The 1,064,779-nt window shown below is 37.9% G+C and overlaps 5 protein-coding genes, 2 long non-coding RNA genes and 1 pseudogene across 25 annotated transcripts; 4 read left to right on the top strand and 4 right to left on the bottom strand.

Moving 5' to 3' along the window:
- The first annotated feature begins 40,404 nt into the window (after window positions 1-40,404).
- Window positions 40,405-138,706, top strand: LOC148116795 (protein eyes shut homolog). Its single transcript, XM_087882483.1, has 3 exons — window positions 40,405-40,553; window positions 134,606-135,491; window positions 137,635-138,706. Exons 1-3 carry the CDS (start codon window positions 40,551-40,553, stop codon window positions 137,775-137,777), a joined length of 1,032 nt encoding a protein of 343 aa, XP_087738609.1. The 5' UTR covers window positions 40,405-40,550; the 3' UTR covers window positions 137,778-138,706.
- Window positions 138,707-195,029: 56,323 nt separating this feature from the next.
- EYS (EGF-like photoreceptor maintenance factor) lies at window positions 195,030-960,149 on the top strand. Its single transcript, XM_087882471.1, has 45 exons — window positions 195,030-195,219; window positions 200,021-200,148; window positions 211,679-211,793; window positions 221,031-221,190; window positions 233,993-234,097; window positions 234,572-234,711; window positions 248,243-248,406; window positions 265,468-265,721; window positions 276,871-276,975; window positions 347,249-347,371; window positions 352,818-352,922; window positions 372,349-372,471; window positions 373,045-373,158; window positions 374,879-374,992; window positions 378,255-378,368; window positions 389,989-390,186; window positions 398,777-398,898; window positions 429,480-429,601; window positions 461,750-462,009; window positions 467,724-467,820; window positions 468,141-468,248; window positions 470,521-470,666; window positions 512,409-512,580; window positions 513,139-513,217; window positions 524,712-524,911; window positions 609,653-609,777; window positions 612,164-612,288; window positions 614,826-615,057; window positions 688,341-688,531; window positions 690,588-690,679; window positions 712,947-713,097; window positions 748,553-748,665; window positions 780,548-780,768; window positions 833,201-833,362; window positions 840,576-840,729; window positions 866,934-867,042; window positions 868,944-869,167; window positions 920,115-920,287; window positions 923,255-923,437; window positions 925,484-925,650; window positions 932,455-932,599; window positions 936,273-936,447; window positions 938,784-938,956; window positions 953,332-953,493; window positions 957,918-960,149. Exons 1-45 carry the CDS (start codon window positions 195,046-195,048, stop codon window positions 959,108-959,110), a joined length of 7,812 nt encoding a protein of 2,603 aa, XP_087738597.1. The 5' UTR covers window positions 195,030-195,045; the 3' UTR covers window positions 959,111-960,149.
- Window positions 287,613-479,996, bottom strand: LOC117676871 (uncharacterized). Of its 5 annotated transcripts, XR_015731358.1 has the most exons (8): window positions 479,957-479,996; window positions 427,599-427,658; window positions 381,787-381,929; window positions 380,748-380,902; window positions 357,102-357,222; window positions 351,853-351,994; window positions 307,578-307,749; window positions 289,012-290,580 (listed from the first exon to the last, which is right to left on the bottom strand). It is a non-coding gene; the product is annotated as an uncharacterized LOC117676871 (long non-coding RNA). The 5 variants fall into 5 exon arrangements; XR_015731359.1 differs by lacking the exons at window positions 289,012-290,580; window positions 381,787-381,929; window positions 479,957-479,996 and adding an exon at window positions 287,613-287,684 and having other exon boundaries at window positions 427,599-427,740; XR_015731356.1 differs by lacking the exons at window positions 381,787-381,929; window positions 479,957-479,996 and having other exon boundaries at window positions 427,599-427,740.
- On the top strand, window positions 825,273-826,654 carry LOC117676870 (NOP protein chaperone 1 pseudogene; annotated as a pseudogene).
- Window positions 960,150-965,957: 5,808 nt separating the features above from the next.
- On the bottom strand, window positions 965,958-1,023,325 carry PHF3 (PHD finger protein 3). Of its 15 annotated transcripts, none has more exons than XM_087882476.1 (19): window positions 1,016,829-1,023,313; window positions 1,003,022-1,003,089; window positions 1,002,340-1,002,608; window positions 993,993-994,063; window positions 993,559-993,714; window positions 991,494-993,279; window positions 985,912-985,993; window positions 982,333-982,651; window positions 980,405-980,585; window positions 978,729-978,879; window positions 978,488-978,644; window positions 976,315-976,431; window positions 975,498-975,632; window positions 973,856-973,991; window positions 972,205-972,403; window positions 970,289-970,436; window positions 969,987-970,076; window positions 968,921-969,116; window positions 965,958-968,434 (listed from the first exon to the last, which is right to left on the bottom strand). In XM_087882476.1, exons 6-19 carry the CDS (start codon window positions 991,501-991,503, stop codon window positions 966,300-966,302), a joined length of 4,056 nt encoding a protein of 1,351 aa, XP_087738602.1. In that variant the 5' UTR covers window positions 991,504-993,279; window positions 993,559-993,714; window positions 993,993-994,063; window positions 1,002,340-1,002,608; window positions 1,003,022-1,003,089; window positions 1,016,829-1,023,313; the 3' UTR covers window positions 965,958-966,299. The 15 variants fall into 15 exon arrangements, with proteins under 15 accessions (XP_087738602.1, XP_087738603.1, XP_087738599.1 ...); XM_087882477.1 differs by lacking the exon at window positions 1,016,829-1,023,313 and adding an exon at window positions 1,006,602-1,006,697; XM_087882473.1 differs by lacking the exon at window positions 985,912-985,993 and having other exon boundaries at window positions 1,016,829-1,023,322.
- A 3,002-nt stretch (window positions 1,023,326-1,026,327) lies between these two features.
- Window positions 1,026,328-1,030,918, bottom strand: PTP4A1 (protein tyrosine phosphatase 4A1). The gene is made up of 5 exons (XM_034436685.3): window positions 1,030,779-1,030,918; window positions 1,030,294-1,030,386; window positions 1,029,004-1,029,134; window positions 1,028,066-1,028,140; window positions 1,026,328-1,027,616 (listed from the first exon to the last, which is right to left on the bottom strand). The coding sequence occupies exons 1-5, from the start codon at window positions 1,030,881-1,030,883 to the stop codon at window positions 1,027,499-1,027,501; spliced, it is 522 nt and encodes a 173-aa protein (XP_034292576.1). The 5' UTR covers window positions 1,030,884-1,030,918; the 3' UTR covers window positions 1,026,328-1,027,498.
- Window positions 1,030,919-1,031,049: 131 nt separating this feature from the next.
- On the bottom strand, window positions 1,031,050-1,036,791 carry LOC132711106 (uncharacterized). Its single transcript, XM_060689215.2, has 2 exons — window positions 1,036,367-1,036,791; window positions 1,031,050-1,031,334 (listed from the first exon to the last, which is right to left on the bottom strand). Exons 1-2 carry the CDS (start codon window positions 1,036,403-1,036,405, stop codon window positions 1,031,239-1,031,241), a joined length of 135 nt encoding a protein of 44 aa, XP_060545198.1. The 5' UTR covers window positions 1,036,406-1,036,791; the 3' UTR covers window positions 1,031,050-1,031,238.
- On the top strand, window positions 1,036,785-1,045,527 carry LOC148116794 (uncharacterized). Its single transcript, XR_015731360.1, has 2 exons — window positions 1,036,785-1,038,111; window positions 1,041,338-1,045,527. It is a non-coding gene; the product is annotated as an uncharacterized LOC148116794 (long non-coding RNA).
- The last annotated feature ends 19,252 nt before the right edge of the window (window positions 1,045,528-1,064,779 follow it).

Below are 1,064,779 nucleotides of genomic sequence, written 5' to 3'. Positions count from 1 at the left end.
CAACTCACCTCACAGAGTTGTTGTGGGGAAAATAGGAAAAGGAAGGAAGCATGCTCACCTCTGAGGTTTTTCTAAATAAAAAATAAAAGTGGGATATGAATTTAAAAGAACAATCAATAATAATAAGGTTTAGGTCCCTAAGCCACTTGAAACCAGACCTCCTAGCCATTCTGACTAGGAGTTCCAGAAACTTCTCTTCCTTCTCATTCAGGCTTCCTTCCCCAGCATGAATTGTGTTTGGCCTAGTAGTGGGAAGGGCCAAGATCAAGTCCCCACCCACCCCTCTCAGTCATGGAAACTCATTGGGTAACTGCCCCTGTCACTCTGTGTCACAAGACAGTTGTGAGGGAAAAATGGAAGCAAGAGTACTGTATATGCTGAATGAAAGGCAGGGTATAAGTCTATAATAGATAAAAATATAAATATTTTGCATATGTGTGTGTGTGTTTGTAAAATCTTTGTTTTTATCCATTATTATAGGCTTATACTCTGCCTTTCATTCAGCATATGAATATACATATACATATACATATCATACATTCATAGATAGATAGATAGATAGATAGATAGATAGATAGATAGATAGATAGATAGATGATAGATAGATAGATAGGCAGACAGATAGATAGATAGACAGATAGACAAACAGATACAGACAGATTACAGATCTGAAAATATTCAAACCTTTCAAAAGTGCTTTTTATTTTGAAAAGGCAACTGGACTGATTTTCTTGAGGAAAAACAATATATTTCGCTTCCTATTCTGGAAGCTTCATCATTTGTATTGGATGCTGTGGGAGATGGAAGGACAGTTATTGACAGTTGAGATTAGTTGGTGGGAGGGGGGAATGATAGGTTCTGACAGGACTGGTGGGGAGGGGGTGGAATGGAAAGATGGTGTTTTCTTTTGCAGTCAACTCTGAGAGCCATTGTGGTTACTTGAGGTTTTATCTGTGACTTCACGGTCATCTGAGTCAGAGATGTGGAATCTTCTTGGAACAACCAAAAGGACTGTGTTGTAAATTGGGGATAGGTGGTGTTTTATCCCTCATTCTCTGCTGAGAGAGGGCTGCTCAATGTTAATATAAGTGGCCTCTTTTACCCCTCTTTCAAACAATGGTCCTTGCTATCCAAAATGATCTCCTATGTTCAAGTCTTTCCTATATTGAGAGGGTAGAGGGAATTTGGGTTCTTTCTTCTCATTCTTTCAGTTTGGTTGTAAATGAGAGAAATAGTTGGAGAAATTTGCTAACTCTTCTAGAGAAATCTTCTATGAGAAATCTTCTAGAGAAATCTTCTATGCTAGAAAAAAAAAAGGATTCATATTCATCCCATAGTTTATGTTGTTGGGAATTCTTCTGATACCGGTGTAATTCTATTCAGCTATTTGTAAAAGAAAGAAAGGAGGGAGGGAGGGAGGGAAGGAAGGAAGGAAGGAAGGAAGGAAGGAAGGAAGGAAGGAAGGAAGGAAGGAAGGAAGGAAGGAAGGAAGGAAGGAAGGAAGGAAGATAGATTACTACCAACCTGCCTTCCATTGAGGACCTGTATATTGCATGTGTCAAAAAGAGGGCTGTGAAAATATTTACAGACCTTTCGCATCCTGGACATAACTTGTTTCAACTCCTACCCTCAAAACAATGCTATAAAGCACTGCACATCAGAACAACTAGACACAAGAATAGTTTTTTTCCCCGAATGCCATACCTCTACTAAACAAATTCTCTCAACATTACTATTAATCTTCTCATCATTCCTATCACCAATCTCCTCCGACTTATGACTGTACGACTGTAACTTGTTGCTGTATCCTTATGATTTATATTGATTGTTTCCTAGTATGATTTGATTGCTTATTTGTACCCTGACTGTCATTGTGTTGTACCTTATGATTCTTAATGAATGTATCTTTTCTTTTTATGTACGCTGAGAGCATACTGTATGCACCAAAGACAAATTCCTTGTGTGTCCAATCATACTTAGCCAATAAACAATTGTATTGTATTGTATTGTATTGTATTGTATTGTATTGTATTGTATTGTATTGTATTGAAAGAAAGAAAGAAAGAAAGAAAGAGAAAGAAAGAAAGAAAGAAAGAAAGAAAGAAAGAAAGAAAGAAAGAAAGAAAAAGAAAAAGAAAAAGAAAGTGCATTTGTGACTTTTTGTTGATGAAACTGTTACTGTTCACAAGGGTTTTTATTGGGTTTCCCAAAAGACAGGGTGAATAGTGGTTTGGAAGAGGAATGGATTAGAACTGATTATTAATTAACAATAGAAGCATGAAGGAACTAGATCTAGAAATAGGACATAATCCGATGGGGATGATGGGGACAGAAGTGACTGACTTGATCCCAGGTCCAAGAGTTCTCATCAGAGAGAAAAAAAACCCACAAGGTGTGGAGGGCCATAGGTTTCAAAGCAAAATAGTTCAGCAGTCCTTTACTTACAACCATTTGTTTAGTGACCATTTGAAGTTACAATGGCACAAAAAAAGATGACTTATGACCATTTTTTCATACTTACAACCGTTGCAGAATTCCCATGGTCACATAATCAAAATTCAAATGTTCGGCACCTGGCTGTATTTATGATGGTTGCAGTCTCCCAGGGCCATGTGATCATCTTTTGCGACCTTCTGACAAAGTCAACCAGGAAGCCAGATTTATTAACAGCTGTGTTATTAACAACTGCAGTGATTTATTTAATATCTGTAGCAAGATAGATTGTAAAATGGGGCAAAACTCACTTAACAACTGTCTGACTCAGCAATGGAAACTTTGGGCTCCGTTGGGGTTGTAAATCGAGGACAACCTGTAGTGCTGTTGAAGTTTTTAAAAAAATCAGAGACAAATAAATCAATATTGCTCCCTCAAACAATATCATGCTATAAGTCAGGTCCAAAATGATGGGAAAGGGCTCTAAAATTTAATTTAACTGAGGAGAATTTCTGAATGACTTATTGCACAAAAGCATCACATACATGCATACAACTATTTAATTATTAAGCAAAATGGCATTTGATGACATACTCACCTTCAACTAAAATTAATATTATTTTGACATGCAAGAATCTAAATAATAGTGATATGTCCTCAGATGTTTTAGGGAATAGAAAAGCAAGGTTGCATTAGCTTGCCATATGGCAAGTTTGAATATACTGAATTTAAAACACTACAAAATCCACTATTTCCTCAGGAAAAGAGAGAGAGAGATAGAGAGATAGATACATACATGGTCCCAAAATCCCAACATCAATTATCCTGTTTGTTCATTGCCATTAGCAAATATTTTATATTCTGTAATTTCCATTATAATCATAATATATGTTAGTTATAAAAATTGGATATGAGATATCTGCTAATGCAAATATTACTGATAATATTTTACCATAATTGTCTTGCATTTTGTACTTGAATTACAGGTAGTTCTTGCTTCCTGACTGCCTACTTTAGTGACTGTTCAAAGTTACAATGGTGTAAAATATTAGATTTGCAACCAATTCTTATATTTATGACCGTTGCCATGTTCTGTGGTAACATGATTACCATTGATATGCTTCACAACTGATTTGCAACAAGTAGCGTTGATAGAGAAGGTGGAAATAAAATCATAGGTTGTGGTCACATGATGTTTCTTTTAATGACCAAAGGAGAAATAAGGTCGTCATGTTCACATGCTTTTCCAGTCAAAAACCATAGCTCTTAGTAACCAAGTTGCCAGTCCCAATTGTTGTTGCTAAGTGAGGAGTACCCATATTTGCAATACACAATTGGAAAAAAGTGCCATTTTAAACATTTGGTATTCTATATATTTAAAGTTTAGAATTTCAATCTATCAATTTATGAAACAAATTTTCATTATCAAGTTTTCTTTTCACTATAATGGACAATGCAACGGTCATAAATATATGCCAGTTGCCAAGCACTCAAATTTTGATCACGTGATCATGGGGATGCTGCAATGATCATAAGTGTGAAAAATGGTCATGTCATTTTTTTCACTGCTGTTGTAATTTTGAATGGTCACTAAACAAACTGTTGTAAGTGGAGGACTACCTGTACAGGAATCATTGTATCATTCACCATACCTGTTGGGGAACAAGATGTGCTGTCATTGTACTTAATATTAATAGGTAAGATTGGGGAGTTATGGAATTTTGAATGAGACACATGGATTTTTCAGTGTCCTTCAATGGATGTGATACCATCCGAAATTCTTTAGGTGCCAAAAAACCTCCACATTGGTTTGAAATGTGTCTACCTTCACCACTGCCCTCCTATTGTAAAAGCTCTGGTAGGTTTTGAGATGCGCAGCAATTTAGGTGGGTTACTTTTGCAGGTTGGCTACTCAGAATAGTATCAAAGTCCAGGAGATATAGTGTCAAGCATAAGTAACCAAGAATAGTTTAGTTCAAAGTACTTCAAGTTTATCCCATGCAACCTGTACACAAGAATCTGATCTACTAATGGTCAAGGCAAATTGGCACTAGATAAAAATGAACGGTATTTAAGTGGGGTGGACTTAGGTCTCTTGTGAGAGCAAAGGAACTGAAAACTGATGATGCATTTGACGAGAAATCATTTGCAAAAGTTTTCCATTGCTCTTCTTCAATATAGAATGTAAAAGGGTATAAGAACACTTTCCTTTATAATTCTCATTCTTCTCAAATACATTTCATTCTTTTATATGTTTGTTATTGCCTTTAGATTCTGCTTTTTCTAGAGAACTAAAACTGTGTATTCTTTTTATACGTGCAATATTTTAGATACAGGGTACTGATATTTCTGGAGCAATCATATGCATTGTATTAAATTAAATAAAAATATACCTTACCTTACCTCCCCTTCTCCACATCTAAAGTTTGATGCATGGTCCCTGGATATTATTAAAATATGTGGGACGAATGATGTAGGAACTGAGTTTTTTATAGGGAACTTGACTGGTTTCTTTTTGGTTTTAATGGATTGTTCAGTTTTACACTGCCCAGAGTTTCACTGGACAGATGGGCAGTCAATCATTAAAAGCCATTTATGGCCCTCATCCTTAAATTGTGCATTCCTTCTCTGAATTGTGCAGATTAATGGGGATGGCAAGAAGGATGGTGGTCTCCATTTGGACATACATTCTGCTCATGAAGAGTATTAGAATATTCCATTAATGTGATTTAATTTTTCTCAAAAAATATGTTCAAAGCAAAATAAAACATTTCTCCATGAGATAAGAGCAGCATTTCCCCCCATTCATGCAAGAGAATTGGAAACCAGTCAGATCTGTCTGCCACCAGGCTGACAAAAAGCAGGGCTTGAGAGCTGAAGACTTGGCCTCTAGTTCCCTGCATTAATCCTTATATTTTCTATATTTTAAAGGGATCCTTTCATACCAAGTCTTTGATAAAAGGCTAGCTCATGTCTGTAGGCAAAGGAAGCTACAGTATAAACCCAGTTTCCTAAAATGTCAAGGCTATTAGACATTCATTAAAATATTCATGTGGCAGGCAAGAATACTTGCTAATTTATGTTCCATTTGTCAGCAGTGACCTCTAGGTAATACTGTGCTGCCAGAATAACATTGTATTTCCCGTGGTGACTTCTTACACACAAGAGACAGAGGAAATGGATATACTAGCCATTATTCATTAAACAGATGACTTACCAAAGTGAAAACCTGAAATACGGTATACTACTGAAAGCTGAAGACAGGGAACACTCTCTTTTTACAGAGAGTGAGTCCACGTATTGTTTGAAAAAGATATAAGGTTGTAATCTTGGTATTTATATGGGGATGCAGCTGATTATAAATCTATTCTGAAGTATGATTCAAGTTTAGGGAGAAGTTTCCTGAACCTTCCTCCCTTTTCCTTTCCTTTCCTTTCCTTTCCTTTCCTTTCCTTTCCTTTCCTTTCCTTTCCTTTCCTTTCCTTTCCTTTCCTTTCCTTTCCTTTCCTTTCCTTTCCTTCTCTTACCTTACCTTACCTTACCTTTCTTTCCCTTTCCCTTTCCCTTTCCCTTCCCTTCCCTTCCCTTTCCTTTTGGACTTTTTTAAAAGTCTGCATGTTTTTTCATTTGTAACTTTTGCTAACTGATTTGGAATATATATAAGGCTTTCCCCACAAGATCACTTTTTCTCTTACATAAGTAAAATACCTTATAAATCAGTTCATGTAATTTTCCCAGAAGGCCTTTTCAAAAATCATAAATTTTATTAAGGCATATTTTTAAAGTTAACTTTCCCAGGTGTACCTTCGCTTTTTAAGCAATATGAAGTCCTGTAACAAGCCAATAAAGAAAAAAAAATCTTAACAGATTAATTCTCACTTCAAATACTGTATATATATAAAAAAACAAATAGATTTTATTTTTTAAAAATTCCCTTTAATTTACAATGGGTTACTTAGATTACAAAATTTGTGCTTGGCATTCATTGGCAACAAAGGTGAGTCTGATCATCCCGTATATGTGATTAGTTTTTTACATGTTAGACATATTAAAATGATGTGAGCAGCACCATGATTCTCTTGCAATTTCTATTTAAAATTTAATATCCTCCAATTTATACATATAAATCCAGCTATGATTATTCATTTCTTTCAAAGATATTTGAACTTCCTACTTCCATTCACACTAGTCATTTTTCCTTCCCAATAATGAAATTAAACTGCCCTTTAAAACATTTTAATAATACAATCAAGATCACTACCTGCTTTTTGCATGGCAAAAAACAAATGGAAAATTCCTTCTCTTACAAGGCCCTAACCATTTTTTCCCCAATCCAAGTCAATATCTGAAAGAAATACCATGGGGGAAGAAAGACTGAATTAAAAAATAATAATAATAGGCCAAGTTTTTATGAAAAACATCTTCAAGAAAAAAAATAAAAATCCCAAACCCAGACGCAATTAAACAATGGCCCAGAATTCTATAGATTGCTCCATCCTAAGCTCATTCCTTTCTGATCACATGATCCAGATCACAGTCTATGCAATTTGACCTGTGCTCCCCATGCACAGAAGTATGAGCAGATGCTACGGGAGGGGAGAACAGAGATGCCTACACAAAACACAGGAGAAAAAATGTACTTGAAGCTTTGCAAGCTTCCCACTTTTTTCCCTGCAACATTCCAGCTGTACATTTTCTTTTACCAAAATCTAGGTTTCATCTGGATCTTGTGTAAATGCATATTGTCTCATGAAGATTTTGACCAGGTGTGATATATATTTATTGCTACCATCTATACCATAACAAAGTCTGTTTCAGTGGACCATATCCGTTCACTCTTAAATGAAATACATTTTTTAAAAAGCTTCATTACCTGTACACCCAGAGATTTTTAAAAAATCCAGACAAGAGTAAAGAAATGAGATTTAATAAGCCACAGCCATGAAGATCTTGTCAGAAGAAATATCCAGGTATAAATAATCTGCTTTCTCAGCTGCAGCCACCCAACACATTGTGGCAAAGGGCCTTTTGGTTTTTCCTCTTCCATGTTTCTTTCTGTTTTGACTGTCACCATAGCATATCAAGCAGGCCGGTTCACTTATTCATTCCAGTTATTAGAATCAGATCTCAAGCAGCTGATGTGAAAACCCCTTGCCAGAAAATACTGGACAAATATTTTCAATAAACAGTTTATCTTGGTGTAAAACAGCTTCTCGTAGTTTAGCCTTTGCTTCAAATCTGCACATTCAGTTTGGAAAATGTTGTTCCGATCATAATGCTACACGGGATGGATCTCTCACTAAGGCAGCAGATAGGTCCTTGATTTTAATCAAACGTTCACTCCCATTAGAGTTCTGCATTTCAATTAATTTTAAATGTGCAAACTATGTAGTGATTTTTTTTTAGAAATATGACTGGATACAAATTTCAATTATGTTATTTTTCTCGTTCCCTTTCTCTTGTCTCATTGAATATAAATTAATGAATCCTGTGAAAGTATAATTTCAAGTATACAATGTAGTGAAGATAAAGAATTAAAGGCAGCAGTAGAAATGTGGTATAAGCTATTAGATAAATGGTAATTAAATAATATATTCTAATCTTCTTAAATTAATGAAAATTAAAATAATATTTTGTTTACCCTTTTTGCTCTTTTGTCTCTTAATTTTGAACATGATGCATTTTTGTTCTTAGCATATAGTATCTTTTATAGTAAATGTGCAAAAGGTATGAACAATAAATTATCAGAAAGGAGAACTGTCAGTTCATAAATTCAGAGTATCTATCTATAACTATCTATCATCTATCTATCTATCTATCTATCTATCTATCTATCTATCTATCTATCTATCATCTATCATCCGTCCATTTATCTGTTATCTATGAGAGACTGACTGGGACAATGTCACCAAGATGCCTTTCTCCCTACTTTGGGACTAGAATTCATAGTTTCCAGGTTTCTAGTCCAGTGCTTTTAATCATTGCATTAAACCAGCTTTCATGTTCTACATAACATCAGAAATTGAATATACAGTAGGTGCTTTTAACTTTATTATGAAAAGTAGTTTTCCCAGATCACCAAAATTGCTATTTCTATTAATATAATTTAAGTTCCCATTTAAAACTTAATACCCTGGCACGCAGTTAAGGAATGAAGTACATGGCAAAAATAGGCTTGGAGATACATTTAAAAGTTAAATATGTTTACTGGTTCAAGAAAATGCAGCTGTGTATGTGTGTATATACAGATACACACAGAGAGAGTATATATGTATACACACATACACACACACACACACACACACACACACACACACACACACACACACTTATTCCAGATTGGACTGATGACTCAATTGGCCATTGACAGTTTGAATTGGATTGGAGTGAAATCACACTGCCTAATAAGTAAATTGCCAAAATTAACTATAAACTAATATTTTCTTTGGGAATGCAACAATGACAGTTTTAATGGAAGTTGGTATACAGCCAAGAGAAAGCTTTGGTAATAAAGTAATTGTTTCATTTAGACTTCATATGTACTGTGTAGTTATACATCCATCAGCAATCATAGCTCTGACAAACATTTCCCCAGGATCACTTAACAGTCTAAAACCCCTGCAAGGGAAGGGGTGTTTGGCACTTACCATTTTTCCTTTTGTACAGGGGAACAGTAAAAGCAATCTCACAGTTGTCGGGCATACATGCAGTCTTCACACACACACTAACAAGTTGCATATAATTTGATAAACAAATCACATCTATATTTTAATATGCTTCTAGTTAATGGCATCTACATCTATATCATTGTCATTTTTCAACATTCTTACAATATTCATGGTTTCCTTTTTCCATATCTCTTTGCTACTATCTAGTGGTCATGCAGGTTTTTAGAATGGAGAATCCTCATATCTGTAGTGTTTCTAATAATGGCTCTGTGAAATTTGAATGAAGATTCAGACTAAGCACCCCTTGAAGCTCCTGAAGTTCACAAAGTAACATGGTCCTCTCTTTTTCTAAGAGCAATCTGATTATTTACCTTTCTCTTTCAGAAATACTCTCAGCCTTTTCCTGAAGAATTTACTGGAGATTGAGAGAATCCTTCTTTAGTGACTGCTATGGAAAAGAAAAGTGAGAGAGTTTGTGGTTTTTAAATTTGTATTGCCAGATGAAATACTTCTAAGAAGTGTTTTGTCAAATACTGGAAAATGACCTGCATTGTGCACCAAAGAAAGTTAGCCTGTGTGCACTGAAGTATTTCTAGGCTGGATGACTTGAATATGGCAAATTACATAGTATTGTGAAGATAGCCAGCTTGGAGCCCCTTGATGTACCCCAGGAATATACCAGTCTCAGCAGCTAAAGTACTGATGGGCACTACCAGTTTGTGACTGCATGTTTGGCTGAAAGTATCATAATTGTCCATATAATTATCTTTTTATCTCTAGCTATGAATTTCTGTATTCAAGCTGTATTATGTTTTACTGAGCTTTATCTTAATCCCTTGGCATGAGAAGGTGTTCAACAAAACTGCATTTCGTTTACTAAAGAATAAGCAGAGATTGAATTATTATTCATTGTTCACAATAATATAAATTTCCAGCTGCCAGTTCTTTAGCTGCTGCTGCTGTTTGTTGTTGTTGTTGTTGTTATTCACACAATCAGCCATATGTTCAGACTGGATTTGGCATTTTTATCTTCTTATTGAATCCTTCCTAAGGACCTGGGATCGGCAGAAGTTATTGTATGATGGTGTTCAAGTTGTTTTGGGATTATACCCAAGGAATCTAGTACTATTGGCATTATTTATTGTATTTTTGTTTATTTATTTATTAAATGTATATGCTACTTACTGAAGTGACTCTGGGCAGCTTGCAATATAGTAAAACACAAATACAAAAACATTAAAACAACAAGAATTAGGGAAAACTAAGAGCCAAGTACAGGAGGTGGGATCTTCTTCCTTACTTCACCAGCCACCTCCAGCATAAAGTGCCCCAGTTGGGACCCCAAGTCCCAACTGACAGAGTCAGGTTTTGAGGCCCTTCTGGGAGGCCAAAGAAATGGGGGCAGATCTCACCTCCAGCACCAAGATTTTCCAAAGGATGGAGGCCACAGCAAAAAAGGCTTTTCCCCTAGATCTTATCAGCTTGAATTCCTTGACGGATTCGGTTCATAGCAAGTCCTTTCTCCTGGAGTGAATGGGGCAGGCCAATTTCCTTGGGGAGAGATGGTTCCTCAGGTAACCTGGGGAACTATCTTTGCTCTATTTTGCCATAGTCATTCTACTTCTATTGCAGATATGTATTGTAACTTTCTAAAGTTCTTTCTCTTCTGTTGTCTCCAGGTACTGCCACGTTCTTATCGACAATTGTTAAGTATGCGACAAGTGCTTTCATGTTTGCAGTCTAAAATCTCAGAGCACTTTGCTTTTTCAATTGCTTTCTCTATGTTGTAGGCCAACCAGTTTTTGCTTGCAGGCAAATGGTATTTCTGGCACATATTCCACTGCACCATTGTTGCTATTTTGTCATGCCGTTGTTCGTAGTCAGTCTGTGTAAGCTTCATGCAGCATATTCATAATAATTTATATTAATTATTTGTGATTATTGTTTCATTATCTATAGCCTCTATATGTCAAACACCATTACATAGATTTCTAAAGCCAGAATTAAAACATGCTGCTGAAATGAAAACATACAAGGTATTATTATAATTTTAATAATTCTTTAATGGTGCTTTCTAAAGATATACCAATTTTAATGCAAATGTGAATAGGGTACTGCGCAAGTCTTTCTGACTTTTCCTTAGAAATAGACCTTTTTTGCTCTAAGTAGTGAAAAATATTTAACAGAACCCATTTTAAAAATAGCAGTCATAAATGTGATATTTTTATATAAACAGTGAAGTGTGAGCATATGGTTGAATAACCTTAGATCAGCAGGTGGTAGTTTTCAAAGGCATTTGTCAGAAGAATAATAGAATCTGTTTTTCAAATCTTTGGAGATAAAAAGCGAATATCTGAATACATATATTGGGGCATTCAACAGAACCAGATTTCAAGGTTAATTAGACCAGGTAAAGCTGAAGCCATCTACATCAATTATTTTGAATTAGCTCAGTCAAAGTGAATTCAAGTTAGTCCCTAGATCCAAATCTGATTATTTTCTTAGCTGCCCGCATCCATACCATTTTTCTCTTCCGACGCGTGAAACATTTTTTTTAAAGGAACTAATGGCCGTGAGGTGTAAGACCTTCACAAATATGTCACAATAAAAAGACCCCCTGGGATCAACAATACTGGCAGGACTCTTGTATATCAAGCTAAGTGTCACAGCAGGTGTGACATTGGGGAGCATCATTAGTGTTTCTATGACACCAATGACTGTACAGTTGACAACAAACATTCCCCTAGTACATGCTTTGAAAGAATTTTCACATCAAAACATGCGTCTCCCAATTTCTCAGAATGTTTCTCTCCCCGTGGAAATATTTTCCATCTTAATCTCAGGCTGCTTTCAAATTTCTCTTGATGGGGTTTTTGAGCCTTTTTTTTTTTTTTTTTTTTTTTGTGGCAAAGTGGTAAAACTCCTCTCTCAGGTAGTATCTTCTTTCCCATTTCAAAACTATAACAACGTTATTACTGGAAGCATGAGAGTGCCACTCTGTGTGCTGATGTTTTTTGTTATATGTAATATGGTTGTTGTGTGCTTCCCAGTGTGAAAACGCTCCTTAAAAGAAGTTCCTGCATTGGACGCTCCCTCCTTCTCTCTCTCTCTCTCTCTCTCTCTCTCTCTCTCTCTCTCTCTCTCTCTCTCTGTGTGTGTGTGTGTGTGTGTGTGTGTATGTGTGTGTGTGTCTGCGTGTTTTGATCGGAAAAGCCAGAAAGGATTCAATTATTCAAGGAAAAGAAAGACACTAACAAACTCCTCTGGCTGCCTTCTAATGAACATTGATTTAGGTAGCACAAAGGTAGTAAGTTGTTTTTTGAAAGCCAAACAGAATCCTCTCCAACAAATAATGGACCTCTTAAGCAAAAGTTTAACTTTGATAGTCCCATTATTTGTATAATTACTCTTGATAAATAAAGAGCTCCTTTTATCTCTTAAGCTAGGGGTTGATAATGTGATATAAAACTACAGAATTGAGAAGAAGAACAGAAAGAGAAGTATCTGCTGAAATAAATACCATAATGTATGTCTTCGGTAATTTTATTCTTTGCTGGTATTCAGAATTCATATCTGAAATAGAGAGATGTTTATTACTCATAAAATTGTTTATATAAAACCTGGGCCAAGCAGGCAGGATCTGCCTTGATTCTTTGGTTCAAGAATCAGAGATACACAATCCAATCTGATCTTGGAAATGAAGAACTGTTACTGATACCCACAATTTTGCATAGCACAAAGACCAGCTCCCTCTCAAAGCACATAAGCAAAGATGCCCTGAGAAATCAAAGAAACAGCGGAAGCAATAATTAATCTTCACGTTGATGCCATTGAATCGCTCACTGTAGCCCTGCTGACCTCCTTACCTACATTACTTGATTTGCCCGGGGTCAAGATATACAACTGGGTGTCATCAGCCTGACCTGTGTCACACAATGGCATGCCAAAGTAGCAACAATAGTGCATAGGAATATTTGTAAGAAATTCCATTTGCTTGCAAGGAAGAACTGGTGAGAACACAAAATAAACAAAGTAATTGGGAAAAAGAAAAAAGAAAACTGCTGTGACACTTTAGAATGCAATCAGACAAACACCTGCCACATACTTAACAACTGTTGATATGAAAAACAAAAAAAGTCTGGATGTGGCAGTACCTGGGGATAGCAGACTAGAAGAGAAAGGACTGGAGAAGATAACAAAATACATCGTACATCGTACTGCACTACTTGGGACATCGTACATCGTACATCTTAAGGTATATACATTGTACATACCTAGAACGCTGGCAGCAACCCGTATCAACCATTAGCACCAGTCAATGGTATTTGTGACACATTGTTGAATGTTCAGTTGACTGAGTTTCATATTTAATAAAGATAATAATAATAATAATAATAATAATAATAATAATAATAATAATAATGTGGATCGTCAACATTGCCATACCTGGTGGCAGCAGAATCGACAAGAAACAACTTGAAAAAGTCACCAGGTATCAGGACTTGAGAATAGAACTGCAGAGACTCTGGCATAAACCAGTGCAGGTGGTCCCAGTGGTACTTGGCACATTGGGTGCTGTGCCTAAAGACCTAGGCAAACACTTAAAAACAATTGGCGCTGACAAGATCACCATTGGTCAGCTGCAGAAGGCTACCTTACTGGGATCTGCTCGCATAATCCGCCGATACATCATGCAGTCCTAAATGCTTGGAAAGTGTTCGACTAGTGATTTGTGATACGAAATCCAGCATGGTTATCTCGTTTGCTGCGTATACTGTCATTTTTGTGTAAATAATAATAATAATAATAATAATAATAATAATAATAATAATAATAATAATAATAGTAGTAGTAGTAGTAGTAGTAGTAGTAGTAGTAGTAGTAATAGTAATAGTAGAAGAGAACCATTGTGATATGATAGTTCCCATTCCAGACCCCATAGTTTGTCCAGAAAGCAATAGAGGGCTCAAGAAGAAGGAGGTTAATTCTTGGGTCAAAATTTCTCCAATGTTCTCCTTAGAAAGATTAGGCTTTATAAAGTGAAACTTTTTAGTACCATTGGACTTTTTTTCTTCTTTGGGAAAAGAAAAAAGTTTTATTTTGCAATCCCATATCTTAAAATCCATCTCACTTATTTTTACACTGAGAAGTTTTTTCTAGTATCAGAGAGACAGATCCATACTACTTCAAAGATGGAACATCCTAGGGCTTATTTCAGGCTAAAATAAGGTCAGTATTAGCAAGAAAATCCCTTCAGGAGTGTGTGTGCTGCAGACAGTACCATAATGACTTAGCCTGAATGATTGTAACCTTGCATCCAGGAGTGCCCTAAAGAGCTATTCATAGAAGAGGGACTCTTCACAGGAACACAAAGCTGTTTCTCTCAGACTAGAATTCACCCTGTGTCTGAATCATAACTTTTTACTGAAGGAAGAAAGGAAAAGACTTCTCAAGGACACTTGGAGAGATCAAAATTCTGAACTTCCAGGAGGGAAGTCTAAGTGTTAGGAGTTGAAATATATAGAAAATAAATGAATCTAAGTTCCAATATATCTGGTTCAAGGTCAGTCATGGTATTTTCTCAGGCATTAAGCCAGAGTACTCACATAATACTATGCTACTTTTTTGATTCTTGTTTGTTTGTTTGTTTGCTTGTTTGTTTGTACACAGTTAATTTTGGAGTGGAAAAGATGTATTTTTCCAAAATACATACAAAGGGAAACATCCTAAACTAGCATTTTGATTATGAAATAAGTATTGCCCACTCCTCTTCTCTCCCTCCCATTTTAGGCAGGTGATTCTGTTCTCAAGCCTATGACATGTATCCACACCAGTGGTGGGTTGCCCCCGATTCAGACCGGTTCACAAGAGCCGGTAGTAAAACTGGAGGGAGGCTCTGCCCACCGACCCAGATGTTGTCATAGGTGATCTGCGCATGCGCAGAAGCTGGGCGCGCATGTGAATGAAGCGAGCGCATGTGTGCAACCCCGTTGCAAACCGGTAGTAAAGGTAAGTAGAACCCACCCCTGATCCACACATATCTTCATTTCAGTTTCCTTGCTAGACTATTAGTTGTGTGTCTTCTATATCTCATTTTGCTTTTTTGCTGAACCTATAAATTCTTCAGCATTGATAAATGTGGAATAATTACTACATCTATACAGGAACCGTAGAGCTGCAGGAAAATACATCTTCCTTGTGTTCGTAAGAGAGAAAGAGACAAAGAGGGAGAAAGAGGGAGAAAAAATACTAAACATATTGGTTTAGATAAAAGTGCAACAAATATTATAAATGGTTATTATAGAGATGGAAGCTATTCTAGGATTGTTATATTTATCTTGATTAACCTTTACCCATTTAAGTCTTTTTCCACTTACCTGAAAAGTAGTGATGTTAGAAGAAATAGAGATCTGAAACTTTGTCTACTCCTTCAGTCTGTTTATCTATCTGTCCACATGCAGGCCCACATATGAATAAATATGAGATAGAAGTAGAGATAGAGATAGAAGAAGAGGTAGAGGTAGAGAGGATCTTCTACCTATGCAGGTTAGTGTGGAAGCTACTATGGGACTTTCAGTTTCTCATGGCAATAATATCAGTTGTTTCAACAACCAACAATCATATAACACAAGAGCTTAAAAGCACAAAGCTAAATTGTTGTTAAACAAACAAAGAACAAAGATCAGCCCGCACCAGCCTCCATAAATCAGAAGCCAGCTTGACTAAAGGCCAATCAGAAGTCAGGACCTGACTATAAAGACAGAAACCCATTCAGTCCTGCTCAGTTGTCTCTGGTCTGTATAATCTCTGAAATGCTACTCACAGCTGCTGGCAAAGATCAGGAAATCTGAGGTCTATACCATTGTCTCTAAACTCTAAACTGAACTTACTCCCCTCTTTGGCCTTTCTCTTATTTCTATTATGCCCAAATAACTTTTTAAAATCTCTCACAAATTTCTATTCACTCTGAACAGTAGCCAGTCTGACACAAGAAAGAAATTATTTCTTTATTATATTTCATGTTGTCAATCACTATGTCATGTCTGACTCTTCACAACCACATGGACCGTAGCATGTCAGGCCCCCTGTTTTCCACTATGTCTCAGAGTTTGCCCAAATTCATATTCATTGCATCAATGACACTATCTAACAATCTTGTCCTCTTCTGCCCCTTCTTCTTTTGTCCTCAATCTTTCCCAACATCCTTTCCAAAGAGTCCTCTCCTCATTTGGTGGCCAAAGTATTTGAGATTCAGAATTGTATACAAGATACAATATCAGTGTTCACAGTATTTCTCTGGTGCTGCAGAGGTAAGAGCTCTGGTGGCGCTGTGGTTAGAATGCAGTACTGCAGGCTACTTCTGCTGACTGCTGGCTGCCTGCAATTTGGAATTCAAATCTCACCAGGCTCAAGGTTGACTCAGCCTTCCATCCAACATCAGTAAAATGAGGACCCAGATTGTTGGGGGCAATATGCTGACTCTGTAAACCGCTTAGAGAGGGCTATAAAGCACTGTGAAGAGGAATATAAGTCTAAGTGCTATTGCTATTTCCACAGGTAAGAGAATGAGCAAAATATTTACATCTAGACATACCGTACTTTAAAACCTTTGTGCTCTTTTACAATCCTGCCTTCTATGAAGTCTTTGGCTTTTTTGTCACATTTTCCCATTGTTCAAGATAGTTCCATATTTGCATTCTCTGCATATCTGCTCTCTTGACTAGAGAACTCCCTCCAGTTAGAGTTTCTTGCCACTAATGGAGCCCTGGTAATTATCCTATCACCTTTATCACTCACAGATCATTACTAAATTAGCTGCAAGACAAGGGAGGATCCTCAGGACTGATAGTGTCAACAAGCCAGGTTGTCTCCATATTTTACCATTCATCAAGGGCTTTAATAGTATTACTAGCAGACAAGGTAGAAAACTCCACAAGGTCATACAGAAAACCAACTGGTTCCCTTAAGGAGCCTGAGAATAACCATTTTAACCATTCCACCACACCAGCAGAATTTCACACTAGCTGTCAGTATAGAACTGAGAAGAAAGTTTATGAACATTTCCTGTTCAGTAAATGTGATGGAATGAACTTGCATTCTTGTGGTCCCCCAGGCAATAGGACAAGGATATTGACAGAGCTGACTTAGCATGGCTGGTGGATGGTTGTGAGTTTGTAACAATGCCTTATCTATAGTTTGTTGGTTTAAATGTTTTTTTTTTTAATTATTGTATTGGGTTTCTGTTTTGTTCACCACCCGGAATTTCTCTTGGTAGATGATTGGCTATATAAATTTGATTATACCGAAGATTACAGAATAACAGAGTTGGAAGTGACCTTGGAAGTCTTCTAGCTTTTTTAGGTCTTCATTTGTACAATAAATAAAATAAATAAACACTCCTAAAAACTGGCAAATATTCTAAGCAGAAAAAAATAGCAACATGTTCAATGTTGGGTTGTTATAAGAGTTTGCATGAAAGCCCCTTATCCAACAATTCTAATTAAATACTTTGTTTATCTTATGCCTAGGGCAAAGATGTTGTATGTGGAAGCTAAATTGTGGGTTAATGCTGTAAAGAGATGAAAACTGGCTCTGTTGATGATGGTGAGAAAATAATTATGAAATGAAAAAAGAATGGGAAAATGGCTTGTCAAAACTTTTTGTCTACACATTTCTTATGTTTTCGTATCTACCATATAATTGGCCAACCAACTATATAATCATGCCAGAGAGCATTAGCATTAGCATTAGAGGGCTTGAGTGAAGAGTGTGATTTTTATATACTATCTGCTTCAATACATTGGGTTCTCGATGTATGAAATTGAAAAGGTGCTATATAATTTTACTTTCAGTTATATCAGCAGCAAAGTAGAACATGCCACTGAAATAAATGTTGTTTTTCTGAATTCACACTGATTTAATTTGAGGCCCTTTCTTGCTTGGTTTTCTTTTGTCCTTTATCCCTAGTAATACAAGAGTTGCTGTTCTAACAGTTCTGTTTTGAGAAAAGCATGACCAAGCCTGCGGGGATCGTAATTCAATTAAATCAATGGCAAAATTGTCCCAGCTTCAAATGGACCTGCCTTTCTCAGTTGCTTTCTGATATGCCAAGATAGATTCTTTCTTATTTGATTATAAAATATGGATAGAAATGTTTAAAAAGCTGAAAGGCAATAAATTCTAGGCTCATCTGTTGTATGCTATCAAGCAATTTAATTATTATATGCTTTTCCATTCGAGCAATCTTTGGGAGAATATTGGGGCAACTGAAATTGTCTCAAACATCCACTAAATTCCACATTCCACTAAACTCTAACTAAATGCAGACTCATGACTGATTTGTTTGCACTCTTTCAGATTATGAGTTCTTAGAATTTTCCTGCCTGCCTGCCTGCCTAGCTAGCTGGTATAATGGTACAATAGTGGTACAATGATATATTGTATAATGGTACAATAAAGAAGATAGCTATTCCCAAGCCATTAAGTGAAAGTTACTTTCAAGAGATTGGATTGAGTCTTGCCTTTAAAAAAGGGTTTTGCAGTTCAGTAGCAGTAGTTTTCCGTGCAAAGTATGAACTGTGTAGTATAACAAGAGTGTCATGAAAGGCAGATATGCCACACAGTATTCTCTCCCCTATCCTGGTCCAAAAATAAACTTCATAGGGTCGTGTAGCACTTTGAATTCAATTCCAAAAATTGCTTTGGAATCCGCAGTTTCATGAACAGTACTTTAAGCAGTACTAGGTTAGCTGTGAAAACAGGCATTGTTTTCTCATTCTTGAGAGGACCTTTTCTAATCAAAATCCTGACCTTTAATAGATTATGGGACACTAACAGAAATCATAGTGTCACACACACACACACAAAAAATCAGTGAATGCAGCCCATTATTCCTATCCACTCCTTCTGCAGAATAGTTTAGACCCACAGATTTATAGATTTACTGTAAGCAAAGAGATCCTTATCCTCATTCCTCCTTATGATCTTACTATTGCAGACCTGCTCTTAGTGAATAAGGACAGAGTGTTCAACTATGAGCACATGTGCAAAGTTTTTACTGTGATTTGAACTAGAGTCTATCAGTGATAACAGGCTGATCTTTTGTGGACCAATATTGCTCTGTTCCGTGCATCTCATTATTGTGCTAAGATAACCAGACAATTTCAGTTCAGTTCAGAGATTTATCAAAGGCAGGACAATTATAACAACGTCAATCTCTACCAATAAAGAGGTTCTACATCCTTTAACTCAGTGGTGGAATTCAATTTTTTTTATTATCGGTTCTGTGGGCATGGCTTGGTGGGTGTGGCAGGGGAAGGATACTGCAAAATCCCCATTTCTTCCTCACTCCTGGGGGAAGGATATTGCAAAATCTCCATTCCCACCCCACTCTGGGGCCAGCCAGAGATAGTATTTGTCAGTTCTCCCAACTAGTCAAAATTTCCGCTACCGGTTCTCCAGAACCTGTCAGGACCTGCTGAATAGCACCCCTGCTTTAACTGAAGGAAACCTGAGTTTATAGCAAAAACTTAGACACAGACTTCATTCATAGCCCTGTTCTTAGGTGAAAATATGTATGCCAAACACCCCTTTAGCTAGTTTTCTTTCTAATTGTTTTGGCTGGAAACACTGAAGGGATGTATCCTTATATCATGTTGATCAATACTAACAACAACCAAGTAAATTTGCCTTTAGAATAGAGTGAACATGGGATCCTGCAAAGCTTGGGAGACTGCCAGTAAAGAAAGCATGGGTCAATATCAATCTGTTTCATTTTATCCATTTTGGCAGATTTCCAGTTCAGAGAAAAAATAAATGAAAAATTACAAAAAAAAAAAATGGTATTAGACCTATTTTACTCATCATGTAATGGCTCTGTTTCAGGAATCGCTGGAAATAAAAGCCTAGCACTTCTATAAAAAAAACAAGATTTTTTTTTAAAAAAAAATATAAGGTAGGAAAGATAGAAGAGACTTCTTGACTCCTCTACATAGCCGCAGTATTAAGCCACATTTATAATATTGCTACACTATGAATATGTAACAAGCTTACAGGTCTCAGTAATTGCTGCCTTGGAATATCCATATTTCAAAACATGTGCAGAAATGCTATAAAAGAGAAATTCCATTTTTGAAGATTTTTGTAGCCATAAATTTCAAGGTTGTTCCTAGCCCTTCAATATATTTCTGTCCCAGGGTAGATGTCTTCATATGATTATGACTTTGAAATGCTAACCTTAGGTTTCAAAGTTTCCAATAGAAACTATAACGGGCATTTTTAGCCTTATGAAGGTAGCAAATAACTACCAATTGTGATGAAATAAAAGCCTGTATTGATTTCTGCTGGTATTAACAGCTTAACTGGAAAAATACTTCTTAATATATTCCAAAAAACCCTTTTTGTTTTCATAACATCTGTGATAAAATGGAAAACTTCCAGTTCAATAGAATACATTCTTGTTTTCTTCCCGTTCTGCCTGGAATTCAGATAATACCTTCAATTCTTTTTGTCTCGTGTAATTGCAGAATACAATATTGTCTCTTTGCAAAAGCTTTTTGGAAAGATTTTGAGAATGTAGCATCAGCGGCAGAACAATATGAGATACCCAACAGAATTCTCAGTTATTCCTTTCACACACCATACTCCAGCACCATAATATCAAATATCACTCTTGATGATTTTTTTCAAAACCTTTGTTGTTTTTTTATGTAAAGAAAAACAGCTACTATTTTGTGCTTCAATGCACAAATTTCGGGATACTTCAGTGGTCTCTAATCTATGTGACAGTAAAGGGCTTTTGCTCTCTGTAAAAGGGCTTTTTGCTATTAAAAATTAGTAGCAATCATCTTCTCATCAAAGGACAAATTCTCCATTATTGAGAATGGAGCCGCAGTGGTGCAGTGGTTAGAATGCAGTACTGCTGGCTACTTCTGCTGACTACCAGACACCTGCAATTTGGCACTTCAAATCTCACCAGGCTCAAGGTTGACTCAGCCTTCTATCCTTCCCAGGCTGTTAAAATGAGGACCGAGATTGTTGGGGGAATATGCTGACTCTGTAAAACTGATTAGAGAGGGCTGTAAAGCACTGTGAAGTGGTATATAAGTCTAACTTCTAGCGCTATTATTTTAGATGGGTCCAACTGCTATTTGGTGTTTCGCTCAAAATTCTTTTCTTTTTTTTCTCAATGGCCTTTCTGGGGAACAATTCCCTTCGCCTCTTATTTCTAGAAATGCCTTCTGCAGTGAACATATGCAAGTGTTATGTACTGTATCTTGACTATGGATTCCAATGATTTCTTTTTAAAATTCTGCTGTGACCTGAATATGTCATTTCAGCAGATCCATGGAAGGATAAACACTAGCCAGTATGATTTGCAGATGGACTACAGGTAGTCCTCGACTTATAACCACAATTGAGCCCAAAATTTCTGTTGCTAAGTAAGACAGTTGTTAAGTGAATTTTGCCCCATTTTACAACCTTCCCTGCCACAGTTGTTAAGTGAATCACTGCAGTTGTTAAATTAGTAACATGGTTGTAAAGTGAATCTGGCTTCCCCATTGACTTTGCTTGTTAGAAGGTCACAAAAGTCAATCACATAACCTGGGGACACTACAACCATCATAAATATGAATCAGTTGACAAGCACACAAATTTTGATCATGTGGCCATGGGGATGCTGCAATGGTTGAAAGTATGAAAAACAGTCAAAAGTCACTTTTTCAATGCTGTTGTAACTTTGAACAGTCACTAAATTAACTCTTGTAAATTGAGGACTATCTGTACCATCCTTCTCCAGAAAAAGTGCAGTGAAAATAGATGGGAGTGGCATCTATTTTAAGAGATGGTTGAGTGGTTTGTGTGTGTGTGCGTGCGCGTGCGTGCATGAGCACATTTTAATTTAAAAAAAAAAAACATGCTCGTGGTACTATGATGTTCTTTAAAGAATGCAAGTTTCTCTTCTAGTCCTAGAATAGACCCAGCATCCTATCCTAAATAAAATAAATTTAATGTCCAAACAGGTTAATAATGTTACTAGCATAAATTAATTCATGTTTCCTTGACTTAAAAAAGAAATTTAATATTGAGAAAGAAGCTGTAAGTGAATCAAATATTGAAGTTGCTATGTTCCATTTCTAAAATATCATGTTTCAGTTGGAACAGATTGAACCTTGCCAGAAGTCTCTTTCAGATGTCTGAAATTGTTTCATAACATACTAGCTGCATGCTCGTGCTTCGCTATGAAACTATGTGATTGGGCGTGATAACTTGACACTTAAAGCCTGAAATTTAATGTAGAATGTGTAACTCCGTAGCATCAGAGCATGTTCATATAAGATAACTGGCAGTTGGAACAGACGGGAAGGAGGAATAGAATGCCTAGACTGCAGGCTGGATGAGTCATGCGCTGGCCATGCCCATGCCCGGTTTAGCGAAGGGGTAGCATCAGAGCTTGTTAATATAAGGCAACTGGCAGTTGGGACAGAGTTCCTTTCAGGTGGGGAGGGGGACTAGAACGTCTAACGCCTTATCAGAGTGTGTGAATATAATACTGTATATGAAATATTAATCATCTGATGGTGATTTCGAAAAATCCTTTCTTAGCAAGCACCTAGAAGCCAAGAGGAACATAGGTGCCAAATTTCAAGTTTGTAGGCTTTATCTTTCTGGAGATTTCGTGGTGAGTGAGTGGTATTTGGCTTTTATATATATAGATTTTGATCTTGAAGCAGACAATTGAAATAGAGATCAGAATGATCTCTTCCAATGTTGGAACACTTCTTCTGAGGTCAAAATCATTCAAGCCAGATTCTGAGTGAGAGTTACCAGGATTGGAACAATTCAGTCTCATTTCAATCTTTTGCATACTTTTTATGTACAATCTATCTGAGTCCAATCTAGGATGGCTTTTAAAATAGATTTTTAATTAAAAGAACAGAATGAAAATTTGCTGGATCTATCTATCCCTAAAAATAGGGAAAGCTGATATGCCAATCTCTGTACTTTAATTTGTGGTGAAGAGTTATTACCTTATGCCATGCTTTGTTTGTTGACTTTCCAGAAATATCTGACTGCATTCCGAATAGCAAAATGTTGGACAAGCTAGATCTTTTGTCTAATTCATATAGAATCTTTTTACACATACAGTACATACAGAGATAGAGGACCTGAATAATAATTGAAATAAACAAGAATCAGGCCAGTAGACAAGTGGGGTGGGGGCTGGGGGGAAATGATGCTTGATTATTTGAATAAGTAACGTATATGAATCACAATAGAATACTCTTTTTATTTTGGATATCTTTTCCAAGAACAGCACCTACCAATAAATCAAGACATTAAAAATTAGTTATTTCTTGAAATACAGTTGTATTTTTTAAAAGCTAAATTTAATTCCCTTTTAGATCTCATACATGTCTAAAATGGGAAACAATTATAATAATGCATGTATCCCACTGCTAAAATAAACAGGTTAATAAATCTTTTAAACTTCTACACTGGAGTTAAGTTCTTTTTTCTTTTCTTTCTTTCTTTTTTTTTGAAGGGGAAAAAAGTCAGAATAGGAAACTCTAGAAACTGCCTATACAGCACATAAAAATTACCAGTCTTTTATAGTAAGTTATATTTACAGTACTTCTATCAGACTGTTGATCGTTTTCTTTATAATGTTCCCTTCAACCCACTCCTGAGAAGCCTGAACACGGCTCCGAAAACTCAGTAGAGAGCTCTGTTGTCAATAAACCATAATGAATGCAAACTATAGCTATGCATCTCTGCTTGATCTTAAGCAGCACACAAAAGTGAAACTTCAGCTTAACTAAAACATAAATCTACTACAGAGCAATCATCTTGGTTTTATGCAAGTGACAAGATAGGAAAATGCATTTGCTACAAGCAATCTCTCTCTCTCTCTCTCTCTCTCTCTCTCTCTCTCTCTCTCTCTCTCTCTCTCTCTCTCTCTCTCTTTGCTTTATGTTAATACGATCTAGTGATATATATTTTCCTCCAGCTGCCAGAAAGATGGTTGGGTTGAGAATGAAAAAAAAAATGGATGAACCTAGGCACAGAAAAATGATGGCATATTACTAATTTTAAATTATACTCCAGCCAAAGTTGATGCAAGTTGAAATTCACAGTGCAACAATATCAATATATACCTCATTCTTAAAACAGCATATGCATGAGCAGGTAAGATCTGTGCTGAAGCTGGATTGGTATTTCAATTGGAAGAGGAATCATGTAGCATTTTATGGACAATATGATCCCTGCTTCACTTTTCCTAGCATGCTCAAAAATGCCTTCATTTACTCCAAACATAAAAATAATTATTATGCTATTCCATAAGTTGCTGTTCTGGCATTTAATATATTAGCCAATTTTTTCCTCCCGGATCACTTGCATCATAATCAACACAGACAAGGTGAATCTTCCAGGTTATCACAGCACTGTAACTTTTACTGTATTATTGGGAAGGTCACTGGAAGAATTAAATAAAAATTAAATAAAAATGGTGATTAAATAAAAATTTGATAGGAAAATGATATTTTCATATTTGTACTATAGAATGTTAGCTTCATTTGAACTGTTATTTGTGAATCATAGAAAAACACTGAATATCTTGCCAATTTAGATCAGATTTAAGAAGGAAAATAATAAGTCCATCATGTTAAATTAACATGTATTGAATACTTTGAAATTTATATTCTGTTTTTTGCAGATTATCCTGTTTCTCTGAAAAGAAGACATCCCCTGATAAAAAGCCCAATTGGGCTTTTGAGCTCATGTGCTAAAATAAGCCTCCCCCTGAAAATAAGCCCTCCCCGAAAATATTTAAATGCTGAGCTGGAAAGAGGAGCCCCATCTTGCTCCACACACCCCAAAATAATAAGACCTCCCCAAAAATAAGGCCAAGCACTTATTTCGGGGTTCAAAAAATATAAGACAGGGTCTTATTTTCGGGAAAACATGGTATGTTAGGGGGTTGTAAGCAAGTTGCTAGTCAGCTTGTTTAGTTGAAAATTTCTGAAAAAAATAGGGAAAACACCTAATAAATCCTGCTATTGATTTATTTTGCATCTTTTCTAAGACTTATAAATAAATGCAGCATGACTAATGGATTAAAATAGTTGCCTTTTTTTTGCAAAAGAAAGATGCCCTTTAATTTCCCATAATGCATTCTTCACTGGATCAGTGGGATTTAAAAGCATGGAAAATGTTTGTGGCTGAAAATAATAATAATACAATAATAGATTTTTGAGAAATCCTGCAATGAAGACTCAATAACTCAAAATTACTCACTATTTATTAGCTGCACAAACTATGATTTTCCTAATAAACTGCCCTTTCTATAAATATAAATCTCTTTTTGAGATGCATTTGATTTCAGTCTTATTATTCGCTCTTTTTTCTTCTCCTCCTGCTTTGCCCTACAATCTAGTAAAATAAAACAAACAAGCATTTAGATTTTGACAAAGACATATATCTATTGCACACATAAACAGACACGTATACATAAGTTCAAAAAAAAAACCATCCTAGTGAGTCACACCAAATTCACTAAAGGAGCATTGTTTGCAAAAAAACATATAAATCAACAGGAACTAAAAAGCTCAAATTAATAAGTTCACTAATAGATCTTTAGGTAAAGGTAAAGGTTCCCCTCGCACATATGTGCTAATCATTCCCGACTCTAGGGGCGGTGCTCATCTCCGTTTCAAAGCCAAAGAGCCAGCGCTGTCCAAAGATGTCTCCATGGTCATGTGGCCGGCATGACTAAATGCCAAAGGTGCACGGAATGCTGTTACCTTCCCACCAAAGGTGGTCCCTATTTTTCTACTTGCATTTTTTATGTGCTTTCGAATTGCTAGGTTGGCAGAAGATGGGACAAATCACGGGAGCTCACACCGTTACGTGGCACTAGGGATTTGAACTGCCGACCTTTCAATCAACAAGCTCAGCATCTTAACCACTGAGCCACCGCATCCCTAGTAGACCTTTATCTACTGCCAAATATCTTTATCTTTGCTGTTTTTATCTAAAATTACTCAGTGTTCATTAAATGTTAATGAATGTACTTAAGATTAGCAAATAAGTTATGGTTGATAAAGTAGAAAGCAATATTTGTACATTTCAAGCTCATTTAAGTTTTGTCATTAGTTGATTGCAAATTGGTAAAGAAATGTATTGAACATGCAACTGGAAAGGATGCTGAGATTGAAGACCAAAGACAACAAATTCAAACTCTTCCTTCTAACCTGTGTGGAAGAGGTTATGTATTATTAAAAAAAAAAAAAAATCAGGGGACATGGTGATTTGCACACATCTCTTAGTTTTCCAGGACTTCAAATAAAGTAATGATATTGTTTGCTTCTGCTTACAAGTTAACCTGCTATATCTCACATGCCTACATTTCACACTGCTTCATAGGATGTGGAAATTGATATGAATAAAAAGCTGTATTTTATTATTTGTGGATAGTGGTTGTGTTATGTTCACAAAAGATAAAAAGTGAACAATAACACCAGAAAGCCAAAAAGCCAGAAATGTATCACTAATTTCTTCAACTAGTCCCGATTTGTATAATGTAAATTGATATATGTTGTATTAAAACAGAATAGAACAGAACAGAACAGAACAGAACAGAATAGAATAGAATAATTAATTTGAAATACTGAAAATTGTTAGCACAATGTATAAGATGGTACAGAATTCTGATTCAGTTCATGCTAATTCAGAATCATCAGGGATGGCTATAAATAAATAGGAGAGTCGCAACCTGTCATTTTGTGCCTCTGCCTGTTCTGTTTTTCTCTCTTGACTTGAATACTGATTGAATGCAATCAATACTATTGGCATAAGGGAAAATACGAAAAGAGATAGCATTATAGAATCATCTCTGGAGTCCCATGCGCAATATATTGTGTGAGTCAGTATGATCATATTTATTTATTTGATTGTTTGATTAATTGATTTAGGACCATTCGAGTCCAGAGTGACTTTGGCTGACTTAAAGAAGCAATAAACAGAGAAAATAAACCAACCCTTTATTTAATGCTCCAACTGTGAGGTAACAAAGGACATCTGAAGGATGTTCTGATCCAGGAACAGGACAATTGGTGCCTAAGGTGGAACTTTGGAAAGGACCTCATGGCCACAGATACCATCTGCTCTTTGAGCAGGAGTTGTGGATCCAAGATGACTTCCTTTTTGCATACCAATTTTAAATGAAGAAATGCAGCCCCATCCAAGTCTAAAAATGTAAGGTTGCTAGATCCAGAGGACTCTAATATCCAGAGACACTTGGTTTTGGCACGATTGAGCCTCCTCATCCAAATTTATGCAGCCTCTAGACGCTAGGAGAGGACATTGACTGTATCACTTACCTGCTCAGGGCCAATATGTTTGTTTGTTTGTTTGTTTGTTTGTTTGTTTGTTTATTTATTTATTTATTTATTTATTTATTTATTTATTTCATGTATTTATATGTCTCCCTTCTCCAGAAGGGAGGCGAACACAAGTTAAAAACATGTACAACAAAATCCCATTTTAAACCAAATTAACTAATAAATAATAAATAATAAAACCCAGAATCAGAGACAGCCTATTTGCTTGAACAGCCAAGTCTTCAGGTCCCGACGGAAGGAGTGGAGATCAGGAGCCGTCCGGAGCTCAGTAGGCAACTCATTCCAGAGGGTGGGAGCACCCACAGAGAATGCCCTACCCCTGGGTGCTGCCAGACGACATTGGCTCGCCGTTGGAACCCTGAGGAGAGCAGCCCTATGTGAGCGAACAGGACGGTGAGAGGCAGGCAGGAGAAGGTCCTGAAAATATCCTGGACCTAAGTCATGTAGGGCCAGCACCTTGAAGCGGACCCGGAGAACCACTGGTAACCAGTACAGCTCACGCAGGAGAGGTGTTATATAGGAGTAACGAGGGGCTCCCGTAACAACCTGTGTGGCTGCATTCTGGATCAGCTGGAGTCTCTGTATCATATATATATATAATACCATATATATATATATATATGTATAACTGGTATCATCAGTACATTGAATTTATCTGTGACCTGAGACAGACCTTATCTCTTCTCCACTTTTACCCATGATGCATCGAGATCATTTGCCACAAGTGGTGCAAGTTCCTTAATTGTCTAAAACAGTATCAATTTATATGTTGTCTTGTTTGTGCAGTCCTTTTTCTCCTGGATTATTTTACAGCATATGACATAGAATGTTGTAGACTAGGGGTGTCAAACTCGATTTCATTGAGGGCTGCATCAGGCTTGTGTTTGACCCCGTGGGGGGGGGGGCTGGGCATGGCCAAGGTGCGCTTGGCCAGGGCATGGACAGCTTGATGTCACTCATATCGGGGGGGGGGCACCTGTGGTGGCTAAGTGCTAAGGCAGGACTTCCCTGAGACTCTCTCTCACTCTCATAATCTCCTTCCTTCCTTCCTTCCTTCCTTCCTTCCTTCCTTCCTTCCTTCCTTCCTTCCTTCCTTCCTTCCTTCCTTCCCTCCCTCCCTCCCTCCCTCCCTCCCTTCTTTTCCCTTCCCTCTTCATTCTCCTTTCTTCTTCCTTCCCCTCTTTCCTTCTTTTTCTTTTTCTTCCTCTTTCCCTTTCTCCTTTCCTGTCCCTTCTTGCATGCTTAAATGCAAAAGGGGAAATGTTCTGACCTAGGCTCCCTTAAAAAGCCTGAAGCAAAGTCTTTGTCCCGGCAAAACCTCTTTTATTTACACAACTGTGAATTCCTTTCATTCACAGTCAGCAAAGCCTGTCTAAACAGTTTTTCAAAGGAATATTTATCAACACAGACCTTATCTCACTTGGAAGGCTGCCAGGTAACTAGTTTCCAACCACAGTACAAGGCAAAACTTGGAACAGAGTCTTTCAGAGTCACGGAATGAACGAATTATTTCCTACAAAAGCCCACTCCCTGTTCGCTCCTCTTTTGTTTCTTATGGGAGGGGCCAATCACATCCAAGATGTGGCTTTGCTCCCAAGTTGACCCTGCTTTCTTAGTTGTTCTTGTCTTCTGGCAGCTCTGCACATGAGCACACTTGGAACAGGCTACAGCTGTTCCTCTGCCTCACTGCTGTCTAGCTCCCTCTCCGCCTCCGCCTCACGGGCTGCATCCGGCCCACGGGCCTTGAGTCTGACACCCTGGTTGTAGATGATAAGATCACTTAAAATAAACTTTCTATAGTTCTTTTCTTTAAAAATAGAGCTAAGAATTTGTGCATAACTCCTCACACTTATTTCTCATGAACAATTTCCCTAATTAACTTTTAGAAGATGTTGAGCAGAAAAAAACTTTTTGACTCATTCATTATTAATTTTGCCTGTGAAAAGGATTTAAGTTATTACAATGTGTCCTATTAATCAGAGTTAGATATAACCATAGGCCACATTGTTAAGAAGTTATTTTTGTTGCCTAGACTGTGATCTAGATGGTGAATATTTAGACAGTGATTTCAAGGTGCTAGGTAATGTGCAAACATCAATTAATTGATCACAAGTGTATAGCAGTGGTGGGTTTGATTCATACCCTGAAAGTTTTCCTTCTGTCTTTTAATTAATGTTTAACATTGCTTGCCTTTTATATTTTATATACTATTTTTATATTTTTAATATTTTTGTACAGCACACATAATCTCTCTGTGAGGCACTTTTAAAATTTGATGAACAAATGAACAACAAATTAATACCAAGTTTCCTTGATGGTGTCCAGCATCTTCAAAACAATTTTGAACAAATGGGCAGTATCATTTGCTTCCATGGAAATTTGAATAACAGAAGCTTTGTTGGTACTAAAAAGGTTGGTCCAGCTTAATTCCAAATTGTTGATATAGTATTTTGTGAATATTTTTTACCCCAAGTACAGCAGCATAATGAGGGATTGATATCTTCCATTTACAGAATTATGATGTCATATAAAATGGATATTAGACATGATGGTTAGATGCCACCTTTTGGTTCAGAGGCCAGAAAAGAGATTGTGAATTTTGGGGAAAAGCAGCAGGGAAGACAAATATCTTCATTTGTCCTGTAGATGAAAAATCGAAAATAAGAATATATGGGCTTAGTCCTTCTCTGGTTCTCTCTGTCATTTTTATCTTTCTGTCTGTCTTTCTGTCTGTCTATCTGTCTCTCTCTCTCTCTTTCATCCATTCAACTACCTACCTACCTACCACCTACCAAGCTACCTATCCAGTAGTGCGTTTCAATTTAGTTTGCTACCAGTTTGCTCGTGCACTTACGATGCTTCTGCACATGCGCAGAAGTGTCCGGGTGGATGGCAGAGCCTCCCGCCGCCACCCCTATTGGTTTGCCCAATCCAGGGTGAACCGATAGCAACCCACCACTGTACCTATCTGTTTATTTACATAGTTACATTATTGTCTCCAGACCACTGAAGATGTACAGCAGCTGGAAAGGAATTATGTTCAGGCATCTCTAATGGATCCTACTGGATCTCTAGTGGATCCTACTGGATAATGACCACAGCTTTCAAAGGCCATTAAAGGGTATAGTCTAATTCACTTCATGGAAAAGGGGAAGAAGATATTTTATTTTATTTTATTTTATTTATTATTTTATTTTATTTTATTTTATTTTATTTTATTTTATTTTATTTTATTTTATTTATTTTATTTTATTTTATTTTATTTTATTTTATTATTTTATTTTATTTTATTTTATTTTATTTTATTTATTTTATTATTTTGTTTATTTTGTTTTATTTATTTTGTTTTTATTTTTCTGAATCTTAAATTGAAAGGCATTAAGGAAGGTTATTCTTGAATTAGTGTAACATGGATAATGGACTCTAACCCTCTTCAAGGTGAATGGGACAAATATATCCCTTGGATTGGGATCCTACACAATCTGTGCGGCTATTTAAAAAAAATAGTATACTGAATCTGGCCTTTGGCCCAAGGTATCAGGATCTTTTTTTCTCCTTTTAGGAGTTTCCATAAGGTTCATAACATGCCTACAGCCACAAAATCGGAATGGTGGCATTGTTATGTGAATATATCAATTGATAATACAGTAGATGAGACAATAAAAAGTAAAGTTGATGTATTTTACTGTGGTTCAGAATATTAAATATTTTGGGCTACTGTTTTGTATCAGTATTGGATTTTATTTATTTTAATAACTTGGCATACATGCCACTATATTAGGATGACAAACAGAGACAAGGTTTATTGAATATTCTCCATGTAGCATATTGTCCAAATCCCATTTATTTTTCCTTCTCCCAATAAGGATCTGTCTCTGAAGGTATAAAAGGATTGATCCAACAGAACAAAACATTTGTAAATGAGGCTGAAACAGTATTTCCAGTGTGGAATCAGTGTTTCCTCAACCTAAACCCAAAATGCATCTGAATAATGAAAGTGAATTGCCAATCTCTTTGCTGAAATTGTCATTCCTCACAAACAGCAAATGATTCTGCTATTTATTTGGTTCTGGTTTGTTTGTTCTTTAAAACAAACTGAGAAGCCAATTCTGCATTCCCTGTCATCGGACTGTGGGGATTAGACCAAGAGCTCATCAATTCTTTGGAGAATTTGAATCTTTCAACTTTCTGCCTTCACCCAATGCTTGACTGTAGATCTGTGCTGCTTTATTTTGTCAATCTCACCTTTATTCTTGTTTGTCTATCTGTTAAGAAATAGGGAAACAATAAAATTTTGAAAATGAAGTGGGTTTTTTTTTTCTTCTTGATAAGAAAACACTTGAGCAGGTATTGAAAATAAAATACTGCTCTGGATAGAAAAATCTCAACTTCAGTTCTGCAGCAGTTTTTTGGAAATAAAACTTTGTTCTGGATCTGAAAGGCTCTTGAATAGAGCAATGGTTTTCAACCTGTGGTCTGTGGACCCCGGGGAAGCCGTGATGACATCCCAGGGGGTCTGTGAAGGCTTGAAAAAATGTTATGATTTAAATGATTGAGTTAGATGATTGAGTTAAGTCTTGATGGTCCTTGGCCCCAAAAGGTATTTAAAGGGGGTCCATGATAAAGAAGAGATTGAGAACCATTGGACTACAATACTTAAGGAGATTTTGAAACACTTTTTAAAAAAATTTGGGATCAGTTGTGTCTCTTAAAAAATTGCCAAATTTATTGTTGGCGAAATAAACTTTATATTAGAAAAGTTTTTCTCCATATTATTATTATTTTACTTACTGCTGGCTACCTCCTGCTCCTTCCTTCCTTCCTTCCTTCCTTCCTTCCTTCCTTCCTTCCTTCCTTCCTTCCTTCCCTCCCTCCTTCCTTCCTTCCATTCTTTCCTTCCTTCCTTCCTCGTCCCCTCTCCTCATCCCCCCTCCTCCCCCCCCCCTCCTCCTCCTCCTCCTCCTCCTCCTCCTCCTCCTCCTCCTCCTCCTCTTCTTCTTCTTCTTCTTCTTCTTCTTCTTCTTCTTCTTCTTCTTCTTCTTCTTCTTCTTCTTCTTTTTCTTCCCTCTTTTCTTTCTCCTTCCCTTTCTCCTTCCTGGTCTCCTTCTGTGGCTTGCACTTCCTGCTCAGCTATGTTTCCCTCCTTGCAGAGTTCTGAACTGGTTCAATTCATGAACAGTGTCCTTAAAAAACTAGCTAGGATAAGGAATGAATTACAAAAGTCATTCTGGAGAGCACCTTATTCTTTAAATGAAAGCCAAGTACTCCAACTAGAACAGTGATGGCTAACCTTTTTCTTTCATGTGCCAAAACTGCTCATGCTTGTTCGTGGCAGCATGCGTGCGTGCCGGCACCATAATGGAATGTTTGCTCCCCCTGCGCATGCATGCATGAACTCCCTGCGCATGCCCTCCGGAGGCCAGAGATGGGCCCATTTCTGGACTTCTGGGAGGCCCATTTTTCACCCTCCCCAGGCCCTGCACTTACCTGGCATCCAAAATGGGCCATGTGGGGGGACGCCAAGGGCCACCTGGGAGCCTCCTGGGGCCAAAAATGGGCCATGGGGGGACACCAAGCTCCTCCCACCTCCCTGCGCATGCGCACATGACCCCCACCCCTTCCCGCATGAGCACATGACCCCCCCACGGATGCAGCCTGCCCCCTGCACATCCCGAAAATCAGCTGGCTGGCGGGAGGTGCATGTACATGGGCAGTGGAGCTGAGCTTGGTGACAGCTCGCATGTCCACAGCCATCACAGAACTAGAATAAGAGACATAGATTGGATTATATAACCAATCGTTCTTATTTCTTTTTTAAAAATTCACATTTGTTTGATATCTTTTTAAAAGTGAAAAAAAACTCTCAAAAAGTAAGGCTTTCCTTTCCTGAATGATGGCTAAGGTTTATTTCCTTTAGGCAGTAAATATTGGCCCTGAAAACAAACCATTTTATCCCATATGAGATACAGTGTCTTCATGAAAAACATTCCTCATTACATTAGAGTAAAATCCTTAACATCTTTATTCCTAAGGACAGAAAACCTAACCAGATATTTCTGAGATGTCTGGGAAGAATTTAATGTGGTACACAAGATGCAAAGTACATAGGGTGAAGAATGTGAAGTAATAATGTAAAGTCAGATGCGTTGTTGGAAATAGTTGTCATGAACATTGCAGGCACATTTGTAAAAGAATAAGGGATGTAAAGAATTCAAATTTGACTGAAATTTCTCTTTTGGAGAAAGAATGAAAAAAGTCCCTACATTCAATCTTTTTACATTAGCAGTATTAAATTGTTGCTTTTTCAGCATGAACTTTTAGTTATATAGAGAATGTTTTAGTTCTTTTGAAGGACACAGTGAATGCATTTCTCTGCCATCGTTATTATATATATAACAAAATATACAGATAAAAAGTAGTGCTTGACTTAAAATGCCAGCCTCTTCCTTCTTTAATTTTTTTTTTATTTATTAAATTTATATGCCATCCATGTTGCTGTTGGCGAATGGCTTATAAACTTGCCATTAGGACTATAAGCCATATGAAATTGAAACATCTGTGGGTATAATAGACACTTTAATAAAACAGATTTGTTAGAGAATGAAATGCATATATTTTAGAGAAACATAGGAATGAACCTAAAAACTGAAATAGGTTTTTCTAAAATACATTTTCTTAGAAAATGAGAGGAATAGATCTCCAATCTGAGATAGGCAGGACAATCTAGGTACAAAATATACTCAATAATGGATCAGCAACCATTTTTAAGTATTTTTTTTTAATAAAATAAAATACAGCTACTCTTTTGGAGGTCTAATAGTTGTCTTTTCCCAGTGAACACACATTACCTTAAGTCGTCTTTCAAAGAAAAATGGGGGAAAGAATGTGGTTATGTTCATTAGTCCACATGCTAGGTCCTTCCTTGCTAACTAGTTAGAGATCTTCAAATATTTGTAACAGAATCTGAAGGAACATTTTCAAGACTCCTCCTCAACTGTTCCATAGAGTCATTTGCTGAGATATGTGGTTATAGAAATCAATCAAACAAGCAAGCAAACAAACACATAAAGTAGGTTCTTGACTACATGGAAAATTCTAATTATAACAAAACCAATGCATTTTTCTGCTAAAGGCAAAGTGGTGCAAAAAACCTGTATAGAGATAGCATGTCTTTATCATGGTTTTCGACCAGCATTACAAATAAGGAAAAGGAAATATATTTCTTCAGAAAACTCATTACTCAGCATTTTGACTAATATTAAGTAGTATTAATAGATACGTTGTGGAGATAAATTTGTTTGCTAGGAAATGTAGAATGGGTGGAGAGTTTGGTACAAAAACTTGACAAATAAGAAAGGAACAGAATTACATGAAGAAAAAAAATCACAAAATATTAAGATCTGCAAATAGAAGTAAAATGATTGTGGCAAAAGGAAGCAAATATAATACCAAACCTAGTAGGTGCTTTGGGTGCAATCCCAAACAACTGGAATATCTTGAACACCATTGGCATTGATACATTCTCCATCAGTCAATTGCAAAAGGCAGCTTTGCTCGAATAGCTTACATCCTGCAACAATACCTTTAACACCATCAAACAACAACATCTGCCTATCTCAGGAACTTAAATGTATTTTTGAATTGTGAGACATTCCTGTGCCTCACTATATCATCAACTCCAATCCTCCGTTTCTCCATTCTTACATAATAACTCATGTCCTTTAAAGCTTGCCAGTAATAACCTATAGTGGAATCAGGGTTACAGAGTTAGACTGGAGACAACCAAGTTCAAATCTATCCTGAGCCATGGGAATTCACTGAGTCATTTTGGGCCAGCCATTCACAGACACTCCAACCTGAAAGGAGTTGCCACCGTGAATAAAAATGGAAGGGAAAATACTATGAAATACCTGCAATGCCTGGAAAAATAAAGACTGAGAAATAAAGAATAATATGTATAATTTTAATTTATTAAGAAAAAAATAACCTAGTGAAAGGTCCTTGGTCTTCAGTCAAAACCTTTCTGTTGAGAAATTGAGAAAAATTTGAGAAAATTTTGCTAAAATCAATCTGAAAATGTGTTACATTAATTTATTTTTAATATTCATCCATAAATAAGTTATTTATTTAATATGCAATCTCTTTTTCTGCCCCCAAATGTCTTAGTTAAAATTTCAATCATTTGTTTAAAAATACCCAAAGCTCTCTTTTGATTTTAGGATTATGGATATAGAATTTTTGGCAATTTATTATTCTATTTCTCTGTCCATAGAATTTAAGAGAAATCCTATTAGCCAGACATTATGCTGGTAGAGAGAAAGAAAAAAATACCATAGTTATTATTGTTTGTTACCGCTAGTGATTGATTGACTGTATTTTCCAATGTGCTTGATTTTGACTTATTTTCTGATAGTTCCAGCCTTTCAAGGTAATCTAGACAGGATACCAAAACCGTGAGTACAATACTACATTTATTGTATGGTTACAGTAACAGAAACCTGTAAGTCTGAAAGCATTTTTCCCTACCTTTACTCTATGTTCCTGGGAACTAGAGAGAGTCAATTTTGAGACACATCCTCCATCCTGACCCCTGTTTTGGACTCAGATTTCTCTTATCAAATCATTGCCTAGACTGAGGGTCTTACTTATGTCTCACAGCCCATTACATATACCCAACTTTTATAGTTTGAAACCAGGGCCCATGGTCTAGCATAATGCAAACATAATTAATTTTAGTTTATCAATAAAGTATGGCTAAGCAAATCATGATTTTAAAGTTCCAAAGATCTGTGATCAAGCTCACAAAATTTACAAGATCAAAAGATCTGTGATCAAGCTGATAAGGGAGCCCTTACCCTTTTTGAGAAGGAGCAAGGTCCTTCTTTAAATGAGCTGCTGCTTTACCAAAAATAAATAAATAAATAAATAAATAAATAAATAAATAAATAAATAAATAAATAAATATCTAAGACTCATTAGAGATTATTTCACTTGATATTATTTACTGATTTGTTTCTGTACCCTAACCCAACCCAAAATATTTTTTCTCCCCAAAACCTCTGTGCCAAACACAAAACCAAAGTATTTATGACTCTTTAAATGCTTTTACACATTTCATCAAAAGAATAGGTGTTCGATCCTGACTGGCTCCAGGTTGACTCAGCCTTCCAGCCTTCCAAGGACAGTAAAATGACAAGCCAGATTGTTTGGGGCAATATGCTGACTCTATAAACTTCTTAGAGAGGGCTGTAAAGCACTGTGAAGCAGAATATACATGCTATTGTTATTACTAATAACTGTGACAATTTATCATAATGACAGAGTTACAAAGAGGACACCTAAGAAACTGTATTTTACCATTTACCTATAAGAAAGTGAAGTACATTAAGAGATGGCTTTTGTTTTTACCATAATAAAGACAACTCTCAAAATGTTCAGTAACAATTGTCCATGGATCAAAAATGTCTTGTTTCTGTTGCTATCCTATATTGCCCTACAGTAAGTATGGGGGCATTTTGGCAAATTTTCAAAGTGAGATTAAACAAATTGTTTCAAAATATGGTGGCGGATAAAACCAGTTATCTGCATTTTTGTTTAAAAGTAACCAGTTGCCATGGGTTCCTAAAATGATTTGATTTAGCCATCTGTTTTATCATTCAAATACCTAAGTGTGAACACTATCCAGATGGCTTTCATGCATGTTCCACAAAAATATGGAAAACAGTTGCTGTAAAAGTGAATTATGATAGGGACGTCCACTCCCCCAGATATTGTTGGACTGCAATTCACATAATTTATTAACCTTGTTGGCAAGATGTTCAATCTAGAACACACAAGGCTATTGAACGAGCAAGCTGATAAATGTACCTCACAGCAAGTTAGATGTAAGATTAAGCTTCATGCAGAAGTAACACATTACATAAGGCCAAGTCCAGAACCAATATGAGAATCAGCTTCTTACTAAACTACAGAAATCAAAATGTAATGAACTTTTCAATTTGATCACAAGAAAAGGTCCCTCCTTCGCCTTGTCCTGAGAGACTTTGATCTCTGAAACCCCAAAATTCCATCACTCTAAGCATATACAAAGAGCCTTTACAACATGGCAGATATTAGAGGAGTCACAATTATTGCAGGGCAAGTCTTAGAAGGAATCCTCCTTCCCTTTCTTTCTCCTTTTCCTCCATCACTTATATATAAGTGACTTTTTGCATTTTACATATATGACTTTTTAATTCCAGTGCTGACTATGGCGATAAAACTTCCATTGTGAGAACATGCAGCAAACAGAGAGGCATCCATTGGTAAAGTTGACTGGATTACAAATCCATCAGGGCTTCACTTTGAATCAAAAAGAAAAGGATAGCACACAGAAGAATCCAGGATCCAGATTGTGGGGGCAATAAGCTGACTTTGTATAAATATACAAAAGTATGAAGGCTATTGCTTAACGCATTGTAAACCGCCCTGAGTCTCCGGAGAAGGGCGGCATATAAATTAAAGCAAAACACACACACACACACACACACACACACACACACACAAAAGAATCAATGCCTTTGGATGAGGCAATGATTCAGCAGAATTTCTGAATAAATTATATTGGGCTGTCACAATATAAAATTGGGAGGGAAAGTTGCCCTACCGGAGAAACAATCCCCCTCATTTTGAATTCTTCTATCTCAAAGGGAAATGGATCACTAAGGCAGCGGCTCTGAACATTTTGTCCCCTTGCAAGCTTTGTTTCTCTGAGGCAACTTCTCTGAGTGATCTGAGTCCAGGGTTCCTTAATGCCCTTGTGCTAAACTTGAGCCTAGTCAGTATAGCCCAGGGGTGAAATCCAGTAGGTTCTGACAGGTTCTGGAGAACCGGTAGTGGAAATTTTGAGTAGTTTGGAGAACTGGCAAATACCACATCCGGCTGGCCCCAGAGTGGGGTGGGAATGGAGATTTTGCAATATCCTTCCCCCAGGAGTAGGGAGGGAATGGGGATTTTGCCGTATCCTTCCCTTGCCGTGCCCACAAGCCATGCCCACCAAGCCATGCCATGCCACGCCCACCAAGCCACGCCCACAGAACCGGTAGTAAAATCATTTGGATTTCATCACTGGTACAGCCTCAAAGCAGACAGAAGATCATTGGGATCGTCTATTGACAAAGACTTGCAGTCTCAGTCCCAAGAAGGTTGCTGGGCCTTCCAGTGTCTCACCTTAGTTCCCCTAATTCATTTCATTGGTAGTCTATGTCAAGCGGAATCCTGCCAAATGCGACATAGTAAGCTGTCAAAACAACAGTTTTTAAAAAGTATTGCTAACCACAGAAGTGTCAGAAAGACTAAAGTAAGTCAAATTATTCATGGCACAGAGGGAAAAATGCATAAAATAAGGTCTTCTATATTTATATATAATATTCTCCTACAGAAAAATTGCAGACAAGCTTTCCCTTCAGTTCAATTTTGGAAAGGAAAATGTTTAGCTCCCTGTCTAATACTGGGAAGCAAAGATTAAGAAAGAACAGAACCATCTCAGCTAAATACAGGTTTGGCTTAGCAATGAAAACCAATCTCAATGAGCGTTCAGAACTACTTTCTCTGTTTCTGAGAGTTCTTTCCAATACAAAGTAAAGATGGTTTGGTGGGCAAGAGCTTTATTCCATTGCATTCTGGGATTTAAAGTTTTCAGCACAAGTTTGCGGGAGGCGGGGAGCTGTAATTCTATCAATATCTCCTTTCTGGAGTGGGAAAGTGAGGAGGAGGAGGCCAAGGAAATGAAATAAGGAAAGCAAGATGATATTTAGACATGGTAAGTACCGGTAATCACTTAAAATATATGTATTTTTAAAAAATGACCCAAAAAAGCTCACAATGCCTTTACAATCGTAAAGTGGCAAGTTTGATCTAAAAGTTGAATCTATGGAACAGATTTTTCAAACATAAACAAAATGGCCTGAGGATGACACATGGATCACAAGAAAATTTAGCATCTTGAACCTCTGGTTAATAATTTCAGGTTAATTTCATGTTAACAGTGTTGTTAGAACTGACAAATAATAAAAGAAATGACATGCTACAAATAAAATTATAGATTAGCATGTTATAATAACATTGACATTACAGATGTAAATCTTAAAGCATCAACTTTCATGTTCCTATATCTCACCATCCAGTTCTTTTAAGTTCTTCATAAATATTCCTATTATTCACAGCCTAAGGGCTGTGAAATATTTACAGACCCTTCACATTCTAGACATAAACTATTTCAACTCCTACCCTCAAAACGACGCTATAGAGCACTGCACACTAGAAGAACTAGACACAAGAACAGTTTTTTCCTGAATGCCTTCACTCTGCTAAACAAATAATTCCCTCAAGACTGTCAAACTATTTACTAAGTCTGCACTACTATTAATCTTCTCATCGTTCTCACCACCCATCTCCTTCCACTTATGACTGTACGACTGTAACTTTGTTGCTTGTATCCTTACGATTTATATTGATATTGTTTCCTGATTGCTTATTTGTACCCTGTGACTATCATTAAGTGTTGTACCTTTTGATTCTTGATGAACACGTCTTTTCTTTTATGTACACTGAGAGCATACGCACCAAAACAAATTCCTTGTGTGTCCAATCACACTTGGCCAATTAAAAAATTCTATTCTATTCTATTCTATTCTATTCTATTCTATTCTATTCTATTCTATTCTATTCTATTCTATTCTATTCTATTCTATTCTATTCTATTCTATTCTATTCTTGTAAATAAGAAAGGGGATATATAAAAGTTATGCTTTCTTCTATTTCCAAAAATGGCATTGGATATATCAATGGCTTTGTTGTTCTTATCTGCAAGGTCTCTTATATCCTAGTTGCTTCTTTATTCAGCATATCACCTTCTGATCCCATCGCTAAAGCCTCAGTGTCAGATTTCCTTAGTGATCCGGACCTTCTTTCTACATAACTCACTGAGGCTGAAATTCAGACTGAAAACAGTTAATTTGTCATGAATCCAGAAGGACAAGGAAACATCCCTTGCCGATGATATAAAATGGTAAGTTGCATTTGAGTTTTTAAATGATTAAATTACATGGCAGTATTTTATCTATGGTGTACATGAAGAACAGATGGTGGCCTGTCGTATTCATCCTGAGATTAGATAGATAAAGTCTAGGCCTTATGTTAGCCTCCACCTGTTCTAGGATTTATTTATCAGTAAAGAATAACAGGTTACAGAATTTAGACAAATATGTTTCTTTTTTAAAAAATTAACGTATATCTTAAAAACTCTATATTTAATGCACTCGGGAAAGGTTTCTACAAACTATTTCAACTAATGGCAGCTAAAGGAATATAAAGGAATATAAGGTTCATTGGCTAAAAAGAGAATTAATCATCTCTGCTCTCATTATAAATATTAGCACTAACTGCTAATAAATAACAGCAGGTGGTTTACACAGGACAAGCAGCAAAATAAAAGGAAATTTGAAATAGTGGTTTGGCTTGTTTGTTTGTTTTTATAGTAGGCAATGGCAAAGTTATATTCTGCATTTTATATGAAAGTAGTTTATTATGCACACTGGCAAGGTGTTTATTTTGAAACAATCAAAAAGTCAGTTAAAAGAGAATTTACAGTTAGAAAAAGATAACACAAATCCTTTATTTCCAATGCATTCATGATTACTTGTTTTATTTGAAACAAAACAATGTTTATGTCTATATTAATTTTAATGAAAAGCTAGAATTCATTTTCCATTTTTTGGGCAGGGTCTTATACAACTTCCAATGATTTTCATTTTATTTTATTGTGCTACCTATTTGGGAAAAAATTGAAGAATAGGTCCACTGGACTGTATATCTTTTCTATTTCATTTCAAAAAGGACATGTTTTGTTTTTTTTTAATAAAAACACATTTCCTATTTCAAACTTTACTAACATGTAAAGATTTAAGGTAACAATTTCCATAATTTTCCTCCATACTTTCCTTCATGGCTATACCATTAGAGAACAGAATGCTATGGGCATTCTACTGAGGAAATTATATGCACTGTGTATCTTCCTTGTTTTTAATTAACTCTAAACATTGCATACAGTAATTACTCATAGTATCTAATTATATTTTTGAGTGATTTGTTTATTGCTATTGTTAATGAGGATGAAGATTTCAAGGATCTTGATACACAGTATGTCCATTTAATTATAGGTTAAAACCTTATTCCAAAGTAATCAGGGAGGATTATTAAAACTATTGTGGGGAAGCAGAGGGGCTGCTAAGAATAATTATACTCCAGCTTATACTGGGAAAAAAATGTCGAAGTTGTATCCTGGTTGGTATAATTTTATTTTATATATTGATTTAAAATTTATAATATACTTTTTGGACATTGCTTAGAAAAGCCCATACCGTACCTATAAATTAGTTTTAATTTTGTTCCTTCTTTCTTTCAAAAATTCAGAGGAGCATCTTCATTTTCCTCCTGTCCTCCATTTTATGCATATTGACACTGAAATATAAGCTGTGCTTGCTTCATCCTGAGTGTTTCCTCGAAACCTGGGATTTAAATGATTTGAGTATTTATCTACCATTTCAGAATATCATGCCAAATAATACTGCTGTGTCACTCTGAAACAGATAGTTATCTTGGGAACTTACTTATTAATGTGAAAGTTTGCACATGGTTTTGAAAGTCTCTAGTCCTTTTGCATGATTAACAATAAAATAAATTGCAAAAAAGCCATTGGATTTATCTCCAGGGTTTTTTGCCCATCCAGTAAGATCACACAAAATGGAAGTGTTCTGGGTCCCCTCAACTAAATACTGTCACATGATGGGACCAAAGAAGTGGTCCTTCTTTGTCCCAGTGCCTAGCCTTCAGAATAGCATTTTCCCCCCGCCCCCCATAGATCCACACAGCTTCCATCTTCCAAGAGTGAGGAATGTGGCCTGTAATCCACGGGTGCAGTATTTTGTAGCTGGGTCAGACATGTGAATTTAGTTTTGCCATTTCTGGCTATATGACTGAGAGCACTGCAATGAAAGCATATATTTTGTTCTCTCCTTCTCTCTTTCTCTCCTGATGATAGGGATTTTTTGATTGTGCAACTTCATATGACTTGTCTGGTTCTGGACTCCAAGGAAACCACTGAGTGAAGATAGGGTGTAAATGCCTTTCTACTTGCTATTTCTCCCCTGGCTCAACTCTTTCAGGTGGTCATCTATTACAATGCAATATTAGAACAGCTCTTTCAAATTATCTGGGCTGCCTTGTCTTACTAGTTCATCTCTTAGTTCCTCAGGAAGCCCTTCTTTAAATTGGTCAGTCAGAACCAGCTCATTCCATCCCATATCTAATAATTTAAGATCCAACATTCTTTTGCTGATTCTTTTGCCTGAGTTGGCAAATTTCATGATTTCAAACATCGAATTGTGAAAGCAGTTTCTAAATCTTTGCATGAAATTTTGATAATTATCCAGACCAAGGTTATCCAACTCAGCTATAGGTATGGCCCATCTGGCTGCCCCTTTTTCAAGAAATTCAGTGTGAAAGTTACTTTAAAGTGATCTGTGGAAACCCCTTTGGGCAACCCACCATAAACAATTCACCGTGAGTTATGAATGTTTGGGATTGGTCTTGAGCTGCTCAAATTTCTCTGGTAACAGAAAAACCAGCATTGCTACAGACTACTGTACTGATGCTGGCTGAGATAGATTCCATTCCAACTGCTATGATAGTTACATCATGGCATATTGAAAGTTAGCTATTTGTAAATCTATCTGTTGTTGATATTGCAACAAAACTTGAGCAAGGTGTTCTGAGGATAGTTGAGTACCCTGAGGATTGGAGGCCATCTCCATTAACAAAGACTTTCAGTCTTGTTTGAAAGAGACCATGAGACTTGAAAGTCTAATGCCAGTCCTACTAGGCATACAAGACCATGAGATCAACTTCACATGAAAGCTAAAACTATTTTTTATTGAAATTGGCTATAGTATCAAAATCTTGAAAGTTTGATTGTACAGTATGTGCTCTTTATTTCAATAGTTCAGTGAATTAGATAGATGTCTGATCCAAATGTTATTTGGTCATTCTAGTCTTTAAAAAAGCTTTGCCTAAATAACAGCTTCTGTATATCTCCAAAGCCATCTTCTTTATCTTCACAATAGGCTGGAAATAACAGAAACTTCTTACTCTGCTTATATTATACTTCCCCTCCCTCTTATATTCAATGAATCAGGGAGGTGTTTGCAAATATTTGCAAGTCCCTGCAAATATTATCTTGCTTCCCAAGACTTAAATATTTTTTCAGTTTTTTGCAGATAACAATGTGTGTATATTATTGTGAAAGTTAAACATGCAAAATTCTGTTATTGTTATCTCAAAGTGTAGTTCTAATCTTCCTGTAGAGTTGAAGTTTTGGTTTGGTCTACCTAATGGTGTTGATTCCTATATTGTAGTAGGAAGACTTGATGTAGCCTGTCCAGGTCAGAATTCTTCATTGTTAAGAGTTACTATTTTAATTAGGAAATGATTTCCTTGAGCGTTTGAGTGCCTTGCTGTCAATAGGGCTAGGATATGATGTATAATTTCATGTATCTACATTACAGTGAAATTCTAAAATGCAAAGTGAATTGCCTGTGCCTGATCTGTTTATCTTTATATATGGACTCTTTTGGTGTTTTGCAGAAAAGCTTAAAATGACCTTCTTAACAAATACACTTCAACCCTGATACAATACTCCAAAATCTCAAATAACATAATTTGATCTAATTGTTTCAAAATTTGCTAAATTAGAAGCACAGATTTTAAGCAATATTCTTGGAGAGATTTGGTTTTGGGATTCCCTCATTTTTCAAATAATGCCCTCTACATTTCCTTCCTTTTCCTTTTCCTTTTCTCATGGCATCGTATATGTGTGGGGATAGAAAAATACCTAAAATAAGGTTTCTGAGTTTTGACCGTAAGCTCAGATTGATATTAATGGAGCTATAGACCAGAAGCTAGTTTATGCTTCCAGGTTTGTTTGTTTTTTAAGCAGTGTCAATTATGTCTACATCCTAAGTCTTTTAAGAGAAATACAACAACTTTGATTTGTAGATCTTGGAATCATTGTTTTCCTACATAATCACAGTTGGTAGGGAAAGATTTATTATGTGGTATATATGTCACCATGCACTCAGGAGATAGGCAAAGGCATGATGATTTCATTTCTGCCATGATATATAAGTGTTTCCATCGCACAGAGACTTACTGATTATAAACCAGTTGTATTTTGCCATTCAAATGATCGGCATCAGGCCTCCAAAACTGGAGGCTAACTTGATTTTGGCTTCAGAGAATACTCAGTACGCATACACAGAGTTAGATACACAAACAAACAATCCCATCAACCAAATCTTTCTTGATTTGTCAATCCTAAACATTCTGTAGAGAAGGGGAAAGAAAGAAACAACTATTTATGATACCCTCTCCACCCGAAAGTAAAATTTGTAATGGCATTGTGTTTTACACTGCAAGCCTTCAGTCATTTTGTATAAAATCACTTTTATAAGGTTAACAAATCAAATGGACAGATGATCAATGTCAGACCTATTGAGAAACTGCCTGTGCAAACAGAATACAAGATTAGCTTCAAGTCTATCACTCAAGGCATTGATTTCCATGTGTATATTAATGCACAACTTGGATATGTCTTGTAAAAGTGACCTTGATCTTAAAATGCATTTAAACACGAGTCTCACATTAAACTCTGAAAGATATTTAAGGTTCATAACTATTCATATATCATGAACATTTTCAATATTAACCCAATTTATTGGAGCAAGTTTAAAACAAAATATTTATTTAAAGCTAAATTTAGTGAAAAAGAAAAATAACACAGATACATGCACAGGCATATAATGTGTGTTTGTATGTGTATAATATGCAATGTAAGAAAAATTAAAATAACAAAACATTTCAAAGATGTGTAGAAAAAGAAAAATATATAATGAGGACTATCATATAAATTGGGTTATTATATTAATACATATGTTCTTAACCAAGAATGCAAAGATTTTTGTCAAATCCAAATCCAAAATGGTTTTTGTTCTGTAGGGGATAATATGCATAGGTAGTACATACTTATTAGATTTTCTTAAATTTATCCTTCATTTATTGAATTTTTATATTTCTTGTTGGTTGTATGTGGAGTCCATTTTCAGTGAGAAAACAGTCATGTTGTTAACTTTAATTCTACACAAATCTCTTTCTTTCTATACATTGTTATTATGTACACTGAAATGTGAAATCATAGCTATCAATTCTTTAGCTGGTGGTAGTTTATGGATCAGAGGTTCTTCCCAAAACCTAGGATGTTGTAATGTATTTGTGTGCATATCCAAGCAGTTTGTAATTGATAGATGGAATTTTTTTCAATTGTTTTAAACAAACTTTAAAATTATTAAATACAGAAAAGTAAAGCAAAATAAGAAAGACATTGGGCCAAGAGCAGATGTTAATTGCACTGGAGCCATCTAAATGTTTTGACAATCCTTTGGGATCTCCAGGCCTGATATCACAATCAACTCTTGAGGGACTCCAGAAAGTTAAAAGGGATGAAGTCAGCCTCACTATGGGGTGCAAGGATGTTCCACAAATTAGGGGACACAGCAGAAAGTCCACTTATGACATGTCAAATGAATCTCCCTATTGGACCTGTAGCATGCCTCTGCTGGATCTGGTGGGAGAGGCAGATGTAATGGGGGAAAGGCAGTCCCTTAAATAATCTCATACTCCTTCTCTAAAATTATTAATATTAAAATAAATAAGGCAGATGTGTAGAGTTTTCTTTTCTAATTTTTGTAGTCTCTCTTTTTGTGTGTTACATTTTAATTTTTTTAAGTACAGTTGCTATATTTATAAACCGGTGTTCGATATAACATCAAGCTGAAGTTCCGCTTGATTTTTATCTTGAAAGTACTTTTTAATTCTTCTGAAATTTTATCCTTGGCCTAACTATTACACAGTATCAAAGGATTCAGTCCCCATTTAAACTGTAATGAGGTGAAGAAAGTGGGCTATAGAGATGTAATAAAAATGGAGTATGATTAGAAGTTGTCATTCTCCCAACTGAAGATATAGTTATCTATGCTCATCACTCTATTCACTTTCAAGGCGAGGAACATTATGCAGCAATCTTAAAAGGAATAAAAATATTTAATTGACCAATTAAAATAAACAAACAAATGATCTAAGAAATAAGAGCAGGGAATCTTAACTAAATATAATTCACGATTCTATGTATCACTCCATATCTTTCTTTGTGAACCTTCTTTGTTTCTACCATATCTGTTTATCAATTCATATACTATCATTTATTCTTTGTTATATAACAAATGAATAGTACATTTATTATCTGCTTGAGTAGGTATTTTAATAGGCTGAGTAAGATGCAGTCTTTAATAGTTGAAGTACTTGTGCAACATCAATAAGCTGAGGAGTTTTAAGCAATTATAACTTTTACAAATTGAGGGTTTCTAGCTTTAAATTTGCTTATGTCTAAATGTCCAGTTTTGTTTTTTTAATGGCACATTGTTTTTGTTAATGTTTTTTATAAAAGCACACATTTCAATATTTTACCAGATTTGAGGCTGTAAAATATCTATAGGCTTGGTTCCCTTTTCCTTTTCCTTTTCCTTTATCTTAGTGATTCAAAGCCAAGGTCCAGGTGAAATATTTTCTAATTTTGCTTGCCTATAGTCTTCAATATATAACGACCTTCAGTATATATCCATTCGTTTTATCTAAATCTATTTTTGGCACTGCCATCAGACATTTTATAATTTATTCATTTTTTACTAGTATTATTATTAAGGTTTTCATCTAAATTGGATATCAGTGTTAGAACTTTAGTTGCCATCATTTCTATTATGATATGTTAAAAAAAAATAGGTCAGATGCTTCTCATTTTAATAATACTAGCTTAATTTCCTTGTTTTGTATTGCCTATTTAGGAATTAATGAGACATAGTATCTTTTTACAATTGAGTCTAAATTTCAGTGGGTTGTCTCTTCTCTGTCATTATCCCTTGTGCCATATTATAAGTTATATTTTGAACAGTTAGGCATTATCACTGCAGAGACCTTCCCAGACTATGATATCATTTAAAAGTAGGACAACTGAAACTCTTGAAGAAAAGTCAATTAAGAGAGTAGAAGGGAACTGTGAAAAAAAAACAAAGTGCTATTATGTACATCACTATTATATTTGCCTTTGAAAAGAACCCTTTTGAGGGAACTTCAAAAGCTCAGCTTGTACTAACTCTTCATGCTGAGTTCTTTAGAACCCCTGGCTGAAGCAATATAATGTGAGCAACTATATATCACTATCCAATCTTATTTTAGGTTTGGTGTCTGCAAATGGTGCCTCAAGTTTTAAATAACGGAGGACAGTTATTTGAATTAATGGAAAGGAAGAAAGGGAATCTCCACATGCTTCATTAAATGTGTATTCTTATCCCTGTGAAAGTATATGGTCAAATCCCTCAAGCATATCTATATTAGTTCACACCATTGTCCTAAATTCAGATTGACCCATTTTGTATTTGTGAGATGCAATTTACAGACTGATTTATGTCATGGATGTTGTAACCTCAGTATATATTTGCTTTGTTAGATTGAAAGATTTTAAGTGCATATTTGAGGGGTGTCAATGGTTTGGTCTAATGTAAATAATTTACGCTGTATATGTCATAGTAAGATTAAAATGGCACTTGCTATACTTGTGGAATTTTAAACTATATATTAATATTATAATAAAGGAGGACACATTTTCCTTTGTACATTGCAAATAGTTGACCACCATGCTTGCTATAACGTATTTTCTAAGTGTAATATGTGGAATATAAACCTGTGGTTTTCTTCAGGGGAAGAACACATTATATTATACCCTCATATAGCTTGCTCGCAATACCACAGGTATTCATATCCTATTTCATTACTTTACTTTTTTATTATATATTTTGTTTAATTATTTTTCACATTTCTGAACCACCCATCTTTCTCCCCCCATACACATACAGACAAACACAGTACAGATCCAGAGAGAAAGTTTGATCTATAACCATGTCCATTTTAAAATCTTACTACAGCTATCATTATCCCATATACTTGTATATTTGTTACAGTATCCCCAAATACTGTATATCTTCTTTTTTTTGCTTCATCCTACTCACGTTTGCTTTTTGGCACAGATTTTTATAGAAAAATATTTAGCTTGACAGACGAGATAAGTAAGAATAAGTTGTAAAATCACCCCTGCAATCAAAAGAGAACAGGTGACGAAGGCACTTTAAAACAGAATAAAACATTACGAGGTTTCTATGCTTGAAGGCAACAGCAGCAAATATAACAACTATTCGCCTCTGTTCATTTAAATAAAGGAAGTGAGGATTTGCACCAGATGTGTCAGCTTTATCAAGTTAGGCTTTTCATCTCTTATCTCACGTTATGCTAAACTAAATTAAACAGCTTCATCCACAGCTACCCCTTCTTGTCCAATTTGCATAAGTAGCAGTCTTTATCACTTTCACTACAATTCCTTTCAATGTACCATAATTCACTGAGCTGAAGCCAAATCTTTTCCCTGTGATTGATACGATATTTCCAAATAGTCACTTTCCTTATGGCATTTAAAAAGGACAGCGGATGACGGTATCAAGATTATTAGGAGAGGAAGTTTAATTTTGTACCATGTCAAAACCCTCGCTGTAATTTCCATCACAAAAAGGATGCATGTGGTGTGATTGCCTTTTCTCATTACAGTCATTGTCAAAAGAATAAGATTCCAAATTTAATTGGCTAAAGTAGTTTATGGAGTAGAATTCTATAATAAGCAACCATTATCAGCATTCGCAGTCATTCTGTAAATATTTTAATATTTCAATCTGCCACTGTGTCTGAGAAACATCGTACGTGCAGAAATCATAAGATAAAAGCAAGAAAGATAATATAATATTGTTCAGGTAATGCAAACACAACCCATTTTTTTTCTTGTAATGAGAAAATCAACTTCACACTGAAAACATGTCCTTATGATTCCAGCAATCATTGGAATAAGTGCTGAGTCAGAAATGAAAAGTCATAGAAGGATTTCTACCCACTAGGCTCTGCTGCTGGTTGACTGTTACTAACGCCTGTTCTCTGCACATTCCCTCTCATTTTCTTCTAGAAGGTCTTCTAACCTCCTCATCAAGTGGGTGAAACAGGGATTCTTAGAAGAAAGGGAAAATCAACAAACATCACTTCCTATTCTTCATCCAGTGGGAGCATCCTTTAAAACTCATTCCACTCATGAGAACCTCTCATACAAGCTGTTTGCTTTCAATTGGAACCCAATTCCATTGCAGATAAATGACAAGAATATGAAAGAGACAAAAATACGATATCACTATAGAGGTTGCAACTAAGCCAGTTTAGTCTAATAGTTAAGGCAACAGGTTAAAAAATGGGAGAACATAAGTTCTAGTTCTGCCTTAGCCATGAAAGCCAGCTGGGTGACCTTGGGCCAGTCATTCTCTCTCACCCCAACTCCCCTCATAGGGTTGTTGTTGTGGGGAAAATAAGAAGAGGAAAGTGTGTTGGATATGTTCACCTCATTGAGTTATTTATAAAAATAATAAAGTTGGGATACAAGTAAGTAATTAAAAAAAATAGATAAAGGAGTTGTTGCTGACTATAGGGGGAGGTGTTTATCTCCATTTCAAGGCCATTGAGCCAGGGCTGTCTGAAGACATTTCACGTCATGTGGCCAGCATAACATCCCAGAGCACTGTTATCTTCCCTCTGAAGTGGTACCTATTTATCTACTCACTTTTGCATGCTTTCAAAATGCTAGATTGTCAGGAACTGGGGCTAGGACAGGAAATCACCTCTTGGGTCTCAAACTTGGGCTACCGGCTTTCCCGTTTACAAGCTCAGCACCTTTAACCAATGAGCCACCATGCTGCCCCAAGTAAGTAAATAAATAAATAAGCAAGCAAGTTTACTGTCTAATTTAGCCATATTTTAATAATGTTTCAATGGTGTATTTTTGTCTAGTGAATATTTCAAAAGCCATGTGCATGTAAATGTAAATTTTGTGTTGCTGTTCTTCATATACAATGGTGCTTAAAAGTCTGTGAACCTTTTTGGATTTTCAATATTTCTCCATAAATGTGACCTAAAGTGTGTTCTATTCTTTGCACAAGACTTAAAACTAAATAAAGAGAACCCAATTCAACAAATAAGTCAAGTATGCAGATACATTAAACATTCTGAAACGTTCACAAACTTTTAAGTTCCACTGTACCTATAGTGAATCAAAACAGTCTCTCTTCAGCAGCACCATACCAGAATTATTTTTTAATCACTGTTATTTGCCTAAAGGAAATAAAGGGACGCAGTGGCTCAGTGTCTAAGATGCTGAGCTTGTCAATCAAAAGGTCAGCAGTTCAGTGGTTCAAATCCCTAGTGCCGTGTAATGGGGTGAGCTCCTGTTACTTGTCCCAGCTTCTGCCAACCTAACAGTTTGAAAGCACGTAAAAAATGCAGTAGAAAAATAGGGACCACCTTTGGTGGGAAGGTAACAGCGTTCCGTGTGCCTTTGGCCACATGACGGCCACATGACGGCCACATGACCACGGAGACATCTTCAGACAGCGCTGGCTCTTTGGCTTTGAAACGGAGATGAGCACCGCCCCCTAGAGTCGGGAACGACTAGCACATATGTGTAAGGGGACCGTTACCTTTATCTTTATTTTCCTAAATGCTGAAATAAGTACAATCCACTAACTATTGTTAGTGCTATTGCTTTCTTGTTATGGTAAAGCAGTGTGGCAATACACATCTTTCTTCAGATACCTTGATTTGCCGCAAAGTACCAGTAGTTCAGCAACAATATCTACATTTAAAAGAAGTTCATAGATTGAAGTAACACAAAGGTGAAATTTTTAAAAAACCTAAAAAAAATCCAAATGGGAATTAGAATTACTCCACCACAAGAGACCTTTACTTCATATCACAGTCCTTAGTTTCAGTGGGTGAGGCAGAGTGAGGAGGAAACCACACAATTAGTCAAACCAGTGTGGCAGCAAACCTTTCGGTGTTACTGCAGTGCTTAGGAAGAACCTATGGAAAAATGTCTCTTATGATGAGTTCTGGCATCAGCATATATCATTTTCTGGCAACTGATAGAGCCCCAGCAGGTTAGCAGTGTCTACTGCTGACCCCTTTCCTTGCATTCCAGAACAGTTTAATGAATCACCTTCAAACGAACAGCAGTATCCCAAGAGCTGTTTCTTACTCGGTGTGCCTATGTAATAATGCACTTTCTCCCCAGCAAATAATGCATCAATTTAAGTGGATGCCCTGACAGACAGTTAATCATTCCTTGCTCTGTATTCATTTAGCAGTGAACAATCCATTCTAATTGTTATCTTAATTTGTAGAACTGGCTACTTAAAAAGAGTCTTCCAAAAATGATGTTCACCATTGAAGGAATGTATCATAAACCATCAATCCAAATTTGCTATCAGAATGTAAGCATGTTCACTTTTCAGTCTTTCTATCTTTTGAAAGAGTGCTGAAACCAAAGATTAATGAGAAGTTAGAGGAGACAAGGTATGTTTTTCTTTTGATTTTTTTTTCTAATTTACTACAGATCCTGACAATTGTTTGTCGATATCTTTTTGTTGTTGTCAATATCTGTTTGATATAGATGTTCTGAAGTGGTGTAGTTGTACACATTCAACAGTAACTTCATGTTCCAAAGTTTTTAAATAATGCCAGTAGATAGAGTGACCATATACAGAAAGTGAAGGTCATAGATTTTTGAAAGCATTTTTTCCCTATACAGAATCTGAAAATACTTTCTAAGGAAACAGGAAGGATATATCAAAAGTTGCTGATAAAATCCTTGGTATCTCTAGCTAGAAAAACCACAGCCAAATATTCCTGCTGTCAATCAAACTAGATAATACTGGATTAGTGAGACAGACCATCTGCTTACCATAAAGATATTTTCTATGATAATTTCTTTGGGGGAGTCTTAATAATCTGAAATTTTAGAAATCTGAAAATAGCAAATCTCTGCAGTAGTAAATGACACAGTGCAATGGTTGTTACAACCTATGGGAAAGGGTATCGGTTCTTCTGGAAGATCAGATACATGATATGAACAGCTCTGCAGAAGTGATTAACTGTGCAAAACCAGAAGAGGGAGTTTCACTTCAGATAAGGTTCTATTGAAGTAAAACTTCAAACTAAGAAATCTGCACCCTTGTTTCTAATAATAAACTAAGGGATCAATTTGTTTCATTTTACTCATAGAACATAGAATAATAGAGTTGGAAATGACCTTGGAGGTCTTCTAGCCCAACCCTCTGCTTCAAGCAAGAGACGCTATACCATTTCAGATAAATGTTTGCCCAATTCCATTTTGAAAACCTCCAGTGATGGAACATTTACAGCTTCTGAAGGCAAGCTGTTCCATTGGTTGATTGCTCTCACCATTAGAAAATTTCTCCTTAGTTCTAAGTTGCTTCTCTCCTTGGTTAGTTTCCATCCATTGTTTCTCATCTTGCCTTTTGCGGCTTTGGAAAATAGTTTCACTCTCTTGTCTTTGTAGGAGATTCTCAAATATTGGAACTTTACAAATACTTGTGCTCAACTTTACAATCTCTCTCAGTCTTCTACTGAAGAAGACGTACGGAAACCTCTTTGATGAGTGCGATGGAAGAAGACTGAGATATGTTTCTAGGATAGATAGCTCTGGCAAATACTGCAGAGGTCCCTTCAGATTAAAACAAAACTCTTTATTCCAGAGTTTCTATCCTAAAACTCTTCCAAGCTAGAGTTACCAGATGTCCGGCAGAAAGAGAACATGTCCTCCTTTTTCTCCTCATGTCCTCTATCCAGCAGGCATAGCTTTACTATCAAATATTGTCCAACTTTTTGAGTAGCTCTTCCTGAACAGCTTTTCTCCAATTCCCCAATAAGTGCTCTTTGCAAGTTAATTAGTTGATTAGTACTGCTGTTGCCTGAAATTGACAAGACCTTAATCAGACACTGAAAGCTTTTTTTGCTTCTCAACTGTCTCTAGCAATTTCCTGCAACTGAAAAAAAGATATTTCTGGTGCAGGAAAAAGTACTTTCATATACATATACATAAACTTTCATATAAAACAAATAAGAACTTTTTGTTGTTATTGTGGATGTGAAGAAATTTAAACATACATTCTCTTTTCCCCCAAGTGACTTCCTTTCCAATTTTCCACAACCTTGTTTGCCGGTTCAGATATCTGGAAACCTTATTCTATTTATTTATTGGTTTGATTTATATGCCGCCCTTCTCTGGAGACTCAGGGCGGCTTACAATGCATTAAGCAATAGCCTTCATACTTTTGTATATACTTGCTTTAGTAGGGTTTTCGGAGACCCTAAGCGGTGTTCTTTTTTATACAAAGTCAGCTTATTGCCCCCACAATCCGGGTCCCCATTTTACCTACCTCAAAAGAATGGAAGGCTGAGTCAATCTTGAGCCTGGTAAGATTTGAACTTGCAGTAATTGCAGGCAGCTGGTGTTACTTAACAGTGCTTTAGTCTGCAGCACCACCAAGGCTTATTCTAGACTGAGGTGCTTCAATAAACACCATGGGTAACCCTGTCTACATAGCTGGCCATATAGAGGGAGTTAGTACATGCTAAAGGTTTTCTAGACTGGGTGTTTTGGGTGCAAGTGCTAGCACAAGTGACCCAACCTGAAGCAAATATAGCAAAGACTTTACAGATTAAAAAAAAACTTCTGTGAACACTGTAAGCAATCTCATAGCTCCAGTTTAGAGCATAAAGTCCAAGGTCTTCTAAACTGGGCAGCTTCAGGGAATCCTACAGGCAATCCCTTCAACTACTGAAACTTCTCTGATTAAAGACTTTGGCCAGGTTTGGTGGACAGATAAGTTGAAAGGTCCTTCTGTAACTGTGGCCTGAAGTAGTTCAAGGTAGTACAGAATTCTGGGATTCAAGCAAATCACATCATTGGTTCATTCTCTACAATGCAAATGTCTTTGTTGAAGTTGAAACTATGCTTTTTGCACCGGTTCAGTAAGGACAAAATTTATGCTTAGTAGCTTCTATTAGGATCTCTAGGGGAAAGTACTTTTAAATTAGATAAAATTTGTGGCAAAAGCAATAGAAGGTTTCAGACACTGTGATAACTAGCAGGAAAAAACAAATTTGTACTTTGCCAACTGCACCTTTTCATTTTTCCTTAATAATTTTTTGTTAACTGATTGTAGTTGAATATATTTGATTATTTGAACTGCAGCGTGAGGAAGTTGTACAAGTGATATGTGCGTATGACATTCATCTCATCCCGAAATGGAGTAGCTGAGTTATCATCTACTCAAAATGTTCAAACAAGCTGTCAGGAGCCCATCAGCCTAATTATATTCATGATCCAAACACGGTGTTATTTTAAACATGCTTGCTTCAAAGGAATCCCATCAATTTTCATAGGACATATTCTGAAATAATTGTAAATTGTGAAAAATTCTGAAGGGAATGCATGTTATAAAGAAGTTGCAAAAATAAAAATAAATGTTGACACATAGGATTATAGGCTAATAACTTATCTCAAACATTTTTCAAATATGTAAACACATTAATATTTATGTCAGCAGAAGTAGAAATAGTTTTGGAGTAGCAAAGACATACATTCAAATACACAATCGAACTTTAGCAAACTTTCCTAATCTTTATATGTCTAAACAAATTGCTTTTGATGATATAAATGCTTTGTTCCTCATTCAGTTATTATATATTTCTTGCATGTATCTCCCAAAATATGACCTAGACAATCCGTCCAGTGTTGTGGAGCAGACTGGATACACAACGAAGGAAGAATCAAAGATAAAATGTTCCCGTGTTAAGGGGGGTAGACCTTTTTCTTTTAATTTTGTAGCTCAGCTAAGCTTCAAAAGAGTTTGCCAAGCTCTTAGAACCAAGCAGCTTTAAAGCAGAAAACAAATCCCTATTACTTAACAACACTTTAATTGCCATGATTTGGGATAGTGCCAAAATGTATGTGTATTAAAAAAATAAATGCATTGATGTAGATGAGATTACTTTAGGAAAAAAAAATACAATGGGCAATGTTGTCAATTAATAGCAATGCTGCATAAAACCTTGAATTATTAAACCAAAAGAATTCTTAGTCCATAATGAATGATCAAATTAAATGACAGCATACTTCAAAAAAAAAAAAAGAGTGAAAGTATCTAGTACAAAAATGAAAAGGCACATGCCAGATGAGCTTTTAAAATTACTCATCTCCAAGGACAGTAAATAATTTAATTTTGTAAATGTACAGGAAGTCGAAATCTAAAGTCATGGTTTAGCAACACCTATTATAAGAAAAAGTCAAAATGTCGCAAAATGAACAGTAATAATACTTTTAAATTCTTCACAATAGTTCACTGGGCTGAGTGTTAAACTTGATGGTCGAAGTTTAACACTCAGTTATTGAATAACTTATTGAATAACTTATAAGTTATCAAAAGTTATCGAATAACTTTCAAGTATGAAGTGTCTGACATTGGAGTCCCCATTATATCCAAATTCTAGCAGATCTTTGCCAATAAAACATATTATGAAGAACTAACACCATAACCTGCTCTGTTTAGCTTGTCTGACTATCCTTTTTTCCCAATTTCCATGCAGAATAGTATGAATTTATCACAACTCCAAGGATAGTGAAATTTCTATTCCGACTTAATGTCAGATAGAAAAATAGAGAAGTTTGGAATCTAGAACAGAGATGTAGTAATTGTGCTTCTGAAATACCTTGGAATAGATCCCTGGAAGTTGTGACTGTACCATATTTTTAGCGTGAGAGAAGGGAAAAGAAGATAATGTGACTTCATAATAATCACATTAAATATGTTTATACTTAATTAAATGGAATGAGAATGTAATCTCTGATACTCTCAAAGGCCTCTGGCCTTGTAAATGTTATGCACCAGTCATCCCTTAAACCAGGGGTGTCAAACTGGCGGCCCGCAGTTTGGCCTGCACATAATGCATTATGTGCAGGCCATACCCACCCTGGCTCTGCAAAGGTAAAAAAGTTGTGATATGTCATGTGACATCATGTGACGCAATCAAGTTTGACACCAGTGTCATAAACTCACAGTTTATCTCACCCTATTTTCTGAGTAATCCTTCTTTTTTCCCTTTTCTAACATTAGTCTTTCCATAATATCTTCAAGACAAAAAGGCTACTGTAAACTTTGTGAGAAAAAGCCAAACAGTTTTATGGCCTCTTAGATTCCCATCCAGAAATCATTGGCTTGTAGTTTAATGTCTTAGCTATGGAAGCTCAGTTCATGTTTAAAATTCCCAAGATACAAACACATAAAGGCTGATCCTCCATGTTTGAAAATATAATATTCAGTAGTTAATCAGATCTTTCTATGGACTCAAGTAAATTTCACAGGTGTCTTTTTCAATTAGAGAACACATTGAGAGAGTTTTTATAGTTGGAGAGAGAAATTGGTGTCACTGGTGCTTTGTCAGTGTTGATGGGGTGTGCTTAAAGCAGAAAAAAAAATACTCTAATCAAATAACTGTCAAAGAAAAAGCCACATCCCTACCAACACTGGCAGGACAAGCTACTGTATTTAAGGGGGGAATAAACCCCACACCTATTAGCATTCCATTGCTATACATAGAGATAAAGGTATCAATAAAGAAGAATATTTGTACCTCAGGGTTGAAAGGAAGAGTTCTTGGTGCTCTTTGAGCTTGTTTGTTTTCTTGTAGACATTTCATTACCCTAACTAAGTAACATCATCAGTGCAGTGATGATGTTACCTAGTTAGGGTAATAAAATGTCTACAAGAAAACAAACAAGCTCAAAGAGCACCAAGGACCTCTCAGATAAAGATATGGAAATACCGTGTTTTTCAGAGTATAAGACGCACTCCCCCCCGCAAAAGTGGGTGAAAATTTTGGTGTGTCTTATACAGTGAATGTTGTGGTGGGGTAGGGGGGTTGGTGCAGAGCCGATCATCTGTTCTAGAATTGGCGGTGGCGAATGGGCCACACCGAACGGGGGATGGCAAACAGGTTGCACCAAACAGGCTGCGCCGGTGGTGAACGGGTTGTACTAAATGGGCCGCAGTGGCAAACAGGCCATGCTGAACGGACCACAGCAGCGGCAAACAAACTGTGGTGGCGGCAAAGGGGCTGCAGTGGCAACGAATGGGCTGCGGCAAAGGGGCTGCAGCAAAGGGGCTGCAACAGCGAAGGGGCCACAGTGAATGGGCAACAGCGAATGGGCCAGATGAATACTGGATGGATGCTGGAAGGCAGAGGCAGATTTTTTTTTTCTTGTTTTCCTCCCCAAAAAAGGTAGGTGCATCTTATAGTCCGGAGCGTCTTATACTCTGAAAAATACAGTATGTTTGTGTGTATATAGATGTGTTCATTTTTGGAACTAATTCAAAAATATTTGTAAAGAGAAGCACAAATTAACTCACAAACTGTCAGCCTCACTATGTAGACTAGCCCATGAAATTCATACCATAGGAAGGTTAAAACTACTTTTATTGAGACTGGCTATAATAACAGGACCTTGCAAGTCTGTGCTGCAACTCCTCTTCCTTCTTCATTGAATTTGGGAGGTGTCTGTCTGAGCCACTTCCATATGTAATCTGGATGTTCTGTATTTAAAACATATTTCACCCTTTATTGCCTTGGTAATAGAGCATATGTCAGGCCTGGAAGCCATCTTTTGCATATCTCTGTCAAGGTCATCTCCCTTATTTGCTACATAAATGCTGGTTCCTGAATGTTTAGAAGCATATACAAATTTGGGGGTGCTTGCCTATATGAATTAACCATGGTACTGTTCCTGCATACCTCTGTAGTAAGAAAATAGTGTTACAGTGATTTATGAAAGCCTAATAGTTAAGTTACAGGCTGGAGTCATTTTCAAAATGATCACATATTTCTTTTTCAGGACAAAATGAGCATTAGATGTAATGTATTCTCTATAGTCAGCTAATTGGAGCACATTTAAATATTAGAAATTATTGCTAACTGCTCTAATATTTCCTCCTTTAGAGAAATGAGAGTGCTTCAGGGTTTATGTTGTTTTTCAGGTTCCTATTGAAATTCTATTGGTGCTAGTCAAATGCTTTGTTTTAATTTTTATATATTTAATGTTATTAGCAGCTTTGTTGCACAAACATTTAGGACACAGGTGCGTGTCAGCTACTATAAATCGAAGCTCAGAAAAGAAAATCATCTGTCTGTCTGTGTATCTAATCTAATATATCTACTGTTGTCATCCATCCATCCATCCATCCACCCATCCATCCATCCATCCATCCATCCATCCATCCAATCTTTCGGTACCTAATGGTACTGCTTTCCTATTGTTCCATCATAAACACTGCATGTCCCATTCTTCTTTTCAGCTTAATATCCAAAATCCAATTCTGTCCCACAACATTCACTGTTAATATATCAGAAATATAAGCTTTCTTCAGTGAGGCACTCATAGCCTTCTTTGAAATGTGGTGTTTTGCCCCATGTGGAACAGTGCCCTTTGTGCGGATGAGGCAAGCACTTCCTATCTGTGTCTGATGTCACACTACCTCATCAAAAAGAGCTCCATTCACTTCACCTGCCACCTTGCCTCAATGAGCAAGACTTCTGGATAGCCCCATTTGTCCCTCAGTCAAAATGGTATCGCCCTTTCTCCTCCCATTTTTGGAAATAAGAGGGAAAAAAGCACTTCAATGAGTCACTTTCATCAAAGGTTTATTGTACCAAATACCCCTTTCAAAACTCCTAATTACTCCTAAGGGTCTGCTATTTATTCATTTTCTCAGATATCGTACTTATGACTTACACATGGTTAGGTTAGGTTAGGTTTATTAAATTTGTATACCGCCCTTCTCCCGAAGGACTCAGGGTGGTGAACAGCCAAAATTAAAAAAATTAATTTCTATTTATTAAGCTTCAAGGGATAACCCCTACAACCTCACCCCCTCAAAACAACAACAACAACAACAACAATAACAACAACCTATTAACACAGGTTTAGTCACAATATGAACAAGTAGAAAAGGTAAAGGTTCCCTTGGCACATTATGTGCTAGTTGTTCCCGACTCTAGGGGGTGGTGCTCATCTCCGTTTCAAAGCTGAAGAGCCAGCGCTGTCCGAAGACAACTCCGTGGTCATGTGGCCAGCATGACTAAATGCCAAAGGCGCACGGTACGCTGTTACCTTCTCACCAAAGATGGTACCTATTTTTCTACTTGCATTTTTTTTTTGTGCTTTCGAACTGCTAGGTTGCCAGAAGCTGGGACAAGTAATGGGAGCTCACCCCATTATGCCGCACTAGGGATTCAAATTGCTGAACTGCCAACCTTTCAATTGACAAGCTCAGTGTCTTAGCCACTGAGCCACTTATGAGCATCCCTTATGAACAACTATAATGTCGCTATTCTCAGATTTGTATAAGGCGTTGATATCATTCCATTGGCAACTGTAATTATGTAAGTTAATTATCATCTTTTTTTTGCTAAATATAAATAATAATGCCTACTGGATATAAAAATCAAGAACAATTAATAAAGCAACTGTTCCCATATAGATAATAGTATTACCTTCCAAAAGTAAGCACTTGGTTTCTTCTGACTTGCTAACCTAGTAAATATGGAATTGACTTGTACAGTAAATTTACTTATTAGTAAAGTGTCATATACAATATAATTCTTACTTGTTCACAGCCGTCTTTGAGATGTGGTGTGACATCTACTATGCCAACTAGTCTAAATATCTGCAGGAAAAAAAATGTTCTATTGTACAACCATATGCATGTTGATACAAATCAGGCACTGTTATTTTCACCTGGGAACCCAGAGTCATCGTTTATTTATTTTGTAACTATCCCTCCTCTTCCTCTCCCCCTCCAAAATAATCTTTCAACTCAGGCTGGTAAACAACAATGAAAATACCCAAAAAATAAAAAAAAAATAAAAGTAAGTTATACAGTTAATACAAATTGCCCAGTTGTCCACCAGAAACACTCAGAGCTGATCAAATGAGTGAATCTTAAGTCCAATTCAAGAAGCTAACTTGAAAAAAAGGCCTCAAGACAAATCTATCCTTAATTCACTGGATGATTCAATGAGAAAGAAGGGACACATTCAGACTTGCAATTTGTGGTTACTGTAGCTGTTTTTAGTTTTAGATTGTTTTAGACTGAATGACATTGGTTTCTTAGTCTGATCAACTATATGCAGTTGTGTTTTTCAACCTTAGCAACTGTGTGGTCTTCAGCTCCCCAGCCATCTGGGGGATTATGGGGAATTTTGGGACGTTAGCAGAACATACCTACACTTGTTAGATTTCCACAATATAACTCCTGAAGGTAATGGGCAGTATAGAAACACAAAACACACACACACACACACACACACACATTTCAAAAGGGAAGTGTTGGAAGAAATATCCATCTGGGTTCATTTCCAAGTAGGGAAAAAGACACTGGAAACATGGAGACTGCTTGAAAAGATGGTTTAATGGTGAATAGGACCACATGCTTTTGAGGTCCTGGGCAAAAAGAGTACGAGAGAGAGAGAGAGAGAGAGAGAGAGAGAGAGAGAGAGAGAGAGAGAGAGAGAGAGAGAGATTTATACCCTCTGTTGGGCTTTGAATTTGAGCTTGTCTTCTGATTGGTTGTCAGACTCCCATGGGGCCATGCAGGGGTAACTTTGTAAGTTATCTGTGTCCCAGGCTTGGTTGAGCCTTGCTAGGTGATGATGTAATGAAGGGGCTTTGAGCAATTCCTATTATGGCTCTGCTTGAAGGAGGTAGATCTTTGTTATGTAGAATAGACTGGCCCAGGCCTTAATGGCCCATTGACAAGGGGGGGGGGGCTGAGTTTCTGCCTCCCTTTTAGAGGAAATATTCTGCCCTTTTAATATTTCCTAAAATATCTCATTTCCCTAGAGAGTGATGGGTGCTAACTTCCTACAGAAGGATTGCAACAGTGTAAGAATGCAGCTTACATGCTTGCACATGTTCCATTGCCGTTTACTTATTTTTTATTTTTTATTTATTGAATTTGTATACCGCCCTACTCCCGAAGGACTCAGGGCGGTGAACAGCCAAATAAAATACATATAATACAAATGTTAAAAAACCATTAAAATACAATTAAATAATTGGCCCGTAATTGTCACATGATCAGGTGAATCACAGTAACAGTTTTTCAGTAAGGGATGAAAACTACGAGCACAATCTCACATTGTGATACTGAGAGTTGGGGGAGAAATCAATTATATTTAATAGCACATATTTTAAATATACTGTATGTTGACTTTAAATATCCTAATAAATATTACTCTTTTTTTAAAAAAGGCCAAATATTGCCAAGTCTTCCATGGTGAAATGATCACATCATTGAACATGGCCCTGTGATCAGAGAGGACAAGAATATATAAACTTAAATCTGAGTCTGTGCTGGTAAATGGATTCCCAAAAGCCTTTTTAAAAGTAGCTTGCTATCTGCTGCTAATGATTTCTGCACACTAGAGTTTTTGCAGTAAGTTTTGTTCTGTTTTGTCTTCATTTTTGTCTTCAAAAATTGATTTATTTTTTCCTTGCTGGGAAAAAAAAAGCACTTTTACTAAATTGCTGGGCAGGCTGTGGCTTATTAAGAATAGATCCATTGTAACAATAAGTCATCAGTTAAAAAAATTAATCTTGTATATTGATAGTGAAGGCTTGATGATTAGAAAATTAAGTTGAAGTTAAAACAGATGTGCCTATACAAAGAATGCAAATACAAAGTGTAATATTAAGGACAGAAATGTAGGTGTGTGCAGTTAATTAAATATTCACTTTATCTTCCACTCTTCTACCCATAAGAGATTTAAGGAAACAGAGTACTGTACAATACTTATAAAAAATTCTCACTCAAAAGGACTTCAGTTTGTTTTTAGACTAGAATATAGGAATCCTGTGATAAGTCTTAGTCTGTCCACATGTTGTAAAATTAAGAAGTGTCTGTTCAAGGTGTCTTCTGATTGCTGGTTGGTGCTCACAGTACATTCCACTAGTCTTCTGCCTATATAATGGCTTTAACAGTCCTTACACCCTATATTATTAGAGAGCCGTGTTGGCATAGTGCTGAGAATGCAGTATTGTGGGCTAATTCTGCTGACTGCCAGCAGTTCGAATCTCACCAGGCTCAAGTTTGACTGAGCCTTCCATCCTTCCAAGGTCAGTAAAATGAGGACCCAAATTGTTGGGAGAAATATGCTGACTCTGTAAAGCACTTAGAGAGGACTGCAAAGCACTGTGAAGTGGTATATAAGTCTAAGTGCTATTATTGATAGTGTTACGGTATTATAGATGACTCCTGGGTTTGGGTTTTTTTTTCCATCTTGGGCTATTGGGTCCTTTGGCTTATTTAATATGTTTTGGAGGGCTTTAGTTGGTTTTGTATGCTACGGTAATGCTGTGGGGTTATAATAGTCTATCAATGATATCTGAGATGTTTTTGATATATGACAGTGATATCCTTTTCATAGCTTGTATTGGTTATGCTGTAGTGGGTTGAGTGGACAGGCACTTTGTTTCAGCCTCCACTTCTATATTGCTTGCTTGCTATGGCTGCCATTGTAATGGGGGGAGGAGGGAGCTGTCTGGGTAGTTGAGAAGGGGGAAGCGAGCTGGTGGAGATATCTCGTAATAGGGAGTGAATTGGAGAAAGTTTTCCTCAGCGTTTCTCTGCAGCTGGGAGATGCGCTGATAACCAGTCAAGGTCAACCGTCCTGGCATACCAGAAGGATGGAGCCATCTGAAGCTGCATCCACATGACACCTTGGGGGGAATGTGGATTGGATAATCCTGACTGGACCCTTGTGGGGAGGGTTTTGGGGATGCTTTCTATATGTGATTTTCGTGCCTATTGCCTCAGACCTTGCTTTTCTTTGGTTGCATTCAGTTCATACTCAGTAAAAGTACCTTTCTCTATAACAATGGAGTCAGGGTTTTTCTTTCTTGAGTACTGAAAGGAGGCATACCTGACACTTTGGGATAAAAGTGTGTGGATATCCATTTTATTGGAAAATGTTGTGTAAGTGTTCGGTTTCTTTTTGTTGGTGTTCTGGCTTGCTGCAGTGCATATATGCTTCTCTGAATAATGTTCTTACATAGCTCCTCTTTTGGGAGTTATTACTTTGGTATTGGAATATTTGATTAATATGGGTAGTTTTTCAATAGACTTGTGTTTCTAATTTGCAGCAATTTCTTCTGCTGATGAGGATATCCAGGAAGGACAATGTATTGTCGTTTTCTTCTTCCCTTATGAATTTTTGTTTCTGTAATGGGAAATTGATAGAATATTCACTCTATTCTATTTAATGTCTAATTTTTTTTAATAGGGTCTTTAGGTATGTTTTGGTGTCCCTGGTAATGATACAATTAGATTAGACTATTTCAGGCTTGTGTATTTTGGGAACTGAGAACTGTGAAAACTATTTCAATGAACAGATTGTTTCTCTTATTACTTAATAAATATATTAATACAACTTTGTGTACAGAGATATAAAAAGCACACACAATAGATCACAAAGATTAAAAATACCTAAACTTTTGTCTCAAAGATGAAGGAGGGAAAATGCTCCCACTTTCAAGAAGAGTAGGCTTTGGGTGAAGAGAGAAGTCTTCAAAAGGGATTTAAAAGTTATGTGACAATAGGTTGCCCTCAAAAAATTGGATGTCTGTCACCACAGAGAAAGTGTATCCCAGGGCAACCCCAAAATGGCACTCTGTACTTCTTAGAACAGCAAAACTTCTCCAACATTCTCAGTGATCAAACAGCTGAATGAGTGGCTTATGGAAAAAATTAAAAGAGTAGGCCTTGAATACTCAAGCTACAATTCATACAGCCTATTCAACCAATAGTAGATCCCAGAACTCTAAAATGAATGAAAGTTTTTGTCCAATTTTGCACTCCTTTATTGTAGGTAGGATACATAATTCATTGGTATAGTGATGTTGATGTAATCCATTTAGTCTTGTTCGACTCTTAGTGGTTTTATGGGCCAGGCCTCTCAACATCTTCCATTTACACTGGTAAAGTATGGGCAAGCAACAAGAAAGAAGAAAGAAAGAAAAAAAAACATTACAAGCATCAGTCTCTTTCTGAAATGCCAACATTTGTGTTGTTAATAAGAACCATGCTGGCTAGGGATTCTGGAAGCTGAACCATCATTGTGCTAAAATAATGGTAATGGAAACAGGTATTAATATTGCCTGAATCATAACTGATTGGTGCTATAAATGGGGAAACAGCCAATGCCTGGTCATATGTACACACATATGACATATCCACACTTTTGCAAACACCTTAACTTTTTGTACCGCTTGCTCTTCCACAAAATATCCTTAAAACTAGTAGCTCAATGTTAAATATTTGCAAGGTGAGTGACACCAGTTCCATTATAATTAAATCATATTAGAATCACTGAACTGAATCATTTTATAGCTTTACAATTATCTTGCAGACAATGTACTTGGTAATTTTTGCTAAATGCTTAAGTATCCAATTTGACCCGAAGGGTGCTACTTTCGACTTGCATGACGGCTAAATATATTAATGTCCCAGAAAATGTTTCATACTTCATTTATTGTAAAATATTCCATTTTTAATAGATGGTAATGTAAAACTAATACTAAGATGTATTCAGCTCTAATTGCATTTAAAGAAAGTTCAGGCATGGATTTTTTCCCCCAAAGTTTTCTTTATATGTCCAGCCTTCATAATTCTGCAATTCTGAATATTAATACACATTAATTTAGTTTAAACATACTAAACGTTAAGCTTCCAAATTTAAAATGAGAATCCTTTTCCTATTGAATTACTATCTTCTGTTGCGAATTCAACTGTAGTGTTTATTTGTACTTTATTTATCAATTCATATGCTGCTTCAGTCACAAAGTGACTCTAGACATCTTATAGACTAAAACTATATATTTTTTCAAAAAAAATTAAAATAAGAACAAGTAAAAATTAACAAAAGTAAAAGAGGCTGTGGAATTTTTCAATCTGTTCAGCTATTTATGATTCATTACAAAACTGTATCTGTGAAGCAAAATAAAGAAAATTAATGTAAACAATATTAAGAAAATATCAACCACACATCTTGACTAAATAAAATGGCTACATACTATAAATAAAATTTTAAAATCTCAATTTGTGTTAGCAGATGTCTGCTCAACGGATGCAAATTCTGTGTTTCCTTCCAATACACCCTTTCTCTAAATTTGCTGAGAAGGATATCCACAGTCTATAGAAAAGTTGAGGGGAGCATACATAGCTGGGGAAAGAAAATAAAAGTCATTCTTCCAATATTGATTTTTCTGGCAAGTGCACAGCTGGAGAAAGTTCAGAGGATCACTTTGGGGAAATTATTGATTATGATTGGCTTTCCCTGTTTTTAATCCTTGAGCATTAGATACAACATTCTATTCCTAGGATATGATCGTATGAGTGATCAAGGCTATTCAATTCTGAGCAATGATCTTTATTCAAAATTTATCCATGAGGCCTTCCTGAGTTCCTGATATAAACACTCTAATGCAACATTTCTTCTCAAATCAAGTCAAGGAGATTTTTATTAGCAGTTCTTGAGTTGAATATTATTTTTCTCTTCTGCCTGGAATTAGAAAGTAAAAGATTCCATATCTGAGTGCTTCTTACAAATATTTTGAAATTACATCCAATGTAACAAATTTACCATATTTTTCAGACTATAAGACACACCTTTTTCCCCCCTAAAAGGGGGTGAAAATTTGGGTGCGTCTTATACACCAAATGTAGCCCCGCTCACCCAATGGCCCTATGGCCTCTGCCTCCTAGCAATTTACCTCCTTGCAGCAAGCAGGAAGAAGAAACAGCCCGTTTCAGCTTCAGCACACTCTAATTAGCACACGTTGATTGTCCATTGGATCGGCCTCCCGACTCTCAGCTGTTTCAGGCTGCAGGGATTGTCATTGCCTATTGCTGCGCAGGCAATATATATGTAGGTCTTTGGTTATTTGGGTTTTCTCCTGTGTAAAATTGGAAGTGTCTTGGCGACGTTTCAACAAAGTCTCATTCATCATCTTCAGACTGGTGTTTTCGGCTTCGTGCTTCTAGGAGCAATGTGTGATCGCAGCTGTTTCTTCCTTTTAACTTCCAGTGGGGGTGTGAACTGATTGGGTGGGAGCTTGGCTGTGTTCTGATTGGGTGGAGATGTGTTCTGATTGTTTGGGGGCTTGACCTTAGAAAACACACACACACACACATACACACACACACACACACACATATGTAAATACTAATTAGGTAACAGTATATATGTGTTGATATTTGTTTAATAAATCAAAGAATAACCATCCGGCATGATTTACAAAACTAAGTCAAAGAATTATTTTTCCTCATTTCTCAGTTTTGAAAATGAAAATAACAATTTCCTTGCCTTTCTCAATTTACAAAGGCTGCACATTACAATTGATATGGTAATTTGAACAAAAGATTGTTGGTCTACCATAATGAATAAGACCCAGTTAACTGCTATTTGTCTGAAATAAATATAATTTATGAATCTAACTCACCCTAAGGATTGTTCATTTTGCCAACTCAAAAACCTACTGCTAAATGGTACATTATACTGTAGTACAATTAATTGAACAAGCATGTTTGAACACATACTGCTCCATAGATGCTATAAATCAAACTAATCCTAGTTTGCTAAAAGCAAACTAATTTTACTGCCTTAGATGAATTTTAATGAGTTTTTTTTTTCAAATTCTGTAGTTCAATTACTCTGAACTGCTCTGAACTACAAACAACAAGAAGCTATTTTCCTGAAAACCATTTTTTTTCTTTATTTCATTTTTTTAACATTAGAATTATATATTTTATCAGGTGTATATTTATCTGTATTATTCATTTAGGAAAAGACAATCATTACTAATAGAACTCCTGATGAGTCTCTTGTGATAAATTCTAATGATAACGTACAACCCATTTGCACGTGTTAACATTGCACCTCTATATGGAGGCAGGTGAGAGATTTGATAGTTGTGACTTCCATGTGTTGCTTTGTGAGATCCCTTGAGGTGCCTCTGCTATTTTTCCCATTTGCCCTGGATTTTTAGACATAGTAATTAAATAGGAGATTTTTTCCAGTAGGTTCAGAGCAGCTGCAATTCTAAGGCTTTCCTTGCTGCCATCTAAGGGACAGGAGGAGGAAATGGAAGATAAAAACTCCCTTTAGAAAGCAAAGAGTAAAAATCAGAGCTCATTTGAGGAAAAGAGGGCAAATTTCTCACCTAACTTTTGGTTGAACCACCAGTAGGCAAATAAAGACTGATTCTTTTATTCTGGAAAGGACAGTGTAGGTATCTCATTGTCTTTTGTTTGTTTCTTTTCTTGAAATCAGCATATGTGAACTGCAAGAAGAAATTAAAAGCAACATGGTAATTAATTATTTACCGATGCATTACTACTGTATCATACAATAAACACCTAGAGTCAAAACATTCACTATCAGCAACGACAAGACTAAATAGTTACAAAACAGCAACAAATCATTGGGCTGTGATCTTAATTTGTCTAAATCTGACTGCTAAATCACTAAGGCCATCTTGAAATGCCTATTGTTACTTTGCAGTCTGAACAGCGTGATGCTGGATGTGGTTTGCAGGCACATTTCATTTCAATAACTATTCAATGTATACCACCTCTAATGTATAAAATCCATTACAGCTTATTTACTTTCAGACATTTAAACTGTTGTTCAGTTAGATGCTTATTTATCTTTAGGAAAGATTCCTCCAATTATATTTTGTCCATAACAATGGTGAAGTAAAACAGCTGCTGATGCTCCTGTCTCCATACAGTATGTAATGATTGACTTGATAAATAATAATCCCAAAGGGGATTGTAATTTGGAAGACATTATTTGTGGCAAGAGTTTAACTTGCTTTGCTTTTGTAATTAAAGCAGGCTACTCTTATGCTACAAATTCCTTTCACCATTCTCAAAGAGGATAGGAAAGCTGTCTGTTTTAAGAAATTAGTGCAGACTTTAACAGAGAAAGACATATGAATACTGAGACAACTGAACCCGTAGGGGATTTGGTGACCAAAGCAGGAACCAATAAGGTTAATTTCTAAACTTGTATACAATTTCCACTCCTGCACTGAAAAGAATTGGAGCTCTCATCGAGGTAATTTCTCTTCTAAAATGAAGAATTCATAATCACCACCACTGCTTTGCTGTGAACTTGTTAAGTCACTAATAGAATAGAACTACACTTTTAAAAGGGGATAGGTTATTAATAATGCTTATTTAACTGTTCAAGAGCTGAAAGGAAGCCTATGCTTCAATTCCGTATGTTAACTGGGGATACTGTACTTTCTATAATATTTGTTTTAAAGCTATCTGTTTCTATGTCTAAAACATGAGTTGGGTAAATCCTGAGCATTCCATTTCCCCCCCCTATAAAGCTACAAACAGCTGCTCTTCTTTTCCTTCCCAATATAAGGTTCAGTTGGGTCATGAATACAGTGTTTAACATTATTGTACACAGTTCTCCAGAGTTAAAATTAGTCTCTTTGGAGGCCTTCTTCAGAGTCAGTAGATACGACAAGCTCTGATGATCAGAGTAAGCTAGAAATTGGCATTATGATCCCTGTGGGCATATCAAATTCATTGGATCCCCAGAGGGTGCCCTTGGCAGTTTGCAGAAAAGGTTCTTCAAAAATGCCCTAAGCCTGCAGTCTCACCCAAGAATTTGGCATCCTTGTTTGAGAACTTGCAAAGTTACCATCTCATGGGCATCAAAGGGCATCAAAATTTCAAAATGCTATTTCTTTCTTTCTTTCTTTCTTTCTTTCTTTCTTTCTTTCTTTCTTTCTTTCTTTCATGCTTTTATCACCATTTGGTTATTTGACTCTAAATTTAAGCTGCTTGTATATTATTAGCCATATGACATAGCAATAAAGTACAATCCTTATTGTTTGCTTGCTCTTTTTTTTTTTTTTGGGTGAGTACTGTAAGTCACCCAAAGTTTTTGGAAGTTAGGTGAATTAATAAATAAATCAACAGTTAGCATTAAACCCCAACAATTTACATAATAAAGTAACAGAAAATAATCACACATGCTGATCTCGATACTCACTCTTGCTTCAGTTCTCATATTTAAAACCTTCATAAATATAAAAACTAAAATCTGGTCATATATTTGTTGGGAAGGCATTTAACAAAAAGAGTGTCTGTAGGATTCTGACTATTTTTGAGGTGGGAAAAGTAATAAAGTGATTGTGAGAGATAAAAACAATAGTGTCCAGAAGCAGAAAAGATTCCTGACCTGATCACTGGAACAGATGATATAAACTGGAAATGAAAATCCTTATTTTCTTTTACTTAGAAGCTCAGATTTGCCCGGAGTTGAATTCCAATAAGGAAAGGTCCAGATATGGTCCTTTGGTCCAGATATGGTCCAGATATGGCGAGATATGGTCTAGATATGGCGAGATATGGTCCAGATATGGCCTGAGGTAAACTTATAGGGTTATCTGGAGCCAATTTAACTCTGTTGAAATAGACAGAACCCTCCAACCTGTGAGCTTGGCTACCTCATAGCCTCTTTTAAGGCTGTGGGGCCAATCCCATCCTGCAGAAAAACAGGCACCACTTCATTGGCCCTATCAACTTTTTTTAACCATCTAGAAGGGGTTTTGTTCCCTTTTTGGGAGAAGTGACAAAGAGGGTTATTGGGCTTCAGCTCCAGAAGAACCTGGGATGATTTTTTTTTTTTTTTTTACTTCGACCAGTTTCAGTCAGCATTCAGGCCAGTTTGTCTCAGTATGGAAATGGCATTGGTTATGTTTGTCAATGACCTGCAATGGAGCTGGGCTGCAAGTTAGTCCATTAGTCCTCGTGTTTCTTGATCTCTCAGGAGTTTTGATACCATCCACCACAGTATCCTATTGGGTTGATTTTATAGATTGGGAATAGGAGGCAAAGTTTTGCAGTGGTTCTCCTGTTTACTCTGTGACTGGTTTCAACTGGTGTTGGAAAAGATGAGACCAAGTGAGTTTTCATTCCTGTAACCCTTCACTTGTGCACTTTTGTTTAGCATCTATATGAAATGGCTAGGTAATGTCATCAGTTTGGATTGGGGTTGATCATACCCAGTTATATGTCTTGACCTCAAGATGACCAAATGATTCTGTTGAGGTCCTAACCCAGTCTGGACCATCTAGGTCCATTTAGGAAGTTGTCAGTCCTGGAAGCCATCTTTTATTTTGGATCTTCAGGGCTGCCACATTTAGTGCTGTGGGAAACTGGGAGGAGGGATTGTATGGAGCGGCTTTTGATACCATTGACCATGGTATCATGCTGTGCCGGCTGGAGGGGTTGGGAGTGGGAGGCACCGTCTTACGGTGGTTCTCCTCCTATCTCTCCAACCGGTCGCAGTCCGTGTTGGCAGGGGGGCAGAGGTCGACCTTGAGGCACCTTGTTTGTGGGGTGCCGCAAGGGTCGGTCCTCTCGCCTCTCCTGTTCAACATTTATGTGAAGCCGCTGGGTGAGATCATCCGTGGATTTGGGGTGCGGTGCCATCTGTACGCTGATGACACTCAGCTGTACATCTCCACCCCAGACCACCCCAACGATGCCCTTGAAGTGATGTCCTGGTGCCCGGAGGCCGAGCGGGTCTGGATGGGGAGGAACAGGCTCTGACTCAACCCCTCCAAGACCGAGTGGCTGTGGTTGCCGGCGTCCCGATATAGCCAGCTGGTGCCATTGCTGGCTATTGGGGGCGAGTCATTGGCCCCCACGGAGAGGGCTCGTAACTTGGGTGTCCTCCTGGATGCACGTCTGTCTTTAGAAGAGCATATGGCGACCGTGGCCGGGGGGGGCTTTTTATCAGGTTCGCCTGATATGCCAGTTGCGGCCCTTTCTGGATCGGGACTCCTTATGCACGGTCACTCACACCCTCGTCACTTCTCACCTGGACTACTGCAATGCTCTCTACATGGGGCTTCCCTTGAGGAGCACCCGGAGGCTCCAGCTGGTCCAGAATGCGGCCGCACAGGTAATTATGGGGGTGACATGGCGCTCCCATGTAACACCTCTCCTGCGTGAGCTGCACTGGCTCCCGGTGGTCTTCCGGGTGCGCTTCAAGGTATTGGTTCTCATCTTTAAAGCGCTCCATGGCTTAGGGCCCGGGTACTTACGAGACCACCTTCTGCCACCAATAACCTCCCACCGGCCAATTCACTCCCACAGAGAGGGTCTCCTCAGGGTGCCATTGGTCAAGCAATGTTGACTGACGACCCCCAGGGGGAGAGCCTTCTCTGTGGGGGCACCTGCCCTCTGGAACGAGCTACCCCCAGGAATACGACTGATCCCGGACCTCCGTACTTTCTGCCGAGCGTTAAAAACCTTCTTATTCCAGCAAGCCGGGCTGGCTTAAAATTTTAAATGGGTTATTTTATGGGGAAAGGGTTTAGGGAAGCCAAATTGATTTAATTCTGTTTTAATTCTTTTTAATTTTTATATTGTATGTGTTTTAAATTTTGGCTGTTCACCGCCCTGAGTCCTTTGGGAGAAGGGCAGTATACAAATTTAAATAATAAACAAACAAACAAATAAATAAATAAATAAATAAATAAATAAATAAATAAATAAATGGATTTGGGGAGATATCTAGCCATAATAACATTCTTTTCACTGAGAGTCAAGGACATCCTGCCCTGCACCTGGAGTGGTGGGAGGCATCTCCAGTTGGGACAGTGCATTGATTGGACCATATGATGGACATGCGGGTGCTGGGGCAGGGACTTGGAGTTTCTTTTTGGTGGGGAAAACCTGGAAGCTTTCAGATTCGGGTTTTCCCAGATGTGCCAATATGACATTTCTAATAAAATGGAACTTTGAGGAACTTCTTGCCTTGGAACCTTCTTTCATTGGGGTGTTACTTGGAACCCTGACAGAAGTATCATAGTTCCTGCCTTGGAGATTTGTCCTGTTCTTATCCTTCTCATCTTTCGTAAACTGCTTAGACCTGGTTGTTTTCCCAAGCCATGGGCTAGAATGGTGATCAATCCACTTTGGTTGGTTATAAGTTGTTTGACATTCAGGGGTCTGTTCCCATTTATCACCCTTCTTTTTCTTCTTGAAGTATTTTGTTTTAATTTTTATCTTTAAGCCATCCAGATTTGTTATGGTATAGGTACGCTTGAAATTGAAATAATAAATACACTAATAAATAAATAAAAGTTTGAACCTCTGCAAGTACACAGAGTCACCCTCTTCCATTTGGGAAGAAAATCATTAACAGTAAAGCCTACAGAGAAACTGGTTAATAAAGGGAAGAAACTATAGCAACAATTCTTAGTTCTGTCTGTAAGAAACACAGAGTGAAAGAAAGAGTTATTTGAAGACTTTCATCTTTATGAATTTTAAGGCTTACTGAATGGATCCAGAACTCCCACAGTAATATAGACACTGGAACCAAAATCATTTTTAAAAATGACACTACTATTAATGCAGAAACAAGATAGAAAAGATTTAGGAAATTGCACATATGCTATTCACAAAGAAAGACAGGTTGTTTCATACCACTTAAAACAGGGGTGATTTTTATAGTTCTTTCTGTTTTCTGACTATTTCCAAGACCCAAACTAAGGAAAAGAAACTATCTACACATTTTCTTTCAAGAGAGTTGATAAACTCAAAAGGCTATTTGGTGAAATAAAATTGGCTTTGAATCATGTCTCTTTTTAAAGAAGATCCCTCAGTTGTTCTGAACACTAAAAATAATAGCACACCCACAGGCAAATCATTGTTGACTGCTGGGAAGTATACATAACATTGTCTAAATGACTTTGTCAATGGGAAACGCACACATGGACATGCTTGTTACAATATAGTGCATTGAATTTGGGGAATTCATTTTAAAATGCCCGTGCTAAGAAAATTCTGCAGAGAAACATACATGGAGGCCAAGTGTTTAAAATGAAGGAAAAATGCACAGAAAAATGCATAAAGATTTTAAGGCTTTCTTAAAATACTTTTTGCAAACTAATGCAGAAATGGGCCAAATTAAATTTATATTGGCTCATTTGAAAAATCAGTCCTGTCAGACATAGTTTAAGATTACAGATAACCAAGGAATGTAAAGTCTGTATTTGGAAGTTATAGCTGGTGCAAAATGCAGCTGAATTGAGAGTTCTAGGGGCTTCTAGGCTGGCCCATATAACACTGCTGTTATGTGAGCTACTCTGGTTGCTGGTCTGCTTCCAGGTCCAATTAAAAATGTCAGTTATCACTCTTAAAGCCCTTCATGGCATTTGTCCAGGCTACCTGACAAACCATACCTCACCCCAATAGGATTGGCCCACCCTACTCACTTCAGCAGAAGGGGCACAGTGCAGGCCCAATTGGTCAAGGATTTCCAGATGGCAATGTCCTGGAGAAGAGCCTTTTCTGCTATGGCTGTCGTCTTCTGGAACATCATACCCCTCAAAGTGAGATCACCCTCTTAGCTTCTGAAAGGGTCTCAACAATCTGGCTTTGCCAATTTGCCTGGAGTCTCCATGGGATATTCCACATTGGAGATGGCTAGCAGATTAGGAAAAAGATCCCACCTTTACCCCACTGTATTCTGGTTCATAATTTTTATTCAATGTTAATATGTAATGCTCTAATGTTTTAATGTTTCATATTTGCATTTTATCATGTTGTAAGCTGCCCAGAGTCACCTGAAAGAGAGATGGGCAACATATAAATGTAATAACTAAAACGATAAATTAAAACAATAAAATTATACAAGAAAGAATCATCCTCAGTCACTTCATCATGGGTCACAGACTGATCAAGGATGGACCAATAGTGGACTTATCTGTATGGGAAACAACTAATTGGTAGATTCCACAATATATGTTTAATGTCTGAAATAACAGAATATTTATGGTTATCTTCAAGGTGGCTATGAATCATAGGTGAAATTCAGCCGGTTTTCACTGATTCACCCGAACCGTTAGTAAATTGCTTAGGCAGTTCGGAGAACCTGTTAAAAAGAAAGTGCAAGAGAGGTTTTTTCTCTCTCTCTCCCTTCAGTTAATAGTTCCACTTAACAGTTGCAGCTGGAATGTAGCCGATACACGCTGAATCAAGTCAATAAACTGACAGGATTAGGGCAGGGAAACCCATCAATCACCCATCTAGGAATGGGATTAACCTCTTCCTTTCAGGAAGAAGGATAAGATTACAAACATTTTCCTTATAAAGAATATTAAGTAATACTTGTGTGATCAGCTGATACTCCCTGGAGTTTCCCAAGACCTTTTATAGCTGCTACAGTGTTGTCTACTTCTTGTTTCTTCCTGGGGGAAAAGATACAGGAGGGGACAAAGGTGCAGCTTGATCATACAGGCCGAGAATTTAATGCATGTTTGGTCCAGACAGCTGTATTGCTTCTGCTGTGAAGCACCCAATTTAGAACATAGAGAACATAGAATAATAGAGTTAGAAGGGTTAATGGCTTTTGGCAGCACTCCCAGGCTTTCAATTAGCCTGAGCAGCTGCTCTTAGTTTCCCTCTCACTTGCTGTGTTTGCTTTGGGATTGACCTTTTTTTAAAAGGGGAATGGCTGTTTTAAGTTTTCTGCATTGTTTTAGTGGCTCCTGGCACTGTCCTTTTGGGGTGTACTTCCTTCACTCTTTTTGAAAGCCTCTAGTGATGGAGCGCCCACAACTTCTGAAGGCAAGCTATTCCATTGGTTAATTGGTCTCACCCATAGAAAATTTCTCCTTAGTCCTAGGTTGCTTCTCTCTTTGGTTAGTTTCCATCCATTGTTTCTTGTTGTGCCTTTTGGTGCTTTGGAAAATAGATTAACTGCCTCAGTTTTGTAGGAGCCCCTCAAATTTTCTGACAGGACAATTAATCAGTGGAACATCTTGCCTCCAGAACTTGTAAATGCTCCAACACTGGAAGTTTTTAAGAAGAGATTGGATAATCATTTGTCTGAAGTGGTGTAGGGTTTCCTGCCTAAGCAGGGGGTTGGACTAGAAGACCTCCAAGGTCCTTTGCAACTCTGTTATTCTATTCTATTCTAAATATTGGAACAGTGCTATTTTATTGTGCTATTTTATTGTGAGTTGGACTAAGGAGAAATTTCCTAAGGGTAAGACCAATCAAGTTGGCCACGCCTACTCAGTCACATGACCCATTTCCCACAGAAAACACCGGGAGCCACAGAACCTGGGTAGGTGTGGCTGGGTGGGGGGTTCATGTGACTGGGTGGGAGTGACATTGAGTCCAGCCACTCACATGACCACCAAGCCACACCCACCAAGCCACGGCCACAGAACCGGTAGTAATTTTTTAAAAAATTTCACCACTGCTATGAATACAAGCAGAACTTTTGTTTTGTTCATTAGTCCTGAATATGTGATCAATAGTCCCAAAGATGTTTTTTTGGGAGGCAAATGAACTTTTTGATTTTTCTTTGAAGACATTTTGCTTCTCATCCAAGAAGCTTCTTGGGTGAGAAGCAAAATGTCTTCAAAGAAAACCCCAGAAAGTCCAGTTGCCTCTTGAAAAAGCACCTTGTGACAACCACCTGGATGACTGTGAATCTCCATAGACATGTGATCTATATCATGCACAGGATAAACCTAGTTCCCTCCAGTGTACTGATGCAAGTTTTTATATATTTCTCATGAAATATATATGCATGAATCAATAGGACAATTCAAATAACGGAGAGACATCATCATCATAGAAACAATGGCAGAGGGTATATTCTGATGAGATTTTAGCGGGGGGGGGCGGGGGAGAGAGCTACTAGCAGTAATCAGGGATAGGGCTAAATGCAACGTTGTACAGTACTTACCGAGATACAGGCACTTAATAAAAAACCTTGAGGATGTAAACAAGAAGTATTTTAATGAATGTATGCTTTGGGATAGGTAAAGACTGGTGTTAGTGGAATTCCACCTGAGAGACTTAATCTCTTCAGCAGAAGAGAGGGGATTTTAACAGCAGAGGAACAAGAAGGAAGAAAATATGGAGTCAGACTTTTATTTTCTAAAATTCAAAATGGCCATGAGTAAAATGAGAGGAAATGAGAAGAGGCTTTTCTGCTTAAAACTACAGTAGTATAAAATCTAACAAAATTAATGGAGAAGTGATACAAGAATATAAAACATCCACAATGGTGCCTATTTACAGCAGCCTATGCAAGCCGACAAACCTACAATGGATACACACTTCTAAAGGCTGGATGTTTCTGAAGATAGTCCACAAAGCTGTCATTGCTGTAAAAATAAAGGATTAACTTACTTTGACAGAAAATTAAATATGAATTGCTATTCTGGTATAGCCAAAGACCACATTTAAAGTGTGTGTGACTTCCTTTTTTTTCCTTTCTTTTCTTTCCTCTTCCCTTGCTCTCAGCTATTTAATTGTCTCCAGCATGGCTGGCCTTTGTCATGGAGCTCAAACCTAATTAAGCTTGAGAACTACACACAAGGCCTGGAGCAAGGATCATCGGTTGCCTGTGCTGCATGTCCTCAAAACATTCTGGCAGATAGCAAAGCGCCTTTGGTTATTCAGATGAAGTTGAAAAAAAGTTCCTTTTAAAGCCCCCTTCACTCTAACCTTTTTAGCCATTAGGACGATGAACATAGTGCTTCTGCAGTGTATTGCTTTAAGTAAAGGAGCAGTCTTGAATGCAGAGATTTTCTTTCTTTGAAGAGGAATTTTGTGCTGTGTGAATCTGTGTGTGTGCATGGGTATTTCAGCTGGAATTTCCAGCTGCGCCATGCTACTGTGGTTCAAATGGCTTGTCACATTTTAAATGCATTTTCTCGTATGTCATCTGAGGAAACCAAAAACGTAGCTCATACCGGTTACTCACAAGGTCTTCTGCATGTTTAATAGAATTAAGACATGTCAGACTGTTTTGATTGAAGCTAGGACCCAGTTTTCAGAGACCAAAATCACTGAACATCTGTTTCTGGAAAAAGAGAATAAAAACTGTGGGCATCAAATAACCAGGTCCACTACAGTCATGTCCATGAAGAAGCTAAATTTCAGAGTTTTATACTTTACTTTAAACCAGTGGTGGGTTGCCCCCAGTTCAGTCCAGTTCTATAGAACCGGTAGTAAAATCGACAGGAGGCTCCGCCCACCAACCCCGACGTCATCAGGAATCTTCTGCGCATGTGCAGAAGTGGGTGCGCGCGGCCTCGTTGCGAACCGGTAGTAAAGGTAAGTAGAATCCACCCCTGCTTTAAATGGTCTCTCTCTCTCTCTCTCTCTCTCTCCCTCCCTCCCTCCCTCCCTCCCTCCCTCCCTCCCTCTCTCTCTCTCTCACACACACACACACTTAGACATATGACTCATTTATGCCATGTTTGAAGAGTAGGACGGTCTCACAAGCTGGGGGACAAAACATATTTTACAAATGGTTCTTTCAACAGCCATTTTGAAAGATCAAACAGTGTGTAATGGGATAGAATCAGAGAATCGTAAAATGTAAAAGTTGGAAGATATTTCATTCAACCTGCAGTCCACTGCAGAATCCACTTTTGCTGAAGTTCTGAAAAACTACACTTGTCAGAGGAAACAAGGTTAGGAATAGATAATTATCCTACTAATACTAATTATCAAATAATTTGATTTAGTACAGGCAATTTCCTGATTTCTTATCATGTCTTTTTTGCTTTAAAACAAGTCCCTTTCATTGTATAATGCATATGCAAATACATCTAATAAATTTCTCCATACAAACTTTTTTCCATTAATTTTTATTAACAAATTATAAATTGTTAATAATTAAATGTATATAGTTTCATTGCTTATTTGCACCATTGTAACTATTTCTAATTGTATATCATCATATACAAACCTTATTCAGCAGATGGAAATGTCATATTCTACTTAGCATATACACCTTATCCTACATTATTTTATATAGGTACCTCAATATTGCCATATAAATCTTACTCATCGACCTGAGTAAGTTTGAATACTGTGCTGAATTTATGAATACAGGGCTAGAAATGTATTTTTTCTTTGGCAGCAGTTATTTTCATTGATTTATTTTTTATTGTTTGCTTCTTGGAAATTAGCAATAAAAGGAAGGAAAGGAACAATGCGTTATTGAAGAAAGGCTACTGTAAGAAGTTTCATTAGAATAGCCGCTTGCCTAACTTTAAAACTGACATTTGAAATGTACCAAACATGTTTTTGCAAATACATTCCTCACTCTCCTCAGTTATTACCTTGAGATCAAGGCCATTGTTTCCAGTATTTAGATAATGAAAAGGAAACCTGTTAGAAGGCTCTCTCTATTGATTAATTATGTGCCATCAAGTCATTGTTGATGCTTAAAAACCACATAGATAGATTTTTCTCCAAGACACTCTGTCCCTGACCTGGTCTTTCAGACCTTTCAACACTGCAATCATTATCATTGTAACTGAGTCCATTCACCTTGCTGATGGTCATCCTCTTCTTCTTTTTCCTTCTACCTTTTCCAGCTTTAGAGCCTTCTCCAGGGAGCTCAGTAATTACATAATGTGTCTGAAGTAGGATAATTTGAGCCTGGTCATTTGTACTTTGACTGAGAATTCTGGGTTAATTTGTTCCATGATTCATTTGTTTTCTTGGCTGTCCACGGTCTTCTCAGTCTTTTCCAGCACCAAACTTCAAAACCACCAGTAATCTTCTTCAAAGTCCATCTTTTACTTTTACTAAGCAAAATGAGAATATCATGGCTTGTAGGTACTTTTCAGGAGGTAACTGGACTTTCTTGTTTTTCTTTGAAGACATTTCGCTTGTCATCCAAGAAATTTCTTCAGCTCTCATTTGCATTCTTTTAGAGAGTCATTGAGGCCACTTGGGGGTTTATCTGTGTCCTCAGGGTCACTTGAGTAGTGCAAATGTGTGTGGAGCCTTCTTGGATGCAGGATATTTTCTGTCCTGTGTCCCTTCACTGTTGAAGACAGGCACAGGCTGTTGGGGATGAGTCTGTGTTGGTCTACTCAGGAGACCCTGAGGACACAGATAAACCTCCAAGTGGCCTCAATGACTCTCTAAAATGATGCAAATGACCAGTTGTCTGCAAGGAATATAAATCCTTCTATTCTCCATCATCCAGTCAGAGCTGAAGAAGCAAAACATCTTCAAAGAAAGACAAGGAAGTCCAGTTGCCTCCTGAAAAAGCACTTTTGGGAAGACCTTGGAAAAGATATTAATCAAGTGCTTTTTGATTAATGCCTTTTTGATTGTTCAAATCACCAAATTGAACTGTCCCAAATATCACTTGACATACCAAATGAGGATATATTTTCCTTCTGTACAAGAAAATCAAATCAAGAGGTCTAGTTTGCTATTTTTCTGAAATGGTGGAGGAAAAAAAATGTTCCTTTTCTCTTTAGTTTTTAATACCTTCTTTCACCTAAACATAACTCATTGGGAGAATAAATATTTTGCATTTGATCTCTTTTATCTTCAGAAGCAAGAAATCCTGGTAGCATGACTAGAGTAGACTATTCTGGATTAGATAAAAATACAATATACACTCAATTTGTGGGCCCATTTCCTTAGTCTTCCATGTTAAGTGGAAGACTTAACATGGAAGTCTTGATATACTATAGATCAATTCTTATCTACATCAAAGCAGAGAGGGAAATACGATTTTATCTCCCTTGATTCTGTAATTCTTCAATGTCTTTTTTTCAAGAGCAATGTTTGACAGAATGCATGCAATTAAAATCCAATTGCCAGTTTCCCAATTCCAGGAGCCAACCATGCAGTTTGTGACCTTGTGCAGATTTACTGTGTGTATGCCTTACATGATTAGTATTCCTTCAGACAAGACAATTACAGTCAATGGGTAGATTACTGAAGTTTGTTTGTTTATTTGTGCCAGAAGCATCACAATTAAAATAAGGCATATTGGTGGCTTCCGGTTGGCACCGCCTGGCGTCGCGGATGGTCTTTTTGGACCGCCAGCCCCGCGATTCCGTTTGAGCGCTAATCAGCTGTCAGATGGCTTAAAAACCTCTTCTTCAGGAGAAGGAGAGGAGAGCCGGTGGGCGAGGGTAGAGCTCCCCGGAGCCCCTGGAGCAATTCCAGGGGCTTGGAGGGTGAGAGCTCCCCGTTCAGCCCACTGAAGCTCCGAATCCGTGGCAACTCCGTTTAAACGGAGCCACCGACTCTGCTGCCAAGAAGAAGATCAACTGATTTCAAAAAGCAGACAGAACGGAAGCAGGAGAACAAGCTTTTGCAAGTATATGCTTAACTCCTGGGATACATTGTTTCTATTTGATTTTGCTGAGCTGGAGCTGGAAATGGCGTCTTTGTTGTGGGAGTGAAAGTGAAAGTAGGAAATGAAAGTGCTTGTTAATAGACTTGTGCTCAGAGACTGGATTTAAACTGCTGGATTTGAGAGCTGGGTCCAGAAAAGACTATCTTGCTTGATAAACTACAAATAAATGTTCTATGAACTGACTGTCTATACAAGCAAGAAGAGTATGGGGGCTCTAAACCAGAGGAAATGATTTTGAGAAAGGGACAAGCCTTAAAGATACATCAACCCCCAGTTAAAATTCAAAACCTCCTCAATAAAAGAAGGAGGGAGGAAGAAAGATTGGAAAAAATATAGAAAGAAAGGAAGAATGGAAGATTATTTTTTTCTGGTCTAATTATTGATGTATTAATGATTAATTACAATGATTAACTAAATGAATTGAGAGTTCAATTAATGATTAATTAAGGTTTAGTTATTGTTAAAAATATTTGAATATTGAGAACAAAAGCAGGAGGAATAGCCAAATGATTAAGTATGTATTATCTACTAGTGTTTGTTATTGGGTTTTTTTTTAAAAAAAAAAATCTTAGGGCTAAAGGATTATATGTTATTTTGTGTTTAAAGGGAGGTTGATGAATAATCTGTGGAAGGGGAGTTAAGGGGTCTAGGGAGTTTTAATGTCTTGCATTAATTTAGCATATTTTAGCATATGTTTGGTAAAACCTATACCCTGTTTTTCTTCTGGGAAGTCGGGGGAGGGGGGAGGGAAGGGGGGGTTGTACAAATGTTTAATTAGATAAGTGATTTGTTTGATTTGTTTGAATTTTAAAAACAATAAAAAAATTTGTTTAAAATAAGGCATATTTATATAACATAACATTTAAAATATAAAATACAAGATTAAAATCTTTACAAATTAAACACATTTTACCCAGAAACAATTAATGTTGCAATAATTACAACATTCCATGACACAACCGTGAGGTTCTCAAGTGTACACTGAAGGCAGGTATACATATGGGTTGTTGTCTGCATGTCATCACAATTGTAAAGAGTAGAAGCAACTGGATAGCTGCATTTGTTCAAAGTGTCTCTGGATCTTGTTGTACCTGGGCACAGACTATTCAATGATTTTCATTCTTCCCAGTTTTTGTCAATCCCAGGTCTCAACTCCTCCCTCCGTTGTTTCCATCCAGTGTTGGTTCTTTGTAGATTTCCATAGATCTATTCTGTTTTCAAATTCTTCAAAGACTTCTGTTGACCTAAAATCCTGGATTTTAGTCTCTGCTGAGATGGTTGGTTCACTTTGGTTACCAAAGTGAAACATCATTTTTCCATGATCACCACGTTTTGAGACTTGGGAACCAAAGACAGATTATCAGTGAAACTATATCAGTTTCACATGTCACCAAATACTTGTCATATTATTCTTGGCCAATAACTGCCAACCTCTTGTGAAATCAGAAGCAGGACAAATCTCCCACCTTCTGATCTTGTTTGGTCCTTGGTTATAACAGATGAATACCTTTTGAATCAGTAAGGGCAAATACAGGATTTTATTTGAAAATGAAGTGCTATGTCTGTTGATTCCAAAAACAAAGTTTTTGTGACAGAAATGAAAAACTATTTCACTTGGCCCTAGATTGGATCCTCTATCACTGCCTTTGTTCTACACAATCCTTCGTCACCTCTGAGACCTTTATTTGTTTTTGGTTTTTTCCCCCCTCCTTGAATCCAGTTTAAGTTTGCAGATCCATTTTACGCTGAAAAGAAATCTGAAGCTCACTAAATTTGTTCTCAAGAAAGAGTATATACGGGAGATCCAAATCTGTTTTTTGTTTAAAGGTAGTACCTGTCACCTTTCAAAATGAACTCTACAAATTATAATTTCCCAGATTGCCGGGGGGGGCGGGCGGGGAGGAGAGGTTAGGACCAACAGAACTGAAAAATCTAAGCTGTACAACTATAACATTTGTTGTTTTCCTGTCTGAGCCCTTTATTGCTTTGTTAATTTGATAAATATTTCCCTGTGGGAATGAGAAGTCTAACAAGTAAGGAAATCCAATAAGAGGCAAGACAATAAAAGTGTTCAGGAAGGTAACAGCACAAAATGTCAACACTTTCTTACAAGCCAGGGTAGACAATTCCCTTTCATCTATTTTCTCTTCTTAATCTTTCATCAGCTTTTTTTTTTAAAGAAGTTCTCATCTAAGTATCTTACAGTGACAACTCAATTTTTCTCAGAATAAAACCTTCTTCATACTTAGATCCATTTAGAAACTTTCTATTCTATTTAAAACGTTGGTTTTTTTTTTTTTAATACATCCCGCCTACACAAATTTTGTAAAGTGTGACCTCAGGCTATTTTAGATAATTAAAGAAGTGAGACATTTAGAAAATTGTTAAGTCAAGCTTAAGGCACCATAGAGAAATGCATGGTAGGCAAGATGGACAATATTTTTAAAGCACTTTGCATAATTAATAATAATGAAAAGAATGTTATAAGTTCAATGCAAATTTATTTTTTTTTAAAAAAGAAAATGATAAGGCAGAGACTTTAATATTATTCTCCTGTACTAATAAATGATGCATTCATGTCAGAATAATATGATGAAGGTCTGCAGTTGTTCAAGAAGTAGCATGTTGATACATTATAATATGCTTTAAGTTGTAATAACTTTCTATATTATCTCCTATTCTGTAAAATACAATTTTATTCACTGAGATAAGCCACTACAGGTATTCCTCATTTAGCAACCCCAATGGAGACTGGTAATTTGGTTGTTAAGTGATGCAGTCACTAAGTGAAACCACACATGTGTTTATCATTTTAGTTCAGCTCTCCTTTGCTTTACAGACCTGTAAAAATTATAAAAGTGAGGACTAGTCTTGAAGTTCCTTTATAATCATCTTCGTATGTGAACAATGTGAACAACTGTGAAAGATGGTTAAATGCTGCAGCCATTACCTGTGGTACCCGAAAAATACCACTTGTTTTCTGAAGGTGTTATGATTATGTGAGCCAGCATGATCATGGATAGGAATGTTTAAAGGCACTTCACCTTTCAAACTAAAATAAAATTACTCTTTACCAAAATATTGAAGATCCAATGCTTTGACTCTTTAGCATTGTTGCATTGACGTATAGTTAGAACACAGTGGATGAATAGACATGTACACAGAGAGAGGGAGAGGGAGGGAGGGAGGGAGGGAGGGAGGGAGGGAGAGAGAGAGAGAGAGAGAGAGAGAGAGAGAGAGAGAGAGAGAGAGAGAGAGAGAGAGAGAGACCATTCACACACACACACACTTAAGTTATGACCAAATTTGACATGGCAGATCTGCCAGGGCTGCTGGAGTCAGGCAGTATATTCATTTGAAAGAAAATAAACTGCTTATTTATTTTATTTTATTTATTTATTTTAATTGTCAAGAACGTATTTGGTAATAAGTATAAGCATGGATTGGATACATAAAATAGGTACAAATAGAAGAATAATTATATATTTATAATAAATAACAAATTTATAATTTATAATTATAGGATAATTTATGGTGTAATTCGTGACAGTAAGGGTGAGCAAATGTAATATTTTTCTGCCTTTATTATATCTGCAGGTAGCCACCCAGGGGCCTATTTCCAACCTTTCTAGGCGGGAGTAATGCTGGGTTAGATCTTCAGGGTCACTGTGAAGAATATGCTAAGCATCTGGTGGATAAAGTGGCCCAGATGTGCTCTGCATTGAATGCTAGCCTTGATGCAGGACCAGTGGAGGTTGTAGGAGCTGATCCTGCATTGTTCTCTTGGCCCTTTTGTTCAACATTTATGTGAAGCCACTGGGTGAGATCATCCGTGGTTTCTGGGTGAAGTGTTACCTGTATGCTGATGATACTCAGCTGTACATTTCCACCCCGGACCACCCCAACGATGCCCTTGATGTGATGTCCCGGTGCCTGGAGGCTGTGCGGATCTGGATGGGGAGAAACAGGCTCAGGCTCAACCCGTCCAAGACCGAATGGCTGTGGCTTCTGGCATCCCAATATAGTCAGTTGGTACCATCGCTGACTTTTGGGGGTGAGTCGTTGGCCCCCACAGAGAGGGCTCGCAACTTGGGTGTCCTCCTGGATACACGGCTGTCTTTGGAAGAGCATATGACGGCTGTGGCCAGGGGGGCCTTTTATCAGGTTTGCCTGATCCACCGGTTGTGTCCCTTTCTGGATCTCGATGCCTTACGCACGGTCACTCATGCCCTCGTCACGTCCCGCTTGGACTACTGTAATGCTCTCTACATGGGGCTTCCCTTGAGGAGCACCCGGAGGCTCCAACTGGTCCAGAATGTGGCCGTGTGGATGGTTATGGGGGCGACTTGGCGCTCCCATGTAACACCTCTCCTGCGCGAGCTGCACTGGCTCCCAGTGGTCTTCCGGGTGCGCTTCAAGGTATTGGTTACCACCTTTAGAGTGCCCCATGGCTTAGGACCTGGGTATTTATGAGACCGCCTTCTGCTGCTGGTAGCCTCCAACCGACAGTATGCTCCCACAGAGAGGGGCTCCTCAGGGTGCTGTCGGCCAAACAATGCCGGTTGGCGGCCCCCAGGGGGAGAGCCTTCTCTGTGGGGGCACCTACCCTCTGGAACGAGCTGCCCCCGGAGATACGGCGGATCCCAGACCTGCGCACTTTCCACCGTGCCCTAAAGACGTTTCTGTTTCATCAAGCCGGGCTGACCTGACCTAACTTTTTTAAATTGTTTTAATTTTAAATTGTTAAATTATGGGTTTTAATATAGGGGTGTTTTAACTGTGGGCCAAATTAATTTAATTGGATTTTAATATTGTTTTAAATTTTGTATTTTTTGTATTTTATCTGCTGGCTGTTCACTGCCCCGAGTCCTTCGGGAGAAGGGCGGTATACAAATATAATAAACATAACATAACATAACATAACATAACATAACATAACATAACATAACATAACATAACATAACATAACATAACATAACATAACATAACATAACATAACATAACATAACATAACATAACATAACATGGTTACCAGGGAAGAGTTTGAACCTGTTGAACCTGTGGAAGTGAACAGGGTTCTTGTACATGTTAGCTTGGCCACTTCTATGTTCAAACTGTGCCAGTCCTAGCTGGTCAAGACTGCCTGGGAGAGGGCACATGATTGAGTCTGGGCAGTGGTTAATTCCTTTTTGAGGTTGGCATTTACTGGTTCTATGAACTACTCAAAATTTTCTTATTGGCTCATCATCAGATCTTTTTGCATTGTCAGACTGGAAAGAAATCTTAAGAACCAGTCCTTCTTGCATGGCTGTTTTTCATGTGTGGAGGTAGTTTTGTTCATTCAATTTCTGATTTGTGTTGGCAGGAACTGTTAGAGCACTACCTGCCACTGCTGAAATGAAATTAAATCCAAAACATAATCTGCAGTGAGCGGATTTGGGAATACAGGAAGCTGTTTTATAGTCCATCAAACAGTTGGTCCATGTAACTCAATAGTATTAATGCTGAATGATGGTTGTCTTACAGAATTTCAGAGATAAGCGTTTCCTAGGACTGATTCTTGGACCCTTTGTATCAGTGGTGAAATCCAATTTTTTTTACTACCGGTTCTGTGGGCGCAGCTTGGTGGGCGTGGTGTGGTTTGGTGGGCATGGCTTGGTGGGCGTGGCAGGGGAAGGATAGTGCAAAATCTCCATTCCCTCCCCACTCCTGGGGGAAGGATATTGCAAAATCTCCATTCCCATCCCACTCTAGGGCGAGCCAGAGGTTGGCATTTACCAGTTCTATGAACTACTCAAAATTTCCACTACCAGTTCTCCAGAACCTGCTGGATTTCACCCCTGCTTTGTAAGCAAAAATTACTGTAGTCTGAGTCAATCCCAACCTAAGAAAGTATCATGTTTATACCTTAATTCTTAACTTTGTCCCAGGCATTCTACATCCTGATATATCTGAGTTCTGCTGGTCTATAAAGCCGTTAGAAGTCTGGCGATAGCTATTGGATCATTATTGGACACCTGTCTGGATGCTCATGTCAAGCAGCCAATCTTTAGGAAGAAATGATGTCATCCTAATAATGTTTACTGCTTTGAAATTGATTGGCTTGATATTGATTATGCCCTCAGTAATGACTCTGGAAATCAACACAACAATGTCCGTGTATTTATAGCACCACATTTCCATTCAGCAAATAATCCTGTTGGAAAAGCTGTGAAGTTTGCAGACGTGTAGTCTGATTAATTATCAATAATCACCAACCAAGTGAATTGTATTTGAATTAGCAAGAGGACAATAAGAGCTGGAGCCTTACTTGAGATTCAGCTATGAGATAGAGTTGCTTAATTAACTATTGCTATTACTTCTGGCATGACATTTTCTCTGGCTGAGACAACTGCCTACTTAAATTATAAACTCATGCAAGGCTTGAACTAATATTCAAGCCTTGGACAAATATTGTCAATTTACTTTATAAACTTTTTCATGGTGTATGATGCTTGTGCACTTATTTCTCTTTATAGTATTAACAAAAGTGATGTAAAATAATAAAGATTTAAAAACCAATCAAACTAAAGCATACAAGGGCAAAATCCAATCAAAATGAAACACTAATAAGCACAATAATGCAAATAATATAGTCAGATGTGAATGATCTTCCCTGAAATTATCCATTGTATATTATCTCTATTTTAAATACATTTTGCCAGCTCATCTTGTTCAAATGGGGAAAAGTAATATTGTATTATTTAACTTAAATAATGCTTACTATTTATAATCTGCTCATAAATGTCAAGATAACATAGCATCTGTGTCCATATATCTCTTGGACACAGAGTTTCTCTTGGTGATTGGTAGTACTGTCTGCACTTCAGTTCCTGCCTAGACCTCTGCTTCTGTGGATCTGGTGTTTAGTATCTGTTCTTGTGCTGCTATGGTCATTACCTTAGTGCTATCTTTTAGTCTAATCCGAGTACTCTGCCAGTGAAAACGGGCTCCCGAGTTCCGTTTTTGGCAGTGACAGCCTCCTGCAACCCTCTGTCAGCAAAAACGGAGCATTTGTGTATGTGTGTGTCAGGGGTGGGTTCTACTTACCTTTACTACCAGTTTGCTTTGCTTGGGTACATGCATGCACAGATAACCCATGATGACATCGTGGTGGGTGGGCGGAGCATCCCGCTGGTTTTACTATCGGTTCTATAGAACCAGACCAAATCGGAGGCAACCCACCACTGGTGTGTGTGTGTATATATGACTGTCTGTCTGTCTGTCTGTCTGTCTGTGTGCCTGTGTGCCTGTGTGTCTATATATATATATATATGTAGGTCTTTGGTTATTTGGGTTTTCTCCCGTGTAAAATTGGAAGTGTCTTGGTGACGTTTCGACGAAATCTCATTTGTCATCTTCAGGCTGGTGTTTTCGGCTTCGTGCTTCTAGGAGCAATGTGTGATCGCAGCTGTTTCTTCCTTTTAACTGCCAGGGGGTGTGAACTGATTGGGTGGGAGCTTGGCTGTGTTCTGATAGGGTGGAGGTGTGTTCTGATTGGTTGGGGGCTTGGCTGTGCTCTGATTGGATGGGGGTGTGTTCTGTTTGGGTGGGGGCTTGGTTGTGCTCGGGTTAGTCTGAGTTGCAGGGGGATTTGAGCTGGTGAGCTGCATTGCTGTTGTTTGGCTTCGCGTTTGTGGTCGTGCCACATCTTCATGGTGGGTGTCAGTTTGCTTCATGTATGGATTTTTCTTTATCAGCAAAATATAAATTTGGTATAAAATGGTTTGTTGTGAATGCGACTGCTTGAGGGCTCCTGGATTGGAGCTGAAAGGCAAAAGGAAAGCAGTATGCTCCCTTCCATATTGGGGTAGACTAGGTACTTTGACAGAAAAACACTTAATATATATAAATATATATTATGGTAGTAAAATTGTGTTTGTTTGTTTATTCCTGTTTCCATTAATGTTTTACTACCTCTTTTCATTCTCAGCCTGGCAGACAATTATTCGGTTTACACACATATATTTATGTTTTTCTATCTCCTATCTTACTTTATTTCTCCATTCTAAAATAGTTTATTCAAGAAAATCATTGAAGCAATTCCTTAACTCCTAAGCTCTTTTATCTGTTCATGCATGCAGTATATGAGGCAATTTGTTTCATTCCAGGTGCACTTATAGAAATAATTATATTTTGTTAGTAAGAAATGCATTATAAGTGATTGATTTAAAAGAGCTGTTAGTCTGAATAAAGAATGGAATATAAATTATTTCTGTTCACATATTTACAAATGTTTTGTGTTGTACCATCTTTTAAAATAAAAAAGGATACTATACAGTACTTTATCTTAAATTCTGTGAATGTGTGGATATATGTACATATCAGTGGTGAACTGTAAAATTTGTTACTACCGGTTCTGTGGGCATGGCTTGGTGGTGGTGGTGGTGGTAATATGACTGAGTGGGCGTGGCCAACTTTTTTTTTTAACTTTTAAAATCATTTTTTATACACCCTCTTCCACTGAAGAGGTTGTAGAAAAAATGCTTTTAAAAGCGCACAATCATCAGAGGCTTATTTTTTACTTTTAAAAGCATTTTTTTGGCCAAAGAGGTTGTAGAAAAAATGCTTTTTTTAAAAAAAAAAAGCCTCTGATGATTGTGCGGCTCAGCTGGGCAATGGGGGGGGGCAGGGATTTTTGCTACTGGTTCTCCGAACCACCTGCCTCCATCGCGACCGGATCGGGTGATCTGGTCCGAACCGAGAGCATTTCACCCCTGGTATATATATATTGTTTTCAACATTCTGCACATTTCATGTAGCATCCAATGCTGACATTTTTGGTAGAGAGAAAATACCTAGTAGATTTTCTACTATTTATATCTTTCTGGTCATAACCCAATTCTTCTGAGTAAATCAAGGTGATCTAATTCAGTTAATGGAGTCACTTCTTCAAAATTTCTGCTTCGTAGTTTTTAAGAGGATTTAGCTCGGAGCATTAAAAATTTAAAGATTCCTGGGATTAGTAAAGGATGCTAGAATGCTTACAAATCAATAATATATTAATTCATAAACATGCCACCCAGCAAGACTATTTTATGCAGAGAAATGGAAGGCCACCTCGATCCCCACAATGGATGAATGGCTACAAAAACTGATGGAGTTAGCAGAGATGGCTAAGTCGACTGTTTTGATCAAAGAAAAAAATAATACAAATACTTTTATTTCTACTTGGAAACCACTTCTGTACTTTGTGCTTGAGGTGGGAAAAAATGAAATTTTGATTTTGGGTTTTACCGAGAAATGTAAAAGTAAAAAGTTGAGGTTTGATGTTAATTCTACTGCACCAAAGGGAGTTGGAAGTCAATGCCTTATTTTTCCTTTCCCCTCCTTGTTTTACTTTTACTTTTATATTTTGTTTGTATGCTATATTATAAACTAATAAAATTGTTTCAACCTTAAAAAAAGAAGAAAAAATAATGAAAAAGTATAAAGATAAACATGTCACCCCTCTAACTCTGCATGTCTTACTGAGAAATATGATTTGTTTCTAAGGACTTAGCTGCGGTGGCACAGAGGTTAGAATGGAGTACTGCAGCTAATTCTGCTGACTGCTGGCTGTCAGCAGTTTGGCAGTTCGAGTCACACCACCTCAAGGTTGACTCAGCCTTCCATCCTTCCAAGGTCGGTAAAATGAGGACCCAGACTGTTGTGGGCAATACGCTGGCTCTGTAAACTGTTTAGAAAGGGCTGGAAAGCACTGTGAAGCAGTATATAAGTCAAAGTGGTATTGTTATTGCTTTTAAAAAGAGACATTTAAAAGCTTATTGATATAATGCAAATGTCTCATTTATTCCATTCCCTCTTCTGAGGATTCAGCGAGATACCTTCTGAACTATTTATTCATGCATTAGTTAACTTCATTACACAGCACTTGACATCTGGTTGTCAGATGCGTGAATTATATTGCAAAGCATTGCAATATTGGGACTGATAGGACATAATGTGAGGTTTCACATAATTCACACATTACCACCATGACCTGAAGCTGAAGTACAAATAGAAAATCCAAAAAACAAGGCAAAATTATTGCTTGAAGTATTTAATAGATTCATCACAAAATAACAAAAATAATTGGCATGAAAGAAATAAATTCACTTGCAGGACACAGACAAAAGCAACTTTTGTGTATGCTTGCAGTTGTTACAAACTGATTGATGTGAAGACTGTGTTGGTTACATCTGTGATATCTGTCAAAAGCTTTAAGAGTGTTTTAAAAAAATGCAATACAACTGAACTGCATTTTAGATAGCCAGCCCATCAAGCTGCCACCTTAATTTTTTCACATTTAATTCCGTAAAACCAATTATGTAAAGGCATATTGCCTTTCAATGATAGAGACACATTGTGATTTAAGATGGCCTCAACAAATATGATTTTGTTTGTCAACTAATATAAGGTGACCAGACGTCCCGCTTTTGGCGGGACAGTCCCGCTTTTGAACAATTTGTCCCGCGTCCCGCGGCGTTTTAAAAAAGTCCCGATTTTTCATTCTGCTCCTGACTCCCAGCTGCCTCCTGAATCCCCGCTGATGGCTAGAGGGAAAAAAAAGTCTTTAAACTCTTGCCGCGGGGCTTCAAAGGGCCGACCTACAGCTGATCAGTGTTAAAAAAAAAATGAATAGACCCATGTCTGCAAAAATAGAAAAAACAGCCCCTGTTAACAGCTTCCGCTAGGTTAATTAGCTGCAAAAAGCTGCAAAAAGTTCCTGGAGCAGATTTCCCCCCCCCCCTAGCTATACTGAAAACAAAGGCGAAAGCGAAACTAAACCTGCAAGGTGACAAAATGAGGCAGAGAGAGATTTCTTTCTTTTCCTTTTTCTTTTTCCTCACCAAAAAAGGTAGGTACAAAACTGCAAACAATGGGAAATTTTGGGCAAAAGAGGAGAGTTCAAGATTTTAAAACACAAAAGAAAAAAAGCTCTATTTAACTAGGGAATTGTAATAATTGAGATACTATTAATAATTGTATATTGTGTTGAAAGCAGAAATGGTTAAGTTGTGGTTTGGAGGAATATATGGGGGAAATTATTTGGTTTATTATTATTGGTAAATATAATTAATTGATTTGTAAGAAATTGGATTGCATGGAAATAATTGGAATATTCATGTTCATATTGATTAATATACAAAAAAGATAGTTATATAACTAATTGATTTATATTAAAATGTTGAATTTGTATTAAACAACTGTATTACATAATTACATAATTAACCAATGTGAGGATGGATATAAAAATAGATGACAATGGGAAGGGGTATAATATAGAATAGAAGGGAAAAATTGAATTTGATTAAGATTAGAGATGAGGATGAAGGGTAATATTGTTTTTTTAAAAAAATAGATGAGGAATAAATATGGCAAAAAGGAAATATAGAAATTGTAAATTTAATTGAAATGACTAAACGCTGTTTAAATTTGTGAACCAGCCAAATATTCTGTTCAAAGAAAATACATTGTATGTTTGTATGTGTGTTTCTAATTATTGCTATTTATTCATATTTGTTCTCTTTTATTCTTTAAAGTTTAACAATTCATTCTTAATCTTAATATCTTTATATTTGCTTGGGGTTGGCTTTCTTCCCTTTCATCTTTTTTATTGTACAGCAATCTTTCTCCTCAAACCTACCACCACTCTCTTTTCTTTCCTTCTTACTTTCTCTTCCCCCCACCCTCTTTTTCTCCTCCCTACTTCCTCTTCCTTTCTCCTTCTCCTCCTCTCTTCTTCCCTCTCTTACCCTCACTCCTACTCTAATTTCCATTCCTTCATCCCTCTCTATTGCTGTATCCTTTAATGCATATGGACTACTCAGAGGGCTGAAAAAGTTATTTTTGACTGGTCCTCACACTTTTGACCAGTCCTTGAACTTATGACTGTCCTCACATTTTACATTTTTGCCCTATCTTGTCATCATGGTGAAGAGAAGCAGTTGTGAAATGAGTGACATTGTTGTTAAGAATGCTGCATGGGCATAAATATGAGGATGGTCATAAGTGTGAGGACCAGTCAAAAGTGCGAGGACCTGTCAGAAATGACTTTTTTCAGCCCTCTGGTTAGTCCTTTTGTGCATATGGACTACTCAGAGGGCTGAAAAAGTTATTTTTGACTGGTCCTCACACTTTTGACCAGTCCTCGAACTTACGACTGTCCTCACATTTTACATTTTTGCCCTATCTTGTCACCATGGTGAAGAGAAGCAGTTGTGAAATGAGTGACATGGTTGTTAAGAATACTGCACGGGCATAAATATGAGGATGGTCATAAGTGTGAGGACCAGTCAAAAGTGCGAGGACCTGTCAGAAATGACTTTTCAGCCCTCTGAGTAGTCCCTATACACATAGCCATGGCCACCCGGTCACATGACCAGCTAGCCATGCCCACCCAGTCACATGACCAGCTAGCCACGCCCACCCAGTCATATGACCAGATATCCACGCCCACAAAATAAGCCACGCCCACAATGTCCCTCTTTACCAATGTTAAAATCTGGTCACCTTAAACTAATAAGAATTCAGAACTCTGAGTCTAATTATATGTGCCTCTTAACTAATTTGGTGTGAACAATAGAATATCCCAAAAGCGCTGTGTGAAGAGTTGTATTACAGTGGATCATATTCTGTCTGTTTGTCCAATCTGTGTAGAAATTTTGTTTCTTGTTTATGTTTAAAAATATATATATAAGCAGGAATAATGTTCAAAGTATCTTGAAACCTAAGTGAGATTCATGGAAACAAAACAAAAATAACTTTTTCTGAAGAATTGCACAATGCAGTAGTTCACAGAAATAGATGGATGAAGTCTTGTTCTCCTACCTTTGGTCCTCGGCACAGGACCAATTGATTGATTGCAATCAATCAATCCTCTGCACAGTTTTATTAGTAAATAATTTGTTGGCATATTTACCCTGATGGTTCAAATGGCAGCTTGAGATTGGGGATATGAAATATGAAAAAAAAAAAAAATGGAAGTAGATCTTTAATTTTGATCCAGGATCACCCTACTAAAAATTAATACTCATTATGACAGAATCAGTCCTACAATTTAAGTAAGACTAACTGTAGCATAGGGCCTTAGTGGAGACAGGACAAATATAGTAAGAAGGGGAAGCAATGCTCAGTAGCAGAAAAGCTCAAGTTCAATAAGTGGCATTTCTAGAACTGGAAAAGCTGCTCCTTGTTGATGGTGACACTACTGATAAATTCAACAACTCTCTCTTAAGAGTGACACAATCTCATATATTTCTCTTAGGAAGTGAAACTTTCTCTGTTATGGATAGATTTCTGAGTCATTCATTGACATGGATGATGAGCACCATTATTCCATTCCCATCATATTTTCAAATGCAACTGTAGAATGTTACATCTTACAGGCTTTCCAAAACATTTCTTAACAGCAACTTAAGAAGTGTATTTTAATTTATTTTCAGAATGAGCCACAAATAGTGATTAAAACCCACTATATTATTTCATCTCCTTTTCATAGGCGAGGTCAAAGAACAACAGTCATAAAGTGAATCAGAAATCCTGGAGATTTCCTAGACTAGCTTTCTTCAGTATAGGCACTTTCCAGATCTGTAGACTTCAGCAACCTGAGTTCTCAAATAGTATAACCATTGATGAAAATTTCAGGGAGTTGAAGTCTTTAATCAAGAGGGCTTCCTATCAAATCAGCCAGACAGTCAATTGATGAAAACATCAAATGTTTGCTGTTATGTCCATTTAAAAAAGCAAAAACAAGGAAGGTTGGAGTCTTTCTTTCCAAACATCTGCCAGTTATGATCTCAATTGTTATGATAATCAAGAAAGAAAATGTGTGATATAAAGAAACAAACAAACAAAAAAAAAGATAGGGGTTATAATCCACACACCTGAACAGTGAATAATAGTAAGTGCACATTACCTTCCCATTAACATCAGAAAAGTTTTCACGCACCAAGCAATGACCCTAGTCTTCTGCTAAACTTCAGAATTATGTGATCTGTCCTCTTATTCACACAATTCCGTTGACCCTAAACTTTGTCAACTAAATCTATATTACATCTAGATCGCAGCCACAATATTATTGGGAATTTTGCTTTAATCATAGGAGCACGTTGACCATGAAATGTTCCCACATAAGGACTATAGTATTATTTTGTTTTTATAGCAGATGCTATTAGACACATTTACTGTTTCAATCACACCCATTATTCTTTGTGCTCTCTCTTAGGCTTTCTATGAGATTGCCATCTACTGATCAATAGTTACTGAGTTTTATTTCAGAAGTAATTCCCGTAAAAGAGATTAAAAATACCTTTCCCAAGCCTATAGAAAGCAGAGATGCTCCAGAAATGAGTATATATTTTGCAACCAGACAGTTTCATTGTTTTCTTCCCCACTTCATGCAAGCAGTTATCCTATATTAAAATGAGCTTCATATAGCTTTCAATAACCTGGCCTCAAATAATTACTTGACATTTCTTTGTGCTCTAATTCTGATTCTGCTATTTGCTTCTGCTTGATATTTCTTCTTCACTTTGGGCAACCAAGAATATGCTCAATATGTCCACATAAAAATGTTTTTGTGTTATGGACAAAAATAAGATCTGGTAGATGGGTACATGCATACATGACCACCTTTTATCAAATAGTTACATAGACGTTCAGAGAGAAGAGAAGTGCATTATGGAAAACAGTTCATTTTTGTATTATTATGGTTCATCACACAGACAGCAGGATGTTTAGACTGGATTTGGCATTTTTGTCCACCTATCAAGTCCTTTTCAAGGATCTGGGACAGGTAGATTTTTTTGGTGGTGTTAGAGGTATCATTGCAGGATGTATGATGCTCCAAGCAAAATTGCCTTTTGTAATTGACTGATGGTGAATTTGTCAATGCCAATGGTCCAGTTGTTTTGGAATTCCACCCAAGGCACCTATTATTATTGATACTATCTTTGTTTTCTTTTGCCATGGTCATTGTAATTCTATTTGCAGGTTTTGTATTTTGTGATTTTCTCCTTTTTTTTCTCTTCTACTCTGCTATATCATCATCATCATCATCATCATCATCATCATCATTATTATTATTATTATTATTATTATTATTATTATTATATTTTATTCATTAAACTTGAAACTCAGTCAACTGAACATTTAAAAATGTATCATAAATACCATTGGCTGGTGCTAATAGTTGATACAGGTTGCTGCCAACATCCTAGGTATCAAGCAAGTACCTTCTTAAAATATACGATGTTCCAAGTAGTACAGTTTTTTGCAATTTCACTGGTGTTATTGCAGGAAGCTGCAATTTCTTGATGTGGTTTGTAAAATTTTTGGACATGGTACCAAGTGCCCCGATGACAATGGGTATCACCGTTACATGTTTCATCCATAACCGTGTAGTTTCAATGGCCAGATCACAATATTTCATGATTTTTTCCAGTTCTTTTTCTTCAACTCTGGCATCTCCTGGTACAGTGATATCAATAACTTGCCCGCGACAACAGTGATATCTGGTGTGTTGTGTTCCAAATGACGATCTATCTGTATTCAAAACTCCCACAAGATCTTCACCATCTCAGTTTCAACATTTTTTTCCATTTTATGTTCCCATGACTTCTTGGATACAGGTAGGGCGTATTTTTTACATAATGACCAGTGGATTAATTTATTATTATTATTTACTTTATTCATTAAACATGAAACTCAGTCAACTGAACATTCAAAAATGCATCACAAATACCATTGACTGGTGCTAATGGTATTATTATTATTATTATTATTATTATTATTATTATTATTATTATTATTATTATTATTATTATTATTATTATTTTATCATCATCATCATCATCATCATCAGTAGTAGTAGTATTTATTAAATTTGTATGTTGCCCCCTTGACTGTCAGGTATTGAAGATGCTGAGACTTCTACTACCCTGAGGAGGATCTTTGAGGCTCTATCGTAAGTACCATTCATTCAAGTGCTGTTGTAACTTTGAATGGTCACTGAATGAATGGGTTTAACTCATGGGGAACCTATACTGTGGTTTTTATGGGACTTCTATGCTACTCCAATTTAGTAGGACTTGAATGGCTTTCATTCTCTTTTTACAGTAAAAATAAAATAATAAAACAATACAACAAAATAATAAAAAGAAAACTAACGATAACAGAAAAAGCAGCAAAAAAACCCACAAAAAAAGGCTATGAAATGATGAAAAGCCTTTCAGTGTGGTACAGTGACAATTTGGAGCATACATACATATATACATACATACATACATACATCTATCTATATATATATAAAAGCGAAAACCACTCACGCCATAATCACGAAATCTCCAGAATTGTAAAGCCTGCAAACTTGAAATTTGCTACGTATGTTCCTCTTGGCTTCTAGGTGCTCACTAAGAAAGGATTATTCAAAATGACCATCAGAGCATTAGTATTTCCTATATTATAATTAACATCATACTATACCAATCTAGGGATGCTTTTTCCATGATGTCAAAGTGCCTGGAGGCGGTGCAGGTCTGGATGGGTAGGAACAGGCTCAGACTCAACCCCTCCAAGACGGAGTGGCTGTGGATGCCGGCATCCTCTGATCTAGTGGCCACATCACTTGTGATGGGAGGGGAGTTGCTTACTCCCTCAGAAAGGATTTGCAATCTTGGTGTCCTCCTGGATTCACGGCTGTCGCTAGCTGACCATCTGACTGCCGTGACCAGGGGGGCCTTTGCGCAGGTTCGCCTTGTGCGCCAATTGCACCCTTTCCTAGACAGAGACTGACTTCATACAGTCATCCATGCTCTTGTCATCTCTCGCCTGGATTACTGCAATGCCCTCTACATGGGGCTGTCCTTAGGGTGCACCCGGAGGCTCCAGCTGGTCCAAAATGCAGCCACGCTGGTTGTTACGGGAGCTGCCCGTTACTCCCGTGTTACACCTCTCCTGCGCAAGCTCCACTGGTTACCAGTAATCCTCCAGATCCGCTTCAAGGTGCTGGTGCTTACCTATAAAGCCCTTCATGGCATGGGCCCGGGGTACTTGACGGAGCACCTACTGCCTGCCTCTAACCGACCAGCGCACTCACATAGGGCAGCCCTCCTTGGGTGCCATTGACCAAGCAATGTCAGCTGATGGTGCCCAGGATGAGGGCATTCTTGGTGAGCATGCCAACCCTCTGGAATGCCTTACCCACCAAGCTCTGAACGGCTCCTGACCTCCGCTCCTTCTGCAAGGACCTAAAGACGTGGCTTTTTAAGCAACTCAGCTGATCTGCGGGGTGTTTTTAGTTGGTTTTAATATGGGTTTTAAATTGTGGGATTTTAATTATGCTAAATTAATTATATTTTTTATTGTTCTTCGGTTTTTAACCTTTTGTGAGCCACCCCAAGTCCTTTGGGAAAAGGGTGGCATATAAATTTAACCAAATAAATAAATAAATAAATAAATAAACATGCTCTGATGCTAAGGAGTTCTACTCCCCCTCCCCACCTGAAAAGAAATCTGTTCCAAATGCAAAGCACAAGCAGAGGAGAGGAGTTTCACTTTCAGTTTTACTTTCACAGCAGGAAGCAGCTTTAATACAGAACACTTGAGCTAAGCCATGGCCAGGCTCCTTCCTGTCTCCTTCTTGCTCACACAGCAAATACTGTTTCACTTTCCAAAGAGCCCTCTGATGCTAAGGAATTCTACTCCCCCTCCTCACCTGAAAAGAAATCTGTTCCAAATGCAAAACACAAGCAGAGGAGAGGAGTTTCACTTTCATTTTTACTTTCACAGTAGCAACCAGGGGATAGGATAGGGAAGGCTTCGATCAGGCAAGGCTGAGGGAGAGAAGGGGATAGGATAGGGGAGGCTTCTGTGGGGCAAGGCTGAGGGAGAGAAGGAGAGAAGAGAGGCCAATTGTAACTACTCATTAATTTTCAAGCTGTAAGTGTCGATTTATGAAGCCCAATCATATAGTTTTGTAGCGAAGCATGGGTATCCAGCTAGTGGATGGATGGATGGATGGATGGATGGATGGATGGATGGATGTGTGTGTGTGTGTGTGTGTGTGTGTGCGTGTGTGTGTGTGTGTGTGTGTGCGTGTGTGTGTGTATAAAATTGGATTAAGATGGGATATCATAATCCATCAGTCAGGGTGATGATAATTATAAATACATTACAAATAGACTTAACACCTTATCACTTTAATAGTCTCATGGAACTTAACAAATATGACCATTATCACCTACTTTCAAATTTTGGTTATCCACAGCCTTTCTGCCATTTTTAAAATATAGATAGATAGTGTAGAGAAATGCAGAGATAATCTTTGAAGAAGTTACACAGGAACAGTTGAGGGAAAATATGATACAATTTTAGGCAGGTTGTAGCATAGCAAACTTCAAGAATCCCTGCTGTAATAATATTCACTTCTAAGCTTAATAGAGGCTTTTAATTAATTAACAAAAAGGCTCCCCCCCCCAAAAAAAACAAGTAGTTGACATAATCAATTCATAACTGGAAGTGGGAAATTAGAAAGTCATCCCAAGATTTTCTGTTTGATAGAGAAGAACAGATTATTTTGGCAATGGAGGTTGCAAACCCTCCTTCAAAATAAAAATATATTTTTTTAAAAAATAAAGGGATAGACAACTAGGAAACTTTTAAATAGTTTTCATGATTTAATAGATAAAATTAAACCAATTACAATTTCCATTGTCCTTTGCTATTGGTTACACAGGCTGAGATTCCTAGGAGTGAAATTGCTTAATAAAGTATGAGTGATTCCTGAAAGCCAAAATTAATCCTAATTAATTAATAACTAATTAATTTTGCCTAATTAACTGCTTCATTCTGTCCTTTGATCCTTACAATGAATATAATGACTAGGTTCTCAGCATTAGAGTCCTATGGTGTATATATAATCATGACAGATTTTTCTCATGGTTTTATTAAGCCAGGATTATATTACAATCTCATTATGGAGGTTTCACATAGTACTTGCAAGGGTCCTAGCCATACCCATAGATCCACACAATTCTCAACTCACAACTGAAAGAAGGAAAATGAGTCTGTGAACTCATCGTTATTGCAGGATGAGTTGATAGATGGCAGGACACTTGTAAAACAGATTGTATTTGTAGTATGCACTTGGCAAGAAATTAAAAGACGCTTGCTCCTGAGGAGGAAAGCAATGGCAAATCAAATAAAAATCAGAGACATCACCGTGCCAACAAAAGTGCATATAGTCAAGGCTATGGTTTTTGTTGTGACTCCGACCCCCCGAGCCCGTCTTATCGGAGGGAGAAGACTCCAAAAGTGAAGGAGAGGAGTTGGCAAGGCCTCCTTGTCCAGGACCCTCCTCTTTGGCAATGCCTCTGGTGTCTTCCGAAGGAGAAGAGATAGGCCAGGAGCCAGGCACTTCTAAGCAGCCGCAGTTAGACAGCGACGGAGATAAGTATGGGCTGGATCCCCGACAGCGTTGGAAAGACAAGCGTGCACAGCAGGAAAGGAGGCATGCCAGAGATTAAGCTGAGTCACTGGACCACACCCCACAGGGGATAAAAGGGGGTGTGGTGGCCATTCAGGCTTTGTGACAGAGAAAATGGAAAGCTAGCAAGTCATTCTGCATTTCTGGAACTTTGTTATACACTCTGCTTGGACTGATTTTTTGGACTGGACTTGACTATTCTTTGGCTTTTGTGGACTTTGATGTTTTCGGTTGGAGGAGATTGTAAGTAAACTGTTTACTTACAAACTCCCTTTGTAAGTAAACACTGTTGGCAAGCAGCCACTGGATTGCTGCCAATTCTGTTATCAAAGGAAATTCTTGTCTGCTGGTTTATTTTAACTCTTGGTCAACTGCTGGTGTGCATGTGTGAGACAGGGACAGAACAGTTTTCTCAGTTGCAATGTATGGCTGTGAAAGTTGGATCATAAGAAAGGGTGAGTGCCAAAGAATTGAGGCCTTTGAACTATGGTGCTGGTAAAGACTCCTGTGAGTCCCTTGGACTGCAAGGCAATCAAACTGGTCAGTCCTAGAGGAGATCAACCCTGACTGCTCTTTAGAAGGCCAGGTCCTGAAGAAGAAACTCAAATACTTTGGCCACCTAATGAGAAGGAAGGACTCACTGGAGAAGAGCCTAAAGCTGGGAAAGATTGAGGGCAAAAGAAGAACAGGATGACAGAGAATGAGGTGGCTGGATGGAGTCATGAAGCAGTAGGCGTGAGCTTAAATGGACTCCAAAGGATGATATAGGACAGGAAAGCCTGGAGGAACATTGTCCATGGGGTCGCAATGGGTCAGACGCGACTTCGCGACAACAACAACAGCAACAACAACATGCACTTGGCTGAATTGCCTAGAGAGATGGACTTGGCCACTAGGGTTATACAGTAGACCTATATCACCACCAGATTCATAGACCCCATGCCTTAAATCCTGGTTTCTAATCAGGAGACCTCCTTTCGCATGATCTGTAATGGTCTGTGACAAAGTTCTTGATAGACAGAAACAGCAGGAGGGTGAACTGTGGAATAGACTGCCAGATAAGAGGCAATTTAGCCTGCAGAAGCACTGGGTGCCTGGCAACTTCTCAAAAGAGACTCTCTCTTGAGCTGTAAACGTGAGAGGGAAAGATGTACTTTCAGACTTTCAAGATTCAATTACGGTAACCTTACAATGAAAATAATATTAGTACTCATGGTTGATGCTTCTTGTCTGGACTATCCCTAATGGCTAATAGGAGCTTACATGAAAATCTCTCCAGATATATCTGATTGGCCACAGGATACTGAACTGCTTTGATCTGGCCCTGAAAAGCTATTCTTACTGTAGGCTTTTCAGATATTATTACTTTAACATCTCCCCTATGGTTTGAAGTACAGGTTTTTTTCAGTTGGAAAATGTTTTGCACTAGAACATGCCTTGGGGAGGAGATGGGGATGGGGACTATTTCTTTTCCCAAATCCAAAATAAGTAGAATACCAAATGCCTGTAAATCTTCAGAGTTAATAAAATCCATGTAATACTGTATTTTCCCCCATTCCTTCAATTACATCATAAATTTTCTGCATCTGTTTCAACAAACTGGTGAGGCATTCCATTTCTCTTCAGTTGGGTATGTCGTCCAAATATGTAACATGTAAATTTGTAATAGTAAGGAATTACAATTGAGTTTATTGGATAGATGGATGGATGGATGAAGAGCCCTTCTTTGAAGGAGATGGGTGGTTAAGAATTATGAAATAGAAATACATACATACATACGGAAGAGATCTTCCTATTGCCAATTGCAGCCATTACCATTAAATAATAAGTGATTCTTAAATAATATAGAAGGATAGTATTTTGAACAAGACTGTTCCAAAATTCCCTAAGCTCTCCATGTTAAAAATGAATTAGTACTCATCTTTTCAGTATGTGTTAACAAATGCGAGCCACAATTCAGAAAGAAATTGACTTGATTCTCCACTATTGCATTATTTTATAATCCTGGCCTGAATTGTTATGAATATTTTAATATACAAGAAATAGTTCACAACAAGTAGTGTGACAAATGGGTCTAATTTTCAAATTCTAATTGTACAGGGAGATATCATTGGCTTTTTTTAAAAAAACTGACACATTTTACTTTCCATGCTTTTCTTTCATATTCACAGTAATTATATTTTTCCCCACTAGGTTATTATATACTTGATAAAGAATTAGTTACCTGTTTATTGTCTGACTTCTATATGTGTGGCACAGATAAACACAAAGTTATAGGATTTCATTCCTGAATGGTTGTACAGTTTCTAGAGAATAATTACTATCCACTAAAGAGTACAAATTTTGGAGCTGGTTCACATTAGAGTAAAGAAAGGTGATATAAATTAGAGCCATGCAAAACATTTGAGAGGTAACTCAAAAAGTATGTTTTGCAAGTATGAACAAATTACACATACTATTCACTTGACCTGTTTAGCAATCATTCAAAGCAATCAGTATGGTGGCCCTTAAAAAAAACTTTACAATCAGTCCTTGCGCTTACAATTGTTACAATTGTGGCCATATGATCAAGGTTCAAACTCTTTGCAACTAGTGGGTGTTTACAACCATTACGGTACCCCGCAGTCAGATGGTGGCCATTTGCACACGTCACAGAAGCTTGCCACAAGCTGAATCAATAGAGAAGCTAATAGTGAAATTGCAAGTCAACAACATAAGATGTCTCACTTAATATCCACAGGGATTCATTTAATGACCATGATGGAAATGTGGTTGTAAATCATCACAGAGTTGTCAATCCCAATTATGGGTTGTTAAGATAGAGCTGCCTGGATACTATGAATGTAGTTTTGTTGTTGTGTTCGTGATAGTGACAGGGGCAGGTCTTAATCCTATTGTGTGGGATGAATTTGAGCCTGTGACTCCTGAGGAAGTGGACAAGGCTGTAGGAGCGATGAGTTCCTCCACTTGTTTGTTGGACCAGTGCCCCTTCTGGCTGGTTTTGGCCAGCAGGGAGGTGACACGAGGCTGGCTCCAGGCTTTAGTTAACGCGTTCTTGAGGAGGGGCCTTACAACCGCTTCCTTTAATGGTTGTGGGACGCCTTCCCTGGATCCAGCAGAATTAAAGAACTTTTGTCCAGTCTCCAACCTACCCTTTGTGGGAAAGCTTGTAGAGAAAGTGGTGGCACTTCAGCTCCTGCGGTCATTGGAGGAAATGAATTATCTAGACCCTTTTTAGTCTGGCTTCAGGCCTGGCTACAGCACAGAAACTGCCTTGGTCATACTGATGGATGATCTCTGGCGAGCCCGAGATGGGGGTCATTCCTCCATCTTGGTGCTTCTTGACCTCTCAGCGGCTTTTGATACCATTGACCATGGTATCCTTCTGGGACAACTAAGAGAATTAAGAGTGGGAGGCACAGTGTTACGGTGGTTCTCTTCCTATCTCTCTGGTCAGTCACAGTCGGTGTTGGTAGGAGGACAGAGGTCAACCCCTAGGCCCCTTATTTGCAGGGTGCCTCAGGGCTCGGTCCTCTCTCCCCTCCTTTTTAACATTTACATGAAGCTGCTGGGTGAGATCATCCGACGATACGGGGTGAGGTATCAGCAATACGCTGATGATACTGTATCATCAGCTGTATATCTCTACCCCGCATCAATTCAGTGAGGCGGTGGATGTGATGTGCCGGTGCCTGGAGGCCGTGAGGGTCTGAATGGGAGTCAACAGACTCAGACTTAACCCAGACAAGACCAAGTGGTTGTGGGTATTGCCTCCTAAAGACCATGCTGATTGTCCATCCTTGGTTCTGGGGGAGAAATTGTCCCCCTCAGAATGGGCTCACAATTTGGGTGTCCTCCTAGACTCACAGCTAAGATTAGAGCAACATCTGTCAGCTGTGGCTAGGGGGACCTTTGCACAGGTTTGCCTGGTGCACCAATTGTGACCCTACTTGGATCAGGAGGCTCTCCTTACAGTCACTCATGGCCTTGCCACCTCATGGTTAGATTATTGCAATGTGCTCTACATGGGGCTACCCTTGAAAAGTGTTCAGAAACTACAGTTAGTCCAGAATGCAGCCGTGAAAGCTGTCGTGGGTGCACCTAGGTACACCCACATTACACCAATTTTCCGTGAGCTGCACTGGCTCCCTATTGGTCTCCGGTCACAATTCAAGGTGTTGGTTATTACCTTTAAAGCCCTACATGGCTCAGGGCCAGGGTATCTTCAAGACCGCCTTCTACTGCATAGCTCCCAGTGACCGGCAAGATCCCACAGAGTTGGTCTCCTCAGGGTCCCATCAGCTAAAGAATGCTGGCTGGCGGGCCCATGGGGGAGGGCCTTCTCTGTGGCTGCCCCAGCTCTCTGGAACCAGTTACCTCCTGAGGTCCGGACCATCCCCACCCTATTGGCCTTCTGAAAAGCGGTGAAGACCTGGCTCTTCCAGCAGGCCTGGGGCCGTTGATCTCGCTGTTGCGATCTGGAGAGATCCGGCCATGAATGATGTGAATGGGTTTTAATTGTTTTTAATGGTTTAACTTTTAATGTTTTATATATGGTTTTTAAATGCATTGTAAGCCACCTTGAGTCTTTGGAGAAAGGCGGCATACAAGTTGAACAAACAAACAAACAAATAAATAAATAGTTTGCCCTTTGTTTGGTTTTCTTCGTTGTTGTTGTTTAGTGGGGGAGATTGATGTCTATTTCCTGGGGATTTCTCAGCTGATCAAATCTGCCTCTACCTAAACTTTTGATATCAGTTAAGATCCACTAAATGCTTCTATATTTGAACTCTAAAGTAATGCCACTTTTGTTAGAATTAAATACAATTTATAATGGAATTCATACACTCTGCACAGTCCAGCTCCAATGAACATATTTCTGCCTCCTAAGGATATTTTGTATTTTGTATTCTGTTTCAAGCTCCTGAAAACAATGCAACTCAGTACATTATCCTATCTACTATTTCCCTCACTGGTCTTTTTCCTAGGATTTTCAATCTGATTTGCTTCCTTTTTACTTCAACTTTAAACTGGATCCTGCCAGCTAGAAATTGTTCCTTAATCTTGGATTAGCCTTGACTATATTGATTGGCGAAGTGGCAGGAAAATAGTCTGTGAAGCTTCAGGTTAATCGCTTTTCCATTCAGACTGTGTAGGATTAGCTAATGCCATGGGATTTTATGTGCAGAGTAAGAAAAGGTATTGTACACCACTGCCGGTGTTTTATATTTGGCTATTGGGTGTCTTTTTGAACTGCTTCACGATAGAATTTAAATTAACCTTTCCCAGCCTAAATGACATAATGAATGAATGAATGAACACACACACACACACACACACACACACACACACACACACACACAGTACACATACATTAAATATATACATATATATGGATTAGAATTGGCAATTCCAATTAGAATACCAAAGGTTTATGCCATGTTGTCTTTTACTCTCAGTTACTTGCTCTGGTTCATTCCTTTTTCCTCTCCTGATTTCAGTTTTGAAAGCATTTTGCAATGTTAAAAACGGCATATTTCATCTGCCAGGATTAACATAAGGACATGCATATTTGACTAGTGGCTAACTAATGAGTAATTGTGCTTTTTGAAGTGGGAAGTGCACCTCAGCAGAGGCAATCAAATACAGTTATCATATACTCAAATTATATTATCTGCCCTTCTATTGCTAACCAGTAATGGAAAAGCAGTTAAATGATTGGTTTCTGTGTGCATGATGGCTTTATAATAAATACTGATGATCACTTTATGTTCACACAAGGACTAAAATGTAAATGAGCTAATATATTACTCCTCTGCAGACATTCAATCTGCAGAAACTGAAATGTTAAATATATGTTTGGGGTGAAAAGATACACTGAAGCCCGGTATCCATGAAACTGGCATCTTTATAGACATTTTCAGCTTGAACATTAAAGTGCCACAGAAAGATACATACCAGTAGAAGAGAATATCTATAGTTTAGGGTTGAATTGTGGAATCCTTGATGCTTTCTGAGCTTGGCTGTTTGCTTCTAGATGCTTTCTTACTTGACTAGGTAACTTCTTAGATAACCCACTCCCTTCTGGCACTGATGAAGTTACCTAGTCAGGTAATAAAATGCCTGCAAGCAAACAACCAAGCTCAGAGAGGGACAAATATACACTTTGGCAAAGTTCTCTGAGACTGAGAGGTCTAGCTTCTCTAGCCTCATAATCATGGGGAAAGTTGTATAAACATGCTCAACAGGATCTCTGCAGGCTTTCTGCTTCATGACACAAAGTTCTGGAGAACCAATAGACCTCTGGGAACTTTAGAATAGAACTTTTTAACAAGGCGTCCAGCATCTTTTGCAAAACTCACACTGAAGTTTTCTGAATATTTATTTCAGTGTCAGATCAGGAAGAAAATAACAAAATACTCACAGGCTTCTCTCCTCCCCTCTAAATTATAATAATTCTAAATAGGGGTGGGTGGTTTTGTTTTGGTTTTTTTGGTTTTGGTTTTTTTTTTAGTCTTTACAATTTTGGGGGAAAGAATAATCCCATGGATTATTTCATCAGAATCAAAGTGAGTTCTCTGTATGTTGAAGTTTCACTTAGAAAAACCTTATTTGCATCAGTGGGTCATTTTCTCAGAAGTCTTCTATGTGGAAGATCCAATTCGAATAAGGAATATAATTGGGTGAAATGCTATCGGTTCGGACCAGTTCGCCCGAACCAGTAGTAATAAAAGCTACCGGTTTGGGCCAACTGGTAGTAAAAAAATGCTACCAGTTCAGACAAACTGGTATTTCCGACGATCAGCTGTGCTGTGCAATTTATATTCACTAGAAAACAGGAAGTCCTACTTTTTAGTGAATCTAAATTGCGTGGCACAGCTGTTCCCCCTCCTCGCTGTTCTACTTACCTTAGAAAAGGCTTCTTAAGCCTCCTTTTTCAGAGCTGGGTGGTAACGTCTGTGATGCGCATGCGCACAAAGTGTGCATTTGGCACGCACTATGCATGCATGTGTGCAGTGAACCAGTAGTGAAGCGAACTGGTAGCAGACCTTGGAGCATTTCACCCCTGAATATAATGTAGGGAAGGCAAGAACTTCATCCCTAGTAATGATTCCAATTGAAATTGTAAGCAGCCCAAAGGAACTCAACCAGAACATTAACATTCAGTCTACCTTTTGGTGCACACACTATTTGAAGTAAACCATTTTCCCCAACCTTCCTTTAAAGGAAGAAAGGTTCACTTAAGGTTTCCCTAAATATCCTTTGGAGAAAAATATTTTCAAGTTTTATAGGAATTAAGACCATTTCCCCAAGCAGGCAAATGTTTCTTTTACCAGCAGAGCTATAAATAGAGATCCCCTTGAGACTTGGGAGGTTCAGTTACAGTGAGAAGTATTAACAAATTCTTGTTCCAACATTGTGTTTTTCAGTTCTCAGGCTGTCATGTCACATCTAATTAGTATCACCCTATGAGTACTTCCCTGATGCCTGAAGCTTTGATTTTGCTTTCTTTGGACTATTTCTTTGAGCCAAACACAGCAGCTGACTGTACAGTGGAGATGATCAGGATATTATAACCCAAGAATCATATAAGAATGTCATTCAATGAAATTACCCTCCAAAAAACCCTCATGCTAACTCTATTGATCTCAAGAGTATGCATGTATTTAACCCATTCAAAATCAATAAGTAAAAAATATTTCCATATTATCGTTCTGTAGTAAGGATTTACTACTGGTATTTGATATTTAAAACATATGCCTGGGTATAACTGGCCTGTGTAAATGTCAATTGCTTATTATCAGAAATTGTTCACAGGGCTTTAAAATTTACTATATTTTAAACTGAAAATATTTAAATTAATAAAAGCATAATGAGTAGATGTTTAACTGTCATCGCAATAATTTCATCAACAAGGACAACAACTTTACTTAGGATGGAAGTAAAAATACAGTTTAATTTTTCTTGAGACATTTTATACTGCAAACCTATAGCCCAGTCTATATATATTGTTATATATTATATTATATAATGCTATCTGGCAAGATAGGTCTTTCTCTGTATTCAGATGTGGTGAAGACTTGGTAGAAGAGATCAATAGGTTTAACAATTCAGTTTCCTTCTTCTCTTGTTACAGACACACCACAAACATTCTTCTCCAAAATGAACCTTTTTTTCCTCCTTGTTCTTATAGCCAGACTGAATAAGAAAAGCCAACTTACCCAAGTTAATAATTATTTAGAAAAAGGCCCACCTCGCTTGGGATGAAATCTTATTAGCCTCACGTAGGACTTCAAAATATGAAGGAACTCTCTCTCTCTTCTACATTTTCTATTAAAGTTTTTTGCCATGAAAAAGGAGACACAGTTTTCATACTATGTTCATCTCTGATTAACTTAACAGTGATTTCCTCAATCAGATTTTCTAGATTCATGGAACAACTGAATCATAAACTAACCAAACAGCACACTAAGATAAAGCTAGTGGTAATTAGCAACGATTTATGGAATAAAGTAAAAGAGTAAGCAGTATAGCTAAACATGGGGTTATCAGGGCAGAAATACTTTATGTCTCACTGGATCTCTAGATCACTATCCTTTTCCAAGGGAGAGAGAGAATTGGAAAAAATATTTCTTCAAGCTTTTTTTCCCCTCCCCAGATTAAAACAAGAGTAGAAAAGGACATTTGAAAAAGGGATGTTCCATGGCTCCACCAATTTCTGAGTCATTTCTTGAGCTAAAGTGCCTAAGTAATAATAATACTAGTTGTCTAAGAAGGTCTGGTGTCAAAGGTGGTATTCAGCTGGTTCAAACCAGTAGTGGAAATTGTGGGTGAGCTGCCTACCCGCCCCAGCTCTATGCCATCCTATTTAGGCATGCTTTTGAGGTCGAGCACAGGTGGAAGCACTCGTGAGCAAAGCGAATGCACAGAAGGCCAAGTGCATGCGTGGAAGCCAGACGCATATGTGAACTGGGCGTGCACATGCACGAAACAAGCATGTCGGACCCCCTACAGCCAGCGACAATTCCCAATCGCCCGGTGCGTACCCACAGACAGGGCCTCCTCAAGGTGCCGTCGGCCAGAGAGTGTCGGCCGGCGACCCCCAGGGGGAGAGCTTTCTCTGTGGGCGCACCCATCCTCTGGAACCAGCTTCCTTTGGAGCTCCGGATGGCCCCTGACTTTCGCTCGTTCCGCCGCGATTTGAAGACCTGGTTGTTCCGCAGCCTGGACTGATGGGGGGGGGGTGTTTAATGAATTTTAAATTGCTTTAAATTGGAATTTTAATTTTATATTGGCTTTTATGAGGAATTGTGCATTTTACCGCTGTGAGCCGCCCTGAGTCTTTGGAGATAGGGCGGCATATAAATTGCATTAAATAAATAAATAAATGCACACGTGGGACAAATCGGTAGTAACATAATGTGAAACGCATCGCTGTCTGGTGTAGTATAGGGTGGTATTTAAAAAAAGAATCAAAACATAGTATTAGTATTCTAATTATGTACTGAGCTGTTGCTTCGATGCTACTCCTGAACTTTTCAATTCAAAAATTGAATTTTTTTTCAATTATTATTATTATTATTTTTTTAGATATTACACCTTTTAAACTTTAAAAAGCTTGAGAAGCACAAGATGTTGACTGAATGTAACTGTAAGAATGTTAACAAGAACGCTGAGACTGGGTTACTTTTGCTCCCTGGAATTGGTCCTGCAACTTACAAGAGGTATTGATAGTGCTTCCTGTTACATTACAGCCTCTCAACAAGATGAAAGAGTAATCTGATTAGCAGATATGGATTCTCATCATGAAATGTATCCATTTGTTTTTAAAAGCTGAATGCTGAGATAGGGAAGGAAAAATAAATTCAGTAGATAAGAAGAAAGATTTTAGGGCTGATCTATCTAAAAGCTGTCACAAGTCAGAATAGGTTTAATAATGGCATAAACAGGAAAAGAGAGGGTTGCAATCAGATTGGTACAACTGAATTTCATTTTGATGTAGGGATGAATGATGAGGATAAAATTGCAACTGCATTATGGCAACTGTGCAGCCATGTCTGTTCTCTTTCATTAAAATGAGGTGAGATCGTCCTAGCTGCTTTCTCATTTTACACATTTTACTTAGGCGTTACAGTATTTCTTTTTTTTTTTGCCCTCAAAGAAAACATTCCCATTTCATTAAGTGAAAATTGCAACTGTTAAAACAATAGTCTGGATATTAATCAGCAGTATATGTGTGTCTGTATATTAAAAAAGAAATATTAAAACAGATTTTTTTTAAAATCAGTTAATTGCCTCTAAAGCACATCCAAACCTAGATATGCTAAATCAAATCAGTTCATTAGAAAGCTTTTATTCCTTCTCTTTTAATTTAATTAGATGGGATAGCATGTTTATCTCCCAGAATAATTGGAGCCAAAATGATAAAAAACAACAACACCCTTTTGGGTATTCCTTCCTCTATTGTCTCACTGCTAGATAAGATCATCACTTTAACTGCACTTATTATGTGACAAAGAGTCCTTATTATGTCCACACATTAAACACTTTTTTAAAGTTTTATTGGATTTTTATTTTTAAATATACATCAATCTCAATACATGAACAGTGCGGCCTCTGGGTATAATTCATTTTGATACAAACAGCCATAATAATAATAATAATAATAATAATAATAATAATAATAATAATAACAACAACAACAACAACAACAACAACAACAACAACAGTCAAACAGAGCCTGTAGTACAGTGGACTAAAGCACTGTTATTAACATCAGCTGCCTGCAATTACTGCAAGTTCAAATCTCACCAGGCTCAAGGTTGACTCAGCCTTCCATCCTTTCAAAAGTAGGTAAAATGAGGACCCAGATTATGGGGGCAATAAGCTGACTTTGTATAAATATACAAAAGTATGAAGGCTATTGCTTAATGCATTGTAAGCTGCCCTGAGTCTCTGGAGAAGGGCGACATATAAATTAAAGCAAAAAAAAAACAAAAAACCTTATATAATCCTAGTATTGATATACATGATAGTTTTAGAATAGTTATTCAATATTTCAATGTTCCATTTAATGCCAATGGATGGATGGAAAACCAAAGCTCTGTATGGGCAGCACTTGGAAAACATTGAAGGAAAGTGTGATAACAACTTGACACGGGCATGGCTTAAGAGAGGAACCATCAAGAAAGAAACGGAAGGTTTAATACTTGCTGCTCAAGAACAAGCACTACAAACTAATGCCATGAAAGCGAAGATACAAAAATCCATCGACAATCCAAACTGCCGACTTTGCAACAACAAAGTTGAAACTGTTTCACATTTAATATGTGAGTGCAGCAAAATCGCACAAACTGATTACAAAGCTAGACATGATTGAGTTGCTAAATTAGTCCACTGGTCATTATGTAAAAAATACAACATACCTGTATCAGAAAAGTCATGGAAGCATAAAGTGGAAAAAGTTATCGAAAATGAGACAATGATTATTTATTTATTTATTATTTATTAATCAAATTTCTATACCGCCCTACTCCCGAAGGACTCAGGGCGGTGAACAGCCAAGATAAAATACAGACAATACAAATATTAAAAATCCCTTAAAATTATTAAATATTTCGGCCGAAACACAGATTAAAACACCCAATTTATAAAATCACGAATTAAAAAATTTAAAATTTAAGAATTTAAAAGAGGGGAGTTAGGCCAGGCCAGCTTGTTGAAATAGAAAAGTTTTGAGAGCACGGCGAAACGTGCGCAGGTCCGGGATCTTCCGTATCTCTGGGGGGAGCTCGTTCCAGATGGTAGGTGCCCCCACAGAGAAGGCTCTCCCCCTGGGGGCCGCCAGTCGACACTGTTTGGCCGACGGCACCCTGAGGAGCCCCTCTCTATGGGAGCGTACTGGTCGGTGAGAGGCTATTGGTAGCAGAAGGCGGTCTCGTAGATACCCCGGTCCGATGCCATGGAGCGCTCTAAAGGTGGTAACCAAAACCTTGAAGCGCACCCGGAAGACCACCGGGAGCCAGTGCAGCTCGCGCAGGAGGGGGGTCACATGGGAGCGCCACGTCGCTCCCATAACCACCCGCGCGGCCGCATTCTGGACCAGCTGGAGCCTCCGGGTGCTCCTCAAGGGGAGCCCCATGTAGAGAGCATTGCAGTAGTCCAAGCGGGAAGTGACAAGAGCATGAGTGACCGTATTTAACGAGTCCCGATCCAGAAAGGGACGCAACTGGCGAATCAGGCGGACCTGATAAAAAGTCCCCCTGGCCACGGCCGTCATATGCTCTTCTAAAGACAGCCGTGAGTCCAGGAGGACACCCAAGTTGCGAGCCCTCTCCGTGGGGGGCAATGACTCGGCCCCAATAGTCAGTGATGGCGCCAACTGACTATATCGGGATGTCGGAAACCACAGCCACTCGGTCTTGGATGGGTTGAGCCTGAGTCTGTTTCTCCCCATCCAGATCCGCACGGCCTCCAGGCACCGGGACATCACTTCAAGGGCATCATTGGGGTGGTCCGGGGTGGAGATGTACAGCTGAGTATCGTCAGCGTACTGGTGGTACTTCACCCCGAAACCACGGATGATCTCACCCAGCGGCTTCACATAAATGTTGAACAGAAGGGGCGAGAGGACCGACCCTTGTGGCACCCCACATACAAGGGGCCTCGGGGTCGACCTCTGCCCCCCTGTCAACACAGACTGCGACCGGTCAGAGAGAAAGGAGGAGAACCACCGTAGGACGGTGCCCCCCACCCCTAACTCCTCTAGCCGGTGCAGCATGATACCATGGTCGATGGTATCAAAAGCCGCTGAGAGGTCTAATAGGACCAGGACAGAGGAACAACCCCTGTCCCGAGCCCTCCAGAGATCATCAACCAACGCGACCAATGCCGTTTCCGTGCTGTACCCAGGCCTGAAGCCCGACTGGAACGGATCCAGATACGACGATTCATCCAGGTACTGGGGGAGCTGTCGCGCTACCACACTCTCAACAACCTTCGCAATGAAGCGAAGGTTGGAGACTGGACGATAATTTGCCAACACTGCCGGGTCCAGGGAAGGTTTCTTGAGGAGAGGCCTCACCACCGCCTCTTTCAAGGCGGCAGGGAAGACACCCTCACTCAAGGAAGCATTTATAATCCCCTGGAGCCAGCCTCGTGTAACCTCCCGAGAGGCCAGCACCAACCAGGAGGGACACGGGTCCAGTAAACATGTGGCTGCGCTCAGTCTGCCCAGTATCCTGTCCACGTCTTCGGGCGTCACAGAATCAAACTCTTCCCAGATAATACTCACAAGACCTGCCTCTGTCCTCCCCGCTGAATCTACCCAGTCAGAGTCCAGATGTTCCCGAATCTGAGCGATTTTGTCATACAGATACTGTACAAAATCCTCGGCTCTACCCTCCAAGGGGTCCTCCCGCGCTTCCTGGTGGAGCAGGGAGCGGGTCACCCTAAACAGGGCAGCCGGGCAATTATCTGATGACGCAATAAGAGTGGCAAAATAGTTATACTTCGCCACTTTTATCGCCACCAGGTAGGTCCTAATATGAGACCTTACCAGTGTTCGGTCAGATTCAGAATGGCTGGCCCTCCAACCACTCTCCAGGCGTCTTTTCCGGCACTTCATCTCCCTCAGCATCTTGTGGGACTTTCAAATACAGACGGATAGTCATTTGGAACGTAACACGCCAGATATCATGGTTGTTGAGAACCGAAGCATAGAGTTTATTGATATTGCTTACCAGGAGATGCCAGAGTCGAAGAAAAAGAACTGGAAAAAAATAATGAAATATCATGACCTGGCCATCAAAACTACACGGCTATGGATGAAAAATGTAACAGTGATACCCATTGTCATCGGGGCACTTGGTACCATGTCCAAGAATTTTACAAAACACATCAAGAAATTTCAGCTTCCTGCAATAACACCAGCAGAACTGTAAAAAACTGTGCTACTCGGAACATCATATATTTTAAGAAGATACTTGGTTGATACCTAGAATGCTGGTAGCAATCCATATCAACCATTAGTACCAGTCAATCATATTTGTGACACATTTTTAAATTTTCATTTGACATAGTTTCATGTTTAATGAATAAAAGAGATAATAATAATAATTGTTACATTAGTCAAATTTATATAATCCTAGTTTTGATATACATGATAGTTTTAGAGTAATTATTCAATATTTTAATGTTCCATTTTAATGCCAATTATATTATTAAGCATACATAGTAATACCATCTTTCAGCCTCTAATCTTTCCATCTAATTATTACTTATATTCTATTATATGAAAATTATATCTGCTAATATCCCCCTTATTTCTTATTTCTACCTCTATTCTAGCTTGTAGTCAGGCCACCATTACTAATCCTAGTGTTAATACACATGTTTATATTAAAATATAGTCCTTCATTATTTGGTTGTTGAAAGTCACAATACGCCATTCAAGTACCAATCATCTTATTGTTTAAACATACCTAACAATACCATCTTTCAACTGCCAATCTTTCCATCTAACTATTGCTTTTTATAAAGGTGTGTATTCTTATTTCTACCTCTATTTCAGTTTTTAATCAGGCCATCATTATATTAGAAAAATAATAATAATAATTCCTTTCTATCCATCATCTCTTGCCCGTTTTAATACTTCAATTCTTATTCATTTTTTGGCTTGCCTCCCATACTCCTCTCTTGGATCTTTGTCTCTATCAGCAACTGTGTCTTCACCATTCAGTCTCAATATTTCTCCCATGTCTATCCTCCTAAGCTGCTAGGTCTCCAGAGTGTCCACCCAAGCCCCTATCTCTCTTTCAAAAGTATCTTCCAGATTATTCAATTCCATTTTTAAATCTCTTAAAGTACTTTTCCCTTGGTTTATTTCATTAGTCATTATTATCTTTATTGTCTTCTCCTTTTCATCTTCTTACTTTGTTTTCTGGTTTGTCTGTTCTATATTTTCCTCCATTCTTTCTACTGTCTCCTCTCTTTCCTGGACTCTTTCATCTTCATTCATTATTAGTTGTAGCATATTTTCTATTTTCCCATTTATGCCTTGCATTAGGTTCTTTATCTCTCTGTGGTTCTTTGTCATAGTACCCCTAATGCTTTGAAACATCAGCACCATTTTTCTTAAAATCTCACTCATTTACCCCTGAGGGAGCATCTTGTCTTATTTTAATATGTCGGTCTCTTACTCAAGTACAAAAACAATGTATTCAAGTCCAATGTTGCTCCTCAGAAAGTTCAATAATCATAATTCTTTACATCTCAGGATTATCAATCAGTTCCCTTTAAGTAATCCAGGCAGCTTTCACAATCAAAAGTCACTTTACTTTACTTAAGAGTCTTTCTTATTCTCACAAAAGAGACTCCAGTAGTCATAAAGTAGATAGTTATAGAACAGTAAGTATCACCACAAACCTCCAGATGAATGTTATTTATTTCTCATATCAGGAATCCTAGACTTGTAGAGGTATGGTATATTTTCCATTCACCAGTAGAGGCGCCCTCAGCTTAGGTTTCAGCATTGTTTCATGTCTGATAAATTGATTAATCCAAATTTAGTTCAATTTATGGAAGCAAAGTTGGCTATTCAGGTAAATTCAAGTAGATAGTTCCAGCATTTTATAATGCCTTTACAAAACAACACCTACACAGTTTAAAAATCCAATTTTCTATGTTTTAAAAGGTCTTTAGCTTTCTCCCCTTGGTTCCTTTATTTTGGGGCTAGGATTTTTCTCTCTATGGTTGTTCGCTGCTTTAAGAAATAGTTCTAAGAGTCTCCTTTCCTGAATTTTCCTCTTTCTTTTTTTTTTCTTTTAATGTTGGGGTCTAAATAAAAAAGGAATCATCTCACACAGCTCCAGGCACTATTTATTTACACCACTCCTGCACATTTCTTGGTTGTCCCCGCTATCCCAGCTTCTCCTTGTCATGCATGAGACGAAAGAAGCCCTGGGTCAAGCAGGAGAATTGCTGCTCTCTGTGACCTGCAGGGTGCTCCTCTTTTCTTCACCACCTCTACAGGGTGGCCTTAGCTCCTTTCAGAGCCCTCCAACAGGGAGAACTCAGCGTGGAAGCACGGAGACCTGCTCCTCACCTCTGATCTTGCTGCGACATTAATCGGAAGTCCATTAAATGCTTATTTTTTATAAATGTATTTGGAATGGATCTTTTTCATTCATGGTTCAAAATACAGAAAAGGTGGCTTTTGGTATTCAGAACTCCTTCTTCTTAGATAGAGGGAAAAATAATGAATTGTAACTGAGCACTGTATAAATTATTTCTCTGGATTACACAAAGATCTTAGGGATGCCTTGGGAAGCTTACGAAATAGTTGTACAATACCAGGTCATTTGCAATTCTTCTACAATCTTAGCTTTTTTTTAATATTTTGGTTTCAGTTTATGTTTAAGTTTAAGTTTAAGAGCTGCGGTGGCGCAGTGGTCAGAGTGCAGTGATCAGTCAGCTGACAGCCAACTGCCTGCAATTTGGCAGATCAAATCTCACCAGGCTCAAGGTTGACTCAGCCTTCCATCCTTCCAAGGTCGGTAAAATGAGGAGCCAAATTGTTGGGGGCAATATGCTGACTCTGTAAACTGCTTAGAGAGGGCTGTAAAAACACTGTGAAGTAGTAGATAAGTCTAAGTGCTATTGCTATTGTCATTATTTTCAGTATTTTAAAATTGGTTACATTGTTTTAATTGTAGCTGTGTTTGTCTGCTGTCCAGAGTCATGTCATGTAAGACAGGGGTCCCTAAACTGTTTGGTTCTGTGGACTGATGGCGGTGGCAGCTTTGGTGATTTTGGTGGCAGGGGAATGGTTTCATTCATGCAAGCTAAATCCTGCACATGTGCAAATGAAGCTTTGCACGCTAGCCCACTGCTTCAGTGACCTGTTTCTAATTGGCTGTGGCTGGTAGCAGGTCACAGCCTGGGGATCGGGGACCTCTGATGTAAGATGCCATACCATATAAATGTGCTAAATAAATAAATGAAACAAATAAGTCACATTAGAACCAAGATCAATATAAGGACATAAGGACCCAGGCATTGTTTCTATTAAATAAACGGTTGTCTTTTTTTTATTATTATTAGATCAGAAAGTTTAAAGGGTTTGGGAAATGATGACATAATGATGCAGATGCACTGATGCTCCGAAGAATGTTAGGCATTTCAAGTAACTGCAGGTAACATACTATTCAGAAGCAAAGGTGAAATACTGGTTCAAATGTGTTACCTCAATAACTTTGAAAACAGCCAAAAGAAGTTTGTAAGAGTACAAAAAGAGTTACTCATTTAAAGACTTCTTAATAAAAAACATAGCACAGCACAAGTTTTCCTGATTTACATGTCTAGTAACAGTATATCTTGCAAATGTCATCTAAACTCATGAACATAGTTGAAAGAACTAGATACGTTTTAAATGGAAACTCTCCTTGCACTTAAAAGAGGCGTTCTACACAACATTAACTCCACATGATATTACTGATATAAATATGAGTTTTGTAACCAGCAATTTAATTTTCTTGATTTTGAGAGTAGCAAATAAGACTGAAAATTCTATTAAGAATTCTCCTAATGAAACACACACCAACATTCCCTAGCACATTTAATTACAGCAAGTTCAGTGCAGAGAATTACTGTCTCTGTGTATTTTGAGATATATTTATATACATTTGATTATAGAAGCATAAACATAGCCTATGTAGCTGAGTTCATTGAAATCTTAACTCAAGCAAAAATATCTATCTATCATCTATCTATCTATCTATCTATCTATCTATCTATCTATCTATCTATCTATCTATCAGGGGTAGAATGATAATTCACTTTTTTTCTGATTTATTCCTCATTGCTACAATTGAAAGGAGTCTTGTCTTCCAAATCTATCTCACTGCATTAATATTATTTTCTAGTTTGTTTCTATGTTGTTTTTATTTTAATAAGTAAGCCACTTAGAGTTATTTTGGTACTTGAGTAGACAGATGATAGATAGATAGATAGATAGATAGATAGATAGATAGATAGATAGATAGATAGATGGATGGATGATAGCTAGCTACCGTGTTTTCCCGAAAATAAGACCTAACTGGAAAATAAACCCTAGCATGATTTTTTCAGAATGCTAATAATATAGCCCTACCCCCAAAATAAGCTCCAGTTAAGATAATTTCCCCAAAATAAGAGGGACCTTATTAGACCTAACCAGAAAATAAGCCCTTATGTGTCTTTTTGAGCAAAAAAATAATATAAGACAGGGTTTTATTTTCAGGGAAACACTCTATCTATCTATCTATCTATCTATCTATCTATCTATCTATCTATCTATCATCCATCCACTCAATTACCAAAATAACTCTAAGTGGTTTATTTATTAAATAAAAACAACCATAGAAACAAACTAGAAAACAATATTAATGCATAGTGATAGATTTGGAAGGCAGGCACAGTCATAAAGAATGGAAATCCCACAAGACGGTAATGCTAGGACTTCAGTAATATGAATCATCTTAAAACCAGACACTATTGCTTTAATTGCTTTGACAAGCTACAAAAGCCAATTAATTTCTAGTCCCTCCAAAACTCAATTCTTCCAACAGTCCTTCACATTGTGTGCTACTGCATCCGTATCATGATTTAAATTTAATTGTTATCAGAGGGAAACCCTGTAAGTAGGTTTGATTATGAAACACATTTCCATGGCGGCACTTTATCATGGAAACTAATTACTCATAACATGATTTGTTAATTATTCTTTAACTGCACTTGACTACTAAAGAGGTTTTGGACATTCAAAGCACCTTGAATGTTCTTAAATAAAGCAATCAGAATTTCCACCATGCTGTAATACAGTAGTTAAGAATGTCAGAATATTTTATTTGGTTCACGTTTAAAAGTAGACTGACTTTATTTTCTCTTCCAGTATTCCTTACGGATATCAGGGCTCAATCATCTTCCTGAATGCCCAGATCTTCATATTGTGTAATTTAACATTTTGGGTGGGCAGAATGCAAGAATAGGAAGAATGGAACACAACAGTGTGTATGTCAAGTTTTGTAAAAATAGTTATCTTAGAGGGAAATTATACCAGATGAAATGGAACAGAATTAGAAAAGAAAAGAATAGTCTCTTTCTAAAGTTATGATTGATAAATTAAAGGAAGAACGGTGGCTCGAGTGGTTGAAAGCAAGCACACGTTAGCAAGCATACGTTCAAGACCTGAGAGCTGCTGCGGGGTGGGGTTGACTCTAGTCCTTTACTCTAGCTCCTGCTGGGGACATAAAAGGAGCCCACAACTGGGCATCCCCAAGCAATGGTGATGGCTAATCCTTTCAACCAGAGGTGGGTTTCAGCATGTTTTGACCAGTTCTGGAGAACTGGTAGTGGAAATTTTGAGTAGTTCGGAGAACCAGTAGTAAAAATTCTGACTGGCCCCACCCTCATCTATTCTCTGCCTCCCAAGTTCCAGCTGATCGAGAGGAAATGGGGATTTTGCAGTAACCTTCTCCTGGAGTGGGGTGGGAATGGAGATTTTACAGTAGCCATGCCCACCAAGCCACGCCCACAGAACCCATAGTAAAAATATTTGAAAACCACCACTGCTTTCAACCCAGAAGCACCTCGGTGCTTCTGACATGAGTGCAAAACTGGCAAATTGTGATTGAGGTCATTTCATTATTGTTTGTTTATAAAAGTGATAGACTGAGTCAATCACTTGGTATAGATTCATGCTGCTTGTGTGTATGTATGTTTGTGCTTGTGAGTGTGCCTTCAAATCAGTTATGATTCTTGGAAATTGTATTGACTGACCCCTGCAATTTTCTTGGCAACATTTTTTTGGGGGAGAAATGGCATATTGTTGGTTTCTTCCTAGGGCGTAGAGAGATAATTGGTGCTAAGTCCCCCACCTGGCGTTATGTGTAAGGCAGGATTACCAATCACAGTCTCACAATTTCTAGACCAGTGCTTTTAAGCACTACACCAACTTGTCTCTATTTAGGAAGCAGAAATATTAGGCAGAGGGGAAACATATAGGAAGTCCTTGAGTTACCTCCATTCGTTCAGTGACCTTTCAAAATTGCAATGGTGTTAAATGAAACCTATGACTGGTCCACAAAGTTGTGGCTGTTGCAGGATCTCACATCATTGAGATTTGGGCACTTGGGGCACTTGGCAATCAGCATGTACCTATAATGGTTGCAGCATCCCGTGGTGGCACAGTGGTCAGAATGCAGTACTACAGACTACTTCTGCTGACTGCCAGCTGCCAGCAGTTCAGCAGTTTGATCTCACCAGGCTCAAGCTTGATTCAGCCTTCCATCCTTCCCAAGTCGGTAAAATGAGAACCCAGATTGTTGGGGGAAATATGCTGACTCTGTAAAATACTTAGAGAGGGCTGTAAAAGCACTGTGAAGTGGTACAGTATATAAGTCTAAGTGCTATTGCTATTGCTATCCAATGGTCATGTAATTACCATTTGCCACTTTCCCTGCCAACTTTCCATAAGTCAGTGAGGAAGCCAGCAGGAATAATCATTCCTATCATTTTTTTCTCATAAGGACCCCGCTGCAGAGTATGAGGTCCCAGGGATGCCTGGGTCCCCACTCTGTAGAGTGAACCTACCTGCAGCACTTCCCTGCCTCTTTGTGGCCTTGCCGGCAAGTCCCTACTCCTTAGCACTCTCCCATGGCCCTTGCTGGCTCACCCATGCTCCCTGTGCCTGCCCATGGCATTCCCCATAAACCTATTAAAGCAACCTGAACTGTGCCCCCCCCCAGCATTGTCTCCAAATTACAGCTTCAGCAGCAAAAGAAGAAGGCACAAGAGTATTGGATTGTTCATCACTGTTCTTCAAAACACAAGCAGTATTCTTGCTGATAGACAGCTGAGAGCAGCTTGAGAATAAGCGGCATCAGGGTTTTTCATTCCTGTTACCTATTTGAAAGACAGATTATTTCTATTAATTACACATGATGGCCATTAGTGTAGAACAGTGACAGCGCCTCCTTCAGCAAACACGGGGGTCTTCACATTGCTTTTTTCTTCTCTCGGCTTTGTTCTGGGTCCCTGGAGAAAGCCCTGCTCTACAGAGACTAGGAGGCATGAAAAGGCTGTTTCGTGAAAGCCTAATTTCCCTGACTGTAAGTTACCTTATGACTCGCTAATGCTTGTTATATTAATATGTTATTAAAATAAGGTCAGCTTTTAGTGATCTGATTAGCAGCTAACAATTATGTTCCCTCTTGCTGTAAAAAAGGCAAAATAATTTATGGCGTAAGGAAGGAGTATTTCAATGGGGCTATCAGAGTAGAGAGATCATTTCTTTCTTTCTTTCTTTCTTTTTTAAAAAGGAAGGATCTCTCTGGCAATTCCTAGTATTTTTAGTATGCAGTGAAAAACTTCTGTTCTACCTACAAATCAGGGGTGAAATTCAGCAAGTTCTGACAGGTTCTGGAGAACCGGTAGCTGAAAATTTGAGTAGTTTGGAGAAACAGCAAATACCTCTGGCTGGCCCCAGAGTGGGGTGGGAATGGAGATTTTGCAATAACCTTCCCCCAGGAGTAGGGAGGGAATGGAGAGTTTGCAGTATCCTTCCCCTGCCACACCCACCAAGCCACGCCCACCAAGCCACGCCATGCCACAGAACCGGTAGTAAAAAAAATTGAATTCCACCACTGCTACAAATACTCAATGTACTTTCTCCCACTCTTCACCTTCACAAGCACTAACCTTACCCCACCCCAAGAACTGGGGTTTCAACTCTGGTTGAACAATTTCTCCCACCAAAGATATCCATGGAGTCTTCTAATCAGCCTCACAATCGGCATCATTTCCACAGCCTCCTGACTCAAAACCAGTTAATATGAGTACATGATCCAGGATGAGCATCAAGCCCCCACAATATTTTTCTGCAGAATTCTCTCCTTTCAAATGGAACCTAAGGAGGTACAAAACAACAGGTTGGAAACCTATCAAGGTGTGACATGAATATGGAGGCCAACCAGGATCAGTTTATCCTAAGGTTAGGCATAACTTCATTGACATAGAAGTTTGCAGTGGTGGAGAAGCTGGGAATTGTAGTTTGGTAACACCTGGAAGACCAGGAATCACCTATTCCAATCTTTCAAGTTATATTACTAAATAGGTTACTCTGTTGATCTCAAGAATGAGCATATGTTTAACTCATTTGAAATCTATTTGTTGTAGAAAACTTTGCCTCCATCTAGCCTTCATTTCTATACTATAGCAGTATACTAGAAATACTATCTACTGTTGTAAGAACTTACTATGGGAATATATTTAAAACATATGCCAGAGTATAACTCTGATACAAATATCATTGATACAAATCAATACATCAATATCATATAATTGATACAAATATCAATTGCTTATTATCAGAAGTTGTTTGTAGGGCATTAACATTACTATATTTTAAACTAAAAAGATTCAAGTTAATAAAAGAATCATGTCTGGGTGAGTAGATGTTTAGTTGTCATCACGATAATTTAATCAATGATAACAAATAAGGTTACATATCAAAGTACAGTTTAATTTCCCTTGATACATCTTATATTGTACTATAAATCTATATACCAGTCTATATATAAAGCTAACTGGCAAGATAGGTCTGTCCCCAAATCGAATAACTTTTAAAAACATTCATTGCTTTTCAACAGAATTTTCAAATATCAAGTATGGTTGGGCTTGATCTTGAATAGTATGGTGACAAGAACAGCATCTTGAATGCAGGAGGGAACATGCTTCAACAGAATTCTAAGCCATGAAAGAAAAACAGAGGAACCAATGCCACATCATCCTTACCAGTGGTGAAATCTAAAATTTGTTACTACCGGTTCTGTGGGCGTGGCTTGGTGGTGGTGGTGGTAATGTGACTGGGTGGGCATGGCCAATATTTTTTTTTTTAACACCATTTTTTCTACAAGCGCTTCAGCGAAGAGGTTGTAAAAAAATGCTTTCAAAAGGCTCTGATGATCCCAGCTGAGTTGCCTGATCGGCAGAGGCTTTTTTTCTTTTAAAAGCCTCTGCCGATCAGGCAACTCAGTTTGGATCATCAGAGGCTTTTAAAAGAAAAAAAGCCTCTGCCGATCAGGCAACTCAGCTTGGATCATCAGAGGCATTTAAAAGAAAAAAAGCCTCTGCCGATCAGGCAACTCAGCTTGTATTGTCAGAGGCATTTAAAAGAAAGAAGCCTCTGCCGATCAGGCAACTCAGCTGGGATCATCAGCTGACAATCCCTTTGATGATCCCAGCTGAGCTGCATGATCATCAGAGGCTTTTTATTTTTATTTTTAAAAGCATTTTTTCAGCCGAAGAGGTTGTAGAAAAAATGCTTTTAAAAGTAAAAAAAAAAAAGCCTCTGATGATCGCGCGGCTCAGCTGAGCATGCGGGGGGGGGGGGCAGGGATTTTTGCTACCGGTTCTCTGAACCATCCGCCTCCATCGCTACTGGATCGGGATCCAATCCGAACCGGGAGCATTTCACCCCTGATCCTTACCCAGACACAGAAAACAAAATGACAAATGTAAAAGTAAAGATATTACCCACACTTGCTTTCCTGGAGCTCTGCTCTGTTCAGCTTTGGTCTCACCATCATTTATCTTGTTGTGAGAATGGATAATCTGGTTAGTTGCATTCTGAAGATGCAATTTATTAGTTTATAACAAGCTTATTAGTTTATAAATTAAAAAAAAAAGAAAATAGTTTATCTCTTTGAAAATAAGACATAGAAAAGTGGGAACATGATTTAATTGGATGAGATTTAAAACCTAATAACCATGTTTATTTCATAAATCTGTACGATTATATAAAATAATAACCTGTTCTCAGCCAATATTCAAAAGCTGTGAATACATTAAAAATGAACATGAAGATTAAAATAACAATAAAGATTTGTATAGCCAGTTTAGTGTTGTGGTTACGATACTGGCCTAGAAGCCAGGAGATGGTGAGTTCTAGTCCCACTTTAGGCATGAAAACTGGCTAGGTGACTTTGCTCAAATCACTGTCTCTCACCCCAGCCCACCTCACAGATTGTTGTGGTCAGGAAAATAGGAGGAGAAAAGCGTATTAGTGTGTGTTCGTCACCCTGGCTTACTTATAAAATAATAAAGGCAGGATAAAAAAAAATCTAATAAAATACACAAATAAAAGGAATAATCTAGTCAATGGCCTAGTCTACATATTTCAAGTTGACATATTATGAAAATGATTAATGTTAAATCCCGTTGATTTCAGTATGTCTCAGTATGATTGATGCAACCCGTAGAATTCCTACCGATTTAAGTGCCATTGTTAAATTAATCCTTGATTTTGCAGGTGAAAACATGAGTACGTAAGACATTGGTTTAACCAAATCTTCCATTTCATAAAACAGGAAAAAAAAAACTATTTTAAAAAATCAAACAATGTAATAGAGGCAAAACCTGAGAGTTTTGTTTTTTTGGCTTTAAAATAGGCTCCCCACAGACTTGCCAATTCAATTTTCTGTTTCACAGATACACTGGCTTTCTTAAGGAGAGAAATCACTGTGCAGACTGGGGGGAAAGAAACCCCTTTCTGTAGCATTGGATTTTATCACAGTCTCAATTGTAAGATAATCTTCTTCTCACAACAAACAATGAGATGTACCTATCTTGTTTCTGATCTCACTCTACTGAACCCTACAGTTGGAGCAAGCGATATTTGACTTTCAAGAAGCTATTGGACTAAAATTCCCATATATTCATGTTGTATTGGAATATAAACATTTGGAAAACCTATGCTTTATCTAAGACTTCCATCAGACTTCTACTCTCCTCCATTCCCCCCAAAAATAAGCATTTCTTTTGGATAACAAACTTTATAAATGAAGTGAAGGATGACTGAGATCCCTTAAATATTTTTTCCATAGCATTATGGAAACGAGAAGGAGGCTTGAACATTTGTAGAAAAAAAAGGAATTATTATTTCACGTTAGTAAAAGATAGCACTTCATCACTAAAGTACATCTATTTCAGTATAAAGTTCCCTGATAGCTAGATAACACCCAAGCAAATACCCAAGACTGTGCTGAGTTATTTTAGATGCAATTATATTACTGAATTACAGCAGTGGTGGGTTCCAACTGGTGTTACTACTGGTTCTCTTCATGCACATGCTTTGCGCGCAGAACCTTCTGTGCAAGCGCAGAGCATCCGTGATGATGTCTGGGCGGGTGGGCGGAGCCTCCTGCCACTGCCACTATCAGTTCGCCCGACCCAGGGAAAACTGGTAGAAACCCTCCACTGAAACAAACTCACAAAAGTTATATTTGAGTTAAAATATTAATTACGTTTCAAGATTTGACTGAAATGTGGTAAATGGGTAAATCATATAGAAGTCATGCAGAAAACCAAGAATGGCAAGTCATAATAAATAACTTGCCATTCTTGGTTTTCTGCATGACTTCTATATGATATTAAGCAATAAGTCATGATTATAAATTGCAAGTCCTGCTGAAACCAAACAAATCTTCATTATCATTTATGTGTAATGTGAACCAGGGTTTTTATGAAAGTCATGTTGGCTTTGATAGTGATCACAGAAGAGACATAAATTTTTATCCCTCAACACCTTCAAAGTTAATAGAAACAATGTGAATTCATTTTCTTTTCTCATTTGCACACACTTTTAATTGATGTTTATGTGACTTGCAACATTAGAATATTTAAAATATAATTCTCTGTGACTTGATGTCTCAATACTTATCAACAATTTAGCCAGGCTTGCACAATTTTGAAAAAAAAAAAAAGGTACATAAATGGAAACTACTAGAAAATCTCAGGTCTGAAAACTGAATTTCAATTAAAGAGAAACACACATAGAAAACCCCCAGAAGAAAGGAATGGCAAATCACTTCTGTAAAGTTGTCAAGAACATGGGAATGTAGTCAGAAACAGTTGAGTTTGATTTGAAGGAGACTTTATTTTTAGTTATATATTTATTATTACAATTATACTCTGCCTATCTCAGTATAAAAAGAAATCTCAGTTTGACTATTAGCAATAATTTTTAAAAGCACAAGATGCGATCATAATCATCGGATCATTATAATTAAAATCAAAATTATTAAAGAGTAACAGTTAACATCTTAGTAAGTATTGTCTTTTGCACACATAGGCTTAGCAACACAGCAGTGCGTAAGTAAAGCTATTTATTTTATTTAATATCTGTTTTATTTCCCCCCTAGAACAGAGTAGAGCAAATTACAAGAGAAGGGGTAAGCCATATATCATACAGTGACAATAAAAGCTGCAATGCTTAAAAAGTAATAACTGCAAGTATTAAAAAGTAAAGTTGAGCTTCTTTTAGAAAAGCAGAAAAGCGAAGTAGATAAGCAAACTTACAAGTAGACCAGTTAAGTAAACAGTCTCGTGTTTAGTTATTTTCTGAAATTTTAGCTAAATGTTTTTTGAATGAGAGTTCTATAATTGGGGCGCTATTCCTGAGAAGACCTTGTTACTGGCCATCACAAGCTGGATAGTATTGGGGAAGACAGACTTTTAAGCATATGGGTCCAGTAGCTGAAAGGGCCCATTTTGAGATGTTAACATTAGTTTTTAAATGAAGTAGTGTGATCTTTGATGACTAGTATGATGCTTTCAGGAATGGGTATTTGGTGATTCCATTTAGCTGCCCCTGTATAATACTCAAGCATCAATCTATCCTTCCTTCCTTCCTTCCTTCCTTCCTTCCTTCCTTCCTTCCTTCTTTCTTTCTTTCTTTCTTTCTTTCTTTCTTTCTTTCTTTCTTTCTTTCTTTCTCTTTCTTTCTCTATCATCTATCTATTATATCTATCTATCATCTATCTATCATCTATCTATCTATCTATCTATCTATCTATCTATCTATCTTTTATCATCTTTCATCTAATCTTCTTATCTCCTGTCTTTTTATATGTGTTAAACTCACACATTTATTCCTATATGTGAGTTTGTGTACACACACACACATACACACACACACACCTTCCTATACAGTTATTAGGCCCCATATGGTGCCTCCATGCACCATTTTGTTCTCTTTTTCACTTTAACATTTTATTGCACTTTTTATTATTTAGTATTTTAAAACTTGAGCCTTGGGCTCTGTCAGAAACCTGCTGTCATATAATGGTTGAATTGCTGGTGCTCAGTACGCATACTGGGCAAAGTTCAGCATTAAAACTGTCTCACAATGTATGAGATGTATTGTGATCTTGTGGAGGAAGATTTACTGAGTGTACAAACTCATGATTTTTGTTTTTAAATAATAAGTAAAGAAGAGAAGAGAGATTTAGGGAATGTTCTCAAATATGTGTCTCCAGAGACAGTTTTTTTTTTTTTTTTAAATCAGGTGATCTGTGTCAAAGCCAGCCGGCCTCATATTGGCAGTAACGGTATATTTATCATTATTATTTCACACCTTGCATTCTATATTGTCAGTGAAATCTGAGTCCTCTGCAGTCTAGTTCATAGCAATCTGGGATTTTTAAAGATATTTTGTCAGTAGAGAAAGGCATTTGAAAAAAAAAAAATCAGTCAAATTTGAAGGATCTACTCAAATACAGGCCAAGGCGGAAAGCTAGAATATGAATATGCAGCAGGGAATAAAGTTGAGAGATATTTTAAAAAGTATTTGCTTTGATCATGTATTCTAGCTGCACTACACTCTTACAAATTTATGCCTCCTTGCACAGCTCGGTTCTTATGTTAATTATTACTTTCCAACACATATCGCATATTCCAAAAACTCTTGGTCCTTAAGCACAGCCTAGTTTGCTTTGGTCAAAGCAAGAGTGGTTTTCTTTCAAAGGAAATTACTTTGCCAAATGAAAGGAGTCGCTGAATCTAGGTAGCAAGTGGGGCTGTAGTCCAACATGGTGAGAGTTGGAGCAGAGTAATTTTAAGCTTCATTGAGGCAGAAGAAAACTCTAATTTCTGTTGTACACTGCTCAAAATTGTTCAGGAAATGTGGCCTCTTGATTAAAAAAAAGAATGTATAAAAGATTGACATTTAGTCTCTTAAAAGTTTCTGGAATGAGAGAAAGGGGGAATATTGTATTCAATGGTTGATAATTATCCTTCAAGTAAGAGTAAGCATTGGACTCAAGCTGCCATCTACCAACACAGCTTCCTTGGTGGTAGAATAGATGGAAATTAATTTTTTATAGTTAATAATTGATTCTCTACTTTTCATAGAAGTAGAAAACTTAATAATAACAGTGAAAATGATGCTAATGTTGAGGATGACAAAAATTATCCACTTTGCTTTTGCTCAGCTTCATATTGTGCACTAGTTATGCCTGGATAGGGAGGATCTTTGCTCAGTCACTCCTAGAGGGGACATGTTGTGGCCCATCAGCGGCCTGTGCAGCTAGTAGCTGATTCAGACAGCGAGGAGGCTGGTGTGGTACTGTGCCAGCAGCCTGGGCAGTTGGCACTCGAATCAGACAATGAGGAGGCTGGAGAAGATGTGGTGCCAGAGGCGGGGATTCAGCCAGGACCTTCAGAACCTCCCTTAAGTGAAGAGGACGAAGAGGAGGAGCCTCTTCTTGATGCACGGGCGCGCAGAGCTGCCAAAAGGCAGGAGTGGCTCCTCAGGAGGAGGTCTCCTCAAGAGTAAGGCTTGGGGCTAATTGGCCACTCCCTTAGCCTATTTAAGGAGGAACGCTGATTGAAGCAATTTGCAGGGAACAACTTCGTTCACATACCTTTGTGTCTTGTCTTGCTTATCTTATCAGCTTCCTGCAAATTGCTTCTGGGCATTCTGCCAACCATAGTAAGCTTTCAGTATTATTCTTTGAATTCTTGGCGGCTGTTAATGCAATTAATTAACAGCCGTTGTTGTAAAAAACTGGTTTATTTAGTAAACTAAGGTTTGAACGGACTTTGTGTGTGCTGTGTTCTTTGTGGTCCATAGCTGGGGCAGAACAGGACAATAGAGCATAATGTGTTCCATCAATTCAATTATCCCGCAGCCACATGGGCCCGGTCTTTGTTCAAAAGGGATATATATATATATATATATATATATATATATATATATATATATATATATATATATATATATATATTTGTATATTCCTTCAGTAATGGATGTTGGAAGGGCATTGAATCTGATTAAAGAAAATCTGAATCTGAATTTTGGAAATCTTTATTGTTATTTTAACCATCTTGTTTCTTCTTAATTTATTCACAGCTTTTGAACGTTTGGTTGAGAATAGCTTATTAGAATTTATGATCCCTGGTTTCTAGCCTTAACCACTAGATCATATTGGCTTTCCATAGTGAGATCTTCAGATTGATCTTCATACTGAGCTCTTGAAGGAAGGGTAGTTTATAACTAATGAGGGAAAGAAAGAAAGAAAGAAAGAAAGGAAAGAAGGAAGGAAGGAAGGAAGGAAGGAAGGAAGGAAAGAAAGAAAGAAAGAAAGAAAGAAAGAAAGAAAGAAAGAAAGAAAGAAAGAAAGAAAGAAAGAAAGAAAGAAAGAAAGATAGATGTGTGGCAATTCCTTGCTATTTTGTGTGGCTTAATTTTGCTTGATGTGTACAAAACAATATACAATTTTTTGAGAAAAAAAATATTTTAAAGATGCCCAGCTCAATTTGACCAAAGGACAATTATTTAAATCCTGGAGTTTTACCTGAAAATAGCCATGCAAGCACAAATGTGCTTAAAACTAGATTGGAAACTAATGGAAACTAAATGGAAAAGCATTTGTACTGGTGTTGTAAGATAGAGGGATGTAAAATATTATTGATTTAAAAAAAATGTTTAAACTCCATGGGGGATTCAGGATATTCATGACAAACAGTAGTTCAAACACAATATAGCAGACAGTTAGTATCCATATATAGAAGCACTTTAAAGGAGTACTTAAGAATTATGTATGTAGCGTTTTACATTTTTTGCAAAATACATTCACTCTACCATAAGAATATTTATAGAAGAAAACTGAAATCCAATTGTTGTCAATGTAGACCTTTTTCCTTTTAAACCACTAATGGAGTAAATGTTACAGATCAAGTAACTAGGAGGAAAGATATAAGCTTTTCCAACTGCAATACCTCTGGTCAAGATCACACTTTACCATAACCTCACTAAAATATAGAAAAGGGAACACTGGACTACTGCAACGCTCTCTACATGGGGCTCCCAACTGGTCCAGAATGCGGCCGCACGGGTAATTACGGGAGCTGCCTGGTGCTCCCACATAACACCGCTCCTGCGTGAGCTGCACTGGCTCCCAGTGGTCTTCCAGGTGCGCTTCAAGGTGTTGGTCACCACCTTTAAAGCACTCCATGGCATAGGACCTAGTTATCTTCGAGACCACCTGCTGCTACCGATGACCTCCCACCGACCTGTGCGCTCCCACAGAGAGGGCCTCCTCAGGGTGTCATCAGCCAAACAATGTAGGCTGGTTACTCCCAGGGGGAGGGCCTTCTCTGTGGGGACACCTACCCTCTGGAATCAGCTGCCCCCAGAGATAAGGAGAATTCAAGACCTCGGTGCCTTCCACCGTGCCCTTAAAACTTTCTTTTTCCAGCAAGCTGGGCTGTCTTAACATAACATTTTTTAAAAACATTTTTAACTGGTTTGTCATTTTAAATTGGGGCCAAATTAATATATATCCTTTTAATTGTTTTTAATGTTTGTATTGTATGTTTTTAGCTGGCTGTACACCGCCCTGAGTCCCTCGGGAGAAGGTGCGGTATATAAATTCGAAATAAAATAAAAATAAAATAAAATAATAAAATAAACACAATTGCTCTAACCTAGAGTGTTGCTTAATCCCTCCCATTCTGTTCTGCCAGTGGACCTAGATCTTAAATCCTCCATTTAAGGATCATATAATGCTACTCCTGATTAATTCTAGAAAACCTTATAAAATGATGCAAGATCTAGAGGCATCTATAGATAGAGAGAAATGTGTTTGCTTCCACATCTTGAAGCACAGTCTACAAAATAATTTCCATGTTTTCCTGAATTTGCTGCTGATATTCAAATAGATCCCTTGCCTTCCAGGCGAAGATACATGTCTCCTCCCTTGGTCTTTACATTTAATATTTGAATTTAAATCTATGTTTAATGTTTGCCTATATTTTTTTAAAAAATATTTGGCATGACTTTACATTGAATCAGGCTCCAGTTCAATTAATAATCCAAGCAGCTCTTTGGAAGGGATCAAGGTGAATGTTTTGGCTGAAAGGTTAAAAAAAAACTCAGATACGGACATCAGACCCAACTGTGTACAAAATCTCTCTTCTGTATCCAACAACTCCCAGAATCAGTCTTCAGCATCTTCAAGGAGAGCTGGAAAAAAAAATAAAACACTGCTTAACACCAAGGAGAGCTATTGTCAGTCAGGGTTGAAAATAGGATGAGAAGGACCCGGGGTGGGATTCAAAAATTTTAGCAAGGATTCTCTGCCCAGTTGCTGGGTGGGTGTGGCCATGGTGGGCATGGCCTAGTCAGCCTCCTGCACCAGGGTGGGAGGGGGCATTTTTACCTTCCCAGGTTCCAGAGGTTTTCCTCGAGCCTCTGGGTGGGCAAAAATGGCCTCTCCAGGCTCCAGAAGCCCTCTGGAGGCCAGAAACAGGCCCATTTCTGGCGTTCCCAAACTTCTGGTAGGCCCATTTTTCGCCCTCCCTGAGCCTCTGCACACCCCCTACACTTACCTGCATCCAAAACAGGCTGCGTGTTTTGAATGCAGGTATCCTGGGAGGGGTGGGGTGGATGGGGACAGCCAGGAATGGGATTTGAGGGTTCTCCAAACTATACAGAATCTTAGCTAGAGGTTCTCCTGAACCTCTTCGAACCCCCAGCAGCCCACCCATGAGAAGGACCTGCAGTCTGACTTGGGATCAACTGCTTCTGATGTTCCTGCAGAGATGCTGTTGCCAGGTCCAAAATATTAAACCTACCTGACCTTTCATCTGCCCTGATCAAGTCACAACAGTTCAATTTACATCTTGTTCAGCCAAGGCAGACCTTAGACAGGGTTTCTAGGAAACCTTTGGCTTGTGATTAACTGCCCTTTCCACTGGATTAAATTGGTGAAATGTTCATTGAAAGAAAGCTGTTCTCTATTGTTGCATTATTTACGCTTCCCATCTTGATAAATTAAAAAACAACAACAATAAAACGAGGCCACCTGACATTTAGGGCTCTAAATGCAAATTTACATTGAAAACCTGTCCTTTGTACTCTTCAATACATCTGATAGGTGAGAAAATATGCATGTGGATCCTTTTTCTTGGGTATTAGCAAGGTGAAATATCTGGTTCTAAAACCACAGCCGTTGTATTTCTCTCTGAAGGAGATGGGCGGTTCAAAAATGTGAAAAATAAATAAACAGAAACAAATTTGCATTGAGAAGCACCAACACGGACTTGGAATTCTTAGATGATCTGTTTAAATGCATAAGGAATCAAAACAGCAGAAGACAAATATAATGTGCATTATTAAGTTTTATTTAATAATATAATGTGTTTCTAAATGGAATAATGAAATCAGCAACACGTGTGATAATATTTTGACTGCAGAGAGAAATATATTATCATAGAAATTATTCAGAACCAGTCACCGTAGAGTCTGCACAGCAGCAGACCCAGCAGTTGGTTAGAAGAATCACCCAGAGAAGCTTCTTGGATCCTACGTAGGGATCCCAGGATAGTATGTGATAAGCAATTAATGTAAATTGGTTCTTTTTGCCAGGGTTTTCCAGTTGCATTGAGAATTTCAGTGTATTTTTAATGACTATATTATTCTAATTGGATAAATATAGGTTTTTATTCTGAGTATGTTCAAAATAAACACTGACTTAAATATCCCGCACCAAATTGGCAGGCATGAGAGGATGAATCTTAGGAGTTGAGAAACAGCAATTAATAATTTGCTCATTGCTCTAATCATGAATATGATATCTTCCTAGAAATTCCCTGCTTTGAGGGATCCAGTCCATGATGAGTTTAGGAAGAACAATTGTCCTAGATCATTATAAGAGGCCATCAGTCTCAACTAGCAGTATGTCTTCAACCCCATGTGGTTGAGTGGTTCACTTTGATTCTTTATGACAGCTAGACCAGGGGTGAAATCCAGCAGGTTCTAACAGGTTCTGGAGAACCGGTAGCGGAAATTTTGAGTAGTTTGGAGAACCGGCAAATACCACCTCTGGCTGGCCCCAGAGTGGGGTGGGAATGGAGATTTTGCAATATCCTTCCTGTGCCACACTCATCAAGCCACGCCCACAGAACCGGTAGGGAAAAATTTTGAATTTCACCCCTGAGCTAGGCAGTAAGGGAGAAGTGAACAAGAATACCAAGGATATTAAGAAATTCATTGTTTATGAATTCTGGACTAATTTGAATTGATTCATACTTCCCAAATCGATGTGTGAATTTTCTATTAAGTTTCCTTGTGCAATAGTTCAACTCCATAAATATTCTAGCACAGTTCAACTAAAACCAAAATCTAAGACATATAACGGTGTGTACTTCAAAAGGCGATGTTAGCTTTAAAAATTCATACTTGGAGAGAAAGTCTCCAGAAATGAATATTTTAAGGAACTTCAAACTCCATATTTGCTGTACTTAACATATTACAGTATAAACTGGATTTTTCTTTGATTCAGTGCAGAAATGGAATAGAATGAATTTAGCAATCAATATAATTGAAGCAAATTGATCCATCAGCCCCTTGAAAATGCTACTGTAGTCTCTAATGTTATTTTTTTTCCTTGTGGTGTTTTGATTTAAGTTTGCGAATTCCTTAAATCAGAAGCCAGAATCCTGATATCTTGCAGATATTTTAAATTACAAGCCTGCAAACTATTAATTACATTAGTATAAATTTTTTTGCATGAGATTCTTTTATAACCTTAACTGATAACTTGCTTCCACTGCTGCTTTGTGAATATTCACAAGTTAGCATATGAGTTATAATCACTATTCCATGTTGAGTCATTTCAAAATTGGGGATTAAAATCATCTAACTCATTATTACTAGCCTCTGCCTTTTACCATCCAGCATCAGTTCACATGGGTTGAATGAGATGGGTGCCCTATAAATATAATAAATAAACAAATATTCAGGTCTCTCATTTATGTATTTTTCATAGGCAGCCACAGTGCAACAAAAAAAGGGGCAACAACTGAGACAAGTTCATATTGGAAGAAATCCATTCTGTCCTCAGGAATCAAATCATCAGAGCAGGCTGGGTGATTCAGCTTCAAAAACAATGAAACTAAAGTCATTTGTTGTCACAATAGCACTTCTCCTTCAAATTTCCATGGTAGGAGGGCAAACATTTTGTAATAGATCCTTGATGTCTGAATGGAATACCCAGCCAACATTACATACAGTGAAATGGTCACTGAGCCAAGACATCTGCTCCAGCTTCTTCACAGAATGTTGGAATATTGATTCGTACCATGGAAGCAGTACTGCAGACAATGTGCCTCTGAGATTATCCCAGATTTGTCCTCTGCAACTTCAGCTGGGAGATGTGCTCTTTGTTTCATCGGAGCCATCTTTTCAGTCTTATGGCATGAACCTGGCAAATGTTTCCTTGGAAGAATTTATTCGATGCCCTCAACCAAGAGATGTCCATCAGCATCAGCTTCTATTTGACCATGGATTAAATGGAATGCATAAAATTGTTCCCAAGTGGCTTGGCGTTGGAACACATTACTTTGCAGAGGTCCCAATACGAGGACCACTTTTATGTCATTTTGGACTTCGATTGAATGTGACAGTGAAGCCACATGCTTGTCAGAAGTTTTCAAACTCAACGTTTTGCTCTGGTCATGGCAAATGTTTAAGTCATATCTGGGATGGAGCCTATCATTGCCACTGTAGTCATCCCTATTCTGGACAGTTCTGCCAAGAAATTGATAAGTGTTCCAGTAAACCTTGCCACAATAGCGGCATCTGCATTAGCAGAAAGAGCCAAAGAGAAGATGCTGAAGATTCATATGAATGTATTTGCCCCCCCTCATTTACAGGTAAGATCACATGGATTTCTGAAACTTTAGTGCTTCTTCTGGCCATGTGTTCTGAGTTTATCTTTCTGTTGTGCAGAAGCAAAATGTGTTGTTACTGTTCTTTTTTTTTTTTTTTTTTTTGTACAACTCTCAAACTGCTCTCAAACTGCTCCTGTTGTCTTCTTTGCTACGGTATCTATGTTTCCCAGCCTGCATGTTCCCTTGCAATGTCTAGCGTATGTTGGTTACAGCATTTGACTTTGTGTAGATCTTAAACGAGCAAGCAAGCAAGCAAACAAACAAACAAGCAAAAGACTGGATCAAAAACATGGCATAGGGGAACAGGTACTCAGCCCTCGACCTAAAACATGCCTGTGGTAAATGGATGTCTCCTGCCATTACTACCATCAATAGCAATAGCAATAGCACATAGACTTATATACTGCTTTACAGTGCTTTACAGCCCTCTCTAAGTGGTTTACAGAGTCAGCATATTGCCCCCCAACAATTTGGGTCTTCATTTTACCCACCTCAGAAGGATGGAAGGCTGAGTTAATCTTGAGCCTGGTGAGACCTGAACTGCCAAATGTAGTCAGCTGGCAGTCAGCAGAAGTAGCCTGCACTCTAACCACTGCATCACCAAGGCTCATCAATAATGTTCTCCCAACATGAATGAAAATACCGAAAGGCCATTGTGATTTTGATCACAGTACAGAAAGAGTTTAAAGCTCTCCCTTCATTCTAGCACACAGCTCTGCCTTTTCTCATTCCAGCCACTGGTTAAATGGAAATCAGTTAGATGAGAAACATCGTTTTCAGCTCAGCTCCTACTAGGCTTAAGATTGGAAGCAACCTCTTGAAAAATGCAATACTAGATTGTCTTTAAGAATGAACTGACAATATGTAGTAGACAGCATAGATCCCCTCGGCATCTACTTTAAATGCGCAGGGAATAAAAACTTCCTTGATCCAGTTTTATCACAAAGGTCAAAAAAAACCTTTGAATATGTAAAGAGTCAAACACAGTGTGAGCTTTTGAACAGTAGCGTTTTAGGTAAAGCCCAAGCAAACAATGTGAAAGAATCTGTTTTGATTAAAATGTTAGGATAGTAGCTTTAGTTATAGCTGACAGGTGTGAGCAAAAGAATAATGGTTGTTATAGTGTTAATTTTTTTTTTAAAAAAAAGGAAAAAATGCTCAAGTGTGAATAACCGTACAGCAACAATTCAAATGACAAGCATAATTATATGGTATTTAGTCCCATATACTGGAAAAACACAAAAGCAATTTGTGATTGGTAATTTCCAGTAAACAGCATGTTTAAGCAGAATTCATCCTGAAACTGCCTTTCCAGGCAGCTGTTAAATCATGTTGAAAAGCAAATATTAGAATATGTCTTTTTGTTCAAATATTGGAACGTTGATTTTCCCCTGAAATTTGACCATATGCAGCTCATCTTATGTATACGAGTTCAGTGAAACTGCCTTGGGGGGGGGGAATTTTGACTAGGATTATATCTTCATTTGTGCTAAACATTTAGATATAAATATCTAAGAACTGTCTCTTTGGTGCCATCCGCAACACATTTAAATCAGCATCCTGCCAATTACAGGTCTTTGGAGCTTCACAGACTAAATATTGTATCAAGATCCATTCCTTCTTTTGTGCAGCATTTGGCAATTGGAAGTTCCTTTCACTTGTGTGGTTAACAGTGAAATCCATCTTTCTTCCTTCCTTCCTTCCTTCCTTCCTTCCTTCCTTCCTTCCTTCCTTCCTTCCTTCCTTCCTTCCTTCCTTCCTTTCTTCTTCCTTCCCTCCCTCCCTCCCTCCCTCCCTCTTCCTGCAATGCCCTTGGTGCTCTCTGTATCTCCTACACATATGTTTAGTGATTACACCTGCCCCTTTTGGAACCATAGTGTTAACATCATATACAATCCATTGCTTCATGCTAATAATATTAAAAGAGTCATTTAAATACAACCATGGAAACAACAGCAATAATATTGCTTTGGATTAATAATAAAAAGCGAAACATGTACTGTACACTTTATGCATGCTAATTTTAATTCCTGTATTTTCATCTTCATTCTTTGGTAAAGCTCCATTCATTTTGAAAGTTTAGATTAAATGTGGTGTTTTTTTTTTTTCTGTCTTGTTTTATAAGGAAGAAACTGTTCAGAAATAATTGGGCAGTGTCAGCAACATTGTTGTGGCAACGGTAGCTGTAGCAATACTTCTCCAAATACTTTTAGATGCCGATGTGATAAAACTGCTACAGGTAAGAAATGCATCTATTGTACACAATGATATGCCAACTAGGGAATGCATATATTATGCTCCTTTTGAAACACAATTATGTCTTTTCTCTGGGCTGACATTAGCCAGTGAATTATGAATCAAGAATGTATATTTTACAAGTTCTGTGGAGGCTTCTTTATAGTTTACTCTTCCATGTGGTCTTCCAGAATGTAGATTAAATCAGTTCAAATCCATGCGACTTTATCGGGCAATAAATTAATTTAATTCCATTGAGTTGTCATTCTAATGACTAATTTTGCATCCATTTCACCATGGTTTAATATCTACATATAAAATGTTTTGCTCTATATGTCATAATATAAAACTGGTGTTCTCAATTCAGCACTTATATACACATATCTCCTTTAGTGTCAACCAATAGAAGATAATATTTGTAGCTCAGGATTGAAACTATGGGATCCTTGTTGGTCTCTGAGTTTGGTGATTTTATTGAAGACATTTCATTAGCATCATCAGTGTTAGACAAGGAGTGGGGTTTACACTCTTTTTATACACTAGTCATTTGCCCTGTCACAGTGTTGGTGGGAGTATATATAAAAAGAGAGTAAAGCCCATCCACTTGTAGAATTGATAAGGTTACCTAGTTGGGTAATGAAATGTCTGCAACAAATTTACCAAGCTCTGAAAATACCAAGGACCCCACTTTGAGTGTCTTCCCAGGTTTATACCCAAAGAGAAAAGACATCTTTTTTGAGAATGGGAATGCCCATTGCCTCCTGTTAAAGCAGAAGGGGGAAGTCTGCTCTAAGTATTCCTCTTGTAAAATGCATGAAATGAGAATCCATCAGCGGTCCTCAATTATTGCAGGTAATGCTTAATATAATGACACTGCTTTCATTGAAGAGGGTTGAAAGCACTGAAGTGGCCAAACAATTGCTTTATTTTCTAACTGGAAAAGACACCATTATGAGTCGGCCACAGAGAAGAATAAGAGATGTGTTTTTGTTGAATGAAGGGTATCTTGAGGGAGCTTAGCCTTTCAAGAATGTTGATATATGCATCACAAAATATCCATCATGAATAAAAATATTCAAGTATTCAAAAGTATGTGGAGAAGATCTTTGGATTGAAATGCATATTTTGAGAGAAAGATGGATCTAAACAAACATCTAAAGAGTATTTTTTTAAAAAATCTTAAGGCAGATATTTTTTTAAAAAAATAATGCTAAAATGAAACTGGCCTAAATGCAAATCGGATTGTTTTTCTTTTGGAGGAAACCATACACTTTGCCCTCATATAAAACATTTATGCAGTGTTTTTGTGTTCATTTCTGATGAAAGTGAGTAAAGCCATTCAGTTGAATTGAAATTTGCTTCTTTCACTCTAAGGAAAATTGATCCACTTTTTTTTACCACAAACTTCTGTAGCAACCTTTCTCAAACCTTTAAATAATTTTCACTTCTTGAGGAAACCCTTGCATAAAAATTACAAAAAACATGCAATTCATGTTTTCCAACTTTAGCAAGTGCAAAAAAACAAAACAAAACAAAAACCTGGCAATTGAGTTGTGGCATATAAAATGTCCCACTATTGCAAAAGCTAACATTGCATAATATGGAAAGTTGCAAAAACAATGTTTGCTTTTTCTAACCATGATCTCTGCAGAGCTCCTAGTACTCTCTTGCGGAGCCATAGTTGAGAAAGGCTTTTCATAAGCAATTTACAGACTTTTATTATTTTTACTTTTTCAACTAATTAAACTTTATCTCTAGCAGTTTAAAGATTTGTAAATTTGCTTCTGGTTCCATTTGGGACAGTTTGTATATATTGTGAGGAAAGTCCTCTTCCTTAAGTCCCTAAGAAACGTCAGGTAAAACTCAAAAAAAGGAGGAGGGGGGGAGGAGGAGGAGGAGGAGGAGGAGGAGGAGGAGGAGGAGGAGGAGGAGGAGGAAAAGGAAAAAAAAATAGCTGGACCATTAAGTAATTTTTCAATGGACTTTACAATATTATTGAACAATTTGATTGTATGTAGCAATAGCACTTAGAATTTTATACCACTTCATAGTGCTTTACAGCCCTCTCTAAGCAGTTTACAGAGTAGCATATTGCCTCCAACAATCTGGGTCCTCGTTTTACTGACCTCGGAAGGATGGAAGTATAAGTCAGTGTTGAGCCTGGTGAGATTTGATCTGCCAAACTGCTGGCAGCCAGTGATCAACAGAAGTATCCTGCAGTAGGAGGGAGGATTCATAGATAATTCATACATATGGGAGAACCTAGCTTGTTGAACTATATTACATTAAGATTGCATTAGTTTTAACTGTGATAGTCCCTTTTGTAATATGTGGGAATAACTTTGAGAGATGGGGGAAGAGCCAGAGTTATGGTGAGGCATTTTAGCACATACCGGTAGTAGAAATGTGGGCTTGGCAAATGTCTCAGAAGGGACCCTCCCTACTTTCCTAGGCTGTAAAGGCTACAGGAGAGAATGCCCACTTTCCTTCCAGACCCTGCTCTTCATGAATAGAATGCAGAAGACACATTTTTGTGGTGAGCTCATGAATTGAGTAGATGGGAGTCAAGAGTTTTCAATGAAGTCCACAATTGTATTGCAACCCTTATGGACACAAAGTTTGAATGAGCCTCATTTCTTAAACATTTGTAGATGTAATTAATTTACAGAATATCTAAGGAATAAAATTTAGCCTGTATTACAGAGGAATAAAGACAGATTATAAATGGACCAATATAAAAATAAGAAAAATTTCTAAAACTATTAAAAATATTAAGCCAGGAATGGTGCCTGGAGCAGATGAATTATCAGCTTCTTATTGTACATGTTTTGAGGATGAACTTTTACAATCTTTACAAAATACAATGAACTCTACCTTACAGGAAGATGCCAGAGAGTTGAAGAGGTCAATATAGCACTAATACCTAAAGTCGAACATGATTTGACTTTAACCAGAAACCAATATCATTTTGAGATTATAGTATGCCCAACGATGGGGAAATTCAGTATTACCCACAATAGAGGAATGGTAAATGAATATGATGGAAATACTGGCTAAAGTGACTTCATTAATCAGAGAAAAGATAGTATTTACATTTATTGCTGATTGGAAAGTACAGAGTTTTTGCATAAAATAGAAACAAAACGAACTGATTATTTTGGTTTTGATGATTAAATAAAACAGATTATAGAAAAATGACAGTGATGTTGTAACCATAAAGTAAGAAGTAAATTCATAATTGTACTTATAAGTGCTTCAAAGAAGATCAGAAGCTACTTCATTGTATCTTTTTTTTCTTTCTATTCTATTTTCCTTTTTTTCCTTTCTTGTACTTTTAATTTTCTGTTTCATTTATTTCTTTTTTTCTTTTCTTTTTGGTACTTTACATAATTTCCCCATCGATCCATCGATTGTGGAATGTGCATAGGAAAATGAGAATCCCAGAATATCTTATTGTCCTCTGGGCACCTTATAACATTTTTCTTCCCCTCCCCCCCCCATAGGCTGCTTTAACCAGGGAATGAATGTGGATATAATTGTAGGCATTTTGCCATTGGAAAAACTATTTTCTTTTATAAAAAGATGGGAAAGAGTTTAATATACTCCATAAGGTCAGAGACATTCATCCATGTTGTGCTTTAAATAATCATAAAACACAAATGCTTCTTGGGTGGATGGAGGTTGGTCTTGGCTTTACAACTTTCTATTATCTCCATCGTCTCCCTCTCTGTCTTCACATTAAAAATGCTGAAATGGTTTTTTGTTTGAAGCTAATGATGTGGCTTGCAGTCAGTGCTGCATATTTATAAATCAGTTTCCCGAAAAACAAGTGCAATAGATATGATGAGGTGATCCTGTATAGAATTTATCTTTAGCAACCAGTTCATCCATTTTTCTTGAAGCTGAGCTAATAGAAGAGTGTGATCAGCACATTTCATTCTGGACATTGGCAAAGGAGGGAAAATACCATAGCAAATGGTTGACACCCTACTGATTTTTTTTATCTTATGTATAATAAATGATAGGGATCCAAGCATTCATGAGCAGTAGCAACCATTAATCACATTTGCATTTAAATATTGCCCTAATATGCATTTGAATGAGCCTTATATTTAGAAACCCAGCCAGCTTACACTGCCAACTTCCAGGTCCATTCTTGAGATTTTCACCCTGACATTCCTTTATGTGGAAGGCAGCTAAGTCTCTGTGGGGAAAGAGAAAAAGAGCTAGAACTATCTGCCCAGAATTGCTTGAGAATCTGACATTACAGTCAGGCTCTGCACCTGAACAGTATTAGTTCATGGAGAAAGTGGACAAATGTTGTGCCCAGCCCTCTTTAAATCTGAAGCCAATCCAAATTTCCAGGGACATTTAGAACATCTCCATATAAAAGTGCCCTCAGCCAAGTTCTTAGATTAACTTCACTGTAACTCTAATTCATCTCAATCAAGTGAAGAGAGATGGTTTAAAGCGATTCACTGCATGATGATCACTCAAGCCAGGATTCTTTAGGCATATTTGTTCCCCCAGAATTGAATTTTTGAGATTTATAATCTTGCATTCATTTGATGTTTACAATATCAAGTCACATGTCAAAGGCACTAGAAGTATCCATCCATCCCCAGTTATACAGTGAGTTGGCATATTACACACAGTATTTGTCATCTGACAAATCTTCAAGTCAGTTTTTGACAGCCTGTACTAGTCCCTGCATTTTTATTGACAAGGTTTTCCAAGGTTTTCTGGGGCTGAGAGACAGGGACTGGTCCAAGATAACCCAGCTGGACTAAGATGGAACTAGAATTCACAGTCTCTCAGTTTCTGGTGCCTTAAACACTACACTGGCTATTTCTACACTGGCTCTAGATTAAATAAACACGGAAGTGTTTGCTGAAGGCACCACTGTTTCTTTTCAAGAAAAGTTTCCTTTATGTCTTTGTAATGTAACTGAAACATGAAATGCAGCTGAGGAGCTTGTGATTAATAGCCATGTCTTTCTAAGAATGGTAGCTTTCCCCTGCTATTTTTAGTATCTAAACTGGGAATGAGGTTACTTTCATGTTAAATTCTATTTCTGGTTCCCACACCTGTTATTTCATTATGATTCAGTATGTTATTATGCAAAGAAAACCAAGGAGAGAGAAAAGTTTGGGTACTATTTTGTTAAACAATTGGGTATTAGAAACTTCTGAAGATTAATTACAAATCAACCTCTTATCCTGGTAATTTTTTTCTGTTCAATTTGATAGCAGTATGGTAAGAGAGACATATTGTGTGTGTGTGTTGAGAACCATAGATCACTATAAAAAAATAAAATAGTAATTTGTTTATTTATTGTATCTTTGAGACAGCATTGATTCTTGGCAAGTCCCTAATCAAATCCTTGCAGTTTTCTTGACAGGGTTTTTCAGAAATTGCTTGCCATTGCCTGCTTCCCAGGGCTAAGTCAGAGTGAATGGCCCAAGGTCAGCCAATTGGCTTTCTGCCTAAGGTGGAACTAGAACTCATCATCTTCTAGTTATTACCTACATGCCTTAATCCCTAAACCAAATTGGCTCTCTCCATCAGTATTGCTAATAATCTTAACTAAGAAGTATTGTATTAGCATAGACAAGTAACAATGCATTTTGGAGCAGAATTCAGATCTAAAGTAAGCAAGATTTGACCTTCCAGGTACTTTTAGATTGCAACTACCATCATATTTCAGGTTAGCTAGGGATCCCTAGGTGATAGGGAACTTCCATGCTGGCCATAAGATATATATATGTCCTCTTCCAATCTTGCTTTATTTATTTTGTTTTTATCCACATTTATTGTTTAATTGATTTTATTAAATGTTTCATACTCTAGTACACTGCCCAGTCATTTTGTATGAGATGGGTAGACATATACATTTGATTAAATAAGTAAAAGAAAATAAGTAAGTACGTTATGTACATAAACTTTATAAGAACTGAAATTCCATATCTGAAATGCCACATTTTGTTCAGTTGTATCGTAAACAAAGAATTTAAAAGTTCTTTGGTCAGCCTTCTAATGCTGGTAAATGGGTTTGAGTTGCTTGGAGGACTGAGATCCTGCAAAAGATTTCTCAAAATAATGTTCAATTATAGCAGAACACAATATTTTCTGCTGAAAACTCTCTCTCACCCCCACCTCTCTCTCCCTCCCCCTCCCCCTCCCTCCCTCCCTCCCTCCAAGTGCTCCACAAAAACACTTGGCTTGCAGTTACTCCATGATTTCTAACTGCATTTGATTTTTTTTTCCCAATTTGTGGAAACTGGAAAAATGGTGCCATTGAAAAACATTACTTTTGCTGTCAGATTTCAGTAGTAGATTTTGGAGTCCATACAATGGACATTGTAGGCCATGTGTCAGTGGATTAATCATTTCCCAGATAGCACTTCACAATTGTTCTCAAAAATATATTTGTAGAAAGGAACATAAGATCTAAACTGGTAGGTAGAGGGGTAAGAGCAACAGGGATTGTGTTCTAGTTTAAGGGGTCTTAAAGAGTAGAAATTGTGATGTTGTTTTTTAAGGCATATACACATAAAGATAATTGAAAATGTAAATCTCTGGGACTTTCTGAATACAAAGGATGTGCTCTGTGAATGAATTGTATGTTGACTTCTCTCAATACATGCCAATCAAGTGTCAGCTAAGAAAGCTCTCACTTTGCTAATGTACCATTTTTGTGTGTCCCACATTTGGATTATGAATCACATAAATGTCTCTCAGCTTTCTGCCATCTAGTTTACTCATTAATGGAGAAATGTTTGGGGTCCATAACTTTTGATCTTCCAGACGTGGTTGAGCTATAACTCTCGGCATCACTGGCAGTTCTGGATGAAACTTCTGCGGCTGTAGTTCACTAAAATATTTGGAAAAGCATTTGTTCTTTACTTCTGCTCAACGTGCTATTGTTGTGTCTCCAATAAAATAATAATGTGCAGGCCTAGATCTTTTATGAATCCTAGCATGCTTAGAACATTTCTAGAGTTTGACAAATCTTATTTTACATTCGAAGGACCAGTAATTCTGCAGATATTCAGACTCCAAAGTATCTGCCCTTGTGAGAGATAGAAAATGGTACCCGTCACTTTTGAACTTTTGTTCCCGCAATTCACACAGATAGCAAATCCCTCTCCCCAAAGAAATTTAGTCCATTGTGGGCCAATGGTCTTCACTTCTAAAACATTTACTTATTTTTTTGCTGAGTGATCAGAGGAAGTTGTTTGTTTATCTTCAATGTATTTGTTACAAATGAAGACTTTTGTATAACTTCTACACTGGTAGCAAATACATTTACAATAGTTTTAGGCTTTCAAATTAGCATTGAATCTTCATGATTGCCCTGAGAAATCCCTGAGGTTTTCTTGAGAAGGTTTTTCAGAAGTGGTTTGCTAATGCCTGGTTCTTAGGGCTAAGAGAGAGTGACTTGGCCAAGATCACTGAGCTAACTTTGGACCTAAGGCAGGACTATAATTCACTATCTCCTGACTTCTAGCCTGGTGCCTTAATTGGTACAGAAAATGGGCTCCCCTAAATACATGTTATTGGAACAATTTTTTTTTGTTTTGTTTAACAACTGTGGGTGCAGACAATCAGATCCACAAATGAAGAGTTCAATTAGCTATTTCATTGCTCAAGTCTATAACACAAGAATCTTCTCAAATTGGTGATTTCCACCTGGGTCAGACTAGATAAGGTACAACGGCTCTTATGCCCATATAGGGATTCCAAGCTAATTCATTGCTTGACTCCTCTCCTGGCTAGGCCAGCATCTCTCCAATAACCATCTATTCAGATGTACTTTTTATATGTACCTGATTTCATTAACTTTGTAGGTATTGACGGTTTTAATGACTTATGTGCATTCAGAAGATTTCAATGAAAAAGAAAATGCCTCCATAAAGACAGGATTCTGGTTTTTACAGGCAAATGGTATCGTGCTTTATAATATTCACTTTATGTATTATGTATGTAACAATAATTTCCTTGGGTTATGTTTGATAGTGAATTTATTCGTTCATTTGCTTGTTTGATTTGATGCCACCTGAGTCCAAATGATGTACACAATACACTGGGCAATATAAAAAATCAGAATAGGAAACAGTGCAACAATCAGTAATGCATATAATTTTCAGTTTCAGAGGCAGCAAGCATTTCAGTACCTGGGAAACAGAAACAGCAGGAAACAGTTGTTGCCCTTGTAGATTGGATGAGCCACTGCAGGAACAGAATATTGCACTAAATGGGTTTGGTTTGAACTAGTAGGACTCTTCTGTTGTACTTGCCTTCTTACTGATTCATCATCTTCTGTACCAGACTAAACCATCTCTGCACATCAAGCCTACTAACAATATTGGTGTAAATCTTCCATAATTAAGAGGCCAAAACCAAGAAGTCACCTGAATCATATGCTTCCCACTTTTTCACCAATATGATTTCCTCCCAAAATTCTTAGCATAAGACCAGAGGTTGGAATAGTTGAAAATAAAGCAGATAAGGAGTAGATTTATTATTACTGAGAGAGAGAGAGAGAGAGAGAGAGAGAGAGAGAGAGAGAGAGAGAGAGAGAAAGAGAGAGAGAGAGAGAGAGACTATAATAAAAAGTAAGGAAGTGGGGTAGGAGAAATGCAAGTTGATAAGGAAATGGAATGCAAAGGTGACTTGCTGAAAGTTGACAAAACAAATGTGAAGAATAATAGGAATTCTGTAACAAATACAAATGCTGCAAACATGGCAGAGTAAAACTGTCATTGGAAATAAAAACATACTTGTAATGTATATCAGGCAGTGGGTAAAAGTGGAGACATGTTTTAAAGAGCACTTGAGTGGTTGTTTTGCACTTTTGAAGAACAATAAAACAGGCTTACAATATTTGGAGAGTAAGGGATAAAGCCTTTCCCTCTTCCAATATCATTCTTGTCACTCAGGCAGCAAGTCTCTGCAGTAGAGAGGTTCACCACATGTTTATATCCTCAGTTTCCAAAATTTTCAACTACATGAAAATTCTCAATGGATAGGAGAGATTATTCCCTACCCAGATAATAGGCATCCAGTTTTGGGATAAAAATATAAAATAGATTTATCACTTCATTAACTATAGAAAGATCAGCAATACGGAGGAATCATTAACCAGAGTTTACCACAGAGGAATATTTAAGATCCAATGCTTTTAACAAAATGATGAAAGCAGTGCTCTACCATCAAACTCTGCTTTCATCATTTTTCTCCCCTGACCCCCTTCTTCTGAAGAAATATCTAGTTTACCATCACTTACATTTCCCTCTCCATCACACCATTCTAGTACCAGTACCATCCATAGTACTAAAGAATCAGTAAGAATCATCCTATTTATTACCCTTTTACCAGGGGTTAAATCCTCCCAGTTCGGACCGGATCGCCTGATCTGGTAGTGATGGTGGCGGGTGGTTCGGAGAACCGGTAGCAAAAATCCATGCAGCCCCCCCCCATGCCCAGCGATCATCAAAGACTTTTTTTATTATTTTTAAAAGCATTTTTTCTACAACCTCTTCAGCCAAAAAATGCTTTTAAAAGTAAAAAAAAAAAGTCTCTGATGATCGCGTGGCTCAGCTGGGATCATCAGAGGCTTTTAAAAGCATTTTTTTCTGCAACTTCTTCGGCCGAACAGGTTATAGAAAAAAATGCTTTTAAAAGTAAATTAAAAAAAGTTGGCCATGCCCACCCAGTCACATTACCCCCCATCCCACAAAGCCATGCCCACAGAACCGGTAGTAACAAATTTTACATTTCATCACTGCCTTTTACCCATCTATCTCAAAAGGGAAAGGATGATCCTTTAATTATTCCATACTACATAACTTAGAAAGTATAGACAATGGAGGGTATACCCTTATCCCATCAAGCCAATGAGATTTGCTACACGATACCGTATTCTCTCCAGATATTTTAGGACACACCTGAGCCACATTATCAATCAGCAGACTTATGAAGTACAGAATCCTATCGGACAAATTATGACAAGGGTGCTGGGATGCCTACCAGAATCCTTTCCCCCTCTACAGCAGACAGATAATAATAGAGAACCTGATAAAGCTAGGCCTGTAACACGTACCCAACAGCCAGGATGAGGAAGCAGGAAGAAAAACTGCTGTCCTCCAATCAGGACACAGAGTTACAGGCTAACCAGCATACGTCAGCAGCAGCAAACATAGAAAAGCAACAGCTCCGACCTCGCAACACAGCCATAGCTTCTAAATTAAACAAGAGCCTGAAGATGACAGGGTTGTGAGCCTGTCGAAACATTGTTAGAAAGAAAAACTTTTCTGGTAGGATTTTAGCTAAGGTTTTAAAGGACCTTGCAGAGTGCTCTGTAAGGATTTTGGGAAGATTTTAAGCTAGGATTTTAACCAGAATTTTAAACATTTTAACTAACTTATTTAACATGACGCGGGAAAACACCCGAGATTTTAATTTTTTGCATATATATATATATATATCTGACACACACACATATTTGGACCCTGTCTTGAAGAGAATTCATCACAATGCCCATAGCTGCAGACAATTTAGCAATAGAGGGGGTGGGGATCACCTACCAAACCTGGTCTCTTAGCAGATGGTGAGATGACATCCCGATAACATGATAGCCCAAACAAATTATTTCTTTGAAATAAATAAATAAATAAAAAGAAAAGTATTACTCAAAACCTCCAAATAATTGTACTATACTTTAGAGCCACCTGCTCCATCAAAAGAGGATCTGGGAATGAAATAAATTTACAGCTGTTCCTTTCCGTTTAAGCTAATTTTGTCACAGAGCTTCCTGAAGAAGGAATGCATGTTCTCCTGTCTTTGTAACATTGCAAACAGATGGGCAATAGCCATAGCAACAGGGAAAGGGGGAGGGGGAGAGACTAAGGTGCAGATATCAGAAACACATAGCCTGCTGTTAGAAATGCAAAGGGTAGCGAGGATGCAGTTAAACACTTGCATATGAAAAGGCTTGCTCTTTCAGTTTTTCCCTAACGCCCAAGGGATTTTTCTGCAAAGATTAATAACTGTGACTCAGGCTCATTTGCATATGTGTTCCCCCTCCATTTTGTAAGAGAACATCTGCCCTGTTCTGTTCCCCTGTTCCCAGGATTCTTGCTTTGATATACTTGCATTGCAAGGTGGAAGCAGGGGATGATATACATGCTATATACTTACAAATCTAGTCCTTAAAGGATTTGAAGAAGAAGAAGAAGAAAAAAAAGAAGGATTTTAAAAATAAATATTGTGAAGAAACCAAAACTTTTCGAATCTAGAAAAGATTCGTGGCAGATTGATTTTGCATATGGTAACTGCAGCAAGGCTCAATAATGGAAGAATAATGAATTTCCCACAGCGGAGGAGTGGATTGTGAAAATGTCAGAACTCACTGAGATGGCAGAGCTGACCCGTTTGGTCAGAGATTAAAAACAACACAAAATTTTGTGAAAGACTTTCACTTTATATGGACTGTTTTGGCTTAAAAGAAAAAAAAGGGGGGGGGGAATGATGTAATGATTTTTGTGTTTGAAGATTTCAAAAAAAAGATGTGAACTACTAAAAGTCTGTAGAGATTCTCAGTCGTTTAGGTCACGGCTGTCCCAAAGGTGCTTTTTTTCAGGAGGCAACTGGACTTTCTTGTTTTTTCTTTCGAAGATGTTCAGGCGGACTGATAGTAAAAAAAAAAAAAACCCCACCGGTTCAGTTGAACTGCTAGTTAAAAAAAGCTATGATCCAACAATCAGGTGTGCCGCGCGGTTTAGCTTTGCTAGAAAGTAGGATTTCCTGCTTTTTAGCGAAGCTAAACCACACGGCACAGCTGATTCCCCCCCCTTGCTGTTCTACTTACTTTCCCAAGCCTCCTTTTGGCCCATAGTGTGCATGCACAGCCAACAAACCAGTAGCAAACCGGTTCAGATTTCCCCATTGATGCAGTCCTATCCCTGGTTACACAAGAATGAGGCACCCTTTCAGTATAATAGGGCTTGCTTCTGAGTAAATGTGGCAGCCCATATGTCAAAGACGGTTAGCAAAAGGCAAACGGATAAACTACACATTTGACAGGAAGACACTTATGTGGAGACAGTCCTCAAAATATACTTGATTGATTTTGTCTCTTCCGTAAAAGCTATGGCAATAAACACTTGAGCACTTTGATAGGCGCATGATTTGGAATCCCAGCAGTAAAACGGGCAGAAAACCGGCTGATGTTAGCAGAGGTTATTATTCCACAATGCAGTGGTACTTATGGACATACCACAATATTATGTGAGAAGCCTTATTGTGGAGTAAAGGGTTATTACATTTGTATATTCTTGTTATGATGAAGACTGGAAGTCATGTCTTTAAATATTATTTTTAATCTTACTTTCTTGTTCTCTTTCTCTTTCCTTGTCCTTTTCATTCTCTTTCTCTCCCACTCCCATCTTTCAAGTTTGCATTTGTTTTTATTTTTGCAATATTTATATTTTCAATATAATATCTTATACAATACAGGCAGTGGTGGGATTCAGCCAGTTCGCACCACTTCGGGAGAACCGGTTGTTAACTTTCTGAGCAGTTTGGAAAACTGGTTGTTGGAAGAAATCATTAGGGCAGAGAACCGGTTGTTAAATTACTTGAATCCCACCACTGAATACAGGTAGTTCTTTGAGCCCAAATTTCCTGTTGCTAATAATTTATATTTATATATGTTTTAATATTTATAATATTTATTGTATTTTATTTTTTTAAAAAGGATGGTTTTAGGGACAGCTAGCCATACCATTAAGTAGTCCTTTTGTATTGCAAATGTTGACCCAAATTACGTGGCAGCTGTCTAGTAATTCCATCTGCATGTACCATTATACCCATTGCTCTTGAACCAGTAGTGGCAAAGCTATTTACGATTGGTTCTGTGCTTGAATGTGCCTCTAAATTACCTGATTGTATTAGGTGCAGTAAAAAAAGAAACCCAATTACCAATATAATCAGGGGTGAAATCCAGCAGGTTATGACATGGTTCAGGAGAACCGGTAGCGGAAATTTTGAGCAGTTCAGAGAACTGCTAGAAGATATTTTGAGTAGTTCGGAGAACCGGAAAATACCACCTCTGGCTGGCCCCAAAGTGGGGTGGTAATGGGGATTTTGCAGTATCCTTCCCCCAGAAGTGGGGAGGGAATGGGGATTTTGCAGTATCCTTCCCCCAGAAGTGGAGAGGGAATGGGTACTTTGCAGTATCCTTCCCCCAGGAGTGGGGAGGGAATGGAGATTTTGCAGTATCCTTCCCCTGGAGTGGGGTGGGAATGGAGATTTTGCAGTATCCTATCCCTGCCATGCCCACCAAGCCACACCCACAGAACCGGTAGTAAAAAAAATTGGATTTCACCACTGAATATAACCCACTATATTTCCATACACGGGTTGAGTTTCTCAGAGACCTGCTCTCCTTGTGTGGAAAACCCTTCCCATTACTGCATTATTTTTGTCTTCGGTGCAGTGATTTGGAATGGAGTATTGCAGGAGAATTCTGCCAACTGTCAGGAGTTCGGTTCTGACTGATTCAAGGTTGACTCAGCCTTCCATCCTTCAGAGGTCAGTAAAATGAGGGCCCAGATTATTGGAGGCAATATGCTGACTCTGTAAAATGCTTAGAGAGGCTGTAAAGCATTATGGAGTAGTATATAAGTCTAAGTGCTATTTTGCGGAATTGAAGCTTTCACAACATATCAGGAACCCAGGGAGGTACAAAATCATGCAGAGTGGTTGTTATGAGGAATCCTCTTAACCTTCCTTCCTCCCCCTCCCCTGAACCATTAACAAATGTGACCTTTTGCTGGGGTTTAGTACCAATCCTACCTATAGGAATAAAACTTTTTGGAGAACAGGAAGAAGCATGAAAGCATCCTGTTGAAAGGCTGAGTGGATTAAAACTAATCTGATCATGCCGAATGTAAGAAGAAGATAATCCTGCCAAAAGTCGCAAAAGGACTATCAGAATTGAGAAGCTTTTGTGTACTTGCCCCTGGGGTGTGGAATAAATTCTGAACAAACCCCCAATAGGCAGAGGCAGTCTAAGAACTCTGCCTTTTTGACTAACTAGTCAGAGTAGAATTAAAAGCAAGCCCATTCTGAGATCTTCTTTCTCTTTCTGGCTGAAGTGAGTCACTCTAGACAATATGTAGCAGCTGGAAACTCGGTCTGAGTTGTTCTTGTCTTGATCAGGTTTGATTTATTCCAAGGAACTGTCAGTAGATCATGTTCAAAATGACAGTTCATCAGCCATGTTGGTGCTGCGTCAACCAGCCTGTCTGACAGAAAAGGGAAGACTGGAAGCAGTCTCACTACTCTCAACTGTTGTGCAGGTTGTTGACAACAGATTGTTAATGGGCAAAGTCCTCACTCAAGCATAGACCACAAATAGAAAACTCAGGCTGAAGCCCTGGAGGAATTACTCTGATTCAAACCAAGAGTTTAAAAGATGAAAAATACTTTGTAATCTAAAGATGTTTTTTGCAGTGATCCTTCCATACAGATGTAATAGGGAATTTTTCAACAGAGAAAATGTGCTATCTTCCTCAACCTCCTCCCAACCCCAGCTTTGCTCTAAAGTAGGTAGGACTGCACATATTTTGGTGTGAGATTATATTGAAATTTAAGGCTTAGAATTTATAAGTTGATATGTGGTGTTTATGATTGCTGTATAGTGTACCTTATTTCTTTATTTCAAATTCTTAGAGTACTTATGTGGGTGTTTGTTTGTTTTTTTGTTAAGTTCCCACTAAAAAAGAAGGAAAATTCTTTCTGCTGTCTAATGAACTTCATCTCATGACCTTTTCTTTGTACAGACATTAACAGTAGCAGTGAGATGGGTGGCATTAATAAATAAAAACTAAATACACTACCCCATGCACTAAAGCAAAATGAAATCAAAGGTTGTAACTTTTCATATGCATATTATCTATTGTGTGATTATATCCTTGAATTTTCCTGGTCTTTAGTAATCACTCCAGAATGGGGACTGAGTAGAAGTGTATAGTTAGTCTTTGATCTTGAATCATCCGAGTCCAAATCTTCTTAATGAACTGGACTTGAATAATCAGAGGACTAAGGTGGATACATAGGTATAGCCCTGAGGAGGTTGCTGGACCCTCCAGAAAGTGATCCTGAATCCTTTCAGGATCATCTTCAGGAATAAAGTCAAAACAGGCTGGATGGTGGCCATGACCTCACAACTGGAGCCCTTAACCCCCCTTTAAACAAAGTAACAGTGCTGCATACACATTCAAAGGTTTTCAGTTATGATGCCCATTTCGTGACCCCATATTGCCTGCATCACACACAGAAATATGACTGATGTTGCCTCTTTATACTTCATAAGCACAGACTTTCTGAGTCTCTGGAACAACCTTTCTAAGTTATGTTTAACAACCTAGATACATTAGCTAGTTTCATTTGATCACCTGTGATCATTAAGGTGATTGGAGGAAGGTTACAGCAATGCCATTTTTGGAACTGTAGAGTCTCCAACACCAGAAAATCATAGTGTCAACTCGCGAAGCATTCCTGACCTGCTCTCGAGTTGCCATAGGGAGGGCTATGGGAAAACTGAGCCTCGCAGCTGCATTGAAGAACTTGCATTTTAGTCAAAATAACACACATTCCAGTGTCAACATCAAGGTCATCTACAGGGGGACCCACAGTGGCCATAGGGAGTGACTTCTACAACCCGTGTCGGAACCCTGACACCGCGAAATTGCTTCGTTGGGGAATGTGATTGATGACATAACTTGGGGGGGGGGGAGAACAGGGTCAGAGCTGGGGCATGAATTAAGTGAGGTCAGCGTTGTCTTCACTTGGATCGTGCTGACACGAAGTGCCTAATAAATAACTGGATTTCTTCTGAAGCTTGGCTTGAGGCTCATGATTTAATTAGGGCATTGGTCAGAACCCTGACATGTAGTTTCAGGAAATCAATGAATGTGTCAATGTGACTCAGACCAAAGCATTGGTGATTGACAGGAACCCTATCCTACTTTCCTTCCACATACTTCCAGATGTTCTATCTATTATCAATCTTTACCAATCAGATCTATGCAACAGAAATATATACCAGTTTTCCTGCTTCTCCTGCCAGATTCCTAAAATCTCTTTAATCTCTAGTTCTCTCAATACTGTTTAAATGGTTTTTTTTTCCTTCAGTGAGAGATAATTTTTTCCATTCCATTCCTTCATGATTGATAGTTTATCCACTGCTTTCATTGTGTTGTCCCTCAGTAAAATCCAACACCTTTCTCTGAGGCCCTTGGAGGCACCATTTTGAGACCTTTATTTACTTTGGAATATAAGATCTCACATCTATCCCTGTTAGAGAGTTCCAGCATAATAGGTGACATTATCTTGAATTTTGGCCCAGAAAGAAAGTAATTTTGGATCAACCCTTAGATATTAGGTACTGAAAGAAAGGAAGGAAGGAAGGAAGGAAGGAATGAAGGAAGGGAGAGAGAGAGAAAGAAAGAAAGAGATAAAGAGAGAGAGAGAAAGAAAAAGAAAGAAAGAAAGAAAGAAAAAGAAAGAAAGAAAGAAAGAAAGAAAGAAAGAAAGAAAGAAAGAAAGAAAGAAAGAGGGAGGGAATAATATAGTGGACGTGTCCTAAAAGGATTAGGCATTAATAAATGGGGGGGGGGGAAATACAAGGAGAAAAACAGAGCTAAGACAATGAAGATAAAAGATGGACAAGACTACGAAGACTTATAGGTGATATAACAAGATATTCCAGAGGAAATAATTGAGTAAAAAGACATATAGAAAGTATAAAGAAAAATAAATAAACAACAAAAAACATAACAAAAAAATCAAAAAAACAAAAAAACAAACAAACAGCATAGGTCTTAGAAAGATCAATGCATTATAAAGTAGACTGAACTAATACCATATTATAAAAAACAACAGTTGTGTATCCAATTCAAAACCATTGTCTCAGACAGAACTAATTTAATTAGCAGAACCAAAAATAAGAAATGTTCCATATATAAACTTCAAACCTATTCTGAGGATTGGGAGATCTACCGGAGCAATTTGGAAGATAACAAGGGCAATGTGGAGGAAAATAAAAGGAACAGATTCATAATGCAAATGATAGTTTGTTAGCATGATATTGGCTTTCACATTATTTATATTTCCATGAAGTTAATCCTACATACCGTAAGCCACGTGCCCAGAGCTAACGTCTTAACTTCTAACATAGTGTTACCAATATAAGGACACAAAAGTCAAGTCTAGGAGAAAGCTTGTTTTTTTTTTTCCAGCATATCTTCTGAGATTATGATTTGATATCTTCACAGATATTGCTGTACAATGATTTGAAATACTTTCAAGGACAGACAAAGTGAAGAAGAGAAGGGAATGACAGAGATAACAATGATAAATATTCATAAGAGGCATACCGTAATCCTAGGGAAAAAATGCCACAGGGAAGTAGAGTTAAGGAAAAGAGCTCTGATGCTGAGTTTTATTTATTTTAGTTTGTTTATTTACAGATCACCCTTTTTATATAAATAATTCAAGGCAGAGAACATACCTTATATTCCTTTCTTTCCCAATTTCCCCCACAATAACAAGCCTGTGAGCTGAGTTGGGCTGAAAGGGAGAGAATGTTTAGAGTAGAATAGAGCTACTCTAGGAAGGGATCTTGGAAGTCTTCTAGTCCAGCTGCTTGCTCAAGCAGGAGAACCTACACCATTTCAGATAAGTGACTGTCTAGTCTCTTCTTAAAAGTGATGGAGCGCTCATGATTTCTGAAGGCAAGCTGTTCCACTTGTTAATTGTCCTCACTGTTAGGAAGTTTCTCCTTAATTCCAGGTTGCTTCTCTCTTTGATTAGATTCCAACCATTGTTTCTTGTCCTGCCTTCTGTTGCTTTGGAGAATAATTTCACCCCTTATTCTTTGTGGCAACCCCTCAAATACTGGAACACTGCTATCATATCACCCCATTTCTTCTTCTTCTTTTTTTTTAGACTAGCCAAACCCAGATCCAGCAGCATTCACATGTTTTAGAGAGAGTTACTGGTCCAATGTCACTCAGCTGGCCTTCATGTCTAAGGCAGGACTAGAACTCACAGACTCCTGGGTTCTAGCTTGGTACCTTAACTACTAGACCAATCCTGGCTGTTTGAATTGTTGTGCAAGAAACTAAACAGGGTAAAGAATTATGAGTTACTTACAGTCATGCTGTAGAATTGTTTCAGGGTAAGGAACTTGATTACCATTTGAGTACCATGTCAAAGGCCTATATTGCATAAAGTAGGGAGTCAATCTGAATAAAAACAAATGTCAATTTTATTTGTAGAGATATTTAATACAGATGAAACATAATTCATATGAACCCTCCCTTCCAATCATGCACTTAATAATTATATTTTCTGTCAAATGACAATTAAAATTTGGTAACAGAGCAACTGGTGGCGCAGCAGACTAAAGCACTGTTATTAACATTCAGCACCCCGCAATTACTGCAAGTTCAAATCTCCCCAGGCTCAAGGTTGACTCAGCCTTCCATCCTTTCTAAGGTAGGTAAAATGAGGACCCAGATTGTGGGGGCAATAAGCTGACTTTGTATAAATATACAAAAGTATGAAGGCTATTGCTTAACTCATTGTAAGCCGCCCTGAGTCTCCAGAGAAGGGCGGCATATAAATCAATTTTTTTTTAAAAAAATGGTAAGAACAAAGTCTCAGGTTACACACCTTTATTTTGAAATAATGAAATGTGAGGCAAGTGAGAAAACAGTTCATTAAATTTAAAACTATGAAGAAAACTGGAAAAGTAGGAGAACTTTCACAGAGACTTCTCAAGGAAGACAATGCAAGTGCTTCAGAGAAAATAATGTGATGGTTGGGACAACTGATACAGAAAATATCGAAAACCTGAAATTATCTACAACAGACAAATGTTTGCCTAGAGTGTCATTCAGAGAAAGACAATCAATCATTGTGAATGATAAAAAATAGGAATCACTAGAGTCTAACAACACAACATAGGAGAGCAAAAATATATATGGTATATTTCCCTAAAAGCAAAGAACATGAGGATGTAGTGATGAGATACGAGTCTCTGGAGCCCTTTGGATTTTTTTTCTTCTTCTTCTAAAAGTTGTCAAGCAAAGTTGTAATAACCAATTACAGGGTGGGAGGGAAAAGTTCTATTCTTTTGAAATCTGACACTTTTTCCACTGTGAAAATAAATCTGGTGAATTTTATTTCATGCTAACATTTATCAGTGGTGATGGAAACAGTTGTGAAATTTGCCTCTTTGCAAAAGGCATCCAAGATGTGCTAAAAGAGAGAAAGAAAGGCGTGTGTTGTTAAGTTTAATAATATACAGTGAAAAAGTGTTAATAAGCATCAAACAGTCAAAAAAATTAAAAGAGGAAAGTGTGTATGTGGGGTGCATAGTTATCAAATCTAAGAGGGTTTTATAAGGCTAGACTGGGGGGGGGGGAATTCAAGAAAGAAATCACTTAGAAATTGTATATATTTCAAATGTGGAAAACTTGCCGATTTTGAAAAACAATAATATAGGTTATACTGGGAATGAGATGAATTATCTTAGCTGGATCTCAGTTGCTTTAGATCCAGTCTTTCTTTTTTGGTGATGTCCACATTTTCTTCTCTCTGTCAATGAGAAAAAAGACCAAGCTGAGCATTCTAGCAGCTTTGTTGTTCTCTTTCTTCTCTATTATTAAAGATGACTCACTTTAGTAAAAACAAAAACAAAAACCTTCCTGATCTAGAGGAATGAAAAACAAAAAAACAAGGGTCAACAACAGACTCTTGGTTTAAAGCAAATACTGACATTCAGGTGTGTCATTATTTTATCTTAATGGAGTTCTTTTCAATATCTGAATTTATACTTGTTGCTTTCTTTTAAAATATATTCAGCTTTTTTTTTTACACAAGTCTCTTTGGCTCACAGTGTAAATACCTATGTGCTTTATTATGTATAGATAATACAATCCCTATTGTAATAATATATTTATATAATATATTTAATATATACAATCCTCATTAATATCATAACATATCATCATATCTAATCCCTTCTCACCAATGGATGGTCTGCATCTTTTTCAATCTTATTATTTATTTATTATTTTTTGATTTATATGCTGCCCTTCTCCGGAGACTCATGGCGGCTTACAAGGCGTTAAGCAATAGCCTTCATACTTTTGTATATTTTATAGAAAGTCATCTTATTGCCCCCACAAGCCGGGTCCTCATTTTACCTACCTTAGAAAGGATGGAAGGCTGAGTCAACCTTGAGCCTGGTGAGAATTGAACTCGCAGTAATTGCAGGCATCTGGAAGCTAAATACTACCTTTAACAGTAGCATTAGTCTGCTGCGCCACTCAGGCTCTTGCGTCTTCTACCAGAGGCTTGGGAGTTTGAAAGTTTTGTAGGGTATTTTTATTTTTTTGTATCCCACTTTTATTATTTTTACAAATAACTCAAGGCAAAAAGTATATACACACTTCTTTCTGCCATTTCTCTCACAACAACTCTATGAGGTAGGTTGGGCTGAAAGAGAATGACTGGCCCAAGGTCATCCAGCTGGATTTCATGACTAAGTGAGACTAGAACTCACAATCTCCCGCTTACTAGCCTGGTGCTCTAATCACTAGATCAAACTGGCTCTCTTAGTTGTTCCTACCAGTGACCTCTTCTGAACAGAATGCTTTGATATTGTTCTTGAGATTGCTGGAGCCAAGGTCCAAGCTTAGGAGTCACAGCCTCAAGTGCTGTTCCATAACTCAGACCATTTTTACATTTACTTACCACATCCATTCTAGTTCCTCCTTCGGGCGCTGGTATTTATCCAGTTTCTTATACACCTTCTTCCTGATGTTGCTGTTACTTAGCACTGCTACATCTATCACCTCTGCTATCTTCTGGTCCTTCTCTGATGCCATGGTTCATTGGCCAGCACTTACCTTTAAATCTGATCTGGAAGTCCCACATGATCCTAGCTCTGTTATTCTACATGGCCTTCTGTGGAATCTCCTATCTGGACTTGGGAGAATTAGTTCAGATGTTCTTGTACACAATCTCATTTAGTTGGTGGTGCTACACTGAGTCATGGTGGCATAGTGGTTAGAATGCAGGATTGCAGGCTAACTCTGCCCACAGCCTGGAATTTGATCCTGACTGTTTCAACCGAGGTCAGTAAATGAAGACTCAGATTGTTGGGGGCAATATGTTGACATTTGTAAACTACTCAGAGAGTGCTGTAAAGCACTTTGGGGTGGCACTATTGCTATTGCTATTCATTGTATGCTGTTCCTGTCTGCATCTCACTGTCTGCATCTCACTGTGTTGAATTGTATCTGAGGCATCAGTTAGCATACTAACTGATGATAGTTCTACAACAAGTTTTGCTAATCAGTCTCAAGGCTTGACTTAGCTAGTATATCCATTATCTTAAACCTCAGCTGCTATGCTTTGCAATGGAGTGGGTGGAAGTGACATTGCATCTTCAGGGGTTGGTTGCACATCCAGTTATTCTTTCAGGTCTTCTTGAGTCCAGACTATAATGTGTTGTTGGTATATCTCAAATTGTGAAAGCAACTTCCTCTTTTACTATGTAGTGTTGGGAAAATAGCTGTTTCTTAGTGTGGATGCCAGGTTTGCTGTCCATGCATAGTTCCCTCATATATATCATATTTTTGTTGTTGCGAAGTCATGTCCGACCCATCACGACCCAATGGACAATGTTCCTCCAGGCTTTCCTGTCCTCTACCATCCTCTGGAGTCCATTTAAGCTCATGCCTACTGTTTCAGTGATTCCATCCAGCCACTTTGTTCTCTGTCATCCCCTTCTTCTTTTGCCCTCAATCTTTCCCAGCATTATATTCTTCTCCAGTGAATCCTTCCTTCTCATTAGGTGACCAAAATATTTGTGTTTCATCTTCAGGATCTGGCCTTCTAAAGAGCAGTCAGGGTTGATCTCCTCTAGGACTGACTTGTTTGTTTGCCTTGCAGTCTAAGGGACAAACAGGAGTCTTCTCCAGCACCATAGTTCAAAGGCCTCAATTCTTTGGTGCTCAAGCCTTTCTTATGGTCCAACTTTCACAGCCATACATTGCAACTGGGAAAACCATAGCTTTAACTATACGCACTTTTGTTGGCAGGGTGATGTCTCTGCTTTTTAGAATGCTGTCTAGATTTGCCATAGCTCCCCAGGAGCAAGCGTCTTTTAATTTCTTGGCTGCAGTCCCCATCTGCGGTGATCTTGGAGCCCAGGAAAATAAAATCTGTCACTACCTTCATTTCTTCCCCATCTATTTGCTAGGAATATATCATATATCCCCTCTCATTAGTGTACTGTTGAAGTAGCACTCCATCAATTCTCCAACATCTGATGTAGACCTTATTAATCTAGCATGACTCTCTTAGTTCATGTTATTTTCATATCTGAGATAGGCAGGAGAAGCATTAAGGGGTCTTTGCTCAAGAGCTTCTACTGGTAAAGTAAGTACCAGCTGGGATTCAAACCCATGTCAAACTCCAAAGCTCCCAGGTGTGCTGTAACCACTATGCTATCCAACCACTTTGTATGCTATACAGATAGTCCTTGACTTACAACAGTTCATTTAGTTTGAAGATACAATGCCACTGATAAAAAGGAGTTATGACCGCTTGTCACACTTATGACCCTTTCAGCATCCCCAGGGTCACGTGATCAAAATTTAGATGCTTAGCAACTGACATGTATTTATGATGGTTTTGCTGTGTCCCAGGGCCATGTGATCACAAATGACAGTTAAAGCCGTTAAAATACACTCTTTTAAAAAGGGAAAAGAATGGGCATTGTTCTTGTTATACTATATATTCGCACTAGGTATATGAAATGTTTTCTTTATTAACCAGTGCTCAATTTTCATCATTGGAATAGGAAATTCTTAACAGTATAAGCCTTTTGATCTAATTGTTGAATGTTGGAGTTAGTTATGAGAGCATTCAGATACAGACAAGATGCTTTGTAATGAGACTGAACATATGTTATCAAAGCAAATCATACATAAACAAATAGTATTTGTATTAACATGGACCTCGAGTGGCAATCTGATATAAGGGCTAAAATAACAGACTAGAAGCTGGGAGACTGTGAGTTTTAGTCCCGTCTTAGGCCCAAAGCCTACTGGTGACCTTGGGCCAGTCCAGTGGTGGGTTTCAAATTTTTTTACTACCAGTTCTATGGGCATGGCGTGGCTTGGTGGGCATGGCACGAAAGGATACTATAAAATCCCCATTTCGTCCCGATCAGCTGGGACTTGGGAGGCAGAGAATAGATGGGGGCAGGGCCAGTCAGAATTTTTACTACCGGCTCTCTGAACTACTCAAAATTTCCACTACTGGTTCTCTAGAACTGGTCAGAAACCCACCTCTGGGCCAGTAATCCCTCCCGAATAAGAAGGGAATGGCAAACCACTTTCCAAACTCTTGTTGAGAAAACTTCATGACTTGAAGGTAAAAAAAAAAAGAGAAAGAATTATGGACCTCAAAGAGTGGAGAGAGTTGGTCAAATACTGTGTTGAATCCTCAGTGCTCTCTGAGCTTGGTTGTTTGCTTAGAAATGTTTCATTCCCCAACTAGGTAACCTCATCAGTACAAATGAATGTAGGGTTTGTTGTCTGTTCATATGCAGTCAAGTTCTCTATATAACAATGAAAGCTCAGGGGATGATCTGATTTGATCAGGCTTGCTTTTGTAATCACAGTTATGCTACAATGAGCTGCAACCTAGAGGGCTTTTGGTTGGTCTTTAAAATAAGATATTATTTCATCAGACCTTATTTCTGATCTGGTCCTTCCCTTGCTCACCTTACATCATTGCTAGGAGTGGGTAAAACCTGTGCCCCTTCTTATCCTACGCCAATCAAATCTGGAAGTAAAGTACATTAAAGCATACAAAACTCCACATCAGATTTGTCAGACAGATCACATGGCACATTCTGAAATCATGTCCCTTGTCTAACATGAGGTCAACATGAAGGTAAAAACGTACTAGGCAGAATATAAATTGAAAAGGATGGTTCAGAGTAAAATGAGCATATAGATAAACTAATCTGATATTTATGTATTGCATTATGTGAAATTATGATTCCCCCCCATTTTTAACTCTGATTTCACTTTTCTTTACTTTAGCCCTACTCTTCATTTTCAACAGTACTATTGTATCTATCTCTGCATCTATCTATCTATCTATCTATCTATCTATCTATCTATCTATCTATCTATCTATCTATCTATCATCTATCTATCTATTTTGGTGGTCCGCAGAAAAATTATTTGCATTTTTTTATATTGCACTAAATCAGAGGTCCTCAAACTATGGCCCCTGGGCCGGATACGTGCAATCAGCATTTATGTTGCTGCAGAGAATCTCCCCCTTCCGGTTCTTTTTTTGTGGTTGGAGAGGGGCAGAAATTCCAACTTGGGGTCTGCTTCAGCCTCCTGGTGCGGAGCTTTGGGCGAAGGCTGGAGGGAAGTACTGCTGGTGGCAAGGAGCTGGAGGGCCTTGGTGGGATTGCATCATGGCCTGGAACTGGCTGACCATCTGAGCCTGCTGAGCCTCCAGGTGCCGGTACCTGGTCTTACACTTCCGCAGGTCTTCCCTCTGCTTGGAAAGCCTATGCTCATAGTTCTGAGTGGTGTTTCTGCTGAGCCTCCTTTGAACTGAGCCAGGTGTTTTGTCAATTCTTTCTCATGATGGTTGCTTAGCTCCAACAACAGCTTTCTGTTGGGGCCCTAAGGAGCCCGGGCGGGGAGGTGAGGAGTGGCTGGCAGGGAAAGGGTGAGTAGAGGCTGGTGAAGTCCCCTCGATGTGAGTGACATGGAGGTGGCCATCGAATTGGCCATGCCCACCCAGTCATATGACCACTTAGCCATGCCCATGTCATTAGGCAGATCATATTAGTGGTCCGTGGGATTTAAAATTATGAATTTAGTGGTCCCTGAGGTTCGAAAGGTTGGGAACCCCTGATCTATGGTGTCTGTCTGTCTGTCTGTCTGTCTGTCACCTATGGTATCTATCTATCTATCTATCTATCTATCTATCTATCTATCTATCTATCTACCCTCTTTTCCCCAAAATAAGACAGCCCCTGATAATAAGCCCAATCGGGCTTTTGCGCGCATGGCAATAAGGCCAAGCGCTTATTTCAGGGCTCAGAAAAATATAAGACAGGATCTTATTTTGGGGGAAACACAGTATCTATCTATCTATCATCTATCACATGCACATGCACAGAGACACACACATTCCTGTGAGAAGTAGGTATTTATTGGTTTTTCTGCTTATGTCTGCTTATACCACATAACACCTATCCAAATATCATCAGGAAATCTTAAAAGTATACATGAGTTGGGAAGAAGGCAATCATATTTATTTATTTATTCTTGCCAAGAAAATTAGGTGAATGGATCAATGTAATTATCAGGAATTGAGAATGTTGAGGACATTTCATTTCTATGACAAGACAAAGGTACGAGAGAGGACAGGGAAGAGATGACACTAATCATATTGCTATTTTGTTAACAATAACCTCACTGTGATTCCTATTATCAAATTATTTGCAAACAAACCCACAAACAATAATGCATTACATAGAACTATTTGCATGTATAAATCCAGTGTGTTATTCCTTTTTTAATCAATTGCTTTAGTCTATGTTGTTTAAATGGCTAGCAGATTGCCGTTTTAATTAATTCAGTCTTGTAAAATTGAAGTTAAATGTTCAAATTAGCTTGTTGTGGGAATCCATTCTTTCTCTCATTTAAGGCCAAGCTGCATATTTCAGTCTGTTGAAATGAGCTGACTTATTAGGTAATAAAGCATGTAAAAGGTAATGTGACATTCATTTGACAACTAAACAGGAGAACAAGATCATATCAGGGAGATGAAATCAGGAAGTATATTGTGGCCAGGGTTTCTTTTGTTACTGTGACTTGTTCCTTCCTTCTGCCTTTTAAGTCTTCACTTGACTTAATGGGTTCTTAACTCTGATACTTGATATCTTGTCTTGCCATTAATCATTCTGAAGTTAACAGCCAGTACCTCTCAGTACTGATCTTGACTTAAATTTCATCCAAAAAGCAATGAATCAAAGCCTGGGAAAGAAAAGGTAGTGCCATTTGAAATAAAAACTCTATTTAAAAAATGTTTCACCATGTCATAGAGTTCAAATTTAATAAACAAAATAAAATAAATGTTTTTTCTACGGCCATGCAATGTTTGTGAAACAAGTGTTTTGGCCAGGGTATGGTTATTAGATAGTAAAGATGATCAGTAATAAAATTCGGATCTTATTTTTTTCATCGTGAGATCTGAGTTTTCCCTGCATAAAGCAGAAACATAGGGAAAAATGTTGATTAAAGAAAAAAAAATTGAATGAGAAGCAGAGATTATATAAGAATGGCGGTATTGTACATTTATGATGATCATCAGAACATATCACATATTTTATTTTAGGATAAGATTTTTCTTTAGTCAAAGCACTTCAGAAGAGCATCCTATATACCATTAAATATATGTCACTCATTCTTGAGATGACAATTCAAGAATTTTGGATGCCCCTTCCTTAATGTCACTTGAAAAACAGAATTTCCATATCCGTAATATGGATGAACAATAAATCCATCAGGTTTATTATTTTTAGGCTACCAGTAAACTGAATATTTCAGCTGTCTTATTGTCCAATAACCCCAAAGAAACTTGCAATCTCCTTTCCTAGATTTGATTATTTGGATGAATAGGAAAACAAACAAACACCGAGATGAAATCCAGGCAAAATGAAGGTGCTATTAGAAACCTGGCTAGAAATTGGAGTTCAACCAGGGGTGAAAAGCTACCGGTTCGGACCGGTTCAGGAGAACTGGTAGCAGAGATTGGGGCTGGTTTGCCAAACTGGTAGCAATCCCTGGCTGGCCATGTCCCTGAACCAGTATGTGGCCCGCAGCCCTGCCATGCTTCCCTGCCTTCCATGTGGCCTTCCCGGAATCCCCATGGCCAGCTTGTGAAGGCAGGCAAGTGGAAGGCCACGTGGGAGGCAGGCAAGCATGGCAGAGCTGCAGGGAAGGGAGCTAGGAGCCTACTCCCTTCCCTGCAGCCCTCCCTTGTTTGCCTGCCTTCCATGCTGCCTTCCCAGCATCCCCTGTGCCCGCTTGCCTTTTGAGGTCAGTGTCCAGCCTGGCTTGGCCAGTGGGTGGGCAAGCAGCCCTTGGTGGAGATGCAGTTGCTGCTCTGGGGCTGAGAAGGGCAGTGGAGGTGGTGGTGGTGTTCCGGGAGGGCGAGGCTGCAGCCATCAGCCTTACCAATGCTCCCTGCCAAAGGATCCCACCACTGAGTGGTTCCTCCTCTCCCCCTCACTCTTCACCTGCCCTGAGAAGAGAAGGGCTACTGGGGCAGATTGAGACTCGCTCCCTATTCCAGAGAGGAGTGAAGCGCCTTTCTACTTGCCTCTTTTTCTGGCCTCTCATCTCTCTCTTTCTCTCATCTTTCTCTTTCTCCCTCTCTTGTTTGTGTGTGTGTGTGTGTGTGTGTGCACGCGCGCATGTTCCCTCTTGAACCATTTCCAAAAACAGGTGAGGGTTGGGTTTGTTTGGGTTTTTTTTGCTGATGTTGTTCTTTCTTCTTTGGGTGCTTTTTACCATATGATTTAAATCAAGAGTCATTTCAGGTTCCCAGATGAATGAAGCTCTTTCGTCCCCTTGCTGTGGTTCCCTGTTGGCTGGCTGTGCCCCCTCGCCCTTCCCTCCCTCTCACTCCTCGCCTGTCCTGAGAAGAGAAGGGCAGCAGTGGCAGATGGAGACTCGCTCTGAATTCCAGAGTGGAAGCAAAGCACCCCTCTACTTGCCTCTTTTTCCAGCCCTTGTTGAGAGACATACGACTTTTCTCCACACCTAAATACTGACTGGGCTGCCCGACTGCAGCCAATGCTCCATGTCGTAATGGGCTCCAGGAGGAGGAGGAGGAGGGGATGCCGTTTCCTCCATTGTGCAGCATGCTAAGTTTAAGTGCAAAAGCAGCAAGCAGCCATGGAGGCAGCGAGAGGAATATGGGGACTTTCTCCACCCTGAGACACTGGCTGGGGCGCATCTCCTCATATTCCTCTTACCGCCTCTGTGGCTGCTTGCTGCTTTTGCACTTAAACCTACGGCACTGCACAATGGAGGAGACAGCATCCCTTCCTCCTCCTCCTGGAGCCCATTATGACATGGAGCATTGGCTGCAGCTGGGCATCCCAGCCAGTGTCTAGGCATGGAGAAAAGCCGCGCATCTCCCAACAAGGGCTGGAAAAAGAGGCAAATAGAGGGGCGCTTAGCTTCCACTCTGGAATTCATAGCGAGTCTCCATCTGCCACTGCTGCCCTTCTCTTCTCAGGACAGGCGAGGAGTGAGGGGGAGGGAAGGGTGGGGAGGGAATGCAGCCAGCCAACAGGGAACCACAGCAAGGGGACGAAAGAGCTTCATTCATCTGGGAACCTGAAATGACTCTTGTTTTTAATCATATAGTAAAAAGCACCCAAAGAAAAAAGAACAACAGCAAAAAAAAAAACAAAAAAAACCCAACCCTCACCTGTTTTTGGAAATGGTTCAAGAGGGAACATGCACAAATGCGCACGCACACACGCACACGCACACACACAAATGAGAGAGGGAGAAAGAGAAAGATGAGAGAAAGAGAGAGATGAGAGACAAAGAGGACTGCCTGCCATTTCCTGCTACAGTCGGGCAGTGAGAGAGAGTGAGAGAGAGTGAGAGAGAGAGATTCAGCTCCGTCTGCTCTCCTTGAGGCAACCTCATGGTGCTGTGCTGTAACAGCCTGACAGTCACTCCTTTTGCAATGCAAGGTTTATTTTGGTATCTTTCCAGAGACAGAAAGAACATGGCCAAATTTCCTTACAGTTATTCCCTAGGTGTGGGGGAGTGGGAGGAAGAGAGAGAGAGAGAGAGAAAGAGAAAGAGAAAGAAAGAAAGAGGAAGGAATTTTTGGATTTCACCACTGGTTTCTATGAAGGATTGGTGGGGAGGGGAATGCGCGGCCCTCTGGGATGGAGAGTAGGGCAAGAGAAGGCTCCAATGTTTGCTTGGGTGGCGGAGGGAAACTCAAAGCATTGGGGGCTTCAGAAGGGACAGAATGTGCTTCAAAATGTACAGCTCCTGGTTCTAACAGTGAGTGACATCAAGTTGGCCATGCCCACCTGGTCACATGACCACCAAGCCACGCCCATCAAGCCACGCCCATAGCAAACATTTTTACAATTCATCCGAGTTCAACATATTGCGCCACTAATGGTATTTCCATTGGAAGATCAAGTTGGATACATGGCTACATCTTGAATCTACATTCAAGGGGAATTCAAGGGTATATTGGGTATATTTTCACAACTGTGTTTCATATGCTTTGGTTCCATCATGTCTACATTGTTACAATGTGCTTAATTGTTGATTTGCTCCTGCAAAGTGTCCCAATTTTTTAATGGGTGAAAAATGTGGCATCTACAGTAATAAACAGGCCATGGATTTCCCTTTATATCACTCCAATACTGAAAGATTTTCACTAGTCACATATTTTTTTTCCAGGCTTAAATTTAGGCTGTTGATCTTAGCTATAAAGCTTAAACGGCTCAAAGCATAACTTTGATGGACCATCTGTCTGCTATGACTCTGTTTCATTTTTAAAATCTGCAGAAGAGATTTATTTGCTTTAACTCAGAGAGGCCTATTTATCAGATGCAGATAATAGCGCTTTTCCCAACCTGTGAAATGCTCTGCCTTCAAACATAATGTTGGTTCTTTGTGTGTGTGTCTGTGTGTGTGTTTTTAAAGATGGACACATAAATGGATAAATCATGAACCTTTTAGAACCACAACGTTATCCCTTATCTACCTCCGCTATCACTCAGGTTTCTGTTCTTCATTTTGTCATACTACTTTTCCCATGCATCTTTGTTTTCGCAGGAACATTGTCTCTAGGAACGATAATAATATTTTTAAAATGAACCCGCATGTTTGACAAGCTGCAAATGAAACAAGATAAAGAACATTATTCCCTTCTCTCAATTACCAACTAGGAGTCACAAGCACTATGATCTGTGAGCCCGAAATCCCAGAGGCTTATATGGTAGTCATATTTAGGAAATAAATATTTATTCATTGGCCAAAACAGACAGATAGTCTCCCTAGCATTGCAACACAATGGTTTCAACCTTCTTCTCTTTCATTGCATAGGCCCGTGATGGCGAACCTATGGCACGGGTGCCACAGGTGGCACACGGAGCCATATCTGTGGGCACGCGAGTGCATGTGTGCGCTGGCCAGCTGATTTTCAGGCCTTCCAGGCCCACCAGAAGTCGGGAAATGGGCTGTTTCCAGGCCTCCGGAGGGCCTCCAGGGGGGTGGGGAATGCCATTTTTGCCCTCCCCAGGCTCCTAGAAAGCCTCTGGAGCCTGGGGAGGGCAAAAAATGGGCCAACTGGGCCCTCCATATCATCATGTGTCAAAAGCGGGGGGAAAGCGGGGGGATCACGCGTGCATGCATTGGGAGACAGGGCACATTGAATTATGGGTGTAGGCACACACATGCGCAATTCCTCCCCCCTCCGCCCGCTTTTGGCACATGATGGCAAAAAGGTTAGCCATTACTGGCATAGGCAGTGGCAAGGAATGCTACAACCACTGCTATATTATTTCTTCTGGTCCCTCTTCTCAGAATTTCCACGCAGGGGAACCCAAAGCAAGCGTGTCAAACCTTTGACCTGAAGTCCACATGCATTCTTGGATAGCTAGTAACCCAGGCCCATAAGTTTGTAAACTTTTAACATTATTATTTGATTTATCTGTATTAACTATATTAAATATTTTATATGTGGCCCAAGATAATTCCTCTTCATTCACCGTGAAGCTGAAAGGTTGGACATCCATGACCTAAGGGGCAGATCATCATTGCCTATTTTTTTTAAATTAAAAAAAATAGTTTGTATTAGTTTATAATATAGCATACAAAGAAAATACAAAAGTAAATAGTAGGGAAAATGGGGAAGGGAAAAGTGAGGGAAAGAAAAGGGGAAAAAGAAGAAAAAAGGCATTGACTTCCAACTCCCTTTGGTGCAGTAGAATAAGGCATTAACATCAAACCTCAACTTTTTTTTACTTTTAATAGTATAAACTAGCCATTTCTATAACAATAAATCTATGTAATCGGTAAAACCCAAAATCAAAGTTTCATTTTGTTTCCCCACCTCAAGCACAAAGTCCAGAAGCGGTTTCCAAGTAGAAATAAAAGTTTTTGTATTTTTTTTTCTTTGATCAAAACAGTCGATTTAGCCATCTCTGCTAAATCCATCAATTTTTGCAATCATTCATCCATTCATCCATTGTGGGGATTGAAGTGTCCTTCCATTTCTGTACATAAAGTAGTCTCGTTACTATCAACATACACAGTATAACATCAAAGTTCCAATTTTTTCCTAGGTCTTTTTTCATTAAACCCAAAAGAAAAGTCTCTGGTTTTCTCTCTATATTTACTTGAAGAATTTTCTGTATTAAGATATATACTCCAATATTTCTTTGCTTTATCACATGTCCACCAAAAATGTTAAAAAGTCCTTTCCTTGCCTTTTTTAAAAAAATATTATAAATAAACAGTCCTTAAATTCCCCAAATATTTCCGGGCAATAGGCACACAAAACCACATCTTCAGTATCATAAAAGCAAGGCAAAAACCAAACAATCCTGCAAATTATTATTGTGATGTGTTCACTGTACCTATCTTTTCTTGCACGGAGATAGTATGCTAAAATATATCATATTCTTTATGAACACTTGTTTGTATTTGTGCTTTGGAAGGAATAATGGACTGGCATTCCATCTTTGGATTTTTAACTGCTTAAAAGGTCAGTGCTCCCAATGACTGACTCCATTATTCTGTTCAATCATTCAGTCTACTCTATCTCAATAGAGATGAAAGTTCTGTGTTCTGAAAAATGGAAGGATCAACTGTGGGAAGGATAAGAAGCCTTACAGAGTAGAAGTCCTATGCTCACTGAAAAGGCAGCAGCTAGCAAATGAAGCCAGGGGAATATGATGAGAAGGCGTTTTTAAATTAAAATATTAGCTCATAGAATTGGGTTGATAAAGAATTTGAGACGCCTTCTCAAAGAGGTTCCTGGGCTTTTATAGAATACCATGTTGAAATCTAGCAGTTCATTATTACTTCAGTGCTCCTGTAACCATTTGAGTGTGGCAGCTCATTAAAGGAGAATGAGGTTGTTTTTGTAACACAAACTAATTTACTTGAGTTTGCAGAGTTTAGCTTAAATAAGCAGCAAAGTTCATGCAGGCCAAAATATTATGAACAGGAAATTGAAATACAGGGAAGTTGCTCATTTTATTAAAAAAATAATTTATGGAACTTTTTGAAGAGGATAGAATGTCAAATAGGGAAGTAAAATAAAAATCACAACCAATATAATTTCTATGATGTGGAATCAGTATTAAAAAGTTTTACATAGTTTATGCAATCCTCTACATGATTACTTAAAATTGCTATTGTTTATAGGGCCTATTCTTAATAGATCCTGTAAATTTAGAAATAGGCCTCAAAGGAATGCAATCCTAATTTGACAGAACATTGAATTATTATAGAAACAAATTATGATAACCGTGCTTGAAATCAATTAACTTTAGAAAAAAGTCATTGACCGAATAAGGCATGAGTAGAGTAACACCACCACAGTGCTACAATATGTTGTGTGGATCCTTACAGGAATGCAGTTTTATTACTATCATAATCCAAATTATTATTTCATACTAATATAACCAAGGAAAGAAAAAAAGGAACAGTTACTGTATATAATTGTGTTTCTCTCTCTCTCTCTCTCTCTCTCTCTCTCTCTCTCTCTCTCTCTCTCTCTCTCTGTGTGTGTGTGTGTGTGTGTGTGTGTAGTAGATGTGTCTGTTTGTGTAATGAGTACTTACTGAATCAAGAGACAGCATAAATTATGGAGAAAAGTTATGTTTGACAAATTTTAATAGCTTGTTAGTCATGATATAATTTACACCATCAACATATAGATTAAAAAACTGTGGTGGTGCAGTGGTTAGAATGAAGTATTACAGGATAACTAACTGCTCATTTCAGGAGTTCAATTCTGAGTGGCTCAAGGTTGACTCAGCCTTCGAGGTCAGTAAAATGAGGACCCAGATTGTTGGGGAAATATGCTTAGAGCATATTTCTCTAAGATGTAAACTGCTTAGAGAGGGCTGTAATGCACTATGAAACGGTATATACATCTAAGTGCTATTGCTAAAGAATATTTACCATTTTTGTTCATGTTTTTATGTTTATATGATACTGTGCAATGGCCTGAATTCTCTGGTTCATAAAAATGGGATGGTGATGCTGATAACAATAGTTCGAAAGACAGAAAAATTTGGAGTTCAGACAGGTTAAGGAAGAGGTTTCCAGTATATAGAAGGAGAAGTTAAAAAGAATCTCTTGCTATGGTAGGAATAGCAATAGCAATAGCACATAGACTTATATACCACTTCACGGTCCTTTACAGCCCTCTCTAAGCGGTTTACAAAGTCAGGGTCCAACTTGACTTTTACCAATTTCTGAAGGATGGAAGGTTGAGTCAACCTTGAGCCGGTGAGATTCAAACTGCCAAATTGCAGTCAGCCGGCAGTCAGCAGAAGTAGCCTGCAGTACCGCATTCTAACCACTGCACCACTATGGATCTATATCAGAATACCAGAAACGTGGAGGCTTCCTATCATGATAACAAAGAAGAAAATTTACAACATATTTGCACACACACACACACACACACACACACACACACACACACACACTTTAAGGCAGGAGTACATTTTGCCTGTACTACATGGCATGGATACTATATTTTTGTCATTCATGATGGATTTAAAACAGGGGTGGGTTCTACTTACCTTTACTACTGGCTCACAACGGGACCGCACGCTTCTGCACATGAGCAGAAGCTTCTGCACATGTGCAGAAACTCCCTGATGACGTCCTGGTCGGTGGGTGGAGCCTCCCACTGGTTTTACTACCAGTTCTTTCAAACCGGGGGCAACCCACCACTGCTGTAAAAGTGGTAAGAAATATTGGGATCAGATATGTTTGTTTTTCCAGAAGATTCTTAAAGTCGATGTATAATTGAAATGAGAAGCTTTTTTTTAGGTTTGGTGGATAAACAGACTGAAAGGAAATATGGACTTTGCTTTTATATTTGACTTATATTTTATATTACTGCTGCAAGGCACCTGTATGCACAGAGGTGGAAATATATACAAATTGCCATAATGAAGAATTGGTGGTGAAATTAACAAAAATGGTTGAGATGGCAAAACTGACTGCTTTGATCAAAGACTAAAAATTGACTAATTTTCTTTCTACATGGAAAACACTTTTGCACTTTTTGCTTGATAAAGATAAACATGAAGTTTTGATTCTGGGATTTGATGATTACCTTCCTTATCACTATAAAAATATTGTGCAATGCTGGAATGTAATAAATGTATGAGTCCAATTAAAAGAAAAGCCAAACAAAATGCATTAAAACAATCTATTTTGGATGTTGACCTGATCCAGCTGGCTATGGGAGATAATAAATATCATATATACCTCAGATAAAGGTACTCAATCAGCTAAGGAGTTTTACTGCCATACTGCCAAAAAAAAAAAAAAGTGAAATCACGTATATAATTGGGAAAAAGCTAAATGTATTTATATCCCATTTTGTTATAATGTAATGTTGACTAATGTATGTAAGTTAGAATATCATGATACTGTGCTATAAAAGGAGATCAATAGAGTTATAATCGTTTGGTGTGGAAAACCCAAGTCAAATAAAATTAACATTACTCATATACATGCATTCAGAGTGAAAATCATAAAATGAAATTGAGATGAAGTTATAATTCAAAACAAACTATGTATTTTTCACACTGTACGGAATAAATAATAGTCTTCAAAAGGGTTGTACATTTGCTAGATTAAGATGGATGAAATTAAATGAAATCGTTTCTTCTGCACATGAAAGTGAATAGTGCAGCTTTCAGAGCCACATGAGCAAAATTTATCTTGATGTAATACCACAAGTTTATCAGGAACAGATAATCAATACCATAAAAAAAATATGGAACCATTAACGTAACTTCTAGATGAGGAAAAGTCAGTGCGGAAACAAATATAGCCCAGTAAATGAACTGTGTAGTCCTTAGTGCTTTCTAGCTTAGTGGTTTTCTTGTCAAATTAGGTAACTGTTGTGGCCCGTCAGTGGCCTGTGCAGCTAGTAGCTGATTCTGACAGCGAGGAAGCTGGTGTGGTGCTGCGCCAGCAGCCTGTGCAGCTGGCACTTGAGTCAGACAATGAAGAGACTGAAGAAGATGTGGTGCCAGAGGCGGGGATTCAGCCAGGGCCTTCAGAACCTCCAGAAACTCCCTTAAGTGAAGAAGACGAAGAGGAGGAGCCTCTTCTCGATGCAAGATTTTGCAGAGCTGCCAAAAGGAAGGAGTAGCTCCTCAGGAGGAGGTCTCTTCAAGAGTAAGGCTTGGGGCTAATTTGCCACTCCCTTAGCCTATTTAAGGAGTAACTCCGACTGAAGCAATTTGCAGGGAACAACTTCGTTCACATACCTTTGTGTCTTCTCTTGCTTATCTTATCAGCTTCCTGCAAATTGCTTCTGGGCATTCTGCCAACCACAGTAAGCTTTCAGTATTATTCTTTGAATTCTTGGCGGCTGTTAATGTAGTTAATTAACAGCCATTGTTGTAAAAAACTGGTTTATTTAGTAAACTAAGGTTTGAACGGACTTTGTGTGTGCTGCGTTCTTTGGGGTATGTAGCTGGGGCAGAACAGTAACATCATCAGTGCTAGCAAAAGTCTGTAAGAAAACTCCATCAGAAAGCACCAGGGACCCCACAGTTCAACCCTGAGTTACAAATATTCTCTTCTATCAGTAAGTGAACTTTGATCGAGGTCAGGTATCAAAGGGGCTCCTGGGATGTTATTCTGTTGGAACATGCAAATTTACACAATTCTGATTTCAGCCAGAAATAAAGTGGCACTGAACATGGATAGAAGCATAGAGAAAGAAAAAGAATAAGATTTTAAAAATTCATTTAATTAACCACCACAATAAATACGAGCACAATACCATTGGGAAAAAAGTTTAGAAACCCTTTTTTTTCCTACCTATGTTTTAGGTTCTCTCTCAGTTTTTTTTTTAAATTTGATTTATATGCCGCCCTTCTCCGGAGACTCAGGGTGGCTTACAATGTGCTAAGCAATAGCCTTCATCCTTTTGTATATTTATACAAAGTCAGCTTATTGCCCCCACAACTGGGTCCTCAATTTACCTACCTTAGAAAGGATGGAAGGCTGAGTCAACCTTGAGCCTTGGTGAGATTCGAACCTGCAGTAATTGCAGGCAGCTGGTCTTAATAACAGGGTGCTTTAGACCACTGTACTACCAAGGCTCTTATTATAGCAGTTGTCCTTCTATTTAAGAGAGAAGCATAAAGTAAGAGTTTCAAAAATGAATTCTAATAAGAGGAAATATTCTGGGGATCTCTTGCAAAGAACCTATCTTCCAAACATGTTGTTGAATTCAAAATACAGAAGCTTTGATATTCAAGGAAAGCATTCAAGTTCTGTAAAAACTAATCAGTGGAACCAAAACCAGAAATATATCCTTTTCTAAGACCCTGGCTGACTTTGTAAAGTTTAGGTTTAGGTTGCCACATTAAAATACAATCTACAGAATCATCACTGTGGATTTTGCTATATACTTAACACTTAGATGTGTGTTGAAACAGAATTCAACCTCAAGAAACAGTGGTCGATCTAAATGGCTTTGGAATGATCATTTTTAGTTATTATTTTTTTTTTTAAAAAAATTGTACGACTGCTCGTTGCAAATTCATGTTTAAATCTGTGTGGGCCACCTGGCAGTGCAATTATAGTACAGCGGTTTTATGCAATATAAAAGCTATATTTTGTTTTAGGTTGTATTTTATATAAACAGTGAGAGCCAATGTGCATGTTTTCTACGCCATTACCCTTTCTCTTCACAGTTCTTTGGTGAAGCAGATGTAGTTAACTTTGTGATTGAGCTGATATTTGAACTAGGGGTGGGTTCTACTTACCTTCACTACCGGTTTGCAACAGGATCGCATGCGCAGATTGCCGATGACGACATCCGGGGCAGTAGGCAGGGCCTCCTGCTGGTTTTACTACCAGTTCCAAACTGGGAGCAACCCACCACTGATTTGAACCTAGGTAGACCCACTATTAATATGGTGTTCTAAGTTATAAATTGTTTGGAATCACATGTATAATTATTGAAATATCACTAATAAATGCAGTAAGTAAGGCATCTTGGTTGGTTGATTGGTCCAGAATACAGCCGCGCAAGCTGTCGTGGGTGCATCTAGGTACACCCACATTACACCAATTCTCCGTGAGTTGCACTGGCTCCCTATTGGTCTCCGGTCACAATTCAAGGTGTTGGTTATTACTTTTAAAGCCCTACATGGCTCAGGGCCAGGGTATCTTTGAGACCGCCTTCTACCGCATAACTCCCAAGGACCGGTAAGATCCCACACAGTTGGTCTCCTTCGGGTCCCGTCAGCTAAACAATGCCGGCTGGCGGGCCCGCAGGGGAGGGCCTTCTCTGTGGCTGCCCCAGCTCTCTGGAACCAGTTACCTCCTGAAGTCCGGACCATCCCCACCCTATTGGCCTTCCGAAAAGCGGTGAAGACCTGGCTTTTCTGGCAGGCCTGGGGCCGTTGATCTCGCTCTTGCGATCTGGCGAGATCCGGCCATGAATGGTGTGAATGAGTTTTAATGTTTTTAATGTTTTTAATTTTTAAATGTTTTTTATAATGATTTTAAATGCATTGTGAGCTGCCCTGAGTCTTCGGAGAGGGGCGGCATACAAATTGAATTAATAAATAATAAATAAATAAATCTTTACTTGGCACAGCTTACATCCTTCAATGATACTTTAACACCATCAAACAACATTTGCCTCTCTCAGGTCCTTGGGAGGGATTTGATAAACGGATAAAGGTGCTAAATCCAGTCTGAACATCTGGCTGACTGTGAGACCAACCATAATAATGATATCAGTCAATATCAATAATCCTAGGTTCTTGAGAAGAACTCAATGTGTATGAAGAAAAATTCCAGCTAAAGAACTGGCAGCTGTAACTTCACATTTTAGCATAATATCAGTCAACTGCAAAAGGCAGCTTTACTTGGAACACATTACATGCTGCAAAATACCTTCAACACTATCAAACAACATCTGCCTATCTCAGGTCCTTGGGAAGGACTTGTTAGGGGGATAAAAATGCCAAATCCAGTCAGTTAGTTGCCAGTGTGCAACCAACAAAAATAACAATTTCAACCAATATTTGATAATGCCTCTGTTTGTCATGTGATGCTGTACTGTTCTGAGCATTAGACTTTTTAAAAAATCAGTAATGGATGTTTGACAATTTTTCGCAAATAAATATTCTCTTATTTCATAAAAAATATTTAAACATCATTGGGAGAAGATTGTAATATGATTATTGCATATTCATATTCATAGAGCCGTGATGGCACGGTGGTTAGAATGCAGTACTGCAGGGCTAATTCACTGTTCACTCCAGGAGTTCAATTCTGAGCAGCTCAAGGTTGCCTCAGACTTCCATCCTTCGAGGTCAATAAAATGAGGATTCAAATTGTTGGAGGAAATATGCTACTCTGTAAACTGTTTAGAGAGGGCTGTAAAGCACTGTGAAGCGGTATATAAGTCTAAGTGCTATTGCTATTAGGGGATGTATTATTTTAGGGATAAGACAACTTTCCTTCAGATTTTGAGAAGTAAAAAAAAAAAAAATCTGACCGGAGGAGAAAAAAACCTTTAAAAAACATACTACCTTTAGCTCTATTAATAAAGCATTTATCCTAAGAAGGGAAGATACTCACTCAACTTTAGATATAACTGTCTTTGCTCTTTTTTGCTGTAACTCTTTTGCTGTAAAGATAGAGTCTTTATTAGATATACTTGCAAAGTATTGGATCAATATACTTTGTAGTAATACTAGACTTTATAAAAATGTGTTTTTGCAATTTACTAACAATGTGTCAGAAGTGCAAACCTTTACTGTAAAACACCTTTGATTGATGATATTTAACATTCAAACATTTACTTGGTTAAAAGAATTTGTTTTCCTTAATAAATTATCATTGCATTTCTTCATTACGAAACTAGAAGTTTTTAATCAAACAGAGAGCTACAATATCAATTACTTATGAGAACTTGTCAGTTTTACAGTGTCATTGTGTTCACTTTCCTAATTGGCTTAATGATACTTGATAACTTTAAGTCAATCTTGAAAATATTTAGTTGTATAAATTAGTATCTGACTGGGAATAAACACATCTAAAACCAATATTCATTCATCCAAATTTGCATTTGTTTTTCATAAAAATTTCCTGGGATGAGTAATAATAGCAAACAAATAGCAATAAAATGTCAATCAATCAATAACTGACCAGAGCAAAAGAGGGTGAGCACCAATCCCATAATAATTGATATTGTAATGGTGGAGTTACAATGTTTACTAATAATTCCTAAATGCATAGTAGAACAGAGTGGCCTCAGTTATGCACCGAATGTGTTAGGATGATCAGGGCACTCTTTGAACAAGAGTGGCTTCTGTCTCCTCAGTCTCTGTCTTCAGGTAGAAGAATTTTATTTCAGATGATCTTTTACTTCCTCATTCAGAAATAGGCCAAAAAAAAAGTGCATACCATAACATAGTAAATGTAATAACTTTTTGAAGATTGCGAATCTGATTTGACTGTGGAGAGAGTACAGTTAGAATTTGGTTCTATTGGTCATTGCTCCTGTCCTGCAATAATGTGAATATTAAGGGAATGAAAGGTCAGTACATTAGTGCAGCTCACATGAGTTAATCTCAAAGAGGAGATTAATATTATGCTCTGAATTCAGCCACTGATTCAGTACATAAAATGTTTTAAATCTACAATATTATCTACACAACACCTTAAGGCTATTTCTCCAATGATAGTAGATGACTTACTTTACATTAAATTGCTAGAAAGTAGTTTCAGTGCTTTCCTCAAATCAGGAAATTTTACTTGAAGATATCTTAAGATTTCTCTTGTTTAATTAATTACAGTAAGAAATTGTTGTATGGTGGGATAAATACTATAGTTAAACTAACTGGACTGAGGAAAAATACAAATACAATCTACCTATACTTTGACTATCGTGTTTAACCATTATCAACTAAAAGTGTATTTTTATGGCAATACATTTTCTTGAAAGCTTTACAGTACAGTGAAACCAGAGGCAGGAAGTATACAGTTTGTGAAACTATGTTTTATTGGGGAAGAAAAAAAATCGTACTTGATTGAGTTCCCATTTCATGCTAAATTTACAAAAACATGAGAGCTATGTTCTTTCAACAAGCAAATCAAGTACCTAGTGAATTCATTCACTGTGTGAACTCAGGTGCAAAGGCAGTATGAGAAATGTTAGATTAATACCACAAAACGCACAATTTATGAAGACAATATGGGAAAAACATCATGAATATATGTTATTGTTTCATCACTATATTCAGCTGATCATTAGATAAATGATTTGAGTTAGCACCTTCACCATCTAAATCTGTGAGGGTGTCTGGATTTTTCCAACTGTGACTCAGATATTACCAAGGTTTTTAAGATTTCATCTTGAGTAATAGGGAGGGTTAAGCAGCATATGATCGAAAGATGGCCTTCTGGATAAGAAATAAGTAAATAAAATAAATTAATAAAAATATAAAAGATTATCTGAAACCTCTATAATGTGTAAAATTTATTTGCTGGTATGTATTAGGATGAGTTTCTAAAGGCATGGAAATGTATCATCATATTTGAATAACATTTTCTTCTAAGGATCAGGGCATCATTTGATTAGTTTTTTTTTTCTTTTTGCTTAGCAGTAATAAGTCATTACAGAAATGTAGTCTGTCTCTCTGGCTATAAAACCAACTAGCTGAAAAAAGGTTATTTTTATCAATTAGTTTTCCAAGCCTGCAACAAAATGAGTTTCTTTGCAGATAAATCCTGGGCAATATTTTATTTTCAAATTAATTTTCTTCTATTTTTCCTTGCTAACAAACACTCAGTTACTCTTCAGGAATATGTGTTGTGCTATATGGGGATTGAAAGTTCAACTTCAGTGGCCTGAATATATGTTAATATTAGGCTATCAGTTATTATTCTCCAAGACAATGTGTGCAGTGAGAATAAATATAAAAGAGTGTTTATTGGCATGTATATTACAGGCAAGCTTTTTCCCAATGCTACCAATATGATAGTACACTGATTATTGGAAACAGAGGTGTCCACATTTTTCCATTCCCCCTTTTTATGGATTAAAAACCTTTTGGAACAAAGAAATGTCAGAGAGTTAAGGAATAAGAATTTAAAGCTAATTTATAAATCCTGCTTGACTTAATCTACGCTTAGAAGGTAATTGGACAAGATCCCATCTTGTTTTGTATTGCATTTTTGTTTTTATTGTTTATTATTTGGTGAGCTTCCCAGAATCAGACGTCTAATCAGAGATCCATCCATCCATCCATCCATCCATCCATCCATCCATCCATCCAAGGCACTAGGTCAGTCTGGGAAATATAAAAATAATCCCAGAAGAAAACTATTGTTACCAGGAATAGTTCACTAGTATATTAATGAAATCTCAGGACTACGGGATTTTTTATATACATAAAAATGTATTCATAATTTAAACCTCTTACAATGTGACAAAACCAATTCCCCCTCTTTCGACCAATTTGAGCCTGAGTGCTACCAGTTAGCCATACTACTAAGAATGAGGGGGGGGGGAAGGAGACTAAAAATTGGACATAACACTGGATATGGCTGGTGAGTTGCATGGTAACTTGATTGGAATAGAGTCACTCAAGATTACAACATGCTGAAAAGCAAAAGAAAGAAAAGAGTGTATGTTAAAAAAGCTGCTTCTAGTTGGAAATTCACAGTATAGAAAGAAAGCTAGTGACTCCTTCTCACAGAAGGCTTAACCAAAGTCTTAACAGAAGGCGTTACAGAAGACTTTAACATACAGAGACTTTACATACAAACATGCTTTACATACAGAAGACATACAAACTTTAACATACAGAAGACTTTAACATACAGAGTGTATGTTAAAAAAGCTGCTTCTAGTTGGAAATTCACAATATGAAAAGAAAATTAACTGGAGGATAATGATGAACACATTAAATTAAAAATAGTGGAAGGAGGAATATAAGTCTACAGCTGTTTTGCTGTTTACTATCACAGATACTTCTAAGAGGTATGAGGGGGAATTTTAATATTCCAGCATTTGGTGAGAGACAAAATCTCCCACTTGTGATCATTAGATGACATTCAAATTCCTGAAATGAAGTTGAAACAAAGAGATCAACTACCTTTGACTTGACAGTGTACTCAACTAGACTTGACAATAAATCACAGATTGGCTGACACTTCACAGCTAGTGATTCCTTCTCACAGAAGGCTTCACCGAAGTCTTAACAGAAGAAGACAGAAGACATTATAGAAGACTTACAAACATGACTCCGCTACATTAGAATAACACCATATACAACAGTTGATTGCCTCTGGCCAATGAGAAGATGTAAGTGACTTTTACAACCTTGGGCCTTCTTGTTCTCACCTTTCAAATGAATGGATATGCGGTGTGCGCTTTGTGATCTAATGTCAACAAGTGTTTACTCTTGCTGAGGCAAGAATAAAAATATGCAACATGATGGGTATGGCCACATCGCCACACACACACACACAGTTATCACACATACAAAATGGATTGAACTTTGAGCTGCTTTACTCATCAATTTGTAGATTTTTACACACACATATACACAGTTTATTTATTTATTTATTTTATTGTATTAGTTCGATTTATATGCCACCCTTTTCTGGAGACTCAGGGCGGCTTACAATGCATTAAGCAACAGCCTTCATACTTTTGTATATACCTGCTCAGTAGGGCTTTTTGCCCCCCAACCCCCCGAGCGGTGTTCTATTTTATACAAAGTCAGCTTATTGCCCCCACAAACTGGGTCCTCATTTTACCTACCTCGAAAGGATGGAAGGCTGAGTCAACCTTGAGCCTGGTGAGAATTGAACTCGCAGTAATTGCAGGCAGCTGGCAGCTAAGTGCTACTTTAACAGCAGTTTAGTCCGTGCGCCACCAAGGCTCCTTATAGTTATTGTGGAGACTGCTTCAAAAAGCTGATGCTTACATAATAGCCATCTCTAGCTTGGTTAACTGTTAATTTCCTCTTCAGCCTTGACCCTAAACCATATAGAAGACTTGGCTCAAAAAACAAACAAACAAACAAACCCAGAAATAATGGAAACTTTTTTTTTGGGGTGGGGGGAAAATAACCATACAATGTTCATCCCAAAGATGCTTTTTTTTTCTTTTTTTTTTTCAAGAGGCAACTGGACTTCAGCTCTGAGCTGAAGACGCTTCTTGGATGAGAAGTGAAATGTCTTCAAAGAAAAACCAGAAAGTCCAGTTGCCTCTTGAAAAGAAAAGAAAAAAAGCACCTTTGGGACCATTGTGGCCTGGATGACTGAGAATCTCCTTGGACATACAATGTGAAACTATATGCACTTATCTCAATAAGAAAAGAAATTACTGGTTGCCGCCAAGACGCTATTTGTTTCTTTTTTATATTCTCATTCCACCACTACCAATATAGATAGTCCTCAACTTACAACTATTCATTTAGTGACTGTTTCAATTTGCTTAAAAAAATGACATGGCCATTTTTCATACTACAACCATTGCAGCAGGGGTGAAATGTTCCCGGTTCGGACCAGATCGCCCAATCCGGTAGCGATGGTGGCGGGTGGTTCGGAGAACTGGAAGCAAAAATCCCTGCAACCCCCCCCCCACCATGCCCAGCTGAGCCGCATGATCATCAGAGGCATTTTTTTTTTTACTTTTAAAAGCATTTTTTCTACAACCTCTTCCGATGAAAAAATGCTTTTAAAAGTAAAAAAAAAGCCTCTTATGATCGCGCAGCTCAGCTGAGATCATCAGAGGCTTTTCAAAGCATTTTTTTCCTGCAATCTCTTGACTGAAGAGGTGGTAAAAAAAATGTTTGAAAAGTCTCTGACGATCCCAGCTGAGTTCCCTGATCGGCAGAGGCTTTTCAAAGCATTAGAAAAAATGCTTTGAAAAGTTTTTTTTTTAAAAAGTTGGCCACACCCACCCAGTCACATTACCCCCCCCACCAAGCCACGCCCACAGAACTGGTAGTAACAGATTTTACATTTCACCCCTGCATTGCAGCATCCCAATGTGATCAAAATTTGAATGCTGGCACCTGGCTTGTATTTATGACACCTGCACTGACACAAGATCATGGGATTGCCTTTTGCAACTTTCTGACAAGCAAAGTCAATGAGGTAGCTCAGGGGTGAAATCTACTTACCTTCCTTACCAGTTCGGAAGTGCATGCGCCGCACATGTGCAAAACCTTCTGCGCATGCACAGAGGGTAAAAAACACATTACTTCCTGGTTAAAACCAGGAAGTAACAACACCTGGGCGGGTGGGCGGAGCCCTGCGCCGCCATCGCTACCGGTTCTCCAAACCACGTGCCACAATCACTATCGGATCGCCTGTGAGCATTTCACTCCTGCGGTAGCTAGATTCACTTAACAACCGTGTTACTAACTTAACCATTGCAGTGATTCACTTAACAACTGTGGCGAGAAAGATTGTAAAACTTTTACATGGGTCAAAACTCAATGGTTTTGCTTAGCAACAGAAATGTTGGACTCAATTGTGGTCATAAATCAAGGACTACCTGTAATCCAAAGATGTTTCTGAGTATTTCTAGAAGCTTCTTCTGGTATTTTCAGTAGCTGCCTGCAATCACTGAAAGATTGTATAGTTTTTCCATTCAAACTTTTGTCAGTGTGAAGAAGCAGTTTAAGGATCTGCTGGAATTCTTGATATTAAAGCTGAATGCAGTTTAAGGCATATCTTATATTTCAGGAAAGCAGATTTTAACAAAAAGTGAGCAATAATTATAATTCCAAGAAAGAAGAAACAAATGGGAACAGGAAACCAACATGGGTAGGAGAGGCTAACAATCAAATTTATTTTATTACTTATTAAATGTATATGCATCCATTTCATCAATAAAGTAACTCTGACTTACAAACAGTAAAAGAATAAATATAAAAACAATTAAAATTAAGAAGTTGCATATAAAAAACTAAAAGCAAGGAGATGGATGTGGGTGAGATCTTCTTCACCTCCAGTGAAGAGTGCCCTCCCTTGGGGCCCCAAGCCAACTCATAAAAACAGATTTAATGCCCTGCTAGACGTGTGGGAACAATTAGACATCCAGTGGCAGAATGTCCTACAGGATGAAGGGCACAGCAGAAAAGCCTGCTGTCCTTTACCTCACCAGCTAAAAATCCTTAAGTGACGGGGCCCGTAGTAGGCTCTATCCACTGAAATGAGCAACATAGGCTAGTCCCATTGGAAGAAGATGCCAATGTAACTTCACTGTACTGAAAGCTTAGAAAAGCTCTAAAAAGAAAAGAAAATATCTTAATTCAAAACAAAACAAAAGGATACTTCTCAACTTTATTTAAAAACCTTCAGGAAGGAAAGTCTATCATCTCCAAAGCAGGCTGTTCCAATGCTGGACCATTCTCATCGTTAGGAGGAAAAAAAAAAAAAATTTGGAAACCACATCAGTTATCAATGTAGAAAATATAAAGGGAGGCCAGAACATCTGATTGCTCTTTCTTTTTTTTTTATTCTGAACATACCTGAAGAAGGTCTCTTTGTTGTTCTTTAGTCTTTAGTCACAGCATCTCATTCTGAACTTGATCTTTTGGATGCTACTGATAGCCTGATATCTTTTGCTCATAAGGTTGCATATGCATTTGGCTCAAAAATGTCCAAACATCCTTCTCTATACCCTCTAAGCTTTTATTTAGATTACAGCTTCATATTTTCCCTGAAAAATCAGCATTCTTTTCCTAATGGCTTCTTTAGAATCTATTCTGTGTGCATTTGTGTAAGTGTATATTTACAAACCTAAATTACTTTTTAGAAACTATAAGAAGTTATTACAGAAAAAAAAATTGCTGAGACATTTGACCTACTCTATGTTCTAAAGCAGAGGTGTCAAACTCAAGGCCTGTGGGGTGCTTAGATCTGGCCCATGCGGCTGTCCTGGAAACAGCGAGTAACCAGCCCACTGTGCCTCTGCCAGTGAAAATGGAGCCTGGGGAGGTCACACGTGACCCACCTAGACTCTGTTTTCGGCTGTGATGGCCTCCTGCAGCCCTCTGCCAGCAAAAATGGAACCTGGGGAGGTCCATGTGCAGCCTCCCTGGCTGCAGGAGGCCATCATGGCTGAAAACAGACCTCAATGAGTGATGTTGAGCTGGCCACACCACCCCTGACTCCCCGAGGTCAAGCACAACCCTGATGTGGTCCTCAATTAAATTGAGTTTGACACCCCTGTTTTAGAGAGAGAAAGATCAGATTAGAAACGGGTGAAAAAAAACCCTTTTCAGGCTCAAAATCAGTTCTAATGTTTGGAGTGGTGCAGTGGCCTAGAAATGGAGCCCTTGCCTCACAATCAGGAGGCTGTGAGGCTCGATCCTAAGTAGAGGCAGATATTTCTCTCTCTGGGTACACCGATAATATATTTGCTGAACAAAAACTCCGCATTGGTGACAGGAAGGGCATCCGGCCATTAAAACACTCTGCTTGCTCCATTCAGTTGCCCAGACTCCACCCCGCAAGGGATTGTGGGGTTGTTAAATGAAGATGATGAATCAGTTCTGATGTTTATAATATAACTTATTTGTGCCCACTTCATAGCCACAAAGACACATTTAGAGCTGTCCTTTTTTTATTTACTTATCTCTCAGTACAAATTTCTCTGTTTTTCTGCTGTTATCCACAGGGCAAATGAAGGAACTGGAAATGTATCACATTCATTTCTAGAAAGGTTTCTCAATTACCGTTGAAATGATGAGCCTACTTTAGGTGGATAGCAGAAAAGCAGCATGAAGTTATCATGCAACGGAGACAGGCACTTTTTGTTTATGGAGAACACATATGCTAGAATTTGCTTCACATAACAATATTCAGAAAGAATGTTGAAAATTGCAGGCGGATGCTTTTATATGCCAAGTAACACTTTTGTTATTTTTTTTAGCACGGTGACAGAAGGGCCATTGGGGACACTAAAATTAACATGTGCCCACTTTGCCTACTCTGTCAAAGCAGCTCTGCAGATACCATACATGTTTAGGGATAAATAGGCCCAAGGAGCTTCCATTTCACATCTGCCTGGCTGTGAGAGCTTGCAAATTTTATGTGGAGTTTGTTTTATGACTTCAGCAACAGACCAGGAAGTTTCTTAATGTTTAAAATGCCCAAGGCAACGAAAGATCTCTTTCATTTTTCTCTCATTTTTAAAAAAGCTTAGCAAGAAGCAATCACTGGGTCTTTGCAAAGTAGAGACTTCATTTCTAGCATTTCCTTGGAATGGCCATATGATTGCACAATGTTTTGTTTTTTAAAAAAAATCAAAGTCCCCTTTTTGCTACCGTATTTCCCCGAAAATAAGATATCCCCTGATAATAAGCCCAATTGGGCTTTTGAGCGCATGCTCAAAAATACCCTCCCTGAAAATATTTAAATGCATGCGCAGCCAGGACTGACTATTTCCTCAGGTTAGGGTTAGGGAGACAAAGCTGGAAATCAGATAAGACGACAAAAGGAGTCCCATCTTGCTCCACGTGCCCCAAAATAATAAGACCTCCCCAAAAATAAGGCCAAGCGCTTATTTCGGGGTTCAAAAAATATAAGACAGGGTCTTATTTTGGGGGAAACATGGTACTTCATTTATTTTGGAAAATGTCTATCATCTGTCCTCAGCCTGCATTCCTGTTTCTCCACTCCTGGCAAGATAAATACTAATTGGACTTTATTTCTGTGATCTTTTGTTCCCAGATGGATCAGCTAGGAGTGAAAATCCCTGTTTCCTCCTTACAAGATCTGTGACAAATACATTGTAATACTTAGCCTGGGCACTTTGAAAATGTGATTTTGCATGGGCCGTGCTACATGTAGTGAATTTCCTTCACACAGAAGATAGCTGCCCACACAAAGCAACCTGCAGATAAACACTGATACATATGTGATCATGAAAGCATTAGTTTCTACTTGATGCTTTGTTTTAGCTTTTTGGGGAAGGGTATGGAGAAATCTGAAATGGTCAGAGAATCGTTGTTAAAAATATAGGGAAGAATGTCAATAATTTTCATAGAAAATATTTATTTAATAATGACTTTTCATAGAAATATTCCTGGTGCATTAGCTCTCTGAAAGACAGGAATCTTCCAAATTTTTGTGTTCTAAATCTGCTTATAAAAGTATAATCCATCTGGCTTTTATCTTTTTTGGTACAGGTAGTCCTTGACTTACAACAGTTCATTTAGTGACCGTTCAAAGTTACAACGGCACTGAAAAATATGACTCGTGACCATTTTTCACAGTTACGACCTTTGCAGCATCCCCACGATCATGTGATCAAAATTAAGATACTTGGCAACTGGTTCATATTTAAGATCGTTGCTGTGTCTCAGAGTCATGTGATCCCCTTATCACAAACAAAGTCAATGGGGAAGCCAGATTCACTTAACAACCAGTTTACATATTTATCAACTGTAGTGATTCCCTTAACTACTTTGGCAAGAAAGGTCATAAAATGGGGCAAAACTCACTTAACAACTGTGTTGCTTGGCAATGAGTCGCCATGGGCAAATAGGCAGCAATATAAATTTAATGAATCAATGAATGAATCAATGAATGAATCAATAAATAAATTTTGGGCTTAATTGTGGTTGTAAGCCGTGGACTATTTGTATTTGTTTGAAGTTATTTTTTAAATGATTTTTTCAAAGTATCCTTTACATAGTTGTTCATAAATATAGATGAATAAATCTAGTATTATACAGATTTCTTCCCTCTTTGAGAAAGAGGAACGATTGTGTCTTTCTCCAAAGTAGAGAAAGTTGTCTGTAGCTTATTAACTTTACAAAGTGACGAGAAACACTTTTCTTTCTCTATTTCATTGATAATAGTATTTTTTTAAAAACCACTACTCCTATCCCCACTTGCAGTGGCAAAGTTCTCTCTCCCTACAAGGTTTTTCAGCAATATTTTTCACCATACAATGTTTAGGTAGTCATGAAATACTGAAGAAAATGAGGCTTAAGAGAACAGTGTTAAGTAAAACCCACTAGAAAATGCATACAGTAATCTAACAAACAATACAATATAATAATAATAATAATAATAACTTCATTGTCATTGTACATATATACACAGTATACCCATGCAATGAAATTCACTTAACACCCAAAGACCAGGTCCAACACATATAACAATCCCCAAACACCCCCCACCCCCCACAAATTTCCCCACCCGTAAACCACCCAAATATCCACACAACAGACCAAGTAATGCTGTCCAACAGCTCACTGATGGTGGCCCTTTAGTTCATTGTTGAGTGCAATTATAGCTCTGGGATAAAAACTGTTCAGAAGACGTGTGGTCTGAGTTTTAATTGTTCTGTATCTTCTGCCAGAAGGCAACAGTCTAAAAAGATTTTAAGCAGGATGAGAAGAGTCTCTGAGAATGTTATGCAACTTCCTCAAACAGCAAGATTCGAAGATGTCGTCCAGGGCTGGTAGCTGGAGCTCGATGATATTCTGGGCAGTTTTAATGATTCTCTGTAGAACTTTTTTGTCCACTACAGAGCTGCTCCCATACCATACAAGAATGCCATATGTCAGGACACCCTCAATGGTGCTGCGATAGTAGGACAGAAGTAGATCCTGAGATAGATTTATCTTCCTGAGCATTCTCAGAAAGTACAGCCTCTTCTGTGCCTTCTTCACAGTAATCTGTGAATGACTAAGACTCAAATTTATCAAACAATAAATTTGAGTCTTAGTCATACATTATAATCATAATCATAAGTTTATTTTGTCAAGCATATATAAGATAACAGGTAAAAGTATAAACATAATTTGAACACATGAAAAGAGTAAGTAAAAAGGAATATTAGGACAGGGACGGTAGGCACGCTGGTGAGCTTATTCACGCACCAGCGTGAATGGGGTGACCTCTTAGGAATGGGGTGAGGTCAACAGTAAACAGTCTAAGGTTAAAGTTTTGGGGGTTTGGGGAAGAAACTACAGAGTCAGGTAGTACATTCCAGGCATTGATCACTCTGTCATATTTTCTGCAATCGAATTTGGAACGGTTTACCTTGAGTTTGTATCTATTATTTGCTCGTGTATTGTTGTGATTGAAGCTAAAGTAGTCATTGATAGGAAGTACATTGTGGCAGATAATTTTATGTATTATGCTTAGGTCAGACTGAAGTCAGCGTAGTTCTAAGTTGTCTAAGCCCAAAATTTGAAATCTGGTGGCATAAGGTATTTTATTGCGGTTAGAGGAATGAATGGAGAACTCTTCTCGTAAAATATCTCTGGACTCTCTTGATTGTATTTATGTCCTGAATAGTTCTCAAATAGAGCTTGTTTCATGATGCAGTGCTTCTGCTGAAACTAAACAGGTAGTCCTTGAGTTTTGTTTGGGTACACTCAGAAGACTAACTCCAAGTGAAACTTTATTTGTGTATTTTGGGAATCAAGTATTCTTCCTTTGATACTGTAAAATAGGATGTCTTCTAAAATGCCATCGAGGTAAAAGTTCTATAAGAATGAAAAGTGAAATGACAAGGAAATTGGATGTTGATACGATTGTTTTATTTTATTTTTTATTTGATGTAGGTAACAAGACATGTTGCTACCAAATAGATTTTATGACCATCTGACATTCCCAGAAAGATAATTTTCAATCTTTGGGAGAGTGTAGCAGTTAGACAATGAAAACACAACCAAGACAAGAGTAAAAAATGTTACAGAAATATTTGTTTCTTACATGAGTACTGCTGAAATGGATTGTGTTAATTTTTAAGAATTTCCATATTGTTCACTGAAAATAGTTTATTTTTGGTGTAGAAGAATGACTTTGAGTGGTGAAAAATAATAATATACTGCTACAAACAAAAGATGAAACTAAAGGGTAACAGCCACTATATAAAACAGATGAGCAGAAATCCAGCAAGGTGCATTCATGAACACCAACTCGCAGTAAGCAGATACAAGAAGGCAGGGAGCTGTCAGCCCTGCCTCAACTTGGACTCCTAAGTAAAAACAATCCTTAGCTCCATTTGTTGCAAAAGGTACAGTTTATTAGGAGTCAAGTGAACTACAATAAAGCAAAGCCAGAACTGAAATTCACACACCAAAATCCCCAAGTGTAACTTTCTCCCTTCATAGATACTTCCCATTACTGGCCCCCATCGCCCAATCATTTTCAAAGACAATGTTTTCAAAATGATCATTCCAAGTTTGAGTTTGAACTGGTATGCAGCTGCATTCTTATCCATCCAATCTAGAAACCATATCTCGGGAGATGCAGTGAACAGTGAAGACTTCCCTCTTTCCATCTAGCTCCCCCCCAATCCAGAGTTCATGGTAAATTGGTACCAAGCAATTGCAGAACACAGGTGTGAGGTAGCAGTTCTGACAAAAAAAAACCCTTAATATCACAACAGATGGACAGATTCAACTTTAGTTTCAACTGGAAAGTTGACTAAGCTAAATCCAAAAACATTAGAGAATTCTTGGAAGCCTGACATTCAGATAAATCTGCCATCAACAGGCATGTAGAGATAAGTAACATGTACACATCATCCAAAAGAGGCAATAAAAAGCTAAAAAGTTAAAAAAAAAACCACTTCCTCACTAGCAATCAACACCCAGATAATACCAAGATTAACAACTAATCAAGCAGTAAACCACAGCCTTATCAAGGAACCACCAAGGAGAAAGAGAGAGCAAAACCCACTCCCTTTTAGAACTGAAGATGTTAGCTCATCTGGTAACAAAACCTTTGCAAGCAAAAAACCAAACTCAGAGAGCACCAAGGACTCTACAAACATTAATTTTCTGCTTCATTATGTCTTGTGCTGTTTACTCTTCAGTATAGCTCCTTTCTTCTTTTAATCGTGCTCATTACATATATTCATAAGAATGCAATATATGTAGCTTATTCCTTTACATAACTGCCTCAGAAATCTTTCTATTTAATTTGAGGCTGACAAAATACATTTATACCATAAAATATTAAGGCACAACAGTTTCAAGGTAATCTCCATATTTTAAGTGAAAAGATCTATCAATGACAACATAATATTATTTCAGTTCAACCACAAGTAATTTTCTTCTGTACTATATTGCTAGATTATTATTTATACAGAAGTATAAGTACATGATAAGGACCATCTATTTAAATAGGCAATCATCAAAGTGTATAAGCAGCAAATAATAGTGTATTTATGCCATGACAAAAAATAAGCAGATGGAAGCATGGGGTATATTTTAATTTATAATATGTTGCAGCTCTAACTTTTAGAATCTGCCACCTAGAAAAAGGCTAAACAAAATAGATAAAATTAGAAAGCGTAGCACTATAACATTAAGTGATCAGCAATAAATCAAAATAAGGGTCATTTTCATAAAAATACGTAAACAAAATTACCTATAAAATATATCACAGATTTGTGCCTAACATCTTGTGGCTTGTATGGTGCTGACTGTTGTAAAACTTGCTTTGGATGAAGAAATGAATGCATGATCAACTTTCTCTCTCATATAAATATGACCACATCTAAGTTATTCTACTAAGTTTCTTTACCAAATGCACTTCTGGGGAAAAAATGGAACAAAATCCAGACAAAAAAAATATTTTAACTGCTTTTTTGATGTCTGTTTTCTTTTTTCTTTTCCCAAGACAAGGGTCACACAAAGCATAGGAAGCATAGTACATAAAATCATCTGCTACAGTGTCCTACCAGCCAATGAATACTTCAGCTTCAACCAAAACAATACAAGAGCACACAATAGATACAAACTCATGGTAAACCAATCCAAACTAGACTGCAGAAAATACAACTTCGGTAACAGAGTTGTCAACGCCTGGAATGCACTACCTGACTCTGTGGTTTCTTCCCCAAATCCTCAAAACTTTAACCTTAGACTGTCTACTGTAGATCTCACCCCATTCCTAAGAGGTCTGTAAGGGGCGTGCATAAGCACACCAGTGTGCCTACCGTACCTGACCTAATGTTTTCTTTTATTTGTATCCTTTTAATGTATTTATAATTATGTTTACACTTGTATCTGTCATAAAATACATGCTTGATGAAAATAAATAAAATAAATAAAATAAACAAAAGCTAGGAATTCTTTATCTTAGAAGAGAATATATACAGGTGAAACTCAAAAAATTAGAATATCGTGCAAAAGTTCATTTATTTCAGTAATGCAACTTAAAAGGTGAACCTAATATATGAGATAGACTCATTACATGCAAAGCGAGATAGTTCAAGCCTTGATTTGTCATACTTTTGATGATTATGGCTTACAGCTCATGAAAACCCCAAATTCACAATCTCAGAAAATTAGAATATTACAAGAAATCAATAAAACAAGGATTGTACATAGAACAATATCGGACCTCTGAAAAGTATAAGCATACATATGTACTCAGTACTTGGTTTGGGCCCCTTTTGCATCAATTACTGCCTCAATGTGGCATGGCATGGATGCTATCAGCCTGTGGCACTGCTGAGGTGTTATGGAAGACCAGGATGCTTCAATAGCAGCCTTCAGCTCTTCTGTATTGTTCGGTCTCATGTCTCTCATCTTTCTTTTGGCAATGCCCCATAGATTCTCTATGGGGTTCAGGTCAGGTGGGTTTGCTGGCCAATTAAGCACAGTAATCCCATGGTCATTGAACCAGGTTTTGGTACTTTTGGCAGTGTGGGCAGGTGCCAAGTCCTGCTGGAAAATGAAGTCAGCATCCCCATAAAGCTCGTCTACGGAAGGAAGCATGAAGTGCTCCAAAATCTCCTGATAGACGGCTACATTGACCCTGGACTTAATGAAGCACAGTGGACTAACACCAGCAGATGACATGGCTCCCCAAATCAACACAGACTGTGGAAACTTCACACTGAACTTCAAGCATCTTGCAGTGTGTGCCTCTCCATTCTTCCTCCAGACTCTGGGTCCTTGGTTTCCAAATGAGATGCAAAAGTTGCTCTCATCAGAAAAGAGGACTTTGGACCACTGAGCAACAGACCAGTTCTTTTTGTCTTTAGCCCAGGTAAGACGCTTCTGATGTTGTTTGTTATTCAGGAGTGGCTTGACAAGAGGAATACGACATTTGAAGCCCATGTTCAGGATCCGTCTGTGTGTGGTGGCTCTTGATGCACTGATTCCAGCCTCAGTCCACTCCTTGTGAAAGTCCCCAACACTTTTGAATGGTCTTTTCCTGACAATCCTCTCCAGGCTGCGGTCATCCCTGCTGCTTGTGTACCTTTTTCTTCCACACTTTTCCCTTCCACATAACTTTCTATTAATGTGCTTTGATACAGCACTTTGGGAACATCCAACTTCTTTTGCAATTACCTTTTGAGGCTTTCCCTCCTTATGGAGGGTGTCAATGATGGTTTTCTGCACAACTGTCAGGTCAGCAGTCTTTCCCATGATTGTGATTCCTACTGAACCAGACTGAGAGACCATTTAAAGGCTCAGGAACCCTTTGCAGGTGTTATGGCTTAATTAGCTGATCAGAGTGGAACACTTTGAGCCTAGAATATTGAACCTTTTCACAATATTCTAATTTTCTGAGATTGTGAATTTGGGGTTTTCATGAGCTGTAAGCCATAATCACCAAAAGTATGACAAATCAAGGCTTGAACTATCTCGCTTTGCATGTAATGAGTCTATCTCATATATTAGGTTCACCTTTTAAGTTGCATTACTGAAATAAATGAACTTTTGCACAATATTCTAATTTTTTGAGTTTCACCTGTATATATATGTAGCTCACGGTTGAACTGTGGGGTACTTGATGTTCTCTGAGTTTGGTGGATTTCTTGAAGGTGTTTCCTTACCAAACTAGATAACGGTATCAGTGTTGCAGCACAGATGATGTTACCTAGTTAGGTAAAGAAATGTCTGAAAGAAAAGCATCAAGCTCAGAAAGCACCAAGGGCCCCATAATTCTTCACCATTGAAGAATAGTGCGCCATTGACTCCTTTGAGAGTGTAGTGACATCTCCAGACCTCTTCTCGAAAAATAAATCAATAAATGCATAAGATGTATAAGGACTCCTAGTTAAGAACCTTTGTCTTAGTCAGATGGAAAATATAGGTCTTGCAGATGGAAAATGATCTATAAATGCCCCAAGATATAATGTGATATCTCTCCTAGAGATAATTCAGCTGGGCAGCCACTTCAGACATTTAGGGGATAGTTTTTTTCTGACATATAGCTAGTATCAGGCAAATATCTTTGCATGATTTGGTGAAAGTTTGGATGAGTAGGGGTCTGTGCAGATCAGAAAAGTCTGCTTAAAACATAGACCTAACATTTGTCATTTCTTTCTCTACTAAGTAAGAATGCTTAGGATTAAACTGTTTACAAAACATGACAGCCATGAATAATTGGGATCTTGTACAGTGGTCTTATGTGATGTTCTAAATATAGATGGTACCTTTTCATCAAGGACTTTCAATGCCTGAATTAATTTTGCTAAACTCTTGAATTGGTAGGTCGTCTTTAACAGGAAAGAACATATGAAAGATGCCTCTTCAATTGTCACTGGCAAAAAAAAGCCCTCCACTTTTTCTGACTCTCTGTGTTTTCTATTTCATCCCAATATTTCTGTTAAGAATTGGCAGACTGGATTAACTGAAGGTCCATATATTTTTCCAAGAATAGCAAGAAATAAAGAAGTTACTGTTTGATGCTGCAGTATCTGAGAATTGAAAATGCATGAAAATGCATTCTAGAACTTTGAAGGCTCATTTGCAGCTATCACAAATGATCATTATTCACCTGCTGTAATGAACTATAAATATTTAAAATGCTCTATGTCCATCATCAAACTATTCTATTTTATGATGCAAGCAGGAACATGGGAATGGGATTTTCCAATGATGGGAAATATGAAGTTGGGATAATCTGTTTAATCAAAAAGTCTTCAACAAAAGCCACTTGAATTTTATGTTCTTCAAGACAACTGCAAGAAGTTTTCCATCTGCAAAAAATAAATAAATAAAAAAATAGAATAATAGAATAGAACAGAATAGAATAACAGCATTGGAAGGGACTTTGTAGGTCATCTAGTCCAACCTCCTGCTCAAGCAGGATATCCTATACCATTTCTGACAGATGGCTGTCCAGTCTCTTCTTGAAAACTTCCAGTGATGAAGCACCCATAACTTATGAAGGCAAGGTATTTCATTGGTTAATTATTCTCACTGTCAGAAAATTTCTCCTTATTTCTAAGTTGAATCTCTCCTTGATCAGTTTTCATCCATTATTCCTTGTCTGGCCTTCAGGTGCTTTGGAAAATAGGTTGACCACCCCTCCTCTCTGTGACAGCCCCTCAGATATTGGAAGACTGCTATCATGTCACCTCTGGTCCTTGCCTTCACTAGACTTGCCATGCCCAGTTCCTGCAACCATTGTTCATATGTTTTAGCCTCCAGTCCCCTAATCATCTTTGTTGCTCTTCTCTGCGCTCTTTCTAGGGTCTCAACATATTTTTTTTTTTATCTTGAAACAAAATGTTTCTGACATTTCCCATATCTCTGGGAGAATTATTTGTATTAAGAAATTAATCAATATCTAGTCTGTACAACTCCAAGAAAAATTGCACGAAGGGATTTTTTTTTTCTTACATGACACATCCAAGCAAATATTGGGAAGAAAAGCTAAAAGGAGTTTTCTATACAGATATAAATACCTTAGAAATCCGTGATGATCTCTGCCCATTATTTTGAAAGCCTAATGCACAACTTTTATCCTTGATACATTGATAGGACACAATAAAAGCTTTTGCCCATTTTCTAACAAATAGTTTTCTCTCTCCCGCTGATTGCTTTTAAGGTCCATTTTGTGAAGAGACCATGAAACCGTGTAGTTCTCAGCCATGCCAGAATGAAGCTGTATGCTACAACAATCCTTCCGGGTACACTTGTGCCTGTCCTCCCGGATTCCTTGGGCCCAATTGTGAAACTGATATCAATGAGTGCTTTTCTGGACCATGCCAGAATGGAGGCATATGTCACGATCGGCCAAATGTGAGTATAATTTCTATATAATGGATAAGGGTGTGCCGGGGGGGGGGGGGAGTTTGGCAAAATATCTTTTCAGTTAGTCCTCAACTTACAACCATAATTGGGACTAGACTTTCCATTGCTAAACAGTGGTTGCTAAATGAGTCATACCTAGTGGTGGGTTGCTACTGGTTTGCCCTGGTTCAGGCGAACCAGTAGCAGCGGCAGCAGGAGACTCCGCCCACCTGCCCGGACGTCATTAAATATGATCTGCGCATGCGCATAAGCTTCTGCGCATGTGCAGAAGTGTTGCGTGCACGAACCGGTAGCAAAGGTAAGTGAAACCCACTCCTGGTCATACCCAAATGTATGAACTTTTTGTGTCACTTGTTATGCAACCCACTGAAGTTATTAAGTGAATCTCTGGCTTCTCCCATTGACTTTGCTTCTTGAAAGCTGACTGGGAAGGTCACAAATGGTGATCCCATAACCCTGGGACACTGCACCCATTGTAAACACATGCTGGTTGCCAAGCACCCACAGAGTAACAGAGTTGGAAGGGACCTTGGAGGTCTTCTAATCCAACCCCCTGCTCAAGTAGGGAACTCTGTACCACGGGTGTCAAACTCGCCGTGTCACATTGCCATTGTGTGACGTTTAGTGACTTTTTCCCATTCGCGGAGCTGGGGTGGGTGTGGCTTGTGCATGATGCATCCAGCCCACGGCCACCAGTTTGACACCTCTGCTCTATACTATTTCAGATTCAAACTGACTGTGGGAAATACTATGATAGTCATAAGCACAAGGAACTTTATGTTACTTTTTTTTTTAATGCTGCTATAACTTTGAATAGTTACTACATGAGTGGTTGTAATTTGAAGACTACTACTACTACTATTAGCATCTAGGGGACATTGACATTTATCCCATAAGATAGTATAAGATAGTAAAACGTGCTTCTGCAATCTCCCTTTGCATTCCCATTCTTCTCCTTATTTCATTTAATCATCTAAATTATTATTATTATTTCGCTTTAATCATGAAAAATCACAGCAACAACAAATTTACCAGTCTGTGATACTTTTTTTTTTACTCTTTATTAGTTATTGATTGCTCCCACAAATGGATTGTTTTTTAAAGTAACAAATATAAATTGAAGAGGTGTGGGGAGAAACAGATAATAAAAGCATTGTCCGGTGCAAATAACCAGGAACTTCACTGAGTTCAAAGCACGGAAGATTTTATTACTGCTACCTATAAACAAGAATCAAGTCAACTAGCAGTCAAAGGTAAATTGGCATTTGATAAAGATAAACAGCCCAGAGTTGTTTTGATATGAAATGGGTGGCACCAGAGCCTGGTGGCTCAGCAGACTAAAGCATTGTGATTAACACCAGCTGTCTGCAATTACTGTAAATTCGAATCTCACCAGGCTCAAGGTTGACTCAGCCTTCCATCCTTTCTAAGAAAGGTAAAATGAGGACCCAGTTTGTGGTGGTAATAAGCTGACTTTGTATAAATATACAAAAGTAGGAAGGCTATTGCTTAACGCATTGTAAGCTGCCCTGAGTCTCCGGAGAAGGGCGGCATATCAATCAAATTAAAATAAGAAATAAATAAATTTAATAAATAAATAAAGTAAACAGAATTTACAGTGGGTTAGACTTGGTTCTCTTGGGACAATGCAAAGACTCCAAACAGATGGCACATTTAACTCCACCTTCCAGTTCAGCCAGCTCTTCTCGTAAAAGTATATTTTCAAAGGGTTTCTTTCTTTCATTGTGAATTTGATTTCTACATTTCAAAATATTGAAACGACGTAGAAGCAAACATATTAAAATCAATTGGTAAAGTCCCAAGCACTCAAAAGAAGGACCTAGAGACTAAATTGGGCTAAAGGAAATTTTGAAGATTTGCAGAGTAGAATTCAATGGCTTTGTATAAATATTTCTCTTTCAGGTACTATCTTGAATTGAGAATTGTGTTAGCAAAATAAGAGGTGAACCATCTGGCCCATATATTAATCCAGGAAATAGGAAGCAAAATGGAATGAAGTTCTCCTCCATTCCAAGCTCCTACTTGCTATTTTCCTAACAATCAATTTAAGGAAAAGGCCTATAAACCTTTGACTCAAAATATGATTCAATTCCACAAAGCTTCTTTACATTTATATGTGGTAGTTAGAACAACAGAACTGTATGTTGTTTATTCAGAAATATTTCCTGATATATTTAGAGGCAAGAATTCTTGGCATGGCCACCCCAAATTTTTAATCACCTTTGAGTGTATAATCTCTATGCTTATGATATTAACTGTTTATTTTCCAGATGGGTATTCAAGATAGAGCATGCCCCCTAAATGATGTAACAATAAAATGCAAAAACAACATTTAACAGAATAACAGAGTGGGAAGGGACATTGAAGGTCATCACTTGAGATTTCCAAGAAAAGATTGGACTGCCATTTGTCAGAAATGGTGTAAGGTCTCCTGCTTGAGCAGGGGGTTGGACTAGATGACCTATAAAGTCCCTTCCAACTCTGTTAATCTGTTAGTCCAACCTCCTGCTAAGGAGGAGACTCTATACCAAACTCTTCTTAAAAGCCTCCAGTGATGGAGCACCCACAATTTACAACTTCTGGAAGCAGCTCGTTCCACTGATTAATAATTGTTGATTTCACATATATAAAACCTCAAAAAAGCAGCATCAATAAAAGCTTTTTTTAAAAAAAAAGAGAGAGAGAGAGAATAACAGGAAATAAACAGAAAGAAACCATTAGGATAGCCAAACCTGAAATGGAGTATATTGTTCCTAAGGTGAAACCCCTGTATAGACCGGGGAAATGTTAGATTTCAAAATGTTTCCATTGCAAGTAAGTTTTTTCTTGGTGCCACAATTCTCAAATAATCAGGCAAACAATAAAACAAAAAGTTTATTCTGAGTGCATTCCCTGAAGTATTTTATGATCCTTGGAAAAAAACACAATTTAAATGTTCTCCTTAGGCCAGTTTATTGGATTTACAAAGGAGATTAAAATTACCTCTTTAAAACAGTATGAAGGTAGAGCAAATCCTTTGTGGCCCCTTTCCTTGTAAGTTCTTCAGTGAAAAGAAGAGAAATGTTTTTATGGACCTAAGTATTCTCTTTTCATCGAGTGAAGGAGGGAGATTTCATCCCTCCAGAAAGTCTAATTTAGAGCTATTTTTGCATGTTTTACATGGTGGGTTTTCTTATTGTTACAGAATAGAAATTTAGTACAAGGAAGGGCAGTGTATCCAATGATAGAAATGTGTACTGGGATTCATTTTCCTCATTCCTGCCTTAGAAAGTGGCGGGATTGCTTTTTTTGACAGTTGTTCAATGATTTTCTTTTAGACAGAAATCCACTTAAAGCTCTATGTTTTTTTTTTTGTGTGAAAAAATATTTAAAATATTTTGCTGACAAAATATGAATATTGAAATGCAGTTTGAAACTATTTTTCCTCTAAATAAAGAATCTCTGTTAAGTAATGCAAAATAGCTTAATGGTCACCTGTAATTAATTGCTGTCTTGAGAAGTCCGTTTATTATTGGAATTTTCAAAGGTCGAATTGTTCAAACATCTCTAAAATTAGCGCTAAAGCATTCATTGAGTTAGATGAGAGCAGAAATATGTTTTTGCATTAAAAAAAAAACACCAAGTACATCTGGCCAATCTTGAATTGCCGGTTTGTAATAACGGTGTTAGACCCATGACCTGTTCATGTTGATTCTTTACTATTCTGCATTTATGATGTCGTAAATTGCCCAGAGTCACTTGACAGTGAGATGGGCAACATATAAATTTAATAAATAAATAATAACTAAATAACTATGAAAAAGCTTTCCCCCCCTTTTTAATTATCATGCACCTATTTTTCCTCCCTTTTCTTGGATACCTTATTTAAGGAAGTAGATTTCAACTAATACCAACTAACAGTCAGAAGACATAATGAAAACTGCACAACAAACCAACAGACTTTACCATAGTTTCAAAAGGGAGATGGTGAGCATCCTTGATGAAGATAAATCCAAAAAAATAGAGATTTCCTGGAAGCCTGGTGTTGAGTCCTCGCAGATACGACACCAGCAGAGTCTGCTTGTTGCTGCCCTCCCGCGATTGGCTAAGACGCTCTAGGCTGCCAAGCGGGAAAAGCGCGCCTCCATGATTGGACGTTCTGTCTGACAGCTTGCTATTTAAGCAGCTGTCAGGCAGCTTGTCGTTCGTTCTGAGGCATCATTGTGCCAGGTGTTGTTAGTTGTCTTAAATAAAGTTGGTTAGCCTAGCCTTGTATCCATGCCTTTGTTCTACAAATAGAGCACCTGGCATTCAGACAAATAAGCCATCGATGAGCACATAGACATAAAGAACATATACATCCCATTCGAAAGTGACAGTTAAAAAGCTAAAAGATGACAACACCTCCTAACCAGCAATCAGCCCTCAGCTAAGCAGAAATTAACTCCAAGCAATAAACAATGGAAATAACAACTCAGTAAACAATAGCCTAATCAAGGAATTGCCAAGAACACTCACCAACATTGGCAGGGCAAACCACTATTTATAAACAGAAAACCGATCTCACTTCCTTTTAGTACTGATGATGGTACCTAGTTGGGTAAGAAAACAACCAAGATCAGAGAGTACCAAGGACTCCACAAAAGTAGGTTTGGGATTAGTTTTTTTCTAGAAATTTTCTAGAAATCTTTCTTTAGTATATTACAGAACATACGATGGACATTTAAGAACCATCCTTCATTTTGGATTTTTTTGCAAATACGATTTAAGAAGTCTTTTTCTTTTGCAGGATGCGTCATGTACCTGCTTGCCAATGTTCACAGGTAAATTCTGTGAAAAGTCGGTGACCCTTTGTGAACCTTCTCCCTGCCTAAATAATGGCAGTTGCATAGATGAGGTGGAGAGCTATCACTGCAGGTAACAACTTTTTCAATATTTTCTAGTTTACATTTCATCTGGATTTTACGGGGGGAAATTGGAATAAAATAAGGATGATTTTATTAGTCCTGCCTGTATTCGGTTGGAGAAGTTCTATAAAAAGGCAACTTTTGTTTTCAATAGCCAGGAGACGGAAAGCAGGAGACTAAAAAGTAAAGACTGGAAGGGATTTTACACTATTTCATCATGAATTCTCTAAGATAAAATATATACTTCTCTAACTTGAGATGAAATTTAAATAAGTTGGAAAGGCAGATCCCCTGCTCAGTGCATGTATAACATCATGTTTGGGAAAAGAAAAATGTAGATACTCATTCTTAATTCATAGACTTCTGATAATAATTCACAATGCAGCTCATCAATCTGCATGTTGGAAATAGATCAGTGCTTTTCTACAAACTACAGAAGAGGACCAGGTACACGGATTGCTAATTCTAGCCCATTTTTATATAGATTTATAGATCTTTTCCTCAGACCATTAAGATGTAAAATTTGTAGTCTTCACACTTGCTTAGCTTTTATTTGGATGCCTTAGAGAAGGTTCTATCATGCATTTTTAAAATGTAGTAAACAAACACAACTTTTTAGAGTATCCGTAAAAATAGAATATTAAAATCTCTGCTAGGTAAAAGGATGGTAATCCACTGGGATTCCTAAGAAACTTGATGATGATGTCAGATGCAACACCAAATTCTGCAGGGAATGTCAAGTTGAAAAGGAAATTTACACATAGAGACATATCAGGGGAGGTCTCCTCCTCCTCTTTAAATGAGATAGACATCATGAAGTATCTAAACATTTTTAATGGAATATTAACCAAATAGGAATACAAAGTGTAACTAGATGGTGTATTTTTCTGTGCCTGCATTTATTGGGGAAATCCAAGTGCAAGTATAGAAAAGAAGATTGAAATTGGTTAATTACAAATCCTTCCTGCTGCTACTAATTCTTCCCATTGTATCCTGCTATTTTTCAGGAATTGGTGGACAGCATTAGAAAAAAATATTCAAAGGTATAGTTTAAAACAATGCATGTATTTCTCATTTCTGATCCCATCCTTAACATATTCTCTTTAAGGACATTTTATATGTTTTGTTGGCTTCATCATTTCAGTAATGACATTTGGAATGAATACTATGAAGGAAAAAAAATCCTTGCTTTTGTTTTAAAAACCAGTCCTTATTTGATTTGATGAAAAAAAAAATTGCGTCCCAAAGTGATTTGGGAACATGTGACACCTGACTGATATAAGTATAAACATGGACATGAACACAGGAAATGTGTACAAATAAGTAGGGACAGTAGGACAGGGACGGTAGGCACACTGGTGCGTTTATGCATGGCCCCTTACAGACCTCTTAGGAATGGGGTGAGGTCCATGGTAGACAGTTTAAGGTTGAAGGTGTGAGGGTTTGAGGATGTAACAATTAACAACTCTTAATGCCTTTTTGGCACTGCTGTTACAGTGAGCTCTGGGGCTTAGATCATTTGAAATGAGTACTCCTAGGTCATTGACAGAGTGAGAGTCATATCCACCCAGCTTGTATTTGATGTTCTGATTTTTGTTGCCAATGTGTAAGACAGAGCATTCAGATTGTGTTTTAAACAGTCTAAGGATCCTATCATTCTGGGGATGATTTTGTAAAGAAGCACAGAGATGGAGAAATTATGCAGCAAGAGGGGGGAGTATAAAAAAGGAACTCAATCTGTGTCACCCCCCAACTTCCTGGAATGTAACAGGGAGGTAAGGGAACATACAATCAAACATGCAGAATCTTTTCCTGACCTGGACTCCATTAAAGGGCTAACCAATTTTTATTTTTTATTTTTTTGGATAAAAATCTCTTTTATTCTAGCAGTTTGTGAGCCATGGGTTATTGGAATCTACTCAATCCTACTGTATAGGAGTGATTGCATTAGTTCCAATTAGTGTACACTGAGGATGTGAACAATATTTTAGGTGCTTTGTTCCACTACCTTGGCTTTGCAATCTGGCTCATTTTTTTGCTTGTAACCTCTACTGTAGCTAAGACATACCTTAGTTCAGGCCTGTCAAACTGGTGACCCGTGGGCCAGATATGTCACATGCAGGCCACGCCCACCATGGCTCCTCAAAAGCAAAAAGAAGTTGTGATATGTCATGATCCGGCCTGTGATGTAATTGAGTTTGACACCTCTGCCTTAGTTGATGAGTTATGCCATGGCATCATTTGTTTCAGATGCAAATCCACTCTAAGAGCTTTAAAAACAATCCTTGTATCCTTACTATGTATTGATTTTCCCTACATGTCAAGCATATTGAGTTCAGCATGAACCTGGGGCGCTGATGTTATTGAGTTGGTTTGTAGTATGTCGCGAGAGCCAATTGTTAAATTTGGGGGAAGTTTACAAGCAATGGCAGTGCTGAACAGTGATGTCTACATGCCAATCAGTTCTGTGGTAGCAGTAATGGAACCAGAAGAGCTGGTTCTTACATTTTTACCAGCCACCACTGGCCTTGATAGCATTGTTAGTAAATCATTTGTCAGTCCAAAGTGGCCTACAAATAAATTCTGAGGATGCCAGATAATCAGTGTATCCTGTCTTTCCTCTGCATTGCCAATAGTGTTTTTTCACAAGGCAACTGAACTTCCTTTATTTTTCAGGGGTGGGTTCTACTTACCTTTATTACCGGTTCACAATGGGGCCGTGCGCATGCTTTTCTGCGCAAGCGCAGAAGCTTCTGTGCATGCACAGAAGCATTCTGATGATGTTGGGGTTGGTGGGCGAAGCCTCCCGCTGGTTTTACTACCGGTTCTATAGAACTGGTGTGAACCGGGGGCAACCCACCACTGAGACATTTTGCTTCTCATCCAAGAAGTCTCTTCAGTTCTGACTTCTTGAATGAGAAGTGAAACATCTTCAAGGAAAAACAAAGGAAGTCCAGTTACCTTGGAACAACCATGACTATTTCAATTTCAAACCTTTATTGTCAATGCACAACATGTGTACAATGAGATTGGCTGAGCCTCCCTTAGTGCCCCCCCAATACAATACATCTCAATAGCTCACAGTGAAGAAAGAAAATCCCTAACCAGGGGGGGGGTTCTACTTACCTTTACTACCGGTTTGCAACAGGAGAGTATGTGCTCGCTTCACTCATATGCACATGCACGCTTCTGTGCATGCGCAGATCATCAATTATAGTGTCCGGGCGGGTGGGCAGAGCCTCCCGCTGTTTTTACTACCAGTTCTAAAGAATCGGACAGAACCAGGAGCAACCCACCACTGTCCCTAACCCAGTAAATCATACTAACAAACACACAATCCTCTATACATATACTGTATGTGCATAATATTACATCAAGGGTGAAATCCAGCAGGTTCTAACAGGTTCTGGAGAACTGGCAACAGAAATTTTGAGTAGTTCAGAGAACCAGCAAATACCACCTCTGGCTGGCCCTAGAGTGGGGTGGGAATGGAGATTCTGCAATATCCTTCCCCTGGAGTGGGGTGGGAATGGAGATTTTGCAATATCCTTCCCCTGCCAACCAAGCCACCTCCACAGAACTGGGAGGGAAAAAATGCATTACATTATAATATATTGCGCCAATATGAGCATGTTACATGTTGTGCCGGCACTGCAAGTCTATCATACTACATACTTATGATGTTATGTGGCATTCAGGAGTCTGACAGACTACAGATAAAAGCTGTTTTTCAACCTGTTCGTATGACTGGCTATGCTGCTATATCTCCTGCCCGATGGTAGGAGAGTAAAGAGGTGCTGACCAGGGTGTGAGTTGACTGACCAGGGTGTGAGCTGACTGAGTAGGATGACTGAGAATCTTCATTGACACCTCCAGATTGCCAGTTACAGACTTTCAATTCCTCCAAGAACTTCTAGAACTCTGTTAAAAAAAACACCACCACCACCAAAAAGGTTTCAGGTCAACACGGCACAATTTTAAGAAATCCTGTGGATATATCTTAGCAGGCCAAAAAGTTGCATTCTAGAGCTTTTGCTATAACATATTGAATAAAGAGGAGCTGCAGATACCGCTTCTCAGCCTTTTGATTAATATCAAATGGTGTGTGTGTGGGGGGGGGGGTCAGGGAGCTATTCTCAGTCTGTCCAGTGAGAAAGAAAATGCCCACAGATAGACTAACCTCATCTGAATGCAAAATTCTATATCGGGTTTTTGGAAACTTGTAAGCAACAAGAAGTTTTTGAAATTTAAAAACAAATAAGGAGTGATTTGTTGTTGGCATCAGTGATTATTGGGAATGCCTATTATAACAGGCCATAAAGGACGTGGGAGGTAGGATGACTTCTTGTTTAATGAGGCAATTATTAGATTTCCAAAGAAAGGCCAATCTCAAACCTTCCATGTTGGGTAAAGAGAAAGATAGATAGATAGATAGATAGATAGATAGATAGATAGATAGATAGATAGATAGATAGAGATAGATAAAGATAGAGAGGTCCAGCCGCACCGAATCTGACCGGACACTGGTGAGGTCTTATATCAAGACCTACCTAATGGCGATAAGAGTGGCAAAATCCAACCATTTTTCCACTCTTATTGCATCTACAGAGAACCACCCAGCTGCCCTGTTTAGGGTGACCCGCTCTCTCCTACGGGTGGGAGCAAGGGAGGATCCCTTGCAGGGTAGAGCTGAGGATTTTGGACAATTCCTGCATGATAAAATTGCTCAGATTCGGACCAGCCTGGACTCCGATTGGATAGCCTCGGACGGGATGATGGAGGTGAGTCTTGAGAGTGTCACCTGGGAAGAGTCTGACCATGTGACTCCTGAGGACGTGGACAGGATTTTGGGGAGGCTTAACGCTACCACATGTTTACTGGACCCGTGTCCCTCCTGGTTGGTGTTGGCCTCCCGGGAGGTTACACAAGGCTGGTTTCAGGAGAATACCAATGCTTCATTGAGTGAGGGTGTCTTCCCATCTGCCCTGAAAGAGACGGTGGTGAGGCCTCTCCTCAAGAAGTCTTCCCTGGACCTGGCTGTATTAGCTAACTATCATCCTGTCTCCAACCTCTGCTTCGCAGCAAAGATTGTTGAGAGTGTAGTGGCGGGACAACTTCCTTGATTCCTGGATGAAGCTGTCTATCTAGATCCATGCCAGTCGGGCTTCAGGGCGGGTTACAGCACGGAAACGGCATTGATCGCATTGGTTGATGATCTCTGGAGGGCCCGGGACAGGGATTGCTCCTCTGTCCTGGTCCTCCTAGATCTCTCAGCGGCTTTTGATACCATCGATCATGGTATCATGCTGTGTCGGCTAGAGGGGGTGGGAGTGGGGGACACCGTGCTACGGTGGTTCTCCTCCTTCCTCTCTGACCGTACGCAGTTTGTGTTGACGAGGGGCAGAGGTCGACCTCAAGGTTCCTCACTTGTGGGGTGCTGCAAGGGTCGATCCTCTCGCCCCTTCTGTTCAACATTTATGTGAAGCCGCTGGGTGAGATCATCCATAGCTTTGGGGTGAAGTGTCAACTATATGCCAATGACACGCAGTTGTACATTTCAACCCCAGGCCACCCCAATGATGCCCTTGATGTGATGTCCCGCTGCCTGGAGGCCGTGCAGATCTGGATGGGGAGGAACAGGCTCAGACTCAACCCCTCCAAGACTGAGTGGCTCCTGCGGCCCGATATATGGCATCTCTGACAGCTGAAAGATTCAGCTTCCTGTTTAGGGTTGAGATAATTGGTTTCATAACTTTGAATGACTTTTCTTCTTTGGGTTTTAAAGACTAATTTAGAGCAGAAGAAGGAAGAAATCTTTTTCAGATTGAAGAAGCCTACCCATTTCTGAAAAGGATGGCTGAAGTGCTCTTGTTGCTACTTCAAGCCTTCTTAAAGAGGATTTAAAAGCCAGGAAGTTGCTCCAGTGTCATTTATTTTTTGCTTAAATATACCTTTCCAGAATCATATCATTTTGCATTGCATTTCTTTCTGATTTGATCTGGAATAGACTAGGATATAAAATAACCCTTTTGAGAGATCATTTAGAAGTCTGTTCAGATTAAGGTCAATTTCTGGTCTCCCCTCACTCAATTCATTTGTTTTTCTTTCAAAGTGTATCAAAGTATGTAACAGATATTTACAAGTGTAAGAAGATGCTTACGCTGTAATTTTCATTCTACTTTCTGCTCAGACTTAGGGATTTTATCTTACCATATCTAATTTCCAGAAGCACCAGTGCATTATCAACATATCACTCTTCCACTTACAATTTCAGAGAAATGTCTGATAGCATCTCCGTCCATTGACTGGAGAGGAGAGGGGAGGGAAGAGGAAGGGAGGGGAAGAAAGGGAAGGAAAATAATGAGGAGCAGAAACAAGAGCATCCTTCTCTGTGTCAAGCAGACAAGATGGATAGATGAACTCCTGATGAGATGTGAGATAGCAGTATTCCAATATTTGAAGGGCTGCCATAAAGAGGGGTTCAACTTATTTTCCAAAGCACCAGAAGGGAAGGCAAGAAACAATGGAAACTAATCAAGGAAAGGGAGCAACCTGGAATTAAGGAGACACTTCATAACAGTGAGGACAATTAACCAGTGGAAAAGCTTGCCTTCAGAAGTTGTGGGTGCTCCATCACTGGATGTTTTTAAGAAGAGACTAGACAGTCACTTATCTGAAATGGCATAGAATCTCCTGCTTGAGCAGGATGTTGGATTAGAAGACCTCCCTTCCATGATATTGTATGTTCTATCATATTTGGCTTTTTAAATAATAAACCAACACTTTGATTTGTATCCAGAACCAAACTGGTAGTACTGGCAATATTGTTGTGGCATTGCTAGGATAGCTTGGATTCACCAGCACGTGGATTGCTATTCTGTTAAACTTTAAATTAGTCTGCAAGGGATAAATTAAAGTTCATTGCAGTAATCCAAATTTAAAATAATAAGAGCATGGGTAGTTGTTGCTAGGTTTTTCTACTTTAAAAGCATGTAACTAATATACCAGTTGAAGCTGAGCAAAGAACAAGTTGGCCACGATTCTATCTGCTTCTTTAACAGGAGCTGTGAGTGGAAGAAGGTGCTGAAATTGTGTCCTTGATCATTTCATGGGATTATGACTGTCTACGGAGTTACGGTAGATACTACTAATAACCCCAAGTCCCAAAGGCACTTTTTCACGAGGCAACTGGACTTTCTATTTTTTCTTTGAAGACATTTTGCGTCCCATCCAAGAAGCTTCTTCAGGTCTTCAAAGAAAAACCAGAAAGTTCAGTTGCCTTGTGAAAAAGCACCTTTGGGACAACCATGACCTTGGATGCCTGAGAATCTCCATAGACATTAACAATCTCAAGGTTTTTTGTATAAGCAAGCAGTTCTTTTTCTGAGATTCTCAATTTTAGTCAGTTTCATTCCTATTCAAATCCTTACATCTTCCAGACCCTGAAAATCTACTGCATCTTCTGCCTGTCCTAGATGGAATGATAGACTGAATATCATCAGCCTATTGATGACCGCATCTCTTTTTATTTTTTATTGTAAATTAAAATAATATACTGAAAGTAACACAAATATTTTTAAGTTAAATGATATGAAAGAGAACATCAGACTGTATCTCACAAAAGCATAAGTGATACTTCTCCAGGATACGTCCAAACTTAGTCTTGTCATTATGTCCATTTGTATTCAGATGTTGTTGGGTTATTTTAACTGCATAACTGCCAATCTGCAGGGGTGGGCTTCAAAAATTTTAGCTAGGGGTTCTCTGCCCAGTTGCTGGGTGGGCGTGGCCTAGTCAACCTCCTGTACTATGGTGGGGGGGCATTTTTGTCCTCCCTGGACTCCAGAGGCTTTCTTTGAGCCTCTGGGATGGCGAAAACAGCCTCCCCAGTCTCCGGAGGCCACAATCAGGCCTGTTTCCAGCCTTCCAAACTTCCGGTAGGCCTGTTTTTCACCCTCCCTGAGCCTCCACACGCGTCCTGCACTTACCTACATCCAAAACGGGCTGTGAGGGGACTCCTGGGAGGGGCAGGGCAGGGTGGGTGGGGCCAGCCAGGAGTGAAATTTGGGGGTTCTCCGAACTGCACAGAATCTTAGCTAGAGGTTCTCCTGAACCCCTGCGAACCCCCAGCAGCCCACCCCTGCCAATCTGACATCATTTTCTCCATTTCATCTTTGAAGTTCCTCCAATTTCCTCCATTTGGTTCCAGTTATCTAGTTTTATCTGTAGTTGATTACCTGTCCGGTTTTCTTGCCTCTAACCATCTGCCTCATAACCTACTGGTTCCTTTTACTTGGGAAGAATTGTTTTCCATTCTAAACATATAACCAAAAGGATTCAATTTAATTTTCTTGACTTCAGCTCTGATATATGATTATCCTGTATCCTAATTTCACCTTTTCAGTCTTTTTATTCTGTACAGACTTGATTTAAGAATCTAATATAGCACTTTCTTCCAGCAAATGTCAACTGCTATGGGGAGAAACAGGTAGCTAGGGGTTAGAAATATATATCACAATAGTTTACAGCAATTCTTCAATCCTTTTTGATTCCCATGTTTTCTAGACCACTAAAATATCATACAAAGACTTTAAGAAAATGTGATAAATGCTTTAAACGCTTATGGCTCAACCATTTTTTCTGCTTCTTGTTCTCATTCCATTTGAAAAAAAATTACTTAGAACTTTCTTTTAATAGAGAAAGTGATTTTTTGAGACATTCTTATGGGTTCCAGAAACACTGATCTTTGCACCTTTTATCCTATTGATCAGCAGAAATATTAAGAATTGAGACAGCAAGAAGAAACTCCCACTTAGTCTCTGCTTTACTTTCCTTTTATTGGAAGGCTGATACGCTTAGATATATTTCATGCAATTAGGGCCCTGATTGAATGAAAAGTAGTGGATGTTAAAAAAAAAAAAGCTTCCCTCTTCCAGATATTAATGCTGGATCTGAAGTTACCAAAGGCAAAGATAAGATAATTAGTGTTGCCCCATGTTCATGTTGTCTGCATGTGTGGATATAAATTGTGGGGTTGCTGGTGCTCCCTGAGCTTGGTGGTTTTCTTGCAGACATTTCATTACCAAATTAGGTAACATCATCAGCGCTAGAGGGGAATGGGGTTCACTCTTATTGCATATAAATTGTAAAAAGACAGAGTTACATAAAATAACATGATTCCAAAGGCAAAGCAAAGGAACACCTATTGATTGCAGCTCCTTTGCTTTCAGGAATCTTAGGCACCAAGAGGAACTAGATAAGAGACAAGGATTGTTGTTGAGGATTTGGGAAATCTTGGAGCCAGGAGATTTGGGGAGCTCAGACTGGGGCTGGGGCAGCTAACAAGAAATTCTTTGCGTCTTAAAAAAGAACGTGCACACATCTTCAGGCGTTTATGAGTGTCTCCCTGTTTTCATTTCTGCATAGGTATGCAAACAAGCATATATTTGCATTTGCATTGCATTTTGCAAGATGGAGATTGGTTCAGAAATGTTGGTGATGTTTATTTACACATTTGATTTAACCATATCTCCAGTGGTAGAATTCAAATAATTTAACAACCGGTTCAACCATGTGTCAGGTTGGCTGTCGTGGGATGCATAGCCTATCCCTTTCCTCTAGCTCTGTTGCACATGCGGGATGAGCCTCCTGTGATGGCCAACCTGACCCTGGGCAAACCAGTTGTTAAATCCCCCCACCCCACCCCACCCGCTATCAAAGTGGATCCTGGGCGCTGCACTGTGCTACAATGGAGAAACAGGCAATGGAGTGGCCCCCATGAGAGAAGGAGGAGGGAAAGTGGCCTTCTCTTTCTCTTGTGCCAGCTGCTCCATTGCCTGTTTCTCCATTGCAGTGCAGCGCAGTGCCTAGGATCCACTTTGATAGCGGGGAGGTGGGTAATTTAACAACCGGTTTGCCCAAACTGGTACAAACCGGCTGAATCCCACCATTGCATATCTCCCAATCCTCCCTTTTCAAAATCAGATCTTTGGAGTGATCCTGGTGCTCTTGAACTATTTATTGAGTCCTGATTTCCACTGAAAACGGAAGTATTCTTGAAACTGACAGAGCTGGTAAAACAGGAGGGCATCACCATTTGAACACTGATAATAGAACAGAACTGCAGTGAAAACTGCCAGCTCCTATTCAAAAAAATGGATGCTGCTCCTGAGTTACTGCAGATAAGAAATATTTTTTCCTCTTAAAAGAAAATCTATAATTATAACTAAGGAAATAGAATAATACTCATATCATTATCCACTCATCATTGCTTCCTCAAGCCAGTGTCTGTCAGTTATTGACAACTGTTAGCATACCAATTATATAGTGATCATTAGCTAAGTGTCCTAAATCTCATTTGTCATTACTTTCCTCCATTTCTCAGTAATAGAGCCATCTATTCTAATAGCTTCCCCAAGGTGCTGTACAGTTTGTTATTATCTATTTAGCTCAAGGTTGATGATATATATATGAGTTCCAGAAGGTTGTATTTCACACTGACATAAAGGCATTTAATCAATAAAGGGTGGATGGGTGGGAAATCCTTTTTACCAAAGTGTACCTCACCTGGCTAAATTATTAGCAGCAGGGAGCCTGAATTTGTTATTGTTCTGATCAAGTCCTGCTGAAATTACAAGAAACATACCGTGGAAATGTGGTTTTTGGTGGAACCTGGAATGAATGAAATAGAATTAAATGAAATTTAATTAAAATTTCAGAATTAAATTTCAGAACTAAATGAAATCGAATTAAATAAAATAGCACCAAAAGGCAAGACAAGAAATAATGGTTGGAAAGTAACCTAGAACTAAGGAGGAATTTTCTAATGGTGAGAACAATTAACCAGTGGAACAACTTGCCTTCAGAAGTTGTGGCAGCTCCATCACTGAAGGCTTTCAAAAAGACTGGCAACCATTTGTCTGAAATGGTATAGGGCAGGGGTGTCAAACTTAAGGCACACAGGCCAGATTTGGCCCGTGGGGTACTTACCCTGTTTCCCCCAAAATAAGACATCACCTGATAATAAGCCCAATCGGGCTTTTGAGCGCATGGCAATAAGGCCAAGCGCTTATTTCAGGGTTCAAAAAAAATATAAGACAGGATCTTATTTTCGGGAAAACATGGTAGATCTTGCCTGTGGGGCTGCCTTAGAAACAGCGAAGGATCTGCCTGACGGTCCTCCTGAGCTCCGTTTTCACTGGCAGAGCACTTGGGCTACCACAGGCACCCCTGACACGAGTGACTTTAAGCTGGCCATGCCCCCCCTTGCCATCCCCCCCCCAGGTCAAACACAACCCTGATGTGGCCCTCAATGAAATCAAGTTTGACACCTCTGCAGCCCTCAATGAAATCATACCACAAGTTTGATACCACATAGGAACAGGAGTCCCTATACCCCTGGTATAGGGACTCCTGTTCAAGCAGGGGGTTGGGCTAGAAGACCTCCCAGGTTCCTTCCAACTCTATTATTCTATGTTCTGTGTTCTATGAATTTGCATTTCAAAATTCAAGTCTTCTGAACTCTGTTGCTGTATTTACAGCTGCATGCCAAGCTACACTGGAAGAAACTGTGAGGAAGTAATTGACTACTGCAGGTTACTCAGCATCAGCTGTCTGAATGAAGGATTGTGTCTCAATATAATTGGAGGATTCAGTGTAAGTAATTTAATATGGTAAATAAATTTCTGGGGTTTGAAAAATAGGAAAACTTCAACCATAATCTGAGAAATATATTATCTGTTGGAGAATCAAAAAAGAACAACACATTGAAAGAAGCATTCACTCAGGTAATATGGATTTTTACTTGGTTATCTGTTAGGATAATTAGATATCAGTTTTACTCTTGAAAGAATAGGTGGCTAATCTTTGGAGCCACCCCCCCCCCCACATTCCCACTGAGATAAAACTTTGGTAATATAATATTAATTCTACGTAAAGGGGGAAGAAAACCCTTTGTGGACAGATCTTTGCATTTTTCACCAAAATTTAGTTGGCAACTTAATCAAGCACTTAATCCCAAAAATTGTAGGGAATAAATCGTATTTCATCTTTCATGACTACACTTCAGTAAAGGATTGAATCATGTTGCTTTCCATTTCTGTCTGGCATGCATGGGGATTAAAAATAAGCGAGAGAAAGAAATAATAGTGAGGATAGCTCTTGAAAGGGTAAAATTGATTCCTTGTGAATTTGGCCTGTGCCCTGACTAGGACTAAGTCCTATTCAAATGATGTGGAGGAAACAATTGGAGGCTTATCTTCCTTAAATGCATCTGCTGTGCTTGGAGTTTTCTGTAGGTTTTGTCAGGTCTTACAAACATGAGTGTAACAGACAGCCCTCTTGTTGCTTAAAAAAAAAAAAACTTGTTCAGCAGTCATGAGTAAAAAATAACTCTGAGTACCACAAGGAGTCGGAAATTTATTCCTTCATCTTTCAGTACCAGATCAGACATTTCTTCAGCCCTGGCTGAGGGCAAAATTCACTCAGTTATCATGCTTGTGGCCTACTACCTAGGCTGTTTAAGAGTTTAGTGCTTTTTGGAAGAAATAGCATGACTGACAGGTGCAGAGAAGGGATTACATGAAGCAAGAAAGAAGGGAAGTTTGTCTCTTGACTACCTACCATCCTTTTAGTCCAATCCTGTCTCACCACAAATTAAAGGGAGTGATCAGTGGTTGTTTTTCTTAAAAACATTTTTTATTAAGTTATTAAGTGTTATAAAATACAAAAGTAAATAAAAGAGCAGTGAGGAGGGGAAAGGGGAAAGAGAAGTGAGGAAAGGTATGGAAAAGAAAAGAAAAAGAAGCATTGACTTCCGACTCTCTCTGTTGCAGTAGAATCAGGCATTAGCATCAAATCACAGCTTTTTGCTTTTCCATAATAAAATGAGCAAGTCATTTCTATAAAGATCTATCAGTCTAATCTAAAAAACCCAAAGTCAAAGTTACGTTCTTTTCCACCTCAAGTACGAAATTCAGAAGTGGTTTCCATGTGGAAACAAAAGTACTTATGTTCTTTTCTTTAATCAGAATCAGCAGTTGTTTTTTAGACTGGAATGAGATGCTGGGTAAGATGGGAAAGCAAGCCAGGGAAATGGCTTAAATGTCTCACATTAAATCACTGAGGACAGCATCATTTGCCAGCTTTATTGCTGGGAAATAAAAAGATTATTGGAAGACGTATAGCTTAAACTGGCATAATTTTCTTCAAATTCAAGGAAAAGTCTATCCCCCCCCCCTAATTTACAAGAAACAAAACTTTAATAGACCAATAACTTACATGAATTGGTATATGGATGTGTCAAATTGTGGAAGGCCAAACATCTTACCATTCCTTTAAAGCTGCATGGATGTCCCTAAATGCCTCTGTCAAAAGGAGTGGGAAACAATTTGAGAGAAATCTGTAAAAGGCTTAACTCATGATATATATTCTTTGTAATGTCACAGGGCAAAAGGGTAGTCTAATGTTCCTTGACTGCTCTCATCTTAAGAGAGAGCGTATCTTCATCATTCTGTAAGTAATCTTCAAATTGCACAGCCGAAGGGCAAATATAAAGTGTCTTAAGAGAGAAAAAAAAATCTTTAAAAGTGAGAAATTAAAATGTGATACGGCAAATGGTAAATAGCCTATTAAATTGAACTTCTAAAATGGAAATCCATTCGTCAAGTCATCTTCAGAAGTTCGATGCAGAGCTAATACGGAAGCACATAAGACACCCTGCCTCTTGTAATAATGAACAAATTGCCATCCTTTTTTTGGCTGTTATTAGCAAGAATGTTTTTGAGAAGGATTTGAGAGGATTTTAAAAGCTACTGCTGGCTACTGCTTAGAAAATAAAATTAAATCTCAGTTGAGAAACCAGGGAAAAACAAATCCTTATGCTATCTGGTAAACAGACCCTAACCCTGAAAGATCTACCAATTTCACAAAATCCTGCTGCATTAACATTTACGAGTTAATATTGATTTACCAATTGTTATTACAATGCCCGGCACTGATGAACTTCATTTTGTTTCTCAACAGCTGTAAAACTGTAAATACCGTTGTCCTTTGAAGTTAATCTTGACAGATCATCTTTGCTTAAAGCTTAATCGCATTTTCTTTTCTTTTATCGCTAGAGTAAATCGTACAGTACCGAATATGCTTCTTGTCTAGCAGGGGGGTTTTGGTGGAAATGTCATGTTACAAAACTGAAAAATGATTCGCTTGTGGTACCTTGACTCTGGAAGAGAATCTCAAAGGAAGACCTTCTGGATGTCTTTAAAACAGACCCTGGGAGACTTTATTACTTTAAATACATTTTTTCTAATTCTTCTGTTCTTATTCATTTGATTCCTAAAAAGGTTTTCTTGCCCGTAATATTTCATTTCATTTATAATCTACCTACAGTATGATTTATGAGGAAAGAAGGTGTAAAAATGCTGAAATTAATAGCATACTGTATCTGGGTGTAATAATGCCCAAAGGACTTCTTTTCTGCACAATGCCTTCAAGATGAACTTATTTTAAGAGATTAAAACACAGAACTGTCCTCCTTGAATTCTTCCCATGCCTTTCAAATTTATTTTAAAATGTTACTGTTTCCCAAAAAAGCTTATAAATATTTATACCGAGGGAAGAAAAATAATAATAAATCACAGCAAAAGAATGCATAAGGGCAAGCAAACTGCAAAATCTTTTTAAAACAGCTTGACAAAATGAGATGTTTTCATAAATTTTGAATCTTCCCTGGAAGACATATCTAGCTGGCCTTGTCTGAGCATATATATCCTTCCACCATTCTGTGTCACTGTAGCCAGTAGATTGAATGGAAACCAGGGGTGAAATCCAGCAGGTTCTGACAGGTTCTGGAGAACCGGTAGTGGAAATTTTGATCAGTTTGGAGAACCGGTAGTGGAAATTTTGAGTAGTTCAGAGAACTGGCAAATACCACTTGTGGCTGGTCCCAGAGTGAGCTGGGAATGGAGTTTTTGCAATATCCTTCCCCCAGGAGTGGGGAGGGAATGGGGATTTTGCAGTATCCTTCCCCTGCCACATCCACCAAACCACACCACACCCACCAAGCCATGCCCACAGAATCAGTAGTATAAAAATTTGGAGTTCACTACTAATGGAAACTGACCGAAAAGCCAAAGTATTTGATCTTATAAATAATGAAAGGTGCCATTGTTCTGGGACCATGTTATGTCCCACGTATATTTTATTATTGAGTAAAAGACTTAAGCACAAGGAAATTGATAAGGCTTCTTCACTTCAACCATAGATAGAGTTATAAATGTTTTCTGCTGGTTAAAGACCTAAAAGCAGGCCATAAAATGTCAGCAAATTGCCAAGGAAAGAAGATAACATTGCCCATTGTTGTCTAAAGATTGGATCAAGTCAACTGGACCAAACTTTGTGAATCTGAGTTGTTTTGTTGCTCATCCAAGCAATTTCATCAGTCAGAGCAAAATTAGTTAGAGAGTCAGAGAGTTGTTAGAATATACCAAATCTTGCCACACCAACTTTAGGGCTTTCTCCCCAAAAGGGCTTGCAATATGTCAATGAAGACTCAATCATCCAAGCCAAAGGTATCTGAAGGTTAAATCATGGCAACTGGACCATACTTTGTAAATCTGAGATGTTTCATTGCCCATCCAAACAATTTCATCAGTCAGTGCAAATTTACAAAGCTTGGTCCAGTTGCCATGATTCAACCTTTAGATGCCTTTGGCCTGGATGATTGAATCTTCATTGCCATATTCCCCATTGTTTTTTCAGTGAAAAACAATTAAGCTAAGTGTGTAAACCTTCTTTTAGAAGTTAAGTCACCAATATACACTTAATGAAACATTATGTACAATGACCTCCGAAAGTCTTTTGTGCCAGGTTAATCAAAAATTGTTTTCCAGGTTCTTAAATCCCAAGAAAATAATGAATGTATTCAGCATATTATTTAGCACACTCAGTTTGTTAGAATGATGCCATTAGTATAAAGACATTTCTAGATAGTAAGATGGAAGAGGAAAACTACCTGCATCTCTTAGTTGTCTGTAAGTTTCAAATTACTGCTTTCATATAAACAAAACAAACAATAGGTTCTGTTTTTAAAGTGTCTCTACACACCCTATGATTGTTATGTGCCCACCCACAGTACAAGCAATATGTATCGTTGCTGATAAATGTTCATGCGGTATTACTTTGAACTTGCTGCTCAAAGTCACTTCCGTATTCATTTGCTAGCAGTAATTAGTCTGTTTTCTGTGACAAAAGGCAAGTAACACTCCCTGTAGGAATTGCTTAGAAAGATAACATTTTAGAGTTGGTTGTGCAGTTTACAAAATCTATTGCATGCTATATGATTTGGGATTTCAAAGTCATCAGAAAATGCTGCTGACATCCAAAGATCTGAGACCTTCTATTCGTCAATCCGGAGCTCTTTTATTGGCTGCCAAGACCTTTCCTGGAGGCCTCTGATAACTAAACGAGGCCAGGGGTCAGCAGGCATGTCAATCTTGAGCCCATTTCTCAGCTGCAGACGGCTTTCCTGAAGGCCTCTGACAGTGAAATGGAGGCCGGGGAGACACACGCAAGTAGCAGCAAGTGGCTCCAGAAGAAGGGGCCAGAAGGGCGAGGCCTGGCTGCAACTAATAAGCAGCTCCAACCCACCCCACCCATCCTCACCCTCACTTGATTTTTACCAGTGCACCTCGCACCACCCCCTGAAACCAGGTGCAATGGAGTGGGCTGGTTTTTAAGTAGGGTTTATTTTGGGGGTAGGGCTTCTATTGGGGTCATGTGTAAATATCAAGCTAGGGCTTATTTTCAGGATAGGTCTTATTTTCAGGAAAACACAGTAGTGTTTAAGTAGCAGGACATTTCATTGTAGTAAGTAATCTTTTATTCACCCTCTTATGAAGACAAAACAAGTTTTAGACAAAGAAGGTGAAGATGCAAGAAATCAGCCCATGGCTATTATTACTCTACCTGAATTTGGCAGAGGAGGGGCAGACAAACTGACAGCTGGTATGCCATGTGGCATGTCACAAAAATTTTGGATATCCAACCTATCTTCACTCTTCCTGCCCCAAAGGATGCTAAATGCATGCATCCATTCATTACAAAGGCCAACGTAATTGAGCAGCTCTAAATGGCATAATATGTCCCAAACCTCCCTAGAAACCTTTGTGCTGTCTTTTTTCTTAGCAAGAAGAGAAAGCCAATTCCATTTTTGACAACTGTATGGTTACTGGGGCCTTTGTAAAAAACAAAAAACATGCAACAATTATATCATTACCACTCCAGTTACTCAGATTATGGGGAAGTGCAGCAGGAGATCAGCAGGTGCAGCAAGAATAGAGCTGCCAGATGGCTGTTAGATGAATTTGTTAAGGAAAATAAACAATTCCTGACAACTTTCCTTCAGATCTAATACTGGACAGGCCAATTGGGAAACAGACTTCAACAGATGAATTGCCCAGCTGCCCAATATGGAAAAAAAAACCAAAAACCCAGGGCAGGATAACCCTTCCTTTCTATCAACTATTTGGATTGCAGGTGCTGCTTTGCAGAAAATTGAATTAAGCATCTTTCCAATACTGTACAAATCCATATACCTCCCCCCTGGTCTCAGAGGAAGGATGGTATTCCTCACTAGTACTTACAAGCGAATAAGCCTTGCTTAACCTGATAGCAAAGTGGGCATGGAGGGAGAGGTTAGCATATATTCGCTCCGAGCCAACAGATGATTTTGATTTTGATTTAACACTTCTCTTCAGTTTAAGAAACTGGACAATTTCGTTGTGATTTTTTCATTTTTTAAGGGGTCTTGTGTCTATATCAGTAGTGGGTTTCACTTACCTTTGCTACTGGTTCGGAATTGTGAGCATGAGGTGCTTCTGTGCAGAGAAGTGATGACATCCGGGCAGGTGGGCGGAGCCTCCCACCACTGCTGCTACTGGTTGCCCACCACTGGTCTGTATATGTACAGTATATGCATGCATACATGCATCTTCAAACAGTATTGACTCCTGACAACTTCCTGATTAGTCCCTGAATTTTTCTTGGCAAGGTTTTTCAGAAATGGTTTGCCCTTGTCTTCTTCCAAGGGCTGAGAGAGAAGGACTGGCCCAAGGTCACCCAGTTGGCTTTATGCCTAAAGTGGGACTAGAACTTCCGGTCTCCCATTTTCTAGTCTGATACCACCTCAATGTCTTAATCACCAAATTCTAAGGTATAATAGCTTAACAGGATGATAATAATTTCTTGAGGAAACTAAGAAAAATCAATGACAAGCTTTCACAGGTTTGAATACTGTTACTATTCTATTACCATTTTTTTTTCCTTTTTATTATTCTGGTTTTTTTGTGCTTTGATCTTTGAGAAAGGTATTTTTCTTAGATATTTCGACAGTTAATCATTACCTTACAATTCCACAAATATAGCCCTGGTCCAAAATTACAGAAGCCATAATTGCTATTGTTTGTGAAAAAAATAAAATGTATTATTCATATTATCCAAAGCAAATGTGCACACATAGAGATGTGCACAACATATCTCATAAGATTTGAAGAACAGCTTGGATAACAGGTCTCTTCTAGAGTGTATTTTTTAAAAAACTGTTCCAGTTGTGAAATGCTTATTAATACTTTATAAAGTAGTTGATACAGTAAATAAAAATAGCCATCTTTCCTCTTATTTACTGAATATTAAACTAAATGACTTACAGTAAATGAGTTACAGTTAGTTTCAAACCCTTCTTTGGGTTAAAGAATGGGTTTTGTACCATTTGATTAATAGATTGTAGGTTGTTTTTGTTCTTTGTTTCTTTTTCTTTTTCTCACTCCCCAATAGCATTTCAGCCTTCCAACAAGGAAGATGCCAAATTTTCTTCCTTCCAACAAGGAAGATGCCAAATTTTCTTCCTTCCAACAAGGAAGATGCCAAATTTTGCTGCACCTTAGTAGAGATGATAGGTGCTTTACTGTCCTTTTAATTTGGTTCTTTTTAACATTTTTATTCAACCTTGATTCAAAGTTCCATTCCTTCAGGCTAAATTCTCAGTGGAATATACAAAAAAAGAGAGGTTTCTTTGAGATCCATCTTCTTATTTAAAAAAAGACAGGCATCTTAAGACAAAGATCAGAAGTGTTACATTAATGCCCATTTCATGCTGAAGTTAGATTTTGGCAACTGCCTCCTGGGGCTTTGCCAAACTCATATCAAATAAATATATGTAACTTTTTTTGGTGTGATGCCAGCCCATCCTCCTTACAAAAGAATATTGAGATTTATGTCTGATTAAAAACAAGTGATAGGAAGAGCAATGAGTTCTGTTCATATACAGCTTTGCAGAATAAAATTGTTACTGCATCATTTCTACTTTTAACCAAGTCAAACTTTCCCCTTCCATTTTCTCCTGAACTACTTACTAGCCATGGTTCCCAGAGAAAATTATAAATTGCTGTATCAAAATTTAATAAATCCTAAAATCTAACCATTGTGAAATATAGGAAATAATTTAATTCAATTTCCAGCATAATAAAAATATAAACAAAAGATCAGAAATCACATAGGAAATAAAAATGGTACTAATCAAATTTTGGGAATGGTAATTAAAAAATTGATATGGCAATTAAAAAACTATGGTAGATCCATTGGAAAGTCCCAAAATATGCCCACTAGGAATTAATAAGAGTTTTTATAAGAAACTGAAAACAATTATTTTCAGTGATCTGTCATTTTAATCTCCAAATGTTGAGAGGGAAAAATGTGAAAATTTGACAAGTGATGCATCAACAAGGAGTTATGTAAATATGCTGAAATTAAATCTGAATTTATATCACAGCACATTCACATTGGTGCCATTTCCAGACTATATACATATCATATAACTTAGAATAAATTCTGATGCTTGCTTTAAAAGTTTCTCAGTGAATTTGAATAAATTTGGATTGAGATAATCTAAAGATCACAACAACATACAAGTTTAAATTACAGCACACAATGAAATTTATGTTGGAAATTCTGTAATCCCAAGTGATTTCAAAATGGAAAGCAGAATTGGACCTGGTCAGTTCATAGACTGGAGTCTTCCAGGACATATTAGGCAATAAATTGGAAAGTTAAAAAAAAAAAATCTCAAGAAAGCGATGCTAAATCATTCACATATTGTTGCCAAGAAAATCCCTATTATATATTCATCATGAACTGAATTTCATTAGAGGAATGTTTTAGCCCAGCTAGTCAACCTTAGCTAATATTAAAGAGTTAAGCAGGTTGAATTAGTTAATTCTTGACTGCGGAACCATCAGCATAAGGACTATAATGAGTGGGTTCTACTTACCTTTACCACCGGTTCACAGCAGGAAGCTTCTGCGCATGTGCAGATCGCTGATGATGATATCCGGGGCGGTGGGTGGGGCTTCCCACCAGTTTTACTACCAGTTCTTGCGAACTGGTCCAAACCGGGGGCAGCCCACCACTGGACTATAAGATTTATAAATAATCTGGAATTATTTTTTTAAAAAGGTATCCTTGAATATAGTCATATCAAACAATTTTGATAATGTTGCCAAGATAACAGCATGGATGCATCCATGAAATTTCCAGGAGTGAAGCCAAGATCAAGGTATAAGTTTTATCTTTAAGTATCTATGCTCAGAATGAAATCCTAAACTATCTTCTGGAATTTAATGCCTTGGAAATATATTTAAAATTCTTGATCTAAATCATATTTCAGTGAGCTGCTATCACAGTTTGTCATCTGTCACTAATATTCCTATGTAATAAATTTAAGCAGACATGATGTTTATTAATTGTCTATGTGAATATCCTAGTTCAATTAACCTTTGTTCCTTCTTTAAGCTATAATATCAGATAAGTTATTCAACCAAATTATTTCCTTCTCTTTAGTGCCTCTGTGCTCCTGGATGGACTGGACAATTTTGCCAATTTGTAGAAAATCCCTGCTTAATTTATCCAGCCAATTGCCACCCTGGAGCTACTTGTATTGATATAAGCCAATCAAAGTTGCAACCACAGACTAAATGCTTGTGTCTACCTGGTTTCACAGGTAAGAAAGATTTTTCTTTCTTTTTTTCTCTAAGGGGAAAAAGTACTTTAGCGCTTAGAAGTGTTATGTGTTATGTTTACTTGTAATCAGAAATAAATATACATTTTTGGGGGGAAAAACCCACCTGAATGTGTACAGAATGCTATTTTAGTGTAAAAAACTAGAAGACATTCTTAAATATTATTTTTAGTGAGCTCATGCTGAAGTAGCAGGAAGTCTGTATCTTGCTTTTTGCACAAAAAGCTAATAATAATAAATTGCTGAGTGATAAAGTACATGTCAGGCTTCATTCATGATTGATAATACCATTTTATATTATGCCATCCCTTCAAGGTTACTCAGTCCATATGTGTGTTGTACATTAATGACAGTAATTCAATTTGGGCAGTTAAGTGCGGGATCAAAAAAAAAATTCATACAATTATATGAGACTTTAAAAGGTGATCAATTCCATCTGCTTCCTTTTGGACAAAGATAATTGTATCTACATTTATCTCTTAGATGGAATCTGTAATGCCTGCGTGAAAAGGGGACATTCTTGCTGCAGGACAAATTAGATGCTATTTTCTCTTTGCTTATTTACCACACTTAACTTTCTTACACACACTGCGTAGCTCTGATAAGAAGAACATGTACATTTTGATAGTGTTAATTCGACAGCTTACATTTATGAAAATCTATCTCTTTTACCGTGTCCTGCAAAAGCTACTTCTTAAAATAAAGCTGGAGAATTAACTTGTATTCTGAATTTTGGTTTAAAGGAATTGGTGGGATATGACTTTTAAATATAATTTATACACTAAGTCCTGTCAGTTACACATAGATACATTCAATCCAAGTAAGTATGCTGCTGGCCTGCAGACTAAAATCCTCTGCACCATTGTGTGGCTGTGTGCCCCATTAAACTCCAGAGCCATAAATAAGATTTTTATGTCAAGTTCCATCTGTGCTACTGCCCCATCTTACATTTCTTCAGTTAATTTCCCTTCCATTACATGAAGAGTCATTCCTATTCTGGTCTGTTTTTTACACTATCAGTCCTCCAGTGTCCTATAGCACATGGAAATCCAAGAATGAATTACAGAATAATTGATAGCAGGCAGTGTCTTACCTGATTTATTCATGGTTCTGTCACCACACCAGCCTGCCTTCTGTGCTAGAAATCTAGGACGTTGGATCAGTTTTAATTACCGTGAGCCGATACTGGGCATCTCTCTGTATTTTTAATGAACGTTAATATTAAAACTGCTCTGAGGGTCTTACTATAGCCACAATGGTACAATGAACAGAACAGAATTGAATAAAATGGAATAAAATATGTTCTATGGTCAGGCAAGACTGCAACTGGATTTCCAACCTTAAGACAGACTGTCCCTGTGGGACTGCTCCAATTTTTCCCCCCTGTTCTTAAAGTTTTATAACATGAAAGTTATCAGTGAAGAAAAAGAAAAGAGAGCTAGAGAGAAGGGAAAAGGAAGAAGAGATTGAGAGAACATGTGCTGTGTAGTACAGGCTGGGTCTCAAGGTTGGAAAGACTATAAACCACTATATCAGGTGAACATGATTCAAGCTGCAATCTTAAACAAAGATATTTAGCAGGATGTCTAATTTAAATAAATAAGATTTACTTGTAGGTAGACCACTGATTACTGTGAATGAAGAATGCACTTTGCTGAACATGTGCTTCACATGAATGATCAATGTCCAGCAAAGACCGCAATCAATTGGATACTACCAAATGGTTGGAGAAAATGAGGAAGGCCAAAGAAAACTTGGTGCCAAATATTTCAGGAAGATCTGAAAAACAGATCCCTCTATTTTGCAGAGGGATCTGCAAATAAATAGAGGGATGCAGAGTGTAGCTGTGGACCAAGAACTGTGGAGTATCCCAATGAGCTTTGCAAAGGATGTGAGAATACCATGCATCTAACATAAGATGTGAAGAAACCTGAACAGGATAACAGTGTGCATGCATTTATGCATGTGTGTGTATGTGTGTGTGTTTGTGTGTGTGTTTCCCTAAAAATAGAACCGGGTCTTATATTAATTTGTGACCCAAAAGACACATTAGGGCTTATTTTCCAGTTAGGTCTTATTTTGGGGGAAATACAGTACTAAATGTGTGTGTCTGGCTGACAGTCTTATTTTGGGGGTAGGGCTTATATTATGTGCATCCTGAAAAATCATGCTAGGACTTATTTTCAGGTTGGGTCTTATTTTCAGGGAAACAGGGTACATAAATACATATACATATAGTTTAATTTTAGTTTTATAGTTACATGTTATTTAAATGTAAACTTTCATTTCAAGGGATGATGACAAGGTCAGCCTTATTTTCAAGATATCAAAATAACATAGCTGGTCTTGTAAATTGATAGGATTCCATTCCAGGTTAGTTGCTCAAGAATGATTACTCTTTTACCAGACCTCCCAACTTAACCTATTGAAATGAATGTGTAGAACACCGGCTGGGGAAGATTAACCTTGAAATAAAAAATAAATGCAGTGTTAAGAGGAGAAATACAACCAACATCTGGTTTATAATGATTTTCTATTCAATCTCATTGTATCTGAGGCTTAGTTCATGCCTGAAGTAGAAATTTTGGAAGTGAAATGAGGCGGAGTAGTCAGAGAAACTAAATAACGGATCAAAATACTTATTGAAATACCCCTTCTCCCCTCTCTATCTTGGCTATGAGTTGATAAGCTGCTCAGGTTTATTTGGTTATGATAAATCATAAATCAAATTGTGAATTGACTTTATTTTAAATTTGGGTCAGGTGTTCAGTAGAATACTATAAAGATAGGTGTTAATCCAAATGTTACTTAGCATTTTTATTAATGAACTGGAAGTCTGTCTAAGCAGTACATTATTCATATTCAACCTGTTACACCAAAATGGAGGTGTGATAGAGGGTTGTGCCTTGAATGTGTCTAATATACAATCTAGCGATATCAACCATTATACCAAGTACTTTTAAAATTGTAAGACATAAGTATAAGGGTTTGCATAACCTCTCACCGGTATCTGAAGTATGAAAACTCAATTTAAACCGCAATTATGAGCTGGCATTAATCTGAGAAGTGAGTCTTCTCCCTAGAATACGACGATTAGGACTGTGCAATCTAAAATGACAACTCTATTCGCTAAACAGGAGGTTCAGTAACAGATTGGAGGGATTCTGGATTTTGTACTCTGTGTGTTGTATGTGTCTCTATGTTGGTGTGCATGCACATATGAAAGAGGAAAAGAAGAGGACCGTTTAAAAATGCCTTGTGCATTGAAGAAATAATATGAACTGTTTCCTTATAATGTGAAGATGTAACATGATTAATCTGTTTCTTTTGGAACTGCTACATTATTAAATGTGCAATGGAACCTTGTGCCTTTGCTATAATCGTGGACATCAGTTCTACTTGATGATTATTATTTTTTTGCCATTTTATTTATCTATAATGTCCTGGATTTAACACCCATCAAAAGTGAATAGGATGGCTCTTCTGTGTCTCATTTTAGTTGCCTTATTAAGGAGGCCATTCATTTCACTGTTTGTTCCTGAGCATCACATTAACATTGTTCATTTCAACCCTTCTTTAACCAAGAATCTAAGAAACTACAAAAAAGAGTAACAATATCATCTGATTGCTACAAATGTATAAAGAAATTAATTGGGGGTGTTTAATAAGGATGAAGTATTGTAATGTAAAGATATATTACTAATATAGTATGCCATTGCGCTACAAAATATTTGTCTAATGCACAGTAGGATTGTACAGTCAGTTCCTCATTAAGTACCTTGGATATGTGATGTAAAGAATGGATATTTTTTCCTCTGAAACTTTGTTTGGCTAAGTGGCAGCACCTAACTGATCTTGACTATCTTGAAATACAAAGTGGGATTAGATATGGCTAGATCTTAAATTGGAAATGACCATGGGAAATAGCAATAGCACTTACACTTATATACCACTTTACAGTGCTTTCCAGCCCTCTCTAAGTTGTTTACAGAGTCAGCATATTGCCCCCAACAATCTGGGTCCTCGTTTTACCAACCTTGGAAGGATGGAAGGCTGAGTCAACCTTGAGTCTGGTGAGATTTGAACTGACAAATTGAGGCAGCTGGCAGGCAGCAGAGGTAGCCTGCAGTACTGCACTCTAACCACTGCGCCACCGTGGCTCATTTATAAGGATAAATAAGAATAAGGACAACAGCAAAAGAAGCTATGTTGAAAAAAGCAGTGGCAATTCAATTGCATATTATTGCCAATTAAATTGCCTGGCTAGGTTCAATTCTCTTGATTGAAGAGAATATTTGTAGCTCAGGGTTGAATTGTGGAGTCCATGGTGCTCTCTGAGTTTGGTGGGGGGTTTTTTGCAGGCATTTCATTACCAAACTAGGTAACATCATCAGTGCTTATTATCAGTGAACCAGTGACCACCAAGCTCTTGGGCAGGCAATTATTATGTATCTTTAACACTTGCCCTTTGGCTGAATTAATCATTTATATGAAATCTATTAAACATCTTAAAATATTATGAAAATTCATTGTATGATCATCCTATGTTTTAAATTTAGATAAATTTTCTTTTTTTTTTTATCATCCACTTTATTGCTAAAATTGAGGAAACAATGCTTTTCTTTAACACTCACTTGGATTAAGTGGTACTATTTATCTTAAAATAGAAAGCCTAAGGAAAAATAGAGATTTAACTTCAGGCAAATTATACTCTGTTCACATCCAGTGCTGAATTGTAAATCAGCCTATTTTGATTTTAGACTAAGATTTGCATTTTTTCCCCAGCTTGCACATGTGTCATTTGTTTCTTTCTTGTTCAACATATCCCATCTTGAAGGTATAAAACAAAACTCAAAGTTTTGTTATTTTTAACCAGGGAGTGAGTGAGGCCACAGACTCCCTCTTCCCCAGTATTTATGCAGATAGCATGAAGACCAAGTTTAAACTGGGCACACATCAATACACAGAGAGAGAGGGGGGGGGGAGGGAGGGAGAGAGGGAGAGAGTGAGTGAGTACAATTCTCATTCTCAAAATGCCGAAGCCTCAGGATCAGATCTATCAAAAATACAGAAGGGTTTGTGAGTGGAATGGCTTCATTATTTACCTAGTAAAAAAAAAAAGTAAAAATAAAACAGGTTGAGTCTATGTATGGAAACATAAACCAGCATATTAATAGCAGAGAAACTAAGAGGAAATAGTGACTGTGTTATTCATCAACTCTGTGAATGTTAAACAGCTAAGGGCCAGTCCATGCAGTCCATGCAGGCAATATGCATTATTTAAATATTCTACAATTAGCAACATAACATAATATAATTATTAAAGGTGGCTTATGGGAGGGCTATAGGTTCAGCTAGTAATAGTTAATATTTAAGCACTTATCAGATCTGACTCTGCTTAGCTGTTTGTGAGCAACCAAAGTTGCACAGCAAAGACTTTTTCTCTACGGTATAAATATTCTTATCCTCAAGATATAAAACCATACAAAATCAGCTACAGATAATTTGAATTTCCTTTTTTTTTCTTGTGCTAGCCACATAACTTTTACATAAAACGTTTACATAAAAAAATAAGTTTATCGTTGCACTCTGATAGGCATTTATTCCAAAATTTATTATTGTACTCCAAAATTATTTGCTGAAGCGTTATTCTAGAAAGAGCCAAAGAACCATGCATTTGTTTTTATTTCCTGAAATAAAATGAAAATGAGGCAAATTTTTTTGATATTATTATCATTGATATTAAAATGTTCTGGTTCTTTCTTTTGCACAAAATTATCGTTGGGCCTCAAGTATATATTCAGATTGATGAAGTTAAACAGGACACTGTTATGTTGTCAGTAATGAGATAATTTTAATTGAAGGGTTTTTCTGCCTTTAAATCAAGTGCCCTCATAATCAATTCCTGCCAATATGGTCATTCTACATGCAAGGAGAGATAGTAATTAATTAAAGGAAGCGCCTTCAAGGACAATTGGTTGGCTATGTGCTACTTAAAAAAGAGCTGATGGGCTAGTTTTTTCTCCCTTCTTCTCCTTCTCTCAATGTCAAAAAATGGCATGCATTAAATATAATCTATCACTACTATAGTAGTGGCAAAATCAAGTAACTCTACTATAATACTCTAGTATTAGGCAGAATCAGGTGATTCAACCATCAGGTGTGGCAATTAAAAACCAATAAAACTTTCTTGATTGAAAAGCAGGGGTGAAATGCTACTGGTTTGCACTGGTTCGGGTAAACCAGTAGTGATAAAAACTACAGTTCGGGCAAACCAGTAGTAAAAAAAAGCTACCAATTTGGGTGAACTGGTAGATAAAAAGCTACCGGTAAAGAAAGCTACTGGTTTGCCCAAACCGGTATTTCCGACGATCAGCTGTGCCGCACGGTTTATATTCATTAGAAAGCAGGAAATCCTGCTTTCTAGCGAAGCTAAATTGCGCAGTACAGCTGTTCCCCCCTTCACTGTTCTACTTACCTTCCCAAGCCTCCTTTTTTCGTGCAAAGTGTGCATTTGATGTGTACTGCACATGCATGTGCCACATACTTTTGGCATGCACTGCGCATGCATGTGCACAGCGTGTGTTTGGTGTGCACAGCGCATATACGGGCAGTGAACTGGTGGCAATCCGTGGAGGATTTCACAGCTGTTGAAAAGTACATTCTTTTCTGAGATTCTGAGTTTTTGGTTTACTTACGATGTGTCTGCTATGGTTATCAAAAGAAAGAAAACTAGACAAGTGCATTGGGCACGGAAAAGAACAGGTTCTTGTAACATATTAGTGAAGGAAATTCTCTCAAGAATTTGTTGTACAAACTGTAATTATCAGGTAATTCTTATATTACATCAAGATACATATTTAACCATAGCTTATTCAACAAGGTACTTCAGACTAAACCTTCAAACTTCGTTTACTAACCATTTATGATTGCAATTATATGTTAGGTTCATCCAGAAGTAAATAAAACACTTTATAGTGTCTTATAGACTAATCTAATGTATAATGTATAAATTCATCTAATGCCATCCATCAGTTTGACCCAAATCAGCAAAAGTTGGGCTTCTGCAGCTGAGAAACGAGCTCTGACTGTGCTTCTGGCAGCGAAACAGAGGTCAGGGGGCACTGCACACATCAATCTGGAGCTTGTTTCTTGGCTGTAGAGACCTGTCCTGAAGGCCTCTGACAGCAAAATGGAGACCGGGAGCACCTCGCACGAGCAGCAGCAAGTAGCCGCAGAAGAAGTGGGCCAGCAGTGGCCACACGGGCTCCTGCTGGGTGGGGCTGTCAGTGCCACCGCCACGAGGTGAGAAAGTGGAAGATATCCCTCAAAAAGAAGACCTGGTGTCTCTTTTGGAGGGAAAAAATATATAAAACTGTGTCTTATATACTTGTACTTAAATCAGGACTTGCAGTAGTTATGATTGAACTTAATGAAGGAATCAGTATTTTGAGCATAGGATGTTCAGCAGATCAAAGGACTATATGATGCACTGTCATATTTTCCTTCACAGAGTTACCTAAACTCCAGGTAGAATGATCCTCTTTGAGGCAGCATCTTGACTCAAAAATGTGAGCACTAGATGCCAGCATTTCCAGTCATGAGCACTAAATTGGTCTGCTTGGGTTCCAGCAACCACTTTGAATCAATGAAAAAGTATTCTATGTGCATTTATACACAAAAGGTAATAAAGCAGCCAATTTAATATCATACAGTAGCTTCCATTCAGTACCTAGTAGAGCCACATGGAAAGCCATCAAAGTCATCAAAGCCATGACTGAAAGAAAGTCTTTCGAAACTTTTGCCCAGGCCTAATGTTATATATTATTTAAAACTGAAATGATTTGTAATACTGAGATAACTAGATTATTAGAAACTCCCCCCCCCAAAAAAAAGTGGGGGGGGGATGAAAAATCTGGAGACAGTCTTAAGGCTAGTTCATGTAATGAGCCCTGCTACAACACAACCTATTGCGCTCACAGTATGCCTGAAGCACAGAGAAAATTTAGCCTGTTTCCTTTATGCCGGTCTTCCTTGCTGCTTGCTGCAATATGCAGGCTGGGAATTGAGGAGCATACTGATGAGTCAGTCTTTCCAATTAAGAACGCATTGAAGGCATGAGTTATGCCTCTGAAAATACGCTCTTTGTGAAGTAGAGGTGCTGTTGTTTGCTAGTGATCAGCCAAATAATTTGCTTACTTCCAACAAGCCACTATCAGGGGGGCTGGAAGTGCTGTTCACACCAAGCATAGTAGCTCTCTCTGAGTCCCCAAGAAGAGAGGTAACTAGGAATAATATTTAAATCCAACATTACTAAGGATCTCTCCGGAGAAAATGTCTCATTCTTTTCTGCCTGGAATCAGGATATGATCCAGACAATGCAGGAGAAGAATAAACAAGGACAGCATTATTAGAGGGTTGGTCGTGAGAAAGATAAGTAGGATAGGATAGAGTGAAGAACTATGCAGCAGGCATGGTTGAGAGTAGAGTGGGGTTAAGAAGGAGGAATAAGCATTACATAGCTAAGGTTCCCAGTTTGATAGATGCTTGCAAACCATGAATTATGGATTTGAATGTAAGAAAACGTGGCATAGTGTTTCATCTGAATGAACCCATTAACATCTCAACAGAGATGTTCCAAAATTTCAAGATGTTCAGTGGAAATTATTTCCAGGCTGGGAAGGATTATTTAGAGAAAGAAGCCAATTGAGCTCAGTGGCACATATGTCAAAGTCAATATGCTTAACAACTACAATTTCCTATTGGATTATTTATACAACATTTTGTTTGCAACATCTAGCTAAGCCAAATAACATGCCAGATTTTATTATGATAAGCATTGTTAAAACTAAAGCACAAGCAAAATGGTTTTAAAAACAAAACATAGACTGTGTAGTAAAAAGCAAGTAAATCACTGCACTTTCTTTTTTTTAAGGGTTATAGCTTGCTTTAATAATATTTATTTAACTACGAAACATGAGAATCCAATGTATCTTTTACAGTAGTTCTATGTCAGATTCAATTTAAACCTTGCCCAAATTTTGGTGCAGCTATATTGCTTGTAATTTATAAATACCTCACTATTAAGAGCAATCAGTTATTAAACAATTACATTGCTCTCAGTGTTCTACAAATCAGAATGTATTTGAGCTAGTTTATTATGCTTTCATTTCTGAACTTTGTGGCAGAGTGGAATACATGCCAAAGCAAATCAGATGTTAGTGATGAAATGGAAAGCTTCATCCAGCCCACCCCTCCTAGTTAAGAACAATAGATAATGATCTAGAATTCTTCTTTTCCATTTGTTCATTGTATAAAAGAAAAGAGCTTCAAGGAAATGTAAAGAAAAGACAAGAAGGAAATGAAACAGAATTGAAAATATGTGTTTTCATATCAAACTCACCAAAGAAGAATTATAGTCTCGAAATAGAAAACACAACTTCAACGTCTGATTAACTCATTCGTAGCATTTATAATATCTTTATTTATTTATTTATTTATTATTCAAATTTCTATACCGCCCTTCTGCTTTCGGACTCAGGGCGGTGAACAGCCAAAATAAAAACATTTATACATAAATACGATTAAAAATAGATTTAAAATAATTAAATTTGGCCCATAGTTTAAAATTTATCAATTTAAAATCCATATCAAAATTTAAAACCAACCATAAAATCATAAAATCAAGAGAGACCGGCTAACTGAAAGAGATGAGTTTTTAGGGCCCGACGAAAAGTCCAGAGGTCGGAGATCACTCGTATTTCTGGGGGTAGATTGTTCCAAAGGGTAGGTGCCACCACAGAGAAGGCTCTCCTCCTGAGGGTCGCCAGCCGGCATTGTCTAGCCGACGGCACCCTGAGGAGGCCCTCTCTGTGGGAGCGAACTGGCCGGTGGGAGGCTATTGGTGGCAGAAGGCGGTCCCGTAAGTACCCTGGCCCTAAGCCATGGAGCGCTTTAAAGGTGATCACCAACACCTTGAAGCGCACCCGGAAGTCCACTGGAAGCCAATGCAGCTCGCGCAGGAGAGGAGTCACATACTGAAAAAAGTACATTATACTTTTAAGGTTAATACAGGTAGTCCTCAACTTACAACCATTCATTTAGTGGCCATTTGAAGTTACAATAGCACTGAAAAAAGTGACTTATGATTGGTTTTCACACTTACAACCATTGAACCCATCCCATGGTCATGTGATCAAAATTCAGGTGTTTGGCAACTGACATGTATTTATGACAGTTGCATTGTCCCAGGGTCATGTGACCATTATTTGTAACCTTCCCAGTTGGCTTCTCAGAAGCAATGGGAGAAGCCAGATTTGTTTGAAAACTGCATGATTCAGTTAAAAACTACGCTTAACAACTGTGGCAGAAAAGGTCATAAAATGGGGCAAAACTCACTGAACAACTGCTTTTGGGCTCAATTGTAGTCATAAGTTGAGGACTATCTATAATAAATTAACTTACATTAACTCAGTCTTTCCCAGGTGTGCCTTTCCTTTTCCACTTCCTCTTGAGTAGAATGGAGGGGACAAGATTGCGAAAACCACAGTTGTGTCATGTTAGACAATTTCTTTGAGGGCAAGAGAGAATTAGAAGATTGTGCTTGTTTTTCCTCACATTTTAGCAAAATAGCAGAAGTGTATCATGAGATTGGTGACGGTGTGATGAATCTCACTGCTCAGTAACGGAGCTTCCAAAAAATGTTTTTTCACCCTGGCTCCAGAGTGATAGATTATAGCTTTTTTTTCATTCTGATAATGATCAGTTCCATGGCTATATATCCGTTTAGCAACTTTATATTATCTAAATCAGAGCTGTCCAACCTTGGCAACTTTAAGACTTGTGGGCTTCAATTCCCAGAATACCCCAACCAGCATGGCTGATTGGGGAATTCTAGGAGCTGAAGTCCACAGGTCTTAAAGCTACCAAAGATGGACATCTCTGATTTAAATAAATGGTTTTGCCTCTGTGACAAAGAATCCAACACCTAAAACATCTCTTTCCCTTCTTGTTTTTCGACTATCACAATTTTCATGGGATTAGCTTTTCATCGTCACCGTCACCATGATTCACTCAGCAAACTGTGCTAACTCAATTTGCTTTATCTGGTACCCTGTGTTCAGGAATAAAGTTTCCTGATGATGATCATATACAATTTTCAAGGTTATATTTAGCGAAGGAAAATTAAGGTAAAAGGGGAAAGAATATAGATACAAAAGGATGAAGGCTATTGCTGAGCACATTGTAAGCCGCCCTGAGTCTCCGGAGAAGGGCGGCATATAAATCAAATTTTATATATATATATATATATATATATAAAAAAAAAAGTAAAACAATTTCAAAGTATCTATTTTCTCCACAGTCTCTCTGTTTATGTTCTACCTACTAAAATGAAATGACCACTGTTGTATTACATAAGCAAAAAGCCTATCTGTTTCTTTTGTTGCAATTTCCTATTATATAACCCTCAGTCAAGAATGATAATTAGGTATCAAAAGCCATGTGGATTACTGTCAAGATCTCCCCTGACATTCATTTAATACTTAATCAGATTGTAATGCTGTAAATTATGCATTTCCAAGTAGTAATAAGAACTAAGGGGAAAGTATAACTTATCTTAGCATTATCTTGACTTCAATATAATAGGGGAAAGGTTCTAAACTTTTATTAGAAGAATCAACTATATTGTCATGTGGCTATTTGTTTCAAAGTATGATATGAATTATATACACTACAATGTTGCATATTCTATTAATGAAACTGAAAAGGGGTAAATATATATTCTTCATTTACGTCAGGGTTCCCCCAAAGTGGTCAATACTGACTCCTAAGAATTACTGAGACTATCTATTGTTGTTGTTATTATTCTTAGTACTATTATTTAAAGTAGTATCAATTATATTTCTTTTCATATAATAAATGTTTTGGGGTCAGTGAACAATCTGAAATTTCCTGAAGAGGTCAATGTGCTTAAAAGTTTGGGGACTCCTGATTTAGGCCCTGGGAACTGGTATTCTTGACTAAATGCCAAGTGTATTCTGTGTTTCATTTTAAAATATGCCATTTTCTCTTTTTGTCAACTCTCTGAAGTCCTTACAGTCCTTGCAGATCTGCCCTAGGATATCCTCTTAATTCTTGGGAATGTATTAAGAAGACAGGACTAGATAAATCAACTGGATAAATCCATCTTTGAGGACATTTAGTAATTATCATATTTTCTGCATTTTTTTTTTTTCAGTTACCTTGTATAAAAGAAAATATTAGAAAGACCGGTTAGTTTGGGTTGTTTTTTCTTTAAGACATTTTATTGCTTTATTATTCTGGCTCTTTTGTACCTATGCCTAATCTTCTGGATTTGATATTTCTTGTTTGATAATAATATTCTACTGTTCCGCTTCTCCTAAACAGAACTCACTTTAGTTCTATTTTGTTAGACATAAAGACTTCACTCTAAATGACAATGCAAGATATGGGGGAATTCTTTACACCTAAGAGTCAGATTATTTATATAGTAGAAAGATTAACAGCAACTAATCATCAAATATTTGGATGGTGCCAGCATTTCAGTCTTAATCAAATCTTATCAGTAGGGATTCTAAATATTTCCACATTTTCTTCTTGCTCTAATGTTTGTTTATCCACCTGAAAAAAAAATCCTTTATGCATTTTAATGTTTCCATGAAAGATTTTGATGTTTAAATATTGAGCAGTTGAAATTCACTGTTATGATGTAAAGCCTCAAATTTAGCATTGCATAAAATTGTTTCTTTAAAATATTATTCAGGAACTTTCTGTGAGATGGAAATCAATAAATGTGACAGTAATCCCTGCAAAAATGGAGGCTCCTGCAGAGATAATGTAGGCCTGTATAAGTGCATCTGTCCATTGGGTAAGTCTTTTGTGGCTAGTAGTTGTCTGCCTTCACTTTTTAATTTTGATTCAAATAAACAGTGTAGCAACAAAACCTTGAAAATGAAAATGTACTGTATATTAAGACACAAAGCAAACATTTTCCTGAAATATATCCCAGACAAGAGTAATATAAGAAATTTGAAGAACTGCTTAGAGGATGGATACATGTGCACACCCACACAACACAGCTACATGTTGCCTCAGGAATTCTGGGAGTTGAAGTCCACCGGTTCTAAAGTTGTCACACTTGCCCACCTCTTGTATACATTGAATCATTTCTGATTTCTTGTTTCCATAATGCTAAAATAATATTCCTTTCAGGATCCCATGTGTATATTCACAAGAAGCCAACAGTAATGCAACCATTGAAATGCTAAATTCAGTTAAAGTTTTAAGAAATCTTGAACAGATGTGGTCTTGTTTCTGAAACAAAAAAAATATTGTTCCATAGGATTCCAAGGTCAGCAGTGTAAAGTAAATATTGATCCCTGTTTGTTTCACAATATAACTTGCAACTCTGGAGCTCAGTGTGTGGACAAACCTTATGACCTGGCATATATATGCAGGACAGCATGCAAGGAAAATTCAGAGGTAAGGAAAATATAAATGGTGACAATTATTCTTCAGAGAGAAGAAAAATATGAAACAAATCCACCCAGAGTATTCTGTGATAAGATGGGTAGCCAATAAATTTAATAATAAAAAAATGTTGGAACAAAATATGCTATATGTTAAACATAGATAGACCTCGATTTATAACCATTCATTTAGTATTATACATTTTCAACCTTGTATTAAAATGAAAGACCCCTTGATTTTTTTTTTCTAACAAAATGCAATTTTCTAACAAAATTTGCCAAGATATCTCTAGGAATATTTCTCCACCTGGCAAAGCTGGAATTTATTCTATACATTTTATCAGTTTGTGCTTCCGTATCTTCCTCATCCAGAGCCAAAAAAAGAAAAAAGAAAAAAAAGGTAAAACATTGATAAGTTTTCATCTGGAAGTTCAGTTGATGAAATTTCACCTTTGTCTTCTCTTTTCAGGATTTGTATCTAACATCTGAAGGTTCTGTCCCTCATTTATAGATCATTATGTACTAACTGGAAACCCAACTAAATGACATCACAGCACCAAGATATATTTGGCAGCTCAAAGGAGTCAGATAGATGACATAGACTTGTTGGGATACCATCAAGTAATTCCAAGGGCTGTAGATTAAGTTGCAAAGACAAATGCGTCAAAGAAAAGCAATCATTTATGTATTGTTGCCAATTAAACTACATATACATATACCTATGAAATCACCCAAAACAGAACAACTGCAGGAGAGATATTTTTTTGTAACTGAGAATGTCTGGCCTAATATGATCAATAGAGTTGATCAATATATAGGGGATCCCAAAAATCATACCCCTATATATGGTAATGCATTTACCAATGAGATATTAGATTTTGAAGTCTATTATTTAGTCCTGAATATGAAATAACCTATAAATCTTACACAGATTGCTTCAAAATATTTAATGCAAATTGTCTGCCATGTGAGAAAAATGTTATGCATTTCATTTATCTCTAACAGGGTAAATATCATTTCCCCTGGCAATATTCTGAAATGATGAAGTAATCATTATGGACATTTCAGCTAGTGAGTGACAGTGGAAGTGAAGGTTTTTAGTGTAATATTTGTAAGAAGTTCTGATACTTGCTTTATTTTATTTATACAGATTATAATGTACATTTATGTTAGGATTCTGGGTATTTAATCAGATAAATCACTTTTTTCTGAAATAAATGAGAAGAGAGGTTACAAGAATTTATGTTTTTAAGTTTTCAATAATACCAAGATTCTAAACGTTAATGGCATTTGCTTAATTAAATGAAAAATTGCTAAAAAAAATTATTCAGGATTGTATTTGGCACAATTATGAAAAGATTATCCTATGATTATGCTATAAAATATGCTGTATCATTAATAAACAATATACTGCATATTTCAAAAGAATGTGCCCTGCTTTCAAGATATTATGAGATTTACACAGTTTCAAATGTGGAGGAAACCATGTTAGCAGAAAACTGGTGAAGATGACCTATGGAACACTTTGTGTCTAGTCTAACAAAGAAAAGGACTGGGGTGACATGATATCAATCTTCTAATATTTGAGAGGCTATCAGAAAGAAGAGGGGAACAACTTATTCTCCAGAGTACCTGAAGGCAGGACAAGAAGTAATGGATGGTTGTGAGTTGTGAGTTCTCCATCACTCCATCACTGAAGGTTTTATGAAGACATTGGACAGCCATTTGTCTGAAATGGTATAAGTCCGGGATGGCGAACCTATGGCACACGTGCCACAGGTGGCACATGGAGCCATATCGGTGGGCATGTGAGCATTGCCCTAGCTCAGCTGTAGTGTGCATGTGCGCACTGGCCAGCTAATTTTTGGGCCTTTCGGGCCCAACGGAAGTTGGGAAACCGGAGGTGGGTGCCAAGGCAGGGAAAGCCATTCTCCTAGGACCCACTAAATGTAGGTCCCTAGATGATGGCACCTAGAGCATGCCTTCTCTGCCAGATCTAATGCTGATGTAAGTGAAAAGAAGTGGTCCCTCAGATAGCAACTGAATGTTTTTGGTTGCCCAAATAATTATCCAGCCTCCATTTGGGAATAGTTGTCCTCTCAAAAACTTTCACATTCATCCTATCTTCTGCACATTTTGCATTTATGAAGTCTGATTTGCTGTTGGATGGCAGTTTGAGATTTTCACAATTTGAGATACTAAAGGTAAAGGTTCCCCTTGCACATATGTGCTAGTCGTTCCTGACTCTAAGGGAGGGTGCTCATCTCAATTTCAAAACCAAAGAGCCAGCGCTGTCTGAAGACCTCTCCATGGTCATGTGGTTGGTTTGACTAAATGTCAAAGGCACATGGAACACTGTTACCTTCCCACCAAAGGTGGTCCCTATTTTTCTACTTGCATGTTTTACGTGCTTTCAAACTGCTAGGTTGGCAGAAGCTGGAACAAGTAACAGGAACTCACCCCGTTACACGGCACTAGGGATTTGAACCACTGAACTGCCAACCTTTTGATCGACAAGCTCAGCGTCTTAGCCACTGAGCCACCGCATCCCTAGAGCTATTAAGGCACCTCTTTTGACTACAATCAGTCCCTTTTGATTGATGAATTCACTTTCTTCTTGGATTCTGGCAACTGATGCAATGTGTCTAGCCCCATCACTGTGGCTATATATATGGCTTTTCTAATTCCAATCTTCCGGAGTGCTTTTATTTCCTTTCCTGCTTTTCTCCGATACAGTGGCTGACATCCTCTTGATACCTTCCATCTTTCTTTCTTTCTTTTTTCTTTTTGGCAGTGCAGAAAACCTTTAGGGTAGAATATCTTTGTTGGGTTCTCTGAGTATCTTGGCTCTGGAGCCTCAGTTTCCATTTCAGGAAATTGCTCTTGAATTGTAGATGTGTGCTGAATAGCTTGCTGGAAGACCTTTTAAACTCAATTTGTTGCTCATCTGGGCATGGAGAACAAAATCTATGACTTCACATTTATTCTGTTGTTTCCTTTCCTCAAAACAAATAGTGCAGTGCAGTGTTGTAATACTGTGTGTAGGGAAATCTAGGGTTCTTTATCCTTAAGTATTCTAGCTGTGCCCCTTTTCAGAATTTCCTGCAATTCCGTTTTATCCTCTTCCATTTGAGCATGTCGGCATAACTTTATTGCCAAGCGTTTGTCCTAGTCTGGGCTTCTTCCCAAGCCACAACTCACAGGGAATTTAACTTTAATTGTTTAATTTAATTTAATATTTAAAACATTTATATGGCTGCCAAACTCAATGAAGGTGACTCTGAACAGTTTGCAAAAATAAATAAATAAATAAAAAATCAACAAAACTATTGAAAAGTATACAAAGCCACACTATATAACCTTACAGTCATGAAATAACAAATGAATTAAATAAAAATGTGATCCAGAGATGAATGACACCATTATCCAATCAGGGTTCCAGTACATCTTAGGAATGCAGTAGAAAGGCCTGGGAAAAAGGCCTGGGAAAACCATATTCTTTGTTTTATGTTCTACGTTCTATATGTCAGAAGGAACCCAATGCCATAAAAATGTTGCATTTGTTTATTTTACAAATAGGTGGCTGTGTTGACAGCTTCTTTCCAATATTTACTTCCTCATTCTGCATGATTTCAATTACAAGAGTTTCCCTTTCTGCTCTGTCATTCTATTCTGTGGTAGAGTGCATTGTAACTAGTGATGAAGGCACCAGGCTAGAAAATTGGGAAGCTGTGAATTCTAGTTCTTCGTTAGGCATGAAACCTGGCTGGGGGAATTTGGGCCAGTCATTCTCTCTCAGCCCAGTCCACCTCACAAGGTTGTTATTGTGGAAAAAATAGGAGGAGGACGGAGTACTGTGTACTTTCACTGCCATGAATTATCTATAAAGTACCGTATTTTCCGGCATATAAGACGACTTTTTAACACATGAAAATTTTCTCAAAAGTCAGGGGTCGTCTTATACGCCGGGTGTTGTTCTCCTGTAACCAGGCAGACCAGCCCGAAAGGCTCTGACGAGCCTTAAATGGCTCTGGCGATCCCAGCTCTGACGATCCCAGCTGAGTTCCCTGCAACTCAGCTGGGATCGCCAGAACCATGGCTCTGACGGTCCCAGCTCTGATGGTCGATCCCAGCTGAGTTCCCTGCAACTCAGCTGGGATCGCCAGAAACCATGTAAAAGGAAAAAAGTTTTTTCCCTTTTACTCTGACGATCCCAGCTCTGACGATCCCAGCTGAGTTCCCTGCAACTCAGCTGGGATGGCCAGAGCCATGTAAAAGATAAAAAGTTTTCCCTCTCCAGCTTGCTTACCTCAGCTGCTAGTCCCAATGCTTGCCTTGCTTCGCTTGCCTGAATCTATTCCATCAGCAATCAGCAATCAAGCAAGCAGGGAGTTGTGGACTTCAACTCCCAGAATTCCTCAGCCAGCAAAAGCTGGCTGAGGAATTCTGGGAGTTGAAGTCTACAAGTCTTAAAGTTGCCAAGGTTGGAGACCCCTGTTCTATTGGGTAAGTTTTTTTCCCCTTTGGGAGCTTTAAAAAAAATAGTCAATTGGGGTTTTTTTAGTTGTTCTTTTTTAGACCTAGCCATTTAAAGTTTAGGAAGTTTTAAATTTAGCTTTCATATAAAAATAAAAATAAAATAAAATAATATTTGTGCAGCTTTCTGAGATTTAGTGTGTTTCTGTAGTGTTTCACTCTAACTACACAAACACACAAAATCTCACAAAGCTGTATGTGGAATTTTGTGTGTGTAAAGTGTGAAAGTTGGTTTTTTGGACTTTTTGTGGCTGTGTGAGGTTCCTGCTTGTTGCAGGGGCCATTTTGGGTCTAGCACAGCTGCTTTTACATTGTGGGTGAGCCAGTTGTGTTGTGTTATGTGTGTTTAGAGTGTGAAAGTTTTTTGGGGGGGCTTTTTGTGGCTGTGTGAGGTTCCTGCTTGTTGCAGGGGCCATTTTGGGTCTAGCACAGCTGCTTTTACATTGTGGGTGAGCCAGTTGTGTTGTGTGTGTGTAGAGTGTGAAAGTTTTTTGGGGGGCTTTTTGTGGCTGTGTGAGGTTCCTGCTTGTTGCAGGGGCCATTTTGGGTCTAGCACAGCTGCTTTTACATTGTGGGTGAGCCAGTTGATGTTTTTTAATTTTTATTTGGTGTGCATTGGAAGAGGAGTAGTCTTATATGGTGAGTATAGCCCAAACAATATATTTTAACAGGAAAAGTTGGGGGTCGTCTTATACACCCAGTCGTCTTATACGCCGGAAAATACGGTAATAAACTATAGATTGATAGATAGGTAGTAGATAGATAGATAGATAGATAGATAGATAGATACTGAGATAGATAGATAGATAGATAGATAGATAGATAGATAGATAGATAGATAGAATGAATGAATGAATGAATGAATGAATGAATGAATGAATGAATGAATGGTTATTCAGCCATATTATCTTACCATGGGCTGGGAAAATGGTTAAGTTGCCTACTGGTGAAATCTGTTGTTTCTCAAAGCCACACATTTTTTTGAACTTCTGTAATACTTGAATTCCTACTGAGCAATTAAAAACAAGTAAACCTAGAGTAATAATTCATAAAAGTCAGTACGTTTCCATCTTATGTAATGGCATGCATTGATCACAGATGTCGCTGTGGACCAATTCCAGCGGATTCTTTGTCCTTTTATTATATCTCTTTTTTGTGCCTTATAGAAATCAAGGTGTGGCCCTTTTATTTTTATTCAGAAGGACATGTTGGCTGGGCTGCACATCATTACAGTCTAGGTCCTTTTGCTCAGTGCTTTAATTTGGAAAATCTGTGTCCATCCTTCTGTGACAAAGGCTTAAATGTTTCCCGTGGTTGGACTCTTCTACTACTCTATCCTTATTCCAATTAGTCTATCACCTTACATGGTGCCTTTTATATCTAATTTTACATTTGGAGTCAGGGTAGCAGCAACTTTGCTTCACAGCCTTTTGGTGTAATACATTTTGCTGAGAGCAAGAAAGACAATTTGTGGCTGCTTTCTTATCTCTTATTTTTATCAATATTTCTGGCTATCCTCTTAACTTTTAAGTTGCTTTATCATCTTTTTTATTTCAATCCCACTGATCCTTTTTCCATTTTTATAATAATTGTATTAGGGCTTACAAGTATAAAGATAAAAGACTAGCACAAACTAAAAAGAATATAAAAGGTAATGAAAAAAATAAAGTACAAAGAGATAGAAAAAAGACTTCTCCCTGCTTCCAGACAAGTATGAACAACTTCAGTAACAGTAACACTTTTACCAGTATTTCAGGGGGAAAAAATTAAGCTATTTGTCATCACCAATCAATAATCAAATTGTAAAAACTTATCATTCAGTCCTAATTAGCAAAAGCTATTAGAAACTCAGATGATAGATAGATAGATAGATAAATAGATAGATAGATAGATAGATAGATAGATAGATTAGATGATAGATAGATAGAGATAGCGAGATAGAGAGATTAGATGATAGATAGATAGATAGATAGATAGATAGATAGATAGATAGATAGATATAGAGATAGATAGATGATAGATAGACAGATTAGATGATAGATAGAAATATTAGATGATAGATAGATAGATAGATAGATAGATAGATAGATAGATAGATAGATAGATTGCTCCTGGAAGCACGAAGCCGAGAACACCAGCCTGAAGATGACGAATGAGACTTTGTCGAAACGTCGCCAAGACACTTCCAATTTTACGTGGGAGAAGACCCGAATAACCAAAGACCTACATAGATAGATAGATAGATATAGATAGATGATAGATAAGTAGATAGATAGATAGATATAGATAGATGATAGATAAGTAGATAGAGATGGATGGTGGGTGGATGGATATAGATATAACTTTAATCAAATACATTCATTCTGTATTTTGACTTATCACTTTCTCTAAAAGAAATAGAACAAAAATATATCTTCTCATAAACCAACCTTTAAAGCATTGTTACTCAGTCCTAGTTAAAAAAAACAAAAACAGAAACCTCAGCATTTTTATCAGGAATTTAACCCTAATAAAATAAATCCATTTTTATTTATATTTATATATTTGTTCTGTTTATTTTTTTAAATATTTTTTTTAAATAATCCCTTCAGAAAATATGTCACAAATCTATATCATTAGATAGATATAGATATAGATATAGATATAGATAGAGATAGAGATAGATAGATAGAGATAGAGATAGAGATAGAGATAGAGATAGAGATAGAGATAGAGATAGAGATAGAGATAGAGATAGAAATAGAGATATTCTTTTTCCATTTTTTCCCTTCAGCTGCCAGGATGACTTACTGTAGTCTGCTTCCTGTTTAATCATCTGTTGAAGAAGTGATCTGAGTGTGTTCGGCAATAGCTGAAAAGCACCATCCATCATAAACTGTGACAGCGTCAAAAAGATGACACCCATGTATTGACACCATCATGGAATTGCTTCAGTTAGGTACTTGCATCGAAACATCTGATGCAGCCATGCAAACAGAAGTATTTGAATGATATAGATCCACCATGGGCTAATCTCCTATTTTGCATGCAAGACTTCAGCTGGTTCAGTCACACTTATTTCTATAATCCAATTTAATTAAATATTCCTTTGCTGATATTAAAAAGCACACTGAAGAAATATTTTACCAGAATTAAAAGGCACTGAACCACTTGGATGCAGAAAGTTCATGCAATGTGTCAGACATCCCTTGTAGCAACCAGATTGCAAACAGTTAAGCCTAAATGCAGTTTTCTCAGAACTTTCATTAACTAGAATTATTTGAAAGAAATCAACACTGAAATCCCACAAATTACTGTGTTTTCAAGGACAAATGTCAAAGTCAAACTTGTGTCATCCTGGACTGGAAGTAGTTAATCCTGAAAAATAACTCTAGGAGCTCTGATTAGTTATATTCCTTAAGAAGACGAAGGTGAAATTTAACACAAGAATTTCAGCAAGTACTCTACTTTCAAATGACATATGAATACAAATTAAGTCAGTAGTTTTGAGTCTTTTTCTTGCATTCTTTCTGTGTAAAAGAGTAAGACAAGGAGACTTGTTTGAAGGAGGGGCCGGATCACATTTATTGATTGCTCTGGAGATGGCTTCTAATCAATGTGGGAATAAATTCTAGCCCATTCATATTTCACATCCTGTTTAACTTTTTTGGCTAAGAGGGATCATGGCCCAGAAATAGGAACAAAGAATGGCAAACCAGAAAGCAGAAAGGGAAAAGTCTTTATACGCAGATGAAACATTTGTGATTTTTTTTTTTTTGGATCTAAGCCCAAGTTTTCATCTCAAGTTATTGGTAATTAAAATTGTCCCAATGAGATCTTGACTAGGAATGAAAGGTAGGCTATGGAGAAAGAGTCATTTTCAAATATCCCCTTTGCCCTCACTTCTTTGGAGACCTTGTTTACAATCTACGTTGCATGCATTTAGATTGAAAACAATAGTTTTAATAATTATCAGGGGAAGAATATTTCCTAGTAAGGGATTCATTTTGCAAGCTTTGATCAAGCTGAGGAGTGTTTTCTATGAGAAACAGTCTAGGCATAATTTCAGAACTTAGCACTAATGGAATAGCAAAAAGATTCAATTTTAAGGTCAATTTAAAACTTAATCAAAGACAAATTAAGACTGCAGATTTTTGCCAAGAGTTGTTGTTATTACACATCTCAGTAGCATTTTAAATAGGTTTGAGTCTCAATCAAACTGAGGGAGTGAAAAGTAAATTATCTCCACCTGAATCACCCCTTTCTTTAATACTCAACTCATTGATTAGAGGAGGCAGATATTCCTCTTACATTTATCTATTAAACAGTCTTGATTTTTATTGTATACAGGTTCTCTTAATGGTTTAGATGAGTCATTTCTCAGCTTTTTAAATCTATAGACCACTAACACTAACAGGCATTATTAGGAAGTTTCAAAATAAATATTTATCTACCACTATATTCACACACATACCTTATAGCCAATATATACATTTTATATTCATCCAAGATTCTGGAAAATCAATTATGTTGCCTTATATGTTTTTTTACCATATCTTTTTCTTTTATATATCACTAGTTAGAGATAGATTGGTGTAATGCTTAAGGCATCAGACTAGAGACTGGAAGGCCATAAATCTAATCCTGTATTAGATACAAAGCCAGCTGTGTAACCTTAAACCAGCCACTGTTTCTCAGATCTAGGAAGCAGACAAAGGCCAACCATTTCTGAAATCTTGCCAAGAAAACTGCAGGGACCAGGCAGTCAGCAGGAGTCAAAACCTGACTCAAAGGCACACAACACACAAAATCTGACTCAAAGACACAGAACACACAAAACCTGACTCAAAGACACACAACACACAAAACCTGACTCAAAGGCACACAACACACAAAACCTGACTCAAAGACACACAACACACAAATAGGCCAGAAAGGAATAATGGATGGAAACTGATCAAGGAGAGATTCAACCCGCAAATAAGGAGAAATGTTCTGACAGTGAGAACAATCAACCAATGGAACAGTTTACCTTCGGAAGTTGTAGGAGCTTCATCACTGGAGGCTTTCAAGAAAAGATTGGACTGCCATTTATCAGAAATGGTGTAGGGTCTCCTGCTTGGGTGGGAGGTTGGACTAGATGACCTACAAGGTCCCTTCCAACTTTGTTAATCTGTATCAGCTAATATCACTAGCAAGTGGTTTTCATACTATTACATTAATGAGTAACTTAACTGTCCCCCAAATCTCTTGGTTTCTGGCTTTCTTAAATCATGTCGGAATTAGAAAAATAGGGATTGCAGATCATCTCATTGTTCTCAGGCAAAACCAATATGTAGGTCAGGAAGCCATAGCATGGTTGGAATATGTCAGCCTAGCATGTTGGTCCAGTCAGGAAGCATGACCAGATGGACTAATTCTACTTTATTATAAGGTTACATTGATAGAATCTTGCAAGTCTGAAAGTACTTTTATTCCTTCTTAACCTTACAACCTCCCAAAACTAGGAAGGGTCCTTTCTGAGACATTTGCCATGCCCATATTCCTTTTGCAGGCTGATCTATCTCTTCTACCACAATTCTACTAACTGCAATTTTTCTCCCGCTCTTCCAAGATCATTTCCACATACACAACATGATAAAGCAGACTGGCTGGCAAGAGAGATACAAGGCTATATATTTTCTCTTTGCTTATCCAACCTATGTGCTGAATATATGCAAAGAGAAGCTTCAGTGGAAGAAGATGAATGTAAATTTAAAATGGGAGGGAGAAACATTCATAGCCTGCATGATGCTGAGAACACTACCTGAAAATGAAAAGGATCTGCAAGCTCCAGTAATAAAAACCAAAGAGCATAGCAAAAATGTGACTAAAATTAAATATAAAGAAGATCAAACAAATGACACAACTGCCAGCTTTATGATTGACTGATTACTGAAGTCTTTGGAAAAGATACTCAGATGCAATGATGTGTCTATATCGTCAAAGATCAGAATTGTAAAAGCAGTGGTATTCACTGTGACACTCTATGGAAGTGAAATTTAGACTATGAAGAAGCAGGATAAAAAAGTGTTGATGCTTTTGAGCTTTGATGTTAAAGAAGCCTCCTGAGAATATAACTGAAAGTCAAGAAAACAAACAAATGGATAATTGAACAAATCAACCTTGAGTTATCTCTTGAGGCACCAATTACCAGGCTCAAATTATCTTACTACAGACATATTATGCAAAGACCTAGTTCTCTGGAGAAGGCTGTAATGTTGGGAAAAGTGGAAGGAAAGGAAAGAAGACAATGAGAATGGATGGATGGATAGATGGATGGGTGGGTGGGTGGGGAGTGGATGGATGGGTGGAAGGATGAATGGAGTCCCAGTGTTAAAGGGTACTCCATTGGAAGATCTGAAGGACCAGATTAGAGATAATGGAGAAATTGTGGTAACTAAGAGTTGATACATAATCACTCTAAAGACTTTCTGGCACATGAAAATTTTCCTTACCTTTTACATGTAGCAAAAGAAACCCCTCAAATTGGGTACATTTCAGAGTTTTAGCAAAAAACTAATAAGAACAAGCAATTTCCTGTTAGTTTTGAATGGAACAAAAAGAAAATTGGTAACTGAAATCATCAATAAATTCAGTGTACCAATTGCATCACTACCACAGTCCTTGCAACCTTTGGCCACCTAAGACGTTGAAGGGAAAATATCAGTTCTGGATGCAAAAATAATTGCTCAACTTTTAATCATGATAGATTTTCCTTCTCAAAAGTAACTTCCCTAGATTTCCATGGAATATAGACTGACAGATGTCAGGTGATCATGAAACAGCTGCAAGAGAGTTGACAGAGCATGTTTCAAACTTGCAACTACTGGAATATAACAAATATGTGAACACCAACATCTTTGTTTCTAGAAACTTTTAAGAATGAAGATGATAGCACTGTCATGAAATTTCAAACAAGTGGCACACTGATTGAAATAACTTTTTCCTTCTCTTCCAGACTTATCAATTGATGGAACAGTATCAGAAAAATAAAAGAGAAATGAGGAACACTGGTTATCTTACCAGTTCCCACTGCTGAAGTTCAAAACAAGTAGTTTATGGAATTTATTCTCATAGATGCAATGACTGACACTAGCATTGATGAGGCAAGACAATGTAAGATAAGCAATGGCTACATCTATAGGCAGCAGATCCATGGTTGCCCACACTTTTAGAAATGAGTAGGACAGTGCGAACATTTTAGGAGAACTGAATTGACCTTTGCCATCCTAAAACAGATTGTATGTTCAAAATGATGTCTTTGAAGTCCACTGAAGTCCATTGAAGAAATACCATTTTGTAGCCTTTATTCAGCAGCAATCTTAAAAGTAATTTTGTTTGTTCAGACTATCCACATTTTGCCTTAAAGCAAAGGTGGGGAAATGATGACTTTGACTTGTGGACTTCAACTCCCAGGTTTCTAGGAGTTGAAATCCACAAGTCATAAAAGAGCCATTGTTCCACAGCCCTGCTTTAAAGGGTGGCCAGTGTTTATATGGCACTTCAACTGATCTGACACTAGCAATGTCTGGCTGTGTTCCTTGGATAACTAAGTCAATTTTCTTCTGGTTGGACTATAGTACAGCTCAAGCTGCAAAAGTTTCTGAAACACTGGAAATCCTGAGAGCCTGGAGCCACCTCATTTCTCTTTTAGGAACTCTTAAATCCTCCTGAACCTGGAGTTCTTCCATAGATTGCACAAAAAATATCAACTAATCAGACCTGATATTCAGCCATTTAGTTTCTAATCAGGAATCTGATAGTATCTTTTCTGACTAACACATTTGCAAAAAGGCAGAAGCTTTCATAAGCTGCAAGTCACATTATCAGATGCCTAGAACTGACATGTCACAAAAGCTTAGGACGTTTAATAAAAAATTGTTAAATGGAAAAGGTGCTTCCAGATTTGAATGTTCCACCATCATAGAGTGCTGTTACAGTTTCTAATCACTTTTACAATTTCTCTGGGATGTTTGTTTTGATTTTTAATGCTGGGTGTGATCCAGAATAACAGGGATGGAAGGGAATTTAGAAGTCTTAAATCCAACATCCTGCTCAGGCAGGAAACCCTATATCATTTCAGTCAATGGTTGTCCAATCTCTTCTGAATCCCTGCTTATCTAAGCAGCAAGCACCTGCTTCCAGCCACTGGCCTCAAGCAGAACAGAGCAGTAACTGCTGCTGCTCCCTTTCAGATGTTCAATCTTGGTAACCATAATTTCAGCTCTTAAGAAAAGTACCTGACTGAAAAACTAGTGTTATGGCATCAACACATCTTGGCTGAGTTCATATCAATAGCTCAGACATTTCGGACAATGATAAAAATAAATGCCTACAGTGTTCTACTGCCTTATTTTTCTTCTTTCTTTCAGAAATGTGGACAAGTGAATTTTTTTTTTACTTTAGGAAGATGGCAAACTGAGGGACAGAGTACCGATGGAATTATTATTCTCCCATTGGTTGGCCAGAGGAAATACTGTGTGTGATGGGCTGCTATTATGACCTTGCCTGTTCTCAGTGTCGTGAGGAGAGCAGGGATAAAAACGATAGAATGGCTAATTCTACTTTTTTTCCCCCAAGAAACCAGGGAGTGAAAACAATGTTATGTGGAAGGGTTACACCAAGGAGGTACCTTAGGAAAAAAAAGATAGCCAAGTGCCATTTTTAAACAATTGTTTAAATATTTAATTCTACTCTTCAATGACTCCATCTCTCTCTCTCTTTGTCTTTCTCTTTCTCTCTCTCTCTCACACACACACAGACACAAATATTCACAAATACAAAGAGAGAAATAGAGGTAGAAATGAGAGAGAGAAAAGAAGGATTCAGAGGGACGGATTCACTCTTCTGTGATGTATCTTATTATTGATGAAATTAAATTCGCAGGAATTTTCTTCCCCTGCTGTAATGTATGTTATGAACATCCTTAACCTCAATATTGTAACGACAGAAGCATTTCCTGGACTCTGTGTAATTCTCACTTGCAGCCCTGTGTGAATGGAAGATGTTTCCATGATGAAGACAACCAGAATTATCTATGTGTTTGTGCGCCTGGGTGGACAAGACCTACATGCCTGGAAAATATTAATAACTGTGAAATGAGCTGGTGCCAGAATGGAACTATTTGTGAAGATGGAATCAATGAATACAGGTACTAACATGCCTTCCTTATGGCAGATTTCTCCATAATCCTCTGGGATGTTAGAAGGCATGATTGAAATACTGTTTTCCTCCTGCTGCTTTCAACTGCTATTAAAATGTCATTGCCGTTGCATTTATCCTCTTCACTTTCTAAAATGTTATGGGCAGTAACTTGCAATAAACATGGCTATTTAAGTAAACAGATTGATTATCTAAGTCGTATTTCACAGACATACTTTATTTTTATTTTTTTAAAAAGAAGCATTGATTCAAGCAGAAAGTAAAGCAACTAAGGTACACCACTAATGAATATATCTGCTCCTTCTAAGTAAATAACATTAGCTTTTAGAAACAGATTTTACTTTGAGTTACAGCAGCTTAAAAACATTATATGGTAATAATAATAATGTAAAAATAAAATAAATAATTATAATAATTTAAAACATTAAAATGATAAAAATTGTAAGATCTGAAAATTTAAAGTTTATGGCATAAACCAGTTGGGCTGAAGATTATGAGCATACATTGGGTGCCATACCAAAAAATATTGGATGAAAACCTATGACAAAAACTTTCCTTTGTGAAGTATAAAAGTCCAGTTCTTAGATCTGCAAATAATAATATTTTTCTAGGTAAATTTGTGGATATTGTAGTTCTTCTAATTGATGCAATAGTGTCTTACTTTATCATAATCTTAAGAAGCTCACTTGATTTAAAAACAGTCACCTTGGGTCATTTCCATATAACATCATTCTTGGGATTAGTCATTCAGAATATGTACTTCGTGGTTGTTAATTGTTCACACATTTATTCAATCTTTGTCAGAGTAACTGAAGTTGTCTGTGATCAGATCATCTTCTTCACCATGGTTTTATTCTCCATCTGAAGATTACTATAGATCTTCTCATTAAAAGAAAAGTAGCATAGTTCCAGTGTTAAATTATTTTCAGGAAGGGATGAGGAAAATGATTTATGTTTTTTGTTGGTTTTATTTTACTTTAATGTAAAAATATTCCAAATAATAAGTTCATTTACTGTTTAGTAACATTACTTTACTTTATTTAGTAACTTTATTTACCCTCTGGCCTATTGGATTGAGTACCATGTACACTACTGCTCTATTTTTATTGTCAGTTTCTAGCCAGTGTCAACCCAAAATTTTTCATTTAATTACCTAAGGATGATACAGTATTATCCACAAACTCATTAGCTCCTATTCTCTTTCTCAGCATTCAACTGAAAGATTAGCAAATATATTTATCTTCCTTTCTTAATGCAAGGGAAGCCCCTTCCTTTTGTACACCTGTTTTGTTCATCCCCAGATGTTACCACATAACTTTGCAGAAACCACAGAATTGCGTGAGCTGTAGATAAAATGTTGGTGGGCACTCTTGGGATGTTTTAGGTCATGTTCAAAGTTTTTTTAAAAAAAATAATTAATTAGAAAAAAAATCAGAAAGCAGCTAGAAGAACAAGTCTTTTGTGACTTTCTGAAACCAGGATCACCATGTTGGAAGTAGGCAACAACTTCTCCCATGGAAGCCATTTCATAAGAAGTGATCATGGTTTTGGAAAATCACAAAATACTCATTCCTCTAGCTGCTGTCTGATTTTATCTAATTAATTAAAAAAAACTCTGGAAAAAAATCAATTGGGACGGGGAATCTGGGACACATAGAGCGAAGTACCATATTAATTAAGAATGAATATGATAATCTCTTTGATCATTTCTTATCCCCCTACTTATGAAACTGACATCCTTCGCTGGGAAAAAAAAAACCTTAGGCCTCAACTTACAAGGTTCACTATTTTAAATTTTAAAATAGGCTCTAAAGATTTTTCTCTATCTCTCTCTTTCTCACATACACGCACATATGTCCTCATTACTGATGCACTTCAACGTAATTTGATTTTATTAATTGCATTATAGATCATTACTTCTGCTCATTTGACTTTATTAGCATGTTTCATTTTAAACAATACCAAAATTAAAAAGATAATTTGAGTTTTAATTGTTATTTCTTCACCTTAAGGATCTTTTCCTGAAAGTGAAATCACAAATCCCCCACCAAGAATGAATAATAAATGAATGAATGAATAAATGAGCAAGCAAGGGCTAGATAAAAATGCTTAATTTATGATAACAGGTCAGTGACCTTGTTCCCAATTAAGTCATCTACATGGGAAAAACAAATTATCAGTTCCCGTGTGAATTGTTTGTAATGTTGTATTCTATTGCTTGGTAGCACAAAATAAAAATGCAAAGTAGCATGCCTTTCAACTAGAAGTCCAGATCTCTGTTTCCAGAAATTAGTGACTTTTGAAATAATTAGCTGGTTGAGCCATATTATCTTGATCTTACTGATTCCACTGTGATTTGCATAGCACATATTTTTGCTAGGTTCTGCCTCGGAGCTTTTGACACTAACGCGAATTAGAAAGCAATTCAGATTGGTTCAATATTCAAAGGAGGTTATTGCTCTTCAATTAGTTTACTTGGAACCAAGTGTTCACATCCAAAATAGAGTTTTGTACACTTTTGTTTGATAATTTCAAGAATGTCAAAAACCACAATGCTTTCAAAGCCAAGCTAAAGCATGAAATTCTACGGTGATAGCCATGTTGGGGACTTGATAAGGTTGGCTTTCATTGTGCAAAAATTTCAGTAGCAAACTAGGTAGGATTACCAATGGTTTTACAGAAGGGAGCAGACCTCACTGTTTTTAACGTGTACCAACTCGGTAAGACTTGTAATTTATGTATTTGTTTCTGATTGGCCTACCTGGCTTGGTTAGCTGCATTGTTTCATTTTAGACTGCTCTTACCTATTATATTGGTTCTCACTTATCCATCTGTTAATTGCTGAGTGCGTAATAAACAGGATATTTGTTTCCTTCTTGGACTTTTGTTTGCTTTTGGTATAATTTATAGATAGGGTATATTTAGCAGCATTATACATCAGAATCAGGGGTGGTATTCACTTACCTTCGCTACCGGTTCACAAATGTGAGCACGTGCATGCACAGTTCATCAAAAATGGGACGTGATGATGTCCGAGCGGGTAGCCGGAGCCTCCCGCAGCCACCGCTATAGGTTCGCCCGAGCTGGATAGAATCAGCTGAATACCATCACTGATCATAATGCTCAAGAGCCACAGTGGCGCAGTGGTTAGAATGCAGTACTGCAGGCTATTTCTGCTGCCTGCCGGCTGCCTGCCATTTAGCAGTTCAAATCTCACAAGGGTCAAGGTTGACTCAGCCTTCCATCCTTCCGTAGTCAGTAAAATGAGAACCCAGATTGTTAGGGGCAATACGCTGACTCTGTAAAACCACTTAGAGAGGGCTGTAAAGCACTTTGTAAAGTCTAAGTGCTATTGCTATAATGCTCTGTTACACAGCTTTTGTGCAGTACTAAAATAATAATAGCATTCTAACATTTTTCCCTCCTGCAACCTTTGGCAACTGGCACTCCTTATGATCCAGTTTCTTGGGAAAAACAGTAAATATTCAGTTCCCTTCAATCTATGCACCTGAACCTGTTTCAGTTATTGAATGCTAAGCTCAGGTGAAGGGCACTTCTTTTATTGCACTGTGGCACACATTAACAGTGTCATTTTATCCATCTTCTGTCTAGTGTAGTCGTTATTTTTTGCTATGATTCTGAGCTCTGTCCCTGACTAGGTTCCATAGGTGAGATTTTCATGGCCCTCACATTAAAATGAGATAAATATGTGCAGTGAGGCAACAGTGCACAAAATCCCATAAATGCCAGAGCAAGGTCTAGCTGGCTATGTTCATGTTCTGATCCCCATTAACCTTCTGCGGTAACAACGCAGAGGAGAAATCAAAGCTGGCCAAATTTTATGAGTCCACACCATTAATCTGGGTTACAGATAAAGATGTCGACCTCACCAATATTTTGTTCAGTTTCAAAGCATTTCTGAATTAGCAGGGGCATGGAATGCAAATGTTTTCAGCAGCCTTTTACATGAAAATGGTCATTAATAGGAGTACTAGATCTGGGAAGCAAAAATAGGAATAAGCTCTATATGAGAACAAAGAGATTTTTCTGCATTTCTTTGCTGGTATCCATTCTACAACCAAGATATAATAGAATTTAGAAATACTAAGTATACATATATATGTGTGTGCATGTGTGTGTGTGAATTTATATTTGCTGATAAAGAAAGGGAGACTAGTATAGATCTATTTCAAGCTATTTAGCTCTCATCAGCTAGTCATACCCTTATTCAGATTCAAACTTGGATTGGAGCTGAAAGGCAAAAAGGAAGCAGTATGCTCCCTCCCATATTGGGGTAGACCAGGTGCTTCAATAGAAACACACACACACACACACGGTTTTGTAAATTGGCAAAAAGGAAATACACAGAGATCTCATTGTCATGTAGTTAATGTTCCAATCAGATAAGAACATAATATTTTAGGGCACTCTCTCATAGTCACAGTTAAGTGCTTTTCATAGTTTGTAAGGGGGTACATATGTATGCTAGCATACATTGACTCGCCCATGCTGCTGAGCTGCATTCTTCGTCAGCAGGAAAGCCAGCAACTTATGGGTCCTCCCAGGTTTTATGTGAGACAACTTAAGAAAGGTAATTGATGGATTTCCTCAACATCACCTACCATCAGGAAAAACAATAACAATAACTAGTCACTCTGAATACAAGAGTTGACAGATGCCTCAACGATCTGTCAGAATTTGGTAGGTGAACCAAATTCACCTACCAGCAGAGGGGCCAGTCTGCTGGTAAAGTGTCTATGGAGATTCTCATTCATCCAGGTCATGGTTGTCCCAAAGGTGCTTTTTCAAGTGACAAGTGGACTTTCATGGGGTTTTTTTGAAGACGTTTCAATGACTCTCTGAAATAATGCAAATAACCAGCTGTCTGCAAGGAATATAAATCCTTCCATTCCCCACCATCCAGTCAGAGCTGAAGAAGCTTCAACTTCTATTCATTTAAAAATAGTTCAAAGTTACAACTGAACTAAAAAAAAAAAGTGACTTATGACCATTTTTCACATTTATGACCGTTGCAGCATCCCCATGGTCATGTGATCAAAATTTGGATGCTTGACAAATGGTTTATATTTATGACAGTTACAGCATCTGAGGGTGATATGATCACCTTTTGCAACTTCCAACAAGCAACGTCATTGAGGAAACCAACCTAACAACCGTGTTGCTAACTTAACAACTGCAGTGATTCCCTTAATAACTGTGGCAAGAAAAGTCATAAAATGGGGCAAAACTCACTAAACAACTATCTCGCTTAGTAACAGAAATTTGGGCTGCAGTTTGACACCTTGCAACCAATGTAACAAGTTAGTTATTCATCCTGAAGTAAAATAAAATTCATTTATTTCACTGGTGATAAAGAATGGTCAAGGTATCAGTGCTGAAATGCAAATATATAGATGAAGAAAAAGTAGTTCTTGGGGGGTGGGGGAATAGAATTGTAATGCTAAAATGATGAGATAACATAGTGAATTTAATCCCATCAGCCCAGCAAAAAAAAAAAAAAAAATATTGGGCCTGCTGCCTGGACGCCTTGTAGAAAGCTGGCAACAGTGGTGACAATATGTGCCAGCCTATAGGATGCCTCTTGCAGACAGTGTTTTGGGGAGCATTGCAATGATTTTATTATTTTACTTTATTTTATTTATTTGTCAAGAACATATTAGATAATATATATAAGTATATGCATGAATTGAATACATAAAATAGATACAAATAGAGAAAACATTAGGACAGGGATGGTAGGCATGCTGGTGCTCTTATGCACGCCCCTTACAGACCTCTTAGGAATGGGGTAAGGTTAACAGTAGACAGTCTAAGGTTAACATTTTGGGGGTTTGGAGATGAAACCACAGAGTCAGGTAGTGCATTCCAGGCATTGAGCACTCTGTTGCTGAAGTCATATTTTCTGCAATTGAGTTTGGAACAGTTCACTTTAAGTTTGTATCTATTGTGTGCTCGTGTATTGTTGTGGTTGAAGCTGAAGTAGTCATTGACAGATAGGACATTGTAACAGATAATTTTATGAGCTACGCTTAGGTCATACTGAAGATGGCATAGTTCTAAGTTTTCTAGGCCCAGAATTTCAAGTCTGGTGGCATAAGATATTTTGTTGCAAGCAGAGGAGTGGAGGACCCTTGTTGTGAAATATTTCTGGACACGTTCAATAGTATTAATGTCCGATATGCAGTGCAGGTTCCAGACAGATGAGCTGTATTCGAGAATTGGTCTAGCAAATGTTTTGTATGTTCTGGTTAGCAGTGTGATATTACCGGAGAAGAAGCTACACAAGATTAAGTTTACAACTCTTAATGCCTTTTTGGCAATGTTGTTACAGTGGGCTTTGGCACTTAGATCATTAGATATGAGTACTCCAAGGTTCTTGACAGAGTGTGGGTCATCTACAAGGTCATGTCCACTCAGCTTGTATTTTGTGTTCTGATTCCTTTTGTCAATGTGTAAGACAGAGCATTTGTTGGTTGAGATTTGGAGTTATCAATTGTTCAACCATTCCAACACAAAGTCAAGGTCTTTTTGAAGGATAGCAGCATTGTTGGTGGTGTTAAATATTTTTACATCATTGGCGAAGAGAATGCAGTTGCTTATAATATGATCACAAAGGTCATTTATGTATAGTATGAAGAGTATTGGTCCTAGAATGCTGCCTTGGGGTACACTGCTATTAACAGGTGCAGGATTTGATAGGGTGTTCCCTATTTTGACCACTTGTTGTCTGTTTGACAGGAACACCCTATCCAATTATGTAGGGGTCCGGAGATACCATAGGATTTTAGTTTTAGAAGTAGTTTGTCAGTACCACTGAATCAAAGGCTTTACAGAAGTCTATGTAAATTGCGTCTATTGCTTTGCCCTGATCAATATTTGTAGTCCATATGTTTTTGCAGTGTAGAAGTTGTAGATTAAAAGGACTTTTTTTTTCTGAAACCAAATTGTTTATTAGAGAGGAGGTTGTTTGTTTCTAGGTGGAGGGTAATGGATTGGTTAATGACTGATTCCATGATTTTGCACATGACGCAACATAAAGAGATTGGTCTGTAATTTTCAACTAGGCTGGGGTCTCCCTTTTTGAAGAGAGGGATGACTGTGGCTAGTGACCATAGTTTGGGTAGGGAGCTGGTCCTGAAAGATTTTTCAAAGATTATGCTTAGGGGTTCTGCTATACCAGTGGAAAGCTTTTTTAAGAAATATGCATATAGTCCATCAGGTCCTCACTTGCCTCTCCCTGGAAGGCAAAACACAAACAACCCAATAAAGACAGAGAAAGCTCAGCATCAGTAGCACACTTTAATTTGTTCAAAATCACAGCTTGGCTATTTGACAGACATTGGTGCTGGTGTTTGTGTTAAATGATGCTTTTGTGTCAGAAGGCTAGCTGCTTTATTTTAATTATGGATTAGCACAAGGATGAGGGAAGAGCAGACAACTGTGAATATCGCCTGATTAGTGTGTGGCTAAGGCAGGAGCAGAGGTATGTCAAAGAACTCGTCCTACGTGTAACAATTATCGATCAGACAGGTAGTTTAAATCTCTTTTTTTTTACCCCCTCACTTAAAAATCTGAAGAGAGAGAAAAAGAATGAAGACCACTTTTGCCTCCTCAACATACCTCAAAGGTATGTTGACCTTTTGCGAAGATCAACATACAAAAGAGAACATGCTTTGTATATGCTACTGTGGAGAACAGATAATTTTGCTCTTGTTTCTGATACATTTTATCTGATCGAACAAATAAAACACAAATCTGAACAAAACACAAGCATGTCTGAGAAAAATTCCAAACTTTCCATAATTTGGCAGGGAAGGCTATATTCCCTTTTGTGCTAACCCCAGGGGTTCAGTGTGATTCAGTCATGGAAAGCAACCCCAAAACCAAAGTGCTTACACAGCCAGGAGATACACTATTTGTGCGACAGCACAAAGAGATCAGTTTCAACTGAATGAAAACAAGGTCGATCATTTGTGTCGGATCAATAGCTGTTGGACCTTAGGATATGCTCTTTGACAAACTTCTACTCTGGCACAGACTACACACAAACTAAATTGTGTTCATAGCCACAAGATACTTTTATTCATCATTCTGGACTTCATCCTTAAAATCAACCCTCTGGCATCCTGACACAAATGTTCAGGTAAATGTCGGCCAAATTCTTTAGCTATGTCATCCAAGCTGTGATTTTTGACCTAAAAAAAAACCACAAAAAACTATGCATGCCAAGAATAGCAAAACTCAGCGATAGTTATGGTACAGTTCTCTCACATATCCCTTTCACCCTTGTATGTTTTCCACAAGTCATCACTCTGAAAGCAATGAAATGTGCGTGGATTTAGAATGGTATTTATGTTGGATCAGCAGTAGAGTTATGACATTGTCTTTTGGTCTATAGGAAGTCCATGCCAATGCTGGTTCTAGGTTCCTTTGCTAGCCATGCTGACATGATTCTCTTGTTTTCTGTCTTTAGTCGCTATAGCTCCAGATGAGATTGAGAGACAGACAGGCAGGCAGGCAAGCAGTAGAGCCGAGATTCTGGCAGAATAAGAGAATGGATGGTGCCAGGACAAAGGATCAGAACTAAATTTGAAACATTTACCTTTAAATGCCATTAATTAAACTACAGCTAATAAAACTCTTCCCATATATTAAAAGATTCATTTTTTCACTATGTTAGATTAAAAAATTATATTGAAGGATTCATTTTCTTCACTGTTAGATTGAAACATTTAGTGAAAAAGTTACAGAGGCACTTAACTGCTACACCTGAGGTTTTTGAGACTGGCATATAATTCTAAGTAGAATTATATGCCAGTCTCAAAAACCTCAGTAGAGGTTTTGTCAGTAGAGTAGAGGTATGAATGAGGATAATACAGTAGCAGTATGAGCGCTACTAAATTAGGGTTCTGCAGAAATCTACTTGATTTTTATTATACTTACTAAAATGTTTACACAGTGCTCCGCTATTTGAACTGATAAAAAATAATGAGAATAAAAACAACTGGTTGCATTCTTTAATGCAAATTTTGGTATTAATAACTATTTCCATCTTTATATGTAAGAATAAATACATAAAATAATTAATTTTTTTGTTCTTCCTCACATTTCCTGTACTTTTATTTGGTGATGGGCATGCCCAACTTTAAGATATATATGATTTGGAATCTTGGGAAAAATACAAACTTTTAAAATCTAAATATTGTTATATACAATGGCTATGCTATGGAAGATTTGCCATATGACAACCTTTTCCTTCTACTAGTGGCAACTACTTTTAAGAAGATTCAAATGTTTGCCTGAAAAGTGTGGAAATTATATGGGAATTGAGGCAATCATTTATGCACTAACAATTTAATCCTATTCAAAATTATAACAAAATAATTAATTTTCTAAAAATGTTAAACCATGCCACACCTCTCAGAAATTCTGTTAGAACGTGGAGTTCAGTGTAGCAAAATAAATGTAAAATTCCAACTTCTATTGCAACTCAGCAATCAGAGATATTGACATTCGATTGGTATTGTATGTCAAGCTGTTACATAATCAAATGCAGATTGCTTATATTCAATGCTGTCAATTGCCAAATTCCCCAGTTTATCAGCTGTCTAACACTATATCACAACTGCTGTCTGAAATGGACGGTGTCAATATGATGCTCGGTCAGATACCTGTCAACAAACGTTCATTCGTACATGCTAGATAATAATAATTAATACAGATCAGCTGTCAAATGTTACTAGCTTTGTGCCAGATATGACTACTGTTGCATATCAACTGTCAGAGAGCATCAAACATCCTTTAGAACTGCAAACTCTTCAGATATCAAATTCCAGTTCTGAATACAAAATTTGACTAAAATGTTATCTCTAGAGAGTATTTAATCATTTCTATTTGCAACTGGGAATTAGAGTATGTTTGCCTCTCCTCTAAAGGTTTCTTAAAGCTTCTTAAAGGTCACAGATATCAGCTCTCTCCCAATATTAACTGAGTATGCAGTATGTATTATTTATTTAATAGAGGGATCTTATCCTTCTTCAAGGTGGGCCTGTCTGATGTTATAATAAAACTCTGTGAGCTAGACTCACTGGGTAAGATTGACCGCTCCAAAGCTAACCAGTTAATTCTATATTCATGTAAGCATTTGAATCCAAGCCACCTCCCCAATTTTCACTATACCATGTTCCCTCTCTGTTTATTATGAAAAACAGAAGAAATATGCTGTAACTTTTGCTTTTGTAAAGGTTTAGCAAAATATGTAAACAACCTAATTCCCAAAGATTGTCTTTTAAAACCCCAGCTCTCAGAGACATCTTTTGGAAATTGCTTAGAATTTAGGTTTCAACTTTTTGCAAAGTTAAATAGCAAATTAACCCCATCTCAAAGCTTTTAATATCACATTTAGTATACTGCGGCTCGAAAGATTTAGGACATTAATGCAAGGTCATGTTCATTAGAGAACAACATGATTATTTCCCTGAGAAGAGCAGGCATGTAATCACTCCTTATGCATCTTTTACACAGAGTTAAGATTGCTTGGCATCATTCAAAGTAGTATTTAATAGAAGAAACTCTTCCTCTCGAAGCTGTGGAAGCAATGCATTTCGCACCAAAAAGAGAGAGAAAAAGTATGCGTAGTAAGGTATTGGCAAAGATGTCTCCATACCAGTTTGTTTATTGGAAAATATGAAGACCATAGTTAACAAATCTGGATTAATATTTATTTAAACTCAGAGTTGCCAATCCAGACAGAGAAATATGCAACAGAATGGGGATGCTTTTAACTGAAGCTGCACTAAATTATGCCTGTCTAGAAATTAATCCTCTTCTTTATTTATTTTATGCAGTGTAGGTATTGCCCAATCCAAATGAACTCAGATGGTCTTACTATATAAAAAAGAAATTGCATCAAATAGGATAGGGAAAAAACCTATTAAACATAAGACAAGATGGCAGATCCAAATAACAGCAACAACACAGTAATATACTCTACGAGCGGGTTCAACTAGCTCAGAGTCTGAGAAAACAGCCAAACCTTTAAGGCTCTTCAGGATGACATCAGGTTGGTGAGTTAGGCAGATTTCAGTAGGAACCTCATTCCAAAAGGCAGGTGCTACAATAAAGAGAACACAATTCAGGTGTCCTGATGGCATGGCACTGCTTGATTGAAGGAATCTGGAGCATATTAATTCTGTCAGATTGAACCCGCTGAGTAGACACCACAGGAGCTACAGTAGATGGTCCCTCAAGTCTCCATGCTCATGTGAGCTTACTGAGGCATGCCCATCATTGCCGTATCACTGCACTATGGATCAATTGAAGCTTCTGAATGCTTTTCAAGGGCAGCCCCATGTAGAGCATATTGCATTAGGTTAAGCCATGAAGTGACTACTATCCCCCATTCTGTTGCATATATACCTGTTTGAATGTGCAAACCTGGGTTTAAATAAATATTAATCAAGATTTGCTAACTGTGGCCTTCATATTTTCTAATAAACAAACTGGTACTGAGACAACCTTGACAATGCGTACTACGTGCATACCTTTTTCTCTCCCTTTTTGGTGCTAAATCTGGCCCTTTGGCTGTCCTTATCTGGCCCATGATGTCAGTGGTGCTGGAGGAGTGGGGGCAGCAAGAGGCAGAGTGGCATTGGTGGAAGAGAGGAATCATCAGGGGTGGGTGCTTCAGTGGGGCAGCAGGGCAGTGGCAGTGAGGGGGACGGGGCAGCAGTGGCCCTCCACAACAATGTCAGTTTCTCATGTGGCCCCTTAGAAAAATCAATTGCCCACCCCTGGATTAGAGCATGAGTGCTGTCTGAAGTCCCTCTCAATCAAGCAAACAGCACAGTTGGCGAACCAGATGAAGTTGTGAAAGAACCTTGCTGACTACAGTTGCTTCTGGCTCATTGAAAAATGCTTGGTGCATATCCAATAATACGCCAAGTATGTTGTGTGTAGAGACTTCGATTGCAGAGCTCCAAGTGTCATATTTTGCTCTCTATTCTCATAAATAGGGGTAATCTAGGTAGATGGTGGTTCTATTGCCATCATTATCTGAACTGGGAACCAATTTCTGAATCTGTTGGCATCCAATGAGCATAGCTTCTATCTATATCTGTATTTTTGTCTCTGTCTCTCATTATCTATCTATCATCTATCTATCATCTATCTATCATCTATCTATCTATCTATGTATCTATCTATGTATCTATCTATCTATCTATCTATCTATCTATCATCTATCTATCCAAAGGAGGTTACAGTCCACTTAAAATTTAGAAAGAGCAAATTGTTGTATTTAGTGACTGCTTCATGTCACCTAATGATATGCCCCAGCATAAACCATGGCTTACAAATACCAAGTTGTTTACATATTGCAGTAAGCCAAACCAACTGAACCACATCAGCATGAATCATAGTGTGTAACCCAAACCATTGAATAAGAGAGAAGTTTGAGAAATGAGGTAAACCTTATTTACCCCAGGAATTCTGCTTATTGGCTTCCTTGGAGAGTAAAAAGAGAGAGTTACAACCATGAGTCCTTGGAGTCATTTCCCAGTTAAAAATAACTGGGAGAAAAAAGAGTATAATTTGAAATCTGATTGGAACATTGTTAGAAGAGGTATCATGAAAGGCCAAATTAGGAATATTGTGGGAAGGAAATGCTGCACTGAAGGCTATTCTTGAAACCTTTGTAACGTAATACTTGGCTTTACAAAAATTAGATAAATTGTTGATAGATGGAACACTCTAAAAAAAGTTTATTTTCATATCATCTCTTATGAATTCATTACCAGGAATAAAATCAAATCCTATTACTGAGATTAAAAGTATTATCTGTTTGTATTATCAAATAGTAACTTGGAAGGGTTTTTTTTTTAGTACTATTAGATTACAGATTATAAACAGTAGATGTTAATTGCAAGTGGGAACACATATATCAGCTATTTTTAATCACATGTGGTATGGAGAACCTACTGTTTATCATGCTTTCTCCTAATTATGTTTTACATACAAGAAATAATTAGCAGTTAGTGCATATTTGACAAAGCAGTCATCTATATTTAACAGATTGGCTGAGCAAATGTTCCATAATTAAGGGGATACACAGAGCTCTTTCTTTGAAAGTAATATTGTAAACCGAAGGGCCTAACCAAGCTAATGAAAAGAGGGCAATGGACCTTTTTGTATTAAGCTGAAAGATTTCCAATTATTATAATAACTCTGGGGAAAGCAGAGGCATCCTTTTCTAGTATTAGTCTGACTTTCCTCCAGATTTCTGTAAACATTGATGAATTTAGAAATATGATAGTTATAGCAGCACACAAAAAAAACGCCATTGCATTTTCCCTAAGTGGGAATTGCCACTCACAGTAAGCAAAGCACTGCTAACCTCATATAAATTCAATGAGGATTTTAAGGGCAGAGTTGATAAGTATTTTTTTTTTAACTTCAGTTCAATTGCATTGAGACTGTTAAGAAAAATCCCTGCAGTTTTTTTGGCAAGGATTTTCAGAAATGGTTTGCCCTGGCTTCCTTCCCAGGATGGAAAGGAGCTGACTGACCTAGGCAGGAATAGAACTCACAGTTTCCTAGTTTCTAGTCTGATACCTTAAAAGCACCACACCATACCAGTCTTAGTATGTCTTAGTATGGATCAAATTAAATCAAATTAAAGACTTCAGATATTTTGTAATATTGGCAATAGAACAATACAGTATTTCAAAAGGTGTGGTTCTCTGCTTTTTGTGAGAGATATAAATATTCAGCTAGGAAAAAGGTTTACTCTGTGCTTGCTGTCAAAGATAGAGAAGTCCCTCATGGGATATGCCTTCTTCAAAGCATGATTTAAATAAATCATGTATTCTTGCTATAGTTTAATTTACTAGCTCAGGATTGAAACACATTTTCTCAGTTGAGGACCATTTTGATTCATGGTAATGTATAGAAAACCACCTGCTGGATATGGCCAGAGTCAAGAGGTTACAATTGCAATTGGGAATGGGTTTGCCATCACTATGTGATGATGTTACGTGACCACATCGCTTAGTGACAGCAATCCATGCAGTCCTGGTTGCCATTGTAACTCCAGGATGGAACAGGTTGCTAAGCACAAAGAGGTGGGAGTCTCCGGTAAGGAAGGAGCACAGAAGGATGGGAGGGTGGGCAGGTGGGCTCTATGGAGAACAGACAGGCCAACAAGAGCAGTGCCTGGACTCTGGGAAGCACAGGTAAACAGAGCTATGGATTAAGAAATCCCTTATTTCCTTTCCTTTCCTTTCCTTTCCTTTCCTTTCCTTTCCTTTCCTTTCCTTTCCTTTCCTTTCCTTTCCTTTCCTTTCCTTTCCTTTCCTTCCCTTCCCTTCCCTTCCCTTCCCTTCCCTTCCCTTCCCTTATTTTATTTTATTATTTTATTTTATTTTATTTTATTTTATTTTTTGTTTTATTATTTTCTCTTCTTCCTTTTCTGGGTAAATATCTTGTGTTTTAATAGGTGCAGAGTAGGCAGAAATTCAGCAAGTTTCTTTGTTTGTTTATTCATTCATTCATTCAGTTTATGAGCTGCCCACTCCCAGAACAGCTCTGGATGACTAACAGGGTTAAAAAAAAAAAAAAACATTCACAGTATAAAAGCAAAAATGATTTTGAAAAACACTGTGTTGGGAACAAAACTCAACACTCGTACATTTATATAAGGCTTCTGTGTCATCCTAACCCAGTGTCTGAGAGAATTAGGTCTCCAAGGCCCTCTGAAGGACTACCAAGGTTAGAACTAGCTGAATCTTACAGGGAGCTGCTGTTGTAGAGGGCAGATGCTGCGACGGAGAAGGCACACATTTTGCATCCCAACAGTTGTTGCCACTTAATTGGAGGGACCTGGAACATGCCAACCCTGTCACATTTTATAGGCCATCCTGATGGAATATTCATCATGAGAAAAACTCCTTTTATTCTCCAATAACCTTTCCATCCTCATTTATTGTATGCCTGCAAGACGTGGTTTGTATTTTAAAGGAAGTTGTGGCTAAATAGGATCATATTCCCCCAAGATAAGATTACTAAACTGAAATCTTAATTACTGCTGGAATACTAAACATAACCTGGAAGGATCCCTATTAATAATTTGAAGAATTATTAAGTGATCATGTATCTATAGGAAGGGTATGTATTATATTGAACCAATGTGAGGTTGCAATAAAAATGGTTGAATAGGAGCAGGAAGATCCCAATTCCAATCTCCCTTCTTCTGAGGGACTTTGAGCAAAGCTGTTACTCTCAATCTAACCTTCTTCACAGTTCTGGAGAAAAATCATGTAAAGGAACACTATGTACTATATGCCACCCTGCTGTAAAAAAAAAAAAAAAAAAAAGACAAGACCTTTTTTTTTTCTTTTAATGTCCCCATAATCCCTTGCATTGGGGTAGACTTTGGGTAACTGAATTTTGCTGAGCGTTTACTGGCTGGATGCCCTTCTTGACGCCTATGCAGAGTTCGCAGCAGACAATTACTCATCGTGCCCAGAGTGAGAAATATCTTCTGCTACCAAGGATTGAACTCACAAATATTTCTATGCTGGAAGATTCCCCAGTTACAGTCAATTGGAGAGGGATAGTACTTACACTGAATAATAAACATAAATAATAATAGAATAGAATAAAATAAATAAAGTAATAAAATAAAATAATAAATGAAATGACATCTTTGTAAAACTTACTGAATGTTGCAATGCATGTATTTTGTGTTTCTGATAGAGAAGCTTTAAAGTGGTGATTTACCCCAGGAAGAGATTTGCCTTTTGCTTAGTTTTGAATGTTGCAGCTTTCTTTCATATAGTTCCTCTTCCCACTGGAGTAACTCACAAAAGTGTGTTGTTCAGCATGTAAACTTAAAGAATACTCAGCAATGGCAAAACTAATTTTGTATATACCCAACAGAAATGTAACTAGATTTAGGTAAGAATGGTTTCCATACGTACAACATATCATTCAGAATGGTAAACATAATGATTTGCAGTTTGGCTTCCAAGAGGGCCTAAATGTCTACAAATATTGAAAATTTGCAAATGTATAACAGGGGGAAAGTTAGAAATGTAATATTTTTATTTTAGTTTGTTAATTTTATTCTATTTTCTCCTTTTCCTTTTTCTCTTTTTCTAATTTTAATTCATCTTAAATTTTCTCTTTTCGTCTATTTTTTCTCATGTGTTGTATAGATATAGTTGTACCGTAGCAGTACCATGGTGATTTTAATATTAAGTAGCTTAAGACTGACATCTTAATTTATCTAACAAATACTTTGATGTAAATTACAGAAGATTTCCCCCCCTTAAAGTTATACTTAGGTGTGAATGAAAAAGTCAAATAATTTTAATGCTTGTAATAATGATATTCTAAATTGTAATTAATATTGATGGAATATTTTTTCTCTTTGCTATGTTCAACATTGTAAGTTATTTAAATAATAGGATGTGCATAGTCTTTAATTATATTATATAAACCTCACCAAATTGAAATAAGATTTATATCAACTCAATTAAAAGGAAAACAAAGACAAAGTAGTAGCCTTCAGCTTCAGGAGAAGCTTTTTTTTTTTTTTACTCAAAGCTGTTCTCTGTCCCAAATCTTTCTGAAGAACACAGTTTTGATGGAACTTTGTCCCTACTCGCATTGAAAGTTGGTTTATCCCATTGCAGTCATTTTGATATGGATGCATAAATAATTTTAATTTCTTATAAGAGTAATCAGAGTGTAATAGACAGTTCATCCTAATCAGATTAAACTTTAGTTCAGTTTTCTTCATATAATCTGGCAAACATTTTAGGCCCTAAAAGGGTATAGTTAACCAAGAACAAAGATGGCGAAGGCCTCTTATCTGATTAATCATACTCTTATTTCGATCTTCCTGGAACTATCATCCAGTTGTGAATAAGATGACACTGTTTTGAGAAGAAGCTAGGATGAAGTTCTGGTAACCATTGTAATTTGTCTGTGGAGTTAGATGGCTAATTTCTCATTCTATGTCTTGTAGGTGTTTGTGTCCTGCAGGTTATTCTGGGGCATTCTGTGAACTTGGCTTAGACATGTGCCTTCACCATTGTTGCTCAGACCATGGCTTTTGTGTAGCTAATCAGAATAATTACACCTGCCACTGTGTGCTTGGCTACGAAGGACCATTGTGTGAAGTGGAAGCTAACGAATGTTCAAATTCACCCTGCAAAAATGGGGCCACCTGTTTGGATTTAATTGGCCACTTCTTGTGTCACTGTGCCACCGGCTTCAAAGGCAAGTTTCAGTGCTCACCTTTTCCTTAGCATATTTCCTAGTCCATTTCTTCTTCAATGCGGCTCAAATGATCATTATTTTTAATTAGGCATTTTTCTTAATCCATTGCTGTGTCATTATGCCCCCAATGTTTGTGAAAATGTAATGTCTTAAACACAAAAAAGGAGAAAACTAAAAACTATTTCGATGATGTAATCTTCGAGCTACTTGAAATAATAACTTGATAAAAGAATGTTTAGGCCCTAGAAAACATTCTGCACCGACTAGATAATGCATAGTTATAGAACAACTACACAATGGGCTACTGTTGTGTACTTCAGTGTATGGAGAAGCAAAATAGACATAACAACATAGGTAACCTATTTTACTATAAAGTTATTAGATTTGAGTTGTAATACTGAGTTGAAAAAAAAATATGGGAATCGAAAAATTACTGCATTAGCATTGTATTTGTAAGCATTATAATTACATTATTTATAATGCATTACTTATAAATAGGAATGTGCACTGGTTTGCTGAAATAGAAGCAGGTCATGGAGTCACGGACTTCTTCATAGATCCCCTGATTCAATTCAGTTTGAGAATTGACAAATAAAGAGTTGGCTATGCCTATATATTTCAGTGTATTTTGTAAACTGATGGAAATTATTCCTCAAAAACACTAAAAATGAACAACCTGAACTTAATACTTTATTATTTTATTTTTAAAATACATTTTATTTAATACATATTAATATATAGTTAAAGACTGCATTAGTTGATATACGATTGCATTGTGATGGAATCTTATGTAGGTTGCATATTAAGAAATATGTAGCTGGTACCTTTTTACTGTATAATACACATTTCTATTCAACATTTTGAAAAAAATACAAATACATTATGACTTACCAGCATCGTTATTTTGTTTGTTGCACAATGAGTCAGATGTTTAGTCTGGATTTGGCATTTTTATCCATCTATTGAGTCCTTCCCAAGGACCTTATTATTATTACTATTGATAACAAACAACCTATTATAATTCAAAGGAATAGCACTTTATATTAAAACATTTATATTAATATTTCAGTGACATTAGTTTTATGCTGATGGGTTAGTGAGGATTATCATTCTGAAACATTTTCTAAAAGAGAAAAGAAAAACTACTTTCAAAGATCAGTATCCTATCTCTTTATGAATCTCAAAGAGTAAAATATTTTGAATTGCATTAGAGAATTTATCAGCATTCCAGAGAACTAACAACCTAGCCATTTTTGTCAAATATTAAACAGTTTGCTTTGTGATAAATTGTTCTGCAGATGGTAGCACCTGGTCAACTTTGACTTGATTTGGGACCTAAGCAAGGGTCAGACCTAGTTTTTACATGGATGCCCCCCACTGGCATCCCCTACATGGGGGCAGTGGTGGGTTGCTATCGGTTCTCCCCGGTTCTTGCGAACCGGTAGTGGAAATTTTGAGTAGTTCAGAGAACCAGTAAATACCACCTCTGCCTGGCCCCACCCCCAATCTATTTGCTGCCTCCCAGTCTTCCAGCTGATGGCTAGAAGGAAAAAATCATGGGTCACTTGACAAAGAAGAGAACAAAAAAACCCAAGACATCTTAGCTTTAAATTGAGAAGCCAAGAAGACTCTCAACTGATTGGCTAGAACCAATCTGCGCCTTGGAAACCGCTCGGTGGTGGCAGATTGACAATTGAGGCCAAGCTGCCTGAAAGCGGTTTTCGATGCTCTCGGTGGTGGCAGACTGGCAAAAAACTGTTTAAATTCAAAGGGCCGCTCTACAGCTGATCAGCGGTAAAAGGCAGTGTGGTGGTAAACCAGTGTGTTCCAAAAACAAATAGGTAGACCGGAACGCTCCAAAAACAAATGTGTAGACCGATATGCTCCAAAAACAAATGGGTAGACCAGAACACTCCAAAAACAAATGTGTAGACTGGTATGCTCCATAAACAAATAAGTAAACTGGAATGCTCCAAAAACAAATGTGTAGACCAGTACCTCTGCTAAATCCTAAAGAATTGCTTGTCACATGACCATCAAACCATGCCCACAAAATAAGCCACGCCCACAGAACCGGTATTAAAAAAAATTTAGAACCCACCCCTGGATGGAGGCCCATCAAGAAATCCCAGGGCCCGGGATACACACTGTGGAGATCCAGTAGTCAAATGAAAACAACAATCACAGTAACCACATTGTACTGGTACAATGCAGGTTCTGCCTGTTTTGCACATGCTGTATGGGCTCACACACATTGCAGTACTGCAAGCATCGAATATTGCATATGGATCTGTGCAGGACTTTAGGCTCAAATGGAAAGTCAAAAAACTCCTCTTCCAAAGCAGTGGAAACCCCCTTACCGGCATTATATTATTTATAAGAAGGAGTGTGCACTGAGTAGACACATCTTTTAAGACCCATCTATGTGAGAAGTTTGGTGAGTCAAAGACTTATTCAAGAGAATTCCTGATCAAATAGAGTTTAGGAATTGAAACACAAAGAGTTGACTATATCTCTAACTCAGTCTTTCTTATATACTTGCAGAAACAGCTACTTATTACAGAATCAAATCTTCCAATTTTAGATGAATAATCACCTTGATTTTGCTGCAATTGTTCCAAGTATCATCATTATTATTAATTGCAAAGAGATCTTGTCTTGTCTCAATGGATTTTTTAAAAAATCAGTTAAAGTTTGCCATTTCGTAGGGATTATGTTTGCCAAGTTTCAATTGAATGAGTTCAGGATTTTCTGCTAAAGTAACATTTCTATTTGAAGGCTTTCAAAAAGATAATATGCTTATCTTCCTTTTTAATGGCGAAGGAAATGGCATATAGTGCAAGAAGTGGCCATGCTAAAGAAAGCTGTATTTTTTTCCTTGAAAATAATGGGTTGGGATGGAAGGGGACAGAGAGAGAAAGAGTTTGCTTTCCCTTCCCTCTTTTTGTTTCTTTTGTTTCATCGGAGATGAGTTCTTAGAACAAGAACCTTGAAATGTTCAAAGCGAGCAGGAGCTCAGAATTTATGATGAATAGAAAACAGTTCAAAACCTTTTTTAATGTCCTTTTCAACTGGCAGTAATGTCATAGAATGTGCAGTAAGCCATGGGACAGAGATAGATTTTTATTCCCATGGCAGAGAAGAATAAAGACTTGAATATCCAGCTACAGAGCCCCACGTCCAACTGGGACACTGACTTGACATTCCAGGACATGTGCTCTTAGAAGAGTGAACGAAAAGAGAACTTTGAGTAGAGTTTCCAGGTCACAGAATTACATACCACTGTTTCTGTTATACTCTGTTCACCTTGGAATTGTTCTTCAATGGGCAGGTTGGAGAGATACCTATCAGTTTGGGCAGACATATTAGCTTTCTTCAGGTTTGCATCTGAACAGGTGGAAGGTGTGAAGGTGGCTAGAAAATGGAACTGCGTTTGCAGGCTTACCTCCATTTGACTTTGATCTTCTTGCATTCAGTTAGTGATCTGAAGGAGATCTGTGATGTCAATGGCATGAATATGAGTGCAGCTTTCTAGCCTGCTTTTTTTCTTTAAAAAAAAAAATCAAGCTCTTTGCTGGGTTTAGTAGGATTGTTGGCTCTGTGTGCTTCTGGATTCTAAAGTAGTAATAAAAATTTGGAAGGCTTCAGATTTAAATTTAGAAGAATCTCATTTCACACTTGTGATTTCCTGAATCTGGTTGATTCAAAATGAAGTCAAGTCAATGTGTTTATATCTTTATAGCAATATATATATATAGCAATAACACTTAGACTTATATACCACTTCACAGTGCTTTACAGCCCCCTCTAAGCGGTTTACAGAGTCAGCATATTGCCCCCAACAATATGGGTCCTCATTTTACCGCCCTTGGAAGGATGGATGGCTGAGTCAACCTTGAGCCACTGGGAATCAAACCTTGAGCCTTCTGGAAATCTACAATCAGCAGAAGTAACCTGCACTACTGCATTCTAACCACTGTGCCACCATGGCTCTTGTAATTGAATATTAGAAAGAACAAAATGCATTTACTTATATCAGTAGCCATTAAGAATATGATTGTGTACCAAAATTCAGATATATTTATCTCTAAAGCAAAATTCAAATTCAGGCTTCATACATATCACTGTATCATCATTGCTTTCTTGGTAGTTTTGTTTTTGCTACTCAATGAATATATATGCATGAGTGAGAGGGGAGGGGACATGTAATTGGATTACTGAAATTGAAAGCATAAATGCCCCAATTTAGTTTTATAGATTATTTTGGACCAGGAATTCTCAAAACCTTCAGCCCATCGGCCCCTTTCTGTAGTTTCAGATTATGCTTCAAGCCTTTTATTATTGAATAAAAATAATTTAACAATACTAGTTTAACAAATAGTATTACAAATAACAATAATAAAGATTTCATAAAAATAGGTAATACTGGAAATAGGAAAACCATATGATTCAACATTCCTTTTTCTGAAACGGTTGATATCCACCTAATCTTCAGGACTATAGACTGACATGGAACTCTACAGAGGGCCCCAAAGATTAATTGACTCTAACTAACCTTCCATCATTAGAAACCATTTATTGACTCCCAGATATTTATTATCCCTTTTTTGACCCAAAGCCATTTTTTGACCTCTAGGCTAGTCCATAGTCTTTGGGGGTTGATATTGACCAATTTAGGAACTCTGTTCTAGATAAACAGAATTCAAAATTCATTATAAGGCAGAGAAAAACAGAGAAGCCATAATGGAAAGGAATGGGAGGCTATTTTCTCTTCCATGCTATTGTAATGACCTTGGGTTTTTATTCTTTTTAAAAATCTTCCCAATAAATGCCACTTCTAGGCTTAGCGGTTACTGCAACAGCGGTGAACGTAGTGTGAAATGAGTACATATCATACCTTATAAAAACACAGAATTCTGGCAACTTGCCCAATTTCACTTAAGTTGTGGTGATTCTTATCTGCTCCCCAATAATATGTATAATAAAAAGGTAAAATAAATAAATACCAAACAAGATCGTAAAGGCATAAAAACAAATGCAGTGTAAAATGTAATGCTACATAAAACAAGCAGCAGTAACTGAAGTCAGTAAAAGCAAGTGCACTCAAATGCTGACATGCAATAGTTTTAAAACTCCTGATTCACTGGTAGATTTTAAGCCTGAGAAAACAGAATAGTCTTTCTTTGGCCATCAAAAGAGTCAAAACATTAAAACTAGGAAAACAGCTAAAGCAGCCAGCCAGGGAACATCACTGAAAAAGCCCTGTCTTTTATATCTATCCAAAACACTTATTTGTCAGAGCCCCAAGTAATGGCATCACATAAATTCAAATTCCAGGCAAATCTATGTGGCATAAAATTATGATCATAGCACAATAGTCCAATTACTAAACTTGCTTCTGTGGTTTGCAAAGATGAAATTTTTAGACTATTTTCAGGAGAGGAACAGTGTTGCAAATAAGAAGTTGCCAGATCATGAGTGAGGTTACTTAGACTATTCACCTAGAGCTGGATTTTTTAAAACTTTTTTTTAAATCTTTTTTTATTTTTAACTTTTTTATTATGCATATGATTGGGGAGCAGATCAGAATCATCACAATGTCATGGGTCTGTAATATTACTTCTGGATCCAACAATATGCAAAATTATGAATCTTTTCCTTTGGATGAATGGTGTAGGTTGACATTTATTTATTTATTTATTTATTTATTTATCAAATTTCTATACCGCCCTATTCCCGGAGGACTCAGGGCGGTGAACAGCCAAGATAAAATACAGATAATACAAACATTAAAAGTCCATTAAAATTATTAAATATTTTGGCTGAAAACAAATTTAAAACATCCAATTTATAAAACAAATTAAACGATTTAATATTTTAAAAGGGAGAGTTAGGCCAGGCCAGCCTGCTGAAATAAAAATGTTTTGAGAGCACGATGAAACGTGCGCAGAACCGGGATCCTCTGTATCTCCAGGGGGAGTTCGTTCCAGATGGTAGGTGCCCCCACAGAGAAGGCTCTCCCCCTGGGGGCTGCCAGTCGACACTGTTTGGCCGACAGCATCCTGAGAAGCCCCTCTCTATGGGAGCGTACCGGTCGGTGAGAGGCTATTGGTAGCAGAAGGCGGTCTCGTAAATTGCCTTTTTTACCAATTAATAATAATAGCAATAATCCATTCCATGGATACCCCCTGGTCATGGGGAAGGGGCTTGTAATGCTCTGATGAGGTTGAGAGCTATGATGAAGGTACCAGAAGGGGCTTGGTGGAAGAGCCAGACTTGGAGTATCCATCTATCCAATTATTATAATAAGAAAATAGAAAAAGAAACCTTTGTTGCCCAGGTCAAAATGAGAGTTCCAGATATTAGAATGCCTAGGCATCTGTTGTCAAGTGGGCAATGGAACTCAGGAGCCACAGCTGGGCAATAAGAATCTACGCCTGTAGCATTATTGGGAGAACAACAACTACAGAGAAGACAAAAGTGATACTGTGTTTGAAGATTGTGCCGTTATGGCCTGCTGTTTTAAATCAGAATCAACAAAGTGGGGATATTAAAGCAAATGATTGAACATTGGAAATGAATTTATCTAGAATCAAATATCACTGAACAACACTTAGCAGATCAAAGGAGATTCATTACCAGAAATAAGCTATTCAGGGATTCAGGACCAGAAGAGATTCAGAAAAACTGTGAAAATGGAAGATCCAAAAACAATAGTGGAAGAACTTCAAATAACAACAATTGGAAATATCGAGGAAACAGCTGGTGTGAACTGCAAAAATGATAACCTAGAAGTAATAAGAAAAGAAACAGTATAGGTTGGGCACTGAAATAACCTATAAATTGACTTCCCAACAAGAAGAATCAAAAACAGAAAATTATGGCATATTTAGAATTACAGTGGAAAGACAAAGAATGCCAGCATTGAAAGTAGTGCCCAGAAAAGACCTATAATGAAGGATGTGAATAATGTGCTTGCTGAGATTGAAATAACATCTATTGAACAAACCAATCAATTTGCCTTTGGTACATCAGTGACAGTTATAGAAAAATGAATTATCAAAATTAGAAAACCAAAAGCAAAAACATATGCAATCCCAAAATGGAAGATCAAACTAGAGGCCAAATGAAATAAATTAAGATCAAATGCAAGTAAGAACAATGTAAGTCTCAAGACAAGCTTAATTAAAAATATTGGCTTAGCCTTTGAAAAATTGAAGTTTTGGAAATCATAAAGCAACAAATTTAAGATAAAATCAAGTACTTCAATCAGATTAGAGGCGATTCTGCTGAAGTATAAATGGCAATAAAAATTCTGAAAATGGACAATCAAACAAAAAGGGGAAAAATCCAGTTTTGGAAAATGTATAGGAAACTCAAAAAAAAAATTCAATAAAAATACTGGGTGGATCAAAGAATTTAAAGATGAGTTTTATAAAACTCAAATGGAAGAATTAATAATAACAGCAAAAATAGTTAAAAACTGACTGAAAATTATTAAAAACTTAACATCTACTGGAAATAATCAATTGCATAGCTTTTGGCTCAAATATCTGACTAGCTTACATCCAATTATAGCTAAACACTTTAATGAAATATTGCATAAAGAAGACATCAGTGACTGGTTAATGACTGTCAAAATTATCTGATTCAAAAAGACTCAGCAAACAACACCAGGAAAATATAGGCCGATTACATGCTTGCATAAAATGTTTAAATTACTTGCAGGAATAGTGGACAACGATCAAGATTATTTAGAAGAAAATAACATCCTTCCAGTAGTGCAGAAAGGAAATTAAAGGAAAGGCAGAGGTACAAAGTATCAACTTCTGCTTGATAAAATAATAAAATAGGCTTCTAATTCCAACTGTAAGATAAATAGAGAAAAATTATTTCTGGGATTTCAGGTACAGGCTCAAACGGGACCATGTTTTCAGACAAAGCAAAACCATTCTCCAGTATAACTCTTCTTGTTTTAAACAGATCACAATAGGTATGAATTATATCCTAACCATTCTATTTGTTTTGTCAACTTTCCATTAAGCTAATTATATCTATGTTCTTCATTAAAACCAACTACACCAAATTTCATACCTTGGCTTCTATTCTAATGCTATTCTACCAAGTATGTATAATGTCCTTCCTCAAGTATCTGTAGACTGAGCATTTTCCCTATGGCTCTCAGTCTTAATAATCCCACTGAAATCAATAGGACATATTACAAGTTTATGGTTAGCATCATAGGTGTCCATAGAAAGAGTGGGAGATGATGTAACTAGTGAAATATGTATCACAATATCATCATGCAAACTCCACTTCTTAAATATTTGTGCAACAGTGCAAAACTAGAATAAAATGGCAAAATTTGTGACAGGATGACACAACATAAGTTTTATCATTTTGGCATTATCGTGATTAGGAATGGACTTGTGTGTTTAGAAGTGAGTTGAAATAAACACCATATGGTCAAAGGCACAAACATAAGAAAATGAGAAGTGAATATTCAGATGCATACACAACTGACTTAGGAAATCTGGGTTTATAGCATAAATATTTGAAACTATAAATTTTAGGAAACATTTACTACAGTTATGTTTGATGATCCAAATGAATCTGTGGCATATAATTATCAGAGACTTTGTCATATGAATAATTTAGCCTCACAAACAATCTTGCTGGGGGAAAAAAATAAAAGGTTTTCTTTCCATGCCCTCCCGTGCTCATTTTTCAAATTAGAATTAGCAATACAATTTATATTTTCTCTCTAATGATGGATGGACAGTTAGATAAGTAGCTAATGTTACCTGATACTGATTTAGCTAATGAAGGCTGATTGATAGCTAGGTGATTAACTAAAAATGCACTGATGCAGTCAACAATAATATTAATGTACTGTATATATGTGCTGCAGAGGGGAAGCTAACACATTGAGTTGTAAAACCACATTTCCCTAGGGACTTAAGTTTTATATAAACTATGTCTCTATGGTTAAATGTATGTGAATGTGCAGGTAGATTGGAATTTACTTTACCAGTTGAAATATTATGGTTTGGTGAAAACTGGGTCCAAAATTCATAAAATTAAGTTTTATCCCACGATTCTTAGATTATTCCTTGAGTTAGGAGAGTAAATAATAAATATTATTGGTTGTAATGGTTTCATGTATTCTAATTTAGATTCAAAATGGTATTGCTTACAGGAGAGAAATGACTTACTGTATGTTAGGAAAGTAGTGACAGAGGAGCCGAATAGGTCAATAGACCAATTAGGAATTATTTCAAAAGTTGGGAAAAATTTGAAAAGAATATTGCCGTTTCAGTGACAGTACAACTGATTTAATTGTTAAGAGATTTGAAAAAAGAAAGATCTGCATATATGGATGAGAAGATGAGTAAAAAAATTGAAGAATTTGCAATACAAATGAGTGAAATAGAAACAGTAAGCTAAGAGATGGAAAAAGATTTAGACACTGTAAAACTAGCACTAGCAGTAGCGATAGCACTTAGATTTATATACCGCCCCATAGTGCTTTATAGCACTATCTGGGTGGTTTACAAATGTCAGCATATTTTCCCCAACAATCTGGGTCTTCATTTAACCAACCTCAGAAGGATAGAAGGTTGAGTCAACCTTGTGCCTGTCAGGATTGAACTCCAGGCTGTGGGCAGAGTTTGTCTGCAATACTGCATCCTAATCACTGTGCTACCAGGGCTCCCTGGACACCATTGGATTTAAAAGAAAAATAATTTTACCTGAGACTAAGAGTATAACAATCTGGTGAAAACAGTAAAGAGATAGTTGTTGAAGCCCTATTTTATTTTTTGCAAGAGGAGAGAGAAGACATGGATGTGAAAATGGACAAATTGTGTAGAATTAACACAAGTAATGAAAAGTTTAGAAATATATTAAGAAATGTATTTGTGCACCTAGCCAGTAAGAAGGTTCCATGACAACATTTTTACACTGAACTAAAGGTTAAAAATAGCAAAAAAATATAAAAGGATATAAAATTGAGTTGTTTGATCAAGGATAACATAATAAATGCTTTTATAAAACATTGGAAACCCTTTATGGTCTTTCTGCTGAAAATGGACACAAATGAATTGATGATTTCATGTCTTTGTTACTCAAAATCATATTCAGATGACATAAAGCAGGAGTGGGCAACTGTGGCTCTTTTACAACCTGTGAACTTCAACTCCCAGAATTCCCGAGACAGCTTGGCTTGACAGCTTGACAGTTGCCCACCCCTGCCCTAAAGCCACCCTCCCTTTGAGGGGAATGAAAGTCTCTGGCAATGATGTTGCCACAATTTGACAACTGAATTGCAACAAAATTATTACTTCAATTGTCTCAACTTCTTTTTGTTTGGAAATTAAATATAAGTACTGTGTCAACAATCCAAGAGATTGAACATACTTAACATTTAAAAATTGCATCTCAACTCCTCCCCAGATGAACACACACAAAAACATCTTGCACTTCACAATTTGGGCTCCATCATTCATGCGATCTTCCGAAACCACCTCCTGTGTTTTCCCACCTGAATGTCATTGCTTCATCTGGTTGATAAAGGACCAGCTGCTGTTTCAGGAACCAGCTTGTGTATTTTTATATGTGTGTGAGAACCATACCTCATAGTGTTTTCTTTGTAATTGTGAATTTCGATATTATCAGTTCTGTTAGAACAAACCTTTCTCCCTCTTTCTAACTTGCTTGGAGTGGGCCTCACACATTCTGTCTTTCACATTACTCTATTTACACCTTCCCACAAATACATGAGATAAAGCTACATATGTGGGGGTGTTTATAGCAGTATAGGTTACTGACAATGTATTAAGAGTCATATTGCTATGTATAGATAACATATGCTGTACTAACTCCCTCAACTTGTTAATCAAGCTGGTTGAAAAGAGGAACAGCGATTATATACACCAAAAACTATACACCATTTTTCTGCCAAAAATGGATTTTTGATATAATTTCTTTTTTTTAAGTACAATCTTATTCTCTTTAGAAAGTGACACCCTTATATAATCTGGAGAGGCCAATCTTTGAAACTATTCAAATAATAGAATGTTTTTACAGATATTTTACAGATATTTTCCTTTGATGTTACTAATTGTTCTTTCTGCATGTATACATTTAGGTGAAACATGTAACAGGACAGCAGAGCTATGTGCTGATGGGCCCTGCAGGAATGGTGGTACTTGTGAAGAAACTGTAAATGGCTTCAAATGCTCCTGTCTATCAGGTAAAATTTTGTGAGTATTTCTTTAAAATATATACATATATCGTATTTTTCGGAGTATAAGTCGCACCTTAGTTTTTGGGAGGAAAATAAGAAAAAAGCTGATTGGCAGGTGGATCGGCCTCCCGGAATACTCCCAATCAGCTGTTCCCAGAGGTGAATTTTAGCAATAGGTTCCTTGGTTGTGAGCTCTGTGCCCTGCTTTTTGTTGTTGTTGTTGTTGTTGTTGTTTGCTTTTTTTTCTGCCTCTGAAACTTCTGAAGCTCCGTTTCAAAAAAAACTTTTTTCCATGCCTCTGAAAGCCTCCGAAACAGAGCTTCAGAAAAAAAAAAGCCTCTGAAGCTCTGTTTGGGGGCTTTTTTTCTGAAGCTTCGTTTTTGATGCTTTTTTCAGCCATTTGAGAAGCTGGGCGGGGCTACATTCGGAGTATAAGACGCACCCAGATTTTCACCCTCTTTTTGGGGAGAAAAAGGTGCATCTTATACTCGGAAAAATACGGTATTTCTTCTTACATGGCTTCTTGGTTCAGCAAATGCTGATTGATGCAGGTATAATTTATTTAATTTCCGGTTCTTACATGGGTTGTACAGGTAGTCCTCAATTTACAACCATTACATGGTTGGAGCCATGTAAGGAGCCATTACAACTGTAAGTCATGACAGTTGTGAAGCAAGGCACACATGACTGACCTAATTTCATGACCCATTGTGCAGCAGTTATTAAAACGACTAAAGTAGTTGTTAAGTAAACCAGTTGTCCACGATGGGCCAGGTCTGCTGAAAACTGGCCAGCTGTTAACAAAAGCATCGTAAATCGTGGTCACATGACTTCAGGATGCTGTAAATGGCTGTGAATATGGCTGGTTGCCAAGTGCTTGAAATGCAGTCATGTGATCCTGAAGGGGGCCAGCCATTAGAACTTCAGAAACAGGTCATAAGTATCCCTAGAGAGAAACTAAGCAACCTATCGCCTGCCAGCAGAGCTAGCAGCAGAGTCAGATGAGGAGGAAGTTGAAGGGGAGCCTGGGCCCGTTTTGGAGCCTTTTGGAAGACTTTGATGAGGAAACAGGATCAGAGGCAGATACAGAGCCAGGCCTTCCATTCTCCCCAGGTGAAGAGGCAGCTGTCTTTGGGCCCTGAGCTGAGTGAGGGGGAGGAACAGACAGGGCCTATCCCAGATGCACGTATGAGTAGAGAGGAAAGGAGAAGAAAGCAATGGAAAGCAATAAACTGGCTCTCAAGATGTAGATGCCAGCCAGCCCCTCCCTGGCTGGGAAATAAATAGTAGGGGTTTGGGACTGACGGGTTGTCGCAGACAACCTCTTTTTCCAGTGTACATCAATCACGTCAGATTCCTTTGCCAGAATCAGGTTTGTTGGGACTAATTGCTCTGTATTTGAGGTGCCAACAGAATCTCTCTGATGGAAAATAATCGGGAGTGAATTTGCCTCAGCCAATGTGAACAGGGTCTGTTTCTGCTTGGCTAATCATTGTAGTGTTTTTTTATCTTGAGTTCTCATGTGAACAGAGACTGTTCTTGCTCTGTTTTAGAAGGGGAAAAGACTCTCATTTGTGACTAATTACTTTTGGTTTTGTTGCTCCAATGTGAACAATGACTGTTCCTGCCCTGACTTAAATAAAAAAGGGTTTGTGTTACTCATCAGTAAGCCGTTTCACATTGCTTGCGAAGGTTGGGTCAAAACAGCAACTTAACAGCAACTTAAACAGGTTTTAAGTCGAGAACTACCTGTATAATTTCACTTTTCTCTTTCTCTCTCTCTGTCTCATACAGGGATCTCTGTGTTGATATCTCTTTGTAGCTTTTCAAACTACTCTTCTCTTGCCCTACACTTTTCTTGGGAATGAACTAGTAAATTATTTCCCTCTTTTACAGGAGATGCAGACTTGTTTATAAGTGCACTCACTGTTCTTACTTCAGTATGTCATTAATTCATAAACACATCTACATTTGTGCTATATTGGTTGAACAGCACTCATTCTATGCATAAATGAGCCATTGCAGATTTAAAATGCTTTCTCCATATTTCGCTGGGTGGTGTTACCTCTAATGCACTATGGGGTGAGGTTGCAGATTCAATGATGCATCATAAATAACACAAATGTATCTTTTAAAACAACCTTTATTCCTCTGAAAAATTTTCAAGGCAGATGTAATCTTCTCAGTAATATAAACCGCATATGTGAACAAACATAAAGCGATGTGAAAATATGAGGTGAATGTGGAAATTGTTACTGTTGTAAAACAATTTGCACACCTGATAGTATACTCTTCTTGTGCAAGTAAAAGCAAACAATCTCTCTTTGGCACAACCTCTGGATTTTGGATTGAAGCATAGAAAACCTGCATGCTGGAGGGCAATCACCATCCAGAGTGCAGTAACTTTTTTCAAACTTTTCAGACAGCTCTTCTGGACAGGCATAATAAATCAGGAAGCAAGGCAGTTCAAATAACTACTTCAAGTTTCTTGCATGCTAATGTTCTCTACAAGAATCTGAGCTACTAACCATCAAGGCAAATTGTAGATAAGAGTCAACAAGATTCAAGGTGGGCTGGATTTACAGTATATCTCTTGTGTGCATGAAGGACTCCAGGTTGATGGCATGCTTGACCCCTCCCTCAGGTTCAGCCTGGTCATTGCCTACATTTTATCATGTCATATATGTAGAAGCACTAAAGAAGCACTGCTTTCAAGCAAAGTAACAATAAAGAGAATTATATCTTTATTTAAAATTTATAATTCCAACATTAACCTATAACTGCAGTTCATGTGGAGTTTTGCTACCTAACTGAAAACAGCTTGAGTACATGAAAAAACTGTAATGCGAGAAAGATACTGAATATCTTCACTTTATTCTGTGTACTAGACCTTACTGTTGCATGATGCTCAAACTGTTTCTGCCTGTGGCAAAGTATTTTGACATTCAAATAATGTGCATTATTTTGTTACATGAGAAATATCCAGTACATACATACATGCATACATACATGGATGCATTTCAACTTTTAAGGCAATTCTGATTTAAAACTTTCCATACCATACGATAATAGGCTACTCGCTAACCTTGAAATGAGGCGACCCTGGAGGCTGAAATGGTTTAACTTTCCCCCTCGGCACCAGTGTCAGTAATGGAAATTAAACACAGTATTCAATCACTGAAAACCAAAAAGTAGTCACAAGAAACCCAGCACATGGTAAAGTCTTCCTACCCCCAGGACTTTTTAGGACATATATTGAACACTGGACTTCACTACTGGAAGAGCTGTTTACTAAGATTAGACAACACATATTCCAGACTGTATTCCAACAGTATGGGAATTGTCCATCATAGTTTTGTTTACAAAATACGAAAAAGATAAGGAAGACCAGGGGTGAAATCTACTTACCTTCCCAACTGGTTTGGAAGTGCACGCTTGCTTCGCTCATACACATGCACATGTCCCATGTGCGCGTGGACCCTCTGCACATGCGCAAACCCTTCTGCGCATGCACAGAGGGTAAAAAACAGGTTACTTCCTGGTTAAATCCAGGAAGTAATGATGACTGGGTGGGTGGGTGGAGCCTCACACCGCCATCGCTACCAGTTCTCCGAACCACTGGCCACCATCTCTACCAGTTCGGCTGAACCCGGCCAAACCAGGAGCATTTCACCCCTGAGGAAGACCCTAAAAATTACAGAATACAAGCATTCTTGATATAGCAGCTAAGATGTATCCAAAACCTATTTTGAGCAAAATAAAGAATTGGGTGATTGAGAGGAACATATTAGCGGAAGAACAGGCTGGTTTTAAAACTGACATTCTACAATAGATAATTGCCCCATTCTTCTTATTCACATCAGCTTATTATTAAATATTCAACATATGGTAAACATCTGCTTACATCTTTCATAGATCTTAATGTGGCTTATGATTCTATAAAGTGAGACCCCTTATGAAAGAAGATGGTCAGGCTAAATATGGAATATCTAGAGTTTAACACCTGATACAATAAAGGCCACCTATTCAAATACATGTTGGAAAGTCCATCCTGGAATTGATGTTACTCTCACACAGAGCAACCCAGCTGAGTTACCTGATCGTCAGAGGTTTTTAAAAGCATTTTTTCCTACAACCTCTTCAGCTGAAGAGGTTGTAGAAAAAATGCTTTTAAAAGTAAAAACAAAAAAAGGTTGGCCACGCCCACCCAGTCACATTACCTCCCACCACCACCACCAAGCCTTGCCCACAGAACTGGTAGTAACAAATTTTACATTTCACCACTGTTCTATAGGCTTCCCATCCAGGTGCCATCTTTTTCAGATCAATTTTGTGGAACAACAAAAATAGGCCTGCAGCAGCAGTCAGAATTGAAAGGGCACCCACTCCATTTATAGTGTAACAGTAATCAAAGTCTTTAACAATGAGTAGCGATTTCTCCCAGTAGGACTTGATACATTACCAAAAATGTGTCTTTAAGAACAGAAGGAGAGACTTCAATCCATCACATGGATGAATCCAGTTGTCCAAATCATTGCACAGCATGGCTTCCCAATGCAATATTAACTCTCAATCAGATATCGGACTAAGACAACATTCAAACAAAGAGTCTTGGATGTTAATGCTCAAACTGATATTGAATCACTTGCAAACCCCAGGTGGTTGAAATGACCGGCCAAAAATAAAATATCTTTTCAAACTGTAAAATACCTGACAATGGGCTTGACTCAATGCCCTAGGACAGCCTTTAGCAGATCAAGATTTGAGCAGCTGGATTCAATGGTTTCAGAAATGCTCAAATGATTCCACCAAATGTCATACTCTGAAAGAACATATGTTTGTAGTGGGGCACCAAAAATAGAAAACATTGTACATGTTCTATTGAACTGGCAATTATTTGTCCCAGCAATAGCTCAGTACATACACACACTATTTGGCAGAACCATATCCTGGGATTGTGACAAAAGATTAGCTTATTTTCTGCACAGCACAAAAGTATCTGTAGTTATTAGAACTGTTGGGTTTATAGTTAGGGCTGCTCAATTGAGAAATATTTCATAGAACACATTGGTGTTGCATGTAAGGTGATGAATTCACATAAAGACATATTTGTTTGTAATTTAAATATTCATCTTATTTTACGTGTCTGCATTGCACTTCACTTTACGTTCTTTTATCTCACTTTTTAATCTTTGCTTTATCTTGCATTACTATATTTATTTCATTATTTTATCTTATCATGGCTGATGCCCATTGTTTTGATATGGTCAATGGACTAACAAATAAATGTATAATATTTATTTATTTGCTAGCCAGAGCAAGCATAGGAAGATTTATGAGTTTTGACCTTTTGCCATTAGGTTTACTATTGGTAAAAGGTTGTACTATTGGTACAACCTTTTATACCAATAGTAATGGTAATAAATGATGTGTAATGCAGTAGTAATGCAAATAAATGATGTGATGAAATTAGGATAGTTCAACATTGCATTGTGGACTAAAACATGGTTGATCCAGGTTCAAACCTATTCTTAGCTAGGGAATGTAGCTTAGCTACTACAGAGTAATTTTGGATGATTCATGTTCCTTCAGCAAAATCTCCTTCACAACATTGTATGGATAAATTAAAGAAGGAAAATTCCAAGTAAGACACGTTGAATTCCTAGAGGAAGAGAAGGATATAAGCTTAACAAATAAACTTGTCTAGATGGAAGACTTCACTAACATTTCTGATTTCATACAGCTATTTATAATGGTATAGGATGAATAGGTGGATGAAAGACTATCAAGAAATCTTACGGCTGCAGCTATATTGTCCAATTGGGAAAAAAAATCCACATTCCTTTTGTAATGTAATCAATAAATTAACCTAGACATGCCCACAAAACAAAAGTCAAACCCACCTTAAAAGAAACCTCAATTTCCCCAAAATAATATTCCCTTCCTTCTTAAGGGACTCTAGAAAAGGTCAGAGAAAACATTGAAGCAAAATGCTTCAAATATTTATAGAGGATCAACTGTAATTTGAATGACTCCACTTAGTAAAAATTGTATGAACATGAAATCATCTCAATATATAGTTCCAAAGTAAGTTCAATTTATTTGCTCAAACCTAATCATATCACTATTCTGTTGAGATTTTATTTATTTAGCGTATGGCACGTGTTAGCCAGGGATCATTGAGGTGGCTGGCTGCCTCTGTGAAGGAAATTTTTTTGGGCAGTGTTACCTTACCCACAGGATGCCTGAATTCCAGTAGGCATTTCCTGTCCCCTTCCCCTATGCGGTTTATTCGCTCACGGGAATCGAGCCACCAAGCTGCCGGCCTCAGTGGAGCACAGACTCAGCGTCTTTGCCGAGCCATCTTGTTGAGATTGAAAAGATAGATAGATAGATAGATAGATAGATAGATAGATAGATAGAAGATGCTTTCAATATTTTTTTAAATAATTGGTTGAGAATTTTTATTCACTCTTTAATTGCAGATGCTGAAGGTGCTACCTTTTAAAAAACCAACTTCTGTTCCCTTGTATTCATGGCCCAAGGCTGAGTGTCTTTCTGTGAGATAGGATGTTTGGGGGAGAACTTAATTTTCATTGATCTTCATCTGTATTAAGATTCCAGTGTTGTGATGTACTTTTGGCTAGGATATATTTGCAATATGTGAATGTAGGGAGCAGGGATGAAATGCTCCCAGTTCGGACTGGATCGCTCGATCCGGTAGCAATGGAGGTGGGTGGTTCGGAGAACCGGTAGCAAAAATCCCTGCCCCTCCCTCCCCACATGCTCAGCTGAGCCGCACAATCATCAGAGGCTTTTTTTTTTTACTTTTAAAAGCATTTTTTCTACAACTTCTTCGGCAAAAAAATGCTTTTAAAAGTAAAAAAAAAAGCCTCTGATGATCGCGCAACTCAGCTGGGATTGTCAGAGGCATTTTTTTTTTAAAAAGGGTTTTTTTTCTTTTAAATGCCTCTGATGATCCAAGTTGAGTTGCCTGATCGGCAGAGGTTTTTTAAAAAACCTCTGCCAATCAGGCAACTCAACTGGGATCGTCAGAGGCATTTAAAAGAAAAAAAGGTTTTTTTTTCTTTTTTAAAGAAAGAGACAGAGCCTCTGCCGATCAGGCCACTCAGCTGGGATCGTCAGAGGCATTTAAAAGAAAAAAAGAGCCTTTTGAAAGCATTTTTTCACAGCCTCTTCGCCGAAGAGGTTGTAGAAAAAATGGTTTTAAAAGTTAAAAAAAAATGGCCACGCCCACCCAGTCACATTACCCCACCACCACCATGCCATGCCCACAGTAGTAACAAATTTTAGATTTCACCACTGATAGGGAGAAGTGTTTGAAATATTAGATACCATGACACAATTGCATACATTATTTCTTTCTAGGTTTTTAACAGGAGCCAAGACAACTGGATATAGAAGCAAATCAAAAAAATGTGCATTTAAGAACATATATTAACATATATATTATTTGAAAAATATGATGTCCATTCCTAAAATAATTAAATTACCCATATGGAACTTCTGTTTTATAATGTATGATAAATATGAGCCATCGGTTTTTCTGCACCCTTTTGATATATTCCAAAGTCCTTTATGGGTGAAATGGGCAAAATATACAGTTAATAAATAAGATAGTAAAATAAATTATTTTCCTTCTCTCTCCATCTCTCAATATATATTTTCATGCATTCTTATATAAACCACATACATACATCAAATTATCTGTTTTAAAAGCTTCCGTTTTCACATCCCTTTGATTTTCTGCACATGCTATTAAATCTCAAATCCTTTCTCTTGATTATCCCTCTTATCGTCTAACATGTCATACATTTAGAAGAACAGAAACTCAGGTAAGGACCCTTTAGCTTTCTCATCTTTCTCATTTTAGATAGGGAAAAAGAGATAAGGAAGCAGATGGAAATCAGATTAAGGCAAATAGCTTTCCTAATATGCATACTTCTAAAGATCAGCCGACTGGAAAAGCACTTCTAAAATTGCTGTGAGTCACATTGCAAGATTTACAGAGCAATGTGGTAGCATGGTGCTTTTCAACCTTCCTGCCTTCAGGAAAGATTCATCTAATTGGCTTGTCTGAAAAGGTATTCTTGATTTTCTGCTGCTAAACCTCTGAGCATTGCAACGTTTGAATATTCTTCTTTTTTAACACCGTAGCTATCTAATTGTCAAGCCCTTGAAAATATCCTCAGTCTCTGCTAAATCTGGTGTTATTACTTCCAGTTTTATTGTAGCCTTCTGAAAAGAAGTGGGGAGCAGTTCCATGTGGCTGGTGTTCCATTTTTCCAGTAGTATTTGTTTTCATATAAAGGAATTTGCCTAGAAATGGTGGTGAGATACTGACTAGCACATAATTACTAGTGAAATTCAATCCTAAATAGAGATTTTGAACAAACATTTTAGTCACTATGTCACACTAGCCACTGCACTGAACTTGTAATGTGTTAAAATTTGTTTCTCCCTTAACTGGGAATGTTATTAGACTAGCAGTATTTAAATTAATACTTCTCCCCCCCCACCCCCCTAGCTTTAATGATGGTGATGGAAAATGTATATAAATTTTTATGTTGCAACTTCTTGTATCACAGGAGGTGGTTTAATGAGGATTCTTGTAACAACTGTTTTTCAAAAAAAAATATTTTATAATGCATGTCATGCTATTTGATAAATTTGCTCCTGAGCAGTCTTACAGTGGAATAAGAGCACCCCAGCTTGCTGGTTTTAAATTCCCTTCCTTGAAATTCTCTAGCATCTCCCTATGTGTCTTCCTACAGATGGGAAAGTCCCATTTCTATTCTTAGAGACACCCCTTCTCCGTCATCCTTTCATACTACCATTTATATCCTTTGACAGCATTCTGCAAATTGCCAAAACCTCCATCCATTAAGCAACCACTAGAAATTAGTTTTTCAGCTTGTCATGCCTTTTCTTCAGGAGGTTTATGTGTCTCTCTCTAGACCTGTCTTTTCCTGATAGAGAAGTTGACTATCTACAAGGGTTTTTGCTTCGCAGCCTGCAATTTGCAAGAGCAGCAATATTTATATTTATCATATTTAGGGAACTCCCATCTCCCTCACAGAGGGACTATGAGTGGTATACAAATAAAATGTCAAAAACATAAAAAGAGAATAGAGTTGGAAGGGATCTTGGAGGTCTTCTAGTCCAACCGCCTGCTCAAGCAGGAGACCCTATACCATTTCAGACAAATGACTGTCCAATCTCTTCTTAAAAACCTCCAGTGATGGAATACCCAACCAATCACTTCCCCTGATTAATTGTTCTCACTGTCAGGAAATTTCTCCATAGTTCTAGGTTGGCTCTCTCCTTGATTAATTTCCATCCATTGGTTCTTAATCTTCTTTCAGGTGCTTTGGAGAATAGGTTGACCATCTCTTCTTTGCAGCAGCCCCTTAGTTATTTGAAAACTGCTGTCCTGTGACCCATAGTCCTTCTTTTCATTAGACTAGATATACCCAGTTCCTGCAACCATTCTTCATACATTTTAGCCTCCAGTCTCCTAATCATCTTTGTTGCTCTTCTCTGAATTTAAAGTGGAGACAAGGGTAGTTAGAAATTTGACATTAAAAGTTAATTAGAAGATAAGAGGAGGGCTTTCCGAGTGCTAACAGCCCCACAGCTATTTGTTCCCTTTGTGAACTCTAAGAAAGATGGCAGAGCCAGCTCTTTAGATATTTTTGAAGCTCTAGGAAATTAGGAGTCCACTCACTTCCTAGTGAAGAGGATGGGGGCAACATCAGATAAGACTTTCTTTCTGAGCCCCACCAGTCAGAATTATTTAATTGATGGGGTCTGTAATATACTTTCCCTACCCCAGATGGGACAGGCTGATGTGATGGGGCAAAGACGGTGTCATTCACAATGACATAGAGGATTAGGAGGCCAAGATTGGAGATGGCTTGTGCACCTAATGGGTGCAAGGTGACAGGATCAATATCTGGAAACTAATCAATTATAAAATGTATATTTACAAAACACTAAGCATAGAGCAAACTCTTTGGTCTCTTTGTATCCTAGAAAGCATATAGTGACTGGCTCCACAAAAAAAAAAAAAAAAGTTAATTAACAATGTTCAGGAATTCCACACCAGATGGAAACACTCAGGGAGACCTTGCTATACAACACTTTAAATTTGGGAATATTGTGTTGTTTCTTCTCTCATATAGGTTCATCTTCCTTTAAACTGTCAGAGCAGAAAATTATGGACCTTGCATTATGTTACACTCCCATGTATGGGGTCTTACATGACTTCTATGCTCCTATGTGGATACTCCTGGTGGAATTCTATGTTTTTACACAGTATATATCCTGTGTGGTTATACTGTTTATCAGGAGACATGACTGATTCCAGCATTATATGATCTGAGAGAACTGAACAAGCAAATCTACACACACACACACACACACACACACACACACACTGTATATATAAATACAACAAACTGAAAGTTTATGAAAGAGCTTCCAGCCAATGAATGAATCACTAACAAATAGCAGCATTATTTTTTTTATTATTTTATTCTTTTCTGCCATTTCAGTTTCCAGTAAGAGGCTTTTCCAAACTTCAAAGGGCTACCATATTCAGGATGTAAATATCCGGACCATCAGTAGATAGCTACAATGGATAGTTATATGTCTCTTTGTTGCCATCTTGGGGTCTTCTGGATTTTTGCAGACTAGAAATCAAAGATTTACTCATGCAGATTCAGTAAGGAAACCAGAAAAATGTTTTCAGTGTTGTGATTTATGCTGCTTGTGACAATCTGGCCAGAATGTACTCCTAGAAATTAGGACATATTGCTGGTGTTGAGGGGTATGCCTGACATTAGTGACATCTCCTTCAAAATTGGGACTATCCTGGAAAAATCAAGATGTCAAATCCCCTGATTCAGACTCATGTCTGTGTGGTTAAGCATAGAAAATCTTGAGGCTCTTTAATAATTTATAAATCTGATTCATAGTCTAATATTGATTTCTTCTCTGATTGCTTTCAACCTTAGTTGCCCCTTCCTTCTTATACTTTTGAAAAAAGATAGTGTTACATATTGAAACATGGTATTTTCTTGCTTAGGATAACTTTTCCTTCATTTATTTTCTTGCATTATGTGTTATGAGTACCAGTTTAGTACAGTGATTAAGGCAATAGGCTAGAAACTGGCTGACTGTGAGTTTGTTCCATCTTAGACACAAAGCCAGTTGGTTGACTATTGTATAGTGGACTTCAGTAGGTAAGAAGCAGACCAGCATAGCTACAACATTTATTGAACTGAGGAACAACAGGGAAATGACAAGGCAAGAGCCTTGGTGGCACAGCAGACTAAAGTGCTGTTAAGTAGTACCAGCTGCCTGCAATTACTGCAAGTTCAAATCTCACCAGGCTCAAGGTTGACTCAGCCTTCCATCCTTTCGAGGTAGGTAAAATGAGGACCCAGATTGTGGGGGCAATAAGCTGACTTTGTATAAAAAAGAACACCGCTTGGGGGGGCCAAAAGCCCTACTAAGCAGGTATATACAAAAGTATGAAGGCTATTGCTTAACACATTGTAAGCCACCCTGAGTCTCTGGAGAAGGGTGGCATATAAATCGAACCAATAAATAAATAAATTTATATTCTAGGCCCACAGGGCCTTAACCATTCATAGTACTTGAAAAAGCCCGCCCAAATATGAATGTTCTAAGTTTCCTTCCAAAACAGTTGGAGTTAACAGTTAGGGTCATTTGAAGGTTAGTTTCACTTTAGCAGGGCTTAACACAACTATATATATTCAATACATAACACTGATTTTGTCTAATCACTTTCTCTCAGCTCTAGGAAGGAGGCAAGAGCAAACCACTGAAAAACCTTATGAAGAAAATTGCAGACACTTGCCTAGGCAATTTCCAAGAATTGGACATGACTGAATGATTGGGGGAAAAAATCTGTTATAATTTTTAACTAAAATAAAAGTCCTATGGTTTTATGATTTTTGCCATATATCAAAGAAATTCTCCTCACCCGTTCAATGTTTTTTAATTAATAATTTTTATTGAAGTTTAAAAAGGCATGGATAAAAAACTAATACAAAGTATGAAAAATCTAAAAAAAAAAAAGTGCAGAGAAAAAAAGGGGAAAGGAAGAAAAGGTATGTAAAAGGAAAAAAAAGTCCTTTCCACTTTTTCATGGAAAAATGCAATATTATTTGCAAAAGAACTTTGTTGTTGCTACTGTACATACACCTGCAGATGTATTTCATTCTCCAATTCTCTCTTGTCTGTTCTTCTATTTTGACTATTCTTGATATAATTGGCTTTCAGCACTTAATTACAAAGGCAGGTTTATCTTTTAAAGTCATCTTGATATAACAGTTGTATCAAATTGGCTTCAGTTTTTCCATTCATCTTTTCCATTCTTTTGTGTCTTGCGCATGAAAGGATACATGCTCCCATTTTTAACTAGTTTTTCATCCTGGAACACTACTTATATACGCCATGTGGAAATTGTAGAATAATAAACCTGCATCAGTTAACCATTTTTCTTTTTTCTTTAAAATTAAATTTGCTGCTGTTGTTTTCCTAAGGACAAACACCGTACTGTACTGTACATAGATCAAGCAAGGTTCTTAATATCTTGACTTGAAGACAGGAAATGAAAACATAGTTTATTGAATGTTTTAAGAGATTTAATTTGTTAAAATACAAAAACCGGGTAAGGATTATATATTAAGATGGATGTACAACAAAAGGGACATTCCCATAGCACACTACATGTATCTGTATTAGGATTGTGAAAACCACTTCCTTTTGAATCATTTTTAGTGTGAAATTCCACAGAACATCTAGATTACCATGTGCAAAGCTTGGAAATGTGCTACTTTGAACGTTTCAGAGTGTCCCAAGCTTTGAAGTGGCATTTGGTATTTTAAACAGCTGTCTTAAGCTCAAAACAGCTCACCTCACAGCCAAAATGGCAAGTTCAAAATATTTCAGGATATTTTACATTCAGAATATTTCAGAATCAAACATTTTGAACCCTAACATGAATATGTTTTAAATAATCTCATTATACTACTGGGTGTATTCATTGCTTTTTTTTATTTTCTCTACCTACACTGGATCCTAATTAACATGTAGCAGGAGGGAAATCTATAGTAAAATTACCATTACCAAGAAGATCTTAGCTTAGGTAAATACTCGGTAGTAAGGTTTGTTCTGTTCAACAGATCTCAAGGTCTGGGATGATTTTTCCATGAAAAAGATATTCCAACAAAACTAGCCATCCTGCCAGTTAAACAGAACAGAACAGAACAGAACACAGCAGAGCAGAGCAGAGCAGAACAATAAAGATGGAAGAGGCCTTAGAGGTCTTCTATTCCAATCTCCTGCTGAAGCCCATCCCCATTCCATACAAGTGGCTGACCAATCTCTTCTTTAAAACCTCCAGTGATGGAACATCCACAACTTCTGAAGACAAGCAGTTTCATTGGTTAATTGTTCTCGTCCAGAAAGTTGAATTTTGCCCTTCCTTCTTTCTAGCAATTTCATCCATGTTCCTGCTTCTTACTTCCTCTCTTGCCTTCTCAGCAGTTGACAAAGCTAGTGAAGAAAAGAAGCAAGCAATATAACTGACAAGGTCATTTATCAAATGGAGTTTTAGCTGCCTCATTTCTGCTGTCCTAGGATTTTTCTTTTTTCCCCCAGTTTACATGTGGCCTCTGGGTTGTGAGATGTCAAATCTTCTTCAAAACATAAATGCTGGGACTGGTTTAAGCTACCTATATTTCACTCCATTTTTAAAGAATCTTCTGATGAACCGATATTTATGAATATTGGACTGTATAGTTTTATACTGATATAAAGATTTCCTAAGTGTTTATGGGAAGATGGTGGCAGTCTGATTTATTTTTTTAAAAAATGTGTCAAACCAGATGCAATAAAATCAAAGCTCAAACACTAAGCTGTTTTCCACTTTAAAAAATCATCTCCAATATGAAAGCCAAGCTAATGAATAATGCATTAAACCTGCATAAAACCCAAATCCAAAAGTAAAAATTATGACCCAAAAAAATATTTGGAAGATAACCCAAAGGAGATTATATTATTTTTGACATTTTCATAAGGTTTCCTATAGTTTCTGCAGAGGAATCCAGAGGATCATTGATTGTTGCAAAAGTTGGATATCAAACTTACTTGAGAGACAAATGCATAGCCTTGAATACATTATTTTTCAGGTGTCTATTAGGGATTGTCTTGTTAAAAATTGTTTAACAATAACAGCATAGCTATATTATTCTGTACACAGATTAAAATGCTTCTAGACTTAACTTGTTTAGGTTTTCTAATTTATTTATTTGTTTGTTTGTTTGTTTGTCAACAAGTACAAGGAAACAAGAAACAGTATAGACATAGACATGGATACATGAAAAAAAATTGGCACAAATAAAAGGATATAAATAAGCAAAACATAGCCATAAACACATAAAATGAGTACATATAAATGGGAACAGTAGGACAGGGATGGTAGGCACGCTGGTGCGCTTATGCACGCCCCCTTAGGGACCTCTTAAGAAACGTGAAAGGTCCACAGTAGACAGTTTAAGGTAAAAGGTATGGGGGTTAGAGAGACTACCAACAGGATCAGGTAGAGTGTTCCAGACATTTACTACTTTATTGCAGAAGTCATATTTCCTACAATCAAGATTAGAGTGAATTACATTGAGTTTGAATCTATTGATAGCCCTTCTTCAGGTAATTATTATTTTCTCATCTCATCCTACTGAGTAACATTTTGGGGATAAGCACATTGTTTTGTCAGTTGCTTGCATGAAATCTAAATATTACAATGAATTGCTTTCTTGAGATTTAAGACATTAATCTAGTATTTCAGCAATGTCTCACATTGCCACTCCTCTTTTGTGAATGAATGAGTGAGTTTCTTCTTCAAGCAGAGATACAATTATTTATTGGCTCATTGTAACAAGTTCATTTTTTTTTTCTAATCAGTTTCTCTTTGATGCATCTGAGAGTTTCTGATGATTCCAACAATTTTTTTAATTCATTAATTTCTATTCATTCATTCATTCATTCATTCATTCATTCATTCATTCATTCATTCATGTTATATACCTCCCATCTCACCTGGAGACATTTGGTAACTATAGCTATACACTTTACATATCTATCTATCTATCTATCTATCTATCTATCTATCTATCTATCTATCTATCTATCTATCTATCATCTATCTATCCTTCATCTACCTACCTACCTACCTACCTACCTATTATCTATCTATGCAGTTTATATAGCATTGTATTATTTAAAACAATCAATTTATTAAATATAAAATTTGAGAAATTGCTCTTATGATATGCATTAAGAGAAGGGACACATGTCTAAACTGATCCCTGGCTAGTTTATATTTATTTATTTTGGCAGAGAGTGGATAGGGAATAATTTTGAAATCACATTCATTTCAGTGGAAAAAAGCATATTGTCCTTTATTTGCGCTAAAACTGAGAGATGATTTTCTCACCGAATGTAAGAATACTATAATATCCTGTATAACTTCAGAAAATGATAGTACTTCGTTCGGGTGTGATTGTAGAAAATGAATGGGAAATTTGTTTAACACATATTGGTTTGTTTGAACCTACCATTTCAGTTTCTCTTTGCAGTTGTCAATATATGTCTACTTAATTACTTCTTACTCTTGGAACGAAAAAGCTCAAGTTCATTATAGTCATATAACAGCACAGACTTCATTAACTAGAAGAATAAGAGAGCCCTCTGCTGTTCAAAATAATGCTTCTGATTAAATTTTAGAGTACAAATTATATTGTTTTCAATATAGTTCATACGTAGCTATTCTAAAGAATCTTCCATTAAAACTGATTGGGATTACTTCCACGTAAACAGGCCTAAAATGTCAGATTGAGTTAATAATTTTAACATTATATTTTTAGTGACTTAATCTCTTATCTTAATAATGTAATTAAAGTGCATGTACTTTAATCAAACTGCAATCCAACAGGATTAAGAATTTCAATAATTAGCTACCTTCTAGAAAAACAATGTTTATTACTAAATTTGTATACAGCCATTTCAGCAAATTGACTCATAAGGTTGTTGTTTTTTTTAACTCTGTTTTTAGGCATTGATCAGTATTAGTATTTTTTTTAAAAAAAACCTTTCTTCCGTTTGCCTTTGCTGTAATTGGGAAAATTCCACTGAGACTGTATTACTCGATCTTTCCTTACAGAGTTTTTCTATAAATACTTTTTCTTTTTAGAAAATGTAGTTTCCCTGCTGCAGGTGTTGTGACAGTCAAGCAATTCTCTGCACCTCAATTAACTAACACAAGGACCTTTTATCTTCAGAGGTTGGGCCTTTTCCTGCAGGAATTCAATTTTTCATGTCTTCTTCAAAAACCAACAAAGCAGACCTCCTCTATGCTGCCAAAGTTCATCACCATGTCTGTTATTAAGACCAAGAGTTTCGAACAGTACCGAAGAAGATCTTTCTGTCTTTTTGTCTCTTACTCACATACATGTACAAAATTTGCCTACTTGCATCTAATCAGACTGATATTTGTGTTCCTCTACTGCTGTAGTATAGCTTGCCTTGAGTCAAGTGGAACACAGCAGTATAGGAATAGCAATAGCACTTCACAGTGCTTTTACAACCCTCTCTAAGTGGTTAACAGAGTCGGCATATTGTCCCCAACAATCTGGGTCCCCATTTTACCGACCTTGGAAGGATGGAAGGCTGAATCAACCTTGAGCCAGTCAGAATCAAACTGCTGGCAGTCGACAGAGTTAGCTTGCAATACTGCATTCTAACCACTGCGCTATCACCACCATATATCCAAATATATGAATGAGTGAATGAATGAACCCATAAATTAGACAGAATTATGTAATCCTTAGCAGTGGAACTGCTGGAGTGTTCTTTTTCTACTCAAGATGTTATATAAATGTTTTAATCATTGATATATTGATATATAATTTATTCAATAAATAGTCAATGACAGTGTCAACTTTGAAACAAACTTCAGAAGTATGATAGGCAGCTGCAATGTATGTTCTGTCACCCATCACATTTGAGGTAACTAGCAATAGGTGGTCTAAGAAGAGTTTTTATTGGCTTTCCAGATCTTGGTCAGCCATATCTGCTGCCATTCTGGGTCCCCCACCACTCCCAAAAGAGCAAGATCAGCATCTCTGCTGGAAAATTATCAGAAATATGTAGTAACACCAGAGAATGCCACCAGGAACATGTAAATTGTATCACTGTTTCTAATTCACTTTAATGTAAGCAGAGATGGGCTTCAAAAATTTTAGCAAGGGGTTCTCTGCCCAGTTTCTGGGTGGGTGTGGCTATGGTGGGCATGGCCTAGTCAGCCTTCTGCACCATGGGGAGGAGCTTTTTGTTCTCCCCAGGCTCCGGAGCTTTGGTTAAGCCTCTGGAAGGGCAAAAACAGCCCCCAGGCTCTGGAGGTCCTTCCTGAACTTCCAGTAGGCCCTTTTTTCACCCTCCCCAAGCCTCCGGGCACGCCCTGCACTTACCTGCATCCAAAACGGGCCACGTGGAGAATCCTGGGAGGGGCGGGGTGGGGTGGGCAGGGCCTGCCAGGAGTGGGATTTGGGGGTTCTCCGAACTGCACAGAATCTTAGCTAAAGATTCTCCCAAACTCCCAGCAGCCCATTCCTGAATGTATTTTACTCCGAAAACATTTTAGGTCAATGTAAGGCTGTAAAATGACAGGACTAACTCCCTTTCTCACCATCTTCTGAACAGAGCACAAAGAAAGCCAAAAGACTATTGTCTTGCCTAATTAAAAAGAAAGAAACCTTAAGCAAAGGTACCATTTGTTATTCAAATCCCTTCGTGACTTAGATCTGATTTCGATTTAAGTTTATTCAATTTGGATTACGATAGATTAAGGATTGGCAGGAAGAGTCTAGTTAATAGTGTGATGAGTGAATTAGGTTACTACGGTCTGTTGAAAAAAAATACCTGTCATCACACTTATTTGTAGTAAAGTTTTTATTTTGGTTGAAGTTCTCCATGTGTTATGGGGCGGGCGGGGATGAAAAAGCTGGCTAAATCGTGATTCAATTAAGCACACTGAAAAGTATTAGGCCAAATTTAGCAGGTCTACATTTGCAAACTGCATTGCCTGGGTTCGCATTATGTGCTAAGCCAAATTGAAACAAACTGTGTTATAGCTTGTCACTATATTATGGGAACAAATTAAATCAACTTTGTATGTTTAGTTTCCTAAGTAAAAAACTGTGAGTTGTCTACAATTAGCCCTTGCAAGGGAACCCTTTTTCTGTTGCTCTAAATTCAGGGAGGGGGAAAAACTCAGGCATAGCAAAACAACACTATTCCGACGATGTTCCAAAAAGCACTCCTCTATACTTATATGATAATTTTAACTTCTTTTGCAGAAACCTCAAGCAAAAAAATATAAAGATCTGCAGAACTCGGGGTGAGGGGAGGAGAATGAATATGTCAATCAGACATGGCTGTATGTCGAAATGCAAAGTCCCGGTAGGCCAAGCGTTCTCTTGGCTGGAGATAAAAATTTTATGACCAAGGTTTTGCATCCAGTAATGAGACATGTCATTTAAATAGATTTTAGTGGTATTTGGAACCACGAGCAATCTTGCACAAGGGAACACTTTTAAAACGTACTAACGAAAGGTCTTTTTCAGAGCTGACATGCTCAGCATTCTAGAAAGGATGCCGGCTCTCAGGAGACATAAGTGGTACGCTCAGGAAAGCTAATCTCTGTTTCTATTATTTTTGGTAAGAAGGAAATTTATTAATGGCACAATCCTATGCATATTTCCTCAGTAAAAAAAAAAAAAAAATCTTCTGTGGAATATAAGATTTACTTTCCTCTAAATGTTCCCAAGATTTCAGCTGAAGTGTTGTGTCTGCATCATGACTATATGTAAAAAGACCAAAAAGAAGTGACCAGAACTATGCAATTCTTCTAGCAGCATCTGTGAGGGATGTCAGAATGGCAGTTACAGCAGCATGAACGAAGCTGCACTTCTGTATAAATGTTCTGAGGGATGGGGCATCAATCCTGAGGCTGCATTTTTGTCTTTTTCCCTTTATTTTGTCCTTTCCCCGCCTCCTATCCTTCCCAGCAATCTCAGTAAAATGGATTATAACAATGTAAGAGTAACACATAAGATGGAACTGACTAGAGTTAGTCACCTAAGATTTGAGGTTTTTTTTTTTATTATTATGCCTTTATTTATTTGATTTGTAGAGCTGTCCACCTCACATATGAAACGCTAGGTGACTTAAAATAAAATACATAAAATGCACAATATAAAATATACAGGTAGTCCTCAATTTATAAGAGTTCATTTAGTGACCATTCGAAGTTACAACGACACTGAAAAAGTGATTTATGGCCATTTTTAACACTTACAGCATGACCCCACGGTCATGTGATCAAAATTCAGACACTTGTCAACTGACTCCTATTGATGATGGTTGCAGTGTCCCAGGGTCATGTGGTCCACTTTTGCAAAGTTCTGACAAGCAAAGTTCATGGAGAAGCCAGATTCACTTAGCAATTGTGTTACTAACGTTACAGTTGCAGTGATTCACTTTACAATTGTGGCAGGAAAGGTCGTAAAATGGGGCAAAATTCACTTAACAAATGTGTCACTTAGCCACAGAAATTTTCAGCTCAATTGTGGTCATGAGTCAAGGACTACCTTTACAATACCAAAAAACAAACAAACAAACCAACCAACCTCACAGCAGCTGAGCACCATAAGAAAGAGTAATAAGCAAAGTGAAGAGATAGGTCTATTCAAAATTGTTCAGCCTAAGTCTAGGAACAAAACCAAGTTTTCAGGGGTTTATAAAAGGCCAACAAGGATTGGGACCAGTCCAATTTCAGGTGGAAAGATGTTCCACAGGACAGATGCTGTTGCAGAAAAGGCTCTCCTGCTGTGTACTGTCAAACTCGGTAGGATCAGTAGAAACAATTGGTGAGAGAGTCTTGCAAAGAAGTCAGTTAGAAGTCAAGAAGGGCTTAAAAGATAGCTACCAGCAACTTGACTGCACATGGCAGTATAATGAAAACCAATGCAGCTCCTGAAATACTGATGTTACATATACTAAATAACCAACATTATTAATTTCCTGTACCACCACATTCTACACCAGTTGAAACATCCTTCAAGGGCAACCCCATGCAAAATATGTTTATTTTATTTTATTTAATTATACCCCACCTTTATCATTTTTACAAATAACTCAAGGCCACAAACATGATTAATTTCCTTCTCTGATTTCCCCCACAACGATAACCCTGTGAGATGAGTTGGAGTGAGAGACAATGACTGGCCCAAAGTCACCCATCTGGCTTTCATGCCTGAGGTAGGGTTAGAACTCATAATCTCTAGTTTCTAGACCAGCACCTTAACTACTAACCTTCTCCAAAGGTTGTGAGGGCATGAGTGACCATGAGCAAGGCTCCACAGTATAAGAACAGACACAACTGTTGCACAATTTGAAATTGTGCAAAGACCCTGGTCGAGGGTCAGACATGACATTTAAAGAAAGGGAGAAGGGGAAGGAAGGAAATTCAGTATTGGTTCTCTACATCTCTCTCTCTCTCTCTCTCTCTCTCTCTCTCTCTCTCTCTCTCTCTCTCTCTCTCTCTCTCTCTCTCTCTCTCTCTCTCTCTCTCTCTCTCTCTCTCTCTCTCTCTCTCTCTCTCTCTCTCTCTCTCTCTCTCTCTCTCTCTCCAGTTATCTAATGAAAATAACTTGAGGGATGCCGTGGATAAAAACATCACAGGAATGTGATGTCACTACATTGTGTTAAAAAGTATCAGAAATAAGGAAGTGCAACTCAAATTGGAAATAGGGTGCAAAACAAATCTCTCCCCAGTTATTTACTGTAAAATATTGCGATTCACCTAAGCCGACTTAAATACAGTATTAATAGCAGGAGTTAATGGATTCCACTACTATCAATTATTCCTTGTTAGGGGCCTTTCTCAAAATCTATGTCTGTTCAGGAAAAAAAATGTAAATTAAACATATGTTAGGGCTTAGTGTTATTTAAATCAAGTTTCTGTACGGAAAATTGCTTAAAAATAAAAGCAATATTACTGGAATAACTGGATACAAAGAAGTAACGGTATATATTCTGAAACCCATGAATCACATTAAATTATTCATACCAGATTGATACAGGAGCAACTAGGAATTTGCATTCAAAATCCCCCAAATTAATTAGAGAGTAGTTTGAATGTAATAATTTATATGGCAGGCCAACTTTTCCTCTGACCAAATTAACAATTTAAGAGAGCCCTCTGCTTTTGAAATCATAGTAAGATACAACGTGATTCATTTAGTGTGGATTTCATCTGAAGTGGTAAATGAAGTGGTAATTATTGTTACTTGAAAAAAAAAACAATGATTTCTTTGCAAGGAATGGTAACATTTAAAGGATTGGAGATTATAATTCTGCCTCCCAACCTTCTAGGAAGGCTGCAGGAGGCCTTCTGATGATAAAATGAAACCCATAATTGCCGTGTTGGGAACTACAACTTCCCTGATCCTGGTTGAGCAGAAAGACACAGTATCTTAACATTTTAGCCTAGATTACTAAGTGAGCCCATAAACAGCTGTCAAGGTTTTGAGTAACGAACCTACCAATCCAGCAACTCTGAGACTTTTGGTTTTCTCAAAGAAATGCTTTATTGAGTGTAACTTGTCCAGACAATATAATCCCCCCACTTGTATTTAGCAACTACAAGGGAGGGAGGAAATTATTTAAGTATCCTGGGAAGGAATTTAAGAAAGACCATACCTTTATTTAGGTATTTTATTTATTTAGATATATATTACATATATTGTAGAAATGTACAAGATAAATTTGATTTTGGTTTGTATAATAGGACTTTAGCGTAGAAAAGATCATATACACCAAAACTGTAATAATGGTCAAAATCATATCAAATGGCTCAAAATGTGTTCATGAGCTAAATTCCAAGTGTGCATTGTGTGTTAGATTGTGCTGTTAGAACGCAGGCATGATAAAGATAAGATGCTTATCTTTTCCTTTCTCATTTAAATTGTCAACAGCAAGTGATGACCCTCACAGATTGAATCAATTTAGATTTGCACTTCACCCTAAAAATGTGATTCATTTATTTCCGCCTTTGAATACTATGGAAACACCATTGATTGTAGTTTCTTCAATCAACTGTAGTGAAACACATTGCAATTCTTGTTTAATGGTGATGACCTAAATACTTTAGGAATTTTGAGATGTTTCTATGTAAATAATAATAGAAAGTGATCTATTTGCTGTCTTTTAGCAAAGATGTCTAAGAGAGCTCATGAAGAGAAAAAAATACCATCTAATGTACAATAAATATATCAGGATTCACTATGATTCACATTTAATTAATGAATGTGAAAGTGCTTTGTATTGGAGAAAAGCACAGCATATACTGGTTTTTCAAGTCACTTTAATAAGTTCAGAAATATTACAGGTATTGATTTACGACCCCAATTGTGACCAAAATTTTGGTAGCTAAGCAACATAGTATTAAACAAGTCAACATGTGTCTGGACCCAATTCTATCACAGTCATTAAGCAATCAATGCAGTTGTTAAGTTAACTGCATATTTGTTAAGTGAATCTGGTTTCACCAATCAGCTTTGTGAGAAGCTGACTGGAAAGGTAACAAATCTCAATAATTTGACCACAATGTTGTAAATGTTAATGTCAGCTGCCACCTTATGCTTGCTTGTGCTTCATTGCTATGTGATGACAGATGGTAGGGTGAGGAAATGAAAGGAGGAATACTTGGGAAAACAAAAGTAAGCACTGTACCTTCTTGAGACACTGCCTCGAGGTCACCCAGCTGGAAGAAGAAGGGAGCCGCACACCAAATTGCACTTGGATTGACCATTATGAAAATATTTTGCCTGAACCTAATTGATTACACTGAGGTGGGCAATGAGAAACAGTTAAGGGAGGAAAAAGTAGAACTTTGGGATTTGGGAGCATGATTATCAGTTCTGGCTTTGCAATACTGCAATACACTTGACTTCTAAGAAAACTATACCTTCTCAACAAATGGAGCCAAGGATCATTTCTATTTAGAGGCTTAAATTGCAGCAAATCTGACAGAGCTGTTATCAAGCATGATCATGTGACTGCAGGGGGCTCAGGATAGCTAGAACAGGTTATAAGTCACTTTTTGTGACGCTGTTGTAACTTTGAACCATTGTTAAGCAACCGGTTGTAAATCAGGGATTACCTATGCTTTCTTTTACTTAATGGAAATAATTACTTATACTTTCTTATCCTGCATCTCTTGCTTCTATAGTCTCTTATTTGTCTGATCTCTAAGAACGCACATGTGTCTTGCTAAATCTACAGAGGCATGTATATTGTCTTATTATTTCTTGTTCTTTCACTACTCAAAATTAGAAATTCTTTTCTGCCTTTGATTTTCTCTGACGCAAGGTCTGCAACACATTTATTCCACATCTCACAATTCTTGTTTCTTTTATGTTTAAACTCCCTTATAATCATTCTATCATCCAAACATTTGGGACATTATAAGTAGGTGTGAAAATGCTGTATTTTAGCCCATCTCTCATTGAGTTCAAGATGTAATCCATAGGACTCCCTCCAATGTTTTAGCATCACAACAGTCCTATAAAGAAGGTTTGGTTGAGAGAACTTTTTAACTGACCCAAGGTCACCCATTGAAATTCCCTGGTTGAGAACTGGAAAGAATGTCTGCTCCTAATTTATTCTGCACTACCTCTAAGCATTCTACTACGCTTGCCATCAATCAAAATTTTCTTCTCAGATGTAGGATGGGCAGATCTCTCAAGTTTGGATTTACTTATTTTCTCAGCCTTGCCAAGTTGTTGGGTTTTTTTTCACATGAACTTCCATCAATTTTGCATGTATGTAAGACAATTCAGAATAACCAAGTTGAAAGGGACCCTTGGGTGTCTTCTAGTCCTACCCCCTGCTCAGATAACCCTATACCATTTTCAACAAGTGGCTGTCCAGTCTCTTCTTAAAAGACTTCAGTGATGGAGCACCTACAACCTCTGGAGACAAGTCAGTCCACTGGTTAATTGTTCTCACTGTTAGGGGGCAAAAAAATAGTTCTAGGTTGCTTCTCTCCTTGATTAGTTACCATCCATTGCTTCTTGTTCTGCTCTCAGATGGTTTGCAAAATAGGTTGAACCCCTCTTGTTTGTGTCAGCCCCTTAGATATTGGAACACTGCTAGTCCTTCTTTTCACTAGACTAGACATACCCAATTCCTTCAACTGTTCTTCATATGTTTTAGCCTCCAGGCTCCAAATCATCTTTGTTGTTCTTTTCTGCACTTTTCCAGAGACTCAACATCTTTTTTATAATATGGTGACCAAAACTGGATGGAACATTCTAAGTGTGGTCTTACTAACCTTTTATTATGTACTAGCTGGATGCCTGTGCTTCGCTATAAAATTATGTGCTCGGGTTTGCTAAATTGACGCACTAAGCCTGAAACTTAATGTAAAATGTGTAACTCTGTAGCATCAGAGTGTGTTAATATAAGGTAACTGGCAATTGGAACAGAGGGGGAGGGGGAGTAGAATGTCCCAACCCGCAGGCCGGATGAGTCATGCGCTGGCCATGCCCACACCCGGTTTAGCGATGGGGTAGCATCAGAGCATGTTAAAATAAAGCAACTGGCAGTTGGGACAGAGTTCCTTTCAGGTGGGGAGGGGGAGTAGAATGTCTAACTCCTTAGCATCAGAGCATGTGAATATAATACTGTATATGAAATACTAATGATCTGATGGTCATTTCGAAAAATCCTTTCTTAGCAAGTACCTAGAAGCCAAGAAGAACATACATGCCAAATTTCAAGTTTGTAGACTTTATGGTTCTGGAGATTTCATGATGCGTGAGTGGTATTTGGCTTTTATATATATATATATATATTTCCTGTACATAATGCATTTATAGGTAGCTTATCTAACAGAGATATTTTCCAGAACAAATGCAATTTCTTGATTTATATGCACTTTTTGTCTGTACTTTTGTTTAATGGGAACATTTTGTATACATATTTTTAGCTGCAACATATTTTTAGTTACAACCTGCATCACAAAGTTTGAAAAAGTGCATACTTTGATACATTAATGTTCTCTCGTTCGCAGAGAAATTCAGATGTAATATATTTTAGGGCACTGTGAAGTACACATTTATTAAAGGGCAGTGCGTTGAGTTGGTGAAGTTTGCGAATTAAGTTTGCGAATGGGGAGTTGTTTCAAAGCAGCAAATCAGATCAGATGGCTGTAAACCACGTGGAAACCTTTTGAAACATATGCATTTTAGAACTTTTCTCTTGCTACTGGGATGCCTATAGGCAACATGTCCTGTTACAACTGCACTTCCAAATATAGAAAATGTCGAGCAGATGGTAACATATAAGTTGGTGATAAATAAAGGGAGTTTATATGACCACATTAAAATCTGTGCCTGTAAGGATTCTTTTGGACTGATTGTAAGAGCTGAAACTGGCTAAAATTAGCCATTTCCATGCTTAAAAAGCATCTTTCTGAAAACATAATGTCTCCCAAGGCTGGCTAAGCACTCACTAGCTTAGAAAGATAGGAGAAAAAGACCCCGAATAATGCAAATATTTGTTTGTTTGTTTGTTTGTTTACATTTATATGCCACCCATCTTGCAGTTCAAGGCAACTCTGGGAGACTTACAAAATTTCATGCCCCTGTCGGAGTCTGACTCTGAGATGAAAGACGAACAGCTGACAGAGAGCGAGAAAGTGGCTCCGTTGGCTGTGGAGAAAACTGGGAAAGGGCAAAGTCAGGCTGGGCAAAGCAGGGGAGAGGTAGAACAAGGGAGGATTCTAATGAAGACCAAGGCCCACCCCATCCTCATCCTAGAGCACACAGGGAAGAATGTGGAAGAGAGCAACGTGGGTTGTGTGGCTTACGAGGAAGGAAATGGCCCCAATTCCCTTCACAAGGCACACCTGGGGATGGAGTTTAAAAGAGAGGCAGTTGGGAGGGGCATTTGTCGGGAACAAATGCTGAATTAATCTGGTGCTGAGAGTTGTGGCCTGCATTCCTGGCATTCCCTCCTGATTGTGTGAATTACTGACATGCTACTGTGTGCCTAGCTTGTCTTGCAGGGATTATTCTTCCCATCTGGAACTCTTTATCTTTTCCTGCTGGAGTGATTGATTGCAGTCATTCTGTATACAGCGTTGGGACTGAATTATCTTCAGGTTTTTGGGAGAGCTTTTCTCCAGGCCACAAAAGGGACGTTGGGGGCAGAGTTGGTGCCAATAAAGGGATTCTTACCAGTTCTCTGGTTGTGTTGCCTTCGTGCCACGCCCCGGGTCATCACACAATATAATAAAACATTCAGATATGAAAACAATTATAAATATAAAAACAGATTAAAATTAGAAAATATTAAGAACAAACTCAGAAAAGGGGGTTGGAGTGGGATAGTGGTGGCCCCTCCTGTGTTACTGCACCAGCCACCACCAGTCTACAGCTTCTCCTTCAGGTTCTCATGTCAACAGCATAGCTAAGTTTTAAGGCCAGAAGAGATCTCACCTCTAGGGGTAAGATATTTTAGAGAGCGGGGGTGGGTGGTGGGGGGCATAATAGAAAAGGTTCTTCTCCTGGACCCTGCCAGCCAAAATTTCTTGGCTGGTGATATTGACAGTCAGTCCGTTCTGTCAGAAAAGCGGAAAGGCTGATCCCATTGAGGAAAGGTGGTTTCTCAGATACCTGGATCCATGCCATGTATATGAAGAGTCTGAATGTCTTCCTCTGTTATTAGCAATTAAATGTTGACCTAGAAACTTCTTTATTATTTGCAATAGAACTCCTAATCTAGCCAAGTCACATCTGATAGTCATCTTCCAAAACTGGTCAAGTTCTTCATAAGGGGTTAAGTGTATGAGGAAGTCCTGCTAAGAGACTCAGGTTAACATCTATACAAGAAGGTCTTTAGGAGCTCGAGAATGGATTCCCATTTCATCTCTCCCTCTTTTTCTTTGCATTTAAGTTTATTTATAACTTCTCAGCTACATTTCTTAATATAGGTAGATTAGAGATAGATGAGAGATGTGTGTGTGTGAGAGTGAGTGAGAGAGAGAGAGGGAGAGAGAGAGAGAGGGAGAGAGAGAGAGTAATCTATCCTTCCTGATTTATGTTTATGTTTATACTTTATGTTTATTATTTAATTTGGATTGTGCTGTTTTTGGTAATATATTATTTAGTTTTATGGTCATTTATGTCATCCCCATTAACAGATAATTGCATGGTTTAATGCAATACTGTTGGCAAAGGTCATGCACCTTGAAATTGGTTTTAGTAACTTCAGAAAGTTGAAGGAACAAACTATGCTGGTTTATGAAATGTAATAAAGATTTGCTCTGATCTGGTTTGATTTGATTTGAGGGACAAAGAATCGAATGACATGCAATCCTAATTGTATATCACAAATCCTTCAGAGTTTACAGTAAAGGATTCTCAACGTTATGTGGCTTCAGGAGAGAAAACACCCGTCTTTTCTGGCAGCTGTTATCCCACAACTTTTACATGTATTAATTCCATTGGATATCTTTCTATTGTGCACATAACGTAATATGACATTATTTAATGAAGTATTTCTGAAATTAGCCAGACAGGTTTTTAGAGATGTGAATGAGGTCACCATGGAAACTTTAACAACTGAAACACCCTGTTATGAGTTGCATAACTTATTACAATGACTTGAATATTTTCATTTTTTCATTCCTGTTTTTTTAAAAAATAACATTTTAAACTGGATATTCTCCAACAGGTGTAGTTTCTTTCAAAGCTGTTTTTTCTTCTTCTTTCTAACAATAATCCCATCTATTATTCATCCACAGCTTTATAGTCTAAAAATTATCTTAATCCCACATGATGAGAAAAGAAAAGGATTAGAGGGAACATGATCACTGTCTTCTAGTACAGGGATCCCCAATCTACGGGCTGTGACTTATTCACAGTGGCGGGCCGGCACTTGCAGCCCCACTTATTCAAACTGCGGGCACTGGCACTCACATCCCCAATCGGCATATGCCTGCCACTCATACAAATGAAGCTGGGCACATGCACACACGCACCTGCCCCTCACACAAACCCATCCCCTCTTCTCCCTCTTCTTCCCCTTCCCCCCATGCTGGTCTGCCAATGTGGAAAGGTTGGGAAATGCTGTTCTGATACTTGAGGGACTGTCACAAAGAAGAGGGGATTAACTTATTCTCTAGGGCACCAAAGGACTGGACAAGAAGTAATGGGAGGAAGCTCGTTAAAAAAAGATTCCATTTAGATGTAAAGAGAAATTTTCTGACAATGAGAACCATTGATCAATAGAACAGCTTTTCTTCTAGAGTTGTGGGTGTTTCACCATTGGAGATTTTCAAGAATAGACTGGACAACCATTTGATGATGGGATGATATAATGCTCCTGCCTTGAGCAGGGGGTTGGATTAGAAGACCTATGAGGTCCCTTCCAGACTTATGATTCTGTACTCTATGTTCTATGATAAGCTAAGGTCCTACCCAGTCCTGGACAGCTTCTTTCATGTTTTCTAAAAAAAAAAATCACTTGGATAAATGATGTTTTGCCAAATTTAGTCTGGTAAACTGATGAGGCTGGACTTCTGCATATGAATCTGAGCAAGGCCTTTAATAATGGAGCATCTTGGGTGACATTTTGTTACAGACCATAAAGTAGAAGAGGCCCTTCCTAATGAGGTTCAGTAAACTTTCATGAATGACACAAATTATTCAAAGACTTCATACATTCTAAGTTTTGACTGAGCTAAGAGGCAGGATACCAATTATTTTCACTACTAAAAGCCAAGAAAATAAGATAATAACAGAAGAGCTAAGCTAAAATCAGAAACCCCTTTGTAACTGAAACATCGTTTAAGTGAATAAACAAACAAACAAAAAAAAACCCTGATATTGTAACTCCAAAATTGTTAATTAAAATATCTTCTTAGTCTGATAACTGTGGACTGACAAATCCTCCCACTTACTGTAGACTTACCAGACTTTCTCATCAGCGAGAGCTATAAAAGCTATTGAAGGTGGGGTCTTGAGATTAAACTATAGCATTCAGGGATGAAATCCAACAGGTTCTGACAGGTTCTGGAGAACTGGTAGCAGAAATTTTGAGCAGTTCGGAGAACCGGTAGTGGAAATTTTGAGTAGTTTGGAGAACCGGCAAATACCACCTCCGGCTGACCCCAGAGTGGGGTGGGATTGGGGATTTTGCAGTATCCTTCCCCTGCCATGTCCACCAAGCCACACCACATCACGTCCACCAAGCCACGTCCACAGAACCGGTAGTAAAAAAAAATCACCACTGTATAGCATGTACCAAGAAGGAGGACTCAGCTGACTCATAAGGAGTGTCAGCGTTCCAAGTAATGTACCCATAGAAAGGAGAACTCTGAGGCAGGCAAGTTCCCCAAAGAACAGTTTACTGGAAACATCATACATCATGGCACAACTGGTGAAAGCTGACTCTAAAGTTCCTGCGGCTTTTACCTAATTAAAAAGTAAAAGTTTCCCCTTTCGCCCAAATCACTGGTCACGCTGTCCAATCCAGTTCCTGGTCAGTTGCTTGGTTACTTCACAGGAAAGGCATAGCAGGACTGGGGTTTGGCATGATGTTTATGGCTTCAGGGCCAATGTTGTTTGGGAAACTGGAGACAAAGCATATTCCGGGGACTAATAAATTGACCAAATGATAAATAAATAAATAAATATGTGGTGGTAGGGTCACTGGACCAGAGTTTCAGAGATCATAAAGACTTGTCTACTTTATGTCCAGCTTTAATCTATAAATTATAGCCATGGATTGTGACACTGGTGTTCCCAATGCGATCTGTTCCAACCAGGTCTATGACTGGGAAGTATCAGGTGTGGGAAACCAGGAGCCAGGATAGACTCCAAAAGCACTGCAAGTTTATTCAATGCAATGCAACCTATAGACAAGAATCTGATCTACCAAAGGTCAAGGCAAATTGGTGCCAGATAAGAGTCACTTATCTGGCATCACTTAAAAAAAAAAATGAGTCACTGGACTTCAAGGTGGGGCTGAACTTAGGTCTCTTTCAGCGGTAGATTATGTGTTTGATCCTGCCCTTGGGCTTAGCCTGATCGTTTCCTACAAGGAGCTACATATCTCTTCTATTGGAGTTCTATACTAGTTATTGTATTTGATCATGATCCCAGCATGGTCAGAGCAAAGGCATTGCCAATGATATGCATTCATTATAGCTATATTGCTTTAGTTGTTAATTAGAGATGTGGTGTTATTCAGACCCATCTATGGGTCTTTTTTAAGTTCAAAACTTCAAAAGTCAGTCACTGGAGGCTGGGTCTGAATCCATTAATAGTGATATGGAAGGGCTAAGTTCTTTGGTAGACTCTTCATATGTTATCTAGGAGGTTGGATGGACTAAAGTTAGTAAATAATACTGCCATACTTACCGTATGGTACTGGAGCTCAAGGTGGGGAACATAATGTTTTCTCCTACTTTTAAAAGTCATTTTCTCCACATATTCCAGCAACATACTTTAGACTAGAATACATCTGCTGACTTTTGTGAAGAGAAGGAACTCTTCTGTTTATGAAGACCCAAATTCTGTATCTGGAATATGGCTGTTTGAAAGAAAGAGAATAGTTTCTTCAGTAAGAAAATGGCCATCCATCCATCCATCCATCCATCCATCCCCCCTCTCTTTATCTCTCTATCTCTATCTCTGTCTATCATCTACCAATATCTACCTATCACCTATCATTTATTTATCTATCATTTCTATCTTTAACTACTATCAATATATCACCTATCTGTCATCTGTCTGTCTGTCTGTCTGTCTGTCGCTTTCCTCTGTATTACAAGTCACCAGTGGGAACTGCCATTTTTAAAATGCGAGATTTCATCTCATAATAGGGGATAATGAAAGTCTCATTCCAGCTGTTCAATATTTCTTCCCACTGACAGCAATCACTTTGTTTACTAAAGATAAAAGGTAGGAAAGAATTTTTTTTTTTAAGAACCAGCCATTCAAAACCAGCCTTTAACTTAAAACATTCATACCTTCAAATGGAAAATCTAAAGACTGCGCTTAGCCCAGCAGTTGAAAAATCAAAAGGCAATTCTCTTTTTCTCCATGAATAAAAATAACCTATTTGAAAACCATTGTTTTATTCGAGCCATTGCAGTGATTTTCTTTTCCCCCTTGAGAGGACATGTCAAACATACAGGAGATAAGAACATGATGCAATATATTAGAAGTTACAAATATATGAAGAAACAAGGAGGTAGGTAATAAAAGATGCCAAAACAGTACAATAGATTCTCTCCCCACCCTCTTTCTTTCTTAAAATGATAAATGCTTTAGAGCAGGGGTATCAAACTCATAGCCCACAGGCCAGATGTGTCACACACTGACCACGCCGACCCCCATTTTAACAAAGAGGAAAAAAGTCACGATAGGTCATGTGACAACAAAGTGACAATACGAGTTTGACACCCCTGTTTTAGAGCAAATCTTCCTACTGTCAGGTCTGGAAGCCATCTTTTGCGTTGGATCTTCAGGCCTGCCACATTTACTACTGTGGGAAACTGGTAAGGAGGATAGTATGGAGCAGGAATGTTATATAGTCATAATAACATTCCTTTCTCAGAAAGTCAAAGACATCTTGCCCTGCACCTAGAAGGCTGGAACTGGGAGACATCTCCAGTTGGGACGGTGCTTGGATTGGACCATGTGATGGACATGTGGGTGTTGGGCAGGGACTTGATCTTTCCTTTGGGTGGGGAAACCTGGAAGCTTTCAGATTCAGGTTTTCCCAGATGTGCAAATATGACATCTCTAATAAAATGGAACTTTGAGGAACTTCAAGCCTCGGAGTTTGGGGGATGTTGTCACCTGACGGTTAGATTATTGCAACGCACTCTACATGGGGCTACCCTTGAAAAGTGTTCGGAGACTACAGTTGGTCCAGAAAGCAGCCGCGAGAGCTGTCGTGGATGCACCTAGGTACACCCACATTACACCAATTCTCCGCAAGTTGCATTGGCTCCCTATTGGTCTCCGGTCACAATTCAAGGTGTTGGTTATTACCTTTAAAGCCCTACATGGCTCAGGGCCAGGGTATCTTCGAGATCGCCTTCTACCGCATAGCTCCCAGTGACCGGTAAAATCCCACAGAGTTGGTCTCCTCAGGGTCCCGTCAGCTAAACAATGCTGGCTGGCGGGCCCGTGGGGGAGGGCCTTCTCTGTGGCTGCCCCATAATTATCTGTCAATCATTCACATTGACACTGTAGACTGTTAAGAGTATGGCGTTTCTCCCATCCATCATTCACCATACTTAATAATGCAGACTGCAAGCAGGATCACCTCAAACAACAAAAGTGCTGGAGACTTGCGGTATTCGTTTTCCAGGAGTGCTGCTTTCTATTTTGATTTAAGTACACTGGTCAAGTTGGTTGGACAGCACTGATTAAATTTATTCTATGTCTAGCTTGACAGTGGGTTTACCACTTTAATTTTCTGCTCCAGCTATCAAAATGTCTTATGTTACCTTGGTAACAAAAGTGGTAGCTGTTGGGATGACATAAAGGAATACTTTAAACGCTTTAGGGTTTAAAATATAAAACATAATCGTAATGCAAAACAACAGTTAAAAACAATTAATGAAAATAAATAGCTGTAGCTATAATCATAAAACAGAAGCTTAAAGCCGATGTACAACATTTGGGCAGACTGTTAATATGGAAGTTGCAGAAAACATCTATTTAAATGAGAGGCACTCTCTTTTATGACTAAATGGAACCAGACAAAATTTGCAGGCAGCCTTCAGGTGTGAGAATACATACATACATAGTCAATTGTGCAAGTAATGCAGCACCAAAAATGCTTCAATACCCAAATGATCTTAGAAAGTATAAAATAAAGATAGTTCTCAACTTACAACCACAGCTGAGCCCAAAATGTCTGTTGTTAAGTGAGACATTTGTTAAGTAAATTTTGCTCCATTTTACAATCTTTCTTTCCACAGTTGTTAAGTGAATCCCTGCAGTTGATAAATTAGTAACCTAGTTGTTAAATGAATCTGGCTTCTCCATTGATTTTGCTTGTCAGAAGGTCACAAAAAGTGATCATATGACCTTCGGACACAGCAATGGTTATAAATATGAACCAGTTGTTAAGCGTCTGAATTTTGATCACATGATTATGGGGATGCTGCAAAGGTTGTAACTTTGAAAAATGGTCGTAAGTCACATTTTTCAGAGCCGTTGTAACTTTGAACAGTCACTAAACAAACTGCTGTAAGTTGAGGACTACCTGTACAAATAAGAAACAGCAATCTCTGTTATTGTCCTACTACCTACTACCCAGGGGTGGGTTCTAAAATTGTTTACTGTCAGTTCTGTGGGCGTGGCTTATTTTGTGAGCATGGTTTGATGGTCATGTGACAAACAATTCTTTAGGATTGAGCAGAGGTACTGGTCTACCAGGCTTTTAACTGCTTGCAGAGCCGTACCGGTCTACCCATTTGTTTTTGGAGCGCACTGGTCTACCACCACACTGCCTTTTACCGCTGATCAGCTGTAGGGTGGCCCTTTGAAGCGCTGCGGCAAGAGTTTAAACAGTTTTTTGCCGCTCTACCACCACCAAGAGCATCGGAAACCACTTTCAGGCAGCTTGGCCTCAATTGCCAATTTACCACCACTGAGCGGTTTACAAGGAGCAGATCGGTTCTAGCCGATCAGTTGGGAGGCTTCTTGGTTTCTCAATTTAAAGCTAAGGTATCTTGGGTTTTTTTTTTCTCTTCTTTGTCAAGTGAGCCCTGATTTTTTTCCTTCTAGCCTGATCAGCTGGGACTTGGAAGGCTGCAAATAGATTGGGGGCGGGGCCAGGCAGAGGTAGTATTTACCGATTCTCCGAACTACTCAAAATTTCCACTACCGGTTCGAAAGAACCGGGGAGAACTGGTAGCAACCCACCACTGCTACTACCATGTCAGTTGGACAGTATTTCTTCTGCTGTTGTCATTAATTGTGCACTTAAAACTGTCCAAGTCTACAAAGGAAAAAAAGGAATTAGCCACTTTGATCCACCAAATTAGAGAACCAAGAAATTGTGAATTCTAGTTCTGCCTTAGCCATGAAAGCCAGCTGGGTGATTTTCGGTGACTCGCTCTCTCTCAGCCCAACTCACCTTGAGTTACAGTATTTGTAAAAGCAACAAAGGCAGGATACAAATACATAAATAGTACTATCTCCATTTTGTTCTACATTAGTTGGACTTTGCCTTGATTTAGGGATATTCATCTGCAAAGAACAATACAGACCAGGATAATGGAAGTCTGTTTTAAAAAACAGAAACTAGAGTACTTCAGCAAAAGACCGAAATAACTGGGAATTATTAATTTTGAAATGAAGAATAGAATGAGACACTTCAAGAGCATCAAAGGAAAATTCACATAAGAAGGTGAACATGTAGCACTGTATTTTCCAAGAGTTCAGGGTATGGATAATAGTCTCCAGTTATAGAAAGACAGGTTCCTAATAAAATGAGCAGCTGATAATGATACTGGTTACTTAGTCAAGTGCAACAAAACTGGATGCATCCATGTAACACTAGACAGCTATTCTGTTGAGGATGCTTTAATTTGAATTTCTACACTGAACAGAGGCTTTATGATTTCCCGAACAAGAGACAGTCTGGCCAGTGTCACGTATATAAATTCTCTTTCAGCACTTCACAGTGTGATTTTCTGAAGCCAGACTTAGGTTAATACTTCATTGCTTTCCTGACACGCAGTTTTGAGACATTGTGAATGCTTTGGGTTGCCATAATTCTTTTGCGTGAGAAATTTCAATCTGTTCTTGAAATGCCATTATCTGCACTTATTGCTGTATATCAGAATCAGTGCTAAATAAAAAGCCCTTGCAATATGATAACCAACCTCTGGAATTCAAACAATCTCCGTGTTATCCAACATTCTGTTTCTAATAGCAGCCAAGACCATATGTGTTCTTGGGCAGTCACAAGCAGGCTCTTCCAGGGATGTTTGCCACATGGATATTAACTATATGAACAAATGGCATCTTGTTTTGCTTTAAATAAGCCATTCTGAACTACTAAGCCTCCACCTGCTATTTACTAATGTAAGCTGATTCCCTTCTTCTTGCTAGCAATAGAGGACATGGCTTTTGGTAATCACTGTTCTGGTTTAAATTGCAGGCAGAAGCTAATGTGCAAATGTTCATCCTTCTTCCTTATATGCAATTAAGAAACTAGCATGTTAACATAAACAACTAGAAGGCATGATCAGTTTGCTTGAGGGAGTCATATTCAATATTCTTCTTTATCTTTCCTTGCTAAAGGAGTACATTTTCAAGGCAATTTTGGTGAGCGCTAAAAATAACTGTGATATCTTGCTGCAGTCACCTTTGAATCTATCTTATTCATTTATTTGCTAGTAGGCCACAGCATTAGAACATCAATCATGTGCCTCAGGAAGTATAATTTACTAAACTACTTCCAACTAATTCTGACATACAGTATATTGGTACAAGTTGAAGAGGAGGACACTGTGGACTTTGATAATACAGTAAATTATTCTGTGTAATTAATAGCAAATGCATATTTTATAAGGGTCGAATTATTGTTTAGTAAAATGTTGTATAAAGGCAGACATTTCTATTCTACTTGATAACTAAACAAAGACTTGGAAAGCTCTCCTGACAGTATTCCCCAGTGTTCTGACAATCTTTTTTTTTTAATCTTCTTATAATACTATCTCTCTATTGTCTGTCTGTCTATTTAGCTATCATCTGCAAGAATTAATATTTTTAAGGCAAAAAAAACCAAAACAAAAAAACCAACCCAAATATATCTACAAATCAGAGTAGGTTTAAGGGATTTGGGGCACAGGCGAAATCCTAGATAAATTTCTGTAGATAAATGCCTTCCAAGTGAGATGTTAAAACTATACATTTAATCTGCTTTAGCCATGCTGCATATTGGCCTATTCAAAATCTACCAATTGACTACCAAGGAACTGTGTTAGCCTATGATGGAATTGCAAATTTCCCCTGAGCTCCATGCACCTATTGTCTAATACAGAACATGATTAGTCATTGATAGAATGGCCTTCTCCAGAACACCATCAACCTAATCTACTATTTGTGTAAGATGGAACCATATTAGCCTATGAGTAGATGAGTTGACCCAGACATGAAGCACTTTTTTGTAGGTGGGGCAAATAAATCAGTCAGTCAGTGATAGGCTCTGTCCCTTTGTATTCTTAAACACTTACAGGCTGCTTCAGCCTGCAGCTTTATTTAGTCCCTCCCACTTGCTTCTTTGAGGTTCAGTGCAGCTGCATACACTGCAATCATCTTAAATCATCCCTGCCATAAATAATAGGCAATAAAAAAAATCCTCTTTTGATATTTTCAGTGATCACAGATCAGGGCTGCTTAATAGAAGTTGATTGTGATATGGTTTTGATCAATAGAACTTGAAAACAAAGAATGAGACAGATGGATAGTTTGCTCAAAGACCGTACAATTCTCAAATAATGCAATAGCTTTGATTAAGGAAGGCATAAAACCATCACATCTGAGACATACATAAAATACATAAAAATAGTACATTAATTATGTGAAGCATTTTCTATTTCATAAATAAGTAAATGAGAATCCAATTACATTTTTTTCTTATGTATGCAAGATGGAGTATATATAAAACTACTGTACATCATCTGTGTCTGGAAGTGTTTCCAGATGTGTTGGGAGTAAAATTCCCAGAATCCCAAGCCACTGTTATTATTGGCTGTGCTGGAATGTGAATTTTAACCTCAACCTATATGGAAATTGTTATTCATCCATCATTGTCAATGAAGACTTCTACACCAGTTTTTAATCACATTAACCCTAAATATGATGTCTCTGAAAATGACTGATCAATTTGGGCACAGAATCTTCTCACACATGTTGGACAGATAGGTGTTGGCACTGCAGTTGTGCTAGTGGTTCTGAGCTTACACAGCTCGTGCTTACATTGTGCTTCAACAGTGCACCTTCCTTCATGAGCTGGATGGTCCTTGTGGGTGAGGCCACACAAAGTAGGGCAGTTTGTGTCAGCATTGTGCCAGGGGCTTATATCTATATCAAGTAATTTGATAGAGGCATTTGTGTTCTTTTGAAATGTTTCTTCTGTCCTCCATGCAAACATCTTCCAGCAGAGAGTTCCCTAAAAAGGAACTGCTTAGGTATATACTTGTATGGCATATAGATAAGTACTTGATCTGCTGTAATGGAATGCATGGATGACTTTGGGGAACCAGTTGAAGAGGTGCCACCCAGGAAACAATCAGACAAGAGGAAAGGTAGTACTTCCAGATTTGCACATTTCTGTTAATGTAGACTTACAATAAAATAAGATTAATTCATCTAATCATATTTCCTGTCCGGTTTACATGGGAAGACTGATATCGATCTTGTAAATCTGTAAGCATAAACTTACCACCACCACTGTAAACTGTCTGAACAATTAGAATGGGTCCTTTCTAAGAATCTCTTTCTGCCTGCTAATCCTCTGGAGGCTCCTGCTACTCTTGTCTGATTGTTCCTAGGTATCATCTCTTTAACCCATTCCACAAGGTCATCCTCTCATTCCATTACACCTGCCTATCAGGTCTGCGCTGTCATCAGCAATGTGTAGACATGCTCTAGGGAAAAAAAGCAACTTTAGTGTCAGGGACTTTGTCTTGGTATTTGATGCCTAATATCCTGTGAAAATAAGTCATGTGGAAATGATTGGACTGCCTTCAATATACAGGCCATGTTTCACAGAAGGACAGCAAGTACCATAGCTCTGCAGACCTTCATTTTTGTTACTGAGCAGATTCCACAATGTTTCCATAGAGGAGAGAACAGTTTATTGAAAACAGAGATTATCTTTGCTATTCTGCAGTTGCCTTCTGCATCAATCACTGCTTGGGAAAGGGTATTGCCAAGATAATTAAATAAGTTCACTGACTCTAGTTTCTGCCCTTTGATTGTGATTTGAACAGGCTGGTCTTTGGACTTTTGGATGTTGATGGAAGTCCAAAGTTGTCACAAGTGATGGAGAATTGCCTTGAATCTCTGGCTCTAAGCCATCCAGGTGTAGTCATCAGCAGTGATGAAGCTCCTCATAACAATTTCGTTCACTTGGTAGTTGCTTGAAATCTCCTTAGGTCAAAGAGTTTCCCACCCAATATGTACTTGAGGCTGATTCCAGCTTCATTCAACATGTACTTGAGGCTGATTCCAGACCACCCCAATGATGCCCTTGAAGTAATGTCCTGGTGCCTGGAGGCCATACGGATCTGGATGGGGAGAAACAGGCTCAGGCTCAACCCATCCAAGACAGAGTGGCTGTGGTTTCCGACGTCCCGATATAGTCAGCTGGTGCCATCGCTGACTATTGGGGGCAAATCATTGGCCCCCACAGAAAGGGCTCGCAACTTGGGTGTCCTCCTGGACTCACGGCTGTCTTTAGAAGAGCACTTGACGGCCGTGACCGGGAGGATTTTTCATCAGGTTCACCTGATTCGCCAGTTGCATCCCTTTCTAGATCGGGATTCCTTACGCACGGTCACTCATGCCCTCGTCACCTCCCATCTGGACTATTGTAATGCTCTCTACATGGGGCTCCCCTTGAGGAGCAATTGGAGGCTCCAACTGGCGCAGAGTGCAGCCGCGCAGGTGGTGACGGGAGCGACATGGAGCTCCCATGTAACACCTCTCCTGCGCGAGCTGCACTGGCTCCCGGTGGTCTTCCAAGTGCGCTTCAAGGTTTTGGTTATCACCTTTAGAGCGCTCCATGACTTAGGACCTGGTTATTTACGGGACCGCCTGCTATCACCAATAGCCTCCTACCGACCAGTACGCTCCCATAGAGAGAGGCTCCTCCGGGTGCCGTCGGCCAAACAATGTTGACTGGCGGCCCCCAGGGGGAGAGCCTTCTCTGTGAAGGCACCTACTATCTGGAACGAGCTCCCCCCGGAGATACGGAGGATCCCGGATCTGCATACCTTCCGTCACGCGCTCAAGACCTTCCTATTTCATCAAGCCGGCCTGACCTAAGTCTTTCCCCTTTTTAAATGGGAATTTTAAATCTGGTTTTAAATTATTGGAGTTTTAAATTTGTTCAGCCAAATTATTTAATTCATTTTAATCTATTTTAAATTTTGTATTTATATGTTTTATTCTATGGCTGTTCACCGCCCTGAGTCCTTCGGGAGTAGGGCGGTATACAAATTCAATAAAATAAATAAATAAAATAAAATTATCCTGTAAGGTATCGTTCAACATGGCAATAAGCATCATGCTGAACATTGTGGATTGAGAATATAACTCTGTTTGATGCCCTTAATGACAAGAAACACCTTAAAGGATTCTCCACTATCCAAAACCCTAGTCATTATGTCATCAGGGTACTGGCATATATTCTGAGTGAATTTTGTGGTAGAACCAAATATTGACATGATTCTTCACACACATTGTTGGCTAACAGTGTCAAAGGCTTTGATGGGTCAGTAAAGGTTGTGTAAAGTTCATGATTTTTTCCCTTATTCTTCTTCTGAAGTTGACAGAGAAAAAATCACGTCAATTTTCCCACAATCTTTGTGGAAGCCACACTGTGACTCAGGCCAAGGTCCAGGTGACTAGTCAGTTGAGTTTTGCAAAGGTTGTTTCTGAAAAGGAGAACAATAAGATTTCTTGATAGTTGTTACATACTTGTTAATTGCTCTCCCTCTTGTAAAGGTATATGATAGATGCATCTTTAAGTTCCTGAGGAATGGATCTTTGCTTTCAGAAAGACTAAACAACTTGGTGAGTTCCTCTCTAAGTAAAGAATCATCAGCTGGCCCTTCAAGTATGGTGTCTACCCCTGGAACTTTGCCACTAGATGGCTGGCTGACAACTTTTGTGACCATTGGCTATGCTGGATGTAAATTCTAATTTCAGCATATCTGGAAGTACATAGTTGGGGAAGTATGCTCTAGGAAATGCCCTAGTCTTCCCTTTTCTATTCAATTCTGGGAAATTCAAAAGTAGTTTGGCAAAGTTGTTGCTTTAGCTGTTGCTTTTATTATCCAATCAGATAATAAAAACTAAGAGGGTTTTTCTTTTCTTTAGGTCTATATATAGCATTGTACAAGGTTAGTGTATTGTCCTTGCTCTTATGGGCCACAAATTCTGTGGGCTGAGGGGAGATGTAATGCATGTTTCTTATAATTATCCAGTCAAATCTAAGCACATATTAAATCCCATTAGTTGCAACAAAATTGTTCACGTATTTAATAATGACCCACCATAATTGAACTGTCTTAACTGTTTTTAATTTTCTTTGGATCATTTACAATAATTATTCCCTATACGCTTAAAAATCAAAGAAGAAACAAATTGTACAGACTTTTGTCTTAACAACGTCATAGCTCTCTGATTAAATTTTATGTAGCATAATCATTCCCTGACAAAGAATGATAATGTCATTGGGAGTAAGGCTAATACTCTAATATTAATGAAATAGTAATGGCTACACTTATAAGAAGGAGAAATGGCATTCTTGACTTGAAGTTGAAATATTTACCATGATTAAACTTTCAAAAATATTGTTAAAGTTATTAGTTTCCCTGATAATTACGCTGCCTGAAACTCATACAATTTGAGGTTCCATATTATCTAAAAGATCACTTTTTCCATTTCATATTGTTCTATTAAATATCTGTTTATTTCTGCTCTATTTTTTAAAAGCTATATATTATATGAAAGAGAAGGGTTTTTTTTTTCTTTTTCAGAAGTAAGAATTGCATTTTGCTTTTCTTTACAAACCTTGAAAATGTTATGATCTGCTTTTCATATGAAAATGATCTGCTTTGCTATTGCCTTCTTGCTCACCCTAAAGATCAGCACAAAGAACAGAAACACACTCTGGTAAGCTGACATTATGGATAGCAAATCTGTGTCAGAGGAATGATGAGTTCAGGCTGATTAGGCTTTGCAGACAGGCAATATAGGAAATTATGAATTTCATTATCTTTTTAAGGTTGGCTTGCTTTGCAGCCTGTAATAGTGTAGCTTGAAATAATATCCTTTCCACTAGGACTGAGTAGATGAAGCTGACTTCTATGCTTGGTCACTTTTTATTATTGTTGTTGTTGTTCCAATCTTTAAACCTGCATGGCATGATTTAAAAGTTCAAGAACTGTTTATATACAGAGTTAAAATACATTTTTATAATAAACTGTGATTTTGGGCTCAATGTATGACTTTGTGTGCAAAGAACAGATACAAATTGTTTTGCCCGGTTCCTTGATTCAAATGCTTATTGGTTTGTTAGTAATAGCTGCCCAGAGTTACCTTGAGGGAAGATGGGCAACCTATAAATGTTATATATGAATTAATTAATTAATTAATTAATTAATTAATTAATTAATTAATGATAAAAGAATTATTCTTGTGGGTAATGAGGGCTAGGGTTAATGTTAGATTTTTAGACTTTTATTTCTGTAAATCCTGAGTTTGTTCTCTGTATCTTCCAAAAGATTTCTTAATATTTTTCTGCAATTCGTGCACTAGTGCCCAGACCAAAATCATACTCTAAAATAACTTGAGCAATTTGTGATGTGTGCCTTTTGATTAACGGAGCACTATGTATTTAAATGTTTGCTTTTTAGCAAAATCTAGTATACTGGCTTCTGAATAATTCCTTCAAGTCCATTTAATTAACTGGTTGTAGTACAGTACTGCAATTGTTGCCGTTAATTCCATAAGTGTTTATAAGATCATCCACTTCGGCTCATGTAGTATGTGATTCAGAATGAAATGTTTCATTATTGTGGCAGTATTTCCCATTGGACATCCACTGGATCACTACAAATTTCAGTGATATATTCTACAGGGATACCTTTAGAAAATGGTTAACTCTCAAAACACCCTTGGGCGATAGATAATAAATGAACCCATTTTTTTCCTTTGGTATATTTTTTTTCCTAAAGAAGGAGTGCCGAATTGTGTCACAACCTTTTCACATGAATAAACATGGAGAGATGGTATGATTGAATGAGCTTCTCTCAGATGTCCCAGGAGGTAATGACAGCTAAGAAGACAACCAAAGGATACTGACAACACTGATTTAAATTTTGGTGATATGTTGGGCTGTCAAAAAAGACAATGGCAAGAAAGCTAAATTAGCTGAAAAAGTTTGTGGATTAAAAGATTTCTTTCTAGTACTCTTCCAAAATGTTATACTGGTTAGCCTTTCCCCAGGGAAGTCTTTAGAAAGAGAAGCAATGAAGGTTAACTTCTTAAGGTCCATGTTGTAGTTGTGATTTCACCCAAGACAGACTTTTCCAAATGATGGGAGTAAATTCTAAACAAAAAAAATTGAAGGCACAATGCCTTGAATAATCTAGTTTCTTCCTGGTGGTTCCTCAATTTTTATTTAGCTTAATGCTGGAGGGGCCAAACAAGAGGATTGTGAAGGTGCCTAGGCTTTCACACATGCACATATGTAATTGAAACAAAAAACCCAACAATAATAGTCACCTTCAAAATAAAAGCAATTCAGGTGGGACAGCCAAGGACATCCAAGCAGCAGATGTGGCCCAAGGACCCCAAAAAGTTTGATCTAACAAGTGAAGCTAGGCAAAATCACATCAGATACCTGTACAATTAGCACAGGAGCCCCCCAAGGCTGTGTGCTCTCTCCACTTCTCTTCTCTGTATACACCAATGACTGCATTTCAAAAGTTCCCTCTGTTAAAGTACTGAAGTTTGCAGATGATACAACAGTGATTAGTCTCATTCAAGATGATAAATCTGCATACAGACGGGAGGTTGAACAACTAGCCTTGTGGTGCAACCAGAACAATCTTGAACTAAACATACTCAAAACAGTAGCAATGGTGGTAGATCTTAGGAGAAATCCTCATATGCTACCACCTCTTTCAATACTAGACAATACAGTATCAACAGTAGAGACCTTCAAGTTTCTAGGTTCTATCATATCTCAAGACTTAAAATGGACACTTAACATCAAAAACATCATCAAAAAAGCACAACAAAGAATGTTCTTTCTGCACCAACTCAGAAAGCTCAAACTGCCCAAGGAGCTGCTGATACAGTTCTACAGAAGAATTATTGAGTCTGTCATCTGCACCTCTATAACTGTCTGGTTTGGCTCTGCAACCTAGAACAACTAGACACAAGGACACTTTTCCCCCGAATGCCATCACTCTGCTAAACAACTAATTCCCACAACACTGTCAAATTATTTACTAAGACTGTATTACTATTGTTCTTCTCATCCTTCCTATTACCTATCTCCTCCCATTTACAACTATAATCTTGTTGCTTGTATCTCTACGATTTATATTGTTTTATTTGTTTCCTAGTATGATTTGATTGTTTATTTAGTCGCCTATGACTATCACTAAGTGTTGTATCTTATGATTCTTGATGAATGTATTTTTTTCCCTTTTATGTACACTGAGAGCATATGCACCAAAGACAAATTCCGTATATTTAATATTCCTTATATTACAAACAATGCTTAATTTTCTATTGGGATGGAAATATTCTTTATGGAATGAGTGAACATTTCATAACATCTGAACTAATACTAGCCAAACCAATCTCACTTAAGTACTTGGTCAAAATGATCAAAAGGGCATCAGGCTTTTCACACACAAGAACAAATTAAATGACAATTGTGCTCCTTCCCGAATAGACCATTGAATGTTTTCCAAAGGGAGAATGGCTCAGTGAACTGGAACACTTTTTTGTTCATTCTTAAAGAAAGAAAAGTGGAAAGCAACGCAAAATGGAGAACAGCTCCAAAGGTTAGGAACAGTATTTGAACTTTTTCTCTTTTAACTTATTTCATCTGAATGCCCCCATTATAGAGCACAAATGTTCTGAAATTTACAGACATAAAATGACAACCATTTTATATTATGGAACCTATTTGATATGATTAGGGCTCTTTTAATAAACTGTCAGCAAATTGATTTTACAGTATTGCTGTGATAAAAATAGAAGTAGGGAAATTGGTATTTTTTTCATAATTACAATTATCCCCTTTCAGTAAGGGCTTATCTAGAAATCTTTGTCTTCATACTATTAGAGGTCCTCCTTTGAAAACCACAACATATCATGTGATAGTAAATTTATAGCAGGTTTATGCAAAGAGTATAAAGAATTTTATCATGACTAATAATTATCTTGTAATTGTCCTTTCCTTTTCAACATTTGCCCTTTTCTTCTCACTGCCAATAGTTTAGCTATCATTTCTTAATATGCTTATAATTTTGAATACCTCTAATACAAATTCTGGCTAAAGTAACTTTTATTATGAGTGGCCAGGGAAGATTAGGTTTCTTTTGCTACTTTACCCTTCAAAAAGATTAGGCTTTTTTTTTTATTCTTCTAGCTCAGAATTTCCTATTTCTTTAAACAAAACAGTACAATTAAAGGACGAACTTTTTACAGATCTTGAGTTCTGGATAAAGCAGCATTTCTTACAATCTTCAAATTGGGAGAGTTCTTCAGATTTGACAGACGTACCAAGAACAAAGCAAAAAGCTATATTTTTATCTGCTTTGATAGGCTTTGGCTAAAGATTTATTTATAGTGAATATCCTCTGAGTTAGATTATAGTAATACAAAATGAATCTGAGAGCTAACACTGCTATTTTGTGTAGAACATAAGTCAACTGCATTGACTTAATAACAATTAACGAAGAAAAAGTGTTGCTATTAATATTGAAATGATAACTTCAGTTATAAATGCATGAGATAAATAGTAACCTATACAGTATTGTGGATTTGTCAAGAGGTCAAAACATTTTATCTGAAGAACCAAAGCCTCCCTGTAGGGGAGGCGAAGCAAAGAAGGGTGCCGCAACTCTCCTGCCTGACCTGTGGTTTTTCTCACCCTCTCAGCCACGGTGAGAATAGGCAACCTAAACATGGCTGCCACAAAGCTGGGCAGTCAAGGAACACCTAAGGCTGGTGCTGGAGCGGAGTTAGTGAACAGTGATTGGAGCTGGTGAGAGGATCCCTCTTTTTTTGCATTTAGTCCCTAAACTTAAAGGAAAAAAGAAGAAAATCCAGAGAAGAAAAGAGACTCATAGAATTACCTTTTATAAAGTGGTGAATAACCATAGAGAGAAAAATCCTAGGCCCAAATGAAAAGAACTGACGGGAGAAAAGCTAAAGATCTTTTGATCAAAGAAAACTGGATTTTAAACTGGGTAGGCGTTATTATGGAAAGGCATTATAATATGCTGGAACTATGTACCTGAATTGATCTGAGTATCTAATTTTGTCTCTATAAACTGAATTAAATTTGGATTTTAATTTATCACATTTGAAACAACCCTGAAACCTCTGTTGATGCTGCCATCTACTGGTGAATGAAATATACTACACCCCTACAAATCTAGGAAAATGTTGACAGAAGAAATAAGCAACATCTCTTTGAAGGATTATGGTGATACTAACTGTCCTATAATTAATTACTTTACTATTGTGATAAGGAAGACTTTTAAGTAAAGTGACTTTTATTGTGTGGAAACTGTCTGGACTATTTAAATAGAATTGATTAATAACCCTGAGATGTAAAGAGCTATGATTATTGAACTCTTTGATGAGCAAAACTGGAACTGAATATATTGTTTGTGGCCCTCACTAAAAGTGGATTTATTAAACTAAAACAAGATGCCTTTTCAGGAGGAACTGAGTGAGATTTCAAGAGAAATGGCATGGATGTTTCAAAGCATCAGGAATACTATGATAAAGAACCAAAGAGAGATAAAAGACTTAATCCAAGGCATAAGTGACTATGTATTAACACAAATATGTGTTTTAACATTAGGATTAGTAAGAGTGACCTGACTAGAAGCCAGAATAGAGGTAGAAATAAGAATTAGGGGGAATATTAGTAGTTATAATTTCTATATAAATTGAAAATAAGTAATAATTAGATGGAGAGTTGAGAGTTTGAATGATGGTATTATTATGTATGTTCAAAAAGATCATTGACATTAGAATGGAACATTGAAATATTGAATTACTTTAAAATAATCAAGTACATTAATATTAGGATTATATAAATTTGATTAATGTAATAATTGATGCTTGTTATTTGTATTAATATGAACCATACCCAGAGGCCACATGTATTGATGTTGATATATATTTAAAAATAAAAACCCAATAAACCTTGAAAAAAAACCCAAGTATTTGATTAAATACTTATTTGATCAGTTATTTAAATAAAACCACATTGGGGTAAACTAAACTTACTCAAAAATGTTGGGTCTAAAATAAATTTTAAAAAAAAGGCCAGGTTGGGCCCCCGAGGAAACTTGGAAAACAATAAAATATATAGTTTTTAGTTAAAGTTTAGATTTTTATATAATGGAAAGATATAATTCAAGAAAAAATGCATATTTCTCCATTTGATACCTCTGAAAAGTGATATTTTGAATGCCACATTCACATCTACATTTTTGTTTTGCTATCTTTGATTACATCATGCACATTAAAAAGTACAATTATTTCTCTGAGCAGAATGTTGCTTTGTTTGTATTCCTTATTAATAGAACCAATCATGGCAACAGGGTATTTTATTCTTATGTCATGCTGAGCTAATATTGTTACTGTGCTACCATAGCTTCTCCTAATTGTAGGCTTTAGTTTACTCATCTATGAAACTCGCATAATAATGTACTTATCTCCTTCACAGGGGTATTGTGAAGCTTAATGAATTAATTTTGGAGAGTGCTTGAGATCTGCAGATTATAGGTATGCTGCTAGTGGAAGCAAATAATTATTACTTTCATTCCTACTCTCTCTTTCTGAAGATATTATAAACTATGAATCAGTCATTGCATTGAAAGTTACATTTATTTTAGATTTGCAGCAGGAGACCTATATGCTTGTAATTGAGGCATTGGATACATGCATCAAAACTTATCAAGAATTTTGCAATCCTTTATTTGTTTGTTTGTTTTAGAATAGCTCTGTTTTACATGGGCATATATAGGTGAGGAAGATGGGCAAGAGAAAATCACAATATTATAGCCTATGTAACATGACTCATGTCATTTACACAATGACTTTGTAATAAATGTAATAAATAAACTGATATAATTTTAAATCATTTTTAATTGGGTTACTGATTTTAATTTGGTATTGTATTGTGATTTGTATTGAAGTTGTTTTTTTGTAAGCCGCCTTGAGTCCCTAGGGAGAAAGGCGGCATATAAATCGCAATAAATAAATAAATAAATGCAATGCCCCTGTGGTTTTCACCAAAGGCCTACGTTGCCTTATGCTCTAAATATACTTGCCTGATATAACATTAGATTGATGCCAATAAAATGAGAATTATCCATTTTAGCCATGGTGGCACAGTGGTTAGAGTGCAGTACTGCAGACTACTTCTGTTGATCACTGGCTGCCAGCAGTTTGGCAGATCGAATCTCACCAGGCTCAAGGTTGATTCAGCCTTCCATCCATCCGAGGTGGGTAAAATGAGGACCCAGATTGTTGGGGGCAATATGCTGCTCTGTAAACTGCTTAGAGTTTGGAAAGCACTGTGGAGCAGTATATAAATCTAAGTGCTATTGTGATTACTATCCAAAAGCTTCAAATGTAATTTCCTAGATTTCAATAGAGTAAGCAGTGCATTCTTTAATTAAAGGTAAATTAAAATAAAATAGGGGTTTACATTTTGAATATAACAGAGAATAAATACCTGTTCAGTTAGTCTGCCCCAAACACTATTGGGATTCAGAGAAACTGTTTAATTGTCTCTGATTTCAACATTTTGACATTCCATTGCTTAAAATGGGTAAGATACTACCCAGAAGTCCAGATGAACAGAAAATAAAATAACTGCTTCTTCTACTGCATTTGCAAAGACAACCCAACAATCTTATCCACTTTTGCACTCAGCCACCTAAAGACATCAAATATAAGTATTCCAGTGGTCGAGATTTCAGCTCAAACTTTTGTTCCCAAAAGATAGATCTGTGTTGAAATATAAAGCTAAATATAATACAGAGATGGAAAACATGTTTTGGTTGAAACTTGAACAACAAAGGGGTGGGGGGGCTTATAGGAAAAAGTTGGGCCCTCTCTTCCTTCCTTCTGTATACCAACATCTTTATCTTCTGTTAGCTTTTCTCCACAACTATCATATTTTCCAGCTCTCCCCATCTTAGAACACATCTGACTTGAAATACAGATATTTCAGATTCAGACTATACATGTGTGTAAGAGTCTAGATGAAGAGGAGAAGTACATTTGCATTTGGTCTGAATGCAGATTATCCGGAAGTGCCTGCAACATGCATGGCGAGTAGAGGCTACAGAGCAAATGACTAAACTGATGAAACAAGATAAACTAACCTTACAGGATAATGCAAAGACAGAATTTTAAAATGCAGATGTAGTAATTTGGAAGGGGGAAAAAAGTCTGGTGCTTCCAAATACAATGAATTAAATAGATATGTTAAATACTGAACTGAAAGGCAATTCCTAAAGCAGGGATGTCAACATCTGCAAGGTGGCAGGGAGTTTTGCACTGGAAGCCCAACCCTCATTACATATGGGTATCCATCCAATGGCATATGCTACCACCATCTTGTAAATTTTGATGCCCCTTATAGAAACTTCACGGTCAGACTGCGGAGCCAAATATAACGTTACTTAAGGTAAGATGGGTAGCCTATAAATTTTACAAACAAAGAAAGAAAGAAACAACAAACAAACAAACAAATAAACAATATTGGGTTCATGGCGTGTTTGGGTATAGCTATCATAATATATAATGCATTTTAAATCTTATTCTTTAATGCATACTTTTAACCTGCTCCAGTGATTTTTTGGGGGGGAACTGCTTTGTGCATCTTTCAGTAGGAGAGTGATGTGCTGGTATGAATGCATGTTTATGATTGTTCCATATTAAAATATTATTTTCATTCTCCTTTAGATCAGCTAAAACTGTACATACAATTTTTGAACTACTTCATCAATCTTTTCTCAAAAATGTGCCTCCTGTTATTTTAGACACACATATTTATCTTCAAATTATTTTTTGAGTAAAGGTATCGTTTGTTTTTCTGCTAAACCTTAAACTGTAACAGGTTAAATGGGAAAAATAATTGCCAAATATTACAAACAGCCTAGCATAGTATTCGCATAATCCAGCTGCTACCATTTCTTTATTAAGACTTGGAAAACAAATTGCCCACCAGGTCTTCACTCAATTGAACCTTCATTCGACGTTGCTTCTTTCTAAAGCTATGTAATCCTCTCTGGTTTTTCTTCCTCTTATGTTTAAAGTTTTCTTGTGGCATAGGATGACTATAATGAGAGATGCCTCAGGCCCTCTAAGCAGGATTTCCTTTGCAGATATATAACTCTAGGGCCTAAAATAGAAATTGTTCAAATCAATAGAGAGTATCTCAGTTACTTCAAAGGAATTTGATCAGGCAGAAGGGAGTGCCACCTTCTTCTCATACAAAGTGAATGTTTTCAAGGTGATCTGGTATTTTAAAATCTAGGCAATATGTAAAATCTTTTCCTGCCATTGTCTATTGCCCTGATCAGATTTAATCAGCGTTGAAACTAAAGTGAATATAGCAGCTGGTAGTCTTTTTAGCAAATACGCTACTAGGTAAATTGGAGAGACATTGTTGTGAAAGCATTTAAACCATTTTTCTGAAAGCCATCCAGATCAGTGTTTTTCAAGCATGGCAATTTTAGGATGTGTAGACCTCAACTCCCACAATTCTCCAGACAGCATGCTGGGAGATAAAGTTCACGCATCTTAAAGTTGCCATGCTTGCCAAGTTTGAAAAACGCTACTCTATATATGTCTATGGAGATTCTCAGTCATCCAGGTCATGGTTGTCCCAAAGGTGCTTTTTCAAGAGGCAGCTGGACTTTCTGGTTTTTCTTTGAAGATGTTTCGCTTCTCATTCAAGAAGCTTCTTCAGCTCTGGTCTTCAAAGAAAAACCAGAAAGTCCAGTTGCCTCTTGAAAAAAGCACCTTTGGGGCTGCTCTATATAGTGATGATTATAAATATATTTCAAAGGAAAAGGGGGAAAAAAGTCTATTTCTGTTGCTTTCACAATGTTTCTATGAAGACTCGTTGACAGGTTGATATATGACAAAGGCTACCCATTGATATCTTTGAAAGTCACAATAACCAGAACAAAGAAAGAATAATGACTAGGGAGAAGTAAGTGGGGTTACAAGACAGATAAAAAAAATAATTATAAGAGTTATGTATTTAAATGTCCTTTGTTTCATGTCACATGTACTGAACTGCATGCTTGTCAAAATAGTAAAATCCTGAGCCAAGGGTTCCTATCAAATATATATATATAGGTGTGATGAGTAATAATATCTCATCCCTAGAGGCAACAAAGCAAAAGTGCTACTTTTAGTCCTAAAGGATCAGTAGTCAGTTATGTGATAATCAAATGTAAGAGTGGTTGCAGGTTTCTGTTATTGACATATGCTTTATTTTTCATAAGAACAAAATACCTTTTCAGTATTTTATTTATTAGTGCATTATTTTAAACAGATTTTAAGTCTATGGAATGTGGGCTGTAAATGTTCAACTGCTTTGTTTAAAATAAATGCTTGCTTTATATGAAATGTTTACTTCCAAAACTGCTTTTCTTTTCTCAGCAGATGTTCAATATTTTTAAATTTCAAGATGAAAATGTTCTTTATAATGAATTTGTTTTGATACTTTAGATGTTCCAATATTTTATGTATAGTTTTTTCTGTTATAATTTGGGCATCTGAAAACAGAAAACAGATAATTTTGGCTATCTTTTTCAAGTATATGCAAATCGTTGTAGCTTATTTCTCACTAATTTATAAATAATAATTGTGATCCAAGAGTTTGATTATCAGCAAAACTAGATGTAAATTTTCTGTTTTGTAAAACTGCATTATTTCATTAGCATGTGATTCAGAATTACAAACCTATTTCTGCATCATCTCTTCTTCTAAGTCTCATCTATTTTATAATCTTGTAAAAAAAAATCAGATAAAATGTTTATTTTTATATACTCTGCTCCAACACCTTTATGTTCCTGTACAAATATCATATGTCTATTCAATCTAATTGTTATTTTAATGTATTTACCTTTTGACAGTTAGAGTAAAATTATTTTGTTCCAAAATGTGTTTGTGCTCTAAAGAGTAATCTTTTTGAGTTTAATCAACAGTCATAAACACATAAATATTGCTTAAAGTTGGTGATACTAACTGAACTCCTGCAATAATGAAAATACATATCTTCTGTATTTCTAGATGTTTCTTTTTTACTCTTTTACTAAGAACAAGGAGGCATTTTAATGATTGATCTCCAAGATAAGAGTTAATAGTATGGGATTTTAGGAACAGTTATATTCTCCATGAAGGCCAGCTTAAATGTTTTCTTCTGCTGATAACCTCCATTCTAACATAATCATTTCTAATTAAATATTTGAGAGGAAATTCATTTTAGAAAAGCTCCTGTAGCTTCTTCAAAGGTATCCCAATGTCAGTATGTACAAGACTCCCCTTGTGCTGGGTATAGTCTTTAAGGCTGCTGTGTGAGCTTTTCAGAAGACATGGGTGCTTTAAAATATTGAGATCTGGACCTCATACCAACTGTGAAATACTTATTTTGCATGATTTGCATAGCCCTAATATAGATGAGGTGGAAATGAGAAAAACATGAAGAAATTTGATGAAACTTTATGCAGAAATGAGACTAAGATGGGCTTTAAACATGCAAATTCAGGTTTATTTTCTTATTTGTCAAAATTCAACTGAAATAAACCAGGATTTCTCAAAGTCATTGATGAAATCTTCATCTGTTGGCTGACCCTTGTGAAGTGTACATTGACAGCATTGAGTTTCAGAGCTCTAGGATTGGGTTAGCCCTATAGAACTGTGGATACTAACCAATAGAGAAAGTATCTAAATGTTCAAGCAAAAATTCAACATCTCTGCAAGCCATCCTCAATCATTTTCAATCGTGACACATGATACCTTTTGTCTTCTGCCCTCATACAGTGTATGGGTTTATATGTGCATATCTACAAGCACACTATGTAATATTAATGCATGCATTTCAAAGAATGTAGAGGGTTTTTTTATCAATTTGCCAACCAATAATAATTATTTAAACAAATTAGAAGAATATTAATTTTCTCACGCTTCGCACAAAGGAAACTCACATAATATTTATCTGATGCCTGATCCGATTTTTCCTGCCCTGCTTCCCCTTAAATTTATTTCTTTGATATTCTTAAGAATCCTTTAGCAACTTAACTGGGAATACAATTAAATTTCCCTGGGAAAAAATATATATTTGATTCACTTTTCCATGAAACTAAACTATGGAATGTTTTGAAAACTCTGCTTAAATCTTTTGCATTATTAAAATACAATATTTAAAAGTTGAAACTAGATCACAAATTATTTCAAATGTATTATACAGAGGTATACTGGCAGGAAAATGAAGATGGAAATTTGCACACATCATAGACCTATTAAGCCTTTTCTTTCTAGTGTTTCTTGATGTAAATGGGACTTAGTTACCTGAGACGGTGACTTCTGTTTGTTTAAATAAGTTTGTCAAACTTTCTGGCAAGAGATCTTATAAAAATGAGCTATTGGCTTAGAAATACCAAGTTCTTCAAACTACTACTCATAGGATTTAATCTATAAACCCATCACCATCTGTGGTGTTGTTCTTTACAGTCTTTCCGATTCCATAGCATTGCTTTTGTATTACAGGTAACCACAGTATGCCAGGTGTGATCTGAACAGTGCAGCATGGAAGAGTAGTCCCAGTAATTTTGACTCAATACCTTTATTGATTCAGCCCAAAACTACATTGGCTCATTTGGTAGCTGCAGCATATTGCTGGCTCATGCTTAATCTGTGGTCTAATAAGAAACACGTATCTGTCTCACAATTACTCTGCTAAGCGCCATATGTCACATAAACTTGTCCACCTGGTTTTTTCCTGCCTAAGAGCAGAATCAATCATTTTTTCACCACTGAAGAACACTGTATTGAATAGGGCCCAATGTTCAAGCCAATCAAGATCCTTTTGAATTTTGAACCTGTCTTCTGAAAAGGTAGCAATCCCACCCCACATTTTGCTCACTTGCAAATTTTACAAGTATTCCTTCTATTCTCTCCTCTACAGTAAGACATTTATAAAGAGGTTGAGCAGTACCTGGACCAGGATGGAACCCTGAGGTACACCACTATATATCTCCATCCATGTGGAGATAGACTCGTTAAGGATCACACTTGGCTTATGGCTCTTTAGCCAACCATGAATTCCTCTGGTAATAGTACTAATTGCCATCCTTACTAGATAGACCAGACAGAAAATTAGATCAGACAAGCTTCTACTTTATCTTAAAGATGCATTAACAGAATCTTGCAAGTCTGAAAGTACAAATCTCTCACCATCTCCTTTACAGCTTGAAAAACTAGGAAGAGTACCTTCTGAGCCTCTTGCCCTGCTCACTAGTCAGCTCTGGACTCTGTGTCCTTCTTTGACTGTTTCCTAGGCATATCTCTTCATCCCATCTACCATGGTTCTTTTTCTTACACTATCCATCCCACATTTTTGCACTTTATTAGAAGGAGACTGTGGTCCACTTTATCAAATGTCTTACTAAAGTCTATGGACTTCTTATCAAATGCCTTACTAAAGTCTATTGACTTCTTGGTGCCCTCTGAGATTGTTGTTTGCTTGTAGATGTTTTAGTACCCAATTAGGTAACATCAACAGTGTGAATGAGAGAGATAGCAAACTATATCGATTCTGGGCTTTTTTCTTTCTGGCAGCCAGCAGGCCCTATGCTGCCCTATGCTGCTTAGTGAGAGACTTATATAGATCTATTTCTGGCTCGTTAGCCATCATCAGTAAGCCACACCCACATCTCATGTATCCTCCCTGTAAAAAAAATCTAGGATAATTCCCGTCATTAAGGATTTGGAAACCTGCACTAGGATCAGCTGAATTTGCTTCACTCTAGGATACAGGTGTCAAACTCAATTGCATCACATGACATCATGTGATATATTGTGATGTTTTTTGCCCTTGCGGAGCTGGGGTGGGTGTGGTTTGCATGTGATGCATTCAGCCCGCAGGCCACTAGTTTGATGCCCCAGCTCTAGGATATCAGTCAAACTTGAGTATGTGTTCCAAAATTTGGAGGATGACTAATGAACAGGCAGATGACAGTCCAGACTAGTTTATGATAAGCAGAAGCTGATGTCCCAAGTCCACCACAGAAGACTCGTTCTGAATTGCCCAAACTTTGTTGCAATAAACCAGTTTGCAACAAACCAGTAAACCATGGAAGCTCATCTCAAGCTGTTTAGGTTGAATCTGTCTATATAAAAGCAAGTATTTAACCTTATTAATTGCAATATTTTAATTAGATTGTTAAGGATGGTGTAAATGTATTACAGAGTTCTCTTCTCACATACACACATCAGCATTCTTTAGTTCCCTGGAATACTAATAACCTCAATGGATCTCTTGCAACATAATTAAATTCCAGTTTAAGGTTTATAGTCTATTGAGGCTGGGGAAGGAAACAATAGCTTTGCCTTGGATAAAAGAAGGGGTCTGAAAGAGTGGAAAACAGAGGAGTTTTACTTTCTGTGGTCAGGTAGTGTGAACTTTCTGGATAAAGAAATAAAGGGGAAGAGGGAGGAAAGCAAGGCAGAGAATAAGGTAAATAAACTAACCCCAAGATGAACCTTGTTAATTAAATTATTTCCACTATAAGCTAATTTTGGGAAGTTGGGGAATAAAATTGTTTTCCTTGAAACCTTGGGGAAGAAGTCTTCCTCCGAGATAGGAGTATAATTGTCTTGGATGCAACCAGGGCTTTTGAAGCTCTCTATATATATAGCAAAAAAAAAATTTAAAAAAATACAGGAGGAGGCAGAAGGAAAAGAAATAAATTCCAAATAATTAAAAACTAAATTAAAAACATCTATAATATGATTATGAATAACAACCTAAAAAATGCTTAAACTGCAGGGCTCAGAATTCCCTGAAAGCATACTCAAAGTCCAAATCTACAGATTTATTTATTGATTTATTGATTTATTTATAAAAAGACATAATTCAGTTTCAACACAAGATAGAATACAAAGAAACAGAAAAAAAATAAGTGGGGGGGGGAGGACTCAGGGAAAAACAAAATTGGGTGTGTGTACAAAACTTGGTGAGAGTTTTTTTAGGCAGGTGTTAAACGTTCCAAGGGAAAAGACAGAAACAAAGCAAGAGGAATTCCCAACAGTTTTTTACCTAACACACTTTGTACACAATGTACACAATGAAACAGGGCATCAGCTTTTGAGAACAAGCCAGAATAGAGCCAATAGAGGCAGGATCAAGATTGTTAGTGAGATAGCATGTTTTATGCCAATATAGTTTGAATGATTTGAGGATGAGTAGAGAGTACTTTATTTTAGTAGTGGGGGAAAAGCCAAAGAAAAATGCTTGAAATAATATAAAAGAAAACTTATTTCTATCCATCTTTATTATTTTTATAAGTAACACAAGGCGTAGGAAATAGGAGAATTCATAGATATAATATACAGAAGAAAATCTCCTAAAATATAAATCTTCCAACAAGTCAGGCCTATATTTAAATAGGGTTTGTGTTTGCCACCTAATGTGTGAAAAAATAATCAGGAGTTTGAAGGCAGAGTTTAGATTTTATATGGAATATTCAGCTCTTAAGTGTTGTTTTTGTAGCAGCTGGGATTGGTAATTGTTAATTCCCCCAAACTAGACTCTCAGAGGTCTGATTAATAAGATTTATTAGGGAGAAGGTTAAAGTAACAACACTAGAGGCAAATACTTGCCTTTCAAATGAGAAACTTCTATATATGGGCAAATAAGGGCAGCAAATTTTGTTTTTTTGACCTATTTTCTTTGGTGCTTTTGAGACTGAAGAATAACAATGTGTGACATACACAGACTGAGTTTTTCTTATTGAAAGATGCCATGCTGCTCATTTCTATTTCTTTCCTCCCAATTCAGGGAATAAATATAAAAGAGGAATTTATAAAATTTACAGCTTATAAATTGTAGGGCAAGATATCACCGGAAAATGTTGTGCTCTGCAAAAGATTTCCAATGGAAACATATAATTTAGTAGTATAGCAATTACATAGAGAGATATGAATTCCTTGAAAGTGGAATGGGAAATAGAACAATTGGGGGGAAATAAAGATATTACCCTCTTGAGGCTATTTCCCCCCCAATGGAAACGTTTTTTTGTTTTTTTAATATGAAATATATCCTAATTTACAATGGTTGAAATTTGTTCTGTGTTTGTAAATAAATTGCAAAATAAATCAAACATGAAATGTTAATTTAACTTTTAACAGGCAAAACTTGTTTTCAGATGTTCATAAATGTGATTAAAATGAATTACTTTTAATTTATAGTTTATCTCCTACCTAGGGAACAAATGAGGAAATATCACATTTCTTAGAATTCTGCCTTTTGTTTACAGTATAACAGATTTTATCTCCATGCCTAGTATACCTATGTCTGTCTCTTTCTCTCACTCCCCTTCCCTTAAATACTGTGTCTCTGAAATTAATGAGTTAAATTGAGCTTTTTCTGCTCAATAATCCTTTGACCAGAAATCTCAGAAATCTGTCTCCATAATTATATAACTTGACAGAGCAATCTTACATAAATTTATTCAAAGGTAACTTACTAAAGTTAAAGGGAGTTCTTTCTAAATTAGTAAATTTGTGGTTATAACTCTGGATTAATGAATTTAGAGCATAGTTCAATTAAATATTGTATCTATATTATTCCCCTTTTTTCAATTTATTCCACTAATGTAGGAATAATTCCAATTTATAATTTAATATTTCTAGCAAATATGTTTCCTCATGTTTGTACTTTGAAAATGGTTGAGTGGACAAGAGGAAACAGATTATGCATTAAGCAACATTAATATGTACACACACTTTTTAGATATCTGTATTTATAGTTTAATACCCTAATCATTTTCACTTTTGAATTTCTATAATAATATAAAGAGATGATAAATGCTTTAAAGCATTAAATAGGAAAGGTGCTGCATTTATTCAAATAAATAAAATCAGTTTGCCTTATTTGTCCAGCATTGTATATTATAACATCAAAAGTCAGCTTTGCCTTAAGCTTCTGTTCTTCCACAATATTTAAGACTTGATTTTAAAGCAAAAAACATCATAGATGTTAGCATAGAAATCAACCATAAATAAACACAATAAAAATAGTATTATGCAAACAGAGAATTATCAACTTTTAAGGAATCAAATTACTTTACATTTAAATAATTATTAGCCTAAAGAACAAATGTAGTAGGAAAAACAGTTTTTCAGACTACAATTTTCTAGAGCAAATAAAGTTTTGTTTTCTTCTGTTTCTGACATTATCAATTTCTAGAACTACCCAATTCACGATGACTTGAAGCAGCAAATCTGCTGAGAAGATTACTCCAACAATCTTTATTATAGATAAAGGAATTATGAATTCCTCAGGCTCTGAATTTGTACAGAATTCATTAGAGGAGCCATTGGATTGTTGGCTGTCTGAGGCAGGTTTTGTTATTAAAAAATTGGATTCAGTAAAAACAGACGCTGACTTGGAAAATGGAGAATCAGATTCAGAGTTGGCTGAGTACCAAGATTAAAACAAGATGGCGGTTAGAGAGAGGTAATCAGTAGGGATTGGTGCCACTCCTTGTGAAGAAAAGGTGTCACTTCCACTAATTAGCAAAGCTGGAGGCTTTTGTTTTGTAGAATCATCCCGCAATCTCTGTCCTAGTAAAAATAATTTTACTGCTTTTTGACCTGTATCTTATGACTGTGTAAATCTTTGCTAGTAATGTCCACAGAGAATTAAGTGTGCTAGTATACTGTAACTACTATTCTCTCTGTGTATGCATATACTGTATGTTCTTTTGCAATCAGCTGAGTAAGAAAAAAAATCACTTTTGAGGAATGTAAAGGTTTAATAAAATAAAGACTAAGATATATTGAATTTTATTATTTGCCTTACTAATTGATTATATGATCACAAGTTATTTTTTCTTTTTTTATATATTTTTTTAAAAATAATATTATACATAAAAATCCAATGTCTGTATGAACAGTGTGTTGTCTGAGTACAATTGTTTTTGAGAAATAGTATTAATAATAACAATAATATTCATAACATTAATGATAAACAATAATAACATAACATAACATTAATGATAATCATATAATAGTAATAATATTTAGTTACCCATTTTAATAAATTTTCAATTTAATTATTCATTTCCTTATGTTTTTAAGGTTCTAACTCCTGTTTCTGCTAGTTAGCCATTGATAAAACAAATCCCATGTTTAAAAGTATTTAGTTTCTTCCTTCTCTTTAATTTTGAACGTTAGTCTATCTATTTCTGCACATTCTAATATTTTTTTATAAATTTTCATTTGTAGGGATCTCTTCATTTTTCCATTGTTGTGCAAACACAATTCTAGCTGCAGTTAACACATGTAAGATTAAATATGTATTCCCTTTATTATATTTTTCTGGTAGAATACCCAACAAAAATATTTCTGGCTTTAAGTCTATGTATTGCTTTACTATTTTTTCCAACCATATGTGTATTTTTGTCCAATATTTGTTTGCCTCTGGGCATGTCCACTACATGTGGTAGTACAAACCCGGGTATCTGATTACATTTCCAGCACTTAGCAGACATATCCTTAAACATCTTTGCCAATCTTGCTGGTGGAAAATGCCATCTATAAAACATTTTTTATATATATATTTTATATGCAATTGACATCATGTTCTAGTTTGCAAATATTGGCTAATGATATTCTTAATGAAGTGATATATTTCAATTTGTTTAAGAATCTGAAAGAAAAAATCATGAAAATAACATCAGTGAACAGAAGGGTAATTTGCTAACAGACCAGAAGTGGACAAATTATTTCAGTTTCACAATGCAGACTTAAGTAGAATTTGTTCATTGGAACCTGTGGACTAAATAAAATGAGCAGAGGCATCACTGACAGAGATTCTACTTGTACAATATAATTTCAGACATTTAGTTTGTATTTTCTTGTAAAGACATTTATGCTTTATTGAAGAAGAGAATACATGGTTGAACTGTAGGGTTCTTGATGCCATCTAAGATCAATTGCTTGCTTGTAAATGTTTCATTACGCAGCTAGGTAACATAATCAGTGCATTAATGAAACATCTAAAATATACACTTTTGGGGGGAAAATGTGATCATCATAGAATTAGAGAGTTGGAAGGAACTATTTAACCTATTTGATCCAGCCCACTGTTCAATACAGGCATTTAAATTAAAGCACTCCCAACAGATAGTTTGAGCAGATTCAATGGAGAGCTCACCAGTTTTAAATGTAGCTGATTCCACTATTAGAAAATTCTTCCTCATTTTCACTTCACCTTTATGTAGATGTTATTATTCTGGACAATTTATTTTGTCAAAAGAAGTGTTTAAATGATATTGATCTAACCAACCTCAGAAAATAACATTGTCATTGCAATAAATATTAAAATATTCCTTTAAAACACCACCTAAAGACTAAGAAGCTTCTGGGAACTAAGAACAACTGCAGGAATGGAAATTTCTCTGTATTTGATTGCTTTTCTTCTGTAAATATGTGTTTAAAAAGTTAAAAGACAGAGTTAACATAGGAAATTGGGTTATGTACTTCACAACACAAATAACTAGAAAGTATTGCTTTTATCTCCTAAGGGACTATGAATAGTCAAGATTACACCAAGGATGCTGAGGTTATATTCATATCTCATGGCAGTTTCTTAGGCCTAGCCCAAATTTTTAGCAAGAAGTTGAAGAAACTAGCATGAATCTTGCTAAAGAACTCATTTTTAGTGACAATCATTGTCAGCAAACTCTGTCAAAAATAAGGGAGTCCATGTTTTGGGCAGAGACTTATCATAGAACAAATAAAAGGAGTTTAGCTTACAACAATGTATCCTCATCAAATATTTTTAGTACGGTGCAGAAGATAATCCTACTCAGTTTTGGTTATTTTAGAACAATAGCAGCATTCTATTATTATGTTAGGTATGGAATGGAGAACTTTCCTTTTTTAAAAAAATAAAATAAATGCAAAATGCTTTTTTTTATTCTTTATAAATTAGCCCAATAAATGGTCAAAGCTGAGATACACAATCCAGCAAATAGGTCAGAGAAGAGAAATAACTCTACAATGCCTAGTGCTAGTAAGCAAATCAGCAACTTCCAGTGAATAAAGTTCAAACCATAATGGTTTTGATACAAAGAAATTACTTTAAAAGTACCAAATGGGCAGTAAAAAAAAGAATTGTAAAAAACTGCAAAGTAAGTAAACCATCTAAGAAGCTGAAATTTAGCACTGTTTAATATTATAGATGTACCTAATGATAAAACCCTGTGACAAGGAAAAAGGCAGTTGTTTATCAAGCCAAATGACTGCTGAAGTAGAACAATCCTCATTTCCCCTAATGTCTGAAGATATAATTATGCCTAATCTCACTTACTGTACATGTAAGAACTTTGCTGTTAGTAAAACTGACAACCCTAAATCTATTCTTAACAAATTAGCTTTTATAAATTATTCCAAATCTAGAGAAATGTTTTATTGGAAATTGCATTTCTTGAAACATTGCATCATCAAATTAATGTCAATTCTTATAAATAAGCTTTGTGAGGTTAAATATTTGGGGTTTTTTTTACAGTAAGAACAATTATTACATTGAAAACAATATAGATAGCAGATGGTATATTTAATCTTTATAAGAAATAGTAAGTAGCTCATTTTTACAAAAGCCAAAACATCAGTTATGAAAGTCTGAAGTCCACACAGTCAAACCACTGGAAAAAGGAATTAATCAGTCAAATCCAGCTTTAAAGTCTGAAAATAAATTAATATATATCTCTTCTATTAAATCAAATTCTTCAGCAAAAGAAATAGACATCAAGGATGGAAATAGTGAAGAGTTCGTACTTTTTGTTTCAAATGTTTTATAAGCAGAGATATCTTTGGTAAATTTCTAGGAACAATATGCTATCACTGTCCTATTAAAATTAAAATATTTAACTTAATTATCATAAATATTTATTTTTCACCAGCTAAAATAGACTATAACATTAATTAAATTTGGGTGAGAATTGGAACAATATAGCCTGCTTCTAAAAATTCAACATATAGAATATACTTTGAAATTCTGGGTGATTTAAATGCCAAAATTAACATTGATAATGATGCTGTAGTAACCAAGTAAGATAAGAGCATCAATTATCTCAGTTTTTGTCTAGCCAGTTTTTGTAATAAATAAAACTTAATAATTTCAAAGTTGCAACAGCACAGAATCATCTCAGTAAATTTACATTTAATTGTGGGTAGGGAACAACAGTGCTAGATTACTGTGTAGTATTGTCAGGCCTAGAGGATAAACAACAGGAGAGGAATAGAGTATAATAAGAACCATACTTCATTGAGTTAGCTACAGCAACAAAACTTGCAATATCTTTTTTTCCTCCCTGTTGTAAGCATTGAGTCAGAGACAGCCAGCTTGAGTCTCTTCCTACTTTGACCGAGATGCCCTATGCACAGTTACTCATGCGCTGGTCACCTCACAGATTGACTAGTGCAATGCTCTCTACATGGGGCTGCCCTTGAGGACCACTCGGAGGCTTCAGCTGGTGCAAAATGCAGCTGCGCGGGTTGTGATGGGAGAATCCCGATACTCCCATGTTACATCCCTCCTGCGTGGTTTGCATTGGCTACCGGTTGCCCTCCGGGTGAGATTCAAGGTGCTGGTGTTGACCTATAAAGCCCAACATGGCTTAGGACTAGGATATTTGGCGGACCACTTACAGCCAGCAACGATATCCCATCGCCCGGTTCGCACCCATAGAGAGGGCCTACTCAGGGTGCCGTCGGCTAGACAGTGGCGGCTGGCGGCCCCCAGGGGTAGAGCCTTTTCGGTCGGTGCACCCACCCTCTGGAATCAACTCCCCTTGGAGCTCCGATTAGCTCCTGACCTTCGCACCTTCCGCCGGGAATTAAAAACTTGGCTTTTCAAATCCCTTGACCTGGACTGATGATGGGGTTTTAATTGGTTTTAAGGGTTAATTTTAAAGTTTTTTTAGATTTTGGTCTTTATTTTATATTGTGGCTTGTGTTTTATTGTTGTGAGCTGCCCTGAGTCCATTGTGAGATAGGGCGGCATATAAGCCGAATAAAATAAATAAATAAATAAATAAAACTATCTGTTTTCCCAAGGCTTAAATAATGTTTTTGCTCTAATTTCTTTAAAGCCCTTCATAGCATGGAACTGGGTTATTTGAGGGACCACTTCTTCCTGATTATATCTACCTGTACAATCACATCTGGCAGAAGAGTATGTTGTGGGTCCTGTCCGCTAGGAGATTCATGGGGACCATTGATGGGACCCCGAAAACAAGCCTTTTTTGCCATGTCATTCACCCTGTGGAACATCATCCCCATGCTACCATTGCCATCACCACCCCAAATTGAGATTGGCATCATCTCTGTCAACTTTTTGGAAGTTCCTTGAAACCTAGTTGTGTCAACAGGTCTGGGGATCCCAGGTGCAAAGTAGTTTTAATTTTTCTCCTTGTTATTGCTTGGGTTGTCCCAAAAGTTTTTTTTTTTTTCCAAAAGGCAACTGGACTTTGTTTTTTCCTTGAACACATTTTACTTCTCATCCAAGAAGCTTCTTCTGAAGAAGCTTCTTGGATGAGAAGGGAAACATCTTCAAGGAAAAAAACAAAGTCCAGTTGCCTTTTGAAAAAACACTTTTGAGACAGTCATGACCTGGATGCGTGAGAATCTCCATAGACATATTGCTTGGGTTTGTGGGTAAAGATAAAAATTGTTAAGACAATCAGAAGCATTTAGTGCATTTATTTTATTTGTTATTTCACACGTACACATACATTCATAAAGCTACAAGTCATGCTGCCATTGTTGTTTGACATTGCACTTTTGGGGGGGAGGGGCTTTAGGATTATGCACAAATAAGCCTAAGGTTGCATGTGACCTCTAAGCCATAGCCTCCTCAGCCTTGTGCTTGTCTATTCCTTGACACCTCTCTCTCCCCCCCTCTCTCTCCCTCTCTCTCTCTCTCTCTCTCTCATCAACAAAGTTTTTAATTAAATCTTCATCTCTAAACATGCCCCTCATTATACATGTTATAATGATCTCACACCCCCCACACACACCCAGGAGTGGGTTCTACTTACCTTTGCCACCAGTTCGCAATGGGATTGCGCGTATGCGATCTCTACACTCATGCGCGCGCCAAGCTTCTGCACATGCGCAGATCACCTATGATGACATCTGAAGTGGTGGGTGGAGCCTCTGGCCGGTTTTACTCCTGGTTCTTGCAAACCGGTCTGAAATGGGGGCAACCCACCACTGGTATGATCCCTTAGGGCAGGGATGTCAAACTCATGGTGTCATGGTGATGTCATGTGATGTATCAGGACTATTTTCCCCTTTGCTAAACCAGATGTGGTCCTGTGGGCCGGGAGTTTGGCAGCTCTGCCTTTGGGTGTGATCTTCCTTTTGCTTACCCACCAATTTCTGCTAAGAGTCTGATTTATTAGATTTTCATTCAGGAGCAGAGATATTGCCATGTTAGTATCTAAATATAGGACTCTTTGAAAAATGATGTTATGTTAATTATTTTTATTTCTGAGAAAACTGTTTCTTTAATGCAATATTAGACTGGGATTGAAATTTAAATCTCATGTGATTTTCTTTTTCCACATTGAACAGCATAATTAGGAGTATAAGAATTGTGCTGATCAAAAATATTTAATAATGTTTCAGAAAAACTTCAGAAAACACAGTCTGTTGTAAATTAATGTTTCTTCCCCTTATCTCTAGAATGGTATCAGGGTAAAGAATGAAGACATGATCATTTCTACAAATGAATATGGATAACTCTAATGAAATAAGCCTTTGAACTTTTATTGGCCTTTTGATCTGATGGGATTTACATTGATAGCTAGTCATTCAGATACTGAAGAGCCATTATGTAATGCAATCAAGGATTATGGGGGGAAAAAACAAGATTTTTGATCCTAGGGTAACTTTTTAAAAATGTTTAGGAAATAGGATCTCCTTTTTGTTTTGAAATTTAAAAAAAACCCTATCCCACAAGTGTTCTTGGTGTAAATAATATTGGCAGTATTTTCAGTTATATTTTCATGATTATAATATAGGCCTTGACATAAACTATGCATAGAATAAAGCGTCAGAGGGGACTGGAATTCTCAATGGCCAATTTTCCCTTATAAAGTACAACTAGAGTCTGAACCTATTAATTTGGTATGCTGTTCAAGTAAATACATTATAGAAGCAATTTATGTTAGCATTGAAATAAGAGAGCGGGACTATATTTGCTCTTTGTATGCAAAATAAAATAATTTTCTTTTATTGACTTGATAATTGGAAGCAGTCAGAAGAAAGATGAGGTAACTCTATCTAGTTTTGAAGAACTGGACTATTCTGAATAAGGTCATTTAGTTAGATGCCAATGACTAGAACCTTTAAGAGTAGCAACACCAGGCAAATACTAAAAAAATCTTGATTCTTCTCTCACTTGCATTGCACAGAGACATTACATGCCTACTGTTTTCATATGGAACCGAGTCTCATTTTAGCCTAGAGTGTTGTATGAACTCAGACTGTGTAGTTAGTTTATGGTTCATGTGCCATGCCACCTTAGGAAATTGGATTAATTAAGTAAACATTGATTAAGTTGAGTTAACTGTGTGTTAATTTTCCCAGCTAGCTTGATGCAACCGGGAAGATTCCCGCAGGGCTCTCTAAGCTTACATCAGTCTGCAACAGCAGTGTTTAAGCATGGAGGGTGGAGAGGTGAATGACAGATGAATGGGATGTGTAGTCTGGTGTCAAGGACAGCTGGATTTTGATTGGTTACAGGAGGCTTGGCCATGTGTTGATTTTGTATGCACAAAATAAGGCACAAACCAGGTGAGGCATACCAAATGGGGAATTCATTACATTTCTTCATTTGCTGGCAATTCTGAAAAATCTGCTGCTCAGATTTTCACAATAATGTTGGGAATTGGAACAGCATTTCTATTTGGGACATTTCTGAATCTGCTTTAAAAACAGACTTTATGGACAAGGAAGTTTACGAATGCAGATTCAATTCAACATTTCTTTAATTTATTTGGATTTGCATCTGAAAGAAACAGTGCAAGAATATTTCAATATCCAATAGAAATATACTTTGACATGGTTGACATATTTAAATACTGTATATCACTCTTAAATGTCATGCTAATTCAGCAATGACTTATAGGTGGTCTACGATTTAGGATCAAACATTTATGTTGCTAAGCAAGACAGTTGTTAATTGAGTTTTGTCCCATTTTGTGACCTTTCTTGCTACAGTTGTTTAGTGAATCACTGCAGTGATTAAGTTAGTAACATGGTTGTTAAGTGAATGTGGCTTCCCCATTGACTTTGCTTGTCAGAAAGTCGCAAAACATGACCCAGAGGCACTGCAACCATCATAAATACATGTCAATTGCCAAGTATCTGAATTTTGATCCTGGGGATGCTGTAATGGTCGTAAATGTGAAAAATGATCATAAGTCACTTTTTTCAGTGCCATTGTAACTTTGAACAGTCACTAAACTAATGGCTGTAAGTCAATGACTACCTGTAGTATGTTGGGAGTCTGCATTGGATATTTAAATGAATAGTTGATCATCAGATTCAATTGTTACCCAAAGATAGCAGGATCCACTCCATTCCAGAATCTGATAATATGTGACACACCCTCCTAAACAAAGAGTAATACATGGCAAGTTTTCCTTGGGGTGGCCCACTCTATGTCTGATAGATATTCCTACCAGCACTAGAATAGAATGGTTCTAAATCTTGAAACTTGATCTAGACAAATGAGAGGGAAATATAATAGGAGATATTATTGATATAGTCCATGTTTGTGTGAAAAAGGGCTGTTTATTGCTCTGTGAGGTCAACAAAGATACATAGTCATTTTAGAGCCAGTTTGGCTAGAAACCTGGAGCCTGTAAGTTCTAGTCCTGCTTTAGGCATGAAAGTTGGTTGTCCCTCTCTCTCAGCCCATTCCACCTCACAAGGTTGTTATTGTGGGGAAAATAGAAGGAATGAGTATTGTCAGAGTATGAATATTCAAAGACTGGAATAGGCATAGCAACAGCCAATGGGGACTGTTTAGATAGACGTGGTAACAAATCAGCCAATGGGGACTATTTGGAAACTGAAACATAGTATTTGTTTGTATGGGGCCATAAGAGACAGTTTGGAGTCTGGGCGTGGTTTAGACTTGTTGAACTGTATATAAGAGTCGGTTTGGCCTCTGTAATGGATACCTCTGAACAATATTAGCCTCTGTATCTCTCTACTCTGTAATGACTTGCTTCGATGAAAGCAAGTGCATTTGTCATTTATTTTTGAAGACATTTCGGTTACGCTTTTTTTTTTTTAGAGAAATACTCAGAAAAATGATGATTAAAGTTAGGGTGTCTTTCTCCCCCCACCCCCAAATAAATAAATTTAGCCCTGGCTGGAATCTGGCCTCTTGATCTCTGAACAGGAGACCGCTGCAGTGGCTTTCTGGAAGATGTAGTGTCCAGCAGCGGCAATGAAATCAAAGTGGAGGTGGGGCAACAGAATTTCAGAGCCCAGTACCTCAGAGTGTAAAACAAAGAGGCTGTCAGGGTTCCGACGGATGCCCTAATTAAACGTCCTGGCCTATGGCAACTCGAAAGCAGGCCAGGGATGCTTTGCGAATTGACATTGGCATCCTTTAGAGTAGAGACTGGAAAAAGACTGGAAAGAAAGGAGAGTGAGCAAGGGCTGTTCTGAGGGATAGAGAACTGCTGTGGCATTCTGGCCTGCCATAAGAGAGGGGATAATTCTAGTCCAGTCAATTCAGTCTAGTCAATTCACCTCACAGGATTGTTGTTGTGGGGAAAATAGGAGGAAGAAGGATTAATAGATACGTTCACCGCCTTGAGTTATTTATAAAAATAATACAGGCAGTACAATAATGTAATAAATTTAGAAAACTCCTCTAGTTGTGAAAGGTGGCTGGGAGACTGTGGGCCGGTTGATCTTTCTCAGTCCCACCACCTCATAGGATTATTGTAATAGAGAAGAAAGGAGCATGAAGTTTGTATGTTGCCTTGAGTCCTTGTCATTATTGTCATCATCGTCATCATCATCAGATTTTTTTAAAAACATTAAAATAGTCCCAAAGAAATAAAATTGGGAAGGGAGTTTGGTGGGCATGTTGGAGTCCATGAACAACTTGCTGTTCACTCTGGTTTACCTCCTACTCTGTAATTCTGCTAGCAAAGAAAATGTGATCTGGCCAAAGTTATGTTTGTCCTGGTACCCTCCAGGTTAGAACAGAGTCATGCACTTTATGTGGTACTATTTTGGATGAGCTTTCAGCCAAATTTTATGTACACCCATGGACCTAGAAATAAGAACATGTCATGGTATTATCTTCACTGGCTACCTGTCTATTTTACCCTTGCACAGGATTCTTTAATCCTTTTTTCATAGGCACCCAAAACAATCCACAGTTATCTCTAAATGACATGTGCATCATGACATTATCATGCAAGTAGGACAATTACCTATGCAAGCACATTTGTCACATAATTTGCATCCTGAAGTAGGACAAACATATTGTTATTTTCTCTGTCCACTGCCCCGTCCCCCGTCTCATCCCCCGGTCTCTCTGTAGATGCCGGTGCTTCTATAGGATCTTTCTTATTGTGTTGGTGCCATACAAATATGTGGGAATCATTCCAAAATATCCAATAGTTAACATTACAATTTGTGATAATGTTGTAAACTTTCTGGGATATTATTCTGCCAGATGCAATTACCACATGTACCAATTTAAAATCTAGCTCAGTCATTTCCACTGGCTTAGATCTGTGACCACAATGCACAGAACGTGTGATCTCAGAAAGCACTTTAGACAGAGCCCACTGTTTGTTCTGTTTTTCAGTAATTTCCTTGCCTGGATTTAGAGAAAATAGCACTTGGTATTCATAGAGATAATTTAGTGCATTGGTTGTTATCAGGAAAGGAGATATTGGTCTGATTAAAGCCTTTATGTGAATGAGATCTGTAACTGTATACATTATTAATGAAGTTAGGGTAATTGTAAAGTTTTATGACTTAGGGATCAGTAGAAATTGGTTCCATGGTCATTTTGAGAAATTACGAGAATATGCCTCGCACTGTGGGTGCTGATAGCTTAGCATTAGTCATGGTCTTCCTGCAGCCATGGCCTGTGACAGCACTTAATGATAGTCATTTTGTAGCGTGACCATGCATTAGAATAGATTTACAAGAGCATAAAATGTCAGATATCAAAATGCAGAGTTCTCTGTCAGTTCTTAGCACAAAAATCCCTCTATACAGCAAGGACTTTGGAGCAGTTATAACTCAGAGGCAAGGTAATCATTCCACCAGAAACAATGAGGTATTTCACAGAAAAATAAGGTCTCTAGATGCAGGAAATCATGGGATTATTCTTTTTAGTTAGTCACAGAAAAGTATATTTGGGAAACTCAAAAGGTTAGCAAATTTTGCCCTAATAGTGATCTGGGATGTATGAATTTTGTTTTCAGATTAATTGATGAACAAGTAGGAACTAAGTAAAGAAAGTTGACAAGATGACAAGCATTTGGATATATAGTCACCAGGAGACAAACTGGGTTTTCTCTATTTCATTTGGAAAGGTTCAAACTTGTAACTGATATTACTGCACTGTCTCAACTTCATCCTGAAAGTAATTTGTTTAAAAATTTGTGATGTGATTAGGCCCTTCAAGGACATTAAACATGATGCTTCAAACATCATAGTAGCTAAACTTTTTTTTCTATTGTCTAGAATATTCAGGATCCAAAATAGAGAGCAACATAGAAATCTAAGTTTATATGCAGGCAGCATGAAAAATGAGCTTGCCGGACTAGGATTTCAAAGCAGTTATCTTTGACTATGTTGTAATATTCAGGTTGTTAAAAAAATCTACAAATATGTTAGATTTCTCAGGAAGCAATTATGCCATCTAAACTTGTATATATCAAGTGTTCTGTGAAAATTTACTTCTGCTCAATTATTTCTTAGTTGCTTCCGTTATTATTCTACTTTTCCTCCAATAAGTGAATCAGTGAATGTGTCACCTCCATTTTAGATTGATAGTCAGTGAGTAAAGTCTCCTGGCAAATTTCCTAATTCAGCAGGAAGTTCAACCATCTCTCCAGTTCTAGTAGGATCAGCCAATCCTTTATATTACACTGATCCCTCAATCTAGCAATATACTTTGTATTCCTCATATTACTGTACAGCAGGAAAAGAATTGCAAGTAAAATTCTGAATGTCTTTTTCTATCTCATGTTCAGTGGAAATAATACAGAAGAACTCAAAGAGCTTCTTAAAACAAAATAATCATTCAAGTTCTGGATATAGTCAGCTGGCTTCTTATCTGTGAAATAGAGCATTTTTTTAAATGTACATAGTGAATTGTGAAAATCAATAATTTGAACAAGAAATATGTTTAAAGTGAGAACATTTCACTTTAATGCTTTTAGAATATAACAGTATGTTTGCCATCAGGACATTTACATGCCGGTCACTTTTGCTGGATGCTCAAGTTCCTTAAAATGTAATACCTGATTAAGGACAAAGGAGAATTTTTTTTTACTAATGATGGATGAAAAACTTGGCAGAAAAAAAAATTGCTACAAGCCAGGGAAGAACACTATTTTATAGAGTATTTTGATAAGGCTTGGTTTATTATTTGCAAAGAGAGAATGAAAGGGGAAAAAAATGATACTGGCATTGATAGGTAATATAATCCCTCCCACCTCTTTTTTTTCCCAATCAAGGATTTGAAGGTCTGAACTGTGAAATCAACTTTGATGACTGTTCCCGCAGCTTCTGCAAAAACAATTCAACGTGTTTAGATCTGGTTGAAGATTACACTTGTGTTTGTCCTCCAGGTTTTACTGGTAAGGTGTTGACTAAGATTGTAAATGAAAGAATAAATAATTAAAGTCTTTATTATTTCCTGCAAAGTTAAATAGCTGGCCGTGATTGCATTTTAGACATAAGTAATGTGTTATTTTGCAGTCAGGGTCATTGATGACGCCCTTTAATTCTCTGATCATAAGAGTTGAAATGCTGATATTATTTTCAAGTTAATTGACAATAAATTTTAAAAAGTACTTGCGATCCGTACTGTAGAAAAGGATTAATAGCTAGTAATGCTATGCAAATTCTTTGAAAGAGGTGGCTTTGAAACAGACAGGAATACATGCAGTGCTCTTCTTTTCAAATGGTTAAAGCAGCTATATCTTTCTTTTTTAGACTCATATGGATGGTTCTGAAAGGCTCTGAACTGTCTGCATAAGTAGGTGGATGCAGTTTCTGAAGCAGCTTCATGAGTCTTAAAGAAAGTCTATTGCATGTTCTCCTGCTTTGGTTAAAATACCTCTAGCAAACCTTTAATAACTGGTTCAAGTTAGTTATTACTCTCTGATGAGTATGCGTTTGTTGTAGAATTTACCACATGTTTGGTTCATTTTGTGGGTAATCTATGAGGGTACATGCTAGTAAATTTGAAAAAAAAAATGGGAATCCATTTTCCCTATCTTCCCATATTATTCTTATTTTATTGCAGTTCATCTCTTTTTGACATACTTTTTTTTTTTAAAAAAAATCTCTGCCCCTGATCTTTGTCAGTCATGCTACTGAAGAAACCAATGACTACTGTGAGAAGATAAATTAAACTTTGTATACAAGGATTATATGAGAATTGACTGAAGATTGCAGTTTGCCCAGCCCTGCTTATTCACAAACAAGAGATGGCCATTCTACATACAGTGATTTCTTTTTCTTTAAACTTTGAGTAAAGAAAAGTTATTGAGATTCAGTGCAAATGAGGATTTTCCTTTATTTTGGAAGAAGATACATAATTTTTTTTGGGGGGAGGAGTAGTTAATTGTGTAGTGGTTCAGATGTTAGGCCATGAGTGAGAAGTCCCAGATTTAAATTTACTTTCAGGTATAGAAGCTCATTGAGTTATTTTAAGACAATCACTCTCTCTCAGATTAACCTACATTCACAAAGCTGTTGTAAAGAAAAGTTGGGGGACAGAATGCTACACATGCCACTTTCAGCCCTGAGAGGAAAGAAATATAATACCATATAATGGTAATAATAACAGTAGCAGCAACAAACTGCCAATTAGAATATTGAGGGCTAACAGACATGTGGCTTGTATTTATGTATTTATAGAGTATATTAATCAAACCAGTTGGGCTGTTCTTAGATTTTAATAGGTGTTCCGTTTCAAAAGAAACAGCAACCATTAATTTAAATCTTGTTTATAATGCTCCATCCATTCTCAACTGCTACTGCTGAATTACATTTACTTGGAATATGTGATGAAGATATAGAAGTATACTAATGCTATTATAAATCAAACCAAATCTTTATTATTGCTGCCAAGGCTCTGTAATGCTATGGAAGAAAGCTCATCTCAGTCTCCCAAAATAGTTTCTGCAGGAAATGGACAAGCAACATGGTTGCATTGTTTTGTTCTTGAAAATAAAGGAACCATGTTGCCTTGAGAAGCAGACTTGCATCTGTGCATCCTTTCAGAGTTTTTCAAAGCCTAACATACATATAAGCTTTTCCTGTCATTCCTTCAAAGGTATAAATGAGGATTAGCTAATATGGTACTGCAGTTCTAATTTTTCCTTGTAACTTTCAAAACTTTTTTGAAGAAGAAATAAACTTCTGGAAAAAAAATTATAAGCTTTGTGGAAGTTTGTAAATGAGGTAGCTTGACTTTGTGAAAAACAACTCAGAGTAAATTTCTAAAGAATGCATTGAATTGCATCTTTCATGCCAAATTAAATCAGGCTTGATATAATTTTTTTTATTCTTTAAAATTATTAATATTGAATGCCTGAATGAATCTTTTTACTCAACAAACTATACTTTTGCTTACTTTGTCTAACAAGAAACTTCAGGCCCTCATACATAACATAAATTAATACACACAGGTATTATTTACCTGCCAAGCATTGGCATCTTCAGTACAATAGTAATCCCTCTTACACACTAAGGCATTTCAATGTGCAGGAATAAATTACAAGCTGTGTGGAAAAATGAGAGTATCTCCTATCCACTGTAGAATCTCTTTTATAAGAGTGTAGGATTTCCTGCTTTCAAAAGATATAAAAACAATAACAAGGACTCTCTCTCTCTCTCTCTGTGTGTGTGTGTGTGTGTGTGTGTCTTTGTATGCATCTAGAATAGAAAGGTAGGTGGGTAGATGATAGGGATTAACAGGTTCTGTGGCAATTTGCAAACCCTATGCTTAGCCTTAAGATTAGGAAAAAGGCTTCAGTATAGTTAAAGCTTTGACCTATGGTATTAGTCAATCCCAGCTAGGTACATAACCAGATCACTTCCTCAGGCAGTTAGCTAGAGATAGAGACATGTCACTGACCTGTCAAAAAACACATGGAAACATATGCATCCCAGTTGATAATTCAACAATTGTGGTTATTTAATAAAGTTGTGGCCAAATTTTAAACTGAGTGGTTCCTGTATTTTGTGCAACTTAGCATACCATATGAGAAAATACAGCACTACAATTAAGACCAGACAGGAACAATATACTATTGTGGGAATTGGAAAGAATTAGAATCCCCCGAAAATGCATGCTCTTTACTACTAGAGGTTCAACATTTCAGGGGTTGTCAAGAGTCTTCTTACACTAGTTTAAACAGTTAATTTCTCCATAAAGAATGAAGAGTAAAGCTAGCAGCAAGTTGCATAAAATTAAAAGGAAAATCAATTATAGTTCAACAACACAATTTTCTCTTCCTGTTAGAAATTAACCAAAGTGCCTTGTTTACATGAAATCAGAGGCATAATTTGCTGAAAGTTTCTCATCTGCAAATAATTAGCACGATTTCTTTAATTAGAATGAAAGCTTAAGAGCTGAAATCATCTGGAGAAAATGTGTTCATTCATCAACTAAGAATAAAGTGAGATGAAATGAGATTTGTTATTTCGTTATGTGATTGCTGCATGGAAATGCTACCAAGTATTATTTATTAATTTCGCTCTCAATGGCTTTTATTTTGGGAACAATTTCATAAAAACAATGTGTTTACTTCAGACTAGGGTTATAGATGAATGTTTTTGGCAATAGATTAATGCCTTTTAAAACCAAAGTTGTAATGTGAAACTGAAGATAATGCCAGAAAACGACAAAAAACTACAATAATAAAATGCAGGTACTACCAATTGTGTTCTGCACTGGTCTATAATGGAACATCAACTGAAACATCACTGCAGCAAAATATTCTAATGTTGTAGTAACAAACCATACAAGAATCATTAAAAGAATCATATAGGATGCGTTTGCATACTGAAAACAGTTCTTTGGAACCATTATTGCTTTTCACTAGCATCCCAGCAGAATCTGCTCTGGGGGAATGAGTGATTGTCTGAAACAAAGGACCACATACTCTAAAGGAGGGAGGGGAAAGAAGAAGGGAAACTTTTGCTGAATGAACAAAAGTTTACTCATGCAGTATTGACTGTAAAAATAAGACATATGGAGTGGGGATGCTGATGGAATCCAATGAAAGAGAATTGTATCTGCTACATGCTTTGAGAGTGACCCCTAGGTAGACCTTTATATTCATGCAGTGGAGAATACTTTTGATACCAGTACTGAAATTGTCCCAAAGGTGCTATTTCAAGAGGCAACTGGATTTTCTTTGTTTTTCCCTTGAAGACGTTTTGCTTCTCCCCCAAGAAGCTTCTTCAGTTGCTTCTTGAAAAAGCACCTTTGGGACAACCATGACTGGATGTCTGAGAATCTCCATAGACATTCAGTATTGAAATTATTGCATGGCTAGTCTAATTAAAGGGTTTCTTTTCTTTCTTTCTTTCTTTCTTTTCTCTTTTTGGTGCACAGAATGATTACTAGCAAAAACAAGATACACCTTCTTTATGCTCTCCTTTAAGCAACAAATTATGTTGAAAACCTGGTTGTCATGTTTTACATTTTCCCTTCTCATCATTGAGATAATCAAACTCAATTATGAACTGTATTGGGAATTGAGCTTCTGAACCTGTAAGGCAAATTGCATCATCTTCCAGAAAGGGTAAACTCACCATTGCCCAGAGTTAGTATTTGCTAATATTTTTTTATTGCCAACCACAGGAATTTTCCCCCTGTTATGTTGCCTTAGAGCAGGGCTGTCAAACTCCCGGTCCATGGGCTAGATGCGTCACATGCTGGTCACGCCACACCCGATTTAGCGAAGTGGGGAAAAGTCCTGATACGTCACATGACGATGCTGTGATGACACAAGTTTGACACCCCTGCCTTAGAGAATCAGCTTGTGCAGTGGGTAAAGCAGAAGGTTAGAATCTGGAAGATGGTGAAGTCTAATCTCACCTTAGCATGAAGCTAGTTAGGCAACTTTGTCCCTGTCCAGTCATTCTCTCTCAGTCCTGGGAAGAAGGCAATGGCAAACTACTTCCAAAAATTTGTCAGTAAAACTGAAATGAGTAGTCCAGATAATAACCAGGAATCAAATCTGTTTTGAAGAGAAAAAAATGTTGCCTTATCGTGAAGAAGTCAATTTACGGCCACCATTATAAGTTCCTATCATTGTTTTAGGAAAAATTCTGGCAAAAGGTAGGTTTAAGTAGGGTCAGCCAGGCCTCCTTGATGGTGTTGTACTCATGCTTAATATTTGTGGCTGGAAAGGGCTCATTAGAAACACTAGGTATCACGAAGCAAAGTAGTTATGGTTGCTCTTATTCTTGTATTTGATATGATTTGTACAAAATAGAGTTGTAGCTGAGAAAGAATAGGATCTGGACTCTTGAGATAGTGAATACTACAGTAGTGAATACTACTATAGCTGTCTAGTACAACTAGACAGCTACAGTAGTAGCTGTCTAGTTGTACTTTAGATTACTCATTCTATCAATATTTAATTGATTGTCACTGGGATCTTTTTTTTCTCTACTTATAATTTAAAACCAAATCACATTTTTTTCAATGTGTCTGGGCTTATAAATATCCTTTTTCTGTTTTGCAAACATGATATTAACTCTAATTATACTGTTGGAAATACAGTTTTCTAACACCCTAAGAAATATATTGTAAACACTTTCTTTTCAGTTTGTATAATCTTGTCTGTAAAACATTTAATTTATTTAACTACTCTTTATAATACATTTTGTTAAAAAAAAAAAACCTTTTCTTCAAAGCTGTCAGACAAACAAAATACTGTGTTCCCAACCAGGAAAACTTAAATTATGTAGTTGTCATTTGAATTATGAAGTAGCTTTTTTGTTATCCCAAACCTTACATGATTTATAGTTTTAACATTTCATTTTCTTTTCTGTCAGACAAAAACTGTTCAATGGACATTGATGAATGTGCCTTCAAGCCCTGCAAAAATGGAGCCAGTTGCCATAATTTGATTGGCAAATTTTACTGTAACTGCTTGCCAGGTAGGTGCTCAGGTGGTATGTGGGTAGAAGAGTTAGAAAAAAAAATGTTCAGGACAGAAATAGAACTTGTTACCTCAGAAATATTATTTTAGACTCAGATTTGTGGTGTAAATCTCAGCTACCCCCCCCACATCATCCATAGAAGCTGTACAAATGTTCTCTAATATGCAACACGTTTGTTATTACGACAGTGTCCTCTATTTTTGTGAATTTGCTTTCTGACCATGTCTCCTGAACACCTATCTGAAGATGAGATGTTGCATGCGAATGAAGAAAGGCTATTTTATATGAAAATATCAGTCACCTTTCATAAGAAGGTCTTTAAGGATGCTCTGGTTTTTTAGACTTTGGTGAGAGACTGATTTCCAGATGAAATGGTGGAACAATAGTGCTATTTTACATAAGACTTTAGAAGATAAGGAATCATATTTTGTTCTTGTCTTTCAGATCTACAAAGTTTTAAATCATCTTTCCTTTTATCTCTTCTTCCCTTTTTAATGTTAGAAATTTGGAACCACATTTTGAATTTATCACTCAAATAGCACAGTACAAGATAGGGAAACAAATAGTAATGCTAATGTTTGCTGTATTAATTTAGCGGGGTAGGGAAACTGGCAAAATAAAGAAAGGAAATTAAAAACTGGGATATACTTAGATAGAGGAAATAGAGGCAGAGGAAAGAAAAAAAGAAAGTTAAAAGCTGGGATGTGCTTAAGTAGCGACTTACTGGCTGAGCCAAGCAATAGAACAAAAGGAAGCAATTTTCTTGAGGTTGCATCTTGAAGGAAGAAATGGATGAAGATAAACTTGATATCTAAAATATACAGAAAGTTGTTGCTCTGCTAGATTTGGGCTCTGTCTGGTTAGATACATAGGTTAACACTGAGGGTCCATATTCAATATGCTCACAGGTCATTATAGTAAGTGTGTAGGATTTGATTATGTATGTATAAATGCCTACTTGGTCATGGTTGTTACCTTCACAACCTCTTGATTTTTCTAAAACATTACAGGCGCACTTTAGTATAAATATGCCTAAAATGTTATTTTCTGAAGTAGTTGAATTGAATGAGATTATTCTGTTAAGAAAGGATTTTTTTTTCAATGAGTAGAAAAATACTTGATACCTCAAAGGATATTAATAAAAGGTAGCTTTGTTCCTACCCCCATCCTCTTCCTTCAGGTCAACTATTTGGAAAGTTTACCTTTATCAAGCAGATATGCAAGAGGAGGGAGAAAAACTTCTGATAAAGTTTATGAAATTGGCTTCTCTTAGCTTTGGAATTAACTTGTGCTTTTGTTGAAATTTGTAGCACATTCATGTGAATTCAGCCTAGATGTCTGAGGTAAAGGTTAACATGTCAATGAAATGAGCAAACTGATTTCAAAACTACCCGACACAAAATCACTAGGGGATTATCTCTCATTGTGTAAGATACAATACTTTGGGGAATGACATGTTTAATATATTGATGCATCATATTTCAAAGGTCTTTGTTGTACTCTCCAAATTCTTCTATCACAATTCTGCTACCACTCTTCTAAACATTGCAATTATGTACACAATCCAATATATTGGATTTAAGGAGTTTCACCATGTGTGGAATCACAAGGCAGAGAATAGAAAATGATTTTTTTTCATCTGGTTCTATTTTATTATAAACTAAGAAAAGAAAGGAAAACACAAGGGACTTCAAAGAGATGGGACATGGCTGGTATATACTGTAACTCAAGATTGTTTATAAAAAGTATTAGCTTGAAGAATTTTTAGTAATATTAACATATGCTTATAAAAGAAAAAGAGAATGTGAAATAAGAACCAATAAGAGATTATATTATCCAGGGGGACCTTCACGTTAAGTGAAGTAGCCTTAAAGCAAACGAGAGGGCAATTTTTTTTGTTCCCATTGCCAATATTTGGCTGATGTATATATTTCTTAATAGGCTAATACATTTTGCAGGTCTATGATCTTAAGATCAAAACTTAGGATCTTAATTAACTTTAACTTTATATTAGATATCCTAAATCTAAGGAAATCAATAAGCCTTAATTAGCTGTATCAAACCTTTGAGCAACCATGCCACAAACGGACATGAAGTGGCAGGGCATATTTATTTATTTATTACATTTCTATGGGCCCATCTCCCCTACAAGGTGTCTCTGGGTGACTCTAAGCGGCTTCTTCAGCATCAAGATGGATTTGCCATTGGCTGAATGGGTAGCAGACAATGAACCCAGAGTAGGAGAGGGAGCTTTCTGTCAAGTCCTGTGGTATGGATATGCAACTTCAGTCCTGGATCATCAGGCTGAGCTGCCTTGTACCATGTGGTGACATCTTTGTGGCTGACTATTGTTCAAGAGGCCCTATAGCTTTTGAAAGTGAAAAGTAGGGAGACAAAAGTTACTGGCGTGATGGAATGTAGTCTGGATTTTCAGGAGAGAGGAGGGGTATTCCAGAGGAGCAAAAGACAGGAAAGCTTAGATAGTTTGTATGGGAGAAAGAGAATGAAGACAATTGTGCAAGTAGTCTGCTTTTAGTTTGGCAAGATTTATTTCTATAGGTGAGGAACAATAAAGGAAATTGCTTAGAAGAACGTCAACATGTCCTTCTTGGTTTTATGGAGCTTGACACTGACTCATATTCTTTAAGATTTTGGATAGGGAGTACATAGCCAGATAAGTACCAGATGAATTGACAAGAGCTATGCAGAATCTTTCAGAAAGGGGATTTCCTTAAGCAGAACTCCCAGCAAAGGCCATCTCTAGCTGCATTTTCATACTCAGATAAGGTATTTAAGCAATTGTGCTTTGAGAAATACAGTGTTTCAATGCATCAAGTGGTGAGTCTCTGAGGGAAGCACATGCACATATTTGCATAGGCCTAAACTTAAGTTTAATATCATTCCCCCCCCCCTTTTTTTTAATAGAGGTCTTTGTTCATTCCCCTTTGTGCTTGATACTAGTTGATGGCTGTGGCTAGTACATTCTTAGTTGTCAAAAATACTTTATTACAGTTATGGATTCCTTCCTGTATTTCTGTTCATGATTCAGTGGTTCATGATCCTCTTTTACTAGTTCTTGTGGTACTTGTGTCTCTCCTATAGATCATTCTTTTTGTCGTCCCAAGGCATCTGGTTTTCATCCATTTTAAGTTCTTTTTTTCTATTCAGTTTTTCATTTACTTCAATTGCCCTTCCCACTCCCTTCTAAAACCCAGCTCTTGTCTTTTATCATACATTGTTTGAGATTTTGGTTCCCTGTTCACATTATTTATTTTTCTCTTATTTAGCTTAAATATTGGCTATGACAGCAACCTATGTCACAGTTAGTGACAAAACATACATATGCATCATATGTTCTATGAAGAATTTGACACTTCAATATTATCCAATGAATATTAACATGGTATTAATAATATATAATAAGAATACTTCAAGGATAACAGTATTCCAGAAGGAAATTAAGACTGGCACATTCTTAATCTGCATATAGATTTAGCAGAATACTATAAAAAAAATAACCAAAATATGTGTACTTAATAAATGTGTGATAAGCAGAGTAAGAAAAGTAATTTATTCAGTGATAAATTAAGGGTTCTTAATATTTTATATTTTGTTTATAGTAGGATGTTTTCAGATATATGCTTAAAGAATAACATTGCCCTCTTATGCATGTCAACTCTGAAGTGAATCTCAGTGACTTCAGAAGAAGCTGTATCTTAATAAATAGATTTAAGATTGCAGCCTGAATAGATTTATACCAATATATCACTTTCTTCAAAGCAAAGTACTTCTTAACCTTGATCATGTCATCTCAGATCTTTTATTGCTCAAAGTCATATTTTGTGCAAAATCCCGTAATGTTTATTTTCTGTGTCATTCTCCCAAAAAGATGCATAGTATGTTATAGTGCATAAATCTAATTCATGGCACATTTTGAAAATGCATGCACTCTATAAAAGCCGTTAAAAGAGAGGTAGCTTAGAAACGGAAGACTCCTGGAAACAGGAGACTTGGATAGCCTTGTGAATCTGTCTATTAGCCATTCAGGCAACTATTTCATTTTATGGGATGTTTCTTAGGCATCCTCAAATATTTTATTTATTATTATTTATTTTATTTGTTTCCTACATTTATTATTTTACAAATAACTCAGCAGATCTAAGATATCTAACTTACCTTCTTCCTCCTGTTTTCTTCACAAGAACTCTATGGGATGAATTGGGCTGAGAGGGATTGACTGGCCCAAGGTCACTCAGCCGGCTTTCATGTCTAAGGCAGGACTTGAACTCGTAGTCCCCTGCAGTGGTGAAATGTAAAATTTGTTACTACCAGTTCTGTGGGCATGGCTTGGTGGGGGGGGGGGGGGTAATGTGACTGGGTGGGCATGGCCAACTTTTTTTTTTTTAAAGCATTTTTTATACAACCTCTTCGGCCGAAGAGATTGTAAAAAAATGCTTTTAAAAGGCTCTAACGATCCCAGCTGAGCTGCGCAATCATCAGAGGCTTTTTTTTTTTTACTTTTAAAAGCATTTGTAGAAAAAATGCTTTTAAAATTAAAAAAAAAAGCCTCTGATGATCACACGGCTCAGCTGGGCATGGGTAAGGTGACCAGACGTCCCGCTTTTGGCGGGACAGTCCCGCTTTTTAGCAATTTGTCCCGCGTCCCGCGGCGTTTCAAAAAAGTCCCGATTTTTCATTCTGCCTCCTCAGTCCCGCTGCCTCTTGAGCCCCAGCTGATGGCTAGAAGAAAAAAAAAACTGTTTAAACTCTTGCCCGGGGCTTCAAAGGGCCGCCCTACAGGCAATCAGTGTAAAGAGTTCCTGAAGCAGTTTTTTTCCCCCTAGCTAAGCTGCAGAAACGAAACCGAAACCAGGATCTTTGGTGGAACGTGACAAAATGAGGCAGAGAGAGATTTATTTTTATTTTTATTTTTCCTCCCCAAAAAAGGTAGGTGAAAAACTGCAAACAATGGGAAATTTAGGAGGAGAGTTCAAGATTTTAAAACACAAAAGAAAAAAAAGCTGTATTTAACTAGGGAATTGTAATAATTGAATTGAGATACTATTAATTGTATATTGTGTTGAAAGCAGAAATGTTTAAGTTGTGGTTCAGAGGAATATATGGGGGAAATTATTTGGTTTATTATTATTGGTAAATATAATTAATTGATTTGTAAGAAATTGGATTGCATGGAAATAATTGGAATATTCATGTTCATATTGATTAATATACAAAAAGGATAGTTTTATAACTAATTGATTTATATTAAAATGTTGAATTTGTATTAAACAACTGTATTACATAATTACATAATTAAACAATGTGAGGATGGATATAAAAATAGATGACAATGGAAAGGGGTATAATATAGAATAGAAGGGAAAAATTGAATTTGATTAAGATTAGAGATGAGGATGAAGGGTAATATTGGTTTTTTAAAAAAAATAGATGAGGAATAAATATGGCAAAAAGGAAATATAGAAATTGTAAATTTAATTGAAGTGACTAAACACTGTTTAAATTTGTGAACCGGCCAAATACTCTGTTCAAAGAAAATAAATTGTATGTTTGTATGTGTGTTTCTAATTACTGCTATTTATTCATATTTGTTCTCTTTTATTCTTTAAAGTTTAACCATTCATTCTTTATCTTAATATCTTTATATTTGTTTGGGGTTGGCTTTCTTCCCTTTCATCTTTTTTATTGTACAGCAATCTTTCTCCTCAAACCTACCACCTCTCTCTTTTCTTTCCTTCTTACTTTCTCTTCCCCCCCTCTTCTTCTCCTCCCTACTTCCTCTTCCTTTCTCCTTCTCCTCTCTTCCTCCCCCTCTTACCCTCACTCCTACTCTAATTTCCCTTCCCTTCCTTCATCCCTCTCTATTGCTGTATCCTTTTATGCATATGGACTACTCAGAGGGCTGAAAAAGTTATTTTTGACTGGTCCTCGCACTTTTGACCAGTCATCGAACTTACAACTGTCTTCACATTTTATGTTTTTTGCCCTATCTTATCACCATGGTGAAGAGAAGCAGTTGTGAAATGAGTGACATGGTTGTTAAGGATGCTGCATGGGCATAAATGTGAGGATGGTCATAAGTGTGAGGACCAGTCAAAAGTGCGAGGACCTGTCAGAAATGACTTTTTTCAGCCCTCTGGTTAGTCCTTTTGTGCATATGGACTACTCAGAGGGCTGAAAAAGTTATTTTTGATTGATCCTCGCACTTTTGTCCAGTCCTCAAACTTACGACTGTCCTCACATTTTACATTTTTGCCCTATCTTGTCATCATGGTGAAGAGAAGCAGTTGTGAAATGAGTGACATGGTTGTTAAGAATGCTGCATGGGCATAAATGTGAGGATGGTCATAAGTGTGAGGACCAGTCAAAAGTGTGAGGACCTGTCAGAAATGATTTTTTCAGCCCTCTGGTTAGTCCTTTTGTGCATATGGACTACTCAGAGGGCTGAAAAAGTTATTTTTGACTGGTCCTCACACTTTTGACCAGTCCTCGAACTTACGACTGTCCTCACATTTTATGTTTTTGCCCTATCTTGTCACCATGGTGAAGAGAAGCAGTTGTGAAATGAGTGACATGGTTGTTAAGAATACTGCACGGGCATAAATGTGAGGATGGTCATAAGTGTGAGGACCAGTCAAAAGTGCGAGGACCTGTCAGAAATGATTTTTTCAGCCCTCTGGTTAGTCCTTTTGTGCATATGGACTACTCAGAGGGCTGAAAAAGTTATTTTTGACTGGTCCTCACACTTTTGACCAGTCCTCAAACTTACGACTGTCCTCACATTTTACGTTTTTGCCCTATCTTGTCACCATGGTGAAGAGAAGCAGTTGTGAAATGAGTGACATGGTTGTTAAGAATACTGCACGGGCATAAATGTGAGGATGGTCATAAGTGTGAGGACCAGTCAAAAGTGTGAGGACCTGTCAGAAATGACTTTTCAACCCTCTGAGTAGTCCCTATACACATAGCCATGGCCACCCGGTCACATGACCAGCTAGCCACGCCCACCCAGTCACATGGCCTCCAAGCCACGCCCACAAAATAAGCCACACCCACAATGTCCCTCTTTACCAATGTTAAAATCTGGTCACCTTAGGCATGGGGGGGCGGGGCAGGGATTTCTGTTACCGGTTCTCCAAACCACCCACCACCATTGCTACCGGATCAAGCGACCTGGTCTGAACAGGGAGCATTTCATCCCTGATCCCCTGATCTTTAGCCTGGGGCCTTATTCACTAGGCCAAACTGGCTCTGATCAAGAAAACTGACCAAGATAGCTTCTGAGAGAAATTAATCTCCCCTTCCTGCTGACAGGGAACTGTTGCTGAAAGACTAAGCTATTTATAGTGGCTGACTGGCAGAAATGAATGAGTTCTAACTGCTAAAATGCCCTTCTATTTTTTTTTTTTTTACTTTCAATTTAACATTCAATGTACCTGTCAGATGTAAATGCCTTATTCCCTAATGTGTAAATAATGTATATATGGGATATCAGGGGTTAACTTATTCTTTGACTCTTAATGTATTCATAATTCACCACTCCCACTCTTGGCTCCACCCTTTGTATATATAAGGAGCCACCTTCACCATTTTCTTTGCTTCTATCTGTGTATATTCAGTGAATATAGAATGCCTATTATAATTAAAGAGAAATATATTTAAACCTCTAACTCTCATTATTATTATTGAGTCTGATCCTAAAAATATTGCAACAAGCTGGTAGCAGAGGATGGTTAATTGACTCAATAAATACCTAAAAATGTCTAAGAAAGATAGGCCCAACACCAGGGCCTACAGCAAAGAAATAGAAACTGAACAAGAAATAATCAACGAATCCACAAACGCGATTTCGAGAGAATCCGAAGAATACACCACTGAAGAAGAAGAATTAATAAATGAAAATGATGGCCAGGAGAAAATCGAAATAGAAAATAACGAACTCAGGTCAGAGATATTGAAGTTATTAAAAAGCCAGAAGAATGATGAAAGCCTCATCGCGAACCTCCAAGAAATGCTGAAGAACAGCGGAGCAGCGAGAGAGAAAAACATCGCTAAAGAGAAACCAAAAGACCAAAAAACTGTGAGTGATATGACTACAGAGAAAGTCGTTATGAAAAAGAAAAAATGTGATCCCGCGCGAAATTTTGAATGGCAGCCATCTTGGTTTCAACAAGCCTCCAAAGTGAACGAAGCAGAGCCAATCAAAATGCTCAGTTCAAAATTTCTGGCGCGAAAAACGTTATCAGACAACGAAAGTGAAAAGGAGGATTCAAACTCTTCGGAAGAGCCAGAATCAGAAAATGAAGACGACTTAACGAAATCCCAAGTAAAGTCAGCAATGAAGACGCTTTTTGCTGCATTTGGGCCAAAATTAAAAATTTCCAAAGCGCCAACGAAGAAGCAAGCGAACAAGCCGATACTTCAAGACCTGCACGCTCCCATCCTGACTTCGAGAACGACGACGCCCGAGCCCAGAGAGCCATGTCGATTCCGCCCTACACCGCAGACCGAAGCAAGTGCCAACGCACCCAAAAGAAAGAGAAGAACAGTCGCCGCCATCAGAACTCCTAAGACCGAGCCAGAGACCGACTCATCTGAAGAGGAGCGGAGCGAGCGAGCTACAATGGAGAGAACCTTCCACGACGACGTCAAAGAAGAAATGAACAACGCGCATGTGCGAAACTACGTAGACGGTCCGGAAAGACTTGAACTGGCCAGAGAACCGCGCAGACTCGTTGCGAGCATCCCCATGCCGTTTTGCAATTTCCTACACTTGCGAGACCATGGACTACCTCAGGTTGTAAGTAATGGACAAAATAATGTGGGTAACTTACCCAGTGACTTCCCAAAACTTAGGGTTGATGGCATTAATTTACAAGAATGGTATCAACAGCTCCAGGTTGTCTTTATGAAAGAAAATTTACTATTTTTTATCACTAGTCCCCCAAGAAGACCTTGGACTTTAAAAATAGATTGTTTACACCATAAGGCATTTTTCTTAATAATATCTAGCGTGTCTCCTGCAATGTATCATAGCATCAAACCAAATCTAACTGTTTCAGAAATAATTCAATGCATGTTTAATTTGTTTCACAGCGATAGTGTAGCTACCACCACAAGAATGTCTAAGGACTTCTTTTCTTCCAGAGTAAAACCAGGGGTTTCCATAAGTGAGCATTTAATATCTTTAAACAAAATAAGAGCTGAGCTGCATTTGAGGGGGGAAGTGATTTCAGATCAAACAATGAAAAGTGTTATTATCAACTCACTTGATTCATCATGGGATAATTTTATGTCACACTTAGACACCATCAATCTAGGATATTTGTCAATAGAAAGTCTGTCTAACAAATTGATAGCAGAAGACAATTCAAGAAAAAATCGTTATAGCAATCATACAGAACACAAATCTTTTGGGAAGGTAGCTTTCCAAGAAAAATATAATGAAACTTTTAAATGCCACAATTGTGGGTCCAGGGAACACAATAGAAGAGATTGTCCCAAAATTTCAAAGGAAAGACATAGGTCAGAATATAGGAATAAATACAATTATAGACAGTCTTCCACAGATAGACATAAATATAGAAGCCCACCAAATTACAGAGAAAGTAGAGGGGGCAGAGAAAATTCAAAAGAGAGAAAATCTGGTTCACTGAATGGACTAAATAAACAAGACAGCACTAAAACGCAACAAAATGAGAACAATAATTGGCTTATTGATTCTGGGGCAACTAATCACACCACTAATAACAAAAATATATTGTCTTCATTTACAGAAGATAAGTTTGTAATAAAGGTAGCTAATCAAGAAAAAGTTCAAGTATTAGGCAGAGGGAATGTGACCTTGCCTGGTCTAGGAAAAATAGAGGGGGTATTGTTAATACCAGAAATACCTCATAACATACTAAGTGCCATAAAACTAAGCAGAGATTCTGACATCAATATAGTTTTCTCAAAGGGAAAAGCAACTTTAGAGAAGAATAAAACAAATGTAGGCACTGTGATGATTAAAGGAGGCCTACCCTATCTGATAACAAAAGAAAGATGGTTACATAACATTGATTCAAATATGGAAGATTGTATTGAGGCAGATGATGAAAATATTAGTAACAGTGACAATGATGAATGTAAAATATCTCATGATCACACAGATACACACAATGAGAAGAAACCAAAAATAGGTAAACCAATTCATGACGAGTGTGCTCATATCTTACATAGGAAGTTAGGACATGCAAGTTTTCCTGTAGTACAAAAAATGACTGAACACGCAGAAGGTGTCAAAATAAAAAATTGTGAAAATTATTTGGAATGCTCAGTATGTAAATCTACTAAATTAAAAACTAGTCCCAGGCCAAAAAAATCCACCAGATCAACTAACAAAATTTTTGACTTAGTACACATGGACTTAGTTGGCCCATTAACTCCATCAATCACTTATAGAAAACGTTACTTCCTAACAATAGTAGACGATTACAGTCGCTATGGTTTTGTTTACACATTAAAACACAAGGATGAAACCTTTCAAAAATTTAAGGAATTTTACAAACGCATAGAAACACAACATAATATCAGAATAAAACAAATTATGACAGATAGGGGATGTGAATTCATGTCTAAAGAATTCTCCCAATGGTTAAAGGATAGAGGAATGCTACATTACACGTCTAGTCCATTTTCTGCGTTCCAGAACGGGATTGCAGAGAGAAAGAATTCCACATTACAAACCATGATTAGATGCACATTAGAGGATGCTGGTTTAGGCAAACAATTTTGGTCAGAAGCCCTACATTATTCAAATTACACTCAAAATAGAACCTGGTCCAGTATTGTGAACAAGACACCATATGAGGTGATGTATAATAGGAAACCAAAATTAGCACACATGCACATATTTGGGGTCACTGCAGACGTACACATACCCAAACAGTTGAGAAGAAAGGGAGAAAACGTATCCAGAAGACTAAGATTTATGGGATATGAAACTGGCACCAAAGGGTACAGATTCATTGATAATAATAATAAATTTATAGTTTCCAGAACAGCTGTGTTCCATGAACAGGCCAACTGGTCTAAATTACATCTTAATGAAATATTTCCAAATAAATGCAAAGATACCAAATCTCGTGAGGAAGGGACAATAGAAAATCAAAATGTCAACAAAAATAAAAACAAAACCAAAACATGGACAAATAGTCAACACAAAATAAAGACAGACACATTAACAAAAAAGGAAGCAAGATATTTGCATGACTACCATAGCAAACCAGAAAGAGCTATTAGGAACAACAGAAATCAAATACCAAATAAATACAGAGATTACATAATGCATATGGATGGTGAACAAATAACACCTAATACATATGAGGAAGTATTAAAACTACCTCGTGAAGAAAAGGAAAAATGGGAACTAGCTATGAAAAAAGAAATGGAAAGTTTGCAAGGATTAAATGTATTCACACCTGCGATTGCACCTAAAGATAAAACAATTATTGGTACCAGGTGGATTTATAAAATTAAGAACCTAGAAGGAGGCAATACCTTATACAAAGCTAGATTGGTTGCACAAGGTTATGCACAAAAATATCCGGAGGACTATACTGACACATACTCCCCCACAGTAAGAACAGAGAGTGTTAAAACAGCTCTAGTAGTAGCATCCGCACTCAATCTTGATGTATTTCAATATGACATACAGACTGCGTACCTACACGCAAAACTAGATAAGGAAATATATGTAAGAGCACCTCACAGTCAATACACTAATAAAAATGAAATTTGGCTATTGAACAAGAGTTTATACGGATTAAAGCAATCTGGCAAAAGATGGTACGATTGCTTGGTAAAAGTACTTAAGACCATGGATTTCAACGCTACCACTGCTGATAACTGTTTCTTTGTCAAAAAGAGTGATGATCACATTGAATTTGTATTGATTTATGTAGATGATATTTTATATATAGGAAAACACAAAGAGAGAAGAGAAATCTTTGTAAACAAGTTAAATGAACATTTCTCGTTGAAATCTCTAGGTAAAGTAAACAAATACCTTGGTGTACAAATTAACAAAACTAGAAGGGGATTCAAACTTACTCAGAAAGATAAGATTATCGAACTTCTAAACAAATGCAATTTAAACAATGCCAAACCCTGTGACACTCCTATGCAAACTGATTTCCTTAGAAATACTGATGAATCTTCCCCTGAATTCAGGGATAATACATTTTATAGATCAGTCATAGGTTCACTTCTTTATATATCTAATTGGACCAGGCCAGATATTGCATTACCACTCAATTTATTATCAAGGCACGTTAGCAAACCAACAATGTATCACTGGGAAGCTGTCAAAAGAATTTTAAGATATCTGAAAAGTACATTAGACTTTTGCCTAGTATTAGAACCTAGTGATAATAAAGAACCAAGACTTACATGTTACGCAGATGCGGATTGGGCTGGAGATATATCATGCAGAAAAAGTACTTCTGGTTATATTTTTCTGTTAAATGACTGTCCAGTTTACTGGTACACTGGTAAACAAGAACTGGTAGCCACTTCAACCACAGAAGCGGAATATGTTTGTTTATCCAAAGCTGCAAATAACCTTGTATGGTTTAATGATTTAATTTCAGATGTTTGGAAAAAACCTGCTTTGCCTTTTGTTATGCATGAAGACAATAAAGCGGCCATTGAAATATCTAGATCCGATGCCATTGGACAAAGATCCAGGCATATAGATATAAAATTTAAGCATGTGAGACAATTGTCTCAAGATGGATTTATCAAAGCAGTGCATTGTGATACCTCTGAACAATTAGCTGACATATTGACGAAGCCTTTACCTTCTAAACAGCACAAATACTTAACTTCCAAATTGTATGTCTTATATTGTCCTGAATCTGAATGTAATTGGTGTTGTATAGCGAACCGGCATTTAGAGGGGGATTTGTCAGATGTAAATGCCTTATTCCCTAATGTGTAAATAATGTATATATGGGATATCAGGGGTTAACTTATTCTTTGACTCTTAATGTATTCATAATTCACCACTCCCACTCTTGGCTCCACCCTTTGTATATATAAGGAGCCACCTTCACCATTTTCTTTGCTTCTATCTGTGTATATTCAGTGAATATAGAATGCCTATTATAATTAAAGAGAAATATATTTAAACCTCTAACTCTCATTATTATTATTGAGTCTGATCCTAAAAATATTGCAACAGTACCATTTAGTAAAAAGCTGGGATATTCAATAAGTATCCCCAGTATATTCCAGTTCTGTTAACCAATCAATCTAGTGCACTGCTGATTTTATTTTATTTTTTTGTCAGAGAAAAGAAATGGTGTCAAATATTATTAGTAAAGCTTTTTCGGTCCCAACAATTACAGTGCTTTCCTTTGGTTTTGTAGATCGTTTAGGTACTAGTGTAAACTAGAAAACATTTAAGTATCCTACAGAATTGAGACTGGCTCAGATCTTTCCTCTAAAACAAAACAAAAATCACATCTGTCTTTTTTTGTACTTTTACTTTCTTTATTCTAGTTCTGTCCAGACAACTATTGTAACTCACTTCTGTACCTTTTTTTAAAAAATTAGGATTTGCTACTGGTTTAACAATTAACAATTAAAGCCAGCTCTTCTTATCCAGTCTTGCTATCAATCTTTTTTTTTTAATTTATCTCTTCAGACAAAAACGAAACAAAACAAAAACAACATTTTATTTATTTATTTACAGAGATTAGATATTATCTAATGCCAGGGTGTGTTGAAAGACTGCAATATGGTTTCTAATCTATTATAAAGTGCTGCTCAGCTGCATAAAATTTGACTGAAAATTCCAAAAACTGTAAGGATAAATAACAAAGAGGAAATAGAAGAGGTACACTCTCTGGATTGTAGATTATCATCAGATAGTTTTATCAGAAGATTTTTGCTGTATTACTCTGATAATATGATGCACTGCAATACAGAAGAATAAAAACAGATCCGTGTCTTTCTCACTTTTGTTCATCAATATGTCTTTTTTAATACAAATTATCTTACAAATTAATTATTGTCAGTGAATTGCTACCTAAAAGGAATAGTATGATAGTTATTACGGTTATCATGAAAAACAGTGTGCCTTTGCTCTTCTATGCTGACAGAATTCAAATATATAATATCTATTTCTTTATTTTTATGATAGTGTATATATTCTTTAATGAATAACAGCCTTTCAAATCAGGGGCAGTTTCTTCTTGTCATTGATGGAAAATTGACAATATACGATTTATTTCCATATGTCGGTATCTGCATTCCAGATCTTATATTTAAATAACAATTGCATCTGAACTTTTGAAAGGTGAAATAATTCAACTCTTTTACTTGAAATAATAAAAAAAACCCAGGAACTGATTTCTAATTGGTTGTCAATGATCAACATGTGTAACAGTACTATTTTGCATTACATTTTTTTTTCAGCAATGAGATATAAAGGAGAATAACTTGTTGTGAAAGAATATATGAATTATAATAGAATATATTGAAAGGGTGGGAATGTATAACAGGTGTTAACTGAGCAAATTACAATGTATAATTCTTGAAGAATTTAGTCAGTGTTTACTCATAGGGAAAACTACATTTACACATGTGCAATTTTCACTCCCAGCCTCACTTCCACAAAATAAAAATAATGTTATCATATTGATCCACTATTATGCCTGCAGGTTATTCCTCTGTGTTCAGGGACTAAATCCTTCCAGACATGAATGCTTGGAGCAAAATTAGCTCAGTTTGGTTTAAAAAATAATTTTCTATTGCATTCATTTTCTGGAAGACAGACTGCTTTTTATTCAGTATAACTGACTTACAAATGAGCATACTTATTAATGATAAAGACTTCACTCTGCATTATTCAGTCACCATAGAAAAGTGACATACCGCAGATAGGAAATCAGAATATTTCCAGGTTCTATCTGTGTCTAACTTTGCTTTTATAGTACATCTGAGAAGAAACAGGTTGAATTCAGGGACCTAAGAGCAAAAAAAGAGTATGAAAGTCCTGCACTAGCGATAGTGATTTCCAAATTCACTGAAGGCAAAGAATCTTTCTCCTCACCTCCTCAAAGAAGGAGGTCTAGGTTTAAGGGAAAGTCTAAGAAGGCTCAAGTGGGGCAATTATTTTCATAGCTTCAGGTTCATGCAATTTTTCATTAGATTCCACTGTATAATTTCATCTTTTCTTGTTGTTGATTCTTCAGATTACTCAGTCTGGAAAAACAGGTGAATGGGAGGGGGTGGTGGAAACCCCTTAAATAAGATCATCTTGGTTTTGTTTAGTGTAAAATGGAAGGAAGGAAGTTGAATAACCTTTTAAGATCCAGTTATTCTACCTTTTTTGGGAGTGAGGGAGAATCAATTATGTGACATTAAGTCATTGTCAACTCCTAGCGACCTCATAATAGATACGGCATTCCTGCAATCTCTGCTGTGCCTGTTTCTTGACATGACCTAGCCTGAAGGGCTTACAAGCATTCTGTAGATAAAGCATCTGATACTAATGGATCTTTGCCTGGTTTGAAAACTGTCATATCATTAAATGGCAGCAATAATCATTGTACCAGAAATCCAGCAAGTTCTGACAGGCTCTGGAGAACTGGTAGCGGAAATTTTAAGCAGTTCGGAGAACCGGTAGCAGAAATTTTGAGTAGTTCAGAGAACCAGCAAATACCACATCTGGCTGACCCCAGAGTGGGGTGGGAATGGAGATTTTGTAATATCCTTTCCCCAGGAGTGGGGAGGGAATGGGAATTTTGCAGTATCCTTCTCCTGCCACGCCCATCAAGCCACACCCACCAAGCCACACCACGCCCCCTCAAACCACGCCCACAGAACCAGTAGTAAAAAAAATTGGATTTCACCACTGCATTGTACCCCTGGTTGAGTGTAAATAGATCCTTCCTTCAGTATGGTGATTTGATTTAATTTAATTTAATTAATTAAATTTATATGCTGCCTCTCTCTTAAGACTCAGGGCGGCTCACAATACATTTAAAAAATCATTATAAAAAGACATTGAAAAATTAAAAACATTAAAAACTCATTCACACCATTCATGGCCGGATCTCGCCAGATCACAAGAGCGAGATCAAAGGCCCCAGGCCTGCCAGAAAAGCCAGGTCTTCACCACTTTTCGGAAGGCCAATAGGGTGGGGATGGTCCGGACCTCAGGAGGTAACTGGTTCCAGAGAGCTGGGGCAGCCACAGAGAAGGCCCTCCCCCACGGGCCCACCAGCCGACATTGTTTAGCTGATGGGACCCGGAGGAGACCAACTCTGTAAGATCTTACTGGTCACTGGGAGCTATGCGGCAGAAGGCGGTCTCAAAGATAACCTGGCCCTGAGCCATGTAGGCTTTAAAGGTAATAACCAACACCTTGAATTGTGACCGGAGACCAATAGAGAGCCAGTGCAGCTCGCGGAGAATTGGTGTAATGTAGGTGTACCTAGGTGCACCCACGACTGCTCACATGGCTGCATTCTGGACCAAATGAGTGACTATGAGGAGAGCCTCCCAATCCAAGTAGGGTCGCAATTGGTGCACCAGGCGAACCTGTGCAAAGGTCCCCCTAGCCACAGCAGTCAGATGTTGCTCTAATCTTAGCTGTGAGTCTAGGAGGACACCCAAATTACGAGCCCGTTCTGAGACAGGCTCAGAACAGGACAATTTCTCACACACACACCCCAGAACCAAGGATGGACAATCGACATAGTCTTTAGGAGGCAATACCCACAGCCACTTGGTCTTGTCTGGGTTAAGTCTGAGCCTGTTGACTCCCATCCAGACCCTCACAGCCTCCAGGCACCAGCACATCACATCCACCGCATCACTGAATTGACGCGGGGTAGAGAACTCTGATTGGTTTCCTGAATAAACGTTTATTTCATGTAGAAACATATGAAATTGTTTGCATCCAAATGAGTTTTCTATCAAGCAGTCATTTGTTCAGTAATTGGCTAATGCACAGAGCAATGCACCAGGTAGATAGGACTATTCCTGGACCAAAACAACTCCCAGGTCATCCTTGGAAGCATATGTAGGCACTTGGCTTCTTTTACAAAGAACACAGAATTGCAATACAGGTGAAGTATGTAAAGTATTATAGCCAGGGATGGGATTCAACCAGTTCGCACCACTTCGGGAGAACCGGTTGTTAACTTTCTGAACAGTTTGGTGAACTGGTTGTTGGAAGAAATCATTAGGGCAGAGAACCAGTTGTTAAATTATTTGAATCCCACCACTGATTATAGCCTTATCTCATGCTTACTTACTTAACCATTTAAAAATTGTGTTTATAGTATTCAGTTGTATATTCTAATCTGTTTTCAATTCACAATTTATAGTGTTTCCCTTAATATTAAGAACCCTTATATAAAGATCTTAGAGTTTTAATATTATAATGTTTTGTTGATAATGGTAGAGATTAGCAGTGGTGGGTTTCACATTTTGTTACTACCGTTTCGCCCTGAGTGCACGCTCCCGGTTTGCACATGTGCATGCGCCTGGCTTTCTGCCATGCACTTTGCTCACTTGCGCGTGCCTTCCACACATGTACCCAGCTTCAAAAACGTGCATAAATAGGATGGCATAGAGCCAGGGCAGGTAGGCGCCGATTTCTGCTACCGGTTCGGGTGAACTGGTCCGAACCAGCTGAATATCACCTCTGGAGTTTAGGTATGTTTTGTATCTCACAGGTTTACATATTTCACATACTTATAATAGGTGTAGTTGTACTACAAGTAGTTTCGTATCATATTGGTGCCTTTCCATTTTAAAGTCAACCAGCCACCTACAGTGGGGTTCTGTGCCTATGATTTTACATGCCTAGTTATTAAATATAGGTTTGTGTTTAGGTTTTATTCTGTTGTAATTATTTCTAAATGATAGGTTTCATTTATCTTATATGTCATCATTCTCACCTTTTATTTATAGCTATGATCTGAAGACAAATATTTCATGTTTTATTTTTTGGAGGGGTGGGGTAGAATTCCAATAGTAGCCTCAAATTTCTACAGTAGGTATTTCCTTTTTCAAACAATTGTCCTGTAAATAAGGTTCTTTACCAAATCTGAGATAATGGTAAGTATGCAGCAAACAGAACAGTTACTATCCAGATTTCTTTGTTGAATTCTATATCTTTTGTAACAATTGAATGTAGTCTTAGAAAGAGGGGACTGGGAAAATGATGTTTCACAGTGTAATAGATAAGTATATATGTACACTAGAATGGAAAAGATTTAGATGTAAGATTAAGTGTATACAGCTAAAAATTAAATGTAATGGTTAAGGCCAAATGTAATATCAGCAAAAGACTTTGCTTGCTTGTTAACTATCATAGATATCAGTGGGCAATGAGGTAGGACAAAAATAATAAGGCGAATAAAAATGCCATTATGTTGTTATGTGAATTCTTTCCCTGTACCTGCTTCTAACATTGTGATGCAATTACAGAAGAGTGGAGTTTGCTTCATGAAGTCACAACTAGAGAACATATCAGCCTATTTCATTCTTGTACTTATTTGATTTCAATCTATACAGCTACCCACTCACCAAGTGAGTAGGAATTCATCAGGCATTAACTGATAAAGAACTAGTGAACTTTTCATCCTAAGGGTGTTTATAACTAAAGAAGGATCACAAGTTCTTATAAGACAGAATCTGCAGCAAAGGCTAAATGAGCATAGAACTGGAACAGTGTCATTCAGATAGCACTACATTCTTATTTATTTATTTATTTATTTATTGGTTCAATTTATATGCCGCCCTTTTCTGGAGACTCAGGGTAGCTTACAATGCGTTAAGCAATAGCCTTCATACGTTTGTATATACCTGCTTAGTAGGGCTTTTGCTCCCCACCCCCCTAAGTGGTGTTCTTTTTTATATAAAGTCATCTTATTGCCCCCACAAACCGGGTCCTCATTTTACCTACCTCAAAAGGATGGAAGGCTGAGTCAACCTTGAGCCTGGTGAGATTTGAACTTGCAGTAATTGCAGGCAGCTGGTGTTACTTAACGGTGCTTTAGTCTGCTGCGCTACCATGGACCAACATCCTTCACATAAATTATGGTCTCAGGACACTATGAGTAATTCTATTTCCCATATATTCAAGATCAATTTGCAGCACATTGGCCAACTACTGATATCTGTACCCAAAATTGATCATACCTTCCCCTTCCCTCCTGTGTTGACAGTAGAGGGTGAGTGGGAAAAAAAAATCCAGTTGAAAACATAATTAAATTAGTTCAGTTTAAAATTTGTAAATATAATACCACTCACTTTTTTTTTTGTTCTTTAGCTTGCTGAACAGTATACTTTTTCTCACAGTCTTTTAATATACATTTATATTTGCTTTTACTGTAAATAGGTTTTCTGGGTGAACTCTGTGAATCAAAGGAGGATAGTTGTCTCTCCCAGCCCTGTGGAACTACCAGCCTCTGTCAGGAAAACCTGGATGGCTATAGCTGTTTCTGTGCACCTGGTTTTATAGGTATGCTTGAATTTAAATATAATCAAACCTATTGATGCAACTTATTTTTTAAAGTCCTCTTAGCAGCTTTTAATTCTCAATCAGTTGGATAGAGGAGAACAGGTTTCAGTTCAACCATGACAAGACTGATATTTTAAACACCCCCAGTTCTCTTACTTTTTAACTGGTGCATGTTTTGGGGAGCCTATTGCTCAAATCATCCCCCATGTGGCAGATGTAGCTAGGGCAACTTTGCACTGGCTTGCCTTGTGCATTAATGTGCCTGTTTCTGAGACTATGGGGACTGTACATGTGGGCAAATTTGTGGGTGGGTGGAGAAGCGGACCACTCCGGCTGAACGGAAATGGTGGTCCATCCTTCCAGGTTGACTGGTGTCATCTGAATCTTGCAAGCAGAGAAATTATGACTCTCTGACAGGAAAATATCCCCTAAGGCTCAAACTCCTAATGTTACACTACCTTCTTTTTCTTGCTCCTCCCAACTTTGTTGTTCTTAACTGCTCTTGTCGTTGTTGTTCGTAACCGCTCTGCCCAATTATGTTTCTCACAAACAAAATCCTTCACTTTCTGTCAGGTGTGAACTGTGACATAGAAGTGAATGAGTGCCTAAGTGGTCCATGTCACAATGGGGCTACGTGCATCAATCAGCTTAATGCTTTCAACTGTCTGTGTTCTAGTGGATTTGAAGGTAACAAAAAAAAATACAGGTACAGATTTTAAGAGATCAATCTACAATTACCAATCTTTAAAACACAATAGTGTCCAGTAAATCTATCCTATTCTTCTTTATGAGCCATAATAATTACAGGGTTCAAGTCCTTGTCTCATGTCAAATTTGCTCCAAGCTACAATTGTATCCAAGCAGCATTTTATTCCTTTCTACCTTAAAATAGACAATACTTTGCTGGGTATTACTTGTTAAATAAATCATTTCCATTTTTATCCTGAAAAAAGTGTCAATCATCTTTAAATTAGGTTATTAGGACATATGTTTATCTAATTTATCTTGAAATAAATAATATTGGTCGTTATTCATTAGATTGGATCCGATATAAGTCTTCTGTGGCTAGCAGGCTTTCGTGTTGCTGTTGCTTTAATCAAGTAAATGTTTCTCTGCTGAATCTGCTTTAGAGGGTGGGAAAAGAGGTTCTAGTGAGGGACTGGAAGAGGAGTCTAGAAAGAAAGCAGAAAGCTGAAAATCAGCTTCCCCCTTTTTCAATGAGAGTCTTCTCGCCTCAGATACATTCCCCTATAACGATTGTGCATTCAGTATCATCCAAGTGCTTGCAAATAGAATTAATCCACATGAGAGATAGTTCTGATTTAATCTAGCTTTTCTTTCCCATAGAAAAATCCAACATACATCTTCATACACTCACCTTCATACTGACTGCAAGCACTTCTGCTGGGTCTATTATATGGGTTGAATTGAAGGAATGTGGCTAATGAACATGATACCCTCTCCTCACATCATGAGAAATATTTGTTTCTATATTTCTTTGAACACAAACTTTAAGCAGCCATGAGCTTAAAGAATGAAGGACAAAAAATTAATGAGGCTAAAGCAAGGGTGAAATTGAGCAGGTTCTGACAGGTTCTGGAGAATCAGTAGTGGAAATTTTGAGCAGTTTGGAGAACCAGTAGCAGAAATTTTGAATAGTTTGGAGAACCAGCAAATACTACCTCTGGCTGGCCCCAGAGTGGGGTGGGAATGGAGATTTTGCAGTATCCTTCCCCTGCCATGCCCACCAAGCCACGCCCACAGAACTGGTAGGGAAAAATTTGGATTTCACCACTGGGCTAAAGTAATAGTAATTGAAGCAAGAAAAGCTGGGAATCTTTTCAATTAAATTCCTTGTGTGTCGAATCATACTTGACCAATAAAGTATTCTATTCTTTAAAAAAAATCTGTCCAAAAAGCATTCCTTAAGGCATATTAGGCAGGAAATTTCTGTAAATATTGTAATGTATTTTCACATCTGAAATTTTGTTACCCCATCCCCCTTTTGGTGAGAACTCATTTGCTGCCTTAACAAAACCAGAAGGAAGGTTTTCCTTGATGTCACTGCAAATCCATTCTATTCTATTTCAATGTCAATTCTTTTTTATTCTTTATTGATGCAAATTGATAAAGAAATTGGTTGCTATATATCTTGAGAATCAATTCAGTGTCTCTGAAGACTACTTTTCTTTTTGTGCCCTCTTAGCACATCAGTGTAACAGCTCAAATAATAAAGTGTCTCCAGAATGCTTTAGTGAGACAGGTTGAACTTATAATCATACTACTGACAGAATGTTCTCAACAGTGAGTTACTTTACAGGAGCATGCCAAATAAAACTATACTCTTAATCAAATGTTTGGCTTCTGTAAGGTATTGCCTTTTTCTCCCTCTCCAATCGCTATATAGGTACACTTTGTGAAATCAACACAAATGAATGTCACTCCAACCCTTGTATCCATAATGGAACCTGTATGGATCTTATCAATGGATATAGCTGTATCTGCTTATCTGGCTTTGCTGGTAAGTGGCATGAATCCTTTCCTAGGAAATTCCAATCTCCAAGGATTATCACACGGTTATTAATTTTGGGCATGCTTGGGTTATATGTCATAATTTAATGTTTATTTGAATCCTCAGCAAACCTTGTAAACTTTATGTAAAGTTAATTTTACATGGAAAAGATTTTAAATATTTTCTTGCCTGTAATCATAACATATTCTTTCACTTTTCTTTTGTGTATCTCCTCTTAATAAAATTATGTCATTATTATTTTATAATACATGACCAGCTTGGTTATAGAAATATAGCAGTAAGGGATCAAAGGATCTTGAAATTTCCCACATAAACTGCCTGTGGACAAAAGAAGAAACTCCATCTTATTTTGCATAGCACTGAGATGGAATTTTTATCCTGTAATGATCCTCCAGTGGAGAAAATAATAAAAGCAATACCTCAAAATCTACTCACTGGGTGTGGTGAGGTTTAAGATTTAGAATGTACTTAAAAATAATTCTTTAAATGAAGCCTATGGCATATATGACATCTCTTTTTACCAATCAGAAAGGAATATTTTAGGCATCTGGCTTGTACCATTCCAAAACAACATTGTGCTTAAACTTTGTAGGTCAAGTATTTAAATTTCTAGACTCACAGTATCTTCTATCATGATTCTTCAGCTTTCTGAACTACCTGTGTATCCAAATTCCCTTAACATATAACCTGCTTAAATAATTTGTGCTTACTTGTGCTTGTTTTTGACCTTTGATATCTGAACCTTCAAATAATTCCAAACTTGTGATTGCTGTAGCCAGAATTAGGGTGTAAGAGACTAAAATCATGTAAACATTTGCATTGTGTAGCATGTAGTTACTTGATTCTGATGTTTGTGTATTCATTCAGTGAATGTCATAGTCTTCAGACTGGATCTTTTCTGATTGTTTGAGTTCTAGCCAAAGGTCTAAGTATCATAGAGTTATCATTGTAGTATGTAGCAAATTCTAAACAAAAGTTTTTTTCCAAACTTTCAAAGTATTTAAGTACAAAGTTCCAAATATTTTGTAAATCTCTTTAGTGTTATCATAAATAAATTATTAAACATAAATTAAATACAGGCATGATAGGGAAGCAGTTTTGAAGTTCAAATACAATTTAGGGTCCAGTTTATTTGAAATAAACTGGGAATAATATTACAACAACATATTACAAATAGCACTATTATTGCTATTTAAACTCTGTAGTATCATAGCCTGGGCACTTATAGCTTTGAGATGTACAGTGGGTGAAAATACTTCCTTTTTTGAAGAATTGACACATAGCTACCTAGTCATTAAAAATAAATGTTATGAACAATAACATTGGTACTACAGTGGTTTAAAGCACCCTGTTATTAACACAACTGCCTGCAATTTACTGCTGGTTCGAATCTCTCCAAGGCTCAAGGTTGACTCAGCCTTCCATCCTTTCTAAGGTAGGTTAAATGAGGACCCAGTTTGTGGGGGCAATAAGCTGACTTTGTATAAAATATACAAAAGTATGAAGGCTATTGCTTAGCGCACTGTAAGCCGCCCTGAGTCTCCGGAGAAGGGCGGCATATAAATCAAATTTAAAAAAAAAAAAAAAAAAAAAAACTTCCTTTCAATTTTAGACAAATGCCCCATTGAATTAAATCACAGGATATTTAAACATCAGATTCCTTGAAAACCTACCAAGGCATAAATCTATGATACAGAAAGTCTAAGATAGGACAACATTTTAGGAATTAAGTTTGCTTTGAACAAGTACAATTAACTTCAGACGCAGAAGGTCCTAGAAACATTCTGCATAACTCATAGTGCCCTGTTAGATACTTCATCTGATAGGCTTACTGTGATCTTCCCTTTTCTGTGTCTTTGCCAGCAGAATTTGCAAGAAAAACAGAGAAAGGAAACTGGAGATTTGATTCCAACCTTTGTTGTAGCATCTGTTGTCAACATTGTCTGCCTTCAAGAAAAAGCTCAAAGCTGAGCTTTTCCAGAAGGCTTTAGAGGCCTAATGCCATATGTTGCATTTGAGCTTTATTTGTCTTATTTTTATACTGTTTTATTTTACCATATTTCTTTCTCTTTGGAGTTGCTGAGATTGCTATGATTGCATCAGTGTACAAATAATAAACAAATCTTTCAAGTAAACCTTTGATTTTTGTCTTGTTAATGAATTTAACATAAAAGTTTTTTTAAAAAATCACCATATTCCATAGGGAAGATAAGAAATTAAAATAACTCTTCAAGTTCTCCATAATGGCCAATTGCAACATTCACTTCCTGAAAAGTTGGAAGAGCTATAGTAGCTGTTGTTTTGACTTTCTTTTCACCTCTAGGACAATCTTCATAGTTTACTATTAAAAATAAGCTTGTTATATATTCTCAGCAAGCTTCTTTTGCCTCCCAAATAACTTATTGAAGTACTCTGAAATGCTCATTAGAGAAACCTAAATTATACAACTTGTGGTCCTATATATTCAAAAAAGAATCTTATTTCTAGCCCACTTGATGATTGAAGTGTTCTGTCTTTTAGCTGGGAGTACTGGGAAGTAGTTCCCTTGCTCATCACAGCTAAAATTTCTCGTGCCATATTCTTGAACATGGAAAATGATGTTTAGATAAATGAGGTTAGGGATGGATGAGTTTTTCACCCAATTTGCATGTTGTATAAATGCACTTTCATTTATGGAGCTGATATACTGACTATTAATATATATACTTATATTAATATTTATACTTTTCCAGCTTTGCAATGCAGATTTCCAGTTAAATCTGTACAATAGGAAAATGAATATGAAAAATGCACCTACTTGTGAACATACTGGGAAAAGAAAAACTACATAATGGAAAACAGTTTGGATAAACATCAATATATTGATGAAACTTGACTATGACAATGCAACTTTTCAGAGCAATGCATATAAAAATGCATAGATATTTTTGTGTTGCATATTGGGGGGGGTGGAAACCCTGCTGAAACATGACAAAACAAATTTAAGGCCATGCCAACAAGAAATGACCTATCTGGTATAGAGACATGCTTCTTATTGAAATTAGGAGTGTAATTCAGAGGCAGGAAAGTTTAGTGGTGATGAAAGGAAATAAAGACTCTGATTGCAATGTATGTAAGGACCTTATTTCTGTGATTTAGATTGATTTCTCCAAACAAGATGGACTTGAATCTCAAGGTACAAATGGAACAATTATAAATTGGCACCTGCTTGTCTTATTAAATTGCTGGCTCTTCAATTATCTTTTCAAAGGTATTCACTGTGAAAGTGATCTAGATGAGTGTGCTTCTTTCCCCTGCAAGAATGGAGGCACCTGCATTGACCAGCCCGGTAATTACTCCTGCCAGTGTGTGGCTCCATTTAAAGGTAATGAACACCGAGGGAGAAGGGAAGGTAAACAAAATTAACTTTAGAAAGCATTTCTGCCTCTTGTCTGAACTGATTTCATTCTCCCAAGCAGAATTGTTAGGCTGTGATTTTCTCAATGCAAGCTTCAAAAGTGACTAGCCAATTATCACTTAGACTGCGACTAATGTGAATTAAACTTTGTTTATTCATCCACTGAAAGACTTGCTTCCGTTATTAGAGGAGATATAGTGAACACAAAATAAGAGTTGAATGCCATGTGTGGATTCACAGGGGAAAATCATAATTATTTTATTCTGATCCAATAAGGAGTGAAATTTAGACTCAGCTATCTCAAGATTATGTTTTGTTAGCATGTTTCAATGCATTTTTTTTACTAATTCTTTAAAAAAAATCTTTTAAAAACATTATGGCAACCAATCACTTATTTTAGCATCATGTCTTTAAAATTAAAAAGTTCTCAAACAAAATGAGCACAATTCAAAACACACTGATGATGTCTCCTCGAATGGTGATGAAACTTTTGCAACCAAATTGTCAAGTTCGGAACTCAAACCAACAGCCTAACTACTAACCCGAGCTACTAATATTCAAACACATTTCAGTTCTCAAACACTTAACTGCCGCTAAATTATGCTGCATTCAATTTAGTGTTTTTAAAGTGTATTAATTTACCATAAAAACTATGATCAATAATTTAAAAATAGCAAAATATAGGAGGTTTTCCTTGGAAAGCACTGAGAATTTCACAGTTATATATATGCATCTAAAACTATGTATTCAATTCATTTTTTCCATTGCTGTGTTTCTTGTGCTGGATATCACTGACAAATGTTAATTTTTTAAAAATTTGGAATTCCCTTTTCTTAATAGAATGTTGGCCCATATCTTCAGAGTAGTCTTTGATTTTTCTGTGGACAGGAATTAAAAGCATATTTAACAGAGGTATTTATCTTTTTTACTGCATACTTCTTCTTAGAGTTAAGAGGGAGTGTGAGGGTAGAATTTACCCTACTGCATATAAAAAATAAATACATATATATTTCTGTTATAATCCATTGTTTGCTCTCCTGTTCAAACCTAGTGTAATTTTCACATACAGACATTTTGCATTTAATAAGAAATGAAGTCTGTTTGCAGTGTTAGCACTCATGTTCCATCCATTTTTTATCTTCTTTCTATTCCTGCCTCCTCTTTGAAATCAGTTAGTGCTGCATAGTCATCAAGTATATTTAACCCTCATTCCAGTTGATACCACCTAACCAACATTGGCTAATCTTGAAGAAACAGAGTGGGACCAAATTAGCACTAGGATGGGAAATCCCTGTCAAATGTCAAGTTTGTACTATATATGTACAGAGAAATTGAAAAGGGGAAAAAAAAAAAAAACCTTGAAGAAGGCAGTGACCTGGTATTTTCTTCTGCTACCTCCAAAATCATATTAGGTGTTTAGGATAATTTTTTTCCATTGTAAATATTTTTGTACTGACACAAATTTTATTCAGTTCTACCGAAATCATATTTTACAGACTTTAGAACCCATACAGAATCTTTTTTTTTTTTTTACCAGAAATCCCTATGACTTCCTGTTCTAAAGTGTCTTATAACTATAGTTTGTCTTTTTTTGTGAGGGGGAAATGACCTTTAAAAGAATGGGTTGATAAAGCACTTTTTTTTTATAATTTTGTGAGCAAAGAAGAAAAAAGTGATTACCACATTTTTCCTTTTCAATGATTACCTAATTGAGCTGTGCAGCTTTTTCAGGTATTTCCTTTGTGGGCAATTAGCCTTCCTTACACTTGAAGTAAGCCATTCACCTTGGATTCTTCTCTCCTTTCTCTTCCCACTTTCTCCTTCAAATCATTTTCTTCTGTCTTCAAGAATATCTTTAGGGCTGCTCACATATGTTCTAAACCTTCCTCCATATTGGTTTAATTCCCAGAATTATTGATACTTTCTGCTTTATAATACCATAAATTGTTTAGATTTGATATTACCTTACTTACTATACTTTTCTCCAAATTCAAAACTGATTAAGATTTTCCTCCAAGATGTTTATTTTATTCTATTATTTTACTTATGTTTTGTTTACGTTATTTTCATTTCTTCCTTGATATTGTTGTAAGTCACCTAGAGTAACCCCAGAGTGAGATAGGGGGCAAATAAATTTAACAAATAAAACATGCCACTAGAACCCCAGAAATACAGATCCTCAAATATACGGCAATAAGAATTAAAACAGAAATGATCAAACATTAAAAAATACTTTTGTTGGCTGCAGTTTTTCTTAATTTATATACAGTATTTAGAAAAATTATATGGCTGCCTATCTTATTAATGTGACTGCAGGAGCACTCGTATTTTCAAAGTTTTTCTTACCAATTTTTCACAGTTAGCTATCTGAATGAGATGGTTAGATAGTGTCATCTATGCAGCGGGCATGAATTTGGGCAGACTCCAGGAGACAGTGGAGAACAGGGGTCTTGGCGTGCTATGATCCATGGGGTTGAGAAGAGTTCGACACCACCTAACGCCTGAACAAAAACAACCAGGACTGTAATTAAAAATAAATAAATAACTAAAAAGCAAAGCACATTCCTTAACCCCTTATAAAAGTGGCAAGAAGGAATACAGTTAATTGAGTAAATACTGAAGTATTGTATTTTTTAGAATATAAAATGCACCAGAGTATAATACGCACCTTAGTTTTTGGGGAGGAAAATAGGGGGAAAAAATTCTGCCTACCAGGTAATCATCTGACTAGTGTCCATAGCTTGGTCAGCTTCAGCACATTGGTTTCCCGGTTTTGAGCATGCATGTGCGCATGTGCTCGCTTCGCTCTTGCATGCAGAGTTGGGGCTCAAAAACAGATTCTAAAGGACAGCTGATTGTGGGAGGGAGCAGCAATGAGAAAAGCAGGCAAAGCGCGGAAGATCGCTTCACTCACAAGTGCCTCGTTGGGGCTGAAAAACAGCTTCAAAGGAACAGCTGATCATCGGAAGGAGCTCCAGTGACTAAAGCAGGTGAAGTGTGGAATGGATAAGAGAAGGCAGGAGCTGTTCCAGGTAGCAATTTTGGGCAGCGTGCATCGGGTTTTCAGCCTCCAAACATGCTGCCTTTTCGGGCGGTGATCGGTGGCGATGTGCTTTGGTGATCCCTGCAGCCTTGAAGGGCTCTCAAATGGATCATTTGGAGGCTGAAAATGTGATGTGTGGAGCCCCAAAACACAAGCCATTGTCGGTGGCAATCTCTGCAGCAACGAAGAGGACGTGCGGAGGTTGAAAGGTAGGGGCCAGTGGGTGGGCCGGGCTACATTCAGAGTATAAGACACACCCAAATTTTCAGCCTCTTTTATCAAAAATACAGTAGTTTTCAGAGGGTCTGAGAAAAGTTTTGGGACAGCCATTTTGGAAAGCACCTGTGATCGAAGTATGGAAGAAGATGTTTTCCCTTGGAGGCTCTGTGTAGATGCTTCAGAGGCTTTCCCAGATGGTCTGCACATGCATGAACACATACAGGCAGTGCTTCCACTTGGACTGGACTCCGGGAAAAGCGAAGTATCTGGGGAAGTCCACAAAGAGGCTTTATGAAACGTTCTGGATGATACCTCTACCTCAGTAGTTCCAGGACAGGCCCTTTACTTATGCCCTCACCTTTTCCAACATGCTGTTTGAATGATTTCCACAGTCACGATTCTCAGGCTGTGTGTTTTCTAATGTATCTCATTGGAGGGTTGCAGCTAATGTTTCTGAAATATTTTGGGATTCTGCTGAAATATGAAAGCTGTGATTTCCAGTTGAATCTCTGGTTGAGCTGTACAATTTACATAAAATCTCCTTCATATATTCCATAAAAATACTTAATGCTGCTGAAATGTGGCTTGATTAAACACAGATGCCAAAATCTGCTCATAAGCATTTGGATTTTTTTCATGATCATTACTGGGTTATTACAAACTGCACAGAGCAAGGTGGGGTGGAAAAATACAAAGAAAGAGAAGTGAAATATACGTGGGAACTACTATGGATTCCAGACACCATAAGAAGAATCTAAAATTTAGGAAGTTCTCTTGCTTCTTCTGTATTTGGTTCTTAAATTTTCTTGGATTTTGTTCATACAATTAATATGTGAATCATCTTTTCAAAAATTAATACTTCTAGATGGTTGTATTCTGTTTGGTCTTTATTGACATGGACTTTGGCATTGATTATGACTTAAATGCATCCTGATGTACGTTTAACCAAAGAAAACAATTTTGGTAAAACCATTTGGCATTTCCCAACCAAAGAATAATAGAATCACATCCAAAATCACAAGTGCCCAGCCATATAAATTTAACTAATTAAATTTAATTAATTATAAACTTGGCTGTGTCAACAGACTTGGGGGGTCTCAGGGAAATGACATGGCTACATTAACATCTAATATTCTCTTCTAATCTTTTAATAATATTAATAATTTTAAATTGTGGAATATTTTCAATATAATGGTTTTATGGGTTTTTCTAAATTGTATGCCACCCAGAATCATGTCTTGTATGATGGGAAACCATATCATTATAAGAAAGAGAGGGGGGGAGAGGGAGGGAGAGAGGGAGAGAGAGAGAGAGAGAGAGGGAAGGAAGGAAGAAAGAAAAGAAAGAAAGAAAGAAAGAAAGAAAGAAAAAGAAAGAAAGAAAGAAAGAAAGAAAGAAAGAAAGAAAGAAAGAAAGAAAGAAAGAAAGAATTCAAAAATCATTGGGAACATAGCAATTCTAGATTAATGTTTGTGTTTTTTGCATGGACTAAAGTGCAGGTATATGGTGAGCTTATATGGTGAGCAATGCACTCCTGCTATGTGTGTCTGGAAAGTATGTCTGAGTTTTGCTGTGCTTGCTGCATACTACGTGAGTGAAGTTCTAAATCTTCTTTATTCCAATATTGAAAACCATCTTTTAAAATCAACAGTCCTTTCCAGATACATAGACAGAAATTTACGTAACTGTAGACTTAATTACCTTTAGAAAAACAATACAATGTAGTACCTATGTAGTACTCTTTTCAGATCATTATTTGATCACTGAAATAATGCAGACGTGATTCTTTATAAAGAAATAAGGTTTAGATTTGTTTTTTCTGGGAAATAAACGAATCAATTTCTGTTCTTTTCAGAACTTTATGCAGGTATGGCATACAATTTTTATTTCTTCAGCATGCTGTCAAAGTGTGTTTCTTATTTGCATTAAGCATGATTGCATGGTTTGCCTGAGGTTCTTTACTTGTGATTCTCTGCAGTGCATTTTGAAGTTGCTAAGTGCTGTTTTTTACTGCCACTATTACTTAGGGGGAAGACGTGGGTGGGAGGGAAGACTGGAATGTTTGATAATTCTGTGAAAACCAACAAACAGAATGTTTAATGAAAGCCTCAGTTCCAAAGTATCTTATACCAACTAGATTAACTGTTGAAATTTAAGTCATGAGGAGCCTGGAGGTGCAGTGGACTAAACTACTGTTAAAGTAGTATTTAGCTGCCAGCTGCCTGCAATTACTGCGAGTTCAATTCTCACCAGGCTCAAGGTTGACTCAGCCTTCCATCCTTTTGAGGTAGGTAAAATGAGGACCCGGTTTGTGGGGGCAATAAGCTGACTTTGTATAAAATAGAACACCACTTGGGGGGGGGGGGCAAAAGCCCTACTAAGCAGGTATATACAAAAGTATGAAGGCTATTGCTTAAAAGCATTGTAAGCCGCCCTGAATCACTGGAGAAGGGCGGCATATAAATCAAACTAATAAATAAATAAATAATAAAAGCAAGGTATAGTCCAGACTTTCTTCTTCTTTCACAGAATTAAGTATTTTGTTAAGGTAATTCTATTATGAGCTTCTGCTGTAGATGAGCAATCAGTCCTGGAAACTGACCATTGCTTTAATGAGCCAAAAATATATGTTGTAGCCATTCTCCCAAAGGGAAGTGTTCCAAAACACTTTTTCTAAATTGGAAGCACCACACTGCCACATTAAATACACTTAACGTAGTCATGTAGTTATTAATTTCACCGACTGAATCTTAAACATATGATGTAGGAGCAACTATTGAAAGGGCTCAAGGGGCAGAGTCAAGGCTTGTGGGGTGATAGTTATAAATTCCATGATGATATTTTTTTGTAATTCAAAGGATTTCAAGTTATAGAAGGCTTAAAGCTTCATCGGCCTTATTGCAAACTATTTTATTTCATGGATTAAGTAATAAAGCAATCCTTAGGATTAAGGGAAGAATTTATGGCAAAAGCACTAGCACTGTGCCAGTGTGAATGAAAAATGTAAAGGGGGATTGCTCTGCCAACTCTAATATTTGCATAATTTCATTTCAGGGAACAAGGGAACTTTATATCTTAGTGGGACAAATACTTGAACAGTACATTGATATTGCTGAAAAGTATCACTTTCCCCCTATCATTGGGGGTGCCTCATATGTGCCATCACTGCTATCACTTAGATTCTAGCTAATGTACAGTACAACAGATGTCAACCTTAACCAATATAATGAAAGAAAATTACCAAGATACTTAATTTGATAGACAAAAATAAATGAAACGATGAAAATTTATCTTAGGTATTTGACGGGTTTCCTGTTGTTTTCTGGAATGTGATGTTACCAATTAATTACTTAAAAGCCGTTATTCTAAGCTTTGAGGGTGACCATAAATTGCCGCGTAGATTTCTTTTATGGGACAAATTAAAATAATTTCAGTCATTTACTAAAAGAAGCTGAAAAATCTGTCATGGGGAAAGTAAAATGCTATTTATACCAAAACCAAAACTTATTTGATCATTTTAACTCTCAGCTGCATATTGCATTAGCTTAGATCTTGCAAGATTTTTTTTTTTTTATAGTGGCATTGTAAATCCTACACAATCATTTTCATTTAATTTATTCTGGAAGACCTTGAGCTGATGCAGAGTAACCTTGAACAGCCTTTTAGCTTTGATATTAGAAATGCAGTGACAGGAACACAGAGAAACTGGCTAACACGGTGATACAAATATTGTTTACCAAATATGATGAAGTGAAGCAAGAAAAAAAGCTGTTATTGAAATTGATGCTGTTTTTTAAATCATGCAATAATGATTTGTATACCCTGCCACTTTAACCCCTAAACATGGCTACTGGAGGAAGGATCTACTGGATATGATTTTAAATGCTACTTTCTCTTAAGAAATCCAAGAAAGCTTTTATGATGTTAACATATGCACATCAGGGGGTGGGTTCTACTTACCTTTACTACCGATGCGAACCGGTCCAAACCGGGAGCAACCCACCCCTGATAAACATACGATTAACATATCATGCAGGTATGGAAGAGTGCTGTCACCTTTGAATCGAACCTGGCAGAAGCCATTTTTCTATTCCTCAGTTGCCACACCGAGTGGGGAGGGGGAAGGAGGATGAAATGCATTACTAGACAAAACACGGAACTCTCTCATGGGAACCAAGGTCATTTCTACAGGTGGTGGATAGAGATGGGAAGGAGTGCCTGGAGAGCCTGGCAATTAACCTTATTGGCCAATGTGACCTGTGATTTGGCGAGGGAGTTATTTCCTATGTTAATTATACTGAAACAGTGGAAAACATTTAGAGTTGGTTTTCCATTTGATCATGCCGATATGATAAAGAAGCTCTTATAGGAAGACCTCAGCCTCAGAGTTTTGATTTGATTGGGTTTGTTAGTCGGGATCATGACAGGTGCATCTTGACTTGTGAAATTTACCCAACCATCAGCCCAAATCTTTTGATGTTATTTGCTTTTTGTAAACCAAATTGAAAACATTTATTGTTCTCCATGCATTTAAGCTGCTATTTTATGAATTCCTTGTAAAGTGGAATTACACATTTTAGGCATACAATCTTGTTAGGAAATGATAATTCCCTAACTTGTTGGGTTGGCAATATATAAACCCTCAATATAGCTTTAAGACTGTATTGCTGTATTGCATCATACTGTGTCCTGATTGGTTTGCTCTGTAGCCAATGTCCTTAAGAGGGAGCTTGAAACATGGTTTGTTTCTCTTTGCTGATCATTATTGCTCTTTGCTAATCGTTACTGATCTTTACTGCTTTTTGCTGTGTTTGCTACTGTTTGCAACTGTTTATTGTGTATGACTATGACGACTGGTAAGAAGACTTTGTTATTGGATTATCCCTGGACTATTGTTTTACTATCTACTGCTTTATCTGTGTATGACCTGGACTGTTTATTGGACTGTGCCTCCTACTATTTCCTAAAAGTAAAACACAACTCAGTGTATCTGTGTGTTGGCTGTTTATTTGCAATTGCTCTCAATTGCTTTCATGTGCACACCCTTGCTACTCAAGGGTTGCTCTGTGACTTCCTTAACAAATCTGCTGACACTTTTATGTAATTATGCACACACATGTTTGAAAAAGTGTAAAATAGAAAAGTAGAACCTTGTTTAACCAAATCTAACAATATTTCAAATGCTACAGCATGTAGTGAAGTTTTGCTCATTTTTATTAAATATTAACATTGTTCCCTTGCTAAAGATATTGTAAAGAGTGGCAGTAGAAATTATGGAACTAGACACAATTACAGTAGAGGAGATAGGAGTTGACATTATCTCATTTCAGGTGCAGTGATTTCCTTTCCTGAAGAAATTTCCATGCAAGTGTATCTAGAGAATTACTCATTTTTCAAAAACTGCTCCATAAAACACTATTTGATAATCTTATTTTCCATATCTTTGATGCTGGGTTGTTTTTGGAAACAATTGATGCAAATTCTTCCCAAGAACTCTCCTCACATAAAGAACTTTTTAAGGTTCTTGTCCAGAAAGTGTCACTATTTTACAGAAATTGTACACTAGTTGTGGTTGTAGTTCCAAAAAATAACTTGCTGAAGATACCCAGTCTGGTCCCCTTCAACAGTGTTTTGTTGCAATTAATCCTAGAATCACATAATTATGGAGATGGGATGACCACAAAGGTTATATAATCTTAAAATGTGTGTGTGTGTGTGTCTGTAGAACACAATCTTAAACCATCTTTTGTTCCTTTGAGAGGAAACTATCTTAAAAACCTGTAGAGAAGGAGAAACCATAGCCTCCATAGATAAGTTAAAGGATGTGACATTTACCATAGGAAATGTTTCTATTTTATGAAGAATGATCTTCTAGATAATTACAATTTATATGCAGTATTTCTAATCCTAGTTTCTATGGTAATGAAAAATAGTTTCTCTTATGATCTATAGAATAGTAATTATAGTTTTATTAACTTTTAATTGGAGCTTATAGGTAGTTGTAATCAGTGATGTCATCAAAGCAAATCATCAAAACTCACTTGGCACACATATCACCAGTTCATGTATCATATTGCATATGACATGTTGCTTAATCCTGTCAGGAAAGACTGCTTGCCAACCATGAACTAATGAATAACATAACCCTCCACTCAATTGTTTTGACTCCTGATAGCTCTAGGATTTGATTATATTGAAAATATAGGCTATTTTGGAATACATTCTATTTCAACTGTTTTTGAAACAAATAAAATATGGCTTTGAAAGTCAGTTTGGCAAACTGGTTAAAACATCAGGCTAGAAACTGAGAGACTGTGAGTTCTAGTTCTAGTTCTAGATTGTGAGTTCCAGTCTTGCCTTAGGTACAAAGTCAACTGGGGATCTTGGGTTTAGGAAGGAGGAAATGGCAAACCACTTCTGAAAAATCTTGCCAAGAAAACTGCAGGGAGCTGTTTAGGCAGTCTCCGAGAACTGAAAACAATAGAATGGGGAAAAAAATGTTTTATTTTATTATGTTATAAAGTCAACATGTGATAATTACCTCACAGTCCTGTATTATATTGGAGTATGAAAAAAAATGGAAAAATTAGATTTATGCCTGCTCGTGCAGGGAATTAGGGAGTGTGGATTCTCTACTTCAAGAGAAGAGAAACAATGATTAAAAAGTTTGTGGACTACATAAATCATCAAGTTTCCCTTGAAGTCAAGTGGTAGTGTCTGGCCTACATCAGCAGGTAGATATCATAGATAGGAATCTATGAAAACTATGCTCATATTATAAGTGATAATTCTACTACCCCTGTAGTTCTGCCTCTACCATCTCTACAAATTGGACAGTCAGTTATCCTTTCAGAATATTTTTCAAACAGGACATGTTTCCTCAAATTATAAAAAGATTAAAGATTACTAAGTAGTCAGTCAAAATCATAAAATGAGAAACAGTGCAAAAAATTATGTGCAAGCTTTTGCACAGAATTTGATTAAGTGACAAAATGTGTCAAATATAGACAATTTTAATAGCAATACATTGCAGTGAATTCTAAGGAGATGGTTATATAGATTGATGGTACTTGCTTCACATCTTCTCATTTAAATGACACAATTTATATCTGGGTTGTTTGGAAGAAATAAAGTGATGCTCCTATCTGTAAAGAAAAACAGAAATATTCTATTTCTTGTGTAAGGTCAGTGCTTAAAAAAAGAAACTAACTGCTATATTCTGACATGTTATACCTGTCTTTTTATGTTTTCTCCAATTTTGCATTAGTTTTATTATAATTATATGTCAACTTCAAGGTCTCATGTTATATAGTATTCTGATTTCCTAAAGGCTTTTAGAAGTCAGTGTAATCCATCTGCCACTTTGAATGGGCTAAGCTATTGATCCCTCGTCTCATTAACGGATAATAATTTTCTTACACAAATATCCATGTTCATTACACTGAACAACTGTACATCTTATAGGAGAAGGGAATTTTCATAAAACATTGAAAAAATAGACATATTTATAAAAATATCAAGGCTGTTCTTTAGGATATGGATCTTATGCAGCACAGTAGTATCACGTTCAGGAAAAAATTCCAGTTGTATCAAAGAGATGTTCTCTGAGGTATGGGTATAAGTTTATAGCCCATCAGGTATTTCACTCTACAAATCCTGAAAACTCTGTTCCTGGACTACAAAAGCATCTAACAAACGGCATATACTTTCATAAAACTACGGGGACAAGGATCCATGGGGGAAACGAGCAATTGTATTGAAACCTGTTAAGTTTGTAGTATAGATACAGCCTTAAAAATGGTGAAAAATCAGAATAAGAAGAAAACCTTACTGGACCAGAATATAATGATATTATAGAATAAATATCCAGAATTTGGATGGTAATATTTTTTCCTATTAAAATTATTTTGCTAAATAGTAACAGTGTTCATGAGGAAATGTGTCATCTTTTTGTGTTGACTTGTTTTATTTATTCACAAGAAGTGTTTTGACTTTTATTTTTAATTTCCATAGCATGAACTAGTTCGGTATGATGGCTAAAGAAATCACAGAAAGCAATACATATAATAAAAAAAATATTGTTTGATTCTGGACTGTAAATTTTCATTATGAAATCACACATTTCTTTGGAAAAGGAAATCATGACCATGTTTTAATTCTGAGGTTGAAAAGCAGAAAAATGCCAGCTTATACCCCAAGCATGCATAACAAACACCCCCATACACGTTTTACAAAAATAGAACACATTTTTAGTCTTTGTGGTGCTTTAGCTGAACAGTTACATAACTTAAATGTGCTTTTTTTGTGTGTTCCTTTTATTTCCAGGTTCCAACTGTGAATTCAAACCCTGTGAAGGTGGTAATCCCTGTGAAAATGGAGCTGCGTGTCTACAAGAGCTAGACTTAACTGCTTTTCCTCTTGGATTTCAGTGCCAGTGCATAAAAGGCTTTGCAGGACCACGCTGTGAGATCAACATCAATGAATGCAGTTCCAACCCTTGTATGCACGGTTATTGCTATGATGGTGAGCCTATCTATGGGTAATGTGTTTCTTGCAGGAAAAAAACGCTAGCAGATTTAAGTCATTTTTAGAGATGTCAGAGTTCAAACAACCAGAGTTGTATACTCTGGGTCCAATTCAGCAGCTTATTGAAAGGAAAAGTGGTTTGCCCAAATGCCTCACTTTTCAGCATGAAGGTTTCTGTTTTCAGAGATCCAGGCTGCAGTTAATGGGAAATTCTAATATGATTTTTGAGGTGTTTCTTTGGATGCTTCAATGAGCCAAAATACCTTTTGCACAATTTAGTTGAATATGAATAATTTTCGGTTGCTAAAATGAGGTCCTAGACAGTGGTGGGATTCAAATAATTTAACAACCAGTTCACCCAGGGTCAGGTTGTCTGTCGTGGGAGGTGTGGCCCATCCCCATCCTCCAGCTCTGCTGCACATGTGGGACGAGCCTCCCGCGACAGCCAACCTGATCTTGGGAGAATCAGTCGTTAAATTATCCTTCCCTCCACTATCAAAGTGGATCCTGGGGGCTGCGCTGCAATGGAGAAATGGCAATGGAGTAGCCGGCATGAGGGAAGGAGGAGGAGCAGAGAGAAGAAAAAGGGAAAATGGCCTTCCGTCATGCCAGCTGCTCCATTGCCCATTTCTCCTTTGCAGAGCAGTGCAGCACCCAGGATCCACTTTGATAGCGGGGGGTGGGTAATTTAACAACTGGTTTGCCCAAACCAGTGAGAATTAACTGAATCCCACCACTGGTCCTAGATCAATGAGGTCCTTTTGTAATGTATTACGGATGTTGTTCTGACATGGATTTGACCTGTATCTTTGCTAACTTTAATTCATTGTCTACCCATGAGTCCTCATATTCAAATCTGTAAAACGTCCATTCATGTACACAAGAGAAAAGCAAACATTTAGTTTTTCACCAATCATTCATTACAATAATCAACTGCCTAATATCCAAAGTGCAATTTCCCATTCCAACTAAACAAAATAATAACAGATAATGTAAACCTATTTATTAATTCACTTGACAGGTTTTCAGCATATGTCTATCTTACCTATCTTCCTCCATAGCCTACTCAAACCCAGTAGCTGCATTTTCAAAGTCTTACATATTAAGATAAATATTTGACATATATGCTAAGCTTATGTCATGGTGGAATAAAGGAGGAACTGGAGATGATGTACAAAGTAAAGGCCAAAGTAATCCCAGTGGTGGGAGGAGCATTTGGGGATGTGACTCCTAAGCTGGGAAAATGACTCCCACAGAATATAGGAATGATATCAGAGCTCTCTGTCCAGAAGAATGCAGTATAAAGAACAGCCAAGGTCCTGCACAGAACCCTCAAACACCCCAGGCTTCTGTTAAAGGACCTGAGACTGAGGAAGACACAGACTACCCACAGGGTGAGAAGAGACGTTTATGTACATATATTGGTGTTATTGTCATCATTCTTGAAAAATGGTTGGAGGCCTTGGAGAAATTCAGGAAAAATTTTCATTCATTTTTTTTTCTGCTCCATAAATTTTCTGGAGAATTAAAAAAAACCCTATTTTAAATTTCCAACCTTCATTTATATTCTTATTTAGTTTTCCTATATATAGTGACTTATAAGCTTGATGTTGGTGTGTACTTTAGACCCTGGAATTCTCCCTTGTTGATTTTTAAAAGGATCTCATGTTCTTCCTTTCCAAATGTATACATTCGGTCCGGAACATTGGCTTCAAAAATTACAGACAACTAATTCATGCACTCTGTTCCCAATTTTCTTTCTTTCCCACCTCTTATTATTAGTCCAACTGTAGAATCTTGGAATATCCACATAGAACAGTGTTTTTGCAAATGGACTGTGTTTGCACAGATGAATGAATTCTGCTAAAGTGATTCTTCGGTTGCACATCAGTATTATCTCAAAAGAATACTTAATGCTGTTGTGGAAGGTGCACTTGAAGGAGAACAATAGCTGGATCCCTCTCATAAAGTTTTGTGCAACAGCTTCAATTATCTGTCAAGTACTGTGTGATTTCATCTTCTCTGTTCAGTGCAAAAATTGCCTACTCACTCCCTTTCATGGTATATTTGATCATGGATTTGTTGGATGAGCATATTTCTACATTGAGATGACAACTGAGCACCTTCAATAGTTGGCTGTCTAGGTACCAGCCACTGAGAAATTAGTTCAACTCTGTCATCCTGCTTGATGTTCTTTAAATCCTCTGATTTCTGAAGATTGTCTCCTATAGATAGGATATGAATCATTGCCAAACCTTGTATGTTCATTAAATGGCTTTGGGTACCATTTACTGCATATACAATTTCCCCAATATGCCAAGTTTCTGCTGCAATATGGACCATGGATAATGTGCTTCAATATCCATGTGTGCAGCTCTGGATCTTCATTTGGGTCTGATATTTCAGCTTATATGATACAGTATCACAATCTCCTGGTCTTGGCTTGGATCCTTCATCAAGCCACAGCAGATAGTGAAAATGAGGCAGGCCTCATTTTTGATATTTCACACTTAGCACATAAGCGATACACTTACCAAAGAGATCATATATTCCAGTAAGATACTTGATGAACAACTTTCTTGTCAAGTTGAACACTCTTGTGATTAAATTTAGCGGATCATTTGGCTGCTGTCATATATCTGGCCAGTTTGGATTGCATGTCATTGTAATGATAAATGAAGCACTGACATACTTCCATATATACAGTACATCATGACATCTTGACATCATTTTATCACATATCTTGGTCCACCAATAAATGTTGAAGAGAGGATGTTGCACCTTTCAACATTTCTTAAATCATCATCATCATCATCCAACACATCGGTCAGGCCTCTATATGTTGTTGATATCAAGGTTGCTTGATTCATTTGGATGTAACTCAGCCTCTTGTTTTGGCAGCCATGTCAACCACGTATTGTTGGTATAATAGACATTCTCCTCTTAGAAGGTTATTAGGTTGATTCCCATGGTTCATTATGCAATATTTATAGTAATGTATTGCCATTAGTTTCTTGTTGTTTATTATTTGATGATGCCAGCCTCATCTCCAAAACAGAAGAAAAGTATGTATTAAATATGTATTAAAAATTGTTATAGGAGTGATGGGATTCTGAAATTACTTGCAAACCACCTCCATGTTTTTTTCAACAAAATGTGTCATGATGTTGGTTCAGTTTTGGTGTTGTTTGATATAATAACAATGTCTTTATTGCCAATTTATGTATTAAGTCTTCTCTCATGTTCAAATGCTATCTCAAGATCAATGACAATAGAAGTTTTTGACATGTCTAAAATTTGTTCTTTTCCATGTCAAAGAGACAAAATGTACACGTTTCATTGTCATAGAAGTTTCTCCAATTATTGAACAATCACATATTGAATTTCATCTTTGTGGAATATACCAGTTGTCAATTCTATGCTGTCTTGAGGATCCATGAAGTGAATTTGAATAAATTTGGCTTGATGGTTGGAGCATTAAATGTCCAATGTAATGATGGATTTGTCCTTAAACAATTACAGAAGAATTCCATCTGTTTCTCATTGGAATGATTTCTTTGGCACAAAAGGATGTCATTTGGAAAGGGCAGTTACATCGTTTGATGTTCTTCCTGAATTCATTTTCAATAGGTTCATCATGGCTATATAAATTGATGAGCTCAATAGGTAGAGGCTGCAAATAGTCTGTCAGTCTTAAACCCAAAAATGACACAGTGAAATCCATTCAAGACCATTTTTTTTATTTCCTTACACCTAAGAGATAGAATCTCATCAGACTAAAGCTACAACCTTCTAACCTAAGGTATATGCCCTTGGAGATTCTAGACTAGGGTTACTCTGAGCCTTTTCTTTCTTCCCCCATTCAGTTAAGATTTTGCAATCTCTTATTTTGGTCCTCTGGCTGGAATGTGCTGCCTCCTCTCTGGGAAGCTGCAGTGTGAGTGTCGAGATGTCCCCCCCCCACACACACACAACTTCTTCTCCAGCTGTACATTTCATCACACTGCCTATCCTGATCTTTCCATTCATTTGCAGAAATTTGTGGTTTTTCCAGAGAATAGGAAAGCAGAACAGTGAGGGCAGCCTTTGGCCACGGGACCAACATCAGCAGAAATATTACACTGTAAAGTTGGGTACCTTGCTTTGCTCTTTCTTTGTTGAGGTTTTGTTGTTGAAGGAACTCTTATTGTGTTTGCCAGATATTCTTGAATTGGTCTTCCCTTTCTATTTTTTATCTTCATTGTGTACCATGCCTTGTCATTCTGGAGACATGCAGCCTTTTCATTCTCTATTTCTTCATCTCTCTGCCTCCTTGCTATATCCTGACAATCTTTGGTGTCTCTTGACCATGATATTCCCTTTTTCTTTCCACATGGCATAATTATGTTGACAATTGTTTTAGTTTAATAATTTATTTAATTTAATCTCATTTATTTATTTTTTTTACCACAATATTGTCCATTGCTGTTCACATCTCAGAGAGTTTAGAATCCTCGCTGGCTTTTCCAGTGAGTTGTAGAAAACTATGGGAGACAGTTTTACAATTTTTTTAAAAAAAAATTTAAATTTTTTAAATTTGATTTATATGACACCCTTCTCCGGAGACTTAGGGCGGCTTACAATGTGCTCAGCAATAGCCTTCATTCTTTTGTATATTTATACAAAGTCAGCTTATTGCCCCCACAACTGGGTCCTCAATTTACCTACCTTAGAAAGGATGGAAGGCTGAGTCAACCTTGAGCCTTGGCGAGATTCGAACCTGCAGTAATTGCAGATAGCTGGTCTTAATAACCAGCTTAATAACAGGGTGCCTTAGACCATTGTACTATCAAGGCTCAATAGGATCATATGACCTTCTGAGGGCTAGTTTGGTACTACTCTACCTCTTCTCTAGTGGCTGAGGAGATGCTCAGTTTCAAAATAGGAAGCAGTTTGAAAAATGAAACAGGATGGGCAAGGACTAAGGTACAGTCCTCTCCATCTGCAGCCACAATAGCTGCAGTGACTTTCAGCCCAACTTACAATAAAAAAACATCCAGGCCTTTCTTCATGTACATTAAATTTGCTGCTTATTTAAGAATCACATGATAAGCCAATTCCTTGGAATGGGAGGGGGAAGGAGCAAGGGATTGTGAGACTGGCTGGGAAACTCTCATGGGATGTTCAGAATGACTACTATCACATGACCACAGCAACATCCTGAAGTAGCCACAACTTCCCCAAATTTCATTCCCTCAGGAGTCATAGGTCCTGGACTTTAGATGCCATTTGAGGTACCTTAGCTATCCTATGAAGCACTATTTCATCCAATTAAAGATCATGATATCTGAAACTTTTAGTTGTGTAAAGACTGAATATACCTGCAGTCCTCTATGAGTATTTTTAAACTACTGTATATAGATTGCCTTTTACCTATACAAACATACTCTTGTGTTAATTTTCAAAGAAGTGGATATTTTTTGGCAAAAAATATTCAGTGTCACCTCTTGGAATTTTCTGTGTTTAAGATTGGAAGCACTGTTAAAATTAATAATTTTGATTTTCAACTTAAAAGAGAGTGTGTGCTCTGTTTATAATCACGTACATTAAATCAATGAATTCAGAAGAATCCAAGTATCTCTTCCAGGGATTTTTACACAGACACACAGAGAGACACACAGAGGGAGTTTATCACTGGAACAAAGGGCTCAGAGCATTTAATGAAAGTAATAGCAGTTAAATGTGCAAAGACTGAATGGCAGCATAAATTACATGATAAATCTTAGAAATAATGAAGAACTCGGGGACCTGTGTGAGGCTATAATAAATCTATTCCAGCAAGAACTGCAGTTGTTGCTGTCACCAAGCCTCTTGTATAGATGCAAGTCTCCAAAGATCCTTTTCTCATTACATCACTAATAACGAGAAGTAGGGAGAACTGATTGGTACCTTAGGAGGGTGAGAATGAGACATGGTTACACATGAAAGAAGCTGATCAAGCCTGTCAAACTTCAGTTCTTGAACACTTTCCTTTTAAAATAGAGATACAGTCTGAAAACTAACCCACCAGAAAAGTAAACGCTTCTTTTTCTAATTACTGCATTTTTGAAAATAACAGATGCAAAACATCCATTTTTCCCATTTGGGAAAGACACAGAAGGAGGGGATGGACTTTTAAAGTTACAACAACAACAACAACAACAACAACAAAATAATTTTAAAAATGTTTATGAGGACTTTCAGCTCATATCACTGCACATGATAGACATTGGCTGTCTCCCTCCTAGCTATATAGCTTCATGACCATCATTGAAATCATGCAAAGCCTGTCCTCATTACTCTTATTTGGTCCAGAGTTGGTTGGATGGCTGTAGAAGATAAAATCTTCATGGAAAAAATGATCTTTGCAGCTGCAGTTTGTGAGGAATTAAGTCATGTAATCCAGGGGTGGGTTGCTACCGGTTATCCCCGGTTCTTGCGAACTGGTAGTGGAAATTTTGAGTAGTTTGGAGAACCGGTAAATACCACCTCTGCCTGGCCCCACCCCCCAATCTATTTTCTGCCTCCCAAATCCCAGCTGATTGGCTAGAAGGAAAAAAATCAGGCTCACTTGACAAAGAAGAGGGGGGAAAAATCAAGACACCGTAGCTTTAAATTGAGAAGCCAAGAAGCCTCCCAACTGGTCGGCTAGAACCGATCCGCTCCTTGTAAACCACTCGGTGGTGGTAGATTGGCAATTGAGGCCAAGCTGCCTGAAAGCGGTTTCCGATGCTCTTGGTGGTGGCAGAGCAGCAAAAAACTGTTCAAACTCATGCCGCGGCACTTCAAAGGGCCACCCTACAACTGATCAGCGGTAAAAGGCAGCGTGGTGGTAGACCAGTGCACTCCAAAAACAAATGTGTAGACCAGTACAACTCTGCAAGCAGTTAAAAGCCTGGTAGACCAGTACCTCTGCTCAATCCTAAAGAATTGTTTGATCAAAAAACTCACAGTGATTCTGAGATAATCGAACAGACAATGGCTGAAAACCAGATCTGCTAGAGATGTTTCTCTCAGGCCAACTGAGTCGAAACTGGGCATAAGAGGAAGGAACAAGGGGCGTGGTCAAAAAACTATGACTCCCCTTGACGTGAGTGACATTGAATTAACCACGCCTACCCAGTCACATGCCCATCAAGCCACGCCCACTGTCACATGCCCATCAAGCCACACCCACAAAATAAGCCATGCCCACAGAACCAGTAGTAAAATATTTTAGAACCCATCCCTGATGTAATCATGTACCTGTAAATCATGTAAAGTCATGTAATGATCTATCTAGCTCTCCCACTATCTTAAAACTGTATGTGAACCTATAATGTTTAAATGACAAATGCAATCCAGCTGTTTTGATCCAAACCTATTCCTTTTCATCTACTCTCTGACTTCCTTATGATTTGGAAAGGCAGGGATAATGTTTCCTAAATCATTGTCTATAGATGGAAATCATGTAGAAAGTTACATATACAAGGTTGATCAGAGGAGTTCAATTTTGCTCATTTCAATATTAAACTGAATTTGATACTAAAACTATACTAAAACGCCGACCAGAACATTTGGATTTTTAGCTACAAAAAAGTATCAAGACATATTTAGAACATGTATCTAACTGCATAATTTATACTTAAAAAAACATAATGGACGTACATCCATAGGTAAATACCTACAAAACACAAGTCCAGTGTAGGTTTATGTGGTCATTGCTACTTCATATAAAGTTATTTCTTGGCAAACAAATTTCCTCACCCATGATTATTATGGTGATAGAGAATATCTGTGTACTCTCTCTTCCATGTAGTCTCTGTTGAGGGTGGAGATGCCTGTCTATTATTGCCAATTCTTCTCAATAGAATTAAGAGTTGTTCATTTATATGAGAGAAAGAAAGGGATGGATTTGGAATAGCATAAATGCACAGTTATGACTAGGAATGTGTTCTTTCACAAACATAATCCCTCACTTTTATACATTCATTTATTTCTTAAACGAATTCATGGGAGAATGATACTTTTGGTATGTGTTTTTGAACTCATTGTCTTACAAACATTGTCTAAAGATCTTTTCTATACTTATGCATCTTTGACATGTATTTTGTATGTTTTGAACTGAGTACTGCATTGCAAAATTGGAAAGTGTGAAATCTGAAGGATAAGGTCATGATCTGTACATTAGCCTGGAAGATATGAATCAGATCAGTGAATCAGATTGCAGAGATTGAATTTCTCAAGCATCTCCAAATGGCTACGCCTTCTAATGGCTGCAATCTGGATAGGGGAAAAAAAAGGGATAGGTTTATCCTTTTTTTCAGCTGAAATCAGATCAATAGTTAAATGAATGCTTAATGTAGATGCTACTCATCAGGAATCCTGGCAGTGGATTCCAAATCTCATTTTCATTTTAATTATGGCTTACAGAAGACAGTGTCTTACAAATTGGGCTCTTTTCTCTTCTGCATTTTAAATTGAATGTGCATTTTTAAGACGATTCTCATTACTATTATTGGCATATTTAGGTATTTTATTATGATCCTTTGTACAAACAAAGCTAACATTTTAAAAATATTTGTTGCAGTTATTGATGGCTTCTACTGCTTTTGCAACCCTGGATATGCTGGACAAATATGTGACCAAGACATTGATGATTGCATCATTAATGAATGCAAACACAATTCGACCTGCATGGATCTTCATCTGGTTAGTATGTATTTCAAATTTGCTGTTTTGGAAAGTGGATTATAATGGTGGCCTTTGCATATATAGATGCAGTGAAGAGTATTCATCCAACTATGACAATGTCCCTGCCTATGTATGTTTCAGGGATGCGATAGCTTAGTGGCTAAGATGCTGAGCTTGTCAATCGAAAGGTCGGCAGTTCAGCGGTTTGAATCCCTAGTGCCATGTACTGGGGTGAGCTCCTGTTACTTGTCCCAGCTTCTGCCAACCTAGCAGTTCAAAAGCATGTAAAAATGCAAGTAGAAAAATAGGGACCACCTTTGGTGGGAAGGTAACAGCATTCCATGCACCTTTGGCATTTAGTCATGTTGACCACATGACCACGGAGATGTCTTCGGACAGCGCTGGTTCTTCGGCTTTGAAACGGAAATGAGCACCACCCCCTAGAGTCGGAAATGATTAGCACATATGTGCGAGGGGAACCTTTACCTTTTTTATGTATGTTTCAGCAACAGGAAGAAACTCTTTTGCATTTATTTATTTAATTTCTATAGCTGTCCAATTCAACCAAATGACTCTGGACAGCTTACAATTCTAAAATGTTAAAACAATTTTAAAAAAATATTAAAGCAGCAAAAACATCCACAAAATAAATACAAACAGAATCTGTGATGATTTTTTTTTTTTTGGTTATTCTAAGCCCTTATTCATCTATAAGACATTTTTAAATATAATTAATTCTATGAATATACATATGACATAAAATAGTGAAAAACTGAAGAGCTATTGATACTGGATCATTTTAAATTAAATGGTGTACTGTAGTGAATTATAGCTATCTATTAAAGATGTTCTGAAGATAAAGTAGTGTCGTTCCTTCTGAATCAAAGTGGAATGAATGATAATTCTTTTATGATCAAGCTGGTAGTAATAAAATCCATCTTAACCAAGTCCCCAAATCATGGTTTATTTAGTTCTATTTAAGCAGCTCCTTGATAATAAATCATGGGGACCACAGGACAGGGGTGAAATGCTCCCAGTTTGGACCAGATCACCCAATCCGGTAGCGATGGTGCCGGGTGGTTCGGAGAACCGGTAGCAAAAATCCCTGCGCCCCCTCCCCCATGTCCAGCTGAGCTGCATGATCATCAGAGGCTTGTTTTTTTTACTTTTCAAAGCATTTTTTCTACAACCTCTTCCGATGAAAAAATGCTTTTAAAAGTAAAAAAAAAAAAGCCTCTGATGATCGCGCGGCTCAGCTGGGATCGTCAGAGGCTTTTCAAAGCATTTTTTTTCTGCAACCTCTTTGCCAAAGAGGTGGTTAAAAAAAATGCTTTGTGTTGCCTGATCGGCAGAGAGGCTTTTCAAAGCATTTTTTAAGAAGCCTCTCTGCCGATCCCAGCTGAGTTGCCTGATCAGCAGAGAGGCATTTTTAAAAAGTGTCTCTGATGATCCCAGCTGAGTTGCCTGAGAAAGTCTTAAAAAGCCTCTCTGACAATCCCAGCTGAATTGCCTGATCGGCAGAGGCTTTTCAAAGCATTAGAAAAAATGCTTTGAAAAGTAAAAAAAAAAAAAAAAAAGTTGGCCACGCCCACCCAGTCACATTACCCCACCACCACCACCAAGCCATGCCCACAGAACCAGTAGTAACAAATTTTACATTTCACCCCTCCCACAGGACCACCTTCCATAAATATTTGTGTTTGATTTGCACTTTATATGTGACAGCACTGTTTCCTACAACCCCTGACACAACTTGCAATATATGAAATCAATAACCCTTATGTTTCCTATTATATTATAAAAGGAATGCAATTGTATCGATCTACCTTGGAAATAAGTAGAACAGGGTCATGTCCCAAAGCAGAGGACTCCTTAATTTCTGGTTACCTAAGTTTAAAGCTAAAGAAAAATCTTACTAGTATTTATTAGGACAGTTTCTATAATTTCTAATACCTTAAACCAGTGATAATCTGGCAACTATACATTATAGCTTTTTTTTACTAAATCTTCTTGCTAAATCTCTTGTTTATTCAAGCCTTTGAGAACTGCACCAGACCAAAAACGTTGATTGCATCTCATGTATATTTGTCATAGTAGATTGCAGATCTGTGTTACAGTGTGATTTGGTGGAAACAGGAAGTTTCCACCAAATTTAGGGTCAAGTTCAAGGATTGTTACCCAGCCTGATGTTCTAAAATTACTTCTGTAATTTCCAGTTGTCAACTGGGCTGATAATTATGGCACTTAAAATCCAACTCATCTGGATAATGTCAGATTTGAGAAAATGAACATTTATTTCTTTATCATATTTGTATAGCTGCTCATCTCACATGAAAGAGACTCCTAGAATAGCTAGTTAAACACATTGATAATATCTAATTTATCTTTAACCAGAAGTGGGTTTCAGCAGGTTCTGACTAGTTCTGGAGAACTGGTAGCGAAAATTTTGAGTAGTTTGGAGAACCGGTAGTAAAAATTCTGACTGGCCCCACCCCCATCTATTCTCTGCCTCCCAAGTCCCAGCTGATCGGGAGGAAATGGGGATTTTACAATATCCTTCCCTTGCCATGCCCAAGCCATGCCCACCAAGCCACACCTACAGAATCAGTAGTAAAAAATTGTGAAACCCACTACTGCCTTTAACTCTTGCTCATGTAGCTTCTTTTTATCCATAACTGGACATCAATAATAATAATAATAATAATAATAATAATAATAATAATAATAATAATAATAATTTTATTTCTATACCGCCCTTCTCCCGAAGGACTCAGGGCGGTGTACAGCCAATTTAAAAACACAAGACACAACAATAATTAAAAATTAAAATAATTAAATAGATTTGGCCGATTTAAAACCCCAAAAATTTAAAATACCCCAATTTAAAATTATTAAGTTGATAGCCCGGCCTGGCGGAACAACAGGGTCTTCAATGCACAACGAAACACCCGGAGGTCAGAGATCTTGCGTATTTCCGGGGGCAGTTCATTCCACAGGGCTGGGGCTCCCACAGAGAAGGCCCTCCCCCTGGGTGTCGCCAGCCGACATAACTTGGCTGATGGCACCCTGAGGAGATCCTCTCTGTGGGAGCGGACTGGTCGGTGGGAGGCTATTGGTGGCAGAAGACGGTCTCGAAGGTACCCGGGTCCTATGCCATGGAGCGCTTTAAAGGTGGTAACCAACACCTTGAATCGCACCCGGAAGACCACTGGGAGCCAGTGCAGCTCGCGCAGGAGGGGTGTCATGTGGGCACAACGAGTTGCGCCCATAACCACCCGCGCGGCCGCATTCTGGACCAGTTGGAGCCTCCGAGTGCTCTTCAAGGGGAGCCCCATGTAGAGAGCATTACAATAGTCCAGCCGGGAGGTGACAAGGGCATGAGTGACCGTGCGCAAGGCGTCCCAGTCCAGAAAGGGCTGCAACTGGCGGATCAGGCGAACCTGATAAAAGGCCCCCCTGGCCACGGCCGTCATATGCTCTTCTAAAGACAGCCGTGCATCCAGGAGGACACCCAGATTGTGAGCCCTCTCTGTGGGGGGCAAAGATTCACCCCCAATAGTCAGCGATGGCACCTGCTGACTATATCGGGACGCCGGCAGCCACAGCCACTCGGTCTTGGACGGGTTGAGTCTGAGCCTGTTCCTCCCCATCCAGACCCGCACGGCCTCCAGGCAGCGAGACATCACATCAAGGGCATCGTTGGGGTGGTCTGGGGTGGAGATGTACAGCTGAGTATCATCACCCCAAAACCACGGATGATCTCACCCAGTGGCTTCACATAAATGTTGAACAGAAGGGGCGAGAGGACCGACCCTTGTGGCACTCCCCATGCGAGATGCCTCGAGGTCGACCTCTGCCCCCCTGCCAACACGAACTGCGAGCGGTCGGAGAGGAAGGAGGAGAACCACCGCAGAACGGTGCCCCCTATTCCTAACCCTCTTAACCGCCGCAGCATGATACCATGGTCGATGGTATTAAAAGCCGCTGAGAGATCTAATAGGACTAGGACAGAGGAGCAACCCCTGTCCCGAGCCCTCCAGAGATCATCCACCAACACGACCAATGCCGTTTCTGTGCTGTGCCCCTGCCTGAAGCCCAACTGGCACGGGTCTAGATAGATAGCTTCATCCAGGTGCCCGGGCAGTTGTCGTGCCACCACACTCTCAACAACCTTCGCCACAAAATGAAGGTTGGAGACCGGACGGTAGTTAGCTAATTCAGCCGGGTCCAGGGAAGGCTTCTTGAGGAGGGGCCTCACCACCGCCTCTTTCAAGGCGGCGGGAAAGGCACCCTCACTCAGAGAAACAGTTATAATCCCCTGGAGCCAGCCTCGTGTAACCTCCCGGGAGGCCAGTACCAACCAGGAGGGACACGGGTCCAATAAACATGTGGCGGCACTAATCCTACCCAGTACCCTGTCCACATCCTCGGGAGCCACTGAGGAGTAAATATGAATGGGTATACAAGTCTTGATATCTCTTTAAAACTGAACCAGAGAATACCATAGCAAATCCTCAAAATAAATATTGAAAGGACAGAAAGATCTAAAAGTTGAGAGCACTCTATCAATTGGAGATCCCATTCTAGGGAGCCATTTCTATTTTGAGAGGCTACCTGGAAAAGTAGGAAACATTTGGTTACTTACCAAAAGTAAGTACTTACCACAAGATTTTAGGAATTTGTTAATTTTGAGCTGTTTAGTTTGCTTGAGTGAAGACTAAGAAACAGAACGCGAGCCTTACCTCTTCTTCCTTTTCCCCACAGCAGAAATTATAAAAATACTGATCTCCAGTTTTAAAAAAGTAAACGTACAGGTCTCCAGCAGAAGAATAATAAAAAAAGTGGGAAATAAAGTAAAATGGAGGAAGAAAAAGCAAAACAGATAGCTAAAGATTAAATTAAAAAGAGGTTTTAAAGAGACCTCTTAACAACAGATGCTATCTTTCTGGACTCCCCCTATTGAAAGAACAGTTTCAAATATTTAACTCAAGCATAACTATGGCAGTAACTAACTTGAATCTAAAACTAATAAAAAGAGGAGTTAATAAAGAGACCCTCCTGGTATTTGGATCCAGTGAGAATTTCCAGCAAATGTACTGTTTTTCATCCTTTTTTTATTTTAAGCTGAGGTATGGTAATGAGTACTTGGAAAAAACTAAGGTGATTCTGGAAATACCAAAAGGGAGGGGAGGCAGGGAGAAAATTTCAACTGTGAACATTTTCTAGATGGTAGTTTGATGGATCTAGAAAACTTATTTTTGTAGAGACATTTTTTGTTTAGGTTCCCTAGTTATGTATGGGATGCTTTGTAGTGTGGTAATGGTAATGCTTTTTTAACTTTACAAAAGTTAGGCATAAAAAGAGACTGTCAGACTTCTCAGGTGCAACTATTTCATTGCTGTTATAAGAATTTTAAATTAATGCTGCAGAGGAGAATAGGGAAGGACACTTTTATTATATCCTCATTGGCCAGTAGATTCAGTTATTGTCCAGGAAAAAAAACAATCCCTTTTTATGCATATGGTGGCTCAGTGGCTAAGACGCTGAGCTTGTCGATTGACAGGTCAGCAGTTCAATGGTTCAAATCCCTAGTGCCTCATAATGGGGTGAGCTCCCGTTACTTGTCCTAGCTTCTGCCAACCTAGCAGTTTGAAAGGGCATAAAAAATGCAAGTAGAAAAATAGAGTCCACCTTTGGTGGGAAGGTAACAGCGTTCCGTGCGCCTTTGGCATTTAGTCATGCCGGCCACATGACCACAGAGACGTCGTCGGACAGCGCTGGCTCTTTGACTTTGGAACAGAGATGAGCACCGCCCCCTAGAGTCAGGAACAACTAGCACATATGTGGGAGGGGAACCTTTACCTTTTTACCTTTTTATTTCCACTGTTTCTCCTACATTGCTACAGCTGTACAATTCCCACTGTGCAAAACTACCCATAAGTAATACATACAAGGTGCAAGGTACAAAGTATCAGCAGGTAGGATCTGGTAATGAAAACTTTACCTAAAAGCAGATTTGACTAGCACTTTCATGTATCATAAAATAGTGCATCCTGATGTTATCTATTCCTTCTCTGGGGAGAAATGTTCTCATGAGAATCCATTTGTACACAAAGAAGACTAAAGAATTGCTTCCTTCTACAACTGTCATAAAAAGCAGAAATCACTTCCATTTACAGCACCATATTTTATATTTGTTTTCTTCCTATCTCCTAAGAGGATTTTTGTTGTTGTTTTGTCACCATCATTCAAGTCTATCTGTTCTCTTTCTATAGCAATTAATCATTTTCCCCTGTCAAAACCATATGTCATTTTGTTTTAAATGGACTGTGACATAGTTAGCAAAATCAATAAAATCCCCACTGGATCATTGTTTCTCAGAAAGACAAGTAAAAGGGAAAAAAAACACCACAAACTCTTCTGTAAATATAATTAAATTGCACACATACGCATAGAGACAGAGTGAGAGACAGAGAGAGAAAGAAATGGTAACATAAAAAGTGTTAGATTTCATGGAGAATAAGTTGTTTGTACATCTCCAGTTGGTTTCTGATCAAATAATGCTTGCTTACTTTTGTTTATTTTTACAAAATTAATAAGATGGAGTTTCTTTGGTGTATACATAACTTCATGTATTTATTTTTACTTCAAAATCAGCATATGCAAAAAAGCTGGCAAAATTTAGCATCATACATTCATATAAAATTTTATTAAGTACTCTTTTTTAAATTTGTAGATAGGAATTGAGTTTAGTGCACTTGTTAATGTTGCCATTAGTAACATTTAGGATAAGGGTTAAATCATCATTACTACAGGGTTTTTTTTCCAAAGTATAGAATGATTCCAAAATACTTATACAGGTAGTCCTCATTAAACATTGTTTAATGACATTAGTCACTGAAAAAAATGGCTACTGACAATTTTGTATACGACCGTTTCAGCATCCCCAATGGCCACTTGATCAAAATTCAGATGCTTGGCAACTGACTCATATTTATGATCATTGCAGGATCTCGGGCTCATGTGATCAACTTTTGAGACCTTTTGACCAGCAAAGTCAATGGGGAAGCTGGATTCACTTAACAACCATGTTACTAACTGAACAACTACAGTGATTCACTTAACAACTGTGGCAAGAAAGGTTATAAAATCGGGCAAAATTCACTTAACAATTGCCTTGCTTAGCAGTGGAAATGTTGGTCTCAGTTGTGCTAATAAGTTAAGAACTACCTCTATTATGTTTTTGAACAGCTCTAAAGAATTTTGCCTTATCTTCTACAAGACCTTTCTCCAGATGCCTAAAGACATCTATTATTATTCACTAGAAGACATGCTTCTCTTCTGCCGACTAAATATATCAAACACTTCCAACTGTTTTTCATATGTTTTTTTTCCCTCCCAGCTCTTTTATCACTTTCTATATTACCCTCTGAAAATGCTCCAGTTTGTCAAACATCCTTCCTAAATTTCAGTGCCAGAAATGAAATCATATTCAGAGTTCATTGCAACCAGTGCAATAGAAGGAAGAAATGACTTTTCTTGTGTTGACAGTATGCTTCTATTGATGCAACCTAGAACTACTTTTGGCTTTGCTTGGTTTTTTTGTTTTTTTGTTTTTGTTTTTTTGCTTTGTTTTGCAGCTGCATCAAAAAGGTCCCACATTCAACATGAGATTTACCAAGATACCCAGATCCTTTTCATATGTGCTACTACCCAGTATGGGACCCCCACCTCACTCTACATGTATATATAGAAATTACATATACATTTCCTGCAGGACATAATTTTCTTCTTTCTACAGTCTAATCTTTCTAATCATTAAATCCAGAAATCACAAGTTCATTTTTTCTTTTTTTTTTTTCAGCAAAAGATCCCTATGAGATTTCCAGTCACTAATAAATATAGTTATTGTCCTTTCTCTAATCAGACACTCAAGTGTATATTCATGCTTTTGAATTTTCTTGTCCAAAGGTAGAATTCTGCATTTCTCACTGCTGTAATTCATCCTATTGATTTCTATCCATAGTTCTAACTTATCAAAATTGTCCTGAATCTTGATAATGTCTGCTAAGATGTTTTTGTCATCCATAAATTTGATAACCATCTTTTCTAAGCCCCCATTCAATAAATTTGTTGAAAAGTACCCATTTTAGAATGGAGCTTTGGATGCCACTCAACAATTCCTTACAATTTGACTTAGAGCCATGGGCACAGAGTTGTTTGGTATAATAGTTCATTTTGTCATATTCTGTATTAGAACACCAAGGAATTCAATGTCAACTGTTTTGCTGAAATCATGATACTGTATGTCGGCTACATTTCTGTAAACTGAATTGATCCCTGTATGAAAATAAATAATCAGGTTGGTTTTGAGAGATCTATTCTTTATATACCCACATTGGTTTCTGTCAAGCAATCCAGTCTTTCTAAATGAAACACAAACCAACTGCTTAATGATATACTCTAGAGTTGTGATAGCGAATCTATGGCACGTCTGCCACAGGTGCCATATCGGTGGGCACGCGAGCATTGCCCTAGTTCAGGTCCGGCGTGCCGGCCAGCTGATTTTTGGGCCTTCTGGGTGGGTGGAGAAGGCTGTTTTTGCCCTGCCCAGCTCCAAGAAAGCCTCTGGAGTCTGGGGAGGGCGAAAAACGGGCCTATTGGGCGCACTAGGCCATCACGTGCCAAAAACATGGGGAGCGTTGAAGGGTCGCACGCACATGCGTGGGGGGATGGGGCACATTGAATTATGGGTGTGGGCACACATGTGCACAACCTCCCCGTTCTCGCCCTGCTTTTGGCACGCAACAGCAAAAAGGTTCGCCATCACTACTCTAGAGTTTGGGTCAGCATAGTTTGCTACAGTGGTGTTGTTGAAAGCAGGCAGAAAAAAATACAGATAAAGTCTGTGATAAATTATCATAAATTACTCATATTAGATGCTGAAAGATAAGATCCTCTAAGAACTGTAAATCAACCAGAGTTATGTTTAGAACAGGACACAGTCCTTACTTTCATAATAATAATTGTGGTCTGGAAATACTTCAAGGCAGGAAAACTGGGTTGTTAAAGAAACAAATTGTAAGTCTAATGCTAAAGAAAGCCACGGAAGTCAGTCCAAAGCAGACAGGAATGCAAATCAGTAACCAGGAGAATTGTTTCCAAGAAAGCGAAGTAATCAAAAGAATATTTTTATAGCAGGACTTTCTGTTTATACTTTATTAAAGGAATTCTTGCACTCTCCTCCTGAGGAATCATATAGATTTCCACTGTTCAGCCCTCTTTAGCAGATGGTATGGTTTTAGGATTATCACATACCCAATATGAGAATCTTTGAGTTAGAAATCAATAGCCACTTGACCTGGGACGAACTCCAGTCAGAGATGATCACTCAGCATCTTCAGTCAGTAACTACAGGTTGAGCATCAATTAGGTTTACTTTTTCAGGCTTGGAACTGGAAAAATCCATAATAGATATCAACATCAAACAGTTGATGTTGATAGTTACCTAAGTTCCCTTTTCCCATTCTTGAAGACAAAACACTTTTCTGTCCTTTGGAACTATGAATGTCCTCCATAATTTCTCAAAGATTAGGGGAAAGTAACTTCAAAGTGGTATCCATAAGTTCTTTCCTGGATGTAATAAATCTGATTTTAGACACTTAAACTTGTTTATAGTATCCACATGTTCGCTTATTTCTTTTTACTTACTTTGAGTGCTGCTTCCTCCTTTTGTCAAGCATTTTGCTTATATGCATTTGAACACAATTGTTGTTTGGCAGAAAACTGAAAAAAGTAGGAGTGAAGAATCTCTACTATCTCCCTGTTATCTACTACTACCTATCCAGTTCTCCTAGCAGTAGACTACCCTTTTCATTTTCTTTTTCCACTTTTATATAATTAAAAGGGGCTTTTTTTTTTTTTTTTGGTATTTTTAGTTGTCTGGCAAACCTAAATTCATTTTGCACTTTAGCCTTTTAAACTTCTCTTCTGCAGATATTAGCTACTATTAGTCTTCTATGTCTTATGTATTCCCCTTTTCTAAGCTCTTTTTTTTTTACCTATTAGAAAGATGTACAAGTGTACTTCCAGTATTTCTGAGACATTCTCAACCTTCCTATTGATCTTGAGAAATTCTGTTCAAATGATTCAACTTAATAGTACTCCAATCTCCTTGAAACTGGCTCTTCTAAAATCTAATGAACCCGTGCGGTTAGACTTCAATTTCTTTCTTTTTTTCTTTCTCTTTCTTTCTTTCTTTCTTTCTTTCTTTCTTTCTTTCTTTCTTTCTTTCTTTCTTTCTTTCTTTCTTTCTTTCTTCTTTCTTTCTTTCTTTCTTTCTTTCCCCTCCCTCCCTCCCTCCCTCCCTCCCTCTCTCTCCCTCTCTCTCTTTTTCTTTCTTTCTTGGTAATATCTTGAACCACAACAGGATGTTGTTACTTCATTTGAACTTGATGTCAATTTTTTTCCTTATTCTACTTTCCAGAAGAGCTGATCCATTTATCTCTTTTTCAACCCTATGGAAAATGAAAAAATTAGCAAAACCACTGAGGAATTTTGGGGAGCTTCCAGTCTTGGCTGAGTTGATTTTCCAGCAGCTATTCTGATAGATGAAGTCCTGCTACTTATAGATCAAGAGTTGAGATGTTGAATAATTGTTTGTTTATTATATTTACATGGCATTCTTCACTGAAAGCTTTGAACAACTAACAATCAGAAATATGTTTAAAAATTTCCCTAAATAAAAACCAGTAAACTCACTGGGAAGGTGGAATAAAAAAATATCAAAACATCAAAATGAATAAAAAGAAGAGAAATCCACTGAATGATTGCCCTAAATAAACAAATTGTGTTTGATTTTAGCCACCAAACATGCTTTAACAATTGCAATTTAAGCTAAAATTTATTTAACGTAGTTCATTTTTAGCAAGCATAGCTTTTGAAGAGTTGGTTCTTCCATCTAAACTGAAGGATAGGGATTTGCAGACTCTTAAGACTAACATTGGAACACATTTTCTGTGACATCCAAAATAATGTTTTTTCTGATTTATTAGTTATAGCTATGATATTTTATTTTATAGTAAACTGCAATAAATGGGAAAAGAAATTGCATAAACTGCACATCACAATCTAAAGGATGATAGAATAACGGAGGAAATAACAGCAAAATCACATGGGAGCCTTGAAACTTTCTTGTATTCTTAAAATGCAGTATCTCATACATCAAATTACACATAAAAAATAGGGAGGGTTATTTCTGCTCTTTTGCTATGCTATTTCTGACTATACTTTCTCAGCTAAGATTTAGACATATTCCCCAGCAGACCATGTTCTGCTTATCTAATATACAGCTCAGGGGTGGGTTCTAAATTTTTTTACTACCGGTTCTGTGGGTGTGGCTTATTTTGTGGGTGTGGCTTGGATGTCATGTGACTAGGTGGGCATGGCTAGCTGGTCAGAGTCATTTCTGGAAGGTCCTCACACTTACGACCAGTCCTCGTACTTACGACCCAATTCATTTGTTTGCTTTTAACACTGATCAGCTGTAGGACGGCCCTTTGAAGCCCTGCGGCAAGAGTTTAAACAGTTTTTTTTCCCCCTCTAATCATCAGCTGGGACTCAGGAGGCAGCAATAGATTGGGGGTGGGACCAAATAAAAGGTAAGAATAATGTGGGCGGGGGGTGGGACGGCGGGGGGGGAGAACCGGTTCGGTGACGTCATATCGTTACTGCTACCAGCTCGGCCGAACCGGACCGAACCGGGAGGAACCCACCACTCTATACAGCTCCAATATAAAGGCACAGACAGAATAATTAAGGGCCAGTAATTTATGAGATTTTAGGTATACTTAACATAAGGACATTCCTGAGTCCAATTCAGTTTAAGTATTACGTGCAAAATATAGAACTCTATTTAAGGAGCATTCTTCATACACAAAGGCTGTATCCTAAACTGAAATGGTTTGGTGGATAATAAAATATAATTTATAGGTTTTAACATGATAGCTGTTTTCATTGCTAGACTTAATGGGGAGGATATATCTTGGAATCACAAAAGAAATACAATTTGTATCATATCTTACATTTTCTAATTTAGGGGTTTTATGTTAAGGAAATAACAATGTGGAAGCAAATAAGGCCTACTAATGACTAATCCTAGAACTGCGTATTTCTTATTTCAGAACTGGCCTGCCCTCCTGAAGTCCACATAGAGCGAAGGAACACTAGGTAGCATTATTTCCCATGCTAGGTTTTTTTTTGTTGTTGTTGTTATTTTGCCAGGAATTAAAGGGAGATTTCTGTCTTAAAAATGAACAGCTTATTAGTCTTTTATGTAACCATACACATTCTTAATTACATGGAATTGTAATGATTCAAGCATCAAAGTGCCATTCAAGTGTCCTCTTGAAAATGCAGAACCAAGCAGATTCATGCACTAATGCAGTTCACAAAAGCTGCTGGACTTTGATGAATAAAAATAATTTTAGGAAAAGTTTTTGACTAAGGTTCTTTTTTCCCCTAGATTATTGACCAGATAGATTCCAGAAGTGATGATTACTAAGGTGGAATATACACCTGAAACCTCAATAGATGTTCAGTAGCCATTTTTAAGAGGCTGTTTCCCCACCCACCCACCCCCACCCTTTGACACAGTGGTGAAATCCTTCCCAATTTGCCACCAGTTTGCTGCCCGTGCATGCACGGTGCATGCCAAATGGATTCTGTGCGTGCATGCGCACTGTGCACCAAATGTATTCTGCATGTGCATGCATGTGCTGTACGCGCCAGATGTGCGCTGCACACAGAAAAAAAAAATCTTGGGAAAGTAAGTAGAACAGCAAGGGGGGGAACAGCTGTGCCGCATGATTTAGATTCACTAGAAAGCAGGATTTCCTGCTTTCTAGCTATTTTAAACCACCTGGCACAGCTGATCATCGGAAATACTGGTTCAGACCAATCGGTAGCTTTTTTTTACTACTGGTTCGCCAAACCAGTAACTTTTTTCACTACAGGTTCGCCTGAACCGGTGCAAACCGGTAGGATTTCACCACTGCTTTGGCAGTTATTTCATGAAAATGTCTGCAACATGCTTTTATAATTCCATATATGCACAATGATCCTAAAAGATCGGGATAGCCTGAAATACATATTAACTGCTAACTCCCCTGCTAAAATGTGTTAGTTCAATTTAGAAACAGAAGGCAATTTATCGTAGTTTAGGATAAAGCAGGGAGACCTGTTTAAGTAATAGCAAAAAAGTTTTACAGGATTACAAGAAGTCTTTAGATTTTGTATATTTCTATAACAAATATAGAACTAACCTGCATTCTGAGAAAGGAGAAAATAACAGAAATAACAGAATAACAGAGTTGAAAGGGACTTTGGAGGTCTTCTAGTCCAACCCCCTGCTCAAGCAGGAAACCCTGTAACAGACAAAAGGTTGTCTACTCTCTTCTTAAAATCCTCCATCTCTTCTTAAAAACTTCTATGATGCCCTTGAACTTGATAGGGAGTTCTATAAATCTTGTTGCTTATGATTAACGAAACCTATCCTGTGTAACCATCTAAAAAAAAATGTAGGCAGTGGGAGTGAACAAGTAATGAAGCACATCATATTCATGCCCAGCAAAAATGACAAGTTCAGAGCTTGAATCATTTAGAAGTAATTTATTGGTAGATGACCCATCTTGTGAATTTCTTGCTGATGTTTCTGATATTACTGGTATGATTGTGGTAGTTCCAAAATTGAATGCAACATAAATATAATGAAGGGGTGTTGTTATTTTTATATGTCTTTATATGCCACAGTCCATTTCAGCAATTGTACCTGTAACAGAAACAAAGAAAAAAAATGTATATATGCCTAAAGCTAAACAAAGTATGATAGAGCAGCTAGTTTTTTTTCTATTTAGTAGGTGTGATCTTAATTGCAACAGTAAAGATACATAGCTAGAAAGTAAAAAAGAAATGCAAATTAAAGAAATAATCATAGGTAAGGTCAGAACAATTTCTGAGTATCACTGAGCAATCTAATAAAAATACAACTGAATTTAAATATGGCCAGTTATTGGAATATTCTTTAAATTGTGTTTCTTAAACAAAATATGGGGAAAAGAATTGAAAAATTGTTGTCCATGAATTATGAAATAAATAGTGAACCAGGTTACCTCTTCTGCTTTTGGAAGCACAGAATACAATTTAATTTATGCATCTTTTTTATTTGAACAATAATAATCTTTTTTCCTATTATAATTGGATAATATGTATATGGAAGTGGCTAGATAATTCTAGGTGTTTACTTCAGGTGAATGCAAATAATTTTGGAGAGAGAAATATGACAAGCTACTTGGGTTCAAGACACAGAAGCTAAAATTAGAGTAAAAAAATCAGCATCCTTCAACATTAATTATTTTATTGACTTGAAGTCTCTAGGATATATACAAAGTGTAAGTTCTTTCTGGAACTTCCTGACTGCAGTTACAATCCAATTTTGTAACTGTATTACAGCAGAATCATCTCTTCTATGCTTTCTGAAATTATCTAATCTTTTAATTTGTTTATTACAGAATTCAATGAAGGAGACTTTTGCCGTCAAACTAAATAATTGAAAATGTGTATATACATTTTCTATGTAGTAACCTGGTGACATTATTTTATAAAAAAACATATTTTAAAGTATTTCCTTCATCCTCTCTTTATACATTGCATATATATATATATATATATATATATATATATATATATATATATATATATATATATATATGTAGGTCTTTGGTTATTTGGGTTTTCTCCCACGTAAAATTGGAGGTTTCTTGGCAACGTTTCGACGAAGTCTCATTCGTCATCTTCAGGCTGGTGTTCTCGGCTTTGTGCTTCTAGGAGCAATGTGTGTGATCGCAGCTGTTTCTTCCTTTTAACTGCCAGTGGGGGTGTGAACTGATTGGGTGGGAGCTTGGCTGTGTTCTGATTGGGCAGAGGTGTATTCTGATTGGTTGGGGGTTTGGCTGTGCTCTGATTGGATGGGGGGTTGGCTGTGCTCTGATTGGATGGGTGTGTGTTCTGTTTAGGTGGGGGCTTGGTTGTGTCCAATCAGAACACAGCCAAGCTCCCACCCAATCAGTTCACACCCCCACTGGCAGTTAAAAGAAAGAAACAGCTGCGATCACACACATTGCTCCTAGAAGCACAAAGCCGAGAACACCAGCCTGAAGATGACGAATGAGACTTTGTCGAAACGTTGCCAAGAAACCTCCAATTTTACGTGGGAGAAAACCCGAATAACCAAAGACCTACATACAAACACCCGCGAAAACCTCAGAAAACACACACACACACACACACACACACACACACACACACACACACACACATATATATATATATATATATATATATATATATATATATATATATATATATATATATATGATTTTTAATGTTTTCAATTCCACTTGGGATTCTTAAGGAGTATCACAACAAATATCATATGCGGGCTGTGGTAAAAATTTGCGCGTGGGAACGCTCCTGAACCTAAGGTAAACCAAACTATTTATGGCCATATCCCCGTAAGACTTGTAAGATTCCTTCAAGTCTTATAGTAGTTTCAGAGGTGGGTTTCAGAAGGTTCTGACCAGTTCTGGAGAAGCGGTAGCGGAAATTTTGAGTAGTTCAGAGAACTGGTAAATACCACCTCTGACTGCCCCTACCCCCATCTATTCTCTGCCTCCTGAGTCCCAGCTGATCAGGAGGAAATGTGGATTTTATAGTATCCTTCCCCTGGAGTGGGGTGGGAATGGAGATTTTACAGTATCCTTCCCCTCCCACACTCACCAAGCCACGCCCACAAAGCCATTCCATGCCCACCAAGCCACACCCACAGAACTGTAGTAAAAAAATTTGAAACCCACCACTGAGTAGTTTGATCCTAACTAGTGCAAGAGGAAGGATTTTAAGGGAATAAGTTGTCTGGATGTTCACCTATGCTAGGATCAGAAACCAGCATCTTGCAAGTCTGTCCTAGTTTGTGAGTTTCTGTTGGAATTTCTTTCAATCTCATTTTTTCTCATCAAGATAGAGTTCATTCTCATAAAAAGTTCTAATGAAAGTGGTGCTCAGGGAGAAAATATTAGTGCACCTTGTATACACTATAAAGTTTGCTTTTAAAATAGATAGCATGTATTTGCTCATTGATGTTTCATGGTGAAGATCTAATAGTGTCAGTTCTAAATGAAAGATTCGGAAAGTAAGGAAGCAAAAGACACCTGTTGCTTTTCAGCAACACTATGCTTTCTTTGAAGCTCTATCAGGTCTGGAGATTTGAAGGCAGACTAAAAGGCTTGGGTGTCCTAGTCCAGAGAAATGGATTATTCTAAATATTTTGTGTTCAGCAGCTTATTTGTGCTCCTTATGACCTTTTACTATTCGCTGAGAAATCGAGGTAAATGTCATATCAGATACACTGATCAAAGCCTCAATACTCTAAAGGTCCTTCAAAATCCAGATTGATTATTTGGTTGATTTGAGCACATGTCTTAAGGTTAATCTTTGGTTTGTTTTCCTCTTCCATTAAGGTATGTGTCGCATTGGGGCCATCCTCTTTGTATTTGCTTCTTTGCCCCTTTAGTGAATGGGCATAACTATTAGATATACCCCGCAAAGAGCTGGGGGGGGGGGCACCTTCACACTTTTCCTGCATGCTAAAGAGTCCAAGCTTCTTTGCCTCTTTCCTCCTTGGGAAAGAAATCCTCCTTCCTGAAAAAAGAGGCCGTAATGGAGAAACATCTCTTGATTTCAATTCAGTAAACTGTTGACAGTTTTCCTGAGTTGTTTATATCAGAAGGATAGATTGTAGTTGAGGGAAGCAATCCTGAAGGTGCTTTGGCATCACACTATACAGGACTATGTATAAATTCACATTTTAAATTGTAATCAGAAATTGATTGGCATCCAAATGCAATGGATTCTTGGCATATAGCACCTGTATGCAGTTTCCAAATGGTCTTTAAAGGCAGTCCCATGAAGATGATATTCATGAACAAAGAACTCAGTTTGGACTAAAAAAGAAAAAGAACCCCAAATGTCTCCATAAAAAGTCCCCAGATAACACAGAAATGAACTTTGAGAAACTTTGTTTCAGCCTCATAAAATGTCTGAACAGATTTTTTAATGTTAGACAAATAGATTATATCCAAACTAATTATTATTCTTTTACGATTCCATCTTCTTTTAGATTCTGACCTCTGTTATTAAACCTGTATTAGTCCTTCCTAAAAGAAGCCACAAATGTTACATAGGTTATCACTTAGATGCTGTGCATGTACAGTTCAGTATATATGTTAACCAGGAATGCCCTAAAAGGTAAAGGTAAAGGTTCTCCTCGCACATATGTGCTAGTCATTCCCGACTCTAGGAGCGGTGCTCATCTCCGTTTCTATGCCGAAGAGCCAGCGCTGTCTGAAGATGTCTCCATGGTCATGTGGCCAGCATGACTAAACACCAAAAGCACACAGAATGCTGTTTCCTTCCCACCAAAGGTGATCCCCATTTTTCTACTTGCATTCTTTACGTGCTTTTGAACTGCTAGGTTGGCAGAAGCTGGGACAAGTAATGGGAGTTCACCCCGTTACAAATGTATTTATTGCATATATACATTTGTGTAGGAATGCCCTACACAAATGTACATATGCAATAAATTTCAATCTAATGCACCATTTAGAAGGAAAGGTTGTTTGTCCACTAAATATAAAAGTTGAATATTTTTAACCACAAAAAAAAACCTTTATACAAGAAGACACTTAATTTTATATGCAGAACATGAAGAAAAAACTTCACTTAAGTTATCAGTGTCCAATTTGATTTAAGTCTTCCTAATGCGCTGCTTCTGTATGATTACTTCCCATACTGTAAGTGCTCATCACAGTTTCAGGTGATGTTCCTGCACCATTTTTTATTATTATTTCCCCAAGTGGTCTGTACTAACTTTTACATCAGAGTACAATAATATATTTCTTCAGCTGCCTTTTTGCTTTACAAATATCTGACATGGCTTCTTTCTTTATGGCATAAACTTGACAGATGTATACAATTAATTCTTCTGAGTCTAATATTATATACCACTCCATTCTAGCAGGAGTCTCAAAGGCTTGAGTAAGTCTATTTTTTGTTTTATGGTCAAATTTACTTTTTTTCATTTTTTCTTTTCTTTCTTTTTTTTTTTTTGTTCATCTTTCAAGTTTTTGAAGCTGTCATTAAATTACTGTAGGCGCTATAACTACAAACACCCAAGTCTTAGATTGCTAGGATGACAACAGAAGAAGTAACACTGATGTTTGCATAAAATATACTTGTCTCTGGACTACTTTGAAAATCACAAACTTCACCTCTTAGGGGTGAAATCATGACCCAAATTTGGTGCATCTAAAGTTCACTCATTCTGTAAAACAGGTTTTACTCTCTTACTTTCTCTTACTCACTGCCCCTCTCTGTATGTCTGTCTGTTTCTCTCTCTCTCCAATGTGGAAGATACAGTAGATAAATGTTCACAAACATTTTGTCCCCTGTATTTATCTGAACAGACATATGTAACATGAGGCCTGCTTAAAGCAGACCATTAGAGAGGAATGTATTTCTTTTCTTTTTTAAAAAAATCAACTTATATCCTATATGGAAAGATGGCAGTGTGATTTCTAAGATGACTAAGGGATGGTTCTGAAAACTGAACTGACTGAAATGATGGCATTCAAGAGGAAAAGTGCCAGGAGGTGTGAAAAGAGTACCAAATTGTCACTACCCAGGTTTCGTTGGTGCTTGTAATATCTGAAAATGAGTTATGGTACTTTGAGGTATAAGCATGTGCACACATGTGCAAAAAGTGAACAGCAAAACTGAAAGCCAGTATTTGTTTCAATATGTCCTGAGTGTGAATAATTAAGTAGTAAAATCCTCTTGATAATACTCTGAGTGACACCAATGTCATGCAAAAATATCCAAATGTTCAAGCTATCTGGGCATTTTGCTAGAAAGACAAGTAGATAAACCATCAACCTGTAATATTGGTTCTTAAACATAAAATGTTAAAAAAAGAATTATAAAATTATTTAAGAAGAATAATAGCTAAATAATCACTAGTATAAAATAAAATATCTAATTGATTATTTAATGTAACTTTTGTAAAAGAATATTTGAAATCAAGATGATGAAGCCCAGGGTCAAGGCCAAGATGATATTTTAGCTGTTTCTGGTTATATTGACCTCAATGTCATCTGTCTAAAGTTATGGAAATAATGATATTTAAATATGACCTTTTCAGATACTTTATTGGAGCTGCATATGATTGAAGACAGCATTGGCAATTTAGGTATACCCATATGCTTTTATGTGACATGTTACAAACTAAATAAGATGCTGAGTATCTTATATGATATGTATTAGTAGTCCTCAACATTCAACCATTCATTTAGGGACGATTTGAAGTTACAATGGCACTGAAAAAAATGACTTATGACTTTCACATTTATGATCATTGCAGCATTCTCACAGTCAGGTGATCAAAATTTGGATGCTTGGCAATTGGTATGTATCTATGAAAGTCATAGTGTCCCACGATCATGTCATCACCTTTTGCGATCTTCTGACAAGACAATGGGGAAACCAGATTCACTTAACAACCATGTTACTAACTTAACAACTGTAGTGATTCACTTAACAACTGTTGCAAGAAAGGTGCAAAATGGGGGAAACTCATTTTAACAACTGACTTGCTTAGCAACAGAAATTGTTGCTCAGTTGTCATAAATCAAGGGCTACCAGTAACCCTAACATGAGCTAGAAGGGCTGTGAAGACCTGGATTTTCACTCAGGCCTCTAGCAAATGAAACTGAGACCCCTTGTTTTATTTCTACCCAGTCTATAATTCTTGCCATCTTTTATCTTTGCTTTTATTGCTTTTATTGTAATTTTTTCATTTTGATTTTTTTGAACCATCCAAAATAATTGGGAGTTGAGTGAATGGATAAATTATGATGTGTATACATACATTTCTGAACATCTACATATCCAATGACATAACCCACAATTTCATTTACCCATACAAGCCCCTATGCCTTGTCAAGGCCCCAATCATAGAAGGAGAACAGGCCATGACGGAGACCCCAGACTAACACCGATCACATCTGCCAACCTGCATTGAACTAGCATGACTGATTATGGTCTATTTCTTCCATATATCAATGCAATCTAAAAATCGGCCCTCATTCTTCGGAGGCCCTAGGGCAGCTACCCACAGCAACAGGAAGACCTGCCTGAAAGCAGAGGATACTAAGAATCACTGGTTGTCTTTGGATTTTAGACATAGGATTGGTCAACATTAGAACAATAAAAACCAACACTCGACTAGAAGAACTGCTGATTGAACTCAACAATATGCATTGAGACATTGTTGGAGTACTATGAGTGGTGCAAAGAGCATGGAAAAATACATGCTCGGCCTCACAAGACAAGATAGAAAGACCTGCACACGGATTAGAGAACAAACAAAAGTATACAATATCATCAAGAGAGTATAAGAATTGAAATGGAAATGGGCTGGTCACATAGAAAGAAGAACTGATGGCAGGTGGACCAAGGCACTCATAGAATGGATCCCACTTGATGAAAAACATCCACGAAAGAGAGCTAAAACAAGATGGATTGACAACATCAGCAAATATTGCAGGCCCGAAAGAAAGAAAGCAAAAGAAAGCTCAGGACCGTATAGGTTGGAAACATGCAGAAGAAACCTTCATTCTGCATGGAGAGATAATTTATAGAATGATGATGATGATGGTGATTCATACATTTACATATCTGGAATTTTAATAATAAAAATAATTCATTGTAAAATGGTGAAAACACATAGGTAAATGAATTGTGGAAAAGAATGAGCATCCCAGCAAACTAAAAATGAAAGATAAAGCTTAATTTAAATTTATATACTGGTATCCATAGGGAACACTAGCATCCAGATTTCTGTAAGTCATTCTTCATTTTTATTAATGAACAGGTTCGCACTAATCAATATATTTTTATACCAGAAAACCAATTTGAACATTTTTAAGGATTTGAAAACAACTGATCGTTTTTGGATATGCTGAACATTTTTTTTCTTTGTCTAAGTTTAATTTATAAAGGTCTTCTCCTAATCCAGATTACTGTACTAACAGATAATATTGGTCTGTACGTTTGCTCTAGAATAATAGAAAACTGTTAAGGAATTATGTCCTGGTATCCTCAAATGTCTCATTCAGCCATATTTGATTAAAATGTGCAGTTTAGTAATATAGTACTAATTAGGAGTTCTAAACAGTAGCAGTACAACCACCATAGCTGCAGAAATAGGGAGTTCGGTTAAATCTTGGTTATGTATATTTGGTTATATATGTTTGCAGTCCTTATATCACAGAAATGCAATTTCTTCAGAAAAATAAGTCTGAAATACATATCTTCCTTCAGGTTTATGTATAAAATGTATATTCTTATTAGAATAAGGTAAAGGTAAAGGTTCCCCTCACACAAATGTGCTAGTTGTTCCCGACTCTAGGGGGCGGTGCTCATCTCCGTTTCAAAGCCGAATAGCCAGCACTGTCCGAAGATGTCTCCATGGTCATGTGGCTGACATGACTGAATGCCAAAGGTGCACGGAACACTGTTATTTTTCCCCCAAAGGTGGTCTCTCTTTTTCTACTTGCATTTTTTTACATGCTTTCAAATTGCTAGGTTGGCAGAAGCTGGGGCAAGTAATGGGAGCTCACTCTGTTATGCAGTGCTAGGGATTCAAACTGCTGAACTGCCAACCTTTCGATCAACAAGCTGAGCGTCTTAGCCACTGAGCCACCATGTCCCTCTTCTTATTAGAATACATAATGCAAAATTAAACCACCAAGAAGTTTGATATTGCATCCATGTATAATTCAATGGTGCTGATACTTAATATGTAGATTTGAGTAATTTGTTGCCTCTAATTTATATTCTGTACATTATTATTCTTGTTTGCCAGATGTTCCACTGTCCTTTTCCAGAAACATGAGTATGGTAGAAGATTCCAGAGTTATGAATCCCACATCTAATAATGCATTCAAAGCAGGGGGGATGCAAGTGTTTAGGCACATCATAGATGCTGTATCAGTTAATTAGCTGAAGACATGCAAGTGTCCTTTCACATTGCCTGGGTACATGAGTGTCTTCAATCATGCTTATTTTAACCTTTTTACAGAATATTCTATAGCAGTGGCTGGCTGGGGAATTCTGGGAGTTGAAGTCCACCCATCTTCAAGTGATCGAGATTGAGAAACACTGTTTTATAGAATAGCTGATCCCAAAATCTGGCTGACTCAACCCCTTTAAGCTCTCAAAAAAACTTTAATAACTTGGCTCTTTCAACAAGTCTTTGATGTCTGATGTAATAGTAATTTTTTTCCTTCTTCAAAGGGAGCGTTTTAATTGTTATTAGGTCACTGCTTGTTCTACTGGTGGGAGGCAATTGATTATATTTTATGGTAGCATTGTGCTTTAATCCTATTACTGAAATTAGGAAAGTAAACCTCTCAGGGTCAGTTGCAAATGAAAATGACACATAAGTCTAGTTAGTTGAATGAAAGGAGAAATGAACAAATCAATACTATTTTTCAATATGAAATAAAAAAAAATAGGTGGTCTTATAATTGCAAATTACTATACTGGGCATTTTATTCAGTAACAGTAATATACTTAGCTACATAACTTGATTTTTTTTGCCCCACCTGCTATTCACAATTATCTTACTCATTTAGATTATTTCAAAAATACTTTTGTCTGTTTGTTTGTTATAGATGGTTAAAGTAGTTTCAGTCTGTTTTCTCTTTGTGTATTTGCACACAGTTATAAAGGACGATTCAACTTATATAGTTCTGTGTGGTTCAGATTCAAAAACACTTTTCTAAGAAGCTATTCATGAAACTATTCAGAGATATCAATAAAAACTGAAGTCAGTGTGGATCTTCTGATCTTCTAACTATTGAACTACATGTTCCTACACTTGGCTTCAAATACTTCTCAGAGGAGGATATGTGTTTGTATATTATACCTTTGAAGTAGCATGTTTTTCATTCATTTATTTAGTCTTCTTCCTAGTGAATAAACCATTGATCTAATGAGTTATTTAAAAAAGAAAGAAAGAAGCTGATTGATGTAGTTCCAGTTATGTAAACCAGCCCAATGATCTAGAAATTCAGAAGCTGAATTTCAAACGGACTTCCCTGATTGCATCTCCCAGAGAAATGTACAAAGTAGAACATAAGATATGTCTCTTCTTGAACCTAACAAAGTATAAATATGCCCTGGCAACATTTTTCCTCTGCCATTTCCCCATGTTATTGCCTTCATTTCATTTCCATCTATGAATTAAATAGCCTTAATTCAGCTGTATTTTTCCCTTTTTTTGACACAAACCAAGGCCAGTTTGAAGATGTGTATAATGTATGACTCTGAATTGATGTTTGCTGACAAGCAGTGACTAAAAATTGAGTTAACAGAGACAGAATAGAGATGGGCGAAAGGAACAGTAAATTTCATGCTACTTGTCTACTGACTCAAGGATGGGCATCACTGTCATTGTAATGGGGAATTTTCCTTAATGTTATATTGCAGTTATGATTTCATCAGATTCCATAGGAAGGGTATCTTTTTTTCTTCTCCTTTCCTTTTCCTTTTCTTTTTTCTTTCACAAAAATTTATATATGGAATCAGCCATTCTTTTCCTAAACAGGTCCTTTGAGTAATAGAATATCAAGCAGTGGTGAAATCTAAAATTTGTTACTACCGGTTCTGTGGGCATGGCTTGGTGGTGGTTGGGGGTAATGTAACTGGGTGGGCGTGGCCAATTTTTTTTTTACTTTTAAAAGCATTTTTTCCGCCAAAGAGGTTGTAGAAAAAATGCTTTTAAAAATAAAAAAAAAGCTTCTGATGATTGTGCGGCTCAGCTAGGTATGGGAGGAGGGCAGGGATTTTTGCTACCGGTTCTCCGAACTACCCACCTCCATCACTACTGGATTGGGCGATCCGGTCCGAACCGGGAGCATTTCACTCTTGATATCAAGAGTCTTCTTGTTGCCAAAAGTACTTGCAAGTCCTGTCCCATTGCACAAAGCTTTTTTAAAAAAAAAAAAAAACTAAAGAATTTTATTTTAATAAAAAATACTTAAAAATTTTCACTTTAGAATTCTAGATTAGAATTTAGATTTTTTTTAAAACAATCTTCATATAAAATGCAAAAACAAAAAAGAAAATTTAGATTCTGTCAAACAGTAAATGGGACAAAACAAATATAAGTCTGACCTATCTCCCTAGTGGGGATAACTACTGGTGCAGACATTGTTTCTTACCAAGGACCCTAGTTGATAATTACTCAGTTGGAGGGAGAAACCAAATGCTTTCTTGTTAACAGACTTCTCTTCTAAATTAACAGGAAGATTGCAAAATTCTGTTCAGCATCTTTAAGGATGTGAGTCTAAGGTTGGGATTGTCAACCTTGAATTTATATTGCTATTCAACTAGGTATTATATATTTTATTAATACATCTATGATATATCTTTTTTATGTTAATATTCCTTAAGAGCAATGGTGGGATTCAGCCAATTTGCACCACTTCGGGAGAACCGGTTGTTAACTTTCTGAGCAGTTTGGCAAACTGATTGTTGGAAGAAATCATTAGGGCAAAGAACTGGTTGTTAAATTATTTGAATCCCACCACTGCTTAAGAATTATTTTAGTTTGTAATATTTGCTTATGGAGGGAGGGAGGGAGGGAGGGAGGGAGGGAGAGAGAGAGAGATGGATGATAGGAAGATCTCCTAGAGACGGGAACCATATTATTACAGGAAATTGAAAAATTCGGCAATCTTCAATCTTCAAGGAATCTTACTAACAGGCAAAATGAGGAACTGGAAGAGAAATTGGGGATCCAAATTGTCAAAAAAGTGAAATACCTGGAAATTTGGTTAACGGTGAAATGCTCCTTGATAAAAGAGGACAATTACAATAAATTAGTATAACAGATACAAAAAGATTTGGATAATTGGGCAAAATTACAAATATCTTTAATTGGCAGAATCACCACAGTAAAAATGAATATGCTACCTAAATTTTTGTATCTCTTCCAAACAGCACCAATAAAATTGGGGATTTTTTTTTTAACAATAAAACAAACAAAAATAGCAAAATTTATTTGGTTGGGGAAAAGAGCCTGAATAAAGCTCAAACTTTTATAAGATTCTAGAACCAAAGGAGGTTTTGGCCTCCCTGACTGGGAATTATACTATCAAGCAGCGGCCGTGACATGGCTTAAAGATTGGATCCAACTGAACAATAAAAGGGTATTAACATTAGAGGGCCATGATCTCCAACTCGGCTGGCACACATTTCTTTGGGAAGGGAAAAACAAAACCCACACATATTTTCAGAGACACGTAGTGAGAGATACTTGGATAAACATTTGGGGAAAAAATAGGAAAAATCATTATAAGAAAATTCCAATTTGGCTATCAACAATGGAGGTGATGATTTATCCAAACATATTAGATTTAAACAAGGTGGTGAGGTATTCGGAATTATTAGATGAACAAGGAGACTTAAAATCTGATCAGGATTTAAAGAATCAAGGAATAAAGATTGATTGATGGCCCTATCTCCAAATTAGAACAAGTTATAAAAAAAAATTAGAACAATATGACATTTATGGAAAACAATTGGAACTTGATAAAATATTATTAGGGACAGGGGACAAAATGATTACCAAAACATATAATTTCTTCCTAAGATTTAAAATGGAAGAAGAAAATGTGAAGGAGACGATGATAAGTTGAGCCAGAAATTTTGGATACAGTATTGAATTGGACCATTGGGATAAATTATGGGAGAAAAAATATAAACTAACGATGTCAGCCGCTTACAAGGAAAACCTCTATAAAATGTTCTACTGTTGGCATTTACCACCAGCCAGATTGGCCAAAATGTTTTCAAATTGTTCACCCAAATGCTGGAAATGTGGTTATAAACAGGGAACCTTCTACCACATGTGGTGGATGTGTCCCAAAGCCAGGTAGTATTGGCATAAGATAAGGAAATGGTTGGAAGAAATAACTGAACAAAAGATCAAATTGAAGCCGGAACTATTTTTTATTGGGCATCTTTGTCACTGCATTTTTTTGTATTTGCCAGCTGTGCTTGAACTCTAAGACTTACCGTAGCTGATCAGAGCTCTTATCTCTAAGCTAACTGCGCATGTCCACATTCTTTCACTTTCTTCTAACTTTCTTTGTTCACCTGCCAAGAGGTCCGGCAGGAACGCTGCCAAGATGTAATCATTAGCTAGTAAGACTGTTTTTACTTTCCTTATAATAAAATGTGTTTATTAGAATATATCTTGGTTTTATTTTTCTTAAAGTATACTTCAAGGAAAGGACACGATCCATTCTCTAATCAAGGTGCATTTACCCAAAAGCAGAATGGGATTAATTGCCACCTTGACACGTGGCAGCAGAAGGACGGTTTGATTTATGGCTTTTTTCCTTGCTTGTTACTTTGATGGTTAGACCTCTAGGCCAGTTTAGCCAGATGATTATTTTCGGCGACTGAGGAACGCTGATTATTTTTTGCAAATATGCCGAGAAAGAAAAAGAAATACAGAACGCTGCCAAGATGTAATTAATTAGCTAGTAAGATGTTTTTACTTCTTTATAATAAAATGTGTTTATTAGAATATATTTCGGTTTTATTTTCTTAAAGTATACTTCAAGGAAAGGTCACGATCCATTCTCTAATCAAGGTGCAATTACCCAAAAGCAGAATGGGATTAATTGCCACCCTGACAATCTTAGATGAGAAAATGGGTAAAAAAATTCAATACATAATATTACATATATTAATGGCATCCAGAATCGTCTTTGTGCAGAATTGGAAACAAATTAATATCCCTTCAGAGGCATTGATAATAAGAAAAGTATATGAGTGTGCAGAAATGGATAGGAAATGAAAGAGAAAGAAGAATCTGAGTACTACCAAATTTGTAGTAGATAGTATACCTGGCTTGAGAACAGGAGTAAAATTAATGTATAAGATGTACAATGTATAATATATAATATATAAGAACTATATAATATTGGTGATAATTTGATTATATGTGAGTAGATATTACTATAACTTAAACAATTGTATAATATAGGATAGTGAACCATAGAAATAGAATCTATGTAAATATGGATGTTATGGATGATATTGTTACCGATACGGAAAAGCTGTGATAAGTGAAAATTTGTGTTTTGAGTTTTAAATGTTGAAAACGTTCAATAAAAATATATTTTTTAAAAAGATAGATAGATGATAGACAGACTCTTCCATGATTACCATGTGAGTTGGGCAGTGAATATGGCTTGATCTCTCTCAACTTTATTATTTGCAGGGTAGAAGCAGAAACATGTACTGACATAGCTACTTTAGACCATCTTCCTGTTCAAAATAATAATACACTTCTAGAATAGGGTGTGCAGTGATGGATAATTATACTAGTGATGATTTTTTTGACAGATGATATTATGTTCCTATAATACTGTTAGTAGCACTGAGCTGTATTTTGTTTGCAGTAGGAACAATGTGGGGTGTAACTGATCAGTTGGGTTGTGGGTTCCCAGGAGTTCAGTAAAGCAGATGGAAAATGCTGAGAGTAGCATCTGGCCCATGGCACACAAATGGTTGTGTTGTAATGGAAATGGAGAGGGTTTTATAAACCTGCAAACTTTTGCAGTTGTTCTATATGCTCTATAAACTAAGTTACATTGGGGAACTTAAAATTTCCATTTCATAAGCCATAGACTAAGAGGATTTCTGCACTAGTAATTTATGGTGTCACTCAGTCATCTCTGTTATAAAACCTGAATTCATTGACAATATATTGCCACAGCACTGGCTGAGTGACACTATAAACTACTGATGCAAAAATGCTCTAAGGATAAATATGCACATGCCTACTTATAACTTGATGATGGCAATAGTGAGTGATAATTAGCAATATGAAAACTTACCTCAGAAATAAATAATGGAGACGAACCTTTCATGTTTCCTGATCTGAAAAGAAACTCATTCTGAACCTTGGAAATTTACTAGTGTAGGAGGGGAACACCACCAAGACAGTGCCAGGGCCAGTAGGACATAATCAACTCAGAAAGGCAAAGGCCACAGGCATAGGAAAATGACCTTCCCAAAATAGAACACATGAACATTGGGGCCATTTAGGAACAAAAGAGGACCCAGGGAAATGGCACACACAAAAGACACAGGACATGCCAGGAAAGGAACTATCAAGACAGCAGAAACTAGGAGAGCAAAACAAAAGGAATGGCAGAGGATTAGCAAAAGGAAAAGATTTGATCAATAGCCCAAGCAATCTGATAAGAGTCAAGCTGGGGGTAAGGGTTTACCTGATAACAACATGATCAGCTTAAGGCTAGAAGCAAATAATAAGAACAGAAGAGAACAAAAGAACACGAGACCAAATAACCCAGACACCACCCAGTTTCAAGTGGGGAGAAACTAGAATAAGAAAACACAGGGCAATCCATGAACACACACACAAAGGGAAGACCCACAAAAGCAACAAAAGAAGCAAAGAAATTTCCTTTGTACAGAAAAGTATAAGAATGTATGCTTACCTTGTAACGATGTCAGCTCACCCAGGAATGCTGGTCCATGACTTCGCTCGATCTGACTTCCTGAAAAATAAAGAAAACTTGCTTTCATGCAGCTCGCTTCTCTCGCGGTTTTGCGCGGCGCCGGAACGCTCTCCCAGCCAGGAAATTCGAACCCTCGGGGAGGGGAAACCTCTCCTCCCTTCTAACACTAGCTTTAATTCCTATTTAATCAGTGTAAACATACAGCTGAATTACGTTTCATTGGGCTATATTGGTACACAAACAAACATAAACAACAGAAGCTCTTTGCCTAAAGAAGATTAGACTTCAGAGAAATGTCTATGTTGGAAGACTTTGCCACAACCATTAGTTTTTTGCATGAAAAGAATTTGTATTATTATGTTATATGCGTTATATGGAAAAATTACCAGAGCCAAATGATCAAGGAAAATTGAGAGTATTGTTACAGAGGTCTAAATAAGGTCTTTTTGTTAAATTCTTTATTTGGATAATGATAAGTACAAGATCTCTAAACATCAATACTTAAGTGAATGTTCCACTTTTATATCTGAGTTTTGCAGCAATTGCTTCTACTTGATTAACTGGTCTATGCAATACAATAATCTCATACAAGTTGGAGTTATTTCCAAGACTAAAATCAAGACTTATACATTTTGTTCTTTTCCATTTAAAGGGACTGTTCAACATGACAGATACAAAGCATGATAGATTATTACTAATAAAAGATCTTTTATTCCAGGAACTGGAGTGTTTCATGGTTTTATCATAAACAGATTTATTTTAAGAATGATGATTTAAATGCTTTTAACCAAACCTAATCTGCCAAATATTTTAAAACAGACACAAATTTTCACTCATTACAGCATTTACAAATTGGTATCCATATCATCCATAATATTCATATTTACATAAATTCTATTTCTATAGTTCATTAACCTATATTATACCATTGATTGAGTTATAATAATATCTACTGACATATAATCACATTATCATCAATATTATATAGTTCTTATACATTATACATTATATATTTTACTTTATACATCTTATGCATTAATTTTACTCCTATTCTCAAGCCTTATTAAGATTTAAAATGGAAGAAGAAAATGTGAAGGAGACGATGATAAGTTGGGCTAGGAATTTCGGATACTGTATTGAATTAGGCCATTGAGATAAATTATGGGAGAAAAATTATAAATTAACGATATCAGCTGCCAATAAGGAAAACCTCTACAAAATGTTCTATCGGAAACTGAATGGTTCTTGTGTTTGCATAACAGCTGTCTATGACTAGGAATTGCTGATTCAGAGCCTAACCTAGAAACCTTACTAAACAGCTAATGGGTAGTTTTAGAACAGATGATAAGAACTGACTTTTAAAATGCTTGCAAGGGCTGCTTTTTATGTTTTATGTTTTAAATACAGTAGAATATTAAGCATTTGCCATGTATGAAGTTTGTTACAGATCACATTTTATGACATTTCATATTGTTGCTTCTCCATGTTTTATCTATATCAGGAAAAGACAGGACCTTGAGTTGTACTAAATGGGTATTATTTTTTCCCATGGCCAAGTAGCAACTATTCATGCACTTCCTTCTATATGGTCTCAGCCTCTCATACATTTATTGTAGCAATATAAGATGAAACACTAGAAAAATGATTTCAGTCTTGGTTAATGTCTCACTAGAGAATGAAAATATCTAGTTATTTCATCAGTTATTATTTATTAAGCACTGGATCTCTTTATCATTCCAGAGATCATTGGTATTACAGTCCAAAACGATTTTGAATCTTTGTTCCTTAAAAAAATGCTTATTTAAAACGCACTGGAATATTGTGAAATAATTAATACATTTTTGCCCTAATTCATTTTAGGGTTACCAGTGTATCTGCCAGCCTGGCTGGGAAGGGCCATTTTGTGAATCTGAATCTAATGAGTGTAACTGTGGTCTGTGTAAAAACAGTGGAACATGCATTGATCTCTTCAATGACTTTCGGTAAGAAGCATCCTCTCTGCACTAAATCATATCCTTCCTTGGTGTTTTACAATTTATTGACCTTGTTTCATTTGCTGAAGTTCTAAAGTTGATTAGAGAGAAGGACTCTCTTGAATCAAGAATAACTTCTGATGATTACATGGATATGTGTATCTAGCTTTTTTCTATTTTTGGCAAATATTATGAAAGTAAGCTACCATTGACTTTTTCCATAACATTTTAGCCGTTCAGTCTAATCTTATAGTTCTATGATTTCCTGGTGGTATTCATCCAAATCTAGCAACATCTGTCCCTTCTTAGTTTTGTTTTGTTTTTTTTTCAAAATTTGCCAAATTCTGCTACAGGCTGCAACCTGTTGTGGAGGCTTTAAAAGCCCTTTACTGCAATTATTAAGAAGCTTTTGACATATTGGGATCAAGAGTTTGTTGGAGTGCTGATGTGTATTAAGCAGTCCATTGAGGAAGAAAAAAATGATTGTATGGAAATGTGCAGGCATTTAATCCTCTTTTATACTGAAAGGAGAAAAGTACTATATTCCTCATTTTAAAAGCCTCTGTTTCATGCCCAGTGATTTATGCTCAGCTTTCAAGGTATATTATCTTTTTAATACTCAAAACGGCTGACATAAAAAGCAGTCCTCCTGGTTCATTTGTTTATTCATAGAGACATCAGAGAGCAGTCAAAGTCTCCATGCTTGAAGTACAAAAGGATGAAACTTGGTCAGGTCTCTTAACTTTAACTTTGATTTTAATAACTATTTCCATCAATGTACCCTACTAGCAAATACAAAATTAGCAAGAATTTTTTTTTTCAATCCATCACAGTACTCTTTTTAAAAATGCAAATTACTTTGGCTATATTTTGTTGAGGTTAGGGCCCTATTATATCTGTGTGTGTATGTGTGTGTGTGTATAGGTATATACCATATTTTTTGGAGTATAAGACACACCTTTTTCCCCCAAAAAAGAGGGTGAAAATCTGGGTGCGTCTTATACTCTGAATGTAGCCCCGCTCAGCTTCTCAAATGGAGGTTTCAGAGGCTGAAAAAAGCATCAGAAATGAAGCTTTAGAAAAGAAGCCCCCAAACACAGCTTTAGAAAAGAAGCCCCCAAACAGAGCTTCAGAGACTTTTTTTCTGAAGCTCTGTTTCAGAGGCTTTCAGAGGCAGAAAAAAAGAAAAAAGAAAAAAAGAAAAAGAAAAATCAAGGCACAGAGCTTACAACCAAGGAACCTGTTGCTAAAATTCACCTCTGGGAACAACTGACTGGGGGTATTCCAGAAGGCTGATCCACCTGCCAGTCAGCTTTTTTCTTATTTTCCTCCCCAAAAACTAAGGTGCGTCTTATACTCCGGTGTGTCTTATACTCCAAAAAATATGGTATGTATGCATATAGATATATGTGTGTATGTATAGTATGCACTGTGTATGTTTGTAGTGTGTATATACACAAACTACACACACATACACAGTGCATGCATATACTATATATGTTATATAATTTGTAGAAATCTATTTCTATATTCTGCATATACACAGAGGAAGAAAGAAACATAGTTTGGCATAATAGTTAAAGGCACAAGACTAAAAAACAGGAGACTGTAAATTTCCTTGGAAGCCACTCAGAACTGCTTTATTCACCAATAAATCACCACCAGATTTGTGGTATATAAATTTAATAGATGATGATGAGAAGGAGAAGGAGAAGGAGAAGGAGAAGGAGAAAGAAAAATGGTATAGGATCAACAAATTTGTTTATCAGTGACCAGGAACATATTGCACTATGCACAAACTGAGAAGACAGGCATATTTACACATATTTAAGCAAACAGAATATCAGAGTTGGAAGAGACCTTGGAGATCTTCGAGCCCAACCCTTTTACACATTTGACCTGTATTTAGTATACCTATATATTTCTTTTTCTTCCATAGTTGCATCATTTATTGTGATGCTACAATACCTGTTAAACTACTGTTGTGACTACTATACTTTTTCAACGGTGGTTTGTTCGCTAGAATTTTTTCTTTCTGCAAGAAAATGTGAAGGGTTATCTTCCTTGCCCTTATCCCATTGCTAAAATTACCCATTTGTTTGATACTTAACTTCTTCAGTGCTTCATTCCTGGGACTTGGATACTGGAAAGCAAATTTGGAATGTCAGGATGTATTCTAGACAACCTCTGTTTGCTGTTAGTGTTATTTTTAAGATTTTTAGCCCACTTTTTTTTCACATACAACTCAAGGCAGCAAACATATCAAATAGTCCTTCCTCCTTCTGTTTTCCCCACAACAACAATCCTGTGAGGTGAGCTGGGCTAAGAGAGAATAACTCACCCAAAGTCACCCATCAGTTTTAATGTGAATAAGTAATTAAGTAATTCTGGTATAAAATAATGATTTCCTGTCCAGTTAATGGAGGAGGCTAACCAATAAAAAGTGTGTGTGTGTATGTATGTATGTGTGTATATTATATTAACTTACATAAATATATATATATATATTTCATGGGTAGAGGTATGCAAGTTTTGGTGTATTCGGGTCTTTTCCCATGTAAGATTGAGCATATCTTGGCAACGTTTTGACGAGGTTGAACACAATTGCAGAACACAAGAATGCAATCAGAAAAGAAGAAAAAACTTCTTCCCTTTTCCAGCATCTTAAAACAACAGGACACGAAATTGACTTTGAAGGAACCAAATTAATCTCCAAAACTGAACACTTCAACAAGAGAATAATCATGGAAACCATCAAAATAGAGAAACACCCCCATAACATGAATAAACGCGACGATACCTCCCGCCTACCAGACATCTGGAAACTAGCCCTAGTCAACTGAAGAGTCCCAGCCACAAAGATTAATACTGGACCCAAGATAACACATGACACCACCACCAATCATCCTCACCAGATTCAAACCCAAACCCATCCCATAGATGAAATACAACCACCATCCAGAAGCCAGACCACGGCGGCATCACCAGCTGCTGTACCCCCCTCTGATCCCCACACAAAGCAAACTGACACACGCCATGAACACATGGCAAGACCTCAAACTTGGAGCCAAACCAAAACCCAGGATGTGGCATCACAGCCATCTGCTCAGGACATTACATCAAAAAACTCAGGATATCACAACACTAGAACTCAGGATGTTAACACACAGCCCATTACCCAGGTCATTAAAATACAAAAGACTAATGGGCACACATCAAGGACCTCACCCACACAGGATGTTATGAAACAGCTGACTAATCTGCAAACATTAACTCCATCAACCAATCAAGATGTAACAACACAGGCAACTAACCTGCTCACAGCAACAAAGCCAGCACCCCACACCTCCCCACCAGTATTTATAGAGAGACGGCAGCTCCGATCACGCTTTCCTCGCACAAGCACGAAGCCAAAGACATCAGCCTGAAGATGACGAGTGGGACCTCATCGAAACATCACCAAGATACGCTCAATCTTACATGGGAAAAGACCCAAATACACCAAAACTTGCATATATATATAAGCTACAGTATTGTAGGATCTGCCCCACAAGGCAGATGCCAGGGTTAAAATGGTTATTGGTCCAGAGACAAGCACAATACATTCCATTGGCCATATGTATGTTACTACCTTATGTGACAAAATTTATATTTAAATTGTTATTGTTATAATATTGTTGCATATATACATTCTCTAAATAATCATTAAGAAGCTGAGTTCTCATTTAGAAATGTTGAATTGTCATTGTTTCTCCATTTGGAAGACTTCTTGACACACTTGGTACTGAATTTATGGGAGTTACTTCCTGGCATGAGTTTTGCTCATCTGAAGGTAGTGCAACTTATTAATTTGGTGCAACTTATTTCTATAAGGTGTGTGTGTGAGTGTGTTGTAGAAATATAGAGAGATTCTCAGTCATCCAGGTCATGGTTGTCCCAAAGATGCTTTTTCAAAAGGCAACTGGACTCTCTTTGTTTTTCCTGGAAGACGTTTCGCTTCTCATCCACGAAACTTCTTCAGTTATTTGAATTGTCATATTTTATCAGTAGGAGTGAAATTGTTCTTTAGTCGGGAATGTTGTCATCCTTCTTATTCTCATCGATGGTCCCTTATTGGTGTGGGACTGTGTTATGAAAATGTAGCCCCTACACTGCTCTCTCTGTATATCAGCAGAGGTGTCTAATGAATTCCCTAGCCAACCATGTTGGTTAGGGAATTCTGGGAGTTAAAGTTCACAAGTCTTAAAGTTGCCAAAATTGAACAGCCTTGCTAATATAAAGCTGGAAAGCACTGGGACTATTTCTTATTGTTTGCTTACTTTCTGATGCTGCTGTGGAAATCCTTTCTGAGGGCTAACTGAAAAGTTAGTCACTGTAGCTTCTCTGAATAATTTAAACAGATCAATACATGACAGATTTTGTTTGGCCTCCTTGGTCTTTCAATTTATTTTCATTTGCTTTCTTCTATAAAATGAAAGGCAAATAGATTCTTCTATTCAGCCCAAAGTTTAAAAGTAATGCCATAGCTTCATTTTTTTGTGACGCTGTAAATGATCATGTCAACCCACAGTTCTGAATGCTTTTTATATTTGTTTACATTTTGCCGCTAATCAGTCGTAGTTCCTTTGATGCCAAAAATTTCATCACTAGAATGAAAGGATTCAGAGGTATTGCAAGAGCAAATCTTTCACTCCTCTCATTCTGTTGGTGTTGACAAGAAATTATCCTGCTGGCAGGGAAAGGTCATCGTGGACCACTTGACTACACATGCAGAATAAACCAGAAAGCAAAAAGCTTTGTGAGTTTTAAAAGCCTAACTTGAATTGTCTTATTTATTTAATTGGTTATCCATCACAAGTTGTTTGGTCTTTCGATGAAAAATTTATTTTCCAGTTCCTGTTTGGTACATAACTGGTTTCAAATGAATAATTCTTATTCTTTCTGTAAGATTGGATTTATAAAAATATTGCATCAGTCTTTTCTTGAATCAGATGCTGAAATATACTCAATACAATACTTGGCACCTATTTCTAGATGCTTCAAAGTGCAATCTTCTACAAGTCTTATTAAGTCTAATGGGACTGCCTTTTTGTATTATAAATACTCTAAGATTGTATTTCCCAGTACCTCAAAAGCACATCATAGAAGAGAGAACCCTAAAGCATTCTTCTGTTTTAATGAAACCAAAATAACTCTTTCTTAGATGTGAAACTGAGGAAGGATAGGAGTTTATTTAAAGCTTTTTTATGCCATCAGTAATAAATGAGGGTGGTTTGTTTTATCACATGAAAAAGTTCTGCTGTTCTAGTGGTTTTGATATATTATAATAAAAGAGATTAGTTTATCTCTACCATAATGTACAGAAGAAAGCCAGAAACAGCATTGAAAAAGGAGCAATATAGTTATCAAGGATTGAGGTGGAAAGGAATTATAAACAGATCTACATATGCATCATCAAGACATGCTGAGAGTAATCAAAATAAGAAGTCATAAATGATGAATAAGCTTGCCTTTGAGATATGTACATATTTATAAATATTACTTTAAATTCTGATGTTCAAAACAGAAGTGCCTTCTCCAAATCATCTAACACCATAGGTTCTCTGATATAGAAAATCTGACTGAATATCTATAGTACTGCCAGCTTTTTAAATATCTAACAATCTTAATCTTCCACAAATAACTTTGTGGAAAATTAAGATTGGGAAGTCTCTTTCTGCAAGCTTCAGGCTCCCCTACTGTCCAGGATTGGCTTGCAAATTCTGTGTTGTCCAAGTACATCTGAGAAAGTGGAATTAATAGAATAGATCACCAATTCTGAGACACTTGGGACAGCTTAGTGGCAGTTTTATGGGTAGCTTGTCTTGCTGGCAGCTCGATGGGGAGAAAATGAGAAGCATTGTAGTTGCTGTTTCTTTGCCTGACCACCCAGGAATTTTTTTTCCCTCCTTTCCTCAGTGGCAAAGCACTACGACTGGTTTGTTCTTTACCACAAAGCTTCTTGCTGGGTTACAATATATACTAAAATGTTGGGATGTTTCACAATCTATTTTCCCTATTTGGTACTGGATGTATTGGAAACTGGACATCAGTGCAATGAACCAGTGAAATATCAAATTGTCTGATATAAAAAAAAACAAACAACACAGGATAATATTAGCATTTGAAGGATGGAAGGAATTTGACAAAAAAAGTAACTTGTGGCTTCAAATCCAAGCCAAACTAGATGACATAAATAATTATATTTTAAGAAATGTATCCAAGAACTTAAATCCATAGGGACATTTTGTTTTTGAAATTCATTTAAAGAAAGTAGAGTTGCTAATGGGTCATCTGGTTTGGCACTAGATCAAAGTCATAAAGTCCATAATTGCATTCCATGCTTTTCTACATATATGTCCTGATAATAATGCATTCCCATTTTCAAACAGCTCTGGTGTCCTTTTTCTTTTCTGAAATTTTATTCTTAATCAATTGGAAAAGAAATGACTTACCAGAAACTGTAAACATTACTCACTTCCTGCTCCATGAACTTTGAGTTCCAGTTAACAAGGAATAGTTAAATATCCTATACCTTTTAGAATTTCACTTTAAATAATAAGTGAAAGATTAATTTTGAAACTTGGTTCAGGTCATTAATCTGATTTGGAGAAAAAAAAATCAATTCTACAGTGTGTGTCAAACCCCACTGAAGATCAAGGACATTGGAGATGCCATTCACAAAGAGAAATGTAAGGCATTACATTTAGGGAGGAAATACATATAAAACCATCCAAGATTATTTCATTCCATTTATTGTTTGGAAGCAGTTGGACCTGTATACGATCATTAAGAGTAAGTATGACATGATCGAGAAATGTGAAACAGCTTATAGAAGGGCTAACACTGTTTTTTGGAAGAAAACATTCAGTCAAGAAGACTTGAAATCCTTATTCCCCTCCATTCTGCACTATGTATGATTCTGGGAACCACATTACCAGAAACATCTTGACATCTTTAGAAGGGACAATAATTCTGATACAGGAGCTTGAGAACATGCTCAAAGAAGAAAACTGACAAAAAATGGGATATTCAGTCTGAAGAAAAAAATAACTAGAGGAGAAAAAATAGTGGTGTTCAGGTACATAAAAAAGAACCATAGAAAATTATTTTTATTGAAATTAGTGTCAGAAATGATGTGTAAAATTTGTACCTATCTAGGTTTAATTTAAATATAAGGAAATATTTCTCAACAATAAGAACTGTCTAACAGTGGAACAATAGGTGCTATGGAAGTTTTAAGTTCACGATCTCTGGATATTTTAAAGAAGATTCTGGATAGCCATCAGGATAGCCACATTGGTTTTCTTGGACTGGATGGCCATTATAGACCCTTCCAACTCCACAGTTCTATGACTCTATGAAGCCACAGAATCTAGTCTGGAAATAATCAGCTCAGATATCCAACACTACTGGTATTGTGGGAGTCCTGAATTGTTTTCAGAATGTCTCAGAAACTTCATGTGGATGGGTCACTTTGAATGTTGTGCACTGGGCTTTGTATATGATCCCAATATATGATCCCAAAAGTCATCTCTTCCAACTCACCTCATATCATCCCTAGGAGGTTAAGATGGCAATTAGAATGTCCATTAATTTATTGGAATATTCATCCAAATCTTCCATGACTATACAGTGTGTTAAAAATAGGAAATTGAAGTTACATTAATCTTAGAATATATTGTTTTGCTACAGTCAAATATAAGAATTATATAATACTTTGTGTGTTGAAAGTATTTATTATATAAGAAATGTATTTTTCATGCCATAAAATGTTTCATTTAAATGAAGTTCTCATTATTTGCATCTTTATTTTTATAGCTTCAGCCTGAGTTCCCTCAACCACCTGCATACATTAGGGAGCAATAGATAACTTCTAAGAGAAAGCTATACAAATATTTAAATATGCTTTTATAATTCTTGCGGCAAATATGCTTAATGTGTGCTCACCAAAGCAACCATTTCCTTTTCTCTTCCACCTGAATGAGCTTTTTAATATTATTATTACTTCACCCGAGTATCAAGGGCACCCATTTTGCTTTATTTTCAGATTTAAGTAGAAACATTAGCTTGAAAAATGTTTTGCCATGTCTGGAAAGTAAGTTGTTTAAAATGTTATGTTTGAATAGGGTTTCATATAAAACTACCGCTGTGGTGAGAAACTGTCAAAGAATGTGGCCCACGGGCATGAAGCAATATAGCGATTGGGTAGTATGTCTCATTGAGTTTGAATAGGAAAATCACAATCTTTGCTAAAGATAGCCAACATTTGTGATCACATGTTGCTGTGCAGCACAGTGTGCAAAATGTGATGTACATTGTTGGCAGTTCTGTTGTTCTGGGAAGAAGTACAACAAATAGTTCGAAACTGGAAAGGAGGCGTGTTGGATGCACCCAACTTCACAGAATCCCAGAACTGGAAATGACCATTATGTATCACTGAGTCCAACCTCTGTTGCATGCAGGAATCCAAATGAAACTATCCCCCACAGATGGCTGTCCAGGATGCAGATTGTATCAGCTGCGATCAGAATAGAATATATATCAAACAAGCAAAGTAGTCAAGGGCAAATTTAGGTATCGGTTTCTGTCATGAATAGTGACATTTTAAGTTCATTGAGAAAGAAGCAGAGCAGGAAGATTTTATATGATATCTGAAGAAACAGACCTTAACATGACTCATTGACCATGGTATTACACTAATCATGGGACTAGCACTAGTTTGGGTTTCACAAGAAGAGCATTCATGCTTAGCAGTACCCAGCAGAGTTTGGATCTGAAGGCCAAGAAGTGATTTAGACCATCTGGTGACCAAATGTAGTATCTGCCTGTAATTCCTTAAAGCTGCTGCAGCTTTTTCTATGATTAGCCATCTTTCCTGGGAGAATGCCTTCTTTGATGTAAGGACTGGCAAATAGGTGCTGTGTTTACTTGCTCAAAAGCACTGTTGCCTTTAAATTCTACCCATTGGACAACCCTAATGTTCAGTCTGTCTTGGAGTCGTTTCTACAGGAAGAGACATGTCTTTGACGTTTGTTAAAGCAACGATCTTGCAATACTGTTATCGCTGTAGTTCTCTGACTTCTGGAAGTAGGGGCATTGGGGAAATGATTAGGAACGCATTAATTGCTTTAGATAAAAAGATACTTTGGTCTGGAGCCTGCAATAGACATCGTATTTGGATCACAACCAAAACAGAAGCTCACCAATTCATTTTCAGAAGATTTTTATACCTCTTAAGTAAGTATTATGAAGAAATATGCACAGCTGACAAATATGTACACATGGGAAGAATGATAGATGATAGCTGTTTCAAAGAATATGAAAGCTGATCAATATTAAACAAATAATCCAAGCTCAAATAGATTTTGATCCCCCTCCTTTCCCCCATTGTTTTCCTTTCTTTGATCATGGATTTTAGGGCCCTGCTATCTATATAATACCTAAATATTTTATAACTGCACCCACTCTTTGCTTACAACAAAAATCAGGTGGCAATAGACATACTTTCTTGCAGTTGGGACTGGAAAAAAATTCAAGGAACAAGGATTTTTAATTTTTATAAGAAGGTATAACACTTTGCATTTGCTCACTTTTTAATAATTCAGCCATTTTATCAGTTTCTTTTTCCCTGAAAGTGTTAGCTGGTGTTCTCAGAGAACATTCTGGACCAAGTTTCCTGACTGGAATTGGGCCTTGAATTCAGGGCCAATGCCCACAAACTATAGAAAAACTAGAACCAGTGTAGTTGATTAGCTGGATAGATATCAAGGAATACATCAAGGATCTTTTATTTTAGTCATTTCATTTTATTTCTCCTCATTTCATTATTCATTCATTATTTGGTGTATTTCTTTTCAAGGGATAGTGTTATATCTCCTCCCATTTTTTGACTATTATTTACCTCTATGTTTGCTTGTTTACTTCTACGAATGTTAATGACAACTAGCTTTGCTGTATAAATCTAGGCCACCCATGAATTGATCGAGCTATTTTATTTCCCAAGCCCATAATTTGATGCATTTACTTTTAAAAAAAATCCTGCTACTGTTTTTTTTTCCTGTTTTTTTATTTTATTTAAAGGGTTTTATTTTATGTCTATGTGGTTTTATAGACAAATTCTAAGATAATGGCATATTGGCAATTAAAATACCCTGAAAATATGAAAAATAATAGAGACAAAGGTTAGTGAATTGGAGAGCTAACAACAATCATAAAACTAAATTCCAAAAGTTAATGTATGAAAGTGTGTGTATGTAATGTGTGTGTATTTTACCATATAAAACAACAAAGAACAAAGATATTATCTTTATGTAATATGGACATGAAGATGCACAAAGAATATTTTAAAGTGACCTCTTTAAGCCAATGAGAAATTCTTTATAAGTATAATAAATAAAAGGTTCAAAAGTGAAAAAAGAGAGTAAGATTTATATAAAAATGCAACCAATACAATTTTATCAAAGGCTTGGGGAAAGGTCACATAAGCAGAACATGGAAATACCAATTCAACAAATTTAAACATAGCTGTTCTTTAAATAGTCAACTTAGAAAGAGCAACGAAAAGCACTTTTCAATTAAACAAGAAAGGTACCAAAATGGGCTTCCAAAAAACTATCTTCTAAATTGGTGATTAATCAGTTTACTCCACTAATGAGTAAGTTGAGATTGCCAGATCACATGATATGTTGAAATTTCATACACTTTAATTACTTTTTAAAAAAAATAGAGTGTTTGGGGTGCTTCCTGACATTTCCTATTTGTGACTTGTAAGAATGAAGAATTACAACATTTGTACTGATTATTTGTTTATGTTCAAATTAACTACTCAGTGCAGGCAATGTTGTGCATAAATTTACTGGTATTTCAGCGACAAAAGGGATGCAAGAAGTGATGAGCAATGCCCAAATCAAGGTAGAATCTTCTCCACTTAGACCAGGGCTGTCAAACTCCTGGCCCCCGGACCAGATGTATCATGCACTGGCCACGCCCACACCCGGTTTAGCGAAGGAGGAAAAAGTCCCGATACATCACATGATGCCATGGCGATGACGTGAGTTTGACACCCCTGGCTTAGACTATTACTATGAACCACTTCAGGCTTTCTTGATGCTGTCTGGATATTTGCATTAATTTGATACATATATCACAAAATCTTTTTTTTCCATACAACAATAGTTTCTTCCTTCCTGCCTGCCTCCCTGCCTCCCTTCCTTCCCACTGTCCTTCTCCGTTGCAAAAATGGACATAACTAAAAGCCTACTAAAATTTTCACACCCAAATTTTCCATTGGCTGAGACATTGCTTTCCACACAACTAGAAATAGAGCTGGCCATGAAGGATAGCTGGGTTGCCAGGGAACAGCCAGATGCTGATAGTAAGAAGTGTTCCAGAGCTTAGCATCTGGGTCCAGTAAGCACTATACAGATTCTCCATCTGTAGCCGAAGCTGTTCATTGCTGCTAGGAAGGCATAGTCAAACATAGTAAGGCAACAACAGCTAAAGCAGTGCCAAAGCAACAGAAGGCAGAGTGAACTCAGCATTGAAATTAACATTTATATTCCAATTTATTTTTCACTTCTGTGGTAATGTAAAAAATCTAGTTATTTAGGGCCAAATATGTTTTAGGCTGATTGATTTGCTAGGAGACAACCATTATATAGGCCATTTCTTATGCAAAGTTGCAGTGACATTTCACTTGTTCTTTTCGAGCCAACTTTTTAGAATAAGGATTATTTGGGGGTTTAGTCGAATTTAAAACATTAGGGAAAAGACCAAAATGTAATGTGAAATCTTTAAAAGTTCCAATAAAACACTAGGAGGGATTAGGAAGTTAGCAGATATATTAAAATGTAGCATATTTGTTCAATGAATGGAAGAAGTAGTGGGTTCAGATCAGGGGTGAAATCCAAATTTTTTCCCTACCGGTCCTGTGGGCACGGCTTGGTAGGCGTGGCATGGGAAGGATATTGCAAAATCTCCATTCCTATCCCATTCCAGGGGAAGGATACTGCAAAATCTCCATTCCCTCCCCTCCTGGGTGAAGGATATTGCAAAATCTCCATTCTCACCCCACTCTGGGGTCAGCCAGAGGTTGCATTTGCTGATTCTCTGAATTACTCAAAATTTCTGCTACCGGTTCTCCAGAACCTGTTAGAACCTGCTGGATTTCACCCCTGGCTCAGATTCATTCTGTGAATGAAATCTCCTTTGTTCATGGCATCATCATCTTCCTAGCATTTTTCCCCCAAGAGCAGGGTCCACTTTTTGGATCATCATCTTGTATGATCAAGGGCAGCATCTGGATCATACTTGCCTTTTGACAGAGATGGTTATAGATCCATGGGTTGTGACAAAAAATACCCTGACCAACCAGTTTGTCACCTGGGCCTGACATCTGTTTGACCTGTCTTCAGCTCAGCGCCACCCTTGTGGGTGGGCAATATCCAGGGGTACCACTAGGAGGAGCAATCTCACTCCTTTATTCATGACATGATTACATTGAATAATTGAATCCCATTCATAATGGTTAACGCTGAAGGGGAAAAAAGAGGTTTTAATAAAAATCAGTGAATTTAGCCTTACTGGAGTCCTTTTGGGCTTTATAGACTAGGCCTAATAAACATATTAAACATAGTAAACCTATATGCGGGTCAAGAAGCAACAGTGAGAACTGGACACGGAACCACTGATTGGTTCAAAATTGGGAAACGAGTCCAGCAAGGCTGTATACTGTCACCCTGCCTATTTAACTTATATGCAGAGTACATCATGAGAAAGGTGGGGCTAGATGAATCAAAAGTTGGAATTAAGACTGCCGGGAGAAATATCAACAACCTCAGATATGCAGATGATACCACTGTAATGGCAGAAAGCGAAGAGAAACTAAAGAGCCTCTTGATGCGGGTGAAGAAGGAGAGTCCAAAAGTTGGCTTGAAACTCAATATTAAGAAAACTAAGATCATAGCATCTGGCCCTCTCAATTCCTGGCAAATAGATGGGGAAGAAATGGAGGTAGTGACAGATTTTATTTTCCTGGGCTCCAAGATCACCGCAGATGAGGACTGCAGCCAAGAAATTAAAAGATGCTTGCTCCTGGGGAGGAAATCTATGGCAAATGTAGTTACTAAAAAGCAGAGACATCACCCTGCCAACAAAATTGCATATAGTCAAAGCTATGGTTTTCCCAGTTGCAATGTATGGCTGTGAAAGTTGGACCATAAGAAAGGCTGAGCACCAAAGAAGTGAGGCCTTTGAACTATGGTGCTGGAGAAGACTCCTGCGAGTCCCTTGGACTGCAAGGTGATCAAACCAGTCAATCCTAGAGGAGATCAACCCTGACTGCTCTTTAGAAGGCCAGATTCTGAAGATGAAACTCAAATACTTTGGCCACCTAATGAGAAGGAACGTCTCACTGGAGAAGAGCCTAATGCTGAGAAGGATTGAGGGCAAAAGAAGAATGGGAAGGCAGAGAATAAGGTGGCTGGATGGAGTCACTGAAGCAGTAGGTGTGAGCTTAAATGGAGTCCAGAGAATGGTAGAGGACAGGAAGGCCTGGAGGAACGTTGTCCATGGGGTCACGATGGGTCGGACATGACTTTGCAACTAACAACAACAAAAGTAAACATACGTCTTCCATATAGAGGTATTCTTTCCTCAATGTTGTCTACAGTACCATCCACTCTCAATATCTGTGCATATGGCTGGTGTAAACATCTGTAATTTGGCATCCTTGTTTCCATACAACCTTAAAGGTGGAATTGATGGCCATTGAGGAGTCAAGGGGAAAAAAACCAGGACAATACCATCACAGATTTATTCAGAGAAACTAATGCAGTACTAACAGAAGTCTTTGATATTTTCAAACCAATAAGAACGTCTACACTATTGAGAACATGTGAGGAGTCCTAATTAACAAGTGCATATGACCAGTCACCAAACACCCTTTCTCATAAACTCTGTTGATAAGGTTAAAACAAATGTAATGTGGCCCCCAAATCCCAATTCAAGAGCAGAATTAGAATGCCTTCATTCTCATTCTCAATCTCAGCTTCATTCCACCTTACTCTATTCCTTTTTAAAAAAAACAACAACAAACCTGCAGCTTGGTTTTCCTGATATTTCAGGTCAACTCCAGGACTTTCCTAGTTGCCTTCCAGCCTGCATGAACTAACTAACCAATTAACTGTCAGTTTCCCCTTCAGTTGACAGCCATCTTTATTTCTGAAGTGTCTCTGAATCTAGAGCCTCATTTCAAAGAATTCTTGGCCAGACATTTAAAAAAAATGGGCATTTTGTGATAGAGTGACTGCATATTCCATGTTGTTCCTTCCAGATGCTAACTCATCATTTATACATTCACATGGTTTTCAAACTAGTCAGCCAGGTAATAGAAAAGGCCATCAGTAAAATTCTGTTCACTAGAGGCAAAATTAAGGAATATGAAGACAATTTATTTGATCAGGGTTAAAATAAGAATTGAATTTGTAAAATTCTGGACATTCCATTATGGACCTTTGGCAAATACTTGGACAGAAATGACAATAATTGGATTAGATAAAACTTGGGGGTGGGATGTAATGGGAAAAAGTGAATTGTGCACCTAACAGTATTGGGAGTGACAAATTATTCATTTGCTTTGAACTTGTTGCACAAAAGATTGGGGGTCATTTTTTAAAATATTACTTTGTCTATTTTTTTCTGTTTTCTTATTTTCCTTTTTTCTTTGCACTGTGTATTTCCTTTCTATTCTGTTATTTTTTTTTGTTTTTGACTTTATCTTTTAGTATTGCAAATTTTTTCAACAAAAATTATTTTTTAAAAAAGAAAATTCTCTTTGTTAAAAACAAAAATCTTGTGTGACATTTTATTTTGATAGAAATAACTATGTCTCTTGTTTCTTCTATCTAATGAATAGTGACAGATTTAGTATGCTAACATATTTTGCATACTACTATTAATTTCTCTGTGAGTATCATCCAAGTTCTTTTCATATAGTCAACAGTTACTATTTGGATAATGTAGAAAATACACAAGCAATAGTACATTAATGAATAGTGCACTAATTCATTATTTTTGCAAGATTTTAGATCTACATACTTATCTCTAACGAGACAAAGTCAGATCAGTGGTGGGTTGCTACCAGTTCGCCCTGGATCAGGCGAACCAGTAGCGGCGGCAGGAGGCTCCGCCCGGACATCTCTATGCCTGCACAAAAGCATTGCGTGTGAGTGCACCCACAAGTGAACCGGTAGTGACGGGATTTGAATCCCACTACTGGATCAGATTTAGGAGTTAGAAAAGTAGGTGAAAGTATATATTGCATCACAGTGAAGTCTAGGTTTATCTGTATTTCTCTCTAATTGGATTTCTTTTTCAAAACAAGAACATAAACAAACAAACAAAATCCCCAATGATCTACTTTGAGACCATAGTACAGAGCAACAGAATACTATAAAAATGGCCTTCTTGTTTATTGATGCTGTTATTTGACCTATAAGAAATACATAAATGTGCAGATATAGTATTACCTTGGCCATGTGTGTCCTAGTAATAATAGCTCATCAGCTACCTTACTCGAAGAGATACTGGGATGGGCAGTATGCATATCATAAAACTCATGGGATAAAGTCTTTATCTTTTGAGCACTAGCAAATGCCAAAAGACCATCTATACAAATATATTAATCGGTTTGATAATTTGCTTCATTGCATCCAACATATAAGATACTTGGTTGGGTACATCATTTCTTTATGTAGGAAAAATTGCAATTACAAGCAAAAAATGTACAAGAAGAAAATTTGTGACCTCATTATTTTTAATCTAACCCCTTTGTAATGCATCTCATTTTAGATGAGTCATAACAAAATCAATTTTGTTTGTTCTTTTGCCCTTTGTTCAATGGTTTTCAGAAAGCATCGTGACGTCTTTAGAGAAATCCTAATAAAGGATGATCTTCAAACAAACAAATATAAAATGGTGTGAGCACTTTGCAGTGGCTCATTAGAAATGAAAGGAAAACCCATCCATCAGTGTTTGGTACAGATGAGATATTTCATGCATGGCCAATGTCTATGCCAAACACAAAGAAGCAGAATTTTGACGACATTACCGGAATTGCCACTAGCATTAAATCCTATTGAACCATGGAAAATGAATAATAAGCAATTTCATGTAAACGTGTCATATGCAGAACTATAGTAAAAGCTATATTTAGCTATTAACAAAAGGCCATTAATAAAAACTAAAGAATATATTTCTGGAAACAGGCATTTGACCTTGTCTTTGATGCAATTAGTTTTGGACTTAAAGTGTAATGCAAGCACTTATTATAACTAATTAATTTTACCATTCCTTACCACAACCGAGTCTTTCTGGCTGTTCATTTAGCCAACTTTGTACAGTCAGGTTTGTTTGTTGTTTGTTTGTGTGTTTGTCTATGATGTTGGCTCATTTGGGGCAATGTGACAGAACCCCTATTTCCGACTATATTTGTGCTGGATCCCAGTGCTTCAAACATTGTAGTCCAGAATTAAAGCAGCATATCCATAGCTTTCCAATACTTACAATATGACATCCAGCTGTCTCCATAATTTAGCAAGCTATGGGACGCTACTACTACTATTCTATGAACAGTGGCGGTACTGCAGATTTCCATCATTTGGAAACAAGGAATTTGACAAATGTATTTTTGAATAAACGGGGAGAACACATCCAACATTAACACCATAACCATCAATGTTTAATAGATTATTAGGTTATGATTATACCATTCTATAACATCCATCTGAATTATGCTTTAAAAAAAAAAAAAAAACAAGTAACAACAATAAATGGCTGTCCTATTGTTGACAGGTTTCCTAGTAACTAATCTTAAACCTGAATGTAAAAGAACATTGTCATGAAAAGGAACTTTCCATTTAGTTGAGGTTTTTTTTTTTTTTTTTAAATGCAATGTAAGTCAAATGGTTGATGAAATGTTTGAAGATGGATTTTTTCATATAGTAAACAGGTTGGTAACAATATTTTCTTGAGTATACTAAACATGTGTTGGAAAAGGCATGTCCAATCCATGGTTAACATCTACTCCAGTCGTGGGTTGCCCCCAGTTCGGACCGGTTCGCAAGAACCGGTAGTAAAACCGGCGGGAGGCTCTGCCCACCAACCCAGACATCACGGGCCAATGCGAACCAGTAGTAAGGATAAGTAGAACCCACCCCTGATCTACTCCATTATAACTTGCTAGCCATATTACCAGCTTTTTTATCTGAAAATACATAAAGGAGGAGAAGTCAGATTTCCTGGAATAGTTAAGTCACCAACAGTTTTTTAATTAAAAAAAGAAAAGAAACAAAAGATGAGGAAGACACCACTGCACGTGGACTTAAAGAAATAGGAGGGGAAAAAAGGATATGTCCTTACAGTTTTACTCTACTCTCGCAGTTCCCAGCCAACATGCCTGAAATTGAATGTTTATGCTTCTGAAGGACATCCAGGTATGAGGAGACTGCTATATGCAGGAATAACAATAGGTTCTCTGTCACCGTCTAATCTAGTACATTAGGCCTAACAATACAAATGAATGACCATTTTGTTGAAGGTTGGAAACTAATAGGCTCTCTCTAATATTGATTTAGTACAAGTAGTTATTCCTTCTATAAATATTCCTAATTTATGACTGAAAGAAAAGATTGTTCCCCATGGCTTCTGAAGGCAGGGCTACAGTAGATAAAAATTGCAAAGGAGTATTAATAGTGATAGCTATTCAGCAATGGACCAGACTGCTTCAAGACATGCTGAGTTATTCTCTTGAGTGATTTAAGCAAAGGCTTGACAGGCTTTATGAATAGGGCAACATGCACTGTGTATTCTGCACTGAACCACGGGCTGGACTAAACCTGCTTCACAAAATTGACACCGTCCAGATGTGTTGCTGGTTAGTAATTATGAACGTCAAAAAATTTGCCTCTTTTCCATTAGCTAAAAAAAAAACAAAACCCCATGTCTTTGAAATTCTATTTTGACAAATGTCTCAACTAGGCAAAAATGTGAATAATTGTAAATGAATGCTTGAGACCTTTTAGGCAAATCTGATATTGTTATCAAGTAACCCTAAATCCGTTTGAATCCAATCCTGTGAACTTTTCTACTTAAATTAATGACTGGGTAGAGTTATAAACTCCTATGGAAGTGCACCACCACAGATCATTATAATACTAGCCTTGTGGGTTTATATTCATAGGAAGAAGTTGTTATTCAGTTGTAAAATAAAAAGGATTTGTTAACTTTCTAATACAGTAATTGAGTTATGGATATGCTGGGATCATCCCCTCCGTATTTTCTGTCTCAGTATTAATTGGGCCCTGACTATCTGAAGGACTACTTCTCTCATTTTAAACCTGCTTGATTACTGCTTGCTCTTGGGGAGGAAAGCTATGTCAAATCTAGACAGCATTCTAAAAAGCAGAGATATCACCCTGCCAACAAAAGTGTGTATAGTCAAGGCTATGGTTTTCCCAGTTGCAATGTATGGCTGTGAAAGTTGGACCATAAGAAAGGCTGAGCACCAAAGAATTGAAGCCTTTGAATTATGGTGCTGGAGAAGACTCCTGCAAGTCCCTTGGACTGCAAGGTGATCAAATTGGTCAGTCCTAGAGGAGATCAACCCTGACTGCTCTTTAGAAGGCCAGATCCTGAAGATGAAACTCAAATACTTTGGCCACCTAATGAGAAGGAAGGATTCACTGGAGAAGAGCCTAATGCTGGGAAAGATTGAGGGCAAAAGAAGAATGGGACGGCAGAGAATGTGGTGGCTGGATGGAGTCACTGAAGCAGTAGGCATGAGCTTAAATGGTCTCTGGGGTATGGTAGAGGACAGGAAGGCCTGGAGGAATGTTGTCCATGGGATCGCGATGGGTTGGACATGATTTTGCAACAACTTCTCTCATTTTAAACCTGCTTGATTACTTAGCTCAGGAGCTCTTTGGAAGATTCCTCTGCTGCCATAAACTCAACTCTTTAGTCTCCTCTAAAGGGAGTAGCCCCAGACTATAAATAGCCCTCAATAGGGAGATACATATGTTTCCCTCCTTATCTATATTTAGGAATGTGGGAAACCCTCTTCACTTTCACCAAGTTTTAAATGGTTAATTGGAAGAATTTTCTATTTTTAAAATACTGGTTTTCAAATTTGCCTTGCTTTTAATTTTACTTTTTTATTCTTATGCTATATAATTTGAGTTTTCGATATCCTCAAGGTTCCTTGAGTGATGTGTAAACAGGGACATATATAATAATTTATAATTAAACAATCAATAAAGAAATTGTAGTGATAGATATTCCTAGTCAAAAGGAAATACTCTTTTTGGTGGGACTACTGCTTTTTAAAGAGATAATATCAAAATAGATGGTCAATAATGTATTTATCTAATTTCAATGTTTATATAGGGAATGTCAGAACTGGGCTTCTCTTTGTTACTGATTTAACTGGGATCTGCCTTGTGTCATAAATCCATTTCTCAGTGTCTTGCACTTTGGACGGAGAGAGAATAGATTTTTACCTTTTAGATGGCATTTGAAGAATGATGCCATATTCCCATAGTTGTCTCTCCATCAAGACCAAGTATAATTGATTCCTTCAATTTTTCTTCAGAAGGCATAGTTTCTAGTCCCTTGGTCATCCTTGTTACCTTTCGCTACTGTTCTGTCCTCACTATACGTTAGTCTGTGTGCAGCTCGACATGCAGCTAAATCCACCTATCCTCCAATAAAACAGACCATGTGCGCAGATCTGGATGCTTTATTGAAAGAACAGGATATGGTGAAACTGGGGAAAATAGGAATACATACAATGAGAACCAAATACAAGATAGACAGTATTGAATTACTGCTGAACATAACAATTAATAAATACAAGTAATTTAAATCTCACCAACGATGCTCTGTGTGTGGGATGTGCATTTGTCCTTGGATTACCACGTGCCACAGATTAAGATGGATTCTTCTTTGTGCTTCTGCCTTCTCCAAATGCTAAAGGAAATGGAAACTGGCTTCCCAGCATGCACTTGTTTTGAGAGTGCAGGCTGATGGGTAAAGAGGTTGGGTCAGCTTCAAACAATATAATTGATAATTGTCTCTCTGGCCACTAGACGGGGCTAGAGAGCAACAACAGTATATAAAAGTTATATGCTGGGCATGACATCTACACTTCTTCAATTTCCTCTGCATCTTTCTTTAAAATGTACCAACAAGCACACCTTGACTGAGACGTTCAGTGGTACTTAGATGGTGCTCTTCTTCATCATACTGGAAAGAGCTATGAAGGGAGGTGCATTAAGATTCAGGTCTGGGTCCACTCCTTATCAATAATAGCATTAATTATTTGAATGAAGAGGTGGTGGGCAGGCTTATTCATTTGCTGAAGATGCAAAATTGGAGTGATAGCATACTGTAGGTCCTAGAATAAATCTCAGTCTATTCTGGAAGTGACCTGATCAAAATATCAGGTATACAGGCAACAAGAATATCCTTAGAGCCTGTTCTGGCATTTTTAATATGCAGAGGAGAAGAAATGCTGATAGTCTAACTAGAAACATGGCCATTTTCTAACACCTCCCTTAAGTCACTTTTTTTTTTTCAATGCAATGGTGCTGTTGATTGAGGCAAGCATATATTGACTAGACGGTCTCAGAGATGAGGTCTACTCATGATGATTCCATGGATTTAACCAGATAGTTTTCTTGGCAACAATCCAGGAGTATTTTTCTCTTGCTTTTTAATACACTGTTTTCTCAACTTCTCAAACTATTTCCTGGTAATCTCCCTAACTTAGTACTTACCAGGGCCAATCTTGCCAACTCTTGCCAACCTTGCCAACACTTAAAGACTAACTATAAGTGTTACTACCTAATTGACTTAAAGATAAAAGTCTATGACTGCTGGAAAAGGTTATATGAGACATATGCACATGCCAATTCTCTTATTGTTCCCATTAACATACTAACTGGATGCAGTGCTCCTTAGTTTGAAATCCAGACCAGCATTTCTTTCTGTACAAAACTATGATAATGGCTATTTAGAAATATTCTGATTTCCTTTTATTTTTTTCTACTTTGCTACATGAAGAAAATTGTGATTCTATACCTAATTCGGCGTCTTCCCTATGAGATCTTCTTACAAACATTTTCTTCCTTCTGAAAAATAGTAGAATTCCCTGCCTCTTTTTTTTTCTTTTGGTATTATAGGGTCTTCTCATTTCTCTTCCCTCTTTCTTCTTCAAAGTTTTGAATCTACTTTTTTTCATTCATCTTTTTGACTGCTCTTAAAATATTTTCCAATTGTCATTAACATTACAGCAATCTTTAAAGAGCCTAGCTTGATTTTAAAATGCAGCTTCATAGATTTCCAGACAAGGATTTTTCATTTACAATGTCATGAATTAGACAAATGACCTAATTCATCAATGAGCTTCACAAGCTATAGAAGAAAAATATTATTGAATTCAGACCACAATGTCAGATACATAAAACCATCTCCCCTTGAACACCTTTTCGTTTTTTCAATTTTTGTCATCGTGCATATAAAATTTATACCTGTGCATATATTCTATCCATCCATCCATTCATCATATTTCTATGATACCAAATTACAGTCTCCTGCATGCTTTGCCCTTATTTGTTTCCCTGAAATTTAAATCACATTATTTCATTAAACACTTCCAGCAACATTTTGTTACTATTGAAATTACTAACAGGTGATAATCAATGGGTACTGTGGGATCCTTAGTGTAGTCTCTGAGCTTGGTTGTTTTCTTGCAGATGTTACATTACCAAACTAGATAACACCATCACTGATGGTTGTGCACTGATGAGGTTACCTATTTGGGTAATGAAATGTCTGCAAGAAAACAGCCAAGCTCAAAGAACATTAAGGATCCCACAGTTCAACCCCGAGTTACAAATATTCTCTTCTAATGGGTGATATGAAGATTTCTGTTTTTTGGGCTACAAGTCAATTGAGGATCAATCAGAGCTGAACTGATCTGAATTAGTTTCCAGATGTATTTCCAGAGTGGACAATATGAATAATTAAGGCTTATAAGGGATTTGTTACTAGTTAATAGGCATAAAAACTCCATTTGTAAACCATGTTGCAGGTAAGTTCCATCCATACAGGTGTTATCTTGGTCTCTTATAAGTCTTGATTTGAAGAGAGGGAATATCATGTGTTAATTTAAAAAAATATATATTCTTAGCCTATAAATGTTTTTATACTTATTTGGGAGTACGCAACATTGTAATTCAATTAGACTGGATATATAGTGAAACAAATGAACATGATTACCTATCTGAAATTTGTCTTGATTACAGTGAAATTACTTTTCAGATATTAGGAGAATCTGCACTTACGTTCTGGTCCAGAAACCTGACCAGTGACTAAAATGTATAAATCAATTCCACAGCAATTTAGGGTAGATTTTAAAATTTCTTACTTTTGAAATATAATCATTTGGATTCCGTTGTTTAAATAGTGATGAAAGGAATAACAAATATCTATATGACCTAATATAATATATTAGAATCAAAATGTGCTTCTGTTTCTATTCCCTCTGCTTGACACATACACTTGGGTATCTTGTTATACAATGCACAGTGTATTAAGCATGCCCCTACAGTACTTATTGCTTTACAGAAAAGAATATGACTGGGGAAGCTATGATAAGAAATTCATAAAAAGAGGAAAATGAATCCTAAGAAATTAGACAAGGAACAGGCAAAAGAGGGCTGAACCAATTAAATTGGAAGGAACTTATTAAACTGGAAAGAACAAAAAAAAAATGCATAAATCTTCTAAGGCTTCCTTAGAAGACTACAGACACAAAGGAAGATATTTCCACTGTTATGATAATAATAGTCTCTTTCCTTTTTTCCCCCTCCCGTGCTATCTCTCCCTCTCTCCCTCCCTCTCCCTCCCTCCCTCCCTCCCCATCTTAATCCTGTCAAATGCCTTTCTGCATAGATAGAGTCAATACACTCTTTTATCTTGAGCTTTGCAAAGAAAGTGAGAGACTGAAAATACCTTGTTTGGAATTTTTTCTTATTTTTAAGAAAAGATTTCTTTAAATGTGTTTCAAAAAGGATTTTTCCATATGGATTGTAGAACTTGAAAATACATAATAGACGGGTTTAAAAGGCAAATTAAAAAAGAATACAAGTGGGTAATTGTGCCTTTGGAATATGGCAAACACAAAGTTCCTTCATTACCAATTTTTGTTGTTTTGCATTTCCTGTTATAATCTTATTCAGGGAGAAAATCCCTACCAAAGTTGTAGATAGATACCTCATTTAAATTATTATTAATAAGCACATTTATATAGTTGCTGAATTCACATATAAGTGACTGAAGATGGCTTACAACATTTAAAAATCCACTGTATAATATAAATCCTTTAATAACTTCACCGCTCCTCCTATGGCAGCAATAACACAATCAAATCAGTCACTTGATCAGCTCCATGTCCATTTGTGGTTTCCAGAAGTGGTGAAATTCAAAAAAATTTACTACCAGTTCTGTGGGCGTGGTGCGGTGGGCGTGGTGCGGTGTGGTGTGGCTTGGTGGGCATGGCTTGGTGGCTGTGGCTGAGGAAGGATACTGCAAAATCCCCATTCCCTCCCCACTCCTGAGGGAAGGATATTGCAAAATCTCCATTCCCACCCCACTCTGGGGCCAGCCAGAGGTGGCATTTGCTGGTTCTCTGAACTACTCAAAATTTCTGCTACTGGTTCTCTAGAACCTGTCAGAACCTGCTGGATTTCACCCCTGGTTTCCAGGCTTTTTAGCACCTGATATATCTTTAACAGTATGATATTTAACATTTAGAATAACAGTATAACAGAATTGGAAGGGACTTGGAGGTCTTCTAGTCCAACTAATTCTAATTTACTTAACAACTGTGCTACTAAACAGGGGGGGAGGGGGAGGAGGAAGAGGAAGAGGAAAAGGAAGAAAATGTAATGGCTATAGATATTTTCAATCAGAATAGAGCTGGAAGAGACCTTGGAGATCTTCTATTCCAACCCTCTGCTCAAGCAGGAGACCCTATACCATTTCAGACAGGTGGCTGTCCAGTTTTTTCTTAAAAACCTCCAGTGATGACGCATCTACAATTTCTGAAGGCCAGCTGTTCCACTGGTTAATTGTTCTCACTGTTAGGAAGCTTCTCCTTAATTCCAGGTTGCTTCTCTCCTTGATTATTTCCATCCATTGTTTCTTGTCTTGCCTCATGATGCTTTGGAAAATAAGTTTAGCCCCTCTTCTTTGTGGCAGCCCTTCAAATATTGGAATACCACTATCATGTCATTCCTAGACCTTGTTTTATCTAGACTAGCCATACCCAATTCCTGCAACCTTTCTTCATGGGTTTTTGTCTCCATGCTTTTAATCATTTTATTTGGTTTTCTTTGCACTTTTTCCAAAGTCTCAACATCTTTTTGTAATGTGATGACCAAAACTTGATGCAGTATTCTAGGTGTGGTTTTACTAAGGATTTATAAAGTGGTACTAATATTTCACATGATTTTAATTCTATGCCTCTGTTAATGCAACCAAAGATTGTATTTAGCAGTTTAACAATATCAATGATATAGCTTTAATAATCTATCTGTCAGCTTCCTCTGGAACCGCCTGTGCTTCGCCGGCACCACCTTTGAATATTAAGGGGTGTGCTTTAGCCAGGGATATTCCAAAATCAAAGCTTTGCTTTCTCCAAAATGGCAGCTCACAAGAATACTGGCTTCATGGAGAGAAACCCCAATATAAAATGAGAAGTTACTGAGTGATGGGTACAAATTATATTTCAGGCAGGTGGATGACACCCTTGAGCTTCCTCATTACTTTATTTAGATATGAAAGAGTGGATTGCTTGTCCCAACCTCCCTGTGCATTTTTTTAAAGCAAAAACTGCTGAACATGAAGTGTTAATAAGAATAGAATAGAACAGAACAGAACAGAACAGAATAGAATTCTTTATTGGCCAAGTGTGATTGGACACACAAGGAATTTGTCTTTGGTGCATATGCTCTCAGTGTACATAAAAAGACAAGATACATTCGTCAAGAATCATAAGGTACAACACTTAATGATAGTCATAGGATACAAATAAGCAATCAAATCATACTAGGAAACAATATCAATATAAATCGTAAGGATACAAGCAACAAAGTTACAGTTGTGCAGTCATAAGTGGGAGGAGATGGGTGGTGGGAATGATGAGAAGACTAATAGTAATAATAATGCAGTGATGGTGTTCGGGGGAAAAATGTTCTTGTGTCTAGTTGTTGGAAAAGAGAACACTTTAATGCATTCTATGATTAGAGAGTTGAATCTAATGCAAATGGCATAAGAGATTGACCTAGAAACCTGGAACTGAGAAGCAGATCTTGGTCTGCTGTCTTGTATGCTTCCCCTTTGAACATTTCTTTCTGCAGAAAAGTCTGCAGTCATGGCAGACAATGTTTTGATTGATCCTTCCATAAAGCTTGGCAGAAACATCCAAATTGAAAAGCCCATTTGCTTTTGTTTATCTCCCTTTAGACCATGGGATGTAATATTGCTGTTCCAAAAGGGCTTGATGTGGTTAATCCTGTTTGCTTCAGGAGGATTGTTTTGTACAGATCTAGCCATTTCTAAAGTAAAACATCTTCAGCCACTACAAGTGGCTGATTTTGTTTGGCACACGCTTGCTGCTTTTGCTCTTCAATTTGGGATTTTTAAAAAGGCACAGGGAATTTCCAGGGTAATAAACACTTAGTAGTTCTTTGTCTGAGCAAATAGAAATCTGACATTATTGCAGACAGCAAGCCAATGACTCGTTAAACAGTTTCAGCTGGCTTGTGCAACAATAAATTGCAGCCATAACAATCTAAAGGTGAAAAGCTGAATTACAGAGCCAGCATTACTTAGGAGTGGAAAAACATACAAAAAGAAGCATTACAGGAATTCAGAAAGGAAGGAAGGAAGGAAGGTAATGAATTCCAATTCTTCTTCATACCAGTTCCAAATAAGGCTAAGTTATGAGTAAATGTTATAAGGACCATTTAGTTGCTTCGATTCTCTGTCCAATCTTTATAGGATGCATTTGGAAGAGTTGAAATTGGAAGTCTATGTGATATTGCACTTGAAAAACAGTCAAGCTGCCTACACTAACTGTCGGTACCACCAATTGTAGGTATTAACCTTGTAAAGTCGATCAATGCAGCAAATACAACAGATCAGATTCCCTGCCATGTGTTAATCTGAGTTGTTAATTTGATGTGTTCTGAATTCCTTTTAAGTTTTTTTTATGTGTTCCTTATTTAGTTGGTGCATACACAATTTAAAAAAACAATAATTACACTTAAAAAAATAGCAACATTAGAGAAGAGAGAGGCCCAAACAAATTAAAAATGCAAACTATGGGAGGAAAAAGGAAAGAAGGGAAACAATTCTACCTTATATTTTGCATGTATCAATAGTCATTAGATTACTAATGAATACTGTATATGAGTATGATCATTCACCCTTTTTTGTCCTTTTTTCATTTTGTCAAGTTCCATGTATAGTTGTTGATCTTTGCACTGTTCATTTCATTACAGGCTATATATCCACATCAATATATCATTATCTACATCAGGGTGTCAAACTTGCATCATCATCGCGGTGTCATGTGATGAATCATAACTTTTTTCCCCTTTGCTAAACGGGGCGTGGGTGTGACCAGTGTGTGACATATCCATCCCGTGGGCCATGAGTTTGACAGCCCTGATCTACGTGAACAGCTTGGATATGCTAATTCTGTTTCTCCTACCTGATAAAATAAATTAATAATAATAATGAAGTGCTCTGGAATGTTAGAATTCAAACAGACAATTATCTGCCATATAACATTGTAGAATTAATTATTGATAAGAAAGACAAAAAACTCTGGATAGTAGATGTGGCAGCACCTGGAAACATCAGAACAGAAGAAAAAGAACTCGAGAAAATAACAAAATATAAAGACCTACAAATAAAGTTACTGTGGCAAAAGAAAGCAAAGACAATAGCAGTAGTAAAAGGCACTTTCCTTGGGTACAATCCCAAAACATCTGGAGCACCACATGAACAATATCAGCATTGGCAAAATCACCCTCAGTCATTTGCAAAAGGCAACTTTACTTAGAATAGTTTGCATTCTGCAACAATATTTTAATATTATTAACAACATCTCCCTATTCCAGATACCTGGGAAGGAATTGATAGGTGGACAGTCTAAACATCTGGCTGGCTGTGCAATGAACCATAATGAAATGCAGATTCTCACAAAAATGATCTGTAGGATTCAAAACTGTGCTTCAATATGATAATGAATTTAATCAATCAATTTATCTAAGTTACAGATTAATCAAAGCTGACACTTGTTTCAGAGCAGTATATCAAATCAGAGGACTTCAAACACTTCATAGTCTTTTAAGGCACTTTGCAGACTTGATGACTTCTGACAACATATAACTATTGCAGCTTCATTTTCAAATATCAAGAATGCTGAAAAGGAAACCTGAATGATGTAATTGTCTGTCTAACATGCTCATTGGGAAGCTACCAGTAGCGCTGTTTTTGGCCTTAGCTCAGCATCTTTGTTTTGAATAATAAAGCCATAAACATTATTTTATGATCTGTCTGCCTCATATGAAGTCTCCCACATTTGAAGGCTAGCCTCAGAGTCCCCTGGCCCCAGTCTAAAAACATCTAGCATTAGAAAGAAAGTATTTCTAATGATCACTTCTTCATGAATGAAGAGGGAACTGTTTCAAAGCACTAAACCCAATCAACAGGTTGCAAAACACTTCATCCCCTTGCAACGTGCTTTGCAGATGCCATAGTTTTTGGCTGCTTGTTTCCCAGTGTTGCAATCTCACTTTCATTTATGGAGGAAGCTCAAAGGGGAAGTTTGAGTGATTTGAGAACTTTCTTAAGATTGTCTATGGAGATTCTCAGTTATCCAGGTCATGGTTGTCCCAAATGTGATTTTTTTTCAAGAGGCAACTGGATTTCCTGGGTTTATTTATTTATTTATTTATTGGTTCGATTTATATGCCACCCTTCTCCGGAGACTCAGGGCGGCTTACAATGCATTAAGCAATAGCCTTCATACTTTTTGTATATACCTGCTTAGAAGGGCTTTCAGCCCCCCCCCCAAAAGCGGTGTTCTTTTTTATACAAAGTCAGCTTATTGCCCCCACAATCCGGATCCTCATTTTACCTACCTCGAAAGGATGGAAGGCTGAGTCAACCTTGAGCCTGGTGAGATTTGAACTTGCAGTAATTGCAGGCAGCTGGTGTTACTTAACAGCACTTTAATCTGCTGCGCCACCAAGGCTCTTCTTTGAAGATGTTTCACTTCTTATCCAAGAAGTTTCTTCAGCTTTCTTAAGATTGGTATTTATAGCTAACAAATGAGTTTCATCACATCATTAAACTCAATGCCTACCAGATTTATTTTGGCATGCCAAATCTAACATGGCTCTCTTTCTCAGCTCTTTGCTTCTTAAACAAGGTTAGCCACAACCGTAAACTCGGCTGTCTCTTGAGATAATGGAATTTGGTTTTATACTTCTCTGCAGGTCCTCTCAGCACCTTGAATAAGAGCTCAGGATTGATCAGTCCACTATATAGGGACTGGAATGAAATCTTACTTCTAATTCTGGGTGAAAATTTATTTTTAATTCTGCAGGAGTGAGACAGATGTAAGTGACTTTCTTGGTAAGGAGTGGAAGGTTAATTTGTCAACATGCACTGCCTAGCTTGGCAGCCCATGAAAACCAGTATGGGGATCTTTCTCAAAACAGGCCAAGCATACTAACCAAATGTTAATTTAAAAAAAAAAAAAACTAGTTATGGCAATAAAGCATGCTACCCCACAATCACAATACCTGGCATCCCAGGATAACAAAAGAAATAGTAAAAATGTTGGTGGGGCTGTTTTTGTTTTCATTCTGAATACGATAAACCCAAAAGTTATCTAGCAGAAATTTGGCTAGGTTAATTTTTCTAAAAAATCAGTCATCCCTGCTCTTTGCATGTTATCCTCACTCTACCCTGTTCTCAGATGTAGATTCTTCATTGTTTCTTTATTAAAATCAGATTAAAAAAGATAAACCTCAGAATCTCAACTACAGCAGTGGCTTATATCAGTTTGCCCTTGAAACTCAAATCATTGTCTCAAATGCAATTATATTGTCTTTGAATCTGGAAGTTCAAACAGAATCAGGTTTGATCTGCATTGATTTAGTGTCCATGCTGATATTAGCTAGCGGTTAGGAATAATAAAGGACAAAATTTAATTCCAATATCAGTGAGATTGGGAGAAAAAGATGGAAGTGGTTTTCTTCTGAACTAAATTAACTAATAAGAGAATATCTGTGGCTCAGGTTGAACTGTGGAGTCCTCAGTGTCCTCTGTGCTTGATTGTTTGCTTGCAGATGTTTCATTACCCAACGAGGTAACATCATCAGTGCATTGATGATCATTGATGATGCTTCCTAGTCAGCTAATGGGATGTCTTCAAACAAGCAATCAAGCTCAGAGAGCACCAAGCGCTACACAGAAACTAAATTAAGCTCAACATCTGAGTAGCAAAAAAGTGCAAATCCTAATTGTTATAGTTCAAATTTAAGGAACCAACATTTAAAAGAATCATATAACACCATGTGATTTCATTAGAAAAGAAATTCATCTATTTTCCAGTATTTTATTCTGCACCTTTTCTCTTCTTTCTAATGAAAGAAGACTTCTTCTTTCTGAAACAGAACACAGAAAACTTTGAGGGGGATTTATTTTCTTTTCTAAGATTTGGGAGTGCTAAAACATGCCCTATATCAGCCTTGGAAGCCATATTAGGCCAGAAGCTTCAGTGCTGCCACCTTCCCGTGTGTGGGAACCTAGGAGGGGGGATTAAGGAGAGGGGTTGTTAGTAGCATAATAGCATTCTTCCTGTCGGTCAAGGTCAGGGTGATCCAGCATCTGGAGAAGGAGTGGTCAGGGGGCTGGATCGAGATGGAGCGGACGTTGATTGGAGCATGTGACCAACTGGGGGGAAAAGGGGGTGGTTTTGGGAGCTTTGACTTACTGAAGGAAAACCTGGACTTTTCAGATTCGGGTTTTCCCAGATGTGCCACTTTGCTTATTCTAGGAAAGAGAACTTTGGAAAATGTTTGCTTCCACGTCTTTACTTGGAGTTGGGGTTTTCCTGGAACACTGACACCCTAGTCTTTAGGTTCACTTTTCTCTCCCGTTTTTGCATTTGGAAGAGTTACAGGTTTCTAATTATATGTCAGAAGGAGGAAGAGTTGATTTGTTAAGTTTTTATTCAAAATAAGTTGGAAATGTCAATTGATATGGTGCCTTTTTCCAATGTATCATGGCTGTCAGAGGAACACTGTGAGACCAAAATAATAAAGGTTATCAGTGCACTGCATATTTGTGTCACATCATTAAAACTGGCCAAGCAATTTTAACCACATTTCCTTTTACAGACATTTTTACAGAAATGAATCTTAGCTATGTTCCACCATCCCGGATATACCAAGGAATATGTGCATAGGTTTATGGGAAAAGATGGTTGGGAATCAAAGGTTGGAAGCCATTTTCAGAACGTTCCATTTAAAGATTAACAGTCCATGGACGACTCATTCTTGCAAAGAACTTAATTATAATTTAGAGGCTTTGTTCCATGTATAAATCCTACTCAGGTACAATTTGCCTTTGGAATAGACTTTGAAGTTCTGACCCAGAATCTAACAGCTAAGATTTTTTTTTACAGTGACTTTAAGATTTTTAGTGGCTCCCATTTTGTTTCTAGAATCAGCTCAGAGTTCTGATCAAACTGTTAAAACCGTTCTCATTAGGGCAGACACGGGATTGCACTTTTCCTCATGTATCTGGCCATCAGTAATTAGTACAGTATTGCCGGTGGTGCGATTCAACCAGTGTAACAACCGGTTCGTTAAGCACATGCCAAACACGTGCTCTGTGCATGCACTAAATAAGCACTCCACGCGCGCACAGTGCATTTCAAACAAGCTCTACAACTCACCTTCTAGTGCCCCAGTAAAACAGCTGAGGTGCGGCAATCTGGTGCGGCTATCTGCTCTGCCACGCCAATCTGCACTATAGGTCAGTATAGTGCAGGGGCAGACAGGTAGGCCCACCTGAACTTCGGAGCGAACCCGTTTGCTCTTAGCTGGACATCGGAGCTACCGGTATGCCCAAATTGGTCCGAACCATTAGAATCCCATCTCTGAGTATTGATGTTTTCAGTTACTGTTTGGAGACCAGTCATGGTATGTCACTTTGGTAAGGATCTTCCTTCATTTTTTGCATTCACATGACCTACCAGCATATTTCAACTCCCCTGTTAAGTATCTCTATTTACCCAAGTCTTTTACAGCAATGCATGTTAAAATCTATGGCATTGTTTAAGTCTGTATTTTTCAACCTTGGCAACTTTCAAATGTGAGGACTTATACTCCCAGAATTCCCCACCCAGCATGGATGGCTGGGGCATTCTTAGTTTTGAAGTGTTCACACATCTGAAAGTTGTCAAAGTTGAGTAACACTGGTCTACATATTTGTTCGTAGGCAATGTTATTCCATTTGTCAAGGTGCAGCTTCATCTTATTGTTGATTTTATCCTGTTTTAAATTGCATTTATAAGGCACTTTGAGTTCTGTAATTCAGAAGGAGAATCTGTACATAATTTAGTTGCATACTGTATGTAACATATTAGTATTCACAACATATAAAATTTGCAACCTTGATCACCAGTTAATGATGAATTTGATAAAACAATTTGGTGTGCTATTTTTCACTACACTGTTCTTGAATTTAAAAGCTCGTTCCACCATGCTTTTCTTTCTTAGGTGTAGATTCCTTTGTCCCATCCAACAGGATTTTATTTTTAGCTGTTGGTAGAAACTCTTTTAAGCAACTTAAAGTAAGTGCTCATAAAAACATAGTCAAAATAATGGAAATATCTAGGGAACCATTACCAATATGAGAGCTTTCACCTGGTTTCATTGTCTTCTGCTTTTTTTTTTTTTTCAGATGTGTATGCACAGCAGGCTGGACAGGACAACAGTGCAATGAAGATATAAATGAATGTGAATCTGCACCCTGCTTGAATGGAGCAACCTGCTATGAATCCATTGTCCCTGGTCAATTCTTCTGTGCTTGCCCTCCATTTTATATTGGAAAAAAATGCCAGTATCACCATAATCCATGTGATGCTCCCTACAATCCATGTAGAAACAATGCTACTTGTTTGGCCCAAGTTGATGGGAAGCCGTTATGCATCTGTCAAAAAGGTGACTTATGAAAATGCTGCATGCTTGGTACATTTTACAATAGTTCACAGCAGGGTGAACTACAGTGAAACATTAAGTGTAAAATTTAAACCTACAAACCTGTGGATGGTTAAAGAGGAACATCCATTGCAACAACTGAACAATATAGCTAAGCTATGACCTATATTAGGTCATAGTTTAGAACTGGAAAAGGGAATGATTGAAGATGAAAGGGGGAAGCTGCAGACAGTCTACCTAGATTTCTTTACAGGAACTGGGCAAATCATAGGCCAATCGAAAAGCTTTCCAACAATGTGAACAATTTGACAATGGAACCAGGGAGGTAATAGACTTCTGTTCATTGAAAAGGTTCAAACAGGGACCTAGCATCAATCTATGTGGTTATTTTAATTTGGATTCCTACTTTTAAGTGGCTTGGCTTGATAGTCTCAATGGTCCCTTCTAACACTACAAGGAAAACTTAACAGAACTATTTTATCATCAACAACTGATCTGAGTGTCTTGTAGCTTTAATTAATCAATTGTTCTTGATAAATAAAGCAATTATTGAAATAATTCTGCAAGGGTCCATTTTACATTGCCTTCAAAACCCTCAGGCATAAGATAATCAGCCAAAGCAACTATTCATTTTTCTAAAGATTACATTACATGAAGGCCATCAGCAGGTTCTCTTTCTTGCCTAACACTCGCAACTCTGGGGAAAAGACTTCTATTTTTCAAAAGAAAGGAGCAGAAAAACATTTGTAATGCTCAAACGGGAATGCTTCATTTCTTTATTTTACTACCATGAGTAAAGTTTTGGGGATTTAAGCAATGTAGGGAAAACATGCAGAACACAGTTTCTGGAATTATTTCCAATCCCTTCATGAAAGCTCTGTTCATAATCACATGACCAGGAGAATGAAGAATAAAGCAGCTGCAATATCCAAAATCTTTGCAAAACTGCCTTTCCCATAGGTGTGCATTGAGGAATTTTATTTTCTTCAACTGCATCTAGCCAGTGGTGGGATTCAAATAATTTAACAATCGGTTCACCCAGGATCAGGCTGGCTGTCATGGGAGGCATGGCCCATCCCCATCCTCCAGTTCTGCTGCACATGCGGGACGAGCCACCTGCGATAGCCAACCTGACTATGGGTGAACTGGTTGTTAAATTACACCCCCCTCCGCTATCAAAATGGATCCTGGGCAGGGGTGAAATGCTCCCGGTTCGGACCGGATCATCCGATCCGGTAGCGATGGCGGTGGGTGGGTGTGCCCCCCCATCATGCCCAGCTGAGCCACACGATCATCAGAGGCTTTTTTTTTTACTTTTAAAAGCATTTTTTCTACAACCTCTTCTGATGAAAAAATGCTTTTAAAAGTTAAAAAAAAAGCCTCTGATGATCACGCGGCTCAGCTGGGATCGTCAGAGGCTTTTCAAAGCAATTTTTTCTGCAACCTCTTGGCCGAAGAGGCGGTAAAAAAAATGCTTTGAAAAGTCTCTTACGATCCCAGCTGAGTTGCCTGATCACCAGAGAGGCATTTTTTAAAAAGCCCCCTCTGACGATCCCAGCTGAGTTGCCTGATCAGCAGAGGCTTTTCAAAGCATTAGAAAAAATGCTTTGAAAAGTTAAAAAAAAAAGTTGGCCACGCCCACCCAGCCACATTACCCCCCCACCAAGCCACACCCACACAATCAGTAGTAACAAATTTTACATTTTACCCCTGATCCTGGGCACTGTGCTGCACTGAAATGGAAAAATGGGCAACGGAGCGTCTGGCACAAGGGAAGGAGGAGGAGCAAGAAGAAGAAAGAGGGAAAGGGGCCCTCTCATTCCCTCGCACCAGCCGCTCTGTTGCTTGTTTCTCCATTGCAGTGCATCACCCAGGATCCACTTTGATAGCGGGGGTTGGTAATTTAATAACCAGTTCGCCTGAAGCAGTGCGAACCGGCTGAATCCCACCACTGGATCTAGCCTGTTTTCAAAGCCAATCTTTTACCAGATTCTCCTGTAATAACCAAATCTTGATACCATTTTGTTCTTATAACTTTATCCTGAAGATAGTGGTCCGAAGCTCCCTTACATAATTCCTTTCCAATATTCCATTGGATTGGAAAGACTAAAAAGGCCTTCAGCTGAGAAATCTGTTGGGATTTCTAAATCACGATCTGAACTGCATTTTAATTCATCACTCACTGCTGATTAAGTAAAGCCAAAAACTCATGCGGTTGGTGACTCTGCAGCTACAGGCAGTAGTACATGTTTATAATTAAAAGGCTGGACAGTCAGATAATTGAAAATGCAACCCAAATAAGAAATACCCCTAAGTAATAAGAAACTGAAATTTAGTTTCTTCTAAATGTTTTACTTGGAAAATATAGCATGTGAAAAAACCCGCTTTATTTTAAAAATTTAAAAAATAAAAATCTGTTCTCCAGGGCTGTATCAGATCATTTCCATGCACTGTTGATTTATAATTTGTATCTTCTGCTAGACTGATTTGCATGACCAGCAGCAGTTAGTAGTTGCATTTAAATGCACCTATTACTTTAGTAGACATGGTAGTAAATGTCATTACCATAACAATACATTAGCACTAAATGTATATTTTCAAATGCCTAATTAATAAACCAATTTACAAAACAGTTGGCTGAAAAATAAAAACATTGCTGTTTTATATATTAAATTAGTAAACTATATTCACAGCCTATGACATGAATTAGAATTTACATTATGAATGTTTTCTGAAGACTGTTCTGGGCAAATATTTTAGATGCTGCAAATTGATTGCGGTTGGTTATGTTAATTTGTCATCATGTTGCTAACTGTTAAAAATGTGTTGAACAACTTTAAGTTTCAGAAATTAAAGAAAAACAGTTCTCATTTCGTTGTGCTAGATCACATTAAATTGGCTGGAAATATGGACTTGGCAGTACTTTTAGTAATTTCCCAGACTGTCAAGGGTATTTCTTTATTAAAGACTCTAGTTCTGTTCTCAGGACAGAATAGATTATAATAATTATAATTCAAACAAAGTGTAATATATATCAATAAGATCATATGCCTAACACAACCATCATTCTAAATCAAACCAAGATAAAATGGTTATAAAATCAATAAATAAAAATAAACAACTCTAAAATTACAAGGGGAGGAGAAACAAAAACCCTTGAAGAGCTGTTGGGATATCAATAAAGAAATACTTTATTTTAATTTAACTTTAATTAAATTTAATTTCTTGTGTAAGGGATGTCCTTAGAACAGGTCCCCCTAGTTTACCAGCAGTCACCATCAAAAAGCTTTGTTATATACTAGTATCCCTATCTTTATATTGTAGAACAGAGGAATTCAGAACACACTAAAACAATAAGTAGTGTAAATCCAAGTTTAAAAAATTTGCATTAGACTTGGAAATTGGGTTAGAAACTACATCATTCTGTAGAGCTGACATCAGCATCAAATATTCATCCCATGAATATAAGGCATTGACATAACAAGTGTTTTTGTTTAAAGGGAAATGTAGAGGGATGAAAAATGAATAACATATAAACCTAACCTATTTTCTAAAAATGTGGAGAATGAAATCTATTCAACTATATACTGTATATATTGCTTTTCTCTCTCTCTGTCCGTCTCTCCTTTGTGTTTGTACCGAGATTGCACACTTTCATGATAAAAATGACATTACTTTTTTTTTCTTCCTGAAATAGATTTCACTCCTTTCATAACATTCACTTTAGATGAAAAAGACCTCAAGGAATGTCATTTCATGATGAAGTCCTAACTTAAGAGCGAAGATTATCTCCCTATGTTTGGTTCTCAGTAGCAATAAAACACACTACCATAAACTTTGAAGGCTCTTTTGTCAATATATTTTACAAATCATAATGGCTGCATTCAGAAACACACTAAACCAAAACAAAGTAAATCTTATCATGACTTAGCATGGTGTCCGAGTTCCAATTTTCTAGCAAATTAAATCTTAAATTCAATTTTCTCTGTCAAATTATGTAATCTTCTCCAAAACCAAAGCAGACTAAATACCTCCTATCATTACATAATTAATATAACAACAAATGAAATCATCAATATCAATCTCTCTTTCACAGTCTAATGACTAGAAATATTATATTGATGAATGATCTAGTTAAGTGATGGCACTCACTATAGTAAGCACTCTTGAAAAAAATTGTCAGATTTTACATTGCTTTCAACATTTGCAATGACATTCAATTTTGACTCTTTATTACAAGTAATCTATATCAGAGTTGCTCAGAAGCTGAAAACAGTACATTTGGGGTTTCTGTATTGGTGCATCATACATTGTTCCAATAATACCTGAGCACCATATACACCATATACAGTACACCATATACAGAAGAGTGTAGCTATTTGACCAGTGATTTAAAAAAAAATAGAAAAGAAAAAAGAAAAGCCCAGTTTTGCACTAGCCACCAACTGATAAAAAAAGTATTACCATCCTGATAAGCACATTTTCTTAGACTTTTTTTCCAATATACATTTTCTCCAAGATATTTTTTACATTGCTTTCACTAATGTAAAAAAATTCACTCTCCTTTGCCGACACAATTCATTTTTGTAGAAAGAATTGCAATGACAATTCTAAAAAGGGTGCATCTCTGAATTGGTTCAGCGAGAAGGAATAAAGTAAATAATGACTTAAATCTATACTAAATCAATTTTTCCCACTCCTAGTCTCATCAATATAAAAAACATAAATAAGGGAAGAAAAAAATCTCCTTTGCAAGTGACAATATTTTTTTTTTACTCTAAGATATCTAGAATGTATAAGAAGTACAATGGCTCAGTGGCTTAATGACACTGAAGATGGTTTCTGCTCTGGCAGTTTGAATCTAGCACTACGTGGCAGGGTGGGCTCCTGCCACTCAACTCAGCTTTTGTCCACCTAACAGTTTGAAAGCATGTTCTATGCAAGTAGATAGATGGTGGAAAAATGAGTTGGTGCTCTGTGCAGGGAGTCAGATTCATGCTGGCTCTAAACCTTCTCGGCTGCGATGCCCATTTGTGAGGCGGCTCTGGGAATGGAGGGAGCCTTGGGTGATGCTGCAGGAAGAGTGCTCTCATCTTTCTCTCTAGTGTGAAGTCAGCTTGTCCTTCTGTGGTGCACCTTGGGAAGCGTGCAAGCATGTCCTACAACAGGGCTGGTATCTTGCCAAGCCAAACTATTACTCTGCAGTTGCATTGTGGTCTCCTGGCTACTGCAACAATGCCATACACTAATAATAATAATAATCTAGAACATAGATAATAGATAATAATCTAGCTATGTTGGCTGGGGAATTCTGAGAGTTGAAGTCTGCACTTCTTCAAACTGCCCAGATTGATAAACACTGAGATGTATGATAGCTTAAGCTCCATGACAGGACAGATTTGCATAGTTTTTGAAGACAGCATACTACTATTTTAATATAACATTTCCAAGTTTTTCAAAAGAGTATCCTGGCCGATTTTGCTAGATGCTCATTTCCTGCATTCTTCTTTATTTTGTCCTTGCATTAAAATATTATTCGACATGTGATCATCTCTATGGAGAAGTATCGCTTGTTAGATTGAACAGGTGAAAATACTCCAAGTGTTTTAAAGTTCAATTTTGAAGGCATTCACCTGGGTCTTTGTTATTTCTGCTCCTGACATTCAAAACTAAGTCAAAAAGATCATAGATCCATTACTGCTTCATCTGTCTTTCAGGATTTGAAGGTACTTACTGTGAAATTGACAATAATGAATGCATCTCCAACCCATGTAAGAATCAAGGTCACTGTGTGGATGGGGTAAACAGTTATAGGTAAGGAAGAATCAGTGTCAGACTTGGCTTGGGGACTGTTTTAGAAGAAGATAATGTGGCACAGATTTAGATCATTTGTGGGAGAAGCCATTGCTTAAAATTTCTTCAGTTTCTGGGCTATAATTAAAATCTGTGCAATCAACTAATCAAATATTCTGCCAAAAAAAGTTGTTTAAATTGTCCAGAATGTTTGTTTTAAGTGATACAGTATACAGAAAATATGAACAAAATCTTGTGCATTTTCCTTTTTTTTTTTTTTTTTTGTTACTTCTTCTGCCAAAGATTCTTTGCAGTTTACTAAATGCCATCCTTCTATCCAGGTGCTTTTGCAGAGATGGCTTTTTTGGGATACTGTGTGAAGGGGAGATTAATGAGTGCCTATCAAGTCCCTGTGCAAACGGCGGAACATGCATAGATCTCACAAACAGGTTTGTGGCTGGAATTAAGTTTTGGCCTTTCACTTTGCTGATACAGCATGTCAAGTAATATTAGAGAAAGTAGGTAGCCTATACTTTGAACAGCATAGAGCAAGCAATTATGGCTCATTTCTTAGGGTTTGTAGTGAACTAATAACAGAATAGTCATTATACAGTTAGAGTCATGATGGCACGAGTGCCAGAGGTGACATGCAGAGCCCTCTCTGTGGGCACGTGTGCTGTCGCCAGCTGCTCGTCTGGTTTCTGGCATGTGCATGCATACACAGACCAGCTGTTTTTTGGGTTTCCCGCATTTCAGTGTGCATTCCGGTTTGGGCACTCGGTGCCGAAAAGGTTCGCCATCACTGAATTAGAGTAATATAATCATAGATTTATTATAGAATAATTTCATTAACATTCATAACCTATGAAAGTTAAAGTGGGCATTGTTCAGATGCAGTATAGCTGTGAGGCTAAAAACAGAGCAAAGTCATTGCTTTCATGATATCTTTTATGTACTGACCAGTGGGTTTCATCAGCTCATTAATATTTCTGCTTATCAGAACTATTTAATGTTGCAAAATGACTGCTTTGACTCTTATTCGCAATTCTTAATTTCTATCACATCACCAGCTGCAAGTTTTAACTAGTGACATGATATACTGTAGTTCCGTGCTGATCATCCAACAGAATTAGGAATTTGGATCGTTAATACAATATACACTGAATTCTCTCTTCTTTTTAATTCTGTATGATTGGGACTAGATGAAGTCACTTAAAAATGAGTGGATGGGGGCCAAACCAAGACTTATAGATATCAGAGGAAGGGAGAAGGAGGAATGTAGTGGTATGGCTGCTTCTAAGTTGTAGATTTGGAAGTTTCCAACTATCCTTTCCAGAAGACCTTGGGTGTACTCTATATATCTAAGCTCTGCCTCCTCCCTTGTAGTGGCTTCCCGGCACTATCTTTCTCCCTGGGAAGCGTCTTGTGGCATGTGAGACGTGTAGGGCATTCATCAAGTATATTGTTTTGCTGACAAATTAAGAAAAAGATGAACACAGTAAATGGACTAAAGTCTACTTATAGTACCCCTTCCTGGTGTTCAGGGGTATGATTTGGGCAGTCAGTTCCTTGTTGCTCTTCCTTTCGGGATTTCTTAGATTTCTTCCAACTTCTAGATTTTCCTTTTCTCAGAAGCTCAGAGGAGATAAGACAGAACAGAGTACATTTTTTGCCTGGCTGGGAAGTGAACTGGCTTTATGAATGTTGGATGGTATCACAACTGGCAGCAAAACTATAAATGCTACTTGTATTGGGCCATCTCTTGATTTGCCCTGCCTATCCCTGTGACATTTTTTAACACTGTGTCAGCCTAGTTCTGCTACCTCTAATTAACTAGCATAGATTACTGCCAAATCTGACATACCTGCATTCTATCAAGGTTGAGGTTGTCCTTTCTCAGGAAAGGCCAAGCTTGGTATAGAGTCATATGATCTCTCCTATCACCTCACAAAACCCAGTAATCAAAGGCAGAAAGCTCACCTATCCTCAAAGCCAATCAGCAGTCCAGTGGTGAAATTCAGCCAGATCTATCCGGATTGCATGATCCAGTAGCACTGGTGGCAGGAGACTCTGCCCACTCGCCCAGACGTCATCACATTCTGTTTTTTATCCTCTGCGCATGCACAGAAGACTCTGCATGGGTGGAGGAGGCACACACGAGTGTAGTGAGCCGGTAGGGAAAGGTAAGTGAATTTCACCCCTGCAGCAGTCATTCTTCCAAATCCTTCTCAGGAAAGGCCAAATCTACCAATGGGCCATTTCCTAGCCTGATATCCTACTTTCTGCATGGACTTAGCATAACTTTGGCGGTTTGCCAGACATTTGGCAGGCCTTTTCCTCAATTTGGCTATCTGTCCTTTCAAATAGATTGCAGGAAGAATATTTCAGTATTTTCCCCAAAGTATATATCAAACATTTAACTATACAGTATGTAGTATACTTTAACTTACCCAAAATAAGCCACCCTTGCTCATACAGATAGATATTGGAATACTTAATTGTGAAATAATTTCCAGAAGAGCAAAATCAAAATAGTATCATATTCTGAGCTGTGGGTCAGATCAATTTATCAGTCAGATAAATCATATCAGTTTGCTGAAATATCTAGGAATTCCTGAGAGAGCCACTGCATTCCTGCATCCGAAGTTGAACATATGGCAAATATTGTGAATTTGCTGATTTTGCCATCCTCTGAAATCTTCTTTTTCTCTAACATGACAGGTTCCTTTGCAACTGCCCTGTTGGCTTCTATGGGGCATTCTGTGAAGTGGATATAAATGAGTGTGAAACGGTTCCTTGTTTGCATGGAGGAAGTTGCTTCAACAAGCCTGGAGGCTACCAGTGTATTTGTGATTCTGGTTTCACAGGTTAGCACATTTCTAAAATGTACTTTGCGGACGTAAACCAAATCTCATTATAATAACACAAGTGTTTGATCATAAACAGTCATTGTTTCATCCTGGGTAAGCAAAAGAGGTCACTTACCTTCTGAAAGATAGATCAATAATTACCATGGTGATTCCTAAATCTGCATCTTTGTTAAGCACCTCTGGACCTTACAGTACTTACTGCATTTCTGATTTATTGGTTCTTTACCAATCCAGGTACTTAGTTGAATTATATTAAAAGAGAGGTTACGTAGACCAGAGCAAAAATCAATATTTTGTGAATTCAGCCAAGAAAAATAATTATTCGTGCAACTGTGATGTTTTGCAAAACCTACGTATCACAACCCCTTTTTCGGTTGTGCCATTTTATATCACAGTAGGAATGCTTAATGAATCAACATAAATCCTGACATATGTAAAAGAAAAAAACAAACAAATCAGACTTTGGCACAATAAAACTGATTTACATTCACATTTCCCATTATTGAACATTTGACTTTCCTAAAATGTAATGTTGAAAACTTTCCTCACGTAGGGATTTGTAAACTTATATATAGAAATATTTATGCATTATTTACTGAGAGAAGCTGTACTAAAATCTTGGAATCTTTTTACTACTACATAAATATTCATCATATGTTATTCATATATTATGGATTATGTGTATTCAAAAACTCTAGCACTGCATACAACAACAATGCAAGAAGCACACGGCAACTGGTCTCTCATTCTGGGGCAGCAAGGGGCAGTATGTCCAGTTGCAACTCTGCTCTATGAACTGCACTGGCTTCCGGTGTGCTCCTGGGTGCAATTCAAGATGCTTTTTGTCACTTGTGAAGGCTTCCATGGCATGGAATTGGGTTATAAGAGCCATGATGGTGCAATGGTTAGAATGCAGTACTGCAGGCTACTTCTGCTGACTGCCAGCTGCCTGCAATTTGGTAGTTCAAATCTCACCAGGCTCAAGGTTGACTCAGTCTTCCAAAATCAGTAAAATGAGGACCCAGATTGTTGGGGGCAATATGCTGACTCTGTAAACCGCTTAGAGAGGGCTGTAAAGCACTGTGAAGCAGTATATAAGTCCAAATGCTATTGCTATTGCTATTATTTGTGGAACTGCCTCTTCTCAATTGTTTCTACCTGTCCTGTTAAGTTTGACAGGAGAGGCCTGTTGCAATGTCCAAATGGTTAAAGAATGTTATCTTGTGGTAACCAGAATTTTTTGTTGCACTGCCTGTTTTGTGGAATTCCATTCTACTACCAGAATGGGAAAACTTGCCACAGCCAACTCACCACTGTCAACACACCGTGGCAAAACTCGCCACAGCGGACTTGCCGTGGGACAATTTAACAATTCAATTTAATTATTTAACTTTAAAAATATTTTAATTTTTTGTCATTTACATTTTCTTTTGGCCCTCCTTTTGCATCCTTTCTTTAATGATTCTATTCCATCATTTCTTTTATTTTAGTGTAGACAAGAATATGCATACATATCAGAGGTGGGTTTCAGCAGGTTCTGACCAGTTCTCGAGAACCGGTAGCGGAAATTTTGAGTAGTTTGGAGAACCGGTAGTAAAAATTCTGACTGTCCCCGCCCCCATCTATTCTCTGCTTCCGAAGCCCTAGCTAATCAGGAGGAAATGAGGATTTTGCAGTAATCTTCCCCTGGATTGGGGTGGGAATGGAGATTTTACAGTATCCTTCCTCTGCCACGCCCACCAAGCCACGCCCACCAAGCCATGCCATGCCCACCAAGCTACACCCACAGAACCGGTAGTAAAAATTTTTGAAACCCACCACTGATACATATACACACATGCATACATACATACGCTACACACATTCATATTTATGATTCAGCACTTTGCAATGCTTCCCTTCATTCATTTCCTCACCTTATCTAAGAAAAAAAAATGCTGGGCAAAGTTCTGCTTTATTTTGGCCTTCTTATAGATCTCATACAAAGTCAATATTTCCCTGTGTGTGCAACAACAACAACAAAAAATAGAAGAACCAGGCAGCCCTTTGGCAAGTGCAGCAAAAACAGCCAGGTAAGGTCAGATCTCACTAGATAAGGCAGCCCTGGAGCCCAGCTGGTTGACAATTATGAAGGCTTCCTCTCCATGGGGAAGGTCTAGAATGGAAGGTCTTCTGTTACAATACTATGGAATCACTGATAATGTTGATGAAATGGAGGCTCCATTCTGAGCAGCCATGGTTGGCAAATGGAAGTGTGGCATCCTTGCGGCACGTTGGCCGTTTTATCCACACTCCTCCCTTTGTCCTTATTCCTTTCTCATTTTTATTTTTTAATCTAATTCCATCTTAGATACAGAACAGGAGGGTGACAGATTGTTCCATGTTATACAACACTGATGACTAAAATGAACAGCTGATGTGACAGCTAGCAATCCTGATTTTGCCTCCTGAATGTAGCAGTTTATTTGACACAATTATTGGGCTGTTGAACACATCTGAGCAGCTGCATTTAGCTCATTGGGCCTATTTAGGCAAGTCTATTTGCATAAGTATTAAAAATTAATCTTAGGGTTGTAGCATCATTTTAGTGAGCTTGTATCGTATTCATGTTTTGGTCTGTTAACCACTCCTTTTTGATAAGATTCCTTGCTAAAAGCCATTGATGTTGTTATTGAATTTTAGTTTATACTGCTTGGGACAAATTATGATAAGCAAAATGTTCTTATTTGCCAATCCAGAGAGTGTGATGAAGGGAAGCTATTTCAAGGACCATATAAGCTACCAGACTGTGAACAAAGGGGGGGGGGAATCACGATTCCCATCAATTAATAAGTTGATGCTCAGTGTTGGATTCATTGACAGCTTGAAAATTTGAGAAGCATGTATTTTTTTAGAAGTGTACTGTGATGATGCATGACTACTTTCTATGTTGTATTGGTTTTATGTCACCTAATTCATAAGAAACGAAAACATATTGTTTGCAAGGGTGCCAACCTTCTCTGCTTAGGATAATGAAAAAGACAATTTAAAAAGTCAATATGTCAGCAGTTTAAAGGGGCTGGATTTATGAGGATATAACCAAGCAGTGTATTTAGCTGATTAAAAAGGAAATATATGCTCAGCTAGTTATTTCTTTCATATATACATGCATGTATACATCTATACATATTTTGCCTAAGGGGCCTTACCCAACGTAGACAAAAAAGGGTGCCTGAGGTTGGTCTTAAAATCCAAGTAATGTTGTGGCTCCGTTGCCTGAGCCTGGGCTATCGACAGATGCAGACTCTGAGAGTGAGGGAGAGGAGTCGGCAAGGCCTCCCTCTCCAGGACTGTCCTCTCTGGCAATGCCTCCGGAGGACACCGAAGGCCAAAAGATAGGCTCAGAGCCAAGCATGTCCCTGCAGCCACAGGTGGACAGCGACGAAGAAGATAAGTGCTGGCTGGACCCTCGGCAGAGGCGCAGGGAGAAGCGTGTGCAGCAGAGGGGAAGGCGTGCCAGAGATTAGCTGAGTCACTGGACCACACCCCACAGGGTTTAAATGTGGGTGTGGTGGCCAGTTCAGTTTGTGACGAGCAAAAACTGGAAATAATCCATGATCTCTGCGTTACTGGACTTTGCCTGCTTTATCGGACTGCATTTGGATTAATCCTTGTATTGTTGAAACTCTGCCTCTTTTATTGGAATGCTTGCAGTCTAATCTTTGTTTTGTGTGAGTAAAGTCTGAATTGGCAGCTAGCCACTGGGTTGCTGCCAGCTTTATCTTCAAAGAGTTTTATCGTGTGGCTTGTGGGGGTGCGTGTGTGGTACGGGGACAGAACAAGTAGAATCATTTGTACCAATAAAGGAGAATATTTGTAGTTCAGGGTTGAAATGAGGGATCCTTCTGAAATGAACTCAGAGAGCACCAAGGATCCCTCAGAATCATGTGTATGCAAACACTATTTTAAATCATCTACCACTTTCTATCATTCAGCTTTTAAAGGTTTTAAATATTAAAACCAGCTCTGCCAAGTACATAAATTCCTCTTTGTTGTCATTATTTTTTTTTCTTAGTTCCTTCAGTTCCATGAAAAATAAAGATAGAAATTATTTCAGAGGAAGTTTAGGGTTTTGCACCTTTGACCCTGTGCCAATTCTGTTGGTAATGGACACACCAACAGAAAGGCTTCTCCTTGAAGGCCTTAATAGCTAGAGAGGCTCAAAATGAGAAAAAGCTCTCCAATTGCTGTGCCTTTTGATATTTCTGGCTTTAAAACACTTTTTATGTTTGGTAAATTGGCAAGCAGTGTAAATGTGTCACGAGAGCAATAATTTGATCCTGGGACCTTGCACAGATGGCAACTTACCTGATGCATTTCTCACTTGCAGGTATTTTTAAGGGTAGCTTCATATAATGTCTATTCCACAGTAAAAAAAACTAGGTAACCATGACACAAATAGCAGAAGGAAGACAAATGCTCCATAAGCAGAACATAAGAATTACAGTGAGAAAATATATGTTCTTTCCAGATAGGGCTGCAGATAGGAGCTATTTGGGGTTGTTAAAAACTTATCCTGAACTCCCATGCCATGTGTACCTTCAAAGATAGTGCTAAATCCAAGAATAATGCTAACCAGCATATTTGGTGTTTTATAGAATTTATAACCTTATCTAAAACTAGTTCAAAATGTTCACGCATATAAACTTTCCCAATCTATAGTGCTTCTGATTTGTGAAGCTTCACTTTATTTGTCCTTATCTGGTCAAAAACTGCCTCCAAGAATTGTTTTGTCTCGTTGAAATGGGATGATGATAAAGAGAGATTGAATGGCATGCCATGTACTGTGTTGCCCTGAAAATACGACTTTCCAGGGAAAACAAGCCCTAGCCCTAATTTCATGCCTGTGCCTAATAAAAGTCCTACCCAAAAAATAAACCCTAGTTATGCCCCGCCCACCATCTGATTGTACGAGGTGGGGCAAGGTGCATGTGTAAAAATCAAGCTAGGGTGGGGGCAGAGGTGGAGCTGTCCCACATGTCCTGTACCTGCTTTCCTTAGGACTGCTGCAGTGGCCTCCCATGCCCTGACACCTGTCGTGCTGCTGTCTGACTTCTGTGGCCACTTGTGACCACTTGAAGCAGGACACCACATGGTGCATGGTGCCAGTGCTGCCGCTCGCAGCAGGATGCTGCTTGGATCATCATGCCATTGCTGCCGCCCACTCGTGCAATGGCACGGCATGCCATGCAGCCTCCTGCCACGAACAGCGGCAATGGCGTGACAAGCCATGCGACGTCTGGCCGCAAGCAGCCACAGAAGTCAGGCCGTGGTGCAACAGGTGTCAGGGTGTGGGAGGCCTGGCTGTGGTGATCCTAGGGGTAAGACATCCCCTGAAAATAAGACCTGGTGCTTATTTTGGGGCCCAAATAAAAATAAGACCGGGTCTTATTTTCAGGGAAACACAGTATATATTGATGACTCTTCAGTCCAGATTGTATCTCCCATTGGTTTCATATAGATATTAGAATGAATTCAAGGAAAGACAGTACCCTGAGAAAACACCATCAGTGTCTGAAGTTGGAGATGAGAAAGCTGGCTTCAGCTTTCCACAGTTTCCTAATACCAGCATATTGCAATAAAGGCAAGCTTTTCTGCATATCTTTTTACCATATTTACAGTATATAGTCCTTTCAATTAGTCCACAGAATGCATCACTGTTCTGGCCCAGCTATGGACCCCAAAGAACGCAGCACACACGAAGTCCGTTCAAACCTTAGTTTACTGAATAAACCAGTCTTTTACAACAATGGCTGTTAATCAATTGCATTAACAGCCGCCAAGAATTCAAAGAATAATAACTGAAAACTTACTATGGTTGGCAGAATGCCCAGAAGCAATTTGCAGAAAGCTGATAAGATAAGCAAGACAAGACACGAAGGTATGTCAACTAAGTTGTTCCCTGCAAATTGCTTCAGTCGGCGTTCCTCCTTAAATAGGCTAAGGGAGTGGCCAATTAGCCCCAAGCCTTACTCTCGAGGAGACCTCCTCCTGAGGAGCCACTCCTGCCTTTTGGCAGCTTTGCACACCCGTGCATCGAGAAGAGGCTCCTCCTCTTTTCTGAATTAAGGTACCTCAAATCCACTAATTTAAAGACTGCATAAAAAAAACTGACATCCATTTCAAGGGTCTTCAGACTGCTTTTGTTTACAAAGTTGTGGTAACTGCAGCAACTCCATGGTCATGTGATAATGATGTCTGACATTGCCTGCCAGCTTCCCATAAGGAAAGTCAATTGGGAAGCTGGTATGAAGTCAAAAGCTGCTCCCACTTCTATTGCTTTTTTGCCCACCTGTGATCATTCTGTTTATCTGTTTACTTATATAAATATTGACTTCTTATTGACAGTCTTTTGGCACTACACTTACTGTTCTGTTTATGATACTTACTCTTCTTAGACGATCATGACAGCATTGGGGTAAAACAATTGGTCAGCCTAAAATTTAATGTTAATTTTGGTCACATCAGATTGTACTATCTTCCTCTCAAAGAATGACCCAATGGGTCGCAGGTTGTCTAGTCTTTTACTAAAAGTTGACAGAGTTTGCAATGAACTGAAAAACAAAACAGCTTGCAAGTCTAAAGGGAAATAGGATCACTCCTTCGTTTTAGACTGTGCACAGAGTTTTCTTAACATTCCCTGTGTGTTAGTAGGCAGATAAATTGGAAGAAGAGAAATTCTCCCAACTATTTCTTTTTTTTTTACCATTGGCCATATCCCAACTTTTCCCATGAGTTCTTTTACTCTGAGTCCCTAAGTAATAGCAGCAGCAACAGTTATTGTGTTACTAATGCAGCAACCATTTTTCTAGGTCGGATCTATTGTTTGTGGCTGTTATTCAAAGAGGAGGGGGAAGCTAGCTATCCTCATTTGTTTTAAATTGTGAATCTTGAGAGAAAATCCTTTCTATCCTGGGGATATAGGATAGTGAGCAAAGGAGACATTTGTTTTTGTTTTTTTCCCAGCAAATTGTCCCAGCTCTAATTTCACTGAAATGTAGTTGTTTTTAAAAAGCCTTGAAAATTACATGTCTGTAAAGAATATAAATGAATCTGTCACTCGCTATCCATGCACATATCTGGGTTACATTGTGAAGTTTGTTAAGGCAACTGAGTTTTGGATACCTACCAAGCCTAATCAAAGAGACTAAAGAAAGTTTAGAGGATGTAATTAATCTTGCAGTGCATATAGTCACATGGAAAAGTATTTCATCTTATAAAGTTCCTTTCCCCCCACTCCATGCATGCAGGTACTGAAAGTATAAGCCTTATCTACATGTTTCCATATTTTTATTGCTCAAGAGGGTTACAGTGTCTTTAAGTGCACATTGCAGAGTTTATTTTTCATATCTATCTCATCATAATGATTTCACAGCAGTTATGTGCTAATACTGTTCTCCAGCTTATTGCCAAGCATTAGCCTGCAAGAAAGGAAGTAATTTGATGAAAGGAAAAAATGTCAACAAAATGGGAAGAAATTTCAGGCAAAGTTAGATTTAGAGTAGATAAAATATAGAGGAATATTCCATTTACACAAAATTATTTTCTTCCCCAGTGAATATCATTCTGGTGAGGCTGTTTCTTTAAATGACATTATCCAAGAAGTGTTAGAGTTTTTAAATATATGTTTCTTATAAATAATGGCAACAGTGTGTTCATAATGATTGAACAATACCTGGCTCAGCCTTTTTTCTTCCTTCCATTCAATACCTGAGTCTCAGTAATTGTCTGGATAAGTCCTTGCAGTTTTCTTGCATGGTTTTTCAGAAGTGGTTTACATTGCCTCCTTCAGTGGTAGGTTTCTACTGGTTCGGCTCGGTTCGGGCGAGCTGGTAGCGGCGATGGTGAGCTGAGAGCAAACCAGTTCTCTATGACAGTAAGCTTGGCCCTCCCGCCCATCCCTGCGTTATACATACCTTATATTTGGTCGTTTTTAGCCCAGCTGATACAGCGGATTGCCATGTCTCAGCTGTTCTGTAATACAATGTGCTTGCATGGAGCGCGCGCGAAGCACGTGCATGAAGCAAACCGGTGGTAACACTGGTTGAAAAACACCACTGGCCTCCTTCCTAAGGCTGAAAGAAAGTTACTAGCCCAAGTCCACCCATCTGGTTTTGTGCCTAAAGTGGAACTAGAACCCTGAAGCAGAGGTGTGAATAATCTAGTATCTTTTAAATGATCACTGGGAAGCCTTTAAGTAGAATATGAGAGTGATAACCCTCTGCCCTTTTTCTGTTTCTGCATATAACATTTAGAGATGAAATATAGGCAGAGATGGGCTGCTGCTGGTTCAGACCAGTTTGGAAAAACCAGTAGTTCTGACCGCCAGCTGTACCTGCCCATCCACCCCAACGATATCCCGTCCTATATATCTCACTCTCTGGCTCATTTGCCCAGCTCACGCAGCCCAGCTGATTGCCACAGCTGCCCAAGAAGACAGCTGTGGAAGCCACGCGTATTAAATCTCTGTGAGTTTGAAGCCACACGCAAGCTGCACGCTCACATTTTCGGTTCTGCACTAGGTGAACCAGTTGTTAAATTATGTGAAGCCCACCTCTGAATACCTCTGAGGTTGTTCTCATTGAGCAACTACTCCTTCAGCAATTGTTTGAACTTGCAACCGTGCTACTTACAACTAGTTCTCAAAGTTCTAGCCATTACAGTGACCCCTTGGCATGTGATCATGATCCAGGCACTTTATTTCTGACCATTGCAATATCTGGTGATCACCAGCAAAATCAATGGGGAAGCTGGCAGGAAGTTGGAAGTTGCAATCAGGTGAGGTCCTCACTTAACAATCTACACTTAATGACACTACTTCCTTAAGCAGGAAACAAGATGGTACCCTACTCCCATTTCCTGTAAGAAGCCAACTGAAGCAGCATTTCCTGGAATTAATAAGTGACCATTTGATGTTATATAGTCATATGATCACTACAAGAAATAATGTAAAGAAGCTGTTTCAGCTGACTGTTACTTTGAGTATATGAGGCTTTTTTACTGTTAAAATAAAAAAATGAAGTGTGTTAGTCACCACTCAAAAGAAAATCCAACCATTGATTATCTTAAAAATAAGAGTTTTAAAAAACAAAATTTTAAAAAAAGGTCAGAAATTGATTAAAATATACCATAAGGACAAAATACTAGTATAATATATAGGCACCTAGAGGAAGTACAGTAGTACAATGGGGACAAGAGAGACCATGGATAGCACAGGTAGTTTTACATCAGGGGTGAGTTGTACTTACCTTTACTACCGGTTCGCAACGGAAAGCTTCTATGCACACACAGATCACCGATGATGACATCTGGGGCGGTGGGCGGGGCCTCCTGCCAGTTTTACTACCTGTTCTTGCGAACCAGTCCAAGCTGGGGGCAACCCACCACTGTTTTAAGTGCAAACTTGATACCATTCTGATTCCTGCAACATCTGTCCTATTATTCTGTTTAATGGTAGGATCAACCCTTATTCTCCATCCTGAATCTTTTCCTCAACTACAAGCCTTCGATTTTTTTTTCCTTCTCAGAAACATAAACATATTCTTCTTCTTCTTGTGTCATCAGATCAATTGAATATAAAATTTGTGCCAAAAATAAAGAATTTATTTTAAATACTCCTTTGCTAAACATAAAGTTGTATCTTGGCAGTACATTATGAGAATTATATTTTGCACCATCATTATCACTGGATGATACTTATTATTTATTTTTCCTAGTCTCTAAAGAAAAAAAAATCTTAGTTAACCCTTTTATGTTAATGACTATTGGAAAACAAAAAAAAAAACCTTCCTTTTTGACTTGAACTCAATTTAGGAACCAAATATTCTAGATTCAAATTCAATTTGATACATTGGAATAAATTACTGCTGTACTGCTGGGAAATACAGGATCTCTAATTAATAGTACACTTTTTCATTTCAGAAATACAACACCAAATGTATTCTAAAGTAGATGCACAGATGATTTCACATTGCATTTGTATTGTAGGTGGGTTTTCCAGGGTGCAGTTTTAAAACTTGGCAAATGGATGCAGAGAATTAGTTGAATTGATTCTAATCATGCATTGGGCAACAGAAATTGAAATTAAAAGTATCCAATCAATGTGTTTTAGTGCAGTCATGTAAGCAGTGTTGTACAACAGATCAATAAAGCTGGCCCTGATGATCTTTAATCATATAGGACTAATTTGTGAGAACAACATAAGCATCACAAGATTTCTTCTCTGAGAAATATTAAATCCTATACACTTGGCAAGAATCTCACTTGTAGAATTGTTGGCTCTTGTTGACTGTTACAGTGACAGGAAAAAGCAGCAGCAATAACTCATGGAGAACCAGCTCCCAGGGAGAAGTAGCTTCTGTAAGGTTTTCCCATCAGTTGGAAACAATCTCTGCTTTCCCCTAGATATGTCTATCAATGGGAGGGACAGTTTCCTAACAATGGACCACCATCCTTTTATCTTCCAGCATGATCAGGAAAGTAGTTTTACAACAACTAGAGATTGATAGAAGAGAATATTTGTAGAGGAGATCATACCAAAGGTTACATAAAATTTGCTCTTAATTGGAGAGGCTTGATTCATTCAGGTGATTCATTCAGGTGCAGGGTGATACAGCTTGTTGTGCTCAGAGAAGTTATTATCAAGAATCAAGGTTTTAACAATGCATAGCAGCAGTGCTAAGGTAATGTTATAATTAATGGTCTCTGTGAACTTCTGTTGGTATCTAAGACGTTCCTTAATTCAATATCTCTAAGCTGTTGTACAATGAAACTCAAAATTCTGGGCCAGAATTTTTGGAATATATCAGAAAATAGGAAAGATTGATTTAAGAAAATACATCTTTACACCTTTTCTGCAAAATGTTATTGCAGAATAATATTCTTTTCAGTATTACTCATATCTTTGCTATATGCTTCCCTTCCTAAGTCACATTAATTTTAATACTTTCATGAATCAAATTTGAATCTGTGTTTGTCTTTGCTAGCAAATAGAAGTCCAAACTTCTTTAAAAAAAAAAAAGTTCTGCTTGAAAATCAGGCTCTTGGATTATTATACCAATGTGATATCCATATTTTTAATAGTTCTTGCATTAGGCTGCTTTTGCATTTGACTAATCTGCCACAGCTGCTCTCTCTAAATCAAGTTATTAAAAGTTGTTAAGCTGCAGTAATACCACAAATTGCTTAGATGTGCTCCTAAATCAGGTATCTGGTTTACTAGGTTTTTGTAAACAACAACAAGGATTTTACAAAATGTTTTTCTTTCCAATATTTTTGAGACATGGTACTAAAAATGATAGTGCCAGATTGACCCCTTGTGTCCAGCATTATAGCCCGTTCTGTTGCAAACCATCTATATGGGTGACATACTATCTTATCTCTCTATATAATAACTTATTTACTGTGTATACAACTGATTCTGAATGATAGTTATCTACTTAAATAGAGAGAATGTTGAGAAAAGGCATCTGAGGATGCTCTTTTCACACTTCTCACTTAGTCGTCATTAGATAAAGTATAATAATTTTCTCTCTGTCTGGGTCTCTATATTTTATGCCACTAAGTAAAATTTATAACTATCAACCCTTTCTATAGACAGTGGGATTCAAACCAGGAAATGATATTAGATAGGTGTGTCACCAAAGCAGGACATATATATTGCCAACCAAGCTGTGAACTGTGTAGTGCTATCTGCAGACTGAAACAAGGCACACCCTTTTCAAAAACCCCTCAGGAGAGTTCAGAAAGACTAAAAGGATTTGCAATGGAGATGTGCTTTTTTCATCTATATATTCTTGCTCTTCTGTCTAGAAGTTGACAACCAAACAATGAAGATGTGGCATTCTTATAGCCCAAGTTTGGTGTCATAGTATCTTCTGGTAATTTGTTGAATTAACCACTCAGGATTCCTTCCCTCAAATAAATCCTGTCAGTTGAAGATTAGGGATCTGCATCTTTCAGCTGCTCCAGCCAAGATGTCCCATACAAAAAAATAAATAAAAATCTGGGAATTGATTAGAGCTCCACATATTTGCTACTTGCTTTATTTAACATGTAAACCTTATGCCCTAATTATGAAGACATAAAACTAACACCATTGGTACAAAACACCATCATGAAATGCTCTTGAGATATGATGATAGTAGTGGTGATATTGTTTCCAATCTGCATTAGAACCTTAAGACCATCCATTTTTCTTTTCAATCCATTTATCACAAACCATTTATTGAAACATCTGTCATGCAGTTGCACATGAGGGATTCAAGTACACCACAAAAAGCATGGAGCCATAAGGAGAGTCTTTGTGAAAAGAATAACCTAGTTAAAATTGTGTGTCTAATCTCTACATTTCTAATTGAGAAATATGTATTTCGAACTTGATAAATTTGTTTTTAACAGTCTCCCGAGTCATCGTTTTCAGCAGAATAAGTTACCACCACAAGAATCATGGGACTGCTTATGGTTTCTGACTTACAAGGAATGTATGAATTCCTCTACCATCAAATTAAACATGAAAAATATCATACTTTCAATCTGTAACCTGTAAGGTGTGCTAGCAATCATGCTGTTTGGAGCACAGTTTGCTCAAAATGAATACTTTACACTTTTTGTCAAATCTTCTGCCTCTCTCTTTAATTTTAAAGGATGGAGAAATCCTTCAAGCACCTCCATTTGTTATTTGTCATTTTTTTTACTGAAAGAAACAGCATGTGTACATTGTGTGGATTCCACATGTTTAAAGATTTCTCTAATCAATGCCGTAACAGGAAATGTAGATATCCCAGACAGAGAGATTGATTACTTCTTTCCAGTCAAATAAGCCCATTTTACCTGTCCTTCTGTGATTTAGGAAAACATCATCAACAACAAATGTTTATTAGGCCTCTACATGGCCTTCAAAACACCTGAAGTTATTGGTAAGACTAAAAAGTAGGCAAAAATACAATTTTATTAAATATAAAACAATACAAATAACAATGGGATTATTAAGATTTCTACTAATCGTTGGTAGTAAATGTGATGAATAGAACAAATAGAAGCATAAAATTGGGCAGCATGGAAGTATATATATATATATATATCACAGAGTCTTGTTTGTGTAGAAGTGACTGATAAGCATTATGTTCTCTACCAGGATAGTTTGTTAAATTGGGATAAATGAATGTCTTACAAGATTCCCTGCAAAGACAACAACAATGGTGTTTGTGACTTAGGGAGTCCACAGAATTGTGGGGCAGCACTGATGATGTTACGTAGTTGGGTAATGAAATGTCTGCAAGAAAACAAACTCAGAAAGCACGAAGGACTCCACAGACTTGTCTCCACATAGATAGATAGCTGCTGAAAATGGTTTTACTGGCAAAAATATGAAAATATATATATATATATTCAGTGCTTAGATGCTTCATTGAAAAAAATCATGGTTCTGACTCCACATTTATAGACTTTCCTTACACATATATTTATCTTATCTATTTGTATCTTGTCTTTATATTTTTTACAAATAACTCAATGTGGCGAACATATCCAACATACCTTCTTCCTCCTATTTTCCCCACAACAAAGGGAGGGAGGGAGGGAGGGAGAGAGAGAGAGAGAGAGAGAGAGGGAGGGAGAGGGAGAGGGAGAGGGAGAGAGAGAGAGAGCATTCATGGTGCCTTAACCACTAGGCCTACAAACACAGGAGATAAATTGCAGGATACATCTTTTTTTTAGCTTTTCAAGGATTTTGAAAAGATCTCTTTTTAAAATGTTCATTTGATCCAATTGTAAGAAAGATATTTGTTCATTTAGAATTTATCAGATTCTTATGGATTCAGGCCTTTATTCCCAAGAAAAAACATTATCTTAATTACCTTTTATATTTTAGTTATGTATGTGAGGCACTTTGACACAGAAATGCAGAACCACCATGCAATCGTATCAGAAATGGAGGCTCAAAAGTCATACAAAGTAATAGCCGAGTGATAGCCAAGCTCCTTCAGGAAGAACTAGACATGGAAATTATATTGTACCAGAAAGTTTCTGAACTGTCAGTCATTGTGACTTGCTGGGTTTCAGATATGGCCTGCTTTAGGGCACCACATGTATAGTTGGGAATCATCAAGATGAAAATGACAATTACCTCCAAACTGACAGATAACTTGTCCCAGCTGTTTAAGGTAGAAATTAAATAAAATGGATAATAAACTCAAGCCCTGGAACTGAAATGCCCCATTCTTATCTCCCAACGACATCAACCAGAACTCCCCTGCTCAGGAAGAAAAGGAGCTATTACAAAACACTGCCTCAGAATGCCAGTTCTTGCAATCAACCCAAAGGAAGACTTCAACTGATAGTAATAAATACTGCTGAAAGATATAGCAGCATGTAACATTACCCTCTAAATCTCGTCACAAGAATCTTTTTACTTCTTCTCTCTCTCTTTTTTTTATAATATGCACTAAACCGAGTATTCTGCACAACATGGGTACTTGCATGCATTTTTCATCTATTTTATTGGTTCAAATAAAGCTATCCATATTGTTTTGCAGAGATTTCTATAGGTACTGGAAATGCTTAAATAGATAGTTTTAGTCACTTGAAAATGTCACAGGTGTTGTGATCAGTCAGCAGCCTGTGGAGCTGGCAGCGGAGTCGGACAGTGAGGAGGCTGAGGAAGAACATGGGCCAGTCCTGGAGGCTGGGGAAGGCCCAGATGAGGACTCTGGGTTGGAGGCAGAGATGGGGCCAGGGCCATCTGGGAGTGATGTGTGGACTCTGGAGCTCCAGAGGCTGACAGCAGAGAGGCAGAGGAACAGGAGGAGCTGTTCCTAGTGTACACATGAGAAGAGCTGCCAGAAGGCAAGAGCAGCTAAAGCTAAAAGGATGACTCGGGAGTAAGGCCTGGAGATGATTGGCCCCTCCCATAAGGCTTAAAAGACCAGCAACAGCTCTTGGGCTCTTTGTCGGAAAACAACGTTGATAGATTTGCTTCTTCTCTTGCTGCATTTATTTCTTGTCAGCGTCTTCTGCTTCTGAGCTTTTGCCAAGAAAAGCCTTTGGCAGGTTGCTTAATTAGACCAAGTTTGGTGATAAGGCTGAAGAATTGTGTTATGAAGAATTTGTTTTGAATTAGTTTGGACTATGCTGAGAATGAGTTAATTCTCAGCTGTTCTAATAAAGTCTGTTTCAAACTCATAATACCTACTTGGGCCTGGGTCACAACAACAGGAAGCTAGTTTGGCTATTTCTAACTTTGGTTCTTATTGTGTTCCTCACAGTGCTGGTTTTTGGTTTTTTTGTTTTCACAAAATGATTGTCATCGATGGTTAAAGAAGAAAAGGCTCAGGTGTCTGAGTGCATCCTGGAGAACACAATTCATCTTTATGCATTGTGAGCAAAGAGCATATAGGCAGAATTCCTGCTGTCATAAACTCACTGAAGCAGAAAAGAGGAAGGGGGCCATCCGTTTTAGCCTCATCTACCTTGCCTTGGTTAGTACATCCCAGCAAGAAAACATCTACTACTAAGTACTGTGGTTGTTGCATAACTGAACAAATTACAGAGACGCTGAAGCAGGAATCATAAGTCAGGAAAGAGGGTACACGGAGAAGGGAAAAGTCATGTTTGTCTACCCATTCATAAATTTAAAAAGTTTCAAAAAAGAAGAATATTTGCAGCTCAGGGTTAAAATGAGGGGCCCTTAGTGGTCCCTGAGTTTGGTTGTTTTCTTGCGGATGTTTCTTTACTCTAACTAAGCTTGGACAACCTGGAACTACGTTGCCTACGGTCTGACCTAAGCATAGTATACAAAATTATCTGCTACAACGTCCTACCTGTCAACGACTACTTCAGCTTCAACTGCAATAATACATGGGCAAACAATAGACACAAACTCAAGGTAAACTGCTCCAAACTCGATTGCAAAAAATACGACTTCAGCAACAGAGTGGTCAATGCCTGGAATGCTCTTCCTGACTCCGTTATTACATCCTCAAACCCTCACAGCTTCAACCTTAAACTGTCTACCGTGGACCTCACCTCATTCCTAAGAGATCCGTAAAGGGGGCGTGCATAAGCGCACCAGCGTGCCTACCATCCCTGTCCTACTGTCCCCACTTATTTGTACTCATTTCATGTGTTCATGTCCATGTTTATACTTATACCTGTTATCTCATACATGTTTGACAAATAAAAATAAATAAATAAAAAACTAGGTAACATCATGTGTCCCACCAACTCTGACAGGGCAAGCCACTAGAATATAAACTGAATATAAAATCCTACTCCTTACTAGTACTGATGGTGTTACCTAATTTGGATGATGAAACAACTTCAAGAAAACAACCAAGCTCAGAGAGCACCAGTGACCCCTCAAAAAAAAAAAAAAAGTTTGCATGGGACAGAATAACCACATAAAGATCCTAATACAGGTAGTCCTCGGCTTAAAACGGTTTATTTATGGACCGTTCAAAGTTACAATGGCACTGGAAAAAAGTGACTATGACCATTTTTCACACTTACGACCTTCCTAGCATCCCAAATGTGATCAAAATTCAGATGCTTGGCAACTGGTTTGCACTTATGACTTGCTGTGTCCCAAGGTCATGGGATCGCCTTTTGCAACCTTTTGACAAGCCAAATCAATGGGGAAGCCAGATTCACTTAACAACTCTGTTGCCAACTTATCAACTATAGTATATGACCCCTTCTTTTACAGAGACCGGTTCCCAGGATACCTGGGCAGTCATCTAAAATATTTGATGACAGGATTTTGGCATTGTTCCAATTTCTTGAGTGAATTGAGTGAATTGGTGGCATTGCAAATGGAAAAAAAATGCCTTTACTATTTCTGTGGTGCTTTCCCCCCCTTATTCTCTTGTTTCATTAAAGTGAAGGCAAGGGACCTTTGGTTTTTCTGTGACAGCAAGTTCAGGGCCAGGCAAAAGTGCTCTGCCTCTTCTTGTAAGTTAAGCCTCCCTTTTAACATTCTCTTATTCGTCTTCTTTTGTCTATTGCCTCAGTGCACTTTCACACATCCATAGTTTGCCACCTCTCCCCTTTCCAGTGCAGATCATCTGAGTAAGGGTATTTCATTTTTTAGGTCATGAGAGCAAAAAGACCAGATTACTGATCAGCTAAGGAGCAAAAAGAGGCAAACATTTATTTACTTTTTATTCTATTTTGCATGAAGAGGACTACTCCACTGATACAGTGCGATGAGCTGGTTTCTTTCTTTCTTTCTTTCTTTCTTTCTTTCTTTCTTTCTTTCTTTCTTTCTTTCTTTCTTTCTTTCTTTCTTTCTTTTGAAAATCAAAATTATGCCTATTGGTTAGAAATGGCTGTGTCAAGTTCGCAATGCCTGAAAGTATGATCTAACAGCCTACTGTAATTTCCCAAGCTGGAAGCATTGGCCAATAAGCTCTTGAATTTTTGCATAGAAGAGTTGAATTATCCAGCTTCTGACTAGGTCCAAGATAAATTAGAATTATTGAATGAATTCAAGCAAACATTCCTAAATTGTGTAGCGCAATTTTAATGTCTCATTTTTTTTATCCAAGAAAAACTGATGTACATATTTAATCATTACATTTTTAGATGAAAACCATAGTTAGTTTGCAAAACAATTGTTTTAAGACAAATTGGTTTAGTAGATGTAATCCAATAATCCAATCCATCCAATCCAACCAAACCTATTGGTTGAAATCACTAGACCAACCAAGCCAAGTCATATTGTCTAGGAAAGAATAAAATATTTGGATCTCAAATGTAAGTATTCTGTTCCATAGGAAATCTATTAAATGAAAAATCAGCATTTTTTCCCCAGCTATTCCTGTTGAAATGAAGCTACTACATTTTATGCCAGATTAGTTCCCTGATGGTATATTCCGATGACAGTAATTACACTCATGAACTTGCATTCTAGTGTCTAAGGAACCAGAGTCTCTTTCTTATCCCTTACTTGAGCTATGGATATTGACGCAAAGGTTACCTTTCAAGCTCCCTTAATAGTAGAGTAGTTGATAATTTATATTATCTTGTATGCAGGGAATAAAGGAATGTAATTGTTTCCAAGGATCTTAAAACAGTACTTGTTTAAACCTTATGTCCCTTAGCACTCCACAGCCAAGTGACAATATGCTGGTTTCAAATAACTAAACTATAAATCCTGGTCAAAAAATAAATGAATGTGCTTTGGGGATTAAGAAATGTAAAGGCAATCTAAGAATTCTTATTTTATGGGAGCTTAGTCCTAAACCCAAGATGGAGAGATATACAGGTAATCCTTGAATTATGACCACAATTGAGTCCAAAATTTATGTTGTTCAGTGAAACATTGTTACGTCAGTTTGCCCCTTTTACGACTTTTCTTGCCATGATTGTTAAGTGAATCATTGCATTTTTTACGCTAGTAACATGGTTGTTAAGTGAATCCGGCTTCCCCATTGTCTTTGCTTGTCAGAAGTTCGAAAAAGCTGATCACATGACTCCAGGACACTGCAATTGTCATAAATCTGAACCAGTTGCCAAGCATCTGAATTTTGATCACATGACCATGGGGATGCTGCAATGTTGGTAAGTGTGAAAAACGGCCATGTCAGTGTCGTCGTAACCTTGAATGGTCACTAAATGAACTGTTGTAAGTCGAGGACTACCTGCATAATGAAGTAGGTCTTCAGAAACCATACTTAATTCAGAGAATTACCTCTATACTTGCAGCAATTGCAAACTTGATGAAGAAAAAGGATTGGAGCAGCAAAATGGCCAGACTTCTTCAACCGCTGAGAGAAGATGAACATTTGTCAGATTAAAAAAAAGAGGAGGCATTAGAACAGGAAGTAACTGTCAGCAAGACACTCAAACAAAGGAGCAAGCTCAGTGGAGCACAGCAACTATAAAAGGCAAGAGTCTGAAAAGATTCTGTATACCTCTAGAATTCAAATAGATTTTAAGCCCTCATAGATGAAACAGTTCTGAGCCTCCAGAGTCGGAAAAAAAGCTACACTGATGAACAGGAGAAAGTATCACGGATCCTTTAAAACAGGGGTGTCAAACTCAAGGCTTGTGGGCTGAATCCGGTCCATGGTGCCTCTGGCAGCCAAAATGGGGCATGGGGGGGAGCCACCTGGACAGCCTCCTGCAGTATTCTACCAGCCAAAACAGGGTGTAGGGGCCACCTGTGACCCCTGCCCTGTTTTGGCCAGTAAATTGCTGCAGGAAACATCCGGCCCATCTCCCCCCCCCCCAGTCAGCCCACGGAGAACTAAAAATGCTGATCCGGCCCTTGAAGAAATCCACTTTGACACCCCTGCTTTAAGAGCACAGACTATGCAACTCTATCCTGCAAGAAGGCAAAGAAGAGAGATGTAGCAATTGGGGAATCTTGTCTTCACTTTTGGAAAAGTATCAAAAACTGAATAAGAACAATTAGCTATATAAATAATGTTGATGAGAAAATCTTGGGGGGCGTTTTTGGACAATGGTCTGTGCTTTTCCAATTGCATTCTGTGGGACCCTAGGATTCTATGAGAACTCGATGGAGTTCCATAAAAGATAAACAACAACAGCAAAAACTAAAACTAAAAGTCATTTGAACCCAGTCAGAGGCATCCATATACTGAGAGTTTTCGCTCTCCTACAAAAGCAAACCAGCAAACCTCCTGTAGCTGCCATTTTGCAGAACACGATTCTGATTGCTTTTTTAAAGCAAAACCCTAAGAGATTGAAGTTTGCTGTATTTAATAAGAGAGCTTTAAACGGAATCTTCTTAGAGTTGAACCTAAAAACAACGGAGTCAGAGCCTCAGGCATTTGCAAATCATTTGTTTTAATTATTTAAATATAGACATGCGCATAGGCAAGTATATGTACAATGTTATTTTAAAATATTTTTAGGCCAACTTCTTCTTTAGATGGTTGATATTCTGGTCACGTTCTTTTGAAACCTCTACCTCTTAGAGTTAGTCTTAAGCGTCTTTTGTTTTTCCCAAATAGCAGAAGCAGGAAAAGTATTGTCTTTCTTTTAGCCTTGGTCCTTTAGCCAGAGTTAAGGGGAGGAAAAGAATGAGGTTAAAGCAAATGCTGGTTAAAGACAATAATGATGGCATTGTGCTGGTTGAGTAGGGGAAGCTTGGCTAGAGAGAGAACCTTAATTGAGTTTGGAAAATAAATAAGTAAGTAAGTCACAGAAAAATATATGGGTAAAAGTAAGGAAGAAACCTGGCTTTCCTAGAAAGCATTTCCTAAGATTTTTTTTTTCAAATTTCTTTCAGCTTGAACTTACATCACATTCCACTTAATAATGCAGGATAAATAACCTTCCCAGTAAGGCTTGCTGACTATTGATTTAGATGAGTATTGACTTGAATAGGTTCCCATTGTTTTCTCTTGCTGACTTTGATATCCAGGGCTTTGCTTCTTTTCACAGAGGTTTCCGTAAAATGAGAGAATTCCAATTAAATACCTCTTGGAGCATTTTTCATTCTAAGCCAATTACCCACCCTAATGCCTGTGTTATTCCACCAGTTCTAACTTTAATGAGCATAGCAGACCAAATGGCATTGTAATCAGCTGGCACAACTATCTGCTTCAGTTTGATGCCCTGCAGTATGGAGGGGAGAATCACATGTGTTTTCTTTGCTAACTCTGCAGTAAAGAAGGTTCTTGCCATCTGTATTCATTAACTAATTTCGTCAGACTCTTTTCCTAACCACTTTCCTTAGCTTATGAAGTTGATGTTCAAATAAATGTATAATATTCCATATACTGTATACCTATAGGTTGTTTCACAAACACACCCCAGGGGAAGGTACAAAGTTTCTATTTATGGGTGCTTGCTTGTTTAAGACATACCTTACTTTTCTGGACTGGTAAGCACTCGGGGAGACAGACAGAGAGAGGGGGGGGAGGGAGGGAGGGAGAGGGAGCCGTCACTGCTCACTCTGCTGAAGACCTTCAACAACTTATGGACAGTTTTAGCAAGGCCTGCCAAGACTTTGGACTAACAATCAGCCTGAAAAAAACACAAGTCATGGGTCAGGATGTGGATTCACCTCCCTGTATTACAATCTCTGCACAAGAACTGGAGGTCATCCATGATTTTGTGTACCTCGGCTCAACTATCTCTGACACTTTCTCTTTAGATACTGGGCTGAATAAACATATTGATAAAGTGGCCACCATGTTTTCCAGACTTACAAAGAGAGTATGGCTTAAGAAGAAGCTGATGGAACATACAAAGATCCAGGTCTATAGAGCCTGCGTCCTCTTGTATTGCAGTGAGTCTTGGACCCTTTACGCATGGCAGGAGAGAAAGTTGAACACCTTTCATATGCGCTGTCTCCGACGTATTCTTGGCATCTCCTGGCAGGACAAAGTTCCAAATAGCGCAGTCTTGGAACATGCTGGAATTTCTAGCATGTATACATTATTGAAACAGCGATGTCTATGTTGGCTTGGGCATGTCATGAGAATGGCTGATGGTTGAATTCCGAAAGATCTCCTGTATGGAGAATTAGTGCAGGGAAAGCGTCTCAGAAGGAGATCACAGCTGCGATATAAGGATATCTGCAAGAGGGACCTAAAAGCCCTGGGAATGGACATTAATGACTGGGAAACCTTGACCTCTGATCATTCAGCTTGGAGGCTAAAGATGCAGCATGGCCTTCTCCAAGTCGAAGGGACACTTGTTCGGCAGGCTGAGGCAAAGAGGCCGTCCCGGAACCAGAGAAATCTGGGGGCTGGGCAGGGGACAGAATGTATCTGCCCTCAGTGTGGAAGGGATTGCCGCTCTCGAATTGGCCTTTTTAATCACACTAGATGCTGTTTTAGGACCTCGATACCATAGTCTTTTGAGACTGAAGGATGCCAATGCAAAAAAAAAAAAAAAAGCACTCAGGGAGACAGACAGAGAGAGGGAGGGAGGGAGGGAGGGAGAGAGAGAGGAAGGGAGGGAGAGGGAGGAAGAAGGAGGGAGAGAGAAGAAGAAAAGAAAAAGAAAGAAAGAAAGAAAGAAAGAAAGAAAGAAAGAAAGAAAGAAAGAAAGTGCAGATTAAAATAAATAATAAAATGAGTACTGATTATTTTGTAATAATCAAAAACTTCGTTAAAGAGAGATGTTTTGCATATTTGCTAAATACAGTATTTTTTGGGCTATAAGATGCACCATAGTTTTTGGAGAGGAAAATAGGAAAAAAGCTGATTGGCGGATGGATGGCCCCCTGGAATACCCCCAATCAGCTGTTTCTAGAGGTGAACTTTAGCGACAGGTTCGTTGGTTGTGAGCTCTGCGCCTTGCTTTTTTTTCAGCCTCTGAAACCTCCCTTTAAGAGGCTTTTTTCAGCTTCTGAAACCTCAATTTCAGAGGCTGGGCTGGGCTACATTTGGTGTATAAGACTCACCCAAATTTTTACCCTTTTTTTAGGAGGGAAAAAGGTGTGTCTTATACTCTGAAAAATACGGTACTCTCCACTCTCTTTAAGTGAAGGCCCAAGGCAACCCTCAAAGAAATATGTGCCAAAGGGTAGACATCAGTAGTGGGTTCCACTTACCTTCACTACCAGTTCGGAACTGTGAGCGCACGCTCATGCGCAGTGCTTCTGCACAGAGCATCCGTGATGATGTCCGAGTGGGTGCGTGGAGCCTCCCGCCACCACCACTACTGGTTTGCCCGACCCAGGGAAACTGGTAGAAACCCACCACTGGTGGACACAGTGCAGGAAAAGCCTCCCTCTCCCATGCCAGAAAGATGAACTATCATCAAAGACCTTCTCCTGCAGTTAAGAACCTTCTCCTGCAGTTCTTAACAAGTAAACAGGTTCAAGTAAACCAGTGATCTTCAATTGTCCCCCTGTTCAGAAGAGGATTTCTTTAGTAAAGGTTTTCCGCCTTTTTTAGGAAATGGGGAGTATCCCTCCTATAAGTAGGCTTTATCACTTTACTTCAACTATTAGGCCAGTTTTTTGCTAAGTAAATAATAATAATAATAATAATAATAATAATAATAATAATAATAATAATAATAATAATAATAATAATAATAATAATTTTATTTCTATACCGCCCTTCTCCCGAAGGACTCAGGGCGGTGTACAGCCAATTTAAAAACACAAGACAAAACAGTGGTTAAAAATTAAAATAATTAAATAGATTTGGCCCGATTTAAAACCCCGAAAATTTAAAATACCCCAATTTAAAATTATTATGTTGATAGCCCAGCCTGGCAGAACAACAGGGTCTTCAGTGTGCAGCGAAACACCCGGAGGTCGGAGATCTTACATATTTCCGGGGGCAGTTCATTCCACAGGGCTGGGGCTCCCACAGAGAAGGCCCTCCCCCTGGGTGTCACCAGCCGACATAACTTGGCTGATAGCCTCCTGAGAAGACCCTCTCTGTGGGAGCGAACTGGCCGGTGGGAGGCTATTGGTGGCAGAAGTCGGTCTTGAAGGTACCCGGGTCCTGTGCCATGGAGCGCTTTATTTTTCAATTATTATTTATTTTTTAATTATTCAGCCATTGAGGAATAAAGGTCAAAGATGCAGTTGGCCTTCATATCTCCACATGCCCTGTCTACGTACTCAATATATCCAAGACAAAGTATCCCAAATAAGAGAAGTAGTTGCTGAGTTTACATCCTAAGAATGTAACAAACTGAAACAAGAACCATAATCTAAGTTTACTGTGTCTGCAATGAACAATTCAAATTGTTCATAGCATATCATCAACAATTTCAGTTTCCTCATCCCAAACTTTTTGTGAAGGAAACCCCACACAGTCTGGAACAGCAATACCAGTCTGTTTGGTAGAGCACAGGCAGAGAAGTTAATGCTCTTGACTGTCACTATTGATAAGTTCTGAATTACTGGCATACTTACGAAAATCACAATTACCAGTTCCCTTCCAGTCTTCCAAGAAGCAAAGGAAAAAAAATAGCCATGCTTGTTGTTTCTACGCAACATAGCTGGAATCCTGAGCCATGCAGCAGATGGTGGGGAGAAGGCTATGGAGCTCTCAATTCTTGAAAACTGACATGGCAAGAACAAACAAAATGGCTGATTTTATCGCCAGTCATGTCTGTTGAGGTAAAGGCAAACTCTAATTGTAGCTGTCCAAAGGAAGAGAGGTGGAAGCTATCCACATAACATGCTAAGATATAAAGTGGTTTGACTGATTGGAGTATTATGTGTGAATGTAGCCAACTGTAAGCCTCCTTTAGTTGCTTGATAATTGGATGGCCCTAAATAATGAATGAATAAAAAAATGGCTTGTTTCACGGTTTCAATGTGGATGACTATTTGCTGAATAGAAGGAATACAAATTCAGCAAATTACAGTCATGCAAACCTTATTTTAACGTTATGTGGGAGCCAGTCACTCTCTCACAGCCAAACCCACCTCACAGGGTAGTTGTGGAGAAAATTGGAGGAGGAAGGAGTATTAGGTATGTTCCCTGCCTTGAGTTTCTTATAAAGTAATAAAGATGGAATAAAAATCTAATTAAAAATAGTCTAAGATATTGTTCAATTCATGCACTGCTTGAACTGAACATCCCAAAGCAATTTAGATATTATCAGGATCGAAATCATGGGTGAGACACATTAACATATATTCAGAGTAGCTCTCTTATATTTTTATCAATAGACTTCTTTGCTTTTGCTACCCTGGCTGTTGATGTTATGCTACATTATTTTAGTTCAAGACTTGTATTTCTCATGTTCAGTCATGTTCAGGAACAGATCCGCAGAGGTGAAGATGTTATTTTTTGCTGAAAATAGTTGCTGGCTTTTCTTAATATTTTTTATCATTGACAAGAGACTCATCAGTAGCAGGGTCGAGAATGAAAGAAATGACATGTAGGTTTTTAGACTGTTGAACCAAAGTCTCTCAAGAGGTGAAAATAGGTGTTCACAATATGTTGCCATCTAGAAAATCAGTGTGACTAGATTTGATTATTATATTTAGCAATATTCACTTTAAAAAACTATACATAGAAAAATAGTTTCTTTTTACAGTAACTGTTGGGACATCAAGAAAATGCCCAGCTTTTTACATCACCTTTTCCAGGTTACCTTTACTATCGGTTTGCAGCGGGAGTGTGCGTGCTTGCTTTGCGCACGTGTGTGCTTCTGCGCATGCGCATAAGCTTATGCGCAGATCACCCATGATGATGTCGTGACAGGTGGGCAGAGCCTCCTGCTGGTTTTACTACCAGTTCTATAGAACCGGACAGAACCAGGAGCAACCCACCACTGACCTTTTCATTCATTTACTTAATAGTTCATGCAGTATGTATCTATATTATTGGACAACAATGGGTATGCATTTTTTATGTGTGTTTCTTTTTCTGTGTGGAAAATACATTAGTCTGGTCTAGTCTAGTCTAGTCTAGTCTAGTCTAGTCTAGTCTAGTCTAGTCTAATCTAGTCTAGTCTAGTCTAGTCTAGTCTAGTCTAGTCTAGTCTAGTCTAGTCTAGTCTAGTCCAGTCTAGTGTATCCATGGGGTTTTCTTGGCATATATACTGTAGATATAATATATTCTAATGACAGAAAGGAAGAGGAACTAAAGACCCTTTTGATGAGGGTGAAAGAGGAAAATATAAAAGTTGATGTAGGAGATGACCAGGCTCAGGCCGAAGGAGGGGTCAAATGTGTCATCAGTCATGAGTCCGTTTGCACCCACAAGAGATCTAAGTCCAGCCCACCCTGGATTCTTATCTGCTGCCAATTTGCTTGAACCATTAGTAGTTCAGATTCTTGTAGAGAATTTAAGCTTGCAATAAATCTTTGTAATCATTTGAACTGCCTGAATCTCCTGATTTCCCTTGCGCTTGACAGTTGGCTTGAAATTCAACATTTTTTAAAAAAAGAAAACCTATGATCATGGTATCCAGCCACATCACTGCCTGGCAAATAGAAGGGGAGGAAATGAAAGCAGTGACAGATTTTATTTACTTGGGCTCCAAGATCATTGCAGATGGTGATTGCAGCCATAAAATTAAAAGACACTTGCTCCTCGGGAGGAAAACTATGGAAAATTGAGACAGCATATTAAAAACAGAGACATCACCTTGCTAACAAAGGTCCGTATAGTCAAAGCTATGGTTTTCCCAGTAGTAATGTATGGCTGTGAGAGTTGGACCATAAGAAAGGCTGAGTGCCAAAGAACTGATGCTTTTGAATTGTGGTGTTGGAGAAAACTCTTGAGAGTCCCTTGGACTGCAAGGAAATCAAATCAATCTATCCGAAAGGAAATCAACACTGACTGTCCTTTGGAAGGACAGATACTGAAGCTGAAGCTCAAATACTTTGGCCACCTAACAAGAACAGAAAAAGAAAACCTGATGTTGGGAAATATTGAAGGCAAAAAGGGGAAGGGGATGGCAGCAGATGAGAGGGTTAAATAGTGTCATTGGTGTAATAGACATGAATTTGGTCAGACTCTAGGAGACAATGGAAGACATGGGGGCCTGGCGTGTTGTGGTCCATGGGATCACAGGAAGTTGGACATGACTTAGCAACTGAACAATAACTATGTACTGTGTTATCATTAATATAGGTTTTATGATTTGGACTTCATTCGCTTCTTTCTTACATATATCTTTGTAGTCCCATGAGAAACATGCTACTCATCAAAGTAGATCAGAACCTGGTAGGTGAAATATTTAAAATCTTCTATGTTTTTACCCTTTCAAGATCTCATATTTAGCTTTTATAACCATACTTTTTGAGTCAAAAGTAAACACTTAACACAAAGCACTCTGATTATAAAAGTTAGAGAGAAGGAGAATATGTCACTTCCTAATTACAATGTTTAGGAAAAAAAATAGTAACATGTGGATAACAGAGCAGCTGACTGACAGTTCATGTATAATGATTACAACCTCTAAAGCAAATTCACTTGGTAGAATATAAACATTTTTGTTAGGCGGCTAAAATTACACAGAGAACAGTTGGATGACATGGATGTTGGAAGAGGAGATCATGCCAAACTTGACATCTCCTTTTCTGTTTGACATGTTTAATAAAGTGATTTTGTTACAGAAATTACAGACTTTTTTTTTTTTTAAAAAAAGCTAAAAGTCTTGCCCTTCATCAATAAATAAAGAAAGTGATATTTATGTCAATGGAAAGGCAAGCTGTTCCATTTTGCATTGCTTAACATATAGACATTTATTTTGCTTTTGCTTTCGTGAGATCCTCAGTCAGAGCTCAGCTCAGCTGCTGTAAAGCAAACTTTGCTCCCCAAAGTCTGGTGCATTATCTCACAGAACTATTTTTGCTTTGTGGTATACCATATTTAATAGAAGTCATTTCTTGTTAGTGTAAATTCCTTAGAGTTCAAGATTAATAGCAACCCTGTAAATTCAGAGTTTCTCAAATGACCAAAGGCCAAATGTGTTAAACCCATATCTTAACAATATTGTCGAAGTGCTTTTCCCCACCACTTCAGCTTTCCTTAAAGCTGGCTTCCTTCCCGTAAATATAAATTTACTTCAGGTATTGTGACAACTTACTGACAGTATTGATTGTGGCTTCCAAAGCTCCCCGGGAGATTTCTTCTAGATGTTTAAGAATAAGGGCCTTACAAGTGAAAGGATTTAAAGACCAAAGGCAGCACTGAGATGGAATAGTTGCGGTGCTGCTTCTGCACCCTAATGCTGTTGTTGTTTTCTGAAAGCATATAAGGAGCACTGTTTTTTATCAAATGTGGTACATAAGTGAATTAAATTTATATCCAGGAATGGGACCTCTGGGAAGAGGATTAGACAAAATAAATTTCTGAAGAGTTGGACTGGTCTTCCAATCTTAGGAATTTCTAGCGTCAGTTTGATATCTCTAATCTGAATTGATTTGTCATTTGCCTGGCTGCATGGGGAAAAGCTTGCCATCTTTATCTTATTAGCCCAAGTTTTGCTCTGTGTGGAAGGGAAGAATAACACAGATGGAAAAAGGAAAGCAGTCATTCTTAGTGATGGCAGCTCTGTTGCTAAAGGAGGTAACTTACTAGAAACTTGTTAAATCCAGTCTAAACGCATTTCTGAATGAAATTCAAAATATTTGCAGCAACAGATAAAAAGTATAACATTAATTTCTGTGTATAAATGCAAAAATAGAAGAATAGATTGAGGTGAATTTGTTGCTAAAAAACAACAACAATGATAATGCATGTTAGACTGAAAGAAATGGTACCAGTGAAGTAGCAAGGCAAAACAAGACCACACTGTAGTAAGCTGGGATGAGAACCAAGCCAGAAGGAAGGGTTACTTCTCAAGGAAAAAAAACCAAACCAATACTGCCTTTTTTCCCCTTAGAAATAACTGGTCAGTGCATGAAAGCAGACAAGATAAGATAAGGGTCGATATTTAGAAGGAAAGCTAACACTGTAATAAATGAAGGGAAGGAGAAATACAAATAACACAATCCCTAGCTGCAGCAGAAAAAAAATTGAATTGTGTTACCTGGGACTTTCCTATTAACCCTAACTCTAACCCCTTGAAAATTATTAGGGCTGTATTAATATATGCCTTAACCTGAGCTCCTTTTCACAAATGTAGACACATAGCTGAACCTGTAAGATGAAAGATGGGAGGTCTCAAATCTTCTTTCACAGAAACCCTTTGCGCTTTCAGATCAGTAGCTGTGTAAAGGTGTTCCAGGTTGTATATGTGTAGAAATTTCTTTAAAACGCACTCCAAAATACATATTGTATTAGCGCTGATTTTCAATACCCACATCCCATCCAATGTATAAAAACCTGGCTGATTGAAGTAGTACCTGGCTGATTATATTGTTCCAATCTATTTAGATGGAACATTGCTGCTCATGAGTTTGGCTGGGTAAACTGCAGCTTGATTGCCAGCGAACAATGAAGTAAAAAGGCAACTGAACTATGGAAGCATAATAACTAACTGAAATTCTCCAGCAGAATTTCCTGATCATCAAAGCTATCTTGCCATTCTTTCAAATTAAGGTCTTTATCTCAAAGACATGTCCATTAATTCCTGTGCACTCTATGGCCAGACCAGGGGTCAGCAACCTGTGGCTCTGGAGCCACATGTGGCTCTTTCACCTCTCTGCTGTGGCTCCCTGTCACTCAAAATATGCGTCACAACCACCAATGTGCGACACCCACCAGCATGCGATTTATTGGGCTTTTCAACCCCCAGTAGGCCAACCATGGATAAATCCAAGAAAAGAAAAGATTCAGAAGAAAACAGAACATTTAATTCAACTACATATGATAGTTTTATGGCCGCTCAAGAAATAGTAAGGGTTTTGTGGCTCCCGGTGTTTTCTTTTCTGTGGGAAATGGGTCCAAATGGCTCTTTGAGTGTTTAAGGTTGCAGACCCCTGGACCAGACCATCTTTAATCTGATCTTCCCTTCTATCAACTCCTCCTGCTCCTCCTCTCATCAAAAGAAACATCACCATAAGCTTCAGCTGGTGCAAAATGCAGCCGCGTGGGTTGTGATGGGAGAATCCCGATACTCCCATGTTACACCCCTCCTGCGTAGCTTGCATTGGTTACCAGTTGCCCTCCGGGTGAGATTCAAGATACTGGTGATGACCTATAAAGCCCTACATGGCTTAGGTCCAGGATATTTGGCGGAACACCTACAGCTAGCAATTATATCCCATCGCCCGGTTCACGCCCATAGAGAGGGCCTGCTCAGGGTGCCATCGGCTAGACAGTGCCGGCTGGCGGCCCCCAGGGGTAGAGCCTTCTTGGTGGGTGCGCCCACTCTCTGGAATCAACTTCCCTTGGAGCTCCGATTAACGCCTGACCTTCGCACCTTCCATCGTGAATTAAAAACTTGGCTTTTTAAATCGCTTGACCTGGTCTGATGGGGGGGTTTTAAGGGTTAACATTTAAATTTTTTAGATTTTAGATTTTATTTTGTATTGTGGCTTGTGTTTTTATTATTGTGAGCCGCCCTGAGTCCATTGGGAGATAGGGTGGCATATAAGACGAATAAAATAAATCAATAAAATAAATAAATAAGGATATCTTCTAAAACATATTCAGCCATCAATGTTCTTGTTCAGTAGTTCACAAAGGACTATTTGTGAGCTGGTCAGTACAACCTTTGACATTTCAAATAGTAAGATAATGTAAGCCAGGACTCAATGTGATCATGATTAATAGCCCTATAGATAGCATTATTAGCAAGAACATATAACTTGATTTGAACTCAGCACTTTCAACTCACAAAATGCAGACCTCCCCATTGTATACTAAATGCTCCATTAGCTCAGTTAATGGGAATGGAAAGTTCAATGTCTCTGCAAGTTCAGATAATAAGAGAACAGTGCATGTGAGGAGTCTAATCAGGTACATTCATGTTTTCCTTAATTAGGGCATTTATTTCTGTTCAGCGAGGGGTTCTTGTAAGCTTGCTTCTGTTCACTTATAAAGGGAACTTTAGCACTTAAAACGGCAAAGCCACAATTCTTGAATATACTGCAGTTTATTAGCTGCAGAATTAAATCTGTAAGATTATTTCTGCAAGCGTAGTTGTCTAGATTTACTGAGGCCAAGGCAAATATGTGATTGGAGAGTGTCATTTCCCAATCCCTCAAAAAACAGACTGAAATCAATCAGCCTTCATTTTTATTTCTGCTGTTTTGAAAAAAGCTGAAAGCACATAAGGAGGACCACTGCTTGCTTCCAACCAACCCAGAGTAGAGTACTATTAAACGTCAAATTCAATTACCTTCCTCCACACCCACAACCACTAAAGCGGCAAAAGTGCCCTGATTTCCTTTCCAGACAGGAGAGAAATAAAGTGGATTTCTAGTGGATTTTTTTCATGTTTCTAGTCCATGCTGTGGGCATATGGCCGTTTATTTGAACTACAAAAAAAGTTTCCAACTGACAAATTATCTTTCTTCCTGCTTTTAAAATCCTGCTGCAACTGTGAAGGTGAAATGATAGCCTATTGTTATTTTTACAACCAGGCACTTTGCACTGGACCTCTGACATAGTTGCCTGCTCCTTGGAGTGAGGTAGTAGAGGATACATTTTAAAGTGAGGATTCTCAACTTCTGTTTGGAGGAAGATTGCATTAGATGCGGTGTGGCATAATGAGGGCTACAATTTAAAAAGTAGATGACTCATTTTAGGAAGGAGGTTGAGATGTTAACCAGATTGTTTAGAGCAGGGATGGGCAATTAATTTTCTCAAAAGTGGGACTGTTATGGAGAGCTGTAAAGGTGCAGAAGCATGCATGCCCACACATATCTAAATTTAAAAAAAAAATAGCAGTTCAAAAGAAAAGCAATTTATATGGGCCGGACAGGAACAGCCAAAGGGCTATATGTGGCCTGGGAACCATAAAATGCCCAGGCCTGCTCTAGACCAGGCCTGCTCTAGACCAGTATTCCCCAACCTTTCTGGCTTTGCAGACCAGCAGGAGAGGGGGAGGAGAGAAGGAATGGTTCTACACAAGTGGCTGGCAAGTGTGTGCGCCAGGGGTGAAATGCTCCTGGTTCGGACCGGATCGCTCGATCCGGTAGCAATGGCAGTGGGTGGTTTGGAGAACCGGTAGCAAAAATCCCTGTGCCCCCTCCCCCCACCATGCCCAGCTGACCCGCATGATCATCAGAGGCTTTTTTTTTTGTTGTTTAAAAGCATTTTTTCTACAACCTCTTCCGATGATCAGAGGCTTTTCAAAGCATTTTTTTCTCCAACCTCTTGGCCGAAGAGGTGGTAAAAAAAATGCTTTGAAAAGTCTCTGACGATCCCAGCTGAGTTCCCTGATTGGCAGAGAGGCATTTTTTAAAGAGCCTCTCTGACAATCCCAGCTGAGTTCCCTGATTGGCAGAGAAGCATTTTTTAAAGAGCCTCTCTGATGATCCCAGCTGAGTTCCTGATCGGCAGAGAGGCTTTTCAAAGCATTAGAAAAAATGCTTTGAAAAGTTTTTTTTTTAAAAAAAGTTGGTCATGCCGACCCAGTCACATTACCCCCACCACCAAGCCACGCCCACAGAACCAGTAGTAACAGATTTTACATTTCACCCCTGGTGTGCACCCACAGCTTCATTTGAGTGAGCTCACAGAAATGGGGATACACATGCACACACACACTTGCCCACAGCTTCTGCAGCCTGGTTCTGAATGGCTCATGGCCCAGTAGTGGGCAGTGGTCTACAGGTTTGGGCCCTGCTCTAGAGGTTAAAAGATCAGGCTAGAAACTGGGAGCTCATGAGTTCCAATCCCATTTTAGGCCTGAAAACCAGTTGGGTGTCTTTTGGCCAATCACTCTCTCATCCCAACCCACCTAGCAGAGATGTTGGTGTGAGGAAAATAAGAGGAGGAAGGAATATTAGGTATGTTCGCTGCCTTGAGTTATTTATATAAAAGAAAGTAGTAAAGACAAGATACAAATAAATAAGTCCCCTTTGGCAAGATGGGTGCCACACAAATTTGATAAATAATAAAATAAATAAATCTGCATGGTTTAAGGCTCTTATTCTGCTTCTTAATACTGCCCCCACCCCACCCTACAGAAGGACAGTGGGAGGGCGTTTAAAGCAGGGATACATGTTCTAAATAAAGTTTATTAAAAGGATGGTGAAAATCAAAGCAGAAGGTGACAAAAGGCAAGAGTTCTCACCAAAATGAAAAGACTACTTATATACGCTTTGCAGAGTTATGTTGCTGTCAAGAAAAGGTAATTGTGGAATGATATAAAGAGTTCACATGAAGCTGCCCTTAGAACTATAGCTAATATTGTTATTTTTAATTTAGGAATCTAATGCCATGGGACAGCTAAGTTCCAGATATGTGCTCAAAATTTTCTTTGAAATTCCCTTCTTGGCTAGTAGGATAGCATGGGGGAAAAAACAAGTCTTAAGCAAGTGAGCGGGTGAATCACAAACTCGGTTGTTTTACCTGTATACCAATGATATTTTATCACTTCTTCTTTACTACAACCAAGAAATTCTCTTGCAGGAATTTTATTCACATATGTACACTCCCTTGTTGCCAGTTTGCATGGGAAAATAGTTTTTATAACACCCAGGAGTGCCTACAGATGTAGCTTCCATAATCAGGTTCAAACCCATGTAGACATTGTATATCAAATCAGTGAAATGGGATTCATATGTTATCTGATTTGATACAGCGATGAGGCAATAAAAGATTATTGGGAATTCCCTCTTTCTGTTAACCATAGCAGAAGGAAGAAAAGTAGATATTTCCCTGCAGCTAGTCCAAATCATAGAGGAGCTTCTTTCTCCAACCCCATCCCAGAATAAAAAGTACAATAGGACATGTTGGGGTATATGGATTTGCCCAAATGGCTCCATTCATTTTCACAGTATGGTTTGTAGACTAGAAACAGAAGTTACAAAAGGCACAAAATTGGGCCAATTTAAAACTATCTTTCTTTTTACCCACCCTGCTTTCCCTGCCTTCCTTAAATGAAATTCTTCATTATCTATAAAGAGCATTTCTGGCTTCATGTCTCCTTATTTTGCCTGACCTACAAGATTAGGAGTCTGTGGCTGGCAAGAGTATCTGCACCACTTAAACCACCCTTCATGAGGCCCAGGCTGTTCTCCTTCCCATTCATCAATCAGTTAAATACCTTCATTCAGTTCTCACTTTATGTCTCACCTATCTTTCTCTAAACTCAAAATTAGTACACGAGGGGTATCCTCTCATTTTATAGTCCAAGAAAAAGCTTGTGACATAGGTCTAGCTCAGCTGCAGACCATCCCATTGTCACCCATTGATGTCCATGAGCAAGTAGAAAAGTGAACTTATATCTTCTTGGTCTTACCCCAACATCTTTTTCCAATTAATGGCCAATTTGTAATGTTTAGTTTATTAATTGTCCTACAGCTGTTACCATCATAGTCTTCCCCCCCACTTAGTATTCCTACTATCTGGACTACTGTAACGCTCTCTACATGGGGCTCTCCTTGAAGAGCGCTCGGAGGCTCCAACTGGTCCAGAATGCAGCCGTGCAGGTGGTTATGGAAGCGACTCGGCGCTCCCATGTAACACCCGTCCTGCACGAGCTGCACTGGCTCCCGGTGGTCTTCCGAGTGCGATTCAAGGTGTTGGTCACCACCTTTAAAGCGCTCCATGGTTTAGGACCGGGGTATATACGAGACCGCCTGCTGCCGGCAACAGCCTCCCACTGGCCAATACGCTCCCACAGAGAGGGGTCCTCAGGGTGCCATCGGCCAAACAATGCCGACTCGCGACACCCAGGGGGAGAGCCTTCTCTGTGGGGGTACCAGCCCTCTGGAATGAGCTGCCCCTTGAGATTTGTCTCATCCTTGACTTGCGTACCTTTCGCCGCGCCTTGAAGACCCTCTTGTTCCAACAAGCCGGCCTGGCCTAATACAAATTTTAGAATGGGTGTATGTGTGTTTTAATCTATGGGCCAAATTTTTATATATTCAATTTTAAATTGTTTTAAATTTTGTACATTTATATGTTTATATAAACATTTATATGTTTATATTAAAATATGGCTGTACACCGCCCTGAGTCCTTCGGGAGAAAGGCGGTATAGAAATCTAATAAATGCTAAATGCTAATGCTAATACTTCATTTTACTTTGTGTCTCATTGCTGCCCAGTTCTCTTGTCTTCTGTCTCATAATAATTCTGAAATTATTATGATTTCATAATAATGAAACCTTTGAAATTATGTGAGCTCATGTACATTACATAAGGCATTATCTACATTTGTAATCTCTGAACTGAGCTATGCTCTTTCCATTCCTATTTTCATCAACTTTCCGAACGTCTTGCTGCAGCTGGAAGGCCATTCAACATGCCCTTGAAATATGAATTCATAGAATATGAATACAAGAGATTTCCATAGAAGAAAGTTGCCCTCCATGCCTGAAGATTGCCCTTCCCCTCTCTTTTTGCATACTGAATCATAAAAATTGGGAAAAGGTGCAACACATTTTGGATTCAGGCTGTTTTGCCATTTTGAGCATCTCACACATAACACAAAAGTTCTGTGTTCGGGGAGCTTTATTGTGAGATCACAACAAAAGTTGTTGTTTTACTTCAGGTGCAGAAGAAAACCATTCTGAACAGCAGTGTTTTGAGAGTTAAGGTTCTAAAAACCCTAAGCCTTTCTATCTTAAAACTTTTTTTCTCTTTTCAAAATGGACTGTTTCAAGTGGGAAAGTTTGATTTAAAGTCTGGAACAAAATATTCAATTTGTTTTTTAAAATATCCTTTGATGGAGCAACCTGATGTAGACTATTAAAATATAGTTTTTAAATGGACTTCTTTTGTTCCAAGCTCAAAGCAAAACACACTTCCTATTTGGAGCATTCCCCTGTGAGAAACCAAGTTTGGTTGCAAGTGCTATGATGTCAGAATTATAGGAGCTGCTAAAACTAAAAATGATTTACAGCAAGATACTATACCACTTATCATATTCAGCTTCATAAAAAAATAATTAACAAGTTTTCAAAATTATGCAAGGAAATTTTCAAACAAAATTCAAACACAAAATTAGAGGAAAATATGTAGACACTAACCAAATTCCCAATCTATATTTAATCTGGTGTGCTCTATTTGTTTTGGATCTCATATTTCTTGAAATTTGAGGCCCAGTTCACATGTCATTGCAGTCAACAAACTCTCTGGACAACTGCAGCCCTGTCTTTTAGATTGACCTCCTAAGGTATTGTGAAATTAAAAGTATGTAACATAACTGAACACTATTTTAAATTCCTAGTGGAAGTGCCTTTTTATTTTACTTGTGTTTTAATCCAGGAGCTAAGCATAGCACACACATACAATGGAGTTACTTCCTATTTATGCTTGATCTCTTGCTCTTTTGATAAGATAACTAGAGAAAACTTCTTGTTAAGTGAAAATAATATAACAAATAACAATTTTCTATATTTTCTGTTATGTCCTTATAAGGACATCTGCCCGGATTGGCTGCGAGCCATCAGGCGGGAGATTTGAATCCCTGTCAAGGGGCGGTGCGTCTGCCGGGAGCGAATATAAGGAGAGCCCCGGCAGCGCGCCTGCAGTCTTGTCTTGTTACTTTTGTAGCTAATAAAGTTACTTAATGTATCGAGCTGGTCACCTGATCTAACACTGGCGACGAAGGATTAGAGAGGAGAACCTGAACAAGACTCGTGGCACGATCGCCACCCAGCTGAAGACCCGAAACCACAGCGACCCTCAGAATGGCAACTCCGCAAGCTCCGATTGCCGCACTGAACCCATTCGACCCATCCCGAGAGAAGTGGAGGTCGTACATGGTCCAATTTCGTCAGTTCCTGCGAGGCAATGGCTACCAGAACCTCGATGATGAGCGGAAAAGAGCCCTCTTCCTGGCTCACTGCGGATCGGACGTTTTGGAGATGGCGATTGACCTCGTGGCACCCAGGGACATTGAGGAGATGTCCTGGAACGACCTGCAAGAAGCCCTGCAGGAGCATTACGCACCCACAGGCACCCCAATCGCAAACAGGTTCACCTTCCAGCAGAGAAACCAGCGGGAAGGTGAATCCATCAAAGAATTTGTGGCAGCGCTTCGCCAGATCGCTGCCAACTGCAAGTTCGATAATGTGGACAACGCCATCCGAGACCGCGTTGTTTTTGGAATGAGAGATGTGGGTCTGCAAAAGAAGTTCCTCAGCCGGAAGAGGATACCACTCAAAGACGTCCTTGACGAAGCAACAGCGGCCGAAACATCCGAGAAGGCAGCTGCCGCGATGGTAAAAGCTAGAGGGATCCATAAGATCCACAAGTCGGCTCTGACCTCATCAGACGACTCAACAACGCAATCCGAGTCTGATGAGGAAAGGGCTGTCCACAAGGTTTCCCGTCCCCCCCAGGCGGGAAAACCCACAGCAGGGCGACCGGGGAGAACGATGCGGCAGCTGCAAAGGCGACCACCCCAGGGCAACCTACAGATGGAGGGACGCGACCTGCCGCCGATGCCTGAAGAGGGGGCACATCGCCGAGGCCTGCAGACCTGCAGATCCAGCCCCGGAACCGCCCAGATCACGATTCCGCGAGAATCGCAAAGATAACCAGAGGACATCCAAACGGTCCTCGAACCAGTCCCGGCGCGGGGAGGACGACTATCCCCGCAGCAGAACGGTGCACCAGACAACCATCGCTCACACAAGTGATGAGGGGACCACCAAGTTCCACGTGACGCTGATGGCGGAAGGGTCACCGTGCAAGATGGAGGTAGACTCCGGGTCCGCCTACTCCATCATGGACTGGCAGCACCTACAGCAGCTGAAACCATCCTGCAAGAAGACCCAGCTGAAAACCCCTAAGTCGAGGCTTGTGGACTTCAACGGAAATCCCATCGGAATCCTGGGCAGAACCACCATCCACATCACATACAAGGACTTTAACGGAGAGCTGCCCATCACCATCGTGGAGAACAGCCGACCGAACCTGTTGGGAGTGGAGTGGTTTAAGCCGCTGGGGCTTTCCATTGAGGGCATCCACGAAATCCATAGGGATGAACTCGACACCATCCTCGAAGAGTTCAAAGAAGTCTTCGATGGTAAACTGGGGAAATTTGTGGGGAGGCCAATTTCCTTCAATCTGGACAAGGGAATCACCCCAATCAGGCTGAAGCCCCGCCGAGTTCCGTTTGCCCTGCGGCCTAAAGTAGACGAGCAGCTGGATAAGCTGATCGCCCAGGGCGTCCTGGAACCGATCGATCATGCCTCATGGGAGACCCCCATTGTGACCCCACTGAAGCATGATGGGTCTGTGTGCACCTGCGCCGACTACCGTTGTACCATCAACAAGGCGTTGGCACAGAGCGCATACCCAGTCCCAGTGGTGCAACACCTGCTGCATTCCCTGGGATCTGGCTCAATTTTCGCGAAACTGGACCTGGCCCAGGCTTACCAGCAACTGCCAGTGGATGAAAAAACGGCGGAGGCACAAACAATTGTCACGCACAGGGGGGCATTCAAATGTAACCGCCTCCAATTTGGAGTCAGCGCTGCCCCAGGCATTTTCCAATCTATGATGGAACGCCTTCTCCAAGGCGTTCCAGGGGTGGTACCTTACTTCGACGATGTGCTCGTCTCAGGTGACTCACGAGCTCAACTCCTTGAACGGCTCAGGCTTGTCCTGCAGCGGTTCAAGGCCAAGGGCTTGAGAGTCAGGCGGGACAAGTGCACCATAGGAGTACAGGAAGTCGAGTTCCTGGGCTATCTCATTGATAGCACTGGCATCCACCCCACCAAATCAAAAGTGGAAGCAATCCATGAAGCTCCAAGCCCAAAAAACAAAACGGAGCTTCAGGCTTTCCTTGGGTTGCTCAACTTCTACGCCATTTTCTTAAAACAGAAAGCCACAGTTGCTGAGCCACTCCACCGCCTGCTGGGGAAAGCGGCTTCCTGGAAGTGGGGCCAGGAAGAGGAAGCAGCATTCCGGGCCATAAAAGGACTATTGACATCCAAGAGCGTTCTCATCCAATACAGCGAGACGCTCCCCATCAAGCTGACCTGTGATGCGTCACCTTACGGGGTGGGGGCAGTCCTCAGCCACGAACTGCCCAACGGCTCGGAAGCCCCGATCGCTTACTTCTCGAAGACCATGTCCAGCGCAGAACGGAACTACAGTCAGCTGGACAAAGAAGCCCTGGCCATCGTGGCAGGAGTGAAGCGCTTCCACGAATACCTCTACAGAAGACGCTTCACCATAGTCACCGACCACAAGCCACTCCTGGGACTCCTCGCAGGCGACCAACCCACCCCGACCTTCATGTCCCCGCGGATGACGAGATGGGCCATCTTCCTAGCCGGCTACTCCTATAGGCTCGTGCACCAGCCAGGCACAGCCATAGGAAATGCCGACGCACTCAGCAGATGCCCATCGAAGAATCCGGTCGAAGACCCAGCCCCCACGCTCCACCTATTCCACATAGACGATGACGCCAGCTGTCCAGTCTCATCAGCAGATGTGGCCGTTCACACCCAAAAGGACCCCACACTCCACCAAGTGAAGTCCTGGATCCTCAGAGGGTGGCCATCGGAAAAAACGGAGGAGAGGTTCAGCCCGTTCGCCAGGAAACAGAAGGAGCTGTCCACCATCAAGGGCTGTCTGCTATGGGGAGACAGGGTGCTGATTCCAAGCACTCTGCAACGGCGGACGTTAGAGACTCTGCACAAAGGGCATCCGGGCATCGTCCGCATGAAGGCCCTGGCACGGAGTTACGTCTGGTGGCCCTCCATGGACAGAGACATTGAGCAATGGGTCTCCAGATGTGACCCGTGCCAAGAAGTTCGCCCGGCACCGCCACAATCCGAAGTCGCGAAGTGGGAGACCCCCAGCAACCCCTGGTCGAGGATCCACATCGACTTCGCGGGTCCGATGCAGGGGCGACACCTCCTCATCGTGGTAGATGCTTTCTCCAAATGGCTCGAGGTGGTGCCCATGGCATCTACCACAACAGAAGCGACGATCCGAGCCCTGCGCCATCTGTTCGCCACACATGGACTACCGGACGTGCTGGTCTCGGACAACGGCCCCCAGCTCACATCCCTGGCCATGGAGTCCTTCCTGGCAGGACTGGGCATCCGCCACGCCCTGTCCGCCCCGTACAGGCCGGCCGGAAACGGACAAGCTGAACGCATGGTCAGACTCACCAAAGAAGCCCTCACCAAGATGGGCCCGGGAGACTGGCAAGAACGCATAGACAACTTCCTCCTCACCCAGCACATCACGCCACATGCCACCACCCACAAGAGCCCGGCCGAACTACTAATGGGCAGAAGGTTGAGGTCACCCCTGGACCGGCTGCACCCCCAATACAGCCCGGAAGTGACCGCAACCGCCAGCCGCCCGCTTCGCGCCTTCAGCAAGGGAGATTCAGTTTTCGCGCTGAATTTCAACGGCTCTCCTAAGTGGCTGAAGGGGAAGATTGCCAGCACAACCGGCCCCAAATCCTACACCGTCGAGTTGGAAGATGGACAGGTCTGCAGACGCCACATCGACCAACTCTGGAAAAGGTGGGGGGGAGCACACGAAAACCAGCCTGACGAGGGAGGCCTACAACACCCAGACGAGGTAGGCCTCCAACACCCCGGCGAGGTAGACCTACCACACCCAGACGAGGTAGTCCTACGACACCCCGGCGAGGTAGGCCTACGACACCCCGATGAGGTAGGTCTACCACACCCCTGCGAGGCAGAGCAACGCCATCCCGACGAGGTCGGCCCAGCTCACTACCAGGTACTGTCACGTCGGCAGTCCAGCGAGGTAGACCGGGGCCAACCGCTCGGGAGATGGCAACACCAACCCAGCCAGGTGGGCACCCGGCACAGCAGGGCCAGGGACCACCAACCCAGCCCGCGAGTAGACCGGGACCTGCCCAGTGAAGGAGCAGCGCACCCCACCAGTGATGGCAGCCTACACCAGCCCAGCCAGGGAGACCGCAGTTCCAGGCGAGTAGACCGGGACCCAGCCAAGGCGGGCACCCCACTACCCATGGGCGAGGGTGGCACACGACTCCCCGGCGAGAGGGACCCCCGCCCATCTCAGAGAACAGCCAGCGGACAACAACCCGACCCGGATGACCCCAGGCACCACCCGACGGTAGACCAGGGACTAGGGGGAAGGGAAAGCCAACAACAACCCGGCCAGGGAGACCTACACCACCCCGGCAGGGGAGACCTCCGCCGCCCCGCAGAGATAGTCCCGCAACAACATCCCGACCGGGTCGACCACCACCAACCAGACGGGGTAGACCAACGCCAACCCAACCGAGGGGACCAACGCCACCCCTGCGAGGTCGGACAACACGATGCAAGCCAGCACCACCCGCGACCAGCGGACCGGAGGGCACCGAGCGGAACCACCACCCAACCGGCAGCAGGCCGAACCACGACCGAACCGCAGCTCCCGGGAGACCAGGGAAGAGCAAGCGACAGACTTACCGAGACTCAGACGCTCTTCCCGGGTCGGAACCGAGCAATCGAGACGAGGCGATAGATCCACAGGCCAGGAGGAAGACCAACAGAACCAGCCACCCAAGGTCTGTGGTCCGGCCGGAGGCGCTGGGGGTGACCCCGCTCACTCGACAACCGAACCGAGCCCGGTTCCGGAGAGGGAACCAGGAGACGAAGGAGCCCCATCCATCCAGGCTGGAGACGGAGAAGAAGTGAGACTGCGCAGGTCAGCTAGGGTGCCGAGGTGTCCTACGTACCTGCGCGATTACGTGACTTTTGTGAACGAGATTGACAGTTCGGACTAAGGGGGGAGGAGTGTTATGTCCTTATAAGGACATCCGCCCGGATTGGCTGCGAGCCATCGGGCGGGAGATTTGAATCCCTGTCAAGGGGCGGTGCGTCTGCCGGGAGCGAATATAAGGAGAGCCCCAGCAGCGCGCCTGCAGTCTTGTCTTGTTACTTTTGTAGCTAATAAAGTTACTTAATGTATCGAGCTGGTCACGTCTTCATTTCCTGCGCCTGATCTAACATTTTCAGTTGCACGTATAGCATTCAAAGAACTTGGAGCTACTCTAAGGACTATTGTGTGTGGTAACTTAACTTAAAAAGAACTATTATGTATGGTAACTTAACTGTAAAGTAGATTGCAGGTCTGTATTTAGGCTCTTTTTTAAAAAATATGTCTACAAAAGGATTTTTTAAAAAAACTAATAAAGAATCAGTCCTCTCTTAAAGACTCAAAACAGGACAAACAAGAAACGTTACTTTTCCTTTCATAAAACTGTGTTTCAGGTAAGCAGTGTGAAGTGGATATAGATGAGTGTGCCTCAGCACCTTGCCTCAACAATGGAACCTGTGTTGATCACATCAACTATTACAACTGTCATTGCCAACGTGGTTTTACTGGCATAAAATGTGAAACAAATACTGATGAATGTTCCTCAACACCTTGTCTTCATGGAAGGTGATTCTTGGTATTATTATTTTTTTACTTTTATTACCCTGTTGTTGTTTTTTTAAAAAAAGGGCTAGCAATGTTTAAAATTTAATGTCTGGAAAGGTTGTTGCAGATATTTCAAATTATATTATTCCATAAAATCAAAGCATAGGCACAGCTAATGGATAACAGGTGTTGCCAGTTTAAGCTAGTGCAATATGGTGGTACATTATCTCATTTCTTCTTTCATTTGAATGTAATGACACACAGTAATTTTCAATAAATGATTGAAATTAGATGTTAATATTCTTAACGTTGGCTTCCCATACTCTTTGCATTCTGGCAGATTGAAACATGTTTTGGTTTGTTTGTTTGTTTATTTGTTTTGGGAAGTAGAGGCCAATATATATGGTGTGAAAATACTACAGGAAGGGTTTTCAACATAAACTTGTTGAAATCAGAAATCAGAAACATATCAGAATTAATCTCAGGTGTTATAGGCATAGCAAAATAATATGCTTGGTATTTCGTCTCAAACACAAAAATTACTTTGGGTCGTATATAAAACAGTACTTTCTTTTTCAGATGCATTGATCTCATAGATGGATATCGATGCAGCTGTGTTCCTGGGTGGACCAGCTCAAGATGTGAACTTAATGTTAATGTAAGTATTCTCTTTAAGACAGAGGACTGTCAAACATATGAGATTTAGTCAAACCCATACATTTTGGGATAAAGGTGATATATTCTGGAACTCAAACTGTATGGCATTTAAAGGTATAATTTGGAGTTGTTTTCTTTAAATAAGCATAAGGAAACTTTGCATGAACTACAAGACTACTACTTCTTATCTAACACTGTGGTCCAGAACTCACTAGTTTGCACCTTTGAGTAAAATAATAAATATAAAGTTTGCTGCTCTTGAACTACAAGAAAGTTCATAGGAGCTGGCAGTCTCTAAAATTTCCATGTTCCAGAACAGTCTGGTCAAATTCAGCAATCTCTATTCTCCTGAAGCCCCCTCCACCTCTTCTGACATTGTTCCAGAAGATCCCTGAAATCTATGAAGAACTAGAAGAGCCTTTGGGCTAGAAAGATACATCTTTCTCATCATTCCATTTGTAGAAATCTCCGCTGGACTTGAAGATCCAGTGGTCTTTTCTTTGGGTGACAAATTCTTTTTTATGGAAGGATGGAGCACAGCATACTATAATCTAGTGGACAATGAGAAAAATGCTCTAGACATTGTTGAATAAAGTGGCTCAGAGTTGGACAGATTGGATTATTCAGATCAAGGTGATGAAGGTCTGGTTTGGCTCAGTTCACTGAGAATGCTTAATTCTGTCTGTCATGAGAAAATGGGCAGAATCTTTGGCATTGTTTCTCTGACCACCTGTTTGTTAGATCCATATCCCTTCTGGCTAGGAAAGACCACCTGGGACATAATATGTGGAATCAGAAGTGCTGCTTTTTTTATTGCAGTGCCTGCTCTCTGGAGAGCATCCCTCTGGAGATAGGAATGGCTTTGACCTGTTAGCCTTCCATAAATTTTTAAAAACCTGGATATTCCCCAGGCCTATGGACTGGGAGATTAAGCAGTTTCTCCTGGTTAAATGGATATTACTTTCTTTTTTATAAATTGAATTGGTTGATCATTTATTAGCTGTATTGTTGATTTATTTTTGTTGGTTTTAATATAACCGATCTGTTCTGACCTAGGCTACTTTAAAAAGCAGGAAGCAGAGTCTTGATCCTGGCAAAACCTCTTTTATTTACATGACTGTGAATTACTTTCATTCACAGTCATCAAGGCTTGTCCAAACAGTTTTTCAAAGGAATATTTATCAACACACCTTATCTCGCTTGGCAAGCTGCCATGTAACTTGTGTCCAAATGCAGGGTGCAGGGTGTTGTATACTAAATAGGAGTGGAGCATAGGCTCCACTCAGGTCCGCCAAACCGGTGGGAAAATACTTAAAGCTCATTGGCCAAGCCACCTGACAGCTCCCTATAAAAGGGCAAGCTGTCAGACGAGCTGGCTGCTGCGTTACTGATCTTCTAATAAAGAGCTGCTGTTACTGTGAGAGCTGTGTCCTGTCTCTTCTATCGCCTGATCCAACACAGTGTAAGACAATACTTGGCACAGAGCCTCTTAGAGTCACAAACAGAACTTTCCACTCTTGAAATGACTGAACGAATGAATTGTTTCTTGCAAAAGCCCCCTCCCCGTTCTCTCCTCTTTTGTTTCCTATGGGAGGGGCCAGTCATCTCCAAGGTGTGGCTTTACTCCCAAATTGACCCTGCTTTCTTAGTTGTTCTTGTCTTCTGGCAGCTCTGTGCATGCGCACACTGGGAATGGGCTCCAGCTGTTCCTCTGCCTCACTGCTGTCTAGCTCCCTCTCAGCCTCCGACGCAGAGCCCTCGTCCGAGCTTTCTCCAGCCCCCAGGACTGGCCCATGTTCCTCCCCAACCTCCTCACTGTCCAACTCTGCTGGCCACCGGCAGGCCACAACACCATTCAGAGTCATTGCCATTGGTTGAAAATGCAGTGGCATGAGCCTTTATGGGCAGGTCTTGTTATATTCATATAACATCTCTGTTCTGCAAATTGTACTGGTTACCGCTAAGCTTCTGGGTGCAACTCGAATGGCAGTTATTATTTATAAAATTCTACATGGCATAGGGCCTACTTACCTGAGGGACCACCTCTCATGATTTCTGTCCATTCTGTACAAGCAAGACAGAACAGTCATGTTCTGGGTTCCATTGACTAAACAGTGTAACTGGACAGGACCTGACCAGTATCCACCTGAGAAATTCAAAATGATGCTATCCTGCATGCCTTTAAGCATGTCTTGAAAACCTGGCTTTTGGGGTTGGGGTAAATGGCTGCCAGACCCTTTTATCATGGGCATTATAAAAGGGAGATTTTTTTTTTATTACTGTTCCTTGTTGATGACTATTATTATTTTCTGATTTTGTGAGTTTCCTCTTTTTTTTTTCTTTTTTTTAAATTTGTAAGATGCCCAGAATAGATCTGGTGTCAGAGGGCTCTAGAAATGACGCAGGCAGAAAGACAGAGGCATGCATGCCTGCATAAAAGCATGCAAACAAAAAAGTTACAGTGCAGACAATCCATTGTTTAAAATAAAAGTATCTGTATCTAATAAAATTTCTGTTTTGTAGATATTAGCCAGCTAGCCTCATTCTCAGATAGTTTCAGTGTTTTTATTAAAACTTTAATTGATTATATATGTAATACACTTGCTCTAGAAAGGATTTCATATTAGAAGTTTTGTTCTATAAAATACCTCAATAGTACAAGAGCAGTTAAACAATTATTTACTATCTCCAGTTAGCATTCTAGGATAATTCATACTTTTTGCCTTGTGAAGTTCTATTTCTTTTGATTTTAGTAGCTCATCTTATCAATTCATTAAGAATTTGAGTTCCGTTAATGCATGATCTTGTGCATGTGGCAACTTCAGCACGTAAAAGGCTCTGAAAGGGAAGCTTAAAAAAACACACCATTACCCTTATGGTCAGTTCCATTGCTATATAAGCAGGCAACCAATATTCAGTGCTAACTATAAAGTGTCAGCTTCAAATGTCCTTCGTCTCAGAAGGTCAGGATATACAGCTCCTCTGCTCAATATTAAAAGCCAGGATAATGCACAGGAAATTTAACTGTGACAAAAGGTTTACAATATTGTTTCACTGGAAAGGGGAATGAACATAGAAAATAATTTATATTTCTTAGTTCTTGCATTCTAAACTGTCTTTGGAGTGCATTGGGATGATAGATCCAAAAGAGCCTGCTTTTGGAAGTTCACTAAAGTGTCTCAAACCAGGCATGCGGTGGCTCAGTAGCTAAAACGCTGAGCTTGTCAATCAAAAGGTCAGCAGTTCAGCAGTTCAAATCCCTAGTGCCGCATAATGGGGTGAGCTCCCATTACTTGTCCCAGCTTTTGCCAACCTAGCAGTTCGAAAGCACATAAAAAATGCAAGTAGAAAAATAGGGACCACTTTGGTGGGAAGGTAACAGCGTTCTGTGCATCTTTGGCATTTAGTCATGCCGGTCACATAACCACGGAGACGTTTTCGGACAGCGCTGGTTCTTCGGCTTTGAAATGGAGATGAGCACCACCCCCTAGAGTCGGGAACGACTAGCACATATGTGCGAGGGGAACTTACCTTTACTAAAGTGTCTCAAAAGGCACTTTTCTGACAACCTTTTCGAGATCTGAAATCAAAGACATCTACTTTTTTCAAAAAAAATCACCACCATGACAGTATGTATGATGTGTGATGCGTGCCTGTATCTGTGTTGTATGAGTATTCATTATAGTAAATGTATGTATAGCAACTGCATCTCTCACTCCACTTTGCCTCAGAATAGTGCTAGGTACGGTAGTGGGTGCAAAATACTGGCCAAGTTTCCAACATAATGTCTGGCTTACCATTTCTAGTTCTGCTAATGTTTTTTTATTTTTATTTTTATTTTAATTTGATTTATATGCCACCCTTCTCCAGAGACTCAGGGCGGCTTACAATGCGTTAAGCAATAGCCTTCATCCTTTTGTATATTTATACAAAGTCAGCTTATTGCCCCCACAAACTGGGTCCTCATTTAACCTACCTTAGAAAGGATGGAAGGCTGAGTCAACCTTGAGCCTGGTAAGATTCGAACCTGCAGAAATTGCAGGCAGCTGTGTTAATAACAGGGTGCATTAAACCACTGTACTACCAAGGCTCCTTGGTAGCCTCCCTTCCCAAGAAACTGTTGGACAATTTTTCTTCCCTTTGAAAGAGTCCCTGGGACCACACCATGGTTTATTTTCTGATTTTTTCCTGGATTTATATCTTGACTCAGTACAATCCCATTCAGATAATAGATGGGTTCATACATTGAATTAAGCCATTATGTGGGGTTCTGGATTTTGACATTACGGAGTGAAAACCCAGCTAAAGTGACTAGGTAAAATCATATTTCTACATTAAAAATGGTTCTTAATCTTGCTAACTGCTCTATGTTCTTTTTTCATTTTGTGCTTTCTAGTGTATTGTTTATGGGTGTGCGTGCTTTAAATTTTCATTGTAATTAGTTTATTCTTTGCTGCCAACCGTTCTGGGATTATATCTTCAGAGAGGAATAAAAATGCATAATACATAATAAATATGTACACTGGTCCTGTGGGTCTAATCCTTCACATCTATGTTTGGTTAGGGAGGAGCCAGAAATGCTAAAGGACTTCACTTTTCTCCATTCACCCCTGGAATGAGAGTCTTCTACCCAAACTCTCAGCTTTGTTCTTCTTCAGAAATGTGTCCCATTGTAATTACTTCAGTTAACGTTTGTGATTTTTCTTCGGGGAATCTGACTTATTGGATTTCCCTTTCTCATTTGTTCCAAAAGAGGCATTACATTTTCTGCAGAGCTTGTAACTTAATCCATTAAGGAACAGATGCTGATTCCTTCTGTTCTATTAGCACAACTATCTTAATGTGTATATTTCCTCAGAAACTAAATATAGGAAACGTGGGAAAAGATGCCTTTTCAAAAGCAAAAAGTTTTTACACGTATGTATGTATGTATGTATGTATGTATGTATGTATGTATGTATGTAAATAATTAGTGTTTTTCAAACTTGGTAATTTAAAGTGTATGGACTTTAATTCCTAGAATTCCCCAGTCAGCATGCTGTCTAGGGAATTCTGAGGGTTGAAGTCCACACATCTTAAAGTTGTCAAGCTTGGGAGGAAAAAAAACAGATATTCAAAATGATTGGCATCTCACAAGCCAGTAGTCTGCTTGGATTATTTGAAATTCTATCCAGCCAAACCATTTCTATATGTTTTCAAGAAACTTAAACCAGTGGTGGGTTGCCCCTGGTTGCCCCTGGTTCTATAGAACCAGTAGTAAAACCAGCGGGAGGCTCTGCCCACCGACCCCGACGTCATCAGAACACTTCTGCGCATGCTCAGAAGAGTGTGTGTGGGCACACGCAAAGCGAGCACATGCATGCGGCCCCGTTGCGAACCAGTAGTAAAGGTAAGTAGAACCCACCCCTGACTTAAACACAGCTCATTCTTTTCTATTTTCATATCTATTACACTGATAGTTCTGGAACTGGAAAAATTTGAGACAGGGCCTATGAGACAGATTGAATCTGAAGGCCAAAGGTTCTCCCTCTTATTTTAGAATAAAAACGTTGACAACAGTACTGTATATAGAAATGGAAAACCTGTCCCACTCTCACCTCAATCCTCCAGGGTGTCTCGTTGAACTGGAATTCTCTAGTACAACGTTGGAGGGTATCAAGGATTTTAAGACCAGCAAGGAAAGGGGAAAATTTAGTGCCAAAAAGGAGTCTGCATGCTTCTAATGTTATTCTTCCTCTAAAATTCAGGAGCTTCACCAATGTCATCAAGTGAAGTAAATTATCTTTAAGACCTCTCAGTGTTAGTGAAAGTATATTACCTGTCGGCTTTCTAGGATTTAAGCATCTCTCATTTGAAAATAACCCACCTACTATAACTAATATTTAGTTATTTAGCAATAATTGTCATTTTCTAGTAATTTAGGAAGTCAGTGGGAAGTGTCAAGAAGGTATTTTGAAATCTGAAATAAGGCTTTTTTTTACAAATATAACCCTCCTTCATTTGAAATTAACTATCAAAACAGTTTGTATTTTGCTTCTATATCGTGTGTGTGTCTTTATGCCTAGCTTTATTTATCATTCTAAAACTTCCCAATGATTGAAATGTTTTTTTTCCAGTGAATGATTAACTCAGAGTGATTTGCTCCCTACAAATTTCACATATAGAATACACAAGGAAGAAAACTATAAGAATAGTTTGAAGTGCTAACAAGCTAGAAGAAAATGAGTAGGAAAAAAGAAATAAAGTATTTTTTTAAGTTCATAAAAATAGAATGACACTAATTGGAAACTGCTGTTTCAAAAGAAAGACTGATTTTTTAAAAACAAAATTGACTTAGTAGGCTTCATCAAGTATTTTAATTAATTTAGTGCAGACTATAGGGTTGAGGTTTATTTTTAATAGTATGCAAAGTATCCCAGCCTTCTCATGGGATGTATAATTCAATTACTTTATATAATGTTTTGTAATAAATCACCCTACATTTCCCAGCTGGAATTCTGAGTAAGAAAGCACATTGTTTTCATATAGTCCCTTTTGGATTCATTTGCATTTCAGTAAAAATAACTGCATACATTTAAGTAAAAATAACTCCTGTGTCACAAGGAAATCTGTTTATTAGTGCACTGATTTACTTTAAAATATTCACTGGGTTTTTTCTGAACGTGGAAGCAATGTGTCTATACTAATTTGCAAAAATTATTTCACCTAAGGTACTTAGATTTATTATTTCAGAAGCTTGGCAGACAGACACTAACCTGTTGCAAAAGAATGGGGCAAATCACAACCTTATTCAGCTTGTGATTCAGTCTTGTATAATTTTGTGTTCCAGGTAGCCCTACGGTCATGATGAGGTATCATTAAGTATTTTAAAGTTTTTGGTGAAAAAAACATGTTATTACTATCATTTCTGTTGAGCTCAATGTTGAAATGTCTCAAAAGAGAGAAGGGGGGAAAATTCTAACAGGTACTGTTACTCAAAGCTTACAGTAGGTGGGGAAGAAAAGGTACCTAGAACCAGAGGACAAGATTCATTTCTTTTAAAAGCATATTATGATGCCTTCTTTTTGTATGCATCTTTCAAAGACAAATCTAGTTTTCTGTACATTTTAACCAGATAAAAGGCCTTGAAACTAACAGATTATGCTTAATTCTCCCACCTGTTTCACAACTGGACTCTGTTTTGACAGATATTTCAAATTCTATTTGATTTTTGACCCTACATGCCTACAAATGTTAAGCCCATGACATGATCTGCCAAAATTGCTCAAAAAGAGCATTTTGTTAAATATATTGTAAGTAATTCATCTCCCATAATGTTACCATACAGTATTTATAGGTAATTCTCATTTAATGATCAAATGTTTTACAAAGTTAGACTGGCCATGGAATGGGTGTTTTATGGCCAATAAAACACTCCCAGCCATCATAAATGGTTTCATTGAACCCCATGGTCATATGTTGGATGGATCAACTTTACGACCCATTATGGCAGCGGTTCTCAACCTGGGAGTCGCGACCACTTTGGGGGTCGAATGGCCATTTCACAGGGGTTGCCAAAGCCCTCTCTCGCCCCCCTCTACACCTTCACTCACCCTCACCCTCTGCGAAGGGTGAGGGTGAGACCAGTCCTCGAATTTACGACTGTCCTCACATTTTATGTTTTTTGCCCTATCTTATACCATGTTGAAGAGAAGCAGTTGTGAAATGAGTGACATGGTTGTTAAGAATGCTGCACAGGCATAAATGTGAGGATGGTCATAAGTGTGAGGACCAATCAAAAGTCCGAGGACCTGTCAGAAATGACTTTTTTCAGCCCTCTGAGTAGTCCCTATACACATAGCCATGGCCACCAGGTCACATGACCAGCTAGCCACACCCACCCAGTCACATGACCTCCAAGCCACGCCCACAAAATAAGCCACGCCCATAGTACCGATAGTAAAAAAAAATTAGAACCCACCCCTGGTTGGGGGTCACCACAACATGAGGAACTGTATTAAAGGGTCAGGGCATTAGGAAGGTTGAGAACCACTGCATTATGGCATTCTGCAGTTATGTGATTTGTGATTATTTTTTACCACTTTCCAGTATTTGTAGCAATAAACATCCATTCAAATGAATGGATTTGGTTAACAACTGCTGCAAAAATTACCAGAAAATTGCTTCCAGTCATGTGGGTGCTTCACCTTACAACCACAATGACTTACAACAGTAATTTTAATTATGTCAATTAAAATCGACATTATGGCTCAATTATGGTCATTAGATGAGAACTAACAGTAAATGTAATGTAGTTATATCCTCAAACAAAAGAAATCCAAATCTGGATCCAACTCCCACTTTATTCCTAATTAATATAAGATTAATGGCGGTATAAATAACTGCCACCAACTGAGCCCAGTTTCATTTCTTAAAGTACAGAACTTTACAAAGTACTTCACATTTCCATATAAAACCTTAAATAGGTCCAAAATGTACTGTATCCAATATTTTAAATTGAGATGGGCAGCTATGATTAATAAATCAATAATTAAAGTTGGTTATAGATCAGGGGTAGGCAATTAATTTTCCCAAGGGGCCACGTGAGAAACTGAGAGCTTGTGGGGGGCCAACACCACCACCTCCAGCCCCTGATACCACCATCTCACCACTGCTACTACCACCCTACCCTCCACCCCCAATGCTATCAATCTCTGCCACCTACCACCGATACCTCACCTCCTAATGCCAACAGGGACCATCCGCGGGCCATAAAATGCCCAAGTTTGGTATAGATATACGAAAGTGAAGAAAGTGTAAGTGAAGCTTAATACACAGGAAATAGATGCTGTATTGTTAAAGAAATCTTATCTCGAACAGAGCATTATTCAATGTTGAGGAAAATTTCACTGTGCCTGAACATGCCCAAATGCCGTAATGGAGAGAAATACTTTTCATCATTTTCTAAAAACAAAACTTTCCACTGGTGTTGTGAATGCATTCTTAATGGTGGTTTGCAAACTGCACACTAGAAGCAACAATGTAAGCAGTATAAACAAAAGCTTTATAGATGGGTTTTTTTTTTATTGCCAATTGCAGATGTCATCCACACAATGCACCAAAGTCTTCACTGTTCTTAACTCTGTGTTGCATTCTACAACACCACTCCTTTAAAAAAAAAAATGTGTATATAGGTAAGATTGCACAAAAGAAAAAAAAAACCTATTGAAAGGAAAGGAGTCTGCCTGAATGCACAGAAGTCCTGAAAATTGCTTGTAAAATGTACATATTAAGGAAAATAGGCATAATAAAAGAGAAATGGGCATTAGTGTGAATTTTCACAGATTTTTAAATTATCTGCAAAACTAAATATATTAGACTTTTGATCCCAAATATTTGTTTCTGTTCTAAAGTAGTTACAAATAGTGAAGTAGAGAGTAGACACTCCTTAAGATCTGCATCTTAACTAATTGGAAAACCTGTGGAGAGTGTTCCATTTACTGTAGTCCTTGCTGTGCCACAGATACTGTGTGTGTGTGTGTGTGTGTGTGTGTGTGTGTGTGTGTGTGTGTATGTATATGTATCCCCCCCACCTCTGATGTTGTGTTTTACCTTCCTTTTGGGAATGTAACTTGTTTGATCTGCATGTATTATTTCAGAAACACAATTCCATAGACATTCAGCTAATATTGTAGTGAATATCTTACAATCAACATTCAGCAGAGAAATTGTTCTGTATGATTGAAGTTTCTCTGGACCTCCTCCTTTGTAAATCAAAGTTATGCACGCTTCTTGAAATTGTTTGTGTCTCTTTAATTGAATTCATTGTCCAACAGTTATTCCTATAATTTTTTAACAATAGTAGGGTGCCAGCCAATACGATGGGAAAAAAATACAAGGAATACAAGATAAAATGCTATGCAATTGATGTAATATTAACTATTATGCAACCAAAGAGCACAATAAGACAATTGATGAAAACAATAAAAAATGAATAATTGTATAGTAAAGTGAATGCAGAACTTCAAAGAAGAAATCACAGTACAACAATAGGGAGAGTAATGGGAAAAAAAATCAATAATGTTTACTCCAATCTGCAATTTAAGGGAAAATTAGTATAAAATGTTTTACAGCTGTTTTGTAATGCTATAAACAATTACCAAGATAGACAAAACATATAACAATAAATATTGCAAATACCACAACAGAGAAGGAACATTTTTTTCATATTAGGGGATTACAAAACTCGAATCTACCAGGAAGAATAATGAATATATTCAGAAAATTCTAAAAATGTGAGTTAATAACACAAATATTTCTATTAGGTATAATTCCAGAAAATATAGATGTAAAATGTCAGTTTGCTAAGTTACATACCGACAGCTACAAAGACAAATTTGACCCAATGTGGGAAAATAAAAACCCTGCCAATGATGCAATGAATAGACCAAAACTGGAGAGTATGCAGTGATAGCAAAATTGGCTGTATACTATATATCCATGACAGGAGTCTAACCAAATTAAGCAGGAATGACTTCTTTATATACTATATATCACACAGCATGTGAAACTTACATCTTTGGAATATAGTTTATGGGGAAAGAATCATGAGACCAATTTAAAAACAGACAAAATGACTTACAGATATTAGCAATAACTCCTGGTGTTCAGAATAAAAGTGCAAATATTTAAGTTAGTGGGTGGGAAACAAAGGCAAAGGAAAAACATTACTTAAAAATCTTTCTACAGATGTGTTTTTTTTCCTTGCTTTATATTTGTAACTTTCTACAATCTTCGAAAAGCTTAAATAAATAAGTAAAGGTAAAGGTTCCCCTCACACATATATGCTAGTCGTTCCCAACTCTAGGGAGCAGTGCTCATCTCTGTTTCAAAGCCAAAGAGCCAGTGTTGTCCGAAGACGTCTTCATGGTCATGTGGCTCGCATGACTAAACATCAAAGGCGCACAGAATACTGTTACCTTCCCACCAAAGGTGGTCCCTATTTTTCTACTTGCATTTTTCATGCGCTTTCGAAATGCTAGGTTGGCAGAAGCTGGGACAAGTAACGGGAGCTCACCCTGTTACGCGGCACTAGGGATTCGAACTGCTGAACTGCCAACCTTTCGATCGACAAGCTCAGCATCTTAGCCACTGAGCCACCGCATCCCTCTAAATAAATAAAACTATATAAATCAGGCTTGGCAAATTTGTTCATCCTGTCATCAATGTGAAGGTTACTTCCCCTTCTTTCATTGTTAGAAATGGAAGTGGGTTAGATTTCTAGGGATTAATCTTCCATTCTTGTCACGTATTACTATAAAAATCTATAGCCAACATATACTCAAGCCTACACTTATTGACATGAGAACAGTGGCTTAATTCAAAGACATAAATACAAAACGATTTCCTGATGAAGAGTAGAATTCTTGGTGCCAGATAGAATAGAGATCTGTTCCCACAAAGCTGTATAATGCTTCAAAGCTCTGAGATCAATTTATTATCATTTATCTCATCAGGAATGTGAATCATCCCCTTGCCTTAATGGTGGCTCTTGTCAAGATTTGGTCAATGCATTCGAGTGCATTTGCTTGAGTGGATACAGAGGTGAATTTTGTGAGGTGGATATTGACATTTGCACTGAACTGCTGCTGAACTCATCCCTCTGCTTCAATGGAGGGAAATGCATTGACGGCCCTGGAAGAACTTTTTACTGCAGGTCAGTTGTCTGCTTATCTATAACCAGAAAAATCCATATAGATTGAGTTGTTTGTTGCATAGTTTTTTGCAAAACAAATTGAAATTTATGGGGTTTTTTATAAAGGCTATGGAATACAGCAAAGGGCTAATTATTTTCTGGAGCTTCTTGAATGGTACTCCTTGAGCTTAAACAATTCCTTCATTGCTGAGAACTATCTAGAATGATTATGAGTCATTCCTATATAATGATTAAGGCTCTTGGTATCCAGTGATTTAGTGGCAAGAACTGATATAATTAGCTCCCATCAGAGAGCTGAATGTATTTGTGTGGTTGCTAAGAGATGACAGTTACTTGATGCTGCATAATCAATCCATCAAAACCAGGAATTATATAATTTAAGTGGTTGAAATCCAACTCCTGTCATCCTGGTCAATGGTTAGTGACTAATCAGTGTTATCTGAATGACCCATAATCAGATCAACTATTTTCCTTGAATGTTAGCAATAGCAAGCAATAGCACTTAGACTTATATAACACTTCACAGTGCTTTACAACCCTCTCTAAGCAGTTTATAGAGTCAGCATATTGCCCCCAACAAATCTGGGTCCTCATTTTACTGACCACAGAAGGACAGAAGGCTGAGTCAACCTTGAGCCTGGTGAAATTCAAACTGCCAAATTGCAGGCAGCCGGCAGTCAGCAGAAGTAGCCTGCAGTACTGCACTCTAACCACTGCACTGCCACGGCTCATGTTGCTCTAAGAAAGTTGACAATCTATGTTTCTATCTTGCCTTTCCACCAATGAATAGTACTCTAGATCAGGGATCACCAACTTTTTGGACCTCAGGGACCACTAAATTCATAATTTTAAATCTCACGGACCACTAATATGATCTGCCTAATGACCAGCTGGGTGGTCATGGCTAGGTGGGCATGTGACTGGGTGGGCATAGCCAACTCGATGTCACTCATGTCAAGGGGTGCCTCACCAGCCTCTACTTGCCCCTCCCCTCCTAGACACTCCTTGCCTGCCCGCCCAGGCTCCTTAGGGCCCCACAGGAAGCAGTTGTTGGAGCTAAGCAGCCACCATGAGAAAGAGTTGGCAAAACAGCTCAGTTCAAATTGGATCTGACTGAGAAGGAGGCTCAGCAGAAGCACCTCACTGAGGACTATGAGCATAGGCTTTCCAAGCAGAGGGAAGAGCTGAGGGAGTACAAGGGCAGGTACTGGCGCCTGGAGGCTCAGTGGGCTGAGATGGTCAGCAAGTTCCAGGCCATGATGTAGTCCCACTGGAACAAGGTCCTCCGGCTCTTTGCTACCAGCGGCGTTTCCCTCCAGACTTTGCCCAAAGCCCTGCACCAGGAGGCTAAAACAGACCCCAAGTCGGAATTTCTGTCCCCTCCAACCCACACAAAAAGACCCCGAAGGGGGAGACTCTCTGCAGCAACACAAACGTTCATTGCATGTATCTGGCCCAGGGGCATAGTTTGAAGATCCCTGATTTAGTGCAATATAAAAATGCAAATAATTTTTCTGTGGACCACCAAAATTTTCTCATAGACCACCAGTGGTCCATGGACCACCAGTTGGTGACTGCTGCTCTAGATGACTAACAAAATTGCAGACATGACTGTGTCTTTAATTACCAGTACATCTGAAATAGGAATTCATATATAAAAAGTTTAGCTTTTTTTTTCCCTTACAGAAAAAAAAAATTGCATGCCAATTAAACTCATCCTAATTTCAGCTGACCAGAATTCTCCAGATGTTTGCATGGGAGCAAGAAACCCAAGACTGCCTGCAGCTTCTGAATATAATGCTAAACAGAGTTTCTATATGAGTTGATTTATTAAAAAAGCAAGTACTTTTAGAGCTTGAGAAACTTTTGTGACATGGTATCATCCTAGCTCAGTTTTACATAAGAAACCATTGTCCTGATATTATTCTCACAGGAAACTTGTGTTAGGTGATAACTGTTCTCTCCAGCATGGTAATTGGCATGTAATTGCCATGCTTTCCTCCTATTCAGACAAAACACCGGTGACAAGATGAAAAAAATGACAAGGACAGGAAGTCCTTGTCCATGTGTGTATTTTATGTAGAAATCAGGATGCATTCAAATCGCTGAAAGCCTTATAATAGGAGGCATCGTCTATGGTGCCTCTGAGAAGGTGGGTGCGGGTTGTAAAAATTTGACAGTTTTAATTAAACAAGAGTCACAATGCAGTTCATAAAATCAGATCCATAGAATTCATTTTATTTACTCTCGAAGGAGGATGTTCAGGATTACTGCCTAAATGGGCAGAAACAACAGCGGCAGATTGGAAAGCAACTCCTCCCTTGCAAAGCTTTGACGTGATGGAGATAATGGGGTTGATGTGTGTGAGTTTGTGTGTACAGGTCTGGATTGGGTTGAAATGAAAATATTTATTTTCACAAAGCTTTCAACATTCTCTAGGCTGTTCTAGGAGGTATTTGTCACATTCTCATTGCATAAAGATAGTATTGTGAATTTTACTTTGACTTACTCGCATCTCGAAAAAACTAGATAAAACACCCCATAATCCTCTGGTGACAATTTTCTGTGCAAAATACCAATATATTTCAAAAGTATTATATTTCACGTTTCCATTATCTATGTTGCACTTTGAAATAAAGCTGAAAGGAGTTCATAATTTTATTAAGTACAATTATTAAATACAAAGCCATCTTTTAGTGGATTATGATTCTGTGTGGCAATAAATAGCATAATATATTTAATTGCACCACTAATCTGTAAATGAAATTAAAGCAAAATTCAGGAGGAACTACTTATCCTGCCTTGCATTTGTCTTTGTGAAGAATGACAATTCTATGTTATTCAGTGTTATTACACTCCTTCTTTTGTACCTCAGTTATCTTTTTCTTTAGCTTCATACGCTTCATTTACCCACTCAGTACTTTAATTTTCTTGGTTGCAGTGATCCAATTATGTAAATGACATCACAAGATACCTTCCGATGCGACATTGCCAACACACACTCTTAGCTGTTTAAGCAAATTAAACAGTAAGAGAGGAAATCAAGAGAAGGAAACCAAGAATCAAATAAAATATTTGATGCCATGTAATTTAGACTCATAAGACATTGCTCAATACTAAGATCGGTTTCTATTATGTAGTAATTAGAAAAGTGTTTAATTCAATTGGTTTTAGAGACAGTACTAGAAGAGTGACTTAACTACTTGAAAATGTTCACCTTCTAATTCCAGCTATATTTTTTCTGATTGATGTAGCTTCAGAAAACAAAAATGTAGTTTATTGCTATTGTCTGTTAATATATATAATCATGTCATATATAGATGGCAGTTGTATATGAGGAGTCTTTAGTACAAGGTCATGTCACAAAAGTGTTCATTAATTGGAGGGAGGGAGGGAGGGAGGGAGGGAGGGAGAGAGAGAAAGAGATGGGGAGAGGGAGAGAGGGAGATTACATTTGGGAAAACCACAAATAAAATTATAAAAAATTATATATTTCTCTGAAGAATTCTTGGGGAATCTAGGGTAGAAGACAACACCTAACGTACTTACCAAAAAAAACCTGATAAGATCCAAATGATTGTTTTTGTCTATTTATTGATTGAATCACTGAGGGCAAAAGCCCAGATGAAGGTTTCAAGACTACTTATATGGGAGGCACAGTTTAGAAGGCAATTACAAAGGCAGTTACTTTGCAACTGTTGAAGATAAAAATATGTGATTAGATCTCTATATTTTAAAACATTATAATACAGTTTGTTTATTTGACTTCCTTGTTCTGTTGGGAGATTCGTTGTGCTGTTGAGTAATAAAACTGTTCTAGGAGTTTCACATGTCCTTAAGATATCTGTTCCCCTTTGATAACCTGGCATTTCTCCTAGATCAAAAGGGCACTTAGTAAACCTATCAATTATAATTTACTCTAAGTATTAGAGTACAAACGAAAAGGCGCTAAGTAATTTATCACTTATGTTCAAGTTTTTTTTCCCCCTCAGGTTGTGTTTTGTTGCAAACGGATCTGCTTTAAAGATGAAAAGTTTCTCCTGCTTTGCCCGCATAAATTATTTTCCTTGAAAATACTGCCATGGTGAAAAAGCAGATGCTAGGATACAATTTTGAAGGCTAATAAATCTTGCAAACATAGCATGTAGCTTCTTAGAAAGTTCTGAATATAGAATCTGTTCTATTTACAGTTAGTTCTTACAACCGCAAATAGCATGAAAATTTCCATTGCCAGGCCAAGTGGTTGTTAAGAGAGTTACATTGATGATATGACTTTTTTTTACCACAGTTGTTAACTGAATCATTGCAGTTGTTAAGTGAATCATGAGGTCACCAAGCAAATCTGGCATCCCCCCATTGAATTTGCTTGTCAGAAATTGGCTCAGGTGGTCACAAATGGTGATCACATGACCCTGGGATGCTGCAACTGTCATAAATTCAGTGTCAGACCTGGAAGCCATTTTTCTACCTTTGGCCTTCAGGCTTCAGGCCTGCCACAAATTCTACTGTAGGAAAATGGGAGGGGGGATTGTATAGAGTGAAGACGATATGTAGTCAAAATAAAATTCTTTATAAGAAGTCAAGGCCATTGTGCCTTGCAGTTGTGTTGAGAAGAATGAGGAGGTATCTTCTGTTTTGGAGGGTATCTGATTGGACGTGTGGTGGACTTGTGGGTTAGGGGCAAGGTCTTGAACTTTCTTTTGGATGTGGAAAACCTGGAAGCTCTCAGATTCGGGTTTGCCCAGATGTTCCAATATGACATCTCTAATAAAAGTTAGCTTTGAGGAACTTCAAGCCTTGGAGTGTGATTTTGTTAGGGGTGTTACTTGGAATCCTGACATTCAATTGCCAAGTGCCTGAATGTTGATCACATGACCATGGCAGGGGTGGATTCTACTTATCTTTACTACCGGTTCGCAATGGGGCCACTTGCGCATGCGCTCTTCTGCGCATGCTCAGAAGCTTTCTGATGACATCAGGGTCAGTGGGCGGAGCCTCCCGCTGGTTTTACTACTGGTTCTATTGAACCAGTGCGAACTGGGGGCAGCCCACCACTGGACCATGGGGTAATGTAATAGTCGTATGTCACTTTTTTCAATACCATTGTAACTTCGAACAGTTACTAAACAGATAGTTTAAGTTAATAAATTTAAGTTAAGTTAAGTTAAGTTAAGGACCATTGTATTATAAAGACAAATTCTTCAAGTCACTTATTATTGTGTGTGTCCTATATTATAGCAAGGAATACTGCAATAAACTCTGCAGGAGGCTGCTCTTGGAGACCACTCAGATGCTACAACTTGACCATAGTTTAGTAACATAAGTAATTATGGGCACATCTCAGTATACCCATGTTACGCCAATACTACACACAGAGAGACAGACTGGTTATCAGTGAGCTTCTGAATGTTGTTAGAAGAAAAAAGGTTCTGGATTTAAATGCAAACTGGATTAGAAATAAACATGCTAGGCGATTGCTTGAACAGGAAGGTGTTTTTTTATTTGACAGTTTAATGTGGAGCACAGAAAATGAAGTTAGACTACGATGTTAGAAAGCTGAGGGTGATAGTACTTACAGTAACAATGGGCTTTGATACGAAATATGTTAGATTGAGGTTTTCCTGCCTTGTGGAAGGTCCGTTCCTTATCCTGTGGATGTGGGTAAATCTCTTTATTGGTGTCAAATTTGTGAGGGATCTGGCATCAGGGTGTAGTCTTGTGACAAGAGATTTCTCTCATCATGAGTGGTTTCTGGTTTATGTTTGTATGCCGGTGTTGGCTGACTTCCTGGAGAGGCACACTTAATCAATTTGAGCCCAAGGGTCAATGCTGGCAGAGAAAGTTTAAGCGGTTTCCCAAAGATGTTTTTTTCAGGAGGCAACTGGACTTTCTTGTTTTTCTTTTGAAGACATTTCACTTTTTATCCAAGAAGCTTCTTCAGCTCTGACAGGATAGTGGGGAATGGAAGGATTTATACTCCTTGCAAACACTGGTCATTTGCATCCTTTTAGAGGGTCCTTGAAGCACTTGGAGATTTATCTGTATCCTCAGGGTCACCTAAATAGTGCTCCTCTACAAACTTTAAGTGGTTTCCTTGTAACTTTAGTTTGAAGCTTGCTAGCTGATCACAGGTGGCCAGGCCTGACATGCGATCTGACGAAAACAGGAGTGGGTGCCAGAGGGACTTACATTTTCCAACCATGTAATTCCATATGTTGGTTACCATGTATAAGTCTTTCATGTCAGACTAAATGGGACCTGACCTGGTTAAGTGAGGAGCAATTTCCCTCTCAAAATTTTCCCTACCCCATAAAACAGTAGTGGGTTTCAATTTAGTTTGCTACCGGTTCACTCGTGTGTGCACGCACGCTCGCTCATGACACTTCTGCGCATGCACAGAAGCGTCCGGACAGGTGGGCGGAGCCTCCTGCTGCCACCACTACCGGTTTGCCCAATCCAGGACGAACCGGTAGCAACCCACCACTGCCATAAGATCCATGAAAGCAGATACCTCTATTAAGCAGATACTTCTGTCTTCTCTGTCTCTGTCTCTTACCTCTATCAAGCAATGTCATCTGATGGGGCCTAGGAAGCACACCTTCTCTGTTGCAGTGACTGGCCTCTGGAGGATCAACCCCCTGAAAGTTCAGGCAATTTCAACTTATAAGCTTTAGAGCTTTAAATTCTGCCCCACCCAGGTTGGTGTATAGAGTTTGTCTGGGCATGGTAGGATGTTCTGCTCTTATATTAATTTTCTCTGGTTTTAGGTATGGATCGGCTTTAATTGTACTCCACCCAGAGTCAATGTTGTTGGGGAGCTTTATGCATCTCAATTATAAATAAATAATTTAAATCTAAATTATAAGTAAATAAACTCTTCCTTTTTAGCCAAAGCTATTCTTGATAATATAAAGGAATTAAACAAAAAACTAATTTTCTGATGGGCAGAGCTTTTTCAGATAAAATTACCATTGTAATGGCCAACCTCCAAGCAATGGAGGTTGAAGGGAGCATCAAAAAGAAGACATGGTGCCAATAGAATATGGCTGCATAAGGAAGGGAATTAAGAGTCCAGGTACTTCACAGCAGGATCTGTTAAAATTAACTTGATGACTACTAGATAGGAAACTGGAGTCTTTAACCTTTGCAAAAGAATACAGTTTTAAATGAGCTGGTTTTATGGAAAAGGACAAGAAATAATTAAATGGCCCTGTAAATGTATCATTTGCAGTTCTGCTAAAAATAGATGCTGTCTATAACTCTGAGCCACTTTTTCCCTCTTAATGGCTTATCTGTATCACATCACACAGTATTTAAAAACATTTTAACTCAAGAGGGAGGAGAAGAAATCCAGTGACAGAATTTTGACAGGGATACTTCTGGTAGGAAGTTAAAAATACCACGACCCAAGGAGGACCTAGGACAGTGAGGAGAAATTGTAGGAAGGTTGAGCAGTGGAGCCATTTGAGCTAGAACTCGGGACAAAAGCCGTATGTGCACACTCTAGAACAGGGATGCCAAACTCAAGGCCCACAGGCCAGATCTGGCCCATGGGGTGCTTAGATCTGGCCTGCGGGGCCACCCTGGAAACAGCAAAAGACTGGCCTGTGGTGCCTCTGCCAGTGAAAAACAAAGCTCAGGAGGGCCACATGTGGCCCTCCCCAGTTTTGTTTTTACTGGCAGAGCGCTCAGGCCACCACAGGTGCCCCCAACATGAGTGACATCGAGCTGGCCATGCCCACCCTGGCCATGCCCACTCTGGCCCCCTGAGGTCAAACACAACCCTGATGTGGTCCTCAATGAAATCGAGTCTGACACCCCTGGTCTAGAACATGAGACAAAACATGTTTGGATGATATTGGCCCAAGGAAGCCCGGGTGAAGTTAATGCTTATTTCATTCCCATCCCATGCTAATCCATTATGAGAGGAAGAGCTGATAGGGTACATCCATGTTTCTGCCTGCCTGCCTGCCTGTCTCCATCCAGCCATCCTACATAAAACAAGATCTTTACTAGGCCTATAGGTGGTTCCAATCATGCCTGATGATCTTACAGATCTATTATGTTAATGATGCTATTATTGGAATGAGTTTAAAATGGACAATGGCACATATCCAATTGTGTTCTCTCTCTCTTTCTTTCTCTCCCTCTCTCTACCTCCCCCCCCTCTTGTTTTTCTCTCTCTCCCATAAAGAACATATAGTTGTTGCTTTTTTTTTAAAAAAAAACACCTTTTCTATAATATATCATGAACATAGAAACAGCTACAGATGAAAAATATGAAATATTAGGAAGAGAAAACAATTGTTATTTGATTGAAGGAAATATAGATGACTAAGTAGAGAAGGGTCTTTTCATGCCCATTAAGTCTGTAGTCTAAAACACTTTGGTTGCACTTTTGGGGGGAAAAAAACTGCATTCCCTCAGTGCTTTGGAAAAGGAGGGTGATGGTAGAAACCCCCAGAGTGTAAGGTGGAAACAGTATAAGTCTTTAACTGTTTTTTAGTGTCCCCCCCCAATTGTTTTGACTGTGTTACAAAGGGCTAACGTCACAAAAGACATCTCCAGAGCCACACAATAGGCGCAAAACTCAGTAGCACAGTCCAAATTTATATGGATAAGACCCCTGACATTTTCAACTAAAAAAAGAAATAAAAAGCAGGTGATAGAAACCTTCTTCTTGAACCTGTTGTCAGCTTTAGTAGATAAGATGGAAGTAAGTGAACCAGCGGGTTGACCTGTTGTAAGAAAGCTAAAAGCAATTCATTGTTTCACTAGCTAACCTTCTGAAATGAAAACCTTTTAGAAGATCACACTGGAATTATAATATTCAGAAATTCACTTTCAGGAATTGGGGAATTTAGTTCAGCAAGAAGGAGAAACATTTCATACTGTAAATTGAACAGTTACAGACTTCTCCAATATGGCCAGTAGCTGCTCATATATTTGCCAATAAACTTCATTATTTGCTAACTGTTCTAAATCAGTTTATTCATCTTTGAATCATAACAGTTGCTCTTGCTTTCAGAGATTAATTTGTTTGGATATTTAGCAAGCAATACAATGGGATGGATGGATGGATGGATGGATGGATGGATGGATGGATTGATAGACAGACAGCAAGAAAGAGAGAGAGAATCATAGACACAAATACACATGATGTAAAGGTAAGGGAATCCTCTGGAAAATGTTTCTTTAAAAAAAAACCTTAGGTCTGGAATTTTCTCAGTAGATCATCATGCACTTTCATATTCTATAGATTTTTTAAGGGTTATATCAAAAGCAATGTTTTTAATTCAGCCAAATATCATCTGTAAAAAGAGAGATGAGATCCATTACTGTGCTTGACAAAGTACTTACGGGAGCCACTCTTGTCATCTTTCTCTTTAAAAAAGTTAAAAGCATCAGGTTTTCTATATAAAAAAATTAAAATTAAAATTTTACATTTGGTATTTGAGAGCTGCAAAACACTTATCATTGCAGTGAAAATAAATCCCTGCCCTTGCATCTCTGTGGCAAAGAATATGGCAGTTAACCCTGAAATTCAGGAAGAAATTATATGAGGATGCTGAAGAAAATTGCAGCCCTGAATCCCATTCTTTACCTTCCTTCCAATGGAGGCCTAAAACATCTTGTTGCAATAGGCACTGAATCTCATTGAATATTCTGGAAGAGGGAAGACGAAGACGCACAGACTGGTTGGCCTGTGCAATCAGTCCTGATTTGATTTGTATTCAAGATTTAATACTGAAAAGGGCATACTTCAAATAGTCTTTTTAATTCAGGATTCGAGGGGCAAACTGATTCAATTCAAGCCACTTCAAGATTTGAAATTTAATTTTTTAAAAAGGTTATCTATAGGGGATAATGGAAAAACATAGACTGACAGCAGTTTTTTTCATTTTTTGATAGCATGAAAATAACAGGGTTAACAGACCCTTTAGAGGACACTGATCCTGACAAATTTCAGTTGGGTATCTTAAAAGATTTCAAATTATTATTTTTTTTAAAAAAAAATATTCCACTGGAGCTCTTTGAAGCAGATATAGCAGGAATGAGTAAAGGTCAGCAGAACAGTCTATACATTTTCCAAAAGCGACATTTAGTTTTGCTGAATCTAGGCAGCAGGTTTCCTGTGCCAATTTACATACATACAAACCCATCATCCTATTCTCCTATAGGGTAAGAAATATTATGAACATTAAAGGAAAGAAGGAAGAAATAATGAACAAAACAAAATAAAGGCAAGAAATGAGAGGCAAAAATAAACAAGAAATCTAACCCACATCTAATTTAATCCACATCTAACAGTATATCTTTGTAAATTTCTAAACCTGAAACATTTCCTTAATTCCGCTATATTTATACAGTGCTTCATGCATTGCCTTTTGTTCTTTAAATTTCTCAAGCCTCTCTTTTTAAGAATATCAACAACTCCATCTAATTACTTTTGCAGTTTCCCCTTCCTCTAAATCCATTCACTCTTCTTTTCTATATTTGTTTTGTTCTTTCATCTTTATTTATTTATATCCTGCCTTTATTATTTTTGCAAATAACATGGCAGCAAACATATCCAACACAGTTTCCTCCTCCTATTTCCCCACAACAATCCTGTGAGGTCGATTGGGTGAGAGTGACTAGCCCAAAGTCACCCAACTGGCTTTCATGCCTAGGACTTAAACTCAGGGTTTTCTGCTTTCTAGACTGGTGCCTTAACCACTAGACCAAACTGGCTTTCCATATGACCAGACCACTTCAGTGTATTTCCTTCATGCTGGTAACTCACTTTAAGTTCAGTTCGTGTTCATTCAGCATCATTCATTTTTTATCTATCTCTTCATGTTTTACTATACACTCTTTTTAAGTACCCCATTCTCACTGCATTCAGCCTGCTTTTATGCTTCTCCTCATTCTCGCAATTCTCATTTCCATATAACAAAATAGGCAGAAGCATGTTCTTATTAAACAGACACTATTACTTCTTTGGATAAAAATGCCTTCTTCATGGCAGACCATGTTATCAACTTTCCGACTGTGAACATCTTAACATTTTGCCTTCCATTTCACCATTTTCAGTAAATATTCCACCAAATTATATAAATTCATCCATTGGTCTAGGGCCGTGATGGCGAACCTATGGCACCCGTGCCACAGGTGGCACGCGGAGCCATATCTGTGGGCACGCGAGCATTGCCCTAGATCAGCTCCAGGCCGCATGCATGCACAGGCCAGCTGACTTTGGGGCCTTTTGGGCTCACTGGAAGTTGGGAAACAGGCCATTTCTGGCCTCCAGAGGGCCTCTGTAGGAGTGGGGAAGGCTGTTTTTGCCCTCCCCAGGCTCCTAGAAAGCCTCTGGAGCCTGCCAAAAGTGAGGTCGCAGAGGGGGGTCGCACGTGGTTGCATGGGGGGCAGGGCGCATTGAATTATAGGTGTGGGCGCATGCGCGCTCGACCCCCCCCCATGCTCCCCCATGCTTTTGGCATGTGATGGCAAAAAGGTTAGCCATCACTGGTCTAGGGCTTGTTTGCTGGGGTTTTTTTTTTTGTTTGTTTGTTTTTGGTCTAACTCACAATTATTCATTCTATTTCCTCTTTCAGAGACAACTTCTCTAATTTTTAATACATTAATTTTCAGATCCAATATCCTTATGGTATCATACAATTAGCTAACACTTGCTGCAAATCTTTCAACATGGCATAGTTTTCATGCAAAATTACACATACATGGAAGTCCCCAAACAACAAATCTCTAACTTTATCACAAACATTCCTTTTTCATGTATCCATAAATATATTAAGTTGATTTGTCCTATAGTTTTGTATTCTGATCACTGGTTTTGCCTCTGATCCCTGGACTATTACTATTACTATTACTATTACTATTACTATTACTATTACTATTACTATTACTACCGTGTTTTCCCAAAAATAACGCCTGTCTTATATTGTTTTGAACCCTGAAGTAAGAGCTTAGACTTATTGCCATGCGCTCAAAAGTCCTTATTATCAGGAGATGTCTTATTTTGGGGAAACAGTGTATTACTACTACTACTACTACTACTACTACTACTACTACTACTACTATTACTACTACTACTACTATTGGTTAATCTTTAGTGAGATTCACAGCCTTTGAGGCTGGTTAATAGCTCAGCAGCTCGAGTCCTAACCAAGGACCTAGGAACTGTTAAGGTATCGTCGGAGGATGTAAGCTGTTCCGAGTAAGGTGGTTTTTTGTAGAGTCAAAATGTTCAAGTCTGGCAAATTTAGAATTTCTAAATAGTGGGGTAGCCCTTTGGGTATTGCTCCAAGGGCTCCAATTACAATCGGGACAACACACGATTTCTTTTTCCACAGTCACTCAACTTCAATTTGCAAATCCCGGTACTTTGTGATTTTTTCTTGCTGCTTATCTTCAATCCGTGCATCACCAGGTATTGCAATGTCAATGAACCGTACTTTTTTCTTTTCAACTATTGTTATGTCAGGTGTGTTGTGGACCAAGTGCCTGTCAGTCTGAATCCTAAAGTCCCACAAGATCTTGAGTTTCTCATTCTCTAAAACTTTCTCAACCTGATGTTCCCAGTGGTTTTTGCTGTACACAAATCCAAACTTCTGGCACAATTTCCAGTGAATGATCTTAGCAACACGGTCATGGCGTTGTAGGTAGTCAGTTTGTGAAATTTTGCTGCACCCACTGATCAGGTGGTCGACTGTCTCATCTTTCTCATTGCAGAGGCGGCATTTGCTGTTGGTGGTAACATGTTGAATTTTTGCCTTCATGCAGTTTGTGGCTAGGGCTTGTTCTTGAGCTGCCAAAATAAAGCTTTCTGTTTCTTTTTTCAGTACTCCTGATCTTAACCAGTTCCAAGTTAGTTTCTGGTCAGCTTTGCCTTCAATACTTTTCAAGTATTGGCCATGCAGAGCTTTGTGTTTCCAATTTTCAGCTCGCTGCTCAATTACTTCTTTCTTATATTCTGCTTTTGTTTTAGTTGTCTTTAGTTGTTGTTGTTGTTGTTGTTGTTGTTGTTATTATTGTTATTGTTATTGTTATTATTGTTATTGTTATTGTTATTGTTATTGTTATTGTTATTGTTATTGTTATTGTTATTGTTATTATTGATTTGATTCACAGTCTGGGACTGGTAAAAAGTCAACAGTTCAAATCCTAACCAAGAACCTAAGAGCTGTTAAAGTAACATCTGAGTATATATTAAAATTTCCATGTATCTAGGCAGCCTGTTGGCTATTATTCCAAGGGCTCCTATTACTATTGGTACAACCATTGATTTCTTCTTCCACAATCACTCAACTTGAATTTGCAGATTGTGGTATTTTGTTATATTTTCTAGTTGTTTCTCTTCAATTCGTGCATATCACCTAGTATTATAATATCAATGAACCTGCCTTTTTTCTTTTCCACAGTAGTGATATCACTCGTGTTCTGGGTCAGATGTCTGCTTGTTTGGTTTCAAAAGTCCCACAAGATCTTGACGTGTTTATTTTCAAGAACTTTGTCAATTTGGTGTTCCCAGTAATTTTTGCTGCATTCGAACCCAAACTTCTGGCAAATTATTATTATTAAAACGTTTGGATCTTGGAAAGAATCATCTCAACATCAATAGGATTCAGTTGCATCAGAATTTAGTGAGTTAATAGAGGGGACGTTGCAGTAAAGTAGCACAAAAAAAGGATTAGCTCTCTCCTCTTTTTTTAAAAAAAATAATTTTAAAAAATAATCAAACTTTGGCTTAGTACTTATAAGTGCCAGTGGGACATCCACTGACAAATTTAAACCTGTTGAGGCCATTCAGAATTTAAAAGTAAAGTAAAGAGCGGTGCCAGACTGGTACTGAGCACATATTCAGAATACTAGACTGAAATCCAGCTGTGGTAGCAGCCCCAGCAGAGAAATGTTATTATTCCATTAGTACAAAGAAATCAAAGTTGAAGCTCGTGGCTGGTCCCAGTAAAAAAGCTGAAAACATTAATGAAGCCCAAAGCTATATAAGCTTTGCTACTCCAAAAACTCTGATCGGCAGAGAGTTTATTGTCAAGCAAAGTTAATGATGGGTCACATATCAAGAGAGCATATTAAAAAAAAAAATACAGTATAGAATATGAAGTTCAATATTACATGCATGATTTTAAAAAGGGCTGCAGTTTACTTTGCTGTTTTACTTTAAAGTGATCAATTTTATTGATATGAGCCATGGTGGTGCAGTGGTTAAAGTGCAGTATTGCAAGCTAACTCTGCTCACTGCCAAGAGTTCAATCCTGACCAGCTCAAGGTTGACTCAGCCTTTCATCCTTCCAATGGTTGGTAAAATGAGGACCCGGATTGTTGGGGGCAATATGCTGACTCTTTAAACCGCTTAGGGAGGGCTGTAAAGCACTGTGAAGCGGTATATAAGTCGAAGTGCTATTGCTATTTATTGAGTGGTCACTCACGTCAATGTCAGAAAATCCATCATGCCACTCAACCCCTCCCTTTCCAGTATGTTTCATACGTAGAAGGCAGTGTTGGGTTGCTACCGGTTCACCCCGGTTTGGGCGAACCGGTAGCAGAGGCGACGAGAGGCTCTGCCCACCCACCCGGATGTCATCAAATGCGATCTGTGCATGTGCAGAAGCTTCTGCACACACGCAGATGGTGCATGCACATGAACCAGTAGCAAAGGTAAGTGAAACCCACTCCTGGTAGAAGGTGATTCCAGAATCAGTGGAAAAGCCCATCAAATCTGCAAAGCCTTTGAAAGCTTATTAAACACTTTCAGAAACACTTGATTTGATTTGCTGGCTTGAAGCAGATACCCAGCTTCATTTATTACAGGTGGTCCTCACTTAACAACCATAGCTGTGCCTGGAAGTTCTACTGTTAGACATTGTGATCATGAAGCAGGTTGCCAAATTCCTCAAATGCAATCAAGTGCCCACAGAGAGAGAGCTGTGGCAGTCACAACTTTGAGGATTGGTCGTAATTTTTTTTTTTTGAGGGGTTGGGTAGTCATAACTTTCAACTTTCATTAAGTCACCAGTCTTTAAGCGAGAACTACCTGTAATCTGCTTTGATGGGAGATTTGATTCAAATTTCCCAGGGAAAGAACTGCTTTCAACCGTGTGCAACTTTAGAAGTTGGTAGCTTAGATAGTTTAATTCCAGATCTCGAAAATATTTAGTCCTATCTTGATTCAGCTACAGATAGAAACATTGTTATCACAACTACAAAAAAATACAACCAATGTGTGCTGGCTATGATGACAGATATATCCATGAATATTCTGAATTAAAAGAATTCAATCCTTTTTATATGCCAAGACTGAAGTAAGAATAATAAGAATCATTTAAAAATAAATGAGGGCTAGCACTGATATGTAGATCTACAATTTAATAATAAAGCTATCCTATTTCCCAAATCCTTGTTTTATTGCTTTTATTGAAATGCTACTGTTATTGTTTTAACCAGTCCAGTGGTGGGATTCTGCCGGTTCTAGGGGGTTCGGCCGAACCCTTTGTTAAATTGCTGGCTCGCCCCGCCCCTTGCCCCGCCCCTCTGCACCACTATTTATTGCCAATAAATAGTGGTGGGCGAGGGGCGGGCGAGCCAGCAATTTAACAAAGGGTTCGGTGTTTTTTTGTAATTTTATTGGCCTGCGGAGCTTCAGCATAGGCTAATTAGCCCTTGCTTAGATCGGCTCCCGACTCTCAGCTGATTTGCTCTCAGCTGTTTTGCTCATGGCTGTGCTGCTTGCTTGCAAAGAGTGCTGATTTTTTTTCCCTAGCTATACTGAAAAACGAAACAGAAAGTAAAGCAGGCTGTTGGCTTTGCACGTTGGAAAATTAGGCAGGCAGATTTCTTTTCTTTTTCCTCACCAAAAAAGGTAGGTGCAAACAATGGGAAATTTAGGGGAAAAGAGGAGAGTTCAAGATTTTAAAACACAAAAGAAAAAAAGCTCTATTTAACTAGGGAATTGTAATAATTGAGATACTATTAATTGTATATTGTGTTGAAAGCAGAAATGGTTAAGTTGTGGTTTGGAGGAATATATGGGGGAAATTATTTGGTTTATTATTATTGGTAAATATAATTAATTGATTTGTAAGAAATTGGATTGCACGGAAATAATTGGAATATTCATGTTCATATTGATTAATATACAAAAAAGGTAGTTATATAACTAATTGATTTATATTAAAATGTTGAATTTATATTAAACAACTGTAATATTACATAATTAACCAATGTGAGGATGGATATAAAAAATAGATGACAATGGGAAGGGGTATAATGTAGAATAGAAGGGAAAAATTGAATTTGATTAAGATTAGAGATGAAGATGAAAGGTAATATTGGTTTTTTACAAAAATAGATGAGGAATAAATATGGCAAAAAGGAAATATAGAAATTGTAAATTTAATTGAAATGACTAAACACTGTTTAAATTTGTGAACCGGCCAAATACTCTGTTCAAAGAAAATACATTGTATGTTTGTATGTGTGTTTCTAATTATTGTTATTTATTCATATTTGTTCTCTTTTATTTATCTCTTTAACAATTCATTCTTTATCTTAATATCTTTATATTTGTTTGGGGTTGGCTTTCTTCCCTTTCATCTTTTTTATTGTACAGCAATCTTTCTCCTCAAACCTACCACCTCTCTCTTTTCTTTCCTTCTTACTTTCTCTTCCTCCCCTTCTTCTTCTCTTCCCTACTTCCTCTTCCTTTCTCCTTCTCCTCCCCTCTTCCTCCCTCTCTTATCCTCACTCCTACTCTAATTTCCCTTCCCTTCCTTCATACCTCTCTATTGCTGTATCCTTTTATGCATATGGACTACTCAGAGGGCTGAAAAAAGTGATTTCTGACTGGTCCTCGCACTTTTGACCAGTCCTCGAACTTACGACTGTCCTCACATTTTACGTTTTTGCCCTATCTTGTCACCATGGTGAAGAGAAGCAGTTGTGAAATGAGTGACACGGTTGTTAAGAATGCCGCAACAGGCATAAATGATGACCAGTCATAAGTGTGAAGACGGGTCAAAAGTGCGAGGACCAGTCAGAAATCACTTTTTTCAGTCCTCTGGGTAGTCCTTTTGTGCATATGGACTACTCAGAGGGCTGAAAAAGTTATTTTTGACTGGTCCTCACACTTTTGACCAGTCCTCGAACTTACGACTGTCCTCATATTTTACGTTTTTGCCCTATCTTGTCACCATGATGAAGAGAAGCAGTTGTGAAATGAGTGACATGGTTGTTAAGAATGCCGCAACAGGCATAAATGTGAGGATGGTCATAAGTGCGAGGACCGGTCAAAAGTGCGAGGACCAGTCAGAAATGACTTTTCAGCCCTCTGTAGTCCCTATGCAGATAGCCACGCCCACCGGTCACATGACCAGCTACCCACGCCCATCCGGTCACATGGCCACCAAGCCACACCCCCAACTAAGCCACGCCCACAGAACCGGTTGTAAAAAAAATTGAATCCCACCACTGAACCAGTCGTATCCAATTCTTGGCGACTTTTTAGGCAAGTTCTGTCCATGCTATCAAGCACAGCTTCTTTCAGTTGTTGGATGTTCGTCTTTGAATCAGCTTTGATGTTATCAAGCCGGCGTGTGCTTTGCTTGCCCCTTCTTCTACTTCCTTTGCCAAATCATTCCTTTGGCAATAACTCAAAATGCAATGCTACCACTTCTAATAATAATACTTTATTCCTTAGTGTGCCAGTTTTGGATTTTCATTAGTACTGTACCTTCCAAAACTATTTGGATCTGGTACCTGGTTCAAAAAAGAAAACGGGGGTCATTTATTTAGAAGCTTAGTCATGGTGACTATTATTTTTTATTATTTTATTTATTTATTTTCATCAAGCATGTGTTTTACGACAGATACAAGTGTAAACATAATTATAAATACATAAAAAGGATACGAATAAAAGAAAACATTAGGATATGGATGGTAGGCACACTGGTGCACTTATGCATGCCCCTTACAGACCTCTTAGGAATGGGGTGAGGTCTACAATAGACAGTCTAAGGTTAAAGTTTTGGGGATTTGGGGAAGAAACCACAGAGTCAGGTAGTGCATTCCAGGTGTTGACAACTCTGTTACTGAAGTCGTATTTTCTGCAGTCTAGTTTGGATCAGTTTACCATGAGTTTGTATCGATTGTGTGCTCTTGTATTGTTTTGGTTGAAGCTGAAGTATTCATTGGCTGGTAGGACATTGTAGCAGATGATTTTATGTACTATGCTTAGGTCAGACAGAAGACGGTGAAGTTCTAAATTGTCTAAGTCCAAAATTTTGAGTTTGGTGGCATAAGGTATTTTGTTGCGAGCAGAGGAGTGGAGGACTCTTCTTGTGAAATATCTCTGGACTCGTTCGATTGTATTAATGTCTGATATGCAGTGCAGGTTCCAGACAGATGATAATATTGGGATACATCATGCTTTTCTTTTCTTTTTTTTTTGTAAAAAGTTTTTTTTATTTTTTTAAAACATAAACATAAAATACATCTTTTTAGAACGAAGCATTGATCCGGTCATAAATTGGTACAATCACAAATTCATCTTTAACAACGACTCATCTCCACTAATTATCATCTTATAAAAATAATTAAAAAAATAAAACAGAGAAAAAAAACCCATCATGTTTTTCTTATCTCCCTGCCCAGGTAGACCTCTTTGAGCTGAAGGAGAAACTGTCTCTGGAATTTAAACAGAGGGATAGGAGAATAGAGATTCTGGGGCAGGATGTAGCAAGCGGAGATTATTTGTCTGTCACAGATATCCCTGCTATAAACTTGCATCCAGAATGCTATTGCATTGCATTACATTGTATTTCTTCCAGGCAGTTTTAAAATGAGATTTATTGTCCAATTCCATTGCTATTCATTGGGGCCACGAAAACTACTGCACCTATAGTAAATTGGCTATTCAACATACTGGAGACAAAACCAGAAATCTGTCTTTTCTAAAGGAACAGTCCAGATCATCACAACAGTGGGCTTTTAAAAAAATCATAAAAATTGCTCTGCGGCTTGAACTTCCACACTTATTCACATTCTTACAAATCCTATTCATTGTATTCTATGCCTCAGTGTGACATAATCCTTACTCTAGTAGAATTTAGCCAAGGTCTCCTGTAATGCATATATTCATGTAGCTGAAACATAAAACATCCTTTCTCTCAGTGGCATTAGCGAGGGCTGTTCATTCTTGAAGAAGACTTCACGCTGAAAGAGTGAACTGCAGCTATAGAGGGTAATGGCAAAGGTCATTTTCCAGTCTGAGATTTCTGATCTACTGCACTATGAATTAATACATTTATCTTGGAACTAATCCCATTGGAATAACTCTTTTTCACTGCTGATAATGTAGTAGGGAGCACAACTAAGCACATTGGTCTGCACCGTATAGGGCATTTGTAACTTCCATTTCTTGTTAAACAGAAATCAATTTGCATCTAGATATATTGTGCTGAATGCTCAAAATCTCAAGCATTGTTTGCATATTTAAGTCTTTTTTGCAGTCAGCAGGGCAAACAATATGTTCAACCGTAGCCAAGGTTTATATTATAATTTTCTGCCTGTCTCTCTCTAACATATGCATTGATTTAAAGGTTCATTCTTTTCTTTCTTTATTATTCCAAAAGTCTAGTCCCAATTGTGCACAGGGCAGTGGTTTTTTTACCATCTCTTACAGCTGTAAGATCTGTTGGTGAATACCAAATTGATGCTCATATAGATTTTCTCACTTTTTGGTTGCCCTTTTGGCTATTTTCAGTATTAGGTGGTGATGAATGTATCTCCTTCAATAAGTGTGCATGAGTGTAAATTGCCCTAATTGGATTTATAGTTGGTGCTGGGCTTTGGGTAATAGTGTCAGATGCAGCAAATGGTTGTATTGACCCAGCCTCTGATATTTCCTTGTCTCAAACAATTCTCTACTCCTCTGTTTAATTGTGGTGGTTTAAATGTGCATAAGAAGCAGGGGTGAAATGCTACAGGTTCTGGCTGGTTCACCAGAACTGGTAGTAAAAAATGCTACTGATTCGTCGGACCGGTAGTAAAAAAATGTAAAAAAAAAAAAAGTTCCGAGGATCACGCATCACTCAACTGATCTTCGGAACTTTTTAAAAAAAACTTTTTAAGCATTGTTCTCTGGAACCAGTAGTTAAAAATGCTTTAAAAAGTAAAAAAAAAAAAGTTCCGATGATCAGTTGAACGACACGTGGTCATCAGAACTTTTTTTTTTTTTTTTTACTTTTTTAGCAATTTTTTTTTACTACCAGTTCTCTGGAACCAGTAGTTAAAAAATCTTTTAAAATGTAAAAGAAAGGAAAGAAAGAAATGCACCTAGAAACACTCATAAACTGCCTTTGGAAAATAACTTAAAATGTGTTCTAGATGGGAAAACAGCAGCGTGGCTATTGATCTGAAAGCCACTTTCTGAAATCCTACTATCACTTACAAGAGAACAATGCCATTATCAAGCGAAACTGGAAAAGTGAGAGATTTGCTTCGATTTCTATACATTGCATAACTCTCCCTCTGGTCTTTTCCTGCCATTGGTTACAACCCTGCAACTTCCCCCTTTCTGGTGCAATTGATTAAGGTTAGAAAAGGGGGTGGATTGGAAGACATGATTTCTTCCAGTCCGAGACTTACGGTAGAAGCCTGAAAGCCCCAAACTTCTGTTGTTGCTCTTTCTTTGGGAAACACCATAATGAAGCCGCTTCTCAGCAGCCTCCTGCAGCTCTGGCCTCAAGGATCTGTTTCGGTGAGTGTTACCCTCCATTTAGCCACTTCTGCAGGACTTGTTCATCTCCAGTTAGTTTTCCTTGTGGAGAGAGCATTTTTCCCCAAATGTCCCGTTTGTTCCAGTTCTCTTATACGCTCTTCCCAAACTCCCTTCAAGATATGCAATGCTTTCTTTGGGGAAAATCTTTTGAGGCAGAAGAAAACATCTCTTTTGCAACTTGGATTCTTTTTCCAAGGCACTGTTTCTCAACCTTGTCCACGTTTAAGATGTGGGGGCTTCAACTCCCAGAGTTCCCCAGGGACTGGGAACTCTGGGAGTTGGAGTTCCCACATTTTAAAGTAGCTGAGGTTGAGAAACCCAGTATTAAAGGGTCCAAATATGCCTGTAAAGCAAGGGTGAAATCCAGCAGGTTCTGAGAACCAGCATGCTGGCCCCAGAGTGGGGTGGAAATAGAGATTTTGCAATATCCTTCCCCTGGAGTGGAGTGGGAATGGAGATTTTGCAGGATTCTTCCCCTGCCACGCCCACCAAGCCACACTATGCCCACCAAGCCACACTACGCCCACCAAGCAACGCCCACAGTAAAAAAATTGGATTTCACCACTGATAAGAAGATCTCTCTATACTGCACATGAGTGAAATAGCAGGCATTTGAAGGGTACTTATTCTATAATGCTCCCTTCCATTGGGCTAACTATAGAAACTTGTTCTCAAAATTATTGGCATAAGCCTAGCTTATCCACCACAAAGCTAGGCATATGCAAATTTCATTTTTCATTTCATTTTTCATTTCATTTCATTTTCATTTTATTTTATTTATATACCACCCTACTCCCGAAGGACTCAGGGCGGTGAACAGGCACAAGATAAAACACATAGAATACAAAAATTTAAGAGCAGAAGTAAAATTGAATTAAATCAATTTAGCCCAAGACAAATTTAAAACCCCAGGTTAAGAACAAATTAAAATTTACATTAAAATTTACATTAAAAAGAGAATTGGAGAGGTTAGGCCAGACCAGCCTGGTGAAATAAATAAATGCCAAAACATCTCATACAACAAGGACATATAAACAATACTATATAGCCTATGACTATAATGTGCAAGCTATTTGTTAATAGATGCATCTTGAAAAGGCTAAGTATACCCAGGTACCATAAAGCCTTGACTTCATAATTATATCTGAAGTAACTCCCACCCTTTCCTGTTCTGGCATTGCTGAGAAGTCACTATTAAATCTGCTTTACTCACCCATACCATGCATGTTGCTTTGCAGTTGTTTGGCTATGTTTTCAGGTGTAGTTTTCTGCCTTTAGCTATTTGCTTAATCAATTGTGCTTTGTTACCTGTTTTTATTAATGGCAAGATGAACTACATTCCCAATTCCCAACAGCTCCAATCAATTGGACCGACAGAAATACTGCAAGTTAAAAGTGAGCAAGCTGGAAGAACCTCTGTGCAATGCATAGGTGCAACTAGTCAATTGAATGAACACTATCAATACAACTTAACATTTTATAAGAATCTGCAGGGATAGTGCAATAGATAGAACTTCCTACATGAGTTGATTAGACCAATTTATTTTGGAAGGCCCAGTGAAACATGTCTCCTGAGGGTGTATATATTCTGTTTTGAATTAACAAAATATGGAAAGCAGCATCATTTCTCAACTGAATAAGGCTGAGGCAAATTTTACATGAATGTAAGAGGCTAGAACTGAACTGAAAGATAAGACCAGATCAATGTTACTGTGGCCATTAGCCAGCAAAACTCAATGAGAAAATCTAATATTGCTTTCATGCTGTTAATACAGGGGCGAAATGCGAACTGGTAGCAATGGCAGCCGATGGTTCAGAGAACTGGTAGCGATGGCGGTGCGAGGCTCCGCCCACCTACCCGGTCATTGTTACTTCCTGGTTTTTACCCTCTGTGCATGCGCAGAAGGGTTTGCGCATGCACAGAGGTTCTGTGTGCGCACGTGATGAGTGCACTTCCAAACCGGTTGGGAAAGTAAGTAGATTTCACTGCTGTGTTAATGTTTGTGTGTATTGAGGAGGATGGATGTCTTTTCTAGAACAGACAAAAGAGAATCCAGAATCCTGAGATTAAAAAATGGCATCTTGTTCTACTTACATAATATGTAAATAGCAAAAATAACCAATCCAAGCTTATTATTTTAGGTTGTGCACTATGGAAGAAGCTGTATATATATCACATTGAAAAGTATTTTCCTTTAAAAAAAACCTTAAAAATTTCTTCTACCTCTTTGATATTATTTAAGACTATGCATTAGTAGATGCTGGTTTTAAATTGTAGTTTTAATGAGCTGTTAACAAATCACCTTTGCTATTTTGAGTAAAAAAGTATGGCATGTAGATAAACAGGAACTTATAATTTTGACTGAATGACAAGTATCTGGTATTCCCACAACCAATTTTTCGTCAGTTCTAATGGTAGTATCCAAGTTACGCGTACCTATATACATACTGGAGGGCTCCTAATTTGGTTTTTCATTTTCAGAGGGGCAATTATAACTTCCCTGAAAATAAGACATTCCCTGATAATAAGCCCAATCGGGTTTTTGAAGGCATGCGCTAAAATAAGCCTCCCCCTGAAAATAAGCCCTCCCCGAAAATATTTAAACGCAGAACTGGAAATCAGCTACGATGGCAAGAGGAGACCCATCTTGCTCCACATGTCCCAAAATAATAAGACCTCCCCAAAAATAAGGCCAAGCGCTTATTTCGGGGTTCAAAAAAATATAAGACAGGATCTTATTTTCGGGGAAACACGGTACTCAACTTATGACCACAATTGAGCCCAACATTTATGTTGTTAAGTGAGAAATTTGTTAAGTGAGTTTTGCCCCATTTTTCTTGCCCCATTTGTTAAGTGAATCACTGCAGTTGTTAAATTAATAGAATGATTGTTAAGTGGATCTGGTTTCCCCCATTTTCTTTGTTTGTCAGAAGGTCACAAAAGGACTCCTGACACTGCAATGGCCATAAATGTGAGTCAGTTGTCAAGCATTCAAACATAAATCATGTGACCAGGGGGCTGCTAAATGGTTGTAAGTGTGAAAAAAGATCATAAGTCACTTTTTTTCAGTGGTGTTGTAACTTTGAATGGTCACTAAATGAACTGTTGTAAGTCGAGGAATATCTGTATTTATTATAAATGTATAATTGTTGTACTTCATGATAAGGCTGAAAGGCTCAAATCATTTACAGCTGCCATATCAGAGCTGTGGATGAACACTAGATAGCCATAGAGAAAATATTCTATAGCTTTTTGCTGCCATTTTAGTGGTTGCATGGATTTTTTTTTTCCAGGCCAGATTCAATAGCCATAAATTATTAAAGTTTCAGAATGCCATTAATTCTGGTTTGGAATTAATTGGACTGTAGACTAATAAAGAGATCATAGGAAAGCTGAAATTCAGGATGACATTTCTGAAAGTACTTTTTATACAAATTTGTGTAGCTATTATGTTGGCAATTAATGAATTAAATTTCTAAGGCCACCTGACTCTATAAAGACTCTAAGCAGACAATAAGAAAGCCTAATAAATTACAGATAAAATACAAATGGGAAACCCCAGATATCTAGAAAAAACAACTGTTTTAATCAAAAGAAAGACAAAAGACCAACCACTCCCTCTAATCCAAAACCTGCAGGAAAAGCAATCATTTTAAAAGCAACTTTCTAAGTGGACTGAAAAATATCCTTCACAACAGCCATTCCTCTTTGCTGCTTTGATCAGATGCTGTTGCAGTGACATTCGTTGGCAAGCTGCTCATCTCTATTTAATATTGATAAAATGATGTAGCTGGTTATATTTAGCAGCAAGAGATTATCACTGAAGCAAAATATGGACAGGGCCTGTTCAGGGGGCTTTGCTTTCTCTCTGAATTAGCTTCATTTGTTTTCACTGACTGTCATCAAGCAGTCACCCTGGCAATAACAACAATGCCACTTTTGTTAAGAACAGAAAAATAAAAAGATAATGCACATAAGAACTATGACACAGAAAAGTCCGCTCTTTAATAGAAGCATGTTGTTTGCTTTTTTACATAGCCCTGGTCTACTCTAATAAAACTTGGAGTCACCTTCCTGCACCTGTAAAGCTTCCTATTACCTCTTTGGCACTTCCTGATAGGTATTTTCTAGAATATATATACAAAAGTAGAATGAAAGTTGTTGGTATCCTCCAAAGAACAGCCATGCTGGATCATATGAATGAGTCTAGGGAAATGCCCTCCTTTTATGTGACTGAATGATTCTAACTTCTATCATTTCACAATAAGCAAAAACCTCAAGCTTTTGCTGGCGGATAGATAATCCTCCGTGACATATGAAAGCTTCACAAGTTAGATTTCTACCTTTCAGTCACCTTTGAAAGGTGAATAAAACATTAAGAGCTGGTACTGGTATGAGTTGGGCTCTTTAAAAAAAAAAAAAAGATTTTAACAGCATAGACAGGAGATTCTTTGTTCTCATGTTAGTGGGACATTGCAAGCCTGGATGGATGCAGTGAATATTTCTTCATTCATACTTGCAAACGTAATGTGATCTTTATAAAAATAAAGGCAATAAATTAAGATTTTTTTACAAGGAAATTATTTGGCAGGTCTTTATCATTAGATGATCAAACCTCCTGTGGAGATCCAGCACTAATGGCAACCTGGTTATCTCATTTTCTATTAAGTTAGAATTAGTAATTAGTAATTATTTCCATCAAGAAAAATAAGGTAGTTGCAGCCATTTGTTGGAAGTTTGCAGTTCCAGGCAAAGTGGTTCTATATAGAGTATAATTATTGTTTGTTTGTTTGTTTTAAATGAATCTTTTAAACTAGGATTTCCAATCAAAGTGAAGCTTTTATTACTTCTGCCAACACTTTAAAAATGGCTTACTTTTTACAAATCTCACAGACTATCTTTGGGGCTATTTTCATTTATTTCAGTACAGAGTTTGTAGGTTACTAAAATGTTTCATAATCAGTAGAAAAAAGAAGGAAAAAAGAGATTTATTCAGTTAATTATTGGGATCTGTGCAATGCCTAAATGACCATTTATATTGGGGGTGAAGGTTATTTTCTTTTTTCTAACCCGCATTACAGCTAGAATATAATATGTTTGCAGTTTTAAAATTGAATTTAATATTGTTAAGCTTTACTTCTTTCAAAATAAATGGCAGAACTTTGATAAAAGAGCCAAACAATAAAATTAAGAAGCATTTATATAAATCAGAGATGTGGAAAATCTGAATGCCACAACCATTACCAAAAGTTTGATTATAAAAAATGTGTTCAGTATTAGCAGGATTAAGTGAAGTGAAAATGGGGATGGGAGAAGAAAACAGATAGATGAATTTATATCCACATTCTTATCGACTTTTTATATGCAGATAAGGGACACGGTGGCTCAGGGGTTAAGACGCTGACCTTGTCGATCGAAAGGTCGGCAGTTCAGCGGTTCGTATCCCTAGTGCCACATAACGGGGTGAATTCCCATTACTTGTCCCAGTTCTGCCAACCTAGCAGTTCAAAAGCATATAAAAAATGCAAGTAGAAAAATAGGGACCACCTTTGGTGGGAAGGTAACAGCGTTCCGTGCGCCTTTGGTGTTTAGTCATGCCGGCCACATGACCATGGAGATGTCTTCAGACAGCGCTGGCTCTTTGGCTTTGAAACGGAGATGAGCACCACACCCTAGAATCGGGAATGACTAGCACATATGTGCAAGGGGAACCTTTACATTTACCTATATCTACAAAAGGTGATTTACATAGTATCTAACTGTACTGGATTGTAGCTGATAAACACAATTTAGAAGAAATCTAAACATCAAAATACATACCTTTTATATGCCACTATTTAATTTATTTAACAAATTTATATAGCCATCTAACTCACATATAGCTGATTCTGGGTGCTTACAACATAAAAATATCCACCAGATAAGAAAAACCCATAAGAAAAGCCACCCATATGTAACTTCTACCTTTATTTGCCCTTCCTTGTTCCACAGATGCACAAAGAGAGAATCTTGCATTGGGCTGCCAGTTAAGATGTAGAATTCTTTCTAATGTTATAGCTGTGTCTGACACAGCCTGCAACCATAAAGGCACTCTGTGAAAAATATCTGATGTGAATATATGGAAATGATTGCTAGCAGGGATTACCCTCATCTTTTTGGATAAGATGCTGACCTTATTCTTTAGCTCATCAAGCAACTTGATGATTCTGTCTGAAAGCTTGTTTTGTGCTCGGAGAGTAGATTCACTTCACCATTTATTTGCAACCAGACTCAAGACGTATTGTTTGCGCCATTCATCTGCTAGCATTTTAGGAAAGGGAGAAGCGCTAAAAAAGCAAACAGCTCAAGTAATTGACTGCGACGTGTGATTTATTTATTTATTTATTTGCTTCTGGTACTTGCCCACTCTTGCAAAAAATTTTTTGCCTTGCTGGTTGAGGTGAATTCAAACAAGTAAAATGAATGTATGTCTCTTTTCAATAATTTAGCTCTATGGAATGGAATGCCAACTTAGTCCTGTGGTTAATCGTATAGTCTACATTGTTAAGTCCTAACGATATTTGGAACTGTCTGGAAAAAAAAATGATAAAATGTAAGGTGGGGGTGGGGGAAACTGCTAATGGTCATTCTGATTAACACACACTTCAAATTTAATATAATAGTTTAGGATTGTAGGAAGTAGTTTCAGCAGATAATGTGGGTAGGAGGTATAGCTGACCACAGATCTGGTCTACGATTCAATATATTTCTTCTTCTTTAATTAATCGGGGAAGGTTCTTGTTTTCTGCACCTATTCTGGATTGATATGTAAGTTATCTCCCTTATGCTACCCAGAAAGAGAGATAATCCCAATAATGGAAGATACTATAAGCATTTATTCAGGGGGGGAAAGATAACTACTTTCTATTATCACCTTGCTGATCAGCATTTAAGCTTAATTGTTACCCTTGAATCAGGGGTGCTGTTCAGCAGGTTCTGACAGGTTCTGGAGAACCGGTAGCAGAAATTTTGAGTAGTTCAGAGAACCGGCAAATACCATCTCTGACTGGCCTCAGAGTGGGGAGGGAATGGAGATTTTGCAATATCGTTCCCCTGCCATGCCAACCAAGCCACACCCACAGAACCAGTAGTAAAAAAAAAAGTGAATTCCACCACTGGACAAAATATTGTCCTCTTAGCATCATTTTGTTCCCTTTCAGAGATACATAGAATAGTTCCCTAGTCCATGGCTTTAATTGAATTTTAAATGTGCTTTAGGGGCTGAGGCTGGATCATGCTGACCTTTGCTTGAGGTGGCTATTTGTGTGTTTGTCAGACAAAATACGTTCTGCCGAACACAGCTGGCAATAGGAGATTTTGCCTTGCACTCATTTGTGAATATGCTCCATGGCTTCTGAGACATGTGAATACGTAGCAAATTTTAATGAAAATGCATTGGTATTGGATGGAAACAGAATATATTTATGCAAGCTGATATTGCCTCCTAATGTTCCATGTGAGAAGTTGCCATTTCTGTTTTGTCATATCGTATTTTTTATCTGACTTGTCTAATTGGAGTTTCTGATTAGTTCTGCGTATCAGGTGTAACTGTCCAGCCACACAGATTGTCTATTTGAAATACATTCCACTAATAACAACGGGACTTATTCCCAACCATCTTCACAAGTGCCATCCCTGGGTAGAATCTTATACATGCATTGCATAAGTTGAATTAGGTTCCAGTGAAATCAAAGTGCTTTATCTCTGAATTGCATTTTAAATTGCTGCTCCTATCTCTTCCACTGCAAGTTCTAGGGTATCTTCTTTTGCTGTCCCATTATGCACTTTACCAATATGTAATAAAATTGAAAAAGAGGGTTTTAAAAAAACCTATTAGGAAAGTTCTCCCCATAAGCACAATATAGAAGTGCCTAAGAATTGAATCTCTTTGAACGTGTTTTTTCCATATGGTTGTTAAGAAATGAATATTTGGTACCTTTTCTGCAATTCCTTTTGTGTGTAAGCAATATCTCACTGTCTCTTGCATTCTATGGTAGATGTTTTTTCTGCCTTTTGTTTAGAATATGAGATCCATTGGTTTGTTTTGGGTTTTTTTTCTTGAGGATAACAACAAAAATCTACCTTTTATTATTGTTATGCTCTGTTACTGGTAGTAAAGAATTATAAATGCAGTCCTAGGTTGCATCAACAGAGGGATAGTGTCAAGACCACAAGAAGGGATAGTACCCTTTACACCACACTGATGAGCCCACACTTGGAATACTGTATCCAGTTCTGGCCCCCACAATGCAAAAAAAAAAAAAAAGATGTTGAAATCCTGAAAAGTGTGCAGAGAAGAGCAAGAAAGATAATAAAAGGTTAAATTGTATAACAAATGGTTGAGGGAGCATGGTATATCTAGCCTATCAAAGAGAAGGATTAAGAGGGGAACATGATGGCTATCTTCCAGTACTTGAGGGGCTGCCACAAAGAAGAGAAGACTGACTTATTCTCCAAAACACCAAGGAGCAGGACAAGAAGGCATGCGTGGAAGCTGGTTAAAGAGAGATCCAGCTGGAAGTAAGGAGAAATTTTCTGACAGTGGAAGCAATTAATCAATGGAATAGCTTCCATGGGGTTGTGGGTGCTTGATCACTGCAGATTTTCAAAAATAGACTGGATAACCATTTTACTTGGATGGTACAAGTTCTTGCCTTGAGCAGGGAATTTGATTAGTAGATATCCAAACCCTTCCAAACCTATGATTCTATGATTTGTGATCTGTGATTCTAAAAGATGATGACTATAAAAGATGATGATATTCAGATTATTATTAGTCATATATGGGGATAACTAGTTTAACAGTAGCATGTATGAAAAATGATGGGAATGGAAGGGAGGGGAGGGGAGGGAAGGGCACTAATGAGGCAAGTACTATAAGGGATGCTATCCATACAAGCTTGTTTTCAGGCCTAGAACCAGGGGTGGGATTCAGCCGGTTTGGACCAGTTTGGGTGAAAGGGTAGCTCCGAAGATCAGCTGGGGGCGAACCGGTTTGCTCCAAGATCAGCTGGGCCCACCTGCCTGCCCCTGCACTTTACTTACCTTTATCCTCTCAGCCTGATTCATGCAGCAGAGCAGATTGCCGCGCCCAGAAGTAACGTGGAAGGTTAGTTTTATAAAACACGTTAGTTTTATAAAACACGAGCACAAAACACGCGATCACTGAACTGTTTGTTCAGCAGGATCCCACCACTGCCTGGAACAGTATGAGGAGCACATTGCTGAGAATATTTGAACACTGTAAAACCTGCATGTATGACTGCTGTTCAAATGAGGATATATTTGGAAACTGGTAGCTTTCTGTATCTTATTTCTTTAGACTTGGTCAATCAGGTTAAGATAGATACCTTCATGTGCACACAAAGAGGAATTCCTTTCTGATCACATGAATTGATAACTCAATACCTTGCTTGTTCTTCTGCCAACATTTAATTGCTGCACCATCCTTGTTCAGGTCCCACGCAAGGCACACCAGCAGAGACCTCCCCCCTAGGACTATTTTCATTCACATTTGTTTGATTGATAGTACTTGTACTCTGTCCTCCTTTTCTAGCTGGGTTCTGCAAAAAGGCTCTCAGGTCCAGCCAGAAGGATCCTAGTGTTACATCTGGGTTGGGGTTTTCAACCTGGTCAGTGGCTACAATCATAAAACAGAGGAGGGGAGCCCTGGGTCCATGTGCCTGTGAGCGGCAAGGCAACAAAGCACCCTACCTTATTGTTTGTATGTCTCTGAAACCAATAAAAAAAAAAACAGGAAAATCATGGCGTCCAAAGTCGCTGAGGGATTAACAAATATCCAGAAATTAAGAATCCAAAAAATTTCTCCCAAAATAAGTCTTCTGCAGGGAAATTAAAGCCAATTCATATTCAACCCTGTCTTGAGGTTGGACTGAAATAGATCTAGATTATCCACTTTTTTCCCAAATATTCTTGGACGTGAGACACCATGATACTCTTCAAAGCACTTCTCAAAAGAGGAATATTAAATATTAATATGGATCTTAAAATATCAAGGTGAATATGCATTGCTGATTTTTTTTTTCCAATCCTGCATGAGGACATTAATAACACTTGGCGTCCCTGATTCTCTACTTGTTAGTTTTCAGGGTAGACAAAGATCAAGAATGCAGATAATCTGAGAAATTTCTCCAAAGACAGTTTAGGCTACATTAATTTACACTGATCCCATGATGCAAGTAGATTAGATAGAGCTCCGTACAGCTCTGGAATTCTATTAGTGATGACATTAATATGAGAAATTATCCTTAAAGTGGATAAAAAGTTTGCCTTAGAAACTTACCACAGCCTTTCTCTGGGGATTCTATCTCTTGCCTACTTAAGTCTCATTTTTAAGAACCTATTTCAGCTGGATTGTTAAAATATGAACCAGGCGCAGAAGTAAGTGCCAGTGATAAGCATAGCCATGTAACTTTACTTGAGTTCTGCAATATTTTGCCATGCCATGGAGTTGCAGACTTGCCTATGTGATGTCCCCAATGCGAAAGCTCTTTTGTTCAGCTTCCCAAATAACCAGTCAGTGGAGCAAACAATGATGCCCTGTTTTACCTCCTATAATATTTTAAGTATTGTGCCACTGTGGTTATCCCAGTCCTTCCAAAAATCAAAAATACTATATAAAAGCAGGAGACTAGTGAAGAAAGCAGCTGTATGAAGGATCTTGAAATTTAAAAACATGATTAGAAATGATCAAAGATCCACACATGGAACACAGATAATGGATGTAATAGCCATATAATTTTTAAACACATTAGTAATTCTTAAGAGAGTCATTCATTTACTGGGTTGCAGCTTCTCATTTAATCATGGTATTGTAGTCCTTTAAATGTGAAAAAAAGGATACAGAAATGGAATATAATTGTCCTTGTAGTGGTGATCACAAATTTACTTAGAAAGCAATATTTGGGAAAGCTGTAGAAAAACAATTAAATGATATATCTCCATTCCCAATGGCAGTATATTTCAGGGAACAATAGCAGAATAGCCGAAGTGCTTGAAGAATGGTTTCACTAATGTCTATTCTCTGCTTTCTGAATTGACTTTTTTTTTTTAAGGTAACATGGCTCTAAGTGGTAATTAAACTCACATTAATTCTATTTTGAGTTTTACAATGGATTCTAAAACAATATGCTGAGAAACACAGAAGTACAATCAATAGCCTAATGAGAAAGTCAGTCTGTCTTAAAATATTTAAAAATATTCTTTAAGTTAAATTGTTGATGAGCACATGAGAGTTTTTAAAATCATGAATATAATTTTGTGTAAGCATAAAAAGCATCCTGAGTGCTGGAGTGGCACGTGCTACTGATACAACTTCTACTGGGAATTAGGAAATCAAGGAATACTTAACTGATAATTGGAAAAATAATGTTGTTGTTTTTTTTTAGGAAATATCCTCTAAGATATACTGATCTATAAACTATTTTACAAATAGTTCATATTGTTTGCAAGTATAATCTAATACGTGGATTCATTTCACAAGGGAAAATTACTTTGCTGTGATTCAACACATTAAAAATTTGTCTGGTTAATTGCCATCTTATTCTTCTAGTGAGTTCTATTTTGGGATTCTCAATCATTTGGTTTTGTTTCCTAAGTGTTGCACAGCAATCTTTCATTGTTCCATTGTGGTTTAAAATAAGTCCATTTATCAAATGAAAAAGCACACTTGCATGAAGTTCAGCATCCAGTTTAGTTTGTTTTCCTTCCAGATTATCAAAATTTGTCTGTGCATTGACTAAAACAATGTTGTACATTGAAACGCAGCAAGACAAGATTCCTTTTATGTGAAATGTCACTAGTATGCGTATGATTGTTGTTCTTTATTATTATTGACAGGCTATTGAAAAAAAAATGTTCTGATTGTCCATGTAACTGTCTTTTTATGGAGTATTTCATCAATGAGCAAGAAAATATTCTTCAAAACCCCACACTCCTGACTAACAAATCTATAAGGCAATCATATAATAGTCTTCTCACAGCCCAGGAAAGAGGGTAGCAATGTTCAGAAAACATTGCAAATAGAAAACATCTTAATATTTCTCCATTATCTGGAAAATGGATACCAGCTCTCTTGCTTATCAAAGATCTGTTATCAAGAGAAGGATGAAAGAGTCTATCAATTTCAGAGATAAATAGGGGCTTAAAAATGTAAGTATTCAGTTGTTGAGACTTCTGCATTTTTTTTTTTTGCCTTTGAATGATTTTTATTTATTAATTAAATTGCTGCCCCATCTTGCTGTCCTTTTAGTCAGAGAAGCTTATATGATACACACCAGTGGTGGGTTGCCCCTGGTTCGCACCGGTTCTATAGAACCGGTAGTAAAACTGGTGGGAGGCTCCACCCACCGACCCCGATGTCATCAGAACGCTACTGCGCAAGCATAGAAGAGCATGCGCACGAGTGAAGTGAGCCGGTAGTAAAGGTAAGTAGAACCCACCCCTGATACACACCACCAATTGCTTTTTTTAAAATGGAGATCAGAGAAAACCAGGACACCCATAAGGGTATAGAATAGAGAAAAACATTAATCCTTACACCATTAACAGTATAGAGAATCATTTCTTCTTAGCTGATAATCAAGGTGGATCAAAAGTAGGCCAATCACTATATTTTATTTTTCTCCATAGAAAGTCTCAGCATATTTAGAAACATTAGAAAAGTTCAAAGGTCATGCGTCAATGGGGTAAGAAATTATTTAGAAAATAAATGGCAACCATTCAAACATAAATTCTTCTTGGGATCTGACTGTTATTATAGTCTGAATATTCTTCACTGGAAGGAAATTTCCCACAAAATATTTATTATTACAAACTGACTTTTGGTTTATTGTGACTTGGGTTTTCATTCAGAAGAAATTTTGTTGCTATAATTATCAGGTTTTAATATAACAAGAAGGAAGATTATTTGATCTTGTGAATTCACTCAGCAATGTAGTTATCATTTTCTCATGCATTCATGGATATTTAGGTACATGACTACTAAAATAGGTATATTTTTATTTCATATTCCATTAGTTATAAATGAAGCAACTCCTTAAGAACTGTTTTAACCTCACATTATTAAAGCACATACAACATCTGTGAATAGTTTCCATAGCATCATAGCCTCAATACTAATGTGAAGATAATGCCTAGATAAATGTAAGGGCTTTTTAGATATACTAGCCGTGTTAAGCCTTGTATAGATGCATAATTAACTCAGTGTATATTTTTATGTCCTATAGCAGGGGTGTCAAATTCAATTTCATTGAGGGCCGCATCAGGGTTGTGTTTGACCTCAGGGGGATGGGAGGGCATGGCCAGGGGGCATGGCTATCTCGACATCACTCATATCAGGGGTGCTTGTGGTGGCCTGAGCGCTCTGCCAGTGAAAACGGGTCCCAAGCTCAGTTTTCAGTTGTGAACCGAAACCTTCTGCCAGTGAAAATGGAGCTCAGTAGGCTCGCCTTCCCGAGCTTTGTTTTCACTGGCAGAGGGTTGCAGAAGGCCTTGACAGCCAAAAATGGAGCTCAAGAGCCAGTTTCACTGGCAGAAGCACCCTGACCCACTCCTTCACTGTTTCTAGGGTGGTCCCACAGGCCTACAGATCTAAGTACCCTGCGGGCCGGATCCAGCCCCCAGGTCTTGAGTTTGACACCCCTGTCCTATAGCATTCCAAGCAGCTCATATAAACAATTCCTTTCAGGTGCATTTCTTTCAGAATAGAAGGTGGCTGCCCACTTGCTGACATATGCTAATCAATTCAGCTCCATGATACTTATAATATGAGAGCTACATTTGTTGCTGGTAAGCTTCCAGATCCTGTTGAAAGTATTGGTTCTTAGCTATGAAGCCTTATGTGTCTATAATCATTTGCTCTGGGTAGCCATTTGCTCTGAGTAGAATAAGTCCAGTAGTGTGTATTATAGGTACTCATCTTCTCAGAAATCAATTAGAAATCTGAAGGGTGTCCTTTTTGGTAGCAGCCTTCTCATTATAGGACATATTGGGACAGTTTGTTCCCCCAAGTTAGGATGGCCCCATTCTGTTATTTCATTTTTTTTATAATAATGTCATAAAACATTAATTATCAATTAAAAAATACAAATATAAATAAAAGTATAGAAAAATAGAAAGTGCAGAAACAATAGAAAATAAAAAATAAGAATATAATAAAAAAGAAAGAAAAAAATGTATAAAGAAATGATTTCCCCCTTCATCACAGTTATGAACAATTTTAGTTAAAAAAAATCCTCTCTTAAAAAAAGATCTTTTCCCATATCTCATTTATTATCTATAAACAAATCTTTAAAACCTCATTTTTCAATCCTAATCAACAAAAGTTAATTAAGGATTATCAGGGATAACAACATATATACTTTAACTTTGATCAAATAAACCAACTTTATATTCCTTCCTTTTGCTTTTAGCAATTTGGATCTTTAATAAATAGTCTCCCAGAATTTGAAAGACCAGTTTGTTCTAATGGATAAATCACCAGATTAGAAAGTGGGAGAAACTATGAATTCTAGTCTGTACAATTATGATGATAATACTGATAGAATAAATCTGAAAAGAAATTGAAAGAAAGTATATACTATTAGAATACAGGAGAATATTCCACAGCAAAGAAGATAGAAAGGAGAGAGGAGTAGAGAGTAGGAAGAGGAGGGGGAGGAATGGAAGAAAGGGAAAAGGAGAGGAAGGAAGGGTAGGGGATAGGAGTAGGAGAGAAGGTGAGTAGGGGGAAAAGAAGAGAGGAGTGGGGGAAAGGAAGGGGAAGTAGGATGAGGTAGGAGAGGAGGGAAGAGAAAGTAGGAGAGGAGAGGAGGGAGGGAAGGGAAAGAGGAGAAGAAGAAGAAGGGTTGTTGTGAAATGAGGGAAGAAAGGGTAGAAGAGCAACTCTGAATGTAATTAAAATGCCTTATTTTAATGCTTTCTTTAAAGAAAACATGTATATGTAGGATTAATTATGTATAAGAAAATATACATTTTATATTATGTGTATAAGAAATAAAACTGAAAAACTTTTCCAAAAATAGATAGATAGATAGATGATAGATAGATAGATAGATAGATAGATAGATAGATAGATAGATAGACAGACAGACAGACAGACAGACAGACAGACAGACAGACAGACAGACAGACAGTCTCCCAGAACTTGAAAGACCAGTTTGTTCTAATGGATAAGTCACCAGACTAGAAACTGGGAGAAACTCTGAATTCTAGTCTTGCTTTAGGCATAAAAGCTGGATGATTTTGAGCCAGTCTCTCATCCCAATTCATCTCACATAGTTATTGTTGCACGGAAAATAGAAGGAGGAGAAAGGATTATTAGGTATGATTGCCACCTTGAGTTATTTATAAAAATAATAAAGACTAGATAGAAAGTCCATTAGCATCCAACTCTGCAGATATAAGTAATTGTACCCATACACCTGCAAATTCAGCCAGTTTGTTTCAGGAGCTTGGTCCCACACAACTTTTCTTAAATCAATTAGGGCTAATCTGAATAAAGTTACAGGGTGAGAGGCTGAGGATGCAGTTAAGTGCTGAGAAGAACTGACATAGTTTTGCTCTTATTACTAGGTAGACCCAGACCTAAACTCCTACTGGTTGCATCTATACTTCTAATTTTCTTCTGTCATTGCTTTAAGCTTCTTTTTGGTAGCTTCTTTTCCCTCAGTTCCTCAGTAAGTGGAGCCTTTATTGTAAAACTGCTTAAAATATAATTCTTCAGACTTTAGAGCAATTTGATCAAGTTGCTTTGAATTCTGTTTATGAAATAAATTTCAACCATTTTCCCTTTCTTTTTTTCTTTCTTTTTTTCTTTCTTTCTTTCTTTCTTTCTTTCTTTCTTTCTTTCTTTCTTTCTTTCTTTCTTTCTTTCTTTCTTTCTTTCTTTCTTTCTTTCTTTCTTATACATGGCATATGCATTTCTGGTATTCCTGTCAAATTAAACTGGTCTGTTAAAATCAACATGTATGTTGATATTTGTAGAATGTTCAAAACTGTTGAAAGAAAAGTAAATTATATTCAAAGTGATGTCCTTCTCAAGATTATAATTTTAAAATGACTGACTTGTGATTAAAGTTATATGAAGTAGGCATGGTTAGTTAGATGAAGTAGGTATAGCAGTATTTATGAAAGACTGTGTATAAAAATCAAATGCAAATGCTGGGATGCCATTGGCATGGGATGCCATGTGGCTAAAGGATTTCAACAGCTGGAATTCAATTAGCTGCACATAGGGAAATGCCTAGTTTTTGGCTGTGTAAGATGGCGAAATGCAGCAGTCCTGCTGTGTGATTAGTGTTTCAGTTTCATTCATTTGCATTTAAGTAGTCTCCTTCTGTTTGGAATAGCAGGAAAACTTTGTTTCGTGGCAACACGGGACAAAAATGTTCTCATCTTGTTAATGTCATTTTTGTGGAGACTAAGGATTATGAGTCCTCTGCGACTTGGACATTGATCCTAAGCATGCTTATTTATTGGTTGGAAGCAAGTTGCAATAAAATGATCAAGGCTCCCTTCCAAATAAGTGTGGCCAAGATCAGAATGTAAAGAAACTGACAGGTAATCAACAAAAGTTGACACTCTGGGATTCAGAATGTAATGGCTATCGATAAAATGATTTGAAAGTTGAATTTTGAAAATTGAATTTGCTCACATTTTAGGAATATACCCCTACCGTATATGTCCTCCCTTCCTTCTATCCCTTTCCCACACTTAAAATATTAGGGAGTGGGGGAGGGAATAGCTATAAGGATTGAAGATGTTTAGGCAGTTAGTTAGTTAGTTAGTTAGTTAGTTAGTTAGTTAGTTAGTTACTAACTAGCTAGCTAGCTAGTTATTTACTTTATTGATTAGCCCTTGGGCCATATCAAAGTGCAGAGTTCCAGACACAAATTATTACTAAAATCTGATAAAAACAATTTAAAATGGAATTGGATAAAATACAATTTAAAATGAAATTGTAATAAAATACAATAATTATATATATATATAGATAAATAAAATATGATAAAATTATATTTCAGTATCACCCCTACAATCTACCCCAATCAGTCCCATACATGCCGAGCTCAACCGAACCATTTTGCTCAAGTACTGTGCTGTGTTAAATGTTATTTTCAGATTCTGGCCACACATAAGATACAGTATTTTTCAGAGTATAAAACGCACCAGAGTACAAGACACAGCTTAGTTTTTGGGGAGGAAAATAGGAAAATAAAATCTGCCTACCAGGTATTCATCTGGCTAGTGTCCTTAGTCTGGTCAGCTTCAGCACATTAGTTTGCTGGTTTTGAGTGCACGTGCATGCTTTTTATCCCCTACTTGGGGATAAAAAGCAGCTTCTAAAGCACAGCTGATCTTTGGAGAGAGAAGCAATGAGAAAAGCAGGCAAAACGCAGAGATCACTTCACTCGCTAGCGCCTCGTTAGGGCTGAAAAAAAGCTTCTAAAGCACATCTGAGAGTCGGAGGGAGCAGGCAAAGCGCGGAAGATTGCTTCATTCACTAGCGCCTCGTTAGGGCTGAAAAAAAGCTTCGAAAAAAGCTACATTCGGAGTATAAGATGCACCCAAATTTTCAGCCTCTTTTAAGGGGGGGAAAAGTGTGTCTTATACTCTGAAAAATACAGTAAGTTGTTTTGATATTGAGATCCCAATGGATCATTTGTTTAGTATATAGACCAAGGTACCTATCTCTCACATAGGCAACAGTCAAATAGGTTGTGAGCCAGGTCTTCTATCTCTGCTGCTCCGCAAAGCATTTTTACACATGCTTAGGCAGAAAGCCCTGATTTTTACTCTAGAAATTTTGGTGTTTTATTGTTGGGGGTTTTTTTTGTTGTTGTTGTTGTTTACTTATTTTGGGTTGTGATTTTTTTCAGCTATCTGAAATTGTAAAAGTTGATAAACGACTAAGGCGTATTTTCTGTGTGCTACTATGTTCAGAATCTCTTTATAAGGAGCCTTACAAACTATTTATCTAGATAGCTTCTTGCATCTGTTTGGGAATGCAGAGGGGAAAGAGACTGAGAATAGCGTATGTTCATACTGTGTTTTATTGCCATGCCTGGCTGGATGATTCCTCTTCATGTACTTTTCTTTCTCAAAAGAAGTGTTTACTTATTCAATGGGCAGGCAGCAAAGTGTCTTCAACTCTCAAATTTCCAGAAAGATCATTCAGTGTCTTACAAACAAAATAGAGACTTCAGCTCCAAACTTATACCAAAGCGAGGATGCTTATTTTAGAGCCCTCAGAAGCTTTTGATGTCACCACTCTGTTCTCTGGAATTGTACCAAAATTTAAGACCATCTCACTATGTCTATTAGATCACAGTTGTTCCCATTTCTACTGCTTAGAAAATGATCAATCCTTCCAAACACTGCAGCCTGGCCCTTAACAAGCTCTGACATAATCACTGGGCAAGATGAGAACTCTAACTTCTTTCTGTCACAGCTGTTTATCCTGCTGTCTGCTGCAAAATGCCACCTGTGAGGCTTCCTTGTAGTCCATTCAATTGATTCAAAATGAAGCAGCTCAAGTAGGTAAGAGTGTCAAATGCTTTACCATATAACCCTGCAGCTTCAAGGGCTGCACTGGTTATCTGTCTGCTTTTAGGCCCAATTCAAGGTGCTGTTTACGTTCTTATATTTTATTTATAAACATTTTATTTATAAAATGTTCTTGGAAATGCTTGGAAAAATCAAAGGCAATAGAAAAAGAGGTCAACAAAACAGTGAAAACATCTGCCTGGCTATCTATCTATCTATCTATCTATCTATCTATCTATCTATCTATCTATCTATCTATCTATCATCTATCATCTATCTATCCATCCATCCATAGTCTCTATATATCAAAACAAAGTATATACTGTATATATAGACATGAATGTACATATAGGAGCATATGTGCATATACTGTATTTATTTCATTTTGAGATTTGTTGAGGGTTTGGATGATAATGTGCTATCCACTCTTTATATAGAGTTAATAAAATTTATATAATAAAATTCTGTATACAGTTGAATTCAACATCTTTTTTTTTTAAAAAAAATGTTTCCTGGATTATTTTATGCCATAGTGTTCAATATTATTCCTTTGATCATGCAAATGAAGTAACTCTTGATACCTTCATCATATATTCCTTATTCCTTCTTCTATCCAAAAATGAATAGAAGAAACGGATTATAAGCACTAGCAAAAATGGTAGAAGGGATTACCAAATTTACCTATTCTTCAATATATTTGTGATGCAATCAAACCATTTGCATTTCCATAAGCAAAATACTATTCTAATCAGTCTCTGAAGGAAATAATCAATGTATCAAGTAGCAATGACAATCTTCAATGACTAGCATGACAATCTTAAATTACTATCTGCTAGTCTATCTGTTCTAGTCCCAGGTGAAATCATTCCACCACTATTTCTAACTAACTCATTCTAAGCCTCAATATCAACTTCTCTCCATTTTCATTCCTTAAAAATCATGAAGGTACAAAACACAAATATAGGAATATAAAATTATTCAGTGTTTAGGGAAAACCATCACAAGGATTGTTGCTCTTTGCCATAAATTTAAATCTAAGGTTAAACTATTAAAAGTCAATGATTGAGAAATCAGAACAGATAGAAAACAAACAATAAGGAAAGTTTACTGGGTCTCCTGTCCTAAATTTACTAAGGGAAAGGTCTTACTGCATACATAGAACTAATTTTCTACAAATATGTATGGAAATGTACAGAAAAGAATGTAAAAATCTCATTGATCAAAGTATCGATATACCTATATAAAGTAAAAATGCATTTTTTAAAAATTTTAACTTTGTTTCTGAAAGTTTGCTTAAATTCAGGGGTGGGATTCTACCGGTTCGGACCGCTTCAGGCGAACCAGTAGCTCTGACGATCAGCTGGGAGCAAACCAGTTCACTCCGACGATCAGGTGGGCCTGCCCGCTCGCTCCTATGATTTACTGACCTATATCTTCTCAGCTGATTCGCACAGCAGAGCGGATTGCTGCGCTTCAGCTGTGTTACTCCCTAGCAGTAATGCGGAAGATAAGTTTTCATAAAACTATCGGTGCGTGCAAAGTGTGCAATCACCGAACCGGTTGTTAAACTGGCAGGATCCCACCACTGCTTAAAGCCCCATGTTCTGAGCATAATGGTTTGTAGCTTTAACAGATAAGCATCTTAGCTGGTTCACAGTAGTGCACATTTTTTTTATTAGATATGGCATCAGTTCCCAAGAGTCACTGTCACTTTGGAGAAATGTATTATATCAGACTCTTGAGCATGAAGTTAATTTCTGCTCCCAAGTCATACACTCTTTTTAGTCAGAGGTTTTCTGTCTTGCAGAAGACAGAATCTAAATATCATGACAAGCTCTACTTTTGTTAGCACATACCGTACTTGAATATTAACTTTAGAATGATAGAACAAAAGAGTCGTTTTTTGTTTTCAGGGACGTATACTTTTTATTGTAAAGGGATAAACGAACTAACCAATCTCTATATATGCATTTATATTGTTAGTGAGCAGTTCAATATCATTGTCGTGTTCTGTATACTTTAATATTTTAAATCTGAAAATCTTCAGGTTTCATCCAGGGAAGCTATCTCTAGAAAGGGTAGGCAATAAAGTAGTGGCATTTCCTGACTTTATTACATATATTAAATAGGGTTATTGCTTTTCTGCAGTGGATGTGAAGACTCCAAACAAGCGCTTCTCTGATAACATTTCCTAGGCAATGTAATTTGGATTTTTTTTTTTTCATTTCATAGAACAGTCACATTCCCCAAGCATTCCCTACTATTTGGGGGAAATCCTGGAACAGTGTTTGATCCAGGACACTGAGGAATAGTCAGAATAGTACACACTTGCAGTATTAGTAAACAAGAAAAGAAAATTCACTGGGCAGAGAAGGAATCTGTGTTAACTGCCATAGCTAAGAGATTGTTGGAGGATTTGTTCTGCTACAAGTTTGCTGTCCATAAGCAAAAAAAAAAAAATTCTGAATGGATGCTTGAACACAAGCATTGCTTTTTCTGTATAGTCCTTACCTAATCAAATCTATCCAGCATCGTCTAGCCCAGTCTTTCAAGCAAGGAACCCAAGTCACTGCTTCTACTAATGAACACTTTAACAAAAGTATGAACATGTGTTAAGTATCTATGGAGATTCTCAGCCATCCAGGTCATTGTTGTCTCAAAGGTTATGGTTGTCTTCAAAAGGCAGCTGAAAAGAGCATTTCTTCCTCAAGAAAAAATATAATCTTTTTGAAGGGGGGAAAAAAAGCACCTTTGAGCATTTCGTGAGGTTAAAAACCTTCCAAAATTTGCAATTAAAATCTTTTGAGAGCTCTTTTCCTCTTCATCTTGCTCTTCGTTCTCTTGGGGAGCTAACTTTTTCTCAGACTTTATTTTTTTAAAAAAAAGAAAAGTCCTGACATTTTGTTTAGAAAGCTAGTTTGGTATAGTGGTTCAAGACCAGTGGTGGGTTGCCCCCGGTTCGCACCGGTTCTATAGAACTGGTAGTAAAACTGGTGGGAGGCTCCGCCCACTGACCCTGATGTCATCAAAATGCTTCTGTGCATGCGCGGCCCCGCTGGGCGGCCCCGGTAATAAAGGTAAGTAGAACCCACCCCTGGTCAAGACATCAGGCTAGAAACCAGAAGACCATGTGTCGTAGTTGTTCCTTAAGCACAAAGCTAGTTGGGTGAACTTGGCCCAATCACTTTCCCTCAGCACTAGGAAAGAAGGAAGAATAAGCCACTTCTGAAAAATCTTGCCAAAAATCCTGCAGGGACTAATGCAAGCAGTTGCCAGAAGTCGATACTGACTCAAAGGTGCCATGGGTAAATAAATAAATAAATTACTATTGCATTGTTTTTGCAGTGACCTAAGGTAGAAAGGCTTCACCCCCATTTTTGGCCATGATTGTTAGGTGAATCACTGCAGCTGTTAAATGAATCATGTGGTCATTCATTAAATGAATCCAGCTTCCCCTATTCTCCTTGTTTGTCAGAAATGAGCTGGGAAGGTCACAAATGGTGATCACATGATCCTGGACCTGCAATCATTGTAAATACATGCCAATGGTCATGTGCCTCAATTTTGATCATGTGACTATGGGGATGCAGCAATGATCATAAGTAGGACGACTGCTTGTAAATCACCTTTTTTTCAGTGCCATTGTAAGTTTGAACTGTCGCTAAATGAAGTGTTGTAAGTCGAGGAGTGCTTGTATTGAATCTAATATGCTTTTGACATAAAATATTGAAACCTTTTTAAGATATAATAAATCAGAGTTTATTCAGATCAACATGGATAATTTTTCTCAGCAGGATGTTGCCGAGACAACACAGAATCTCAATGTGAAGAATATTGTTTCAAATGCATCGGGAGAGAATAAAGGAATTTATCTATAACTCTTATTTTGCTTGTCACTTGCAATCATTATGTTCCTGCAGAAATAAAGTCCATTAACTCTGCGGGCTTTATGTAGTGAAAAGAACGATGAAGCTGTATTTTATTCACAAATGTTCCAAGTAGGTGCTGTTATTGTAGAGAAGAAGAAGAAAAAAATGTAGGTTCAAGTCTGCTTACAATATATAGCTCAATCCATTCCATTTTGTTGTTTATTGGGAAGGAGGTGAGGTGCAGTTTACCTTTCATATGTCCTTGTTTACTTTCTTTTTAAAAATGCAAAAAGTACTATATTGAGAATTGTGCAGCTAAGAGGCAAGGGGAACAACATGCTCAGAAGTTCTTTAAACATGATGTCTCTCTTCCGTACACATCAAACATCCCAATGCGCATATGCAATTAGCATACTCTTGGTGTTGACTGTCTCCAGAAATGAATGTAAATTTCAATCCATTTGCTCTTTAGGGGGGATAAAACCTGGTTTATCATTTTACTTATTTACATGTAATTTAACAGAGTGTGCCCTCTACTGCATACGTACTGGTATATTTGTCAAAATTCCATCAGCTCCTTTGAGTCTCCAAGGTAATATACTTTGGGGTTGCAAAATACTAACAATTCATGAAAATGAAATATATTCAGTCCCATTCCTTTGGGCTGTGTTACTAGGATTATGTTTTCGAAATCTTCAGAGAACAATTTTTTTCTTGTCAAAGTATCTTTTGACTATTTTACCCGTTGCCCAAACATCTGTCCAAATGACAAGATTAATCTGTCCTGCTTCTCTCAGACCCCACTGTTGTTGTTTTTTTTTTTTAAAAAGAGTGACTTTTCTCCTTAAAGTTCACATCATTTTCACAATAAATCAAATGCTTCAGAGAAGGGGTGGTTGTTTTATCCTGATTACACTTCACATCTTTTTTACTGATAAAATCATTATAACCAGAGTGACAGGTGTCCTTACCCTAAATGATACGTTGCTTCCCACTTCAAGCAGGCTATTTTACTAAGATTCACCAAAGTTTAAAAGGCAATGCAAAGTTGTATTTTTTCTTACATGTAAAAGTAATACTTACAATAGTTAGCCAAATTCAAGACATAGCGTTAGCTTATCACAATCCATGTAGTGTAGCATTATCAATGTTGGAGAAGGCAGGCAGAGCTGAGGGGTGGAGTTAAGCGCATCATCAGATTAGAGTCATTCCGCTGCCACAAGTGATGCACATCCAGCCCCCTTTGAATTCCATTGACTCTTATCTAGTGCCAATTTAGTGCTGATCACCTTGACTGGGTTCTGATGTATAGGCTTGAGCAAAAAATATTCTGAACTACAACTTAATTTATGGTCCTGATCCTTTGTGTTTCACATTCTATGATGCTTTTCTCTAATTTGAGGTAATCTTCCAGAATTCGCCCCAAGTCTGGACATTACTGAGAATTCAGGGATGGAGGGGCAAGTATGGGATGAGCTGTGTACAATTTAAGGAGTAGGAATGTTTTTGGTATCCAGAAGTCATTTATCTGTTTTTATTTTCCCACCAAAACCTATTCAGAGGACATAACAGTGTGATTGGCTGGCTGGCTGGCTGGCTGGTTGAGGGGATTGGGAGGCTAATATGTCACATATAAATGCCTAAGCCCCCATACCACCCCCTACTTGGTACAGCGAGAGTTAGTACCCACACCCTCACCTTTTCCACAACTCCTTCTTACCTTTAGCCACACCTCCCTGGTACTTAAGTGACATGCACGAGGTACTGGGCAGTTCTACAGATTCACCTGTACAAGAGCAGAGCTGACTTAATAAATATGATTGGAACATATCAATGAGTCTGAGTATTTCTTGGGCTAGATCCTCATATCTTAACATAATATTTTAATAAATTATCATTTTTCTACTACTACTATTACACAGCTTTTAAATTGGAAAACAGCTGCTTTATACCTGTTCTGTCCCTGTCCCACACACACACACACCCCACAGATGGCCCGGAGTTAATAAGCCACACGACAAAGTCTTTGAAGATAAAGCTGGCAGCAACCCAGTGGCTAGCTGCCAATTCAGACTTTACTCACACAAAACAAAGATTAGACTGCAAACATTCTGATAAAGCAGGCAAAGTCTCAGCAATACAAGGATTAGTCCAAATGCAGTCCGACAAGGCAGGCAGAAGTCCAGTAACGCAGAGATCATGGATTATTTCTAGTTTTTGCTCATCACAAACTGAACCAGCCACCACACCCACATTTATACCCTGTGGGGTGTGGACCAATGACTCAGCTAATCTCTGGCACGCCTTCCCCTCTGCTGCACATGCTTCTCCCTGCGCCGCTGTCGAGGATCCAGCCAGCACTTATCTCCTTCGTCGCTGTCCACCTGTGGCTGCGGGGATGTGCTTGGCTCTGGGCCTATCTCTTGGCCTTCGGTGTCCTCCAGAGGCATTGCCAGAGAGGAGGGTCCTGGAGAGGGAGGCCTTGCCAACTCCTCTCCCTCACTCTCAGAGTCTGCATCTGTCGATAGCCCAGGCTCAGGCAACAGAGCCACAACACTACCAAAGGGACAATTACGCACTTATTTTACATTCATAATGTATACTTTAACTAGGATATGACTACATGTGACCTATGAAACATGGGTTCTACCTGTTCTAGTTCTCCCTGAATTCCAATCAAGGGTGTCTTCCATTTCTATCTGAAGAAGACAAATATTTAATTGGTAAACTTCTGCATGCTAAATGGGTGTTCTATCACTGAGCTACATGCTAGATTGAGTTTTATTTTAACCACTATATTGTTTCATGTTTCATACAGTCCAAGATAAAAGTTACATCAAATGCATCTACCGGTAATGGTTGACAATAAAATGGTTAAGGCTATTAGTTTAAGATTGTTCCACCAAAATAAGGACTTTGCTCACCAAGATGGCTGTTGAACAGTAGAGAGAATTTTCTCTCCTGCTGCCGATCTGCCGATTTTGCTGTCAACATTGGTTTTTTGGCAGCCCTGTTCCCTGGATTTGAATGGGAGCACTTAGGAACAACCCAAGATGGTTTTCAGATGATCGTGGACCCACCTGGGATGAGGAATCTTGAAGATCACAATTCCTAATTGGAGCAGTGGAGAACCAGGTCATCCAACTTTTTCCTTTTGGCAGACCATTCTCTTAAGCATGCATGAATTTCAACTATATTTTTTAAAGCTTCTGTTTTGCTTTGCTTCTTATCTAAAGTTGGCTGGCTGGTTGAATGCTGATTTATTTTAACCCCCTACTGGATTTTATCTGTTTCTTTCTTGTTCTTGTTCTTTTCCTTTGATCTTTTTCACTTTTTTGAATAACCTTTGTCTTTCATAAGGAAAACACAGCATGCCTTAGAGTAGTGGAAATGTTTCGACTTGATTTACATCTATATTGGACTTTTGCTACAGGGATTTTGCATTGTATTAACTTTATTAAGTAGGCTGTCTACTTGTTAACACATACACACATTACCTTTTCTTTCAATGAGATAGATTGTTGCTAGTAAACACATTTGCTTCTTTCATTGTTCGTTAGCAAATATATATTCATCCATTATTCAATCTTGGCAATTTCTCTCTGGGAGGCTGAGACATTCTTAAGCATATATTCACCTTAAGTAAAATAGTACTTCTTTTTTAATAGCATTGTGTTATGACATATTTTAAGTCATTTCAAACTTTATAGTGATCCTCCAAAATGTTAAATGAATTTGTGAGATTCATGTAATAAAAGTAATATTTTTGTTGTACAAGACTAATAGGATTTTTTCCCCAAAAAAGTGTGGCACACAAAGGCAATGTAGTTATTTGAGATTCCCATAGAGAGTCCTCCTGACATAATACAGTGAACAAGTATTTTTTAAAGTATTTTTAAACTAAAAGGTAAAATGCTTGACTTTTTCTTTTAAAATGCTGGCTCTAGTCATTTAATATTTTACCATTAATTATATTCATATTTAAGTACTTTCTTCTAAAGAACAAAATTTCCAAAATTTCTTGTCAGCTGCCCAGTGGTTAGGCATACTTGTATATTTTTTTAAAAAAATTAAAATAGGCTTGTGTGTCTCTTTTTAGTTCCAAAAAGTTTTTGAAATAATAAATAGATGCAAAATTATTGCACTTACTTACTTATATGTTTTATAGTTGCATATGGATAATCTGAAGGCATAACCTTTAAATATAAATTTCTTTCACAGAGGTAATCTAATTGTTCTTTTTTAATCTTTGAGAATTCAGAACTATCCTTAATAAAATTTCTGTTTTATTAGAATAAGCTTTATTAAGCTTCTACAGAGAAACTGTATCTTATACTGTGAGCTGAGATATGCAATGAAACATATTAGAACAGGTTTTTGATACCATTTACTATTGAAGTGCTGATCTTTTGCCAATAGTGCTCAAAGGAACAATTGACACTTGTTATTAAAGATAAGGAATTTGAATCATACCCCTGTTGTACTTTAATTCATTTTTTAAAATATCAGTTCAGAGAAAAGCTCAGTCATTCAACTGTAGTTCAATATACTCATTTTTTTAAATCCTTATTTGCAATTCCCTAATCAAAGGTTGAATAGACAGCTTGCCTCCTTTTGAAGTGTTTGGTTTTAAGCGTTGGCTGGTTCAATCACAGATCTCAAATGCACTACCCCTTCATACTTTTATCTCAATTGAATCAGACTAAAATAGTGAGATGACATTCAGACTTGTGCGTCTGCATTCAACAATTGACTTAGCCCAGTGCTTGACTGACAGGAACTCTTCCTTTTTCTATGCTAACACCAAAAAATTATATTACTATGTTTTCCACAAATTTATGAATCTTCTTGATACGCTTTAGGATTTTGAGATAAAATTATATATACCTCAGGATAAACAAATCATGAAATTCACAATACTCTGATATATACTGAGAGTTTGGGACTAAGAATTATGTTAAAAATCTTAACAGCCAGCCTGCATTGAGATCGGTGGCCAATAAATTTAATAAATAAATAAATAAATATCTTACTTTTGGACCCGAGAAGGAGGAGGAAGAGGAGTCATCTAACATTAGAATGTTACTCTTGCTCACTTAAAAAGAAAATGGCTTGAACTTCTCTTATGAAGGGTCTTCATGTGTCATTTCACTGAGTAGCATAATTACTTTAAAGGTCATCTGATCTTCAGCAAACTTCCTTGGAGGTAAACTCATTTGAATGTTAAAATGTATCCAGGTTTGAAATATAGGCAGAAAAGCTTGAGGAGCTGGATATTTGTGTACTCACTCAGCATTTCGTAATGATATTTTTAAAAAGATATTAGTTGTGCACTGGCTTTTGCCTGAAATGTTTCAAAGCTCTAAAGTAATTCATAGTAAGATATTATGTTAAAATGTTTTCTTAACGTGTTCAGGTGGTCCTTTTTTAATAGAAAATGAGAAAATGGAATAGTATGGAACTACTTGTAATACTTAAAACAGCAACTTCAAATAAAAACAACCAAAATCAATGACTGTTTATATGATTCAACATATAACAAATACACACACACACACAACACATATGTTTCCCTGAAAATAAGACCAGGTCTTATATTAATTTTTTTCTCCAAAAGACACATTAGTACTTATTTTCCGGTTAAGTCTTATTTTGGGGAAAATATGGTACTAAATGCATCTGTCTGGCTGACAATCTTAATTGGGGCTTATTTTGGGGGTAGGGCTTATATTAAGGACATCGTGGAAAAATCATGTTAGGGCTTATTTTCTGGTTGAGTTTTATTTTTGGGAAAACAGGTGTGTGTGTGTGTGTCCATTTTGTCCATCACTTGATGGACAAAAGTAATAAAGAGTTCTACAATAATAGGCGAAATGGTTCTGTGACTTTAGGGGCAGAGAATTTACTCTTACCACAGTGAATAAAGGATGAGAAAAATGACAAGAATTTGACTTAATCTTTAAATTGTCATACACTGTATTTCTTACTTGGGATTTGTTATTATTTTATTTTACGTTGATTGTTTGTACATTTATGTACCTATTTTTTGCTTGCATGTTATGGAGAATTTATTTTTCAGGGAAGCTCTAAATTACTTTTAGAAACCTCAGTTTGTTTCCAGTGTTCAAGATCATTTTCAGTCAAGCTGCTCAGCAACACATTATCAACTCTAAAATGACATAAAGAGGAAAAGCTCTGCAAGAGGTCTAGAGATTTTCCCTTGCATCTACTGTATATCATATTTTTAATAGTAATTGGATTGGAAGGAATCTGGAACTAGGGAATGGTGAACATTAAGCGTCTTGATAATACATTTCACTTAGATTTGCATTCTTACAGCCCCATGAGTTTAGGAATCGAATGGGCAACTTGCCTCCTGGGACAGATACAGAGCCCACATTGAAAAACTAATTCAGTTTGTTGATATTTAAAAGTATATTTCTAATACAAATTCCACTTGAGACATTGTTTTTTTTTCCAATTCTAAGGGAGCAGTGTGAATAAGAGGTTGAAAAAGAACTTAGTGGTTGAAATACTTGACTAGTAAATTGCATTGAATTCATTGGTTTACACACACACATTGAGAGAGAAAGAAATAGAGAGAAAAAGATAGACACTATATGTATGTATCAGGGGTGGGTTCTACTTACCTTTACTACCGGTTCGCAAGGGGGCTGCATGCGCAGAAGCATCTTGACGACATCGGGGTTGGTGGGCGGAGCCTCCCGCCGGTTTTACTACCAGTTCTATAGAACTGGTGCGAATCGGGGGCAACCCACCACTGGTATGTATACATGCATATACAGATATATATAAATACAAATTTTTCTCAAATTTTATTTTATTTAAGGATTTTGTTTACAATTTTTTGTTTAATTATAATTTGAGGTCCATTGATATTTCTGCCATTGAAGTTGACACTCATACATTGCCTGGATAATATAGAAACTTCTAATTCTTTATTCCACTTATTTCTTAAAATCTGCATTTCAAAGTGATTTATTTATAACTACTACTTTTTTTTTACTTTATACTTTATTGTCATTGTACATGTATACACAGTATATCCATACAACTAATAGTTTTTATATTTACTTTTAAAGGACTTAACAGAATGTTGTTCTAATATCTCAGGTGTCTCAGAATCTGAAAAAGCTGCTGGTCCAAACAATTTTCTTAACAAACGTTATAGCTAAAAAAATAGCCATTGGGTTATATCCAATAGAAGATATTTATCTCTTGATACAGTGTATGTTAAAAATTCATCTTCATTATCAATTGGTCCAAAGTCAATATCCCCACTTCCATCCTTTCTAGTTATATTTATTACTGTGTACAGAATCTATCCTATTTCAAGAATATAGCATATCATGGGTTTGCACAAGATGTCAGAACATCCTCTGCATTGATTAACAGATATCTAGGGTAAAAAAATAAGATATAGTCATTTCAGTACATAAATGGAGCACTACTTTGTCTAATATATGATTAAATTATGGAATTTACTGCCTCCGAATGGAGTAAGCATCTTAATTTAATATAAAAATATGCATTTGGATGAAATACATGTCATTTAAATCACTTTCTGCTGGCTAATTCCAAACTCTTCAAGCACCACAGAAAAAACTTTTTGGCAGAAGAGCTAAAATGGGGATGAAAAGGGACAGGCAAAGGAAAAATTGACTTATATCCCTATACCAGACTAAAATAAATCCTATGTCATTTCCAACATATTATTGGAAACTCTAGAAATAGATGTAGGAGATGATCAAACTGAGCCCAAGAGACGAGTCAAACAAGTCATAAGTCACAAGTCCCTGCACGTCCGCAAGAGATTTAAGTCCAGCCCACTTTGAATGTCTTCTTAATTCTGGATCATTTTTCTTGACCGCTAGTAGCTCAGATTCTTGTAGGGAGTTTAAGCTTGCAATAAATCTTTATACTCATTTGAACTGCCTGAATCTCCTGATCTTGACAATACTCCTGCCACCATCCTTTTAGTCAGCAAAAAGTTTGGATTTGTCACAGTGTCCCATCACTTTGGCTGGATAGTGCTGAAGAAAATGATAAAGCAATGATGCTGGCTCAAAAATATATGGCACCCAAGGCCATGTTGCCTCAGGGTGTCACCCGCCACTGATGCGAAGATTTGCATTTTTTGAAATAACCTCTGTTTTCAGAAGGCAGGGCATCATTGGCCTCCCCTAAAATAAGCCATTGCCTATTCAGCCTTAGCCTAAAGCCAGCCCTGAATAATCCCAACTCACCTTCACTGACACTGACCTGGGTCACTGAAGAAAGCTTTTGGCTGGTTGCCTTTGGCAAATGTTGTGCAATTCAGCACCCAGAACTTCAGGAGAACAACCTTCTCCACAAAGTTCACCACAGAAAAATCCTCTCAGTTTTTACGTAATCCAAGCCCTTCAGGAGAGTCCAGCAAAGCAAAGCAAAGTGAAACATTTTATTTATTTGTTTGTTTGTTTTTAATGTATTTATTTATTCATTTATTATCATATTTAGAGATTTTTCATATTTAGAGTAACTCTGGATGGTATTGTTGCTTTGTGAAGTACTTTTTTTTTTTCAAAACTCCATAGAGTCTTAAAGATTATTTTAGCATATTCAGTAAGGGGTGGGGGGAAGCAAACCAACTTGATTCTCTCTACTATTTCAAAAGGGACTAAGAAATTTCTGTTAAAAATTCAAAGGTTCAAAAAAATGTTTTAAGAGTCTTATTCCTCTATAGGTTTCTGAGAATGCAGATTATCCAAAAGTTTGAAAGACAAATTGGATCCTCAATGGCATAATTTTATTTCAGTATTATTGATATTTTCAATAAGTAGCATTGCACTATAGCATTTTTTTTTAAATAAATGACTTTGCGTTCTACTTTCATTCATTTATATACTGGAGATAATTACTGTCAGATTAAGCCCATATGCTGAATTAAATCCAGGTGAAATATTGACATGTGAAATTTTAAGTCAAAGCTAATTTACAAAAACTAAAATAAATATCGCTCTTCAAATTGTTAGGGGAGAGGAAGAAAGAAAAGCAACAAAAATGTCATCAGGAAGTCTACCTATGCTAACAACCAATAATTTAATAATTAATATGCTGGAAAATTGCACTTGAGAGCCTGTCATCAATGTGAAAAAACATAGCTTTTATGAAGAATGACAGCTTGTTATTTACAGTTTTTCCACAGTAATTTGTCATACTTGTCAATCAGTTGGATGGCAACACTGAGTTCAATGGAATGTGCAACATAGATGTTTAAAATAATTTGATTTCTTTTTGGCTTTTCTCAGCTTCTAACATCACCTATTGAGGTATTTTTTTTTTAAAAAAAACTACAATTTATTACAGTGGTGGGTTGCTATCGGTTCGCCCCGGATTGGGAAAACTGGTAGTGGCAGTGGCAGTGGCAGGAGTCTCTTCCATCCGCCTGGATGAAGCATTGCATGCACGTGTGCGCATGCACACCCACAAGCGAACTGGTAGTGACGGGTTTTGAAACCCGCCCTTGATTTAGAAATGCTTTTTGTGTGAAATCAAAGATCTGCCTGCTTTACCGGCTTGTTTCTAATAGAAACCAGATTGATGAATGTAAAGCTACCTTATGCCACACAGCTGAACATCTCCTTTTATACTCATGGAAGCCATAACATCAGCCTTACTATTTTATACAGGAAAAGGGCTTTATTTTTGTACCTAGGACCCCACTCTTCCATGAGGCTCCATCAGAATTTTTAAAAAGGCAATTTTCCAGGAAATTACAGTCATCAAGGGGTAATAACTCAGGATGGGGAAGAAAAGGAAAAAGCCTCAAACCCTTTGAGATGCTTTCTGTATCAGGAGGAAAGGAGCTCTTCCTTTTAAGATGCACCATAACACAGCAAGCAAGATTTCTAATTGCAAGGAGCCAATGAAACTGGGTTAGCTGGGCGATATATCTTCAAACTGCTAAAATGTTTTACTGGTAATTAAAAGCATTTGAAGGCTTTGCCCTTGGAATACCTTGAAATGGAAACTCCTGTAGAAGACTTTCTTTTTTGTCACTGCTTCCAGAGTAAAAGTAAAGCTGCTCTACTGGAATATACAATAGATCTAGATGTAAATTCAGATACATAGACATGGGCATAGCCATAGCCATAGGAATACAATAGATGCACTCATGGGAGATATCTGTGGAAAAAAGAAGGGCCTAACTGCTTTTCTCATGTAGCCCTTAATATGGGCTTCTTAGTATAGTCTTTGAGTTCAAAAGTATTCCCAACCTGTTATACCAGGGAAATAGTGCCCATTATGCACTTGGTCTAACAATAATTTTCTGGAAGCTTAAAGAGAAAAATGAATCACTTTTTTTTTTTTTAATTTGATTTATATGCCGCCCTTCTCCGGAGACTCAGGGCGGTTTACAATGCGTTAAGCAATAGCCTTCATTCTTTGTATATTTTATACAAAGTCAGCTTATTGCCCCCACAAACTGGGTCCTCATTTCACCTACCTTAGAAAGGATGGAAGGCTGAGTCAACCTTGAGCTTGGAGAGATTCGAACCAGCAGAAATTGCAGGCAGCTGTGTTAATAACAGGGTGCACTAAACCACTGTACTATCAAGGCTCTTTGGAACCTTATTTAGACTGGCAAATCCTTTAGAGAAGGGGTGTCAAACTTGTGTCGTCATGGCGTCAACACATGATGTATCAGGACTTTTTCACCCTTCGCTAAACTGGGCAGGGGCAGGGCCAGCACATGACGCATCTGGCCTGCGGGCCATGAGTTTGACACCTCTGCTTTAGAGCTTTCTGAGGGAAAATAAAAGCAAAGTGAACTTGCTTCACATACACACACACACACACACACACACACACACACACACACACGTGGAAAAGTAGCCCAGATTAGTTTCAAAGCACTGTGCAAAACTTACAGAAGGCACAGCTGTTTTACCGGTTCAAAGAGAGGTCCTTTACTGATGCTTTTAAGCATTGTGAAATATCTTTCTCTTTGTATTGACACATAGAATCCATTTATACTTAAGAAATAAGATTAAAAATGGGACTTTTTCAAAGCAGGTGCTTTATCTCTATTATGATTATTCTTCAGTTATCTTGTTTGGGTAGCCAGCATCAAAAGTTCAATTTCTCTTATCACAGGATGAAGTCGTTAAAATACCTGTTATTCTGTTTTATAACCATTGTGTATAGATTGAAATGAATTCCTTACCTTTCAAATATTTTTGTGTATGGTCCAGACTGTATGACTTCTTGAGTACACTAAAGGTACAAATTTCTTTCTACTGATGATGTATTCTTATCTCATCAGTATCTAAATAGTGGCATACTTTCTTTTCTCATAGACTTCAGATATCCAAGCATATCCAATACAGTATGCACTCTATTCTTGTGCTTCTTGCGCTGCGAGATTCCCCCCTCTCGCAGGCCTGGCCCTCTATGTTATCAAGGGCCCACCTTAATGACGGATCTTGGGACCCCGAGAGGTGGCATGTCGCAAAAAGGGGATTGAGGGGTTTTTTAAAGACTTTTTTAATTAGACTTTTAAGGGGTTCTGAGGGTGGGGGAGGTTATGTGGGTTTGGGGGAAAACCCACGGGGGTTGGAGACCAGTCCGGCTGCTATTAATGGTGCCGTAGGGGGTTCGGACTCTGGGGGAAAGGGGACTGTTAGAATGCCCTCTAGTGAGGGCTTCTCTATTAGCACGCTGAGTGGGAGGGGCAGGTATGGCGGGAGCAGGGGGCCATATCATGTGGTGGGGGCACGTGCTCGCTATCTCCGAGCGATTGCGTGCCCCGGTCCCCTTAGCTCTTCCCGTTCCCCAGGCTGCTTAGAGTCTCAGCGCCCGAGTCTCCGACTGATGTTATGTAATGCCAGGTCCGTAGTAAATAAAGCCCCCCTCATTTGTGATCTTATTCAAGAGGGGGGAGCGGACCTGGCAGGTATCACGGAGACCTGGTTGGGCCATGAGGGGGGAGTTCCCCTCGTGGAGATGTGCCCATCAGGCTTCCGTGCATTTCATCAGCCGAGAGCTCAGGGCAGGGGCGGGGGGGTGGCGGTCATTTTAAAAGAAGGTCTTGATCCGAGGGAGACCACTGTACCTCAGATAGCCGGATGTGAGTCCCTTTTTGTGAAGTGGGGTCGTGGGGTGCAGATGGGTCTGTTGATCACGTACCTGGCTCCCTGCCACGTGGCAACGACCCTGCCCGAACTCCTCAATGTTATAGCCGAGGTGGCGGCTGATACCCCCAGACTTGTGGTCATGGGGGATTTCAACCTGCCATCCATCGGTGAGACATCTGAGGTAGCTCGGGAGTTCATGGCTTCCATGACGGCCATGGACCTGACCCAAGTAATTCACGGCCCTACTCATATGGGGGGACACACTCTGGACTTAGTTTTTATCTCTGGTCAGTGGTTGAGTGGCCTTGATATAGGGGATGTAGCTATTGAACCCTTGTCATGGTCTGACCACTCGCTCCTTCGACTTGACTTTCTGACCGCTGTACCCCGTCGCAGGGAGGCGGAACCGACCAGGTGGTTCCGCCCCAGGCGCCTGATGGACCCTGATAGGTTCCAGATGGAGCTGGGGCCATTTCCTGAGACTCTAGCTCATGACTCGGCTGACGACCTGGTGGCCGCCTGGGATAGGGCGGCTGCCGGGGCTTTGGACCGGGTCGTGCCTTTGCGGCCTCTGACCCGGCTCCGAACTCACTTAGCTCCTTGGTTTTCCGAGGAGCTGAGGGTGATGAAGCGCCGGAAAAGACGCCTAGAGAGCGGTTGGAGGGCCAGTCGTTCCGAGTCTGACTTGACACTGGTAAGGTCTCATATTAAGACCTACCTAGTGGCGATAAAAGCGGCGAAATCTAGCTATTTTGCCGCTCTTATTGCGTCATCAGATAACCGCCCAGCCGCCCTGTTTAGGGTGACCTGCTCCCTCCTCCATCTGGGAGCGCGGGAGGACCCCTTGCAGGACCGAGCTGAGGATTTTGTACAGTATCTGGATGATAAAATAACTCAGATTCGGGAAGACTTGGCCGCCGACTGGGTTAGTTCAGACGAGATGACTGAGGCAGGCCTTGAGAGTGTTATCTGGGAGGAGTTCGATCCTGTGGCTCCCGAGGACGTGGACAGGATCTTGGGGTGGCTGAACGCAACCACATGTTTATTGGACCCGTGTCCCTCCTGGTTGGTGCTGGCTTCCCGGGAGGTTACACGAGGCTGGCTCCAGGGGATTATTAACGCTTCTTTGAGCGAGGGTGTCCTGCCGGCCGCCTTGAAAGAGGCGGTGGTGAGGCCTCTCCTCAAGAAGCCATCCCTGGACCCGGCTGTTTTGGCTAACTATCGTCCAGTCTCCAACCTTCGCTTTATTGCGAAGGTTGTTGAGAGTGTGGTGGCGCGACAGCTTCCCCAGTACCTGGATGAAGCTGTCTATCTGGATCCGCTCCAGTCAGGCTTCAGACCTGGGTACAGCACGGAAACGGCATTGGTCGCGTTGGTGGATGATCTCTGGAGAGCCCGGGATAGGGGTTCTTCCTCTATCCTGGTCCTATTAGACCTCTCAGTGGCTTTTGATACCATCGACCATGGTATCATGTTGCGCCGGCTGGAGGGACTGGGAGTGGGGGGCACCGTTTTGCGGTGGTTCTCCTCCTATCTCTCCGACCGGTCGCAATCCGTGTTGACAGGGGGGCAGCGGTCGACCCCAAGGCGCCTTGTTTGTGGGGTGCCGCAAGGGTCGGTCCTCTCGCCCCTCCTGTTCAACATTTATGTGAAGCCGCTGGGTGAGATCATCCGTGGTTTTGGGGTGGAGTTCCATCAGTACGCTGATGATACTCAGCTGTACATTTCCACCCCAGACCATCCCAATGATGCCTTGGAAGTGATGTCCCAGTGCCTGGAGGCCGTGCGGGTCTGGATGGGGAGAAACAGGCTTCGACTCAACCCTTCCAAGACCGAGTGGCTGTGGCTGCCGGCGTCCCGGTATAGCCAGCTGACGCCATCGCTGGTTATTGGGGGCGAATCATTGGCCCCCACGGAGAGGGCCCGCAACTTGGGTGTCCTCCTGGATGCGCGGCTGTCTTTAGAAGGGCATATGACAGCCGTGGCCAGGGGGGCTTTTTGTCAGGTTCGCCTGATACGCCAGTTGCGCCCCTTTCTGGACCGGGACTCCCTACGCACGGTCACTCAAGCACTCGTCACTTCTCGTCTGGACTATTGTAACGCTCTCTACATGGGGCTCCCCTTGGGGTACACCCGGAGGCTCCAACTGGTGCAGAATGCGGCTGCGCGGGGGATTATGGGAGCGACGGGGCGCTCCCATGTGACTCCTTTCCTGCGCGAGCTGCATTGGCTTCCGGTGGACTTCCGGGTGCGCTTCAAGGTGTTGGTGATCACCTTTAAAGCGCTCCATGGCTTTGGGCCAGGGTACTTACGGGACCGCCTTCTGCCACCAATAGCCTCCCACCGGCCGGTTCGCTCCCACAGAGAGGGCCTCCTCAGGGTGCCGTCGGCCAGACAATGCCGGCTGACGACCCCCAGGAGGAGAGCCTTCTCTGTGGTGGCACCTACCCTATGGAACAATCTACCCCCAGAGATACGAGTGATCTCCGACCTTCGGATTTTTCGTCGGGCCCTAAAAACTTATTTTTTCCAGTTAGCCGGTCTGTCTTGATTTTAGGGTTAGTTTTAAAATTTTAATATTGATTTTAAATTGACAAGTTTTAAATTATGGGCCAAATTTATAAATTATTTTAACTTTATTTTTTAACTGTGATGTTTTGTATAGATGTTTTTATCTTGGCTGTTCACCGCCCTGAGTCCGAAAGGAGAAGGGCGGTATAGAAATTTGAATAAAGTAAAGTAAAGTAAAGTATTATTCTCATATAATAATATAATAGTAGCCCCATGACTTTTGATGGGAAGGGAGTTGCTTACTCTCTCTGAAAGGGCTCGCATTCTAGGCATCCTCCTGGACTCGCGGCTGTCCTTAGTGGACCATCTGATGGCCATGACCAGGGGGTATTTTGCACAGGTCCGCCTGGTGCGCCAGTTACGCCCTTTCCTAGACAGGGATGCCCGCTGTACAGTCACCCAGGCTCTCATTATTTCTCATTTGGACTACTGCAATGCCCTCTACATGGGGCTGCCCTTGGGGTGTACCCGGAGGCTCCAGCTGGTCCAGAATGCGGCCACACGGGTTGTTACAGAAGCTTCCTGTTTCTCCCGTGTTACACCTCTCCTGCGCAAGCTGCACTGGTTACCGGTGGTCCTTTGGATCCGCTTCAAGGTGCTGGTACTTACCTATAAAGCCCTACATGGCATGGGCCCGGGGTATCTGCAGGACCACCTTTGCCTGCCTCCCACTGCCCTGTCCCACTCACATAGGACTGCTCTCCTCTGGGTGCCATCGGCCAGACAATGTCGGTTGGTGGCGCCCAGGATAAGGGCGTTCTCTGTGGGCGCACCGACCCTATGGAATGGGTTACCCGCGGGGCTCCGGAGGGCCCCTGACCTCCGCTCTTTCCACTGTGACCTGAAGACATGGCTTTTTCAACAAATTTGCTGGTCTGATGGGTGATTTTAATTGGGAGATTGTAATTGATTATTTTAGTAGTAATTTTTATTGTTTTCATCATTTTAATTTTTGTGAGCCGCCCGGAGTCCTTTGGGAGAAGGGCGGCATATAAGTATAATAAAATAAATAAATAAATAAATAAATAAATAAATAAATAAATAAATAAATAAATAAATAAATAAATAAATAAATAAATAAATATTGCTTGATTATGTTTTATTAAGTAAGAGTTCAAAAGTTCACAGTGGTCTTCTGAAGGATCTGTTCCCAACCTGGTCTTTCAGGCCTTCCAATAATGCAGTCACTGCTATTGTAACTGAGTCCATCCACCTTGCTGCTTGTCATCGTCCTCCCATTTTCCCCGCCAGTAACATAAGTTTAATTAGAAAGGCAGGCCTCACATAATGTGTTCAAAGTATGATAATTTGAGCTTGGCTATTTGTGCTTCAAGTGAAAACTCTGGACTGCTTTGTTCCATAAGCAATTTGTTTTCTTGGCTATCTATGGCATTCTAGGGGAATCTTCTCCAACATCAAACTTTAGAAGCATCATGTAATGGATAAAGAGGATGCTCTTGAAAGATAGAAGGAAGAACCACTACCAAGGCAATGACCAGAGAAATGAAACCTGAGCCTAGGCTAAGAAAGTAATTTGAGAAAATGACTCAGACAGCCCCTTCCCCATTATAATAAGAATAAAACAGGGAAGAAAAGTAAGACATTCAGAGTTGCAAGATTCTCTTACTATAGCTAAAAAAAGTAGTTTAGATATGCAGTGTCTGCTTCTTAATTTGATAGGGCTGAAACATTAACATTCTATGCTACTTTTTCAAAGTCCAACTTTTATGCTTTTTGTAATATTGCTTCTTGTCTCTTTTTACAGCTCTCTGAAATACTTTAAGTTTCTTCATGAGATTTTTGTTGTGTCTTTGTCTTCTTGTTTTGGCAATCTCACATCCAATTTACTTTCTTCTATTCTTGGTCTTTAGCAATCTCTTTCGCATTCATCCTTTGATTTCATTCCATGTTTCCTGTGGTTGTCTATAAATAACTTTTAGGACTTCAAAGTGATTCCTCCCATTATCCAGTACAATATCATCAGTAATGTTCTATTGTCTATTCATTTGGTCTTCATGGTAAAATATAGGAGTGGCTCACTACTGTCTTTTCCCATTCTACTCCAACTTATTTGTGTACCTATGATGACCAGTATATATACCTTTTGGCTTTAGTGGACAATTGGGATAATTTTCATAACTTGGGTGATCCTAATGGAAGAATGATGCTTTTGGCATACACTCACAGTGTTCTTCATTCATCACTCTTAGAAATATACTCCTCCCCCCACCCCATAGCCACAATGAATCAACAGGGGTGAGGACTTGAAGAAGTGAGTCATTGTCAAGTCATGTGGGAGGCTGAATTCCAGCCTCCCACATGACAAGTGGAATGCTTAGCATCATATTAAATCATATACTGGAATGAAATAAGAGACATTGGGATTATGTTGCACTATGCACTATTATATATGCACTATGCTATGTTTGTGTGCTGGACAGACGTGTCTGATAGGATCAGTGTAAAATGGAAATCAAAACCAAGCGCCAAAGCTAGAAATGGAAGGAAACTTAAGATGTGTAAAACTGTCAGTTAAAATTATTAAGTATTCCGAAAAGCTCAAGATAGCACACATACCTATCTGTCACAGTAGCATATGGTAAAATCCAAAGGGAGAATAAGAAATGATCAGCCAAAGGAATTAAAGGTGTGAGAAAAAAGAAAAAGAAATAAAGCTAGATTTACTTTATATAAACAATATTTGCTATTCGTCTGCATACCATTTTACCCTTGCAAATCATCTTTGCTTCCATGCTGTTTCAACAGTCAACATATTGCCTTTTATTCTTTAAACTTTCTACCCATTATTTTTCTTAAATATTATTTGCTTTTGCAATTCAGTTCTCATTCATTCTCTTTATATGACCACCAAACCACCTCAGTGTGTTTCTTTTCATATTTTATTTCCATCATTCACTTTTGAATTCATTCTACATTCATTCACCACCCATTCATTCTTGGTCTAGCTCTTGTTTAAAGCATACTCTTCTCAAGTGCCCCATTCACACTGCATTCAACTTACTTTTATGCTTTTTCCTGTCTCAACTCTCATTTCAATAGAACAAAATGGGCAGAAGATGCTTTTAGAATCCAGCCTCTTTTGATCCTTTCAATTAGAGCTCTATTTTCTTATAAATTTCATGTACGTCTACAACCAGAACATGTGCACCTTAAAATCTTGCCATTCATTTCACCATTTTAGTAAACATTTTATAGAAGTGCATCAATTCATCTTCTGAATCTAACTTTTCACCATTTATGTATAATTTGGCTTTTTTTTTCAGTTTCCTTTAGATTTTCCTCTCTCTCTCTCTCTTCTCTCTCTGCTCAGTGCCAAATCATTTACTCAGTGTTTAGTTTATTTTCATACATTTTGTTTCCATCATGTACTGCTCTTTTCCCAATCAACAACTAACATTCAATACTCCATACTCATGTAATATAGCTTTCCTAATTTAATCCATGACAAACTTTAGACTCTAGAGGCTCGGGCATTCTTTGAAAATATCTGTTTATTTCATTTAATTGGCAAAACCAACAAATTAATTTTTATTGTTATTTTTTAATAGTGTTTATAATTTCTTTTAGAGCATCTTGGAGATGGCCTTGAGGGAAATATTCAGAAACTATCACAAAAACAAAAAGGGCAAAATAATTCTTTGAGCCCTGGGAAAAGAGGTGATGTTGGCATGGAACTCAGGCTGTCTCCTCTCTGACTTTCTGAAATACAAGACAGAGGCAAGAAAAAACACAATTTTATTTGCAAGATATTATTACTAACAACTAATTCTACTCTTCTTATGAAGTCTATTTCCTGATCTGGACAATTTTGAAGAGCTGACATTCCTAAAGGACAAAAAATAATAATTTCAGTTGTAGAGCACGGTTTGTTGTGGCCCGTCAGTGGCCTGTGCAGCTGATTCCTGATTCCGACAGTGAGGAGACTGGTGTGGTGATGCGCCAGCAGCCTGTGCAGCTGGCACTCAAGTCAGACAATGAGGAGGCTGGAGAAGATGTGGTGCCAGAGGCAGGGATTCAGCCAGGGCCGTCAGAACATCCAGAAGCTCCCATAAGTGAAGAGGAAGAAGAGGAGGAGCCTCTTCTTGATGCACGAGCGCGCAGAGCTGCCAAAAGGCAGGAGTGGCTCCTCAGGAGGAGGTCTCCTCGAGAGTAAGGCTTGGGGCTAATTGGCCACTCCCCTAGCCTATTTAAGGAAGGATGACGACTGAGGCAATTTGCAGGAAACAACTTCATTCATATTCCTTTGTGTCTTGATTCCAGAAACATTTGATCGGCTCTTGCTCCTTTCTTGTCAGTTTTCCTGTAAATTGCTTCTGGGCATTCTGCCAACCACAGTAAGATTACGGTTATCTGAAATACTGTGCTTCAGAATTGAGTTATTCATCTTTGGATTCTTGTTGGCTGTAATGAAGTTAAATTAACAGCCCTTGTTCAGAAAAGACTGCTTTAAACTGTACTTGTGTTGGAACAACTACTAAAAAAACTCATTAGTAGTCCTTAATTAGTAAACTAAGGTTTGTATGGACTTTGTGTGTGCTGCGTTTTTTGGGGTCCGTAGCTGCGGCAGAACACTATTTTGCACTTTAGACATTTTCGATATTAATCAGAAATGTATTTTTTATTCACTTCCTGCTTTACATTTCCATTGCAAGCTAATTATAGGTATCTTATAAATTAGACAACACCTATTCCAGAACAGGTAATAAGAGGGGGGAAGCTAAGGAAAGGGAAATGGGGTTGATAGAAATCACACTGTAAGAGGTTGCTCTTTCAATGTGTGGGTAATGGAAGAAGTGTCACATACATTCTGAATCTTGCTCTCCAGGTGTAATGGTATGTGGAAATGACCTTGGCAGACTGGAAGGAGGGAGAGGGAGAGATGCTGCTTTGGGACCAATCAAGATAAAAGAAGGCATAGCTCACAATTGCAGGAAAGTTATCAATGTGAAGCAGAGCTCCAATTATAAATATACTATGACATGCAGAAAGGTGTCCCTTTTGCAGGTGCTAATATCATTTTAGAACAATGTTCGCAACGTGAAGCAAACACACGGATGCTCCAGTTAGCATAATGCCTGCATTGGACTATATTGGTCTTACTAAGATAACACAAATAACCAGCCATTTCTTCTGCCAAGCAGTTTACGTAACTTTGTCTACTGCAGCATACAGTCTTGAAAGGCTGAATTCATCATCTAGCAGACGTTTAGTTCTCCCGTCATCACATTGGAGGCTTGGAAAGTGTCACTTCCTTCCCCTTCCTCTTCCCCTTCCTTTTCATGTTATTTTCACCCACCCATATTTCAGTGCCTGTCTCAACCTTCAGGAGGACTATAAGAACAAAAAGAAAAATGGCCACAAAGATGGAGTTCTTATAAAAGTTCCTTTTTCAATGATCTTGATTCAATCACAGCCCCAAAGGGACTTTTAATCATCTGATAAGGGACTTTTAATCATCTCACATGGGGAAGTTATTTGATCAGGAGACTTAATTTTGTCCCAAACAAGGCCAAATCTGTTTCCAAATCCATCATTTAAGTCCCTTTGGAGTCCACATGATCAGAGTCATCCACAGGAACTTGAGGCTTTCTTCAAAATGACAAAAGCAATATCACACCATTTCAGTGAAAATTCTGCCCTTTACAGGTTTCCATGCAATGTCACAAGGCACATCCAAGAGGAACAGAACTTGGGTTGTGATAGTACAACATTGCTTTTGTCATTTGCCCCCTCTCTCCTTGACTAACCCAGGAATGCTTCTGTATATGACATGGGTTTTTTTTCAATGCGTTGTGTGTTTGTAAAATGGAATGCCCAGGCCTGAATTTGAACAAAGTGTATTTTCTACATTTTATTGCTGCAAAGCAACTTGGAAGGCTTTCGGTTTTAAAGGGCATTTTAAAAAATGCTTTAAAAATTAAGAAGTGAGAAACATGTTGTCATGAAAAACAGAGCTGCCATTTCCTTCCACAACTCTGGCAACTCATATTTGATTTAACCTTTCTGTTTTTCTTTCTACTTGGTGCCCTGAATGTTCTCCTTCTGCCATCTGTAATAAACAAGTGCTAATCAGCTCTAATTTTCAGGATTCTTCCTTTCTCTTCTGGGCAGGGTTAACAGAGGTATGCCTTAAACACATTATGATTCTGTTTATTGTTTATTTATATCAGAAAAGAGATAAAATTGAAATTAGGAGAAACATATTTTTTTTTAACCAACGGACGAGGCTTCAAGATTTGTTGGAGTGTTGCTGCAGGCTACTTCTAGATTAAGCATACAAATGTCCTTTTTGATCTAAAGGTCAAGTCTTGTTGCTTTTTAAAAAGGAGAAAAAATAATGACAGAAAGTTTCCTGCTTCCACTGAGAACAGGCTTTAAATGCTAACAGGGAGTTCTTAGCCTATTCTGCAACTTTCATAAAAGGATTCTTACTGCAAAAACACAACCCCAAACTGCTACTCAGGCAAAAATGACAATTATATGTCCAAGTTATCCAAATCTGGGTGACCATTATATGGCAGCAGAGTTTTCTTTACACCTGGGTTGCCATCTAAAGGCCTTCCAGATTTTGGTTCTCCAAATCTGCAAGCACGCTTCCTGTTTTACACGAGAATTTTGTTTTTGTGAGGAAAAAATACAGTAAGATTGCAAATTCCAACAGTAAGTTATGGTCCCTTGGGCCTGCTTGTGTTTAATGTACTTGTTGATGAGCAGCATTTATTTATTAAAGGGATTTATATTCTGCTGATGTCTGAAAATCTCAGCTGTTTAGAGAATAAAGCAAACCTAAAATATAAGATAACATAAACCAGTTTTGACTTTTTCCCAGCTAAAGGTCCTTTTTCTTTCAAAGCTTCAGCAGTAAAATAACCAGATTATGGAATCCCCATGCAACTGTCCTGTCCTCTTTATGGATTGAGAGATGACACACATACCTATCACATAACAAGCTCAAGTTGCCTTTAGTTTGGGTTTTAACCCATTTTTTTTTAAAAAAAAATAATGCTATATATGCACGCTGATTATATCAAAACAGTGTCTGACAAGTGAATGTTTTCACTTCGGCATAGATATTATAAGAAATAGTTGGCAATACTGTAAAGCTATTTGTATTGAGAGAGAACATATCTGAGAGAGAAACTCAGTTGGTGATTGGCTGTTTGCTAAGTGCTTCTTTAAACAAAGGAGTTGGTCGCCTACGAATCAGTTATTGTACTAACACAACAATAGCCTGAGAATTGTTCTTTAATCCATTATTCAATTTCATTAAAGAAAATGGAAACTCGCCAGGACAATAGTACATTAAAAGGTCAATGTCATAATTATATGTTACACCATTAAGAAATGTTTTGTTTTGTTTCAAAATAGTAATAAATCAACCAGGAATAGATGTTTCTAAGCCTCTTTATTAAATACATCAACCAAAAGAAATTTTAAGCAAATTCCAAGCGTAGTGTATTTTCCAGTTGTGAGCAGACTAATTCAGTTGAGAACTAAATAGGTATGATGAACTTCTAGATGTTAAAGCACCAACTTCATCCCCAAATTAAACTATTCTCTGTTTTAAAATCAGAACATTTCCAGTTAGCCCTCATTCTCAGTCTCACTTAAAGTATTTGCAACTCTAATAATAACAACAACAACAACAACAACAACAACAACAACTTTATGGTCATTGTACGTGTATAAACAGTATACCCATACAACGAAATTCACTTAACACCCAAAGACCAGGTCCTACACACATAACAATCCCCAATCACACCCCCACCCACCACAAATTCCCCACCCCTAAACCAACCAAACATCCACACAACAGACCAAGTAATGTTGTCCAACAGCTCACTGATTGATTGATTGATTGATTGATTGATTGATTTATTATCGAATTTATATACCGCCCTTCTCCCTAAGGACTCAGGGCGGTGTACAGCCAAAGTAAAAAACATAGATACAAACATTAAAATACAGTTAAAAAGATATATATGTGTTTGGCCCCATAATTAAAAGAACAATAACAGACCTATTAAAAACATTTTTAAAAGTGTTAAGCCAGCCCGGCTTGCTGAAAAAGAAAGGTCTTCAGGGCATGGCAGAAGGCACCGAGGTCATGAATTCTTCGTATCTCTGGGGGCAGTTGATTCCAGAGAGCAGGTGCCCCCACAGAGAAGACCCTCCCCCTGGGGGCCACCAGTCTACATTGCTTGGCCGATGGCACCCTGAGGAGGCCCTCTCTGTGGGAGCGCATAGGTCGGTGGGAGGCCATTGGTAGCAGCAGGCGGTCTCGAAGATATCCAGGTCCTATGCCATGGAGTGCTTTAAAGGTGATAACCTTGAAGTGCACCCGGAAGACCACTGGGAGCCCATGCAGCTCACACAGGAGAGGTGTTATGTGGGAGCGCCATGCAGCTCCCGTAACTACTCACGCGGCCGCATTCTGGACCAGTTGGAGTCTCTTGAGTGTTCTTCAAGGGGAGCCCCATGTAGAGAGCATTACCGTAGTCCAGGCGAGAGGTGACGAGGGCATGAGTGACTGTGCACAAGGAATCCCGATCAAGGAAGGGCCGCAACTGGCGGATCAGGCGAACCTGATAAAATGTGGAAAAATTCCAAACCAGCCTCTTTGTGACTCAGCTATACCATAGCTCAATTTTCAAGGAAGAACAAATTGCTCTGAATAGGACATTTATTTAGCCAAAGCCAGAAATAATTGCTTTCTCATTTATCTATTTATTTCCTTCTTTCCTTTGAATCATACATTCAAAACATAAGTTCACTACTTCTGTTTATAAAAACTACTTAAAAGAAATTGCAAAAAACAACAATCCTGAAAATAAAAGTCTACATTCATTTATTTACTACTGGGTTGACTTGGACCAAGAAGTTATCAATACTCAAGATTTGAAACTTTTGACTTTGCTTGATGATAGCTATTGACCTTTGTATAACAAATCCCACTTTGGGATATGGTGTATTTCATTTACATTTCACAACAGGCATGATCATTTCCTTTTCCATGTAATTTTATGAACTTCTTGATTTCAATAGCATATAAGGAGTTGAATATAATTTCATGCAGTTTTTGGTTATATTTTTGCTTAGACTAATGGAGTTGGATTTGGGAAATCAAATAATGTCTTAGGAAAGAAAAACAATTGATTTTATCTTTGAAATATATACAATAAAGTGTGCTTTGGATAAACAAGGCGCTTTGTAACGCCACAGAAATGAGTATAATTCCATGGTCCTGTTATATCATGTTCTGATCCCCCCTAGAAGGTTCTGTTCTCTCCCCACCACCCCAGAATTTACTTTTATGTTTGTTCCATGAATAACATGCCATTTACTAAACAAGGTTTTTGAAATTTTTGGAAGAGGAGGTGGTTTACAAGCTATTTCAAACCTATTCTATTCCTCAGGGGGACCATGACAAAATATCATCAATCATGTCCTTTTCTAGAAGAATCACTTTAAGGAAATGACAAATTGTTGTCAGAGCAACTGACTCAGTAGGTTTCTGAAAGGAAAAAAAAAGAATAATTTTCTGGGATCTGCTGCCCCTGAACTTTCCATGGAACTAATTAATTCTCTTCTCTTCTCTTCTCTTCTCTTCTCTTCTCTTCTCTTCTCTTCTCTTCTCTTCTCTTCTCTTCTCTTCTCTTCTCTTCTCTTCTCTTCTCTCCTCTCCTCTCCTCTCCTCTCCTCTCCTCTCCTCTCCTATCCTATCCTATCCTATCCTATCCTATCCTATCCTATCCTAATCAATAGTTGTATATTTGTTAAAACTACTGTACAATAGCAACCACGCTGACCATGTGAACCAGTAGTGAGATTCAAATCCCATCACTACTGGTTCACTCGTGGGTGTATGCGCATGTGCAGAGACATCTGGGTGGGTGGGTGGAGCCTCCCGTCGCCACCACTATTGCTTTGCCCAATCTGGGGCTAACCAGTAGCAACCCATCACTGATGTGGAACATACACTAGATCTAAAAGAATATTCCCAGACTCTTTAGGTAGTCCTTGACTTACAATCATAACTGACCCTGGAATTTTGGTCATAAATTGTTGTGGTCCTATGTCAAATCATCATGCGATTGGATTTCATTTTACAACCATTTTATGATGGTAAGCAAATCATTATGGTCATAAGTCTGAATCCGCTGATTCAAAGGGCATTTTTCCCCAGAAAACAACAAAAAAGTTGCAAAATGCAATTATATGACCATGCAAATCTGCAACTGATAATAAATGCAGTCCAGTTGCCAAGTACCCAAAATGCGATCACATGAACATTGGGAGTGGTGCAGCAATTGTAACTTTGAGGATGAATTATAAGTATTGCCTCCCCTCCCCCCAAATCTTTTGTAGCTGAATGGCCATGAAGTGACCAGCTGTAAATTGAGGATTATTTGTATATTTTCACAATACTGAAAGTTAAACTGGCTGATTTTCCCCAGTATTCTAAACTGAATTATTCTTAACTTTGGTTAGGTTTGTTAGAGTATTTATGTATGTGCCTTAATGGATGATATGAACTCAAACCATTTGCTTAATTAAGATTTGGGATATTGTGTAAACATAGAAAATAGGAAGCAGGTTATTCATGCTTGCATGGAAGCTTTTACAGTGGTAAATTCATTCTGCATAAATCAGCATCTATCAATTTAACTAAAAAGTGAAGGAGAAAATAGGGAAAATTCTTCTGAAAGCACAGTCCCTACTGAAGCAAATCTGAACTTCTAGAACAATCCTCTATTAAGACTGCATGTTTTCCTTCTTCTATTATTCTACTGCAAGGCCAGTGGTCTTTCTGAAAATGTCATAAATCAGAGGTCTTCAAACTTGGCAGCTTTAAGACTTGTGGAATTCTGCTGGCTGGAGAATTCTGGGAGTTGAAGTCCACAAGTCTTAAAGCTGCCAAGTTTGAAGACTTCTGTCATAAATGATCATCTATCCATATGTACTACAAATCCTTTCTGTTAATGCTTGTCCACAATCCTGGAATCTCTTCTGTAGTTAGAAAACAGAAAAGAATCAGGATGTATTTCATCCATTTTGTGAACCATCGCTACTAATAAGAGGTTATCTGACTCTAGATTGAGCTGTACTTCATCCTAGCTGTGTTGCCTCAGGCTTCTCATCCATAAGTGAATATGGTAATTTTCAAGCTCATATACTAGTGTCTGTCCATTCTGACCCATAACCAGTTCAGTGTTGGTCTAAATAACAAGTTCTCACATGGAAGGGAGGGTCAGGACTATATATGAGCTAGTCTTATTGTTGAGCTTCCATGGAGGCTCAGATACTTCCAAAAATAAATGGAATTTTTTTTTGTACATTACTATAGTATTTTTAAAATATTTCTGCACTACTTGTTTCTGTGTTCACTAAAAATGACAAAACAAAGCAAGAGTTTCATCAGCAGAAAAAAGCATATGTTGGTATTTATTCAGCTGGAACTTGTTTTCTAATGTTGATTAATGACTTGCATTGTTTGTCAAATGTGCTTTAAGGCACTGATGTGAGATGTACAGTGTTGGCCTAATAGCAAATATCAAGATTAATGACTTACAAATTATTATCTCTGATTACCTCTGCACTTATGTCAGATAAGATAATGCCATTCATACAGAGAGAGAGAGAGAGAGAGAGAGAGAGAGAGAGAGAGAGAGAGAGAGAGAGAGAGAGAATTTTTATATATACAATGCTGCGGAATTTCTTTAATTGTCATTTGGCCACTGTTTAATTATCTGGGGTAATTAAGTTATATGAGATAAATCAGGATGATTTTTAACTATGAAAATATATTTAGGTTGTATTGGGCTATTATTTCAGGAATTTTTTTTTTAAAAAAAGCAAACAGAAGTGCAACGGGAGAGGTAAAAGAAGAATAGAGTGTCCAGATTAGATCCTAGAGCTATGATCTGTCTCTTCGCTCATGCTGTATCAGTGAGAATGAACAAGAAGAGCCCATCTTATTGGGAGAATGTTAGTTATTCCCAGTCTTATTATGTGATTTTGTATGATCATGGTTTGTTTATTGGGTTTTGTCTTGTTTTTATTATCGTTATTTTGGTTTTCAGTTTTGCTTTATCTGTTTGTTTTTGCTTTGCAAAATTACAATATAGAGTGTAGGGTGACTTTATAAATGTGGAATCCTTGGTGCTCTCTGAGCTTGATTGTTTTCATGCAGATGTTTCATTACACAGCTAGGTACCATTTTCAATGGTAGAAGGGAGTGCACTTTGCTCTTATTTTTATATATAGCAGTTTGTTTTGTAAGTATTGGTGGTGGTGTTTGCTCCTTGATAGTTCCTTGATTAGGCTGTTATTTACTGCTTGACTGTTTGACTGGTAGTAAACCTGGTGTTAAATAATAGCCACATACCAAAGACAAATTATTTTTTCAAGCTCTCTATTGTCTTCAAAGGCACATGGGGGAAAATAGCTTTGGTACCGGTAGTCAAGTTTAGAAAGATGCTTTGGCTAAGGTACCCTAGGAAGATAATAACAGCCATATTTTAATTATTCTTTCTCAGAAAAGAAAAAACCCAGTCATCTGGGTGGATACCATCCAATCTCATAAGGAAGTTTTTTAAGGAGAAAACTGAGTGACTACAGAATCTATCCACACTAACAATTTATAACATCATCCAATCATCACTAAAGTGATACATGGCTAAATGTGGATAAGCTTTATATCATCACAGCACTATCTAGTCCAAGCAATAAATCGTTAAAGTGTATAATCTTGGAGTATCATTCTAAGGAGATTTCAGACTTGGGGAGTGTGCATGCAACTCCTTTCAAATTATAGTACTAAACATGCAACAGTCTTTAGAGGGGACTGTGCCTCTAGAGAGGAATTGAGTTTGCATTCCTCTCCCACAGAACTTTCAACATGTGAATTCTTTTTTTTAATTTTAATTGAAAGTTTGCCTCAAGGTTACATGATACTTGTGTGTTCATATACAGTCGTCATAGTTAGGACTATATATTTGTAAATATAATGAAGAGACAAGAAATCTATAGATTAGATTAGATTAGATTAGATTAGATTAGATTAGATTAGATTTCTTTATTGATCAAGTGTGATTGGACACACAAGAAATTTGTCTTTAGTGCATATGCTCTCAGTGTACACAAAAAGAAAAGATACATTCATCAAGAATCATAAGGTACAACATTTAATGATAGTCATAGGGTACAAATAAGCAATCAAATCTTACTAGGAAACAATCAATATAAATCGTAAGGATACAGCAACAAGTTACAGTTATACAGTCTTAAGTGGGAGGAGATGGGTGATAGGAATGATGAGAAGATTAATAGTAATAGTAATGCAGACTTAGTGAATAGCTTGACAGTGTTGAGGGAATTATTTGTTTAGCAAAATGATGGCATTTGGGGAAAAACTGTTCTTAGGTCTAGTTGTTTTGATGTGCAGTGTTGTGCTGTTTTGAAGGTAGGAGTTGAAACAATTTATGTCCAGGAAGTGAGGGGTCTGTAAATATTTTCACAGCCCGCTTTTTGACTCATGCAGTATACAGGTCCTCAATAGAAGGCAGGTTGGTAATAATTGTTTTTTCTGCAGTTCTAAAAAAACCCCCTGCAGATGTTGATAAAATATAACTTACAGCATCCCTATTCGGTCCCATGCTGGCTTGGAATAATGAGATATCAGTACATCAGAGGAAGGACTCTATTCATTTCCTGTAATCTATACATTCAGAAATCACACATTTGTTGAAGTCTGAGCTTGCTCTTATGATCCAGTTTATTTATTTTTTATCTTCTTAGTGAACTTGTACTGGTCATATTAATGGGCCTTACAATAAGTATAAAGAAGATTAAAGTACTCTTAAATATGAAAATACACTAAAACTGTTCACAATCATATAAAGATATTTAGTATTTTCTAAGTGATATGACATTGGATGCCATGTTCTAGGACACTCAAACTAGCAAAAGCAGCTTCCTCTGCTCTGTTTTGAGAGAGATAATTCCAATATGTATATGCATATAGCATTGTGCATAGATGAAAAGAGCAAACTGTTATATTTTTGCCTTTACTGCTCCCATGCAATTTGAAAGGAAACGGAAGTAAAACTGTATTGTGGGGCAGAGGGGAGGAGAATCACATTAGTGTAAATTTTGGTAGCAGTACATGCTCTCACATAAAAGCACCAATTCTGCCAAGATATTTCTGCATAAGTAATTCCTAGCTTTGAACTTTACTAGATTAGAAGCCTGGTGGCTCAGTGTCTTAACGATGCTGGAGATGGTCTCTGCACCAGCAGTTCAAGTCCTAACACTGAGTGGTGGGGTGAGTTCCCATCACTTGTCTCAGATTCTGCCCACCTAGCAGTTTGGAAGAATGTTCTTTGCAAATAGATAAATAGGTACCACTTTGGTGGGGAGACCTGTTGGTGCTCCATACAGGCAGTCTGATCCCTGCCAGCTGTTAACTTTCCTGGTTGCAAGGCAGCTCGGGGGGAGGGAAGGACCTTGGATTCTTCTGCAAAAAAAAGCTGTTCAACTTACTTTCTGGTGCAAAGCTAGCTCACCTTTTTGTGGTGCACTGTGGGAAGCATGCAAATGTCTATCTGACAGAGTTGGTAAACAGGTAGCCAAACTACTACTCAGCAATAGCATTGTAGTCTTCTCACTAATATAACAGTGTCATCCGCTGATAATAATAATCTTACTAGAAGCCCACATGCTCTGCAGACCATGGACATGCTAGTACAAACCAGCTATAGCTGTTTACTGAAATGAGTTCTTTCACCAACATCACTGTGTCCAATTATGTTAGATCTAGCTTAGGAAGGCTTACACTGAATTGGACAGAAGTCTGCCAAATATGAACATTTCAGAATTGTGTCTGTTTTACTTTCTGCTCCTAAAATCCATGATACACAAAATGTTTTAAAGCAAGATGGGATTGTGCACATACTCTTCAAGTTATTACAGAATTCTCTGTTGCCTTTGCAGCAAAACCACAACACAACAGCTATTCCTCTGAAGCTAGGGGAGTCATTCTTAATAAATCTGAATTGTGTTGATGCCACGGTACAAATTCTTTTCAATAAGCCTTCTGTTTTGATTCACTGAATGGTCTGTAACATATGCAAAATAAATGGAAGGAGCATAATCCTCTGAATGCCACCAGATCTGAGTTAGACAGCCCAGATTTATAGACTTTGAAGAGGTAATGTAAAATCGATCATAGAACAGATGGATTCATGATCTTAAAAGTAGTGACTGTAACAGTTCTCTATAACTCTGTACATTGAAGTATGACATAAATACTGTTCAGCTATACTTCCATTTTCATTTGGAGGTAAAACATACTTGTATCATCCAGTGCAAGAATACATAGCTTTTTGTTATCATTTTCTTGCATGTAAACTGAGTGATATTGTTTTCTGAATTAATATGATAAATATTGAATAATTCACAAAGAGAACAGGTTTTGACATTCCAGAGTTTACATAGCTGTTTCATACTTGGTAAATGAGTAAGATATCTATAATTTCTTTCATATATTAAAGGAATTAAACTGAACAAGATAGCTTTCCAAAAATCATGCATAAAAACCAGTTGGGAAATTAAAAATAACAGTGATATAATTCTGATGGTTATAGAACTCAGTTAAAGTAATGATGCAAGGTATCTTAAAAACAGATTAAGAAATTAAAATATAATTGCTTGTAGAGTTTAACCTTTTTAAAAAGCATTGCTTGGTTAATTGGTTAAAACCTGTACTAGTCATAGCATTCAAATATTGAGAGAACATGTGACACATCAACCTGTCATTTTTATTTTCAGTGATTTCTCTGTATTTCTATTTTTAATTTGTTTCTTTCTCCAACTCAGTGTTGTATTTTTCATAAAAGAGTCTGTGTGAAAAATCTCAGAGATGTGTGTGTACCTTTCTCTTAATAGAATTTTTTCATCACCCTGTCTTTATAGCTGATTATTGTTTTTATGGCATTTTTGCCCCACTTTTCCAGAGTTTTATAAAGTGGTCCTTTTCCATTTTTGTTCTGTTTGGGGTATTAATTTTTTACTAGAAAGTTGATATTCCAGACATTTATGAAGTCCAGTTGCTGGGGTGAACATCACACCCACCTTTAAAATTGGACCACGATGCCACCAAAAAATTAAGCTGCCACATCTTCCAGATGTCTCTGAATTCATAACCATGCAGAACTATTTGCAAATAAAATAATTGTACATATAAAAGTGTGGGTAAGAGTAGCTTCTGAAGTGGCTGCACAACTACTTTAACAAGCTCTCTTATATGATAGCTCCAAAATACCTCTTTTAAAGAATTTATACAACTTTGACCTTCCAGTTGACATCGCGGTGAGAATGGCTTGGAAAATATCCAAGCCCTGCAAAATCCAGTCGGTAACCACTGTTGGGAGACCTTATGGGGTCAAAGCCACCTTGTAGGGGTGGCAAAGAAAGGAGAGGCACTTCATGGACCACAAGAAACTTGCAATTTCCTCATTAGGTCCGAAGCAAGCTCTCCCGAAAGGCAGCAGGGACGACAGCCATTTTTGGCAGTCACAAGCTGGGACAACTGGGACCATAAGATTTGTGCTGGGTCCGTGGACAGAGCATTGAAACTGGGTGAGATAACCTCCAACTCTTACTTCAAAGATTTAATTTAAGTACAAGAATTTTAAAAGATAATCTCCAAGCATTAAGGAAGCGGTGATTAGACACACAGAGAACATTAAAGACTGAAAATTAAGAGGCAAAAGAAATGTCCAAGAGAAGCTTTAAAATACAGAAAGCCTGGAAAAAAGCTTAAACAATTTGAGGTGATTTTTGGGAGAAACTATCTTGCTTATTTGTATTTTTAAGCCCCCTGGATTTATTGGATAATCAGCTGTTTTTGACATACTGTTTAATGTTGGACTTGGGAGCAGGAGACCCATCTACTGGAAGAAGAGGATCACTACAGCACTACAGCGTCAGTACTCTTAGTGAAAGTGAGATCCAATACAGATAAAGTCAAATACACAAAATAGAAGAAAGTAAATAACACCTAGAAGGCGGCCTGACCTTGATTCTATTCTAGAAGACGATTTGGATATTTTGAAAATACCTAATGAGTTTTTTTTTTTCCTCTTGAAGATTTCTAAGATGAACTAAATTGCAAATAACTAAACTTTATTGAAACTGGCTATTGGATTATGGATTTGAAAGACTGGAGGAACCTAGTGGATTAATTTGGATTTGGATTAATAAAGCTATTTGACAGAACATTCTATGAGGCAAAAGCAGAAAAGTGATAGAAGAAAAGAGAAAAGAAGAAAAGTTAAATAAGACTTTAAAATTTGGACAATTGGGAAGATATGTAATTAAAAAAATCACAAGGCTATAAACTACTAAAGAATTTTAAAGATTATAAATTTAGGGGATTTGGAGGTATAACTATGGGACTGATTGAATTTTATTAAGTTGGAGTTTTTAAATATTGGGACGTTGGAACCAAAGAGGCATACTGAGTAATCTTTATTCAATTGCTACAAAATGGATCTACAGGAGATAATAGAGGCAAATGAAGAAATCATTTTGATGCTCAAAAACATGTGTGAAACTATAAAGAACAATAAGGAGACAAGGGGATTGTCTAAAGATAAAGAAATGAGTGTAGAAGCCACTCAACAATTGGGGGAAAATGATGAACATGATATTCAGGAAATAGATGAGAAATTAGAAGAAGCAGTCGAAGGAAAAAATCAAAACAAGATGCAAGAAGATAAAGATAACTAAGAGAAAGGATTAATAAGTAGGAATCAATCAGATAAATCCTTAAAAGCTTATAATAGAACAGAGAGAAAAAGAAAAAACTCTTCAAAAAAGGAAAGGTTTAGAGAAAAAAAAAACTTTTTTTAAAAAAAGGTCTTATTGATGGGTGTTCAAATAACACAGCAGAAAGAGACAAAGGGCAATCTGAACGGAATGTTTAGTAGGTATAAAACTATCAAAAAAAAGTTATAAGACCCCAAGAGAGAGAAATAAAAGGGTGATTAAAAAGTCAATAATTGATGGAACTCCAAAAAGGTTAAGAGATGATGGATAATGATAAAATATATTAATAAAAACAAAAAATAGAAACTACAAATAGGGAAAATAGTAGCACACATATTAACAGATAATAGAATCTATTATAATTAAAAATAAGCTAAACTTAGTAGGTAGAAGTTTAGGATTAGGTAATCTAATTGTATTATTACTATTAATAGTGTGTTAAAGTATATTGTGAACTTAAACTTTTAAGAATTAGAAATTGTGGGAATTTTGAGATATATTCCCAGGATTGATTAAATTTTGTTAATATTTGGCCTTATTAATAGTCCTAGACATTTGGGATAGTGAAATTATGGTAGAATAATGAGTAATTTCCAAAATATTAAATATTAGTAACTTAGTAGGGGATAACAAATATATGGCACAAAGAAATGTTATTTATGCTTAAATGAATTAATGGAAAAAATGATAAAGAATTATAAAGAGAGAATGGTACTGTTGAAGTTGGAAGATCAGGATTATGCATAGTTATTTGTATTATTATTGTTAGCATTGTTTAAAAAAGATTTGACCCAGTCAATACACTGTCCACAAAATATGTATGCTGTGTATTACACACACACACACACACACACACACACATACAGACACAGATTATACAATTTTATCAAGAATATACTACTAGGGAGATTGAGGAAAAATGGAAAATGACCATTTTGTAGTAATTTGGAATAGTCATTAATGGGGGGGGGTGGAATTGACATTTGTGCACATACATACATACAAACATATTAGTTGTTGCTCAGTCACTTCTGAGTTATTCAGTTACTTCTGAGACTTCATGACCTGATGGACCCCATTTCTGGAATTTCTGCTAATAAATGTTTCTATGCGTCCTGTTAAGGTCATGTTTGTATCATCAGTAATAACATTGAGGCATCTTGTCTTCTACGTACATTTTTTTCAATTGCTTTCCATTTTTCTGGGTATCTAACTCTTTTATAACTCTTCATTTCATTTCAGATATCTAAGCATTAGCTTCATTGTTAGGGCTTCCAGTGAACAATTTGGTGGGCAATCTAGTATTAGCTATCCGTTCTTGAAATTCAAGATACTTTTAACAATTTTCTCTAGCACCACAATTCAAAGAGATACTTTTTTTTTTGTTGTTCATTCAGACTTTCTCGTGGTCGAGTTTTCACAATCACACAGAAAAATTGGAAAAAAGAAACCATAGTGTTGGCAATATGTGCCTTTGTTACCTGTAAGATGTCTTTAACTTTATTATTTTTATAGATCTATCATAAACTTTCTCACAAGAAGTAGACATATTTTTATTTTAGGCCTATAGACACAATTCCTGTATGTCTCTGTATCCAGAAAGATCATGGCTGCTGCTACTTCAATTTTTTTTTCCTACCTCTTTGTTCTGAATTGGTATTCCTATTTATGTAAAGAATCCTTTTATGTAAAGAATATATTAATAGGATCAAGTGGAAAATCTTATTCAGAAGATCTATATCTAATTTGATCATATGTTAGACACCTACCTATAAATCTTCTTGGGGGAGAGAAATCACTTCTTTTTTTTGGCTTCATGGGGATCCAGGTTAACACTTCCTTATCCCTCCTGTTTTTTTTTATCCAATGTGCAAAAGACCTTATTGTTCATATGTTCATATTGACAGGGCATTTGTATGTGGGAGAGAGTGTTTGTGCATGCACAGCGTAGTGCAGAAAGAAAATAAAATATTGGAAACTGGGAATGGATTTGTGACTCAGATTTGACAGAATCTTATAAATGATCTGCAGTTCCACCAGAAACAACTGGGAATTGTGGATGTTCAGCACCACTAAAAAGCCAATTCTTTGAAATGTAATCATGGGATTTCAGTTTCCTGCCTTCCAGAAATGTGTGTGTGTGGGGGGGATCAAGTACAAAAGAGAGCCTTTGGAACCAGCCTTCAAATAAATCTTTCCTCTGAACTTTGTAAAGGGGGTACTATTTCACTCTGTGAGGAAAACGAGAAGGAAAAAGTTTCATGTAAGTTTTGTGAGAAATTTGTACTCATTATATAAGCCTTTTACAAGAAACCAAGCTGTGCTATCCATGGAAAGATAGGATGATTGTTTCAGACAAAAGCAAACTTTTTATTTCTCTAAAAATGATATTTGGGAGCTCAATCACACATACTTTCATAAAGTAAGGATTGAGTGGCAGTAGCAAAGGTAAAGAAATGACTTAAATTACCTGTTGTCTCTATAAAAAGTTGGAAGAAAGGATTTATTTTAAAAAAATAATAATGAAAGTTATGCTGTAAGAGGCCTCAACCAGTGGGAAAACTTCACATCTGGTGATGAAGGCTAACCCCAAAGCTATTGGGCCACCACTCATCAATAAATACAAGTGATAGCAAAGCATTTCTCACCGCATTTTAATTAAACTTTGGAATTCACTACTTTGATATTTGGTGATAAAGGCTAACTCCCAAAGCTATTGGGCCTCTACTCTTCAACAAATCTGAGCAATAGCAAATATCTTCCACAGTATCATATCTGTAATTAGACTTTGGAATTCACTACTACACTACTGGTATGTGGTGCTGACTAACAGTTTAGCTGGCTTAAAAAAAGAGTTGGACCAATTCATGGAAGTCATGGGGATCAACAGCTACAGTATTAGCCTTCATGATAGTGTGATTGCTTCTGAAGGCTGTTTGCTGGGAGATTAGTTGCTTCCTTGTGCAGTTGTCCACTATGAAAACAGGCTGCTGGACTAGACTGGCCAATTTAGCAGGGGCCTGTTTATGTTAATCTGTTATTCAAGGGTTCTGTGATTGTTAAACCGACCTAGTTAAAAATGGTGGATTGAAATTGGATGAAGTTATTCCTGCTTCAGGCCCACTGATTTAATACAGGAAAATTAGTCATCACAATAAAATTAAGCCCTGTTTAATTCAGAAGGACTTTTGTGTGACTAAATTAATCAACCATTCTTTTTTTCAAGGTTACTTGAAAAGATTGAAACTGGTAAGGTTATTTCATCCAACAATGGTTATAGTTCATAAAGATTATTAAGTGCAAGCAGAAATATATTTCCACAGCAAGGAAGAAAAAGCAGAAGTGGTTAAATTGATTGTTTTATTCAAAGAGGAGAACATATTATGTTTTTTATTTGAAAATCACTTCTGGATTTTGTGATAAAAAAAATGAAACTGACTTTGGTTTTTCTGATTAGATAGATTTGTTGTTATAGATATGGCTAGTATAAATGTATACTAATATATAAAAGTAAAAAGTTGAGATTATAATGTTATCTTCTACTGTGCTAAAAAGAGTCAGAAGTCAACACTTTTTTTCTTTTTTTCCTTGTACTCACATTTTCTTTTCCCTGTTTTCCCTTCTCATAATTTCCTATTATTTTCCTTTGTATTTTATACTTTGATAAAACAATAAAATTTGTTATATAGATAGAAACTGGTAAAGTTACTTCATCTGAGAATTAGAATAACTCTGAGAATTATGACAAGGTTGCCCACATTGAACAACTCAATGTCACAATTTCAGAGATTATCCATTTTGCAAAATTGACTCGAAAAGATTAAACTTAAAATAATTGTTTGTAAACCCTCTTAGACTAAGAAAATTCCATTTAATTTCCATGAATAACAACATTATATAAACTGGTGCAATCCTTCATAATGAAGACTGTGAAGAAAAGGTATTCTGCATATTTTGAACCATCCTCCGATAGAAACATAATTATTTCTTAGAATACTTGTTAAAGTATAATTAATTTTTCAGTAAAATTATTGTGTGTAAGGAATGGAATCCTTGTCCTTAAATTAGTTATAAAGTGGTTGGGGATTGTGAAGAACAATATGTATTTTCCATAATTTAAAAAAAAAATGTATTGGCAGACAGCAAGTAGCCAGGTACTCAAATTTCAATTAAATCCCAATAAAAGAATGACTTCACAAGGCAAATCCTCAAGTGGGACTTTTTCATATCAGGAAAAAGGAAATAGCAGAGAAGATGAAGCAATAATTTCATGAGAATATTCCCATTCACTACCCTAAACCTCCAAATCCTTCTTGCTAAGGACACTTCAGAGGTGGGTTTCAGCAGGTTCTGACCAGTTCTGGAGAACCGGTAGCAGAAATTTTGAGTTGTTCGGAGAACCGGTAATAAAAATTCTGACTGTCCCCACCCCCATCTATTCTCTGCCTCCCAAGTCCCAGCTGATCCGGAGGAAATGGGGATTTTGCAGTAACCTTCCCCTGCCATGCCCACCAAGCCACGCCCACCAAGACAAGCCATGCCCACCAAGCCACACCCACAGAACCGGTGGTAAAAAAAATTTGAAACCCACCACTGGGACAAGTAGTAATTTCTTAGTATGTTTTTATGTGCCATGTTTCCACATGATTTTGCTCCATTGACATGCCGTTTTGAGCTCTGAGAATTCAGTTTGACTTCAATATTGGCGGATTAATCTAGAAATTTTAAATACAGAATTGAAAGGAATATTATTAACAAGGAATACATTTAGTGAACATTAAGAGTATTCCCACTTAGGTCATTTAGCTGGGAAGATAATAGCTGACAGCAGACAAAGGTTGACATTTTGTAAAATGTCAACCTTACACAGTGGGTCAAATTCTTGGCCATGATCCACAGTTGTTCTTTGAGCATTATATTTCATCTGCTTCTTTTTGGTCCAAAGGACAGTTTTACTGAGACGATGATAATATAGGACGGGCATTAGAATAAATATTTTGAGCACATTTCTGCCCTGATGGTGGTTCTTCTGCTGAAAAACCAATGGGAATGAAAATGTTACAAATGAAATGCAATAACCTTTACATCATGACTTAGGTGTTATTCAGAGGAATCTTTCTTTGCCTTCCTACTTGAACACTCTCTAGAATTACAATAATGACAGATGTAAGGTGAGTATGAAGCATGAATGAATAAAATAATCTTACAATAAGTATAAAAGCAACAGAAGTAAGGAATGAAAGTAAGTGAAAAAAAAACAATTTCTTGCCAGGTAACAAGAAAAACCCTTAGATTTCTTGCAACATTGAAAGTTTTGTATGTTCTAATAAAAGGATTTCTCCTTTAAACCTGAGCTCACCATTTGATTTATAAATTACATGGTGGTTGTGGCAATTGGTCTATCAAATGAAGATAGAAAATAACAAGAGACTATTTAAAAAAAAAACAAGAAAATTAGGTAGGCAAAGTTAGGAATCAAAAGAACTGAAAGAAAACGTCGAGCTTGAAGCGTTTGTATGTAACTTCTGAGAACACAAAAAAGCTTTTAGCTTGTCAGAGACTTGTTAGGTAGAATGGGGATTTCAAACATCTACCACACTTTTGTATTCTAGAACAATATCCTTTTTTTCATTTTACTAAGAGAAAGTGCTTGTTTCTTTTATTTTTCCTATGAGTAATGTCTCTTTTAACAGGCAGAATGGCATGTTGATTTGTACCAAATGTACTTTGCTTCTGCACTGCAAAAATTGTTTTTACTAGTAGATTATTATAATTGTATCTTAATTTAGCACTTTTGATTGATATTGGAAGTATTTAATAATGTATTTGTAGAACAGATTACAACATGGATCTAAAATATGAAGGGAGGGTGTCAACTAAAAAGAAAAATAAACATAACATCTGTTATTTCCTTTTACTGCAGCCAGAAACATTTATCTTATGTGAAAAATGTCTATAGTAGTATTGAATTAAACATGACTCAAGATAGTTCTGAAGATGCTAGAGTTATCGGCTGCCCTGTTTTAATTATTATTTGTATTCCTCAATCCTGCATGAGAACGTTGATCATTAAGGTACAGGATAGATTGGCTTTTCCATTTTTAATTTCAACCGTAAAACATTCCATCAATGCCAGGTTTGAAAATTATAGTGGTGATAATAGAAGCCTGACCCCAGTAGAAGTTAGAGAAGAAAAAAAATTGTCCCTCAAATGTCAAGGCACCTTGTGGTCCAAGAAATTAAAACTAAATTGTTTGCAGTATGAATCCGAAGGTGGTGGTATATTTCAGCTGCCATGACATTTAGCCAGTGACTTTTCCTAGCTTGTTAATAATGTATAGCCATCCCAATATAAATTTGCAGTGATGGAACTAGCCTGTTAGAGTGAAGTAGTTAAGGAGATTTATTCTGCCCAGAAAATGCATATATGAATGAGAGAGGGGGGATGAAATCAGGACAAATGTCCAAAGAATTTTCTGTTAGACTGTTTTATTTAATGGGGCACTGGGGCAATGTCCACTTTTATTTATTATTCTCTTCTTCTAACTCCTTTTTTAAAGTTTAATTAGTATTCAGATAATTATGAAGACTAATCAGATTGGTAATCTCCACCAATTCATCCATCTCATCAATTCTTCTAAGCCAAAAGAGCTTTACAGAGCTAAAGGTGGCTGCCTAAGTGCTGTCTTGTTAAAGTATATTGCTGTTAATGATCTATTTTTCTTTTAATAAAGCCAGCTCCCCGTTCTGTCGGAGGATGCTAGCCTTCAACCTGGCAGTTATACAAATTATTCATAAACTGTGAAATGTCAGCAGAGAGATGAAAAGAGATGAGAAAAGGGTACAGGTGAGCAACAGAGACACAAGAACAATAGGTTACAGCAGGTTATGGATTGGAATTGAAGGGGGAGGAAAGGGAATTTGACATTTGAAGAGTTTTAAGCCCAATCTAAGACTGCAGGGAGCTGTTTCAACCAGGAGACACTTAACTTCTCTTGACAACCTCTAGATATGTGAACACTTACAGCTGGGAAAGGGATTCATTTGCTTTCATTTCAGCCTAATTTGTGGAGTAAATAATTACAAAGGGCATTCCAAGTCCATAGCTTTCAGACTTTTCTAGACAATGGAGCTGGAAGCATATTACAAACATATATTAACTAAAGAATTTTGAAAATAAGTAGACAAATATGCTCTGTTGGTTTGGTGTCACTGAGGTCTAGCTTATACAAAGAATTGGCTCAAATTGGCTGATGGACACATTCACAAACTCAGCAGCAGCATGCATTAATTTGCAAGGGGAAAAAAGCATGGCTCATGGTCCCTGCAGAAAATGAGGGTACTTTGAGTTTTGCACTTTTCTAGCATGTCTGGAAGTGTGTTCTTTCCTCTTCTCTGACACCCTCACACCCCCACCTTCCAAGTCATGTCTTCTCAAAAGAAGGGAACACAAGCCACTTTTTGTGAAGAAATGTCTATCAGACCCAAGGAATATGGAGTAGGAAAGGGGACTGTTGCAAAAGAGACATCTCAGCCCCAGGGAAGGGAAGGGGGAAAGTGCGATAAAGAGACTCAGATTAAATCTGTGTTAATTATGCTTGGTATAAATTGATCTGGATAATTGCTTTCACAGGTTTTCTACATTCTGTCACGTTGCCCTACTAACAATAAAGATGTTTTCAGAAATCCAGTGGTTCTTGCTTCCTGAGTTTGTCAGTCTTGAGAGTTGTGACCCTTCTCATTTGCCAGAAAGTATGAATAAGATCACTCTTTCTCCAGACTAAGTAAACTCCATTGACAAGAAATCCCATCTTTGGATAAATTTGGAAGTTAGGGCTGGCATAAAATTAGGTTTGGGTTGACCTTGGCCATAGTGTGGTAGAACTTGCTGTTCAGCTTGCTATTTTATGCTTCAGCCCCCCCCCTCCCCAATTTGATTCTCTTGGTGTGCCTTAATCAAATGTTTTTCCTGGATTGGTATTATTCAGCTGTTGTTTATGGTAATGCCTACTAAGCACATTCTCATTTCTTTGCTTTTAGAATTGCTGAACAAAACAGGAAGGCAATCAATCTTTTTGTGATTACTGTTTTATCTAACTTTATTCCTAAGTAACATAATTGGAAATAGGGCTACTGCCTCTATTCCTTGATACCAGACATTGTCCTTCAAAATTCCAATTGAAATACTTTGGGAATGCTTTTAAAAATGAGTCTTAAAACTCTCAAAAAAAATTCAGAAGGACTTATCGAAGACAATGTTAAAAAATATGCTGAAATCACTAGGCCAGGCCACATGATTAGTTCCAGTTAAACTGATTTATTGCCAATGCCTAGGCATAGGAAACTAGTCAACCAACTGGTAAGCACTATTTTGGCATTAGATAAGGGTCAATGGAATTCAAGAAGTGTTGGATTTCATCCATTTGTGTTTATGTAGAGCAGTGGTTCTCAACCTGTGGGTTGGGACCCCTTTGGGGGTCGAACGACCCTTTCACAGGGGTCGCCTAAGACCATCAGAAAACACATATTTTCAATGGTCTTAGGAACAATTTTATGGTTGGGGGTCACCACACCATGAGGAACTGTATTAAAGGGTCGTGGCCTTAGGAAGGTTGAGAACCACTGATGTAGAGACTCTAGGCTGATTCCTTTTTTGACTTCGCCCTCAGGCTCTGCCACTCCTTTTCCTACATCTTTCATGCCCTTTGCCAGACTCTAGGAAAAAGTCTATCTTCCAGTTTTTGTCCCATTCAATGGAAATGGGCATCCATTAATATCCAGATGGCTATTTAGCAGGAATTAAATTGAACCAAGACAAAGTATATGCATAAAACTTGTGTTTATTTATACATAGTTATGAAATTGTACATTATGCTAAACTATAATGAATATTATATTTAGGTGCCTCAATGGATTTTCTGGCCAATTTTGTGAAATAGACTTGAATGAGTGCAGCTCTTCTCCTTGCTTACATGGCTCAGTCTGTGAAGATCTTATTAATGGATATTTCTGCAGATGTCAGAAAGGTAACAAATGAACAAAATACTTTTAATTAAGTCTTTTTACTATTCAAAAATTCAGATTCAAACAAACTTTCCCTTTTTTTAATCAATACTTGATTTAAATCAATACTTACTGGAATTAAACAGTGGAATGTTTGTTTCTCCAAATACAGCATAATATATCAGGAAATCCCTTTTTGTTGTTTCTTAGGTGCAAATTGATCTAACCTCTTGATCAAAAAGCATCACAGAAGAAAAATATTTTCCAGTGGAAGCAACCAAATGCACTTAAAATGTTGTCTTGGGTCCAAAGGGAAAATTAGTTGTTTTAATTAGCATTCTACACTGGCTAATTCTGCCATGTGTTGGACAGTTTGATTGAATGTTACTGTAAAGTAAATTTGTGGAACAATTTGCATTTGGAATGAGGACAGCTCTTAGAATTAAATGAAGAAAAAGAAATTGTTGTTGTTTCACTATAACACTAAGCCAGGAGGTTTATTTGAAGTAGAGTAATGTGTAGAACTAGCCATAGTGATTTGTAAATCATGGTTTAAAATATGCACCACTCTCAGAGAATATACATGGCTTCCACTATTGCATCTGCACCACACAATCAGTGGTGGGTGTATTTCCTCCCTCCCTCCCTCCCTCCCTCCCTCCCTCCCTCCCTGTATATTCCATTTGTTGGGGGTAGTTGACGATGTTTCTAAGGAGCATTTGGAAGGGGGTTAATTTTAGGAAAATAGACCAGTTTTAATTCACTTTGATAAAAGACAATTTACTTTGGAAATCATTTCAAAGAAGTAAAGCTCGCCAGATTCCCTTGGGAAAAAAATTGGAAAATTTGTCTTCATTGTGGAGAAATAGCAATCTCCTACCCAAATTCTTTGCTCATAAATCAGTGAAAAATTTCAAAAGGTTATTCATGCCTAACTCCAGCTAATGGAGCACGAGAGCAAAGAACCTAAATCCTAGGTATGTGTTCTGCCCCAGCTCCGGATTCCCAAGGATTGTGACACCCACCAATGGTCCTTATCAAAGTTATAACGTACCAAGAATAAACAAAGTCCGGCAAAGGTTGACAACCAGCCCAGAAAACAAGATACGATAAGACACTCACTCTCCAAAATGCTCTGTAATAATTATATAATTATTGTTTCCAGCAAGAAATTACTGAGTGCGACTTAAATAGGCTAAGGGAGTGGCCAATTATCCTCAAACCTTACTCTCGAGGAGACCTCCTCCTCCTGAGTAGCCACTCCTGCCTTTGGCAGCCCTGTGTGCTCGAGCATTGAGGAGAGGCTCCTCCACTTTACTTTCTCCACTTGAAGGAGCCTCTGGAGGTTCTGAAGGCCCTGGCTGAGTCTCTGCCTCTGGCACCACATCCTCTTCAGCCTTCTCGCTGTCCAACATGAGCACCAGCTGCACAGGCTGCTGGCGGGATCCCACGCCAGCCTCCTCGTCGTCGGGATCAGCCACGATCTGCGCAGGCCACTGGCGGGCCACAACAGTATGTTTCTACTTGAAGCAGAGTCTAAAGGTCCATTATCAGTAACACAAACACTTTATAATTATAGTATGGATTAATAATTTGTTATTGCAGGCTTGCTACAGCCAATAAGACATAACCTCTTTATTCAACTGTAGAGCAAGGCCAGCAGCAGGTAGCATGTTCCACCACCATCCATTCAAGACATTTCTTTTTAAAACAATAATGATAACAACGTGGTGTGTTTTTTTTTTGTTTTTGTTTTTGCTTTAATTTATATGCCACCCTTCTCCGGAGACTCAGGGTGGCTTACAAGGCGTTAAGCAATAGCCTTCATACTTCTGTATATTTATAAAAAGACAGCTTATTGCCCCCACAATCTGGGTCCTCATTTTACCTACCTTTGAAAGGATGGAAGGCTGAGTCAACCTTGAGCCTGGTGAGATTTGAACTTCAGTAATTGCAAGCAGCAGATGTTAATTACAGTGCTTTAGTCCACTGTACTACAGGCTCTTCCCTGTAAGTACAGTGGGAAGTACACACCCCTTATAACCTAATTTCTATTTCATTAGTCATTTGCTATATCCAGATTAGAAAAGGATGCCCTGTAAATGGTTTGAATTATATGTCCATTTTCGGAGTACTATGGGTAACAAAAGCAGGGTTTTTTTTGGAGGGGGGTGTCTTTGAGTCAGTGTTGACTTCTGATGATGTCCTGAACTAGTTCCTGTAGTTTCCTTGGCATTATTTTTGGAAATGGCTTGTTATTAACTTTTTCCTAGGGCTGAGAGATAGTGACTGATCCAAAAATCACCCAGAGGGCTTCATGCCTAATATGTGTCTAGAACTCATGGGTGCCTTCACTGAAACACCAATATTAAACCAAAAACCTATTACATTTTTTTTTCTTTCCAACAGGCTGGGAAGGGTTCAGATGTGAAGAGGATATCAATGAATGTGCATCTCACCCTTGTGTACATGGAATATGCATCCAGAGGGAACCAGGCCTGGGTTACACCTGTTATTGCACATCTGGATATGTGGTATGACCCAAAACCTTACTACCACCACTTGATATGAAGCATGTGCTGTTGAAGTTAAACCTTAGCAGAGTCTGTCTCCCATTAAGTTTTCTCATTTGTCATAAACTTGAGATCAACCATTAAAAATCAATTCAACAGATGAGAAAAAGCCTCTGAGACTTAGTCCTGATTATCTTTGTAGGTTAATTTGTTTAATTGTTCAACATCCAAATGTATAGAGGTATATGCTCTATTTAAATTGAGCTTTCTATTGTCTTTGAATGGGAAGCCTAAACATATCTTATTAAAGAAATAGTCACCACCAGGCTACTGTGCAAATGATCTGTAGAAGGATGCCACCACAACAATGGCAGATGATGAGGATGGTACACAGCTACCTTAAACTGTTGTTTTCAACCACAGGATACAAGTCATTTTAGGAGTCAGCCTACGTGCAAATATTTATGGATCAAGTTCATAAACCAAACATAATATATTCACCATGTTACCCAAATGTTTATTCTGTTCTGTTCTGCTCTGCTCTGCTGTTTTATTCTACTGTACTTTATTCTACTCTACACTACTCTATTACAGATCTATATATTATTTATTTGTTCAGTTTGACATTAAATCAAGATATACTAAAATTATTCAGATAAATCTAGCACGTTTTCCTGTTCTAGGATAAATGAACTGAAAAGTTTTTTTTTTAAAAAAATGCTGCTTGAAAAAGCTCTAGAGCTCAAAGTAATTTAATATGCAGTTTGTAGTATCAGTGCCCAATGGTTTAATTATGTAACAGTTTGAAATTACCAAGAGAGCAAAACCTACATTGATTCATATCTATGTTTTGAAAACTTGGGCTTCTTATAGAATGAGGTAGTTTTGAGAAACAAAAGCGAAGAGATGGGCTTATTTAAGTTATTTTATGATACCATGCTTCAAATCTAAAGTTTTCTGATTGAATTTGTCATGCTAGGGTGTTGCAACAATTATTCAAAAGGTCTTGGGATAATTTTAAAGACCAAACATTTTATAGTGACATAAATACTGATGTGGGGACAGTGAGTTGTGAGACGCAAAATGTGTTTACCTAAGTACAGACGCACTTGATATTGTTAAGTGAGCAGTGATAGCAACAATACTAATAATTTGATACAAGGTCAAGTGATCTTAATGATGGAAACAAACTTCTGAAGATAAACTGTTATGCTCTATAAGTAAGTAATTTTCTCCATAATGGGCCTGGGGCCATCCCCTTCGGGAGAGGGGGCGGCATAAAAATTTAATAAATAAATAAATAAATAAATAAATAAATAAATAAATAAATAAATAAATAAATAAATAATTTCTACAGATCAGAGAGTGGAAGAAACATGGGATTTTTTTTCATGAATTTTCCTATTCTGAATATATTTACTCTGAAATAAGATACTAATCTTACTTTTTATTGTATATCCATAAATGTGGTAAGGTCAAAGAAGTAGTTACTCACCTCTCTTTTTCCTCCTCTGATGCCACCTATTGTCAGATTTGTAAAGAATCTTAAATCTGTGATATTTCGTAGAATTATAAATATAGTTGATAATAGCTTTGGGAATATTTTTCCTTTATTAATAAAATGACAATGAGTACCGAATGGCCCAAAATTCAAGTCATATATGTTGACTAAGATTGAGGTCACCTGAAGGAACAAAGACATATATGTTGACTAAGATTGAGATCATTTGAAGGAACAAAGACATATATGTTGACTAAGATTGAGATCATTTGAAGGAACAAAGACATATATGTTGACTAAGATTGAGATCATTTGAAGGAACAAAGACATATATGTTGACCAAGATTGAGATCATTTGAAGAAACAGCTAAAGAATATTTACCAGTCTTCAAATTATATTCTAATTGATAACTAGCACATTGCCACATTGTTGCTGTTTTAGCAATACTTATCTTGAAGGCTTTAAAAATAAATACTGTGAGGAAAACTAAAGCATTATGTCAGATAATATAACATGTCTACTTAACAATACTCCGCAATGTTTGCTTTACCCAAGAGTAGACTACAATATGTCCGGCTACCACCTGCTTGGGAAAGATGAGGCATTAGCGGATGGCATATATCAAGTTAAAATGGAGAAAGAAATGTGGTTTTGAAGTGGGTGTAACATAAAGTCTTAGTTTACATATTTCTTTATCACTTGAAATTAATCTCCAAGGAGCCCATTTTGACATTGAAAAGCAGATGGCTCAGAGACAAAGCTCTCCCTGGCATGTCACCTACTGTGAAACTCTAGGAATGAAACCTGACATTCTTTGAATTGATTGGAAGTCAAAACACCATAATTGCATTACAGCACGAAAGCCAAGGTCTATGCCATAAAATCAGTACAGGCAAAAGCGCTCAATAGGATTACATTAATTTTGGGGAAAGCATTCTGCCCACTTTAAATAGACAGCATTTGGAAAACAAAAAGAAAGTCATAATCAAATTATTTAATGTGACTATCAAAATGCAAATAGCCTTCCAAATGACATTTTAAAAACTTCTCTTTCAGGGTGAACACTGTGAGCTTAATTACAATGACTGCTTAATGAAAACCTGCCCTGCTGGATTTTTCTGTGTGGACGGAATCAACAGTGTCTCCTGTTTGCCTGAGGCCCCCAATAAAGTCCATAGTAACTCTAGTATGGAAGGGGTGTCTCCAACCGAACCACTGGAGAGAGGACTCTCACAAGCTCAGCCAAGCTACTTGTCTGGTGATGTTTCTGGTCCTCAAAGGTTCACAGGTAAGTGGGGGGGAAATACAGGTAATCTTTGCTTAGTAGCATCCTCATTTAGCAACTATTTACAGCTACAACAGTGATGAAAAAGTAATTTTGTGACCAGTCCCTTCATTTATGAGCTTCACAGTTCTGTAATCCAAAACAAAGTTGAAGTAAGATATGTACAGTTGTGGTTTCACTTAGTGACTTCCTTTAATGATGGATTTGCCAGCCGCTATTATGCCTGCTAAAGGAGGACTATGTGTATTCGTTTCTCAGTCCTACAGAATAGACTAGATGAGACGAGACGAGACGAGACGAGACGAGACTAGACTAGACTTCTTTATTGGCCAAGTGTGATTGGACACACACAAGGAATTATTGTGGATTTTGAATCAGGTTTTTCCATGACATTCTTTAAACCTAATTGGAGCTGAGCTGATGTGAGCAGATTTATATGTCTCATAATATGTGCCTGCCTCCACTGTCAGTATAAGTAACTTGTGATTGGAAGTCAGATAATTGTACTTACCTCTTGAGAATGACTGTGTGAACCCTGTGCCTTTCTTTTTCTGGCTCGTATTTTTCCCATCCTCTTGGTAGTTTTGTACATAAGTGTGTCAGTAAGAAGCTTTTCAGGGTTTCCCCCTGTTCCTTTGTTTCTCAGATTTAGAACGAAAAAGACTTAGATAGCAGAGAAACCATTAAAAATGGAACAGAACCATAAATGCAGAGGCTAATATTGATTGCCACATGTCTGAGTTCATTTATTTAACTACAGATACTGCAAAAACATGTGTGCATTGTTGTCTTGTTCAGCTAATCTTTCAGGGGCTTTTGACAATTTTTAAAGCTAAGTCATATTTCTTCTTGATATTGATAAGTAAATTGAATGTGACCCAATTAGTAAATATCGTTATCTTGGTAACTTTTCCAGCTCATCGTGTTAGCTTTTCAAGTTCTCTATGGGAAAGATATGTAATTTATTCTTTTTATATTGATTCTGAAGAACAATTTGATTTAGCAAATTTAATACATTTCTTCCAAGCAATGCTTTTTTTTTTTTTTTTTTTGCTACGTTCTCCCAATGTGAATAATGGGAGGGCCTGCATTTAGTCAGCTCTTGAGGTCACTAGAATCTTTCTTATACTTTTATTAAGAATGTGATTTACGGAGTTGTATTTGTCTTCTATGGGATGCCTGGGTGAGAATTAATGGTTTTCAGGTAGCAATGCAATTTGCTGCCGATCCAGCCTAGGGCCAAAGCTCTTCACTTTTTATTTTCTTCTAACTTTTCCCCTTACTTTTTATCCTCTAAAGGCCTGCAAAATACTGGCTTTCTCAGCCATGGCAGTCTTGCATTCTTTAGCATAACAAAATTAATGTCCAGCATATCATTTAATGGCTGAGGTCTAGGATCATTAACTACCATTGCGAGTCTTCAGCAGCATGCTCTCTCTCACACAGACACACACTCTCCCTCTCCCTCCCTCCCTCTCTCTGAATGCATTCTCACTACGCAGTTGTGGGGTTTCTATGCCTTTTCTCAACCAGAATGAAGTCTGACACAACCGCTGAGCTATGGGCAATGATTGATAATTCCAGCAATTTAACACTAGTCTTGCTCTCACAAGATGAGTGTGATATGACCTCATTTATCACAGACTCCTTAATGACAACTCCTGTTCCCTCTGTGTGAAGTTTGTCAGTGGGGAACCATAACAGTCTTGTTTTATCTTCCATAGACATTAGTTCAGTAATTAGTAGCGTACCAGACACCAAGGTTGAATTAAACAGCCACTCATTACATCCCCCCAGATCCCAGCCTATGACTGTATATTGAATTTTTTTTTTCAAGGTTGTCTCAAAAAAACAGTAGAGAGCAATCAGCTGTTTCTCTTGCAGGCAACAAGTGGATTTCATCTAAACCTCCAGTGTTTTTTCCGTAAGAAATAATCAATTTAGAGAATATAGGTTGTTTTACCGTACCATTTCAGCAGGTTCAAAAAGTCAAAGCTTCCTTATGCTTGTACACATATTATAGTTTCATATTTCAAATAATGATTCCAAGGCGATAAATTGCAATTTGATTTTTCTTTAAACAACTTAAATCAAACATTAGAGGGAGGGGAGTAGGATTCCATAGCGGATATAAAACTCTCAAATGAATTGCCAGATCAAGCTCTGGATAGCAAATATCCCTCTCTTTATAAGGCATTCTGAATGAATCAGTAATACTAATCAGCCGGTATGCATTAATGAGTTCTATAGCTGTTACATCTGGGCATTCATTTGTTTTGTGCATGTAAAATAAGCATCCTCGATGAAGTTCACAAATCTTTCCTAACTTGCTGGAAGAAGTAAGGTATGGAGGAAAATGGTCCAAGTCAGTGGTGGGATTCAGCCAGTTCGTACCACTTCGGGAGAACCAGTTGTTAACTTTCTGAACAGTTTGGAAAACTGGTTGTTGGAAGAAATCATTAGGGCAGAGAACCGGTTGTTAAATTACTTGAATCCCACTACTGGTTCAAGTACACCTTGACTGGAAACAAACACAAAGTTCATGTGCATTTAATCAGTTGTACAGCAACTGCCCTTCCACAAAGCATCTTTTTAGAGCAGAGGTGTCAAACTCAATTTCATTGAGGGCTGCATCAGGGCTGTGATTGACCTCGGTTTGTGTGGCCGACTGGGTGGGTGTGGCCAACTGGGTGGGCATGGCCAACTTGACACCACTCCCCAAACTGCTGGCATGTTTCAAAGCTAAGTTGGCCTGATCTTTTCTCTTTGCATTGAGTAGACCAGGATCCGGCCTGCTTTAGATCTACCATTTTCAATAATCTCAGTCTCACAGAGATCTAGCATGTATTTGGCAACAGATACGAAATAACTTCATTATATATTCTACACTGGGGGGGATATTGCAGGATCCTGTGGAAGAAAGTCATCAATGCCTCAAGAGTATATGATTTTTACTCTGAAAAGCGAAGCAGTTTAATTTATTAGGTGCTTATAACTAAGTGCAGTACATAGAATAAAACAAATGATGCAGTAATGTATAAAATAATAATGATGACAAGTCCATGTTATACAAAGACATCAATTCAGAGAGGGATCTTGAGCTTTCTCTTAAACATGCAGGCATTTAGCAGACCGGCTTACATTATCAATCTTTGCTGCTGATATGACATTTCCATCTGTTTTAGCTGATCAGTGGCTCTCTTATCAAAATCACTTTGCCAAAATTTCAGTGCCACATGATTTATTATTGGATGAAAAACAGGCTCTAAGTTCTTATTTAGTAATAAATAAGTAGTGCCTCACCTGTGAACCAAGAGAAAGGGGAAAGTTATAATAGATCTGAATGAAAGTGGCCTGGTCTTGGGAATTGGAGTTCATGAATGCATACAAGGATGTAAAGGTGTAGGCTTAATTATGAATTTAAGGGCTAAAATATATGTCAGAAAGTATGAATTGATATAATCTAACCTGTTCTGAATACATTAAAAAAAAGAAAAAGAAAACCACAAAGGTAGTAAGACTTGTACAACCTGCTCCAGTAAATGGTGACAATGGAAGAACCAGAATTGAGATGTAGGGAAAATAGTGAATTTTCTGAATGGAAGCAATCTAAGTGAAATGTTATTCTGGTATAAAAATGAATGGGTAGGAACAAGAAGAAATGATGTGCGGAGAAAATTACTGGGCTATTTAGAAACCAAAGTATGAATTAGATCAGTAACTGCTTTGTGCATATATCATTTAAGCATAAACCTGGGTAAATGTGTGCATAGCAAAGGTGTTGGAAAATTACTGGGGATAATTTTTGGTTTGCACCCAGCACTCTCCCTGCTAGTTCCTGTATCAGGATCAGCGCAAGCACATGTGCCACTCAGTTCAGCTAGGGAAAAAAATGTAGCTTAACATTTGTTCATTATTAACATCCAAAAGTTAACTAGAAAAAAATTGACAAAATGTCAGATCTACATTATATACATTTTCCAGAAGCAAACAGTTCCTCGCAAATGATGCCTATTTTTCAAAGACATTCAAAATTTTTAGCAGTGAACTCTGTAACTCTTTGCAGCTTTTGACCATTTTCAATACCATCTCTCTTCTCATCAGAACTACGTGCCACAGATTCACAGGTGTTTATGAAATAAATATAGTATGTTTGTTGTATTTTAAAGTTTAATGTGTAAGTTAGGCATGAAATAAAATAAATGTTTCCTTCAAACCAAGTTTAACTCCTGGTGACTTCAGGGCTATATCTATAATATCTATAAAGCCATCTATAATTCTTTTTTGGTAGCAAGATGAAAATGGTTTCCCAATGTCTTATTCTGGGATGTTTGTTTAATTTTCAAGCCTAGTCTTAAGCATGGATATTTCATCCAAATACTAACCAATACTTGACTCTGTTTTATTTTCCAAGCCTATACAAGCTTCATTCATTTGTACTATTCAGCCAGATTGACTCTGTGGTTTGGATTGTAGACTTACATTCAATGTCTAGTTCAGTACATTATCAAGCAATTTTGACTTCAAATATTGGTTTATTTAAGAGGCAGTTTGGTGTAGTTTAAGGCATCAGTCTAGAAAACAGGAGACTGTGAGTTCTAATCCTGCTTTAGACAGCTGGCTGACTTTGGGCCAGATGTTTTATCTCAGCCCAAGGAGGAGGCAATGGCAAACCCCTATTGAAAAATCTGACCAAGAAAACTGCAGAATTGAACATGACTGAATGCGAAAAAAAAAAAAAGGTTTATTGCATGGTATGCATGCACATGCTTCTACTGTAACCACGGTCATTAATATTCTAAAGTTTGGCTTTAGCAGTGATGGCAGATCTGTTATTATTATTGATTTCCTGGCATTTTACTTTGTTTCCAAGAGATGGGTCATATGCATAGTTTACAATAACCCAGCTTCACCGGCATTTCAATTCATTAATTGCTAAGGCTGGGGCGGGTGACTGTTAATGGCCAATGAGCTTTCTTTGAGTTTATCTTGGGTTTCCGAGTTTCGTCTTTGTAAGTGAGGTTATGACCTAAATGCAGCTGGTTTACAGACTACACTTGGAATAGTCAACCTTTTCAGTATTATACTGAATAGCTGCCACAGCAAAGAATAAAGCAGTAACCTAGCATGCTTTTACTTTGATTTAGGGATGAACTGTTGCTCCAGAAAGCTTTTTGATGGGCTCTAACTTTGAAGCACACATCACAGCTTATTGCTTCATCCTGAGCTACTCCCATTTTTACAAAGGAAGCATTACCCATGTACACACACCCAGAATGTATTACGTTATTTGCCAATTTAAAATGCAGTCCCTAAGCAGAGTGAAATATGCTTCTAATTTAGACTGAATCATCTCTTTCTATCAGGTGTCCTTCACAGTTTATAGTCAGAAAGATCCTATATTAAATCATATCAGCCATATTCTTAAGTTCTGATCAATCAATCAACCAATGTTTTTGATTACTTCAAATGGCAGTTGAATAAAGTCTGTCTCTATACATACACACATACATACATACATACATACATACATACATACATACATACATACATACATACATTTCAAGAGTTGAGTTCTTTCCATATCATCAATGCCCTTCAGTGTAGTAAAGGCTACACCATTAGAACAGCTGTGGTCCTAAGATATTTTTGAATTCCAGCATGACCAGTAGTGAGAGTGGAAGGGAGATCCAGTTTAACAACATCTGGGAGTCAGACCCATTACCTAAAGCCATTCAAAGGGAAGCTGAACACAGGATACATAAAAGCTACCAGAAGGGACTATTTTACAGAGGGATACATTAAACTATCTCTCCCATACTATGCCTTATCTATTTCTCCTTGAAAATCATCCACCCATCCAGGCCCACCTCCCAAGCTGAGGCTGATTATAGGATTTGTAATTTAAACCTGGCCTCATATTAGTAAGCAGATATCAAAATAGGTGTATTCATTTTCAAGAAAGCAAACTGTGTAATTAAGATAATATTCTGATTTGTCATATACAGTAGAACCTCTGGTCACGACCATAATTTGTTCCGTAACTTTGATCACAACCTGATTTGGTCGTGACCCATACCTAATTTTGGAAATTTGGTGCTTACAAAAAAAAAAAAAAAAATGGCACAGAAGGGGAAATCGGCCGTGGGAAAAAAAATGTGAATTTTTTGGTTGGAACCCAATTTGGTCAGAAGTGTTCATGACCAGAGGTTCTACTGAACATCAAAGAGTGTGAATTAAAACAAAGCAAATAATGCAAGTGAACCTTCTGATCAGTGTGCTAAACTGAATTTAAGCTAGTTTAGTGGCATTTTTCCTAGGAGTGTTATTCTCCAGGGTGAAATTTCAATGTAGATGACACATTGAGGCACCGCTAAGAAATCATTATTAGTAAGAAATCCATCCTAATGCATCAGAAGCACATCAAATGATTGGAATAATTTAACTTTATTCCAGAAACTTACTTTTGAGCCTGAATGAGAACTACCATGAACAAAATGTTACCTTGGTTTCTGCTGTGTGGCCAGTGTTATTGAAAATATTAAGCTGATGCTCACTAATATGTGTAAATCATGTGTGCTGAATTCCATATTGGCTTGTGGCAGGCCAATCAACATTTCCTAGATCAGAAGTAATTATGGTATATTACTCTTGCTGTTTTGAAAAGCAAAAAGTCGTTAAAGTTGGATGAATTTGAAAGGTTGAACAAAGAAGAAAAAAATGCCTTTCAATTGTCATGTTGCAGACAATTGTTGACCACACACAGACACACACAGACACACACACACAAAGCAAATCATTTGTTATTAGCTAAATTAAAACTAAAATGGATCTTGAAGTGAATTTATTTAGCGTATGGCAAATACATGGACTTATAGCAGTTCAAATGTTAATGTCCGGTCCACCCAGCCATTCAAGGACAGGGTGGTCTATGTTGAAAAATCAGACATTGTAAGCTCTTGATGGACATTCAGACACAATGTGGTGGATATTTTGTCGAGAAACACCACAGTCACACTGAGGAGTAGAGACAAGACCCCACTTAAGCAATAAGTGGGGTCTTGAAGTGAAAAAGTATTAACTGAAATCCCAGATCATTTTTGTGTGGAATTCACCTTTACAAGAATGGAATGGAATGGAATGGAATGGAATGGAATGGAATAGAATAGAATAGAATAGAATAGAATAGAATAGAATAGAATAGAATAGAATAGAATAGAATAGAATAGAATAGAATAGAATATTCTTTATTGAACACTTTATTGTCTCCAATGCATAACCTCTCAGTGTACATACTAACAACAAGATAATATAATCAGTGTATATACAAACATACAAAAAACATGTACATAGAAACAACAAATATACATACAAACAAGATAATATAATCATAAGATGCCAATAGGAGAAGGTAGTAGAAAAGATGAAAAGGATAATAATAATACAGCCATACTACATGGCTAAATATCCTTAGACACAAGACAGTACTGTGGTAATTAGATGTTCAAACTGAAAACTTGTAAATGCATTTCCATACTGTGGACTTGGGACCAGAGTTGGTGGAAGATGCTAAAATATTATTTGTAAAAGTTCCAGAAGATCATGCTTCATTGGAAAAGTGTTTTGCTAACACGGGAAGACTCATTTCATGATACATTGATTTGTGGCAGGTTCTTGTGCTATTTGTTTATACTGATAAAATACTTCCATTGCAAAAAGCATACACATTCATATGTAATATATATATAGCCCTTCTTGTACCCATGCTTGAAAACTCCAGAAATGTTTAATTAAGAACACAATGTCTTGGCAATACAGTATATATAGACTTTGCAGAGTCTTGTATGTTATTATAGGTTTAAATATCACAGTTCCTGCCTACATGGACATTCAGTATATATGTAGAAAATTATTGTAAATGTAATGCAGGCTGTTCAGTTTGTGCTTGCACTGTTATTATGGTAGCAGCTGCTACTGAGAAAAATGGATGGTAGTCTAACGTGAATTTGTTCACGTGTGCGTCTACATTTAATATGTACATTCTGCAAAGCTTCAAATGAAAGATTTGATTCAACAGAGCATTGACTGAATCAAAGCAAATTAAATTGAACTGAATTCAAAGCAGAATCAGGAATTGAGGCAGGGTCCTATTTTAAAGCAACAAATTGAACTGGATAGTTCTAAAGCATTTTGAAGATTTGTGACTTGTCATATGCTGCTTTTGGGATTCTAAGAGCTAGCACTCAAAGTCGCAACATCAGTCCCAGGGGTGGGTTCTACTTACCTTTATTACCAGTTGGCAATGGGGCCGCACACACGCACTGGCTTCGCTCGCTCGCGCACAAGCACAGAAGCTTCTGCACATGCACAAAAGTGTTTTCATGATGTCAGGATCAGTGGGCGGAGCCTCCCGCCAGTTTTACTACCGGTTCTATAGAACCGGTGCGAACCGGGGGCAACCCACCACTGATCAGTCCTATACATCAGTGGGGTCTCCAAACTTGGCAACTTTAAAACTTGTGGACTTCAACTCCCAGAATTCCCCGAGCAAAGTTTAGTACAACAGTTGTTCCATACAGGGGAATGGTGGGGGAGAGCGGGAAAGATGAGTGGTGAGTTCTCTCTGAAATTGACATGGGTTTTATTACTTCATTCATCTCTGCCTGCCTGTCTGCTTGTGGGGTGAGACATTCTTTTGTTTTTCTGGTTTCTGTTTGCCTGGTCTTTTCTGATTTCATCTAATGGGATTGACTTGTTTTACAACTTATTTTGTGCTGGGAAAGAAAAGATGGAAGATACATTTATGTTTTTAAAACATAAACATGATGCCCTTTTACTTCTTGTTGGCTTACTCTAATATGTGAGCTTTGCCATTGCATCTTCCCCCAAAATCCTTACATCAGTAAAATTCTATGTATCTCTGACCAAATTCTAGATTTCTGTTTCTGCCTAAAAGCAGTTCTTTCACTCCTTTTATTTATTCTGTTTCATTCCCCTGTATGGAACTGTTGTTGTACTACTAGCATCTGTTGAGAGTTAAATGATTACAGATTAACTTCCTTCTATATGGCCTGTAAGTGCCTCTGGTTGATTTTGCCTTTTCTTTTTGGGGCAATAAAAAAGCCTTCATCATTTTTTAAAAATTCTGCCTATCCTACTCTCCAAAAAAGAAATAAAATACATTTTATTTACTGCTATAAATAATAGAAATTGCATCCAAATATCTCAGAAATTTGCAAATGCTTATTCTAGATATGAATGAGTGAGCCATCTTCAAATGAAGTACTCACTGGCCATTTGTTAATATTTTTGCAAATGTTTTATTGATTATTGGCCTGGCATTTATTGTCTCTCTCTAAACTTTAAGCTCTCTCTTTGAGCTTCATTCACTTTCTTAGCTCCCAGCACCTTTAATAAACTTTAATTTCACTTCCTCATTTTCAATTAAGCTCTTATATGGGTTCAAAGCAGGGGTGAAATCCTACTGGTTCGGACCAGTTCGGGCGAACCAGTAGTGATGATTGGCATTGGCTTGCCGAACTGGTAGCAATCATCCCTGGTGGCCCTGCCCCCACCCCCCTGGTCGCCCACTCAACAGGCACGCCAAGACTGCCTTGCCTGCTGCCTCCGTGTGCTACATTTGGAAGGGGCCACCGCTGCTCTTGCCGCCCTCCCTTCCTGCCTTGCTGCAGACATCCGCCTGCCCTCCTGGAGCACTGCTGTGGCACTGCCGTTCACTTTCTTCCTTCTCCCGTTGTGAAACGAAAGCGAACAGTGGTGGTGGTGCTTTGGGAGGGCAAATGGACGTATTCATTATAGTTGTCAGCTGCAGACATCCGCCTGCCCTCCCAAAGTACCACCGCAGCAAACAAAACAACCCCATTGTGCCACACCTCCTCCTGCAGCCAAACGCACCCAGCCATGCATGCCCTTTCCTCAAATGGGCTGTGCATGAGATGTTTGGAGAGAGAGAGAGCAAGAGAGCTCTCCTAACTCTGTTTTTGTGTGTGTAAGAGAGAGAGAGAGAGGGAGGGAGGGAGGGAGGGAGGGAGTGATCTGAAGCTGAGGCACCCAAATGTCTGACAGCGGTGGGCAGCCTTGAGTCAGCCAGTTCCACCTGTCCTACACCCTGAGTCTCGCCATTCTCCTCCCCCACCCCCAAGCAGTGGCAGGCTCTGCGGGACAACGGGGACTCTAATTTTTCCCATGGCACGGTATACACTTGCTACCTCTGCTTGTCTGCTTGCAAGCGGTGATCTTCTCTGCTTCTCTCAGGACACTGGTGCGGGCATCATGCATTGCTTGTCAGGGCTGAGCAGGGAAGCTGCTGTCACACCACTTCCCCTCGTTTCCCCAAGCACAGAGCCAAGGCCGTGCACTTCCTCTCCTGGCTGGCCACCGGCAAAGAGCCACACGCCTGACAGCCACTAATGCCCCGTGAGCAGCATTGCCCAGCCACTGATGGGAATGGAGCAACCAGCCCACCTTGGGCTTGGACTGGCTGGTTGGAGCAGCGCTGCAGCCGAGGCCCCTGCTGGTTGGAGCAGCATGTCATCCTCCCTGCTCAAGCAGCAGCAGGTTCCACAGGAATCATTCCTGCCCCACCGCTGCTTGAGCAGGGAGGATGATGCTGAGGAGGAGAAAAACCATGAGGTTTTGCGCCAGGCAACTGGCCCTACAGTGGTGGCTTGAATGGCCCAACTAAAATTGTGCTTGCCAGTGAATGCTGGCGTGGGGGCCTTGGCTACAGCACTGCTCCAACCAGCCAGTCCAAGCCCAAGCTGGGCTGGCTGCTCCGTCCCCACCGGTGGCTGGGCAATGCTGCACATAGGGCATTGAGCGGCTGTTGGCTGCATGGCTCTTTGCTGGTGGTCAGCCAGGAGAGGAAGCACACGGCCTCAGCTCTGTGCTTGGGGAAGTGAGGGGGAGTGGCGTGACAGCGGCTTCCCTGCTCAGCTCCAACAAGCAATGTATCCATGGTGCCCACACCAGTGTCCCAAGAGAAGCAGAGAAGATCGCCACTTGCAAGCAGACAAGCAGAGGTAGCAAGGGTATGCCACGTCATGGGAAAAATGAGAGGCCCTGTTGTCCCACAGAGCCTGCCGCTCTGAGGGGGTGGTGGTGAGGAGAACGGCGAGACTCAGGTGGAACTGGCTGACTCAGGGCTGCTCAGAAGCCGTCCCCGCCGCTGCCAGAGTTTGGGTGCCTCGGCTTCAGATCGCTCCCTCACTTTCTCTCATACACACAAAAACAAAGGTTGGAGAGCTCTTTTGCTCTCTCTCTCTCTCTCTCCAAGTGCCCCATGCACAGCCCATTTGAGGAAAGGGCACGCACAGCTGGGCATGTTTGGCTGCAGGAGAAGGCCTGGGTGGAAGGCGGCCTTTTCTGCAGCATCCCCCTCCCCTCTTTGGATCGCCCTGCAGGGGGGCTCTGCTTTTGCAGAAACAGGGTGGGAAGTTTGTATGAAGGATTGGTGGGGGGGATGCACAGCCCTCCGGGATGGAGAGCGGGGCAAGAGAAGGTTCCGAGGTTCACTTGGGCAGTCAAGCCAGATCGCAGAGGGAAACTCCAAGCGTTGGGGGCTTCAAAATGTGCAGCTCCTGGCTCTAACAGTGATTGATGTGAGTGATGTCATGTTGGCCACACCCATCTGTCATATGACCACCAAGCCATGCCCACCAAGCCACCCCCACAGAACCGGTAGCAAAAATTTTTAGATTTCACCACTGGTTCAAGGATGATCAGTCTAGGAATGTGCCCTCTTGAATCACATTTTACTTTTACGTTCTGTACATCAGCATTGAGGTCTTCCCACATTACAATGAAGCACTAATATTTACCAAGTTTACACTGAAAGGACTGGGTTATTCAGTTTAAGACTATGCATTGGAGGTTGAAACTATGACTACCATTTTTTTTAAAAAAAAATAATATCTATTGAAATTCCAACATTTAAAACACAGTACAAAAGTACAACACAGAGAAAAAACAAGAAAAAAATAATAGAAAGACAACATAACAAAAAATTTCCACTAATAGCAAATTTTCTATATCAGTATCTCTATCATAACAAACATATTTACAAAAGTTATATCTCTATATATCTCTATCTTAAATTATGACTAACATTTATATTGTGTCTCTTTGTTGTGTTGTATTTCACTTTGCCAATATGCTTCTGTTCCAGTGGTGGATTTCAAAAGTTTTTACTACTGGTTCTGTGGGCGTGGCTTGGTGGGCGTGGCAGGGGAAGAATACTGTAAAATCTCCATTCCTTCCCCAATCCAGGGGAAGGTTACTGCAAAATCCCAATTTCCTCCCTATCAGCTGGGACTTGGGAGGCAGAAAATAGATAGGGGTGAGGCCAGTCAGAATTTTTACTACCGGTTCTCCGAACTACTCAACATTTTCACTACCAGTTCTCCAGAACTGGTCAGAACCTCCTGAAACCCACCTATGTTCTGCTCCTTCTGATCATTAATAAGAATATGACCCAAAACCTGCAACTCTGACAGAGCGCAGTCCACTGAGGCATGAGTTGGACCCACAATACTATAAACTATCCTGTTGCTTTTGACTAACATTCAACCAACCACCTGCTTAGACTCCTGAAAGCATATTTACCGCTATTTTATTTATTTATTTATTTATTTATTTATTTATTTATTTATTTATTTATTTATTTTATTTTATTTTATTTCTATACCGCCCTTCTCCCGAAGGACTCAGGGCGGTGTACAGCCTGATTAAAAGCACAAAGACAGACAAAATTTAAAAATAATTAAAATTATTAAATGATAGGCCCAATTATAAAACCCCAAATTTAAAATCCCATTTTTAAAAACCAATTAAAATCTTTACATTGATAGCCCAGCCTGGCGGAACAACAAGGTTTTGAGGGCACAGCAAAATACAGGGAGATCAGAGATTTTACAAATTTCTGGGGGCAGTTCATTTGACTCATATTGAAGGTATGTTTGTATTAGTGGGATTTGACTTTCATTTCTCTTACTGAGATCTGCAGTATTTTAAAATATTCTACTCTGTGCCTTTCCTTGACTTTTCATGCGTTGTTGAAAACCCACAGAAAATAAAAAAAAAAAAACGTGTTAAAAAAAATTACTATTCCTCCATGGCATTTTTCAAGTCAGCCTTATAGGTTTCTCTGATTTCCCTCCTCCTTTACTAGACAATGCTTCAGTTATGTGTTAATAAATGAAAACAAATGTGAACCTTTTGTAGTTGTGTCAGAATATTGTCTTCTTAATAAGGAAAATTGTCAAAACAAGAAGCAGCATTGGACTATTTCAAACCTTTAATATTTTAGCTGCTCACAGTCATTTACAATAAAGTCTTTGGTTAAATAATGTATGAGGAGAGCTTAACTTTACACTATTAATATTAATAAATACTTATATAGCAGCAAGCAAACAACCAGGCTTCAAAGCAAGTGTTGTTTCTTTCCTTTTTCAGCTGAGATCTGACCTAGATTGCAGGTTAGAGAATGCTATGAATGCTACGACAGAATTTTGATTCGAAGCAGCACTATGTTGCTTGAATATATGAAATGCCATACCCCAAATAATGTGTTTTGCCCCCTTTCTAATTATTACTTCATACAGAAATTGGCCCAAAATATTTATTATGTTTATTTCTTCAACCAGATCACCAAGTGGTCATCTAATTATATGTGCACTTGAGTTTCTTGGGCATTCTTAGTGGCATGCTGAGCCTTGGTGGCGCAGCAGACTAAAGTACTGTTAAGTAACACCAGCTGCCTGCAATTACTGCAAGTTTAAATCTCACCAGGCTCAAGGTTGACTCAGCCTTCCATCCTTTCGAGGTAGGTAAAATGAGGACTTGGATTGTGGGGGCAATAAACTGACTTTGTATAAAAAAGAACACCACTTAGGAGGGGCCGAAAACCCTACTAAGCAGGTATATACAAAAGTATGAAGGCTATTGCTTAACGCACTGTAAGCTGCCCTGAGTCTCCGGAGAAGGGCGGCATATAAATCGAACCAATAAATAAATAAATAAATTCAGGAGCTCTCACACATTATTCACTGAAACATCAAGTACATTGAACCATTTCTCAATATTCTTCTTGGCAGAGGAGAATAAAAAAGTATCCAGTTCTAAAAGTTAATTAATAAAAGTTTAAAAATTTAAAAAAAAAAAAAGTATCCAGTTCTAGAAATTGTATTAGTTTAACCGTACCCTCCCATGAGTTGATATGCACTCTCTCAGAGTTGGCATTATGTCAGAATTCTCACTTAGGTATTAGCAATCTTAGATTCACAACCCTGGAAAGTCCTGCTTTTCAGGAGTTATACGAAGTAAATATTTGTCTTGTATAGTAATTGGAAGAATTGTAGTTTAGTGGTGGCACCTAACTGGGATGCCTGAGCTCTCTCTTATCCTCTTGTATATCTTTGGGAAGATGCTTTCTGGAAGAAACTAGCTGAGTTTTGATTGGTATAGTAAAATTTATTTCAGATGTCTATAAACTGAAATTAAATCAAGAAAATGCCATGAACCCTAAGGATGGTAGCTTCTCCACTGAAAATTTTCTATTATTTTTCCTCTCAACAATTGTTGGATAAGGACACTCTCTTAATTTATTTTAAACTAAAAATCTTTTTTTTCCCCTACACATTGTTGCATTGTTGTTAAAGTATAGATAAATACTTTTTACATTTTAATCAGATGCCTGGTTCCTGCTATTTCTGAGACATCTACTAGAAAATGAATAAAGCTAGTGTTAAGATAGCACGGATAGAATCTGGTTTCCCAATTTCACAGGTACGATTCCCCACCCACCTACTCACCCAGGAGACCGCAACAGCTTTAGGAAGCTAAGGTTAGTTTTCCCATTCTACCCTCCACACTTTGAAGAAATAATTTACGCACTCAGTAGGAAGTAAAAGAGATAATCTACAGACCACATCTTCAGTTTGCTGTGCCTTCTTAAAATCGGAGATGTGTTTCTGGTTGATGCTGAAGCAATTTAACCACAATGCTTTCTCTTCAGATAGAAAACTGAGGCCTCTCTCTCCAGAGCAGGTTTAGTTATAGCTATTATAAGGGTGCACTTTAAAACTAGTGTTTATACTATTTACTATGTTGGTTGCCTTTCTAATCCTCCTTTTCCTCAAACAGCTGTAGGCAGAATGTAGGGTTCTTTTTCTCTGTTGCCATCATCTTGTTTTGCTTCACAAGAGCCCTATAAGAAAAATTAAGTTGAAATAGGATAGCAACCTGATGTCAAACACTAAACAGAGAACTGAACCTGAGTCTATCTAATTCTACTAATATGGGGGGAGAGGATGGTCATTTTGTTATTATGCATTTATTAATTTAAATTTTGATGGATGTCCCTGTTAATTTTTTCCCCACAAGCTCCTTTAAAGGGAGTTCTTTAGTTACCTAGAAAACACCATAAATGAGATCGGATCTGACTCTGTGTATTCACAGTCCAAGCTCTTTTTTAACTGTTTTTATTGTTGTACTCCACTGATTTTAAGGGGACACAGAATGAATTACTTTTTTGACTAAATTCTGAAAGCAGGTAGATTGTAACCCAAGAAGGATATCAGAAAATAAATACTTACCAGAATAGTAATATAAGGCAAATAAAATATACATATTCTGCATAAAGTATTGCTAATAGGGAAAATATGCTGCAGTAAATGAGAATATTGGTACTGTTAAAGAAGTACATCCTGAAAATTGCATGATGCAATTCAAAGTAAAACATACACATTTTAATTATAGACAATATTCTCTTCATGCCAGAAGGACACAATATGCTAATTAATACAATCTGCTTTAAACTTTTACCTTGGATTAGTTTTTTAAAAAATATCTTCCTCTTGACATATCACCATATGTCAGGATTAAATATGTACTTATTGTTGTGGCTCCGTTACCTGAGCCTGTGTCATCGGCAGGAGAGGACTCCGAGAGTGAAGGAGAGGAGTTGGCAAGGCCTCCCTCTCCAGGACCCTCCTCTCTGGCAATGCCTTCGGTGTCCGCTGAAGGGCAAGAGATAGGACCGGGGCCAAGCACGTCCACGCAGCCATAGGTGAACAGTGATGAGGGAAATGAGTCTTGGCTGGATCCTCGGCAGCGTTACAGAGATAAGTGCGCGCAACAGAAGAAAAGGCGTGCCAGAGATTGAGCTGAGTCACTGGACCACACCCCACAAGGTATAAAAGGGGGTGAGGTGGCCATTCAGACTCTGTGACGGACAAAACTAACTACTATCGAGTCACATTGCATCTTTGGAAACAACATTATCGGCCTTGGATTTATTTTACGAACTGGACAATTCTTGACCGTGTGTATTTTGTTTTTGAGTAAAGTTCTTGGCAAGCAGCTACTGGGTTGCTGCCAAGCTTCTTATCAGAAGAATTGGTTGTCTGCCAGTTTATTTAACCCCCGGCTGTCTGTCTGTGTGCGTGTGTGAGACGGGGACAGAACACTTACTGCATGTTTCTGGTTTGGGTTTTAAGTGGATCTTTTACAAAAAATAATAATAATTACACCGGTAATCCTTGCTTACTGACTACCTTGTTTAGTGACTATTTGAAATTACAATGGTTAAAAAAACCTTTGTGACCATTTTCACATTTTTGGCTGTTGCAGTGTCCTGTGTGTACCATTCTTTACTTTACAACCATCTTCCAGCAAGCACGATGAATAAAGAACATGGAAATTAAATTGCAAGTTGTGGTCACACATTTAACAATCATGGTGATTCACTAACAAAAGAAGCAAATGTGACATTGTAAATCCAGCACAGTCATATGACTTTTTTTGTTTTTTGCTCAGTGACTACACCAATTTATTTATTGATTCATCTATTTAGCATATGGTGATGTTACATTAGCCAGGAGACTTTGCTATTTTGCTATTACAAAGTAGTTGTTTGGCTGCTGACGATGGCCAGTCCATTCTGCTCATGCTCCTGTGCTATCCAGAGGTCACCATGGGGGACTGATGGATGGTGGACTAGCGCAATATTCAGCAGCAGCAGTGGCGAACTGCGCCAATTAGTTATGAGTTGCTGGTCCCAATTGTAATCAGTAAGCGAGGAATATGTATTTCTATATAATTATATTTCTATATATAATTTCTATATAAGGTATAGAAATTGAATATATACTCTCTCTGTGTGTGAGTGTGTGTGTGTGTGTGTGTGTGTGTGTGTGTGCGTGTGTGTATATATTGTATTATGTATGAGCTGAAGAAGCTTCTTGGATGAGAAATGAAACGTCTTCAAAGAAAAAAACCTGAAAGACCAGTTGGCTTTTGAAAAAACACCTTTGGGACATGTATACACACACACACACACACACACACACACACACACACACACACACACAAACTGCAGGATCCAATCTAGGTCAATCACCAGGACCAGAAGTTTAGTCTTCTGAACTTTTGAACTCGTGCTGGAGCCCATCCTCAGGGAACTTATCTCTATGGAATGTGTGAGAAGAAGACAGAAGTTCCCTGAGGATGAGCTCCAGCACGAGTCCAAAAGTTCAGAAGACTAAACCTCTGGTCCCTGTGACCGACCCAGATTGGATCCTGCAACATTATCGTGGGATGTCTATGAAGATTCTCAATCATCCAGGTCATGGTTGTCCCCAAGGTGCTTTTTCAAGAGTCAACTGGATACCCTTACTCGAATCCGAGTAAGGTTATGGCTAGCATAGTGGAAACACTATGAAACCAAACTGAATTTTTAAGTCTTGTATTTATAAGTCAAATCAGTATACATAACCAAATGACTTTTTAATGAAGACCGATTGGTCCCATTTCTATATCAGTGCAGACAAATAATACACAAATCTCTTCTCAACAAATATAACATATAAAATCCCAAGAAAATAGTGAATCGCAATTTGAAGCATTACATTTGAAAATATATCTCTTTAGACCTTTGCATTTTCCTACATTTTTCATACTAAGCAGATACTTCTTATTGCAATTTATTTTGTTGTCATGATAGTGTTGAATAAATATCTCAAAGTATCAGTCTCTACTAAGGTCTGATGTAAAATAGCAGCAGCAGCTACAAGATTTATGGATTTGTAGATATTTTTTATTTGCTTAGGCCAGTGTTTCTCAAACTTAGGAACTTTAAGATGGGTGAACTTCAACTCCCATAATTTCTTAGCAGCTGGGAATTCTGGGACTTGAAGTCCACACATCTTAAGAGTGGCCAATGTTAAGAAAAACTGTCTTAGGCTAAAGATTTGTCTATGTCTTGCTTTTAGGTCATTTGTTTTCTCAAAACCTTTTCATGATTGTTTCATCACTAAAACAGGTTCTTTGAATTGTCATGACATCTAGTTTCTAATTTAACCTCTTGTAATAAAAGTGTACTTGAAATTCTATATGCATCATTGCATTAATGCTAATTAGACCTTTACATGTCCTTTACCCTTTTGAGTCAATTCCTTATCATTTATGGATCGTATTATGGAAACTGGAAGAAATCAGTGAAACAAGGCTTATCATGCCGACATTAAGTTGCAGGCTGCTATTAATCTTTCTCTTACTAAAAAAAAATGGCATTTAACCTTATCAAATTTTCTTTCTCAACTCCAAGGACAAACTTCTTGTTGTCAAAATTATGCCCATTTTAATGGCAGAACAACATTATATACTCCATAAACACACACACACACACACACACACACACACACACACACACACACACACACATGCAGACAGACCTGGGAATCTTCGAAACATGACCTCTACAATTAAAGTGCATCAAGCAATGTGTGGGAAAGATTTTTGAATGGCCATAAAAGACTTAGAAAATAGGCTAAGGAGCCCTCTTCTAACTTCTGCAAATAGAGTATTTTTAGGCAGTGGAAAAATCTGGTAACTTAGTTTGTAGAATTTTACTGTAAGTCGAAAGCTTGCACTTTATCAGCTGCACGCAAGGAACATTTCATCAACAGCAAACATACATTTGTCAAAGATGCAATAAATTACCTTTTTGTACTGTGTGCACGCTTAGTCTGATTAATTGCAATAACAGCAAATGTTAAGTCCTTTAAAAAGCCTGCTATATTCTGTTCTTGGATTATTATTATTTTTAATATTATATCTTAAAACAATTCTACATCTACACTTTCAGGACCGTACTTCTTTTCTTTTATTTGTACAGCTATCACCACAAAACATCCGCACTTTCTCTTCTGGTCTCCATAGCAATTGTTTCTATGGCAATCATAGTATCTAGTGAATGCAGTTTTTATTCATGTAGTACAGCATGTGAAGAGGAGATACTGACAAGTGCTTAATTTTTATTTATTTATTTATTGCATTTCCCTCTTCAAGAATTCAGGCAAGTGAAGGGATGCAAAGCTGAATGAAGAAAAGAAAGCTTTTTTATTATTATTATCCTTTCCCCTATCAGGAATTATGTTCAAAATGCTAACCCATCACATGAATAGATTATAGCAAATACATTCTGTAAGGCTCAACTAGGAAAAGAAAAGGCAGGGAAGGAATGCTGTTACAGAGGCCAGACTTCTTTTAAGATAAATGATATATCCTTTTTTTTAAGATACTCATCGATACTCATTGCCAACAATTATCAGGTTAGCTGTTCAGTGTTCCTGAATCTGCTGTTTTATGTCAGCTGGAAAGTTCTTACTGGCCTTCTTGACCTCCATAGTATAGATGCTTTCCCTACCTCATTCCACAAACATTAAAATTGCAAGAGGCATCATTTCGTTTTCTATTTATTTAAATGGAGAAAATCTCCAACATGCAGTTCTAATAAATTAAGCTGGAATTCATGCAGCAAGAATTGGTCTGGCCTGGAGATAGTGTGCAAAAGTGGGCATGATGCTTAATATTTATCTTATATATTTATATTTTGTTCCTTCAAGTTGGTCCCCCCCCCTTTTTTTTTTTTTATTCCTGGCAACTGCTTAGGCAAATCTCGGCAGTTTTTCTGGGAAGGTTTTTGAGAAATTATTTGCCATTGCCTCTCTCCTAGATTTGTGTGTGTATGACTGGCTCAAGGCCACCCAGCTAGTTTTCTTGCCTAAAATTGGACTAGAACTCGCAGATCCCTAGATGTTAATCTGGTGCCTTAACCACAACACTAAATCTGGTCTTTGATAGTATCTTATCAAAGATACTTAGTATAGATACTTTGATAAGATAGTATCTTATCAAAGAAAGGGGGAGAGCCTTCTCTGTGGGGGCACCAGCCCTGTGGAACGAGCTGCCTCCTGGAATACGACTGATCCCGGACCTCCGGACCTTCTGTAAGGCCCTGAAGACTTATTTATTCCACCAAGCCGACCTAGCCTAAATGGCTCTTAATTGGGATTTTAAATTTTATGGACTTGGGGGTTTTAAATTGGGAAGCCAATGATTTAATTCTTTTTAATTATCTTAACTTTTGTATTTGTATGTTTTTTAATTTTGGCTGTTCACCGCCCTGAGTCCCTTCTGGGAGAAGGGCGGTATACAAATTAAATAAATAAATAAATAAATAAATAAATAAATAAATAAATAAATAAATAAATAAATAAATCTTATGCCCAATGTTAATTGACAGCATTTTTAATCCAGCTCACTCTCACTGGACGTTGGACAAAGTAAATCGAACAAAAACAATAATGTTGACACAAACATCTGCTATACAATACTATTCTTATTAAATACCATCATGATATACACTCAGATTGGGCCAAAGGTACAACAGAATTATTTTTTTTTTGTTAAGTTATTTGCAAATAATCAGGAAAGTGGGAGGTTCATTTACCTTTGGGGGAAAAGGCCTCCATTAAGTGAGGCTACTGCTAAAATATCTCACCCCCTCATCTGCATCCTCATACCTCAGAAAGGGAGGGAGATTCTCAACAAGACTTTTCTTCCTTCCCATCTATTCAGACTAAAGTTCATATGTAAAAAAAATCAGAGCACCCTATCCTCCTAATGGAATACATTTCAAAATTGTTCAATATATTTCTTGAAATTATTGTCAAGTGTGTCTATTCAGTTCTCTGGTATCTTTTAATTCATCTGGCCTGGGAAGGGATGGGCGTGCTTGTTAATAATATATGCTAGGATCCAAACAAACATTTAATCATTTAAATTCTGAACTTTGTTTTGACAATTCCTTTCCAATCTTTTTTCCACTGTTGCTGTGAAAATGAAGCACAACATTTATCTTCATTACTTAAAGCTTTCTGAAGATATTTATGTATTTCTAAAAATGTATTCATCATTTTGTGTCTAAAAGCTGTCTAGCTGGTCTACAATAATAGCACAAATGAAATTCATACATCATTCTTAACATAATAATCATAAAAGCAACAATTAAAAGCAGCAGTCCTAAAAGGGATAAAAATAAAAATAATGCAGTTAGAAATATTATTGAAAAGAGCACTATATCAACAAAACATCAAAACCTGAAAGAATAAGAAGCTTCTGGCACTGAGAAGTAAACATACAGGGAACTACTTTGGAAGAAAGTATGTTAGAAGGAAGGAAGTCCTATTGAAGTAACAACCCAGTATTCTCAGGAAACAAGGTACATGGACAGCAATTTCCCCACAAGAATCACAGGCCCCAAGGAGTCTGACTGATTATGTGCCATCAAATAGTTGTCAACTCTTGGGTTCTCATGGTTTTCTCCATGGTGATCTGTCCCTAGACTGGTCTTTCAGGTCATCCAACAGTACTGTGTGTAACTCACGGGTGTCAAACTCGTCGCGTCACATTGCTGTCATGTGATGTTTCGCTATGGTTTTCCCCTTTCCGGTGGGCATGGCCTGCGTGTGATGCGCCTGGCCTGTGGGCTGCCAGTTTGACACCTCTAAACTGAATCATCACTATAACTGAATCCATGTAACTTGCTTTCATTCATCCTCTTCACTTTCCCAGAATTAGCACCTTCTCCAGAGGTGTCTCAGATGAGGACAGAAATGTTATTTCATATATTTGTTTCTGAATTGGGCCCCCAGAATGTACAAAGAACCAGTGAAGACTATACAGTAGTGGCCAAAATTGTGGAAACCTTTTGGGAAAAGTGTATTTTTGAGGTTTGATGGCTAATAACACCAGTTTTTTTTTTTTTTTAGAGTTTCAAAATAATCATATTCCACTGCTGGAATGGCCTATGAATACTCCAGACCTTAACCCAATTGAAAATCTATGGAGCCGACTAAAGAAACATGTTAGTCAGTTACCCAACTAAGTATTAACTGACATGATAATTTTTGTATATCTCATTTTTTCTACATGTTTCATTTTTCTTATTTATACTGTAACCGCTATTCTAATAGCAAATCCTTCATAAAAGTTATTGCATTACATTCTTGATTAAATTATCTTTTCATTGATATATAATTTTATGGTACTACTCCCCAAAAAAAAGTGGTGTTATTAGCTAGTTTTAGAAAATATACTTTTCCCAAAAGGTTTCCACAATTTTGGCCACTACTGTACAATATACTCAAGCCCCCTAGTTACTCTCTCCAGTGTGATGGAATATTTCAATTGCTTGGAGTAGAAATAGGGAGATCAGATGAAAGTATACCCTGAGCCGTGTAAGCTCACTGGGTACCTTTGAGACAGTCCTACTCAACTCATCCCACTAGATGATGGTTGTATGGAAAAACTGAAGAAAGGAACGCTCTAGATTCTTCCATGAGTTCCTGGAAAAAAGTTGGAACAAATAATTAACAAATTAATAATATACTTTAGCAGCCATGCATTTTCAATCTACTCCAAGGCCCAGTTTACACCTGCACAGCACTTTGAGAAGTGATCATTTTTATCAAAAAAAGAGCATGCCAATTAATCCTGATAAAAGGCATCCCTTGAAACAGATATTATGTATTATTTCTGAATAAAACAGCATGCACAGCCCTTCTTCTAATTTTATCCCACAACGGAAACCTGAGAGATAGTTTGAGCTAGGAGCTAGAGACTGACTTCACCTTGAGTTTCCATAGTTGAATATGCTTTTGAAGTTAGGTCTCCTCTATCTCCATGAATCAATCTAAATATTAAAACTAAGATTTGGTCTGTGCAAGAGACTATCTTGAAAAGTGAGTGCTTCGTTTGTGACTCAGGGTAGTGTGTGGATTTAGATAGTGTGATTAATCTGGGGTTCGGAACATTGTGTAAATGCAAGAAATTAGCTTAATTACAGAACACTATTGAAGTCATTTATATTTTGTAACCTATATACTCATATAATCCACTTGAATGAACAAGTTAGGGAAAGATCTCTTGGAGAAAATCTATAGCCTCTAGGATTTGAGAATAATGTGATGGCACATAATCAGTAAAAACAATCAAGTGCTCCTATAATTAATTAAGAAACATTGGTTACCATAAATGAATGAATAGGGTGGCATATATCAATCAATTTCCAGTACAAACTGTCAATAAATTCATGTTTCCAATGAGGAATATGAACTGAAAATCACAAGTCCGTAAAGAATAAATTTGAATAACAGGGAAAGAAAAACCTATTTTAAAAAAGGTCAAAAAAGAACAATGGTTGTTGATTAAAATGCCCAAATATTTTAACATGTCTGAAATAAAAAATAAACCATTATTTTAGCCCCTTGTTGCAAATAAATAAAGGGCTTTTACTAGGTACCCCTTCCATACACCTTCTGCCCAGTGAGATACAAGCAATAGTATGTTAGCTTGCTACATTGTCTTTAGTTTTAAAACCTCATTTTACATAGAATAATGTGAACATGGTTGAGGTAACACTGGTTTTTATGATGTACAAGGAGGGTGATTCTTTGGTATTGTCTTAGAAATGTGTATGTGCACAAAGTAAAGAATCGAATACAAATCTAACTTACTTGCTTGCTATGAAATATTATATGAGAATTTATAAAGGATACAAGTCTAATAACAGTTCTGAATGTGAAGCGGAATATTTTTGGGTAAATGTTATAAATGGATGTAGAAGAGAAACTAAAGTGAAGTAGAACGATATATAAAAAAGAATTGATTCTGCATGAAAACGTAGATTAAAATATAGATTAATCACCCACAGAAAACAGATAGTCCTCATTTGCCAACTGCAAATTGGACCAGCAATTCTGTTGTTAAGCAACACCTATAGTCATAAAGGGACCATGCCCAACATATGTCAGTTTGTCAGTTTCAGCTGCGGTCATTAAGCAAATCACCATGGTCATTAAGCACAACATCATGTAACTAAAACTTGCAATATCCTGCTGACTTTCTCATTGATTGCTTGTTGGAAGCCATCTGAGAAGGCTACAAACAGTGATCACATAAACATGGGACAGTGAGACAGTTATAAACGTATCAGTTGTCAATCAGCCAAATTATGATCACAGGAACACCGCACTGGCTACAACTTCAAGGATTGTTCATCAATCTCTCTCTCTCTGTCTCTCTCTCTTTTTTTTTTTTGGTGCTATCGTAACTTTGAGTGCTCACTGAATGAGTGTTTGGTAAGCAAAGATTAACTGTAAATACAAAGTGGGTATATGAAAAGCAAACATAGAAACCTCTTGGAACAAACTGGAAAAAAATGTGACAATATTCAATTTTGATGGAAATAAATTTTTGTTTTGGAAGTAAGCGAAGAAAGGTAAATAGAAACTTCCAGCAGTGTGAATGAGTTTAAAAATATAAGCAATTAAAGGATTTGGAATGAAACTGATGGCAGGGAATAACGGGGGGAGTATTTTAGAGATGTATATGGAAATGACAGTGGTGTGTTGTTGAATGAAATTGGAACAAATGCTATTTGTGTATGTGTGTCCAAAAGAAAATTGAAAAAAAGGAAGCCATACATATATACGAGAATACCGAACACTGTAAATTTACAGGTGTAGCTAGTGTAACTGGAGAAGTATTGAATAAAATACAATAAAATTCTCTTATGCATTGATTATGTGACTAGTGTAATTGTATGGATGGTAAATTCTATATGGTGGAAATGCCGCGAAGTAATGTGTAGTATTTTGTGAAAAATGAATGTTTTTAAACTAATAAAAATGTCACTTCTCACTTTTTATATGGAAATGAGGATTTTGTATGTCAGGAGAAACAAATGTAAGTCAAATGCAGAAGGAATGAGTTATTTCAGAAGTATGTGTTTTAAAGAGAGGATAAAAAATGAGTGGGTGCTAAATGAATATGGATTAAGTATGAGGGCGCAATGCAAAGGAAGTACAGTGGAATAGTTTTGTCATATAGAGAGATTAATGAGGATTGAACAGAAAAGCAAACATATGAAGGAAAAGTGAATGGGTGAAGAGGAAGGGAACACTGAGACAGTTTTGGTTGATTGAAGTTAATGACATTTTGCAAAAGAGAAATGAGAAATTTAAAGAATAAAAATGATTCATCAAATAGTATTTGGACCGGATGAAAGCAAAAACGATGCTTTGGAATATTTTATTGTACTTTTCTTGCCTGGTAAAATATTTTCCCAAATCAATGGGAAAGCCAACAGGAAATTGCAAGTTTTAGTTACGTATTGTTGTGCTTAATGACCATGGTGATTTACTTAAAGACCACAGCTGAAGCTGACAAACTGATACGTGTTGGTCATGGTCCTGTTATGACTATATTGCCTAGCAATAGAATTGATGGTCCAGTTTGATGCAGCTTCAATTTAATTATATTTCCTTTTTGTATTTCATGCTTAATTTCTTTAATCTCCTACACTTTATTTTTGGGGAAATTTATACATGTTCTGAGTAGAAGCTGTGTAGTGAAGTATAAAAACATAATCCTAATAATATAGTCCAAACCCTGGGGATGGGACCCTAGTGTTTACATTTTATTGTTAGTGCATTTGCACATTTGGAATTGGTGAGTAAACCAATCCACTTATCTTGGCTCTGAAGAAGTGGATAAGAATTGGAAGGTGCGTAAATGAGTCTGCTAAAGAGGAAGGCCATTCAACCAATAGCAATCTTTTGGGAACTGTTGTTTTCCTTCTATATACTGCCCTTTTTATACTTGTTCCTCAAACAATATGTCCTTAGCCCTAACCCTAAACTAATACTAAAGCATTGATAATGTTGGACTCAAATATATCTTCTATAACTGGTAAACAAGAGCCCTGGTGGCGCAGCAGACTAAAGCACTGTTATTAACATCAGCTGCCTGCAATTACTGCAAGTTCAAATCTCACCAGGCTCAAGGTTGACTCAGCCTTCCATCCTTTCTAAGGTAGGTAAAATGAAGCCCCGGATTGTGGGGGCAATAAGCTGACTTTGTATAAATATACAAAAGTATGAAGGCTCTTGCTTAACGCATTGTAAGCCGCCCTGAGTCTCCGGAGAAAGGCGGCATATAAATCAAATAAAAAAAAAAACATGACACACTTTTTTATACATGAATAACTTTTGGAAAAACTTTTTTATAATGAAATATTGTCTGTGTCAGGGTTACGTGGGGTCAGAATTGGCTTGCTGTCAGGGTTCCGATGGATGCCCTAATTAAATCGAGCCAAGCTTCAAAAGAAATCCAGTTATTTATTAGGAGCTCCATGTCGACATGTACCCAAATGAAGCCAACTCTGACCCTGCGTAATTTATGGCCCTAATCATGAACCTGGTTCCCCCCTCCCCCCAGTTGTGTCATCAGTCACATTTGCCAATGGAGCAATTTTGTGGGTTGTAGAGACCACTCCCCTCCAGCCGATGTCAAAACCCTGGGAGACAACCTTGAGAAAGGTATGTCTGGAATGTGCTCCTGTTTGTGGGTGCCGTGTTGCTTCATTTGTTTCCCATCCCCCCTTGCCTATGGCAACTTGAGAGCAGGCCAGGGATGCTTTGTGAGTTGACATTCTGGATTGCTAAGAGGGAGGGAGTGCATTGCAGATGAGCAAGGGACATTTTGCGGTTTAGATTTTGTGTGGAGAATGAGGGTGAAGATAGCTCCTCCCAAATAGTTCCCAGAATATATGTTTAATGGTGCAAATAGTCTATTTTAGTTTGGCAAGATTTCTGTCTATAAGTGAGGATCAATAAAGGAAACTGCTTAGAGAATCTCAATATGTCTGTTTTGTTTCTTGGAGCCCGATTCTTTCCTGATATTGCATAGGGATATGTAGGCTTTTACTCTCTGTTGCTTTTTCTTAGTTTTAGACTGAATAATTATAAAGCTGTCTTCTTCCTCGCAAGGCTCTTCCATTCAGGACCAAATTGCCATTGAGGCATCATTGCAATATAAATGGTTAACTGTGAATTCTTTAAATGATTTCAATGAAGATACCTTTTTTCTCCCCCTATTTAATAGTAATTACTAGGTTGTTGCTATAGGGAGTGCTAAATGTATTATGCACCATTTGCAGTGTAACTGACTGTGGGTCATACAAATGGTACAGATGTTCTTGTGCCTCATTTGAAAAAGCTGCTAAAGCATCCATTTCAGTGACAATTTCAGGATATAAAGTATATATTGCATATACGGAGGGTGTGTGATTAACACTTAATTTGCTATATTTGTAATGGGTGGGTAATCAGGAGTCTACTTTTCTAGCCAAATTCTAAAGGCAGTGTTTGAGAGAAAGAGCAATATAATGCAGTTAAGTGCCTAATGGTTTTAGATAAGCAAGCCGAGGCTTGATGACAGACAATCAAGTCTTCTAGGTGAAGGTGCAGACCTAGTAATTATGTGAGCTGAGCCCCCCCCACCCTCATTTGATCACAAGGTATTGTAACCGGCAGCTTGCAATTAAGAACAATTTTGATGCATCTCTACTTTAGTAGTATATCCTTGGAGGATGAAATGCTATTTCAAAGCAATGAATGCTACCTCTAGAACAGGCACATTTCTCTGCCTTGTCCTTGGGTCGGTGTCTGTTCTTCTTTGTTGAGATTCTTGATTCATTTGCCTCCCATGGGATTCATTTGCCTCCCATTTTAGGTGAAATTATTGTAGAGGTTAGTTGGGATGACTTGAAAAAGGGAGAACAAATACAGAACAGTGTTTCTATCAGCATCACGATTTTGGAAGCCAGCAGAGATTTGCATTGATCAAGGAAGCACATCAAGGAAACAGTAGCAATTAATTATCTTCTATTTTGGGGGAGAAGGGACCAGACATTGACCTAAGGGAATGAGACAAAATATCATTCTCTGTACGTTGTTATTAGCAGAAGAATGGTCTTCAACAAAGGCTAATGGTCCTCAGCATTCTGTAGATTCTATAAACTTGTAAAACCATGTAAATATATCCATGCTAACAATATCTTAATGTCTGAATCAATCTCAAAATAAGCAAATAGCTTGAATGATCACCAATGGATTTTTATTTAGATAAATTCAGATGGAAAATAAACCGATTACTTGGAAGTGTCTTAAGTATGCTCAGCAAATACAGCATTGAAAAGACTCTGCTTCAACCTTTTCTGGGAAAAAAACTTAAGTTTTATCCAAGGATGTTTATTTTTTCTTTTACAATAAAAAGGAACAGTGTTTCTGTTCAGTCCTATAAGTAGGACTTAGTTCTTCAGAATAACCCAATAGTAAAGATCACTATCGTTAACATTCCTCAGATCTGACCATTTGTTACACTAATAAAGTAATTAACTTGCCCCTTAACCTTGTCTATATATTCAAAGCTGCAATTTCTGAGATTAAAAACTACATGCTGCTGCTGTTTAACTACAGTACGGTGATAAATTGAATGAAGGAAGGAAATAAATGAATAAGTTCAGCACCGACCTGAAACTGTTTCCCCCTTCTTGTCTTCTAAAATAATGCACCATTTATACTTCGCTGCAATTCTAAGGAACCAACTTACAAAAGAAATGTCCTTCTCTTTTCTAACATTACGTAAAACTGTGAGTCAGAAGAATCAGCCAACTCTTTTTTAGGTTTTCCTTCTGCCTAAAAATTATAGCCTTTGCTCTTCCATTTCCTAACCTGTTCTAAGACCTAAGCACAGGGGAAAACAGTAGCTGATGTTTAAAAGCTATGATTTTAACAGTATCCCGGTATGCTTTATAATTACACTGTGTTGAATTTCTTTTTAATGATCACCTTGTTTCCCCTGCAGCATAACTTATTTAATGCAGAGTAAAATGAGTAAATCCAGAGTAAAGTGGCAGGGAGAATGGCCTTAGTAATGCCACACTTTTAATTTTGCAACCATTTGATGGCTAACACTTTGTATTGTCTCCAGGGGTTTCCACCAGCTTCTGGGTTAGCCTTAGGTAGAAGTAATGCAAATAACAGCTTTTAGGGATTTTATGATCTCCATGGCAACCCAATGCAAGCATCGACATTTCTTTTTAAGCAGCAGAAAGTTCCTATCACTATGGTGATGATGGATGTATATGTTCCTAAATATATATGATCATCCCCACACACATCATATGAAAAGTAGCAGGTGAACCGATTCTTATAGTCTCATTTACCAGCACGCTAAAGGTCTGGGAAAAGGTTGGTCACAGATGCACAAATCTCTTCTTGTGAATGCCAACCAGTTTGTGGATTGCTAACCTTAGGGCCAAGAGAAAGTGACTGGCCCAAGGTCATCACCCAGCTTTGGGCCTAAGACAGGATTAGAACCCTCCATGTTTAGGAGATGACTGTCAGTTGGAAAGAAGATTCTTTTATCCATGGAGGCAACATAGAAAATGAATTTCTCACGTGCAGGTATTATTTGTATAATAAGATGCCCGGGGCAAGCTTTGAACCCGCTTCTTCAGAGGGACTGCATTTTTGCATATACTCAGCTGATTACTACTGTAGTAGACTGGCAAAGCAGAAAAAGCAGCACCTCTAAAGAAGCAGGTTCAAAGCATGCCGCATCAAACCCAAGATGCCTTCTTTTCAGTGAACAACTCTTTTCAAACATATTAGATCGTTCCTTATCTACATCATTACTCATCACCTTTTATGATGGCACAGGAGGGAATGCTTTATTCTGTCACTCACACTGATCAGCAACTGTTATGATAAGCTAATTATTTATGCCATACTACTTGTTTTAATTGATGTGCAGATTATAAACCTGACTTCTACAGGAAACAATTATCTGAACTGTTTTTGTTTTTTTTTTAGTTAACAGTGTAAACTGCATGCTTATTAGTAGTATACAAAGTTTGCAGTAATGTTAAAGTTCAATACTTAGAGAAGTTAGGTAGCCTTTTAATTTGAATGAAGTATTATTAGGGTTATTCTTAATTTCTGCTACCAAATGAATTAATAAAGAAACAGGCATTATTAAATATTAATTCATTTATTATATACCCGGCTGTGTTCTTTGCAATTTATTTAATTAGTTTGCAATAGCTATCCTTCTAAATCCCAACATTCCACAAGAGTATATGTCTTTTCAAGAATGTAATTAAACTGTTAATTTATTGCTTATGTAACTTTAGATTAATTATTTGGGAAGTCACTTCTGTCTTTTATTTATCCAATTAATCTTAAATAGCCATATTCCTTGATATACCACAGTATTAAATATTCCTTCATCTTTATTTATTTATTTATTTATTTATTTTATTAGATTTCTATACCGCCCTACTCCCGAAGGATTCAGGGCGGTGCACAGCCAAACAATAAAAACACATACAATACAAAATTTAAAAATAGAATAAAATCAAATTAAATAAATAATTTTGGCCCCGACAAATTTAAAACCCCAAACTTTTAAAACCAATTTAAAATTGAATATATAAAATACTAAAAGATATTTAAAATTTTAAAAATCTTTTATGAAAGAGGGGGAAAATTAGGCCAGGCCGGCCTGGTGAAATAGTAAGGTCTTTAAGGCGCGGAGGAAGGTGCGCAGATCCGGGATCCTCTGTATCTCTGGGGGGAGCTCGTTCCAGATAGTAGGTGCCCCCACAGATCTTTAGATATACCGTCTGAGAATTTATCATAGATTTTAGAAAAGGTATTCTAGAATACAAGGTAATTTCTATTTGTTTATCTTGGGCAAAGGTAGACATGCTTTCCTTCCCTTTCATGGACTGTATTCTCACTAAAATAAAGATTCTCTTCTCCCAAAAAGAGAAACTTTAAAGGCAACCTAGTTAGTAGTAATGGTGACTCAAAGCACATGTACAGCCCTGCAATCTTCAGAACTGAACAGATAGTTGATCTATCAAGCTGTCCAACTGACCTCTCCCCGCTGCTCACACCTTAATGGTTGTTATCATTCTCCTACACTTATCCTGGCTTGGAAGACCTAATATAAAATAAGTTATAATTGAAGAGGCTGTTTTTTTCTTCTTGGAATCTTCTCTTCTCTGTTAATCCTCTTCTTCAGAGGAAGAGGTTAAAAAACAGTTGCAAAATATACAGGCATGCACACGAAGCTCCTTTTGTGTGAGTGGCAGGGTCTGCACATGTGCCTGCACTCACACACACATGCAAGTGGACCTTCGCGTGCAATGCTCCATTCACACAAGTGGTAGGTGTGCCCACATGCCACTCACATGCCTCCCCCATGCCTCCTCACTGGGCTGAACCACCAACCTAGAAAGAGTGGGGACCACTCTGTCAGGGTTCTGACTGATGTCTTAATTAAATCATGAACTTAGAGCCAAGCTTCAAAAGAAATCCAGTTCTTTATTAGGAGCTTCATATCAGCACATTCCAAGTGAAGCCAACTCTGGCCTCATTTAATTTACGTCCCAGCTCTGACCCTGTTTCCCCATTCCACCCAAGGTATGTCATCAAGTCATATTCTCCAACGAAGCAATTTCGTGGGTTGTAGAGATCACTCCCCTCTGGCCACTGTGGGTAACCGCAGAGATGGCCTTGACAGAAAGATGACTGGAATGTGCTTTTGTTTTGACTGAAGTGCATCCCTTGCCTCAGCTGCAAAGTTCATTTTCCCATCCCTTGGCTATGGCAATTCGAGGCCAGGGATGCTTCGCGAGTTGGCACACTGTATTAAAAGGAAAATTATATACCACGACCTGAAATAACTTAAATTCCAAATGGAAAAAATCATCTTATGTTCATTTTGAAGTTGATTATCCTCCCCCACCCCTTCCTACTTTTTATGCATGGATCATCTTAAATGCAGGACTGATTCCATTTGGGATAAACAGAGAGTCTCCTGTGGGAAAAACACAGATAATTTTCTTGGCCAAATGTTATGCCTTATTGTGAGTCCCTTATTGTTAGCATTAAGAACAAAGGCCTTACAATGATAGCCTAGTACAGATGCGAAATAATGGTTCTTCCCAAGAGGGCTGGACTACACTTCCCAGGAGTCTGAGTGCCATAGCCTGACATAGTTCAACAACATTTCAATAGCCACAAAGGTTCCCCACCTCTGTCCAACCCTGTTGTCAATTATTTGAAAGGTTCTGGCCTTGCCTATTTTTTCAGAAGCGGTGACACATAATATTTTTTAGATTACTTTTAAAAGAAGTAAACCATCTGTCAATACCTCAGATGTAGCAGCATAGAAAGGTCTGCATTTGTGTGTGTGTGTGTGTGTGTGTGTGTGTGTGTGTGTGTGTGTGTGTGTGAGAAAATGAACCAGAAGGCTATTTGCTGCCTGGGTGAATGCTCACCTAAAGAGCACAGAACTAAAGTGCACAAGACTATTCAAAGCGCAGTTCAGTCCCAGGAGGTCTGGAGCCTTTGTTGATGCCTATTGTGCTTCGGTACATTCGCTATAAAAGCCAGGGCATGAAAAAGGGCAAGTGGAAAGAGCAAGTTCTTGTGACAAGCCAAACAAAACGTTCCAAAAAATAAAAATAAAAATCCCTCACAGTCTCAAAGTAAGCACCAAAGTAAGCAGGCATCTCTGCTCAAAAAAATGTGTCTAAACATCTTTGGAAATCTAAAGGTTTGTGAATGGACCAGGACAGTCTTAGAACTTTACACAGCTAAGACCATTTCTCTGTTTCAGCTTTTTGTGCCATCACAAGTTTTTTTTTTCCTTGTCGGAGTCTTGCTCCTTTTAGGCAATATCGCTCCTGACATTTGAGGAAATTCTTCCAGCTAGACTAAGAATGCCAAATTGTCAAGCATTTGTCACCACTTTGTTTCCTGTGGTATTGTTCTTTAGATAAGATGTTAGGAGTTGCTAAGTCAAGGAACTGAGCAGGTGCAGAGAAAATAAGAAAATAAACTTGCTACTGATATTCATTAATCTGCTTACTGATCAGTTTGCTCTGAAATGCAAACAGGCAGTGATAACAATGAGCAAAAGCCAAATAAACAGCTTGTTGCTGGAGCAATAAGGAGGAAATACATTTCTGTTTATTCTAATCCATATCAGAACAACTAACTGGATTTGCATATGATGCTAAACCAGAATGTTGTTTTGGTTTAATATGGAAGCCCACACTGTGAGCTATTTAATAACACAAGCATGCCTTAGTGTGTTATCTGACATTTTGGCTGTGTGCAAGAAAGCAATAGTCCTCACTATAGTCCTCATCCACTTACTACCAACATTACAATAAAAAAGAAGATATTTTCAATAGTATATTGAACTTCCTTCTGCCCTCCTTCCCTTCCTTTCATTTTGCAGGGGAAATTTCTGTAAAAAAAGAGTTAAATGCAGAAGTCTACTGCCTTCAGGCGATGATTCTGATTTAAATCAAACCCCACTACGAACAGAACAGGTAGTTTTCAATTTATAACCACAATTGGAACCACATTGTTAAGCACAGAGGTTGTTAAGGGAGTTGCACCTGATTTTACAATCTTTTTGTTGTGGTTAAGTGAATCATTGCAGTTGTTAAATGAAGCATGCAGTACTTAAGCAAATCCAGCTTCCCCATTGACTTTCTTATTGGGAGCCAGTTTGGAAAGTCACACATGCAACTAACATAAATCCTTGATGATTGTCAAGGGCTTGAATTTTGATCATGCAACAGCAGAGACACTGCCACAGTTGTATGTGTAAGGACTGGTCATCAGTTACTCTTTTCAGCGCCATCATAACTTCAGTCACTAAATGAACTGTTGTAAGTCAAGGATTATCTGCAAATAAAAGCAAGGGACAGATCTGCACGTCATCACTAACTTGTGAACTATCTTGTCTGATCTTCACATACATATCTTGGAGCAGCACATGGCAGGATCTAGACTATAGAGCAGGGGTGTCAAACTCATGGCCCGCGGGCCAGATCTGCCCACAGGGCACTTAGATCTGGCCCGTGAGGCCACCCTGGAAACAGTGAACGACGAGTCCACAGTGCCTCTGCCAGCGAAAATGGAGCTTGGAAGGGTCATGCACAACCCTTCTGAGCTCCATTTTCAGCTATGATGGCCTCCTGTAGCGCTCTGCCAGCGAAAACAGAGCCTGGGAGGGTGCCCCCAACATGAATGTTTTCAAGCCCACCATGCCCACCCCGGCCACACCCACCTGGCCCCCGAGGTCAAACAAAACTCTGATACGGCCCTCAATGAAATTGAGTTTGGCAACCCTGCTCTAGAGTCTCAAGTGGATCATGAAATAGGCAATATGTCAGCACTTCAACCTGCATTTACTCTAGTGCTGATATAAGGAGAGGGACCGGCTGGCAAGAGGATGCATGACACTTCACCTACTTATTCTTCTTGAAGACAATATCCCCTAGGAGATGAGAGGGAAGGGGGGCATTCCTGGGAGCTTAGGTAGTAGATGTGGGGAGAGTGATTTGGAAGAAGGCCAATGAAACGCAGAGATTTGGGGAACGGAAAGGGAGGGTTTGGGGTCAGGAAGCCAGAGCTGGCTACGCCTCGATCGGGGCCAGATTGTCGTGCTTAATAAATTGAAAGATTTCTTCAAAGTCTATCTGTTTGGAAATGCAATTTATTTTATTTGAAGAAGATATCAAAACCTGACACAATATGGATTTGTCAGTTAGGCTTTCATGGTTATGAACTTGTCTCTATTCTATTATCAAATTCCTTGCATTGTGTTTTCCCAGATTATAATCCTGCAGGTAGACTATGCCAGCTTTAACTGGGACTTCATGTCAGGGGAGTCCTTTTTCTGTGTCATTAATGGTGGAGTAGCTTTTCAGAACCTGCTATGGCTACCCACTGTGCAGACTCACAGCTTTTTCCTTCATCATCGCAATCACTTAAGATGACAAATTGCTCTGCTGTCTAACACTATAAAAACAACCTGTAGTTTTAAAATAACACAAAATAATTGAACAAAACAATTTGGGGTTGTTTTTTTATTGTGTGCTTTCTGAATATAAGGCTTGCTTTGCAAGATTATTCTACGCAGGAGGATCTTTTTTATTTTTAGGCTGCAGCCAACAATCTAGTCATAAATAATAATACTTGATTAATCCCGTGGTTGTTTTCTTCAAATGTATAATAAGATTTCTGTAAAAACAAAGGCCCCAATATTTTACTAATATGAAGTTATAGAAACATGTTCTTATTTATTTCTTCTTTTACCACTTCAGGTGTTGATTGAAGGAATAAAAACATTTCATTAAAATTATGATGTCATGTCTTGGAAAATTAAAGCAGCAAATCTTTAATGGTGTTCTGATGTAAACATGATAATGTGATTTATTTAGATGTATATCTGTAACACATATTTTAATAAAACATCTTCAGAAGGTACACATATTTTAAAATACTTTTTTATGCAGAATGTCTCACATTTGGGGGTTTGGTGTGTGTGTGTGTGTGTGTATTTGAGAAAGAAATAAAAACACAGTAATTAACTTAAAAAGAACCATTTTCATTAAGTTTCTTGGTTTTATTTTAATTTATAAATTGTTTATTATATAAAAATCAGAGTCCAAATTCTATCAAACCAGAACTTCAATGAAATCCTTTTTTTATATTTTAGTTTCCTAAAATATAGTATCCTGTTATCAAAAGAAAAAAAAAACATTACATTTGGCTTTTTATATTTATATTTTTTGTTCTGTATATTAAATATATTCAGCTATGCTATTTGTTGTATAAAGTGTTTTGTTATCAAATCTTTGTGAAGTATCTGATAAAACTTTCTGTATTACATTAAAAGAAATCCATATGTTAAAAAAGTTTATTTTTCATTGCATATCTTCTTCCAATATAAAATTGAATAACTATGTCATATGAGTAAGTACAATCAGGATAAAGTACCATCTCTAAGATGAACTTCCTGGCTTTGCTAGCAGTGAAAATGAGGGTTTCCTATTCCACAGCAAAATCCACATTTTTTTCCTCAGTTTAAATCCCTAAATCCCGTGCTATCATCAACTATTCTTTATTATCTGCTTCAACGTCTAGTAGCAATCTATATAATTTTGCTGTAGTACCCTTGGTTCCTGTTAAATAAGAGTTTATTATTTGCTTAAAATGTGTTAAGGATGCAATTGCTTTAGTTTTTACTTCTGGGTACTGTAAAAAGGAATTCAATTGTGCCCAATGCAGCCAATGTAAATTATAGCTCAATTAGATTTTTGTTGCTGTTTTAGATTTTGGTTGAGGTTCTGCATACTATAGGTCTGTTTCAAAACTGGTAAATACTCTTGGCTCAAAGAAATCATATATGTGTCTGATGTTTCAGATACAGAATTAAATCATGAATAAAGACAATTCATGCATTTTTTTAAAGAGATGGATCAGCCAGAAGGAATGGCCGGTGCTTTCATTTGAAAAGTAAATATGTAATTTTTCTAAGAAGTGTTGAAAGGAAGTCATTCAGTTTCAGTTTGTGCAAATATTCAGCATAAATTTTGAACACACCAATAATCTTTCTGATATTCTCAAATAAGAGAAATCATATATAAACCTCTTACTTAAGGACAATAAAATATATAACATATTGTATAAGAAAAATCTAATGCTCACAAAAAAGTATCTTACTTTATCAAATACCAAATGGAACAGAATGGAAGTAAACTAACATTCTAGAATGCAATTAGATTTATATTTCAGCATATGGTTAGTTTGTTTTATTTTTCCTTTACTGTGAAGGTCTAATCTCAGAATTTGAACCTCTGCCTGCTGTTCATTCAAGGATAAAAATATGCATTTCATTCCTAGACAGAGAAAACAAAGATATATTCTCCATAGTGTTATTGCCCTTGTGTCTCAATATTTTAGCATTAATCCAGACTTCAAGTTGGGATTATCAATGTCCTATTTCTGCATATTTGAGTTATAGTAAAAGTAGTGTGCCATCTGGCATTTTACTGCATAAGTGGATTGTTTGTTTATTTACGAAACACCGTTTTCCCCAAGTTTCAAATAAAACTGTTAATTGCTGAAATTGCTGGTTTGTATCAGATGAATAAATACATCAAATTTCCACTAAAGTTTGTAGTCATGCTGCAGCTTTTTTAAAAAAAATCTAATTTATTTTTCTTTCAGCCAAGATACATAATTTTGAGCACATTATTTATTGTCACTGAGTTTGGGAATGGGGAATTGGTTTGCAACTCTGGGAGAGAGGACATGTTTTTCAATGCAAAAGGACTTAGGTCAGTTCCTGACCTGCCCAGATACGTCTTGGATAAACTGAAATTTGTATGTGTTTCTGCCAACTGATCTTGACCTACTGAGTTAGACAGACTACACTCAGAAAACATTTTAAATGTGTTTATGTGTTCATTTGTATTTTGCATGACAGCACAAAATGTTTTCAAAAATTATCAGCTCTCGTTTTTTTTCAAAATGTCTGGATCAGCTGGTTTTGGGGAGATGCTTGCAAATGAATGAACAGTTGTAGTTCAGGTGATCTGTCCAACATGAGATTCCTCTGGGAAATGTACTACATTTGGCAATCCAACCCTGGTATTTTAAAAATATGTTCAAGGAAAAGAGGCACTTTGTTTTTCTACATAAACTTTCCAATGATTATAATCTTTATAGGTCAGTAATATATATACAAAAGTGGGAGTAAGTGCTACTCTAGGAGATGAATAGGCTGAACCTGAGAGAGGGATCAAGTGTGTCTTCAGTCATGAGTCTCTTTGCACCCCAAGAGATCTAAGTCCAGTTCACTATGAATTCCTTATTTACTGCTTTAACTGTAGTGGTTCAGATTCTTGTAGAGAGCTTAAGCTTGCAAAACAATATTTATTACCATTTGAACTGCCTGGCTCTCCTGATTTCTCTGGCAATTGACAGCCACTGAACTCAACAGGATTTGTCTCTAGGTAGATACATCTAGAATCCTAACATTAATTACTTTACATTAAGAAACATTCATAGCCTTAACTTTTAAAAACACAATCCATTTAATATAGCCCTTTGTGGTAATGCAGATGCTGATTTAGAATGTAAACAAGAAACATGTCAGTGAAGCAATTCATACAGTCAAGAGGAGAAACATTTGTCATTTATACCTTCCAAATTTATTTTTTTTAATGTTAAAAATACCATCTTTTCTTCAAGGCTATCATTTCTGACATTTTGCTTAAGAAGAAGCTTCATACTTTTTATACAACAGATTTGCTGATCACTTTTACATCTAATAATTAATTTTATTTAACCATCCCTGACAAGCCTGATTTTCAGCTCTTTCATGTAATAAGATTTTCAGATCTCTTGATTTTCAGATCTGTTGTGTCATAATTCCTGCTTAGATAGAGCTACAGGTAATCCTGCATAATTCAAAGAATGTATATAGGTTGGTAGAATAGAAATAAACCACTTCAAAGTTTCATAACAAATCTTGTACTTATACTGATAATACTGATAAATACTGATAATGCTTCAAAGGTACTCATGGCACATTTCTGTTAAGATGGCTTTTCTTTTTAGTTTTGTTAGCTAGTTTATCAATTTAATCATTTAAATATAGGTTTTATTCAGTGGTGAAATGTAAAATTTGTCGCTACCGGTTTTGTGGGTGTGGCTTGGTGGGCGTGGCTTGGTTGGGGGCAGTGACTGGGTAGGCGTGGCCAACTTTTTTTTTTTACTTTTTTTAAAGCATTTTTTTTTACTACTGATTCAGGCGAATAGGTAGTAAAAAATGCTTTTAAAAATTAAAAAAAAGGTTCCGACAATCACAGCTGTGCCGTGCGATCGTCAGAACCTTTTTTTATTTTTTACTTTTTAAAAGCATTTTTAACTACCTATTCGCCCAAACCGGTAGTAAAAAAATGCTTTAAAAAATTTTTAAGAAAAGGTTCCGAAGATTGCGCATGCGATCGTCAGAACCTTTTTTTTACTTTTTAAAGCATTTTTTTTACTACCGGTTTGCCCGAATCAGTAGTTTTTATCACTAAAACTACTAAGCTGGTAGCATTTCACCCCTGGTTTTATTAAATATTTTTTAAAAGAAGTTCAAAATTAATACAAACTAATGTAAAATAGGAAAAAAAGAGAAAGAAGTCAATTTAGCCCTCTCAGAGAAACAAATTTAATAAATTAATAAAAATAAATAAATACGTATGCCTATACAGGGATATGTCCTACACGTTAATGATTCAGTTTTTCTTCAAGTTATAGAATAGATGTGTTGATCCTCTTCCCCCTTGTTTCATTTTGTTATAATTGTCTATTTTAAATTACTGCAAATCACTGATAGCAACTACTAAATATAGTAGACTATTTTTTATTTATTTATTTTTTGTCAAGCACGTATTAGATAACAGATATAGGTATATACATGGTTATTAATACATGAAATGGATACGAATAAAAGGGAACATTAGGACAGGGACATTAGGCACGCTGGTGCACACCACTTACAGACCTCTTAGGAATGGGGTGAGGTCAACAGTAAACAGTCTAAGGTTAAAGTTTTGGGGGTTTGAGGGTAAAACCACAGTAGTAGTAGTAGTAGTAGTAGTAGTAGTAGTAGTAGTAGTAGTAGTAGTAATAGTAGAAATATGCATTTCAGGGAACTTTCAGAAATTTGGGATTGTAGTCCCTACAATCACTTGCCACTGGTTAGATTGGGACTGATGAAAACTGAAGTCTACAATTTCTAGAGGGCACAAAATTACTTCTCCAGATCGATAGATGAGAAATTAATAACAAAATATCAGTTATTAGATTTCCCCGGTATCTCAAAGATTGAAAAACAGAAGATGAACATTACATTGCTATATGCTGCTGAAAACACTTTATCCTTTCTTTCAGCAACAGTGGTTCGGTATTCACAGATATAATCTTCAGCCTACACCTCATTGCAACTAACATAAACTTCTGCATTAAATTATATTGCTTTACACATGGCACATTCAGTGCAACTTAACTTGCCATCTCAGTAAACAAGAAGCCACTCTGGAAATCTCAGAGGAATGCAGATATCACAGAGAAGACAAGAAAAAGGTTGATAAGCACCTCATGCAGAGCCTGTGTTGCAGCCTGCTAACTTTACATGTCTGGGTTGTTCTTAAGGCTAATGCTATTAAAGCCTAGTATTGTATAATTATAATTCTATACACACAGAACCACAGGAGCACACAGAGACACAGTAATAAAGGATGAAAAGAAATTGGGATGTAACACAGAAGCTTCGCTCTCCTAATAGAAGTTGGAGTTTTAGAATGTTTATGCATTGTCTCTTGTTTAATTTTCAGTAAATTATTATGACATCATATTTGTACTTAATAAACATTTTTATACATACCGTATTTTTCAGAGTATAAGATGCACCTACCTTTTTTGGTGAAGAAAAGAAGAAAAAGAAATCTCCCTCTACCTCTGAGCAATTTTGCAGCAAACAGCAAACAGCCTGCTTTACTTTCATTTTCGTTTTCAGCATAGCACAAGGGGGAAAAAAAATCTGCTCCAGCAATTTGCCTCTTTGCAGCAAGCAGCAGAGCCCTGCGCAAAGCAGCTGAGAGCAAATCAGCTGAGAGTCGGGAGGCTGATCCAATCAACATGTGCTAATTAGGCTGTGCTGAAGCTGAAAGGAGCTGTTTTTTCTTGCTGTTTGCTTGCAAGGAGGTAACTGCTGCAAGGCAGAGGCCAAAGGATGGAGTCCAGTGGGTGAGTGGGGCTACATTTGGTGTATAAGAAAAGACCTACATTTTCACCCGCTTTTAGGGGGGGAAAAGGTGCGTCTTAAAGTCCAAAAAATACGGTAGCCTATTTTGTCATTTCCAATACATGGCATCAAATCAAATTTCAGTAGGTTCCAATACTACAAATTGGACAAATTTGGTCAGAAAAAGATATGCATAGATTATGCCAATATTATAGAAGAAAAGGAATTACATAAATGTGAAGCATGAACCTTTCTCATCAAGGTAATATTTATTCCAAAGCCTCTGGCTGGAATCAACTATTATTATATTATAGTCATATGTTTATACTTTATCAGCACAATATCGTATAAGCACACATGTTTTTATTCTGTAAATACAAGCACTGATTTTTCTTCTTCTTTTCTTTAAACAGGGCCTTAGAGTAATCGGTTACCAAGTAACCTCCTTCTTACAGTGGCTGAAAGGCAGAAATAATATTTTTATCTGAGTATATACAAAAGGGAAATTGCTTGTACTCCCTCTGCCCCTGTACTGTTGCTTCATATTATATGAGTTTCTCTGTTTATATGCAAAATAAAATACAATGAAAATCCCAGCACTTGCTTTCAAGGGGAAACTGGAAAGACAGATAGTCACCTTTGGGGAAAAAAAAAATCAGGTGAAATTTAGCTCTTGTCCAAAACCCTGGTGCTACTTTGTAACGGTTGAAACATGCCTACTAACACGTTACTCAAAGGTCACATGTGGCCTTTGGTTTGGGCAGAGGGGGGGGGGGGAAGGAAGCCATGCATTCCCCTAATGGTAACATAACATTATGTTTTATTTTATTGGGCTGTTTAATAATGGATTTTCCCCACCCCAGCGCTCAGTTTTGTTAGATTCAGTTGGATGAGCAACATACCTATGTGGAATGCATCCCTAAAAATATCTTATTTATATTCATATAAAGGCCATCAGCATATATCTTCTATACATATTTGTACCCAGACATATTATTGAAGTTTCTTCCTGCTTGGAAACATTTATCATGAGGGGGAATCCACAGTGGTAAGCAAAGGTGTACACAGAATGTAAAAGTGTCCAATCTATCATAGTCATGGAATTATAATACTGTTGAACCTTATATTTATTAACCCTGGGAGTTGTTCCTGGACACTATTTCGAGTCCCATTTAAGCACACTATTCTTTATTGGACAGCTAATACAGCTCCTTCCTTGCTCTAACTCCCTCAGCAAATCTGTATGCTCCATAGGATTTAATTTATTATTTTTTTTTATCAAATTTCTTGACTAACAGCATGGCAATCATTTTTACTGTGTAGCTGTATATCATTTAGTCATCCCTCTGTGAAAAGCAGTCACCGGGGCAAAATTTAAAATTAAAGAACTCAAGGATTTAGCAGTATAAAGAGCCTCTTTTCTGTCATCAAACGATTGACTTTTTGAACCAGATGTAAGCATTAAAACCAGTGCTTCGTACCCTGGAAACTGTACGGTTGTATATCAGTTCTGTGCTGTTTGACATAATTAATTAGTTTGTCAGCTAGTAGTAGTTAATTTACTGATGAAAGCAGAGGTGGAGAAGCGTTTTAAGCTACTTTTGGTGTGATGTCATAGGGGTTGTGTTGGAAGTAAAATCTGGTCTGGTTCTAAGCCAGGTAGAAAGGCATTGGAAAAATGCAGGCTGCAGTTTTTTTGGAAAGGAGGTCTCCATTTATTTGGTAGCCAGGACAGTGACAGCAGCATGTTTCTGGGGTGGCTGACAAAATGGGGTTCAGAATAGGTGGGCTTTTATACATTCTTTGGGGCTTTATGATTGAGATGCCTGTTCCTTTTGCAAGAATAGATCCTTTAATTTTTTAATGGCTGTTGCCGGATACCTACAGTGTCATTTAGGGGTTATGGCTGGCTCTACAGGCGAAAGTTGTGGGACGTGGTGGCTCAGTGGATAAGACATTGAGCTTGTCGATCGAAAGGTTGGCAGTTCAGCGGTTCGAATCCCTAGTGCCACGTAATGGGGTGAGCTCCCTTTACTTGTCCCAGCTTCTGCCAACCTAGCAGTTCGAAAGCACGTAAAAAATGCAAGTAGAAAAATGGGGACCACCTTTGGTGGGAAGGTAACAGCGTTCCGTACACCTTTGGCATTTAGTCATGCAGGCCACATGACCACGGAGATGTCTTCGGACAGTGCTGGCTCTTTGGCTTTGAAACGGAGATGAGCACCACCCCCTAGAGTCGGGAACGACTAGCACATATGTGTGAGGGGAACCTTTACCTTTTACTTACAGGCGAAAGGGGAAATGCAAATCCAAGGTGTTTGTTCGTCTGAGCTAATCTTGTCAGTTTGGGCTCCTTGCCTTTTGTGTTGCTTATTGAGAGTTTCTGGCTGGTCTTTGCTTAGGAATAGAGTGGCCCAGCTTTCTGAATGGATACAAAATATCCATTCCTAAAGACTAGCCCAGTGATGGCTAACCTTTTTGCCATCACGTGCCAAAAGTGGGGGGAGCACAGTGGGGTCACACGCACCCGTGCCCACATCCATAATTCTATGCGCCCCACCCCCCATGCTCCCCCCCGCTTTTGGCACATGATAGCATGGTGGGCCCATTAGGCCCGTTTTTTGCTCTCCCCAGACTCCAGAGCCTTTCTAGGAGCCTGGGGAGGGCAAAAATGCCCCCCCGAGGCCCTCCGGAGGCCAGAAACAGTGTGTTTCCTGACTTCTGGTGGGCCCAGAAGGGCCAAAAATCAGCTGGCTGACGCACGCATGTGTGCCGGAGCTGAGCTCACGTGCCCACCGATATGGCTCTGTGTGCCACATGTGGCACCCGTGCCATAGGTTCGCCATCACGGGACTAGCCTCTTCTGCTTGAGGCTTCTGTTTGAGGCTGATTTCCTACAGCAGGAAGATTCTGGCTGCTTTCTGCCCTTAAGAAGATATTTATCCTCTTCTCCTTTAGGGAAAATATTCTGTTCTGCCTCTTTTTAATATTAAAAATAAAGAATATTTTATTCTGGGGAGGGGGGGGACTTTCCTACAGTTTCAAATGAAATATCAACAGTTCCTAGACATGCCAGTGTGTATGTGCAGTAGAATCTCAATGCTGGTGATACTGCTGTTCAAAGGAAGCTTTGGGATAGCTTAGTACTGTAGAGAAATTGTTCAGGAAAGAGGTTGTAACTGCTTCTGTTCTTATTACTTTTGAATTTCAAATCCCTCCAAACTGCATTTGTCTTCTGTGAGATACAATAATAATAATAAAAAAATGTAACTCAGAAAAAAGCAAGTTGTGGGCTTTTTGGGAGTAGGTATAAATAAGGCAAAGGAAGAAATAAACACTCATTAAATTTCTGCAGCGTATATCTGTGCGGTGGATGTTTGTGTAAGTCTTTAAATGCCACTTTGTCTGTCTGTGTGTCTGTTATGTCTCTCTGTGTCTGTCTCTCTCTGTCTCTGTCTCTGTCTCTGTCTCTCTCTGTCTCTCTCTCTCTCACACAAACACAGAGAGTTTTAGGCAGGGTAACAACCTAGGAAGAATTGACTGCTATAGCTGTAGTACACTCTTCTACCCTTTACTTGATTACACATAATGCCACCAGGAAGAAGGTAGGTTTCTTTCTTTCTTTCTTTCTTTCTTTCTTTCTTTCTTTCTTTCTTTCTTTCTTTCTTTCTTTCTCTCTCTCTCTCTCTCTCTCTCTCTCTCTCTCTCTCTCCCTCCCTCCCTCCCTCCCTCCCTCTCTCTCTCTCTCTCTCTCTCTCTCTCTCTCTTTCTTTCCCTCCCTTTTTTTTTGCCTTTGGCGGAAGTTAAAGGTCATGATGGGAAGAGAAATTCTAAAGGCAAAGTCACTCCCAGGCTAACTGTCTAACTATCAAAACAATTTAAAATAGAGCCCAAAACCTATTAGGGTGCCTGCATTTGACCATTTTGGAGATGACACATGGGATATTTAGGCTGCATTTAGAAAGAAGGGAAACAATACTTAGAAAGGAGCAGAACTACATTCACAAGAGAAAAATAATGTCTCTGAATTTTCCCTGAAATTGTTCGCCATGAGAGTGCTTCAGGAGACCTTTGGCATCATCCGTTTTTACCTTTTCAAGAAAGGAGGGGAGACATTTTTAAGTTACCATTTTATTTACTTACAGATTATCTACAGAATTGGTTAGACTGGGAAAATTTATAAATATGGTCAAATAAATAAATATTTACTTGGGAAGGGAATAATGAGCAATATTGCTTTATATTTACTAGAGGATCTTAGTTGGCTAAGTATAATTTTCTATTTCCATTAGTTGTCCAAAACCTTTTGAATACTTGTCACTTCCATTCCAATTACCTCAGTATTTACATAATTCTTACTATTTGGAATTAAATGTTCACCTTCTGGTGAACACCTCCCTCTATTCCACTTTTCATTATGCCTGTTAAAAGATGGTGTAATCTTCAGGAAAGTCTCTACATAAAATTTTGTTAAAGATGTACATCTTAGCTGGAATCACACAAAACTATGGCTTCTTTTAAGATTATTTTGTTGTAGAAGTGGCAGTGGCTGGGTTTCTGCCTAATGCTAAATCATACATTGTGCTTTAAAAACCACAACGAAGTAGATTTACATACCCCACAAGATTATTGCAATGGATTAATATAGTGCACTGTGTAAACCAGCTGCTGGGTCTTACAAAATTTGGATTATTTTGATCTTCTAAACTAGCACTGAAGTCAATTAACTTTCTATGTCATTACTTGCCAGTTAGTACATATGCTAATCATATATTCAGGGACATGCCACTTCTATGAGAATGATTTGTAATCTTATTTAATTATTCCTTACTCTGATTATTACCTAAAAGATTGGGGTTTTTTTATTCCTCTCTCTTAGTTTTTTGTGCAACTGTGAACAAAATGAACCATTTCATATCTGTAAGAGCTTTTCCAGACAATTAATTCCTTTCTACTCTGTACATCTAAAAACTTTAGATGCAGAAGAAAAATAAAGAAATTACAGACACCCGTGACTCAAGAGGCTTTCAAGAGTATTCATCATTTTCTGGTGATTTTGTAGCAAAAATTAAAGTGATATATTTTCATTTGTTTTTTAGTCAACAGCCAAATGGGGAAGTAAAGATGAGCAGCTTCTTAATCAAAGTTCAAATAGCGGTCAGAAGAGCTAATTGCTATAGTGTTTTCCATATTCCCAAGGTGCAGTAATGTTGCATGCCATATCAAAACTAATAAAAATGCACCATATGCTTCCTCCAACCAGATCTGAAATGAAGGGCATTATCGATGAAAAATATTCTTGGAATCTCATTTCATTTCTAAATTCCTTTTGCTAATTTCTTATGAACGTTTATTTCTTTTCTGTAGACAGATACTTTTTGAAATATGTCTAGGGCTGATTTATGCTATGCTAGTATGCTTGAACTATATTCACAAAGACCTTCCTTTTGTTTTGAAAAATTAGTAAAATATATTCCGAATAATGCTTTCGTTTCAGCTTTGGATTCATTAACTTTGTGGACTTCCATCATCGAAAAAAATGAGCTCAGCATTAATATATAAGAAAAGATTATCTCCTTAGAGCCTGCCTATATGTGCTTGAATAGTTGTTATTAGATCATTCATTAGCTGGCTCTTTATAAGAGTTGCATGTACTCTATGTACCACGGAAGGCAAAATTGGTACAAACAACCTATTAAATCAGGCAGCTGGATGTTTTAGAACTCTTGTGTTTTTAAAACTCTTAAAAGTTGCTGGAAATAAATGAAAGCAATTTTAAGGAAGAATTTCTGATGTCCTAAAAGCATAATTATCAATTCAGCAACCATATATAAAGGAAAATAATATGTTTGTAGAACAAGTAGCAACGCTGGGAAAGAAAAAGGAAAGTTATCCCAGTTTTGACTATATTCATGCCAGAAAAACAATGGAGACAAAGGAGAAGCAATACTTTTTACATCCACCCAATCCTGGCATTTTATTGGAAATCTTCTCATTGTTTTCAGTGAGAAAAATCATCAAGAGATACATATATTTGTTGGAAATTAATTGGCCCCTTCATGGCACATTTCCTCCCCAGACTGGTATCAATAAAGGGATACTATCTCACATATCTCAGAAGGCAGGTTCAGAAATCAGATACTTACATGAATTCAATTTTGCAGCTACTACAGTTGTTGGCCAAGCAGAGACAAAACTAACCAGGGAAATGATTGAAGCCTGGGAAATGGGCCCCTGGTCAACCAACAGGAGTGCTGATTTACGATCAGCTTACCAGGTGCTTAGGAGCCAAGGGCAAGGCAGCACAAGGAAACAACAACCAATTTAAAAACCAGCCATCAACACCCCTAGCATCCAGCCACCCAGGCATCCAGGCATCACATAAAAACTATATAGAACATTCCAGTGGACATCCTGGAGAGAGAGAAGTTCCCTACAGATGGGCTCCAGCACAAGTCTGAATGCTTGGAAGACTAAACCTCTTGTCCCAGTGACCAACTCAGCTTGGATCCTGCAATATTATCCTGGGATTTACCTTCACTTTGATTTTTCTTTTTTATATCCTCAAACCATGATAGGTTTTCTTCAAAATTAATGTTCTTTGATTCCCATCTTATACAAGACTCTGGTTGTTCCCACTTCCTTTTCTTTAAGTTTAACCATTTTATGTTTTTTTTTCTTTGCTATTGTGTATTAATGACAATTACTATTGTACATATTGTTTCCATGTTGTGTTAGAATATAGACTGGTAGCTACTTAGATGGCATGATGATTATGATGATGATGATGTTGATGATGATGATGATGATGATGATGATGATGATGATGATGATGATCTCCATTCAGTCGAGTCTGACTCTTGGTGATAATATGGGCTGAGTCTCTCCACATCTTCCAATCTTGCACTATTTCTTTGAGTTTTCCTATGCTCTGCTTGGTGTCAGATTTGATGGTGTCCAGCAATCGTGTTCTTTGGCTTCCTTTTATTGCTAACTCTTGCAAGCATAATTGCTTTCTCCAGATACAGTATTTAAAGTACATGTGTGTTTCTCCAGAAGGAAGGAGAAATGTGTGTATGTGCATGCATGTGTGTGTGTGTATGAGAGAGAGAGAGAGAGAGAGAGACAGAGAGACAGAGAGAGAGACCATAGGTTGGTATGTTGTTATTCTCATCTGCTGGTCACCTGAATTTAGGCAGTTTAGATCTCTTATTCCTAAATGTAGCTTTCTGGAAAGCCCTTACAATATAATAGTTTTCACCAGCCTTGTCAGTCATCCAGATCATGGTTGTCCCAAAGGTGCTTTTTTCAAGAGGCAACTGAACTTTCTGGTTTTTCTTTGAAGGCGTTTCACTTCTCATCCAAGACGCTTCTTCAGCTCTGACTGGATGGTGGGGAATGGAAGGATTTATACTCCTTGCAGACAGATGGTCATTTGCATTCTTTTAGTGGGTCATTAAGATCACCTGGAGGTTTATCTGTGTCCTCAGATAAACCTCAGATTGCACCTGAGTGGTGCAATTGTGGTCTGGGCTGAGCTGGGTTCTGTCACCTAAGTTGCTGTCTTGTAGCAGTTGTTTTTTCACTACCATGACAGCTTCAGTAGTTGGAATGCAGATGAAGAGAGAAGTCACATCATAGGAAACTATGGTCTCCTCGGGGTTCATTTTTAATTTCCAAATCTTGCTGGCAAAGTCCTGTGAATTGTTGATGTGATGGGTGAAGTTGCCAAGGCAGATGACCAGCTGTTTGCAAGGAGAATAATCCTTCCATTCCCCACCATCCAGTCAGAGCTGAAGAAGCTTCTTGGATGAGAAGCGAAATGTCTTCAAAGAAAAACCCGAAAGTCCAGTTGCCTCTTGAAAAAAGCATCTTTGGGACATCAGCCTTGGGGTTCCCAGGGACAGCCTGCAAGGTAGCTATATGAGATTAGGTGATGTTTGTTCTCCCACTTTGTTGGGTTTTATCTGTTTATTGTATCTCTTTATTTTATCTACTTAAATAATTTATTTTTCATTGTTTGTGAATGGCTTATGGAGTTTTTAACTATTGTTGGCCAGAGTCATATGTTTGTGAGATGGGCAACTACATCAATATGCTGAATAGATAGATTTGTTGTGGTAGTTGCAAATGGTTGAATTGCATAAGTCACCTTACATTTTCCTTTTTCAAAAGGCTAACTGGAATTCAAACATCAAAGTAAATAAATTGATTCATTGGAGCGCTGTATTTAAATTTGTACCTTTTGATATATTGAATAATTCTCCTGTTGAGCTTGTTTTGTTTTTGCAAAAAAAAAAAAAAAAGCAAGCTTTGGAACCAGACAGGAACAAAAGAGTTCTTCTCATCATTTCCAATCAAGGTCTTCACCTACACCTGCCATTTACTTGTTAAAATAGATTCATGCAAACTCTTGAAATTGCTTAGATTCTATATCAAGCTTAGCCCTCAAAGAAAGAAAAATGTCCCTGCTAATTCTATGTACTGGGTAGTTTTATTTTTATTTTCAAGTGGGAAGATCAACTTGAATGAGTTCTTGCTTACACTGACTGAAAGTAGAACAGTTGAGAGAATTAGTATAGTACTGTTGATAGATGCTTTCAAAATAAAATATGCATTTTGTGTTTTTGAAATGTGTTCCAGAATTTTATATAGTGGATTAAAGGGGGATAAATCAAAGCTTCTTCATCTTCATAATCTACTGCTTATCATATTACCTAGTGATGAACTAATGTCATACCAAATCTTTTAGCATTCAGATGAATCCAAGGAAACAAAACACCTTTATCTATTTAATTGCAATTCTAGGCCATCTGAGACTTGTGAGACAACTGATGTCAAACTTGGTGCTCAAACTCATGAAATGACTTGTTTTGTTTTGTCTCCTCATAAAGAGCTTTTGACACAAAAACTAAAATACCACAATTAACTGCATAAAATATAGGATTTGCTGGTTTCAGCAGAAACTATTGAAAAGTACTTTATTTAATACCCCGAATTTCCTATTTTTTCCTGTGCTTTTCTTTTTATTATGTGCATCATTTCATCATTTTCCCCCATGTTCTTGAAGTAGAAGGGTTTTATTCTCTTCTGCTTCAGGGGTCTAGAAAATTAATGAAACAATGAAACATAGAATTAAGGGGAAAAAAGATAGAGAAAATTAGGAAGCTCAGGGAAAGAAATATAATGTAAAAGAAAAATGGGGTAATAATTATTAAAATTAATTTTTAAAAAGTCCTCTGGTTATAACCAAGAGTGTAATTCTATAGATTTTATTCAGAAGATGACCTTATGGTATTGTCTTGGAGTCGATCTGAACTGTGGGACCTCTGATTCATTACAGGGTAAACAAAACAATTACTTCAGTTTTTTGCATCACTTTGTGATCATTTTGTTGGTTTGCTTTCCTATGATGACTGAGTGCAGTCATGAGGAAGATGACCAAGAACCAACAGGGGTTGTAGTTTTTCATCATGTCTTAATAAAAAAAGCAAGTGAAGAAATGAAATTCCTCACTTGGCAGACAGATTGATAAGTGAGATGACTGACGATGAGGAAAAGTGGAAAGAGAAGTGACAAGGTTGCATCTCTTTAAAAGTGTGAGGTAAACAAATGTCTTAAGATAAGTTGGTACCATCAGAGACTGAAATATGAGACACATCAGGAAGTCCTGCAAGTTTTATCTCATCTTTCTCTTTGTGAATAAATGGTTTTGATTTTGTAGGAACTATGTAACTAGGCTGGGCAACTCTAAGAAAACATCTTTATCAAAATCTCTGAAGAATTTCTGCTTGCTGGTTGAGATAATTTTAATGTAGGCGGATCAATGATCTTACTAAATATGAAGAGTCTTCTTACGTTTCTGAATCAACAGTTTCTTCTCCATGCCATTGGCAAAAAAGGAAATTCTTCGGATATGATTAAATTAAAAAGGTATAGCCAAGTTAGATAACCTGGTGCCCTTCAATGGTTTGGGGCTACAATTTATTTATTTGTTACATATGACTGCCCAACTCACACACAGTGACTCCTGGGGGCATACAACAGTTACAATTCCCTGCAACAGATAACAAGATTATAAGAATTCATCATGTCCTGTTGTGCTAAGGTATTTTTTTAGGATACACAGTCCATATAACATTCTACCCTGGTTCCTCACACATCAGGGATCTATATATCAAATAATGGGGAGTAAAGAGAGCTTAATGTCCACACAACAAGTTTTTGCCAATAAATTTGTGACTGTTTCTAGCCCGCTTCTACCTCAGTTTGATTACTATTCCCATTTCTTGTTCCTGTTGCTAGCACCAAGACTGACAACAATTTAATTAACTTGAAGGAGATGAACAAAGATAAACAGACAGGTGGACAAACAGGAATAACTACCATTGAATCTCTGTATTTTATAGGCTGTGATTTGCATTCTGAGTAATGTTTTTATACCATCTTGGGCCCCAGAGGAACATTTGATGCTGCTAAAAGTTAATAAATTTTATTGCTTGTTTAAACAGCACCCTTGCCATTACGAGACCTGCTCTTGTAAACTACTGAGGAAATCCATTAAAGAAAATCCATTCAAGTGCAGATTGTAAAGAATCTTTAAGTTTCCCTTGAACCAAACACCACCGTTTTATTCCCTTTAGACTCTTCATTCTTAAGTAGGTGATCACTAAATGCTTTTTTCCCCATTTGCATCTATAAACTAAAACAGATGTTAAAATCTTATCCTACTTATAAGAAACATTATCTTATGTATAAAATAAGCTCAGACTTGCTTGCTTGCTTATTTACTTAATATAAAGACAATAAAAGATCACTACCAAATCTTCCATCCTCAACAACACAACTACAGGAAAACATCACACCAATAAAAGTAGCTGAAAAAAGTAAACATAGGTGTATGGGTTTGTTTCAAATTCTTCAAATATTTTGCAGAAAAACACTGGCTAGGCAACTCAGAATTTCTCTAAGGGAGGGAGAAGTACCCAGTTTCTTAAAGGCAAGAGTACACTTTAGCAGGAACTCTGGTATCCCTACTTTAGAACTACAATTGCTCAGAAAAAAAGTCATGGGAGAGGAGCTTGATCATAAAGCCTTCCCTTGCGATTTATTTGAAGTGAGCGGTAGATTTTCCAGATCCCAGCTGTAAAATTCTGGGCAACCATTAGGTGGCAATGAAAAGGTAGAGCTTTGTCTTAGCTGCTATTTAAAGGTCATCCAGATTTTTTGCACTTCAAATCAGACAGACCTCCTTATAAGTATTGTACACCACTGCAGATTTAATCACACAGAGAAAGATGGGATTCATTGTATGTATTCCATAGCTGTCTAGTAACTGAATCAATGCAATGATTCCACAGTCTACTCAAGAGAATATATCAGAAGGATTTTGTTTTGTTTTTCCTTTGAAAACATTCTTTCCAGCAATTTTTCTTCATCTGGATGAATGAGAACTGATAGGGAAAAAAATGTAGAATATCTTTAATAATGTCTTAAAAGTGGATAAGAAGAGTTGCATCTCTAGAGAACAGTTTCTGAAATTTGAGGATTAATGAAGGTTTCTCACTAACTAAACTCTCTAGGCAATTCTTTGAACTCTCAAGTTTCCTCTTTCTGCTATGTATTCAAAATGGACAGCGATTAATATATACATGTATGTCAGTGGTGGGTTGCTCCCAGTTCTGTCCAGTTCTTGTGAACCAGTAGTAAAAGCGACGGGAAGCTCTGCCCACCCCCCACCCCTGATGTCATAATGGACAATCTGCACATGCGCAGAAGCTTCTGCGCATGCACACGCTCCAGTTGCAAACCGGTAATAAAGGTAAGTAGAACCCACCCCTGATGTATGTGTGTGTGGTGCAGTTATATATTTATATATGTATATAGCATGTGCATATGTGTGTTAAATATGTGTTTGGGTAGATATACACTTTCTCTTGAGAGCAGGCAACAGAATTTCATTTTTAATGTGGGACGGTGTGCTCGCAGTAAAAAAATGACAGTAAAGTTACATTATCTATCAGTGATGGGACTTTAGGAAGACCTTTAAAAAAACCTGTGTAAGCATCCCAAATAGGTTCTCAGAGTTCTCATAGGAAAACTACCCTATTAGGATACCTTTTAGGAATTTATAGCTAAAAGCAATGTTCCTGTCTTCACTGAGGGACTTCAAAGGTGACATATTGTGCTATAGTGGTGGAGTTACACACATTATAAGTTCTGTGCATGCCACTGAAGATTTCCTAGTGTCCCTGCAGAATGCTCCATAGGCAAAGATGTTCTTCTAACAAAACCTGGGGAAACAAGAGGCACAGAGATGTTTTGAAGATTTCTCAGATGTGGTATGGGAATATTGCCTTCTATACCCTTCTCATTTCTGACATATTCTAGGAATCACTGCAGTGCCATTGAGAGGAAAAAAATAGTTGGCATCCATATCTAGTAATCGGCCTTTCCCTCCATCTCCCTATATCAGTATCAGATCATCAGGTTACTGATCTTCCAGTGGACAACTCTTTATAACTGAAAAGTTGATGCTTTATGGATTTAGCTATAGATAAGAGATGGAATGTTGGATGAAGAGATATTTGATTGTAACATTATAGGTGGTAAAAAGCCACTAAATTTGCTAATACTTGTCATGAAGTTTAAGTTAAAGGTAAAGGTTCCCCTTGCATATATGTGCTAGTCGTTCCCGACTCTAGGGGGCAGTGCAGGGGTGAAATGTAAAATCTGTTACTACCGGTTCTGTGGGCGTGGCTTGGTGTGTGTGTGGATAATGTGACTGGTTGGGCGTGGCCAACTTTTTTTTTTTTTAACTTTTCAAAGCGTTTTTTCTAATGCTTTGAAAAGCCTCTCTGCCGATCAGGAACTCAGCTGGGATCGTCAGAGATGCTTTTTAAAAAATGCCTCTCTGCCGATCAGGGAACTCAGCTGGGATCGTCAGAGACTTTTCAAAGCATTTTTTTTAACCACCTCTTCCGCCAAGAAGTTACAGAAAAAAATACTTTGAAAAGCCTCTGATGATCCCAGCTGAGCTGCGTGATCATCAGAGGCTTTTTTTTTTTTTTACTTTTAAGAGCATTTTTTCATCGGAAGAGGTGGTAGAAAAAATGCTTTTAAAAGTAAAAAAAAAAGCCTTTGATGATTGTGCGGCTCAGCTGGGCATGGTGGGGGGGCAGGGATTTTTGCTACTGGTTCTCCGAACCACCCGTCGCCATCGCTACTGGATCAGGTGATCCGGTCTGAACTGGAAGCATTTCACCCCTGGGGCAGTGCTCATCTCACTTTCAAAGCTGAAAAGCCAGTGCTGTTCGAAGATGTCTCCATGGTCATGTGGCCAGCATGACTAAACGCGAAAGGCACATGGAACGCTGTTACCTTCCAAAGATGGTCCCTATTTTTCTACTTACATTTTTTACGTGCTTTCGAACTGCTAGGTTGGCAGAAGCTGGGACAAGTAACAGGAGATCACCCCGTTATGCGGCACTAAGGATTCGAACCGCTGAACTGCCAACCTTTTGATTGACAAACTCAGCATCTTAGCCACTGAGCCACCGCGTCCCTTTGATATATATAAATAGTTTCTTTATTATGCTCACTTATTTATTTTTCTACTTGTTTTCCTGCACTTTTTATAATTTCTTCCTATTCTCTTTCTCTCATATACTGTATATGAGGATTACTTCTTATTAAAGAGGCCAAATATTATGATATAAAACTTGGAAGCCAAGTTTCAAATGTTTAACTGATGAAGCTGGAAGAGCTGTTTTGACAATCATTAGCCTAATGTTGTATTCTTTGTAAACATAATGATGTTATCTTCCTTGTTGACAAAGAAGGAAGTCTCAATTTCAATCAGTTTTTCTAATTTGATACAATAGTGAAGAGCTAGGTGTAATGATACAGTATGCTAGAAAAAGCCATGTGCCATAACTCCATGTAACATGACTTCCATGACACTAATTCTTTGTTGGTCATTAATGAAACTTTCTAACAAAAGCTGTTCTGCTTATTGTATACACAATGAGGATGTTATTTCAGGTGACTTATTCTCATTTTGAATATTATACACCGATGCTTCAGCATACTGCCTTGTTCTGTCTTCTGAATGTTTCATGAGCTATATCTAGTTTAAAAAAATAACTGGTGACTTCAGTATTGCTAAGAAGAAAATGGAAGATAGCATACTCGGATTTTTTATTTAGAAAGGACAACTCATTATTTTCTTCATCATCCTTATTAACCACCAGACTTTTTAATATAATATTGCTGTCTTTAATGTAGAATTACATCAAAAGTATATGCAAGAAACACCCCCATGCATGTTTCAATATTATGGAGCTCTTCAATTCAGATTTAATTCCTTCAAGCGTTTTCTTGGTTACTTATGTGACCGTGTTACTTATTCTTTCAACTTTGCGTCCCATGGCTGTAACAACATTCCTGTATGGATGGATGGTGTAGTGTAGATGCTGACAGCACCATGAATTATCTATTCACTTGACAACCTTGTCTGAACTTGTTTGAAATACTCTGCTTCCAACATTTAAAAGTCTGAATAGTAATTCCCTTCCCTTTTTATTATTGCAAATTATGTGAGGTGAGTAAATAGTCTCCTTAGTAATTCATGAGGGAAGTCTGTTTCCTTCAACCATTCTGTGATCAAAAATGTCTGCTCTTTGTTCTTTTGCCTGTTTCAGGCCTGTAAATACACAAAGAAATATTCTCATTTCTCGGCAGGGATGAAATCACCTTCTGTAGTTCTTCCTTGCAAGTACATTGTCTGAGCTGCACGTAAGAAATGCTTCTTGTGTTGTGTCTTAGCATTTGAGCACTGTTCTCTGATCGCCAGCCTGTTTGGATACACTTTTCAAATAATGTTCTGATGTCTTTTCAAAAAAGAGGATAATTATTGCTATAGTTACTGTTCGGTAAGAAGCAGTTAAAAAGGCATTGAGCAATGTTTTGTAATTAATTACTGCCTTTAATAAGATCAAGAGCCATAGTATACAGGGCCATGCCACTGACATCAGCAAGAATAGGGATGTGTGTGTGTTTAAGCTTTGAGGAGAAATTTAGATGCCCTTTTTTTTTTGTTTTTTTGTTTAACTAAAACCTGCTTTAGTATTTTTTTTTCTACTTCAAAATGATGGAGAACCATGCTGCTGGTTTCAGTAACTCTAGGGTTAGGATTAGGGTTGGGGTTGGGGTTGGAGTTGGGGCTGGGGCTAGGGCTAGGGCTAGGGCTAGGGTTAGAGCTAGGGCTAGGGCTAGGGCTAGGGCTGTCAAACTCTGGCCCACAGCCAGATGTGTCACATGCTGGCCGCATCCAAGCCCTGTTAAGCAAACGGGGGGGGGGGTTCCAATATTTCAGGTAACGCCGCCGTGATGACACGAGTTTGACACCCGTGCTATAGTCAGAAGGGGTTCCAAAAACTGCAAAGGTAAACCTTGAGGGCTTCAGGTGACCATGTCTCCTTAGGCCCAACCATTCTTGTCTTATATATGCAAACAAATCCTCCTTTTTAAAATAGCAGGCATTGAGTGTTTGATTATATGCCATCAAGTCATTACTGATTTAGTGACCATACGTATACTGCAGATTATCTCCATCACAATCTGTCCCTATTTTGATCTTTCAGATAATAGCAGGCATACAATAGTGGGGGTTTTTCCCACTATAATAGATATACTATTCACAACTCTGGTACTTGAATCTCAAAGATTGATGTGTGTGTGTGTAATTTTCCACAATACTGGTGGAAATGACCAGAAAGAGCTATCTAGATATGGCATTTCAGAGCTTTTAGATGGATTGTGGAAATAAAGAATAATGAAAAACTTGAATTAAGTTGTGAAATCTAACTGCAGCCTACAAGCCTTATCTGAAACATAAATACTTATCTCCACCATAGTTTATAAAATAAAGCCTTTCTCCTTCCCCATTTTGGGGAATGGACAAAAGCAAAGTAGAACAGCAACTGCCATATTTGTCTGAGTTGTTCATTTCCCTTGAAAGGATCTCCTGACCATTTTGGTCTTTCACACTTAAAGCAGAGATAGCTAGAGGATAAGAGCCATTGCTCATTTATTTCCACTCTCAGGTGGAAATCAGCTTCTTCCATCTAATATTCTTCAGAGGTATTGGAACCGCTGCTCCTACCATTCCCAGTCAACACTGAAAAATTTGAGATAAATATATCCTTGTGATGACAAAAGAAAAATTGGGTTGTGCAGCACTGAGGTGAAAAGGGGAAATAAGAAAGAAGTCTTGAAAAATCCAGATCAGGGAAATCCCTCTGAAGTTCTCATTCATGATAGGAAGAGCAAATTAAATATCACATGAGAAATGTATCTTTTATCTCCTGAAACATTTATTTTCACTGACATACACTGTTAATTCTGAACTGAAACTTCATCTCTGTCTCTGATATTGTATCACCCTCTACTTTTTAAAAAACTGGATGAAAGATCAAAAACATATTTTCTTATTTTTCTTTCTATTGTTTGCTTTTTCTATTTTCTCCTTGGAGGGATCAAAGAAATGGAAATAAAAATGCTTTATTTGGCATGTTTTTTAAAGTGCGCACAGATTAATACAATTTGAACCATTGATTGAGAATGAAAATTAATCACATTCAACACAAGTAGTCAATCAAGTCAATGCAATTTGGATTTCCAAATCAATTCGATAAAATAATTTCTTTAAATACATTGAAACATTCAACATCAATAAAATATTTGGCAATTTGATTCAAATTTCTGATTTGGGTTGGAAGGTCAATTCAGTTTGAAGATAAATCATCTTTGAATCAAATCTCTCAAAGTGTCTCCCAGCCCTAATTTTAAAAATGTGTCCATAGGAGAGGAAAAGTGATATACCCCAATTTTTAAAGTATCATAGCAATTGCCTCTAAAAGAACCATAATTGGAAAAGTAATTCTTGGTTCTTGTTGCACTTTGTAGTTAATTTACTGTTAAGAATCAGTTCCTGCTAGCTTGTTCATTCTCTCTCTCTGCTCATCTCCTTTCTTTAGTGCTATTTCCATGAATGTTGTTAATTAATGGGGCAGAACTAAATACTATCCCATGCATAGATATCACTGTATATGGCCAGAAAACCAGAATGATCAGCCCAATTATACAAATATTTAGCTGGAGGTAAATCCCACTGGACTCACTGGAATGTAATAACAGTATGAGTGTGTGTGTGTGAGAGAGAGGGGGGGAGAGGGAGAGCGGGAGAGCCCTTATGAAAGTTGACATCAGCTAATTTCAATTTGGTGCAAACTCTTTATTAAGGGTATAATTCTGAAATTTCAGCCAAGACTGGCTATAAGGAGGACTTCTAACATATACCAAGGAAGACAGTTCTGCACACTGTACAATGAAGACGAGAGTCCTTAGCCAGCAACTAAAAAATTTAATCTCAAAACTCCTTATAAAGGATTGTGATACATGGCAGAGTTGTCTAAGTTAGGAACATAACCACAGTTATATTACAATTTATCAAACAGAATTAAGAAACAATTGTTTATGTCAGTTATAACTTGGATTTGCATATATCCTATGCCAATACATTATGATATCCTGGGTTCTTGGGAAGAACTTGATGCATATGATGCCAGTACCAGCTAAAAAGCTGGCAGCCATCATCATCATCATCATCATCACCATCACCACCATCACCACCATCATCACCATCACCACCACTCATATTATCACCCATTTTCGCTCATAGCAACATAAGAACAGTCTTCTACTAATAATGATACTTAACCCATTTTTTCAATAGTCCATAGTACTATAATTAGAAAATATTGTCATCTCTCTGTGACAAAGCCAGGGCTAAAGTGGGTTGAGTCACAACTACAATATTATTTTCTTTGCCTGAGAAACCCTTATGGGCTCTGTTGAAAATAGTTCTGGATGTCAACAGAGTTGATTGTTCTATAGCATGCCACATTAGAAGACATTTCTGAGGAAAAACAACAATAACTCTCAGCAAGTCATGAATAAAACAAAGGTTCTTTGAAAGTCTGAGTTCACTGTGTAGAAGCAAAGGGTTTGCATTATAGCTGCACAGCATCATGCCCAGAAACCCAATGACTCAGATTCATTGTAAAATTTGGTTGCAGTTGAGTGGGAAAGGCTCCTGGTTTTCTCTGCTATAAAGCAAAAGGCTGTTTTGAAAGCAAATCAAAGAATTAAGGTACCCAGGAAAGTCAAGAAAAATGGCATGTGTTCCACCATGATTTCAATGGTGCTATGAAGTCCCAATAACCATAATTATTTCCAACTGTTTCTTCTTATTAAAAGTTCTGTGATGTATTTTTTTCCCATGCCCATTTGAGAATTCTGTAGTGCATGTGGATCTGTTTGGATATGAAAATACTGCCATGACTTTTTAGGGAAGGGAGGGATTGAAGGAATCTGGTAGCATTTCTGAGTTCCATGAAATGGAAAAAAATAATCTGGAGTTAGATTTCTGCTCTGTGGTTTCAAATTACGTGGTCATCTTATTTGTGTGCATGCTATATATTCCAGGATAGCTTTGGAGCTGGTTCTACTGAAAAGTATGTTAAAAGAGATTTCAATGAATCTTCATCAATATTGCATATGACATCCTGTTTCAACTTTATGTCTAATTGATTTATTTTATTTGCATACCGCCTTCATTATTTTTACAAATAATTCAAGGTGGCAAATATATCCAACACACCTTCCCGCTCCTATTTTCCCCATCACAATAATCCTGTGAGGTGGATTTGGCTCAGAAAGAGTCACTGGCCCAAGGTCACCCAGTTGGCTTTCATGGCTAAAATGGGACTAGAATTCATGGCCTCCCTGCGGCCTTAACCACTAGACATCAATCTTTTTTCAGGGCGAGTGAAAAATCATATCACATTGCAGATATACCGCTGTATTTCTAGAACTGCGGGAAATATTTTTCAGCCTACTGTAACGCACAATATAGCAGCTGGTAGAGGATTTCAGCTGTGAATTGCTGTTTGGTAACTCATATGGGATTATCCTGTTTTTTAATCAAAATGTTCTCTCCTTCAGTGACTCTTCTATTTTTGAATGAATGGTGAAATATTTCAGTGTGAAATTCCTCTAAGAATTTCTGGGCACTTTTCAGAACATTTTCAGATCCCTTTGAAATCCCTCATCTGACCAGTAAGACTGTAGGCCTGTCTTTGCTTTGTTTTATTTCATTGCTCCACATATATCAAGGTCAGTGTCTTTGAGCATCTCACTTGCAGTGTTTATTTCAACCGGTATCTCAACTACAACACTTGAAATTTGGTATATGTTTCTGATTATTCTATTTCTTTCTGCTACGGTTCCTATTAAAACATTATCCTCCCAAATGGAAAGGAAGGAATCATCTAGCTTCCAATTTAGTATTTGATAAACTTCATTGCCTCTACTTGATTTTCCATTCTTATCACACTCTCTGTTTTCAATTTCAGAAAGGATGTTCCCAGCTGTTGCTTAAATATTTGTCAGCAATCAGACAGTGCAAAGAAAACCACATAGACTCTTCGGCTTGCATTAAAATAATCAGCAGCATCATTGGAAGTTGATACAGCATCACTCAAATCCTTTTGTGTATTCTTATGTTCATTCTTTTCATGCTGGCATTATTATCATAGCCTTGTCAGGTGTTATTATTCCCATATCTTCTACTTTTTCTAGAACTACCGTGTTTCCCCGAAAACAAGATCCTGTCTTATATTTTTTTGAATCCCGAAATAAGCGCTTGGACTTATTTTCGTGGAAGTCTTATTATGTTGGGGCGTGTGGAGCAAGATGGAGTTCCTCTTGCCATCTTACCTGATTTCCAGCTCTGCATTTAAATATTTCTGGAGGGAGGCTTATTTTAGCGCATGAGCTCAAAAGCCCGATTGGTCTTATTATCAGGGGATGTCTTATTTTCAGGGAAACGGTATATTTTTCATAACAGCTCCAAAAACATCAGTTTCAATAAATTATAGGAAATACATTCTGATACTATCCACTGGAAAGGTATTTTCACAACACTCTGTTTTCATTTAAAAGAAACCATTCAGTCATTTGCTCCTTATGGCTGACATCAAATATATAGTCCAGAATAACAGAGTCTTGCTGACTTGAAATCTGGCACAATCTGGCACTTGAAATTTTCTATTTCACTTTCATTGTCAATAAATATAATGTCTCATTTTAATTCTTTTTCCAGGGGTTGTATATTAATTAACCAGTGGAATGGCTTGCCTTCAAAAATTATGGGTGGTCCATCACTGGAGGCTTTTAAGAAGATACTGGACAGTCATTTCTCTAGAATGGTATAGGACAGGGGTCAGCAACTTTAAACACTCAAAAAGCCATTTGGACCCATTTCCCACAGAAAAGAAATCACCAGGAGCCACAAAACCATTTCAACATCTAAAATGAAGATAACACTGCATATAGCATTTTTTACCTTTATGCTATGTACTGTATAAAAAAACTTATTTATCCATGGTTGGCCTACTGGGGGTTGAAAAGCTCAATTAATTGTTTGCCAGCGGGTGTCACACATTGGTGGCTGTGACACATATTTTGGGTGACAGGGAGCCGCAGCAGAGGGATGAAGGAGCCACATGCGGCTCCAGAGCCACAGGTTGCTGACCCCTGGTATAGGGTCTCCTGATTGAGCAGGGGGTTGGACTATAAGACCACCAAGGTCCCATCAAACTCTATTATTCTATGATATAGATTTCCTAAATTGTGACTATTCTTAGGTGCTCCTGGAATGTAACATCAAAAAGATTAGTTCCATAATTTTAAAGAATTCTTTTCAATTTGGGAAATAAGCTGATCTGAAATACCACACCATGAAAAGGTTTGGGTAGAAAGAATTCTCACTATGGCAATGAAACTTTTCAGAACATTTTGTCAGTAAACAGATTCTGTTGCAATTTTCTCCTGATCTAAGAGCCTTTCATTTTAGTCCCATCTAGAGGTCTTTACCTTGGAGTGCTCTCTGGTGATTTTCTCCTATGTGTGTTTATTTTTTCTTAGGTCTTTATTTCTGTACTGTACATCTCAATGTGGCTGCAACATTAGACTGGAAGAATTTGTAAGAAAGATAGAATGCAGCATCCTCTGTCTTTGAATTCCTAAACCATAGTTTCTCCATTTTGTCTTCATTAGATATTTCATGTCCATAATGGGTCAGATGGAAATCTTTTATTATTTTCACTTGCCAGATACAGTATCATGCAATACAAGGAAGTTTTTAGGCTCCTGATCAAGTGGGTCAACAGTCCTGGTACATCTAGTTTTAAGGAGCAGCAGTACTTTTTGATTTGCTTATTACCGTATTACCATATAAGACGCACCTTTCCCCCTCAAAAAAGGGTGCGTCTTATACTCCGACCTCAAATGGAGGTTTCAGAGGCTGAAAAAAGAATCAGAAAAGAAGCTTCAGAAAAGAAGCTCCCAAACAGAGCTTCAGAGGCTTTTTTTCTGAAGCTCTGTTTTGGAGGCTTTCAGAGGTAGGAAAAAAATAGAGTTTCAGAAGTTTCAGAGGCAGAAAAAAAAGCAAGGCACAGAGCTCACAGCCAAGGAACCTGTTGCTAAAATTCACCTCTGGGAACAGCTGATTGGGGGTATTCAGGGAGGCCAATCCACTTGCCAATCAGCTTTTTTCTTATTTTCCTCCCCAAAACCTAAGGTATGTCTTATACTCTAGTGCTTCTTATACGCCGAAAAATATGGTAGTTTGTACACTCCTCCCTGATCTTCATTTTCTCTGGGAATGTGCAATATTGCAATTATTTGATGGGAGTAGCAGTAGTTGCCAGATCACCCCCACCCTAATGAGATCAGGCATCTCATCAGTCACATCAAATCCGTTGAAGTTGGACAGCAAATAATTCAAATAAACAAATAAATAAGAATAAAATCAATCTTCACTGAGCTCAGTGGGTTCGTTGTCAATATCTGTGCCTATTATCTCCTTCCTGCATAGATAGAAAAGCTTCCTGCCCTCTAACTCAGAGAAGATAGAGCTTCTTCACTCCTGTCTGTTTTCTGCATCAGCTGTTGTGGCTTTGCATGCTCAGTTGAAGGAGAGAAATAAGCAGGCTAGTAGCAGTGGCTGAAGGATGGAAGAAATGGCCAACTGAAGGGCTTTTCTCCTTTTTTTGCTGAGCAGTTGAATATATTATCTCCTTAAATGAGTTCAAGGGGGCAGCAGGAAGCCCCCTGAAAGCTGATATTAATTAATCAAGACTCTTGCAGGAGACCTAGAGAAGCACTGAGAAAAAATTCTTTCTCCTGCTCCATGCAATTCCTGCTGTGTTCTGTTACTTCCTCTCACCTTCTGTCTTGCCTGCATCTCGGGTGCTTACCTTCCTCCAGCCCAGCACTCCATATTTAGAAAAAAGATTTCACTGTTGGGAAGTTCTGTTGAAGTAGATATAAGTTGTCAATGTCACGATCAATAAACAATGTGTAATGTATTTCTTGTCCCTTGGCATATAGTATTTACATTTGCTTAGTCATATCAAATGCAGAAGGTTAATTGAATGAGGACTTTTTGAGTAGGTGATGGTATGTTTTGCTGTTCCTCTTCCGTTATTACAGCTCACTCTTCTCTAACAGTTCTTTTGTTCTGAAATAATTGCACAATCCTCACAATGGAGAAACATCTAGTATTTTAAGAAGCAAATTCAAATAACAAGAGAAGAGTTGGCTATTAATGCAGTCAGATTTTTCTATTTGTTTTTAATTTTCCAGGAGATTGGAAAAATATGACTTGTTGACCAAAGACTAATTGCTGATTTGGCACATGTTTTGTTTACCCTTTATTTGTGTTGTGTGATTGCTAAAGCTACCTTATTCATATCATGGCATTCATGTTTTGTTCTTTCATCATTGAAAAAAAAATGGTTGAAAAGTGTATGAACCAGAGAGAGTCAGAGAGGCAAACATGGAATGTGGGTAACATTTTCAACACATTGAACTTTTTTCTAAACATTTCCATCAAAATATTTTTGCCTCAGATAAAGAGGTTGACAACACCACCAAGATTTATGTTGTTTTTCTTTTATTTTTTACAAGAGTGGATGCAAGTGATATTTTTTGCATTATTTGATTTTCTTCATGACCTCAGACATCTTTCCTTTCTAAAACAGAAGCCTGATCTGTGCTTTGCCTGTCATTCTCCATCGGAACCAAGTTCTACACTACAGCAGAACAATCAACAGCTGTTTGTATTTTCATTAAATCTGAAATGGAAACGCTGCCATTCAGTACTGAATAGCTTTCTGGGATGTACAGATAGGAGCCAAGGGGCCAAAGAAGCCACAGGGAAGGTAGCTGATAAAGAGTTGGAGCCTTGTGGCTGAATATAATCAAGCCAGTGTGTCAGAAGCTGGCTTGCTGATCCTTTTGCAACAATGATTTGAGATTGATACCAAGAAGTTAGGGGCACAACCACATCTACTATTTAAGCTGCTCCCACCCTGTGCTCATGCTAGTTTGATTATAAACTGGCTGAATGAAATCCTGTCTGGACCAAGATCCTTTGGCAGAAATTAATTAATTAATAAATTAATCAATCAATCAATTAATTAATTAATTAATCAAATTTAGAGACCGCACATCTCACATACAGAGTTGACTCTTAATAATTAAAGTTTGCAAGTTATTCAGTTTGGAATTGAAAACCCACTTTCTCCTCGTAGACAATTTCCCAGCTGCAGTGCTGTGCTCTTCTATCTTTCCATTCAGGCCAAGCAATGGCTAAGCTTCAGCCTAAGCTTAGTGAGGGAGGATTCTTAATGGGCATACTATATATCCTTTTATAATTGATATAATGAATGCATAGACAGATGTGCAAACAAAGCTAAACTGAACTTGATATGCAAAGTTCCAAACAAATGCATATAGATGCGGGCATAACAACTATTGACTGAGATGGGCAACTATAGAAATTGAATGAATGAATGAATGAATGAATGAATGAATGAATGAATGAATGAATGAATGAATTGAAATGAATAATTAAATAAATAAATAAATGCAATCAGTTTTAAAATGAACATTCCTTTCTTTTATTGTCCCTGTTTTTCCTGAATAATACTAGCTGCAGATTCTATTACAGTAATATTTCCTTCCTACTATTATAATTGTAACACTTGTGTTAATGTTCAGAACACCCCTTCTTCAACATCCAGGGAAACCATTTTTATTACTATATTTCTCTCCCTGAGCTACCTACTTTTTATCAGGGTTTTGTTTTATGCATTTTTCCATGCACTTGGAAACTTACAGAATTATTAAAGTAGTAAGAAGGCTGTAATAAATACAATAAAAAAATAAACAGAAATGTTGGATGCTCAGGAACAAAACACTAATAATTGAAGAAAAAAAAACATCCATATTTTTAAGAGTCCTGTTTGATTTCAAACTGGGGATACACTGCATGTTAAGGCAAGTGTTGTAGCCAATGTGTTAATAAGGAAAACCTGCTGTAACAGAATCTGCAGCTGGTGTTATTCAGAAAAAGCAAAGAAATTGTGGTCGGGGGCATTCCAGTCCCTGCCAAACAGCTAATCCAGGTGCAAGATTTGGCCTACAGGAAAATTAAGTGCAGCAGGGAAACCAGACAGCAATGCTTGGGCCGACAGAAGGTAGAAAATGCTCCTTTCAAAGAAAAAAAGGAAATTGTGCGTCCGTTTTATATATTTTGATTTTGTTTCTTAAATGAAGAGTTACATCTCTGTGAAATGTCATTCTGTTACTTTCAGCCCCATTTAAGCATTATTATTATTTTTGGTCATAAGACCAACAAATAAAACAAGACAATCCCAATTAATTAGGATAAAAAGAAAATTATTTTAAAATGTCTAAGAAGGATTACAAGGTATATTGCAATGTACCGTACAAATGATCAAACAGTACTTAGGCGTGGTGAAAGAAATAAAATCAGCCCTCTTTTGTAAAATTACCAGATATACTTGCAGATAAGCCAAGAATTTTAGGTGCCAAAATGTATCCAAAAAATAAGGTTTGCCTTAACCATGGATCGGGTTATTTTTAAATGTATCTATGTATCCCTTACTGTATAAACTTGCATTTAGCCCCATCTGCTGAAGGTTCTGCTGAACCTTGAATTTTTATCAAAATACCATGGAAAATGTATAATCCATGGATTACCCACAAATAAGACAACTGTGAAAATTGAAACATATGAACTTTTTGAGGGTTGGCTTATCCAGGGGTGATGTATTTTTCACAGTGTTTTTTTGCTTAAAAATTCAAGGGTCAGTTTATCGGAGGATAAGCTTATCTACAAGTATATCTAGTACCAAGATCTCTATAAATGTTGCCTGATGAGGTGTTAGCTATCCCATCCAAGATATGTCATATTGCAGATCTGATAAGCCTTCCTACATCTCTTCAACAATTTTGTTAATAGAAATGTTAAAGCATAGAAGGCTCAAGGTTGAACTATTTGGCACTCAATAACTCCCTCAAGGAGCCACTTGTAGAAGAGCCATTCATGATAATTCTTTTGAGAATGACTTCAAGCCATCTATGGATTATATTAATTGACATGCTGACTAGTACTCACTTAATTGGCTTCCTAACCAGAATCTCTTTATAACTACATGCACATAACAAAGTCCATTAGTCAATTAACAGAAAGTCTATACGGGTTTATATAAACTATGACGTTTACAGGTTAGGCTAGGAGGTTGGAGGTGCCCCACTCATTCAGGACACCATTCCAATATGATGTCAAAAACTACTTAACCTTTTGCAATGCTATTCCATTATATGTTGTGTTCTTTCTAAATAGCCAGAGGCCCATGCAAACAGGATATAGTCTATCAGCCTTCTAGTTCTGCCTTGTTAGGCATTTGACAGCATCCCTTCCTCCCTCCCTCCCTCCCTCTCCCTCCCTCTCTCTTATTAAGTCCCATTGAATTCAAGGAAATTGTGCCTATTTAAACAAGCTGAACGTGTTTTGAAAAGCAGAGTTTCATTTGCATTGTCAAATGGTAGATGCCTAATATTTTAACTAATATGATTACTGTATTCTCTATATCGTAATATGGATCTGCCACTATCTAGGATTGAGAGTTCAGTTCTAGGTAGCGGGAGGTGTTTCTTTCCTGGGGTGCAAAGAAAAAATATCTGCTGCAAATTCTGCATAGATATCAGGATATCAGGGCATATGGCCAGTAAATGCTCAGTTTCATCCAGTTGCCCCAATGCTATCCCCAAATTAAGGGATTACAAGGTCATAAAAAGAAAATGTATTTTCTAAATTATTTTAGAACTTCTTGATTTCCTTTTTTCTTATTATTAATGTTGGTTGCATAATCAGCCAGATGTTTGGATGGAATATGTCATTTTTATCCATCTGTTAAGAATTTCCCAAGGACCCTTTGATGGTTAAAGGTATCATCACAGGATATAAGCTGTTCCAAGTAAAATTGCCTTTTGCAATTGACTGATGGTGAAATTATCAATGCCAGTGGTGTTCAAGTAGTGCTCAGATCAGTGGTGGGTTTCACTTATCTTTGCTACTGGTTCACTCGCGTGTGCACCACTTCTGTGCATGCGCAGAGCGTATTTGATGATGTCTGGGCAGGTGGGTGGAGCCTCCCATCACCACTACTACCAGTTCGCCCGAACTGAGGCAAACCGGTAGCAACCCACCATTGGCTCAGATGTTTTGGGATTGCACCCAAAGCACCTATTACTATTAGTATTATTTTTGCTTTCTGTTTACAGTGATTCTACTTCTATTTTTAGGTCTTTGAATTTTGTGATTTTATCCAATTCTTTCTCTTCTTGTTCTGTCCCCGTCTCACACACGCACACCAGCAGTCGACCAAGAGTTAAAATAAACGAGCAGACAAGAATTTCCTTTGATAACAGAATTGGCAGCAACCCAGTGGCTGCTTGCCAAAAGTTTTTATTTACAAAGGGAGGTTTATCTCCTCCGAAAACATCAAAGTAAGTCCACAAAAGCCAAAGAATAGTCAAGTCCAGTCCAAAAATCAATCTAAGCAGAGAATATAACAAAGTTCCAGAAATGCAGAATGACTTGCTAGCTTTCAGTTTTGTCCATCACAAAGCCTGAATGGCCACCACACACCCTTTTATCCCCTGTGCACGCCTCCTTCTCTGCTGCACGCGCTTGTCTTTCCGATGCTGTCGGGGATCCAGCCAAGACTTATCTCCGTCGCTGTCTAACTGCGGCTGCTCGGAAGTGCCTGGCTCCTGGCCTATCTCTTCTCCTTCGGAAGACACCTGAGGCATTGCCAGAGAGGAGGGCCTGGAGAGGGAGGCCTTGCCAACTCCTCTCCTTCACTTTCGGAGTCTTCTCCCTCCGATAAGATGGGCTCGGGGTTCAGAGTCACAACACTTCTCTTCTGCTGTATCCAGATATTGAATGTCTACTATCCAGGTTTTTTTTTTTTATTTTCTTATTGACAAATATTAAATCTGGAGTGTTTTGTGGCAGGTATCTGTCACAAATCTAAAGTCCTTGAGCACATTAGCTTCTTCATTTTCTATTACTTTGTCTCTCTTGCGGTCCCCGGTCCTTGCTTGAAGGCAAATGGTACTTCTTGCAGATAACCTAAAGCAGGCATCCTCAAAGTACGGCCTGCAGGATGGATACAGCCCGCCAAAGCCATTAATCTGGTCCATGTGGGACCTCGTGGCTGCCCTGCCCTCATCACCACACCCATCTGCCAGCCCCCACCCTTTGGCCAAGTGTAGGACTTACATTTGCGAGGGCAGCAGAGTGCTTCTACAGGCACTCTGTAGGGGGAGGGGGAGGCCAAAAATGGGCCAGTGGACCTTTTGCCAGCTGAGGAAAGAACTCAAAGATTTGCCAGGGACTTCAGTCCATGGTCACTCCACTGGGAGGGGGGAATTGAAGGGTCCCTGTGGGAGAGGCTGCGCAATTACACCACGTGATGCTTTGTCGAGGCAGCTTTGCTCAAACGGTGTGTGTGTGTGGGGGGGGCAGCTGACACAAACATCTCCTGACTGTTTCTTCATGGATCAAGGGGGGATCTTTGCTTGCTCGGAAGGTCAATTTTCTCTGGCAATGGTAAGACAATTTGAGTTTGAGAGAGATTTTGGGCTTGGAATGAGAATCAATCAGCCCCCATTTCCGCTTCTCTCCTGCACTGCTTCATAGCTCCTGTGGACAGGCTGGCAGTTCCCCAGATAGGGCTGCCCAGAGAGTGATGAACCTGGAGCAAAAATAGAAGAAAAAAGGCTGTGCTGTGCAGAGAAAATGTCAGCGCGCAGACACTGTTCTGTTCTGGGGCTTTCGGTTTTTTGCACTTCCTGATCTCCTGTGTGGGACAAGTAGAAACCGGGGCTCCCTGCACTTTTTTTAAAGTCAGGGTCGAGTACCTATGACCCCTTTACGACCTATGGGCTCCAACTCTCAGAATTTTCAGGGCTATGAAAGAATTAGGGATGAAGCCAAAGGCACAGATCTACAGAAAGGAGTGAGATTCACCTGATTCCTGATTGATTCTCATTCCAAGCCCGAAATCTCTCCCAAACTTAAATTGCCTTACTGTTGCCAGAGAAAATTGACCTTCCGAGCAAGCAAAAATTCCTCCTTGACCCATGAAGAAACATCTGGAGATGTTTGTGACAGCTGAAACACCCCCCCCACCCCAGTTTGAGCAAAGCTGCCTCCACAAAGCATCATGCGGTGTCAGCGAAGGGGTGTTACTTGCACTGGGACGTCCAGAGGTGAGCCCAGCTCCACTGCCCATGGCGGCTCCTTCCGCAGGTGGTGGCTTTTTTTTTTTTTTTTTTGACGGACCGGTTCTCCGCCTGCTTAAATCTACTGTATTTCCTTTGTGAAATTTAGCTACCACACATAGATATCAGTCCCGGTGGTGGACGGTGAGGCTGCCTGCCCCTGAATTAGGACGGCTGTCTCTACTCCTGGAGAGGGAGGCAGGAAGGGCATGGAATGGAATAGAAATAGGAATGAATGGAGAGAGAGGGAGAGGGGGAGAGAGAGAGAGGTGGAAAGAGATATGGAAAAAGATATGGAAAGAGAGAGAGATACAGAGAGTGGGGGGGAGGGAAGGAGAGAGAGGGAGAGAGAGAGAGAGACTTGTTGGTTGTAAACTCCTTGGTGCTGAGAAGAATTGCTGCAAAATTGAGTACCCTGAAGTGGAACCACTAAAACTTAAAAAAATGATCTAGTAAAAAGAAAAGCCAACCAAAAGAGCAACATGCAAACAAAAGCAAATAAAACACCCTCAGGAGCAAAACAAATGAAAGTTTAATTTGTGTGTATTGTTTAATAGACTGCTAAATTGGCAAAATGGACTGCTAAATTGGTCATGTCACCCAGTCACTTGACCACCTAGCCATACCCACCCAGCTCGTCCAGCCCCCCAACAGTCTGAGGGACTGTGAATTGGCCCCCTGTTTAAAAAGTTTGAGGACCCCTGACCTAGAGCATCATTGTTCTTACTTTGTCGTTCTATTGTTTGTGGTCAGTCTGTGTGTTCAGCTAATTTAGAGGAACCCTTGTTTCTTCAGCTTCTTTGCAGAAGATGATTGTGTTATGTGTTGCACATATAGGTTATCCTAAATTTATATTAAAATTCTGGGACAGATTCTATACAGAAATCAAAGGCATAGAGAATGTTATTCTTACCTCCACTTGAAATTTAGGGCAAAGATAAAGATTGATGAAATAAGAGATGTTTATGAGTATCATACTAGTGATCATAAGCGATGTTAGAAATATTATAGAAACCAGTAGACTCTGAGAAAAGTCTTCTAAGATTATCTGCATGTACTTTTTTCTTGACATAAATCAATATTGTATGAGCTAGTGGGCTACCATGCACGTTTTGTTTCCATGAATCTCCCTTTAGCAACTGCTTTCTTCTAAAGAGATTTATTTTCCGTGCTGCCAGCTGAAATTGCCATGAAAAAGATATGAAAACTCCTAAGGTGAACAGCTCATGCAAAGAATTTAGAGATGGATTGGTTGCTACAGAGGGCTTTAAAACTTTTAGAAGAAGGAATTACAGACGTGATAGACACTCATCATGACATAGTAGTGTGGGACTCAGACAAGTCCCTCCTTCAAATATGTAAAAGTACAAAACTCATCTACCCATCCTGCTATTCCTGGATACGTGAAACAATTAAAGATCATATTTAATACTATATGTTTGCTGGGTAATATTCTCAGTAATATGCCATCTCAAACAACATAGATATGTCACGTATATAGTATTTAAGTTTTTTTTTTAAAGCATTATTTATGAAATAAGAAATATATGGCTTTATTTATGAGCCAACTCTTTTATGTATGAATTTCCCAAATCCCTATAACAGAAGCAAAGGTGATCTGCTGTGCAAAACACAGGGAATAATTGAGTGCCAAGACAATAATATGTTGAGCTATAGTTCTTAATTGGAGTAGAGTTAGAAGAAACAGCAACAGCTTTTAAAAAATAAGACTTTCTCCACCATTTATTTCAATATACAGCAAGCACAAATAATATTTATTATTTTCATTTTCTAATATCAAACTTAGTGAAGAATTCTATCAGACAACAAACTCTTGCATCTTTAGATGGTTTTGCAATATATCTCTTTTGCATTTAGATTAAAAGCAAACAAATGAATCCATAAGTGAAAATGCAACGGGTATATGAAACGAAATCTCTAGACATATGTTTCACTCATGGAATAATTTACTGCTTCTAAGAAAGTGTTTTTCAGATGAAAAGTTCAGACTTCTATTTTTGATCATTCTAAGTTTATGGTGATTCAAGTTCATGTCACATCACTCTGCCCCTGGGACAACCTCCTTCAGGATTTCTATCTGTCGAAAGCAACTTTCTGCTTATCCAATAGAAGCTTCTAGCATGTAGGAGGCATTCTGGTTTGATATTGTTTCTTTCTACCAATCGAAGGTAACAGAAAGAACCAAGGCACCATTCTGTCCTGCCAGCCCATTAACAGGGTACAGGATTCTATTTGTATTCCTTTACTAACCCCAGAACTTTTGTTTAAATCTACCTGGGATGGTTAAAAATAAGCCTTGTGACTTTCAAAAGACAGCCAAATGTCAACATTGCTTACTGAGGAAATAGCTAAATTCAAGTCAAGGGGGATTTTTTTTTTACATTTATTCACACAAACATTAAAAGAAAAAAAATGTTTCATGTGATATACTGAAACCCAGAAAAGTTAGAACAATAATGTAAGACATCTTGCTTTCCTTTTTTAAAAAAATTGAAACTATTCATGTTAACTTTCAAATAACTTCTAGAAGACGTCAGATACCTTGCTACCTATTACAAACAGACTTGAGGGTTAAGTTGACAACCTGTGATGGTCCTTGCCAGATTTTATGTCATTATCATCCTAATTTCAAAAGCCTGTCCAAGGACATCTCCATTTTTTGGCAGGTTAAGATAGAGAAGATGTCAAAAGGGAGAGAAGGAAGGAGGAAGAGGAAGACAAATCGGAAAGAGAAGGGCTATTCAACAACAAAATTAAATGCCACTCCTCACTTTTAGCCACAAATTTGCTCTAGTCCCTCCCACTTTACAATAGAGGGAGGGACTTCCCTCCCTTTTTACATTGGTGGGAGAGACTTCCCAGGGAATGCAACTCATAACATAAAAGAATTAATACTTTGGATCCATTATTTGGTTACAAGAAGCAGGGATGTGTTCTGTCCAAATAAAGCTCAGCTGAATCATCTTCACATGTCAGTAAATTAATTAATTGTTGATCATCCCAAAAGTGCTTTTTCAAGAGGCAACTGGACTTTCTGGTTTTTCTTTTGCTTCTCATCCAAGAAGCTTCTTCAGCTCTGAGCTCAGAGCTGAAGAAGCTTTTGGATGAGAAGCGGAACGTCTTCAAAGAAAAATCAAGAAGTCCAGTTCTCTGTTGAAAAAACACCTTTGGGACAACCATGACCCAGATGACGGAGAATCTCCATAGACATTTAATTGTTGATCTGAATTCTGTGCCTCACTCTCTCAGATTCCTTTTGCAATAGAGATTAATATATACCATATATAGTTCAGAAATAAATCCATGCAAAAGGAATACTCTCACAAATGAACAGACATTTTCTTTACAAGACTGTTCCGTAGTCAGATTTATATTCAAATCATGTAGTGCTCAATAAATAGACATTGTTGCACTTGGATGCTTTCCTCTTTTCCTTTATCTGAACAATGGTTAAGAAGCACCGCTACATTAGTGAATGAATGTCATCGCTTTTCTGTATCCAAACAATAAGCCTTTGATATGTAATCAATTGGTATGCATTCTTTCATATATATATATATATATATATATTTTTTTTCTTATAGATTTTAGCTATATTCAGTACCAGGGGAATTCTTATATGGAATTTAGAGGGATTACTTTGCATCAGCACAATAGCATCAATTTACAATTCCAGACCTTTGGCTTCCACGGCCTCCTTCTCTATATTGAACAGAAGCCAACAACAATGGGCAACTTTGTTATTCAGCTTTCTATCCAGCGTGGTATCTTAGAGGTAACACTTCAAATTATTCATTTCTAAATTCTATAAGATTCTTCTTTATAAAAAGTTTTAGAAGTCTGTGTTTGCAGATTGGAAGGCATAATATTAACTGTCTAGAAATAACCAGATGTTACTTTTAACAACAACAACAAAAAATCCTTTTAGAGAATTCTCTTTGTAGGAATTATTTGAATGGAAGATAGAATAGATACCTACTGGTATGTAGCAAAAGTGTAATATGCATGGGTTGGTATTCATGGCCTCTGCCGAAAATGAAATTTAATAAATGCAGTGCATTAAACCATGGAGCAAAAATATTAGGTACATCACAAAGATATTAAAATACTTAGCTATTCTCCACTTAAACCTTGATGCTAACTTGATAGCATTAATCCTTAGGTTGTTTTATAAATTTGCTGTAGAAAGGAAAATGGAAAGGTAATATATTCATTATTCGTCCTTTATTTTTGATGAAAAACATGAAACTGATTGTAGATGCATTGTAGCTATTTTGTATAGCAATGACTGAGTTTTCCCAACAAATTCTGAGAACTATAGTTTTACAAAGAACTGATGAGAATATCTGAAAAACATCTTAGTTGCAAAGGGCATTTGCACTTATTGCTTAATACGTTGGACATATCAGTCAAGAAATATAATAGAATACAGCAAGGAAATTGTTTGGCAGGAATTGACTGATTTTAGAAAATCCCAAATAATCAATCTAACAATTCTATTCATGTTGTAAGCCACCCAGAATCTCTATAACAGTGAGATGGGTGGCATATAAATTTAATAATTAAATAAAATAATCAAATAAGAAATAAGAATAGGGATAAGGATAAGGATAAGGATAAGGATAAGAGCATTTTTGAGACTGACAGTTTTGCATTTTTGCAAATATAAACCTCAGATATAGCCTCAGATATTTTGCAAATATAAGCCTCAAATATAGGAAATATTTATATCTGGGGTTAAAAAAAATTTCCTATTAACTTACTTATTGGTATAAATGGAATAGAAAACAAAAGCAAAGCCTCAAAATGTTTTCCATTCAACTATATAATCCCTGTATTTACTCCTCTCAGATTTTGCCCATTAGTTACAGACATTTTTATGACTGGCATTTATATACAAGTTATCTACAAAACCTCATTGGAAAATAAATCCCATTTCCAGAAAAAAATGGGAGCAACTAGATTTAAAAATTAACCACAGAACAACAGAATGTAGGCCTCTTTTTAACACTTAAATTTTATTGGGTTCTGCTAATCTAGTTGAAATGTTTATCTATATTGCTAATCCATGTATGATATGTCATATGCTAAATAATAATTTTAAAAGTCCGAAATCCAAAATTAAATAAGAGGTTAATAAAAATATTTTTTTAAAATAATTTTTTAAAAAGGACAAACAACACAAAGACTTCTTCTTCCAAAAACAATCTAGAACCAATGCTGTTCATACAACAGGAGCAAATATATGATAAAATCAGATTTTCCAAATGTTCCAATTCATACTGGAAAGGGCTTATCCTTCTCTAAATCAATTTGACATTCATTTGATACAAAATTAGCATCTTTCATTCATACACCTAGTACATAGCACGGAGGGCAGCACCAACTTGGATTGTTGTTGGTGCAGTAGATAAATCAGCTTTAAACCTCTTAAAAGTGACATCACTAACACCAAGCATAATAGCAAATGGATAAATCCTCTGTAAATTAAATTGACTTCTGTATGTATAGCAATCTTTAAAGTAAAGGGAAAGTATTCATGGATTTCTATTTGAAACACTTTATGGCAGTGTTCACTTTCTGACTATTTCTGTAAAGCTAGACTGTAAGGATAACTAGTATAATTCTGGCTTCCTTGTGAGTTGGGATTTACCTGCCCTCTTTGTCAAAGATTTCATTCTGGCTAAAAATCCATGTTTCACGACTCATGGAACACTTTTGTTCATACAAAGCCTAATGTTCTGGCTTGTCCCAATTTGGCTCAGCCCTGATCAGAATTTTCTGACATATTCAAATGTGACAAATCAATCTTTTGTTTTCTTTTTGTTCAGTACCAATTCAAATGCGATAGCGGAGATGAAATTAAAAAGATCAGTACTGATATCAGGGTGGATGATGGACAGAAATATGAAGTGCACATTAGGTAAGTTTTGTGTTTTTCTATAACAATATCTAAATCTGTCTATAAACATATTGGACCAATTGCTTCATTGGCAGCCAAACCTAACTAATGAAACGAATAGGAAATTGGCCCTGATTAAAGTGAAGTAGATATGATATATGGTATGATATCATTTTCAGATAAATAATGGAACAAACTAAGATCTCCATCTTAGTTTGTTTCATTATGTCACAAGTAAATGCCTTATTCTCTAATGTGTAAATAGTATATGAACGGGATGTCAGGGGTTAATTTATTCTTCACTTCTTAATGTATTCATACTTCACCACTCCCATATCTAGCTCCACCCCTTGTATATATAAGGAGCTACACACACTCTCTTCTTTGCTTCTATCTGTGAATATTCAGTGAATATAGAATGCCTTATGTAATTAAAAGAAAATATATTTGAACTCTTAACTCTCTCATAACTTATTGAGTCTGATCCTGAAAATATTGCAACAAGCTGGTAGCAGAGGATGGTTAAATTGACTCAATAAAAACTTAAATATGTCTAAGAGAGATAGGCCCAACACCAGGGCATACAGCAAAGAAATGGAAACAGATCAAGAAATAATAGATGAGTCCACAAATGCAATTTCGAGAGAATCCGAAGAATACACAACTGAAGACGAAGAAATAATAGATGAAGATGGTGACCGAGAGAAAATTAAAATAGAAAACAACGAACTCAGGTCAGAAATATTAAAACTGTTAAAGAGCCAGAAAAACGATGAAAGCCTCATCGCGAACCTCCAAGACATGTTGAAAAACAACGGAGCAGTGAGAGAGAAGCACATCGCCACCGAAAAGTCAAAAGACTCCAAAATAGTAAGTGATACGACTAAAGAAAAGAACGCTATAAAGAAGAAAAACGGTGATCCCGCGCAAAATTTTGAATGGCAGCCATCTTGGTTCCAACAGACCTCCAGAATGAGCGAAGCAGAGCCAATCAGAAAACTTGATTCAAAATTTCTGGCGCGAAAGGCACTACTGGATAACGAAAACGAAAAAGAAAAATCAAACACCTCAGAAGAATCAGAATCAGAAAGTGAAGGTGATTCAACAGATACTCAAATAAAGTCAGCAATGAAAACGCTTTTTGCTGCATTTGGACCAAAACTAAAAATTACCAAAAAGTCAACCAGAAAACGAACAAGCAAGCCAACGTCTCAAAATCTACCCGCTCCCATCTTGACGACGAGAGCACCGACGCCTGAACCAAGAAAGCCCTGCAAATACCGTCCCACACCGCAGACCGATGAAAGCACCAACGCACTCAAGAGAGGAAAAGGAACAAGCGCCATCGTCAGAACCCCTAAGATCGAGCCGGAGACCGATTCATCTGAGGAGGAGCTGAACAAGCGAGCCGCAACGACGAGAACCTCTCACGACGACTCCAGGATCGAAATGAGCAACGCGCATGCGCGAGACTACGCAGATGACCCGGGAAGACATGAGTTGCCGAAAGGACCCTGCAGACTCGTCGCGAGCATTCCCACGCCGTTTTGTAATTTTCACCATCTACGAGACCACGGACTACCTCCGGTTGTAAGTAATGGACCTAATAATGTCGGAAACTTGCCCAGTGACTTCCCAAAGCTGAGAATAGATGGCATTAATTTACAAGAATGGTATCAGCAGCTCCAGGTGGACTTTATGAAAGAAAACTTACTGTTTTTCATCACTAATCCCCCAAAAAGACCTTGGACTTTAAAGTTAGACTGCTTACACCATAGAGCATTTTTCTTATTAATTTCTAGTGTGTCTCCTGCCATGTATCACTGTATTAAGCAAAATCTGACTGTCTCAGAAATTATTCAATGCATGTTCAATTTGTTTCACAGTGATAGTGTAGCTACCACCACAAGAATGTCTAAAGATTTCTTTTCTTCTAGGATAAAACCAGGGGTTTCCATAAGTGAACATTTAATATCTTTAAACAAAATAAGAGCTGAGCTACATTTAAGGGGGGAGGTGATTTCAGACCAAACAATGAAAAGTGTTATCATAAACTCACTTGACCCATCATGGGACAATTATATGTCACATTTAGACACAATCAATCTTGGATATTTATCCATAGAAAGTCTATCCAATAAGTTAATAGCTGAAGACAATTCAAGGAAGAGCCGCTCTAACAATCACATTGAACATAAACCATATAGAAAAGTGGTTTTCCAAGAAAGATATAATGAAACATTCAGATGCCACAATTGTGGACCCAGGGAACACAATAGAAGAGATTGTCCCAAAATTACAAAAGAAAGACATAGGTCAGAACACAGAAACAAATACATCCATAGACAGTCTTCCATTGATAGACATAGATATAGAAGCCCACCAAATTACAAAGAATATAGAGGGGGTAGAGATAATTCAAAGGACAGAAAATCTGGTTCACTAAATGGACTAAACAAGCAAGACAACACTAACATACAGCAAACTGAGGATAATAATTGGCTTATTGATTCTGGAGCAACCAATCATACTACTAATAATAAAAACATACTATCTTCATTTATAGAAGATAAATTTGTAATAAAGGTAGCCAACCAAGAAAAGGTCCAAGTATTAGGAAGAGGAAATATAACCTTGCCTGGTATAGGAAAAATAGAGGGGGTATTACTGATACCTGAGATACCTCATAACATATTAAGTGCCATAAAACTAAGCAGAGATTCTGATATTAATATTGTGTTCTCAAAAGGAAAAGCAACTTTGGAGAAAAATAAAACAGATATAGGTACAGTAATGATTAAAGGAGGCCTACCTTATTTAATAACTAAAGAGAAATGGTTACACAACATTGATTAAAATATGGAAGGTTGTATTGAACTAGATAATGAAAACATTAGCAACAGTGACAATGATGAATGTAAAATAGCTCAGTATGTAAATCTACAAAACTAAAAACTAGTCCCAGGCCTAGAAAATCTACAAGGTCAACTAACAAGATTTTTGATTTAGTACACATGGACCTGGTTGGTCCACTGACTCCATCAATCATTTATAAAAAACGTTACTTCTTAACTATTGTGGATGACTATAGTCGCTATGGATTTGTTTACACATTAAAACACAAAGATGAAACCTTTCAAAAATTTAAAGAGTTTTACAAACGCGTAGAAACACAACACAATATCAAAATAAAACAAATAATGACAGATAGGGGATGTGAATTCATGTCTAAGGAATTCTCCCAATGGTTGAAGGACAGAGGAATGTTACATTACACATCTAGCCCATTTTCCGTGTTCCAGAACGGAATTGCAGAGAGGAAGAACTCAACATTACAAACCATGATTAGATGCACATTGGAAGATGCTGGCTTAAGCAAACAATTCTGGTCAGAAGCCCTACAATATTCCAATTACACACAAAATAGAACTTGGTCCAGCATTGTGAATAAGACACCATATGAAGTGATGTATAATAGAAAACCAAAACTAGCACACATGCACATTTTTGGAGTCACCGCAGACGTACACATACCTAAACAATTAAGAAGAAAGGGAGAAAATGTGTCTAGAAGACTTAGATTTATGGGATATGAGACAGGTACAAAAGGATACAGATTCATTGATAATAATAACAAATTTATAGTTTCCAGAACAGCTGTGTTTCATGAACAGGCCAACTGGTCTAGAATACATCTTAATGAAATATTCCCAAACAACAACACAGATACTAAATCCCAAGAGAAAAGAACTGTAGAAAAGCAAAAGGACAACAAATATAAAAACAAAAACAAAACATGGACAAACAGTCAACACAAAATAAAGACAGATACATTAACAAAAAAGGAAGCAAGATATTTGCATGACAATAATAGTAAACCCGAGAAGCCAATTAGAAACACTAGAAACCAAATGCCAAATAAATATAAAGATTATATAATGCATATGGAAGGAGAAACTATGACACCTAGCACATATGAGGAAGTGTTAAAACTTCCTCCTAAAGAAAGAGAAAAGTGGGAATTAGCAATGACAAAAGAGATGGAAAGCTTACAAGGATTAAATGTATTTACACCTGCGATTGCACCAAAGGACAAAACAATTATTGGTACTAGGTGGATATATAAAATTAAAAATTTAGAGGGAGGCAATACTCTATATAAGGCTAGATTAGTTGCACAAGGTTATGCACAGAAATATCCAGAGGACTATACTGACACTTACTCCCCCACAGTAAGAACTGAAAGTGTAAAAACGGCTCTAGTTGTAGCATCAGCACTCAATCTCGATGTATTCCAGTATGACATACAGACTGCGTATTTACACGCAAAATTAGATAAGGAAATATATGTAAGGGCACCTCACAGTCAATATACAAATAAGAATGAGATTTGGTTATTAAACAAAAGTCTATATGGGCTAAAACAATCTGGTAAACGATGGTATGATTGTTTAGTAAAAGTACTAAGAACTATGGAATTCAATGCTACCACTGCTGATAATTGTTTCTTTGTTAAAAAGGGTAATGATTACATAGAATTTGTATTGATCTATGTGGACGACATTTTATATATAGGTAATCACAAAGAAAGAAGAGAAACATTTGTAACAAAGTTAAATGAACATTTCTCATTGAAATCCTTAGGTAAAGTAAATAAGTATCTTGGTGTTCAAATTAGTAAGACTGAAAGGGGATTCAAGCTTTCTCAGAAAGATAAGATCACAGAACTTTTGAACAAATGTAACCTAAATGATGCTAAACCCTGTGACACTCCAATGCAAACTGATTTCCTAAGAAATGCTGATGAATCATCCCCTGAATTCAAAGATAACACGTTCTATAGATCAATCATAGGTTCACTTCTTTACATTTCTAATTGGACAAGACCTGACATCGCTTTACCCCTTAATTTATTGTCCAGACATGTCAGCAAACCAACTATGTATCATTGGGAAGCTGTTAAAAGAATATTAAGATATTTAAAAAACACATTAGACTTTTGCTTAATGTTAGAACCTAATAATGTCAAGGAACCGAAACTCACATGTTACGCAGATGCAGATTGGGCTGGAGACACTTCATGCAGAAAAAGTACATCTGGTTACTTATTTCTCCTAAACGATTGTCCAGTTTACTGGTACACTGGCAAACAAGATTTAGTGGCCACTTCAACAACAGAAGCGGATTATGTTTGTTTATCTAAAGCAGCAAATAACCTTGTGTGGTTTAATGATCTGATTTCTGATGTTTGGAAAAAACCTGCACTACCTTTTGTCATGCACGAAGACAATAAAGCAGCCATTGAAATATCTAGATCTGACGCCATTGGACAGAGATCTAGACATATAGACATAAAATTTAAACATGTGAGACAATTATCTCAAGATGGATTTATTAAGGCAGTGCATTGTGAGACATCGGAACAGTTAGCTGACATATTGACAAAGCCTTTGCCATCTAAGCAACATAAATATTTGACTTCCAAATTATATGTATTATATTGTTCTGAATCTGAATGTAATAAATGTAGCATATCGAATCGGCATTTAGAGGGGGATTTGTCACAAGTAAATGCCTTATTCTCTAATGTGTAAATAGTATATGAACGGGATGTCAGGGATTAATTTATTCTTCACTTCTTAATGTATTCATACTTCACCACTCCCATATCTAGCTCCACCCATTGTATATATAAGGAGCTACACACACTCTCTTCTTTGCTTCTATCTGTGAATATTCAGTGAATATAGAATGCCTTATGTAATTAAAAGAAAATATATTTGAACTCTTAACTCTCTCATAACTTATTGAGTCTGATCCTGAAAATATTGCAACACATTATTTATCTGAAAATGATATCATACCATATATCATATCTACTTCACTTTGTTTGTACTCCAGAAGGCTTTCAGCAAGTTAACATTCTTCAAAAGAAACAAAAAGTTAATGCCATGTTGGTAGAGATACAATAATTTTAGAAAAAAATGCCAATTAAAACCTCAATAGAATTGTGCTTGATCTGTAGGAGCTTCGTATAGTGTCACAAGAAATCATGATTAGAAATCAGGTTTTCTGCTGCAGGTTGAGAGAGTATAGAATGGTAGTGGTAGTGGACAAAGAGTCTGTGGGACCAACTTTATAATTTCTTAATTTAATTTCTTCTTGGGAGTGAAGGAAACCATATTTCTTCCTGTGACCATTTTGAAACTTACATCTGCCTTTGGAGAACTTTTCATGTGCTATTTTCATATCACAAACTAAGGTTGTGTTTACAGTAAACAAGATGCATAAGTGGGTTTGTGTGGAAGATCTGTTAGTTATTCCTGATGTTTAGCCGTCAAAAGTATGAAGGCTACTGCTTAACGCATTGTAAGCCGCCCTGAGTCTCTGGAGAAGGGCGGCATATAAATCAAATTAAAAAAAAAAAAGCATCTGAAGAAAATGAAGTTATGCAATAGATTTTATTACCATAATATCCAACTACTCAAAAGGATGTGATTTGTATATATATATATATATATATATGTGTGTGTGTGTATAGTTAATATTTCGGGTTTCTTCCCGTGTAATTGTGGATATATCCCTAAAAGGGTAGAAGCGACGTTTCGGCAGAATCCCATCTGCCATCATCAGGCTTATGCCAGTAGTCATTTTGCACTAACTGACGTTGGAATTTCAAATCTGGTGCTGGTATTCTGGGATGGCTCCACCTTTTCATTCTGATTGGTTGGGAGTCCCAGTATGTGTTTATTGGCTTGGCTTCGGGTGTATGGTCGGTTTTTCTCCACTAGGTGGCAGGGCTTTATCTTTGTGGCTGGTTTGAATATGATTTGGTTGGGATTTTTTTGTGCAATGTTTGGTCCATGTTCCACATATGGTGTCAAGATTCATCTATCTATGAGAGCAGGTTTCCAAATAGTAGGCAGACGTGAAGTGTCATCCCGTTTATTCATGCAATATGGTCTTTTTTCCATTTCTATTGCTTCTCTGATTATCCTGCCATTGAGATGTTCTATTTTTGCAACTGTTTTTGTTTTATTAAAATTAATGTTGTGTCCTGTTGTATTTATATGTTGAACTAATGATGATGTGTGTTCTTGCTTTTGTATTGAGTTTTTGTGTTCCTCGATGCGCACACTCATTCTTCTGTTGGTCTGTCCAATGTATGTTGATGGGCAGGAAGCACATGGGATTTCATATATGCCTTGATCTTCTAATTCTATTTTGTCTTTGGGGTTTCTCAGAATGGACGATATCTTTCTATCTGTGCAAAATATGGTTTTGATGTTGTGTTTTTGTAGTACTTTGCTAATTTTATCTGTTGTTCCCCTTATATAGGGCAAGATGGCTTTCCCATTGTTTTGTTCTCTTGTTGTTTTTTATTCTGTCTTGGTGTTGTATGTTTGATCATATTGATGACTTTATTTCTACAGAACCCATTTGATGTCAGTACATTAGTTAGTGTATATAATTCAGTTTGTAAATGTGCTTCATCAGCTAGACGTTTAGTTCTTGTGGTTAATGTTTTGGCAACAGAGTTTATTTGTGCTGGATGGTGGTGTGATTTGGCGTTGAGATAGCGGTTCGTATGTGTCTTCTTTTGATAGATGGTATGTCCTAAGGTGCCATCAGTTTTTTTATAAATTAATACATCGAGGAAAGGTAACTGGTTTTCTGATTCTATCTCCATGGTGAACTTTATTTTGGGATGGAGGCTGTTCAAATGTACTAAGAAGTTTTCCAATTTATCTCTTCCATGTGGCCAGATCACAAAGGTGTCATCAACGTATCTGAGCCATAATTTTGGTTTGTTAACAGTTTTTTCTAAGGCATTGGATTCGAATTCTTCCATGAAAAGATTAGCGATGACTGGTGATAATGGTGATCCCATTGGTGCACCTTCTACTTGTTTATATCTCTGTCCTCTGTGTATGAAATATGTGTTGGATAAACAATGTTCTGTTAAGTTTGTGATATGTTTTGGTAGTTGATATTTGTTTTTAATTGATGACAAGGCTTCTTTGACAGGTATTTGTGTGAATAGTGATACAACATCAAAGCTTACAAGAAGGTCACTTTCTTTTATGTGTTGCTTTTTTATTATTTGTATGAAATGGTATGAGTTCTGTACATATGAAGCAGCAGATTCTGCGTAAGGTTGAAGATGTTTTGCTAAATATCTGGCTAGATTTTGTAAAGGTGAGCCTATGGAACTTACTATGGGTCTGAGAGGTATTCCATCTTTGTGTATTTTTGGGAGGCCAAAATTGGAGGTTTCTTGGCAACGTTTCGACGAAGTCTCATTCGTCATCTTCAGGCTGGTGTTCTCGGCTTCGTGCTTCTTTGCTCCTAGAAGCACGAAGCCGAGAACACCAGCCTGAAGATGACGAATGAGACTTCGTCGAAACGTTGCCAAGAAACCTCCAATTTTACGCGGGAGAAAACCCGAATAACCAAAGACATATGTGTATATATATATATATATATATATATATATATATATATATATATATTGTTTTCGTAGATTTTCACGGGTACAGGTATGCAAGTCTTGGCGTATTCGGGTCTTTTCCCGTGTAAGATTGAGAGCATCTTGGCGACGTTTCGACAAGGTCCCACTCGTCATCTTCAGGCTGGTGTCTTCGGCTTCATGCTTGTGCGAGCAAAGTGTGATCGGAGATGCCGTCTCTCTATAAATACTGGTGGGGAGGTGGGGAGTGCTGGCTTTGTTGTTGTAAGCGGGTTGGTTGGCTGTGTTGTTATATCTTGTTTAGTTGATGGAGTTGATGTTTGCAGATTAATCAGCTGTTTCGTGTTAGATGTTACGAAACAGCCAACTAATCTGCAAACATCAACTCCATCAACTAATCAAGATGTAACAACCCAGCCAACCAACCATGCCTATTAAAACAACCCCTTATCCTTTGAAGCTCACTGTTTCCTATTGCCATTTGCCACGGCCCTGCTCAATGTTTTTCAGCAGCTAAAGAAGAAGTTAAAACTTTTGTACTTGTATTGTACAAATGGCATGACATCTAATTTGAGAAATTGTAGTTTGATTAAAGTCAAGTAGGCCTCCCTCCCAACCTATTATCTAAAGCAGTTGCTTCCATATGTACTACTCCCTGATGATGATCACTGATGAACAGAACAGAACAGAATAACAGAGTTGAAAGGGACCTTGGAGGTCTTCTAGTCCAACCGGCTGCTCAAGCAGCAAGCCGTATACCATTTCAGACAAATGGTTGTCCAATCTCTTCTTTAAAACTTCCAGTGCTGGAGTATTTTCAACTTCTGGAGGCAAATTGTTCCACTGATTAATTGTTCTAACTGTCAGGATATTTTTTCTTAGTTTTAGGTTGCTTCTCTCCTTGATTAGTTTCCATCCATTGCTTCTTCTCCTGCCCTCTGGTGGTTTGAAGCTCTTTTTTGTGGCAGCCCCTGAGATATTGGAACACTGCTATCATGTCACTCCTTTTCATTAAACTAGACATACCCAATTCCAGCAACTGTTCTTTATATGTTTTAGCCTCCAGTCCCCTAATCATCTTTGTTGCTCTTCTCCGCACTCTTTCTAGAGTCTCTAACATCTTTTTTACATCATGGCAACTAAAACTGGATGCAATATTCCAAGTGTGGTCTTACCAAAGCATTATAAAGTGGTATTAATACTTCACATGATCTTGATTCTATTCCTCTGTTAATACAGCCTAGAACTCTACTAGTTTTTTACCTAATTTAGATAATGAAACGTCTGCAAGAAAATAACTAAGCTCAGAGAGCACCAAGGACCCCACATTTCAATCCTGAGCTACAAATAGGTGTATGTATGGGGAACCATTCAGAGTTATCTCTCTAGGATAGATAGTTGTCTGGCCATGATGAGTGAAGATGCTGCTATCTTTAAGATATATGCAGAGGAAATAGTAAATTCTTTTCCCATGTAAACCAACTCTTAGACTATCCCAGACTAAGTCAAAATCTGACAACAGTGTCAGTTAATAGCTTTTCCCAAATCACAATTTGAACAAAACTTTTATGTTTTTAAGTTTGGATGATGTGAATAATTATAATTGCATTTAAGAGGAAAGTTAGATATTTACTATATCTCATTGTTTCTAGTGATGTTTTATCTGGGCTAACCGAAAGCCATTTTTAAGATTTCAAATGCATAATGAACATTTAGCAAGCAATGAAACAGTACTTAAGCATGGTATTGTTGTCTGTACACTGTAAATGGAAGGCTAAATATGAGAACAGTATTTTGTCTAAGACTGCCTAATACATTGTGTCAGAGGTGAAGTTTGTAAAGTCATGGTTCATAGCTAGTTGATTAGCCCTTGTATTACTAATGCTGCATCCATGCAATGACTGACACCTCATTGAGATATAAGCATATTTAAATTGGTACCTTTCCATTATTAAGCAGTGGTTTAAATGGATTGGTATAGAAGACAAATAAATGAAAGCAAACATATTCAGGGTTTGCATCAAGATCAAATAAGGACAATCAGGAAAGATAGATAGCTGGTATCAAAAAGACAGAGATTGCTAAGAGCAGCTGGTTGTTTCAAATTATAACATAAAATGGAAATTTCTTCTACAGTTCTAGTATTGTTTTTATGGCACACAGGAAAATGACAGCACATTATTCAATTTGATATGCATTATCATATTTGTGACTTGAACTGCAATAGTGTCTGGGCTTTAAATGTGCCAATGCCCAGAATAATTTATAATGAAAAATCCTCCACATTCATGATTAACTAAGTCACTTAATTCCTAATATGCCCATTTCTATATTTTTAATTGAGTTGTTCAACCTGCAGAGTAAACATATCCAACACACCTTCCTCCTCCTATTATCCTCACAGCAGCAATCCTATGAGGTGAGTCGGACTGAGAGAGAGTGACTCATCCAAAATCATCCAATCAGCTTTCATACCTCAGGTGGGACTAGAATTCATAATCTCCTGATTTCTAGCCTGATGTCTTAACCATTGGACTGTCTTGAAGGTATTTTGAATTTCCAGTGTGTCCCTTTAAGGATTGAAGATAAAACAATGGTAATACATTCAGGCAGATTAGAGACAAAAACTATGGATATTAATTTGGATTCACTGTAGATTCCCTTGACCTGTCTATCACATATTTGTAGAGAAATGCTCCCCGAGCCACATGTTCTAGGGTACATCTGCTGCAGCCAATATCACAGGGTATATATTCCTCAAGCAAAGCTTCCATATCATTTTCAGATTGATGTTATGCCCATTCACCCTCACAGAAAATACTGGCAAACTTACCTAGGAAAAGAGAGAAATGATAGAAGGTCTCTGGGAATTCATGTTGTGTAATGCATAACATGTTGGTCTTTCGACCCAAGTTCATATGCAGCATCTTAATCACAACCTTGTACACTTGTATTAAGCCATGGAGCTTACAGGGTTGCCTTAGACCAATCCTTCTCTCTCAAACTACTCATATGGTTGTTATTGCAGAGATATTGAAACATTGCAGATAACATTGCAGAGATCTCCACATAAGCTTCCTTCAGCTCTTAGAGAAAAGGCAGGACATAAAGTTAATAAATAAATAATAAAATGACAATAAACAAGATCTTCTCACTATCACTGAAGATGCTATTCCTGCGGGCAATTCAGTGCTTTCCTTTTTCATGCAAATGCTTCTTGAAAGCATTTGATAGTCTAAGCCTCAGTATACCTTTGTAAAGCAGGGATGATGGAAGCCAGAGATATTTTGTAGTTTATTACCAGTCTTCCCCATTTAACTTTTCCTTTATTGCTAATCATGATTCATTTTATCCTCGTTTCGTAAATGTTTCCGCTCCTGATCACTCTAACAATTGCTGATTTTTTCCCCCCACTTGGTTGGAAAGCCAAAATGATGATCTGCTCTGCATTGAAGCTCACCTCATTAAATAATAATAATAATAATAATAATAATAATAATAATAATAATAATAATAATAATAATAATGCACAGAAGCAATGGAGTAACAATAATCACATTTTGTAGATTCCACTGAATCCCTTTATAAATACAAAGGTTATACTAATCTGAACTTGGGGCCACTCCCTAAACTGCTCCTTCAAAACAGGTGGACTCAACTTCTCACACGATGAATTTGCCACTCTATGGATCCAATCACACATTTCTGGGATTAAACTATCCAAGCAAAAAGGATTTGGATCTAATAAACAAGTGTTCAAATTAACAATCATGTACACTTTCTCATGAATTAGAGGATTAGATACTTTCTAGATAATGGAATAGGACCAGAGATGGGCTCCTGGGGGTTCGGCAGGGTTCAGGCAATCCTCTAGCCAAGGATTGCTGGGGTTTGGTGAACCCCTAAATGCCACCCCTGGCTGGCCACCCCACCCCACCCCTCCCAGGAGTCTCCACAGAGCCCATTCATCATTCCAAGTAAGCGCAGGGGCCACACGGTGGGTCTGGGAGGGCAAAAACCGGGAGTACCGGAGGTTCTGGAAGTCCAGAAACAGGTCTGTTTCCAGCCTCCAGAGGGCCTCCAGACCCCAGGGGAAGCTGTTTTCGCCCTCCTAGAGGCTCGAGGAAAGCCTCCAGAGCCTGGGGAGGGCAAAACTCCGCCGCTCCCTCCATGGTGCAGGCAGCTGACTAGGCCATGCCCACCATGGCCATGCCCAACCAGCAATGGGGCAGAAAACCCATTGCTAAAGGATCTGAAGCCCATCCCTGAATGGGACCATAATTTGACCTACTTGATAGAACTTATTTACTTGGACTGTAACACATCTGAGGTCCATCTTTTTCCAAGAATTTCTACCTGTCCAGTCCTATCCACAGACTGGGCACACTGCAGATCCTGTTAGCCAAAGAGTTTTGACTGGAAGGAACTAGAAGACAGGCCTTCTCTGCTGTAGGCTCTGCCTTGTGGAATATTCTCCTCTCAGAGATCAGAATGGCCCCAACTGTCGGTTTTTCGCAAATTTAAAAAACTTGACTGTCTACCCAGACCTGGGGCTTGGAATGTGTCAAGGACCCTGTTACTTGGTTTTACTGTTAATTGATTAATAATCATTGCTGTACTTATTTATTTTGTGGATGTTTTTTTTATTGTTTTAATGTTTTTTAAATTGTTTTAATTTTAGAATTGTAAGCCACCCAGAGTCACTTGGTTGAGTTGGGAGGCAATGGAAATCAAATAAATAATACTTATTCTATAATAATACTTAATAATACTATAATAATACTTAATTTATAAATAATACTTATTCAATTCAAATCTTTATTGTCAGTGCACAACATATGTACAATGAGATTGGTTGAGCTCCCTCAGTGCATCCCCCCAACACAATACAACTCACAGTGAAGACAGAAAATCTCTAACCCAATAAACCATATTAACAAAACACCCAGTCCTATTGCACCAGTGGGAACATGTTATGCATTGCGCTGGCCCTGCAAGTCCATCGTACTACATAGTTATGATGTTATTTTGCATTCGGGTGTCTGACATCCCTCAGATAAAAACTGTTCTTCAGCCTGTTTTAGTGGCTGGCTATGCTTCTATATTTCCTTCCCGGTGGTAGGAGGCTAAAGAAGTGGTGACCATGGTGAGAGTCGTCCTTGAGAATTTTCCTCACTCTTCTAATTTATCTAAACTTCCCCAGGTGTTTGTCCTTACAATGGCTATCTTATTTATAACTTATAATGTACATGAAGTTAAAATTCAGTCATATGCCAACATCAATTTTGGCGTTATTTGGTTTTATAGTTTCCATTCAGTCCAAAATCATCTTTTGAGTTCTTAGTAATATGTGGGAAGGTGGAGAAGGTACATGTGTTTTATTTCCCTTAAGTAATTTTGAGAAAGATCACTAGAGTTGAGAAGAACAGGCAATTAGTTTCTCTACAAAATTAATTGAACAAGATGGCTGTAATTATATCTAATTGATTGTAATTTAATTAATAACAATTTAATAATACTAATTAGTGGATCATAACCATTGTTTTACAGCTTTTCAAAGATAACAGCTTGATGAGGCTATTAAACAATATTTTGACACAAATCAACCAATAGATGGCTAATCAGTAGCATCAAAAGGAAAATTTGAGATGAAATCAACATCAACATCATCAGAAACCTTCAATACAATTCCATTTCAAAACTTCGTACACATGATGTACCTATGAAGTACAAAGCTTCATTCACATTATGCAAATTGAGCCTTCTCCTAGCTCACTGGAGAAGGCTCAGTTTGCATCATTCTAGAATAGGAATTTCTGTTTAAATATTAACGTTAATGTTAAAAATCATTAAGTCAGTTCTACAACAATTTCATAATTTTATTTTGGCATAATGAAAATAGCCTGAAAATGGTAATAACAACAATAATAATGCCAATGTTTTAAAATTGGTCAAAAAGTTGAGACCAAAAATTGGAGGAAGAAACATCAATAACTTGCCTTATGCTGATGACATTGTCCTGATAGCTGTGCAAAGGATCTCCAAGTCCTAATAATGAAAGTTCAAGAGCAAAGTTGTGGGGGGGCGGAAACTAGATTTAAAGAGAAAGAACAAACTAATGACAACAGATTGAACAACCAGTCTTAGAATTGACAATGAAGGTATCTTTCTATTTGTTTGTTTTTCATTTTTGAATCATCCATCTGCCTCAAAGAGTGATTCTCTGTATAAATGGTGGATAGCTTCTTCCTTTTAGCATCAGCCATTAGCAGTAAAGGAACAAGCAATCAATACATGTGCCACAAGCTTGCACTTGGTGGAACAGCCTTGAAAGCCTTGGAAACGATATTCAAATGCTGTGATGCATCTATATTTACAAAGGTCAGAACTGTGCAGACTATGGTATTGCTTGTTACACTCTATGAAAGTTGGGCTTTGAAAAAGCAATGTAGGAACAGTATTGACAGTTTTGAACATTGATGTTGGAGAATACTCCTGAGAACACTGTAGACAGTCATGAAAACAAATGGATTATTGAATAAATTAACACAGAATTCTCAGACAAGGCACAAGTGACTGGGCTCAAATTATCTCACAATGGACACATTAGGCAAAGACCAGGCTCTCTAGAGAAGGTACTAATGTTGGGAAATGTGGAAGGAAAGAGAAGAGAGTGACCAACAGTTTGCTCGTCTCCCAAAAGTAAAGCGGTAAAGGAATCCCTGCAGATTTTTACTCCACTAGTTGTTGCTGATTATAGGGATGGTGCTCATCTCTGTTTCAGTGTCCATTGAGTCAGTGCTGCCCAAAAATGTTTCTGTGGTCAAGTAGCCATGACATCATGAAGCACTGTTACCTTTCCACCAAAGTGCTGCCTATTTAGCTGCTCGCATTTGCATGTTTTTGAACTACTAAGTTGACAGGAGCTAAGGCAAGGACGGGAGCTCACCCCATCACATGATGCTCAGGTCTTGAACCGGGGCTGTCGGCTTTCCAGCTGCCAAGCCCAGCATCATTGAGCCATTGTATCACCACCCCTCTCAAAAGTGGAAAGCTATTAATTAAAATCAGACCCATATTGCCACCATGAGTTATTCACATTTTTTCTACTAAAACTGAAGGTTGGGTTATTTGTATTTCTAAAGGCATATAGGAAGAACCCCTATAACTCAGTGGCTTAATTCATTTTTAGTATATAGAAAGTCCCAACTTCAGTAGAAAGCAGTCTCCATGAAAAATGACCCTAAATGATCATGAAGTAGCACTTTATATAAAAATAGAGCATTAAACTAGATGAACCCAAGCCCTGACTCAGTGGAATGCCACTTTGATGACCATTGCTAGTTTTGAGGAGCTCAGGAGCTCAAGTCACACTTATTGTATTAGCCCTTGTTAGCACTTGTGCTAATGTGCTATTTCCCATAACTTTCACTTGCAAATCTAGTGACAGCTGTGGTGGCAAAGGCCTAAACTCTTAACCTTCTATTTCTGGATGAGTGCAGTTCCATCCAAGAGTATCACCTGACTTTGTTTCTTTGGGGTTTTTTCCTATTTAAGTCATTTAAATGGCCACCTGATTGAAATGTGACACTGGGAAGTAAGAAAAAAAAATCAAAATCAACAAATCAAACAAAAAGCCGCAGATATTATTAAAACTATTAAAAATAGTTTTGATTCAGCTTTCTCATTATCTAATACACTACCATATTGCCCGGGTATAATTGTAGCTTGCTTTCCCTCATCCAGCTCATCATGAATTATAAGCAATGTTCAAAGGTGCTATTTATTTCTTAGATTGAGAGAGCAGCAGAACCAGGTGTTGTCAGCATATTGAAAGAACCCCATCCAAATCTCCCATCTCTACCCATTAAAATATTCAAACTGGAAGAATGTATAATGTTTAGAACAGGCAGTTTCCAAGGCTCCTCCCGGGAGTTTAGTACAACTCGCTACCAACAACTCACTGCCACCAACTCACCGCATGACAGCTCACTGCAGGACAACTCATTGCAGTGTGATATAACTGAGTGCAAGATAACTGTATTGCTGTCTGCCACTGTTATCGGTGTTGAATTGTCCCATGGTGATTTGGCTGTGTTGACTTGTCCTACAGAGAACATTGAGTTATCCCACATTGAATTGTCTCATGGTGATTGGTGAATTATCCCATATTCAATTTTCTCAGTGAGTTGTCCCATGACGTGTTGGCCACAAAAGTTGTCTCACCGTCAGTTGGCCATGGTGAGGTACAGGGGTAAAATGCTCCCGGTTCAGACCGGCTCGGGCGAGTAGGTAGCGATAGCAGTGGGCAGTTCGAGAACTGGTAGCAAAAATCCCTGCCCCTGCCCCCCATGCTCAGCTGAGCTGTGCGATCATCAGAGCCTTTTTTTTTCTTTTAAATGGCTCTAACGAGCCAAGCTCTGACGATCCCAGCTGAGTTGCCTGCCAATCAGGCAACTCATCTTGGATCGTCAGAGCCATTTAAAAGAAAAAAACTTTTTTTCTTTTAAGTGGCATTGACGATCCAAGCTCTGACGATCCCAGCTGAGTTGCCTGCTAATCAGGTAACTCAGCTTGGATCGCCAGAGCCATTGAAAAGAAAAAAAAACTTTTTTTTCTTTTAAATGGCATTGACGATCCCAGCTGAGTTGCCTGCTAATCAGGCAATTCAGCTTGTATCATCAGAGCCTTTTGAAAGCATTTTTTACATGGTTTTACATGTAAAAAATGGTTTTAAAAGTTAAAAAAAAATTGGCCACACCTACCCAGTCACATTACCCCCCCCCCACCAAGCCATGCCCACAAAACCGGTAGTAACAAATTTTAGATTTCACTCCTGGTGAGGTGTCCCATTCTGCTGCCCGGTGATTCGCTTCAATGAATCTGGATGAATCTGTACAACCATGTTTGGGATAAATAATGAAAGTTGGACATAACAAATGATTCAGCTTCCCTTCCTCAACATCTTGATAGTGGCAGTGTTATACAATACAAAACAAGTCATGCAAACATAATAGAGTCAGAGAAATAAGTCGTCTTCATTATAACTGCTGCTATAGAGTGGAGTCACAAATAATCCTTAAGAAGGGTTCTACACTTCTGGTCCCTCATGGACATTTAGAGAGAAATCAAGTTGATTGTGTTTTTTTAAAAAATATTTATTTAAATGCACATATGTGCAGAGGCAAACACATTATAGCAGAATGAAACAGCTTGACAGCTATATCTACTCTCTAATATGTGGACAAACATGCTATTTCTAATAATCATACAGATTATTTCTTTGTATCTATTTTTATTTATATACTGAAAGATGGCGATTGGGAAAATGATTGTTTTGATTATGAATCTAAAATGCAAAAAAAGTCCCAAGTTGATTGAGAACATAAGAACACTATTGTACAAAAGAAATCAAGCTGATTGTTGACTCTAGTCTAAAGTAGTGAAAATAATTGATCTGTGTATATGGAGTTCTTCACCATTTGCAGTACAATTCTCCACTCAAACAAGCATACCCGCAATCAGTTATATCTATCAGCATATTCAAATTCATATTTAAATATTATTTAAATGCAGATTTACATATTTTTTTTTAAAAAAATAGTTTAATATACCAGTAGAAACAGATTTATGAACATATATATGTGAAAATAATATAAGTCAGCAAGAAAGACTGATTCTTTCAATGCTAGGCATTTCACCGCAGATCTGATAACATGCATTATTTAAACTGAAAGAGAAATCTAATTTATGTGTTACTTGAGCTAGGAAATGTGCAGTGACATAAAAATTCTTTTGAACCTTCTAAATATATAAAGTCAGGAAAAGGCCATACTGGCGCTCTAAAAAGTATAGAAAGATATGCCCAAAGAATGTTCAATTACACAAGTAATAAATTTTCATAGTGACTGATGAAATATTAATACCAGGGACAACAATGATTAATGTACTCCAATGATGAAATAATGGACTATTATTGCTCCAATATTGTGGGTGATGAATAATTTTTACAGATTGTAGATAGTATGGTTTTTTTTTAAAAAAATCCTATTGACATTAGCATTTCAATTTAATTAAAATTATAGCCACTTGGGTTCTTTTAAGATTGATGGTTATGATGATCACAGCTAATAATATTACAAATGACTTCAATGGCACCAAACAATGGATTGGAAATAAATGCCATATTTGTCTACAATTATGATAGAGAGTGACCAGTGCATTCAGGAAACAGGACCACATTCTTTCAGAGTCCAAAAGAGTGAGAAATGTTGTTCTTAGTAAGAGTAACATTTAACGAGCTTGGCAGGAAAGGCAATCTGATGTTTCATTATCTTTTAAATGATTTTGCCATAGAGTCTAAAATATATTGTCAGTACTTGCTGACAAATGCCATTAAATAGGACATCACACACATGAGTTTGGAGATGCTTGCAAATGTTTTTGTTATGCTAAGTCACCCTTTCTCCCTATGGCGTATTAGCAGATCATCTGACCTTTCTATCCATCCAATTTTGAATGGCCCTGGGCGCTGAATACAGCTCCATTTGGACAGATCTCATCATCCAGGTTATAATTAGAAGGCCAATGTTTAATTATTATATTTATGGGAAGCACAAAAGATGAAGCTACACAATTACTGTTAGGGCACAGTTATTAGCGGCTTAACCCACAAGAGCGCTTGAATTATTGTGCATACATTTCAGGACTGAATGAAGAGAAGGAGGACGCCATCACTGAGCCCACAAAAATAAAACACCCTATTCAATGAGTGTAGAAGAAGCTTGATGGGATACTTATGCTAGACATGAACTACCGGGCAGTAGTATCTGCTGCAAATGTTAAAGAATAATTTCTGAAGATTGTTATTTTAATTTATCCTCTCTTAGAAATGTTTAATCCAACCTTATCAGAGGGTACAAAACTACACAAGCACAAGGTGAAAAACTGGTCACCGGAATCCTGAATTGTTAACATCTTGTCCTACCAACAGAAAGCCCAAGGAAACAATTCCAGAATATTACTTGCTTGTAGGCAAATGCATACATAACAGCTGTTATGCTGAAAACATCTCAGACAAATTGCTGTATCTTTTATCAAGTAGCAGTGGCCTGAAGCCAATATTTGGCTGTAAATCCCAGTATACATGACCTGCCTAGGCAGCTCTGCTTCATTTCTAGCAGCAAAGTGCAAAAAGAAAAAAAGAAAAAAGGTTGTTTCCCTCTCCTGTGCCCACTTTGTCTCACTCCACATCCTTGATGTATGTTCTTGATTGATGTCCTCCAGCTTTTTTGCCTCCGCCATCTCACATCTTTCTTCCTTTTGTGCATGCACAGAGCAGGTGGCTTTACACCTGCTTCTCCCTCCCTCGTTCTTATTATTCTTCTAGATCTCCAATTCTGTCTCTGATGCTGCTGCCCCTTCTCTCAATCCTTGTTTATTCTGTTCTTCAGCCCAAAACAGTTCTTTGAAAGATCAGCATAGATGCGAGGTTATGGAGAAGGAAGAAAACTAACTCAAGCACTATTTCTTAAATGACAAAAATGCACATTTTGAACATGGGTTCAGATTGTTTCCAGAAGAGAAGGAACTAGATATTCCTGGTTCCATCTCTCCTTTTTTTTGCAGCCTGATGGTTGATGGAAGAAGGGATACTGTATAATGAAGCTGATCCCTCAGCAGAACTGATGGAATAGCTTGCTTCACTTCTTTCTTTCTGTCTTTTCTTTCAAGAGATCTTTGATAAGTTGGTCCAGATGTTATCAGTGCACATTCAGTCACATAAGATCTCAATATCTGGAGAAGATCTTAAGGAATCCCTAAAGTATTTATTTATATCTACATATATGGATAGATTTCTATAATGCCTTACTTCGATTAACAAATGGATTGTTATATTTTTATTTTGTTCACCTCCCCACATTTCTCTGGATAAATGGGCAACCATACAAGATAGACAGTCAGATATGCTCTTTTAAAATACCTTATACAAGTCAATACCTTATATAAGCGTAAGGTATTATGCAAACACATTCAAAGTGGTTTCAGTTAATTCCCAGCTGTCTTTTCCCCGCTTCTAATTTATTCCATAAAATCTTCCATTTCCTCTGCTTTGTTTTGACAAAGATGTTCCTTGGAAATGATCAGTTTAGAATTACATATTAATTTGTGCACAGGGCTAAAATAAGCAATGGCTAGGTCAAAGTAAAAGTAAGTGGTACCATCAATTATTCATCTTTAACATACTGTACACCCTTTTCTTTCTGACTTCTCTCCCTTTCTTTCTGACATCAGCATTGCCAACTGTCTGATTTGCAAATCATTCCCAAACTAACCCATATTCCTCCTCCTCTTGATTTATCCTCTTCTTCTGCGATTCCAACATCTATTCTGCATGGTATTTTCATCCCCTAGAACAGGGTGGGCCAAGCTGGCTCAGGAATTCTGGGAGCTGAAGTCCACAGATTGTAAAAGAGCCACATTTGTGCACTCCTGCCCTAGAAGAAATCATTTCACAAATGGCAAACCAAGCATTTGTCTTCTGAGAAGCCCCAAAAGCCTCCTCTTATCCATGGGTACAGTTCAGCTTTGCAGTTGGCTTGGTTGATCAGTGGCAACAAACCAAGAGGACGGTCTTGTTAACAAAGCTGTCTTTCAGAATTTTTCTTCGAGTTGGGTCAATTTCATTTTATTTCATTTTTCATTTTATTAAATTTGTATACCGCCCTACTCCCGAAGGACTCAGGGCGGTGAACAGCCATAAAAGAAAACATATAAATACAAAATTTAAAATAGAGATAAAACAAATTAAATAAATTTGGCTGAACCATATTTAAAACCCCAATAATTTAAAACCAAATTTAAAATTCCCATTTAAAAGAGGAAAATTGAAATGGAAATCAGAAGTGGGGGCACAGCAAGCTGTTTCTCCAGTGGAAAATAGCAGGTGGTTTCAAAGACAAGTTGGAACAAAAGGAACATGAGTGAGAGACATTGATTCCACCTCCAGTTTTTTCAAAGATGAGTAGAAGTTTGATCTGGTTGGCATCTCCTGTTTGTGTTGTACGATTGGTGAGGGCTGATTTATTAGCAGAAGAATGTGATCATTATGTGATAGGGTACACAAGCTTATCTCCATTTCTTAGATCCCTTTAGCTTAAGAAATAATGTATTCTCCGAGATCTGAATAACTAAGTATTTCAAAATATTTTTAAAAGGTTACCAACTGTTCAGTGATAACCTCTATTGGTTGTTGACAAAACATGATCCAAAATATTTATTAAGTATGAGTGGAGCCAAATGGAAAGATTCAGAATCAGAATGTATGGTGAACAAGGACATTTAAGCTTTAAATCTTAATGAGTCTAACAAATTAGCAGAAGTCCATTGCTTTAGTTATTTTACTTTGGCATATTTCTGAATGATTTTTACGTGAAGTACTTTGAGCAAAAGGACGCTTTATCAATTTGCAGCCTTAGAAATAGTAATAACAAATCAGATGGCATGTTTTCCATTGTAACAAAATACTTTAAACTGTAAATTATTTTTTACTCTTTTGTAATATAAAATTGCGACAATAATGGTAGATTAACTTCATATTTTAGAAAAGCTGCTCAAAACAAGAGAAAAGGAGTGTGTGTGTGTTTTACAGTCATTTTCTCAGTCACCTTTAAATTGCTATTAATTTAGAGGTGGTATATCAAAGAATATCCATCCTTTTATGGACATATTGTAATGAGTTTGTCAAGGAACTCTTTCAGATTATTGAGCTCACTTTTAAAACTTGTCTTTCCTTCTCCTCCTTCCAAATATATGTAGGCAAGATCTGGAAACACGTGAGGCTGTCATGACTATCCCGGGAATTACTATGAAAAGGTCCAGAATCGGCAATCCCTGGTCATCTCTCATTGGGCAGCCAACAGGACCAATATTTATAGGTGGCCTACCACATCACTATGCAACAAAGCAGGTAAGAGATTTAATCTTGTGCTACACCTGGAGTGCCTTATATTTAAAAAGATGGACACTCTTGTAGCAATAAGTTAAGGTCCATTTGTAGGATGGCATTTGTACCATAGACAGTGTGAATTTACTAATAGGAGGGTAAATACACCCTTGAGCTTATCTTGACTCCTGGTAACTACGTTTACAGAACTATAATATAGAAGCAGTTTGGGATCTCCCCTGGGATAGTTTTCAACTTTTCAACATCTAGTTTACAGTCCTACTATTCTTGGTGGTCTTCTTTCCAAAATTAATGAGCTCCTACTCTGCTTAGCTTCCAAGGCCACTGAAAGTAGATGAGGTTCTTGTTTCTTGTTCTTTTTTCGTGTTGACCTATCCTCATGCTTTCTTTGAAATTGATTGACTTACACATTCTTTTCACTATTATGAGCTACCCTGAATCTCCATTCAAGTGCACATTTGAATAGCAGGATGAAATATTGATAATAAATAAATAAATAAATAAATAAATAAATAAATAAATAAATAAATAAATAAATAAATAAATAAATAAATGGAAATACTTCATGAAAAAAGGACATAGGATAAACATCCATATTTCCTATTTGAAATTAACATGGACGATTTAGCTTTCACCCTACAGTTCATCTGGCTTGCATTTCTTTTATATATGGTTCAGACTAAAGGAGTCCATAGACTGTGGCATCTGCAGGTTCCGAAGCTTTTGTCAAAATGATGAAAAAGTCAGGCCATACAGTGCAGGCTCCGTCGCTTTGCTATTACAATGCCTGCATGAAAGAGACAAGGCTTTATCATGACAACACAGTGCTGCTTTCATTATCTAGGCCCCCTCCCTCCTAGAAGAAAAAGGAAGGAAGGGGAGAGGGAGGGTGGGAGGGAGGGAGGGAGAGAAGAAAGGTTCTATATGATTTCATAAAACATTGTAGGATAGAAAAATTATCAAGATGTGTTCTAGAGTACATATAGATAGTTCTCGATCTCCGACCCCAATTGGGACCGGGATTGCTGTTATAAATCAATGCAGTTGTAAACCACAATGTCACATGACCGCACCAACTAATGATGGCAATCCCAGCACTCCTCATTGTGGTCATTAGCCAAGAATATGGATTGTTAAGTGAGTACCCACCCTAATCCTTTCCAGCCTTGAACCTCATTAAGGTGAAGGACTGCCTTCAACTCCCCTCACCCATCCATCTCTCCCTTATCTATGTCCTTTTGGCCTCCCTGCCCCCTGCTTTAGGGGGCAGTAAGCAGACCCAGAACCACACAACTCTTTCAGAACCACACAACATATTTCAAATGATACAATTGAAATATGTTTAAGCCCACCCACCCTCATCCCCAAATGAACACATTGGTCAGACAACAGAAGAACAGGGGAATGTCTGAGCAGAAAATCTTTAGCATATTCCATCTGCAGACTCAATATCTGAAATGCATAGAATGCGTGCTCACCTGGTGTGCTAAACTACACAAGTAATGTGCTGTTAAAAACAAAAGCAAACTGCTTTTAGTGTTTGAGATAGATTTAGGGGGGACAGAGACAGCAAGGGAGAGTCAGAGAGAGCAAACCCTTTCCTTTATTGGAGAAGGATATGGGTTGGCCACTGACATCACTACAGTTTTAAAGAAATTAAATCATTCTATAATATAGAAGGAAACAATGGGGGAGAGCAGGATGGTCAAGGACACAGTAGGAATCTTCTGAATTGCATTACTTTAAAAGCATTGTGTTTGTTTTACCTCCTGATTAACCTATCTGGAGCAGTAATAAGGGCAATAAGCCTGCAGCTTCTCCGCAAAGCAGGCCTAGGTTTTAATTCCTGCAAAGATCTGTGAGCTTAATTTAATTTAATTTAACTGATGGGAATTTAATTCCTGGAGAACTTCAGCTTCAGCGTGTGAGTTTTCATGATGCAGCTTTACTGGACTAAAACAAGTCAGAAATTTTATTACAAGTCATAATACTGGTTGATCGTACAGAAAGAAAAACTTTGCAAATATATACATTGAAACAAATGGCACTAACAACAACCATCAAATGTGCTCCTCTTTTTTCTCCTACATGAATAATCAGTGGTTGCTTTGATTTTTTTACAATGATATTTATTTTTAAAACCCTTTTTAAAAAAGACCAAACATTTAAAAAGACTTAAGTTTCTTTTCACCATGCCTTCTCCTCACATATTTCTGAATTGATATAAAAATGTGATTCAGTAACACTAGTTCATGATGGAGACATGGAGAGGCAAAAGGGGAGGGAGAGAGGGAGGGAGAGAGAGGGGGGGATTGGATAGAAAGATATGTGTTTAGTTTCCTAGCAACCACCCACATCAAGATTTTGTTTGCTGCTTTCACCATTCCTTGCACGCCTTACAGAACTGACTGACTATTTATTTAACACAAAACTTGTATTCTGTATATGTATTATTAGGTTCCCATATATGAATTAAAATGCCACAATTGCACAGTTAATAAACAATAAACAACGCATAAAGAACAAATTAAAATGGAGACAGGCTCAATACATACAACCCAAAATCAATACAGAGCAAATTTTATCAGAATAAAAAACATCTTCACATTGCCTCTGAAAACTGTAAAGCATAGTTTATTTTCCACCAGTGCTTCTGCTAATATTTATCTTTCAAACCATTGTGCTGTTATGATAGATGGATAAGAATTGTTTCATCAGATATAAAACATGGGTTATTTTGGCAACTACTTTATGTAGTGGTTTATATCTTATTGCATGAGTGAGTGATCTATTGTTTCTTCTGCTTTGCATAATCTGCACTTTGAATCATTTGATAATTTTTCAGTTCTGGCCATAGTTGCGCATTAGTTTGAAAACCTTGCTCTTGAGCAGCCAAAATCTAGCCTTCAGTTTCTTTTTTAAATGTTCCAGTTGTAAGACATTGCCAAGTTTTATTTGTATTCACTTTACATTTTACCAGTTATTAATCAGTCACTAATATTTCCTTTATGTAATATTTCATTAAACTATTTAGCTGTAATTGGACAAAAAGTAGTCATGCAACTGATTATTTCCAGAAGTTCAGTTTTTAATCCTTTTCACTCAATTGTAACCAGTTCTGCTGTTATGATTAGTTCTTCCATTTACTTACTTACTTACTTACTTACTTACTTACTTACTTACTTACTTACTTACTAAAGTCATCTTCAAATTCTTTTATCCATCCTTATTAGGCTTCTCTTGATTCTTACATTTTTTTTGTTTTTTGCTCTTTCATGTTCTTTAAATTACTTGCATCTGATTTTACTTTCTTGGCTCCAGTCTGATCTTCCACTTTGGGATTAAATATGATTTTGCTTTTGGTTTTCTAATTTTGTTACCAAGTTCTTTTGTAACCACCAATGCTGTACTGTAGGCAAATCAACTGGAGTGTTCAATGGATGTTATTTTAATCCTTACAAGCATCCTTTATTGTAGATGTCAGGTCTTTTTTGGGCACTATTTTCAATGCTGGCAGTCTTTGCTTTCTGCTAGTAATTCTGCATATTGTTATCTGAGTTTCATCTGTTCTACTATTCATTTTCACAATTTTTCTGAATCTCTTCCAGACCTGCATCCCTGAATAGCTTATTTTTGGTAATGAATCTTCTTTGATCTGCTAATAATTGCTTGGTAGTATTTGAGTCTGAATAAATTCTTTTCCACAGTTCAAACATTTGCTTTAAGTTAGCCCTGCTTCATAATAGCAGGCTATAATGGTGAGATTTTCAAACACAATATACTTTTGTCTTGTCTGTGGTTATAATCCCTTTGATAAACCTACAAGGCTAAACCCTGGTTGCACAGCCATAGCTGCTGAGTCCCATTGTCCATTTGTTGACAGATGCCCAGAACTCTAACTTTTGATATAGTCCTTGTTGATCTGGGCAATGATTGAGCCATTGTAGGATTCTTTTTTTGATTTCTCACCATATTAAATGGGTTGATTGATACACTTAGTCTAGCTCTTCCATTAAGACCTGTCTGGCATGGATGACTCTTCTGATAGACTACACTGTCTCCAGCAGAACTCTCAAACTCATCCAAGCATCATCATCCTCCATCACAAGGGGGTATTCATGGAGAAGATTATTATTACATAATGTATCATATTATTATACAGAATTGTTTTAAGGTGCTTCAGAAGATAGAACAAGTATCAATGGGTTTAAATTAAAAGGAAGTAGATTTCAGCTGGATATCTGGGACATTTCTTAATGCGAAGAAAACTGTTCAGCAATGAGCAGAGTATTTCAGGAGGTAGTGAACTCTGCTGAAGCTGTAACAAAGGCCGGATGGCCAAGTGTCAGGAACATTGTGAGGTGGGATCCTACGGCCAGAATACACAGCAGAACATGTAAACTCTCTTAAGAAAGCAGGAACCTGAAGATGTTTACCAGAAGTTATCATCTTGGATACCAGACTCAGTGGGAAGTCACCTAATCACAATCTCCTCTGTTATCTGCAGATGTATTAAATTATAATAGCAAAAGCAACAGCACATACACTTAGATACCATTTTGTAGTGCTTTTACAGCTCTCTCCAATCAGTTTGCAGAGTCAGCATATTGCACCAAACAACTCAGCTCCTCATTTTACCGACCTCGGAAGGATGGAAGGCTGAGTCAACCTTGAGCTGGGTGAGATTTGAACTGCTGGCAGTCAGCAGTTAGCCTGCAAAACTGCATTTTAACCACTGCGCTATGGTTCTTATAACAGTATCTACATTTGCCTATTTCTGTAAACATTAATATATGCATTTGGGGGCAAACCAATATCATTTTAATCTGGGTCCCCCCCCCTCCCTGGTAATACATTGTCTCCCCGCTGGAATAATATGTAAGCAGCAATCTTAATATTTTATTTTATTTATTTTTATTGGTTCAATTTATATGCCACCCTTTTCCGGAGACTCAGGGCAGCTTACAATGCATTAAGCAATAGCCTTCATACTTATATACTTATATACCTTATATACCTGCTTAATAGGGCTTTCGCCCCCCCCCCCAAGCAGTGTTCTTTTTTTATATACAAAGTCAGCTTATTGCCCCCACAAACCGGGTCCTCATTTTACCTGCCTCGAAAGGATGGAAGGTTGAGTCAACCTTGAGCTTGGTGAGATTTGAACTTGCAGTAATTGCAGGCAGCTGGTGTTACTTAACAGTGCTTTAGTCTGCTGCACCACCAAGGCTCATAATAAAGTCCTTCCTTAGTATTCACTGGAGATATCTGCTATTCTCCCCCTCTTTCTATAGAAAATTTCTATCACCTCATCACAGTAGGGTTTTTTTTTCTCTCTCTGATGAAAGCATTATGGAGTTAGTTTCATTATGAAGTTTAATTACACTAAGGAGTGGAGGGTTTATAGAAAGAAAGAATATTAAATAATGACAGTTGACATCTTCAGTGTTGTAATAATAATAAGCCCAGAAATATAAATTACTGCAGCAATTACAGAAGCACAAATAACACCATTAATGCAATCAACTGTTGGTGTATGTATTTGACAACAACCTTTAATCTTCCTTCAAGTGAACCTATTTTACATTCTCCACAGCAAAATGCAACCTAATTAAGCAATTAATGATACTTTAGTTACCAGCCAGGTAATTGCACTGAAATTTCAGAATTCAGAAATAAGACATTATTTATTTTAAGCTTTTTTTCCCCCACTGCATCCTGTGTTACAGCTTAATTTGCACCTATACTTCAGTGTTGTTGTTTTTTTCAAATGGCTATAACACCGCCTTCAGATAGTCAAGTAAATGTGTTTTCAAATCGAAGTTGCTCTTAAAACTTTGCAAGAATGCTTCTTCAAATTTAGCAACCGTCTTAAGAACCACTCTAGATGTTATTTCCCTTCTAGGGAGGCAGAGAAATAATTTGTCTTCTGGATGTGTTTATAAGGAGGAACTATTTGAAAACTGATTTCCCCATTTTTAGACCAGATCGAATGATGATTTCCAAGCTATCCACCTCATCTGGAGACTTCATCTGAAATAACCCATGTGACTGGTGTAAACAGATTCCTCTCCCCCACCTTCTCCAGTCCTATGCTGCAAACAGCTGGAGTTTGCAAATTACAACCAATATCAGAAAAGCACACAGTTGGAGAAGGCTCTCCTTAATTCATCACAAATTGTCCAATATTTGCAAACATGCAATTGCAGAATAGAAGAACATAGAAGCTGCAAGGAAAGTGTTTACTGTTTAATTCAAAATGATGTGAAATGGGGCATTTTATTCACAGCCTCTTGTTCCACACCGACCTATTAAGAAAATTGTATCACAAGGCTGGGTGACCGAATGCCTCTTTTGCCTTCAAAACACAACCTGTGCTCTCTTGAATCCATTTTTTAACCCAACCTGCTCCACTGCAAAGCAATCTACAGTATTCTATATCGATGGAGAATGAGAACCAGAGTGTCACAGGAGCTCAAGCATTGGACAAAGACCAGGAGATCCACTTCTAACTAAATCTTCCATAAACCATAGAAATTCATTTGGTGACTTTAGGTCAACTTCCCCCTCAACCCCTCCCTCCCAGTCTTACCTGCCTCCCAGGATTCTTCTTGTGGGAATAACATGGATATTCTCAGTTAAGTCGGGGCAAGATCATACAACATCATGGGATTTTTCTCATCACTTAATATTTTTGTACAGGAATCTTGAACAGGCTCCTTGTACCTAGAATTCCTGTTTCACCAGTTTAGAACTCATGCCAAAATAATAAACAACAGGTAGTCCTCGACCTACAACAGTTCATTTAGTGACCATTCAAAGTTACAACGGCACTGAAAAAAGTGACTTAAGACCATTTTTGTCAGAGTGTGTACAGCGTGACTGCTATTTTGAGACAACCCAGGAGCAAAATACAGTACACAGAGGTTTTGTCTTTACAAACAGTGGTTCATATACAAGTTATATACAGTATATATTTATACATACATGTGCTAAGCAAAGCCAGGCAAGCAATCAGTCTTCTTCAACTCTACATGGAGAACTACAGTGCAGATACAGTATATGCGACAAGGAGAGAGAGTGATACACGAGGAGAGAGATATGCCCTCTCATGGCCTTCTTTATATAGACAGCTTCTTAAAGGGCAATAACCCTGCTGACTCATCCTCAGTCTTAAAGGTGCTGGTCAGCTTTAAATCTTCATTATCCTGACAGTTTTTCATGCTTGTGACTTTTGTAACATCCCCATGATAGCAAGAGCAGACTTATATATCACTTCACAGTGCTTTACAGCCCTCTCTAAGCGGTTTACAGAGTCAGCATATTGCCCCCAACCAACTGGGTCCTCATTCCCAATGACCATGTAAACAAAATTCAGATGTTTAGCAATTGACTCATACTTATGACCGTTGTTGTGTCCCAAGGTCATGTGATCCGTTTTTGTGACCCTCTGACAAGCCAAGTTCACTTAACTGTGTTACTAACTTATCCACTGCAGTAATTCACTTAACTGTGGCAAGAAAGTTAAGTGAAAGTTAAGTGAATTACGTGAGAATGGCTGATGGTCAGATTCCGAAAGATCTCCTGTATGGAGAATTAATGCAGGGAAAGTGCCTCAGAGGGAGACCACAGCTGCGATATAAGGATATCTGCAAGAGGGACCTAAAGGCCCTGGGAATGGACATTAACAACTGGGAAACCTTGACCTCCGTTCATTCAGCTTGGAGGCTAAAGACGCAGCATGGCCTTCTCCAATTCGAAGAGACACTTGTTTGGCAGGCTGAGGCAAAAAGACTGTCACGGAACCAGCAAAATCTGGGGGCTGGGCAGGGGACAGAATGTATCTGCCCTCAGTGTGGAAGGGATTGCCACTCTCGAATTGGCCTTTTTAGACACACTAGATGCTGTTTTAGGACCTCTTTCCAGAGCACGATACCATAGTCTTTTGAGACTGAAGGATGCCAATGGCAAGAAAGGTTGTAAAATGGAGCAAAACTCACTTAACAACAGAAATGTTGGGGTCAATTGTGGTCATAAATCAAGGACTATTTGTATAATAGTTTTTTTAAAAAAAATAACAAAAGAGAAAGGTAAATCTCATATAGAAACAAATATATATTCAATTATACCTGTATTGCATAATTAAATGAGATTGTATTATTTCTGAGTAAAGGGCTTTGCCCGTTTCTGTCCAGCTTCATTTTTTTCAATCCCTACACACATTATTGCTTAATAAGATTTGAGGGGAGAAAGGTATAAGCTATGAAATAATATTCATTTGACTCTCTACTTTTTAAAAAGCTGCCTGAAGTGCTGTGAAGAACTGATGCCTGGCAAAAAAATTCAACTAATAATTTTTCATCCTAATAACTCTTAATGTAGCATTCCCAAGGTCTGGCAGACTTTGATAGAAATAAATGTCTTTGAAAGTTCCCTGCACTTTTGCAACTGATATGCAAATTGCCATGAGCTTAGCTACTATCCTAACTAGAATTAAGTCAAAAGTTTCTCAGGGCTTCTTTTTTGGTGGAAAGCATTTTTGAATTATATTAATTCACTTCCTTAAAAAAGGGAACATTTCATTGTAATTAGTCTGAATATCTTTCTTTCCTTCTTTTCTCCTTTCCTTCTTTCTCTGTAAAAGCTACCGTTTCTCTCCCATACAGATAAACTATGTCCCAGAATGAAACCAAACTTAGAATATTACAGGGACGAGGAGGAGGAGGAAGAGGAAGAGGAGGAGAGCGATGCTATTGTTGCCCCATATCTTTTTAAGAAAAGGAAAAAAAAAACCAGCAGTCTCGGTCCTCACCTCAGCCACCTATGAAGAAATTACTAAATAACTTTTCTCCACCGAGCAATGTGCAGGCATCTCCCTCCCGACGTGCAGTAATCACCCATCAAAACAGTGGAGAATTTCAAGAGAGCCTTTGCCATTTATTTTCTTGCTTTCTATTTCTGTATTACTCCTACTGCACCTGCACGTACAAAATCAATACCGAAGTGATCACAATATGATGAAGCTTCAAGCATGTAAACTTGCTGAAGCCCTGGACAGGTTTGGACTTAAGACCCAGGAGCAGGTGCAGGTTGATTGATTTCTCAGTCAAGTCTATCTCAAGTTCCTTCTCATCCAGAAATATTCTGATGTAGCCATTTATCTCTCAAAGCAGTAGATAGGCCATAGGAAGGACCCTATATCATTATGTTGCTTTCTGCTCCAGTGGTTAATGGGGAATGTCTAAGACTCTGGAGAGGGAGATCTAATTAGTGTTTGGGTTTTTTTCAGCCAATGGAGTTCAGGTAAAATATATTTACTCGTGGCGGGGGGGGGGGTTCATAATTTAGCTGAAGGTGGATGTGCCAAGATACTCACCTATCTATTAATGCTTTCCCAAATCATATGATAAGACCAAACTAAGTGGAACAGTAGACCTAATTCTGGAACTAGGTGGAATAGTAGACCTAATTCTGGAAACAGACATCATTCCTCTGTAAAGTGAAGTTAGCCCCAACTGATATGGTCTTCCAGAAAGCCTTCAAAACAGGGGTGAAATCCAGCAGGTTCTGACAGGTTCTGGAGAACCAGTAGCGGAAATTTTGAGTAGTTTGGAGAACGGGCAAATACCACCTCTGTCTGGCCCCAGAATAGGGTGGGAATGGAGATTTTGCAATATCCTTCCCCTGCCACGCCCAAGCCATGCCCACAGAACTGGTAGTAAAAAAATTTGGATTTCACCACTGCTTCAAAATGTGTGTGTGTGTGTGTTTGAGGGGGGAGGTTTCAAACCAAATTGACTTCTTTCATTAGAGAAAACAAATTAATTCTGTTTATTTCTGCCTGGAAACTTCTTAAAGTATCTTTTGCTTAAAGTATCTTATGATTTATGCTTTTTATGATTAGACAGGATAGTTTAAAGAAAGAAGAGAATAATGCTGTAACTTTAGAAAAAGAGAAAAAATATTTTTTTTATACTTTTAACTTTCTCATTGATTTCCTTTGTATGCCTTACTTTATATTAATTTGCATTTTTAAACACTTTTGATAACATTATTTTAAAAAACATTTTTTGGGGGGCGGGGTTGTTCTGGAAAGTCTGGGCATTTTTTTGGAAATAAGGAGCCTGTATGATGATAACATTGTAGGTAATATCTTCCCTCTAGTGATCTTGTTTTATTTATGTGTATTGTTTTAATTGGTTTTGTAGAACATTTTAATTGCTGATTTTATTGCCACCCAGAGTCTCTTCACGTAAGATGTGTGTTTGTCTGTGTCTCTGTCTGTGTATATAAATGAGAAATAAATACAAATAGTTCTTGACTTATGACCACAATTGAACTCAAAATTTCCCTTGCTAAGCCAGACAGTTGTTAAGTGAGTTGTGCCCCATTTTACAACCTTTTTGCCACAGTTCTTAAGCAAATCAATGCAGCTGTTGAGAGAATCATGTGGTTGTTAAGTGAATCTGGCATCTCCCGTTGACTTTGCTGATTGGAAGCCAGCTAGGAAGATATATTGATCACATGACTCTGGAACAGTACAACTGTCATAAATACATGCCAGTTGCCAAGCGCTCAAATTTTGATCATGTGACTATGGGGATGCTGGAACAGTCTTAACTATAAAAACTGGTCATAAGTCATTCAGTGCCATTGTAACTTTGAAGAATCTTTAAATGAATGGTTAAAAGTCGAAGACTATCTGTAATAAAAATAAACAAGTGACATTAATAAGAATAAGAAACATCACAATGCAATTTTTCCTAAGGTTAAGAGCCTGCCTAGAATAGTCATTTTAAAGCAAGTGTGGCGTTTCTCATTTTTCGGGCAAAATCCTTTGCCCGAGAAGTAGTCCTTGACTTATGGCCAAAATTAAGTCCAAAATTTTTGTTAAGTGAAACATTTGTTAAGTGAGTTTTTCCCTATTTTACTACCTTTCTTGCCACAGTTGTTAAGTGAAACATTGCAATTGATAAGTTAGTAACCCAGTTGTTAAGTGAATCTTGTTTCCCCATTGACTTCGCTTGTGTTGTGGCCCGCCAGCCACCAGCAGAGCTGGCGGCAGACTCAGACAATGAAGAGCTTGGGAGGAAATTGGGCCAGTTCTGGAGTCTGGGGTAGGCTCTGATGGATGCTCTGCATCGGATGCAGAGATAGAGCCAGGGCCGTCTGACATTTCCCAGCCACGGGAGAGGCAACTGCCTTTGGAGGCTGATATGAGTGAGGAGGAAGAACAGCTGGGGCCTGTTCCAGATGCATGTATGCTCAGAGCAATTAGGAGAGGGGAACAATGGAGGACAAGGAGTTGATTCAGGAATCAAAGCACACATGGACGCTGAATGGCCCCTCCCTGGCTGGGGAATAAATAGAAGGAAAGGGGAGTGGTTGTCGTAGGAGACAACAGTTCGTATTTCTGAAGATTTTGCTCATTGTGTTTCATGCCACAAAAACTGCTTGCCAGAACTTAATTTGTAGCCTTTCATCTGTGAGCTCATGACCTTGCATCACAAGGAACTGATAAGTTCTGTTACTGCAGTTACCTCCTTGAAGGACTTTTCGGTGGATGAATGCAATTAATTCACAAGAGGTAAATAAAGAGGGTTTTTTTGTGTCAAGGAGTCTGTTTCTTGTTTCTGCTAAGGTTGGGTCAGAACAGCTTGTCAGAAAGTTGCAAAAGGTGATTACATGCCCTTGGGACACAGCAATGGTCATAAATTTGAAACAGTTGACTTTTGATCACATGTTCACAGGGATGCTGCAAAGGTTGTAAAACTTTGAAAAACAGTCATACATTTTTCAGTGCTCGTGTAACTTTGAATGGTCACTAAACCAACTGTTGTAAGTTGAGGTCAGTGGTGGGTTCCTCCTGGTTCGGTCCAGTTCGGCCGAGCCGGTAGCGGTGACGATATGATGTCACCGAAGCGGTTCTTCCCCCCCCGCCCTCCCACCCCCCCAACCACATTATTCTTACCTTTTATTTGGTCCCACCCCCAATCTATTGCTGCCTCCTGAGTCCCAGCTGATGACTAGAGGGAAAAAAAACTGTTTAAACTCTTGCCGCGGGGCTTCAAAGGGCCGTCCTACAGCTGATCAGTGTTAAAAGCAAACAAATGAGTCGGGTCATAAGTGCGAGGACTGGTCGTAAGTGCGAGGACCTTTCAGAAATGACTCTGACCAGCTAGCCACGCCCACCTAGTCACATAACCTCCAAGCCACACCCACAAAATAAGCCACGCCCACAGAACCGGTAGTAAAAAAATTTAGAACCCACCCCTGGTTGAGGTCTACCTGTATCAGTGACTCTGCTGAACTCCTTGAGCTCCAGGCCAAACCTTTGGTCCTCTCATGAGCTCAAAGTGTTTCAGATTTGAAGATGCTTCGCTGGTGCTTTGGTTATTCAAAGTTTTATCATCCACCAGCAAAACAAGAACCAGAGAAAGCCATGGGGGAAAAAAAAAAACACCTGAACAAGCTTGTAAATACAGCTTGTTCCATATTTACATATCTGAAAAGGAAAAATCTATATAAATGTCATTTGTGCATCATGGTCATAAGGGAAATAAATAAAAAAAAACCTCTGAGTTTCTTTTTAGCAGATGCTCTTTTCATAAGGGCTAAATTGAATTTGTGGCTATGTATTATATAGAATTGTTTGGACTGAACTTCCAAAGAATATAACCCTGTTTGGCCATCACCGAATATCGCTAGGTAAATAAAAAATCCCATAGCTTAGCACAACTTCATTTTAGATTTGTGTTTCATGACTCAGTCAGAAAGAAATTGTTCTCCCTTTTCTCACTAACTAATTTCAGCGACTATGCCAATAGAAGTACATGTTTTATAACAACGTATTTGAATTGTGTCTCTGCATTTGGGGGCTTGGTTTGACGGTGACACCTGTGTTACAAATTACATGAAATCTAACAAAAGATGGAGGGAATTGAAAATATTGCTGCTTTTTTTTTCTTTTCTTTTCTTTTCTTTTCTTTTCTTCTTCTCCTTCATAAAAAGCTATAAAGTTACCAAATAATGTAACAGATAACTGATAGCTAATGGGCACCATTAAAGAATAAGTGATGGTTCACGAGGAGAAAATGAACAAATCCAATTAACTGCGGTGACTTGCAAAACTGATGAGGCATTGCACTTTTTTTTTTGAAAACGAAAATGAATTTTGACATTGCAAATGATCTTCATAAGGATCATGATAAAATAGATGTACTCCATTGGATGGGGATAAAGATTACCTTCATTCCATTTGCTGTAAACCAGCTGATCGAATAAACAGGAAGCTTTGACTGCTCTCTCTCTCTCTCTCTCTCTCTTTTTAATGTCACAGCAATCTCTGGGATCTCAAACACTGAAGATTTAGCATCCTCCAAAACAGGATCCTGGCCAGTATCAATGAGAATATTTAAAATAAAGGCCACTTTTTGAACTTAAATGGAGTTACAGGCTACAAGCGAGAGGTGTTTTTTTTTTTTTTTTCCAGAACAAACCATGCCTGTCACAGGTTTCTTGTTAATGGGAGCAGCGGCAGGGTGTTCTCTGCAGCAATTGTATTTAACTTATATAGAGACATCTAGTGAGTGCTTTTGGAAACAATTCTAACAGCTTTAAATAAGGAGAAAGTCAAGCTGCTTGTGGCTTTCAAACATGGAAGCCGAAATGCCTTGCTGACCAGAAATCATTCTTGATTGCCAGTGTCCATGTGTAATCTTTCCAGGACAAAACCTTCTTTGCAGTATTTTTACTTAACAGGATTTTAATTGCTTCATACTTTTACAAATGCACAGGCTCTGTCTCTGGGGTGTTTGGGAGAGATAGCAGAGACCAATTGATTTTGGCGGGGAGGGGAGATTAAACACCAGGGGCCTGGTGGCTCAGCAGACTGATAGCATTGTGATTAACACCAGCTGTCTGCAATTACTGTAAGTTCGAATCTCACCAGGCTCAAGGTTGACTCAGCCTTCCATCCTTTCTAAGGTAGGTAAATTGAGGACCCAGTTTGTGGGGGCAATAAGCTGACTTTGTATAAATATACAAAAGTATGAAGGCTATTGCTTAACGCATTGTAAGCCACCCTAAGTCTCCGGAGAAGGGCGGCATATAAATCAAATTTTAAAAAATAAATAAATAGAGGGTTTCTTTTCCTTAAATGGAAATACCCTTTTTTTTTTTTTTTGGTCTAGAGATTCTATTTTTATATATGTAGGGAAGTAGGGAGTGATGTATGCAGAAGTGAACTCTGTAAAGCAAGATCATGCTGGATTAGCATCACCAACCAGCTGGTAGCTCACAAATCATTCAATGTGTAGAGTTTGGGATTCAGTCAATGCAGAGTGAGTGCTCATTCACAGAAGGAGAGGCAGGCTCAGTGTAGGATAGCCCTACAAAGTAGGTGTGTGTGTGTGTGTGTGAGAGAGAGAGAGAGAGAGAGAGAGACAGAGAGAGAGAGAGACAGAGACAGAGACAGAGAGACAGAGAGAGAGAGACAGAGACAGAGATAGAAACAGAATGAGAACAAGAGAGGGAGAAGGAATATACGATCTCTGGTGCTGATTGTCACACCAAGACAATTTATTAAAGATTGCAGAAGCTTCTGGGGTATTTATATTAAAGAAGAAAACACATTTCTCCCTTTTGTTTTATTTATTTCTATAGTTAAAAGGTGGAGGGGGGCTTTCGGGACACTAGCCAGTCCCAGGGCTGCATGCCCCTCTGAGCTGCCCATAGAAGGCCGTAGAGCCATGTTTTGACTCCTTTCCAGAAGGGCAGAAGAGCGGAGGCAGGAGGGCAGGGGCAACAGCAGAGAAGACTCTCCTGCTGGACCCCACCAGCTAGAGTTCTTGAACTGATGGGGTTTGTAACATATCTTCCCTGCCTGATTGATTTGATGTAATGGGATGAAGGCAGTTCCATAGGTAGCGCGGCCCCATGCCATACATTTTTCTTAACTTCTGGCCCCATGCCATACATTTTTCTTAATTTTTCTCCTCTTGTATAATAGACCTTGGAGCCTTTGGAGCCATGACCCTTTTAGTTGTTCAGAATTTAGCATCTTCTCATTTACTACAGTAACATGCGAAGCTGCCCAATGTTTGGTGTGCTACCTAGAAAGCAATGGCTAAGAGTTGGCTGCCCAGCTATACCAGTATACCATCTTATCGTAGACCCACAATCCTAAAGCCAATGTGGTGATTTGGGGTATGTTTTAATACATTGCTAACTTGCTTTGTACCCATGAAGCTGTGTGTCTTGCACATAATTTGGAAGATTGGCATTTGGATGGAAAGGAAGACATCACCCACTAAAATAGAGCACAGAAGAGGAGGTGGGAGGCATTTTAGGGTATGTTTTCACTGCAGAAATACAAATTAACCCCCCACGTCAACAAATGGCTTTGCATTTCCACTTGATCCTTCAGTGGAATAATTCTCCTTCCTAGTGAGTGGACTGCATTCACAGTTATAGGTTTTTTTTCCCCCTAACATTCGAATGGAACTTGTCTTCCTGTAACTTTAAAATTTTGAATAGATTAGGGTTTTTTTTTTCCTGCTCATACATACTGACCTGCCCATTATATTCTTCCTTTTCAGGGTAACCACTGTTATGCTCAGCACAGAAAAGGAATAAGGCACAAAGACATTATGTTTAAAAATGTAGTTTTATCTAGTTTATATCATACTCTTCACTTTTATCACACTGTTCCTTTCCTTGCTTGCAAACCCTCCTTGCTTTTCCCATGCACTGTTTCATACATTTGTTCTTTCAACTTCTCACCTCTTTCTTTTGTGGACGTCAGTAACTCCATACAACCGTGCGTTTCTCTGATTCCCCTTCCTTTTTATAGCAGTCTTGTAAAGTGATCCTCATGCATTTGTACTACTCAATATCTTTCTTTCACACTGGTAACGTGCTTTTGTAGTCAAGCCACATTTATTTATCACCCATTAGTTCTTGACTGGATTTCTTATTGTATTATCCTTCAGAATTCATTCATCTTACTTCGCATTTCTGCTGATATAACTCTCACTTCCATATAACAAAGAGTGTAGAAGCACATTCTTCTACACAGCCAGGTTCACTTCTTTTGACAAATGTTCATTTCTTGTAGCAGACCACTTTCTGTACAAATCTTTTCTACTAGAACCAGAAAGACTTAGCATTTATCTACGGCTTTCCCTATCTTTAATTAACTGTCTGTTGTGATACATTGTTTTCTTCTACCTGCACTAGTTTTTCACCATTTGTGTACAAGTTACAGTTCTTCATTCCAATGTCCGTGTCAAATACAACCACCTTGGCCTTTGATATATTCATTTTCAGATTCATACTCCTTGCTGAAACCTGCTCTCAAACATTATTTGGATTCTTTACCAGCAATACAGCATCGTCTGCACACAGAATTACACACATATTTGCATTCCCCAACCAATACAACGCTAATATCAACATAAGCATTTCTTACATTTTACATGCATAAATATGTTTAAAAAATCAAGGGGAAATCATTTGTCCTTGTCTTAATTCCTACTTAATGTTGAATGATTTCTTAGGCATTCCATTAATTTCCACACATACTTCCATTTGCTTAGATCACATCACCAGCCAACCCTCAACACCATATTTCTGCCAAATATTCTATACTTTAAGCCTAATTGGTTTATCATATGCTTTCTCTAAATCAACAAATATGCAATAAATGTCTCTGCAATTTTCTTAGGGACTGCTGAAGTATAAAAATCTGGTTGCAAACCCTCTGCCTGCCATATATCTTCATAACACTTCCCCAGTGTTTTCCATTGTCTTCTCTTGTACCCTTTCATTAAGAATTATGCCAACTAACTTCCTAAGCCCAGTTAAACTGACCCCCCCCCCTATAATTTATTTAGTTTTTTCCATCCTTCCTTTCATATAGAGGCACAACAATGGCATTCTTGCAAACATTACACACAGTTGCACAGCATTTTATGACTTCTTTTTCATTAAAGAAAAATATAGGACACATTTATACTATAGATTCATTTCAGTCCTGTTCTTTCTTCAATAAAAGCTTAAAAATATTAATGCGGGAAGTTGAACAACAGTCAGGAATTATTAGTATCTAGAGAAGCTGGGAACCCTTGTCAATAAGAAAACAAAGAGTGTAAGTCAGCCCTGAACAAAGAAGCAAGATAAAATCTTCCCAGCCTATGTTTTGGGTGAAATTTAATGATAGGGATTAAAAGAAGAGGAAGCGGATTAATCCAGTAGCACAATTATGAACTCAACTCAAAGAGGAGAAGAAAATGCCCTATCTTCAGGCTGATGAAAAATTTCTCAAACACCAGCTGCAAAGTTATTAGTACTATCTTGCTTAGAAATACTGGGGGAGGCCTCCAAGAAAGCAGTCTTCCTTCATGAACACAGCTATGACCAATTTGCTCCTGAAAAGTAAGATTGATTTCTTCATTCCCATTCAGCCAACATGTCATATTGAAATTTCTGTGTTTCCTATACTTGTAAACTCAATACCTGTATACCTGTAACCCAGGGGTGGGTTCTACTTACCTTTACTACCGGTTCGCAACAGGGCCACGCACTTCTGTGCGTGCGCAGAAGCTTCCTGATGATGTCATAGCCTCCCGCCGGTTTTACTACTGGTTCTCGCAACCCGGTCCAATCCGGAGGCAACCCACCACTGCTGTAAACCCAATAGATTGACTATATCTGGACTTCAAAAATTAAGATGACTAGAAGATGGTGGCAAAGCGATACAGGAAACTTGGACTCTTTGCTACCATCTACTGGTCCAGATTTGGATCTATTCTATGAAGACCAACAGTTCCATGGAACCATTTCATTCCTTACTTGACATTCCTGCCCCTTATGTATCTTAACTGCAGCTCTTTATCAGTTTCTCCTGGGGCCCTTTAGAGATTCACACTTTCCCTTCCTGGCAACTTGCTTTTGTGCTCCTTGTAGCAAGATGAGTTGGATTAAGGGAGGGAATCCCAAAGGTCTTTCCCTATTAAAGGTCTTTCCCTACTACAGCCAAATTCTGAGGAACCAAACCTGGTTTGTGCTACAATATTTTCAAAACAAAGGACCTTCTCTTTCAATATCTGTCTCTAAATATATTCCCCAGATGTTTTTTTTTTTCAAGATTATATTTGAAGGACAAGTTAAAAATGCATCCATTTGCATAGCTCAAGAACTTTATAAACTACATGGAAGTGGAATAATTGTCACCTTGTTTAGTTGTGACAATTAGTAATTCAGACATTGTCTCCAAGATCGCCTCCTACGTATGCCAGTTATTCTTTCCTATGCTTTATTTATTTTAATTATGTAAATGTGTTTCCAAGACACACATTAAGAAGTAACAAATTGGCTTTACATGACCTTGAAACGAGTCCTAAATTGCATTTTCAAGAAAGAGAATTTACTTCCTACTTCCAAAGTCGTCCGCATAAATCTTCTCATAGCAAGAGTCCGTAAGTCAGTCGTTTACATATACAGTCTGGATGTTTTCAGATCTACTGTATTGCTGTGCATGAAATACAAAGATGAATCTGGAGCAAGATGTATGTATATTTCACCAATCTGGAAGAGCCATTATCTATTCTTTTGAATGATTTCCAGTGTGTTGACATGGCCTTTGGATGCCTACAGATAGGAGAGAAAGATATGATTGATATATCTCCGCAGCAGTGGAAGGTTTCTACCAGTTTGGCCCGGTTCGGGCGAGCTGGTAGCAGCAATGGTGAGCTGAGAGCGAAACGGTTCTCTCTGACAGTTAGCTTCACTCTCCCGCCCGCCCCTGCGTTATACATACCTTATATTCAGTCATTTTTAGCCCAGCTGAAAGACGCAGCAGAGCGGATTGCCACATCTCAGCTGTTCCCTAATACACTGTGCTTGTGCGGAGCGCAAGTTTGGCATACGTGCAAGTGAAGCGAGCACGCGTGTGCATTAAGCAAACCGGTGGTAACACTGCTTGAAACCCACCACTGCTTTGCAGGCCTTAATGATCTGTAGCTTGATCTACCTTCCTAACTTGGTCACCTAGCTAGAGCCCCTGTTGTAAATGATGTTTTTTTTTGGGGGGGGGGTCAAAAATCATTTACAACAACAGGGACTCTAGCTAGGTGACCAAGTTAGGAAGAAGAGAACTCAGATGCCAAACCCACTTTCCCAAACCAGGAAACTATTTCATGTTCTCAGCAACAGCAGTAGAAGGCTAGTATGATCTTCAGGCTGGGAAGCAACTTCTTCACTCATTTCTCCTTGAGCTGTGCAAGCACTTGACGAGATCTTCTGCGGGTAGGCTACAAAACTTTAGCCATCCTTAAATGGCAGCAAAGGTAACAAAAATGAAGCCATCTTTTGTCTATGGCATGGGTGTCAGACTCACAGCATCACCTTGCAGTCACATGACATTTTCCGATGTTTTTCCCTTCGTGGAGCTCGGGTGGGCATGGCCTGTGCATGACGCATCTGGCCCGCAGGCCGCCAGCTTAATACCCCTGGGCTATGAGGATTCTCAGTCATCCAGGTGATGGTTGTCCCAAAGGTGCTTTTTCCCTTTTGTTTTTCCCTTTGTTTTAGGAAAAAACAGTGTCCAGTTGAAAAAGCTCCTTTGGAAAGCCATTCTATAATTGTCTGGATTTTGGCAGCCCATATATTATGACCTTATCATGTAAAACCTCTGAACACCAGTAAGATCTTAATCAGAACTTGATGTGATGTAATACATGTAGACCTCAATTTACAATAGTTCGTTAGTGACCATTCAAAGTTACAACACCAAAAAAAGTAACTTATGACCATTTTCCACACTTATGAACATTGCAGCATCCCCACGTGATCAAAATTCAGATACTTGGCAACTGATTCATATTTATGATGGTTACTGTGTCCTGGAGTTTTGTGGCCTTCTGAGAAACAAAATCAATGTGGAATCCAGATTTACTTTAAAAATGTGTTACTAATAACAATTTCAGTGATTCACTTAACAACCGTGGCAAGAGAGGTTGCAAAATGGGGCAAAACTCACTTGTCAACTGTCTTGCTTAGCAATGGAAATTTTGGGCTCAATTGTGATCATAAATTGAGGATTATCTATAATTATGCCTAGGCATATTCTAAATTATCACCTCTGATAAATGCTCCCAGATCGCCCAGTCCGGTAGCGATCTTGGCCGTTGGTTCGGCAATCTGGTAGCAATGGGGGAGCGAAGCTCCGCCCACCCACCCGGGTGTCATTACTTTCTGGTTTTAACCAGGAAGTAATATTGTTGCAATATTTTCAGGATCAGACTCAATAAGATCAACAAGAGTTAAAGATTTAACTATATATTCTTTTATTTACATTAGGCATTCTATATTCACTGAATATTCACAGATAGAAGCAAAGGAAAGGGTGTAGGTAGCTCCTTATATATACAATGGGTGGAGCTATGTGTGGGAGTGGTGAATTATGAATACATTAAGAAGTGAAGAATAAGTTAACCCCTGATACCCTGTCTGTACACTATTTACACATTGGAGAATAAGGCATTTACATCTGACAAATCCCCCTCTAAATGCCGATTCGTTATACAACACCAGTTACATTCAGATTCAGGACAATACAAAACATACAACTTAGAGGTTAAGTATTTATGCTGTTTAGAAGGTAAAGGCTTTGTCAATATATCAGCTAATTGTTCTGAAGTGTCGCAATGCACTGCTTTAATAAATCCATCCTGAGATAATTGTCTCACATGTTTAAATTTTATATCTATATGTCTGGACCTTTGTCCAATGGCATCAGATCTAGATATTTCAATGGCTGCTTTATTGTCTTCATGCATAACAAAAGGCAGAGCAGGTTTTTTCCAGACATTTGAAATTAAATCATTAAACCATACAAGGTTATTTGCGGCCTTGGATAAACAAACATATTCCGCTTCTGTTGTTGAAGTAGCCACTAGTTCTTGTTTACCAGTGTACCAGTAAACTGGACAGTCATTTAAGAGAAATACATAACCAGATGTGCTTTTTCTGCATGAGGTGTCTCCAGCCCAATCTGCGTCTGCATAACACGTAAGCTTTGGTTCTTTAATATCATTAGGCTCTAACATTAAACAAAAGTCTAGTGTACTTTTTAAATATCTTAAAATTCTTTTAACAGCTTCCCAGTGGTACATTGTTGGTTTGCTGACATGCCTAGATAATAAATTGAGTGGTAAAGCGATATCTGGTCTAGTCCAATTAGATATGTAAAGGAGTGAACCTATGATTGATCTATAGAATGTATTGTCCTTGAACTCGGGAGAAGATTCATCAGAATTTCTTAGAAAGTCAGTTTGCATAGGGGTATCACAAGGTTTGGCATTGTTTAAGTTGCATTTATTTAAAAGATCTATGATCTTATCTCTCTGGGTAAGTTTGAATCCCCTTTTTGTCTTATTAATTTGGACACCAAGATATTTGTTTACCTTGCCTAAAGATTTCAATGAGAAATGTTCATTTAGTTTAGTTACAAAAGTTTCTCTTCTTTCTTTATGTTTTCCTATGTATAAAATGTCATCCACATAAATCAATACAAATTCAATGTAATCATCACCCCTCTTGACAAAGAAACAATTATCAGCAGTGGTAGCGTTGAAGTCCATGGTCTTAAGTACTTTTACTAAACAATCATACCACCGTTTACCAGATTGTTTTAGCCCGTATAAACTCTTGTTTAACAACCAAGTCTCATTTCTGTTTGTGTATGGACTATGAGGTGCTCTCACGTATATTTCTTTATCTAATTTTGCGTGTAGGTACGCAGTCTGTATGTCATATTGGAATACATCTAGATTGAGTGCTGAAGCTACCACTAGAGCTGTTTTGACACTCTCTGTTCTTACAGTGGGGGAATACGTGTCAGTATAGTCCTCCGGATATTTCTGTGCATAACCCTGTGCAACCAATCTAGCTTTGTATAGAGTATTTCCTCCCTCTAAATTCTTAATTTTATATATCCATCTGGTACCAATAATTGTCTTATCTTTAGGTGCAGATGCAGGTGTAAATACATTTAGTCCTTGTAAACTTTCCATCTCTTTCTTCATTGCTAATTCCCATTTTTCTTTTTCTTCGTGAGGAAGTTTTAACACTTCCTCGTATGTATTGGGTGTTGTTGGTTCACCATTCATGTGCATTACATAATCCTTGTATTTATTTGGCATTTGATTTCTGGTGTTTCTAATGATTTTCTCGGGTTTACTATCGTTATCATGCAAATATCTTGCTTCCTTTTTTGTTAGTGTGTCTGTCTTTATTTTGAGTTGGCTATTTGTCCAAGTTTTGTTTTTGTTTTTATATTTGTTGATATTTTGTTTTTCTATAGTCCCTTTCTCATGAGATTTTGTATCTTCATGTTTATTTGGGAATATCTCATTAAGATGTAATTTAGACCAGTTAGCTTGTTCATGGAACACAGCTGTTCTGGAGACTATAAATTTGTTGTTACTATCAATGAATCTGTATCCTTTAGTGCCAGTCTCATATCCCATAAATCTGAGTCTCCTGGACACATTTTCTCCCTTTCTTCTTAATTGTTTAGGTATGTGTACGTCTGCTGTGACTCCAAATATATGCATGTGTGCTAATTTTGGTTTTCTATTATACATCACTTCATATGGTGTCTTATTTATAATGCTAGACCATGTTCTATTTTGTGTGTAATTTGAATAATGTAAGGCTTCTGACCAGAATTGTTTGCTTAAGCCAGCATCTTCTAGTGTGCATCTAATCATGGTTTGTAATGTGGAATTTTTTCTCTCTGCAATCCCGTTTTGGAACGGAGAAAATGGACTAGATGTGTAATGTAACATTCCTTTGTCTTTTAACCATTGTGAGAATTCTTTAGACATGAATTCGCATCCTCTGTCTGTCATAATTTGTTTTATTTTGATGTTGTGTTGTGTTTCTATGCGTTTGTAAAATTCTTTAAATTTTTGAAATGTTTCATCTTTGTGTTTTAATGTGTAAACAAATCCATAGCGGCTATAATCGTCCACTATTGTCAGGAAGTAACGTTTCCTATAAGTGATTGATGGAGTTAATGGACCAACTAAGTCCATGTGTACTAAATCAAAAACTTTGTTAGTTGATCTGGTAGATTTTCTTGGCCTGGGACTAGTTTTTAGTTTTGTAGATTTACATACTGAGCATTCCAGATAATTTTCACAATTTTTTATTTTAACACCTTCTGCATGTTCAGTCATTTTTTGCACTACAGGAAAACTGGCATGTCCTAACTTCCTATGCAATATGTGAGCACACTCATCATGAATTGGTTTACCTATCTTTGGCTTCTTATCGTTGTGTGCATCTGTGTGATCATGAGATATTTTACATTCATCATTGTCACTGTTGCTAACATTCTCATCATCTATTTCAATACAATCTTCCATATTTGAATCAATGTTATGTAACCATTTTTCTTTTGTTATTAGGTAAGGTAGTCCTCCTTTAGTCACCACAGTGCCTACATTTATTTTATTCTTTTCCAAAGTTGCCTTTCCTTTTGAAAAGACAATGTTAATGTCAGAATCTCTGCTTAGTTTTATGGCACTTAATATGTTATGAGGTATTTCAGGTATTAGTAATACCCCCTCTATTTTTCCTAAACCAGGCAAGGTTACATTTCCTCTACCTAATACTTGAACCTTTTCTTGGTTAGCTACCTTAATTACAAATTTATCTTCTGCAAATGAAGACAATATACTTTTGTTATTAGTGGTGTGATTAGTTGCTCCAGAATCAATAAGCCAATTATTGTTCTCACTTTGTTGTGTGTTAGTGTTGTCTTGTTTATTTAATCCATTCAGTGAACCAGACTTTCTATCCTTTGAATTGTCTCTGCCCCCTCTATTCTCTCTGTGATTTGGTGGGCTCCTATATCTATGCCTTTCTATGGAAGGCTGTCTATAATCGTATTTGTTTCTGTATTCTGATTTATATCTTTCCTTTAAGAATTTTGGGCAATCTCTTCTATTGTGTTCCCTGGATCCACAATTATGACATTTAAATGTTCCACTATATTTTTCTTGGAAAGCTACTTTCCTATATGGTTTATGTTCTGTGTGATTGTTAGAACGATTCCTTCTAGAATTATCTTCCGTTATCAATTTGTTAGATAGACTTTCTATGGATAAATACCCTAGATTGATTGTGTCTAAATGTGACATAAAATTGTCCCATGATGGATCAAGTGAGTTGATAATAACACTTTTCATTGTTTGGTCTGAAATCACCTCCCCCCTCAAGTGCAGTTCAGCTCTTATTTTGTTCAAAGATATTAAATGTTCACTTATGGAAACCCCTGGTTTTATCCTAGATGAAAAGAAGTCTTTAGATATCCTTGTGGTGGTAGCTACACTGTCACTGTGAAACAAATTAAACATGCATTGAATAATTTCTGAAACAGTCAAATTTGGCTTAATGCTGTGATACATTGCAGGAGACACACTAGATATTATTAAGAAAAAAGCTCTATGGTGTAAACAATCTATTTTTAGTGTCCAAGGTCTTTTTGGGGGACTAGTGATAAAAAACAGTAAGTTTTCCTTCATAAAGACAACCTGGAGCTGTTGATACCATTCTTGTAAATTAATGCCATCAACCCTTAGTTTTGGGAAGTCACTGGGTAAATTTCCGACATTATTGGATCCATTACTTACAACCTGAGGTAGTCCGTGGTCTCGTAAATGCAGAAAATTGCAAAACGGCGTGGGGATGCTCGCTACGAGTCTGCATGATCTTCTCTCCTGTTCATGTCTTCCCGGATCGTCAGCGTAGTTTCGCGCATGCGCGTTGCTCATTTCTTCTTCGGCGTCATCGTGGAAGGTTCTCCTCACCGCGGCCTGCTCGCTCTGCTCTTCTTCAGATGAGTCGGTCTCTGGTTCGACTTTGGGGGTTCTGGCGACGGTGGCTGTTCTTCCTCTTCTATTGAGAGCGTTGGTGCTTGCTTCGGTCTGCGGCGTAGGGCGGTATCGGCAGGGCTCTCTGGGTTCCGGCGTCAGTGCTCTAGTAGTCAGGATGGGAGCGGGCAGGTCTTGAGGCATTGGCTTGCTCGTTCGCTTTTTTGGTATCTTTTTAGTAATTTTCAGTTTTGGCCCAAATGCAGCAAAGAGCGTTTTCATCGCTGATTTTATTTGGTGTTTTGTTGGATCTTCCTCACTTTCTGGTTCTGATTCTTCTGAGGTGTTTGAATCTTCCTTTTCGTTTTCGTTGTCTGATAATATTTTTCGCGCCAGAAATTTTGAATTGAGCTTGCTGATTGGTTCTGCTTCGTTCATCTTGGAGGCCGGTTGAAACCAAGATGGCCGCCATTCAAATTTTTGCGCGGGATCATCGTTTTTCTTCTTTGTAATGATTTTCTCCGCAGTCATATTACTCACTATTTTTGGATCTTTAGGTTTTTCATTGGTGATGTTTTTCTCTCTCGCTGCTCCGCTGTTCTTCAGCATATCTTGGAGGTTCGCGATGAGGCTTTCATCATTCTTCTGGCTTTTTAATAGTTTTAATATCTCTGACCTGAGTTCGTTATTTTCTATTTCGATTTCCTCCTGGTCATCAATTATTTCTTCGTCTTCAGTGGTGTATTCTTCGGATTCTCTCGAAATTGCATTCGTGGATTCGTTGATTATTTCTTGTTCCGTTTCCATTTCTTTGCTGTAGGCCCTGGTGTTGGGCCTATCTTTCTTAGACATTTTAAAGCTTTTTTATTGAGTCAATTAACCATCCTCTGCTACCAGTTTGTTGCAATATTTTCAGGATCAGACTCAATAAGATCAACAAGAGTTAAAGATTTAACTATATATTCTTTTATTTACATTAGGCATTCTATATTCACTGAATATTCACAGATAGAAGCAAAGGAAAGGGTGTAGGTAGCTCCTTATATATACAATGGGTGGAGCTATGTGTGGGAGTGGTGAATTATGAATACATTAAGAAGTGAAGAATAAGTGAACCCCTGATACCCTGTCTGTACACTATTTACACATTGGAGAATAAGGCATTTACATCTGACAAATATGTTTTTTACCTTCTGCGCATGCGCAGAAGTTCTGCGCACGCATGTGACGCGTAGCGCATGCGCTTCCAAACCGGTAAGAAAGGTAAGTAGATTTCACTCCTGCCTCTGATGACCCCAAAGTTGTGGATAGTAGAGGGTGAGTATAATACCTGAGTTTTTCTCCTGTAAGAAGGTCATGTATAGTATGAACATGAAAAAAATGAAATAAATCCAGGTATCAGAACTCACTTCAATCATGCACACCTCCTTGGTAAGACCGCACTTGTAATACTAGATCCAGCTTTGGTCTTGATGATACAAAAAGTTGTTGAGACCCTAGAAAGAGTGCAGAGAAGAGCAACCAAGGTGATTAGGGGACTGGAGCTAAAACATATTAAGAACTTTTGCAGGAATTGGTATGTCCAATCTAATAAAAAAAAAGACTAGGGGTGACATAATAGCAGTGTTCCAATAACTCAGGGGCTGCCACAAAAAAGAGGGAGTCAAGCTATTTTCCAAAGCACCTGAGGGCAGGACTAGAAGCAATGGATGGAAACTAATCAAGGAAGAAGCAACCTAGAACTAAGAAGAAATTTCCTGATGGTGAGAACAATTAATCAGTGGAACAGCTTGCCTCCAGAAGTTGTGGCTGCTCCATTTATTATTTATTAATTCGATTTGTATGCCGCCCCTCTCCGAAGACTCAGGGCGGCTCCATCACTGGAGGTTTTTAAGAAGAGATTGGACATTTGTCTGAAATGGTTTAGGGCCATGATGGCGAACCTATGGCATGCATGCCAGAGGTGGCATGCAGCGCCCTCTCTGTGGGCACGTGAGCCGTTGCCCAGCTCAGCTCTGCCACACATGCATGTGCACCCCCCACCGGCCATCTGGTCTTTAGGGGGCAAAGCGGGTGGAAGCAGGCGGTGGGGCAGGTGGCAGGGGCCATGCATGCATGTGTGGGGTTCGGGGTGCATGCAGGGATATACACACATGCGTGGGGTTCGGGATGCATGTACGGAGGCAGGTGCATCTAGGGGTGCATATGGGCGGTGCACACGCATGCACATGGGTGAGTGGTCGCATGCAGGGGCCGCACATGCATGTAGGAGCCACGCATGCATGCATGGGGTACATGCAGGGGCACACACACATGCACAGGGCGCATGTGCTGGGCCGCACACACATTGCATTTTGGGAGTTCAGGAGCACACACGTGCATTTGGTCCAGCACTTGGTTCAGAAAAGGTTAGCCATTACTGATTTAGGGTTTCCTGCTTGAGAAGGGGTTGGACTAGAAAGCTTCAAGGTCCCTTTCAACTCTGTTATTCTTTTATTCCTCTTTTATTTCTTTTTCCATTGAAAGAATCTAGGGAGAAAAGAGAGCTCACAGACTTTAATGAAAATAATAAAACCAGCTAGGAGGAAAACTGTAAAATAGGGCCTAGCTGAGATCTGTTTATTTACTGACATCTCCGGTATATTCTCTGTTCTGTACGTGTCTGGTTGTTCATCTTATATTATAGGGAATTTAAGATAAGGTTTAAAATGTGGGATTTTTTTTCATTGGAATTCATTCTGCAATAGCTTAAGTGCAAATTGCTTACTTCATCATAGCTCACGCACGCATGCACACATAGGGTTTTTTGTCATTTTTCTTTGTCAAGAAACTAGGTCAGAAAATGTAGAAATCAAATAATAATGCTCTAAGTCAATAAGGGCTAAGTTATGAAGTGAGGTGTGCTTATGTAAACAATACTTGAAATATTGGAGGCAAGAAGAGACCAGAACAGAATTGGTAAAGAAATGGAGGAGGTACCATTTAGGACAGAGCTAAAACAAATTCTAAAAGTTGCTGGATTGCTTTAGCTAAGATTAAAAAACGGAGGGAAGGATTTTCGCCCCCTTCATTTTCCTCTTCTTTTCTCCTATTATTACCCCATACACAAAATTCATAATTTAATTAAATTCAATCTACAAATCATTCCTATTCACACACATATATGCACACATACATATCTACACTTTCCAATAGCATATTTGGTAAATAATGATGTGTCCTGTTGATATATAGTTTCTGTCAGGCACAAACAATCAGGCCCACACATGAAGGCCTAATTAAGCTGATTTCTTACTACTTGTGCCTATGCATAGGAATTTCATCAACAAATGGTTGGTACCTGCTAGGACTTAGTTAAGGGTCAACCAAATTCAAGGCAGATTAGACTTAGTTCACTTGTGACTATGTGGGGATTCTAGGCTTTGGTTTCTCTTTTTATTCAGCCCCCAGGTTCTGCCACTCCTTCCCCTACAGTTTCTTCTAATCTGACCTCCTTCAGAGATCCCCATTAAATTTCCTCTCCTGCTATAGGAATAGATTTTTCCATAACCATCCTGACTTCCAGTTGGAACAGAGGTTTTCAAACTTTTTCTAGCTTTGGAATCTAATTAATTTTTTAATTATTTTTCTTTTAAATCCAGAATCCCTGATCAACAAGCAAAACCTTATTGGTAGAGAATTGGTTGCATTCAAGTGAACTTTTGAGATGGGACAGGAATGGATGGAAGTGTCTTAGGTTCTTATGAAACTCCACCAAGTTCTCTGGGAACCCTAGGGGCCCAAGCATTCCTGATCTACAACCCTTCTGATTTAGAGACCACTTGCTCTATAACATCCAACAGCCCCTTACTTTATGAGAATTTGGTATTCCATTACAGCCATTCTTTAAAAAATAAAAGGACACTCCTTTGCCTGTGTTGGAAGGAACATCCATCTGGTTCAGTTCCAAGCTGAGAGAAAGATACTAGAAATAAAATGGAGGCTGGAGGCTGATTGGAAAGAAGGTCCATTTATTGATGAACAGAACCATCACAGTTTGTGGTTCTGGATCAGCTGAACAAATGGTTGGATGACTGGATGGATCTTTATAGGTTTCTGTGACTTTGAAGTTTGAACTCTTCTGGGATTGTGCAATGAAGGGGCTTGTGGTGATGGGCAATTCCTATTGTGGCTAATGGCTTTTGTCCTGTGTTGGATCTTAGTGAGGGGTTGCTTCTAATCCTATCACTCTGCTTTTGTTAGCTGTCAAACTTTGCTGCAAGGAGTTTCAAAATATCCTGTCTTGAATGGAACTCTGCCTGCAGTATTTACTTTGCTTATGAATAGAGCTAACTAGATAGTTGGCTTCCTCCTTAAGTGCTGGTATCGGCTTTGGGCTATCAAGAAAGACTGAGGGCTGCTTTCTGCCTTTAAAAACATGTTTCTCCATTTCTCCTTTTAGGAAAATATAATATTCTGCCTTTTTTAATATTTCCCAAAATATTTCATTCTTCTGGGGGTGGGGGGTGGGGTGCTTCCTATACCTGTCTTGTTTGTGTTCTGAAAAAAAGAAGTATGTTGTTGGTTGCTACATTGCTAACATGAAATTGAGTGTGTTCAATGTATTAAACATATATAACTCCAAGCAAACCTACATGAGAAAATATTCAAGTTTTCAGATGAATCTCTTAGCATTGTCGTTTTTCCTGATTGATATCACAGTCGTGTGGCCCTTCTGTGACAAATATTTAAAAGTCAATGCCTTCCCTCAAATGATGATTTTTTTGCATAAACAGCTTTGTAGATATATCTTCTACCTTTCATTTAGCCTGGCTTCACCATAGCCAATAGGGTGGGTCGTTTCATAGGAATGATTGTGAATCAGTCATGCTCAAGGCAAGAAAGCAAGGCACATAATTATTTTATTTCTATCTGAGAAGGAGAACATTGTACTGGAAATATGCTGATCACAAATCAAATCACAAAGGAAGTGACCAGGGACACAATCTGTGGATTTCTCTCTTCTGACAATCAACGCATACCATAAAATATTCACTAAGAGTACCATTTTCAAGAAAATGCAAATTTCTTCCACCTCCTCTCATCTGACCCCCTTTTTAAAAAAAAATATATTCCCAAACTACATTGTTAATTTGCTGCTCGGAGTGCAATATAGATTTTAGGTTGCTATGGTGATGATTTTAACCCACATCGATGTGACATTAGAAATGCAGCGAAGACCGCAGCTGATATAAGTGCTATAATAATGATCCTTTTGACCTTTGCTTATTTTTATCAGGAAAGACTGTTTTACTTTAGCGATAATCAAAATTATTATTTTGCTATTAGTGGCTGTGTGGTATTAAAACAAAGATGCTTAGAAGATGTATACAGCAGCAGAAATTAACTGCTCAAAATATTATGTGGTACAAACAATTGTCATGGGGAGCATTGCCTCAGAAATCAATAAATAATTCCTTACAAGCTCCATGTCGAGATCACATTTCTCATCACATGAGAACAGGAGGTGAAGCCCTTCGGTTAGTACAAAACATTCAAAAGCATGTTGATCTGATCCAGACAGAGTAGTACCTTGCAAACATTTCTTGCAAAACAACAGTTGAGTTGCTTGCTATAGCAAAGCTTGTCACCTCTTGGGAATTAGAATACAGCTTTTAGCCCTCAAGTCCCTCATCATCCCCTTTGGTGCATTGGGTGTAAAGCATGATTCCAGCTGTCCCTGCTATTGCCACATGGTGTTCTTTACTTCTCAATATGGATTAAAGTGAGATTGGAAAACCCTGTTAGAAGATTTATTTTGTTTTCTCATATTTATTTTATCCTGCCTTTATTACTTTATAAGTAACTCAAGGCAGCGAACATACCAAGACTCCTTCTTCCTTCCATTTTGCCCAGAACAACAACACTGTGAGGTGAGTTGGGCTGAGAGAAAATGGCTGGCCCAAAGCACTCAGCTGGCTTTCTAAGTGGGAATAGATTGCATAGTCTCCTGGTTTCTAGGCTACTTAACCACTACATCAAACTGGTTCTTTTAACCACTACACTGAATTGACTCTGGTTGCTTGTGATGGTTTGCAGGCATAAATGGCATGTATTAGAAAAGAGACAGTGATCTTGATTTTATTCGCAAATTATTAAGTGGTGGATACTATATATCTTTCAAATATATTTTTCTATAGTGTTGTTTGGGGATAAGGGAAGTCAAGTAACAATGATATGGAAATATCAAAATACCATCTGTTTTTATTTACTGTCTGTGGACAGGAGAAATAAACATAATTTGGTTAATATTTTGATTTGTTGAAACATATCTTGGGTAATATATGCAGTGGTGAAACTGAGCCGGTTTGATCCGACTCAGGTGAACCGGTAGCGCTGGTGGTGGGAGGCTCCGCCCACCCGCCCAGATGTCATCACAACCCAGTTTTGACCCTCTGCGCATGCGCAGAAGGCTCTGCACATGTTTGGAGGAGGCGCACACATTCACATGTGCGAACCGGTAGTGAAGGTAAGTAAATTTCACCCCTGGTAATATGCCGGATGGATGGATGGATGATAGATAGATAGATAGATAGATAGATAGATAGATAGATAGATAGATAGATAGATAGATAGATATAATAGATGATAGAAGACAGATGAGATACATAGACAGACATAATATTACACTGTATATATTAGGAGATTGGATTAATTCTGATTATATTGCATTACGCATTAGATAAGTTCATAATGGTTAAATCTTATATCTACCTATCTGTCTGTCTATCCTCTGTATCTGGTAATTTGATACAGAATTTTGTTGGTAGGTTTGCCTCTACCTAAATATGAAATATGTAGATAATAAAATTGATAATTGATAAAATTGAATAACATGACAAAAATAGATTGCAAAGTTCTCCTGAAGGACAACTAGATTTCTGCTTGTTCATTCTAGGATATATCTCACAGAACTTGGCAAGACTTTCTTCTCGATATGCATCTATAAAGTTGTACTTATAGTTGATGACAAATTTCAGACTAGGCTAAGTCCCAAGAAAATAGGATGCCCTAATCACCCACAGGTTAATAATCTAAATATAATAACAATATTTCTGTCCAACATGCCTCCAACTGTGTCATTGTCTGACATCGCCAATGACTTCATTGGTAGCAGCTGTTCATTTCTCAGTAAGTCTGACCTTCTTCATTCTCATTCTCATTCTATTCTCCTCTTGAGTTTGCTTCAGCTCTTTCTGCCCTCATGAACTGACACAGCTGGTGTGGTTGGAAATTTTTCAGGCTAAGTTCTTTCTATTTCATACTAGCTGATAACCCGCTTCTGCCTGGGTATTTATAGACATTGAAGCATTTGTCTGACAGAGAGCCATTGAGAGGGCCTTTCTATCCCCCACTCCCATGCCCATCATCCCTGCCCTCTCCCATCCCCCTCCAACCCCCTACCTGTGCCACCATCTGTTTTACCATTTTCTCAAACTGGGTCTGGGACTGGAACATAAATCCCTGAGCTGAGCCATGCTGCACCTCCTCCATCCCTGCTGAAATAGGTTGGCTCTCCTTTGTGGCCTCCATACCTGTTTCACCTCAGTTGGTGTAGTCCTGTCCTTCACGCAATGAGTTGGGATGAAGGATGATCCTGGGAAAATGGGCTGAAGCTGTGAGGTGGGGGCGGACGATCCAGTTAGGCTGTGGCATACTCAATCAAAGTCCTCTGTACTGGCCTAATCAGGCTCCCTTCATAGGCCTACTGTGTGAGGGAGGCCTAAGCCTTAAAGGACCACTGTGTGAGGGAGCATGCTCAATCAAAGGCTTCTGTAATGGCCTAATCAGGCTACCTTCATAGGCCTATTGCTGTACTGGTCTAATCAAGCTCCCTTTCCCCTCCTATGATACCATGAACAAATGTTGCTCTAGGACGTCACACTCATTCTCCTTAAAGGCCCAGGCTTTCCAGAGTTATGCTGGAACACACACACACAGATACACACACAACACCTCAGGGGTGTCTTACTCCCAGCGTGTTTGTCTCCGGAGGGTAAGTCATCTGTGTACCAAGTTTGGTCAAAATTGCTCCAGGCGTTCCAGAGTTATGCTTGAACAAACAAACAAACATACATACATCCTATATATACATATTTCAAGTGTGTGTGTGTGTGTGTGTGTGTGTATGTCTCTTTAGCCAGGTTCTACCTACGTAAACCAAGATATTATGCAGCCCTAGTTCAGTGAAATCACAATTCACTAGTTTCTGGGCTTTTTTTTCTTTTTCTGGCAGCCAGCAGACCCTTTGCTGCCCATTGGGAGACAATGGGCAGCAAAGCAGCAAAGGGTCTGCTGGCTGCCAGAAAAAGAAAAAAAAGCCCAGAAACTAGTGAATTGTGATTTCACTGAACTAGGGCTGCATAATATCTTGGTTTACGTAGGTAGAACCTGGCTAAAGTGAAATACACATAAAACCTACAAAAAGGAAAGAAAAACAAATATTGTACCTTTATAGGGAGGATACATGAGATGAGAGTGTGGCTAACTGATGAGGCCTTATAAGGCCGAAATAGATCTATTTTAGTCTCCCAGAAACTAGTGAATTGTGATTTCACTGAACTAGGGCTGCATAATATCTTGGTTTACGTAGGTAGAACCTGGCTAAAGTGAAATACACATAAAACCTACAAAAAGGAAAGAAAAACAAATATTGTACCTTTATAGGGAGGATACATGAGATGAGAGTGTGGCTAACTGATGAGGCCTTATAAGGCCGAAATAGATCTATTTTAGTCTCCCAGAAACTAGTGAATTGTGATTTCACTGAACTAGGGCTGCATAATATCTTGGTTTACGTAGGTAGAACCTGGCTAAAGTGAAATACACATAAAACCTACAAAAAGGAAAGAAAAACAAATATTGTACCTTTATAGGGAGGATACATGAGATGAGAGTGTGGCTAACTGATGAGGCCTTATAAGGCCGAAATAGATCTATTTTAGTCTCCCAGAAACTAGTGAATTGTGATTTCACTGAACTAGGGCTGCATAATATCTTGGTTTACGTAGGTAGAACCTGGCTAAAGTGAAATACACATAAAACCTACAAAAAGGAAAGAAAAACAAATATTGTACCTTTATAGGGAGGATACATGAGATGAGAGTGTGGCTAACTGATGAGGCCTTATAAGGCCGAAATAGATCTATTTTAGTCTCCCAGAAACTAGTGAATTGTGATTTCACTGAACTAGGGCTGCATAATATCTTGGTTTACGTAGGTAGAACCTGGCTAAAGATATATATATATATATGAATTACCAGATGAAATATTTTAAAGCAATCATTCAATTTAAGTTGAAATGGGCCAAGTAAAAAAGTTAATAATCCAATGGTTACAAAATACAGGTGGTAACTGTCATAATTCTTTCAAGTCAGGTATATTTACATGACAGGGTGGTCAATAACTTGTCAAGTGTTGAATTTTGATCTGAATATCTAATGTGGTTTATGGGGTTTTATAGAAGCACTAAGTTTTGTGCATACCTAACAGGAATTAATTCATTGGTGATTTTGTTAAATGACCGAGGAACTCATTGTATTCAAGGAGGTGAATAGCAGCTTTGATGAAATTCAGGATTGAATGGAAGACCAAGATAAAGCATGAATGAATGGATGTGTCATTTCTTCACAATATTGCAATGGTCTTTCTTCCTTTTAGAGTAGCTTAACTTTGACCAGCTCAACCTGTCCTAAAATTCCCAGATTGAGAGTTTCCCACTGTAGTTCCATATGTAGTTGGAGGACACCCAAGATGGGAAGTTCTGAGAAAAATGCCCCAGATTCTAAAATATTTTTGAAACTAAGCATCTACTTCAAATTATATTTCTCTTTGAAGTTGGTATTTCTGGTAAGGCACCAGATTTTAATGTAACCTTGCTTACTTTAATATTATTGGGGCATGATCTACGTAAGTATGGAATTTCAATGAGAGTTTGTTATATAGCAAAATTTGCAATGTAGAGTTACTGAGCTAAAGAGAAGAAAGGGGAAAAGCAAAGCTAGGTGGGTTGTTGTTGTTTTGTTGTTGTTTTTGGGAGGAGGGGTTTTGCCATTCTAGACAGAGGCCCACAGGGCATAAGTATCAAAATTACTGGGTATATAATGTAGCCTCAAGAACTGTGAAAAGCTATCTTGAACAGATGAAATTAGGCTTTCGTTTCCTAAACTATTCCTCCAACAGAAATTATTTTTAAAAATGTGCATTTACTACCGTTGTAATTTATATTGATGTAAATGCTGACATTCTACCCTTCATAAGGAATAATGTGTATCTAAATATAGCCCCCAATGATCATTATTTTGCTTTCCAAAGATAAAACATGCTGAGCACTAGTGTGTCATCCTGAAAGCTAACTTCTGAGATCGTTAGCAAAATCTTTATTTTTACAAAATGATGTTATAATGTAATTGCAATTTAGACTAAAGAATCAGGTCTAATTCCCCAGGCGATGGAACATATTGGCTTCAGCATTGGATTGACTTCAAATCATAACCCCAAGAAATATCTACCTCCTTTTTTTTTTTTCCCTTTAGGTAGCTGGATCCATCTACAATTTTACTGGCTGTATAGAAGTTACAGAAATCAATAACCTGGGACCTTACACCTTTCCTAATGCTGTGGATAAAAACAATATTGACAGCTGCAGGTAAATCAACTTCTATGTCTTTTTCAATCAAAAGAAACTGATCCTTTACAATTCTCTAGGCTTCAGAAACTTTGTCTTGTTTTTATTTGGGTCTGAAGTACATATACAAAAAAATCTCTCTCTCTCTCTCTCTTTCTCTGTCTCTCTGTCTCTCTCTCTGTTTTTCTGTCTCTCCCTGCCTCTCTGCCTCTCTTCTATCTCTCTGTCTCATGTGTGTTTATGAGAGAAAGAGAGACACAGAGAGAGATAGAGATGCAGAGAGAGAGAGAGAGAAAGTCTTGGCCAATTAAATCTGATAAATTATATATTTGAGCTTCTGGCCAATGGAACAAGAAAATTCAACATTTGTTTACAAAAGAAGAGGGAAGCAAGGAAGGAAGGAAAGGAAGGAAGGAGGGAGGCAGGAAGGAAGGAAGGAAGGAAGGAAGGAAGGAAGGAAGGAAGGAAGGAAGGAAGGAAGGAAGGAAGGATACCACTGCTTGTTATTTGGTCAAACTTTCATTATATATTTCAAGGAAAGTGAAGGTGGTGTTACCCGTTTAAAGTGGAGTGGTTATCTTGGTGAACATGGATGGCAGGAGGTGAAAGGCATTGGAATTCCCTTTTAATAGAAGTTATTCAAATCTATTTATTTCATCTGATTAAAAAATAAGTTTGAGATATTAAGAGTGATTCTGTAAAGCAGCAGCTACATCTTTCTAAAAGTTCCGTTATGAATTTGCAATTTTGCCTAAGCCATGTGACTAGTTCAGCTTTGTGCATTTATTTTTCTTACTTTCATTTGATGCTAGAACACTAAGAGTGGTTAGATCTGAGGGACTTGGTTGAAATAAATAAAACGGGCCAAGGGCTTATATAGAGAGAGATGTTTCCACTGCTTAAAATCTGTGCTTATACAGACACTGAGGAAGATTGTCAATTTTATACAATGCATCTGTCAATAATCATTTTGTAAAGTAGGCAGGCAGGGACTCATATTCAGAAAAACAAAGACAGTATTGAAATTTGATGATGAACTATAAAATTCATAGAAAACATTTTTTTCAGGTATCTTAAACCTGAATTACTTTATCACTCTCAACATTATTCCAACATTATTCCCATATGGCTGACATCTCATTGTATGATATTTCTTCAGTCTTCCAGCTCATGTTATTTTGTGCAGGAACAGAGAAATATTTATAAATTCAGACTCTTAACAGAATCAAAATCAGTGCATTTGCAATTGGTTTTGATGTCTTGTCGACTATGAATTTAGATAGGCAAACATTTAAAGAAGTTATTATTTATAGCATATAATTTTAAGAAGGTAAATTTAATATATTTCACATCTTTCATTCTCTGTTCACTGTTGTGCAACAGAAATGGAATTTCATTCTCACACTTTATGGTATGTTTTATATTGTACAATTATTATTGTTGTTAAATAAAGCCTTTACAGTACTAAAAAAATCCCTACAGATTTGTTTGAAATCTCCAATGTGCTACACAAGTCTTTTAAATTACAGTATGTGCAGACCTTGACTAGTTTAATAGAAATTCTAAAACTGTTTCTGAAGTGCCAATTCTTTTATATTCTTTTAGCTTCTTTTTTATGATGCCAGCTTTATCACCAGTGAAATTGGGTTTGCCTGATTCAGCATTAACTGCTGTCCTGTAGGTTTAAACCCATGCGAGCAAAAATCCTGTATTAAGATATTAATTCTTGGTTTAAATAGAACTGAAGTGAAATGTTATTGTTTGCTTTTGCAGCCATGTATGACATTTAGCCTGCCATAACGGGAGAAATAACTGGAGAAATTACAATAGTATTTTCAGATTTAACAATAGATAGATAGATAGATAGATAGATAGATAGATAGATAGATAGATAGATAGATAGATAGGTAATTTGCATTCTCCAAGCCTCTGATCAGTGGTGGCTTGCTACTAGTTCGCCCTGGATCAGGCGAACTGGTAGCGGTGGTGGTGGGAGGCTCCGTCTACCTACCCGGATGCTTCTACCCATGTGCAGAAGCGTTGAACAAGTGAGTGAGCGCCCACGAGCGAACCAGTAGCAACGGGCTTTCAAACCCACCTCTGCCTCTGATTGTGCCTCTGATTGATTTCTATAGATTTTTAGGACTGGGCTTTTTAAAGAATATAATAATAGAAGTTTCTCTGCTTTTAACCATTGCATGCATGTTGTGGTTCACCTAATGAACCTTCATTGGAAAGATTTTTCCAAAAACAATATTCCATGGTTTTTGCCTGCTAGTAGTCTGAGCCTTCCTTCCTTCCTTCCTTCCTTCCTTCCTTCCTTCCTTCCTTCCTTCCTTCCTTCCTTCCTTCCTTCCTTCCTTCCTTTCCCTTTCCCTTTCTCTTTCTCTTTCTCTTTCTCTTTCCCATTGCCCTGCCCTGCCCTCCCCTGCCCTCCCCTCCCCTTGCCACACCACGCCTTGCCTCGCTTTGCCTTGCAATTTTGACACTGTCTATTCAACTGATTCTGGGAAGTTCATAAAAACACAAAAGCCAATACCAGCCCAAAATCAGGTGGACTCTGAGCACAATATACAAACACATGCCAACTGGACCAAAACCATGAGTGAAAGGTGATTCCTCAAGTAATCTGGCCCAAAGCTATATACATTAGGTAATAATCAGTTCCCTGAATCGCACCCAGACCCAGTGCAGTTCATAGGCAGAGGCATCTCCTAGGTGTACTGAGGCATGCCCATCACTGCCCATGCTGCTGTTTTCTGGACCTGCTAGTGATTTTCAAAGGTAGCCTCATGTGGAACACTCTGCAGTAGTCAAGACTCGAGATGACTAGGGCAGGAGTGACTCTCTGAACAGCCTCCCAATCCAGCAAAGGGTGCAACTGAAGCGGTGGATGTGATGTGCCGATGCCTGGAGGCTGTGAGGGTCTGGATGGGAGTCAACAGGCTCAGACTTAACCCAGACAAGACCGAGTGGCTGTGGGTATTGCCTCCTAAAGACTATGTCGATTGTCCATCCCTGGTTCTGGGGGGGGGGGAGAGAAATTGTCCCCCTCAGAACAGGTTCGCAATTTGGGTGTCCTCCTAGACTCACAGCTAAGATTAGAGCAACATCTAGCAGCTGTGGCTAGGGGGACCTTTGCACAGGTTCGCCTGGTGCACCAATTGCAACCCTACTTGGATCAGGAGGCTCTCCTCACAGTCACTCATGCCCATGTCACCTCACGGTTAGATTATTGCAACACGCTCTATATGGGGTTACCCTTGAAGAGTGTTCGGAGACTACAGTTGGTCCGAAATGCACCTGCGCGAGCTATCATGGGTGCACTTAGATGCACCCACATTACACCAATTCTCTGCGAGCTGCACTGGCTCCCTATTGGTCTGCGGGCACAATTCAAGGTGTTGATTATTACCTTTAAAGCCCTACATGGCTCAGGGCCAGGCTATCTTCGAGACCGCCTTCTACCGCATAGCTCCCAGCAACCGGTAAGATCCCACAGAGTTGGTCTCCACTGGGTCCCATCAGCTAAACAATGCCGGCTGGTGGGCCCGTGGGGGAGGGCCTTCTCTGTGGCTGCCCCAGCTCTCTGGAACCAGTTACCTCCTGAGATCCGGACTACCCCCACCCTATTGGCCTTCCGGAAAGTGGTGAAGACCTGGCTCTTCCAGCAGGCCTGGGGCCGTTGATCTCGCTGTTCAATCTTGTGAGATCTAGCCATGGATGGTGTGCATGTGTTTTTAATGTTTTTAAAATGCTTTTATAATGTTTTTTTTAAAAAAAAATATGTTCATTGTTTGTATTATTTTTGTTGTAAGCCGCCCAGAGTCACTTGGGAGTTGGGTGGCATAGAAATATGATTAATTAAATTAATTAAATTAAATTAAACTGGTATATCAGATGGAGGTGATCAAAGGCCTTCTTGGCCACCCAATTCTTATTATTCCTTAAATGAACATGAAACAGAGACACAAATCTTTCATTGCCAATTTCTAAATAGGATTTCACCTTTCACAGCTGAAAATCTTTACATTAAACATGAGCCTGTTAAATAGTCAAGATAATTGACCAGCCTCTGTGAAAAAAGGGACAAGACAATTTTAGAGCCTCAGAAATTCACTCAAACTCTCTTTCATATTTCTAACCTTCTCATAATGCGGAAGGATGCTGAGATTTTGTTTCATTCAGAGGAAACATCCATTCTTTAGAACTATTCCCACTAATCCTCATTCAAACTTTCTTGTCTTTTCATATCTGTTGTCTATATATTTTTTTGATCTAGCCATTCACAGCTATCTAATTATTCTTCCACTTTAGTTAAAATCAAAACATGCCTATGTTCATGAGACTTTTTTTGTTTTGTTTTTAAGGTACAGGTTGTGAGTGTATTTTAAACTCATGAATATTTAAACAGTTTGGAATTTACTCAAATATCTTCTGCTATTTCTATAACTAGATCTGTTTGGATTTCAAAATACCAAAAGGCAAGCTGATGTGTGTGCAGAATATAGTGAGCCTTCAGAAAAATAAGCTCTATATGCAGTTCATTAACCTTTTGAAGTCTGTTTGTTCTCATTCTTTAAAACAGTTCTACTAAAAAAAACCAGCATCTATTTCACATTTTTGGCAAAGCCGTCTCTTTATTATGCATATGAACAACTTGTTTTAAAAACTACAAATACTAAACATGCACAACAATGTTAGAAAAAAGGCCATAACACATGAAGGGTTGGAGAAACGAATGCAACTCCTTTATGGCTTCCTTATACCAAGAAGGATGCTTAAGTCAAATGTTAGATCTGCTTCCAGTAGTTTTTTTTTTTTTCAATAGGTCGCAGGGGGCACTTAATGTTCATATTCCTTGAAACTCCAACCCAGGGAGTTGAAGTCCACAAGTGGTAAAGTTGCCAAGGTCAGAGACCCCTGCTCCAACCCCAAGAAAAAATTAGCTGGCAATTGCTCTTTCTGATGGACAGGATTTTAAGGGAGGATCACCTTGAAGACGGAAGACAAAGTCCAGGGCTGGTCTTCTTCATTTCACAAAGAAGACTTCAAACTGAATAGCTGCTCATTGTACCTACCACTCCATTCTGCAACTTGATATTCAACCACAAAGCATTTCTTCATAGTTCCTTCATACTAAGGGAAGGTTGTTTTGGCATGTTTTATCCACCCTTATTTTGGAGCTTAGAAGAGTTCTTTTCTAAGGCATGATGATCTTCACAGAGATTGCATGCTATCACTTTTTTTTTTAGGAAAGAATCTGTGCAACATTTTTTTCACACATTATTTCTTTAGCATCCCTTTGTTATTACATTATCTTGCCTCTTTTCACCTTCTGATGCTTGAGAACTGTTGCACTACACTGTATTTGTTTTGCTGATCTCTTTGTATATTTGTTTTAGCTACTACTCTCTTAGTAGTTCCTTCTGCTCCATGTTATATTCTCTCTGCCTTTGTACATATTCTACTTCTGTCTTCATTGTTTTTTTTTTCCTTTTGGCATTACTTTTAGATAATGCAAGGCATAGATATAGGTTGAAATGTATTTGAATGTTAGTATAGAAATAGGTTCAGATGTACTATGGTATGTACTGTAGATATATATGCATTGGATTGATGAAACAGCCTTCTAAATTTACAATTAAATAATACCTAATAATAGTGCATTTAACTTTGCCATATTTATGTTATAGATAGAAAGTGCTACTTGTTTGGAATGATTAGTAATGCAGGGATAATGTTAGAAAAGGTGGCAGGGATAATCTTATCTTGTTTGTTAAATATCTAGAAATATTGTAACTTATTTAAACCTGCAGACTTTTTTCATAAAGTATGCTTGTAAAATCATTTGAATAGTAAAATACATTGTACATCTAGCAACAGAAGCTTCAGATTAAAGAGTGCAACACTAATATATTTACAGTACATGTGTGTCTGTGCACGTCTGTGTATATATGCAACACATAACCATTCACCGACTCCTTTCTTCATGCTTTCTTGGAATGGAAGCTTTAATCTTTCTGGCAGCTAATCACCATAAGAAGGGTAGCTAGGCAAAAAAGAATGCATAACTTCAATTTTCATCTCCTTAATTATTAATAACCCACAGGTGGTATATTCTTGGTTGTGTGATAGTTTTTTGTAGAAATGAAATGAACTAGACAACTTTGTGCTGGAGGTCCAAGTGATACGTTCAGGCAAGTGTGTATGGACAAATCTCAGTCAGTTTTATTTTTTCCAGTATTATTGTGCCTTTTAAAAAAGAATCTCATTATATGAGATTATATGATCTATCTCCATGAAGAAATGTACAACCTTTGATTAGTTGTCCTTGATGTAAATGAATCCAATAGTATTTTCACCCAAATTTACCAACCAACCTTATAGGAAAATCTCCTTCTGGTAGGGAGAGGATCATACTGCTCTTATCTGCCGTGTATCTGAGAAAGATGCGGAGTCTATTTTGGAAAAGGAGTGGGAAGAGAAGAAGCAGCTCCAATTTGTAATTTAAAACTTTAGCAGAATATAGAGAGATTCAGAAAAGCTCCCTGTCTAGAAACAATTGGATCAGTTCCCTTTCTTTCAAATTCATTTGCTCACCTCGATAGAGACATTTTACTCTGCTCTTGGAGACATTTGCAAATTTGGATAACTTCTTATAAAAATAGACCTAGTCAAAGGCAACACAGTCAAAAGATTTCTCTATGAGCGACGACTTTAAGAAATTTGGCATAGCTAACAGTAAATGTTATAAGAAACTTGGAATCATAGTCTTCAATCCTGTGTGTGTCTGTGTGTGTGTTAGCTGTTCTTAATATTGCACTCCCCTGAACCGAGAGTTCTGATCTTGTTCCTGGAATCCCAGGAGTCACAGCCCCAAGTGCTTCTACCACCAAGCTGGGCGAGTGGCTCCAATACATTCCCAGGAATGTCATCTGAGCTCTCTGTCCAGAAGAGTATGATGTAGGACACCTAAGATCCTACATAGAACTGTCAAACTCCCAGAGAGTTATGTACATATACATAATATACAAGGTTGACTCAGCCTTCCATCCTTCCGAGGTAGGTAAAATGAGGACCCGGATTGTGGGGGCAATAAGCTGACTTTGTATAAAAAAGAACACCACTTGGGGAGGGGGCGAAAGCCCTACTAAGCAGGTATATACAAAAGTATGAAGGCTATTGCTTAACACATTGTAAGCCGCCCTGAGTCTCCAGAGAAGGGCGGCATATAAATCGAACCAATAAATAAATAAATAACATGTTAAAATGTTTATGTCTTTTTGTAAGACTATTAATTCCTTCCAAATTGTTTTAATCATTGTTTGTTTTTACACACACACACACACACACACACACACACACACACACATCTCTATCCCAGATGGGTATGTTTGTGCATGTAAAAACAAATAATGATCAAAACACACATATACCGTATTTTTCAGAGTATAAGACGTACCGGACTATAAGACGCACACACCTTTTTTGGTGAGGAAAACAAGAAAAAAAAATCTGACTCTGACTCTGTCTCCCAGCAATTTTGCTTCATTGCAGCAAACAGCCAACAGCCTGCTTTACTTTCATTTTCGTTTTCAGCATAGCTTGATTAGCACAAGGGGAAAAAAAATCTGCTCCAGCAGATTTGGAGGTCTGCGCAAAACAGCTGAGACCAAAACAGCTGAGAGTCGGGAGGCCGATCCAATCAACTTGTGCTACTTAGGCTGTGCTGAAGCAGAAAGGAGCTGTTTCTTCTTGCTACTTGCTACAAGGAGGTAACTGCTGGGAGGCAGAGGCCAAAGGGTGGGGGCCAGTGGGTGGGCAGGGCTACATTCGGTGTATAAGATGCACCTAAATTTTCACCCCCTTTTAGAGGGGAAAAAGGTGTGTCTTATACTCTGAAAAATATGGTATATACACATACACATCCCAGTTGTTCAGCATTCTTATCTATTTTCTTTAATGTGCACTGCTTTAGGGCAAAGTAGACTCGGATGAGTGTAATTCCAATTAAATTTTAGGGGGGGAAAGAGCCCACTCCAGTTTTGAACCTTTGTCCTGAATTCAATGCTCTTTATAAATTGTATTTGTGGTTTATGTTCATCCAATATTTCAGATTAGAGGGGAATAGTATATTTTTGTTTTAAATAAACTAATTGCTGGGGAACAAATTGAAATAAGTGTCACCAGATGCACTTATGCCTGAATGACCAAGTTATGGACAGTTTATCATAGAGAATAAACTGCGTGGTCACTAAAAGTTGGCACAAACTTGATAGTATGTAATGAATCAATTAAACAAACCTTCGTTCTTCTTAAAATTCCAAATGTCCACTTGTCTCATTACACGTGACTTTCCTGGAGAACTATTCATGGCCATGAAGTAATTCAGCCAAATACACAAAGTATATTTTCCCCTAAAGATTCTGCTAAAGAAAAAAAAAACAAAAGATTGAATCTTTTCCTTCTTCATTATTTCTGATGCTGCTGTGATTTAAAGGCTGGAGTGTGATTCCCTAACTAATTACACAAATCTGTAAAAACCTGTTAAAATGGTTTTGTTATGCACTCATAAATAATTAAGAAGTTCACTGCAGGTTTCCAAGATCTCCATGTTACCTGCTGCAAAAGCCTCACAATGAAGATCGTGAGTTGCCACTGTAATCATCCGAGTCTACTTTGCCCTGAAGCAGTGCACATTAAAGAAAATAGATAAGAATGCTGAACAACTGGAAAACTAAGAATTTGTCTTTTGAAGGTTTGTACTTTTCCCCCACCGGTGTGTGATATTCATCATTTCAGAAGCATACAAAGGACACAAGCATCTGGGTTATGGATAATTAATGACAGCTAAAACATTGCTTGGTTAAATATACATATATCGATCTTGTATTTTCTTCTTAATAAATCCTAAATATGATTCCCATATAAACTGTAGTATTATAACTTTCAGATGCAGTAACATAACGATTGCCCTCAAAAGTTAATTTACCTTTAACCTGAATTGTGGATATAAATGTATACAAATATCTATGCAAATACAAATGCACCCACACACTATATTTGTGTATATTTGTACAATATCATCTGGCTGCATATCAATACCAATACGTATAAGATGTATCCATATAAACACAATTTGAAATAGATTTTATAGCAAGAAACCATTTTGTTATTAAATCCCTGAAAGCATCTAAATCTGCAAACACTGTATTTGTGTATTTTTGCATAATACCTTCATAATGTATATTGCTTTAAATATATATTAGTATGGATGTATCCATATATACCCATGATGGCGAACCTATGGCACGCGTGCCAGAGGTGGCACACAGAGCCAGCTGTTCTTCTGGTTTCCGGCACAAACATGCATGCGGCCAGCTGGTCTTCACAAGCCTGAAAACGGCAAAAAAACAGGCTGTTTTCAGGTCGGTTTTTGGGCCAGTTTTTAGACTGTTTTCAGGCTGGGTTTTGGGTCATTTTCTGGCTGTTTTTTGGGCCAAAATGCCTGAAAACAGCCTGAAAAACCGGCCTGAAAATAGTCCGAAAAATGGCCTGAAAACAGCCCAAAAATGGCCAAAAATGCCCATAAAACAGGCATGCACACCGGCCAGCTGGTCGTAGGGTTTCTGGTGCACCGGCACATGCACATGCACACACATGCACATGCATTCCAGTTTTGGCACTCAGTGCCAAAAAGGTTCGCCATCACTGTCCTAGACCATGACTTCCTTCCTTGTTGAACTAATGATTTCATTCTGATGAAATCAGTGAGAATTGTTTACCATTTGGTTGGTTTTCTACTCCTTTTCTAGTGGAATGGTTGGATGAAAACATAAACCAGAGTTTACAATAATGTAATTCTTTTCCTATGTCAAGGCTTGACCATTTCATAGGAAGCGACCAATTTTAGGAACCACATGTAAGTTTATTTCAGCAAGATCTGCTATAAAAAGATTATCTACCACGGGGTGGACAACTATGGCCCCTTCAGGACCTGTGGACTTCAACTCCTAGAATTCTTGAAGTTCACAGGTCCTGAAGGGGCCATAGTTGCCCACTCCTGGTCTATTAGAACAGAAAAATGGTCTGTCTAAGCAAACATTCTCTCCCATACAATGGGAGCCTTGTAAATCAGCCTTGTATTAACCATTATACAAAATAAGGATGTGCTTAAGGCACCAAGGGAAGGAGGGGGGCACCACAGAGTTTGTTTCTCCTAACAATCATGCCCTTAACGTTTTCACTGCTACATGAGACCTCAGTCAATTGTTCTGCCGTTGCCCTTATTTGTCATATTTGACACTAATCTATATTGTTAAAAAATGTTTTCTTTGGCACTCTGGGTAATAATCTTCAAACGTTTGGTTTGAAGTTGCCATCAGGTGCCATTTTTGTTTCCTTCTCATGGCATGAGAGTTTCACTTCCATCAAGGAGCATCATTGTTGGGTTGTGTTTAAGCCACCAATTGGCCTTAATCTGGCCCTGGATGAAGTAGATGCATTTCAGGGAAGTCATACATTTTGTATAGAAACAGGGTGATAGATTTTATTAGATGTAATATCAGAAAAAAATGATAAGAAAAGTATGTACTTAATAGTGCATGTTTTAACAGCAGCAAGGATTATATTCACACAATACTGGAAAAATGAAGCTATACCATGAGATGAATAGATAGTCAGGAAGATACTAGATTGTGCAGAAATGGGTAGTTTGACATTGAAAATTAAACAGAAAGAAGATGTAGAACATTATCAAACATGGAATCTATTTTACCAATGGTTGGAAAAAAGGGGTGGAGATTAAGAATGTAAATTCATATTGTTAAGCACATTAAATACCCAGACAACACAATATTTATTAAGCACTAAGAAATGTATTTAATAGAAAATTTTAAAAAAAGAAGAAAGAAATGATAGAGTCCACTATCTTTTCCTAGCAGGGCGTAGCTAAGATATGTTGCTTGTGGCTGATGAAATATTATACAGATAATAAGTTTCAGTCACTAAAAATATTCAATCCTCCAAAAATTTATCCAGATGTCTTTTAAAACCATGTCTATTCAGATTCTCAGTCATCCAGGTCATGGTTGTCCCAAAGGTGCTTTTTTAAGAGGAAACTGGACTTTCTGGTTTTTCTTTGAAGATGTTTCACTTCTTATCCAAGAAGCTTCTTCAGCTTCAGCTTTAAAACCATCTAAATTTTTGGCTATTACCACATTTAATGGCAATGAATTCACAGTTTAATTTTACATTGGGAAATGAGGTTTTTCTTTTTCCTAATCCCAAATGTCCCCATATATTATTTCAGTGGATGACCTCAAGCCCTAATATTATGAGAGAATACTTCTCTACCTTTTTTTACAACATGCAGTATCATATCTTCCCCTTAATCACCTTCACTTCGAGCTAAAAATTGTCAGAGATCCTTCATCATTTGGTTTCTGTTTTATTCACCTTTCCCAGCTCTACACAATCTTATTGAGGTGTGGTAATTAGAACTGAACAAAGTACAAGGCTCAGCACAGATTTATATAAGGACATTGCAATATGGGCAGTTTTATTTTTAGTTTCCTTTCTAGTGATCCCAAGCATGGAATTCACTCTTCATTTCTATTTTCATCTTTTCTTTTAACTCTCTGTGATCCCCAGTTCTAGACAAGCTTCCCACATAAATGCTGTCCTAAGAAATACTTGTTCAGGGCTAGAATGTTTAAATGGTACTATAAATGGAATTTCTGTATCAGAAAGCCATTTTTGTAGAAAACCTTATGTCTTTTTTAAGCTTGCTCCTGGTTGCTCTAGCAGTTTCTGAGGGTTATATGATCAGGAATCAAAAGAGAAGGACCTGCTAGGTCATTCCTTCATACCACAAGCCCTCTTGTCCCAGATGCCTTTAGAACAGGACAACAGAAGAAGAATTTCCCAAGGTCTTGCTTAAACTCCACAGTTTCCTTGCTTTCTGATCAGGGGTGGTATTCACTTACCTTCGTTATCGATGTGCAAATGTGAGCGCGCATGCGTGCTTGGTTTGCTCTCATGCGTGAGCCCCACGCAGGCGCAGAACATATAAAATGGGATGTGCTGATGTCTGGGCGGGTGGGCAGAGGCTCCCGCAGCCACTGCTACCGGTTCGCCAGAACCGGATAGAACCAGCTGAATACCACCATTGTTCGTGATCCAGGAAATGCAAGAACTGAAAGGCTATGAGTAGGTGATAACGTTGCTTTGAGAAATAAGACAAGATCAAATTATTCTTTCAAATGAAGAAACTCTAAATTATAGTTATAGTAAGATCTTTATATATTATATTATATATATTACATTACATTACATTACAATATTGTATTGTATTGTATTGTATTATTGTAAGATAGGGTTGTAGTAAGACCTTTGAGTCAAAACATGGTCTTATAAAGTAGTATCTTTCTGATGGCTGTATAGAAGCTTCCATGCAGTTCTCCTGACCACTATAGAGAAATGTTTCACTGTTGCCTTTATTTGTCTATGTAGATTCTCAGTCATCCAGGTCATGGTTATCCCAAAGGTGCTTTTTCAAGAGGCAGCTGGACTTTCTGGTTTTTCTCAAGAGATGAAGAAGCTTCTTGGACGAGAAGCAAAAAATCCTCAGAAGAAAAACCAGAAAGTCTTGAAATTGTGTCTTGAAAAAAGCACCTTGGGATGTTTCCTTTATTGTTTTTTTTCCCCCAAACTTCTCAGTAGGGTCTAATGTCTAGTAAGCTCCAATCCAAGCACTCACCTAGCATTCCCAAGATCATCCAATGTCAACCGTACGTTGCCATCTACTATGACTTAATCGCATGAATGGATTCACTGAAATCAGTTAGATTTCTCTTAGCATTTTTTTAAAAAATACAGGATTTCATCAAATGGATAGCATTGTGGTTTTCAACAAGCCTGTTTCAATCGTTTCTTTCATTTTGGAGAGGAAGACTAGAAAGTGTGTGCCTTTGTGTGTGCAACTGTGAGCATATTGGGAGACCATCCATTTCCTCTACTACATGTGGTAAGAGCCTAGGGAGCATTTCCACAGCACCAGTGTCTCCACCTCTTCCCACAAGCAGTTTGAAACTGTTTGGCGATCTTGAAATTTAGAGAATACTACCTTGTTTCACCTAAAATAAGATATCCCCTGATAATAAGCCCAATCGAGATTTTGAGCGGATGTGCTAAAATAAGCCTCCCCAAAAAAATAAGCCCTCCCTGAAAATAAGCCCTCCCCGAAAATATTTAAACACATGCACAGCCAGTCTCCGCCATTTCCTCTGGTTAGGGTTAGGGAGACAGAGCTGGAAATCAGGTAAGACGGCAATAGAAGCCCCATCTTGCTCCATGCACCCCAAGGAAATAAGACATCCCCGAAAATAAGGCCAAGCACTTATTTCGGGGTTCAAAAAAAATATAATACAGGGCCTTATTTTCGGGAAAACATGGTATGAGCCAAATAGTGCTAATCCTCCTCCCTCCCATCCCTCAGAGGAAGCAAATCTTCTCCTCCACAAACAGTGCAGACATGCAAAGATGCTTTCTTTGAAGGCTTTCATTTGCCTACAGGGTGGGTTCATTTGGGAACACTTGTCTTCTAATTCACTGTTTGCTGGAGAAGGGCTTGTTTGATCAGCCTGAGTCATGTAGTAGGATAAAGAAAGAGTGACCTTTGGGGGATTTTCATTGCTACAGTTAAGAAAACATTTCTGTCCACAACATTTCTGTGATCTTCTATCATGATAAATAAGTAAATGATGCTTATTGAAATAAAAGGCGAAAACTACCAACACCTTGCATGCAAACATTTTTTTTTTCTTAATTTCTCAAGATTGCTGTTTTCAAATTAGGTAAATGGTCAATTCCCTCCCCCACCCCCTATATCTGTAATCCACCATACTTCAAATTTTGTTTTCTAAGTGGGATACAGCTGTAATTTAGAAATATAGTATTCCACTGCCCCCTGCAGCCTGAATATGTTAACATAAAGCTTTTTTGGAGGAATAAAATCCCTCTGATTTTCTTCCCTCTGTTTCGGGTTTTACAAACCTGTCGAGAGGCATAGGATTCAAACTTTTTTTTTATCTGTTTGTACATATGATTATCTAAGTATTATGAAGGGCTATGAGTTTATTATTAGAAAGCAGAGAGGCAATAAATACAGTGGACACAGCACTCCTCTGATTTGTTTAAGCAAACCTATGCTGTTTAAATCACTTGAACTGTTAGGCTATTTTCTCAGGGAATATTTCACCAGCTATGGCCAAGTTTTTGCCTGAAGTGTTGCCATAGAGAGGACAACAAAAGGTTGAAAAGGGGATGAATTTAAGAGGGAAAGCACACTGAAATATGCTGCAAAACTCCATAGGACCTCTAAATAGGAGAAATAATTAGCATTTCCTGCTAATTAATTATCTGCTGGATTTTTGCAGCCCAGCTCTTGATAGTCACCTCTTGGTGTAATGGCATCTAATGGCATGCATAGGCCACATTATGGCACATTCATTCTCATGCCCTCAGGAGAATAACTTCTCCCGAGATTCCTCTCAGTTGATTTCAATAAATGTGAAATGGGGAGATAAAATGAAGCATTCTTTCCCCTTGCAAATAATACGTTGTCCCAGAAGACCCTTGTGACTGTTGAAAAAGAATTACATTTCATGGAATCCGATTGGGCAATTCAATTCTGTACTTCCAATACAATTCCTATTTACCATATGCATAGATATATTTACTCCCTTGTTGCAGGCTGGGAAGTGGAAGCTGCCCTTGAACTATTCATAATTTAAATGAATGACTCCTTATCAAGCCCTGGCTCTGTGGGAATATTAAGGAATCCTCCAGAAGAACCTCATGTGGTTTTTCTTTCCCTACTTCATTTGTGAAGTTCGGGTTGGTAGAATGAGACTGTATTATGTGAATCATCAATGCAGAAATCCCTTCCTTACTATTGAATACAAAGGTCAGCTGGTATATTGCCTAAATAAAAATGCTAATATAAAAGGAAATAGTTCTTCACAATATAGTGAGGGAGAAGATGAAATATTAAACTTTGTATTAAATATTAAGCAATCTTAAAATGAAGGTATAAAGACTGAGGGAGGGTGGGAGGGAGGGAGGATATTTAAGGAAAACAATCCATGGCAAAATCACCAAGTGAGCCCAAAATGGAGGTAAAATGATGTCAGCTGATCATTCCTTTGCTTTTCTTAAGAGCAGATACAAGCAGTGCTCTGGGGAAAGGGTTCATCTTGGGTGGCAGTGTGTTTGATGAAGAGCTAAGCCAAGAGATATTAAATGCAGCATCAATTGATCAGTTGGCAGATTGCCTTAAAAGGAATGATATGAAACAGGCTGCAGGAATTAAGCAAATTCAATTAATTGTAATCTTAAAAAGACATGTTCCATTTTTGGTTCATTATTAAAGTTATTTCATTATCAGGTATGTTGCGGTCTTAAGTGAGTCCTATGTTAAAGCGGGAAAATATAAAAGCCTTTGACCAGCATCAGAGTAGTTCAGAAAGTTACACTGAAAAGGACCAGAAGGCATTTCTAATAACCCAAAATATATTTGCATCTTAGTATGATCTAAATTGACCATTTGGAATTCTCAAAAATATACAACTAGATATAGCAAATTTAATTCAGGGAAGATAAATACATATTATCTTCTAATCCAGGGGTGTCCAACTCAATTTCACTGAGGGCACCATCAGGGTTGTGTTTGACCTCAGGGGGATGGAATGGGCATGGCCAGGGTGTATGTGGCCAACTTGACATCAGTCATGTCGGGGGTGCCTGTGGTGGTCCGAGTGCTCTGCCAGTGAAAACTGGCTCCTGATCTCCATTTTTCGCTGCCACGCTGCCATTTTGCCAGCGAAAATGGAGCTTGCAAGGGCCATGCGCAGCCCTTCCAAGCTCCGTTTTTGCTGGCAGAGGCACTGCGGGCCAGTCCTTCGCTATTTCCAGGGCAGCCCCGCGAGCCAGATGTAAATACCCTGCAGGCTGAATCCAGCCCGTGGGCCTTGAGTTTGATACCCCTGTTCCAATCCATCCATTTTCATATGTGCATGATCCATATGTTGGTAAGTCTGCTGTATACTGATTGGTGAAGACATGCTTAGCATTGCAATTGTTGTATCATCCAATAAGAAAAGCAGAGCAAATCTGTGCTGAATGGCTGGCTCGTATTTCATGTTAAACCATAAGCCGCCCAGAGTCACCTTACAGGGGAGATGAGTGGCAGAAAAAAATTAATAAATAATAAATAAATAATAATGGAATTTATTTGATTTTTGGCATGCTATGAATCCAGCCACTGTTGTTTGCAGACTGTGTTTATGGTTTAATATAATATTTGAAACCAGAAAATGAAACAACATATGAAGTCAGCTGAACACCATCTCCCTTCAAATAAATTCATTTCTAGATAAAGAGAAGCTGCAAAATCATCTTCTCTACCTTTTTCCCTATCCATCCTCTATGCTAGGCCTGTAAAACTGGTGGCCTCTGGGCCAGATATGGCCTACCCAGGCCACATCCACCCCAGCTGCGCAAAGGCAAAAAATATTGTGATATAGCATGATACAGCCCGCAATGCAAGCAGGTTTGATACGCCTGCTCTACGCCATCCATCTGTAGCCATTCGTTCGTGTACACGAACTATCAATGGTTAGGAAAAGATCTGCAGCTACTCAGAGGAGTATTTATGAAGTTTTTCCTCAGTTCTAAACAGCTACAGTTTTCCACCTGAGATTTAAGCTGTTGTTCTTTTTTTATGTTCTTTTCCAGCCTATTTTGAAAGGGAGGCCCACATGTCCTGCCTGAAATGTCTTTGATCGTTGAACTCTAATATTGAATATGTGGTGAATGTTTTTCACCCAGAAGCCACATGATAACCACTTGGAGACCTATTCAAAGTTCCTCTGAGTTAACAGAGAAATATATCCTTCTTTTATGAAAAGTTTGTAATTCAGGACTTACCTGCTTGGCTTGACATTGCCAGTGGTTCTCAATTTACAATCATTCATTTAGTGACTGTACAAAGTTACAACAGCACTGAAAAAGTGATTTCTTCAGACTTACAATCATTGCAGCATCCCCATGGTCACATGATCAAAATTCAGGCACTTTGCAACTGACTCACATTTATGACAGTGGCAGTGTCCCAGGATCATGTGGTCACCTTTTGTGACCTTCTGACAAACATAGTCTATAGGCAAGCCAGATTCACTTAACAATCATGTTACCAATTTAACAACTGCAGTGATTCATTTAACAACTGTGGCAAGAAGGTTTGTAAAATGGGGCAAAACTCAGTTAATAGCAATAGCATTTAGACTTATACACCGCTTCACAGTGCTTTACAGCCCTTTCTAAGTGGTTTACAGAGTCGGCATATTGCCCCCAACAATCTGGGTCCTCATTTTACTGACCTCAGAAGGATGGAAGGCTCAGTCAACCTTGAACCAATCAGGATCGAACTCCAGGCTGTGGGCAGTGTTAGCCTGCAATACTGCATTCTAACCACTGTGCTTCCTATGATGCCATCCTTAGCTAGAACTTCAAGGTGAGGAACCAATCTGAATGTAGATTGTTATTGTTTCATTAAATAATGAAAAACATGGCCCTTTCTTTTGACCAGATTTTTTTTTTTTTTTTTTTGTATTAAGTAAGAGCAAGGACACCATGTTCCAACTGCAACAATTAATCTGAAATTCTCTTTCACTCAACTGAATTAGAACTAACAAAAGAAGAAGAAAAAATTAAGGGAATATTTCTTTGCCAAGCGCTAATCCCAACGATATACATCATCATTTTTTCTCTAACAAATAAGGCTGCAGTACTGCATTCTAACCACTGCACCACCATGGCTCAATGGTTTGCGCCACCACAGCTCAATTAGTTTGCTCAGCAATAGAAAATTGGGGCATAATTCTAGTCGTAAGTTGAGGACTACCTCTGCAAGCAACTTCTTACTTATTATATATTCTCCTCCACGGGTTGTGGTAACTTTTAAAAGTCCTTTACATTTATCAGAATTTACCTAAATGTTCTGTTATTGCTAGAGGCTTCCAGTCATTTTTCATCACAATTTTCACCCTATCAATCAAGTCCGTTTCTCTTTCATAAATAGTGACATTGTTCAGCACAGTTGGCCAGCACTAGAATGTACACATTCAGACTTCTTGTTCCTTGACAATTAGGGGGGAAAAAAAGATTGCTTTGGTCATTAATGGTTATCATATTCAGCCAAATATATTGAAATGTGGAATGAACAACATGTTCTGGAACTGGAATCCCTACGTAAAAATTGGCTATTGGGATAGTGTAGAAATATCTCTCTCCCCACATTCTTTTATGTTCTCACACTCAGGTTTCAATTAAATGTAAGGTTAACTATTCTGGGATAGGCAATTCTTGGTGATTATTAGATGCCAGCAAGGATTAGAGACACATGTATCTCTTTGCTACCCTCATATAGTCATGTGGATTTTTGTAGCCCTAAATAAATTTGGAACCCCAATTTCGTTCTCTTCTTCCAGTCCTTCCAGTGATTTTTGTTCCTAAAAATCCATCAAATCTTCAGCTTCTACCCTCTTAAAAAATACTTTGCCTGGTAAAGAATTGTGCTTACCAGAGTTTGTCTACTCCCAGTTTGCCAAATTGCTTTCAATACAAAGACCACATTTTGGTACAAAATGGCCACCTGGTGTTTATAGGATGTCTCTGATGGTGGCTTCCTTCCGTCTCTATCTTTTCCTTTCCCTGTGAAAAGTTACAAATTGTTCTGATTGCTCTCTTGGTGAAAAAATGACATGTAAGCTTACAGTTCCATGAACACAATAAGACATTCTTTGGAGCAAATGAATTGTAAAGCTTTGATCCAGTGAAAAAGTGCTTGGATTTTATTATTATTATTATGGTCCTATAGCAGACAGGACAAAAAGAATGATAAAGTAAGCTATATTTGCCCTGTGGGGGAGGGGGGTTTACACTTGTATGGCTCATTAGCCAGATGAAGGATTCTGACAATGATTATTCTCTGCAGATTGGCAAAGTGATCAGGCACAAATGGCTGGAAAAGAAAAGAAAAATTCCCACCATAAGCTTTAATTAAAATTTCCATACAAACTTTCCTTCAGTTGCCAAAGTTATGTATATGAAATGTCAGCTTGATCAGTAGGGCTCATTGCCAGATAAGTATGCATAGGATGATGATCTAAGACAATTTGGGGGCGGGGAAAGAGTAAACTTACAAAGATGAAAAAGGCATAACAACGTTTGCTGGTTTAAAAATGCAGATGCTAAAGACACTGAGGTTGTCAATGGTTGCTGTATTAAATTCAAAGCACGAACAGGAAGAATTGGACATGTAGTTTTTAAGAACTGTATCAGTAGGCCTGCATAATAAGAACTGAATCATCCCTGTGTTTACAGGGGAAAAAAAAGTTGAGTGAAATTGATGTGATTTGTGCGGATGCCAGAAAAATCCATACAATATTCCTTCTCCCTATCTCCATCTCTGGCGACTTTGTTCTTACTGAAGACAATAAAAAGGAGTTGATCTCATTTTACTGTTGCAACAATGATAATCAGCCCAGAAATCTCAGTAAATTTTGTAACTTTAACATTTTAACATGTTTTTACATATTTTCCAAATTCATTTCCACTATTAGGGGCTTTGGATAACAACCATGGCATCTGAGTGCAACCGATTAAAGCCTATCTATTTTAAAGCATTGTAGGCACATGATATAGTCTGTGCCCCATGGAACTCCAAGTACCTTTTTGGAATTAAATCCAAGTCCCCAAACAGCCATAATATTCAGTCCATTATTCACTTTTTACTCTGACCTCTAGCTTCCCTCCATCTTCTATATCTGGGCATGCAAAAAGCTGGAGAATCTTGGATCCGCCAGTAATTACTGAACTACAATTTCATGCCATTCCCTATAGAGATTAGGGGTGCTGAGGGTTGCAGTTGTACAACTTTTTGAGAATCACTGCCCATATAATGTAAATTCCATGAGATGCAGACATTTCTTATTCAAAAAGACTACTGGAGTTTAGCTAAACTCTAAATCCCGTACTGTAAAAGAAAATATCTGAATGGGATAGAAGTGGAAATATAGTCTATTGATTCCTCCACAGAATGACAATTCACTTGTAAAACAGAGGGGTAAAAAATACCTGCATGGATTTAAGAATAATTAGCTGACTTTTTAGGATTTTGCTTGTAATATTCTCTTTAATCTTCTAGATACTTTCCAGGAAAAAATATTAAATTTTCTAAATAGAGAACCAACTATAACAACAACATAACTTTTTTCTATCAGATATACCTTTTTAACTTTTTCTAGGGAACCTTAGGTATTATGGAACATGAGATTATAAAAGCAGATGACAAGCAATGACAAGAGCAACATTCTGTGCTGCTAATGTAAAACTGCTGGTCAGTATTTTGTTATGTTCTCTCACATCAAAAACTGTGTGTAACCCTCGTTGTTGTATTAACTTTCCTAATGTGCGTATGTGGGTGAGAAAAAGAAAGACAGAGGAATATAATTCCCCAAAGGGTTGCTAAATTATTACTGAAATTCAAGAGTTCTCCTCACTAATTTATATATTTGAAAGATTTATGGTTTGGTTTGTCTTGAAAGGAAAAAAATATTTGCCCAGTTCTTATGTCAGTTATAGGATGTGGAGTCTACCAGTGAACTGCCAAAGCTCTTCAAGAGGGCCCCAAATTTTTACAATACATCCACTTCGATTCTATAACTGAGTAGCTCAGGAAGAGATTTGGTTCTTGGGCAGGAAAATGTATGTCTTGGGCAATCTGTTCTGAACACTCACATTTCTATGTTTGCCAGAACAATAATCTATCTGCCTGTTTCAAGGACATGAAAGATATCTGCCCTCAATTTTCTACATGGCATTACATGAAGCAGAACTCTCTCATCTGGTATTTTAAATCTAAAAGTCTGTACACTGTATCAGTCTGATCAGCACTGTTAGGTGCATCAGTAGATTGGTGATGATTGATGAACCTCCCGTAATCTAGCTAGCTGAACAACATTTTCTTTAGCAAGCATTAATTTTCTTCCCAATAGCTGTAGAAATAAGTGCCAGGTTTTCTTACATAAATTTTGTGCTGGTTACAGGAGCCAAATTTCCATCAGGTACAAACATAGATTACAAGCATCTGTTCATGTGATTACAAATTTGATATAAAGCAGCTTTTTTCATTCTGTAAGCAAGTCTTAGAGCGGCTCTGCAGAATGCCAGAACTTTGCTTTTTTATCTGGTGCAGCTGTTGCATGTCACTTACATTAAGAAATGAGATGTTAAAGCCATCAAGTATTTTATACTGAAGTTTAAATTTCAGCAGCTTAAATGAAACAGGTTTGAGGCTATTTAATATTGCTCGCCATAACTCAAGCATCACAGATTCTTGGGCTAAATTTGCACAATATGCTTGACTTGTTGTTAAATTAACCACTTGTTGGGTTGGCATAATATACCAAATGATATAATAACCAAAGGGGCTGGCTTTGCACTCCATTCTAAGCCCCCCAAAATAATAAATATTAAATCTGTAGCAATTTGTGCTTATACACCCACTATGTCTCAATCAAATCAAATCAAATGTGTTTGATTTGAGTCAACTTCTGGGTTTAAAAATAATGTACAAGACCACAATATTTGATGTGTAGGGAAGATCTTTCTATCTTTTAAAATACTGAAATATAACAATCTTCAGACCCAGTTAAGTAGCAGCACATGATAAATATGGAGTGATCTTAGAAAGTTAAGCAGGATCAAACTTGGTTAGTACACAGATGGGAGAATATGGGATAATCCTAGGGCTGTAGGCTTGACTAGGAAGTGGTACATACAGGACAAAAGCAGTGGAAAACCAATCTTTTCATGTGGCCAAAAAGACTATATGGGTACATGCTGGTAAATGTTTAACTGGTTTTGCAGGATTTATTGCCATGCCATGCCTTTTACATGCCTCTAACATGCCATGCCATCAAACAGTTGATCGCCACACCAGCTGTTTTGGTGCTGTCCTCTCAGCTAGTTCACAAAGCTCCAGAAAAATCTAACAATCTTATAAACTGGTACAATTCAAATAAGACTTTACCTTTTAGTCATTCTTACATTTCCTTGACTGTTTGGCTGCAAGATACATTAATGTCAGACTCCAGCCAGACTGACAGTTGAACTCATTAAAGGACAGGTATCTGATAAGATATTTGTACTGCAGATATTAGAAAAAATGTTTAATAGTAAAGAAAACCAGCTACCAGTTAAGAGCCGTGGTGGCGCAGTTGTTAGAATGCAGTACGGCAGGCTAACTCACTGCTCAGTCCAGGAGTTCAATTCTAAGTGGCTCAAGGTTGACTCAGCCTTTCATCCTTCCAAGGTTGGTAAAATGAGGACCCAGATTCTTGGAGGGCAATAGGCTGATCTGTAAACTGCTTAGAAAGGGCTGTAAAGCACTGTGAAGTGGTATATAAGTCTAAGTGCTATTGCTATTACTACTGCAAACTCTACAATTCAAGTAAAATTGTAAATATAGTAAAATTCTATATTATATTGGACTGAGAGACAATTATTTCACCACAGAAGTGGATGACAATTGGATTATTATTATGAATTTCAATTTAATAGTTTACATTATATTTAATTCTGACTGGTTGTGCTACATTCAAAGTAATACATACTGTACATTTTTTGTGTCGAAAGGAAAGAAACTTGTACTGCATATAGACTTTTTAAGCTTGTATTAAATACGTTGCTCTAGAGGTGAAGAGTTCTGTTATCCCCATGGATTGCTCAGTATATGTCTGAATACCTGAAATTCCCATTACCTTTCACTGAGTGAGATGGTGTACATAGGGCAACAATTTTTTGAACCAAAGTATTACAAATGAACTAACTTACAGAATGCACCCAAATTCAGGAACCATGACTCCCATGGAATTGAAATTTGGTCAATTTTATAAAGCATTTTATGACACAAAACTTACTGTAAACAGTGCACGACATTATGCAAAATATCGTAAAGCATTTCCTGTGCTGATGTTTGACTCTGCTATAGAGTTCACCTGGGCTGTTTTCAAGGCAGATCCATCTCTGAATATATTCCAATTTTTCTAGCAAAGACAGCACATTAGAAGTTCTGTCACTGTTGAAGGCATTGAGGAATCTGATAATCTCTGAAGTGGGACACAAGTTATCTCTCTTTCCTGAAGTGAGAGCTGGGTTCAAACATCCTTTTAGATCTCCTCACCTGCTTTCCAGGCAGATGGTTTTTCTGCCTTTTTCCAGGACGAGATGGCAATAGCAATAGCAATTAGACTTATATACAGCTTTGCAATGCTTTACAGCCCTCTCTAAGTAGTTTAACAGCCTATTGTCCCCAACAATCTGGGTCCTCATTCTACCAACCTCAGAAGGATAGAAGGCTGAGTCAATCTTGAACCTGGGGAGATTCGAACTTGCAAATTGCAGGCAGCAGGCAGCAGAAGTAGCCTGCAGTACTGCATTCTAACCACTGTGCCAACATAGCTCTAGAATTGGCATTCCTCCAATGCCTTGTCAAGACAGGTCTGTCCCCTGACTACAGATAGTCACATTGCTACTAAAAAGTTCCAGTGGGAAGTATTACCTTATAGCAATAGCACTCAGACTTATATGCTGCTCCACAGTGCTTTACAGCAGTCTCTGAGCAGTTTACAGAGTCAGCATATTGCTCCTAACAATCTGGGTCCTCATTTTACCAATCTTAGAAGGATGGAAGGCTCAGTCAACCTTGAACCAGTCAGGATCAAACTCCAGGCTGTGGGCAATACTGCAATACTGCATTCTAACCACTGTGCCACCTATGATGCCATCCTTAGCTAGAACTGCAAGGTGAGGAACCAAATTGAGTGTGGATTGCTGGAGCTATTATTACATTAAATAATGAAAAACATGTGCCTTTCCTTTTGGCCAGTTTTTTTTTTTTTTTAATTAAGTAAGAGCAAGGACACCATGTTCCAACAGCAACAATTAATTTGAAATTCTCTTTCAATCAACTGAATTAGAACTAGCAGCAGAAGAAAAAAAAACAAGTTAATATTTCTTTGCCAAGCGCTAATCCGAACAATACACACCATCATTTTTTCTCTCTTTCTAACAAATAAGCCTTTTTATGCAGTCCTTGTGGCAACTGAACAACATTACTTAAGCACTGCAGAGAGGTGTCCTGCTTTCTCTCCCCCCCCCCTCCAAATACCAGTCAAGAAGGATGAGACAAGAAAAGAAATCCTTCATAGACTGATTTCCTTACCTTGCTTAAAGTCAAATCAAGCTTGTCTGATACATTTTTTTTTTCCTGGTGCCTTGCTGAAGCTTCTAACACCTCAATTACTAAATGACTTTTAAATGTTTCTGAGCTCTTTATTTAAATAAGTGTTTTAGTTAAACTGTTTGGAGTCAGGAGTATTACTTATTCATAGCTGTTGGCATGAATGCTATTTAGTTGCAGATGTTTGCTCCATTAATGAGTTTGCAGGAACATTTTCTCCACAGCAAACCAAAGGGAGTGATGGAAAGGAGGCTAGCATAACCAGCAGTGGGGCAGCCTTTGAAAGGAAGACTCTGAGAACAGGTGGCCCGTAAGGCGTGGTTGAGACAAGCATTAGTAAAATGAAGGAAAGCTAGAATTTCTGTTCTGCTCAAACTAACCTCAACTGCATTTTCAATAACAGGATTGAGAAAGTAAATTTTACCCTATTAAGGTGGAGAAAATGGGAATGGAACATTCTATCTTCGAGACCACCTTCTACCGCATAGCTCCCAGCAACTGGTAAGATCCCACGAAGTCGGTCTCCTCCGGGTCCCGTCAGCTAAACAATGTCGGCTGGCGGGCCCACGGGGGAGGGCCTTCTCTGTGGCTGCCCCGGTTCTCTTTAACCAATTACCTCCTGAGGTCCGGTCCGCCCCCACCCTATTGGCCTTCCGCAAAGCAGTGAAGACCTGGCTCTTCCAGCAGGCCTGGGGTCATTGATCTCGTTATAATGATCTTGCGAGACCCAGCCACGAATTGGAGTGCATATGTTTTAACGTTTTTTAAAGTTTTTAATGTTTTAATGTTTTTCTTTTTAACATTTTTATGGGATTTTTCACATTGTTTTATTCTTTGTTGTAAGCCGCCCAGAGTCCCTTGGGAGTTGGGCGGCATAGAAATGCGACAAAATAAATAAACAAACAAACAAACAAGCAAACAAACAAACAAACAAACAGGCTAATGTTACTTTCTTTGGAGTCTGCCTCCTAAACCCTACATCAGTCTGAATTTGTAAATAGCTGCCATTGCTAGAACTAAGCTGTCCCCCCTTAGACTACCAAAATGTTGGGTAATTCTCTGTTGAAATCTAGCTTGCAAATTCTCAGAAGTACTTCTGCTTTGTTATATTGTTCTCAGGGTGTTTAAGAATTTCATTTGATTTTCTCATGAAGTTGCAGTGAAAGTTGCAGTGCATTTTGTGCCTAAGGTGGAACTAGGTTATTTTTCAGTGGAAGAGATGGAGGATGTTACTGTTGGGGTTGATTTGGCTTAAGCATCCTTCCCCATTTACTAGCCTGGAAAAAGAAAACCCAGCAACAAGAGCCCTTTTTGAAACAAAGAAAGATTTGAATCAAATATCCATTCATCAGAGAAGGAGGAGAAGAGGAGGAAGAGGAATAATAGATAAATAGATAATATATAGATTTAAACATAGCATTAAATTGTGTAGCTCTAGAGTGAATGTCGGCAACGTGTGGCTCCCAAGCTGCATACAGCTGTTTTATCCCCCTGCTGTGGCTCCCTGCCGGCTGGCTGGCCCCACCCCTCACCTTCCCAGTCACTCCTCACATGGTCTGAGAAGCGCCGGAAGAAGCACCCATAAGATGAGAGGCAAATACAGGGGTGCTTCCCTCCCGCTCTGGAATATGGAGCGAGTCTCCATCTCCACCGTTGCCCTTACCTTCTCAGGCCACATGAGGAGTGACTAGGAGGGCGAGGGGCAGGACCAGCTGGCGGGCAGGGAGCCACAGCAGGGGGACAAAAGAGCTTCATTTATCTGGGAACCTGAAATGACTCTTGATTTAAATCATATGGTAAAAAGCACCCAAAGAAGAAGAAAGAACATCAGCAAAAAACAAAAAACCCAACAACCCAACTCTCGCCTGTTTTTGGAAATGGTTCAAGAGGCAACAAACACACGAGAGAAAAAGGGGGGAGAGAGAGGGAGGGAAAGAGAGATAGATTGATGAGAGAGAGAAATGAGAAAATGATGGAGAGAGAGAATGAAAGAGAGGAAAAACAGAAACAAATGAGAGAGAGAGAGAAGGGGAGAGAGAGGGGGAAAGGGACATAGAAATGAGAGAGCTGGAGGGAGAGAATGAGAGGGAAAAGGGAAATGAGAGAGAGAAGGGGAAAGAAAGAAAAGTAAGAAAGATAGAAAGAAAGAAAGAAAGAAAGAGAAAGAAAGAGAGGGAGAGGAAAAGAAAAACGAGAGAGAGAGAGAGAGAGAGAGAGAGAGAGAGAGAGAGAGAGACCCATTTCCCATAGAAAACACCTAGAGCCACAAAACCCGAGTAGGCGTGGCTGGGGGGGCGGTTATGTGACTGGGTGGGAGTGATGTTGAGTTGGCCATGCCCATCCAGGTTTTGTGTCTCCCGGTGTTTTTTTTTTTCTGTGGGAAACAGGTTCAAATGGCTCTTTGAGTGTTTAAGGTTGCAGACCCCTGTTCTAGAGTTAGCAGTATTTGAAATGGCTGCTTCCTGAGGTCTATTTTAATTACCATTCCTTTCTTCTTCATTTTTATGATGTCTTGGAATTGTATGAGCCTGAATTTCCATCAGAAAGGTAGAGTGTGTTTTAAACAAATCAGGTGTCATTGTCTATCACTGCTTTACATTAACAATCCCATATATGTATGTGAGGATGTATTCAGTGGGGCATACTGCCTGCTAAACATGAATAGGCAAAGGAAGGTATAGATGAATGTTTTTGTAAACACTCTAATAGCTGTTCATTATTGTGCAAAATGGCCACTGGTTCTTTATCACAGAGAGGCTTCCTCCAGGGTATGTAACAAAACATCACTTCATATAATGAAAGCAATGCCTCTTGTCTTTAAGGTAAATAAATATCAAAACCGCTTTATACCTATGCAGGTTTATTCAGTGTCTGAAATTCCTGAAGATACCTGGCTTTCTGTTGGTGTTCATGTGTTTTTGGTTTGATAAGGCCAGCTTAGAATGAGAGCATTCCTGGATTCCATGTATTATAATATTTTTATAATCAAACACAAATGATTTTGTGTGCATAAACAATGCCCATGTGGTGAATGGGCACTTACAGAGGAACTGAACTGCCATTTGAATCTTCAGATGTGACAGGAATCCCAGAGCTTGAACAATGGAGACCACTGAATGCCACTAGACAGCCCTGGTCTTTGCTGAACAATAAGTTCCATTGAATCTAGCAGGGTTTTCTATTAAGTAATATTGGAACAGGGGGGAGAGACATGAAAAATGGAAAATGATTTATTGTGAGTCCTAAACAAACAAACAAACATGTGGAGATGCTTGGCCAAACCATTTCAGGTGGGCCACAGGTCAGAAAAAAGAAAATATGTCGACTTCCGGTTTGCTGTTTGTTGCTGCCAGACGTTCCTTTGGGATCGTCAGCTTCCACTGCCTGTCAGAGCCGCCTTCACAACGGAATGGCGGCTCGAAAAAACTCCATTTCCATGAGGAAACGGAGATAGAGCCGGCAGGGGTGGGTAGAACTCTCTGCGGAGTCCCAAAAGTTTTTTTTTTACTTTTGGGACGGAGCGGATGAGATGCCCCGTATCCCCAGCCGCCGCTCCGGGCTTTGGGAGACCTCTGCTGATGCAGAGCCAGGCGTCAAAAGCAAGCCTGCAAATTTAACAGACTACTCAAAGAAAATGTGAGCTGGACCTGTAATATTGAACCGCAAGTATTTTACTGATTTTTTAAAAAAGAAATTACTTAAGAGAGAGGAGGAGAGGAAGGAGGAAGGAGGGGGAAAAAAAGCCTTTTAAAATGGCGTTGGTTGGAGGAGAGGCTTCCGTTTTCTATTACTACAATGTAGCGGAATAAATACCACTGGCTACATTTGTAGACAAAACTTCGCTCCTGTGTCTTTTTCTCTTTTTTTTTTTTCCCTTGGAGACCTGATATTGTTGTTGATTGGAAAGAAGTCCTTTTTTTTTTTTTCTTGCTTTTTTTTTTAACAAAGCCTGCCTGGGCGGAAACATGGCACTGAGACTCATAAAGTCAGATAAACAAGAAGGGGGGGGATCCCCCCACCAACAACTTAAAGGAACAAGTCTTAATTCTTCAGTCTCAGAAACCTGATTTTAATATAATAGAATTTTTTATAGAGGAGATTGAAAGAAGGGAGGAGATTGTGAATCAGCAATTTGAAAAATTTAAGCAGGAAATTAAAGAATTGGTGAAATCTAAGTTTGATTTTTTGGAGAAAAAATTCTCAAAAGTGGTTAATGGTTTTACAGGATTTATGATGCAGTTGGACACAAATACTAATGTACTAGAGTCTAAAATGGAAGAAATTCAAGATAAATTGGACAATAGAATTCAAAAAATTGAAAATGATTTGACAAACACTCAGGATAATAGCTTAGAAGAAAAATCTAAAATGGATGCTGATCAAAAGTATGGTAATGTAGAAAATCTGCAACAGAAGATTGAAAAAGAGATTTTAATGGTACAATATAATTTCACAGAATATGCGATAAGATTAAGAGGTTTGCAGGAAAATAATAGAGATGATTTAAGGAAAATATCTTCTGAATTTCTAGCTGGGATTCTAAAGGTTCAACCTGACGAAGTGTTTTGTAGGATCGACAGAGCTTATCGAATCAACTCCTGGATTGCTAAGCAAAGACAATTGCCTAGAGATGTGGTGATTTATTTTACAGATAAGGAAATTAGGAATAATATCGTTCAAAATTCCTTCAATTCTAATTTGCAATTGTATGGAAGAAAGATTTGGATTTACAAGGAACTCCCACCTAAGATACTGATGGAAAGGAAGAAATTTGGTTTTCTGGTGAATGAGTTAAAAAAGAGAAATATCTCCTACAGGTGGGACGCCCCAGTTGGTATTATATTTAGATACCAAGGAGAAAGATATCAGCTAAATACTGTTGAAAGAGCGGAAGAATTTTATCAAAATAGGTTGAAAATGAATTTAACATCTCCAGGTATAATACAGGATAAGCAGAAGGAGCCGGAAATAAAGGTAAAATTTCGAATTACAGAGACTGTACCAGATGAATTGCCTTTGGATTTATTGGATACCCCAGCTGGACTATCTACAAATTTGAGAGAAGAGGCATCTAATCTTAATGTGATGACTTATCAAGGCAAGGATAAACATGGAAACCAATTAGGGGATATACAAGGGATAAAAAAGAAATATGAGATACAAAAGCAAAACCAACAAGACCAATCTACAAAGCAGAATAAAAACCGACCAGATGATACATATTTTGTAAAAAGGGAACCAGGATGGAAACCAAACCCACAAAAAGAAAAGAAAAAAAGAAATAGGTGGCATAGAAATAGAAATTTCTAAATCAGGCAACAGTGAAGCCAGTGATTTTAAAATATGAACGATTATGTGTAAATACAGAAGAGGCGACGTATTGGTTAATATCATCCTGAGGTTTGTAGCAGATCTCTGCATGGCCGTAATCTGGGGACGTGAAACGAGCCTTAAACTGATGGATTTGAATTATCCATTTTGGAATTTCTTTTTGTGTTGATAAACATATTATATTATCTTGAATCACAAGGCAAGAGAATTATGCTGGGGCATGCAGAAGATCGGGTTGTTACCCACTACGATGATGGGAATTAATAATCCTGATGAAACCCACAATTATTACTATATGGAATATAATTATAATGTCACTCGGGTGGTTGTTTTTACTTTTATACATATAAGAAGATATTTACTACTGATGGGGGCAGATATGATTGAAGACCCTGAATAAACTGTTGCACCAGTGAGCTATGTTACCCGATTATGGATGTTGGTTCTACTAATCCAGTGGAAAGACCTCAAAGAAGATACTATATGGATTATAAATTTAAAGTCATTGTCTTTTCTTTTTTTTTATTTAGATATAATGGAAAATATAGACATATATTTTTAAGTAGTGTGGGCAGTGAATCAAAGATGTTAAGAAATGTTGTGTATGGCAATTTTGCATGATGGTGGGTGAATAAGCTAGTTAGTAGATTGACTAGTCTAAGAAAAGGGATTTTTAAGTGTTATACTTGGGGGAGTGGAGGAAATGGATAGAGTGGAATAAATGTTAAACTAGATTTTATGGGGAAGGCCGCTTTGAAATGTTATAGTAATATATATAGAAGATTAAATGTTAAAGTAGGACTTATCGTACAGTTTTAAAGTGGAGAAGTTATTCTACAATGTCATAGTATAATGTCTTTTTTTTTTCCTTTCTTTTCTCTTTTTTGATATGTATGGATAAAGGGGGATGTTATAATATTAATAATATTTTTAGTAAGTAAAGGTCAATATCTAGAGGAGGGAGTAAGTAATCTGTTATGAATTAGGTTTTTTTTTGTTATGAAGAAGTCACAGGGGGGATGGGTGGGGAGGGGGGGTTAGGGAGGGGGAGGGAGAGGGGAAAAAAGGGGGAAAAATTTGTATTTGAAAACTTTTTCAATAAAAAAAAAAAGAAAAAAGAAAATATGTCTTGTTGGGTTGAGATGTATTTCACCTAAAGCAAAATCTGGAGGGATTTGACAGGGCAAGAAAGGCACGGTCTACCTTCCTTCCACCCTTGTACAGCCTGGATATCAGCCCACCCTTCTTCCCTTCAACTATCATTGCTAATGTTCCAGCATGCTCACTTTTGCTTTTTCCAAGACCTCTCCCTCCCCCCTGCCTCTCTCTCTCATGACTATTTTTTACAGCAGTCATTAAGTGAACCAATAGTTCTCTATGGATGCAGTTTTGCTGAAAATTGGAAGTAGCCATAGTAATAGAACTCACTTACAGTATATACCGCTTCACCATGCTTTACAGCCCTCTCTAAGCAGTTTACAGAGTCAACATATTGCCCCCAACAATCTGAGATTCTCATTTTACCAACCTCAGAAGGATGGAAGACTGAGTCAACCTTGAGCCTGGTGAATTCGAACTGCCAAATTGCAGTCAGCCAGTAGTCAGCAGAAGTAGCCTGCAATACTGCATTGTAAACACTGTGCCAGCACAGCTCATAAATAAATGCTGGTTTTTTGCAAAACTATTATAAAACGTGGTCATGTGACTGCTGGGGTGAATCTGGATTGTAAATACCTCGGAGGTATGTCTGCAAGAACTTCAAATGGTCACTAAACAACTGATCATAAGTTGAGGACTATATGTATTTTTAAAATGGACTTTAATTTAAAAAAAAAAAATAGGTAGGGCAAAGACCTAATTCCATACTTTCTGTAAACTGATAACAAGCTACATAAATTCTTCCAATGTTGTTGAATTCTTGTTAACATCAGACCATTCAAACAGATTAATGGTAGAGTAATAGGAGCCACAATTCCAGATTTTCAAGTTGTCCATCCCTGGGTTTCAGAAGCCTTCTTCCCATCAGTTGATCTTGAGTTTTTCTAACATATTATTATTTATTACAACCTTCCTAGGTTTCTATTACAGCATATATTTTTATGTTACGGTTGTGTTCCTTTATGCTGCCTAGATTTCCTGTATCTGAGAGGAAGAATAAAAATATAATCAAATAAAACATTAAATTCTGTCTCTAAATCACAGATTTCCTGCCTCTGAAAAGAATGCGGCAACTCTTTTGGGTCCAGGCCCTGATTCACTCAAGGCAGTTTTGACATCAACTGCTCTCCCAGCTTTATTCTCAGTCTGCCAAGAGGACTTGTGTTGTAATGGAGGAAGTTGCCACCAGATTAATCTTCCTGATGGTGTGACCTCATTTCGATGTGACTGCGCTCTTCATTTCACTGGGCGTTTCTGTGAAAAAGGTAAATGTTTCTCTTTTGGCACCCAATTTGGCTTAGAATAGTGTTTCACCTATTTTTCAGATTAATTCCTAAGATTTTGACCTTTATATATTACTATCTGTATTAATACATAAATACAAACACAAAACACTCAGGTCAAAAATGTCTACAACATACTGGAAATTCACATGCCATCCCTTCTGCTCCTAAAACAGAAAGCATTTCTTAACAGAGAGAAAATATTATAGAAAATATATAGAATATTATGTAAACATCATTACCATGTTTTATAAGATTTCTAAAAGACTTTGGAATATTTAATTTTTAATAGAGCTTGGCTCATTATTCTTATGCATGTTTGACAAAACTGTCCCCAGCTTACTTTGTTTACTATATCTTGTTCTATTACAGAATTTGTACATGAATGTGGGGGAAATTTGTGTGTGTCAGCATGAAAAGAAAGTATGTTGTTTGTTTGTTATGTTGGAAGTGTCTATCTCTTTCTTGAATCTCATTAAGAAGCGCACATGGGGTAAATGTGACTGCTTATACAATTTTGTCCTAAGTGTTTGCCTTATACTCACATACTGTATATCAGGGCTGTCAAACTCCTGGCCCGTGGACCGGATGCGTCATGAGCTGAGCATGCCCACGCCTGGTTTAGCGAAGGGGGGAAAGCCCCAATATATCACATGACAACGCCGTGACGATGTGAGTTTGACACCCCTACTGTATATCATTGAGTTGGGGAAAAAGAGTTATACAGCAAGCAATATTTTCTGAGAAATTAGAAAGTAGTTTGGGGATTTTTTTTTTATTCTTATGATATTTTGGGATTAACAGGCTTCCTCATCTCTGTTTAGGAACTAACGAAAAATATTGATTGGTTGACAGAGATGGATGACTGATAGATGACTGTTGAGAGGGCGGAGTGGGAGGGAGAAGGAGACAGATGATAGATAGATAAATAGATAGATAGATAGATAGATAGATAGATGGATGGATGGATGGATGGATGGATGGATGGATGGATGGATGGATGGATGGATGGATGGATGGATAGATATTGTAGTTAGATAGATAGATGATAGATAGATAGATAGATAGATAGATAGATAGATAGATAGATAGATAGATAGATAGATAGATAGATAGATAGATAGATAATGATGATAGATGGATGGATGGATGGATGGATGGAGAGAGAGAGAGAGAGAGAGAGAGAGAGAGAGAGCTAGATGATAGAGATAGATGGATGGATGGATGGATGGATAGATAGATAGATAGACAGACAGACAGACAGACAGACAGACAGACAGACAGACAGACAGACAGACAGACAGATATAATCAAGATTATAAGTTTCTATATCAGGAAACTGTTTCCATCATAACTAAGGAGACGCTTATGGAAAGCCCAGAAACAGAACTTGTGTGCAGTAACTTTCTTCCCTTCTGGTTCTCCAATAACTTTTCTTCAACCACTTCATGAAAAACAATTTGCTTAACAAATTCTTTCCAAGGAAAAGGCAAGGATTCCAAGGAGAATTCCAAGGATATTGCCATGAATAGTGTGTGACAGTCTTGTACCTTAGTTATGGGGGTGGGGGGCAAGGATATATGTAAAGGTTCCATACTTTACTGTGCAATAATGTTTTCTGTGGCTTTGGACTTTCCTGGTTGCTCCTACTTCCATTAAAGCACAAGACAAGAGATTGTAAGAAAACTTCCTTTACTGGTTTTTTAGTATCACTGTTTGTCATAGATAAGGAGGGGACCTACTCTTGAGAAATTATTGGAGAATCTCTCCAAAACTTTAACCTTAGACTGTCTACTGTCAACCTCACCCCATTCCTAAGAGGTCTTTAAGGGGCATGCATAAGCACACCAGCATGCCTACCATCCCTGTCCTAATATTCCCTTTTATTTATATCTATACGTGAGACCTTAGGACTCCATAAGTTCACTTCAACTTCATGTTGCCCCATTTGTAGGCCCAAGTTCAATGTAGCCTCCACAAAGGAGTACAAATTGAACAAAGAAGCTCCTATTATAAGTACTTTGCTTATATATGTGGTAAAAGCAGTTTTATCTCTTTAATCCTGTCTTGCAGGAGAAGGAAATGCTATATCTTTCAATAATTTGGGGATGATTAAGATGGGTGTGTGTGTGTCAGAAATCTACTAATGATTTACAGTAAGGAAATTATTTTTATTTATTCCTGAATAAATAGCAAAGCCTTCCATACTATTCATGTGTCACTCTCTCCTTGCTATTATTTAAATGGTTACATGGTTAAACATGCCTTTTCCAATGGTATGAAACAAAATTACTTAAGTTTTCTGTCCACATTGAGTTATCATGAGCAAACAGGATTTAATAACTTTGGACCTTAAAACAAATGAAATTCGCAGTTATCCTTATGGAAGATATAAACCTTCTAAACCAAATCCGTCAATATCTATTGTTTTCTGTATATTCAGTTGTAAACATTTTATCCACTTAGTTCCCATAAACTTGCATTTCTTCGATATGTTTGGTGCTTCAATTAAATGACTCTGAGCAGCAAAAATACATTCCCTTTATTGATGCTGGATAATATCCATTACAATTATTGAGAATTACTAGTGTGTAGCAAAATGAAAGAGTATCCATATTATAATTAAACTCTAATACCCTTCTAATAGACTTTCTATTGTATGAAATAAGGACATGGCAACCAGAGCCAAAAATGCACTTGCCAGATTGTCAATATATCTGAAACTAATAGAAACCAAGCTGGCAAAGCAGACCAAAAGTAGGTCATTATATTGTATGTGAATCCAATAAATGACTAGGCTAGAAATGATTGGTCCTAGTTAATGAGGCCTCAGCTTTCAGAAAGTATTAATTTTTAAAATCCCTTTCCCATGTTTGTGATAGATTAAATAGCATTTGTGTGTTTCAAATTGCAGTGGGTGAAGAACTGATCTGTGGGATTACATTTTACACAATGGTGTAATAAGTACCCGGATGTTAGGGACGTGTGCCAGAGAATAGAAAGGGGCATTTAAGATTTGGTTGTAACTAGCTTTTCTTGAAAAACTAGATTTTGAAAAGCAATTAAGAGTTTCAACACCCTATCTCTGAAGTGTCCAGTCTATTTTATATTCATATATATTCAGTCTATATTCTTGCTATAAATATGGCTTGTCTAGATTCTTCTTCCCATAGGGAATTAATTCCCTAAATGCCTCTAAAGCAGGGGTGTCAAACTCGCGGCCTGCAGGTCGGATGCGTCACATGCTGGCCATGCCCTCGCCCGGTTTAGCGAAGGGGAAAAAAGTCATGACACATCATGTGACGACGCTATGATGACGTGAGTTTGACACCCCTGCTCTAAAGAAATTAATTTATGAAACCTCAGAAAATCATAGCACTAAACTACACTAAATTGGACTGTGTTTATTTGATTGACACTAGACTATACTGTAAAGTGTAAAGATGATGACCTTGACAGGTCATTTGTGTTTATTTGCTCACCACTACATTGTACTGGACACAGGTACAATGTGAGGATGGCTTTGACAAAGAGAGGGAAGAACAAAAAGAGAAATATTAAGTCCAAATAATGGGGTAGAATTATAAAAATTAGAAAAACATTTCAGATAGACACTCCCACTGGAATATAAAAGACGAGGGGAAGCCCTATCAGACTTCCAAGGTAATGTTATTATAGCCAACAAAAATTAAATTAAATTAAATTAAATTAATTTAAATTAAATAAATCTTGCTTTAAATTAAATTAAAGCAAAACAAAACAAAACAAAGGAGAATATTTGTACCTCAGGGTTGAAATGAGGGACCCTTGGTGTTCTCTGAGTTTGCTTGTTTTCTTGCAGACATTGCATTACCCCAGGGGTGTCAAACTGGCGGCCCACAGGCCAGATGTGTCACATGCAGGCCACACCCACCCCAGTTCCGCAAAGGGAAAAAACATTGCGATACGTCACAGGATGGCAATGTGACACTGCGAGTTTGATACCTGTGCATTACCCTAACTAAGTAACATAATCAGTGCTAGATAAAAGTGCTAGGCAACATCATCTAGCACTGATGATGTTACCTGGTTAGGGTAATGAAACGTCTACAAGAAAACAAGCAAGTTCAGAGAGCACCGAGGACCTCTCACTATAGTCAATCTATAAAGTATTTTTTAGTCTTCCATGTAGCCTTTTTTTTTTTTTAATCTGATCTGCCTGGTAGGGTTGATAATACTAGGAACTTCTTCTGAGTTTGTTTAAGCTCCCCATACCCTGGGGTGCACATTTCAGTCCCATTGTATGGGAACCTCTTCCTTTACTGGTGCTTCTTGAGTGATTGTATGATGAAGCCTTAGTGGCGCAGCAGACTAAAGCACTGTTAAGTAACACCAGCTGCCTGCAATTACTGCAAGTTCAAATCTCACCAGGCTCAAGGTTGACTCAGCCTTCCATCCTTTCGAGGTAGGTAAAATGAGGACCCGGTTTGTGGGGGCAATAAGCTGACTTTGTATAAAAAAGAACACCGCTTAGGAGGGGCCAAAAGCCCTACTAAGAAGGTATATACAAAAATATGAAGGTTATTGCTTAATGCACGGTAAGCGGCCCAGAGTCTCTGGAAAAGGGTGGGATATAAATCGAACCGATAAATAAATAAATAAATAAATAAATAAATAAATAAATAAATACATAAATAAATACATACATACATACATACATACATACATACATACATACATACATACATAAATAAATAAGCAATATCACATATGACAATGTGGAGCTTCCAGCTTTGGGTTACAAAAACCCAGATGATCGCCAGAAATCACAGAAAGGAAAGGAATATCTAACTTTTGGGGTCATTTGCTGGTCATTTGGATTTTTCCACTCCCAAAATGCCATCCAGTTTTGTGAATATTTCTTCTGAGAAAAAAAAAAATCTAGAAAAATAGGATGCTAGATCTGAAAATCACCTGCTAATTCGGATGGTAAAATGACCTGGATTTTGAACAATCTTCACATCCCAAGTATGTATGTATGTATATATGTAGCCATAAACCCACTCTGTGGTTTATGGCTACAGTATCAGTATCAATTGTAGTTTAGTTTAAACTATGGTTAAAGAAACAGTGACTTAGCAGAACATGCAAGTCAGGTTATATTGTGATTATCTTTAAGTGGGCAGCTTCTCACACCACAACATTCAAATAGATCTCATTTTACATTCTTTTTGTGGTTTAAGTATATTCATAGGGACCAACTGACCTTTGTAACCTATTAGCTTCCTAATTAGATATTAGGAATTAGATCATTGTAACCTATTAGATAATGTAACCAATATCCAGTAAGTTATGGAGCTTCTTCCCCAAGATGCTTCAGAAAATTTTGGAAAGAAAAACAAGGTCCAGATTGTTAACAATTTCAGATATTTATAAGAAATGAAACAGTATGTGAAAAATCTAATTATGATTTCTGTAATTGGGCAAACTCAAAATGAACTCCCATAACTTCAAATCCTATAATTCTCTTATTAGTTGGGGAATACAAGAATCATCTCCAACCTGTTGGGCACCAACTTGGGAAAAAAAGCTGGCTGCAATATAGCAGTCTTCATTCTTTGGCTTCCTTTTAGAAAGCAAAACATGATTTCATTTCAAATTTACTTTTGAGAGTATAGGAAATATAGAGTTCCTTTTATTTTTCTCCTTTCAAAAAAGCCATCTTGGTAGTTTTCAGCTTATCAGAAAACTTATCATTGCTAATTAGGAATGGACACTTGGGATATATATATAAAAAATCTTTCTGCTTTTACAATGGAGATTGAAAAATGTAATTCACTTAATAACCTCCTTCTGCTCATCAGAGTTAAATGATTTGGAAATAAATACTATCCTTGGCTTTCTGTTTATTGTTTTACATGCTGTAACAGCTTGTCTGGTCCCTAAAGAGAAAATATCTTTGGTCTAAAGTGTAATACTGATATTCATTTGCATGCACGAGTCCCTTCCCCCCCTCCCCCCCAATCCACTTCAGAGAAATCTCAGAAAGTAGCAGATGGTGTAAATAAGATTAAACACCAAGACATCTTCAGGATTTTGGTATTATTATTATTCCATATCAAAGGGGGAACGCGATTCTAAAAGTCTACCCTCCTGCACTTTGGATGGTCAGGTTTAACATCAGAGGCTGGCCTCATGTGGTGGTGATGGTATTTCAGGAATGGAAATAGTGTGAAAAAGTCCATGTTCTGTGCTACTTTGTCACATTTGTATTTGTGAATGATTAACTGCTGAACTGGATTTTTTCCCCCATTCAGACAAGAGTTAAGATGTGTCAATGAGTTTATTGCTGCTGTAGTCCATTTCCCCATAGAGTATTGGCAGGGTTTGCAAAATACACAAGCCATGGTTTACTTAATCATAGCCTATTGGCCCAGTTAGCTGTGTTTGCGCATGCACCATTTATTTATTTATTTATTTATTTATTTATTTATTTATTTATTTATTTATTTATTTATTTATTTATTTTTATTCATTTATTTGTGGAGGTTATATCGCCGCCTATTTGCACATGGCAACTCAAGGCAGCTTACAGAATATTTAGTTTAGTTTAGTTTAGTTTATTTGATTTGTATACCGCCCTACTCCCGAAGGACTCAGGGCGGTGAACAGCCAAACAATAAAATACATAGATACAAAAAAATTAAAAACCAGATAAAATCAAATTAAATCATTTTGGCCCAGACAGATTAAAACACCCCAATAATTTAAAAACAGATTAAAATTTACATATTTAAAAAAGGGAAGAGATTAGGCCAAGCCCGCCTGATGGAATAAAAAGGTCTTCACAGCGCAGCGGAAGGTGCGCAGATCCAGGATCCTCTGTATCTCTGGGGGGAGCTCATTCCAGATGGTAGGTGCCCCCACAGAGAAGGCTCTCCCCCTAAGGGTCGCCAGCCGACACTGTTTGGCTGACGGCACCCGGAGGAGTCCCTCTCTATGAGAGCGTACTGGCCGGTGGGAGGCTATTGGTGGTAGTAGGCGGTCCCGTAGATAAATATAAAACCTCATATAAAAACAATAAAACTGATAAAAGAAGATCATATAATAAATAAATATAATAAAATCACACACACCCCACCCCAGCAACAGCACCTCACACGAGCCATTTAATGGGCTCCATCCTGTTCTGGGTTCCCACTAAATCTTCAGCTGGCCAGATGATCTGAGCTCAACTCTCCAAGCCAACCCCAGAGTACCTTGGCACTGGCCCAGATTGTGAATCAAAATCTGTAGCCCTATCAGTTGGGCTGTGCTATTTAAAAGGTGTTCTAAAGATTCTCCATCGAACAGTTTCTCATTTTTTGGCAAGACGGGACTGGAATTATCCCCCAACATCTTGCCATATTAAAGCTGTTCCAATATGCAGAATGACTTTATTTAAGCAAGGCAGCTGCAAGGTGAGCAGACATAGGGAGTTCATGTGTATGTAGATTGGGCCTTCTTGACTGGCATATAAAACTGTTATGCTAAGAAGCTGCTTTCTTTTGTGCTCTGGGTTGTGCTTCTTGCCCCTTCTACACAACTCGCTTTGCCTTTGATGGTTGCATGTAGGCAGATGGATGCCTGCTACAGTAAAGTTCAATGTGACAGATTTCATTTATCAATGCTGGTGCTGCAGGGGAAAGCATACATGAGTGATTATTAATTGTCGGATTAACATTTTTAAACAGGTGCAATGTTTTTAGGGTATTTTTTTTTTCCTGGAACAGGCCTATTTAAATGCTATAAATCAAGCTTGGGGAAGTGTTTGCATGCTTTCTTATCTACAGCTATTAGGGATTCACCCAAAATATTAACTCCTTGCTCAGACCTAAATTTTCTTCCTTTTAAGGTTGTAAACTACCCAGAGTCTTGTGGTGTCAGGCAGCCTCTAAATGTTGTGGTGATGATAATGATGATGATGATGATGATGATGATGATGATGATGATGATGATGACGATGATGATATCCATTCAATTGTGCCTGACTCATCAATAAATAATATGGGAATTAATTGCTTCAGATATTTAGATGGTGACTGAGAAGTATATTTAATATAAAAGCATTTTGCAGATTTAATGAATAACTCTGTTCATTCTAAAACACTTGAATGAAATAAAGAGGTCAACCTCTTGTTAAAATACTTCAGGATTACATTATTCATTTTGTAGATAATTCTGTATCCAATTCTTTATAAATAAGTCCCAGTGAACCCGGTGGAGTGAGTCTTGAGTAAACCATGTACCACATTTATACTCTATCCAAGTCCAGTAGGAATTAGAAAGCATATGGTTGCAATCTTATGTAACTTACACCAGGAATAAATGAGTCTGAAATTTATTTCAAGTAGACTTAACGATATGATTAAGATAGGGAAATCTGGAATAGGCCCTGTTCCAAATTCCCCTCCATTACTGGGCATTTGGGCTTCCCAAATAAATAATACAATAACATTTTTTAAAAATATAAAAATCTATGTGTTGAATTCTAGTAAAGCTAAGGGAGTTTGGAAAGAGTTTTTAGGGGAAGCCCAATGCTGACATCTTTTGTTTATGTCAGAGGTCTTCAAACTTGGCAGCTTTAAGACTTGTGGACTTCAACTCCCAGAATTCTCCAGCCAAGTCTTAAAGCTGCCAAGTTTGGGGACCCCTGGTTTATGTGATTATTTCAGTTATCTGAAGTGTCCCGATCTAAATCCTCTGTCACTGTAAATTTCTAGTGCCTTGTGAAGGAAGGGCTGAGGATAGTTTTGCTGATTATTATTTTTTCTTGGTCCTGATATTAATTTTTGTAGGTGTTCCTGGCTGAAGTTGTACTCTTTTGCTTTAATTTTCTAATTTTAGTCTATTCACTACCATCTTCTGCTTTTAACTATTTTATATGCTTGCTAAGAGTTGACACTGACTTAGAAACATAGAAAACTGATGGCAGGAAAAGACCCAGTGGTCCATCAAATCTGCCCTTTAATTTAACTCTCAATCAATCAATCAATCAATCACTGTTTTCCCTTCATTTTTTCTTCTTCTTCATTTCTTACAACAAATGATCTGGTAAAGAATTAGAAAGGGAATCCTGAACAGTACATTTGGAGACAGCCCGGATGCTTCATGCAAAAGTTTGATCCTGCTTATGGATATTTCTGTGCCCATTCGGGTGGAACATCTGTGGTCTCTGGATGTTGCTTCATCATAGTTCTCACCCTTAGCTCTACAGTATTGACTGGGAAATACATATAACTGTTTAGAAGCATCCAAAGAGCCTTAAGTCTGGTATGGTCTGTTTTGACTGTTTAGTCTGAACAAAAAGTAGAATATTTTAATTTGATGCCACATCTTCTGTTGTTTCTCACCATTAGCAATGCTGGCTGGGACTGTTGGAATCTACAGTTCAGCAACAAATCAAAGGACTACATTGTAGGAGAAAAGGTAGATTTTTTTTTCTTGAACTTCTATACCGCCCTTCTCCCAAAGGACTCAGGGTGGTGTACAGCCATATTAAAACACATATAAACCACAAAATTTAAGAACAATTTAAAAACAAATATATAAAATTTGGCCCACGAAATTAAAAACTAAAAACACCCAATTTAAAAATTCCTATTAGGCCAGCCTGGCTTGTTGGAATAAAAGAGTCTTCAGGGCGCGGCGAAAGGTATGCAGGTCGGGGATCATATGAACCTCTAGGGGCAACCCTTCGTATGATCATATGAACCTCTAGGGGCAACCCTTCCAGAGGGCTGGTACCCCCACAGAGAAGGCTCTCCCCCTGGGTGTTGCCAGTCGACATTGTTTGGCCAACGGCACCCTGAGGAGCCCCTCTCTGTGGGAGCATATTGGCCAGTGGGAGGCTATCGGCGGCAGAAGGCGATCTCGTATATACCCTGGTCCTAAGCCATGGAGCGCTTTAAAGGTGGTAACCAACACCTTGAATCTCACCCGGAAGACCACTGGGAGCCAGTGCAGTTTGCGCAGGAGAGGTGTTACATGGGTCGCCTCCATAATCACCCGCGCAGCCGCATTCTGGACCAGTTGGAGCCTCTGAGTGCTCTTCAAGGGGAGCCCCATGTAGAGAGCATTATAGTAGTCCAGACGGGACATGATGAGGGCATGAGTGACCGTGCGCAGGGCATCCCGGTCCAGAAAGGGATGCAACTGGCGTATCAAGTGAACCTGATAAAAAGCTCCCCTGGCCACGGCCGTCATATGATCTTCCAAAGACAGCCGTGCATCCAGAAGAACACCCAAGTTGCGAGCCCTCTCTGAGGGGCCAAGACCTTGCCCCCAATACTCAGCGATGGAACCAGCTGACTATACCGGGACGCCGGGAGCCACAGCCACTCAGTCTTGGAAGGGTTGAGTCTGAGCTTGTTTTTCCCCATCCAGATCTGCACGGCCTCCAGGCACTGGGACATCACGTCAAGGGCATCATTGGGATGGTCCGATTTCAGAGATTACTCTCTGAAATAGCAAAATATATTAAAGGCAGGGGTGAAATGCTCCTGGTTTGGACTGGATCACCCAATCCGGTAGTGATGGAGGCAGGTGGTTCGGACAACCGGTAGCAAAAATCCCTGCCCCCCAACCCCCATGCCCAGCTGAGCCTCACAATCATCAGAGGCTTTTTTTAACTTTTAAAAGCATTTTTTCTACAACCTCTTCGGCCGAAAAAATGTTTTTAAAAGTATTAAAAAAAAGCCTCTGATGATTGCGCGGCTCAGCTGGGATCATCAAAGGCTTTTAAAAGAAAAAAAACCCTTTTTTCTTTTAAATGCCTCTGACGATCCAAGCTGAGTTGCCTGATCAGCAGAGACTTTTTTTCTTTTAAATGCCTCTAACGATCAGGCAACTCTGCTTGGATCGTCAGAGGCATTTAAAAGAAAAAAAGGGTTTTTTTCTTTTAAATGCCTCTGATAATCCAAGCTGAGTTGCCTGATCATCAGAGGCATTTAAAAGAAAAAAAGTCTCTGCCGATCAGGCAACTCAGCTGGGATCGTCAGAGGCTTTTGAAAGCATTTTTTACAACCTGTTCACCGAAGAGGTTGTAGAAAAAATGGTTTTAAAAGTAAAAAAAAAAAAATTGGCCACGCCCACCCAGTCATATTACCCCCCCCACCAAGCCATGCCCACAGAACCGGTAGTAACAAATTTTAGATTTCACCACTGATTAAAGGCTGAGAAATTGTGATGCCAGAATGAAATAATGACTCTATCAGCCTGGCAGAATAAGCACCAAAATAATCTGAAACACAGATTTAGAGGAGTATTATGCAAAAGCAGAATGATTCAGTGGTGTAAAGATATGCCTGTGTAGCAGTGGTGGGTTGCCCCCGGTTCGAACTGGTTTGCAAGAACTGGTAGTAAAACCGGTGGGAGGCCCCATCCACCGCCCCAGATGTCATCATCAGTGATCTGCACATGCGCAGAAATAAGGCGCATGCGCTCGCTTCACTCGCACATGTGCGCAATCCCCATTGCGAACTGATAGTAAAGGTAAGTAGAACCCATCCCTGCTGTGTAGGGGGTCTAAGAGGAAAGCTGTTTAAAGAAACCCATGTCACTTTTAAGAGTTAAAATACTTTTTAGCGTTTTAAGTACCATCTGAATCATTGAAATATATCTTTACAAACAGTTGCATAAGTCAAAATAAGAATCCCAAAAGATGAGTGAATGTGGGCATTGTTGCCTTTAATATAACATTGAAATTACCAACACATTTCAAAATTTAGAATGAGCACCAATAGAAGAAGTAGCAGAACAAATAGCGGCCATGGGAGCATGCACTGAGTTCTTACAAATTTATTCATTTGTTGATTTATTTAACCTTTTAAAAAGGAAGTCCCTTGGCTTTATATAGGCTTTGGGAAAGCAATAAGCCCAGATGATAAAGAGATATCTTGCTAGTTACTAAATGATCCCAGCTCTTTGGAGTCTGGCTTAAACTGAAAAGGCTATTCTGTATAAGGACAAATTAAGATCACGTTATAAATTATATATTTTCCTGTTCACGTTTTGGCTATTATTACTCCTCTTGCTGTTCCAGTACTTCTTGTAAGTAGCACACAGGGACACTTACGTATTCCAGCAAACCTTCTTTGATACCGTATGACATAACAAAAATGCACTGTTAGCTTTTTTTTCCTTGTACCTGCTTTCTAAACAGTTTTAAGATTCATAATGATATTTTCATGATCTCCATCCTGAATTTTGATATTAATTTATTCTCAACTACCTCTACTGAGTTTTGTTCCTGACACTTACTTAGATCTTCATCAACACGGCTTCTTTTATTTGTTGCATAGAACAAATTCAGGAAACCTGAGAGCCGGAATGTTATCCACTTAGTGTATACAGCCAATTGCTACATAAATAATTTAAAAGGGAAAAAAATATTTGCAAATATCAGAACAATTGTTGGCATACTTGCCACAAATAGGCACTCTCGAGGTCTTTAGTTAAGGAAGAAGGAGTTTTCAGACAAATTCTTCATGCAAGGAATAAAAGACTTAACCAATTGAAAGACATTTCTGTTTACTTGTTTGTTTGTTTGTTTATCAACTTTTTTTACTGCCCATCTCACTGTGAGGTGATTATTTTTCAATTAGTATTTGTTAACTAAACTAAACCAATCAAAGCTACCTATGTGATTTAGGTCTGTAGTTGACTACTTTTTTAACGAAATAATGATCATTTATTCAATGTACAAATATAATCAAAATCATAAGGAAAAAATAGAAAAAACCAAGTTGTAAATACAGTTGAGCTTACAAGCACTGTAAAATTGATCTCCAAATATTGAACATGACACTGATATAAATCTACATATCAAAATATATCAATTTGACAAATTGAATTACTTTTAAAATAGACCAATAGTAGAATGAGATTACTGTATTTACTAGATACGACTAGATAACTATAATTTATAAATTATAAATGGAGAAAAAACAATCAATTCTGTCTGACTGAAAAATGTAATCTAGAAAATCAGAAAAAACATAAGGAAAATTTAAATGTTACAATATTATGATAGAAGAAACATAAATCATGAATGTAGTTCAGCCCTGTTTGTAAGATTATAATCCATAAATAGTTTGAGTTGAATTCTATGTCTCTGCATGTGTCAACTACTGTTCAGTGATCACTAGAGTCTTATACAGTATTTTCATATTTTTTTCTTCTCTACCAAAGTGCTTCAGATACAATGAAGATGGAAAGAAAAGTGTTCAGGAACTATAAATTGTTAGGAAAATCATAAGACAGAGTTGCCCTATCTGGGAGGTGGGTGGCATGTAAATTTAATAAATAAGAATGGTAAAAAAGCAGAATACCAAAGGTCATCACATCTGAAGTATTTGCTTTTCACATACATGAAATTAGTGCTGAAAATGTTTTCTTGGTTCCTGAGAACCAAATAATAATACAACAATAATTTCCTAATAATACAATAATTTACTTTCAGTGTCTAACATACAGTGCATTGTCTAAGTGACCATTAAAGAATTGTGGACTTCAGCAGCTCAGTATTTTACCCTTCCTTCCTTCCTTCCTTCCTTCCTTCCTTCCTTCCTTCCTTCCTTCCTTCCTTCCTTCCTTCCTTCCTTCCTTCCTTCCTTCTTGGTTTGCCATATCTGGATTGGCAAATTTGCTTGAGCAAACCTTACACTGTAAACTGATTAAGGGCATACAACATTTAAGTTCCCATCTTCAAATGTTTGTAATGCTCATGCAGATATAGCATAACTGTGGTACCACCTTGATACCGATGAGAGCCAGAAACTCAAAAAATCAGTATGAATAAATTTAATTAGAAAAGGAAACTAGTCACTGATGACAATACAGTTTTTTTAAATTTGCATTTAGAAGGAAAGATTTTGTTATCCACATGATGGCAAGAATTTAGCAAAAATTTCTGACCTGGGACTTTGAAGCAATGGAGTCAAAAGAAAATGCATATTATTATTATAGTTCATTGCACAACCAGCCAGATGTTTAGACCAAATTTGGCATTTTAATCCACCTATCAAGTCCTTCCCAAAGACATGAAATCAGCAGATGTTCTTGTTTGATGATATTAATAGTATTATTACTATTATTTTTATTACTAGTATTACTATATTATAGTTTGTCATACAGTCAGCCAGATGTTCAAACCGGAAGTGGCATTTTTGTCCGCCTACTGAGTCCTTCCCAAGGACCTAGGGTAAGCAGATGTAGACATTTGATGGTGTTACAGATAGTTCGTTGCATTGTCAAACAAATGTTTAGACTGGATTTGGCATTTCTGTCCACCTATCAAGTTCCATTATTATCAGGGGTGAAATCCAGCGGGTTTTGACAGGTTCTGGAGAACCGGTAGCGGAAATTTTGAGTAGTTCGGAAAACCGGCAAATGCCACCTCTGGCTGGCCCCAGAGTGGAATGGGAATGGAGATTTTGCAATGTCTTTCCCCCAGGAGTGGGGAAGGAATGGAGATTTGGCAGTATCCTTCCCCTGGAGTGGGGTGGGCATGGAGATTTTGCAGTATCCTTCCCCTGCCACACCCACCAAGCCACGCCCACATAATCGGTATGGAAAAAAATTAGATTTCACCCCTATTATCATTTAAAAAACCACATTTGAATGCATGGAAGATTCATCTTTTTCCTCCTCCTCCCCCCACTTTAAAAATCTCTTTACACAGCTGAATATTGAAGATCTGCTCCACTTGCAATGTTGCCATGCTTGGGAGATGGAAAAGGAGGACCAAGTGCTGTGGTAATCAAAGAGTGTTTAGGTTGGCTGAGCACATTCTAACAAATGCTGCCTTAAGTGGAAACACGTTACTACAGTCAAAAATTGACAGTTTGGGATTGAAGTAATCCAATTATTTGAGAGGGCAGAGGGAGAACAGGATAGTTATATTAGCTGGAGAAGATTCTTTCCTCCTCCAGGTAAGTATGCTAATTTTTTTAAAAAACTGGTTTGTTAATAGAGCCAGTGACCTACTCACTTTCCAACTCTGGAGCAATTTATAATTTAAAACATATCCAGTTCTGCAACCTTTACAGAAATAACAACGATACCAGAATTTTTCACCCTCATATAGATATTGAGAATCTCCAGAGAAAGAGATATTTCTTTACTTTGCACTGATTGTGCAATGAACCATTTCACACTAAGATGAAAGACTGTTCAATATATTGTCATTTCCTATCCCCCCATGTTAATCCTAATTTGATGATAATAAATTCATCTGCAGAAATGTTAATACACGTTTGCAAACTGAATGGTAGCATGGTCACTACCTTTGTTTCTGAGATTGGGTCATTTGTTGTTGTTGTTTTTTTTCTATGGGAAATGTCACATTATAAAATATGAATATAATTTTTGGAGCATCTGCATACAAACCCTAACCAAATGATGCCCCAGAGTTAGCTTTCCTCCATAGCAGGGGTGTCAAATTTAAGGCTCGCAGGTCGGATCCAGTCCATGGAGTGCTTAGATCTGGCCCATGGGGCTTGTCAGATGTAAATGCCTTATTCCCTAATGTGTAAATAATGTATATATGGGATATCAGGGGTTAACTTATTCTTTGTTTCCTAATGTATTCATAATTCACCACTCCTACTCTTGGCTCCACCCTTTGTATATATAAGGAGCCACCTTCGCCATTTTCCTTGCTTCTATCTGTGAATATTCAGTGAATATAGAATGCCTACTATAATTAAAGAGAAATATATTTGAATCTCTAACTCTAAATATTATTATTGAGTCTGATCCTAAAAATATTGCAACAAACTGGTAGCAGAGGATGGTTAATTGACTCAATAAATACCTAAAAATGTCTAAGAAAGATAGGCCCAACACCAGGGCCTACAGCAAAGAAATAGAAACTGAACAAGAAATAATCAACGAATCCACAAACGCGATTTCGAGAGAATCCGAAGAATATACCACTGAAGAAGAAGAACTAATAAATGAAAATGATGGCCAGGAAGAAATCGAAATAGAAAACAACGAACTCAGGTCAGAGATACTAAAGATTTTAAAAAGCCAGAAGAATGATGAAAGCCTCATCGCGAACCTCCAAGAAATGCTGAAGAACAGCGGAGCAGCGAGAGAGAAAAACATCGCTAAAGAGAAACCCAAAGACCAAAAAACTGTGAGTGATGTGACTACAGAGAGAGTCGTTATGAAAAAGAAAAGATGTGATCCCGCGCGAAATTTTGAATGGCAGCCATCTTGGTTTCAACAAGCCTCCAAAGTGAGCGAAGCAGAGCCAATCAAAATGCTCAGTTCAAAATTTCTGGCGCCAAAAACGTTATCAGACAACGAAAGTGAAAAGGAGGATTCAAATTCCTCGGAAGAGCCAGAATCAGAAAATGAGAACGACTTAACGAAATCCCAAGTAAGGTCAGCAATGAAGACGCTTTTTGCCGCATTCGGGCCAAAATTAAAAATTTCCAAAGCGCCAACAAAGAAGCAAGCGAACAAGCCGATGCTTCAAGACCTGCACGCTCCCATCCTGACTTCAAGAACGACGACGCCCGAGCCCAGAGAGCCATGTCGATTCCGCCCTACACCGCAGACCGAAGCAAGTGCCAACGCACCCAAAAGAAAGAAAAGAACAGCCGCCGCCATCAGAACTCCTAAGACCGAGCCAGAGACCGACTCGTCTGAAGAGGAACGAAGCGAGCGAGCTGCAATGGAGAGAACCTTCCACGACGACGTCAAAGAAGAAATGAACAACGCGCATGTGCGAAACTACGTAGACGGTCCGGAAAGACTTGAACTGGCCAGAGAACCGCGCAGACTCGTTGCGAGCATTCCCATGCCGTTTTGCAATTTTCTACACTTACGAGACCACGGACTGCCTCAGGTTGTAAGTAATGGACAAAATAATGTGGGTAACTTACCCAATGACTTCCCAAAACTTAGAGTTGATGGCATTAATTTACAAGAATGGTATCAACAGCTTCAGGTTGTCTTTATGAAAGAAAATTTACTATTCTTTATCACTAGTCCCCCAAGAAGACCTTGGACTTTAAAAATAGATTGTTTACACCATAAGGCATTTTTCTTAATAATATCTAGCGTATCTCCTGCAATGTATCATAGCATCAAACCAAACCTAACTGTCTCAGAAATAATTCAATGCATGTTTAATTTGTTTCACAGCGATAGTGTAGCAACCACCACAAGAATGTCTAAGGACTTCTTTTCTTCCAGAGTAAAACCAGGGGTTTCCATAAGTGAGCATTTAATATCTTTAAACAAAATAAGAGCTGAGCTGCATTTGAGGGGGGAAGTGATTTCAGATCAAACAATGAAAAGTGTTATTATCAACTCACTTGATTCATCATGGGATAGTTTTATGTCACACTTAGACACCATCAATCTAGGATATTTGTCAATAGAAAGTCTATCTAACAAATTGATAGCAGAAGACAATTCAAGGAAAAATCGTTATAGCAATCACACAGAACACAAACCTTTTAGGAAGGTAGCTTTTCAAGAAAAATATAATGAAAACTTTAAATGCCACAATTGTGGATCCAGAGAACACAATAGAAGAGATTGCCCCAAAATCTCAAAAGAAAGACATAGGTCAGAATATAGGAATAAATACAATTATAGACAGTCTTCCACAGACAGACATAAATATAGAAGCCCACCAAACTACATAGAAAATAGAGGGGGCAGAGAAAATTCAAAAGAGAGAAAATCTGGTTCACTGAATGGACTAAATAAACAAGATAGCACCAAAACGCAACCAAATGAGAACAATAATTGGATTATTGATTCTGGAGCAACTAATCACACTACTAATAACAAAAATATATTGTCTTCATTTACAGAAGATAAGTTTGTAATAAAAGTAGCCAACCAAGAAAAAGTTCAAGTACTAGGCAGAGGGAATGTGACCTTGCCTGGTCTAGGAAAAATAGAGGGGGTATTGTTAATACCAGAAATACCTCATAACATACTAAGTGTCATAAAATTAAGCAGAGATTCTGACATCAATATAGTTTTCTCAAAGGGAAAAGCAACTTTAGAGAAGAATAAAACTAATGTAGGCACTGTGATGATTAAAGGAGGCCTACCCTATCTGATAACAAAAGAAAGATGGTTACATAATATTGATTCAAATATGGAAGATTGCATTGAGGCAGATGATGAAAATATTAGTAACAGTGACAATGATGAATGCAAAATATCTCATGATCACACAGATACACACAATGAGAAAAAACCAAAAATAGGTAAACCAATACATGACGAGTGTGCTCATATCTTACATAGGAAGTTAGGACATGCAAGTTTTCCTGTAGTACAAAAAATGATTGAACACGCAGAAGGTGTCAAAATAAAAAATTGTGAAAATTATTTGGAATGCTCAGTATGTAAATCTACTAAATTAAAAACTAGTCCCAGGCCAAAAAAATCCACCAGATCAACTAACAAAATTTTTGACTTAGTACACATGGACTTAGTTGGTCCATTAACTCCATCAGTCACTTATAGAAAACGTTACTTCCTAACAATAGTAGACGATTATAGTCGCTATGGTTTTGTTTACACATTAAAACACAAGGATGAAACCTTTCAAAAATTTAAGGAATTTTATAAACGCATAGAAACACAACATAATATCAGAATAAAACAAATCATGACAGATAGGGGATGTGAATTCATGTCTAAGGAATTCTCCCAATGGCTAAAGGATAGAGGGATGTTACATTACACATCTAGTCCATTTTCTGCGTTCCAAAACGGGATTGCAGAGAGAAAAAATTCCACACTACAAACCATGATTAGATGCACATTAGAGGATGCTGGTTTAGGCAAACAATTTTGGTCAGAAGCCCTACATTATTCAAATTACACTCAAAACAGAACCTGGTCCAGTATTGTGAATAAGACACCATATGAGGTGATGTATAATAGGAAACCAAAATTAGCACACATGCACATATTTGGGGTCACTGCAGACGTACACATACCCAAACAATTGAGGAGAAAGGGAGAAAACGTATCCAGAAGATTAAGATTTATGGGATATGAAACTGGCACCAAAGGGTACAGATTCATTGATAATAATAATAAATTTATAGTTTCCAGAACAGCTGTGTTCCATGAACAGGCCAACTGGTCTAAATTACACCTTAATGAAATATTTCCAAACAAATGCAAGGATGTCAAATCTAGTGAGGAAGGGACGATAAAAAGTCAAAATATTGACAGGAGCAAAAACAAAACCAGAACATGGACAAATAGCAAACACAAAATAAAGACAGACACATTAACAAATAAGGAAGCAAGATATTTGCATGACTACCATAGCAAACCAGAAAGAACTATTAGGAACAACAGAAATCAAATGCCAAATAAATACAAAGATTACATAATGCATATGGATGGTGAACAAATAACACCTAATACATATGAGGAAGTATTAAAACTACCTCGTGAGGAAAAAGAAAAATGGGAACTAGCTATGAAAAAGGAGATGGAGAGCTTACAAGGATTAAATGTATTCACACCTGCGATTGCACCCAAAGATAAAACAATTATTGGTACCAGGTGGATTTATAAAATTAAGAATCTAGAAGGAGGCAATACCTTATACAAAGCTAGATTGGTTGCACAAGGTTATGCACAAAAATATCCGGAGGACTATACTGACACATACTCCCCCACAGTAAGGACAGAGAGTGTTAAAACAGCTCTAGTAGTAGCATCCACACTCAATCTTGATGTATTCCAATATGACATACAGACTGCGTACCTACACGCAAAACTAGATAAGGAGATATACGTAAGAGCACCTCACAGTCAATACACTAATAAAAATGAAATTTGGCTATTGAACAAGAGCTTATACGGATTAAAGCAATCTGGCAAAAGATGGTACGATTGCTTGGTAAAAGTACTTAAAACCATGGATTTCAAAGCTACCACTGCTGATAACTGTTTCTTTGTCAAAAAGAGTGATGATCAGGTTGAGTTTGTATTGATTTACGTAGATGATATTTTATATATAGGAAAACACACAGAGAGAAGAGAAATCTTTGTAAACAAGTTAAATGAACATTTCTCGTTGAAATCTCTAGGTAAAATAAACAAATACCTTGGTGTACAAATTAACAAAACTAGAAAGGGTTTCAAACTTACTCAGAAAGATAAGATTATTGAACTTCTAAACAAATGTAATTTAAACAATGCCAAACCCTGCGACACTCCTATGCAAACTGATTTCCTTAGAAATACTATTGAATCTTCCCCTGAATTCAAGGATAATACATTCTATAGATCAGTAATAGGTTCACTTCTTTATATATCTAATTGGACCAGACCAGATATTGCATTACCACTCAATTTATTATCAAGGCACGTTAGTAAACCAACAATGTATCACTGGGAAGCTGTCAAAAGAATTTTAAGATATCTGAAAAGTACATTGGACTTTTGTCTAGTATTAGAACCTAGTGATAACAAAGAACCAAGACTTACATGTTACGCAGATGCGGATTGGGCTGGAGATACATCATGCAGAAAAAGTACCTCTGGTTATATTTTCCTGTTAAATGACTGTCCAGTTTACGGTACACTGGTAAACAAGAATTGGTAGCCACTTCAACCACAGAAGCGGAGTATGTCTGTTTATCTAAAGCTGCAAATAACCTTGTATGGTTTAATGATTTAATTTCAGATGTTTGGAAAAAACCTGCTTTGCCTTTTGTTATGCATGAAGATAATAAAGCGGCCATTGAAATATCTAGATCCGATGCCATTGGACAAAGATCCAGGCATATAGATATAAAATTTAAACATGTGAGACAACTGTCCCAAGATGGATTTATCAAAGCAGTACATTGCGATACCTCTGAACAATTGGCTGACATATTGACGAAGCCTTTACCTTCTAAACAGCACAAATACTTAACTTCCAGAATGTATGTATTATATTGTCCTGAATCTGAATGTAATTGGTGTTGTATAGCGAACCGGCATTTAGAGGGGGATTTGTCAGATGTAAATGCCTTATTCCCTAATGTGTAAATAATGTATATATGGGATATCAGGGGTTAACTTATTCTTTGTTTCCTAATGTATTCATAATTCACCACTCCTACTCTTGGCTCCACCCTTTGTATATATAAGGAGCCACCTTCGCCATTTTCCTTGCTTCTATCTGTGAATATTCAGTGAATATAGAATGCCTACTATAATTAAAGAGAAATATATTTGAATCTCTAACTCTAAATATTATTATTGAGTCTGATCCTAAAAATATTGCAACAGGGCTGTCATGGAAACAGCAAAGGACTGGCCTGCAGTGCCTCTGCCAGCAAAAATGGAGCTCTGTTTCGCTGGCAGAAGGTTGCAGGAGGCCGTCCCAGATGAAAATGGAGATCGGGAACCCGTTTTCCCTAGCAGAGCACTCAGGCCACTACAGGCGCCCCCGACATGAGTGATGTCAAGCTGGCCATGCCCACCCCGGCTACGCCCCCAACCCCCCCCCCAAGGTCAAACACAACCCTGATGAAATCAAGTTTGACACCCCTGTTCTTTAGTGCACAATGGCTGGTGGGCAGTACATATCTTTTCTCAAGTAACCTTGTCTCTGTTTGCCAGGATAAGTTTTCTTTTCCCATATAGAGCAATTAAAAAAATAAAATAAAAAGATTACAGCTTAGCTACTGGCTTGCAGTGATTCTCAGTGGATTTATTTTGAGTCAAAATAAATCAAAAAGGCAGAGAAACAAAAATATATCCCCTTTTTCTGAAGGAAAGCAACTTGTTGAAGATCAACTAGGTCGGAGTTCCAAATAAAGCAGGGTTAGACCCAAAAGAGAACGAGAAAAAAATAAAGGCAAAACTGAAATAGAACTGTTACTCTATGCTGATAATATATTATGTTTTATTGATAACTATGCACCTTATATACCAAAATGTACTGATATTGTAGAACGGTTTGGTAAATTAACAGAATAATAACATATAACATAAAGATATATACTGTATTTTATTTTTCCCTTCAATAAGTTTGGAGATACTTGAAATCTGAAAAGATAACTATTTTGGAAATAATTGTATCCCAAATTGTCCCAAAGGTGCTTTTTTCAGGAGGCAATTGGACTTTCTTGTTTTTCTTTTGAAGACATTTCACTTCTCATTCAAGAAGCTTCTTCAGCTCTGACAGGATAGTGGGGAATTGAAGGATTTATATTCCTTGCAGTCAGCTGGTAATTAGCATCCTTTTAGAGGGTCGTTGAAGCACTTGGAGATTTATCTCTGTTGAAGAAGCTTCTTGGATGAGAAGCGAAATGTCTTCAAAAGAAAAAACAAGAAAGTTCAGTTGCCTCCTGAAAAAAATCACCTTTGGGACAACCATGACCTGGATGACTGAGAATCTCTATAGATTTTTAGATATAGAATTTGGGATGAACACTCTTTGAATGGTGTGGGAGTAGGAATGGATTTCCAGAGGAAAAATTGCAGACTACAGGAACCAGGAGCACTATTGAAGTGACCCTGAGGATACAGATAAACTTCCAAGTGCTTCAAGACCCTCTAAAAGGATGCTAATTACCAGCTGTCTGCAAGGAATATAAATCCTTCCATTCCCCATTATCCTGTCAGAGTTGAAGAAGCTTCTTGGATGAGAAGTGAAACAAGAAAAAACAAGAAAGTTCAGTTGCCTCCTGAAAAAAGCACTTTTGGGACAACCAGGACCTGGATGACTGAGAATCTCTACAGGCTTGTATCCCAAATTATTTTTAGGAGTAGAAAATACTGGAAGCTTAAAGGTGATGAGTGGAAAAATTCCAAAGACTAAAAATACCGTAGTTAGAAAGTGCTTGTACACATGCAACTTACACGTATTTGAGATATCAGACTTCAGTATAAATCTTCAGATTCTGGAGAAGTTGCTAGAATAGAAATACATTTTCCTCAAAACTGTACTGATTATGTTTTCTGAGTTTGAGAGGAAGATCATTCTTCCCATCTCTGTAGGTTTTCTGAAAGAATAATAAGAATGTTTTGGTGACCTCTCCGTTCACAGTGCTCTTGTGAACAAATGTTTTTGGCTAGGTATTATATCAACCCTGACATCAAGCATGAACTGCCATTATGTGGAAGCAGCACGTGCTGTGCTGTAAAAAGTCTGAAATATGATACCAGAATCACAAAATGGTTTTCCTTACACTATAAACCTTCCTGGCTTCTAGCAGTAGGATGACATACCATTGCTGCTGTCATATGCAGAACTGAGATATCCTGCTAGAAGGAAGGCCTTTTGGACTGTAATGCCTGTACAGTAATGTACAGCCTTTGGACTGTAATGCCTGTTTGACTGTAATGCCAACCAGGAGCTTCAACACAGAGAACAAGAGGCAAAGAAAGTGAACAACAATCTAAGCCTTTTTCGGCTCAGTGTGTCAAAAAATTCAGAAAATGCCTAATTTGACACCACATCTCTGTGTGTGAGAGAGAGGGGGGAGGGGAGAGGGACGAAGGGAGGGGGGAAAAGAGAGAGAGAGAAAGACACACACACTGAACAAAAGAGAGAACATTCTTTTGTTTTTAAACAATACAGTCCAATCATGTACAGTCAGGTCCAGAAATATTGGGACATCGACACAATTCTAACATCTTTGGCTCTATATACCACCACAATGGAGTTGGAATGAAACAAACACAATGTGTGTTAACTGCAGACTGTCAGCTTTAATTTGAGGGTATGTACATCCAACTCAGGTGAACGGTGTAGGACTTACAGCAGTTTATATATGTGCCTCCCACTTGTTAAGGGACCAAAAGTAATGGGACAATTGGCTTCTCAGCTGTTCCATGGTCAGGTGTGTGATATTCCCTCATTACCCCAATTACAATGTGCAGATAAAAGGCCCAGAGTTCATTTCAAGTGTGCTATTTGCATTTGGAATCTGTTGCTGTCAACTCTCAAGATGAGATCCAAAGAGCTGTCACTATCAGTGAATCAAGCCATCATTAGGCTGAAGAAACAAAACAAACCCATCAGAGAGATAGCAAGAACATTAGGCATGGCCAAAACAACTGTTTGAAACATTCTCAAAAAGAAGGAATGCACCGGTGAGCTCAGCAACACCAAAAGACCCGGGAGACCATGGAAAACAAGTGTGGTGGATGACCGAAGAATTCTTTCCCTGGTGAAGAAAACACCCTTCACAACAGTTGGCCAGATCAAGAACACTCTCCAGGAGGTAGGTGTATGTGTGTCGAAGTCAACGATCAAGAGAAGACTTCACCAGAGTGAATACAGAGGGTTCACCACAAGATGTAAACCATTGGTGAGTTTCAAAAACAGGAAGGCCAGATTAGAGTTTGCCAAACAACATCTAACAAAGCCTTCACAGTTCTGGAACAAGATCCTATGGACAGATGAGACCAAGATCAACTTGTACCAGAGTGATGGGAAGAGAAGAGTATGGAGAAGGAAAGGAATTGCTCATAATCCTAAACAAACCACCTCATTAGTGAAGCATGGTGGTGGTAGTGTCATGGCGTGGGCATGTATGGCTGCCAATGGAACTGGTTCTCTTGTATTTATTGATGATGTGACTTCTGACCAAAGCAGCAGGATGAATTCTGAAGTGTTTCGGACAATATTATCTGCTCACATTCAGCCAAATGCTGCAGAACTCATTGGACGGCGCTTCACAGTGCAGATGGACAATGACACAAAGCATACTGCAAAAGCAACCAAAGAGTTTTTGAACGGACAGAAGTGGAATGTTATGCAATGGCCAAGTCAATCACCTGACCTGAATCCCATTGAGCATGCATTTCACTTTCTGAAGACAAAACTGAAGGGAAAATGCCCCAAGAACAAGCAGGAACTGAAGACGGTTGCAGTAGAGACCTGGCAGAGCATCACCAAGGATGAAACCCAGCTTCTGGTGATGTCTATGCGTTCCAGACTTCAGACTGTGATTGACTGCAAAGGATTTGCAACCAAGTATTAAGAAGGGAAAGTTTGATTTATGATTATTATTCTGTCCCATTACTTTTGGTCCCTTAACAAGTGGGAGGCACATATGCAAACTGCTGTAAGTCCTACACCGTTCACCTGAGTTGGATGTACATACCCTCAAATTAAAGCTGACAGTCTGCAGTTAACTCACATTGTGTTTGTTTCATTCCAACTCCATTGTGGTGGTGTATAGAGCCAAAGATGTTAGAATTGTGTTGATGTCCCAATATTTCTGGACCTGACTATATGTGATCCTATGGCTCTGCCTGTGTTCCTTCTGTTGATGGGCCTCTGCAGCCTACCCAAGGCATCTCCAGATCACTCAAGACCTTTATTCTTGAAGTGGCTTTTGAGAATGCTCTTCCTTTACTTCCCCATTCTTGTGCAATTCTACTCTTCCCCATTCATGTGCAATTATCAGAGAGTCCAGAGCAGGGGTGCTATTCAGCGGGTTCTGACAGGTTCTGGAGAACCGGTAGCAGAAATTTTGAGTAGTTTGGAGAACCGGCAAATACCACCTCTGCCCCCCCCCAGAGTGGGATGGGAATGGAGATTTTGCAATATCCTTCCCCCAGAAGTGGGGAGGGAATGGGGATTTTGCAGTATCCTTCCCCTGGAGTGGGATGGAAATGGGGATTTTGCAATATCCTTCCCCTGGAGTGGGGTGGAAATGGAGATTTTGCAGTATCCTTCCTGTTCTGTTCCCCAGGCATCTGGCTCCACTCGGAACAGGCAAATAAACTCTAGCAAACAGGTTTTCATGCAGATTATATTTATTTCGGGTATCCTCAAACACATAGACTTACAATCATGATGAGTCAAGGTGAGGTTCATCCAAGTATTTCATAATCTATCCCATTTCCTAGTGTAAAATGATGGTAGTTCTGTCCCCCTGTTCAGAAAGCATGCCCCTCTCTTCTGTGGTAGTTCAAAATGGCCGGGTCTTTGTTCTGCACCCAGGCAGAGAGCCTCAGTGGCCAATCAGACATACAGATGTGGTCTCATGTCATGGACTACATTTCCCATAATGCAATCTCTCTCTATATCTCCCACAATGCAATCTCTTAAGGAGACAGCTCTTAATTCTTAAGGTAACTAATTTGCTATAACTCACTATCTGAAACAGCACACTTCCCCTGCCATGCCCACCAAGCCATGCCCACAGAACCGGTAGTAAAAAAATTGAATTCCACCACTGGTCCAGAGGCCATACAAGAGCATACCCCATTCTTGTGCAGCCTCTGCAAATATGCAGAGTTCTTGTCTTGTGTTGGTGAATGCTGGTGGGTCACCTGTGACATGTGAGTCCGGTTTGCCCTCACTGACCTGGGCTAAACTAGAACGTATTGTTCACTTTGTAGTTCAGTGTGATGATATTGCAGTGCTACCCAAGCACGCTGTGTGAATCAAACCAATATGTGAAGTCAGCACGTGGCTTGTTTATTTGGGTGTAGCATTCTCTTAACTCAACTTTAAGATTAGCCTATGAACTCGGTGAATGTTCAGTATTAAATCTGTCCTCTTGAGAAATGAAATATAGCTAGTATAAACCATTCTTATGAACAATTGCAAGTGCAATGCATAACCTACTGCTGAGCCGAAAATCCTGGAGATGGGGTCAGTTTGTCAAAAACCAAATAACTTATGACAAGAAATTTGATGTGATGGTCATCTTTCTTAGAATAGCATATTAAGGGCTGCTCAGCTCCTAGCTTGTCCTAGGCTGAACTGCATCAGGTGAGAAATTATTATAATTTGCCTCAAGAAGCCCACGTCTGCATTCTTGCATATTAGAAATAAGCAAGCTATCTGCTCCCAGAGTGCCTTCTATGTATGTTTAGTCAAACATTTAGAAGGGCTTTTTGCCAAGTTAGCTTGTCCAGCATTGCATCTCCAAGCTTTTCCTTTATCTAAGCTATATGACTATTATTCTTCTCTCCTGCCCCCCCAAACAGTCTGAGTAGATAAGCATTCTCTCTGTGCTCTGGATATATGATCTGAGCTGAGGTCTGTTTAGCTGTGGTTTATGCAGGGGTAAGCAATACTGCTGCACTCTAATTCCCACCATCCATCACCGCTGCTAATGCTTCCTAGGAGTTCTGTTCAGGAAGATCTGGAGTGTCACAGGTTGTCACATGCCATCAACTGAGCAAGCCACAATGGCTGCATTTGCAGAACACACTAGATCACTGTTCTAAAATGCTGGATGTGAGTTGGATGACCCATGTCTAGATTTAAAGCAGGAAGGTGAGTCTACATAGCGGATAAAAGAAGTCACATTTTATTTCATTTTCTTCCTCCTTATTATGTTTTGGATAATGTCCCATGGGGCTTAACATGTTTCATTTGAGCAAGATTTACTTAGCAACTGCAAGCACAAAAATAGTCCAAAGGAGGTAGAGACCTGGAGCTTGCCCTGAAACAACTCTTATGTTACATTTGTTCTGGTTTGTCTTTCCTGTTTGGATTCTGGGATCCATAAATCTCTCATCAAATCTAAATTCCTTAAGGTTTTCTTTTTTTCCTGCTATGATCAGGCTCGATACATCCACTGCAGGGGTGATATTGACTTACCTTTGCTACCGGTTCACAAATGTGAGCACTCGCATGTGACACCTGTGCAAATGCGCAGGACCTTCTGCACATGCGCAGAGCATCAAAAACAGGACGTGATGACGTCCAGGCAAATGGGCAGAATCACCCGCAGCCGCCGCTACTGGTTTGCCCGAACCGGATAGAACCGGCTGAATACCATCACTGATCCACTACTAAGTCTTAGCTCAAATTTATGCACATGTCACACTAAATTTTGAAAGAACCGAATATCAGCTGTAGAAGTGTGCTACCAGAAAGTTCAAAGTAGAGCTGCAAATAGAAAACAAGCATTGCACAGCGGTGAGAATCAAGGACAAAGAGTTCTGATCATAGAAATCATTGCCCAAAGTACCTTGTGCAATTTAGTCCAGCTGTCCAGAGATGTGTCATCCATGTGTACTGTGGGACTGGCACTTTTGATAACTGGGTCAGCTCATTCTTTCATAACATTGTACTTTATTGTCAACCGGTGAGTTTGATTTGACAAAGGGAAGTGGGTAGGTGAAAGGGATGATGGAAAAGAAGATCGATATGAAAATATCTACACTGTTTGATCTAGCTGAGGAAGCAATCATGTATTACAGCTTTTCTTTTCTGAGTGGTGAGGTGGTGAAGCTTAGCTTCCAAAGTGCATTGCGGGATCCCCTATGCAAAACACTGCACACTCTCTGAGGAAAAAAATGAAATAACAGGCTCACAATAGAAGAAGATGAAGGAGGATGTGTGAGAGATTTGCCTGCTGTTCGTGAGTGCTCTACGCCTTTAATAAGGAGTGTCTGTGTAAATAAAGCTCAGTTGCTACAGCAGTGATACTTAGGTTTTGCTCAAGAATAATCACTCGACACAGAAGATATTCGATATAAAATGGGACAAGGATCAGACAGCAGAATTAGCTATTATCCCCATACACACAGACACCAAAATAAGTAACTGATTTTTTTTCATTGTGCTTCTTTGAGATAAGTCTCCATTCTTGTTTTCTCACCACTGCTTCTTCAAAAAAAAAAAAAAAGGCACACTAAAAATGACATCATCATTGTCTATAGCTTTGTGTGGAAAATGAAACATGGTATGTACTTTCATTAATACATTTTTTTGCACAACGGTCTTTTTATTAATTCATTCAGCCCACAGAGCAATGGTGGGTTGCTACCGGTTCGCCCCGGTTTGGGTGAATCAGTAGTAGCGGCGGCAGGAGGCTCTGCCCACCCGCCCAGATATCATCAATTACAATCTGCGCATGCGCAGAAGCTTCTGCACATGTGCAGTTGGGGCACGCGCACGAGCAAAGCAAGCAAACCGGTAACAGAGGTAAGTGAAACCCACCCCTACCACAGACAATTTAATGTTTATGTCCATTAGTCAAATAATGGAGAGAAATCATATAAATTCATCTGGTTCTGTGTGCAAATAGGATATGAGTCAATTTCTAAGCCAGTTGTGTCCTTAATACCACCTATCAACTGGTGTGTTCAGGAAGTCATTTTTTTTTTAAATTTGATTTATATGCCGCCCTTCTCCGGAGACTCAGGGCGGCTTACAATGCGCTAAGCAATAGCCTTCATACTTTTGTATATATATACAAAGTCAGCTTATTGCCCCCATAAACTGGGTCCTCAATTTACCTACCTTAGAAAGGATGGAAGGCTGAGTCAACCTTGAGCCTTGGCGAGATTCGAACTTGCAGTAATCGCAGGCAGCTGGTGTTAATCACAATGCTATCAGTCTGCTGAGCCACCTTTTTAATATGAGACTTCACCTAGCAATCTAGATTTAAACAAGTTAGGGAAGACCTAACTAAACCATGAGAACAATTAAATAGTAAAATGACTTGCCTCCAGAAAACTAGAGGTTTTTAAGAAGAGATTAGACAACCATTTGTCTGAAATGGTATAGGGTCTCCTGCTTGAGCGGGGGGTCAGGCAGGAAAACCTCCGAGGTCCCTTCCAACTCTTATATTTTGTTATTCTGTTAAATGCTCAAGAAATCCAACTACTTTTGATTCGATTGACCAATTAGAGTAACTCTGAAGAAATCCAACAATTTTCGATGGGCAATCTTAATTGAAGAAAATCTATGAGGCTATGCAATATAATGCTTATCTTATTTTGTTTAGTTGGGTTTCAAGAGCAAGCCCTACATGCAGAAGAAATACTCAAGCACATCTGCCCTCTTTCTTGTTTCCTCTCTATCTCATGGGCTGCCTGGCTCCCTATCTTGTGTATGAGATCTGGTTTCCATCTGTTTCTTGCTCATATGTTCAGTGCTGAGATTTCCTATTATCCGTAAGAAGGTTCACAACCTTCCAAAACTAGCAGTGAAATTCAAACAAATAATCAAAAGGAAATAAACTCACAGATTCACATATATAGATACTGTTTCCCCAAAACCTTAATATTTAAGAATATGGATAAGATATTAACCAATCTTCACATAAAATGTGGGGAAAAAAATTCATCCCGGGTTTAGTGTCATCGAAAGTTAGCACGTTAGGAAAAAAAAAGGATTATTAGCTAAATCAGATTTAAATGGGGAGGATTTTAAACAGGCACATGTTCTTGGAACAGATGTTTTTCCTCAACATCTGAATGCATTCTAAGGCTCATTAGATTCACAAATAAATCATTGGGCAAAAATGGGTGGTAGGAAAATGACTGTATTACTGAGCTGGAACAGTATAATAAAACAAGAGTTTATCCCAATGTCGTGGAATTTAAGATGCTGTATGCTGATTCTGGCATGACAGGGATAATATCATTTGGTCTCTAGAGTAGAGAAACTATGAAAAGGATGATATACCATGCGTATATGGAGGATATCTAGCAAGCATTCTATAAAGAACACAAGGTCTTTTTAAGCTCTCTATTGATAAGATCAAAATTTGATAGTGTGGAGCTCAGAATATAGATTTTCCTACAGAAAATGGGAATATATTGCATACATTGGGTGCTGAGTCTGAAAATACTTTTCTGTTTATAATTTTAACTCTGAAAATCTCAGCAGGCATAAATGTCTTATTCTGAAGCCATAGAAGCTGCTGCTTCTGAGCATTTATTAGCAGATTGGGACTGGAACATTATAATCAATTTCTGACCAAGGATATGAAATGGCTTAACTATATCTTGCTGCTTAACTACATATTTCCTCTGGAGGAAAAGTCCCAGAAGATTCAGGAAGCTGTTACTCTGTGGCGTAGTTTACTTCAGCAGAAGCAGATGTTTCCAGCTCATAATTATTTTGGAAATGCAAATCAGTTTTTGAGTGACTAGCTCCTCTTCCACTGGGAGTAATGGTATTATTGATGGTGTAATAAACACTAGATTAATATACATAATCTTGAAATCCCATGTGCCTTTTCTGCTCATAGTCTGACTCAAGCTTTGCAAGGAATAAGGAGAATTATTTCATGCATTGTAGCAGTTTTGTTGATTGTTAAGCCATTCAAAGGTTCCTCAGGAAAAGTTACACTCTTCAATCGGTCTGTCCTCAAAGACATGACAACTCCTACCTGCTCAAACAAGGTATTTCTCAAGATCTGTTGCGACAAAAATAAATCACTGTCAGAAATGAGAGAAATGGAAAGCAAATTTTGTTGTTATGATACTATTGATCTTGACCTTCCTAAGTGTTCCATGAGCTGCCAATAATGTACCATTTGTGAGCACTTCAGGGATTTGGCATATTAGTTTCCACAGGCCAAATTAAAAATGCTTTCTTGTCCTTTTCTATTCTGTCCCTCTTGCACTGCTGTGCTATCTTCTTTTATATATTTTCATTTATCCTATTGATGAATTGCGCATGGTTGTTGAAAAGTTCTGCTAGGCTTGACTGAGAATGGCTTTTCTGGAGATAAACACATGTTTAAAATGTTCACGACACCTTAGCCTGGGCTGATTACCACGGGCATTGTCTGGTCTTTACATCACAATATTTTTTTAATTATTATTATTCAATTCAAAGTTAAGTGACTTCCTCTGACTCCAAATTGACTATCTTCTAGGTATACACTGTCTCCTAATCTTACTTTCTTTGTAAACCATTTTCTATCTACTTTCAACAAATGTATACTTATCATCTCTCCTAGCTGCTCTTAAAAGTGAAAAAAGATATATGATGATGTATATATATGATGGCAAATATGTATGTATAAAGGAATGATTTTATACTTATGGACAATGTAATCATATTATACCATGGTGGCAGGATTGTATATTTTATTTGTGTATTAGTGTATAGAATATATTAATAAAAATTATATTAAAAAAAAAAGTGAAAAAAGATTTAGAACAGAACAGAACAAAACAGAACAGAACAGAACAGAACAGAACAACAGAGTTGGAAGGGATCTTGGAGGGCTTCTAATCCAACCCCCTGCTTAGGCAAGAAACCGGACACCATTTCAGACAAATGGTTATCCAATCTCTTCTTAAAAACTTCCAGTGTTGGAGCCTTCACAACTTCTGGGGGCAAGTTATTCCACATTTAAGATCTAGCTTGTAAACTAATGTTTTCTTTTAAACACAAGGGCCAATTTGGACAACTTGACAGTTTTATGATATATTGTAATGGGTGTAAGTGAATCTTGAATTTACTTTCTTCTGTTCCTCAGTGCAAAGAAGTTAATTGGGAAAATTCACCTTGTACACACAATAGAAGAATGGATGGGAAAAGAGATGGGGTTAGCAGGGATGGCAAAATTAACTGCTTTAATAAAAAAAAAAAGAATATATTTGGTATTGTTTCTACCCAGAAACTGTTTCTAGACTTTGTGCTCGAGACAGAAAAAAATATATGAAATTCTGTCTTTGGGTTTTGCTGATTAGATTAGTTTATTCTTAGAGAAATGGCGAGTATTTACTAAGCATATAAAGTTGAGGCTATAATTTTACTTTATATTTTACTGGGCTGAAAAAAGTTGGAAGCCAATTTTTTTTTTTTTTTTTTGCCCTTTGTCATACAGTTCTTTCCTTTCCCTTTCCAATTTCCCTTCTATCTTTGTTTTCATTTATCTTTTACATTAAGATCATTTAAAAAGATTAAAAAAAGAAAAGCTCACCTTACAAACTGATTACTGTTAGTAATTCTGACTTTGTGGGGAAAAAAGAAGTTAAACATTAAATTATGAAGCTGGTTTCCTCAACAAGCTATAATTAGAATAATCATTGTTTCGGTTTCAGATTATTCATAATTTAGAGTTTGGATATAAAACTAAGATAGGGTTTATCAAAAATGGAAGCTTCAAATGGGTGTGATCAGTGGTGGGATTCAAAAAAATTTACTACCAGTTCTGTGGGTGTGGCTTGGTGGGCATGGCATGGATTGGTGGCGTGGCTTGGTGGGCGTGGCAGGGGAAGGATACTGTAAAATCTCCATTCCCTCCCCACTCCAGGGGAAGGTTACTGCAAAATCCACATTTCCTCCCAATCAGCTGGGACTCTGGAGGCAGAGAATAGATGGGGGTGGGGCCAGTCAGAGGTGGTATTTACCGGTTTTCTGAACTACTCAAAATTTCCGCTACCGGTTCTCCAGAACTGGTCAGAACCTGCTGAATACCATCTCTGGGTGTGATTGAGGTATGGGGTAGATGATATCAAAAGTGCAGGTGAAATGGGTGACTGAAACCCTGCTTTTTATGTTTGTTTCCTATTCGTAGTGCATATAGCAATAATAGCAATAGCAATAGCACTTAGACTTATATACTGCTTCATAGTGCTTTTACAGCCCTCTCTAAGCAGTTTATAGAGTCAGCCTATTGCCCCCAACAATCTGGGTCCTCATTTTACCCACCTCGGAAGTATGGAAGACCAAGTCAACCTTGAGCCGTTGAGATTTGAACTGCTGAACTGCAGCTAGCAGTCAGCTGAAGTAGCCTGCAGTGCTGCACTCTAACCACTGCGCCACCTCAGCTCTGTACACATTCCATTTTCTTTGGCGCAACTTCCACCCCACCATCTTTGGATAGCGCCATTTTTGGAACACTAAAGTGTCTTCTCTCCTTGGCTAAATTCCAAAAGAGTATGTTGTACAAAAAATCAGTTTAAAGGATACACGTTTCTTATTATTCTTAGTCAATATAATAGGATGGGAAACTGTATTGTGCTTGATGCTTTTCTTTTCTTTGTGTCAAATTTTGCCTAAATCCTATTTTAGCGGGGAAGGCACATGCTTCTGCAGTCTCAGAATGCACTGGACAAATAATTCATTGTTTTATAGGAACTCTTATAAGGATGGATGGAAAGGAACATAATCGTTATTGCAGGAAATTGACCTGTATTGAACATAACATTCCTATGCAATCTGACACTTTCTAGGCCTTTTCTGCTGCGTTCCAAATAGAAGGTAGATTCATAATTTGGTATTCTACTATCATGCAATTGATTCCACCTCTGTTCTCACTAGTTATAAAGAGACTTTAAGTGAACAAACTCCTTCTTACCTGGATTTTTATGTCACTGTCTTCTTTCAGGGAAAAACATTAAGCAGGGTTTGTCGGTTTTCTGTGTAATTGGCCCATTCCTTTGGTTCCTTCATCACTAGTTGGGAGTCATTTACTCACAAGTGAAGGGGTAACAAAACCCTCACTTTTGCTTTAGAAGATTTATATTGTAAGGACCTCTGCACACACCAACAAGCAAAGAACTAGCTTAGTTTGTTCAGGCTTCTGGAATAATTTAACCACACTAATGCCTTTCTTTAGACCCAACAGCTGCTTGTTATGAGCTTTATACAATAGTATAATCTGTCATGGCCATTTCTGGTGTCAAGGGGGTGAAACTGTTCAAGATGACCCTTAGGTCTCCTTCAAGTCTACTATTTCAATGTTTCTGCCACTTGCCAAAACAAATGAAACCTTCCTAATTGATTCACATGTTTCATCCATCTCCAACCGTGTACTTAATGTTTATTTTTTAATTGGGTTCCTGATATGAAACTCCCACCATGACTAATAAGTTAATATATTTATAAGTGACATAATTAGTCTTTAGTACATTCTGTACTCCCTTGATAAAATCATGCATATGCAGTTTTCTGCTGTTTTGAAATCAGAGTTCCTTTTATCAATTTCTTCAAAATCCATGTCCATTTGTATGGCTCACTAATACAATAATAATAATAATACAGTAACACAGTAATAATGTGCTTGTCCACTTTGTTATGCGTACAGCTAAATTGTCCAGATTTGTTTTCAGTGACAAGACTTCATATAAAATCTAGTGTATTTTGCTGTATTTCGCTGTGCCCTCAAAACCTTGTTGTTCCGCCAGGCTGGGCTATCAATGTAAAGATTTTAATTGGTTTTAAATGGGATTTTAAATTTGGGGTTTTATAAATTGGGCCTATTATTTAATAATTTTAATTATTTTTAAATTTTGTCTGTCTTTGTGCTTTTAATCAGGCTGTACACCGCCCTGAGTCCTTCAGGAGAAGGGCAGTATAGAAATAAAATAAAATAAAATAAAATAAAATAAAATAAAATAAAATAAAATAAAATAAAATAAAATAAAATAAAATAAAATAAAATAAAATAAAATAATAAAATAAAATAAAATAAAATAAAATAAAATAAAATAAAATAAAATAAAATAAAATAAATAGTGAGAAGGAGAGCACTTCTGAGTGCAAGACGATTTAGTCCTATTAACAAATCAAGCCTACTCTCTGGTATAATGGGAACTGCCTTGGTTTTCTAACCAACCTGGTATCAAGGGTTTTGGTTTTTTTTAATCTCAAACTTGGTTGTCTGGCAGCACAAAAAGAAACATGCTAAGCTTCTGCTGCCTGTTTTCCTGGATCAGCTTTCCCACCAACTGCTATTTGGATAGCCCAATGTCCAATAGGCTTCCAAAAAAGGCATTGCAGTGCAGGTGGCAAATCAGTGTCCTAAACAAGGAATCTACTGCTGCAGTGGAATAAAACAGAGTGGAATAACAATAGTCCGACCACTATTATTTATGCCTGTGACATTCCACTGCCTTATAGAAAGGTATTTTCCAGTGGTGGGATCCTACCGGTTTAACAACCAGATCGGTGATCGCGCGCTTCAATTGTGTGCGCAATTGAACGAAAAATCACTTTCCGCGTTAGTGCTAGGGAATTAAAATAGCTGAGGCATGGCAATCCACTCTGCCATGCTAATCACCTGTGAAGAAATAGGTAACTAAAGCACAGGGGCAGGCGGGCAGGCCCAGCTGATCGTCGGAGATACCGGTTTGCCCAAACCGGTCTGAACTGGTAGAATCCCATCCCTGGTATTTTCCCTACCCTATAGCAGTATAGTAAAATGCATCCTCCAATATTTACATTTTTTTTTTTTTTACTAGCTTGGTTTAAACAAAGAACTTCAATAAGTGTGCCCTCTAATGAAATTTTGACAATGTTTTAAAGCTATTAAGAATTTGACATTTAAGATAATGCCAATTAAAGGTTTTCTGTGCAGTAGAGATAACAATGCATTGGATTTTTCCTTAATGGCATGAATCAGATTGTTCTCTATTGAGCACAGTGCTGATGACATTGTTTTTATTGGAAAATGTGTTCCATCACTAGTGCACTCAACCATAAGATATCATAAGAGGGGAAATTATGACCTCCCATTTTTCATTCAGAACACTGACAGATCCTACCTACCTCTTTTCCTTCAGGTTCAGAGTAGTAAGCATGCAAATCAAGCTGATAATATATCATCAGGAAAAGAACTTTCAACAAAGAAAAAAAATATTTTTATTTATGCTGATAAACCTGATAAGATAAAGTTTTGGATCCATGGTGTTAAAATAAGCTCTCATTAAAGCAAAGGGCTGATTTGAAATAGTCTGCCATTACTATATATCTATGAAGTGTTTTAGTATATTTTATTCTGAAATAATATTTTAAATGACCATGTTTGAGAGAATGATAACAAAAGACATTATTAAAGAGAAAATGTATGATAGGCAAAGAACTACCAAGCTATATCCTGCTACCACTGACCTATTAAAATTCAGTTTATCTAGTTTTATGAGAACTTCAATCAAATACTGAGATTAAAGAAATTTATTTGTTCTGGAAGTCATGATGGCAAAAGGAACTTAAAGCTCAAGAACAAATATTATACTTTGGGTTTCAATTATGTTTTCAAAATGGAAAACTTGGAGATTGAGTTCTATTTGTTCTGAAAGGGTCTTCTTTTAAAGAATATATAGCCTAGTTTTGCAGAAGGCTATTTATGTCATCTTGCCTGATTCCAGTTTGCTTGTAATTTTCATGGATGCATGAAGTATCTAATGTTTGACTTTGTAATATGAAGTAGAGACTTGCATAGATTATTAGATTTGGACTATTCTATGCTATCTGACATACTATTTACTCTCTATGGGGGTTTTTCCCTTAATTGTCCTTGATTATTATGTCTCCCCTCCCTCTCCAACATGTATGCCACATGTCATCACTACCCACTTCCCTCACTTTTCCTTTGTTGTTATATATGTATATTTAAGACACTTGAGCTGTTAGATTGCATTCTTACTATTCCTTTTTCCTTATTACACCTATAAAATGCATTTCGAGCAAGAATTCTGAATTCTTTTCTTGCCATTTTCTGATAGATCTTTTATGCTACTGTCACAAGACAAGACATACAAAGCATGAAAAGTTAATGAAGTAGGGGTGTCTTGGGGTGTCCAAAAGTACTGGTAACTTGAGAGATTTTTGATATCCACAAAGAGGGAACTGGTTTGCACATATTTTCCTTCAAACCTCTGCATTAATTACTTGTCTTGCTCTTCCAGAATGTCTTCTAAAATTCCCCCATTTCTCTGAGTACTAAGTTACATCAGTGGATCTTCACTTAAATTAATTTGGATTCGATTGAATAGCCTGACAAAGAGTGTGTATAGTACATTTATATAGCCAAGATCTGTGTGCTACATGAACCAAGTAAGTTCTCTTTATAGATGAGACTGTATTTTGCAATCAATAGCTAAGCAAGTCACTGTAGAATACCAGAAATTAGTTGTGATTTGGATCATTGATTTTTACAGTCAGTATTTGTGGCAGTTCTAAAACACAGGTTGGGTTAAGACTGAAATCCTATGACTAATAAGATGGGAATCAATCTCATTGAATACAACTGGGCATATTTCCAAGTCAACCAGCACAGAACCATCTTGCTAGAGCACAGCAGTTTAGAGTTTTAAAAATATGTCTTTACATAGCCTATGTTTAGTTTTAGAAATGCATTACCTCAAGATGTGACAATGGTATCTTTGACTATTTTATGAACAACATTTTGTCAATGACAATTAGCTTCAATAACTAAAAAGAACATGCCACAGAATACCAGAGAGTAAATAGTATGTCAGAATAGAAGAGTGGTCAGCCATGGAAAAGGACTAATACTTTCACAACTTGCTTGTGAGTTCCCCATAACTGTCTGACCATGATTTAAAGCATAATACTAGATAATGTGGGTTTTTGATCAAATATAGTTCAAATCAGTGGTGCCTGCAGCGCCCATGCCGACTGCCCCTTCTTGGCCAGCACTGGAATGCCATCGTGTTTAAGGGCCAGTAGATGTCGGCCTTTCCTCAAGTGGGCCTGGGCAATAGCTGGAAAGAGATGGGCCCATTTCAGCTCCTGGCTCCCAGATGCCCTTGCTTCCCCCAAGCATTTGTTTGCCTACCTGATTGCATTTCTTTGTCATGTTTCTCACCACCATGTGCAGGGAAACAAGTTTTTATGACCAAAAAAAAAAGTTTAATCAATCAACTCCAACTTCATGAGATCTTTTTTTTTGGCGAGAAGTTGGAATTGATTGATTGAACTTTTTTTTTAGTCCCACAAACTTTTGTTTCCTTGTACATGATGGTGAGAAACACCATAGAGAAATGCGACAGAGCTGGAAATCAGGTAAGCAAAGAAATGTTTGTGGGAAGCGATGGCATCTGGGTGCCAGGCACTGAAATGGGCCTCTCTCTCTCTCCAGCAGCTGCTCAGACCCACTGGAGGGAAGGCTGGCATCAACCGACATTTAAATGCAGCAATATTCCAGCTCTGGCCGAGAAGGGGCAGCTGGCATGGGCACTGCAGGCAAGACACCCACTCACTTCAGCACTCTCCCCGACCCTCTGGTACTCTGCTGGTGCTTTGGCCCTGGGCTGCCACCTTATATGCAGGCCTGTGGGCCAGACCGAGGCACCACAGGCTGGAGGGATTGAAATGGATGCTATTCAATAGGTTTGCCAAACTCCACAAAAATTTAGCTACTGATTCTATTGAACCAATGCGAACCAACTGAATTTCACCACTGGTTCAAATCACATATTAATATTTTCTATTAATCAATCTAGGCTACATTTCAGTTCTTGGGAAGGGGGATGAACACTGATATGCAGATAACCCTTTGTTCTATGTATTCTTTCCACCCAAATCAAGATAGATAACGTGTGGGATTATCTGGAACTGTAATGGAAAGAATGAGAATCAGTACCGTGTTTCCCCGAAAATAAGACCCTGTCTTATATTTTTTTGAACCCTGAAATAAGCACTTGGCCTTATTGCCATGTGCTCAAAAGCCCGATTGGGCTTATTATCAGGGGATGTCTTATTTTGGGGGAAACAGGGTAAACTGAAGCTGACGTTGATAAGATCAAGTACAGTTGATAGAAACAGTAACCAGTGATCAGTTTGAGTTTTAGCATGCCTCCTGGAATTGTAAGTACTGAATTATAAACTATAACTTCCATCAGTGGAAGTTTTCAAATAAAGATTGGACAACCATTTGTCTGGGATAGTCAGAATTCCTGGCCTGGACAATGAGCCGGATTAGCAACTCATCAAAATACTTTCCAAACCTATGATTTTGTCATTCTGTGCATCTATGAATTACAACTATGACTTGTTGTAAATGAGCCTGCATTCTATCTAAAGAAGAGGTATATAGCTTTATGACTGTCCCAAGTCATCTGTCAATAGAAGTGTGAGCAATTTAATAACAAGTGGCACTTACACCCAGTTGGACTGGTATACTGAGTTTCTTTTTCTTCAAAAGAGATAAACAAGAGATGCAGGCTCAAGTGAAACTAATACCCAGGTCAGGAAGCCACAGTGCAGGTAGATGGGAAACAGACTAGGTCCAGAAGGGCAATGGGGTAAGGCAAAGCTACATACTACCCCCTTATGCAGCCTATATGTAGAATATATATTAAGGGAAGTTGATTTAGAAGAAGAAGGACACGGTTGAAAAGCAGGAGGAAGAAATATCAATAACCTGAATTATGCTGATGATATTAGCTGAAAATGCAAATGATCTGCATGCTCCAGTAATGAAAGTCAGACAGCAGAGTAAATAACAGGACTAAGATTAAATATAAATGCCAAACTAATCAAAGAGGTATAGCAACCAGCATTAGAATTAACAATTAAGATCATGAAGTAATGGATAGCTTCTGTTTTTTAGGTTTAACTACCAACAGTAAAGGAACGGGCAGGCAAGAAATATGCCAGAGGCTAGCATTTGGTACAGCATCTATGAAGGCCTTGGAAAACACATTCAGATCTGAACCTACCAAGATCAGAATCATGCAGGCAGTGATTTTCCCTGTGATATTCTATGGAAGCAAAAGTTGGACTTTAAAGAGTATTGACTTATTTAAATTTTGGTGTTGGAGAAGAGTCCTGACAAACAACTGGAACATAGAACAAAGCAATTCAGAGTTCTCATTTGAGGCACAGATGACTATGCTCAAATGATCATACTCAGATACATTCTTATCTGAGAATTTAGCTTTCTGGAGATGTCTGTAATGTGGAAGAGGTAGGAGGTTACAGCCACAGTTGGTGCACATATGGGAGACATAAAGGATGAGATTGTGTACAGATCTTCCTGAGAAAAATCTATGTAATCACTAACAGTTTATCAATTTTATGAAACATAATTAACCAACCAACCAATCAGTCAATCAATCAAAAGTCTGAAATAATATCCAAACATTTCTTCCAAAAGAAAAAGAAAAAAAAATCACATCCTGTTTAGTGACAGGAAATATCCCTATCAGCTAGCACTGACAAGCAGTCCTTCTTATACAAAATTCTGTTTATATCTTGCAACATTGAGCAATCTTTTTTATTATATGGTTCAGGGGGCTAGAATTCTTAACATGATATAGCAAATGTTGAAAGTAAAAATGTTTTCTTCGACAACAGGATTTTAGTTTTCAAATCCTAATATAATAGTTTGTGTTTCCTTTCCTTACAAATACACTAGGTTGGTTTTTTTTAATGAAAAAAGCAATGCAGCCCATTTGCAAGCACATCTGGGCTGCAAATCTACATCCAGAGGTTAAATAGCAGTCAAAAGCTATCTGGTCAATGTATTTTCCAGCAAACATATGGTGATCCGAGCTATATGTGATCACTTGGTGATTAAGAGAACCCCAAATTCTGGTTGAGCTTCATTCAAGAAAACTCATTGGTTGTCTTTGGGTCAGTCACTCTCTTCAACACAACTGATAACTCTGATTTTCTGTAATGGAGATAAAAGAAAGGGGGAGTTCAGGAAGTCATCCTGAGGAAAGTCAAAATGTAAAATATAATACCAGTGGGGTATCCTTCTAAAAGTATTGGGTGGTATTTGGACATCAACTCAATTGAAATATAAATAATATCAAATCCATTGCAGTTAACATTAAATGTTGACAACATGTTTGCTTTCATGTCATGCATTTCATACTTGTCCCTCTTGTGACAATCTTTGAAAGTCTGGGGCCTATATTCAAAGCTGTGAGGGCTAGCAATGCCTCTGAGGCCTTAGGATGTTACATAATGAAAGTCTGACACTCCTTAATTCAGGATTTCCCAACTGTGAAATTTCTAGCTGGCTGGATTTCAACTCCCAGAATTCTCAGGGAATGGTCACCTCATCCAAAGAAGTCATCACAGTTGGGAAACACTGCCTTAATGGACTCTAATCCATTTAGCTGTTGTAAATATCATATTCTTTCTCTTTGGTGGGTGGGGGGGTTGTTTTAGTATTTTTGTCTAGATGTAGTCAGCAGTTTGTTTTTTTAAATGTATCCCCCAAAGCCAACTGCACCACAACCAACTGCAAGGTGAAATGTTGGCCTTTGGAGTTTAATAGCCTGTCACCCTAAATAAACCAGGCATAATGTTGTTTTGACCTTCCCTGTTCACCATATTGTATCTGGATACCCCTTCCTCAAGACTGAATATACTCTTTCATTGTTTCCTGAAGCTTTAAAAAAAATCTATTATCTTTTAAGCATAGACTGAAGAAATTGATTCTACCCCTTTCCGGTTTTATTTTTGCACATAACAAATTTGATATAGCTCTACCCGCTGTGTTTAAGGTCAATAAAAATGTAGATTATGAATTTTGATGCAGTGCTGACTTCAAATATTTTTGAAGGTTTCTCATTAGTGTTCTGTAAAGCACTCCAGTATGCCTGAATCAGAGTACACTTTTACATTCTCAAATATACTGAAGTCTAAGAAAGGGAAAAGAGCAAGCCAATCTATTTTTACTTTTCAAAAAATAGAACGTGTATTTTATGAGCTAACATAGTCTTGATAAGGAGCAAATTTTCTAGTGGTTATATAAATACGCTATTTATCAGCTGCCCTGTAATTTGGATGTGTGTATCTGAATGTGCTATTTTATGAGATTATTACTTATCAAATAATTTAAGGTTTTTTTATTGGTGCTTGGCTAAGCAACATTTGTCGATTAAGTTGGGGGAAAAGAAAGGGTGTTTTAAAATGAAGTCTCAGTGAGCTCATCCTCATTTTTCTGCTAACCTTGGCACAAAAGCTAATGAACATTTTTTTATGATGTGTCCTCCTGCTGTTGCTTCGCTGTCATCCCAAGACTACCACATTATAGCCATTTCATCCCATGGTGGGCTCCCTTCCTTCCTTCTGATTGCAGATCACCTCATAAATATTTTGTTTTGGGACACAGGAGAGAACAGACACCTGGCCTCCACAGAGGCACCTACCTAAGTAACAACTGACTGACACTTTCTGAAGATCTTCCCTGGTCTTAGATTCTACTTAGTCTTCTCACCTATGCAAATTGAACATTCTTTTGAGAAATTGCTAGACCTGAGTTCTACAGAAGGCCATTTGAAACCAGGAGAGAAAGAGGCTGATGCAGCCAGCTTCCATACTTTGCCTCTTGTTTAATTTACCACACAAGTGGAGCAGGGGTGGTATTCACTTACCTTTGCTACCAGTTCGCAAATGGGAGTCTGCACCTCCACACATGCACAGGACCTTCTGTGCATGCGCAGAGCGTAAAAAACGGGCCATGATGACGTCTGAGGGGGTGGGCGGAGCCTCCCGCAGCCGTCGCTACCAATTCGCCCAAACCGGATAACCGGCTGAATAGCACCTCTGAAGTGGAGGCTTCAGCAAGGTGGTGTGTCACTCAAAGTTTGCATGGAGATATACCATGCAAATGGGCTAAAATTCATTTGAGGAAGAGATCTACATTCCACCTAATTGCTGCTGACAAGTTCAACTACTCATTGAAATTGAGTACAGATAGTCCTTGACTTACGACCACAATTGAGCCCCAAATTTATGTTGCTTAGTGAGACATTTGTTAAGTGAGTTTTTCCCCATTTTATGACCTTTCTTGCCACAACTGTTAGTTATAGTTAGTTATAGTTTATTTGATTTGAGGACTCAGGGCGGTGAACAGCCAACAATAAAATACATAGATACAAAAAATTTAAAAAACCAGATAAAATCAAATTAAATCATTTTGGCCCGGACAGATTAAAACACCCCAATAATTTAAAAACGGATTAAAATTTACATATTTAAAAAAGGGAAGAGATTAGGCCAAGCCCGCCTGATGGAATAAAAAGATCTTCACAGCACAGCGGAAGGTGCGCAGATCCGGGATCCTCCGTATCTCCGGGGGGAGCTCGTTCCAGATGGTAGGTGCCCCCACAGAGAAGGCTCTCCCCCTAGGGGCCGCCAGTCGACACTGTTTGGCTGACGGCACCCAGAGGAGTCCCTCTCTATGAGAGCGTACTGGCCGGTGGGAGGCTATTGGTGATAGTAGGCGGTCCCGTAGGTAACCAGGTCCTAAGCCATGGAGCGCTTTAAAGGTGGTAACCAAAACCTTGAAGCGCACCCGGAAGACCACCGGGAGCCAGTGCAGCTCGCGCAGGAGAGGTGTTACATGGGAGCACCATGTCGCTCCCATTACCACCCGCGCGGCCGCACTCTGTGCCAGTTGGAGCCTCCGGGTGCTCCTCAAGGGGAGCCCCATGTAGAGAGCATTGCAATAGTCCAGGCGGGAGGTGACGAGGGCATGAGTGACTGTGCGTAACGAGTCCCGATCCAGAAAGGGACGCAACTGGCGAATCAGGCGAACCTGATGAAAAATCCTCCCAGTCACGGCCGTCAAGTGCTCTTCTAAAGACAGCCGTGAATCCAGGAGGATGCCCAAGTTGCGAGCCCTCTCCGTGGGGGCCAATGATTCGCCCCCAATAGTCAGTGATGGCGTCAACTGACTATATCGGGACGTCGGAAACCACAGCCACTCGGTCTTGGATGGGTTGAGCCTGAGCCTGTTCCTCCCCATCCAGATCCGTATGGCCTCCAGGCACCGGGACATCACTGTTAAGTGAATCATTGCAATTGTTAAATTAGTAACATAGTTGTTAAGCAAATCTGGCTTTGCTTTGCTTGTCATAAAATCACAAAAGAGGATCCCATGATCCATGGACACTGCAACCATCATAAATATGAATCCGATGCCAAGCATCCAAGTTTTGATCACGTGACCACAAGGATGCTGCAACTGTCTTAAGTCTGAAAAATGGTCATAAGTCACTTTTTCAGATATCGATTGGGCTGAATGGCGCAGAATGGTGGCAGCGCGGGTCCCGAGATATCTCGGGTGCTTCTTTCCGTGGGAGGTGGAGGAGGTATCAGCGAAACACTTTTGCTCAGTCCAAAACATGCTAAAAAGAAAGACACAACCTTACAGACAACCAGGCTGCCCAGAAGCAATATTTTGGATAAGGTGCAGAATTTTCTACCCCAGATGGCTAGTGCAAATAATCAGCTGAGAAGAGAAATGAACAGCAAACCTAGCCAAGAGTTTGACATTGAACATGTAGATTCTTTGATGGAAAAAATAATTGAAATGAATGTGGCCTTAGTAGAACTGAATGACTGTGATACAACAGAATCAGAAGATGATTCGGAATGTGAGGAGAGCTCTACCTATGAAGAAGTTACCGAAGAAAATATTAAGTTTCCTTTGTCAAAAAGAGAAGGACGAATAGAAATGTTGGACGGTAAAAACTGAGTAGGTGAATTGGTCTTATTTTCCTGCCATTTCAATATCTACATGTAATCCTCATTTTTTCAAGGCCTCTGGGAAAGTTGTGCTGTGTACTACTAATAAGCTTGTGTACTTGATATATGGAGAGGTGTAAAAAAAATCTGTTGTAGGTCTGCTATCAAGTCAGAAGAAATTAATGAGGATTTCATTTGTAAAATTGAGGGGAAAGCAGAAAAAATAGTTGGACCAGACAGAAACAAAAGAATAATAGCTATGAACTATTTATGATTTAATCTGTAATAACATTACAGATTACTACCAATTCTTGGGTACATAGAGATCAAAGAAAATGTCTGTGGAAAACAGATAATTTACTCTAGATTGTTTCAATTACAAAGTATTTGGGCTGGTGACCCACTGTTATATGTTAATAGTAGTGGTCTTCCAAATGAACTACATTCCTAACTCCCAGGTCTGGTTGGGATTCAAGCTCATTTGTTTACACCACAGGTTACTCACCTTGCATAAACTGTCCTTTAAGGTCAAGGTAAAAGAATTGTGTTAGACTGAAATATATTTTTGTGGATAAGCAGCATTCATAATGGAGAATGAGGAATGCCATTGGGAACCCAGTATATTTTAAAGGTCCAAAATATGCTACAAATCAAATTGGGAGTTTATAATCCCAGCCAGTTTGAGATCACATTACATCTTTGAAATTAAAATATGCCTTGTATTCTCATAAAGTTTATTTAAGCTGAATAAAAAATAATTTTAAGGTATGCTTTATACTGTAAAAGGCATCAACTTGCAAGATACATGCCAATTTGAGCTGAAATTAGTTTTATTCTTATGGGCAATTTGTTATGATTATGCATTATTACTGGAACATATATTCCACTGAATAAGATCATCCTATTTCTGAATAAATAATATTTGAGCTGTTAAAAAAAAAAAGTCACTTTTTCAGTGCCGTTGTAACTTTGAACGGTTAGAAGGGAAGTAAGTCGAGGACTATCTGTATTGCTAGGTCTTTCCTACTACAAGCATTATGAGCCTTCTCCTGCCTATATGAGCTTTTTTTTCACTATTTAGGTGGGGGGGGGGAGAGAGAGAGAGAGTTTGGTCTGCTGGTTAAGCAGGAGACTATGAATTCCAGTCTCTCAGCCATGAAAGTGCTGGAGAAGACTCCTGCGAGTCCCTTGGATTGCAAGGCAATCAAAGCGGTCAGTCCTAGAGGAGATCAACCTTGACTGCTCTTTAGAAGGCCAGATCCTGAAGATGAAACTCAAATACTTTGAGAAGGAAGGACTCACTGGAGAAGAGCCTAATGCTGGGAATGATTGAGGGCAAAAGAAGAAGGGGACGACAGAGAAATGAGGTGGCTGGATGGAGTCACTGAAGCAGTTGGCGTGAGCTTAAATGGACTCCAGAGGATGGTAGAAGACAGGAAGGCCTGGAGGAATGTTGTCACATGGGGTCGCAATGGGTCAGACACGTCTTCGCAACTAACAACAACAAAGCCATGAAAGTCAGTCACTTTCTCTCAGCCCAACCCACCTTGCAGGATTGTCATTGTGAGGAAAATAGGAGGAATGTTATGTACATTCACGACTTTGAGTTACTTATGAAGTCTGAAAGGTGGTATAAAAATCTAATAAATAAATAAATAAATAAATAAACAAACCCAACACTTGCACATAAAGAACCACTAAAATAGTTCTCTTTAACTTTGCCCGACTCCCTTCCTCTTTTCCTATGACCTGCCAGCTGGGCTATTTCAGGGCATGGATTAAATGGATTTTTGGAAGAGTGCTCCCATATTCAGGAGTAGACTGATCCTGCAAGTCAGAAACTTGACAAGAGGGTAGACTAGCCATTCTAAGCATCTCTGTATGTGATGCATTCTTTCCCTGCCAGATATATAGGAGAATGATTGATGCTTATTTTTCTTGCCAGCAGGTGATGCTAGGTGGGAAGAGAAACAACATCAAGGGAATCCAACAATTGCTTTTCTTTAATTTGTTCTGTGTTAAAACTGAAAGGACAAAACAGAAGTCCTTCATTCCCAGCACTATTTGATGGCACAAGTTATTAATCATAATAGTATGGATACAGAAGCTGAATACAGTGCTGAGTTTAAATATATTTGGGTTAAGGTTCCGCATCTATACGTTTTTATTAAAACCAACGATGTGCAACTAATTCTTTCAATTATTTAAGTAACCTCAACCCAAAATCTCAAACAAGAAAATTTTAAAACAGAAAGAGCATCCCATTTCTTTTTCTTCCTTCTCCCTAAAGTTTCTCTTTCCTCTCCTAAAACCATTGTGAACCCAGAAAGAGGGCGTACCATTCTCCCTGGCTGTTCCCTGGGACACATGAAGTGACCAGATAATGGGAAGAACTCCTGGTTTTATTTTCCATCACTACACAATAATTTTGAAGAAAAAAAAACGAATTAGATAGATCTATCTAAAATAACTACACATTAATTTTCCATGTTTCTACATATTGTGACTTTGTGCTGCCAATCCATGACACACACAAAAGTATTGTACCTTCATCCAGTGGTGGGATTCAAGTAATTTAACAACCAGCTCTCTGCCCTAATGATTTCTTCCAACAACCGGTTTGCCAAACTGCTCAGAAAGTTAACAACTGGTTTTCCCGAAGTGGTGAGAACTGGCTGAATCCCACCACTGCCTTCATCCCACTGAAATCCATGGCTATTTTAACTATTCAAGGCCATTAAAAAAACCAGTTGTGATCATTCCGGTGACATTGACCATCTTCTACATACGTTTAGCACATCCACACTTTACCTTTATAGAATGTGAAAGTGGTTTTAGAAGCTTTTTGGTATTTGACCAAATAGTGTGGAATATAGGACTCTGTGTTGGTGGAGCTGCATTCATGAGATTAAAGGAAGCTGCAATTCAGCCAAGAATGTGAAGCTGTATGTCTTAGACAAAGAAGAAACTGAAGAGAAGATGCAAAGGTGTGGTTCAACCAGTGCTGAAATGCTACTGGTTCGCACCAATTCAGGCGAACCAGTAATAATAAAAGCTACCAATTCAGGTGAACTGGTAGTGAAAAAAAGCTAACGGTTCGTCTGAACTGGTATTTCCGACAATCAGCTGTGCCGCACGATTTATATTCGTTAGAAAGCTGGAAATCCTACTTTCTAGTGAATCTAAATTGTGCGGCACAGCTGTTCCCCCCCTCACTGTTCTACTTACCTTGTTAAGCCTTCTTTTTCCACGCGAAGCACATGTTTGGAGTGCACTACGCATGTTTGTGCAGTGTGCTTTTGGAGCATACTGTGTATGTGCACACAGCGTGCTTTTGGCACACACTGTGCATGTGCATGTGCAGCAAGCTTTGGGCATGCACTGCGCATGTGTGCACATAGCACGCATTTGGTGCGCACCGCGCATATGCAGGCAGCGAACTGGTGACAATCCATGGAGGATTTCACCATTGGGTTCAACGTATCTAAGGCTTCAGAAAAAGTTCTGAAGTTCTGCAGTGGAGCTCCCGAAGTTCCAGGAGAATTCCAGAAATTCTCCAATGGACTTCAGCCTCAGATGAATGGCCAGAAGTTGCACAGAAGATAAGAGAAGAAATTCAGGAATCAAATTTCTGTCTGCCTTTTTGGCTTGGCTCATCCACTCACCCACCCCTTTTCTTGCTTAGCGTATAAGGAAGCTGCTGAAGAGCCTTAACTTAGCAGAGAGGAGAGTGGGAGCAGATGGCCCAAAGTTGCCTAGAAAGAGCAAAGAGATTAAAATTAGAGATAAGCAAGACAGGGATGTAAATTTTGGGAAGGGACAGAAACATGACAATTGAATGTAAAACTGCTGCAGGGCTGTGATATACAAAAAAAACCCTTAAACGTTAAAAAATAAATGGATTTTTTTAAGAACTTGGAGGCTGTAATGGCATGTGGGAGTGACCATGGGGGACAGGAGGAATAACTGCAGACAGGACAACCAGCATATAAAAGAAGTCTCAGTCCACAGGAAAGAAGGCATGGGAAGCATCTTAGAGGGGATCTTGTGTAAATTTACATAGAGAGTAAAAGGAAGGGAGGGAAGAAATACTTTTAGTCTTGCAAGATTCTGTCAACATACCTCTTCAATAAAGATGGAGTTAAACTTCATGATTGTGCTTCCTGTAGGGCTAACAGAGACTCTGTAAATAATATCTCACCAGCAACTGTAAAAAAAATCAAGCCACCGAATAACTTGCAAATAGCCTATTTTGTCAATAAAAGTAGTTGTCCCACCAGATTTATCTGTATCCTGACTGAGTCTGTCACCATCCTTAAATCAGGCCTATGACCTATGAAGAGAAATGCTGGTGCGGATGAGGAGGAGACTCCCTTAGCAATTCAAGGTCTTCGCCCTGACTCAGAGCCCACCGAGTTCAAAACCTGAATGTTGTCATTTTCTAAAATTGGGCAATTATTATATTTTACTTGCACTAGCATGCATCCTGTTGAAATAGTAATTGTACATTTCTGGCAGCCACTTTGAATGCAAATGCCGTTAGAAGCAAAGCCAATAATGCACAATTGTGAAATAACAACTCTGCACTCTGAGAGTAGATGAGGTTAGCGGATAAAGAGAAATGTTTATTCAGCAATGATATTTGGATTTGTCTCACAAAGGCAGATACCAACATTGGGACAATCACAGTATTTATAACTATGCACAGCGCCATATATCCAGTTCTCATTGATTTAATGTGTGCTTTTGCCTGATGTGGTTAAGTTTTTCATTTTTTGCATATTATAAAGCAACATGGTTCTATATTGTCTTTTAAAACGCTGACTGGTCATTTTCTCATCCTAGAATATCCTGACATGCATGCTGATTTATTAACTTGGTTTCATTTACAGATAATGTTTGTCCTTCTCTAATATTCTGTTTTCAACAATTACTTTCACTGTAGTTTAGAAGATTTTAATTCCAGCCGGGCTTAGAATTTGTTTACAAAACTTTTTTTTAGCTAATAAAAGGTTATTTGATTGGAGGTTGTTTGTATCTAATCCTTTGGGCCTCTGATCATAAGAACATAGGAACTCTCTTGCTAGAACAAACCAAGATCCACTACACCATTTCTAAATTATTTTTACAGCAATTAAACAACCAAGTCATAATCTGATTTGTTTCAAATCAGAAAGCTACTAACATCTAAGATACTTGTAGAGGCAACTGGCAATTATACTATATGAATTCAATGGAAATCTATAGAGCAGGCCTGACAAAATGGCTGCCTGAGGGCCAGATTCATCACGTAAAGGCCATACCCACTCCAGTTCCACAAAGGCAAAAAATATCACGATACGTCATGATACATCACGTGACATGAACAAATTTGACACCAGTGCTATAGAGATCTTGGTCATGGTTCGCCCAAAGGCGCTTTTTTCAAGAAGCAACTGGACCTTCTTTGTTTTTCCTTGAAGACTTTTTGCTTTTCATCCTAGAAGCTGCTTCAATTCTTCAGTCAGAGTTAAAGAAGCTTCTTGGATGAGAAGTGAAACGCTTCTTTTCAAAAAAAAAAAAATGAAGAAAGTCCAGTTGCCTCTTGAAAAAGCACCTTTGGAACAGTTCAAAGAAAGATTACCCCAGATTTAACACAAGCTTCTAAAGAGAAAATCTAGAAAGAAAACAAAAACCATAAATGTGCTGTGTGCAATGACTTCTCTACCCTGTCCCTTAAGGGCATATCTGCATTTATTAGTTAGTGCAGAGTCCAACTTTCTGCTTAGTTCATCACCAGTAGAGGTCACCCATTGCTTCCTGGGAGCAGGAACAGATGATGTCATCTTGCTCCCATTCCCAGACTATTGCAAATATATCTGGCAATGAAGTTTTCCAGCTTTCATTCCAAACTGCTGTTTTCTGATCAAACCATATTAAGCATTGTAGTGCTTAAGTCCATTGCTCCATTCTGAAGCAGGCTCAGGCCTGTTAGTATCTGGGTCGGACTCTTCCTGGAATTCCAAAACTATAGATTAGATTGGAAAGTTAAAAGGAAAAAAAAAACATTTTGGCACAAACAATTTCTGTATTGCTGCCAAGAAAATGTTATGATTGTCTAGAGATGGCAAGATGTTCTGTGCATAGAACAGTGATCTGGAGTTATCTGTAGCTAAACCAAAAGATTTTGGCTTTTGGACAGTGCAAAGAAAAAACTGGGCTGTTTTATTCCAGAATTTGTGGAAGGCCAAGAACATTAATAGTGGAGAAAATCAGGAAAGGTGATAAGCTGAAGAAAGGATAGTCCATGGCAGATCTCATTCTGGGAACATGGTTACTTCCTGCTGAGACCATCACTAGAAGGAACAGTTGAATAGAATAGGTAGTTGAGGGGGGAATTGAAGATATTGGAAAGACCAGCGCTTGTGTGGGTGCTGTTTTGGGACATTGGCAGTGACTGAGAGAAGGGAAGGCTCTGGAAAAATCAGGAACCAAAGCCAACGAGTCATGGAATATCCTTTCAAAAAAGCCAGCTTGAAAGTGTGTGTCCTGGACAAGAAAATCTCCTAAAATGTAGGAGTCCTACATAATTGGCTCAGCATTGTTGCAGGTAAAATACCAAAAGAAATTCTTGTTGGCTACTGAAAGCAGTAGATTAGAGAAAGGGTGCTAGTAGTACTGAGGAATGACTCTGTAGAAGTTCTCATTACATGCTTCCAAAGATCTCAGGAGTCTGTTCTTTTTAAGCTTCTTTGCTTATGAAGACTCCCACTCTTATTTAGTTCTCTGCAGAGAAAAGAAGAGCTTCTTCATATTCTTCTGTGTTTTTATGTAAAATTAAGGGGATGGTGCTTACAAGTCAATGAATAATTATTATCATATCCAGGATTCCCAGAAGAAAACCATACGGCTCTCATCAAAATCATTCTTCTTCTAAAGCAAGCAAAGTATACTAAGGGAACAGGAATGGTGAGTGGTGGGATTCAGCTGGTTTGCACCGGATCAGGTGAATAGGTTGTTAAATTACACCCACTATCAAAGTGTATCCTGGGCGCTGTGCTGCACTGCAATGGAGAAACAGGCAATGGAGCAGCTGGTGCGAGGAAGTGAGAAAGCCACTTTCCCTCCTCCTTCCCTCGTGCCAGCCGTTCCGTTGCCTGTTTCTCCATTGCAGCGCAGCTCAGCGCCCAGGATCCACTTTGATGGGGGGAGGGGTAATTAAACAACCGGTTTGCCCAGGGTCAGGTTGGCTGTCCTGCATGTGCAGCAGAGATAGAGGACAGGAATGGGCCATTCCTCCCACGACAGCCAACCTGACCCTGGGCGAACCGGTTGTTAAATTATTTGAATCCCATCACTGGAAATTCCCTGTGCGACAAGTCTCTCTCTTGCCATCGGTATTCCTTGCAGGATACTGATGGTATGGAGTCTTACTTTCCTAGGGTAAAAAAAGCAACTCAGCCTAATTTTTCACTGAGAGTCATGTACTTTTGTTTGCTCCAGATACAACGTTATTCTTCCCATCATTCAGTGGAAACTCCTATTTAGAACTACCTTCACTATCCTCCCTGTTGGAGGATAGATTTGCATCAGGGCAAGAACGGAACAAGGTGACAATCTACTTGACTGTGAAAACAACTGCTTTAAATGGCACTCTCCTTTACGGTGAGTATAGCTATTTTATTTATATAGTGAGTCTCAGAAAGGCAAACCTGCCCTATCCTTTCCTAGCATTTCCACTCTCTCACCTGGAGATAGAGGTCTGGAGGAAAATGTAGTTCTAGGGAAAAAATTAAGCTTCAGTCCAGGGGTGGGTCCTATTTACTTTTACTACCAGTTCGCAACGGGATCACATGCACGCGCTCACTTCGCTCGTGTGCACACCTTGCTTCTGCACATGCGCAGAAGCTTCTGCACATGTGCAGATAACTGATGATGACATCCGGGGTGGTGGGCGGGGCCTCCTGCCGGTTTTACTATTGGTTCTTGCGAACCGGTCTGAATCAGGGGCAACCCACCACTGCTTCAGTCCCTGTTTATGAATGGGAGATGTCCTCTCCTCCTGAAAGATGACTGGAGTAGAACAGGACCACCCCACTTCCCCATGATTAAGCCTTTAAATAAATGGTTCCAGTTTATTTTTTGAATCAGAGTCTTCAGGCCTTTAGTGATTTTGAAGTGTGTGGATTTGAGTAAAGAGAGAAGTTTTATTTTAATAAATAAAACAAAGGGTATACTTGAATAATGGGATACCTGGCCCATATTATAGGACACTTAGATCTGCATATCAAAGTTAACAACCTGTAAATCAACTAGCAGGGACACGGTGGCTCAGTGACTAAGATGCTGAGCTTGTTGATCGAAAGGTCGGCAGTTCAGCAGTTTGAATCCCTACTTATTTTATTTATTTTATTTTATTTCAAATTTATATACCGCACCTTCTCTCGAAAGACTCAGGGCAGTGTACAGCCGGATAAAAACAAAATACTACTGCCGTGTAACGGGGTGAGCTTCCGTTACTTGTCCCAGCTTCTGCCAACCTAGCAGTTCGAAAGCATGTAAAAAATGCAAATAGAAAAATAGGGACCACCTTTGGTGGGAAAGTGTTCCATACAGTTGGCGTTTAGTCATGCCGGCCACATGACCACAGAGACGTCTTCGGACAGTGCTGGCTCTTCAGCTTTGAAACGGAAATGAGCACCGCCCCCTAGAGTTGGGAACAACTAGCGCATATGTGTGAGGGTAAATTTTACCTTTAAGTCAACTGGCCAAACTATTAAGAAGCAAAGAAGTCATGTAGATCTCAGCCACCGGATATTTTGTCAGAATGACAACATCTGTGTCATGATCTAGTAATAGAAACTCTGTCCCTTACAAAGCTATCATCTTCTGTGTTTTGACCCTCTGCAGATACCAACAGGTCCCTCAGTTTAAAAGACAAAAATGGCAAGGCAAAAGTGTTATAAAATCGCAGAAAAAGTCAGAAAAAGTTATGTTGGAATTTAATTGGCTACGCAAAGGACCACATCTTCATGGATACTGAGGGAAGTTAACAAGTCACATAAATTGCTGACATTCCCTGAAGATGATCACAGGAAGGATTTTAAATTATGTCTTGTAAAGCCAGATAAAATATATTGATATTGACACAAGGAGAAGATGGTAGCAAACTTCAAATACCTGAACAAATATCACACACCAGAAAATCAAGGCCTGTCCTCCTGGTTTCCAGACTGCAAAATCCATAATGGTGGTGTCATGATACAGGAAGGCAGATTCTGATTTAATGTTCAAAGAAACTTCATATCATTAAGAGCAGTTCAACAGTAAAATTGAGCACCCAGAAATGGGGTGAGGTCCCCCTCATTGCATTTGGTCAAGCAGAGACAAGATGACTATTTCTCTGGAATGTTTTAGCTTCAGTTCATTCCTTTCAGTCTCAATGCTCCCTTTGAACTCTGGTATTCTACAATAGAACTCTCTGATAATTTTAAAAAAAAAAGATCAAAGAATAATTCTCAGTTGGCAGGTGGGTTCATGGCTGAAAAGGTCTTTGGGAGTCCCTATATAGGAAGAGAACCCCACCCAAAATGTGGCTCATTTTCACTCACCTCACTGAAACCAGTCAGTGAAGTTATAACCCCAAGAATAATTTCAGTGTTTTTACTTTCTGTTGTGACCTAGGCTTACTGAGTCATTAAAACACACGAGTAGTCCAAAAAACCTCTTTTACTGCAACAGCTGTGAATTACGTTTGTTCACAGCTGAGTCCCAATTAGTTGCAAAAAGTCCTTCGGGAGAAGTCCTTCGGGATAATCACCAACCTTTATCTCCTTTGACACACTGCCAAAGACCTACTTGGCAAAGTCACACGGAGTCCAGAATCAAACAGATGCCAACTGGGAACAGAATTAACAATGTTGCTTTCCTGCAAAGTGCCCACGTGCCTTTGCTCCTCTTTTAAGTCTTATGAGAGGGGCCAATCATCTCCAGGCCTTACTCCCGAGTCATCCCTTTTGTTTTAAGTGTTCATGCCTTTTGGCAGCTCTGCGCATACTAGGAACAGACTCCTCCTGTTCCTCTGCCTCTCTGCTGTCCAACTCTGGAGGCTCTGGAGTCCGCACATCACTCCCAGATGGCCCTGGCCCCATCTCTTCCTCCAAGGCAGAGCCCTCGTCCGAGCCTTCCACAGACTCCAGGACTGGCCTATGTTCCTCCCCAGACTCCTCACTGTCCAACTCCACTGCCAGCTCCACAGGCTGCTGGCGGACCACAACACTTTCCCACACAGCTCCTATTTTACTGGATCATAGATTTCTATAGACAACAAAGGTATAGGCAATATATTATATTGACATCAAATTCATTGGAAAGAAAAAAAAAAGAATGGACCATTTGTTCCTGTACCTATCAGAGTCTTAAAACAGTTCTGGCAGAGCCTTACCTGTATATGCTGTGATGAGCTTTGCGGGTTCATTCACTGTGCCATGTATCACAGCCATAACTTGCTAGCTAATTGATATCCAGTTATTCTCTAGGGAACTGTTACACTACAGTCTTCCCAAACACAATTATTTTCCATAGACAGATCCAAAACAGCACTAAGCTCTACAGGATCCTGCATTTAAACTTCTGGGACAATTTTCATCAGCAGCCCAGCAGAGAGCTAAAAAGCAGAACAAAGCCAGATGGTGATTTTGTAAACAATATGCTCCAGATGTTCAAAATTGCATAAAGGTGATTTCAAACTTTTCAGCAAGCAGAATAACAGAACAGAACAACAAGAATTGGAAGGAACCTTGAAGGTCTTCTCATCCAAGCAGATGACCGTATGCCATTTCAGACAAGTGGCTGTCTAGTCTCATCTCCAGTGATGGAGCACCCACAATTTCTGGAAGCAAGTCACTCTTCCACTGATTAATTGTTCTCACTGTCAGGAATTTCCTCCTTAGTTCTAGGTTGGTCTTTCCTTTGAGGAGCACTTTCTCCTAGGTGAACCATTTGCAGAACATTTGCCTATGTGCAGCCAACCATGAGAATTTTGGTGTGGGTTAGAGTTAGGGTGTTCAGCAGTGATTACTCTCATTGGATTGCAATCTAACAGTCAGTATACCTCGTGATGGTAAGAACTCAATAACTAAACTGAAGTCATAGGAAAACTGCAAGGATTGGGTATGGGCACAGAAGATTACCTGGTTGATTATCACGTTGATTAAATATTAAATATTTCCACAGAGCCAACTGAGGGCTGGAAGATTTCCAAATTATTAGAAAACTGTGGAACAGGATGCCCAATATTAAAGGTGCTTGGGAGAAAAAAAAATAGCTTGAGAAAACAAGTAGTAACAATAATCACAAATGGATAGGTAGAGAGGAGACTGGCAAAAATGCATTAAAAGCCAACAAGAAGACTAGGATACAACAATAAACAGAATTGTGTGGTCCGATGGTCATTCTCATAAAGTAGAAGAGGGAGGAGAGAGAGGAGTTCTTGAGGTATTTCAGGCTAATTGGATGATTTTTTTTTAAATGAAGGAAGAAAAATAGACTCAATAGCTACTAATCAGATAATATATCTCTTCTCACCTTCTGAATTATTTTCTTCCTTAAGAATCAAAGAGGCGTCCTTGCTTAATGACCAGTCACTGAACAACCATTCAAGGTTAGTCAAGACTTCAAAAAAAGTACTTAAGTACATCTCACCATTGAAGTTATGTCTGCCTCACTCTTTTCTCCCATAGTCAAGTAGTCACATTCTGGCAACCAGATTGAATTTACAACTGCTTCGGTGTGTCCCAGGGTCATAGGACCATGAATTGTGACCTTTTGTCATTTTCCAGCAGAAAACAGCAGAAAACGCCCACTGGATATGCTAATATATGACCATGTGATTCACTCATTTAATGACCATTGTAAAAATATTGTAAAATTGTGTCAGGTCATATGGTAACTCATATAAAAAAGGCAGCTACTTACAACCAAAATTCAGGACTCAATTGTAGTCATAAGTCAAGGTCTGCCGCTAGAACAGCCATTATGGGTACTTGCTGAGATTTTTTTTTTTTTAAAAAAAAGAGAGCTTCCCTTATTACTAAACAATTTTTTGAATTCTGCTTCCTATACAACAAAGTTTCTTGAGGTATGAGAGAAAGATTTGAAAAAAAGTATTGTCAGATATACATATAAAAATACATAACTACTCTGCCATAAACAAACACTAATTTGGAGAGTTTTGCTATGGGTATAGAAGTGGACTTCTGTGTTTTCTGTGGGGAAAAAAAGAACTAAGACTTTACCACAGTATGCATGATCAAAGTTTGAATATACATTTGACCACATTCCAGGTGGCATATTATACACATTCCTGTAATAAATTATTGATAAGAAAAAGCTTTTTTGCTTTCACAAATGTTGATATTTGAAAGAGAAAAAAAGTGCATTGTTGGATCAAGAACTGGAGTATTGTGGCAGTTTCAATTGCATATCTTTTGCTTGCTTTTTATATATGCAAATATAGTCCAGCTGGATGGCAAACGAAAGAACAAAATCATTTTTATTTTTACTTTTTGACTATAACACATGAAACACTGGTACATAATTGCAGGACTAATTCCAACATTTCTAATGTGCTGTTTCTGAGATGATCTCAAATGCTTAAATTTACAATCAGTGATAAGTCCACGTTTCAGTTGGCTCATGCCAAGGTGCTCTCAATATTTCATTTTTGTTATTCTTCCTTCTCTATTGCTTAAGAACATCTCCCTTTGGAATGGCCATCTCACAAAATCATGTAGATAACTGACATCAGACTTTGTTCTCTTCCATTGGTGGGTTGTGTCCGTTCAGAAACTCCTGCAAGATCCTTAGCTGATCAATTATAACACAGTTCTTGTAGCTTGTTTTCTGTCATGAGTGCAGCCTCTCTATTGTTGCCTTCAGATGGTAATAAGTTATCTCTAATGGACAACTAAATCTTTCAATGCAATTGGTCCTTGAACCAAAACCTGTGAAGGGATGTTCTGATGGTCCGGGATGGTAGCCACCTTTCTTGGCTTTTTCCAACATTCTCTTGGCCACATAGAAAAGTGATTCTGCTTTCCCATTGTTCTGGGGATAAGCAAAGAAACTAAAGACTCCCATCATTTCAGAAGACTTCACAAGCCAATTGAGTATTGTGTGGTTTGGTGCCTAGAGATAAAATACAATAGGTCCAGGTAGCTCTTCACCAATAAAAAATAATAATTTTCCATTGCTTAAGTTTCTTAAATTTTCTTAACTGCCAGTGGGATATTGGAAACAATTCTCCATTGAAGAAAGAAACTCAACAGTAGTACTAACATAACGTCATCGTATTAGTAATGATCACATTCAACTGATACCAGTACTGTTACCAGTGGCTCTATGTGCAAAATCATCAGTTTGTTTTGAAAGCAGAAAGGTCCAAAGAGAATACTATATACCGATGACCATCATGGAACACTCACTGGAAAAATATAATTTGAACTTTCAGAAATCGATGATGATGATGCCCAGGAGCCAACAGAAGAAATGGAGGAAAAGATTGAACCATAGAACCAGAGAATAAAAGAAAATGACAAGGAGGAGATAACAATGAAAATAATAGTGACTGATGAATTAAATCAGGGGGAAAATATATTAAGTGAATTGAAAAGAGAATTGGAGATACTGGAAGATATTTTTGAAAGTGAAATAGGGCTTGGGCAGAAATTTTGGAAACTAGGCAGTGGAAGAAGGTAGAGGTGGGAGAAATATCTAGATTGAACAGCCAAGAAGTAGATATAGATGGAGATAAAGATTCAAGAGAGGAATATGGGAGGCAAGTTAAAAAAAAAAGCATAGCAATTAAAGTATTGAAGCGGGCAAGAGACAATGGATAGATATCTCTTTTTTGTTGTTCTGATTTATTTTTATTTTTCTCTCTCTTTTCTTTTTTTAGGTAGGTGACATGACTAAAAGTTAGGTAGGATAGAAAAAAAACATTTTTTTTAATAAAGGGTGATATGATTAAAAATTAGAATAAGAGATAGAAATAAGAAAGGGGGAATATTAGTGTATACACTTTTATATAATAAAATAAAAGCAATAACAAGAGAAAATACGGAACAATTGAATAATGATAGACTGTAACTTAATATAAATGTGTATTATTATTATTAGAAATATATAAGCTGATTGAATGTAATAACTATGATTAATTTGACTAGTTTTATTTGTATTAGAATGCATGATACCCAGCTTCCACACTGTTCACACATTGATATGTTTGTTAAAAAATAAAAAAATAAATAAAAAACTTGAAGAAATTGATGAAGATTGTAGGGTTTTTTCAAATATTCCTAATATTGATTTATGTTTTTCCATGTTCATGAAAATGTATTTAAAACTGCTTCCCTCCCCCCGTACTTCTAGAGACTTTGTCAATAGAAAAGTATAACAGGTTTGTAGAGTTATGAAAATACTTTTTTTAAAAGCTACTTTTTATTCTGAACAAAGAATTGTTATGTATCAGATTGGTTTCTGGAATAAAGAAAGCCACAAAAATCCTCACAATTGGGTTGGAACTGTAATGGAAAGAAATTGGTGAACAAGGAAGATACATAAAAATAAAAAATGATACTGAAGTATCTCGTGTTCTGTGTTATTTGAAGGAGGCTGTTTCTATACTGTAGATAGTGGGTAAAACACATTTTTTCCGCTTCCCTCTCCCCCCCCCCAAAAAAAGAGAGAGAGAGCAAGGGAAAAAAATAATATGAGTCAATTGGAGAAAATCAAAATGGAGTGTAAAACTGAGCAAGAATTGAACTTCTTTATCTCTGTGTAAGTGTCATATAACTAAATAATTTCATTCTTTTTAAAGCTAATGATGAATTTTCAGAAGAACATTTCCTTCATCTTTACCTCATGAATGGGAAGCCAACTGCTCGATTTGGCTGTGGCCCTTCTCCAAACATTTTGACAGTGACTGCCAATCACTCCATTAACAGGGATGTCCTTGTACCGATCACACTAAGGTAATACTTTCCTGTACTTAAGTGAATGATGACTGAACATATTACATGCTTGCCTTCTTACTGATGAAAACATAAGAAAAATCAAATGTAAAGGTCATACACAGTTATCTCTAGAAAATTATATCTGTCTATCATCTACAGTATCTATCATCTATATCTATTTGATTTGAATGCCATCTAAGTCTCAATTATTCTTGGTGGTTCACAAATAAAAACACTAAAACATACAACAAGGAACAAAAATGAAGAACAAAAGATGGCAAAGACGACAAGAACCAGATAGGAATAATAACAACAAAACAAACACACACACACAATCCAAGGGGGCTTCATTCACCCTTGCCAAAGGCCTGGGAGAAGAGCCAAGTCTTCAAGGCCCTATAAAACACCACCAGGTTGGGGCCATCTGAATTTTGGGCTGGGGGGGGCTCTTCCATAGGGTAGGAATATATGCCTTCTATGAAGAATATTCCTTATGCCATCCTTGTTTCTTGGGTGAAAAGGATTAGGCAATAGATAATGAGAAAGATTCCCTGGCTGAGACACTTAGAAGCTGAGATCAGTCTGAATATACCATACAAAGAGAGATGGTATGGGAATTTGACAGGAAATAAGATAGCTTTATGCATTCCTTTGAAGAATTATAAATATAATGTGGAAATAAGGATGGTGCTGGGGATTTGAATAGACATCCAAAAGTAGCATTGCAAATGTGCAGCTTATTTTATTTTTCACTGTTAAATTGTTTATAGACTACCAGTGCTGCTTTCTCAATCAACACAAATCTACGTTCCCTGTGCAGCCCAGGAATGTTGGGATTAATTAAAAACTCCAGTCCAAACATCTATTGTAACATACTGATTTTGACACCACCCTAATACTGGCAGAACTGTGTTCTTACTACCTCAGAAGTGTAGAAGTGAAGACACTATTACAAAACAGATTTCTAATATTACATCCCTTGATATTCATTTTATCCATTGTTAGCTGTGTGTAAGCTACACTTACACATAGTCAATACACATAAGTTATTATTGAACAGATATGAATCTTGCTTCTTCAGATACAAGCTACAGCCCTTATCAAATCAAAGCATGCACATAGGTTCCTTAATTTATTTTGATCTTTTTCCTTTGTTTTCCTACCTAAGTATTGTGGAATATTTCTTTCTCTTTATAGTGCCTTTCTGTGTGTTTGAAAAAACCCTCCTACATTTAAGTTCTTTTAGTTCAGCTGCCAGAGATAACAAAAATAATTGCTGCAACCTCTCAAGTTAATTAGACAAATAGTTTAAGAGGACATGACCACATTATAGTATCTTTCATGCTCTGTCAAAGGACTTCTCAAGCAAAGTATCCCTGCAGAGGTAGTTTAATAAACATGAAACCATCCTTCTTTCTCTGAATTTTAAGGTTGTATGTAAAAAAAAAATTACAAATTGGGCATAGGAAAACCTCACCTTTTGGCCCTGATGGGCACACTAGGAATGTGGAGGCCAAGTAGCACACAGAATTACAAATGCATATTACGGAAAGGCTTCCTCATTGACAACATGGTGGGCCATGGTGAGTTCTAAAACATGGACCTGCTGGATGGCAAATTATTACGGTGATTTTAGCTTCTTAAGCTGCTTTTCATCAAAATAACACAAGACCATTCTTGGAAACAAAAATAATTGAGGATTTTGAAACTAGCTAGTCTTCTTTTCTTTTCAATTAGAAAAGTCTAATTTGTTTTTCCATAAAGTTATTATGCAAAATAGACAATATACGAAGTAGTATATTTGTGATGTTTTGGCATAGGTGTTTCCTGCATTTGGAGTTTTCTCACCTAAAAATATGATGAGACTTTGGGACTCCTAATGGGAAAAAGAGAGTTAAATCATGAGATCTGGATGGCAGAGAACTCAGGAGTTGCCATCTCCCCTGTTATAGAAATAAAATAAAACACTCAAAAAGTGAACATGTTCTGCCTGCAAATAAAATAGCTTTAAACCTGAGTAGAAGAAAATGAATATTTGTAAAAAAAAAAAAAAAAAAAAAAAACTGTTTGCACCAGTATTGCAAATCTATCATTTTAATGAATAATCAATTGTACAACTAGGAAGCCTTGTTTATTTAAAGATTGCCTTAGACATCTGCATTATTTTGGATAGTCAATGTTATTTGGTTATTAAATTGCTCTGTAGACTTATTCTGCTTCACTTTAAACAATTTCATTTTATGAATAGCATTGGTTGATTCATTATCATGTTTGTGATAATCTATTAATGTTAATAATACACAAAAACAGATTATTATCTAGAGTCTCTTTGGATAGTGAGGTAGGCAACATGTAAAATTGATGGATGGATGGATGGATGGATGGATGGATGGATGGATGGATGGATGGATGAATGAATGAATGAATATGGAAATTTAAATCTGACTTAAAGAATTTGAATAAACTGCAGAAAATACTAGATTTTCATGAAGGGAAGAAATCCTTAATGCTAGCGTCTTTAGCACTGTAGTATTCAATGATATATTGAAGATAGTCTAACTTGAAGGAGAAGATAACATTTGACCTACTGATAAGTATTTCTACCCTAGATAATAATGCTCAAATAATGACATTTATCCTTTTGAAATAATTAAGCCAAAACACTAGAATCACATGGTATGTATGTAGTTCCTTTGATGGCACATCTCAATATAACAAATAAAACATCAGCCTTTCATACATGGCCTGTTTTGATTTTTATGATACAAGCACTGTACATGGAGCTTGCAAAATAAATTTAGAGCACATAATGCATAGGACAAGAAACACCTTAGTGCAAGTAGAATAGTGACCTAGACCTTTGCAATAATGTAATGATTTAGCTTGATAGAATTTAGCTTGCAAATGCAAGGTGAAGAAATGAACAGTACAATTCTACATGTGTTTACATGGTGGTCTTTGATTATATACCTCATTGATTACAAATGAGACTTCCAGATTCCAGAATTATTTTGAGAATGGATTCCCATCAAATACTGTAATCTCAGAGAAGGTGATCAGATCTTTAATTTTATCAGGAAAATTAGGATGGATATAAAAACATTTTGCCCTAAGTTACATCAAATGAGTCCACAGTAACTGAAGACAAGTCAATCTAGTGAGCGAGGAACTAAATCATGTCATGTAGAAGGTGGAGGAAGCAGGAGGTGGTTCAAAGGATACAATTTAACAGATCAGGAGTGTAGAGTTATTACCCTCAGACAAAAAAAAAAAAAAATCAGGAGGACTCTAGGAGCATCTTTTCTGACTAACAAATTTACTGAAAGACATAACTTACATGATCTGAATTTCATTCCATCAAATGCAAAAAAATGGCCAGACTGGTGTAGGATTTAAACTTGGATGAAGGAGGCAGTGGAAAAGAGAAGAAGACAGCATTAATATACAGATTCGGCCTACATGTGAAACTAATTACAGTACCTTATCCATGAATCACCATCAAAGCTGACACAAGCTAAAGCACAGAACAAGTCAAAGAAGTAATGCAAGATCAGACAATGTGGAGACCTGCCCCATAGAATCACCAAGAGTCATACAGACTGAATGGATAACATCGTATCTGTGAACGGTTGTTGTGTGTTAAAAATCCATTGTGTATTTTGAGACCATCTGAGAAGCTTTTGGATATGTTCAGCAGTCATATGCAGATATTTTTCTTTATACAATTTTAGTTGAGCAGAGAAGACAGTTCTCGTTCATTTTTTTTATTTGTTTAATTATATAAAATAGAAAGAAAAAATAGAAATAGGTGATCAAGGGAAGGAAAAGGAATGGGGAAAAGAAGGTGTGAGATACAAGGGGGGGGAGAAAAAAAGGGGGGGTTGTTTTCCGACTCTTCTTAGCACCGTACAAGATAAAAACAGTCCAGCCTCAACTTTTTGCTTTTACACAATACGTAACTAACCATTTCTGTAACTAACTGTAACTAACTTCTGTAACTAACTGTAACTAACCCAGAGGGATGCGGTGGCTCGGAATCCCTAGCACCATGTAACAGAGTGAGCTCCCATTACTTGTCCCAGCTTCTGCCAACCTAGCAGTTCAAAAGCACGTAAAAAACGCAAGTAGAAAAATAGGGACCATCTTTGGTGGGAACGTAACAGCGCTCTGTGTGCCTTCTGCATTTAGTCATGCTGGCCACCTGACCCCAGAGACGTCTTTGGACAGTGCTGGCTCTTTGGCTTAGAAATGGAGATGATCACCGCCCCTAGAGCCAAAAACGACTAGCATGTATGTGCAGGGGAACCTTGACCTTAACCATTTCTGTAATGACAAATCTTTGTGATCAACAAAACCAAAGTCAACATTTCCTTTTTTTTTTTCATCACAAGCACAAAATGCAGAAATGATATCCAAGTGAAAAACATGTTTAAATATATTTTCCTCTTTGAATAAAATAATCAATTTAACCATTCCTGCTTTATCTTCCTTGCTATGGAAATAGTATGTAATAATCTTTGTGAACTGTCACCATTTTTATTAACAAGATTCATTGTATTCTTTAACATTTTTTTACCTTACTGGAGGGAAAAAAAACACTCTTTTTTTCACCCTTTTTTGAAGTGCTAAACTGTCTTTAAACAATTTTTTAAGTCAAAACTTTCTAATGCATATTTTTTTTAACTTGTTAACGTGCAAGCTTTAAACTTCAATATTAAATTTAGATCCCTCCCTGCAAACTCTCCTTGTAAAATATTTTTTTTCTTTTATAAACATCCTTTTTAAAACATAATTTTTTTCTTTAAACTTGTACATCATTTTCTTTAACTTTCTCTTAATGCAGGTACTCTCAAATACATTTTCAATAACGTTTGCCTACTTTAAAGGTTGCCTACTTTACTTAAGAACTTAAGACAGTTCTCAAACCTGCAATAATCTTGCCCTCTTTCCAGTATCGTTTCTATATTGGCAAAAGGTTTGGCACTCTTGAAACATGCACACTCTGTATGAGATGAAATCCCAGAAGCTCATAGAGATTCACTCTGTTAAAACAGCTTTACCCATTCTGTCTTTCAGACACTTTCACACTTGGTTGATAGCATTCAGGAGGGGCGAATGTATGTTACAATGATGTTGTGGGATGAGGAAGTGTGATCCTGCCCTCATGCAACTCAGATTGTTTGGAGATAAACAACTAGCTAAGGCAATGTTGTGTTTGCTAATGACATTTTATCATTTACTTGTAATTCATAAATGATAAAATTCTTACCACATGGCAGGACAATACAGATAATCAAGCTGTGATTAATTAGGTATAATCTCTTCAGGCTCTCAAAGGGTTTTAAGATACCGAAACAATCAAACTGTATCATGTGTGATACAAGATAAATGAATAATCAGATATCTACTGAAAAATCTGACTGCATACAAATGAAGACAAAAAGAGTCAAAGAAGTTAATAGTCTACATTTTAAAGTAGCAACAGATAATCAGGTTCATTGGAGTATATATTAAGTGAGGAACAAAAACCAACATTTGATCCAGTCCACAGAAAAAACAAATTTTCAGGAACCAATCCAATAATCAATCCAATCAGGGTCAATCCATAATCACTTCAGTCAGAGTGACAAGCATTAATGCTGTGTGACCACTATGACTGCAGTATTCCAGCTTTCTGTATAGGTGATATATATACAGCTGATAATGAAACATAAAAGAGTCAAATGCAATTTTTTTCTCCCATAGTTAAGAAAAAAGAAGAAGAGAGAAGTACCGAGGGGTGTTCTTAGAAGACAATGCATTATTAGTCCACTGTCTGTAATAACAACATAGCAATTATTTCAATAGATAAAGGATTCAAAAGAATACAGTTCAGGCATTGGCTCAAGAATCCTGTGACTACTTGGAACCATGGCTAAAAACTAATGCTAGGAAAGGATTCTTATTGGTTTTCTAAGGAAAGTAACAGTTATACCTTCTTGCTTGGACACTATTATTAAGTACAGTAAACTACATGGGAAAATTCCATTATGAATGAAAAAGAATCTAGGTTTACAGTTTGGGTTTGGGTTAGGGTTAGGTCTACTTAGAATCATGGCCTAAAACTAATGTGAAAGATGGATTCTTAGAGGTTTTCTAAGGAAAATAACAGTTATAGTTTTAAATTGGGAGTTGAATATGACACACAGTAAATTACATAGGAAAATCCCATTACCAATGAAAATGAATCTAGAGTTAGGGTTTGGGTTTGGGTTAGGCTACTTGAAATTATGGCCTAGAAATAATGTGAGGGATGGATTACTAGAAGTTTTCTAAGGAAAGTAATATCGTAGCTCTTAGTTCACACTTTATTATGATGTAGAGTAAAATACTTGGTAAAATCCCATTGCCAGTGAAAACAAATATAGGGTTATGATTAGGGTTAGGGTTAGGTCTACTTGGAATCATGGCTGAAAATAAATGCTAGAGATTGAGTCTCAGTAGTTTTCTAATGAAAGTAACAGTTACAGGTTTTTGTTGGAAGTTTATTATGACGTACAGTAAATCAAAGTGAAATTCAACAGGTTCTAACAGGTTCTGGAGAACCGGTAGCGGAAAGTTTGAGTAGTTCAGAGAACTGGTAAATACCACCTCTGGCTGGCCCCAGAGTGGGGTGGGAATGGAGATTTTGCAATATCCTTCCCCCAGGAGTGGGGAGGGAATGGAGATTTTGAAGTATCCTTCTCCTGCCACGCCCACCAAGCCATGCCCACAGAACTGGTAGGGAAAAAATTTGAATTTCACCCCTGCAGTAAATTATATGGGAAAATCTCATTACCAATGAAAATGAATCTAGAGTTAGGGTTAGGGTTAGAGTTAGGTCTACTTGGAATCATGGCCAGAAACTAATGTGAAGGATGGATTCTTAAAGGTTTTCTAAAGAAAGTAACTGTTATAACTTAAAGTTGGGACTTGATTATGATGCACAGTAAATTACATGGAAAAATCCCATTGCCAATTAAAATGGATTGATGGTTAGGGTTAGGGTTTGGGTGAGGTCTATGTGGAATCATGGCCTAAAACTTATGCAAGGGATGGATTCTTAGAGGTTTTCTAAACAAAGTGACAGTTATATATTTTCATTCGGACTTGATTATGATGAACATTAAGCTACATGGAAAAATCCTATTGCCAGTAAAAATCAATCACAGTCAAAAACTAATGCCAGGAATAGTTCAATTTCTTAGATAATTTAGGAGGACCACCTTAGAAGCTTAAAGACTTCGCCCCACACATTAACTCCATGGGGAAATTCATCAAGTTCACACAGGAAGGTGTTGAGTAAAACAGTCTGGCCTTCTTGGATTGTGCAGTACACATTAAGGAAGATAGAAGCCTTAACACTGAATTTTACAGCAAACCCACACGCAGAGGTCAGTAGTTGCTTGATTCCCAGCATCCACTTGAACACAAAATGGGAGTGATCAAAACTTCAGGGTGAAAGTTTGACTACCAGGGAGATGAAAATGAACTAAAACACATCATGGAAACTCTAGTCTGCTCGTTGACTGTTCATCTGTCAACAAGATGAAGAGTCAACAAGAACTGAAGCCATCTTCAGTTTGACATTTTGTCCCGGGCATCCAATGTAGAGAATGGTTGAGATTAGCTGTGTGGATCAATTTTGTTTAAAGGGTGGTTCACTATGTAGGCAATTCATTTTAGTTAGTAGTCATTTATTCAATAAGTATTTTCTGTTATCATCATCATCCTCTTTTAACAACCCCATAATCCCTTGAGAGCTGAAGTCTGGAGAACTGAATGGAGCTGTGTGTTTACTGGCTTGATGCCCTTCCTGTTGCCAATAACTATTTTCTGTTATGTTCCTGCCCTTTTTAAAAAAAGTTGGCTTCTATAAAGTAGATGTACTGTATGTACATACATGGCTCCTCTCTATACATTGTTTGGGCAGATAGGAAGCCTCCAGGTTAGGTATCAGCCTGAGTTAGTGACCTTAAATTAATAAAATGGGGAGACTGGGAGCATTTCAAAGTATTTTCTCTCCATTTATAGAGGTGTTTTTCAGCCTATTTTTGTTGCTTGAGGGCAGTCAGGACCTTTAAGGGCCATGTCAAGTTGTTTGCAGTTGTTAATATGTCAAGTTGCTTAGAGGAAAACTACAGCTATTCTATATCTTTGGGAGGTGTGAAATAAAAAGACAAAGATATCATTGGATTTCTGCAATGAGGTTTAGGAAGCTCTGAGCTGTGTTTGGAAAACTGGAACCTCAGCCAAGATCTGTTTCTTTCCTCCTTTAGGCAAAGTTTTCTCTCCCCCCCCCCCCCACATCCCCTTATATCATTCGGTCTCCCTTTTTATTTTTCACTCAGTCCTGTTCAGGTCTGCCATTTTGTTTGTTTTGCCCTGCAACCCCTGCCTTTTTCGTGTACTCATCCCTACAATCTTTACCACTCATCGTCTTTCTTCTTTAATATATTTCACAAGATATCTAATTTCCCCAGTCATATTAAATTCCATCATTCTATCAGCAAACAAATACCTGTCTGTCTATCTATATGGGAGATTGCTGGAAACTGGCTTCTTCCTAAAATAGTAACGGCAAGCAAGAGATCTACCCAGAAAAACAGCACTTGTCAGTTTCTGTGAAGTATTTTTTTTTCTTCCTTTCGTTCAATCCCATCTAATTCTTGGAGACTGCTAGCCAAGTCTCAGCAATTTTTTTGACAAGGTTTCTTTAGAAGGGGTTTGCCATTGCCTCCTTCCTAGAGCTGAGAGAGAATGATTGGTCCAAGATTATGCGACTTACATTTTGCCTAAGGCAGGACTAAAACTCACAACTGCCTGGTTTTCACCTAGCTGGCTCACTAAAGCAAATTATAATTTGGTTTTATTAATTGTAATGTGACTTTAAAAACTAATTAAAAAATAGGTGCAAGTATTTTACTAAATATAAATCTTCCCTTTTACCCACGAACTTACAAAGGGAGTTTCTTCTATTTTATCAGCTCCATGCTAGGAGATAGTTTAGGCCAAGGAAGTCTGATTGGTCCAAAGTCATCCAGTGGCTTTTCATGGCTGAGGATGGATATGAATCAAGGTCTCACCAGTCCTAGTCCATCATCTTAATCACTGTGACAGACTGGCTATATATGTCATTATTCATGTATTTGACTGATATGTCATTATTCCTGTATTTGAGTCATATGGCCAGCCATCTCACATACTGAGTGGGCCACAATTTTAAAATAAAGACAGATGCAATTGCTAAAAATAAGCCAAAAATAAAACACTCACAAAAATCCTTAGCATAGTCAGGAGATGGGTTTCATTGCATACATGGGGCCCCAGGCTCAAGGGCCTTATGCAATATTTACTTGTATTTACTTCTATTTTGATAATAAAATTCCTTCTCTACCTATTTACATTCCTAAATAAAGTATTAATCTTAACAGTGGGACATGAAATTGTCAGGCTCCAAAACCAAGAAAGACATGCTGAGGTTCTTCTATCCAGTTTCCTTTATGGTTCCTCACCTATAGATAGAAATCTTGCCAAACTTAAGCAGACTATCTTCACCATTAAACATATACTCTGAGAATCATTAGGAAGAAGCTGCCTTAACTCTCTTCTTCCCAAACTTAGCTATCTCTTGGTCCTTTGGAATGCCCACCCTTCCTCCCTCTTGGGAATCCAGAATACATTCCACTATAGTAATATGCCAAATGGTCACATCAATTGGAGATGATGGGGTTAATCTACCACATTGTGAAAGCTACAATAGAGACATTGTCATCCATATGAATGGGCTTTATGCTCCAACTTCATCCACTACTACTACCCCATACTTCCATCATGTTGCTTGAGGTCTTTCTTCTCTTTCCTTCCTCCCTTTCCTGACTCTAGGCAGGCTACTCTTTTATCTTAAAAAGCAGTGAGTGAAACAGGGACATGAACTACAGCTCGAAAAACATGTTTTATTCAAATACACGTTGTGTTTTTGTGCATGTACAAAGCATACTCTGTTGTGGTCCTCCAGTAACCTGCGGAGCTGGCAGCAGAGTTGGACAGTGAGGAGGCTGGGGAGGACCATGGGCCAGTCCTGGAGTCTGAGGAAGGCTCGGACAAAGGCTCTGCATCAGAGGCAGAGAAAGGTCTATCTGGGAGGCACGTGCTGCCTCCAGAGCCTCCAGAGTCAGACCTCAGTGAGGCAGAGGAACAGGGAGAGCCTGTTCCCAGTGCGCGCATGCTAAACAGCTAAAACAAAAGGGATGACTCAGGAGTAGGGTTGGGAGATGATTGGCCCCTCCCATAAGACTTAAAAGAAGAGCAAAGGCTCATGGGCCTTTGCAGGAAGCAACATTTGTTCATTCAGTTCAGCTTAAAGCCTGAAGCTCTGTTTGATTCTGGACTCCGTGTGACTTTGCCAATTAGGTCTTTGGTAGTGTGTTAAGGGAGATAAAGGTGGGTGATTATCCCAAAGGACTCTTTATAACTAATTGGGACTCCTCTGTGAATGAACAGAATTCACAGCTGTTGCAATAAAAGAGGTTTTGGGGACTACTCGTGTGTTTTAATGACTCAGAAAGCCTAGGTCAGAACACATTCATATGGAGGTACTATGAACTGATTCACACAATTAGATCTTGATGGCAAAATCAGTCCTACAACTATAACACTAGCTGTATGGTTGATTGAGGCAAACCACAAACTTATATCAGGAAAAGAAACAAAACCAGCCTCCTCTTTCCCAAGTCCTTCTCCTTCCTTCTTTTTTTACTCAGTGAAAACTTTATTGATTTTCTGCTTCCCTTCTGTATGGAACTCTGAGGAGTTACCAGTTCCTTATCATTATTCACACCCAACCTTTTTCCTCCTGTTGGGTTTGGCACAGGGGTGGCACCCAAGTCACAGGAAGACAGCAGGCATGTGGAGCCGGAGAAGGGGAACCTCCCACAGAGGAAAGACGGAAGGACATTTGGACAGATTATGCCAAGAATCATTTGTCTAGTTCTTTTGTTGTCAATTAAATGTTACAATCCCTCCCTCTGTCCTCTGTTCATTTATTATGTACCCCTGCTTTGCTAACCTTTTCCTTCCCAGCTAGCTTGTGTGCAATTTATCATTCTCATGACTGCAGGTAAAAAGGATCCAGATACTTGGGTTATTTTAAATAGCTTTGATTCTCCCTTTCATCAAGTAGTTTTGTCTGGTCATTGCAAACTGTTGCATATTTGACTTCAAGCTTGTTAAAGTGACTTCCTTTGAAGCCAGAAGAGTATCTAGGGGCACGGTAGGAGAAACATAGATTAAAAAAAGAAGAAGCGGAGCAGTGGATTTTTGGTGGGCGGGCTGGCAATAGGGAAATTAAGGAAGTGGAAACAAAGCAAAGCCAAGTCTGAGGGGCAATGCACAACCCAGACTGACAAAAAGCAGTCATCACAATTCACACTGAGGACAAACAATGAATGGTCTGCGTGGTTTGTTGCTTAATAAGATTTTTTTAAAAAAAATAATTCAGTAAAAGTTTATTTCATTATTTCCGTTTAAGTTAATGGGACCGATGGATAAACCTCTGGAGAAGAAAAGGGCTATCTTTGTGTGAGGGTTATGGAGTAAATTCAATATACGTGCCGTTTCACTTACTGGCCGGGCTTTGTTCCTTCATTTCCTCCTGAATGTCAACTTGTCTTCATTATCTTTTGCTCTCAGACTGAGTCACACACTGACATGGCACTGTGCCAAGATGTAAATGCTGCCTTTAGGACTTCTTCTAATTTCTCACCTTTGTCTGCCTCTTGTCTCCTCTATCATAAGGATGCCCTGGGCCTTTTTTTCTCAGACTGTTTATTAGAGTTGCAATCTCCCTTTAGAGAACATCAGTTCAGAATCATTGATGTTTTAATGGCAGCGTGATTGAAAGCAGACAGACACGCACCACAAGTGCTGGAGAAGAAAAGAAAACTGAGGTCAGAGCCAACAAAGGAACATGGCCAACTTGCACAAAACAATGTTGTTTACACCAGGGTTTTACTCATGCACACAAAGGAACAACAGAACTGTCAGTTCAAATGAGACTGCAGCTCCCCCCACCCCCCAAGAAAGAGAAAAATGGCAAGAAACTGATTTCCTTACTTTTGGAAATAGTAGCTATATTTACATGAGTTTACATCAATGGTGGGTTTCTACCGGTTTGCCCCAGTTTGGGCAAACCTTTAGTGGCAGTGGTAGGAGGCTCCGCCCACCCACCTGGACATCATCATGGATGCTCTGTGCATGCGCAGAAGATTTTGTGCATGTGCAGAAGCGCCACAAGCGAGAAAAACGCACTCACGTGCGCTCACAGTTCTGGACTGGTAGCGAAGGTAAGTGGAACCCACCACTGGTTTACATAATTATGTAAGTTCATGAGTAGGCTTGTTTTGTCAGCACCACCTTTGCATAAATCATCCACAGATAAACTATATGGAGAACATAAGCAGACCTCCCCCCCACCTCTCTCTCTCCCTCTCCCTGATATGTTTCCCTGATATAATGTAGCTCTGCTAATTTCTGTTATCTCTCTGTAATTCTATTTTAAAAATATTGTTCCCTTTCAGCTACTTATCTAGCTCTATCTTGCTTACACTAAGTTGTCTTCACTTCAGGAAGGGGCTTGCTGTTAGACTATTTTATATAATATCCAGTGATTTTTGGTTTACTACATGAAAAGAAAGGAACTATAGGCCTTTTTATGCATATCCATTATAACCTATGGCTAAAACTTTTACTGAAGTATTCGATCAGATTAAACAGATCCAAATTTCAATTTCCTGCCTTCAAGTCTGAAATGTCCAGTCTAAATCATTGTTTCCATTTTTGAATCTGACATTCAAATTGCACGTGGTTATCTCTTAAACTGCATCCAAATGAAAGAATAGAATAGAATAGAATAGGATAGGATAGGATAGGATAGGATAGGATAGGATAGGATAGGATAGGATAGGATAGGATAGAATAGAATAGAATAGAATAGAATAGAATAGAATAGAATAGAATAGAATAGAATAGAATAGAATAGAATAGAATAGAATAGAATTCTTTATTGACCAAGTGTGATTGGACACACAAGGAATTTGTCTTGGTGCATATGCTCTCAGTGTACATAAAAGAAAAGATACGTTCATCAAGAATCATAAGGTACAACACTTAATGATAGTCATAGGGAACAAATAAGCAATCAAATCATATTAGGAAACAGTCAATATAAATCGTAAGAATACAAGCAACAAAGTTACAATCATACAGTCATAAGTGGAAGCAGGTGGGTGATGGGAACGATGAGAAGATTAATAGTAGTGCAGATTTAGTAAATAGTTTGACAGTAACTGAATGCCGGATCCAAGTATGGATTCCTTTATGGTAATTCTTTTTATAAGTGAGACTGAAGAAGTATTTCTTTTTGAAGTCATAAGAATTATGATTAGGCAATAGCTAAGAATGGATTACTTGTGGTGCTACTTAATCTGGAAGACCATTCTGTGTGTGCAATTGCTAAGCACCTGAACCTATCCTAAAATTCATTTTTAAAATTATCATACCTAGTCTATGCTTTTATTTGTCTGAAGGTTACTAGATTTCAAAATACCATGTTTGACAAAGTTTTTTTAAATGGTGTGTAACAGTATACTCAGGGAATCAGATTAATTGATTCAATAATGGTCATAAACACTTTAAGAAAAAAAGATAAATTGTCCCTCTCTAGTCTCATATTGTTTTATTACATGTATGTTAAAGTTGCTATAATTTATTTCCATAGGCTTATAGACCATTTGTCTTCAAACACAATAAAAAGGAATTGGAATGCCTAAATCCTTTTATATAGAGGAGGAAATTTTTAATACCAACACAAAGTTACACTGCCTACTGAGACTGCAAATACATTTTACCAAATTAACTGCTGAAGTACAATGCACAATTCAGTGTTATTTTGTGATACAATGTCTCAAGTAACAGTTCAGTAGCATGTGTTCTTCATGATTTGTATAAAATGAATCTAATATCATTCCTCATCAGATAACATTAGGAGTAAATGGAAGATGAAGAAGAGATGAATTTTTTGAATTTGAAAGTAGTCATAAGAAACATCTATAATAACAGCCTCTATTATGATAGCCTGAGATATTTTTGAAAGACAGAAGTTAGTCTATTGTGTTACATATAAATATTTTTTATGATGTGTCATTCATTGGAAGGATTTAGTGTTTAGAACTTTAGCGATTCATCATTGTAAAATTTAATCCATGATAAGTTATACTGGCTTTGAAAATAAGTGCAATATATAAGTATTAGCTCCCACAAAATCTGTTGAGCACTCTAGATTTTATTACATTTCACTAGGACTGGGACTATGATTTCTAAAGTCTAGACATGGAGCAAAATATATACTACAAGTTACAGTAGTAGCAGATTTGTGTGTGAGAGAGGGGGGGGGGAGAGAGAGAGAGAGAGAGAGGATAAATAGAGTCAAGGTGGCTCAGTGGTTAGAGTGCAGTACTGCAGGCTACTTCAGCTGACTGCTAGCTGCAGTTCAGCAGATCGAATCTCACTGGCTCAAGGTTGACTCAGCCTTCCATCCTTCTGAGGTGGGTAAAATGAGGACCCAAATTATTGGGGGCAATATGCTGACTCTGTAAAAACCTCTTAGAGAGGGCTGTGAAAGCACTATGAAGTGGTATATAAGTCTAAGTGCTATTGCTATTGCTATTGCTATTGCTAGAGGAGAGGAGAGGAGAGGAGAGGAGAGGAGAGGAGAGGAGAGGAGAGACGGGTGGGGGGAGAGAGAGAGAGAGAGAGAGAGAGAGAGAGAGAGGGGGGGGGAGATTTAGAAAAGAAAAAAACCATAGTTTTTTTCTAGTTAGATCTAGTTAGGTTAAAAAAAGACAGATTAGAGGAATATTAAACAATCCATTGGCTTAAATTTTGTCAAAAGTATTTCTAATTCAGCTCACATCTCTAATCAAAAATATATTCCATAATATAGTCATCAAAACTGTAGATGAAAATGTTGTGGCTGTTAATCAAAGACTGTAAAATCACCCATAGTAATTCTTTAATTTATTAAAAAGCCTTACTTCTATCGAATTGGAATTCTCATGTTAGTTCCAAGAATTTCAACAGCTTTGTCTTCTTGCTCATACTGCGAGGCAGTGGTGAAATCCAATTTTTTTTACTACCGGTTCTGTGGGCATGGCTTGGTGCCTGTGGTGTGGCTTGGTGGGCATGGCTTGACGGGCGTGGCAGGGGAAGGATACTGCAAAATCTCCATTCCCTCTCCACTCCTGATGATATGTATCAACTGCTGCATATGACAAAGAATGTGAGTGTTCTGTTCTCAGAGGTTAGCCAGTTAATTATGATGATGCCCAGTTATACAGCATTCTCACTGAAGATGGTTTTGGGATTGGGGTGATGTCCTAGCTTCAGTTCAAGCATACAAATAAAAATATATCATTTCCTTCAGATGTTTACTCATATCATTATTGGTTTTTACTACAACTACTTGGGGAATTGGGAAGTTTTCTAATTTTGGGGAGACTGACATGTTGCTTATTTAAAACTGTCAGCCCTTCTGAGAATTTTAAAATTGGTTGAGATATGAATGTTCTAAATAATATATTCCAGAAGTCAATTTGTGAGGGGAAAAAAAGCTTAGGATCATATGGAATTGGCTTAAGGCTGAAGGAAACAACCTATGTTTGCAGCCACATGAGTGCAATCCATGATTTTCAGACTTTATAAGGCTTCTAGATCTTATAAGAACCATAGTGGCACAGTGCAGTATTTCAGGCTAACTCTGCCCACTGCCAGTAGTTCAATCCTGATGGGATTCAACGTTGACTCAGCCTTCCATTCTTCCAAGGTTGGTAAAATGAGGACCCGGATTGTTGAGGGCAATATACTGACTCTGTAAACCACTTAGAGAGGGGTATAAAGCACTGTAAAATGGTATATAAATCTAAGTGCTATTGCTATTGCTAGACAGATATTAGCAAGGGAGAATAGCAGAGGATGCTATAGACTACTTCCTGTTATAAAAAAAGGCATTCCTATTGCCGCCACCTCAGATTGTGATATAGTAACTTAATCAGGGCTACTTGTTCTGGGGAAGACCATGACTGTGTCCCTTATTTTAATTTAAATGAATTACTAGCTTGGTAGATTAAGGAATGCTGCACACATGGTGTATATGGATATCAGCAAAGCCTTTGACAGAATGTCTCAAGATATTCTTTCACAACATAATAAAATAGGAACTAAGTGATACAACTGTTAGATTCACAGGCTGAAAAAGCACACTCAAAGAGTGCTCACTAATGTCTCAAGATATTCTTTCATAACATAATAAAATAGGAACTAAGTGATACAACTGTTAGATAGATTCATAGGCTGAAAAAGCACACTGAATTTAGGGAGGGAGGGAGGGAGGGAGGGAGGGAAGGAAGGAAGAAGGAAGGAAGGAAGGAAGGAAGGAAGGAAGGAAGGAAGGAAGGAAGGAAGGAAGGAAGGAAGGAAGGAAGGAAATAACAATGACAGAATAACAAAGAATAACAAAATAACAGAGTTGGAAAGAACTTTGGAGGTCTTCTAATACAACCCCCTGCTCAAACCAGAGACCCTATCCTTGTGATTGTGAACCTATGGCATGCATGCCAGAGGTAGCACGCAGAGCCCTCTCTGCTGGCACACGCGCCATTGCCTCAGGTCAGATCTCCGTGGCGTTTCTTTCGTGAGCTTCTGTTTCCCTGCAAACGATGAAACAGAAGCTCACAAAAGAAAAAGATCTGACTTCTTGCCACACTGCCAGTGTTGGGATGCCCCACCTCCCGCTGTCCAGCTGGTCTTCGGGTCTCTGCTGCTTTCGCGCATGTCTGTGCATGTGCGTATTTGCACATGCACACCTTTTAGTTTGGGCATGCGTCCTTGCGCAGTTTGGGCACTCGGTGTCTAAAAGGTTTGCCATCCCTACCCTATCCCATTCTGTACAAGGATCTGACCAATCTTTTCTTTAAAACCTCCAGTGATGGAGCATCCACAACTACTGGAGGCAATTCATTCCACTGATTAATTGTTCTAACTGTCAGGACATTTCTTCTTAATTCTAGGTTGGATCTCTCTTTGTTAAGTTTCCATCTGTTGCTTCCTGTCTTGCCCTCAAGTGTTTTGGAGAATAGGTCATCCCCCTCTTCTTTGTGACAGCCCCTCAAATATTGGAAAATCTGTACTGAGTATAGTGACATTATACCCCAAAGTACAAAGTGCAATCAAAGAGCATCTGTGAAACCATAATAGAAAAATTACTCTGTTCAGGAATTGGTACTATTAGGAAATAAACATCTAAAGTGAAGGGACTATTTTATATTCATCCCAAATTTTGAGATTTAGAAGGAAAAAGACAAGAAGTTGGTACCTCTGGGAAAAATTCTGCTAGAGCAATCCTTCTGTTTCCAAACTGGCTGTGTGCGCTCAATAGTAAAATCACTATTCTTGAAAAATTTCACATATTACTCGACAGCTGGTTAGATGGTACCCTTGACAACTGTTCTGGTTAATCAAGGGTATCAATGCAGCTATTGCTTTGCTGTTCCGTGGCAATCATTTCCAATTCTCTCCTTAATATCAGCACATTACAGGTAAAAGTGTCTTGATTTCTGAGACCCCAAGTGATATGGTAAGCAGGTAAAGCTGGTTTGTTATGCAAGGATGGGAAATTAGCAGAGAGCTCCACATTCAATTGACTGAGCCTTCTGGTTTATACTTATAAGCAGGGCACAGGATTGCTGAAAGCCCAAACGTCTCTGTTTTAAGATGCCCTGTCAGTGATAAATCTCTCTTAGTCCTTGGCACAAAATCTGGCTGCCTCTATTCTGCAGGGCCAAGGTCAGAGCCTCCCACTGCTTTGTATCCATTCAATTTTTTAGGCTCCCAGAGTTGACATTTTAATTGTGTTGGATCTCTGTGCCAGCCCCCTGGAAATATGGCTGTGGCGATAACACCGTATAAGAACGTAATTGGTGTAAACAAAATTTCCCTAAGTATGTTTGCATGAGCATGAATGCGCTGGGTTGTTGTGGTTTTTTTTTTACATGATTACATTAGATAATTATAATTCATGAGTGCAGTTAGCGAAATCGTAAGTCTCGGGACCGAACCTCATCCAGACTGTCAAAAGCATAATCAAATACTTTGCCATGTTTCCCTTGATATAAGCAGGAAGCTGAAGTAATCATGCTGTCAATTAGGGCTTAAGTTAGACTTCTCACTGACTAGAGAGATTTGGCAAGTGGTGGTGGGGTGGGGGTGTAGATTTCCAAGCAATGTGCAGCTTGAAGATCCTTTTTTAACATGTGTGTTTACTGCCATCTGGTGGGGTGGAAGTGCTGAACACCTCACCATTTTGCCAAGAACAAGTCCCTGATGCAAGCTAAACATTGGCGCTGTGCTTTGAGTTTTGAAAAAGGCCTCAGTATTTATTAGCTGAAGCAGATTCCACTAGACAGCAACTGTAGGCCTCGGAGAACCTTCTACAAATAAAATTGCTGCCCACATTTTGGGAGGAATGAAACTTCAGCAAAACAGGGTGGAGTGAAGATGGCGATTGTGCTAAGTAATTGTGCTAAGTAAATATTACCAGCACTCCTTATTTATGACGAGTTTAAATGCAAAACGGCTAAGTGATTAATCTGCATCTAAAGAGAAATGAAATTGACTGGAAGGTGAATCTTGATCTAGCTTTGTGGGCTTGGAAAGGTCATGGCTTTTCTGATGGTATGAAAACTTCCAGAGCATGATTAATTCTTTTATACTATCCTTAGATGAGACTAATAGTCCAGGGTAGCAAAATCTGTTCTCGTAGACCAAGTATTAAATACAACTCTTTCTCTAACTCAGGGGTCTCCAAACTTGGCAACTTTAAGACTTGTGGTCATCAACTCCCAGAATTGCCCAACCAGCCAGTCTGCCTAGGGAATTCTGGGAGTTGAAGTCCATAAGTCTTAAAGTTGCCAAGTTTGGTGACCCCTGCTTTAACTCATTTAAAAGATAAGATTTGGAGGCAGGAATCAAGGCTACAGTTCTGCCAAGAGATCTATGAGCAATTTACTTAATCTTTATTCATATCTCTAAAATTGGTATACTTTTATTTACAATTTACTTTGCAGAAGGATTATCAAATCAAATAAAAAAACCTGCACTTATGAATTTTAAAAATGCTTTTTTTCAAACAGAAACTTTTATTATAGTGCAGAATGTGTTTATAGTTGGACTTTAAGCAAGGATTAAGGATTGTTTAAAGGATTCAATCAATGATAGTTTTCCAAAGTAAAGATGGCTGATGAAAAAAGTGTGTTTAAGTGTTACTAGACAGTGCAGCTTTTCTCTCCTTGACAACCTCATAAAATACTGCTTCAAATAAGTACTTGGATTAAAGTCATATTGCTTGTAGGTTTTCTGGCCTTAAAACTTCTCTTTTCATTTGGTGTGAAGTAACAGTGAACCATAATAATAAGAAAAACAGATTACTCTTCAGTGTTACAAAGGAATTTCATCTCCGCTATGCACTCAAAGTTGAATTAAAACAGAGACATCATGTGGCCCATAAAACCCAGTGCCATTCCTATGAGATAAGTTGTTGTGTTTACAAAATGGAAGAGGCCATTTTGTAAAGTTCTTTTCAAGTACAGGTAGTCCTCGATGATAATTGAGCCCAAAATTTCCGTTGCTAAGTGAAACAACTGTTAAGTGAGTTTTGCCCCATTTTATAACCTTTCTTGCCACCGTTGTTAAGTGAATCACTGCAGTTGTTAAATTGGTAACACATTGGTAAGTCAATGTGGCTTCCCCATTGGCTTTGCTTGTCAGGAGTTCTCAAAAGGTGATCAAAGGACTCCGGGATACTGCAACCGTCATAATTATGAGTCAGTTGCCAAGTGTCTGAATTTTGATCACATGACTATGGGGATGCTGTGTCCTGTGGAGCCAAATCACTCTATGCCTCCTTGTTAGGATGTTTAGACCAGACTGAATGGGAAAGGAAAGGTGCAAACATTGGCTATTCTTCCTTTCTACCCTGATCTGCTATAGACTGTTGTAGCCCCGCTCTCTGAGCCTATCTCATCGGAGGAAGAAGGCTCCAAACATGAAGAAGAGGAGTCGGCCAGGCCTCCCTCTCCAGGCCCCTCCCCTCTGGTACTTCCTCAAGTGCCGGCCGAGGAAGAGGAGATTAGCCAGGAGCCAGGTGTCTCCGATGAGAGCGAGGGAGGTGATCTGTCGTTCCTGGATCCACGCCAACGAAGGCGTGATAAACGGTTGCAGCAGTTAAGGAGGCGTGCCAGGGATTATAACTGAGTCACTGGACCACACCCCAGAGACTATATAAGAGAGTGTGGTGGCCATTTAAGACTCTGTGACGGATAAAAACTAACTCTGGCTAGTCACTTGAACAACACTTAAAGCTGCCGAAGGTTTCTTGTTTGGAACTGGACTATTTACAAATGTGTGTATTTCTGTTTATCTGGTGAAGGGATATTAAGTAAAAAGCACTTGGCAGTTGGTGCTCATATTGCTGCCAAGTTTTTGATAACAAACTGTGCGTGCCAAGTGCTTCCTTTAACCCTCGGCTGGCTGTGTTTGTGTGTGTGGAGACGGGGACAGAACATAGACAGCTTAAGAAAGATTCTATGTTTCATAGGCTTTGGAGGGCTTTTAGTCCAACCATCTGCACAAGGCAGGAGTCCTTATACCATCCCAGACAAATGGTTCTCCAATCTTTTCTTGAAAACCTCCAGCAATGGAGGACTGGGAGACAAGCTGTTTTGTTGTCTAATTGTTCTCACTGTCAGGAAATTTCTCTTCATTCCAGGTTGGATCTCTCTTTAACAAGCTTCCACCCATTGCTTCTTGTCCTGCCCTCAGATGAAATTAAGACGTGAACTTTTGGTAGAAGGGCAGAGAAACAAGTGTCTGGCTGGTTAAGTTGAGATAGTCCTCGACTTAACAACCATTCATTTAATAACTGTTCAGCATTACAACAGCACTGAAAAATATGGCTTACAAGCAGTCCTCACTTTAAAACCAGAACAGCATCCCCATGGTCATGTGATCACAATTATTTGTTTGCTTGGCATCCAGCATGTATTTACAATGGTTGCAGTCACCTGGAATCATGTGGTTACCATTTACGAACTTCCCACCAGTCTCTGACAAGCAAAGTCAATGGGAAAAGTCAGATTTGGTTAAAGACCGCATGGTTCAGTTACGAAGTGCAGTGATTCATTTAACAACAATGGCAAAAATGGTCATAAAATTGGGCATGACACACTTCACAATTGCCTCGATTGATGACAGGAATGCTGGTCTCAATTGTGGTTATTGGTCAAGTATCTGTATTTTATTCCCTTACTGGACAGCTAGAGGAGGTCCTGGTGAATCTTGGAGGAAATGTAGCTTTCCAAGGACACTGGCTGGGCCCACAACTCGGCATCTTGAAAACGATTCTAAAAATCAAAAGCAACAGAAATGCTTTCAACTTTGAAAGAAAAGAAAACATTGAAGAAAAATAACAAAGAACGAAAAAGAAATATTTTTGCTTTCTCTTCTCTTACTTTTTTCTTTCTTATTTTATATTAGCTTTTATCTTCTTGCTTAAAAGTTTTAATAAAAATTATATACAAAGAAAACATGCTTTTAATCTGCTTGTGAAATCAAGTGATGTTCCGCAACCTTTCTGCAGTTTTCACCAAAGGAAGGCAAAACAATCTTATTGGTTTTTTTAAACACAGCTGAAAATTAAAACTGACATGTTTACCAGGAACACAGAAACACCTTGAAACATCAAAACAAGCTCAACACTAAGAAAATACTACTTGCCATTTTGCCAAGTAACTGAAAACACTACTATTCATTTTTTTCCCCACTTGTCATCTTTCTTGGCATAAGGTCACTTTCTTATCTAGAAAAAAAGTGTTTTTATATAATGTACTGAACTCAGTTGATCATTTGATGTTTTCCCCTAATTTGATCAACTAGACTTCTTGCTGGGGAGGGAAAAAAACTGGAAATTAGATACCTGGGCAGGTTCTGGAAAGTATGTATTAGGCTTATGAGTAGTACATGGGGTTGAATTGATACATTCACAACCTTCTTTTCTTGTTCTGAGGGAATCTGGGTAAAGACTAGACTAGACTAGACTAGACTAGACTAGACTAGACTAGACTAGACTAGACTAGACTAGACTAGAATAGAATAGAATAGAATAGAATAGAATAGAATAGAATAGAATAGAATTCTTTATTGGCCAAGTGTGATTGACACACAAGGAATTTGTGTCCGGTGCATAAGCTCTCAGTATACATACAACAACAGTGATAAATCATTATCATAGTCATTGTAAAAATATATTCATCATAAAACACTAGATACAACACTTAGTGATAGTCATGGTTACTAAATAAGCAATCAACATAAATTATACTAGGATACTAATTAAACAATTTAAATCATAAGATACAAGCAACAAAGTTACAGTCATAAGAAGATAAGGTGATGGGGTATAGGGAAGATGAGAATAATGACGGTAATACTGACTTTCTAGATAGTTTGACAGGCTGTGGGAATTAGTTGTTTAGCAGAATCATGGCATGGGGAAAAAAAACTGTCCTTGTGTCTAGTTCTTCTGACGTGCAGTGCCCTATAGCATCGTTTTGAGGGTAGAAGTTGAAACAGTTCATGTCCAGGATGTGAGGGGTCTGTAGATATTTTCACAGCCCTCTTCTTGGCTTGTGCAGTATATAGGTCCTCAGTGGAAGGCAGAAAGGGCTTCTTTAATTTAAATGTGTAATCCAGCAATTCAGGAATTGAATTAATCCATTGTCTTCCAGCTAATGCAGAAACTTTTCTGCAAGTTTATGGGGAGTTCAGCCAAGATCCTAATCACTGACTGGAATGGGAAGGTGTCAGGGCTTTGGACTTTATTATCTCTGTTCAGCCTCTCCTTGTACACTGGTTGACCAAGGAGCTCTGGGGGATGAAGTTCCAGAAGAGAGACCTGGAGAGCTGTTGGAAGAAACTTAAAATGAATCTGACCATACATGGATAAGAGATCATATTAGGGATTACTTTGTGGTGATAAGGGTGGCCAAATGTCACTATTTCTCCACCATTATTTCATCTGCTGAGCCAGAAGCGTATTTAAGTGGACCTGGTCTCCACTTGGTAGGGAGGACCTTAGTGCATCTCCTGAGCTGCTGTGAGGATTATTTACTGTAGGCATCATTTCTCTTCTTTTCTCCAGGGCTGGTTTCATTCAGTGTTGGTTATAAGAAGAAAGGCAAGAGTTAGATCTTCTGTAAGGTGCTACTATTCTTTCTCCCTGTGTGAAACCACTAGGCGAGGTCATCTGCATTTGAAGTTCAATAGTATCAGTACACTGAAGATATACAATTATATCTTTTGACCCTGGGCCATCCAAATGAGTCTGTTGATCTAGGTCCTGGTGCCTAGATGCTAAGCATGTATGGATAGAGAGGAACCATCTCTAAAACAATCCATCCAAGACTAAGTGCCTTTGATAGGATGGTAGGGATTTGGCTCTCTAGACTTGGAGATATTTCATCTTTTACCTTTGATAGTGTCTCACTTACACATTCAGGGCTGGTGCACAATCTGGGGGATATTCCTGGACTTACAGCTCCTGCTTTGATAAGGATCTGGCAGCTGTGGCAGGAAAGCCTTTGCACAATTTCATCTGTGCCAGTTTCAGCCTTTTCTAGAGAGGGGGGTTACCATCCTGCCCTACTAAACTCGTGACTTGATTACTGCAATGTGTATCGTGGGAATGACCTTGTAAACCACCCAGGAGTTACAGGTGGTCCAGAATGCAGAAGCACAGACAGCAATGGGCATGCCTCAACATGCCCATTTAATACCTCTGGTTCATGATCTATACTAGTTGCTAGTTTGTTTATGGAGAGTCTCAATCATCCTGTTCATGGTTTTCCCAAGGGTGCTTTTTCAAAACTCAACTGGACTTTGTTTTTCTTTGAAGACATTTGTTTCTTCTCCGAGAAGCTTCTTTAGTTCTGGCTGAATGTTGAATGATGGATTGATTTATATTCCTTGCAGTCCTCTGGTCATTAGCACTCTTTCTGGGAATTGTTGAGGTCACTCGGAGGTTTATCTGTGCCTCAGGGTCACCTGAATAGTGCAAATGGATATGGAACCATATTGGAGTTGGTGAAAGGACTGTGTTATAAACAGGAGAGAGGTGGTGTCCCCCCTCTGTTGAGAGAGACATTATGATTCAATCTTAATTGTCATCTTTTTCAAACCAGCAGTTAGAAAATTGCTAGTTTGCATCTGATTCAAGATTCTGGTCATTAGCCTACATGATTCTACATGGCATAGGGACTGGTTACTTGAAGGACCATCTGTCTTCTATAGTGTCTGCATGATTGATTTGATCTGGCAGGGTTGATGTGCTTCAGGTTCCTTCAAATAAACAATATCAGGTCCCTTTAAATGTGCCTTCTCTGGTTCTTGCCTTTACTTATCATTTTTGTCTATTGTATTTAGGGAGGGAGGGAGGGAGGGAGGGAGGGAGAGAGAGAGAGAGAGAGAGAGAGAGAGAGAGAGAGAGAAAGAAAGAAAGAAAGAAAGAAAGAAAGAAAGAAAGAAAGAAAGAAAGAAAGAAAGAAAGAAAGAAAGATCTCTTCATTGTATGCATATAGACAAGGACATTGAAAATTGTACCGAAGACTGTTCCTTTGATTCTCTGCCAAGGAAGATAGGCAATAAGATTGCAAAATTTAGTGTGACAGCCCAGAAATAGGATGTATGTTGATATCGTATTAACATACAAAAGAAAAAAAAATACTAATTCAGTACCTTGATTTATTTTGATGACAAGAAATCCAAAGAGATTATGGATCATCCTGGCCTTAATGGCTTTCTCCTCGTTTCATTGGGATTGGGAAAATAGCATTCTCATGCAGATTGGCTCTTTCCACAAAGATGGATGGGGATCATAAAGCACGCCACGGATTCCTGCGAGGAGCTCATCATTGGGGTTCAGCTGTTAAATGGGATTTCCAAAAGAAGCATGGAGAGAAAGAATGTCTTCGCTGATCTGAGGACTCTTTTTAATTAAATTCTTGCACATTATGGTGTCTCATTTATCAACCCCTGAAATAATAATTAACACTCTTGGGGGTTTTCCCCCTCTCAGAAAAATAATAACTAAGAACAATTACAGGAAAGCCCTCCTTTAGGGATGGATATTTTTGTCATTGAGAATATATGTAGCATTCCTATCCCCCTCATAACCACACTTTATCACTTTTACCGACACTCCCCTCTTCACGTTCTTAATACGGTATTGGATTTTCGGGTATTTATATTACAAATGCCTTTAACTTTGATGTTTGACACTCCTTTGTAGATTATACTTTGATAGCACCTTTCATGAGCTTAGATAAACCTTATCTGAGTGAAATCAGAGGTACAGCCATTCATTCTGCATTGCCCTGCTGTTTCCCCTGTAGGCAGGGGAAGGGAACTGTCTGTCTGTCACTATCATTTCTGGTGGGATATCCTGCATTTTTTGAATTGCGGGAGTCCCAGAGTCACCCAGAGTCATTTGCTGAAATGGACAGCTATTGAAATTGAATAAATAAATAAATAAATAAATGTCCTATTTTCTTCTGGGCTTGGACTGCACCATTGGTAAATGTGTACAACTCAAGGAAGTTTACAGGGAGAAGGTCCTTGCGTGATCAGCTATTCTCTTTGGTCTTTCTGTTCCCCTTGATTTTAAACCCAAGCTAATGTTGCCTTGCTATGTGGCTTTGTTTTCCAGTCATTCCAGAGCTTTGATTGATTGATTATAGCCATTCTTCAGTCCTTTGATAAAAGGTGGGTAATAAATCTTCCGGCAATTAAATACACGCTGCCATTGCAAAGCAATACATGTAGCCCCAAGCATTGGCTCTGGTTCATAGACTCAGTCAGCTGAGCTGTCATGTTCTCAGCTATCTATCTGCTAACCACTCTGTGTTCTTTTACAGGTGTTGATGCGTGTGAAAAGCCAGGCCTGTCTTCCACAATAAACATACCATTCATGTTGGCGGCATGTTTTCATAATCTTTCCTGTTCACTTCCAAAACAGTAATGAGTTTTCTGTTTCCTTCCAGCTATATGTTGTCTTTGGGCAGCCCTGAAGGTTATTGTCTGATTGAAATGGCTGCAGATGAAATTCCTTCTGTCCATCAGAGGACCTCTCTGCCAGCGCAAATGACTCAGGTGAACTTGCCAAGGAGACCCTCAAATCAAATGTTAGCCCATCTATTTTAATATCTCTTACAAAACGCCCATGACATAATTTTGAATTAGTTGAAGCATATTAATAGTGATGTTCATTTAAGATGCAATCAACTGGGGTGGGGTGGGGTGAAATTCTCTTGCATTTCCCACTGCTGTGAACAATATGGCTCTTGCTACAGCTTAATTTCAGTGGGATTTTTATGGGAGAACTCCCTAGTGGTGGTCTTAAGGGGCTACTAAAGCTTCATGTTCAGCCAAGACAGTTGATGGATTGCTTACACAAAGCAGTTCATTTATGAACAGCGGGAACATGTACCACAGTGATGAGTGTCTATATTAAGACTGACACCTTTTTGCAATTTAGATAATTCCATACATGTTAAGATGAAATACCTATCATCTCTAACACACACTCAATTGTTTTATAATAATTTTCTCTGCCCAACAAAAAGGTAGCCAAAGAAGGGGGGAAAAAATATTATTAAGGAGCAATTGTTAGGCTTTATGTTAAATAAATGTAGAAGCAAACAATTCATGAAATTTGTTTAGTTAGTTCATTTATAGCCGTCTAACTCCTAAACAACCTAAACATTAGTCAATTAGGTTATCTTATTTAGGGCACAAAAAATGAAGGAAATACAAACTTAGTTTTCCATAGATGACTTTTCAAGAAGCAACTCGACTTTTCTTTGAAGACATTTCACTTCTCATCCAAGAATCTTCTTTAATTCTTCTTCAGAACTAAAGAAGCTTCTTGGATGAGAAGCAAAAAGTCTTGAAGGAAAAACGAAGAAAGTCCAGTTACCTTTTGAAAAAGCACCTTTGGGACAACTGTGACCTGGATGATTGAGAACCTCTATAGACCAAATTAGTTTTCTTGCTGTGACATCATTTTTTGGGGGGGAGTTTTGCTGCCCAGAAAGAGTAGGGCTTTCTTTATTAATATAGCTGCATGTATCGGCTGCTAATTTGGGAAGTAGATTCAGCAATAATAGCCTCTCCTTTCCTGGACAAAGGCTTCTATAACTCTAGTTATTTTCTTTTTATTTCCTTGATACTCAAGTTCTTTAACAAGTGACTTGTCATGGGGTTTTTCGGTAAAAGTAAAGCACTTTGCTGCTAATTTTCTACTTCGAATGCTTTGGGATATCTGCTGCTTCTTTTCTTGTTGTTTAGAACAGTCACATTCTATAATGCTTTTATCCCCTTGACATTTTCCAGACTTATAGAGAAAATGGGCCAGACTTCACTTAAAAAACAAATAATGCTCTTTGGATGAGGCCAAACCTCCGCTCCCCATGCTTTTCCTGCCCAAACCATTCTGAGTCAAGAAGCATATAATTTTTTTATTATTATTATATACTTTATTCATGAAACTCAAGTCAACTGAACATTCAAAAATGCATCACAAATACTATTGATTGGTGCTAATGGTTGATACAGGTTGCTGCCAGCATTGTGTTGTTGTTGTTGTTGTTGTTGTTGTTGTTGTTGTTGTTGTTGTTGTTGTTGTTATACCACACAGCAGAAAATCTTGGAATGGACAAAAGTCTGGACCAGGCCTGCTGAAATTTTCTTTCTTTAAATGCAGAAGAAGACTTCTTAAAAGAATTGATCTAAGAATCGTAATATATTTCTGTCTGTATTTTCTGACACCTTGCCAGATAGATTCAGAACTAAAAGGAAGGGTGGCCTGTCTTTGCAATTCTGGAATTTGCCACATTGCAGAGGGCTACAATATGAAACGATCCCATAGACAAGAGTAATTTACTTGACCTAACTTCCTGGGGACCTTCCCTCAGATTTTCTTTCATGAATAGAAAACAGTACACAATTTCAGCTGTTCTTATTGGAGCTTTTATCTGTATGATCTTTTTTAGCTTATCTTTGGGCCAATATTCCTTGGAAATGTCCCTTCTCATCGCATAAACATTCATCCAAATTCTGGAAAGATTTATGGCTTCAGGGGCTGCATCAGAGAGTTGCAAGTCAACACTCAAGAACTCTCCATTATAGAGGAAGCATTGGAAGGACAGAACATTGACAACTGTAATATTCCGGTTTGCGACTATCATCCATGCCGCAATGGTGGTACATGCACAAGGTAGGCATAAAGTCATCGCAATTATATATGTCAGTGCATCATTTGACTTATTCCTTGGCTTGTTTGTTTGCAAAAGTTATAGGTTGCCCTATGTCATACTGGCTACAGTTAGTCTTTGACTTACAACAATTCATTTAGAGACCATTCGAAGTCACAATGGCACTGAAAAAATGACTTATGATTGTTTTTCACACTTACGACCGTTGCAGCATCTCTATGGTCATGTGATCAAAATTCAATCACTTGGCAACTGACTTATTGTTATGACGGTTTCATGTCCTGGGGTTATGTGATCAATTTTGGCAACCTTCTGACCAGCAAAGTCAATGGGGAAGCCAGATTCATTTAACAGCCATGTTACTAACTTAACAACTGCAGTGATTCACTTAACAACTGCAGCAAGAAAGGTTGTAAAGTGGAGCAAGACTCACTTATCAACTATTTCACTTAGCAACAAGAATTTTGGGCCCAGCTGTGGTCATAGGTTGAGACTACCTGTGGTATTTTTCTATTGAGTTTCCAGAGGTCTTGCTTGAAAAGTAGGAGCTACTCTTGTTGTTTCAAGATAGATTCAGAGAGCGAGTCCTCAGCCGATACACAGAGAGAACTAAAAAGAATTGGTCAGGGGTATTTAAGAAGGAATTCCTAATAAATGTTCCCTCAAAGTCAAGGGTTTGCACTTGGTTAACCTCTGAGATTGAGGAAGGGATAAAAAGCGGGGAAAAGAAGACTTTCTGTTTGTGCCCTTAGAAACAAATCTGAGGGTAAATAGGCAAGAGCTTGTGATTGTGACCTGCAATTGTGACATATTTATCTTCGTGCCTACAAACAACCTGATATAGGTTTACAGCAAAATAAGCTTGTGGCAATCCTTGAAGGAAAAAATCAAAGGATTGGAGTCCTAAATGACCATGTTTCAGCTGATGATAGAGGATGAGGATTCATCAGTGCAAACTAAGGAGGCCAAGGATTGGTTGCAATTTTTTGTTCCAGTGAGGGAAAAATAGGGAGGACAGCACAAGAAGATGTAACTATACAACAAGTTTAATGCAAATACAAAAACAAATAGGCCTATATAGAAACGATGCAAACTAAAGGAACAGAAGTGAACCTTGAGAACTGAGTGCGACATAGCTGAGAAATATTTGTTTTCTGCTGTATGAATGAGATTATATCTCCAGGAGCAGATTAATAGCATCTTCAGGTTCTAAAGGAGTTATTTTAGTGGAATCCTTACGCATTAACCTTGAGAAATCCTAATGATTTGGTGAAGTGTTAGTTGACTAGAGGAGAGGAAATATCTCTTTTCCTCAAAAATAAAGGGGGGGTGTAGAAAAATCCAGCAAACTGGATTTTTTAAAAAAATTTTTTAAAAAATTAAGGATTTTCATAAAGACGTGGAGGGACTGTGTATTATATTTGCGGATGACACACCTTATGGCTATTACAATTTTTTTAGCATATCACAATATTCTTGATAGATTAAAGAAATGGGTTGAAGGATACGTGGTTCAATGAAAAGATATTGGGATAATTTGAGACTGGAAAGGAACAAGAGAAATGCACTTTTAGGGATTATAAAGTGTATTGTCCAAATCACAGAAAATAATTGCTCTATTTTGCTTTGATCAGATCCTGCCAAGTGTGCCCAGTTCTTGGCATTATACTTTAAGGAAGAGTCAGAGAAATTAGAACAGATTTATAGGATAGCAGTGAGGATGATTAGAGTTGTGAGAAGAAAGACTGAAGAAACAGAGAAAAGACAGTTTGGTGGGGAGAAGCGATTTGATAGCACTCTTCAAATATATCTTCAATATCTTGAAAAAATGTTCCAGAGAAGGTCAGCATTTGTTCTCTCTCATTCCAGAGTACAAGTCATAGATTAATGTTTTCAAATTACAAAAAAAAAAAAAAAAAAGCAGAGGCTGTCTGAATCCTGGAAAAACATCCTAATAATAAGAACCGTTTGACCCTGGAACCAATTACCCACAAAAATGGTGGTTTCCCCTTCATTGACTCTGTTTAAGCAGAATCTAGGCAGTCATTTGTCTGGGCTGCTTTCATCTGGATTTTGCACTGAGCAGGAGGTTGAACTCAATGCTCTGAATAGCCCTTCTGGCTCTACGATTCTAAAATATTTAAATATTTTGCTTACTTATCCCTTTATTAAAAAAAAAAAAACTCCACAAAGTAGGCTACTCTTCAGCCAAAAAGATGTCTTGGACAGTATGGTCTTAGGAAAAGATCCAACTTCTTGGTGTTGCAAAGAGATGCCACATTCACTCCTCCATATTTTAGTGGTCATATCTGAAACTGTGTAAATTGACTTAGTTCTTCTGATGACCAACTGCAATGAAACAGTTCAAGGGAAGACAAGAGAGGCTACCTTCCATCTTTTCTACTGCTGCAGCCTGACAGGAATGGCGTTAGTCAAGTGATTCTATCAATAATAGAAAAAGCCCAATGAATCTGGTTTGTCTGACCTTATTAGAAAAAAGGCATGCTATTTCTTCATTGCAGTCTAAGCTGTTTGAAATATTGAAATCCAGAAACTCTGTTTCGTTTTTTTTTTCCTCCTGAATGGAGCTATTCAAATTAAGAGATTGGCTAAAATGCCTTTGTTTTTAATGAACAAGAACTGTTCACAATGATCATGCCACTTCGTGCGACATTAGTATTAATCCTAATCCAAGCAATGCCAGGTGAAAATTGCTAAATTCAGCAGTTAAGAGGGAAACGATGCAGGAATTTGAATGCTATATATTTGTCCCAGGCATAACATTTATTTGAAGTGTTTCTGAGAAAATGCTTGTGGGAGGCTTGAGGTGCCCTATATATATTAGCATGCCAGCTTGCTAATTTATTATCACTCATGGATTTAGAACTAAATTTAACTGTTATGTTTGCAAAATGATTATATCCAATCAATTTGGTTACAAAACCAAAACAATGTTTAGTAATTTATAATGTTTAATAGCCTTTACAAGTTAGTTGTGTCTGTATGGTGTTGTTTTTTCCCCCCAGATCCTTTTCTTCATTATTTGGAGAAAATGGGGCATCAGCAAAACTTTCCTGGCAATTTCATTAAAAAAAAATCCTTATAAATGTTAAATAAGCAATTAAACCATAAACTAGAAACACAGGTCTTCCTACTGTAGTTTATGATAAAATTATTGGGAGTTGAAGAACAAGACTGAAAGTTATTCACCACAGGCCAGAAAGAACCAGAAAGCTAAACAGCCTAAAACTATAGTGAAATATATAGAGAAATATAGTGGCTCTGAATATTCTAAATTTCAATATTTTTTTCATAGTCTTCTTATAGAGTGGCATGGTGGCCTAATGGTGAAGACTCTTGCCTCCCACCTAGAAGGTTGGAAGTTCAATCTGAGGTCATGGCAGATGTTTCTCACCAGGGTACAAAGAAAAAATATCTGCTGCAAACTCTGTGTGGCGTCAGGAAGGGCATCTGGCCAGTAAATGCTCAACTCCATCCAGTAGTCCAGACTCTACGCCAGATTAAGAGATTACAGGGTCATAAAATGGGAGTTTCATAATCTTTTTATGCAATTTTAAAAGTATTCTGTGAGAAACCTCTGATGGGAAATTATGATTCTGTTGCATTCAATCTCACTGTCCCAATTGTTTAAAAAAAAGAAAAGAAAAGAAAAGACTGATACAAGCTAATGGAAAGCAATTTGTAAATAAGTAACAATGGTTAAATTCATGGAGTTTCATATAATCCTGAGATTTCATCAGAAGCACAAAATGTGCATCATAATTTATTTATTTATTACATTTAATTGATTCATCAACTGTGTCATGATGAAAGCTCTGCCCCTTATAGATGTCCATGCAAAGTTGAAGTGCATGCACAAAGGAAACACAGTTTTTGTTTTGAGACATATTTTATCATTTTCCCCCTTCTTCTTTGGACATCCATGATCAGAAGGTGTCCTGTTCTAGGGCAGCAGTTGGATCAGTTGTTAGAATGCTACATTGGACGCACCTATAAACCTTCTGATCACTTGGTGCAATAGGAAGAATGAAGATGAGCTTTGAAAACATCTAAATCTAATTGCCTCAAGTCCTGCTATGTTGCTTCATTGAAGCAGGAGGGGAGGTTCCTGAGAGGGATTAATTAGATTAGATTAGAATTCTTTATTGGCCAAGTGTGATTGGACGCACAAGGAATTTGTCTTGGTGCATATGCTCTCAGTGTACATAAAATAAAAGATATGTTCATCAAGAATCATAAGTTACAACACTTAATGATAGTCATAGGTTACAAATAAGCAATCAGGAAACAATATCAATATAAATCGTAAGGATACCAGCAACAAGGTTACAGTCATACACTCATAAGTGAGAGGAGATGGGTGATGGGAACGATGACAAGATGACAAGATTAATAGTAGTGCAGACTTAGTAAATAGTTTGACACTGTTGAGGGAATTAATTGTTTAGCAGAATGATGGTGTTTGGGGGAAAACTGTTCTTGTGTCTAGTTGTTTATTTATTTATTTATTTATTGGTTTGATTTATATGCCGCCCTTCTCCAGAGACTCAAGGCGGCTTACAATGTGTTCAGCAATAGCCTTCATACTTTTGTATATACCTGCCTAGTAGGGCTTTCCCCCCCCCCAAAGCGGTGTTCTTTTTTATACAAAGTCAGCTTATTGCCCCCACAAACCGGGTCCTCATTTTACCTACCTCGAAAGGATGGAAGGCTGAGTACACCTTGAGCCTGGTGAGATTTGAACTTGCAGTAATTGCAGGCAGCTGGTGTTGCTTAACAGTGCTTTAGTCTGCTGAGTCACCAAGGCTCTGATGTGCAGTGCTCTATAGCTTCGTTTTGAGGGTAGGAGTTGAAGCAATTTATGTCCAGGATGCGAGGGGACTGTAAATATTTACACAGCCCTCTTTTTGACTCGTGCAGTATACAGGTCCTCAATGGAAGGCAGGTTGGTAGCAATTGTTTTTTCTGCAGTTCTAATTATTCTCTGAAGTCTGTGTCTCTCTTGTTGGGTTGCAGAACCAAACCAGACAGTTATAGAAGTGCAGATGACAGACTCAATAATTCCTCTGTATCAGCAGCTCCTTGGACAGTTTCAGCTTTCTGAGTTGGCAAAGAAAGAACATTCTTTGTTGTGCTTTTTTGATGTTGGGTGTCCATTTTAGGTCTTGAGATATGATAGAAGCTAGAACTTTGAAGGTCTCTACTGGATGAGACAGGAACCCCACCAAGTATATTCTCAGCAGGGTCATCCAAGATATGAATCAGTAATTGATTCAAAGAAGAACAGACAATGATAGGAGGGTTTTTCTTTAATCCTTCAAAGCTAAATCAGACAATATATAGGCCAGAAATCAATAAATGATTAAATGGGGAGGTATCATTAAAATGATTCTTCAGCTAGAGTCCTAAATATGCTGATGTAGGAACAGGTCCTATTGAATGTGGTAGAATATGCTTCTGACTAGACCAATTGACCAATTAGAAATGCTCAAAACAAGCAAAACCTTATTAATCACAGTTCTACAAAAGTTCCTAGACTAGGCTGTACAGCAGGTGGTCTAAGGATTGCTTTCTACATTTGTAGAAAGGATTTCAGGTGGCTGGTTCATTAGATTTAAAGCTCACCATAAACATGACAATCCATGTTTAAATTCAGTCATGTGAATGAGCTTCTGCTAACAAAAAGGAGGCATGGCAGTCACATTATTCTGAAAGACGCTCCTAAATCTATTATCTTGTGATCAATAATGCACCTAACCATCAATAAGGGCTTGTAATTTCATCCAAGAATGGTTTCGCTCACATAATATTGTTTAAATAGAAAAGGTGCATTTAAGATAACTTATGACACTTTTTTAAGAAAAGAAAAATCACAGTTGGAGGTCCCATTTTATTGAGCTGACACAACTTCACTCTATTGCATAATATTTCATCAGTTCTATTCAGGCAGCAATATAGGTGTACATTTTCCTCATCAGTGCAGACATACTTTCTAAACTTCTTTCTTTAGTAGAGAAATAATTGGTATTGGCGAAAACTAGATTTAGCTGTATTTGGTTTTCTTTTTATACCATGACTAATTATTACGACTTAAACTTGGGCCAGGCACATCCCATTTTCACATTCCACACCACCTCAGCTGTGGGCTGTTGCAGTGGTGTTTGGGACATTCGGTGGGGATGGCAGCGGTGGGTGGGCAGCGGGGAAATGTTGGAGGCCAGGCGCATCCCATTTTCACACGTCCTACCACTGCTGCTGCCACTACCACACAAATCTCCAGGAGTCCCACGGTGGCGACAGAATGTGTGAAAATGGACCAGCTGCCTTTCCCTCCCCACAGCCCATCCCACCCACCCCCACTGCACAGCCTGAACATGATTATTCTGGTTTCCAATATATTCAAATGCTTCGGAACAAGGAATCACTAACAATGCTAACTTATATGGATTTTGTTTTGCTTTGCACTGTTTTTGGTCTTAACAGAGTTTTCATAAGGCTGTAAAACAAGAGGCTCTGAACTAAATAAGCAAAAGTACTATTACTCTCTTACATTACCATGCCTAAGAGCTTTATTTTCTCACGTACATGATGCCGAGGGAGGGAAGGACAATTAACAAAAATGTTTCCCCAAAGCACAGCAGTATCAGTTATATTTTTTCTCAATTACCTGTACTAATATTATGTTTCATATATTTCCAATACATGGAAATTCACTTTGGGAGTCAAACTCTTAGAATGTTCATTATGCAGTGAAAATGATTTTTACTGCAAGCCTTGAAGCTCTTCTAACAACAGATCAAATATTCAGAAAACAAGACCCACAATTCTTCTACTCTGTATGTGAATAGACTCTTAGTGTGGTCAGAAAGCCCCTGACATTGTTTTCTAGGTGGTTTTATTGCAAACATCCTTGCCAGTTGGCACGTGTCAGTGATTAATTTGGAATGTGAATATGTCTTAAAATCTCAGGAGCCTCCTTCTGCAATTGAGATTTTTTTCTTAGTGAATTACAGGAATGTCGCTTGATTTTTCTAGCAACTGAAGGACTGGGTGGTGTAGAAAGAAATCTTAATATTCTTGAATGTTGTCTGCAGAATAGCCTGAGGATTGTAAAATAAATTGAAAGTCATGGACTAATAGGGAGTCCATACTTAGTTTTATCATGCCACCTCTGCAGCAAGGTCAAACAACCTGGGGAAGGGTATGAAGAAGAAAGAAGGCCATCTCCATATGCCTGTGGCTAATCAGGGACAGATTAAAATAAATTTGCTCTGATCACTCTTTCTAAGCATAGGGTATCTTTTTAACTTGACATCCTAGCTTCCTGCGCTGGTCCTAGAAGGAAACTCCCTGCATTTTTAGCAACACAGCTCTCTACAACAAATCTACAACACTGAACGACACTGAAAATTGGCTCGGTGTTCATTTCATCCCACTGTTGGTTTTGTTTTGTTTTGATCTGCTTTATTTTAACTTTTTTAATCTGATTTTCAAAGTTGGCTTGTATCCTAAAGGTTGGCAAGCCCTCCTGTAGACTTGCTTGCTCTGCTCCACTTCCAGTCTTTTTGCCCTGAAGGGGGCAATAGGACATGGATATTTTAGAAAGAAATAGCTTAGAAAGAAATCAGCAACCTGATGCAGCAGAGGGACTGAATAAATTTAAGCTATAGAAAAATGAAAAATTGAGTGAAATTGACCTTGACATCTTTGCCCAACCTTGTAACAATAGAGCACTGAGGTGAGGAAAGATCATGGCTATATGCTCAGGAATTGAACTCTAATTGCTTTCAGGTTCATTCCCAGTATCTCCAGTTATAAGTTTAATCCTCCCAAAATTAGTTTTGCAGGATATAATTACAGAATGTTCAGTGTCATGTGAAGATGTATCAATCAGGCAAACACTTTTATTTGTATTATCTCCCTTATTGCTTGTGCGAGTGAAATATTTGCATTAGCTACCAGTGTTGTTTTTTTTTTTACTGAATTTCATTATTATGTTTGAATGGTTCTGTTGAACACTGCCTAGAATTTCTTGTGGTGAAGGGTAGTTTATTTAGGAGGCAATTGTGGCCAACACCAAGAGAATGCAATGATGGAAGGAAGAAAATGCTTTCTATCTTCAATATTGTAATAAAATGCACTCAACGGTGAGTTATGATTAATGTTTGATCAGATTCAAGTTATAATTCCTCCACCTCTATTTGTGTCTCAGCTTGTTTTATTGTAATTGAAAAGGTACCAAGGGGCTGTATGGGCTCTCTGTTGCCCTGGCAATTTCTATTTTTTTACAGAAATTGTAAATTGTAGCCAGAACTACAATAGGAGTGTCAATCGTATTAGGAGGAAAATGTTCCAGACTTTCTGGAATCCATTAAATTCCATCATTTTCCTTTGGTGGACCACTCTAAAACATCCCCAATCCTTACATAGAGGATGTATGTACTTGTTTCAATCCTAAATCTCAACAGGATTGATCTGACCTTGATAAGAGAGCAAACTCTCCTATCAAACTCACTTTCAGACTACTGGTCTCTTGTTCGGTAGGGGGGAAAAGTCTAAAAGTCATATGCGTTTTTCCATGAATAGATTCAGTAAAATTGATTGAACTATAGGTTATTCTAATTTAACTGCCACAATTTATTTATTGATTGATTGATTTATTGGTTCAATTTATATGCCGCCCTTCTCCGGAGACTCAGGGCGGCTTACAATGCGTTAAGCAATAGCCTTCATACTTTTGTATATACCTGCTTAGTAGGGCTTTTGCCCCCCTCCCCCCAAGCAGTGTTCTTTTTATACAAAGTCAGCTTATTGCCCCCACAATCTGGGTCCTCATTTTACCTACCTCGGAAGGATGGAAGGCTGAGTCAACCTTGAGCCTGGTGAGATTTGAACTTGCAGTAATTGCAGGCAGCTGGCAGCTAAGTGCTACTTAACAGCACTTTAGTCCACTATGCCACCAAGGCTCTTCTATTGGCAAATCTATCATTTGTTAAGAGAAACAGCACATGACCACACCAGACTTACAATTTTACTTTCACTGTGGTTGTTATGCAAGACATCACTCAACCACAACATGTGATTTTACTGCTGGTTTTGTCCACTGACTGCTTGCCATAAGTGCTCGCAGGTTGCAGAATGCCCAAATTTCAATCATGTGACTGTGGGCTATGCTGCAACAGTTATAAAAATTTTTTAGCCCTGTTGTAATGTTGAATGGTCACTAAACAAGGCAGTCATTAAGGAAGGTCTACCTGTATTTTAATTATTCTCAAAAATGTTGAGTATCACTGTTGAAACTACTTTGTGATCCTTCTAGCATTTCAAGACAGCAATGGAGTTGTCTTTTATTAGCTGAACATGTTAACTTACTCGCATAGGTATAAGTATAGCTAGGGTTTCATTTTGGCATAAGAATGTGTGTGTGCGAATGCATGTCTTTAAGTTTATCATGGCATACAAGCTATTTAGATATTGCAACAGGAACTTTGATCAAAGGTTTGGATTTTTCAAAATCTTATGAAATCTATTTGGCCAAAAGAAAAGAAAAGAGAAATAACTATGGAACAAAGCAAGCTGGTATATTTTGTAGAAAATTATCATTATGATGATTCCTTTCAAACACAACTTCAAAAGGGTCATATAACAAATTCATAATTGGTTTTTCATACATTGCAGAAAAATGGATCGCTGCTGAAAATCTTAGGGCTGCTATTTTTTGGCTAAAGATTTGACAGTGGTGTTTCATCATGGCTCCCATGTTGTCTTCCCTTTCTACTGAAAGGAAGACAATAATTGGTCAGAGGTCACTTTATAGGACAAATTTTTATTAAAGTTTAGCGTGAAAGATTCTATCTTTGCCTGTGGTGCTTTTCTGAACAGAGGTCTTCATATTATGTGGATAATAATAACCCATATTTAGAACATCTCAACAGGGGAAAAAAATAATCTGAAAATGAAAGCTGTCCTTTTCACTCATTTTTTCCCCTCACAGAAATTAGTTTACATTTTTAGGAAGTGAGCAAAAGGAACAGAAATGTATTTTTTTACCCTTAGATTGCCTGGCAAATCCTGCTGACATAGTACACATTAGTACTTGGAATCACAATTGCTGGGGGCTTTTTATTCATATTCAGCTGTCCTAGACAGGAAAAGCAATAATGCTAGCCAAGTTATGAATGAAGGCCAGAGTCCAACCCAGCATTTCCAAGACTATCCTCTCAGCTGTAGTTCGTCAGGCAAGAAAGGCTGATATCAGAGACATGGCAGTAGCAGGATTGTCATAATATCTTACCACCTAATTTCACTTATTTTATAGTATTATGACTTTAGAATGTTACCTCTATAATCCCTAATTAATTGGGATCGTTTTTCCATATATATACTACCATATTCTACCTGGGTTCCCAGAATTTAATAAGGGAGCCAGCGTGGTTGCATTTTTGTCGCTTCCAGGTTGAAAGGATTAGCTGGTAACATCACCATTGCCCTGAGGACATTTAGTTGGGGAGGGGGCTCCTTTCATGTCTCCAGCAGGAGCTGGAATGAAGGACGAGAGCTCACCCTGCCCCACGGCAGCACTTGGGTCTCAAATGAGAGCTTGTTAACCTTCAACTCGCATCCTAACCATGGGAGCCACCATGCTCCAGCCAATGTGGTAAAGTGCCAGTTTAAGTGCTGCATTAGGAGTGGACAGACTTTGGTTCTCTCTTAGGCAAAGAAGTGATCTCCAGGCACTACTTCCCTCTTTGGTATCCCTCTGCAACAAACTGCCTGAAAAAAAAACCCACATCAAAATCTCTGCTTGCTTCATGTATTGGTAGCTTACTGTGGAACTACAGCAAGCAAACAACAGTACAGAGGAAGTGAATCCTGAAACTCAAGAGGAACAAATGCTAGGAATAACTCCCAGTGGTTAACAACAAGGTATATGTAGTATCAAAACATCCACAGTAAGCACACAACAAGGCTTAAGACTGCAGGGTAGTGAAATCCTAGAGAAAAATAAATGGCATCACTTGGTAGATTCCAGTGAAATGCAAACACCTCTATCTTTTGTAGGATGTCTAGTGTACTTGTTGGATTCTGCAGCATTTACAAAATAAGAAATTATTGCTACAGCCAGAGATCTCCACCGCAGACTGGATATTTCGACACAGACTAAAATTAGTTTTTCATAGGTACATGTCTCTGAAGAACATTTTGAAATCAAGAGTCTGTGTTATGAGTGGGAGGGAAGCTGGCACTTTTTTTGTCACAAGCAGGCCTCGACATGAAACAGTGTGTGTATTGCCAGGTGACAATTGTTTCTATAGGGTCGAAAACATCAAAGGTGAATTGACCTCAGGTGAACGTCGTTGCTGTCATAGGCCTTTAACTACAAGTGACAACTGCCACACACATCTGATGAAAGATAGCTATGGAGTGATTATATTGAAATGTGAAATGTATTGTGGGAAGTTTGTTTTACCATTCTAAGGTCTATTTCCAAGGATCTACAAAATAGGCAAAGAATGGGGAAGTGATAAGAATAATATATGGTGTGACACAGGTGGAACTAAGATATTTATTCCCCCCCAAAATATGTTGGAATAGAGGGTGTAGGCAAAGCTACAAAGTAATAGAAAATGTGGAAATGTTTTTGTTTTTTGAAAATATATCAACTGCCAGTAGATATGATGTACTGTTTATCGTTGTGAATGTTGGCAAGAAACAGGAATCTACATGCCAAATTAGGTAAAAGCCATTGATATGCTGAAAGAAGAGGATGATTTGTGATGTAATTAAATGGACATTTTATGCTGTTGAGTACTTGGTCCATTTTGTGAAAAAAATGCATAACTATAGAGTTTACAAAATTTTCACTGCACAAAGTTCCAAGATACGGTATTTTTCGGATTATAAGACGCCATCTCCCCTCAAAGGAGGCTGAAAATTTGGGTGTGTCTTATACTCCAAATGTAGCCCCACCTACCCACTGGCCCCCACCCTTCAGCCTCTGCGCATCCTCTTCCTGGCTGCAGAGATTGCCACAGACGATGGCTTGCATTTTTGGGTTCCGTGCCTCACGTTTTCAGCCTCCAAACGCTCCGTTTGAGAGCCGTTCAAGGCTGTGGGGATCACCAGAGCAGAGCAAAGCAAAGCACCTGAGGGTAGAACAAGAAGCAATGGGTGGAAACTAATCAAGGAGAGAAGCAACTTAGAACTAAGGAGAAATTTCCTGACAGTGGAACAACTTGCCTGCAGAAGTTGTGAATGCTCCAACACTGGAAATTTTTAAGAAGATGTTGGATAACCTTTTGTCTGAAGTGGTATAGGGTTTCCTGCCTGGGCAGGGGGTTGGACTAGAAGACCTCCAAGATCCCGTCCAACTCTGTTATTCTATTTTAATTTGAATATTTAGCATGCTTTGCAGGGGGTGTGTGAACAACAATTAAGAAATTATTGTTGTTCTGATTACTTGCTGTTATAAGTGGCAAGCCCACAGTAATTTGTTTTCTTCATGGATGCTTTATCTGCAACTTACAAAGGAAATCAATGAAATGTTTCATGTGACCTAGGAGATTCTGTACACAAGGTCACATTGTGCCTTGCATCTGGGAACATAGATGGGATGCCAAGTTGGTGACTGATGCTTCCTTGAAGCAGTTTACAGTCAAAAAGAAACTCCCAGCCCACTTGTACCCTTAGGATGCTTTCTTTAAAAACAGAACAAATGTGACACATCTGTACTACAAGCAAAAATCCAATGGAAAAAAAAATCTTCTACAAGTAGTAAGGTTTTATCAGCTTGTATCCATAGGCAAACAAGAACAAGGGGGACACAATTGGCTATCTATAACTACTCTATGAGAATTTGGGAGACATATAAAGCTATTTTGGTGTCACTAAAATTAAAATGTACCCCTTAAGGGTCTTTCTTTCTTAGTCTCATCTTAAAAATCAGGAAGTAAGATAATGTTTAGCATGTACACAAGTTGTATAGAAACGTAACATACCCCATTGTGTCACACACAAGAAAATTGTTAGGCTATTGTATCCCCAGAACTGGCTAATACTTTAGGGAAAGAGGACAGAATTACTGAATATGAAGTTTGGCATTTTATTTATTTATTTATTTATTTTGAAAAAAGTTTTTTTATTTTTTATTTCTTATACACATATTGTAAATGTACATTCTCTTATCCATAATTAATCATATATGTATACATATTTTTTCTAACGAAAGCATAAAAATAAGACCTTTTAATTACATTTGGGGTTGCTCTTCTACCCTCTCTTTTCCCTCTTGGCATTTTAAAGGAAAGAATAGCACACTCTTGTTGAAATGTAACCATGCTCATCTCAGGCAAAAACAGGAAGTCAGCAGATACCTTAAATGGCGATGATAACATCACTGGTTGAAATAACTAATAAGAGTCCCATATATTGAGCTACATATTATAAACATCATTTTCAGCCATAACAGGTAGATAAATTGTTGGGTTTGATGAGTTGTATCTGGAAAAAGAAATAAGCCAAGATGACAATATTGGGGGGGAAAAAAAGCAGAAATCTGCAAACATTAATAGTGAAGCCATGGGGGAGAGGGGAATGTTGTAATCTTATCTCTATTTCTCTCAAATTAAGACAAATATACGTGTCCCATGGTAATGTTGCAGGACCAGAGGTTTAATCTTCCAAGCTTTCGGACTCATGCTGGAGCTCATCCTCAGGGAACTTCTCTCTAGCAGAGTGTGTGCTTTGGGCTGTTTGATGTACAATATTTATATGGTGTCTGGTTGTGTGTGGCTTTTTAGTTGTTGATTGGGGTGGCAGTTATCCAGTTGTTGATTTGGATGACAGCCAGCTGTCAACACCCCGATCAATAACAAAAAAACCACACAGAACCAGGAACCATATAAATACTACACACAGAATAGTCCAAAGCATACTCTCTGCTAGAGAGAAGTTCCTTGAGGATGGGCTCCAACACAAGTCCAAAAGCTTGGAAGACTAAACCTCTGGTCCCAGTGACCAACCCAGATCTGATTCTTATCTATATTTTTCTAGAAATAAGTCTTATGGGGATTAATGGGTTTATTGTTGACTGTGCATGGACAAGACAAGTCTTCCTTTCTAGTGATCATATCTTTCATTTTAATAAATAATTATCAGATCTGTTTTTTCATATTTTTGTTTATATATTAATACTATAAGATACAAAAATACACAAGAAAATAGTAGGAAAGATAGGGGAGAGAAGGGGGAAGAAAAAAGTGTGGGGAAAAGGGGGAAAAGAAAGAAAAGGCATTTACTTCTGACTCCCTTTGGTGCAGTAGAATAAAATAATAACATCAAACCTCAAACTTTTACTTTTACATAATAGTATAAACTAGCCATTTCTATAGCAACAAATCTATCTAATTGGTAAAACCCAAAATCAAAGTTTCATTTTTTTCCTACCTCAAAGTCCAGAAGCGGCTTCCAAGTAGAAACAAAAGTAGTTGTACTTTTGCCTTTAACCAAAGCAGTCAGTTTAGCCATCTCTTCTAACTCTGTCAACTTCTGCAGCCGTTCATCCATTGTGGGAATCAAAGTGTCCTTCCATTTTTGTGCATAAAATAATCTTGCTGCTGTCAACATATATAGCATCAAAGTTCCAGATTCCCCCCCCCCCCGCCCAAGTCCTTTTCCATGAAACCCAAAAGAAAAGTTTGGAAGGGTCTGTTTTTAGCTAATGTAATTGTAGAAAAGTTGTGTGAAACGTAAAAATGTAAAGCTATGTTTTGTTTTGCTTCGCTTTGTTTTGTTTTTCAAGATGTGTGGATGCTTACTTATTTATATTTCCCAACAATCTGAGTCGACCCTCTGTGGTTTACAAAACACAGACAATTTAAAAACATCTACAGTAAAAGTTAAAGTCTTTACTTAGCCCAATTAAAAAGTAATCAAATTCCAAAGTTCTAGTTAATCAATAAAAAACAAAAAATGACCAAGTCTAAGGAGACCGTTCTACAGAACAGCAGCGTCTTCAACATCTTCCAGAATGCCAACAGGGAGTTAACCTTCTGTTATAGAATAATGTTTTATGCCAGTTTGAGCTTCTGAACTAAATTATTAACTCTGGTTTCAGCGAGCAACAAATCTTCTCAGGTTTCTGCTGCATTTTAATTAAATATCAAGGACATGGGGATCCTACATGTACAACAATTTAATTTGTTGATCACGTACGCCTAAAGACCAAGAAGAAATTAGCGTGGAGTTGAACAGTTTATCTAAAAGCTCTTTTTTTCCCACCTATAAAATAAGTTCTTACGCCCACCACACATACAGTAGCTGTCAAAAAGCCTGGTCAGAAGTTTCCATGTCATTTAGGTTAAAATGATACTTGAAAATATTCAGCACTGACACCAGACATTAGTTGCCCTTGAATACTTATTTGATCTGTTTCACATGCATAGAGTTGACGTTGAAATATGATTTGATACAAACAAGTGTAGTATCCTTAGGGCATAAACTCATCTTTGTAAGTGAAACAGTTGGTGTAAAAGAGACAAGTTGAAAATGAGATGGTGAGTTGGAGATGAAGTAACTTTGTTTGCTAGAGTAGAAAGGTCAATCCCTGGACATTATCAAAAGAAATGGTTTCCAATCTGTGATGAGCTGAGCTGCTTAATCATCATCTATATATAGATCCTACTTTGTTGCCCATAAGCAGAAACTCTATATACACACCTACAGTGCAGCTAAAATAGGTCTCTTTCCTTCAGTCAAACCTTTTAAATAGAAAAAGGGTTTGGGGCTCACCCAAGATATTATAGCGTATGGACGATATTCTCTGTTACTTTGAATGCTTAAAAGAAAAGTAGCAGAAGAAGACAAAAAGCAGAAAAACCTTTTCTTGGTGACACCAGGAATAAAAGATCCTTGCTAACGTTTCAGTTTTGTGCCTTTCCTTCCCATTGTTTTATTTGCTTCGGTTAGTCACTGAATTCACTTAAAGGAGTTTTTTTTTACCCCCTCAAACGAAATTCACATTTGTGTCAAGATTTCTTCCACAGATAAAATAGATAAAGGAAGCTTTTTTTCTTCCGTTTCATATAGCTTGCATTTCATTCTCTGTAATTTTGCTGTCTTTTTTTTTTTCCCTTCCTCCCCTTAATCAGACATGGTCCTTTTTTCATTTTTTGTAGTTCAGGGAAAAAAGAGGTTATTGTTGCAAATGAATTAAACTAACTCATTCACCAAAAGCATCCTGCAGCATTCTGGCTGAGAAGTTCCTCATGTGGTTCCATTAGGAGATTTTCCCGTCTAAGAAGGAAAGGATTTAAATCAGAGGATTCCTATTTTGAAATAACAAGTTTATGTGTGGACAAGTAATCCTTTTTCTGTAAGGTATAATTCAAAATATATGGGATAAATATGCAAAGAAATCCAAGTCACAAAATCTTTTCTCAAAATTTCCTCAACATAACTTAATCAGACTTAGGCAAGTTTTTGGGATTGGATCAGTGGTGGGTTCCTCCCGGTTCAGCCCGGTTCTCCCATGCCGGTAGCGGTGACAGTATGATGTCACCGAACCGGTTCTGCCCCCCCGCCCACCTCCTGCCCACCCACCCATACACCCCCCACCCACACACACCCGCATTATTCTTACCTTTTATTTGGCCCCACCCCCAATCTATTGCTGCCTCCTGAGTCCCAGCTGATGGCTAGAGGGAAAAAAAACTGTTTAAACTCTTGCCGCGGGGCTTCAAAGGGCTGCCCTACAGCTGATCAGTGTTAAAAGAAAACAAATGAGTAGACCAGTGCCTGCAAAAATACATGAGTAGACCAGTGCCTGCAAAAATAAATGGGTAGATCGGTACAGCTCTGCAAGCAGGTAAAAGCCTGGTAGACCAGTACCTCTGCTAAATCCTAAATAATTGTCACATGACCATCAAGACACGCCCACAAAATAAGCCACACCCACAGAACCGGTAGTAAAAAAATTTAGAACCCACCCCTGGATTGGACCATCGACTTGCTCACCACAGTTTTATGATTAAGCAATCCAAAGAGGAATTGAGAACTTCAGGAATGGCTAAGTGACAAATTGAACTAAAGGCATATTATATAAAATATTCAGGGAACCTGCTTCCTTCTTGAGGCTGAAGAATTAAAAAAAAATATTTAAACAGATGAAATGCACAATTTAAATGTTCATTTTTTATTATTTTACCCTATCTTTATTGCTTTATAAATAACTCAAGGCGGTGAACGTACAGATAGTCTTCGACTTACAACCATTCATTTAGTGACCATTTGAAGTTACGACAGCACTGAAATGACTGTTTTTCATACTTACGACTGTTGCAGCATCCCCATGGTCACGTGTTTAAAATTCAAAAACTGGTTCATATGTATGACGGTTGCAGTGTCCTGGGGTCATGTGGTCACCTTTTGCAACCTTCTGACACACAAAGTCAATGGGGAAGCCAGATTCACTTTATAACTTAAAGCTGCAGTGATTCACTTAACAACTGTGGCAAGAAAGATCGTAAAATGGGGGGAAACTCACTTAATAACCATGTTGCTTAGCAACAGATATTTTGGGTTTGATTGTGGTTGTAATTAAGGACTACTTGTACGTAATATTCCTTCCTCCTCCTCTTTTCGCTACAACGGCCATCCTGTGAGGTGGGCTGAGAGAGAGTAACTGGCTCAAAGTCAGCTGGTTTTCACAGCTAAGAAGGGACTAAAATTCACAGTCTCCTAGTTTATAGCCTGATGCCTTAACCACTAGTTTGCTTTCTTTAGAGTATTTATATTCCGTCATTCCTAAGAAACTTGAAATGTCTTAAATGTAGAATATATTTTACACTCATTTTATGAGTGTATAGCAATAGCACTTAGATTTATATACTGCTTCACTATGCTTTTAAAGCCCTCTCTAATCAGTTTTACAGAGACAGCATATTGCCCCCAGTAATCTGGGTCCTCATTTTACTGACCTCGGATGGATGTAAAGCTGAGTCAACTTTGAGCTGGTGAGATTCGAACTGCCATATTTCAGGCAGCCAGCAGTCAGCAGAAGTAGCCTGCAGTATTGCATTCTAACCACTGCGCCACCTTGGCTCCTCAAAGGATTATTTAGGTTTAGAGAAAGTGAGCTGTGTGGTCTACTATTCCTAGGCCAAATTTTTAATGCACTACAACTTTCCTCAGTTGGTATAATTCAAGATTTGAGCCAACAGATTTCATATTTAAGCCCAAGGCTAAAAATCATTTTTTGAATAAAACTCTTGATTGGCTGTCCTCATTACATACCCACCAATGCAAATTGACATTCAACAAAGATACTATACAAACTGAATGAAGTTAATATACAACAAAACGGGAGTTTTTAAAAATGTTCTTTTGGCTAGTCTTTCATTGTTTTTCCCAAAATGTTTTCCTATACCAAATTCCAGTCCAAAACATACATGGGGGGAAATTAATTATGATTAAAATTAATATTAATTAATAAACATTAGAGCACCCCCTTTTTCTCAGTGTGCTATTATGATTGCAACATACAATGAAATTTGGTTCAATGGACTTCATTTTAACAGACTTCAGACGTCACAGACAAAATCTATCTGTAAGCTACATGCTTCTGCATGTTTGCAAAACCTCACATGCTATTTTAAACTGTGCAATCATAAAATCCCATTTCATTATATCTATATGTGACAAGAGTAAAGTATGCACACATGCAATTTTATTTGCCATGTTATCCATGTGATACCCTGTTTAGAATCTGCAGACATCTGCAGACTTACTTACTTGCTTTCAGGGACATTGCTTGCCCCCACCAATCTGTTGGGTTTATTGTAATATAAACTCAGTCAGAAAGAGTGCAATTTCAGGTTGAATAGAAGTAAGGATGCCTGAGAAGTCCAAGAATAGCTTTTTTCCTTTGTTTATTTAAATAGAACAGTAAGTTTACTGTTCTATCCATTCAACGGTTCAATCAATGCCTTTTCTGGTGGAAATTCTCATGTTGCTGTTGTCTTGTGCCTAACAGCAGGTATCCCCTTGATATTGGTGTCATCAATACTGGCATTCTAAATGCTAAAAAAAAAATCAATAGTATTTGTTTCCCATTTAAGAAAGAAACTTGTAAGAGAACTTGCTTGACTCTAGCTTTCAGTGGGGAAATAGGCAAGTTGTACAGCAGTGTTGGGTTGGAATATACTCAGCAGATCTAAAGCAGGTTTCTGGGTTTTAGAAAAGCTTGCCTTCAAACATTCAAATAGACCAGAGTTCTGGTCATATGTACAAGCTCTTTTCCTGCTGCTTCCGAACATTAGGAACAGATAGCATTATACAGAAACTATATGACAGTAAGTTGTTAGTAATCACTTAGGGCCTCTATAGGAAATAATTTTACCAATCCCCATCTGTTGGCTCTACTTGACTGTACTTCACATGGTATTCTCTCAAAATTATAGCCATACAATAGCACTGAAAATAGAAGCATAACAATTGACTGGCTGGCTGACTGAGTGGATGAGCAAATAAATGCCTAGGCAACCATATATATACAGACTCATGCTGGTTACTGAAAAATTAAAAGCATTAATAATGTAGCATAAATGTATTATGAAAGATGCATAATAAATTTAACAGCAGTCAACAACAACAAATTAAAGCATTCACAATAAAAGCAAACACCAATCCCAAACCATCAGATTAAATTATAATCAAGATCCATTGCAACATCTATCTCCATGCAATGAAAAATTGAGCAACTCTAGCAAAATAATAACTCTAGCAGACCAAAGACCCTCTGAACAATTCAGAAATCATGAGTTCAGGAAAACTCCCAAGCCATGGACCTGCTTCTTGATGAATTGTCCTCCCCTTCAATGGGAAACAATGGAACTAGCCAAGAATCTTTCTCCTTCTATCCAAATCCTGACAATCTCAATCACGGAAACAAGATTTCCACAGCATCATCAACTGTGTTTAGGATGGTAATGTAAAATTAGATATCAACTTACTGATGATTCTACTTATTCTCTCACTAGATTCATGTAGATTTTAAATAGAAAAGGACAGAGGAGGCAACCCCTGAGGGGTCTATGGTAACTTGCCACAGCCAACTTGCCATGGCCAAGTTGCCATGGCCAATGCACTGCATCCAACTCAACATGGGACAATTCGCCATAGCCAAGTTGCCATGGGACAAGAATTGCACTAATATTGAATAAATAGTGGAATAGAATCATTAAAGAAAAGATGCCAAAGGAGGGACAAAATGAAATGTGACAAAAATTAAAATAATTTTTAAACTATTTTAAATAATTAAGTTGAATTGTTGAATTGTCGTGCAGCAAGTTGTCCTGTGGCAGGTTGGCCATGGTGAGTTGGCCATGGTGAATTAGCCATGGCAAATTGACTGTGGTGAGTTGGCCATGGCGAGTTGGTCATAGCGAGTTGTTCCATTCGAAACCCTGAGACAGCCTACGTGTTGGGTTGGAAGTAGTTGAACTGCTGAAGAACAGACTTCCCAATTTCCAATGGTTGTAGATGGTCTCAAAGGATAGTATGGCTGACAGTATCAAACGTCACTGAGAACTTTAAAGAACCAGGGGAGGTACACTACCCACATTCAAGTCCTGACAGACATGCACTAGTGCAACCAGTGCTGTTCTATCCTACATTTGGAACTATATTCTGACTGAAATGAATCCAGATATGCTTCCTGTAGCTGCCATCCTATTATGCTATCAATAGTTTTTCAAGAAAGGAGGTTTGGAGACTGGGCAATGGTTGTCCAAGCTGCTTAGATCTAGAAAGGCCTCCTGAAGAGACAGTACACTATAGTTTGCTTCAAGACACAGATACAGCTCCTCTTTCAGTTAACAATTAACTTCTACCTGGACCTAGCTCAGGGGGGGCAAACTTGCGTCATCATGGCATCATCACATGATGTATTGTGACTTTTTTCTCCTTCGCTAAACTGTGTATGGGTGTGGCCAGCGCATGACACATCCGGCCCATGGGCCATGAGTTTAACACCCCCTGATCTAGCTAGTCACATTTCCACCTGCAAGCACAAGGAGCCATATATGGTATGGGTCTGTCTCATTAGTGACAGAAGCCATGCTAGATAATGCAAACCCATTTCCTTGGTGTCCACAAGAGAAAAGGAGTTCCAACTAACATCATAAGATACTGCCTTACTCATCACTACAGACCCAGCCCACAAACAGCTAAGATTAAAGTGAATCTAAGCAACTTTGTCAGCAAAACACTGCGCAAAATAGTCATGGAGGTCAGGTAGAATATTTTCTTATTCTTCTTTAGAAAGGAATTCAAAATCTTAAACAAGGCCAATGGCTGGCAGTCGACTGACATAATAAATCAGAAGAAGTACAAATGCAATACCTCTCTAATCATCATGGTTTAGAGGCAAATCTCAGCTTATACTCAGGTTCAGTTTTAGTCTAAAATTCTGCTCTTTCATCTTCTTCTGCTCTTTCATCTTCTGAAGCTCCTCAATAAACAAAGGAGTCAAACAGGATCAAAGAACAAAAGGAGACCATTAAGGAGCAAGCTTGTTAAAAATCTGGGTCACATCTTGCTAACAACAGTTAATCAGGCAGTGGTTACTAGATTTCTTACCAGATTGCTGGGGAGTCCTTGAAGTACCCTCAAGAATCCTTCTAGATCCTCTAGATGTCTGAGATAGACCAAAAGTTCCTTTGCCTTGCAGAGGTTCTGGGTAGCTATAAATTCCATGCAAATTAGGAGGTGATCTGAATGTGGCAGTGGACTAAGAGAAATGCCCTCCACATGCAGATCATCCAACAATTGCCCCAAGATAGATGGTTCAACTTGTGTTCATGATTATGTGTTGGGGCCATTATTGTCATGGAGGTAATGAAATCTTACAAATTCTAAGACCTCTCTGCCACATCATGGAGATTGTAGTTTTCCATCAACAAAGGTATGGGAAGTCCAACAGCAGCCTTCAGATTGGATCCAGGCAGAGATCCAGCCACAAAGCCAAGTTTATCCCTAGAGCCCAAAGTAAATATAGTATTCATACCTGTATGTTAACCCAAGCAAACCATGGTACTCTGTGATATTAGGTAGTTGTCGCATCTCAGCACATGCCATCCATTTCTCATGCTTACCATCTTGATACTATAGTGCAGAGTATAGTTACTTGTGTGTGTGTGTGTGTGTGTGTGTGTGTGTGTGTCAGATCCCTTTAATTGCACTGAAGCCTATTGATACGAATAATACACACATTTCCTGCAGCTATCAAACTTAATAATTTATTCATTTGTTTGTTTTTTATGAAAAAAATGGTCTTAAATTTCCCCCCAAAAAAATCCTACTGCTTCCTTTTGGATATTGAAATCCCTGGGCAAATTTAAACCTCCGTCATTTAAAAACTTCAGGGTATATTTTTAAAGCACAATATTGAAAATGTAACTCCAAGTAAGTATACAACTAGGTTTAAACTTAAGTAAGATACAAATGGTATTCTAATAAATACAAGTATTTATACAAATACAAATGATATTGCATTTATCTTTATTTCCTTCATTTGGAACAAAATGTGTTTTGTTGCTTAATCTAAAAACAGCTGTGCTTTGTAAAACAACTTTCTTTTTAAAAAAAAAACCTCAGATGTTTCTCTTAATTCTTTTATATCAAGTTATTTTTTTCCTAAACCTGAGTACATCTCTTAACATCAATTCTTGGAGGAGAAAAATGTAGCTGCAAAGAAAATGAAATACCCAAACCACAAACCAGTTGATAGTGCTATAATGTTGTGAAATAGCTGAATGGAAGCAAATGTTTAAAAATGACAGTATAATTCATTTGAATTGCCCAGGAGGAGGACTTGGGTAGTTTCTTTTAAGTATCATGAATCAAAATATTATTGAACATACTGCATGTTAGGATAAAAATCCATTACTAATGATGCTGCCTTTTCAAAAGATGGGACAAAAATGACTGTACTTATTTCTACTTTGAACCAGTACGGCAGTGGTGAAATGTAAACCCCTTCAACCGATGAGGTTGTAAAAAAAAATGATTTTAAAAGGCTCTGACGATCCCAGCTGAGTTGCCTGATCGTCAGAGCCTTTTAAAAGCATTGTTTTTACAACCTCTTCAGCCACAGAGGTTGTAGAAAAAATGCTTTTAAAAGGCTCTGATGATCCCAGCTGAGCCACATGATCATCAGAGGCTTTTTTTTTTTTTTTACTTTTAAAAGCATTTTTTTCAGCCGAAGAAAAAATGCTTTTAAAAGTTAAAAAAAAAAACTCTGATGATCGCATGGCTCAGCCTGGCATGGGGAGGAGGGATTTTTGCTACTGGTTTTCCAAACCACCACCCGCCATTGCTACCAGATCGGGCAATCCAGTCCGAACCAGGAGCATTTCACCCCTGCAGTAGGGAGAATGGGTCTATAATAACTTGACACCACTTGGTGCAGCCAGCTGGGGGTGGCCTTCTTGCCACTGCCAAGTCCCTTCTATCAACTCAGTGCCACCATTTCTTCGCAGGACATCTCAACACTATAAATTTGCCGCGGGGTATAATTCACTGTGAGTGCCAGATGGAGAGCCAGGTGAGTGAGCAAGTAAGTGAGCAAGCAGGCTGTCAGAGGGGAGTGGTGATGGGCAAGGCGCTTGATGCAGAGCCAGCTGGGAGGCTGATTGAGCGGGCTGTCAAAGGGCAGCAGCGGTAAATTGGCTCCACTCCAAACACCGAACCAGCAGTTTGGCTGCAACAATGGAGAGCAGGGAGGCAGAAAGTAGGGACTTTCTATTTTGACATCTCTTGCCATTACCTCCATGCCTTGGATTGCTCTGGATCAAGGGTGAAATCGAGAAGGTTCTGACAGGTTCTGGAGAACCAGCAGCAGAAATTTTGAGTAGTTCAGAGAACCGGCAAATACCACCTCTGGCTGGCCCCAGAGGTGTGTGGGAATGGGGATTTTGCAGTATCCTTCCCCTGGAATGGTGTGGGAATGGAGATTTTGCAGTATCCTTCCCCTGCTATGCCCACCAAGCCATGCCCACAGAACCGGTAGTAAAAAAATTCAGATTTCACCACTGCTCTGGATGGGAAGTAAGCAAGCAAGCAGGCTGTCAGAGGGCAGAGCATTGGCGGCACCAGGTGGGGAGCTTCCCATTTTGACCCCCTCACTTCCACGGTTGCCTCTACATCTTGGCTCTGGCCTAAATGGGCAGTTTGGCTGTGGCAGAGTGCAGGCAGTGAGTAGAGCCTCCACTGCTTGGCAAGTTTTTTTTAAAGTGCAACAGTTCTGCCAGTATTTTTTTCTCTGCCATAGCTCTGCAATTTTTTTTAAGCACCACTGCAGCATTGCACGGTTTTTTTTCCCTTGTAAAGCTGTGGTGGCACTTTTAAAAAAAAGGTGTAGTGTAGCAGTATAAACACAAAACGTGCAGAGCCGCAGTCCCTGCCTGCTGCCTGCACACCGCCACAGCCAAACTGCCCATTGGGCCAGAGCCAAGGCTTGGAGGCGAGGAGGTCAAAATTGGATCTCTGCCCTCTAACAGCCTGCTCAATCACTTCTCATCCAGAGCAGCCTAAGGCATGAAGGCAATGGCAGGGGGTGTCAAACCAAAAAGCCCCCTCCTGCCGCTGCCTCCCCAACCTCTGCCCATCTCCCACTGCAGCCAAACTGTTGATTCAGTGTTCAGGGCAAAGCCAATCTATCGTCATCACGCGCTCACATCTCACTTGCTCACCCTCCCACCCAGATCTCCACCCAGCCCCCCTCCCATTGCCACTCCCCTCTGACAGCCCACTCATTCACTCACCTACTCACCTACTCACTCACCCAGCTCTCCATATGGCGCCCTCAGTGAGTTATCCCTGCAGTGTTTCGGTGTTGAGATGTCCTATGAAGAAATGGCAGCATCGAGTTTGCAGAGGGGACTTGGCGGTGGCAAGAAAGCTGCCTCCAGATGGCTGCATCATGCTAGTGGTGTCGAGTCATTCTATTCCGAGGAAGAATATGGGATATAAATCGAACCAACAATGCAGCAACCATCCTTCTAGTGCTACAAGCTCTGGCTGCTCCATAATATGACTTTCTTTATTTCAGTCAGCATTTTATTTGTAGGGAAATAGCTGAGTCGGTTTTCAGGCAAAAATAAGCATTATAAAATTAAAAAGATACTCTTTAATTAAGCAAATTATGAGAAGATAAAAAGCCGCTTTGTTTAAAAGTCATTTAAAGGTCAAGCCAGACTAATAAGTTGTAGTAATTAATTTACTAATGAAAAGTTGTTTCTTGGTATTGTTATTCTCACACTGTGAATTTCTAATCAGTCTTGAAACTGACAGCCATGAGGTGGACTATATAGGAGCAGCCATAGAAATGACATACTATTGTCCACTGAATAGCTCCAACATTAAAAAAAAAGAGCAATAGCAATAGCACTTAGACTTATATACCACTTTAAAGTGCTCTACAGCTCTTTTTAAGTGGTTTACAGAGTCAGTGTACTTCCCCCAACAATTTGGGTCCTCATTTTAACAACCTCGGGAGGATGGAAAACTGAGTCAACATTGAGCCATTCAGGATTGAACTCCTGACTATGGGCAGAATTAGCCTGCAATACTGCATTCTAACCACTGTGCCACCACGGCTCTTCAGCAGCACCACGTCTCTTCAAAGAATATAACATGATAGCGGCATCTACCAGTAGATCTGGTTCTACTCTTTAACCCATAACCAGAGACCTGCGGTCATAGTGACTGCAACAGTTTTCCAAAATGTTGGGAACATCCCTATTTTTAGAAATGGACCATTCCGGTTGCGAATAGCTTTTGTTTTCCCACAAATAAGAGCGTATACAACATCGCGCTTCCATCAGTTATTCATTGTTTTCTGTAGCGGCATTTGGAAAGGAATTATTAAAGGCTAAAAACTAATACTTTGAGAACAGGATTTGGTTTTCAGTGCTCCCCTACCCCTTTCCTGATTATGGAAGCTGATCCATGAAATCAATTGCAAATATGAAGCCACCATCCTCTCTTCTTCATTGGTGAAAATAAAGAAGTTATCCCAATAGAAATGGACTGCTTATAGAAGAACATTTCCTAGAGCTCTTTTGGATGAAATCCAGTTGATTAAATGAAGCTTGTTTGTAGGGCAACTAAGGTGGATCGGTGTCATGCTTAAGGACAAGCAGGTAAAAATGGCCAGAGTTCTTTCAAGGAAAATTGATTTGGAATCAGAGGAAATAGTAATGTGTTTGAATTAAATTAAGGGAGAAGAAGAGTAGCTACTGGTCAATGATGTGATGGGAAGAGAGGCGAGAGGAAGAGAGTGAGATCCACAATGTGATAGGGAGAGTGGACAATGACAAGTAGGGTGAGTGCTACGGTAGATAGAGGGCAGAGGATGGGGCCAAAGGGATATGTGGAGATGTTGAATTGGTTCATGGAAAGTGATAGGATAAAGAAAAAAGGGTAAAAAAGATCACAGGTAAAGGAGAAGTGGAGAAGCAAGGCAGAAAAGAAAGGTCAGCGTGAATGGTTTCAATTTTAGCATTACAGAAGGAAGTAAAATCTTGAACAGAGAGTCAAGGAGGTGGGAGATAGAAGGAAATCTAAGCACAATTTCAAAGGTAGAAAAAGACACTCTGAATTCCTAGACTAGAAACACAATAAATCGGACAGATGTAACAACAAGATGTTGTTCTATATTAATTCAGATCAAATGTTTGTTTGTTCGTAACATTTATTGGCTGCCCATTTTACCACAGGATAACTCTGGGCAACTTACAATCATAATATTATTCATTTTCTACACTTACCTGCATTATTATAATTGGAATATAAAGTGGGATGATGGTACATGACTTCTTTTTTCTCTAAAAAAAGGGGGCATATCTTATATTTGCCATCATTTAATTATTCTGGATTTTCACCTTGCCAAAGATAATTGCGTCACTGGTACTGATTTAAATGAGTAACAGCAATTGCTGGGAGAGGCAAGGCCATTTTAACTTATCTGAAGTAGCTTTGATGTCAGACACTATTGGCTCTTCACTTGAGGTTATAGAGGAAGCAGGAAGAAAAGGGAAATTTCATTTCTTTTACATCTACTGTATTCAGATCAGAATTTCTCTAGGCAGACCACGGGTATTAATTAGACCACAATCTAATTAAGCACTAATATATGTGCAGCTAGTTCATTATCAAGAATTTAATGATGACTTGGTGAACTGAGAACAGTTAAGATATATTTAGCAAGCATATTTGTCTTATGTATTGATCTGTGCTGCAATGCCATTACATTTATATAAGAATTAAAAGACTGAGTATTTCCTTAATATGCAGCACAGCGTAATGCGTTCATCACTTGTAATGCTTTCTCTTGTTTTATTCTCCTGAGAATAAATAGTCTTTCTAAAAGTGGATGTGTGTGAAAATCAGTTGATAATAAAAGCAATTAGTAGATCTTTAAAGGCTTTATAATCTTGCAAAAGTGTCACTGTTGTTGTTTTAATCCTGGTCAGCAATAGAAATTAAGGTCTTGAGAAAGGCTTCTATGTGCAGAAATTATGTGATGCGGGTGCAGCAGAGGTGGTATTCAGCAGGTTCTGACCAGTTCTGGAGAACCAGTAGCAGAAATTTTGAGTAGTTCGGAGAACCAGTAAATACCACCTCTGATTGGCCCTGCCCCCATCTATTCTCTGCCTTCTGAGTCCCAGTTGATCGGGAGGAAATGGGGATTTTGCAGTAACCTTCCCCTGGAGTGGGGTGGGAATGAAGATTTTACAGTATTGTTCCCCTGCCACGCCTATCAAGCCACTCCCACCAAGCCATGCCACGCCCACCAAGCCACACCCACAGAACCGGTAGTAAAAAATTTGAATCCCACCACTGGGCTGCAGAGCATTAGACCCAGGTCAAAAATAATGGAGCAATATATAATCTAATTCCAGTGGAAATAGATAAGTACCTTTTGTGACCACAGACTATGGCCACGGACCTCCAAGATTTAACTCAAGATTTAATTTATAACATTTCTTTAGGTTCATATAGTCCATTTCCTATAAATGGGTTTTTCTTTCTGTTATAGTTATAAAAATCTGCTTTACTAACTCTTGCACTGATCAGGTTCTAATTTTGGAACACCCACATATTCTCACGAAACATCTACTTGTACTATCTACAATGAAGTAACATGAATCTGACAGTCGGTCTTACTGAACTCATGAATTCTCATGAAACATCTACATGTACTATCTACAACGAAGTAACATGAAGGACATGTAGATGTTTCATGAGAATATGTGGTTAGAATCTGATCAGAGCACGAATTAGTAAAACAGATTTTTATAAGTACAACAGGAAAAAAAATCCATTTATAGGAAATGTTCTATAGGAATGGGCAAAGCTTCAATTTGACAATTGCAGGATTCCTTTGTTAACAAAGGCATTTTGAGCTTAGGGTTTTGGTATTGCTTCCCAGATGGCTATTCTGATCACACAGTATCACCAGGGTTGGAAACTGAGCCGATTTTCTTGGAGCAAAGCTCAAATGGCAAACCTTATGTTACACATTTTGCAATGCTAGAGTTTCCCCAGGTTTGGGGTAGACTGGATTCTCATTAGTGGGAATTCTCATCAATTCCTATTTCCCAGTTCCTTGACTCTCTTTCGTCTTCATTTCTGTTAAGCATGGATGGATTTAATTTTAACACTATGGACGGAAGCAAAATCTTGAACATAGAGCAGGCTAAAGTTAGAGAAGGATTAAGGATGCACCCATAATTTTATTCTCTCCTCTCTACATTTTAAGTTACAGTATATGTGTTTTGAAAGATGTTAAAAGAAAAAAAAACATAGGGGAGAAAAAGAAAGACACATGGATATTACAGAACACAAGCATTACATGTAAAAGCTTGAACATAATGTAACATAAAAGAAAATACAAACTATTCCACTGGATGAAGCATTTCACATTTGTCCTTGGATTAAAACAAATTAAAAAATATCTTCTCAAGAGTTTAAAACTTTAGTGTTTTCAAAATTGTTTAACAGTTTTATTGCTAATAATGATGTCTTTTTAAGAGACATAGCCAATTGTACTTTCAACCATTTAGGGTTGAATGCAGGCTTTGTGATTTTTATTTCAAATGTAGTTAAATGATATTCAATGACTTTCTCCAAATAATTGGCCATTGGACACTCTTTAAACATTATATTTCTGTGTAACTACAGAAAGTTCAAAAGGTTTCCTGACTCGATGCTCTCTATCCTTACAGTGAAAATACGTCCCTCATTATAAAGGACAATTCTTTATTTTATTTCAGGAAGCCGTCCTTCAGATTTATTTTTTCAAAAACTCACTTTTGTCCTTTATATTGATTATTCAACTTTTGCCGTATAAATGATGCTGCTGAATGCAGTCTTCCACAGTCATGTGAAAAACATGGAAACTGAATTGTCTTTTAAGAATAGATTTTAAAATAGATGTGTATACACCGTTGGATTTTAAATATGTTTATTCGAATATATCTTTCTGTAAAGGTTTTCTTGGTTTTGCTCTTGAATTTTTCTTTTTAAAGCAAAGTTATTGACATGAACAATTTTTTTTTTATTCTTATGAACCTCTTTCAGATTTGCTCTTTTTTCAGGTTGGTCCAAGAAAATATAGTCACCAAATCGAACCTCAAACCTACCACCCATAAAATGTAGGTCAGCAGATTCATCCAAAGTGAAAGCCTCCTAAATTTTCCACTGCCAGCTTTTAGCTTGCTTATTTCTTGACATAATGGAGTGGTCTGGGGTGGTCCCTGGATGACTCAAATAATGCAGAAACATCTGTTCATGTAGATCGGCTATATTTCATAGTTGTGGGCATATTAGCAACCTCCTTCCCAGCAAATGAGATATTATTTGCTAGTTTACAACTACCCAAGACAGCAATCTGGCATGAACAGGTAGGCAAATCATCGGAGAGAAGAGAATAAATAAATGACACAGGTTCTGTTGGTTTTTCTATTTATGCGTATATTTACTAATCCTTGTCTTTCTGCTTATTCAGGCTTCAGGAAATACAGTTTTTGCCTACTTTTTTCGACTAAGGCAGAGCTCTTCAGATTTTTAACTGATGTTTGTTTTTCAAAGGAATAATTAAAGGGTTTTTTTTTTCAAATTAAACTTGATTCATATTAGCTTCAACCTAGTTATCTCAATAACAATACAAAATTCGCTTGCCATTATCTTCTGATTAGTAGGTGGGGGGAAGAGAGAGAGAGAATAAAGAACAACAACAGAAAAGAGAATATATGATTTTCCACTCTAGCCTGTCATCCTGATATATCTTGGCAGTGTAAACCAGGACTGACATGGCTTAATTTCTATTATATCCAAAGTTCCTTGGTCACTGAATCATAAAATGGCCACGGTGAGTTGGCCATGGCAAGGTGGCCGTGACTAGATGGATACAACGAGTTGTCCCATTCTGGACATGGTGGTGCAAAGCAATTCCCAAGCAAGTAAATCCCCATTTAGACATGTGTGCTTCTCCCCTGGAAAACTTGTTTGGGCTTCTTGCAGTAAATTCATTGACAGTATTGGGCAGATTAAGATGGGGATAATCCCTACAAGGCAATCATTAAAATTCTGGATTATAATTGAGAAGACCAAATAAAGCCATGGAACCTTATTGGATGACTTCAGGCCAATTACTCTCTCAGGCCAACTTACCACACAAGATTATTATGCTGAATAAAAATTAGAGAAAGACCTTCATTTCACAATTATTGTCATTATTCTGTTTCCTCCTGCTCACAATTCGATAAGATCAGAAAAGAAAAAAAAAGCCTCAAAAGAAACAAGGGGCAGTACGTAGATCCATGGAAAAATGGGCTCCACAGGTAATTTGTAATGGAAAAACATTTCCTCAATTTACTGCATCCAGGACAGGGTCGGGTTTCAAAACCCGTTGCTAACAGTTCACTCGTGGGTACAGAAGCATCCGGGCGGGTGGGCGGAGCCTCTGCCGCCGCAGCTACTGGTTCTCCTGATCCAGTGCGAACCGGTAGCAAGCCACCACTGATCCAGGAGATGGGACAAATTGCAAAAGGCAAGCTCATAGCTTTCCATGTTGGCTTTGTTCTATCTGTCTTGGATCTGCCTGGTTGTAATTAACTCTGCTGTTCTCTTATAGCAATGACTGCACCTGTACACTTAAAATACCCTCACATACCTCCAAATCTTTTATCTCTCAGATTCACCTGTGTCTCCAATGTTCAGGAAGAAAAGCAAATTAGGTTCTTCAAAAGGCAAAGCCTTTTCTTTGGGAATCAGTTCTCTAAGGCTCGAGTATTTTTATTAGTGTTTAAGAGGTAATGATAAATCTTTGTCTCTTTGAGTAATTCTACATCACTTGGGAAATTTGAGTAAAAACCAGCTTGTATTCTTATGGCTCATTACATCCCATTGCTTGTCTAACATTCAATTTTTTCCATTTGACTTTTTTTTTTAATGTTCTTGTAAAAGGTCATATGAAAGGAGCCCAAGGAAATCCAGGAAAATGGATATTACAGCTTCATTTCCAGTGCCCTTACCTCTCTGTCTCGCTTAATAAGAGCAGTTCATCTCTTCATTAGCTCTGTCTTTAATCCATTAGTTCCATTTATACTTAAAAATAGGGCACATGAATGGAATGGAAGATTTTTAAGCCGCATGGAAATTTTTGCTGGCATGCATGGGCTATGACACCTAGTTTGATGAATTACAAGATATGATGGTGAAATGATGGTTTATAACCTTCATATTTAAGCATCAAAGAGAGAATATTGTCCTTTTATCAATAATATGCCACACAGAATGTTAGTTATTAGCACATTTAAGTAATTAGATTCCCCCCCCTTAAAATTGTACTGCTACCATTATGAGCCATAGTTATTTTAGATTTGCTCTCACTTCCATCCTACCATATGTAAGCATACGGTAGGATGGAAGACACTTCCATCCTACCGTATACTTTAGTTCTAGCTAACTGGTGGGGAAATCCCTTCCATTCCCCATCAGTCAGATAGAACTGAAGAAACTTCTTGGATGAGAAGCAAAATATCTTTTTAAAAAAACAGAAGCAAAATGTCTTAAAAGAAAAACCAGAAAGTCCACTTGCTTTTAAAATAGAAACACCTTTGGGGCATCCAAAAAGACAAAGTTCATTAAATAAATTGCAGGTTCCTTAACAAACAGGATGAATGACTGAGCCTAAGTTTTCCATGGAAGAGGCTCCTTCTCTTCCTCTCTCTCTGTGGTCTACTTCCCATACATGTCTCTCCTCTAAATGGCCTAGTGCCATGATGGCGAACCTATGGCACATGTGCCCAAAGTGGCATGCGAAACCATGTCACCCGGCACGCGCAGCCTTGCTTGTTTGTCTTCCAGGTTTCTGGCACACATGCACGTGCGATGTTCAGCTGTCCTTCGCACGCATGGCGGTGCCAAAAACTGGTGTGTGCATGCGCACCAGCCAGCTGATTATCAAGCTGATTGCGCGCCAAAACCCAGAAGTTTGGCTTTTCCGGAGTGTGATCCCTTTGCACATGTGGCAGTGTTGAAAACCGGCCTGCGTATGCGCGCTAGCCAACTGATCGTTGGGTGTGCATGCACACTAGAACCCGGAAGTTCAGCTTTTCCAGAGCACAACCCTGACGACCACACATGCGCGCACAACATTTCTGCACAACCTTTTCGACATTCAATGCCGAAAAGGTTCGCCATCACTGGCCTACTGGTCTACAGGATAAGACAAAGATTTTCTACTGTGTTCCATAGACCCATGAATGTTCCATAAAAATTTCATGGAGTTCAATATGAGACTAAGCCAAAAAACTTCCTATTACATCAATAGAACCGGCTCATAAAAGAGAGTGAACACATATCATTAATCTAAGAGAGTATTGTAAAAGAATTTATGTTCCATATGTCCATAATTCTTCAAATGATGATAGAGTCCAAATATTTGGCTATATAATTCACAATCACATACTTAAACCATGTTAATCTTCCCAAAGCAATATTTGGGATATGGATAATGCATCCTAAACTAAAGTGGGATGAAATTTGGGAAGCCCATATTATATGTATAAGGAATCCTTCTATTATTTTACACTTCCAACCCTAATCCTGACACTCAACCCTTTTTTAAACATCCTATTGGGTACTCAGTTAACATGAAAAACCATTTGGGAAATTAATCTTAATTTAAGTTCATAAAAAATATACCTACTATTCTTTAAAACCTCTAAGCATTGATGATGATGATGATGATTCCAACTCTTTACTTCAGAGTTTTTGCAAATAACTAATACTTATTTTTATCACATTGTCTGTCTGTCTATCAAAAACAAAATCACCCATAGATTTGGAATCATTCAGAACACATTTCTACATCCATGGTAACTTAAGTGTTTTAGATGGTGCTAAAATATTCTGCTATACCAGTTTTATATCATCAATTTTTCTCCTGCAATATCTCAAATAATTTAAAATCTTCAGTAGCTTATTTAGTCATTCTTTTGCTAGTACCGTGTTTCCCCGAAAATAAGAGCCTGTCTTACATTTTTTTGAACCCTGAAATAAGCCCTTGGCCTTATTGCCATGTGCTCAAAAGCCTTATTGGGCTTATTATCAGGGGATGTCTTATTTTGGGGAAAACAATGTGGAAAAAAATGGAATGCTAGTGTCCTGTTGCTTGTTTAACTGATTTATGGGTAACTATATAAGGCCGTGATGGCATACCTATGGCACCCTTGCCAAAGGTAGCACACAGAACCCTCTCTGTGGGCACATGCGCCATTGCCAGCTGGTCTTTCAGGGCTCTGGAGCACCGGAAAATGACCTGAAAATGACCCCCAAAAAAGGCAAAAAACCAGGCCATTTTTCGGGACATTTTTGGGGCATTTTTCAAGCCATTTTGGGCTGTTTTCAGGATGTTTGCAGGATGTTTTGGGGATGTTTTCAGAGCATTTTCAGGGCATTTTTCAGGGCATTTCCAGGCCATTTCCAGGTCATTTTTGGGCCAGTTTTGGCCCAAACAAGGGCCTGAAAAATGTCCTGAAAGCGGCCTGAAAAATGTCCTAAAAATGCCCCAAACAATGTCCTGAAAACAGCCCCAAAATGGACTGAAAATGGACTGAAAATGGACTGAAAAACAGCCCAAAATGGCCAAAAACCAGGCATGCGTGTGCTGGCCAGCTGGTCTTCGGGTTTCACCATCGCTGATATAAGGCATGATTCTGGGAACATTAAGATATGTGTTTGTTAGGGATGTGAATGTACATGTAATTTTGTATGCAGACATTGTCCTGCTGTTGGCTGAGAGTTTGAATTATTGCAGTAAATAGTAGATTTTATGATGAAATAAGGAGCATGGATATGAAAATTAATATATGAAATATTAAATGGTATGAACAATTGCTGGTTATAATTAAAAGGCCAAAGAACAACAAAAAAAAAGCACGAAAAGCATACAAGTAAATGAAAGTATGAACCTTGATAGGGTGTCTAATTTAAAAAAGGGGGAAATTAATGGAGAAAGTTTAGGATGTACAAATGTTGAAAGAAAAAGTAGATTATATGTGCTCTCCTGGAAAGAAAGAAGGTTTGAAGAAAAAAAAAATCAAAAATGTTTGTGTGTGCTATAAGGGAGTACATATTCTCACTTGGGTATATGCAAGTAAGAACTGAATATGTCAAGAGAAATATAAAAGTAAGTTGAAATACAGTGGGAATTGGGTTCCCAATGTGTGTGTGTGTGTCTCTCTCTCTATGTGTGTGTCTGTTGTGGTCCATCAGCTGCCAGTGTAGCTGGTGGCGGACTCAGACAATGAGGAAGTTGGGGAAGGACTTGGGCCAGTTCTGGAGCCTGGGGAAGGCTCTGATGGATGCTCAGCATCAGACACAGAGATAGAGCCAGGACTGTCTGGCATTTCCCAGCCAGAGAGGCAGCTGCCTTTGGAGTCAGAGATGAGTGAGGAGGAGGAACAACTTGGGCCTGTTCCAGATGCACATATGCACAGAGCAGATAGGAGAGGTGAACAACGGAGGACAATGAGTCGGCTCAGGTAGCAAAACAAATGTGGATGCTGACTGGCCCCTCCTTGCCTGGGGAAGAAATAGGAGGAAAAGGGAGTGGTTTGGTTGTCGCAGACAACTGTTTGCATTTCTGGAAAATGTGCTCCTAGTATGTTTCGTGCAACAAAGACTCTCTTGCCAGAACTGAGGTTTGTCTATTTCTTTGTTTGAACTGACTTAATTTGCAGCCTCCCAGTTGGGAGCTCACAACCTTGCATTTATGATAACAAGCTGATAAGGACTATTGTTTCAGTTAACTTCTTGCAGGACTCTTGCCTGGACTTTCTGTTGGTGAATGCAGCTAATTCCCAATGTGTAAATAAAGAGGGTTTTTTCTTTGTGGGGAGTCTGTTTCTTGCTTCTCTGAAGGCCGGGTCAGAACAGTGCCTCCCATGTCCGTGTCGATGTCTGTTTCTGTGTCTGTGTCTCTGTGTGTGATAAAACAAAAAAACATATAGTCAAGAATAAATAGGTGATGAATAAATATGGATAGAATTCCATAGTGAGTTTCATTGGGATGTTTTGCTCATACTACCATAATGGACAAGGATCAGATCTTAAAACAAACATACGAAAGAAGAATCAATAGGTCAAGAAGAAGAAACTGAGAAAATCAGGGTTGGTTCCTATTGATGAGTTCCTCTGAGAGATAGAAGTGAGAGGACAAGAGACCAAACCTCACCAAATGAAGCCGTATGTGATCTGGGTTAGAACCAAATATGGTTTCCAAGGATAGAGAAGTATGAAGACTTACAGTAATGTCTACTTAGCAAGTAATCAGTAATTATGCAAACAAGGTTTAGCTATGCAAGCTACTATATTTTCTTATCTTTCTTCTTAGTTTCTTTTGCTTACTATTGCTTATTTCTTTTATGCACCTGGCCTAGGATAGCCCACCCTGAAAGCAAATCATGTAATGTATGTATGCTTAGATACACATTTTTCACAGCAGTAACAGAAAGGGAACAGACAATGCTGCCAGGTGTGTCTGTGGTTCTATCATATAAAAATTTCAGCTATGAGAGTTAAACATACAGATGGTTTTTGCTGCCATCTAGTGCATTTGGGTACACATAACTATCATTGTGGGAATCCAGTCTGATAAGGCAGAGAGACAGGATTAAATTTATATTGAGAGAAGAAACGAAATGCTGGCTTACAAAATACACAGGATAACATCTTTTTTTTTTCTGTGTATACTGTAGTTAGATGATCAAATGCTGTATATATATCTATATGTTGTGTGTGTGTGTGTGTAATATATAGATGTATGCATGTATGTATACATACATATATATATATAGAATATATAAATTTGGGGGGAAATTTACAATTATACATAATGCTGTTTTGCATCAACCATATTGGGATTTTTTATATAAATGTTATTGAAAGTTTTAAAGAGAACAAAAACAAATACAAACTAATATAAAAAGGAAGGAAGGAAGGAAGGAAGGAAGGAAGGAAGGAAGGAAGGAAGGAAGGAAGGAAGGAATAGAAAAATGATTTTGTTTGCAGCAAACATAATTACAAAATTGTCTCTTATTTTATGATTACCAAAAAAGCTTAGTTTTTCAATTATCCATTCTTTTCCAATCATCAAAACCATAAGTCATAAGAGCATTTTTCCCATTTTATGCAAAAAGGGGTTTCCAGCCAACCATAAGTGTAGATACTTTCTTCATACTGTCAATGAAGTTAATTAGGCATTTCTGCAGGCTCCATCATCTTCACTAACCTCCATTATGGGTAGTGTCAAGCTTTTCCAATTTTGAGCATATAATAGTTTTGCTGCTGTTATCACATATAAAAACAAAACTCCATAATGTTTTGCTAGTTTATTTATTTATTTATTTATTTATTTATTTATTTGTCAAGCATATATAAGATAACAGGTAAAAGTATAAACATAATTTGAATACATGAAAAGAGTAAGAGTAAAAAGGAATATTAGGACAGGGACAGTAGGCACGCTGGTACTCTTATGCATGCCCCTTACAGACCTCTTAGGAATGGGGTGAGGTCAACAGTAGACAGTCTTAGGTTAAAATTTGGGAAGTTTGGGGAAGAAACCACAGAATCAGGTAGTGCATTCCAGGCATTGACCACTCTACTGAAGTCATATTTTCTGCAATCAAGTTTGGAGCGGTTTACCTTGAGTTTGTAGTTGTAGTTTGTATCCTTTAGCCCCATAAAAAATGTGTCTGATTTCAGTTGAATTTTAATATTAAATTTAATGTCTGTATTTGCATCCAAATTTTTTTTGACTTGACATATCTTTTCTAACTTTTTTACATGCCTTAACATAGTTATTTCAAAATAACACACAAATCATACTTGTCATAGTTTTATGTATATGAATATATGTATATGTATATGAATATGATATGAAACTTACCATGAGATTTCTTTTGTTAGCTGTTTATATGAAATATCATCTTGTGATGTGGAATTCCTGGGAGAAGATTCTGCACTCTTGAATTAACTACAGCTGTTATTGATGCTGTTGTCCGGCAGGATTTTTTTCCCAGCTTTCCCTTTCATTGTCTTGTCACAAAGATGCTTTTTCAAGAAGCAACTGGGCTTTCTTTGTTGTTCCTTGAAGACATTTTGCTTCTCATCCAAGAACTTTCTTCAGTTCATTTCTCATCCAAGAAGGTTTAGAACTGAAGAAGCTTCTTGGATGAGAAGCAAGACTTCTTCAAGAAAAAACAAAGAAAATCCAGTTGCCTCTTGAAAAAGCATCTTTGGGGCAACCATGATCTGGATGACGGAGAATCTCCATAGATTTTCATGGTATTCTTTCTCCACCTCCACTAACACAAACAGGTGGGGAAACTATGATGTCATTTCTTCCTCCTCCATGTGGGCATTTGGGACAACAAGAGGACTTCCAAGATATTGTGGAACCACTACCACTTGCATTGTGCCCGATGCCTCCGGCATTTATTCCACTGATAATTAAAAGCTCAATCATTTTTCAGGAGATTTTTCAGGATCACAAATGGCAGGGAAGAACATTTCCACAGCATCTAAACTGACTGATTGTGGAATTGCAGCTTTATTTGGAAATGAGTTTCCTTAAAACGGAACTTGCGCTGAACAAATATATACTTCCTATGACCAGGCACACATCAATAAGAGGGTTTTTTTCATTATAATTCATCTTCATCTCTCAAAAATTAGGCAGGTTTCCAGATAACAATGCTCATTTAAATAATGCACAGAAAGCACGTCCATCTTTATTCAAAAGTAAATCCCTGCTGGTTCAGGGATGCATAATCTTAGTTGAACATGCATATGATTGGATCCTGCAATAATTGCCAGTATTTATTTATTTTTAGACTAGGGGATAATTTTATGTTTCTTAAATGTAGTACATAACTTTGGTCCTGGATTTACAGTAGACTTTTTGCAGTTTATATTTTTAGTTGTATTCCTCACATGTGTTAGATTTATACTTAAAATTTAAAGGTGAGCATAGAACAGAGTTGTCAAACTACTGGCCTGTGGGCCAGAGGCGTCACCTGCTGGCCACACCCACACCCAGTTGTGTGAAGGGGGAAAAAGTCCCGATACGTTATGTGACGCCACCATGACGATGTGAGTTTGACACCCCTGGCATAGAAAGAGGTACTTGCATTCAACAGTCTTTCACAGAGGCAAGAGTCAGGAATCAGGCAATAGCAACTCCATGCTTTCAGTGATTAAAAACAGGATCCCAGTTTTGCAGTATGGCATATGCTCACCTCAGACATTGCATGCATTTCATTTTTCAGCAAGTGTGCAGCAAATGGTGTGGGGGGGAATTAAAAACAAAGTTTATGAAGATTATGGTTGCTGATGTAATGAATAAGCTAAAAGCACAAATGTTTACAATACTGCAACATCTCTAAGCTTCCTTCCTTCCTATTTTTGGGAGGGCTGTTCAGATTCAGGTAGTCCTCAACTTACAACCACAATTTCCATTGCTAAGCAAGACAGTTATTGAGTTTTGCCCCATTTTATGACCTTTCATGTCACAGTTGTTAAGTGAATCATTGCAGTTGTTAAGTTAGTAGCATGTTTGTTGAGCGAATTTGGCTCCCTCATTGATTTTGCCGGTCAGAAGGTCACAAAAGCTGATCACATGATCCCAGGACATCGCAACTGTCATAAGGATGAACCAATAGCCAAGCATTCAATAGCAATGCTACCTTGTTCTTTGCGCTGGCTGCACACATGAACCCAATGGCCTGACAGTGCTGCTTGCAGCCGGACCCGGCTGCTGCACCGGAGGGATGGCATTGCAGTGGAGCTGCTCAGAAGGCAGCTGAAAACGACCGGCAGCTGAAGGCTTCCCGCGAAAGACGGCCGAGCCTTGCCATGTCCGTCCCCCCACCAAGGTGACTGGAATGGAAGGTAGGTGAGCGAGGTGGAGGGCGAGCAGGCAGCGGCTCCAGGGCAAGGCCAGAGCTGGGGAATGGCACGTTCCCCGACCCAGCCGAGGTGGGCGGTGAGGGGGCGGGGCTTCGGGCCTCAGGGAATAGCACGTCCCTGGGCCCCGGCCCCTAACCCAAGGCGAAGGGTGAGCGGGCAGCTTGTTTACCTTTGATGAGCTGAGCAGAGTGGGCGAGGCATGGAGGCAACTGGCGAGGCGATTAGCTGAGGCGCGTGGTGAAAGCAACATATATAAGGCGGGGTAAGTGGGGCAAGCCACGAGCAGGTGGGAGGAGCGAGTGGCGAGCGGGCAAGTGGCCGAGCATGGGCGGGGCCAGTGAGAGGTGGTATTTACCAGTTCCATGAACCAACTCAAATTGCCGCTACTGGTTCTCCCGAACCGGTACGAACAAGCTAAATACTACCTCTGCTTCCAACCAACACATACAGAATAACAGAATAATAGAGTTGGAAGGGACCTCAGAGGTCTTTTAGTCCAACCCACTGCTCACGCAGGAGACCCTATACCCTTTTGGACAAATGGCTGTCCAATCTCTTCTTAAAAATCTCCACTGTTGGAGCACCCACAACTTCTGAAGGCAAGCCGTTCCATTGGTTGATTGTTCTCACTGTTAGGAAATTTCTCCTTAGTTCTAGGTTTGTTCTCTCCTTGGTTAGTTTCCAATAATTGATTCTTGCCCTGCCTTCCCTTGACCTTTTTGTATGGAATTACAAACTTTTGCTTGAATATTGTATAAGCATGTAGTAGTAGTAATATATTGCCTTAATAGAGAACTGTTGGGATAATACAATAAAAACAGAAATAAATCAGGCAGTTTATAATACATTAGTATTATAATGTTAAGGTCTTACGGCTCAGTATATAATTTCTAAGGCACGTTACTCCATTATTTCAAAGCATATATTGTCTAAAATAATATCCATAAAGCCACTGAACTTTCATTTAAACAGGAAAGAAAGAAAGCACATTACTGTAAATGTGCAGTGGCTTATTGCACTAGAGTCCATTGAGATTTCTTTAAATAAAAGGAGCTGAAATGCAAGTGCTAAACTCTGAGTACAGTTTTGATTTACTGTATTAGTAGGAGAGCTTTATTTTATCCTTATGGCTCCAGCATTTACATTAGAGGCACTTGCCAGAATAATAAACCTTACAGATTCTCATAAAGCAATTCTGAAACCTGATGGATGAACCGACTTGTCTGGGCTACCTAGAACTTTAATATTTGCTTTATCTAGTAATAGCAAACTTTGAAGTAGCTCTTGCATTCCTATAACAGACAGCAACCATTAGATCTTTATAATATACAAGCTTCAGGCTTAAACTTCCTACTATGGTCTATGAATACATTTTAAGAAGCAGTTTTCAGGTTTTAGACTATAGCCTAGCAACTATTTAATATGTTGGCATTCTGGGAAGCCTCAAATAAATACCTATTACCTGCATTAAGAAGGAGATCTCCAGGATCCTTTCTTGCTTTACGGGACACTTTTCTGTAAACATCTCCCAGATGGGGAAATGTTTAAAGTGGACCAACTACAGCAGGGGTGTTAAACTTAATTTCATTGAGGGCCGCATCAGGGTTGTATTTGACCTTGGGGGAGGGTGGGGGTCAGGGTGGATGTGACCAGTTTAACATCACTCAACATCACTCAACATCATCAGGGGCACCTGTGGTGTCCTGAGCACTCTGCCAGTGAAAACGGGCTCCCAAGCTCCATTTTCAGCTACAACGGACTCTCGCAACCCTCTGCCAGTGAAAATGGAGCTCGGGAGAGCCATTTTTGTTGGCAGAGATACCACGGGCCAGTCCTTTGCTGTTTCCAGGGCAGCCCCATGTGCCGGATCTGGCCCCTGGGCCTTGAATTTCACACCCCTGAACTACAGGGTAATGTATGGATCAATTACATGGATTCTTCCTTCTTGCCCCAAAATTGGTTCCTGAATGTAAAAAGCAGCCATTTGTTCAAAAAATACACAAAATGTCTATTGCACAAAAGATATTTTAAGATATTTTTTCCAACTTCACATAAACTTCTTATAAAGGTCAGGAAAGTAGGAGGTGAATTGGAACCCCAGATCCCTTTGTGGTCTACCAACCCTTTGCTGCCTCTGATCAGCCACCATATTTTAATGAGACAGTTTCTGAAAGACTATTTCTTACCACTTGGAAGTGAAAACTATGTATTTTGAAAATAAAACTTAGGAAACACCCTGGAAAAGATGGAAAGACAATTTTGTATCCACTGCAGCTTTACACTGCATAATAATGCAGTTTCCCCCAAAAAAGTAAATGTGGTTTGGGCCACAAAAAGTAGCCCACCATTGAATTAAAGTACTGTTTAATTTCTTTTCTTATTAAGCCCACCACCCACAAGCAACTTTTATGGGATGCAGATCTTTATTTGTACCATTTTAATCCTGGGTAGAAGAGTATTTGTTGTTTCAAAGAAAAGTTTTATCAATTATGCCTCTTGGACCACATTTTTGAGGTTCGGCCAAAAATACATTTGTGGTATGCTTATCTTGTATGGCTCAAACCATAAAGAATTTAAGGACATTCTTATTCAATTTACAGATATGAAACTGAGAAAACAAGGAATTTCTTGAATTAATAAGATGGGTATTGTTTTTTTTAGTTTTATAATTAGTTTGGTTTTCTTGCCTCAATTTTATCTTTCATTAATTAAAACCCAGTTTGCTTTACATTTCCTTTTCTCTTTGAAGGAGAAAAAACTTTAAAACAATAAAAGCTTGTTTTGTTACTTAACTATTGTTATTCTTTTATTGTTCTCACTCTCTGTTGTTTCTCATGAATTTATTTTCTTGTATTACTCCTCACCTTTCCCATCGTCTTTCTTTAGGCCTGCTATGCCATTTCCCCCCCATTCACATTCATAAGTTTAAGGGGTATGTTCAAAGGAAAAAATGGTCAGGCATGAAAGACCAAGTGCGCACAGTGATGGCCAATGAAATGGATTTATTGCTAAAAAGCCTATGCACAGGAATTGTCTCAGCTAATGGTTAGCACCTGCTTGGAGTTAGATAAGGATCAGTGGAATATAAAGGGGGTTGGACTTACTCCACTTATGACTATGTAGGGATTCTAGGCTGATCCCCTCTTTTAACTCCGCCCCGACATTCTGTCACTCCTTCTCCTATATGATTCAGCATACCTACTTATAAATCAGCTAAATTCACAAAACAAAACAAACTCTTGAAACTGCAGAAGGACAGTTATCAACTTATCAATGTGTATACTGAGGTGCACTGTCTGCATCACCTGTGCTTCATTATGGGAGAAGGGCAACCAGCAATCCTTTTCAAACCTGAAAAGCATGAGCTTCATCATGTGCTATTAGAAATGTTCTGGCTATGTATGCTGAGTTTTGAAACATTAAAAATAATTGCCTACCATTGGCAAAGCAAATTGATTATAAAGATGGTTGCAATAAAAAAAAAGATATAATGCTCTGGAGCCGGCATCCATTCCACCAATGTCATTTTTAATGTTCATACAAAGAATACGGATGACAAGTTGGAGTTATCCTGTTTTTATTTCCCAGCTTCTAAATGTAAAAGAGGTTAGAGATGATGGTTCTACTTACCATTCACCTGTTATTTTAAGTTTCTTGTGTTAACTTGTCTAAAATTGCCTTTCTTAAAAATTATTATTATTTTGAACTATTAGTGTTGAACTGTTAGTTCAAAATTAACTTGCAAAGTAGCCTGTAAAATATCAATCCTAATTTGTGTAGAATAATATTTTTATACTAGGGATAAACCTGGGTTTTGGTTACTTTTGTGGTATACTGGGCCAGAATTAACCTAGTCTACACCACATTTATTAATCAGTAACCTAGTCTCTACCATTTCTATCTTACTAAAAACGTTATGTGAAATCCATAATTGATCGGAGCAATATCTTTGGTCTTGTCTGCTAATGACCATGGCATATGGAAAATTGAGTTAGTTTATTTCTCTTTATTATCTCATGCTTTAATGCTTTTGACTTACTATTTCTTGTTCCTTTTCTGTGTTGAACATGCTATTCATTTCATTTATTTTTTGATTTATATACCGCCCTACTCCCGAAGGACTCAGGGCGGTGAACAGCTAAACAGTAAAAATACATAGATACAAAATTTAAAAACAAAGTAAAATCGAATTAAACAATTTGGCCCAGACAGATTAAAACACCCCAATCATTTTAAAAACCGATTAAAATTTGCATAATTAAAAAGAGGGAAAAGATTAGGCCAGGCCCGCTTGGTGGAATAAAAAGGTCTTAAGAGCGCGGCGGAAGGTGTGCAGATCCAGGGAGCTCGTTCCAGATAGTAGGTGCCCCCACAGAGAAGGCTCTCCCCCTAGGGGCCGCCAGTCAACATTGTTTGGCCGACGGCACCCGGAGGAGCCCCTCTCTATGAGAGCGTACTGACCAGTGGGAGGCTATTGGTGGTAGTAGGCGGTCCCGTAGATAACCAGGTCCTAAGCCATGGAGCGCTCTAAAGGTGGTAACCAAAACCTTGAAGCGCACCTGGAAGACCACCGGGAGCCAGTGCAGCTCGCGCAGGAGAGGTGTTACATGGGAACGCCATGTCGTTCCCATTACCACCCGCGTGGCCGCACTCTGCGCCAGTTGGAGCCTCCGGGTGCTATGATTTTACTCTGGCTGAAAAGGAATAGTGTATTAGGCGTCTATGTTTCTAATGGATCTTACAATCAACACTATCTTGAAGAAACACATACATACACACAAACATAAAAACCTGCTAAATGAAATCTATACCTTTCTCTCTGTGTAATGTAAAATGTTATCCAGGTCATATCAAATAACAAAAATGCCTTTTTATTAGTAATAATTATTAAAGGACTAACTAATAAGCAATTTAAAAAATAAATGTGAGCCTTCTTCCTAATAATTTAAAATTTGATTTAAATAAAGCCTGTCTTTCAGAAAATATGTTACATTGTTCAGTTTTATAGTCTATTAGCTATCAATGGGATTTCTACTCTAGTTTACAAGTCTGAGAAGAATTACTTGCTTTTTCAAAGCTTGGTATAACTATTATGCATAGATCCATATAAATACCTTTTTTTTTTTAATTCAGCAAGAAAAAAAATATAGGCTGGAACACAATGTGGTTTTCATATCCACACCAAATTATATTGCATTTTATTGAAGGAAGAACAAAATAATATTCGTCATAAATTTTAGCTAACTAAAATGATCCAAATATAATTTGTACTGAACATAAAGATAACACACAATGCTAAGCTTTCTTGCCTTTGATGTCTGGCTTGTTTATCTTTCACCTTTACTATTTAGGAAAGTAATGGCAGATATTTATCTCAGAGGATAATATTCTTCACTGACTTGAAAGCAGCAGCAATTTACACCTCCATTCCTCACACTGAATCTGAAGCTCTGATTTGCTATTGATGCTTAAAAGAGAAAGTAACAGGAAGAGTCTTAGATGTGCATCGCCTTAATCAGCTGCTAATGGATATGAATCAGTTGATTCCTGGGGAGAACATCTACAGCAGTGCTATCTACAAATAAACCCATGCAGAAGCACTTGTTTGGTTTTTTAAAAAATGGCAGTAAAAGAAATGATAGTTACCATCCAAAAATTAATGTATAGAAAAGAAAAGGAAAATTAAACCTCTAAGGAGATCCCTGCCAAATCAGATTGAAAGATCTTAGTATTAATCAATGTAAACATCATGAAAATGCCCTTTCTGTGTCATTTAAACAATGTCAGCCTTCACATCCTATTCCCCCAATTCCAGATGATGATTCTGCATTTTATAAACCAGGAATTGAAACTGATAAAGGAAAGATTCAAGGAGAGATAAAGATAATTTTTTTGACAGTGAGAACAATTAACCAATGGAACAGCTTGCCTTCAGAAGTTGTGGGAGCTTCATCATTGGAGGCTTTCAAGAAGAGGCCTGACTGCCATCTGTTAGAAATGGTGTAAGGCAGGGGTGTCAAACTTGATCCCATCGTGGGTCCCATTGGGATTATGTTTGCCCTTGGGGGGCAGAGGGTGGTGTGGCCTGGTCATCACAGCTGACTGGGTGGGTGTGACCAGGCTCAGGGCAGCAGGGGCTGGTCCCTTGCTGTCTCCATAGGCCAACTCCATGGCCTATCACGGGCCGGATTCAGCCTGTGGGCCACGTGTTTGACACCCCTGGTGTAGGGTCTCCTTGGGTGGGGAGTTGCATTAGATGACCTACAAGGTCCCTTCCAACTCTGTTAATCTGTTAATGTTCCTTCCCATGCTGTTAATGGCCACCCCCACTAGGCCCATTACACCAACCCCCTATTAAGAAATAGTCCAATAAGAATCAACAATCTAAATTTAATGGGAATGACAATCATTAGCATATTCTAATTTTCCATCTTTCATTCTATAACAGAGATGACCTCAATCTCTAATACCGTATATAACAAGCCACTGAATAAATATCACTCTGAATTCCCTTCCCCCATTGTTTGCATGTATAGTGAAAATAGATAAGAGGCTTACTGAGAGAGCTATAGACTCTCTTTAAAAAATTATATTTTCATTTTTAATAATCACCAGTTTTCTTTCTGCCTCAGACAGTAGCAAGGAAGCATTTGAGATTTCTATCCAATAAACACAAGCAGCCAGCACAAAAAATGAAAATATGTTAAAGGGAAAAGATAGAGAATTTCTGATTCCTAACAGGTGTCATTTCAAATATTGTTGACCCTTGACCCTTAAGTTGCATGACTTAATATCCCTTAAGTCCACAAGTGGTAAATGAAGGCCATACAATTTCCATCTATTGTCACCCAACAGCAGGCATTTGATATTCTATTATTTTTGTTAGATTTATATCCCAATTCTATTTGAGAAGGTCATGTTATCTTACATAGCTCTTTCCCACTTTATCCTTACAATAACAACGCTGTGTAATAAATCTGACCAAAAGAACAGAGCTGGACAAAACTGCCCAGGGTGCTTCAAAGTTGAGTAAAGATTAGCATCTGGGTATTTCATCAATCTTAAGTCTTAAAGCTCAATCGATGGAGGAGAATATTTCTAGCTCAGGGTTGAAATTAAGTTCAGGGCTTCCAGAAGTTGTAAATGCTCCAACACTGGAAGTGTTTAAGAAGAGATTAGATAACCATTTGTCTGAAGTGGTGTAGGGTTTCCTGCCTAAGCAGAGGGTTGGACTAGAAGACCTCCCAGGTCCCTTCTAACTCTTGTTATTCTATTCTATTCTATTCTATTCTATTCTATTCTATTCTATTCTATTCTATTCTATTCTATTCTATTCTATTCTATTCTATTCTGACTCCTTGGTGCTCTCTGAGCTTGTTGTTTTCTGCAGACATTTTATTAACCAAACTGGTTAACCTCATCAGTGCACTGAATAATGAAATATCTGCAACAAAACAACCAAACTCAGAGAACACCAAAGACCCCTCAGCTAGCTATTGTACCACATAGGATGTTTCTATAATCAATATATTTTTCTGGTACACAATGTGAGGACCTTGGGTATTGTTTCAATATATCAGAACAATGTAGGTAGGGAAGGATGATTATTTTTAAAAGTAGACAAGGAAAGTATACATTGTAGAATACAGTAAGGGAAACATTAACATTTAGCTAATACAGTAATATAATTGACTGTATTTACTGTACAGTAATTTACTGTAAGTTTAAACTGATTTGGAATCAATTTCAATAAATGTGAGAGTTTTATCTACCCAATCTGATTCTTGCAAACTGATTAACTTTTTTATAAATACTGTGTGGAACACTCTAATGTCATTCACAATCTGCAGTCAGGAACATCCAATCAGAATCCCTGCAAAAGACAGGCTACCTCCAGATGCCATGTTTAGAAGCAGTAGCAATAGCACTTAGACTTATATACTGCTCTATAGTGCTTTACAGCACTCTCTAAGTGGTTTACAGAGTCAGCATATTTCCCCTAACAATCCTTTTACTGACCTCAGAAGGATGGAAGCCTGTGTCAACTTTGACCCAGTCAAGATCGAACTGCTGGCAGTCGGCAGAGTCCGCCTGCAATACTTCATTCTAACCACTGTGCCACCACAGGAAAAGAGGCAGTAGCACAAACCCTTCAAAGGTACCTGGTAAGGTCCACCCAGGAATTGTGCAATTGACCACTGACAAGACACACATCCGTCCATTTCAGGAAAACATCTCTGAGCATGTTGTCCTATCAATCATTAAACAAAGTGAAACCAAGACTGCTTATATACTTACTTCAGCTTTGCTTTGCTTTGCTGTACAGACATGAAATTTGTAAATTGTGAAGCCTAGTGCCAAAGTTACGTTTTTATTACTGTTGTAACTGTAAATGGTGTCTATTACTTGTACAAAGCTAAAATCAACTGAATTGCTCAGTGAGGTTTTACAGCTCCCTGTATTGTAGGCACTTTAATACAATGTTCTTACCCCTTTCCACATATGTAGGTTTGTTTTTATGCCAACAGCAGCTTCTTTGAAGAGTTGCCAATAAAAGCTAAAGGGATAAATTGTGGAACTAAAAAAAACTACTTAGCATCTGCAATGATAAAGCTGCAAGCATCTGTTCAGAATGCAATGCAGGATATTAATTGTTTTTGCTTACAAAAAGCTACAAGAGCACATTGTTAGTTGCTAGGAAGGCAATCAAATTAATAAAGTCTGATAAACAATTTTCCCCATTGAATCTATCCTTAGACATTCAGCGAACAAATACAGCTCCTTCCCTAGAAATCTCACTAATGCATTTATAAACAATGTAGAAATATCCACCAGCCCAAATATATACTGTTCAGTAGACTTGCCAGGTTAATCAAGCATGTCTTTAACCAGGGAAATATAACGGGGAATTTCTAGGACAATGCGGTGCTTTTAATTACACTCAATCAGTTAATTTAGGATAAAAGCAAAAATGTAAGTATTTGTAGAACTTCAGGTGATATGGACAAAGCATTCCTTAGCATTCCATACAAAGAATTCCAAACTTAGTGTTTCACTAATCACATTAGCATATGCAAAGCACTCATGTTTCAACCATTAGACCAACCATGTTCCCTAAAATGGTTGGGAATTTTTTTTATATACTTTGTATCAATTGGTATCATCAGAGTGAGGCGCCATCCCAGCCAGTCTTTTGTCCTTTTTGGTCAAAAGCAGACAACTCTATTAGTCTGTTTCTCAGAGTTGTTGAAAAGGTTACTAAGTTTTAATCTTTCCAAAAGGTAATGGTTGCTTTCATCCTTGTTCTTTTCTCTGAAACTGCCATCTTTTTGTTCAGTCCAGAGGCTTCTGGTCCCAGAGCTACCAAGAAAAGATCACTGTGCCAATTGGTCTCTCTCTTTTTTTGTTTGTTTTTAATGCAAGAGATGAGCAGGAAGAAAACTCATAAATTGAAGACTATATTGTTTGACTCCCTCTGCTCTCCTCTTTCCTTCTTTGGCAAAATTCTCAGGAAAAAGAAAACCAATATAGTAAATGTCTCACTTGAAAACATCTTTAGAATCTAGATGGTGTCATTGACATAAATTGGAGCCCAATATCGTCCTGTATTTTCCCAGTATCTTCTGTATTTTAGTATTAAATAAATAAATATTTCCCCCCCTAGTGGGGAAAGGAAATGCATGGACACTCTTCCTGGGGGTAGAAATGGTCAGAAGAAAAAATAAGATAACCAATTTAAAGAAAAGTTAAGGAACAAACATAGAGCTAATTGGTTACTTTCTATTTCTTATGCTCCGGGGTGGGTTCTACTTATCTTTACTACCGGTTTGCAGCAGGGCTGCGCTTGCGCAGAAGTGATTTGATGACGTTGGGGTCAGTGGGCGGAGCCTCCCGCCGGTTTTACTACTGGTTCTATAGAACCGGTGGGAACCAGGGGCAACCCACCACTATTATGCTCACTAGCGCTATTGTTATAGTGAACAATTGATGAGAATTGATTGTTTAGAAATTGAGTTATGCATATGGATGCTTGAAGCTAAGAACTCACTACACCCTTCCTTTTTCCAAAGCAAAAATTAAAGGTTTCACCATGAAATATGTGTGCATTGTCCACATAAAGCAGTGGTATCAAACTCAAGGCCCGCGGGTTGGATCCAGCCCGCAGAATGCTTAGATCAGGCCCGCCGGGCTGCCCTGGAAACAGCGAAGGACCAAGTCGTGGTGCCTCTGCCAGTGAAAATGGAGCTCAGGAAGGCTGCACATGGGCCTCTGAGCTCCGTTTTCACTGGCAGAGGAGTGCAGGAGGCCGTTGCAGCCGAAAACAGAGGTCGGGAGCCCATTTTTGCTGGCAGAGTGCTCGAGCCACCACAGGCGCTGCTGACATGAGTGACATCAAGCTGGCCATGCCCATCCTGGCCACGCCCACCCCAGCCCCCCAAGTCAAACACAACCTTGATGCGGCCCTCAATTAAATCGAATCTGATACCCCTGATATAAAGCAAGCTCAGATATGATTTGTAATTTATATCTGCTCAATATCTATGGAACCTCTTGCTTGGAAGACAGATTGTTATTCATATTAATAACAATAATAATGTTGTTTCCAATTTTCTACTTACTACATGTAAATTATGCACGAACCAAACATTCATAGTAAGGCCATGTTTTTCTTATCTTCAGCCAAAAACGGCATAGAAAATCATACAAACTGTTTCTCCTAAACTCTTCGTTCATAAGCTACTGCTAAAAGCAGGGGATGGGTAAGAAGCAATCCAGTTATCAAACTTTTTTTACAATCTCAAATAACTTTTTTTTTTATTTTAAGGTATACATTTCCCTTTGGCCTTGTTCGTGCTTTTGAAAACTTGAAAGCAAATAGCAATACTTGGCCCTGCACTAAGGCAATAGTGCAAATAATTGGAGGACCTCTGAATATTCTGCACACAAGATAGCAAATGGCAAGAGAAGCTTGGCAAATGCTTTTTAAAAAAAGCTTTGAAATGGTAGCCATAAAATATAAAGGAGCAACAGTTTTAGAGCAAAGAATCCCAAACTTGAAAAGACTTCTAAACCATATGCAAAGAACTTGCCTAGTTGAATATTGCTTTAGTAGATTTGAGAGCGAATGATGACTGCTGTTCTTTTCTATGCGTGCGTGTGTATGTACAGTACAGTATATGTGTGTTTATACATTTTCTTTCTTTCTTTTTTTCTTTCTTTCTTTCTTTCTTTCTTTCTTTCTTTCTTTCTTTCTTTCTTTCCTTCCTTCCTTCCTTCCTTCTTTCCTTCCTTCCTTCCTTCCTTCTTTCTTTCTTTCTTTCTTCCTTCCTTCCTTCCTTCCTTCCTTCCTTCCTTCCTTCCTTCCTTTCTTCTTTCTTTCTACAGTGACACAGAGAACTGGTTCTGTGAATGTCCTCCTAGCTACTCTGGAAAATTATGTCAGCTTTCAAACTGTGAGCAAAATCCATGTGGGAATGGAGCAACTTGTTTTCCTAAATCCAAACAGGATGTTGTGTGCCTCTGTCCGTATGGAAGAACTGGAATTCTTTGTAACGATGGTAAGAACGATTATGAGTTCTAAGCCAGAGCCCCTTCCCTTTTTTTAAGGAAAGTGAAAGGGATGAAATTGTCATTCAAAAGCAAATTTCAATGTTAGAACATTAACCCCTATAAACTGAATGCATCTTATTATACCCCTATTTGAGATTAAAATTATCAATATTGTTAATAATGGGATGTACAAAGCTTCAAAATGTTGTGCAAAATGCACAATCCCAACATTGTGCCAACACTTCTGCCCTGCATCATGCCATTCTGGTGGTGGTAGGCCATTTCCAAAGTAAAGCCTCTGAATTGGATGTAATCTAAATCTTTCCTCTGAAACAATGTCTCCTGGACACTTCAATTACTTTCCAGTTTGCATTATTTACTTTGGGAAATAACCAAATTGCAGCTGGAATGGCATGGTCCATAGGATTTTGCACACGGTCCAGCAGAGGAATAGAACGTTCTGGAGTTCTCTGGAATATTTCATTTTCAAATATAGGGCAGTGCATGTGTACATATTTTCTGTTAATTCATTTAGTATTACACACAAAAACACAAACAAACACTAGAGTGTGTAAATCTTGAAATGCAGATAGTCTTCAACTGTCAATCATTTGTTTATCAACTGTTCGAAGATATAATGGTACTGAAAAAAGTGACTTAAAACCAGTCCTCAGACTTTTGAATGTCACAGAATCTGCATGGTCACACGATCAAAATTCAGGCACCTAGCAACCAGCATGTATCTATGCTGGTTGCAATGTCCCAGGGTCATGTGATCACTATTTGCAAGCCAGCTTCTGACAAGCAAAGTCAATGAGGGAAGACGGATTTGCTTAATAACGGAATGTTTCACTTAACTACTGCAGAGATTCACTTAACAACCATAGCATCATAAAATTGGGCATGACTCGCTTAATGACTGCCTCTCTTAGCAGTGAAAATTCTGGTCCTAATCCTGGTTGCAAATTGAGGATTACCTGTAGGTGTTTCATAATTTATGGGAATACAAAGCACCTCTCTTCAAATTAATAAAGCAGCTATATATTTTACAAGGTTCTTGCAGCTACATGGGAAGCTGCTCCTGGTTGTCTTTACATGGTGTGTAAATCTGGCAGAGCCAGATTTTTTCTCTGAAAAGGAGAAGCGAAGCAACCAAGCGTGCGCATAGAAGTGGTGGCTGTCAGGAACAGTTTTGAAAGCTACCAACATTGCAAAAGATATGGCCATTTTAAAAATTTGAAGAGAGAAACTTTATTTTTGTTCCCACACATTGACAACAGATTGAGAAATATCAGACTGCTGGATCCTAGATGCTTTCAGATGCTGTTTCAACCCCTCCTATTAGGTTTGATAGGCTGGGCACACTCCATATCCACTCTCTTAAAAAACGCCATCTGGTGGGATATTGGAGACACACCTTCCCAGTAGCTGCCCCAGCCATTTGGAGCACCTTCTATCTGAAATTTGAGGTATCCCTACCTTTTTAGCCTTCCAGAGGGCTGTGAAGACCTGACTCTTCCCCCAAGCATTGGGCTAGGATGGGGGTTGAGCTGCCAGGATGTTAATCTGGCCCCTGGGGGGGGAAGGATAGCTTTGCTTTTAACCATGTTTTAGGGAATGTTGTGAGTCATCTAGAGTCATTACATCAGTGGCCATTTATGTCATATATATATATGTACATATATATATATATATATATATATATATATATATATATATATATATATATATATATATATATATATATATATATATATGTACATATATATATAATATTTTGCTGATAAAGAAATAAAGGAAGACTAGTATAGATCTATTTCAAGCTATTTAGCTCTCATCAGCTAGCCATACCCTTACTCGGATTCGAACCTTATAAGGGTATGGCTAGCTGATGAGAGCTAAATAGTTTGAAATAGATCTATACTAGTCTCCCTTTATTTCTTTATCAGCAAAATATAAATTTGGTATAAAAATGGTTTGTCGTGAATGCGACTGCTTGAGGGCTCATGGATTGGAGCTGAAAGGCAAAAGGGAAACAGGATGCTCCCTCCCACATGTTGGGGTAGACCAGGTGCCTCGATAGAAAAACACTTTATATATAAATAAACAAACAAAGAAACAAACAGCAGTGTCCAAAAAGACTAAGGCAGAACTATAAGAAATGAACTTTTTGGTACTTCCCTAATATCTGGAACATTGCCCTGATCCCATGCAGCTCTTGTAATGTTCTTGTTTTTTCCTTTCCTCAATACAAGAGATCTTACAGTGTTCCCAGCCGGAGAGCATACTGTGCTGCTAATCAAAAATCACTCTTCCCTAACAGATCAATCTTCCTTAACAGATTTTCTGTGAAAAGGTGAGAAAAATGAAGAGGAATAATTGATAGGAAAACTTCTAGTGGAATTTAAGATAAACACGTTGAGGTTTGAGCTGGGTACAAGGTTGTGAATCAATGAATATGGAAGGATAATGATTCCAGAAAAGCTGCAGCTGGAAATTACCATAAATTACAATTGTAAAGCTATCATATTTGGAGTGGAAAAAATCTGGAAAATCACTAGATGACAGCAAAGATGTACCATGTTTCCCTGAAAATAAGACCCTGAGATAAGTGCTTGGCCTTATTGCCATTTGGCCTTATTGCCATTTGCTCAAAAGTCCAATTGGGCTTATTATCAGGGGATGTCTTATTTTGGGAAAAACAAGGTATTTCTTTCTTGTCATCTACAGGTCATCCAGAATTTTGTAGGCAAGATTTGGTTGTCATACTCCATTATATTTAAAACAGAGTGGGCTGTTTCATATTTATTCATCAGAAGCATGGGAGCTATAGTGCAAAAAGAGTAAGGAGGACTCAAGAAATCCCAATTCTCCTTCCCAATGTCTATGGTTTAAGAAGGAAGAAAATCTGTGTTTGAGTAAAGTCATTTTTTTAATGCTAGTTTTCTGCAATTTTTTAATTATTTTTTTCACAGCCATTAATATAACCTCTCTTAGCTTCAGTGGAACAGATGCTTTTGGCTATACCTCGTTCCTAGCATATTCAGCAATTCCAAACATCAGCCTATGCTATGAATTCCACCTGAAATTTCAGCTGGCCAACCACAACTCATCGCTACAAGACAATCTCCTCTTTTTCACTGGTCAGAAGGGCCAAGGTAAGGATTCAGAAAGTGTTTCCTTATAGAAGCTAGGAAATTATGATGGAATGTTTATCAGCCAGTAGCTGATTTTAGATGACTATATGAGCATGTGCATTCAAACTCAAAGTAAGGATCTTCCAGTTTTCCTGTGTAATGGTACGTGAGAATGACCTTGGGAGATAGGAGGGAGAACGTCAGACTGGACATCCAGTACGTAAAAGATAGTAAACAGAAGGAGAAGGACTGTGGGAAACATATCAAAAGGGTTCCTCCCTAATTTTCCCAAGAGTAAAAATGAATGAAGAAGGGAAATATTTCCAGCCTTGCAAGATTCTATTAATATAACTTTACAATTAACACAGAGATACTTCTCCTGGTTGTGCTTCTTGTCTGCACTACATCAAGAGTCTAACACCCTGCTTTCTCAGTTCCTTACTGAGCTTTCTCTTTGAGAGTTGTCAGTTCCTCACACTCCTTGTCAAGCATCACATATTTGTTTTTGCTATGAAGATATGACTCACTGAATTATTGTGTTGTGCAGCAGATCTTCCACTGTAGGTTGCTTAGGACCTTGGATGTCCTTGCATGTCTCAGAGCTCTTCCTTCAGCTGTTCTTGGATTGGTTCTTGTGTTCACCTTTGCATTTCATGGTCTTGTCCTTTTCCAGGCTGTTTTTCTTAGCATTCCCTACTTTATCTCTCCAGTTAATTAATCTCTCTGACCAGTTATTATCTCCAGAGCCGAGAAATTAGTTGTTAATGGCCATATATTTTTTTTAAAAAAAATGATAATAAAACTAAGTGTAAATAAACACTGAAGAGCTGTGGGTAAATGCTGCAGTCAACCCCGTGCATGGCCCCATTGCGAACCAATAGTAAAGGTAAGTAGAACCCATCCCTGCATTCCACCATTTATTTTCTAATGTATTCTCTTTTGCTTACAATTGCCCAGTTAAGTGACAGTATTAAGATGAGCTTAGATGATCTTCAAACACTAAGGAGGGTTGGACCTGTTTAGTACTGTACTTTGATAGCAGTCAACCAAGGCTATAGACTACACTAAGAATTTTTTTAAAATCTAGAAAAAAGACAGTAGTAACCCACTTTCATTCTGCTGGCCACAAAACTACATGGCTTTATCTGTATGAAGTTGTCAGAAATTGATTCCTCCTCATTTTTATAATGTAAATGAGTTCTCCTTCTCCAGTTTAGTTTTGCCAATTATGGCTAAATTGTCATTTGGAATGCTGTTTTCTGATATGGTAAGATAATTTTCATTATTGAAGACATTGACACTTTCTGAAAACAAAACCTTTCCAAAAGGTAATGTAAATTCTTGGGTTTTTCAGTAATTAAAGTACTGTATAGATAGTATAGTGAGGGAAATGGGAAAGCCAAAAAGAAATACTCCTGGGTTTTTTAAATGTATTTACCGTAATTGGATTTAAATGGCCACACATTTTGCTATGATGGCTCTGGGCAGCTTACAACAAATAAAAACACCATAGAAAATTACAACCAAAATATAAAACCGATAATGCCCACTGAGGTAAAACAACAAATTTAACAGAATTCAATTCAATCTAGAACTGAAGAGAAATTTCCTGTCAGTGAGAATAATTAATCAGTAGATCGGCTTGCCTTCAGAAGTGAGTACTCCATCACTGGAGGCTTTCAAAAGGAGACTGGTCAACCATTTGTCTGGAATGGCATAAGCTCTCCTGCTCAAGCAAGGGGATGGACTAGAAGACCTCCAAGGTCTCTTTCAACCCTCTTATTTTACATTCTGTAGTAAACTAAAAAACATCCAATGGGTTCTAACTGACTTCCTGACCCATATGCCTAGGAGCACATCCATATCTTTGAGGCTTTTTGGAAGGCTGGCAGGAGGGATTTGATTTTTCTGATGGACAGGAATTCCAATGGAAAGTTTCACTTTTATGCCATGCAAACAAATTACCCATAATAAGGTAATTCTGTCACGCTAACTTTATCACAATTATCTAAAGTGAAGTCTCTGTAACAGTTTTTTTTGGCAGTGATGTGATTATTCTCATTCCAGGTCTTACTGGGGATGATTTCCTAGTGTTGGGACTGCGAAATGGTAGCTTGGTGTACAGTTACAATCTGGGATCTGGAATCGCAACTATTACTAGTGAACCACTTGATCTGACACTTCTCATTCACACAGTCAGCCTTGGCAGATTTCTTAGAAGTGGCTGGATGAAGGTAAGCTCTGTTTTAGAAACGCTTCATCTCACTACTAACTGTAGTTCCTATTGTAGCAAGGATTAGAATTGTGGCTTTGGTCATGACACTATCATGCTTTTGGGTTACCCCACAATGCTGTTAGCAGGATAAAATGGGAAGAAGAAAAATCTAACTTTAATCTAACATTGACGTGCTTTTAATTTAACTGAGAGGCAGTATAGTGTAGTGATTAAGGGTTAGATGTTCACCAGGAAGACCCAGATTCTTATCTGCAGGCACCTACAGTTCTCTTGTAGCTTAACATATTTCACACAGCTGTTGGGGGGTGGGGAATCAGAGGAGAGAGTGTTATAAATATCAGCTTGAGTTCCTGTATGGGGTTTATAAATATAATAATTAAATAAACCTATACATTCCATCCTGAATTCCTTTGGAGAATGTGAAAATAAATAACAATGAGCTTCACTTAGATATACACAGAAATGCATAGCAGGTGCCCAATTTTAAGAGCTAAATCAATCATAGTGAAGTTTGCTTGGTTATGATATAATGCCTTATATGCTGCATTGTATTTTTCAATAAATTATGGTTAAGCTGAATCATGACTTAGTGTGTTGCATGAAACCAGTAATGAGATTCTATGAAAACTTTTGTACAAAGATTTGCACATATACTATAGAAAAGTTTCCCTTTACAAAAACATTGTCAGATGTAAATGCCTTATTCTCCAATGTGTAAATAATGTATATATGGAACATCAGAGGTTAACTTATTCTTTGGACTTTAATGTATTCATAACTTACCACTCCCATTCCTAGCTCCACCCCTTGTATATATAAGGAGCCACCCTCACCATTCTCGTCGCTTCTACCTTGAATATTCAGTGAATATAGAATGCCTATCATAATTAAAAAGAAATATATTTAAAGCTTTAACTTCTATTATCTTTATTGAGTCTGATCCTGAAAATATTGCAACAAGCTGGTAGCAGAGGATGGTTAATTGACTCAATAAGTAATTAAAAATGTCCAAGAAAGATAGGCCCAACACCAGGGCCTACAGCAAAGAAATAGAAACTGATCAAGAGATGATCAACGAATCCACCAATGCGATTTCGAGAGAATCCGAAGAATACACCACTGAAGAAGAAGAACTAATGAGTGAAAATAATGACCAGAAAGAAATCGAAATAGAAAATAACGAACTCAGGTCAGAGATATTAAAGATACTAAAAAGCCAAAAGAATGATGAAAGTCTCATCGCGGACCTCCAGGAGATGCTGAAGAACAGCGGAGCAGCGAGAGAGAAAAACGTCATTAAAGAAAAACCCAAAGATCAAAAAATCGTAAGTGAGATGACTACTGAGAAAATAGTTGTTAAAAAGAAAAGATGTGATCCCGCGCGAAATTTTGAATGGCAGCCATCTTGGTTTCAACGAACTTCAAAAGAGAATGGAGCAGAGCCAATCAAAACGCTCAGTTCAAAATTTCTGGCGCGAAAAACACTATCAGACGAAGAAAGTGAGAAAGAAGTCTCAAACTCTTCAGATGATCCAAAATCAGAAAGTGAAGACGATTTAACAAAATCTCAAGTAAAATCAGCAATGAAAACGCTTTTTGCTGCTTTTGGGCCAAGACTGAAAATTACCAAGACGTCTACGAAGAAGCAAGAAATCAAACCGGCGACTCAAGACCTGCACGCTCCCATCCTGACTTCGAAAGCGACGACGCCCGAGCCCAGAGAGCCATGCCGATTTCGCCCTACACCACAGACAAAATCGAATACCAACGCACACAAAAAGAAGAAAAGAACCGTCACCACCACCAGAACCCCAAAAACCGAGCCAGAGACCGACTCATCTGAGGAGGAGCGGATCGAGAGAGCTGAAAGGGAGAGAACCTTCCACGACGCCACCAAAGAAGAAATGAACAACGCGCATGTGCGAAACTACGTAGACGACCCAGAAGGACTTGAACTGGCCAGAGAACCGCGCAGACTCATTGCAAGCATCCCAATGCCGTTCTGTAATTTCCTGCACTTGAGAGATCACGGACTGCCCCAGGTTGTAAGTAATGGACAGAATAATGTAGGTAACTTACCCAGTGACTTCCCAAAACTTAGAATTGATGGCATTAATTTACAAGAGTGGTATCAACAGCTTCAGGTTATTTTCATGAAAGAAAATTTACTATTCTTTATAACTAGCCCTCCAAGAAGACCTTGGACTTTAAAAATAGATTGTTTACATCATAGAGCATTTTTCATAATAATATCTAGCGTGTCTCCTGCAATGTATCATAGCATCAAACCAAACCTAACTGTATCAGAAATAATTCAATGCATGTTTAATCTATTTCACAGCGATAGCGTAGCTACAACCACAAGAATGTCTAAGGATTTCTTTTCCTCTAGAGTAAAACCAGGGGTTTCTATAAGTGAGCATTTGATAAATCTAAACAAAATAAGAGCTGAGCTACAATTGAGGGGGGAAGTGATTTCAGATCAAACAATGAAAAGTGTTATTATCAATTCACTTGATCCATCATGGGATAGCTTTATGTCACACTTAGATACCATTAATTTGGGATATTTATCCATAGAAAGTCTATCTAACAAATTGATAGCAGAAGACAATTCAAGAAAAAATCGATCCAGTAACCAAACAGACCACAAACCTTTTAGGAAAGTAGTCTTTCAAGATAAATATAATGAGGCCTTTAGATGCTACAATTGTGGATCCAGGGAACATAGTAGAAGAGACTGCCCCAAAGTCTCAAGAGAGAGACATAGACCAGAATATAGGAGCAAATATAATTACAGACAATCTTCCACAGATAGACACAAATATAGAAGCCCACCAAATTACAAAGAAGGTAGAGGGGGTAGAGAAAATTCAAAAGAGAGGAAATCTGGGTCACTGAATGGGCTAAATAAACAAGACAGCACCAGAACACAGCAGGATGAGAATAACAATTGGCTTATTGATTCTGGTGCAACAAATCACACCACCAACAACAAAAGTATATTATCTTCATTTATAGAAGATAAGTTTGTGATAAAGGTAGCTAATCAAGAAAAGGTTCAAGTACTAGGCAAAGGAAATGTGACCTTGCCTGGTCTAGGGAAAATAGAGGGGGTATTATTAATCCCAGAAATACCTCACAACATACTAAGTGCCATAAAATTAAGCAGAGAATCTGATATCAATATAGTTTTCTCAAAGGGGAAAGCAACTATAGAAAAGAACAAAACAAATGTAGGTACTGTAATGATAAAAGGAGGTCTACCCTATCTGATAACTAAAGAAAGATGTTTACATAACATTGATTCAAATATGGAAGATTGTATTGAAGCAGATGATGAAAATGTCAGTAACAGTGACAATGATGAGTGTAGAATAACTCATGATCACAAAAACACATACAAGGAAAAGAAACCAAAAATAGGTAAACCAATTCATGATGAATGTGCTCACATCTTACACAGGAAGTTAGGACATGCAAGCTTTCCTGTAGTACAAAAAATGACTGAACACGCAGAAGGTGTCAAAATAAAAAATTGTGAAAATTATTTGGAATGCTCAGTATGTAAGTCCACCAAACTAAAAACCAGTCCCAGACCAAAAAAATCTAACAGATCAACTAACAATATTTTTGATTTGGTACATATGGACTTAGTTGGTCCATTAAGTCCCTCAATTACCTATAGAAAACGTTACTTCCTAACAATAGTGGATGACTACAGCCGATATGGTTTTGTTTACACATTAAAGCACAAGGATGAAACATTTCAGAAATTTAAGGAATTCTACAAACGTATAGAAACACAACATAATATCAGAATAAAGCAAATTATGACAGATAGGGGATGTGAGTTCATGTCTAAAGAATTCTCCCAATGGTTAAAGGATAGAGGAATGTTACATTTCACGTCCAATCCTTTTTCTGCATTTCAAAATGGAGTTGCAGAGAGGAAAAATTCCACACTACAAACCATGATTAGGTGCACATTAGAGGATGCTGGTTTAGGCAAACAATTTTGGTCAGAGGCATTACATTATTCGAATTACACTCAAAATAGAACCTGGTCCAGTATTGTGAATAAGACACCATATGAGGTGATGTACAATAGAAAACCCAAATTATCACACATGCACATATTTGGAGTCACTGCAGACGTACACATACCTAAACAATTGAGGAGAAAGGGAGAAAACGTATCCAGGAGATTAAGATTCATGGGATACGAAACTGGAACCAAAGGGTACAGATTTATTGATAGTAATAACAAATTTATAGTATCCAGAACAGCTGTGTTCCATGAACAGGCCAATTGGTCAAAATTGCACCTTAATGAAATATTTCCTAATAAATGTAAAGATACGATATCTTGCGAGGAAGGAACAACAGAAAATCAAAATATTAACAAAAGTAAGAACAAAACCAAAACTTGGACTAATAGTCAACATAAAATAAAGACAGACACATTAACAAAAAAGGAAGCTAGATATTTGCATGATAACCATAGCAAGCCTGAAAGAACTATTAGAAACAATAGAAACCAAATACCAAATAAATACAAAGATTACATAATGCATATGAATGGAGAACAAATAACACCTAATACATATGAAGAAGTATTGAAACTTCCACATGAAGAAAGAGAAAAATGGGAACTAGCTATGGAAAAAGAGATGGAAAGTTTACAAGGATTAAATGTATTCACACCTGCGATCGCACCTAAGGATAAAACAATTATAGGTACCAGGTGGATTTATAAAATTAAGAACTTAGAAGGAGGCAATACCTTATACAAGGCTAGACTAGTTGCACAAGGCTATGCACAAAAATATCCAGAAGACTATACTGATACATATTCACCCACAGTGAGAACAGAGAGTGTCAAAACAGCCCTTGTAGTAGCATCTGCACTCAATCTGGACGTATTCCAATATGACATACAGACCGCATACTTACATGCAAAATTAGATAAGGAAATATATGTAAGAGCACCACACAGTCAATACACTAATAAGAACGAAATTTGGTTATTAAATAAGAGTCTGTACGGATTAAAGCAATCCGGCAAAAGATGGTACGATTGCTTGGTAAAAGTACTTAAGACCATGGATTTCAACGCCACCACTGCTGATAACTGTTTCTTTGTAAAAAAGAGTAATGATCATATTGAATTTGTATTAATTTACGTGGACGATATTTTATACATTGGAAAGCATAAAGAGAGCAGGGAAATCTTTGTAAATAAGTTAAATGAACACTTCTCACTGAAATCTCTGGGTAAAGTGAATAAATACCTTGGTGTGCAAATTAACAAAACTAAAAGGGGATTCAAACTTACACAGAAAGATAAAATCATCGAACTCCTAAACAAATGTAACTTAAATAATGCTAAAACCTGTGACACCCCTATGCAAACTGATTTTCTTAGAAACACTGATGAATCTTCCCCTGAGTTTAAAGACAACACATTTTACAGATCAGTTATAGGTTCACTCCTTTATATATCTAATTGGACTAGGCCAGATATTGCATTACCTCTCAATCTATTGTCAAGATATGTTAGTAAACCAACCTTGTATCATTGGGAAGCTGTCAAAAGAATTCTAAGATATCTGAAGGGTACATTAGATTTTTGTTTAATGTTGGAACCCAATAATGACAGAGAACCAAAAATTACTTGTTATGCTGATGCAGATTGGGCTGGTGATACATCATGCAGAAAGAGTACTTCTGGTTATGTTTTTCTATTGAATGATTGTCCAGTTTACTGGTATACTGGTAAACAAGAACTAGTAGCCACTTCTACTACAGAAGCGGAATATGTTTGTTTGTCCAAAGCTGCAAATAACCTTGTATGGTTCAATGATCTGATCACTGATGTTTGGAAGAAACCCACCTTACCATTTATTATGCATGAAGACAATAAAGCGGCCATTGAAATATCCAGATCCGATGCAATTGGACAAAGGTCCAGGCATATTGATATAAAGTTTAAGCATGTGAGACAACTGTCTCAAGACGGATTCATTAAAGCAATACATTGCGATACTTCTGAACAATTAGCTGACATATTAACAAAACCCTTACCTTCTAAACAACACAAATATTTAACTTCTAAATTATATGTATTATATTGTCCTGAATCAGAATGTAATTGGTGTTGTGTAACGAACCGGCATTTAGAGGGGGATTTGTCAGATGTAAATGCCTTATTCTCCAATGTGTAAATAATGTATATATGGAACATCAGAGGTTAACTTATTCTTTGGACTTTAATGTATTCATAACTTACCACTCCCATTCCTAGCTCCACCCCTTGTATATATAAGGAGCCACCCTCACCATTCTCGTCGCTTCTACCTTGAATATTCAGTGAATATAGAATGCCTATCATAATTAAAAACAAATATATTTAAAGCTTTAACTTCTATTATCTTTATTGAGTCTGATCCTGAAAATATTGCAACAAACATATTTCATTTTTCACTTCCTACCTGCCTGCCACTACAACTTCCATCCCACTTTTATAAATTGCTCCTGAAATTTTAGGGAAGACTGAGAAATAATGGATGAAGAAGATTCTGCAAAATACAGAAACACAAGCAAAAAGTCTGACCTTCTAATCTTTTAATCACAATCCAGGAAATTAAAATTTTTCCAATTATTTCAAATGATTTGCAAGGCAAAGGAATTTCCTCCTCTGTTAATGTATATGAATGCTTTTATTATTATTTTTAGCATTGTGATGAGAAATAATATACTTTAGCTGCTCATAAATAGCATATTTTTGTTTGTTTGAAAGGTGGACGATCAAAAAAACAAAACTATTACATCACCAGGAAAGTTGACGGGACTCAATGTTTTTAGTCAGTTTTATGTAGGAGGGTATATTGAATATATTCCAGAATTCTTACCCAAAGGATCCAGTTTTAAGAATGGCTTTCAAGGTAAATAACAACATTATTGTCTTTGTGTATCAAGTCATTGTATTTATAGTAATAAGTTTTAATGGAAGAAGCTGGTTTTCTACTAAACACAGAGGGCTCAAGTTTACAGTATATGGACATTAGCTAAATCTAAAACAGGCATACCAAAATTTCCCACAGGTGTCAATTTGGTGAAAAAAGAAAAACACTATCACATAGACATCTGAAACAATAAAAAGATTTGTAAATATAGCTGAATAGCACTATAACAGAACACATAAATCTCAAAACAGCTCTGAGAGGCCCAAATAAATGCTTTCTGGAATAAAAATAAATAAGGTTATTGCTGCAAAGATAGACTTAAGAATAGCATTGAGCAGGAGACAGTGTGGAGCCTGCAAGGAAATCAGAATGCCTGGAAGGGGAGGAGGGGAGGAGATAGTTATTCCCCAAAGAATTTGGAGGAACAAAACTTACAGTTTGGGAAAGGGTATAAACCAAAGAGAGTATTTGAATCAGGGTTGGAGTTCTTGGTGCTCTCAGAGCTTGGTTGTTTGCTTGCAGACCAGGGGTGAAATCCAGCAGGTTCTGACAGGTTCTGGAGAACCAGTAGTGGAAATTTTGCGTAGTTCGGAGAACTGGTAGCGGAAATTTTGAATAGTTCCGAGAACCGGCAAGTATCACCTCTGTCTGTCCCCAGAGTGGGGTGGGAATGGAGATTTTGCAGTATCTTCCCCTGGAGTGGGGTAGGAATGGAGATTTTGCAGTATCCTTCCCCTGGAGTGGAGTGGGAATGGAGATTTTGCAGTATCCTTCCCCTGCCACGCGCACCAAGCCACACCATGCCCACCAAGCCACGCCCACAGAACCGGTAGTAAAAAAATTTGGATTTCACCACTGTTGCAGACATTTCATTTCATTACACTTTGCACTGATGATATTGCCTAGCTGGCTAATAAAACATCTGCAAGCAAATAACCAAGCTCAGAGAGCACTCAGGACTCCAAAAATATACAAAGATACAAAAGGAAGGAAGAGGAGAAGCAGAAGTCTGCTGGAAGCGAGGGGTAAGAAAAAGAGAAAGAAAGAGAAATGGGCAACCTAAAAAAATAAATAAAGGAGAGTCAGACATTTCAAGTAGGAAAAGCAGATTGCTTGAGCTTAAGGGCTAGATTTACAATAAGGGAGAGGCCAAAGGGAAGAAGAGAAGGCACAAGACTGATGTGGATTGTGAGGAGCAGGACATCTCAAGGATGAAAAGTGTCTAGTAGGTGTCAACAAGGAGAAGATCTGAGAGAAAGAGCTGCACTCGGTGTATGTTACCTGAGAGGGAATAGTGGTTGACCGAGCCAGGAGGAAGGTCAGGAAGGATGGAAAACCCAAAAGGAAGACTTTTGCAAGGGAGAAAGAGCTTATAAAGAGGGTGAAAAAGAGCTGAGGTGAGGTCCTGTGCTTTTGAACTGAACAGCCCCTTCTTGGCTGTTGGATGAGGGGGGTAGGGAGACTGCTCAGATCTCTCAGCCAGCCTTTTAGGATTGAGGGATTTATTCAAAGAAAGCTCTACTGTTCTTTAAAGTGGTCTTTGTATCTGTGAGCGTGTGTAATTCTGCCTGTGCACCGTATGTGAATATGTATGGGTTATGGGTTCTGAATGTAAGAAGTAAAGTAAATCTGTCCCTGGTCTTTAGAGCCAGAGGTTTATTTTCCTCGTTCGATTTGTGCAGAGAAAGGCGAAACCATTCTTTAGAGAACCCTCCTGCTGATTGTCAGCAGGCTTCTTTATAGTGAATTGGAGAGAATTTTTGGGAAGCTGCAGAGGGCCTGTTTTAGAGGCTCCCTGGGGAATTAGTTTCTTCAACACTAGCAGTAGCTATTGTGTGGAAAAAAAACAGGGCTCCCCAGGAGCTACGCAAACAATACAGCACATAAATACAAACAAACAAACAAGAAATGTTTTCTAGATGTACAGAACAGTCAAGGCCAACAGCCCAATCTCCACCGCTTGAAATCCCTTAAAGTTCAAGTAGCTTTATTCTCAAGTAAGAGGATATAGAATTGAGGCCTTATATTCATTTATGTTAAGTAGTTTGCTCAGAAATTAAAAACTGTGATTTAATACCTCTTCCCTGATGGTTTAAAAAGAAATATTTTCCACGCTTACCATTTAAGCTGATTTTGTCCTATGCTCAGGAAGGCTTCATTTAGGATTTAAGAAAATCCTCTCCAGAGACACCTTGTCAACTGCTTGCAAAAATGTCCAGTGCAGACCACGGGCTCCCATGTCCTTCCATTGAACACCTCCCTGTCTTTGTGTTTGTTCATGAACATGTATGGATACAGAGACGTACACAGTTCATTTGCATTTATATCTACATCACCATTTACATACATGCAGCACAGCCAGCAGTTTCAAAGAAGGGATTCCTTTCTTACTATTTGTTTCTTTCTAGTGTCTTTGGATAATGACAACCACATAGATAGATTTTCCCAGGGGTGAAATGCTCCCGGTTCGGATCGGATCGTCCGATCCGGTAGCAATGGCGGTGGGTGGTTCGGAGAACCGGTAGCAAAAATACCTGCACACACACCCCCACCATGCCCAGCTAAGCCGCACGATCAGCAGAGGCTTTTTTTTTTTTTTACTTTTAAAAGCATTTTTTCTACAAGCTCTTCCGACGAAAAAATGCTTTTAAAAGTAAAAAAAAAAAGGCTCTGATGGTCGCATGGCTCAGCTGGGATCATCAGAGGCTTTTCAAAGCATTTTTTTCTGCAACCTCTTGGCCGAAGCTGAGTTGCCTGATCATCAGAGAGGCATTTTTAAAAAAGCCTCTCTGATGATCTCAGCTGAGTTGCCTGATCGTCAGAGGCTTTTCAAAGCAGTAGAAAAAATGCTTTGAAAAGTTTTTTTAAAAAAGTCACATTACACCCCCCCCACCAAGCCACGCCCACAGAACCGGTAGTAACAAATTTTACATTTCACCCCTGGATTTTCCCCGTGGTGATCTGTCCCTAATCTGGTCCTTCAATGCTTTTCCAATGCTGCCTTCATCATTACTGTACCCGAGTCCATCCACCTTGCTGCTCTTCATTTTACATTCCATGTTCCTACTGCAATTCTTTCTTTTTGGCTTTGGCTTTTCCTTTAAGTGTCTCATAACAAAAGATTTCTGGTTTGAAACCTAGCAGAAAGCTTATTTTCTTGCTCTGAGTATCCTATTTTCTCTGAGCTTTGTTTACAAAAAGCAAAAACAAAACTTCAGGGATGCACTCGAGAAATGGCTTTATATATTTTCTAAGTTATGACAGATTGAAGATAAAGTTTCATAAAAGATGGTTTGAATTCAAGGACAGAAACTTCATGTGCCTTCATTCTAAAGGATGTGTTTGTTTAAACCATGACTTTCCTCCCATTAAAATGCATACTTACAATTACCTAGGGATTAAACTGAGGGCAGACAGGATGAGGATTGGCATTTTGGCAGCAATGTACTTTAAGTTAATGTTTTGTAGGAACTTTAAGCAGCTACTAGCGACCAAATAGATTTTTGTAACTTTAAAATAAGAAACCAAGTAAAGTCTAGATCACCATGAGAAAATATACTTTTGAATTTGACCTGACCACAGTGGTAAATGTTCATAAATATTTTTTTTATTGTTTTAAAGCAAAAAACTGGGTAATCTTTCATTCTTTCAGGTTGTATTTTTGACCTCCAAGTCCGGGCTGGAAAGGATCAGGAGTTTAAAGCACCAGGAATTCCAGAAGGCCATCCTAACACTGGTCGCAATGTAGGACAATGTGAAGTGTCTCCGTGCCAACTGATAACATGCAGAAATGGGGGAACATGCATGGAAAGTGGCTCTGCGGTATAGTAAGTAAAGTGTGATGCTTTTAATGAACCATTGCAGGGGAATGCATTGAGACTATGCAGATTGTCATATGGTTCTATCGGAGTTTATACATCTATGCTTAAGAGCAGATGTATAATCTTCTTTAGAATCATCTTGCAAGATACACATTCAGTTCTCCTTTCCATGTAGTAGTTCTTATACACATACTTTCTCTCTCATTCTTATTAGCATAAATGCCCATTTCAGGAACCATCTGAAGTGAATATCATACTGGGGTAGCAAATGGAGCAGTGAAGTCTGCCTCATTCAGTAATATCTACCCCAAGGCCCGAAATTATTTGAAGGTTGAGGGTCACACCTGTTTTTTCTATTTTTCTTTGGCATGCTGAGAGTTTTGCTCAATTACTTCCCATGTATTTCTTCTTCTATCAGATTAAAAGTGACAATTCAAGATCTGTAATGGCATTTGAGAATGATTTTGGGAGGTAAGAGAAGAAGTGTTGCCTAATCCCAAAGGTGCTTTTTCAAGAGGCAATTGAACTTTCTGGTTTTTCTTTGAATACATTTCGCTTCTCATCCAAGAAGCTTCTTCAGCTCTGACAGGATGGTGGGGAATGGAAGGATTTATACTCCTTGCAGGCAGCTGGTCATTTGCATTGCAAGTGCAATGCAAATGACCAGGGAGTCAAGCTATTCTCCAAAGCACCTGATTGTAGGACAAGAAGCAATGGGTGGAAACTAATCAAGGAGAGAAACAACTTAGAACTAAGGAGAAATTTCCTGACAGTTAGAATTAAGCAGTGGAACATCTTCCCTCCAGAAGTTGTGAATGCTCCAACACTGGAAGTTTTTAAGAAGATGTTGGATAACCATTTGTCTGAAGTGGTGTAGGGTTTCTTGTCTGGGCAGAGGGTTGGACTAGAATACCTCCAAGGTCCCTTCCAACTCTGTTATTCTGTATTCTGCATTATTTTAGAGAGTCATTGAAGCCACCAGGAGGTTTATCTGTGTCGTCAGGGTCACCTGAGTAGTGCAAATGGGTGTGGAGCCTTCTTGGAACTGTTGAAAGGACCGAGTTGTAAACTGGAGATAGATGATGTTGTATCCCTCTCTCTCTGCTGTCTCAACCCTGATGATACAAATAAACATTCAGGTGGCATCAACAACTTTTTAAAAGAATACAAATGACCAGCTCTCTGCAAGGAGTATAAATCCTTCCATTCCCTACCATCCAGTCACAGCGGAAGAAATTTCTTGGATGAGAAGCAAAACATCTTCAAAGAAAAACCAGAAAGTCCAGCTGCCTCTTGAAAAAGCACCTTTGGGACAACCATGACCTGGATGACTGAGAATCTCCATAGACAAGTGCTGCCTAGGGAACAGTCAGATAAGAGAGGGCATTGCCTATTAATGTAGCTTTACAATTATGTAGAATTGTCTCATCTGGTCCTGTTCCTGTTTGTGCCACATGGGAGGCTGACATTAATCTTGCAAGATATGAACATTAAGGGCTATCCTATTATGCCATTTCTAAAATTAGGGGGGAAATGGGACACAAAAGGACAATATTTTGGTGACTGAATGGAAAGTGGCAAAAGGAAGGTGACTTATGCCTTCCTTTTGGTAAATGATTTTGGGGATGGTGAGGATTTCAATGCACTGGCAATAACTCAGAATGAGTAAGGCTACCAAAAAATATGAGTTGGTTAAGGATGGGTTTGGGGAGCAGCCAAGATTTTCTTTATTTAGAAATGTGCATCAAGCCAACATCAAGTTTTAAAGTATAACTGTTCTATGTATCTCACCTCAAAATGTTCAAAGTGAGACTCCTGGTTTCTCTGCTCCAAAATGCTCTAAGGAGCTACCTTCAGGGGTGGGTTCTAAATTTTTTTACTACCGGTTCTGTGGGTGTGGCTTATTTTGTGGGTGTGGCTTGGAGGTCATGTGACTAGGTGGGCGTGGCTAGCTGGTCAGAGTCATTTCTCGCACTTACGACCAGTCCTCGCACTTACGATCCAACTCATTTGTTTGCTTTTAACACTGATCAGCTATAGGGCGGCCCTTTGAAGCCCCGTGGCAAGAGTTTAAACAGTTTTTTTCCCTCTAGTCATCAGCTGGGACTCAGGAGGCAGCAATAGATTGGGGGTGGGACCAAATAAAAGGTAAGAATAACGTGGGGGGGTGGGAGGGCGGGGGGGAGAACCGGTTCGGTGACATCATATTGTCACCGCTACCGGCTCGGCCTAACCGGACCGAACCGGGAGGAACCCACCACTGGCTACCTTCCATGTTGACCCAGAATGTAACCAAGTCATTTACTGAAGTTTCCTCTGGTTTCATCTTTTGCACCTCCCAGCTGTCGTTGCTCTTCTGGTTGGACAGGGGCTTTCTGTACAGAAAAAATGTCAATGTGTGATCCTGAGCACAAGTCCCCGCATCAGTGCAAGCAAGGTTCCACCTGCGTCTCCGTGCCTGATGGATACAACTGTCACTGTGCCTTGGGAACCACCGGCACATATTGTGAACAAGGTAGGGGACAAACCTTCATCAAAAGTGTATCACATGGTACCATCGGTTTCTTTTTATTCTGTGGTTGGGTGAGAAATGTAAATTGAGTTTTTTTTTTTTAAATTGAAGGTACCAAAGACTCTTTGAGATTAAAAAAGTTCTGTTTTACTGCAATCAAATAACTGCATCTCACCTATTCTGATCATGTCATGTGGGGAATTCAGAAAGCAATTATGTTCAAAAGAGTTAGCAGTAAAAGGAAATGAGGCAGCCAAAGAAATGGAGGCTGGACCCTGTCAAAGTTGACACCAGCCAGAGCAGAGTAAAATCCAAAGAAATAGTGCAAGATCGGAAGATGTGGAGAGACTTGACCATAGAATCACCGAGAATCAGACGTGACTGAATGCATAACATCATCATCATCAATACCTGCAGACTATTAAATCCAAACTGAACATACAGCACTGCAGCCCTCTCTTAAAGTTGATCTCTAATGCAAGAGAGGGTTTTAGAGGACCCAAATTGTTGGGGGAAATATGCTGACTCTGTAAACCGCTTAGGGGGGGCTGTAAAGCACTGTAAAGTGGTATATAAGTCTAAGCTATTGCTATTTAAGTACAAAAAGTGAGCAGGATGATGTGTTGCTGAATCATCTCTAACCTCTCCACTTAAGAGTTTCCCTCCTGAGTTGGGAGTGTATCTCGAGAGAACCCTATAGGGAGATAAACCACAATGGGAAAATCTCTTTATACAGCAGTGGCTTTGACTTAATCACATTAATTTCATTGGTTGGCATTATCTTGACTTTAAATATGCAGAATTGAAATAAATATGCAAATCTATACTATTTTTTTTTTTAATAGATAGACATCTGAAAAGTTCATAACCTATTTCTTTTTAGTTTATTTTGATTTATTCGAATTATAGAGCTTCTTAATGTTGTGACCCTGGATGGCTCACAACAATAAGAAACAAAATTCCAAACAAAAACCAACTAAATAGAAGCAAACATACAAATCATCAATAAAATAGCATCCATTGGACAATTGCCAGCTAAGCTGGAGGGAGGGGTCAAGCAAGAGCCTAGGCTGGAATCTTTGTGCAGCCACAAATGGTATAAGTTTGACCTTATCTAATTTTTCCCAGGGGAAGGCCAACAGTCTGGTGAGAGTCTTGTAATGTAGGTGATAAACAATAAAGTTATTGACTAAGGCTAGTCACGACTTGTTCTGGTTGCTTTTGCCTGACAACAACAACCAAAAAACCACCAATAATCAGCAGCAGAATCCAGTCAATACTTCATGTTCAGCACAACCATTGATAGCTTTCCACTATCATTGGCCACCAAGTACAACAATAGAGCCATGTTTTCAAGGCCTTCCTTTGGTCAGTACAATTGGGGCTAATCTAAACTCTAGAGGAATGATGTTCCAAAGGGTGGTGCTATGCAAAAAAGCTCCTCTTCCTGGGTCTCGTCATATGACACTCCTACCTCAACAAGACCTACAACAGGAGTGTTAAACTCAAGGCCCAGGAGCCAGATCCAACCCATGGGGCACTTAGATCTAACCCATGAGGCCACCCTGGAAACAGTGAAGGACTGGCCAGCGGTGCCTCTGCCAGCAAAAACGGAGCTCGGGAGGGTCGCGTGCGGTGGCCTTTTTGCTGGCAGAGGGCTGCAGGAGGCCGTCTGAAAATAGAGCTTGGGGGGGTCGTGCAGGAGGCCCTTAGCTCCGGTTTTTCTGGCAGAATGCTAGAAAAACAAAGTACTAGTAAAAGTGTATCCCCCCAGTCCTGACAAGTGCCCCTGACATGAGTGATGTTGAGCTGGCCACACCCATCATGGCCATGCCCCCCTGGCCCCCGGCCCCCCCAAGGTCAAACACAACCGTGATGCGGCCCTCAATGAAATTGAGTTTGACACCCCTGACCTACAACATGCCTCTCCTGATGGGACGAATAGACATAACCAGGGAGAGGCTGCCTGCTGGTTTAGATTTAGATTTAGATTTTATTGAACTTCTATACCGCCCTTCTCCCAAAGGACTCAGGGCGGTGTACAGCCATATTAAAACACATATAAACCACAAAATTTAAGAACAATTTAAAAACAAATATATAAAATTTGGCCCACGAAATTAAAAACTAACAAACACCCAATTTAAAAATTTCTTTTATTCCCTGTTGGAATAAAAGAGTCTTCAGGGCGCGGCAAAAGGTTCGCAGGTCGGGGATCATACGAACCTCTAGGAGCAGCTCATTCCAGAGGGCTGGTGCCCCCACAGAGAAGGCTTTCCCCCTGGGTGTCGCCAGTCAACATTGTTTGGCCGACGATACCCTGAGGACCCCCTCTCTGTGGGAGCGTATTGGCCAGTGGGAGGCTATTGGCAGCAGAAGATGATGTCGTATATACCCCGGTCCTAAGCCATGGAGTGCTTTAAAGGTGGTAACCAACACCTTGAATCGCACCCGGAAGACCACTGGAAGCCAGTGCAGCTCACGCAGGAGAGGTGTTACATGGATGCGCCATGTTGCCCCCATAATCACCCGCGCGGCCACATTCTGGACCAGTTGGAGTCTCCGAGTGCTCTTCAAGGGGAGCCCCATGTAGAGAGTATTACAGTAGTCCAGATGGGACGGGACGAGGGCATGAGTGACTGTGTGCAGGGCATCCCGGTCCAGAAAGGGACGCAACTGGTGTATCAGGCGAACCTGATAAAAAGCTCCCCTGGCCACGGCCGTCATATGATCTTCCAAAGACAGCCGTGCATCCAGGAGAACACCCAAGTTGCGAGCCCTCTCTGAGGGGGCCAAGATCTCGCCCCCAATAGTCAGCGATGGAACCAGCTGACTATACCGGGACGCCAGGAGCCACAGCCACTCGGTCTTGGAAGGGTTGAGTCTGAGCTTCCATGCCACACAAGAACCAGCTCTTACAACTAAAACCAGAAGCATACTTGAAGCCAGTGCAGCTCAGGAAGCAGAGTTACGGTATAATATGGTCAAGAAACACCCATACAGTAACTGCCTGTGCTGCTGTATTTTCCACCAACTGCAGCTTCTGGGTTCTCTCCAATACCGTCCCCATCTAATTGTGAAATTCTTGTCTAATAGCTGATGCTCACAACCATTACGCCACTCTTATTAAAATACAATTAAATCCCTCTAATTATGCTTACTGACACAACATCTCACATCTAAATAATTGATATTTAAAAGTGCTTTTGTGCATGCTTTGGCTTTCAAAGTTGTTTTACTCTATAGACATGAAATAAGAATCAGCCATGTTTTATACATTATTAGACAATTACTGAATCAGCACTTAACATCCTTAGTGAGTGGCATTCTACTCCTTACGTGATGTGCTTTGATTTCTTTCTGATTCCTTTCTGACCCATATAAGAACGGCAACTGCAGAGAGGAAAATATAAGCTCCTAAAGTTCTTTAACACTTCTTCCCCCAGTGAATAAAAGTGAGGATGGCATAAATTGGAACAAAATTGATGATTTGTAATGAAAAGGCCCATTACTGCTGTCTCAAAATCTTGGATTTCAACTTCCCCTACACCTAGCAGCATAATGAATTGTCACATTTTTTTTTTCCAAAGTACAGTTTTCCTAGTCTGGGCTGAGAAGAAAGCAAGCATCTTAAAAACAATCAGACTAAATATTTTATTTCTAGGTACAGAATCAGGAAGTGAAGGAGTAAAGTGTCTCTCAGCAGAGCAGGAAATGAACCAAGGAGTCTTGAAAAATAATAACTACTGAGGAAGAAAGGAAACAAAAAAAATAAATAACTGAGAATTTATAGTGCACGTAGGTTAATAGAAAAGAAACAACAAACAGAGAGAACATCAATAGAGTTTAGAAAGATACTCCCTGACACATTGTTTAGAGTGATTTATACAATTGGTAGAAGTGACTTAGTGTACGGTAGGACTTAACTGTTTGCAGCCATTACTTGTAGAATATAATAGGTAGCAATTATCAAAGCAATGATTTCTTATTCTTTCTAGAGGCCACAGCATTGCCTCAATCAAAGGTGAAACAGATGATCCAGCCATGTTTATGTAAGAGTTAGATGTAAAAGCCATACCAATAAAATGTACCATTATACATACCCTGTTTCCCCCAAAATAAGACATCCCCTGATAATAAGCCCAATCAGGCTTTTGAGCGCATGTGCTAAAATAAGCCTCCACCCGAAAATAAGCCCTCCCCGAAAATATTTAAATGCAGAGCTGGAAATCAGGTAAGACGGCGAGAGGAGCCCCATCTTGATCCACGCGCCCCAAAATAAAAGGACCTCCCCGAAAATAAGGCCATGCGCTTATTTCAGGGTTCAAAAAAATATAAGACAGGGTCTTATTTTCAGGGAACCACGGTAGTAACATACTTGTATGGCAATTCTTCATTCTTGGAAAAATGAGCTTGAGGAGCATTTGGCATGAACTAAACCGGATTGCTTTACTCACCAGTAGAAATTTGATTAGTGCTCTGAGCTTTATCAGAACACTTATGTATAAAAGCCAATTACTTTGTAATTTACAGATATGATTCATCTGTTTATCAGGAAGAGTCAATAAGGTCTAGTGATTAAGGACCAGGCTAGAGACCAGGAGATAGTGACTTCTAGTTTGGCCTTAGGCACGAAAGCTGGCTGGGTGACTTTGGGCCAGGTACAGGCAGTTCTTGACTTACAACTATTTGTTGAGTGACCATTCAAAGTTACAGCAGCACAGAAAAAAGTGACTGATGACCATTTGCACATTACCATTGCAGCATCCCTGTGGTCACATGATGAAAATTTGGACTCTTGGCAACTGGCATGTAAATTTATGACGGTTGCAGTGATCCCCTTTGCAACAAGCAAAGTCAATGGGGAAGGCCAATTCACTTAATGATCATGATATTAACAACTGCAGTGATTCACTTAACAATTGTGGGAGGAAAGGTCACAAAATGGGACAAAACTCACTTAACAACCATCTTGCTTAGCAATGGAAATGTAGAGCTCAGTTGGGGTCGTAAGTCGAGAACTACCTCTATTCCCCCGACAGCTAGACCAACAAGCTGGTCAGTCAATTCCTGTCACAACCAATGGGGTCAAGGCTCAGGGTATTTGAAAAACTGCAGAAGAAGCACTTTGCACAGGGCAGATTGTGCCCGAGGGATGTTGCAAAAGACAGTTGTAAAAGTAGGCTGGTTGCCAAGCACCCAAATTTTGATCACAAGAGAACTTTGAATTGCAAAGACTCCCTTTTTCTTCAGTGCCATCATAATTTTAAAGCTGAATGAATGGTAATGCACCAAGCAAGGGTGAAATCCAGCAGGTTCTGACAGGTTCTGGAGAACCAGTAGCGGAAATTTTGAGTAGATCAGAGAACTGGTAGTGGAAATTTTGAGTAGTTCGAAGAACTGGCAAATACTAACTCTGGCTGGCCCAGAGTGGGGTGGGAATGGAGATTTTGCAATATCCTTCCCCTGGAGTGGGGTGGGAATGGAGATTTTGCAGTATCCTTCACCCAGGAGTGGGGTGGGAATGGAGATTTTGCAAAATCCTTCCCCTGGAGTGGGGTGGGAATGGAGATTTTGCAATATCCTTCCCCTGCCATGCCCACCAAGCCACGCCCACAAGCTACACCATGCCCACCAAGCCATGCCCACAGAACCGGTAGTAAAAAAAATTGGATTTCACCACTGGCACCAAGGACTACTTATATTAACTTTCTGTAGATACTTGCTGCTTTAACTGCTGTCACTGTTCTCTGTCCTAGTGATGTAGCAACAACAATAAAAAGTCTCATTAGAAACTCTGTATGCAGAACGGGTGGCTTCCCACACATCATGGACCTTAACTGGTTACCTGATTGTATTCAAAGAGCTCACACACACACAAACACACCAGGACTGATGCATTTCCCAGGCTTGATTATGCTTGATACAACTGCACTTAAGGCATCTAAGGAAAGAAAACAGTCTTGACCCTCTTGCCCATTATCAGGTTCGATAAATGAAAAGAGATGGAGAGAAACTGGAAAAAAATCAGCTTTCCGCAACTCAAATTTAGACTCAGACAACTCTAATTGCCATGTAAAATGAAGGAAGCATTATAAGGCTGGCAGCTGAAAAATAATCGAGAAGGTGCAACACCGAGTTTATTTACCATAAAGTTAAATTAACTGCCCTTCACTGCCCTTCAGTAAATAAAGCACAGCCAGCTAGTTCAAACAGAATAAATGTTGACCTCATTAGTTTGGGAAATAGAAGTATAACAAGTAAAGCGTATAGGAATCTAAAATAAATCTATGGAAAGAAAGATTATTTAACAATCTTGTACATAGAAGACATATTAGACTACTATAATGAAGAATAATCTGTAGATGGCAGCATAGGATAGCAGTTTCTTTTACCAACGACATTGAGTTTTACTTTTACTGGCTCTGTGCTTATAAACAGTGAAGGTGGGAAATGACTGCTCAGGCGCTAGCAATAACTGGAGAAATGTTAATAAAAGAAGAGACCTTCCTGTCTCATCAGCATTCTGGTACCCGCCATGACTGGCGAAGCAGAGGAACAGTACATGTCAAAAAGTGGGTGAGACTGATGGGAGCAGGATTAAAAATAATCACTGCCTATATATTACTGTAACACTGAAATAATGCTGTAATGACTGTGATAGCATTACATTTATTACATATTATTGCATTACAAATGATGCTTCATTTGTACCAAAGGTTGGGAGGGCACATAGCTTGTGCGTTCCTGGCTCATGAGAAACCCGTCAGCAGGATTTCTTTGCTGTCTGCTGTGTCACTCTCATGGCTGGGAACTCCAAGTTATCCTGTCCCAACTATGCTCATATTTGTCATCTCTAGGTCAGGGTGTACTGAGCCTTATGCTGCTGTTTTTGTTGGCAAAACTTTCACTGGGCTTTAAATGCCCAAGATATTAAGAAGAATCAGAATGAGGCATCGATAAGCTCCCATTTTAACAAGGGCTGAATTTTGCTAAGGAAGGAGGGCTCATAGACATGTCCACATTTACTCGACACAGAAATGACCTTGAAAATAGCATACCTCCAACATGACAAGAAGCCAAGGAGAGGCAGATCTGCTAGAAATATTGCCGTAAGTCTCTTGCAGCAAAACAAGGAAGAATTGTTCTGTTTCTGGAACCTGGAATTAAGGAGAAAGTTGCTAATAGGGAGAACAAGTAACCAATAGAACGTCTTGCCTTCAGAATTTGTGGGTGCTTCATCACTGAAGGTTTTTAAGAAGAGACTGGACATCCACTTGTCTGAAATGGTATAGGGCAGTGATGGCTAACCTTTTTGCCATTGCATGCCAAAAGCAGGGGGAGCGCGGGGGGGTTGCACGCGTGTGTGCCCACACCCATAATTCAATGCGCCCCGCTCCCCCACTTTTGACACATGAGGGCCCGGTGGGCCCGGTAGGCCTGTTTTTCGCCCTCCCCATGCTCCAGAGGCTTTCTAGGAGCCTGGGGAGGGGGAAAATGGCCTTCCTCACTCCCCCTGGAGGCTGGAAACAGCCCGTTTCCCAACTTCCAGTGAGCCCGGAAGGCCCGAAAATCAGGTGGCCAGCGAGCACATGCGTCCTGGAGCTGAGCTAGGGCAACATTTGTGTGCCCACAGATATGGCTCCGCGTGTCATCTGTGGCACACGAGCCATAGGTTCGCCATCACAGGTATAGGGTCTCCTGCCAGGGGTTTGGACAAAAAGACCTCCAAGGTCCCTTCCAGCTCTATTCTGACAATCTTCTGGCACCTTAACAAATCGGCAGTTTTATTGTGGCACAAGATTTTCTCTACTGCAGTCACCACAAAGGGTCTCAGAGGTTAATGTAGAATGCGTGTAATGCATGCTTATACACACACACACACACACACACAAGCCGTTTTACTACTCTGAATGTTAAAATGTTGTTTGAGTACACTTAACTTCCTTGCTGCCAATTTTCCAATACATTATAAAATAAAATATTCTTTATTTGATATGCATAGTGAAAGGATGCAATTTTTGGTCTCACAAAATTGCAGGTTTTTTTTTTTTAATTTGATTTATATGCCGCCCTTCTCTGGAGACTCAGGGTGGCTTACAATGCGTTAAGCAATAGCCTTCATCCTTTTGTATATTTATACAAAGTCAGCTCATTGCCCCCACATACTGGGTCCTCATTTAACCTACCTTAGAAAGGATGAAAGGCTGAGTCAACCTTGAGCCTGGTGAGATTCGAACTTACAGTAATTGCAGACAGCTGGTGTTAATCATATTGCTTTTAGTCTGCTGAGCTACCAGGCTCAGTAACGGAACATTGAACTTTATTCAGAAAACCACAGACTTACATATTTAATATAATCCAGTATTGCCATTCCAATACTTAACATCCCCAAACATACCTGTAGAACAAACTAAAAAACTCTACAGTATTCCCATAGAGATTGGCAGTGGAATTTCAGGATTCAGGATGCAACAAATGGGATGTTAGGAGATGGCAGCAGGGCTGCCTAAACCTAATTTAGCAATTAGTGACCCACACCTATGGGTGTTTATTCAGCAACAAGTCCCGTTCAAATCAACAAATTTATTCCAGCAGGGTTAGCATACACAGGGCTGCAGTCCAGGAGTTAATGGAATGTTTTGAGAGTCTGAGCTGTTTGATGTTATGCAGACAGCATTGCAAAGAGGTGGACTGACTCAGCTCCATTTTTAAGCAGGACTGAATGGTTACCTACAGTATCTCAGGTGCCATAACAGTGGATTTCTTGCATAGTTGAGGTCGGAGTCTGAAGTCTTTTCTGATATGATACAGTTTTAATGGCTTTAATATGCTGTATTGAATAATTATTTATAATAACCAGAAATCCTTAATACTTATTTATTTTAATTATACAAGTATTGTTATTTTTTATTAACACTTTGTTAATTTAAAAAAATCCAATTGCTTCAATTAAACCAAAAAAAACCTTTTTTAAAAAAAGAATATGTCTCTACTTTGGCCTGAGCTCCACTGCCACTACTGAGAAGTGTCCCTGTGCTAGCCAACCAGAAGAGCAAAGATCTACAGGGAGGGGGGAATAGAGAGAGAAATGCCTCAAATTTTGGTCATATGAATGTGAGAGTGCTACATCAGCCAAAACTTCAGGGGCCAAAATATCATTTGTTCAGTGCTGCCATAACTTTGGATGGTCATTGAACAAATGGTTGTTAACCTAAAAACAACCTGTGTATATATACATCTCTTTGATTCTCTGCTTAATTCTATGTAGTACTGTGTACAAGTACAAAAGAGGCAGTTTTGTCTAGTGGTTAAGACACCAGGCTAGAAACTAGGAGACTCTTAGTTCTAATCCCATTTTAGGCATGAAAGCCAGTTGGGTGACCTTAGGCCAGTCACTCTGTCTCTCTCTCAGCTTCACAGGATTGTTGTTGTGGGCAAAATGGGAGAAGGAAGGACTAGTGTGTGTGTTTGCCACCTTGTAATATTTATAAAAATAATAAAGGTGAGATATAAATAAGTAAATAAATAAATAAGGCTCAAATTATGTTAGGTATTTTTTCCAACCAAGAAATGTTATTAATAAATCTTGATGGCCACAGTGGTGATTCTGCCTCATGCTTATAAAAATAAATAATAAGGGGGAAAAAACCTTTCTTTTCAGAATAATATATCTAGTGAAGGGAGCTCAAAATGGTGGTAGGAGTAATATTACAGATTGATCTTGTGGATAACAAATATTTCTTACTTAACAAGATTGCAGGCTAATTATCAAGGCATCCACCTCACTGGTGAAGTCAAGTATAAACTCATCCCTTTCCTGCAGGACAGAAAATCCATTTTCATATTTACCCTATTGGTTTTACGCTAGTGTTCTAACCAACTGAACTATTGTTTGACTATGTGCCATCAAGTCATTTTCAACTCTTAGCAATTACACAGATTCCCCCCCCCCACTATGACACTCTATCCCTAACCTGTCCTTTTAGATCTTCCGATGGTGCAATCACAGCAATTAGACCTGAGTCCCATCTACCTTGCTACTGGTCACCATCATCTTCTTTTTCCTTCCACTTCCCCCAGCATTAAGGCCTTCTGTAGAGAGTTAGGTCTTCACACAATGTGCCTAAATTAGGATAATTTGAGCCTTGTCATATGTGCCTCCAGTGAGAATTCTGAGTTGATTTGTTCAGTGAGCCATAGGTTGGGTTTTTTGATGATCATGGGGTTCTTCAACATCAAAGTTCAAAGGTGTCCTTAATCTTCTTATCCAGTAGATTACAAATTGTCCACACAGCTATGAACTATGCAAGTCCAGGTCCAATCCAAGGTGTTGCTTATTACCTATAAATCCCTTTTTGACATAGATCCAGGTTACCTGAGAATGGGATTGGGCTTGTGCCAGCAGAAAGGGTACACTGCAGACCCTGTCAATCAAGGAATTATGCTTAGCGAGATCCAAGAAAAGAGCCTTTTCTTCTGTAGCTCCTGCCCTCTGGAATATTGAGATCCTCACCCACTCTCTTGGCCTTAAGGAGGGACCTTAAAACCTGGCTCTGGCTGTTGGCCTGGGACTAGGATGGGGCCATGTCATCCTGGAAGTGGTTACTGGATTAATAAAAGATCCCACCTCTACTTCATTGTACACCCCCCCCCACACACACACGCACCTATCTTAGCTAATGTATTTCTCTATTATTGTAATGTTATATTTATTGTTTTACTGCTTTAAACTTTTATAATACTGTTTTATCAGATTGTGTGCTTCCAACATTGTGTGACTGTGAGATGGATGGTATATAAATTTAATAAATAAATAAGTAAATGATAAATCCTAAACTGTGATCCACTAAATCTCTGCTTTGTTTAAAGAACTAGCTGGGCCTTCCATATTCACTTTTCCAATACATTAAACAACTCTAGTGCAGTGGTGGGTTCCTCCCGATTCCGCCCGGTTCCGCCGAGCCGGTAGCGGTGACGGTATGACGTCACCAAACTAATTCTCCACCCACCCACCCCACGTTATTCTTGCCTTTTATTTGGCCCCACCCCCAATCTATTGCTGCCTCCCGAGTCCCAGCTGATGGCTAGAGGGAAAAAAACTGTTTAAACTCTTGCCACGGGGCTTTAAAGGGCCGCCCTACAGCTGATCAGTGTTAAAAGAAAACAAATGAGTAGACCGATGCCTGCAAAAATAAATGGATAGACCAGTGCCTGCAAAAATACAAGTAGACCAGTACCTGCAAAAATAAATAGGTAAACCAGTGCCTGCAAAAATACATGGGTAGATAGGTGCCTGCAAAAATAAATGAGTAGACTATTGCCTGCAAAAATAAATGGGTAGATCGGTACAGCTCTGCAAGCAGTTAAAAGCCTGGTAGACCAGTATCTCTGCCAAATCCTAAATAATTGTCACATGACCATCAAGCCACGCCCACAAAATAAGCCACACCCACAGAACCGGTAGTAAAAAAAATTAGGACCCACCCCTGCTCCAGTGGGTATAATGAATAAAGCAGACAGGGATTTCTTAATATATTCTCTCACTAATAAAGGCTTATATGCCATTTCTATCAAACATTTTCTCAATTGCTGAGATTAGTTTAGCAATTTATGAGACAACAAGAATCCAATATAAACCTACAGAGTTGAGATTTCTTCTATAAATTTCCATATGTAATATTCTTAACATTATGTGGGAATATCAGCAGCATCTTCTTTTACTTTACTCCTAATCTAAACAATTGCATATAAAGCAGCTTAGAAAAATGAATAAACATCTAAGAGTTCCAAAATTTGCTTCATTGCTGCAATTGACAAACCATGGTGTCATAGTAATGAGACTATTAATGAGAAAAGAAATTAAGATCAGAGCATGAAATTGATGTAGAGCAATTTTAAAAAATGACATTTCATTTATAGAGGAGTTATACTGATCCACACATCCAAGTTCCTGGCTGTCAAGCCATGCAGCCTAATTCAGTTGCATACTATTTCTAGAAGCTGTTTTACATTATATATAGCGTATTCAATTCTTGTTGGAACTACATTACATAGAACATAAGAAATCCATTAGTAGGCTCCCTAGCTTTTTTTTTAAAAAAAAACAATTGACGTAGCCAAGAGGCTTTTCACAATTAACCAGGCTCAGATCATCCTCTGCTATTCCAATAAGGGGAAAACACATCAATCCTCAGTTATAACACCTTAAATAGGAACAGAAGAGGTTCATTATCTCTTTTTTACACACAGATTTTTTTTCCTGTATTAAAACTCTGGGGAGCAATAAGTACCTGCCATGTGTGACATTGCCATTGCTGTTCATTTCAAGATTCTTGAATGTTCCTGAGGTCAAAGGTTAAAAAGACTCTACTGTAATGAAATGGGAGGGTGCAGGTTGTACAAAGCTGCAGTGCAAATTATTATCTAGAGAGAGGAGCATCCATGACAACAGATAAACCTAGAAGACAAATATGTGATTGGTGAGCTGGGGTGCATTGTAAGGCACCTGGGGGAGAATAATGAGTGCAAGAGGGAAAGAGGAATACGCTGTAGCAACGGTGCTTGTAAAGTCAACAAAGTCCCATGATTCTAATTGGTCAAATGGGATTTGTGTTGTCCCAACATTGAGGAACAGGTTAGTATCAGAGTTTTGTTTTTGAACACACTTGTTATTCTATAAAGGGATAAAGTTACTATAAAGTTACTTTCCAGACCTATCACAATACATGAAATGTCATACAGGCAATCCTTGACTGACAATCAGTTGCTTAGTGACCAGTTGAAATTATAACAGTCCTCTGCGACTCAGTTTCAAGTTCTGACGGACACACACACACATACCACCTGTGGTCACATTATTGCATTTTAGGAGTTTGGCAAGTGGTCTGCATTTACAGCAGTTTGCAGCGTCCTGTGGTCACATGACCACGATATATGAAAGTTTTTTTTGCTGGAAACCAGTGTTGTTGTTGTTGTTTTTTTAATTTGATTTTATGCCGCCCTTCTCCGAAGACTCAGGGCGGCTTACAATGTGCTCAGCAATAGTTTAAATGTTCATCGGGTACAAAGGGTTTGTTTAATGGCCATCACATTTGCTTGATGACTATGGCATTCGCTTAGTGTAGGCTGGCTCTTTGGGTCCTCTGCTGTGGCTCCCTGTCAGGTGATCCCACCACTGGCTGGCCCCACACCTCGCCCTCCCCTCCCAATCACTCCTCACCTGGCCTGAGAAGTTAAGGGCAACGGCGGAGAATGGGGAAGCGGCTAAGACAGAGACAGAGAGATACAAACAGAGGGGGAGAGAGAGAGAGATATAGAGAGAGGGAGAGGGGGGGGAGGGGGGGAGGGGAGAGAGAGAGATGTCAAAAGAATTTTGTGGTTGAGGCCCAATCTAGCATCAGCACAAGTTTTCAGATCTCTTGATAAAAGATCTCGGTACTCTTCTACGCAGTTTTCAAGCATCCTGCTTGGTTTAATTAGTGAAACATGAAGGAAATATATGTATTTCATAAAAATGACAGTTTTTAAGTTACTAGTCAGTGCTTTGGATACTGCTCTCAAACAAAATTGGCAGATTGGATTATCATGATTCATTTAACCCGAGTAAATAAACCAATGCAGTATGATGATGCAGTCCAATACAATGTCATCAGTCCACGCATAATCAGTATGGTTCAGAAAATTCACAGAAGAGTCCAACTTCTGTGACATGAGCCTTGGTGGTGCAGCGGACTAAACTGCTGTTAAAGTAGCACTTAGCGGCCAGCTGCCTGCAATTACTGCGAGTTCAATTCTCACCAGGCTCAAGGTTGACTCAGCCTTCGATCCTTCCGAGGTAGGTAAAATGAGGACCCGGTTTGTGGGGGCAATAAGCTGACTTTGTATAAAATAGAACACCGCTTGTGGGGGGGGCAAAAAAGCCCTACTAAGCAGGTATATACAAAACTATGAAAGCTATTGCTTAATGCATTGTAAGCCACCCTGAGTCTCCGGAGAAGGGCGGCATATAAATCAAACTAATAAATAAATAAAATAAATAAATAAACTTAGCTGTGTTCCCCAATTTGCCATGAGAATGTTCTGTGGCCTCTGTTTCCCCTTTTCTAGAACTCTTCTCTGAATAGAAGCTTTCCTTAATGTAAAGAAGTCACATAATCTGAGACTTGACTGCATCTCTGTTTGGGTCCATTAGACATTGCCTACACCAAGCACACCTGCTCACCATTCCTTGTTTCTAGTATAAAATGCAGTAAATTAAATTAGGGAGGGGAATTTAAATTGGGATTAATGTAACTGTATTTAGATAAGAACAAAAGAAATCTTAAAAGATTCTGTTATTAGTGGAGATGAAATCTCTTTCCTGTTATGTTTCATAGCTTTAACCATTAGCGATGCGTCATTCAGCAACCGCAAATCTTCCTGGATGTCATTTGAGCCCTTCAACATTCGACACAAAGTTCATATCTGGATGCAATTCCAGACCTTTTCAGGAAACGGCATCCTCTTTTACACTGCTCAGCATCTGAGCTCACGATCAGGTAAGGCTTTCATTTTACTATCATGTGATGGGGGTGGGGAGGGGGGGAGAAAGGCCAAATGAAATATTACCTGATTTGATTAATGTGTCATGATTTTGCAAGAGGTGAATTGTTAGGATATTGAATTTAGTAGCTGGAACAGCAAAATGTACAATAGGCCAGAACACACAGTTGTAGTTGATTACAGAGTGCTGACTCATGCATGATGTAATCTACGCTGTTATTAGTTGCTGTGATTATAAAGGGGGTATTTCCTTCCCCCCCCCTCTTTTTTCCCCCCGGTGTGTTCTGTATTCTGTTTTAGATTTACCTCATGACGTGCCTGTGTTCCTGACGATCTTACGTTCTTCCTTTTCTGGATGATGACAAAGACTGCTATAAATTTGAATATTAAATATGTTTATATTTATATAAAAGACAAGAAGTTTGTGTCCGTGTCTCCAATTTCATCTGGACAGGTGCTGCGCAATTCCTTGACATGAATGAATTGATAAACATCCTGTGATGGTACCTTTAGCACCATCAAACAACACCACCTGACCATCCCAGGTCCTTGGAAAGGGCTCGATAACTGAACAAAAATGCCAAATCCAATCTAAAGATCCGGCTCATTGCATGACAAATCATAATGATAGTGCATGATTAAGTTGACCACTTTTACACTAAAAACAAAATGCACTCAAGTCAGCTGCGACCATTACAATTAAGACAGTTGTTGTGGCCTGTCAGCCGCCAACCCCTCCAGCAGCCAAATCAAAGGAGGCGGCGGTGCCATGGGAGTCAGGGTCAGCATCAAGGCAACCTGAGAGCTCTGAGGGTGAAGAGGAGTGGAGTTGGCAGAGAGACAGACAGAGGCAGAGCCTAGGCTGTCCGTCAGCCCTCAGATGGAGAGTCAACAGCCCCCAGGTCTGGAGGTGGCTGATGAGGAAGAAGAGGAACAGCTGGGTCCAATGCTTGATGCACGGATGTGCAGAAGGCAGAGGAGAGGAGAGCAGTGGAAATACATGGGCCGATCCTTGGGAAGGAAGAACCACCGCTGCTAGCGAAGCCCCACCCTAGCTCTGGGGATAAAAGGCAGGGGGCGGAGATGAATAGATGTGGCAGACAACCTGCAATGAGAAACTTTTTTGCCAGTGCTGCCAGCGGTAATAATAATAATAATAATAATAATAATAATAATAATAATAATAATAATAATAATAATAATAATAATTTTATTTCTATACCACCCTTCTCCTGAAGGACTCAGGGCGGTGTACAGCCTATTAAAAACACAAAACAAAACAACAATTTAAAATTTAAAATCATTAAATAATTAGGCTCCAATTAAAATCCCAGAATTTAAAATACCCCAATTTAAAATCGTTATGTTAATAGCCCGGCCTGGCGGAACAACAGGGTCTTTAGTGCACAGCGAAACACCCGGAGGTCGGAGATCTTACGTATTTCCAGGGGCAGTTCATTCCACAGGGCTGGGGCTCCCACAGAGAAGGCCCTCCCCCTGGGTGTCGCCAGCCGACATAACTTGGCCGATGGCACCCTGAGGAGACCCTCTCTGTGGGAGCGAACTGGTCGGTGGGAGGCTATTGGTGGCAGAAGTCGGTCTCGAAGGTACCCGGGTCCTATGCCATGGAGCGCTTTAAAGGTGGTGACCAACACCTTGAATCGCACCCGGAAGACCACTGGGAGCCAGTGCAGCTCGCGCAGGAGGGGTGTCACGTGGGCGCAACGAGTTGCACCCATAACCACCCGCGCGGCCGCATTCTGGACCAGTTGGAGCCTCCGAGTGCTCTTCAAGGGGAGCCCCATGTAGAGAGCATTACAATAGTCCAATAAGTACAATAAAGGACTCTTTGAGTTAAACGTCAGAGAGTTTGTCGTGTTTGGGGAGCTGAGTCAGGACAACAGTATTAGGAGGGTCTGGGAGCAGCAACCCAAAGGTGCTTCTAGACAGGCCACTCCTAACATAGTCAGTAGCTTTGAGAACCATGCAGATTTTCTATGTTTCAGAAAGAATCCTATTTTCTGAACAATTAGCATCAATCACTCCATCCAAAGAATGTGATGCTGCCATATTTTCTGAGTCATCTGCTTCCATAATCTGCTCATTTTAGAAACTTTTGCTTTCAACGATATTTCCTAATACAGTTTCAAAGGGCTACAGCAGGGAAGAGGAACCTCCAGTGTCCAGGCCTATTCCAGCTTTTCAGGCCAATTCAGGCAGCCAGTGGAGCAACAAACAAAGCCACTGCCTCCTTTGACTTACAGCCCCATCAAGCTTCACTCATGCCTCATGCATGGATGGACAAAATATTCCAGACAGTCATTTGTTCTCAACACTGAAACATTTTCTCATGTTCAATTCTACTGCCATTTTTGTCATACTACTCAGCTCAGCCCCTATTTCCATTTTTGTACCATTTGCTTGCTATTTTTTAAAATGTATGCAAATGCTTCTACGTTTCTGAAATAAAATAATATTTGCGGTTTTTCACCAGGATAAAATAGGGGAGGTTTAAAGGTAAGATTATGGAATGTATTTATTCTCTTTGCTTTTGAACTCTGTGAGGAAAATCTAGGACATTGCACAAGGGAAAAGAAGATTTTAAAAGCATGAAGTTTTGTCTGAGTAAAAAGACCGGGAACAGGGGCTTTTGACCAGTCAGGTGCCGTTTTTCATAAACTTCTTTCGAGGCTCTAAACTAGGGATCTCCAAATTTAGCAACTTTGCTTGCTGGGAATTCTGGGAGTTGAAGTCCATAAGTCTTAAAGTTGTCAAGTTTGGAGACCCCTGCTTTAAACTCCTGTGTTGACGTAAACAGAAAAACAATCAAAAAGAAGATTTGTGCCCATGATGGAACTGGTTTGTGAAGAAGTCTATAAAAGAACTAAAGGTTGCTTTTGATTTTTCAAATTTTTGAGCCCAACTTCAAGGTAGATTGTTCTTCTGCCTTTTAGAAAGACTATGCAAATAAAGTGAAGGGCAAATAAAGTGAAAGTCCAATTAAATAAATCTTGCGATCACATTTTATTCCGCTTACTGCCCCTCTTTTGCTTCTTTGCTTCTTTGTGCATTAAAAACATAACAGAACAAAATGAAAGTGCTTTCTTTCTTGGATCCTTCAAATAGGAAAAGGTTGAAGCCTCTGTTATGTCAGTATCTAGGATTAAACTGTGCCTCTCCAAATAAGTCACAAGTGTTGTGCATCTCCGTTCTTTGAGCTTTAAGAAAAACGATTTATTTGAGGTGGTGAAGGTAGTACAAGGCAAATGCTAGACAATCTATTAAATGATGCCTTTGCACAGATTATCTGTTAAGACTGTGAACAAGGGTGACTATTCCAAAGAAAAGTCTGTAGCAGCAAAACACATCATCTTTTTTTTTTTTTGCTTGAATACATGTTGTAATGAAGGTCGGTCACTGGTTCTTCGAAATATTACTTTAAAACTAAAACAGGATGTAACATTTCAAATCCAAAGAAAATGTGTTCTTTCAGTGACAAATTGCAACTCATAAATGTTCCATCCAGCTTCACTGGTGGGAAAATGTGGGTTTTTGGTTTTTTTTTTACATCTGCCACTCCTCATCCTACCCTGATCCACATTGAGCCCAACTGCATGAAGCACACACTATGTATCTTAGTGAAACTTTCTCTCCTTCTCTCTCTCAAATTCCCCAGCTCTTATCAAAACCAAACCTAAACCAGGACATCATTTAAAAGAGAGAGAGAGAGAGAGAAAAAAAAAACGAGCTCCTAATTTTTTCTTTGGAAAAATAAAAAAACCAAAACAGAACAGTGCTCAATACTCAAAAAAGAAATTTTAAATACGGTTTCTTGAAAATGATTTATATTTAAATCCAACAAGGTTGTTTTACTGTATTTAAGAAGAGTATGTGTAACAGGATAGAAGAGAAAGCCTTGGTAGGAAATTTACTTAGTGCCACAAACATACATTTCAAACCACCATTTGAACCCTTAAAAGAAAAAGAGTTTGCCATTTGTCATGTTTGCCTTCCAAGGAGCCTGCCAAAGCAAACATACTTAGAATGACGAAAGGCCCAGGAGAATATTGGTTAGTGGCAGCCAAAACAGAGGGGATGCCGTTGCTTGGTTTGCAAAGCACATTATGTAAAAAAACAAACCAACCCAGACTCTTTTCTTCAGCTGCTATTATGTAAAGCTTAGCAATGCAATTCTTATTTGGTAGTTATGTAAACCTTAACAAACAAGTACCATGAGATTCATCTGAGTATCTTCAGATTGCTAACTAATGGCAGAGTGATATCCAGTGCTGCCTTGGCATTCTGGATGTTGTAATGTTGACACATATGGAAGATACCAGACTGCTAAAAGCTAACTTATTGTTTAGTTGATTTTTTACTTGCTCAGAGATACTAATGTGTTGCATCTTTTTCTCTTTAGGGGACTTCCTAAGTATCACCATGGCAAGTGGATATATACAACTACGTTACAACCTTGGGGACAGAACAGTAGTTTTACAGACATTCCAACCTGTCCATAGCACAAATAAGACCTGGCTTTTAATTAAAGCAGGAAGAGTTGGTAACGAAGGCTACTTGGATCTTGATGGAATCAACGTAACTCAGAAAGCTACTAATGGCATGACTTCCTTAGATACACAAACTGATTTCTATGTAGGAGGACTACCTTTCTTAAACTTGGTTAATCCCAGGGCAATTAAGAATGAGCCCACTGGCTTCACTGGCTGCATTAGGGAGATCTTTGTCAATGGCAAAGAATTAAAACTCAACGAGAAAGGAGCGAAAGGTGGTTCTAATATAGGAGACTGCGATGGAACACCCTGTGGCTATAGAGTATGTAAAAACAATGGGAAATGTAAAGTTGTAGAGTCTGATTTCTCTTGTTTGTGCCCCAAGCAATGGATAGGGAAGACATGTGAGCGGTCTATTTATTGTTCACATAGTAAGTGTCTCCATGGAAGTGTTTGTATACCCAACCCTGTTTTATTTTCATATACGTGCGCCTGTAAACTTGGCTGGACAGGCCTGTGGTGTGAAAAACAGCTCTCATTTTTGATTGCAAAGTTCACAGGCAATTCATACATCAAGTACATTGATCCCAATTATGAAGAGAGAGATCTCAGATTTACTAGGGTCTCTTTCAATTTTACCACTGGTCAAATGGATGGTTTGCTCCTTTGGTTAGGAAAGGCTGAAGACGAAGATAATGACTTCCTTGGAGTAGGACTTGAAAACGGAATGCTAAAAGTTGTAGTTAACTTAGGAGAAAGAATTGCCGTCCCTCTTATTCACCAAAGAAAGATGCTGTGCTGCAGAAAATGGTATTTTGTTGACATTGTGCAGAACTGGACTCTCATTGAAGTGTATCTTGATGAGGAACTTGTTCTTTTTGAAGATCTGGATCCACAGAGAAAATATACAGTTCTAAACTATGGGGGCATTTGCTATTTTGGAGGGTTTGGACTTGATAGGAGAGTAAGTGCTGTCACCTCAGGACTATTTAAGCAAGAACTAATTGGTAAAATAAAGGATGTTGCCCTTTTTCAGGATTCAAAAAAAATAAATCTAACTAAGGCACAAGGATATAATATATATAGTGGAGATAAGGACTAACCAAGTAATAGAGACAAGGCTGTATTGTTTATTTAAATTTGTTATAGTAGCTCACTCTGGTAGACTATGGGCAAGCAGTTATAGATCAGGGGTGTTAAACTCAATTTCGTTGAAGGCTGCATCAGGATTGTTTGACCACATGGGGCCAGGGTGGGCATGGCCAGCTCGACGTTACTCGCATCAGGGGCGCCTGTGGTGGCCCGAGCACTCTGCCAGCGAAAACAGGCTCCCAAAAGTGGAGCTCACAAGGGCCACCCGCAGTCCTCCCGAGCTCCGTGTCCTGCAACCCTCTACCAGCGAAAATGGAGCTCGCAAGGACCACCCGTGGCCCTCCCAAGCTCTGTTTTCACTGACAGAGGCACCGTGGGCCAGTCCTTCAGTTTTCAGATCTAAGCACCCCATGGGCTGGATCCTGTCCCAGGCCTTCAATTTCACACCTGTTATAGATGGTCCATAATAGAACACTTGTAATTTGCAGCCTATTGCTTGTCTGATTTATTTTTTACAAAATATTAAACTCAACATGTTGCTTTCATGGATTGTTTCTATGCTCTTTGATTGTCCACTCAATTCTTCCAATCATACAGTCTGACTTGTAGGTCATTCATTTACCTCAATCCTAGTTTGATTTTGACTCTTCCTTCCCATGTTTCCTTTATGCTTGAAAATTGCTGACTTTGTCTTTTAGGTACTTTTCATGATTCATTCCTCATATTCCTCATCACCATCACCAGAATCACCCACCTGCATTTAATTGTGAAAGAAACCTCTCAAATCAATGTATTTTGCCTCTTTTGTTTCAGCTCCATTTTCTTCTCTTCTTTCTTATCCTCCGCTATCTAATTTCTGCTATTTTAATCTGACCTAAATATTTCCTTGTCAAATTGAATTGCAAAATTTTTAAGAAACTTCATTTTCAAGAAACTGAATATTCAGACTTATTTTATCAACTCAACCAGGGTCAAATGGTTTCCTATGACAAATCCACAAGATGGGGGTTATTATTCAAAAATAAAGTTAATTTTTCTTATACCCATTACATTTTTCTTATTCAATTTACCGTATTACCCATTGTCATTAAAAATATATCAGCTAATAGTAGAGAATGGATCATATAATTTGTCAATGCAAGTACAGGTAATCCTTGATTTATGACAATTAACCCCCAAATTTCTGTTACTAAGGGAGACAGTTAAGTACGTTTTGCTCCATTTTATGACCTTTCTTGCCACAGTTATTAAGTGAATCAGTGCAGTTAACAACACAGTTAAGTGAATCTGGATTCCCCATTGACTTTACTTTTCAGAAGATTGTACAAGATGATCTCATGACCCTGGGACACTGCAACCATCCTAAATATGAGCCAGTTGCCAAGCCTCTGAATTTTAATCATGTGACCATAGAGATGATGAAATGGGTGTAAGTGAAAAATGGTTATCAGTTACTTTTTTCCAATGCTGTTGTAACTGAATGGTCGCTAAACAGATGGTTGTAATTCAAACACCACCTATATCAAATATTATTTTGAAAGTGGCAGAGCTTATATTTTCTATGCTTATTTTTGTGAGCAGTAGCTTTTTTAGTGAGCAATTAAATCATATCAAAACATAAACAATGGTTAATAAATTTCAGAAAGATATTTCCTCAGCTTTAGAATGTATTCCAAAAATAAATACCTAGTACAATGGAAAACATAGTACACCTGCAATTCTCTTACAAATCCCGTATTTTTCAAGGAAAGTAACTTGAAAATACCGTTTTCAAGGTACAATATATACCGTTTCCCCGATAATAAGACCCACCCCAAAAAATAAGGTGGGGTGGGCCCAATATAAGCCCTACCCCAAAAATAAGCCCAGGGGAATGGGCGTGGCCAGAACAAGAGGCATGCGGGGGCTGACGGTGTATGGCAGCAGCCACAGCTCACCGGCCCCCTGGTGCAGCGCAAATACTGGTAAGTCCAAGATAACGCAAAGGTGGGGGGGGAGAAGACAGGCGATCAGGACATGCTGTGTAGCTGCCTGACTCATGGGAGGCTCTTGGGAGGCTTGTGCAGAGGTAGCGGCAGAGGCATGGGGGAGGCAGGCGATCCTGATGCACCATATAGGTACTTGATTGGCACAGCCGCAGGCAAGCGGCTGGTGGGATAGAGTGGCCAGTGCGTTGGAATCACCTTTGCCTTTGCCTGGCTCTGCTGCACACTTTTTGCTCCGTTTCAAAGGGTCCCCTTTACAAGCACAGGAAGCTTTGAGTCTCTGTCATTTCTCCATCCGGGCGAAGTGTTTGGTCGCCTATGGGGTGCTTCGGAATGGAGCAAATCACTCCCAAGCGCCTATAGGCAACCAAACAGTGTTCACCCAGACGGAGAAATGATGGAGACTCAAAGCTTCCTGTGCTTGCAAAGGGGATGGTTTGAAAAGAGCAATAAGCTCCATTTCAAAACATCCCTTTGCAAGCAGACAAAGCTTCATTCCCCTATGGGCGAAAAGTGTTTGGGCAGCTACCATCAGTCCCACCCTCTCCGTCCCACTGTCTGCTTGTCGGCTGCCTCAATTGGGGCCAAGCTCTCAGGATGTCCTGGCCTCCACCCGCCCTGGCAGGAGGGCAAAGAGCCCCCATGAAGCCAACAGCAGCATGGGCAGCCGCTTGGCGGTCAGCAAGCGCCCACTGCAGCCGAGAAGTGTCCCAGGAGCAGCTGGGCCAGCAGAAAGGGCAGGTGGAGGCCTGGGCATGCTGAGAGTTTGGTCCATTACAGCCACAGGCAAGCAGACAGTAGGAGTGTGGGGCCCGCAGTAGCTGCAATCCCACTCCTGCCAGCCCCCTCATTCACCACCTCCTGCACTAAAAAAAAAAAAAGACTTCCCCGAAAATAAGCCTGAGTGATTATTTTCAAGCCTAAAAGAAAATAAGACTAGGTCTTATTTTCGGGAAAACATGAGTAGCACTTGGGGAGATCTATTATCACTGAAAGCAATTAATTTGTTGGAAGCAGGAATGTTCTTGCCCAAATGCAAAAATGTAAGCATTAAACAAAGAAGCTATGGAATTTGGAAGAGTGATGGACAATTAAAGCATTATTTTTTTAGAAAATAATTTTAATCGCTATCTTATGTCTTCCATCTTGTAAGATACATTTTTCCAAAACCACCCCTTACTCAGCAAACCCTAATCCATGCTAGCACTGATGATGTTACCTAATTTGGGTAATGAAACTTCTGTTAGGAAACAGCCAAAGCTCACAGAGCACAGAGGACGCCATATTTCAACCGTGAGCTACAAATATTTTCAATGTCTATGGAGATTCTCAGTCATCCAGTCATGATTGTCCCACGGGTGCTTTTTCAAAAGATGATTTTCTGTGTTTTTTTCTTGAAGATGTTTTGCTTCTTAGATGAGAAGTGAAATGTCTTCAAGGAAAAACACAGCAAGTTCAGCTGCCTTTTGAAAAAGCACTTTTGGTACAAATATTCTCCTTTATTGCCATCTCTCCTTTCCTGAGGTTGCTGTTATTAGATTATGGTTCACATTTACCAATTGGTGAAATGAACTATATGTAACATAGCCTATAGTTTAATTTACACATAAGGGTATCGTATTTTAATGCTTTTCTACAGTTGTATTGAAATTCCTTGGATTATCCATGTTTTGTTGTTGTCCCTCCTGTCTCAAATTATGCCTCACAACACATCTGTGACAACACACGTCACCTCTTCACTTTATTTTCTTGAAATGTTTTGGAAAGCTTTTGATCATTCTTTTAGTCCCTACTTTTTTTAGTAACACCATTTCTTCCTATGTACTTCTCTATTTTAGAATAAGGATTTCTCACCTCTTATTTGAAATCTGCAATAACAAAATAGAAGAAAAACCTTAAGTCAATTTAACTTTATTACTCTAGATTTTTATTTGTAAGGACTTTTGAGGTATGGAAAATGTTGAAATAATGTTATTCTTCACAGCCCTTCGCTCATTCTGCTATTAATTAAACTATAAATTTGTATTCATTTATTATACTCATACCTTACCTTGCAGGACAAGATTCTTCCAAAGTGATTACCTAACAAGCTACCATTACTATTATATGAAGTAGCATCTCAGGAAGAGCCAAAATATGAAAGAAAATCATAACACACTATTTTTTTTTTACAATACCTGATGCCAGATTTCTGATTATATCTACTGATTATTTTGGAAGAATGAGGGTATACATAGCAAATATTTAGCATTTTAAATCTTTTTTTAATAGTAAGGTTAACATCCTATTCCTAGTTATGTGGAAGTATCAAAGTGCAGTTAGGATTTCAGTCTTTGAAGCACTGATCTTCTATGCTGCTCATAAGCTTACCTACAGGATTCTCCCACTGAGTATGATGAGACTATTCGGAGAACATCTTCTACATACATATCCAAATAAATATGAATAAAATAGCACAAATTGGGAAGTATGAATATTTAAAATTCACAAGAAACTCCAATTTCATTATCAAAGTGACATCCATCCAACCATCATTTATTATTATGGCTGGTCATGCAGTCAGCCATATGTTTAGACTGGATTTGACATTTTTCTCCACCTATTGAGTTCTTCTCAAGGACAGTGATAGGCAGATGATATTACTGTTACGATACCAATTTGATCTAATGGTCATCAGGCTAGAAACTGAGTGACTGAGTTCCAGCCCCACCTGAGGCATGGGTATCTTGGGTCACATTTTCCCTGAGCCCAACTCACCTCATGTGGGAAAAACAGAAGAAATAAATAATACTAGATATATTCACTACTTTTGAGTTATTTATAAAAATAATAAAGCTGGGATAGAAGTAACTAACACTTACTTATTATGAATAATCTACTGTTAGATTCAGACTAAGCTTGGTGAATATTTAATAATTCAAGTCCTAACCAAGGACCTATCAATTATGAAGGTAGCAACTAAGGATATAGGCAATTCTAAGCAAGTGGTTATTTTTGTAAAATTAGGGTATTCAGTTCTGATTAATTAAAATATTTTCCAAATATGGATGGAATCCTTTGCTCCAAAGGCTCCAATCACAATTGGTCTAACAGAAGATTTCTTTTTCCATAAGCATCCAAACTTGATTTGAAATCCTGATAGATTTTCTTGTTTTCAATAACTGTTTTATCAGACATATCATGAACAAGGAGCCTGTGTGTTTGAATTTTAAATTCCCGTAACGTCTCAGGCTGTTCCTTTTCCAAAACCTTTTCAACTTGATCCTCCCAGTAGTTTTTTAAAAATTTTGCAGCAAAAATTATTATGAATAATAAGCTTGTTATCTTCTTTCCATGACAGACATATAGTAAGAGCCCTTGGGAGAGTTAGACAGCTGAAAATGAACACTAAGTAAAGGGTTTCACAAGGGTTGAAAGTAATTATGGGTGGAGAATGTTGTCTTGTGCCAGATGTTACTCTACTCACTCTTACGGGAAAATTCCAGGCAAAGTCCTCAGTGCCTACACACACGCACACACAATAATTTATCCTAAACCTAGCATATGATTGCATTTCTGTTGAAAATGTACAGACTGATTATATGTATGAATGAATCAACATTTTGGACAGTCACTTTAAAAAAAAAAGGTACCATCAAGCAATTTATGATATAGAGTTTTTAATTTGACTAAATAAAGCCATGTGCAAGGTTTGCAAACTGGCTATTATATTTAAATAGGATTTTAAAATAGCCTAACAATTTATTTTAATCACATATTATTGAGAGATAGTTTCTTTCTTATACCAAAGTGCAAAATCTATGTTCATAGGTAAGGCGATTTAATTAAGGGTTTCTTTTTTTTAATGCACAATGCTCTTAATTTTACTAAATACTTCGAAATAGGATGTTGAACAGAGTAGTGCAATGATATCTAACAGAAAAACCAATATACTATGTTTCACAGAAAAATCACATTTTACTGATCTATTTATTAAAAACCCTGTGGGTTATTAAAAATTACCAGTCATGAACTGTAAAGGCAAGCCATATTTATACATCTTTCTGTTATACTGGTATAGCCTATTGCTCCACATCTATTAAAATCAAGCAAACAACTGTGAGAAGGTTATCATTTGTAGAATCAAAATACCCCTTAAAATATTTACATTTTATAATATAAAGAATAGGAAAACACAAGTCTCATGTACAAGCTTAGATATTCAAGTTTTCAAAGCATGAGAAATAGCTAAAATATTAATTTCAGCTGAAAGCTAGGGTTCTCAAATTGCCATCAGGGATGGTGGTGGTCACATAAAAAGAAAAAGAAAAAAACCTTTGTGTAGATGAAGCGGAAACATGGTCAACCTTGATCTAGGCTTTGTTGTCGCCAATAAAAACCCAAAATGAGCAAAGCTTGAGAACTCCTGAGCATTCTCCTAGATAGTGTTTAATGATTGAAAGTGGAAAAATAGATTTAATTCTAGTCCGAACACTATTGATGTCATTAGTTTTATTCATTTCAGGAGGTGAGCATCAGCGACAGAAAGGCTAAAGCCATAAAATACCCCACTAAAAAGTGTGCCCCAAAGCAGTAAAACCTGGACTCCTTCTGCTCACAGGCCACTTCATTCTATCAGAAATGCTCAATAATTAATACAGGTGGGATTCCCTCTGCCACCACCATTTCCTTATTCTTTGGAATCTTTTGAATACATGAATCTTTTGAATTCATATGCATTGGAATAGGACTGCATTACAATCTCTCTTGTTTTCAAAGCCAGTGTTTTGTTGTCATGCTTAACACTAGAAATCCATCTTCATGTTTGCTGGAGCAGCTCCAAACACAAAGTACAAATCACCAAAGGCTACAAATAGCTCGACTGAAGCCCAATTTGACAAAGAATCTGTATGTGTCTTTTATTGCATATTAAAAGAAGCCCCTTTCGGTCATTTTTCTATACAAGCAGAGTAAAATCTTCAAACTATTCAACTCTACTCCTATGTCAAGAGATTGTAAAAGAAAATGAATGTACGGTACACAGATTGGTACCAGAACAGACTTAGTCCTACAAAACACTAAACATTGAATATAAAAAGAAAGTATTGATGGCACAATTATACCCAAGCACATATTATACAGACAGCTTTAGGACATATTTAAAACATATTATGTTCTATTTGTTTAGAACTAGAAGACAGATTGTGCCTTCTTTCTCTCTCATTTTTTTTCCTTTCACCTTTTGCTTTTACCCCGATCACTCTGGTCCCTGTCTTTGTGATGCCTTTCTCGGTTCTTTTCATTGTCTTGCTCTTTTGGCCGTTCCCTACTCTTTTCTCTTTCTTTCTCTTTCTCACGAAAGCGCTCTTCACTTCTAGGAACATCCTTCTTTTCAGAATTTCTACTTTCTTGTGAGGATTTGCTTTCAGAGTCCTTATCGCTATGTGAAAGCCGCAACCTCTCTTTGTCTCGATGTCCTTCCTCCCTGTTTTTTCTTTCCCTCTCTTTCTCTGAGCTTCTGTCTCGGTGTCGACTTCTTTCAGGATCTAACTCCCAGTCATGCCTGCCTTTTTTGGGGTGGTGAGATTCGCTATAAAACCTTTGCCTGTGTTGATCATTCTTCCTCCTGCTGAAGGCCCTCTCCACGTGAGGACCCTGTCGGCCTGCCCAGGGGTCACTGTGACGCCTTTCATGTCTCCTAGTGTTTTTATTTTGATAAAAGTGTTCAGGCCCTGAGAATCTTGATGGTTTCTGGGTGGGGGGAGGGGCTGGTGTAACTGGTCCAACATAGTGGGGTAGCTGACCTGGCAGGTGAAGTACGGGGGGCCAAGGCATGAGAGGGCTTTGAGCAAAACCAAAGCCCGGAGGTGGAAGGAGCGGTGGGGGCAGATGATGGGGAAACCCAAATACAGGAGTGTTTGGTGGGGAGAAATTAGGGGCAATGGCCCCTTGAAACTGAAAACCAGGGGGAGTTGTTTTAGTGGGCGGGAAGTTGGGCTGAGGAGTCCTAATTGGTGAGAAATTTCCACTTGCGGCAAGTAATTTGGTGCTGAAGTCAGATTGATGACTTGTATTTCCTGCTTCAAATTGAGATGATAATGATGTTGATGAAGAGAGTGGCGGTGGTGGCGGTGGCGGCGGTGGCAATAATCCTCTCTCAGTATTTTCAGTCTCAATGTTTTGCATCAGGGTGTCTTTAAGTTGTGAGGTACATCCACCTTCTCCATTAGAGGCATTTGAAACCAATGTTGTCTTGCATGCTTGGTTATCAGTCTCATCTGAAGCTAATTCATTTCCTGATGTCTGCTTGTTATCAACTTTTGACTGTTCGGATTCTAAAGTATCAAGCTGCTGCATGTCTTCACTTCTAGTACTATCGCCTTCACTTTCTGAACTATTGTTCTGTTGGCCTCGTCCAGCTGCTTGCCTTGGGTCTCTCTTAAGATTAATGAACGGTGGAGATTTAGAACTATGAATAGTCATAGTATCAACAGATGCTGTTCCAACATTATTGCTCCCAACTCCTTTTCCAGCATTGGAAGTAACAGGAAAATCTATGGTTCTTTTATTTTCCTGAGGAACATTATCTGTATCACCCAACTTTAAACTGTTTTCCGGAGTCTCTTGATTTTCCTTATTCTGTGATAGAATAGTTAAGTTTGCTAAAAATACCTCAGTGGAAACATCTGGTGGTTTCTCCTTAAGACTCAGACTTGTAAGAGTTCCTGAAGAGCAAGGGAAATCTACTGATACGTCCACTGCTAAGGTATTATTGATGGTTTCTTTTGCATTGTCCTTTTTATGCCTTTTAACTTCAACACCCACTGGAATGTCTATGTTTTCTTCCTTTACGTTTGTCCGTTTCTCTAATAAAGGAAGATCTTTATTAACTAACTTGTCAACTGTTGGTTGGATATGTTCAGGCATCTGCCCCGTGGTATCCAAAAGACTTTGAAGTATGTCATCTACTGGCAATGGCTTACTTGCTAGTTCAAGAGCAGATGACTGATTTTCCCATCCAACCAAAACCCCAGGAAGGAACCGTAGAGGTTTGGGGGGTTCAAGTTTGATGCTCTCCACAGCAGGTTCATTCGTTGTGACTTCTTCTGTGCTGCATTGTTGGGATTTGATTCTCTGCTTGTGCAGTACTGTGGTGAATGAATTAAAGAAATCATTTTCTTCTTCTTTTTCATTTACCTCAGGATGAAGGACTTCCAATTTGTTCGGTTTACTTTTTTTCTCTGGCTGCAAATTTTCGGGACCTTCTTCAGCATGGGTCATGGTTGAATTAGCCACAGCACTAATCTGCCTTTTCAGCTTCTGGCGAATTATCAATCCCAGCAGCAAGTTGGGTCGATGGACTTCAATTCCTACACACACACACACATATAGTATATTAAAAAAGGAACAATGTAATAAAGGAAAACATGTATCTTGGATTTTTTTTTTCAATTAAAACAAGCCACCCTGAGTCTCTATAATGCCAAATAGTTAAATGATTCATTGATGTTACAAAATGTACTTTAAGAAGCACTGACAAAATTTCACTCTACAAATAATTGCTATGTAAAAGTACATTTTACATTGTAAAATGTTTATCTGTTAAATCAAGACTACTGATTGTATCCATGAGCTAAACAGAGAAAGAAATCCATGTCTGTTCTTTGAAAAAAATCTCCATGCAAAGCTTCATTTCCAATATTCATGAATGCTCTGCAATAAATCATCAAACTATTTGACTTCTAGCATAGTTTAAAATATAACTCAGAAAATAAAAAGGTTTTGTTCTTGGGTTTTTTTTTTTTATCAATAATACTTTAATGCAAAGGACAATTCAGCCTATCTTTGTTACTTACCAGGACCATCAAAAGGAACCAACTGATGTGGAATTTTATCAGAAGCACCTAAAGGGATAATATATAAATCCTTGATTTGCTTCATGTTATTCGCTGCTACACCATAACGTTTTCTGCTGCTGAAGTATGCAAAAAGCAAAGTGTATGAAATTTGATCCTCTTCTGTAACAGGAGTAAAACGAACCACACATATTTCCTATTATGAAAAAAGGGAAACATTTATTAATTATCACCATGTTCTTAAAATAAATACACACAAACACATCTATTTTCATTCCTCGGGGTATCAAAAAGTTTGTACTTCATTGATTTTAGATACCGGGAAATTCACTCATGATGATATTACATAGCGAACAAGTAAAAGTCACCTAGAGCTGCTTGATAGTGAATCATATTGCTGTTACATGCCAGGAAGACCCATGCAGTTTGAAACTATCTCAAAACAAAGGTAATTAAATGCTGGACTATTTAAACAGATCTAATTTGTATGCCTATTGCTTTGCTACTGAGGAAGGCAAACTTTAAAATGTATGCAATATAGTAAATGATTCTCTCAAAAAATTTGTACTGAAACAAAGTTGTGCACTAAACCATATTATGTATTTTGAATATATGAAACATTAACATGAATCAAAACAAAATCATTTTTCATAAATTAAAGGAAGTCTTAGATGCCACCAGTGTAAGTGTACAGAGAAATGACACACAAGCTATATCAAAAAGAATTTTAGTGCTTAACAGTATTTCTGAAATGGGAATATGTACAAGTATCATAGTTACAAATTATTTTCTTCATTTATAATACTCTTCTTGCCCTGGGTCTTTCTGTATCTTAATTTTTCTAGGCTTTCCATATACTGAAAATGAGCATGTTATCTAGCTACTGGATTCATTACTGAACAAGGAACAGTGCGGTTTATTTATTTTCTGCATTGGATTTCATACAAATGGTACTGATGAATTTATTTCAGGTAATAACAGCACCAGCATGAAATCCTATTCTTTTTAAAAATCAAAGAACACTGAGCATCTAATGCTACATTATATTACAAGAATACATTTTTACCTTTGTGCCCGAAGCCTTTATTTTATCAACATATTCCCAAACAGTCTGAGGTGATATCCTGCCACCTACTTGGATGCTATCTGGCAAATCCTATGGAAGAGAAGTAGATGTATATTTTTACCCCAAGACAATAATTTTTCCTCAATAAAAGCAATATAACTTTCATAATCTACATGCAAGAGTACATTTGTCTAATGCTCTCCTTGGTGATTTTACACTGCAACATTTCATTGTCCACAGTAAAAGAAAATTCAGAAAGTTCCCAAGAAAATGGCAGAATTGTTGAGTACCCCATACATTACCTCTGTTAAACTTTCAAAAGAACCAGAGATTGGGTAAGCCTTGATAACAAACTTTGCCACAGATGGCATGTTGATAAAGCCTTTCCAAATGAAATTCAGGTGAGCTAGAAATAATGTTTCACTTTCAACAGTTCCAGCTGTTTCTGATCTGAAACACAGAAATGAAGGGAAACAAAACAACTTAATGTGGTAAGCAACTTACTGCATTAAATATGAGTGGGTGAGAAGGAAAAAGAAGGAAAATATTTCCTATATGTGCGCAGAGGCCTTGCGGGCTTTTCTTAGTTAGCAAGACAATTTTACAAGTGAAATTGACACTGGACGCCAGATCTGAGTCAGCGTAATCTTTCAGGAATACAGGGGAGAGTGTTGAGATGATCCATGAGATTCTGAACAGCTATTCTTCATTAGATTGTGGAAATTGTCTTTTTTTGCGGTCAGCTCATGAGTGGAGTGGCTGAGAGTTGGAATTTAGATCAAACTCCAATTTGCACTTTATGGATTGTGCTTGATTGAGCCTTCTACCTTAATCACTTTTTTCAATTATTTTCTTTATTCTTTGCATATTATAAAGATTAAGACCCTTCAGACTAGCAAGGTTCTACTGTATTCATTAGAAGACCTTGAGGACTGAACATGAGAGCCAGAGGATAAGGAAAACAGAGCAAAAATCCTTAGTCAAACTTTTAACTACTTTACAGCTAAACATTTGGGCAGAATGAATCAGATGCTTCATAAAATTAATAGAGCATTTTCATATAAAATTATAAAACAAGAATGGGCTGCAATTGATGTTTATGAAATTAATTTGAAGGGGGATTTAAACCTATATAAATGGATCTGATGGATGACTTATTCCCTTCAGAAGTTGAATAGACATTAAATCAGAAACTTGATTTGAATATTTTTTCCTCTCTGACTATACAAAATAGTTCTGCTAAGATTTGAAAGGCCTTTTTTAGAAGTGACAAACAAAAGGATAAAGTAGAGAAATCTATTAAAGTTCTGAAGGATTTTTGCTTTGAAACCTAGATGAACAGCAAATGGGGGGGACTTTTTTTGAAAAGGTCAAAAATTATCTTAATTTTTAGGATAATATAAAGGAAGATTTAAAAGTTTGGTGTGTTTGATAAGGGTTAAAAGAATTCTATCTGATTGCCCTTCGTTTTCCTTAACTAATAAGAGAGGAACCAAGGAGTAGTTAAATCAAATGAAGTTTCATTTAAAAGCAAATTATATTAAATAACATGAATGCAGGTTATAGGATTACTTCCCTTATGTGGTGATTTAAAGTATACAGAGTAAGATCTAAGTCACAACGTTTAGCATTTCCAGACCTTTTTCTCCTTTGGAATAGCAAACTTTCCACATCATTTTATAAAGGACTTTTGAAAATTATAATTTTGTAAATTATTTACAAATAAATAATTTGTAAAATAGTATAGTGGGTGGTAGAAGAAATAATGTTAAAAACTCTCATCATTTACAATTTGTGTAATGCAAATATTCTTACTATTTTCACAGTACTCTTATAGTGCATTACATGTCATGGCCTTTCATTGCAAATTGTTTTATTATATGATAATGGTATTATACTGATTCATGTCATCTTGAAATGAAAAGCATGTGTTGCAATACCAAGGCATTTCAGTCTGTTAAAGAGTAGGAGAAAAAAAGAAGACAGAAGGAACAAAATAATGTTCACTTTTGGCAGACTTCTGAAAGTTTCATATATTACAGTTCAGTCTGAAAACCTGAACATTTTTTAAAAATTTCACTTCTGTTTGGAATGTTTTACTCCCTCTCTTCATTTATGGAAAACAACTTTCAAACAAGAAAGCAAAACATTTTTATTCAAAGTGCATATGGTAGCTTCTATTTTCTTAGACACTTGAGTAGCAATCACAAATGATTACCTAGAGCTGGAAGTGGATGCAAGCCCTGGATCTGATAACTCTTTATCTTCCTCTAATAACTCCAAAGCTAAGATGTTTGTTGTTGAAGTAAGTGCATCTGCTATATTGTCAGCTTCATTGTCTGATGGCTTCCGAGCAACTCCAACTGATACTTTCACTTTTTTCCCAGCAAGATCGTCACTGGGTGGTGCCATTCGACCTTGAGAAGAAAATTAAAAAGCTTTATTGAGTATTTATCATATTAATCCAGTTCCAAATGATTATAATATATAGTAACAATTACTGTCACCATAACGCTAAAAAATCTTGCTGGTTGAAATTAAAAGCACAGTAGTATATCTCTAGAATTTCACTCAAGCAGTTAAAAGAAGTTTAGATAATTATCAAAGAGATGTAGATTGTAGATGTAGAGATTAATTTATCATAGAAAAATAAAGGCTTTACCCAAACACAATCATGATGAAGTTTTATATAAATTTAAAAAAAGAACAACCTTGCCATCTTCCTATTTCTCTACAGTGAACTGCTGTGAAGTGCAGTTCTGAAGCCTTTATGCCAGGTTTAAATTGCTTTGTTTTGAACTTCAACTATTCACTGGTTTGTTAATACTTCAAACTATAGTTTGAGATGGGCTCATTTGAACTAAATAGAATTAGGAACTATATTCTTCTTCTGAAACTTCTGAGGGAGAGAGAAGGTTTTAACCGCCTTCTAACAATCAGGCCAGATGCACAGCAGCTTTGAAGCTTCGTGTTAGAAAAATGGCCAGTGGCAAAAAAATATTGCTGAACTACAACTCTTAATAGCCATGACAAATGTAATCAATGAAGAGAAATGCTGGATTTGTACTCAATAACATCAGGTTACCTGCAGGTTCTGCAGCCCACTCTAAACTATCAACCAATCAAACAGGTAGAATACTGTTAATTTAGTCTTTGATATTAATTTTACTGAGTTTAGCATTATTTATGGTATGCAGCAACCTCTGAATGTAGACAAGACAGCAGAATCCCATTTCTGACTTATTCAATTGATATCCCATTGTTTCTTCAGGTCAAAACAGTATGGATAGCACAATACTTTTTGTTGTTGGGGGGGGGGGGGTTGCACAATCCTCCCTGTTGTAGGTTGGTCTGAGCAGAAGGATTTGCAAAATGTCATCCAGTGAGCTTCCTTGGCTGAGGATGGATGTAAATCTAGGGCTCCAGAGTGCCAATCATTACATTCCTCTGACTTGCACACAGTGCCTCTGAAATCCACTTTGCTTCTTCATAATTTAGGGCACATGAAAGAGCTCTAATTTTAAGATGCGGTTTGGAGAGAGTCTGAACGAGCTTGGAAGTAAAGGAAGAAACAGTCACCCTGATTAGACTGTTAGAAGGATCTGCATCAAAGAATGCAGTATTAACTGGAGTGACTGACACAAATTCAAATAATCATTTGTCCATGAAACTCACTTTATGACTTGAGTTATTCATTCTTTCTTGGTCTAATTTACTTCCTAGAGTTGCTGAAAGTACAACTGGATATCATTTTACAATTAATTCCACTGAGAAACTGCCATTGTTCTAATCTTAAACTGAGAAGAAATACTAAGGACCAAGAAGTTCAAATAGCACATATAATTTTTAAACAAGCTCGTGAATACTACCTGTGCAAATTTTACAATTAAGATCAAATAGGTGGTTTTTATGTTGATTTGTTGTATCAGAACTAGAAGAATCATTAGCTTCTTTAACTTTTTCAGTTTCCTCCACCTTTTCTACAATTTTAATTGGAACAGGTTCCTACAAGAAGAAAACAAATTTATTTATATATATATTTATACACACACACACACTCAGGTCCTTTGGCCATAATAAACATTCTATACATCATTTATTAACATTGCTTTATAAAAGAAATAATATTACACATTTACTAAAGGAGTCCCTGTTGGCATTATGCCAAGTAACTTAAAATGACATGAACAACACTAAATGCAATAGTAGATTAAGAGTAGGCAGCTTATTGTTTTCAATGTTATTAATTCTGTTCCTATTCTTCAATTAATTAATTTCAATGAAATAAAATATAGCAACAGTACATAGACATATATACCACTTCATAGTGCTTTACAGCCCTCTAAGTAGTTTACACTCAGCTTATTGTCCTCAACAATCTGGGTCCTCATTTTACTGACCCCAGAAGGATGGAAATCTGGGCCAACCTTGAGCTGATCAGGACTGAATTTTTGGTAGTGAGCAGTGAGTTAGCCTGCAGTACTGCGTTCTAACCATGACTTTTTTCATGTTTCAAATAAAATACATGTACGCAGAAAAACAGGTCACCCAGTATTATGACCAGTTAAACAAATGAATGTGCTTCAGATCCAAGGAATATTGCTTAACGCATTGTAAGCTGCCCTGAGTCTCCGGAAAAGGGCGGCATATAAATCAAATTAAAATAAAAATAAAAATCCAGAGCTGTCTTTATCCTGATCTTGAATACCTATAGATTCATTGCTGCTGAGTAATATTTTCACAGGGATATTAGGAAGGCCTGTGAGGAAACATCATTCATATCCTAACTTCTGCTGATTACCATAGAAGCTCTAGATCCGTGATGGCGAACCTATGGCACGCGTGCCACAAGTGGCACGTGGAGCCATATCTGTGGGCACTTGAGCGTTGCCCTAGCTCAGCTCCAGCGTGCATGCGCACGCCAGGCATCTGATTTTCGGGCCTTTTGGGCCCACCGGAAGTCGGGAAATGGGCCGTTTCCAGCCTCCAGGGGGATGGGGAAGGCCATTTTCACCCTCCTCAGGCTCCTAGAAAGCCTGGGGAGGGCGGAAAATGGGCCTACCTGGCCCACTGTGCCATTGCGTGCCAAGAGCGGGGGGGGGGGGTTGCACGCACATGCATGGGGGGGGGCAGGACGCATTGAATTATGGGTGTGGGCACGGACGAGAGAGAAGGCCCCCCACACTCCCCACGCTTTTGGCACGCAACAGCAAAAAGGTTAGCCATCACTGCTCTAGATGTTATTATTGAATCCTTCATGCAGAAACTGCTATAATATATTTTCAATGTTCTGGACGTTACAAGGAAACTTGTTTAGCACAAACATGTTTTCATTTACATACTGCTAGCTTTCTCTTGTAAAACAAGGACACATGTAGCCCATGAAAGGTAATCACAGATCTCTAAACTAGGCTGAATAAATCAAAGATTAGACAACCTACATGTTATATTCTAGTGCTTAAGACCTGCTAGTGAAAAATGTTTTATTGTTACAATACATTCAAATTATACCTGAATTTCCATAATAGTTGCTTCTTGCTCTTTAACTGGAGCTTCACTTTCAATTTCTATTTCTCCTTTATGAGTAATTTTTGTGATTGGCCGTCTTTCAACTTCCCTCTGCTCTTTTTCAATCATTTCAATTGTCTATCAATAAACAAAGAACACGTTATATATACAAGGCAAGAGCCTCCAGAGACAAAGTTCTAGGACATGAAACCATAATTAAGAGATGGAAACTGGATTCCTTCCTTTATACTAGAATACCTTTAAAAACAAATGCCAGTAAACTAGTTTGTAAACACGTAGAAAACTTGACAACAATTTTATGTACTAGAACAGCGGTTCCCCAATCTTTGTTGTCTGGCTGGGGGAAGGGAAGGGAACCAGGCCATGTGAGTGGCCGGCTGGTACACATGTGTGCAGCTTGACTTGTGCATGTCATCTTGAAAAAGATTTCTAAGATATTTTGACCAGAGAGCAATTGTGGCAAGAGAACAAAAAAATGATGTAAAATGAATTGGGGCAAGAGAGAACCAAATTTATTCCACACCCAAATCTTATATTAGGAGAACAGTTGCAAACCTATATAAAATAAAATACTCAATTGAAACCAGAAGAAAATATTAAATAATTTCCTGCATGCTAAATGCATGCTGTGAAGGGGCTGAATTTATCCTATTTAGCTAGCTTAATGTGAGCTGAGGGAAGCATTGAGCATTTGATTATTTAGGAATGAGAGGATGGGCAGGGACAACAACTTTTTGAAATCAAATAACTTATAATCAGGAATTAGGGGACCGATTCAATACTGGTAGATAAGCCATACATGTCTATTTTCTCTTTTCCTCCATGCTGCTAGTTCTTTGGAAGCTAGTTCTTCAGGGCTCATTCTTATGAGATGGTCTGGAGTAACTTCACCTTTCAATACTCTTTTAAAAAGTATCTGGAAGAGAATCCAATAATTAGTTATATATAATCAACCAAAACCTGAATTTTTCTAGTATCAATTCAACGAGAAAAGTATTAACAACTGCAAGCCAACTATACTTATATGAAATTCTATTAATTTCCCTTGCATGACCATTTCTCTAGTGCAATTGTATACCAATGTAAATATTACATATTTAGCTTCAATGATTTTTATATTATGTAATATACTAATAGAAAGAACAATTGGTTTTCTGTTTAAATCCTCTAAAACATTCTGCAACTGAGCTGAAAAGTTTAGGCCAGTCTTTGAACCTAAGTAAAAGAAACCTATAAATTTAAGAGCCTATAAATGTATTAATGAGTATTAATGTTATTGCTGAAAGCAGAGGGGATACAAACACAAACTTCATCCAATATCCATTTCTACTCTGCTAATCTGTATCTGTATCTGCAAATCTTAGGATACATGCAGAAGAACAGGATGCATCTCTCATTTTCTGAAAGTAATGACTATGTTATCTAAAACACAATAATTAGATTCAATGTAGTTTTTTAATGGGGGATTTCAAATCTGCCTTAAAAAGAAATTCTCAAAAAATTAGTTGGAAAATGTTTATGTTTTTCCTGCCTATCTAGCTTGAACAGAGACATGACTCCTATGCCATCCATATACTAGATCTATAACGTAAACTGAGTGTTAGGTATATGCAGTTTGATACAGTCCTTGTACATATATACTGAAGAACAAACCCTTGTGGCAAACCGCACAGGCCAGCAGCGAGACACAAAAGTTAAATCCAAATCAGAAAGATCTAGCAGTTAAGGCACCATATTACAAACCAGAAGACTGTGAGTTCTACTCCCACTTTAGGCATGAAAGCCAGCTGGGTGACTTTGGGCCAGTCACTCTCTCTCAGTCTAACACAGTGTTGTTGTTGTGGAGAAAATAGGAGGAGGAAGTAGTATTGGATAAGTTTGCTGTCTTGAGTTGTTTATAAAAATAATAAAAGCGGGATATAAATAAAATATATAAAAGTATTAATTATTAGTAGACAGAATGATTTAGGAAAGAAATTGTTACGTTAAATCCTCAATTTGCTTTCCTAGGATGTAGTAACTTATTGAAAGGTTTTGCTTCAGTAAAGATAGTCCTTGACTTACGACTATTTGTTCAATGACTGTTCAAAGTTATAATAAAACTAAAAAGCAATTTACGACCAGTCCTCACACGTACTACTATTGTATGTACTATTGCAGTCACGTGATCAAAATTCAACCACTTGGAACTGGCATACAGTTACAATGGTTGCAGCATCCCAGAGTCATGTGATTGTCATTTGCAACCTCCCCAAGAGGCTACCAAGAAGCAAAGTCAAAGGGGGGAAGCCAGGTTCACTTAATGACTGTACTGATTCACTTAACAACTGCAGCAAAACAAAGGTCATAAAACTGTGCATGACTCACTTAACGTCTGCATGAGTTAACAATGGAAGTTCTATCCCAATTGTGGGTACAAGTCATGGAATACCTGTACGGTAATTATGCTGATAGTAGGGACAGTGCACAATTTTCATTCATTCTTTGCTCGTTTAGCATCCTATCCATTGAAATTTTATTCTGGGGAACTATCCAAAGGTAAAAAAAGGTGACACACTAGTAAAAATGTCTTCAACTTATTTTCATCAGCAGGAAGTTTGTGGGCACAGCTCTATTCACATATACTATTATAGTTCTCTATTAAATCTATTTTTTTAGGTAAAGAAATGTGAACCTCTATTTTTGGGAGGCAAAATGCCTCTGAAAAAAATTAACAAGTAAGATATTTTAGCATGAAAAAAGAAAATGACAGTGTTTTCATTAAATATAGATAGAAAAAAGTGGATGCATCAATCTGGATATGGAATAAAAGTAAGTCAGAAAATTTAACTCTCGCTCTGAGACTTCTAAAATGTGAATAATCAGGATGGAAGAAGAAATTATGAGCATTTAAAATTATTCTAGGCCTCCACAATGAAACAAGAATTATTTTTTGAATCGTTCCCAAGTACGTAAGAAATGTTATGACATACTTTATTTTTTGGATCTTTCAGATTAAATATCAAGCTTCTGTACTTATTTTTGTACTTGGAATCGGTATCCCGGAAAAAGGAAAACAGCTCTTTTTCAATTTTATTTGCAACTTTTGCTGCTCTTTCTTCAGGAATCTTTAGTGTTGAGTCTGCAAGCCTGAAAAAAAATATACAGATTTTATTTTATTTTTTTCAGGAAACAACTGGAGTAACAGGAATGGCTTCACTGCAGAACTCATACCTTTTTTCTAGAATTTCTTTCAGTGACTGTTTAACACTTTGTCTTATCTGATCAGCAGAAGGTTTGGGTGCAGAAGCAGGAGATGAGTGTACATTACTTGCTGTTCCCTTCTCAGTTCTCTTTTTCTTCATTTCCTGCTTCTCCTGAATACCTTTTGAAATATAACCAAATTAACTGTTTTAGAGAACTATGGAGAGATAAAACTACATTTCTCCAACTGACCATATTCTTGATAATGAGAACAAGAAGTTTTACTGTTGAAAAGATTAAGTGAATTGACTGAATTTATTTTAACACTATTTGTAGACTGCCCCAAACTGACAGACACTGTGAAAAAGCACAAAATCATAAGTAACTCCCTGTAACAATAAAAACAACCAATAGGAATCACAAAAAAAGTCCTATGGTGGGCATCTATATCTAGTGTGGTTATGTACATTGGAATAATATTGGTTTTATCTCCCTGCAGAGTCAAAAAAGAGATAGTGGCCAACGTGTCCCCGAGGAAAGTGTGATTAAAAGTGTGGGAGTAACCACAAAGAAGGCCTGCTTTATGATGGGATGGGGTTCTTAGCAGGCCCTCTCTAAAAGTTCACAGCACCAAAGGAAGTTTCCATTCTGGCAAAGTATTGACCAATGTATCCAAGTATTTAAAGGTAACCACCGACATTTTGAACTGGGCCCAGAACACCAAATTTTAAATTGGTTTTATTCTGCATTGGCAAAGTTTCCCACTAGTAACCTGGCCACCATGTTTTATGTCAACTACACCTCCTGGGTCACCTCCAAAATTATAGTAATCTAAATGAATGGGGATCAGGGCCAAAGGCATCCTGATCTAAGTAGACTTTTAACTACCAAACCAACCAGATTTGGATCAAGGTCCCAGACTATAATTTTCCCTGCTGCTTAAGCAAGTCTAGGGTGATGTCCTAGTCATTACAGGGAGTAATTTAATATTACTCAAATGCCCAGTTCCAAAAACTCCAGCTTCAGATTTGTTCAAAAAGAAGAAACTTATTTTTAAGATTTAATCTAAGCTTTTTTACCCATTAGTAAATTCCACAGAGCCTTTCTACTGTATTGTTCAAATGTAATATGAATAAAACTAATTAATAAAAAAAAAAATAATATGAATTCCTGTCTAATCTCAGAAACATTACCATTATTATAACCAATTAGGCAAAATTTAATATTTAAACCCATATGTTATCAGAAGCTCATACTTCAGATGTAGTCAAATCTGTGTGGCAAAATTATAATTATGTAAATTAAACCAGATTAAACTATATTCAGTGTGAGACTTGTTTTTAAACAGAAGTGTTATTTTTACAGTGTTACATATTCCCACAGCAGAGTGCCATTCTTCAAAAGAATTTCCAATAAAAGATACCTTTCCAATAAAAGGTATCTTAGAAAACTGTTAGCTTGTACAGAGTCTATGCTTTATAGGAACGTAAGATTTATCCATGCTTTAAAAAAAAAAAAAAAAGCCGGCAGAAAAAAATTTTTAAAAATTATTTTATTCAATGAATAATTTTTCAGATTTATTAAGATTTATGATATTGGTACCAAATGCAAAAAAAATATTCAATCTGATTGTTTTATTTCCAGCAGTTTTTGAATATGACTTACATATTTTGGAAATCATTATCACCAATTTTGGTTTTAATTACCTTGCTTTGGTGTGCTTTCACTTGAACAAGAAGTATTATCTTTATTCAATTTTTCATATTTTTCATCAGAAGATCGTCGGGGAATTGAACCCATTTGCCCTGTTTTCTTAAGAGGAATCTGCTGCCCCTTTTTACTTTCAGAATCTTTGCATTCCAATACTGCTTTTCCTTCGCTAGATTCCTGAAACAGTTACAACACTAATTATAAGCCTTTTTTCTGTTCAATTTTTCTTTAGTCTCAGGATCAAAGCATCTATAGAAAAATATGCATTTATATAATCCACGCCACAACTTCAACATAAATTGTTCCCAAGAGAGCTAGCTATGTAAAAAGAAGTAGTAGTAAAAAATCAAATACCTTTGAAAAATAAAAAAATATAAAATGAACAGAATTGCACAGAACATTCTGTTCAAACAGACTGGAGAACTTTGATTTGGACTAGCAAAATAACTCTATTGCAAAGACCTTTTTTTTTTTTTTTGCTATTCTGATTGCACTGACTGTAACTATTATGAGGAAGGAGGGAAAAGCCCAATCATATATCTTGGCTTAGAATGCTACCCAAACAAGAACATGTCATTAGATAAATAGTATGGTGGTTGTACATCTCTCAAGTAGTAAGGATTATTATTTACGGAGGAAAATATCATGTAAAATAATGGACTTCTCTCATACAACTGAATATTGATCGTTTTCAATTTTCTTCCTCTCAGGATCTGATCAGAACACCTTTTACCAGACTAGAGGAAAAGAAGAGGTATATGGAAATAAGAAGAAAAAAAATAGGTCCCCTTCTTCAACCCAGTGATAAAGGGTCTTGTTCTCTGGTGAAAAATTAGATTTCATCCAGACATTGTCACTATGTAATTAATAAAAGCATACATCTATAAAGGACCATAAATCTTCTAAGGAACCAACTGTTCATATTTAATGCACATTAAAATGCTCCTTTGCATTTTACAATCTTGGTCAACATTCCCTTGCAGAATTGCATTTCTAAAAACAATAGTTCAAGCAATACTAGCACTGATTTGTTGCTCAGAGGCATTTTTATCTAAATCTGAGCATTCTGAAATATAACATAAATATGAATAATTAGGGTTATGGGAACTTCTGAAGAAAGCACAAGTTGCAACAGAGTAATTGTTTTAAATTAGCAATTAATCTGGGATCTTATCCATATTTAATAGCACTTAGATTTATACCGCTTCATAGTGTTTTCCAGCCCTTTCTAAATTCTTTACAAATGTCAACATGTTGCTCCCAAAAATCTGGATCCTCATTTTACTGACCTTGGAAGGATGGAAGGCTGAATCAACCTTGAGCTGTTCAAGATCAAATGCCTGGCAGTGGGCAAAGTTAGCCTGCAATACTGCATTCTAACCACTGCCTCACCATGGATCTTTATTCATTTGTTTTAATTAAATAATTTAATTATTAAATTATTATCATTATTTAATATATATAATAAATAAAATAATATATAATAAATATAATATTAATACTTAACAAGTGACATTTTTCAGGGCTTGAGATTGAGTCAGGAAGCCAAATATCTATTCAGAGTTACATAATTGTTTATTAATCATACATTAACTGGAAATGACAGCAATATAAGTATACCTTTTATTGTGAAAATCCTCAAAAAGATGATATATGTTTTATATCAAACTAATTTAATAAAAAATTTAGTCACTCTTCTTTCTTCTTCCATAATTTAGAAAATAACAAATTGGCAAAAGCTATAAATGACTACATATTAGGCAAATTAATCTCATTTCGAAGAATACAGTTATTTAAAAACATTTAAAGGATTTCTCACCTTTTAAAACCAAAAATAGCACATTTGAAAGAAAACACTTTAAAAGGGTTAACACAAAATTTGCTGTAATACGTCCATACCATAAAAAGAAATCTCATTACTTACCCGCTTAAAAATTTTGACCTTATATTTCAGAGAGTCTTCTCCTTGCTTTGGGGTCTTGTTTTGAGGGCCCATTAAAGTTTGCTTGGAAATTCCAGGCTTCTCACTCTCCACTGATCTATTGTCTCTGGCTGTTTCAAGTTTCACATTGGCATCCAGCATATTCTGATCAACTGAATCTGGTTTCTTGTCTTCCTCAGCACAGCATTTGATGCAAACATATTCTTTGTCTTCTTCTCCCATTTGCTGTGCTTGAAACAAACTCAATCCAACACAATCGCCATGAAACCAATCGTCACATCTACCACAGCCTACCATGAACCTAGAACCAAAAAAATAATTTAAAAAATCATCACATTGCTTTATCATAATCTTTATATTATACTAAACATAAAAAGTTTTTAACTGTCCTAAAAGGCCTTCCATATAGAATAGGTCCTCCTTTGGCATATTTTGCGCAGAAGGGTGCATCCATTTCTCCAGCCTTACAACATGGTGTAAAATGCCAAGGTTATATAGCAAGAGGATTTTGCTTTGCTAGTCAGTACAGTCTACTATCATTCTTAATAAAATATACATCTGCAAAAGAGAATTTTAACTTTTGAATTTTGTTCCAGCAGCCTAATAAAGATGACTACTTACAACTTCAGAAATAATTCAACTAATGCATACATACAGTTAGATCCCATATATCAGCAAAACACTTGCAAATTAGGATCTGGTTTGGACAAATAGGCAATGCCTAAATGTTTTAATAAACAGATTAATCATTCTTCCTTATTCGATTACATAGTAAGCAGAATTATAGCTGCCACTATACTTATCAAATAATATAATAAAATCCAGGACACTTGCAAACTTCATTGAAGAACTCATTGAAGGCAAGAGTTGTCCTTAAATTGATAATTTTCTAAATGATGTAAACCGCTAGTATTCTTTCTTCCCCAATGAAATTTGCCAGGAATAAAACCCTCTAGTAAGATAAATTATTCATACTTTAGCATACTTAAATGCATTAGAAGGCAAGTCAATCCCCTTCCCCCCAAATGGAGCCACTGGGAGGGAAAGAAAGGAAATACTACCTCTTTTTATTTTCAGGTTTGCCTTTCTAAAGTTTTAGAAAATAAGTTACTTGAAATATTTGAACTGATTTCAGAAAAATATTGACTATTTTCAAAATAGGCAACTGGGTCAAACTTCAGTTGCCTCAAGAGAACAATTCTGCCTACATCTTCAAGGCCAAAATCTCCATTATCCCAAATTATCTTGAAGGTATTTCAGCTTGAATAACTTTTTTAACAAGCTGATGAATTTAAATGATCTGTGAATATATGCAGTCCATATATTTTATAAGGTGATAAAAAGCAATTATTTTACCTAATTAAAAATGTAAATTTTCTTCTGACTGAAAAGTGTATGTTGCTCTGCATGTATATCTTGTCTACATGTGTGTGCACGTTTCCACATCCCAACTGCTTATCCAAATGTAGAAACTTTTTAGATAAATATCTTGAATTTATTTTAATTCTATAACTAGAAAGTAAGATAGCAACAACCTTCTAATTTTTCCATGAATGTACATCATGGAGAATGGTCACATTTCATTAAAGACAGAGCATGCTAGGGAATATAATTTATATTTCCGAAATGATTGCAAATAAAGCAAATGACAGTATTAAGTATACATGAGACTTTCATGAAGTTTATTAATATGATTCACTCTGAAACATGACACAGTGAAATAGGCCACAGATATATTTTATGAATGGGTGTAAAAATATTCTTTATGGTTTAGTGTGTTCATAAAAATTAGAAAGAAGGAATTTTTAAGAAAGTTGTAAACGTATGAAATAACAGCAAGCCCAGAACTATCTTGTAGGGGCCACGGATGGCACAGAAATTTATTAAATAAATAAATAAAGTTAAAAAGACATTCCTTTCAAGGAAACTTGAACTTGGCTGTCACCAGAAAATTGTCATTAGAAATAAGTTCACATTCTTGACAAAACTGACCAGTTCTGTTTTTGAATAAAAAAGGAAAAATGTAGATGACTAAGAATGTAGAAAGACAGGGATTAGTACTTATTCCATACATTTAATAATATTCTAGTGGCTGAGAAACTGGAAGACCAATACAAAAAAAACCAAACACAACAATGGTGACTTTAAAGATAATACTGAGTCATTAAAAAAAGTACTGCACAAACTACTTTTGAAAAATAAAGGGTTAGAGTGTAAAGAAAGGACAATTCATATATTATGAAAATATACGTAGCCCTTAAATATATCTTTGGATAAATTGTATGTTTATCAGATTAAACAGGAAAAAATTGTTTGAAAAAAGACGTTTTCTTCTTATTTAGTGAACTTTTTTTTAAACAAAGTAAACTATGTATTATGACTCTTAAAGAAAATCATGAATTTTCAGATGTTAAAAAGTTCATTTCATTAATCTCTAAATCACACCTGGTTTTAATGGAAATGAACTTGTTTTTACGTTGTCCAGTTTACAGTAATCTAAATTTTCACATTGATAGTTCAATAAATTATGTGGACATATTACAATGTTTTAGTTATTCTATTTAATAAAATCATTTCAGAACAGATGAATGTACTACAAACTTTATATAAAAGGAGTTTTCTTTCTTTTGTTCCCTATTAACAGAAACTAATTCTGCTAACTAATAAAACTTTTTTTGCTTGTTAACCTTTCTCTGAAATAACACTAATTCTTGATCTGAAAAATAAAATGTAGAAAATTATTAAGCAACAACATTAATGTGTCCTTTGGATAGATATATTAACTTTATCATTAGCTTAAGTCTCGGAAATGACAGATTTCACTTAAGCATAATGAAATCTGGATATAACTGATAAGGACTGAGTAATGACTCAGTAAGCGTAACAGTTGATGCTTAATTTACTGCAAAACAATTCAAACTGGTAATGAAAAATTGGACCCTGTATTAACTTGCACTATAATTAGATTTAATTGGCTATATTCAATAGAATATAATGACTATATAGTCCACTACTTAAACAATGTATGCTAATTTAGTTCTTATTAGTATTTTACCAAAATATTATAGGGTTCCAAATACAGGCAGGATTCCTTCTTATTCTATCCTAACTAATTCACTAATCCTCCAACTGTATCACAGAAATTGGCAGGAAGAAAGAGTACATTTCTGAACAATAAAATGTGGATGGATACAATGGAAATTTTAATAATTTGATTTTTTGCAAATTATATTTCTAAAGAACCTTACAATTTTTATTAAAATCTTTTTTGAGTAATAGGGAAGAAAAATTCTTAATAAGCTATTAAGTAGCCATTTCCCCAATAAATTTAGATTTCATTTTTTAAAGAAACTACTAAACTTTTGGCCACTAGGTTATTACTTTTTAGTACTGACATTGAAATAGAAGCAGAACTAATAATAGAAAGAAGCAGCTAATAGTGTGGGATAATTGTGGTGGATAGGAAAACTTTCTAAAAAACTGTCATTCAGGAAGAGCTGGTAACAAAGCATTTTTCTCTGACAGGTTTTGTAGTAGCATTCAACATGTTGGCCCACTAACACTAAAACTCTGGATGTAGATTGCTTCTTAGTTTGATGTCCAATTGCATTAACCATGTTGTAAGGTTGGAGTGGATACACAGCTGGAACAGAAAGAAAATAAATATTTTAAGATAGTAATTGATGATATTTAGCAGATTCAACTATCATGAAATACAACCTATACAATCCTTAAAAGCTCTAATTACATATATTTGTATTCTTAAATTCTACCTTATAGTTCTGTATGCAACAAGTGACTGTAAGCAGGAACATCTGCTGCAAGCATACTTAAATGTGTTAAGATATGGACAACTCATTTCCACAGGATCTCACTGTTACAAGTGGATTCCACTACTCAGAGGAATCTACTAAAACATTCCAATGTGATATAGACTATCTTTTTCAAAAAAAAAAAAATCAAAATACAACTTTAATATGGGTAAAGCAAAGCTTTTTGCTGGGTAAGTCAGAATCTCCTTCTGGAAGGTAGCATTAAAACAAACAAAATTAGAAAACAAAGAAGAATACACCAGTCCAAATTCACTTTATTGTAAATACAGTTTAAGGTTGTTTTATAAAAGGAATCAAGCCAGTTGTTTAGGAAAGTCGTAGCACAAGATATACTATGTGTCTGTCAATCAGTTCATTCCATTTTACTTTTTTGTACAGGCATGTACAAAACATGTTGTACTTCACATGTAGTAAGAAATATATATACCCAATATGACAAGCATCAAGTGTCTTTAAATAAGCTATTCCAATAATGACAACTTTTTAAACATGTTTTGCATGTAATAGGTTGCAAGAATAATCTTGAGGAAGGGCCTCAGAAAAGACAAGGGTCAGATAAGAGAAATCTGAATCCAAAGCAGAAATACAATTTTAAAGAATGTCTCAGACATATCTTACTACTATTAAAAGGTTTAATTAAAGAGTAGCAAGATCTTGCTCCTGATTCCATAGCTGATTGACCTAATCCATCTCTGACTCATACATACTGCATAAAGGATTAAAAGGGGAATTCAGCTTCATTAACACTCATATTTACTAGATAATGGCTTATAGATTAAAGTGTCTGATCTCCAAGTTTAAAAACAAAACAAAGTAACAAGCAAAAGACACTATACTTTAAAAAAATCTTAGTATGAAGTTTTCAACGTTTTATAAAATGCAAAAAATCCATGGCTCTCATCTGAAAGTTTTTTTTTTCAAAACACCATTAGCTTCTTTGTTAAATAGTCATTAGTTTAATGAAGAAAATTAACACACATTGCGATATAATAAAGTCCAATGTTTCTTACCAAGGAGCATTTTCCAACACTTAAGTAAATAGGAAAAACTTTTTAATGTAGTTTAATTTTCCTACAAAGTAATTTGCACTTATTAGATCTCAGCTTAATGAGGTCTTTAAATTATATTAGTATTTTATTTATTTCTGAGAATTTTAAATAGCTTACTGCAATACATTAAAATGATTTAAAGAATGATGCAGATATAGCAATTATTGTCACTTACAGTTACAGAAGTTAATAGAAATCAAATAAATTAATAATAAAAAATAAATTGTCATAATGGAAGCAAATGTAAATAGAGGTAGTCCTCAATTTATGACAATTCAGCCCAAAATTTCTGTTGCTATGCAAGACAGTTAGATATGTTTTGTCCCATTTTACAACCTTTCTTGCCACAATTGATAAGTGAACCACTGCAGTTGTTAAATTGGTAACGTGGTTAAGGAAATCTGGTTTCCCCATTGACTTTGCTTGTCAGAAGATCAAAAAAGTGATCACATGAACCTGGGACACTGCAACCATCATAGGTATGAGAGAGTTGCCAAGCATATAAATTTTGATCACATGACCAGGGGGGTATTGCAGCGGTTGTGTGAAAAACTGTCATAAGTCACTTTTTTGTGTCATTGTAATTTCAAAAGATCCCTAAATGAATGGTTGTAAATCGAGGACTACCTGTAAATAAATCAGTAAAGGTAGAATATTAGACATTTGATTATTTCAGAAATACTAAGCCATAATGAATTAGTTAACTATGCTAAATAAAAAGCAATAAACCCAAATCATGTCTTGACATCGTATGTGAAACACACTATAATGATGGAAACAAAATGAAAACGCAATGCCATATGTATATATAGTTAGTTAGATGTGATGCAAATCTAGAATTGTTTGCAAACTAAGTCGTTTTCACTTTAATTTCAGTTAAACCAGTGTGAAAGTTTAGTGCTTATAGCATAAGTAATTTAATATCCAAATAAATCCAAAATAAACTAAAATAAACTAAAAATATAAAACTTGTATAATGCATAATAAAACCATATAAATGCTTGAATAAAAGCATAGCTCAGAATTTACAATTATCATTATAAAAAATAGAAATTGTAGAAGATATGTACCGTTCAGATTTTTTTTCCATAACTGAACTATACAAAACATATATATGTAAACTATATAGAATGAGTCCAATCCAGAAAAAGACTTAATTTAAAATAGGTGTGAATTAGATTTAAATTTAAATTCATGCAGTGAGGCAAATAGAATTGAAATGGTTGTTACATAGCCACAAAAGTGTTAGTTTCCAAAATTACTGTGAAAGCTTTTTTCCATAGCAACTATAAGGCATAATGAATGGAAGGATCAACTTCCACTATCCTATTGAATAGATCAGAATCTAGATCCATTTATAACTACTTTAAAATGTGTGCGTTTAGGGTGAGAACTGTGAGTAGAACTCAGTATGAGGCCTGCAGAGTAATGTTGTTCTTCTTTTAACTATAGCCTTTTCAAAATTTCTGAGAAATGTAGGGAACCTAGGTGTATGGGAGAAAGAAACCAAGAAAATGGATTCCACCAAGAGAAGTGTACTATTTGGAGTCTATCAATGCAAATAGCAGAATCTTTTTTTATTACGTAAGTAATAATTGTAACTTTATATTACTGTTAATTTACCATTTCTACAAGATTACAAAATATTGATCTCTCCACCTCTACTGCAGAAGTCATTATTGCAAATGTCTTTTAATATTAATTGAACTCATTCTAATTAGCCTTTATTGTTTTAATAAGTGTTGGTGGCTTCTGAAATAAAACAAAATCTGGATGGGGATGGTGGAAACCTAGCTTAATAAAAAGATCATAGAAACAACTGATTGCAAACCAATTATCTGTCAACAGTATAATATGGCTGAACAGAAAGCTAACACCATCTTAGCCTACATCAACACAATTTCCAAATTATGAAAAGAAATAATTACACTCCAACTTGCTTTGTTTAGTCTTCATCTTCAATATTCTAATTTTGGGCATTTATACTCTACAGAGGATTCAAAGAAAGGCAACAAAGATTACCTGGTGACTAGAAATTAAACCTATGGGGAAAAAAATATTGAAGGAGCTGGGCATGTTTGAAATTGAGAAAAAAATGATATAGCAACATTCAACAAAAGCTTGAGAGGTTGTCTACAGAAGGCCAAAACTTGTTCTTTCTCAGTCCAGTAATCATGGCTTTAAGTTAACAGTAAGTCAGGTTCCAACTGAATGTCAGAAAAAAAAAAATAACAGTAACAGCAATTTGATAGTGGAATCAATTATAAAGACAAGGGCTGGTCTTTCCTTTACAGGATATCTTCAAGCAGAAGCTAGCCTGTCACATGTTAATTTGATTTGATACAATGAAGAGGAGTTGGACTTAATGGCCTAGACAGTCCCTTCCAGCTGTATGATGCATTCAATAGGTGTTAGGTGCCAGTAGTGGTATGAACTGCATTAATTTACAATAGTTCAAAAACTTCTGCTCGCTTCAACAGTTCTATTAGTGGAAAGTACCGTTTCCCTGAAAATAAGACATCCCCTGATAATAAGCCCAATCGGGCTTTTGAGCGTAAGCGCTAAAGTAAGCCCCTCCTGAAAATAAGCCCTCCCTGAAAACATTTAAATGCATGCGCAGCTGGTCCCCGCTATTTCCTCTGGTTTCCTCCACGTGCCCCAAAATAATAAGACCTCCCAGAAAATAAGGCCAAGTTCTTATTTCAGGATTCAAAAAAATATAAGACAGGGTCTTATTTTTGGGGAAACATGGTACTAGATACGTGTCTATAATTTTCAAATAAAACCATATTTAAACTATATTGATTGATAATACAATATGTGAAATTTGTATCAAATATTTTTATTCCTCTTGGCAATAGGGCAAGGAAAATAATATTTCAGATGCTATACATTCCTAGTTCCTAGGTGTTTCAAACTATAACCCCTACTGTTTCTAATTAACCATATAGCATGAAGTGTAATAGAATCATTGTCCACAATATCTAGAACAGCCCAAATTAAAAAAGCTGTTATGCAGAACAGCTGGTACATTTTATTGCACACATACATGATAATGAAATCAGGTTAAAGCATCAAAAGTTTTCAAAGATTCTCAAAAAATCTATCACAGCAAAACTGAGTATTCTTTAAAAAATATTCAGGATGGCTACAAGGTTCAATTTTTGCTATTAAAGCTAACAATGGATATTTTAATATTTATCAATAGTGTTTGCTATTTTTAATATAACTAGCAGGAAAAACTAGCAGGAAAATATTTATTATTTGGTAGGCTGAAATATGGAATATATATACTGGAAAGTATGCAAAATCTAGTAAACTAGATTTTACTTGAAGAAAAATGTACATAGGCAAGGTTTACATATAATGCTAAATTAAAGCAATATTTATTTGGTTTTGGCTTAGAATGAAGACTGAATTCCTCCTTAAAAAAAAAAAATCTAAGGTTTATTTTTTTTATTACCAATCCAGAATTTGAAACCAAGGATGGGCTATTGATGGTTTGCAAATCCTGGTTTATTTCACTTGTGGCTTATAGTTAGATCTGAATCCTTGCTTATTCCTGGCTTATATTTGTGATCTCTAGGTACTAGCAGAATAGAAAAAAACCAGAAGTTGTGAAAAAAGCCATTATTAAATTGTTTGCCCCAAAAGTGTTCTGATTTTCAAATTATTTAAACAAGCTTTTTCTTTTTGCAAACAACCAGAATATTTTCTTTTATCTATTTCTTCTTTTGCTTCTTCTTCATTATCTTCTCCTTCTTCTTTCATCTTCCTTCACTCCCTTAGTGTAGCTGAAGGATATTCTGACTTACTTCAACAATTCTAGATTTTAGGTTACAAATTGATTAATCTGATTCTATGTTTTATGTTTTAATTTGAAAAAGATAGTCAAAAACCTAAAATTAGACTGGAGTGGATCATGTGTGACTGCAAAAGATCTCTCTGAAACTCTCTTAATCATCTACAGCCCAAGAGCAACCCTTTTGTAGTCTACCACTATAACATGTTTGTCCCACTTCACCATTTAGCCTTCAATTCTCCCCCCCACCCCCCCCCCAAAAAAGCCAAAAATATTGGTCCTGTCCTATGATGACATAACTGGCTATGTGATCAATAATGTGAAGCATTCCGATAAAATAAATAAATAAAGGAGTCCATTCATCCCCATCAGAAGAAATTCACCTACCCCTGCTCTAAAATATGAGAAGCCCATTACCATTTTTTTTGGTAAAATCAACAATGTGTTTAAAACACACACCTGTTGCCATGTGGCTTTCTGCAAAACCCACACTGCTTACTAGGTATCCAGATACTTTTGCTTTCACTGGGAGACAGGAGTTCTGTGCTCTCTCGTTTTACAGTAGAAATATTATCTGGGATAAACAGTGGTGGTTCGTCAACTGAAAGACTTTTACTGCTTCTTCTCTGTCGAGGCTGAAGGTTCTTTTCTAACTTTCTAACTTTCATTTTCTCCTTTTCATCATCTTTTAAATAATCCACAAACAATGCCATGGAATCTTTTTTCCCTCCTTCTTCCTTAATGCAATTATTTGTTTTAAGGTGATATTTCTGTGGCTGCTTTGGACTCTGTTGTGGCAACTGCCCTTGTTTAAAATTAGCTGTTCCCAACGCTAAATGTAAACCTTCTTTAGAACCAGCATGATGGCTGACAGATCTGTCATTCATTTTTTCTGTCATTATCTTTCGTACCTGAACTGGTATTTGACCCCGGGAAATATTTTTCCCTACCTCATGGATTTGCTTCTTTAGAGGTATTCCAGAGTCACAGCTCTGAAATCTTATATCTTTATCTGAATGTTGTTTTTTAACTTTAATTATTTTCTGACAATGTTGAATGTTTCCTTGCTCCTCCATGTGACGTTTCAGACTTACTGAAAATTGACTACGAGGACTTGGAAGAACATGAATTTTACTGGGTGTGTCGTGGCCTACAGTAGCCAATCTCTGTTGTGTGACTATAGTTTTATTTTGTTTAGTTTTGGTATTTTTGGACTTCGTCTTTTTTAGACATTTTAATGGAACACCAGAATGCCTATCTTCCTGCAATCCTGAAATCTCAAGCTCTCCTATTTTTACACTTTCAGGCTCTTGATATACTGTTTCGGTTGGAATGTCTTGAATAATATTATCTTCCAAAGTACTTGCTTCTAATTTGATAGAATTCGTACCATCCTCTTTTAAATCAGCCTGTTCAAATTCCATGCTATTTACCAGGTCATCTGAACATTCTTGCTTGTCTTCTTTTTGCAAATTAGCATTATGAGCAATATCATCACTAGCCTTTAAAGTTAAGTTGCATTCAGCCTTTCTGTCCACAAAATTAGACTGAACTAAAAGATCTTCCTGAATTTCATTTGAATTTTCACAGGTTTTGGAAATAAGCAGAGTATCATTCGTCCCAGTTTCCTTGTTTTGATCTTCTATTTCAGTTCTATTCTGTTCTTCCTCAGTCTTATGGTTTGCCTTTTCTGATGAAGATATTTCAGACGTGTATTTCATAACTTCATCGCCTTCATCTTTCAAGCTATTGCTATATGTAACTTTATCTGCCTCCACAAAAGCAGATGACACGGACTCTGTTCCAATGGTAGCACCATAATTTTCTGTAACAGCCTGTGCTCCATTTTCCATTTCTTTACATAAGGTAATAGAATCTGGCAAATTAGAAGAATTTCCTGTTTCATGACATACTTTGACTTTTGGCTCAGTGGGAATTTCATGCTCATTATCTGCTTCAGTGCTTTCTGTTTCTGCACAAGATGGAACCCATTCTGAATTGCCTGAAGATGATGGTGGGATTTCTTTTGTTTCTTCCAATTGGGAACTGTCGTTACTTGGCTCAATCTTTTTTAACTGCTCTGGTGCATTATTGTTATTATTATCCTGTTTAGCCTGTCCTTTATCGTGTTGTTTCAGTCCTCCCTTCTGGGCAGGTCCAGACTTTACAGTTTTCTTCGCAGGAACAGAAGATGAAGAATTTGAACGTTTAGCTAGCGTGCTCTGCCGCAGACTTCGTACTGGCTCTATTAAAAAAATATATATATTGGTGTTATTTATACCAATAAAAACACAATATACACTAAAAACAGGTGGATTTATATGTAATCTAACACAATAAACACAAAAGTTAGTAAGTTTATCCTCAACATCTATTCAGGTAAGTGGATTATAGATTGTTCTGTTCATCAAATTATAAACACATTTATTTCAAGCAAACACTAAGTTATATTTGATCACGGAAACAGGAACTCTACAAAATGTATAGCTATTAATGTGTATTTTTATTTTTTTAAAAAAACTACCTTGGTTCATTAAACGTGGAGACTTTCTTGGTGATTTGGCTGAAGTTCCATCCATTTGGTCCCTCAATTTCCTGTTGGATGACAGATCACCTTCATCAATGGTACTGTGAGCAGTTTCCTTAACTCTGTCATCCATAATATCATCAAGTCCGACAGCTAAAAAAAATGAAGAAAAAAAATCCTAAATCTTAAAAAGACTTTTTATTAAGTCTACAATGTCATGAAAGATGTGAAACATAAAGAAAGCAATGGCAATGAGGAAGGGGTAGGATGGGGAGGGGAGAAGAAAGAGATAAATAAGATTAAATGCATGTGTAGGAAATGAGATGTACAAGTTTCCCACAAGGCAGATAAAACAAGTGGTCATCCAGAGCAGTATTATTTCTCATACATGGTCCTTGAGAAAGAGTCATAGCCATTTTTAGTGGACTCACATTTTATTGATTTGCCACAGGAAGTTCTCAGTCCTTAAAGGATCAGCTGTCCCCTCACTGTCCCTTCCCACCTAAGAGAAAGAGAATTTAATAATGGAAAGAGCTGATCCAAAAGTGACAATTTCCTTTATCTATATAATTTTAATAGTTTCTTTGTAGATGCTAAATGTAGAACATGATAGTCTGGCAACTATTAATAAGTGTTTCACCTGCTAAACATCTAGCCAAAATCTAAGGGCTACAGTATAAGGTTGCAATTTTATATACATCTCATTAAACACAATGAGATTTATTTCCATGCAAACATACTTCTTGGAATTTGTTACTGTATATTAAAATAGTGTATGCAGGTATGTATCTATATATTAATGTACTTATTTTATGAGATGTTGCAGAACACATTCAATAAATGAAAACCTACTAGAAATGTCTATGTTCAGAAAATAGGAATTATATTGATTTTCCATTACAAAATCCAGTTTCCTTTCATTCCAACTTTCTGATAATGGGTGTTGATTCAATTTAGAGATTTACTGTCTCTGTCACTGATACAGAAATTATTTTAATACTAACCAAGAAGAATTTAAAATTTACATTATTAAATATATAAAATATATATTAGCAAAAAAAATGAGTATTTTCTTCCAATGACTTTGAAAAAGGGTGACTCAAAGTACACAGGAGTAGAGATGCTCAGTTTTTGAATTATTAAAGGATGCTGACATGGCTGCTTTGTAAGTTGTTCTGACAAAGAAGCTGTGCATATATTTCTTTCAAAGAACTTGAATAGCCCTACTCATGGCAGATAGTTGTCCAGACTCTGCTTTAAGATTTCTAATAAAAGTAGCTTGCTCTTCTTGTTATTAGTTGCAACAGCCATGGGTTATTGCTACTTATAAATCTTAGTTAATGATAGGCCAAAATGTAGCCTTTCATAGTAACCCTATTAAAATTCAATTACCATAATTATCACATCCACGGTTTGTTTCATCTGGCAATATAAGGATTCCATCTTTTTATGAAAGGCAATAATGAAAGATTAAAATACAACAGGACCCTAAAGTTAACCCTAATGCATTCCAAACTTCCACTTAGTCTGATGAAAAGACACCAGAGAGCACCTACCATTACAAACCTACCTAACATTATACAATATGGATTTCAAGGGAAATTAGAGAAATGTACAAAAAGCAATAAGAACTATCAATAAGATATAGTATGATTAAAAAGCTAACAACAAAACAATAAAATATAATTTAATTAGAGTAAATTAAAATTTGTTTTATAAATTGTTTTGATTTTTTAAATCAAATAATTGCTAAGGCCCTGCTAAGGAACATGTGTTCAGATGAGGATTGATTTATATGTTGTCTCCATTACCAAAGTAACTCTAAGTGAAAACAATAATAAAAACAATAGAAATAATAAATACATAACATTACGTCACTACACATTAGAAAGGATAGCCAACGAAACGGATGAAACATCAGGATAGAATTAATTGTTACACTTCAGAGCATGCAGGAACTTTATAAATGCCCAACAGTGTCGGAACCATCCAAATCTAAGAAAGAACATAGTTCCATAAGGCAGACATAACTACAAAGGAGACCTCCTAGGTCCCATAAGGTGATAATGCCTTACAGCTAGGACGTAAGAGTGCACTAGCTATATCTGAACTTTTCAGTTGGACAGAAAAGATAGGAGTAAGAAAGTCCTGAAGATAAACCAATGTAAGGGTTTACGTTAGATTGTACTTGAAACATTTCTGATAACCAGTAATTTATGGACCAGAGATGTTAAACAGTAAAATGAGGGACCTCCTTAACTGCTTATGAAGCCATGTTCTAGAGTAACTGTAGCTTCAAGATGGTCTTCAAAGGTAACTATCTTGGCTTCACTGCAATAGTTGAAGTAGGAGGTAGCTAGGCTATGAGTGACTGTAAAACCATACTGATCCATAGTTGGTGCACAGGATATATTTGTGCAAGGGGCCTCATGGCAATAGCTGTCACTGCTTGCTAAGCAGGAATCAAATGTTCAAAGGATGTGACATATAGTCCAACTTCCCTTTATTGTCCGATAGAAAGATACAGATGTTACATTATGTCATGTTTTCATATACAAAGTTTTACATGACTTCCCCCCCCCCACCCCCCATGGAGTTCATGGGATTTATTCCTGGTAGAAGTTTTGAATCCCACACTAAGATCTGCAGCTACATAAATCTGAAATCTCAAATAGGATGAAGTTGGTCACATATGGCCAACATAAGTAAAAACTGACAAGCCACTTTTGAAAAATATTGCCAAGAAAATTGCAGGTACTATACTAGTCCATTCAGTCACCAGAAATCAAAAACTAAATTGAAGGTGTGCACACATACATACGCACATAAAAACACACACCGAAAAAGAAATTAAAATAAATATTGTAGCGAGTTAATTCCCTGGGATAAATACTTCTGGACAAGTATGAGTAACTTCCAAAGCCCAATGTTTAACCTTTTCAGTATCGTATAAATATATGTACATTACTAAAATTTTGAGTAAATGTAATATATATCTTATATAGTTATAACAAACTGAATTTGACAATCCTGATTTCTCACCATAGGCCATTCTATTCAGAATGCATCACCAATAACACTAGCTGTCATCTATTATTGTATACATTTTAATGCTTCTTAAAATAGAAATTATTTAAAATGGAAACAATGCAATCAATCTTTCAAACAGCAGACTTCTTCATTTAAGCCAAATCAGCTTCAATTAGTTATATTAAAATATCATATATATTTATTATGCCACAATGAAGAAGCAACAAAATGATTAAGGCAGCAAAGCAAAATAGAAATTAAATAGGCATCAACTGTATTAAAAAAAAAGACTATAAATTTCTGCATATGTAAATAATAAATCTGAAATTCAAGTTGTAGTAGAGATAAAAGAATTGGATCTATTGACCTTGCTAAAGAAAAACCTCGATTTGCTTTCTCTATTCCTGGATTTCTTCCATTCTAGTCTGCTAATTATAAATATGATATAACTTAAGAAATTGCCTGCCATTGCCTTCCTTGCCTCTGAATCAGGGTGGATAAAAATCAATGATTTTTTTTAAAAAAATAAAAAAAATCAGATTTTTTTGATTTAAATCAGATTTTTTTTATTTTTATCAAATTTATTTTAATAAAAAACTTTTGGGGTAAAATCTATTGTAAGATAGTTTTCTATTTAAGATACATAAATAATTTAGTTTATTCAGCATGAAATGGAGCTTAGTTATGTAGCATGAGGTTGTATATTCTGCAACACTGGGACTATCGGTGAGTCAACAGTGAATCAAAGGAGTAGCAGAGATGACAGTTGCTCTTTAAAAATTATGATTTAAATCAAGTTGATTTAAATCAAGCCTTTTTACTAGTGATTTAAATCATGATTTAAATTGTGATTTAAATCAACTCGATTTAAATCAAATCCACCCTGCTCTGAATTTTATTATTTAAGGCTGTAAACCAAGGATGTCAAACTCAATTTCATTCATTCATTCAATTTCACATCAGGGTTGTATTTGACCTTGGGGAGCTGGAGGGGACATGGCCAGGGTGGGCATGGCCACCTCAATGTCACTTATGTCAGGGGCGCCTGTGGTGGTCCAAGTGCCCTGCCAGCGAAAACGGGCTCCTGAGCTCTGTTTTCACCTGCAACGGCCTCCTGCAACCTTCTGCCAGCAAAAACAGAGCTCTGGAGTTTTTGCTGGCAGAGGCACCGCAGGCTATCCTTCAATGTTTCCGGGGTGGCCCCATGGGCCAGATCTAAGCACCCTGTGGGCCGGATCCAGCCCCTGGGACTTGAGTTTGACACCCCTGCTTGTGACTCAGGGTTGCATAGTGGTTCAAGTGCTGGATTGAAACCAAGATCTACATTCTATCCACTCTCTCCCAGGAAAATTCACTGGTGATTTTAGGCCAGACATTCTCTTTCAACTCAATCTGTCCCACAGATTTGTTGTTGTTGTAAAATAAAAAATAATGTTATGAATGTTGCCTTAAGCTCCTAAATGAAAAGGTAGGCCATAAATTGAATCAATAAATAAACACCCTGCTTTTACTGACCTTGCCACTCTGGAAGGATTTTAGGATGAAAGAGTGTAAACATTCTATTTGATGTGTATTTATAGTTCATATTATATGCATGAATATGTAATACAACAAAACAAACATATGACAATTTTGAAACAGTCAAATGAAGGGCAAGCACTAAATGATGAAAAATCTATAAAAATATATGATTCTACCTCTCTGAAAACTAGCTGCAGAAAAGGGAACATAGGCACGACTCAACTTTACACAGATTCTAACTTAGTTTATTAGTATTACTCATAGTAGCGAACAAAGAGCAAAATAGAACTGTTGATAAATTACTTTTTAATAGCTTATTTATTACCATAGTCCAGAAAACTAAATACAAAGATACTTTAAGTGAAAAGACAGAAGTATTATGAAGTGGAAGCTATAATGTTCAGTTAAAAGAAATTATAATATTCAGTTAAAATTCATTCAATAAATTCTTATTTTAAATCGCAGCAATATAAAAGCGCAAACCGCATCATTTAAAATAACTTTAAAAATGTTATTCAAATAAAGAAAACTTGGAAAAGCAAAAAAAACCCCAAGCCCCTATCAAATTAAATGCAAACAATTAAGTTAGCCAGGAAGAACTAGATAGAAAGGGCCAAAAAAATTTTTGGTCTTCATCTAATTTGCATTAATTTATTCCCTCGGACTCATTCATTTCCAATCTTCTTGATACTGATTTTTCAAATGGTATCTGAATTCTAGGAAGGACAGAGAGTACCTCAGGAGCTAAAATATATGCTTGGACTAATTTCTGCATGAAATCTTGGAGAGACTTGGGCAGTCAGTGTTAATACTGTGTTAAATAAACCAATGGAGTGATCTAACATAAGACAAAAGACAGCTTTTTCCATGCACATTTAATAAGACCTCTCAACATCTTTATCTAAAAAATAAATTCCACACCTATTATAATTTCTTTTGGAAAGTCTCCTTAGTTTCAAAAATAACTTTGAAATGCAATAAAAGGTATAGCTGTTTAAGGAAAACATTTCACTGGGCATAGTTATACTACCAGGAGCTGAGAAGAAAGGTTAAGAAAGGAATGGGGAACTACTTAACAGATGGGACAAAATATTTCTCCCTCAAAACAAATGCAGAAAAGAGTCAGTGGGAATTTTTTTTTACATCCTGATATAGCATGCCTTATTGTGCTTCCTCGTGAACCATTAATGAGGCAAATATATAAAGTCCTGATGTATACATGTATGTATACATACATACATATATTCCTTTCAAATTAATATTAACACTATTATTTGGATGGGACACTGTCTTCTATACAATTATATTTTGTTTTTTATTATTTATTTGTTATAAAATAGTAATTAAAGGAAAAGCCTTACAATTCTGCAGATAATGCTAAGTTTTCGATGATTACCGCAAAGCTCATAAGACTTAACAGTGTTCAGAGACTTACTGAGTTTCGAACCTTGAGTAAAGTTGGTATTTATTTATTTAATGTAAGATGCAATTTTTTTTATATTTCTCTTCAATTTCAAAATGAGGTGTGTCATGAGGAAATGGCCACTCCTGTTTGAGAATTCAGATCTTAGGAACACATAGCTAGTTGGAAGAATCACTGAATCACAAGCAACTTTCTAATCTCTTATAATACTCTATCTTGTTCATTCAGTTTGAATAACAAAATCTAAAACACAGTTAAGAAATACTTGTTTTAACAAAATGGAGCCATCTATGCTGTTACAATTCCAAATAGACATTTTTGTTTCAACATAATAGTTCATAGATAATTATATGTAACATATATTGTGCATACTTTGAGCATCTACATTTCTCCTCAAGAGTTTCAAAATTCAACAAAAAACTTAGAACTTTAGCTAAAGGCACACCAGACGCCTGATTGATTGATTGATTGATTGATTGATTGATTGTATGACAAATACATGGACTTACAGTGGTTCAAATGTTAATGTCCAGTCCACCCAGCCATTCAAGGACAGGGTTGTCTATGTTGAAAAAAAAGCAGACACTGGGCTGGTGTAAATTCTTGATAGACATTTGGACACAATGTGATGGATATTTTGTCGAGGAGCACCACAGTCACACTGAGGGGTAGAGACAAGGCCGCACTTAAACAATGAGCCTGATGCCTATGCTCATCTCAAGCACTCAAAAATTTAAGTCACTACAAGTCTATTCTTGATGATCAACCAATTCAACATCCAAGTCTTTATTACAATTTTTTTTTACCAAAATTGCCATTGTTAATAAAATAAAAAAGACAATGTAGCTATTATTTTCCAACAGTATTTATCTACGGTTTCAGCACAATTTATTTTTAAGAGGATTTTACCACAACTTTATGTACTGCTACATTAACTTAATACTGACTGTATCATTACATCTCAGTGGTCACTGTAGATAACTGAGACTAAAATAATTATCAACGCTAGCTATTCAATATTGAATTCATCAGAGAATTCAAAATCTAGATCTTTCTGTTTTCAAGAAAGTGATAATTAAAATATATCCTAGATTCAGGATAATAATTTTTTTCTAGATTCAAGTACCCCAACCCTACAAAATTTTATTCAGAGATAAATATAATAATGTTCAATGAAGTCCCTTCCTAGATATGTTATACATGAGTGGCATTCTTAACTATTAGCAAAGTTGAAGTAATTAACTGTATTACCATAGATAAGGATTGGCTTAAGTTTCTCTTCAGAACAAGTCTATCATATCTTCAAAATCATTTATTTCATTGGCTTAAGATACGGAGGGATGTTCATATTGTTTCACAACCAACCTCTTCTACATTCAAATTATATGTATGGTAATGGAATTATTATTTTTACTATTTTTTCAAGAAACAAAAAGGGACTAAGATTTGACAAGCCATAGCAATGACATGGGATGAAGCACACACAATAGCTAGAAAGACAGAGGGGAAGTGATACAGAATGTTTAAAAGTTGTGACACATGCCAACTTAAATTGTTTATAACATCTAAGGATCAATATTGAAACTCAAACATGACCACATATCAAACAATGTCCTATTCATTTCTTACAGAAGGTCAATATACCCATTTTATACTGATAGCTATTGAGCAAAAAACACTCCGATTAACAGGATCACTTTATAGCAAAATTCTAAAGGTCATCTTTAAAAACCTTCTGTGCTAAGATACAATACACAACAATTAAATTCCCTTAAAAAAAGTATGTCCAAAGTTACATCCTATTCTGCAGCACTGCAACCTTGATGAGTCTGATAGTACAGTGGACTAAAGCACTGTTATTAACATCTGCTGCTTGCAATTACTGCAAGTTCAAATCTCACCAGGCTCAAGGTTGACTCAGCCTTCCATCCTTTCAAAGGTAGGTAGAATGAGGACCCAGATTGTGGAGGCAATAAGCTGACCTTGTATAAATATACAAAAGTATGAAGGCTATTGCTTAACGCATTGTAAGCCGCCCTGAGTCTCCGGAGAAGGGCGGCATATAAATTAAATTAAAGCAAAAAAACCCATTAGGTCTGCAGAATGGTCTTTACAACTGATCAAACTCTTATTCCGCACTGTTCTCGATGCCCCCACTCCACAGATCTCTCTGCAGAGTGAAGATCTATCTAGACACAGATTTGTGAGGAGTCAACTTCCATTGTAGAAGTGGAACTTTGCTTATATTATATAGACTTTCTTGGCTTTTTAAAGAAGATTCCACAGATTCCTTAGTTATCTTAAAATATATTATTCTGAGTTGTGGTGGTGCAGTGGTTAGAATGCAGTATTGCAGGCTAATTCTGCTGACTGCCAACTACCAGCAGTTTGGCGGTTCAAGTCTTACCAGCTCAAGGTTGACTCAGCCTTCCATCCTTCTGAGGTCAGTAAAATGAGGACTCAGATTGTTGGCTGTAAACCGCTTAGAGAGGGCTGTAAAGCGATATATGTCTAAGTGCTATTGCTATTAGAATATCTTTTAAAGTGAAGGGTAGAGTACTAGGCACACCAGTGTCTTCATAGAAAAAATAGTCTGAAGCAACATGCATCTCCATTATTCCTTTTAAAGTTTCTTAAATAGAATTTTCAAGTGAATTTAGGGACAACTAGCAATTTAACGTTTTGCTCTATACTATAAAGCAGAGCAGAAAGAAAAATGTATTTTGAAATCAAAAAAGGGGAGAACACTACAATACTGCTCTAAAAGTCTTTAAAAGTGTAGACTTGAAAATATTAAGAGTTACCTGTAGAACAAGGCATCTGGAAATTGGGATCAGTGCTATCCAAAACAGGCAAACAGAACTGAGCACTTGCAGATCCTAGCATAGGGTCCTTATCACTGAGCATGTTCTTCAGCGAATCCTCTAAGACATTTTGACTTGTACTAAAATCCTCACAGACTTCATTCTCCAGGTTGGATCCTAGAAATAGGGCATCATCTAAGTGTTCAGTAGGAATTAAATGATTAAATGTATCAACTATATCCATGAAGGCTCCTGTGTGTCTTTAATCCCTATAGAAAGACAAGAAAAATACCATAAGAAAAATAAACTATGGATTAGAAATTATCTAGAAATATCAAATTTGATGTGGCTTACCACTGTCTTATATAACTCACTGTAAATTATTTCTATTTGTTAAATTAAATTAAAATTTAAAAAATTCAACAAGAAATCCATTTTTTTGTAGATTTGATGAATTTCAAATTAAAGGCCAACCAGAGATTTAGTGACTCTAGTCACAATTTCTCAATTGCAAAGCTGGCAAAATGAAAGAAATGGGAAACAGGGATGTAAATTTAACACCACCACCCTGGATGGTGCATACACAACCACTCCTGAACTTTCTTGCACTACTTAACTTTACAAGGTATGTATGAATCCTGAAAACAAATAATGTAAGAGTTCAGAATGCATTCTACTCAACTGTTTTTGCATTGCAACATCCTCCGCATCTTATTTTCTACCAAGCAAACTTCCCATACATGGAATTTCCTGTGACAATGGGAAAAGTAAATGAGGAATGAAAATGGGAAAGAGCACATAAAAGAAAAGCAGAATACTACAAATTATCCACTCCCATCCCTGGGCAAGGATGCCCAGACTCATGCTTCCTATGGGAAAATGATCAGCCATGCATCACATTAAAAAAGTGATGAAATGGAACATTATCTTTAAAGTTATACCATACCATATAGACAAGTAATAATTTTCAATTGTTACTGAAATTGAATGAGTTGAATATTAACCAGGGTGGATTTGATTTAAATCGAGTCGATTTAAATCATGATTTAAATCATGATTTAAATCACTAGTAAAAAGACTTGATTTAAATCAACTCGAGTTAAATCATAATTTTTAAAGAGCAACTGTCATCTTTGCTACTCCTTTGATCCGCTGTTGACTCACCGATAGTCCCAGTCTTGCAGAATATACAGCCTTGTGCTACATAATTAAGCTCCATTTCAGGCTGAATAAACTAAATTATTTATGTATCTTAAATAGAAAACTATCTTACGATAGATTTTTACCCCAAAAGTTTTTTATTAAAATAAATTCCATAAAAATAAAAAAAAATCCGATTTTTTTGATTTTTTTAAAAAATTATTGATTTTTATCCACCCTGATATTAACTGAATTTCAGTTAATTTAATTGCATATTGGCTAAATGTTCTGCTGTGAGAATCACTTTAGTCCATGTCAACAACTGCCGCTGTAAAATATCAGCCATCTTTTAACAAATAAAGAGGGAATGAAACTGTTCCATGATTTTTCTACAACTGTTAAACATAATTGATTAAAGTACAACTGAAAACAGAGATTTTTTATTTAAGACTAATGGACAGGAAACTTAGTTCCTAAATATGTCATTGACTGAGATGGGCAACCACAGAAATTGAACAAGTAAATAAATAATGACAACTGCAGCAATATTATTATATTTGCAAAAATGGAAAGGTTTGACACTATTCACAATGAACGAATTGTTGGTGAAGATAATATAACTTGGATAGGTGGTTATATTAACTTTCTCTGATTCAAAAAAGGTAGTATCTACATTTATGACTGATTGGAAACCTCCTATAGATTTTTTTCATGAAAAAGGGAAAAAATGCATTTGTGGTTTTGATTAGAAAAAAATGGATAATAGAAAAAAGTGAACTTCTTGTAATTATGCAGTAAGAGATAATTTTGTAATCATACTTATATTTTCTGCAGAGGAAATCAGAAGCTTCTTCTATTTATTTTTATTTTTTCTCACTGCACTTTTGTGTTTTCTTTTCTTCCTTCTCTATTTCTTCTATTTCATATTAGCTTGTGATAGATTTTATGTACTCCTTAAAACTTTTAATGAAAATGTATTAAAAAATAAAAATGTTAAACATAATTTTTATTGATATAAATAAAATTTATAATATATGATAGACTATATCCAAGACAAAACAGCATTAGCGTATGCTACATTAACAGGAATAGAAAAAAATAGCTATTTTTAAATCTTCAGACATTATTTTTAAAACCTTTTGGGGTTAAAACAGAGAAGACCAATCTATCTGAAAATTGAAATGTAGCAAATTTATGCCAAATACAGATAATAGTAAAACTAATGAAGTGTGTAGGGAATAGATGAGTTTAATTTAAAAAATCTTAAACTTTGATATCCAATCTTTCTTTTTTCAATCTTTCCACTGTTGGATTAATTTTTTGAATCTCTCATATACCAGTTCTACAAATATTCAAAGGGTGAAACTAGCTTCATAACTATCAAGTTTTTGAAAATGATTACTTTAAAACAAAATTGCTTCCTACATAAATTTATTTACAGATACTGACAGTTCACTTTAAATGTAAGTATGTAAAAATTGACTTCGTTGTCAAGAGATTGATGATCTAAATCCATAAGTTCCAAGGATTCAATGAAACTGTAATGAAAGGCTGCTACATTAAAGAACTATCACAAAAGCCTCTGCCAGTAAATCATATAAATTATTAGTTAAGATTATTTATGCTCAGGATAAAACTGCAAAATGTATTGGCCAAAACAGAATACTACCAGTTTTCTGTAATCAGTAGCAAATAATTCACACTGCAGTCTTATGCTTCCAACCATCTACCACAAGAAATAATGCATGGCGGAAAATGTGGAACCTTATACTTATGCTTAATGAACATTTCTGTAACTGACAGTTTCATACATGTCTTCTATCAGTTCTTGCCTTGAAGCTAGCATGTTTTTCATACTGAAGGATTCTACATAATGAGCTGGAAACATAACGTACTGAGTCATGGGTTACTTCACAATGATTTATTTTATAAAAAATGTTGACTGAATTCACACGTTATGAACATTATGCTATATTTACTATTACAAATTATAGTGTCATTTAAGCCACAAATGAGTTGTCAAATTAGTGTGAGGCCATTAAACCAACTGGCTTTTTTTTCATTCTTTCAGTCAGTCAGTCATTCTTCCCTCCTAAATTATGGCAGACTTGAGCTGTGGAACTTTGGTATCTCTGAACTTGTTTGTAACGTCAACAGTGCTGGTGAACGTGTGGTTTGCTCACTGTTTATGTACAGTAGTTTGCCCTGCCAGTGTTGAGGGTTATGATTTATTCCATGATAATTCCTTAATTAGCAATAGCACTCAGACTTATATACCACTTCACACTGCTTTACAGCCCTCTCTAAGCAGTTTACAGAGTCAGCATATTTCCCCCAACAATTTGGGTCCTCATTTTACCCACCTCAGAAGGATGGAAGGTGAGTCAACCTTGAGCCTGGTGAGATTTGAACTGCCAAATTGCAGGCAGCTGGCAGTCAGCAGAAGTAGCCTGCAGTACTGCACTCTAACCACTGCGCCACAACAGCTCAATACCTCAATTAAGGTATTATTTTCTGCTTGATTGTTTGCTAGGTGTTAATCCTTGCTTAACTGTGTGTTGGTGCTGGAGAAGATGTGTTCTGGTCTTTTTGTATGCTTTTAAGCTTTTTATTTTTCTGGGAACGATTGAGGGCAAAAGAAGGGGACAGCAGAGAATAAGGTGGCTGGATGGAGTCACTGAAGCAGTCAGTGTGAGCTTAAATGGCCTCCGGCAGATGGTAGAGGACAGGAAGGCCTGGAGGAAAGTTGTCCATGTGGTCGCGATGGGTCAGACACGACTTTGGAATTAACAACAAAGCTTTTTTATTGTATTTTTTGAATGGTGTATGGGAATGACTTTGGGGGGAAAGATAGAAAAGAAACAATCAGTCAAGAGAGGCAGGAGCATCCATAGCTAATCATCTGAGGAAGCAACTTAGAAAGGACCCACTTTAATGGATCAAGGAATTAAAAGTAGTAATGGGAAATGTTGTATTTCAGACTTGCAAGATTCTTTAAATATAGCTTTAGAATAAAGTAAATTTAGCTCATCTAGTCATGTTTGTTATTTGGCTTATTTGGAGGTCTGACATCAATCTTGCAAGTCTTCTACTCTTTTCCAAAAAGGAATTTCAAGACTCACCTCTGATACTCAAGGAACCCAGCTAACCACTAAACACCTGACAAGGAAGAACAGCAGCCAATCTGAAGGAAAAGGACGGGGAGCCTGTATAGTTCGTGACTACAAAAATGTGAACAAAGTAACAATTAGAGACCATTGTCTACTCCCACTTATCTCACATCTATCAGACAGCTACAAAAAGCACACATCTTTACAAAACTAGAATTGAGAAATGCTTACAAGCTAATCAGAATGAAAGAAGGACATGAGTATTTATGATACCTTTGATACAAGATAAGGAAAATCTGAACATACAGTAATGCCTTTTGGCCTGGTTAATTGTGGAATGATTTTTTAGAATCTAGATTCATGAATGACAATTTTGCAGACATTTTAGATAAATATGTCATCTATTTAGATGACATCTTAGTTTGTTCCAAAAATCCCTCCTTGCATATAACTCATGTCAGAAATGTACTGCAAAAATTACGGGATACTAAATTTGTGAAATTACAAAAATGTGTATTTCATCTGACTCAATGGACTACCTGCAATGGACTACCTGCAATACGGAATATCTAAAGAAGATATACAGATGGATCCAGCAAATGTGCAGACTGTTCTATCATAGAGCATATACATGCACACACACACATACATACACACACAATACAAAAGAGGTGCAGTGCTTACTAGACTTTGCTTCTATAGAAAATCTCTAATTTTGCTGGACTTGTAAAACCACTATAGCAGCTACTGAGAAAGGGTCAGCAATTCTCCTGGTCAACCTAAGAGCAAGCTGCAATTCAAGAGAAAGAACTGTCAATCACTGCACCCCCCCCCTCCCAGTAACAATACTGCAGCCAAGCAACTTTGAGTCCCATTATAATGCAGATCAACTCTAAAGGCTGGGAGCAGGAAGGGAACAGTGATTTCTTTGATCCAATTAAGCACAACAGCTGCAGGGTACCTATGCCACCGTGAAAGATTAAATGATATCTTGCTGGGGTTCCTTGAGTTCATGCATCCAGGCATGAATTCAAGGAAGCCAAACAAGACATGTTTCATCTTTCACAGTGGTGGGAGGGTAGCTGTTGCACAATGGACATTTAAATGTGCCTCGTCCTCTAGGGGGAAAAGCAGTAGTATAACTGTGCCCAAGACAGCAGGTTATGTAGGAACGTTCAGAACCCAACGAAGAGCCCTCAGAGAATTTGGGTGGTCCTGCATCGACAGATAAGATTATGTGTCCTCTTATCAAGTTTGTTGGGAGAGCAAAACCAATCACTGCTAGAGCAGTTGGATTGTTGCAATCAATAAACATGCCCTCCCCCAAAACCTTGGGACATTTTTTTCACTAAATTTCATCAACAATCATTGTCCAATGTGGGGTATACTACCAAACTGGTAGTAATGGATTTATTTACCAAATTGACTAATTTAATTCCTTGCAAGAGATTCCTAATGGCTCAAATTCTTTCAGAATATATTTTTACATATAGAGCATTAGTCAATCATGTGATAAGTCAGAGGAAGTAAATTCACTTCCAAATTTTGGAAGGCCCCCTAGCAATGATTACATATTGAAAGTCATGTCATTCATCCTACATCTGATTTCCAACAGAGAAGCTGAGGTTAAACAGCTATTGCAATACTATTTAAAATGCTGCATTTCTTATCAGCAAGACAACTGGACTGATCTCATATCTCTTGCTGAGTTTGCTTGGAACAATGCTGCAGACTCTCCTCTATTGGTATGTCTACATTTGAAACAATGTATGGCATTCACCCACAGGTCTTACCAACAAACAGACAAGAAAGTGCCCTATCTCATAACACATATTTCCTGCAGCCAAAAACTTCTTAAGAAAGCAACTCAAACTGTAAAAAAAATTCATACAAAAAAGCAGCAAATACACAAGAAGTGGCTAGAATTCAAGTAATGCAGCTTTCTACAAAATTATTAAATTCCATGAGACTTTCAAAGAAATTGGACTCAAAAGAGTTGCTGGTCCTTTTCCAGTAACTAATCAAATCAATCCAGTACATTTCACTTGCAGTTGCCATCAATGAAAGTTTTCCCTGAATTCCATTATCGTTTATGAAAGAGTCCCCCCACTGAACTCTACAGAGACAACACTTCTGTCTCCCATTCTAATAGATGGGGAGAGTATGAGGTGGAAGTAGTAACAGACTACAGCACCATTGCACTCATTTCACATGCTAGCAAAGTTATGCTCAAAACCCTACAAGCTAGGCTCCAGCAGTATGTAGACTGAGAACTACCAGAAGTAGAGGCAGGATTTCGAAGAGGCAGAGGAACTAGAGATCAAATTGCCAATATATGTTGGATCATGGAGAAAACTAGGGAGTTCCAGAAAATATCTACTTCTGCTTCATTGACTAGGCTTTAGCATTAAACAACAAATTGTGGCAAATTCTTAAAAAGATGGAAGTACCAGACCATCTTATTTGTCTCTTGAGAAACCTATATGACGGTCAAGAAGCAACAGTGAGAACTGGACATGGAACCACTGATTGGTTCAAAATTGAGAAAGAAGTTCGGCAAGACTGAATACTGTCGTCCTGCCTATTTAACTTACATGCAGAGCACATCATGAGAAAGGTGGGGCTAGATGAATCACAAATTGGAATTAAGATTGCCAGGAGAAATATCAACAACCTCAGATATGCAGATGATACCACTCTAATGGCAGAAAGTGAAGAGCCTCTTGACGTGGGTAAAGAAGGAGAGGGCAAAAGTTGGCTTGAAACTCAACATTAAGAAAACTAAGATCATGGCATCCAGCCCTCTCAATTTCTGGCAAATAGATGGGGAAGAAATGGAGGTAGTGACAGATTTTATTTTCCTGGGCTCCAAGATCACTGCAGGTGGGGACTGCAACCAAGAAATTAAAAGACGCATGCTCCTGAGGAGGAAAGCTATGGCAAATCTAGACAGCATTCTAAAAAGAAGAGACATCACCCTGCCAACAGAGAGAGCCTGGTGGCGCAGCAGACTAATAGCCTGTTATTATCATTCAGCTGCCTGCAATTACTGCTAGTTCGAATCTCCCCAGGCTCAAGGTTGACTCAGCCTTCCATCCTTTCTAAGATAGATAAATTAAGGACCCAGTTTGTGGGGGCAATAAGCTGACTTTGTATAAATATACAAAAGTATGAAGGCTATTGCTTAACGCACTGTAAGCCGTCCTGAGCCTCTGGAGAAAGGCGGCATTTAAAAAAAGTGTGTATAGTTAAGGCTATGGTTTTCCCAGTTGCAATGTATGGCTGTGAAAGTTGGACCATAAGAAAGGCTGAGCGCCAAAGAATTGAACTTTGAACCATGATGCTAGAGAAGACTCCTGTGAGTTCCTTGGACTGCAAGGCGATCAAACCGGTCAGTTCTAGTAGAGATCAACCTTGACTCCTCTTTAGAAGGCCAGATCCTGAAGATGAAATTCAAATACTTTGTCCACTTAATGAAAAGGAAGAACTCACTGGAGAAGAACCTAATGTTGGGAAAGATTGAGGTGAGGGCAAAAGAAGAAGGGGACGACAGAGAATGAGGTGGCTGGATGGAGTCACTGAAGCAGTAGGCATGAGCTTAAATGGACTCCAGGGGATTGTAGAGGACATGAAGGCCTGGAGGAACTTTGTCCATGGGGTCACGATGGGTCGGACGCAACTAATAACAACGACAACGAAGAAGAAGTATTAGACTCTGGATGCAGAGGAAACTGGCTGAGTACTAAATTCATTGGAAAGACTACCCAGACTCAGAAAGAACATGAGAGGTAGCAATAAAACACCAATATTGATATATTGTTTTCACAATCAATACACCAATAAATCCCAACCTAAGAAGCTCATGGCCTTGCAGGAGCCAGCCGCTAACCATGATGAGTTGGACAAACTCTGGGGAGATCTGTGAGATGGAGGAAGCTTCAAGTATATCTAGGACTAAGCAGAGGAAAATAATTCAGTTCCTTCCTTGTCAGGCATACAAGACATGGGGGAGAGGGGTTTCCACCAGATTCCCAAGGGAAGGGTGACTGCCACCTTAACTGGAGATGATTTATGGGACGCCTCGTGTGCATGCGCTAAGTTGCCAGGAGAAGAGGAAATGGAGCCTCTAAGAAGAGTTTAAGTATAGTCAAACTGTGTGGAGGCAAAACTAAAATTAAATAAGTATACTAATGTAAGAGTATTTACATGTTATCACCTAACTTATTTTTATAGATATAAATTAATTTCTATGAAACTGTACAAAACAGAGTCTGCCCATCAAATTAATCCAATGATTGGCATTATATAAAATAGCAAACATTTTAAAACAATATGCCATGATATCAGAAACAATGGGAGAGAGACAAAGAGAGAACACAATATATTTGTGAAATTAGCAAGGATAAGCTTTACATAACCAAAAGAATTAGCTGCAAAAATATCATTCCAAATCCTCAATGCTAATTCTCTTTAAAGTCTAAATATGATATCACAATAAGGATTCTATTTAACCAACTATTTGAGTGTATGTTATATCCAAATCCATCTCTTTTGTGTGTCACATCTGCATAATTATATAATTGTGTTCAATAACAATATCTGCAACAAACTCTTGATTAAACAGACATAAATATGAACAAAACATATGTTTATGATATACAAAGTTCTCTAAATCAAGGTCTGCGATACCAAGGATTTAGTGCACTTCACTTTCAGTTACTCTTTCAAACATGAATGGGAGTATTAAAGTTGCTGTCAAAAAGAGCATTATAAAAACACAAATATATTTTAACCAAAGAATCAGTTTGAAAATAGAGTCAGGGTATAACCAAACCATGACATTACAATAAACTACACTTGTGGTTTAATATTCAAGTAATTTAGTTTTCAATTATGTCATTCTTACTGCAACATAACAAATTTTTCATAAATCAAATATAAATATTTTAAGGAATAGTATAGGTAGTCCTTGATTTACAACCATAGTTGGAAGCAGAATTTCCATTGCTAAGTAAGACGGTTGTTAAGTGAGTTATTTTTAAAAAACTGTGCTGCACTCCTTATTTCTTTATATGTAATTTGCACAAAGGTTAAAATGCCAACAAACTCAACTGTGCTGTGTTTGTTAGAGCTGCTGAGGATATACACTTAATGGAATTATTTAGTTTGAAGGGCAGCAGAAATTTAGCCTGGTGTTCATGCTCAGCAAAATTATGTATTCTTTGTACAATAATTTCTAAATAATTTGGGTGATCCTCCATATTAGGATAATTATTTTCCAGACATGTCCTTAAAGGGAAATGTGTACCTTTTATTTAAGCTGCAGAGGTCAATAGATTCATCAAGTCTACTGTTAAATGCAATGCATAATCTTCATAACACAAGAATGGAAATCTAACACAATTTCCTTAAAAAGATTTATGAAGCAATGTTCTCATTAAAACAGTAACCATGAACCAAGAAGTCAAATAATGAAATACAGTGCATATTAGAAACTAATAAAGGTAAAGGTTCCCCTTGCACATATGTGCTAGTCGACTCTAGGGGGCGGTGCTCATCTCCGTTTCAAAGCCTAAGAGTCATGGCCGGCATGACTAAATGCCAAAGGCACACGGAATGCTGTTACCTTCCCACCAAAGGTGGTCCCTATTTTTCTATTTGCATTTTTTATGTGCTTTCAAACTGCTAGGTTGGCAGCTAATATACCACCTAAATACTTATCATGATTGCCAAGCTGAAGATATTGCATATGTAAATAGTACAGTTATCCCAAGTGAAGATCTCTCAAAACTCGTAGAAAAGCATTTTATCTATAGCGCAAACTTCCAAAATTCATATTCCACTCTGAGTAGACTCCAACAATATGCTTCTGTCAGTGGGGCAGTTTCTACTAAAGGAAGAGGAAAAGAACAACCCCACCTACACTCAAAACTTTCCACTGAGGATGTATCTTTAGAGTATCTAAGAAGAGAATTGCCAAGAGGAAAAATCCTCTTCCAACAATTTTGTTTAATCTACAGTTTGCAATTTTGTTTAATCTACAGTTGTGAAAACAAGTAGCCTGTATAAGATTTTTTTTCTTTTGACATGTGGATGCATCAATGCTTATTCAAACAGCATTAAAAGTAAAAGTGATGCAACTGAACTAAAAAAATGACCTTTTTTATTCAATAAAAAATTAACAGATACTGTATGCCATTTGTTTCTGTGGACAAAGTACGGCACCTAGAGTTGCTTGAACAATGAGATGGGCAGCATAAAATTTTAATAAATAAATACTGTTGGAATGAAGATAAAATATCTATGTTATACTATATTTAAAATGTTTTTAAAAATAAATCAATTTACTTTTTTACTTGACTGTAGATCTCAGGTAAGCAAAAATGATACTTAACATCATAAACCAGAATGAAATGCACATAATTTAAGGAATACTATTTATTTATTTATTTATTTATTTATTTATTTATTTATTATTTAATTAATTAATTAATTAATTAATTAAATTTCTATACCGCCCTTCTCCAAAAAGGACTCAGGGCGGTGCACAGCCAAAGTAAAAACAGAGCATACAAAATTTAAAAACAATATTAAAATAATTAAATATTCTGGCCGTAAATTAAAACAACCCAATTTAAAATCAATTTAAAATTAAACTCAAGCCAGCCCAGCTAGTTGAAATAAATAGGTTTTCAGGGCCCGACGAAAAATCCGGAGGTCTGTTATTGTACGTAACTCTGGGGGAAGGTTGTTCCAGAGGGTGGGCGCCGTCACAGAGAAGGCTCTCCCCCTGGGGGTCGCCAGCCGACATTGTCTGGCGGACGGCACCCTGAGGAGGCCCACTCTGTGCGAGCGTACTGGCCGGTGGGAGGCTATTGGTGGCAGAAGGCGGTCTCGTAAGTGAAAGTATCTGAAAGTACACCTGCTTAAATATTAGTTATTAGAGGAGAGCCCAAAAGTTGAGTTCTAGTGATACTTAAGGATAAAAGGGGTTCTCTAACGATAGAATGCATTGAGTGCTCGTGCCCTTATGCCATAGGTGTGGCACATATCAGTAGATAAAGTGTGCAAGAAGATATTTTCATTCTATTTTAAAATCAAACCATAATATGCAATGAAAGGCACTCTCCAACATCTCCACTGACAAGGCGAAAAGGACAAAGGTTCAAAAATATGCAAGAGGCTATTAAAACCACAGAACTGCAGCAGAGCTGAAAAACAGAAGTTACTAAATAGTACAGAAAGATGGAACTGATAACTGAGAAATAATACCAAAGATCAGCCAGCTAAAAACAGAAATATTCTTAGAGAAAATAGCACTTTTATAGACATCCTAAAAATAGCTGCAAAAAAAATCAGTACCTTAATTTGATTTCAAAACTGTTTCCACCTTTTCTAAAATTGATACATTATTAAAACTTTCTAATACTTAGAACTTCCACCCTCCTGAAGAAAAGCATTGACTCTGTACAGCCAACTAAACAGCCCTAAATTTAACACAGAATAAGTTATTTAATAAAACAAAACCTTAACATCTACAGCATGGGGACAATTCAAAAAAACATCAGCAAATGCTGTCAATATGATCCCTCAAATGTGCTATAGCAGTAATTCTCACATCTACAGTATTATTATTGAAATAAATTCAATACACCTATGATTAAATTTTAATGTTTCTGAAAAACTTTGCCTTCTAATTCAGATCAGACAAATCACAACAACTTTACAAATTCAGTTGGGCTTATTTGGAATAAATTTCAGTGAATTTAGTAATATATTGGTATAAATAAAAGTCTACAAGAAATGTAACCTAAGATGATCACATTATGACATACACAAGTTACCATCTCTATGTTCTTGCAATAGTTTAGAAATCATGAAAGCTGACCCAAAATAACACCACAGCTGAAAGATAATACCAACCAGATGTCCATAAGATTAGAGCCATTATTCAGAATACCCATTATATGAAAATACAAAACATGAAAACATTTGAGCAAGAATTAAGCAACTATAAAGTAAGTCTGAAAATTATAGTGATTTCATATTGTAATACATTTATGAGGCTGAGCAATTTTCAAAATTACAAATTTAAGTAAAAATATATTCCTTACAGAGAAAGTATAAAGCATATGTCTTTGCTTTTTGCAATATCTGAGAATATCCCTTAAGACGGAGAAAGGAAATGGCATTAAATATGCTGTCAGAATGTGAATAACAATTCAGTAACAGCTGGGGGGGGGTGGGATTATTCATACTGGCCCATGGTTGACCCACAGTTCTTCCATGGAAAACTTGAACTTAAGCCATTTTACAAAGCCTTAATGTCATTTTATAGTTATGTTTTTCACAAAACATGAAAGATTCGTATACATAAAAAAGGGATACATGTATTTAAAAAAATAAATACAGGTAGTCCTCAAGTTACAACCATTCATTTAGTGACTGTTCAAAGTTACAATGGCACTGAAAAAACTGACATTTTTTCACACTTTTGACCATTACGGTATCCCCATGGTCACATGATCAAAATTTGGACATTTGGCAACTGGCATGTATTTATGATGGCTGCAGTGTCCCAGGGTCATGTGATCACCTTTTGTGGCTTTCTGACAAAAGTAAAATCAATGGGGAACCAGATTCACTTGACAACCATGTTACTAACTTAACTGCAATTATTCACTTTACAACTGTGACAACAAAGGTTGTAAACTGAGGCAAACTCATTTTACCACTGCCTTGCTTAGCAGTGGCAATTTTGGGCTCTAATGCGGTCATAAGTGGAGCACTAGCTGTACCCTGTTACTCACACAAAACATTTATTATAGCGCAACAGAAGGGTCTCATCTGTAGAGCACATGTTCATGGACCAAGTGAAGTGAACCAGAGCAGTTCCCAAGAAGTGAAGGGAGATGAGCACAATTCTATAGACTGCACTCCCCAAATCTGACATTCTCTAAATATGACTGACTTCAACTCCCAATGATTCAGTCAGATCTGCACCATTATGGCAAGGAAGATCAGGAGAGTTCTAAGCCACCTCCCGAGCACCAAATTTGAGGTGTCTGTCTAGACCCATTCAATCAATTTAATATAAACAGGCTAATGATTGAGAGCTTAAGAGTTCTACCCACACAAGTTAATCTGAGGGCAAAAGCCAATTAACTCCGGAAATTTCTTCAAGCCAAAAGTCCAGGTAATCCTCAAATTACAACAGTTCATTTAGTGACCGTTCAAAATTACATAATCACTGAAAAAAGTGACCTACGACCATTTTTCACACTTACACCCATTATGTCACCCCCATGGTAACATGATTTACATCTGGACGCCTGACAACCGACTCACATTTATGACCGTTGCAGTGTCCCAGGGTCATGCGCCCAACTCTTGAGACCTTCTGACAAGCAAAGTCAATCGGGAAGCCAGATTCACTTAACAACCGTGTTATTAATGTAACAACCGCAGTGATTCACTTAAGAAACGTGGCACCAAAAGTCGCAAAATGGGGACAAAACTCACTTAACCAATTTCTCACTTGGCAACATAAAACTTTCAGGCTCAATTGTGGTCGTAAGTGGAGGACTACTCGTATTGCTTTCAGTTACCAAGTTGCTAGTTTCCCATATCCTGCCAACCGCTGTCATCACTTCAGAACAAATGTTTTGCTCCGTGTTATCTACCCAAAAAAAAAATGACCGGGCAAAGGATGAGGGCAAACTAGAAATGGCAAATTGGGAGTTGAGAAGGTTAAGCAGGGCACAGACCGCCGTATGCAAGGGGGCGGGCTACGCCTGAGGTGCCAAGAGACCGCTCAATATAACACGCCATCCTTCAGATACAGAACAACTCCCCACAGTCCCAGTCGGGCCATCCCACTCCAGTCCAATCACCTCGTGGGGGCCAACAGCCATTCGGAGCCCCCCCTCCCCCTCAAGGCCCAGACCCACCGGTAAGCAGCGCACGAGCGAAGGGGCGGGGCAAGGGGGGAGGCCGGAGAAAGGAGGGAGGGCCAATTGGAAGCATAGCGGTAAGAGACAGTGGGGGAACAGAAGCCCCGGATCTTGGACGTTCGAGCCGAGGCTCATTGCCTCGAGTCAGCGAGGGGGGAGGGGTCTAGAGGGGGAATAGAAGCCACGATCGCAGTCCCCAATCCGTCAACTGGCACCCCGATACAACTCGCGTTCCTAGGCCGCGAATCTAGCCCCCGCCGCCACCGCCCAAAGACGACATATTTACCTGTGTTGGCCAGGGACTCGCGCTCCCTCGCTCGGCCAGTTGACTGTTGCACTGGGGCTTTATTTTTTTTTTTCTCCCTTCCTCCCCCTCGCTTACGTCTCTCTCTTCTGGCTCCGCAACCCTCCCAGGCCAGGGGAGGGGAGGAAGGCTGCCGTGCGGAAGTGAAAGGGCACGAGGGAGGGCTGGAAGGGGGCGGAGACAGAGCGGGTGGCTGTTACTGCTTGGCTGGCTCCAGGAACCACGTCCGGGTTTCTTCTTGCCTCTCTCGCTCGCCCTCTTCTCCGCCCATTTTTTTTTTCCTCCCCTCCCCGGAGCGAGAAAGTGGTCCCTCCCGTTTGTCGCACGCGCTGCTTGCTTGGCCCTTTGGGCGCGTGCTCACACTTGTCTTCTAAGCTCACTTTGCGGGGGCGGGTCGAGAGCGGGGTGGGGGGTGGGGAGAGCAATGAGGCAGGCGAGGCTAAGCGACCCGCGAAGGCCGCTTTCACGTGACGGGGCTGTTTACTCTGCGCGTGGTTCGCTATGCCGCGGCGCGTGTGCGCGCATGCGTATCCTCTTCAAGCGTTTTGTTTCTCTCCTGGAAACCGTTTGTGGTGAGCGGGTCACGCTTTCCGTCAGCGTCCTGGGCAGATGTGCTCAGTTCCAGTTTGGAAGCCTTTTCTGTAGAAAATCCGTTTGTGTGGAAGTACAGTTTAAGCTGAAAAACTAAAAATGTTTCCACACATAAACCATATGTGGGTTGTCCTCCAAGAAAGCATAAACTAGTGTTTCCGAAACTTTATTGTCAGGACCATTAAATATTACGGAGAACCCCAAAGAGATTTTGTTTGTATGGGTTATATTCATCAATATTTATTTTTATCCTATTAAAACTTAAAAGCTGCATTTGTAGAACGTTGTATTTATTGAATTAGGTAATAACATGAACCCGTAAAATATATTTTTTCATGAAAAAAAAACCTTTTAAAAAATGATAGAAGTTTGACGTTTAAAAATGCATCTCCAGCATCTGGCAAATAATGTTGATTTCACAGATCCCCAAGAAGAGCATGGAAGATCCCTTCCAAGAACTCAATGGACCAAACTTTTAAGAAACAGACGTACACAGACAAAAAAGAGAGATTGATTTCAAGGTGACTAAACAGGTGCATTTGAATACAGAGAATGCTAAATAAATTATAAAAAGTCATCACCATATTCCAAACTTAGGCACTGCAACAGAAATGGCTGGCTCAGGAATTTTGAGAGTTCAAGTCCACAGCTTGTAAGGAGACCATAGTTGCCCACCGTGGTCTTAAAGAATCTCCTGCTGTTTGAGCTAGACTCCCTACTTTCTATTCCCTGCCACAGGCCTACTTGTTCACTTGAGCAGTTGTTGCTAAGGCACTGTATAAACAATAATTGTCCTCAAGCCAAGCCTGGTGATTACATAGACAAAACCAATTTTCTTGGTAACAGTAGTTCATTGCCATTACCGTTGGGCTTCCCACTCCAACTTGCAGACATGGGATCCTCTGGTGCAGGGGTCACCAACCTTTCGGACCTCAGGGACCACTAAATTCATAATTTTAAATCCCACGGACCACTAATACGATCCGCCTAATGACTAGCTGGGTAGGCATGGCTAGGTGGGCATGGATGGGCATGGCTAACTCGATGTCACTCATGTCAAGGGGCGCCTCACCGACCTTTATGTGCCCCTCCCCTTCCAGACACTCTTTAGGGCCCGAACAGGAAGCAGTTGTCAGAGCTAAGCAGCCACCACGAGAAAGACTTGGCAAAACAGCTGGCTCAATTCAAATTGGATCTGACCAAGAAGGTTCAGCAGAAGCACCTCACTGAGAACTACGAGCATAGGCTTTCCAAGCAGAGAGAAGACCTGTGGGAGTGCAAGGCCAGGTACCAGCACCTAGAGGCTCAGTGGGCTGAGATGGTCAGCCAGTTCCAGGCCATGATGCAGTCCCACTGGAACAAGGCTCTCTGGTTCTTCACCACAGTGGCACTTCCCTCCAGCCTTCACCCAAAGCCTCGCACCAGGAGGCTGAAGCAGACCCCAAGTCGGAATTTCTGTCCCCCTCTGACCCACACAAAAAGACCCTGAAGGGGGAGACTCTCTGCAGCAACACAAGCCTCCATTGCACATATCTATCCCAGGGGCTGTAGTTTGAGGACCCCTGATTTAGTGCAATATAAAAAATGCAAGTATTTTTTCTGCGGACCACCAAAATTTTCTCGTGGACCACACCAGTTGTGACTGCTGCTCTGGTGGTCTGTTATTCAAATGCTAATCTGGCCTGCCTTAATTTGGTTCCAAAACTCAAATAGGATCATCCAGGTGCTTTAAAAAAAAGCCTGTTTGCTATTTAAACCCTTTTACAATTTACCAGTATAAAATGCTGGTCAGTAACTAAAGAAAAAAAAATCAGTTTGGTAAACCTCTCTAGAAATATACAATACTGAACATGATAAATGCAGTTTTGGTAAACTTTGTAAGTATGAGATTGTACATGATTAGAAGTAACTTTTTATTATGCAAACTTTAAAATCCCTAAGACGGAGTTAGAATATGTATTCTTTTCAATGAGTAGAAAGAGATATTTTTAAAATAATGGATCATACCATTATGGGCTACATAGAGTTTATTCAGTTGGAACAATCCCCAGAAACAAGTTATTCTGGCTGTTGCAACAAAGAGCAAAATCTAGTGGCTCCTTAAAAATTGAATATCAGCAAGATTAATAAAGCACTATAGTCATGGTTTCTCTCGAATGCTGATTTTTGATGTAATGGTAATTTAAAGGGAATAGGATGTACAAGCATGAAATCTTGTGATATCCATTAAGCCAATGTTTCCCAAACTGGGAACCTTTAAAATGTGTGGAAGTCAACTCCCAGAATTCCCTCCCCCTCCCCCAGCATGGCCATTGCTAAGATTTCTAATAGTTAAAGTCTGCACATCCTAAAAGTTGCCCAAGTTGAGAAACATGGCTTTGGATTGCTGCAAAAATCAAACTGTACGTAATATTAAATAAATAAATCCACAAAAAAAATATAAACTGAATCCTGCTATTTAAGAAATATATACATTAAACACAAGTGAGTCAACTCTCCAAGAGGTATTAATTGCATTCTTCTTCTTGTGCCATATCTGTCATCAGATGTTGGCGATCATGTTGGCAATCCTATTTTTGTCAACAGCCGCATGAAAAAGTGCTGCTGAGTTTTGTCCAAACTAGTCTCTTAGGTTTTGAAGTCATGATGTTCTTCTTCTGCCTGCACCTCGTTTGCCTCGTTTGCCTTTCCCTGGAGGATTAAGTGAAAGATGCTGTATTTTTCTGGGTGTCGCATTACATGTCCAAAATATTCTAACTTTCGCTTTTGATGATTTCCCTTTGCTTTCCCAGGTGGCTTATCACCTCCTCATTTGTGATTTTGTTAACCCAGGTTATACGTTAACAGCCATCTGTAAATCCACATTTCAAATGCTTCTAGTTTCTTCAAGTGGTTTTCTGTCACAGAACAACTCTCTGCTCCATAGAGTAGGATAGACAAGCCTGATTTTCAGTCTTAGTAATTGCATAGATGACAAAATTGGCCTCCCTGCTTACTATATTTCCAATGCCAGAAATTTTTTCTGTCATGCAACCATATGTTCATACTAACAAGTTCAGGAATTAAGATTATACCATGCAATGTTTTATACAATTAAATCTAGGATGAGGAGGAGAAAAAGGAACTTAGTATATTACTTCATGTCCACTAATAAGTAAATCTACAGTAGGTATTTTCAGCAAAACCCATTCCCAAAATTACCTAAATCAGCATCTGTCTGTGTGTAACTGCAATCTCTCTTGATGGTTTTCAGACAAAAATAGAAAAAAATGTATAATAGCATTTGTTCATTTTCTTTCAATATTAATTGTTTCTGAAAATTGAAGTTTTATACAAATAGTTTGTAACCTGAGATGTCATTCAAAGCTGGAATCATTTTAATTTAAAAATACATTTAACAATTAGAGACTTATATTCTGCTGAATATATCTACAATACTTAATAACATTTATTTGCCAAAAGAAAAAAAATGGGGTTGGGGAGTAGTTGGATTTCAGAAAGGACCTCAGCTATGTAGATATTCAAATCTCAATGACATAAAATGCCTTAAATTACTCTGCTTTTTTTATACTTTTCAACTATAACTGAATTCATTGTAAAATTTATCCACAAGGGCGTAAGCAAGGATAATGACACTAAGAAACATTTCTGGCAACTTAAAAGTGAAAAAATAGTAGTTATAGCATAATTTTAAGGGATTACAGTCGGCTCTGTCAGATGTATACAAGTAGTCCTTGATTTACAACAATTAAGCCCAAAATTTCCATTGCTAAGCATGACAGTTAATTGAATTTTGTCCCATTGTACAAACTCTTTTTGCCATGGTTGTTAAGTGAATAACTGCAATTGTTAAGTTAGTAACGTAGTTGTTAAATGAATCTGGCTTCCTCACTGACTTTGCTTATCAGAATGTCGTAAAAGGTGACCACATGACCCTGGGACACTGCAACTGTAATCAGTACAGTACAAGTCAGTAGCTAAGTGTCTGAATTTTGATTACGTAACCATGGGGATGCTGCAATGATTGTAACTGTGAAAAGCAGTCAAATCACTTTTTTCAGTACTACTGTAACTTCAAATGGTCACTAAACAAATGGCTGTACTGAAAAACAGGAGATGACCAGAAACAATAGTTTTAATCCCATGAGTTTCCCTTTCAGTAAAAGATAGGATGATAGGTAAGCTGAGTAAGGAGCCGAGTATCTCTTTAATGCGTTCAGAAATGTAGGAAAATATTTATATGTACAAAATATTTGTATATGTATATACTAATTAATATCAACAAAAATGTATGGCCATGTTAAGAAATACTAGGTTGTTGACTTTAGAAGGACATGACTTGTTGTTGGGCTGGCATGCTTTCTTATGGTACCAGGGCACAAAAACACAGGGGTATTTTAGAAGACATGTTGTTCGAGAGTCTTTGCTATTAAATTGGGAGATTAAAAGACAACATTATTTAAAAATTCCAGTCTGGTTATCTACTATTGAAGCATTCTCATATTCAGTAACATTTAGAAAGGAACAAATTGTTAGATAAAGTGAATTACTGAATGAAAAGGGTGAACTTAAATTGAAGCAAGAACTAGAAGAACAGGATATAAAAATGGACTGGTTTTCGTATATGCAAATACATTCTAGATATGATAAAGATTCTAAGACAGAAGGTTTTTATAGTAATCTTACTAACAGATAAAATTTTAACAGGTTCTGATGACTATGTAATTAAAAAATTGTATGGTTACTTATTAAAGGTAAAATTGGAAGAAGAACAAGTTAAAGAAACAATGATTGCATGGGGGAAAAATTTTGGTTATGGAATTGGTCTAGAGAAATAGCAAAAATTGTGGATGCAAAATTATAAAATGACAACAGCATATAAGGAGAATTTGTATAAGATGTTTTACAGGTGGCATCTACCCCCGACAAGAATAGCGAGAATGTTCAAGAACAAATCTGATAAGTGTTGGAAATGTCATCAGATACCGGGGTCATATTACCATGTGTGGTGGACATGTGTAGAAGCAAAAAGATACTGGATTAAAATCCACACATGGTTGGAAAAAATGACAAAAAAAACATATAGACTTTAAGCCAGAGATTTTTTTATTAGGGACTGTGCCAGAAATATACAATAGAGAATTGAGATATTTGATTGTGAATGTTTTAACAGCTGCTAGAATTGTGTTTGCTAAAAACTGGAAAAATGAGAAAATACCAACGCAAGATGAAATTATTAAGAAAATCATGGAATGTGCTGAAATGAGTAAATTGACTTTTGAAATTAGAGATCAAGAAGATAAACAATACTACAAGAAATGGGATTTATTTTATCAATGGCTAGATAATAAAACATGGAAATGAAATATGAAATATGAAATGAATGTTATAAATATATTTGAAAATATTTTTTTTGAAGCAACAAAGTTTAGTTAAATAAATGATAAATGAGGATGTTGATTTGTTTGACAATATGAGAAATTAGATAATTAGTAAATTTTGAATATGGGGATGAACCACAAAAGATTTGTAACCGACTGACACACTGTTTGCATTTGTAATGGATGATGGATTTGTTTTATGTTTTGTTTAAAAAATAATTTAAAAAAAAACATATGGCCATTCTAAGATCAGTTATGGAATACTAGGCATGATTTTGGGCAATTTCCACAATATGGACAGGTCAAGAGTTTAGAGAAAGGCAGTAAAGATAGAGGAATGAAGATATGACAAAGTGAAAACAGAAGTTTAGAAATGTCTGCAAAATTATTAAAAAGGAAAAAAAACTGAAATATCACATTGGCATAAGGTATTCAGACCCTTTGCAACAACACTTGAAATTTAACTCAGGTGCCTCCCTTTTCTCTTGATCGTTGCTGACATGTTCCTACACCAGTTTGCCCTGATTTGGGCAAACCGGTAGTGGCAGCGGGAGGCTCCGCCCGGACATCCTCAAATACGCTCTGCCCATGTGCGAGTGAACCAGTAGCAAAGGTAAGTGAAACCCACCACTGTTCTACACGTTGATTGGAATCAACCTGTTGTAAATTAAATAGATTAGAAATGATTTGGAAAGGCACACACCTCAATAGAAGACCTCTCAGCTGACAATGCATATTGTGGCAAAGCAAAAGCCATGAGGTCAAAGGAATTGCCTTCAGAGATGAGAGACAGGATTATTTCAAGGCACAGATCTGGGGAAGGCTACAATAACATTTCTGCTGCACTGAAGGTTCCAAAGAGTACAGTGCACTCCATAATTCTCAAATGGAAGATGTTTGGCACAACCAGGACTCTTCCAATAGCTGGTCTCCCAGTCAAACCGAGCAAATGGGAGAACCCGATGGTCACTCTGACTGAGTTCCAGAGATCCAGTGTAGAGATGGGACAGAGTCCCAGAAGGACAACCATCTCTACACCCTTCCAATGATCTGGGCTTTATGGCAGAGTAGATGGAAGTTTCTCCTCAGTGCAAAACACATGAAAGACAACTTGGAGTTTGCAAAAAAGCACCTGATGGACTCTCAGACAGAACACGATTCTCTGGTCTGATAAAACCAAGATTGAATTGTTTGGCCTCAATTCTAAACGTTGTCTGGAGGAAACCTGCCCAATATCATCCCAACTGCCCAATATCATCCCAACAGTGAAGTATGGTGGTGGCAGCATCATGCTGTGGGGGTGTTTTTCAGCAGCAGTGTCTGGGAGACTGGTCAGGATTGAGAGAAAGCTGAATAGAGCTAAGTACAGGGATATCCTCAATGAAAACCTGTTCCACATTGCTCAGGGCCTCAGAATGGGTCGAACGTTCACTTTCCAACATGACAATGATCCTAAGCACACAGTGAAGACAACACTGCAACTCTGTGAATATCCTAGAGTGGCCCAGCTGGAGCCCTGACTTGAACATTTTTGGAGGGACCTGAAAATGACTGTTCACCAACAGTTGCCATCCAACCTGACTGAGCTTGAGTGGATTTGCAAGGAAAAAGGGCAGAAAATCCTCCAATCCGGGTGTCCAAAGCATATCATGTCAAAGCCAAAAAAGACTCCAGGCTGCCAAAGGTGCTTCAACAAAGTAGAATGAAGAGTCTGAATACTTACGCCAATGTGATATTTCAGTTTCTTTTCTTTTTAATAAGTTTCCAGTCATTTCTAAACTTGTTTTCACTTTGTGATTACGGAGTACTTGAGAAAAAAATGAATTTCAACAACTGCAGAATTAGGCTACAGCATAACAAAATTGACAAAAGTGAAGGGGATCTGAATACTTTCTGAGTGCACTGTAAATTACAGCTATCTAGATTTTAAACCCACAAAGGTAAGATCTGTACAATAGTGGAACGCTGTCTGTAAAAGCTGTTGAGTTTCTCAATTTCTGGAAACTTTTAAGCAGCTGAAGAATCATCTGTCAGAGGGTTTAATAAGTTTTCCTGTGCGTTGTAGTGTTGATTCTTGTGGTCCTTTTCCATCTTTACAATATTGTGATTCTACATTTCCAAAAGGGGTGAGATTCAGCATCAGTGATGAGGGAAAGTAAACTGCTCTCGGACCAAGGAATAAACTGGTGGATGCCATTGACCGTCAGTTTCAACTTCACAGAAAATTGGGATTCTTTGGGGAAAAAATTGAGAGGTACCAAGGTAATAACACATTCCCCAAATTTGTCCTACTAGTTTATTCTGGAATATTGGGAACAGAATTAATATGGTCCAAAGATAAAACACCATACAAAATGCTAGCCTAAATCACAAACATCATTCAGAAATCTTCCCACAGAGCAAAAGGTGAAAAATAGCCTGAATCTGTAAGTTTTTCTGCCAGCATGATATAATTCGGGCTGCTACCAGTGTAATTGCATTGTATCACCAGAATCATTTTGGGAATCAGAGGTAATAGTTTTCTAATATCTAATTGCCTGTACATCCTGGAGATTCAAAACATGAGTCCATTTGGCATCCATATCAGTGTATTGGAACAGCAATTTTGACTAGAGTATGTCCTTTTCGTAAAAATGTCTACACTGTGGAACTAACATTCTTCAATGACTACACAACACCATGTTTAAGACAATGCTCTTGAAAGCTGCATTTTCACATTAATGACAAAACTATGCTGGTAAAAATGTTTTTGCCAGATTAAGCAACTGCACAGTCCAGAGTCCAAACAATGTGATGCCTGAAACACAGTCCTGAAGATTAGGCAAAACATAGGATGATAGGGAGGTAGATCTTCTAGAAAGAAACTAGCACTGGGAGAATAATAGCAGGTAGCCAGTTCTTTATGTAAGTGGCTACAGCACTATTTTGCTGTCTTGTAGTTTAAGAGGAAAGTAGTTTGTGTACATCTATTTGTGAGAGCATTCTACATATTCAAATGCATTTTAAAAAGTGTTACTCTGTGACAAAGAAAATGTGATTTAAAATTGGAGGCCTTTTTAAGATTAAAAAATGATCCACAATCTTCACTTAACAGCAATAGGAACTGCTGTAGCATAATGCGAACACAGGGTGTCATGCTTTACAATTGCATCACTTAACAATAATTGGAAATCAGAATTTCCATTGCTAAGTGAGGAGTACATATCCTATACTCCAAACTGTCCTGCAGGAATAGCAAGTTAAGAGAGAAATTGTGTGGGTCAATTTCAGCACTGTTAAGCATACTTTTTAAAAAATCCAGTGTATCCTTAATTGTAAATACAGGAGATTTTGCATTACAAAAAGAAATCATGCATATAAAAACATTCACCTTAGGAGAATTAACATCTTTCTTACATTATGTTTTCCATTTGAAGAACTTCAGAGCAAAATTTCAATAGAAGTCTATTTTCCCATTACAACAAAATAAAAAGCTCCCACACAACCCCTCCCTGCAAAAATGAAGGAAATTGCAATGCAGGTTTGACTTTATTTAGATATTTGAGCTCTCGCACTAAATTTTACAAGCTGGTGAACACTGGCAAATTATTTCTCCCACAGTACTATAACCACACATTCCCAAGACAGTATAAATATATGGTTTAACATTAATACACACCACCATTTTATCAATTACATAACAAATTATCAAGTATCCAAATATTAAGTTACGCAGCTCAAAAGGCATACAAAATATTAGAGATCCACCAAATTCATGGTAGAAACTCAAGAAAAAACAAAATCACCTTAAACAAAGCAATAGTTGGTAAACAACTTCCAATAAGTACAGTAAAAGAAATTACAAGATCTTCAGAAATATGATTAAGAATTTTCAGCTACAATAAAGCATTTCTACATTAAAAAAATATTTACTAAAGTAAAGGGCATATTCTATACTTCCTGCACAAGACAAAAGGCAACATTTTACTAGAAATATTAATTAGTCCCCTCCCATTCTTTTATAGGCCTTCTACTAAAGTCGCACATTAAGTGCCAATATATATTTATTTAACTGTAAGGCTTTTTGTCTGGAGTCATTAAAGACTTGTGTGCTTCTGTACAGCGTGACATATTACTTTTCCATTAATAACCAGAGAATGTTTTGTGAAAGAGGGTTTAAGTAATAAAAGTTTAGACACCAAAACTGACTAAGTCAGTAAATTGTGTGCAAATCCTGATAATCATTATAGTGTGACTGTGGGAGACAAACAGTGAATAGGCAGATTACTCTATGAAGCCCTATCCACCAAATCAGAAGACAAGTTAGGAAAAGGGCAAAGGTCCATATAGTTGTAGTTATTAGGGTTATTACACTGTGGTATACAGAAATAGTGTATTGGGCGTTTGGCACCTAATCTCTATACATGTTCTGATATAACTATTGGGACTTCAAGGAAAAAACTGAACTACATGATTAAGGATAGTTTAATGATACATACAGTAAGACATTTTAAAAGGCCATGTACATTTGTTATCTAAACAGATCATCTAAACAAAGTTGCTCCCCTGCCAACATTGTGGCCTACACCTATAGAAGCTTCATGTAATCTAGTTAGACATACATGTAGTTTTCCCATGTAACCTGCCTAATTCTAGTTTTAGTCTTCTATTTCCAAAGCAGCAATCAAGGCAGCTTTGTTTTTACTGAATACAACAGTTGTTACGATGACCATTTGAATCTTTAAAACGGAGGCGCATTTTGGGACGATATTTCTCCAAATAGAGAAGCTGCTTGCTGTTAAAAGCTCCACGTCGCTTCCTAAACAAAAGCACAGAATATATTAGTCACAAAATGTTGTTCAAATAGCAACTTTATCTCTTGATACTTTCTGTTCAAGATAGCAGAATTGTTCTTTTTTATGGCCCACTTTAAGTTCCTTACCCAACTTTTACATCACAGTATTTAGTTTACTACTCCTACACTGCAATAAATTTTAAAATATCTCTATATACTTCACTGCAGCAGACTATTTGAATTATTCTAACATCAGAACAATCCTATACTGGAAGAGAGGCAGCTGTCTCTGTCTGCAACTCATTAAGGCAGCCATGTCTTCTTCAACAGAGTATGTGGCAGAATCCTAACAAATGCTGAAGTTGAACATTCTTCATTCTGAAACATGGCTCCTGAATCAAATCCAAAGGAACCACTCTGAACATTATTTCAGAAAATAATTTGAATTAAGAGATAACTGTTCCAATACTTACTGTCTTATGAACTGCACCGCATCCTCATACTTCATTCCACATTCAATAAGTGCAAGAGCAACCAGCACAGGTGCCCTAGAAATTTTTTTAAAAAAAATATTGAAGTCCGTGTGTCTACCATTAACAAAGGATATCTTGTAAATAAGCATCCCACAATATAGGATTGTCTAACAATATAGGATTGTCTAACAATATCTGGAGGATGGAAAATACATTTTGTTTCAAGAATAAACTTCTGCATCCAGAAACGTTTGACCCATTTTAAGACAGTTTGGCAAAAGCAATATTTAGATTGTCAGAATTGCTTTGGATTTTGCATAAAACAAAATTCAGTTGGGGTAAGTAAAGTTGGTGCAGAATGTTCCCTTCTTCCCTCAATAACGTCCATTACCATAGTATGGAAGCTGCTCTAGGAAGGAGAGAGTAAAAGTATACTAGCATTGTCATTCAGTTCCTCCCTTCATCCACCATTGCCATTATTTTACTCTTCTCCCCCTTCCCAAAACCACTTCTGCCTATACAAACATCTGATGTTATTACGCATAAGCAGGGACCACCCAATTGCTGTTACGGACACAGAATAGTCCATACCTACCTAAAACACTATTTCATACACCATTCCTAAACACTAGTTAGGCCACGTGGGCACTGTAAGACAATCCATACTGGAGAAAGGCTAAGATATTAAACAAAATCTCAGTAATTTAAGGCAATCCAACTCTTATTTTTGTGTATCCCAATGCAATTAAGCTTACATAATACTAATGGATTCAATTAATATATTTAGAAATCCAAGTCAAATTAGTTAATAAAACCTATAAAAGAACATGACTTTTTTTGCCAATTCTAGTTGTACAGAACTATCAAGTCAAACCTTTATGATGGTCATAGATGTACTACAAAAGTATAATTTTTATGATTTCAAGGTTTCAATTTACCTTCCAAGACCAGCAACACAGTGTACAGCAATGCAACAGCCAGGCTCTTCACGAAATTTAACTTTCAGAAGATTTAGCCAATCATCAACAATCTGAAGAGATGGTGGTGCCCCATCATCAAAAGGCCAGTCCTGGAAAGTATGCATTAATTGTTTTAAGTCTCATATTTCTCAAAATCACAGATACAAGCTAATTAAAATTGTTATTTAAATTATATTGGATAATGTTGCTTTTTACATCTACACTTCTGAGAAACTTCTATTATGCCAGTGCTGCTCACTCACAATAATAGATATTTCCATCTCACTTGTTTGGGGGGTTAACTGTCATGCACCCAGTACACAAGTATTAATATTTAAGGCACAATATATAAAGTATTTTAAGAGCAACCCTAAACATCCTTTTAATTTATCATATTCATATGGCCACCCCCATGACTTTAGATGGCATACAAAACAACCATAAAAACATTTTAAAATACAACAACAAAAATAGTATTATAAAAGACCAAGATAGACTGCCAGTTTGATCTAATGGCTAAGGCACCAGGCTAGAAACCAGAAGACTGTGGGTTCTAGTCCTGCCTTAGGCATGAAAGCCAGCTGGATCACTTTGGGCCAGTCACTCACTCTCAGACCATAGCATCAGCTTTGGGCAACAAGCTGGTTGATCAATTCCTGTCTAACGAATGGACCAACATTCGTTGGTTGATTTGGGAAAATAAGTGAGCCCTGCACTTGCAACAAAAATGCTAGGAGGAAAAAAAAAATCCTGTGAGATAAAGAGATTATAAACAATGGAGCCATCTAGTCAAATTACCATTCCCTTATTATTCCCTAGGCCCAGATTCTCAAAAAACCAAGTTTCAATGGATTTCTGAAAGGTCTGGAGATGGGGACTTCAGGAAGGAGGATGTTCTACAAGGCGGATGCTACAGCAGAAAAAGCTATCTCCTGGGTTCCATCATATGGGTTCTGTCTTCCTATCCCACAGACGGGACCCACAATATGACTCTTCTGCCAGACCTTAAGGGATGGGCACAGGTAATTGTACAATACCATACCTGACAGAAACATTGTCTGGCTGAAATTTCTTCATATTTTCATTCCAGGCTTGTATTATTTTCAGGCTGTATGCTATTTTTTAAGACTATATCCTCCCATTCCCAGTAAGATTAGGTATTAATTCAAATATTAAACTGTAATGCTCTGGATTAATGTATGCTGAATAACAAGGACCACAATAAACTTCACAGGCTAGTATCTCAAACTGTTCAAGTAAGCTACTCACCAAAACCTGAATGCCTTCTTTTTCTAATGGAGCAGTGTCATAAGTGGCTTCACATACTCTTACTATTGTAGTTACTCCGTACTTCTTAAGTTCCTAAAAGAAAATCAGAATTATGTCTTTAACTGAATCAACTATGTTAATGTTTATGGTTTTAGTACTATACTTGGTGAGAAGTTAACAGTTTATCATACTTAGAGATTTGTTTTGCAGAGTATCTCAATCTTACCCAATATAATAAATCACAACATAATCCTCCATGCAGCTTGAGCTGCCTTTATGCAGCCTCACCTTGTTGTTTAAATGTATTTAAATGACCCTATGAATTAATCACTGGACAGTCATAAACAAATCTGAACCATCTTTTATCTGACCAAACAGAAAGATAATGAAGCCAACTTAAGGAACTGAAACATACTTTTTAGGAAACCACTATGATTTTAAAAGTTAAAACCACAGAATAAATCAGCATTTTGGATACTACTTACCTCTATGAACTTGTTTAAAGTTGCATTGGTTGGATTATGAGTGATAAGGAATCTCATGTTCTTGTAGGTGATTTCCACAGGAGCTGGGCGGTTCATTCGGGCCATGGTTTAATTTAGTTAAAATGTGCAATGACTGACAGTTTCTTTTTTTAAAAAAAAAACCTAACTGATTAATGGAGAAATTAAAATCTACTTCACAAAAAGCCACTAAAAGTTTCCAGTGCCAACAAATATGAAGTTGGGAGGAAAAGGGAATGAAATGAACCTCCTAAACAAGAAGCAGCAAATCTTTAATCTTGTAATACTGAGGCAAAAAGAAAGGCAGTGCACCGAGGTTACCCCATCCAGGTCAGAACTCCTTTGTAAAATGCGCTGCCAATTTCAATCCAATACTTCTGCTTATTGTGGTAACCACTCTTTAAGGGGGCTTCTTGGTGGAGCAGTAATCAATTTCTACAGTTCACTTGTCTGCATAAAGGCCGTGCTGTGCCTGGCAGTAGTCCCCACTGCCCTTCAGAAACTCCATAAATGTGTGACCGAGAACACCACAGAACTGCTGCAAAGAGAAAAAGGAACAGTGGTCAATAGCTAAGGATACACTTTCCAAGCATCTTAGTGTTAAATAAATATGCAAGAGTCGGGAAATGTAACCTAGAAGTGTTCTGAATCTTCAAACTAACTAACTAAAATAGCCCCACAACCTCATTAGGTATTAATCACACTGCAGGTTATAAAATAACCTACATATACTTTAAGGCAATAATGAGCAAACCCCAAGCCCCAGAAGTCCCTCTACAGCCCACACTAGAGTATACTAAGATTGCACAGTAAATGTTTAATGGCAGAACTTCAGCAGCATGAGTTTTCTAACCAAAAATGGGGAAACGAGGATAGAGATGGAGGCACAAGACCTTTGGACAATGAAGAGTTCACATTCCCACTCTTAAACCATAATAAAGAAAATTCAGTTCTGTTCCTTTGAAAGGCCCCCTACAGTCCACCAATTGCTTGGGACAGTAAATTGCACCTGTTAAGCATAGTTCATAGCTTGCTTTTAACCAAGATTGAAACTTTGGATGAGTAATAGAAGTAACGTTCAGGCTAATAGTTCTTACTTATTGTGTTTCCCAATGAGGGGGCAAACCTCAGTGGCCAATATTCAAAATAGTATCATTTAAATTTAATATTTCTGATGCACAAGAGCAGTCTTACTTCTAGCAACCAAGTAGAAGAGAACAATTTATCACATGTATCCAGAACAAAGCTTATACATTAAAGATCAGTATTGCCCTTCAGAGTTGGAAAAACAATTTACTAGTAGCATTTGTTCAACTTTCCTTTAACTCTTTGGATTATAGCAAACATCCTAAATTAGAAAACAGGGACTAATAATCACAATGGGATCTCAGGTTTCTCATTTAATGTGGGGCATTAAAAAAAACATAGCAAGTTCTTATGCAAATTCAGCTCCAAACTGAGCAGAATGTCGTCTTTTTTGACTATACCCTTTAATACACTATGCTAAGCATGATGCAGCCTGTTTGCTGAAAGACCTTGCAGACCAATGGTTTAACAAAGACTTACCATTCTGTATTTATGAACATTTTTATTGTATCAATCTTGGGTATTGATAACATACTACCACAATCATATTATGACATAAATACTATGGTTTCACAAGGCTTCACAGCTACTCTAAGAGGAGCCAATAAATAGCAAATTCCAAGAAATAGACTAAAATAGTAAGGAAGTAGATTTATGTGCATGTTATTGAGCAAGAAAATTAAATCTATCCCAAGCAAATCAAGAGTACAAACACTGAAATGAAAGGTCAGACAAAATAGATTTTCTTACACAGGTATGAAAATAGAGCCGAACAGGATGCTCAGACAATAAAATGTATAAGTATTCTGAAAAGACTTACGCTAGGTACTCAATGATAGTTCAAATATTCATCAGAGGGAGCAAGATAAAGAACCCAGCAATATTATGACATAACAATGTACACATCATTTTACTAGGAATGCCTGTGCACATAGAATCAAAGTAATAAAGATGATTCACACATTAATTTAGCAGTCAAAAGCAGTTAAAGAATAAGGTTAAACTATACATCAAATTCAGTAAGAATATATTCAATTGGAATGGTAGTTAAGTGAGGTACTGCAGACTAAAGAGTTAAAAATGACTATTAGCAAAGGTATCATGTTTCAGATACATATTAGGAATATGTAGGAAGGAAAAAAACCCTCTTATTTTAAGTATTTGAGTAAAAATACATATATTTACAGTTGATATATTTAAACCAAAGCAGCATTTTACTAATGTAATTGATGGCTTCATTCTTTTTGCACAGAGTGCTCCACAGTTCTAGACTTTTGAGCAAGATGTAGTTTCAATCCAAGGTTTGGATAAAGCTCTTCTAGCAACTTTGGGCCAGTCACTAACTCATTCCAAATATGTTATGTAAAAGGGACTTGTGCTGCTCCTCTTTCATACTGTTGTCATACTGCTACAGTAAAAAAATAAAAATAAAAGTGAATATAAAGCTAGTATGATCTAGTGGTTAAGGTACTAAGCTAGAAATTTGGAGATCATGAGTTCTAGTCCCACTTTAAGCATGAAAGCTAGCGGGATGACTTGGGTCAGTCACTCTCTCATCCTAACCTACCTTACAGGGTTGTTGTTGTTGTGGGAAAAATAGAAAGATGGATTATTAGGCAATGTTTGCCACCTTAAATTATTTATATCAGTAATTTATATAAATAAAGGTTGAATATAAATAAATTAAAGTTGATGGGAAGCAGAGTTCTTCAGAAATCTTTTCATGCAACAAAACACTGTTGAGCAGTTTATTTCCTCATATAAAATTAAAAACCTTAAACCTAAATAAAAGAACAGAATAATTTAACACAACATACTTGTATATAGTATTCAGCCACATTAATTCTGTATAATTTAGATAAAAGCAAGCAAATGCTACAGTACTGTGCATCTGTTTTCTTCCTGAAATCAAAGCAGGAAGAATCAGAAATAATCTCAGAGAAACCTACATGCCATCATAGTGGCCCTGCTTTTCATTTTCAGGTACATACCATAGTATGCCTCTAAACCTAAAAACATACTGCAGCAATCTGCATGGAAGAGGCCTGCATAACAATTATACCATAGGGCTGAAAAGGTAATTAGTGCTCAAAATAGCATAAGAGAAATATGGATCACCTATAGGCATTCATAAAACATTTAAGAAAAAGAAGAGAAACAGACTAAACAAGGACTAAAAGCAGAACATATTGCTGCCAGAAGTTTTCCTGTTATTAAGTATATACCTCCTCCCTTATTAAAAGTATGAATACCACTGTAAAGTAAGTACCTTTTATGGACTTTTGGGATTTCCAACCTATATAACATATTGTAACTTATGAAATTAGATTGCAGCTAATTCTTTCCTATAGACTGATTATGAATTGATATTCTTTTGCTAAGCGATAACAAAGATTGAAATATTAGCATAAGGCTTTTGCAATGGATACAGCCTGAATTAATGTCAAGCAGCTGAGCATTGAATGATAGATCTGAGCCCCCAGTTGAAACTCAACCCAGAAAAAAATCGTTTGAGAAGACTGAAATATCCTTTAAATGACAGCCTGTTATGACTTGCCTCTTAAGGGGAAGAAAATACAATACTCTGACTCAGTAATACTCTTATGTTACTTTAATACACAATAATAAAGTGCCTCGCTGCCCTTTCTCTCACGTGTCACAAAAGGAAGTAATTCCATATGCCAAGATTAAAATGCTGAAGCGATTAACAATCCTTGGTAACAAAGCTGCCGTTCCCACCACAGGCAGGAGGGGAGGTTTTAAACTGCCTTTTCCTCCCAGATTCCTTCGACTTTTGTTAACGCGGCCTAGATGCTGTGCTGTATTTTAACAGATTGACATCCCATCGATTTAGGGGGAGCACTAGACCAAGTCCCTTATCGTCCCCTCCCATCACCCGCTGCGAGGAAGGCTTAGCGCGCCAGACAGCAGTTTATGAATGGAAGGAGCGACCCGTTATCTGCAGGCAGGAGGCGCGTGAAGGAAGCGCCGCCGGCTTCAGCCCGCCAAATGTCCTCCTGGCTCTCGCTCTCCCCCCCCCCCCCAACCTCGCCCCGCTTCGTGACTCACCCGGCGGTAGCGCAATAGCCTTCAAGCTCCCTACCACACGCGGCAGGCGAGGAGGGCGGCCGCCGGCCAGGCAGCTCGGCGCGAACAAGTCTCAACTTGTTTCCCAAGTGGAATATTACTCCGTTTCCCTTCCCCTCTCCCCCCCATCACCTTTCCTCGCTCACGCGTGGCCAAAGCGTTTGGGTTCGTCAACCACAAGCCCCAAGGAGATCGGGGCCATCCAGCACCACGTGAATGGTACTGAAAGGATTAGAGCATACACAGAGTGTAACCTAATTCAGTTTTTGTTAATTGCTGTTGAGAGAAGCTCCACCGTAACCTAACCTTACAGTACAAAAGGACGGGGACCACCCAGGACAGGATCGGCTGTAGGATTTAGCAAGGAGCCGCCCCCTCCTCTCCCCCAAAAAGGCTCTCAGAGAGGGCACAAACTCAGAATTCCCTCTTGCTCCCAAAAGCTTTTTTTTTTTTTTCTTTTCAAAATCGGGCAGCCACGAGGCATTTTCTCTCTCTCTTTCTTTCTCTGCCTCCTATTCCCGTTCAAGCCGATCATTCGGAAGAACCCCCTCCTCTCCAGCAGACATACGTGTCGGGTCCACATCTCTCCTTTCCCGGCTTGTCGGTAAAAGCAGCAGCTCAAACCCGGTTTTAAGCGCGGGAGTTCCTGCTCCGAATGAGCACACAAAGGAATCCGAAACTCATTCGGGCGGGCGGACGGGGTGAGAGAGGGAGGGAGGGAGGGAGTGCTTTCATTCAGACCAGGTTTGTTCTTACCTTCCTTACATTGTTCGCCGTTGTTGGGGTACAAGGAGAGAAAGGGAGGGAGGGCCAGGTCCGAAATGCCGGGCAGGGCTGGAGCACTTCTCGTAGTGACCACGTGCTCGGCCCGGTTGCGGAACTTCTCCCCCCCCTCAAAAAAAGCTGCGAATGTGGGGGTGGGGTGGGAGATCTACATAGCCAGACCCCCCCCCACCTCCCCGCTTCGTTTCCTAGCAGCAGTCAGTCCTAAGGCCGGCAATTGACTGCTGTTTTTTTTTTCCCCTCAGGTTCCCCGGCCCTTCTTTCGCCAGACAGCGGCGTCTCCTCCCGTCCAGACACTCCCTGCTACCCCCTCCGACGTCCCCGTCTCCTCGCTTGCCACGTCCCACATCTCTTGACTATAGCCGGGCCTCGCAAACCGGGCCGGCCAGGGCAGTTTCTTCCCGCTAGTGTCGGAGGGGAAGGGCCAGTCAACGACCACTGAAGTTTTAACAACGCACGACGGCTGGAAGGAGGAGAGCCGGGTCGGGCTCGTCTGCCTTGCCCTCGGCTGGCGCGGAGACCCAGCGAACAAAGAGGCAAACATGGAGGGAGAGAGAGGGGCTGAGAGAGATTAGCGCAGGGCTGGCAAGACCAGGAAAGAGGCCGCTACTCACAGGAATATGGTTACTCATTGAAGACTGTAGCCTGATCATACAGCCTCGGTGCTGAGGGCGCCACCGCCGGGGGCAGGAGGAGCTAAGCCGAAGGGAACTGGAGAAGGAGGCGGCGGCGGAGGTGGTGCCGGAGCAGGGCGGCGGCGATGGACCATACAGGGCGCGGAGCAGCCGGGGAGAGAGAGAGAGAGCGAGCGAGACGGGGATGCCAGGAGAAGGCGAAAGAGGAGGAGCTCCGGCCGCTGGCGACGAGGCTGTTGCTAACGCGGCACTGACGGCAGAAAGAAAAAGCGGCTGGAGGAAGGAGGGGGCCAGAGGCGGAGGGAGGGCGCTTCCGTTCGTTCGCGCAAGGCAAGTAGGGGGACGGGGGCGGGCAGAGATGTCTTAAGCACCGCCTTGCACTCTCCAGCGCGCAATCGTGCGACGCCCCGCCCCTCTTAGCTGACGCCTTCAAAGCTCGGCCGCTTGGCGTCACAAACGCCTCTCGCCGAATGGCACCGCTCCTGACCAATCGGAGGGCTCGGGCGAGTTGAGCCGATATGGCCAGGCGTGTGGCAGTGGGCGGGGAGCTGAGGATGTGGTGGAGGGGGTGGGAGGGAAGGCCAAGAAGAATGCTAAGAGAGGCGCGAAGCGAGGGCGGGGCGAAGGAAAGGCGGAGAAAGCCGGTGGAAACCGGTTACAGAAAGTCGGCTAACTAGCCGTGGCCGGCCGAGCTCGCAGACAGACGGGGTGGGTGGGACAAGGCGAAGGCTCGCTCCCATTGGTCGGCCGCTGCTGCTATTCCTTCGACTCCGCTCCTCTTGTTGCACTTCTGAAAGGCAATCGCAGGAATCTAACTTAATGGGTTTTTGCTTTGAGATGGTTCCAGAAGCAGAACTCGTGATAGCCTTTTGCAACGCAGTGCAACTTACAAGCCGACCTGTAAAGTAGCATCACCACGGAATATAGATGAGAGATCTTTGTAGCATTGCTATCCTCCGCGTCGAGCGTTACGTATTTGGAGTGAGATTCCCCCTCAAGCTCAAGATTGACAGATCCCTTTAGCACCGTGCGGCTAAATTAAGTGGTTTTCATGGCGGCAGCTGCTGGGTGTGGGGTCGGCTTGCTACTCACGAAGTAAAGTAACCCCTAAATCTCCCCAGATTTTATTGGGGAACAGCGCAGACCCAAATTGCTTCCATGCAGGCTGAGGATAAGAGTCCATGAGGACAGGCATCAGGCGAAGTGTATTCTTAAAAATTATTCCACAATTTGCGAATCAAGATGTTGCAAAGGATTAATTTTTATGAATGTCTAATTAGAGGAAAGCTTCTGTCTGCACTGGCTTGCCTGACCTGCAGGAGCATTGCAGCCTCATCCCATAAGCAAGCTTTATTACATTTATGTGCTGCCCATCTTACTCTGAAAAGTGACCCTGGGTTTTTGTTCTGGGTAGTTTCACAACAGATTGCAGCTTTAAAATAAATAAAAACCTACAAATGTTCACTATTTACAATTCAGATTCTAGTTTATGTAGGCGTGTTTCAGCAATACAATATTGCTGGTTGTGTTATTCAATTAATTTCTAATATTGACTCTGACAAATTCATATCTCCCCTGCTAGAAGAAGTTTCCAGAAGTCTTAAATGGACACTTCCCAACGAAGGAAAGCTGTTCTGCAATCCTTTTATTCTAATATAGTGAATGTTGTAACCTGAGTCTACAATACATTTTAATGTGCTACAACTTCTCCAGAATTCAGTAAGGTGGGCTGTGGTATACATTATCTAAATAAATACATAAAAAATAACAGACTCCAGTAGAACAGGCATTTATTGCTGGTGATACCATAAAGTGAAAATCTTGTGTCTAAACAATTTAGGATTAAAAGTGTATTCCGTGCTAGGGATATATGTAGAAAAAATAGCATTGTGATTAGGTTTAGAATGATCACTCTCCACATTAGTCATGCAGCTTGGACATGGATCTATTTGAACCTAAAACTGTCTGGAAGAACACTCACATTGAATATCTGGATTAAAGTAATCATATTGGGATTAGGAGAATCTAAATTAAAATACACAACTGACCTTAAGGAATAAACTATATATATTGATATTTTGGTGGGCAAACTGAAGATGGGGGAAAGTGCTACAATAACCCAGCTAATTTTATTCATTTTTTAAAAGGTAGCATTTCACCTTGTCATTCTTCCACATGACACCAGATTTAAATAATCATAGCTCTGGATATCAGTATAATGCAATTTTTCAGTTTTACTTTCTTGTTTGCTGATTATAATCAGAAATCAACCATATATTTTTCCTATGAAAATAAGTTTCTTTGTAGACATTCTATAAACTAGGCTAACAAAACAGTAAATTCTTACACTATTAAGCCAAAATGTTTTATTTGGTTTTATTTTAGTGTATTCTGTGAATCCAACCATTTATATACCATTAGAAAGTCATTGCTATTGAATTGCAGTTGTTTGCATTTGTGACACAAATGTTTTTGAAATAATTATATTAATTAAGCTAATGTAATTATTAATTGTATTTTTTATGAAATGGTCATCCAAATTAAATTTACCTATTGCTTTGCCAATATACTATTTTTTTGGGAATGTGGCTTCTTAACTAGAAATAATAATTTCACATAATTTAACAACCGGTTCGCCCAGTATCGAAAATGTGAGTGCATGCTCACATATATATGTTATAACATATATGTGGCGTAGTGCATTGTGTGAGTTTAGCCACTATGATTTGTTAATCAAGTTTTAAGACTTAGATTGTTAAAAGAATTCACTCTTGAGGCTTGTTTAGTAGATCATGGTTAAAAAGTCAGAGTTTGCCATGTTGTGTGAACGGTAATGCAATATAATCAGATTTCAGCATAGAAACTTGCCATTTGTAATGATTTCGTATTTGTGGCTGTTATTAAACACCTTTTCAAAGCATCATATTATTTTACATTGCAAGTTGAACAGTTCAGTTGTCCTAAACTTTAGAATGGAAGGGATCCAAACAGTTCAACCTTAGTTGGAACATCTATTGGAATGATAATGTTTTGTTGATGTGAAAATACAGTTGCTTGTTTGCTTGTGTTCCACTTTCCTCTTTGTGCTGTGCTTGTTTCCTGTCGCCACGGATTAAAAAACTGGGGGATTAAGGATGGAGGTAGTTACAAAATTTAGGAGATGGGGAAAAAAACACCACAAATGAAATGTGGCGATAAAAAGTTGATTTTCCCAAAAGGGTTCTCCAACACAAAGTAATCACAGCCCCAGAAAATACATAGGTATAGATGTTTACAACCGATTGAGATTGCAAAAATAAGGACATTTGCAGTAGCTTCATAACAGCGCTGTTGCATACTTATGTCCAAATCTAAAGTATGTAAATTTCAGTTTGTGCATCTTGATGTATGTTTCATTATTTGCCTCCATGTGCCATCTACCTTCAAGGGTATTTTTATTGTTCTGTTTTCATTTATATCTCTGCAATGGAAAAGATTATATAGTGAAGAAATTAACAACAGATGTATGTTCACAAAGTAAACAGGTTCACATATTATGCTAAGATGTAATTGTAGTTTGGTTTTCATTCCAATGTGATCTGTGAATTCAGGTGATAGCACCTTATTCACTACATTAAACTTTAACCATTAGAGAGGGGTGAAGTAGGTTACTGGACATGATACAAATATTAAAACAAAAATTTATTGTTTAAAAAGCTTCAACTGCATTTCCTTATTCTTTGGAAAAACTTGGGTTAAATTTAATATCATTTCTGCACCTGACAGACCCATTTTGTATATTTGTATTCTTCCTCATTCCATCTGTAGCTGATGCAGATAAGGTTTCATCACACCTTATAGTTATTCCTAATTCTCTTCCTCATTTTTGATGATTGGTTTGTTTTTTTGCTTGTTTACTATCCATGTTGCCCCAAAACTCCAAAGTGTTGTGCAGTATCAAATTTAGGATATTACTTCAGTACAAATATAGGTCCAATATGATTGTTAACTATTTTTTTAAAACCAACTGCACTCTTTCCATAATCAAAAATATTCTAAGAATGGTATATGCATAAGGAAAGATGGAATGCAATTTGAGCTGTAAATTCTTTCAAACAAAAGAACCTCTTGCCTAAAGCCTAAATTATCCGCCTACTTTGTGAATTTAACTAAACTGATAGTGTAGAACTGGAAAATATGATTTAATTAACAATGTGATGTTTTGAATGATGCTCATTTAAAAAATAAAAATGTTCAGAGTTAATTCAGGGAAACCAGTTTGTTATTATCTGATTTTTCTGCAACACAATAGAAGGTGTTGGTCAAGAAGCTTTTAATTTCATTATGGTGTAACCTTGAAAGAAAGGGCACAGATGGCAATTTCCTTCAGGAGAAAGAAACTAAGTTACTCTATTGCAGATATAACCCTGTACCCAGTTTCATGTTAGCTATATAAGAAAGATAGAACCATTTTGGGGTAGTGGTTAAGGTATCAGCCTAGAAACTTGGAGATCATGAGTCTTAGCTCCACCTTAGACACAAAGCCAGATGACCTTAGGCCAGTCACCTGCTCTCAGCCATAAGAAAGAGACAATGGCAAGGCACCTCTGAAAAACCTTGCCAAAAAAACTGCAGGGACTTGTCCAAGCTGTCTCTGAGAATTGGACATAACTGAACCAAAAAAAAAAAAAACCCATAGAAAACATTTTTGTCTCAGGGCTTGGAGGAAAAAATAGCAGAACTTGATTTCAGATAGTAATTTAGGTCAAAGTGTAGCTGTGTCTTCTGCCACTCCCACCCCCACCTCAGTCCCACAAGCTGCTCTTAGCATTCCATAATACTGATCCAAAAGAGGTGAAAAAGAACAAATTTTACAATCTATAAGAATAAATCTTAAGCTCTCTTTCCAGCACGCTGACCACCTGTTCTAAACAATTATTCACTCATATCAATAAATCTTTGGTCCTTCAGGTATATGTTGGAGATACCCTATTAAGCTGTAGTGGCACCTTGGTTAGAATGCAGTATTGCAGGCAAACTCTGCCCACAGCCAGGAGTTCGATTCTGACCACCTCAAGTTTGACTCAGCCTTCCATCCTTTTGAGGTCAGTAAAATGAGAAGCCAGACAGTTGGGAGCAATATGCTGACATTGTAAACTATTCAGAAAGTGCTATAAAGCACTATGGGGCAGTATATAAGCCTTATTGCTATTGGGTTGAGGTTTTCAATATGCTTCTGCCATAGAGTGCTCATTAGATGGTCTCAGTGGTGAAATCCAATTTTTTTTACTACTGGTTCTGTGGGCAAGGCTTGGATGTGGTGTGGCCTGCGCGGATCGTGGCTGATCCCGACGACGAGGAGGCTGGTGTGATGCGCCAGCAGCCTGTGCAGCCAGCGCTCGCGTCGGACAGCGAAGAGGCTGAAGAGGATGTGGTGCCAGAGGAAGAGACTCAGCCAGGGCCTTCAGAACCTCCAGAGGCTCCTTCAAGTGGAGAGAGCGAAGTGGAGGAGCCTCTCCTCAATGCTCGAGCACGCAGGGCTGCCAAAAGGCAGGAGTGGCTACTCAGGAGGAGGAGGTCTCCTCGAGAGTAAAGCTTGAGGATAATTGGCCACTCCCTTAGCCTATTTCTGGCTGGAAACAACTTGTAATTATCAGAGCATTTTTGGAAAAGTCTTATCGTATCTTGTTTTCTGGGCTGGTTGCCAACCTTTGCCGGACTTTGGTTTATTCTTGCTACTTAATAAATTTGATAAGGACCGTTGGTGTGTGTCAGTATCCTCAGGAATCCGGAGCTGGGGCAGAACAGACAGTGGAAGGATACTGCAAAATCTCCATTCCCTCCCCACTCCTGGGGGAAGGATATTGCAAAATCTCCATTCCCACCTGACTCTGGGGCCAGCCAGAGTGCCAAACTAATTGCCAAACTACTCAAAATTTCCGCTACCACTTCTCTGAACTGCTCAAAATTTCTGCTACCGGTTCTCCAGAACTTGCTGGATTCACCCCTGGATGGTCTTCACTAAGTCATGGTCTAGGACAGTGGTCAGCAAACCACGGCTCGCGAGCCACATGCGGTTCTTTGGCCCTTGAGTGTGGCTCTTCCACACTCGTGATGCCCTGGCCGGCTGTGGCTGAGCCGGGAGCGTGCGCACACGCAGGGACACCCTTCTCAAGCAAGTGCTGAAGCTCAGGAAAGGTGCGCGCAGGGTGAGAAGCGGCTTGCTTAAGGAGGGTCTCTCCATATGTATGCATGCTCCCGGCTCAGCCACAGCCGGCCAGGGCATCACGAGAGTGGGAGGAGGAGGAGAGTGCAGGAGAGAAGCTGCCTTCGCGCCACATTTGCACGTAAGGCAGCCTTTGCTTCCTGCCCCTTCAGGCTGGAGTTTGCACCTTCCACACTCAGCCAAAGAGCTGCTGGGGGTGGGGGAATGAAACAGCAAGGCGATGGCCAGAGGAGGGGGAGGAGGACGGTCACCCGAAGGGAGGGGGAGAGACAGAGAGAGGGAGAGAGATGGGAGAGAGAGAGACATAGAGACACAGAGTGATACATAGGGGTGAGAGAGGGGAAGAGAGGGAGAGATACAGAGGGAGAGAGACGGGGGAGAGAGGGGGAGATAGGAAGAGGGGGAAAGAGAATGGTTTTGTGGCTGGGTAGGCATGGCTGGGGGGGTCATGTGACTGGATGAGTGAGTGACATCGAGTTGGCCACGCCCACCCAAGTTTTGTGGCTCCTGTGTGTTTTTTTTCTATGGGAAACGGGTCCAAGTGGCTCTTTGAGTATTTAAGTCTGCTGTCCCATGGTCTAGAATAAATAAGGACTCAAGGCTCCCCACCTCTCACCCCATATGCATCACTTCCTTATTACTTACAATGCACCTCAGAGACATTTCTTATTCACCCAGTTTAGAAATATCTTTTTGGGAATATCTTACACGCAGTTTAAATTTTCCACACCATTAACAACATAATGGTATCTTCAAACAACACCATTCTTTCCAGTCCTGAGTTTTTGTGCAATAATTAATTTATATTTCTTGGCTGGTGGGGGATGGTTTCCATTCTTACATTTCATTTTTGTGAATACAATATTGTCTATTTAATAATTTTCTGGATTTCCTATAGTTAAAATAGCTATTAAACCAAAACAGGCCTCTTGCTGCTTTATTAAGTGAGAATTAAAGGTTCTCATAACTACATTAAAGTTGATTCTTAAGAAGGAAGTTATTCATTCCAAAATCGTACTGCGCAAAAAAAAAAAAGTTTCACAGAAACAAATACCACCCACTTTCCTTGTTAGTATAAGACAGAATATAGATAAGCAATTTTTAAATCTGTGCTTAGTCATTCCATAACTAACCAGACTAAATATCTATAAGAAGACAGTATGACAAACATCAAATCTTTTGTGGGGGAGTAAATCCACTGAATTCAATTGCGCTTACATCTGATTTGTCATACATTGGATTGAACTGGATACAGTTCAAGGCATACATTGGATTGAAATGATTACCATTTAGTAATCATTTCATCTGAATATTTTAATGTACATCTAATCACACCATTTTATCTATATTTTTGAAGGAAAAGGAGCAAGGCTGCACCAATCAGTCAAGCTTCCACAATGCTTACCATTCAGTTACTGAATCGTGTTAGGTTAAGAACAGCAAGCTGTTAGCAAGAAAAGCAAGTGCATATTCAAAAGTACTTCAAATCCATATATACAGGCTACATCCGGAGAAGAAGATGCATTTACAAACCTTGACAGGACTGAAATTTCAGATCCAGCTCATACAATTCAGTGGCAGCAAACTGAAATAGCGCTTTAGACGTGTGACAGTGAATGCGGATGCTCTTATAGAAATCATGTGAGGCATATAATTTGGGATGGCTCTTATATGAGCCTTGCAGTTCAGTTTTCATCAAAGACTGACCAGTCCTAAACTGGTTAGGACTTAGTTTGTGTTTTTATTTAGCTAAACAAAAGGTATCGTAAGCTCCCTTCAGTGCAAATAAAGCACAAGTCAGAATTTCTAACCCATAGTAAACAACTTGCTGTTTAGGGAACTTGCCACAAATCCTATAATAGAAATTCATGTGTTGAGAATGCTATTATTTTCCTGTAAACCACAGAATCATTTTTTTTTTAAAAAAAAGACTCTTATTTATTCTTGCACAACAGTGGCTTATGGAATGAATGAATCACCCAGCTTGTTGTTGTTATCTTTAAAATGAGACTCTTTTTGGGGGACCTTTACAGAAGTTGTTGAGATAAAATGAAATTGTTTTCTGGCAACACTATAGCAGGGCTGTTGTTATCTGTTGTTATCAATAGACCGAGAAAGGCATTATATACACCACTGAGACCATCTACAAGAGAATCGGTTCGGGACTTCTCTGGAGAATATAATACAAGTCGTGTTGTTTTCATTTTGTTCACTGGTTTGCAGACCAACAGGCCCTGGTTAGCTGAGAGAATGTTTGCAAAGGTTTTATCCACTGAAGTTTAAAAGTACTATAATACAAAGTTTCTGATTTTAAAAAACAATACTATTTCCAGATCATCCAATGCCCGCAAACCTAAAGTAGAATATCACCATTAGAATAATTTAAAAAAACCAATAATAGCAAATAACATCAAATAATGCAGGCACTTTTTTTTTTATAAAATAGTTTTTATTGAATATAAATATTAAAAAAGACATACATAACATATACACAACAGACATTTATACAACATATACACAAAAAGAGTGTAATTTCTTCTTAAGCATTTTTTCAGAGTGACGTTCTACAATTCTACTTATAATATATTCCTTCACCTCTCTTTAATAATATTTTTTATTACATATATATGTATCAATCGGTAATATATCCCCTATATTTTTTGTATATTTCTAATTTTTAACCAATTATACCAATTATTCCATATTTTATAATAGTCTGATTCTTCTTTTTCTTGTAATTCTTTGGTTAACCTATCCATTTCAGCGCATTCTAAAATTTTCCCTATTACTTCTGTTTCACTTGGTATTTTTTCTTGTTTCCAATTTCTTGCGTAGGTTATTCTTGCAGCAGTTAATATATGGATTGTAAGATATTTGATATCCTTAGGGTATGATTTGTTAAATATTCCTAATAAAAATGTTTCTGGTTCTTTTTCAATCTGTGTTTTTGTTATTTGTTCCAACCATTTTTTGATGTTAGACCAAAATTTCTTTGCTGCCGGGCACATCCACCATAAATGATAGAAAGTCCCTTGTGCCTTTTTGCACTTCCAACAAATTGGGCTATTTTTAGGTTGTATTTTTGCCAATCTGGTTGGAGACATATGCCATATGCCATATGAATGCAGGCACTTTTAATCAACCAAAGGCTCACTGAACGAAAACCATTCTATGACCTTTTCATTTGTGTGTGTCTAGAAGGAAAGCTTTCCATAAAAATCTGGAAATCATGACATCACATCTGAACTACTGCGATATGCTCCACTTGGGGCTGCCCTTGAAGAGCATTCAGAAGTTTAGTACACATGCAGTAGCATGTATAGTAAATGGCAGTGGGTCCTTGACATATGTAACTCCACTACTCTGAGCTGCATTGGTTATCAGTGTGCTTCCAGCTCCAGTTCAAGGTGCTGGTTTGTCACCTTTATAGCTCTTCATGGCTTGGGATGGATTATTTGTGGGCTGTCTTTCCCCCGTTGATTCCAACTGTCCAATCTGGTCAAGCAGGATGGGCATTAGGTCCCATCAGCTAAAGAATGCCAGTTGGTGGGGCCTAGAAGTTGTGGCTTTTGTACCTTAGCCCCATCCCATGAACCATTCTCCCTCTGGATATCAAGATGGCCCTCACCCCACTGTCTTTTCATTAAGTCCTTAAGGACTGGTTCTGTGGCCAGGCCTGAGACACCAAGTGTAATCCTGTTTCTTAGTTATATTAGTGATTTTAGTGTATGATTATTTTCCTCAGCTATGTATTTTGATTTTTCTGTAGCCATAATTACTTTTATGCTTAATTTTGTTCATCGCCCAGAGTTACTTGTTGAGACAGGCAGCCGTACAAATTGAATGAAGAGTAAATAAATGTCTCCTGAAATGTGGATAGTCATCTTCCAAACTCAGTAATTAAAATACTTATATAAATCTGTAGGATTAGAATTTTTTTCCCAAGCAGTAGCATTACGACTTGTGTAAGTAGTGTTACTTATACTTCATATCTAAGATAATATAAGTCACGCAAAGGATGTTTCTTTTTTAGCTCAGAAAGAATCCTGATGGCATCATAAAAATTAGAATAGAATAGAATAGAATTTTTATTGACCAAGTGTGATTGGACACACAAGGAATTTGTCTTGGTGCATATGCTTTCAGTGTACATAAAATAAAAGATATGTTCATCAAGAATTATAAGGTACAACACTTAATAATAGTCATAGGTTACAAATAAGCAATCAGGAAAATATAAATATAAATCGTAAGGATACCAGCAACAAGGTTACAGTCATACACTCATAAGTGGGAGGAGATGAGTGATGGGAACGATGAGAAGATGACAAAATTAATAGTAGTGCAGACTTAGTAAATAGTTTGACAGTGTTGAGGGAATTATTTGTTTAGCAGAGGGATGGTGTTCGGAGAAAAAACTGTTCTTGTGTTTAGTTGTTCTAGTGTGCAGTGCTCTATAGCGTCGTTTTGAGGGTAGGAGTTGAAACAGTTTATGTCCAGGATGTGAGGGGTCTGTAAATATTTTCACAGCTCTGTTTTTGACTCATGCAGTATACAGGTCCTCAATGGAAGGAGGTTTGGTAGCAATTGTTTTTTCTGCAGTTCTAATTATCCTCTGAAGTCTGTGTCTGTCTTGTTGCAGAACCAAACCAGAGAGTTATAGAGGTGCAGATGACAGACTCAATAATTCCTCTGTAGAATTAAACTGCAGAAGAACAATATGGTGAAAAGGACAAATATGATTAAAAACAGGGGGAAAATAATTTTTAAAAGCACTGCACAAAATTATATTTTCAATCACGCTAAACATCTAAAGAAACAAAACATTTTAACAAAAGAAAAGAGGCAATTGGATTTCTTTTAGAAGTTCCATAGTGAGAATGGGGGAAACTGACATACAGTGTATCTTTGCTTTTATCAAAAGAAAAGAAATCTGATTATAAATGATAGGCTTCCTGTTTTACCTTGATATGTATTGGATACTTGGGCATTCAGAGTTGAAAGGAAATAGGCTGAAAATAGTAGTCAGAGCAATTAGTGTTACTGCCAGTGCAGCATCTCTAGATATTGTCCAGTTCATTTCCTTCCTGGAAAGTTCAGATTTGAAAAGAGAAGAGCCACATGTGCACACTAATTAAAACAAATACCATCAGAAAACAATCTTCAAGCCACAATTTGCGAAAAGAGATTGAAGCCAACCAATGATAGTCTACCTCACGATGAATAAATTGCAGAAAGAAAGAATGGTATGTAGGTGGAGTTCTTCCCAAACGCAAAGCAAGGTTAAAGAATTACAGGTAGTCCTCGATTTATGACCACAATTGAGCCCAAATTATTTGTTGCCAACATTTGTTAAGTGAATTTTGCTCCGTTTTACGATCTTTCTTGCCACGATTGTTAAGTGAATCACTGCAGTTGTTAAATTAGTAACCTGGTTGTTAAGTGAATCTGACTTCTCCATTGATTTTGCTTGTCAGAAGGTTGCAAAAGGGGATCACATGACCCCGGGACACTGCAACCATCATAAATGTGAGTCAGTTCCCAAGCTCCATAATCATTTGATTACGTGATTGTGGAGATGCTGGAATGGTCATAGGTGTGAAAAATAAGTCACTTTTTTCAGTGCCATTGTATCTTTGAATGGTCACTAAATGAACTACTTGTACCTTCTTATTCTTCCTAAACAGATTGGAAAAAAAATACCTTAGTACAGTTTGCTTAGCCACGTTTTTATTGATGTCACAGATGTATGAAAACCTGAGCAGTTGGTATGAGGCAGTATTTCAAAGCTGCCAAACCACAATTTTTGTCCACTGAAAAAGCAAAGAAATAGAAGCCCAGATCACAGTGAGGCAAAGATTCCAACCAGTAAGAAATCAGCCTGTCCACGAGATCTGCAGATCCTAATAATGGAAACTAAAACCTCACCTTTGGTGCTATTTCAGAAACACTGCTGTTCTGCCAGAAAGCAATTGGCTTAGCTGTTGCATATAATTCATGTGATATCAAATGGATATATACAGTGGTGGGTTTCTCCCAGTTCGGCCGAGCCGGTAGCGGTGACGATATGACGTCACCAAACCGGTTCTCCCCCCCCGGCCTCCTACCCCCCTACCCACCCACATTATTCTTACCTTTTATTTGGTCCCACCCCCAATCTATTGCTGCCTCCTGAGTCCCAGCTGATGACTAGAGGGAAAAAACCTGTTTAAACTCTTGCCGCGGGGCTTCAAAGGGCCGTCCTACAGCTGATCAGTGTTAAAAGCAAACAAATGAGTCAGGTCGTAAGTGCGAGGATTGGTCGTAAGTGTGAGGACCTTCCAGAAATGACTGACCAGCTAGCCACGCCCACCTAGTCACATGACCTCCAAGCCACACCCACAAAATAAGCCATGCCCACAGAACCGGTAGTAAAAAAATTTAGAACCCACCCCTGGATATATAGCTGATTTTTAAACTGATGCAAAACTTTCATGTAGAAGCAACCAGATAATGCCAGATCGTTGGTGCTATATGTGAGCAGCGGTAGTCGATGAATCTGTTTTATTCTTATTGCTCTTTAGGCTGAAGTTCAGTGGAACAGATTAATAAAGATAGCAGCTTCAGAACTGGGACCTACCTTTTGGGAGAAATATGATTTCATTTTAAACCCATCTACGATGAACTAAAAGTGGCCAAATGTTTTGGGCTTGCCCACTCCAAGGGTGCTCTGAGATCCAGAAAGAAGCTGGGGCCTTAAATGTAGCCTATTTTACATACATGCTATATAGGTAGTCCTCGACTTACGACTACAATTGAGTTCAAAATTCCTGTTATAAAGTGAGACATTTGTTAGTGAGGTTTGTCCCACTTTACAACTTTCCTTGCCATAGTTGTTAAGTGAATCACTGCAGTTGGTAAGTAAGTAACCCGGTTGTTAAGTGAATCTGGCTTCCCCATTAATTCTTTTTGTCAGATCACATGATCACCTTTGGGACACAGCAATGGTCATAAATATGAACCAGTTGCCAAGCATCTGAATTTTGATCAGATGATCATGGGGATGCTGCAAAGGTTGTAACTGTGAAAAATGGTCATAAGTCACATTTTTCAGTGCTGTTATAACTTTGAACAGTCACTAAACAAACTGTTGTAAATCAAGGATTATCTGTTTTGCCTGCAATGAATTCATACTGTATGCTAAGCCCCAATTTACTAAATAAAACATAAATCCCAAGATTCCCTTAAAATGTCACAACTTAAACTTATGCTTTGCAGGCATGCTGAGTCAAAACAAGCAAAACCATTTGATGGCTGAGCAGGATCTGCAAGCTTTAGCTGGGTTTCAAAATCTTTGCCTTTCCAGGAGAGTAATTTATATTTCAAGGGAATTCAATTTAGGGCTTTTTGCATACAAAATAAATGTTCTGGAGCAACGTTTCCCAACCTGGAGGACTTTCAGATGTATCAAATTCTCAGATTAGCTACAGCTTTAAAAAATCTGAGAATTGGAGATCGCATTCTGTATTTGACTGAACCACAGTCCTTATTTACATCATGTGCTCCAAGTCAGTGAACAGGATAGTGAAGGGTGTTAATCTGATTACTGTTTCCTTCACATGTATCAAAATCTTTTGTCTATGGAGTTCAGTGCCTTTAACCCTAACTAGCAAAAGCTTTCTAGAGGCTTCAAGATTTTACTTGTCATCTGTTGGCTGATCCAATTTTAGTGGAGCGGTCAGGAACATTAATTCTGGATCTGGAATTTTAAATGTTGTGCCTTTCTTTCCAGTAACCTTAATTCCCTCATTTTCTAAAAATGTTTCTTCATGTAATATAAACCAGCCTTCTTGAGTCGGATACCTAACTGATGTCGGTTAGGAATAATTGGAGTTGCATTCTAACATATCTGGAGAATGCCAGGTCGGGAAAAAGAATCAATCAGGAAAAGAATTGATTAGAGCTGTACTTTTTAATAAGTTTATTTGGTAAGGTAATAATGATAGAAACATTAGTAATCAATCATCATTGTCAATAATTAGTGGTGAATGTTCAGGGCATTTTAGTTTTTAATGAAACCTAGATTGTTTTTATAAATATAATAAAGAAAAATGTTATTGGACTTTCTGTTCACAATTATGGACACTTTATTCAAGACTCTTTTTCTCCCCATATCATATCTGTATTGACACACTGGATCATTTTCAGATGGATTTAAACTGAATGGATTGGCTAAAGGGAAATGTGATGCAGAAGTCAGCTTTTCTTTATTTAGTCAACAGTGTTATGTATTGTATTGAACATGCTAATAATTCATTTTTGAATTAGGTTTTAATTCAAAATTCTTGACTGAACTTCTAAAATGCTTAAAGGCAATATTTCCAGACTGGAAAAACATAACAATATTTTTGTATCGCTATTAAGCATTTATTCCTCATTTTTACAACTACACAAAGAGGTAATTAAGGTTGTCTCTCCTGTAGTTAGATTTAAATCCTTTCTAAGTAAGAACAATGGAGCACCTTACTTCTTAGAATTCATCTTGTGATTTATTTTTCACTTGTCCTGAGTAATTCTGTTTGTTAGAACTAACAGAGAGGTCCTTACTTCACCTTTGGAGAAGAAAGATGTTAAAGAGATCCTATTTTTAGCATAGTTTTATTTCACTGATTTTTCTCATTTCCCTTTTGCTTTTTTCTGACATTTAGATTTGAAATAAGAGGTCCTTGGTGCTCTCTGAACTTGATTGTGTTCTTGCAGACGTTTCCTTGTCCAAACTAGGTATCATCATCAATTTGAAATATCTCTAAGTGCTAACTAGAAAAAAAAAGCAGTGCAGGTGCATGTAAATGGAACTTTATGGCCTTGTTGCTGAAATAGGACCCAAATAGGACCCAGAATGAAAGAATATGAATGTAAGACTGCAGAATTTTTTCTATGTTTAAGAATCCCACAATCTGAACATACATCAATCTCTAATATGTCTTTCACTATCTTTTTCAAAAACATTGTTGGAAAAATGGAAATATTTCCTTGTTTGTGTCGTGGTATTATTTGGGACAAACTGAGTGTTATGAGCATCTACCTCAATTGAAATGTTCCTTATTTTTTAAGCATGTTGTCATACTTACAGCTCATTTGATCACATTATTTCTAAAAAAAATTAACCATGTGACAGGCAAAAATGCAGTCTGGGCTGGATTTTTTGTCTTCCAATTTGCAGATGGTTACTCAATATTCATTACTCATTACTCGTGAGACATACTCTGTAAATGTAGATTGTTATATATTTCATGAGATGATTGTTTAAAACAGTGTGCTGTGATTGGCATCCATTTTATCCATAGCATTGCTTTAAACTCAGAGTATGCAACAATGTGACACTTGCTAAATATTTGAAACTGCAACTCCCATAATTTCTTATCAGTGATTTTGCTAGCTGGATCTGAAATCCCAAACATCTGGACCAATCAGGTAAACATCAGATTGCTTATCTCCTCTTTCTATTGCCAACTGTCACAGTGACATAAAAAATATGCTGCGCAAGATGAGACTCAGCGCTCTTATGAAATCTGTGGGGCTGTAAATGCAACACTGAAGATCCCAATCTCACCATTTTCTAAGTAGAAGAAGGTCAACCTGCTCTGGGTAGCTGTGACTTGCTTGTTCAGAAGAAGTTACTAGTAGAAGAGGCTACTTTTGCGCAGTTTCTTCTGCAGAAAAACAAACACAAACAAACACACAAGTAAAACTTCAAAGATGAACATTAAGTGGAAAGGTGGCGCAAGCCTTAATCTGATTCTAAATTTCCCTTTAACTATCATGTGGTGCTACCACAACATCCGTGGGAGGAAAACAACCTTTTGAATCCATGCATTCAAAAAGCAGTGGCATACATAAACAATCATTAGTGGCTGTGCATCTCTGCAGTCGTCACTGGCACGCCGGTGAATTTGAAAGACTCCTACCTATTTGGGACGGGCCTAAAACAGATTTGGTAAGAGGCCCTCTGTTTGCTGCATCTAAGGATAGTAAAATAATGTTGTAGCTGAAAACTTCTGGCGTTCAAGAAAACCTTGATTTCCTCCACTTAACATGTCATTGGATATCACAGTCTCCTATTTAGCTCTAAAACTGTAATTTCATTTTCCTGCCTTCCTAAAAAAAAACTTTCTTAAAAAGCAGGGTTAAAAAAAGCAGTCAGTAAAGTATCAGTAGTTTGATGAGTAGGTAGCTCAGTTGACAAAGGCTGGAGGCAAGAAGGACAAACTGTTTGCTCCAGTTCACTGGACTGCTGGGTTAAGGTCCAAGGATTAGACAGAACAGAGGCTGTTACTCAAAATCATAGAAAACTGATGCAAGCTTAAAAATACTTTCTTGTTTTCTTATGGGCAGGGCTAATACAGGTAGTCCTTGACTTATAACCATTTGTTTAGCAAGTGTTCGAAGTTGGTACAGTGGAACTGAAAAAAAGTGACTTATGATTGGTTTTCACACTTATGACTATTATAGCATCCCTGTGGTTATGTAATCAAAATTCGGGGGGCTTGGCAACTGGTTCATATTTATGATGGTTGCAGTGTCTTATGTTCACCATTCCCACCCAGCTTCCAACAAGCAAAGTCAATGGGGGAAGCCAGATTTGCTTAACAACTGCAGTGATTAATTTAAGAACTGTGGCAGGAAAGGTTTTAAAATGGAGCAAAATTAAACTGTCTTGCTCAGCAATGGAATTTTTCGGCTCCATTGTCATCGTAAGTCGAAAACTACCTGTACACTGTACTGTACATGCACCAAGTGGTTAAGGCATTGATCTACAAACTGGGAGACCATGAGTTCTAGTCCCACTTTGGACACAAAGCAAGTGAGGTGACCATGGGCCAGCCCCTCTCTCTCAGCCCTCAGAAGAAGGCAAGGGCAAACTACTTTTTAAATCTTGGCAAGAAAAGGCAGTTGCTAGGAGTCAACAATAACTCAAAGGCATTATATGTAGGGGCTATAGATCTCTAGATGTACTGCCTTAATCCACTTGGGCTCTAAGTAGTGGTTTGTTAAATAATCCACATCCATCCAATGAGGTAAAAACATTATCTTCAAGGCAAAAAAACTCTTATATTCAACCATGCTGTTTCTTTATATATTTAATTAAAAACAAGCTAGGCAGTTAAAAGCATAGGTACAGGTAAGTAAGAGAAGCCAGTTTGGTGGGGTGGTTGAGGCACCAGAAATCATGAGACCACAAATTCTAATCCTGCCTTAGGTCCAAAGCCATCTGGGTGACCTCGGGCCAGTCCCTCTCCCTCAGCCCTAGGAAGGAGGCAAGGACAAGCCACTTCTGAAACACCTTGCCAAGAAGACTTCAGGAACCAGTCCAATACTACATGACTACATGACCATGCGGACACTGCAACAATCATAAGTGTGAAAAATAGTCATCAGTCACTTTTTTCAGTGCCATTGTAACTTCGAACACTCACTGAACAAATGGTTGTAAGCAGGGGTGGGTTCTACTTATCTTTACTACCGGTTCGCAACGGGGCATAAGCTTCCTGATGACGTTGGGGTCGGTGGGTGGAGCCTCCCGCCGGTTTTACTACCGGTTCTATAGAACCAGTCCGAACCGGGGGCAACCCACCACTGGTTGTAAGTCAGGGACTATCTGAATTTAAGACATGGTGTTTCGCGAAGAATGAATGAAATGGCGATTGGAGACAATATTTTTATAGCATTTTATGATAGCTCTTCTAGACAGACCACTTGAAACATTTGAGAACTGCAATGCCTCCACAGAAACTCCAAACTACTGAAAGTTGCTTCTTTCCATATCCACGCAACTACTCTCGGCTCCCAGAAAAGCTGGTGTTTGTGCAGGGATTCCTTCCACAGACAGCAAAGGCCAATGCCACCTCTGTTTGACCAGCTGCCATGAGAAAATATTTGAACTATTCTTCCTTGGACGAGCCATACATTTGATTTGCACTCAGTGATGTACCATTGCTAAATAGTGTCTCTTTAACAATGGTAATATCTCTGAAATCAGAAATGCCTTTAGCTGTTTGCTTGACTTTGTTTATATATATCATACATCTTCATGAAGACATTAATTTATGACATGCTTCTCTGAGAATGTTGGCTGTTCAGTGTAAGTGCCTAACTTCCCAGTATAATTTCGGTTTTGTACAAGCCTGTGACACAATGTGCCAAAACTTCCGGACGTCATATGAGTAGCAGTGAAAACTGTAGGCGCATATTTCATTTTTTGCCTGTGTTATTTGTCTACTAAGCTTCTGACCATCTTTCAATCAAGGATACTATATTTAACATGATTTAGGCAGTGAAACTAAAAATAACAAAAGCTAACTGACGCTGTAGCAAGAAGCCTAAAAAATACTCATTCAGTAATATTTAAACAATATTTTTTAAATAATATTTTAGCTTCCTGTGAATTCAGATGAAGATATCATTTTGTCTTTTTTTTGGCTAGCACATTTTGGGTCCTCAGAGAAACATACTGGCTGCATTTACGCAACAGATTCTCACCCTGGTCACCACTTCTTTATCCACCTATCATCGGGAAGGAGATATAGAAGCATAGCCAGCCGCACAAACAGGCTGAAGAACAGTTTTTATCCATGGGCTGTCAGACTCCTGAATGCGAAATAACTTCATAACTACTTAGTACGATGGACTTGCAGGGCCGGCACAATGTGTAACATGTGCAGTAGGACTGGAGGTTGTTAATATGATTTCTTGGGTTAGGGATTTTCTGACTTCACTGTGAGTTGTATTGTATTGGGGAGGGTGCACTGAGGGAGTTCAACCAATCTCATTGTACATATATTGTGCACTGACAATAAAGATTTGAAATTTGAAATTTAGACACTAAACCGGAAAAATGGTGGTGTATTCATTTGGGATTCAATTTACTGAGTGAACTAAATCAAGGTTTCCAGCAGTAAATTTTGTAAAAATAAATTGTGGCTTATTTAATAAACCATAATTAGACAAGCATGGCTTATATGTTTGGTGACCACAGCCATGTTCATATTAACATTAGGACTGTGTGGATATGGAGTAATTATCAGCTGATTAAAAGTCTATGTGAGGCAGGCATTAGTTGGGTTCTGTTATGTAGCCTCAGCAAGGGAAGAATTTTCATATTAGTCTGTTTCAGCGAAAACATTGAGACCGCAAGACCTAATCATATGATGTCTTGTGGCATCTTAAAGGTAATTTACTGCAGCATTAATCAGAAGTGTGCAATCTTTTTCTGCAGGTCACACTTGACCTTCCTTAATGTGCTACTGTTGGCCAATTTCACCTGCTTTGAGTGCCCTGGCCTGGTCCCGGGCAAAGGATTTCCATATCCTGAAGGGATTTCTAATGGTTTTGATTGAGTTACTAATGTCTGACAGCTTCCTATTGATTTCAAGTGTCAAACTAGGCTGAATGTCTCAAGTGTTTCCTTCTTTAGTGACCCAGGCTTTCCTGGGGTCAAGCTTGGCCAAGATTAGTGTGTGATTGGGCTAAAAAATGTCATGGAGACTTTTTCCTCCTAACAGTACATTTCCATAAATTCTAACAGAGCATGGGAATTCACTTTAAAAATGCGAAGGACAGGACAAAAAAGTAAGTGGGCCAGAAGGGGGAAAAAGTAAACACTGATTTAATTGACATTTGGTTCAAGTTAAAATAACTTAATCATGACTATAACTACTTGCCTTATTCAATCATTCTATCTCATCCAAAAATCACAGTTCAGCGGCCAGTTCTGAAGGAGCTTTGGGAACCACAGGCATAATCATAAGCTTCGATGGAGGTATGCTTTCCAACAGGATCCTCTTAAGTTGGACAATTACAACAATCTTTTTGTGGGAGGACATTGGCAATCACAGCCTAGAAGATTGTGAAGGTATTTAAAGGAGAAGTATTTAAAAGCAAAGATGAAGGACAATGTGGAAAGTACCCTCTGTGATCATTCAAATACAGTTAAAAAGATATGCAAAGAAGCACGGCAGCCTTCAGAAGAGTTTAATGATAAGACAATCTATAATTGCTAGTCAGGATGAGACAGCAGACCATGCTTTTCAAATGCAAATCAACTCACCCTTTGGAGAGAGGGAGAGGTAAACAAATATAAATAAATGCATAAAAGTATGTCTCCCTTTGAGCTTGCAAGGCCAAGCAGGCATTTATTTAAGTGAATAAGTTCTTTGTCCCATTTTTTCCCATTGAAGTTGCTGAGGCCAAGCAAACAATCCTAGATACTCATCCCCAAATTGGGCTGGATATAGATGGGCACATATCAATGCAGGAGAACAAGCTGAAATTAAATCCAGATGAGAGAGGGGTGCTATTGATAAGGAGAAACCTGGATTTTCAGGGAAAGAAAGTTTTGGATGGGGTTTCGTTCCTCGAGAGGGAACAGCTTTGGAATCCAGAAGTGCTGTTTGAACCCCAGCTGTCACTGGATTTGCAGCCAGTGATTGTGGTAAAAAAAGCACAATTGCATGAGTATAATTAGTGTACAGATTATAACTGGACTGATGATGATGAAACACCTGCAGGAAAACAACCAAGCTCAGACAGCAAGAAGGACCCTTTATTTTAATCCTGAGCTGCAAATATTTTCCTTAATTAATTACAATGGTCCTGAATTTATTAGACTTTGTGACAATTATCAGCTTCTTATTACTAGCCTGTTTTATCCACTGCATCATGCTCAATGTGAGGTTTTCCTTTAAAATTATTCAGACATTGCAATGAGTCCAAATTGTAATGGCCAGGCAATTTAGCAATATAAAGTATAGAAAAAGAAGAGTTTTTGCGGATTTTTTCAAAGGTGCTTTTTCAGGAGGCAACTAGACTTTCTTGTTTTTTCTTTTGAGGACATTTCGCTTCTCATCCAAGAAGCTTCTTCAGGTCTGACTGGATGGTGGAGAATAGAAGGATCACCATCCAGTCAGAGCTGAAGGAGTTTCTTGGATGAGAAGCGAAACGTCTTCCAAGAAAAAAACAAGTCCAGTTGTCTCCTGAAAAAGCACCTTTGGGACAACCATGAACTAGATGACTGAGAATCTCTACAGATTTCTTGTGGATTTATTCCGTTAGTTGTTGCTGACTACAGGGGGCGGCACTCATCTCCTTTTAAGGTCGTTGAGCCAGTACTGTATGAAGATGTTTCTATGGTCATGTGGCCAGCATGAGGTTGCAGAGCACTGTTTCCTCCCCACTGAAGTGGTACCTATTTATCTATTCCTATTTGCATGCTTTTGAACTGCTAGGGGGTGGGAGCTAGGCAAAGATGGGCATTCACCCTGTTGCTTGATACTTCGGTCTTGAACTTGGGCTGTCAGCCGACAAGCCCAGTGTCTTAATCATTGAGCCATCGCACTACCCAAATACAAGGTATAGAAATCATAAAATGCTAGTTGTGAAAGACTAGTTCTGGCTTTGCCAATTGCCTCTTGCCACATTTCAAGGTATTCTTTTAAATGCTTAAGCCCGATGGTCTGAATGAGTGCCCACCCTAAAATGAACTCCACTAAGATGGAGGTCTGGCTATTTGGCAGGAAAAAGCTTTTTCCTCACCTTTTCAGGGACTTGTGTATTCTCTTGCTTTTAATTTTCTTGTGTTCTATAATTTGTGCTTTCTTTTATTTCTGTAAGCCACCTTTAATGCTTATATAGTCAAAAAGGTATGTTCTATATTTAATTCAGATGATTGGATGTTCCTATGGGAAGGAGTAGGCAATCCAAACACTTCCATACTTTTGCTAAGGAAACTATGCAGGCATGTTCATAAAGTCCCTAACATTTCAGTTTGACTTAAGTAGATGTTACCCTTTAATATTTCTTTAAAAGCAAATGGTTAGCTCAATGTATTGAAAAGAAAAAAAACAATTTGATGCATAGCTCACATATTTTGCTTAACATATTTAAGCACGAGATTTACATAAACTACAGCACAGTCCTTAACACCTGCTTCAGAATATATTCCTACGAATACAATTAAATCCATATTCCTATAATCCATTTGCCTGATTTCCTTAGGACACAGTACTGAGTCAAAAAATAACTCTCTCCAGAATTGGTCCATTGTTGTCTGTTTGTTTAAAGCAGCTCAAATGTCAATAATTTAATTGTGTATGCTGTAATGATATTATGTAGCACTAAACTTTGATTCTTAAGAGATGTATATTTTCTCAGCTTTTTCCATTCTCCTTTTTTTTTTTGCATGTAATAGTTTCAGAAGCATGCATGAGTCTTCACATGTTTCAACATGTTGCTATTTGGATAAAAAGAAAAAAAAGTAATTTTGAAAAGTTTATGTGTTAGGACTGAAGAATAAGCCATATTGTTCAGTAAAACTATAGTATACAATTCCTTATCTTAGGCACTTTAATTATCTGCGAAATGACATATTAATATCTTTATTATCTAAATGGCTTTTCTTTAACAGAAGGTAGCTGTGTATATTTGTTTATAAAATTACAATGCCTACCATTGACTAATCAGTAATCAATAGTCCAGAGAATGGTGTTTTTCCATTTTGTTTTGAGAAAATAACTCCAAGATTAATTTCTTACATGAAAAGCAGAAGATCTCAGTGAAATAAATATCCCATTAGTTTTGCATGATCCGTAGTACTATTCTGCTTTTTACAGCCGGTCAAATCAGTGGTTTCACATACATTCTGAAATATGAATATTTTGCTATTGACTTTACCTGTTTATTTTTTATTTGCCAATGCAGAATCAGGGTTCCTTGTCATGGTCCATGTCCTGGTCAGAGTCTTCTCACCTGAGATCCTGCTGCCTGTCACTGCTTCTTGCAAGATGCATTTACGGTGATGAGATAGGTATATATGTGTATTTAAGAGTGTGTGCCTTCCATGAGAGAATCTGTGTGTCCTTGAACAGCCCAAGTGGCAAGCTTTTGTTTCATTTTTTTTTAATGAGAAACGTGTGTCTGGGCAGCTATACATCTACTGTATTTGGTGGAAGTGCTTGAATTTGGAATTATAACAGTGTACCAAATACCCTAGAGCAGGGATGTCCAACCTTGGCAACTTTAAGACTTGTGGAATTCAAGAATTCCCCAACCAGCATGAAGGGAGTTGAAATCCACAAGTTTTAAAGTTGGAACACCCTTGCTCTAAAGGTTCTAAAACTATGGAAAAATATTGTCAAATTAGCAGGAGTAAAAAAACCCACAAAAAATGTGATTTAAAAAACAAAACTAATGGTTTCACAATTTTAAATCCCAAGCAGGGGTGGGTTCTACTTACCTTTATTACCGGTTCGCAGCGGGATCATGTGCATGTGCTGATGACGGCATCCGGGGAGGTGGGCGGGACCTCCCGCCAGTTTTACTGCCAGTTCTTGCGAACCGGTCCGAACCAGGGGCAACCCACCACTGATCCCAAGGATACCTTCTGATCTGGAACCAGTTATGCAGTTTGCTTTTGAGTTTGCTCCACTTAGAAGTAAGTCCTGTTAGTATTTTGATTTCCTTCTGGTTCCATCATCTTGGTACCTTGTGAGAGAACCTGGACAGGGGGGAATATACTGATTCATGTTTATAGATAATTTTAATTTTCATGAAATCAGGAAATCCTGTTAGAGGTCAAAAGACATTGTTTTTTTACTGTACACATTTTCTATATACTGGCTTTTTCATATGGATGCTTAATTTTATGAATTCTATAGTTTGAAGGCACTATGCTCTTCACAAATGGTAATATGGAGCTATATTGGCTATTTGCATAAAACATGAAAACATGACATCATTTCAGTACATAGCTTTAAGTTTCTGTGTGACTGTTTTGTCACTGCACTAATAGCCAATTTAATTCACTTAATCTACTAAGCACTGATTACTCCAACACTGGGAAACTAAGTAAATTAAACAATTAGAGAATGCATTTTATATTTGTAGCAGTGTTTCATCATAGTGAAAACACGTTACAACTAATGTGACTCTGGGATGAGGATTAGCATGCTTGTTCAACAATATCATAGCCTAGCCAGAAGTGAGAATTCTCAGTGTTGTAGTTCAAATACATTTAAGCATACTCACGTGTTATTAAATCCTATTAGAACCAGTGGAATGTATTTGTAACTAAATAGTTAGCATGTTTTTAAATCCAGGGTGCTAGTCATATGAGTGTTCCAAAGAAACCTCAGTTCTCTGACCATCTGTAATGCTGTGAGAAAATGACCTTGAGAGACAGGAGGAAGAGTCACAACTTAGTGGTCTACTAAACAGAATTTGAGTCCAAAGCCGAAAGGGTAGAAAAAGCATCTCAGAAGAGATCCTTCCTAGTTTTCAAGAGGAAAAGTGAGGGAGGGTTACAAGTGTTACTGTCAGACTTGCAAATTTCTCTTAATGTAATCTTACAATAAAGACAGTAATTATTGTTGTGCTTTTTGACTGGACTGCCCAAAGGGCTGACTCCATCACCGAGATAACGTTCACATTTTTTATTTATCAGAAGCATTTTTAAAAGAAAAGCCATTATGGATGCAACTTTCTGCAATTTTTGCTTCTGGGAAACCAATCTTACATACTTGTTTTTCCAGCAGACATTTGGGCTGAACATAGGATGCTGATATAATGTAGCCACATGAATAGAAGACAGGCTAAGCATTCCAAATTTTAGAATGCTAGAACAGGGCTTAAGTCATAACTTAAAGTACATTGTATAGAGTGACAAGGGCGAAAAGGAACAGAGAATATCCTACAATTAGTCTAAGGCTTAGCTGTGCATTAAGGCCTTCTTCTGACAAATAAAATCAATGTTGCTACCCTAATAGTCTGGGTAGTATCATTTTGTTATTGCTTGCTGGATTCTATAAGAAGGAGAATTTTCTGTCTCCAAGAAAAAGAGATGACCTGTATATATGAAGTTATTGGGTCAAGAAGATGGGTTTTCTGCATAGAAAGAGCATATATGTGTAGAAACTGAGGCAAAATCCACCACAAGAGATCCTGTGTTTTATGTAAAGTAGTGAAGTAGCTTTAGGGTAAAGCCTTTACCACTGAAATTGACTTTGACCATGAACTAAAGGGTTGCATGAGAGCCAGTTTGATACAGTGATTCAGGCATCAGGCTAGAAGGTCATGAGTTCTAGTCCTGCCTTGGGCATGAAGCCAGCTGGATGTTCTTGGATCAATCCCTGTTTCTCAGCTTTAGGAAGCTGGCAATGCCAAACCACTTCTGAAAAATCTTGGCGAAAAAACTGCTGGGATTAGAATAGAATTCTTTATTGGCCAAGTGTGATTGCACCCATAAGGAATTTGTCTTGGTGCACATGCTCTCAGTGTACATAAAAGAAAAGATAATTTGTCAAGAATCATAAGGTACAACACTTAATGATAGTCATAGGGTACAATTAATTTAATTTAATTTAATTAATTCAATTTGTATGCCGCCCCTCTCCGAAGACTAGGGCAGCTCACAATACATTTTTTAAAATAATTATAAAAAACATTTAAAAATTAAAAACATTAAAAACATTAAAAACTCATTCACACCATTTATGGCTTGATATCCCCAGATCACAAGAGCGAGATCAACGGCCCCAGGCCTGCTGAAAAAGCCAGGTCTTCACCGCTTTTTGGAAGGCCAATAGGGTGGGGATGGTCCGGACCTCAGGAGGTAACTGGTTCCAGAGAGCTGGGGCAGCCACAGAGAAGGCCCTCCCCCGCGGGCCCGCCAGCCGGCATTGTTTAGCTGACGGGACCCGGAGGAGACCAACTCTGTGGGATCTTACTGGTCGCTGGGAGCTATGCGGCAGAAGGTGGTCTCGAAGATAGAAATAAGCAATCAAATCATATTAGGAAACAGTCAATATAAATTGTAAGGATACCAGCAACAAGATTACAGTCATGCAGTCATAAGTGGGGGGAGATGGGTGATAGGGTGATAGAATCATCAAGCAGTCACCAGGAGTCAAGACTGACTCAAAGACAAGACGTAAGAGCAGTGCTATATACCGAAGAATTGAGTTTCTTGAAGAGTAATCCTGTATACTGCAAAATTAGTCACTTAAGGAAGTTTCAGGAAGTGAAACAGCTGCTTGTAGTCCTACTTTTAAAGCAAAGGTCTATCTGAAGCCCCTGAATCAAGAACTTTGGGGTGCATTGGCAAATTTGGTCTTTGGATGCTGGCAGATCTGTTTTCATTTGGTGGGCTGTTGATAGGATGAAATTCTTGAATGTTGTATCTGTACTTGCTTCCACATATCTAAAGAGCCCCAGGTCCTGATCAAACAAGTACACTTTTAATTTTTTTCTTTTTCTCAATACCAAGTGAAATAAAGTGGCAGAGAGAGAAAGGGAAGGAGAGAAGCTAAAGGCACCCTCACATTAATGGTTTGTGTCCCTTGAGCTTTTCATAATGTAGTAGTTGCTGTGAAACATGATGGAAGCTAGTCTGTGAGAGATTATTGGCTAGATTAAACTCTGGAGAGTACCGAGAGTACAGAGCCTGAATGTGTTTACAGAATGTACTTAAAACTCAATATAAATAGGACTACCATATCTGTGGTAGACAGAAATCCTGATGGCCATTAGATGGCAGTAAAGATGGTGTTCTTGCAGCTTAGCAGACAATAATTTATGGTACCGCCGCTCCTGTGTTTAATTCCACAAATCATGCTGGTTTCTGTCCTTCAGCAAAACTGATAGCTATCATGCTGGAATCTGATTCTAGCTATCTGGTTGTAAAAATGGAGAATAGCTATAAAAATATTTACATCTTTTTTCCCCCCCTCCTCTTCTTCACCGGAAACAGATCCACCTACACAGCAGCAATAATTTGAGTAAGCAGACTTGAGAACATTTCCCTAATTAATATCCCGCTACATCACTGACAGGAAAAAATAACTGGTTTTTGGAAGAAGGACTCAGGAATTAGAATATTCCTCACAACAAAACTCTGCAGAATAACACAAACACTGTGTCTACAGGGAAAGCTAGTGCCAAGAGAACCGGTAGGACATTTTGCTCCCATAGGCCTGTGTTGCCATGGTAGCATCCAAACACAAACATAGAAGTAACACCAGCCTTGACACCCTGGACAGTACATGATGCTACAAGTAGAAACGGAGCAATGGAAATAAATACAGGAGGTAAACTCCATCATAGCACCTGGCTTTTCAGCAAAGAAATTGTAAAATGTCAGGTCTATTCTGCGTCAAGGGCATGGACAACAACCAGATAATACAAGAGAAGCTCTGAAGAACGCCTGCTCGGCAGAACAAAACAAAACCTCGTCCCCTCTGCCTCTTAACATAAATGTCTGTGTTTTCCTTAGTTGGGCATTAAAAGTGATGCACAACATACGACATTATTTCAACCCCATTGTCAAGATCCTGTTTAAAGCACCAGTGCTTTTTGAGAGCTAACCTATTGGCTACATCCTCTTGACCCTCAAGATCTGATTGTAAGCCTTTTAGTTTAATCTGAGGGATTTTGCAGATCAGGTGTTGCAGAACTACAAGTTTTAAGAGCCTCAATTAGAATAGCCAAAGGAAAGAATGCTGGCAGTTGCAGTTGTGCAAAAACTGGAGGTACTTGCAAAAATTCAGGACTAACACCTGGGAACCCTTAATAGTGAGAAGAATGCATTAAAGTATAAGGCAACTCAATCTTTTCATACTATACCGCTAAGTTTTGCATTTTTACTAAACCAGGAGTTATTTTTCTGTGGCTTATTGTTTAAACAATAGTACTAGGACTTAGACTTGTATACTGCTCTATAGTGCTTTGCAGCACTCTCTGAGCAGTTTAGAAATGTCAGCATATTTTCCCCAACAATCTGGGTTCACATTTTACTACCTTATAAGGATGGAAGGCTGAGTAAACCTTGAGCCGGTCAGGATTGAACTCCTGGCTGTTAGCTGCAATATTGCACTTCAACCACTGTGCCACCAGGGCTCCTCTTCAGCCACAGTTGACTATATTTGCACAACAGTGCAGAGTTGCAAAAATACAGATACCTGCTAGATGATAAGAAAGATAAAAAAATTTCTTGTCATTTAGTGGTTTTGCAGATTGTTGAAGGAACGTGTAGTAGCCATATAGTAAATTAAGCCATAAAGCAGTTATAGATATTTTTTTTCCTAGCCAGAAACAATTTTTATCATTTTTTGCCCCCTTAAAAATAACCTGCAGCTGGCAGATTGATAATATATAATGGG

Source organism: Pantherophis guttatus, chromosome 1, assembly GCF_059756535.1.
Source record: "Pantherophis guttatus breed Tessera chromosome 1, ASM5975653v1, whole genome shotgun sequence".
In the NCBI taxonomy this organism is placed as follows: Eukaryota; Metazoa; Chordata; class Lepidosauria; order Squamata; family Colubridae; genus Pantherophis; species Pantherophis guttatus.
Note: the sequence above shows the minus strand (reverse complement) of the source record. Positions and strands in the feature narration are given on the sequence as shown.

What these genes read in the sequence shown, in the direction of transcription:
- LOC148116795 (XM_087882483.1), top strand. An exon ending in TTGCCCCCCCTCATTTACAG is followed by an intron (nt 135,492 to 137,634) that starts GTAAGATCACAT and finishes TTGTTTTATAAG; the next exon opens with GAAGAAACTGTTCAGAAATA.
- EYS (XM_087882471.1), top strand. Translation starts at nt 195,046, where the DNA reads ATGAAACCGTGTAGTTCTCAGCCATGCCAGAATGAAGCTGTATGCTAC. An exon ending in AACAATATTGACAGCTGCAG is followed by an intron (nt 748,666 to 780,547) that starts GTAAATCAACTT and finishes TCTAAATCACAG; the next exon opens with ATTTCCTGCCTCTGAAAAGA. An exon ending in CGGCACATATTGTGAACAAG is followed by an intron (nt 938,957 to 953,331) that starts GTAGGGGACAAA and finishes TATGTTTCATAG; the next exon opens with CTTTAACCATTAGCGATGCG.
- PHF3 (XM_034436675.3), bottom strand. Translation starts at nt 1,002,583, where the DNA reads ATGGATATAGTTGATACATTTAATCATTTAATTCCTACTGAACACTTA. An exon ending in TCCACGTTTAATGAACCAAG is followed by an intron (nt 993,280 to 993,558) that starts GTAGTTTTTTTA and finishes TTTTTTTAATAG; the next exon opens with AGCCAGTACGAAGTCTGCGG. An exon ending in AAAGAAATTCTAGAAAAAAG is followed by an intron (nt 978,645 to 978,728) that starts GTATGAGTTCTG and finishes ATTTTTTTTCAG; the next exon opens with GCTTGCAGACTCAACACTAA.
- PTP4A1 (XM_034436685.3), bottom strand. Translation starts at nt 1,030,883, where the DNA reads ATGGCCCGAATGAACCGCCCAGCTCCTGTGGAAATCACCTACAAGAAC. An exon ending in CTTTAAACAAGTTCATAGAG is followed by an intron (nt 1,030,387 to 1,030,778) that starts GTAAGTAGTATC and finishes ATTTTCTTTTAG; the next exon opens with GAACTTAAGAAGTACGGAGT. An exon ending in TGTGTTGCTGGTCTTGGAAG is followed by an intron (nt 1,028,141 to 1,029,003) that starts GTAAATTGAAAC and finishes AAAAATTTCTAG; the next exon opens with GGCACCTGTGCTGGTTGCTC.
- LOC132711106 (XM_060689215.2), bottom strand. Translation starts at nt 1,036,405, where the DNA reads ATGATCAGGCTACAGTCTTCAATGAGTAACCATATTCCT. An exon ending in CAATGAGTAACCATATTCCT is followed by an intron (nt 1,031,335 to 1,036,366) that starts GTGAGTAGCGGC and finishes TTCTCTTTGCAG; the next exon opens with CAGTTCTGTGGTGTTCTCGG.